This window comes from Castor canadensis, chromosome 6, assembly GCF_047511655.1.
Source record: "Castor canadensis chromosome 6, mCasCan1.hap1v2, whole genome shotgun sequence".
Lineage (NCBI taxonomy): Eukaryota > Metazoa > Chordata > Mammalia > Rodentia > Castoridae > Castor > Castor canadensis.
The window spans coordinates 19,794,341-20,947,773 of record NC_133391.1 but is presented as its reverse complement, the minus strand read 5'-3'; the positions used below and the strand labels follow the sequence as shown (position 1 = coordinate 20,947,773).

The 1,153,433-nt window shown below is 37.7% G+C and overlaps 1 protein-coding gene and 2 non-coding genes across 25 annotated transcripts; 1 reads left to right on the top strand and 2 right to left on the bottom strand.

Annotated features, from left to right (window-relative positions):
• Nucleotides 1-218,979: 218,979 nt before the first annotated feature.
• Sox5 (SRY-box transcription factor 5) lies at nt 218,980-1,141,206 on the bottom strand. Of its 23 annotated transcripts, XM_074075858.1 has the most exons (21): nt 1,099,532-1,100,333; nt 1,076,357-1,076,443; nt 1,075,453-1,075,498; nt 1,005,172-1,005,276; nt 973,037-973,113; nt 885,146-885,228; nt 827,761-827,827; nt 531,057-531,288; nt 492,029-492,239; nt 412,445-412,531; nt 400,161-400,333; nt 396,949-397,017; nt 333,768-333,891; nt 310,885-310,970; nt 279,491-279,637; nt 254,511-254,688; nt 245,318-245,463; nt 229,436-229,544; nt 226,663-226,836; nt 221,582-221,798; nt 218,980-219,592 (listed from the first exon to the last, which is right to left on the bottom strand). In XM_074075858.1, exons 8-21 carry the CDS (start codon nt 531,285-531,287, stop codon nt 219,289-219,291), a joined length of 2,256 nt encoding a protein of 751 aa, XP_073931959.1. In that variant the 5' UTR covers nt 531,288; nt 827,761-827,827; nt 885,146-885,228; nt 973,037-973,113; nt 1,005,172-1,005,276; nt 1,075,453-1,075,498; nt 1,076,357-1,076,443; nt 1,099,532-1,100,333; the 3' UTR covers nt 218,980-219,288. The 23 variants fall into 23 exon arrangements, with proteins under 23 accessions (XP_073931959.1, XP_073931956.1, XP_073931958.1 ...); XM_074075855.1 differs by lacking the exons at nt 1,075,453-1,075,498; nt 1,076,357-1,076,443; nt 1,099,532-1,100,333 and adding exons at nt 1,036,485-1,036,579; nt 1,139,929-1,140,355; XM_074075857.1 differs by lacking the exon at nt 1,099,532-1,100,333 and having other exon boundaries at nt 1,076,357-1,082,488.
• On the top strand, nt 803,308-803,414 carry LOC141424411 (U6 spliceosomal RNA). The gene has a single exon (XR_012449348.1). It is a non-coding gene; the product is annotated as a U6 spliceosomal RNA (small nuclear RNA).
• Nucleotides 879,373-879,535, bottom strand: LOC141424337 (U1 spliceosomal RNA). The gene has a single exon (XR_012449287.1). It is a non-coding gene; the product is annotated as a U1 spliceosomal RNA (small nuclear RNA).
• Nucleotides 1,141,207-1,153,433: the final 12,227 nt, after the last annotated feature.

Sequence of the window (1,153,433 nt, the reverse complement as noted above, 5' to 3'; positions counted from 1 at the left end):
AAGACAAAGGCAGGGTTAAAATAAAATTAAAAAAAAAAAAACATATTCTAAGCAAAGGGATCTCTAGAGAAAGCAAAAATATCTATACTAATATCTGACAAAACATAAATAAAACCAAAATCAGTCAGAAGAGGAAATAGGATACTGATAAAGGGAATAGTCAATCAGGAGGATAAAACAATTGTAAACATTTATGCATCAAATGTCAATGCATCCAATTTCATCACATACACACTCGTACCCACTCTCCTCTGGACATCAATGCACAGAGAGATTTAGGCACAATGATTGCATGTGAGTTAACACACAACTATCATCAGTAGCTGGACCATCCAGACAAAAAAAATCAACAAAGAAACTTAAGGATTAAGTGACACTACAGATCAAATGGGCTTTATAGACATCTACAGTATATTTCACCCAACTGTCACAGAATACACATTGTCTCAGCACCTCACAGAACTTCTCCCAAAATAGATCTTATTTAGGACACAAATTAAATCTTAACAAATACAGGAAAATGAAAATAATGCCCTATATTTCAGTCCACAATGGAATAAAACTATAAATTGGTAATATGAGAAACTGCAGAACATATTTAAGCAAATGGAGACTGAAAATGAACATTTGAATTATCAGTGGGTCATTGAAGAAATAATGAGAAGATACAAAAAATTCCTAGAATCAAATGAAAATGAAAACAGAACTTAGTAGAACCTTTGGGTCACAGTAAAGTCATGCTAAGAAGTTTATAGCTATAAGCACCTACATTAAAAAATCAGAGAGAACTCAAATAAATGGCCTAAATATGTACCTCAAGCTCTTTGAAAAATGAGAACAAAACAAATCCCAAATTAGTGGGTAGAAAGAAATAATAAAATGGACAGAAATAATGAAATTGAGACTAAAAGAATAATTCAAAGAATAAACAAAAAAGAGTTGTTTCTATGAAAAGATAAGGAAGATCAGCAAACTCTTAGCAAAAAAAAAAACTGAAAGAAAGAGGGAAAATATCTATGTTCACAAAAATAAAGGTAAGAAAGGGAATATCAAATTAAATACCAATGACCATTAGCATTCAGAATTATTGAAATATAAGCTGCCATTTTGTTGTTTTGTAATATTTTATTGTTTCCTAATTCCTCATTTGTTTATCTACTTGTCTAGTGAGATTTATTCTTTCCTATATTTTCCTGGTTGCATTTATTGGAATGTTCTCTGTGTGGAATTCCTTTAAGGTTCTTCTGCAGTGTTGGCTTATTGGTCATGAATTCCTCTAGTTTTTATTTATCATGGAAGGTTTTCTCTTTCTTCTTCAATTATGAAAGATAACTTTTCTTAATACATTAATCTAGGTTGGCACTTATTTTCTTTCAAGGCTTGAAATACACTATTCCATCCCTTTGTTGCTTTTGGAGTTTCTGTAGAGCAATTTGATCTGTTATTCTGATGGGTTTGCCTTCATAGGTGACTTGACACTTCTCTTTGCAGCTTTAATATTCTTTCCTTATTCTGTATGCCTAATGTTTTAACATTGGAGAGTTCTTTTCTATTCTTGTCTTTTGATCACCCTATATACTTTTTCTTGTATTACTGTCTATTTCTCAAGATTCAGAAAAATTTCCCTATTGAATATGTTTCCAATGCCTACATTTTGTACTTTTCTTTCTTGTATGCCCATGATTTGATGGTTTGGTCTTAATGGTGTCCCAGTGGTCTTACATGTTTCATTCTTACCTTTTTATTTATTTTCTTTATCTTATCTGATTGTTCTAATTCCTCTAGCTTTTCTTCAAGCACTGATATTCTGTTTTTGACTTAATCCAGTCTATTGGTGAGGTTTTCAAATGAGTTTTTTATTTGACTTACTGAACTTTTCATTGTCAGAATTTCAGTTTGGTTATTTTCAGTATTCCTATATTTTTACTGGATTACTTTTTCACATGCTGCATTCATTCAGCCTTGTACAAGAGTACAAATGAGACTACAAATGTACTCTCTTGGAATGTGTTCAGGCATTTATTTTAATATTTGTTGATGATTCTTGAAATCAGTCTTTTGAATTCTTTGAGATTACATCAACTTCCTATGGAGTTGGTGACTTTTGGAAGAGTCATGTTGCCTTGTTTTTCCATACTTCTTGTTCTTTCTGCATTGGGATTTGTGCATCTGAGGAGTAATCATTGGTTGGAAGTTTTAATTACCTGTAGTCTTCAGTTGAAGTGTTTTCAGGGTTCTGCATGGTCTGTGTAGTGCCAGGGCTGAGGTGTATTTGTCACCACTGAACCAGTGAAGTAGTTCAATAGTCTGAACTTTTGCCCACAAGATCAGCCCACCAGTTCTGATTCCCAGCACTACCTGGATAGAAGAAAACTAGCTGGAGTCTCTTGTAGTTCCTAGTGTACAGATTGGTGCTATCTGTGGCTTGATAATGGTGCAGATTAAAGGTCAGTTGTCTACTTGTACATGGCTTTGTGAATGGTATTTTTTATAATGGAAGATGTCTTTTCATTCCTTGACATTATCTTTGTCCTTCACTCAAATTTGTGTATTATTAATGTAGCCACACCAATTTAATTTTGATAAATATTTGCATAATATATCTTTGTCTGTTTTACTTCTTACATACCTGTTTTTATAATTACAGTTGGGTTTTTGTAGACAGCTAATAATTAGGTCTCATATTTTAAATTGATCTGACACTCTATTCTATAAAATTCTGTAAAATGTATGTTTTCCTAAACAATATTTCTAGGTATATATATATCATCTCTTATCTTCTATTGCCCCATCTGTTTGTCATTCCACTTTTCCTCTTTTTCTGACTTCTTTTCCTTTTCCTTTTTTTGCATTACTGGGGCTTGAACTTAGAACCTCCCACTTAACAGGCAGCAGTCTACCACTTGAGTCATACCCCCATATTTTTTTCAGATAGGGTTTTCCATTTTTGTCCAAGCTGGTCTTGGACTGTAATTATCCTACCTTCATTTCCATGTAGTTGGGATTATGGGCATCATCACCTTGCTTTGAGATAAGACTCTCACTGACTTTGCACAGACTTTCCTTGAACTGAGATTCTCCTGGCTCCACCTCTCCCAAGTACCTAGTAACACAGGCATGCACCACCATGCCTGGTCCCTGACTTCCTTTTAATCAAATACATATTCTGGATTCCATTTTATCTCTGTCCTTTATTTATTAGATAAACACTTGTGAGAATCTACTATCATTCTTATCTTTATTTATTTGGACAAAATAAGTCATTTTATTTAGTTGCTTAATATCTTGTTTGTTTGTTTTACTCAAACCCTTGTATTCAGCAACTTTTTTAGTGATATGCTTTAGTGTGGTCTTCTTTTGTTTAGATCTTATTGGTTTTCTTTCTCTGAGGTTTAACTTTTTAACAAATTTGGGAAAATCTGGGTAAGATTCCCCCACTGCTTTGACTTTCTACTTCTCATATGTTAGACTGCAAGCTAATGCCATTTTGAAAATTGATGTTTCTGGTTACCAATAATCTTTTTCACTTAGTCAGTCTTGTGTCTCTGTGCTTTATTTTGCCAACTTTCTTATGTTTTGAAGTTCATAGATATTTTGTCACCCAGTGACTAATCTATGTTGATTCTACCTCTCCATTTTTTTAAAACTTAAAATTTATCATTTTAATTCCATTTGCTTTTTAAATGTATTTACATTTCCCTTCTTGTCTTGTATTTTTTCAGTTACCTTGAGCATAGTTAGGATATTTATTAACATTGATTCAGTGTCCTTTATCCTAAGTCCCTTTATCTCTGTTATTTCTGAGTTTCTATTTTTCATTTCTATTTTTTTAATTGTACTGGGGTTTGAACTCAGGGCTTCATGCTTGCTAGGCAGGTGCTTTACTACTACTTGAGCCATGCCTCCAATCATTTTTGCTCTGGTCATTTTACAGATAGGGTTTCACTTTTTGCCCAGGCCTGCCTGAGCCACAATCCTCTTACTTTAGGCTTTCTAATGTTGCTAGGATATTGGGCATACACTGCCATGTCCAGCTTTTTTATCCATTGAGATGAGGTCTTGTGAATTATGACTGGGCAGACCTGGAACTGTGATCATCCTAATCTCAGCCTCCTACAAAATTTGGGATGACAGGCACACAATAACATGCTTAGCTATTGATTGAGATGAGGTCAAGTGAAATTTTGCCCATTTTGTTCTCAAATTACAATCTTCTCAAGTAGTTAAGACTATAGGTATGAATCATGGTGCCTGGCTTGAATTTCTATTTATTGATGTTCTACTCTAGAAGTTGTTTGGCCTACTGCTTTCTGGTGGTTCAGTTTCTCATCACTATGAAGGGATTAGTACACAATCAGAGATTTGAGGGAGTCTCTGTTCTATCCATCAGTGGTTTTCTCTTAGTGTAATTCTTTCCTTTTTCATATTTTGTGCCAACAATATTTCACCTACTTCTGTTTCACCAAATCTCAATTTTTGTCTTTTGGCTAAAAGGGTCTGTTTTAATTTTGGTTTCTTGCACTGAAGTTGGTATTAGGCAGCAAGGTGGGAAAAAGAGGGCTCACCTCTTTTTTCTGCTTTTTCAGTAAGCATAGTCCCATATTACCTATTATGCAATGTTGAAGAATATCATTTCATGTGTATTGCTTGGCTGTATATTTATGGTGAAAAAAGTTAATATGGTTCTTGTCTGGTGGAGTTGTTTAAAATCTCGTCTCTTGGCAATGGCCTAAAAGTCCATTAATCTGGTACTTGCTCAGATCTTCATAATCCCATACCCCTCTCTATCCATCTCCCTGTTCTGCTGATATAGTGACTTCTTTCCTGATTTTGAAGCAATCTTGTTAAGCCAATTCCTAGAATGTGCCATATCCAGCACATCCTATAGGCTCCTCCCTGACATCTTCAGGACTTGATTCAAATGTCACCTTCCCTGAAAGCATTTTCTAGCTATTTTCAACATATAAAAATAAATACTACCCAGCATCCTGGGTATTTCATTTTGTAACATCCAGCAGTTATCTTGTTTTGACTTCTTTGTTTATCAAATGCAGGGTTCCTTTCTATTCTCTTTAATGAAGTTTCTCCAGCATTACACAAAACAGTGCCTCTATATAGTAGACAATTAATGTTGCAATTAAAAAATAATGTATAAATTACACATAATGACTAGTCATATTCGAAAAATGTAATCTGGTTTTCATAAATGTGCATTGCTGTGGTTTATATAGCTAGATTGATGGCCCCTCAATTTTAGTCTTCCCAACCTCCAGAACCATACAAATAAATTTCTGTTTATTATAAACTACCCAGTCTGTTGTATTCTGTTACATCAGCATAACACAGACTAAGTAAGATGTATGCCAACACACAAGACATTTCCATTATCCCTGAACATTTGTGTCTCTTTACATCAATTTTCTATGATAAAGAGCTGTTACTATGATTTAAATTTGACCATCCTAGGATTTCATATAAGTGCAATCATAGTGGGTGCACATTCTCACTCACTGGATTACTTTCTATGACTGAACATAGTATTTTTGAGTTTTATCCATGCTGCTGCAAGTATCAAGAGATCATTCCTTTTCATTACTGAGTATCCCATTGTGTGAATTAGCAAATTCATTTATCTGTTCATCTATTGACAGAAGTCAAGATTGTTTCTGGCTTTGGAGCTCTAGAGAATAAAGCTGATGAAAATGTTTTTGTGCAAAACTTATTATGGACAAATGTTTTCATTTCCCTTGAGTTTATTCCTAGGAGTAAAATTACTGAATTTTAGATAATTTTAGGGTAAGGTGTATTTATTTTTTAAAGAAACTGACAGTTTTCCACAGTGATGATACAACTTTACATTTTCACCACCAATGGATGAAAGTTCTAGTTCTTCTACAATCTCAGTCAAATTTGGTGTCTTCCCTGTTTTTGATTTGAAACCTTGCCATTCTGGTAGTGCAGAGGCCATAGAAGCCTCTGTTAGAGGACTGAAACCTCCAAAGCACATTTCAGAATGAATATAATAGATGCATAACATAAATTACAAAGGGAATATAACAACAATTAGATTATGATTATCAGAGTATTTGTAATACAAACTTGTGATGTATAATGACATTTGACAAGTTCTGGTGGTGACCCTAATAATGACCATAATTTCAAAATAGTGATGAGTATAGTCAACTTGGTGAGGTAGATTTGTCATTCTTCCATTTTTATATATGAGGAAACTGAGTTAAGAGGGATCAAATAGCACATCCACATTACACACCTAGTAATCAGTCAACCTAGAGTCTGACTGCAAAGCCTATGTTCTAATAAGTAAGAGAACTAGGGAGTCACTAAATATCTAAGAGAATTAAGAAGGTAAAAATTAATCAACTACAAAATTATTGAAACAGAAAAAAACAGGTAAGTAAATACTATAATAGGTTATTTTAAAGGGAAATAAAAGAGATAAATAAGTAATTGATATAAATAAGGAAAGTATAGAGGAAAAATAAACCAGGAAAGAGAGATTATAGGAAAATAAAGATGTAAATGAAAATAAATAAATGACAGGTTTCCTGGGCTTCCCTTGGACCTCAGTGAAGTTACCCACCAAAACCAACCTGTGAGATGTCTAGTCCCTAACCAGCTAGTCAACTGGTAACACTCGTCACTTGCATCAATGTGCCCATCCTATTCTTTCAAAATTACACACTGGAAGTAAAACATCCTTGGAGAGATCTGACAGAGTCAGGCAGGAGTTTAAGGCAGAGCTAAGACAGACTGCTGGTTAAACATTCCAGCTCTGCCGAAGGTCAGAGCCTGGACAAATGGTGGTACTTTAAGGATTTCACAGTAAGAATTGAGTCAGAGCAAGTAAAGAGTCTAGAAGCCAAGTTGTCCAAAACAAGATTGAGTAAGTGGGTTCTTGAGGTCAAATGATCTGCTGTCAGGAGTCTATAAGGTCAGGCTGAGTCAGAGTCACCATGGATCAAGTACATCAAAGTCAGTGTAATGTCTGGGCAAGAAGTATTCATCTACCAGCAGCTACAGCTTGGGGTAGAGTGAGGAGCTGTCCAGAGATGTCAAGACCAAACAAGCAGCACTGAGGCAAAGGAGATCCCAGGGACAATCTTACACCAAGGATACACAACCATTTCTCTTCTGTGAGTGTGTTTTCAGGAATAAAATGAGTACTTGATCATTTTGACTAGACTGAGTGGTTTGTCTTTCCATTTAAAATTAATACAGAGGTGACTTACAAAATGGAGAAATTAAGTGGCAAGTTTATTTCATCAACACATTGTAAGGTCATATCTCAGTTGATCTTTACACTGAGGTAACATTGATCACTGTACATCTTTATGTAGAGATTTGCACTTATTTAAGTTAAGGCTTAGCCAGCACTGTATTTTATTAAATACGAGAGTCAACAACTAACTTCTTTGCTTATAAATCTGATTAGTAACCACTGAGTATGATTGCCTATAGCCCTCAGGTCAGAGGTTACAACATGGGCAATTCACAAGCAGTGAATGTATGAATTCAAAAGTGTATGGAATCATTTTGCATAGCCTTCCAGGATCAATCCAAATGAGTGTATGGTAGGAATCTCGGCCTTTCACTTCAGTCCCTGTTCCTCTCGCTATGACACAAAACATACATGGACACAGAAAAGACTTGCTATCACATTTATTAACTCTTTCCTTCACTTGCTACTGAGGATAATTCAATCCTTCAAGAAATTGAAAAAGAAAAAGAGAAGACAGTATATAGCCATATAATCAGCAGATAAAAGTTAGCCACCTTTTATGTATTTTCTTTTGGTCTTCTACTCATCCTTCTATATGCTGTAACCCTGGAGCTGAAACATGAAACTTGCATTTCCAGATTCTCTGTTAAGTCCCTGTCTGCTAAGTTTTGCTAATAGAAATTGCTGGTGGGAAATCAGAAGCTGTGAGAATATTCATCCTTCTTCTTATTTCTTACCTCTTGTATGTCTCCCTTCTGGTGATGCCTGCAAGGATCCAGATCCTGTCCACCATTCCAATTACTGAGGCTTCTCCTCCATCTCCCCAGCTTTGTTCCCAGCAGCCCCTCCTGTCAGGTTCTTCTTCACACTCCTGGATTCTGGTGACACCACCTCTACCTTCCATTTCCTGCCTAGAAGTAGTTACTAATTTCTGAGTTACCTCATCTTTCATGTTTTGCTCCTCCAATGTAACAACAGCTATATGTCCAATTTCATAGATCTCTGCTGTTTAAATACCAGCACACTTTCTGTCCTTTCTCCTAGACCCAAACTGATCCTTTGTGTCCTCTTGATTTGTCCCCAAGGACACAGTTCCTATTCTCCCTCAGAACTTTTCCTCTGGCCAATGACCAAAGAACAAACACAAAGGGCAAGTGAGTCATGGAATGTCTTTTGTGCACCAGCCCAGAAACCCTGCTCTGCTAAAACCAGTGCTTTTTGATCACACCTATATTTCTAGTTTGATATTTCTAGTGATACCTAGATGCTGCTATCACTCCAGAATGAATCTCTATCTAGTAACATGACCTTGAGAAGAAGCAGAGGTCAACCTTCAGGTTCAGCCCAGATATTGAAGTGCTCTCAGATTCCAGCATGGCACTTAGGAAAAATAGGAAATTCTCAGACTTTTCTGGAAACTGATGGCAGCCTAGAACTTTCCATCTCAAGAAAGGTATGGCATAAGATTGTGTTAAGACATAGAAAATAAAACCTTATTCCTCTACAAATATGGGTTTTTCACTTGGATAGCAAGAAGATATAAGAATTCAAAGGCAATCTAGATGTCTTAACTTCCTATCATCATCCAAATCTAAAGTTTACAGTAAGTAAAGAGAAATTCCATGGTACAACTGTTTGAACAAACTTCCGTAGCAACAACTTGAAACCAATAAACAAATTAGATACATGCACAGACAGTGGGATGAATCCAACAAATTTTCCTTCCTTAAAAAATACAGAAAGAATTCAGCACAATCATGAAGAGATGAACAGGTCTCCAATGATGGGGAGGTGCACCATTAGTCCCTGCCAGCCCAGCCTCACCCATGGACCACACTGACATGATGAGTCTGTGGGTCACGGGGCAGTAAGTCATATCAGACATTAGAGATCTGAAAATGTCCCCTCAAGCTCAGCTTCATATTTGTGAGTCTGTATTATTCCTAGACTTGGTGCCATCTGAAAATGTGGTAGAGATACTTCATCCTAGTCAGTGTACTTCACTAGCTTGGAATTATCCAGCCTTGGGTATACTACAGAGAACAGCACCACACAAAACTCTCAAGCATGGACACCAGCCCCTGTGATCACATGATTACTTGGTTATAACACTATAGCCAAGATTTCAGCGTTTCTGATGCCAAGTCAAATGCTTTTTTGTACTAAAGTACAAAAAAGTGACAAAATTTTAGAAGTATACTAGAACTTTATTTAACTGAACACAGTTTAAGATAAGCGAATTGGGAATCATAAATCTGTTGAATATATTGAGATAATACTTTTAACAATCTCACTGTTGTTCTTGAGTACCCAGGCATGAATAAACAGCCTTTTCCCAATTAATACAAAAGAATGTAAAATATTTTTAAAGTTCTAAAATAGGCCCTTTTAAAAAGACTATTGTAAAGTTGTACATACTCAATGGTTGCTTGTGGAACTGAGCAGAAATAAATCATGTAACATTTTTAGCATACAAACTGACACAGGTTTCCATGTGTTCAATTTGTGTATGTGTGTTTTAAATCAGCATTTGAGCAAAATTCAAATCTATCTTTAGATAAAAATTCTCTAGTAGGTTTTCAGATAATTCTTCTGAATATTTTATTTAGATAGTTCACAAAAAATTAAGATGAAATTGATCTTTAAATATTCTTGTTACTTCTGTGAATGCCTTTTGAAAAAAAATTAGCTATAGAGTTTAAGTGCTTTTTTCAGACAACAGTATTATTTCCTTTTTAAGAATATAGTACTTCCCTTTCAAAAGAATTATTCTTTTAATTACAATAAGGTGCTAAATTTTAAATCATAGGGTTATTTTATGAAAAGCATGTTTCATTCATTTTTCAAAAGTGGAAGGTTTCTGGTTCTAATTAATGGGGTTCTGATAAACATTTGGAATGTGAACTTTTAAAAGAATTTATGCTTATTGAAACAACATTAACTGAATTTCTGTTTTTCTACCTAAAAATTTTAAACTAAAAGCTTACCATCCAGTCGATTTGGTGCAGAGCATATTTCTTCATCAAAATATACTAGTATAAAACAATTAGATCTTCAAGTCCATTTGTGTCTAGCAGGTAAATTTATAATATCCAACAAGTCTCAGAAATTAAATATTCAAGGAAATATTGTTAAATAGACACATTGAAACAAAAAGGAGGGAGATGATAAACCTTAAGGAAAGGTCAGACTTGACTTAATTTTCACGTGTGAGGCTTTCAAAATTTTTGCTTTGCTTGTTAACTGTATTAACTTAGTATGCTTTTTACCTGGGAATACACTCACAATCTGCACACAAGTGCTTCTTACAAACTACCATAATATAAAAACACTATGATCCAAGTAAAAGAAAACACTGAATATGAATTATTTTTTTCAACTAAAATTCATATCATTTTTCTTGCGTTTAAAATCTCTTCCTATTCTAACCTCTGACACTAGGCACTCATGCTTTTCATTCTACTCTCTGATCTCACTAGAGAAAACTTCAGCTATGAAACTGGGACTCGTACCAGGTAAAACTGTGCGTTGGACAATTTTATGTCTGCAAACTATTGTTTTTCCTTCTTCTCACTCTAATCCCAAATGCCAATAATTAAATAAAAAATTTAACCTAAACAAATTAGCACTTAATGAGTGAAAAGATAACAAAGGTTTTGTGTACTTTTTTTCTGGGTACTTAGCCACTGACCAACATAAGAAACTTCACAAATTTTTATAATTCATGTGAATATTACTTACCATTTTTTTGACACAATATCCTTCTCTAACTTCTTTTAGCCTACTTAATTTAATATGATCAAATATAACTAACTGGAAATTCATTGAAGTACTAATTCTTGAATTATAAATTTTAGGATGTGGAGGGAATGAAGATGTGAGTTACAATTTTGTCATTCTAAAATCTTGAAGAGAAATGTCAAATTACTCCAAATACTTCATTAGTACAAGAGAAATGGGGTCTCATACATTTTCATGATCCATGTATTTTTTTCATATGTACTTTGTATGAATATATACTTATGATTGTCCCCACTTAGTAGAAAATTTTAGAACTAAAGATTTCTTTTCTGCTGTTGCAATTACTTTGCTGTCTAGAAAATGTTTTCATCTGTAAAACTGACTTAACCTTTGCCTCTTCCCAGGAGGTCATCAGTAGGATAATGAATTTACCTTTTAAAAACTCCTGTGAAATACTTATATTCATAGATCCTTTATAAATGATCGCTATTAATTTAATCTCAAAAACCTCATCATTGACACATGGCCTCACCACAACCTCCTTCTCTTGGCAGTGGCTCAACAATTCTAACAGACAAGGATCATTGCAGACATCTGATTTCTAAATTGTTGAACAAAAGAGAGGCATATATTAGGACCATGTTTCTCTGGGTCCTTGTTTATCTTGGGTTCAGTTGGTGTGTTACAGAAATATATTAGACCCTCAATCCCAAGAGGAAAAGGAAACTGTGAGAAAGACAAAATCTGGCTGACCTTCTGCAAAAACCAACAGGCAACCCTGCTGAGAGGCAGTGGCAGCAAAACACAGGACAGGACTGGTGTGTTTTTGTCTTGGAGGATGACACTTTTGTTAAAAAATGTTTAACTATGGAAGGAGTAACTTAACTATATCCTCCCGCTTCATCTGCAGATGATAAATGGCTACATGCAATCTATATGGGTAATAGTGTCAATGAGAGATCAAGATTATACACGATTCTTGCTAAATTTGTCATGCCTCATTAGTGTTGTGGCTTATTATAGAGAGCTCCATGCTCCTAGGCATTCCCTCATGGGCTGTCCTGATGGATAATGAGAATAAAGAGAGGAAAGGCACCTCTCGCACTGCATTTATCAGGGGCATAGTTAGCTAGATTAAGTGTGCTCTGCGTTTTCTATGACCACCACATATCGATCTGAATTTATAGTCATGCTCACGTAACGTTGCTGTATTTTCTGCAGTAGTGTTCTTGGAAAGTACTAATCATACCCAACCTGAATTTTCCATAACATCGTCAAGAATTTTTAATATGAATAGAACTGCTGTGTGTTCCGTGATCCTTTAGAAACTGAAAGAAAGTTAAAAACACAGCTTAGGTTTTGGTAGTTATTTTAGAAGGAACAAAAGAGCATTCTGTTGTAGGAGAAGTTTACAAGCTGGCGAAGCATTGAAAATTTACTCATTTTAGTTCTTTTTGCAGGTTACTTGAAAGTTGGAAATAGGTTGACTAGCCTAGTCCTAAAGACACAACCTCAGTTGTAGGAGTTTAGTACATTTTCTCCTCACTTGATTCTCAGCCAGTGATATTGGGATGATGGAAAGTCAAGTCATATCTGTTTTGAGTGTGTCACCTTGACCTAGAGGAGGTCCAGAACTGATGTTATCCTTCTCCAGAAGCCACCAAATGAATTATGGTGCATGTTTCCCATTAAGACAGAGGTGCTGACAGTCACTGTGGTCAAGGTCTGTCAGAGCATTTTAAGGGACAACTAACTAGAAAACCATTTTTACCTTTGATTGGTGGTTCTGCTTAATCTTTCTATTATTTTACCCAATACTGATTAAACACATTACTTGTACTTATCCCCAAATGCTCGATAATCCTTTCCCATGACATCCACCTATTTATCTTGGGTATTTTTCCATAGGCAATTATTATGGTTGAAATAATGTAAATGTGGTTTTTAAAAAACATCTTTTAAACCTACGGCTTCCATTCTGTTCTTATAGCTAAAGTTTTTAGTAAAGGAAGATATACTTAAGAGAAAAAAAAAAACAGTTTATAGACTAAGCAGGGTAAATCACACCTGTAATACAAGCTACTCTGGAGAGGAGGTCTGGGGGGAATCAAGGTTTAAGGCCAGCCCAGGCAAAAAGTTTGTAAGACCCTATTTCAACCAATAAGCCATGCACCTATAACCTCTTGAGGTCCAGGCCATTCAGGGATAAAACTTGAGACCCTATCAAAAAATTATTTAAAAGCAAAGAGGGCTGGGTATGGCTTATGTGATAGAGCACCTACCTAGCTTATGTAAGGCCCTGAGTTCAAATCCCAGTAACACCAAAAAATAAAAAAAAGAAAAAAGTCGATAAGGAATCTTGTTTGATTTGATGAAGACAAATGTACAGGTATCACCTGTATAGCTTAAGCTATACTCAGGCCCAGATCTGACCTCTATTGTCAAACAATTGGATTTGAATTAGGCCCAGTCATGAATATTTTATAAAATTCTCCAGTCACTTCTAAGGTGTGAGTAAAATTGACAGCATTGTTGCAAACCTAATACCTAATAGAAAAAAATGCATAAAGAAAATTTATTTTTTAAGAAAGGGAAATGTCATTGGGGAAAGGAAACCACATTATTAGGAAAGAACCATGAAGTTATTCAATGTTAGCAATCAGTTAATTTTTACACATTGAGAGGAATAAGAAAATTTAGGAATACACTAGGGAAAAAAACCAAACAATGTCTTAGCAGAAACTCTCCCAACAGAGGGAGAAATATTCCACTAATGACAAAAAGGCAAGACTTTTAACTGTTCAAGACGGAAACCACCTTGGAGACCCTCTCTCTGATTCACAGAACATTGGAGCTTGAGTTGTGAGCTAAGAGGGCTTCCAGATATGAAGAAACTAAGGTAAAAGGAGATTTGCCATATGTAATGTGGTTAATCAGCTAAGCAGAGAAAGAGCAGCCCCCAGAAACACACGTGTTCCAGCTGTGACCAGGGCTTTCCCATCCCATGACCCGCTCCACAAACCTGGGAATCTGAATTCTCCCCATGCTCCAGACAGGTCCACAGATGAAATTCAGTTGACTGGGTTGTGATGATAAGTTGAAATAGTAATTAAGTGTTGTGCTTCCTGTATGTGTATGGGAGGAGAAGGGCAAAAGCATTAATACTCAGCTCAACTGTAAATAAAGTACTTGTTATTAACTCAGAAAAGGATCATTAGGTGGAAAAGAAGTATATTAATATTTCAGGGTTCCATTACCATGATGGCTTGACTGTGAGGCTCAAAATCAACAGCAAAGGTCCTACATTCCTAAATCTAGGAAAGGTATACAGAAAAAATAAGAAGCATTGAGAGATTAGCTTACATATATTAATCTTAAAGCATGATTAATTATATCAAAAACACTCCCACTTGGCTGTAATGTAACAATAACCTTTTAAAATACTAGAACCAAAGAAACTTTTTAAAAGATAATTAACAACTATCTCATTGCTTACTACCTACTAGCAAAGATGCTGGGTATTAGGAAGACAAAATTGACACACTCCAAATATGGTGTGATGGCCTCCAAACTTTCTTGACAATGACTCCTAGAAAGAAGTACACTTTACACAACAAACTAATATTTGTGTTTAACCAAAACAAAAGTTTCTAAAACCATGCTTCCCCTAATGATACCTGAGTGACTGTGATAGTTTCCTTTCTTTCCTGCTTTTTCTCTTTGTATTCGTCCTCTTCCCTTCCTGTTCTTTTTTCTAGTTTATCAAGTTGATCTTGTGTCTAGATAATAGATCACAATCTATTAGACTCTGCCTTGCAGAATTCCACAAAGTACCTGTGGTCGTGAGTGGGTGGTTAGATTCTAGAAGAGGGGTGAGCAATTCAGATTAAGGGGTACATTTTAGGTAAGATGAAGTAGTACTGAGTACTGAAGTTGAAATAGATGTCAGCAAGTTGAGTAGGGATAGAGTATGCTTTCTAGGAGGAATTAGTAAACATAAATGCAAGGAAACAATATATAGGGTCATGCTTAACTTAGGGATGGAGACACTTTCTGACACATGCATCGTTAGGTGAATCTGTCATTGTTTAGGCAGATAGAAATATAATGTAGTTATAAAAAGTGAGAGAGGTGATAGAATCTAATGGAAGCAATGTTGACTGAAACACCATTACAAAGAGCATGACTGTATGGTATAAGTAGAGATCTTCAAAAAGAATTGGCATGTCTGGAGCTAATGACTATGTTGGTGACAGGACATAGACCAGGTTGCCTATTGTTAAACTCATGTGTCAAGTCACATGGGGAACAGTAGTGCAAGACCACTATATTATGGTCAATTTTACAAGTATAACATTAAGTGTAAAATTGTATGCATATATGTATTCATTTATTTTTGCAACTTGCTTTCTTAAAAATCATTTATAGCTTTTAGCCAAGTCTGTTTTTCAATTTATAGTCTAGTACTATTTGCAAAATTAATGAAGTATAATTTATATTAGTTATTTTTAGTCTTAATTTGGCAAACATGCCTTGCTGAAAATTTCTTGTAAAAAGACACACTTTTTATTGTATTAATAATGATAATTATGGAAGTGATTGCAAATACATGAAGACTAAAAGAATATGATCTTTTCACATGGAAGTACAAATGTTCTTACATTCAATTTTGTAGCCATAAGCAATATTGAAGTGCTAAAACTTAGTGTGTATTTAATGAAGTATGCTGACTACTGAAACAATGGGCCATCATAGCATCAACAACATTTACTTTTTAAAAAGACATAAATAAATAAGACTAAAACCAAAAGAATTCTTCAAAGGGAAGACTACTGATTTAAAAATATATAGGTAAATGTCAAGACATTAGTGAAAACCTACAAAAATGTTTTATTGGGGATTGCTGGGAAGACCTGCAGCATATCGGTATTTCAAATATCACTGTCCAATGATATCATGTCTCAGATATTCAGGAATTAGCTATAATTCCTTGAATAAAGATAGCAAGGTATTTGTTATTGTGAATTGAAAATGCACATGAATTTCCAATGTGACATTTCTTTCAGCATATGCAAACATGATGGTAATATAAAAGATGAATTTTTCAATTTTTCTTATGTATCAACAATAATCTTTGGATTGTCTAACATTACAGAGGAGTGCATATCAGTAAATGTGGTCAGGAGCTTAATTTTGTGCGAGAATTTGTTCTGTGGACACAGGTGTAATGACATGAAGACATTGTGAAGTTATTAAAGATTAAGGAGTTTGAATCAGAAATGAATCAACATACTGCTTCCTTCACTGGGAAAGTCTGTCTACCCAAAAACCTAGTCACCTGAACTAAACAATTTGTTCAGTGTCACAGTAAAAACCTGTAAAATTACATAAAAGATAGTGTGTTTATATTTGATATTATTTCTATCATGGTAATAGTGAAATTGGTCAAATATAACTGTTTTTGCACTTTGAGGTAAGATGTTCATACAGGGAAAAATGGAAGTGGTAAATATGATTGAAATACTTCGTATGTGTTGTGAAAATAGAGTAATGACACCTATACAGTTGTTTAAAAAGGGGTAATGAGGGTTAAGAAAGAGTGATAGAAGGGGTGAATTTGATCAAGTGCATTATATTATGTATGGAAATATCACAATGAAGCTCCATGGCACAATTAATTTATGCTAACAAAAAGAGGGAAATACTTGAACTGGGGAATTATTTATAACATTTTTGCTAGATAAATTCATTTTTCTCCAATCTTTAAAGGTTTTGTCACACTTTTAATGTTCCCATATTTTAACTGTTTAATGTTTGTGACATACTCCTATAATGAAGTTCAACAATGGAAGTGTGGAAACCTGGGGATAAATACAAGGAAGTTATACATGGCAGATGTACAAGTAGGATGAGTTTGGGGACTGGGAGTTCACATTTGAAGTTAAAAGTCTTATAGTACTGATATTATCAAAAAAAGCCTTTTTGTATGAGTTTTAACAAAATCCAGTATGATATTGTTAGAACTGGAATGTATTATAGGAAAGTTAACCCTTTTGGATTTCCACTTTCCTTGTGAAAATAGCTATACCTCACAATCATCTTGCTGAGTGAGAGCATGGATTCAAAATCACAGGTCATAATTAAAAGTTGGGCATTAGAGTACCATGATGAAGCATCATTCTCTTGTGCTTTGGACCCATAGGAAAAGATCCCAAGAGTAAAGAAGAATCCACCTATTCCTCTTCAAAAATGTGGGAATAGTATTTCTTTCCTTACAGAGACTGTCTTCCATACAGCCAGAAGCTACTTGACTTTCTTCATGCCATGAGAGATCACGCTTTCATTTTACTTTGTCTTCTGTGAAGCATATCCAAGTGTGAGTTCTTTTTGAAGTAAATTTTTCATGTCATTTCACTTAGATAATCTCCAAAGCTAAGAAACATAATAAATACAACACTAAAATACATCAGTTGCTTGCACTTGGTCAGTTTCTTAGCAAGACATTACCCTTAGGCAAACACCAGGGTAAAAAACTAGCATGGGCACTTTGTATAAGGTTAACTGAAAAATTCAGCTTTCACTTCACTTAAGATCACAAAATGTTTGAATATTTTCTGTAATAGAATACTTTCTATGTGCCAACGTTCTGGAATGGCAGAATTTAAAAGGTGAGAAAATGTAAACCATTATTTAAGTAGTCTATAATTTGGGGAGAAGGATAATTTACTCAAATGTTAGAATATTAAAAATATAGGAAATGCACACAGGAAAAATAATTAATTTCCTAAGTCTTTTTTGCTTTCTTTTTTTTTTTTTTCTTTTCCTTTTTTTTTCAATGCTGGGGATTGAACCTCAAGGCCTCATATTTGCCAGGCAAGCACCCTACCTTTTGAAGCATACCCCTGTCCTCTTGCTTTTTAGTGTTTCAGACAAGGTCTTGAGCTTTTACACACCCAGCCTCAAACTGCAATCTTCCTGTCTCCACTGCCAAAGCAGCTGAGATTACAGGCTACCACTCTTGACCCTTGATTTACAAAATATTTTTGAAAGCAAAAGCAGTTGAAACAAAGAACACAGACTAAATTGTCAAATCCAGGCTTGCACTTATATGAAAGTGAACAAGACAACAAAGTCATCTGATCCTTGGTGTCACCTTAAAAGGGGATAAGAATACATAATACAAGTGGGGTAACAATGTCAAGAGTAGCCATGAGGATGAAATTAAATAATATCACACAAGATGAAGAACAGACAATGAAAATAAAGATGCACATGGAGATAGATAATGTTAGGGAATCACGTGGTGGTGGGTTAGTCACTTTTCCATTAGTATAATGAGATACTTGAGGTAACCAACTTATAAGCAGAAAATGTTTATTATGCTCTTGCTGGGATCATAGACACATACCACCCGGCCTGGTAAGTTTGTGGTTTTGGAAGTTCTAAGTCCAAGACAAGATAGAGCAAGACCTCATTTGTTTCACCTCTGGTGAGAGTGGCAGATGACAATGGCAGGGAGCACAAGCAGTCCTATCTCTAACCAGAAAGCAAAGAGAGAGAAAGTGAGAGAGAGGCACTAGGAAGTGTTCTATAATCCCTTTCAAGAGTACACACAATAACCTAAGGACCTTCCACTAGGCCCCACCTCTTAAAATGGTATTGGTACTGTCTCCCAATACCAGCCTCCTGGGGACCAAACCATTGAGGCCTTTGGGTAACATTCAACATCCAAACCATAGGAGTTGGGAATTAATAAAGATGAATGAGGGGAGGTGAGGTCATCCGGAACTATCAACATGATGAGGATCCTAAGGAGTCAGCTCTGTGAAGTTTGGGAGAAGAGACACCTGTTGAGAAGGATTATCAAATATGGAAAGTTGTTTAGCAGCAAGATCTTTTCTAAATAAAGAACAAAGACTAATGTCTAAAGACTAACAACTGATAGAGACCATGACAGAAGATGGGGACGAAAGAATATGATAGGCTGCTTAGTTGACACACTCTAGACTATCGGAAGAGCATTTTATATAAGAAATTACATAACACCACTTTGAGTGCTGTGTTAAGAATGGATTTAGGAAGACGATAGTAGGAAGAAGGACTTTGGTTCAGAGCTGGATTATCAGAGTTTAAAAGGTGTGCAATAATTCTGCACCCGGGATGGCAAAACTGGTGATGGAATGAAATTGTATGGATTTGAGAGAGTTTTCATAGCAAAATCAACAATAGTTTGTGCAACATTGAATGTGGAGAATGAAGAAAATGAAGGAACTAAAGAAACTCTGATTTGATTTTGAGTAAGAAGTGCATTTAATTTAGTTGGTGGAATTGTGGGGGTAGGAGCTAACGAGTGAACCCTTGGGGATAGAGGGAACCAACTTGTGTAGACACACTTTCAAGATATTTCAGTGTGTAGAGCAGAAGAAAAGAATGGTAAAATAGCCACAGGGAGATTTATGAGACCAAGGAAAAAATTTAGAAGATGGGAGATAAACTAGGTTTATTTTCTTTTAATATATATAAATGGATAAAATGGAGAGATCAATAACATTTGAACGAGTGAGGATGTATTCTAAGTTCTTGTAAATCAAGAAGGCATGTGGGATAGTGAAAAGAATTCTAGCAGCTATTTTATTTGTAGAAGTTGAAACTTTTTGAAGTTTTTATGGAAATAGAAAGTACTAGCATAGCTAAAACAACCTTGAAAGGAAGAATAAAGTTGGAAGACGAGCATTTAATTTCTGGGCTTTAATAATATTTTCTAAATAAGAAATGTCCAATAAGTACATGACAGCATGTTCATCATTAGTCATAGGGACATGCAAATCAGAACAATGAATAAGTGATACTAGTAAGATATCACTGTATCCATGTTAGAATGACCTTAATATAAGTCAGATAAAGATAAGTGTAGGGAGAAAAAAGTTGTGAAGCTCATACATTACTAGAGAATGTAAAATAGTCCAAACACTTTGTAAAACAATTTGCCAACTCTTCAAAAAAAATTTAACGTAGAGTTACTGTTTGATTCCACAATTGTACTTCTTGGCATAGGCCCCAAAGAAGTGAAAATACATATCTACGCAAAAAATTATACATGTGTTAATAGCTGCCTTGATCATTATGTCTAAAAAGTGGAAGCAATCTATCTAAGTGCTCATAAACTGATGAGTCTATAAAAGTATTGTGGTATATCCATACAGAAGATATACAGCCATGACAAAGAGTCATATATTGACACATCCTAGATGAACTTAGAAGAATGATAACCCTTAAAAACATGCTAAGCCAAGGAAACCAGTGACAAAATGACAAATAATATATGATTCATCTAAATGAAATGTCCAGAATTAGAAAATCTATAGAAACAGAAGGCACATTAGAGATAGTCAGATGCTCGTGGAGCTGAAAATGATGAATGACTGCAAATGGGTGTGAGTTTCTTTTTGAGTAGTGAGAATGTTGTGGAATTAGATGGTGGTTATTTTGCACAACATTGTAAGTGAACTAAAATCTGCTTAAAAATTCTTAAACATCATAAAATATATCAATATGTCACAACATGTCAATCATATATTTATTTCAATAAATACAGAAAAAAAATTGAAGAAGTTACAGTACCTATTTATGATATGAAATTACCAAATGAGGAATAGAAGATAGCATCTCTACCTTAACAAAGTTTATACAAAGCTTTGAGTAAATGGTTGTTATGGAAAATGCACTGGAAGGGATGCAGATGGCTCCCCTACTGTTAATACAGCTCTAAAGAGCTGCCCACTAGTATAAGACATGAAAATCTGCTAAGAAAACCAGGAATTCCCCAAAGAGCATTTAAACATTCAATTTTTATTATGTGATCATCTACAAAACAAAGAAAAAAATTAAGGCTCCAACTATCTTATGAATATTTTTATAATGACAAGTATCACCCAAAAATTGACAAATTGAAAACAAGTCCACTGTAGTCACAGTATATACAATATCTGTGAATTTTACATAAGAAAGAATAAAGTGGATTTCTATGGTTGATATCTTAAATCCTATTAAAGAAGACTGAATAAAGTGAAAGCTATCCTATTTTCTTATGGAAAAATTTTAATATTATGAAAACCTTATTTTTTCCAAATTGATTTATAAATTGAATATATTGCCAATCAAATCTCACCTAGATATGATCAATATATTTTAAACTCATCTGAAAATATTAGGGGCTACAAAAGGCTTGCCAACTTTAATAAAGAAATGAAAGTGATAACATCTGTCCTTCCAAATGTTAGGTTTACTATAAGCTATAATAATGAATGTGTATAAAAATGGAATTAAAAATTTTTAAGAAAGAGATACTTATGTGCAGTTACATAATGCATGATAAAAGTTGAGCCAGAAGTCAGTGGAAAATCAGATGGTGTTGAGAAGCTAGCTCATCATAAACGTTATAGACAAATCAATATTAGGAGAGATAGTTTTAATTTGTTAAAGTAGAAAAGTTGGTGATATCTAGTCATAGAGGAAACTCTTACAAAACAAAGGGAAAAAAACAGAAAATCTATTGTCAAAATTGCCATTTTGATGAAGTCGATTTACAAAAAGGGAAACAAATAATTAGGACAAATAAAAAGCTGCTAAACACCATTAGAAGAATGTAAAGCAAATGAAGTTAACAGTTTACAATCATCAACATTCAAGCATTAATAAGATTTGTGTTGCCAAGCATAGGCAAAAATGTGGGGGAAGGGACAGAGCAACACCCATGATTTCTCAGGAAGAATGTAGGTGATGTGGCTGTTTCAAGGGCAATCTGGCAGTCCTTGTCAAGCTAACAGCATAGGCAAAAATGTGGGGGAAGGGACAGAGCAACACCCATGATTTCTCAGGAAGAATGTAGGTGATGTGGCTGTTTCAAGGGCAATCTGGCAGTCCTTGTCAAGCTAACAGCATGTGCAGCCATGACTCAGCTATGCTCCTTTGTAGATCTCTAGAGAAGCTTGCACAAGTTTAGTCACTAGACTTAGTTTTGTTAGCAGGGAACTGAAGGTGCCTTAGTAGTCAGTCCTTCATCAGTAGAACAGATCATTATTTTTTTTTCTTTTATTCATATGTGCATACAATGTTTGGGTCATTTCTCCCCCTTCCCACCGTCCCCTCCCTCCCCCCACACCCCTTCCCTCTACCCTTTTACCCCCCTCACTACCAGGCAGAAACTATTTTGCCCTTATCTCTGATTTTGTTGAAGGGAGAGTATAAGCAATAATAGGAAAGATCAAGGAATTTTGCTAGTTGAGATAAGGATAGTTATACAGGGAGTTGACTTGCATTGCTTTCTTGTACATGTGTATTACCTTCTAAATTAATTCTTCTCAAACTAACCTTTTCTCTAGTTTCTGGTACCATAGAACAGTTCATTAAAAGGGTAGATGCCTACAATCAAATATGAATCAGTTAGAAACAGTTAAGAGAGCACCAACACAGGCATGCATTCACAGAAACACACACACAAGCTGAATGCGTATGATAACAATAGAACAGTGTGCAAAGTACATTTCTAGTCACATAAACTAAAATATATGCACTTGGAAAAAATGGCAAACTCAGGACAGTGGTTGCCTTTGGAAAGGCAAGTAGAGGTGATAGAAATGAATTTTTTTTTTACAAGAAAGTGTATCTCATAGTGAACAATGAAGATAATAAACCCAGCAATTAATATGATTCATTGAGTACTCTGGTTCTTAAGTACAAAGGGAGCCAACAAGAAGGGGCTGAAGCACAGAGGAAAAGTGGTGAGCTCAGTGGATGGGGGACAGGACCAGCAGGATTCAGGCCTGGGCTCAGAGGAGGTGGGATGGAGAGAGCACAGTGAGGGTGCATATTGATACTTAAGTTAGTTTGGGCCACCGGACGACACAGACATGGAGAGCTGGAGTGGGGGTAGCTCGTGGTCATGTTTTAAGTAGCAAATAAAGATTTTATTTTAATAGTATTTTTTCTAATATAGTATTTATCACATTTGTCTGCATCAGAATCACCTACCAGGTTTGTTATTCTCACCTCCAGATTTCTGACTCATCAGAGTGTGGGGCATGAGAACTGTCACTTCTGACAAAGTCCCATGGGATGTTGCTGCTGCCATCCCAGATTCCACACTTTGAGAAATGTTGTTTAAGACCTGGAAGCCAGGAAGCTACAGTCAAGTTAATGCTGTCTCTTAGCATGAAGTATTGCGCAGATCTAGGGTGTTAAAAGAGTGCTTCATGTATAGAAGTATTCATAAATCTTGCTGAATGAATGGGGGAAGAATGAATGATTTTATAGGTAAGGAGACCAAGGTTTGTAGAAAGTTAAGAGATTTGTCCAAATTATGCTGATAGTTTAGTTTGCAAATCCATTGATCTTCCCAGTATATCATCCAGGTAGACTCAGAGCTGGTCAAGCATCCTCTTGCTTCTGTTAGAAAGACTTCAATAAGTGATGAGCATAGAGCTTAATTTGGAAGAAAGATGAAATTAAGCTAACATGACATTATTCATATTGACCATCAAGTAGTCTACCAAGTTTTGTTTTGAAATAGTCAGGTGATTCTCAAAACATGTACCACACCTATTGTGAGAGATGCTGAGGGTACACAGTCAAAAGAAGATGACCTGGCAAACAGCTTGACTACATTTTGTAGCTTCTTAAATGCTGAGGCAAAATTTCATACCGCATTTCATAGGCAGTAGAGAGCCATTCAAATCTTAGTGCAAAGAAATTACATGTTGGGAATTGTTCTTTAGGTGACCATTTAGACAGGAACCTATGTGAGATTCTTGCTAGATGGGGAGGGAATTAGTTTGTGGGTTTGCTGCCCATATGTCTAACACAAAGACAGCAACACTTCAACTCACTTTCTTAGGCCAAATCAGGAATACAGATTACATGTATGCAAAATAAAAAAGTGCTTAAAAGCACGTTGTGATGATAAATGTCATCTTCTTAGCAAGTGATTAGACTCTTCTGTTTCTTGGTGTTCACATGGAAGAAAATCTAGTGAGTGTTCAAAAGAGAGAGGCCACTTGTTTATACCCCTCCCTGGAAGATTGTTTCTAAATACTGCTCATAGCAACATTTGGACTTTCAATAGGACCTTTATATCTTTTACAGAAAGTTCATCTCATGGAGGAAAAAGTGATATTACAGAACAATGGTTCTCTGAAAAGTCATCATAAAAGACAAGGAGTCTAGACATAGAAAATGGCAAACCAGGACACCTAGAAAAATTGTATCATACAGATATGATGGAGCAGGTACAAGAGACAGCCTTTGGGTTCATGACAGGTGAGTAGCACAAAGATAGAAATCACTGTAGAGAAAAATACCTCCAGCTTTGCAATCTTGTGCCTTGCGAGGGACTGAGGGCTGCCTAAACCTAAGATAGACTTTATAGGAAGAGCCTTTTCTAATATGCTTCCAGAAGCTCAAATCTACCATCTGGCTGAAGCAGCTGTGAGGAAACCTTTGTTGTGTTGTTTTGCAATTTGTTTCTGCTAGTGTCAGACAGAACCTCATTGTAAGAGGAAAGGGATATGATGCAAACAAAATAAAATTATTTCAAGTATAATTGGAATTAGAAGATCAGGAGTGCCTAGGAAATACCTGGTGCACTGGCACACTCCACTGGGGCACATAAGGAGGCAATGTCTAAGAATAGCGGGCTACAGAAATGGCCATTTGAGGAATGCTAATTAGATAACCAGAATTAAAATAATGCTTCCAATTTTAATTTGGGATCATGAATGCAAGGTATGTTTCCAACATTATAAAAGCAAATAGCATCTCAACATTAAAAAGTTCTATTGAAGTACATCTTGAAAAAGAAATCTGAAGTCATTGAAAATGTGTTTCTTCTGTAAAAGTAATATGTGGTTATGGGACAATAATTAAACTATAAAAATAGTTGGTGGATGGCTTTTTGAAAACCATCCATCATCTTACCATGCAGAAATGACTAGATAATTGCTGTACTATCCATTCTAGTACCATGTCTTATATCCAGTTGAGCATTTGCTCCTTGAGGACAGGGAGTTTTGTCTTGCTGAGTTTTGTTTACTGTTGGATCTTCAGTGCCTACATCATTGTCTCCTTCACAGTAGGTGCTAAGCAAGTATGTGTTTACTTGATGAATGTACACATAATTATGTAATTAAAATAAAACATAAGCTGGATGCAGTGGCTCAAGCCTGTAACCCTACCTTCTTGGGAGGTGGAGATTGGAAGGACTGCAGTTCAAGGCCAACACAGGCAAAAAAGTTCACAAGAGCCACCAATGGTGGTCTTGTTAGCCATGGGGAAGCACACCGAGAAGGATTGTGGTGCAAGCCTGCCTGGGCATAACGCAAGACCTTATTTCAAAAATAACCAAAGCAAAAATGGCTAGGGCGTGGCTTAAGTGGTAGAGCACCTGTTTAGCATGAGATCCTATGTACAACCGTCAGTATCATAAAAACAGATAATTTAACATTCCACACTTTTTACACTTATTTTAAAATTAACTATTAAGTCATGTGCTAGTGAGTATTTTTAATGGCTGCATAAAAGTCATCTTTATGGGCTTGTGATAATGTATTTATCTAGGACACTATAATTACTGTAACTTTCTTATGTAGAGATATTCAGGGGAAATTCTCATTATTTCCTTAGGACAGCTTAGAAGTGGAATGTTAGTCAATGGACATGAATATTTTCATATATATTAATATATATTTTGAAATAGTTCCGCAAATGGTCATACCTATTTGTATCACTAATCTATTTCAATTTTTTCTCTAGCTCCAATCCTGGAAGCTCCTAGTTAAAAAATTAATTGAATAAACAAAAATAATGTGTTCCTGATAGTATAAAAATGTTTATTTGTTATTTGTGAGTTTGATCATTTTTATTATTTGCATAGAGCATTTATTTTTTCACATTTATTTTTACCCATTTACATTAATTTTCAATTATTTAGTGATAGTGAGCCATTAATATTCTTGTACAACAGACATTGCTTTCTCTCTTTTAGTTTACCTGTTGATTTTGATTTTAAAATAAATTTTCTTATTTAATGTAAAAAACATGGCAGTGTTTTAATTCCCCAGCAACATCTCTTTTAATTTAATTTTTTTACATTTAATGAATTCTTTGTCTTGCTAAAATTAGACCCATTTTTATCTAATGTTTTCCTATTTTATCACTGAACTGTAATTAATCTGAGATTATTTTTGTCTGTAGCATGGGATGAGTCATATATTTTTGTTCCAATACTTAAATAATTACCTTAGATTCATTTCTCAAATCATCCATTTATTTTCTTGTAACCAGAAATGCCACTTTTTTTTTAACCTATATTGTATATACATAGATACATGCATGGTGCACTTTTAATATAACTCTTATGAGGAGTCCATTAATCTCCACTGACCCTATACCCTACTTTATTTCTGTTCTATTTTCAATGTAATTATTTCTGGTATATTTTAATATTTGGTAGAGTCTCACTTCATTAGTCTTCTTTTCTGAAAAAAAAATTAGAAAGTTCTTTTCTGCCAATTTCAAAAATTGAGAATTCTTGGTATTTTTATTGATTTTATAAAATAATTTTGAGAGATTTGATACTTCATACATTACTGAGTCTTCCTATCAGGAACGTGGAGTCTGTTTTCATGAACTTTAGTTATTTTGTACTCATATTCATACTCATATATTTTTGCTCAGTTAAATCAAATGTTTTGCAGTTACTGTGCACTTGAATCAATATGAAATTGTATTTATTTCTGCAATTTCTTTTAATTTGTTTTTGGTGGTACTGGTTTGGAGAATCTTGCCTTTGCTTGGCAGGTGCTCTACCACATGGGCCAGGCCCTAGTCTTTTTCACTTTAGCTGTTTTTTCAAATAGAGTCTCACTGGGCCATGCTGGACTGAACTCCTTATATTTATGCTTGCCATGTAGTTGGGATGACAGGCTGCACTACCAAACCCAACTTTTGTTGGTTGAGTGAGATGGGGGTCTGACTAACTTTTTACCAGCCTGTCCTCACACTGCCATCCTCCCAAACAGCTAGGATTATAGATGAGTCACTGTACCTGGCTGAATTATTACAACTTGCCTTTACTTTATATTTATATTTGGGTAAGTCTTGCTGATTTTTTAATCTTTATTTCATTGCAATTCTCTTACAAACACCCTGCAATATCATCTATTTGCCAAACCAACAATCTAAGAATCTTTTTTCTTTCAAAAGAAATATAATGTATTTATATTTATTATTATTATTGACATGTCTATCTTATTTTGGTTAAATCACCTTATGCATGGTATTTATTTTTCTTAATTGATTAATGCATTTCTATCTATTACACACATTATTTTCTCTGTGTTTGTTTAAAAGTTTGTTATTTTAAGAAATATAAATCTTATGTCCATTTTTGTTTATCCTAGTTTTTTCAAAATAATATAAGCTGCATCTACTCAGCTGAATACAAACCAAATTTTAACTTTCAATTTTCAAATGTGATCTGAGCTTAGAGGCATATTTTTCTTCTTATCTATACCAATATTATAAAAGATGTCATTCATTAAAATTTACATGTTATATTTACTATTTTAGAATAATTTTAACATTGTAACATTTAATATTAAAGTTGAATATAAAATAATTATGTAACATGAATCTACACTTAACTTGTTCACTTGCTTACTGCAAGTCCTTATGTTTCTCACTATTTTGCTTATCTCTGACTTTTCAATTTTTAAAATTTTAACATTACATGGAATTATATGGGTAATTAATTATCTTTCTGATGTCCTCGCACATCTGAGGATGTGTTTTCTTCACACATGAAAGAAACGTTTCTGTCATCTCATGTCAAATGTTGTCCTCAGGTCTGCATGTCCAACTGCACACACAGCACCATAACAGTGAAGTAATGTGCGAATTTCACATGCACCATGCTGGAAGAGAGCTTCATAATCTTTGTAGTCACAATATTTCCTCTTGAGGTGTTCAATGGTGCTGTTATCAACATTTAATCTACCTGTTATTTAGCATGAGATGTGAGAAACTTAAACATTTGCTGACATGAATCCTCTTAATTCAGAATATCTTCTCAACTTGTCTCTTCATAAGCAAAAGTCCTTCTGTCTTTGCTTCTTCAGATGCATAGCTTGTACCTAAATTTTAACTTTTACTTGCTATGTCAAGTAAAAATTTCTCAGTGCATGTTTTTAATTTTTAATATCTCTAACCTTTCCTTTTTAGCTGTAAGCTAATTTGCAATGAGTATACAAAATGGCTAAATTTTCAGCTAATTTTCATTTGGCATTTATGTATTTTGCTACCTCTAATTGTTGCCTATTTGTTTCCTGGAAGTGATTTTTATCTATGTATCTTATAGTTCATTCTGTTTGCTTTTTGTTTTAAGTTTTCATCTCTTCATATTTTTTTTTAATTTTTATTTTATTCATATGTGCATACAGTGTTTGGGTCATTTCTCCCACATCCCCTCCTCACTCCCTCCCTTACCCCCCCTTACCCCTCACTACCAGGCAGAAACTATTCTGCCCTTATCTCCAATTTTGTTGAAGTCATCTCTTCATATTTTAATAGCATTATAGTTAATCTTCTTAAATGGTATCCATTGCGCCAACTTGTCTTCTGGTTTTCAAAATAGATTTATTATTAGAAATTTCTTTTTAGTTTCTCATACCCCTATCTGTAGACATGGTTTCCCAAAGTTAAATATATATATATATATATATATATATATATGCATTTGTTTAAATATATGTATCTATAAACATGTATATTTCTTTACATATTTATTTTCTTTGGAAATTTTTACTTTGATTTTACTCAATGTGGTAGGGTGCATTCAGACTTAATACTGACCAATGAAAATGAGTCAGGTTAACAGAGCAAGAAAGGAAAAGTGTTCCATCACTTTCCTTAGCTGAGATTCAAGTAGATGGGTATAATACCCACATAATTTCTACTTTTTTTTCTTGGTACTGGCTTTAAACCCAGGGCCTGCCTTGCCAGGCAGGCGCTTTAGCTCGTGAGCCACACCACGCCCCAGCCGTTTGGCTTCAGCCGTTTTCATATAGGGTCTCATGGTGTTTCCTGGCACCCTTGAACCCCGAATCTCTCCATCTCTGGATTTCTACTTTTGACAGGATGTATATATTGTTTAATAACCAGTGAAACACAAGAAAGCCTGCACTACTAAGCTGGCATTGTTCTGGCCCCATTTTTATCTGTATTTGACCTAATAGACTTGTAGAAACAATACTTCGTAAGCTGCAAAACAAGCTTATTTATTTTTCTCAAAGCATTTTTAGTAGCACACATTAGTTGTACAGGGGGATTCACTGTGACATTTCTGACTATTCTTACAATGTACATAGGTCAGGCTCATTCCCACCTTCTCTTTTCCTCATCAATTTACTGTTTTCTTGCTTTTTGGACTTTCTTAATCTGAGTGGATATAAATAGTGAAGATTGAAATGTGACAGTCTTCCATCTTCTCCCCAGAGCAGCACCTTAAGAGCAGAGTTTAGCTTCACAGGCTCTGGGTCTCTGGGTTAGGAAGGAAAACAGCAGAGAGGATCCATTAAGGGCAAAGCCTGGGCTAGATTTTTCCAAATCATGTTTTATCTGTCTGACACTTGGTGTGCTTCCTCCAATATTCTGACATGCACTGTAGGCTGTTGAGTACTGGGGGGAGCATGATGATAGGGAATGAGTAAGTAATGGGGGAGGAGGTTAATTTGATTCAAGCAGGCCTGAAGTACCAAGGCAAAACCCCCTTGGACACTCAATACACAGGATGGTAAAACAGATGTTTTCCACAGGTGAGTACCAGCGGGAGGTGGAAGGGCACAGGAAAGGGTGAATGAGTGTGATCATGGTGGATGTATTTTGTATCCATACATGAAAATAGAAGACTGAAAGCTACTGGAATTGTTCTAAAAAGGAAGGGAGAGGAAAAAAGGGAGAAAGAGGGAGAAAGTGAGTCTAAGATACATTGTAAGCACATATGTAAATATCACAATGTATCACACTGTACAACTATTATATGCTAATAAAATTTTAAGAAAAAGACTCTGACATGTTTGTCTTTTGTTCTTAGGCCTCAATATCTGTGAGTTTTCATCCTTTACTTCTCTCTGCAGGTCTTTAAGCTGGAATTTATGAGATTATGCATCGAGGTCTAAAGTGGAGGTCAATTTAAATCTCTCTATGTTTTGATGTTCTTAGACAAATGTAGAGCCCATGAACTGTGCATGAACCATGCAAATTACATGACTAACAAGGATTCCTCAACTGTATTGTTGACAATTTCCAAATTTGTGAGCAAATACCAACTAATAGTTAATTAATAAACAATAACACAAGTAAGAAGTAACACCTTACAATCTTTCCAATTTATTTTTATTTATTATTTATTTAATTTTTGGTGGCATATGTGCTTTGTAGGCAGGTGCTCTAACACTTCAGCCATGCACCCACCCTTTTTTGGCTGTAGTTATTTTTCACATAAGTTCTTGCATTTTTGATCCTCCTACCTATGTCTCCCATATAACTGGGATCATGTTTGTTAAGGTGGTGTCTTGCCAACTTTTTATTCACTGGCTGGCCTTAAACCTTGATCCTTTCAAGCTCCATCTCTGGAGTAGTTATATCTAGTCATGCACTACCACGCCTAATTTCTTAATACTAATTTGTTTTTCATAACTTAGTATCAAGGTAATATAAAGCACTATAAAACATCCAAAATGGCTTCAATAATTGTGATCCCAAACTCAGCCACTTAGAGACACCTGGACGACTCAAATCCCCTGAGTACTACTCTGTGCTGTGCCTCTTACTGAGCCTGACATGCCAGCTTTAGCAGAAGTTAGGTTTAAATTCTGCTAGGATTTGTTCATCCTAAAAGTCTGCTTTCTGCCAGAAAACTTGGGTTAAATCACTTAGAGCTGTCATCATACATTTATATCTTCCCCTGAAGGGAACATGGATTTTCTTAAACCTTCTAGGAAAGAGCAAGAAGCTTGAGGAATGAGGAAGTGTCTCCAAGATCAAGAGATGATGCCACTCAGGAAATGAGAGGACATAAAGGCAAAGGATAGACAGGATACACGAGCTGTGGCCACACTCTCGTTTTGATTCTACCTCACGCTTACCTGGCTGGACTAGCTGGCAAATACTCTTGCATCACTACAAATCGTGACCCATTCTGTTGGCTGAGACAGAGCGCATGGAGACCAGGTGCTTAAACAATATCCAGGAGGTGAAATGCATTGGCCATGCACACTGTTAAGTACAATTTTGAGGTTTTAAAATGTTCTCCTTGCCATAGTCTTGGATATGACTTCAGCTTTCTTAACCCTTTAAAAAAATATTTCTCTAAACCTGCATCTGCAAATGAAGAAAATGTTTTTAACCCTCAGTGGGACAAATGAAGTTCATTAAATGCAAAGCTCTTCAGACATGTTGAATTTGAATTTTCCCTTCCACATTGCTGGCAGTCGGGACAGCAATTGGCAAATAATTGTTGTTCAATCGATATTTGTTGATTGAATAAGTGGATAAATGAATGAAGTCAGCAATCATCCAAGGACAGGTCAAGACTATTTGGATTTAGGACACACTGTATGGATCAATGAAGAGAACACTCAAAGAAACGTCAGATCTGGATTCTTGTTCCTGGCCAGGGGCTAAATTGCTGTGTATTATTTAATCAACAACTTCATCCTCAATGTTGGAGCCTCTCCCAACTAAGGTTTCCCCTTCTGTAATATGAGTGTTAAGACAACTTTTAAGAATTTGTTCAGTACAAACTTTACTACAAACTCAAGCAGTAATATAGTGGTGGCTACTTTCTTTCCAATTAAGTACTCTGATGTCCTGTGTGTCATATTAACTAGAATACCCGTTACTCTCTGCCCAGTCTTCTGTTCCCCTCAGGACTTACAGAGCATAAAATAGAGAGAACACATGTCTCAATCACCTACTGTTCCTATGGTTTTGTACTGCCATGAGTGTCTGGCACATTGGAGAGATGACACTGGTTCATCCAGTGGTGGTACTATCTGGTTCACAGAGCTGTCACCCAGGTTTCACAGGAAGGGTGGTTATATTCCCACAAGTCAGCTTGGGTGGCTCTTCAGGTACAACCATAGTGCTCAACTCTAAATCCTAAACACAGCTGTCTCTCAGGTGCCAAGCCAACATCAGATTTTGCTTTGTTCCAGTATTTTCCACCTTTTGAGATCAGTACCACTATTCTCTTCCCTTTACAAGGTCCACGCCTGCAGTGATTAGGCTGATTTTATTTTAAAACCATACAGCATAAGTTGTGTGGTCATCATAAATAGCTACCCATGACGAGTACCACATAAATTCAAGTCCCATGTGCTTGAGTGGTCAGCACAAGGATTATAGCCATCTTAGGCTGAGAGGGAGAAAATGAGCACATGACATCCATCCAAACTATAAGCTAGTTGCACAGTGTTTCATCCTTATTTCTACTCAAACTTGTGAGTTTGGTTGGTTATGGGAGGCCATATTTAAAATCTGTGTCTTCAGCATATACCCCAAGCTCTGACTCATTTTTACTATTAATGTGGACCTGTTTTCTTTTCTAGGAGGTGTGAAATAATTGCATAGACTTTCTTCACTTATATTGCCCCATATCTTGTAAGATAAGCTATATAAGCAAATGTGTTTCATTATGAATATGAATACATCCAGAGAGACTACAAGACATTTGGACATTTTCACTGTGTGCTCTTTCTTCCCCAACCCCATCAAAAACCCTAAAGTCTCAGGAAATTTGGATGGTAATCACCTGTGAATCTTCTCACATAAAATTTCCAGTAGTTCCTGAAGTTAATACAACCAAAAAATGCCAATAGAACAGACTTTGCTATATTACAGAACATCTGGCTCTGATCCTGGCGAGAGAAAATGAAAAGTAATGGAAACCAATATTTTGCCAGGACATGTTTTCTTCAAGGTTCTTTTTTAGAAATGGGCAGAGATTCAGTGGGCACCAATTCCAGGAATCGCTCGTTCCCTCCCCATTTTTGGTTCTATAGCTCTTTCAATTATGCACACATGCAGATTTATATGCAGTCATATATTCTTTTATTTGTAGAGCAAATCCTCACTGCACTAGAAATTTCTGATCTATAAGATGGTACACTTGCGATAGAGTCAGCATGATAAATCTTTCAAGTAGCAGGATTATATCTACTAATTAGACTGTGTTCTGCATTTCCTATTTAAAAAAACAAGTGGGTATTCATCAGATGTCAGGGACACTGGCTTCTTTTATTTTATTCATATTTCTCAGAGCTTATAAATCCACAAGAGACCTCATGTTTCCCAGAAGCAACACAGATCTAAAGACAAAATATGCTATTATGTTTGCTGTCAAAAAAAGGAATTTTAAATTCAACATTTAAAATAGGAAAACATTAAGTGTGTGCATATGTATGTGAGTGTGCATTGCATGCATGTGTATTTATCTACATGTAACAAATATAATTTAATTTTATGCAGAATAAAAAATCACCTTCTTTCAGATACTTTAATGAAAAAGCATGAATTTGTTTATGGGTTTAATACTGTAGGACTATTTATCAATAAACCACATTCCTAGAAATGTTTGAAGATCTATAACCAGACATAAGGTGCTTGTCGAAGGATGCTTTACAGTTTATTTTATTTGAAATTAAAGCCAAAGAGCGGTCAGATGTTTGTGGCTGTGCCAGCCGACAGAGAATATTTCAACTTTCCAACTCCACATCTCCATCCTTTCTTGTAATCACAGCAGATTTCTTGCAAAAAGTGGAATTTTAGAGACTTTGGATGGACAAAGATGGCTTTGTGGAAACAAAGGATGACATGTAAGAAGTCATATAGATAGAACATATGGGGAAGATAGAGACAGGGAGATCCAAGAACCCAGAAAATTAAAACTAAATATTTTTGTGCAATCCACAGCATTACATATATTTTATTGTTAAAACAGTGTCATATTCCTGTCACGTTTATATCATTTTGTTGTTTCATAATTAAAGTTACTAAAGATTTCTGATCTAAAAATTTGGTCTGAGTAAACATTTCTGTTCAATATTTTTATTCAGCTTCTAGGTTTAAGTACAAATCTTGCAGAAGCACAGTAAAATATTGGCCAAATAAACAATTTGGAGTCTTTTCAAGTTTTCCCAGAGGTTGGTATAATTCCGTCAAATTCCTTCCTGTCCCTGGACTTTCCGTTAGTAAAATGCACCTCTAATCCACAGTGCCGCTTTCTGCCCAAAGCTGTTTGCTCAAGGACAAACAGAATTCTGCATCTCTCACATGGGCAAATTCCCTAGGAATGAAGAGAAATTTGCACTAAATCCTTCCAAACATTAAGTCCTGTGTAACCAAAATTAAACCTACACAAAATATTTTTCAAAGTTTTCAGCACTCCCTGTTATCCTTCCATATGCTCAGTGTTTGTTTTGAGTAGTGAACAAATAAAAAGGGGGAACTTGTGTTAAGAGAAGTATGTCAGAGTTACTTTGGTGAGGTACTTGCATATTGATCAAAGCCTGTCCCACTTTGGTGCAAAACTGGAAATAAATTTTAATTAATATGTATATTTAATGTTCTAGCACAGAAAGCATGGGCACCACAAAGACTTAGGCAGGCCACGATCTGTCAGGTAAATACATATTTTGATGTATGTCCAAACTCCAAATAAAACTTTGAAACCATTTGGGAAGGTCTCAAGTAAATGTTCTTGATATTTAAAATATTCTCTGCCTTACCATATGTTTGAAGAATTATGAATACTGGCCAGTTTCTCTCTGCGAACAGTTGCAGTGCGAGAACTGACTTTTAGAAATTCCTCACTACTGGGTAGCATCTCAAGGATCATTTGAATTCTGTGTATATGAACTACATGAATTTTTAAGTTTTGAAGGATTAGTAGCAGGGCATTGGGTCAATTTAAACATGAGGAGTTAGAGGTAAAATAGGCCACAGTGATGGTGTATACAATCAAAATGGTGATCTAATGAGCATTTATAGACACCCAGGGCCTTCTCCTTTGGGAATAACCAGGATGGTTCTGTGTATCTGGACCACTGGAAAATAGGTGAAGTCTCAGTTCTGTGAGATACAGTCAGGAAAGAAAAGAGCACTTGAAGGTCTGAAGCTGTCTGTGCTAAAGAGATGAGGGAGGGGTGCTATGCAGAGTAGAGCAGGACCTTTGGTACCAAAGTTGTATCCTGATTCTGTCTCTTTGAAATTGGTAACTCCAAGTAAGCTGCTGACCTCTTATAGCTCTGAGCTCATCATCTGTAAGATGGGTCTACTACAACCTACCTACCTTGTCATATTAAGCATGGATGGACTGAGAAGCACACATTCATCTTCCAATAAAACTCTTCTCCTCTACATACCCTTTCTGCATGATTTTACCCATCCTTGACTTTTAAATTAAGACACATGCTGATGACTCCAAAGTCTCAAATTTCAACCAAAACTGCTCTCCAGTGTTTCAGGCTCATGAAGCCCCATTAGCTCTCAACTGGCTACAAAACTTTCTGGTGCATTCCTTCTGTCATATCTCTCAAATGCACTCCCCACACAGTTGACCAGAGTCTATCTACATCCAAATCTAAATGGCCCTTTCCTTTGTAAAACCACTTGGTCACAATCTATCATATCTATCATGTAGCACAGGGATCTGGAATCTGTTGCCCATGGGCCACAAAGAGGACTGTGTACTAAGATAGACTGTGGGCTGTAAAGTTGAGAGTATTTATGACCTGAGCCTTCACAGAGGGAGTTTGCTCATATGGCAGGTTCCAAATCTTGATTTCCACATTGCTCCCCTGAGTTTTCTCCTGCCTCTCCCAACTTTTGGCCACACTGAACTACTGATACATTCTTAATCATATAGAAGCTATAATTTAATGCCTTTGTGTTATAGTACATCCTGTGGTGTCTGTCACAGTGAATTGTATCTTCATCTGACCAAAACCTGCTCACACTTTAATGTTCACGTTAGCTGTCACCTGGTGCTCACTTCTGTTCACCAAACAGAATTAACTGTCCTTTCCTCTGCATGCCCATAATTTCTTTTGAAGATCTTTGTCTTAAGTCTCTCGAGGCTACCATGAACTGAGTAGATTATAAATATATAAACATTTCTCACAGCTGTGTATACTGAGAAGTCCAAGATCAAGACACCAGCAAAATTGGTATCTGGAGAGGGCTCCCTTCCTCTTTGATGGTAGTTTCTGGCACTGTCCCCACTTGGCAGAAAGGACAAACAAGCTAGCCTCTTTTGGGTTTCTTTTATAAGGGAACTTATTCCATTCATGAAGGCCCCACCCTCATGACCTAATCACTTTCCAAAGGGCCCATCACTTACTACCATCACATTAGTGATCAGGTTTCAAGATGTGAATTTTGGGAGGACACAAAAATTCAGAATATCGTTCTACCCCTGCTATCCCTATTGATGTCCTCCTTACATGCAAGATGCACAAACTGTCTCTAATTGTCCCCTAAAGTCTTAGTTCATTACAGCAACAACTCAGAGTTCTAAATTCCAGTCTCACGTAAAAATTATCTAATCAGACATGAATGAGACTCAAGTTACAGTTCATCCTAGGACAAACTGTTCTCCAGATGTGAACAAACTTGCCAAATCAAACATGTTATGTGTTTTCAACGTACGGTGGTGGAACAGGAATCAGATAGGTGTTACTACTCCAAAAGGGAGAAGTAAGAAAGAAGAAAGGGATATAGGTTCCAAGGAAATCTAAAACCCAGTAGGGCAAACAACATTAAATCTGAAAATTGTCTCCTTTAACTAGATGTCTTGCTTTCCAGGCATACTGGGGAAGAGTTGGGCCCCTAAGACTCTGGGTGGCCCCACCCCAAAGCCTTTCTGGGCTCAGGTCTCATAGGTTGGCATTATTTGTCTGCAGCTCTCCCAGGCTGGACACATATGATGGTTCTATAATTCAGGGACTGCCAGGGAGATCTTTATCCACAGGAATTACCCTAGGAGGGCTCTTATAGTAGTCCCACCCTGCAGAAGTTCTCTGTCTGGGCCAAGTCTCTAGGGGTAAGCAGCACTCACGACTCCTTCATCCTGTGGGCATGTGAAGATGACACTGTCAGGTTGGGTGTCTGATGAAGGGCTGCTCCTCAGAGATGCTGCCAACTAGCTGTGTCCCCACATGATGGAAAGGACTAGGCAACTTTCTTTATCCTCTGTTAGAGGAGCACTAGCCCTCTCAAAGGCCCACATCTTAATACTGCCCCACTGGAAAACAGGTTTCCACATGTGAATTTTGGGGAAGCACAAACATTCAGTCCACACAAGTCCCCAATATTAGCAATAAGTTGGACTATGTTACTTTTCTACTGGGATTTTCCAGTTTCTCTGTGTCTCTGACAATATTTGATTGGATGCCAGGCATTGCGAATTTCACCCTTTGGGGTATGGACACGTCTGTATTCACATAAATTCCTCAAGCTTTGTTCTGAGACACATTTAAATTACTTGGAAAGAGTTTGATCTCTTCAAGTCTTGGTTTTAAGCTCTGTTAAACTAGATGAGAGCAGTCTTTAGGGCTGATTTTGACCCACTGTTGTGCAGTCTGCCTAATCCTCTGTGAGTTATCAAGTTTTCTACTCTATCTGGTAGGAAAAAATCATTCTCAGCCCTTTGTGAGCTGCACATACTATTTCTTCTAATCTTTTAGGTGGTTCTTCCCTTGACCTTGAATGCTTCCCTCATATACATGTGCTGATCAATGCTCAGTGGAAGATGGGAGGGGACTCTCTTGGCTATGCAGAGCCCTTACTCTTATCAGTGCTCTTCTCTCCTAGTCCACTATGAGAACTCTAGCAACTTGGTCTCCAGAACTCTTATACCAGTTACAAAACTCAGAGGATCCAGTGAGCACTGATAAGTGTTTTCCTCTCTGCACTGTAGTCTAGAAACTCTCTCCAGAAAGTAAGCTTGTGTAATCACATAACTCATCTTGTTCATTTATTATGTCTCAGAAATCACTGCACTTTGCTGCCAGGTGTATAATATTTTTTAAGGAATTATTATATTATATATTTCTAGTTGTTTCAGCAGAAGGGTAAATCCCTGTTAGCTCCATCTTGATCAGAAGCAGATGTGTCTTATAATTATTGATTGATGACTATGCTTTTGTCTGTATGCTTGTGTCTCTCCAATATGTTGAAATCTGAACTCCCAAGGTGATAGTCATAGGAGGTGGGACTTTTGGGAGGTGATGTTGGAGGAGCCCTCATGAATTGGATTGGTGCTCCCATAAAGGGGCCCAAGAGAGCTCTCCTAACCCTTCTTCCATGTGAGGACACAAGAAAAAATATGGCCATCTACAAAGCAGAGAGCAGGATCTCACCAGATATTGAAGTTTTCAGTATCTTGATCTTAAACTTCTTGATGTCTATAACCGTGAGAAATATATTTCTGTTGCTTATAAGCTATCTACTTTATAGTATTTTTATTATGGCAGACCAAGCTGACTAAGACACTCTGCTTATCCTTACTAAACTGTGAGCTCTTTAATAATAGCATTTTGTATTTCTAGCACTTAGTACAGTATTGTGTTTTACATGTACTCATTTCTCAACATTTTTTAAACAAATGACAGCATCAAAAGAAGAGTATAATATAGAAAGAGAGAGAGATGGAAGGAGAGAGAAAGAGAGAGAGAACTAAATGTATCCTAAATCTTTCACAGATATCTCCAGAACGTAGTTACTGCCAAACCTATTCAAATACAAGGTTGAAATCTCTCCAGCACTAACCTTAAGTCAAGGCTACCTACAGAGCCACTTAAAATACTGGAAATCAATATACAGGGCATGTGCTATTTATTACTATTAATCAGAGCCCACAAAATATGATATTACAATGTGAAAATCAAGCCATGTCGTTTGACTTAGGTAATAATAAGTATTGCAGCTGCTCTGTGAATTGTAGAGCTTTTCAATTGATAATGATTTGACCTTCTTTGCTTATGTTGCCACATTGTGGAAAGACAATTATACGATGTTTAACTAAAGAAATGTTCCAGTAATTGCTTTCATTAAACATCTCATGTAAGTTATTATACAAGACACTATTACCTGACAAGCTGACAAACCAATACTCTTTAGAGGAAGAAAATGATATCAAATTAACAAATATTAACATTAAATCCCTAGTTTTAGAAAAAGCTGTCACCAAGAAAACAGCTCAGAATATTGTTAAATTGTGTCCTCTCCAAAAGACACAAGGAGTCCTAATCTCCAGTAACTCTGAATATGAACTGATATAGGGAAATAGGGTTGTTGCTGTGATTGGTCATATAAGGCCATACTAAAGTAGTCTGGATCCCTAATGCAATATAACCAGCATCCTTATTTTTACAAAGGAAATTTTGGACATAGACAATATTATATGACAATAAGCAGCGATCAGAATCATGCTTTAATAAAGCATGAATCCCATACAGATTTCCAACAAACCACCAGAAGATAAGTGAAAAGCATGAAGCAAACTTCTCTTTCAGCATCCTCAAAAAAAAAATAATAATCCCGGTGACACCTGGATCTCAGATTTCCAGTCCCCAGGACTGTCAAACAATAAATTTCTATGGTTTAATCCACTCAGACTATGGCACTTTATTACATTTGTTTTAGCAAACAAAAGAAGTCCAAAGTTAGCTGAGTTAAAAATGAAAGAGTGTTGGGTCCAAAACTTAATTGTAGGAGGTTGCAAACAAACATCTCTTGACATCTACCCTGGAAATGTGTCTCACTTAAGCATCACATTTCTGATGTGGCTCCTTGTCATACACATGAGTAAATCAATACTCAGGATAAGGAAATTGTCCAAACTTGTCAAGCCCTTGTTTATTTCAACCAATGCCCATATTTTTCCTTTCATATCATGGTGCTAGACAGTGAGGAAGCAGGAAATGGGGTGTAGAGTTCATCTGATGAGCTACCTTACCCATGATCAACCTGAATTCTCCTTTGCCATGCAATGTTACATATTCACAGGTTCCAGCCGTTAGAACATGGGCATCTTTGGGAAGGTGGGTGACATTGTTTTCTCTAGCTCAGGGTCTAAAGCAGATTATATGAGAATTGTAAAAAAAAAAAAAAAAAAAAAAAACCATATAGAAGAATCACAGAAGAATGCATCAGGTCTTGGGAACTATCATTTCATCTTTGTCCAAGGTTTATTTTTCTTTTGGGAAACAGGGAATTGTCTGGCTTGCCTCTGAACTCTGATGGAGCCTGAATCCTTCACCATGGACCATCAGGAGAAAATGTGTTGGAGGACCACTCCCCCTTGGTGTCTCATGTTTCTGCACAGTCTTGTTTTCAGGTCCGTATTTTGCAGTGTTCAAGGATGTTTGCACAGCAAAGATTCTTGGAAGATACAGACTATGTGTCCAACTGATGCAAAAGGTTGCAGGTTCGCTAGCAACGCTTTAAGATTGAGGTTTACTGAAAGCAGAACTTCTCTGCTGTGACACACACCCACGGTGGCACTTTGGCGATGGAGGGAACCAAAACAAATAGGAAGTTTGTCTGCCTATTCCCACCATGAGTAATGAAATCCTTTGCCTCTAACTATTGTGTTTCTTCAGCCAACTTGTCTGAAGGGCACAATCTCAGGTTTTTTAAGTTCTTGACAGCTTTGGTGGTACTGACAATAATATGGCTTTCGGGAAGACAACAGGACAAGGAACCTTTGTGGTCTGGGTTACTGGATAGAGGATACCGCCTCAGGGTTTGGTAGTAAATGCTGTCACTCAAGTGGAGAGTGAGACATTGGAGTAAGAGTCATTTGCTTCCCTTCTTTTCATGGAGACCAAGGGCTGGATGGAAAAATGAGCTGCCTGAATGATGCACCTGTTGTTCACTCTCCTCAGACAGGAGGAGGAGGAGTCAAGACTCTCTAAAGCCTACATGGAGCTTTAGGCTAAACAAAAGCATTAGCATCACTCAAAAATAGGCATTCCTTTCTACTGGCATTCAGTGTCTCTCTCTATTCTCTGTCTCTCTTTCTCTTTCTCTCCTTCCTTTTCTCTCACTTTATCCCAATGGGGGCTCCTTCCTGCCTGTCTGAGTATGTTATAGAACATCCTACACAGACCCAGAAGTGGAGGGTACCTGGATCCCCCTGCTGTGATTCAGGCAGATATCACAGTGGGGGACAGAAACTAACAAGACCAGTTGACCCTTTGGACAATCCCAAGTACTGCATAGCTTTTGTGACTTCCACATCAAAAATTGATGTTTTGTGTGCTTATACTTCCTTGCCATATAAATGCTAAAGGAGATTGTCCCAGTTAGGGAAGAGGCATTGATAGAGAGGTGTAAGTGAAACAAATCCCATTGTCACTGCCACCTGAAGGGTTCAGGAATGAATATGAATGTTACCTGTTCCCTTTGATATATAAGTCATAGAGACAATGACTTCATTCAGCAGGTCTGAAGTCTCAATTTCCATGACTCTGACTGGGTCGATGGTACACCTCTACCAACACATGTAGCTGATGAACCCTGAGGATACATAGGTCTGCCAAGGAAAGTTCCTTGGGACTCTGAAGATGAATGGATGTGCTTAATTCAATCAGCAAGCAGAGAACAGTTGCTGTTTCTTTGATTCCTCACCACCAAAAACAAGTTGAGTAGGTCTTTGCACCCATTGTGCATGGAGATGATACACACTAATGATTTGATTATCTATCTACTGGAACCTTTAGCAATGGGAAGAAGACTGCACTTGGAATTGGCCCTCAGGATCTTAAACTAGTGGTCCTCCTCACATGTTGCAATGATTTGCATATGGCAGTCCCCACCAAACACATGCAGAAGGTAGGGCATGGTGGCTTATGCTTATAATTTCAGCTACTTGGGTGGTGGAGATGAGAAGGATTGTGGTTCAAGAGGCCAACCTGGGGGAGGTGGTGTAGCTAATAAGACCTCATTTCAACAAACATGCCAGGCATGATTGCTTCCACCTGTATTCCTAGCTACATAGGAGGCTTAGTTAGGAGGATTGTGTCACAGTCAGGCCTTAGGAAAAAAGTGAGACCCTATCTGAAAATGACTAAAGGAAAAAGGTACGGAGGTGTGGCTCAAGTGATACAGGTGATACAGTGCTTGTCTAGCAAGCTCAATGCCCTGTATTTAAACCCCAATGCCACAAAAAAAAAAAAAAACACACCTATGGAACTTTGATTTCCAATGTGACAGTGTTGAGTGGTGGTGGGACATTTAGGCAGTAGCTAGTCCATGGGATCTCACCCTCATGAATGGATTAATATAGTTCAAGTAGCTCCAATGGGTAGAAAACCAGTTATTAAAAAGTGATCCTGAACTCATCTCAGTCCCTCTCAACTCCCTTCATGTGTGCCCACTTCCCCTTTTCTGCTTCTCCAGCAAGATATGATGCAGCACGAGTTCCTCACCAGAAGTCAAGCAGATGTGGATGTCATGCTCTTACAGTTCAGAACAATGAGACAAAATAAACTTCTTCTATTTACAGATTACCCAGCCTCAAACATTTTGTTATTTCAAGAGAAAATGGGCTAAGGCACATGTCCATCAGGTATACACCTTTGGAAATGCAGCTACTGGCTTGCTACTGAGCTTTTGTCAATACTTAACTGCCTGGCCCATGGAAGCCTTTTGATTCTCTGGCTTGCCATCCCATTTGGATGGCTTTGGTAGACTTGGTGGTTATCAAGGCAGAAAGGGATCAAAAGTATTACTTGTCAATAAGGAATGGCTTTTTCAAGAATGTGGGGCTGGAGTTGTTACTTAGTAGAAGAGCTCTTTCTCATTAGACCCCAGGACCTCAATTTGATCTTCAGCACAAAATATTAAAAACAAAGGAAAAGGAAACAATGAATATGTCCTGCCTGGCCCTAGTGACATCTCCATTCAATACAAAAAAGTGACAGATATGATTCTGGGGAAAGCACTTCTCTACTCCTCATCTGACACTAAGCAGCTGGCTCAGTAGGGCCTTTGACTCTCAGAGAGTCTCCTATGCTCCTGGGTCTGGTTTGCAAATGCTGACATTTTTTTTCCAGGTTACTGACCAGCTGACTCTGGACACCACCATATACCATTGCACATCATTGACTTTCTAGACCATTTGCGCTCTGTAAATGACACAGCTTTTGTCACAAATGCTGTCTCCCTTAGCGCCTGCTCCATACACCTTATCAGGGCACTTCAGTCATTGAATGTACCTTTCTCCAGAAAGGGAAAATACTCTTTCATCTGCTGTCAAGGTGATTGTCAAGGTGACAGTGCTTAGGGATTATCCAGATTTATTGTGAAAATTCACAATTCCTTCTTGAATATTCCTGGGAATACTGCGTTTTTCTCTTCCTTTACAGTAACCTCAGTCTAGTCTGGTTGGCCCATTTTCCAGGCAGTAACCTGTCCAGGAGAGGTTTAGGGGAATCCAGTTTAATTCTGGCTTAGATTTTTTAAAATGTCCTTATGTCTAGCTCTGACCCTTCCAGATGAGAAGTCTGGATATAAGTGAAAACAGTTGGGGAAAATTTAAGTTATACCTGCTGAAATGGGGTATGCTGATTTTGTAGTGATTGAGGGAGTTCAACAGATGGAACCTGGATTCCTCTTCATCCTCTGGGAAAGGTGGAAGAGAGACATCAATGGTCTTCTCCTCTTCTTCCAGAAGGACAACAACCTAGTCCTGCTGTCCTGAATGGTTGTGAGTGTCCTAAAATTAACTGATGGCTAGGTATGACACCCCTCACCAGATGGCTGTGATCATGATTTGATGAACCATGAAGTTTACCAGAGGCATCACGATAGCTAGACTTCTTATGCCACCCATACAAAACACATATCAATACCTCCCCACTCCCCATTTAATGGAGTTGATGAATGACACTAGATGATAGCCATCTGGTGTCATGGATGAACAGGATGGATTAGAATGACACTCCTCACACAATTCTTCCAAATACTAGGCCAATTATTCAAACTGAGCTAGGAATCATAAGGCTCACCAGGTAGACAAGAGGCCACATAGGTAGAATGCAATGTGAGCCTGAGTCACCAACTAATATGTCCCACTGAGTGCCCTGACACCTGTAAACACGTTCTTACCTTGGTCCAGAGCATCATGTATACCCTCAGCACTGTACTCTTCTTTGTGGAAGCTAGGCAGTAACCTGATTACCTCTGCAAAACCTAAACCCATGTGTACCATCCACCTGGTTCTGCCTCCATATTACCACCATGAGACTTTGGGGCAAAGAAAATTGATATTGCTGAGAAGCTTAGGCTGCCTGCTAAATAAAAGCACAAAGTCCTTTGTCTCAGATTAAAGACTCTTGTGTCTTTTATAAGCATCTATGGCAAGCTAACTGATGATTGTGCAAACCAGTATCAAATCTTAGATCTTTTCTACTTATTAACAAGCATTTTAAGGGTCAGTAATTTCTATAGAAAATTTGAAAGAAAAATACCAAGTCAACAGGTAACAGTGGTCTATACTTTTTATAGAAGCTACCAAAAGCCTTACATTTGGAATAACTTTCAAAATCTGATCTCATGTTGCGTTTTATTTTAATTTTATCTAGGTACCTTACCAAACTTGTGCCTTTGGAATGGCATAATATGTTTGATAATAATTACTCCTAATACTTTCATCTCGGTATATTTAAATGATTGAATAGGTATTTTTAAAGCTCTAACAAATCATGTAATATTGCCTTAGGACTCAGAGAATGTGAAGGTGCATAAGGTATTCCTATTCTTGCACCGTTAGCAATTATAGAAAGTTTCATTGTTCATTCAACAAAGTATTCTCCCATACCTCTGAAATATTTGAGTCTGGAGGAAATGCTGAGACACCAGTGGTTGGAATAACATTCCTTAGGGTAGCAAAAAATAGCCCAAAGACACACTAATGCCTATAGACTGCCTCGCTCACCAAACCACCTACATGCTGTTAAACATAGACATTAAACCAGAAAGTCTCATTTAGTTTAATTTGGGGTTTTTTATGTTTCTTACTGACAACCTTATAAGCAGTTCAGTTTCTGCCTTGAGAAGTTTGAATGGTGGTGTCTCTAAGAGCAGGAAATTTTTAACTTTATACTTCTATTTTGTTTAATAAGCACTTTCCATAAACCATCATTTCAACTATTAGTTCAAGAAAAGTGAGTTTTGTTATAACATTTCACCTAATTTTAGAAGACATTTTTAAAAAACTAGTCTCCAACAGGCAAGGAAATTATTATCTATTGCAACATTAACTAGAATGAAGTTAAAAATAGCAAAACATTTTATAAATTGACATTTTCGTTGTAATTCTTCCCAAAGTTTTTCTTTCTTTTTTTTTAACAATTTATGGTATAATTTAAGAAATCTTCACAAAAGTTATATAACTGCTGCACAGCTAGTTATAATAACTGCACAGCAAGTTATCTTACCCTTTGTTCAATGCCTTTCCTTGCTCCTTGAGAGAGGTTATTGTATAATAATTACACACCTTGTTATACCTTATTACTTTAGTATTGTACACTCTTCTCTGTTACTTATTAGCCAAGAGGATAAGAAGTGACAAAGGACCACCAGCAAGTATTGACAAGCTCCAATCAGAAGCCTCCTTTACCAAGGAAATTAATTATGATTAATATAATTAGGCTAATGAGAAAAATATAGCTAATATATCCAAGTCTCTTGAGACTTCTTTTCTCTTTTTTTCCCAGAATATAGACACTTTTGGTAAGAAAGAGTTGAGAAGATTAATGTTAAATAATGATTAATAAAGGAGAAAGATTTTATTTCTCACTCCATGTTTAATATTCTCAGTATTCAAATTCTGATTCTTTTATTTTTTCTCCTTTTATTTTATCATTTTTACATTTACTTACACAAATTCTGATTCGTATCTAACCAGAAACTCACCAAAATAAGACATACCATCTATCATTTTCTGGTCCATCTCCCAGTTTTCAGTTCTTTTCTCTTCCTCACTTCAGTGACTTTAAGACCAACAGTTAACAGTTGTCATTTCAACCTTAATGGCTCTAGACAGATTTATTATTGTCATGTTAGTTTCAGGTAATCACTACTTCAGGTAATCAATAAACAGGTTAAATCCTGGGCAGACAGCAACTTATTTATTCAAATATTAATATTGAAATGGGACAGACCTTGTCCAGGAGTACAATTCAGTTGGTGAGAAAGACAAATGTATTCCATGCACACAAGATCTGTGGTCCAGAAGTAAGTAAAGGCTGACAAAAGAGTGAAGATGCACAAGTCATGGAGGGTAAGTATATGGCAGGGGCTAGAGGAGAAGAGCTTGTAATGGGAACCTAAACTACTCTGGAGTGAGATAATTGATTTATAGAAAGTCAGGACAGGCGTCTTGCCAGGAGAAAACTTAAAGCAAATCATTGATACTAGTAGAAGTTAGTGAGAATGGTGATGGTGGGAAAGGGAAGTTGGTGGAATCCAGGCAGAGAACACAGGTGCAAAGGTCTGGAGGTGGAGCAGTATACTGTATTCCAAGAACTGAAGAGGGTGTCTTGGTCCATTTTCTATTGTAACAGGATGTCAAAACCAGGTTAATTCATAAGAAAAGAGCTCAGATTTTGGTTTAACATTCTGGAGGCTGGGACGTCCAAGAACATGAGGCCAGGATTGGCTCAACATCTAGTCAGAGCCTTCTTGTTTCGTTGTTACCTGGTTAAGGGAATCACATGGCAAATGTAGGTCCAAACAAGCTTTGATAACAGAACTAATCTACAGATAATCCATGAACCCATGGATTAATCCATTAATGAATTAATCCATTTGTGAGGACACAGCCCTCATCACCTAATCACCTCTTAAATTTCTCCCCTGGTTCCTACTCTTATACTTCACAAAGTGGATTGAATGTCACCATGAGTTTTGGTGATGGAGCTTTGAGAACAAGTGGGGCAAACCTTAAAGGACTTCCTCGAGTTGCTGTCCTAAGCTCACTTTTCTTCTCACTTTATTCTGTTACTAAGACCTCAACAATGGCTTTTATTGTGGTCCACAGAAAATGCTTTAAAATTTTATTTCTGTAGGTCAGACATCACCTCAAACTCTACATCATTATATACTACAGTGTTCTAAGGGCTCCAACTGACTGTCTCAAAGTTACCTCAAATTCCATATGTATAAAATCATCCCTTCCCCAAAAACTTCTGTCTTTCAATTATCTTCTTTTATAGATTGTAAACTTAGGAGTATTTTGAACAATTATCTCTGTCTATCTTCCCCCTTGTTATGGACTACATATTTGTGTGTCCCCACCTTTGTCCCTAAATTCATGTAATAAAATCTTAATGTCTAATCTGATAGTGTTTGGAACTGGGACCTTTGGGAAGGGGTTATGAATAGATTAGTTCTGAGAGTGTGGTCCTCATGATGGAGAGCCATGTGAGGATATACCTAGAAAATAGCATCAAACTTTCTGTAAACCAGACTTAAATATACTGGCACCTTAACTTTGGCCTTTCCAGTCTTTGAAATGATGAGAAGTAAATGTTTGTTGTTTAAACCTGTTATTTGTTATAGTGGACTGAGCTAAGACCATCTCCTGCAATATTCAATCTATTATCAAATATGTTAATTTTCCTCTTATGTATCTCTTGAGAAAGTTCATTTATCTCTATCTCTACCCTTAGTCTAAGCAATCATCAACTTACCTGTAAACTACTAAAAACTTTGTCTCTGGCTTCTCCATAGCCATATTCCAATCACATTATGTTTTCCACAGAGCAACTTTGAAAATTATTCCATACACTACAGATTTCCTGTTTCTCTTTAGGTGGAAGTTCTGTTCAGAGAAAGTTGGAAAGATAATTGCTCTCACCCTTGAAGAACAATACCAATACTAGATAATCTACAAATTTGTATGTTTTCCTGACCCATGGATAGAGGTCCTTGAACAATTAACCTGAAATCCAAGGAGTATAGGTGTTTGCAAAGAGATTCAGGCTGCTATCATTACCTTACCTGAGACAGATGACATAAGACAGAGCAATGGTAAGACTAATTCAACTAAAATTAGTGAAACTTTGAGTGTGGTCTAGCAAGTAGATGGAACTACTAGGAAACAGGTATAATTGGAGTTCATTCCTATAGAAGACTCACCTGTTGGTCTTCAAAGAGTACTCACAAGAAGAGTCCTCAGAAAGCATCACTTGTAATACCATAAGATGGGGGAACCACAGGCACTGTGAGGTGAAGACAGGTGCACTGTTATCATCCCTACTGCACACATAGATACACTCCTGTTTGTCTTCCTTATCATCTTTATTGAACAAAAGTCTTAAAGTACCATGACACAGAATAATCCCTTTAAGGAACTATTAAAACTTTATCCCAGCACTGAGTTGGCTAGGTGGTTTCTTCTTGGTAGGAATGTTAGAGACTACATATGTGACTATAATGGATTTCTAGCTAAGATGGACTATTTATGGTTATAGAACAATGCTCTAAAAATACAAGTTGGCTGCTCATAAGCTAAAAAACAACTTGATTGCAGCCAAGGGAGGATAACAAAAAATAGCCCTTCTATCCCTGTGGTAACAGTAGGAATATGTGCTGTGCAAGAAGTAAGGCTGAGCAAAGGGTCCACTCACTGAGAAGCCCAAAAATCATAAGTCCAGGGACAGAATACTTCCAAATTGTCAAAAAACAGATAATAATGTCATTCTGCTCACACTTCAGATTAATCAATTTAGAGTAAGTAACAAGTAACAGCAGTATACTGGTTTAAGAGGGACAAGAGAATAAATAAAGACAGTTTTTGAGTGACAGAACAAAGGAGAAAACTGTAAGTAAGTTTGTAATAGGTGTTGAGAAAAGCTCTAGCTTTTTTCCCACCCTAAATGAAGATTAATGATAGAGGGATTTAAACTCTGTTGTGTACTTATATTAATGACAGGAACAATAAACCCAAATCTTGTTCAATTCAGAAAAAGAAATAGGTTCAAAAATCTCAAATTGAAGACCTAGAAGAAGAAAGGAAAACCTTCTTCTAATCATAAAACCTCAGCCTTTGCTATTCTAACCATTATGTTCAAATTTCAGCCAAAGATTCAGAACAATCAAGGAAAAGCAACACAATGTCAAGAAAACAATCTTTTTTATTTAAAACAGATTCAGATATGACAGCTGTAACTGAAGATATGAACTATAATTAACACTTTTAATGCTGCAATGAAAAAGATAGAAAACAAACAAGATGAAATAAATTATTTGGGCATTAAGATAGAAAATTAGGGAAAAAATCTAATAAAATGACATACACAAAAAACCTAATGATAGAGATGAGGAATCATTCAATATGTTTATAAGTTGACAATACAGACAAAAAACTCATAGACCTCGAAAATAAATCAATAGAATTTATCCAAAGCTAGATACAAAGAGAACAAAGAAAAGCTAATGCATTTGGAACATCACATTGAAATCACGGAAAACTGGTAACAGAATTATATGAGGTAATACCCGAGAATTTTTCAAATTAATACTAGACACCAAACTACATATACAGAAACCCAGAACACACAAAGAAAAAAATCTAGGCATGCCATAGTCAAACTGTTGATAATCAAAGAAAAGAGGAATTTTGAAATAGCCAATGTGGGCGTCGGGATGACATATTACGATATCGACACAAAGATAAGAAAATAGTACACTTACATCAGAAACTATGCAAAACAGTGGATGATAGAATGCCACGTCAAAACTACTGGATGAAATGTCTTCTCTATTGAGAATGTGATCCCAGTGAAAATAGTTCCAAAAATTAAAACTTTCAATGAAAAACAAAAGCTTTGAGAATTCTTTTCTCCGGACAAGAGAAAGGACAAACTTAACAGCATAAAGAAATAAACAGTGCTGGAAGTGAAATAAAGGTAAATATGAAAATCACTTTTTCATATTTTAATTGATTTAAAATATAATACACTACCTAGAGCAAACATAGCAGTAATTTATTACACAATTATTGAATACATGACAAAAATACCACAAAAATGGAAGAATGAAATCAGCAGTATGAAGTTGCAAAGTCCTTAATCTAATAATGAATCAGTATAGTGTTGTTTTATGAAAGACTTTGGCAAATTAAAGATGGATATTATATACCACAGAGAAACTACTAAAATAGTAACTTGAGAGGAATAAATAATAAGCTAATTGTGGAGAAAAATGGAGTAAATAAAAACTCCAAGTAACCTAAAATAAGGCAATGAATAAGGAGCAAGGCAAAGACTGACAAAGGGAAAGTAGCCATTTGAATGGGAGAGTTGAATCTGAGCACATTAATGATTATAACAAATATAAACAGTGTAAAGACATTAAGTAAATAAGAGACTGACAGATTTGATGAAAATAGTGCAAAGTAATTACATGTTATTTTGAAGAATCTGACTTTAACTATAGTCATAGTTCTTCAAATAACAAAAATATATACCATGCAAACTCTACATAACTAAAATAATATACAGTCAAAGCCAACTGAAAGTTGCAGTAGCCATACTAACACCAAGTGGACTCCAGAACAAGAAACACTGCCAGAATTAATAGGGCTACTTTATAATAAAGGTGTCAATTCTCCAAGAAAATATAACAATGCAAATGCATAATCACACATATACTTTGAAAACACATGAAGCAAAATTGAATAAAGCTGAAGAGAAAAAGAAGTCTACAATTATGTTTTGAACCTTCAACATTTCTCTCTCTCTGTAATTGAGGGAAGAAGTAGATAATGAATAAGGACACAGAAGGCCTGAAAACACTATCAACCAGTGCTACTTATTTCACATTTTTAGAATAGCAGCAAAAATATTCTAGTATATATTGAACATTTATAAAATTGCTCAGATTCTAGATCATAAATCCAATATAATACAGCTCCTCTAATAATAATAAAGTAGAAATCAATGAGAGAAAGATGTGCCCCAAATCCAAAGCATTAGGAAACTAAATAACACACTTATAAATAACCAAAGAGCAAGGAGGAGCTCTCAAGTAAAATGAAAAACATTATCAAGTAAACAGAGATAAAAGTAGAACTCATCAAAATTTGTAGGAGCCTGCTAATGAAATGCTTAGATGAAAATTTATACATGAAATCTTTATAGTATGAAAGATGTTTCCACCTTTGATTAGAAAATGAAGAGCAAATTAAACCCAAAACATCAGAAAAATGTATATTAAACCATTAAAAGCAGAAGTCAATAAAATGAAAAATAGAAAAACAATGGGACAAATCAATGAAATCAAAAGCTATTTCTTTCGAAACAGTCTAATAAAATTAAGAAACTACATTCCAGTTTGACCAACCAAAAAGTGGAGAAGACACAAATGCCAATATGAGGAATGAAAAAGGAATTCAGAGGCATCAGAAGAATAAAAGAAGAGCACTATAAACAATCATAAGTCCATAAATTTCAAAACAAATAACAAAAGGATATACTTCTTAAATACACAAACATAAAAATCTAGTGAATGAGAAATACAAAACCAAAATTGTCCTGTATGTACATAGGCAATTAGTTCTTAGTCCAAACCTTCTTAAAATAAAACTCCAGTCCCTGATGGGTTTTCTTGTAGATGTTAACAATATTTAAAGTACAGATCACATTAAATAAGCCTAACCTTTTCCTGAAGCTAAAAGGTAGACACTTTTCATACCTCAGTTTTAAAAGGCTAACATTACCTTGATGCCAAATGGGACAAAAGTATCACAAGAGAAGAAAACTATAGAATGATAAATTTCATGGACATAATTGAAAAATAAAATTTTGGCAAAATAAGACCAGAAATAAGTAAAAATGATAATATGCTATATATGTAGAAATAAGCAAATGGAGGTATGTGGAGCAATCATAGTCCAGAATTTAAAAAGTAAATCAATGTAAGATAGGCACTGGTGGCTAACACCTGTTAGCTAGTTGGGAGGCTGTGATCTAGAGGATCACAGTTAAAGACCAGCCTGGGCAAAAAAAGTTCTCAAGATCCCATCTCAATGAGAAAAAACGCTGTACATGGTGGTGAGCACTTGTCATTCCAGCAATGATGAGAAGCCTAAAATAGGAGGCTAAAGGTCTAGGTAGGCCTGGACAAAAAGCAAGACCCCATTTCCAAAATAACTAGGCCCAGAAGGCCTAGAGACATGGCTCAAGTAGTAGAGCACCTGCCTAACAAGCATGAAGCCCTGAATTCAAATTTTTTGACCATCAAAAAATACAATTTGCTGCATTAATGGTCAAAAGTAAACATAATGTTTCTGCCAGTTATCAAGGGGGTGGGGGGTAAGGAAGGGGGTGGGGGAAGGGGGAGAAATGACCCAAACATTGTATGCACATATGAATTTAAAAAAAAAGTAAACATGTCATTTCCCCAGATGCATAAATAGAAGCTGACAGAATTCAGCATCTGTCATAAAGTTTGTTTTAAAATCCTAAGAGAAAGGAGCATCCTTTACATAATTAAAGGACTATAAAATCCCTACAACCGTCATCATCCTTAATGTTGAGAGATGAAATATGCTCTTCAACTCCAGATCAGGAACAAAACAAAGATGTTTTCTGTTGGTACTTTTTTCACCGTTGTATTTGAAGTGCTAGCTAGTGCAACAAAGCAAGAAAAAGATATAAAAGGCATTTTGATTGTGAAAAGAAATAAAATGGTTTTTATTATCAAATGACATAATCATCTACATAAAAGAATCCCTCGTAAAATCTAAGAAGTGTTGTAGAGCTAACAAGTGAGTTTAGTAAGGCCACGGTCTACAAAGTCAATACAAAACACTAAATCCTTTTCCTTAGCAATAACACTAAACCCTTGGAGTTTAACTGGAACTCTTCCATTGCTCATGGTTTTGCACAATGGTGCAACACTTCAAAAAGTAATTTGTTTTAAATGTACACTTACCTTATGACTCAATTGACCTTAAAATCCAAAATAAGTATATATTTATCCAAGAGAAATAAGGCTGTCTTCACATAAAAACATGAATGTGAATTTTATAGCAGTTTTAATAATCATCCCAACCTGGAAACTATCTAAATTATCCACTGAGTAAACACTTACACATTCTATATATTTCTACAATGAAATACAATTCAGCAAGAAAAAGGAATAGGAAGACTATTAATACATACTTCAACTTGAGTGGATCTCAAGGGAATTATACTGAGTGAGGGAACCCAGATTTTAAAGCTACACTGCATGACACCATTCATATAACATTTGGGGGAAGACAAAATGATAGGGACAAAGAATAAGTCAGTGTTTGTCAGGTTTGTGGATGAATAGTGTGCTTAACTACAAAAGACCCATAAAAATATTTTAGGACGTCATAAAATTGTTAATGTTTTCCTTTTTTATTGTAATGTGGATGCATAGAGAATTAAGTGTATGCCACAGAGAGTGCATTCTACTGTATGTAACTTCAAAATAAAATTTAAAGTATTTATCTCAGTATGTCCTGTTCTTTTTCCCTATTCTACCTTCAGAATGCAGAGAATTTATTATTTTTAGGGATGATTATTTCTCTAATCTTCCTATACTTTTTCCTTTTTCCAATTTCTTACCCATAGTATTTGTCCCAAATAGCATTTATTCTTTTTCTTTGCACTAGACTTTAAGTTCAAGATGGAACTAACTCTAAGACATCCCCTAATTTAAAGAATATACATGGTACCTGGTAGATACTGAATTATTTTTAATTGCTTAAAAGGTGAATGAATATTTCCAATTTTTCTCCAGTTAACAAATAAAATCACATATATTTATGATGTATAACGTATTATTTTGATGTATCTATAAATGTATACATAAATGTATACATAGTAGATTGGTAGTATCAGGACAATTAACATACCCATTACACTGCTTCTTTATTTTTGTGGTGAGAATACTCAAAATGTACTCTGTTGGCAATTTTCAAGTATGTCATTGTTATTAATTATAGTCATCACATTGTATGATAGATATATTGCACTTATTCCTCATGTCTAACAGAAATTTTCTGCCTTTGACCAACATCTCCCCAATCTCATGCTTGATTCCAGTCCTTGCTAACCAGCATCCTACTCTGCTTTATATAGGTTTAACTCTAAATGTCCAAAGACAGATGAGATCATGACATATTTATCTTTCTGTCCCTGGCTTATTTTATAATATCTTAAAGTTTATCCATGTTGTTGCATAGTGTTCCTCATTTGTAAGGGTGAATAGTATTCCATTGTTTGTGTGTATCACATTTTCTTATCTATTTCATCTGTTGATGGACTCTTAGATTGATTCTGTATAATGACAATTGTGAATAATGCTTAAATGAACAAGATAATGCAGATATCTCTTCAATTTACTAATTTCAAATCCTTTGCATATTTACTGAGAAATAGGATTGCTGGATCATATGGTGGTTCTGCTTTTAATTTTTTAGGAACCTCCATAATGCTTTTCAGCAATGGCTGTAATGTTTTACATTTCCATTAGTAATGAAGCAACACTTGTTATCTTTAGCCTTTTGATAATTGCTGTTCTAACAAGTATGAGGTGACATATCATTGTGACTTTAATTTGCAATTCCCTGGTAATTATGATGCTGAGTATTTTTTTCATATTCCTGTTGAGCATTTGTATTTCTTCTTTTTTTTATTTCTTTTATACATATGTGCATACAATGTTTGGGTCATTTCTCTTCCCTTCCCCCTGCCCGCCCCCCTTTCCTCCATCCCCTCCCTTTCCCCCATAGCCCCTCACTACCAGGCAGAAACTATTTTGCCCTTGTCTCTAATTTTGTTGAAGAGAGAATATATGCAATAATAGGAAGGACAAAGGGTTTTTGCTAGCTGAGATAAGGATAGCTATACAGGGAGTTTACTCACATTGCTTTCCTGTACATATGTGTTACATTCTGAATTAATTCTTCTCGAACTAACCTTTTCTCTGGTTCCTGGTCCCCTTCTCCTATTGGCCTCTGTCGCTTTAAAGTTTCTGCATTAGCTCCTTTGCATTGAGGACATCAAATGCTATCTTGTATTTTTTTTGGGGGGAGGGTTCTTGCCAATCCTCATACCTCCCTTGTGTGCTCTCACCTCATCATGTGATCAAAGTCCAATCCCCTTGTTATGTTTGACCTTGAACTAAAGTCCGCATATGAGGGAGAACATACGATTTTTGGTCTTCTGGGCCTGGCTAATCTCACTCAGGATGATGTTCTCCAGTTCCATCCATTTACCTGCAAATGATAACATTTCATTCTTCTTCATGGCTGCATAAAATTCCATTGTGTATAAATACCACATTTTCTTAATCCATTCGTCAGTGGTGAGGCATCTTGGCTGTTTCCATAACTTGGCTATTGTGAATAGTGCTGCAATAAACGTGGGTGTGCAGGTGCCTCTGGAGTAACCTGTGTTACAGTCTTTTGGGTTTATCTCCAAGAGTGGTATTGCTGGATCATATGGCAGATCTATGTTTAGATTTTTAAAAAGTCTGCAAATTTTTTTCCAGAGTGGTTGTACCAGCTTGCATTCCCACCAGCAGTGTATAAGGGTTCCTTTTTCCCCACATCCTCGCCAACACCTGTTGTTGGCAGTGTTTTTGATGATGGCTATTCTAACAGGGGTGAGGTGGAATCTTAGTGTGGTTTTGATTTGCATTTCCTTTATGGCTAGAAATAGTGGACATTTTTTCATGTTTTTTTTGCCATTTGAATTTCTTCTTTTGAGAAAGTTCTGTTTAGTTCACTTGCCCATTTCTTTATTGGTTCATTAATTTTGGAAGAGTTTAGTTTTTTGTGTTCTCTATATATTCTGGTTATCAGTCCTTTATCTGATGTGCAGCTGGCAAATATTTTTTCACTCTGTGGGTAGTCTTTTCAGTTTAGAGATTATTTCTTTTGTTGGGCAGAGAAGTCCCATTTGTCTATGCTATGTGTTAGTTGCTGAGCTGCTGGGGTTCCATTGAGAAAGTCCTTGCCTATACCTATTAGTTCCAATGTTATTTCTTACTTTTTCCTGTACCAACATTAGAGTTTGGGGTCTGATATTAAGGTCCTTGATCCATTTTGAGTTAGTACTATTATAGGGTGATAAACATGGATCTAGTTTCAGTTTTTTGCAGACTGCTAACCAGTTTTCCCAGCAGTTTTTGTTGAAGAGGCTGCTTTTTCTCCATTGTGTATTTTTAGCTCCTTTGTCAAAGATAAGTTAGTTATAGTTTTGTGGCTTCATATCCAGATCCTCTATTCTGTTCCACTGACCTTCATGTCTGTTTTTGTGCCAGTACCATGCTGTTTTTATTGCTATTGTTTTATAATATAGTTTGAAGTCGGATATTGTGATACGTCCAGTGTTGTTCTTTTTACTGAGTATTGCCTTGGCTATTCATAGCCTGTTGTGTTTCCAAATAAATTTAATGGTAGATTTTTCAATCTCTTTGATGAATGTCATTGGGTTTGATAGGAATTGCATTAAACATGTAGATTGCATTTGGGAGTATAGCCATTTTTACTATGTTGATTCTACCAATCCATGAGCATGGGAGATCTCTCCACTTTCTATAGTCTTCCTTAATCTCCTTCTTCTGGAGTTTATAGTTTTCCTTGTAGAGGTCTTTCACATCTTTTGTTAGGTTTACACCTAGGTATTTGATTTTTTTTTTTGAGGCTATTGTAAATGGAATTGTTTTCATATATTCTTTCTCAGTTTGTTCATTATTAGTGTACAGCAAGGCTAATGATTTTTTTATGTTGATTTTATATCCTGCTATCTTGATATAGCTGTTGATGGTGTCTAGAAGCATTTGAGCAGTTTTTTGGGTCTGAAGGTGTAGGATCACATTGTGTGCAAATAGCGATATTTTGACAGTTTCTTTACCTATTTGTATTTCTTTTATTCCCTCTTTTTGTCTAATTGCTGTGGCTAGGGATTTCCAGTACCATGTTGAATAAGAGTGGAGATAGTGGGCATCCTTGTCTAGTTCCTGATTTTAAAGGGAATGGTTTCAGTCTTTCTCTGTTAAGTATAATACTGGCTGTAGGTTTATCATATATAGCTTTTATAATGTTGAGGTACTTTCCTTCTATTCCTAGTTTTCTTAGAGCTTTTATCATGAAATGGTGTTGGATCTTATCAAAGGCTTTTTCTGCATCTATTGAGATGATCAAGTGGTTTTTGTCTTTGCTTCTGTTAATGTGGTTTATTACATTTATTGATTTTTGTATGTTGAACCACCCCTGCATTCCTGGGATGAAGACTACTTGGTTGTGGTAAATAATCTTTTTGTTGTGTTGTTGAATGCGGTTTGCCATTATTTTGTTGAGGATTTTTGCGTCAATGTTCATTAAGGAGATTGGCCTATAGTTCTTCTTTTGTGGAGCTGTCTTTGCCTGGTTTTGGGATAAGTGTAGTACTGGCTTCATAAAATGTGTTAGGCAGTTTTCCTTCCCTTTCTATTTCGTGGAACAGTTTAAGGAGGGTTGGTATTAGTTCTTCTTTAAAGGTCTGATAGCATTCAGCAGAGAATCCATCAGGTCCTGGTCTTTTCTTTTTAGGGTGACTCTTGATTGCAGCTTCAATTTCATTTTGTGTTATAGATCTATTCAGGTGATTTATATCCTCTTGATTCAGTTTTGGATGATCATAAATATCTAGAAATCTGTCCATTTCTTTAAGATTTTCAAGTTTATTTGAATATAGGTTCTCAAAATAGTCTCTGATGAGTTCCTGGACTTCCATAGTATTTGTTGTTATCTCTCCTTTTACATTCCTGATTTTACTGATTTGGGTTTTTTCTCGCCTCATTTTAGTCAGGTTTGCCAGAGGTCTGTTGATCTTGTTTATTTTTTCAAAGAACCAAATTTTTGTTTCATTAATCCTTTGTATGGTTTTTTTGTTTCTATTGCATTGATTTCATCTCTTATTTTTATTATTTCTCTCCTTCTATTTGTTTTGGAATTTGTATCATTAGGTCATTGATTTGAGTTTTTTCAGTCTTTTTAATATATGCACTCATGGCTATAAACTTTCTTCTCAGGACTGCCTTTGCTATGTCTCCTAGATTCCAGTAGGTTGTGTTTTCATTTTCATTGACTTCCAGGAACATTTTAATTTCCTCTTTTATTTCATCAATGACCAATTGTTCATTAAGCCATGAGTTATTCAGTTTCCAGCTGTTTGCATGCTTTTTGTCTTTATTTTTGTTGTTGAGTTCTAGTTTTATTGCATTGTGATCAGATAGAATGCATGGTATAATTTCTATTTTCTTATATTTTCTGAGGCTTGCTTTCTGCCCTAGGGTATGATCTATTTTGGAGAAGATTCTGTGGGTTGCTGAGAAGAATGTATACTGTGTGGAATTTGGATGAAATGTTCTGTAGACATCAACTAGGTCCATTTGATCTATGGTATTTTTTAGATCTAGGATTTCTTTATTAATTTTTTGTTTGGATGACCTATCTATTGATGATAGTGGGGTGTTAAGGTCTCCCACTACCACTGTGTTGGACTTGATATATGCTTTTAGGTCCTTCATGGTATGTTTGATGAAAATGGATGCATTGACACTGGGTGTATATAGGTTGATAATTGTTATTTTCTTTTGATCTCTTTCCCCTTCATTAGTATGGAATGTCCTTCTTTATCTCATTTGATCAAGGCAGGTTTGAAGTCTACTTTGTCCGTGATAAAGTATTTCTACTCCTGCCTGTTTTGGGGGGCCACTGGCTTGGTAAATCATCTTCCAAGCTTTCATCCTAGGCCTATGCTTATTTCTATCGATGACATGGGTCTCCTGTAAGCAACAAATTGTTGGATCTTCTTTTTTAATCCAGTTTGTCAAAATGGTGCCTTTTGATAGGGGAGTTAAATCCATTAACATTAAGTGTTAGTACTGATAGGTATGTGGTGATTCCTGTCATTTAGTTGTCTTAGTTGTTTGAAGGTTTGATTGTGTGTAGCTAAATCAATGCTACTCTCTAGTTTCTTGCTTTTTCTTTTCCTGTATTTTGGTACTGCTTGCCCCTTCATGGTTATGTTGGGTCTCACTTTCTGTGTGCAGAATCCCTTGAAGAATCTTTTGTAGTGGTGGGTTTGTTTTAGTTTCTGCTTATCATGGAAGGCTTTTATTGCTCCATCTATTTTGAATGATAGTTTTGCTGGGTAGAGTACCCTAGGGTTGAAGTTATTTTCATTCAATTCCTGGAAGACCTCACCCCAAGCTCTTCTTGCTTTTAATGTTTCTGTTGAGAAGTCTTCTGTGTTTTTGATGGGTTTACCTTTGTACATTATTTGTTTTTTTCTCTATTACAGCCTTCAATATTCTTTCTCTTGTCTCTGTACTTGTTGTTTTAATGATAATATGTCATGGGGTAGTTCTATTTCAGTCATGTCTATTTGGTGTTCTGGGGGGTTCCTGTACCTGTATGGGCAAATTTTTTTCTAGATTTGGGAAATTTTCTGTTATTATTTTGCTGAATATATTACACCTTCCTTTTTCTTGCACCTGTTCTCCTTCTTCAATGCCCATGATTGTCAGGTTTGGTCTTTTGATGGAGTCAGTAAGTTCTTGCATTTTCTTTTCAGAGGTCTTGAGTTGTTTAACTAACAGTTCTTTGGTTTATCCTTTAATTACCATTTCATCTTCGAGTTCTGACATTCTGTCTTCTGCTTGTTCTAGTCTACTTGTTTGGCCTTCCATTTTGTTTTGCATCTGTTTCATTCTTTTTTCTGAGGTTTTTCTATATCCTGAGTCACTTCCTCTTTAATATTTTCTATTTTCATCCTGAGTTCATTTATCTCTTTATTTATCATGTTCCTTGTTTCACTTTGGTGTTTATACAGTGCTTCTATGGTTTCTTTTATTTGTTCTTGTGCTTTCTCAAATTCTCTATTTTTGTTGTTTTCTAATTTCTTGAGTGTCCCCTGCACATTTTCGTTGACAATATCCAGTATCATCTCTATAAAATTCTCATTGATTACTTGCAGGATTTCTTCTTTCTGGTTGTTCTTGTGGGTTTCATTGGGTTCTTTGGCATAGTTTATCTTCGTTTTGTTGGAGTTTGCATCTGGGCATCTGTTTTCTTCATTTTCCTCTGGTTCCTGTACTAACTTATTGTTGGGGGGAAATTGTTTTTCCTCTTTTTTCCATCTTCCCATCATTGCCCTTGCTACTATTAGTGTCCCTGTACTGTGTGTAATTCAGTATCGTCTAACTTATAATAATAATGATGATGATATCTAGAATGGAAGGGTGAGAGGAGAGGGAAAGCAAAGAAGGTAAAGAAAAAGGGAAAAAAAGCAAAAGAAAAAAACAGAGCTGAAGAAATAAACAGGGAGAGATAGTGTAGTAATCAATGGCGAGCTAAACAGACATTAGAAAGACAGAGAGAGGATAAAAAAATAAATAAATAAATAAATAAATAAATAAATAAAATTTCCCAAGTTCAAATGCAATAAGGTTTCAGTCTTAATAGATTTGGTACTAGTCCTTCAGCATCCATCTGGTGCTGGTGTCTGAGTACTAGTTCTGTCATTGTCTCATCTGGTGGTCTCCCAAACAGGGTAGAAGTTGGCATCTGGCAGCGTGGGAGCCCTCCTGGTTTCTCCATTTAACGTGGTGGGGAGATGCTGTGCATGGGCTGGGCGTCTGGAGGTGTGAGAGTTTTGCCTCTTCTTGGTGGTTTTTCCTGCCAGGTGTATCTCCATTGTCTGTCCAAGAGTTTCCTTTAGGAAGCATGCTTTCTGCTTCCTTCCTCTAATTGCTATCTTGGAATCCTCTCAGGCCTTTTGTTTCTTTATTTATACTTTTGAGAAATATCTACTCAGGTTCTTTCACATTAATGAGCCAATCAATGAAAAGGGATGGAGAAGTTGATAAGGTTCTTGTTTTCTTCTTGGTGGCATCTGGAGTTTGAACTGAGGACCTTGCAACTTTCTAGACAGATTCTGTATACATGAGCCACACTCCCAGCACTTTTTGATTTGTTTCTTTTTTTATTGTTTTATTATTCATATGTGCATACAAGGCTTGGGTCATTTCTCCCCCCTGCCCCCACCCCCTCCCTTACCACCCACTTCGCCCCCTCCCTCTCCGCCCACCCCCTCAATACCCGGCAGAAACTATTTTGCCCTTATCTCTAATTTTGTTGAAGAGAGAGTATAAGCCATAATAGGAAGGAACAAGTGTTTTTGCTGGTTGAAATAAGGGTAACTATACAGGGAGTTGACTCACATTAATTTCTTGTGCGTGCGTGTTACCTTCTAGGTTAATTCTTTTTGATCTATTGATTTGGTTATTTTTGAGATAGGTTCTTACCTTTATGCCTGGGCCAGCCTGGACTGTGATACTCCTATTTATATATAGTTGGGATGACAGGTATACATCACCATGCCCAGCTGTTATTGGTTGAGATGGGATCTCATGAACTTTTTGTCTGGGCTGGTAATCCTTCTGAACTCTGCTTCCCAAGTAGCTAGCATTACAGGCATAAACTCCTCCCAGCTAGGATATTTTAATGCTATATTTAGGATATTAGATTTATTTTAGAGTAACATACACAAGAATGTCTATGTATGCATTTTATGTACACAAATGGATAAAAGAATACTATTGTAATATCTCCATTTAAAAAATATTATGAGACCTTTGTGGAGAATGGACTTGAAATTGGGAAGGTATTTGTTATCCACCAAAGCCTTCCCCTTTAATGTTGGTAGAATTGTAGCTAAGACATAGCTGACTGTCCGTGAACTACTTGTGTGCCTTGTCCTTAGGTGTAGCCACATGACTAAATAATCATGAATGGAAGATGAACAGAAATGATGTTCAGCTCTTCCAGTCAGTAATAAGTCATTTCGGTGTCCAAAATAACAAATACAGCAATTCTGTGAGCCTCAGTTTGAAGAAGGAAAAGCTGTTTTCAACCTGAGTTTCTAAATGGCTGCATATGGTAGAGTCACTGTCAACTGACATCTCATTGATGGTATATTAGTAGGAGTGATGAAGCAATCTGTAAGCCTTGAAAACTTAACATCTGTAACTGCTCCTTAATTGTTCCTTTGTCTCCCATACTGTGATAATGATGACCAGAACAATCTAAGAAGCCACATGCTAAAGATGGAAGAGTGACCTCCAATTTTGACCTCTGATGAATTTCAGCATGCAGTGGAACTATTTACTTACCTGGATCATCTAAGTAGCATCCTTATTTACCTTGAGGATTTCTTTACTGCCAGCTCAAATATTCTTCTATTACTAATAAAAAGAGTGTTGCAATATTTAAGGAAGGAGCTAATAACTGGCACTAGGTGAAGGTGGGGAGTGCAGATTGAAGATCACCTTTAAATCATCTGAGGGCTTGGATGATGGCACCATTTAATGAGATCTGAAATAATGGAGGAGGAGGCAGGACTTCCATAATGCAGAATACAAAGCTCCTCAGATCCTCTTACCCCCAAACAACAATTAAAGTGCTGAAAATTACCAAAATAATTGTTAAGAGCCTTGAAGATTGTCATAAGTACATACGATGAATAGAGAAGCAATCATTCAAGAAAATCTAACCAGCTCCCAATGAAACATGTAAGTCTCTGGCATCTCAGTTGTAGCCACTCCTTTAACACATCCTACTCCAGTTGAGCTGGCAAAGCTCAGCCCCAGGCATTTTATTCCAGAAAAGTGCAGTTATGAATATGAGGATCCCTGCTCTCCTAGGAAAGAGATCACCAAGAAGAGCCATTTGGGGATCATAGTCAGCTCTGGGACTTTGGGAGATTGTGCAATGCACTAAGCTGAATCCAATCAGAATCATCACAGCAGGACTTGGGCATTTTCCCCAGGGCACACAGCCCCATCAACACAGACAGAAGCCACACTGGAATGAGTAGCTAAGTACAATTTTTGATGAAACATTGGGCAATGAGCTGCTTATTTGTGACTGGAAACCCAGAATTAAAAATAAAGTCACTCATTCATGGCAGCCTGAGAAACAAGTAGTAGTCCCTAACTAAACATTGATCAAAAATGAATTAAAAAGAAAACTCACTGAACTGTGCTAGCAACCTGAAAGACATACAGACACTCATTTAAAAAGATTAAATTCTGACTGGCAAAGGGGATTTAACAACCCTTAACATCAAAGTCACTTATACTGTCATCAGAGAAACCCAAGATTTAAAACAAAAAAATGTTACAAGAGATATAGTCATTTCATAATAATAAAAGAATTAATCTGTAGGAAAATATAGCAATATTAAATATAAATGCACTTAACAAAAAGGCCCCAAAATACATGAAACAAAAAAGTAACGGAATTGAACAGAAAAGTAGAGAATTTGTCAAGAACAGTTGAGAACTTCAGTACTCTACTTTCAATAATGGATAGACAACTAACAGAAGGTCAGCAAAAATATAAAATTTAAGAACAAGTATAAATCAGCCAGATCTACCAGACATCAACAGAACACCCCACTTAATAACAGCACAACTCAAATTCCTCTTAATTGTATGTGAAATAGTCTATAGAATTCATTTTATTTTAGGTCATAAAATAAGCCTCAGTAAAAGGATTGAAAGTTTGCATAACATGTTCCATCAAAATGGAATAAAATTAGGAAGAAATAATAGAAGGAAATTTGGAACATTCACATCTTTATAGAAATTAGACAACACAATCCTAAATGTGTCAAAGACAATTCAAAGAAGTTGAAAAATGCAGGAATATGAATAAAAAGGAAACATGATATGTCAAAACCCATGCAATGCAGCAAAATGATGCCTTGAATGAAATTTAGAGCTGCAAATATCTATAATAAAAAGAAGAAAGATCTTAAGTTAATACAATATTCCACCATATGAAACTAAAAAAGACAAAGCAAACTAAACATAAACCAAAGAGAAGGAAAGAAGTACAATGTTACAATGGTTAGAGTTTAAATAAGTGCCATCCAGAATAGAAGTGAGTAGTGAAAATAAAAATTATAAAAAACAGTATCTGGTTCTTTGTAAAGATTAAAAAAATGTTAAAAGTCCTTAGGTATATTGGCCACAGGAAAAAGAAGATTCATATCAAGAAGATGAAAAGGAGACAGATACACAGAGGTGTAAACCTGTAATCTTAGCTATAAGGAAGACATAAATAAGATGATCATGGTCCAGGCCAAACTCTGGCAAATAATTTGAGACCCTGTTTGAGAAATAACTAAAGCAAGAAGGGCTAGAGGTGTGATTCCAGTGGTAGAGCCTCTGCCTAACAAGCACAAGACCTGTGTTCAAACCCCAGTACCACCAAAACAATAAAGTAGAAAAAAAGCAACAAAAAATTTTAAAATATTTGCAAATTATATACACAATAAGAAATATATCCAGAGCATATGAGGAACACACAGCACATGAATAAGAAGACAAAGCAAACTATGTTTATTATGACATTCTGAAAATTAGAAGGTTCAACATTTGCAACATGTGCCTACTTTGGACGCACCTTGCTGTTGACAAAATGTCTGAATCACTTACCTCATAGCTTCCACTTCCCCCAAGGAAGACTCCTTCGCCCAGAGGTATGTGCTTTCCAAACACAAAACAATCAATCCAGAGTCCACCTTGCAGTTACTTCCTTCATCAGACACATTTATTTTCAGGGCCACCATACACCATCCATCTGTCCTACTCACTCCAGGACCATGTATCTGACAACGAGAGTCTACCTTTGTACCTCAATGCCCACTAAAAGTATTCAAAGTGGCCAAATCAACCTGCTTGTCTTCCCTTGCCTGTTCATTCCTACAAAAAAAGTAATGAAGATGTGCATCAACATTGTCTCCCCTCCCTGCCTCTGCTCCTGGTGCTTCCCCAGGCAGTTCCAGGTGATGTAGCATGCCTCTCCTCTTACACTATGCACAGTAAGCTATGTTTTTAATAGCAATATTTCACTTCAAATTCTCTATTATTACATCATATTTTAAAACAAAGAGTAGGCAAGGATTTGAGTAAACATATTCCTAAGACAAATACACAAATGGCCCATGAAATAATGCTTTTTGGCATTCATCAAGACGTAAATACAAATCAAAATGACAGTGAGATTCTACTTTTGTGTCATCAGAAGAGCAATAGTAAAGCATAAAGGCAATACCAAATATTAGAAAAGGTGTAGAGAAAATGTTCCTACATTATTCATGGGAGCAAAATGGCGCAGCCACTCTAGAAAGGGTTTGGAAGTTTATTGAAATATCAGGCATAGAGTTATCATAGGACCCATCTAATGAGATCATTTCTATATGTCTACCTATACATACATCCACACAAAACTTGTACATGACTGTTCATGGCAATGTTATTCATTATTGCCAAAAGCCAAAAACAGCACAAATGTCTATCAGTTACCTGAATAGATAAACAAAATGGGCCATGTCCATATAATGGAATATTACTCAGTCATAAAAATAACGGTGTGCCAATACATGCTATGGCATGAATGAATTTCATAAACTGTACCCTAAATGAAGGGAGCTAATTTTAAAGAATGATTCTACTTAATGGAAGTGAGTAGAACAGGCTAATCTATATGGAGACAGAGTAGATCAGTGTCTTCTAGGGCTCAGAGGGAGAGGGAATGCAGAGTGACTGCTAATGGAAGTCTTTCTGAGAAACAGCAGAAAATTATTCTGTGGTGATGATTGTACATCCCTGTGCTTACTAAAAAATAATCAATAGTAATCTTTAAGTGAATAATTTGTATAATATATAAGTTATACCTCAGTAAAGTTGTTAAACTATTGAAAAATAGAGATTCCTCTGACATACAAAGGAAGATACGGAATTTCTAGCCAGAAATACTAATTCAATAGGCATTTGCACACAAAGGAAGAGATACGAGCTAACAGCAGAAGAAGGTTACCTTCTTCTGCTCAGTTGACTTCCTCCTTTTTGCTAATTCATCAAAGTGAATTTTAAAAAACTTGAATGCCTTACTCCACACCTTCTAATAAGTACATTTTCATTGTATTTATCATAATCAGAGTTGCTATTACATGTTCATTGTTAATAGCTCACTTTCCTGTGGGCTTTGCTATTTCGGTTGGCTCTGAAAGTGTCTTAATGGTGTTATAAAGCTGGACGGGATGATTAGCCCATTTGCAGACAATGTGCCTATTTGAGGAGTAGAGGGGAAAAAAGCAGAAGAGAGAAGAGAGTGAGTAATAGGACTAGTAATAACTTAATAACTCTGCTAAAAGTCTTTATTAGAACTTTCTATGCTTTGGACGCCACCCAATGAGTGAGACATTTGCCAGCTGATGCTGGGGTATAGGAAAAGTGTAGTCAGCTAGATCACTAGTAACGTCACTAATCCAACATAATCCTTCGTCCTTTTCATTCTGACTGCTCACAAATGTGTCACTCTATCTACGAGGCAATCAGGTATTAAGCAATTTGGTTTTTATAGTAATGGAGGTGCTAATATCTCACTTTCATTTTCAGACTACTGTTTCTTCAAGGATGCATTTCAAGAGCAGGATAAATCTGAAGGGTCAGCTAGGTAACAGGACAGAGGGTTCTTGTAGATTGTTTCCCTCTAAGTGGAAATGGTAAGAACTTTCTAATAGGATTTCAGCTGCTTTAATTAGCTTGCCCAAGTTCAAATATGGTTCAAATGGAAACTAGCAAAGTTGTTTAGTACAGCTGATGATCAAAAAGGGGTACCACAATGAGGCATCTAAAAGTTGATCACCAACTGCCTTGTTGTAGGGCATATCATGATTTGGAAGAAATCTTCTGGCTCAGGAGTTGTTCCTCCAGTTCCAGCTTCATGCTTTTGTTTCCTGTCTTTACCAAGCCCCTTTGAAAATTATTTTTCAAAGAGATTATATGAAAGCATTCTAGTATATACTTGAATTTGAGATTTACAAATTGCACTGTGATAGCGTATCAGAATCTTTAGACAAGGTAGACAAAGTGTATAATGATAAAATGGTTATCATTTTATATTTATTATTGAAAGAGGGAAATAAAACTAATATTGTAAAAGAAACAAGATAGACTAGGATAAAGCTTGTCTTACTGGCAGGAGGCACACTTGGACTCATTCTTGAAGGAAACACTCTTAGATCATCAGGTCAGGTGGTGTGTTTATGGAATTCTCAGTTTTATATGAAAGGGAAAATGTCTTTAAGAGTTCAGCCACTGATTGCAATAAATGGCCTCTGAATTTATCAATATTGTAAGGCTGAATTTTCAGAGATCCTGCTGTTTTCTTTCAATGTATATATAAATGTATGTATGCATAGACTCATGTTTTTTCATATACATAATTTAAATGATAATTTTAAAAAACAATTCAAACTAGATTTCTCCATTTTATGTAAAATATTCCCTATGGCATATTCTATGATATTATGATTAATTTTATATTGGACAAATCATTTCTTTTCTTTTCTCTGAGGGGACATGTGTGGTTTCTAGGGAAAATTCCCAGATTAGGTCCTGAAATCAAAAGGAAATCTGAGTCTCTGAACTGTTCCAATACTTACAACTGGTTGAAACAACACTCAATTTAATTTGCACAGGTAAGACTGTACTTGATAAGTAAACTCTAGAGACAATATACCTTGCTAGTAACTTCTAGCTAGTAACCTCTACTTCTAAAAATCCTGCCTATTATGAAATGGAATCATTGTTGATATACCAAATTTGGAGCCCATTTCTTTTCATTCTCTTCTGATAGAAGGTAAACTACTATTTGGCCATCATCTTTCAAGTAGAAATGATAATCCATTTCACATTTTATTTAAATTAAGAAATGAATTTCCCCCAAAAAAGTCATATTAAATCGCATTGGCTTTGGGAAAACACCACACACAGGTATTCAAATCCAGATTCTTCACTTACTGAATTATTAATAATATTCAACCTCTTGGTTATAAATGCAAAAGTTAAATGAGGCAAGACAAATTAAGCATCTGGCACATTGTAACTACTCACTAAATAATGGGTCTCGTCTATAGTATGGGTTGAAATTGATAAGGACTCTTAATATAGGTGAGAAACTTACAAAGATGTACCCTCATCTCAAGTCACCCAGTTCACTGATGACGGCCAGTACTAGAATCTATGCCTTCCACTGCTCTCCTTCACCAACCTTCCAGGCCCCCAATTTCACTCAGAAAACAATCCCAGATTGCTTAGCAAGAACCAGGATACAGTTGTATCCTGCCTACCTTTCAGACTCATCTACTACTCTGCAGCCCACCATCCCCACCCCAATAGTCCAGTCTGCAGACTGACTCTTACTGTTTCATGGGATTTGGAAATCTTCTAGGACCACCAGACCTCCTACTCTGGAGATCCCTACACAAGTTTTCCTGCTCCTCCTCCAGGTGGATTTTTCCACCCTGTTCACTTCTCTTTTGCAGGGCTGTAACTGGACTGCCCTGGCTTCTGTGTCTGAATCTGTATGGAGAAAACCAGTTCCTATGGAAAAGGAACACAGTTGGGAGTATTTCTGTCTTTGCTTCTTTTTTTCCCTCTTTTTGTTGGTACTTGGATTTGAACTTAGGGCCTTGTAATTGCTAGGCAGACATTTTAATACCACTTGAGCCATACCTCCAGCCTATTTCGCTTTAGTTGTTTTTCAGATAGGGTCTTGTGTTTTTGATTGAGACTGGCTTTGGACCACAATCTTCCTACCTATGTCTCTCACATAGCAGGATTACTAGTGTGACCACCATGCTTGGCTTACTTTTGAGATAGGGTCTTACTAATTGTGTGTGTGTGTGTGTGTGTGTGTGTGTGTGTTTAACCTGGGCTGCCTTCAAAAGTTTCCCTCCTATCTCTACCTCTGAAGTACCTGGGATGTATGCATGAACCACCACACCCAGTACTCTGCTTCTGTTTCCATCTTTGAGTCATTGACCATGGAGAAATGCAGGAGAATTTGGAAGTGAGCATTTTGGGGATGAAGACTGGAAAACAGTGGGAGTGTTTCAGGAAGCCTTCTTCAGAAATATCTATCTCTATATATCATGGGAGGCAGGAGGCTGTCAGGTACTCAAACAAGCTCTTGAGTGGAGTAGATGATAAATATTTGCTCTCTCAGGAATAAAATGATTCTATGTATATATTATGCTTAACTGTGGATTTCACCTGCTATTCGTTTACTTCTTCTTATATTCATACTCATTCTAATTTTTTATTACTTTACTTTCATCTTCAATAAACACACTGAGTGTGTTTTTAAGCCCTTCTCATGTCTGTAATGAAAAAATATACTTATTGCTTGGCAATATATACAGAAGCATCCTGGAAAAATCTGATCTATTATAAATTGCAGAACTTGGTAGCTGATCTACCAGGCTTTCTTTATTTCTTTATCCTCAGGAAAGTCTCAGATCTTCAAATCTCTCTCTCTCTCTCTCTCTCTCTCTCTCTCTCTCTCTCTCTCTCTCCTTTTCTATCTCTTGTTCCCCTTCTGTTCCTCTCTCTTCCCTTCCCATCTCTCTTTTTCCCTCCCTCTCTTAGATAATCTCTCTCTTTCCCTCTCCTTCTGTCTCTCTCTCCCTTTCCCTCTTATTCTCAGATAACTTCTCTCTCTCTCCCTCTTTCTATCTCTTGCTTTCCTTTTCTATATCTTGCTCCCCTTCTCTCCCTCTCCCTTTCTCTTTCTCTCCCCTTCCCATCTCTCTCTCTCTCTTTTTCCTTCCCTCTCTTAGATAATCTCTCTCTCTCTCTGTCTCTCTCTCTCTCTCTCCTTCTCCTCATACACATACAGTCTTGGTTACCATCTCCCTCTTCACTCTGTGGAAATGATTCTGAGCTGCCAGAAAGTGACTGACAGGAAAAAGAAAAAAACTAACAGAGACAGGAAAGTATGACAGGGAGTTAGAAAATGAAAAACTTTAAGCATAAATGAAATGTGAGTGAGTGGCAATACTAAAGTATGAGATATTGTCATAGATCCAAAAGAAGCTGTTCAAAAACAAAGACCAAAATAATATAAATGTTTGGCTGTGAATTAAAGAAGGAAGGGAAATCAAGAAAATGTCAAAATAAATCAAAATGTCTTCTCTTCCCAAAAGGCAGATGGACAGATGTCGATAACCTCAGCTCCAAGTTTGTATCGTGTGCTTGAGTTCATGTGTGTGTGTATACACAACTATAGTGAGCCTTCTGAGAATTCTTGCTCTCTAAAAAATAGTGAATTTAGGTAACTAAAACATTTCAAAGAAGTGTCATGCTCAGAAGTTTTGTTTGCAGGGCAATTGTTAAACCTTCACTCAGGATTAAAATTAGGTTAAGCAAAAATTTGGTTCCTTTTCCAATTAATCTTTAAACAGTATTTGTTCAAGTGGATTCAGTGGAGATGGAAGGACAAGTTTCTATTGATACCTATTGTATTCACATGTAGGTATGCTTACTAATTTGGAAGTCAAAGAGGCAAGATGTTTTATTATAATTGAGCTTTATGTAGAGCTAATTGTCTTTCCCAAATCAGGTATATTTTGGGAAATTCCGTAATAATGTTATTAAGATTTGAAAATGAGGAAAATAATTTGTTCTCAGGAAGCAGTACTATAAATTCATTATTTGCTTTAAGAACTTGATCAAGTGTAGGACATCATCTACTAGCTTGTATCAGTGTTGGGTGGATGGAGTGACTTGTTTTTTTTAAAATTTCCTTTTAGGACATCTCCACTGTGGTGAAAGCTGGACCAATATTCATTTTGGCAATAATATAAGGAATTGCCTATGAGAACATGAGTATTTTAGCAGCATATATTTGACTTTTTCCTCTGAAATTTTACTGTCTCTTTCAGATTAGCACCCCTGCTGGGAACCGGTTTGTCCTAATCTGGCTTTTTCTTCACACAAAGAGCATTTGCTACTCAACATCATGATGGACATTTTAGCACACTGGACAAGGAGGTGTAAGGACTGAAAAGCAGTGTTGTGGGATTACTAGTATTCTCATACACCTTAACAAACAACACAAACATGAATGATAAAAGATACTTCCATTCAAAACCACATAAAAGCTTTAGCATGCCTATGGATAAGTGTAACAAAAGTATGCAAGCTCTTTGTTGAGAAATTCAGATTTACTGGAAGACATAACAGATGATTTATCTAAATAAAGCAACTCATGCATGAGGATATGAATAAGCAACGTTTTAACAGTATACATTATCTGGAAACTAATCTCTAAATGTATTGCAACTCGAAATAAAACAAATCCAACCTCTTGTGGGGGGCTGGACATTGCATGCAGTCAAGAAATCCACCTCTGAGCTATAGCTCTGTCCATTAAAATCCCAACTTCTTTGAGTGGAAACAAACTGAACCCAGAACTCTTATGGGCTAATCAAGGCTCAAGAAGAAACTGTGATTTTAAAAAAAGAATTGACACTCAACTCTAAGAGTCATAAATATTAATTATTAAATTATGCTATGTAGAACTGTATGGTATTACAGTAGGGATAGATAAAAAGATATTTGAACCAAATTAAGCAGCTCCAAGAATTGAATGGTACATGGGTAATGACACATTGGTAAGATAAAAGATAGAATACCAAGTGGTGAAATTGTCATTATAAAAATTAAAATAAAATTTCTCTCTTCTAGTTCTCAAAAGTATATTCCAGATGGATTATTATCTAAATGTGAAAAGGAAATCTTTAAACATTTCAAAGAAAATGTTGAGAGACAATAACTTTTTCAAAAGATATAAAAATACTAAGCAAAAAGGAAAATATTGATGAATTTGATAATATTTCAATAAATTACTTTATGACACACTAAAAAACTCTAAACTCAGTGACAGAAAGATCTGTGCTGCTTACAACAATCAAAGATTACTGCTCAGAATAAATGAATAAATAAATGTCTATATATCGTAAAGAAAAGGTAGCTGGCCAAACAGAAAAATCAACAAAGGTTGTGAACATTCAATTCATAGGAGAAGAAATTTCATGGACCCGGCCCTTATTTGGTAGGTAGGTTCTCATTCTCAGCATTCACTATGGTGGGTGGTGTGGATTGGCATTCTTCAAGTCCATCTTTCCTTTCCTATTTCAATAGGGGAGAAAGTAAAAAAATATATTTCTTGCTCTTCTGGCAGTGAGGGTTCTAGATGGTAGGTAGGTCCTTTTATCAAGTGAGCTCAAGGCAGAGTAAAGAAGAGTCCATTTTTCCCTGCACGTTTCACCTCTTTCTGCAAGCAAACAGGGGAGAACAAAATGTAACCTTGTCTGGAGGAAGCACCCCACGTCCATTCTTTAGCTACCTACATTTAGAGAGTTGTTTGCAGCTACTGCCCCATAGGAGGAACTTCCTGTGATGGCGTCCTCTTCACTGGCTGGCAATTATGAAGCATGTGGTGTTGGTTTATGACAGACAGAGGTACAGCAGGTAATTCCCCTTGAAGGCATTCTTGCCATGCCTTTTATTATTACCCCTGAAATACTAGCTTAAAGGATGCAACATCAGCCCTTTCAAAAGTTGTAAGCTCCAAATTTCTCTTAAATCTCATGTACCTACAGAGTCTTATTTCCTACACTGTACATTGATTGATATAGCAGATCAAGGCTCATAAAATTATGCTCATTCCACAGTTCTCCTTTACTCAAAAATTACAAAATTTAATAAAGCCGATGGTTGCTGAGGAGAGCTGAAAGCATGTTTGTTAGGACAGTAAGCACTTGTAAACATACTGCCACATAGCCAGGGACCAAGGGTGTAAGTTTCAGATCCAGATAGGCAATGATTCAAGGCATGGTTCTACTTACTTTAGCAAGTTCCTTTATCCAAAGGACTTCATTGTCCTCAGCGCTGGTAAGCAGACAATACTACCTCCTTTATTAACACTAGTAAGTGCAACAGTGAATGTCGTTTATTGACTCTGAAACTCAATAAATGGTTAATTATAATTCTATTTGGTGAAACTGACCAATATATGAGTAGATGGAAGAAGAAAGAAATTCAAGAAAATATAAAAACCTTAGGATATTTCAGAGTTCAGAGCAATTGAGAAGTTCATACCTTGTGGACTTTTCAGACCTTGCTAAAATATAAGATTATTCATTCTTGTCATACATAAATTAGTCTAATTTCCTACTATTTGTTATAATCTCTCTCAAACTCATCCCCAACCCCCATCTATGTCACTCAGTGTCACACTGAGGCCACTGCCTCTGCCTTTATGGGATGATGGTGTCTTCTGGGTCCCATTCATCTCTCCTGCATTCACCTCGCCTCATCATAGTCACACTCTGGCTATGGAGAAGCAATGATCTTAAAATATCCCATAATATAAGTCAGACCAAAGGAAGAATGTAAACAAGACTTTCTGGAGGCTCAAATAAAAGGATAATATACCAAATAGCTAACAGCTTTAAGCTATGTCTGTTAGGATGGCATGTTGAAAGCAGAGTTCAAAGCACTTGTGTTACACCGGCAGCTTCACACAGCTGGAGTCAGCATCCTTCCCACAGCAGGATCTCCAGTTACTGCCACTCCATGAAGTGAAGGCCCAATTCTCTTTTTGTCCCCCAAAATGGAGGTGCATCTCTGGTGTTGCTCCAGGACATTACTGGGAAAGTTTCATTTATTCAGGGTAAATTGGACCCTAACATGATATTTGACTTAAGATCTTCTAATAATTAGTGTTTTATAATAACATGTTTTCTGATATTGAACTCTCATTGTATTCCAAACATAAACCAGATTTGATTATGATACATGATTCTTGTAAGGAACTGCTGTATTAATTTAACAAGTACAATTCTATATCTAGTGTCCAGATGAAATTACTTACCAGTTGATTTTTTTCTGAGATGTTTTTGTCTGGTTTTGTATCAAAAATGCTGATCTTAAAAAGGTGGTGACATAACTTATCACTACTAGTAATATTCTGTAACAGTTACAAAAGACTCAGAGTAATCTGTTCCCTGATTTTATAGAAGAGTAGATCCTTTCTATAAAACCACCTTTGCCTGGTCTCTTGCAGAATGGTAATGTCTTACCACCATTTTGCATTACTATACTTTATCCCATCAAGATGTCTCTCATTAATTTATATTACCCTAATTAATTTTATCTAGGCTTCCAGATTTGATTGGAATAATCTCTTACACCTCTACTTTCTGCAGCTGTTTCTCCTTTCCCTTTTCTAATATTGCTGTGGCTTTCTGCACTTTTCTAATGATCCATCTACATTGATAGCTGTTTTAAAAGACCACCTTTTGAATTTGTTGATTATCATCAACTTTTATATTCCATTTCGTTACTTGTTTTATATCTTCTTCCTTCCACTTTATTTGAATTTATACATTTTCCTTCTCAAAGTTTCTTCAGCTGAACACTTATTTATTTTTAATCTTTTAATGTACTAAAAGATTGATATGTGATATTCCCATTATCATTATTTCTAAGTGTTGTATTTAGGTTTTACTTTTAATTCAAAAGTTTTTTAATTTGTGTTTTTTTAAGCTTCCAATTGCAGAGGGTGAGTAGTTAGTTAATGAGTTTTCTACAAAAGAAGGAACTTAGTTCTACATTTTTTTTTTGTCTTTACTGCTGTGCTGGGTGGGGATACATTGTGGCATTTAGAAAGGTTCTTACAATGTATCAAATACATCATAGTTGACTTCATCCCTCCATCATTCTCCTTTATCTCATTCCCCTCATTACAGAAACAGTTTCAACAGTATCATTTTTGCATTTACATGCATGTATACAAATTTTTGCTCCATATTCACCCTCCTACCCCCATTCCATGCCACCTCCCAGCTCCCACTGGTACCAATCCTCCACCCTGGACAGGACCTGTTCCATAATTTGATCATATATGATTCCATAGTGCTGCTGGTCCATAATATTTAAACTCACCCTCTTTGTGTTCAGATTTTGGCTTGCTTTTAGTTTTTTGTTGAAGTTATTCCTGTAATAACTTGAAGCACAATACATTTGCCCAGTTCTGGAGAAAATGGAGTGAGATATTGACGAGGAAGCCCAGGGTGTCCAGAACTTCCATAGGGAAAAGACTTAGGGTGGAACATAAGGCAGGATGACCTGTGCAGCAGGAGAGCTGTCTATGGCACTATGGGAATAATTTTCTCTCCCAAGTAAGAGGAATTCATGGAGTTAAGTATGGATGGAATCATTAAATATAGTGAGACATACAGATGACAAGCATGAAGACAAATCAGGATTTTTTTTATTTCCTTAACTAAGCTGATTTTATTTGCTTCATTTACTTTTAATACTGCAGATTAATTACACAATGTGGAAGGTTTCTTTGTGATATTTCCACATATGCAAGCAATATACTTCAGTCATAATCACCCTGTATTACTCTTCCTTATCCCCATCCTCCCTTCTTAATCTTTCTTGCAATTTTTACAATGGACCTCATTGTGACCTTTTCATAATTCTTACATGAGACTTCTATCATTTTCTTCCCCCTTGTATTCTTCTCCCTCCTCCCTCCATTCCTCAGTAGTCTCCAGTTGGTGTGCATGGCTTTTTTACACTTTAGCTCTACATTTGCATATGTGAGAAAATGTGCAGCATTTGTCCTTATCTTCCTTATTTGGTTTAACATGATTTCCAGTTCTATCCACTATCCTACAAGTGGCATAATTTCATTCTTCCTTATGGCTAAATAATACTCCACTGTGTATACACACACACACACACAATATATATATATATATATATATATATATATACATATACATATGTACTATATTTTATTTATCCATTCATTTTATTTATCATGGGTGCCCATAGCATGGCTATTGTGAATCGTAAGGTACACTCTTAGCGACAACACAGCATATTGTATTTTAGTACTCATGCTTGTGCAAACCACTTTCTGGTTTCTCTTGAATTTAGAACAGAGGCACGGTAGCCAGTTGCTGGTTTCTGAACCATGTTCCTTAAACACTTCTCATCTCATCCACACAGCTAAGAACATGTGAGAAATGGGTGTCCGGGGTGCAGAGCTTGAGAGGCATGGGTCGTGCCACCCTTGGTGTGGCATGGGAGTTTGCTGTTCTCAGGGGCTCTCATTCTTCTGCACAGGGCACTTCCCATTCTGCCAACTCCCCTAGCTGTGGGCTCTCTTTTTCAAAAAAAATTAAGTAAATTTTGTATATGTACCTATTTATTGTAACATTTAGATCTTTACAACAAAGCAACATCAGTCTCTCCTTTTGGTGAACAACAGTGGAAGCAGCCAACCAAACAAAATCCTTGTCAGTTATCATTAAAGCTTCACAGCTCCTAGTGGCCTGCCCTTCAAAAGACCTCTACAATGTCACCTTTCTGAGTGTCTTACTGAAAATATAAGGGCCACCTGGGTCCTTGGTACAGTGAAGCTGGATATATTTTGCTGATGGTCTTTGCCTGAAAGGAATCTCTGACTCACCTCCCTCTGTTTTGTGTAACTCTGCCCAGTTCTGACCTGGAGATTTGCCCGATGTCTCCAATTGTATATGGCAGAGACTGCGGATTTTAACTGATGTTTCCTTTCATAAGGGAACTGTGAAAATGATGCCCTTCTGGCAGCTCGAATGTGCTGTTAGTACAGGTAGCCTTAGCAGTATACTGGGAGGAAATTTGAAATGTGTTGGTCTCTTGGGTCTCTCAAGTTAAAGTTTTAGCAGATTCCACATCAAAAAGGATTTGGGGGTGATTAGGAGAGCATAAAAGAGTGTTATTCTCAGGCCTCCCCGTTTGGAGTACCTTTTGCCACCATGACCGTGTCCCTGTCCTGACTTCTGTGAAGTAGATGTGGAAATGATTTTAAAAGGTAAAATCAGTATCTAGACAAAAGGGGGATAATAAACTAAGTACAAATTATTAAAACAAAGATGACAGAAATTAAAACTTAAGAAGGTGAGATAACGAAATACAATAAAACAAGGCAGTGAATATTTAAAAAGTCAAGGTATATAATAAACCAAAAAAACTGTAATTACAAAACACACAATTTTATTCTAGAGAAAATTACCGAATGCTAGAGTAGTGTATAAGGCAGGATTAACTGACACTTATTGACTATCATTTGATAAAATAGTAAAAGAAAAATGAAATTATAACCTAAAAGATCAAAAACAAAAAACACGTTGGGTAGTAACATATTTAAAAAATCAGAGATTTGTTTTCAGTGCAAACTCAGTTTCTTTTTGGGTAATTCCTTTCTAATTCTCTGCTGCCTAACTCAGTGTTCTCTTTGGATGGCAGTGTCCTGGGAAAAGACCACTGCTCCCTCCAGGAGGGACCCTACATAACTCCACAGTTTGCACAGACATGTCTGAAGGGACAGTTTCTGACCTCATTGAGCTCTGAAGCCAGCCACCTCTTCACTGACATCTCTGTCCACTCCCCACCAGCCTCAACTTTTGTATGAAAACAAAGACTGTGAGGACAAAAAAGGTTTGCCCTTACTATGTTGACCTTGGGAGGGAGACAAAGTTTGTGTCATTGCCAAGAAGAATTTGACACTGAGAACGTCAGTGTCTTCCTGTGCTCCATCTCTTTTCCCCACCTCGAGGTTAGAGGAATGAAGTGTGTGTTGGTTAAAGAGCCCTGACAAGTGTGTTAGTGTCTACGACTAATATCAAAACCCAAATGCTTGGAAACAAGCATGTCCAAGTTGTTTCCAGCCATGAAGTAGCCCTGAATTGTTACCTTATCCTGATCACACTCAGATGAAAGCTGCAGAGTCCCAGGGTCCCTGACCTGCTCATATCCATTCACCACATCGCCTAACAGCCTTGCAAAGCCTCTGAACAAATGCCTGAGCTCCCTCACTTCACCAGCTGTTATGCCCAGGCACCTGCTGCATACACAGAAATTTCTAGGTCCACTTAGGCAGTGGGTGGAGTTTCTGGAAGGCACCAGCCAGGATAGAAACAGCAGGACCATGGTGGGTACCCAGTACCATGGTGTCATCTCAGAGGCTAGAGGTGGATATTCTAAAGCAATTTCGTTTCTCTTGACAGCAGGAACCTGCAAAATCAGAGCAGCCATGTGCACATTTACTTATTGTATTTATTGGAAACAATGTAAAACAGCCACATGAATTTGTTCACTTATATGCATGTGACATCTTTTAAGGATTCCATGTAATAAGTAGGGAGGTTATAAGGCAGGGCTTTGAAGACCTATAATAACTGGATGGCAGTACAAAAAAAAGAAAGCCTGTAAAATATACTTTTCATTTTTACCCAACGTTTGTTCTGGCTAGAAAAATGAACAAAGGCATTAAAGTAACTTAAAATGACAGTAGCCTGAAGTCTACAGTTGAGATGAAGTCTTATATAAATTGCACATCCTGTATTAATTCCTCAGACTTTGGTTCTAACTCCCCTTAAGATTTTGTTCCTCAAGGAATCACCCTCTGCTATAATATCATCTTCCCCTGCCAGTTTGCAAAGAAAAAGGAATGTCACACTTACAGATCACTTGGAGAGGGTCCAAGAGGCCATAACAAAATGGTCAGACTGTTAAAATGAGCAATTAGAAAATGTTAAAGAAATCAGAGTGAAATGTCCTTGAGGAAAGAAAAGCAGGAGTGCCTTCCTGATGTGTTCAGGTATTTTCTTTTAGTCCTGAATGAGATTTGATTAGATAAAAGGGGGTACCTAGAGTGAAGGGAGGGACATTAATGGAGTTTGGGGGGGTGCTCTGAAGGGCAGCTCTTTCTAGCAAACAATGAAAAAAAAATAAAAGCATCAACAGCAAAAATAGTAAGAGTATTGCTACAATTCAACCTTTTTTACAATTCATCTATTTAACTGTCATTTTAATGTTTAAGTTCCATTTCAAAATTTTGAAAGCAGATTAGGTAACATTTAAAAATCAAAAAGAGTTATACTATTACTAGAGATATTAAGTAATATGAATATTTATTTGTCTTTGGAACTGGAAGAGATCTTATAGAGAAGAATCCAGAATAAATACAAAAGACAATCTGTGGGACAAAGCAGGTAAGAAGAAATATATATTAAAGTTATTCTGGAGAAAATCATTTGATATATGTAGAAAATATATGAATACAATATCTGGAAAATAAAAAAGAATTCCTGAACTGACGTAAAGTTCAGAACCCTGGGGCTTAGCAAGCCTGTCTAACTTCTTTTTAATATAAAGAGAAAGAACTGGTCCTGGAACTCTCTTCCTTAGGCAATTATATATTTCACATGACTGTTAGGCAGCTGTCAGTGTCAGTAACGACACTATGAAAATGGAAATCTTTTTTAAAAAGGTCCTGTTTATATTGATAAAAAAAAAAACCTCTACTAACCAAGCAAAAGGAACACAATAATGAGAAAATATATGAGTAGCGAACCAAATACACAGCTCTTTATTATCCTGGACTTTTCCCAAGAGAATTCTGATAAAAAAGAAAGTGAATCTGAATATGTGTCAAAAGATAAGAGGTAAAATGGAGATTTAGTCAGAAGAGCAAGACCTCTTCACGCTCTTCCTTCTTAATAATAAACACAAGTTCATTAATAAAGATTTATACCAATGCCACTTCTTGGCATGTTGTTTCGTCTCACTGGTTGCATGAAGCAGGGAAGGAAGAAAGAATGGCAGGCTTGGGGTGGTCTGCATGAAGCCTTGCTCCCTGGAACAGGTAGATTTCTTCAGCCCCCATCCCCATTTTAAACACTTCCACTGTTGCAACTCCCAAAGATCTCCCCTGAGCATCCCTATTTTAAGTGCTCTCCCTTTATTCTAACTGAAATATCTGTATATGCAAACCAACATTTTTTATTAGATACAAGCTGCTCTGTACCTTTCTCTTTCCCAGATAAAATAGTGATGATTCCTTTAACTTTTCTTTGGTCTTTCTTGTCTAGACCACACCAAAGTTCATAGGATTGCATGATTTCTTAATTTAGACTTTACAAAACTATAGAAGGGCACTGCTAAAGGGCCCAGGCAATATTAATAGGTCAAATATCTTTCCACTATTATGAAATTGGATTTGGCTTATTTATGAGTGCTACATTGCTGACAAAATTGAACTATCCTAAAATAGGCTTGATGATATTCATGAGGATTGGTTAATACATCAAGTTACCGGGGAAGAGGTCACCTTTTTAAAGATAAAGTCCTACATTAGTTCATATCCTTAAAGCTGAAGATGAATAGAAAGTTGTTCATGAGATTTTTTTACATTCATACACAGAAACAAAACATTAATTAAAAACACAAATATGAGCTCTAATAAGAAAGGTGAAAGAAACAAAATTAACCATTGCCCTCCCTCTTTCCTCTTTGGGTGTCTAAAGTCTTTTCTTCTCACTCCCAAGTTCTCTCTCCTCAGACTCCATGGCTTGGCCCTGACACAGTGTCAAAGGAAGTGATCACAATTTGTGCAGAGCTCACCCCAATACCTCATTTTCTTCCTTACCTGTACCTCCTTAGCTGAGGCAGAATGGCAAATCAGCACTAGAAAGCCGCCTACCCTCAAGGTAAGAAATAGCCATATGCTCCAGATATATTCATTCATGTCCCGTATAACTGACATTCAGAGAAAACCCACATGGTCGGAGCTTTAATTTCACATCAAGTGGAAATTTGATGTTTCCCCAGAGCTTTGGTGCCTGCCTTCACTTGGCCTAAGTCAGTTTGCCCACTGTTCTTCATCCAATGCTTGACCTTAGCAGTCTAAGAACCCCACCTCTGGTGCCTTCTGCACCCTCATCTCCAGCATCACTCATCGTACGTCTTTATATAAGACCTCTTTCAGCTCTACCTCCAGAAGACATCTTTCTCATTTAATATAAATGAAGGTCCTTTTCAATTAAAGGCATGGAACAACTCTTTATATCTTCACCTATTGAACATTATAGCTTTTAATTTTTCCCTTTCTGTTTACTTTATGTTTTAATTTTAACATATAATCTTGCACCAGTTTTCTTAGCCCATTGTCACCTGTTTTTCAATTGTAAACTTTAAAGACAAGCAGGGAGCATGTCTGTGATCTACTCTGTGTGGTGCCACACACAGCACTACACAGAGGTCATTGTCAACTGGATGTTCATTAGTGACAGTGTCCAGGAGGTTTTGTCTTCCTAGCTCTCTCTCTCTCTCTTATTGAGCTACCCACTAGTGAAAAAGCATTTAGGAAAAAATTTTGCTAGAGTCTAATCAGAATGCCACAGTGCTGTTTCACTCTGTGTTGTGCCCTACAGTGACTATAGCAGTTGAGTGAGGGGCAAAGGACAGTGAAGGTCAGTGTTGCACATAGGGCAAGAATGTAGTCATGGTGTTTTATTGATTTTGAGTTAAGACTGAATTGTATCAAATTGTCCTCTTATAAAGAGCTTTCTCTCTCTCCTTTTTCTTTCTTTCTTTCTTTCTCCCATTCTTTTCTCCGGCCTTTCTCTAGATTCATTCACCTTTGAATAATTACAATGGAACAGAGTTTATATCTTTAGAGACATATTGCACAGTGAATGTAAGAAATAACTATTGGTGCAATTTTCTATAGAAAAGATATTTTGCATTGTTATTTCAAACACCTCTCTTTACCTTGCATGCAAAAAAAGCTCTTTTAAAAAAGCACTTGGCTTTTTATCATCTATCTGTTTAGCCATCACTCCTTGGTATATACATACATGAGTTAACAGAAACAACCCTTTTTGTTTCTCTTAAAGATATCTAAGTAAAGTTTCAAGTAGCCAATTAGCTTTTTGACCTAAGCTTTGTTGGCTGCAGAAAGCCTGAATCCCAGGAACATTTGGTTCTCAAGGCATTTGGATCTCAGAAGAAATATTCAGTGCCAGCACCAATCAGAATGGTTGCCAGTTGTTATTCTTCTTCACAACTGGCGATACGGAGCCGTGATCAATCTCTGCACCTGTCTATCAGTGGATGTTCACAGAGAGAACAGTGTGGGCTGCATCTGCAGATACCTCAAGTAACTAAAGGGGAGAGAGGGAAAGGGAGACTGCCAACCCCCAAATATGCAAAGTGAGAATGCAGGACGAGAAAATGTAGGAAAATAGGCAATAGCCAGGTATATGTTGAGATTAAAAAGTCAAAATAAAAGAAAGAAAGAATGAATGATTTATAATAGGATATTTATAACTGACATGGAAAATTTCCAACCCATACCTAAACTTCATCCTTAATTTAACTCTTGAACAGATTATCTCAATATGTCATGCATTGGTCTTATCTTTGCAGCATTATTTAAAGCTTCTTATTAATGCAAACTGTTTGATCATATTTATAAATCTTATAGCCTGTGTTGTTAGACTTCTGTACCTACAGTTATGTGTTAGTATGTAAGGACTTGGGGTGGTTATTGTTTTCTATGTTTTTTTAAAATCTGTTATCAATTTATTTCTTAAAAACAAGATAATTTAGTAATCATCTTGATAATTAATAAAAGAGATTGCAATGTGGCTTAAACCAGGAATACATAAAGTGCTGGTGGTATATACCTATATTTTATATTTGTGAATGTTCTAACTTTTCTTGAGACTTGGAACAGAAATTTCTAAATAAGACACCAGATTAAATTAGAAAATATTGCTTTTTATCTTTACAAGTGCATATATTTATGTATTTTATGCATTTAGTATGACATGCAATGTCTGATTCCTGAAGTCCCTTAAGTCTGTGTTGAAAGCTGACTTCATGTTTCATAACTCTGTTTAATTGCCCTGCAATGAACTTAGCCCTTTAGTGTTCTCTGTCTGTAAGCTTAGGATGCTTTACATAGTCAATCAACACAATTAACGGTTTAATGTACCCTGATTTCATAATGCTGTTTTATAAGCATTATGAACTTCACTGTTCAAAAAAATTCTCTTGAGTAAATGGATTCAGGTTTAAAATTGGAATGGAAAAAGTGTTTTCTAAAATCTTAGCTCTAACAAGATGTCTGATATAGTTGACAGATCAAACAGTCTGAAAGAGAGTTGAAACACAGAAATATTTCAAATTGAACCGAGCATTTTAAAAAATAGAATATTTAAAAAAAATTCCATGTCTCTCCAGGGATCTCAGCCCTCTTCCAAGACCAGTTGGATCAGATGGAGCAATAGGCATTTTTGTAAAAGTGTATATGTATGTGTGTGTGTGTACATATATATGTATATATGGGGAAATCTGTATATCTGTCTATCTTTCTATGTTTCTCAAGATCGTGACCATGTGGATTTGTTAAAGGAAGATAGAGAATGTGAAGAATTTTTTCTGGAATCCTGGTGAATAAAAAACTCACTTTGCATGGAGATAAGTTTTGATATAACTCACAATGTAGACATTGTAGATTCTCTTCTAAGAAAACAGGTTCAAAACATAAATATTCCTTTCATATATCAGTTCTTCATTGGATAAATTTGTATAAAACAATGGTCAGTTTTGTATCTTCCAATATTAAACAATGTATTTCTTCCTCAATAATAGCATTGGCAAATCTACAGAATCTAATATGAATTGAGGTACAATTCTTTTTAATAAAGTCTCATCATTTATAGAGTTTTCTGATACTTTCTAATGAAAACATAACCAAGAATACTGAAGACTAAGTTGAAGAGTAAGCATACCAGTTGGATATTGTTTTAAGAGGTCTATATTCAATATTTCTGTTTTGCAATATATTTGTGATTTGGATGGCATCAAAGACAGAAGAATTAAGAAACCCACAATTCCTTTGCTGACTGGTATGGCCTGAATGTTGGGATCTCACAAAAATTCATGCTGAAACTTAACTCCCAAGGTGATGGTATTAAGAAACTTGAGAGGTGATTACATCACAAAGACTCTGCCTCATCGGTAGGGTTAGTGTCCCTCTTAAAGGGTTTAAGGAAATGAGATTAACACCTTGACTTTTGAGTTTCCAGTCCCCAGAACTGTGAAAAATAAATTCTTATGATTTATGAATTACCCATTCTGAAGTATTTTATTGCAGTTTGAGCAGTACCACACTGTCCATTAAGCATTTCAATGTCCTGAGTTTTCATAATTGTTTTGGTCAATGAACCAGAGAGAAGCCTTGGGGCACTTTGGTGAAGACTAGCGACACTGGTCTTCAGTGTCCTCATCCCTCTTCCTGTGCTCCCTCTTGTTGTTCACTGTTACAGTGTCCTTCATGGGTGATCTAGTAATTGAGAGTTTGCTCTCATCTTCCTCAGTGAGAGCTCTCACCCTCAAAACTTGGCAGTTTCTGCTGGGGGTATTGCTCAAGTTGTAGAATACCTTTCTTGGCAAGCAGGAGACCCTGAGTTCAAACCCCAGAACTGCCAAAAATTTGACAGTTTCCCATCTAAATCCCTTACAATCACAATGGAAAACAAAAGTAAACTGATATATTCACTGGCTTTAAAATTTAACAGGTTCAAAATGTTTTTATCTGATTCTCTTCTTCCCAGATGACCAACCATCACAGGAATAGGAGAATAAGTACCATGGAGATTATAGGAATAATGGCAAGGGAGGAAGTGTTTGGGACAAAGTTTTCAGTGCTCCTAAAATCAGTACATTAAAGGGAACTATTTTTTAAGGAGTCACACTTTTTATGTGGATGCTAGGCTTGGAGGAAGATTAACACTTTCCAGTCCTTAGCACCACTTGCCTATTACTCTGCTGATATTCCCATTCAATTTACTATGGCAACCACCCCAGTTGACTGTGTCCTGCTATCTCACCATTCTTGGAGTTTGGAGGAAGAGGAGTTCCTTCAGGACCAACTTACAATAGAAAACTTAGAGTAAAATCTTACTACTATGTTCCTTAACTTTTCAGCTGTGATCTCAATCCTGTAAGCATCAGTTTCTGCCAGCCTGCTTTCTCCTGTGAGTACTTACCTCCACTGTCTTTACCTGGACAAAAGAAACTGGCTGGCTGGCAATTGTCCCCAGAGGTTTGCTAAAAAGTGAAGGATGAAAGAGCAGAGGATTTATTTTTAGAATTTGTATGCTTTTAATGAGGAAGAGGAAGTTTTGTGCAGCACCACAGGTCCATATACTAACAGCAAAGAAACCTGCCTTTTCATACTGCAAGCAGAATTCTAGCAAATAAGGAACAGAAGAGACATTCACCTACACTGTAATATGACTTGTTATTGTTTTCTTGCTGGACTTTAGAAGTGACATGTAGCAATGAAGCCACAAAATGTGATTGTAACAACTCCTTTCAAGCTATCTCAGTTTCTACAATGATTGCAACATGTCCATAAAATGTGAACTTATGATTTGCTTTTCATTAGAAAATAAATTTGATAAAGAAGGAGCTAGTTCTGAACATGAAAAGTGATAAAAAAGGCAAGACAGGTCACAGTGAACTCAATCTTTCACTCACTACCAATGGATCAACTTACTTTGTGCAAAAAATATAACACTTGAATGTTTATGATGAATTTTAGATATAGTAGCACATTTAATCATCCAAATAACTTCACAAAGTCAGCATGAGACCCAGAGAAGTTGTGTAACTTGCCAGTGTTTATAATTGTTTGGAATATGCAAATAAGTTTCTTCATTCAAGAACATAGCAAGGCAAAATCCCCACTGAACATCGAGTAGACACTTACACAATGAAGAACGTGAGTGTAAAACAGGTCATGTTAGGGAGAGGATATTATTGGAAGAGGTGGGGTAAAGGAGGGTGAATATGAATGATGTACTTTGCATGCATGTATGAATATGGAACACTGAAACCTGTTGAAGTTATGGGGTAGGAGGAAGAATAATGGCCAGGATGAACCAAATCCAGGTAAAATATATATGTATATGGAAATATCACAATGAACCCCACTTTATAACTATCATATACAAATAAAATATTTTTAACAAAGAATTTTTATTTCGGGAGCAATCCCATTTGAAAATTGTGATCATAGTTCACCAAGATAAGCCAAGCTCGAAAAGCCAAGTATCACATTTTCATTCATATATGGATACTAGACCTAAAATGGTAAAAAATAATGGTAAAAATAATGGGATATGAGTTTAAAAGGGTGACTGTGTAGATAGGATGTGATGGTCAGTGGAGAGGGGAGTAGGAGAGGCTACTTAGGGTGAAAAGGATTGAAGTACATTTATAGGTATATGTGTATGTTTGTATATATGTACATATATGAAGATACTGTTCAATAAAGAGAGGAAGGAGAGGTCAGGGAATAGAAAACTATTCTAAACTTGTCTAAAGTACACTGGAAGCATCTATGGAATTATCACATTGAGACCTCCTTGTACTACTAACGTATGCTGGTTTTAAGAATATACTACTTAAAATTAAGATCATTGAAGACTGAAATTACACATATTCTATATTCTCCTGGCATCATAACAGATATTAAGAAAATATTGTGTTTATGCAGCCATGAAGAAGAATGAAATGTTATCATTTGCTGGTAAATGGATGGAATTGGAGAACATCATTCTGAGTGAGGTTAGCCTGGCCCAAAAGACCAAAAATCGTATGTTCTCCCTCATATGTGGACATTAGATCAAGGGCAAACACAATAATGGGATTGGACTTTGAGCACATGATAAAAGCGAGAGCACACAAGGGAGAGGTGAGGATAGGTAAGACACCTAAAAAATTAGCTAGCATTTGTTGCCATTAACGCAGAGAAACTAAAGCAGATACCTTAAAAGCAACAGAGGCCAATAGGAAAAGGGGACCAGGAACTAGAGAAAAGGTTAGATCAAAAAGAATTAACCTAGAAGGTAACACCCACGCACAGGAAATCAATGTGAGTCAATGCCCTGTATAGCTGTCCTTATCTCAACCAGCAAAACCCCTTGTTCCTTCCTATTATTGCTTATACTCTCTCTTCAACAAAATTAGAGATAAGGGCAAAATAGTTTCTGCTGAGTATTGGGGGGGGGAGAGGGAGGGGGCAGAGTGGGTGGTAAGGGAGGGGGTGGGGGCAGTGGGGAGAAATGACCCAAGCCTTGTATGCACGTATGAATAATAAAATAATAAAAAGAAAGAAAATATTGTGAGTAAAACTTAAAATAGTTAATTTAGCAACTTCTTTGAGAAGTTGAGAAATGCATGTAAATTGGAAAAGGGTCTTGGTCTTGGTGTGGGACAGATGAAGATGACTAGGACTCTTTCTTTTTTGTTATTATTGGTTTTGGGACAGAGTCTCACTATGTAGCCTAGGTTGATCCTCAAGCTTCAGCTTCCTGAGTGCTAGGATTACAAATATGTTATCATGCTCAACTTTTTTTTGTTTATTTTCATTTTTTGTTGTTGTTGTTTTGAAACAGGGTCTTGCTATTTAGACCAAGGGGGCCTCAATTTCTCAATTCTCCTGCCTTTACCTCAGTGTTGGGACTACAGGTCTACACCAGGCCCAGCCAGGGCTCTATTGCAATAGACCTTCAAATTGTTTATCAAGGTTTATCGTCTATTTGAAGTAAAATGACTAATTTTGAATTTCTTTTGACTCCAATCTCAGTTTTTTTCTTTTCTGTTTGTTTGTGTTGCTTTATTTTTTCTGTGCAGAGTGTTGAACCTAAGGCCTTGTGCCTGCTAAACAAGGGTTCTACCCCTGAGCTGCAACTCCAGTTAATCTTGCTTTTGTAATGCATTAAGTGGTTTCTTTAAATTTTAAATTCCAAGTTTTACTAGAGAGATAGACCAAAGAATCAGAAATTTTCTACTACAGGATCATAAAAGCATAGTTTAAAAAACCGAATTGTTGAAGGAAGTTTTAGAATAGAAAAGAATCAGAGGATAAACTAAAATTTACAAATGAAGTTTTGGGATCCTGTTATTCTTTGAATTTGAAAATGTTTCATGACTCTTTCTCTTGTCAATAAAAGCAATGTCTTCTTTTCGTTCTCAAGTTCCACCACAACCTAATGTCACCATTGAGTTCCAAACTCAGAAATCACATCTCCTATGAAGCCTTCTATACTTCCCCAGAGATTAATTCTCTCTATCCTTGTCATGGCTACTTCCACTGAAGTCATATAACGTTTACAATATTTAGTATAATACTCGATTTAATATTAGAGCATTCTATGTTGTCTGCACAGTTTATTTCTATGTACAGAAACTATTGTGTGCAGACTGGACAAGATCTTTATGTTCATTTTTGTTGTCTATTTTGTTTTTATTTTTCTGTTTTGTTTTGGGGGCTGGGGATTAAACCCAGGGCACCACACATGCCAGGCAAACATTCTGTCACTGAGGTGCAATCTCTATGCAGTACAGGCTGGCTTTGAATTGGCCTCTGACTCCACCTCCTCACTGCTGGGATTAAGACATTCACCACCATGCCCAGCTAAAATACAGTTTTTAAATAATAGCAGTGTGGAAACGAATAGATACAATGCATTTTTAACAGAATTTTTTTTGGGCTATACATGGGATAAATCTAAGGTACACATATTAGACAAGTGATCTACCACTTGAGCCACACCGCAGCTATAAGCAATGCATTTGTAGAGGTATGAGCACATCAAAATTTAATTACCAACTGTTTTTGTTAATGGCATTATACAAAGTTTGTATAAACAATCCATCTTTCACCTTTTCTTTTAGGGAGACCTCTTTAGAGATTCACAGGTTGAACAGAATTCAATTTAACACCTTTTTGTTTTCATTTCCTTTTTTGTTTTTTTGGCAGTACTAGTGTTTGAGCTCAGGGCCTCATCCTTGCTAGGCAGGCACTGTACCACTTGAACCATTCCTCCAGCCTGTTGTTTTTGCTTTCTGACAAAGATACTAAAAATGAAGCTTCAAGTCATAATAACAATAGTGGAGCAGAACAACTTACAAACTGAGTCATGAGCTTCTGATTACCTAAAAGTGTGGACAGACCATAATACAAAGAAATACCTGAATGAGGTGAAAGGAGAAAATTGAGGGAAACACACTTGGGTAGGATCACTGCAGAAAGGAAATGACAGGAGTGAGCTCTGCCATGTCATTTTCTCCCTTAGATATTGAGAGTTCATGTGTCCAACAAGAGTGGTTTCTATAATAATCAAGAAAGCTGTGTGGCTCCTGCTAGATTTTAAAATCACTGAAATATTTGGCTACAAGGAAGATGCTATTTTGGGTTCATGAAAGACAACATGGAACTAAGATTTAATGACACCAGCTCTGTGATCAGAATCACTCCTTGTATTGAGGACTACTGGCTTAAGTATAGCTGCCTTTGGCAAGTCCCAGTGAGCAATAAAGTTTCATTGATACAAGGGAGAAGGTGTGAAAACCAAGCCTTGGATAATTTATAAAGGATACCTGATACCAAAACATTCTCTTAAGTTTTACTGAAATTCTCTTTTCCAATCAAAATACTACAAAGTTATTGAAATATTTAAATTGCCTGATTTTGGCACAGGCTTTTCCAGATTCTCTTGGACGCTTTTCTATTTTGTGCCTCCATTTTGACTTACATTAAGCGAGGCAATCTGCCCAACTCCATTACAGTGCAGAAAAGGAAAAGATTTCTTTTCCTCACCCACTGTTAAATTCATTGATATTAAACTCACTTATAACAAAAGACAGATTAACAAGAGACACATGCAAATTAATTTAACATGAGTTTTATTTGACATGAGTCATCAGAAATGAAGACTAAAGAAATGGAAACTTCTGAATTTTTTTCTGCTGTGTTTGATTAAAAAGTGGGTGATCAAGGAGAGGTATGATTGGACAAAGGTGCTGTGATCTAACCGTAATAAGCTGGTTTGTGTGGGGAGATTTGCAAAGCCTGTTCATTGAGACTCATCTCTGTATCCTTGTGCTTTTAGATATAAGAATATTCCCTTGCTCTGGGTAAAGAGGGTCTCAAATGAGGGTCTCATGACCTGCATTAGTGGAGAAGGGCAGAGAGTAATTTTTCTGGGCTTTGTGACCTGCCTCAAGGATGAGGAGTAAGGGGAACGTGAGAGTGACTCTCTTGTGCCAAGGTGCTATGTTTTGGGGTATCATGTCCTGAACTGCATCATTATCATTGTAGTGAGAGCCAAAAGAATAAATGTGGAAGAGAAATAAATTCTAAAAAACACATGAACAACTATTTTCAGCTACATGGTAATTTATTCTTCAAAGATATTAATGATCCCCCAAAGGTGTAAGAGAATGAAGCAATGAGGAAAGAAATTTGGATGTTATTTAACTATTTTTCAGTTTGTCTAGAAATAGCAATTTAAAGGAGGTGAAATATAACATTGTCTATAGCATTTATGGGATAAAAAATGATCTTCAAACCAATTCTAAATTATTAGTCTGACTATTTAAGTACGCATTCAACTTTTTGGGAAGAAAAAATTCTCTATTTAATGACTTCCCATGACACATGGAAGTTAATATTGTAGGACTTCCCATTACCATGAGAGTTGATATGAAGCACAGATTACTTTCAAAAAGCCATACCTCATGCATCCTTGAAGAAAATGATAGTGACATTAAAAACATGTTTTTTGCTTGTTCATTTTGCCTTGGGCAGAGGAAATCATTGGTTGTATTTACACCTCACCAGGACAGGCCACTGATTTTTTTTCTTTAAATCAGGTAAGAAAGTTAGCATTGTTTGAGGAAATCATTGGTTGTATTTACACCTCACCAGGACAGGCCACTGATTTTTTTTCTTTAAATCAGGTAAAAAAGTTAGCATTGTTTTAAGGAAAACAGAACAAAACTCAATGAGTTGGATTAAGAACTGCTTTCTTTCATTTTGCTTCATTTCTTATTCCAGCCTACTAGCTGGGTTACATAAATTAAGTGAACTTGCCCCAAAAGGAAAGAATCTGTGTGGTGGAGGGGTTTGGTTGGAGTTTTCCCCTTAGTACAGTCTCTGATTTAATCTCACAAGGAACAGAACTAGTTGGGTCTGTGAGATATTGGAAAAACAAGGCTATTGCACCTCAACAAAAGATGGAAAGAAAAGCAAAAATTTGTGAATTATCTTCAATAAATAATGAGGAAAAATACAAGAAAAGGAGGAAATGCCATAAAATGTGGGGAAGATCGTGGTCCTGCCCCTTGCCTGGCAATTATTATGTTAATTATTGCATTATATAAAGTAAAACATGGTTGAATTATCTCTTATGAACTAAGAAATCATTGATATTACCTTTTTCCATTGGGGAGGGATTTCGTTTATTGTTGGCTTTTAAGTTTTGTTCCTACTTTGCAAGTTGATAAGTGTGTGAGAATAAGATATATCTGTGTTTTGAGTGCCTCTAATATATGGACATAGTTACAAGATGTATTATAGGATCTGTGTACAATAAAGCAAAAATCCTTGTCCCTTAAGATGTTTTTGGTACATAACCTCATAGCCCTGACTTTAGAATAATAGTTACCTTTTCCTTAAATTATCCTTCTTTGCTACAGTTGAGGTAATTCAGAAAAATTGAATTGAATTTTTGGAAGTGACACCCACATAGCTCTTGATGACTTAGGGATGCTGTCTTATCCCTCCTTTCATGCAGGATTATCATTAATGTTTTCCAGGGAACCCAAGGGCATCCATGCAATAGCTCCTTAAATCTTTTCCTTTACAAAATAACCAGCCAGAATTCTTGGGATGGGCTAAGAGAGAGTCAGAGACATTAGGATTCTCCAATGCACTAATTGATTTAGCAGCAGTTTAAAACAGTGTTGAGCGTTGTCAGAAATACTCCTTGGAGGTATTAAATCAAGTTTCCTGAGATGGATTGCATGCTAACCACATACTATCTAAAAATCTCAAGGGCTGTTTATTGTTGTGCAATTTATGAGCGTCTCGTTAGAGGACTGCACATCAGCTTCCCTCGAGCCCAGGAAGAACACAGACAAATAACATGTAAACTCTATTGAACAATTCATTATATTATATTGTGGAAACCTAAGCGCTGTGTGGAGATAACCCTTTTATGCATGCTGCCTTATTGAACAGTAATCACTCTGTAATGCTTCAGATATTTAAATCATATTTATAATAACACATATTAATGTAACATCCCTCATAAAATTCTCAAGGCATTTTATGGGGTATATAAACCATGGGAAAATACAAAATTTTAAAATGCAGATATACCTACCCTGGGGTCTTTGAGACAACCTAATGAGGAATATATACAAAATCCCAGGCTGACAGTTTAACTATTTAAAGAGCATATAGAATAACTCAAACACATTTTAAGATATTGCTGGTTACAAACTCGTTCTTTACCTAAATATTTGGCCAGGTTCAGTTTTACTGTTATGGCTAGGAAGAAAGGGGGATTAAAAATGTTTAGAACATTTTCAATCAAAGCTTTCAAATTCATATGTCTGAAAATCAATCACCTATTTGAATTCATAGGTTCTATAAAATTGCATTATTAGAGCAAAGGGGTTAATTTTAAGGCAAGTGAAGGCAATTATCTTGCCTAGATTTCATACAATGCTTTGCATCTATGTGCCTGATAGATAATTCAATAGTTAGTTGTTGGCTGACTAATCTGTTTATCCAGAAGGAAATGAAGTGAAGATTCTAAGAATATCCATGAGGATATGAAAATATTCTGTCCCTTACACAATACCACAGGTAGGCCATAGGAGGTCTAGATTGATCTAGTTGCTTCTCTTGAATTTTCTTTTTGCCTTTAACATGCTTTCATCTATGCTGAACTGCAAGAAGAATCACCCTCTGGTCCTCAATGTTCACTCCCCAAGGATTTCAACATTTAGTGATCACTTTGCTATACACTTAATAATATCTATTACTTTAGGGTTTTGTTTTATTTTGCTTCCCCTCCCCCACCCCCACATTTTCTTATTTGTAGCCTTCAAAACAGAATTAAAGAGCTAAGTAAAAATGCAACAACGAAACCCTTGACTTTGTACAACCAATACACAAAGCAAAATACAGTGTATTTTTTGCTCATATTTATCCTGATTTCATATGAGTGATATACAAGTATTTCTTTTTCTGAAACTTAAGTGTTCAAAAGTCATATGGAAGAGAGAAAACAAGGAGAGAAGAACTTTCTGAAATATGCCAGCCTTACCATTAGTGACTAAGCCACCAACCATAGTCTTTCACTTTCTTTCATTGACTGGGTTTGTTCTATTGTATACCTACTTTGTTCAGGGACTAGGAAACACCAGAGAAAGGAATAGAATCCATGTACGACAGCCAACTCCCAAGTTCTTCAGTAGCTGTTCCAGGTCAGAAGCCTTTCTTCACAACACCATCTGCATCACACTAATAAAACTTTGAATGTTTCACACGAAGGGCACATTACAGTATGAATAAATGGTTTCCTTTTTGTTGGGAAAGAATGTAACCCAGCAGGTATCAGTTATTAGCATTGACATTCAATTGTTTAAATATAATAAAATTTTTCTCAGTGGTATCCCGCAGGCTGTCTAGTTCTGTATTCTTAACTTTCGAGAAAGCTGTTCAATCTAGAAGTCTGGTCACTAGCGTTGCTCTACTCTGAGTTGCAGTGCAAACCTTTGTCTGAAAAATGAGGCTTTCTGGAAATACAGCTTAGCTCAAGTCTAACTGCTCTTTCCCGAGAGCAGATAAGCAGCCGTGTTGTTTTAACTGGAGTTGTCTATGCCACTGATCTCAAATTTGCTTAAGTTCTGGACACCAGTCCTTGGAGTCAAAATTTGAAATCACAGGAAAGGTTAAAGATACCTCCAGCAGTCCTGTAACTTCAATATTCTCAATTCACTCTGGACCATCATTTTTATATGATTCCTGGGGATGACTACCTCAGTTACTGTGATTCATTCAACAGCTATTCATTGATGATCTGCTAGGGTGAGGTTCTGTGCCAGGTGTTGGGAATTCAACAAGAGCACACAATACCTAAGTGTGTGGGTAACTTCAAATCTAAGCACTTTGAATGATATGGGGGGGGGGGGGAAGATGATATAGAAATACATAAATTCAGATGTAAGTATTGAGATCTCCAAACCAACCTTATGCCTATTTGACTCAGTAAATTGGGTAGACATTGGCTGTGTGTGCTTTCTTGTTTTAATAAAATAATCAACCTTCCACTTAAAACACTTAAAATTGAGAGCAATTTGAATGATGTTTCTGAATTAAAGGGAGTGACATTTCATTAAGTGCTCTGTCTATGAACATGTACCAAAGGTCCCAAATGGCTCAAGATCCACAGGAGTCTCCCGCATAGATTTCAGGGGTCCAGTTTCTTCCCATTGATGGTGTCATTCTCACTCCTTTCAAAGTTTTCCCTGACAGCCATTTTGAATACATAATTATCCATCAAAAAATAAGTCAGAGAGACTTCTGATAGAGGTTTTCGCCTGGTGCTCTGTTTGTGGACAGCACTCCAGGGAAGCTATGCATGACAGGATGTTTGTTTGATCAACAAACTCATCCTTATTTGTGTTTTGGGATCAAACCAGAGTCAGCCTCCTTCTTTCATTATAGGACATCTTTTAAAATGTTTTAACTCAACTGGAATGTCCCTCTTAATCTTTCTATGAGACAATGCCTGGAGTTTTATGTATTTATTTATCTGTTTATTTGTTGTGGTTCAGACATTCCAGCATTATGATGACTGCTTCTGTGATTTAATTCAGGTAACTTCACATTTCTCTGTTTTTGAAGGATGTCATTGATGAACCTTCAAAGGTGGAGAATCTGTCATATTGCCTTCAATCTTGTCTGGAATGTTTCCATAAGTTTCCTTTAATTATTTGACCAATAATCCCTAAAATGATTATTCATGGATGTGGAACAAAATGTGGGCTCTGGGGTGAGAATTTCTGGATTCATACCTGAGCTCTGCTGACTGCTGGTTCTGTAACCTTAAACCAATGCTTAACTTTTTCCAGGTCTATTTTGGAACATGTAAAACGGGGAATGAGAAGTAAAACACCTGGCGCATATAGCTGTTGTGAGAGAGACTGCAGTAAGTGAGGTAAGGTAGTAAGCACCCAGATAAGGATGAGAATATGGTAAGCACTGTAATAATTATGAGCTACTTACATTAACACCAAGGATTCTTTCAGAAATAGTGAATAATCTGATTTCTAACTCAGATAAAAAAGAGTTTCCTTTTTGCTATGATGCTTTTTTAAGTTGTGAATTCCTTTGTCTAAAACTATGCAAGTTTGATGGTTTCCTTTGAAATCAACTTGTGATTTACTTCAACATTTGAAAAATTAGTTGAATTCTGAACATAATAACTTATTCCAAATGATCAAGCATAATTTTTTTAAATGCCATCTTCCCAATGTACACAGGTTTGATTCATATAGGATAAATACCCATAGCAGAATTCTTTTTTATAAGACTATATGCTATTTACAAATATTTTCATTTTTTCCAAAACAGTCCTTGAGTTTAAATGAAGAAGAATTATCCACAGCTGGTGGGTAAACTGAGGAATTGAGGATTTAAGTGAATTGTGACCATCTTGCTACTTAGAAGTATAATATTACGAAGACATTCCTATTTCCTGTGGAATTTCAGTATGATTGCTCCTAAGACTATTTAGAATAAGAAATCATATATATTCCATAAATCCTGAAAGACAGTCTGTGGAGGAAATGAGCAAAACATCAGGTAAAGAAATAAAGTAGTTGGCATTGGTTAAAGCTTAAAAGAAATAGGACACAGGCTGCCAAAAAAACAAAGAGTAAATGACATAGAAAGTAGTTAAACAAGGATATTAAAATATCACCAGTAAGAGCGAACACAATGTGAAAACTGAGTGTGAAATTTGTGTGACTTGAAGTGGCCAAGATATTAAATTCATTTAAAAGAATCTCTTTGGTATAAAAGAAGAAATTGGGCTGCCAAGTCATAAAAATCTTGCAAAAACATATTTCAACTGAAAAACCTATGTGCAGAGTACATTTTCACTTAAGCGTAAATCAGCATGGCCAGATGACAGGGATCATGAGTATGAATGGAAATGGTAAGTGTATTTTCAAAGCCTCTTAAAGTGTTTTCAGATACCTCATCCAGTCACAGAATGTCCTAGGAACTGTCTTCTGGGCTGATATTTCCCTTCTCAATCACTCATAATTAGTAGTTCAGTAGAAAGACCTATTTGTAGTCAACCACTCATTGTCTGAATGAAAAGGCCAGGTTCAAGTAATCCAGAGACCATACTGCTCCAGATTTTAACAAAGCTGCAGCACTGCAATTGTGTTTATCCATGAAATGGCTTGTGTTGGTAGATTTAGGCTTTGCATATCTCAACATCCAACCTAACTATACAGACTTTAATCTTTCAAATCAATCAAAATAATTATTTTTTATCTGAACATATATAATACACATGCACTAAATCAGCTGCTTAATTTTCAGGCTCTTGGAGAACATATTGTCCTGGATGGAACTTGCAAATCTAGGACAACAGAACCAGAAAACTGAGTGTGGAACTTTGTCATGCCAATTTGAATGGATCACCTCATCTAGTCTTTGTTTCCTCATCTTTAAAATGTTAATATCAGTCAGGACAGGATAAGCTGTGCTGTGATAACAACCTATCATCAAAACACAGTGATTCTTCATGGTAGCCACTCAAGGACCCTGGCGTATGGAAGATGTACCTTCATGTTTTTATGATTGCTGCAGAAGAAAATTTGTTTGGTATCTCTGCCTGAAAGTGGTATATGTTACTTTTTCTCAGGTTTCATGGGTTAAAGCCAGTCATGCAACTACCTCTAACTTCAAAGGAGTGTAATAGTGCAATTCTATCACATGTCTGAATGGAGAAAAATAGATTATTTATAAGCAGCCCTCTTGGCTACCTATCAATTCTCTGGAATAAATGGAATTGCTTATTTGAAACTGCATGTGATACAATATGCTTAATCAATTACTATATTTTGTCTATTTATATTTTTAAAGAAAAGAGAAATTCAGTATTCTACTTCATTGAAGCAGAATGCCTAAACATATTTAAGTTCAGATCTTATTGTAATTTCATCTCATTTGTATACACAAAGACCGAGGGATACTTGAAACTGTCTGAAAGCAGGAAACAGCTCCATTCTTAAAAATTAAGTTACAGTTTTTAATTTAAAAAGTTGAAAAAATTTAAATTACCAACATTAATATTAAATGAAGAAATAAGATGGAAAAAATTAGAACCTTTTCTTCTTAAATTTGCTTAAGTATGTGGACCTACTTTTTGACCTCCACTTGATTTATGTTTGTGACTATAAAGTAAATTTGAGAATAGAGGTTCACTTTTCTGCAGACAAAATTACCAGGATAAATTACAGCAAAAATTAGTCAGAGGTGCTATGTTTAAAAAGAAAATGAGTTGTTTGGCTTACTTTGAAAGTCTTCAAATCACTCCTATTTCTGTCCCTTCAATTTCCAGTGCAAAGAAAGTTCCAAGCATGCAGACAAAAACATCCCAGAGATCACATCCCTTGCAGGCAAAGGCTGCCAAAATAGGCAGACTCTACCCGGATCAACCTCCACAGCAGACAATGAAACCACAGAGAAGCTAGTCTCCACCCAAGTCATTCCTTGTCTGCTTCCATCCTTGGTTGATGAATGATTTTTGGTGGTACTGGAGTTTGAACTCAGAGCTTCATGCTTGTGAGGCAGTCACGCTACCATTTGAGCCACACCTCTAGCTCTTTTAGCTCTGGTTATTTTGGAGGTGGAGTCTCCCTCTTTGACCAGGTCAGCCTGGACCATGTCCCACCCTCATTAGGATGACAGGGGCATGCCACCATGCCCAGTCTTTTTCCATTGAGATGAGTTCTCACAAATATTTTTGCCCTGGCTGGCCTGGAATCATGATCCTCTCAATCTGAGCCTCCCTTTTAGCTAGGGGTAACAGGCACACACCACCATACACAGTTATTGGTTAAGATGCATTCTCCAAACTCTCTCCTGGCTGGTTTTGAACCATGAGCCTGTTGTTCTCAGCCTCCCAAATAGCTAGGATTACAGGCATGAGCAACCTGCGCCCATCAGTTAATGAAAATGAGTCTTTAGTTGAGTACCGTGAAAATATGTCTAGGCAAACTGTGTGTATATTCAGCTCTGTTCTTGTTGAGAGTAATGTTACCCTATTTAGTAGGAAACATACCTTTGTCACTTACATGAGAAAATCACTAAATCCCTCAAACTCTCCATTTTCTTGTCAGTCACATGGGTAAAATATTTCTTGCCTACACACTTTCAAAGATTTGGATGAGAGTCAAAGGAAAAAATGTTTTTAAAAGTAATTTGTACAATCAAATAAAACATGAAAACAGTAAAAAAATCAAATAAGGCCAGATTTTCTCTAACAATGTACCCTTAATCTTTGTTTTGCTTTCTACACATGTGAAATGACTTTCCCCCAGATGGCATGATATGAGGTACTATCCTCAGGGTATTAGACAGCTGACCTCTTGTCTTTTCTTCCTACTCCAGAAATTTCAGCATAATTCAAGTGAACAGAAATGATATTATGAGAATAAACTGGATTTCACCCATTTTTGAATGCATGTAACTTATAGACTATGGATTTTTGTTCAGTTAATTATTTGTGACTTATCTCACAGTAGATTACAGTCTATTGATGGATCTAGACTCTGTGGAAGGAAGTCACTTTGTAATCAGTTAAGACAGAAAGGCATCATTACTACAAATGAGTGTCACACACACTCTGATTTGACAAAAGGAGGTGGTGTTTTTAGCATCAATTGTTGACTCACAGGGATGAAGTAGCAGTAGAGACCATGGTGGCAGTATTGAAGGCAGCATCCCAACAATAGCTAACAGTGACTCCTAAGGGAGTCAGTGTTTGCCCAAGCATAAGACTCTGGCAGGTCTCATTACAGGTTGAATAAATGATAGTGTGTGAGAGAAAACAAGGATGGATGTCAGGTTGTAGGTACCAATGGAGCTCTCACAAAGGGCTTCAGTCATAAGAAGGGACAAAGTACACAGACATTCACCCTAACACGTCTTCACCTTCCATCACATCCAAAGAAAATGACTATTTTAGACCCTAAACTGAATTGAGCGTTCTCCCCTTGCATCTTGTTATTGTACCTTTTTCCTGTCTAGTCGTAATTTGCACCAAAAACAACATGTGAGGACTTTTACTTAGGATATACCCTGTGGCTCCAGCACATGCTCATTATAGAGCTGCTAGCACTCAGAGGTTGGCAGCCTTACTTAATGGAATAACAGATAGAGAGCAAGAATAATAGCTCCCTTGTCTCTCAGTCTATTAATAGTGGAACCATTAATATTGTAAAATGACTGGTAATAAGAATATTTTAAGGGAGGAAAAGCCTTTGCAATAAATGAACTTTTATAGCTAAAAGGCTTGTTAGAGCATAAGTCTAATGCTTAAGAAAACAGAGCACTAGTTTATGGAATACACATGTTTATTATTTGTTATTATTGTTTGTTTACTGTTATTCTTTTCCAAAAAAGATGTTTAGTCATTTCTCTTATGTCCAAAAAATACATGGTAATGCATGACCTAGGAATATATTTATATAACATCACAAACATTTTCCATGGCAACAAGCCTTGTCAAGCTATCAACTGTTATGAGACAGACTCCTGAACAGTTCCCAAACAAATATAATTCTAATATAGAAATGAATAAGATTCCTGCTGTTCTATAGTGATATCTAATATTGAATCCACAAACATACAGGATTTCACACCAAAAAAACAGAAGAAGATGATTTGCTTCCAAGATGAACACCAGATAAGTGTGTCTTTGACAGATGAAAGTTGTCGTTGTCTAGGCTCCACTTACCTGGACATTGTTTATTGTCAGAAGATTGTGCCTATTTTATTGAAGTCCTGGGGATTTTTCTCAAGCAAACATGTTTCTCAAACAGTTAAAACTCAACAAAAGTTTTAGGCACATAACAGTCAAATAGCACTATCACCTGGTGAGAATTATAGATTAGAAATGCCTTCTCATTCCAATTTTCCTGTACTTCCTCAGGGTCTAGAAAGCTAAAGCAAAACAGAACTTCAGTCTAGTCCTTTGGTAGATGAATAGATAATAGATGAGTGAGTGATGGAGAGATGAATGCATGGACTGATAGATCTATCTCATGGTAAGACAACACACTGCTATCATTAAGCCCACAATATATCATATATTTTAATAAGTTAATTAGTATGTAGGTTTTGTAGTGCAGTTATTAAGCTTTTGTGAAAGATAAGATTAAAATCCGACTGTGAATCTTTTACCCTAGAAGACATTTGCTCTAGAGCTGAGAAGACCTGGATTCTTGTCCTGGTTCTGCCATTGTTTTGACTAGCTATGCTAGGTAACAAATCTCTGTGAAATGTAATGGATTAAAAAAATATCTCTGGTGTTTCTGTAGATTAGGGGGATTCCACTAAACCCTGTCTTGGGGATGAACACCCTTATACTCCATTTCTTCCAGGGTTGGGACATGAATCAGCTGGACTTTCTCTATGACTCAAAGCATCATCCTCTCCACATGGCCTCTTTATGTGGTCTCTCTTTCAGCACAACCAGACTTTTTAATGGGATTTCAGGCACACAAAGCAGAAGTTGCTAAGTCATCTTAAGGCACTGGCCTGGAAGTAGCACAGTGTCACTTCTGCTGAATGCAAATTGTCACAGTGGATCACAGATTCAAGAGGAAAGGACCCTAGAAGAGCATGTCCACTACTAAGTGTGTTTCATTGGTAGCCACCAATGTAATGGGCTTTTTCTTTTCTTTATTCATTTATTCATATGTGCATACATTGTTTGGGCCATTGTAATGGTCTGTCTTAGCACAAATTCTGTGACCTCAACTGTCAGTCTAAGAGGTTGGACTAGTTAAAGTCTACCTTTAAAAGTCCAGTACTCTCATGGTCTTTCAATACAGTATAATATTTTAGGAAAATTGACTCAAAAACCCATCAAGTCCTAGAGTTATTTTCAAATCTACACTGAACATCCCTTGTGTCTAAGAGAACGGGCATGGAGCTCAAATGAGTACATCTTATATTTGTTCTTACCCTATAGTCTGTATTTCAACTGATGGTACCATATACTCCCAGTTATCCTTGCCAGAAACCTGGAAATCATTCTTGACTCTTCTTATAAACAACATCCACCAATCAGTAGTCACAATACTATCAGGAAAATACTATTGCAATGCCCATTTTTCAAATGAGGAAAATAAGGCATAAAGAAAATATGACATAAGAGTGTAAAACATACCTGTTGTCACAGAGCTAATACATAGGGAAGACTTCTTCTTAATCATGATGCTGTGCTAAGAATGCTCTCTGGTTCCCAAAAGGGTGAAAACAATTAAAGTTAGATTTCACAATTCCAAAAATGTGGAGGGTTTTTTTTGAAAGTACAGTATACCTAATAGAGAATTTACAAGTTTTTCATCAATGGTGTAGCTCTAAGAGCATGACTTTAGAAAAGATTAAGGAAGACATCTTAAGAATAATTTATAGCCCTATCATCACACACATACTTGTTTTTAGGTAACTCTTACAACATAAATTCTACAGTGGCCTGTAATACAAAATCTATTTTATGGATGAGGAAGACTGAAATGTTTGCGGCCAAGGGTTCAGCCCAGGAGACCTGGCATTAGAAGCTAGTGTAGAAACTGCCTGTGACGAGGGGCTAATAATTAATTGGTTGCAGAAACTGGACATATGGCATAGGTTAAAATTATTTCGAAGGCTATGATTCTGAGGTCAGACTCTCAGTAACGCTGATTAATTTGTTGTTTTATATCTATTTTAGTTAAAACCACTGCAGAGGAATGAGGGTCATGTGCTACAAACTTTAACTGAATAGTTTGGAACTATTTTTAATACAATGTTTGTGTTGGGGGTACAGATAAGGTTCTTGAGACACTTGGAGAATATATAAAAGCTTTTCTGGAAATAAGGGAAACTATTCTTGGAAATTTTTTTTCTCTTAAGAGTGAAATAAATCAGCAAATTACTATTTAAAGCATGTGAATAATCCCCTTTCCCCAACTTTTTTCAAATTATTTGTTATGGCTTTGCATATTTTTTCCATGAATTTTAAGCACAATATCACAAAGCAAGAACAAGGAAGTTTTCAGAAGCCACTCGGAAGTTACAGTTTGGCCCATCACACTCTTGGTCTGTTTGTTCTAGGGCTGCTGTTTGACAGAGGCTTGTAAAGGCTATCCCTTGGGACAAGGAAAGAATTTCTTCCATGTTTGGTGTCTCCTGATGACATGCATTAAATACAAGTAGGAAAAAATTCACAAGAACAAAATAAGCACTTACCTAATACTCTCCCAAATTGATGCTTGTTCATTTCACTCAAAAATTGCTTAATTTGCGTAAATATTTCTCAGATCTGTCTTTGAATGTTTCCTAATTTTATTCCATCTTAATGTAAACTACCGTTTGGCTTATATTAACTCCTACACCATCCTAGCCTTCTGGCAATTTAGAAGGCTGCTTCTAAATCTGTCCATTGATTGCTATTAAATTTATGACAAAACATACATTAATAACAATGAAAGGGAGGAGATATCAAAATGTCTTTCCATTCAGTGCCCCAATATGAGTGTGGACAAGTATCCTCTTGCCATACATTCGTCTCAAGACATATAAGTCTCTAGGACAGAAAGAACAGATTGGTTAGGATGATTTGTCTGAACACTGGCTACCCTATTCCACATAAGCCTGCCAGAGAACTTTTCTCCTGATATTTCTGGCTCCATCTCAGGGAAGCCATACAAATTCTGCCACTGTGTAGTGCATGGTTTATTTGTGTTTTAATCAAAGATAGGTAAGTTCCTGAATTTGCTTTTCAAAGAACAGAAATACTTTTGGAATATTTTTCACCCAAATTCTGAAGCCTAAATAAGAATGAATATCTGAGTTGTGGAACCTTGGGCTGGAAGTGACTTCAGAAAGTATGAAGTCCTAGTCCTAAAGATCTATGTTTTTATTTAAGAATCCATCAAAGTCCAACCCTATGTCTTCTTCACTACTTCCATGTGGGCCAGCACTTCTTCTCACACTTCCCAGTTCACACCCGCACATGTCCACATGTGTGTGCGTGCACACACACACACACACACACACATACCTCTGCTGCCTAAGCAAAACACCACAGGTTTTCCAGACTGTTCCAACATCCCTTACAGCCTTATTTCTGCACATTCCCTTCCAGCCCATGTTCAGAGAAGCCAGAAGATTCACTTTGCACAAAAAGCATCATTTTTTCACACACCCTCACATATCTGTAACCCCTGTCCTTATACTCTTCTTCTGCTCCTTCCAGTGAGCTCCTGCTTACCATTAAGATACAAATTACATGCTACCTTTCTATGGGGCTTTTCCCAATACTCCCAGGACAAGTTAGTGTACAGCTACTCTGTGAGCCACTACCACCATGGGCATGAATGTCCATAGAATATGCCATGCTGAGTGTTGGCCCCAAGTTTATCTCTCCCACTGGACAGCAAACATAAAGTTCATAGCTCACATACATTTCTGTATGTAAGAAGGCAGTTCAATTATTCATTCATTCATTTGTTGAATAAACATGGTGTTAGTGCTGGCTTAGTATTTCAGAACATAATAGACATGGCCCTGCTGACGCAGGGATTATAACTTGGTTGGAGAGACAGACAGAAGACAAACACAAACACGAATATATAGTTACTATCTGTGATCTGTGCTTTTACAGAAAACAAGAGAACATAGGAAGTGAAGAGGAATGATTGGAAGAGCTAACTTAGATGAGTGAGAGGGATGGCAAGGAAGAAAATTCTGAGATGGTGACATTGAAGTTGGGGTCTGTTGGATGGGCAGGGGTTAAAAAGTGAAAGAAAGGATCTGAGTGAAGATCTGAAAGCAAGAAGAAGCTTGAGAAAGGAAGGAAATCAGGTTAGTGCAGCTGTAACTGAGTGAGTACAGGGAATATATTGTGGGGGAATGCAAGGGATAGGCAAGGTAGAGTCACAAAGAGTTCCCATGTCATCAAAAGTGCATTGGGAAGCCACCCAAGGATTAATAATGTGGGGAGTAAGTTCCAGAAATAGAGGGCACAGTGCCTTTGGAGTAACAAAAGGCTTTGTTCCTCAGGGATCTTGAATGAGAGATTAATTGAATTAATGCTAGAATGGAGGGCCCAGAGCAGGGAAGAGTTTGCCACTCTTCCTTACAGAGAGGAATTATTGGCAACCCCTTCTGCCCCCTAAGGCAAGCTGACTTTATTTGTCACCAAAAACTTCAGTTTCAACTATTTTAAAAGTTTTGAGATTGGTCCCTTATGAGTATGAAAAACATGGTATATGTCTTCTAAGGAGTAATGTCCTGATTTGGGACCTCCACTTGGATTAAAAAATTCACTTCAAATTGACTTGTCAAAAATTGAAACTCCCTTCCCTAATTCCCACCCTCCTGTTCCCATCTCTGTCCATCTGACTCCCTCCCAGTGTTCCTTATCTCAATACACAGCACTCACAGAAATGACAAGAGTCAGCTGACACCTTCCTCTCCCTCCATGCCCAGGGACAGCCCATTACCAAGTCCTACTTAACCACTTCCTAAACATCCTCAGATCCATCAGTACTCCTTCACCTCTAAACTGCTATTACACAGTTCTGACTGCTATTGTCCTCTGCCAGGTCCTCTGCTACTGCCTCCGATTGTATATCCCCTGCCAACTCTTCAATCAGTAACTCTGGGAGGAACTAAGACTTCCTTCTCCCTAAATTTTCTTTTTAAATATTAAGTTTTATCTACTCTCCTTCACTAAATATCAGATATCTTTCTACAATGCAAAACTAACTGGCTCATAAATGTGCACCCAGGTTAAGTCCAAGTTAATATTAAGACTGGCATTATATAGTCAACACATCTCTCCCCAGTTCCCTTCCACCACAGATCCCCAGCCCACCTGCTCTTACTCATTACCTGGCTTTTAAACATTCTTTCCCCTCTGCCTCAGCTCCCACCTCTGACTCAATCATATCCATATCAGAGGTCTCAATTTAAAAGCCACCTCTACCCAGCCATTCCTGATCCTCTAGACTTTGGGTTAGGTGACTACTCACAAATAACATGAATTTCTTCAAACATCTAGCTCCTTCCATGTGACATTGCAGTTCCTTCTGAAGAGAGATGGTCTCAGCTTGAGCCCAAAGTCATTCCGCCTTGGCTGAGTGATTTGGATGCAGTAGTGATATCATTGGTAGTTCTGAAAGAATTTTTTATGTATGAACTAAGCAAGAGTGACTTCCTGAAGAATAAAGAAAGGGTACCTGCACGCTTGAATAAGAGTAGTTTATTAAGAGAAGGAGATGTTACAGCATTCACTTCTCGGCATGATTGAGAACTGACAGCAAAGTTGCATTATGACTTTCGTGGCTGTAGGCACTTTTGTTTTCATAGGTCCTTTCACACACACACACAAAGATGAAGAATTATACATTTGACTAAGTTGGCATAAAGACAAATATGCCACTGTTTCATAATATAGCATTTTATTAAACCTAAACATTTATTTTTTTCCTTCTGATTTAAAAGAAATTAAAGGATTTGCATGGAGTCCTAAAATGATTTTCATGGGGCCCGAGGCATTGCACCTGTGGATAAGCCAACCCTGACTCAGATACTGCAATGGTGGTTTGGCACAGGGGTTGGGGAGCTCTGGGATGGCTAAGTGGAGTGGAGGTTATGGAAGTCATAGGGCAGCAATGAGGAAACCAAGATGTTCCAAACACCCAGCAGACACTGGAGATGCTGGAGGGAGTCTGGCAGCCCAGTGGGTAAGAATATGTTCTGGAAGACACGTAAAACAGTTCCTTATGAGCCCCTAAATAGAAAAGGGTTACTTTGTGTAATCACTAAGGTCCTAACAGGATACAGAGAGCAGGGTGTGTAGAGATTCATTTGTAAAGGTAGCACTTACAGAGCTGTGGAGATAAGAGGAACAGAACCAGAGGGCAGGAAAACTTATTCCGTAACAGTCAGCCTCTAGGGTAGAAAGCAGGGTAGACAAGGAAGGAGAAGGGCCTTCAGGGGCAGTGGAAATCTGACCACATAAGGCTAATGTGATGAAATCTATCCTCACAGTCTGATGCCATCTGAGCTTAGTAAGGTTCAGCCCTTTCTTTGTTCATGTGCATCATTAAACTGAAAAATCAAGGATAAGTAAGTGACTTTGGCAGATGGTCCATAGTTGTATCCTTAGCGTTCACACTGACTAGCACCCACTAGATGCTTAACAAATATTTATTAAATAGTTGAATGAATAAGTGAATGGATGAAAAACCAAATTTCTGTGTTCTACTCTACTGAAGATGGTGGTACTGAAGGATAAGCAGAGTACAAGTTTTCCAAAACTAGGCACAAACCCAGATGATCAGAACAAACCATGAAAAAAGCGAAATGCCTCCAAGGCAAAGCTGCCATAGCAAAGACAAGATGGGAGTGGTCTGTGAATGGAACCTCAAGATTCTGGGGATTCTATACTGTGACAAAACCCTCAGGAATTGAAAGAGATTAATTCATATTCCTGAAGGGATATTAAGAAACCATAGTTCTTGTAGTTAATGAGATGTCTGTTGTAGATCACATGTTGGTTGCAAACTTCCCTTAATTACACTTCCTGCCCACTCATTCTGGCAAAGGAACCTTTGTTAAAGGCCCCATGATATTTGAGAGGTTGTATTTCATAGGTTCATGGTTGAGGTAAAGAGTGTATGTTAGCATCTTACCCTTTATCCTCCACTCCCTCCCCACAAACAAACTCTAAGCCAAGTCCTCCATGTTTCCTCCATTATTGACCTGCTTTGCCTAACACATTAGTATATCTTGATTTTATCACTAAAATCCCCACATCCTGGAAAATCTCTCCATCTCAGGAAGAACCAAAAAGTATGGCTAATCTTTGACATGTGAGTTACCCATGTATTTATTTTTTAAAATATCATTGACAAATAAAATTATTGCTATCCATTTCTTCTTTATTTTGCTCTGTACCATCTAAGTTTAGCTTACTTGTTACTTTTATTGTCTTAAAGAACATCTTTGATTTTTAATCATTGAAAATATATTCTATCTAAATAATACTGGTATAACTGGTAAATCCTTCAATATATTATCCTTGTTAATTATAGGGTGTTAGTCATCTTTCCATTACTACAACCAATACCCTAGATAAATAAATAAGAGAAAAAGTTATCTTGGCTTATAATTTATGGGACATTCCAGTTCACGTTTGGGAGAGCCCATGCTTAGGCCTCTGGGGACCTTACATCATGACAAAAGCATATGGTACAGCAAAGTCATTCATTTCATGGCTAGAAGAGAAGAGAGAGAAGAGGAAGGAGCTAACATCCCAGCATCTCCTTCAAGGTCACACCACCAGTGACTAAAAGACCTCCCACTAGGTCTCATCTGTTACAGGTTCCACTACCTCCCATTAGTGCTTCAGGATGGGGACCAATCCTTCAACACACAGGCCTCTGAGAGACACTGACTCGAATCATAGCCCAATGTCAGGAACTAGAGAAGAGAATCACCATCATATGGATTTCAATCTGTATTATTTTGTCAAATGTATTCTTGAGGCAGTTGATGAAGCACATCTCTGGAAGCAAGTACAATCATTTTTCTTCTCAAGAAGCAGGCTAGTCTTCAAATGGAATTGCTGAGAAACAGATTTTCTTACAGAACAAAGACAAGCAAAGCAGCTGTTCAGGTTTATGCTTTTACACACCTCCAAGAATATCAGTAACAAAAGATATATATATGTATATTTTTTGCTTTTTCCAAAGCATACTGGTGGGTGGAATGAATCCCAACACTCAATAAAAAGTAAAACCAAATGGGTCTAAGTTGGATTTTGTGATAAAAGGGAAGCTCTTTTCATATAATGAACTGCTCCACATAAGTAACAATTTTAAAAATTAGTCTGGGATATAAATAGTAGAGCCTTCCCATTGAGAGAGTAAAACAGAAAGAAGTCATTTTGTAGATTGATTTTTTTCCTAAGTGAAATGACATGTGCCTCAACTGATACTTGTACATGTGAGTTGATTTACTTGCATTAGTTACTGAACGAGCGAGCTCAGTGTATAAAGTGCAGCAACAACACAACTAGTGTGGGCTGGAAGAAGTTGACAGTATTCCTCTTCTGTATCTGTTTGGGTGAATCTAGCTGAAATCTTTGGGAATATTCCAATGATAGTATTGACAAGAGGACTTGAGAGCAGCATATCTCAAAAGCAGTAAACACATTTATCTCCCAGATGTTGACTTCTAAATAGCATTCTTCACTCCAAGAACCAAGGATATTTTAAAAAATGGTTTAGTTCAAGGCTATGGCAAAGAAAGTACAAGATAAGTGTCCAGCATCTTTTTGTGTTAGAAATCAAGGAAATGCTTAGAGAATGACAGAACCATGCCAAATGGTATGGAAGCTACCATTCATCAAAGTCAGGACACTTTTGCCATCAAAATAATGTAACAAATTATAACCCACTGAAGAAAATTGGAAACCATGATTTCAAACAATTGTATCAGAATGACTGAATTGAAATAACATAAGTGAATGAATTTATAGTTTAATAAAGAACAAGCTATTTGCATAGCTTCAAAGAAACTCCCCACAAAAATACTTGTTAAGTAAAAAGGAGAAGTGTGACTTCATAGTGTAAAATCTGATAGATGCCACCTTAAACCAGTCATCTAAATGAATATTGGTAGCAGGCCCACCTAAGCCTAGTGCCATTAGTGAAAATGGATGAAAAATATAGCATTACTTTAAGGTTATCTTGTCAAAAATACACACTCCATTTCTAATCATGAGGAAATATCAGAAAACCCCAGTTTGAGAGACATTCTACCAAACAGACATCCTGTCATCTTCAAAAAAATCAAAGCCATAAATTTAAAAGTGAGGAATTGTTCCAGAATGAAGGGGACTAAATAAATCCAGCTCAGGATTCTGAATTGAATCCTTTTGTTATAAAGGATGTTATAAGAATAATAGGAAAACTTTGAAGGAGACCTGAGGATGAATGGCAGTCCTATGATTCGTGAGTGTTAGTTTCCTCATTTTGATGGTTGTCTCATGGTTATGTAAGAGAATGTCCTTATCTGTAGGAAATGCACACTAATGTTTTGAGGGTAATGGGTTTTAGGTTAACAATTTTCTTTCCAATGTTCCTGGAACATGAACGATATTTGCACTGCATTTGTCATTTTTGTATGCTTGTGAGCCTTTCAAATTTTAATAACATATTTTAAAATACAGCTATTGCTACCATTACCTGACATGGGATTATTAGCAGTTTTGAAGGTGCGTATCATGAAGCACAAGCCCATTCAAATCTGAGGCAAAACAAAGAAAAAGGAAGAGGACCTAAACCAGAATCCATCAGACACTGCTCTAGATCCTCTCATCAGAACATTTTTCAGTTAATACCTTAGTAGATAGGGATTATAGTTACTGGCATTTGCCAGTAAAGTGGTCAGCAGTTATTTAATAATGGGTCTTCAGTTCATCCCAACACACTCCTTTTGTTGAATTTTTATAGTTCTGTATGTAGAAAGGAAAAATTGGAGGGATTTATTTAGTGGTTCTTTCTCCTCTGGTTAACAACAGTAGGATGCCTTCACAGAATGATCCCTGGGTAGGGAAGCTATTATCAGAGGCTCAAGCCATTGAAACTGATGGAAGCCTAATCCTCTTTATTCAAAATGCTTGGGGGCCAAATTCTTGGAAAGACTAGTATGATTCCATTCTGGGGGTAAAGGCAATTTACTTCCAATGGAATCTACTTTTAATCCATTTAAAACAGATACACACATTGGTCTGGTGGATTGGTTCAAGTGGTAGAGCATCTGCCTAGCAAGTGTAAGACCCTGAATTCAAATCCTAGAACCATCAAAAAACAAATAAAATGAATATACACTCATATATAGACCACTTCTCTCTCTCTCTCTCTCTCTCTCTGTAGTAAAGATGAGTTGAGAGTCTTCTGAGTTACTAAAATCTGCCAAATTTAAGTTAAAACTTTAGACAATTTGCAAATTTCTCAATTTCTAATTTTCAAACATTTACAAGTTTAAAATAAAGAGTTCATACAACTTTATTTATAATGCAAAAAAGTTCACATGAATTTATTATTCTACATTTCTAAGTCACGGTCTCCTAAAAGAAGAGGACAGAAGTACCCTGCGCTACAAATACAAAGGCAGCACAACGAACTCACCAAACAATGTGACAGAGGGGAGAAGGAAGGGAAAACCAAGTGTAATGGAGGGTGAGCTTATTCTGTGTACACTGTATGCATGTATGGAATTATCCCAATAAAATCCCCATGTATTATTAATGCATGATAAATTAAAACATTTTTAAAGTTGATGTTTTCATTTTTTTAATTTTCCAAGTTCCTTCTCTAATAAAAATAGGGTTTATTTGGTGCTTCTTTAAAGTAATAAATATAATGAGTATTTTCAGAAATATAACTAAAATGTAGATACATTAAATTACTGACATCAAATATGTACTCATGTGTGAAAATGGAAAAATGTGACCTGTGGAAACTATTCCAGGAATGGGGGAGGGGGATAAAGGAGAAGGGTAGAGGAGGTGAATTCAACTATGATATATTGTAAGAACTTTTGTAAATGTCACAATGTGCTCCCATTTACAGCAATAATATGATAATAAAATTTTTGATGTAAAGAAAACCATGTTTAATTTAAACTGTTTACACAAAGGGAAAATTGCGATATTTAGTGTAATTTAATTTGCAGTATAATGTATGATGAAATACTTATTGTATTCTTTTAATTTTATTATTGATTAACAAGTGCACATTTCCCTTTAAAATAAATTGCATGTTTTAAAGGAGAATAGTGCTTTTTCCACACAAATGGAACTCAAATGCAGAATACTAATTTCACCAAAGGTGCTAGCTAGTTGTAGTTTTCCCCCATTTTTAACCTATAAGTGGCTTTCTCTGGCATTAATCACATAGTTCCATGTATCTATATTTATAATTTTAACAGATACTTCATAAATATGGAATCAGGCTATTATCTTGATAATGTGCCACTTTTCTATAAATACAGAGATAGGGTAATTACCACTAGAACTATTTGATAAAATTCAAAAATAGATAAATAATGAGTAAGTCTTCCATTCAGTCATTAAAATTCAGAAAACAAAACAAAATATATTTAGCCATTATCCTTTAGATGAATTTGGCTCTCTGCCTTCAAACCACTACCAATTTCAGCTGGCATCCCAGGACCATTTTGTGAATAGTGCCCAGTGTGCGATGAACTGGAGACACTAGTCAATGACAGCCCATTAGCATTATCCAAATGAAGAAGCAAATTAAGCATGAAAAAATATTTTAAATCGTATAAAAGTTGACACGTGAAATATGAAAATCTAGGAAATTTTAAGATAAGTTGAGAATGTTCTATAATCTTAGTTATGCTTTGAAACTGGGAGGTAAGATAATCATAAATGGATGTCGGTTGCTATAAGTTATCACACAAATATTGGATGATGGTAACCTAACTTTTTACCTCTTTACAACTCTATCGTGGTCATCTGATTTGGCCACTAGAAAGAACTGATATATTCTCAGGTCACGTGGTTCATTAGAGGTTCAGTTTCTGTGACTTTTGTCACTGTATAATTTTCTGGCTTATGTATGGAGAATTGCATCCACTCTTTCACTCTAGAAGAACTGATTTTATTATTTTTAATATTTTTTATTTTTGAATTAGCATATATTAATAATATAAGGGGCTTTCATTGTGATAGTCCCATAAAAGTATATGGTGCATCTTGAACAAGTTCAACCCCTCCTGACTTCATTTTTTATTATGTTATGAGTTTTCATTTATTCAATACATTTTTCAACTAATGTTTTTTGGGTATCTACCTACTGTGGAGTGGAGACTTATGGTGATTCCTGCAACACAATAATGACAAAAAACATCATTTCTGTTGTTTAAGATGTCAAGTTTGTATGAATTTTAAAAGACATAACAGGAAATTGACACACATACCAAACACCTATCATCTTAATTTGCTTAAGTTTTGATTCTATAGCATTTGTTATCTGCCATGATATGCAATTTCCTGTTTGGGATTTTTAACCATGTTAATTCAAAATGTTTTTAAAAGTACATCCTAAAAGGAATTGTAATCTATATTAGGGCATTCAAATTGACGCATCACAACATGTTCCATGACTGGAAACAAGTGACTGGGCTGGATCAATAACTTTGAAATGTGATAAGAGATTTCCACATTATGGAGCAAGTTTAAAAGAGTCTCGCATTTCTTCTTTTTAAACTAGAGTGTCGTGAATGAGTCAAAGAATGCCACCCACTCTGATTTATTGAAAAGAGTTAGCTCACTAGTTATGAGGTAGCAATAGTGGTTTACAACTCATATGTTTTGCCTAATAAAACAGAAGAATAAACAGACTCTTATCAAAATGTGGCTTTACAGAGTGGTTTTCAGTCACTGTCAGACTGTCAGTCTCCCAAGATGGGAGCAGCATCATATAGTTTGTAGCTAGAAAAAATTTCACATGGTTCTGATACATTCACAAACCTGGAGACATCCATGTATTCATTCACTGACCAAAACAAAAGTGATTTTTATGTTAACAAATCAAAAGATTATCCTTTGCTAAAAATGAATCAGCAGCCTTGATATATGGAGTGGGAGGCCTCCAAGCTCCTCACCATTGCTTATTCTCCCATCTGGGCAAGATCATAAAGGAACTAATAAGGATAATAAACAGAGGGATAAAGGAAAGTATTATTCAAAAGAAAGATTGATGTGATTTGGAAGATTTAAAAATACTAACAATTGTTGGAGAGGAATCAAGAAATTTAATTTTTTTGTTCATCTGCCTATTTTTAAGCCTCAAATAGAGATGGTGAGGGGGAGAAAATAACTTATCCAAAGTATTTCATAAAATACTTGAATGGTTGTGTATATGTGAAATCAAACAACTAAATCTAAAACATTTTCCCTCAAAAATGCAGATCTGGCCCATATTTTTTTAATAATTAGTTCTCCTAAGGAGTAAGGGACACATATTGTAAAGTGTGCTATAAACTGTATGAAGGTGTGGGAAAAAAACGTAAACCACATCTCATTTAAGGAGTCCAGTGTAAGCTTGGAAGCAATTTATTGACATTGAGAAACAAAAATTATGGCCCCAACTGACATAGAATTAATTATAAGTGGAAAAAGGGCTAAAGAAAATACCGGCAAATCAAATACAGCAATGTATAAAAAAGACACCTCACAACCAAACCAGTAATATCCTCAGAATGCAATGCTGACTTAACATCACAGATCATCAGATTAGAACTCCAATGATTGTCACAGTGCATGCAGAAAAATCAGATAAAGTTCAGAAACTATTGAGTACCATTATTTACATCTGACCTGAGCAGAAACGAAAAACAATATCTTAATCTGGAAATTAGTATCTACAAACACCACAGCAATCCAAACATTTAATTGAAAAGGGTGTAATCATTTCTTTCAAATTTAGGGACAAGAGTTCTTTTTTCTGTTAAAGCTATTAACTTTGAATGGAAAGTGTAGGTAAAGCAATGACACAAATATGTTAAGTAAATAAATGAACTTAGCACAGAAAAAAGTGAAATAAATTGTCATTATGAAGAGATGATTTGATTCTGCACATAGAAATTCAAAACAATTAAAAAATACAGCATAAGAAGGAAGATATTAGCAATATTATTGGGTGTAAAATTTGATATCTACTTCCATACATCAGCAATAATTACAAAATGCAATTTTTAAAGAGACACCATTTATATGAGCATTAAAAAAATAAACACTGTTCAGAATTGATCCAAGTTGTGCTATTTTATAACATAGTCCCCAAATTCTGTGACAATTTCCCCATGACAAGAGAGAGTTTGTGCTCCTCATCCTGAATCTGAGCTCTATATCTGCTTGACCAACAGAGTTTAGAAGTGACACTGTGTCAGTCTCCAGACACAGGTCTCACAGATTTTCACTTTCACTTCCTTCAAGCTCTTAGGACATCAGATCTTAGAACTCCATCCACCCTGCAGTGAGGAAACCCCATGTGGAGACCATCAGAGCGGCCCTGAGATACATGAAGAAAATATCTGGCTATCTCCTGCTCTCAAATCTTTCCTTTTCTACCACCCTCACCCTATTCCAGCTCCAGCCATCCTGTTACTGCACCCGCAGGGAGGATTTTGATAAGAACTACCTAAATCCCTTCCCTCCCAAAACCCAAACCACAAAGCCATAGCAGGCAATGGGATGAGTGTCATTGCTTTTAGTGGTTTGTTCCACTAACCATAGATAATCAGCAATCTGTATGGCAAATGTTCTCAAAATTTGCTCAATAACATTTGAAAAGATAGATGAAGAAAGATTCAACACAATTCTACCAAAAGCCCTTCTAACACAATTCTACCAAAAGCCCAACCATCTCTTTTGGTGGCACTCCCTAAGAATAAGGTGAAGTCCTTTCTTTTCATAAATCAAGAATAATTTTGAGGTTATTGTGGTACAGTGTGATGTTAGAGCAGAAATGATCAAATCCACCACAAGAAGAAACAGTGCAGTACAAATGTAGGAATGCTTAATAATTGTCTCAATGACTCTGTAAGTCAGTTGAGAAAGAATGGCAGTTTTGTTTAATGTTGCCGAGCAATTGGTAATTCAAAATGGAAAATCAATAAATAGACACATTGACCCATACCTCACACTATATATAGTCATTAGCTCTAGGTAGATGAGGGACTTAAGTATGAAAGATAAAACTGTAAGACAGTACAAGAATTATTGGATAGTCTCTTTACAACAACCTACCAAGAATTCCCCAACTTATTAAGAACTTCTACAAAATTTTAAGAAAAACAGACAACTCAATAGAAAAATTAGCAAGCATATCCTTCATGAGGGGACCCAAGTCATCATTAAAACCATTAAAATCTTAGAGAAGGTAAATTTTATTTAGTGTATTTAACTCCTATCTCAATAAGAAAACTAAAATGGAAACACAATTTAAAATAACAATCACAAAACATTTATAACCTACCAAATTGGTCAAATAATAAAAATTCAAAAAAAGAATTTTATCAAAGACATGAAGCAACCGGGACATCTATGCGCTGCCTGAAGGAATACAAGTACCAGGTGAAGTGACTCATGCCTATCATCCCAGCTACTTGGGAGGTAGAGATTGGGAAGGTTATGGTTTGATTCTAGCTTGGGCAAAAAGTTAATAAGACCACCATCTCAACAAATAACCCAGGCATGGTGGCACATACCTGTGGTCCCAGCTACACAGGAGGCATAGGTAGGACGGTCATGGTCCAAGATCATCTCCAGGTAAAAATGCAACACCGTCTCCAAAAATTAACTAAAATAAAAAAAAAACTTGGGGCACAACTCAAGTGGTAGAACAGCTGACTAGGAAGCACCAATATCTTGTACTGCCAAAAAAAGAAAAAAGAAAAGAAATTAGCGCAATTTTGGATAATGATTAGATGTTAAGGAAGGCACTGCAGGTTTTCAGCTCCAAAGACTATCTTTAAAATGTGCATCAAGAATCATGAATAAGAATGCTGGAGCAGTGTATGAAACAGCAAAATTGTAGGTAATGGATATAGCTCAGTGGTACAGCATATGCCTAGCATGTGTAAGTCTCTGGGTTTGATCCCCAGTCCTGCAAAATTAAAAAAAGGCAAAAAAAAAAAAATCTAGAAACAATCAAATCCACCAAGAGTAAAATATCTAAATCAAATAAAATGAAATTTATGTGGCTGGAAATAAACAAGAACCTGGTCCACAATAAACTGTCAGCACTATGGGACCACTCATGCAACATTTTAAATCACCCAAAATAATTTTGCTCTTTATTTAGGAATGAATACATAATAAAGTCAAATCTATGGGGTTGGTAAAACAAAATTTGAACATGTATTCTTTTGGGGGAAATGGCATTGAAAGACACTGGGAGGGAACATGGAAGTGCTACAATTCTGTACCCCATGTCAAGTTGGGTGTCCACAATATATTGTTCAATATAGTATTATTTCTTTATCTTATCCAAAGTAGTGCACAAATATTTTTAAATGTTTAGGTCACATGTTGAGTGTCTGAAAAATTTATTCTCTATGTTTGTAGGACAATTACACAGTTAGACTATCAGATGTATATTTAAAAGTAAGAGTGTTGACTTCATGAGAAAGGTAGCTCAAAGTTTCAAGGAACGTGTTTTGTGTTTAGAGAGAGTTCAGAGTTGATATCTAATCTCAGCTGAAAGCAAGCCTGTTCCCTGTTCTTACTTCAAAATTCTCCTAATGAAGGAGCAGCAACGATGGAAACTTTCCACATCTTGAAGAAGAGCAATTTAATACTTATTAATCTCTTATAAACAGGTAAGACTGAGGGAACGCAGCAAGGTTAAGAGATAAAGATTTTACCATTGATTCTGAACTTTGCAACTATGATAGTCACTGAAAATTATCATAGAAAACAACCTAGGGATCAAAAAGACACACTGACTTGTTGGTTTTGAGACCCAATATTCATGTTTGCTGATTCACCTCAGTCTTTTTTCCTGGTTTATCTGCCTTGGATGAGACACAGGGATCTGTAGTCAAGAAGGATTTTCTTCAAAAATTGTCTCATCTGTTTTTTTTTTTAAAATAAACAACTGATTAAAGGTTTGAAAAATGGTAAACAGGGACACATTTATATTATTTCTGTTATTAAGTAGCATCAGAATGAGATGACAGGAGGGCCAATCAAAGGACAGTCACCAACCAACTGGGAAGAAGCTGAATTCCATTTGCTGTTGATCTAGATATATTGGAGTTGGTATTTGGATTCTTTAGGAACACCAAGGGTAGAAATGCTCAGGTTACTTTAATTGGCACAGTTTCAGTTGGATAAAAGAGACAAGTCACATTCACTGGAGAGAAGATTAAGTGCAGGTCTCTCAAGAAATCTCTACCATCTCACTCCTGCTCTGACCATAGCGTTAGGCAAATAATCAGCCTACAACTTGCTAAGGTTTACATTCACAATTTTGTTTTTCTTACAAATTCCCATGATAATGTCTTTCTGTGTCTTTGTAGCATTTCCCTGCTCTGGAATCATAACATCAGTTACAGAATTTTGTTGACATGTTAGGCCTTTGTTTTGCCTGCTTTTTGATCATAATATCTTCATGTGACATTGTTTGGCATTGGCTCATGTAATAGTTTTCCATATCATTTTTAATTATTTTATCCAGATCCCTAAATGTTTTGACAAGTTATGCTGCTCTGATTCATTTGCAACAACCTCAGCTCTGAGAAAGAATGCCTTCAATTAAAATAATAACAAGCGAACAGTTCAAGAAACACATTACAGAAAAATCAGAAAGAAGTGCACTAGTGCTGTTGCCATCCTCCATGCTTCATTGCTGAACACTTGATTTTTTCCACATACTTTGGCTTCTACTTTTCCTATTAAGGAATGAGGAGTTTTATCAAGTACCTTGTTCTAACTGACTTGAAAAAAAAATATGCATTTGTGAGCAAAATTCCAAGTAAAGACATTTACCTTATATGTTGTTATGATCCTATCAATCTAAGACCTCAGGACTGGGAACAACCATGTTTTAATAAATTGCATGGCTGGATTCTGGCTGTCCCATGTCACAGTCAGTGAAATCAAAAGTCTTCTACTCACACTAGTGTGTTCCCATGAAATGAAACACAGTTTGAAGTAGTGTGACAACTGCAGCAGAATGAAAACTTGTCACTTATGCCAAAGGAAAATGAGCCCACCAAGAGGAGACTATATTAGCTATCAAAATATAGTTCTATGGGGGGGAGGACAATGATTGCTGAGAAATAAAATCAGCATATTTCAAATGAGTTTTTTTAGGACCAAGTGAGTCTTCATGTCAATTATTATACATGTCCTCTTTCTTAAGATTATTTTTCCTTTCCAATAAAACAGTTTTTATAACTGTTTTCATAATTTGAAACAATGGTAAAATGGACAGGCATATGAAAATTGATATAAAATCTAAAATTTCTCTCAATTATTCATATACAAATAGGTATTCGGACAAAAAGAATGACAAGTTAATTTGAAAGGGAAATTGAAGTTTGCAAGAAAACAATACAAAAGAAAAGACAGCATTGGATCAAACGTGTTCTAGCAAGTCCAAGCATGTATGTATTGTTACACAAAAAGTTACCTAGTGACTGCAACAAATGAAGTCACCCTTATAAACCAGTGCTGTATTTTCTGATAGTAAAACCAATCATGTGTGTAGTTATGATAATTTACTTATACCTCATTTATTTGGGGCTCTGCAAAAAAAATCCTCATGCTTTTTGGGAAATATAATATCATTTGTTTTATATGGATATCAAGGAGCTTGTAGAATTAGAGGTTTTTTTGTTTTGTTTTGTTTTTAGTGGGATTGGGGTTTGAGCTCAAAGAGAGCAGTTGCTCTACTGCTTAAACCATGCCTCCAGTACGTTTTGTTCTGCATATATATATATATATATATATATATTTTTTTTTTTTTTTTTTTTTTTTTTGGAAATGAGGGCTCAGGAACTATTTACCCAGACTGGCCTTGAACCACAATCTGCTGGATCTCAGCCTCCCAAGTAGTTAAGATTACAGGTGTGAGCCACTGGCATTTGACTCAGTGAGTTGCTTAATAGTCTCCTACATTTCCTTCACTTTGTGTAGCTCAAACAATATGAATGGGAAATATTAAAAATGAAATGTATCATTACCCTAGTCAGAAAGAGAGTCAGTCACCTGATATGAGACATATTCAAGATTTAATGAGGATGGGTTTTCATAATTTCTTCAAACTGAACGTTGTTTTTCCAGTGAAAGGGTCAGAAGAAACTAAGTTTCAATATGGAAAAGAGGGAGATATCCAGAGAGAAAGAAGAGAATCAAGCTCACCATACCAGAAAAAGAGCTTCAAAGGGGAGAAAAACGTAGCCTTTTAATGTTTAATAGGAAGAGAGGCATGTCTCTAAATTTTGAGGAGGAAAACTTTTGGAAAAACAATAGAATTTTAAAAGGCCTCACGGTCCAAGAAGCCAAAGTTCACTGCTCAGCTACTCAGAATATTTATTCTGCAGATGACTTGTTGCCCAATTCTAGAATCACAAATGAAAGCCAATTAAGGTCTTTAAGCTTCACCAGAAATCAGCAATGTTGTCAGTTCTGCTCTCTTTCTGGGAAACTGTGGCTACTAAAAGCCAAATATAAAAACTTTTCTTTTTATCCAAGACTTTCTCTATGGGGGTTGCATCTCCAACAGATATTTGCTGTTTGCGCCTTCTTCATTTCTTTCACCAGGTTGTGTGTATATAACTAGCATTCCTTCCACCTACTTAGGAGTTCCTGAAAGAGGCTAGATGGGTGATAAACAGGCCATAACATGTACCAAGTCTAGCAATTATGAACCATTGACAAGGGAAGACACTGAATCTTCTTATTAAAATCCAATAGAACCCAGGACTGTTTACCTGTATTAGTGGTCATGCATGTGAGTAAAATTTAGATTTTAATGGACTGAGAAGAAATGGACTTGTGAGTAAACAAAAGCAATATTATTAGTTTTAAGAGAAATTTATTACTAAAGAGAGAGGGCACTGTTTCAAGGACTTATCAGCTAGCATAGTGAGACGACATACTAATGGGAAGAGGTTTATTTGGCAATTGAGGGGATGGCTTGTGTGTTATCAGTGGTTGGTCCCTTTTTAATTTATTGATTAATTAATGCTTTTGATAAAAGTAACTCTAAATGTGTATGCTCTCGCGGTAGCCTGCCATTTTTCAAAATGATTTTCTATGATCTATAGTCTGTGAGTTTCATATTCATGGTCATTTGAGCAAACAATCCTTTAAAACATTTCAGCCTGTATTTAAAGCCATTAAGAATCCATTATGGACCAAAGAAAAATTGTAATATTCCAGTTAGATTTTCCAAATTTGATTCTTTTAACAATACCTGATCTTGTCCCTGCTTCATAGAAGACAGGAGTGCTAACTAATAGACTTCAAAAATGGTCATTTGGTGTCACTCTGTTCTTATCCTCGAAATCATTAGTGCGTGAAAACATAGATAAGGTATTATTATTTTGAGTGGGATGTTTTTATCCCATATAGCCTTCACCTTGGTGTGATAATGGCTTTGTTAAATGAAAAAGCTGGCATACTTGTAGGGGGTGGTAAAAACTCAAAAGAAAAATACTTAAAGTGGAAATATTAAATTCATCCTTTGACAGGTTTTCCTATAGCAAGAATGAGAGGGAGGCTTTAGAGGCCTCGCCAGGACTCTCCAATGAGGGTCCGAATGGTCTTGTTTTGTCTGCATTGAGCTAATTACCTGGCTATCTGCCAAAAAGCCCCTTTACCTTGTGCTACATAGAGTCTAATGTTAGATAATATCTAATTTTTAATGCTAAGAAGTGGCATTTGATGTTGTTACTGGTATCTGGTAGAAAGCAAGGGACAGGAGGTCAGAAACAGTTTCCTGGGAAGTGCTCTTAAACTGTTTCCTATGCAGCAGGGAAGGTGAACAAAGAGAAACCCTGTAGCCACCATTTCCTTATCCTTCTTAAGAATAAAGAAAAAGGAAAAGATTTAACATAACCTGCTCAGCAGGAAACTCAACTTTACAATTTCAGAACAGCATAATTTGGATGTTTTATATGAGTCTATCATATCCAAGCATTTCAAAAATAAAACAGGAACAGCTTTTAATGCAATCTGTGTTTACTAATACGAGCTAATAAAATCTCATAATATTATTTTGTATTACACTAATGGGCATTGCATTATAGGATATTAGTTAAATCACCCATTATTTCAGTATTTGATGTGTTACTCATAGTGGAAGCAGGCACGGCATAGTATGAGACTCGTAGTGGGAAAAACAGAGAACAGAATCAAGATGGTGTTTTTAAAGTAGGTTGATATTTAGGGAAGGACAGAGAAAGAGGACATTAATGCAGGTAGGGAATTCATTACAGAAGACCTAATATACTTTGTGAGGAGGCAAAAGATAGCCTTCTGATTGGCCAGGATGACTTGCAGTTCACTCTAGTAAATAGATATATTTTGAGAGGGAATGGTGTTTAACAGATGAGATACCCTCTCCCAAAACTTGAACTTCCTTAAGTTTGCCATCTTCCCTTCATCTATGTAAACATAAGCACATGGACTTATGGGGACAAGCTCAAGTTCTTAGTGGGGGAATGGTGATTTTCATTCAGGCTGTCTCATCTGTAGCTGTTACGAAACACTGCCTCGTCCTTCTAGTGTTTGAAAATATGCCATAACATACACCTCTGTCCCCACACACATGTCATTACTCATTAGGGACACTTTGAAGGGATGATGGCAGAAATCAAACATTTAAGAAATGTACCATATGTTCTTGTATGCCAAAAATAAGTATTAAAGCCAGACACAAAACACGACCCAGAGTCGAGGGACCTTCATCAATTTCTTGCATCACTGTGATAAGAGTCTCTGGATTCATGAGAATAGGGCAAGTGTATAGAACATTCATTTAGAGCAGGGATCTTGGAATCAGTCTGTCTCTTCCAATCCCAATGTAACCTTTTCTAGTGGTGTAATCAGGGGAAGTCAGTGAACATTCCTGTCATTTGATTTCACTATCTAAATTATATGACTAGAATTAAGTGAAATTATAACAGTGATATTTTAATTCATGAATATAAAAAGTTCTCATCAAATAGACATAAACACCATTTTCAGGCACATAATAGTATCTAGGGGTGATCTACATTTTAGTTTCCTTTGAACAGTCGTATTGAGACCTGTTATGGCAACATAACTCTTCATGTTTTTTTCTTTTATTATAGAAAGTATCCTGATTTGAACAATTATTTGGTTCTTTAATAATAGCTATAACTTAGTATTTAGAGTGGGCCACTAGTACTGTTCTTAAATACTTTTAACTGGTTTAATCCTTAAAACCTTTGCTTGGAAGGTATTCTTATTATGTCTATGTATAAGAAAAATAAGACACCAAGAAATGAAGTAACTTATGGATTTGAATGTAAACTTTACCATCAGCTGTCTAGACTCTCATTATTTAACCATTTTTACTTGGGTGGCATTGGTAGTCATTACATAGCAAAATAAAGAAAAGCATAAAAGTAGGTGAAGAGAAAGAACAGCCAAGATGTCCTGTCTATAATACTTTGATTGCTGTGGTCATGAATTCATTTCCATAGACATGATCTCCAAAGACCTGAGCCACTTGAAGTAAAATTTTTATGAGGTCCCAAGGAGTCTTAATTTCTATATCCAATAGAAATGTAAAATACCACTTCCCTTCCTTTTATTTTATAACATAGAAGTGATACTTTATAAAGGGTCATGCAATTTGTATTCATCTGACTACTTTCTCATCATCAGACTAAGGTTGTGCATTTCGGGAATAAATCCTATGTAAGCCTTACCACATTGTACCTTCTGAAGATATCACTGTAGGGTCGCAAGAACTCCCTTGGTGCCATTCATATTTCTCCATTATAAAGATTTATTTCTTTCCATTGGTAATTAATAAATAACAGTTCATGAATACTTCCAACTGTGTGAAAGTATCCTGCTCCTCTAACAATTCTAGAGTGCAATGGTGTTTCTTCCTGAATCAATTATTACTTGGTTACAAAGGCTGTAAATAGTGATTTTCAAGTAGCTAGGATTACAGGCTTCAGTCACCATGCCCAGCTAGATATGTCATTTTACCAAGACCCTCTTTCATATATATATGTAGCATGATATTTGTGTACAAACATGTACACAAATGATACACAAATATCATGTATACAAATATCATGTAGCATGATACACAAATATCATGCTACATATAGTTCATAAATCATGAATATATGATACATATCTTAGATCTGCTGTGGGTTTATATTATTAACTAGAATTACATCTGACACTATGTGATTCTTCACATTCCTCTGATCCTTATTGTCATCTCCCTTTACCCAGAATGACAACTCCAGTTGCTGGCAATATCAAAATATTTACCAATTTCCCAATTCCTATAATATACAACAATAATTTCATAAGTACTATGTCAATACCACTAACGGCTAACCTACTAAGTAAACTTCAAGGGATTTTAGGCAATTCTTTGTGCATTTACACTGGGGGTATACAGACAAAGTACTGTGTTCAAAAGTTACTTGAATAAATTCTTTCTTCATTCTCGTGCTGTTTATTCATTTTATATGTAGTTAGACTCATATGTTTCTCTTAGCATTCACTAGTAGGAGGTTTGCTCTCTGTTGGTTTTAGTATTTTAGATCTATGTAATATTAATAGGCTTTCTAAATTCAAAACAGAAACAGTATACCCATAGAAGTCTTGCTCCCTCTCTTACCCCTCTCTGTCTCTTTGCTAGCTAACCCTTGCAGATAATTTTTCTTGTTTTTGATTCATAGTTATCTTCTTGTGTTTATTTTTTTAATGAGAAACATGCATTTGTACACACACATTATATTTTCCCCTCTTTACATAATATGTAGTATACCATAATACTCATTTTCATGTTGCTTTTCTAACTTAAAACTATACCTTTGGAATCACTTTATATCACTTTCTGGAGCTACTTTTCCTTCTATACTGTTGTTGATGTTTGTCATTGGGTAGATGTACCATAGTTTTTTCAAACAATCTGTGTATGGGCTTTGGGGTAATTTCTGAAAATTTTCAATTACCCATAATGCAAGGGTAGTACTGTTGTGCAATGGCCTTGTATACTTTTTCATATTGTCAGGTTTCTTGCTAGACAAAAAGATAAATGCATATGTAACTTAATTGGCCATTGTGAATTTCTCCCTATAGGTGTTGTATGGGAGAGAGAGGGTAAAACGAAGTTAAGAAGGTAAATATGGTTGATGCACTTTCTACAGAAGAATGAATATAGAAATTTTAAATCTGTTGAAATCATTGTAAGAAGATGAGTAAGGTAGAAAGGAGAAAGGTGGAAGGGATGAACCAATTTGAGTTATAATACAGATATACATGGAAATGTCACAGTGAAACTCCCTGCATAGCTATCTTAAACAAACAAAAATGCCTTTTTTAAAAAATAGAGAACAGAAAGGTAAAGCAGATCCTGTTTGGGGGTTATTACCAGTTTGGGGGGGATATATAAGGAAAGGGTATAGGAGAGTGAATTTGATAGAAATATTATGTACTCATATATGAAAATGGAAAAATGAGACATGTTGAAACTATTCCAGGAATGGGGGAGGAGAGAATAAAGAATGATGGAGGGGGTGAATTCAACTATGACAAATTGTAAGAACTTTTATAAATTTCACAATTAACCCCCAGTATAACAATAATATGTAATTAAAAATAAATTTCACCTAATATTGGATAAAATACATGTTTCTTCCCAAACTCAACAACAGAGTATGGATCAATTTTTTGTCAAATTGATTTATACAGTGCATCTTAATATGGTTTTGACTTTTATTTCTCTCATTGAGAGTAAGGTGGAAATCTTTATATATGCTTAAAGGCTGCTTTTGTATTATTTCTTGGGAACATTTGTGTTCTTTTTTCAACTTGTAGTTCTTTATACCTGAAAGCTAGCCTGTCATTTACGACATACATTGCAAATGTTTTCTCTGAGCAGAGCATGTTGTCATTAGAATTTGTTTATGGTGATATTTGCCATTCAAACAAACTTTAGATATTTAAATTTATAAGTAATTATAGTACCACTGGATTTTAGATCACAGCTCAAAAAACCTTCCCTCTCTCTCTTCAGGTTATAAAGGAATTCACCAACTTTTTCAATTTTGTATTTAGAGTTAGTTTATGTATATGGCGTGAGGCAAGCATGCAACCTTACCCTTATGCAAATATATGTCCAGCTGTCACACACCTTTTCATTAAAATGTTCATTGTTGTTGATGGTTTTTAATATGGTATCAGTTATATAAAATAAATCACCTTTATTATCAATATCTCCATGATGCCTGCTGTACTGTCATGTTAATATTCCAAAACACAGTTGTTATTATATAACATGTACCCTATCCCAAATAACAACACTAAAACCATCAATATGTGACAGTTTTTAAATTAACTATAAAGTTTAAGCCTTCTGTTGCTTCCTGCAATATGGTGACAGGTATTCTGAAAAAACACTGAATTTAAAACATGCAGAAATTCTGGATAAGATTCAATAAACAATACTGATAATGCAGTGCTGAGCTTAAAAGAAAATGAACTAAATCCACCAGGGCCAAAATGAAAACAGAACTAAGACTGCATCGGGAAACTGCTTGAGAAGCAGAAATGGAGACATGTGGACATCAAGACCCAAAATGTCAGAGCCCTTGGTCCATGCAAGCAGGAGAAACTGAACTATGATCCCTAAAAGCTTCTCTGGATGCTATACACCTTCAATGAAAGGGCAGAATTTTTAGAAATCTATCTCATAGCAAAATGAGCCCAGAAGAAACTATCTCTGTTTCTTGGGCTGGCCAATCCTAGTTGTTGCTGCAGAGAAATGTTTGTACTTGCCTATTTATGTCAGGGGACGTGTTCACACATGAAAATAAACCAAATGTCAAAGATTAAAATACCTTGATGAACTCATTTAGTAGAGGGCAACAGCATTAAAAATGAGTGAACAATTATTTTCAGTGTGGAAGAACATCTCAAAGATAATGATGAGCAAAAAGAGTAAATAAAGATACACATTTTCAACTTAAAATATACAAAAAACTAAAGAATATATGTTTATCCAGAAATACACACATATATATATACACACACACACAAGTATAACTATGAAGGTATTCAAAGGAATGATAAATAGGAAAGTGTGCTTAATTATGGAAGTGGAGTAAAAATGTGAATGCTAGAAGTGTGTTGAGGGCTTCAGTTTTAGCAACATTTTATTTCTCCAGATAAGTGTTGTCTAATCAATATTTGGTTATACCTTGTAGTCAATCCATTTGCTTACAAAGTTGTACTGATCACCTGCTCTGCCGTGTGCATTTTCAATGCAACTGGTATATCAGTAAACAAAACAGATGATCACAGCCTTTATAGATGTTATGTTCTGGAGGAAAAATATAAAAATAAAATTTTAAATATTACCAGTAACTAAGAAAATTACATAATATATTAGCCAACAGTAAGAGCTGTGAAGAAGTCCAGCAGTATAAGGACAAAACAGAAAAAATATTAATTTCAAACTATGTAGGCTCAGAGGACTCATTGAGATGGTATTTGAACAAAGATTTAAAGGAAATGAGAAATCCTTAAGGAAAAGGGTTTTAGCAGGTTCAATAGCAACACAAAGCCTGAAGGTTGGACATGCCTTGAGTGTTCATAGATGGGTTGGTGCAGAGTGGGTGAAAGAGAAAATAGAGGAAGTAAAGCCAGAGATGTCATGAGAGATGGCTAGGGACATTCTAGAGCCCTGAAGGCAAGTTGTAAGGATTTGGGCTTTTCACCCAGAGTGAAATGGGGAGCCACTGAGCAGAGAATTGACACTTTTAAAACTTTCTTCTTAAAATATCCATACCCATCCAGCTGAGGTATGGAGAAGAGAGAGCAGAGCCCAGACCCTAAGCACAATTCTCACAGCATCCCAGGAAAGAATGATGGTGCTCTACACTGATGTGGTGATGTGAGAGATGATGGGAAGAGGTCAGATTCTATTGTGAGTTTAGAAACAACAAGATTTCCGCAGGGACAGAGCACAGGCTATGAAAAAATAGAAGGATCCAGCATAACTCCAAAGATTTTGGCATGGGAAAAACAAGGATGGATTTGTTGTGAACTAACTGGAAGGCTGGGTATTTTAATATGTTGGGGCTGCCATAGCAAACAGAAATGTATTTTCCCACTATTCTGGAGGACACAAGTCCAAGGTGTTGGCAGTCTTGCTGTCTTCTAAGGCCTCCCTCTTCACCTTATTCATGCCTGTCTTTTTGCTGTGTCCTTGCATGGTCAATCCTCTGTGAAGACTGATAATTAGTTTCTTGTAATGACACCAGTCAGATTGGATCCTACCCATATTGCCTTGTTTACCTTATTTACCTCTTTAAAGGGTCTTATCTAAAAAACAGTCACATTCTAGGGTACTGGGGTTAGAACTTCCTCATATCAATTCAGGAAGGAGAAACACAATTCAGTTCCTAACAGTGGAAAAGTAAGTTTGGGGTGGAAGATTAAGGAGTTTAGTTCATGTGCATTCAACTGAGGCATCATGGATATCCACACAGAGATTTTGAGTAAGTGGTGTGACATATAGGTCTAGAATTTTAAAAAGAGATAAGAATCAAAGGTATGAGTTTTAGCAGGTTATCAGTGGAATTTTAAAGCCATGAGATCATCAAATGAATAAGTATAGGTAGAAAAGAAAAGAAAGGTCAAGGTTGAAGCAATGAGAATCCCCCCCAATGGAAAGACATCAACGATAAACAGTAACTCTCACAGAGGACTAAGAAAAGGCTATGAGATGAATACAATATAATAAGCCAGATGAAAATCAAAAAGCAAAGAGGGAATTATTGCACTCGTAAATGTTGCTGATACATACAATAAAAACAGGGTCTAAGAATTGGTTCCTCAATTTGTCAATATGAACTTCACTGATAAAATTGTTACTGCATTGGGACCAATGCTGAGTGGAGTGGGCTCCAGAGAACAAAATGAAATAAACTGCAGAATAACTGATCGTTTCAAGAAATTTTTTCTGAAAGATAAGCAAAGATGGAGAATCTGTGGTCAAGAGAAGTTTCATTTCTAAGATGGAATAACAATAGCATGTTTGGATGCTGACAGAAAAGATGCCATAGAGAAGAAATCAATGATAAAGGCAAGAGACAGACAGACAGACAGAAAACAGAGACATGCAGAGAGAATTTCTAGAGCAGCATACTCAAATGAATGAGTGAAAATGATCTAGTGAAGGATTTACCTTAGAAAAGGGCAAAGGTTTTAGCAGCTATACATACATTAAATATTATACATGTATTTTTATATTTATTAAGTACACTTGTATGCTTTTGTTTTGTAGGCATCATATATTTATTTACATATATCTTATTTTAGTCTCATGTCTGTCTTAAAGAGCAGTTATTTTACTTCCTCCTTCCTGTTCCTTTCTTCTGTAAAATGCTCCTTCATGTTGAGGGGTTGCTTCTGGAGAGGAAGATGGGCTGCCCATTGACCAGAGGACTGAATGCATAATTCATTGTGGTTCAATTGGTCCAGGTAGAGTCATGTGATTTAGTGGATCATTCAATGATCCAGCTTCAGTTTTCAAACAGCAGGTAAAGAAAGATACTTCTTTCTCTATTCATGGTATTGCAAGGCTGTAAGTTGGAAGCCGCCAGCCATGTGGACAAGCTGTTCTACACAAGGAAGCTCATCGTCATACATGGAGAGGAGGTCAACAATAGTGTAATCCTGGTGCTGCTCAAGTCCATGGTTCTCTTTGTCTTCAGGTCATGTCTGCAGAACCCTTTGCAGTCACCTTAATTGTGAATCTCCTTTTGCTTTTAAATCAAAAGAGAGTATCCAAGTCATTCCAGGACCTGCAAAACAAATACAAATTATATTCCTGGTCTTTTCTTCTACCCTAATATTTGCTTTCAGTGTTTAACTTATATTATTTATTTATCATTATAATCAACCTTTACTCATTTCATATACCTCACATTCTAATAATTCAGTAATCTTTCAAACTCTATCATCATTTTCTGAATCAAACCATGTCTCACCATCACCCCTACCACTACCAGACTCATTTCTCACTTTGCTGAATGGGTAGAGAAGCCTCACTTTCTAGGTATATTTTTCCCCACTTGGAGTTCTCTATCTACTCAGCCCATAATGACCCCTCTGCTAGGCAGGAGCTCCTGCTCTAACTATCAACACCCCCCTGAGATCGTTCATAGGATGTTTTTTTATGTTTGCTTCGCCTAGAGTTATTCAGGACCCCTGAAAAACTCTAACCAAATCCTGCCTGGAGTGATGTGATGCCAATCACATCAGAAGAAGCTGTTCTAGTTAATATTGCCTGATCTGTCACACTTTGTATACACTATGTCCTCTGTAAGTACAGTTTTAAGTTTTTATAAATTGACCTAGCTTTTGGTTTTTTTATTTTTCTCATTTAGAAAAGAGTGTTTGGCCAAGTACTGGTGGCTTGCACCTATACTCCCAGTTACTTAGGAGGAAGAGATCAGGAGGATCATGGTTCAAAGCCAGCCCAGGCAAATAGTTTAAAAGACCCTATCTTGAAAAAACACATCACAAAAAAAGGGCTGGTGGAGTGGCTCAAGATGAAGGCCCTGAGGTCAAGCCCCATTACCACCAAAAAAGAAAAGAGTATTTGGCTAGGAAAAATATTAGGAATAAGCTCTACTTCTACTTATAAAGTGACTTTTAGTAAATTTGGGAATTGCTCATGATGGTGAAAAAAAGTTGTGAATTTTTGCATTACTTTATATTCATTTTTCTACTACAAATCTTAAGGCTCAGAAAACTGAGCAATAATGAGGGGAAGGATGTGGGAATGTGGCATTTCAGAAAGGAACCCATTTCAGAAAGGAACATGCCATTGTTCTTGAGTTGTAAATTTTTGTTCTATGGAAAAATATCATCATGACCTGAGTTCAAGATAGCCTTCATGAACAAAAGCACATCCGTTGATGTGTAATTGTTGACCTAGAAACTGCTAATCTTGCTTTACAAATATTGTCTTGCTTTTGAAATTTATTTGTTTAAATAAAAGCTGCAGCTCTGAGGTTTATAGGTTAATTATGCCTATTCACAAAAAAATGTTTATTTTAAATTTGTTCCTAAAGATTTCTGGGTTTAGTAGAAAAATAATTTTAACATGAAAATGCTACTTACCATTTGTAGCTGAAGGGCTGATAGAGATAGTTGCCACTGGTTCACTGATACTATTCCCCTTTAGTCACTTAGATGTCTTTTTTTAATACTGCATGTGTCAAATATACCAACATGAGCTGATAGAGACTAAAACACCTTTAATTATCAGAGTAAAATATTCCTTTCAGTATTGACATTCCTACCAAATGTTAGAAGATGTTGCACTGAAATCATGCACTCTGAAAATTTAGTTTTACAGATGGTGAACTTAAGTAATAAATTATATTGTTCTTTCAATCTATACTAAGAAACCCTTATTGCATGCTACTGCTAATAGTTATCTCAGCTACACAAATGGAAAAGCAGCACTATTAAACTAGTAATGTCATATGACTTACCATGAAATGCAAATATGAAATGTTGTATCCCTAAACATAAAAAAATGGGAATTTTGTTCCACAGTTATGGAATGTTATACACCCTTTAGATTATAAAAATAGGTCCATTTTTATCCTGAGATAATGAAAGCTTTGTTGGAGTAACCTATGATAGATGATGGTCTTTTCAAACTAACTTTTCTTACTGCCAAATAAATCTCTTTTAAATATGTTCTCTGTGAGGCAATCATGACATCCATTGGCCAACTGGATCTGGGGTTATGCCTGGATACTTTCCATACTGCACGTGGTTGTCAACTTGAATTGTGTATCAAGCACCCATCATATTTGGCACATCTGTACTTAACATTGGCATTAATTTTACCCTATTGTTCTAATTGCAGTACTTTGATGTAATGACACCATTCAATTCACAGATGGTACTGGTGGGGGGTTTTCCCAAAAAAAATATAATGTAATTTTAATTTGGAATGTGAGTATGCCAAAAATAAGAGCTTCACTGATTAAGTTATCTGAGCCTGCTAAACAGTTGAACATTTGAACTAAATAGGAAAAACGGGAAAAGAGAACAGCAGGTTCCAATACCAACCTACTGCAAGTGTTTTGTTTTTTGATTATAGTCTACTGGGCTCATAAGACTTATCTGTTCATAAACAAACATTGACATACTTAAGATAAGCAAGATAAAAATCTATATTTTCAACTAAAATTGTGGTATACTTTTATAAATAAAGTCATTGGTGATTGGGGGCCTGTGATTTGAAAGGCAAGCATTTGATTTAAATGATTAAATTCCAAAATTATTCAAGTTATCATCACAAATTTGGTATCAATGTGTATCTCTATCTATATCTTTTAAAAGATTTTTTTCCTGGGGTATCGCGGTCATAATTCTCTATGATATCATGAAATAATGCTCAGTACAATTTGCATTTTATAAAATCAAGTCAGGTGATAATTGGGTAATTTTCCAGAGGTCACATGGCCTCTCACTGAAGAAGAAAGGACTAGAATACAAATCTTTATTTCTCAATTGAGACTATTTTATGCCTCCATGTTGTTTTTATAGGATACTGGCCACCTTTCCAATAAGAAGGTCGTGGCAAAGTATGACTATAGAACTGTAATTATAAGCTTGGAACAGGGTAGAGGAGCACTGAACCATAATTTTAGTAATTTACCTAGAATAAACTAGAAGCTGAATGATGTCATGGAAGTATTGATAGGCATCTGACTGCAGTATGAGTGAAAATCCAAAGGGCTATGCCACAAATCATCAATTTACTTAAAATGCAGGAAGCCAGGATGCCAGTGAGCTAAGAGAATTTGAAAGTGATTGTGAGCATTTGATGAAGTGATGGTGGATGCACTGATTTTCTTTTCAGGAGTCAACTTGCACATGAACAAAGAGTCCCCAGGTAGAGCACAAGCACAGCTGAATAAAACAGCAAGACTTCAAACCACTGGTCTTCCCTGAGGGTCATAGTTTAGCCCATGAGAAAGAGGCCATTAGCTGAAACCAAAAGCTCTACTCTAATAAAAACGTTTGCTAGCCTCAAGGCCACACACAGCACTTCCTTCGTCAAAGTGTAGAGAACCAAGTTCTCTCACTCCTGGGTGGAAGGCAGCGTGACTTTAGTTGCATGATGGTGTAGGAGACACTGGGTTAGTTGGTGTCATCAGTGTTGAGAGTATAGGAGTTGCAACCCCTTTCCTCTGGTAGAAGTAGGGAAGTAACTAGGTCTCATGTTCAAGTACCCTCGTTAGTAGTGGATGTCAGGAGAGAGAACAGATTCTGTGGAGATTACAGGATTACTCCCCAGTATTACTAAGACAAATTGAAGTTCTGTGAAATATAACTGAATAAAATTTCAAGGGTGAACAAAAAGCTTGTTCATTATCTTGTACTAAAGATAGAAGCTTGAGTTTAATTTTACTATCAAGCACAAAGGTTGGAACATCCTGGGGAACATCTTTTAAATATGCAATATATTAGAACAGTGGTCCGTGTTCTTGCCAAGGGTCACAGGAAGGCCAGCCCATTACAACTGCCAATATTTTATACACAAATGTAGGCATAATCATAGACACATACATACATGTATCTCTCTCTCTCTCTCTCTCTCTCTCTCTCTCTGTGTATAACATTTTTGCAATATTGTGACTGTTTTGCAAGGACCAGGAGGAGGGAGAGAGGAAAAGAGAATGACAGAAAGAGAATAATATAGAAAAACATCACATCTTTGTAAGAAGTAGTCACAACAAAAGCTGTCGGATAATACGGGACAGGGAGCAAAGCGGGGGAAAGGTAAGGAAGAATAATAGATAGGGTTAAACTGATTAAAGTAAAATATATCCAAAGCTGAAATATCATGGCAAACTCCTTTGAACAATGGATGTACACTTAAAAATGAAGGACAGGAATGCAAAACAGGTCCTGTTAGAGGGTGGGTACCAGTGGGAATGGAAAGGTGAATAGAGAGGGTAAATAGATGCTGTACTTTATATACTTGTATGAAGATGGAACACTTAAACCTGCTGAAATCATTTTAAGTAGTGGGGAGGGGAATGAGGGAGCATGATGGTGGGGTGAACCTAACCAAGGTACATTGTAAGCATATATGAAAACATCACAAACACCTGTACAACTAATACATGCTAATAAAATGTTTTTAAAAATTGCTAACCTTTGTTACCAGCCATAAAGGATGTATGAATGACGCAGAAAAGGCTGCCTGGGAAACTGTGGAGATACTGACAAGAGCTGATCAACAGCAAGCACACACCTAAGACTGCCATATTGATTCTACTCAGCCTTACTTCTGAGTTCCTCCTAACATGTGCATAAAAAGTTACGTCTTCAAATGGCATGTACTTACAAAAAGTTGTGCCAAGTTCTGGTTTAATTTCTCAAAGTTTCCTATGGAATTTCAACATCACCCTCAAACTCATATTGCCTTTATCAGCATGGATCAATATTAAATGTGAACCTACCCTTGACTTTTCTAGATCACATGGTAAGTTGTATATCATGAGGTCATTTAGAAGCAACACCTGAGAAAGCCCCAGTTGCACCTCATGATGGGTTTTTAATTCTTTGAGCATTCTTCAATACAATGGGCTCCTTTTCAAATTCATTGTAAAAAGTACATGTGTTCTAAGAAACTTGGAATTCATCAGGCCACAGGAGTAGTAGGTCTCCGATAATAACAAGCACTCACTCTTCCCCTAGTTACCACTAAGCATCTTAACTTTACACAGGTATTCTGTTTTGAATAAGTCAGCAAATTTAGGAGTCTACTTTGTGCTTCATTTTTCCCATTATTAATCATTATCTGCAATTTATTTCCTTTCCAAATATACCCTACCAAATCTCTACTTGATTTCTGTTTAGCTGATTCCATATCGCTATTACCATAATTTTTCAAAAAATATTTTCAGGTATACATTTTCTGTTTTACATACATGTGTGCATGTGTGTGTATATACAAACTTCCTCATCTACTGCCAAAAGTTATTGCATTTTAGTCAATTTTTGGAAGCTTGTGCAGCTGTTAATTAAAGTGGCCATTACAAGATGATTTTGCATATAATTTTAGAATAGCATACTGCAAGTTTGAAAAGACCTACACCTGTGTTTACCTGTGTACTATAACTGATTCTAGGGAGATCCAGATGAAACCCAGGTGCCCAACCCACTTTGTTGCAATATTTACATTTTGCACTAAATATGTTTATGCCTCACATTTCTGGTTACACCGTCCTAATTATGATGAACAGTGATTCTGTACTTCTCTCTGCAAAGTGGGATTCCTTCTCATTCGTGCCGTAGAAGTATAAAATTGACTTATCGTCAAGCCAAGTTTTCAAACTTGTTGGATTAAAAAATCCAGAATTTTACTCCTCCATGATTTCAAGCTAAAGTTAGTTTTGAGATAACCAAAGTAGCAAGGAATCTTTCACGTGGAATTTGCTTTAAAGAGAAAAATAAATTATTAAGACATCAAGCAGAACTTTGATCAGATGAACTGGGGAGCATTAATGTAGAGTGGGCATAGCTTTTAAGCTGACAATATTAAAACCTTTCATTAAGCAATATTTAATGTTTAGTTTTTAAATTTGCAGCACCAAGATTTTTTTAACGTGCCATTGCCTTGTTTCTGATTTGTTCACTTGCTATTCATTATGATCAGAACTGAGAAATTCCAAGATGTTATCATCTGGGTGGTTGTTAGGTTATCAGAGTCTCCAAATTCAGGCAACTTTCAATTAGATTTCTTAAATTAAGTCTAAATTTACAATGCTCCAAATATTAGATCTTTTGAAATTCTCTAACACTTTTCTTTTTTTTTTTGTCACTCAAAAGTCTTTATTTTTGTCTGTTTCTTTAAATATACATATATTAGTTGCTTTTGAGTTATAAAACTTTTCGTATGTATGCATATATATACCAATACATTACAGATATATGTAATACATGTACATTAGGAATATTTTCTTCCAAAATTCATCAAATATCTTATTTTTCAGGATTAAAAATTTTTTTTCGCTTATTCATATGTGCATACAATGTTTGGGTAAGTTATCCCCCATTTCCCCTGCCCCCGCCCTTCCCCACCTCTTCTCCCCTCCTACTCCCTCACTTTCAAGCAGAAACTGTTTTGCTCTTATCTCTAAGGAGGATTCCTTGCATTGCTTTCATGTACATATGTGTTACATTCTAAGTTGATTCTTCTTGAACTGACCTTTTCTCTAGTTCCTGGTCCCCTTCTCCTATTGGCCTCTGTTGCTTTAAAGTTTCTGCATTATTTCCTTTGCATTGAGGACATCAAATACTATCACGTTTTTTGGGTTTCTTACCTATTCACATACCTTCCTTGTGTGCTCTCGCCTTATCATGTAACCAAACTCCAATCCCCTTGCTGTATTTGCCCTTGATCTAAAGTCCACATATGAGGGAGAACATTCGATTATTGGTCTTCTGAGCCTGGCTAACCTCGCTCAGGATGATGTTTTCCAGTTCCATCCATTTACTTGCAAATGATATCATTCTTCTTCATGGCTGAGTAGAATTCCATTGTGTATAAATACCACATGTTCTTAATGCATTCGTCAGTAGTTGGGCATCTTGGCTGTTTCCATAACTTGGCCATTGTGAATAGTGCTGCAATTGCCTCTGGGTATGCAATTGCCTCTGGAGTAACCTGTGTCACATTCCTTTGGGTATATCTCCAGGAGTGGGATTGCTGGACATATGGTAGATCTGTGTATAGATTTTTAAGAAGACTCCAAGTTTTTTTCCAGAGTGGTTGTATTAGTTTGTATTCCTACCAGCAATGTATGAGGGTTTCTTTTTCCCCACATCCTTGCCAATACCCATTGTTAGGGGTTTTTAATGATGGCTATTCTAACGGTGGTGAGGTGGAATCTTAGTGTGGTTTTGATTTGCATTTCCTTTGTGGCTAGATATGGTAAAATGCTCTAACACTTTTCCAAGCATCCTAAAATGTGACTGACAAACCAATACAGGCTTGTCTTAGTGGTCACCCTGGCTCTTCACATCCTAAAATGAGGGCCATCTTTTCAGTTGTTCTTCACCTTTCATTTTGGTTCATTTTGACCTAACCTGAAGATCTTTTGATCAAAAGCAAAATGTGGATGTATTTTAAAAGGTCTGTGGGATTATTGATTTGCCTCAGCATTTTCTTGTAAATTTGAGTTTAAAATCCTTCATCCATGGATTTAGAGGTTTGTGATACTGATTTCTAAATTTGTCTGTATGGTAAGGACATTTTAATACATATTAGTACCTTTCAAAGCACATGAATCAATACTCAGCATTTTGAATGGTATGAAATCACCCACTTGGTAGATAATAAGACCATCTCATTTCTTTGTCAGTGTTTTTCAGTGGAATTCTTGTCTTCAGACTAAAATCACATTTCAACAGTTGTGTGTGTGTGTGTATACATGTGTGTTAATAACCATGAGCCACTAAGTCTCTTTATAGGAAAATGCTTAACTATATTAATTAAAATAGAAATGACTTAAGTCTACTCACATAATTTTCTTCTAAATTTCTATGTATAGTAGAATAAGGACTAACAATATGAACCTAAAATATTCACTGTTTATTTTACACTTTGTAAGAACAAGAGAAGATTTATGAATACAGTTTATGGATGGTCCGTCTTTTTACAATGTTACTATTTCTTCATTCAAATGATGTTGTAACATATAAACATGGTTAGTCTGCTGTTTGATCATAATGCCAGCCCACTGTCCAATGCTTAATGTTTGGATTTTTACCAACCCAATATTCTGAGAAATATGAGTGTGATTCCCTCTTATTTGGAACAGAATATATGGTATTAATCAGTTAGAATAAAATAAATGTGATTTAAATTTGTATCAACATATTGTAATTTGTGTCCTGAAGAAATACTGATGGAAACTACAATTTTTAGCATCATATATATGCTGCAGGTACTAAGCTAATCCTTGTCCATCTTCTCACTAATTTAACCTCCCCAAATCGTATGTAGTATCATATAATTCTCATTTTGTGATTGAGGAAAGTAAATGAGAGAATTGGGGCAATCTCTCATGTTTTTTCAAGTACATGCTTATGAATTTGCTCGGGGTTGAATTTATGCATTTCTCTTTCAATTATGCGAGATCACATTCACATTTTGGACAAAAGTCAGTGAAAGGTTGAACAAATTTTTTACATATCTGACTTAAAATTTTTCATACAAATATTACTTACATGTACATGTCAAGTGACATCAATTTAAATTAAAAATAAGTCAGTGTTCTGAATATAATCACTAAGCCACTTCTAATTAGCCTAAAATTCCCTCAGAATAGAGTTTCTTTTTTGCTTAATAACTGAGAGTAGATTAAGCACTTTTGCTTCTACTGACTTTATTGACCATGGTTGTTGAGAGTTTGTATAGCCTGTGAGTTGTGTGTCACATGCACAATAAGAACATGGGAAGTACTTCTTTAGGTAACTTCATCACTCCAATATGCGATCGATACATTTGTCCCAATAAATAGTTTCCGTTAGCTATTACAAGGACTACCCACTGCTCTGGTGTGGACTTTGAGTGTCCCCAAAGGCCCATGTGTCCCCAAGCCCCAGCTTGGTCCTACTGGGAGGTGGTGGAACTTGAGGCTTAGTGGAAGGTCTTTGGTCATTGGGGGCATGCCCTTGATGAGATAGTGGGACTGACCCCAGGATCTTCCTCTCTTTTACTTTCTGGCCGTGAGATGAGAGCTGCTTCACTCCAACACATGTTTTTCTGTAATGTGTTGCCTCACCACAGGCTTAACAGTAATGTGGCTGACCCTCCAAAATGCAATGATTCTTTTCTCTATGCACGATGATGTCATGCTGTGCTATTCTTCTGTTTACTGGATTTGATCTATTGTCAAAAACTCTAAGTAAGGAAATAGACCACAGGAATCAAATGTAAATGAAAGGTAGGAAATAGATCAACTCTAATGTTCCTACTAATTATAACAGATAGGGATTATTTAATGGCACCTCTACAATTAAATAATGCATGTATATGCCATCACAACTACCACTCTGTAGCAAGAATTATGAATATAAAATATAAGATGTTCCATAATTGGAACACCTACCATGAGACAAGAACTATGCTATATGCCAGAGGTTGGCAAACTTTTTCTGAAAAGCTAATTATTTCAGGCATTGTAAGCTATATGGTCTCTTTAGCAACTACTCAACCCTGCCATTATAGCATGAAAGCAAGATTTCAAAATAAGTAAACAAATGAGCATGGCTGGGTTCCAGTAGCATTTTTTTAATAAAATCCAGTAGTGGCCTGCATTTGTATGGCAAACCATAGCTTGATGATCTCTGCCTTAAACTGCACATATTATCTAGAGTCATGAGAGCAAACATCAAACAAAATGGTGGTTAAATTTACTCTATAGATGAGGAATCCTGGATTCATAGACATTTATTATACCTAAGATGTAATTGGGGAAATAGAACTGGCCACCAGTAATTCAGTCAAAGGAATTTGATACAAAGAACTAATTAGAAGTTGTAAGAAGCCAGATTAGAGTCAACCCAAGATAACAACAGAAGGAGTTGCTATTCTACAAAATGAGGTGACGGCAGTCTGGGTGCTATCCAGCAGGGATCTCCTTAGAAAGGAATGTGCAAGGAGACCTGGGATCCTGGGGGAGAAGAAACATCTTTGGCGAGCTGCTGAAGAGGAGGAGATCCCTGACACTCTCCAGTCTCCCATCACAGTGGTGGACCAGAGTGGCAGGTACAGAGAAGAGTAAGGAATTAATCTCTGAGAACAGGAAAAGCAACATGACCAGGAAGTGTGACATTTCCACAATTAGATCTCTGTCTGTCCCCTTTAAGTGCCATGCACGTTTATTGTGCAGTAGTATAAGAACAGCTTGTCTCATAATTTCTTCTCACGTTTTGTAAATGTTGTATTTCTTGGGCTCAAAAATATAACTCTTGAAATCTTTACCTTCACTGTATGTAACACTCAGTGCAAATGATACCCTATTTCTATAAATAGCTAAGACAGTGATGTCCCCATCCACAATAAAGTGAAGGTAATTTTGGCAAATCACCAAATGCCTTGTTTCATATTGTTGAAAAACTATGTGTTTGCTTTTTTTTCTTTTCTTTTTGCTCGTTTGTTTGTTTTGCTTTATTTTGATTTAGTGCCGGAGTGGAAAACAGGGTCTTGTGAATGTTAGGCAAGTGTTCTGCTACTGAGCTCCACCCCCAATCTTGATTTGTCTTTAAGTCATTTATTTAAAAATCATATAAGATGCATCTAAGATCATCCCACTATCATTGGAGTATTAAGTTGGTTGATTTCCTTCCTCATAAATCTAAGTTTTACAAGATTATTTTTGGGATAGAGAGTAAAACAGGTCCAGATAGTCTGGCAAACTTAGCCATAAATACATACATTGCTCAAAAGAGTTCTTATCTCATTATTTGCTAACATCACTTCCAACATACACAGGCTGTGTGAGAGCTGGCAAAAGGGAAAACTTTAAAATCCCACAGAGCCTTCTTGCTGTCTCAAAAAAGGCAAGATGGACGATAAATTGAATGAACCCGGAACTATCATTTACTCCAAGGTCCTGTCTCTAGGAGCTTTTTCACTTACATATCAACACAGAAGTGTTTTGTCACCCTAAGATCCAGAATGAGGATAAATAACATCATGGCTGTACCAGCAAATCAGCAAGAGATGGCAAGGGGAGCTGTGGCACCGCAGGAAGGAGGGCCAGTTCCCAGGAGAAAGAGGCACCACTTAACATATAAGTCTGTCACTTACACTTAGGTGTCATTAAAAATATAGAATCTGAATTCAAAGTTTGAATTTTGAGCAATTGCAGAGAGAGAAACAGAGTTCTCTGCAACTGGAATCCAAACTCGTATAACAAGAAAAGCAATCAAGGAGACACACACTGATGTGGGGAGCACAGAGGGAGCCAAAGGGATGACACTGGTGTGGTGACACTCAGCCACCCTCCCCACTTCCTAGGGAGGAGACGTCCATCAGAACCCCACTTCTAACTCACAGACAACTACTTATTTCCTTTTAATTTCCTGAATAATAACCTGATTCATTTCTCATTTCAGACACTGCCTACTCCGGTTCTGATTGGGGACCCTGACATTTTCCCTTACTCCCTCATTAAAAGTAGAAATGTAATCACTCTGGTAAAAATATATTTGCTTCCATTTGGCACTGTTCTTGAGTTTCTGTGCTTAGTGTGAGCTTACCCAGGGAAGGGAAAGGTGTGGTTGGTCAGAGCAGTAGTTCTGGAGTCACGAGACTGAATCCTGCCCTGCCACTGGCTGACTGCAGACAGGGAGTTAGTTCAAGTTGTTTCTGCTGTCTGTGCTTCCAGCCTCCCAACTATCAGTGAGGGTAATAATACAACTTCCCATGTGGATGTTGTGAGGATTAATCAGAATTCAGTACACTTTTTCTCAAACTTCAGTGAGCTTTTCCACTGGAAATCTTGTGAAGATACAAATTCTCTTTCAGTCAGTGTAGAGTGAGATCTGAAATTCTGCCTTTTTAACAAGTTCTAGATAACACTGAAGGTGTTGGTCTGTGGAACATACTTAGAACAGCAAGGATTTTGTAAAAGTGTCTGGCATGCAGTAAGGGTTGAGTAAGTTATTTATTGTTACAATGCAGCAAACACTGGAGAATGGTGGCTTACTGTATCTTATCATATATTGCATATGTTATGTGACTGATAACAACCTCAAGAGTAATTATGCTTTCTCCTACTGGCCTGCCTTTCTTGCCCAAGGGTGACTTGATTAGTTTTTCTGAACCTTCCTTTCCTTACCATTTCCTGAAGGAGTCTTTATTTTTCTCAATGACTATAGAACATATTTCTGTAACACTTTTGCAAAATGACCATGTATCACCTCTTCAGGGCTTTTCTACTGTGTTAATATCTTTCTCTTCAAATCAATTGCAAGTTGTGAAGTCTCATTAGCCTTTTCCATCAACCATTTTCCCTGCTTTTGTCCCCACATATAAGTGGTCAGTTAATGTGATTGATTTATTTGGATCAGAGAAGCTCCTGCTTGTTCATTCCTTTTCCTTTATAAAGTGAGTTGACACAAGGTTAGGATACAGGCTCCTTTCCCTTTGCAAGCCCCTCAACTATCTCCCTCACTAGATTTATTTCTCAAGACAGAGATCCACAGTGTGTCCATTTCCAGTAAGAAGTAAGAGCAATGCAAATAGATTCTTTCTGAGTATCTATTATCACTTTCAAAATCATTAAAGCAGAATGTAGAAGCTCTGAAGATAAAAAACATCATTTGTATTTTTTCAAATATTCTTGGTGTGACTTGTGAACCACAAATTGTTCAGATAAATATTTTGTTTTATTCTGCTCCCTGTACATATCTGTGCTGCTTTCCATGGGCTCCTGGCTGGAAGAGTTTCCTAGGGACTTTTTTATTTGAGTGGGATATTTCTGCTACTTCTAGTGTTATAGTTCTAAATGGTCTTAAAAGGGAACATGAGGGCTGGGATGTAGCTCAGTGGTACAGCACTTGCCTAGCATGTGCGAGGCCCTGGGTTCGATCCTAGCACTAAAAAAGAAAAGACAGGAGATTCGAAGATGGTAACTAGAGGGCGGAAGCAGAAAGCATGCTTCCTAAAGTAAAATCTTAGAGAGACGCTGGAGATACACCTTGCAGGAAAAACCACCAAGAAGAGGCAAAACTCTGACTCCTCCACATCCCCAGCCTGCGCATAGCATCTCCACTTCACATTAAATGGAGAAACCAGGAGGGCTCCCGTGCTGCCAGACGCCAGCTCCTAACCTGCTTGGGAGAAGCAGATCACCGGGTGAGCTAAGCGGTATGCAGTTCTCCCACAGACAACCCTGGGACAAATCAGCATAGCCCCCTGGACAGACTGACCCCCACCCAAGGAAAAAAGAGAAAAAAACAAACTGAATAATAAACAAGCAGCTGAAAAGAAAAAGACACATAGCAAAGAGGGCGGGGAACCCTGAGCTCTGGAGAGAGGGAGAGGGGTACTCCCCACACGAACTGTAAATAAACAAGATGGCTAGAGAAGGTGGGTGTGGTGCCACCTTCCCCAGTGTGCTAGGAGAGGGCACGGCTTCCAACAGTGGCTAAAGTGTGGCAGGCTCCACCAGAGAGTGGGTGAGGAGCACTTCCCCATGCGAGCTCTAAATAAAAAAAGACTGCAATTGCAACAGGCAGATAGGGCTATATACTGGAGAAAACAAAAGGGGCATGCATCCAGGAGAACTCTAAATAAACAAAGACTGCAGGGATGGATGAGTGTAAAGCTCATTCCTGAGAGCTGCAATAAATAAAGTCTGCAGCAGCAGACAGCTGACAGTAGGTGGCAGGTGAGCTGCAGCCTCAGATAGACATTCACAAAGCTATCTCCAAACTCCTTTTTTTTTCTCTTCCTTTGATGACACAATGACAGAACTAGGACTGGATGCTAAAGGACTAACTGAAACTATATTGCATTTGAATTTGGGATTTTTTGTTGTTGTTGTTGTTGTTTTCCCCTTTGAGAGGCAACAGAACTACATATCAGACACCAACACCAGGACTGGAGGATGAAGTACTAACACCAGTATTATTAAGACTGAAACCTTTTTGCATTTGAACTTGGGGATTTTTTTTTATTATCCTCTCTCTGTCTCTCTAATCCCTGTTTAGCTTACTGTTTATTAGTACACTATCTCTCCCTGTTTATTTCTTTGGCTCTGTTTTTTTTTCTTTGTTTCTTTGTTTTGTTTTGTTTTTCCTTTTTTTAACCTTCTTTGCTTTCCCTATCCTCTCACCCTTCCATTCTAGATACCATAATTGTTACTTTTACAAGCTAGACAATACTGAATTACACACAGTACAGGGACAGTAACAGTAACAAGGGCAATAATGGAAAGACAGAATAAAGAGGGAAACCAATTTCCCCCCAACAATAAATTAGTACAAAGCCAGAGGGAAATGAAGAAAACAGATACCCACATCCAGACTCCAACAAATTAAGATAAACTATGCCAAAGAACCCAATGAAGCCCACAAGAACACTATAAAGAAGAAATCCTGCAAGTAATCAATGAGAATTTTATGGAGATGGTACTGGATATGGTCAACAAAAATATACAGGAGACACTCAAGAAATTTCAAGACAACAAAAAGAAAGAATATGAGAAAGCACAAGAACAAATGAAAGAAACTATAGAAGCACTATTTAAACACTAAAGTGGAACAAAGAACACAATAAATAAAGAGATAAATGAACTCAGGATGAAAATAGACAATATTAAGGAGGAAGAGACTCAAGATATGGAAAACCCCAGAAAAAAGAATGAAACAGAAATGCAAAACAAAACGGAAGGCCAATCCAGTAGACTAGAACAAGCAGAAGACAGAATCTCAGAACTCAAACATGAAATGGTAACTAAAAGAAAAACCAAAGAACTATTAGTTAAACAACTCAAGACCTGTGAAAAGAAAATGCAAGAACTCACTGACTCCATCAAAATACCAAACCTGAGAATCATGGGCATTGAAGAAGGAGAAGAGGTGCAAGCAAAAGGAATGCATAATATATTCAACAAAATAATAACAGAAAATTTCCCAAATCTAGAGAAAACTATGCCCATACAGTTACAGGAAGCCTCCAGGACACCAAACAAACCTGACCAAAATAGAACTACCCCATGACATATTATCATTAAAACAAAAAGTACAGAGACTAGAGAAAGAATATTGAAGGATATAAGAGAGAAAAAACATAACACACAAAGGTAAACCCATCAAAATCACAGAAGACTTCTCAACAGAAACAATAAAAGCAAGAAGAGCTTGGGGTGAGGTCTTCAAGCACTGAATGAAAATAACTTCAACCCTAAGATACTCTACCCAGCAAAACTATAATTCAAAATAGATGGAGCAATAAAAGTCTTCCATGATAAGCAGAAACTAAAACAATATGTGACCACAAAGCCACCACTACAAAAGATTCTTCAAGGGATTCTGCACACAGAAAGTGAAACCCAACATAACCATGAAAGGGCAGGCAGTACCAAACTACAGGAAAAGAAAAAGCAAGAAAGTAGAGAGTAACCTCAACTTAGGTACACACAATCAAACCTTCAAACAACTAAGACAACTAAATGACAGGAATCACCACATACCTATCAGTACTAACACTTAATGTTAATGGACTTAACTCCCCCATCAAAGGCACTGTTTGATGAACTGGATTAAAAAGGAAGATCCAACAATTTGTTGCTTACAGGAGACCCATCTCACTGAAAGAAATAAGCATAACCTTAGGATGAAAGGTTGGAAGAAGATTTACCAAGCCAATGGCCCCTGAAAACAGGCAGGAGTAGCAATACTTATCACGGACAAAGCAGACTTCAAACCAACCTTGATCAAATGAGATAAAGAAGGACATTCCATACTAATAAAAGGGGAAATAGACTAAAAGGAAATAACAATTATCAACCTATATGCACCCAATGTCAATGCACCCAGTTTCATCAAACATACCCTGAAGGACCTAAAAGCATATATCAACTCCAACACAGTGATTGTGGGAGATGTTAACATCCCACTATCATCAATAGATAGGTCATCCAAACAAAAAATCAATAAAGAAATCCTAGATCTAAAACATATCAAAGATCAAGTGGACCTAGTTGATGTCTACAGAGCATTTCATATAAATTCTACATAAAATACATTCTTCTCACCAGCCCACCGAACCTTCTCCAAAATAGATCATATCTTCGGGCACAAAGCAAACCTCAGCAAATATAAGAAAATAGAAATTATACCATGCAGTCTATCTGATCGCAATGCAATAAAACTAGAACACAACAAGAAAAATAAAGACAAAAAACATGCAAACAGCTGGAAACTGAATAACTCATTGCTTAATGAACAATGAGTAATTGATGAAATAAAAGAGGAAATTAAAAGGTTCCTGGAAGTCAATGAAAATGAAAACACAACCTACCAGAACCTATGGGACACAGCAAAGGCAGTCTTGAGAGGAAAGTTTATAGCCATGAGTGCATATATTAAAAGACTGAAAGATCTCAAATCAATGACCTAATGATACATCTCAAAGCCTAGAAAAACAAGAACAAGCAAATTCCAAAGCAAATAGGAGAGAAATAATACAAATGAAACAGAAACTAAAAAAACCATACAAAGAATTAATGAAACAAAATGTTGGTTCTTTGAAAAAATAAATAAGATCGATAGACTTCTGGCAAACCTGACTAAAAAGAGGAGAGAAAAACCCAAATCAGTAAAATCAGAAATGCAAAAGGGAAGATAACAACAAACACCATGGAAGTCCAGGAAATCATCAGAGACTACTTTGAGAAGTAAATTTTCAAATAAGCCTGAAAATTTTGAAGAAATGGACAGATTTCTAGATACTTATGATCATTCAAAACTGAACCAAGAGGACATTAATCACCTGAATAGATCTATAACACAAAATGAAATTGAAGTAGCAATAAAGAGTCTCCCAAAAAAGAAAAGACCAGGACCTGATGGATTCTCTGCTGAATTCTATCAGATCTTTAAAGAAGAACTAATACCAACCCTCCTTAAACTGTTCCATGAAATAGAAAGGGAAGGAAAACTGCCTAACACACTTTATGAAGCCAGTACTACACTTATCCCAAAACCAGGCAGAGACACGTCCAAAAAAGAGAACTGTAGGCCAATCTCCTTAATGAACACTGACGCAAAAATCCTCAACAAAATAATGGCAAACCGAATTCAACAACACATCAAAAAGATTATTCACCACGATCAAGTAGGCTTCATCCCAAGAATGCAGGGGTGGTTCAACATATGAAAATCAATCAACATAATAAACCACATTAACAGAAGTAAAGACAAAAACCACTTGATCATCTCAATAGATGCAGAAAAACCCTTTGATAAGATCCAACACCATTTCACGATAAAAGCTCTAAGAAAACTAGGAATAGAAAGAAAGTACCTCAACATTATAAAAGCTATGTATGACAAACCTACAGCCAGCATTATACTTAATGGAGAAAAACTGAAACCATTCCCTCTAAAATCAGGAACTAGACAAGGATGCCCACTATCTCCACTCCTATTCAACATAGTACTGGAATTCCTAGCCAGAGCAATTAGGCAAGAAGAAGGAATAAAAGGAATACAAACTAGATCCATGTTTATCACTCTATAATAGTACTAACTCCAAATGGATCAAGGACCCTAATATCAGACCCCAAACTCTAAAGTTGGTAGGAAAGAGTAGGAAATACTTTGGAACTGATAGGTATAGGCAAGGACTTTCTCAACAGAGCCCCAGCATCTCAGCAACTAAGAGATAGCATAGACAAATGGGACTTCATAAAACTAAAAAGCTTCTGTGCAACAAAAGAAATGGTCTCTAAACTTTAGAGACCATCCACAGAGTGGGAGAAAATATTTGCCAACTACACATCAGACAAAGGACTGAGAACCAGAATATATAGGGAACTCAAAGAACTAAATTCTCCCAAAATTAATGAACCAATAAAGAAATGGGCAATTGAACTAAGCAGAACTTTCTCAAAAGAAGAAATTCAAATGGCCAAAAAACACATAAAAAAATGCTCACCATCTCTAGCCATAAAGGAAATGCAAATCAAAACCACACTAAGATCCACCTCACCTCTGTTGGAATAGCCATCATTAGCAACACCACTAACAACAGGTGTTGTTGAGGATACGGGGAAAAAGGAACCCTTTTATACTGCTGGTGGGAATGCAAACTGGTACAACCACTCTGGAAAAAAATTTGGAAGTTTCTTAAAATCTAAACACAAATCTACCATATGATCCAGCAATACCACTCTTGGGGATATACCCAAAAGAATGTGACACTGGTTACTCCAGAGGTACTTGCACACCCATGTTTATTGCAGCACTATTAACAATAGCTAAGATATGGAAATAGCCAAGAAGCCCCACTACTGATGAATGGATTAAGAAAATGTGGTATTTATACACAATGGAATTTTATGCAGCCATGAAGAAGAATGAAATCTTATCATTTGCAAGTAAATGGATGGAACTGGAGAACATCATTCTTAGTGAGGTTAGCCTGGCCCAAAAGACCAAAAATCGTATGTTCTCCGTCATATGCAGACATTAGATCAAGGGTAAACACAACAAGAGGATTGGACTTTGATCACATGGTAAAGCGAGAGCACACAAGGGAGGTTTGAGGATAGGTAAGACACCTAAAAAACTAGATAGCATTTGTTTCCCTCAATGCAGAGAAACTAAAGCAGATACCTTAAAAGCAACTGAGGCCAATAGGAGAAGGGGACCAGGAACTAGAGAAAAGGTTAGTTCAAGAAGAATTAATTTAGACGGTAACACACATGTACAGGAAAGCAATGAGAGTCAACTCCCTGTATAGCTATCTTTATCTCAACTAGCAAAAACTCTTGATCCTTCCTATTATTGCTTATACTCTCTTCAACAAAATTAGAGATAAGGGCAAGATAGTTTCTGCCTGATAGTGAGAGGGTGGGGGGGAGAGGGAGGAGTTAGGGGGTTAAGGGAGGGAGTGGGGGGAAGGAAGGAGAAATGACCCAAACATTGTATGCACATATGAATAAAAGAAAAAATAAAAAAAAGAAAAGACAGAAAAAGGGAACATAATACAGATTCAGAGTCATGAAGAGCTAGGTTCATATCCTATCTCTAACCATTTCCTAAGTCTGTGACTTAGAAAGATAACAAAACTTAGGTTCCACATTGATTGAATTAGCATAAGTAATTACTTTATATTCATGTACAGAATCTGGCACAATCAAAATGATCAATTAATCTGACCCATTCTTGTGGAAGACAATTATTTTTCACATTAATTAAAGCCAAATTGAAATTCATGATTACAGTGGTCTTCAATAAAATTCATCCCATATATTCATTCTCTTTACATTATAGAGCTGCTTTCCCACAAAACAAAGCTTCATTCTGAAACAGGTGACTTGTTGAACAATAAGGCTTCCTTGAGCACCAGCTATTTTGAGTGTTTAGCAAATACATATGTACCATGACTTCAATCAGATCGAGTGCTAATTTTATACCATGAGAGAACATTATCAGATTGCTATATGCTAAAGAGTTATCCCTTTCATTTTCTTTTTAAAAGGATCAAAGTTATTGATTATAAGTACTCTTTGTCTTGGGTTTTGGTCAGTGAAATGGTGAGGATAGAATAGAATAAACAAAGGAAGGAAAGCAGGAAGCAGGGAAGGAAGAAAGGGAGCAAGGGATAGAGATTAAGAAGAGAGACATTTCAGAAACAAATTATGTTCAAAAGAAGCTGATAAATAAGCAGCCAGGTGAAATCTCTCTAGAGGGAGGACAAATGAGTACAACTTGACTTTCACGTAACCCTTAATCTATTTAGAGAAGGAAAAAATCAGGAAATGAGCAGTTTTCAGCAGTAGTTCAAGTCAAGAACTGAAATTAATTTTCTTGACTTTCAAGCTATGAGACTTGTTTATAGTCTGTAGAAACCACAGTTTCACACTCCTAGATTCTAGTGCAGTGTTGACAAAACAGGTTCCTTGTAATATCAGACACACTACTACCACCAACTGTATGGCATCCAAGATAACTTTATTGGATGGGATAATCGCTCCCTTAGAACCAAGAAAAGGCTGCTTAAGGTATGATTGGCATGGTTACCAGTAGCCATTTTATTACTTCACATTGCTTTAAATATTAAAACTCCACAAACTCTCTCAACACAACGTAATGGTTATATTGACTTAATGTACTAAACAGTGTCAATGACCTAAAAATGTTTAAGCTAAATGAAGAGGAAAAACTTTGAAGGAAAGATACTCTTTTAATTAGAAATATTACAATACTAAACAGACATTGGACATACAATTTAATGCAAAGATGAAGATACTATATAGAAATTCAGGTGAGATTTTCATTTCAAAAAACTGACTTCAAGAAAAAATAGAATAAAAATGTTAGATACTACATAATGTTCTGTAGTACTTGTATTCATAAATTTATTTGAAATCAGTTAATGTGTAATCAAAATTAATGCAAAAGAGTTGGATCATGAGATGTCATAAAGTCTCTAAATATTTATCACTGTCTCAGCTAGCTGTTGCAACAATATATTAAATATTTATTTAGGTAATGAGTTTTTGAGAGAGTGGGGAGTTTGACGATCTAGGCTAAGTTCCTCTGCTTCAAGTTAGGTTTGGCCAGTTAGTGAAGATTTTCCTTACATTTACTTCATGTGTTTCCTTCTTGGGTTCAAGTTGACAGGGGAACATTTAAGGAGGAAAACTCCTCTCAAGGCACTGGCAGAAAGCATGAGAGGATGAGTAGAAATAGTCAGAGCATTCTTTGGAACTTATTGTTACTTTATTCCATTGGCCACAGCAAGAAAATAGCAGGAATAACTTCAGGGTCACATGGAAAGTTATGAACATAGGAAGGCTTTTAATTAGGGCCTTTCATGCAGCTCATCACCATTACCAATGGTAATATATACCATCACATATAACATTATCATAATTAAGGTGGTTATATTACCAAAAGCAATCTACAGATTTCATGCAATCCCCATCAAAATCTCAATGTCATTTCTCACAGAAATGACAATCCTAAAATTCATATGGAAGCACAAAAGACCCCAAATAGCCAAAGCTAGGCAAAAAGTGCAATTCTGTACATATCACAGTATCTGACTTCAAATTATATTGCAGAGTCATGGTAACACAATCAGTATTATACTAGCACATAAACAGAGACATAGACCAAAAGAATAGAATCGAGGACCCAGAAATAAGCTCGTGAACATTCATCAGATTCTCAACAAAGGAGCCTAAAACATTCATTAGAGAAAATACAGCCTCTTCTCAAATAGTGTTGGGAAAACTGGATAAAACACTGAAACTAAATCACTATCTGTACAAAAATTAATTCAGAATGGAGCAAAGACCTAATATAAGACCTTAATGAAGAAACTACAGGATGGCAAAAAACCTTTGCCAGCTATCCACCTGACAGGGGATTAATATACAGAATACATAAAGAACTCATAAACACCAAAAGAAAAAAATAGTCCTATTAATAAATGGGTAAATGAATTGAACAGACAATTCTCAGAAGAATTGTAAATGACCAACAGATACATGAAGAAATGTTCAACAACCTTAGCCATAAAAGAAATGTAAATCTAAAAGACACTGAGTTTCCATCTCACCCCATTCAGAATGACTATCATCAACAAGACAAACAACAAATATAGTGGATGATAGGAGGGGGGAAGGAACTAATTACATTCACCCTGATCATGGGAATGTTAATTAGTGCATCCACTTAGGGAATCAGTGTGGCTGTTTCTCAACAAACTAAAAATAGAACTGCCATATGATCCTGCTGAACCACTTTTTGGCATGTATCCAAAATAATGTAACTCAACATGCAGCCACACACACATGTTTATAGCAGCACCATACATACAGCCAAGCTAAGCTGTGGAATCAACCTCTGTGCCCATCAACTGATTAATGGATAAAGAAAATGAGGTAAATAGGCACAATGAAATACTATTTAGCTATAAAGAATGAAATTGTGTGTATGGAACTGAGGCTCATCATGTTAAGAGAAAGAAGCTTGACACAGGAAGAGAAACAGCTCGTTTTTCTCTAGTGTGTGGAATCTAGACTTTAAAAAATGAAAGAAAATTACAGGAATGTAAACGACTGTGGAAGCAGGGGAAGGAGGAGGTCCAAAGGAAAGGGTTGATAGGGATTGAATATAATCACAGTGCATAATATGACAATATGCATATATGAAAACAGAATAATGAAACAATCCAAATTATATAGAAAGAGGGAAGGGAGACAAGAAAGAGTAATAAATGGGGTGGATGAGATCAAAGTACGTTATCTACATATATATGGATGGATATATCACAGTGAAACCCCTCACTTTGTACAATTAATGTGTGTTAACAAAATATAATTAACAGCACAACAGACTATAAAGGACTATCCAAAATAAAAAGGGAAAATACTGAAATGTTGAAATTTCTCCTCATGCATTTTTGCTTGCACATACACACACACACACACACACACACACAGGCATGTACTGTCAAAGACTCAATTAAGGAAACGCAGTTAGATGATGAGCTACTGTTGACTGTTACAGTGATGTACTCAATGTAACCACTGAGTAAGTGTCAGCCATCGGAAAGTATCAGCATGAAATTTGGATGGCATATGACATATACCAGGGAACAAAATGCCCCTCTCTACTCTGGGATTTTGAACTGAGAAAGTCGAATTAAGTTAACATGGAGCTAGATGAAGAGGTCCTAAAAATTGGCTTGGTAACATTTTGATAGTTTTCAATGCAGTTGACATGACAAAGGTGGGCTCACAAGTTCTTCTGAGCATCTCCTTCTGAAGAAGTCCTTACTCCACTAGCTGAAATTAACTTCCTCTCTCCTGAAGAAATGAACTCTAATCCTCCCCTTGGTCCAAATCTGTTGCTTCCTATTGTCTCTAGATTCAAGTGTAGGCCAAGCACAAGAAAGGTAATGCACGCACCAAGAAGGTTTCAAAAATTTTCTAATTATTCCAGGGGACTATTTGTGTACTTGTGCACCAGAACAGAGTAATATTCTGAAAGCTTAGGCCTGCAGAGATCTTTGTCAGTGATTAAATGATTCTGGTGCCATGGACTGGAAGAAACATTCTTTCAAAGACTTCCTTGATGTATAAAAGAAATATAAGTGAGTCATAGTCCCTAACACTCTTCCCAGACAAATTCAACCCACAAACTAGATGAAAGGCAGTCCAGGTCTCCTTATTACACTACCAAAAAATTCATATGGAAACACTCCCCCTAGCCTAAGTGAAGGAACCTATACTCACTTACTAGGACAAGTAAGCACTAAAAGAAAAAAGACAGAAATATCTAAACTTTCAAGGATTACTGCCCCTGGATCTGAACAAATATTAACTTTGGGACTGCAATTTCCACTGTGGTTCACCAACTCATCAGAATGGGGAATTATGAAGGTCAAATGATATGTGGAATTTCAGCACAGATATAACTTGTGGTCAGATATAACTTGCTATACAAACTCATCATATAGTAAGGCCATGTTCCATCTGCAGCAGAGAACTAGTAACCATTCAAGGAAGATCTCCTGGATGTTGCTGGGCCCTGGTGGAGATACAGAATATGACCACTGGCTATGCAACTTGATATGCTCATCCTAAGCAAGGCATTTTCAAACACACAAACCATAAATTTGGATGGGGAACAGCAACAAGAGTGCATTAAGGCTGACATAGGTAAATTACATGAGCTTACTCCATGCCAGCAATATGTGTTATACTTATTCCTCTTGATCTGCTCAGTATGACCCACTGACAGAGGAGAAAATAAACTCAGTCATGGTTCATTAATAATTCAGCACAATATATTGTTGCAAGCCAAAACTAGACTGCTTACTCATCAAGACCCCACTGCTGATTGGTTCTCAAAAGCGGTGATGAAGTGATATTCTCCCACTGGTAGAGGTTCAAGCAATGCATTTAATCACCAACTTGGTATGAAGATGGACATGGCCTAAGGTAAAACTATAAATAGACCCTACATCATCAGATGACTTGCTTGGTTGTTCGTAGTCTAGAAAGGAAAAGATTGGAGAACCAGAAAAACAAGTCTGGTGAACAAGCAAGGGTAGTAGAATGGGTATAGATTTTTGTGTCTCATGTCAACACCTCCCAGAGACCATAATTGCATGGAAGATATTGAACAACTGGGTAGATGGGATGATTCAACCAGAGTTTCTCCTTGGTTTCCCCCTTGTTTCTCCAATGGTCCTGTGGACCAAATAGCCATGGTGACAATGATGGAGGATCTGCATAGGTTCAACAGCCTGGACTTTTCATTCATCAAGGCTAATCAGTCCACTGTCATTTATGAATGTCTGACCTATCATACTGACATCCCTTAAGTATACCAACTATGCACTTAGTGGCAAGTCAATTATATTAGGCCTTCTACCCTATAAAAGAGAAAGACACATCCCTCACTATTAATATCCACATAAGTTGTACTTCTATGTTTGTTTTTCCTGTCTACCACAAGTACCACCGGGAAGGACTCACAAATCATGGTTTATCATCATGAGTTTCTTCATAACCTGTCCTTTTGCATTGGAAGAAGTGTAATAATTGATGCACAACAATGCATCTCTGTCTACCATAAGCATCATCAGTACAACTGCTACATAATGAGGCTCAGTTGGAAAATTAGAAATGATACCACAAGCATTAGGATACTTTTTTTAAGAGGAAGTCAGGCAAACAACGAAGGACAGATGGGGTAGAGGATTCAGAGTCCTTGTGTGGCTCTTTCTGAGTGAACTGAGATATGATAGAGAGTTTTGACAAAAGAACAATATGATCTGACATACTATGCCTAAGCACTCTGAAGTGGGGCAAGGAAGAGCGAAGTGACCAGCTGGATGGACTATTACAAAAACCTAAATAAGAGATGAAAACAGTTCAGGCCAGCCTGAGAATGGTGCAAGTGTTGACAAGAGATTGAAATTTGACTATATTTTGATGGTAAAGCCACACAATTTCTCCTTCTTTTATTTGCATTCATTAATTAGTGAGTTAAACATTTTATCATTGTAGATGGACCATATGCATGCTTTCCTTGCAATTTTCTAATGAATTTGTTCCATCATAAGAAGTAGAAGCTGAATGGAGACAACTTTGGTGTTTACTTTTATTCAGTCAAAAGATTCAAATCTTTAAAACCAGAGTCTCTAGAGCAGGAGATTCACAGACTTTCAGATCATGTTGTGTGTTTTCTGTGAAAATTTCTTTAACAAATTGAGCCATCCCCAATCTTTCTTTAGAGTGTTTGATTTGTATGAAACCACCTAGGATCTCATTTTTTTTCTTATATTTTTGTTTAAACTATTTTACATCCTTATATGAAAACTGCTGGTGATTGCATGAATTGAATTATATTCTTCCAAAATTCATATGTTGAATTCTGAACCTCCAATGACTGTGTTTGGAGATAGATCCTTTAATGAGCTAATTAATATAAAATAAGGTTATGATGGTGGGAGCCTAATATAATGGTCTCTTGTAAGAAGAGTAGGCCACACAAGAGTTGGTACCCTATCAATATACACAGTGAGAAAACTACAGTCTGCAAGCTCAGCAGAGGGGCCTCACCACTAAACAGCACTGTCAACACCTTTACCCTTTATGTCAGGCCTCCAGAATTGTAAGAAAATACATTTCTGGTCAGGTGTAGTGCTTTGTACTTGAGTCCCAGCTACATGGGAGGTGGTGGTAGGAGCATCGCAGGGCAAGGCCAGCCCTGGGAAAAAACACGAGACCATATCTGAAAAATAAACCCAAGCACAAAAGCCTGTGGGCACAGCTCAAGGAGCAGAGCACCTGCCTAGCAAGCATGAGTTCAAACCTCAGAACCATTTAAATAAATAAATAAATTTCCGTTTATTAAGCTGTCTAGTTATGGCAGCATGAGCAAAATAATGCCCTGCATATATTTGGATACACAACAATTGTTAAATAAAGTTTGTTGAACTAAGTTGAACTGAAAAATGAAAACATCTAGGGTGGTTGTGAAAAAGAAGGTGTTGATGCAGTGATGAATATGGTATAAGGTAGGATATTCTGGCTTTGTTCAAACAGGAAGCTTTGACCTTGAAGTATTTTGTATTGTTGTTTGCAGCATTGAGGATGTTTCTCTTTAGGAATAGTGGGATTAAAGTTTCTGTGAAAATGTTTCTCAAGGAAGCTTTTTCATTTGTCACCAGTCACTCTGTTCCAGTACCACGTTTACTTTCATCATACCATTTATCTCAACCTAAAATTACCTTACATGGTTGTCTTTTTTATTTTGCTATATCCTACTAAAATATAAATTGTGCAGAACCTTGTTTTCTTGCTCACTGCAGTAACCCTACCATCTAAAACATCACAGGAACTCAAAAATATTATATGAGAGAAATATTTTTGGAACTGACTGCGAGAACCAAATTTATAACCCACAATAAGGTTTATGTTTTGTGAATTAACTTCGATTAACCAACAATTCTACCCATATTTTCTTTCAGTATTATTTCATCTCATCATGTTATATACATCTTTGTAAATTGTCACAACATTTTTTGGGGTGACATCTGAACAACAAAACAAAAAAATCAAGGTTTAAATCCCCAATTTCTCCCCAAACTGTGTTTCTAATGAACCTTGAATATACCACAAAATGAGCATTTGAACTGCATGATTACTATATGTAATATTTTCCTTATGATGGATGTTTACTAGTTTGATAATTTTTAAACTATAGTAGCAAGCTCTTTCTTTCTGTTACCTGTCTTTTTCTATGATCCATTATCTGTACTTTTTGTTCTGCTTGTTCCTATAAGCCTGGCCTCTACAGCAGCAAGGCCCAGGTCCTCTTGCATCTGGTTTCCAGGTGAATTCAGCCAATGGCAGGCACTGACAGAAGGGAGGATGTGAAGAGAATGGGTTTGGGTATTTACCATCCTGGAGTCATGCCCGTTTCTCCTTCCTGCCTTACTATTATCCTGATAACACCTAGGTTCTCATGACCTTGGTTGCCCTCAGACTATGTATTCTTCTGCCATTTCCAGAGGTGAAAAGTTTCACCTCTTGGCTTCCCAATGTTGCTGATCTCAACATGTTTGCCTAGATGGTTTCCTTAACTCTGTCCCACTACTACATCTACTTCTTTCAATTATATCTCTTTAGTTAAACCCTTAGAAGATGTCATTTCTTTCCTGCCAGCAAGGACAGAATCTGAGTCTAACAATGAAAAGTTTCCTGGCTGTGTTTTGGTGGCAGAAGAAAATGGTAAAACTACTCCTAACCACATAGTCATTCAGTTAATGTTTACTGAGCTTATAAGATATGCAGTGCACTGTACCCCTTGCTGTAATACTTAAATGTTGTATAAGACATGATCCCTTTCCTCAAAGGGAAATTAACATGAATTATATGTTGAAAGGTATGATACTTTTTGTATCCATTTTGTCCTAGATTCCCAGATCTAAGAACAAACATTAACAACTTTTCATAATAAAAATGCAGAGCTTTCAAAGTTATGATCCCAAAACTATCAGGCAACACTTAGGTGTCACTCATCATGAGACTACCTCAGGGTAGAAGAGGACGGTGTCAAGAGAATAGCATTGAGACCTACTCTGGTGTCTTTATAAATATAATATTCAAGAAAAGTATGTTCCTGGGACCAAATATGAACTCAAACTAAGGGATATGACCTTGAATTGTCTTGAAAGAAATTCTATGCAAAACTTAAAGCAGGGAATAGTGAACTTAGGGAATCCAAGGATTTGGTGGGAGGAACAGAGAGCTAGTGAACAGGGACCAGGGGCAAGAGTTCCCACTAGAATAGTCTGTGAGGAACCCATGCTTGAAAGGATCAACATTTACACAGATGCTTCAGTGCCAGATTTCACATTTACCTGTCAAAGCCATACCTTTGTACCGTGCATCTCTATTTCCCCACTCTCCATTTGCTAGAGACTGATTCATTAGTTTCCACAAAATTCACATGTTGAAAGTGTAACCTCCCAAGGTGATGGTGTTAGGAAGTGGGATCTTTGAGAGAACCCTGCCCTCACAATTTGAATTAGTGTCATAATAGAGACCTTTGAGAGATAGTCCCTTTTACTACAAAAGGACATACTAAGAATGTGCCATCTATACACTGGATCGTTGGTCCCAACCAATCTGTCTTGATCATGGACTTGATCTCCCAGTCTCTAGAAAGAGATTTTTCTTGTTTATAGTCTACTGAGATTATGATATTTTATTATAGTAACCCAAGCAGACTAAGACACCTTCCTGTCCCGACAAGAGCCCTACAACTAGTGAATGGAGATAAGAGTAGAAAGTCAAAGTAAGGAATATCTTATTTTTCAACTTAGTTTTGAGAGGAAAAACGTTTGATTTGGATGAGAGGTTGAAGATTAAAGGTTAATTTAGTAGAAAATGAGAATTGGTTCCTGTTTGACAGTGACAAGAAGAAACTGGGACAAATCCAAAACATCACAAGATTGAACAAATACTTGGCAGAGCATCCAGGAAAAGCAATATATGAAAGAATTAAGTTGCTTTTCAGTTGGTTTCTATCTAATTCAGTTTATTAGACAAATTAATCAATATTGAAACCAAAAGAAGAATGATTGTGATAGAAAAATGTCTCAAATTTACCCTTTAATTTAAGTAAAACTGTATCTGTCAGGGAGCAGAAAAAACCATGTTAATTAAATTAACTAGTTCCTATTTACCTATTGGTCAAACCCATACACAAGATGAAAATTTAATTTAGTTTGGTTAAGAAAGTTTTCATCGTATTCCCCAAGTTCTTCTGATACTATATCGCTTGGAGCAAAATTTGTAGCGCCTTTTAAAAAGTCAGTATTGCTAACTCTACTTCAAACCTCTGGTATGATTTTACTTTTTCTCAATCTAAAATCTAGAAAATTCAAGCGTCAGATAGATGACTTATACTTCATCGGTTATTCGTAGAATAGTAACAAAAGAAGTGGAACAGCAACGGTAACGATGATAACTTCTAAAGTGTTAGGAATTTATGGTACTGCTATTGCTGTGTATGTGATAAGCTTATAAAGTTTCAAGATTCCTAGGAGAGACTAAGGAGATTATCTCAATTCCCAGGGACATGTCAAAATCTAAGGAAAAGAAAAAAGAACAGTTCTACCATGTGGAAGATTACAATGAAAGCAGATTTCAATACAAGTACATTTCATGAATTTCCCCTTCTCTAGCACCTAACAGTTCACACAATACTGGATGTGGGGTCATCGTTCAATAAGTGTCTTTTATAAATGAGTTATTAATGAAGAACTATTGAATGAATCGCTAAAAGATTGAATTTCTATTCTTTGTAATAGAGATTAAGTAGCATATTTATCTCAAGTAAATATAAATTCATATCTAATATTTCATTCCATTCATTCTGGCACTATTTATTTACTCCTACAAGTGATAAATATTTGGCTCTACAAATAAGGATATTAAAATCTTGACAATGATGCTGGTCTAATTGAGGTTAATTTGAGATCTATTAAAATCTGATTGAATCTTTAACCCTGTGAGAGAGATAATAACATTCAACAAGATTTTCTGAACAAAAAACTGAAACAATCTAACAATATTTAAGTGAATGGAAACTGTGAAACTAAGATTGTGTTTCTAGCAACTGTTATTAGGCAAATATAAAGGAAGGTGTCTTTTAGCATAATTCCTAATCATGACATAAGGTATTTGGCTGTCTGTCCACTATTGTAGATGAAACAAACACATGCTCATTTAATTAAAAAATCAGTTCAATTAACCACTTCCTCCAAAAGGCCTTCACTGACCTTCACACACCAATGAAGTAACTTTGTCCTTTGTGCACCTACAGAACCTAGTTTATACCTTCAAACAAATAAAAAGCCGGGCTGAAAACAGTAATAGCTAATATCAGTGAAGACAAAACAACAATATTGAATAGATTCCAGTCATCTGTGAAATAGTGTCCTAATTTCACGCCCAGATTTCAATTTTTTATTGTTGTGCTGGGTGTGGATGTAGCATTTATAAAGGCTCTTTTTAAAAATAAATTTGTATTAGGAAATATTCTTTATTCAGAAGGGAGTCATAGTAATAATTCCTAATGGTCTTATATTGTACATTATTTACATTGCCCCCACCGTCTCTCTCCCTCAGCCCCCTCCCCACCCCACTTAAAGCAATTGCAAGAGGTTATTTGGTTCTATTTGATACAGGTATTTGAAGTCCATCAACCATATACCATCACCTTAATCTTCCTTCGCTCTCCCTCCTCCCAATAGTAATACCCCCAACAATGTGCCTATTTTACAGTACTGATGTTTTTGTTAATTAATATTTAAGATGACATTCAAAGGGGTGTCTCAATGTATACCCTCTTTGGGTATGCTTTACTTTGATCTGTTCAATTCCTTCGAATATTCTCCCTTACCCCTTTGTCTCCTTCCTCCCATTTTTCAACAGTTTTCAATACAGATCCTTATATCCTCTACCTTCACATCTTGTGTTATGTGATATTACTGATGCTCTATCATTCTCTTTCCTTTCCCTCTTTCCCTGAGTTCTATAGACTAGTTACACTATTATTATTAAACTCAGATGTCCTATATCTGAGTTTGTATATGATCATTCTTGTTTTGTGTACATGTTTATCTTTGCATCTATCTTCCACATATGAGGGAAAACGTGTCTTTTGTGTTTCTGATCCTGGTTTACTTCACTTAATGTGATTTCCTCCAATTGCATCCATTTACTATCACACCCCATGTCATTATTCCTTGTGGCTAAGTAATACTCCATTGTGTATATGTACCACAATTTCATGATCCATTCATCTGTTGTAGGGTATCTGGGTTGTTTCTAGAGCTTGGCTATTGTGAATAGTTCTGTGATGAACATCTGTATACAGGTGTCTCTACTGTGTCCTGTCTTATGTTCTTTTGGGTAGATGCCCAGAAGTGGTATCCCTGGATCATATGGCAGTTCTAGCTCTAGTTTTTTGAGGAATCTCTATACTGCTTTCCACAGTGGTTGTACTAATTTGCATTCACACCAGCAGCGTATAAGTGTTCCTGTTTTATCACATCCTCACCAGCATTTGTTATTGTTATTACCCTTGATTGTGGTCATTTCAAATGGGGTGAGAAGAAATATAAGTGTTGTTTTGATTTGCATCTCTTTTATAGCCAAGGAAGTTGAACACTTCTTCATGTATTTACTGGCCATTTGTACTTATTCCTTTGAGAATTCCTTGTTTAATTCATATGCGCATTTCTTCATTGGGGAGTTTATTCTTTGGGGGCTGAGTGTTTTGAGTTCCTTGTAGATTCCCTTATTGGATAGGTAGCTGGCAAAGATTTTCTCTCATTCTGTGGGCTGTCTCTTGAGTCTGGTGACTGTTTCCTTTGCTGCACAGAAGCTCTTTAGTTTGATGTTGTCCCATTTGTTCATTGTTTCTCTCTGAGCCTTTTGAGTTCTGTTTAGAAAGTCATTCCCTATAATTATCTGTTCCAGTGAATTTCCTACTGCTTCTTGGAGTTGTTTCAGGGTTTCAGGCCTTATATCAAGGTCTTTGGTCCACTTTGAGTTGATTTTGGTACAGGGTGAAAGATAGGGATTTAATTTCAGTCTTCTACATGTGGATATCCAGTTTTCCCAGCAGCATCTGTTGCACAGCCTCTCATTCATGTGACCTGTGTCCAATAATATTACCGCATTTGGTTTAGGTTTATAATCTGCATATGAGGGAAAATGTGGCTTTTGGTCTTCTGAGCCTGGCTAATTTCACTTAAGATGATGTTCTCCAGTTCTAAACATTTACCTGTGAATGAAAAAAATTCATTCTTCTTTGCGGCTGAGTAAAATTCCACTGTGTATAAATATCACATTTTCTTAATCCATTCATCAGTAAGGGGACATCTTGGATGTTTCCATAGCTTAGCTATTGTGAATAGTGCTGCAATAAACATGGTCATGCCCAGATTTCATCTTTAGAAATAAATAGAAAGAGAAGGAAATACATGGCCAACTATTGACTTAACATCTTTTCCAAGATGCAGTTTGCATCTTGTTCAAGATTGCTGTAGAAACAGGATGTAGAAGATGGGAGATTAGACATTCTTGGCACTTTGTGTCTCCACATCTCCACAGATATGAAAAAAAAAATCCATCAGGTGTGTGGCTGTAGGTAGAGGTAGGTGTTGTGGAAAGGCAAGAGAAGGTAACAATAAACAGTAGACATTGATCAGGCAAAATCCAGAAATGCTGATTTATAAAGATAACAATGATTTATAAAGGTAACAATGGACCTTAACATATCTTTAACCTCAGTGAGGGTTGCAGAAAAAGAGAAAAGGAAAATCCTAGAGGAGCACCACAGATGCACAAGCTGGTAATCTACAAAAGGAAAGTTTAAGATGGGAATTCTGCATTTCATGCAAGAAACACTGGAGAAAGAACCTGTACACTTCTGAACTTACTCAATGGTGCTGTAGAGGGGAGTACCTCAGAAGGGGTCTTACAGTGGCCCTGTTGAATCTCAATGTTTGCACTTCAGAGAGAAATGCAGCTGATCCCCCCCCCATTCCATATACACACCAACTAAACTGCCGAATACAGTTGGGGATGGATTCATATTCTTTGTAAGGAAGAAATAGGATCTAGTGTTTGTTTTCTTTTCTTGTCTTTCTTTTTCTGATTTATTTTTCTCTATACTTATTTTATTGTGTTCTCCTTCACTATTACTTCTTACACTTTAATCTCATAAACTTTTCCTCTCCTATTTGCTTCTTCTCTCTTTTTTCTCTCCCTATCTCCTTTTATTTTTATTACTTAATTATGAATACATTTAGCTATACAAATTTAAAATTTCTATTTTATCCTATAAGAATTGTTTATTTTCTAGCCTTCTTGGGAATGTAATTAATGTTTGTATTTTTTACTGCATTTAAGTATCTGATTTGTTTTTAATCAGTTCTGTTACTGTGGTCCACTGTCTCTCTTTTGCTCAGTTGTGGGTATTGTGACCCCAAGAGAATGTTACCCTCTAAGAAGACCCTCAAAACATTTTTTAAAAATTAAAAGATATATCCAACCCAATAGCCTTCAAGTTGCAATGTAGAAACACAAGAAATATGAAAAAGCAAGACCATATAACTCTTCTAAAAGCTCAATGACTAAATGATTGTAACTCCTCAATGATTGACACCAAACATACTGGAATATTGAGAATGGTGGACAAAGTGTTCAAAAGTTTAACTTTAACATTGATCAATGATCTCAAAGAAGATTCAAACAAATAGAAAAATAAAGTAAGAAAGCCAATCCAAAAGCTGGATGAGAATGTCAACAAGAAGGAAGACAAATTCAGCAAGAAAACTGAGATTCTGGAAAAAATGTAAAACAAAAACAAATGGAAATAATGGTCATGAAAAATTCAGCATATGAAGTTTTAAGAAAACACAGTGGAAAAGATCACCAATAGACTAAATCAAGTCAAAGAAAGAATACTGAAAATTGAAGACAGGATAAAGAAATACTACATTCAGACAGTAGTAAAAATAAAATAATAAATAAATAAAAATAATCATAGCCACATCTTTCAAGTCCTCTAGGACTTGATTGAGAGAATAAGCCTAAGATTCCATGGGATACAAACTAAAGGCATATAAAACCAATTTGATGAAATTGTAGCAGAAAATGAAAATCCAAGTACAGGAGACATTTAGAAATACAATGTCTCCAAATACACATGAGAAAAGAACTTCTCCATGTCACATCATAGTTAAGATGCCAAGATTACCTAACAGAGAAGAAGGTCAGAAGCAGCATGCGCAAAACATCAACTTTTAGTTTTACTTACAAAGGCAAACTCAGCAGAATTACATCAGATCTCTCAGAAGAAACCCTAAAAGCCAGGAAAATATGGAATGACATATTTAAATTCTTGAGAGTAAATCACTGCCAACCAAAATTACTATATCCAGCAAAATTATCTCTTAAAACTGCTGAAGAAATAAATAGCTTCTGAAATTTAAGCAAAACTAAAGCAATTCTTGACTATTACACCAGCATCGTTTAGGAATTTTTAAAGGAATCCTACACACAAAGGAGGAGGAAAGAGAGTCACAAACATTAGAACTCAGGAAAGAATAAATTTCACAGAGGAATAGATGAACAAAAGAGAATTAGAGAAAAATCAGTCATATTCAACTTAGGAAACCAGCAAACTCCTAAGACACATGAGGAAGAAATAAAAGAACAAACAGTACTCAAATTAACAGGGAGAAAAAAAAACTAATGAGATTACAGGAATCAGCAAATACCTCTGAATAATAACCCTAAATATAAATGGTTTTAATTCTCCAATTAAAAATGCAGACTGTTGAATTAGATTGGAAAGCAAGATTCCACTGTTTGTTGTCTGAAAGAAACACATCTTACTGGCAAAGATACACATAGAATGAATGTGAAAGGACAGCAGATTATATACCATGTAAATGATATACAATGTAAACCGGGATAGAGTAGCTATAAATGTATCTGGCAACATAGACTTCAATCCAAAATCAGAAGAGATAAAAAAGATCACTGCATATTAACAAAGGGAACAATGCACCAAGAATACATAATAATTGTAAATGTGCATCCATTGAATATCTGTGCACTCAAATTCATAAAACAAACACTACTGGACCTAAAAGGACAGAAAGAGCCAAATATAATAATGGTTCATGGGTTTAAAACCAACATTCTTCAATGCATATACCATCGAACAAAAATTAGCAAAGTAATTTCAGAGTTAAACTATACCATTGATCAAATGGCCTTACCAGACATGTGCAGACTATTCTACTCCAAAACTGCAGAATGCACATTATTCTCAGCAACCATGGGATTTTCTCCAAAATAGATCACATTTTAGGCCATAAAGCAAGTGTTAACAAATATAAAGTTGAAATAATTTTATTCATCCAATCTTATCATAATGGAATAAATCTAGCAATCAATTGCAAGAGAAACTGTACAGAAAGATCAAACAGTACACTTTTGAATGATAAAGAAACCAAGAACGAAATTTAAAAGTTCCTGGAATCAAACAAAAATGAATACAAAATATACCAGAAGGTGTGGGATACAGTAAAGGAAGATCTAAGAAGGAAATTAATAAGTGCCCAAATTAAAAAATCAGAAAGATATTAAATAAATAACCTAATTATGCATTTCAAGGTCTTTGGAAAACAAGAGCAAGCCAAACCAAAAATGACTACATTGAAAGAAATAGTAACTATCAAGGCAGAAATTAATGAAATAGAAACTAAAAGAGTAATACAAATAATAAATGAAAAAAGAATAAATAAAAAGAGTGAGGATATGAACCATCTAAAAGTATCTATAACAAGCAATGAAACTGAATCAATAATAAAGAGTCTCCCAACAAAAAAATCTCAGGACCAGATGAATTCACTGTTGACTTCTTCCAAACCTTTAAAGAGTACCAATGTTCCTCTAACTGTTCTGTAAAATAGAAAGGCCAGTGGGAAAGGGACCAGGAAGTAGTGAAGAGGTCTGGCAGAAATGAACCAATGTGGGGTTGCAATACACAAGAGCATGGAAGCAATGCTAGGAATCTCTCTGGATAGCTATATTTATCTCAAACTAGCAAAAATGTATGTCTTACTTATTATCTCTTACATTTTTACTTCAACAAAATTGGAGAACAAGAGGACAGAGCAGGTTCTGCCCAGAAGCCAAGGGGTGGGGAGGTGGCCCAAATAATGTATACAACATGCAACTCAATGTAAAAATGATAAAATAAAATTAAAAAATAGAAAGACCAGGAGTGCTACTAAGCTCATGCTATGAAGTAATATTATCCTGATACCAAAACCCAGTAAGGACACAACCAAAGTAGAATGCCATAGACCAATTTCCTTGATGAATATAGACTCAAAAATTCTCAATCAAAGACAGCTTCTTTAACAAATAGCATTAGGAAAACTGGATAGACATATGTAGAAGACTGAACCTTTGTCCCTATGTTTTGCCCTGTACAAAGTCAATTTAAGATGCATTAAAGGCCTTAATGTAAAATGTGAAATGTGGAAACTACTACAGGAAAACTCATGAAGATATAAGCTTTAGTAACCATTTTCTGAACAGAACTCAGGAAGCAATAGCAAGAATTGACAAATGGGATTGCATCAAATTAAAAAGCTTCTGCGCTGCACAAGAAACAATTACCAGCATAAAGAGACAACCTACATAATGGATGAAAATCTTTGCCAGCCATCCAACAGATAAAGGATCAATAGGCAGAATATATAAATAGCTCAAAAAGTTAGATACCAAAAGAACAAATAATATAATTAATATAGGCAAATGAATTGAACAGACATCTCAAAAGAAGTACAAATGGCCTAAAGATACATGAAGAAATGTGCCTGTTATCAAAAAAAAAAAGACAATAAATGCTGGTGAGAACATGAACTCAAGGAAACCCTGTGCACTGTTGACGGGAATGTAAATTAATATAGTCACTATGGAAATTAGTATGGAATTTCAAATAGTTAATATAGAACTATCAGACAGTCCTTCTACTCCTGGGCATGTACCCAAAGGAATCAGTCAGCATGTTAGATATTCCTGCACACCATGCTTATTGAGACACTATTTACAAAAGCTAGGTATCCATCAATGGATAAGCAGAGAAAGAAAATGTGGTACATATACACAACAGGCTAATATTTAGCCATACTGAATAATGAAATTATGTCATTTTTAGGAAAATGGATGGAACTAGAGATCATCATGTAAAGTGAAATAAGCCAGACTCAGAAAGACAATATTGCATGTTTTTAAACCTGTGGAACCTAGGAAATAAAGACATGAAAATAGGAGGCTTATATGGGAAGAGAAAGGGGCCCAGATGGGGAGCGGGAGGCACAACAGAGAGTAACGTGCTCAGAAATATGATCAAAGTTCATAATAGATGTGAATAAAAATGTCATAATGAAACCCATTGTTGGTGTTGGTAATATGCTCTAATAGAAAAAGATAGCTATATAAATGAATCCAAATTGTAAATGACTTTGGTGGTATTTGGGGTGTGTGTGACTGATAATGAGTCTTAGCTAGACTTTATTTTTGAGAAGATAGCACATTTGTGAAGAAGGAGTCAGAGTTTCAGCTGAGTGTCTATTGCAGGTGTTTAGCAGAACATGAAAGGCCGGTAAATCTGTGGACTGTAGGGCTATTTCTCCCCATCTATGAAAATGCTCTTCCCCTGACCTCCCGCACTACTGAATTCTGTACAACTTTTACCTTCCCTCAGCATTTGACAGCAGTGCATATAAAAGGGAGGTTATATGTGCACACATACCCATGTTTGTTTCATTGGCTAAAATACCTAAAAGTGGGCAAAAATTATTGGTAAAGGTAATATTGGGAAATAGAAGATAATCTGGATAAAGAATGTTCCTCATATCTCAAAGCATAACCTAGACATTAGATTGGGTATAAGAAGGGATAAAAGTGGGGAAATAATCTTCTGTATTTTACTAGATTCTTTCTAATAGGGATAATAAAGCCAAATGCTGAATTGTATTTTATCAACAGCAGTGGTTTTGAGGGAAACCTTTTAAAATAATTTTGCACTTATGGTGCACCACTATTTTTATAATAAAGTTCCATCTCTATTTGCAAAGAGAAACTGAGAAAATGCACACATCATCAGATGACAGTAGACTCAAATATGTCCAATTATTCCACATTTCAATGGCTGCTCACATAATGAAAATCTGTGATTGGTAACAAAGACAACAGAAACTGGACACATATTTGCACTAAAGTGATGACACTCCAAATGTTCACTTTTTACTCTCTCTGAACCATAGTTCTTCCTTTATTTGGGGGATAGGTTTGACAAAATTTGGGAAATAATGTGCAATAATATGTACAAAGCAATTGGCTACTGTGCCAAATAGCTTATAGGTGTCAACAAATGTTAGTAATAGCTATTGTTGTTTTCTTAACTTGCACTGGAAAACAATCACATCTTTTAGTCACATCTGATTCAACAAAATGGACCAGAGAAGTAGTGCCTAAGGGATTCCCCATTAAATAAGATCTGAATTCAGTGGTCCTCTGGGCTCCAGTTTGGATGGAGACATGCCTTTGGGTTGTCTCACTGGAATAGTTATAGCGATTACACTGATCCTAATAAATAATAAAGTATGGCTGATACAAAAGTAATTTATATTCATGGATTAGCTGGGTACATAGGTTTAATAATATTGACATTACAGTAACATGCTTAATAGCACATTGTCACAGTATCATCTGTTAAGTATTTCTTACCAATGCATTTCATACTCTGCCTAATAAAAATTTGTTAAAGGCAATGTAGCTGCACATATTAATTCTCTCATGAATGTGAACATCACATCTTGAATGGCACATGACTTAATTCATGATAACTTGGCTTATGGCTACATGAATAAAAACTCAGCCTCCCTGAGTGGGAAGACTGCACATTTGTATCCTTATTACAGTTGGGAAGTTGAAATGTGAGAGGAGTGGTGCCTGCTCAGATCCGCAGTAGAGCCTTTGACTAAATGCAGTGTAAATGGCCTGCCACCCTTGCCTCTCATGCCTTGTCACTCCATCCTCTGACTCTGAAATGATAACAAGATGGCTGAAAATGACATAAAGTTATGACCCCTTTCCTCAGCTACCTAGATTACATTTACCTGTTCAAACTAAAATTGGTGGGGGCCCAAGCAGACACACATCTGCCTTCAATTTCATTGGATAAGCATTTATTCATCACCTCACCTGGTTACTCACCTGACACTGGATTAGGCACTGTTGATCCAAGATAAAAGACAGATTTCCTGTCTACAGAGAACTTATTCTAGGACAGAAATTATATATACAGTAAAGATTGAAGAGAAAGATCATAAACTTGCTATAGCAAGAACTGTCAAAACTTCTAGCATCCACTTAGGATTTTAAAAATACTTGTCAAGCAAGTTGTTTGCCTTCAAAGTAATCTCATTGTAACCAAATGCAACAGAATACAAGATTGCATAAGGGTCCTTTAAATGATTGATGGTGGCCAGGTGCAGAGGCTTAGGCTTATAATTCCAGCCAATCAGGATAAGAAGATCATGGTTTGAGGCTAACTCAGGCAAAATGTCAGCAAGACCCTGTCTCAAAAGCAAGCTGAACATGTTGGCACAAGAATGTAGTTCCAGCTGCAAAAGAGGTGTAGGTAGCAAAATTTTGGTCCAGGCAAGCCAAGAGAAAAAGCATGAGACCATATCTGAAAAACAACAAAAGCAAAAATGGATTAGAATCATGGCTGGGGTGATGGAGGGCTTGCCTTGCAAGGCAGTACTGCCCCAATTTGTTTTTTTACAAGTTGATGGTAAAGGTTATAGGCATGTCTGATTTCCAAGTCTATCTATTACACATTCTCCAAGTGTGGATAAAACCCAAAGATTATCTCATTTACTTCTATGACTCTTCTTATTTTAAATTTCATTTCTTGTGCTACTGTGATTTTGCATACATTATACAAATTATCTATGATACAATTAATAATCTTGAGTCTTGAACAAATTGATCAATTTACACTTCAACAGAGACGTTCCCATTTTTTGAAAAGCATCAGTGGAAATGTAATATTTTGTTCCTTTTTGTATACTAATGGTATTGTCTTCATTGCTCTCCAGGAAGTGTGGATAACATGAATTAGCAAAGAAGATCCTATGTCACATTTTTTTTTGTTTCCTTTCATCCATCCATTGTTCTCCTAGCTTTTAATCTTAATTATTTGTCAAAAACATCAAACTGGTCTTAAAATTTTTGTTGATATTCAAGGGACCTAAAATAGCCACAGCAATCTTAAAATCAAAAGAAAATAATTGGAAGGCTCCAAATTTCCAACATTAAAATTTACTACAAAGCTACAAAAATCAAGACAATATAACACTGGGAATAAACCTATAAATCTGTGGAATAAACTTGATCATCCATTTGTAAGCCCTCGCACTATCAATTGAGTTTACAAGAATACCAAAATGATTAACCAGAAAAGACAGTCTTCACAATAAAAGTATAAGTATAATTAGACATTTATATGCAAAATAACATTGCAGGAACCCTACTTCACTCTGGATATAAAAATTAGCTCAAAATGAATGAAAGACCTAAATATAAGAGATAAACTATAAAATTCAGAAGAAAACAATGATTAAAATTTCAAGACCTTGGATGAAGCAAGTATTTCTTAGATATGACATGAAAAGCACAACCAACAAAAGAAACATGGCACATCTGAACACCTATGAAATTTAAAGTATTCATGTGTCAAAAAGGACATTATAAAGTGACAACCCATAGAATATGAGAACATACTTGTAAATTCTGTATCTTAATTATTATAGCTCAATAATAAAATTATAGATGCCTTGATATTTTAGATGGAAAAAGAATCTGAGTGGATAGTTCTCCAAAGAAGACAAAAAATGGCCAATGAGCAACTGAGAAAATGTAAAACAGCATTATCCATCAGAGAAATGCAACTCAAAATAAGACCCTGCTTCATACGCACTAGCAAGGCCATACTCAAAAAGAAAACTCAAACTCTCATACACTGCTGGTGGGATTGTAAAAAGTTGCAGCCACTTTGGAAAACAAATCAGCAATTCATCAAAAAGTTGAAGTAGAGTTGTCATATGATCTAGAAATTGCACTTCTAAGTATCGAATCAAAAGAAATGAAAACATTTATGCATACAAAAGCTTGTATCTCAGGAAATAAACCGATGTGCACTACCTGGTGGTTTCCTTCACTCAGTGTAATTTTTTTTTCATTTTTCTTTTATTATTCATACGTGCATACAAGGCTTGGTTCATTTCTCCCCACTGCCCCACCCCCTCCCTTACCACCCACTCCGCCCCCTCCCTCTCCCCCCCCCTCAATACCCAGCAGAAACTATTTTGCCCTTATTTCTAATTTTGTTGTAGAGAGAGTATAAGCAATAATAGGAAGGAACAAGGGTTTTTGCTGGTTGAGATAAGGATAGCTATACAGGGCATTGACTCACATTGATTTCCTGTGCGTGGGTGTTACCTTCTAGGTTAATTGTTTTTGATCTAACCTTTTCTCTAGTACCTGTTCCCCTTTTCCTATTGGCCTCAGTTGCTTTAAGGTATCTGCTTTAGTTTCTCTGCGTTAAGGGCAACAAATACTAGCTAGTTTTTTAGGTGTCTTACCTATCCTCACCCCTTCCTTGTGTGCTCTCGCTTTTATCATGTGCTCATAGTCCAATCTCCTTGTTGTGTTTGCCCTTGATCTAATGTCCACATATGAGGGAGAACGTATGATTTTTGGTCTTTTGGGCCAGGCTAACCTCACTCAGAATGATGTTCTCCAATTCCATCCATTTACCAGCGAATGATAACATTTCGTTCTTCATGGCTGCATAAAATTCCATTGTGTATAGATACCATATTTTCTTAATCCATTCGTCAGTGCTGGGGCATCTTGGCTGTTTCCATAACTTGGCTATTGTGAATAGTGCCGCAATAAACATGGATGTGCAGGTGCCTCTGGAGTAACAGTCTTTTGGGTATATCCCCAAGAGTGGTATTGCTGGATCAAATGGTAGATCGATGTCCAGCTTTTTAAGTAGCCTCCAATTTTTTTCCAGAGTGGTTGTACTAGTCTACATTCCCACCAACAGTGTAAGAGGGTTCCTTTTTCCCTGCATCCTCGCCAACACCTGTTGGTGGTGGTGTTGCTGATGATGGCTATTCTAACAGGGGTGAGGTGGAATCTTAGTGTGGTTTTAATTTGCATTTCCTTTATTGCTAGAGATGGTGAGCATTTTTTCATGTGTTTTCTGGTCATTTGAAGGTAATGTTTTTGATATTCAATCATGTCACTGCACATATCTTTACTGTATTTCTTTATTGATGAACAATATTCTAGAGTATGGAGATTTGGAGGAAACAGCTAGTCAAGTAAAAAGCTAAGGACAAGGAAAACAGCTCCGTGTGGTGGCACAGGCCTGTAACCTCACTTCTTCAGAGATCCAGAGGATCATGGTTCAAGGCTGGCCCTGACAAATGTTAGCAAGAGCCCATCTCAGGAAACAACGTAACAGGTGTGGTAGTGTCTGCCTGCTATCCCAGCTATAAAGCAGACATAGGAAAAAGGATTGTGACCCGAGGCCTGTCCCAGGCAAAAACCAAACCAAAGCAAAATACTGGTAGCCAAGTGAAGAACGCATTTTGATGACGAAAGTAGGAATTCCTTACTCTATTAAATGATGCTGAGAGGTTAAATAAAATGAGGATTGAAAATTGACTGATGTCAATTTAACTTTAAGAGAAATATCAGCACAGGTGTGAGCCACTGCACCCAGCTCTAAGTGTAGAAATTATTCTTTTTTTTTTATTGTTTTATTATTCATATGTGCATACAAGGCTTGGGTCATTTCTCCCCCCTGCCCCCACCCCCTCTCTTACCACCCACTCTGTCCCCTCCCTCTCCCCCCCCCTCAATACCCAGCAGAAACTATTTTGCCCTTCTCTCTAATTTTGTTGAAGAGAGAGTATAAGCAATAATAGGAAGGAACAAGTGTTCCTGGTTGAGATAAGGATAGCTATACAGGGAGTTGACTCACATTAATTTCCTGTACGTGTGTGTTGCCTTCTAGTTAATTCTTTTTGATCTAACCTTTTCTCTAGTTCCTGGTCCCCTTTTCCTATTCTTGATAAGGGCTTGGGATGGTCCAGCCCTAAGAAAAGATCCTTGATCTAAGGTGTAGATTTCAAAAAGGGAAGTATAGACATCTCAGGAAGTATACCAGATGATCCACTGGTACAATGGAATCTGTATTGTAATCTCTTAAAATATTTTAAAATGTATATTTTATATGGATTTTATTGAATATTAAATATGATAGTATAACATGTCTCTGAAATTTTTGAATGACTAGTTAAATAAATGTATATATGTTCAAAAAATTTTTATAAAAGAGAAATATCAGGACAGAGTTCAACAGAGAAAAGGGAAGTTAGAGAAAATTGAGACAGCAAGCATTGCCCAGTCTTCTGAGGAAATGTAATGGTCTGGTACACAGAATGCTAATGAAATAAACTTGTGAGGATGACGAAGTTGCTGATGCAGGAGAGAGACACATTAAGTGGACACATCAGGTTGTGGGAAGAGGTAGAAGTTCTCATTTGGTTCTTTCTGTTCTTGTATACGGAATATGAAGAGCATTTCTGAGCTGAGACTGAGGAAAGGAAGAGACACTAAAATTTTTAGATGGGAAGTATTGTCAGATTCTGTCGTAGACTCATCTGAAACTTATGGTCATAAATACAATTTAAGTCCCAGCATTATAGTTATTTGATGGTGGTTCCTGCCTTCAACCACTGAACATAAGCATATAGTAAGATGAGAGTTGAACTTTAACAAAGTTGAGTTTTAATTAGATTGCCATATAGAGGGAAGAAGAAAGGAGAGGCCATTCAGGGGTATAATAGTGGACGGTGAGGGTGAGATAGGTACTCTGAGCTTAATTGGAAAGGATATTGAAAAAGCAGTAGCATCAATGAATTGGAGGAGCTGGTTCGGTAAAATATTATGAGAACTTAAGAGAATGTAAATGGAATTATAGTCGGTAATAGTCCGAAAGTGCAATGATTTAAACTGAGCACTTGGATGATGGTGATGATGGGAGGAGAGTCAGACCTTGGCAGGAGTAACTAATGGGAAAATGATCAATAATGGTGAGTTAGCTGGTAAAAGAGAGAGCACTTTAAGGAGATCATTTGTGTAAATATTGAAGTCACAAGAATAATAATGATCTCAAAATGGCCAGTGGAAGGAAAATCAGCCACACTTTGAGAGAAACACAGGGGTTACCATTGTTAGAACCTGAAGACTTCAGTGAGAACAAAAAAACCCAAAGGATTTATTTAGAGAAAAGGCTGAGGAGAGAGGGGGATTAAAAAATCTATGGCAGAACATATGTCTGTCATGGACAAATGTTTAGGTGCCATGGAGAAGTAGGAGAAGAGGTCAGAATAGCTTATAAAGAGCCATTAAAGTTCACATGCCAGCTCAAATTTACAAGCTGTGTTTACAATCACAGATGTGGCTGGCCCCCCAGAACCTAAACAATAGTTTGAAAACCTTAAGACAATAGGAGTACCTGAAATCTTATTTGCCATCAAAAAGGAAAGATTTTATCCATTGCACCCAATTTTGTGCTCATGTAAGGAGATAAATCAGGAGCCCTGATTATGTTGTGCTGTGAGATGCTGTATTTTTTAAGCATTATTCCCCTTTCCTTTGAGGATAGCCAAGAGCATTTCTCCCCCACGCAGAATACATAAGGACTGAGGGTCTGTTTGCCAATGGACCACTGGATGGGATGAAGACAGCTCATTCTTTATTCCACTTCGATCTCTGGCCTGTCGGATGGTACTGTCAACAAGGGGTGACACCGTGCCAAATATCGTTATGATTTTTATGACCTGGACATCTGTCTAGTATGTACTAGACTAGGACCACAAGTTCTGTCACAGAGGCCATGGAAAAAGTGCCAGATGGTAATGAATTTTAGCCACTGCTGACTTCAGCTGGATACAAACAAATGACCTAAGGGGACCAGATTCCATATCTCACTTCTAATCCTTTCAAGCTAACCTTCTTCCAGGATATGATTGCAAATGCAGCATTCATGTAGAAACAAACCTGAAGCCATAGAGTAACATTAAGGTAAATAATTTTGATAACACAGAAAAAAATTTAGGATGATATTAAACCAAAAATACATGCTTTTGTTTTACAAGCCTTTATATTTCTTTGCTGTATTTGAAAGAGCCAGGAACAAGAATAATAAAAAATTGCCACATTTGTTTTCCCATTTTGTTAACCCCAAGTAGAAAAGGTTATTACAATTACTGCTTCACTCACAATATTCACAGAGTATGTGCAAAAAATGACACACTTTTAAACCAGAATTGTAGCCAAGGGATAGGGCATTTTGTCCTGACAAATTTAATTTTCCAAATAAACAGAATGTTGTTGTTTGTTTTCTTTTTGTTTCAGTTTCAAGTCTTACTAACTTTTCCAAATGTATTAAAGACTTACTTTAAAAATTTAGCAAATAGGAATGACTATCAATTTTTACAAGACCTTATGTTTACAAGATCTTAGCAATTAACATGAGTTTGCCTAATGAAGAGAACAGACCAGGTTTAGTCTTATTATGACTTTGTTTTGTTCACAAATATGAGACTGAATTCCTATATTTTTACCTTTCTATAAAAAATGAGGAGAAAAAAATAGTGTCTGGTTGGTTTATTGTCATGATTAGTTGTGTCTCAATTAACTAGTTCCAACTAATTAGTTAGTAAATTGAGTGTTATTGTAAGTTTCTGATCTCTGAATTTACCTTGTGGACATAAATCTGTATGGTAAATTGTGTGGGATCTTGGACAGAACTGTGCAGAAAGGATATGATAATCAAGATATAAAAGGATTGATTTTCAGTTATTTTCCTCTTAACTCACTCTCCAAAGATAAGGACCTGGGGTCCTGTCTTCCACAAACAAAATAGAGCTATAAAGGGAAAAATTCCCTGCCCAGTATGGAAAGTCTCTGTGTTCAGCTCTTAGAAATTTTTATGAAAGCTCTGTATGGTTGGTGTAAGGCCCCATATTTTCGGGGTAATGTAGAGAAGTAAAGTAAACCAAATGATATAAAGTGTAAAGTAAACAGAGTCTGTGAAGAGCTGGAGGCAGGCAGAGCACAGTTACCTGGTGCATGGACCTTCCTTATGTAACTTTTATAGGTACTTTTGCTTTGTTTTGATATTTGTCACATTAAGTTTTTTTATATTTGATTGTGTGACTATCATGTTTTGTCAAATGTAAGACTCAATTGATTATAAATTCCACCTTATTTTGTATATTTCTGAGGAAGAAAATCATTTCACCAGTTTTAAGAATCATGTGAATTAGAGAGAAGTTAAAATATGTGGGGTAGAGAGAAGAATATTTTTGGAATCAAAGTCATATCAAGTCATTATGATGGAACACCCCATCTTATCTTTCCTACAGAGCTATAGGCACCTGGAAGGTGGGAACTGCTGTCTTCTCCATCTTGGTGTTTTCCATCCGGTCTTCTATATAATATTTACCCAATAAATATTTGTTAAATAAAGGAGTCCTAATGGGAAGAAGCAATCTCCAAAAACTGACATTGAACAGAAAGACTTTTTTTAACTATTCAATGGAAGGGATTTGGGATATCAACCAATTTATGAAAAATCATTAAGGTATTAATGGAATATTATTTACTTGCCCACTAGTAGGAATATTCCTAAGGGAAGCAAAAAGTCAAAATAAAAAAGCATAGCCCCCACAACCTAAGAGCTAATAACCTAGAGGGTAACTAGAGATCACATAAAAGGAACCTAAATTAAGTACCAACTGCTGTAGGATAGAGTGAAAACTGGAATGTCCTAAACTCAAGTGATGTAGACGGTGGTTGTCAAAACTATTGAGGATCTTATAGAACTTTGTCAGATAGGTATACATTAATATTTGCCATATTAAAAGTTAAAGCAAACATTTTAAAGAATTCATTAATTCATTTAAAAGTGATTATAAACTATTACATGTGAATAGTAATATATTACATAAAGGAAAAATAATTCTATGCATCAAAATAAAAATGCACAAAAAGTCACACTATTTGGACTACTTTTAGACACCTTTAATGACCACCTTACAAGAAGAAAGGTGAATAATATGCTCCTGCTTTAATTCTTTTGCAATACCATACATTATGTAGCTTCTGGGAATCTCACTATTCATGACAGAATGACAGAGCTGCAGGCAAACAATGTCTCAGCCTGGTTATGAAAATAGTTGGTCTTGCTAATCTCCTGAGAGAATTTGGAACACCCATGGTCACACATCAGGAATCACTGTATAGGAAGGTTCACACTTTGGGAAACACTTATATAGGATGGGAAAACTGATGAGTTAGGAAGAGTAGGAGAACCTTCAATGGGATGTCTTCTAAAGTGTCTACAGTGGAAAATATCCAAGTTCAAAGACTTAGACTTCATCATTTAAGACTTTCTGCATTGTGATTTCATGGTCTGCATTCTCCAAGGCTGCATGGGCATATAAAGGCTTTTTGTTGTTTGTTTTGTTGTCATGGTACTGGGGTTTGAACTAAGGGCCTTACACTTGCTAGGCAAGCACCCTACCACTTGAGCCACACCTCTATCCGATAAAATATAACAATTTTATACCTACTGTTATTTTTGTTAAGTAAGACTGTGGTTTGAGATTCAAAAGATGATAGCATATAGGCATCTAAATCAGACAATGAGAGTGTTTCATTTAAGTGCTAAGTCTAACAATCGCTCTACTGAAATACTGGATGCTGATATCAGTCTGTTCCTTTAAGTGCTTTGTTGAACAATCAAGCAGAACACTGCTCTCCCATTCTCTGTTCATTTATCTTTGCTGCTGCCTCCATTTGCTCTGGCCAGTTACCATGGGACTCCCCAGTGCACAGCCCCTCCTGTCTTCTCCAGCCCTTCTATACTCACTCACTAAACAACCTTGTCCCACCCAGGGTCTTGAACAGCTTCTCTATGCTGATGAATTCCAGATTTTCTTCCCTAACCGTGACTAATCAGCTGCCTGTTTTGCATATTGATGTGGATGGCCCGTAGGAATCTTAATATGTCTAAAAGCAAACTCTCCCCTCTTCTCTGAGCCCAGCTCCTATTCTTTGCTTCTTTTTTATGCCAATGCACAGATTCCTTGGACTTCAACATTAAGCACCCTCTTCCCTTAAGTCCTTTTACAGCTCTTTCTCTACCTATGATGCTCTTCCTCCAGATATGTTTATGGCTCCCTCCCCATGTAATCTCTCCTCTAACTTCATTTTCTCAGTCAGATCTATTTAAAAATCCATAAAGAATAAAATTTGCAACTCTGTGTTCCCTGTCCTTTCCTGGCATTCTCTGCCCTGCTTGTAGTATCTATGTTATCCTATTATAGCAAGCATTATGCTAGGTTTGGGTGTGGTTTGAGTGTCCTATGAGGGTTCATTATGGTGGAGTTTCAGTCCTCAAGGACTATTGGGAGATGGGGCCGAGTGGGAGGTCTTTAGGTCACTGGGGGTATGAGGTAGTTTCCCCCAACCCCTTTAGTTCTCTGAGAGGTTTCTTATAAAAGAGCAAGGCTGGTCACTCCCATCCTGTCTGCTTCTGGTTCAAAATGTACTCACTTGCTCTGACTTGTACTTCCATCGCAAGGAGATATAGCGAGGGCATAGCCATCATCACATATCCTGTGCTGTTCTAGTTTGAATTTCCAAAACTATGAGCTAAGTACACTTGTTTTATTCATAAGTAGACTGTTCATTATAGTGACAAAAATGGCTAATACATATTATATACTACAGTGTTATATAAATATTTAGCTGCTTTTTCTCTTAAGCTGTAATTTTCTTTCTACATAAACTCTATAAGAAGACAAATTTTCACTTTATTTGCTGATATATGTATTCTCAGTTCCTAGAATGACACCTGGTTGGTACTCAACTGTTTGTTTAATGTAAAAGTGTTTACATCAAAATCTGAAAGGGGGAGAAAGTGGGCATGATGAGGGTGAAAAGGGAAGTGGTGTAAAAGGAGAAGTGGGATTGAAGAGGCGCTTTCGTGGTGCAGTGCAGGAGAGGGAAAGGCACTCTTGACAACAATGAAGAGTAAACCTGAAACTGGCTTTCTGGGGATGTTGTGGAGTCTCGTTCCATGGAGTCTGCTAAAAATAGAAAGAGCCATTTCTCAGTCATTGTTGAGTGTGATGCATCTGGAGGCAGAGGCTGCACAAAATGATTCCTTGGTACTCTCCAGGTCCATGTCATGTGATTTGTGAATACGAACTTCAGCTTGAAAAACAACTCCCTCATGAGTCCAGTGCACCCAGTCTGCTTCTTAATACATGCAATGCAGTTTAGATAGGCTTGGCTGTGATAAAGTGAAACAAAATACATCGGAGTACAGACTAAAGAAGATTTGAATTATCTTCTATGGAAGTGAGTTATTTTTAAGTCATATTTTGGTTTTGTTTATTTACCAAAAATAATTCTAACAAATGGGTTTTCATTTTTTACTATCTTCATGTTTTACTGTGCCCTTACAGAGCACTTCCCAGCCCTAAGCAAAGATAAAATCGTCCACAAGGAAGAACCTGTAAAGCCAAGTTTGGAGGTTAAAAACTCAGTCATGAATGTTCTTGCTCTTGTGGGTTATCTCAGATTCTTAGCATTATTTTAATGTCATTTTTAATGTGAATTTCCATGCTATTTTAATTCATTAGTCATGGGCTATCATTTTTTGAAGTAATTACTGTAATTTCATCAAATGACATAATTATAGTAAATACTTTGATGTAATTACCATAAATATGGAAAGAGACACCCGAAGGTGTAATAATGTCACAAACTAAGATATTTATGATGTGTAAAGACAAATTATGATGACATTTATGACATGTAATAACATCACAGAGTTCTGTGTTTATGTTGTATAAAGAATAATGATATAAATAGAATGTGAAATTACATCATTTAGATTAACTTCTTTTATAAATAGTATAGAAACTTCAGAGTTCTACAAGGCCTGAAGTTGAGATTAATAAATACATCACTGACTTTTTTTCCTTTGAACCTTAATAAAAGACTATGCTATCGTATTGGGGTAAAAGCATTTACCCTTTAAAAGCATAGACATAAACACAAATCAGAGAGAGAAAACGGGAAAGCACATGTTTAATCTTTGAAAAAAATGTTCATTTGAAGAGTTGAAGAATAATGTTAGATATGTTTGTAGAAAAGTCAATGTTTGATCCATATTGCTGATTGAGACTAATAGCTTACTTTAATATTGTCTTTAAAACACTCAGGCTATTGGGTACTCACCAAAGTAGACATTTATTTAATTGAAATTTTTTTCCATGTCAGATTGTTAAGTTTAGGAAGAAATAACTTTGCATGTCTATATTCTGACTATTGAAGTAATATGAAATAAATTTTCAAGAAAAGGGGAAAATGGAAGGCCTCAAGTCTAAAGCACAGCTTAATTTTGTGAATTTTAATTCTTGTTTGACTAAGGCAGACAAGTACCTTACAAATAATTCCTACTGCAAAGTTGCAAGTTTAGGGTGAAAGGTATTATGGCTATCATGATTAACTAATTTATGATCCTATTGGTGACCAGCATCTTCTTGTATATGAGAGAAATCCAACATCAGGAAAATATAGCCTTTTCCTAATGTATTAATAGAAGACTTCTTGGTACATTCATTTGACCTGGTTATATCTTGAAACCTGCATTTCGTTCTCTGAGTCAATCTTTCTCTTTCCTTCTACGCTCTAGTGCTGTGTGAAGGACCCTTCCCATTCTGCAGCCTCAGCCATCCTGAAACCCTTGATAATGTCTTAGTATATGATACTTTTCTCTCCACGGGCACACTGAATTCCAGGCTACCACAGGGATAATTTTAAGTATTTTACCTCTTTTTCCCATGAATGCCAAATACCCATTCACTAATAACAAACAGTTATGCTTGTGTTTTGGTTATGAAACTAGTGATTCACCTGCAGACTTCTGGTTCCTTGAAGGTTGTGGCCTGCGAGCACTTCTGAGCTCAATTTCTACATTTATGAAGACTCTTAATTGCAAACAACAGAATCCACTCCAGCTAGTAAAAGCAGCAAGTGAGTTTATTAAATCATATTTGGAGTGCACATAATTAACCACAAGAACCAGCAAATTAGGCTCAGAATATACCCTACCAAGAAAAAAATTACAAATAATGCCAGTGGGAACGCTTACAGGCATAATTCCACATTCTCAGATTGAGGAGTGTATCCCTTCCATGGGAAGATAAGTATAGAGCCATAGAAGTCACTGCCGGGACTGCTTCCCCTGCTACATCTGAGAGCTCAGTGTCCCCGTGCCACATTCCTCTAACACATCAGCAAAGTGGTCCTCAATCCTCACCTGGCTCCCTGCTCCAGGGAAGTCTGTCTTTGCTTCATCTGATTATTGGAACCTAGGTTATGTGACTGTACCTCACCTGTTTAGGAGACAGAAAGGCCAGGTCTTGACCTCAAATGAGAGGAAGGGAAAATCCTAATGCAGAAAGTTACCTTAAAATATGAGAATGGTTTCCAAAAATTCTGACCTATCATTTGCTTTATGTTTATGTACTATATTTGGAGACTATTCTCTGGGACCTCAGGTTTAAAACCATGTGGAAATATTTTAACTGGTACCTAGATCATCGTACTCAAAGCTACTATCCTATAAAGTTGTAAAGTCACTTGCATGTTTTTTGAGTTTACTCCTTTCTCTCAGCCAGTAACTCTGCCTCTTAGAACCAGGCTGTGATGATGGAGAAGAGAAGGCAGATGGTCTTGATCTTAATAGCTTCAAGATGCTCAAGTAAACCATTGCCTTAAAATCTAAATGTCATTGCATTTTACTGAGTTTCACTGGTGAGCAGCACCCTGATATTGTTAGAACTGATTCTGATTCTTACTAAATTTTCAGCAGTCACCACAACATATCTGCCACAGGATTGACTGACTTTATTGACATGAATTCAACTCAGAATTTCTTAAAATGAGTTGAACAGTAAGAGAGTCACTGTCAGTTACTCACTGGAGTAGCCCCAAATGGTAAACCAACTCTTTCAAGGCCAGTGGTTTTCATTTTGGAGAGGAAGGTCACAAAGATTCAGGATCACACCAAAAATAAGTAAATGTCCACATAGGTAAGGACCTTATTTCTGGGCAAACCTGCCCTCAAGGTTTAGGTTGAATTTCATTTTCCACAGTGTCCTTCATAGGAAGGATGACGATAGTTTGAAACACAAATAAAACAAAGAGGAAAAACTAGTGTGTGTCAGCTTCCTGTCACTGTCACAAAATACCTGAGATGATATCTTTATAAAGAAGAAAGTTTTAACCTGGCTCATGATTTCAGAGTTTCCAGCATGGTTGTTTGCATCCATTTCCTTTTAGATGTGTTGTGAGACCTTGCATCATGATGAGAAGTTCTGCAGGAACAAACTGCTCACCTCATCCTAGAGAATGAGGGAGGGTCTGGGATCCCAATATCTCCTTCTAGGGCACACCCCCAATGGCCTGACCTCTTCTCAGTAGGTTCCATCTCTTAAAGGTCCCTCCACCTCTCTGCACCCTAGCCTGACGTCCAAGCCTTTAGCACATGGGCCTTTTGGGGACACTTACTTTAAACCATTGCAGAGTCCACACAAAGCTTCCCAAATGTGTGATTTTAGGGCAAACCAGTAAAAACTGTGAGAACTCTAGTCTAGTGTAGTGCAATGAGAAAATCTCCCAGAGAAACTGCAAAATCATGTCAGAATTATTCCTTATCTGTGTATTAAAAAGTAATAACAGAATGTATATGTTTAGCAAAGAAATAATATTAAGAAAGTTAGAATTTTGTAAGTGAAATTGAAGAGCAGAAAAAAATCATTATTTGAGTGATTATTAGTTTTCTATAGCAAGGTATTCTCTTAAGTCTATTATCACTTGTACCCAAGACAGGAAAGGAAAATAATCTCCCTACTCTCAAGTTAAAATTCATTTTGTACTATGTGGAGTGTTTTTTTAATCACATTATATCAAGAGCTTCTTAGCCACTAGAAATATGTCATTTAAAGTCTGAATGGTGTGATTTTTTTTTTCATTTTTCTTTTATTATTCATATGTGCATACAAGGCTTGGTTCATTTCTCCCCCCTGAACCCACCCCCTCCCTTACCACCCATCCGCCCCCTCCCTCTCCCCCCCCCAATACCCAGCAGAAACTATTTTGCCCTTATTTCTAATTTTGTTGTAGAGAGAGTATAAGCAATAATAGGAAGGAACAAGGGTTTTTGCTGGTTGAGATAAGGATAGCTATACAGGGCATTGACTCACATTGATTTCCTGTGCGTGGGTGTTACCTTCTAGGTTAATTCTTTTTGATCTAACCTTTTCTCTAGTACCTGTTCCCCTTTTCCTATTGGCCTCAGTTGCTTTAAGGTATCTGCTTTAGTTTCTCTGTGTTAAGGGCAACAAATGCTAGCTAGTTTTTTAGGTGTCTTACCTATCCTCACCCCTCCCTTGTGTGCTCTCGCTTTTATCATGTGCTCATAGTCCAATCCCATTGTTGTGTTTGCCCTTGATCTAATGTCCACATATGAGGGAGAACATACGATTTTTGGTTTTTTGGGCCAGGCTAACCTCACTCAGAATGATGTTCCCCAATTCCATCCATTTACCAGCGAATGATAACATTTCATTCTTCTTCATGGCTGCATAAAATTCCATTGTGTATAAATACCACATTTTCTTAATCCATTCGTCAGTGTTGGGGCATCTTGGCTGTTTCCATAACTTGGCTATTGTGAATAGTGCCGCAATAAACATGGATGTGCAGGTGCCTCTGGAGTAACAGTCTTTTGGGTATATCCCCAAGAGTGGTATTGCTGGATCAAATGGTAGATCTATGTCCAGCTTTTTAAGTAGCCTCCAAATTTTTTTCCAGAGTGGTTGTACTAGTCTACATTCCCACCAACAGTGTAAGAGGGTTCCTTTTTCCCCGCATCCTTGCCAACACCTGTTGTTGGTGGTGTTGCTGATGATGGCTATTCTAAGGGGTGAGGTGGAATCTTAGTGTGGTTTTAATTTGCATTTCCTTTATTGCTAGAGATGGTGAGCATTTTTTCATGTGTTTTCTGGCCATTTGAATTTCTTCTTTTGAGAAAGTTCTGTTTAGTTCACGTGCCCATTTCTTTATTGGTTCATTAGTTTTGGGAGACTTTAGTTTTTTAAGTTCCCTGTATATTCTGGTTATCAGTCCTTTGTCTGATGTATAGTTGGCAAATATTTTCTCCCACTCTGTGGGTGTTCTCTTCAGTTTAGAGACCATTTCTTCTGAATGGTGTGATTGTAACCAACTCTTTTATTTTCTACTTTATACAATTTTAAATTCATTTTATGACTCTCAACTGTTTTGGAGTTTTAATTGAAGCCCCCAATTTCTCCAGAACATCTTTAATTAAAAGCTACCTGAGGGCTGATAGAGTGACTCAAGTGGTAGAGCCTCTGCCTAGCAAGTGGGAGGCCCCGAGTTCAAACCCCAGTACAGCCAAAAAAAAAAAAAAAACTTCCTGAATGGGAAGGTTTTTTGATGGGTCAGTTAGGACATTGGTACTGCCAAATCTGGACATTGAATAAATATCAGGGGTGTGTCACAGCTCAGTGTTCAGTGGATTTAGGACCTGTGAGTTCTCAACCTGACTCGGTTCCTACTGCCCTGTGTGCTGCTTCAAGAGATAATCTCCTCTCTCTGGCTTCTGTTTTTATCATTTATTGAATTGAGGCTGGGGAACAGCGTGCCTGTCAGATTGCTATACTATGACAGGGATATAACTGAAAATAGTAGAGTGTTTTGTCCATCTCCTCAGCAAAATGGAATAAGCCCCTTTTGTGTTTTAAGAGTGAACTCTATTGCCTGATGTATGCTGTCACATGTTTGCAAAGAGTGTAAATTGATTTTCACTCAACACAAGACTGAAAAGCCACAGTGCTGCCAAACTCAAAATTGCTAAACTGTCTGGAGAGGCTCACCTGAGCCCAGGGAATCTGAGGGGCTACAAATGTGTAAATCAGATGCTTTAAGAAAAAACTGTAGCCAAATTATTCCACAGGGACAAGCTAATTGTAAGTTATACAGTCAGACATACTTTCAGCCAGTTGATCTCCAAATTTAACTTTCATTATGTCTGTACTGAAGAGGCTCCTCACATGCTTGTTCTAAGAAAACTAACTTCTCAGAGCAGATCTGCATTGTTTGCATGGGGGGATGGTACTTAAAAAGTATAGTTGACTTGGAGTGGAATTGGGAGTTTCAGAGAGTTGGGAAATTCCCCATTTCACTGGATTTCGACATGATGAAAAAGAGCTTAATCCCAGCTGTGAACTGCCCTGGGTTTGAATCCAGGTCTATGGGTTAAAGCTCTATGTCTACTTTCATTCTCTGTCAAGTGACAGTAATAATAGTTCTTTCTTCTTGGGGTTGGTGTCAGGCTGAGGCAAGGTGAGCCCTACAAAGCAATGAATGTGGTTGGCTAGTGTGTGCTTTCATCAACATCCGCTAAATCACTTTCTCCTTTGAATGAGAACGAGGCAAGTATGGTCCAGAAGACAAAATGTTTGTGAGACCCCATCTCAACCAATAAAAGCTGGGTATTGTGGGACACACCTATCATCCCAGCTATGTGGGAAGCATAAATAGGAGGATTTGACCAGGCTAGCCAAGGCATAAAAGTGAGACCCTATTTAAAAAACACATAAAGGAAAAAGGGTGTTGGAGTGGCTTAAGCAGTCAGGCTCCTGTTGGCAAGTGCAAAGCCCTAAATTCAACCCCCAGGACCACCAAAAAAAGGGCATGCGGTTACACCATATGACCACACCATCAGTTAAACACTTTTTACTAAGAGATATGTTGAGTTTTATATGGCTGAAAGACGCACAAGGCAAGATATTTGTCAGAAAATATACACATGCATGCTTGCTAACTATATGCATGTGTGCCTGTGTAAAGAACCTGAGCTAAAAATAAAACTTCAGAGTTATTAGTAAAAAATGAGATTAGTGAACATATTTTCAGATATTCTCAATGGATATGTACAGATGAGATGATAGGGTGATCGAAATAACTTTAAAAAAATTTTACAGAAAAATCATAAAGTATTACAGAGAACTGTCATATACACTGCACCCCTTCCCTCTACTATGAATATTTCACAATAAGAAGGTACAAGGATGAAAATTAATAAACCAGCATTGGGATACTTCTATTAAGCAAAGTCCATACTTTATTTTGCTCGTTTGGCTTTTCTTCCTAAAATTCTTTTTCCTGTTCCAGGCCCCCTTCCTTAGGCTTCTCCAGGCCACGACAGTTTCTCAGACTTCCCTTGTTAGATAGTTTTGAGAATTACTGGTTCAGGTATTTTGTAGAACAATCCTTTCCTGGGACGATCTTCTCTGATGGTTTCTTATGATTAAACTGGAGCCATGGGTTTGGTGAGGAAGCCACCAAGGTAAAGGATTATTTTCTTTGCATCTTATGAAGCAACAGGATTTGTCACTGTTGAAATTGACCTTGGTCACATATCTGAGAAAGAGTTGATCAGGTTTCTCCAACTATAAATAAGATGTTTTAAAACACTGAGATCATACTACACAAATAATTTTTCCTGAAAATCACTTAAAATTTTCAAGGAAATTAGTTGGCACAAAACTGAAAGATTTGCCGAATATGGGAGGATTTTTTAATATATATGAGGTTATTGCTTCTAAAAGAGTTTTTTGTTATGGTGGTCGATGTCTAATCTTTGAGCCCCTTCTGGTGGCATTTTGAATTGGAGGACAGCCTGGCTCATAGTGACCTCTGGTTATCAGTGGAGATGTCCTGACAAATTTTGACAAATTTTGGCTAAGAGAGACGTGCTCTTGTGGCAGAGATAAAGCAGTGCACATTTTCAGATATTTATGTGTTGAATGGAGTAACATTAAGACAGGAAATTCTCAAAGGTATTCAACATAAGAACACTGAGCCAAAGAACTGCCCATTAATTCTGGGTCTTTGGTGCCCTGCAGCTAGTTCAATTTCTGTTTCTCTGATTCCTCATTTTGTTCTCTTCTTTTTTACCAAAATTTTGTTACTTTGTTATTTTCCCATTAACCCACTCAATTTAACTTTAAACTTTAATAAACTTTGATATAGCTTGTGTCTATTGGCTCACAGTGAAAAAAATCATAAACTAAGAATGTTTTCTTTAAATGAAAAACTTTCAAAAATTAGGGACACTTTTTACAAACATTATAAATATTTTATTTTAAAACATTTCATTTCTTCCTTTCTTGTCTGATAAATGCTACCTCCCATTTGTTTCCCCTCTTTATTTTGGTTAGATGAGCTATTCCTCTTGATTTGCATGGTGTTTAACTAATGGTGAAGAGGATGAAGTGAATCTGAGAAACAAAGAAACATAAGTCTCAAAAACTCAGCAGAGAGCTCTTCCTCACCCACGCTGCTGTCCACCTCAGTTGCTGGAGGCTCTGTTCCAAGTATCCACTCAGGATGGATTTCCTAGTTCCCAAAAGACATTAATCTTGAGGATTTGGGAAAGAGAACTCATAGTTCCTGAGAATTCCTGAGAGCTCCCCAAATCATAACTTCTTCTACATGTTTTATTTCACTCTATGTAAATATATATATATATCACTTAAAATAATAGAGTGACAATGGCAATAAAAACTAAATAATTTTAATGACAGGGGTTATACCAAAAGTTTCAGAGGTGTTCCTTAAAAAAACATTATTTTGCTGTGCAGGGCTCCTATGGGTATGATTATACTAAAAATCACATATTTAAACAGAGAAGTGACTACATTAAAACCTATCAAATTGTACACTTTGAAGGAGTGAATTTTCTAGTATGTGAACTACATCTCAATGAAGCTCTTATATAGAAGAAAAAGGATAAGATTAAAAATACAGTTTCATGATTTAAAATTATTATGAGCCAATATAAAATTTACATAAAATTTATCATATTTACTCTATTATAAATATATACATATTGCACTAAAACAGTGTGTAAACTAACATTCTTTATGCATATCTAGCTACATACGCTAGTATATATTATGCCTATGATTATATACTCTTGTCATATTTTAATAATAAGTTATACTTTTTATATTTAATAATATATATGTTTAAGTGTATTTATTATAAAACTTACATACTATGTACTGTAATGGTATGTAAAGAAATTCATGTGAATATATGCACATACATGTCAGTACCATGTGAAAATCATATTTACTGGTGTTGGCAGTTGGTAGAAAACATTGAAGGAGTGATCATTAACCTAAAATCAATGGGAAATAAAAACCATTTGAGTAACTGATAGATGTTAAATTGAGGACTGATATTTTTGGATGAGAATAAGCCTATTGATCACCGAGCCTGCTCTTCTGTGAGCACCACCACACACTTACAAAGCAATCATTCATTAACATTGACACAGCCTATGAAGTCTTCCAGCTCCCTGGAGCACCCCCGAATCCTTTTTGACCCTGATGTTCTGGAGGAGGTGATACCATTCTGTTGGTACTTCTTATTTTTCTTGGCACAAATATTGTATTTGCCTTATTTAGTTTTCTATATCTTTTTTACATTGTTTCTTCTCAATACATTATTTCTTTTTTGGGTTAGTCAACAAAAACTACATATTCGTTCTTTTGGTCCAGGAACTTGCTAATTGTGCATTTTAATCACTTATTTACACTATATATTATTATTTACACATCTATTTTCCTAGTTATGCTAGAGAATACAGCCTACACCCATAGCTTACAGCTTACATGGAAGTAATTCAGATTGTTGGTTTTACCACTTGACTACACTAATTGAATCTTCTGATATTTTTGGTTCCTTTTCTCCTGCCCCGCCCCCCATGCTGTGAATCCTAACCAGGACCTTGGCCATGCTGGGCAAGAGCGCTCCACTGAGCTATGTCATCAGCCTTTGTCCTTTCTTTTGCCCTATCACTCTCTGACATGTTAGCAGTATATGCATTTTAGACACCATATGACATCATTATCCCTTTGTTGAACAGCTAAAGCTAACTTTTGATTGCATATTTGTCACTTATGGTGGTCATCTTTCTCTCCATTGGAATCAATTTTATTCTTGCTGTAGGATTCGTTTTTGTTTGTTCTTTTTGTTTTGTTCTAGTGTATGTCTGCTATTAGAAATTCTCTGAGGATGTCTTTATGAATCACTTTCATTTGTGAAATAGATATTAAAAAGCTTTTCTCTCAGCACTTAAAATATGCTATTGTCTTCTGATTTTTGTTATTTATTTTGAAAAGTCAACTGTCAATCTTATTTTTGCCACTTGGAAGCAATGTGCCTTTTCTCTACGTCTGTTCAGATTTTCTCTAGATCTCTGGTTTTCAGAAGTTTTAGTCCAATGTCTGCACAAAGGGTTTTCTTCATGGTTGTGCTCCATGGAAGTTGAAGTACTTTTTACCCTCATGGACTGTGTTTCTGCTCCATCCTCCTTTTCTCCTTCAGAATCTTCAATTATCTCTCAACTTTCAAGAACATATATACTATGTCTCTCTGTTATTTATAATAATTTTATTGAGAAATAATCAGCATACTGTAAAAATCAGCATTTAAAACATTATGCTAAGTGAAATAAGCTAATCCCCAAAGAACAAATATTGCATAGCTCTGCTGATATGATCTCTGAGGTTGAATTATCAGAGATAGAGAATAACAGTAGTTGACAGAGTTGGGTGGGGAAGAGAGTGAGGAGTAACTCCTTAACAGGCAAAGAGTTTCAGTTTTGCAAGATGAAAACATTCTGGAGATGAATAGCGGTGATGGTTGTACAGCAATGCTTATGGCTTTACTGCCATTGAACTGTGAGTTTAAAAATGGCAGAAATAGTAAATATTGTGTTATGTATTTCTGTTCAATTTGTAATCACCTCCAAAAAGTGCTCCATACATTTGTTTGTCACTGTTTTCAGAGCTGTGCAACCATCACAACTGTATTCAGTTCAGAACATTTTCAACACCCCAGAATGAAACCTTGAATCCACTAGGAGTCTCTCACCATTTTCATTTCCCAGTAAGCCTTAGCAAATACTACTGTTTTATTTCTATGAATTTGACTTTTCTGGATATTTCTGGACATTTCAAATAAAAAGCATCATACTGACTTTTTCTACTTAGCATAATGTTTACAAAATTCATGCATCTTGAGGGTATAAATATTTCCTTGTCTTTATGTTTGAGTAATGTGTCAATATATGAATTTGCTGTTGTTCCTACTTTTTAGCTAATCTGAATATAGCTGCTATTGACACTCATGTAAATGAGTTGTTGGGCATATGTTTTCAATTGGTTTGTATCATTACCTAGGAGAGGAATTGTTGGGATGTATAGCAGTATAACGTGATAGTTGAGAAACTACTGAATTATTTTCCAAAGTGGTTCTACCATTTTATATCTCCACCAATAAAGTATAAATCTTCCAGTTTTCACCTCTCCATAGTCCTTCCTATTGCTGGTCTTTTTTTTTTTTAAGAGAAAATTTTATCTATCATAGTGAATACAAATGATTATCTCATTTATTGTGAGTTTTATTTGCACTTTCATGAAAATTAACAATAGTGAGCATCCTGTCATGTGATTATTGACTATTTTAATATCTTCTTTGGAGAAATGTCCATCCAGATTCCTTGGCCACTTTTGTATTGGGTTATTTATTTTTATTCTTGAACTATAGTTTGTATTTTCTGAGTACAAATTTCTTATCAAATGTATGATACACCATACATTTTCCCATTCTGTGGGTCACTTTTACTTTTATGATGAAGTTCTTTGAAGCACAACATTTTTTAATTTTAATGAAACCAACTTACCTGTTTTGTTTTTGGTCACTTGTGCTTTTGTTTTCAAGAATAGGAAACCATTGTCTAACCCAGGATCACAGAACTTGATTCTCATGTTTTCTTCTAAGAATTTTGTAGTTTTAGATCTCACAGTTAGACCTTTGATCTCTTTTCTGCTAATGTCTATACATACTCTTCAGCAGAAGCTCCACCTTCATTCTTTTGTGTCTAACTATCCAGTTGTACCAGCACCCTGTGAATCAATGATGTTGATCCATTCCATGAAATGTCTCGGCAACCTCAAGTAATCAATTCACCGTAAATGTAAACACCAAACCTAAAGATTTCATCTTTCTTTTTTATTTGATTTGTATATTACCTGCTTTCTTGCCTCCCTTTACCTTTTCCTGCATTCTGATCATTCTTGTTTCTTCTGATTCTCATTCTTTTAGTTTACTTATGCAGAAGTGAATTGTCCATGCACTAACGTTTATCTTAATGTTTATAATGTTATCTGGAAGATCTGATTATTAACTACACTTAATAACATTGTATCTTTGAGTTCTTGTTATTAAATATATTTACCTACTTTATAATTCTAGATATTAAAACTGGCAGTTCTATAGTGTCCATTTGATGATGTTTACAGAGGCCAAAATATGATCAAATTCTCCACACTTTTGCCTACTTAGTCTACTTCTTATTTATCATACATAATAATCAGTTATTTTTAAATAGATGTGTGCTAATATCAGTAATGTAATCACTGTTGGCTTTTTTCCTCTTGCACATCATTTAGCTGTGTTTATTGTCTTCTTTCATATTTGGTCATTTTTTATTCATTTTTAGATTTGTGTGTGAAACACCCTTAGGGAGAATCATTTTATCCCAGAGACATTTCCTTTTTCTTTTCTTTTCTTTTTTTAAAAAATGAGCTTCAATCAGGGATTCAGTTAGACCTCACATGTTTGTCATTTTAGTTAGACTAATCTACCTCTGTTTTTTTCCCCATTCCTAGGATGTGACTTTCCTGGGCTTTTGATGTAGAGGCCAATGTATCTTTGACTCGTTAATTGTAAAATACTTTGGGAAATGTTCTCTTGCATTCTACTCTTTGCAACTTCAAAATCTAGCAAGTGTATTGAGGAGAAAATGCCCTGGCTTGATGCAGGCTCTTCCCCTGCAGGAATGGTCTGCTACACAGTGAAGTTGTGCACTTCATTCTGTCAGACCCTCAATGGCCCAGCTGCTTGTCCTCTGAGACTCTTCAAAAAGGACTGATAAGAAACATGAGCTCAATTATTCTCAGACAAACCCCAGGGTTTTTTCTCAATAAGACTCTTAGTTGACAATACTAAGTTTGAGATAAACTGCACTCTGTGTCCTTGTCTACATGATAATTCATGGTAGCACGTAAGGCTCTGGAAAGAACTATAGCAGAAAAACTGATTTTATTTCATTGGATGTCTTCACAACTTTTATCTTGATGAGCTTTTTTAGGTGGCATGTGTTCATATCCTGCTGAATTCATGTTAGAAAAATTGTTAGAGGACTGATAATATCTGGACTGTGCACATCTACCTCTGACCTGTGTGGGAATAAAAAGTGTATATATGCTTTTTTGCTCAATCTTCATGCAAGTTAAAATGACAAAATATTATGGTATTAATTAAAAATGAAATGACTGAATAAAAAAGTGTGTTAAGAATGTTAAGTCAGGAATGAGGCTTTTTCATGAGTGGGAAATAAATTTCGCTCAAGACTCCAATTTCTGGGGTGACAAATGGAGGGCTATGCTTTCAGAATGTTGTTTTAACTATTCTTCATTGATGGGGTGACATTTGCTTTTCTTTTCGTTTATCTCAAAAGACCTTTCACAATGTCCTAACAAGGGGCATTATTATATTCCTCTTACATATGGGGGCATGAGGCTTAGAAGAACCTGACCAAAATTTCACAGCTACCAAGTACCATTTGACTAAAACTTATGGGCTTTATATAAAGTGCCAAGCACATTACAGAAAAAATTCATAAATGTATCCAGGTGTAGTACACACCTATAATCCCAGCACTCAGGAGGCAGAGGCAGGACCAGCAAGAAATCAAGGCTAGCCTGGGTTACATAGAGAGGCCCTGTTTCAAAAAAAAAATCCATAAAACCAAAACCCAACAAATTTATAGCACATCTAAAGTAGGTATCATATAATCTATACTGTTGAACAATAAAGAAGCCTCCAGCTTTCAACTGGTTTCATCATAGAAGAGAAGTTAATAAACTTCACCTTCAACATCACCTTCTTACTTTCACCATCAAAGTTACTTATGAAAATAAAGAAGGAGCAAGAGTTTTTCTCCAAACTGAAGATTCCAACTAACTCTGCAACAAACAATATTTCTCGAGCCAATTAAATATAACTCCTTAACTTTGGAAGGGTGAACTAAGATGGAAAGTAGAAAGCAACTCAGGTATGCAGTTTTTTTCCCAAAACTTTAATAGAAAAGAAAACATCAGGTAGACCATTGGTAACAAACTGGTCCCCATCCTTAGCTGCTCTGGATACATTTTGTGTTACCTTAGTGTAAAACTGCTTTTGGACTTTGGCTTTGCCAATGAACTCCAAGGTCATTTTCGCTCTTTTTTAAAGGAATCTTGTTCGACTGTGGAGCAGAGTGGGCAAAACTTCTAATGCAGGACTCTTTAGTGTCCTAAAAGCTGTTCGAGGCAACTTGTATGTGAAGTCACTAAACCTCTGACACTGTCTGGGCAGGTGTCCACATTAAAAAAAAAAAAAAAAAAACCTCAACTAAAAGAAGAACCTCAATCCTATTACTACTTTTTGCCCTGAGCGCTTTGTCTTGTGCGTAATTTGAATATGGTAGAGTTAGATCTGCTCTTGGCAAATGTTGCTAACTTTTATTTGGGTTTCTTTTAAGGAGAATATTCTTCACAAACTGATGATTGGTACTCTTAATTCCTTCAGGTGAGAATGTAGGAGGTGCATAGAATTTTTGAAGCTGTATTTCTTGTGTACTTACATCTCTTTTGCTGTTGCTTTTTTCATGCATGCATAAGGGGAATTTCTAGAAATCAGCAAATAGAATTTGAATGCTAAGGGGTGGCTCCCTATACAGACCTTGTTTTAATAGAATTAAAAAGAGGGAGAGAGAGGAAGAGAATAAGGAGTTCTTGGGCAGCACAGAGGGGACTATTTTAAAAGTTTACACACATAAAACCTAACATCCTATTCACTTAATTTGCATATAAACATCCATCAGTCATAAATTTACAGGATATAAGTATACTGCGTGAACTTTTTTGGGTATGTTCTCATTTAATTTTTCTTTTCCATTTAAGGAAAGTTAAGATAAGTTAAAACCTCCTCTTCTTTTACTGTAATGTTACTACATCCCTCCATTCCCACATCCATTAGTAATCAGGGAACCATCTTGCAACTGAGTATGTAGATAGCTATGGTTTCCCACACATTTATAATTTTATCAAATAAATAAATGTGTATAGAGGCCTATATAAACATATGAGTATATATGAGGTTCCAGTCTTTGATTAGTTTATAAAATAGGATGTGATAGACTGAATTGTATCTCCCCCAAATTCATATGTTAAGGCTTTTACCACCCCCTCCTCACCACTACATCGGGAGATAGTCTTAGGGACTAGGTAAGGTTATACTAAGTCATAGGACGGAGCTCTAATCCTAGAAGACTGGCCTTTGTGAAGGAGAAAAGTATGAGTGAGAGCTTTCTTTGTCTCTCTGCCATGCAAGTGAGGACACAGAGGGTAGCCATCTACAAGCCTTCGCCAGAACCCAACTATTCCAGCATCCTGACCTCAGATTTACAGCTTCCAGAACCATAAGAAAATGAGCTTCTTTTGTTTAGCCTGCTTAGTCTGTGGTATTTTGTTGTATCAGCCAAAGCAGACTAATACCTACTTTTCATTTGTCTTCCACAAAAGTTCTTAGAAATCCTTTCAAGCCAAATGGACTGATTCTAATTTATCCTTCTCAATGACTGCAAACTATTTTAAAGTGTGGATTTACCATAAATTATTCAATCTATTCTATTCACTGTCATTTCATTTGCTTCCAGCTTTTTGCTTAACTCTAGTAACGCTGAACAATCTTGCAATAATTGATCTTCTTCATACTTCAGTGCACACCATTGCTCTGTATTCCTTGGAATAGATGTTCAAGAGATGAAGTACCAGGAAGCATTTGTCAGTTGGACCAGATTGAGCAGAAAAACTCAGGTTCTGCCTAGCTCACTGTCCTCATTGAGTGAATGTAGAAAGGAGCACAGAGGGCCCATTTCTAGGAAGGGAGGTTAACGTGGGCTTGGCCTGGAGGGACACATACAATCCTATCAGTCCTTGGTTGAGATACATTCAAGTAAGACCAGAAAATGTAATGTGGTTACACGGCCAGGAAGAAGTGAAAGATAGATTTTGGAAAGCATTCTCTATCGATAAATGTGTGTGTGTGTGTGTGTGTGTGTGTGTGTGTGTTGGTGGGTAATGCTAGGCTGCTTCCCCTAAAGTCTGTAAATTTGTATCTCTTCACTAGTGGAACATGAGTGTTGTGTTCTTGACTGTAGTCAACATGGTGGTTGTAAAGTGACATGAGTATTGTAAGTCTTTTTGACTATAGGCGCTGTGACACTTGTGATATGATGTCTCATATTTTTCATTCCCAATTTACATTTGTTTCTCTGACAAGCAAGGTAGGACATCTTTCTCTATTTACTGGCCACTTGGATTTGCTTCTCTGTAAATTTCTGCTTCAGAATATTTTCCTACTTTCTAATTGGAGTTTTTGTTTTCTTCTTATCAACTGATAAGTACTGCATTATAGTTACTGACCTCTGAATTGCAAATATCTTTTCTAAATCTATAATTTTCTCTCTACTTGTTTGTGATATCTTTGCCTGTAAAAATATTATATTTCACAATGATAGAATATCTATTGCTCTCTTACTATATCTGATACTTCATCTTGGTTAAAAGAAATTTCCACACAGATTGTAAATTTAGTATTCCACATTTTTATTTTTAAATGTATTGTACTGCCCCAGATTAAATCTTTAATGTCAGGATATTATTCATGTTGAAGTAATAATAAAATTGTGGGTATAAGGAGAAAAGAAAATCCACAATAGAAAAATTGAGTTAATCCAAATAAACTTTTTGGTAGATCATTGACATATATGATAAGTTCCACTTTTATTTTCTTCCAAATGCATAAAGGTCAACCTCTAAGTTTTTGGTTTCTCAAAAAAATATTTCAACCAATAATAAATTTTTTGTTGTCATTTTTTTACCCATTGTTCCCTTGGAGTGTGAGAAGTCAGGTCAATGAGATCATCATAAAAAGCCTCTGTGACTTTGTAAGGAAAGGAATGTCAACCATCACGTTGTAAAGAAGGGATTCTTTATCCAGGCTGGTCCAGGAACTGACCGAATTCTGTGAAACTCATCACTGACCTCATAGGAAAAAATGTAACTATAAAAGTGCAACTGTAGGCTTAGAACCATGATGAAAGTAGTGCTAAAACTCGGCACTGCTAAGGAGAGGAGGAGGGTGAAAGTCTCACACACAGACAAATTTTTCTCACTCTTCCCTTCAAGTTCAGAAAGTAACTGTGACCCCTGATTGTTCTCCATTGTCAAAGACAAAGGCCGTGCTTGGAATCCACAGCCAGTCACTCTGAGCTGTGCTTTATTTTCCCAAAAAAAAAAAAAAAAAACCTTCACTTGGTCTTAGTAGGGCAAGCTGAATGTCTAAGATCTAAAATGTCATAAAGAAATACTCTTCTTTTAAAAAAATCACATTTCCATGAACAGAAATATTCAGAACACAAGGAGCGAATAGCACATTTTAAAATACCAGAGTAAACCATGGTATTCTTTCCCCAATCAGCTGCACACAGCTTCTGTTAGATTGTATGCTAACGTAGCCCTACACACAGAATGTCACTGACATGAAGAAATTCGAAGAAAAATTTTTAAATGAAGTTTGATTTTCCTGGCAGACATTGCTAAAGCTATTCCAGTTAGATGCTCTGAGCACAGTGCTGACTTTCAGCACTTCTCCAGTTTCAATCACTTCCACAGGCGTATCTTTATTTAATCATTTCAGTTTGAAAGGCATATTTGTTGTTCATTTTAAGCACATTTCTTTCATTATCACTTTGTCACCCGAAAATAGTATTTTCTTGAGGGCTCATTTTTATTTAGCAAAAATGACCATAATGCCCTTTAAAAGTTGTGAAACGTTCTTTTGAATATTTCCAAATACCTAGAGCTGCATACTCAAAGATCTTCAGAATAATTTAACTTAGATTCATTTTTCAGGCTAGACTATGTTGTAGGAGAAAAAATAAGATAGTGCGTACTGAATTGTAAAACTTATGATCACTCTAGTAAACTAATTTACAGGAATGTTTCATGGTAGTACTCTGTCCATCTTTTTCTACTCTGCTTTTTTTTTTTTCTTTTGGTAGCATTGGAGTTTGAACTCAGGGCTTCACAATTGCTAGGCAGGCACTCTACCACTTGAGCCACTCCACCAACCCACACTTTCTAGTTTAGCGCGTACTTACTTCTTAATGGAGAAAGTTGCCTCTATCTACCTTGCCCCTCACTCCTTTGCGTTGTATTTTATATTTGGAGAGGGACTTGACTCAGTCACTTCTCAGATAGCCATTAAGTATCACTGCATGCAGTTGTAATGAAAAATACACTCATACTTTGTTGTATGAAACAATGGTATTTATCTATTTGGATTCTGGAAGTTCTGAGAATTGGAGGAAAACTATAAGGTACTTCCCCCTGTGAAGAATGAATGTAACAAAGTGTTGGCAGTTTGTTGAACCCAAGTGGTCCTCCTGCCCAGCCTTTCCAGTAGCTGAAACCACAAGGCACATGCCTGGCATTAAACCTCATGTTAAGACCACGTAAGTTTATTTTCTGAGATACTTGGTTTTATTTCTCAATCTTGTTGTCTCTTGAATTGCTGAGAATAATTTATGTTGTTGATGTTATTTTTGTTGTCTTGTTCTTTTAGGTCTCAGCTCTTAAAAGGTTTTTAAATATGTCACTTTTTCATGAAAACCTTCCACACTCCAGAAAGTAGAAATGAGCATTTCCTTTTGGGCCCACATCTGTGATCTGACCTCAGTTGTGGTCATGAAAGCTGCATCAAAGTTTTTGTGTATGTCCTCCCATCTCATTCTACATTCTTTCAGGTCACACATGGAAGTTTCTTTTTAATTGACAAGGTCTGGAATTTAGAAAGGTTTGTAAATATGTATACATGATTCTATGAGTGGAATAGTTAATTATTCTGTTAGTCATTCATTCACAATCTCTTTTGTATTAGTCTGTTCCATTTCACACATCTTTCTTTTTTAATTTTCAATTGCACTTTTGCTTGCTTAGATGCTAGAACTATTCCAAGCCCTATGTATGTGTTTCACTTAATACACACAGCACTCTATGAGATAGGTAATATCATTGTCCTTATTTCCAGATGAGGAATCCACGGCACAGAAATTAAGTGATTTTCCCAAATGATATACCAAGGCAGTGGCACAGATAATCAATATAGCCTAATTCCCAAGCATATTCTTAACTTTATGATATATTACTTCCAGAACTAATCTTTTATTCTTATGTTTAATTCTTTTCTCTTTTCTCTTTAAAAATACAATGAAATATCTCACTAGTGTTGTTAGTTCTATCACTTTATTTCACCTTTCATTTTCCCTAGCATTTTATGGTGAAAAAATTTAACTTACATAAAAGTTGAAAGCACTTTTTTTTGAATACCTGAGATTTTACCCTTACCATTGTACTATACTGGATTCTTTGCATATTTGTTCATCTCTGTGTCCCTTAATCAATCTTATTTATTTTTGTTTTTCAAAGTAAGCTATTGTCTCATCCCTTTTAATGTACTTTTCCTTTTAAAATTTTGTCTTTCTTCAGCTATACTTCTGTTATCACAGAACATGAAACACAGTAGATATCAATAAATTATTGGTATTATTGTTAATGTAAAATATGTGACTTTTAAAATAATGCTAATGGACTGGTAGAGTGGCTCAAGTGATAGAGCGCCTGCTTGGCAAGCGTGAGGTCCTGAGTTCAAACCCCAATAGTGCCAAAAGAAATAAATAATTAAAAGTGTTATTCCATTCCAGAGTGTACCATTAACTCCTAAAAGAAGTGATATTTTATATCTTCATCTTCATTAGACATGAAAGTGTATGCTATATAAAGAGCTCACAATAAAGGCAATTACTGGGGGAGGAGGGGACCCATGTAGAAAAGTATTCTCACCTCCACTGAACTTTCACAGATGCCATTTCTAACAGATGGCCATAGTCATGAGCAGTCCAACAAAAGTCAATTGAGAAACAGTAGAAGCTCTACTTTCAGCCCCATGACCTTCACCAGCCTCCTCTGACTTGTTAACTGCCAATAGGACTCCCTTCCTTCCAGACAGAACTTTAAGGCTCTTACTAGGGTGCAAATTCCATTACCTTATGATGTAAATCAAGCCAGGTTGACAATAGCTGGAGTTGGTCACAGCAGAGTCTTTACAGTGAAGGAAACTGACAAGAATTATTTTGCTGCTACAAAGATTTTTCAAATGACATTTTACACTGAATAAATCAATAAGCCCCAGCTCCTACCATGCTTTCCGCTAAAAAATGCAAGCATTAACACATTAGCTCTTTTGCCTGTTCAAAACCCATTGTTCATAAAGAATTGGATAAACTACAAGTGTAGCCAGCTGCCTTGAGATCAAGTCCTAAGCATCACTCAGAATTTTAATTAGAATAGTGATAATTTTCTTAAATTCTCAATAGAATATGGAATAAAAACTTAATTGTTCTAACAATGTTTAAACTTGTAAGACATTACCTAAAGCTGTGTTCTGTAGTCAAAACTGCTGATTGGTTTCGTAATCATATTATTATTGTACTGGGGGTACATTGTGACATTTACAAAAGTTCTTACAACATATCATAGTTGAAGTCACCCTTTCTGTCATTCTCCTTTATCCTCCCCCCTGCCCCTAATTCCTGGAATATTTTCAACAGTTCTCATTTTTCCATTTTCATACATGACTACATAGTATTTCTACCATATTCACCTTCCTACACCCTTTCCTTATATCCTCCCCTCCCACTGGTGCCAACCCCCACACAGGACCTGTTTTACCTTCCTGTTCTCTGGTTTTGTAAAAAAGACATTTTTATGTAAGATAACTAAAAAGGGAATTTCCTTGTAGAAATTTCCATGTTTTAATGTATTATAACACAAATTGGTTCATCCCCCTTTTTTCTCCTTTCTATCTTAGTCTCCTTCTTATAGTGAATTGAACAGGTTTAAAACTTCTATATTCATTCTTGTATAAAAAGTATGCATCAACCACATTCACCTTTTTAGCTTCCTTCTTTTACCCTTCTTCTCTCATATGTGACCTCCCCTTAATGTGACCTGTTTTTCATAATATTGCTGCATTTGTATTGGGCCTATACTCCACACATGAGAGAAAACATGTGGCCTTTGGCTTTCTGAACCTGGCTAAATTAGCTTAAGATGATGTTCTCCAGTTCCATCCATTTACCTGAAAATGACAACATTTCATTCTTCTTTATGGCTGAGTGAAATTCCATTGTATAGAAACACATTTTCTTAATCCATTCATTAGTTGTGGGCCATCTTGGCTGTTTCCATAGCCTAGATATTGTGAATAATACTGCAATAAATATGTTGTGTGCAGGTGTCTTTATTGCAACCTGACTTACATTCTTTCAGGTACATCCTTATGAATGGAATTGCTGGATTGTATGGCCAATCTATTTTCAGTTTTTTGAGGAGCCTCCATACTGTTTTCCTTTGTGGTTGTACTGATTTACATTCCTACTAGCAGTGTATGAGGGTTTTTTTCCCCACATCCTCACCAACATTTGATGTTGTTTGTATTCTTGGTGGTAGCCCTTCTAACAGGAGTAAGGTGGAATCTTAACATGGTTTTGGTTAGCTTTTCCATTATGACCAGGGATGTTGAGCATTTCTTCATGTGTTGATGGCCTTTTAGATTTCATCCTTTGGAAAAGCTCTGCTCAGTTCATTTGTTCATTTCCTCCTTGGGTCATTGATTTGGGGATGCTTGTTTTTTGAGCTCCCTTTATATTCTTGTTATTAATCCCTTGTCAGCTGCTGGCAAAGATTTTCTCCCATTCTGTGAGCTGTCTCTTCAATCTGGTGACCATTTCTTTTGTTGTGAAGGAGATTTTTAGTTTCATGTAGTCCCATTTGTCAATCTTTTCTCTTAGTTGCTGAGCCATTTGAGTTCTGTTAAGAAGTTATCATCTATGCCTATAAGTTCCAGTCTATTTCCTGTTCAAAACAGATAAATTGCTATTACTCTACTTTTTTTCTTTTATGAAAAAGATTTTGGTTTATATATGTTTTTTCAAAATAAATAGACTTATTATTTCCAAGTCAAGTGCTAGAGGTTGGAAGAGTATCTCTCCAAATCCATGTGTCCCCAGAGTGGTGCTGTTAGGAGCTAGTGGGACTTTGGACTGTGAGGCCTTACAGAGGCCCGTTGGTTGTTGGGGGTGTGCCCTTGAAGGGGATTGTGGGTCCCCAGTCTCTCAGCCTGTCTGTTTCCTGCCTCTCATGTTAGTGGTTTTCTCTGCCACACACCCTTGCAATGATGTGCCCTCCTCATCAGCAGGTCAAGGAAATGGAGCTGCCCAATCTTGGACCAGAACCTCCAGAACCATGAGCCAAAATAAATGTTTTCTCATTAAAGTTTATTGCCTAATTATTTCATTATAGTAGTGTGATGCTGACTAATACTGCAAGTGATTTGGTATTCCGTAAGTAAGATGATTTTACAACCCAATTAATTTAATATAGGAATGGCTTTCCTCAGTATCTATGTGGATCAAGACACTTGGAAAATGATGTGTCACTAGAAAAGAGAGAATTTAATTGTGACTGAGGTGATCCCACAAGGCTTGGAGAAGATGATCCATAAATTTTTTTTGAAACTGAGAGAGAACTAGAAGGTCATGCAGCCCAATTACATCATTTCACAGATGTAAAAAGTGGCATAAAATGCCCCTAAGTCATATGTGCAGCTGGTAGTGAACTGGGCATTCAACTGTAGGGTGTAGGTGCTCTACTCTTTCCACTCCTTGATGTTATTTCTTGTTTCCCATATATGTAATTTTCACTTATTTCCCTTTGCTTTTTCTATTGCTTGGGATTTTCCAGGGAGAAGTGAAGGGCTTTGTGTGTGCCGTGACATAAGACCTGGGTTACAGGGAAGAGACTTTTTATCTTAAATAGACTCTACTTATTCTGTGAATGGAGATCTTATTCTTCTTACTTTCAAAATGAAAGAAATCTTTTCTGAGGCAAAACAACAGAGGCTTGGATTACAGATCCAATTGCCTTAAAGAGGAGATGGCACAAAATGGACCAGAAGCAATGGAGAGGGAGATATGTACAATTTCTGGAAAGAAATTTAGCCCATACATTTTTAAACATCTTACCTATTAATATTTTTAAGGAAAAAAGTGCCATCAGAGAATTATATACAGAAATGTTCAAAACAAAATTATTTATAAAGCAAAATTTCAAAATTATTTTCTCATTTAATCAGAAAATTACAATTTTCCACAAAATGGATATCACAGTCACTACATTCTCATCTTAAAACATGTATAGAGTCAAGTTTCCAGATGACTAATCTTATTTTTCCCCTATCTTATACTTCCTATATTCTCAGCTCATTACTTTTTTTCTGTGTGGTACTGGGGTTTGAACTCAGGGCCAACACCTTGAGCCACTCTACCAGCCCCTTTTTGTGAGCTTTTATTTGTTTGGGTTTTTTTCTTTATTTGTTTGTTTGTTTTCTTTATTTGTTTGTTTTCCTTTTTTTGAGATAGAGTCTCATAAACTATTTGCCTGGGCTGGCTTTGAATTTCGATCCTCCTGATCTCTGCCTCCTGAGTAGCTAGGATTACAGGCATGAGTCACTGGGCACCTGGCTCAGCTCATTACTTTAAAAACAAGAATGAAACATATATTTTTTTAAAAAAATGATGCTCACTTGCAGTTCTTTTGGATTTTTAAATTGTAAGATGTTGACATCTTATGTTGATACTCCTTTATGTCTATTTTGGAGTAAGTCCATTCTTATAGAATAGAAAAATAATAGTGACTTTTCAGCTGGAAGCCTGCAGGTCTAAGTAAAGACACACCCAGTTGTGCAGCTATTTTGGCAATTTGCAAAACCATCACAAATTATAAAAGTGAATTCCTAAACTGCCCAAAGATGATTGGCTCAATTGATGGTAGTCTCTATTTCACTAGACTAGTCAAGATAATAGTTATGAACATTTGGAAAACCTACATCATTTCTTATTCCTGCAGTTGAAGTCTTCAAACTGGAAAATGTTTTTTAAAATACACCATATTAAAATAAAGAAAGAACTGGTGTTTTGTTCTCAGTTGTTTTTGTGGCATGAGATCCCTGGAGACAAAGCTAACATTGTAAGGAATTTTAAAAACATGGCTTCAAAGAACAGCTTCCCTGTCTTATTGATAAACTGATATATTATTATTAAAACCATTTGAATTCAGTCTTCAAATGTAATAGTCTTTCAGAAAAACTGGAAGACACTTTAAGAATAATGCATTTTGTCCATCATCTACCTTCAACTGTCATTTAAATACTGATTTTTTTTCCAGGGGAAAAAAGAGAAAGTTTTACCACCGTTTTCAACATGCTGTCAAGGATGTCTTTATTGTCATAGGAGGAGTTGTCTATGCAATTTCCTCCTCCCTGATAAGATAATATATTGACCTTCCTTATTCAGGCAGAATAAAGTAGGTTATGATGGCACTACCCACCTCCTACATGTAACTTCACTTCCTATCAGGAAAGAGACAAAAGAACCTTTGAGAATCAAAATCACTTTCACTTCATTTCCTCAGTGTTCCTCTTAGGTGGAATTTGGAAGCTAACTGAGGCTGAATATTAAAAAGGTATAAAAATTTGCAAACTTCCTCTCAAAAGCAAGCCATTCAGAAGTTTTCCTGCTCACTGGTGAAAGAAAAGAGAAATCCAAAAACATATCTGTAACCTCAGAGACAGAATGTATTCAAAAGGGAAAAGTAGCCATTCCAATATGCCTCTTCTTTGGATCTTTTATAAGTAATATGTATAAAGGAATATATAATGGAATTCCATAAAATCATTCTTTCTGGGAGCAGGGTTTTGTTTTCTTATGTATGTGTTTTTGCTAAGATAGTTAAAATTATGTCTTAGCTGTCAAATTTTTCAGAAGATTAAGATTTAGAGATTTCTCCTAAGTTTAGGAAGAAAGAGGAATATATAAAAAATATTCACTTAGATCAGCTTAATGAATTTAATAAGAACAATCTCTAAAGGCAGTATTGGAATCGATGTTTGACATTATGTATAGTTTGTCCTGGTATGGGAACAAGTTTACCAAATTTGGATCGATGACTGTCACTCTTTAAAATTTACTAACAATCCTACTGAGGCCATTGAAATTGCTTAAATTAACTTTCAAGCAACTGTTCTTGCAAATAGGAATGCAAAAATCACTGTGCAAAATGTTGCACACAAAGTATTAGTGAAGCCTCCATATCTAATACCCATCCATCCTTCCATTTCATCATTTTGTTTATTCTACAAAATCGTTTACCCAGTGTCAGGCACTATCTTTGACACTTGGGAGATACCACCAAAAAACATGAACTCCCTTCCCTCAGAGGAGTTCAGTGTCTAATTGGCAAAGCATTTATAAGACAGTAAACTTAGCATTATATTTTAATATTTTAAAAATATCCACAGCATGAAAGAGATGTAAAAATAAAAATGATAAATACTACTACAAAGAAAGAAGGTCAGAAATGATTTCATGGAAGACTTTTTAAAACAATATCAACACACTAACCTTGACTCCTCACCCAAAAACTTCAGTGTTGGGTATCACATTACCTGTTAGATTTGGAGCACAGAAAGATGAATTCACTAGTTTCAAGTTGCTTTGTGACTGGAAGCAGTACCAGATTTTGAATCCCAGATGTTTTTCTCCAAACCCAGTGTTCTTTCTCCTGCACAGAATGGTTCATCCCCATCCTCCTGTCTGTCTGCTCTAATGATTTCACTCAACTCCTTAGTTGAATATTTTTCAAGATCATTGTAATTCATGGCAATTGCTTCCTTTTTAGGACATTCATTCAGTGTCCTTTAAATGAGCTATAGAATCTTAGAACTGGAAGGGTATCTAAATCCATCTAATCCAACATCCAACAGGAAACAGATGGAAGGGTGAAGACTTGAGCAAGGTCTTTAAACTGTAGTGTCCCTTAGTCCAGGCACCTTCTTTTGTGTTGGAGGTGTCCCTTCTCTGAGTGGTCATAATGTCTAGTGCCTACCTCTAGTGAATAGTTTGTTTTAGGGAAAGAATGGGCATTCTTTTTATTTTCCTAAAAAAAGTTGTGCTGATTATGTGGGAGTAAGGAAAAAAGAGGGCAGAAAAACTACAAGACAATGACAAAAGAAACAACTACTCAACTTAAGAAATTCAAATGGATATGAAATAATAAGGAGAACAAAAGAAAGTGAAGCATCTAAGCTGGAGTCCCACAATGTCAAGGTCAGATGGTGTTTTTAGAATACCTGGTATTTGAAATTAGTTGTGTGGCTACAAGTTGAATATTCTTTGTTTTCTTAAACTTTCAAGACCACGTACCATACACGCAGCATTGCTTTGTAGTATGGAAATGAAAGGAAAGGAATTACATTTCTTTTATGGATTTACTTTATAGGATATAAAATAAAACCAAACTTAGTAAGGCGAAACTATGTTTGGAAGGCCATGGGGCGTGGGGTAGGAACTTGTTATTGTTTGGATCTTAAATGTCTCCTAAGCTTCTTGTGTTGAAGGCTGGTCCCCCATGCAGCAGTGTTCAGAAGTGGGGCCTTTGGAAGATAAATGGACCATGAGAGCTCAGACCTCATCAGTGGATGAGTCCTCTGATAGGTTTGTTTTGATAGGTTTGCATTGATAGGCTGCTGGGAGGTGACAGAACCACCTAGTTGAAGGGGGCTTATCCTTGGGGACAAGTTCTTGTAGGCTGTATCCTATCCCTGGCCTTGTCACCTCTCTTTCTTTCTCTCTCTGCTTCCTATCTGCTATGAGCTGAGTAACTTTTATCTGCCTATACCCACCCTGTCATGATGCTCTGCCCCATCACCTGCCCAAGTGCTAAGTGACAGAAACAGTGGTAACCATGAGCCAAAATAATTCTTTGCTCCATCAAATTGTCTTTCTCAGGTATTTTGTCATGGTGACAAAACACTGACAGGACTGTTGCAACTGAGAAAGGACAACTACACAAGTGAGAGAACTCTCTGACCATCAAATCTGTGTGTCTTGAGGTTATGTAAAAGGGCTTTTCTTGTATAGGGAGGCATAAAGTATGCTTGAAAGAGCCAGGCCTGGGGAAACAACATGAAAGGGTCGTGTGTTAGTCAGCTGTCCAAAGCTTGGCAAAATACTCAAGACAATCAATGTTTAAGCAGAAAAGAGTTTTTTTGGCTCATGGTTTTACAGATGTCAATCTCTGGTTAGTGGACCCCATAGCTTCGGGCCTGTGTCAAGACAGAGAATCACAATGGGGAGAGCATGGTGGAACAAACTGGCTCACCTCATGGTGGCCAGGAAGCAGAGAGACAAGAAGGAGCCAGAGTCCCCATATTCCCTTCAAGGACATGTTCATGGTGACCTAATCTCCTTCCACTAGGGCCTATCTTTTTATGGTTTCACCTCCCACCTCACTACTCACCTGTGACCAGGCCATTATCATATGCAACTTTGTGGAACATTCAAGATCCAAACTATGGCAAGTAGCCCTTCATCCCCAAAGCTAGGTAATCCTTATTTATTCATTCATTTATTCATTTGTGGTAACAGTGGGGTTTGAACTTTGGACACTGAGCTTGCTAGGTGGGCACTCTACTCCTTGAGCCATGCCCCCAGTCCTTTTGGCTTTAGCTGGTTTTCAGATGGGGTCTCATGTTTTTTTCCCAGAGTCTGTGGGATAAGTTCTGGCTGCTTGCTCTTACACACACACTTACACACGTGCTAGATGAAAGCAGAGTCTCAGAAGCAAGAGGGAATATGAATGACAGTCTGAATTGAAGGGTGATCTGTGCATTCAATCAGGTTTCATCAGGTTTTCTGCAGATTCCCTTAATGTGAATTCAGACCATCTGCTTCCTTGATGTAAGCTGGAGTCCCCAAGAGTCCTGTATTGCTTTTCATAATCCCTAATTTGTGAAGGCTCCCAAAGATCTATCTTCTCTCTTCTACTCTCTACTCTTTAGGGGAAGTCAGAGAAGCTCAAAGAGCTATTATAAGTTAAGAAGGAAAGCCACACAGGAAATTTGATGAGTCAGCAAAAAGTAGACACAAGGTTTAAGAAAACAAATAAAATCAAGGGAATAATTGATAAATTCAAGGAAACCAAGGTCAAAAGGGAAAAACAAAGGAAAGACAGAATTGTAAGAAGGGGAGGACAAAAATCTGGGGGCCACCAGGCAATTTCTTTTTCCTGAAACTTAGTATGGGGACAGAAGAATTCTCCACAGCTGGGTTGGTGATCTGAAGACTTTGGAAAGGAACAAGGAAAGAGGAACTGGAACTAGCCTGGAGGAGACAGGATGCCATATTTGAGGAAGGAGTAGGTGGTGCCCACACAGGAATGCCCTTGGGTCTTCTGCAGTAGAGGGATGCATGGCAGGTACATCTCACTGAGGTAAAGTCTTTGAGGAGGAAGAGAAAGTGCAGATATGCCAGCCCCGTGTTCAGCAATGGTAGTCATGGCAGAACCCACTGATACATGGTCCTAGTAAATTCTGTTGCATGGTGCATTCAGATGCAGACATGAACAAAAATGGAAATTGTTCTTTTGTTTGTCTTTGCAGTGCTGGGGAACGAACCCAGGATCTTCTGCATGCTAGATAAGTGCTCTACCACTGGGGTCCATCCCCAGCAGAAGTTGCTCTTAATTCTCAATTCCTATTTTTTGCCTGGTGCTTTTCTTCTGGTTGGTGTTGGAGTCTCAAATTCCTTTTGGCAATAGCAATAATATAAATATTTCAACCTCAATGGTCAGTGACAAATTACTCAAAAGCAGATCTTTGAGGATTGTTTTCCCATCATTTTTTTCATTTTAAAATAAATACACTTTTATATTAAGTAAGTGGAATAAGTGATTTCTATCTGGGTCTTATTTGAAAATATTTCATGAAATAAACCTTGCAGAATAAGTGGCTTAAGAGGAATTAAGTCAGAACACAAATTATGATGTTACTAATTAAAAACAATACGTGAATCTCCTGTCTCTATATAGCCATTATACAGTGCACCAACAGTGTTATGTACTGATATTTTCTCCTAAAATACAGGTCAATGTTCTAACTCCCAATGTGAATTTATTTGTAGTTAAGGCTTTTGGAGATAATTAGGTTTAAGTGAAATTACTATTTCTTTCCTAATATTACCTAGTCTTAGAAACTAAACCACCATTTTATCAATGAAGTCTTCCTATCATCTCCTTTGTTAAATAATTGCTTGATAATATCAAAACCATCACTCTTAGCTGGTCACTGGTAGTTCCTGCCTGCAATCCTACCTACTTGGAAGGATGAGATGAGGAGGATTATGGTTAGAGGCCAGCCTGGGTAAAAGGTATCTCTGAAATCACCAGAGCAAAGTAAACAGGAAGCGTGACTCCTGCTTTGCAAATTTGAAGCCCTAGTTTCCAACCACCATAGAAAAATCTATCAATCTTTACAGAAAACTATTTTTTAGATTTGTTCCTTTTTCCCATCATTCCTCACTGATTTATGACCTTCTTTCTTCCTTTGAATTTTCTTCAGTTGCATTTGCTATTCTTGCTAGCTTCTTAGGTTCATTTATGATCACTTGAGACCACATGAGTCATTTTCCCCATTCTTTCTGTAAAGATTTTGTATTTAAGACTATAGACTTTCCACAAGTCTTGATAAGTTTTTGTTCATTTTAGTTTAATAAAAACTTGCTAATTTCCCTTTTGATTTCTTATTGATTATGATTTCTGAATTGATAGGATTTCAATTCTGTGTAGCTGAAGATTTCCAAATGATACATTCATAGTTTATTAGTAGTTCAATTCCACTATTAACAAAAATGCTAGAAATGATTCTTCATGGTGCAAGACCTTGTCAATATTGGGAAATGTTCCACATGTATTTGAAAAGAATTTCAAGTCCATCGTGTTGGGGAAAGGTCTACACAGGTCGTGTTTGCTGATTGCGTTGCTCTACCATCCTCCTAACTTTCTTCCAGTTGCTCTAGTGCCTATGGAATCAGCTATGTTAAACCTCCCACTATGTTGATGGATTTGTGTTTTCTCTGTCAATTTTTGTTTGTTTTATGTCATTCAAAGTTATGACTTTTAGTATACAGTCATGGGTGACATGATAACATTTTAGTTAACAGTGGACCTCGTCTACAATGGTGGTCCCATAAGATATTACCACATTGTGTCCTTGTAGCTGTCTCAGTTTGCATAAGTATATGGGCATAATGATGAAATCAAGTAATATCATTTCTCTCAGAGTGTGTTCTCATAATTAAGTCATTATGTATAACTGTACCTAGAGTTTTAAAATTCTTTTATATTCCTAATGGATTGATTCATTAATCATTACAAAATATATTCATTTATATTTTGTAATGTATTTTGTCGGAAAGTATTTTGCTATTACTATAACAACTGTAGCTTTCTTTTTATTAGTGTTTGCATGGTACATCTTTTTCCACACATGTAATTTTAACCATTTTGGATTATCTTTTCTGAGATAACACACAGTTTTGTTTTATTTTATTTAGTTGGAAAATCTAGACTTCTTTTAGCACAATGTTTTAATGTTCTATTTTACTTCCATGGAAAAGTTAGTTATCCATTCTTTTTTCCCATTTTGCTTTGACTACTCTAAAGAACACCTCTATCATTGATTTCTCAATAGTGATCATTTGAAAGTTTTAAAAATTCATTTATCTTCTTCTCTCTCCCCATTATTCCAATATAGTTTACATTTATTTAAAACTTGAGAAGACAAACACAACTCAGCTGGGCTAATACACATGAATTACCACTTCCAGTGTTCTTCCTTATATCTGTAGTTCCATTTTTCCACTTAGATTCAATCCCTTCATCTGAAGAAAGCTCTTAAATAATTTTTGTAGTCAGTTTTGCTGGTGATGAATGCTCAGAGCTTTAGTTTGTCTGAGGATGACTTTACTTCACCTCATGGTGGAGAAGAGTAGAATAGCTGTGTTGTTGTTTGTAGTTTTGAGTCAGAATCTTGCTCTGTTGCTCATGCTGGCTTTCATGTTCTGGACTCAGTGACCCTCTGCCTTGGCCTCCCAAATTGCCGAGATTACAGATGCATGCCACTGGCCCTGGGTACAGGACAGTTTTTCTCCTGTTTAGAATACTTGTTAGGTAAGTTTTCTTGTAGCATTCTAAAAATGTGACCTCATTGTTTTTTGGATTCAATTATTTCTGCTGAGAAGTCAGTGATCAATCTTATTTTCCTTTTTATTTTTTAAGATAATGTGTTCTTTTCTTAGGATGCATTTAAGAATTTACCTTTGCCTTTGATTTTCAATTGCTCCAATGTGATGTTGATTTGTGGTTTTCTATTTATTCATTCTGCTTAGGTTACTTGAGGTTCTTGAAGTTACAGTATTTTTTTTAATCAGTTGTGAAAATTCTCAGCAATTACCTGTTTAAATACTTCTTTGGATAAATATGTACATTTTAAAGTTGAACTGCTTTACTTTTCACTAATCCTATGTTTCTATATGTCAATTTGAAGATTATCACCTTTTAAAATCTATGTTGGTTCCATTTCATCTTTTGTCTTGATCATTTTGGAATACTTATGTTAAAAGTCTTTGCTAACTTCCATATTAATATCACTTTTTGGTCTCTTTCCACTCTGTGTTTTCAGTCCTTTTTCCCTTTCATTTATTTGATTTTTTATTTTCCCTACACATTTTATATAAAATAACTAAAGAACCCATGATTTAATCTTCCAGTAAAGCAAAATTTTCAACTACACATTCTTGCATGGATGTGTTCAACATTTGGGGTGAAGACCTGGTCTTTATAATTTTATTAGGGATTCAGCTGGTTCAAGCCTGACCGGCTGTGTAGGAGGACATTGGTTACCTCTATTTTGTGTCAGGGTATCATTTTCTCAAAGTTTGCTTGTAATCATGACGTCTTCACTGCCTTAGTCATGAAAGAGAATTCAGGTCTGCCTTTCCAAGTCTCCTAGCCCAGTTTTCCAATTTCCAAGCCCTGGAAGATAAAGTCTACAAATAAGAAAAGGGAGCCTAGCTGCATGTTTGAGACATGCTCCATGTCTCTGGCTCCACTTTGTTTTCTAAGCACTGATTGACAGCAGATTTCAATCTTTCTTAGAGAAGCAATGCCATAAACCTCTAGCATCCCACCCAGCCCTGAAACTCATCCAATATGCCAATGAATAAAGCCTGTCTTCCATTTGATGTTCTTGCAGCATGTCACTTTGCATCTCCACAATTTTTTTGCTGGTTTCCTATCTCTAGTGGTTACCAAGTCTTATGGTAATAGCCAGAATTTGCTGTATGTCTTTGCTAAACACAAAGTTGTCAGTTTTGCCATGGGTAGATTCTTGCATTTCTGGAATTGTGGCTCATCTATCTCTCATTTCTTTCTAAGTATTTTAATGCCTTTTAAATATAATTTTGTAATTTTCTAGCTCCAGTGGGACTTTCACTATTCACAACCTATTATACACTATTTGGAAGCAGATGTCTTATAAATGCTAAAACAATTCTCATTTCATTTGAAATTCTGTATCACAGTTTCTGGTTCATTAATTATATTCCTACATTTTGTTGTTTAATGTGTGATGATCTTATTTCCTTTCAAATTATAAGCTGTGAGGGAAGGAACATTGTTTTGTGTCTTGGACAGATATCATAATGCTGACCATAGTATAACTAAAAGCCAATTTGAAGCATCTTGATAGTTGAAAAAGCTAGTCTATAGAACACAATATATTCATCATAATCACAATTATTCTAGCTTTATCCTGATAAACCCCTGCCTAATTCATATACCCATTTATCTGTTTGTCCACCACTTCTCTCTGACCCCCTGCACATTGTCTATAAAATTCTGCTGAAGCACTGAAAGTTGTAAGCACACATGAAACACATCTACAGCTTTCATAAATCTGCTTACAAAAAAAGTGGCTCTGTACATTGTTTCCTATCCTTTAAGTGTGAAATCCACCTGAGAACTCAGGTTTATTTATAAATAAAGGTTTATTTCTCATGACAGACTTACATGTTTCTTTCAATTAAGCAGTAAGAAATCTATAATCTATGAATCCTTCTTTGTCTTAAATGGGATGAAAATGAGAGCTGGTTTTGTTTAATGATTGGAGGTGCCCTCCTCTGTTCAAACACACACACAAGTGTACATGTGTGCATGTTAGTACACATGTATGTTATGTATCTATGTGTGTGCATGTGTGAGTATATTCATGTATACATACACGCAGACATATAGACAGACCTACAAACAAACATACAGGTGTTTGTGTAATATATGACTGTATGCATGATTCCTTTTTCACTTTTTTCTTTACCCTTTGTCTCTTTATTTGCTATGTGTAAATTATGCTGGTATTATTGTACTTGTGGTTTCATTGTAAGTTATACCAATTTTGAAAATGGATGAAAAAGTACAAGGTTAATAAGGTGACCTAAGGTTCCAGTGACTCATGAATTCTGCAAAGATCTGTGGTTCCTATTGCCAAACTTACCAGGTTGGTATCACTAATTTAATGTTTGCCAAATTTTGAATCATTAAGTCATAGGCAATACACAACCTCCTTAGGTTCTTTCTTCTTACCATTGATTGTCACTAACTTGCATTCTTTATTCATAAAAATGTCGAGATATCTTTCTGTGGTATAAATTCAGTTTTGTGTATTTTAAATTTACCTCAAAAAATGTGTGGTTTACATGGCTTTCTCAGCGTTCACAACCTAAGCTAAAGAATCTGGAAGTACCTGAAAAATTAACAGAAGTTTTAAAGTTTTTACTATGACAATAAAGAAATAAAATCTCCAGAGAGGATTTTATAAACAAGAGTTTAAGATGTAGGTGAAATTAATAGGTCACAATGTCAAAGCTTTCAGATTTGTGGAATGGTGAGTTGGGAGAAAACTGGTAACTCTTTAATGAGGACGGCTGAGATTTTCTCTTCAAAATCTGTAGCTAGCACTTGTGCCAAATGCTATACCACCAGCAATTTCAATCCACTTTCCAGATGTTAAAAAAGCTCTATCCATAAAATCTATGTTATTAATTCTACTTCTGTATTCAACCCAGTTGAAGATAATGTTGCTTGAAGGGCCATTTCCAAATAATAGAGACATTTTCTGTTAATTATTTGGGGTCTACAAGCAAAGATTGGAGTTCTGCAAGAATTTGAGTTTACTCAACCACAGTTTGCAAACTTACACTCTGGTCGCCTCTAGGTTTGAAACACAAACCTAGAGTTTGGACCCAGCTGAATAAAGTCAGTCATCATGAAAATAAGTTCTATGGGTCCCCTACTTTTTAGTGGGACCACATGAATTTATATATTTAAAAAAAATCACAAGTGACTTTTTATAAACAAAGACTTTATTTCAAAGATATTTTACAGTTTGTGTATAATTAGGATTGCTTTCCAGATTCTGAAATTTAATAAGAAATTGAACAGGCAAGGTACAAAATAGTGGTGTTTACTATGTCTCCTGAATTCCTACACTTGTTTCTGGTAGTTTGCTTTTAGTTTTTATTTTTCCTTTTTAAATTGAGTAAGTAGAGACATCAATGATTATGTAACTTTTATCTTCTTGGTAATATTTTGAAGGGAAACAAAGTACCAGTCCATTCCAGTCCATATTTGTTTGCATCTTTAGACACTGGCAAGACAGGAAGTAAAATTTCTTGTATCTGGACCTAATTGAAAAATGATGATGCATCGTGATCAGTGCTAAAGTAATTCATTCTTTTTTCTTTCTGGTAAAAATACTTTGCTAAGCAAATTCATAAGATAAATAAAATTGTAGGACAGATTTTTAGCTTGTTTAAGAAAACATAACTATTGTAAAGAACTTTCAGCAATACTATTGCATACACTTTACATACTGATTACAATGTTTATTTATAAAAACAGGTCTTCTCTGCTAGCTATTAGATTGCTTTAGAAACTCAAGAAAATAAATTGATTTTTTTCATAAACCATCTTCCATTTAGACATTGAACTGCTTCATGTTCATCTTTACTTCCATAGTCATAGCTGAGGTTTCAGTAATATGGGAAGTTACAGAGATAATTTTCAGTTTGGTAAAAATGACTATGTCTTCCTGTTAAAAAAAAAACACATATGTGAACTTCCTTAAACACCAACGACTAAGACTCACATAATTGAGATTTTTGGGAAAAAAAGAGATGGGTATCTTTTCTTTCACTATTGCCAGTAAATTTTTTTGGTTGTTCAAGGCATTAGCAGTATGAACACAATCTATTATTACATATTTGTCCTAAATAATTCAAAAGAAACTAAAAATCATAAAGGCCACAAAATGAATGTTTCTGTGTTGAAACATCACAGGACAAAAGCGAACTTGATTTGATAGGAGAGGATGGTGATTGGGGTTTTTCACCTTGGTAAGTGAATTTTCCTAAATGGACTAGATTTTCCCCATCCATACTTAGTGTATCCTGATAATGCTTTTCCTGAAGAAACATAGGGTAAGTGTGACCAAAGCAGCCCTGGTGGGCTTTGATAACCATTGTACTGAATGCCTACTTCCCAGCTCCTACAATAGATATATTCCTTTTGAAAAAACTGAATTTGTTTTGCAAATACAGAGTTGTGGTTTTGTATGCATCCATTATATTTTCAGTGTTCCACTTGCCTGAAGTCTCTGAAGCCAATGCTTTGCCAGGATAGCAGGAGTGTGGTACTGATGGACAAATACCCTCAAAAAACACACATGAAGAGAGATTAGGAGTGCTGTATGGTCCCATAGCACTAACCACTCACTGACCCACAACTTCAAGGCTTTTGCAGAGGTTTAAGGTTAAAGTGTATGGTGGAGAACAAGAACTAAACAATTTGTCATGCGAGAAAACAAATAAAGGTAGGCAGAAGGGAGAATAAAATAGCCTCCTAGTTGTTTTGAAACATTGAGGGTGCACAAGAATTCTATAGAGCCCTTAAAGAGCAAACTTTGCTTCCATTGCCAGAGATTCTGATTCAGATCTGGGCTGGGGCCCAGGGATCCACACTTTTAACAGTTAATTCTGAATTCCATGGACAAGACTTAAAATACTTCTGTTAAGGAATACAATAGGTAAAGTGTTGGTAGACTACATCTTCCTTTATCAGGTGTTATCTGAACGCAACCAACCAACCAGGCAACCAATCAAACAACCAAACAAAACCCCTCACAGGGAACTATTACACACAGAACTATCAAGATAGAAAAGCACAGTATGGAAGAAGGGACAAGCAAAAATGGCCATTGGAAGGAAAGGAAGTTTTTCATTTTAACATTTACTTTTAAAAAAATGGAGTTAGACTCTGGAGGCTAACTTCAGAGCTTTGAACAAATTGGAAATACCTCTTATTCAAAGTTGGATAGGGGCAAGGTGAAAATTATGGTCCTTAGTATTTCGTGATCTAAAATTGTGAAATGTTGCCACATGGACCTTAGGATGAAGCATAAGTCTGCAGGGAAGATGTCCCACTGAATAATTGCATCCAACCATGGAAACATGGAAGGTGCGTCAGGCTGTAGGCTGTTGAAGTAAATAAGACTCAAGTGCTAGGAGAGAGGCATGTTTCCACATTAGCGTGAAGCTAGACCTCTGCATTATATCAAACTCTGGCCTGGGGATGCACATATGTAAGAATTAAATCCTTATTTCTCTGCTTGGAGTCAACCTCAATAAGGGGGGTTACTTATATTGAAAATTATTTTCCATACTTTTGTTCTTTTTATAATAAAACTAATTATTATACCTTAATGTCAAGAATTGGGAAAAGAAACACAATATAATAGATAAAGAACACATTTGCTGTTTTTATTGGTGCCTTGCATGGCAGTAATACTGAAAAAAGAGAATGCAAAAACAAAACCAAAAAAAAAAAAACCAAAAAACAAAACAAAACAAAAATATATAGGTTGATGGCAACCCACATCTTTTTTTTTTTTAAGAGTACATAAACTCCTGTTTTATTTTTATTGTGGCATGAATGATAACATAAAACCAAAAACATGAAAATATACAACTTATATTACACTATGTGTTATGAACAAAATATAAATCTATAACTCTATGTTATATTTACATAATTATTTATTTTATTAAATTTCAAGTGAGATGGTAGGTTGCACATACTTTGTTTTAAGCTCCAGGCATTTGATTGTCTCTTTTCTATTTTTTTAAAATTTTTACTTGCAAAATCCAAAATGTTAGAAAGGCTAAGAGGTTTAGAGCCAGTGGAGCTGTATAAATACTGTTTTAGTGAGCAGTGACACATACTGGGGAGGACAGGGATGGATCAGTAGGAAACTCAACATGTCTTCAACCAGAGAAATTGATAGTTATAGGTATCTTTAAAATTAAATACTGTATAAGCCTGGCTAAACAAATGCCTATGCCCTACAAGACAGAGATCTCTGAACCACTCTAAGTGGGTTTCATAGTTTTCTGGCAGACCCCATATGTTTTATTTTACTATTAACTTGATAGACAAATATTTCATAAACTTGTTTGTAAATATACAGTTGTTTATTACAATTCCATAATTTACTCTTTAGAATGAATGAAATTATTTTTGATGTGTTAAGTGTGATATAAGAGTTGTCTTCTGATAATAGTAACAGCTTCTGGATTAAGAAAATATCTGAAACAGGATCATAAAATGTCTACGGATATTTTTCTTTAAATGAATTGTGGTAAAATTCTACTCCAGAAATCAAATCTATGAAATAAGTTTCATAGTTCCTTATGGGAGAACCTGGTTTCAACCATAACAACTATGTTCTTTGGGAGAGACTTTTCACATGGGTAACTCTTAACTGGATGGCAAATGAAATTTAAGAATTCACTTGATTAAGTATAAATGTACAAAAACGTAGGTAGTTTTAACTTTATCTAATTGGTAGTAAGCAGCCAAATTATCATTAACTTACAAATGAGTAACTTTAGCTTTCTGTCCAGTGATGTTCTCTTAGTTCATATCAAAACATGACTATTTTCAGAGGAACTAGTGACAATTATAAAAACCAGCAAGATTATTCCTTGATGTTGGTGTGTGTGTTGAAGTGTGTTGGGGTGTGTGTATATGTGTTTGTGTGTGTTTGTGTGTGCAAGAGAAGGGGGCAGCATAAACTGGTAGGCAGGCAAAAAGAGAGCAGGGACCCTGTTTATGTTTTAGTTTGATCTTTTGATCTTATTCTACCTTACCTAGTTTTGGTCATCATGGGGCACAGAAAAAGAACACAAGGTTTTAGGATCCTTTACAAAAATCATAAACCAATCTAATGCCAAAAAGCCAATGTGTTAACACAGAAAATTGCTATTCACAGCACCTTTTATCAAGTGACTTGAAAGCACTTTTCAACATTATTTTTGTTTTTGTTCTTTTGGGGAAGGCTGGGGCAAAGAAAATTTGAAATCCAGTGAATTAAATGTCAGAACAACAGAATGCAAGGCCATGGACTTGCTTTGTGTGTCAGTCCATCTGTGACATAAACCTAAGTAAATAAGCTTCTGAGTGTTAGCAGTTAAAGGTCACCATTAACTATTTCATTTTCCCTTTCAAATAAAACAAAGTAGAACAAACAATGACCAAACAGGGTATTTTTTCAATTCACTGGTGTGTTAGAATTGGTTTCGGCCATGAGTGCCTCAGTGGCATCTACCTGGAGCTAAAACAAAGTATTCTTGTAGCCCAAAGTCATGAAAGAAACCAAACATCCTTGTAACGTGGTGTGAAGTAAGTGCCCAGCAAACGTGAGAGGTGAACACACACGAGTCACAAGAAATTTGTTAACAGAGACAAAGAACAAATCTTTTCAAAATCTGTTTTCACATTGTACATAATAACGATATAAAAACAAGTGTCTATTTTTTTCTTATTCAGAGTGCTTGAAAACAAAACAAACAAAAACAAAAAAATTGGCTCTAGATGACTGTGGCAATTAAATAACTAAAATGAGTGATGAGAGCATAAGTTAATTAAGATTTAACACGACCCTCCTGTTAATTCACTCCTTCGTATTAAACACCAGAACTGATGCTGTTGGGGCCAAAATTGTTAAAAAGGAGAAAAGTTATGGAAGGAGAAGTAAAATTGAGTGGGTAGATGTTCATGTCTATATGAATATATATATATATATATATATATATATACATACATATATATATATATATGAGTTGGAGATAGAAATTAGTTTTAAATATCTAACAGCTTATTGGCTGCACTTCCAAATCAGAGCAGAATAAAATAGAAAGGGAGAAATAAAATAAATTATACATAACTTACTAATCTGGGAACAGCTGACCACTATTATTATTACTATTATTATTATTATTATTTTATCATCATCATCATTATTACAACACTAACAAAAAAGAGGCAGTTCAAATGAAAATACAGTCATCAAAAACAAACAGAAAAACAGACAAAACAAAATCTCTGACATGGGAGATATGATCAGCGGCTCCAAGCAAAACCCCAGAGCAAGTCTTTTGAGAGAGAGAAAAATAAAAAAGGAATTTTTCCCTTAATTTGCATGAGAAAATCAAAGTTGATGGTGGTGTTTGGGGGGTGAGGATGGAAAATGATGACTGGAGTGGGCACTATCGCACATCCAAGCTTGCAGTTGGAATATTTACTGTCTTATGCCTCAACACAAATAACAGCGTTGGACTGGAAATGATTTTGCATTTATTTGCACAGGCCCTACCACTGCCTTGGCAGTTGGGTGGCAAGATCTAAATCAGTAGTCCCATCGCCATCAGCTGGCACCAAAAAACTGCTTTTGCGTGAATCACCTTCCAGCAAAGGGAAAGGAGTGCCCATGGTCAGGGGGGTTCAGCCAGGCTCTACTTTGCTGGGCTGCAATAACTTCTAATCCAATCCTGGTTCTTATGGCACAAAATGCACATGGTCCACCCTTGTGAAATACAAAAGGCCTCTACCTCACTTTATGGAGAGATGCAAAATTCATTATATAATCATCAGTTTCATTTCTTAGGAAAGGATGAAAAGTTGGGGAAATAAGTTAATTCTACCTTTCTGCAAAATGGCCAAATAGTGAAAACAATCATTGTTTTGCTTGAAGTATCAACAAAAAAACAAACAAACAAACAAAAATTATTAAGTGGCAAACGTTAGTAGAACCAATTGTCCAAGGAGAAAGGGCATCTGGGAGCAGCTGCTAGGAGCTTTCGTGTTAAGCACACCTCTACTATACAGGGCCCCTGATCCAGCCAATAATCATTGTATTTGAAACCTAAAAATAGAATTTCTGAGCCCTATACTCAGTTAAGTTGTCATTTGAAGTGCAAAGTCAAGGTCAAGATTACTTCTAGACCAGTTACTTAAGAGGATAAGGGATTTCATCCCCAGATGTGGGTTTAACTCACAATGGTCCGTTATTCCTATTAGTACCATAATCACACACATACATACACACAAAACTCCAAGATCAGAAAATATTTTTTCTCTAAATTTCTTATGTCTCTCTCTCTCTCTCTCTTTTCACCTGAGAACAGCACCTACAGTTTCCATAAAAAAAAAAAAAAGTCAAATCTCACCAGCTGCTGGTATTTCAGGTTTTTCAAGGGATTGTCTAAGATATAACACTGTCCTAACTCAAAAAGGAACAGGAAAAAGGAAGGGAAAAATGAACTTGGTCAACACTTCAGTACAAATTTGGCACTTGCTCAAAGATGTAGTGTGGTGTGCAACAAATAAAGAAAGCTCTTTCGAGAAAACAATTGCTTATTTTGTGGTGGATATCCAGGAAGTTAAAGACAGACTCTTTTTTCCTCTTCCCTACACACAGCCTTCCATCTTTAAAATCTAGAGATGGGGAAGGTAGAGAAGGGAATGAGAAACCCATCTTTCTATTTTCTGTCAGGTGCATTACAATGACAACCAAAAAGAAAAAAAGAAATCAAGGGAAGGGAAGGAAAAGGAAAAGAAATAAAACCCAGAAACCCCACAAAACAAAACAAAACGTATTTCTTTTTAAAAATTGTAGCACAAAACAACAAAACACATTCACAAGCCACTTGTTGGCACTGTGTACCTGAGTGAGAATTTCTAGAACATTGTAGAACAAACAGCCATAAAGTTTATTTAAAAAAAAAAAAAAAGTTGACGGGTAAGACTTCAGTGCTGGATGTAGCAGCTGAATTACTGGCATTATTTTACCCATAGCTTATTTCAGTCTCTTGTTGTTGATATTGTTTGCTTGTTGTATTTTGTTTTCCTTTCCGAGCCTTTTGAGGCCGAGGTCTATTAGTCAGCTGATGTCCCAACTATTGAAGACTAACAGTTAAAGTAACAGTCAGTGTGTGAGAAAGTTAATGTGCTTGACCACTGGTAAGGATGAACCAGTTCGGGCTTCTTTAAGTCCTATGGTCACTGCAATCTTCTGACCCTTATCAGTTGGCTTGTCCTGCAATATGGTTTTCACTGTCACTCCCATAATCCATGTCTGGATCGTCCTCTTCCTCATCGTACTCATCGTAAACCTCTCCGTTGATGTCCTCAGCCTGTATCTCCTCTTTGATATGGGGCTCCTCTCCCTTCACACCATAAGTGCTCTGAATAACAGGCATCCCAGGTTCGGGGCTGCTGGACACACTTGAGTGCTCCGAGGGCAGGTGAGGAGATGGCATTCCCGCCATGGCGATGGCTCCGGGGTACACAACACCAGCAGTGGCGATGGGAATCTGTGCTTGTTGCCTGTCACAGAGGAAGTCCCAAAAAGAGAGCGTGAGTACAAGTCAGCCCAATGCTGCTCTTGCTAGGTGATGTACTTGCTCAGCAATGTGCAATGCTGTGGTACTGATTTTCACCCAGCTGCCCATTCTTTTCCTTTTACTGAGACAGGGACTTGCTCCGTCTGGCCTCTACCTCGCCATCCTCCAGCCTTAACACCCTGAACCCTGGGTTGACAGCGTGTAGCCTACTTGAATGTAATGTCTTACTCTCTGGAGTGCTCTACAGATTAGAAAAGGCTTTTATGCGAGTTGATCATTTGATTGTTAAAATAACTGGTTATTACTCTACTTTTGAAAACTCTCAGGCACAGAAAGATTAAGCAGAGGACCCCAACTCCTTAACTCTTGAGTTTGCTTTTGTTCACTGTAACGTGTGATAAGAACAGAACTTTTTCTAAAAACCTCAAGATAATTCGATTTTCATAGAACAGTCCTAATGGGTTAAGAGCTATGCACTTTTCTGCCCGGAGCGCTAGCACATTGGACATACAGTATCACACTGTCCACTGATCCGGGAAAGGCTGTTAGCCTGAGGGGGTCAGAGGCAGGGCCAGCCTCAGGGACGTACAACCTGTGCAACTACACGATGACCCCTAACTTGGCTGTACACGCTGCTGCCATGGTCTTGAAATTCTTAGTAACTTTTCAACGAGGGACCCTGGCTTCTCCTTTCTGCACTGGGTCTTACAGGAGTGACACAGGTGGTGCAGCAGTAAGGAGTCAGTAGACGGTGTTCACTCATGCTTTCTTTCATTCATTCTAGGTTCCCCATTTACTTAAGAATTGCTGGCTTGTGTTTAGCTTTGTGAGCATTTGGATCTAAATCACAGGTGCTGGAACCTACCACACAGCCTCTGGCTGAGGAAATTGAGGGTACAGGGTAAATTTGGAAAGTTTTTTTTTTTTTTTTTTTTGGTGGAACTGGGGTTTGAACTCAGGGCTTTGTGCTTGTTAGGCAAGTATTCCACCAGCCCTTTTTGTTCCGGTTATTTTGGAGATGGAGTCTCACTTTTGCTTAGGCTGGCCTGGACCTTGACTCTCCTACTTAAAACTTCCTGCCTCTGGGATGACAGACAGACACCACCATGCCCAGTGTTTCTTCCTCCCTCCCTCCTTTCCTCCCTCCTCTCCTTCTTTTCTTTCTTTCTTTTAGATGGGGGTCTCACAAACTTTTTTCCTGAGCTGGCTTGTGACCATGATCCTCTGATGTTAGCCTCCTAGCTAGCCTGGGATGACAGGTGTGAGACATAGGTGCACAGTTTGGAAAGTTAGCCTCTGGCCATATTTCTCAATGCTTGAAACAGTATGTATCATCCCTAGTTCTCAGGAAACAGGCGCAACTTGTTTGTGCATGTTGAGAGTTCTAGGGAGACAGTGCAGCTGCAGGCAGCATATGTCACAGTGGTCAAGGGCATAGCACAGGAAGCAGAGGGAGCCCATGAGAGTGGGTTCTTAATTCGGAGTGAACCTTCCCTGTTCATAGCCTCCCTGTGTCCTAAACACAGCCCTACTTGTGGGACCCACAAAGGCCACATGTGTGCCTCCATGGCTGAGCAATCCCTCAATATTCAGAAGCAAGCTTGATTTTTAGAAATCATCCATGCTTTTTTGTCTCTGCTAAGTTGTTAGTTGTAGAATTGATCAGGGTGAAGCCTTGGATTCCATGAAAACGGGGGTGGGGGCTAGTAATACTTTTTCACAGCGAGCTTCAAATTATGTATGTGAAGATATTTTATTTTTAAGTGAGTTTTTAACAAAGCTCACGTGACAGCAAGATTCATGTAGGCAGATTTTTGGGACCAGGTGGAAATAGACACTGAGTCCAGGCTCTTTCCTACAGTGCTGCTCTTACACTTAAGCAGCCCTATTTCCCATCCCATTAAGTGTACCATGGCTGACAGCCCCCGGTGTCCCCCGATGGCCCCCCGACACGCCTCCGACGGCAGCGTACCCGACATTGAAGTACTGCCGCATCTCCTGGCGTCGGTTCCGCATGATGGCCTTATACTCGCCGATGCGCAGCTTCTTGCCGTCCACCAGGCAGGTGCGCTTGGGCCTCGGCTTGTACTTGTAGTCCGGGTACTTCTCCAGGTGCTGCTTGCTCAGGCGGGCCTGCTCCTCGTAGTATGGCTGTTTCTCTAGGTTGGTCATAGCTTTCCAGCGAGATCCTGTGAACAAACGGAGGTTAGGATGCCTCTTTGCCCTGCCTGCTTCTTAGCATCCTACCAGGGAGTCATGACTGAGAACAGGAAAAAAATCTAAAATGTGTTGGTCCACACCTGGAAATTTGCAAGCATGTTTTGGATTAGTGACCTCTGCCTGGAAAGATGTTCTTTCAAGAGCACAGGGGTTGGTGTCTGTACTCAAACGAACCGTGACCCCTAGGATACCAACGCTGGGAAATATATGATGTTTGGCTTGAAAGTTAAACAAGAAAGTTTAACTAAACTTGCATATTATTTGCTTAAAAACTCACAGGTAATTTCATGGGTGTGTCTTTCATTTTACATCAGACCACGATATAATTCAACCATGAACTGAAAAGTTATATAAAGTCTGTCATGCATTTTGAATCCGAGACTCTAGTTGTTGAGTATTTTTATGTGGGGATACATTAATTACTACATAAGTTCCTAGCTCACATCTTCTCAATCTCCCCAGAATGTTTAAGTATGCCTACAGGAATGATTAAAATAAAAACTCCTTTCACTAAAAATTTTAATTATAATAAACATGGTAACATTAATAAACACGGACTGGATAACTACTATGAGCTAGACACCGTGCTAAGAACTTTACATATGTGTCTTATTTCTACTTTTCCTCACAATCCTGTAAGCTAGAGAGTACTAATAGCTATTTTCGTAGTTGAGAAAATGGGAATTCAAATCGATGAAGCATCTTCCCTAAGATCTCACAACTATTAAAATGCAGCTTTTGAGTCAAGCTAAGATTTGTTTTGAAGCATGGTAAAATACATGCTCTTACACATATATATACCCATGACTCAAGAAGGCCATCACCAGAGGTAGGCCTTGGCCCCAGATCAGAATGAGTCAAAATAAGCCATTTTTCTTGAGGATTTCATGATAGTAATGACAATAGACTAGGACACCTACCAACAGGTGCTGGAGCTGCTGCCTTCACCTGCCTTCAAGTCATGTAAGCGAGATCTTAGAAGCTTTAGAATTGGTTCGTTACTCAATCCTAACTCCACACCTCAAGTGCAAGCAGCTCACTGTTAAACTGTTCTTCTCTACAAATGCAGATAATTTTCCAACATGGTCTATTACATTCATTCAAGCCTGCAGCCACAGGGGCAGGATGTCTCTGTTCAGAGCTGTTTCCTGTTGGAACAGATGTGGTGTTGGTGGGTAAATCCACATACATGCTTCCAAGATTTGCAAACATATATTTTCCCAATCTAGACAACTAATGTGAATTTTAAAAATTTACAAAATAAACTCAGGTTATGGTGAAAACAGTAGAGTTTCTTTTTTCTCTTTCTTTCTCAGACTTCTGTTTAAGCATCGTTGGCCAGCATTTGGTCAGCTGATTTGGTCATATCGTTTGTGGGTGCAATCTCAGACTCCTTAGTTGCTGGACGTGTTCTCTAGAGGTATGTGCATGTGATTGTGTGATTCTCAGGACATACAGACAGACAGATAAAGCTTTCACACTATTGAACTAGATCCAGTCTTTTCATGGACTTTCCTGCCAGTGTGTATACCAGCTTTTTGGACTTGAAAGCAAGAAGAAGCAAGCTTATCAGAAATAATGTGTTGGCAGATAGGAATACATTAAAAGATGGATTAAGGATGGCTGACTTAAAATCAAATAACTTTCTTTATTTCACAATTGAAGAAAGAAATCAGTTAGAAGAATTGTAATTGCCAAAGAATCTTCCCTAAATCAAAATGTCCTGAAAGTTCTAAACGTGTTTCTCTAAAGACACGAAATGTTTATCCTGGGATGTGAGAACTGACTTCGTATTTCCTACTGTGTGCATGACACTGTATTCATTACTAAATGTGCAGCAGTGAACAAGAGACTGATAGCTGCTATCTCCTTGGGGCTTGTGTTCAGTGGGAAAAATATATTAAACATTTTAGTCCAAAATTTATCATTTTAATTATGATTGTGGGCAAGGAGGTAAAGGAGAGGAGCTCAATGTGTACAGATTGGGGAGGCTTCGTGGCAGAAGCAACCCCTTTAGGGATTCTCGGGAAGAGAACACAACATTGGGTGAAGGTTTCTCCATAGGAAGAGGGGTTAGAAGAACTTAATGCTGGTCACATAAAAATGCAAAGGAAAAGGGACATGTGACAAGGAACTGCATAATAAAAGACTGCAAATTCTTAGGTAAGGTGGTTTCCAAATCTAGCATGATTTAAAATCTGTTAACTCTGGGTAATGTAATTTCTCTGAGAGTATCACTGAATCTTAAATGACAGGGGCATGCTATGACCATGCATAAGAGTGTTTCATTGTGGTGGTAAATCCATGTTCATTTTTTAACGATTACTTTGAATTAGGATAACCAATTGACAAGTTTGACTTTGGTTTCAATGGCTTTGCAGCCACAACACTACTGGCTGGCTGCAGCTGCAGTGTACACAAGAGTGGCGAGGAAGCACTTTCAGTGTCTCCACAAAAGATGAAAACAGCTACTTGAGGTGGGTGCTGCTGCTCCATATGTACCGATGCACCATGTACCCTGGACCCATATACAAGGAGCAGGTGCACTGCCCTTTTCAAAAGGCTATCTTTCTGCAATGAGAAGCAGAGGACAAATTGGGTCTTCTGGCGATGAAAGAAAGAACAAAATTCAATCGAAAATATTTGATGCTCAAAATAAGAAAAAATAGGTACTAAAATTTCCTTTTCCCTCCTAAATCTGGCAATCCAGTAAGAGTGGAGAGGTTGAGCTGGGTGATGCTGTCATCTTCATGGGGTATGCAATGAATTTGTAGATTTTACTCCAACTACTGTACATCTAATCAGAAAAAGATGTCCCCATTCCCTGATCGAGCGCCAAACAGTAAAAGGTGATTCCTTATGTTAACAATTTCAGCAGAATGGCTTATTAAAACCAGATTTTAGGGTATTATAAAATGCTTAGAAGCCCTTTAAAATGTCAACTAGGATCCCCAGAGACTACGTAAAATGTCAACCCAGCTCAAGCGCCTGTTTTAAGCAGAATGAATTAGCAGCATGCTGGCGGAGGCTGTTATCCAAAACAATCAGTAAAGAGGAAAACACCAAGCTTTCTTCGTACTTTTATATGAAATAGGCCATTTAGAATGATCTTGTGGATATTTGAAGATCACTTATTTATTTAAAGCTATGACTAAATATTGAACCATGTCAGTGTTTAATTTCTGACCAAATATAAATGCTCTATCTTTAATTAATACAATTTCAGCAGAAAGACTGGAATTAGGCAGTATTCTCTTTCTTGTAGCCTGTGATGACAAACCATCTTGTCATTCTCACGTTCTTTGCTTCAGCTCAGAGAAGAATTCTTTCACCCGGCCATCTCTTTCCCATAAGGGATTTTACTGTGTTTCCTAAAGTAATATTTCACACCATTGATGCTGATATTTCGCCTCTATTTAGGATAAAGTTTTAACCAGTGATTTTCACTTTTTTAGTATTCAGGAACATGAGTTGACTAATATAAAGGCAGTTTCAGCAATATTCATATTTAGCTTGCTTTTTTATTTTGACATTTTTGGATTTCAAATTCAGGAATGACTGATAAGATATGAAATAGGCTTACATAAAATATTTTATTATTTTTGGTTTTTCCAAATGAAACAGGTATGGTGTTTTTAAAGATAGGACATTTTATGAGAAAAAGAGAATATAGTAATAAAAAGGAAAAATAGACCAGAGATGGCAGAGGTGCAAAACACATGCATTACCAGTTCATTAATGCAGAGAATGAAAAGGGAGGCTACCTTCATAAACTATATGCAATTCCAAGTAGATTAGGGATTTTGATAAAGCTTTAATAATTTAGACATACTTTGTTACTTAACTTGTTAAAGCTCAAATTTTGTAACAGAGTTTGCTTCTTCCATTCTGTTTTCATTGTTTAGCTCTTAGAAGGCAGAAGGTGAGTGATGAAAATTTGCCTCAGTTGTCCCATGTCTGCCCACCAGGCTGCTTGAAGATGAAGATGAAGATGAAGGTGGTAGTAGTGATGCCAACCAAGAAGAGGTCGAAAAAAATGGAAACTTCCTTCCTTTCTTTTTCCCCTAGAATTTCAACTGACTCATAGGAGGTCTCTTTAGGCTCTGTTTCCTCTCTCCCCAGCCATTTTTTCTGTGTTGTTTGGTATCTATGGTTGTAGGGTAAAATGTGTGCTTTGTTTTCTGGTTATATGAAAACTGGAGTGGCAGATAAAGTCTCTTATCATAATACTTGAAATTACTAAAATTTCTAAGCATTACTACAAGTACTTTTAGGACCCCATAGGTTACTAAAAGTAAAAATTAAAGAGCACTCCAGCTCTGATTCTCTGTTTATCTTAACTGATTTTCAATGACAGTACTAGAACAAACATCAATCTCCCCATATGACATCATGAACGCTTAACAAAATTCAAAGTCCAAACTCTTTTTCCCTGTGTTTCAAAGGATGATGGGAAAGACAGAAGATGTTAAGACTAACAACCTGAGCATACTTCACAAAGGAAGAGTGTATAAGTGATCACCTAGGGGCTCACGTAAAAGCAAGTTCTTTTGCTTTTCTCAGTTGTAGTTAAGATATTTCTATACTTTAAAAGAGAGAAAATATTATAATAACTAGTGTAGAGACCCACAGCTAACTCAGCCTTGGAAATTGGCTCATTTTTGGTGAACATAGGATGCTTTGTTGTCGTAAACCTCCATGATGGCACTCATGATGTGGATAAGCAGATGACATGACCTGCCTGGCTTCCAGAGCCAGGAACTTTCTACAGCTGCAGAAAACAGAATGGTACTTTTATCCCCTGCATCACCTAACTCTCCATGCTTTTCTTACCCAATATCTTGCTGATGTTGGAATTGTGCATGTCAGGAAAGGCCTGAAGGATTTTCCTCCTTTCATCTTTAGCCCACACCATGAAGGCATTCATCGGACGCTTTATGTGGGGTTCATTGCTACCACGCCCCCTGGACTCCCGATAAATTCTTGACTCTGAAACTCCAGCACTTCCTAGAAACAAGGAACATCAGTTCATGTCAGTGTTAAAACTTGGCAACTGCCTTCCTTGCATTAATCTTTTTAGTCTATTAAAATATTTGAAAACAAAAAGCACTTCTAATAATGGTTCCTCACGTTCCTAAGACAGATGTTTGTTTGTAGGATTTTGATAGGCCTTGGGGTGGCAAATGTTGTATTTGTACTTTAAATCAATTTCTAACATTTTTCTTTCCTTGCAATGGACTATGCACTGTTTCACCACTTACTTGTAAGTCCTCACAGAAGCTGGGATATATGATTTTTTTAATGCAATTTGGAAAGAGACTGGTTCGATCAATTGACACACTAGTACTATGGAAATAGAAAAAAATGTAAAGAAGCTAACAAAACTGTGAAACACTAATCCATGTGGCAGGACAGCTCATTAAAAGTAAGACTATGTGCTTGCTACTTAAGGCCTGTCCTAACATAAAGTACTTACACCCTTTCCTCTCTCTGAGGCTACATAAATAAACAGTGCTAGGTAGAATTTGGAGATTAAAATACAATGTAAATACTCCCCTTTAATGTGGTTACTTTTTCTTTGAAATTATATGCTAGTATATTCATAAAGTACGCTGGTACAGCAATGATAGTCTATCCCCAAAAGATATTTGAAAATTGTAGGGCAAAGAGCCAGTTCATAGCTATGTTCTCATGGTGTATTAAGAAGTTTTATTGTCACATGGAAAACATAACATGTTCCTCTGAAATTTCCCCCTAACATCTAGAGTTGTCCAAAGAGACCCACTGATAGTTACATTTCAATCAGTGAGATTTACTGATAATAAAACACATTCCACGAATCTCATCGAAACCTGTAAAGGTTGCATTCGCCCCTCTTCCTTCATGTGATGGGTATGAATGGCTTCATCGGAGTAAATGGCTTCCAAAATACTTGAGTTTAAGCAATGAAAACAAGAAGAACCAGAAGAAAACATGGAACTCTGACACTCGGTTTTCACTGCCTATCATTACAAAAGAGAAAAGTAATTCACTTAAAATGTGAACTACTCTGGGGGCTTCTAGAACTTGTCTTATCAATTTCTTTTCTTCCTTTACGTTCTTCTTCATTTTCCTAGTTAATAAGAATCAACCCAAACTACCAGTATCACTGCAAACAAAAAACAGCATAACAGTGGTAGAATTTCTCATTCATAATATGCTGTCTTGTCTGATAAAGACTGGGAAATGTTTGCACATAAGAATGAATGAATTTAACAAACAACAAGAACACAAGCTTTGATATTTTAATGCTGATTGCCATGGATATATTTTATCATGCTACTACAACTTAAAATTTATGAAATGTGTTATTACCCGTAATTGTCTTTTTATTGACAAAAATCAGTGCTCATCTATGGCAATATCTTTCTAAAATGGGTTCGTAACCAGCAAATGATCATTTGCACATCTGCCTTGTCTTGTTCTTACACCTTACAGCGACATAAGCAATAAAAGGAACAGTATGTGACTTCGCCAAATCTAAACAAGCTCATTCTATGTATGTAAACCACGTTATCCTAGCCTGGTGAAGCAGAAAATGCAAGGAAAGGTTTGGATATATTACAACAGAAAAAAATGTGAATTTTTTTTAGATATCCAATTGAATAAAGTTCAGTTTTGACAGAATCATAAAGATAAATGTTCAAGTTCGGCTACATATTGGCTAGTGCAAGCCTTGACAAGTAGAATTGTCCCAACACACAGAGTAGATGGTTAGGTTGGGGGATTCACAGGGACCCTTTCTTTCCTACAGTGTGCCTGCCAGTGGTTGCATTGATACAATCTTTTCTATCTGCTGTGAACTTTCTTACTAAGAGTAGCAAAATTGAGTGTTGTGTCACCAAAGGACACAACATATATGTCACCTGTCATTGGAAAGACGTTCTGAGTTTGGGGCAGTGTGTAAGAGAAAGAGCACTTTCTTCTTATTCCTTCTTTGCTAGGACATTAAAGTTGGATATCAGTTCAAGTAGTTTTGTCACTGTGCATGTCTGGAATGTTCAGATATTTGAGGATATAAGGCAAGCATGGGGTGGCTCAGCTGGCATTCTAGTCAGGTTGCAGAGTCAGCAAGGCATTTGTCTGTGTGTTAGAGAGCATAGGAGGGAAAGGTTCTAAAATGAGGAAGCTATCCTGAAAATATCCAAGTCAGGGTTGGCAATGGAAAATAAAAAATGAACTGACAGATACAATTTCTGAAGTTTCCTGGGGTAGAGAAATAGGAAAATAAGAGAAAGGGTAGAGAGCAATTAGATCATTTGCTGTAGCACCATGCCATCTTGAACCTAAGTCCTACCTCTGGCTCTTAGTGCCCTGTGACCTCACAACACAGGATGTTAAATTCCAAAGCCCAGTCTGTCTATCTGCAATGGAACTAATGCTTGTTTGTGTTGGGGGCTGAGACGATTTCTGCGCAGCACCCAGCTCCCAGGCACACAGGGACTTCTCCTACCATCATGCTGAGGTAGGAGTTGACTGTCTTCTCTGTTTTATGGCAGTTTAAATTGGCACCAAATGAGTATGACTACACATTATCAGAATATGTCTATGAATAGTTATCACAAACCATCAGAATCCCCGCTCATATTGAAATCCATCATTGCGTGGCTAAACTTCCCTTCTTCATTCTGCTTCACTGCCAGCTGCTGAGTCAGGCTTTCCAGTGTTGTCTTTTCCTTTTGTTAAAAAAAAGAGAAATTTAAGATAAGAATGTGTAAATAACAATTATTCGCAGACATTTTTCTCCTTGGGTTGTACATGATATGCTAGCTTCTGGAGAGGGCGTGAACCCTGGAGGGGAGGATTTCTGAAGGAACTCTGGTTCTTGTGAGCCCTATAAAGTCTTGGCATTTGGGTTTTGGATGCCTAAAGGAGATGAGGGATCCTTGGAGACAACCTTCCCAAGTCACAAATTCTCATGGAAATTTCTCAGAAGCAACCTGCTCTGCTTTATTTTTAGCCAGGCAGTAGAAGCATAGGAGTGGCATGGGGCCCAGTCAAAGTCTTCCAAGAGTCAGGTGACCAAATGATAGAAACATAATTCACAGCAGTGCCCTCTGGTTGCATCTCCCTAAATACCATCTGCATTTCTTATGCAAGGGTAATGAAGACATTTAAATATTCATTGCTAATTGCTTGTCATGTCTCTGTACATCCAATGCGAGTGCCTGCTACTTGGACCACGATTTGATTTGGATTGCTAAGCCAAAATATTGAGTTGGCGAATTATTTGAGATACAAATATACCAAAATTATATCTGCAAAGACATTAAGTCATTTAAAAGCATGCTGTGTATGATTCGCATTCATGGAGACATGGCATTGCAAACTACTTTATGGAAAATATAAGGCTTAAACTAAACCACATAACATATTAAATTGCTTCCAAATTAAGAAATTGGGTGATTTTAAGAACAGAAAAGGCATACAATGAAAGTTTGACAATTTCCCCCACATACTTTGCAGCATTTCTCTGATCATGTGGTTCCAAAGCAGTTTTAATAAAAGCATCTCTTGGATCTCATAACATTTGCTCAAGTTTCTTGATAATTATTCACCAAATTTTCCAGGGGACACAGTCATGAATTGTAGTCACAAATCATATACACAGCAGAACTGTTCTTCACACAATAACATATTCATAGAAAATAATCAACTATTTAAGATGATTATATTGCAGGTGAAGAACCCAACTAATGCTTTCATAAAGAACTAATAGGACAGTACATCCTCAACACAGTACATGCTTTATGACTACAAAATCTCTGACAATACTACAATTGTATCAACTAGATTAACAATTCTATGATGTCAGTGGCCTTGGAAATCTTGTACTCTATTCATCAAACTCTGTACATGACTTAATAGAAAAATATTTTTAATTGTCATCAGTCTATAATACAGTAAGTAGGGAGAAAAAACAGAAAATAGTTTATATTAACTTTGGTTCTACAGAATTATGTAGCATTAAACCTGCAATATGTTCTACATTTAAAAAAATATAGAACCTGATCCAATTTGTTTTGGGTATGAAATTGTCATTTTTATTTGCACTACCCGCTCTGGATTTCTTTTGCTTAGAGTGTGCTGTACATATTCATCTGAGCTCAGAAGCTCCAAGGACACTAGCTTAACAGACTCTCTTTACAGTAAATGTCACTGTTAAAATAAAAGACAGTTGCATTAAAATACACACACACACACACACACACACACACATACACACAAACACACACACGTGCACGCAAGCATGTGCACTCCATCAACATAATCTGATGGCTCCCAGGCCAAAGAAGACCTTACCATACTTTTTGAGGGAATGAATCAATCACTGTCAGGTTTTAACTGTACAAAGAAATTATGGTGCATATTTTCTAGAGTATGTTCCATTCTAAAGTAGTTTCTCAAGACAAAGTAGCAAAATGAAGGCAATCACAGTAGAAAGGGAATGAGATACTAAGTATATTCTAAGGCCCAGCCCTATGGATCTTAGTGCTAGTTTACCAAGAGGCTAAAAATAGCAAAAAGATGAGCAGAGAAGTTGCATTCCATGTTTACACAATTTTTAAGACACATAGTATAATACAATGACACAATTAGCTACCCAAAGTGGAGCTTACCATACTTCTCAAGTGGATGTCAGTGGGAGACAGTAGCAATGAACATGGAAAGCTACACAATTTTGGTGACTCTACAATGATTCTAAGACATGTCAAGAGAAAAAAGGAGAATAGGTAGCATGATTTAAAGTACAATAAATATGATGGCATGCAAATTCAAATGGTAACAATGCTACATTTGAGAAAAGTTAAGAGAAAAATAAACTCAGAAAAACAAATTGATATGAGAAAGAGCTAACAGAAACCCCAGTGGAAAACAATGGTCCTTTAATTCTATATAAAAATGGATGATACAGTTAAATTTTACATGCAGCTTTTATGTGTATAGGGACATATAAATTTATATGAAAATAAGAAGAAGCCTAGATAATATACTGAACCACCAAAAAGACGGAGTTAGATTTCAGAATAGTTCTCAATTATTTACTTAGTTAAATTCAAGCTATTCACAAGTATCAGGACAAAAAAGAATCAATCAATTGTTATAAAGGACAAATGTTGGTATACTTGACCGATTCCTTCTACCTATTTCTGATAATCTCACTCATCTCCAGTCAGCCTTTCCATGTAAGAGTTTACAATATACTATCATCTCTAAAACCCAACCTTTTAAGATTCTGTTCTTTGGTTTAAATATTTCCTTTTCTAAAAGTGACTTTTCATATGTGCAGACACCACTGACAATGAGACTACTTCGATGCTTAAAACTCTCATACAACAACAGAAAATACCAGGTAGGAAGGGAGTTAAGTGGGAAGATGTTGAAAATAGGTCACACCAAAGAAACTGAGTTGTGGAAACAGAAGTAAATGTTAATGGGCACAGGTGACAATTCTTACCAACCTTATAATTTTGGTTCCAACTGGCTCTAATAAAAATCACATTAGTTAAGAACTTTTACAGAAACATAGCACCACATGCCTTGACTTTCAGTGTACTAAAACATGAATCCAATGTAACACTAATACTATACTGCATTAGTTACTATTCAAATATTGATCTGAAACTGACAGGATTCATTGGTCTTATCTTCCTATCTTTTTTTCTATTTGAAACAAAGCAAAAAATCAAAGAAAAATATACATATTTAAAGAAAGACTTGCTACAATTCTCATCTACTCTAAGTAATCCCAGAGTAGAGGGCACAAACAGACTAGTTACTACAAAGTAGTTAAAATGAAAGTCTTGGAAATTCATAAACAAGGGAAAACAACAATGACCTGTATGCTTTCTGTCATGAATAAAAACTAGAAATTGAATAGCAACCAGACTTCATTTGGAAAGATGAGTCCTATCTGGCTAATCAAATCTTATACAACTCTGTAGGTTTACTAAGATCAAGAGGAAATATTAGGTATGTCCATTGTTCCTTGAAAATTGTCTGATCCTATGTTGACTAGAACAAATGTCAAAGTGAATTATATCTCATCTGTAGAAGAAAAGAAAGTTGTACATCGTACAGTTGCTTGGGCTCAAATGAATAATTCTAAAACTCAACATCCAAAGAGATATTATTAAAATATTAATATTCACTTGGGGAAATTAGCAGGTGGTCTTTGGCTTTGTGACTTATCCAATGACTTTCATAAGGGAAAACAGCATGTGTGTCATGCACATATGACACCAGGCTACAGTGGGAATGAACATGGAAAGCCAAGTAAGATCTAAAATGATGTGGGCAATTCATTGATTAGAAGTAGTCAATGCAGATTGATACTTTCTTCTATGCTAAAAAGTATTTTGAATGGCAAAGGCCACAAGGACTAATGGGAAGAGGGCATATTTGAGGTTAGAAAATAATGGTTTTGATATCAGAATCAGGACATTTTAACCAAACCTTGTTAACCTCCCCAACACCCAAAATCCCAATATGTAAAATAGTTTTGCATTAGTTTTCAAACATTGAAGAAAGATATGTTTTTAATATTAGAGAAAGGACCTCAATGAGGAAATTGAATTTGGAAGTGATAAAGATTTTTCCTAACATACAGGAATTACAGGAATAGTTCAATTTGAATACTAAGTTCCTTATTATGGTTATGATTCTCTGTTCTCAATGGCAAGGTGAAGAAACAAATAAAAATTAAAAACAATAATTTTTGTTACCAACGTTAAAAAAATCATTGAGTTTTTTTTCTCCCCTGCTTATCATCTGCTGAAATGTTATTTAATTTTTTCTGTTTTTTTTTTTCCATTTCCTACTCAGGCATGGTAAGTTCCAGTTTTATACTATAAACCAAGCCCATATTTCAAATGAAAAATTTCTCTACTCTAGTACTTCAATATATGCAAAAACATAACTGAAAATTCACTGTGTTTTCTAATGCTTAAATGGACATCCTATAGATATTTCATAGAACAGTCAAAACAAAAGAACACACAATCTATACCTAAGAAGAGGTAGTGATTTCCTTAGTTACCTAGTCCTAAGTTAAACGATGCATGCGTAGATGGTTCTTCTATTACTCCCTGGAATTGGGAGTCACTCACACAAGCGATGAGCTTTGCTCCCCACCAGGCACACATACACAGAGAGAAAGATGGGCTGAGGATCAGCTATCATAATGGACATCCCTGAAATAAAGCTCACAAAGCTGTAAAACTCATAAAAGGCACATGCATGAAATGACAGAATAGAGTGTGACTGTCAAATGTTGACTCGGTAACAGTTAAACCCCTTCTGGCGGCGCTGCTTTATGGTCTTCTACCATTCTAATGACATGGAGAAGAAAAAAGAAACAAAAAAGGCTTCTAACCCTCCAATTATGTCAACGTCACAGACCACCAAAGAAGATGAAAGATTATTTGTGTCATAACGATTTATCAGCTGGAGATTGTTTTTATAAGCTTAAGTAAAATAGAAACAATGCAAGTGCCTACCCCTTCAACCTCTCAATTTCACTCTTGCTTATAGATATCTCTATTTTCTAGAAAATAACCATCCACCCACATAATCTAACAGCACGAATGGGAGAAAATGATTTCTTGTAAATTATGCATAGATTGTATATAAATATACACACAAACAAACATACACACACAAAGAAACGAACACTTTCCTCAAGCATCAACAAAAATACAAGTTAAAGAGATCTTTCATGAATTTTACTGTGGTCAAATGTGAAATTTTTTTTGTTGTTTGGTTCTTGGGTTTGAACTCAGGGCCTCATGGTTGCTAGGCAGGTGCTTTACCACTTGAGCCATCCTGTCAGCCAGCAGGTATGAGTTTGTCCATTAGAATATCCACAGACTCTTCAGTGTACTGGAATCTGGTATACTTCAGGAGTATTTTCCCACTCAATTTCACCATCAGAGAATCCTAGAGCTATGTGGAACCTTGCAATCAAGAGAATGAATGGGTCCTTTCATATCCTTTGGTTCTGGCATCCACACAATTAGCCTTTTCAAATCCTGATTCTTTCCCCTTCTAAATTAAAATTTAGATTCTTAGTTCCTTTTTTTGAAATTTGGTATCCAGCTTTATGAGAGGTTCCTCAAAGTGTAATTGTAGGCAAACTTCTTAACAGCATTGTTTCACTAAGTCAATTTGAAATGTATTGGCAGATCAACTTTACTTGTGAAGTGCTATGGAGGTGAAGACAGATGGGAAGGTGAGGAGAAACACAGTTTCTATGAATTCAAGAGGCTTAGTTTAGGTGAAAGACTTTAAAAGATAGTAAAATGACCTGTGGATACAATTGATGAATCCCTAGTAATGATTTTTAAGGAATTGATTGTAAAGGCAAATACTTAAAAGTTCATGCCAAATAACTAATTCTGACCTTCATGAAGAGAGAAATTCAAGGAACAAAGATCTGAGAACCCAATGTGTACTGCAGTTACAGCAGAAACGGCTGGTACAATGATCAGTCAAGAGCACTTGGTAGAGGATTAGTAGCAACAAGAAGCAAAACAAATGTTATAATGACCTCACTTTCTTTTTCCATAAGAATGGAATGCAGACTCATCAAGCTGGATAGCTGTAATTGCTTGGGACCTAACTCGGATTTGCATTACTCTATTAACATCCTTCTTGCTATGATGGAGAAATTATGCATGGGCCTGAGAAAGTGTTTTGGAGTGGGAAGAGGAAATCGACAACAGCTGTCTCAAATTTCTGAAGAACCCCTATGTTTAAGAAAAACCCAGACCTGTTATCTGCAAGAGATAGAATTTGACCAAAAGTAAGCAAGAGAAAGAACACTTATACTTATCAAAGCTTATAAATTATCCGGCACAAGATAACAAACCACTGAAGGAAGAGAGCTTGCAATAGTCAGAGCTGTCCAGCCATTGGATGTGCTGCCTGAGGACTCAAGAAACTACATCTTCTGGAAGTTTGGGCCATATGGCTACTGGCCTGGCATATCAGAGATACTGAAAAGGAAATACATCATCAGATGACAGGTTGGATTGAAGGCCTTTTGCATTTTCTTTCAAATCTGTAATTCTATGACTGGGTCTCCTACTTGACTGAACTCTGTTTAACAGACATAAAATATTTTGACAGATGTATACAACTTCCTATGTCCTTTATCTCCAAATGATAACTTCATCAAAAGTTGTTAATTAGTGAGTTTAGGAATTTCAAGTCACTCCATTTTATAATTAATAATTCCATGATCACGTTCATAAATTCAAGGAAGAGATTTTAAATAATGAAGCAAAACAAAACAAATGATGGTTATTCAAATATATTTGGTGAGCAGACTGTCTAATAATAATCAGATTTATGGATTCAGGGTAGGTGTTTTTCAAAAGACAGTTATATGTCCAAAGTTAATATTACTATTTTAATCCTCTAAACAAGAATTCACTGCCATGGAGAGGAAGAATTCATTATGTATAATATACAGAAAAGCCACTCAAAGAAATGTATAGAAAACAATTCACAAAGAAGGTATCTGTGAAACCAGTCACAATAAAATCCTGGCCATTGCTTATTTGTCACAGTGATGCTTGTGGTTGTATACATGTGGAAGAGGCAAGGCAGAAGAGGAAAAACTAAGGTGGGATTCTGAATGTCTGCATATGTGGTCAGGCATCAACCAAACTCTAAAAAAGCCTTTGTTCTTCTTTCACACCAGGATAGTCACACATACTTTGCATACTGAGTCATATCAGAAGAGTAAATGTGAGAAAAAGAGGTTGCCAATGAAGAAAAATAATAGCATTCTTAACCACAACAGGATGTCTGGTAGGTGGAGGGGACCACGCAAACATAAGTACAAAACTGAATGTTGTCTGATGTTGATTGTTCTATAGACAATGGGTGGCTTGGTTACTGAGATACTGGAACATCGGGGATTTTTCCTTTGCATGGAATAAAAGCTATAATATAAAATTATCAACATTCTTACAAATGCAGTCTCAGTAGCTGGTACTTGCTCCAGTTAAAGAAATCAAATTGTACTATTCTAAAGAGTGATGGCATGGTTCAGAAATGCTGGGTGTGACAAATTGACATAGGCATACCATGGTTATAGTTCACTTTTCAATTATCCATGGTAGTGTTAGTAGTGATGACAGATAAAAAGAAAGAGTAGAATAATACTTAAAATCTCACTGTAATGAAAAGCTAAAATTTCATCCCATGTCTTGTGAAAACTTCTAGAAGAAAAATAAGGTGGAGAACATTTTTTTTCTCCTTTTGTAGTCATTCTCTGATGAAGGGGCTGCATGGGGAAGGGAAGAGCTGGAAAAGAGTTTACAAATTGTGGAGACTGTGACTGCTTAAGTAAGATTTTCATGAAAAAGCCCCAAATGTGCGGTCAAAAATACCCATGGCCACCATGGGGACACAAGCTAGTGGAACAGGCCTGGGCTACATCCTTGAAGTCCTCCTCTCAGGGCCATTAGGAAAGAAATTAAAGTTGGAGCCAGAGGACATTTGTCCTAAACTGACCTATCACTTCAACTCCTCTAATCTCAAATCTCAAGTTTTTTTTTTTTAAAGAAATAACAGAGAATATAGTTCTACTTATTTTACAGCATAAGATGGAAAGACAATGTGAAATCCCAGCAGACATCATAGCACAAAATAAATATTGGTAGCCATTATTGTGCATATAGCTTATAGGCATAAGGGGAGAAAAGTGTTACAGGGAAGATTCAGCGACACCCTTTACAATGTGTGCTAGTCTCAGACTATCTTCCTGATAACTTTTAATTCATGTTGGCAAAGTAGCTTGCAAAAAACGAGGGGTAGGAGGTAAAGGAGTGAGGGTTAGTAATGGAAGGGGTTGAACAGGCCAAAGTAAAGCATAACCACAGTGAGCATACATTGAGATACCCCTTTGACCATCAACTTAAATATTAATAAGGAAAGACAAGTCTGTAAAATAGGTACAGTATAGTGTGGGGGATACTAGTGAGAGGGGGAGGGTGAATGAAAGAGATTAAGGTGAGGGTATATGGTTGATGGACTTCATACCTACATGAAATAAAACAAAGAAATCTCTTGCAGTTGCTCTAAAGTGGGACGGAGAGGAGGTTGAGGGGGGAAATGAAGGGGGTGGATGTAACTAATGTACAATATAAGTATAATTGGACTTGCCACTATGACCCCTCCCCCCATATAACAAACACATCTTACTAAAAAAGTGACAAAAGAGAATACAATACACCTACGAAATCTATGGGGATAACTGAAGAACAATTCTTTAAGTGAAATACTTAAAGAAACAATTTGACATGGAGGAGGAGGAAAAGGTTATGTTAAGTAGAAGGAACGACCATTCTTGACAGGCCAGGCCTTCAAAAATAACACTTTGGTCCAACAACAAAAGTGAGTCTTACTTTACTTATAGAAAATTTAGAAAATCCAGAAATGTGGAGATATAGATGTAAGCTTATGACCCTATCACCTTGGCATAACTATCATTCCACTTTGCTGTATATTCTTCTAGTCTTTTATCTCTGCATTGTGACAATATACTTCAAATTATCTAGATCATTCTCTACATAGCATTTTCAAATTTGGGGGAACACTATCAGTAGCATATACTTCAAGCCTTAAATGAATGAACAGTTTCAATCATCAGAGAGACCTAGTGTGTCCCTCCAAAAGCCCAATTTGGCATGCCCGGTGAGGCTCATTTTATTGGACCATCCTGCACTCACCCCTCTTACCAGAATGATGTAAAGAACACAAGACTCTCTGTTTGAAAACACGCACAGCTTTTCTAGGCTTGAAAATTAAACCATAAAAAGTTTACTGAAAAAAAAAAAAAAAAACCTTTAAAAAGCTCCTTAAAAACTCACACCATAATTGCTCCTCACCAGGCGTGGGCACTTGCTAGCTGCAAGTAGTGGCACTGTGACAAGTGTAGCAAAACTGAAAGCAGGCTACACTAAGAGAAAGAAAACGTCTTCCACTGGCCATCTGTGAAAATAAGGCATGTGGCCATTAAATGCAGAGGCTGTAAATATACACAAACTCCATGAAGCAAATGGCAAAAGAGGACTAAACTTCGAGCTCAAACAAATCAAAATGTTTAATGCATAGTTACCACTGCTGGACGAAAACAGCTCTGATCTTTGCAGTCTGCAAACTCGGCATGTATTTCAATTAAATACCCCCAAAAAGGAAAGAAAGAAAAAGAAAGAAATGAAAAGACATAGAAGAAAACCGTCTGGAACAAAAGGCTATAGATGGCCTATACTCAATTTCCAGAAACAAACAGCCTCTTTAACTTGCACCAGCCTGTCGAGAATGTTGATTGGGATTATTGAAAGGCCGACATATAGAGTGATGGATGGGTGATGACATAATACCTATTTGCCTTTTTTGTCATGGTTTTTGAAAACTGGCTGCTCTGTGCTGATAATATTCACCAAGGGGTTTCCTCTCCCATCCTGTCCCATAAGAGAAGTGTTCCCTAGCTAAGACACTCAGAATTAAGAAGGTTTTGTAAATGAGAAACAAAAGGAAAGAAAACCTAAGGATCAAATGCCAACTTGCATGTAGAAAGTGGGTCTAGATGTTCTAATAATCCGTGGCCTAGAAAGCTGTGCCCCATCCATTTTATATGAATTTTCAGAGTAGAGAAGCCCCACTAATAAAAAGGCAAATATTTGACCTCAGACTTTATGTATCTTTTAATTAGTCACCAAATAAATAATTACATGCAATTATAGATATTAAAATAATACATATTCACTTTGACGAAGAGACAAATATTAATCATTTGTGTCCTTTTAATTTGTTCCAAGGCAAATTCTAATCAGAGTATTTCAAAGATTGGGAACACTTTTTTTTAAAGCACACACGCACATGCATGCACACCACCTAGTAAAGTCTCCTGCTTGAAGACAGACATGGTTGAGATGATGTATATAGTTTATTTTCCCCAAAGGGATTAGCTACCATGCCTACGTCCTTTGCAAAGTTTTTCTCTAACCAGTGAAATATCTAGTTCTAATTTCACGTCTGTAACTCATTTTAGCTAAAGACAATATTTACAGAAGTCATCTAGAAAGCGTTAATTGAAGCATCTTGCACTTAATAGATTCTTCATGCTCACTTTTTCAAATAAAGCCCTCCCCAAGTTATCCAACGTGGGAAGGAGCACACATTGGATAACGCTGAGCTAGATGTACTGTGTCAGTTTCTGAAGAGTTAACACCGCTGGCCTCATCCATCAGATGGCCAGCGAAGCATCAGCAACGAATGATGGATGTAAAATTATTACAGGGCTGCCATCCGATACACTTACTGCCATTTGTAACTAATGCTGGGAATGACACACTTTTTTTCATTATTAAACATCCACATTAAGTCAACATTGGTCACTGTCATTTCATGTTTGGTGCTCTGTTAAAGGGAAAGAAAGGGTTGACAACAGCAGAAAAGAGGAGCTTGTAAATGGAAAAGATTCAAAGTGTCAGGGAAATCAAATTAACCTTTCTTACAAATCTGCCTATGTATTCTGAGGTAGGACTTATGACTATAACTGACAAATAGCTAGAGTCACTGTCAAGTAAATTAGGATTTAAAATATACGTGTTATTGACCACATTTTTATCATATTCAATAGAAATTTGCAAAGAAGTTTTCCTGAATCCTGGAAGGAAAAGGAAGATATTTTCCCAGGGATCATTTGCAACTCTAGGTGAACACATAACATGCATGCATGTTTATATTCCAGGAACGCTGACGACAATGTTTAGTGAATAAATTCTCTAACTTACATTTCCATGCTTATTTTTTTGTGATTGACATCTGTTTTACATAAGAAAAGTAGTATAGAAGTCACTCTTAACATGTATGGAGCGTGTGTGTGAGCACATATTCATAGATTTAACCTGTCATCAAGCAGTGTTCATCAGTGCACATGCTCATATATATCATTTAATATATATCCTGGACATGTAATGGTGGAAGACAAAAAGGTAGACGGGTGACAATAATTATGAAACCCCCAAATATACATTAGTTTCATGAAGGCAATATGTGAAGGTTTGTTATCATTAATATAATGTAGCTATTGCCAAAAATGCCTTTTCCTACCCAGTAGCCATCCTGGTCCTCCTTTTCTTCCCTACTGACATCACCCTTAATGTAAAGGAAGACAAGTTCTCTAATCCAGTTGTAGAAAATAATTCATGATCATTTTAAAGCAGTCCATTTGCCTTTGACCAGTAATTCCCAATGAACTGTTTGTGGGACCAGTTAGTGAGAAGGAATGAAATATTCCCATTTGAATGATAACTGAACTAAGCAAAGAGAAAACTGCTCTCCCCGGAGTCTGCCAGCCTTAGGGGAGATGAGATTGTTTTAAATGCAGCAACCATTTTTGGCACTAAAGAAAAAGGCAACAGAGACACAGAGATTTCAACCCTGACATCACTGAGTTTACGAACTAATGCCACCACTCTCCTTCTTCTAAATTGTCATGGGACAACGATTGAACACTACTTGTTTAAGCCACTGCACTTAACATTTCCTAATGCCTGGAGAGAAACACATGCCTGGCAGACCATACTACAGCATGGGCATAGTCTTCCCAGGGCAGCCACGTCTGGAATGGGGAAAATGCACTGGGAAATTCAATGTCAATCCCTCATTTCAGTTGAGTGTGCTGAGTCTCTGTTATATTAACACTGCCTGGTAGGATCAAGACAATGAAAATGAGGTTTCTTTGAGCTCACATTAGGTCTAGATACCTTCAAACACAAGGTTAAGATCTTGCAATGTAACTGAGTATAGGGACAATGTTGTACCATTTGGGTATTAATAAAGGAAAATGGGTGTTGTTTTGTTTTGTTTTTTAATGTATGGCAGTCTTCCTTCTGTTTCTTCCTACTTAAGAGGCTTACTTTTTCATCTATAACACTGAGATTAGTGATATACAGTTATCTGTAGCAGAGCTGTGTGGTAAAAGATAACATTATTTGAATATACAATCAGTCTATAATTAACCAGAGATGACAATTATAAATAACACTGTGTCCCAGAGTTTCCAAGAAACCTGACACACACAGTTCTTGGGTATGTTGAAACACTTCCAAGAAAAGTAAAGAAGTGAAAAATCTTTTAGAAGTCTTCAATTAAAATGTGTTTCAGTAAAAATGACTTTCATGATGTGTTTTGGTACATGTCACTGGAAAACATTTGTCCCTATCTTCACACCTCTAATTGTTTTCACTGGCCAATTACAGCTTTTCAGAATTAAGACCTTCTACTTGGGGCAATCATGTTGGCTTTTTGAGATGCAAAAGAAAAGTTAATGTGTACAAGGGTGGTGTACCAAGAAAACATGTCCGCGCTGCATGATTCTAATTACCTGCATCTCAGGTCGTGCTATTGATCATCTTTTATCTTGTACAGCACCAGGCTGGCTTCCTGTTCCTCCCTCCTTTCCTTTATCCCAGCTCCTTTCCATCTTTTTTTCTGCTTTATATCCCTCTTTTTTTGCATTTCACATACTTTTGTGGGCTTAGGGAGTTATGACTATTATTTTAGATAGAAAAATGTCCTTTTTTTGGGATTCAAACAATAGTGCAAAATATAAAAGGAATTTATCATATATTCTGTTTATGACTTTTATGGAGAACTAAAAAGCAAAATGTCAAACCAGTCACTGATCTTCCTATGTACTAGCCATGGATAAAGCCAAGTGATAAGAAAAATCCAATGAAAGGGAAAGTGACAGCACAAAATCCATAAAGATATTGCTTCATTTGGAAGAACAAGTATCAATCAGTCTTTGTCATCACAGACATACAACTGATCTGACAAGCTAAGCTATATCAATGGCAATAGATGGTCACATGTATATAAATATGATTAACAGAGTAACAATCTAAACTGTAAAGTAAGCTCTATAAAAGCAGAGACCATGTTTTCTGCTTCAAAATAATACCTTAAGTACACAGGACAGCCCCTACTAATAGTCAATGCTAATGTTGAGAAATTATTCACTAAAAGATGTAAATTTGACATTATTACCTCATCGTCCTAAGTTATACAGTCACAGGTTGATTGTTGTTGAAGAGACACTCAGGCTAGTTCCAAAGGAAGAGGTAACCACAACTGCAGTAATATCCACGTCAAAGAGCTTCAGTTAACCCCAACTTTCTTCTCAGGTGTCAGAGTCACTTAAGGGGTGGGCTAACTCTGATCTTTTGGCCAAAGAGGCTTATTTATGTAAGAGTTTGTTACAGTCTTGCACTAGTAGAACTACATCATTTTCATAATTGAAAATTTTCACTTAAACACCAATAAAGTCATAAGTTCAAGATTTATCTACATTGAAAGCACATGGTGAATAGATTTGGAAATGACCTTCTTGAGAACAGAGGCATCTTAACTGACCAACAGGTATGGTCAGGTATTAATTCAAAACAGTTTTAAAAGTTGTTATAACTCAAGAATATTGAAGCCATAGCTATCAACAGTAACCTTACTCCTGCAACCCAAGTAGGAGGTGCTAATGAAGGAAATAAAGTAAAGTATGATTTGGGAGGTGAGACAAGAAGTGGAACTAAGGTCCCCTCCCTAACAATGGACAATTGTGAAATAAAGTAAATGCAGATGGCCCACTTCTGTTACTTAATCAAAAGGCTGTGCAGAGTCACTTTTAGCCAGCATCAAGTCATGTGTTAGAACAACAGCTGATCTGTATTAGAGAAGATTAACTCGCAGTGCCATGGTGGAGGGCCCAGGATTATTTTATGTACTTCCATTGCCTTACAAGCCGTCAGTGCAATTATTGCCCTCCGATGTGAATGACTGATCTGTAACCACAGCTAAACAGCATGCTACTTAGGGGACTAGGAGCTTCATGAAGATGAATTTCCATACCATCAAAGTGCTTCTAATGGGTTCTCAATCCAACCACAGGCCTGTTTTACAAGTATATAGAGCTAAGGATGAAGGCTTCCTGTCCAAAAGGATTTGGTCGGTTGTCACTTGACAATTCCCAGCCAGCACAGGGGAGGAGAGGGGGGAGATAGGTAAAGTTGTCTCTGCTTTGGAGGATTAAAAAAAAAAAAGGGTACAGATGTTTGCTGAATGCAACCAACTGCTGTATCCACAGCTGAATTCAATGCGCTTAACAAATGACGGCAATTTAGCTCTGCTTGCGAGGAATAGCCCCAGTCAGTCTGCATTAGCATCTGGCTGAGTGTTAAACTCATTTCTACATGGGGAGCACAGAGAAGGGATTTCTGTTCAAGCATCCTTTCAAGAATGTTTAAATATCTGAATATAAATTCCTTTATGCTTGCTATCATTCCTTCTTGGAGTTGTCACTTTGCTTTCCCCTTCCCTTCCCTTGCTTAGCTATCAAAATTTTGCGTCCTCCCTGCACTCATGTTGCAGGCATGTAGAAGGCTTAAAGCAATGAATCCCGACTCCATGCTTTCCCTCCCCTCTGGAGACAGTGCAGAACTGAAATTGTTTCTCCATCCTAAATTTTTACCATGTTAGTTAGGAACCAGAGAAAAAGCAGCTGGGACAGGATCAGCCCTGCATTTCAGCCACATTGTGCAGATTGCTAGGTTCTTAGCGATTATACGTCAAATTCCACAAAACACCTGAGAAAGCAAAAAATCTACCCAAATGAGCAATCTGCTCATCCTTGACAACTGGGCTTCTTGTCATGGTGAACTTTCAAGTCACGGGTAGGACTGGTCATTCTTCTCATCGATCATGGGACAGGAGATTCAGTAACACTTCAAAATTCTCACTCAAAATATACCAGATGTCAGCAAAAAAAGCCCCTCACTCTGAGCATTCTATAATAACACAATATTTTTCTGAATAAAACAATGTATGCTTAAGGAAAACAACTTGAAATCACATCACAGACAAATTCAGAAGTTTCACTGGTTTCAGGTATAACACATATCAAAGTTTTAAAAAGCACGTTTCATTTTTTGATAAAGTAAGACTTTCCAGTTTTGCAGTCACCTACCAGTGCTCTGCACTGGACACACAATGGCAAGCTCGGGATCCTACACACTTAAATCTGAGCAAGGTTGTCATCCAAGCTTATGCTGATTAGAGAATATTCTACATTTCCCAATCCTTCCCATCCCCAAATACAAGTTAAGCTTCTCTGTAAAGCAAAACTCTGGTTTGCCCAGACTCAGATCTTCCAAAGGCCACTTCATTTTAATACAAACTGGCAGCAGAAAGAGGGGTATTCATCATCACTAAGGTTTGGAGTTGGGCAGAGAGAATTCTAATGCTGCCCATTTCATATGGTTTGGATTAGGATGAGCATGGGGACTTCTGCATGGGTGGAGGGAAAGCCGAGAGGGAGAAACAGCACTCTGAGGATGATGACATGTAAAAGCATCCCGGCACTGTGTGAACGAACCTTTTCTGTCCGACAATTGTTGAGGCCGAGATTATTGACAACAGCCACCTTCCCGTCAAGCACCTGTTGTTCCCGCCGAAGCTGCTCCTTCATCTGCCGAGCTTCTTGGATTGCCTTGGTGACAACGTCATGGTCATTTAGATAACCTGAAATGAGACAGGGTGAATGTGGGCAAATGCCTGGAGAGGTAGCCTCTCATCAAAAACTGACTTCTTTTTGTGGTAAAGCCTCATGTACGGCATGAAACAATTTCTTCTAAAATCGGTGAATGAATAATTGATGATGGCTGATTTACACAAACATGAATATGTTGCCAAATATCTGTAATGGAAACATGACGTTTATGAGATATAGAATTGTTCCCGGATTTTTAGAATTTCAAAATACCATTAAACCATATGAATATATTGTGATGCAAAGATAAAATCCATCTTTGATTTTTTTTCTCATGGAGGGAATATTTGAATGTTCTCACCAATCTAAGCACTGATAATGACTGCTATGATTATTGAGCCTCTCACAGTACTATAAAGGTTGGTTTCCAGTTTGTGTATAGCACTATGTTTGTTACGTACAGAAGGAATAAATCACTGTTCACTGAGGCAAAGAAGAACATTTGCCCCCCCCAAATCCATTTATGGTGGAAATAAACTACAGGTGGGAGTGGTATGATACGGAGGCAAAACTTGTAAAAACGAAGAGACTAAATTTCAAGCACGGGATGTAACCGAGCACGTGTAATTGATGAGAAGTTGTGGCTACTGTTAGCTGCAGTCACACACAATTCCCAGTCTTAATAAGATGGTCAAATGGTCAGCTTTTGTCTGCAGTGCCACAACCTAGCATTAGCGGAAAACACTGGCAACACGCTTCTTTTAAAGAGTACCAGGGGTGAGGAGTAAAGAAATTTTGGACTTATTTTTATTTTTTCATACTGGTCATTTTGCTTATTTGGTGCACATTATTAAGATGAGCTGCAGATCTTAGGGAGGAAAGCTAATATCTCATCTTTCTCTCTACCCATCTTTTAACTGGGGCATGAAATGGTATAAAATGAATCTGTAATACGAAACTGCCCAGAAAAGGGACTTGTTTGTGACATGAGGCTAAATCTAACCAGATCCATTGGTGAATTGTGACAGATGGAGGGACTGTGAGACAGAAGGCAGGCACTAATCACACATAAAATGACCGGCTTGCCTCAACATGTTCCGTGGATTCCAGCAAACTTTACACCCTAATCCATTTTTAGAACAAAAAACATCTGGACCATAAATCCTCTAATCTGCCAAAACACGCTATTAAATCCCATGATTTGTTGAAAAACACTAAGATTAAAGAAAGGAAATATAAAATGGCTAACTGCCGTGTTAGGAAAGTGTTATTAATACTCTTTGTCCCAATTATGAGTGTTCTGGTGCTAAAGAACCTTGTCTAACTGTGTCAGATTACACATCTTTGCTGTGTTTGTTTGCTGTGATTGTTCTGTCTGATCTGCTGATTGCCAGAAAACATAAAATATTTTCTTACTGCTTAAACATTTCCATTGAAGAGTCAGATGTGAGATTATTGCAGTGCTTTGGTGTGGGCATTTTCTAAGTGACCCATGCCTCCCTCACCAGCTGACTATACACAGACTGCCCTTGGTCCTCTCACCCTCTAGGGGCCAAAGGTAAGTTCTAGGAAAAGTGATGGGAAGGGGAACACGAGGAGCCTATCAGGTGCTGTGACTTTCTGAACTAATTCTTGGAATTTATCCCGAGAACAAAATAGCACTGCTTCTTATGAATACAATATAAATTGCAAACGCCTATTTAGACCTAGGACTGACCTTTAGGGCTGATATTTTCTGTAAAGGACGATTGTGTGTCGCCTAATGTCATCCTCAACATCCTGACTTGGTTTTCTTGACCATCCTTTTTAATGTAGTATTCTGGAGCTCATTCTGTCCTTTCATAGTTACAGGAAAAAACACAGCACTCAGAAGAGAGTGATGCCTAGGTGAGGGCTATAAGAGTAGGAACCCCGTTACCTACTCTCTCACCCCTGTTTACGTTCCACCTGGCAATTGTGCTTTCTGTAGTACCTCTAGCCTCTATGCCATTTGTTTAGCTTTTCCAGAACACAAATATATTTGAAGTGGTTTAGCACATGGTGTTGAATAAAAGCATGAATTCTTTATGCTTTTTAGGGACTGCCAAGATAACATTGTGAAGGAAAGTGATGGATTTAGATGCAGGAGGAATGCAAATTATTATAGAGGGACATAACTGACAAACCTATGTTCTGTAAAGGCTATTTCCACTTCGAGGTGTTTGCATGCAGATGTTCACTTTAAACACGCTTGCTTTTAGGGATTCTCGAGTTTCAGGCAGAACACTGTATCACGATGTAACATTTGTATCTGCTATGTTAAATCATGAGGCCATTTATATGTCACAGAGCTCAATTTTGATAGGTTTTCTGAGTCTTCACATTTTGTTCTCATCATAGTTTCAACCTCCACCCCTTATCCCTGACTCCTCTTCTGAGCTAATAGGTTCTCACCTCAGGTTCTGCATAGACCAATAAGGGTGAGCATTGGTTTTCCTGCCCCCACCCCAACTCCTGCCTTCTGTAAGCTTCAAATTACCATTTATTCCAAATTCCTTGTCTTGTTTCAATGAAAATGGTATTCTTACTCTCAGATAAGAACGATCCCCTAGATCTAGATTTCCCTTTCTCTTCACCGGTGATGTATCCATCAGACTTCCTCTCCCATCTCCACCATTTCCATCGGTAAGGACTTAAAGTTTTCTCTTTGACTAAAGCATCAAATACACTTTCTCCTTCAGTTTTGCCCTCTCTCTGCAACTCTGTCTTTTTGCCTTCTAAGTCAAGTTTCCCAGGAAGCTTTATTTCATATACTTCCATTCTCTCCCCATACTCTGATTCACATGACAATCTTATTTCTGCTTCCCTTCATGTCAAATCCAAGGGCACTCTCCATTCCTTGCAGGATGACAGCATCAACCATCCTGTCATTGTGGTAATTCCCTCCTTCCCAGCTTGCAATTATAACACTATTCCTCTTGGTCTTACCCTATCTTCACATTATTGCCTGGATCCTTTCTTCACCTGCTCTTTAGATTTTTGGTCCCAGTTTTCAATTGCCAGAAAAAGTGTGAGAAGTTGTTTTATTCATATAAGTCTCAGGTGTCTCATTGTTTAAATGGGGATAACACTCATGACATAACCCAAATGATGTCGAGATTAAATGAGCTAATATAGTTTCTTGACATAATAAGTCATCCATGAAAGTTATTTACTTGCTGTCACTTTATTTGTAAAGTAGCCTAGCTAAATAAGAATTTGGGAATGGAATTCAGATAGATCTGGGTTTCCACTTCTTGGAAAGTATGACATTTGACCAATTGTAACAGGTAATCTAAGTTTCTATTTCCCTGAGTTGTAAAATGAATGTTACATTGATGGGAGAATTAAATGAAATAACACATGTAAAGAAGGAGTAGATAGGACTTAGCATCTGAGGAGGAGTAAATAATGTTAATTTCTTTACTTTCTTTTCTCTTTTATTTTCTTATGTGCACACCCTCAGCACTCTTTTGTTCTGTTTTGTTTTTGTTTTTTGGAGGTATTGGGGTTTGAACCAGGGCTTCACACTTGCTAGACAGGCCCTCTCTACCCCTTCAGCAAGACTTTAGCCCCCAGCACTCTTGTTACATGGCTCTTACCATAAGAATGGAACGTGTGAAGAGCTGATATTTCTTGGTTGGTAGAGAAAGTCAATGAATGGGCTGATGGTGTTGTTCAGTAGTAGAGAGCTTGCCTACCATGCACAAAAGGCCCTGGGTTTGATCCCCAGCACAAGGAAAGGAAACAGAGAAGTCCAGTGAAATGCAAGTCAGAGTTCTAAGTCACCCCAAATGACTTAGAACTTTATATATTTTATTTTACTTTCATCATAAATTTATGGGAAAAATTATGCCTAAAAGCAGGGCCAGTAGGGAAGGTCATGGGCAGAAGGTGATGGGCCTGTTAGGGAGGGAAATGAAATATCCTTTGCCAATATGACCTCTGGTTAATATTGCAAGTGATATTTGGAAAATTGTTTAAGAATCATTAGTGTGAGAAATATGTGAGTTTATGTAATTTGCAGCTCTGCAACTTTGGTAAATTCCTCTTCTTAACAACAACAACAAAAAATTCTCAAAATTTTATTTTCCTGTCTTTTCTTTTCTTCTACTCCTCTCATTCTCTCACTTCTCCTCTTTCTTTAAAAGATCCCTTGTATGGATCTTCAGGGACAGAAAAGAAACAAATTGAAACATCCAATTTTAAGGTGAATGAACACTAAAGGGAAAGAAGTAGTAATGGTTGTTATACAAAAGAACAAAAAACAGGAGGGGACTATACCAGCTACCATGACCTGAATTGTTTCCCTTTGAAAGATATATACAAGTCTTAATCCACAGCACCTGTGAATGTGATTTTGTTTGGAAACAGGGTCTCTGAAAGTGTAATTAAGTTAAGGATCTAGATATGAGATCACCCTGAATTTAGGGAAAGTCCTAAATCTAATGATTGGTGAGCTTATAAGAAAAATGAGACAGAGACATCTGACAAACAGAGAAAGGTAGAAAGCCATGAGTGCATATATGGAGGCAGAGATTGTCAGCAGCTACTAGGAGATAGGGAAAAAACAAACATGGGTGGATTTTTCTTCAGAGCCTCCAGCAGGAGCCAGACATGTGAACACCTTGACTTCAGGTCTGGCCTCCAGAAGAATGAGAGAATACATTTCTGTTTGAAGCCACCCAGTTAATGGCAATTTGTTGTGGCAGGCCCAGGACATCAATTTAATATTTTTAACCCTAAGAATTGAGGGGAGATTCCATGAACTGCAGAATAACTTTTGGCTCCTTCATATTCTGATTTGTAGATATACACATCTGTCTACTGAGCTTCTCTGCTCAAATGTCCAATGAATACCTGTGCTGCCGCATGTCTAGTACAGAATTCCCTATCTTTTGCCTGCATCAATCTGCTCTTTCTACTCCATAGACCTTTCCATTGCCTGTCCAGTCAATTAGAAATCATCTAAGATATTTCTGTTGTCCCATCCAGACAAAAGGCAATCAAACTCTGACAGCTTCGCCTCTCTCTTAATCTCCCAAATTTGCATCTCCTTCCTCTTGGTCCCTGCTTTCATTAAAATCACCTCATGTCTCACTTAACCTGATCTGGTTTTCCTATCTTCACGACTACATTCCTTTAATCTGTCTCCTACTCTGCTTCCAGATAAAGCATTCCAAAATATTCCAATGCAATTTGGATGTCAAAATTTTGCTTTAAAATCCATCTCTTGTTACCCTAGTCCTTAAAGTAGCATTTCATAAAAAGATGGTCTATCACAGTCAATAATTGTTAATGTATATTGTGACTCTTTAAGAGATAACAACAGTATGCAGCCTTTCCCAAATACATCAGAGCTTTCAAAACTCCTTAATGTTCCCCAAAAGCATCATCCTGGGATAAGCTCCAAACACTCCAACATGGTCTAAAAGCCTCTTTGTGCTATCAGCTCTATTTATCCTCCCCATTCCCTTCTGCCTGTCTTTCCCGAGTCTGTAGTTGAAGTTGCACAGGGACGTTTTCCCTTCCAAGGACAGGACTTCTTTCTATTTGCTCCCACTCCTATCTCCAAGATTCTTCTTTTGCTGAAATACTGTTTAAAAAGTCACCCCTTCTGCAAGGACTTCCCCAACACAGCTCAGACATGCTTCTTGGCAAGTTTAGAACACCAATCTATCTACTCCTACACCTGGTAAATGCTTTCCCTGTCTTATGCATTGTCTTACATTTCTCTAAGTTTGACACATCAGTCTATAAACTACTTGCAGGCATTTTTTTCTTTCAATCTTTTATTACTTTGCCTAGTAACAGAGTCTTTTGAAGGAATATAAATACATATTTCTAAGTTGAAAATATCTGCCTTTATAATTTCAGGTTCATTGGTCATCTCTGTCTTCTTATCAATGGAAACTCATGCCACATGCCACACATTAATTAAAGTCGATGCTTCTAACTGATGAACTCAAAGCAAGACAAATTCTCAGTATATATTTATTTGACATAAAAATTTTTAGCTATAAGTAAAAGGAAGGGTATAAGGTGTTTCAAGGGATTTTCCAAGAAGATTACTTTTCTTTCAACTTTGAGGTCACTTGTCATCATTAAATTTTTGGCCCTGATAGGCAGCCATTTCTTCATATGCAAAAGCTCACCAGAATTAGACAATAAATGTGAAAGCATTTTATAAACTGTGAAGTGTCAGATGTGATCGAATAACACCTCGAACTTTCTGATAATCCACTGGCTTCCTATGAATTACAGTATTGTCACTTAATCACCTGTCCTGATGTAAGGTTTTCTCATTAAAACCTCCACATGGTTTTCCCATTAAAATATAAACTAGTGAGGCTTGAAGGTAATATTCTCCTCCATGTCATCATATTTTTAAAGTAGGAAGTTGTAGAAACAGCCATTAATGAACTTGGCCATTGGGTGTCTACTATATTTGTACAGGTAAACTTGTACTTGTCCTGTCCCCCTGAGGAATGAAAGGTGACAATGACACACTCCAATATATTGCCAACTTATACTAGGACAGAGGCTGGAGACACCCAAAGCTGCAGTCCAAGACTTCTACTTGCTTGTCCTCTAGCGTTTGTAAAATGTATGGCACAGAAAAGGTATTTAATTTTTACTTACATGGATGAAAGAAAAGATAAATAGCTGAGAAGAGCATCTAATGCTACCAGCAGGCGACAACTACAAAGAAAGAATGCTACCCTAGGGAAGGTGGTTCATTGTAAGAACCCAACCTCTCATGGCAGTGAGTGCAAATGACTTTCTAGGTTGTCATGCCTATTTGTTTGCTTAATATTCAAACAAAGAGGGCTGCAGATGCAGCTCAGTGGCAAAGCATGTTTGGCATGTGTGAGGCCTCTAATTCCTTCCTCAAGCACCAAAACAAACAAACAAACAAAATGTAAAATAGGGGAAATAAGTATAGAATCATAGGACTGTCCATACTAAAAGGAATTTACTTCGAATGACTGGGGAGCCACCTAACCTCTTTAGTTCTCTTCCTTACCTGTAAAATTAATGACTTTTGTCTAGATAATATGGACATCTGCTTTAGCTAGTTAAGGGTCTATAATTTGAGAATAGCTGCAGTGAGAAAATAGATAAAAAGTGTTTGAACAAAGTTTAAAATGTTATATATATGTACAACATAGGAAGCAAGGGCCTATGAGGGAACAGGAAAGGTAAAGTCAGGTCAAAAGATTTTAAAATTATCCATCATTCTTCTGAACTGTTCATGCCTTTTAGGGATTCCCTTTCTTTGGAACTGCCTATCACTTGTGTACCAATCAAAAGCATTCTTATAGAAGACTCTGTAATATTGGTTGCCAAATTCAAAAAGCCACTTTCTATATTTGTAGCTAATAGACATATAGCAAAGAGCCCGGTGTCATTAATGATGTTATCTTTCATCCACAGTTTTCCATGCTTTCAATAGCATAACACATTAATTCTTCCAGGGTGACCTTTCCAACACCATTAATCCTCACAGCTTTTATCCAAATACATTATTACTCATTACAGTTTCAGCTTTCAACATCTGTATTTGTTGAAAAGAGAAAAGTAAATTGCAGTGGCCTCAAACCCCTGGAAAGTATGAGGGATATGTACATGGTGAAAGGACTTTTCAGAGAAAATGAAAAGATGTTTTAGTGGTAAAGGAAGTCATATGATAAGTATCCTTAAATGCATTCTTGCCTTTATAAAATACTATGTCATACTTGATCCTTCAACTAAATAATCCAAACACACAATAAAAAGCATATGTATTAGTCATTCTATTAGTTAAAGTTTAGTTCAAGTAACATTACAAAAGTAGGTCATATATCAACCCTGGGATATTTATGAGCCTTCATGTATAGTGAATTGTTCTTGCCAAATAAAATATTTTTCCTTTACATACTTAGTACATAAAAGCAAATCTTAACTTATGGATGCTGAGCAGTTAACAGTGTTTGGCCATAATGATGAAAAAGCACATGCGTATCCTGAAGTTTTTTTCAGACTTCTCAAAACTTCAATGTCTTCTGTTTTTCCTCTAACTGCTGTACCACTGCACAATTCTGAATTCCTCTTAATGAATAATCTTGAATTCTGCTTTGTGGGGATGAAAGCATCTGAAATATGCTCCTTCCTTATTCTCTCTGGCCACAGTTTCTCAGAACCTTGACCAATCTTTCTCTTTTTTGTGTCTTTCCCTCTTTCTAAAGCTAACCTTCTATTATCATCATCTCTTCTGTGTATTGTCACCCTTGTACTCTCACAAATCTGTACAGCTCTTCAACTCCTCTCCTCTTCCTCCTTGCTCAGACTGTAAAATCACTTCTCGACACCAAATATACAAAAAGATAAGTCCATATCATCAACCCAACTAAATGATGAACTTGCTACTTGAGAGATACTATGGACTAGCTTATTCATAATTTTATGTAAGTAATAAACTTATCAATTAATGTATGTTGAATTAAGTGTTTCGGCTCTAATTTATGTATAACAAGATAAACTAATTGAATTTTGTCCATTTGTGGAAGCTTTCCCTAATGTTTGCTTACTGTGATTGCAGTCATAGAGAACTGAAGCACCACTCTATAATACTTTGGTATGTTCAGACAGAATTTTCAAGTAGAATACATTGGAATGAACTCCACATGCTGATGCAGGCAGAATGGATTTCATCGTTATGTGTACTTTGAACACATGCCAAGAAATGGGAAAAAAATTCAGTGAAGGAAAAGGCAAGTCACCTAACAACATCATTTTGGAACCATTGGTCAAGACTACTAGTCATTTAGGTCTCTTTTTTTATAAACTTACAGACATAAGTTACATATATAAACAACTAGTATAATTAGATTTTCAGGGGGACATTGTAACTTGGGACTTCAGTTATAAGTTTCACTTGCATGAATTACATAATAATTCAAACTGAAATTATTATCGAGCTCAATCCATGGACTGCCTGTGTATAATATGCCACTAAAGATGATGTCATTTAATCGTTGTAAACAGAAAAGTCAACAAGAACAAAGGAAACAGAACTTACCTATTGTGCTAACTCTGGCTGAAGGACTAGCTAATGCTGCTGGGACGGAGGCTTTGAGGGGACCTGCCCCGCTGTTTATTCTCAGAGCTGGCATGTGGGGAGAGGTGGGTGATGTGGGTGACTTGCCATCAGAGGTCTTGGGTTTGGCTGAGAGGTTCAGTGGCTGTGCCACTTCATCCTGCAATGATCATCAGAACATGAGCTGTGATAAGGAAAGGCTGGTCACAAATGTCTAGAAAAACACAGGTATACAGCCTGTCTTTTCCCATCAAATGATTCTACCCACCAGTGATCCTAATATTCAATCTGAGCATTACAGTGTTTGCGTAGCTGTCAACATAGTGTCACTTTCAACTACATATGACAAAACCCTGGCTGCATATTAGAAATCACACATACCCTCAACTAGTCATAGAAAGCACATAACTGATGTAACCTGTAAGAAATATTCCTAAAAAGCTGTTCTTCAGACTCTTCTTGTTTATCGAGAGACTACTCAGCTCATATAAAATTATGATGCTGGTTGCTGTTCATTTTTGTTCTTAAAGTCCAGGGAGCGGAAGTTGAATCCCATGCATCTTTGAATGCTGGTGCTTGGGCAGAGTGCCTGGGACACCCACGATGGGTGACTTAAATGGATCCATTGCATGTGACATGAGGATCTGTGTGCGATGAGTTGAGCAGGGGTGCTGATTTCCAATTATTCTACATTTGGATAGTGTAACTCAATTTGACTCCTTTCTAGACGAGGTCTTAGTTAAGTTCACACATAAAGTGGTGGGTATGATATCAGCACATCTGCACTGCACCACACAAGGATGTCTTCTGTCATTGCAGAAAAAGCTGCTTCATTCCGTGTCTGCATTCTTAAAACTGGAATATTGTGCCACTTATTTGTATGTCCTTGCTTACTGTGACTTAATTGTAAAATAAAAATGTAGTTTCCACTGAGTTAGTACTTCATGAGTTAGGAACATAAAATATTTACTAGTAGCAGGGTAATTTGTTGAAAGTACAATAGTCTTTAATTTAATGGACTAATTAGGTGACAGGAAAACATGTTGGTAAACATATACAAAAATTTCATGTACTTATTTACCAAAAAAGGGAACACTGAAATAACTCACTTAAAAATATGGTCAAATGTTACAATATAGCATCTATTTCAAGTTTGTATTTTAAATGGCTTCTTCTTGGGTTATAATTCGTTTCTGTAGTTAGGTGCATTTACAAAACCCTTGAACAGACTAGGAAAAACTAAGCTTATAACTTCTTTTTTCAATTATTTTTGTTTCAGAGAAAAGAACAGTTATCTGAAAATCCATGAGGTAATTCGAATTAACCATCTGTCATCAGATGAGATACATAATAAATTAATGACCATTGTGCCAAATCTATCCTGATTCTTAGAATCTTCCTAGGAGGAATAATAAGATAATACAATGTTGGACTAAATAAATTTGAGAAATTTACACTTTAAAAACTATAGGGGAAAATTATTCCCAGATTATTCAATTGAGCTTTCTAATCAATTAGTGTACCTGTGTATCAATGTATTTATCTTTGTATTGATCATCTACATCTATCTATCATCTATCTATTTTCTATCTATGTATCTATCTACCTACACCTATCCATTTATCTATCATTCCTGTCTACATGCTTACCTATGATGCCATGGTTGGCAGAATACCGTATTTATGCACCTGGCTATGGATGAGCACTCCTTACATTGTGGCCCATGTGCTAGAACCATCAGTAGCCCTTGGGAACTTGTTGCCAGAAAAATTCTCTATCACAAATACTTTGGGATTGGGTGCCAGCAACTTTGTTTTAATAAGTATTCCCAAGTGATTCTGAAGAACAATAAATTTTGAGAGCCACTGCCTTATAAAAAGGAGACTTTCATAAGAGTTTGTTTAGGCTTAAAAACCCTTTAATAAAATGATTTTTCAATATATGGAGATAACATTTAAAATATGTAATATTGCCTCACTATTTAAAATTTGAGTGGGGCATATCATAAGCTAGGAATAAAAATGGAAACATCCATATGCAGTATAAACTAAAGGCTACCGAGATTCAGTGGGGAACAAGGGCTAGACTCTGGAGTCCCCCTGTTCATTAAATGTAAATATCCTGACTGCCAGAGAGGGACTTCACTGGCTGTATATGACACAGCTGTGAAAACTGTGGGCGTTTCTCTCCCTACCATACCTTGTTCCTGTTAACTGTCCTCCGTATGAAACTAGTGGCTTCTGAGGCAGCCCTAGAACTTATGGACAACACTGACAACTCTAGCAAAAGTTTCGGGGAATGAGCTGAGAAACTGAAGGTAGTTGTTTCACTTGACAGTGCAGAAAAGAAAAGAAACATAAAAAGATGATGAAATATTCTCCCAAGTTAGCACAGAGGAGATTTATGAGCGCAGAGGAAATAGAGAAGTGAGTGTGTACATAGGGGGAGTGATCGTGTTGATGAAGCAATGGGACCGGGGTGCTGATGGGGTGAAGTGTTGGGTGCCTGAGTTCTAAGCACTGAGAGCTATTACATGGGCATGCTGATAGAGGACTTCGAAGCATCTATTCAAGCAATAGACCCACTGGAACTTTTAATATTCTTCATTCAAGGCAGCACAGGTGTCTGAAAAGCAAGAAGGGCAAGACCCCTAGGATATAATAGAAGTGGACAGCTCCAAAGTTGATATAAATGTCACTCAAATTTGCCCTTTTATTCTCTTTCATTGTGTGACTATCATTGTGTGACTAGGCTAATGGTTTAATAAGGACACCCATGCAGGACCCTTATACTGGTAAGTGTATAAAAAACTTTTGACCTATTATACAATATTATTTCACAATTTGGTTCCTCTAATAATTTACTACTGAGATTCCACACCAAATGTCTAATATTTATGAAGAATAAAAAGTTATAGTACTTTCTTATTTTCTACTAATTATTTTTCATTTGATTAGATGATGAAAATTTCAAAACCTTAACTCTAAGATGGATATATACTATTTGTGGCATGCATCCTCCTAATTATGAAGATGAGCACCAAACACTGAAGGTTAAACTTTTTCTACTTTATTTTTTACCTGCAATATGTTTTTAGAAAAAAATGGAAAGGTTAGCATGACTTAGCCTTATTCTTACAAATTAAGCATTCATTAAAATCTAAATGATTACATTCAAAAGAGTATATGGAATGTTCACAGTCAGGAAAGCATTTCTGACCAATATATCATTAAGCAGAGAGGAAAACAATTTCCTTTGAATGACTTGCCCAATTATGAAATGAGGCTGTCAATTAAAACTTCTGAAAATAGCATATGTCATAATTATTTTATTTGCACAGAAAGTGATAGCCGAGAGGAATTTATGTATTTGTTGAGTAGCTCCCAACTTGTGTGTGATAAATTAAGGTAAGAATTTAAATCTAAATAAACAGGGAAGCTAAGGTAAGTATGCTTTAGTTGGTTTCATTCTAAGTAGTCTAAATTATTTATTGAGTCTTCAACACCAGGAAGTAATTAATGATCTCATGGAAGATTCAACAGGCAATGCTCTTTTAATTTATATGATAACTTTAATCCTACATTTTAAAAGAGGTTGATGGAATTCAATTTCTTTGAAATCGAGACCTAGCCACACAATTCTATTGCATAACAAACCACATGAAGGTTAATGTAACATGGTAAAAAGAAGTAATATACACAGTTGTCTTATAGATTAGTTTAAAAGTTGTACAACTTGTTAACATATTTTTGGTGACTGTACTTCTCTGTTCTTTACATTACATTGAATCAAAAATAGCCTTTGGTGATTAAAAAAAACTTTAATTTTTTCAGAAAAATCCCAAGGGTTCATATATAATCCATACATAGAACAAGGAAATAGTCTCCAAATATAAATTTTAGGAATCTATTCACAAATATAACTCCTAATAATAAGCTACCAGATAATCTTAATTCTTTGGAATAAAATGTAAAGCAAGCAAAGTCCCAATACACTTGCAGTTCAGGCACATGACACTCATAACTACTTTGATTAGTCTGAACGTTAACATCTCACTTAATATAAGCAGTAGTTGTAGCAAAGTGCTTTGGGGGCCCTAATTAGTTTTTGTCAGAGCCAACGACAAGCCTTCACACAGACAGGTAAATAGATTATATAAAGGAAAGAACACAACAGAAATGTGCGCCCTGAGGTCAACTGAAGACACACTAGTTGCCAGCATAGTCATCAGTTAATCCAAATAAACACTGTGAAATAACTACACAAAATTAAGATGTTTCATTTACGTTGTATCCAAATAAATTTATTCTAGGGAAATAAAGCATGTCAAGTATGTCAAGCACACTTTATTTTTTAAGAAGGCATTTTTTTGGAATCCTAGAGGGTTATTTTTTTTCTCTTTGTCCCCTAGCCTTTCATTTCCTTACTAAGGAATTTTAATAGAGAACTAGGAAATAGGGATACCAGGATCCTAAACAAGTCTACTAATTTCTTCCTATTTTTACTCGTATCCTTCACATTACAGAAATACAACCAACACCTCAGTTATTAGACCACAAATGCCCTATTGATGATGTCCAAATAACTACATCCTTTACAGTAAACACCTCAATTTTATTTATGTCATTTATGTCATTACCCAAGTGTTGATCTGATCCATGGTAAGCCACAGTTGTCTCACAATTCTACTTCCTTAAATACCACCTATAGTAATTATTAAAAATCAAGCATTTATTTGGTAATTTTATACCATTCTAATGGCGACGGATATGAATATATAAAATGGATACAATCAGCCATCCAACCATCTAGCCATTATTCATTTACTGAATAGTATTTCCACTATTCATCAGTGGATATTTTATGCCGAACACTGGCAAGACACAAATCACCTGATTCTAAGCCTGTGGCTTTTAAACTTTGGTTTTCTGTGGCAAATGATAAAGAAGAAATGAAGACACTTTTTATTTCAACACTAGGCCATGAGGAACTGTGCTTTCAGTAAGCTGAATTTCTTGAGAACAGTTTCATGTAATATATTGTTGCATTTATAAAAGCACTTTAATTCTTTATTGGCCATGGAACAATATTAAGATACGTATATGATAATGAAAACCATCACAATCTTATGATTCTTTTCTTGGCTCTGGATGAATTAGGAATCCCACTCCCCCCCCTTTTTTAAGGATTCTTTTATTAATTAAAAGAAAAAAATGCCTTGAAACACCTCAACCAAAGAATGCCATTCTTTCTATATGCACAGTCTTTCTATGATCCCTAGCCTCCAGGACAGACAGCCCCATCTCTTTGCAGTTCCCACCTCCTGCTATTTGGGTCCCTGGGTTGGGAATCCTCTCCTACCATGGATAGAGTTGACCTGTTCAAACAATAGGGGGTTACAGATACTTCAGAGTTTGACCTCTCATGCTAGGCCATAAAAGACATTGCTATTTGTTGGATCTCTGATCGATTGTGATCACTTGATCAACCGTGGCACTATTGATATTTTGGGCAGAGTAACGCCTGGTTTGGGTAGGATGTAGGATGTTATCCATGTCCCTGGCCTTATACTCCATAGAATAAGATAGTTGTAGAACCCTGACTGAGCTCAACAGCTAAAACTTGCTGTTGCAAATGGTTTCTAGGTCACCCTAGCTGAGAAACAAAGGTCTATGGAGGAAGCCAGCTGCCCTGCAGTGAGGATGCGCAAACAGATTTGTTGTTCCTTGGTTTTTGGTTTTTGTTGTTGTTGCTTTTGTTTTTGTTTTGGAGGTACTGGAGTTTGAACTCAGGGCCTTGCACTTGCTAAGAGGGTTTCATGCTTTTGATCCTAGCCAGCCTCCGACTCTGATCCTCCTACCTATGTCTGCTGAGTAGCTGGGATTAGAGGTGTGTAATACCACACCCAACTTGTTTGTAGAGACTAGGATGCTGTTAGCTTTTTGCTCAGGCTTGCCACAGACTGTGATCCTCCCATCTCCACCTCGTGAGTAGCTAGGACTACAAGTGTGCACACCAAGTCTGGCCCTCAAAATGTTTTATTTGAAATAAAATGACCCCAGCTCCATTTATAATATTTTGCAGACCTGAGTGCCATTCCTTTTTCTACATTTTCCTTCCTTTTGTTTTACTATTTCTTCTCCTTTCCTTGTACCTCTTCTAATTTAGCTTTTGATATTTATATTATTTGGATCTAACCTCTGCTCTTTAATTCTAAAATGTTATAAATATATACCCTATAAATACAATTTCCATATATTTACTTGAAGGAATATTACATGAGAAGTGCTTTAGCCCACAGTACCAGATGAAAAGTCACTCACAGAAATTCTGCAAAGTAAAATTTTCTAACTATATTTTAAAGAAGAAGAATGAGAGGAATATAAGTGTCACCAATAATATTTAATGAGAACAGTTATGACATGAGCCAGCATAAAATGTATGGCATTTCAGACTCAACTTTGTTTAACCTCTGGTCCCTAGGCAACTTCAAAATCCTAATAATAATGATTATTTTGTCCTATGGCATTCATTACATCTGGATGATTGCTATTATCTTTTAAATTGATTAACGGTTCTTCAAACCAAGAGGCTAAAAGGAAGCATTGAGCATAAGAACTGATCTTAATAATCATACCTGCTCCTCTTATTAATTAACCTCTAGATGTAAATCTCCAACAGCTTTTCAAAAAGTGCTTCAGAGCAATTAAAGAGTTTGTTGCGATGTGTAAGAAAAGGTAATGTATTCTGGGCACTACGTGATTAGTCCTTAAATTTATAGTTAAGAAGTATTTGTCACTGTTGCTTTACCCTTAGTTCCACTTGAAGATATGTGTAAAAAATTAGACAAGGACTCCCCAAATAATGACTGTCAGAACAATACAGGTTTTCAAAATAAAGCCCAAGTAACAGAAGTCATGCTGATCAAATTCTGCCACCATCTCTGTTAGGGATGGCATCTCTCCCTGTACCTGCATGTACAAAAGAAGCCCACCCACATCTCTACTGAATCTACAAAAGGCATTAAGTCGAGTAGACAGCAGAACAATACAAATGACATCAAAACAAACCAGTGGCAGCTGATCCACTGGAATCATATGGGAGAGTGGTAGAAATGTCACGCGGAGGCATGGTTAGACATCACTCAGGAAAAGAAAAGCCACTGATGACACTGTCAGTGAAACCCTGATGGTCTTGAAACAAAACAAAATCACACATTTGGAAGACTGGAACATTATCTACAGCTCACTTAGGGTTTATGTGTGTCTAGATCCTGGAGAAAGTTTGTTCTGGTTACGAGCAGACAGATCATCTTTAGATACAACCTGAAGTCGTAAACCTAAACGCATAAGTCGTTTAATATCAACTCCAATTAGTTAACTCAAAGGCCATATTTCTAGTGTTACATACGTGCATATGCAGGTCCTCAGGGGCGTCCATCCCCTCTAATCTGATGAGCCCACTGCGACGACTGCTTAACGTGCAATGACAGTTATGACAGTTAACTGAGAGCCAAATTGTCTAAGGCCTAGAACCTTGGGGAAGGATGGATATATGTGTGTGAATAATGGATCTGAAGGTGAACAGGACACAAAACAAAAAAGCATGAGGGAAGGACAAGGAAGCCTGTCATATGACCAACTGTAATGATCACATGTCTGTCTTCATGTTACTGATAGCAGAATAACAGATCTTACAGTTCAAGAAAACTTTTCTGTCTAAAGGAACTCAAAGTATTTCTGCCCTTTACATACTACTTTCTTTAGGGTATGTATCAGCATATTAATTTCTGTATCAACACATATGCCTTGCATAGAAAAAAACAGCGAAATGATAAAAATCACTACAGGGTAACTCACGCATTGAGATTACTCAGTGTGCAACTGCTCATGAATTATAAGTTTTTCTATTACATTTATTAAGCTGTTGGAGAATTATTTATATCTCTTTAGAATGCACACCGAGCAAATGCCACTGCCACCTGTGCATAACAGAATAGGAGCACATGCACCCCTCAGCTTGTCAATGTCCTCCACTGGGCTCTTCTCACTGCTTGAGCTTCCTAGCTCTTCCCAGTCTTCAGGACCCTGCTCTTCCTTCTTCTGCTTCAAGTTGAAGGTTCCAGGTCTCCGGGACTCACTGTTTTCTCCCTAAAACTCAGTTAATAATGACGTGGTCAAAACTCCTTAGCTTTGGGCCTCCTACCAACTTACCTTGAAATTTTCCCACACCAGGACATTAAACTAGAACCCTTTTCACTTAATTCATTGCAGACAGACAAGAAGAGGTTAGTGCAGACAAGAGGTAAAATGGCCAAAGGTAAGTAAAAATGAAATTTAAATGCAGAACTCACTTCCCTCACCTCACTAGCTTTAATCTAACATTGATCATACTTGTCTGGATAAGAAAAGCATTAACCATTTTCCTTTCTGAATACATAACTAGCATAGCTGTTCTATTGGCCCTAGAGTAACTTTTTAATGTGTTATATTAATTCTTTACTTTGTTTCACAAGCTTCTTTTAGCATCACTCACAACAGAATGATACATCATGAGAGAAGAAATTTGTACACTGGAGGTAAAATAGACAAACATTAAATTACAGAATAATATATGTCACTAGGAAAATTTACCAGTTAAAGAAATATTGTTTTCTGAGTAACCTAAAAGACAGTTATGAAGTTCTTTTAAAAACAAAATCCTGTATTTTATTCTTTTAATTATTTAGACTGACTTCTTTATCACTAATGTGATTGATTCAATGGATGTGTAGAACCTGAGTTTGGACTTTGGCTCTTAGGTGTTTAAATTCAATTTTCTGAAATTTTCATACTGCATAATTTCCTTCTTCTGTGGATCTTTAGACAACTTTTGATGAAGAGTCTGAAAACAAAGTAAGATATCAAAGGTTGGAACAGTAAGTCTTACAAAATATGCTCTTTGGGATTTGCTTTTAGATCATTTTATTCGAAATGATTTAATTTAAAGGCACAGCGTCTGCTTATCATGGGTGAGGTCTGGGTTCAATGCCTTGTGTCAAAACAAACAACAACAAAAAAAAAAAGAAGAAGAAGAAGAAAAAGAGAAAAAGAAATGACTCAGAAGGTTACTTTCTCTTCCCAATATATTTATCAAAAATAATTCCTTCCCAATTATGATTGACTTGAGCTTTTTCACCTTGCCTGTTTCTCATAATTAACCGATTAGAAAGTGCATAAAAGAAAATACAGGTCTAGCAGAATACAGGAATTATGCAATTTTTACCTGTGAACTTCTCCCTTCTCCAAAAGAAATTACAAAGAATTTTGTAATGCAGTTTTGTGGTGAAGAGAGCAAGTTTCCAAAGAAGAAGTGAATGAGTCTAGTCCAACACCACACACATAAATATTTGGAAGAATACATATACATACATAAGAGTATGTTTAATGAGTTTGTCAATTAAAAACTTTAAAATTTTAAAATAGTGTGAATAATAGTATAGCTGTTCACATTCAGTGCTCAGTTCTAGTACTATTGGCTTTATCCCGACATCTAAAGTTTACAAGTTACAAAGCACCTTCAAATATTTGCTTTTGCTTTCTCCTCACAGCAAGAGCGTATGATATCACCAACCCCATTTTCCAGATTGAAAAAAAAAAACAACTAAGTTCAGGGATATTTAGAGATTTTTAGTACCTTTACTAAGTACAGATGCTAAAAGGGGAAAGGATTGTTAAGCAAAAATTTATTTGCAAAACCAGACTGACAACTGAAATCATGCAGTTTTTTTCTTAATTCTGAAGAAAGTTTTTACCCCATATGATAGGGACCGCATGATCAATTTGAGTAAAATCAGTCTGGATTCTTGCAAAATTCTTATGATACCAAATCACAAAATATTTTTGAAAAGAGGTATAATTAAATTCCCAATGTATTAATAAACTTAAAAGGTTTATATAAAATTGCTTCAAATGAACACTAACATTTTAATGGACTAATTTTTGTTTCTATATAAAATACATGTCAATTTGTAAACATCCAAATCCTTTTCTGTTATGTACACTGGACACAAAATGAAGGAGGGGGACGGGAGAGATTTTTAGCCCACCTACTGGATTGACCAAAGGTTATGAATCCATCCCAGGTTGACTTCAAATGAGTTGTGACAAAGGTCACCCACAGACCATTTTATAGTGATGTATAGCTGATGCTACAGCCCTCCTTCATTTTAATGGTAGCCTCACTAGAGTCATTAAGGCATTCTTTGTCTTCATGGCAGTAACCAGGAAGGAACTGGTATCTTTAAAGAATTCCAAGACATGATGACTATTTACACAGAAAGTCAATTCATGCCTGTTTTCATCGCATACCCTGGAGACAAAATATTTTTCTCAATATACTGAAGGTGTTTAGTTTGATTATATATTCTGCATGTTCACTATAAATTCAAGGTATAGGTCAAAGAAAATTCAAATAAAGATTAGAAAGTTTAGAATGGAGCATCAAGTAAGAGTTCAAATTTAATTATAACCTTGAATTTGTACTAAGCACTCAAGACAACGTAATGATTCTTAAGTGTCTGTATTGAGTTAAGCATGTCATGAAGCATGAGGAATTGCAAGATCAATTTATCAGATATTCATTTAAGACAGTCGAATAAAATAATTAATATGTAGCGAAACTCAGCTGTACTACCTCATGTTTAATTTTTCCCAGCTCATAACATTACAAGAATAATACAGTTCACAGTCTGGATAATATGGGAGATTTTATACAGCAAGTGTAATGACATCGTTACAGAAGCATTTTTGATCATATTGTTCAGACTGAACTAAGGAGAAAGAATTAGAATATTTGTTTTAGATATTGTCTTATGCTGAATATTGCTTTCCTAGATTACCAAATAAAGTGAATCTGTGTTCCTGATTATTGTAGCATGGGATGGAATATATATACACATATACATAAATGTACATTCATGAATATATATGTATATAATATGCATATATACCATAAATAAATATGTCTCTATATGGATGGGATGTTTCTCTACTGTCTGTGAGCTAAATTGTTTGGCATAAAAGAGAAGTAGAAAAAGACTACAAAGATTATGTAACGAGGGAAACAAAATTTTATCTTCTAATACTTTATTTGGACTGTCAATTAAACAATATAACAAAACTAGCAAATTCTAGTGTGAGCCTATGCCCTTCATTTCTGCACCCACTTGGTTCTTTAGCATATGTAAGGGAGGCCATTTCAATAAGGTTTCATAGCAAACATATTTATAAGGCTAAATGTAAAACAGAAGGTCATTTATCTAATTAATTTATACTTGACCAACATATTGCTGGGGTGTTTTTTGGTGATAATGGGGTTTGAACTTAGGGCCTCATGCTTGTGAGGCAGGTGCTCTTCCACTTGAGCCCCCTCCCAACCCTTTTTACTTTAGTTATTTTTCCGAGAGTGTCTCAGAGTTTTCTCTTGGTGCTGGCCTGGGCTGTGATCATTCTACCTATACTTACACATAGCAGAGATTACAGGCATGAACCAGGCTCATTTGTGAAGATGAGGGTCTCAGTAACTTTTCAGCTGGGCTGGCCTCAGCATTGCCCCCGATCTCCACCTCCCAAATAGATGCGATTACAGGTTATTGCTGATTTTTTAAGGTACGCTTTTTCTAATATCAACACCCCCAAAAGACAATTTCCAATCAGAATCAGAGACAAATAGAGATAAACAGTGAATACCTCATTCTGACGATAATCAAGTCTAGTTAATAATACATGCTTCACCACACATCTCTCTCCAATGACTGGCATGGTCAAATTCCCTAAGGCCAGTGTGTCTCACCTAGACTAACAGGATAGGCAATGACAAATCCTGTGTTTAGATTCCATAATCATTCTGGGGATACTCGATGTACTACAACAGTATTTATTGTTCATCTTTTCCAGGTTAGTCATTCTGTTCAGGCTGCATTGACATTATCCTCCAGTGATCCAAGCCACTGACCTTTGATCACATATTCATTCTTCTAAAAGAGGCAGAGCAATGACGACAGGCCAGTTCTTTGCTTAATGCTAAGGTGTAATTCCTACCCTCAGGATACTTAGTATCATACAAAGAAGATAAGTTCAATAAGGTTAAGTAAGGAGTGTGTGTCTGAGCAGTGTCATCTCCAATGATTTCATAAGCTATTCTTCACAGAAGTGGTGTTGAGATAGATATTATTATTCAGCAGATGCTAAACAAGAGGCAAAGTAGAATTAAAAGGACAAATGCACTCTAAAGAGAAGAGTGGTAGCAAACCAAGGCAAAAATAAGTAAGAAAACATGGTGAACTGGAAAGTGATCTATCGGGAGCAAAAACTTCCAGGACTGGGAGAAAGGCACAGTAATAAATCAAGCTAGTGAGGAAGATAGGGCTAGGACCCAGAAAACGGTTAGACTGTGTATTTTAGATATTTTTATCTATACACTTTTATTCTTCTTAAGTTCACAGACAAAGCTCTGGAGGCTGATTGCAGTCAACCATACTTCTGTCTTCAAAAATCTGGCACCATACTCTTTCACACTTCTGTGCCTTTGGACAGGCTGCTCCATTGTCCTTCAAAGTATCCTAAAGTTCACATCTTTGGAAGCTACGTCTTTATTCTCTCATTACTACCCACATTGCATCAGAAATGTTCATCCCTACTTCCATATCATCATGGAATAGCACTTAGCCCGCAGGGTTTCAATGGTTGGTTTACTTTCTGTCTTCCCATTATCAGGAACAGGGTGCTGCTTATTATTCTTTTAAAAACTTCAACAGTACCCAGCATATCAGAACTGCTCAAAAGGTTTTTGAAGGAACTTCAACAAACGTCATTTTGATATCTTTTGAAACTATCTCTAGAAATCTCCTCTATATAACAGTTCAATACATGATTTAAATGTATTTATATACCTATGCACATACAAACACAAAATGCAAAGTTTATTGCTTGGAATAGATTGACAACTTTTTTTCCTTCCAAATTGTCATCACCCCTTTCTCACTCGACAGTATCTCATTTAGAATAAGTTACACATTCTTAACTGTGCATCTTAGATTGGTCTTGTTTTTTTAAATGGGACTCAGGAACACTTTTGGAAGAATATTTTTAAAAGCTTAGTTTAATATTTCTTTTTGTCTAATTAAATTCTCAATGTTTTATTTTGTATGTCCCAAATTTAGAAAACAATATGGTCACACAAAAGGCCCAAGAGTTACACAACAATAGCTAAAACCCTATATTGCTGATTTAAAAGCAAACCCTATATAGACACATCTCTTAGATGGCACTGTATTAATATATGTAACTTTGTAAAATATTACATAAGAGTGAAATCACATGCAGTTCAATTCATACTATTGAATTGTGATAACACTAATGTTTAATCTAGTAAACATTTATTGAGAGCATATTAAGAGCCAACCACCTAAAATTCAATTGATAAAGGAAGTGGTTCTCGCATGATCCATCTTAAGAAATTCATCTCTCCTTCACTTATTTTTTTCCAAGTACATAAATTATAGTCCCAGATATAACAGAGCAGACGTCTAGTTCAGTACATCTCTGAATGCTGAATGCTAATGGAAAAAGACAAGTAAAATCAAACCAAAACAAAATTGCCTGGAGAGTCTCTTAAAACTGGATCAGAACCATGGGCTTTTTAGATAAATGACAGCACTATTTGCATGAAAACTGGCACCAGAAATTCCATCATTTGACCCCAAATTCTTGTCTTGCCCTGTATTCATGTAAGGTTGGCCTGAATATTGAGCTCCCACTGACTTAAAATGAAATTGTGATCCTCAAAAGACTTGCATAGAGAAGTATAGAAAACACAAATCTGTACCTATTTAAGGACATTCCTGTTGCTGTCACAATGATTTTTCAAACATACTTCACAACAGTATTTTTTTTTCTCATGTTATTTTAAGTGCTACTGGAAATACCACAAGAGAAGGGTTTTTGCAGCATTTCATCCTCTCTATTTCTGGCCTCAATTTCTTTTTTCTCCTATTTATGAAATATCTACACTGCCAAAAGTCATCAAAATTGCACAACAAACATAACAGCCCAAATTATATAATAGACTAAAAAAAAAGAGATTCCTTAATTCTTGAAAGGTCTGGTTCAAATCATAGTCTCCTACATGACCCCCAAACTGACAAATGGCTTTGCAAAGCATTAAAACAGAGCTGTAACAAAATGCAATTTGTGGATCTGTGAAAATGTGATGTTACAGCCTTTTCTGGTATAACAAATAATTTGGGGGGAAAGAAGTTTACAGTCTACTTGAGTATATATGTTATTTGGACAATGTAAAACCTGGAAAATGAAATTTTGGCTTACATTTTCTCTACAATAAGAAATGTCATCTTTATTCCTTTGAAAAAATCCTAAAGAGTGTTTCTTAAACAGTTGGGTGCTGCATCACCCACGGAACCAGCCAGTCCACATTTGGAAGTACAACTGCTACAAGCTGTGGAATATTGATTTGTAAGTCCTGTGGCTCCCAGAGGGTCCCTATAATTCTCAGAAGGTCCAATTCTATTACTTACAAGAAGGTGCAGGACTAGCTTCCCATGGCAAACTTAGGTACACGATTCAGGGGTAGGGAAATTCCTAGCTACTTTTGACATTTAGAAACTTATGCTGCTTTCCAAGTGGAATTTTAATAGCCAGGCTCTCAGAACTAGTCATATTATGACTAGTCTTCTCAAACAATATTTATATGGCCAAACTTACAATGAGAAAAATTATTTCAGCAGAGTTAAAACTTCGAATACATATTCAATTAAAAGAATAGCTTAAGAAACATCCCTTATTTCCAAAAAATAAAGGTGCTATTCTGTATTTCAAATGGTTATTGTATTCCTATGTTCTCAAACATTAGGATTGTGAGGTAAGGACTATGTGCTTGCAAATTCCTCTGATCATGCTAAGCAGACTCTAAATTCACAGTTAAATGTGATTTATGTTACTCACTGTGTATCTATTTAAGACATTTTTTCACATTTTAGATTAGCCAAGCCATACAATTTCTGGTCTTTGTTTTAAAAATGTAATTAAGAATCAGTTTCTTCTTCAATTGATTGTTAGCATTAATGAGAAACTCTACAAACGATGGGGAACTTTACTGTCTTTCAACATTTTAGGCAGGCTCTTGATTAAAATAATCTCTACCTCTCCTTAAATCAACTTTGGGAAATTAACGCTCCTTTCATATTATGTTGTATGAGTGAATATAAAAACAGGTATAACTGAAAAAGAATCTTACTTTATAGAATATAACACAATACAGTAAAATTGATATATTGGCCAATCTTGCTATATACATTCAATATCAATAACAGTAATTAAATTCAGTGAATTATAAAAGCACACATTTAAATAAATCATACAATGAAATTTTTGACCAAGAAAATAACCCCCTATTTATAGACATTTTACAGAACTTTTTTTTGTGTTTTTCAAGTGGGTGGTACTGCAGGTTTGTATGGCAGAATGAGTGACTTTTAAAAAGTTTATAAATAGGGGAAAGAAAAAGAGGAGAAGTGGGGAAGAGTGAGTGAGAGAGAAAGGGGGAGAGTAGGGAAGAGAGATAGGGAAGATGAGAGTTTCTGAAAGAAAACTGTTCTCTTGCAAATACCCAATTTAGAAGGTTGCAAGCTATCCCAATGATGAAGGCTATCTTGTGCACAAGTAAACATCTACCCTGTTCCAGTTGTTTGAAGATTGTAGTGCATTTTTCACTGATTTTTAAAAAAGATATCTAAAAGTCTTTTGAAAGTGGAAAATATGCTGAAGTCATACTGCATTATAGTTTTGGGTAGTAATTTTTTAAAAAAATTTTAAAACAAATACCAAAAGAAAAAATCAAATTAATCAGAAAGGTGGTTCTTATATGACTTGTTAACCATCTCAAAAGGCATTGAGTAAAATAAAATGCACCCAAATTCCGATAACTACTAGTATACAGCAATTATAGTATTTAAAAGTGAATGTTCATATGGTAGTGTTAGTACCAAGAACCACTCCAAAACCTGAAACTTGATAATGTGCTTCGTACAGGTGGTGACAGGTACTACCAATTGTATTTTTATGAAGAAAACCCTGATAAAGTACATGAATCTTAAAAAGAAATCAGGAAATATTCTAGGCCAAATCCACACACTTCACTTGGCTCCTGCTTGCTGCCCTTCTTCAGCTGTGTGTGATCGACTGTAACCATGGCTACATCCCTCCCTCTACACACTCTGCCTCATGACTGCACACACCTGGCTGCACCATCCACCCTACCTTCAGGTCCCGAGTTAAGTTAGATTGCTATGTCTCTCCAACGATAATATCCAGAATGTCATTAGTTCTCAAATTCAAGAATATTCCTAAGGAAGTATTGTAAATGCTCAACATACTGGCCTAGAAGCTAAACGAAAGAAAATTTTTTCTTTGCCACAAATTTTTCCTTGCCTTTTCTAAGGAAGGAAGACAATGTTTACATAACTACAATAGTTGATAAGTGGTGTGACAAATGCAAGATGCAACCTCTCTGAATGTGTTTATAATGTACTTCAAAATTCTTCCCATGAAAAACTCCTGTGCCACCTGATCTTTCTTGTTTACCAACCTTATTCCATGTCACTCTCCCTCAAAATCACAGAAGTCCACGTGTCTTCCTTTTCATGATTCTGGTCTCAAGGAGGGCATCCCTCCCTGCTGTTTCTCAAGAGGTTCTCCTCCTTTCTCGTAAGCACTCTTTTCTACCATGTTTTATTTTCTTCGTTATCACATAGGAAGTTAACAATGAATTGTTTATAGTTTGTCTCTTTCCAATAAATTGCAAAATCTTAAGAATACAAGCTGCTTTGTCTGTGGCTGTAGGATACCTGAGAGGCATAAGTTGACATACATCAACTCAATGAATGGTAGATGTAAGATAGGGTTGTAGGATGCTGGAAAAGGATGGGCTATTGAAGATGAAGAAAAGAACAAGAGGCAAGAGACACAAACCGACTTCATATGATGTTTTCAGGGTTCCTGGTTAAGCCACACCTAAAGTCAGAATTGCTTTTTTATTGTATTGTTTAGTGTTAGTGAATACATTTCCTTTCTGCTTAATCCAGTTTGGTTTTTAAAAAAAACTTATTCACTTATTTATTTAACCATTTGCAACTGACCAAGTACTAAATATAATTGGCACTCCTCATTCAGTGAAGCGGTATAAAATTCTGGAGAGCTGGATGGGTTCTATTTGAATAAGAACTCGGCAATAATCAGTTACTCTGAATACCTTAGGTAGTAGTGACCTCCCTGTCAGTGTAGGAATATACGCAGAGGTAAAGTGACCTCTAGATTGGGCTTCTGTGTCCTACAGAACAGTCTGACCTTTCTTCTGACAATCTTCTGAAATTTTTAAAGAAAAATGTCACACATCTGTTAAACTTCGAAGATTTTGGATTTTAGATTTGTTTTGCTTCAGTTTAGATTGTTACAGTTCTACTCTTTTGACTCCCACATCTATCTCTGTTTAATTACTGTGCTGATTCCATTTTGTTCTCTGCAATACTTTAAAATATTAATAGAATCTGTATTCCCTCTAGAGAAAAATTCAGATAAAAATTCAACAAATAAGTATGCACATGTATTATTTTCCATCAGGCTAAACAAGACATTGGTGTTGCTATCACTTTAGAAAAAATTTATACCTCTTTGAGAAAGAACACTATTTTTTCCTATTTTATGAAAAAGACCACTATTTTCTATTTTATGTAAGTTGTATATGTTTGACTGATAAAGAGAGAGAGAACCAACACTGAGGTTTCACATCTCAATTCTCTACTCAAACTGTCTCAGCACCAGTGATGGCCGTAGTCACGAGGTAGGGTCAGTCAGCAAAGATCAAATGAGGCATTGATCAATAAATTAGGATAGAAAATAAAGGATTTCAACTGTTTTGAGTATATTTTAAGAAGTTAAAATTATAAGTGAGTTCCAAAGACGGATTATCGTACTTTTAATTCTGAGATTTCAGATGCGATGTTCTTTGGGGGTCACGCTAGATATTCCTATGCTGTGACCTTTTCTTGTTATACTGTTCTCTCTTTAATCCCCTTGGCTATTTAGGTTTTAACTGCTGGTTTCTAAATTAAAATGCTTTAAACATACAGTTTGGTAGACAGTGGATCTCTTGTGGGTTGAGCCTGATTTAGAGGGCAACTTTCATTTATAAAATACAGTTCTCTGGAGCTTTCTAAGTCAGCACATGTTCAACATTCTCTTCTTGCCCCCTATTTGGATTATTAAAAAGCTTTGACATGGTTCATCGTGCTGTGTTGGAAACAGAACCCTGTCAAAACAAAATCTGTACACAGGTAAACACGGGCCAGGGCAGTAAGATTCAAAGGACCCTCCCTAAATCCCTCTGTATATTGTCTCTTTATTTAATGCTGCGATTATAAGTAGTCTGTTTCTTTGCTTTAAAACTTTTATAGTTCTTGTGGTACAAATGTGACTAATGCCCCTTTCTGAGTCTTGAGAGTACATTGGTGAATGATCTGTTTGGAGCTTTAACACTCTGAGTTCGGAAAGCCTCTGGTTAAGCCCCTAGCTGTCTGATTCCTTTCCACTGAACACAGAGGAGAGAGAAGGAGGAGACTCACCACAGGGGATCTGGTGATAACACCTCATTTAATATATTCCAGTTTAGTAACAGGTGATTACAAAAAAGAAAACTACTTTATTTAAAATCACAGGGTGACTGTGTCATATGCACTGAAAATTTGTCCCACCCAGGAAGTGATGATAAGGATAATGGGCACATTTACAGTTGAACTCCAGGAATGAACCTCTCGAGTATGACACAACCATAGCACATTCCAGAGGCTCACTAATAGTTATCTCACAGATGTTGAAATACAGGGTAGGAGGGGATGTCCAACTGTTATTCAATAAAGCACAAAGCAGCTACACAGAACAAGGTATTAGGGAGATTCAAGCACTTAATGGATTTGCCAGAGAGTGTTTAAGGCATAAAATAGAAAATGGCCAATTTCAATGGAGTCATAATTAGCTGGGGCTAATATACCCTTTTGTTCTGAAGTTGTAGGATAAATTGAATCTGCAGAAGTACTAGGCCCAACGGTTTCAGGACGGATCAGTGGTTTTATGTGATGCTGACAAATAGGGATTAATGGTGGCTCCTTTTTTATTGGTAGTATTTCAGCATAATAGATTATTTAGAGATCTATTCAGAGACCAATTCTGGTCCTGTGTGTAAGGAACAATTATTTGAGATCTTGACCTGAAAAACTCAAAGAGTAAGTTGAGAATAGTAGTCTACAGACTTTTATATACTGGTACTAACACCTCCAAAAACTACAGTTAGTTAAAATTTTTAATGGCCAGATGAAATATGAACTGTATTAAGTGAGGTTATAGTTACACTGATCAATATGTTTTGCACCATGAACTATACTCCCCGGGCAGCCTGAGCACTTCCTAGTCCACTTTGAACTTTGGGATTCCTTGATGTCTTGTGCCATATCTTTGAAGGATGTTTCTGCCTTACTATTAAAAAATACTGTTTTTAGAGTTTGCATTGGCCATAGCAAGAATTGTGATTATGCAGTATTTCACTTTTATATTTTGCCTTTCCTCCCACCTGGTATGATAACACACCGTCTCAAATTACTAAATATGCCTTCATTTTCCAAATGTGCTAGAACTAGTGCCCAGTCAAGATGAATCTTGACTACTCTTTGATTTTCATCCTCTCAGTGCATTGCTAAGTAATCTTGTGAGTGTGCTGTAGCACAATTTGTGACTTGGTGTTAAAGTACTAAAGTCTACCCAGCAGATCAGGGTGTATGGATATGCTAACACGATGGCTTGAATCTATGTGATCGGTGCCATGACAGCAAAAACTCAATGCCTAATATGAGTCATTGGCACATGGTCACCGAGTCAGAACAGACCTTTATTTCTGTGCCTGTACAAATGGATTTGATAACAATGAAGTTTCAGTTCTTGCTCTTGTATCCAAAGAGATCTTTATCAGGGTATTGTAGCAGAAAGAATCTGATTGTGTCTAGTCAGCTGGTTAGAGGGCCATTTCTGGCTTGTCAGAGAAACATTTTTTTCCTTATCATAACTCTCTCAGGTGCTACTGCTGAGCAAATGGGAAACTCACTGCCAGAAGTATTTGAAAAGATCAAAAAATTGATTTGGACAATCTGTGTTTTCTTGCCATTGATATACAACTGCAAGTAGGGGTATGGTGAGGGTCAGGACAAGGTTAAAAGAAAAGCACTGAGGAATTCTCTCTTGTCATCAGCTTTTCAAACTAACTGTTCTTGGTTGCTACAGGCAATATATAAGTTTCTGTCAAATATCAAGAGACATTTAGTAGTAGTATTTATAAGTTGCCCTTTCGAATTTTCCTAAGGGGTGGCTGTATTTACAATGGCAAATCACTTAAAATGTAAAGTTCAGATGTTTAGCAAGCCTGTGACATTGAGGATTTCTTGACAATATGGAATTGTATGGCTATTCATAACAAACAATTGTGCAGGTTGTACATGAAATAGTATAAATATTCTTCCTCCTAAGTTACCTGTTTTAAGCATAATATTGGTTCAATTATGTTTTTACGGTAATTTATACCAAAAAACCAAATTTATCAAAAGATCACTATCAATAAGCAAAGGGTAACTAGGTCCTTATGAGACTGCATCAGAATATGGAGACAATCACTAAATAAACAAAAATAAATAAATAAGAAGTGTGTCATTCAAACATGAACGTCGCGGAACACATTGTAGATCAGTGCATTCTGTGGCAGAATATAAACTACAAACAAATTTAAGCATTTCTAAAACATGTAAATGGATTCAAAGCAACATTATTGTCTATGAGATTCAAGCACCAACATTATAATACCATAATTAAATAATTTTCCTTCATTTGAGAAGGTAGGCTTGCTTTTTAAATTGTCCATTAAATGCTATCTCTCATTTACGGAGGTTCAAGATTTCATACTTCTATTCACTGTTATTTACCAACACTTAGCTGTAGACTCCGCTCTGAAGACTCTTGTGCTATAAGAGTATCTGTGACTAGCTAAATATATTTGCTTTATTTGGTCAATAGAAAAAAATACAGTTCTGGAATAGGATGGGGGGGAAATTTTAATGACAGCTGAAGTGATAATTTAGAAAGATTATATTGTAATTGCTGAGAAATTTGTAACAAAAAACCTGCTGATGGTTTAGTCCTCTGGTATACTGTCTTTGGCAAATATATGATGAAAAATACTGACATATTTGGCTTGTGACGAATAAGCCAAGGCGTTAAAAGTTAACCAGTGATACTGTGTCAGGCATTAATGCAAACGGTTCACAAAACAGCTCAAGGAGATGTGAGTCAATGAGCAACACTATCCATGTTCTCATATGCAGACTTAGGACAGGCCACATTTCCTTTAGTGTTCTTACATTTACAGAATACAATCCCTGTGTGCAGTTTTCAGAGGTTCACTGTGAGTCCTCTAAAGGTTTCTTTATCGTTTAATATTATAAATAATTATGTTCCTAGGTGGCAGTTCAAAGCTCAGAATAGCACTCGTACCACACCACAGGCAGGTCAGGTGACCTTTCTCCAATTCTGCTTTCTCTGGTGTGAGGACAGACAAAGTGATATGTCTGTCATACGCCATTACCATTAGAACAGAATCTTGTTCTTTTATTACAACTGAACTCCGCCAGATTTCTCAGCAGGAATGCTAAGTGAAATCAATGTCTTGGATTTCCAGGCTGAGCTTGGAGGTCACAGCCACTCTATCATTTCTCAGCATTATCCTTTCTCTCGTGCGCACACACTCCCAAGCCTCCAACCGGCACACAGCAGATTGAAAACAGCATGCATCAGAGGACTCATGCTGCACAATTTTACAGTCTTTTGGAGCCCCCTCCTTTTATCCCCCCTTCCATTTTTTTGCAAATTGCAAATAAGTTTTTGTTTGTGTCCTTCTCTGGAGTTGGGAGTCAAAGGCAAAGGCACACCCAGGAAGAAGGGCAGGCAGTAAAGAGAACACACTTGATTTTTGACAGCTGTCAGAAAGATCATTTATTTTCATAGCATCACCTGGATATGACTTATGATTCCATTGTTCTGCACAGCAAATGGTTTAACTTAAACCAACCAGTTAGTATATCCCAGGTAGGTATGCAGACAACATAAGACTCTTAAATTGCCTAATTCCATTTTGTAGTAAGATTGGCATAAAAACTGACTAATAAAACACACAAGAAATACAAAACACTAATAAGTGATTGTTTAAAAATATAAATACAACAATAAATCATAGCTATTACACATGAATAAAATAGCTCTGGGAAGTCAAAATGTTCATTATGCTGTGTATAAATATCACTGTCAGGCTACAAGAAAGTAAATTTACATCTTGTAATGTGGCTGCTTTATTTACTGTGGGATGTGTTGGGTGGTGGGATATATGTTTTTCATTAAATGATCAAGATGATACTTATTGATATGGCCATTTTTTTACTCACTATGTTTTACTGCTGAGCTTAAATGAATGCCAGAACATTTTAGACATCTTTTCTGACAATGAAACTGTTTATTGAAAGCAAACTAGAAGACATGAACAAGGGAAGGACGTGTTTTTTATTAAATTGTTGTTATTTAAAAAAAGCTTCATTCTTGGTTAAACCTGTCTGTATTTTACAATGATTGCAACATCCACTGTTTTCATAAACTGTGTATGATAGAAAATTCATGAAGGCTAATTTTAAAAAAGTAATTGAACTTCAAAGATAAACTATGAAATATATTTTTAAAGTATGTATAATCAATACTATTTTTCACTAGTATTAAATAAATGGAAGGACATAAAACTGTAAGTTTTGGCAGAATTTTAACATTGCCAAAGTAATTGATCTCTTTTGTGCTGAGTCTCTAGGGTTCTATAAGTGTACACAACTGGACAGCTCAAAAAGTTTTCTAAGCATGGCAGAGCAAACCTTCAGTGTGCTTGGATCTGCCATGGTTACCTGAGAAAATATCATTGTAGCAAATGCTCAGTAAGTATTTGAACAGGAGGATGAACGAATGAATGGGCAAGGAATGGGGCATAAGGGGATGGGGCTGCCTGGCATCAACTGAATCATGGTGTTCTTTTTTTTGTATAAGTGATTTGGCAAGAAGATGTGAATGATAAAAAGTTATTTCAGGAGTAAGAAAAAAAATCCATCAGTCATGGAAAAGTGAACTACATACTACCTTGGAATCCTAAAATGAAATATCCTAATGTAAAGTATCATTATAAAACATGATTGAAATTGCACTAATAAATCAAGGAGAAAAAAACAGAACATAATGCCTCATAGCGGTACCTGCCATGTGACCAGGACTGTGCTGTTGCAGCCATTCATTTTGCTCAGAGTTAGCCTGTCTATGTAATACATTAAACCTGCTGGTCCATGGAGACACCAAAATATCACTGCTTTAAAGCTAAATTTTATTCCATAAATGTTACAGTTACTACTCAGTCTTTAAACCTCACATGCTGCTGTGATTACAAAGCAAAGCAGACCAGGCCATAGTCCTATATTAACCATGCGAGGTCCATTAGCTGCTGAAATAGGTCTTAAAGTGCCATATGCGTGTTCTCCAATGTCGGTGGAGGAGTGGACAGGATTCTCCCCTGTCTGTACACTTCTGCTGGTGTCCTGATGCAAGGTCCTTGTCCAAAGTTGTATGCATTTCTCTCTTACTAACATGGAAAAGGTTTTGGGAGTTCGGGGAAGATGGAGGTTGGAATGCTTGTCCCCAGGGGACCAAATGACCCCTTCTCCTCCCCAATTCACTTTCTGAATACCACAAGAGTGGACCTGCCAGGGGGCTGGAAAGAGTTGTTTTTAATTGTTGGCTTTTTCCCTTTCAATATTTTCTCATCCTCCCCGCTATGTGTTTGTTTCAACTGTTATGAGTATTCTCATTCCAACATGGGTAGACATTTCAACATGGAATGGATGCAAGGGAGAAGAAAAAAGCAATTTCCTAGATGATTCAGAAAATAATTATTATTTGTGAGAAATCATAATGTTTTCTATTAGAGTCAAAATATTTGGGAATAATCTCAGGAAATAACATTTATGGTCATTCTTCTTACTTGTTTCACAGAAGGCTTACTAACTTCATACAAAATAATACAAATAAGATCTTCACAAATACCAAGACATTTACATATATATCTTCTGCTTCACTCTAAGATACACAGACATTATTTGAATGTCTGCAATCCTTTGGAGAAATGTGTTCTCAGGAAATGTTTCCTTAACTCTAAAAACAAACTATTCTAAACAGCCTTACTTCTAATACTATTATTATTTCTTTACATGATAATCTCAGTGGACGGGTGATATATCTAAAATTATATCTATACCATACCACATTATAACAGCTATTGACATTTTTAAAAAACACCCCATATGTCCTAATCCCACTCACACTTTAATTTCTATTTCAGTGGCTCCTTCTTTGGCAAACACTTTCGGTCCTGCCTGAAGCTAATCTCTTTCTTCCCATAACTTCCAATCTGCTTTATTTCTGTATTTCTTCATCAAACTCATTATTGTGGATCACACAGTATGACTACTTGGCTATTTTTATAAGTACCTACATTTAACATCATAAGCTCTTTGGGTTCAGGATACCCATCTGATAAATCACTGTATTACTTGCATTGTTTATAATAAAATAGCTATCAGTCTGCTGAATAAATGAACACATTACTAAAAGTATGTATGTAAATTTGCATGCACACCTATTACTCCTACTAGACACATTGCCATGTACTCCATTTAGCCTAGATCTTTAATACATAACACTGAGCAAATAGCAAAACTCTAAATGGCAGAAGGGTACCTTGCTTTTGGGTGGTGGGCTGTTTGTGCTCTTGTCTGTGTGAAGGCTGGTAGGAGAAACAGCAGCACCGACATTGCCTTGGGGGATGCCTGGGAGCTTCCCACCTGGAGACACCTGCATTGCAGCTAGCTGGGCAGCATACAACTGCTACAGAACAAAGGAGAGAGACGATCAATAATAAAATAAATTCCCTTTGCAGAAAGAACCAATGGTCAGATGTGGTGTATTTCCTCTGGGTATTTTTGTTTATGTCCTGAAATACCTAAGGGAAGAAGCTGTCACCTCAATGACCTACTACTCAGGGGAGAAATGACAGACACTACATATAAAGGACCTCAGTATTGATATTGATAGGACATGAAGTAAGTAACCGTCATCTATAGTTACTTCTCTCTGATGTCTGTGGAGGGCAAGTATATCACGTTTCTTGGTTAAAAGTTCCTCCTAGTCTACTTTAAATCTATACAGTGTGCTGCCAAAGAATGTAGCATATTTTGTTTCTTTCCATACTGGTTCAATCCTTGTGTACCTCTTCTCTCTGATTTATTGAAATAGACAACTGTAAATATTTTTCTGAGTATCAGTTGTATGGAGATAGAGAGAAGACACTGAGAAAGAAGGGAAAGAGTATTTGAAGAATGTGATCTGGTCATTCTACCTGCCTTGATAAAAATTAACTGGATGCTTGCCAGGGGTTCACTTTACTTCATGACATAAACACAGACAACTCTCAAACTATTTTGAGGATTAGAGTTTTAAGGAAGACTGTCTAAAACATACACTCTTCCACTAACCCACCCCTTAATAAGACTTATTAAATAATCAAGAAAAGCTTCCTTAACAAGTTGTTAATTAAAAAGGAAAATTTTTCTTTTATAAGGATAGTTAAGAAAAATGAAAAAAAAAAAAAAAAAAAAAAAGGATAGTTAATATGATGTAGAACACTAAAACAAAGAGGTTGCTTTGCATTCAAATAATCAATGAACATGAAGCACTTTACAAAAAGTTTATCAATCTGAATGAGAAAGCAATTACTAAATGTCACAAATTCCTATTTGCTGTTTTCCTGGAGATTCTATGGATTGCCCCTGCTGAGCAATCTAGAACTTCTATAAAGCAACTTATGCTTAAAGAAGGAAGGCTGTCAAGGAGAAGCACTGTGGAACTTCTGGATTATTTTGATTTTTTCTGAAGGAGAAATTTCAGTGGATAAAATTACACAGGACAAGCTGTAGATCCTAAGAAGTGGGGTCTTACTATAGAGAAATAACAAAAACTGAAAACAGCAAATATCTACATGAAAATATGCACATATTACTCTTGGTTTGCAAATACTATGACCTAAATGAAAACAGGACGTTGAAATAGTTGACAGAAATTCTGGCTTATTTTATGCAAAGTAATGTAAGATATATTCTAGAGAAAGAATGAACATAGTGAGATATGTTTAGAATATCAATAATGATTTTTGTGTTGGGATAATTCTACCATTTCTATTCCTGTCAAACAAAGGAAGGATAAGATTAAAGATAATTCACTTCAAGTATGAAGAGTTGGGAGTTTCCTGTTTTCTAAAAAAAATCTATCAGAATTGATGCATTTCCCACAACTATAATAAACATTTATGCATTATATTTTGCAATTAGAAAATAACTTTCTTACAGTCATTATTCTGAACTGTTTATGAAGTCACTTATAATATAAGTATGTTCTAGGGATGTTACTTTGAAAATTAAAAATGTACCCCCATAGAATGCATGTACTGATGCTGAATTTTAAAAATAAGTATACTTTAACAAACTAGATGAAAGTTTTATAAATTTCTTATTTATTGTATATTGTGTCCTTGCCCTTGGAAATGTTCCTGGTGGTTAGCACTACTGGAGGATAATAAAACCCATTTCTGGTTTAGCATACAGTAAAAATGAGATTGCCCCAAGTTACTAAATAGGACATGGTACATTTAAATATCTGTAGGCAAAATAAAATGTGAACAAAACAGTTATTCAAAATCTAACTTCAGTATTTCTAAAGAATTATTTCACGATATTGAAAAATTACTTATGTTATTTAGATAATTAAATAACTTCATCAACTATTTGTAAAATGTGATTCAATGATTAACTGTCTGTTATTATGAATAGATTCACAACTTCCAAACAAGTCTAGGAAATGCTGTTAAAAATAAAATTGTAAATAGTCACAAGTATTTTTTTTGAATTTAAAAATTGGAAGTAGCATATACTTCAAATAGAAAATGACCTACATTCTTCCCTGACTCAGATACGTGCACTATTTTTATTTTTTTACATGTTCAATTAAGGCTTATATAAGTTGAATTGTCCTAAGAAATGGTTTTTGAGTTGAATTGGAAAATGCTACTGAGGGTCATATGGCCTAATAACTGGGATTAGAATTCATATCTGCCTTTGTCTGAAGTCCTGGCTTTTTGAACTATTCCACTAGGAGGAGAAACAATGTTGCTTGAAGGAGCTAAAAATTCCAAAGAGAAAAATTGAAGGTGGTAGAACAATGTAAGACAAAAATAAGAACTGCTCATAGATAGAGAAACAAATATACAGATATACTTATGAACACATATGCACCAGGAAGACACGAAGTAATCAATTAATAGACTCCAACCAGATCTTATGCAACTGTTTCCTTAAAGAAGTCAGTGGCTGAAGGAGGTGTAGGAAGGAGATAATGGAAAGGAAGTAGGGATGTAATATTTTTAATATAAAGACCAGAAAACTTAGTGCTCTATGGAGTTGGAGAATTTTAGAGATCACGACAAGGTAAGACTTCAGATATTCTGCAAGGCTGATACACCCTGAGTTTGGTGAAATCAAACAGGTGAGCAATATCTCTCAGCTTCAGCCTTGTACCTTGGTGTCTCTCAATTTGTTTCTGGTATTTAGAACAAGATAAATAGTTTCCTAGAAGTACATCCATCACAATACACCTTATATTTATCTCTAGGTTTTACTCCTATCTTAAAAAAAAAGATGTTAATTAGCTTTTGTTCTAAAAATATGTATGTATATAATTAAAGATTAGTACAGGAGCAGGAAGGAGCTAACTGCTGCAAAGGGCATACAGAAGATGGTGTGAAGTAGTGAGTGGTAGGAAACACTGGCCTAACTGTATGGAGCAAAACAGCACAGGTTCATACGCTCAGTTCACTATAGAAGTTCCAGAAATTCAGGCAAGAGAGTGTAATTGGAAACATAGGTCAGAGAAGGCCACTTAATGACAGCAATGTACATGATGTCTTTTACTAGAATAAAGGTAAGGCAGGAACACCAGCTATGAGGTTACCAAAAGGTGGTGATAATTTTCATCATAAGAACTTGAGTTGACATAACTATTGTGAAAATGAAGAGAAAAATAATATCAAGTTCACAGCATAATCACAAAAACATCACCAATTAACTGTGAGGAAAAAAAAAACAGAGGGACAGGATGAATGATATAATTTACTTAATGTCTTTATTTTGTAAATGTTAAATGTATTTGTCTATCATATATTCTCATTTGTGTATTGAGTCATCATAATATATTTTTAAGACAGCCAAACATTTTTCTTCTCCTTCTCTTCCCTTCCCTTTCCTTCCTCTTCTTTCTTTTTTTTCTTTCTCTCTTTCTCTCCTTTCTTTCCCCCTCCCCTCCCCCGCCCCTTCTCTCTCTCTCTCTCTCTCTGTAGGTTGGTGATTAAACCCAGGGCCTTACCATATTGCCATACTAAGCAAGTGTTCTCTCACTGAGCTACATCCCCAGCTCAAATCTGTTTTTAAAGTATGGAGAACAAGATGACCTCTATATACAACAATATAAGTTTTAATTGTGTCTATTGTACTCAAGCGTAATGTGCATTTTTCTTATGATTTTTTTTTACCATGTGCCACAAAGCAGGATGAGACAGTGGCAGTGGACTGGCATTCTATCTGATGGGATATTGTGGTCCAGTTTTGGGAGAAAAAATCTGATGGTGGTGATAATGAACAGATATTTTATCCTGAACAAATTAACTGTTGCTCTTTGGGGAAAAATAGTACAATTGCATTTGGACAACATGGCCTTTTTAGTGAGACACAATCTTTTTACAAAGATAGTTACTTGGACATCAAAGACTTCTCAGGGTTGTGAGTGGAGAAACTCTACAAAGAATATTGAAATTCTAAACTGAATCACTGCATTAATCCTTGAGACAGTAAATTCCTGCCACTTCTCCCTAATAGCATATTTTCTCCAAATTGCTAAAAACACAGCTTCTCCACTGGCTACTAGCCTAGTGTCTCATTGCCATCTGGAGTGTTTGGATTCAAAACATTAGGCACTGACAAAAATATCTATCACGATTTGTTGCCCCAAGCTATTCACTGACTAGTAAACTCCTTGAAGGCAGGGATTCTGTCTCTAACTTCAATATTTTACTAGAAAATACTAAATGTAAGGAAAAGTAGAATTGAACAAAGGTGAAATGGATCATGTAAAATGATATCATTCGTTATTAACAAATGTGGATCTCTAGTGCATATTTAATACACACAGGGTAATCGTAGTGACTATGAAACACACACACGTGTACAACTGGTAATGAGCTCAGGTTGATTCCATACATTGGCGATTGGTGAGAAGTACTGCAATGACCTTGGAAGTGCAGGCATATTTTTGGTGTACTGCTTTCATTTCCTTTGGATATGTTCTTAGCAGTGGGACGACTGTATCTTTAATTTCCTCTAGGATCTACTAATAGGTCCCCCTTTCATGCACCCAAGCAATCTAGATAAAGTCAAAGGAATGAGAAAAAATCCTATAGACAGTCTTTTACCCTGGAACCAGCAGCATATGATCATGTATGGGGTTTAGTCTGACTGTCTACCTCTGGTTCAGGTGTGGCTTAGGAGAAGAAAACAGGCCAACCTTACTATGGAGGCATGTCAGCCATCCTCTTTCTACCTTCACCCTTCTTTTTCCTTCTTCCTCACATCTCTCTTCAACTTCATCATCACACACATCCCCTGTGCCCAGGGGACCTAGGCACAAAACACATTTGAAGAGGAAAAATTGTTCAGAGTATGACTGAAAAATATGTCTTCCTTAAATTCTAGATGATAAAACATCTAAGGATGATGTGTGAACTCATATACTGTCATTATCTGAATAGTGTGGATGCTACCAAAAAGACAAAAAAAGCAAACTTGTTCGTTATTCCCCCAAATATTAAGTTAAACACAAAACATAAAATTTTAGTTTATAGATACAGTACGTCAATGTTGGATTAGCATGATATTGGCTTTGTGGTTTCATTTCATTTTCATTGAAAATAAAGAATGCTTCTAGTCAGGGTGAATAATATCCTGTGTTTTGTGGTCAAATTTATTGACATTCACATTAACTGATTAGCTCCTGCCAAGTTATTCTACATTCAATAATTATGTTTTAAAAAAAACTCTCATATTTGTCATGTAGTTATCACCTGTAATGACAAGCATATTCCAACTATTTTTGTTATAGTTAAAATTAATAAGAAACTGCTAAGTTTTGTAAGGCTATGAAGAGAAGTATCCTTAAGTCCTGTTGAGCAGAACTTACTTAAACAGTGGCTTTCCAAAGTAAAAATTTGACTTTGTTTCTAACCTGATGATCTAAATTCAGTCTTATAATTAATTCTTACTGAATAATGAAAAAAGAGAATGTGGGCACTGCTAAGCCGCTTAATATTAGTTGTGACAAATGGATGTTTATAAGCATTTTGTAAGCATAATTCTGTTCTCCAAATGAAATCTCCTACCAAGTCCCAACATATAAGAAAGTACATTATAACTGAGTACAAATGTATTTTATATATTTTAGTATTTATGCAAATGAGAGTAGTAATGTTGTTTTAGTCCTCTTCAGGAGTTTAAGTAGGCACAGGATAAAGGTATAGACCTTTACGGTCCTTGGCAATCAAGATAGTCCTCATCCCAAAATAAGTAGTAATCACTTCTAAAATTTCACATGGCAAATAAATTTTCAAAAGGAACATTATAGAGCTAAATATTCCTGTTTAAGTACCTTCTAGGTCAAGGACACATATAGAAATGGGAGGACAGGACAAATAGAAATGAAGGGTTGTGAGTATACATACACAAATATATATATACACATATACACAGAGAATACGTATGTCTACACATAATATTTTAAATATTTGGAATACAGATTAAAAATGAGGGTGTTTTATCATTACTTTTTAACATAGTTGAATATATACTTTTGAAGACTGCATAAAAGCTGAAGAGATATATGGAAATGTGATATGTAGGGAAAATGTCTATTTTTATTTCTTTGCCTTTCTTTAAGGGAAGGGAAAGGGAATAGCGTTTGTGAGGGAAAAATGCAGAAAGCAATTTCAAGGCTCTGTAAGTGTTATCTTTATAGCTTAATTTCAGCTTCTTAATGTAACTTAAATGTGGAGTTTAAAGAGAAACTAATGTACTGGAGAAAATCTTTCAAAAACACATCAGCATGTTTCAATGTGAATAAATTTGCTTTGCACATTATTTTTCCTAATCTTTCTTCCCAGAAAATTATCGCAGCAACTTTAGACATGGACTTTTCCTTAACATTGTCAGCATTTCTTTTTTGTGTTCCTCAAGTGGATTGCATATAAGAAAAAGGATAGGCCTTAAATATGCTGAATATCAGGGCAAAAGTGGAAAAAGAAAATCACATGCTCAATGTATGAGAATTTACAATTTATATATGAAGCTAATGAACTGGCTAATAAAATATGTTCCATTCACCCATCTTGACAAAGCTACCATCAGCATGAACTGAATGCATGGCAAAGGCACATGAGCTATCAGTTCACAGCCATTAGGATGGCTGCTATTGAAAACCCGAAAACAGCAAATGTCGGCAAGGATGTGAGGAAATCAGAACCCCATGCATTGCTGGTAGGAATATAAAAGGCCGCTTCCATTGTGGAAAACAGCATGATAGGTCCTTCAGAAGTTAAACACAGAACGCATAGACAGCCCAGCAATTCACTTCCTGAAAGCAGGACTGTGAAATATTTGTACACCCATGTGCGTAGCAGCAAAGGCACAAACACTATAGGGTTCCAATTTGCATACAGTACTTAGAGTATTCAAATTCACTGAGGCAGGAAAGTAGAATGGTAGTTCTAGGGGTAGAAGAAAGGGAAGAATGGGAAGCTATTGCTATTGTTTAATGGGAAGATGAAAAGCTCTGGAGATGGGTAGTGGTGATGGTTATACAAGGTGACAATACCTAGTGCCACTGAATCATACACTTAAGGATGAAAATGGCAAATTGCACAATGCACATATTTTACCACATGAATGCACAACAATGTGTAGGACAGGTTTGAATTTATAGTCTTGGTCTTCTTCCAGTTCCATGTCACAGTATGGTGTTTAAGAAGAGCAGGTTTGCGGCTGTCTGTGCCCTTCTCTTCCTACTCCCAATCCACTCAGGAGCAGATGGGTGGCTTCAGCCCAGAAAGGGTGCTCTTCCTTGACTGTGACTGAATTGCAAAGAGATTCTGAGGTGAAGCCAGGATCTGACAAGTTTATAGCCCTCCTACCTCCCACCAAGGGCAGGATGAAATCAGAACAGAAGGATATTCTGGGCAGAATGAACATAGAATTACCCTTCCTAGCAAGCAATACGCCCATAAGCATTTAACATTCTTCTCTACGTAACAGAAGAAACTTTTTTACAAAAATGAGATTATTATTACTTTCAGTAAGAGAACACATCCTACTAAGGCATTATTGGGACAAAGCTTGAAGACACTATTGACGGAGATCTGGCTTCTTTCACTTAGCTCAGTGTTTCTGAGGTCTCTTCATGTAGTAGCAAGCATCAGTCATCCATTCTATCTATAGCTGAGTCATGTATCCCTCCCCATGGAGGTACCACATTTGTTTATCCATCTATCCAGTTGATGGACTCTTGGATCATTTCCTATTTTAGGCTATTACAAATAATCCTGCAATGAACATTCCAGTACAAGCCTTTGTGTGTTTGCATTTCTTTTGGCTATCCAACTCCTAATATTGGATTTGCTTAGTCACACATACATGAGTCATACTTACAAGTAAGTTCATGTTTACTTTTTAAACAAATTGCCAGATTTTTACATTCCCATTGCAGTGCACCAGGGTTTGTGTTACTCTGCCTTCTCATCAATACTCGGTATCATCTGTGTTTTTAATTATAACTGCTCCAGTAGGTGTGAAATGGAATTTAATTGTAGTTTTAAATTGTATCTCTGTAATGAAATTGACCATCTTTTCATGTGTTTAGTAGCCATTGTTATGTCTTCCTCAGTAAAATATGTATTTAGATCTTTTGGTTTTTTTTTTTTTTTTTTACAGAATCAGGTTGACTTATTATTGAGTTATGAGTGTCCTTTACACATTTGAACTTGATTTTAATGAGTAAAACCTATCAGAGAGATGATGGAAGGGTCCAATTAACTAGCAGGGTAGAGTTGTTACCAAAAGGTTTGTGGTAAGAAATAATTAATGACAAAAGATTTCCTCTCAAATCAATTTTATACACTTATATAATAAGTAATTTTTTTGTTATTTAATTTCCAAGAGCCCTTGGAAAAAAGCCCAGTTAGGGACGTCAAGGGTAATGTGCTCCTTGTGCCTATCAAGAGGTATTGGTCCACCAAGACAGGTCTCTGAAAGTTGATGACTATCATAACCACTAGGATGACCCCAGGAAAACATGCAGGCGAGGTGGTTAGGGCTGGCAACTGACTGAGCCCCTCAGTCGAGCTTGTGAGGGAAGAAAGGGACGGGATGGGAGGAGATGGGAATGCTCCCTCCCATCTTCTTCAGGTTAAGCCAGGGAGTGCTGGGGTCTAGGAAGGGTGAATCACAGCTGTTGCTTCACCAGCTGTGCCCCACACACCAGGGGAAAGTGGTGCAGGAAGGTAAATAGGGGAAGGGGTGAATTCATCCTGGAGGGAGGGATATGTGGGGTCTACTGGGGACAGGAATCACTGGGAGAAACAACTTTGAATATACACATGGGAGCTCCAGAATCTTTTGTATTGGGGTATAATTCCTAAAGAAGTTGAGGACAAGAAATGTATTGATCTGAAATAGCAAATAAATTTAACCTACTGAAGACTTAATGATATGAAGGTGACCTTTGTACCAGTAGAGCATAATGTAAAATATAGTAAGTTGAAGCTGTTGGAGTACAGTCATGCACAAAGTTACCCATAGCCCTGGCAGGTAGTGGTGTCACCAGAATTGAATCTAGGGTTGGGGGAGGACAAGCCATGAGGGAGAAGAAATGTTATCAAGTAAAGGAAAGAAATGTCCCTCCTTCAGAAAAAACAGTTGAGCCAAGGGAGGAGCATGCCGGAGGAGGTAACAGGCTTGCTGGGAGAGGGTCCCAGGCAGAAAATCCTATTATTAATGACATACATGTTCTTAAAAAATATCACTCTTGGCTGATATGTCTTGGAAAGGTTGGGATTCAAAAGTAAGTTATTACTTAACTGGCTATGGTGTAGCTTTACTATTAAAGAGCTTTTGTGAAGCCAGGAGTGGTGACGTATACCTGATTGCTGGTGCTGTATACCAGCAAGCAGGAGGCTGAGGCAGGAGGATCATGAGTTCAAGGACAGCCTGTCTACATAGCAAAGCCTGTCTCAAAAAAAAGGCTATTGTGAATACCTGTATGAAGCTCTGATGTTATTTATCTAAAGGTGCTATTCCTAAATATTAATAACACACAAGTCATCTTTATTATTTACTCCATGCTCACTTTCACTAGAGGTGATACTTGGGTAGAATACAGAGATAGCAATGAGCGGTGGACTGTGCGAGGTTGTGAAGGTGACATCGTGGTGAAAAATCAGAGATGCATTTGGTCTTACTTTAATCCTAAGACCTTTATCACAGGTAAATGCTCTCATGTTGTTTTTGTCCAACTGCAGAAACTGAAGCACATAAATAAGAAGCAAGTCAAGTGTTCTGGCTTTTTAAAGGCATTCTTCATTTTATTATCCTCTAATAAATCCTGAACAGCTAGAAAAAAAAAATTGACTTTTATAATTGAAGCAGTTCCTTACAGAACCAGATATATTTTGCAAGAGTCACGCAAGAAAACATCAACTGATAGTTTCTCTTTCTCCCTCCTTCCCTCCCTCCCCATTTTCCTACTCCACAAGCCATCTTCCTGTACTGCACAGTAATCCATTACAATATGTTCCAACATCTGCCTCCCCATATGATGTATGACCTATTCAATTGACCCTTTTTATGCCGCTCCAGACTTGCTGTTCATTACTGAGGGAGGACGAGCAGTGTGCATCTATTCCTGAGGTCGCCAACCAGTAAATACATCTCCATTTGGCAAGGTAAGGGGACACTGGCTGCAAGGCTCTTTGAATCGCCTTTTATACCAGGGACTGTACTTATACCTTTAATTAATTTAATTTAGGGGGAAAATAGCACTGAAATTCCTTTCAAAGCAACAATAAAAGAAGGAATACTTGTTCACTAGAAGAAAAAATCTGTTGTTATCAAATATTCATTATTGAATATAGGAAAGCTGGGTATTATCAAAAGATTTTTTATTTATTTATTTTTTTTCTTTTCTTTTTTTTAAATTTTTTTTCTTTTATTACTCATATGTGCATACAAGGCTTGGTTCTCTTTGACTAAGTCATGATTATGAAATAATTTTTCATTTATCCCAAAAGACTGTGTGTGGGGGAGTGGGAGGTGATAGCAATCAAATCATTAAAAGTATTACTTTAACTCAACATGAAGGTAACTTGAGTGTTACCAGTCAGGCTGTGTATTGTTTTGTACATTGTAAAAGCACACTAAACTTTCAGAATGCACACTCGCTGGATACATGGAAATCCTTGGCACAGACAGGGAGAGGATTTCAAGATCCATGGCTGATGCTACTAAGATGTGCTACCTTGGGATTCACCATAGCAATTCTGTCTGCTCAACGGTGGAGGCAGTGGTGGGGTGAAGGCTCACAGTGGTTTGATAACTTGTCAAACATTAAACCATTTGTAGTAGCAGGAGTCAGAGTAACCCTACAGTTTTGGTTTTTACCACGGGCCATATTAACTTGTTACATGGGTAACAATGTCCTTTTGGGAAAACACTTTCCAACCTTCAACTCCATGTGGTGAATTCATCTCCTGTGGCAGAGGGATGGAGGTGGAATTCCCTTACTTGCAGGCCAGAGGAAAGTGGGATTTCCCATAAATTTTGAGTGAATAATGATGGTTTCAAGACAAGGAGTAGAGAACTTCAAGAGCAGAAGAATTCTTGAACCACTTCTATTTTCCTTAAGATGCACATATACACCTAGGAGGTCTTTTTAGTTGTTTGGTTTCTATGCTCACACAATAGACATCATGCATGAGAGGTTAAAAGAAAAAATTATTTCTCCTGTGATTGTCTTTCACTTTTTCCATCCTCTTTCCCTCTGTAAACCTTTAAGATAAAGTATTGAGTATTTCTATTAGTGTTGGTTCGTGAAGTATACAATTTAAGTAAATGAATACAAATTTCAGATGAAATATGGACATAAATGATGATGACTTGAATGATGAACAGCATGGATAATAACAGAAATAGCTTCAGTTTATAGATCATGGACTATGTGCCACACCCATGCACTATCCCTCTCAACTCTGCAAATAGGGATCATTCTTACTGCATGGAGAACACTGAGGCCCAAAGAAAGGAAGGTCAGTTGTCCAAAGTCCCATAGGTAAGAGACATAGCTGAGGTTGGAATCTAAGAGGTTTTGAGTTTTTACAGAGCTCATGGATCCTACCACTTTGCTTCAGGTCCCCTTCCCTGGTAACTTTAACACAGTAGCAGTCTGTGTCATCTCAGATAGTGTTAGGCATTCTTGGGAAGGTAGTCCAACAGGACTTCTGAACGATGCTGGGCACTTCTGAGATGAACTGTAGGACTAGGGTTGCAGGGCAAGGAAGCAGTAAGATGTGTCCAAGAGGAAACATCTCTTAGAATATTTCATCTGTCTTTTTCCTCTGGCCACTGCCAGTATAAGTGTTTTAGTTTGATTTTCTTCTCAATTTGTTAATTTTTAAAAATAATTCAATAATCACTAGGTGATTGCCTAGTGAGCTATAGAGAATGCTACTACATGTATTACTGCCTTCTTTCATTCATGCTTTTATTCATTCAAATGATTTATAAAGCACCACTTTTATTCTAGGTCTTGACTCCATAGATGTTACATAGAACAATAAAGTCCTTAGTGAAAAAGCCACAAAAATGAAGTGATAAATTGCAAATATGATAAATACCACACAATAAAAATATATGGCGCTATGAGAGCATGGGAAAGAGAACGATGCTGTGTGGGCAGATGGGGAAAGACCTCCCCGGAGTGATGGATACTTGCAGGTCAGCTCCCCGAGCTGATGACACTGCATTTGTGAAGTAGGGGAAAGTCCTACAGGACCAGCGAAGGCGGGGAGAGCACATGAAGCCAGTGAGGCTCCAAGGGAGGGAGGGCTGTCTGCACAGGTGGACATGGAGCTCTAGCAGCTTAACAGAACAAATAACACAAATAGATTTATAGTTCTACAAATTACATGAACTCTAAGCTATAGTCTGGAAGCTCTAAGATTAGTCTAGATGTAACAGGGAGAATGGATGGCAAGGGTTTGGTTCACCTCCAGCCTACTTTTAACAAGAATAACCTTTTCTTATCACTCTTTACATGATTTAAAATTGATTTAAAATCAATTATAAAATAAATCTGGATACGAAAGCAGTGGTGTTCACAACTAATTTTCAACATTCTGAGTCTTGTCCTTATTTAAATATTTGCTCCCTTATATATAATTTAGACTAAAAATTTAATCATTTAAAACTCTATTTCTTGCTTTAATTCATGGTCACCAACCTTTGGACCCCTCTAGAACATTTGCAAGAGTAAGTGTAGCAAAAACAATTCATTTTACTAACCAAGACTCCTAATAATTAACACAACAGAACCATATACCAACAGAACCTTGCATTTACAAGTATTTTATATTTTCATTAACTTCTTTAATCACAACAGACTTCCCTCATCTGTGTATGTTTCATGTATCACAGAAACAGTATGGAGAAGTAAGCAACTTTACTTCTGCCCTCCTACTTTCATTCGTTCGTTCATTCATTCATGCATTTATTTAAAAAGCACTTACTGAATGCCCACCTTATGCTAGGAACTGTTTAAAATGCTTAGAACCTAACTGTGAGCAACACTCTCTACTTTAATAAAGACATTTGACATTTTCTTCTCCAGGAAGATTTGTAAGAGTTTAATCTTTCATTATTGTTCAATATTATCTGATAGTTCCCTATTTAATAATATATTACTTATGATTATTATAATTGGGAATTTATATACCTGTGTCTCTTAACATTTATAAAAGAACGTTGTTTTAAAAGAACTGAAGTCACTGTTCAGTGTGCATATTGAGGCCAGGCATAGTGACTCACTTCTGTAATCCTGGCTCCTCAGGAGGCACAGAAAGGAGGACTGTGGTCTGAGGCTGGCCTGGGCAAAAAAAATGCAATACTCTATCTGAAAAAGAAAATAACTAAGTAAGAAAAAATAGCTAAAAGCAAAATGAGCTGGAGGCATGGCTCAAGTAGTACAGTGCTGGCTTAGCAAACACAAGGCCCTGAGTTCAAAACCCAAGTACTGTCAAAAAAATAAAAAATAAGAAAAGACTGTATGGTTGAGAGATACATTTCGGAACATGGAAGAAACAACTTGAAAACGTTGTGCTGGACAACATAAGCCAGGGACAAAAGGACAAATGTCATGTGATTTCACTTACAGTATGAGGAACTTAAAATTGGCAAATTGTCAGAAACAGAAAGCAGAGCAGAAATGACAGCAGGGCTGGGGCAAAGAGAGAATTGGGAGTGAAAAGGATGTTTGAAGCTGGAGAGTTTTTGTTTGGATGATGAAAATGTTCTGGAAAGAGACAGCATTAATGGATACACAACACTGTGTGTGTACTTAATGCTACTAAATTGCACACTTAAAAGTCATTAAAATGGTAGATTTTATGTTTTACATATTTACCACAATAAAAACAAACTTGATTAAGAGGACATTAGAAAAAAAAAATCCTGTCCCCCAGGGCCACATTAAGCTTTATTTTTAAAACCACGATTTCCCTCCAATTCTGCTCCCATGTGTTAAGAGAAGAAGAGACAGAGAGAGGAGGAGTATTATTATCCTAAAGTAAATGGTGTTTGGGATTATTAGATAATTTTACAAATACTTACTAAATGTTACCTCAAGCTTTGGAAAGAAATAAAAATAAGTGCAAAAGAAAAGAGTACCTGATTCTAAATCAAGCAAACCTAGTAATATCTCTCTCAAGTTAATGGCATCTCTAAAACACAAGTGACAAGATCATGTCATCGACCCTTCATTGACTTTGCAAAAGGCACAGCATTTGCCCATCCCAAGGCAAAGGGGAACTCTGTCTTCACTTTGCCCTCCTCCTCCAAAGTCAGCTTCTTGTTCGTATTCAGATGACTGTTTATGAGCTCAATCCTGTTTCAACTGTCACGCTTTACATTAAGGAAAGATAGATGGGACACACCAACTCCAACCTAAGTGACCTTTGGATGTGACAAGAGTTTTAGGTCAGCCTTGCTAAATGGAGGCCTTGGTGTATGGAGACATGCCTTGGGGTAAAATTTACAGGGAATTTATTATCTCCCAATGCCCTTTGGACTGCTTCCCACCATCAAACACCATGGCAGCACTTGGAACAGGAAGAAATACATTAACTGGAATCTGATCGTTTTAAAAGGTTACAGCTGCCCAAATATAATTTAATTTCATACTTGCCCTTTGAGGGTTTGGTGTATATTTTCATTTTATGACTGCAAATGATAAAGCTCTTAAGATTCCAGGCAATAAAAAGAGGGGAAAAAAGTATTTTAAGGGTTAGAAGTCTATTCAGTTCATATTCGATGAGTGAAGTGACAAATTAGCTTTTTTTTAGAAAAATCTAACATTTCTCTTTTTTATTTGTATCATCTCTTCTTCCTCTTCTGGTCCTGGGCTTGAACATTCCGTTAAATCAGTAGGTGCACACCAACCTCAGATCTCAGCCAGTTTGAAAATAAAAAGAATGATTAAAAGAAGATGAAGAGGTCAATCTGATTCAAAGTGAAAGTGTATTGGTACAGGGAACACCTATTTATCCAGTAGCGTTTCTTCTCGTGTAACTGGGGAAATTCACCCATTAAAGTGTCAACAGAGGATCAGCTCACCTTGGTTCCCCGCTTCCCCTGTGTATCACACTGCTACAAACCTGTCACAAAATCCCCTATAAATTCCATGCTACCCTCATCAATTTAACCGGTTAATATTACTGCTGTTATTTTAATGACATATGATATAGTTAATGCTATAGAATAAATCAGAAAAAATAAGAAAAAAATTCCTATAAAATCACCCATCCCGGCCCAAAAAAGAAGGAAACAAACAAACAAACAAACAAACAAAAAACCCAACTTTTGCTCTTTTCCTTAAACTTAATACTTTGCCAGAGACTTCATCCAATAGTAGTAATGAGAAAAGCTACATAGTGAAACTTTTAGCCCACAGAGGTCAAGGCAAGCAGGCACACGGGCACAGGTTTTCATTCATTCTTTCTTTTAGTCAACAACAAATGTTTCTTTAAAGCCACAAGGCTAGTTCCTAGTTCCTGTGAAATTTGTCTTTACAAAAGTATTTCTGACTATTATTAAAGAATCCTCCTAACATAAGAACAAAAACAGTTTTTTGTGTATTTTCTAAGTTCCATAATAATTCTATCAGACCTGTAATCTCACTGTTCCCATTTGTATGTTGTGAAACGTACATAAATGAGCAAGGTTACAAAAATAGCCGCAAGGGGCAAATGTACTGGTTACTAAAACTCAAATTCTCTGGATGATAATTTGAGACAGAACCTATTCATGTATGTATTCATTTATGAGGAATACTAAAAGTGTGCCTACCATGGGAAGAATCTGAAAGTAACATTACTCAAGAATTTCCAAGCATTGTATTAAAAAGAATCTTCAAATTTCTCAAAGAACTTACATAAATAGCAAATAAGCACATGGAAAGACAGATGCTCAACATCACAAATAGGGAAATGTGAACCAAAACCACAGCGAGGAGCTCTCTCACACCAATGAGGATAAAAGTGATCAAAAACAAAACAAAAATGAAAATAAATCTACCCCTCCAAAAGAAGCACTCCCTACAGAAGTGTAATAAAATTTAGAGAATTGTAATAAAATCCAGTAATTCTACTTGTGGGTAAATACCAAAAAGAATTGAAAATAAGGTTACAAAGGGATACCTGAACACTCACAAACACTGAAGAATTAGTCACAATAGGGAAAAGGTATAAATAACCCAAACATCCATTGGTGGATGAATGGATTGACAAACTGCAGTGCACACACATAATGGAATACTGTACCATGTGACTTCATATATATGAAGCATCTAGAACGGTTAAATTCATAATGACAGAAAGTAGAATAGTGACTACAAAGAAGTGGTGGGAAGAGAGAGTGAGAAGTTAGTCTTCAGCGGCTATGCAGTTTCACTTTGAGAGGAAAATTTCTGGAGGTGGGTCTTGGTGAAGATTGCATAGCAATGTCATAGAACTGTATATTTCAAAATGATTAAGATGGCAAATTTTATGGCATATATACATATTAATAGATAAAACCTATGAAAGATTGATGAAGGTCAGTAAATTAGTCACAACCAAATTTTGAAAAATAAAATTTATCAGAAATTAAAAGCTTTGGCCTTTATTCTGACAGAGTAAGGTGAGAAATTAATATAAAAAGAAAATCAAATATTTACTCTCTGGGCTATGAGCAAAGAAATGCAGGATTTAAAGACATTAGACAGAACCGAGAGTCACATTGAAATGGAAAGTCTTAAAGAATACCTGTGGAAATATAAAATTTCTCCTTCTTCTCCCATCTCAAGTTCAACAGGTCTAGACTTCCTAGGCAGGTGATGGGAGAATTCATTTCCCAGATGGCCAGAGAGACTAAGAGCATTTGAGGGGGGCTACTGGTCCCTTACTAGATCAGGGCTCTGGAAGTGTTAAAATGTGTAGAATTGTGCCTTCAAAACATTTGTCGATCTTAATGCACACAAACTTCAGAACTTAAAAAAAAAAAAAAGGACACAAATGCAAAAGAAAGCTTAACAACTTTGACTTTCAATTGTTAAATATTTTAACTTTTCTTACCAAGAATAAATTAGGAAAAAAAGGGGAGTGGATTTGCTAATATTGAATATAATGAAGATTTTTTAAATCACTACACAACCAAATTTCCAACACAACCATATGGGTTACAAAATGAGTAACAAATGTTTTGAGAGTGTAGGAAAGTAGCTGGCCAGGGTCTCCACCACCAACTTGAGATAGATAATAAGGGGATGAAGACAAAAGAAGCAGAAAGTTCTGATAGCATAGGTGAAAAGACATCCTTTGCAGGTGCTTTCTTAGGAGGCCTACACTTGTAATCCCAGCTACTCAGGAGATGGGGATCAGGAGGATCATGGTGTGAGGCCAGCCTGGGCCAAAAACTTAGTGAGATGCCATCTTAATCAGTAAGTTGGATGTGGTGACTCCAGCCTGTCATCAAAGCTATGTAGGAGACCTAAATAGGAGGATTGTGTTCTAAGACTGGGTCCAGGCAAGTGCAAGATCATACATGAAAAATACCTAAAAAAACAACTGAAAAAAAGGGCTGGGGTGTGGCTCAAGTGGTAGGAGTGCTTGGCTACTGGAGGCAGGGCCCTGAATTCAAACCCCAGCTTTGCGATAACAGCAGTACTGACAATCTCGTCCCCCATGATGACGTTCTCTCTGCAAAGAGAACTCAAACATCCCAATCTCTGAAGAACGGTGTGAAAACATTCAATGCTGGTGAGAGTAGGGTTTTAGACAAAATGGAAGGCTCCTTCTTGATGTCTACAGGTATTTGGTTTTATTTATAGAGGGAATTAAATTTGGATGAAAAAAATCTTCAGGCTAGCTAGCATCTTCTAAGATCTAGAATGTCATGGACTCGCCTGAGACCACACCACAAACCAGCCCTCCCTAGACAGTTGTTCCTTACACATCCTTCATCTTCTGAGGCACCAGTTCCCACCTGGAACTCATGTGCTCACATCTGGATTAAAGAAGACAGTACTGTTTTCACCACTGTGGGAGAATAAAAATTAGCTCTTAAGCCAGAACTGGATGAACAAGAGAGAAGAGGGAAGACCTGAAGAACAGAGCTGAGGAAGACAGAGGTGAAGAGGGATGGAGAAAAAACTACTGAAACACAGAAGAAAAGTTAAAGAGGAAAAAGGACGGCATGAGTAAGAGAAAGGCAGATAGAGAGGTATTTGAGAAATAGGACCACACACATAGATGTTTGGAAGCAAGTTCCTGTTTTAAAATGTTTTGGAGCCCCAAGGATCAAAATTTTTATAGTGCCCTTCATGTGGCTGTGACATTTAGAAGAAAACAGCACTCTCATTGCTCCTATGAAGTCATTCCTGTCAACTGCCTCTTCTCTATTTCTGAATGGACTTCTTAGGCACAGCTCTCAATCTTCTCAGCTTGTCCCCTGTGTCAGTTAGCCCTGCTCTGACTTGCTCATCTTTCCCCTCACTTCGTGGACATGGAAACTTTTCTGCTTAATTGGATCTTCACAGCTAGTTTGATGATTTTCAATATTACAAAGCATTTTTTTGGTATGGGGGTTTGAACTTGGGCCCTCTTGTTAAGCAGGTGCGCTATCTTTTGAGTCACATCACCAGCCATTTTAACTTCAGTTTACTTTTCAGATAGAGTCTTGTGTTTTTTCCCTTGGTTGGCTTCAGACAGTGATCTTCCTACCCACAGCCTCCCACATAGCTGGGCTTACAGCTGTGTACCACCATGCCTACTTTATTTGTTGAGATGGTGTTTCACAAAGTTCTTTCCCGATCTCTGCCTCCCGAATAAGGGAGATTACAGACATGTGTCCCTGTGCCTGGCATTTCTTTCAATGCCTTATATCAATAATTGCCTCATTGCCTTGTCCCATTTTTTCCTTGACAGCCCACGAATAATCATATCCATGAATCTGGGAAATCCACCTGCAAAGGGCAAAGGCTACTCTTGAGCCTTCCTGTGCTCCTGGCTTCTCTCATTAATGCTTCTTTTATCACTGTACTGTTTCTCCAGGATAAACAGGTAGGGCAGGGCTCATATGTGCATTTTACGAATGAGAAACTTGCAAACTGGGCAGGTTACAGGCCTCAAGACCAAGTTCACAGGTCGCTCTAGAGACAGATGGGGACTAGAACACAACTCATTGCTGTACTTTTTTTGTGCAGTACAGTGATTAGAAGGATGAGCACAGTAGGTAACGACTTTGGCTGCCTTTATAATTTCCTAACTATCTGTTCTCGCTGTAAATCTGTCTTCATTATAACAAAACTCTATGGCTTTACAATAATACAATGCTTCCCTTCAAAGGGAAAAGTTTGTTTGTTCCTTACACAAATAACTGTCAATACCATAAAAGCAAAGCTCTAGTAACTTTTGTGGAAGGAAAGAAATACAGAAATAGATTATTTTTAGTAAGAATTGAAACTTAGGTTTTTGTCATCTGACATCTAGGAGAAAAAGTTTTTCTATTGACAAGATATTTTTTCTCAAAAAGACTTTCTGCTTGGATTAAATATGAGGGCTTTTGGCTCCCAAAGAAGGTGTCCAACAAAAACTTGGACTGCAGTGGATTTCTCTATTTGTTATCCACCTTTGTACTACAGAACAGAACTTCAGCAATCCAAGAAAATTACTTGCTAACTTGCAAGAGTTTGTGAGAGTCGTTTCTGAGAGTTTCCGAGTTTTAAATCCAGGAGATGATAGTGAGAATCACAGCGGCTCACGGGAGAAGAAACTGAGACTAGGTGTTGAACATCTTAACAGATCTTAACAGAAGACACACACACACACACACACACACGGCCTGTCTCACTTAAGGGCTCAAGCACAGATCCCATTACACTGCACGTCCTTTTGCAATATTACTACTTCTAAGCTTTATTTATTTTAGCACTTGTGAATGTTTAAATGCAATTTGGGGGGAAAGGGGCAACATTGCTTTGTATTTTTATTTATTTATATATTTATTTATTTTTAGATTTTTGACAAAAGGTTTCACTGTGTGGCCTAGGTTGACCTCAAATTTGTGATCCTCCTGTCTCAGCCTCCAGGGTGCTGGAATTACAGGCATACACTACTATACCTACACCATACCTAGTTGGGGAAACATGTTTTAAAATAAAAAAATATACAAAAAGCTTCAGTCCTGTAAGATACCCAACCGCTTACTCTCCCAATTATCAGTGCCACACTTACAAAGCACAGTGCAAATACTGTGTACCTGTGCAAACTAGGTACACAGTTTCATAGCCTATCTAAGGCTCGCTTGTGCATAGGGATCACTATAATGCCACACTTAAAGTTGCTCTGGAAGAAAAGCAAAAGTGGGTGGAACTCTACCTGTGGAATAAAAATGACTATGTCAGGGTCTTTGCTTTAATTGTCTGGTTAGATGTCTGTTTATCTTCTGCATATTAGCCAAATGTCTTACTTATACTGCTTCTAATAATTGAAAATTCCTTTACAGCCAAAGAACGAAAATCAGGAAAAAACGAGTCACGTGAAAAACAGAGCCTGTGTTTAAAATAGTGGAAGTTACATAGCAGACAGCAGGCCGAGTACTCCTGACTGAAAACCTGAAATATTAAGAGCTCTGAAAGCCAGAGCTCTTTGAGCATGGACAGAACACCAGGAGCAGAAAATTCCATATGTGAAACTTTGTTTCGTGCAGAAAAAAAATTAAAATAGCGCCTAACATTATCTTCTGGCTGTGCGTATAAGATGAACATGAAACACAAATGATTTCATCTTTAGTGTGGAGTCCTAACCCCTGAACATCTCATTATGCATGCTCAAAATTCAAAAAAGTTTGAATCTTCTGGTCTCAGGCATTTCAGAGAAGGGGCACTCAATCTATGTGGTCAAATTCAGATGGAAACTTCTCTTAAGTGCAGATTGGGGGTGCAATACTTTCTATAGTTCTGCCTCACTTAAAAGAGAAGCGTATTTATTACTTTTTAAGAAATGTATGTTGAGTGACTTCTGATGATGAGGCATTGACTGTGTTGCTCAATGCTTAGACCATTTGTGTCTGTTCCTCCAGTTCTTCCTGTCTACGTCCTTCATCTGAGGAGCAGCTGGATAAGGAAAAGGAGTGTGGCACTATGGAAAAGGTCAAGGTTAAGGGAGATGGAGTAACTAGAATCCATTGCACACCCTCCTTCTTTCCATGCCCTTGGTGTAGCAGGACCATGCCAAGAAATTTCTACAGGAAACAGCAAATGTGAAATGTGCTGGGCTTGACCTTTTTTTCTTGAAGAATCGATTGGGCTCTATTTTTCAAGTCTTGAGAAGACAGTTGCCAACCAAAGACAGCTCAAAACTGTAAAGTGTTTTTGGTCCTTCTGTTAGAACAGTTAGTTCACGATTGCAAAGTTGTATTTGCATGGTTATGTGATCATCCGTGAATACTATCTTTCTTCTGAGAATCGAATAAAATATTAACAACACTTGTGATGTAAACGGCCGCACTTTGAACCTTCAGTGTCCAAATAGTTGGAAACAGCACGCTCCTCTGTTGTTTTATTTTCTAAATTCCTGATCTTTCCACAGATTCCCACAAAAGAATTAATTCCCAGAGTAAATCACTGAACACAGTGAAATGAAAGCAATTCAGAAGGTTGGTATTGTTACCAAAATGCAAATCCTAACCACTGTATTGTTCAACCTTCCCTAATTTAACTGTCTAAGTTCAAACTTGGCAGTCTCTCTCTCCCTCCTTTACCCCAAACAACTTTAATGCTACACATATGAATATATGCATTAATTTTTAAGGACAGCATGGAAAACTGGGGCAAAGACAGACAACTTTCAGTTGCTAGGATTGATTTCAGGCACAGGTGTGTTAGTATCGGTGTTAGCCAGGTCACTGCTTAAGAGCCTTAATTGCCTCATCTGTAAAATCAAGGAGTTGGAACAGAAGAATAGTTTGTTAAACATCAGAATACTTAATTCAAGATTAAAGATATAATATGTCTGTTTTATATATAAAGCTTAAAGACCTTGGCAAAAAACAGTAGATGTTACTGTCTGTCTGTGTGTGTGTATGTGTGTGTGTGCAAGAGGATGCAAGACTCCAGGGAATAGACTGAAACAACTGTTTGCAGATGTCACTGAGAGCTTTTGAATCTCAAATGCATGTTAGGATGACAGGCTGTCACGTCTTCCCCAAACTCTATTTTGCCTTTGCTTTTCTCACCACGCTTAGTCTTAGTGGCTCACGCTGAATACTGTGCAGAACAACATCTCCAGGACACTCTGGCTCCATAAGTGTAATTCACTTTCACATTAAAGGCAGAAATAAAACTGTTTCCTTAAAGAAAATAATGAGAAGTGAAACATAAATTTTCACAGTCTGAGAAGTAATTTTGTTGTAAATATTACAGGAGCAAGAACAGTGGTGGGTGTCAGGGCACATTTCTACTAATGCATCTGGAAAACAAGTAAGTTTAGAATTGTAATTCCAGAAAACATGTCTATGTTATTTTTTCAAAAAGCTCATATTACATTAAAAGTACCTACGTGAAAATTTTATTTGAGATTTTCTGAGATATTTATTTAGAATGGCAATGCATCTTCTTTATGTCCATGGAGACAGAGTCCATGACAGGAAGCATTACTATCATTTCATAGAGATGAACATTAAATCAAAGCATGAGCAGCAAAGTACAGCAAACTGCAGCCCAGGTAATGACCCGGATTGGTTTTTGGGTAAGTAAGCTTTGACCTCTGTGGAGTCTTATGATGGGACTTTATAGTATACCACACAAGGGAATAAAATTATTTCCTCCTAAGTAAGGCATTTTGCCTCAGTTTTATTAACTTAAATGCTGCCCTGCAAAGTAGCCCACATTAGAAAAATATGCCCTGCCCTAATTTTCAAGGCTGCTTTTCAAGAATAAAAAATACTTTTGATACCAGCTAATTTAATACCAAGCATTGACTCTTGCCCAGAGCTAGTATTCATCAATAATTAATAGTTTTATGGCTCGGAACACTTTACGAGTACTGTCTTACTTAATTATCACAAAAAATAGCATTTATTTCCACATTTTACAGACAAGACAACTGAGGCCTAGAGAGGTTAAGGTAGACTGTGCAAATTCACAGGAGTGACTTAGGCGCAGATGGTTGCAGTTGCCACATCGAGAAGTACTGTGCCAACATGCCGCTCACTAAGCAATCGTGCCTCTTGCAATATTAATCTAAAGACAACTCCTTAATATGACAAAATGGTTTTGCTCTAGTCTTTAAGTACTGTTCCGCCTGCCTTCTAAGAGACTAAAGTTTCTGTCATAATTAAGAAGGTTTCCATCCTATGCTTACCAGTCATATAATGCAGTTTACTTGTCCCCATTGTGCTCTTTAACCTAACCATGAAAATAATGATAGTCACTAGTTTTGTTCTAATAACAACAACAAAGCTTGTTCCCCTTAAGGAACATCTGTCTTCATTTGGGTACTGATTCTATAAAGGTGATAATTTTTACTATTGTAAAATTTTACTCTCAAGGTCAACTCTGTCTTCCTAAAACACTCCTTGGCTAACCTCAAGAATACTAGTAACATAAACTAAACCAATTAGGCTGAAGAACAAATTTCTAAGATAAATGTAAGTTGTGAATGTAAAAAAATATTTGTTCCTCTCTCTTCTTATATAGAGTCAAGAGTAGAAAATTGAAGAGCTCTGGGTTTTTTGATGAAAAACTATATACTTTTAGAATCATAATAAATTGGTGTTGTTCCTACAATCACATTCACTGTTGGCCTTGAGCCTAGGGATTCTTTCAAGCACATTAATTAGCCTAGAGACATTTTAGAGTTACCTGGGCATGGTTTGATTAGGAGAATAGAGGATGCCACCAAGAAGCACACTCAGAGCCATGACCAGAAAACCTGACACCGATTAATTGTCATTTCGTTTCCATGTAGGCAATGATAGAACTTCAAATATAATTGTGAAGTTCACCGTGTGCTTGATTGGTCACTGCAATGAAATGAGCACTGGAAAGCACTTGTCCTGGTGTTTTGTTAGCATGTAACGAGACGCCATGAAGCTGCTGAAAGCAAGAAAATAACAGCAATAGCATGAAAAGACACTGCTTGTACTGTCTCCATTGTCCTAATGTCAACCATCCCCTGGGCCCCCTAGAAGTGGTAATAAGTAAGGAAGCAGCTCCTAACAGGTTCTTCCTCAAAGGGGATTTTGAAAACTGCTGGGCTCTTACTCTAGCCCATATGGGCTTGCAAAAGTCAGAGAGAATGTTGGCTGCACTTTTTCAGACCAATTTGCATATGTTCTTTAGTATGCAGAGTGTCTCTGTATATAATTTAATTGTTGTTGGGGTTTTAGCCTCTATTAATACATATGCAAATGGCTCACTCTTGCAGCTGTGTTGTATTAATCATATGTGTGCTTCTGTCTGTCTGCCCTACAGGCTTAGGGTGGAAGGGAGAGGAAAAAAGGGAGTTCAGTCTTTTAACCTGCAAGAAAATTCACTCATGCAGACAGAAGTCCAACAGCAAACAGTCCACCAGGGTTGCAACAGAAATGAGCAGTTGATCACTTTTCAGCCTGTATGGCAGTAACTGGGATCTAAAAGTTAAACTAAGTAGGAGGGGGTTTGCGTAAATATTTAAAGGCACTCATTCTTATAAGTAATTCCTCAATAAGAAGGTCTAACAAGATGGTATCTAGATCTTTCTGTATGATTATTTTTCTTATTGGTTTTTCTGGGTCTTTCTGTTGGCCAGACACATAAAGTCATGCTTGCTCACTCAGAGTGCTGGGATATATGAAGCATTTATCTGTGTACTGTCATAATTATTGACCTTCTTCAGAGACTGGCAGGGGTTTGATAAAAAGATGAACTTCTGTTTCTTTATCCATGTCTACCTTGATGTTGCTCTGTCAGCAGCTTCAGCCATTTCCCCATGACTTCTACACACCTTTGATAACTACAAAAAAGATCAATTTCAGTGGATATCATGATGATTCATTTTCTTATGTGATCACCTGCCAGCTATCATCTTCTCTACCACAGAGAAGGCAGGGTTCTCATGTTCCTGGAGCACGTATTTCACTTACAACAAATTGGGATTTTTGAGCCTTTATTCCAAAAATATTCTTACAATTTTTTAATAGTCCTTCTAAAATTTTTAAAGTTTAATTAATTCAATAAAAATTCCTGATTGAATACTATTTGCTTATTGTGGGTAAAATACGACTGTCCAAGAAAAATTTCAATCTTTTTTTCCTTCTGCTTATCACTATTAATCATTGGTTGGTGTCAACATTTTTGGCTTCCTATAGGTAGAACAGGTGCAGCCATCTTTTGGCCAAGACAAAAACAGTATTTATAAAGTGAGAAATAAGTGGGTAAATATTTCCTTCTAATTTCAAATCTTAGAAGCCTAGCTTAAAAAAAATAGAAATAAGATACTACCGTATAAAGATTACTATTAAAAGATTCATGATGTTCATTAAGTAAAATGCAAATTAGCCAAAATGACTATGAGAAATAAATGTTAGATGGAAAACTGTTGCCATCAACTGATTTATTAATAGGAAGCAGACTGATTTCATCTAGTCACAAATGTCCAAAAATCCAACGTGTAACTTTATTTTGTGTAAATTGTTGTACACACTTTTTAATATGGAAATGAAGCTACATTAGTTTTGTATAAAAATGAACCTCCATTCTTTAAACAGAAGCAACATGGGTGAGCAAGTATCAAAATCCTCATTTGTTCTTGGAAGAAGAAAATACTAGAAGAAGAGGAATTAAACAAAGGAAAGGAAAGAAAGAGACTGAAGTAGGTAAGCTCAGTATATGAGAATGTAAATTGGCTAGTTGCCACGTTGATGAATACATCTTCTCTTATTTAGAAACAATTTACTTCAGCATTGCATGGATAAGACGAGTCATGCTGAGTCAAAGGAAAGTACTTCTAGTAGTGCATATTCTTATATATGTCTGCACAAACAGCAAAATACAAGAATAATTGGCTATTGTAATGTTCGGTCTTTTATTCAAAAACTATAATGACTTCAAAAGAAGTTATAAGTGCTGTCACACATTCTTTATGCAGCATCTCATGGTTATAAAACAAGGGAAGGAAAGAGAAGGAGAGGAAGAACTAGGTATCATTTCTCAAATACTAAGATCTTCCAATAGAGGCTGAAACCAAAGTTCCTGGCTATTAAATTAACATAATTTGCTCCAGAAACAAATTGTATACTACCTTATTTTAAAAAAATATTATGACCATTAGCTTCTGACAGTTTCATTCATTTTATAAATATGTACTGAGTTCCTGCTACTTGCTAGGCACTCTTCTGTGTACCTGAGATCCATTACTGAGCAACACCATTAAAACTCATAATCCCTGTTCTGGTGGGGCAGTGTCCATGGATCCTCAGGAGCACAGTAAAGACATATATAGCATGTTTGAAGATGGCTGTGCTATAGCAGAAGAACAGAATAGGGAGCTAGGAAGTGTGGTACCTCTGAGAGAGATAGTTGATGGTTTAAGTAGGTTGGCTAGGGAGACCAAATACTGAAAGGAAGCAAATACTTGAGAGAAAAGTCTTCCAGACAGAGGGAGAAGCTATTCTAGCAGAAGGAAGAGTTGGTCTAAAATGCTAAGGCAAGAGTTATCTTGGAATTTCAAGGGGCAGAAAGGAGCCAGTGTAGTTGGAACAGAATAAGGAGTATGAAACAAAAGATTACAAAATAGTTTTCCTAAACACTCCAGTGCAAAAAACAAAACAAAACAAAAATGGTGGTAAACCCATAGATTGTTCTCTGGAGGGTTATTAAATAAGAACAGTTTGTTATAAAATTTTAACATTAATCAATGAATTGAATTCAGATTACTATTTTTTTTTTGCTTGTTTTTCTTCTTCCATGAAACAATGAGGCCTTTGGTTTTTGAATTTCTGCTGTGGCCTCTTTTAAAAAGACAGAGATTAATTTATATAGAAAACTAGTCATTTATATCAAGCATAATTCCATCAGTGTGGAGCAGGGTGGCTATTTGAGAAAAATAGACACATAATTCATTAAAAGTGTGATGCTCTAATTCATTCTTCATCCTTTCATTTAACACATATTTATGGAGTCCACACAATATTGCCAGCACTTGGTTAAGAGCAAAGAATGGTGAGCCACTGACTTCATGGATTTTGCTACCAAGTAGAAGCCAGAAAGTAGGATTTAAAACATACTCTACAAGCACTGTGAGCAGGGAGATGCAGTGTGCTTTTGGACACATAGGGTCTACATTAATGCAGATCTGGGATCATGGGAAGTCTTCCAGGAAAAGAGGGACACCGTTAGATGAAGCCTTAGGTGTAAGTAGAAGTTGGCTTGGTAAAGTTGGTGAGTAATGGTGTTCAGGAAGAAGAAACACTACTGGCAAAGATCCAAGAGTGGGGAAAGAATCTGAAAAACACCAGAAAGTCATTTCAGATCTGTAAGCAAGAAGAAGACCTGGCCAGATTTTTTAAAAATCAGGAAGATTATTTTGACTTTCAGGATTGCTGAAAGGGCAAGATCAAGAGAGAAAGGCCCATCTGGGCTGCTGTTGTAAATATGGAAATTAATGAATATCAAGAACAGCTGTAGGGCGGGACTGCCAGAGTGGCTCAAGTGGTAAAGCGCCTGCCTAGCAAGCACAAGACCCTGAGTTCAAACCCCAGAACCACCAAAAAAAAAAACAGCTGTAGGGCAAAAGGGAGGCAGAGTAACTTAGGAAAGTGCTCCTGTCTCTGAGCTGAGAAATAGATAGAATGCAGCCACTCACCAAGACCAGCAAATGAGCATTGCTGGGGCAGGGAAGTGAAAAACTGGTGAGCTCCAGTTGGACAGAATTTATAGTCTCTGTGAACATCTATATATTTCCTCTCAAGAGCCAACAAGCAGTTGGCCATGTGGATCAGAAGCTCAGAAAAGACTTAAAAGTTACAAGAGACCAAGTCATTTGTTCTAAAGGAAGTAAATAAAATAGAGCTTGGATCATCATAATATATATTATTTCTGTACATAATCTAGATTAAGTCTTTTCTCTAAAACCAAAAAAAAAAGATAATGTTTAAAATATTTTAACTGCTCCTAAAAGTATACATAATAAAGTGAATTTTTATATGAAGCTTTTTTTATTACATGAAAAGAATCTCCAGAGACATTAGTTATTTAAAGCATGTCACTTTGCTTGTCTTTTAAAATAATTAATATAGTTATACTTATCTCTATTGTTTCTTAAATAATGGTTGTGATTTTACTTATCATAATACTCTCCAAGTATGAAGAATCATCAGCAAAAGTTTATTTCAAAAGAAAGCACGAATGTTAAGTAAATAAATCAACCATGAGTAGAAATACATTTCTGTTTTTTATGAGATCTAGGTGTTCATAAAGAATTTACACATGTATCTGTGTAAAGATGCATAAAATGAGAAATTCTGTGTCTACAGTCATTCTAATTCCTGCTGGTCCTTTCAGTACTGCAAAGCACAAGAGAGTATTTGTATCAGTGCCAATTAATAAACATTATTGTTATAATTTGATTAGCAAATGTCCTAAGAGGGGCCAGGTCTCCAAAATTTAAAATAAAATCTGCACTTGAAGAAGCAAATTTCGTCAAAACTGTGAAGTTTGTTTGGACTCTGGGCTCTGGCTTCCGCTTTTGTCAAAGGGAGATATTGATGCACAACACAAAGTGCTGGAACAAGAATTACGTGGCAAGGTTTTAGAATTTGCATGTAAATACCAGTTTTTTTCTTACTGCAAAAAAAAGTATGTGTATATTTATGTGAATATGTTTTAATAGCAGTTGATGGCTTTCTATAAAAAGTTTTGATTATAAACTTTCTTATTATACCGCAGTGTTGATTATTTGAGACCCTAACTAAAAATCATGAATTTTAATGGGTATAGAACCACTTACATAAAATAGTAAAAGCCAGGGTATGTTAGTGCATTCCTGTAATTGCAGCTCCTTGGGAGGCTGAGGTGGGAAGATTGCAAATTCAAGACCTGCTTGGGCAACTTAGTAAGATTCTGTTCTCAAGAAAAAAGAAAAGAACTTTATTCTACTTATGGATCAAACTATATTAAGAGCAAGAGAAATATGTTTGGTGTCTAAGATTTTTCTTGTTTTCTGATAAATCTTTAAAAATTTTTTTTGAGTCTTAAGGGAATCTGGTAACATAAGAATGGAAATAAGAGTCAATTTGTGTCAAACCCTTTCTCTCCAGGAAAAGAAGTCTGCATTGCTGGTCAACAAAGCCTCTCTCCACTGGAGTCCTGCCATGAAACATGGGGGTGCTTCCAGCTTGCCCTCGAGTCCTGTCACCACTAATCTCAGGGCAAAAGGAAATGAGAATGTCCAACTTGCTTTGGAAACTGACATCTTAAATCTCTCAAACTCCTCATCCCACGTTGAAATCCGACCTTGGATACTTTTCCTTCTTCCTTTAATCCCATTCCTCTTCCCAGTCTTACTTCTTAAAACCACTTTTCTCCACTGTTCCTGTTCCCCAGATGCTATTTCAAAGGATAACAAATGCTTTTTTGTTAAAAAAAATGACTTTTACTGTTCCCAGGGCTCCAACACTTCCCAAGGTATTCACAGCTCAAAGAAGCAGACACTCACAGGGTAGTTTTTCATAGACGAGGTAGGATAGAAATGAATGTTATTAACCTCTGTAGAACACAGTGTGTCTCAGCTTTCACACAGGTACTTCCTCCTGTGAAACTCAGCTGGTCTCTCAGAAGCCCACCAGGCCCTCTGCAAATCCATGGGCAGACCAGATGTATCTGTCCCTTGATGCGACAATAGAAAACTCTATTTTCTTCAAAGCCTAAGATCATCCATCACAACAATGCACTTTCATGAATACAATTTAGTTTTACTAAGTACAACTGCTATATTGGCTTCACAGGCATACCATGTCTTTCAGACTAAGGAATATATAACACTTTTTACAAGGGGAGATTAATCCTAGTGTCAGATTGGCTTCTAGTTCCATTAATTGCGTAATGAAAAGGTCCATATGGAAACTCTAGAATATTTTTTGGTGCACTGATTCAAAGATTTAGGTAATGAAAGCCACCTTCACCATAATTTTATTGTTTGTCTTTTTGACCTTTGAGACATAATTTCTAAAAATCACTTGGACATCTGGCGCAGTCATCATTGACATTCCTAGATGGGCTCCATGTCTAAAATGATCTGTTTGTTTTTGTTTTTTCTAGTGTCACTGGGGTTTGAATTCAGGACTTAACACTTGCTAGCCAGATGCTCTACCACTAAAACTATGCCCTGAGACATTTTCACTTTAGTGATTTTTAAAACATGGTCTTATGCTATTCCTTGGGCCAGCCTGGGACAGCAATCCTCCTATCTCTGCTTCTGAATAGTTGGGTTTACAGGCACGATCCACCATGCCCAGCTTGTGTGTTAAGAAGGAGTCCTGCTAATTTTTTGCCCTAAGCTGACCTTGAACTGTGATCCTCCCACCTCTGCCTCCAAGTAGCTGGGCTACACAAGCATAAGCCACCATCCCTGCCTATAAAGGTCTATTATTGGGATATCTAGGATAAAGTGGTACTTATTTACTTACTATCCCTTGTTTGCCCAGCTGAGCTGGCCTTAGAGAAGAACAAAGGGACCCACAGGGGAAGCCAATGACACTGGGCATATTGAAAAAGTTTAAATAAAATTTTTGTAAAGTTGCTTTGGTCCACATGTGTGTTTCAATATCTTTTTTGTTCTTTTTCTCTTGATAGTGATCATTCTGTGATGAAATCATGGCATATAATAAAGCAAAATTATAGCTCACTTTCTTAAATGAGACCGGGCAATAAAAAAAATCATAATAGCTATCTTTAGCAGAACGTAGAACTAAAATTGAAAAGAATCACCATCTCAACTTTGGGGTGGGGTTCAGTACAAATAAATTTAAAAGCAAAAAAAAGTGTGACCCAAATATCCCTAGTCAGTTTTATTTTGCCTTGCCAAGATAATGGCGTGTTCCATATTTACTTAACCTCTGTCCCCTCTGCCCTGTTCGTTTCTGACTTACCTGCAGTTGGAGTGGGCCTAGGCCTGGTGTGGCTGCAGCAGCAGCTGCCATGGTCGTGGGGATCAGCTGAACAGGGTAAGGGTCACCTAAGTGAGAGAATAGCAGAGCCGTCAGCACCTTTTATCTACTCTCCACCTGCAAATTAAACTCCTGCATTCACTCTTTCCAGAAGCCTTCTTTGTGTGCCTTGCTAGGCCTAATGAAAAGCTCTATTGTGTAGCCTTTTACCAACACTCTTCACAATTCTGGCTGAGAGAGGAATGTGAATAAAAGGCGCAAGCAATTAAGGCAAAAACCTCATCCTTTTCTCTTGATGTATTTAGGAAAATGGGAGGGGGTTGCACATTGGACAGAGGGCTGTGCTTTGTAACACACACACACACACACACACACACACACACACACACACACACACACACACACTCCTGACAATCTTGATACAGCACTTCAGCCAATCCTTGGCCAATTTACAGTGTTATTAGAAAAGGAACTTACCAAAACTTACTTTTATTTCAACAAAGTAAACATCACCGATTTAAGCCAAGTAGCTTATCTTTCAAATTGATGCTATTATTCAAATAAACTCTATCATATCTTGTGGACAGATTCATAGTAAAGAAAACATTGTATGTGTTTTTAGGTTATCTAAAATATTGGCATTTTTTATTCTGGACATACATGTTTATGAAAGACAACAAAAATAGATGGCTTCCTCCCAAAAGATTTTAGCTTTTAAGAAATCATAGTAATTTGAAATTAATCTTGAAGTTTTAGTATTTTTATGATCAATAAAAATACAGACAGAGAGACAAACACAGAGAAGATTATTCTGCAATTTGTTTTGCAAATCAAGAGTTTTTTTTTTTTTTACTTAGCAAAGGGGTACAATAGACACTTTGCATAGAGCCCAATGACAGGCTAATAATAAACTAATGTAAATTATTAGCCATTTGAGATATAACCATAACAAATAACTGAAAGCATAGCTAGAAGAACACTTTGGTTACAATAAACTTTTTAGAAATTTATTTTATGACAAAGATTTGCTGAATGTTGCATGCATAAAAAAATAATGTAAGATAACTGACTTAATGTAGCTATTAAAAAACACTTACTGAGTACCTGCTCCATGTTGAGCACTGCTCGTGGCACTGGAATAAGTTCCAAGAAGCCAAACGTGCATATGTGGACTTAGCGGAAATGTAATGAAGAAGGCTTCCTAAGAAGTGTGTTCACGGGGTTGTGTGTTTTTATATTTTTCAGTTTCCTCACTTTTATACTTTGTCATAATTTCTTGTTATAAGTATTTATTTTTATGTGTGTGTGTAAGTTTTGTATTTTTATTCTGAAGAGTGTCTCCCAAGTTATATGTTTCGGGTTTCAAAATACCTAGATTTATCTCTGCTGGTAACTTAAAAGGATAACTAAAGGATTAATATAAACTATCATGGCCTTTAGCCAAGGAAGTAGTGTGAAAACCATTATGAGTGTCCCAAACCTGGTCTAAGACAAATACATCTCAGGATGTAGTCATGTTTAAGTCAACCCTCAATTAAGGAAAAACTAGTCAAAGAAGGACAAAAGAGAGTTTTGGGCAGAAAAAAACATGTCATGAAGTTTTCAGAGTCATATGGAAGGTTTATATCATGATTCAGTCCCCATATTGCAGAAATATAGGGAGCAGGGATGAAGTGGAGGTGGGTGGGACTGAGGAGCTAAGTACTGTACTCCTGACTGCTGACTGACTACGTATGGTCCTGAAAGCAATATTAAAGAGACTAAACTTCATCCTACTGGATAAAAGTGACCTCAAATGTGGAAAACAGACCAGGTGAATAAGACCACATAGGCTTGGGGTTGGAAACTATTATCAGCTAGTAAACAAGGGCAGAAATCTGTATAATGGGTAATAATGGGCTGGAGTGGAGTGGTGACACTGGGATGGAGAGTCATGGGGAGACTCAAGTGATATTTGAGGGTAAAATTGACAAAACTTGGTGGTTGTTTCTAAGGAGGATAAGAGAGAAATCCAGGTGGACTTCTAGGTTTTTCACTTGAACACTGATTGGAATGAGGTGCTGTCTGTTGGGTTTGTAAACATGAAAGAGAAGCAAGATTTTCAAGTTGGGCTTGAGGGAAGGGGGACATCTGGAGGAAGGAACAAAGTAATGTGTTTGGAGCATTTTAAGTGTAAAATTATTTTCTCTGTGTGGTACTGGGGCTTGAACTCAGGGCCTACATCTTGAGCCACTCCATCAGCCCTTTTTTGTGAACAATTTTTTCAAGGTAGATTCTTTCAAACTATTTTCCTGGGCTGGCTTCGAACTGAGATCCTCCTGATTTCTGCCTCCTGAGTAGCTAGGATTATAGGCACCCAGAATGAAATTACTTTAGATATCCAAATTCAGGTGTTCATCAAACACTTGATGTACATGTTAGGATTTTACTGAAGGTCCACATAGGAGACATAAATTTGAGAGTGGTCAGCATACTTCTGAAAATTTGAATTTATAAACTTTGTTGATGATATTTAGGAGTTAATTGTAGCTTAAAAAAGAGGTTGTAGGGTTGGATTGTGAACTAACATTTACATCTCAGAGAGATGGGAGGAAGTATAAATTTGCTATTCCAGAAGCTAAGTAAAGAAAGAATTTTAAACAGTGATCCATTTTTCCAGATGCTAGGCTTAGCAATGTGGATGTCACTGGTAAATTCAACAAGGTTCAGTGGAGGGGAGGGTGAAAACGCTAACTTGGACTGAGTATGGTCATGGAGGAGGACAGAAAAGAAGGAACTGGAGGCAGATGTGGAGACCCTGACTTTTCCAAGTGAGATTCTTGGTGAGCAGCACTGGCATCACCTAGGACTATCTCAGGAATGTAGAATTTCAGAGTCCCTTCTAAATCAACTGCAGCAGGACAAAATCCTAGACAAAAATCCATGGTTTTCATTTCCCAGTGCTTCTGTCCCATTTCCCCCCCTACACACACACCCCCACCCAACCCCACTGGGCGAGGGCCATTTCTAATAATTGCCTTCAAATGTACAGAATATGGCAAATTCAATGAGATTTTAACTTTTGAGATTTGGTTACAATAGATTCTGTCTTTCCTTTCCCTCCCTTCATCACTGGAACAAGTAGCTGGGTATGAGCTGTCCTCTGGAGAGGCCCACAGAGCAAAAGGCAGATGTTTTTGACCAATCCCAAGCAAAGACATCAAGCCTGCCAACAGCCAAGGGAGTGAGTCTGGAAGTGCATCCTTCCCAAGACAAGCCAGGAGATGACTCCAGTCAGGCCAGCACCTTCATTACAGTTATGTGAAAGACCTCAGCCAGAGGCACCCAGCATGGCAATGTCCCAATGAATGTTATGTCCCTAAGCTTTGGGATCATTTGTTAAATCAGGGAGCAAATAACTTCTCAATCAGAATTTCAACTTGAGGATTCCTAGATGACTTGCATGCTTGTTAGCACTTGAGAATTGTCAGCACAGACAGCTCCAAAGTGGTAGCTAGTGGAAGAGGAGGGATCAGGAATACTTCATTAAAAAGGCAAACATGTGGAATAATTACAGCATGCTTGATACTGAGAAATATCCTGTAAATAGGAGAAAAAAACTTACAATAGAGGGGAGAGAGAGAGAGAGAGAGAGAGAGAGAGAGAGAGAGAGAGAGAGAGAGAGGGGGGCAACTAACCATACTTGACAGGGATTTGCTTACCATTTGGTATTTTAAGTTATTTAATCTAAAAAAAACTGTCTACTTGTACAAAGGGAAGTTTAAATGTTTAAAAGCTGAGCTCTTATTTACAGAAACAAGCTGAAATAGCAAATATTATTACAGCACAATGATTAGAGTAGATAATTTAGATGCTTAAAATGGTGTAATTCATTTGTATTCTTCATTTAATGATCATAATCTCAAAATTAACTCAAGCACAGTGTAGAGGCTGTGATGCTCTGCATAGTGATAATTCATGTTATATGATTTGTTTTTCTTGTTGTAAATTAATCAATTAATAAGCCCTATAACATCTACCATGTGACTAGAACTCTGCTAGATGCTGTGGCAAACAAAAACAATAAAATGAAGCAAATCTTGGTCTTTATTTACTGTACATCTAACTTTTCCCAGTAAGTGTTTACTTCAATCACAGTGACCACCAGTGAGTGCTAGAGGACCTAAAGGAGAACCATTTGCCAACTCTGGTCTTTAGGGAATGGTTAAGGTGAAAGTCAAATGAGCATGGCCTTGCAGATTTGCAGGTGGATGGGAGGAGGTTAGTTTCAGGTGGTGTGAAATGCGTCAAGTTGAGAGAATCCAGCTTCATTGAATGTAGTGGGATAAGGCAGAGGGAAGAGATGGAAAGCAAACAGTTGAGAAACCATATAGTCCAGTCTCAAGGAGATCTGTGTACAAAGAGGCAGCAGATTCAAAAGAAAGTTTTAACAAGCATCACTACAGAGGCCAAGGAATAGGCATCTTAGAGATGGCTATTAGGATGTGACCCTGGGTATCTATCCCAGGGACACAGGCTTTCTCCTAAATTTGGGTTAATGGTAAAATTTCATAAAGGTGTTTTCTGCATTACCAGCATCTAATTATTAATAAATTATATGCACATTTAAACTCATCAGTTGAAATCTAGACATTTCTTATAATGCTATATTAGAATCTTATGTTTTCTCATTTCCTAAATTCATGAAGTTATGCTAGTGGAATTAACATAGTTATCTTTTTTGGATATGCATATATATGTAAATAACTATTATTTTATACTCATGCCATATTACACATGTCTGTATGAATATATATATATATATATATATAATCATGTACATGAAAGTACATGTGAAACATTTATAAAAAGTAAATAATTTTACATGTGTTGTGGTTGAACTGTGCCCCCTGCATTGATATGTTGAAGGTCTAACATGCAGTAACTCAGATTGTGACAATATTTGGAGACAGGCATGTAAAGAGCCAAATAAGATAAAATGATATCATATGGGCCTTAACCAAATGTGACTGGTTTCTCTTATAAGAAAAAAATCAAGACATAAACTCACAACCAGGGAAGACTAGGGAAGGATAGGGAGAGAAAGTAGCCATCTACAGGCCAAGGACAGAGGCCCCAAAGAAACTTCTTGATTTCATACTTGTTGCTGCTAGAACTGCAAGAGAAAATTTCTGTTTTTGAAGCCAACCATTCTGAGATGTTTTGTTATGGAATGCTTAACTAACTTATGAAGTAGGTTTGTCATGTACAGTTACTTATCGATGTCTTTGGTATGTAAGTGAGTTGAGAAAACCAAGGTCTGGAAGCACAAACTAGAAAGACTATGATACCTCCTGCATATCATTAATCACATACAGTTCCCAATATTAGTATGCAATCATACTAATTGCATATATGAGGAGAGACTACTACACCTCCTATTATCACCAATCACATACACTTAACAAAATCTTAACATGTAGTCATAGAAAGGATGTCAACACATTCCACAAGGAACCAAATACATTATTGCAATAATCTCCATCCAAAGCACAAGAACATATAACTTCAAGCATGCCTACCTCATATTATCTTTTTCAGGCCCAGAATATTTATAACTAGTATGGTTGAAATCTGCTCCAAGTTCTACAGTAAATGTAGATAAAATAATTAAAAATTTCTGATATAGGAATTTAATTCTTAATTAAGGAAATTCAAAAATATATTCTAAGACAATGTTGTCCTTCTACAGTAGATAGAATCCACAAGACCTCATAAAGAAGGTCATGGGGAGTTCTCAAAGGAAAAGTAGAAACTCATAAGCTGCTAAAAAAAATTCTTTTCTTGAAAGAAACACTGTCACTTATTTGGGCCCTCCCTCAATTAACTGTTTTGAGAAAATATTACAACAGGTTTATTTTGTAAATAATTCATGAGGTACTTAGAAAACTCAGATAATGGAAAATTCTGACTTGCAAAGTTTAATCATATGTAAGTTATTCAAGTTGACTTTCAACTAGTTAAACATCATTTCTTTTACTCTTTCCTAGGTTTTAACCATTTGAACAGTTTTTCCCTAAGTCTTTCCAAAATTAATTTGCTTCTTATTTCAAGGCCAAGCATGGAAATTTCTACTTCAAAGCTAAAATTTTTCACAAAGTTAAAAAATATACCAAGGTTTGTGTGCCAATTTTTTCCAGAATACAACTGAGCTTTTAGTATATCTGTGGATATAAATGATAAGAGTTGACATTAACCCCTTGAAAAGCCTTTTAATTGCATTAATATCATGACAGTGAATATCTAACTATCAATCATCTTTAGTTGTGTTATGAAGGATTCATTTCTATGTCATATAAAGCAAGCAAGAAAAACAAATTTTCCAACAGGGCTATTTAGGCTGAGAAGACTGAAAAACAGGTACGGTCTTACTCATCATCCAGGACACACACCCTGGCATCCACTGAACTACTACAAAGCTCTAAAAGTTTTATAATGTTCTCTTCTATGAAATTCATACCCTCATTCCTTTATTGGCCTCCCATGTTTTGTTTTTGTTTTGCTTCCTTGACAAACACCAGATTAATTTTTCTAGGTGCTGGGAAATATGAAAATTAAAAGTTGCTTCACACTCACACATAGTGCTCTAGTGGAGTTCCTAAAGAAATGAGGAAAATATCATTCAATGATATTATGACCAAAGAAGCAGAGGGTATCCTAGAAACCTAAAGAAAAGAACTCAACCTGGAAACAGAGTAGATCATCACGGAAGATTACTGACTAAAAGGTCTCTAAAAGATGGCCATTCTCACTACCAAATTACATTTTGGGAACATTGCTTCCCATGTCTTCTGCTTGTTAGTTCCATGGTAAGTTTTCAATACTTACTGGAAGATCAGATGGGTTCTTAAAGCACCCTGCTCTTACCACTCTAATTTCCTGGAGTCCAAGACAAAATGAAGTTAAGAAGGACACTGGGGATGGAAGTCTTTTGAGGGAAACTGTTGCTTTATTTCACCTCATGGACTAAAAGAGGAATTGGTGTGTGTCTTGTGCTTGGGACCAGCCCCCTGCCATTCCTAGGGCAGTACTAACAATAACCAGCATTCTACCCTACATCCAGTAGCACTTGTATCACTCCCAGTGTATCTGGAAATAGTGAGCTATGTAGCTAAAGAGAAGGCAGAACTCAAATCTCAGAGTCTGGTATTCTACTTTAAAGGCTATGTTAAGTCACTGGAAGACATTAAGCAGGGAAGTGACACGGCCTGATTTGTGTTTCAGATAGATCAATTTTGTGGCAAGAGATAGATTGATTGGGAGAGGGAAAGACTGGAGACAAAGAAACATGTTAAAACTATTGCAGTAAATCAAGTAGGAAATGATAATGGCCTGAACTAATCAGGATGGAACAGGAGAGGCAGGAACAGCTTTGGAGACAGCTTGGTTACCAATTACACGGGAAGAAGGGACACAGAAAATGAGCAGAAAAAAAATCATAGTTTGGCCTTCTAGTTTCTTTTGGTATGTGGCTTAGGAATAAATATCATTTTTTCTCCAAATACTTATTTAATTGTTCCAACATCATTTTTTAATAAATCATTATTCTCCCACTGATTTGAAATATGGGCAACTAATATTTGCTGACATTAAAACTCTGTTAAAATGTTTCACACACATATATAGCCATATATACATCTATATATATGAATATATGTAAGTGTATGTACAAAATCTTACTTGATCCTCACAAGGACTCAATAGGATAGATATAATCCCCTTCTATAACATTTAAATAAAAAGGTTTAGGAAGATCCTACAGTTTGTAGGTATTATAGTTTTTGATTTTTTAGTAAGGAAAGAATTAAGTTTCAGAAAACATCATATGCTTTTTTGTGTTTTTGGTGGCACTGGGGTTTGAATTCAGAATCTCATGCTTGCTAGGCAGGTACTCTTACCTCTTGAGCCACTCTGACAGCCCCTAAAGAGACTGTGTATTTAAATATTCATAACTGATACATTCACATAATTGTCATTGAAGTAACAAGTATTAACCGTCTGGTATGTGGAGGCATAAACCTTGCTTTTATGGTGCTTTCAGTTATGAAAGTAAGACATATAAATATAAAAGTAAAATGAATCTAAACTATATGACTAGCTGAGCATGGCAGTGCACACTTGCTATCCCAGCACTTGGGAAACCAAGGCAGGAGGATCAGGAGTTCAAGACCAGCCTTAACTAAATAGTGAGACTCTTTCTTAAGACAAAACAAAACAAACAAAACAACAACAATGACAAAAAAACTGTGTGAGTACAGTCAAATAATAATAAAAGTAAGTGTTATGGTCCAGATATGACTTAAGTCTCTCCAAAGGTTCACATGTTGGATTTAATTCCCACTGTAAGGTATTAAGAGGATGGAAATTTAATCCAGCTATAGTATTTACAGGTGGGACCTCTAAGACATGATTAGGATTGGATCAAAGTCATTATGGTGGAGTCCTTCTGATTGAATACTGGTGAACTTATAAGAAGAGGGAAAGAAATCATATGCATACTAGCACCCCTGCCCTCTTTTGCTGTGATGCCTTATGCCTTGGATCTCTGCAAGCAAGAAAGACATCATGCTGGGCTCCTGTGACTCACACCTGCAATCCTAGCCACTCAGGAGGCAGAGACCAGGAGAATCACAGCTGTCTGCAGCTCCAGGCAAGTAGCTTGCAAGACCTTATCTTGAAAAAAAACAAACACAAAACAGGGCTGGCGGAGTGGCTCAAGAGGTAGGGTGCCTGCCTAGCAAACATGGGGCCCTGAATCCAAAACCCAGTACTGCAAAAAAAAAAAAAAAAAAAAAAAAGGAGAGAAAAGGACATCATGAGATGTGGCCCCTTGACCTTGGACCTCCAGAATTGGGTCAAGTCTTTTTTCTTTGTAACTTATCTACTCTGTGATTTCGCGTGCCTAGCAGCAGAAAAGAGAATAGTGCAGATAGCAATCACTAGAGAAAGAAGGATTTTGTACAAGTTGGGATCACTGGGAAAAGGATCCAAGGAATGGCTTGGCTTGAGTTAGGCCATGAATAAAAATAACAAGGAACAGAGAAGGCTGAGAGCTGTGTATTAGTTACATTTCTCATCGCTATGTCAAAATATCGCAGAGGACTCTAAGGGAGGAAGGATTCACTTTAGCTCACAGTTTGAGAGGTGCCAATCCATCATGGCATGGAGGGAGTGGCAGGGGAGAGCAACTCTCATAATGGCAGCCAAGAAGCAGAGAAAAGGAGAAATCCGGAAAGTCCCAGGGCAAGACCTAGTACTCAAGGTTATGCCCTCATGATACATCCCATTTCCCTACATTTCACCACCTCCCAATAACACTATCATGTTATCAAGAGACTGGCCATTCATTAACTCAGAGACCAAATGATCTAATCATCATCTCTGAAAACACCATCACAGACACTCCCAGAGGTTTCCTTTACTAATCTCCTAGGCATTTCACAATCCATTTAAGCTACAGCTAAGGCTGACTGTCACACAGTAGACGCTCAGCAAGATTTGTTGAATGAATTAATGAATGAACTTAAAAGTCAGAAGCGCTCCAGGGCCAGAGAAGTGAGTGAGCAAGACATCTTTTTTGACTACCCTGCAATTGAACCCATTCAGAGAGTAGCAAGAAATATGCTGAAGGCTAATTAAAGTTGATTGAGGACTCCTCAAATATGCCAAGCAGAGAAATTTGCACATAATCATATCCTACCATATGTACACAATTATTTCTTATCCTAAAAATTAAACATTGAGACTATAAAAGCCCCTCTAAGACCACCATTTTCTCTTTCTTCATCTAAATTGTTAAAAACTAATCTATAATTATCTCGGTTCCTTTTCATATGCTTTAGCAATCACTGCATATAATTTTTAGAAGTACTTTATAAATTTATGAATGACCTCTGAATTGCCAAATTTTGATGGGTATCTTTCTGCACTAGTTGACTATTTAATGGTCCCCTCCTTTAACTATGTCTATATTCTCTTTTTTCCTTTTCTCCTTTTATTTTATTGTTTTTATATTTATTTACATTGTGTATACATTGTTCTTGACTCTTCTGAAAACATGCTGTCCTGGTTCTACTCATTCCTTGTCTCCATGACTATTGATTTTTGCAGTGGAGGGGGGCGTCTAACTTTCTTTATGCCTCCCTTAAATACTCATATTCTTTGGTATCTAATCCCTGTCATTTGACTTTTCTCATTTTATTCACTTTATTTGAATGAGTTCATCCAATCTTGTGAATCAACAAAAATTTACAAACTATTAGATTCCAAATCAATGATTATCCTACACCTTTTCCATGGTTTTCTAAACAATTCTCCCTAGTGGTCCCATAAGAAGCTTGCATTTCACAAGTGCAAAATTTATTTGACCATCTTATTTTTCCAAAACAACTTCTAACTTATGGTATTTCTATCTCAGTTGCTGATGCCCAGTCCATCACCCAAGCTATAAATATGAATGTACCCTTGATTTCTCCCTCTTTCACCTTTCATAAACAACCATTCACTAAGATCTGCTCCTTTTTACTTTCAGGCCTTCCAATCTGCCTCCCAGGCTCCAGTCCTCTATTAAAGAAAGTAATTCTCTATTGAGTTTCCAGGGGCACTTATTACAGGCACTCAATAAATACTCATTTGAGGTATTTAAAGTGTGATAAAAATTCATTGATTATAGAGTATGTGTTAAGAACTGAAAAATATGAGTGAAAAAGAAAAGCATGCCATGATAATTGAGATGGATGGATGGATGGATGGATAGGTGATTGGATGAACAGATAGATGAATGGAGGGATGGATGGCTAGATGAGCAGATAAATGGATGAGTGGATGAATGGATGAATGGATGGAAAGATGGATGGATAGGTGGTAGATGGGTAGATGAATGGATAGATAGATGGATGGTACATGGCTGGCTGGATGTCTCCATAATCTCAAACCTAGCTCTTAAGTGGGTTTCTTTTATTCCTGTAGCATATAATGTCTATAAAATATTTCCTTGAATTAATATAATGTCCTTAGGTCATTCATCATTCATCTTCTTATAATTTACTCTTAACACCAAACAGTTTATGGGCTCATGTATACTCTATTCTATCTCTTACTTTTTGTTCTTTATAGAGGCTGTACTTGGTTTGATTTTGTTTCTTCTTGGAATGCTGTCTTCACCCTAACCACTTCTTCATTTGCTTAGTTGCCTTCTCCCACTAGGATTTGACTCTGGGGTCCTCACACTAAGCATCCTCCCTGACACTTCTAGTGCCTTTGCCTTTAAATGAATTCCTTCCTTTCCAAGGACTTCTTTTTAAATTCTATGCATAGTTCTGTCATATTACAATTGATTATATGCTTTAAGTAACCCATTTGGGCTGCTAAAACAAAATACCATGAACTGTGTACCTTATAGACAACAAACATTTGTTTCTCAGTTTTGGAGGCTGGGAACACTAAAATTGAGGCACTGACAGATTCAGTGTCTGGTGAAAACCTGTTTCTTGACTCATATGCTGACTTCCTGCTGCATGTTCACAAAGTGGAAAGGCCAAGGAAGCTCTCCTGGGCCTGTTTTATAAAGGTAATACCCTCACAGCCTAATGGCCCTCCCAAAGTCTCCAATCCCAACAGTATCACCTTCAGGGTCAGGATTTCAATATATGAGTTTGGGGGAGGGAGGACACAGAGATTCAGACCATTCTTCCCAGCTAGAGAATGAGCACCCTAAAGGCAGAGATTATGCTTCCTTCATCTTGGAACCCATAGTTCCTAGAATAATGCCTGCCATATTTAAGGCTGTAAAGATGTTCATTGATTGTATAAATAAAAAAGTATTTCATTTAATTAAGGCATTAACAAATATCTAACACTGGAGACAGCTCTTGGAATATCAGAAGTCTAAGATTCAGTAAAAGAAATGATTATAAGTAAATCACTCTAGAAATACTAACAAATTAGTTCTCTGTGTAGAGTTTAATTCAAACAGACAGAATGTTTGGCTACAGATCATTAAAGAAAAACCAAACACTGAGGGAGACAAAGAGGCCTAAAAATTGAGGTATGAGGAAATGAGGACCCAGAGAAGGTAGTTGACATATAAATGAATCTCCTCTGTTGTTTGCATACAACAACTATCTTTTCTATTCTATAAATTATCTCTTTTGAAACTTTTGATTTTAAAACCAATTCATACATCATTGGATTTTAAAATTAAATGACATACATTTCCAAAGACTTGATTTTATTTCTATTCGCTACCAAGACTCTGCTATTATGAACTCATTACAGCACCTAAGCATAGCCAAGACACCTACTAGAAAAAATGGTTCACATGAAGCAATAATAAAACACCCCACTGTTTAGAGTCAGTGTAGACTCTCTGAAATCAATGTGAGCTCAATTTTTTTTCCTTATGGCAGGAAGCACAGCTGTATTTTCTCCTTCATTGTAAGCAGTTAGATTTATAACAATTCTTCTAAAGTATTCTGTAGAACCCAGACTAATGGACATGGTATATATAAGTAAAGAGGGTTTTCTAAATGCAGAAAATCTGTAAGAACTTTATATTTGTTAGAAAGAGCATAATGTGGCATTAAAATTTGGAACTTTTTATGAGAAATGCTTATATTTTGTATTAACTTGCATGAAATGATAAGTGATGAATATAAATATTTCAAATAAATTTTATTTGAGAAGATAAAATTAATGAAGTAGCTCTTGTTTGACTATACAGCTGTTTGAGAAAAAGATATTCAGAGGTAACTGTTAGTAAGAGATTTTTAAATAAAATATATTTTTATGACTTTTTAATGTAGCATAGCAAATGAAAACTTTATCCTATTTAATTTAATAGTTACCTAGATGGCTAGTTTAGAAAGAGATTAATTTATGAACTCTTTAAGAAACATCACTCAGAACAGGAAGACACTTATGCATATAAAAATTGGGAGCATTTTTCCTTCATGTCTTTGGCTATAAATTGCAGAATTTTAGTACCAGTGGGAATTCCTGGATTAATTGTCTAAGAAATCTGAGGATTCCTGAAGGAGTGACAATGAATCAAACAGTGTCCTTTTCCTTCAGTGCTCTAGTGTTACGACTGAGAATTACTTAAACTATTTCACAATGACTTGTTTTAAGCTGCTCAAAGAGAATCATTAATTAAAAAACTGCTTTTCCATCCAGATCTGTATTAGAACAGTATATCTAAATTTTGCCTCTGTGTCTTGTGAGGAACTGAATGGTCTAGAGAAAATGTACCCCAAATGATTAAAGTATTAAAAAGTATGAATTTGGAAGAGGGGCCACTCATGACCAAACTAAGTGCCTTTTCTCTTTTATTTCTGACTTTTAACATTAAGATTTAAATGCATTTAATGTTGCCTGTCTGGACAGTCATCCAGGACAGACATCCTACTCCTGGAAGGCCCCCGGAGTCTGTGGTGTGCAAGTGACAACAGGAAGCTTCCTAAATTGGTGTGGCAGAGCCTGTGGGACACAGATTTGGGATGAGTCCTGACCTAGAAGCTTCTACTGGGATGATAAACTTTAGACCTCTGGAAATTAAGAAATGTTACGGAATCCTTCACTTCCAAATGAAAAGAATAACACAAATATCTAGAATGGTTAGAAGTATAATGGTCTGGTATCAACTCCTAAAATCCTTTTCAATGTGATATAGTCTACATTCTCAAAATGGGATTATGCACTTAATAAACAATAATAATGTTACAGTTACGTAATAATTTACTTCTTTAGAAATGCCTGTCTCCTAATGAACTAGGTAGGACAGACATTACTATGGCTGCCTTGAAGGTGAAAAAACTAAGGCACACAAAGAGAAATCTCTTAACCAAGGACAAAAATAGCATGAAATGGGACCATGATTCCATGGCCTTCTAACCCCATGTTTAATTTTTACTTTGTCCTGTGAAATTTGTCAAAGTCAGACAATTAATAGTTTCCCATTATAAGTCGGCATGACAATCATTCACAGCAAAACTGGGACCAGTCAATTTTGAAAGTTTCCAACCTTCCATTAACCAGCACAGAACACATCAGAAATTAAGATGCAGTCTTTCAGATGCAAAGTGCTCAAAAATGAACAAATAAACTAAAGTGTAATGTTATATATGGAATTAAAATGGTCACATGGTAATTGATTTGGGGCAAATACAGGTACTGCTCCATGGTTTGAAACTGTAAATGTGGTAGGTAAGTTTAAATGCCTGGCAGAGACACAAACAAAGTCCATTGCATCCAAGTTAAGGAAATAATAATGAAAATTTAGGCATGAAGTGCAGAGGAAGAAGCCATGATACATGTTTTAAATTTGTAAGTAGGCTATAATCTATGACTCTATGAAGTAATAGGTATTTGTTCTTGTATTTATGTACATGTACATATTACATACTTATATCAAGATATACAATAGGTGTATATAACCCATATATAATTACGTTTATATCTGTCTCTAGAAATACGCGTACCAAATAGTTAACAGTTACCTCTGGAAAGTGGGATCATAGGAATGTATAGGTGTAAGTACACATAACTTCTGGTTTTTTTCTACACTTCTGTATCATTTGAGGCTGTGCAATCAGCAATTGCTCCCTTTCGTATATTAGAAACAATGTGAAGAGTTTTATGTTCTGACTATAGCAACAGGTTTAATAAAAGTTTAAGTGCTTCATTTGAAGATATAGCCACAGTGAATTATTAGGGAACCAATACTGTTTAAAGATTGCTATATTCTCTCTTGCCTTTTCCCTGCACAATGGCTGCAATGAAGATACCGTACCTAGAAAAGCTATCATAGTTCATGCAATGCCAGCCAGTTTCTGGAAAGCAGTGTGACAAATAAGAGAACAAGCCGGTACCTGGTATATCATGAAAATAACACCTGAGCAATGCTTGGATTATTATGTGAGTGAAAAGTACTCCTTTATTGCATGTAAGCTCGTATTATTTTGACATTTTCCAGCAGCTAACCCTGTATCCAAATTAACGTGGCAACCCATTCCACGTGATATTCCAGGAGCATGACTTTTCCAGTCCTCATGGAAAATAGGTAGTTACTGAAGAGTCTGAAGCAAAATCCTATCTCAGGCTGTGCCACTAAATATTCTGCTTCTATAGTGTCCAGTGGACTTCTGACAAAAGTTTGCTGTCCAGTGGAGCTCCCTGGAGTGGTAGCATGTGCTTACTGGAGCTTTCACTGTCCAGTGTCATTAATAGTCATGAGTAAAATGATATGCTCCTCTTCTGGACTTGCTCGTGTGAGTCACTACTGAGATGAAATTCCATTTTTCTGTGGCAAGAAAAACAGGAACCTAGAACTCTCGTGGTAAGGCTTGCCTGGTCAGCTTCTATGGTAATACCACATTTTAAGGCCTCTTGGCTGAAAGCACTGAGTGCTAGTAGCCACTCTTTCCATGTGACCCATCTACACTGGCAAGGAGAAAGGAAACATGGAGGTGAATGCCCTCATGTCTGAGATGAATGACATTCTTACATTCTAAGTTGCTAAAAACAAATAGATGAGGTAAACTATTCCATATAGCTACATCTAGTAAAATCTGTGGAATGGATCTGGAAAGGGTTTTTGTTATTTTTGCTTGTGTGAGTGTGTGTGTGTGTGTGTGTGTGTGTGTGCATGTGTGTAGAAGGCACTGGATTAAACAATGGTTCCTAATACAGATCAGTTACAACCTCACACAGTTATGGATTTAAAAGCGATTGTGTGACTATGTTTCTTAAACACTAAAGCAGTGTAATCTATTATTTTATAGCAAGTTATAGTACTGTGACTATGTACCTCTGTGGTGAATCTTGTGAAAATAGTATCAACTCCATTTTTATAAAAAAATGTACTTTACTAACATAGAAAAATTTCTACCATGAGAACTGGATGGTGCTTGCCACCATATCCAGTTCTCTTTACTTTTCAATCACTTCTTTTAAGCCACTAGTCTTAACATCCTTCAAAGAGAATTTTAAATGATTTTCTGTTCAGGAACCAAAGCTATTCTTCACAAGAATAAACATCTGCAAAGCTCTACAACTAAGTGAGATTTTCCTAAAGTCCTTGGTTTGTAAACTTTGGGGAAGAGAAAGAAATGGGATGTGTATTTTTTGGGGGGAGCAGGAATTGGTCACAGTCATTCTAACACACAGCACAGAGGCCTGCGGATGTGACTGGATCCTCTTCCCTCTTTTACAAAAAACCTACAGTGTGTGATCTTGACAACACATGTTTCCTATTTTGTCAGTTTGGTAAAAGTGTACTGTGTCAACAGCTTTAACCTGTGATCTAGTGACTGAGCACTGATTGTCAATGACCTGTATGTGAGCTAACACAGTGAAATCAGAAATTAGCATGTAGTCTCTGCAAATGCCAGCCGCATGGGTCCTTTGCAGCAAGATATATAATGGAACCCACATGATACCCCCATTAAACAATGAAACATGTGACATTAACTAAAAACAGGAACACATCAGCAAATACGCCTGGGGAAGTTTATGGTATTTAACTTCTAAACATTAATTTTATTGTGGTGTATGAGGAACTAATTAACTGAGAGTTTCCTTTTTTTTATTGGAAGCGGAAATACTGTTCAGAAAACTGATGAAGAGCGAATACAGCATATTTTAAGTTTATTAAGCTTGGCTCATCAACTTCTATTTATTTAAGCTAATCTCATAAGGCAATTAAATATTTCAATCAGTAACTTTATATGGCTATTTTATTTAGCACATTTTTGAAAAATTAATCAATGTGTTAAAATGCAGAACGAGTATGTGAATGTATTTCTAGTTTCACAGAGCCAAAGAGTGACTAATACATTTTCTAAAACTCATGTGATCAACATGAGCTCTGATAAATAGACAAATGGACATACACAGACAACAGAAAAAGGTTCCAAACATGGTGATTGTAATGAGAACAGCTAAGGTTAAGGGTAGATCAAATCAAACAGATGTTCCCATCGGCACTGTACTACTTTTTCTGCAAAGGCTTTTACTTTTCTGAGTCAAAGGCAGACTCATGTAGGTGTGGCAGAGTGAGTCTGATCCTAGATAATGGCTGGGTGTGGTTTTATGATCCAGTTATTTCCCTGGGGAGGGGGCCCAGGGTCTATGTCTTTTCTGACATTATCTCATCCAAGTACTTTTCACTTATAACCTAAAGAGACAGACACAGTGCTAGGCAGCGTTTCACACACAATCTCATTTACTCTGCCACAGTTCAGTAAAATGCATCTCACTTCACTTTGTAGATGAGGAAACTGAAGTGCCATTACTTGCCTAAAGACAAAGGAGCAGAATGAGGCAAAACCTGTTTCCAAGTCCAGACTCCCTCCATGGAAGTACCTCTTAGAGTGGAGTTGCCTATTTGAGATTGGGCTAACGACATCAACAAACACACAAAATTGAGTGCTTGAAATTATATAGACAGAGGAATCAACTGGTGTACACAAATGAGTCAATTACTTTCATAATATTTCATATAGTTCTACAAGTGCAAAGTAAATTCGTTCTGTTCTCTTCTGTGGTTCCCAATGTGATTGGTTAGTAACAATAACTTCTCTGTTAAGAAAAAGATCCTAATGATTTTTAAAATAATGTCACTAAAAGTTCCCAAATTTTCATGGGTTAAGGCACCATCAGGGGCTGAAAATATTTTTTATGACCCACTTAGGACAAAAGAAAAAGCCAACCACTCAATTTTATTAAGTAGGAAAGTCCAAACAACATAAGCATGGTACTTTACACAGTGTCCAATAGGTTCCTTTGTATTTCTTTAAAAATTTAAAATATCATTACTAATAGTGGAAATACTCCATGGAACTTGGAGAAAGAGGGAGAGGAAAAGAGAATGACAGAGCATCAGTAATACTGTAAAACACAACATCTGTGGAGGTAGAGGATCTAAGGATATGTATTGAAAGCTGTTGAGAAAGGTGGGGTAGGTGGGTGGGAGGTAAAATGGTAAGAGAGAGTAAAGGAAGGGGTTGAACAGACCAAAATAAAGTACACCCACGGTGGGGATACATTGAGAAACCCCTTTGAACATCAACTTAACTATTAATAATGAAAGACAGCACTGTAACATAAGTACAGTGTGTCGGGGGGAGGATATTAGTGGGAGAGGAAGGGTGAATGAAGGAGATTAAGGTTGAGGGTATATGGTTGGTGGACTTCATATACATACAAGAAATAGAACAAAGAAATCTCTTGCAATTGCTTTAATTGGGGAAGGGAAGGGATTGAGGGGGAGAAAGGATGGGGTGATCTAACCAGTGTACAATATAAGTCTAATTAGAATTTTCACTATGACTGTCCCCCTGTATAATGACTATATCCTAATAAAAATTTTTTAATAAAAAGAAAGTATCTCATGAGCCCTAATGAATTTGCCACAGCATCTTGGTAACCATGTCACACAGTTTGGTACCCATGGCATTAGACAGGTGCCTATCTATTGAGGAGACTCTGTATCAATAGCTATTTAACACACTGGGCTTGATAATTTGCCCTAAACTATCAAGCCAGCTCCTTCACAACTTTATTTTATACTATATTTAGAAAACAGGCTATTTGGTTGGATTTTCACTTTCCTGAAGATTTTTTATTTCCATATAAAATGTCTCCCAGTCAAAATTTCTAAAGCATTTAACTATCACACTTATGTGACAGAAAATTTTCTACCCCAAGAGAAAGGAGAGGCACAGAGGGACACAGTCACCAATCCTAAAATAAGCACCTACCCCTCTCATTTCCACTCTAATGTGTGCCCAGGGGAGCAGAGCTGACCTGAGCTTGGGCTGCCAGCAAGCTGTGTGTGGAGGTGAGAGGACCAGAGTGAGGGTGAGAGAAGGGTGCACTGATCAAACAATCCTTCAACCAGCTTATCTCAAAAGCTCTTTTAGGTCTTGGGCATATGCCCATGAGCACATTCAATATACTACTTTAAAGTAGAATTTTTTCCTAAGATGGCAAGTACAAAAGTGGTATCTTCCTTACAACATAAAAGTATTCTGCAATTGAATTTATTAAAAAAGAAAAACATGCCTCACACAAGCCTCACAGCTCACAAGTTGAAGTCTTGGTTAACCAACAAGGATTGTACTCAGACTTTCCAGCAGAGGCAAACGGACTGTGTCCTTGCACTCTTCAACCATCCCAATGTACAACGCATTCGTGTGTACACCCAATTATTTTACAATTCACAATGGAAGCCTTGCTTACTGTGTTTTTCAAATTTATTTAAAGGGCTGTCATTGTTTTCTGATTCAAATGAGCTATTACCCAGAAATATAAATTAGAATTGGAATTTTTGATTATGTGTCATGAAAATATGTGTGTTTCCACATAGAAACTTAGTTAACAGTTTTAATATAACTGACAAGTTAAAAAGAAAGACTATTTGACCAATTTTTTCCCTTGAATGTGATGTTGACTGATTAAGCTAGTGTTTTCACATAACTTTTTCAAGTTCTCTCTCTCTCTGCCTCTGTCTCTGTCTATATATGTACATATATAAACACACATATACAAATAGATATATACACATATAGATATAGATGGAATGTCCTCTTTATGTAGATAGATAGAATGCTCTCTCTACACACACACACACACACACACACACACACACACATAGAGATTCATTAATATCCCATCATTTTCACGTCCTCAGAAGTCTGCAGTATTTTTAGATTTAATAAATTAGTAGGAACAGCAATAACCAGACACACACCCATGAAGATGTGAGATTTTGTGCTTGATTTCATTAATAATGAATGCCCAAACAGAGTGTGAGATTCTGGCATTGCTATCTCAGTATTTATAAACTGATGAACACACTTCCTAGGTGAAGCATGGACCATAACATTTCTTAAAGCTTCTCTTGGATGTACCGAGTTGGTTTTCTCTAAAGTCCCTGGCTTTGTGGCTATTCAACTATTCTAGTATTATTCAGTGCTGTGCATCTAGCAGTTCAGGAAGGCAAATATTTTGCATTTTGTGCACCTCCATTACATGACATATTTTCTGCCAAGGTACTTCGTAAAGGAGAAATATCCATGTCTGAGCAGAAACTTTTTTTCTGACAATAAGATATGTTAATGCAGTCTACAATGGTTAAGTTCTTCAACCTATGTTTGTAGTTTATGTTTTTCATTGCTGAGAACATTTAATCTTTCATGTTTGGTCCTAAGGATTTTATTTAATGTATTCTATCAAGACACACAGTCTAAACAGCAAAGTTTTCAATCAATGTACTTTATGAATGGACTGCTGAAAAGCCTCTAGGTTTTTGATACTAACAGTGTATTTTTAATTTTCACTTGAAACTAGAATAAAGATTGGTTGATCAGTCTTTTTCGTTGAGAACTGAAACCAACTGACATAAGATAAATCAAGTAGACACTTATGGGGGGGGAGCAACAGGAAGTTGACGGCTGGGTTTCTTTCCCTATTTCTCCTCCTTTCCTGCTGTGTGTTGAGTGGGAAATAGCCCAGCAAGTTTATCACATCTGCCCAGCTCCCCACTGAAACTGACTCAAGTGCCAGAGTGTCAGCAAGGTGGCACTTGCTTTGGCTCCTGGCTTCTGCTTAGTTCTAGAGTCTGGCAAGATGCCAGATTCAAGCTGGTCAGCAACAGTAAAAGCTTTGTTCTATTTCCAAGATCAAGAAAGAAGTGTTATCACTTGTAGCATTAAGCACTGAAGGTATGCCTATCTACTGGTTAATGTACTAAAAGTTTTAGAGAGGGGAGTTTCTCCGTGCCATCTCACATCAGCGCTGGGCAGATTTAGCATGCCAACTCTGCTGCATGGGGGCAAGGAAGCAGTGCTCTTGACCTTTTCCAGGCCTACAGTTGTGCCATTGTTCAGACTCAGTGTGGTTTTCTCTTCAGCACAGGATTTGCTAATGGGACTTATTTCTGTAGTTTCTTGGAAAAACAAAACAAAGCTTAAAAAAAAGCAAAGAGAACTAAGCTATATGTTTATATTATAGATGAAATTAAAGGCAACTAATGATATTTTAAATGGCTTTGTCTTTTTCATTTTAGTAACCTAGGTTACCAAAAACACATCAGCTATATGTGTTTAATGTTAGAAGTAAGCCTTAGGAAAATGGAAACAAAATACAAAAAAACAAAAAAAAAACTTTTATGATTAAAAACATAGAATTTAGTGTAGTGACAGAATTTAAAATTCCATTCTTAGAGTTTAAATTAGACTTAGAATTTAAAATACTTAGAATCAATACAGTTGTGTATTATTTTAAAAAGTTGGCATGTCTGGATGAACTGGTGTGCTATAAAATTAGAGTGATGTGGCCAAGAATATTAAATGAACAAATTAAGGCTTCAGAGTAAGAATATTATTTCTGAAACATAAGAAACCAAAGTCAAGAGAGAGGTGTGCAAAATCAGTATGAAAACTGTAAAGGATAAATAACTTGAAAAGTACAGATTTTTATACTAGTGAACCACCATCACTTGTACTTGAACTCCAGAATCGTAATCTACTCATCTCAAATGACTTTGATTATTTTAAAAATCATATCCTATTTCCTCAGGATGATGTAGAGAAAAGCTTAAAGACTAGGAATAAGTATGAAAATCCTACAGGTGAAAATCCAAAACATCACCTAGGAGGCGCCAGACCAGACTAGAGTCATAGTTTCTCACTTGCAGTTGCTTAGCATGATACTAAGGGGACAATTTTTGTCATACACAAGAGCTGGAATTCAATAGAATTTCAAAGTAATAGGCTACATAAATATCCCAAATGACCATAGCTTGCTAACTTTTTTCAGTAGTGCTCTACTTTTATCAATGAAAATACTTCAGTAAACTTGCTTTATCTACATTCCTTCTGGCCATAGTAATGATACTCCAAAAGACATTTAGCTTAGAAGTCTGGTCTGTCTTTGGAATATTTTTATCTAATAGAATACAGATGGCATTCTGGCTACTTCAATTTTTAAAGTTTGTTTCCAAAACTGACAATGCACACTTTAGATTTGGGTAAAGGAGGAAAAGGCATAAAAGTCACAGACATGGAAAGACAGTAAGCCACACAGTTATCTTAGTGTAACTTATTAGCGAAACATGTCCTTTATATTGTTTATAGTGAACATTCATTCAAAATCGGTTGAAAGTTGCACTACAAGTTGAAATATAGAAGTGAATAAGACAGAATCAGCCACTATATTTACAAAGATTACAATTAAAATCAGAGAGACGTCACACAGGATCCCAAGCAACCAAGGGAAAGGGACCTAAACTAGGTAGGGCATTCCCCATCTTGAGTTGGAAGAGGCTTAGGACACCACGGGCAGGGAACACTGTTGATAAAAGTCCAAAGTCCAGAGCTGAGTTTGGTGTAAGAAGTAAAGTAAGACCAGTGAGAAATTATGCAGAGGCAACAAACAATGGAGAGGGCCAACTAATTCATATTACACAACTGAACTTATCTCATTTGGTAATGGAAAACTGTGAAAAGCGTATATCATCCTATCTCTGTAAAAGTAAAAAGAACCCTAAATTCTTTTTAAGAATTTTAAGAAGACACTGGAAACAGAAGATATGAAACTGAATTATAAAGTGCAAATATTGGCTTCAGAAGCACAGAAATATAATCCAGGCTGTTACTGTTATAAATATCAACACAAGTCCTTTTCCACACCGTCTTTGTGTTTCCTCTTTAAAACAAAAATGCTATATGGTTGCTCTCATATCTTGGAGTGGCAGTAATATTAAATGGACCACCTTAAAGCCATGCCCTCCACCCACTCCCAAATTAAAAATCAGTGATACTTACTACATCCAGCCTTGTAGCTGAACCCTGGAGGAAGGAGGAATCCTTGCTGGGCAGCTGCAGCCAGTGTCCGTTGATCAGGAGGGAATACAGGGATCATTAATGGCGGCAGCTGACCTTGAACCTGCTGAACGTGATAGAGCGAATCAAAGAGAAGTAGTTTTGGTGCCCCATGCTTCCCACCCTCCTTATTTCATGATATTAAAAAATCATTTATTCAACTCAAAATATTGGCATATGAGCTTGCCAGAACACTGGGTTCGGGGCTGCACCTTGGGTCTATGTTATACAGGAGATGCAGAAGACCCTATACCTGAAAGGTGTTAGCAAGTTCACCCTCCAACCTATGAGCTTTCCCTGTGTGATATCCTACCCAATGATGAAAATGCCACTACTGTGCAAAGACCTTCATTCCTATTTCACTAATGTAATAGCTAAAAAACGATTACCTTTACACTGTATTAACCTTCGGTAAATAACACCTGATAGGATGAATTCTACCTTATAAAAGTAAACTGTATCATTTTATCTATGAATAACTCTTCATTACTTGAGGATAAATTGTCATGTTCACACATAATAGTGAAGTTGTAAAATTCTAGAATAGCAGGCCTGGAAGAAAACTTCGAAAACAACGAAACCTTTTCCCTTAGTTTATAGATGGACCAACCTGGGGCAAAAATAAACTGGCTTTCCCATAGCCACCGAATTTGTCAGCACCGGTTCTGGAATTCCGTCCCTCTCCACCGTGCTTTGCTTTTTTTTCAGGCATTTGAACCACTCCTCAAATTTCATGACCTCTACTTTGGTTGTCATTTTTGGAATATGTTCTAATTTGCTGGTGCTACTCTCAGAGTATGGGGTTCTCATCAGTTAATATATAAACTATTACAACGGAATAACTGTGTTTTTTCACCACTGTAAGATTTTGTATAAATATAACCTAATGGTGTCATTTCTGCAGTCATGTCACGTCATTGGCTAATGGAAAAGTGATCACTAACTAAAATATTTAAGATTATCCGTTTCAAGTAAATATTTGAACAAGGTCTGCGTTACAAACTTGATTACTGTTAGTGTCTGTCATTGGGTGTGTGGATGAGAATCAGGAATGGATTGAAAATCACATATGTGACTTTATTATCTTCACTAATCCTTCCACACATTAACTCAGTTCATTTATAAAATATTTAATAAAATATCCACTGTCTGAGCAGGAGAACCCCAATCTCAAGTTCACACAGCTTTGATTATAGCAGGGATGTTGGTTTTTAAAAAGTAAACTATATCAACATACAAAAACAATTACAAATCAATTCAGACACCAATCCTAACACTTCTGCAATGTCTGTCAGGCCTGTTTCCCCACTGGCATTACTCACTCCTAGGGCTCTTAAGATTCTCATAGTTCTCATTTCTCACTTGAAAAGTTTACCTTCCATTTCTCCTTCCTTTCATCTTTCACAGTAAACCTCGAGTTTTTCCAAGATTTTGGTTGGTGCTTGTAATAGCTAGGGGCAAACAGGCTGAGGACTGAGAGAGGAAAAGGGAGAAAGGAAGGGAGGAAGGCAGGGAGAAAGAGAGACAGACTGAGACTACAAAAGAACAGCCATGACTCCAAATTGGGAAGGGTTGTAAACCCCTTCCCTCTCCTACAGAAGTAAAGCTACCAAGGAAATGAGAACAACCAGAGAGATAAAAAGACAGTGTCTTAAGATTTGGGCTGAAGGTATCTACCACTACAGACAATTTATGGAACATAGTCAGAAAAAAACCTTATGGAGAAACCAGTTGACTAAAGACTCCAAGACTGGAGAATGCATGTTGAACAAACACATAAGACTTAGTGATCTAAAACAAGAGGCAGATATTATGGGGCAAAACAGCATGAAGCTAGTTCAGTGTGAGAAGAGGGAGCGAACCACAGCAAAGGACGAAGAAACCAACCACAAACCAGCCATGCTGGGTAAGGTTACTGTCAACTACATGTTCCTCATTTTCACATAACTCAGAAGTTACCATGTTTTACACAGCTCATTTCCTCCTTTCTGAGATACTGCTGGTTAGAAGATGTACCATAAATTTAATAAGAACATTGTGGAGTGAGGAATTAAACAATCCCCAAATTAAACATGTGCAAGGGTTATAAACGGCCACCATATTTCAGGCACGTTCACATTTAAGGAAAATGATGTCCTGGATGGCAGGACACCAAAGTTCACGCTTTAGTGCAATACATTAGACTCACATGGCAAGTTATGAAAGACCCCAGTGCTCAGGCTCCTTCATCAGCCCAATTTAATCTAAGTCTCCAGGGCTGAGCGCCAAGCATCAGCCTCCTCTATGACTCTAGTGTGCACTCAGGCATCCTGACTCAGGAAGAACTGCTTCGAGGAATGCTTTCTATCACTGTCAATGACGTGTTTTGTCCTTTACAAAGCACCTCTACGTACATACATAGTAGGAAGGGAAACTACCTATCATGGCTCAGGTATCCACAGGGTAATGACATACTCTGTTCCTCATGAAATTCTTTCCACATGAGGCTGGTGTCTATATCTTACCTGCCTCTCCTGTTTAACAACTCAAGAAGATTGGCTTTCCTCTAGAGAAAAATGACCAAATCCTTTAGCCTGGTGTATGGGATCCTTCCCAATTTCTCCCCAGGCCACCTTTCCACAAATGACTGCTGTCTCCTTCATGTATCTCACACTCTTGCCTCAGTGGATCAGGAAGAGCTCCTCACATTCTCTGCATTCTTCCATGCCCAAATGCATGCAATTATATTTTCTCCTGCGTCAAGTGATTTTTCCTTTTCTTCCTGGAAAATTATATTCATTCAATGACTTATTTTTTTTGGTGGTACTTGGGTTTGAACTCAGAGTTTCATTCTCATGAAGCTGGTGCTCCACCTCTTGAGTCAAGCCTCTGGTCCTTCATACTCTGGTTATTTCAAGCTGGCCTTGAACTGCAATCCTCCTGATGTCAGCCTGCCAAGTAGTTACTATTACAAGCATGCGCTTCTTTCTTTAAAGACTTTTGATACCCATTTTCCTATGAAGAACTTATGTTTCCAACTGTCAGGCAGAAAACTATTATTTCTTTGCATTTAAAAAAGCTAATAGACTTACTGTATTGAATAATATCAGTTGCCACTGGGTCTATTCTATGACCTATGGGGATTATTTAGGGAAATGGCTATAACTGATTTCTCACTATATTTTTAGAACTCAGAAGCTAAGGTTATTGTATGTAGAAATAAATCATAAATTAAGGATTTTACAGTTGAATGTATTACACAGCTTACCATCTTAATGACATCTTTATGTGTTAGCTCCAAGTCCACAAAAGGTCTGTGGACAGCTAAGTTATCTAATGACCAAAAAGGAATCTACTGTCATCAGATAAAGTAACAGTTGCTTTGTGTTCTGACTCTTAAATCTTTGCTAAATGGTCTCACATAGTGCATGTATAAAGAGACAGAAAAGTAATCCAAAAATATGAGAAATTTATTACATACTTCTGTAATGGACAGAAAATGATGTTTTAATTAGTACATCTTTGTGCTATGTTTCAATAATGTCACTTGCAATTTTCTTTTTAAAATATTGACTGGGATTTTTTCCACATCAATTTTAGAATAAAGAATGAATATTTGAATTATTAACATGATATTTTGATGGGCAGTCAGGTTATATTTTTTTAATTTATTCTAGTCTTTCTTTGTTTCATATTAACTTGAATTTTTTTGGGTAATTTTATTTCTAAGGGTTTCTTTTTCTCCTCACACAAAACACTTGCTGCCATTGTTATAGGAACTTTTTTCTTGATTATATTGTTTAACTTGCTGTTTGTACATAGCATACTTGTGAATGGAAGATTTGTCTAATAGCTTACCAAATTTCATCTGATTAAAATGTCTAATAGTATAAGGAATAAAATCCAATTTCTTCTTTGTCTTTTGATTACAGATGCATAGTCTAAACTTACTATGGCTTAAACTACTGAATGAGTTTTGCATTAGTAGTATAAATTGTGGCAGTGCCTACAGTTTTCAAGAAGGATGCATGAACAGAAGCGTAGTTTAAAGCAGAGAACGGCCCTAGAGATCATGTGGACAACACAGTCGTTGTGCAGATAAGGAACAGACCTATACTGGCCAAACCAGCTGTTCTCCATCCCAGATTGAGGTAAAGGCAGAGTGAACATTTTTACTACATCTCCTGATCTGCAGTCTAGCACTCTCCCCTACTCAGCTGGAAATTTGGAGAGAAAGGAGGAGTAGAAAGGAACTAAAAGAACTACAAGAGGAAAAAGAGGAACAGCATGGAAATTAAACTGAAGTTCAAAGTTCCAAAGATGAGTCTTCTTTAGGCTATCACAGGACAGACTGTAGAATGCTGTACAATAAAGTAAGTAGTGAAATAAATACAATCCAAAATGAGTGCTGATCCATGTCAGAGTTCAGTATATCCTTCTTATTTGGGGATTCTGCACTTGCACATTTGCTCAATTAACAAAATTTTGTAATACCCTAAATCAATACTAGTGGTGCTTTCATGGCCTGCACAGGGCAGTGAAAATTGTTTTGTTTGAAATGCTTCTAACTCTGGTGCTAAATTGCTGTGTAGGGTTCCTAAGTGTGAGAAGCCTGTGATGTGCAAAAACAGATGTGTTAGGTAAGCTACCTCCAGACAGTGTTGCTGGATGTGAGTTCAATATTAATAAATTGGTAAGAAATATTAAACGAGGTGATTTAAACAGAAACACACATAAAACAAGATTATGTATTGATGGGCTGGAGATGTTATGACCAGAGGCTCATAGGAACCTACCTGTATTTTCTAAGACCCTCTGTTAAGTGTTCACTAATTCAGTGTTCATGGCAACTTTATGAATGTAACTAGTGTGAATAATGAGGAACAACTATCATTTATTGCTGTATCTTAGCTAATATTCAGCTCACTCCTACTAGAATTTAGCCACCATTTGGGAGAAAAGGACACATTAGATCAAAATAATATAATGTTTTCTGGACAAATTCTAAAACGAATGAGCTATAAGGTAATTCATTCCATATATTTGCTACTTTTGAATGTTTTTTAAACATAATCACTACTAAATTCATTTATGTTCATTCACTTAATGCATGAAATTTCTTTTAAACTCCTAATTAAGTTTTAAAATGTGTGACATTTTTAATTAAGTTTCAATAAATTACTTTTGTCACAAAATTTCAGTTTTTTTATTGGGGGCATGGTATTCAATAAATTGTAACTAATTTACAAGGCTACTTCTTACATTTTTAAACTTTAAAATGAAATAGGTCTTAACACTTTTTATACATCTACCACATGGTACTGCATATAGTCTTGCCCTCTAAAAAATTGTGACCCACAAATTGACCACACCATCACACTTACAAAGTAAGAGTAAATACCTATCAATTATTCCAGTTAAATATCTCAGATTCAATAGGAATTCTCTATTATGAAACTGTTGTATTGACTCTTAAAATTAGTGCATCAAGTGGATGCTTAAAATGGTTAACCTGGCTGCCAGTCACATGGGTCTGTTTATCTGGTTATTCATTCAGTCAACATTCACTAGGCAGTATGTGCACAAAGGATTAAAAGATGTATTTATAGTCAAGCCTACAGCCTGGTAGGGCAAATGGTTAGTTATGATCACTGCCATTAACTCAACAATAGAGACCTGCATGGGATAGTATAAAAGTGTAGGAAAGAAAGTTCTAACATAGCCAGGGTCTCATGGAGGTAGATACAGCAGATAAAGGAACTGAATGGATCAATTCAGAGCAGAGTGAGCCAGGGAGAGGAATGGGGGTGCTTGAAAACAATTCTAAGTAGAGGTAGAGACATAAGCAAAGAAACAGGGACAGGAAAAACATCATGGAATGGGGGACGCTCCTTATAGGGTGGAAGCAGTAGAGAACTCTGCCTGAATCAGTCACTGTATAGTGAATAAACTTGAAGCTTCCCCTGTACACTCCTGGGAATCCTGGGGGCTTAGGGTATTCACAGTACATAGGAAAGAGATCTGAGAGGCCCAGCTATGTAGCAGGCTCATTCAGTGGACCCAAGTAATAGACAAACTTCTTTGTCTATTACTTCCTCCATGATGGTAAGGAACAAAGGACAAGAAATATTTAGGAAAAAAAATTTATCAAGGCTCACAGGTACAGAAAATGACAGAAGCAGACAATGTCTAGTTTATGTTGCTCTATCTACAGTAGCATCAAACAACTAAAAATTGTAGAAGGGTAGAGACAGTTCTCATGGAAAGGACAGATGTGGTCTTGGAGTGATGAGTTTGAGTACCTAGATGATATTCCATCGAGGTCCCTTTGTCAATGTACTCTGTGGTCTGAAGGTGATGGGGAAGTATCTCCACTGGGTCTGATCTTGGATGTAATTTGCTGATGAGAATGAGCTAGGTCATCTCAAGAGGGTCTGATAATTAACAGAAGAGCTGAACATGATCTGAGTTGAACTCCATACAACAAAGTGTGGAAGAAGAGAAGCCTGTATAAACACAGAGGTCAGAACAGAATCAGAACAAAGAAAATCATTACAGTGGCACAAAAGCTAGGAGAAGATGGAGGGAGCGAGCAAATAGTGAAAGAAAGAGTATTTTTAGAGTTCAAAGATAATGTCTTTTGGTATTGTCAATCAAAAGTTGAATTAACAACATCAGTTCTATCAGCATAGAGGGTAGAAACCATACTGCAAAAGGGTGAGGACTGAATGACAGGCAAGGAAAAGAAGATGATAGAAGAGAGTATTGTGCACCAGGAGTAGATTACTCCTAGGAACAAGTGAGTGGAGACCTGACAGAAGCTGCCCAAAGAGGTGAGAAAGAAAAGTGTTCATTGGACAGCAAAGTTTGAGCACATTCCTTGTTTTCAAACAGAAATTGAGAGTTTAAATATAGGAAAAAGAGAAGTTAATTGGTGGACCAAAATTCCATAGAAGGCCAGAAGGTGAAGGAGAGGGAGAGGGCGTAAATTCTGAATGAGAGCCATATGACTTTCAGGTCACAAAGCAACAAGGATAGAAGCAGACATGTTTTATAGGTAAGACAAATGGGAAGGTTAGGGAAACCAGGCCTTACAGAAGAAATTTCCTCAATGATGAAAGTCAGAGCATATTCTGAAAAGGAGAGACATTGGGATTGAGGCAGGCAGTGGGGGAAAGTTAAGGAAGTATTGGACGGCCATTGTGAGAAATGAAAATGAAAGAGCAAGAAATCACAGACAACTGAAAAAGAGTGATAGAAAATGCTAAGGCCTTAGGTGAGACCCCATAAACTGTGATGCTGTCAGACTTCCTGTTTCTATGAGTTTCTTCTTTTTTTTTTTTTTTTGGTGGGACTGGGGGTTTGAACTCAGGGCTTCCTGCTTGCAAAGCACGTGTTCCATTGCTTGAGCCACATCTCCAGTTCTCTATGAGTTTTCTCAAAAAGTGCCTAGCGAGTGGGCCTAAGGGTCTGAAAAGGTGAATTCCAGCATTCTAGTCAGAGAAGAGGTGGGTGTACTGGAAGACTTCACTAACAATGGGTTGTGATGAAATCTGGTCACCAACGCGCTTCGGGTTAAAGACAAAAAATCGTATGTTCTCCCTCATATGTGGACATTAGATCAAGGGCAAACACAACAAGGGGATTGGACTATGAGCACATGATAAAAGTGAGAGCACACAAGGGAGGGGTGAGGATAGGTAAGACACCTAAAAAACTAGCTAGTATTTGTTGCCCTTAATGCAGAGAAACTAAAGCAGATACCTTAAAGCAACTGAGGCCAATAGGAAAAGGAGACCAGGAACTAGAGAAAAGGTTAGATTAAAAAGAATTAACCTAGAAGGTAACACCCACGCACAGGAAATCAATGTGAGTCAATGCCCTGTATAGCTATCCTTATCTCAACCAGCAAAACCCCTTGTTCCTTCCTATTATTGCTTATACTCTCTCCTCAACAAAATTAGAGATAAGGGCAAAATAGTTTCTGCTGGGTATTGAGGGGGGGAGCGGGAGGGGGTGGAGTGGGTGGTAAGGGAGGGGGTGGGGACAGGGGGGAGAAATAAACCAAGCCTTGTATGCACATATGAATAATAAAAGAAAAATGAAAAAATAAATAAATAAATAAATAAATAAATAAATAAATAAAAAAAAAAAAAAAAAAAAGAACAGGAAGAGAGTCAGGAAGGCACTGGCCGAATGGAGAAACTACTGGACTTAAAGAGCTGGAGAGGCTGGTGATCTCAAGGAGTAGGTCTTATGAGGGTGGACTGGTGTGAGAGCTCAAATGGCGCAGTTATGACAAGACATCTGTTTAGAGCGCATACACAGACATTAAAACGAGAGGCGGTGTGATGGTTTAAGTCAGTGCAATTACAAATAGACTAGAAGATCTGAAACTTTTAAAAACATTCCTCCAGAGTCGAGTCCTGTGAGTGCCATAGCATAGGAGCACAAGTCATCCTTGGGGATCAGTTCACCTACTGCAGAAATTCAGTCACCTTCAGTGGGAGCACAGCAGCTGTTTAGAAGCACACAGCAATACCGCGCAGCAGTTTCTGAGCAAATGAGGAATATAATATCCAAACAAGATTACAAGAGGGGTTTAGGTAGGCAGGATATAATTACCCAAACTGGAGTCACCGGGAAGAACAAAGCTGATTTTCTACCCTTAGCAAAACAAACACGGGAGCCTCAACAGCTACTAATAGTTTGTGATTTTTCATTTTGTGTAAAATAAAGTTGATTTGTCACTTTATCTTACTCAGTGCAATGGTATTCAGAAAAAGAATTGAAAAATAAAGCAGTGAATTTATCTTCCAATTAATCTACTAGGAAGATTAAAGAAAAGTCTCGTTGAGGGATACCGGGGCATAAAAACACTGCTAAAATTGCAATCCCCGCCTCTCACTCCTAACAGTCATACTGCAGCTGGATCACCTCTAATTTCATTTGATTGAAGACAAAGACAAAGTAGCCATATTCTTTCAGAACAAAAATGAACAGCCATGTGGGTTTTTTACATAGTACTCTGCTTCGGCAAAAAGCCACAGAACTTTTTTTAAAAAATTGCTTCCAAGGATGAAAGTGACTTTGCCAAGCAAAGTGGCTTCAAAACAGGCCTCAAAAATACTAATAGAAAGACAGATGGTTCTACTAAGAGCTTGGCTGCCAAAATGAAAAAAAAGAGTTAAAAAAAAAAGAGAGAGAGAGAGAAATGCTATTGAAGCTGACTGCAAAGTTATCTGATGACTACAAATACTTTTGTCCCATAGCAAGTGCTAACTCTGCCTCCAGGCTGAAGCAGTCACAGTAGTAACTTCCCCACAGCAGTGTACCCTGTGTTCCCACCCTCCGAAGTAAAACCTGTGAGTGCAAAGCCCTGAGAATCAGCACAACGAGCCCTTGCTCTGCAGAAGCAAAATATTGCATCGCAGAACTCCTGTTTAGAAACAGACCCACAAGGAAAATTGCTTTTCTTTTCAAAACTGCCTGTCACGTTTTCTTTTTCTAATTCCCCTTTCTCTCCTCCTCCCTGTCACCAAAGGGCCCACGGGCCCTATGAGTTTAGATGATACAAACTCAATTTGTATAAAAAAGGCAGGAAGCAACACCACAGAGAGGTGAAGATAGTCTGTAAGGATGGAGAAATAATCCAGCAAAGACACAGTGCAATTTTCTTCTCAAGCTACTACTGTAATATTACCTCTACTTTATTTCCTTCAGGGCAACTGCCATTCCTCTTTAACCAGATTGCTACTAGATATAATAGAAACGGAAATATTATATGGTCACTGACCTCCCTTTCAATGCCTCATTTCACTACTGCATTTTTACTTTTGCATGATGTGTTTATTGTTACCGTTGTTACTAGGATACAACCATTTTCAACACAGAATTGAGGCCTCCATCTCTCTAAGGCCCTGAGATTTCATTCTTAATGCTATGCAGTTTGGCCTAAATATTCTTCTTATCTTATACTAGACTTCATTTTCAAAACTCAAGTATTACATCCTTATAAAGCAACATCGTAATATATGTCAAATTTCAACCAAAATGATTATACTTCTCACACATGTAATACAACAAGGAATATCTGTTGACTTTAGCAAAAATCTCTGCATTAAAATATGATAATCATAGAAACTTAAGGGTGGCCAAAAAAGCAAACAAACAAAACAGCTATGTTTGGAAATCAGAAAGCAACTATGAATGAGTATAGGAGAAACACAGCCATTTTATTTGTCCCAGGGAATTCAAGCTGATTAAAAGATTTCAAAAAGGTAATGACGAAAAGTATCTCAAACAACGCTGTATTTAAGAGTTCAGTTATCATCCTAACATTGCTGTTTCATGAAGCAGTATCTTACACAGCTGTTGCTAGATAGAACCTAAATCTTTTTTGCAATACAACTCTGTTTCCTTAAATGTGTGTGATATTTGTGTTTGTTGTCAAGGTTCCTGACAGAACAACAGCATGGTTTACAGGTGTATGCAGAGCTGTCTGTTCACGTGAACAGAATCTGGCTTTGAGAATACTAGCAAGATCTTATAGCCTGCATTCCTATGTCAATTTTCAAGAAAATAAAAGAAAACATAAAATTTTATGGTCAACATGAGATACAATATAGTTTTCAATTATATTTCTCAAGAGTTCATTATCAGGAAATTTAATGAAATTCACTAATATTGACTATTGATTTAAAATATTTTGTACAATGGCTTAAAGTAGAAATTATCAGTGATTTTGCATGGTAAAAAACTCAGTTAAACCTAAGTTCTTTTGAAAAATTATACCTAGAAATTATCAATTGAGGGGATGGTGAGCCATGGTGATGGCTAATGAGGATGGGACTTTCTTTGGCTGTGATGAGGATACTCTGAGGCTGGACTGTAGCTCAGTAGTGCAGCACTCACCTGGCATGTGCAAGGTCCTGGGTTTGATTATAAGCACCACAAAATAAAATAATAAAATAAATAAATAAAAACGCAAAGGGAAAATATTCTGAATTTCTGTGGTGATGGCTACAAAACATTGAGAATAGAAAAAAATATTGAATTGTATAAGTTAAAAGGGTGAGTTTTTGTATGTGAGTTCAATCTTAATTAAAAAATAAGCAAACCAACAAAAGTCACAAAAATACATGCCTAGTGCAAGACTGAGTATGCTTTGAAATGGTCATGTCCCGTGTCAGAATGCAGTACTGTTTTGTATTGTGGTAAAGCACTTGTACATAGATTAGTTCATTTGTACTTCTTCCAGCCTCTTGGAGACTAGAGGTAGGTTAGGGGTTCCTACTGCCAATTTTATTAATAAGGAAAATAAACAGTTTTTAGAATCTATACATGATCATGGAGCTATTAATTTCTTGATTGTTCCTAAGAACTTATAAAACAAATACAAGAATTGTCTAAAATAGAAATTTACATAAAGAGTACAAAACACTGGAACAAAACTAATTCCCACATGTTTTCTCAGTGTGAAAAAAGGACCACATTTAAACAATCTTTGAAAGATACAATTCTATGTTTTAAGAGGCTTTTGTACTAAGTGTGGCATTTGGATTGGTTTTAACTTTCATCTTTATATATTATTTTGCTTTATGCTCATTACACCAAATATTTTTATTTTTCTACATGCATACATACATCTTACTTTAAGGGTCTGAAAACTTATCAGGAAAACAGATGCAACAGCAACAGAACATGCAATAGAAGGATATTTGATACAGGATTTATCATAGACCGTATCGTAAAGATCTTGGATTGTTAGTAGTTGTTGTCTACTTTGCTCAAAAGTAGGAAAAAATTCTTTGAAACATAGCTAAAAAAAGATCAAAAATGTACATTTTTTTACTCCCATAGCCGTAATTTTCATAAAAAGTATATATTATTAGCATTTACTTCAAAATTTCCTGAAATCACTCCCAAATTTGACATTTTTAGATTGCTTTTAAAGATTTTCCTATGCCTCTACTATTTATCTTAATAATAGCACTGGATTATAAAAACCTTTTAACATTGTGTTTTTCTTGCCTATGTTGGTTCCAAGAGACCTTTTGTTCTTCAACCTGTAGTCAAATTTGATTCTACATGGTGTAGCTGAAAACTTCACCTGACTGATCCCAGAAATAAAACCAAGCATATATGGTCAAATAATTTTTGATAAGAGCACCAAGAACACAAAATGAGGAAAAGGCAGACATTTCAATAAATGTGCTGGGAAAACTGGACAGAGACATGCAAAAATTGAAACTGGACTTTTATCTGACAATATACACAAAAATCAACTCAAAATGGGTTAAACACCTATATGTAAGAAAATCCAAGAAGAAAACAGCAAAAATATCTCTTTGACTTTAGTGTTGGCAATGATTTAATGTCACACTAAAACTCAGACAAAAGTAAAAGTAGCAAGTAATACCATATCAAATTAAGAAGATTCTGCATAGCAACAGATACAAGCAACAAAATGAAAAGACAGTCTGTAAACATGAGAATATCCCATATGTGTAAGGAATTCACATAATTCAACAGCAAAACCAAAACAAAGTAACAAAAAATAGGAAAAATGGACATAAAACTGGAATATTCTTCTGAAGTAGACATGAAAATGGCCAACAGGTATATGAAGAAATGCTTAGCATCACTAATCACCTGTGGCAAGTCAAAACCACCATGAGATATCGGTTCACACCTGCTAGCATGGGTGTTATCAAAAAAGATAAGAGATAACAGATGTTAGCAAGGTATGGAGAAAAGAAAACCCTTGTATGTTGCTGAGGTGAATGTAAATTAGTACAACCATTCGAGAAAATAGTATGGAGGACATTCCTAAGAAATTAAAAACATAACTATTACATCCCTGACAACCTCTCTTCTAGGCATGCCCAAAGCAAATGAAATCAGTTCTGGGTAGAGATATCTGCACTCCCATGTATTACAACATGATTCCATCATGTATTACAACATGATTCACAATAGCCAAGATATGGAAACAATCTAGTTGTCTGTTGATGAATAAATGCATAAAGAAATTGTGCAGTACATACATACAATAGAATATTATTCAGTCTTAATGAAAAAAGATGACAGCTTATTCTTCCAGTTTCATTAAGAGAAACAAATCAGATGTAGAAAGAAAAATACTGCATGATCTCACAGTAGATGTTCCAACAAAAGTAGCATATGTAGAAGCAGAATGTGGAACCGTGGTGACTATGGATAGAGGTCAAAGAATATGAAGTTACAGTACTGTAGAATGACTACTTCTAGGGATCTACCGTACATCATGAAAACTATAGTTAATAATATTTAATGTATGCTAATGTTTGTTAAGATAGTAGTTTTCCATGTTCTTATCACACACACATATACACACACACATACAAGAAGGTGCATTGATGGATATGTTCATTTCCTTGACTGCATATACACATAAATAGTGAAATGTATATGCATACATCTAAATATATACATAGTGAAATGTGTATCACAACATCATTTTGTATGCTTTCACCATAATAAAATATGAATGAATAAATAGACTTTTACCCATACTCCCCCCCCCAAAAATCTTCACCTGTTTTAGGACCAAGAACAAGTTTTTCCTCCAAACCCAGTTTAAGAATCACTGTCGTTAAAAAGACAGTTTACACTCTACAAGCAAAACATATGTTCACTAATTCATTGAGTTCCCACTTTATGCCAGGCATTGTTACAGTTTCTAGGGATATTGCTCTAGAAAGGCAGAAATTGCTCTAGAAAAATCAAAAGGGAGCAGAGGAAAAGGATAGCTGGAATGGAAGTTGCAATCGGTGAATTGATGTCAAGTGTGACATGTGAAGACCTCGAGCAACCGACAGCCAACCTCTCAGGCTTCTAGGGAAGAGCACTCCACACAAATGAAGAGGAGATGCTAAAAGCCTAAGGTAAGAAAATAATTAGTGTTTACGAAACAATGTTGTCTCCTCTTGTAGGTGTGCCATATAACTGTCTCATTTGGTTGAGATTATTTGTGTCTATCTCCATGGCTCAGCTGTCCTCAGAGCCAGGGCATGCCTAGCTCACATGTACCACGGTGTCATGCATAATGACTCCTACACAGCAGATTCTTACTATTTGTCAATGAACCTGCATATGTATTCACTCTTAAAAAAGTCTATCTTCATTTCCTCTTTCAATAGTGAGAATCTTATCAAAGCATTAGTTTCTATACAAATGGATCTTACACTTAATTTCCTCTTCAGGTTTCATGATTTTTCTTCAATTACGGCAATTAACTGAAACCATCCATACTGCCCCCACTCTGTTTTACTATCCTCAGATCCTACTTTTAGTGTGAATAATGCTAACAGATTTTGTGCATTTCATTAGGTAGGGAAATAAGAACTCTGAGGTGTCCTTAATGAAAGAACCCAACACCTGCTATTACATGTTACTTATGAAAAAAAGGACAATGTTGCTTACTTGTTTGGAATGAATGTAAATGTAACAATAATTAGGAAATAAGTTCAAACGTGAAACACTGTGAGCCATTAAATGTATTTAAAGTTTGGAATGTCTCCACTACCAGCAAGATACAAAGCAACTTGTCCTAAAGGTACAGAAATAGAGGAAATACAGAGCTTTCTTTGCAGACATGATCTTGTATGAGTTCAGACCCCTCAAAAAACTCACAGAAACTAAGCCTGAAACAAAATCTTTTCATTCAAAATAATCAAATGAATCGCTTCTTCCTTAAACTATACATCATTTCAATGCAGAAAATAAACGTGATTATATGCTCATATTTCGCCTATTCAATTCTTCTCAGTGTTATTCCAACTTCTTAGTTAGAAGGTGAGAGACTGGTGTGAGTGGCTTGTGTTTAGGAATTTCTTTGTTGGTCTATAGCATTAAAAGAATGCACAGGGTCAATAATGAAAAATGCCACATGAGTGGTAAGACGACCTTTAGGCAGCATTCATGCAAACAAAAGCAAAAGCGACATCTCAGCAACTCCCCAAATGCAACCAGAGGCAGGTGAGCATCTAGCTCTATCCTTAGGATGAGAAAAATCATCTCTGAGTGACAAGGCATGCTGCCTCACAGTCTCAGATGGAACGCAGCTCTACAAGAACTGAGGATGCTGCAGCAGTAGGCCGTTCACTACAACATTTGCTGCTGAAAATAAAACATGTGACATTACCAGAAAGGCCATGGTAGACATTTCTTCAGCTGAAAATGTGAAATATTTTTGTAACTGGACAACCCAGTGAATACGATGTCATTTATGTAATCAAAATTTTTGAGACTTGTAGTCACGAGGAAATACGATTCAATCGCCATCACAAATGCATTCAATAACAAGAAGTTTTATACATTACTTGCCATGATCTAAGCAAGGGGTAGCTAATTTCTCTGCTTTGTTAACTGACTTCAAAAACAAAGCACCATAATTTCACACAATGATGATATTCAAATAAAGATGGATTATGTGATACCACGGGTGCGTTACTAAATCTATAGACTGCTTTCTTGATTAGAAATAATTTCACTTTAAGTCCATGCAATTGTGACAATTGTAATTTCATATATAAGTTTTGCTGTAAGAAAAGAAAACAGAGACTGACTGTGAATTTTTTCCATTCATCTGCCCTATATCAAAGATATTTTCATAGCTGTTACTGTTAAGAGCTTTCTTACTTCCCTCAGTTTATTGCATGATGCTTTATTTAATGTTAACATTTTCAGTTTTATTCTTACTAAATCGCTAAATCCTATGAGGGACTGAGGGTGTGATTCAGTGACAGAGCACTTGCTACATATGCAAGGCCCTGGGTTTGACCCCAGGATTTCTAAACAAAAAAACAAAGAACTCCAATCATCTGAATTAGATACTCTGTTACCCTAGTTTATAGGTAATGAAACCATGGCATGCTTTCATTTGAACAGAGAGCAAGTGAAAGGTCTGGAGTTCAGACCCAAGCAGTCCGCCTACAAACAAGGCTTCAACCATGATGCTTTCTGTCACTCCAGCAAAGGATGTGACATGGGTAAACAATTTTGCATATTCAAGTGAATTGTAACAGCAATTAAAACAAACTAGAAATCACACATAAAAACTTAAAAGGAAAAAGATACATATAGAATATGGTACAAATAAAAAGCCTGAATAAAGCTATAAAGTTTAATTGCAGTAAGTATAAGTGGACTAAGATCATAAATTTGAAAGACTGAGATCAATAGATTGGATACTTAAAGTCCAGCTATGTTTTGTTTATAAAAGATAAAATTAATTCATTATTATAAAAAAACTGAAAACTTGAAAATGGTAAGCAAAAAGATCCAAAAGTGTCTGTACTGGTACCACAAAAACAGACTTGAAACATACAATGCAATTATGGTTAGTGAGTTTTTAGAAAGAATACTAAAAGTTTCAATTCAACAGGAAGATATAATAATTCTTAAGCTATATGCATCAATAAAATAGCCTCACAATTTAGGAAGCAAAAATTGAGGGAATTACAAGGAGACAGTAGCAAGACTCCAGCATTGCTGGACAGTTTAACACAACTTTCTTAATTGTCAATAGTTCAAGTATACAAAAATATTTGAAAATCTGGATAAAATTATTAGCAAGCTTAATCTAATAATATACATAGAATTCTGTATCTGATAATTACAAAATAAAAGCACATTTCAAGACACATCAAACATTTATAAAAATTATCTACACACTAAGCCACACATGAGTAAATTCACAGTCTGAGACCATGCAAAAGTATCTCATAAAAATTTGGTTTTTAGATGGAGAGGGAAAAGTTCATTTTTAAAAATGGACTCCAAGAACATCAATTTCACTTTTTGAATGAGTGGTTTTGGCTTTAACCTCAGGTCTATGAAGTACATTTTAGAAGAAGATAAAACATTTACCAAGGAGGGATTGAGTCTGTATTTCCATTAAAATACAATTTGATTACTGAAATATGATCCTTATTTTTTCAATGTGCTTTGCTATTGACAAGTGGGATCATTAAAATCTCTGTGTTTGTTCTAATTAATGTGTGGGTGGTTGGCAGGAATTAGAGGTTATTTAATATTATGTAGTGGTTAGCAATTCAAAACCTGTATAGTTTGAAGATTGCACTGTTGGGGAAAGTAAGCAAGAAGAATAAATTTAAAGCCACTATGTTCTTTAAAAATCAGCATCACAAACAAAGCATAAACACTCTGAACACATATTTTAAACTCCTGGTACAAAATCTTCCACCCTGAAACAAGAAAGACTATAAATGACTGCAGAAATTTGAAATACATATATGTATGCATGAAAATGTTTTGCAGAAATTCAAAGAAAACCTGACAGATGAACATGAGAATATGTTGATAGTAAATAAAGTAAAACTTGATCTAGTCTTATAAAATAAAGATCATTTCACTAATTCTATACAGATTGTGATAAAATTGAAATCTTTAAAATTTACACTAAATCTTATTTGGTATCTGAATGCTTGTACTCCAGACACTTTAAATGACCCTAAGTATAAATATACTCAATATTTTGATATGTATTTGAATATACATCAATATTTTGATATGTATTAAAACCATATTTTTATTTATACTCAATAATCAATAATGAATAATTATAAATAATTATTGTTGCAGCCTTTACATAAATCTATTAAGGAAGTAAATTCTCCAATGTGATACGCAAGTAATTAAGAAAACTAAGCCTGAATATTGGTATAAATTTCTTGTTGAGCACATTTCTAGTTGTAGCAGAGGGACAGGCAGGCTTAAGATTTTTCAGTCTCTTGGTTAATCTGCCTGGTGTATGACTGCCTGTACTGCCAGTGACATTATTCTTCTATATGTTTCACTGAATAATTTAAAAGTGAAATGAGATGCACAGAATCACCCAAAAGAAAACTTTTGTAAAAACTTTCATTCAAATCTTTGAATTATGGGTGTTACCATGGTTCAAACTTGATCTGTAAAAATGTCACTGTATCACTCATTCTTATGGGATCATTCATCTTTCAAAACCACTGTTTTTCATTTATTATACTAACACATAATGATTACTGTTTACATAGATACTATTAAAGGTCACATGTGGTTCTCAATACCATGGGTGTGCTTAGCAAAATCTGATCCTCACCATAGTTTTAAACTTCAGTCTATAAATGACTCACCTCCACAAAGGCTCTAACAAGAGAAAAAACTCAATATTTCAGCATGTGCATTTATCAGGAATGGAAAGCACAGCATTTCAAAATCCAAGAAAAATGGTATTTCAATTTTATTAGCAACTGGTTTTTACTTGACGTTTTCGATGTATTTGCTGACAGTTTTCTTATTAAATCTTTCCCTGCACTGGTCCAAACACTTCATTGGTTGCTCAGTTCTTTTCACCACTAATTTTGAGTAGGGGGAAAAAAGAACTTTTCAGCCAGCATATAGAGTCAAAAATATTGAGGTTAACAAAAGAGGTTAAGAAAGATGGGACTGGAAGGGTGAGAAAGAGGCAAAGGGAGACTTGAGAGAGGTAAGCACATGGTGGCTGAGATGTAAGTACTGTAGAGAGGAAAAAAAATAAAGAATATGTATTTCAGCACCCTCCTAATTCCAGGATTGTACCAGAAGTATAATGGAAATTTCCAGGTTCATCTCTTTTAACTAGAAATGTGCTCTACTCTTAGTTCTATTTCTAAGCAACTATAGGTATTAAACAGCAATTTACATGTGATTTGCATGTTTTTTTGTACTTGTGGTTTTGGTAAGTCTTCCAAACCTAATGACTGTTCCTTTGGCCAGCAGCATAAATGCTATAATCACACAATTATTGCACTGGGAACAGTTTAATTCAGCATTTTGTTCTCAACCACAGAACAATTACTCAACAATTTCGGTTAACCAGACTAGCTAGCTGCCTGGAGAGAAAGAGGAATATCCACAAGAGCTATTGTCTTCCATAAAGGCACCCACCAGATGAGCTGGAACTCCTGGTGTTGCTCGGTTCCCCTCATCTCTTCAGGGTCTTTCCCATATCTGTCCCAATGAAAAATGACAAACTGCAGGTCTTCCTTTAAGGACTAGTTATTTGTTCAGTTCTTTTAATTATACATTTGCATATTTTTAAAAGAACATAAGATTTTGATGTGCCTGGAAAAGTAGGCCTATACAGAAACATACTTTAAAAACATTTAATATAATGATAGCTGATACAAAGAGCTGCGAATTCAAAAGAATGAGTTTAAAACTCTCCCTTCCAGGCGCCCTATGGAGCTGAAAGTGATGGAGAAAGCTTCAGAACTGTGGGGATCTCATCCATCACTTAAATTACATGACTTCCTGACAGCACCACTGGCTGAATGTCAACCTGCATTCTCCATTCTTAATTTTAAAATAGAAGTGGAGGTGATGAACACAATCAAGGCTGTGAAAGTTCTTTTTATATTGTTATTTGTTTAATATTAATTTTAACTTATCAGAACAGAACAGCATACAACTAAGCATATTACAATAAAGCATTTGTTTTAATGCTTTCTGAATTTTCCTGTGTGAAAATAAATGTACACTGAAACCTTCATCATCATCCCTGACTTTCTCATCAGCATAATGTTTAGGTCAGCATTGCATCCTATTCATAAGTCTTGAAAGTATTGAACAAGAAAGTACCAAGTGACAACCTGAGCCCAGCAGTATTCAAGGGTAGTACTAGATTGAAACAGGAGGCCCTCCAAGATAGAGGCATCACCTATGCTCTCCAACTGTTCTGACCCTAGTCTCTTTTGTTGGTTCCTTCCTCTTTCTACTCTCTTACTTTTACTCTAAAGAGTAGACAGGGCGAGCAGTAAAACTATAATTTCACATTAGAGAAATCCTAACTCGTTGTAAACAGCAAAACGATGGTTTTACCATGTAAAGCTCCCTTAAAACCAGAAAACAGCCTAAACATAGAGGCAATCCCCTGATCAAGAAGCAAGAACAGATGATCTGAGAATTCTGGAAACTTAAAATTCTAATTGTGTTGGTCTCTGTATTTAAGTAAACCAATGAGTAGTGTGTGGTGAGATACATTAAGAAGAGCTGTGTTAGGCTGAAGTCACTTACTGCCTGAAGTACACTAGTCTACAAGGGAAACTTAACTTCATTCGTTTATAATATATATTTTTAAAAGCCCCAAAAGCCTAATTTTCCAAACAAAAATCTAATGTGGAGTAACACTAATTGTATAAGCTGGGCAGGGAGGCTCAAGTACACTCACCGTGATTGGGCCTTCTCTCATTAGCATGATCTCACCCCATAGGAGACTCTTGGAAAACTGTGGACCCTGTGAAAGCTTTTCAATACAACTTGAAGCTATTGACTTACCATTTGATTCCATTACTATTATTCAATACCAAAACTTGGTGATTCAGTTAACGCAATGGAATATGCTATGTCTAGTTAACAGAATCCTGTGCGCAGTTAGTATATACACTACAAATTCCTACTCCAAGTTAGAGTATTTTTATCTTTTAAATAAAAATAAAGGGCAACAATCTTCCACACAGTAGTCACAGAATTACTTTCCCCTTAAGCATGAAATTCATTTCCCATATATTGTACAAGTCCCTGATATAATTCTTAATTCTTTAACCCAGGTATTTAAGTCAGCTATAATTAGAGAGTGAACATTTGTAGAACAGAGTAAAATCTATAAAAAGAGAATGCCAAAATAGTATCAAGACTTTTTTGAATGAAAATAACTCAACTTAGTGCAAAATATATGCTAACAAATGAGCCAGATATTAAATTCAGAAAGAGAAAAAAAATTGGCTATATCCTTGTCACTTCCTGGTTAATTTGGCTGAGAGCCAATTTTCCGATATTATGACCATCCTGTAGCCCCAGTACGTGTTTTATTTATTTATTTTTGTATTGCATAAAAATATGAGCTTAACAAGGGAAAATGTGAAATGGATGACATATTTTAGAACAGCTTCTCCCGGAATACAAAAATATTCCCCAACTCAAACTGAAACAAGTAGGGGAAGTACCAAGCAATGCCAATTGGCGACTCTGTAATGCCATTCAAACTTCACAAATACTGGGCTCCCAAATGGATTTTAATTATTCAAAAGAAAACTAGGAAATGGTTCAAATATCAATTGCTTTCACATAAAGACAAATTCTCTTTTAAGAGAAACATATGACATATCTTTTCACTATCCTATAACATGGCAGTGATTACCTGTTTGGTTGTTTCTTTTAGTGGGGCAGTAGTAGGAAGGGGAATTCTTTGCTCTGGTCAACAAGATTACATTATGTCTCTCAAAAATTATGTTTTATATAGAATAGAAAATGCAAGAAAGTGGATGTATTTACTATTGAAAGCATAGAGTAAAGCTTAATTCACAATGTCCAGGTACTACTCCATTAGAACAAATTCCAGGGACAAGTAATAAGCAGTTGCTGTGGACAGGCAGTCTTTGTAGAGAAGGGGGCCTCTGATATGATGTTAGTGTCAAATCACACACGGGCCACTGTCAACTCAGTTTGCTACTGAAGACTTGCTTTGCTGTTTGTCATTGGTTCTGTACAACGTGATTCTGTATCTCTTGCACTGAGACTCAGTGGGACAGCCTTAAGGCATCTAAATATTTTCATTTATAGTGTAAATACCCACTAGTTACAATAATATTACTTAACCTTGAAAAATGTCTGGAATGTATGGAATTAGGGAATAAAACTAGTACTTTCAAGGCAGAATTTTGAGAACATGAGGCAAAATAACTTCAGATCAAAATTATTAGAGCTCCTGATCTGCATACTGGTTATCTAATGATGCTTGCAAGTGTGTGTGTGTGTGTGTGTGTGTGTGCATGTGTGTACATATATATATGCATACATATATATGTACATGTATATACATGGCATGAAGTTTCTATCTACAGTATTACATATGACATGGAGAAGAAATGATAGAATCACTTTTTGAAAGAAAAAAATCACTTTTTAAGACAGTTTCTAAAGGTAAACAACATTTTTAATGACTTAAGAATCACAACTACACTTTCAATATGCAAGGAATTCATAAAATTTTAAATCACAAATCAGGGCCTGCATATTCTGAGGCTGTGTTTTGACAGAGTCCTTCCTCACATGCAGAAGCTCTGAGTCCCGTGCTGGCTCACAGTAACACTGAATTAGCAGGCACAAAACAGAGCTTTATATGATTGCAATAGCCCATATCCAGTAACACTGCCTGAGCACACAGAATAATGGGCCACTTACAGCTGCACACCACATACAGCCATCTCGACAATGGCAAAAATGAAGCACTGGGGACCATTTCCTCTGAATCAGGGTTATTGGGCATTGCCAGTCCCACTTTTTATTCCCCCATTTTAACAAAAAAGTTTTGTTTTGTGCTTCAGTCAGCCTGCCTTGATCGGCATTCACATATTAGCCTCTGCCCTAGAATAGTCTCGACAATAGTATTGGTTACATTTGTGTTTTCTATTAAAGCCTGATAATCCTTTAAGAACAGTTGAACCTTCAGGTCCCACACACAAACTCTTTCGGTAGACCTGTTGGGCAACAGTCATGCAGATGCTATACTTACGTCTTGTTTGCAAATGGCTTTTACGTGGTCCTTTGGGGCTGTCAAGTGGTGTGGCCTGACATCCCCAATTCAGCACGACAATGATAGAGTTCTCATCTCACTTATAATGTGATGCTTAGTCACCTCTAATACTGAGCTGCACTTAGAAAATTATTTTTAGACATATGACAACATTAATGACAAGTTTCCAGCCACACTGTGTCATTAAATAATCAGGAAGTAACATCTCCAGTTAATCAAATGGTTTTGATACTTTCTAAATGGAAACACTGCAAATCTTGCATTTTGCTTAAAGCAATTTCAGTGGGGAACACAGTAACTTCTCCAGAGCAAAAAATTTCATGAGATTCATTTGACTTTGCACTAACCATAAAAACATTTAAATTGCAAAATGGGAGTGGCTATAAAGTTACCTGAGTGGTCTAGCCAGTATATGTAACTGTCATTTCTCAAGCCTTACTTACATTCTATCACTCTCTACTTCTTGTTTTCCAGTAGTTTAGGAAGTTGTCAGAGAGAGACCTTCTGTTAAATACTGTACAAGTGACTGCCATCATGAGTCTGTTGGTATTTTTTATGACATGAGTCTATCATTAACTACAAAAACCCACCTCAATATACCCACAATGTAAATACACGTTTGAGTTTCTTATCTGAATTGCTTGGGACCAGGGTGTTTTAGATTCAGATTTTTTTTTTTTTGGTGTATTGACATACACTCAAGATATGTTGGGATGGTACCCAAGTCTAAACACAATTTTCATTTTGTCTCATATATACCATGTCGAGCTACCCTGAAGGCAATTTTATAGAATATTTTAAATAATTGTATGCATGAAAACACAGTGTGATAGTTTCTGTCTGTAGCTTCATATCCATGATTGAAATGCTTTGTATTCTGGAGCATTTCTGATTTCGAATTTTCACATTTGGGACAATCAACCTGTATCCTGCGTATGCCTTTAATTATGACCTCTGAGGACAGGGATTGTGTCCGTTCCATCTCAAGGAGTAGGTGTTCAATAAACACTTGTTGAATTAATGGTTAGGTAGATGAGAGTATATCCTTTTAGACAAAAGATCAAGAAATTTTATGTAATGTTTCCCACTTATTCCAGTATTTCATAAGCATCTCTTTCAGAAAATTTCCTGACAGAAACCTCTAAGCTACTATAAACTCATTTTCTTTTGTCTTCCCTTCCTAGAATGGTCCTTTCGTATATCTGATGGCTGCTGCTAAGTGAGTATCACTCAAGGCTCCTTCTGAAGTTCAGAGCATATATTCCAACACTGCTTGCTCAATTTTCCCCCTATACGTGCAATGTCTCATTGCTTTCAATTTTATTGATTGTACTCTTTAGTTTGCCTAAATTATTTTAAATTCTGATTCAATGACTGGACCCCTGTCCATTTATTATTATCTCTTTCTATGCTTTCAGTGTCAGAAAAAATGAGTACATTCTCCATCAGAAGATATACTAAGGGCACAACTTTGGCACTGAAATTACTTGAAGGAGACACCTTTGAGATTCATGCATGTACATCCAATTTCTTGTTGACATTGTTAATTTCATGAGGTCCTCAAACTCAAAAAGGAAAACCTGAACTATTCTCCATAAGGAATCTGCTTCTAAATCATGTCATTATATCTCAGGAAGGGTCACTGCATCAACCAAGGTCTTGTGCCGATTCCCATTCATCATTTAACACTCAGCTCAGGCTCACTTCCTCCAGGAAGACATGCCTGGCCTCTAGGTCCTTATTCATGCCCTTGTCTCTTCCTAGTTTGGGGGAGGAAACATATACATTCTTTCATTCACCACATTGAATTGCAATTACAAGATCTGGTTAAAAGTCAGGTCATAATTCAGGATAGGAAACCTTCCACCAGCCAATGTCAGAGTTGGAGTTAAATGACAGTCAAAGCCTACTCTTTGAACTATCCAAGCAACATAAATGAAAACACACTTGTTCATTCACTCAATTGTCCATTTCCGGGCTTATTTTGTCTCTTACGCCAAGCACTGTTAACCACTGACAATACAAAGGCATGAACTAATTAATTACCAAACTGATAAATAATGAATAAGTCTCCTACTGATCATTCCTACTTATTTCCTGTAGAAACTCCTTATTTCTTCTTCCCACTATTCATAGATTGACAACTGTTTTTTCCTCTGCCATCAGGTGTACCTAAAGTTTTGGTTTGGGTCAGAATTGGAAAGACAGACCCAAAAGTCTTCATTTGGAATGCTGAAATCCTTGAACATCAAAATCCCTAAAATCTCAAATTCTGAAATATCAGTATCCTGAAAATATAATTCTGGAAAGGTAATTTTAAAGATTCTATAGAAGACATTTACTTACATTTTAAATGGGGATTTATTTCAGAAATATATGAAAACATGACAAAGTACTTCATTAGCCATTTTTTCCCAATAAAAGAGGAAATAAAAATATATATACATATATTTGTAAGAATAAGCACTTTGGTATACTAACAAGAGTCCCATGGAAGTACAGTTATTAGCATATGGAACAGACTCACAAAGAAATGGGGTCAAAAAGTAAAAATGTACAATGTGTATCATGATGGCAAGCAATGGTGTATACCCAGCTTTGTGAACCCAGCTTTGTAACTGTGGTCTGAAATACTGTGATGAACAATCTCAGTCTTTTGATGAAATGGATCAAAATTGGCAATGGGTCATGAACACATTTGCAGTCCTTTAAACAGCCAAGATCATGAGACGTTTTACCTTTCACAAATGCAGGAAGTTTCCACATTTTTATGTTCATACTCAATGCCACACATAGAGTCAATAATGCACTTTTGCAGAGTCAAATTTGCAAAAGATGCACAAAATGAATTATAACTCCTTTAAAGTATTTACACAACTTGAACCTCAAGTATTAGACATGATGGTTTTTATTCATAGTTGAACTGTTTCTATAAATTCTACTTTTTTGAGGAATTTATTCCTTTTGTTTTCAAAAAATTATTAGTGAATGGTATTTTTTTTTAAACAGGGTCTCCCTATATATAGCCAATGCTGGCCCCACTATTCAGTCCAGTTTGGTCTTGAACTTGTGATCCTCCTACCTCAGCCTCCTGGAATTACATATGTGTGCTACCATGCCCAGCACAAAAGACTTTCTTAAAGTTATGTCATTATCTTTTCTACCTTTGCTGTATTTATGATTTACTTATCCATAGCTTCCTTTTCTATTAATCTTGGGTCTCACCAAAGATTTGTCTATTTCAAAACTCTATTCAAATGATTAAAAAAACCATTTGGCTCTAATAAGCTTCTGTATTATATATTTGTTTCTTAGTCATTAATTTTTCTAGTGTTTAACATACTTCCCTTCCAGTGTTTTACTTTGTTGATTATTATTTCTCTACATTCTTGGGTAGACAGTAACTGATTTTCTGTATTGATGTAAGAACTTGGTACTACTTCAGCTGTGTACCAAATATTAGACATCAAAGTTATTAGTAATAAGTTCTAACTTCACTCTTGATTTCCTTTCACAAAATCCCTGATCCTTAAAATTCTTTTTGTGGCTGATTATTTATATGATTATTATACTTTTCAAATATTTGGGGGTTTATTTATATGTTTGTTGGTTTCTAAATCACATCATTATCAGTAAATACTATATGACATCCTTTATAGTAGTTGATAATGAGACTTATGACTAGTCTACAACCAGTCTTTTAGAAAGTGTATTGTATATACGTGCTTTGTAGTTGTTCTTACTGCTGTTTGTTTGTTTTGTGGTAATGGGGATTGACTTCAGGACCTCATGCAAACTAGGTAAGTGCTCCACCACTGGAGCTACACCCTGTTTTTGTATTTGTTTTAGAGATGAAGTTTCTGTAAATTTGCCTGGGCTGCCTCAATCTTGTGATCCTCTTGCTTCTGCCTCTTGAGTGTCTAGGACTTACAGGTGTATCACCACATCCAGCTTCTATATGTGTTTTTCAGAAGAATATTTCCCCTTAGATATTGGATATTGGGTTTTAAAAATTCCAATTAGATCAAATTTTTCACTAGGTTTTTCAAGTATTTTGTATCTTTAAAAATATCATATCTAATTACCTTTTGACTGTTGAGAGGGGCTTGGTAAAGCCATCCCATCCACAATGATGGTTTGTTTCTCTTTCCCTCCTGGGGTTCCACCAGCTTTGCATCATAAAATGGGGTGTATCATATAATAGATGCATTGACATTTAGGGTGACAAAACCTTCCCAGTAAATTAAACATGTCGTTATCATGCAGTACCCCTCTTTATCGCTAGTTGTGCTTTTTGGATTAAAGTTTAGCTTAGGTTTTTTTTTTTTAATTGATACAATTCTTCTGCTTTCTTTATATATTGGTGCTTGTCTAGTAAGATTTTTTAAAATCATTCTTTGACTTTCATGTTTTAATCCCCCATGCATCCTTATATGTGTTTCTCTTAATAATACCATAGAAGTAATTTTAGTTATACACAATTTAGTAAACGGTTGCAAGCTACAAATATCTACTTCAACTTCATCCATATTTTGAACTTGCTTCTACCTACTTTGTGTTTTCTACTCCACCAACTTTTAAAGATGTTTTTCCCCATTTTTTCTTGCTGTTTAATATTATTATTATGAGTTTTGGTCTTTGTTCTCTTCTGTTATGTATTTTCTTTTCTTTTTTTTTTCTTTGTAGTTGCCTTTGAAAATTTGCCATAAACTTGGCTTAAAAATCTAAAGCTAAAAATATTTTATATTTCCCCTCAAATAAGAGAATATAAGGATATTTTAGTTCTGACCATTGCCTTCTGATTTAATGTTTTATTATTTTCCAATGTACCAACTTGCCTTTTTCAATTAAATAAATATAAATAATGATCATTATAGAGACTAAGATTTATTAATGTTTTTAATTTCTTTGCTTTTCATCATTGCATCTGTACATTTATTCACCTTCTCTTCCAAAGTGCATCTTTTAGATCATTTAAGATGGCGGCACATTTATTATTTTGGCAGTGAATTCACTTCAGTGTTTACAAAAATGTATTGACTTTGTTCTTATTCTTGAAAGATAAATTGACTGCAGAACTGAATTTCAGGCTAACGTTAGCTTTTCTTACCATGTCCTGTGGGAGACTTCTGGCTTCCATGGTGATGTTTGAGATGTCTACTCAAGTCAAATAGTTAGATTTTTATAAATGATACCTTTTCCCTGACAGCTTTTAAAATCTTTTTCTTTGATATTCTACATCTCTGAACAAAATGTCTGAGTGATTTTTTAAATTTATACTGCTTGAACATATTATACTTTGTGTATGTAGACCTTATGTCTTTTATCCATTCTAAAACATGTTCAGCTGTTACCTCCTTTAAATTAACTCACCTCCATTGTCTCCTCTAGCATTTTGGGGATCTAGTTAGATGTATGTTAAAACTTCTGTTTTCCATCTTCTTTATCCTGTTGTATGTTGCTATTTTGTTCCTTTTTAATGCCAACTGGTTTTTGGTTGGTGTTACTGTTGTTTCATGGATGTATACTATAATTTACTTGTCCATTCACCCACTTGATGAAATTTGGGTTGTTTCAAGTTTCAGAGTATCATGGCTAAACTGTTATGAATGCTCATGTACACGTTTCCTTCAGAACATCAACTTGCATTTTTCTTGGGAAAACAACTAGAAGAAGTGGGATTGTTGGTTTCATATGGTATATGAAACATTAAAAAAAACTTGCAAAGCTCGACATGGTAGTACACATCTGTAATCTAAGCCATTAGGGAGTCTGGAACCTGGTTTTAATTTATGTCTTTAATTATTAAAGATGAGCATATTTTTCATACATGTTAAGATTTTGATTCAGATGATATTGAATTTACTGATATATTTGTGAAAAAGTAGCATTTTAAACTCCAAGTTTTCCAATTTATGAACGTGGCAATTATAGTTTAGACCTAAAATATCCCCTGAAGACATGCGCATTGAAGGCTTGGTTACCAGTTTGTAGTGCTATTGGGAGGTGGTGGTACTCTGGGGTCTGGTTGGAGGAAGTTAGGTCATTGTTGCCCTTGAAGCAGATACTGGCCCTTGGCACCTTCCCGTCTCTCTTTTCCTCCTGGCTGCCATGAGTGGGCAGCCTCTCCATGTGTCCCTGACACCATGGCCCAAAGTGAAGTGGCCAAGAGACAAAGCATTGAAACCTCTGAAACTGTGAGCCCAAACAAACTTTTCCCCTTTGTTTTCTTAGAGTATTTGTCACGGTGACAGACAGCTGTTTCAATAGTGGTACTCCCCATTTCTTCAGCTCTCCTTTCATTTCCTTAAGCAGGCACTTTCCAATTGAATCATAGGGGTCTAGCATATCTTTTGACAAGTTTTAAATGCATTTTGAACAACTTTGTTTTTGATTACTTCTAGCATAGAGAAATTTTTACTTTGTATTTTGGCCTTATATCCTGTGCCCCTGCTACACTTTCTAGTAGTTCTTTAATAGATTTCTTAAGATGCTCCACATAGATGGTATTATTTGTAAATAAATGTATTTTAATCTTTTTCTTTCCAATTTGAGTGCCTTTAGTTTTTATTGAATTATTGCACTGGAAGAAAGGCCCTCTTGTACAATGACTAATAGTTTGATGAGCTGGCAATTTTAGAGGAAAACAGCCAATACTCCAACATTAACTATGAAGGTAGTTAAGTTCTTTATAGAATTCCTTTATTGGATCGAGGAAAATCTCCTTCTGTTCCTAGTTTGCTCTCATGATTTTATCATGAGTAGGTGTTGAATTTTGTTAAGCCCTCTTTCTGCATTTATGAAGATAATTATTCTATTGAAATTCCTTTTGCAATAGATATTGTATTAATCTCATGAATCCCCCTTGATTTTCTCAATCATTTGTATTTTCATTTGCATTTACCTCAAACTACTCTAATTTTCTTGTGACTTTTTTGATTCCCAGTTTACTTAGAAGTCTTTCTTCAGTTTGCAAATAAATTGGGATTTTCCAGATTTTATTTGTTTAGTGATTTTAGATTAATTCCATTATAATCAGAAAATACACTAAGTTATTTTATACCTTAAATTTACAGAGACTATACTGGCCTTGAATATGATCTTCTGATAAATTTTCTATGTGTACATTAGAAGAATAATTACTCTACACCTTTGAGTATAGTACTCTGTAAAGGTCAATGAGGTTAGGATGGTTCACAGTGTTATTCTGTTATAACTAACTTTCCAACTTTGTGTTCAGTCAGTTATAGACAGAATTACTGACATATCCGTCTCTACTTGTAGATTTGTTTATAATCCTTTTAATTAATTTTTATTTCATCTTATTTACACTCAGTTACTAGGTACACAAATATTTAGGACGTCTATGTCTGTTTGATGATTTTAACCACATAATCATTGTAAAATATCTCTTGATATTTCTTACAGTATTCCTTGCTCTGAAATCTACTTTGATACAAGGAAAGCCTTCCATTTGCCTTTGGATTAGAACTAACTTAGTAGAACTTATCTTGATATTTTACTTTAGTGACCTGTGTGTATATATTAAATGGCTTTCTGTAGGCAATATATAGGTGTGAGGTAAGTCTTGCTTTTTTTTAATAACCTAATACAACAATTTCTGTGTCATTCTGATTCTTAATTTTGAATGTCTATTTCTTTATTCTTATTTTGTGGTTATCTTGGGAATTAAATTATTCATGTCTTCTTTTAGAGAAGTTTGGTTGACTCTACCAGGTTTTCAGAGGCACCTCTGAACTTCAACACCAATACTGTGGTTGAGTTTATTTTGAAAACAGTTGCCCTACTCTACAGGGTCTCTGGAGGCATATTTTTCTTCACATATCATTGAGGTCAGAGTTGCCCATGTGATTTGCTATGGCCTATAAAACATGAGAGGAATGGACGGGTGTAATTTCTGAAAAAATAGTTTAAGAGCCATGTGTATTTCTGCTCTAATCAATTTCCCTTCTGACATTAGACTGTCATGTCTCAGACCCTAGCAGCAATTTACGCCATGACCTTGGCTTATATGAATGTGGAGTCAAGCTGCTGCTTATAGACTTAACGTGAATGCAAACTGTACCTCTATGATTTGGCCTTGTGTTGATTCTGTTTCTGCAGCATAACTTAGGTTAAGCAGAGAGGACTCGGGGTCACCACTTAGAGGTGCCCCAAAACCTGCTCTCTATAATGCTGTTATTTGGCCACACAGTAAGCCCAGACTTCATGTTAGTTTATAGGGCCTTCTCTTTCTTATTTTTAATTCTTTAGATATTTTGTGCAATTCTTATAAGAGCAGGAATGCATTAAGAAGCATTTTTTTATCCAGAAACTAGTTATTTAACACATTGAAGAGACTTTGAGCATTTGTTTGTTCCTTGAAACTGCCACGGGTAAAAGTCCCACAATTTGGAGAGTGAGGTAGAGGGGAGCAAAAGGTGAACATAGGCTCCTGGTAAGAAAGGAGTTAAAACTCTCTGTTTCCCTTTGGGAGGGCCACTGCCATTGTTAAGTGTTACACATGGCAGAAAAACCAATCCTTTTCTTTTAGATAAGTAGAGACTGGGTTAATAGTTCCTATAAACATGTCAAATATTCAAGCTGAATAAAAAACTACGAAACTTGATTACCCACAAAATAGAGATCAGCCTAAATGAGTTCTTAGTCTATTGTGGCTGCTGATGAATCACTAGGTGTTCTTATTATGTTGATAGCTAATAAAAGTTTCAAAAGCTTCAAATGGAAACATATACACATATATCCAAGTCTTATAACCTTTTATGAAGAATTTAGAAGCTTAAAAATTACATGTCTATATGAAATTAGCATAATGAAACAGATCAAAATTGTACAAAAAAGGGGGGTAAGAAAGAGTAACAGTGAGGGTATAGATGGCAAAGTACATGATATGCACACATGGTAATACCGCAATGAAACCTCTTTCTACAAGTAACGTCCTCTAATAAAAAATTAAACTTATTCTTTTCCTTGAACTATTCTTACTTATTTTATCTGCGATTTCATGTAGATTTTGAAATTACATCAAGGAATTGGAGGCAGCCTATTTAGTCCTCAACCACTGCAATTCTGGTTCCATTTGCTTTTCTCTAACTGTCCAATCACTCTGAAGAGAGGTGGTGGTGATGTCCAGCATGTGTGTGCCAAGCCACGTGGCACAGCAGTCACCTTTTCTTATCTCTACCAGACCTAATATACCTGAAAGTCACACAAGAAATCCTTTATTAAATGAAGGTAGAAAAGTACAATTGGAAGTTTGGAGTCTCTTCAGAAAATTTTAAATGTAGAGCATATTTATTTAAGTTGCAGCTTAATTTTGTATTTTTAAAAATGAACATTGTTTCTTCTCTCTCCAAAGGCTTTTTCTGTTTTCATCACATACAAAGCAACAGATACATCAAATATTAAAGAATTAAATGAACACATGAATGGTTAATCTCTACAAAATGTTAAATTTCAATAGTCTTTATTTCCCAATTTGGGTCCATACTGACAACCAGAAATTCATTATTAATTCCCTCAACATTGACTGCCTTCTTTCAACTACATTTTTGTATAATCATTAAAAATGTAAAAAATGACCTTTAATAGAGATTATATTCCACTGAGAACATTTGAGGCCCTCTGGCAAGGGTGGGTTTGTGCTGATACGAAAAAGGAATGTGAATGTGAAACTCACATCTCAACGTCTTGACAACTTGTTCAACAATTACCAGTACTCATGGGGAGCTCCTGGTAGCAAAAAACAAAAACGACAAGATTTTACCATTCTCTTCCATTCCCTTCTAAGTTCATGCGTTGTCAAATATCCCATCTCCATCACAAAAGACACTAAATTATACCAGTTCTTAAAACCACTGGAAAACTTGCCACTTGGCATTCCATAGGCTAAAATAAACATTACCCATGACTATTCTAGTAGCAAGTTGCTGATTTCACAAAATATAGGTGATGGGGGAAAAAGTAAAGATTACCTCATAGAATATATGTTTAGCTTAGCATGTAACTCAAACATGTCACTTTTGCCCATGTTTGAAAGAAATCAGTGTCTTAATTTTCCCTTATGGGTACAATAATATACTTTTCTACTGGTTTTTACTAAATACCTATCCATGTGAGGATTCTTGTGTTTAGCACCTACATTGCAATACTAAATGATATAAGGATAATTGTATCAAGGTGAAGATCAGAAGGTTGAATCTTTGAAAAATTATCTTTTGAGATGAAAAATGATTGTAGACAGAGTTTATGCTTGAGTAGGAATTCATTTTGAGGTCCCCAAAAGATCCCCCCCCAAATTTTTACCACCTAAAAAGGTCAAATCCATTTTGAATCATCCTCATCAAAGTTGGGTATTTAGTTGAGTGGTAGTAGTTACTAATTATACTTGGACGTGAACCAAATGAAGCTATTTGTTCATTAAAACTAGAGAAACCATATTTTACTTTGACTGAAAACAGCACTTAAATATTAACTCCTGCGGATATCAATAGGAATCCTGAATAGAGTTCAAGCACAGCCTTTGGCCCTGGCATTCATCCTAAATCTCTTGAAATGAGAAATGGTAAGAGAAAAAATACTGAGGAAAGGATTTCAGAAAGGATGTCACATAAACAGTAACATATCAGATTCTGTATCATTTCAACATGCATAAATTAAATGCCACTAGCGAAGGTGACTTAGCTCTGAAGCAAAATGAATAGGAAAGAGAGTGTGTGTGCACATTTGTGTGCCTTTGGGTATGCAGCCACACATGTATGTTTTGCATACATCACAATGAAAGAGAAAAAATGACCAGATAGTTTAATGTAAAAGAATTCACTCATCTTTTCTAATCTAACAGGAAAAGGCCACAGTGAGTACAGGATTTCAGAAGTTCCCACAGAAACCAAAGACCTTCTTATTATAATTTGCAATTGTCCATGGGCAACTGCACATTCATTTGAATTCCTGAAAGACTGATCTTGTAAAGAGAACAAGATGGGCCCACATTAAAACTTTTAATGACTTTAGTAAAAAAAGGTGGAACTCTGCAGCCAGCTGGCTCCATACCGAAAGCCAGGCTGCACAGCTTGAACTTAAAGCTATCTTAACATAATGAATAAGTGCCAATAATTAGCATATGTAGTGTGAACAGGTTTGCTGGCACAAGCAAGTGAAAAACTCCAAGGTAAAGTTATTATTAGGGAGTAATTAGCTCTGTGAAGTAAATGAGTGAAACAATAGCTGCCAGCACTGACAATATGGCTAACATCTGACTATGTGGAAGATAACATTGTAAAGTATTGCTCCCTGAGCTAGAATCTGTTAATAACCATATGTTAGTGTAATTAATGCAGAGTCTTTCTGACCCGTTGTCACATAAGAACAATACTTTCTTGGAAACATTCAAACAGGCAGTCCCACACTCTGGGTAAGAAATAATTGTGAAAGTTGCTTACAAATAACTCTTACTTTTTTCTTTTTTTTGAGGAAAAAATGTCACTGAGTAGAAAGAGCTGAAGGACAGAGAAAAAGACATGGTAAAAGAATTTCCTGACTGATGTCCCAGATACTAAGAAGTCAATTGCAGTAGGGTAGATCTTCCAAGGTGACTGAAATTTAGGATCTATAAGGAAGACTGAATTAGGGACAGAATAATACTTAACAGGAAATTCTTGAGCTGCATACCAGAGGCTTCCCTTCACTTTGCATAGGACACACACACACACATACACACACTCATATATCATGATATAATTTGAAAAATACATCAGAACACTTAAGTTCCAATACCATTGAGCTCCTTGGCTCCACAATCTAAACTGCTCAGGAACATGGTTCTGAATTCTATTTATCTTTTATTATCTGTAATAGTTACAGTAGCTGGCACATACTGTTTTCAGTAAATATTGGTTTAATGTTTAAGGGTTGTCAGTAATTTTGGAAACACATAGGTGCATAGGGGAAGGAGACAGATAAAATGGGATTTCTAAAAGACATCTTAGATATTCTGTAATGGATCACAGTAGACAGAACTAAATTTTTTTGCATCACACGCTAAATTCTCATTTATCTTCCTTCCCTTTCCTTCCTACGTCTCTCTTTTACTTCTTCTAGCACCTCCTCCTCTTCTAATATTTTTGCGTGTAGGTATAGGCTCTATTATTTTAAAAGCGTATTCAGATACAGTATTTTGCAATATTTGTCTATGCATAGAAGTTCGTTAATGGTCATCTTACTATGGGTGGTGACCCAACTGACAGCCATGTTTTGGGTAACCTGACTTTAATATTGAAAGAGTTGAAATTATTATTGAAAAGTTAACAAAAATCAACTGGTCTCTCTTATTTTGTCAATTATGTGTAAATGTTTTCCTAAGAATTTATAAGAACATTTTCATAATCTTGGTTTAAGCCCTACTGAGTATTCCTTTCTACTAGTTTGTATGATTCTATAAATAAGAAGGTGAAGACATTTTATAACAACAACTAGTGAAGCAACTAGCAGCACTGAGACATATTAATCAAACTGAGAGGAGTCTCATGTCCACACTTCACCATGTTAGCAATGAAATAATAAAATAATTGATGACTATATTGATTTAGTTCTGGAGTATGTACATGTACATACACACAGATGTGAGCACAGGTAAATTTTATATATATATATATGTTATTATATATATATTTTACTTGTCCAATAAGGAAATCAAAGGCATCCATACCATTTGTTAGTTGTACACACTTGTCAAGAATTATTAGTGATACATAATTCACCATGGAAATTCCGATAAATATGTATGTTTGGTAGATTTTCATGACTCTGAGTTATTTCTTTCAATGTTATCCTGAGGTTATATATTTAGAAAATATAAATGACATGTTACTTGAATATTTCTGGGTTTTGGCTAAATTTAATTTTTCTTGAATATTCTGATTATGCCAACTGAATTTCTCATGAGTTAATCAGTGAGCATTTCCTACCCCGTAAGAATAAAGTGTGGCCACTGTCATCGATCCCTGTGGAAAGTTTGATAACTTTGAAATCTCAACTGTACTAAGTCTTGATAATAAAAGAAAGGCTGTGATTTAATGGAAGCTTGTTAGTAACTTTTCTGCCCTTTGTGGAGGAGTAGGCTTCTTTAGCAACGCTGAATACTTCACAGACTACAGTGGTCAAGTAAAAGCGCTACATGTTTGAGACCTCACATTCATCCTCTCGCTCAACATCTGTTTAAGGCCTGTGTGATCTACCTGTCAGCACCAGTGATCCGTAAAGTGTTTGAACCTCCTGTCACAAACCTCTGAGCTGGTTTGATCACAGGCTTTGTGCACACTAATCACACCCTTTATCTTTCTAATGTTGAGGGGGAAAACACACACATGTGCTGGTGCGCACACACATACACAGCGAGGCTGTCTTCTCAACCTGACTGTAATTAATCTTTCTGAGGGGGACCTGCCTGGTTGAAAGGAAGGCTCTGATGGGCTGCTGCTCTTTTTGTATAAAGGCCTTATTTTCCTACCAGGCATCTTTATACTTGGGTGGTACCCTTTACAAACCACCTTAACTGAGGCTCAATGGCAGTGAAACAACCTTCAAGATCACCTTATGAATGAACCTGTTGGTAACTTTACCTAAGAAAAGAAACCAATAAAAGGGAGTTCTACAGGAGCTCGTTTAAATGATTCTCTCTTTTTAACTGTGTGCTGGAAGAAAAGAGCCAGCAAGCAAAGCGGTCCCCTTTTCATGTTCCTTGTAAGCTTCCCTCTACCAATAACCCCACTGCTGCGTTCTCTTGCTCAGTTGCACACAAATGTTATCCAGAGCTGCAGGAGCTCCCGGAGAGGGAACATCTAACATCTTTCTTTTTTTTTTTTAACTGTTTAAAGTGATGCTTTATGCATCTTGCCTCTTACCACTATTTGCTTTTCATTGCTTTAAGTGAGATTAATGCCATGGTTGAAATAACTTGGAATGGCACTGATATTCAAAATGTAATGGACCATTCCCAAGGGACATAATCCCCTGTGTAACCGTTTAAAAACAATTTGGAATATAATAAACAAAAGGCAAAGAGGGAGAAAAATCTATATGATAAAAGAGTACAAATTATGGTTTTTCTGAAGATCTTCCCCAATTACAGGAAGTAATTGTAAGTACTACATTCAGTACTTATACATACTATTGAAACTAAAGACTAAGAGCTCTTAGAATACACATAAATCCCAAGATGTTTAGTCAACTGTAGATAAATTCTATTTAGTAATTCAGATAAATTCTTATACAAAGGGTATCATGAGTCAGTCTAAGTGAAAACGTGTTAAATGTATATAAAAGTCAAAAAAAATTTCTAGGAGTAATTAAAAGTCAAAATGTTTCTGACTACAGAAGTTCAAAATCTATTTCTCCCTAAGTGAAGAAAATGGAAATGTGGAAAGACAAATTCTTCTGAAGATTTTTAGTACTAAAGAAAAATATATTTATCACAATAGGGCAAAGTTTTAACTTAAACCACAAAGCCAAAAGTAACAGTTCAAATAAATAGCATCCTAAACTACTCTATTTGCTAAAAACTCTCTATTTTAAAACCTTAAACTATCAACAATTGAAAATTTTCCTAGTAAGTGAACTATTACATCAGTATTTTATGTTAATATCTATCACTTAACTTCTGTGGGTGCCCTATTTGAGTCCTCATCCAACATTTTATAAATGTGTTTGAAATTATTGCAGAGTTGGATAGAAGATACACCTATAACTATGGTATCCACAAATGATATGGTTACAGATCACACTTCAGACTGTATGTCCAGTCTTAAAACATACATATTTTAACACATTTTCATTTAGCTAATGACTAAAAAAATTCTCTAAGATGTCCAAATGGCGGGTAATATAAAGAAGATTTTGCATTTCTGTAGTTATGAAATAAAATATAAAACGACTATCTGCCACAGGGTTACAAAACCAATTTCAAGTGTTCTTCTGTTGCCAGTGTGGCCTTTGCCACTTGTTTGTGCTGTCTCCTCAGTCCAATGAAAAGCCTGTCATTGCACTGGCATCCATGTATTTTGCTTCTAGGTATGAGCTTCAAGTCATCCAAACTTTAACAGGTAGTAGACATCAAGAGAGGCCTAGCATAGGACTAGACTTGTAAGACTGATTCTACGTCAAAGTATGAGAATTCCTATCTGTTGAGCCCTGCAGTCCTGTTCGCAGACAGAGCTGGTCTGGGTCACAAGAGTGCAATTTAGGCTACACGTGCAGGGCCTTGGCTTGGCTTCAGAAAGGATGAGGCCAGTGAAACTGCCTTCTGACACAGGTGGGGCCTGCTGTAGTACAGCTTAGTATAGAATAAACCAAGAATTGATTGTGTGCTGAAAGATAACTATTTCTTAAAATCTCATGATTTGTAGGATTGTGTCATTTTTATAGCCTGGATTTTAGCATTGGACTTCTTTTTTAAAACTTAAAATTAAGAAAATAGAGTATTTATCCATTCATTTAAGATAGCTTCCTTTCAGGTATCCTTTTTTTTTTTCATTAGTTTTTCTTTTTTTTGCTTTGTTTTGTTTTGCATCATACTAGTGTTTCAAAATAGACACCTCTTTCAGAATTCTTAAGGAATTGTCTAAGAAATTAATTTGTAATTTAATGCATTTAAAAATTTTGATCGCTGTAAAGATTCCCAATTTGGTAAAAACATCACTTATTTCAAACAGCAGAGTCATGGTATCACTGTAGGGCCTTTTATCATGAAGAAGGTGAGGGCTTTTAGTTGCCTTCAACAGAGGTCTTCACAGAGAAACTAATAAGCTTTTCACAAGAGAATCAAGTGTACTCACTGTGATAGACTCAAGATAAACTCTAGCTAGAGTCTCTTTATAGTGAGAGGACATCAATGCTTAAGTAAGTATATCACAAGGTAGAACAGAGGAACACAACATAAGGAGTATAGAATGGTAAGTGCTACATGAAATCTGAAGAAATTTTTGATTCCCAGAAAATCTGAGAACTATGGGTAAAGAAACATGCCAATTTGGCTTTGGTGATTGAGACTATATGTGGTGTGCAGAGAAGTATAAGGGCATACTATTCCAGAAGGAATCTTCATGAAGAAAAACAGAAGCTAAGAAGAATAGAAAATATGGAGAACAGAAGAATGGTTAAGATTGGTGAATCATCAACTCATAAAAGCAAATACTAGAAAACAAAGCTAGAAAAGTAGTTAGCACCAAGTGGTAGAGTCTTCAATGACAGGGTAATACAAAGCATTTAATTTTGTCAGTAGAAGTTATTCATGTTTGAGAGATGAACAGTATCAGAATTTTTCATTAAAATTCTAATATACCTGGGCACAGTGGATCACACCTGTAATTTGAGCACACTGGAGGCAGAGGCAGAAGGATCATGAGTTCTAGGCCATCCTGGACTACAAAGTGAGGCTCACCTGACAGCAGTGCACTAAGCTGACTGGATAGAAAAGCTGGCAGGGTCAGACAGAAGAGCCAGGCAGCCATTGCAAAGAGAACCTGAATATGGGGTAAAAATGGGTATGACAAAAATAATACACACATACAATGTTGCAGAAAAAAGATATGAGGTGAAAGGCATTGAGAGAGAGGTGAGTACTACGTAGAAGTACTCACTTCTACGCTGCAGATTTTCAAGATAAGGACTCCTTCCTGGGACCCACAGTTGCTATTTCAGTGGCACAATGTTAATACATGGTATATCTAACCGGCTACACGTCACCCCCACTTAAGCATATACCATCTCCATGGAAATCGTTACGTAGCTGCAAGACTATTGTACTGACTGAAACTGAGAACCAGAGCAAGTTCCCAGAGCATAAGAATGGGACACTCAAGCCAGGTTTGGGTTCTCTTTTACAAGGCTTAATTATATAAATATCCTCCAGGGTACTCAGACCCTTGGAATTTTTCAAAAAAAAAAGAAAAATGAACAATGTACTCCCATGGTAGCATCCCCACTGTACATCCCTTAGTACTTCTGTACTTAGTACCCCCCCAAAAGCTCCATATTCCAATAGAGCTACTTTCTAGAATTACAGTCAGTGTAGGAATTAAAGAATGAGAGAATTAGTTCTTATGCCATCAATTCAAGCAGGATTCCCAGTGAAGTGGCATTTCTCCTGATGGGTTATAGGGACTGTCGTCAGCATGATATGTCTGTGGGTTCTGTGCATATTCGTGTGACCTTTATAAAGAAAACTGTTAAATCACAGTGGGAACTGTCACACCACACCAGTTATCAGTGGAGCTGTGCACTAATATTTTGATGAAATGCTAATAGGAAATTGGATGAATTTTGAAAATTTTATTCCAGCATAATACTAATTGTATTGTTTTTAGTACTAATGAATTTTAAGTGGAAACTTTGCTCATTGCACTATTTCAACAATTTGAAGCTGTGAGGGAACGTTTTAGCATATTCTTCTCATAATAAGAGGACTTTTTTTTTTCTGAAAAGCATTATTATTCTGGTAGCCTAATGGATAAAGTTACTTACTCAAAAAATCCTGGTTTTACTGCGGGGTAAATAGTTACACTCCCCCTTGCCACACACACTCATGAAGCAAGGAGAAATTCACTATTGGATTAAGCAGATTGCTTCTATAAGTGGCATGCAATTTTGTCTGGTATATTTTCAGTGTATTATATAAACCTAAAATACCACTTTTAATACAGAGCCAACAGTTCAAAACTAGAAATAAAGAAAATGTGTAGTTCTGCCCTCCTTTAATTACAAATGCACTCTCCTCTTAGTAAAGGCTAGTAGTTTATTTTCAAGAAGTCTGTTTCTATTTTGCTTTATTTTTTGCGTGTTTCTCTAACAATGGGAAATAGCACTAGGTTTCAGTTTACGAAAGATCTGCTCCCTGACAAAACCTCATCACTTCTCCAATAGAAATCAGGCCATGAAGAGAATCTACATCACCCAGGAGGGCTGAGTAATATGCAAATCTTATTTTTTTTAACTTAGCACCAGTATTTAATATTTATCAAACACACCCCATGCTTCATTTTGGGTCTGATTTTTATCAAAACTTTCAAAGACAGTCAAAGAGTAGTGTGACTTTATATGCAAAGAAAATTATTATGCACTCAAGTATATACAGAGAGAGATGCTGAAACAAGAATACTGCTACCAAACAACAATTGATCTTCAGGCAAAACATATTGCTTTATTAATAAATATTGAGACAAATAACACACTTCTGCATCTTCTCATGTATTATCAGAATGTATAGAGATGTTTGATGTATCTTATCAAAGGTATGCAGAGGAGCTGTATGTAACTTACATACGATGGAATACAATTGTTATATGTCAACAAAACTCAACAGAAAAGTGTCACAGACAGACCCTGCATTACTGAACTGGGAAAGCTCTGAAATATTCCACTGATGAAGTAACTATCCCGACCCAATATAATCAATCCTGGCCCAAACCTCAAGATGGAATAGAATGAATCATTTCATCGTAAATTCAATTTTTGAATTATTGCCACCACTGTACCTCCCCTGGCATTTTCTTTTTACCTATCATTTGTCAAGAACCTTCTGTTAGCTCAACACTGACTTGATGCTTTATGTCTAATGGTCACAAGAAACCTGAAACAATATGTATTATCTGTACTGATGAAATGAGGACAGAATACAGCTCATGTCACGATGCTGGTGACCAGCAGGGCAGCCACTTAGATTTCGTCCTACTGCCTGAATGTCTGCTATTTTGACCCCAACTCTCATGTGGCACAACCATGTTAGAACAATGCCAATACAACAACTGCCATATTAACTCAGTAAACACATAGTCAGTCGAGATTACTTGTTCAAAAATTTGACCGAATTCATCAAATATTTTGGCATCCTATTGGACACAAAAGTGATCCTAATTCTCTATCCAGATGGCCAGGGGTCTAGTGTATGTTGATAAGAATAATGGAAAATATGTAAAACTTGTATTACAAAATTTCTTAATGAGGAAGGCAATTTTTACAGCTTTCATCAGCTAAACTAATCTGGACTTGATAGAAATGTCCCTTAGGCTACACCCACATGCTCAGCAACAGAGCTGTAGGAAACTTCTACTGATCATAACTTCATCACAAACCAAGCAGCTGGGTCTACCTTGACAAAACATATGACTACAGGAATCACCACTATGAAATTTTCACATACCAGTGTCACTTCCAAGAATTTACCAGTGAAGATATGGGAACACAGATTAAACAACATCCTAAGTAGATGCAAGTACTAAGTGATGGGCTGAGATTTAAACAGCTAAGTTCAGAGTGCTATATAGACTATATCACTCAATAGTGATACTGTCTCCTTGCAAATCCCAGCTGCACTGACATACAGACCCTATGAAGTTGGATTAAAAGTTGAAATGGAAATGTAGCTGTAATGGTAAAAAGGTGTTCTCTTGACAAAGTTCCTGCGAGTCACTTTCTTCTCTCCACTCATTTTTTTAGTTGCAGTGCTTACTCAAAAAAGCAGATACCCAACAGTCAAAATAACCACAGTGCAATGAACAAGTAATTTTAGTAGCTCTGTAGGGTGAATTTGTCCCCCAAAATGATATGTACACCTTATAACCCTTGGTACCTGTAAATATGGCCATATTGGGTAACAGGGTCTTTTCAGATATAGGGAAGAATGAAATCATCCTGATTAGGTTAGGAGTTAAATCCCAAGACTGGTGTCCTTATAAGAGTACAGAGAAGGATATGTGAAACAAGGGATACAGAGAAGAAAACAACATGGAGACAGAAACAGAGGCCAGAGTGACCCATCTGCAAAGCAAGAGTTTTAAGGACTGGCAACAGCTACTAGAGGCTAGGAGAGAGGCCTGGTACAAAGGTTTGGTCGGAGCCCTGAGAAGGAACCCCCACCACCTACACCTGGATTCAGAACCATGAAGGATAAATGGCGATTGCTAGCAGTCGCTCAGTTTGTGGCCATGTGTTATGGCAGGCCTGTGGCACTAACACCACAGTGGTTCTAAGAGCAGTCAGTGAAAACTGTCTACCTTAATATACCGGACGAAGCATGGACATTTCAAAGACCTATGCCCTTAGTTTGGCTCTACAGGATTTTATGTTACTGGCTTGTCGGAGCTGCTTCAGCCAGAAGTGCTGACACATGATTCAGTTCTCCTTCACACTTCCTGTTCTGCTAATAATTCTTCAGACTGTGAGTGCACAACATGTGCATGTGTAAGTGGACATTTTGGAACGCTTTACCATTACAGATAAATAATGCTATGATTAGCAGCCTTCACTTTCACTTTATTATTTATATATAGTCGTTGGTCACATTTTATTTTTTGTTGGGCAGAACCAGGTCTTTTTTGTTTGTTTGTTTATTTATATGTGCATACAATGTTTGGGTCATTTCTCCTCTCTTCCCCTGTCCTCCTCCCTCTCTCCACACCCCATTGCTTCCAGGCAGAAATTGTTCTGCCCTCATCTCTAATTTTGTTGAAGAGAGAGTATAAACAATAACAAGAAGGACAAAGGGTTTTTGCTAGTTGAGATAAGGATAGATATACAGGGAGATTCCTAGCATTGCTTCCATGTACAAATGTGTTACATTCTAAGTTGATTCTTCTCGAGCTGACCTTTTCTCTAGTTCCTGGTCCCCTTCTCCTATTGGCCTCTGTCACTTTAAAGTTTCTGCAGTAGTTCCTTTGCATTGAAGACATCAAATACCATCATGTTTTTTGGGTTTCTTACCTATTCTCACACCTCCCTTGTGTGCTCTCACCTTATCATGTGCTCAAAGTCCAATCCCCTTGTTGTGTTTACCCTTGATCTAATATCTGCATATGAGGGAAAACATATGATTTTTGGTTCTCTGAGCCTGGCTAACCTCACTCAGGATGATGTTCTCCAATTCCATCCATTTACTTGTGAATGATAACATTTCATTCTTCTTCATGGCTGCATAAAATTCCATTGTGTATAAATACCACATTTTCTTAATCCATTTGTCAGTGGTGGGGCATCTTGGCTGTTTCCATAACTTGGCTATTGTGAATAGTGCCACAATAAACATGGGTGTGCAGGGGCCTCTGGAGAAACCTGAGTCACATTCCTTTGGGTATATCCCCAGGGTGGGATTGCCGGATCAAATGGCAGATCTATGTTTAGATTTTTCAGAAGTGTCCAAATTTTTTTCCAGGGTGGTTGCACTAGTTTGCATTCCCACCAGCAGTGGACTAGGAGAACTGGGTCTTCGGACTCAGGGCCTTTCACTTGCTAGGCAGATGCTTTATTACTTGAGCCACTCCCCCATTCCTTTTTGATTTTGTTATTGTTCAGATAGGGTCTCCTGTTGTTTGTACCAAGATGGACTAGGACTGAGATCCTACACCCATACCTCCTGTACAGGAGGTATGGGATTATAGGCTTACTGGTTGAAATTACTTTTTTTTATTTGTGGTACCAGGGTTTGAACTCAGGGTCTTGCATTTGCTAGGCCATGCCCCCAGCCCTTATGCTAACTGACTAAGATGGGGTCTTGCTAACCTTTTGCCTGGGCTAGCCTGCAACTGTGATTCTCCCACTCTCTGCCTCCTCAGCAGTTGGGATTACAGCAGTGTACTACCACACTCAGCCTCTTGGTTGTGTTTCTGTTGGCACATTTTCTTTGTCTGGTCATTTTTGGTACCTAACAATATCCCAAAGAATAAATGTACAACAGGGATCCACTAAATAGTTCTATAAAATTTATCTTGAAGTGCTTTATATGGTCAGTGGCAATAGGCTAATTTTTTATAATTGCAGTTAGAAATATTTAAAGTTATTTTTGACAGCACATCCATATTTGTATTCTATTTTCTACATCTGAACACCTTCCTTTGAATTAATCTAATGTGTATATAATTCAAAATAAAGAAAACCTTAGTGAGAAATTATCTGTATTTAAAAAAATTATTTTTCAAAAAACAAATGCAAGATTTTTTCTATGTGCCATTTAAATCTTAAATAGCATCATTGTTTATCCTGAGGTGCAGGATATGTTAGATAAGGGGTTCACCACTTGAGCTATACCCACAGCCCTTGTGTTTCTATTTAGATTTTTAGACAGGGTCTCCCTATCTTTGTCCAGGTTGAGCTTGAACTCATGATTGGTCCTTCTGTCTCATATCTTGAGTAGCTGGGGTTATGTGCATGAACCACCATGCCTGCCCTAATAGTGTCATTCTTAATAAAAATTATTTATAAAGTTTGATCATATATGTATATATTTAAAGATAAATATGTGGTAGAATTTCATGGAATTGTTTACAACTGATAATTGTCTCTGTCAAGCATACAATAATATCCTATCTTTTGAAAAATTAATTCCACAATGGCCTTGGTACATGTACTTTTCCTCTTAATTATAACTAAGGATGCATCTCTTCATTTGACACCAACTTGATTAGTGACACAGCATATAATAAACTGTAACACAACACACACACACACACAAAATGAGTGATTAAAATGAACTGAAATGGTTACAGGTTTCTCCTACATTGATTTTACATAATATTATGTTTCATTAACATGTAAAAGGTCAGGTAGAAATGATTCACTTCTACTAGGCAGGTGTGGCTCAAGCTGTACAGCACCTGTTTGCAAGCGTGAAGCCCTAGGTTCGAACCCCAGTCCCAGACACAAAAAATTTTTTTCTTTAAGCTTACTAAAATCTGAGTCAAAGTGAAAGAGTTACTTTAAGTTACAAAACATAAAATGTGTGATGAAAATAAAATAAAAATAATATAAAATTTTGGTAATCATGCAATGTAGTGTGTTTAAATACAACTTTATATAAAGACTTATACCAAAATTCAAGCTAATAAAAGTTAAAGTTAATTCAGTGATATAAATTTAAAAAACCCGAAAGATAGCATTCATCATTAAAAAGGAGAAGAGAGAAGATAGTTAATGGTTTTTCAGACAACACTTGTACATTACTTCGTAGGTATGATATGCCATATCAACTGTGAAGGGAATTCCGAATTCTTCAGTTGTCTTAGTGTAAAAACGAACACCAAGAAACAAATGAAAACATTTGTAGATGTAGATTAGCAGACTTCTAGTTCAAAGCAATGAGATGAAGAGATGAAGAGCAGAGGGAACACAGCTGATCTCCAGCAACCCGCTTGTCCCAGGGCTCTACAACTTACAACGTCCCCTCAACAGCACTGGATTCAATTTGTTATGCCAGTGACTGTGAAAGATGCTAAACCTGGCAGTCTACAGATGAAGAGGCTGAGAATCAAATTAAAAAGTAGCAGTATGTGTTAAACAGCCTCTTCAGGCACCTTAAAGACCAGGTTACTGTCCACACCCAGAGAGATGCCTTTACCTTCCGAGACTGAGTTCTTCCAAGCCGTATGGATTCTAACTTCCGTTTATTATGGCCCTTTATGATTTGAAATATCTACCATTGTTATCTCAGTTTACTCTTGTATTCAGTGAAACTCTACTACTGACTATTTTCCACAGGATTCTGACAATCAGTAATGGGTGAACATTGTTTCAAAGGTGAGAAAAGGTCTAGAATATTTGTTATCGAGTTTTTGCTGATTTCTTTGTTTTTTGATGCACTTGGATTTGAACTCAGGGTTTTGCACTTGAAATGCAGGTGCTCTACCACTTGAGCCACACCTCTAGTCCTATTTGGGTTATTTGATCTCTACTTGATTGGCAAAAAATTGGGGTCCTTTGTGCTTTGTAAAAAAATTACTGAACTTTAAAAGGCCAAAATTATTCCAGGTAATTATGTACATTGTAATGAATTATAACTTTATTCATTAAATAGCAAACACAGTTTGCATGCCATATTTTAGTCTGTCTTTAACCCTTATTATTAGTATTTTGCTTTTACCCACCAATGACACACATTTGTGTTCTTAATGACTGCTCTCTCACTTTCAGCAAGCAATTAAGCAGTGAACAGAAAAGAGGCCTGGAACATTCCTCACCATCGTATTCATTAAGACCAGCTCGGGATCACATAAGGGAAGATTTATATGTCCTAGGTAAGCAGGTGGGGATGGGAGATTGGAAAAGGAGAGCCTCTGTGAGCGAGTGCATGTGAGAGGGACAGCATGATAACCAATGATGGGTACAAACACCCCATGCATATTTAGTGCGGCCTCATGCAACCAGGAGGAAGGAAACTTAACAGCCAGCAAGATGGACAGAAGGGAGAAAACACGTTCTGATGGTGTTGTCTGCTTCTCCTTTAGGTTAAAGCTGCACTGCAAAAAGAAAATTTTCGTGACTCTGTCGCATTATCCAAATAGCCAGTGACTCTGGGGGAGATGTCTAGTCCTTCATGTGTTTAATAGGTAAATTACAACACCTGCCTCAGTGCCTGCATAGTTGTTGGTAAGGAAAAAAAGATTAAAATTTCTTAAACAGGTTATTAGCCTCCTAAACATTTAAATACCCTAAACTCCAAGTTTAAGATACAGGACAATTAAAAAAATCCTTCTGACAATGAATCCATTCAAAGAGAATCAAGTCACGAATGTCATACACACGGATGAGGAAGAGACTTCAAAAAGAAAATAGCTTCAAAGTTTGAGTCTACTACCACTTCTTAAGGCTTCAAAAAGACACTATTTTGAGGAAGTCAAAAACTGAACTGGTGTAGTTATTTTGGGAAATACACTGCTGAAACTTTCTAAAATATTCTCAGTGAAAATGAATTTTAAAATTCAGGAATTACTTCTTCACGATGGCATTTCGGGTTCTTTCTGAGAATATAAAACCCTTAGCAAGTAGGGCCAAATTTCCTCTCCTAACCTTTCCACGTCAAGAATGAGATTGGCCAAGCAGATTCAACCCACCAGGGCCATAACAGCAGGGACTCAGCAGAATTTGATCACAGCCGCTTAATCTAAATTGAACTAGGATGGCTGCAAAATACGTCTTCCTTCCTTGTGAAAACTGAGAGAATTCTCATTTCTCTATGTCCCCATCTCCATCTTGCAGATTTGATTGCACTATAACTGGCCTGTACAAAAACCTTGTAAAACATGAAAATGAGGATTATTGTGAAACGTTTAATTAGTTGGATTTTCATAGTTCTTTTCTACTTTCTCTGATCAAGTCTCAAAAAGAAGGCAATTGATCAAATTAAAGAAAGAGAGCGAGAAAGAAGCAAAAGGAAAACAAAGCCCAGAGAAATGGCTGCTGTTGAAGCTCCACAGAGGAGAGGAGCTCAAAAAAACATTCGTTCCATCTGGGTCTGAATGCAGCACTAAAACTCAACTGCGCCAAGAGGCACTTTCTCCAAAATGTTGATAAAGTATGGAATTCTAAGGATTTAATAAGACAAGGATTGATTGGGGATGATACAATATCTTAACATCAGAAGCCAGTAATAACCCCAACGCGGGCAATGTGATTACATACATTGTTTTAGGACTTCAAACCAGCTGTACAAGTGTTGTGATTTGATATTCTTTCATGTAAAAATGACCCCAGAAGGCCCATTGATTGGCTCTGGTATTGACAATACTTCCAACTATCGTTCCTTCTGTTGTTACTGCTGCGATTATGACTCCACTCAAAAAGAAAACCATCAGACACCGAATTGTGTCGTGACAGGCATGCGCATAGGTTTATCAGAAGACTTAGAACCTATTTCCTCATTATTCAAAGTGAGATTTGACTCCATGTATCATATCGTGGTCATGGAAGAGAAATATAAATAAAATATAGTAAGAACAGAATTGCGGGAACGGAGACGCACAGGGAGCTGAACTCTGCCCCAGTTATGAGCATATAAGCATTTTCATGACGCCAGGGTATTCGTCTTTTTTATGAAAGCAGCTATTTACAAAAACTAACATCTGATGGATGGTTATTTCTACATCGTGTCTGCCTCCCTAAGTTCTTACTGAGATGATGTGTTGTCCAGAAATGATTTTGTGTCACACACACAGGAATAACTGGGGAGGGAGGGACAGCCCAGAAGAGAGGTGGTAGAAGACAGGTAAAGAAGACAGGCTAAGATAGTCATGCATGCTGGGAGCACGTGTACATGTCCAGACTTCACCGGACATGCATTTAGCAGCAGTGTTCCTTTTAATCACAAGAGACTGCATCCACTGTCCCACAGCTAGAGATTCAGAGAGAGTCTTATTTTCCTATTCTCTTCTAGGAATGGGGCACCTGTTACAAAACAAAACAGAAAGGATGGCTCACAGCGATAGGAAACAGAAATAAAGCTTTCAAATAAATGACAGAATAGACGTGAATCAAATATCCCAAATAGGAAGGCTAGGAAACGGGTATCATTTTCCAGTAGGAGAAAAAGTACCATCGGTAGCCAAATGGGAAAATATGGTCCATAGCCAGAATGTTTGTTTTTAAATTTGGGTTTATAAAAGATGCCAGGAAATCAAAGAGGTCTTTTAAAATATTTGAGTTTTCCTTTGAAAGAGCCTCAACTACTCTTTATGAAAAGAACATTTTTCTTGGAGAAACAGTCAGACATTATTTTCATACTAGAGTACCATGTTTTCCTTTCTTTCTTTGGTTAGTTTACAGATTCCAATAATATGAAGTTAAACATTTTGATCCCAAAAGGGTCACATAGAGATATTAGCTCACTGTGAAAATAATCATTTCTAAAAGGAAAATAGGAACCGTAATGAATCGATAAAACGTATGCCGTTAAGAAAGTCTTAATACGTATTCTTCCAAAGTGAACTATTGATAATTATAATGATCAGAGATTAAGATGTCTGATTATTCTATAAATGATGTCACTTCCATCATTTGTCTAATTTTTAGGCAAACATTCAACTACTGTTCCAATTTAGCAGTAGATTTAACCTTTGCTTCAAATTCCAGAGAAAGTGAACTCAATTTAACAGGCTCTGCAGAATTGCTCTCTTTTGTGTTCATAAGTTCCTGTGCCCTGAGTTTATTTGATTTGATGATGGTGGGCCAAGGGGAGACCCAGAAGAACAGAGTCTACACCCTATTAGTTCTGGACCACATAGTCTTCATCTAGAAAAGAAGATAAAATTGGAGCAGATTATTTCTAAAATCTGTTTTTCTTTTTATTTAGTTTATTGACCCAAAAGATCTAATTTAGTACTTCTTATCGTGGTCTGTGATGGGGCCAGCTGTATATAATCAAATGTAAACCACCAAGCTTCTGCCTTCATTAAGAAAGTCTTGCAGTGAAAAGGAATGCCAGCTGTGTTAAAGATGAGTTTAGCAGGCTTCTTATCTCGCTGTGGACTGGGAGAAGTTCACGGCGGGTCTCAGCTGCTCACTGTTCTAACGTGGTCTTCTTCCTACTCACTCAAATGCTTATCTTTAAGGATATCACAAAGCTTTTTTTGTTAAAAAAATATAAATATTAGTAGTATTCCATCCTATGGCAATTGAGAAGAGTGAAATAATTTGCAGGTTCTAGAATTACAACGCTCAAGCACACAGGTAGGTATTCATTAAATAATTAAGAGATTAAATATTAATTTTTACCTACCCAGACACAGCTCAAGGCAAGAAAACCTGAAGAATTAACCATGGATATGTTTGTTGTGATGCACACGAACAAACCTGAAGTTGGTATACGTGGTCTGACAGATACAAGTGTACTTATGGGCCAATAAACCAAAATAAGTCATTTAAATGGACAGAAGGATGTTTACAAGTTGGTTAAAATAATTGAGTATATTGCATCTAACTTATTAAGAATCCTAAGAATATAAAGGAAGGATCATTTGTGTGCATACACAGATATTTGAAGTACGAATGTCTTAGGAAGTTTGTAGGGTGACATAACTGTACTGTATACATAAGTCTAGTCATTTAATACAAAAAAAATCTATCATTTTCAGGAATTTCCTATTTGTGGAACTTACAGCTCAGTAAATCTCCATATTTTCTCTTTAGAACAGTCTCAATATTACATTTAAAATTAAAGAATCCCCCTACCCTATTTTATTGTATAACCATGCTATTTCAGTTAGGTGTGGATGTACATTTTAAGTACACATTTTTAAATATTAAACATTTACTCCAGAAGGGAAGAAGAGGAACACGACTGGAGACTTTTTCTACTGTCTGCATAAGTGCCCGACACTTTTATTATTCAGGTGCTTCGAGGCATCCTTGTGGTCAAAGCTAACTGTGACATAAATAATGTTATAGATCTACAAAAATGCACTTTAAATCCGGGTATTTCAAACTAAGGGTAAATGTCATCAGAAATGTATGCAAATGATTTAACCATTGATTCATTTCTTAACAATAGTATGTGTCTTTCACCCCTTTGCAGTAATTCGCTCCTGGGATAATTTTTGCCTCTCTCCATATACACGCACACAAACACCGCATTTTTATATGCGTTACTTCATTGTAAAGTGTCTCTTAGTGCTTCTGAGCCTGACTGATGTAAGATGTTATTTTGAACATGCCAAAGCATCTAAACGGCTCCAGTCTTTTCAGCCCGCATTCCTTGATAAGTGGCAATGCTGCCCACTTATCAGTCACTCAAAGTGACTGTAGCTGTCAGTTGTGTACAAAGCGCAATCAGTGTGGAAGCGGGGACACCAGCATTTTTCTTCTCAGCTTGAAGCAAACACGTTTTGACTGCTAGTCATTCAATTTTAAAGCATCCTCAATTAGGGGCGGATGAAGATATAAAGAAAACACATCCTAAACACCTCCACCAGGCACCAGAAAAATTTTATTGTTATCTCTTGATTTACCTTACGGCAGCCCCATCCCTCCTCTTTTTCTGGCTGCATGACATGGGTGCTCATGACAGCACACCCTCTATGATGAAAAGAAAGCAATAATATATTGCACTAACACTCTGGGACACCTCTGTCAGAACCTGATTACCTCTCCCTCTCTCTCTCTCTCTTTCTCTCACATCACCCAATAGAAAATCAAATAATTTACATTTTAAAATTTAAGCAAAACTCAATCTTTAGACTCATTCTGTTATTGGTGATCAACTTTTCATTCCATGGAAACATATAATCCAATGGAATAACAAGAAGACAGAGGAGAAAACCTAGCCAAAGAAAGGAAGGAATGGAAGGAGAAAATTAAAAAGGAAAGGAAACGACCAGTGGCTACATCAGATGTCCAGCACCAGGCATGGAAAAGCGATTCCAAATTGAAAGGGAATATAAAGTGTATTCAGAACCAAATGGAAGTTATGGGAAAAGAAAAAATAATACAGTATGTGTTTTTGCAATAGAGAAGATAAAGAAAAAGTAACTGATCAAAAAAAGACATGGAAGCTGAGTGCTGGTGGGTCCTGCCTATAATCCTAGCTACTTGGGAGGCAGAGATCAGAAGGATCAAAGCCAGTCCTGGCAAATAGTTCAAGAGACCCTATTTCGAAAATACCTAACACCAAACAGGGCTGGCAGTGTGACTCAGGCTGTAAGAGTGCCTATCTAGCAAGTGTGAAGCCCTGAGTTCAAACCTCTGAGTTCAGCAAAAACAAAAAAAGAGAAATCTGAATATGTGAGGGCACAAAAAGCTCACACAGTGTCTACCCAACATAAATTTATATAAACCTATAATTCAATATATGTGTATAAAATTGAAAGTAGCTCATTAATTTCTTTTAATTGCACATATATGTATATTATATATATGTAAGAGTTTACTTCTTAAAACTTCCTGTTTAGGTGTAACTAGAGGATTGACAAAAAATAATTCTTTTAAAACAAGCAATATTCATCTTTTCTAAATAAGACATCATACTTTTTAGATTTATAAGTGAAGGTTTAGTTACATGTAATATTTACTTATGTAGGATGTATCTTTTCTCTCACTCATAAACATCTATTTTCTCCATTTATAAAAGAACAATCTTTCATCTCGTTTACTGCAGAAAGGAAAATTAAATTATTTTTTAAAAATTCTGTCACATTTGTCAATTTGATAGGCTTAACTCAGTTCCATAAGACTAATTAGTCAAATTTTCTAGAGATTTTTCTGAATGAATTTGCTTAATACTATATTTGTAAAGAGAGAGGAAGAAGGTACCTTTTCAGTTTCTAAAATACTCAATTGTCAAGGGTCTCAGAATCTCTCTCTCTCTCTCTCTCTCTCTCTCTCTCTCTCTCTCAGAGGTCCTGCCATTCCCTGCCTGAATTCTTGTAATGATTAAGTGAGATGACCTCTGAGAAGGGTCTCACAAGGCTCCTCCTCCTCAGCACTGTAATGCAGAGTAATCCAACTCAAGTTTTCAAAATCTATAATGCCGACTCAAAAAGTTATTGAAATAGAATAACAATTCAAACTGGTTATGAATTATATACTTAAATAGCTCATGGTCTGGAAATCTTGGCTAAGATTATTACTTTAAAAGTTTATAAAAACAGAATACAGAGAAAATGGCTACTAGAACTACTAATTAAGAGGAGAGGCTTGCGGACCTTCGACAGGTTGATGAAGTTATACATTGTGTATGGCAGTACAGAGTTGATTATCCATTTTTTATATCTATCAAACATCTACATTATTTCATTCTGCTGAGAAATTCAGAATTACTGTCCAGTTTATCATTGTATACTATAATGAGTAATGTGTCCTACTTCATTCTTTCATCAACTTAAAATACTTATAAGTATTTTTAAGTTCTTGGATGCCAAGACACTATTATGGGTTCTTACTTATAGCAGTGAGCAAGACACATAATCCTGTTGGCTCCACAGAAATTACTGCCAAGTGTGTGTTTTAGTGGTGATCAGAGTACAGCAAGACATCGAGTAAATGTGTTTATTTACTTAGTATGAAGTGCTAAGAAAAAACGGCAGGGTAAGCACATTAGGGATGACTCGGGGATGGGAAGACCATTTTGGATCAAGTTGTCAGTGGTGGCCTCACAGAAAGGATGGCATCTGAAGAGATCTGAGTAAAGAAGGGTCTGTGTTATATGGTTAATTGGAAACAACATTCCAGGCCATGAGAACGGCAATTGTAAATGTCCTGATGCTAGAACATTCTTGGATGCTCCTGGAAACCAAGAAAGACAGATTTCTGGGGACAGTTAGAGAGACTGGCAGTGACCAAATATACTAGAACTTCATAGTCTAGGTTAAGGAGCGTGAATTTATTTTAAATACAATGATTCTGAGCATGCTTATAGTGCATTCAGATTTAAAAGATCACTTTAGCAAGTGTGTAAAATATCTGCTTAGAGGGTCAAAGGAAGAGACAGGGTGACAAATGGCAAGGCGCCTACTGCAGTAAGTCTGAGTGAGAAATGGTAGTAACATAGACTAGACAGTGAATGGGAAAACTTGGTCCACTGACAGTGTTTGAAGATCAAACCTGCCTTAATGGGTTAGTTGTGAGATGTGAAAGAAGGAAAGGATTCCAGAACATTTCCTGGGTTTCTGGCCTCAACAAATGAGAAATAGTACCTTATTAAGCAATGAGCTAATCAAGACAGAATGAATTTCAGGAAGCCAGTTGACAAATATGTTTCAGAAATGTGAAGTTCCACCTGTGTACTAGAGAGCCAGTTAAATAGGACATTGCCTCTGAAGTTCAGGAGAGAAATCTATGCTAGGGAGACAAATTTTGGGGAATTAACTTCAGAATGGAATCTGAAGCCACTGGACTAAATGATCCTGTTTAGCAAGTAACCATAGCTGATGAAGTCAGAAGATGAGCACCATAACAACTCATCCCTTCATGGAGGGGAAGAGAACTCATAAAATGAGACTGAAAATGGGGAATAGAAAGAATTGGGTGCTGGTGGCTCATACCTACAATCCTAGCTACTCAGGAGGCAGAGATCAGGAGGATCGCAGTTCGAAGCCAGTCAGGGCAAATAGTTCATGAGACTCTCTCGAAAAACCCTTCACAAAAAAAAAAAAAAGGACTGGTGAAGTGGCTCAAGGTGAAGGCCCTGAGTTCAAGCCCTAGTACTGCAAAAAAAAGAAAAAAGAAAATCAAATTCTGGGGGAGGGCATTGTAGCCAGTTGAAGAGCATTACATGAACGTGGGAGTGGCCATCTTTCTTCAATGCTGCTGTACCTCAGGCATGAAGAACAAGGAGACATTACCATTTCTGCAAATAGTCACTGTGGAAGAAGTAAACTCAGACTTCACTTTGGATTCTCCTTCAAGGAAAAACTGTGGGCAATCGCGGTATCATGAGAGTATCCTTACTACCTTATTTATTTTTTCTTACCCATTTTATTCACTGTTTGCCTTTGTTTTCTGAAGAAAAAATAGAACCGAACACATAGACATACATGCGTGCACACACGCACGCACAGAGTAGAAGTCTAGTTACTTCCTCATTGTCCATAAGTTACATGAAAGTTTACTAGCAAAAGCTCAGAAAAGAAGCTTTCTAGGAAACTGGAACAAATTTTCTACATGCTTGGGATGCCTAAAATGTGTGTCTCCAATGATGGCGGAACTGGGCTCTTTAAAGACTCACTCACATTATGTTACCATCCTGTTAATTTGATTGGCTTTCATTTTCTCCCTATTTGCTAGCTCTTTCTAGAGAAAAGAAATAGCAATTCCTTATGACATTGGGAGCACTTTTAGCTGTAGCATTTATATTCCTACGCTAGCATGTACATGAAGGTGAAACAAACAGAGGTTCACTTTAGGCCAGCATTGACTTCTGGCCTAAATTCTCCAAACCGTTCCATTGTGGTGACTCGCTTTGTTTTGTTTTGTGTCCCTCTGTTTGGTAACTATGTTCCCAGGATCTTATCTATGCATGGATGGACCTTCCTTTGTTACTGATAGGATGTGGACTGCAGAGCCTCACTGAGAAACAGGGTGTTCAACTTTGTGCACAGGTAACGTTGTTTGGCAAATGGGTGGAAACTCATGGGAAAACTGCTGCTGGCCTGTTTCTGGACTAGTCTGGGTGATTCCAGAAGAGCCTTATTTGCAACTCATGAAAGAATAGCTGCTCCAGACGCAGATCAGATTTAGATAAAGAGTTCTCAGTGGTAAAGCCTACTAGGTCACTTGTAACTTAGTTCACAAGCAGACTTCTCTGTATTATATCCCAGCAACACTGACTAGACAATAATTAACCCAGTGTTCACTTCAGAAATCATCCTAGAAAGATTAAAAAAGCACAGAAACAGTATAGAAATGGGGTAACAGGAAAATAAATAAGAAAGTTTATTTAAGACTCTGTATTTTAAAAATGAAAGAAAAAGAATTTCCTTCCATGAAATACATCTTTCATGTTTTGAGGATGAATTTCAAAACTGTGATTACAAATTCCAAACACTCTTGTCAGCACCACGCAACCAATCAATACAGAACAATCAAACCAGGCTTTGGTTTTCAACTAGGGTCCCAACAATAACATTAATCTCAAGATCGTATAGTTAAAATTCTGACTAAATATTAAGTATTTTTGTTTTTGTAAGTTCATCAAAAAGAGGTTATAGGGCTAGGAATCAGGTGTGAAGGAAAGGGGGTTTCCAGAGACTTGATTTACTCTTAGGCGTTTGGAGAACTTTAGGGTGAAATTAAGGCCAGTAGTGGGGGTGGGAGAGATGAGAAAAATAAAGAAATGGGAATTAGAAACCCTAGGATATCACAAAGTGGTGTGGGAAGGGGATGTAGAATGTCCTATAGACTATCTAGAACAGCAACACAAACCATTTATATTTAAATGGAAACAACTGGTATTGATTTTCAACTTCAGGATTGACTACCAGGTAAAGATCACATCTTATATGTACTCACAAAAAAACATACAGATTGGCAATTCAGAGTGAGAGAAGAGAGATGCCACCCTCATCTGATAAAGCACATGTCAAGAGACACTTGTCTACATGATTGAAGGAGAAAAGCGTGTAAGTTAAGTAAAGTTAAAATGCACCAACTAGAAGAATTTCATCTACATATAATTGTTTTGTGAGGTAAGGGAAGGGAGCCAAAGAGGATGGCAGAGCCAAAGAGGATGGTGACCTAAAGAAATCTTCATGCTTCCAGGTTAATGATATTTAAAGGTGGTAAGTTAGAAAGTGTGCTATAATTATCCTTTTAGTATAGAAGTAAAAATAAGGAGGGCTTTTAAAAAATAGAAACTTAAGGATTTTAAAGTGGCTTTTTTCTGAGAAATAGGCGTAGATTTAGTGTAAAGGGTGGAGCTCTGGATGGCTGCTTTCCTTACTTTCTGGTACTCTTTTAGCCATATGCTCTACCAATAAAAATGAAAACTCAGAGGCATGTCAAGCTACCCACATCTCTGTCTATAGACATGGGTTTGCCTACACAAAGAAAGAATAGGAATGACTAGTATTCTATCACTGGTGAGTCATCAAGAGACCTATGAAAATAGAGGCCTTAAAGGAGGCATTCACAGTGTTCCTTCTGAGCAACAGAACAGAGTTACAATCATTTGGCTTTCTTCTCTGCTTCTTCAGGACAGCCACTTGTCTCCTCAAGTGGCATTTCTGCTTCCAGAAAGAAAAAGGAAGAGGTCAGTGTTGCTGAAAAATCACTTCTCGTCTCCAAGTTTCCTCTTCCAATGATCTATCCGAATTCAGGAAACTACATCCTTTCCAATTGTGTATCTTTATTTCCAACAGCACAGCATTACCTGGAGCTAAAAGAGTTAACACATTTTCTTCTGAGACTGAAATGCTACCTTAATTGCCTGGTGTTTATTCTTGGCATTTCCAGTCACCCAAAGAGACCAGGCTACCTTGTAAGCTCTTTGTGCTGGTGGTTTTGTGAAGGGTCTTGTTGAGGGGGGTAAAATGTTTCCAACTTACCACACTCAGAGAAAGAAATCATAAATCAGCAGGTTGGTCAGGTGCTATTATCTTACCTTTAACGTTATTATGCTTTCAATACAATATCTCAATAGATTTCTTTCTGCATAATAATTTATCAAGAATTACCAAATCTCTAATGAGCTCAGAGAATTTTGGCTCCAATAAAATGAAACCTTTATCACAAATTGGTTGAGTTCATGACTACAACTTAATCATTCAATTGTACGTAGGTCAAGTTGTATTTTTACTTTTTAACAATAGGTTCCCAGGGAAAGAAAACTCATTTTAAAACTTTAGGCCATGGAGCCTTCAATGGTAGAATATTGGTGAAATAAAAATGAACTGAGTCAGAAGTCAGGACACTTGGAATCCAGCCATGTCTCACAAGTCACAACTCATATGATGCGGAAAAAATCTAACCTAACTTGGTTCCAGTTTATAAATGTAAAAGTGAGAGATGGGTCTAAATGAAGACTTTCTAAAAACCCCTCGTAGTTCTGAAATGCTATGAATTTGGAATAATAAAATCACAGTTTTCAGTGACTAGTGCCATGTGTGTATGTGTGAACATGTGTGTGCACATACATGCCCCTAGAAATCCTGGGACACGTTTCCTGGCTGGAAACATTAATTAAATTACCCATTATTAGAAATACAGAAAGAACAAATTTTTTCTCTTTAATGACATAGGGAAAAATCTTTAGCGCTGTGTACTCTCTACATACCTGATATTCTTTACGTAGTCATTAAAGTAACTAGGCATGAATTAGAGATTATAATTCCTACTTGATGGATGAGAATAATAAAACTCAGAGGCAGTAAGCAATTTTCCCAAGATCATACAGTAGATAACATATGAAGATGTGAAGACTGGATTTAAGTATATCTAATTCCAGAACACTGCTCTTGATCTTTTCGTTTCATTAAAAAAATTATTTAATGTTATTGAAATCATATTTTATTAAATATAATACTATACCTCCTAAAGAATCAAGTTGTTTCCTAGAGTACATTATGGATTGCACACTGCCCAACTCAGAATACAGGAACAGAAATATTTCCTTCTCTTTACACACGGCTCCAGACAGGATCAATGGCCCAGAGCTACTATAAACCCCGCACATGCTTACCTTATCAATCAGAAACAATAACAAGGGGCGATTCAGTACCAATTATTTGCCCCCAGGAGAACACAATGAACAAGAGTTAGAAAAGGTGACAAGAGGGAGAAAGTGCAGTAAGATTTCAGAACTCTCTGAAAGAAGTTTCAAACATGAAATCTCCCAGTATGGGAATCATGATAAATAAGCAGTTGAAAAGGAGTACAAGTTGGCAACAAAACTTTAAGTTCTATTGAGTATGACTGAAAAAGGGGAAGAAACTTAGAACTAGGACATGGTTCTTGCATACATGCCCAAAGCTATAGAAACCCCTTCTCATCAGAAGCTTCAAGAATAAAAGGGACTTGTGTCCCCAAGAACACTCAACTTGTTGTCATAATGGAAGTTGAGAAGAGGTCACTTATTTGCTTGCCTTGAAAGGTTTTCCTAATAAAGAATCAGGTCAAGATGAACCACTAGTCTTAGTTCACTATTTGAAATAAACCATTTAACTATCAATGTGAGAAATAGGTTATTTAGTGTAAAGATGAAATTAGGAAGTAAAATTGTAGAATATGGGTATGTTGGAATAATGAATAGAGTAAGAGATTTAAAAATAAAAGTAGGGTTCCTTCCCAAAAGAAGAATTGATCTGGGAAGATAGCTTTTTCTGAAATATTTACAAATTTCATCTCGGATAGTAATGTGCATTAAAATTTAGCTCGATACAGCCAATGGAAATACAAAAATGTTCTGTCTTTTAAAGCTAATAAGCAAAAATATCAGAGAGAGATATTGCTGAATAGTGAAAAAGAAGACTGATAGTTCTTAATGTCCTAAAATAAAGTATCATAAAGAATTGGATGTGTTCTTGAGGTTTCTCAAATTATGACATGATTTTCTTTGTAGAGAGAACTAATTTATGATGTTACAAATAGTAACAGAAAACCCTAATTCTTTTTTTTAATACTAATGAGTTGCGTGAATAAGCCTGGCAGAAAATAATAACCCTATAAAGTCTTTAAATGGAAGAAATGTTGACTGAACTTTCAATCCAATTAGAAATATGCACTCTTAGAGCTAAGGTTGTTTTATAAAGAAATTAAAAAAATCTCACAAAGCACTGATCCTAAGCATTTTAATGAAACTAGTTCACATGCAAAAATCTTCTGGTATCTTCTCTTTAAGTAAATAACTCTGGAGAAAAACTGGTATCAGCTCCTTTCATCAAGGGTTGAAAAACAGAGTTAGCAGGTCAAGAGAAAATTTAAATAACCTGGCTAATAAAATATGTGGTAGTGAATGTGTATGCTTACAGACAAATGTGTAAACTTGCTTATACTTTCTAAATAAAGATATATTTCAAATGGAAATAAAGATGTCTAAATCAACCACTCCTTTAGAGAGATCTCACTAAATGAATGAGGGAAGAGTTGGGGACCATTACCCTTCCTGTTGTTTTAACATAAACCAAGTGTGAAATCTGCCCTGCTCTGAGTTAACAAACAAGCTAATCCACTGAGCATTTCTGTGTAAACCAAATCATATGCCTTTCCTAATGTGTACACCAGGGTAATGTAATTTGTATTTATAATTGAAACAAACATTTTGGGGACAGCCTAACTGTCGTGTATATAACACTACAGCTCTCTCCACGTTCTCCCCATGTAGAATTGGAATACATTGTTTGCTAAGGTCCAGAACAACAAGAGCAGTGGAAAGCACATGAAAAACTGTAACCAAGATGAATAACAAAAGTTGGTGTGTTCATTTCTGCAAGGTGTTAAGGCTGTGTATGTAAGAGACGTAAAGGAAAGAATAGATTAATGCACTCCAGATATCAAGGAAAATTTAATCTATGTGAAATTCTTATAGGAGCATTTGACTGATCCTGATTTTTCTTTAAAAATTGTGATACTTGTCGTAAATTTGACTTCTCAGAAATAGCAGTCTCTATTTTTACTCTTCTTCCTCCCTGTCCCAGGCTTCCAAGGAAAAGGAGGAAGTGAGGACAAGGTGAAAAGGTCAGAAAAAATAGTCTTAAAAAAAATACCATGAGGATTTAGGGGGAAAAGTGGATCTGTTCTACATTGGAAATTTTTTGTTTCTACATATGCTGGTATGTGTGCTTCACACAACGATAGCGACCTCTTAGTAAACTAAGTAATTCAAATATGCTGTGATTTTCATAACTACTGTTTTTAAGACTGCCCAGCATTAACAACTTGCAAAATATACTTTAGAACTATGTTTTTAAATTAATGAAGCTGTGAAAATTAATTCCTTTTAAATTAGCAGTCTTGCTCTGTGCTCATTATGTATTGCCTAAAACATTCCCTCCTACCTTGGACTTAAAAAAAAAAAAAGAAAAAGAAAAACTTGTTTGATGGCTTTTGACTGTCAGATTCACTAATCTGCACCATCCCAAGAAGAGGGCAAACGCACATACATGATCTCTACCCACACAAGAAATATTAAGGCATCATATGTGATACCTTAAATCTCAAAACTTTCAGTGTGATGTTATTTTCTTCAAGAATTCTTTTTTTCATTCTGTGAACTGGTGGTAGCCAGCTGTCTAACATTTTGATCAAACAGAACTTCTAAGCTTTTAAAATTCTCACACTCTGCAAAGTAGTATGTACAATTTATCATACTGACAAAAAAAAAGTTTATCATACAAAGTAAAAATAAATTAGAATGTGAGAAGAATTCCTCTTAATAGTCAGGAGACTTTGCTTCTGATCCTTGTCCTGCCAGTAATGAGTTGTGTGATGGTAGACAAGTCATTTAACTTGCTCAGTTTCTATAGTCATAGTATTTCCAGGATTGATCATTTTTCAAGTACTTTTCTATTCAAAATTGTTTTCACTTAAGAGTTATAATGCTCCATTTTCTGGAACAAGAAAACCATCCACTTCAACACTTTGTCATTATGAAAGGGCTTACGAGCCACACCGTGTATGTCGTGGTCACATAACTGTGGGATGGTCTCCAAAAGGCACTGAAAGTCCATGTTAATGTAATTGGTGGAACAAATTGTTTATTGAGCCCTAAACATACTTATAGCCTATGTTTAGATATATCTTTTAATTCTTTTTAACAAAGGACTTGTTAAAAAGTCCTCATGGAAACGATAAAAATTTTAAAGTCTTGGTACCCTCATCAAATGGTACTTAAACTAAATGATTTGCCGTATTTCTGATTATGGAAATGTATCTTATTCACAGTGAGAAATTGCTGTAACTTCAATACCTTACTATTTCAATTATTAACAAACATTTTAAGCAAATAACCTGTTCCCATGAGGTAGGACTATATTAAAGTCAGTGAGCTTTGATTAAACAACATAAAGTCCAACGATCAGTTTAAACCAGAGAACTGAGTAACTCTACCCCAGACATGAATAGATAACATCATATTTAAAATATGCTGTTCACAATAACAGTCAAGGAAGGTGAAAACCCCTGGCTAGATCTGTTCTACATTTGGAATATCTCACTGGCTGGAGTATCTCATTGTCTCACAGAAGCTCTCATCAGATCACTAAAAATCCCAGGTAGATGGAAAAAAAGAAAAAAAACACAAGTGGTCTATCTTATCCAGGGTAAAGAAATGAAGTGAACAGGCCCAATAAGATAAAATGGAAGCAACTTTGTAGACAAATAAGTGAAAACATGATTGGTGCATGAATGAGATAACTTCCAGAAGTTCACTTCTGCTTCATGATTTTTATATACACTTAAAAATGTTCTATTCTCAATGTGGAGCTCCAAGAGAATGTTAAGTTTCTATCTCAGTGGAAAACATTCAACTATGAATCCAAGAGTTGCTTCCAGATGGAGTCACAACTTCATGAGTTAGAAACCTGGACAGTGAGAACAAGAGCTTGCTGCGCCCTTGCTGTGTGCCTTGGCACAATGCTGGACTTCTTGTTTTTATCTGTAATGTCTTTAAATCCTCCTAAAATCTCTATGAAGTAAGTGCAGTGACAGAAGAGGAAATTTTCAGAAAGAGAAAGAATTTTGTCAAAGTTCATCTGGGTAACAAATGGTGGGAACAGGACATCCCTGGCAACCTGCTTTATCATTTTGTGACCCACATGGCTACTCCTTTACTTCTTTGTTGTTGCACTTCATCACTGTGAATTTTTTCCTAAGAAGAAAATTGAGTCTACAGAGCCTTCCACCTGTTGTCCCCACGCAGCACCCAGGGTGGAGGTCACCATGCGTACTGCGTCCTTACCTACCTTCCTTATGTTCCACTTTGGCCACCCTTGGCCATTGAACACACTAGAAAAGTTCTGATTCTCTGGTCTGCTGCCTTTTTCTTTGGATTGCCACACCTGTGCCCCATTAGGAACACTTATAGGCACATTTCAAACATTAAAGCCCAGTAGAAATGAAACATTTCTCAGGATGAGCTGACAATAACTGGCAGTTCGCTAGGACTGAAGCCTTAACACAGAAGGGCCAGTGACAGAGAGCCAGGGCAATACCCCATGAATGTGGCCAAAAGGAATTTTCAGTTTGAAGGTCATTTCAAATAGGTCACATAAGAATGAGAAACAAAGAGCATGTTTTGATTGGAAGCAGATTGAAAGTAGGATTTCTGACCTGGATCTGTTGCTGGAGCAAGTTGATTTTGTGTTGCTGCTGCAGAAGCTGTTGCTGTTGTCTTGCAATCTGTGGAGAAATTATACATAAAGTGGTTAAAAATGCACTGAGGTCCAGGGGTAGGAGGAAGATGGAGACACCTATGTTCTGTTTTTCAAAGGTTTGGTTTGACACTGACCAGTGTGATGAGAGCAGTTGTGCCCATTCCCTAAACGATCAACAAGTCATCCTTAAATAGACTGGGACAAGATATTTCATCTCCGGGACCAGCTATGCTTTCCTTGCCTAACATGAATGAAGCCTGAGATACCAAAAGACTCATCTATCTTAGCAGGAGAGCAAAGGGTTTCATATACTCCTCTTCCTGGTGATATATTAACTACCCACTCTTTAGACACCTCAGCCCTTCTCTACAAAAGTGTTTCATAAGGAGGAGATGGCCCAGGGGTTCAGAGTAACACAAAGTATTGAGCACACTGTATTCCTCAGTGAAGGTCTGGTACTTTTATTTTTAATACTGTTCTAATTTTGGCCTTCCACAAACCCTTAAATGCCAACTCTTCAATACCCTATATAGTGTCTGTACCCATTTTTCTACCAAGGTGATTCTTGAGAAGGTCACCAACCTCTTGCTTCTCAAAAATTCTGAGATGTGTTTTAGTCTTTAGTTTTTCACATCTCAGCAAAGTCCAAAATCAAATGCTTTTCGTTCATCCTGAACTTTCTCCCTTGGCTTCTGGTGTGTTCCTCCTGCTCTGTCTGTTTAATGCTGCAATTCTCAAAGGCGCAACTGTACGCCCATTCTTTTCCCTGTACACCAACCCCCACAGCTATGCCTGCTGCTTCTGAACTTGTTTCTCTGGCTCTTGACCCTGGTTTTAAGCTTCAGACTCATTATGTGCACAAAAGCACTTTCTCAAAATCAACAGGTCCCAAACTGCAGGGGAGACTGAGTTCCACGTGGTCACCTTAACTGCTTCCTTTCCCAGTCAGTAACACAATCCCCCCACCATTATCTACCCTCCCAGCACCTTCTCTACTTACCAACTACAACAGTCCATGTTATGACTTCATATTTTTGATTGATTTATTAAATATCTTTCTGTCTCCTAGTGAGAAGTTGATGAATTTTGTGACTATAAGGAGTGTGCACATTTTACTCGCATTTCACAGAGCCTGGTATGAAAAGGATACTGAATATTTGATAGAATGCAAGGATTAATAGATAAGGAGAAAAATTAAAATATTTTATTACAAGAATACTCCCATCTCAGCCATGTCTGACCCTGAATACTTGCTCTACCCTAAAGGCAGCCTCTTGCCCAAGTGGCTGCCATGGTCTCCCACCAGTTCTTCCCTTGCTGCCTACAGGGCATCAGAACCAGCACCCAGAGAGCTCTTGTTGAGATGTAGGCTGTGTCATACTTTTCATCTTCCCTAAACCCTCTATCTCCTCTAACAGCAGGCCAGTGATGCCTGGACTCCTATGTGCTTAGGCCTCCTGCTGCCTCTGGCTCCGTGTCTTCCCCTGCCCCCTTGTCTCTCCACTCTTGCCATCCTTCTCTCTTAACGTCCTCTTGAATACACCAAGGGTGCACCTGCCTCTCCAGGCACATCTGCCTATGGGTGTCGGCACTTGCCTTCCCTGGCATCTGGAACGCTCTGGCTAGATGGCCATGAGGCTTGCTTCCTCACCTTCTGCAAGACTTTGCCAAAAAACTCCTTGGTCATTAAGATCTTCCATGAGCATGTGTTCAAAGAGCACATCTCTCCAGTGACACCAGCAGCTCCAATTCCCTGCTTTAGATTTCACAGTAATGCTTATCAACATACACCACAGTTACTGCTTTACTTATAACCTAGCTCTCCCAACTAGAATCAAATATTAAAGGGATTTTCATTCCCTGATACAGCACCAACTAGAACACAACCTGCCACTGAATTGGTGATCAGTATATATTTGTTGACTATATACAAAGTCTGGAAGGAGCCCAGAACCTGGTAGAGCAAGGCACAGTGGCTCACACCTGTCACTGCAGCCACTTGGAGGCAAATATCAGGAGGATTGCAGTTTGAGGCCAGTGTGGGAAAAAAGTTAGTGAGACCCTATCTCAACAAACAAATTTTTAAGGAACATGAAGAGTATTTCACTAAATATAAAAATGTACCTGGCATGGTGACACATGCCTGTAATCCCAGCACTAAGGAGGCTGAGGCAGGAGGATCAGGAATTTGAGGTCAGCTAGGCTACACAATAAGACCCTTCCTCAAAAAAAAAATCATCTTTTAAAGCAGAGATGACCAAGTGTCAAATGATGAAACAGCCAGCTCTTCTAAAGAAGATACCTGAGCTTTCTTCACCTCTTCCAACCTCAGTTCTCATCCTTCTTACAGCCCAGGCTCAAGCCTTCTCATCTCCCTTCTGCCCACTCACTCTACTGACCACAACTCTCTGCCTGTTTGTCCCTTCCCTCCCTTGTCCATGGTCCTTTTGCTCCTGGTTCAGATTCTCACTTGCTTTTTATTTACATTATTGTGACAGCATCCTTAATGAACTTCCTGTCCTCAGTTGGAAATTTTCTCCTTTGTTGAATCCTTCCTCTTAAATGCAAATCTCAAACCTGTGTGATGACTTCTCTTCAAAGTGCTCCTGACAAAGTTCTCCATAGTTCTTTATGGGCACCACTGTCACCACCCATCACAATTAACCTAGATTAAATTAAGGGTTGAGTATCCTTTAACTGGAGTTCAGATCTTTTTGGATTCTGGGCATACATAATGAGATATTTTGGGGAAGGGACCCAGATCAAGCATGAAATGCACTTAGGTTTCTTATACATATTGTACACATAGCCTGAAGGTGACACCACACAATATTTTATGTGCCTTGTTTTGATTTTGGAAGCCATCACGAGGCAGGGGATGGAGCTACCACTTGTATCAGGTCAGCATTACAAAAGCTTTGGACTTTGGGGCATTTCACATTTCAGGTTTTTTGATTAGGGATGCTCAGCCTCTATGTGTGTTTCCACCAAGTAGTTAACAAGCTTAAGATCTGGTGTGTGTGCGTTTGTGTGTCGTGTTCTGCCTTCTTACTGACTTAATTGGGCTGGTGAGGAGGGACCCCTCCTCACCTGTGTGTGGGGAGCCATGATCTACATACAGCGGGCACAGCTGGCTGAGCGTTTGATGCACCTCTGGCTCTCACTCACCTGCTCCTGTTGCTGCTTGGCCAGCTCCATTTGCTGGCGCTGTTTCTCGATCTGAGATGCAGCCAGCTTCTTCTGCTCATCGTGGGCGGCCAGGAGCTGCTCCCGCAGGCTGGTCAGCTGGTTAATCATGCCCATGAGTTGCCGCTCCTTCTCAGCCAGGCTTTCTGGAGTCCCTGACATGGGAGAAACAAGAAGACAAGGCTGCTGTGATGACACTGGTTCTGGTGCACAGTTCAACCTTTACACACAAAAACACAGACCAGCCTCCCGGTAAATTTTCTCATGGCAGTGAAAAGGCTATTTGCCCATTAAGAAATGTCAGAATGAGCAAACATTTTAAATCATTTTTCATGACAAGAGATAATCTATATCTTTTCCCCTTTCACTTTACAAGTAAATAAAAAATTACTGGCTGAGCCTCTATTATTTTTAATGTTCTATGTTGGCTCCATATGAAATAAAAAAGGTGTGTAAAGCACAGTGTCTTTAGTTTTCCATTTAATTAAACAGTCAAGACAAAGACACAAAAAATTAATAGCCATAATTATTAAGAGATCAAGGCATTATCAGTGATAAGATTCTCCTTTCCTTAAAGAACAATCGAGAAGATTCAAAACTAAAACATCTTGTGTTAAGAAAGGTGAAAAATCCTGGGGCGTAGGGTGTAGCCTATTTGGAGAGCAAATGCTTGGCATCATGAGGCCTGGGTTCAGCTGCACCCCCCAACACACACCACCACACACAACCACATACAACCACAACCACCACACACCACACACACCACCACACACCACACACATCACCACACACCCACACTCCCACACCACCACACACACCACACACACACCACACACACATCACACACCACATACACCGCCACAAACACAACCACACACAACCACAACCACCACACACACCTACACACTACCACACACACACACCACACACACTACTGCACACCATCACACAACCACACACATACCACATACATCACCACCTACCACCACACACAATCACATCCACCACACACACCACACACACCACCACACACAACCACAACCACCACACAAACCCACACACCACCACATGCCATCACACACACCACTGTACACCATCATACAACCACACATACACCACATACAGCACCACCACACCACACAAACCACCACACACCCACACACCACACACACCACACACATAACCACACACACACTACACCACACACCACACATACCACCACACACACCCACACACACACTACACGACATACCACACCCTCTACCACACAGCACACACATACACACCATCACACACCACCACACAGACCACCACAGCCATACACACACACACCACACCACACACAACCACACACCACCACACACAGCCTCACACCATCACACACAGCTATATACCACAACACACAACCACAGCCGTACATACACACACCACCACACAAAGTGCAACCATATACACACATAACTGCAACCATACACACACACAACCACAATCATACCTTCACACACAACCACACATACATAACCACACACACAACCACAGATCAAACACACCCTCGTACAACCAAAACCCCACACACAAACTACCACACAGAACTAACTACACATACAAAACTGCAACCATACACTCACATATCACATACACACAATCATACACACTCAACACCATACACACACACACACACAACCACACAACCCAGGAGATCTATTTAGCTCATTAAGTTTTAAATCATTTTCCCGATCCCACCAAGTGCTATCTTCAGAAACAGGATAGAGTTAACCAAATAAATATTCAAGTTTGAGAGGACAAAAGGTTATTCTGAAATAGTAAAATGTCCTTGGAAAACTAACATCAGTTATGCTCACCTAAAATTGTACATAAATATAAGATTTGGAAAAGAAGAGACGGCAGTCACTTAAAAGAAACTGTACACTCAAGACAGTTAAAGCCTGCCAACTGAATCTTCTTAAATCGAGTTAAAATACTTATTTGATAGACCGGACATGAGTTCTTCTCACTGAAACAGAAGCAATACCACTTTTAATTGTTCTTTTAAAACTCACAAGATAGACAAGACCCCTACGGTACAGTGCCAGCAGCAGGAGAGAACACACACTTTAATTACAATTTTCACTTCAAACATAAGACACTCAGCACTATTTTAATAATGCATTTGCCACCTGTATACGTAATTAGAGAGAAAGATTTGTTATAACTCAGTCAACCTTCCCCAGTCCACTACACTTCTTCCTTCCAATTTGGGGTGAAAAACCATGTATTCTTTTAGGGAGCCATAGCTATAGTTAGGGGCTTATAATTTTCATGTGCCCATTTGGAATGGAAATAAGGTTTCTAAAACAAATTTTAATGTATTTCTAACGAACATAAATCCAGAGGGAAGTGCTGTGCGACATGAACGTAACTGTGTGGCACTAAGGTGCCATTATTTATACTATTTCTTATTATCAGTATGTAACCTTGTTTAGGGCAGGTGGTCATCCAGTTGTTGCTAATGACTTAAATAAACCTCAGATACTTGGATTCCATCAGAATAGAACATTTACTGAAAATAATCATCTATCCATCTATTGTGTCCTAATACTAAGTAATCTAAATACACCCTGGGCAGATTGTCTTAACAAAAATATCCAAATGATAACAAGATGAGTGTCCACATCCATTGCTGATAGAGAAGTAAACTGTTAACACATTTTAAAGAACACATGCTAGGAAGGGTAGCACACATCATCTCTTGGATTGCTCATAACCGTTAAGGGGCAATCCCACTTTTAGAAATCTAGCCCAAGAAAACTTGTGAATGTAAATTGATACTAGTAAGTGTTTTCAATGAAAGACTAAAAACAATCTACATGTCAAGTAGGGATAATCCAGTAATTATGGGACATCCATATAGTGGAGTATTTTATAAAAAAATTTATATTTTATAAAAAAAACTGAAAACAAATTTACGTACCTATTACTAGTAATTATTCCAAGGCAATGAGATAAGTCGTTTTCATTTTTCTACGTATTTTAGTAACTAGTCGCTTTTCTAGAATGAATATTATTGCCAGTATTAATTGCATATCGGAAAAATATACCTGAACTAAATATGTAGTAACACAATTTAGAAGCTTAAGGAACCATTACCATTTTAATGGTTAAGATAACACCAATGCGTAAAGAAATATATTATTTGGTGATGAGTATTAACCAACATCATTTTGACATTCAGTATATGAAAGATTAATTAACTTCTGTCTTCATTTTGACAAAGAGACGTAAGTAAGAATTATTTCAAATTTAAAACAAAATGTATGATTGTACAATCTGTATTTAATTCAAACATTTTGGATCTTTAGCTCATTTCAATGTACCATTTTTTGTGGTTTTGTTTTGCTTTTGTACTTCATGTTGGAGAATGAATCCAAGGTTTGTGTGTGCAGTGTACCATATGATTTTCTCTGGCTTTGAACTAACTAAAATGATTCAACTACTAAACTCTATATTTCAACAATTCTCAGGTGCACACTTTGTATGTTTTAACCTTTCTGATTCTTAAAATGTACACTGCCTCAGAGTCAATGAGATAATCAGGTATGTATCAACCTTAAGCTGGTCCTTCAGCCTGGTAACCTGTTTTCATTTACAGAATGGATGTCTCTGGAGTGTATAACACAGGTTTTGAATTCGACATGACTTAAATGGATCAATATTTCCCCTAAGGTTTTAAAACATTGTCATTCAGTCAACATCCTAAGCTAGGACTTTTAACATCATTCTCAATTCTCTTGTGAACTACCCCCCATATATATTATAGCAACAAATCATAACAATTTTCCTCAAAATAGCTTTGTTTTCCTTTATTAAATTAAAATTATTTTCAACATTATTATGCTCAGATGAGCATAAGTAATTATAAAGGCATACAGCATAAAATATCCTCCAAACACCACCCTTTCAAAGGCAACCACTATTATCATTTCCTTGTGTAATAGTTCTATAATAGCTTCCCAAGTCTACTGTAACAAAGTACTAAAGACCAGGCGGTTTAAACAACAGAAATTTATCGTCTCACAGTTCTGGAGGCTACAAAGTCCAAGATTAAGTTGTCAGCAGGGTTAATTCCTTTTGAGGATCCACAAGGGAGGGATGTGCTCTAGGCTTTTCTCTTTTGCTGGTAAGTCTTCACATCATCTCCATTCCAAGTTTCCTCCTCTTATAAAGATCCTAACCATATTGGATTCCAGCCACCACAGTGAACTCATTTTAATTTAATTATTGCTGTACAGACCCTATCTCCAAATCTGCTCACATTCTGGGGCTCTAGGTATTAATTAGCATTTCTACAATTCCACCCATAACATTTTCTCTCATGCAGATGGCAATGCAAATATTGCTCTGCAGCACCTGGGAAGAACTGCTGATGCAGGCTTCCTTCTCCATCTCTACCCATTTCTCATTGCCTTTTTCATGAAGTGATGTAGCAAATGCTTAATAAAACTTGCAGTCAGTGATTTCTTCCTCTGAAAGTCTCTCCTGACAACCACCCCCTAAATTATCTTCCCAGAAACAAATCTAGCTACGTCACTTTCCCTGTTTAAAGACCTCCAGTTGCCCCCAATGGTGTCAGAATAAGATGTAAACTTATTCTTAACAATAAATGAGGTCCTTTGAAATACCACCCAAACTTTCTACTTGCTTTGTACACCAAAACTCTTAAGCCACACTGAAATTCCAACATTCCTCCTCTATCATTGATATCCCCCTCATCCATATGACCCCTGTCCTGTGCCATGCCCAGCCCATTCTCCGTCTCTCCCCCGAATGTTAACTGTCCTGTTCCAGTTCATGCAGCTGGCTGTTTGTGGCTCTTTCTCTGATCCCACTGATAGCAGCCACCTCTTCTTTTGTAGTTCACACAGTTAATGTGTTTATTGCAGTATTTATTTTACTTATTACTTAATCAACAAATTGTATTAGTTTCACTTTTTTTTCCCTCCCAAAGTCAGGGAGAAGAGCAGAAATGATAAATTATCAACTTTTATATCATCATGACCTGCTCTATCTGTGTGGCATGTAACAAGTCAGCTAACTCTGCTTAGTGAATGTTCTGAAGAACACAGCACCTCCCCTTTCAACCACATTCATGTTAAGGCACAGGGTATAAGTGAAAAAGGACAGATTTTATCTTACATGAATTGCATAGGGACTCGAATTTTGGCTAAGAGAGTTGAACCAAGGGACTTAATCTTTTGCAAGAGAAATCTCTGTTTTTATGAAAGTACTAAAGGTGAAGCGATATGCCTGGTGGCTTCTTTTCTAAGTTATCATGCTCTTCATAATGATCTCAGTGGGGAGAGGATTCAATAAGTGATCTGTGAACAATGGAGACACTATGTAAGAAAGAGTCACAAAATACACTAGAATTTACAAAAAATAAAAGGAATATTAGCTAGATCCTGAGAAATCATCACAAGCCTCACATCACAAAGAGATGCTAATGTTTATTCACCTAAATTCAGAGTTTTTAGAGTCAAACACTATGGAGCCACAATTGTGTATGTGTGGATTAGTTCCATAGGATTCCAATAGCACTGGCTTGAGCTAACAACACTGCAGGGATGGATTAGTTTCTTCTTACTCAGATACCATCAGTATGATTTCATGGACAGTAATCTGTTTTCATGTTTCAGTAATTTGCACCCTTATTGTGTTTTAATCTGCGCTAGTACTATTTCAGTCCCTTAGAACGAATAATTACTGTTTCATTTCTTCCTCTTGCCTAAAAACTAAGGCACGGCAATCACTTATAGTTCCATAGGTTCCACAGAGGCAGAGCAGGCCCAAAAGCTCCTTAATGGAATAAGACAGAGATCACTGGGGAAGAGAATGAGGTCTACACCATGCTTGGCAGAGACAAGAAGCATTGGCTATGCATTGCTCAGCCCAAATCCAAGTGTTCCCCTTCATTCTTTTCTCTGCATTGTCTTCCACATAAGATTTACTGCGAACCCCATCAGCACAGGAACACCCATGTAGCTTCATTTCTGAGACTATCCATTAATCCAGGCCGCCTTCGTCTCTTGCCTTGACTACTGAAATCTTTTCTAGCTCTCTTCCTCATTTCCCGCACTTCACCTCCTGAGGCACTAAGCAGGGTGATCTGCTTAGAAACTGTGAACAAACATGCAACTTGCAAACATGCATGAAGTAGTCCTTTTTTGTTCAGGAAAAATTTAAAAGAATTTAATTTAAAAGAATATGAAGAATTTAGTTTCACATTCTTTACTGTAATATTGCTATCCATCAGAAGTTGGGATCAATTAAAATTGTATAAGAATTATTACATGCTAGAGCATATATGTAAATTGACATCCTCTTGTGCACTGCTAATGCTGTAAGCATCCTTACCTTTTTCTACATATTTATGATTTCACTATAGTGTTGTGGTCTTTGCTTCAGAATCTTAAATGGTGGATTTTGACTTGGATTTAAATATACATAGTAGAGAAAACTTTCAAATATAAGGGTGACTGCCGTTAGAGTGAAATGACACAGTTGACAAGAAGCTGTGTTCATTACCATTGTTGACTCATAGTATATGTTTTGTTTCTAGGATATTATGAAAGAGATATATGCATTATAATTTCAGGTTATTCTTGCTACTTTTTTTAAAAGGTATGGTTCCATAAAATATTTTACAGCATTACAAATGTTTACCTATTAATGAAAATTGCAATTTTAGAAACTTTTTCTCAGACTATTCCATCAACCTACTTGTTATAAAAATAATTTAAAAATATCACATGACATTTCCTGTATTTGGAGTACAGTCAATAATTGTCATCTCCAAATGTGGTGTTTTTCATTTGTCATTTATTTCTCAAGTACGTAGAGGTTCTAATCTTTGGGCTAATGGCACCTAGAAGACCTACAGAGGGAAAGCCAATCTGTAAACAGGCTAAGGATGTAAAATACAGTTTGTGCTAGGGACAGATCCAAGACTGTACTACCATGGCTATAAATTAGAGAGCTTTTCATACAGGTGTGGTATCTAGAAGTGTTTGCAAGATTTAAAGGATTTTGGAGAGCTCCTAGTCCAATTTTCTTAAAGACAGACTGACAGAACACAGGGTGTTTCTTTGCCACAACAAAAGTATGTATTGGGAGAAACTAATCTCTGAGTCTCAATTTTTTAATAAGTAAATTGGAATAAAATGAACTTGTCACAATAATTTTGAAAGATGTTTAAGACATGTCTGTAGGAAGGTGTCTGTAAAGTGATAAGCGATGTAGAGTAATCTGCAACTTTTCTTAAATAGGCAAATGAGAAAATAAATCAAAAGAAGTAACCTAACTCCCATGAGCACTTGGAAGAATTTGGATCACATGAAATAAGTTCTTTTGGCTACACTAAGCTTCCCTACTAAATGTTAGTATAAAACTGTTAAGACTTTAGGTTAATTGCATTATCCAGTGATCTGGATCATGTTTTAACAAGCTCTGGAGTCTCTATCTACAAGAAAATAAATAATATTTTTGCAATTATTTTAATTTTAAAATCTACACATTTCTCAAGCAAATGATTTTTTTAAAATTTTTAATGAGTGAATACACTTTTAAGCAAGAAAATTTTGAAGCAGCATTTTTTTCAAATATAAAACTCATAAAATATATGAGTTTAATATTTCACACCATGTTTGAAATAAGAATAATTAAGAACCTGCTAAGTACTTAGTACAAGATGCATAAAACATTCTAATTGCTGGACTAGACTCTCAATCTACAGCTCAATAGACTTTCAGTGGCCAATCCTCTTCCATCCCTAGCTCTGTTTCTGTGCTGATGTGAAGACACAAGAAAGAAAACGAAGTCACTCCTTGCTTTCACAGATAGTGCCAAACTTATTTTGTAAACTTATACTTTGTGCACCAGCAGTCTTTCTTTAGTTTTTACAAGTGAAAAGCAAAAACGTAACTCATGAGCAACTTGAGAGGTGCTACAAAACTAGTTCAGAAGATTAAAAACATAAACATTTACTTTAGAAATGCTACATGTGATGCACCTTCCTTTGGTTGACTCTTGTGTTGAAAAATATTCCAGCTCCCACAGAACTCTGAGAAAATCATCAACAGTTGCAACCCCTTTGTAGAAGTGTGCAGACAGACATGGTTTCGGTTGAAATGCAAAAGCAATGCCCATGGGTCACTATTGGCAATCCATGGCTAAAGTGATGCTTAAAGAATTGAAAGCGATGCTTAAAGAATTGGGTTAAACCAATGTCCAAAGTAATACAAATCTGTACATATCTAAGTGCTGAAATTCTAGTTTCTGTGTTTGAAATTTATAAAACTCTTAATGCGTTTCATAAACCCCCCTTCCCCAACTCAAGGTTGTTGTTGTATTTTTTTTCTTTTATACCTGGGACCTGGTTCCCATTCCAAATGCACTTACTTTCAAATCATCTCCTGTTACTTAAACAGAATCATCACCACGTTCAAGGCGCATCCTGAATCTACATCTCTCTTTAAGTTCCGCATGTCATCCGAAAGATTAAAGTGTTTTAACTCTCACATTGCGTCTACACTGCATATGTGATTCCTGAGCTCTGAGGGCTGTAGCATCACTGTATGGATCCTTTCCTTGAGTCCATTTTCAGCAGTTCTAGAGTTCCTTGGTGTTTGCCTTTGTGTCCTGTCATTTAGAAAGGGCTAAATTATGGCCTTCAAAAGAAGCCAGTTTTTATTCTGTCATCTGCAGCTGGCACTTCCCTCAACATTAGGTCCAACACTTTGGGAACCTCTGACTCTGGCCTGAGTCAGAGGGTCCACCATGGAAACTAAGGGGACACAAACCAGAACCTAAGAAAAAGTTCTTCAATTGATGTGATCTTTTTCTGAGTGACCTGCTACAATCTTACCAACACAGAAACAATAGGGAGAGGTCTGCATGCAGATATTTGTGTTAGAATTATACTAACAAGTCAGCCAAATACAAATGTTGCATCTGCTTGGGTTGAAAAACAAATGATCTGATTGTCAGAGCCTCTGTGCGCCTCCTGATACTGTCCTCAGGTGAAAGCCATTAGGTGGTCTTAGGTGTGAGGGAATCTCATGGGCGCTGAGGCACCTTGCCAAATACTGTGGCCACCTGGAGTGCAATCACTGCTTAGTCAGTAAGCAGACCACTGATAATCAAAGGGACTTCCTCACCTTTCATGCTGCCCTCACTCAGGAATTCTGCCGCAGATAAGGAGAAAGGACTCTGCAAACTGGCCAGTTACACAATATGACTGATTAGAAAAGAAGAAACAGTAATTCCTCCAGCAGCTAATCAGTTCACAGCATATACTGACTGCTTATTGGCAGAGTTTCGAGTCAAACTGTTTTGTTCTGCAAACCTGGATCTGGTGTCCTTTTTATGTGTGTGTTAGAGGATTTGTTTCTAATGTAGCTTTAAAACCTAATTACTTCACATTTCCAAAATGCTGGAGCACAAACTGGTATAAAATGATCTAACATGAAAGCCGATTTTATGCTCTTAGAAGTCAATGAATGACCTTTACAAACTTATGTTGTTTCTTACAAAATGACATTGACATTGAGTGGCTACGTAACTAGTTATTGATAGCTAAATTCTCTGAGCCAAGTACTACTTACTCCTTCTATTTTAAAATGTTTCTAATTTTTTCTTGTTTTAAATTTTTGTGGTACTGGGAATTGAACTCAGGACTTTGTGATTGCTAAGTAAATGCTCTGTATCTTGAACAATGCAACTTGTCCAAGATTTTTAAGTTTTTGAATATTAATAACTAAGGGAGACTTTTCTAAGCTATAATTCTAACATTCTTGCAAATGCCCTGAAAGTAATTCACTGACACGAACTTAAAACCAGTACTTAAGAATTGAGCTCACCTCTCATTTGGTTATGCTCTTAAATATTCAAGAAAGGGCTTTCTTCCTTCTCCCTTCTCTCCTCTCTTCTTTTTCTCCTCTTTCTCTCTCTCCTCTCTCTCTCTCTCCCCCACTCTCTTTCTTTCTCTTGCCTTCCCTCCCCTTTCTCCCCCTTTCCTTTCTCTCTGTCTCTTTCAGTCACTCATGCATTTTCTGAAACTCACTAAATTAAATGAAAACTGCCCTGTATAAATGGAGAAGTCTCAATCCACAAGAAGACTCAGTAAATACTGTGAAGGCTATAAACATCCCACCTTCTGCAAAGCTGCTGTTCACATACATTATTTTAGATCACCGTTGATAAAGTGTCCAGCAATCCAGTAAGTTCGTACTTTAAAAAGGCATCACACACTTATCCTTCCCTTCCCCCACCTTCAACAGCGTGTGGGTATGCAACACTTAACACCCTTCTGTGCCTCATAAAAACAGCTGCTAAACAACCAGGCCATTGTTCTCCTCTAACTTCTTCTGAGGTGGCAAGAAAACGACATTTCCTGGGCACGGCATAATCTGACCCCCCAAGAACCAGTAAGTCAAATTCATTTACCCCGAGAGGGCAACCAACCATTGTATCCTGTCCACTTTCCAGCCACCTATGAACAATGGATAGTAATTGCAAGTGTCACAGGCAGTCAACAGGAAAAGTAACTCAGGCTTTCATCCAGTTTACTGCCAAACCTGAGCAGAGCACCTCAGAACCAGGCCCCCAGCAGAAGAAAGACCTACAGTTGCTTTTAAAATGCTTCTGAAAACAGCTTTTTCAACAGAACCAGAGGACAATAACCAAACTTGTGCTCTGAAAGTGAAGCCTAAAAACCTCAAAATTAAAGACAGACACCTCTTTTGTGGTTGTACTGTAGCTTCCTGGACTCACCCCCAGCAAGCCTGAAAGGACAGCTGAGCCTCTTTCCTCTAGGCCTATCATCCTTGCTGTTGCTGCTTTTAAGTCTGACTTGTGAAGGAAAACGAGGGCGGGAGGGGAAAAAAATGTTTGTCCTGCAATAGAATGGAATGAGATTACAAGGCTGGAACAGGCTGTCCTTTCTGCTTCACTCCGGATTATTACCTAGGCTAGTGGAGAATAAAGACACAGAGAACACTTGCTATGGCTTGGATGCAAGTGGCTTAAAACCCATCCAAATAACGTGAAGGACCTGCAGCCTCCCAACACGAAAATTCTAAGTGCTCCTTAAACTTGTCTTCAAGCTCCTGAAGGCAGGTTAATTTTTCACTCATTTAAATTTTATTCCATGATAGACTTCAATTGGTGAATTTGTTGATTAGAACTCATTCATCCACAATCAATCATGGCCTGGCTGTATTGAATTCCAGGTGGTTTGGATGAACAAATGAAATGATCAGTCAAACCTTTTCTGGAACTTTCCAAATATCCAGATATGAAAGTTGTGAAGGCCAAACATTTGAGAAGACGAATGTTTTGCCATTCCCCAAGACACTCAGATGGGAAGGAGCCTTTAGGATGACAACTGCCTCCCTCACAAAAGCAAAAAAGTTCTTTCCACCCATATTTCTACAAGTGTACGAATATGACTCTGGTGCTGTTTTAAATAGATACTCAGCATCGACCAAAAATGCCTAACTAAATGTGTTAATGTTGATGACCAAGTACCCTGACCTTCTCAAAATTAATCCTCCTTTAGGGCTTAGAATTCCAAATAGAAAACTGTGGCCAGCTCATCAAACTCTGAGAAAACATACTTTTAAATTAACTGAAAGGATCACATCATTCTCACATAGATAAGGAAATCAGTAGAAGTTTATTAAGATGAGCTTTCAGTACCTCTTGTAGTCCGCATAGAATTTCTCTCAGCCTGTGTAACTGAAGACCAAAATAAAACCAATGCGAAAACTTACTGATAGACTACAACCTTGAATTTGCCCTCCTCATCTGTCATTTGTGGTTTCAACTACAAAATATGCACACGTACTTCTGATACAGAGAATGTGTAAAATAACTTTATAAGATGTGCGATTTTTAACCTTGCTGTAGGTATAGCCCTACTTTTGAAGTAAACAATTTAAATTAAAAATTGAGGAAAACCAAAGGATGTAAAAGAAATAATAGAGTTATTCTGTTAAAGAAAAGAAAGAAATAAACCCTGCTGTTTATCCTACAAGGTTTAAGCAAAGGTAAAATAAGAACAGTGATATATTTCATTTAAAGCTAGAAAGAGCTAACACAGAGAAGCATGAAATACAAAGAATGTAGACAGAACTTCGTTATCACCACTAATTCTCCTGATCATCAGCTTCATGTTATGCTCCGGATCACAATAATTACACACATATTACCTTTTATTTCTCCAAAGTTCCCTGATCCCATGGCAAGAAGCTTGTCTTTCCAGTCCTTTGAGAGTAGCTTTTCAATACTGGGGGTTTCTAAGTAAAGAAAGAAATAATGTAAGCAAATCAACATGACTATCTTTACAATGGGGCTCTTTAAAAGTCTATCTGCTAAAAACAAGGCCGCCCCTCTCCTGGCCCCAGTTCATAATGACTTCATCCACAAACTGATAACAGGGGAAGAAAAAAAGAATGTGTTTTGTCACCTGCTGTTTCAAAATCATTAGCTTTTTCCTCTTGCAGAACAAAGCCATACTAATTCTTTATGACAATGGGTGCATATAAACCTGCAGTTCATTGTTTTTCAATTTGGTGAACAAATTCTTGCTATAATGAATGCTTGTCAATTTCAGGGTGTTAGTCTGCAGTCAAAAAATAATTATGTTGATAAAATGCAGAGGAAAAAAAGGCAAAGAATTAGCTCTTAAATCTGCTCCGTGTAATTATATCCCTCTGTGTTTACAATTACGTCCACTTTATAATATGTGTTTAACATCGTGTGGTGGTAAGCACACTGTGGCAAGATTTGCCAGTACTGCAATTGTTAAAAAAAAAAAAAAGTTGATATATTGATATAAAAGAAGCTTTAAAAAGATTGCAAAATCTAGAGAAGTGAGCAATGCCTATAATGGAAATCTATTATTTGCTTACTTCAGATTTGTATCATATTCTTTTAAAATGCCTTGTATTGGGAAGGGACAACACACATTTTAGAGAGGAAGGTTATAGTGTTGTTTGGTATTTGTTTCTGTATATCACATGGTTTTCGACCTCTCCTTTGTGCTGAATTTTAGTATATAAGTAAATATAAATGCTAATAAAACTCCCAAGCATTAAACTTGGTTCCAAACAACGTAATTGTATATTCTTGTCAGCATTGAGAGGGTACACAATTACAATGGCTTTCAATCCCACGATTAGCACTGCATTCAGTCAGAAAATGGAGTGTACAAAAGATAAGTGTCCCTGTATGTGCCATCTAAATGACAATGCCCCCCTTATTATCTGTATCTTAGACTACACGCTATTCTCCACATTGGGTTTGTGTGTATGTGTGTGTGTTCATGCATTTGTTTACCCCTAGGAGGAGGCATAAAGGGACTGCATGTTAACTTATCAAAGAGACCGTCTGTCTTGGAGACCATCACACTATCAGAAACTGGTTAATTTTCCTCACAGTAAAATTCATCTTTGGGAGTCTTTACCACCATCTATCTTTTACCAACACCATATACTCTTCTAAGACCCCATCTTGCAGCCATCAACCCGCAGAGTAACAAAGCCTGTGTGGACTTTACAGCAGAGATGTGATATATGGAAGATTTTTTTTTCTCAGATGTTAAAAACTTGCAGAAATTAAAATGGCGAATGTCTCTGATTATTGCTTCACCCAGTGTATACATAGAGGTATATATATATATATACCCTAGGTACGGTAAGTGCAGCTATACCTAGGGAAAGTGTGAAAAGCATTTTCCTTTTGTAATAATATACATATCTGTAGTTTTCACATTTAAAGGGAAAAGCTAAACTAATGTGAACTAAACTACTTTTACATTTTGGGGGGAAAATACTAAAGAGTTTGCTTTCACATTTTCTTAAAATATCTTGTTTTTCTCCCATAGCTTCGAAACTTATCATTTCAATTCTGTGAGCAACAGAACAAACATCTTCCCACTGTAGCCAGTATGTCTGTTCACCGATGCTTTCAGAGTAAGTTTAAAATCCGACTGCAAGGATCTCCAACCTTTCTACATTCCCAGTAAGCACTGAGAGTAAAATCATTTCTTAAACCTTATCAGAGTAGGTCAAACAAACAGCACTGTTTCTTTTTCCAGCACTCTACAAAAATTCTTGCGTAGCATGTAAACAGGGCACAGCCAATATGGTATTTGCAATAGAGTCCTGTCAGTCATTAAAAGCTAACAAACCTTTGCAAAGCAGGAATGCAGCAAGAGAAAAGCATTGTGCACTCACAATGGGCCCCAAACCTCCCTGCACCCTAAGCAGACCATTTCACTTTTAAGGCTATTGTCTGCAAAGCCCAGGACAAAGCTTTTCCCCTGCCGCTAGACAAAATATCTACTGTAGTGTGCTCAGAAAGAAACATAAGTCTTCTGTCTAAGTTGCAGAGTTAAAGAAACAGCCGCTAGATTTCTGAAACCTGCAAAACATTCCTGGCCTCTTTATTAACTAGCATAAAGATATAAGGCTCCTGTACAGAGCCATGTGACTACAGAAGAACGAGAAAGTTCTTTAAGACCAAGGTATTTATAAAATGTAAAATCAGGCACACATCTGACACAGGGTTGCTGTGTTTATGGATGAATAAAGACACTAACACAATCTGGATGAGGTATGTATGTTCAAGTGCATTCAAATACATTTATTGAGCAACTGCTGTGCCAGGAACTATGCTGCATTTTCTTAGGAAATCACAGCAACCAGCTGAAGACAGTGAAAGAAAAGACACAGAAGATAAAAAATGGACTGGCCTGAAGACTCTGAGCTGAGTACTTTTCCCCACATATTCCTACCTCTCTTATCCACAATGACATGGTGATGAAAGCTATCATTTGAAGGCTGAGTGCTCAGGAGTCTAGCAGGCCCTTCACACGTAGTGTCTCATATTTCTGCCGATAATCTTCTGAAGTAAGCATTGATTACATCTGTTTCACCATTTCAGATAGCAAAGTTATGGTGACATCACAATTTACCTGAGATGGAGCTAAATTCAGCTTTCTGGATCTCAAAGCCTTTGCTACTTCCAGCACACACATACAACACAGACATGTACACACATGCACACATACTCAGTAATTCCACCAGATGAAGTGAAACTTGAAGGGATAAATTGAGTTTTCCAGGGTGACATGTATGTATGAGCAGCAACTATGGAAACACAAGGCAAGATTTCTTTTAGTTCTCATTACCCTCAGAAAGTAGTCCAACTATATGACTACCCTTTAGAGTAGTCTGGACAATTTAATGAAAACCTACCACCATGCAGCAGAGATATACAATGAAATAGCTCATTTTACTTATACAGTTGTTGGACTTGTTGGCTGCAAGTCCAACAACTTGCCTTCTCACCAATCCTGTGACACTAGCTAGCTGGGGAAATGGGGGAAGGGTTTGAAGGTTATTTGCCCATGACGTCACACAACCCTCTATTCAAATTTCTGTCAAATAAAAGTTTCCACAAATCCACACCCAGTGTTCTTTGACCAACTGCTATAGTTTCAATGGGTAGTTCCTAAAGAAATGTTAAGAAATAATCTCCCCATAAAGAACACAACAGACAGACATGTAGCATTTATTGGACTTCTCTGAGAACAGTAAAGATCTCATAGAACATCTGTGACTAGAAATGTAAAAGACTAAATGGCAAGAGCCCAATATTTACCAGGCACCTGTTCACTAACGTGTGAACCAAGTAGAGTGAAGTTTGTCACAATCATGTAGTGCTGCTTTTCCATTCACGGACTAGAAGATAAGGGTAGTCTCCTGGATATTGCATTTTCTAAAATGAGACTTTAGAAACACGCAGAATTGTGTTATAGCCTACGAAGAAGGTACTACGTTGCTTGGATCATCACTTACAAGTGTTCAAGTTCTAGATCTTTTATTTCATGTTAAGCTGTGCTGTGTGTTTAGTTTAAACATTTAATGACTCTCCTGAGATGATGCCTTTCTCTTGAGATTTCATCCTCCCAAGGATTGGGTTATCATTATTACCTTCAGCGTAAATAAAATAACTGTTTTTCTCGCAGCATTTCAGTTTACCCAATGCTGCCAGGCGCAACAATTTTCTTAGTAATATATACAGTTATTAAACCCACTTTGCAGGTGAGGAAATCAAAGGCTTAGAAACATATTTTGCCCAATGTCATCTAGTTCGAAAGTACAACAGATAAAACACAAACCAGTTCCTCTTAATTTAAACATCTATCACTTCAGCGAAAAGTTAAAATGTATATATTTAAAAGAGAAAATAAAATAAATGTTAAGAAATAAGCTAAGATAAATTAGATAAGTGAAAGGTACCCTTCATCTGTCAACACATTAACATTAAGACGAATCCAGTTAGCTTACTTATGTCTTCCCCCCACCAGGACCCTTTTGAAACATTTGCCTGCTTCTCCCCTCATACCCTTGCTTCCTTTGCTCACATTTGCCTCTTCCCATCCCTGCCTATGGCAACCCCCACAAGTGAATGGCCTCCCCGGCTGTGCCAGCCATTGTTACAGCAGCACCCTGCCTCTTTAGGGCCTGTTCATTCCCTATAACTCTCACTCCGCTTTCCCTTTAGTGCCAAACGCTCTTAAGATTGACTCCCTCATCTGGAACAATGAAACCTGGAGACTCATGCCAACATATTGTAATTCTCCAACATGCTGCCGGTGCCAAAAACTAAACCACAGATGCTCTAGTGCAGTAGCTTTACACACAAGCTCAGGTTTTTTGCTTTGTGCTTATGTACTTTTTTTTTTTTTTCTTAATCTCCCTTGAGCCGCTGTGGCAGAGCTTATTGAAAAACTGAACAAGCAAAAACCACGTATGGATAATATTTGACTTTTTAAACAAAGTGCCAGGAGTGAGGTCATACCAAACCTACTACTGTTTATGTTTTGATTCTGTAGCTTCAGCTGACCCGTGTTGTTCTAGACATGTGATAGTGTACATCGAGGAAGGAGAGTTGTCTTTTGGGAGGAACAATAAGATAGATAAATTTGAAAATATGTCAATGACTTTCTTGGATGTGAAGAAGTAAAAGGATGTGTAGATTATTCATGTTGTATAGTCAGGATTTTAGTGCTGGAAAGATCCTTCAATATCATCTTATAAAGGTAATTTACTAAAACATTTACCAGACATATACGGAACATAAATGGGTTGGCTGCTTAAAACTAAAACAAAATAAGCAATCCATTGTCATGTAAATCTAACTTACACTAAACAAATCTGAATACCGTTCCAACAAAAATTACATTTTTTTAAGGTGCTAACAGACTGCCAGTCTTCAAGTGAGTTATGGATTATGCAGTATTTAAATATTTTGCAAGGAAATTAGCATTGTAAGATGACCGTTTTGCTCAATTTGAGTTAAAAGCTGGTCTAGACCAAACTCTTTGTTTTATAGTCTGGAAAGATGAGTTAGAAAGTTTAAATAATTACCCAAAATTAAAAATCTAATTAAAGATCAAGGCAAGACTTGAAGCTGAGTTCCCCAGTTCAGTATTCACTTCAATGCATCAGCCTACAACTTCCCCCTTTGGAGCTAGAAATTGAATCCAGGGCCTTGCTCATTTTCAGCACTTGGTCCGCCCGTGGCCTAAACCCACAGCCACCACAAATTACTTCAATAAGGGGCCAAACTTTTGAAAAAAATGAAATTTTACCCTCACTTTATTTACCTCAGCTGGTGTTAATTGATAGTTATAATGAGGTACTAATAAGTAAACGACCTGTTAGAATTCAGCACTGTTAATTCAGTATTCTACTTGTGAAAGTCTTCATCTGATAGCCCTATGAAACTTCAGAACAAATGCAAGTTAGTGCATTTGGCCAAATTTAGTTTCCTTCAAAATATAGTTTTCCTCCAAAAGCTAATTACAATTCAATATTGTTGCTATTTAGTTATTCAATCAGGAACAAAAGGATTATTTTTGAGGGAAAGATTGGGCTAAATCTGTGAATTGCATTGAGTAAGAGTTGAATTCAGGAGGGTAAGAGCTACATGTCTAGGTAACATTTGTTGATGAGTATTAAGCAATACATGTGAGTTACAGAAATTTTTACATATCTGTCAGATTATCTTTACCTGAGAAGACCCTTACAGTCTCCAGGCACTGCAGCTAATCTGTCACTGGCAATGTCAAGTTCCTCTGGGAAGTGCTAAAAAAGAACACATACCAAACCACACAAGAGAAACAACTGAAATTGCAAAGCATTAGGATTTCAGTAAGCATTTATATTTCAGCTCTGGAAACACTGCTAGTGTTAGGACTGCCAAAATACTTGTTTGAGTCCACTTGGAAGTTAAGAAGAGTTTGCTAGCAACGACAATGAAAATGTCTTTTGAGTTAGGTTCTGAAAGTTTTAATGTGCCATCATTTTGCTCTAAGTCATTGGTAACAAACTTAAACTTTCTTGTTGCACCAGCTGACACAATTAACACAGCCCTGCTGTTCAGTTACACCCAAGGTTGTATCATACTACACAACAGTCTTTTTCATCACATGGTTAAATGTGCCTTCATCAATATGGTACCTGTCTATATGTCAGTAACCTTGGGTTTCTCCTTACAAGACGGCTCTATGTTTTCTACACAAAAAAAATATCTAAAAGATAGATGTAATTTGTGAGTGACAGAATAAACGATCATTTCACTCACTCCACCATGTAGGAAGTAACTATTTTCTTATATCAATTACAAATCTTTGTTTTTGTTTAAATATTATTTCCCCACAAAAATGCTGTAAGTTATTAAGTTATTTTTATCAACAACTGAAAATACTTACTCCTCATGTACTACTTCCACTTTATGTCTTACTGCTAAATATAATAAGTACTAATTTGATTTCACAAAATCTGACACCATCACTGACTGATCTTCAGCACACGATTTAACCTCTGTGTGCTTCACTCACTGGAAAGAGGAGAATGGCTGCACTTATTTCGTGTTTGGTGTGAGAACTAACTTATGCAAAGCACTTAAAATTGGCTGGGCACATAGTAACACCTAAAGCTGTTAACTAACATTACAACTATGCTTCAGTATATAACAAACCAAGGGAACCACTTCAGAAGTCCAATGTACATACATGTGTGCGTGTGTGTGTGTGTACACATACACACCTATCTCATCTGTTATTAAAGCTACCAGAGATCAAGTTTGAGCAAAGGTAAATGGCTCCACCTGTATCTGTTTTCATGACAATGACCTGTGTCTCAGTTGGTCATCTCTGATTAGGGGGTGCAGAAGTATGAGGGACAGGGAAGTTCTTCTTTCCAGTACATTAATGTAGGGGATGTCCCAAAGAGCACACACACATACAGATAAATGCAAATAATCTTTGCCTGCTTTTTTTATCCTTTTTGTACAGTTGTCTCTAACTTTCCAAAGATTCTATTAGGTCTTCGATGTCATCTAAAGCTTTTAAACATCCAGGCTGCTGACAAGTGAAGGGGAACAGCAAACAGCTTTGTAGTGCTCTTCTCCCAGGGTACTCAGCAACTGTAATAGTTATTATTTTTATTTATTAGCACTGTGGCCCTGTCCTCCATCATGGCTGATGCCCCAACCCCCATGACAGCTGCAGCATTTTAACTTTTAATAAACATGGGAGAATGCAGCACTCTTGTGGAAGTCTCTTTCAGTAAAGTGCCCAGCTAATGAATATTGTCCATTTGGATCCGAATAATTTATGATGTCAGCAAACAGTGGATGTAGAGACATGATTCAAGTTCCAGCCATTACTTACAATGAGAAGATGAGGTGGGCAGGAGGAGGAAGGAAAAGGGTTACTAAAGAAAGAGGATGAATAGAAAGCAAAAGCAACTTGATAGGAAGAGAATCAGGAGGAAAGATATTTATGATACAACACACTGTAGTCAATTTTTCTTACAAAAGATTTTCATGGCTATTTCTCTTGTCCCCTTCAGATAATCAACTTTCTTAGAAACCAATGATAAAAAATAATTACTTTTTCTATAATTATTCGATACAGTATTTTCTCCATTATGTATACTTAGGATAGAACCATAAAGAAAAATAGAAACGATACCATAAGAACTAAATTATAGCCTAAGTTATATGAGCATAAGGCATATTTAAAAGGAAGTTTTAATTTCACAAGACAAATTCATAAAGAAAATGACAAGAAGCTTAAGATAACTTAAACTTATCACAATTGCGTAAAGATAAGAATGCAGAGTGGTAAGCAGTTTATATGTACCTACTGACATATTTAAGAAAAGGATTACCTCTGCAGGTATTTGAATTACAATACTACTATAAAGAGTGTATTCACATAAACATCCATTTTATTGGATATCTAGAACATGCAGAAATTGAAAGTTAATGACACTGGTGTAAGATTTTACTGTTGCTCAAAGTTGTAATGGTAGTTGGTAGAGAAGAGAAAGCAGATACAAAAGCATAGAAATAGAAAGCCACTTAACATATACATTAGAATAAGAAGTCCAACACTTTAAAAATATGACAGAATGTTTTAGGACTGGAAGCAAGAATTAAAGTGTATACAGCCTGATACTAAAACACTAAACATCCTGAATCTTCTCTATCACCACACATGTGAACACAAGTCGGGTTCTCAGCCTGCCAGGTGCTTGAAAACAGAAACAATAACAAGTGACATGATTCAGGGGATAAGTCAGAGAATGTGATGCACAGGTAGCTGAACAGTTGAGCTGAAAAGCTACTTGTAATTCAATTATGACTTTTCTGTTCTGATACATAGAATCAGATTTAAGAATCAAGACAAATATTCTCTGATTTGCTTAAAATCATATATCAAAATTTGTACATAGGCTTCTTAACCAATGTAGTCCATCTGCCTTAACAACTTGCTGTATTTGGTCTGTTACAACCTTTTTTACGAATTTTGGTTGGTTTCATTTTTAAGCTAATCTTAGATGAGAAAATACAATAGCTTTATTTCTAAGATGGCATTTAACGTTCACAAGCTCAGACACAATCTCACCAACAATGAAGCTTGCAGTCATATGTTAACTATGATATGCTGTGACTCTCAAGAGTTCAGAACAGGAAAAACAAAAAGCTGTAAATCTTTTCTGTAAGGAGTATTTTCAGCTAAGAGGAAACAAGATAAACAATATAGAAAAGAAATTTTAAAAATTTAGAAGAGAAAACATGGATAAATAGAAAAAAAGCAAAAGAAGGTGTGGTGTTGTTTTACCTGTATCAGCAGAGCCTGCTCTTAGTGATAAAGGCAGTGGGTCTAAAATTATACATGTACAGTTAAGGATTCTGGGGTTTTGAACTCACAGCCTTGCACTTGCTAGGCAGGTGCTCTACCACTCGCGCCACATCTCTAGCCCTTTCTACTTTTATTTATTTTTCAAATAGTGTTGGTCTCACGATTTTTGCCAGGGCTGGTCTCAGATGGCAATCCTCCTACCCGTGCTTCTCCCATAACTGAGATAACAGATATGATCACTATGTCTACCTGTCAGGTGAGATATGGTCTTGGTAATTTATTTTGCCCAAGCTGGCCTCATGTGGCAACCCTCCTATCTCTGCCTCCCAAGTAGCTGAGATTACAGGCATGAGCCAGCACACCTGGCCACCATAAGGTTTTTATTTTTTTCAGTCCTGAGGATTTAATTCAGGGCTTTGTGCTTTCTATTGCAAGTGCTCTACCACTTGTCCTACACCATCCACCACCTCGAGAGCAATTATTTTACAATCATTTCATTTATTTTGCACAATTCACTCATGTAAAGTCCAGAGGCATCATACTCTATCCATTCATTCACATATTTATGTAACAATCACTGTGGCACTGTGTTAGGCACTAAAACCTGGCCTCTGTACCTCAAGAAACTCACAGTCTCACGGGGGACGATGTATAAAATTATAGCCAGACTCTCAAACCTGCTACTCCATTGGCCACAGTATCATAGAGCCCCTCTCCTAGTGTCTCATTCATTGCATCAAAATTAGAGATCACAGCTTCCTTGAATTAATGTAATGGATAGTAAGTAAATCTACGGATAGATTTTTTTTCTAAATGCTACTTTGGTAGTACTGCCATAAAGAAAGACTTCTATAGTAACCTGTTTATCAATTGAAGTCACTATGAAAACTTCTACTAGGTAATTATTTCCAAAAATGGGGCCAATCTCTCATCTTGTCATAATTAGGGTAATAACTGAATCACACTAGCAATATAAAGTTACATTAAAATAAGCATAGAATGTAAGCTAGTATAGCCACTATAGAAAACAGGAGGCTCCTTAAAAAACTAAAAGTAGATCTGCCATATGACTCAGCAGTTCCACTCCTAGGGATATATCCAAAGAAATGTGAGTGAGCTTACAACAAAGACACCTGAACATCCATGTTTATTGTAGCCCTGTTCACGATAGCTAAGCTAAGGAAACAGCCAAGATGCCCCACTACTAACAAATGGATTAAGAAAATGTGGTATTTATATACAATGGAATTTTATTCGGACACAAGGAAGAATGAAATTTTCTCCTTTGCAGGTAAGTGGATGGGACTGGAGAACATCATCTTAAGTGAAATTAGACAGACTCAGAAGGCCAAAAGAAGCATTTTCTCTCTCATATGTGGAATACAGACCAAATACAAATTCAGTAATATTATGAAACACTGGTCACACTAAGAGGAGGTCGTGCATGGAAGGGGTAGGGTAAAAGAAGGAAACTAAAAATTTGAATATGGTTGATATACTCTCTATACAAGAATGAATATAGAAATCTTAAACAGGCTGAAACCACTATAAGAAAGGGACTAAAGTAAGATGTAGATAAGTAGAGGAGATGAATCAATTGGGAGTAGAACACATATATACATGGAAATATCATAAGGAAACTCCCTGTGTAGCTAGCTATCTTTATCTCAAATTAGCAAAAATGTCATGTTTATCTTCTTATTTTTTCTCTTTTGCAAAATCAGAGAACAGGAGGGCAGAACAAGTTCTGCACAGAAGTTCTGCACAAGTTGGCACCAGTGGGAGGGGGGAGGTGGCAGGGAAAGGAGGTAGGAGAGTGAGTATGGTACAAAACATGTGTACACATGCATATAAATGCAAAATGATACCTGTTGGAACTGTTCCATGAACTGAGGGGGGTGGGTGGATAAAGGGAAGTGGTGGAAAGGGTGAGTTCAAGAATAATATAATAAGAACCTTTGTATATGCCACAGCACAACAATAAAGGGAAAAAAAATAAGCACAGTGAATTAACTCAACAAAAAGTGTGTACTGAATGTTTTTCTAGGCATGGAGATTATCACCAAAAGCATGGTAAGAGTGGACCCTATCCATGAAGACTTCATAAGCTCGGGGCAGTTTCCTTAAAATGCGAACTCCCAAGGCCACCAGAGAGCTCTGTTCATGTGTCTTGTTTGAGTCACAGGAATCTAAACATTTCATCATTCACTTTGATAAACAGTGACTTGGAGAATAAGAACAAGGGTAAAGGCATCCTAGTCAATTACTGCAAACTTGAGAAAGTTTACTAACGAAAAAGACTTGAAAGAAGAGAATGTATTGAATTCTTCCTAGGAAAATAAAAAAAATTAACACCACACTGTCATTGAGCAATAATTAATCATTACTAATTTAAATAATCCAAATACCTTCTACTATTTTCCTATTTTACAACTTCATGAAATACAGTGTTTCAAATGCAAGAAAAAAAAGTCAGAGCAAAATGCACTAAAGAGCTACCCAGGCGCCAATATATACTATAACTATTTAGTAAGATGAAAAGGAAGACAATGGTTTACTGGTATATCCTGATCAAAACTCACATTAAAAAATTTAAATATGTGATCATAAATCATGTGATCACACAATAGACACATACATACTTTTTACTACTTTTTACAGTGGTGCTGGAGAACATACATGCTTTTCAACACATGGCACCTCACACTTAAGATATATATGTAGTTATGTAAATGGAAAAGAGAAAAAAAGAAATTCCTAAGAAGAACAGTAGAATGTTACACATAATTTGGTAAATCTATGAAAATGAAGATGAAGACCTCTTCATTCAGAAAAATCTCCAGGTAGAGTCTTTAATGGAATGGCAGCACCACAAATTATTAACCCTGGAAATTGTGTTATGGCACAAAGTAAGTTACTCAGTCCATATTATCTTTAATATAATTAAGATAGACTTCTATAGGTCAACAGCATTTTGACTGGATATCCTTCATACCCTCCTTTAGTAGGTGACATTCACAGAATCGTGTCTCAGATCTAATAACCAAGAGGAAAATGAGAATAATTAAATACTGGGAAAGAAGATGCAGGAAAGAGAAAGGGTACTGCTGAATATTCCTCTTTCTCCTGTGCTTAGATTACCAACAGTAACCTCCACCAACTTGACTTTCACATATGTCATAAGTGATGAAGATATTATCTATCAGTCTCCTAAATATCTTTTATGTACACATGTATTTAGTGTAATTAGCATCTAGCATCTACATATAATTTGAACTCAACTCCTCTAAATAAGAGTATCCAACGAAAAATAATAGATGGTGTGGGGAGGGCTCGAAGGATGTTATCACTCTGTGATATGCATTCCTTGCTTGTTTAAAAGAACGGAATTTTTAAAAGGCAGAAAAACAAGCACATTTAAACATATGTGGATTTTGGTGAAGTGCAGTGATGTATCAGCAGTGAAAAATTAAGATACAGATCAGTATTTCATTTCAAAAGGATGGGCAAATCCTGTAAAATGAGAGACCACCCAATTTTCTGACCTTGGGGTCAGAGGGCAAGCTTTTACAAACTTGGGAAAGGTGTAGTTTAAAGGCACGAAAGCCTGCGTTCCACATGTTAGAAACTCAAAGGTGTCTACACCTCTGGGAATCCTCCCTGAGGGGTATGAAAACCCCAAGAAACCTACTATCTAAGTTCTCAGAGAGAGATACAGAGAGCTTTAGCCCTATGGCTTCTCTGCTGCTGGACATTAGTTCTCCCACCCACCAGGAACACTTCAATGAATGAGAATGTTTCAAAAGACTTGACCGCCCTCAGCTAATTAGAAAAATTCTTGTAATTCTTCAAGGAAGATGATTCAGATAAAACATTGCTAATAATGAGAATAAAACAGAAAAATACATTGAGAACATTCTTACGAAATGTTCCAATAATAGGGCTTTAGATCACCAGTTAATAAGTAGCCCAAATAAATAATTCCAAGTGTGCTAGCTGCTCATAATCTAAATTGCACTAGAAAATATTTTAAGGTAAGAAATTTGGTAAATTAAAACATTGCAAATCATTGCACTAAATTCATAATCATTGAAACAGATCTTTATTACTTGACGGGGAATATGAATATATATATGTATGAAATTAAAAATAAAAGATAGTGTCCTATTTCTACTGAGATAAAATATCATTATTCCATGGCAGCTACCAAAGAACACAAGAGAAATTATTTTGTATAATAAGATTAAATTTTTTACAAGAATATTGATAAAATGTGTAAACAAGTACATGCATAATCTAACAGGTCTTCCTATTGTACAGTACATGTCAGTTTAGCATTTTAGTCCATAATTCTAGATGAAAAACTTGAATTATTCATTTCTCTCTTTTTTCTCAGCAAATTGTTCAGCTTATAGCACAGCATCCACAGAAATTATAAACCAGCAAGGCCAAATCCCCAAAATGTGAAGAGTTTGGTGCCAAACAAAGCTGTGCAAAAACGAAAACCAGCATCGTTAGAAAAACTGATGTGAGTTTAACTGAAACTCTTGTGTTTATACATATTTCCACCTTTCTGTTGTTGTTGTCACATAAAATGCCCACAAAACAATGGTCATTGAGACTTCACAGCATGGAAGGAAAAAATACGAGGGAAAAAACAGTTTATTCCACCCTATTTGAATTACAAGGCGGTAGTTCTCTATGGGGCGATGGCCAAATCCTTTAAGCCCACCAGCCTCTTACCTGCCTTAAGTTAATGAGGCAGCTCGAGCATTCATCCTTTACCCCAGCACTGGGCTCTCCAGTCGGACTCCTACAATTTACTAAATTACAAACAGTGACCTGGGGGAGACATCTGTTTGTTACAGACAATACCATATTAGAAAATATACTTGGAAAGTCGTTGAGAGATTAAGACGATAAGCTATACATTGAATTGTATTTTCTGGGGTTAATAGGGGCCAGTGCCCGACTCTGTGATCAGCTCTTCCTCACACAAATTCCTATTTTCCCACCAGGAAGGAGAGGCCTCTGAAGATCAACATTATGAAAGAAAACACTTAGGAACGGGCCGTTGCTAAGAGGTCTCTCGTATGCCATGATCCTCGCTACCTCCGTACAACCGTACAATATGTTTATTAAGCCTAAATACATTAAGCTTGATTATAATCAATTTCTTATAATACCACCTTTTCACTAACACTCATAACCCTTGGCTCCTAGGGATGCACTTATAATGAGATGACCGGGGATTTCCCATTAAAGGCCTCTGTTGGAGTTGTTGTCGTACTTTTCCTCATGTATTTCAAGCTCAATGCTCCCTCTGCTTTTATGTTGGCCTCACAATACTTAGTCCTTTTTCAGTGATTAATTTTCTGTTTGAAAATGATCTATTTTTCTTTTGTCATCCTTGGCTTCAGAACCATCTCTTTCCTTTTCCCTTGTCCACTGTAGAAAATCATCTCCTCTCTCCCATAGACCACCACCTTCCATTCCCCAAATTGTGTTTACTGACATATAGTCAAAAATATTTAGGAGCCCCCCCTTGACTCCCAGCAGGAGACGACTCAATTAACAAAAACAAAACCCTGAATTATCGGGGCTATAACTGAGCCAAAAAGTACTGTAACCATTTATATTATATGACCTCAGCAGTCTCTGATTGAATTGCAACCCAGCATTAAATCAAGCACTATGTGTTGTGTGTGTGACTTTATAAATGCGGGGTGTGTATGATTCAGTCAGAAAGAGGCTAGGGGTGGCAAAGAGATTATACAAAGCTCTAAAAAACTATTCTTGTGTTACAATGTATTTTATTTTTCTTCTTGAACATGCTCTTTGCTTTGTTTTGGAACTTAGACCTTCTGTGAAATTCTCTGAGCTGGTAGTCCTAGGCATGTTTAAACAACAGAAATACTGGGAGTGTAATTGACTGCAGCTGGGAACTGTCAGCCTATCAGTGAGCAGCACCTACCTGGCAACTACTACAGGGCTGTTAAAGATTCCTCTATGCTCTAGGCACTGGAAGAGGCCTGGGCATTGCATTCTTTAACCCACAAATTCAAATCAAAATCTTCATTGATTTATTTCTCAAATTTTACTAGATGAGAAACAGTACGTGGTTAGTCTGTTGGCCTCTGTCCAGTGTGCTTGGGCAGAGAAGGTGGGGTGTCCTTTCATAAAGTTAAATACATAGCAGGTTTATAAACACGCTATAGCTTTCAGTCATAATGGAGATATTCAGAAAAAGTCTTCTCAGTACATGAATTTTCATAGGAGAAAGGAAAAAAAGTGAAAGTACCTTACTCAGAAATCCATTTTTTGTGAATCAAATTACTATAAATTTTTCCATATATTTCACATGCTCATCAGAGACTGCCAAGGTTCAATTCTTATCTAGAAGCAGTCTTTATATCATTCTTTAAGTTTACTTAACTCAGACTTCCCCCCCAAAAAAAGGAGAGCAAGGGAGAGAAAAGAAACTAATAAGTGCACATTAACTTACTAAGAGAAGAGCTACAGTAAGTCCCTTTTCCTATTTTCTTATATTTGTGTAGCTGTTAGACATTTTGCAAAGGAGGGGAGCACCAGCCAGCCTTTCACAACAAAAGATCCACTGTCACAGAGCCAGTCCCAGACATGGTGGAAGGCAGCCCACAGGAAGAGGCCTGGCTCCAGTGTTAGGCCCCGGCCGAGTACAGTCACTATATTCACTCAAATTGGCAACAGGTCTCAGTGTTCCTGGCTTTGAGCTGTGAACAAGGGTCGGGATTGAATAACCAATTATACAACCGCTGACTGAGTTTATCCAAGGTTTGCAAACTGCTATAATAGCCCAGTATTCAACCAACTGTTTTATCCTTCTCCAGATAGAGCGTCATATCTCCCCCTGTGCTCCATTTACATGTCACCTTATTACACACGTCCACTAAAAAGGTGAACACAGTGTCACATTCAGTGCCTAAATGCTGCCTTGCACGAGTTCCACTTTTCTTTGGGGCATTTCATATGGACACCTTTCTCTGCCTTTCACTCTCTTTCAATAAATTAAACCAAGTTTCTGTCAAAACTACAAAATAGAACATGAAAGAACAGTAGCCAAATGTCAACAGTTTTCAAAATACCCCTTTATACTAATAGGCTCTTTTAACCCACTGTGGTATATAAAAAATAGTGAAAATTCTGAAGTTTGGCAGGTCACAGTAGCACCAAAGGTTGAGGAGCTCATATACATTCATTCAAATGTGTGCCTTTCTCTTTTTCCAACATGGATCTCTCTGTCAAAGTTCAAGAAAACCTAAACATTTCCCCAGGATTTTTTGCATGCCTATCTTTCTACAAAGTAGCTGAAATAGAAATGAAACACAGAAATGGAATTTCAAGTTCTTTCCCTAAATATTTACAAGCCAAAAGTTCCTGCACAAGCACCTTTCAACTTAATAAGCAGAATGCAAGAAATGGCAGAAATATCAATACCTCTGAAGGAGCTGGCACGTATCAATGCCTCAATCCCAGCCCTTTGTTTTTATTCATGCTTGGTGTGAGCATGTGTTTTACACATACTCTTATCTTCTCTGCTGAGGTCATATTTCTTAAAAATCAACAATACAGATTCCTGGCCTGTACACTGAAAACTATAAAACATCAATGAAAGAAAATCAGGAGGACACACATGAATGTCCTCCTGACATTCATGTCCTCACATTCAGTATGCTCCATGCTCATGAGTGGGAAGAATAAATACTGTGAAAGTGTCCATATTATTGTAATCCATACATTCATATACATTGTAATCCTTGTCAATATAACTACTTGTCGTTCTTCATAGAGATACAAAAACAATCCTAAAATTCCAGTGGAGCCACACAAAAGCCCTCAACTAGCCAAAATAATCCTGAGAAAAAATTAAAGTTAAAAGCTTAAAAACTATTAAAAATGAAATTATGCAGCTATGACAAAACAGTACATGAAATGAATAAATAGAGGGACAAAATATAAAACCCCAATGTAAATTCAAATATATATGGTGGCCAACTGCTAAATATTTCACAAACAAAACAACACAATGGGGAAAGAACAGCCTCTTCAATAAATGGAGCTGGGAAAATGAGATTTCTACATGAAAAAGAAATGCTATTTTTATATTACGCCAAACACCAAAATCAACTCAAAATGGACAAATGACCTAAACGCAAGTCCTAAAACCACAAAACTGCTTGAAAAAAACATAGGGAAAAAGTTCTTTGACATTGGCTTTGGAAATGATCTCTTGGATATCACACCAAAAGCTCAGGCTACAAAAACAAAAATAAATAAATGGAATTACATAAAACTAAGAAGCTTTTTCATAGCAAAAGAAGAAATCAACAAAATGAATGGGCACCCTACAGAACGGGAGACATATTTGTGAACTATATGTCAGATAAGGGATTAATGTCCAAGACATATAAAGAACTCACACAACTAAACAGGAAAAAAAAATCTACCAAAAAAAGAAAAAAAAAACAGATTAAGAAATGAGCAAGCTGGGCACTAGTCACTCATGCCTGCAATTCTAGCTACTTGGGAGGCTAAGATCAGGAGGTTCAAGCTTTGAGGCCAGCCCATGCAAAAAGTTTGCAAGATCCCATCTCTACCAATAGCTGGGTGCAATGGCACATGCCTTTCATCCCAACTACTTAGAAGGCTGAGATAGGGAAGACTGTGGCTCCAGGCCAGCTGGGTCAAAAACGTTTTCAAGACTCCATCTCAATGGGAAAAAAAGCTGGGCATGGTGGCATATGCCCGTCCGTCCTAGTTGCTGTGAGAAATGCAAAATAGGAGGATCTTGATCCAGGCTGGGCTAGGCGAAAAACTAGACCCAATTGCCAAAATAACCAGAGCAAAAAGGACTGGAAGCACAGCTGAAGCAGTACAGCACTTGCCTAGCAAGTGTGAAGTTCTGAGTTCAAAACCCAGGAAATGGGCAAATGACTTGCACAGATATTTCTGCAAAATGAAATAGCAATGAACAATTAGTACAAGAAAGGGTACTCAACATAACTTATCATCAGGGATACACAAATCAAGATCACTGTGTGATTCCACCTTATCCCTATTCAAATGCCATTATCAAAAAGACAGGAGGAAGGGGTATTAGGTGGTAGAAAGGGTATGGATAAGACAGCCCTGTACATTGTTGATGGGAATAGAGATTGGTCCAGCCATTATAGAAAACAATATGGAGATTCTTCTAGAAATTAAAAATAGAACTACCAGATGACCCAGAAATTCTTTTTCTAGGGTAATACTCAAGGAAAGTAAAATCATGACCATTAAAAACACTTGCACTCCTATGTTCTTTGCAGCACTACTCACAATAGCCAAGACATGGAAGCAACCTAGTTTTGCATCAATGAATGTATGGTTAAAGAAATGGTGGTGTGTCTGTGTGTCTCTTTGTGTAATACAACATAATGTTGGACCTTAAGAAAGGGGATTGCCATTTGCCACAACATGAATGGATCTGGAGGGTATTATATTAAGTGAAATAAGCCTGACCCAGAAAGACAAGTACTTCATGCTTTCTTTCACATGTGGAAGTTGAAAGAAAGTTAACTCAGAAGTAGAACAGTGCCTACTAGAGTTGGAATGGAGTTAGTGGCGGTGAAAAAAAAATGTTGGGTTTGATCAGTGCATGCTATATGCATGCAAGGAAAGGTCCCATTAAACCACATTAATATGTGCAATCAATACATATTATTAAAAATAAGTAAGTGAATCACCTCATACCCAAATCTCAAGCAGCTCAGTGGTAGAGCTCATTAAAAACCTTTTGCTTTTTCAGTGAAATCAGTATTTGCAAAACTTTTATACCTGTGTGGCCTTACTGACAGTAACATTACTCCTCATTTGTTGAGCAGCAGTTATGCTTAGCTATTTGCAGTGCCATGAGGCAGAAACACTATTTTAGTACTGAAATCTAGCACTATCTCTGCAACTCAAAGTTTGGTACAAGAACTTCAGATTCTGAATTCTACCACGGCTTCCTTTACCCCAATTTTAATTCTAGCTAAAAGTAAGCATGGCTATTTTTCCATTATTTTATACCTAAAAAAATCAATACTTCTAATTTCTTGGCCCTCAACTGTATCTAGGAATAATTTGTTCACCAAACCCAATGGTGATATGAACAGAAACCCATTCTGAATGATAGAAGAGTGGGCAGCCAAAACAAAGACCCTGTGCAGCCAGTTACCAGAACATTACCAGGTTAGTACTTGCTCTTGGTCCCTTAAAAAGGAGAAAATATAAGTTAAGGGTTTTTTTAAATAACTCTAAGGGTTTTAGAGATACGTAGATATGAGTCATAAAAGCCAATAGGAAACGCTGTAAGGCATCAAAAGGTAATGAGAGGGGGGGAGGGAGGGAGGGAGAAAACAGAGAGAGAGAGAAGAGTAAAATGGCACCTGGCACACAGTAAATTGCCAGCACCATCTTTGTCACTGTATCAACAACCTCAAGTTACTTTTCATGGCCATCAAGAATATGACTGAGAGCAGAGCAATTTTCCTGGTAAGCAGTGTTCTAGAACTAGTGACTCAAATAGCTACTTGTGGGTTTAAAACGAAATGCAAATCTCTTGCCAAGGCCTAGAGTGTTCTTTAAGACTTGGCCCCACTTACTGCCCCAGGCTCATCTGTTACTAGTCTTCCCATGATGCAGTAGCCACTCCAGCCATCTTTATACACCACAGATTGCTCAGTCTGTTGCTTCTGTGTGTTTCCTTTTTCTGTTTATGATTGGGGCACTCTGGTATATAAATGTCATGACTGGCACTTCCAGTTAGTTACATCTTAGCTTACATTTCACTTTTTCAGAGATTCCTTCTTTGACACATTATCGAAAGCAATGCACCCCTCTTTTGATGTCACTCAATCTCTACCCAATTTCCTTCCTTCCTTTTTCATGTTATTACTTATCATTTTAGCACTGATCATGAAAGAAAATTACCTTCTGTATTAATTAGCTTATTTCCTTTTCCCCTCTACTAAAATATGAGGTCCATGAGAACTGGCAACAACTCATCTATCTTGTTTTCTCTGTGTTTCTGTTTCCTAAAGCTAACTAACCCTGGCATGTATCAAACACATAACAAATATTTGCTGACTGAATGAGCATATTAATCTGTTAAACTCTTCGAGATGCTCTTTGCTCTAAGGGAACTCAAGGCTATATATGATTTGAAGGTCATTTTTGATGGCTGGAAAGAACATTCTTTGAATTATCCATAATTAGAGTATAAAATGATAAATATGCTTGTTCAAGTTCCTTAATTATATCCCATGGAAGCTATACATCAAAGGAGTTAGGCTGAGAATATAGGCAGAACTATTCTTGTTATATCTAATTAAATTTATTAGAAGAGAAAGCAATCAGAATATCACAAGTCACAAGGAAGCAACAAGTACATAATTTCTCCAACTTCTTAAACAATTTTGGGCTCACATTTTTCTATGAATGAATCCAGGTTCTTTCTGGGACATCAATCATGTCAGATTAACATAATCAAAGACCATATATCTGTGTCTGTCCTAAAATTTCTGTTTATTTATGTACACACACACACACACATGATCTTATAACATATGCATTAAACTTATATTTACTTGTGCATATTTTTGGAAGCATATAGAAAACTGTGAAAATTATTTGGGTAAGTTAAGCAAAAGATCCTTTTCATTCTTTACTGTGGAGTCACATAATGTAAACATTTAATTCATCTAAATTCAACTATGCTCACTTGAAGAAGAAATGAAAAGCCAAAAACTAGCAATTTAAGCAGGGCCAATAGTACTATTTGACCTTGCCCTCAGTCAGCTTGTAACAATGGACAAGTTGACACATGGCACAAGAGATGTGACTACAATTCCTTCAGCTGGTTCCAGTTCCTATAAGCCTCACTGAGCCTCACTGGGCCAAGAAATGGGTTTCATGTTTAAAGATAGATGTTTTCCACACAATACAAAACACAAATCGTCCACTTCAGTTAAAGTTCAACCAAAGAAAGAGCAACATGCAGCAATGCTCTGTGGACTGACCAAATGACAATGACTTGTTGGTCATTTTGTGTCAAGTTTCTGAGATATTACCCAGTGTAATTATCTCCTTTCCCACTGACTACAATCAAAACCCAGTTTATATATGATCCCATTTTATTACAAATAAAAACTGATTAAATATTGAATCTCTTAATATGCACACATTAAACTATATCAACATGCATATCTAGAGAAGAATGAATTATTTTCTTGCAGTAGCTTTCATTTTATAAGAAATTTGGACATAAAAGAAGGACATTATTAATACAGGAGGGTCAGGAGAAGAAAGCTAAGTTAAATGAACCAAAGGTTAAATGCTAAGAGGAGTATCCATGTGAATGAAAAAGACATTATCATTCTAAGCAGGGGATGATATGGGAAATAAGGAAATAGCAAGTTAAAAAAACTAAAACTGTTTCATGTGTGTCAGGCATAAAGCAGACAGCAGAAGTGCAGGGAGCTAAAACAAGAGTGTAGTGAAGCCATAGCTTGACGGGCCTTGACTACCAAGGAGGAAAAATGGTGGGCTTTCAACCAGTGTGAGCAAGGATGGGGCTAATCAGATGCACAAATTCCACTCTGTTAGCATCAACAACACCCCAAAATGAGGGACCTTGGAAGCAGGCAACTAAGAAGCAAATTTTTCTCTCCCCTTCTCTTACCTTCCTGTCTCTCACTTCTCTTCACCCCTAGACAAACTATCAAAACTACAATTCCTCTTTCCCAAGGCAAGTCACAGATACAAGAAAACCTAAAACTGTTGCTTTAACTTTCCCACACCTTTCTCTGTAAGTGTAAAAATAGATATTTTACCCTAAGACTTTGGGTCTTGAGTCTCATGGCTACTGTGTGACATAATATTGTGATTAAATAAATTCATTATACTTTTCTCTTGTTAACCTGTCTTATGTTGGCCATGATCCTTCATAGTGGACAAAAAACAAATTAACTCTCTTCCCCCTACTGCAGGAGGGGTGGGAGAGCTTGAGTTGGGAACAGCTAAAGAGGGACAGCAAGGAGAAAAGTTTATCCTCTCCATAAGAGAGGCAAGGCTCAAGATCAAATCAAGTGTGTCTAGACGGTGTACACAGACAAGAAGGGCTTGACACAGGTGTCTGGAGCTGGGGAATTTATTGAAGGTAGAGATTGAAAACATAGAAAAATGTCAACAAGGAACCTCAAATCAAAACAGTCAAATGAGACTACCATCTCGGCAAATTCAAGCAACATAAGATTGGGTTATGTAACAGAGAAATCACTCTGGGCTTGTGGTCAATGTGTATGGCTTTACTCTTCCTAGCATAAGATGCTTTCAAAATAGAAAAGTTACTTTTTATTTCTAATATTGATACTGTCATGTTTGATTATCTATGAAATTTGAATGCTGCATATTTTATGCCTTAAATAGAGATAAAATACCTAATAAATCACAATTTTTAACCAAATGCTAGTTAACCCATGACTGTCAGTAGAAATAGCAGTCATGGTTTCTTAATTCTGATTGTTTAGTACTAAACGACTATAGATTACATAACATTAAAGAGAAAATACAACCATAAAACAAAAAACCTTGTGAATGGTCAATACACTGTTAGGCATTTAGTAGGCTTTTTAAAGAGTGGATCCTGCTCTCGAGTGTCTTAGAATGCAGCACTCACACACACATGTGTATACATACCCACATATAATATGCATATATATGTCTATACTTACGTGTGTATATACACACACATATCTATTCATAGAAATACATGCATAAAAATATATATACACATACACACATATATATTTAAAAATGATATGCCTGAAGCAAAAGGAATTGCTAACCATGTGTTACTGATTTTGAGTATGATAAAAATATAGAGAAGTAATGTATTAAGACTAAACCTAGTCCAAACCTCTCCAACAAGACAGACTTTGAGCCAGCAGAAGAGATGAGACAGGGCTATAATGAACAGACACATAAAACAGTAGAAAGCAGTGCTGGCAGATGTTTGATACACACTGAGCACTTAATATGACCCTCAGATTCTGGGGGACTTGGGAGGTGAAGGATATGCATTTGGTGAAATGGACAATATAGAGGCATAGAAATAGCTCCATCAGGACTGTAAGGCAATAAGAGTAATGTTTTAAAACCTGTGCCCAGCATCATAAGAAAGGGTGTTGGTGGGAAGTAGCCACAGCAACAGCCAGCAGGTGAGAGGCTCTGTTCTAGACCTAAGATGAGCCCACAGACCTTCTCCTGTATGTGCACAAACTGAGGGAAATTTCCCGTTTCTTCTTCTTACAAAGGAGAGCAGCACTCCTTCCTATTCCATGAGTTTGGAGCTCCCTTTGAAGATTGATCCCCACTTTTATTAAGCTTACTGATTCTGGCAGTCATGTTGACCCCCAATTCCCTTGCCGTACCCTAGGGTGCATGGTATTCTGTAAGGGCTGAGACAACAGCCCCTATTTTGGAAAGAGGATCAGGTAACAAAGGACAGATTTCTTACTTAAGGAAGAGTAAGCCATTCAACTTTCCTGTACTTCCTTTCATTCCTGATTATAATGGAAGCCATGGAAGGTTTTTATTTAATCTCATATTCCTGCTGTGGCCGACTAACCACCAGGCTAATATCTGCCTCCATTCTAATCTACGTGTTACACCATCACAACAGTTGACTGTTACTAATAGATGACTGCAAAAAACACTGAAATAAAAACCATGCATTTGCACAAGGTATGATTATTAAAAATAGTGATGACTCCCTCTTTCTAAAATAAACAAAACAAGCCATACTTTAATTTTACCACACCTTTTCCTCCTATAATTAAAATTTACCTCAAAATGATGAAAGAGAAGAAGGAACATGGTTTCAAGTAGGAAGTCTATCTTAGTCAAAGAAAAGTTAAAACTTAAAATACATTTGAATATGTTGAACTCTCTCTCTTTCCCTCTCTATATCTTTCTCTCTCTTTTTCTCCATTTCCTTCTTGCTCTCACTCTCACTCTCTCCTCTTTCTTCTCTCCACCCTTCCTATCTCCCTCCCTCTCTTTATTTTTTCCTTGTTTATTCATTAGAACACAATCAGTCTTTCTTCAGAGAGAAAGCATTTTCTTTATTCCCACATCAACACAGGATCAAGTAGAATTTGGAAAATCAAAGCAAAATTAAAGGCTGAATCCAGAAACTACTTGTATTTAGGCAAAGCTGAACTGAAACAATGAGTCATAGTCATTGTTAAACTAACAGAACATTGTAACTTTTTAAGGTTAAAGAAACTAATGGAAAATCAAGTTATAAACACAGGGATATGTGACTTTTTATGCACTAGAAAGTTCCATTCCATGTAGCATTTTTGAGGCATGCAAGACGTGTGAAATGTCAACTCCATTCTAATTTCTGTTAGCATATGATGAGGCAGCTTGGTATAACTTCAGTTTCAAACCCTACAGAAAAGGCCAGGATGGGCAATTAAAGTATAGAGCTAAAGGCAGAAACAATGGCTTAGCCAAAATGACCAGGAGACTGGCCACAACAGTGAAACACACAATTTATATTGCTCTAGATGCATTAACTTGAAAATACAAATTTCTACACTTCCTTGTTCAGCACAAACCTACAGGATGAGAAAATAATGGTCTTGCCATAAGGACTTTCAGTGTGATGAACTTCGTAATGATTCTTCTTCATCTTAAAACTGTACTTTTGCATCTGAGTCACATAGCTTAGCATCCTAAACAGATGAAGTAAATGTACCACAGTTAGATGGATTTCCCATTCCTGTGTTTGTAAACTCAAGATTTACAAGGTTATATGCTTGCTAATCACCAAGTTGATAAGACCTCTCCTGTAGAGCGTTTTGGGAATGTTTCTTCTGAAGCAGACACATTGCCATCTTTGTGCATTTTCAGCTCAAATGCAACTTCCTAGGGCAGACTTTTTCTGACCATTATATCTACACTAGACTGCCACAGAAACTATGCAACACTACACTGACTTAAATACTTTATAGTACATACTGTCTGAAATCATTTACCTGGTTCATTTACTTATCTGTCTCTATCCACTAGAAGGTAAGTTCTACTAGAGTAGGGATTCATCTACCTTCCTCATCAATATATCTACAATGCCCAGAACAAGGTGTGGATCACAGGAAACAACTTACAGATGTAGTTTAACATCAGATAAATTAAGATAGAGAGAGTATGTGAACTTATACATTGGAGGTGTAATAACTAGCAACATGATAAGAAAAACACGGCTTTAATTATTGTGTGATCTTGGAAGATGTATCAATATAGGAGGAAGAGCAGATCATCAACTGATTATTTTATTTGGCCAGAGAGAACTTGGAAAAAATAAATAGTAGCTTTACTTGATCACAATTTAGTAATATAGCAAATTTGACCAAATGCTGAGTGACAGTTAAAACAGCTGTTCACCTTATCTACCCAAACAGAAATTCAATCTGAAAACTACCCTTCTGTCTAGAAAACTATGCTTGTTCTTGTTCCATCAAACAGAAAATAATAATAATAATGAATAATGATGATGATGCTACAAATAAAGAGGCACAAAGGGAGGTGTCAATCCATATGAAGACCATTTAGTACAAGCTCTACTTAAGAATCTTCATTTTATTTTTTGTCTTAACCTCAAAGTAAATGTACCCAAATTTTATGAAAGACAGATGAGTTATTTTGATAATGTTCACTTGTCATGGGACTAATAGGTAAGCTCCAAATAGGTCAACTTCATTCCTTCATTATTCAACAAAAACTTACAGAGAATCTACTGTGTACCAGAAATGGATTCAGTGATGAAGAAGTTGGGCATCCCTGCCTACTTTCTTGAAGTTTACTGCTTAGAGGAATATTATAAGGAAAAAAAATCCTTAAAACTAAGTATCTATGTTTCAGTTACTGCACTCTTCTTAACAATACTCAATCAGAATTTAGGCACTGAAAAATTAGTATCTAAAATTTCCAAACAGTTTAAAATAAGAAGGTAAATATATTTGATAAAACATGATGGTATCAAGAGGGGAAAAAAGCAACAGCAAAAACTCAGGTCTGAGTGCAGGAGGACCTGTTCCATGACCTTTCTCTTCAATCAATAATTCAGCAACTAGGCTTGGAACAAATCATGACATCTCATAGTGCTCTTCCTATGATAAGGGACTAACTGACAAAACCTTTAAAATTACATCTATACCTAAGGATGGCCTATGACTTATTTGGTTAACATATTACATTGATGTATAAAAAGAAAAAAATGTGACACAGAACAAAAAATGGTACAGTGTGAGGACTCGGAATTTGTTAAAGCTCTACTGATGATTCAGTTCTGGAAAAGTTATCAAAATGCTATTTTCACAGCATTAAAATAATGTCATCTATTTGATCTGTACTTTATGCTGCTTCTTTGGAAAAGATTACTAGTGCCAAGTGTTTTTCATATGTATTCATCATTAATAACAGGCAACATAAAGAAAATTTTATGAGATGATTGTCTCTCATTTCGAAAGCTGCGATTGAGAATTTAGACATTGGACAGGCATACAATTCATGCTTTAGTGTTTAAAATTGGTCTTTAGAAGTTGTAAATCAAAATCTACCACCTTAATACCTAATTTTTCCATTTCCATCAGTTAAATTTCCATTTCCATCAGTTTGTTGTTGTAGGATTAGTGTAAATGCTGAATTGGTGTCATTTGTGTTTAAACCAAACATTGATTTATTTTGGAAAAAATAACAAGTGGTTGGATGTTAGAAAATTAAAAACATTTTAATGAAAAGACTAAATCATTACAAATATTTAGTAAATTTTGATGTTTATTCCAAAAGGTTACTTTTTATCTAATAAATTGACTTCCTAAGAAAAAATTACATGAACAAAATAGAGAGAGCCATTTTTCATGTTTTTTTGGTCAACTACAAATTCACTCATTAGGACTTCATGAACAAATCATTTATATGGATAGTCATGTTAAAGATCACAATAATTTTTTTTAAATGTTCAAAAACCTTGAAGTGATGAATACTTGGCTTACATATATTCAGAGACAGTGAGAATGCTTTTAAGAATAAAGCAAACATAGGACTCCTCAACTTTACTAAGTCTGTCCCAATCTACTCAGTTCCAAATTAGTCAAGAATAGAAGAATTATAATTTTTTCAAGATGTTGTTAAATGAAAATTTTCCAATTTCTGTTGGTACTTTCTTTCTTTTTGGGGGGAGGGGAGAATTACAAATTGGAAAGCAGAATGGTAAAGAACTTTTAACTAGTGGGAAAAGCAAGTTATCTAAGTTTCTTTGAATTTAAAAATAAGAACATTTTTTCTACTTATCAATTGAGTGCTTTCTATTTTAAAATGAACCACTAAACCATTCTTTCTCCATTGACTCTTCAATTCTTCTCCCAAGGTCAATGACATCTCAGTATAATAAGATACAGATATAAAGAAATCATTGTTTAACCTACAGCAATTGGTATAAGATAGACAACATTCTACTGTGAAATACCAAAAAATAGATTCTACAACCTTGGTAACAGATTTTAGAAAGAAGTTCAAACTATTGTATGAAGCACTTTAAATTATTAAAGGGCCATGTTTAAACACACGTTTCCTTTTCAGAATGATAATTACTAATTAAATACTGATTGGCAACCAAGGAATTTTAAAAAAGTTCTAGGGAAATAATTCCATAATTGGAACAAGATCTGTTTGGACAAAGACTAGTTTAATTTATTTAGTTCAATAAATATTTAATGAACACCTGCTTTTCAGGTGGCAGAAATATAGAAACCATAGTGCTCTTGTGAGATCACCAACAGTATATACGAAATCTGTAAATAACGTGCATTTTAAGCTAAGTAAAACATACTGTCTGACTTTTTGTTATTATTTATCTGTACCATTCTTCATTTGACTTGCCATTAGATAAGAATGATTAGAGCCAAGGACTTATATACGAGGAAAATATGAAAGAAAAACTTAAAATTGTGCAAATCATTTGCATTAATGTTTTTACCTTTCTTTTCTAGCTTGCTCTTTGATATCAGTGGTGAAATGAAGGATTCACTGGGAGAGCAGTTTGAGAATGACTGATATTAGCCACATACCTGTTACTATAAGGCAGGACAGGAAAAGGTCACAGAAGACTATTTTCTCCCATGATTACTTTACCATAGTTGTGTATATTTAGGCAAACCATAGAACTGCTTTTGGTGTTGGGTACTATGGTGGGAGGCCTAGAGGGTATACTGGAGCCACATAATTTCTAGACACTTTCAAATTGTAATTTTAAAAACCTAAATATTCATTAAAATTAGCTATAGGTTTATCTCAGTAGAAGGAATTGATATAAAAAAGTTTTAAAAAATAAATGGCACACTGGTAATCAAGAACAGATCTGAAATTCTGCAGTACCAAATTCATCTTCAGTATGAAAAAGTTGTTTCAAGAAATATCAAAGACATTTTAACTCACTTTTTCCATTACCAATTCTTTTGTGACTGTTTAAAAATAAAACAAAACATTTCAAACTTACTAATTACAAAATGAACCCAAAATTTCCAATTATGTTAAATATCAAACAACATCAAAATAAAGGGATGAAAGTGTTCCTTTCATTCTAGCTCACATAAAAAAGTTTTTTGTTTCTTTTTGTAAGAACTGAAGGTGTTCCTTGATAGATTCAGTGCACCAAGAATTACTTGCATGTTGATTCAAGGCTTGTTTGCGCAAAGACTGATGATGCCCTAATTATGGGGTCACCATGAAGAGTCATTCTTTTTGTTTTCCTCTCCTTTATGCTCATGCATTTTTTAGGAACCAGCCTTCTCTAGAAAGCTGCCGAGGTCCCAGTTTGATTTGAATATCCCGTATCTATCTCAACCTAGATGTGTACACCCTGAGATGATGTTCATAACAGAGCACATTGAGCAATGTGCTGTAAACCCAATAACTACAGCATGGCTGTGGGAAATCTGCATTGTGCCAGATGTCAGATTCTGGGATCTTGGAGAGGCCAAAGTGGTTCTGGGAGAGAACTGAAACACTCAAGAGCTGGGTATACAGGCTAACCACTAAAATTGAAGAGCATTTTAAATGGTACTAACATGTACCAACCTTGCCATACCAAAGCATTTGTCAAAGTGGCCTATAACTTGTAGGCTTTATTTCTGTCTTATAATTTATCAGAAGTGACTTTATCTTTTCTTATTTTCTTTATATTCCTAAGAGCTAGAGCAACGGGTGACCAAATGAGGCACTCGGGAAGTACTCATTTAGTACATGAAAGTTCACATGTCAATTTAGAGGTTGAACTACAATGGCTTTGACTGTTTTTGATCATATAATTCTAATTTACAGTACATTTAGCCTCTTAAAAATACCAATGGTGCAAAGGAACAGCCAAGTAATTTTCTCAGGTATTGGGGTTAAAATGCTTTTGAGTCCTTAAGAAAGTAAAGCATCTTATCATCAATAAGGCTTGAATACAGAGCAATGAGACTGCAAAGTCTTATTCATCCTAAAAATGTCATCATAAAATATCGTTCATAATCATTTTAAAATGATACAAACAGTAAATAGAAATTGCAAAATTATATGGCATTGAGATTTTATGTTAAGTCAGCTGCATGTGTATTAGAACCTATGTCTCTTAAATGCCAGCCCCAATACTTCTGTACTACTCTACTGCAGAGCAGTTAGAATTGTTTTTTGCCCCATCAATGGTTAAGAGAATTATGCAGTTGCCTTGATCCAAATTTTGCACATAGATGAACACAGTCATCTTAAATATATCTGTGGCAACTTAATTATAATCACAATCATACTCCTTACAAGGAACATCCATTGCTAACATGGGAATTTAAAGCCATCATTAAGAGAACATAGTATTGTGTAATACGTCTCTCTGAGAAATGAGCCACAGTGCCTGCTGTTTTCTAATCAATCAATGATATGTCAACTTAGAGCTAATGTATTACAAAATTTGGAGACATTATTGATGTTACTTGTAAAGGGAAATAAGAGTTTTGCACTCATGACACTGTAGTTAAAGGCCCATGATCATGACATTACAGATCAGCAGTAGCTTAGCAGAGGGAATATTATCCTATTTGGACCTACGAAACAGCAGAAGTAATGGAATTGTGACCACAGTGAGGATATCCACTTGTCTGTCTATTCAATGTTGGAATTCCTATAGTAAGTATATGAGACATGGCAAAAACAGTGAGATCAATTGATAGCTAAAATAGGTAGGCAGGTAAGTGTTTTGAAAAAGCCTCTCTTATATTTTGAAAATTAAAAGGAAATAAAAGGAAATGGAGTTACAGAATGACATTGAATGCAACAATAAAAATCAAATGCAGAAAAAAGACAGACAATAAAATAAAATAAATTGAGGGATCCAGGTCATAGAGCAGCCATGTCAACTTAAAGTCTGCCACATGGCTGGAACACCAGAACCACAAGAAATTCAGCAACTGCCAGCAGGACCATGTCTATCAGATAAAAACAAATCAGTGCCTAGGTATAAAAAGCTTTTGTGATGCACAAACCTGTGAAAATTTTCCCACAGGCTCTCATTAATGGAACACTGGATGTTTTTATGGATATTTCTTTTTAAATTCTTCAATACAGACTAATGATATAATGAGAAAGCATTGTTTAATAAAAGCAATTGTGTAACGGCCTAAGAATGGAGCATGATGAAGTTCTGCTTCATCCAAGGACAAAATTTAGAAACCGTTAGGTACACTTGGAGGAAAGAGATATGAATTTCTATTGTTCAATTGAACTTTTGATAGGAATAGAATGGCAGAGCATTCAGATTTTATACAATTTCATAAACACACGGAAAGAAGAGATTAAATATTGCTGACAAATTAGTGAAAATTTCATATTGTTAATCAATAATTCAATAAATATTAATTGAGCACATGCTGTACCAGGTACCTATCACTGGAAATGAAGAATAATACTGGGCTTAATGAAAACACAGATCAAACATCAACAAATTATACTGTTTCTGTAGTTATTACAGATAACAAAACCCCATACAAGTTAAAATAAATAAATTAAGGGTCATAAAAATGTTTGAAGCCTCTCCGTGAAGTCTGTTAATAGGTCTGTTCTTTAGATGGTACGCTTGCTACATTGAAGTAAAAATGTTTCCAAAACCTTAAAAGGAAATCGTAATTCTTCATGAGCGATATAAGAAATTGTCCAAGAAATCTACTTTGGAGATACAGCATTGAGTACACGGAAAAGGGAGAAAAAGAAAAAAAAGAAAGAAATACTAATGCAATCAGAGATTATTACCCATTCTCCCTCTTTAACTCTGATCCTTTCTTTGAAACCAAAAACTTACATTATGTTAACATTTTCAAAAGCTGTCTTGCTGTGTGCTTCACATATATTTTAATTCCAGTGGTAATAATACTTATTTCCAATAATATTCAAGGAACATGTGTTTTTATTCCATTCTTGCTAGCATTAACCTTTTAAGTGATAGAATGGAAGGCATTCTTTCTGCACATGTGATGCAAGGGAGAAGGTGAACTATTACTTGTTTTTATTCTGTCTGCCTTCAGCCTATTTGTAAAGAATGCAGTATTTCTGCAATTAAAGCCCCATGAGCGTAGGATGGGGCAAAGAATCTTGGGCTAAATGCTGATGTGAAATGGAGAGATTCAGACTATACGGTAGCAACAGGCTATTGATTTCAAGGAGCCCAGAATATGTGACTGAATCATTGGAACTACATCTCTACTATGGGAGAGCTTTCAAAGCAAGCACACAAGCAGTGTTCTAGCTCTCCTATCGCTTACCTACAAGGGGGTGAGGGACTGTCTGTCAATTCAAACAACCTTCTTAAGTGTGAACTTCAAAAATAGATGTTGTTATCTGTTTCATAATTAGAACTACTGCAGGCACATTTCATACTTTTGGGACATATAGTAATCACCCCTTATTCACAGTTGTACTTGGCATAGTTTCAGCTACCTGCAGTCTACTGTAGTCCAAAAATACTAATATTTGTCTTGACTCTTTCAAGAGAAGAGAGAGATTACATTCTCTTGACATTCATTATAGGATACTGCTTAGAGCTATTATATTTTATTAGTAGTAGTTGCTGTCAATCTCTTAATATGCCTAAACTTTATCATAATGAATTCAACTTTATTTATGTAGGAATAGAAAAACACATAGTGGATACAGGGCTGGCTACTATCTGTGATTTCTGGCATCCACTAGGAACCTTATAACATAGATAAGGGGGACTGATGTAGTTTAGTTCCTAACTTACCTGTTTCAAGAACTAAGTTATGCACTAAGAGAGTCTCAATTGTTAAATTATCCTATTAGAATCAGTTACATTTACATAGTACATAGAAAAATATTAAATCATTAAAGATTAACTTCATATTATGTTAATAAAGTCAGCTTTATCATTAAATTTTCAGGATAATTTATCTGTCAAGTAAAGAAACTTTCAAAAGATCTGGGAAAGAAAAGCACATTTACAGATATGCCAACTTCAATTTCAAGGTCTACAGGGAGATCACAGAAAAAGGTAATAGAAGAGAAAATTACTATCACTGGTGTTTGAATGCAACCACAGAAACAAATCTTGAACTGGATGCTACTGGATATGGAAGTGGAGCAAAACAAGAAAAATAAACAGATACATAGAAATACTGAGACATTCCACACTTCTGAAAGAGAACAAATCTATGCCTCAGTAAAATATAACACTTCAGTTTGATCAAACCCACTGTGTGGTACCTATCACAGCATGTTTCCTGAAAGAATTTTTATGAGAACTAACTGTAAAGAAAACCAATAGCATCTCTTAATCTGTACCTAAAGAGCACCAAGACAGAAGATATGTTCATATAGAATGCACCTTGCAATCTGGACTCAATGTGATAATCACTAGGATGATAATTATAAAACTGAAAAGCAAATATATGAAACAGAACAACATTTGTTTAATTTTCTCAGTTTGTGTGTTCTATGTAATTACAGAGGATATTATTTCTCTTCATTTCAATAATTTTCTCTGTTTATGTGAATTTCATTATTTCATAATCACATCTTAAGTGTTATAATTTTGCAAAATATACATTAGCATGTATTAAATATGAGGAGATTTAAGAAAGGCCCTCTTTTAGAAATAGGAAATTTCTATCAAGAGCTGAGTATCATAACTTGGTAAGTCAATAGTAATCTCATTATCTTACACTTTTAGTTCTCATATTTCTCACAATAACTGTAGAGTTCGCCCTGGCATCCCTACTAAATCCTCCCCACACACACATACGCATATACACACACAAATACATATATGAACACAAAAGACATACATACACAACTGTGAACAACTCTCCTCTTCACAATTCACATGTTTGAGATGGCTGACCTCAACTATTCTATCACTTCCATGTAAATTAATCCTGAATTTTTCTACTCATGACAACCAGACATGTTCCCTACTGTTTCCTAAATAAATATCTCTGACTGTGTTTCAGTTATAAACCAACAGATCCAAACTTATATTTCTCAACCCATCCACAAGTAATACAGATGTGCTAATTTCGGCTCTTCTTAAGAGGAAATGGCAAATACCAAGGATGTAGAAGGCTGGAAGATTCAGCTACACAATCAAAGCACTTTCCAGGCCCAACTTATGAATGTGGATTAATAAATCTTCACGTGTCCCAGCTGTGTGCTCTAATATATGGTTGGCCTAATCTATGCAAGTGTGCTTGGATCTCCAGTTGGTTTTATTGGAGACAGAGATGGCACTCCATACCATTTCTACAGTGTTTGATGAGCAGGACACTGACAGCTATTTTGAACACTTTGTGATCACTACACACTATGGAAGCATCACTGAAAGCTCCTTATCACTACCTGGTTCTTGTAAATGTGTATCAATGACTAAAAAGTGGAGTAATTAGATTACAAATTCAGCCCACAGGAATCTCCAAGTAGACCACATCTTATGAATTTTGACCACCACTTAGAGTGGTTTCTTTCTTTGAGTAACTGAGACTCAGGAACTAATTCCTAAATGGTGTTCATCTGGCTCTTTGCACATAGCATATATAATACCAAAGCTCCTAAAATTTGACAAATAGAAAACTACAAAGGTTTCATGCACCTAAAATATGTCCCTTTTGCTAAGGAGGGATTTTAGCAAAACTTAGTTGAGGATATAGAGCAAGTTATCTTTCTCTTGAGTTTGCCACCTGCTCAGATAAGATTTTACAATATTGTTTATGGATTTCAAGGTATAAAAATTTTAATACAAAATTATTTGCTTTAGGAAAAGGTATAACCACATAGAAAAAGTTCAAGGTAAAAAGGTGAAGAAAGATAAGCAGGAGAGTTTAAAAATGTTAACTACATGGAAGAGATTAAGATGGTGCCCAGAGAAAAGTACTCTGAAGTCCTGAAGATGAGGCCACAGAAAAGACAGAAGGATGGATAGGGAAGCTCACAGTCAACTAGGGAAACTTGGAACAACTCTTAGTACCTTTATGCGCTGAGCTACACCTAAATGAAGAGGTAAAAATCTTGGGGGAGCTGCTGAGCCATGTGGAATTCCTCCAGGGACTCCTGGTCACAGCTGAAGCTGCCCTGAATTGGGGTCCAGGCTGTTCAGACTCTCCTGCAGAGAGCTCTGTTTCAAACTGACTAATCCTGCTCTCTGTTTCTGAGTTTCAAAATGTTTTACTGTTCGAGATAGGCAGATGGAACTCAGTAGCCAACTGGAGACAAGTCATCTATTCTGTTCTCTCTCAGTCTGTGGTCTGAAGATAAAAACTGGTAGTTGCAAATAAAACCACAGAGACCTTACTTAAAGTTTTTGTATGTGTAAATCTGATAATAAAGAGAAAAAAAAATCAGAGACAAAACTTCGTCAATAAAGTGGAAATACCTGAAATTTCTCTCATGTAAGTCTTTCACCTAGGGATTTTAGAACTTCTGCTGAAATTACAGTAATCTGCAGCTGTAAATTCCCTCATGTGAAAATAAGTAGATATCAATTTGTATACTTTTCTCATAGCTGCATGAATTTTTGATAAAATATATGTGACTCATGAGTGACTCCAAGTATCAGAGTAAAAATTGGTAGTTATGGTGTGGGCATTTATTAAGTGACTACTCTGTGCCATGTACTCTGCCAGGCCCCTGGAGCCAGGGGCAGATTTGAAAATCAGCACATTAGCTAAAAGCAGTTTATAAAAGAGTAAGAGTTCTTACTCTTGAAAAATCTCTTCATTTATCCAGAAGGGAGTCTGTGGTACCCAATCTTAAAAAGTAACTTTTAAGCATGTGCATGTTTAATTAGCACTAAAGGGGAAAGTACACAAAATTCCTATGTAAACATTAAAACCCTTCTCCATTTAGAAAGGCCACTAAAATCTGTAATCTAAGAAACGGGTGAGTGGGAACATTTAACAAGTTCCCAGCTTTCTACAGAATTCATTCAGTTGTTTGATGCATGCTATGTAAGGATTAAGCAAACTAATAATGAAACTGTAGTAAGTTTCTGACCTTTGTGTATGTGTTAAAACATAAGACCCTGTCTGTCTTCATAACTATATGTGACAGAGGTGAAGCCAGAGAGGCACTTAAGGGACAACATTTAAGGTGGCACACACTCTTGGGGCTGCACACTTGCCAACCTTGTGCATGCAAGACATGAAGAGTGAGCTCCTCATTAAATTTTGTGTACCAGCACTGCATAGAACTTTCCCAAGAAATAGACCTCTGCCTTTGACCAGAAATAGTGACAAAAATGTAGCTGTTCTGTTAAAGGTAAATCCACAGGACATGTACTCTTCATAATAATTCGTTGAAATACTGAATGCAATGTTAGTTAACAAGCATTTCTTTGAAAACATAGGGGAGGGATCTTTGAAAATTTTTACTTCAAAAGAAATAACCCTCTATTTAATATACTACTCCTTTGATACAAGTAAGGCTTTACTGGTATTTTCTGTTTCATTGGTATGCTGTTATTACAGGTTTATTTTAGTAAATATTTATAAACATATCTACTTAATATTATTTACCTAAGCATGTATTCATATTGGTATATTTATACATCTAATTATCCATATGGTCTTCAGTTTTTTTGAGAAAATTCTCCTAATATGGGTTTTAAAGAATTTAATCATAGATTGGACATGGTGGCTCAGGCCTGTGATCCTAGCTACTCAGGAGGAGGAGATCGAGAGGATCACAGTTCACCAATATATGGGGGTGGGTAAACATGCCTGCCATCCCACTATATGGAAGTCTAAGTAGAAGGGTCATAGTCGAAGTTGCCTCAGCAAAAAGTGAGGCCCTGTCCCAAAGACAACTAAAAGAAAAAGGGCTAGAGATCTGGTTCAAGTGGTAGAGCACCTGCCTAGCAAGTTTAAGGCCCTGAGTTCAAACTCCAGTACTGTCAAAAAAAGAAAAAAAAAGGGTATAATCATATAGTTCATGACAAAATACTTTTCAAACCCTGCTGTTTAGCAGTTGCAGATATGGGTATTACTGTGTTCCAGTTGATTGTTAACTATTGGGTTAAATGAAATCCCATAAGAACACTGCCATAATATACTTGTCCCATTCTTCACTGCTTTCCTGGGAGGCTCACAGGTTGAGTCTTACTAATTTAATTTTAGGATGTCTTTTACATAGTAGTCATTCAGTAAATGTCAGAGAACAGCAACAATTCTTACTTAATACAGTTTTTGTTCCTTATGATAACATTTAAAATCATTTCCGTGAAACTACAAAAATAATTGTTTATTCAGCCTTTGTAATAAAAATATTGCTGTGAGATATATGTGTTTTTATTTCTAGTTGATAATAAAACTGATAACCTAAGGACTAATTTGTTTAGATCTAAAAAAGAATAATTTATTTTTTTCTGGGGCAGTTGGTGATTATTGGTTGAGACAGGGTCTTATTATGTAGCCCAGGCTGGCCACAATCTTAATAACCTCTTGCCTCAGCCTCCCAAGTGCTGGGATGACCGGCATGTGCCACCATGCTAGGTAGAAAAGCTCATGTTTTATAGAACAGATGTTCTTCAACTTTTGATGGTGTCAAATCATGACAACCCCATCATAAACTGAAAATAGCTTAAGTTGAAAACATTTAGTACACCTAGCTTAGTGAACATCATAGCTTAGCAACACAATCCACTATGGAGTTCTGGTGGTTTACCCTCTCAATGATGTAACTAACTGGGATCTTTGGGCTGCCTGCCACTGCACAACATCTCCAGAGTATATCAACAGGCCAGAAAAAGATGAAAATTCAAATCTGAAGTACAGTTTCTCCTGAATATATATCACTTTCACACCATCATAAAGTGGAAAAGTCATAAAATGAACCATTGTATGCTGTCTGCATTGGCATTTAAAATAGTGTCTTCTTATTCAAGTTATTTGCATGTAGAACCTCCTATAAGTGCCCCTCATCTCTTCACAAGCATAATAAAAATAAAACACTGGGTCGGAAGTATATGATTTAACCTAGATTAGAAAGGCTGTTTCCAACGATCCAGCTGACATATTTAAAAATTAAGTAACAATTCTAGCAAATATGCAATAAGAAGATCTCAGCGCTGACTTATACCATCAGATGGCAAGGGCTGCAGTCCTGACCCTGTGGCTCTTAGCTCTGAAGTGCTATGGCAAATTTAGCCATGAGTGCTCAGAATGCAGTGCTCTCAAGTGATGTTAGAGACACCTAAACATCTACATTTGGCCCCTTTTCAAAACAGGGTAGAACTTCGAATTTTCTGGAAAATAAGAGAAATCAGTCCACCTGAAACAAAAAAATATATAATAAAAAAACAGATTCAAGAAGGTCTCCTTTTTTAGTGGGCTGACTTATAGAAGATTTTTTTAAAGAACAGGGGCTTCATGAAAATTTTGACAAGAGATGCTCTAGAGACTTACTCTGTTTAGCAAAGTTATATTATGACTTCAAGTACAATTTCCCCCTTTACCTCAACTATGTTCCTCAAATTTTACCTGTTTGTGCTTCCTTGGATCCCTTTTTAATAGAGTTGACACAAGTCTTGCCTTGTGGCTAAATTCAGAAGCAGGCGGAGCCAAGTGGGAGGGTGGTTTTTGTGATGTGGGTTCAGCACGTATGTGAGTGCATGCTTATGTGTATGTGCCTATTAACTGTTCAAATAATCCAGGAACACAGAAAAAAAATGCTCAATGGGAGTTTTGTGGGTAGGACTAGCTGGCAACAGAGCCTTTGCTGTGCATTGGTGAGTGGATTTCCAAAGCTTGCTGGTATACAATGAAGCTACAGTTTATAGAAGGCCACCCTCAGAAAAATGTATTTGCATGCATACGCATGTGTGTGTATGTGAAAGAGAAAATTATTTGTAGCATCTGTATTGAATACCATTTTCCTTTCTTGGAAAAAAAGTCTTAAAATAATGGAATTTTCTAGTATGTAAATAACTAATAAACTAAAAAATACTCTGGATGACAAGGTCAAGAAAGAAGGTGTAATTTAAAAGTCTGAACCCGCCTGATGCACAACTTTCATTTGGCCACATAAAGGGCACCTGGAAACCCCTAACTGTTAACTATCGATACCCAATCATCTCACAAATCCTTGTAACTACAGTTTAGTTATGATGAATACACTTAAACTACGATGAACCCATGGTGTTTACACCTCAAATTATACACTACCATTTCACTCAAAGTTATTTTGACTAAAGTCATGCCTGACAACTGAATTCTTTCCTTCTTAGTGGTATAAGTTGCAATGCGACATTGAACAAAACCCTACAGGATCCCATAAGATGACCATGGTCAATGGAGAAACGACAGCAAAGTAAGAGTATCATTATCCTAAAGACTTCTAAGTATCCTTGGAGGATGCATTTCAAGAATAGGGTAAAAGAAAAGTACATTTGAACGAGTAGTCTGAATTTCATAAGTTACTAGCAGTTAAAGGTCATCTATTCACAGCAATGTTGCATAGCTAACAGTTAAAAAAATCATATCAAGGAGTCTAATGGCAGTGAAAGTTGTAGATCTGGCAGGCAAAAAAAAGAAAACAACATGAGTAGCACCAGTCGTGGAATTTTCATATTCCAGTGGGTCTTTCTAGGAACTAAATCAGAGAGATTAAGTCTGGATTAAACTCTCAAACTGTGTTTTAACTCCTAAACTGTGTCTCCTAAATGAAGACCAATTGTTCCTAATTGCAAAATTAGGGGTTTTGCAGTTCTAACACCTGAAAGAACCAGCTGAAAACCACCTAAAGACATCATCAATATGGCAATTTCTACTCCAATGTAGTGTACTTAGTCATACTTGCATAGTATTTTGTGTCTATGTGGTGTGTATTTAAACATTTCCATACTGCAAACCTGTCAGATAAATAAGCTTATAAATATGTGAAAAGGCAGGCCATGCTTTGATGTTTTGACCCATACTATTCCACACTTAGCCACTTAAGAGAAAAATCAGTAACTGTATTTTATATATGTTAAAAATCAAGACAAGAGCTTAACTGAATGTGAAATCTGAAAAATAATCCAGCTTCAATAAAGTCATAATTAATACCAGATGCTTAATGAGTTCAAATTGTATTGGCTAGAATGGGTTCCTCACACCTCCTGTTCTTTTCCTACTTATTTTCAGCTCCATATTGGCACACTCAGATTAAAAGTAATATTTACATCTATAAGGTTTATGTTTTGTATCTTTTGGGCAGTGGTTCTGGAATCTGCCCTAAAGTGTTGATATAGACAGGTGTGTCTTTAGCACAGAGCATGGTCTTATTGAATATCAGACTGTGTAAGCCCATCAGCACAGTTCAAAATTATGAAGCAGTGATGAGACCACTGAGTGACCCTCCACTTGAGTTTTGGGCTGAAAGTATTCTTAAAAAAGAGCTCATGAAGTAAGAGAGGTTCCATGTACCTATATGACTTTGCATTAGAACTTCTGGGATAACACCTGCATCCTCTAAAACTTTGGAACTGTTCCATAGAAATCTCAAACTATAAGAAACATTTGATGCTGGGTGTTAAAAGCATTTCATGGCACTGCTTTGTGTGAAACTTTCCAATAGCTTTCATTGCTTTCAGTAAGAGGCAGGGTCCTGCACTGACCTTCAACACTCTACAATCCAGTCCTTTGTAACCTCTGAGCTCACCCCTCCTGATTTCCCCTTAGCTGATTTCTTTCCAGTCACACTGGCCTCCTGGAAATCAAATTTGTCAGGTCTTTGCACTCTTCATTCTCTACCTGGAGTGATCTTTCATCAGATATCCACAACAATCACTTCCTCAGTTCCTTCTTGTCTTTGCTCAAATATTTTCTTAGGGGGCTTTACACATTTATCCATCCCTATCACTTCTAATCTCCATTCGGTTTCATTATTTCCCAGATCACTTCTCATATGGCAAGTGTGTAAACTTACTTATTATATTTTTTAATCTAACTGTCAATAAATTCAGGGATATCTACGTAGTCCTCTGCTATATCTCTTGTACCCCAAACACTGACTTGGGTACTATAACCTTTGGACATATATTTGAGGAACTGAAATATATTTAGGGATCTAGTGATTTGTCCTGCTTGCAAAACATATGGAATCCATACTTTTTAATAGTTGTAGAGGCATAAACTTACATGGAAGCCTGAGGTTGGGGTATCATTAATGATATGGTTTACTGAAATCACAGAGTGCATATAAATTTTGAACATGCATGTTTTGGCACACATATGTACTCACACAGACAATGGACCTTCATTTTATACACATGTATCTTCAGCAACATTTCATTTTTCATTGCTAAATTGTCAAAAGAGAAGAACCAAGAATGAAAAAGAATAGACTCTTTAAAAAAAACACACTGAAGTTTTAAGTGAAAGCTCTGACCAGTTGTTCTTGGTTCTCTATGGAAATAACTGTTTCTACCCTAGAGATACATCCCTACATATGATGGGATGTATAAATTGGGGGGCGGGTACTAAAGCAATATGAAACCTTTGTAACAAACAAGTGAACAATTAGGGTCCTTTTAGTAGGAATATACTAAAATTATTTGTACAAACAATTTGGTCTATGAAAAGCAAGTGAATAGGAGTGGCCCCAGGTTCAACCCCCTAGTACCACAAAATAAATAAATAAATAAATAAAAGCAAATGCAGCTGTGAAACTTCTTAACAAATCCGTTGTGGAAGTAAGATGAGGTACCAGGACTGCTCAGTCAAAATAGAAACTTCAATATTGCTGGGTCACCCCAGTTGGACTGATTTGACTTTTATTTTTTGGAGGGATTAAATCAAAAATGTCTCATGTGGTAAGAAAGTGTTTTACCGGCCAGCCACACTAAAAGTCTCACCACAGGTAGACTGACTAACATCAAAAAGACAAAAATAACAAATTATGGCAAGGTTGTGGAGTGTATTCTCATACACCAAGTGAGAATGTAAATTAGCACAGCCACTATGGAAAATAGTATGGAAGTTATATAAAGCTAGAAACAGAATGATGACCCAAAAATCCCACTTCTGGTATATCTGAGTAATGCTGTATGTCACAGACATCTGGGCTAGCATTTTTATTGCGGCACTACTCACAATACTGAAAATATGGAACCAACCAAGGCATCATCCATCAACAGTCAATGAATGGATGTGTGGTGTGTACGCACAGTAGAATATTATTCAGCCATTAAAAGTAAAACTGTGTCACTTGCAGCAATATAGATATCAATCGGGGACATTATGTTAAGGGAAGTAAGCCAGACACAGTAAAACAAATACCTCATGCTCTCACTTCTGTGCAGGAGTGAAAACGCTGATATCAAAGAAGTAGAGAGTCAATAATGATTGTCAGAGCTTGGGAAAGGGGAGGGGGAGGGAGAGATGGACAGAGGATGTGCAAGGATGCGTTTGGAGGGCAGCAATACCACATAATGTTCCACAGCACAGTAGGATAACTATGGCTGATATCAATTAATATTTCAAAGTAGCGTGTAGACAGAATTTTGTACATTCTAATGTCAAAAAATGATGACTATCTGAGGTAATAAATATGCAATTGCCCTGCCCTGATCATTTCATGTTGGGCATTTGTACTGAAATATCACATTGTACCCCATAAATATGTACGATTTTACTGGGCCAATTAAACTGAAACTGTTTTTTAAATGTCCTGAAGACAAACAACAAAGCAAAACCAAAACTATTTTATGAAAACAGTCACTCTCCTAACTTCAGAAGACATCTTTTCTGCTCCTCAGCCTCCACCCAACCCACAACAGAAAGGAACCATCTCAAAAGTTTCACTGCCCCTCTACAGGCAGTCAGGGTGTGCTTTGTAAATATTACCCATTCCACATTATTGTCTGCCAGGAGCTAAGGATCAAGGATAAGAAAAGGTAAGCATGCTAACTTATTCTTGTTTATCAGTTTCGAAGTATCAATGTTAGATGGCGCTGTAATAACAACAGTGTAATAACAGAATCTGTTGATCTTTGGAGTCAGAACAACTCCATTAGAGTTGTCCAGGAATGGACATTACCTCTAATGCCCATTAATTAATAACAATAAGAAACAAAAGTCCACAAATGATACTGAACTTATAGAATAAACACTACATTCTTTCTTTTCAAAAATGTAGTTTACTCCTGCTAAGAATCTTGGTATATTTCAGAACAAAGACATTGTGGGCAATTCTATCAGTAGTGGCTAAGAGTGAATAAGTGGGTTGGGAAGGTATAGGGGAAGATAAAGCAACCAAGAGAATGACATGGGGTAGGGTCTTTTACATAGGAAATATTTTTGCAAGGGCTCTCTACTAGAATATCCACAAGTGGACATTGAATAGCTATTAAATTACTTATTCCACAAGGTAAGTTCAATTTTCAACTAATACTTTTTAAACTTTATAACAATAAAGAAAAGCATTTCAGTATTATTACTCTGAAAAAAATTTATCCAATAGAAAATTACAGTGTTCTTTGAGATAAGTTTAAAAAGACCATACATCAGAACTAAACTAGCTTCTGTATGAAATTATATAAATAGAAAGTTTAAAAGTTGTTTACCTAGGGAAACAAAGTTGGCCATAGTACACGCACAATAAATAATAACCTACATAAATTTTTGGTTATATGATTTAAATTCCAAAGGTATTGAATTTATATGTAAATTTTGAAGTACGATCAGCCATGCACTCAAGTCACAGTACATTTGAAAGACAGCTGAAATATTCGTAGAGTCACATCTAAAGCAGGGTAATGGGGGGACACTGGGAGACTTTCTTACTTCTGCTATCAAATACTGACCAGGTGTCCATGAAACTGAAAACTCATGCCCATATACCCTAAAAATTTTAGAATATTTGCTAAAGTCTGAATGAACACTGTCAGGCAGATGAGCCAGAGGAATGGACACAGTGAGGATGTGCACCATGAAAACATACATACTGAGGACAAGTAAGAGAGGGAAATACCTCAAAACTGGGACATAAGTGAATCAAAGACTAGCCTTCACTATTCTCTATAAAACAAGACAAAACTTCAGTCTACAAACATGCAAGGGGTTAAGTAGCTACACTATTAACCAACTAATACTGTTGAAGAGCAGAAAATTTTATTCTTCTGTTTCCTTTTACACCTGTCATAGTAAATATTCCTCCAAAGTCCGCATTTGGAGAAGAGAGCCTGCAGCTGCTCACAGGGAAAGCCACAGTTGCAACACTAGGAGGCCTGAGATAGGAAGGTGTGTCATAAAATAAGCAAACATTCTCACTAGAAATTACTTCAGCTTTTATGACTGTTTACTTATCTGCAAAACTCAGATAACCCTACCTCATGGGATAGTAAAACAAAATTAGATAATAGTGTAAAGCATTTAGTCACCTGGATAACTTGTTTAAATTCAGACCTGAAAACACTTCTTGTTGCTATAGTCATAGGCCACACTTTGCAAGGCACACCTCTAGGAAATCATTACAGACGCGACACACTCGTCTTTGCACATGTTTCCCAAGCCTCCCATGAACTGGAAGCCTTTGCCCCTTGACCCCAGGGACAGCTTTACAGAACCCAAGCCTCAGTGACAGAACATCAACAAAACCTAGTGGATACAACTTGCCAGCCATAACAGACCCAAGACCTGCTGTAATAATGAAACAATGGTTTGCAAGAAAAATGAGGGACCAAATAGGGGAAAAAAAGAAAAGGAGGAGAAAGAGAAGAGAACACAGATAAGGTGAACGAGGAACAAGAAGGTAATGTGGCAATTATAACACCTCCCTTCTGTCTTCCCAATGATTTAATCTGCAGATTTTTAGATGGTGGGAATTCAACCACAATAAATCCCTGGATTACCTAGTGGTCCACCTACCCTGCTAGAAACCTCGACAGCAATACCACACTTCTACCTGAGTGATTCATTTGAAAACCACACCTGTTGTGGGTGAAATTTTAAAAAGTAACTTGAAGAGTGAAATATTAGGCCGTATGCCTTCTCACATTTTATATAAAAATTCTACTTTTTAGCAAAATAGGAAGTTTGTATCTAGGATTTTCTCCATACTTTCTGGCACTTTTTAATTGTACCAAAATTCATCACATATAATTGTTCAGTTAATCCATATTAAACAAATTCAATTAAAATGTACTTGGATATGAAAATGAACTCTTATGGCTTATTTCATATGTAAACATTGTGATTTCTGTTGCTCCTGCACTGATACATTTTATAGTTAAAGGAAATCAACCAAGTATTTCAGTTCATTTCACTATCTTTGCTATTACCATGTCCTAACAACCCTGGGTTAAACAGACAACACCTCCAGAACTTACGTATTAACTATCAAAAAAAGAAAGGTCCTCTTCTAGAAAATGCATGCCACAGCAATAGAGCAATATTCAAAATGGTAGTCACAGAACACATTTCAGACCAATTTGATTCTCTTCATAGTCTTCTAAACACATGAAACTCAACTTTAGATTTTATAATGGAGCAAGTGTATGGAGATACCCTATGTGACTTAGATGACAAATACCAGCCATCTGACTCCTCATTATTCACCAACTTTTGAGTCTCATATCCCAAAAGACAACACATTGAGGAAACATGACTTGCTCCTGGAAATCAGTATGATTTGTCTATGTGGTTATCTTTAATTCTGAATTCTAAACCCCTCCCCTCAAATCTATCTTAAACTTTATGGTCTCTCAGACATACAGGAAGGAAAATATCAATTGCAATTATTTTTAGAATATCTGTTTCCATGGTGTACTTCAGCGCACTCCACGTAAATGTCTCCCATGGGTTTATCTTCCATGTTCATTGGGAGAGGAACTGCTTCATAAACAGACTCCTAACTGTCACATAACCTAGAACCTACTGCTCCCCTTTCCTGGCCTTTTAATATGGCTTCTCACCAGGGAAGCCCTACCTACTCCTAAACTCCAAACTACACTTGAGAAGATTACCCTACTTGCTGTTTTCCAATATTCTTAAAACTACATTCAATCTTTTTTTTCCCTCTATGTCAGCATTTCATTTCTTTACTATTGTGCTGGGTGGGGGAACACTGTGGCATTTACAAGGAGTTCTTACAATGTATCAAATACATCACACTCATCTTGGCTGAAATTGTTCTTTCCTTCTTTTCCTCTCTCACAATTTGTTCTTTGGTCACCCTTCCTCAGAATGTACTATAGTACACTGTCCCACAAGATTCTGTCATCCCCTTCTTGTCTCTTTAACCTCTTTATCACAATCCCTCCCACTCATGCACTTTACCTACCATTACTACGAGAGTGCTTTGCAAATTCCCATGGCCTTTCCTGACCTCCTTAAAGTTCTAATTTCTTATTAAACATCTAAGTTCAGCTCCATGGTACCTCAAAATTACCATGTCACAGAGAGGACTCATAGTCTGTCACAGAGAGGACTCATAGTCTGTCACAGAGAGGACTCATAGTCTGTCCCAAAGAAATTGGTTCCTACTCTTTGACTTTCCACATCATTTAATAGCTTTCATATTTGCAAGTCACTTTGCCTCTTTAACTTCTCTCTTTTGTTAACTTCACACGCCATCTGTCACCAGGTCCCACTAAATTTTACTTTCTATATGTGTGTGAAATTCTTACTCTTTTCTCTATTTATAAAGCCAAAAGCCTTGTCTAGATCTTGACTCCCTTTGTAACACAACACTGGTAGCCTACTAAGAAACCTCTCTACCTTCAATTTATAAGTCCTCCATAAAATATATAATATGAATCTGCTATTGACCTAATATTGTGTTTACTTAGAAACACAAAAGTGAAATGACAAAGTCCCTGCCCTCAAAGAATGTGTAATCTAATAGAAGATATTGTGAAATAGAGTAATTACTGCTAGTAATTTTTTTCAAGCATGAAGAGTCAGTAACAGGTAGCATTTCTAACCAGACCAACATAAGTAAGAAAATCCTCCTGAGAAGTTGTGCTGAGCTGGTGTGAAAGGTCATATGAATATCATCCCTGATGGTGAGAGGTCAAGAGAGTTCATAAAGATGGCATGGTATGAATAGTATTTTACCAGTGTGACCAACTGTGATGTGTCCACAAAACTCACACTTAGATGTCTGTTCCAGTACAGGAAGCCAAAGAGTTATATAGCATTTTGTTTACTGAAATTTTATCCATTTAGCAAATAATTATTTAGTAACTTAAGCATCCAACATATCCTCATGAATCAATTATAGTTAGACAACTTTCACATTTTGAGATCATTCTATTTTGTAAATAAACAAGTTTCCCCATTTTAATACACTGGTAGAGGTAATCTTCACAAAGATTATAGAAAAATACAAGTTCCATGAGGAAGTGACTTAAAATGCAGCAAACAAATCACACCAACCACAGACTCTCCCACCTGAAAGCCATTTGCATGGAAAAATCTACAGATGCATGTGTATATCTTCATATCCATGGCACCACCCTTTGTTTGGTTATCACTGTTGGTTGCCAAAAGATGTTTAAGTAGGAATGTACGAAGGAGGTAGAAACAATGATGAAAACAATTTCTGAAAGTAGAACTCTGATCAGACTACTCCCCTGCTGGAAAGTCATCAATAATTTTTCAGTTGTAACCCCAAAGTTTCTCCTCCTTACCTTGGCATTTAGGGCTTTCACACCTGACCTTCCTATATTTGTTTTCCTCTTTTTAATGTATTTGCCCTATATTCCCAGAAAATGAAATTATGTATTATCCCTGATAATACTTAATGCATTTTCACCTCTATGCTCTTAAATCATTCATCCCAACTCAATCCCACAGCCAGCATCCTCTCCTCATCTCTACCTGTTGAATGTCATTTCCTTCTTAAACTTTTCCCTCATTAATCCAACTTGAAATTATCCATTCTGTTTTCCCCCAAAGAATCTATCCTTTTCTCATGGAAATTATCATGTACCAATACCTGACTTTTTCTCTATCTACTTATCATTGCATATGGCTGTTGATAGACTTGAAAAAAAAGGTTCATCATAAGGTGTAACCTTCTGTGTGACAAGGTTAGCCTCTGACTTGTTTTGCTGTCTGGGAGGATACTTTGCAAGCCTCAGCATTTTTGTTTTTTGTTTTTTTTAAATCTGTGGGATAAATGAGAGAATGATTTACATTACCTGTTATTTTACAAATTCACCCCTATTAATTATGCTCATGCATTATTTGCAGCTGGAGAAATGATAAAGAGTAATGATTAAACAGTTTTGCACTCACTATCTCTAAGATCAAATTTTGTCTTTACTATCTTTTTGAACAAGATGCTGGTTTTGGTTCTCAGTGTGCAGACATGCACACACACAAAAGATTAAAAGAAAACATATAGAGCATGATTCCTAACCAAAAACCTTATAACTATATGCTCAATAAATCTTATCAAAAAGTATCAGGTAGCAGCATAATGGTTAACTACAGACTTTCAAACTACTCCAAATTAGTTTGTTATGATGCTTCAATCTTATTCCCTACTAAGGAGACAATTGCTCATGCATTTTGTACCACCAGACACAACATGTCAGAAGTGTGACAGGCACAAATCAGATCGGTCTGCATAAATGTGACACATCCCAGCATCAGAACTCAGAACAAAGTCGAGGTTATCACCTAAGTGAAAGTTCTAGCAGTCTCTAACTCTTCTAGACACTGTTACTATTTCCTTCCATTTTATATCTTTTAAATACAATATTTGGCTGAATACTTTGTGGTGTATGCAGTTAAATTTTGGAACTCACCTGGTAGAAAGAGCATGCCGTATAAAGCATTTGCTCATAAGTTTCCAGGGGTCCTGCAAGTACAGACAGAATGCACACATATGTCATGTCATTGTGACATATTCATTGAATTTATGTAATTGGGAATGTTCTAAGATTTAGGTGATCAATTTTATAAGTGATTACTTTTTCCCTGGCAAAAACAGTAAGAAAAACTGTCAGGTGGTGATTGCTGACAATTCTCCTGCTTTGACGTAAAAGAAAGCTACAGAAAAGTGAAAATCCTCTATTTCCCCTCTCGTTATCTTGTTGGCTTCAATTAACCTCCCATAGTTCAGTATAGATTTGGTCTTCTATACTCAGACCTCACGTGTCTCCACACCAGTCCTTAAGAATGCCACGAGGAAGCAAGAAAACATTGGGAGAGAGAAGGAAAGGTCAGCAGCCTGCACCCGTGCTTTCTCCTCCCTGTCTCCAACACTACGAAGGGAGGACTCACTTTGCCTGTAACACTCTGCTCATAATAGGTGGTGGAGACATGTTTAACTCTGGCATAAATACAGAGAGGTTAGCCTTAGTACAACCTTACCCAACATTCCTTTTGATCTTAGGTCTAGCATCAGAATCAATGTGAAATGTAAACCAAAAACGGAGAGTTATTACAATGTAAAATTTATACTCTTTCCAGTAAAAAAAAAAAAGAAAGAAAGAAAGCTTTTCCTGTAGCATGAAAGCATAATAACATAGAGGGCAAAGAGGGATAGTGGACTGGAGAAAGAAAAGACAATGTTTTATTTAGTAAGTACACTAATTTCTGACTTTGCTTTTTAAACAATAACATTGTTTGGCAAAATAGCCACAGTCCCAGCAACAATGGGTTAAGCTAGGATAGAAGACCTGGAAACTCTGTGTAGAACTTTTCCAATAAAGAGGTATCACAGTGTGCTTCATCTCCTGTGACAAGCCAGGATTAGTGTTTTGTGGAAAGAAGGCGATTTTTTAGGCCACACAAGCACTTCTGTTACAAGGAAAGGAGTGAGTTTCCTTTTACTTTGTATCTCTCTCTCCCCTTGTACAGTTCTTCCCTTTCTCTTTCTCTGCCTCCAGGTGTCCACTCAAAGTATTTAAGCTAACGCATAGATGGCCAGACTTTTCATTTAGGCAAACACCAGGCTTCAGAGTTCTCTAATATTGTTTATTTCACTTTTAATTGTAGTTACTCTTATGTGGTATTAACTTAAACTCATAATATAATTAAATGGATTTATAGACATCTATAAAAGGTAAATTCAATTATTTATCCATTGTGTTTATATTTTATGTTATGAACCCCTAAAATTGCCCCCCTAAAAGAGATCTTGAAATCCTAACTCACAATGACTATAAGTATATCCAGATTCAGAACACCTTGTTAAGCTCTTCACAGATTTAACCAAGTTGAGATGAAGACATCAAGGTGAGTCTAATATAATGCAACTGGACTCCTTATAAGAAGGTGGCTACATGGTGCACAAAAAAGAAGACCTTGTGACAATGGAGGCAGCGACTAGAGTGATACAGTTTCAAGCCAAGGAACACCTAGACTTGATAGCCATAACCAAAGCCAGGAAGAGCCAAGGTCTCTGAGGGAGTGTGGCTGTGCCAGGATTTTGACTTTAGACTTCTAGCTTCCAGGAAGGTGAAAGGATAAATTTCCATTGTTTCAAGCTGCTCTGTAGCATGCTATTCTTCAACCCTAGGAAAGTAATACAACGAGTACCTCATCAGTTCAGAAATACTAATCTTTCCTGGAGCGTGTGCAGAGTGCTTCTGTGGGCAAGCATCCTGTTTCCATTTGGAACTGATGTGTACTTGCTTGTGTGACCAGAAACGCTCCCAGAAACTGCTGCTCTTCAACCAGTTCTTTAAGGGAGAGGAGATTTCAAATATGGCTTTGGAAATCCAAGGATGAAAGTTGTCTCTTGTTTCTCTTTATCACATTTTACGCCATCCTTAGGTTCTCGCAGTGCTCCCTTCCACCGCATTCTCCCTCCCTTAGTGCTGTCACTTGCAATGGCTTATATTCCATTGGCTTTCAATGGCATTCTTTTCCTATGTAAATGGATTTTGCAGAAACTAAAGGTGAAATCCATCTGTAACTAAATCCTATTAGAATCACTAAAGACTGCTCATGCTATTTAAGATATAACTCTTAGTTATAAGTCAAATATTTGTAGAAAATAGCCAAAGTAATTATTCCAAACAAAACATTTACTTGTAATTTATTATATGTACTTGTAGATAAATACTTCATATTTAAATTTGTATATAAGTACACACATATACTTTAAAAATTAGATTACATTATCTCTATCATTACTCAACTTTTAACATAAAGTATAAAAAAATGGACATCTTTCCCTGTTTCTATGAATAAAAAGTTCCTGTGTTAGTCTCTGTCATTCTAATACTTGAGGTAACTAGCCGTAAAGAAAAAAGGTTTATTTTGGCTCACAGTTTTGGAGGCTTCAGTCCACAGTCAATGAACTCATTACATTTAGGCCTCTGAGGTGTATGTGGGGGGCCCATTATGGAGGGAGCTTGAGGCAGAACAAAACTGCTCTCCTCAGGTTCAGGACTGAAATAAATGCAAGAGGAGGCTTGGGTCCCACTATTTCCTACAGAGGTGTGGTCCAAACCACAAGAAGACTTCCCACTGGGCCCCACCTCTTAAAGTTTTCTACCACCTCTCAACAGTGCCAAGTTGGACACTAAGTCTTTAGGACACAGGCCTTGAGGAACATTCCAGACCCAAACTACAGAAGGTTCAGTTTTAGCAATTTTATAGTCACCCATATATGAATACACAGTAATGTACTAAGCCAGTCCCTAACATTCAGAATGTTTCTAGTTTGTGTATAACACTAATGTCACATATTCTTACATATTCTTTCTTATATGTGTGGGATTATTCATACTGTCAGCTTCTAACAGTGGACTTACTATATTTAAATTTTGGTTAGCTATTGGAAGGTTAACATCCAATACTCTTAATTTAAGTTATAATCCTGAGCTATAAGAAATCACAAGATTTTCTTAACTATCACATACATTATAATATGATCATGCTCACATATTTCTTAGAGAATAAACATCATTTAGTTAATATGTAAATCCAGGGATAATGACATCAAAATTTGGGATGTGCATGTTCACAGTGTATATCAGATTGATAGCACACTCATGTATTTCTCCCTGATTATATGACTGTGTATGCACAGAAGATCTCTAGAGAGATGTGGAAGGAAGTATGTCACCTGAGACCTGGAGGAGGAACAGGGTGTGTGGTGGGGAGAAGGGTGATGGAGAAGAACATGAGTCAAAGAGAGAAATACTTTCCACTGTGCCTCTTTTATTACAGTTTCCCTGGGCTCTTTGTATGTGTAGTATCCTCTCAAAACATAAGGTTCATTTTTATAAAGAAAATGCAAAATCCAGAATTACCTTAGAAATAAATGTGGAAGACAGTTTACCCGAATTAGCATGAATTTCTTCAATGTCAGTTTTATATATAAACTGGTCTGAAATTTTGTGACTGGCCCATTTTATTGAAAATGGTTTTCATTAATTCTCCAGTTATGTTACTTTATCCATCCCCCACCACAGTATAGTTCTAGGGATTGAACTCAGGGCCTCAGTCTTGATAAGCAAATACTCTACCTCTTGAGCCATGCCCCCAGCCATTTTGCTTTTAGTTTCTTTTTCAGATAGGTTATCACTAACTTTTTGCCCAGGATGGCCTCAAACAAAGATCCTCTTATCTCTGCCTCTAGAGTAGATGGGCATACAGATGACATTACCACCCCTGGCTACTTTTAATGGTGATGTTGTTCTCAAACATAAGAAATTTACAATCAATCTAAAAGTCATCTCCATGTATCTCTCTTGAAACAAACTGTTTATTGCAAAAATCTAATACCCAAATTCAGACTGTGTAAAACAAACAGAAAACCTAAATTTTTCTGTTTTGTAATGTGTAAGATTAGAATACAGAGAAAATTCACTGGTTCCAGGTAGCTACATCTGTAATTAATGACCAATTTTTAATAGAGTTTAGATTTCTGAACATTTATAGTGGGTTCAAATTGTTGATAATATACTGAATTTCCTACCAGCCTTTCCTCTTCTCTACAGTATTAGTTTAGAACGCCACCATGAGAGAGATCCCAGGCACTGATATTTTAGGATAAATGCCTCTTCTGATTGAAAATGATTGAAACAGGGGACCCACCCAAAACCCAAATATTTGGTTTTAAGTACAGTTATTTAAAATGTTAACATGCAGCAAAACATCTTACTGAGTACTTTAGTGAAAGAGAAAACCTGAAAATGTATAAGAAGCAACTACAGTTTCTGGAAACACAGAGACTATTGTAAGCAGGTGCAATATCATATCTTCTGTCTCCTAACTTTTTTATTCTACCTCCCTCTTTTCTTGTTTTCAAACATAACTTATTGTTCACTGAATTAAATGCACCAAAAAGTTACGTAACCCACCACCAAATATAGTTAGGAGTGGCATTCAGCTTGTGTTTTTGTTTCTATATCACAAAACATGACATCAGACTGTGTTTTGAAATTGTTATTTTTATGATCATTGTGTGTGTGTAGCAACCCAACATACACAATATCAGTGCCCTTTAAAAAAAAAAACCCACAAATTGTTACTCTAGTGCATTCAGAGACACAGTGCTGGAGCAGATCTTGGCAACCTGTGAAAGTGCCCAGTCGAAAATTACTAACAGCTGGAGATGACAGTTGTTTTAACAGCTGAGCTGACAGGATTAATTTAAATGCACTGAAATCAAAAGTAGATAACACCTGTTTAGTCTGCTAGGGCCATTCGATAAGGTAGGCCAAAGGAAGAATGCAGAGCCAGAATTGTAGTTCTCTCTTCTAGAAGGACAAGAGGGGCTTCTGAGGAGAATGTCACCTTTTTGATGGGAGGTGGGCTTAGATTTTAGCAGCAGGGGGCTCGCCAGCCTTTATCAGTTTTTAACATCTGGTTCCTATAATGTACTCCTTCCCTTTTTTACTTCCCTGTCCAAGGTCTTTGACCAGACCCATAGATGGATAAAGATCACTAGATTTCAAAGTTACAGTTTCTCACTACAGCTTCCTAGAAATTCTCTTGTGTTAATTAATGTATTCTCTTTGAGCTCTGCAGCCATGGAAGAGCTAGCTGATTCATTCTTTCTCACTCTCTCTCTTTCTCTCATTTTGGTTCTAAAACACATCATGTTATATTTGAGAGCTTAAATTTCAAATGGTTAATAAAAATTGTATTCAGAGTTTTTGTACTTATCAATATTTGATTGTTTTAATTGAAATATATTTTTTCAAAGAAGTATTAAAATCATTTTTAAAAATTTACAAGAATAGAAAAGTAGTATAAGGCAGGAATGGGTGCAGTATTGTGATCTCCTCCACAGGGGCGTGAGAAGCAAGATTTATGTATTCTTATAAATACAGTACATAAGCAAAAATCAAACATTTTGGAAGCAGAAGTGTCTATTTTGCTTTACTTCCAAGAATCAGGCTCTAAATTAACTTGAGGAATATAAAGATTATTTTCCCCAGGGGAAACAATTGGCCTAATATTAAGACTCCTAATACCCACAAATCAAAATCCACTCCATTAAAATATGACCACAAAACTGTATTCATGTTGTTTTCAGGTAACGCATAGCATATATGAGTTTTTCAGTAGGCGTAAGGTTTGCCCTTGAAATTTTTACCAAATTCTACAATTGCTCCGCTTAAAATGTATTTCTATCTCGTGAAGCAGGCAAAGGAAATATCTTCAGACTTAAGGATGCTGCTTCTTAGCCAACTCTAGCTGTTGAAAGGCACAGAGCATAAGGCTTTTATGTTGATTTGATTTGCAGCCAAAATAAAGATATAAGACAATAATGCTTTTCTTTGTTCCACTTAGTATGTACAGAAGCAACTTTATGAAGCCCAAAATTTTGAATATTCAAAAAATCTGAGGCTTTCAAAAGGGCCATAAGTGTTACACATTTAAAAGCATGATTTATGAATTGGTTAATTTGGGGAAATGTAGGACATTGTACTTTATGGAGAGTCAACTTCTAGTAGATAGTGCCCCCAGGTTTTGTAGTAAGTTTTATATTATAAGTACTTTGAAAACATATCATCTGTAATGGATCAGAAATTCTACTTGAAATACCCTCATGAAAATGGTGTATCTCTTTTGTTCACCTCAGGATACTATAAATATATGAAAGGCTTATATGACAACTTAAAAAAGTCAGCTTTTAAGGTGCCTTAATTTGCCTCATTCACTAATGAAAAGATGAATTGTAAGTGCAGTCTTTCTAAAAAAGGGCAGAAAATTTTTGTATTTCTAAGAAATATGCAGTAATATGGAGATATTTTTACATCTTGGAGTTGTAGTAAAACACTGCATTCCATAAAATGAGCTGCAGTGGTCTCAAAAAAAAGAAAACAAAGCTAAGAAACTGAATCACTTCTGATAGCTATAGTTTCCACAGCTATCAGACTGATGAAGAACTGAAGTTGATAGAAAATGGTCACTAATGGCATCCATCTGTATTATTATTAATCACCTAGTAATAACGCCAAACAAATACCAATGCTGGTGGCACAGGCTTTATTAGCCAATCGGCTGCAATAAACAACTCTTGCTAGAATAACGACCATCATATCTTCTTGCCAACAATGAAGTCAGGTCTGTGTTATGGACAGTAAAAGGGCCACAGCACATTTTAAATACTTTGGGTCAATATTTCTAGCAAGAATCACTTCTTCACGGTAGTTTCTTAAAGCAATTTGCACATAGAGAACACAGATGGGGACTTTTTTCAGAAAGAAACATTTATACTTTAAAAGACAATCTGTTGTATTGTATTAGTTATTAGATCTGCTTAGAGAAAGATTCAAGAAGAAAATTTTGAACCCAGAAATAATATAAGCAAGGTCAAAAGCAAATCAAGGAGGAATTTTAAGAAGTTATTTAATTTTGCTTCCTTGATGTCCGGTATCTGCATTGGCAGAGGTGGTGGAGTAAGCACAGAGTGTGAGACTCAAATGCCTTTACAAATTAAATTATCGAAATTCCACTGGGCCAAAAAAAGAGTATTGATGGACCATATCTCAGACAACAAGGATTCTCATAAAACTTATGCCAAAATGCTTGTATTTGTAAACATCTAAATAAAGCCTGTAACAGGTAAAGAAGATAAGACAGACACCGATCTTCGAGTTGCAGTTACTGTGAGAACTCAAATAACTATTGCAAAATGATAGGAAAAAAATAATTCCTTAAACTGTATTTTTCATTTTTCCTTTACATTCAGTTTGCTATTAACTTCCACAAAAAGCAGCACACAATTTCAGAAAAGCTAACTGTATTTCTAAACCATTTAGTTCCAGAAAAATCTTTTGGCTTTTCTGTTTTATGGCTATTTCAAAGTTTCCCGTCTATGGGGCATACAGCAATAATTGTTATTCCATTCTGCCTAATGATAGATTCTTTAACTTTTATCAAATAAGAACTTCCTTCCCTTTTTTTATTTCTTAACACAACTCAGAGACTCAAAGAAGATAATTACAAACAATGCCTGAAGAATGGTTCAGTTAATGTTAATTTATACAACAAGCTAATTACTACCAAATGGTAAAAATCACATGTGGAAGTCCCTCTCTCCCACGCACACAACTAAACCAGCAACCATCTGTCCCAGCTTGGGGACTGCTCAGGGACACCCAGAGAAGATGAGGAAAAGAAAGGGAACAGGCACATTCCTCCTTCACCTCCAGGCAAACCTCAGGACCGATAACCATGTTTCTGAACGCTAAATGTTTTCAGGAATGCAAAAAGTAAATATAAAGAAAGAAGGCATTTCAAAGGTGTTTTAATAAAAGCACGTTTTCCTGTGTTCATCACTGTAGGCAGAAGCCTATCTTCGGCACATAAACAGTATGTATTTTTAGATGCAAACTACTTGTTTTTAAGTTAGAGTTCTTCCTCCATGTATCCTTTTGCTACAGAAAAGGCATTCTTGAACCTTCTTAAGGAAGTTAATTGTTTCTGAGCTCTGAGAAATGTAGGCCTATATTTTAAGCAATTAATAAAATAATCTTCTTGTATGTTATGAATGTAACTGGAGAGACACTTGCTAAATTTTTAGTACTGAAATAACAGCACGCATTGAAGCACATAATGCAATCAATATATTTAATCAGGCTGTAATTATATCAAATATAACAAAATAAAAGCAATATTTTTCTTTAAAATCACAAGGTGAATCTTGACATTTAAGCAATGACTTTCAGATGGAAAATAGTCTAAATGTGAGTGTAAGAGCCTTAAAATTAAAAAGGAATACTTATTCACAGATGTGTTTCAGCATTCATAATTCCTAGAAGAGACATTGGTGCTTGGTAAATTTTTTTTTGAGTGCAAACTAACACAAGAAACCTAGAAGTTTAACAGCGATGCTAATTTCCCCTCCGGGATTAATAATGGTTTGCATATAACACATTCTCACCTTCTTGAAACTGGGTCTCTTGAATTGCCCATATTTGCTGGCTGCTAGTTTTCTTCAATGGTAGCTTATTTACCAGACTGAATCAGAGGACCTATGACAGATTTATCCTCTTGCCTCGATGCCCAACACTGGAAGGTGCTGGGTCTTTACTGGGAAAGATTCCCTCAGAAATCAGTGGGACAGACTGTGCAACAAAATCCTAGGACCCCAGTCCTGAAAGTGATGCGATGGAGTGCTGTTGTTGAGGTTATTTCATAAAAGTTGGCACACCTTCTAGAAAATAGAAGACACTCTAAAAAAGTTTTCCCTGGATGTACACATTTTTCTTACTTTCTTTAATCATTCCTTTCTAAATTATTAAAAAGATGTTTCTCACTATTTACCAATGTCTTTTAATTTGTAAGTCCTACAAGTGGTAAATCTGGAAATGATAATTTCAGATGCCATTCATGTTAAATGAACACTTCACAAGCCTGCTAGTCCTTAGAACATATTCCAAATTTCAGTTCTGTGTTTTAATGCTTGCTGTAACAAAAGGTAGCCAAATGCATAATTTTCCATTGAAAAACACCTAACAAAATATCTTTATATTTCCACTTTTACCTCTGTATTATAGGTTTCAGTGGTGTTGAATTTAGTCAGCTGTGGCAGCTGAAATATTTGTAAACAAAAGAATGGTATGTTAAAATTTTTGATTATCTTTTAAAATAGGTTAGAAATAGCTACAAGTGGCAAAAAGTGTTTTCATCCAGAGTCCTTAAATTACTTCATTCAAGAAAATTCTATGGGAACCCAAGATTACAACAGGAATTTTACTACCAATAAGAATTAAAGAAGTCACTTCAGAGTTGTAAAGACTCAAAAGCCGAAATTATCATAATCTTGTCAGTTACCAACACTGCTCTTCACCTAGGTGGTAGTATCTATTAGGTGGGTGGGCTTCATATAAAACAGAATAGTTTTCTAGCAAAAACTAACATTAAAAGTGCCCGTCTCTCACTACTTAGACAAAATTATCACTTTAAGCAATGCAAATATATTACAGACTGTAGTTCTTATAGCACAAAATTTTATCTTCTATCCCAATGCATCAATAGAGAGATTTATAAACCAAAATAAACAACAAACTTTTAAAATTTGGATTTCTGCAGAACATCTAGTCAAAACTAGTAATAAGCCTGACCTGTAGTAGATCTGCTTAAGAGTTCATTACTCATTTCTTCTTTTCTCCATATTTCTTAATAAAAAGCTTTCAAGTCTTTCTTTTTTCCTGTTTTGCATATTGGCTTAATAAAACATTGATGTACCATCTCCAGAATTTTACATCTGGAAAGAAATATAAGACCCATTAAATGCAATTATTTTATTTTCAAATAAAGGGAAATGCACTGTTTTAAGATTATATAATGATAGAGCAAATGCTAGCACCCAGGTCTTCATAAATGAGTATTTCCTCTATTAAATTTCCACTAGCACTAGAGCCAGGAGCCCGTGGGTGGATAGCTTGGTTCAGGTCAGAAATAGCTCACTCGGTTATTTAATTAATTTGTTCAATTACAAGTCCTGTGCTAGGAACTCTGGGTAATAGGGTAGCTATACCTCCATTCCCACTCTTGAGGACAGGGGTCACTAGATTTGATCTATAAAAGGCCAGATAGAAGTATTTTAGGTTTGGCAATTTACACTACTCAACCCTAACATTGCAGCATTACATTTCATTAATATGTAAAGAAGTAAACATGACTCCATTCAAAAAAAGTTTTGTAGATACAGATTGAACTAATATAATATGTGTCACAAAATACTCCTGATGTTTTATTTAAAAATGTAAAAAAAAAAAAAATTCTTAGCTCAAAGGCCATATAAATCCAGGCAGCAGGCTAGATGTGGCCTCTGCACCCTGTTTGCTGACCACTGCTCTAAGAGATCAAAATCTAATGGAGGTTGGAGGTGTAGCTCAAATAATAGAGTGCCTGCCTAGCAAGTGTGAGGCCCTGAGTTCAAGCCACAGTCCCACCAAAAAAAAAAAAAAAATGGGACGGTTATTAAAAAAAATTAAGGTGTGTCATAGAAAGATCAATCCAGAAAGTATTGTAATGTTTTTGTACTAGCAGTTGAAGACAATTGGTAAAGCAGTCCTAGCCACTATATGACCTCATCAGTGAAATACACAGCAAAAACGCTTACTGATTCATAGATATCAATTCATTTGAAAAATAAGTAATTACATGGAATGGTATGCTTACATTGGGCTGGAGTCCTCTCCTCTATACCAAACTAAGCCCACCAAAAGCCAGAAGAGTCTTGAGGACAGGAGCTATATCTTTGATTTCTGCCTCCTTATTAACCTACAGGTAGAATATATTTTGATAGAAAATATATGTTTTCTATCAAAATGAAAGAATGGGTGAACACGTAGCCAACCAAGAACGTGAAGAAAAGAGGGTCTGACTGTATCCTGGGAATTAAGAGACTGTACATTGGATGTTGAGAGAATCAAAAGGCCATGAAAAAAAAAATATAGAACATACGTGGAAGTTGCTGTTCGGTACTGAGACCCTGATCTGGAGACTTTCTTTGGTCAAAAATTGTTATAGGTAAAAAATTTCAGTTTAGAGATTAAGAGTGAGATAAGTGTTCCTGAACTAACTATAATTTATTATTTTTATTTTACATATATGTGTGTTCATGTGTGGATGTGCTTCTGTGTATATATTTATTCATTTAGGGAAATTTTGGAGTTCTAAGGTGGCAAGATTCTTTCCTTTCTATGTGAGCATATACACAGCTACAAAAACTTATAAAGAATAAACAATATTTCTTTAAGTTGTCAAAAATCAAATAGATAATATTTCAGAAGGTTTTACACTGCTTGGGACTTACAGACCATTTCAAAAGGCATCATGTATAACTCTGCATAATGTAACACTTTTTTTTTTCAGTGGGACTGGGGTTTGAACTCAGGGCTTTGTGCTTGCAAAGCATTTTAAAACTGGAAAATATTTTTCATTTAAATATTTTTAGTTTAGAGATCAAAGGGAAAAATTCTGGCAATGCAAGATATGGACTCTAAGATATTACCTCATTAATATTCTCTATTAATCCTTAACTACAATTCTTCAAGTGTACAACATTGCTAAAGTATACAATTTCAATTTTTCTTCACTGATGTCAATTCCTTCCTAATGATCTCCAGAGATACATGGAGGAAAAAGGGCTTTAGGAAACAGTGCAGTTGTCCGATGGCTGGGCAGAACAGGAGCAGAGATGGCCCCTGTTCTACACCATAAGCATGGTGGAGTGAAACACGGGCACACGCAACTACTTCCGATCCTACTTACCTCAACAATGGGCATATTTTTCTCCCTGAAGTATGGATAATTCCTGTATTGAAGCTGAGAACTGACCTCTCTTATTTACACTGTACCATTCCCAGCATGGCCGCCCTCTACGTGTGTGCTTTTCCACAGTGAGACGTCATGTCTTGACACCAATGGAAAAATATTAAAGTGCTGAAGCAAGTACTGGAGCAAGAAAGTTAAGGTTAAAAAAGGAAGCAGAACTCCAAAGGGAAGAGGGTGCATTTTGTTCATTCATGTGGTTTTCTGCTCTTAAGTCATCCACATGAGCAATGTCACACTGTGCTGTGAAAACTGCTAGGTAAATTTCCACAAATGAAGCCTAACTTCCCAGAAAAAGAAGGCTTAAGCAACAGGGATGTAATTCATTTGACATAGTGAGTCAATTCTTATCTATTAAAACACTGCATACCAGCACATTAGCACTGTCTGGCTGCAGAAGCAGACCAGCTCAAAGACGACACGCTTCTCCAGTATGTCTCTCCAAAATCACACCAGGCAATGAGCTCCACCCTGACACCATTGGTGTGGGACCAGGGGAGAATGGAAACACAAATTGAGTCACAGTATCTCAGCCAAACTTACACAAGCTTGAGAACAAATGTATGTTTGTTTGAATGATTTCGAGAATATCGAACTATCTACTTATAATTAAAAGCTTACATATGAGAGTTATGCCAGACTAATTGTCCATTGCAGACAAACTAGATGACAGTGCCTATCATGTTTCATAACCACTTGCCTTTGTCATATTAATAGCAATAAAAATCTTTTAAAAGATATTTACATAGAGAGGCTGCATTGACAAGAAAATGGCTAAGAAACTTTTTTCTACAAAGTGAAAACAGGATAAAGTTCAAGGAAAGGTTCCTCACCCTTTTGCAGAACTGTCAAACAATTTCTATTGACCGAGAATAGCACACAGCAAACACACCCAACAAAAGAAATGATGAAAGATGTATTTACTTGTTCAGGGCCTCTATTTTTCTTCCTATTTCACATCCACCCACACTGAACAGTCCTCATTGTGTTAATAAATAGCCAGCAGCAACCTGAGTGAGCAGAGAGGGGCTTCCAGGTGCTCGGCACTGCCACAGCTCTCCACCGGGGAGTCACAGGCACACGTGAAAGAGACGGCACAGGCTAAGGGATGGATGGATCCTTTACCATGTTAGAATCTGAAGGGAAGGATGGAAAAGGAATGTAGGTCAACAGTCGGTACTTTTTTTGAACCTGTCATGCCCTTTGAATTTGGGAGGGAACAAATCAATTTTAGGGACCCTGTTGTGCCAGAATAATCCTTCACCAGATAACTTACAGTGGATATTTGAAAGTTAATAAACTATTAGCTTTAACAGCTTAATATGTAAGTTTTCTAGAAATTTGCTTATCAAATTGTTTCCAAATATTGGTTCCATGGTTTATTTCATATATATATATTTTTTTTTCATATCAAATTGAAATGTTGTGAATATTCTCTACAAAAATAAGTTCCAGTAATACATATGAATAGTGACTAAAATGCTCACATTCAGAGGTCAGAATGTTAGCATTTACTTAGTCTATGATATTAAATACATAAAGAAGAAAACTAGTGTGTTACATCAGTCTGTGGCATTTTTCATGTTTTCGGCTCACACTTCTTAAAAGTCCCATGATGGTCTTCCCTAGAGCTACAGGAACAGTCTGACATAAAGTAGAGTGGGTCCAAAATCCATGAGAGTACATGTAAACTCATATATTTGTACCTCTCTTGATCTGTACAGCTCTAGCATCATAAATGGTTTCTATGTGATAGGTATATGACTTAGGAAACAACTAGGTGAGAAGACAAGATGAATAAGAGGTGCCTTTCAAATTCAAGACAGAGCAGAAACAGCACTCCTTCTGAATTTCAAACAAGACTTTCCCCTAAGCCTCCAAAGTTTGTCATCCAAAAAACAAGAGCACAGAGCACAATCTGGTCCCCAAAGATGGTCGGCATGCACAATGGGCTATCTTAATCAATCCAAAGCATCCAGGTCATATGCTCCTTCTGTTCTGCCCTAGCCTCACTACTCCCTCATGGAGCTGGCCATATTCTCCACGATGTTAAGGACAGTTCAGACAGGAGCACTGGGAGCCCTTGAGGTCTCAGAACTCTGGGCGCAGGTGGCAAAGGCAACTCCAAGTGAGCTCTCCACTGACTCTAGTGCTGCCGGGGCCTTCTCCATAAGAAACTCCTATTAAAAAAAAAAAAGACCAAGCATCCACTAGAGCAAAACCAAGCAGGCCTATTTAATTAGGCCAAATGCTTCATATCCACTTCTCCATGTTAAACACACAGCCACCCAGGCTTAGGAGGTCTGATTAATTTTAATATGTTTGGGCTTGACAAGTACCTCAAGGGTAACTGAGTGAAAAACATACAAGTGCTCACAAACACGGACTCCTCCAGCCAGCCCAATACATCGGCTTTAGAATGATCCTATGCGTGTTCCCAGATTAGAGGGTTACTATTCAGTAAGGGCCTGGACCTGCCATGTCAAGGAGAAGAGGCCTCAGAAACAGGTGGCTGGCTCTTCACTCTTGAATATCCGATATCCCCCAAAGCTGTGCACTAAGCAACAAGAATGGCTGGCACATTCCCCTTATGTTTGCTTGGAATTGTACAATCAGGCCAGGGGTCTTCGTTCACATGATCCACACACTGAAAGTGAAGGACAAGAAAAAGAGCCATCCCATTTACCTGAAAGGATCAGAAAACATTAGGGTAAAGAGATGTTGGAATGATTTATACAGTCCTAAGAGTAGACAAACTCATGCATGAACAGGAGTCAAAGACTTTGCAATCATATATTTATTGTTTCATATTAAGACACAAATAGCCAATTAAAAAACAGAAAGATAGTCTGATTATTCACAGAAGGATGCAGACGATTGAAGACATAATCTTAAATGTTGCTGTATTTTATTGGCCAAAGTGCACGTTCTCATTTAAATGATGCATACAAGCTATCTTGGCCAAATGGCTTTCTTATACAGGCAACCCTGGATTTCAAGCCAGGGCTCCACTGGATAAAGAATATTCCAAATGGCAATCCCTGAACCTGGATGATCCAAGCCAGGAGGTCTTTCAAGAAAATTTCCCTAACACTTAATGGAACTTACAATATGATGATAAATTGTTATGATAGATACCACTTGAAAAGGAGAGGACAGAGAATGAGTTTCACTTTGGAGTTAAAAAACTGACCTAGCTTCAAACTCAGTTAACTCTGCTAAAGTTAAAACACTTCTTCCTGAAGAAACAGGCTCTACAGCATTTGAGGGTGTCTTCTTGTCCTGACCTTTGAAAAATCAACTCTTCTCTATCATCATTTTATGAGTGTTGATTTCCATATAGTGGTGCCTTTGAAAAGGTTGCCTGGAGGTTAGACTCTGGCTGGCTCAAGGAGAAGAGAGCCATTTTCCAGTGACAGCCCGCACAGATGAACACGTAGCCACAATGCGTCAGGAGTAGCCTCCAACAGCAGCAGGAGTGTGAGGAACAAAACTTAAAAGAGCTCAGTTGAAAAGTCCCCTTGTTTGTCCTTCACGGGAACAGCACTTACAAAGCCTCTCCAGCTTGTACTTTGTCAAAAGGACAGTAAGAAACTAAACAAAAGCACCTCAAACCCATGCCAATTAAATTATCTGTAGGCTTTCCCCTGATCTGTTCACTTTTTATTTTTCCCTCCTCATCAAATGTGATTTTAAAACAACAGTGAATTTCAAAGGGCCCCCTGTCTTTACCCAATTAATGGGATGCTTTGGGATTTTTGAATCTAGGAAAGCCAATCTCTGTAATTTCTCCATAAAAAATTCACAATGAGAAGGTAATGAATTAGGAGTCATTCTGAGTTTCTATTTCAGCCTCTCTGCTAACATAACAGGTTTGGGTTTTCAATAACAGATTTTTTAATGATAAGAACAGGCATTGTGGTTTATGATAGAAACTGAAACACCATACATATGACCCTTATAAGAGATGTTCACAAGGCCAAATATCATATACCAGGATCCTGTTTTTTTCACAAAATAATTACTCTTAATGCTGTAGCATAGCACAGAATGAAAGTATGCACTTCATAACATCTACTTTAGCAACTCCAAAATAAGTCTTATATGGGGGATACTTTATATCTCCCTTGCAGATCTAATAGTTGTATATGTAAATACATTGCAATAAAAATTAAAAGAACACTGATGTAATTTTCTGGAAAAACCACAAGTGAAATACCATAGAAGTTGCAACCAAGTAGAATGGATTGTGCTCCTGACAGAGGCAAATACAAAAACGAGATTCTACAGAAGAACACCCATCAATATTTTCAAGTTTTAAAAGAAGATAATTTATGGACAATTATACATCATTTTTGGATCACAAAAAATGGAAATAAACATAAAAATTGTCCAATTCAATCTGACAAGTAGTACAGGTGGAATTAACTGAGTGTATTTTGGCATTTGCCACTAAGAACTTGTATTGCACTGCATGGTGTTGGGGAGAGAGAAAAACAGAATGAATGAAAATGCTGGCTTCTCTTTCACCCACTGATGGTCTATGGAAAACTCTGAGGGCAAAGTTTTTGGTCTTGTCACAAAATATACCTTTTTGAGCCCATTCCATTATTTTTATGAGTTCTCAGAAGAGGGGAACTCTTTTAGTGAAGTCTGTAAAAAGTGATGAACTGCGTTATGTAAAGTAGCACTGGGTGACTGTGGTAATTGGTTCTGACTCTAGGGTCTTGGGTTATAAAACTGTGAGCAAAGATTTTCTGAAGACTTTCAAGGAAAAAACAGTGCCCATTGTGTAAAGAATGCTGAAGCCGAGAGCTGAGTTCTAGTAGAAACAAAACTGTCACAAGTGAATATGGTTTCTCACACACGAGCAACACACTCATCATGGCAAAACAGTTCTGGAGATGTAGGCATCACAATCTGAAAAGGAAAAACACAGACACACACAGATGCTACGTAAAGCCAGCCATGTGTGGGATAAACACACGCATACACACACGTATGCACACACTCCCACACACAAGAGGAATGAAAAGTAAAATAAGGGAGAAACGAATTGCATCAGAAAAACTCCCATCTTAGCAAACTAGCAAAATTTGGGGCCTGACACTACTTGTCTTCAGCACCCATATGTATACTTACTGCAGGACAGTCAATCCTCAAATCCTCCTCTCATGTAGGTCACCAATTCATGATTGCATCCATTATCAATTTAGAGAAATTGTCCTTCTTGAAAAGTACTTCTTCAGGTAGGGAAGTGCCTGGCCACAGTTGTACTTGTGGGGAGTTTACATAATCACATTTCGAAGCACCAGTTCTGGGGTTTTTATGAGTGTAGGGTTTCCTGGTGTTCATATCTGTGTTGTTGTTGACTGTGTGTGTATCCTATAATTCCAGATTTCTGAAGATAGAAATCAGAATTTTCAGCACATAAAAGTACCATGGGGAAGGACTGCAGTGACTCTGTGTATCTAGTGTACCCGAGAAACAAGGCTTCTGATGAGCAAATATGTGATAATGACGGGGACTGGTGCAATTCCAAGTTGACTGTAATTTACAAAGTACTTTGATACGCATTACCTCATTTGTTCCCTTCCACACCCTCTGATGAAAGTAGGACAGTTATTGCCAACAGGGGCCAGACATTCATTAAATTAACACAATTATTATGGAAAATTAAGGCAAGTAAATACAATGTGTTTTTACAATGTAATTATAAGGAAGATGCTCAGTTTTAGGTAAAGATATCCTTATTTAATATTAAAACCTGAATTTCTCCAAACAGTTGCAAAACTCATGAACCCAAACAGGTAAAATGACATTGAAAATATCACTAAAGGTTTGTAAATTATCACCTGAAACTGGATCAGAGACTAACCTATTTAGATGTTAAGTCACAATATGGTAGTTACAATTTTAAATTTTAAATCACCATATTGAGGATCACTGGCAGAATCAGAACTAAAACCCCAGCACTGACTCTCCAGTCCAAATTATCCTTTTAAATCACAGATTCATTTGAAATCTGGATAAAACCTATGTAGTCTCTCTCCAAATGGGCAAATGCACACATTTTCTATCATTTCACAAATAATTTCTGTGATTCACAAAGCCTCTGAAGAAACTCACCAACTCTGAATTTGGAAAGTTTGCTACTTTTGCTAGAGTTCTTGAAAGACTGGAAGGAAGAGGCAGGGAGGGTGTTCAAAGGAACCCACTGCACTTCTGCCACCAACACCCCTATGATGAACTAGGGAAGTGTAAAGGAGTTTTGTGGAGGAGATAAAGATACAAGAACAGGCTGCCTCTATCCTGAACCCACCAGGAGAAATATGAACTCTGTTTCTCATGTCAGCTTTACTTACCTTTGTTCTCCATTATGTTGTAACACTATTAAAGGACAAGTTACAGTTTTATGCTCTAGAAAATTATTCATAAATCAACTCAATTCACTTCTCACTTTAGCAGTGGGGTAAAGTTATTATCTATAACCAGTAATCCACAGATGATGTCAACATATTTCCTTACAGAACTATGTAATGTTTGGGTCATTTAAGAGATTAATGTGAATAGAGTTTTCATTAGTATAAAGAAACGTGAAGTGTGCACTTGAGTGCTGCATCCTAGGTCTTAAAATATCTAGCTTTGTGACTAGGTGACATACTAACCTCTAAGTGATAGAAAGAATCAAAGTTAATGATCTTAAAAATTCCAATAATGATAGGGGTATGCATATGAGAAATAGGTGAAGACAGTGAATAGGAGGAGTAAGTGGCAAGAAGGTAAAGGAAAGGTCTGAGGACATTTGAAGAAGGAAAAGAAAACAGATGGAAAAGACCAATGAAACCTAACCAAGTTTTAGGAGAGTGTCAGCAAAGTCTTTGGAACATTAATTAGTAGGGCGACAGCCATTCACCATGAAAAAAACCAAGCACCTACTATGTCTACTCATCTCCTTATTAGGAAATGATGGGGAGAGGCTCCCACCAACACTTTGTTTAGACCATCACACACTGTGGTGGAAGATAGAAGGTAAATAAACAATAACAATGCAGGAAGAACTATGGTGATGGAGATGAGAGAGTGTTAGGAGAATAAGCCACCTAAATTCTTATAAAGGTGTTCAGAGAAAGTGTGGAGTCGTAAAGCTGAGGTCAAAGTCATGAGGTAGGTGACAGGAGGAATGCCGTCTGGGGCAGATGAAAGGCAAGGCAGTCTTCAAAAGACAGAGGGGTGAGAGAGCCACATGTCTGCTGGTAAGACAGCAAGAGAAATGTCTAGTGGGGAGAGTAGTGGAAGGTAGCATCAGGGGAAAGGTTGGAGTCAGGTTACACATGGCCTTCATTCAACACCAAGGAGTGGTTTGGAGAATAGCACCTTTGTTCTAACACGAGCTCCCCCATAGGATAAGAAGAGGAGCATTACTAAGACTCCTTTTTTACTTTTAAAACAAGAAATAAAACCTCAGATAGATGGAGGATTGACTGCAAAGTAGCTTCCTCAATTCTGCAGGAGAGTCAGATATGTTTGAAGATCTCTCTTCTTCTTTACCCAGGATAGCAGTGGAGCAACACTGAAGAAGTTTAAGCATTTTTTCAACAAATATTTTAAGTACTCAGTATGTGTAATTAGCCTAATGAGCATATTACTGCAGAAACAGACAAATAAATAGCCAATTGCCATGTTCTATTACAGAAAGGGCAAAAAGTGAAGGCTAGCGAGGATCCTGGGAAAAAGGAACCCTTTTACACTGCTGGTGGGAATGCAAACTAGTACAACCACTCTAGAAAAAAATCTGGAGGCTTCTTAAAAATCTAAACACAGACCTGCCATATGATCCAGCAATACCACTCCTGGGGATATACCCAAAAGACTGTGACACAGGTTACTCCAGAGGCACCTGTACACCCATGTTTATTGCGGCACTATTCACAATAGCCAAGTTATGGAAACAGCCAAGATGCCCTACTACTGACAAATGGATTAAGAAAATGTGGTATTTATACACAATGGAATTTTATGCAGCCATGAAGAAGAATGAAATTTTATCATTTGCAAGGAAATGGATGAATCTGGAGAACATCATTCTGAGTAAGGTTAGCCTGGCCCAAAAGACCAAAAATCATATGTTCTCCCTTATATGCAGACCTTAAATCAAGGGTAAACACAACAAGGGTACTGGATTCTGATCACACAATAAAGCAAGAGCTCACAAGGGAGGTATGAGGATAGGTAAGACACCCAAAAAACTAGATACATTTGTTGCCCTCAATGCAGAGAAAGTAATGCAGAAACTTTAAAGCAACAGAGGCCAATAGGAGAAGGGTATTAAGAACTAGAGAAAAGATTAGTTCGAGAAGAATTAATTTAGAAGGTAACACACACGCACAGGAAATCAATGTGAGTCAACTCCCTGTATAGCTATCCTTATCTCAACTAGCAAAAACCCTTGGTCCTTCCTATTATTGCTTATACTCTCTCTTCAACAAAATCAGAGATAAGGGCAAAATAGTTTCTGCCTGGTAGTGAGGGGGGGTGGGAGGGAAAAGGGAGATGGTGGGGGGGGGCGGGGAAGGGAAAGGGAGGAGAAGTGGGAAAAATGACCCAAACATTGTATGCACATATGAATAAAAAAAAAAAAAGGTGAAGGCTAATAGTTCCTAAGAGGTGAGGAAGTAAGGCAGGGAATGAAAACCCTGTCTGGCAATTTTGGGTGAAAGACAGGAGGAGTCCAGTTGACGACAGAAAGGATGGGAGCAAAGGAAGGGCAAGTTTCAACCTTTGTGGTTCTATGAGGAAGAAACAAATGGCTGAAGTGGCCGTTTCAGAGCAATGCTGAAAGGAACACAGACATTGGTACAGGAGGTTAAAAGAAGAAGCCTGCTTTGCTCTTTGTATCTTTAAAAGGATTCTATTTTAAGTGAGAGATCTAAGGTACTCATCAAATAAAAATTATTTTCATCTGTGCTATAATCGGCCTGAAGGTGAATGAGAATGAAGGTAAGGGCTCTATATTTACAGACCACTGCTGGACGCTTGGAAATGGAGAACACAGGCCATTTGTGGATCCCCATCTGCCCTGGCATAGTGGGTATGTGAAGATACCTGATATGCCTTACATTAGTACAAACTTAGGGAACAGTGAAATACTCTTTACAACTAGGTGGAAGCACTGTTTCTGAAAGATGAAGGGAGTAAAGAGTATGTGACCTTGTGATGTAACTGAGTTAATTGGAACTTGGACTATAAGACAGGGACTGGATTCTCCAACTTTCTGAAACACCAGCTTGCTGTGAGGCCTCAGGCACTTCTCTATCCTGGTCTCCCCTCTCTCTAAACAGGGATCGAGGCTTTAAAAGTGTCTTCTTTTCACTTTACTTGTGAATTTTTGTTATTCCACAATTATTTTGCTCTCAGACATTTTTCTAGAACTTGTTTTGGTTCAGATGCTCTTCAAGGCATCGCATGTTTATCAGTTTAAACATTCTAGACTGAGATAATTCTTTCATTCAAAACTTTCTACATATTTGATAACTATTGAGGCATAAAAACCATGCATTAGTAGAAAATTATTAAGTGCCCCTTTGTTATTCAAAATGTCAAAGGAATTTAGACACACAAGTGGTAACGGGTCACACTAAGTAAATATTTGGCAAATTTCCTAACTGAAGCGAGTAGTGTAAGAAGTGGCTAAGGGCCAGGATTATAGACTAAGGATGGATCAGTTTACTCTATGATCATCAGTTTCCTCATCTGAAATGGAGATAATATGAGTTCAGATATTTAGGTCATGGTATGGTGCTCCTTGAGAATGGGATGGCTTTCCATGGCAGCCTGGTAATAAGATGCTCATAAAGATTAAACAAAGTGGTTCATGTAAATTGCTTAACACTAGAGTTAACACAATATATACCTAATACTTGTTAACAATTTATATATTTCACATATACAATATTTCATATATTTTATGCATCTTTCTACAACATACCATTATTCATTCACTGTCTGGGTACAGACACGGTGTGTTACATGCTATCGTATTAAATCTTATCATTGTTCTTGACCTGCTGAGTCTAATAAAAAGTAACTGATAGAACACAGTTATGACCAAGTATAATGTAACTGTAACATGCAGGCCAGGTATTTAAATCCACGTGTTTACTATGACCTTTAGCATAGCACTGAAGTGACATTGATAGTGAGCTGATTTGTGTAATGACAGGCAGAAACTCTGATAAAGTAAAATGATATAAACAAAATATACTATTACGTTTTTCTTCCCACATAACTTTTAAAATATTTTAGTTAATCGCTTGGATAAAACAGGCTGGCTAGAATAAAGAAGAGCTGTCTTTTCTTCCACCCCTACACAAATCTAATTTCCTTTCTAACCATTTCACCTCAGTGGCCTCCTTTTGTATGGCAAACTATTCTCTTCTAACTTCTGCATTTCTCTTGGCTTGCTGTTGGCAGGGGTAGGATTGGAAATAATGCGGTTTTTCTATTGAAATCTGCTTTCCCTCTCAATGAGAGGCATGAATATGGCACCCTCATAATGATTTAGCAGGGCTTAATGAAATTTCCATCACAACCTGCTGTTCATTTTAATGGCCTTTGAAAAACAATGGAAAAATAGCTTGAGGGAAGAAAAGATATTTCTGTGCCAGATATTTGTGAGCTGAACATTGAGTTCCATCCACTCTTTGCTCCCTCTTCTCCATGTTGGTGTCCTCTACAGAGCTGTGACAAAGCTCAGTATTTTCATAGCCACAGCTTTGCTGGTCTTTTGTTGAACTTATTCCTATGTATTTTATTCTTTTTGATGCAGGGTACATTTCAGAACCAGAGACCTTTCTTTGTGCTGTAGACAGACAGTATCATTATCTACATGCTTGGATGATGTAAGGTTTCAATGACCATTCTTATACAGGTTCAAGCATACTCTGTGATTAATGAAGTCTTTAAAGCCACCATCACTTCCAGTTGCTGTGAGGCATACACATCTCCTGAGATATAATTCCCCATGATTTTCTCTTTGCAATTGAAAAAAAAAAAAGAAAGTTCCTTCTACACTATATTATTTTGTATGATGCAACTTTCTGTTTTGTTACTGTCTTATTTTTTCTTCTTGATTAGGATAATCACATTACTCAAGTACTTAAGTTACTCCTCGATATGGCTTTCAAGTTTTGGTAATCAGATAAATGTTCTTGGCAGGACAAATTATTGATAAGTGAGTCTCTTCACAATTTTGTCTACTCAGAGCACATGTCCAGGCATCTTGTATATGCAAACATAAATGTATCTTTATGATTCTACATTCGTATAGAAATTACCTTTCTGAAACTCAGACTTTTAGATGTTTGCTCTGTTCCATTTACATTCCATCCCCTCATAAATACTACTTCTGTATTTCCTCTATGTCTTCATATTGTTTAATAACAAGTCACTTCTTGACCAAGCATTTATATGTAGTTTTAGAAGGTAAAGTATATTAAAGTGCATTATTGTGCAAAATACAATAATAAAAACCATCTGCCATCTCCATGCAATAGTGATGCTTCTTTGCATCAACCCTTCCTGCTGTGGATGCTCTATCTCTGCCTTTCCACACAGTAGCTATTACTGTATATTGTACTTTTTTCTTAAATCCCCATACTTAATGTCTCCTGCTAAATAAATAAATGGAGAGGTACTGTCCTTCACTCTCTTTCCTGTTGGAATTTATTCTTTTGACCTAGGCCTTCTCATTCTTCCAAGTTAAGAGTTTGTGTCTCCACTTGCAAGTCAACAGGATATTCTGGGGGAATACGAAAGTCATAAACTAAATTTCCATGGAGGACATCACCTAAAGATAAACCTCAAGTCTCTTTTTTAATGCAACATATACCAGCTTGTTTATTCCTAGTCCTTAGCCTTGTATCTTGAATGCATCTCAAACAGTAATTAAAAATTAACATAAGCAGGGAATGCTTCTTAACTCTTTCTATGAAGTCAATAGTGTCCCACTTACCAAAATTGGATAAAGACATTACCAAAAAAGAAAAATATAGACCAATTTATCTCACTATCATAGATATAAATGCCTTTAACAAAATATGAGCAAGTAAAATCCAATGGTAGATAGATAGATAGGTAGATAGATGTAAAAAGAACAAAAACCATGACCTAATGGCATTTATTCCAAATTTGCACGCTGGTTCAATAGTTGAAAAAAAATTATATCCTTCAATAGTTTAAAGAACAGTAGTCACAATAATCATGTATCATATCAATAGACATGGAAAAATTGACAAATTATAAAATCATTCATCGGAAACCTCTCAGCAAACTACCAATAGAGGGGAGGAAACCTGACCCAGATAATGAGCATCTACAAATATCCACCAGCTAGCATCATAATTAATGGTGAGAAATAGATCTTTTTCTCTCACAACCAAGAGAATAGCTAGAATGCCTCCTCTTACCACTCTTATTCAACAGTTAAATTCTAGCTCATTTAAGGAGAAAGAAAAGGGAGTCTTTACTCCCCCCATTTTCTGTGTTGGTTGCAGGAAATGTTTCCCCATTTTTTTTATTATTTCTTCCAACTTTACCTTGCTATGTTAAAATACACCCTTGCTTAAAAAAAGAAAAGAAAGAAAAGGAAACAAAAGCTATACTTTTGGGGAAGAAAGAAATAAAATGTCTTTTCTCAGATGAAATGAAAATTTCAAAGAATTTGCCTATGTACAAAATCTCAAAGAATTAACAAAAACTGCTAGAGCCTACAGTGATTATTGAAAAGACATAGGATATAAATTTAATACATGAAAGTCAATTGTTTCCTATGCACCAGAATTAAGCAATTGGAGTTTGAAATTAAAATACAATATGATTTCTATTTAGACCTACATTTTTATGAAACAAAAGGAACACTAGCTATAAATGTCATAAAGTATATATGAAGATGTAAAGATGTGTGTGGAAGCTCTATCTCTGCCTTTCCACAGAGTAGCTATTACTGTATATTGTTCTTTTTTCTTAAATCCCCATACTGTAGGATATTTGTATGGATTTAAGGAAAACAGTGAAACTGAAAAGAAATGAGAGAACTGAGTAAATGGAGAGAGTCTGCATTTCTGGGTGTAAAGATTCAGAATTGTTGAGATGTCAATTCTTCCACTTTGATCTACAGAAGCAGCATAATCGCAATCAAGTCCAAGTTATTTTGTGGGTATATATCAATGGTTAGTTTCACAGGGAAAGGCAACAGACCCAGAATAACCCACAGAATATAGCAGAAGAGAAAGTTGGAGGACTGACACAGCTCAACTTCGAGACTTTGTGTCAAGTATAGTACTGAAGATGTCACAGTACTGACAAAAGAACAGCCCAATTAATCAATGTATCAGAATACAGAGGGCAGAAATAGATCTACATAAATGCAGCCAACTATCTTAGGCAAGGGGACAAATGCAAGCCAATAAAGAAAGGATAAAGGATGGTGCTGTAACAACCAGACATCTTTAAGCAAAAAAACCCATCTAGTCACAGAATATGTACCTTTTACAAAAATTAATACAAAAAGAATAACAGATCTAAATTGCAAAGTACAAACTTATAAAACTTCAGAAAATAAAATAGGAGGACATCTACGTGACCTTGGGTTAGGTGAGGAGTACTCACATAGAACAAAAGTATAACCTATGAAACAGCAGGGTGACTGAGGCTCATGCCTGTAATCCTGGCTACTCAGGAGGCAGAGATCAGGAGGATCCTGGTTTGAAGCCAGCCCTAGCAAACAGTTCCCAAGACCTGATCTCCGGAAAAAAAAAACAAAACCCTAAACCTTTACAAAAAAAGGGCTGGTGGAGTAGCTCAAGGAGTACAGGTCCCAGTACTGCAAAAAAAAAAAAAAAAAAAGTATGATTTATGAAATAAATAGTAAAGTTGGACTTTATTAAAACTAAAATTTGTTCCACAAAATAAAATGTTAAGAGGATGAAAACATAAACCACAAAGTTGGAGACAGTATTTGAAAATTACATTCCGACACAGATGTACAGATAGCACGTAAGTATTAAAGGATACTGTAAAACTTCTTGTCATTAAGGAATCTCAATTAAAACAGCAATAAGATAGCATTATGTGCCTTTTTCAATTAATAAAATCTGGGGAAAAAACTGACAATATCAAATGCCAAGGAGGGCATGGAGCAACAGGAACTGAGAGTCATTGATGGCGGGAATACAAAATCATACAACCACATTGAAGAAGGTTTGGCAAATTCTTACGGAACTAGACATTATCTCTCTGTACAGTGCAGCAATCACATTCCCAGATATCTACTTAAATGAGTTAAAAACTTTTATCTGCACAAAACTCTGCATGTGAATATTAATAGAAGCTTTATTCATAATAACACAGAACTGGAAGCAAACAAGATGTTCTTTGATATGCAAATGTACGCACAAACTGTGGTACGTTAACACAATGGACTATTCACTGATACAAAGCAATGACTACCAGGCTCCCAGACCATGAAAGAACATGGAACTAATATACATTACTAACCGATATGCTATTTTAGAAAAGGTGAAACTACAGAAGACAGGAAAGAGATCAGCAGTTGTCTGGAATTTTAGAGAAGGGGGAGGGATGAACAGGTGAAGTACATGGAATACTTTACAGAGATGAAAACCATTCTGCATGACACTATAATGGTGGATAAATGATAACACACATTTGCCAAAGCACTTAGAAATGTAAAACACAAACTTAATCTAAACACCTAGAAAATACCCTTCAAGAGTTTAAGGAATACCAGGAAAGGATACAGAAATAGTTTAACTATGTTATAAAAGTATGAAACAACCTCACTGAATGAAATGGGCAGAAGTAATTTACCTAAGTAACCTGGCAAAAGAATGAAAGGAATATTTAAGACCAAAAGCTACTGAAACTGTACATAATGCTACACTCTAGCAGGTAAAGATATTTCCTGTGGTGGTGCCACTTCATGTTCTGATAGTTTTTTTTTTTTTGGAGGTACTGGGGTTTGCATTCAAGGCTTCATGCTTGCAAGGAGGGCACTCTATCACTTGAGCCATACCTCCAGCCCCTAACATTCTGATACTGTTATGCATTACACTGGAATTGAACAGTTTAGTAAGTGGACTGTAGACAATGAAGCCAAGTTACTCAAAGCTAGGGTGAGAATATACAGGTCAATCAGGGGTGAAGACTGAATAGTCCATGTGGAAATGAACTAGGAGACATTAGCAAGAAATCCTATTTAGCTTAATGTAGACACTGCTGAACAGAAATATTTATACATGTAAATATACAGGCTAGCATACACACATTTATTCCTTTGCTCTTTTAGCAGAGGGGCCCTAAAATAAACGAGACATCAGAATCAATTAACTCAGCTTGAGAGAAGATCTTTTCTCCAATGAAAGGGACAGAATTTCTTGGAGAATTGGCTTGTCATAGAACTACAGCAGTAAATACACAAGATGAACCTGCAGAATCTTACAGTACCAGATAGCAAAGAAGTACCAATGTAATGACAAAAAACACAACTACAATGATAGTGATCTGCCCAAATGACATAAATAAACACTCCTGAATCCATACTCATATAAATAAATGATTGACTAACTACTGGATGGTGAGGAAGAGATAAATCTCCTATTCAAAGTAATTACAAGCAAGTTGTATAGACACTGCGAATGAGCAGAGCATGGTTTCTTAGGTGCAAGATGAGCACAGTGCTATTCTTTCAAAGAGTATGGCATGGAAAGGGATTGGGAAGTGACCCTATGGTGTGGGGGGATCCTAACAAACACTACTTCAGTTAGGTGATCAAGGTCAACATCAAGATCTTTTTTAATTATTAAGAAAGTATGTAATTGGTATGATATAACAAAAAATGCACATTACACCTCAGTGTTGAAGTGTTGGGAGGACACCACTTTAACTGAGAGAAAAGCATCAGATGGATTCCAATAGAGGGGCATCCTTCACTATATCCGAACAACACTCCTCACAACTCCTTGTTTGTTGAAAAACAAAAACAGGATGACTCTAACTAGGGGCCATGTCCTGTATAACTGTCTCAAAAAGCTAGAAGAAGCTGGGTGCCAATGGCTTACACCTGTAATCCCAGATACTTGGGAGACTGAGATGGGGAAGATTGGGTTTTGAGGCCAGCATGGGCAAAAAGTTCATGAGATCCCATCTCAACCAATCACTGGACACAGTGGCATACCTGTTATCCCAAGCTGCATGGTAAACTGAGACCCAGGAGGATCTCAGTTTCAGGCCAGCCTAGGGGAACAATTTTGTGAGACCCCATCTCAATGAAGAAAACCTGACAGATATGGTTGCATGCATCTATCATCCAAGTAACTATGGGAAGTGTAAAATAGGATTATCAGGTCCAGGCCGGCCTGGGCAAAGAGTGAGACACTGTCTCCAAAATAACCAGAGCAAAGAGGACTGGAGGTATGGCTCAAGTGGTAGAGCCCCTGCCTAGGAAGTTCAAAGACTGAGTTCAAGCCCCAGTATCTCCAAAAACTAATACAAAAAAGAGAAGAAATAGAAGTTGAGGAGATAGATATGCTTAACCTGATTACAATAATGCATACAATACTGAAATATCACATGGGAACCCACTAATAAGTATAATTTATGTTTTAATGTGTCAATATATTTAAAAATATATTTAAAAAATAAATGTAGAAAAAGTCAAAAATAGGCAAAATGTCACAGTCAAAAGGGGAATAAGGAAACACAATAACCAAATATAATATGCTATTTTTGGTGGCATCCTGAGAGAGAAAAAAAAATGCCTGATGAAAACTAAAGAAATTTATTACAAAGGCACCTGCACACCCATATTTATTGCAGCGCTATTCACAATAGCCAAGCTATGGAAACAGCCAAGATGCCCCACCACTGACGAATGGATTAAGAAAATGTGGTATTTATACATAATGGAATTTTACTCAGCCACAAAGAAGAATGAAATCTTGTCATCCACTGGTAAATGGATGGAACTGGAGAACATCATCTTAAGTGAAGTTAACCAGGCTCAGAAGGCCAAAACCGCATGTTCTCCCTTGTATGTGGATTACAGACCCAAAAGAAATGCAGTAATATTATTGGACATGGGTCACACGCTAAGGGGAGAACATGCACAGGAGAAATAGGGAAAGATGAGAAAACCTAAAACTTGAATGTGGTTGATATGCCCACTGTAGAGGAGCAAATAAAGTGATGTTAAACTGGCAGAGACCACTATGGGAAGGGAACAAGGAAATAGTGAAGAGATCTGGGAGAGATGAACCAATGTGGGTTGTAATACACATGTGCATGGAAGCAACACTAAGAACCTCTCTGTATAGCTATCTTTACCTCAAACTAGCAAAATGCTATGTCTTTCTTATTATCTCTTATGTTTTCTCTTCAACAAAATTGGAGAACAAGAGGGTGGAACAGGTTCTGTCTGGAAGCAGTGAGGGCAAACAATGCATACACATGCAAGTAAATGTAAAAATGATAAAATAAAAGAAAGAAAAAAGAAATCTTACTGAAGTACGTACTGCAGCTAATAATAACCTATCAATATTGATTAATTATTTACGAAAAGATGTCATACTAAAGTGAGATGTTAGTAAGAGAGGAAATTGTATGGAGGGACATAAATGAGAACTAAGTACAGTCCAATTAATTTTTCTGAAACTCTAATACTGTTCTAAGAAATAAAGATCTATTAATTTATTTATTTAATTTCAGGAATGTGTGCATAATAGTGAAACATGGTCATACTTTACAATATTAGGTAGTCATTTTTCAAAATATATTTAGTGACAGGAGACAATGCTAATACTAAGTGAAACATAGAGGGCGCAAAATAATTTAAAAGGAGAAAGCTAATCACATAAAATGCACAGATATGTAAAAATTAAAAGAGAAATGCCCCATAAGAAGTCATTTAAAAAGGCAAGAAATTTAGGTAATTTTTATTTCTTATATCATTTATGACTTTAAACTAATTCCTATAAGACCATATTATTCTGAAGAACAGGGGAAAATTCCACCATATATATAAAAAGAAGTTGTCTGAGTCCTCCTTAAAACTCCACTTTTATCTCCATGAGAATAGAGGGGGATATAAGATAACAAAATACCAAAATTCCTTGGCTAACATAATCTCAAAAATTTCCTCCAATTCTAAGATCTTGAGAATTGCACACACTTTAGTCAAAATCTATGCTCCAGCTCTACCTCTGGTTGGGACTGAGAAATACTTAATTATCACATGACTCTCAAATATATTGGCTAACAGATATTTTACATCAAATATACATAGAATTTACCAGTGTCCTAACAGACTAGAAGTGAACGCAGCCTGTGTTCATGCAGCATCGTTTTGGTGTACAGTATGCCTTTGTACCTCACTGTTGGTTTATTTGTTTGGACTTTCCATCTGATTGGGATAGGAGACACGTTCTTGAGTGCAATGTGGGAGCCAGAGGTTCAAAGAAGAGTTACCAAGCATCCGTGATATAAAGGGTGGTTATCAGTCATGTATAAGCTTGTAAAAGTTGCTTTGCTTGTTTTATTGATTTGTTGCTTTACTTTTAGATAATTCCATGTACGAGTTACTGTCAGTAATTGCTAAAGAGATTTAACCCTGAAATCTTAAAGACAAATTCGATGTTAAGTACATCTAACAAGTTAAAGGATCGCTAATTTTAAACAGGTTTAATCGCATTCACTTTGGACTACATAAGAAGTAGCTCTAACTACCAAAGTGGGCTAAGATATATGAGTGTGCAAACGTTACAAATTTTAATGAAATTCTGAAAGGGTCCTTGAGGAAAAGCATTTCTTGGCAATGACAGACAGCAGGCATGTGACAAATAGGTGGTTTTCCTGGGCTCTGCTGCCACAGTCTGTTCTTGAACCCTCAAGATTCAGTCAACCATAACTTACTCATGTGTGAAAATGATAAGACAACACAACATACATCCATGATTTGAACAATGGAGAGAAGTGTTTAAGTGTTTCTGAGAAAATATAATGTCCACCTTCCTAGGATTAGGTTTCTGTTCTGTCCAACTGAACTTTAAGAGTATAAATCAAGAAAACAGAACTGGCAGTTAAAATGAAGCCATGACAAGAAAAGGAGGAGGAAAGGCCTGTGCTTCCTTCCAAGCATTTACCTTCTGGCTCGTTCTTAATGAGCTCCTCCATTTTCCTCTGCTTCAAGGTATCCACCACATCTGCCAAGCTGCCCTTGCGCCGCTCAGGGGTCCCCAGGGCTGTGCTGGACAAGGACTCGCCACTTTGTCGCCCACCTTCTTCTGTCTTCTGAGGTGAGGTAGATGAGTTGTGTGGGGCAAATGAAGACATAACTTTATTGCCATCAACTTCCTGGAAGAGAAAACAAAGGAAGGAATGATATTTCGGTTTAAAATTCAGTAACTTTAAAAGACAGTGGTTATGTGGCTTATTCAGCTGACACATCCAACAAAAAAGTGACATGTCACCCTGCAAGAAGAAAGGCATAAAGAAATTTCAAAAGCAAGTAGGCTGGCAGTAGAGTGAGTCAATCATCAGTTCATAGAAGAAATCAAAATACAGGGCTTCTCTTCCTTAAACAGAGACAATAACTTCCTAAATTAAATGACAACAGTCTTACCTAAAGCACCTGGCTTGAAAGTTCTCCTTCCCATACTTTTCAGCGTCCCACAAGCAGAGTTCTTCCTAAAATTAAGCAGGATCCTAAAATCTTTGAGTGTCATCCTAAGTCTCACCTTATTTCTACAACATTAGAAGTTTCCATTACAATATATTTGAGGCCTGGAATGGGGCCCCAGGTAGACTGCCTGCCTAGCAAGCACAAGCACCTGAGTTCAGACCCCAGTACCACCAAAATAAATAAATAAATAAATAATAATAATCACATATACATGTGAGCTTGTGCATATTTAATATTCGGGATAACAGATTATACCTGTTTACACAATCATTCCCTACCTATTTAAGATGTGCAAATAGGATCTCTTGACTCTATTAAAGTGACAAATCATATTGATTGATATTTAATGTTTTTAAAGCTAATATTTTTGATTCACTTAAAAATACACAAAATTACTTCATTAAAAACCATCATTCTACTTTAAAAAATAGATTAAAAAGAGTTGCCAACACAAATAAAACACACTGTGATTCTGCAGTTATTAATTGAGTAATTAGTTAATTAGTGATTAGTACAGGGACATTAGCTATGGTACAAGCACCAGTTTGCTGGGTGGGGATGAGGCATGAGAAGAAAGCAAAGTAACAGCGTGTGTAAATGGAATCTTCCAAATTATAATTCTAAATAGCAAATAGTTTTCTCCCTTATAGATATTATGGAGTATGTCTTTGTTAGCACCACACCCTGACTGAATTTTCTACTACGTGTAATTTAGTACTAATGTGCTTGAATTTAGAGAACAAGGTGCATGATAGAATCATTACAAGACTTCAAGTGAAGTCAGTGGGACTCCTGAAGTTATTTATTTTAAACCTACACATAAGTATAAGTGAACACACACACACACACACACACACACACACACACACTAAAGCAGAGCAGTCACAACTTCACTCAGCAAACTGACAGGCTTGTTTCTATGACTGGCGCATAGCACACATCATCTTAGCTCCAACTGCAATATAGCATGCAACCAAACCTCTGAAATAATTTTCCACAAACGAGTTTTCTTCTCATTTCTTCTTTGGGGCTTGGTGTAGAAACATCTCAATGCTAGCTTCACTTTGAATATTTCCATCTGTATTCTATTTTCACATGAAAGAATGACAAACTTTAGAAACAAGAATGTGACAGCCGATCTTCATACCTGAAGACCCCATACATCTCTCTTCAACATGTCTCTGTTGGAAGGAATGGCCCCCCAAATCATATGCAATCAAGTATGTTAAGATATCAGAAACATTTCCAAATAAATTATTCCATTTTGCACATCTCTCACTTTTGACACCTTGCAAAGAGGAAGGAAATACTGTGAACACTTTACCCACTTTCACAAGTATCCTAAACTCAGTTGCCACAGCAGGATTAGAATAAATAAATTAATTAAACATTATTGCTCTTCTAGGCAGGAATATTTACCTTATCGCTATTTCACCTGTCTGATTACATTTTAGCCTCCCGCACTGTTAATCCCTTTACTGTGCAGTTAACAGCTGTTCCAGTGTGGGACTCCATTCTTCATTTGCATGGTGAGTAACTTGTTAAGAGCTCCTTTTCTGGAGGCTCTAGTTTTCCTGTTTCTGCTCTAGGATGCCTTTGCTCTCCATGAAGCAATGGCTGATGCTCCTTTCCACTTTGCTGGCAGAATGACATCCTGAGAGCCAGATAGCAATGGTATAAGTGGTCCACAGTGGTCCATACATATTGAATCAAGTCTTAGGGACTCTACAGAGCAGCTTCAATGTTTTATATGTGAGCTCATAAAACGGTGCTGTACGACTTCTAAACTCCAATGATGAAAGAGGGCTCTAAACTTTCAGAATGAGGTTCATCATTTTCCTGTTAGTCTTGAACAGGTTTTACTTAATCTTGTCCCCTCTGTTACTTTTATAACCAAGAGAAAAGCAAAGAGTGTGCCTAGCATATCTCTATCTATCGAAATATCTTTTCTAAAAAGTATCCTCATTAATTCATTTTAAAAGTATCATTTTGCTATGAACACTTTGAGAGAAATACTATGTCAACCTTAATATTTAATATTTTAGATAATATAATGGTGAAGAAGAGTTGGCTCAACTGAAAAAAAAAGAACAGATTCTCTTCAACTCAATCAGACATGTTTCCTTTATTATTCAAGTAACATTTTATCCTTAGCTACTGGCCTTAAGAAACATCACTGTGCCGACTTCTTGGTCCTACAAGGCTGAAATTAAATTCATGCACCGCAGTATAAGCATTACATTTAATACATAATCTATCAGACTCTAGAAAGAATAATAGATAATATCTATTGATATCTTGTGTGAGGCATTGCTCAAATGTTTGCCATGCATAAATTTAAATAAACTTCATGGCAAGACTAATTATGATTTCCACTTCATAGGTACATAAACTGAGGCACAGACTGAAGTGAATATCTGAGGTTACATGAATAAAAGGTAGAAAATCATTCCTAACCTATTGGGCTCCAGAGCCCTTATTCCTAACCTTAGTGCTCTTCTGCCTCCTCTTTCTTAAAAAATAATAAAACTATGCCTGTATCTATCAATGAGTGAACAAGATACGTGTTAATATCAACACACGAGCACTCCACTCAACATGCTCACCTCCTAGAGCAATGCGGAAATGTGCTTAGTGAAACTGACTAAATTCCAGACTTCTAAAGCTTGGTCCATCCAGCTATCTGCCAGCCTATATAATATTTAAAAAATGAACTTTGACATTTAAACAATTACAAAACTAAACATCTAGGGTTTTTCTCTAAGTGGCTAAAGAGAGTAATGGTGCTGGATACATTATTTTTCTAAGCTATCTTTACAAAATTGGTGGACAGCTCCTTTCCTATAAAATCGGCTTCTGCTATCATTACTTGATTTTTTTAATTGCTGTCATTTCACTGACTTTGGTATTGCTCAGAGGTAGCATGAGAAGAACTACAGGTACAGAGAAAGTGAACAATTTTACTGCTCAACAAAATTTGACCTCACTCTGGTATTGACTTAGCAGGAGAAGCAAACAGCACCAAGTCAAGGTGGATGGAAACTTTGAAAAAGATCTTAAAGGCCACATTATTTGTTGATTCCTTAAGTTTTGTTAAGAAAGGATAAAAAAATGTATCTTATCACAAATGTTTATCCTGAAATTGAGTTTCGCTGCTTACAATCTATTCGGTCAAATTGGGAGATAAGCAAATTTAATTTAGTATTAGCAAAATAAAAGATCATTGTCTACCAAGTTCTTTCAAATATTTTTGAAGTTTTCTGATTAATTTTTCATAAAATCTCTGCATGGAACCCTAAATCGTGCTTCCTTTTCCTTTTAACTTATAGGTCCCTTGATGATAACTATAAAGTCTGTTCCATACATATGCACTTGCATACAGACACACTTGTGAATTTGCTTAGGTAATTTCACCTCCATATTTAGATAGCTAATTGTCCATTCTCGTGATTCCAGTGATGAACTTGCTCCATGAACTCTCCCAGGAACTCCTGTTAACCATGGATTCCAGCCTAGGAGGTTCTGGACTAAGTGGATATCTTTCCAAAAAGTACTATGAACTCATCATATTTAAAATTAGATGATTTTAAACATTAAGTTGTTTGCAAAAAAAAGGCATCAAACAATACTGTTCATTGATATTTTATCAAGATAAAGTTATTAAAGGTACATACTCAGTAACAAATTTACACTGTTCCTAAGACAAGCATTTAGAAAACGATAAATAATTCAGTTGTTCTTTAATGAGTAATAAAAGCCTTGACAAAAAGACTACATTGTTATGGCAACACTGTCTTTTCAGCCTGTGATAACCCACAGAGAAATTTTAAGTTAAGACCTCACTTAACTGCTAACTCTACTAAGTGAATGTCATGATCTGTACAGCAAGTCATATTGGCTCAGTTCTCAAACATTAATTTTCTTCAAAGCAAAGGGTAAACTGAGGCAAGCCAGCACTTGACAAAGTTCTATGCAGAGCACAGAGAGTTATTGTACTAACATGATCAGGTCATTCCTGCTGAAATGACAGGTCAATTCCCAACACCTACAAATGTGCAGTAGTGTGTACTTACACGTTTTATCCAAAAGTGTTGCTACACTTGTGATTAGGGCTAATGCTAAAACGATCCAATTTAAACTCTCTCCTTAACTTCTCCCTGGAAAAAGTGCTGTCTAGTGTGTACTTTACCTCTGGTAGTTAAAAAAGTGAGTGAGAGGACTGGAGCAGTTTCATATGAGCTATTTCCACATAAATCTACACAGACAGAGCTTATCATGACTGGTCACCTTCTATATTAGAAAACTTACGATACATTTGTAAAACTTATGGAGTATCTGTCACATTAATAATCCTTAGTGCCTAAACAATTAGAAGGTATGCTAACTAAGATTCCAAGTTTGATGGATGGCTATCAAACTATGTAAATGCTTTTTGTTTTTAAATCCCTTAGGGGATGGTGACAGTCAGATGCTGTGCTTGGAGGCACTGGTCTTATTCTGGATTGTTTGTCAGCAGCAGTCAGCAGCCTGCAGTGAGATTTAGGAAAGCTCATATATAAGCCATATTTTTATGAGGTTAGTGAAATATCCTGAAAATCTGTACTCCAAATTCTTAAAATCATTCAATCATAGTATATACATAATGGGTTTCAGAAAAACCACAATAATTAGATACCTACATCTATTTTTACTCTGTGATCAATAACAAACAAACATGATATTTCATGTCTTGTGCAGTTCAAATTTTTAGAGAATACTGAAAACACCTTACAAGTCTCCTCCGTGCACACATAACCCACTCTTGGCGCAGACTTAATATTCTAAATAGTGACGAGGATCATCAAGTTTAAGCAAAAGACCATCATTTTATAAAAATGGTCCATTATATTTCAAATCAACGATCCAGCTCATTCCTCAAACATTTTTATGTATTTTGGGACAGTGTAAATAGAAGAGAGAGGTGTGTGATATTTTATCAAAGTCCAAAAATACAGACTCTTCGAAAGATTGCTGTTCAATGGGCTGGAAATTCCACAAAGGTCTACCTTGGTTTACCATGCTTTGCCAAGCATTCAGATAAAATGTTAGCTTAGGCTTACATTTAAATTACTGACTAGAAAACTAAAAAATGACTAATGTATCCTTTAAAAAATGTACTCACATAGTTCTAAGCAACAATGAAGGACAACAGACATGCCTGGTGATTTACATAAATCTGATTCCAAATGTGGGTCCCTGAGCTAGTAGCATTGACAGACATCCTAAATCAGAAACTCAAGGAGTAGAACCCAACCAAACATGACTTAGGAAGCTTCCCTGTCAGACTGATGTACACTGGTATGAGAACTGCTGTATGGAATAAGAAACTCTGAGATGAATGAGAAAGGACAGTGATCAGCAGATACAGTGGAGAATAAAGACAAATTAAAGAACCTGAGAACAGGGAGAAGAGATGATGTATTCCAGGAGGAGAACTGGTACAGAAAGGGGAGAGGCACAGGTAAAGGGGGCCGGTACATGTTGGAGATGAGTGATTATTTTAAACAGTCATTTTGGCATTATTGATATAGGCATGTGTCTGCTGATTTCTTACTACCTGTATAAACTAGAGAATCTGAGATTTTCATCAAAATTGCACTATAGAAATAGATTGCTTTTAGAAATGTACCAAAAATTTAGTTAGAATTTATTTAGTTTGGTCTCACTGATAATATGAAAATAAATCAATGATATTAGGATTCCTTTATTTTTTAAATCACTGTCATATTTATGGCCTAATTTAATTACAGCCAATGAAGCTGAAATTTAAGAACAACTTTTCTGATTATCAATAAGAGATGCTATGAACAGGAAAGACAGTTTAGACAGCATGTTCATTTTCCACGTGGATGCTATACAAAAAGAAGTGTCTAATGATTGGGGTTTTTTTTTTCCAAACACTCCTTTGGAACATTTGCTAAGAATCTCAGAAATGGTGCATTCAAGAATAAAATGTATGTTTTCATGTGCTCTCAAAACCACTTAATAAGCAAAAGTAGCATTTAGAGAATTGCTAATACATTAACTAATAGAACCTGTAAAAACAAAGAACATTCTGTGCTGTGAAGGCCTCATTATCTTCCTGCTGCTGATTTGTGCGCTGTGTCTTACTTGTGATTAAATATCTAGCAAATACACTTGAAGACATCTCATAATCTCTTCCCTAAGGGCTCAAAGGTCAATCAGAAGATGTTTCTGAACAAAACCTAGATAGACTATGCATCAAAACATTGCCATCGAACAGGTATCATTTGCAATAAATTTACCATTTATTGTAACTAGTCACTGGTTATATGTAACTCTCATTTCTCTAGGAAGTCTCTGGAACATTCTTACATGTAGTTGCTAGTAAACTTGACTAAATACTAATTCACTCTGTGAGTGTGAAGGAAGAAACCTGGCTAGAATTCCTCATATTTCGATCTGTTGAAGGAAGCAAGGCAGCATCAAGTAGTGGCTGGGAAAACTGGACTTAGGGGTGGGTGTCTGGGTTTAAATCAGCCTTGGTGATTTACTAATTATATGATTTTGGGCAAGTTATCCAAATTCTCTCAACTTCAGCTTCTTCATCCAGAAAAAAAAACAGTGGTATAAGAGTTAGACCAAGTGCAGGTGGCTCATGGCTGTAATCCCAGCTACTGGGAAGGTGAGATCAGGAGGATCACAGTTCAAGGCCAGCTGGGGCAAACAATTCATGAGACCCCCATCTCCAAAATAACCGAAGCAAAATGGACTGCATGTGCAGCTCTAGTGGTAGAGTGTCTGCTTTGCAATTGCAAAGTCCTTAGTTCCAACCCCAGTCCAACCAAAAAAAGTTAACTAATTCATATACACATATATACGTATATATATATATATATACGTATATATATATATATATATATATATGTATATATATATATACATAATATATATGTATATATATATGTATATATGTATATATATATATGTATATATGTATATATATATATGTATATACATATATACATAATTGAGATATATATTCGTATATATATATATACGAATTGAGATTCGTATATATATATATATATGTATATATATATATACATAATTGAGATTCAGAATTCAACAGTAATCAAAACTTGTAAACATTAAAGATGGAGCTGTTATTTCATTCAATGTTCTCTTTTACTTATATAATAAAAATGTGTTGCGCTGGTTTATAGCTCAGTAGCAGAGTGCCTAAGAAGTGTGTGACAAGTCCTGGGTTTGATTTCCCACACCCCCAAAGAAGGCTTGGATGCTAACTTGTAAGGCAGTAAAATGATGAAGAAAGTGCAGAGAATCTGACACCAAGCAGCTGTGGCTCAAATTCTGGTTCCACCATTCACTGATTGTGTGACATGAGGCAAGTTATTGAATCTTTGATTGATTGATTGATTGACTGATGGGTCTGTGGGTTAAACTCAGGACCTTGTGCTTGCTAGACATGTGCTCTACCACTTGAGTCAGACCCCCAGTTGCTTTTGTGCTGGTTAATTTTGAAATATGGTCTCACTTTATCCCCTGTCCTGAATGGACTATGACCCTTCTATTTGTATTTCCCTGCTTAGCTGAGGGTGACAAGTGTGTGCCACTGCACTAAACCACTGGTTGAGATGGGGTCTTGTGAACGTTTTTGAGGACTGGCCTCAAATCAAAATTGCCTCCATCTCCACCTTCCAAATAGTACTGGGATTAGGGGTGTGAGCCACTGTGTTCAGCCATGGTTATTTTAATCTTTTATGCCTCAGTCTCCTCACCTGTAAAATGGTGATAATACCAGCATCTATGTCATTGTGAGTTAAGATATAATGAGCTACACAAGTTAAGGGATTACCTAAGTTATGTATGTGTTACAAGTTCTGAAACTCATGACATGGTGACGGGGACATGAACGTTTTTAAAGTCAGTGTGCCACAGGCATCATGCTAGGATGTAAAGATGAGTATACCACGGAATATACACAATGAATTAAAAAAAAAAGCCAGGCCCTTTACAAAGAGAGTGGAGAAGAAAATACTAGCAAGAGACAAACCCTTTCTCCACCCAACCACCCACCTAGAACTTGACAGGGCATGTACAAGTTGTTTCAGAGTTCTTTCTACTAAAATCCAATTGTATCCCATGGAAACAATTTCTTAAAGAATTAAATTTTTTTAATGTGGCCCATTTTTCAAGATAAACTAATACAAACTTTGCTTAGGAAGAAAAATAGCCTGCAAAATGTCATGCAATATTAGTGTGCTTTTATCTCTGGTGCACACCCAATTTTCAAATTTCACAGTTTCATAGTTCTCAGGAAAAGGATCAAAGGATGAAGGTTCAATTACTACTCATTATACAATAAGACTTTTAAAAGTCAAAGTCAGGGAAAATAATCAAGAGAAATGAGTTATTTTCCTAAATACATGGCACCAACTATTATCCCACACTTCTTTTCTCTCACATTTCTTTCTTTCTGTGAGACAGGCACATCAGTGCTCTTTCTTCATGAGAATATTGGATTCTCTCTCTTGCAAATAAATCCCAAGGCTCCATTAATCTCTAAACAGAAGGTGACAATGGTGATATGAAGAAGACTGAAGTGAACTCGCTCTCCATCCTTACTAGTTTCTCTCTGTTTCAGCCACACTTGAAAATAGTTCTTCACTATGTAGGGCTAACTTCACATCCTAAAGCAGTGTACTTTGCAAAGCAGTCAGACTAATCCTATCTTCCTATTAAAAAATACAAAGGGCCTGTTTTTCTATACTAATTAAGGCTTTCAATTAGCCCACTCTGATTACAGCAAAAGGATCTTTGAAAAGAACCTTCAGCATGAACTGATATCATGCAGCGATTTGAGAAATAAGCAGCACAAGTTTCAGTTCACACTTAAAGTAATGATGAGGCGATACGCAGTCTACATCCTCTTATGAAATTCCCAACTAGTTAGATTATTTCTTGGTACATTAAGGTGGAATTCCCTGAGCCCATGTCAACAAGCAGAGAAGGACATTCTCTTGCAGAGATAATCACTGAGACACAGATATTTTTTATGTAAAACATTAAGTTGTCTGCAAAAATAATCTTCACAGTTTATATAAGCAATGCTCATACAGATTTTGTTATTTTAATCTTATAGTTTTAAAGAATTTTTAAAATATCTCCAAACTGTTAGGACATTTTTGTAACCAAGCCTACAAAATCTGTTTAAATATGCTAATATTTCAATACAAATACAACTACCACTTCTGGAGTTCTTCATGGTACCATTCTAAATGTTTTATGGAGTTATATTTTATTATTCTCAGAGAAATTCTACAAGAAATGCTACTCCTATTTCACATGTGAGGAAATTAAGGTTTCTAAAAGTAATTTACCCAAAGTAATGACAGAAAATGGAAAACTGAAGAATTAAACCCAAGATTCAGTTCTAAAGCCCATGCTGGTCATTGTTGGGCTTCCCTCAGAGGATCCAGGGCGTGCAAAAGGGGCCAAAGGAATAAGAAAATAAATCTGGTTCTCTCTCACCTCAAAGAGTTTAAAATTCCAGAGGCAGTGAAATACATGGAATGGTTAGTAATCCTAACAACTACCATAAGTACTGGTGCATACGGCAGCAAGTAAGAAGTGAAACATGCAGTTGACAGAAGAGAAAACATCGAGAATCAAGGGAAGATGGAAAACTCCACCATCACCCAAAGAATACTGTTTTGAGGTGGTTTATTTAATATCCATTCACTAAGATAAAGGGAGGGCACAGCTGTGATTACTCACCCTGTACCCTCTTGTTAGTGTTCAACAAATACCAGTTGAGTTAGTTATCAATGCATTAAATCTTTATGTACAGAGTCTTTTGGTCTGAGCCTAGAAGTAAGCAGAGAAGAAAACGTAGAGAACATTCCAGAGTCATCACCCAGGAAGTGTTACAGTATGCACACACCATGGGGAAGGAAGTGGTTCAATCCAAGGCAATGGATAATAAGAAGTAAGAAGACTGGTTAGCATATGAAGGTTATTTCACAAAGGGTCACGAAGTCAAGTAGGGGAGTTTACATTCAAGCTGGCAGGCAATGGACAAGTATGTTGGTTCTACAGTCAGTGATTCTATCAAAGCAGCCTGTTAGGAAGGCTGGTCTAGCAGCAGTATGAAGATCTCTGCTAAGAATGTGCTGCCATGACACATGTGACAATAGAGTCTGACACTAGATTGGAGCTGTAAGAAATAAAAAGAACCACCCAATCTATCTGCCATCCATATGTCCAACTATTTGGGAGAAGAGGATACACTTACATAGGAGTTTTTGCAAATAGTACAAATTCAAATTATTTTTGTTGTCACTCCAGAGTGAGTTCCCATTCCCTCTTCATTACACTCCATCCACAGCCTGGTGATACTTATTTCCATAGGGACAGTAATGGGAATAAGTAATTACATGGAAAAGGCTGGTGGCCATATTTGGGCAGAAGGAATTTCTATACCCAGTCAGTGTATGGTATTGGATGATATCAGACATCACGTGGATTTTTTTTGCTTGTATTTCACTGTGACTGTGTGTATGTGAGTGTGTACAGGGGGGCGCACAGACTTGTTCTCATTTATTTTTACAATTAATGTCACTTTCCTATTAAATGGGAAAAGTAAATTATTAAAAAAGTTCAACCCTGGAGAAAACTTGAATAATGGCAGGCATAGATAACTCCAAGTAAAGAAAAAGGACTGAAAAACATCATGGCTCCTGCTTGGGAGGTTGAAATAGTGACTAAGGTACTGATGAAAAAAAGGGGAATGGTTAGCAAGCATATTTTTTAAAGCACTCAATGTAACTAAAATTTGTAACAAATTCATTTTACTAAATTAGCTCATAACTTGAGGACTAGCCCTTAATTCTAATACCAGTACTATGTATAATAAGCACCATATAATCTCCCTCAGGAGATCCAAGAGACGAATTTGTACTGTTTGAGATCTTTACATGTATGTAGGTAGACCTCGAAATACAAGATGTAGGTGAGGAATGAGGGTTGTAAGATGATGACTTATGAATCCTGTCATTCCAGTGAAGGACTAATTCCACTTTTCTTCCTAAGTCCTCACCCCTGAGTGTGATCACTGGGAGAAAATCAAAGGGCCATTTCCTTGTCACATAAGGTTTAGAAATGACACATATAAGTGGGTAATACCTTCTACTTCCTAAACTTGGGTTTATCATATAAATTTTTGAAAGTATATAGTTATTTACAATTAGATTTTGAAATGTGAATGATGGTTTGTAAAGACAAGATGCGTACATAAAAATAAAATGAGCACGTAGAGAGTAAACAACACCAAGTAAGAAATGGGAAAATGAGAAAGCTTGAGGACGAAAGTGTCAAAATAGAAGATTATTGTTATCCCAAGAAACAAGACTAAAGTATCACAAAGGCATAGTACTACAGCCATGTTTGTAATTCCACTTACCGAGGTAGAGGTAGGGGAATACAGTCCACGGCCAGCCTGGACAAAAAGCTCAAGACCCCATCTGAGAAAAGACTAAAGCAAAATTGGTCGATGGCATGGCTCAGGTGGTAGAGAGCTTGCCTAACAAGCATGAATGAGGTCCTTAGTTCAAACTCCAGTACCACCAAATGTATACATCACTATAGAAATAAGGGAGAAAGTCAGAAACTGAAATCTCTTACTGGCTTAGCTCGCCCAAGAGCTGGCTCTTGGTGCTACACCTTCAGACATTCAGCCACTATTTTGCCATATGGATCTTAAAATGAGGGGAGGGAATGAATTTCATCAACACCAAAAAAAAAATTTGGAAATCCAGGTATGGTGGTACATGCCTATAATCACAACACATCAGAGGCTATGAGTTTGAGGTCAGCCTAGGCTACATAGCAAAACCCTGTCTCAAAAAACAAAAATTAGAGGTTACTGTTATGGGTGCTTTGGGTTATGATCATAGATGCGAATAAGAGCTGATGGTGTTTTTTTCCCCTGTAATAAATTAGTTTGGTGAGGATATACATATAAAAATACATTGGATTTATGTTATACTAAATCCTATGGGATGCAGAGAGAAGATAAATAATTGTGAAAGAGACATGTTTTATAATTCTACTTGAATTTCTTTTTTAATTTTTATATTAGTTTTTTAAAATTTTCTTTACTATTGTTGTACCGGGGATACATTGTAATATTTACTAAAGTTTTTAAAATATATCAGAATTAAATTCAGCCCCTTCATTCTCCTTTATCCACCCTATCTCCATTCCTGGAATGGTTTCAACATGTCTCACTTTTCCATTCACACATGCATGTATACAATATTTCTACCATATTCACACTCCTACCACCTTTCCTTATATCCTCCCCCTTCCACTGGTGCCAACCCCCAGTCAGGACCTGTTTTGCCTTCCTGTTCTCTGTTTTGTTTTTTTTTAAAAAAAGGACATTTTTGTTTGTTTAAGCTAGCTATACAAGGTGTTTCATTGTGAGATTTCCATGTATATATGTATTATAACCTGAATTGGTTCATCCTCTCTATTTTTCTCTTTTCTACGTTAGTCACACACAGGTTAAAAAATTCTCTATTCATTCTTGTATAGGAAGTACATCAACCATATTCACCTTCTTAACTTCCTTCTTTTATCCTCCCTCTCTCATATATGACTTTGAATTTCTCTCTAATAAATATCCCTGGATACTTCTGATATCCCAAAGTAAGTCTGACTTGATGCTCAATAACCCACAAAAATGCCAATCCAGAAATGAAGGCATGTACTCTTTATATTCCTCACACCAAGAGGTATAGATGGGCTTTATTTGTGTCATAAAGTCACATTGTTTGACTAATGGAGCTCAATTTAAATGGTCCATTTCTTTAAACCTGAAATTTATTAAGACTGACTCTCAGGATGGGAAGCCACCGGTATTGCTGTGCTCACCAGCTCTGAGATGATTCACGCACACAGGCTTCTTGCAAAAGTCCTTTGCTACCCATTCATTATACTTAGCAACATCAAACAGGGAAAAATAATTAAGAAGCTCCCATAGAGCACCTAGAGACCTTGAACACAGACAGGGGAACACGAAGACAGAATATTTGGTTACAAGAGTCACACTTCATCTCTTTAATTAATAGTTTTTACAGTTCAGTTTCGGCTTTTCCCTTATTTGCTTCTACTCCCTTGGTTCTAACACAAGCATACATACACATGTATGTATTTCATTAAGAGGAAATAAAAGGATTGTCTTTAGTTAAGATGTTTCCATTCACAGAGACTACAACATTTAAAAAATAAATTGCTTGAATAAATTCAATTATCTAGAGAAGCAAAGGAAATCACATGCAAATGACTTTATATGCAGAGGCCATTTGACAGCTTCATACTTATTTTTATTGTTTCAGTCACTGGAAAGGAAAGGCTGTCAAAAATGTAACATCTCTTCCTTTTAAAGGCCCAATGTCTCTGGTCCTGAAAATTGCAGGAGCAATAATACTGAGAGAAAAAATGTGTCTGCTCTGGAAACAGGAGAAGGCTCAGACTCTCCCTAACTTGACACCAGCACACCAATGCTACTCCACTCACCCTGCATGCATTTTGTCTACCAAAAGCAATGACTACCATTTAATTTGCCATTAGCCCAGCATCAATCCAGCATCAACAGAAACTGGCTTAAAAACAAGGGTGTCTAAAAACCTTGACACATCCATGTACGAATGGTATTTCTGCCTTCTGATTTCAGCACTGTATGTAGGATGGGCCATATATGACTTTGTCAGAGGAGCCTGTTATAGCCTGTTCCATTCCAAAGAGCAGTTAATAGATGTATCTAATGTATCTATAGTTTTTGCCTTGCTGATTCGAGATGACAAAAATAAATGAAGAAGATTTAGGCTGACTTTATAGTAGGTTCTTGCTGAAAATTGCTGGCTTTTTGCGCTGAATGTACGTGCTACCTGAGTTCTCTTGAAGCATGAATGTACCAAGAAAATGTGGCATATGTTTGTATTTTCTTGCCAATTCCAAATTCATTCATTCAAATCACTCACTGTGGGCCAAATTCTTCTCCAATTCCATACAGCCACTGATTTTCCTGGAAGTGAATAGAAGCTTTGTCCCTGGGAACAGGGAAGTCAATAGCAAGTCTGTGCATGGAAGAACTTTGCAACTAGTGGAAAGGCTCAGCGTTTGACCACAGGAGTTCTGGAGTGTGGCAGACCCGAGCTGGAAATGACCTCAATGATGAGGCTTTCAACACTTTCACTTGGGTGTCAGGTCCGAGCCCTGACAATTTGAATAACTGTGAATTCTTCTCTCTTTACTAAGTACATGTCTTTGTTTTTGCTCTTTCTATGGCCATAGTATGAGTCACTGTGCTGCAAATGGTGAGGTTCTTTCCTATAATATAGTTATACTGCAATGTTCTCTGTCATAATTAACCTTGACATCATTTGGAACCTGAGGGTATATTCTAAGCAAGACAATAAAAACAACGTTGATGAACCTTATAATATGCCAGTTACCACACAGTTTCTAGTAGGCAACTGCTTTGATCTCACCTATGATGCAGGAAATCCTATCATTGCTTTTACACATATTGAAACTGAGTTTAAGCTGTGGGCTTAAGTTAAATAACAAATAATTTAAATCCACATCTCTCTGATTCCTTCTAATGTGCTTTTAACCACTGTGCCATATAAATTCTCACGAGACTGAAACATCTCCTTGTCTAATTTTACTAATCTCAATCTAATTTTCTGGGCGAAGTTTGCGTTAACTCCACATACATTACCTCTCAGTTCCAGGGTATTTCTAATACTTCAGTTTGGTTTTATAATGTACTTTATTAACAGGTTCAATTTCCTATACTATTTTTAATTAGCTAAATTTTGCAATTCAATTTTCATGACTTGCATTTCCAAATGAAAATGAAGCAAATTTGTCAGTTAACCACCTCCATTCCCCAAAACACTCACATCAATAAAACATGCTCACAAAATTTGTTAACCAACTTTGTGCAAAACATCCCAGGTCTTGGAAGTAATATAAATAATCTAGTGGTCAAAGCCAGTGTTCTTCAAGTCATCTTCGAAGTATTTGGGACTCACAAGCAGAAGTTCCCTGGCTTTCTGATGGCTGACCTTTCCTTTGCTGGCTGTCCATCTTCTCCTAGACATCGCCTGTTTTAACCTTCAATGATCTAAAGCTAACTCAAGAGCTGTAATGAGCTTCTACTCTGATGATGGAAAAACCTCTTTTCTTTCTAATTTCTGTCTCTGAGGGAAAGAATCTTGATGCTATGCTGTTGAAGGTCTTTCTGTGGCTCCCACAGAACTCCTGTGGATACCACGCAAGCTTGTCTATCACCACTCTCAACTTCACTCAATGTGAAAAGCATGGCTGAACTCCTTGCTTTCCTCAGACCACACATGACATATTTTCTCACCTCCTTGCCCCTTCCAGAAAAATAATCAAGTTTTGGAACTTCATTTAGGTTTACTTCATTGGGAAATTATATGGCCTCAAAAAATATTTGTTGAATAAATGAATGACTTCTGAAATTCAGAGTTTCAAATTTCATCTTTAAGCAGATGATTTCCACATCTCTCTCTTGTCAGGGAAATTTCAATTGCATACTTCCAATTGTCTGTTTACCACCTAAGTATCTCAGTACCTCAAACCCAGCACATGTAGATGTGAACTAAGAATGCTATCTCTCCAACCTCATGCTGTTTGGGGTACATTTTTTCCCACTTACAATGGTACACTCACCCAGGATTAAAACCAAAATCACTATTTTTAATCTCAGACAAGCTTTTTAACCTCTCCGAACTTTAATTTTCCCATCTTAAAACTAAGGGTTGTTGATGTAATGCTAGGTTTAAAATTTTCATAAGATCATTGCGTAGTAAATATAGGGAAACAAATTCAGGCAGTTGTCTCACCTTTGGTCTTGAACCATTACAAAACTATCATTCCATCATTCTTTAAGAACACACATAAAAACATCTGGATTGACAATAAGACAACTTAGGAAATTATACTATTTGTCACCTTGAAATGGATTAAGTAGGCTACATTTTCCTCTACGGAAAGGAATTGTTTTTCCTAGGCACTATGCCACTGCCAAGTAGACAGTGATGTCTCTTACTAACAAAGCAAATCTGTTAAGCTGTAGCTCTGAGTAAATGACAATTGAGAAGGTAAAAAAAAATATTACTTGGAATATACATTGAACATAAAAAGTATGACTGTCATTGCAAATAATATGTCTAAATGCATAGATAGATGTAACTAAATACCAAACTGGTATTTTTTGTCTTTTATTAGCATGTATTAATTTCACAAAAGGTTTCATTATGGCATTTCCATACATGGAATAATACAATGTACTTTAATCACATTTACTTCCCCTATTACCCTTCCTGGTGGCCCCTCTTCACTCCTCCCTTCCCACATGGTCCCCCTTCTACTTTCATGCCTTTTTCTTTAATCTAGATTCTGCAATAAGAGAAAACATTCAATATTTATCTTCCTCAGTCTTGTTGATTTCACTTAACATGATCATTTCCAGATCCATCCATTTTCTGGAAAGTAGCCTAACTTTGTTTTTGTTATGGTGAACAAAATTCCATTGTGTAGATCTACCATATTTCCTTATAGTTCTTCTGTTGCTGGACACCTAGACAGATTCCATACTTGGAATACATACATTCATTATTGTGAATTTTGCTGTTATAAACATGAGTATGCAGGTATCTCCATAGTAAGCTGACTTTGATTCTATTGGGTGTATACTCAGAAATGGTATGGTTGGATCATGTGGTTGTCCTATTTTTTAAAATTTTTTGAAGAATCTCCATACTGCTTTCTAATGTGGTTGGACTAATTTATTTTCCCATCAACAGTTTATTAGGGTTGTTGTTTTTCCACCACAAGCTTACCAACATTTGTTCCCAAACAGGTAGTTTTAACCTCAATTGGAAAAAAAATGACATTTTGAAGATGTGAAGAAATGAAAAATCAACTTTCTTTAATTTTCTGCCTTTTTTTTGCTTTCTTTCAGCCAGTATACAGAAATTTCAAGTCACTTTAATATATGCTGGTTTAATCAGAGTTCCTATTTTGCCTTTTCTTTGCTGTGACCTGTTCTGTTTCATGGCTCCACTCAAAATTTCTAGGAAAGACAAAATGGTTCAAGGTTTCTTTTGTTGACTTCTCTGAAATGCTTAATTATTTCCGTGACTTTGCCACATTCTGACTGGCCTGGGCAGAATAAATAACTGTAAGTCTGGAAAGAAAATACATTACAAATATTTCAAAGCAAGCATAAATTATATTTTTCACATTTGAGCAGGATGAGTAAATATAGGTACTCCTTGTTGTTTCTCAAACTCTTCACTATATCCACTGTTGCCACTCACTTTTGCCTGTGGCAGTCTTGTATAATCTAATCCTGAGTTGCATATGCAAACATTTTTATGATCTATAACAGAGAAAAAAATGTCTAATTTTATTCCATAGAGTTGATTTGACAATTTATATGTTTCACTAAACTTCAAAAAAGCCAAAATATTTGAAGGCTCTTCTTAAGCAGAACACTCATGTCACAACTCTGGACTGCATCTTGGTTCAACTTGGCTTCTGTGGATCTGGTGTAAGACTAAGCCCCAATTAGATTTTTATCACAGCAAACTTATATACAGTCTAAAATAAATAATAAAATATTATTCCGCTCATGAGATAGGATTTTAATGAAAAGATTACATACCCAAAAGTTTTTATGATTCTCCAACAATTACAGATTATAAACTCTGAACTTGTGATAACATTTACACATTCCCTCCCCTATAAAATCTGGCCTCAAAGGTATCTTTTTAACTTTTCCCCATTAGAACATGGTCTTTCACATCAAGCCCATTGTTATTGGTTGGATGACTTTATTTTCTCCTATCCACTTACACGTTCACGTCAGTAAAATGGGAATGGTAGTTGCTTTGTGTAAGATTGTGAAGGTTATGTGACATGATCAATCTAAATGCATAATATAAAAAAATTCTAGCCCATATTTACATTGTGATAAGTCATTGCTTTGTAATTTTCTCCTTGAAAGCACACTCTACATCAAATAAATTAAGTTGCCTAATGTCCCCACATATACCTCCCGGTTCCTTGAAAAAACAAGCCAAGTGCAGGTTGTATGCTATAAGTTTTCACAGCATCTCTGCATGATCTCCTTATGGGAGCCTTTCCCTTTACTCTACTTGGAATATCTCCTTCCTCTCCTTTTGCCTTCGCTTCATCTTGCACTTTCAATTCATAACTAATCTTCAAGACTTAGTTTGACTACCTTAATTTTTAGGAAGCCTTTATTAACTTCCACTGGTTTACTGAAATCCCTCCAAGAACCACCCCATCATCCCAGGTTTGAAATCAATCGACCTCATTCACTTCTGACTCATTGTGATTTGTGTGCACATTAAGTAAGTGCTAATTTAACTGAAACTACTTACCTTCCCTGCCATTACTTGAAGGATAGGGGACTTTAGACTTAGGTAAAATAATACACATTGGTTCTCAGGATGCTAAGGAGATAAACATAGAATTTGTGCAGGACGTAAAAAAGACTGGGGAGAGAAGTGAGAATAAAATGAAGACGAAATGAGTGTACAGAAGTCTGCCATGAGTAGAAGGAAAGTTGATTGATGAAGCACAGTATTGAGAAACCACCTAAATTTAGTTGAAGTGTGATGAAGACGGAGGAATGGGTGAAGACTACGCTCAATTGCTAAACTTTTCCCTATGCCAAAGGAAAACAATGTTTTTATTCCCCATTATAAACCTTCAGGCCTTCCAAATGCATTGGTGTTTCCCCAAAAAAGAGAGCTAGAACTCTACCCATTCCTCTTCCTGATAGAAAGGAAGTAAAGAGTATTGAAAATTAGAAGACAATCCTGAATTGTATCTCATCTATCCAAACATTTTAAAATAAAAGTGTACCTTTACATATGCATATGAATGCATACCTGTGTTAAAATAAAATAAATGAAATATTTCAAACTACTGAGGCTCTACCAGATAACTCATGATGGTCCATTTGCAGGGCCCAACACTGCAATTGAGTCTACTGAACCATGAAGGGCAAGATTTTCATCACATTCTCACAATAACTATTCAACTGACTTTCTCCTTTCAAAAACTATGTAGATCAGGTGTTTGGATATGAAAACAAGGCTTGATGCTAAATTTTCTTCTAAATTGGATTTCTGCCATTTTGTGTGGTTTTGCAGTGTTCGTATTTCTTAGCTACGTCTTCTGGTTATACTGATCTTTGATTTTTTTTTTCCACTAGTGCTACTTATGTAAGATTTACTATGATGTCGAGTTTTTTTTTTTTTTTCCTTCAGTTGAGGTGCATAAATGAGGCACTTCACTCACAAAGGAAATCTCTTTATAATTACAGGGATCATATAAAAATCCCCTTATCCACTATGGAAATCTGGTAGCTATTTCAATGTAACAGAAATACCTAACTATTCAAAATTAGATGAAGGAACTGTCTTTTAAATGAAGTAAAAATTTGAAGGCATATATTTCTCCTCATAGAATAATAAACAATACCATTGAGAGAAATACTTAAACTAAATGCTTATGTGTAGCTCATATATTAAAATAAAAGCATTTCAGTTACAAATAATCAAGTTTTCTTTTTGATGTCAAGTTTTGATTTTTTTCATTAGGTATGAATGAACTTAACAGCATGTATAGGAGAAGTACATTGATATGGAAAGAAAAATACTGCTAAATTAACATTTTTGTCTCATTTTTAAATTTCATTTTCTCTTATTTATTCCGTTATGTGGAGTTACTGAAAAATCTCTACTTTTATGTATAACTGCTATATTTTATATTATACAAAAATGGGTTAATATAGTACTTTAAAATGAAAATATCTTGATCTTTTTCTGGACTAGGCAATGAATGATTATAGGGATTAGTTGGACAATATTATATTAGGATTCAAACTAATAAAGAATATGCTAACAAACAGACTTGTAAATAATAATGAAATACTGAACCCAGAATCAGAATGATTAAAAATGCAGCATCAGAGGTCATGAGAAAAGAAAGAAAAACAAAGTGACAGAAGCTGTATATAAAAGGTATCTTTATAACATAGGCTTTCAAAATTGTCCTGTGTTTTCTACTACAAGGCCACATCATGACTGTCCAGGGCCCTAAAATTTTTTTACCTTTGTAAGACACTTATTCCATAAAATGAATGGATGAATAAATAAATACATTGGGATATTTTAAATTACATTTTATGACTGCATTGATATAAAAAAATACATTAGTGTTACATATTAAAATATTTTCTTCATCCCAAAGGCTCACTTTTCTTCTGATTTTAGAAGAAATCAAAACATTGTCATGGGCTCCTGAATATATTGTGGGCCACAGGCACTGCCTACAGTTGCTAATGGACGAGTTGGCCCTGTCTACGACCGTGACTTTCCTCCCCAACTATCACTTCTTTCTTGTGATTATGCTACAGCATTTGGCAGTCTAATATCTTTGCTGGATTTAACAGCAGAATTACATTACTTTTATTCTCCCTGAATCCTTTGTATATGTTGCATTTATCTACTTCTAAACCTTCAACTTTGACTTGCTGATGGATGATTTTATGACCTTTCACCATCAATTCTCAAAAATACAGGCCCAAGCAAGCACATAACCAAACTGCTTCTATTCTCCCAAAGTTGTATTATTTGTGTTTAAAAGACCTGAAAACATAGACTCTAGTTTGGTTTGATATTAGACAAGACATTCAAAAAAATTTAAAACTATGTCTGCTCTGCATACAGACTGGCAGTAGAATTATTTTGTAAAATGGATAATTCATTTATGTTTTCAAGCGTTTTTGTCACTCGTGTCCTTCTTAGAAGACTGTGGCATCACAGATAATATAACACATACTTAAATAAGCACATTGCTATTTGGTTGGATTACTCAGTAACCTGTTTGCAATACAGCTTTCTCTGATTTTGTTTAGGATCATAGCATATCATAGAGTTAGTCATGTACTCTTGATTTTTGACAGTTGGGAAAAGGGCTGTCTTCATAAGAGATCTGAAGGACTCATATGGAACTGTGGGAGAAAAGGAAGTGCCAGCTTCAGAAGCCAGTTTAGCCAGGTGCATCCTGGGAATCAGGGGTAACAAACATCTCTGGTAAATAAATGAAAAGCTAGGCCAGTGGAATAAAATGTTTTTATCAATTACATAAATAGTCAAAATGATCTTTGCTCTCAAACAGTCTAAACCCATGAAAGATAGCACTGTGGTTGACTTTCTTTGGGATTATAGGCTCTATTACAACTACTAAAGGCTGAAACTGTAGCACAAAAGTAGACACAGGCAGTGCATAAGAGAATAAGTATAGCTCTATTCAATAAAACTTTATTTACAAAACACAGGCAGTGGGCCAGATGTAGCTGGTGAGCCAGCAAGCAGTAGTCTGTTGACTCCTACATTAAAATGTGCTGATATACAATTCTTTTTTGTAAAACACTCTTTGCATTCCACAAGTCAACTTTTCTTTGACATGGTCTTTTGAAAGTCTAGTAAAAGATACTGACATAACTTTCTCTGATTTTGTTTAGGATTTTTTGCATTTAAGTTCAAAGTGCAATATGACTTATTTTCTTTTCTATTTTGTTTTGCATGGAGGTGGGAGGCTGGTGTTATAACTATGAGAATTGTGGAAAAGTTAAAATTTATTATTTTGCTCTGGAAAAAAGTTTGTTACAGTTCGGGATTTCTCTGTTCCTTAAAAGTTGAAAATACCTGGCTGGTTATAGCCAGCATTTGGGGGAGATTATTCTTGGATTAAACAAAAGACATTTGACAGATAGTCTGCTCAGGCTTATTACTCTCCTTGTAGTCCTATGAAATCCTACATTCCAACAAGATTGTCAAATTTATTAGTAATTTTATAAAGATATGTTTCCCAATATGTGTTCAATGATATATTAGTTGCCAATGATTTATTTACTAAGCTTTGTTAACCAAGGGTCATATGACTGACTATGGAAACATCACACAAGATAAAGTGAACCAGCTTGTGGAACAACAGAAATGACTGTACCACCTTTAATATTCCATGTTCAATGTGATCAGCAAAAGACAGACTGCACAATGAACTGCTTTCTGAAGTGGTCTGACTAGGTAGCATCCACTTGGACACTGTGTGGAATTTGTACTCTTTAGCATAGTTTTGAAAATGCCAGAAAACATCATAATTGATACTACTTCAATAATTAACAACACTACCCGTCATCCTAAGTTTATATATTTGTGTTTGCTTTGTTTTTAATTAATCTAGGAGAAAGTAAGTGTCCCTACTTCTCTCCATTTATTTATCTTCTTGTTCTGCTCTAAATCTACATTGGGGTTATTTTATTAATTTTTTTTTCTGTTTCCAAAGTTGAAGACTTAGTTGTTTTCCCACATTCGTTCTATTTAAGAATGAAGACATTTAAAGTGACAAATTTCCTTAATACTAAGGCATTGATCACTTCAGACAAGTTTTAGTTTGTAATATTCATGCTGTCATTTTTCAAGCAGTTTGTAATTAGCTCTGATTCTTATTTTAGTACAAGGTTTATTTTGCAGCATAGCTTCCTAAGTGTTTTCATGGGATCTGTGTTCAGATGTTAACCTTGTCTTTGTGTTCTTTCTAATCCATCAAAAAGTATACTTGAAATTTTTGTAGTATAATATTGTTATTATCAACATCTCATACTTACAATAGTTTTTATTCTTTCCATAGCTCACCTAATGTACAAACTTTTATTTCTACATGATGATATAAAAAGACTCTATCCTAGGAATATCATTAGACTTGATCTGATGACACTACATCCATTGTCTGCTTTTGAGTATATACTCCATTTTTACCCTTCCTTCTACATTAAAAGTATCTCTTTTTAAAAGAATATGAAACTAGATTTTAACAAACACAGAAAACAATCTTTTAAAAGGAAGTTTACTCATTTACACTTAGTATGAAAATGAACAATTGCTTTTATTTCTTGTTTCATAGACTTTTTTTCTTTTGATCTGTTTAAATTTTTTCCTCCCTCTTTTTTCTTCGGTGTTCTACATTTTGTAGGAAATATTTCACATTAACTTTATGAATATTCAGGATTTTCTGAAAAGAATCCCTAATATTGATACACTCTAAACTTATTGCAGGCACCCACACTCAGAAAAGGGTCCTTGATCATCCTCCTTTCAGGTGATTGTGGTTACCTGCAGGTCAGGCTGTTTTGCATAGCTCTGAGTTGCAATGTTTCAGTAGGTTTGTCAGGGTCTTCTATTACTTTATGATGGGTTGCTGCTTCATAAGACTCAAAATTATGTCTGGTCTCAATGACTTCCTATACCAAATTCGATTTATATAAAAGAAATCATTCAGTTTTTATATATTAGTTTCACAGTGCTTATTAAATACAGTAACTAAGTAATTAGGAATTTGAAATGAGGATAGAAAAAAACCTAATGTTTCTAACAATACCTTACTTCTAAGTCCTGAACTCAACTAAAAGAATTACTTCTCAGTGATAGACATAGTTAAATGTAGGACAGAGTGGCTACTTGGTGAATATCTAGTTTAACTCAAAGAGTTATTAATGCAACTAATCTGAAGGGGGAAAAAATGAGAAAAAGAAATTCCAAAGGAGGAGAAGAAACAAGACTCTCTTCAATCATCACTCCTTAATATTTGCTCCCAAATAATGTGCAGTATGCAAAGGGAACTTGGTGGTGATTCTGACCTGTTTTTCTTTTCTTTTCTTTGAAAACACACAATGTTTATGACAATATTGACTGTAAGCAACTGTCTTGACATTAAAAACCGTGCATTAGGCAAGTCATATGGCATCAGGGCATTTAAGAAGGGCTCTAGTAGTTACTTGCTCCTAACTGAATGTGTGTTTTCTTTGACACAGTTTTGGCAAAGTCCTGACTTGGGGAAGGTGGAAGTGGACAGTGGGTTGCATGAAGCACGTTTTTAACAAAGATGGGAAAAATACATTAAACTTGTTCTATAACCCTTGCAAGCTCCATGGTCTTTTTGATTTTCTGGAGTTTAGACCCTGAATCTAGACACTACAGAACTGACCCCTATAATTTTAACTGGAATTATGGTGAGGTTGGGGAACAAAACATGAAAAAAGGCTGTTAGATAAACTGTTTTAAGTGGCCAAGAGTCATAGGTAGAGTAGAGCGCTAACTCTAGGAGGGGTGCCCTGTGAGGTTTCTCTAAGATGAGTTAAGTGAGTACTTGGACTGCAGCAGTCTCTATGACTCAGAATCTCACTTTATATATATAGTGAGATATATAAATATCTCCCAGGGTGAGGCTGTACCCCAATAATCCCCTAACACAGAATTAAGCTTTAGAGAAGCATTACTCAATTGTGGTTCTTCAGGCCCCTGAGGGAATGTAATGAAAGCTGTGGACACTGTGTCTAGAACATTTGTGAGTGCATATATTACACAGTTTCAAGGACTACAGACTGCACAAAGCTGCTCATCTTACATCCCTTAAAGAGATTTAACATCTAGGTTAAAGAACACTCACTGGAGAGCTTAGTGAGGCAGCAGCTCGAGGCCACACTCGGGAGGTGCAAAGTCTTGATCTGGGGACATGAGGAACCCAACACCCATATTATGGCATTTTGAAGCCTTTTTTTGCCTCTCCCTTTCATTCAAATTCCAACAGCACTTACTGGGCACAGAAAAATCACATACTGGATTCTGACTGATTAGTCAACATCTTAACGTAGGTATAAAAAACTGTTCATATACTGCCTATATACAGATGTTAGAAAACTCTCGAAAGGAACAGCTGTGGCTGAGGGAGGGGAGAGACAAATTAATCCCTCCACTGGCCTCATCTCCTTTTATGTCTGTCTGTCTCTCTTCTTCTAATAAAGAAATAAAAAGAACCAGTGGAATGAAATAGTGCCTGATAAATTCTGGTAGGAAGGGATAACCCATTCACCTCCATTTAAGGCATAGTCCCCTTGCTGGGTGTCTTGGGCTTTCTTTCTTCCTGGCCAGAGGGACAGGACAAGTGTCTGAGCCTTACTCACCCTATCCCTTCACCACCAACCAAAACTTACAAAATTTTGTACAGAAACGAAGTCTGACAAACATTAGTGGGCTGTTTGCAAAATAACAATGGGGATTAAAATGAAAAGACAACAAATACATTCCAATGTATAAAGATGATGTATCACTGTTAGGATACTGAATGAATAAAATCTTATTATTCTACCCAAAGTGGCTATTTAATCTAGCTGACACCTATCGATTGTCACCTTATTATAAAAATACTTTCTTCAGTAATAATTTTAAAATTGCTATAGTCTAATTCCAAACTACTTTGAATGGGGGAGGGTAGAAAAAGAGAGGGAAAGAGAGAAAGAGGCCAAGGAGAGGGGAGTGGGGAGAGGGAGATGGAAAAGGAGCAGGAGGGAGGGAGAGAGAGAGAGAGAGAGAGAAAGAGAGAGAGAAAAGACTTCCATACTAGCTCTCTTCTAGGCAGCAATTTCCCCAGATGAAGAGGTCACCACTGTTTAACAGTGTGCTGCCATGTTAATTTAGAATGACAAGAGAAAGCATAATCTCCGCTCCTGGAGGCTGTAAAGAGCCTGCTATCCAGGGACCTGCTGCAGTCGATTTGCACTGCCTATCACTTTATACAATTGCCGTGACAAAGCCCCCTGAGTTCTCAGATGGAAAGCTCTCCATCCCTCCCTTCCTTTACCCTTTTGCTCACTCATTCCTTTCCAATTCCTTCCTCCTTGCTTCAGACCCAGGTAGACCACATCAACTCAGCGCTAATCTCTGAAAACTTAATGCTCTGCACATGACAAGGGACGCACAATACATACCCCTCTCATAGCCACTCCATCAAGTCCCCCAATGTAAGAGGAGACGTTTGGGGACTTAGATAATCCATTGATCCCACTTGCATTGGCTTTTACATTTCAATCTGTCGTGTTAAGTTGTCAAGAGCAGTGATTACACTAATGTTTCATGATTTGAGATTTACTTTGGTAGGAATGATAGTTTTCAAAGCTTGTCTTAGTGAATTCTGCTTGTGGATTAGCCCTAGGAAACCTGGTGCATCTTTACTGGCATAAATCTGGTAATAAAACAATAAAGTGTTTTAGGTAAGGACATTTTAGAGCTATTCACGGTTATAAACATAAGAATGTAAAACTGAATAAAATTTGGATTTTTAAAGAATGTCATCTGTGTAGTTCTCTTTGCATGAAGCAAAAACACCATATGTAAAACAAAAAGGGGGAAACATGTTTCTATCTATGTAAAACAAAAATAATTATAGCACCACCGAAGAGGACATAGACGAGCAGGGAAGAGTTTCTGTGATAGGAAATAAAAGGACCACATGAAGCCCATCAGGAAAGTGAGAAGTCAAAGTTTGATCCAATAAAACAAAGACAGAGCTATATGTTTAATCACTAGGAATTAGCAGTTGGAGATATAGACGTTTTGGTTGGGTATGTCAGTTTTAGTTGCAATATGTCAGATTTCTGACAGGCGAGCTGTTAGATTATAAAAACCCACTTGTATTGTGCCTTTTCCTCATATCATATCCTTTCTACATCATCTCAAGCTGTTCTTGTGGGTAAATTAGAAAAGCAAGATCAAGGGACGATAAAGCAATAAATACAATGCTAATAAACAAAGGACTGAACCCCTCACAGAACCTCTAAAATTCTGCGAATAGACGGAAATGTAAAAAGAGAGAGAGAGAGAGGATACAATAATTAATAAAACCACAGGAATAAACACAGACCTCCACAGTCATGTTCTACAAGAAAATGAGTATATAGTCATTAAGAAGTTTATTCAGAAAAATTAAGTTCTTTTAATGTGTATTCAGTTGCAAACCACTGTTGCTTTGTCGCACTGCACTGACACTGTATAAGTATCGGATGACATACAGTTTGGAGAGACACAGTGCATGAATCTACAGAAGAAACACTGTGACATTCCCTCACAGTGGTCAGGGAACTGGGGCCTGAGGAGAGAGGAAGAGTGAGGGAAAGGTGTTCACATCCTCACTATATGAAAACCACTGGGCTTAGACTCTGAAACTCATCCAAAGTGTTCTGATTTGGCTGAGGTATGGTTTTGTGCTTGTGGTGGTGGCAGTGGAGGTCTGTGCTGACCAGCTCTAACAATAAGCAAAACTCCAGCTGCCAGTGAACAATATTTGTCAAAAATATCTGACCTACAGTTCTCTGACTGAATGAATAGATTACTTTCTTAACTATAGCAATACAAAATAACCCTTTTAATGTCAAGAGTCTGAGATTTCTATCTCATTTCTCATTTCAGAAGTGGGTTTTTTAACCAGAAGGATTGCTCAGAGGCTATGCATCTGACATTTAACACAATGCATCAGTTTTCTCCTAAATCCCAGACCTTAAACATTTCTGTGTGCACTTGTTTAACTATTAACTAAATTAACTGAGTCTCTCCTGTATGCCAGGTATTGGAACGCTTTCTGTTAATGATTTTACACGTGATGAGCGTCCTCTAAGAGAGATGCTGCTGTTATTGCCCCTGCTTTTAAGATGGCAAAACTAAGGTAAAGAACACACCCATAATATTCCAAATGCCATGCAGACATCGAGCAGTAGAACGTGGAATTTACCTGGTAATGTTGCCACTAAGTTTCATGTGCTTAGCTATTATGCTAGCCTATCTCTCTTACAGCCCAACACCAACTGATGGTGACTACATGAAAGTTTTAGCAAATAATCTTTTGGAATCACATATATCGCCAAACATCTTATATAGAACTTCTGAAATAATCAAACCTCTTGGCTCCTTTCAGAACAGCTAAAAGGATTTTTTAAAAACCCAGGTACTCTGAGTTAGCATAGAGAAAAATAATTAATAAAGACTGTTCTATGTGCCCATCCTAAACATATGTCTAAAGGTTTTTTAAATTGTTTATTCTGATAAAAAATCATTTAAGTGCTCATATGAGTAGAGGGGCAGTGAGGACAACTACAAGTGCTTGGGCTCTGAAGTCATGAGCCCCAATTATACTGTGTATTTATCAGGCAGGTCACTTTATCTAGTACTTTCCCATCTGCAAACCGGGGGTGTTCACAGGTGCTGAAGGCACTGAGTCCTACAACACTGGCTGTCATAGTGAATGATTACAAAGCAATTGTTAAAACACTCATGCTCCTGTCATTATTAGTTAGCAGACTCCTTATTCTAAAGAGCTCTGCTTCTTTGAAATGTCCCATATTCAAGTAACATCTATCCACCGAAGATAGGCTGTAAGATATGTTCACACAAGATTTTCACAGTTGCTTCATGTCCTTAACAGGTGACTCTGGGGAAATCAGAACCTCAGATCCACAAGAAGCACATTCTCTGACTCCCATGTCTCCAGTGACACAGAGCATGCCAGCCACTGCCACAGTGCCTGAAGATGGATGCTGGTAGGAGCCAGCAACTCCCTCCTCCAGAACATGATTACACAGGTGGAAGGGTCCCATGTGGCTGGACAGGTAGTTACCACAAAGTAAACAATTGTAACTTATTTTTTGTTACTCTTTAATAACAGAGTTTTAATTTTTATGTGGTACATTTTTTATATTTGTACATAAATACAAAGCTACCTGGATTTATTTATACACCTCTTTTTTCATATCTTACCTCCACTTGAAATCTCTTATTAACCCTTACAATCTTTATTTCTAGTTAAGGAATACTGCAAACAAGGTTAACTGTTTTATCCCAAGACAGGCCGGATTTCTGAGAGCTAAGCAGAGACTCTGAAGTAAACACAGGTTCTCTGTGATGATAACATTGTTTGCCCGCTGACACCAAGGCACCCTTGACTAAGTAAGACACGGAATCCAGCCCCTTGTGTTCTTTCCCTTCATCACGTGATGCCAGCAACATGGAGCTGGCCAAGGCTGCTGTCCTCACATTCACACCTCATCTGCTTACATACATCATCCCTGAATATGGGAAAAACGTGAAAAGCATGCTGCCTGTGCACAAAGCAGACACGTAACCAATTGGACCAATTACAATTGTCAGCTTAAGTTACCCTTATATTTATTCCCCATTTCAAATACCAAAGAACATTCCCTTTGCCCCAAGAGAATAGAGAAAACAGCAGAATTTACTTTTGAAAGCAAGCAAGAAGGCATGGACAGAGGGTGGGGGCGGGGGCATGACACAAGATGATCAAAACTGTAACATATTGAAATACCATCAAGAATTCAGTAGAAATGCCAGCTTTATGCCAGTGTAATTCTGAGCATCTCAGACCTTGTAAGAAGATGGATTTAAATCAACTTTAATGCTTTTAGATTCACCTAATGTGGAACCAATAGTGTTCTAAGTTTTTTGTATTCAGATTGTCATTTCTCAGGTATCATTTTTTGTTGAAATATTCCCCTATCTTCACATTAGATTTTCTATACTACAGAAACCTTTCTATTTTTAAATGTGTTGCCTCGCAATCCAGTTGTTTTTTAATATACCTTTAGAAAGCTAAAGCTGTAATTTGTGACTAGTTGACAAAACATGTGAAAAAAGAAGTGGCAATCTCACAATTCCTTAGGTTATTATGATCTCATTTTTTAAGATTTAAATGAAATGCCAATGGCCTTGCCTTATCAAGATCCCCCTTCCTTGTTTTAGGTACAAGGGGCTACCTCATCTGAGGTATATGCCCAAAAGGAATAAGGCATAAACATTACTTAAGATATCTTGAAGTCCCCAGAAAACTGACTTACAGCTCTTAAGTCCTCCACCCCTATATCTAGAAATCAGGCATCAATACTGTAGGATTCTTATTTCTTTTGGACTACTTTTAGGTGACTGTCCTTGCTAACTGTGAAATTAGAAATAACAAATACACATTGCTATTAGCACTGATACTAACGCAGTGACACTAACAACAAAATACTTTCTTGTTATGTAAATGATCTCCTTCCAAGTTCTTTATGACTTTTATGCTTTTAAAGTAGCTGTATAAAGTCTCAACCTTAAGGGGAAATCTGAAAACAAATCAATTAAGTTAAATTGAGAACTGATTTAAATAGTGGTAAATAATTTAAAAGTCTGTAAATAATTTAAAATGAAGCTAAAAGTAGCCATTTGAAAAATGCAGATACTCCTAAACCATTAGTTCTTAGACATTTATGTTACACTCACCAGGTACAATTTCAAAAGGTAATCTGGGAATCCGCATTGGGAGGGGGGGTTCTGAGTCTTATGTTATCAAGTAAGGATATTATAAACAAATTTCCATTCACTTTCAACAGTGGATCTAAAAGCAAAGTAAAGCAAACTCAGAACAAATTGTGAAGATCACTGTATTGCCTCTGTTTTCTAAAAACTAGTGAAAATTTATCATAAAGCCAACTGGTCTTTATTAATCTCAAGCAGTAAGAGAAACCTAGGATGGCTGATGGAAGGTCTGGCAAACTCCCAAGCATCATCTATGCAAATAGGAAGGAAGTATGTATCAGAGGACAGTGGTGCTGATTCTCCTACCCTGTCCCTTCCTGATAATGGCTCTATTGAGACCCACTAGAGGACCTGTTAAGAATGACTCTGACAGAGGTAAACTGAAAGAGAAAGGAAGGAGAGGAGCAAAGAGAACCAGAAATGAAGAACTGAGAACAAAGCATCCAAGATAGAGAATCGAGTCTGACTGCAACCAAACTCCTCATTATTTTCAAGCACCAAATACAGATGATCTTTTCCTTCTTTTCCAAGTGCAGTTCTGAGACTAGCCAGTGAGAGATGGACGGCCATCTAACCATCCCACAGAATTAGAGTGAGACACTTAAGTTCACAGTTTTCCTTCCTAGTGCTCTCTCTCTGTCTCCAGAGTCCAGCCACGTGTTTCTTTCCACCTCTGTCAAGGTGGTCACCAGAGAAAGGCTATGCTAACCCCAGTAGCTATAGTAGTGACTTGTAATCTTGATGAATGTGAGGTACACAATTTACTAACTTTTCTATATCTGATGCTAAAAGCATTACTGTATAATTTGTGTTTGGTACTTTTTTTTTAACTTGCTCTGTTGTTCTGAGTTATATCTACTGAGAAAAATATCTAAGGAAAACGTACAATTATACTGTAATATAAAGACCTTGTGCTAGTGGTAATTGGTTATGTATACATTTTTTCTTGGAACCTAGTAACTATTTCCTATGGAAAGCATTTTAATGTACTCTGTTCTGACCCCCACAAGTGAGATACCTTTTAACTGTGAATCTCTTATATCAGAATTCCAAATCTTACCTCACATGCTGGTGATTCTCGTGCCTACCTTACCTCCATACTACACACAAAAAGCTACACAAGGAAAAAGAAACTGATCCTTACTCATCTCTATATTTCTGCTCCTGACTGTTCATTTATAGGCTTGAGTCTTCCTATAACACTACCTACTAAATGAAAGACATTAGGTTCCATTAGGCCACATTTGAAGCTAGCACCCCTGCCCCGCAAGCACACTGCATAACTCTGTGTGGGAAAGCTAAGAGTAGATCTTTGTTAGGTGTCCCTACAATGTCATAGCCCCATGGAGCACTTTGCATGTGACATGACACTCAATAATTTCTTAAGACACAGTTAACTTTACACTCAACAGTCAGGAGCACTTCAAAAACTGCAGATGTCACATGAATCGAAGTTTTTTTCAACCTGACCTTAGATACCCCTCCCACCACTGGGCTGAGCAGAACAGGATGGCAATACGACAAAATGATTTATTGCACAACTTATCCAGTGGCTTTGATGGACCCCAACTGATTGTGTTTCACTGTCCTCACTCCTGCTAGCCCTGGGGGTAATTTCCCAAAACAACACAAGTAGAAAGATTGAACTACTTACATTTAAACACAATCTTGGGATTATATCTAGATAAACAGCTTCCTGTGGTATTTTGTGACAACATGTACAGAATAATGTTTGTAACAATGTAATTTCATTGTATGATAAACATCAATTTACCATAAAAAACAAATACAAACTTGTCACTGTTTTCACCTTGTTTCAATTGAATTGGCCTTGTTCAGATAAGCGAGCCTATCTCTTACAGAAACAACAGTTTAGAGATAAACTGTGTGAAATCGAGTCTGTGTGTTTAGAATTATACTGCCTACCATCATAATTTTATACTGCCACACTGCACATATGGCTTCCAAGCGTACTTTATCTGAATCTCTCTGAATCTATTCTCCATGCTATTAAACCGAGCACATTCCACATCGTTCAAAAGTAATTACACTTTTGTCTAGAGTGTAAGAGACAGCCCTCCCTAAACAATGAAGTTCTCATTATTACAACAGGCACAATAACCACACTAGCTTAACAACGGCATGCACTATGGCAGCACAACAACTCATGCTAAGTTCGATGTACAAAGGTAGCCAGGACTTGAAAAGCTTAGAAAAAGCATCCTATAAAAATAGGAATCTTTACCACATTGTAATTGAGGTTCTATTCTGTGATTTTTAAGCAACACATGCATTTTTCTGTTTCCTTCTTAAATTTCTTATGTTTCATGTACAACACTACCCTAAACATCGAAAACACACAACTATTAGATCGTAAGCAAAATTTATATGACTAGTATCCGAAGATACAGATAAAACACAGCAATTAAAAGTATTTTGTGTAAACAAAGAATCCCAGGAGTTGACTGAGCAAATGTAAGTCTCTCTCTGTTATGTTCACTGACTGAGATTTTTCAGTGATTAAGGTTGGATTTCATACCCAGGAGCTTTGCTATAATGTACTTGGGGCGGGGGGTGGGTCTCAGCTATACATCTAACCTTCACCAATGATTTACATTAAAATACATCTCTTTCTTCTTTTGAGGGACTTATGGGAGAATTAGACTCAAAATGAATGTTGCTTTATGAAAACTACAAATCTTGCATGTTGAATCTAGTAAGTGTAGAACACACCATATTGATAAACTAAGAAAAGGTATGAATAAGACACTAAAAACATACTTCCCAAATCAAGTTGTTTAAATTAAAACACACAGAGGCACAGGAGCGTGTGCTTTGGTATCAGTTTTTGGGTGGCTGAGTCAAGAGGATCTCTTGAGCCAAAAAGTTTAAAAAGAGCCTAAGAAGCACAGTGAGATTCTGAGACTCTACCTCAAGAGCAGGGTGTGGACTGGGGTTGCAGCTCAGTGGTTCAGTACCTATCTAGCATGCATGAGTCCCTGGATTGGTTCTGAAACAATGAAAAGTAAATAAATGAGTAAAAATACACATACATGTACTTATTTCTTAACAAAATTCAATTATTTTGAGAGAAAGCTACTTAAATTATTTTTAAATAAAAATATATTGTTCACTCAAAACCAGACAGCCTTAAAGAGTCAAAAGAGAATTTGGCTGAGATGGAAAATGCTTAAAAACAGATAACTGATTATTCAGTAACCACAGGTGGTCAAGACTTCATTTCATATCACATTTGACGCTCAAGCAACATTCTAGCCAGCAGAAGTAGCATGCAAGCAGATAGAAAATGAACACCCAAGTAGCTACCATAGGGCTCCCTTGCCGGCCCACACACTGACACCCCATTTGTCTTCAGACCCCTCTAGTTCCTTCCAAGGCCCACATGTCCTCATGTTAACTGACATGAGGACATATGCCAGATAGTTTCTTAAATCATCTAATAAATCCATCTATACCAGAACTATTATTAAAAATGAGCCAGGCAACAGTGGCTCATGCCTGTAATCCTAGCTAATTGGCAGGATCACAGTTTGAGGTCTGCTGGGCAAATAGTTCACAAGACCCCCATCTCCAAAATATCCAGAGCAAAATGGACTAGATGTGTGGCTCAAGAGGTAGAGAGGCTGCTTTGCAAGGACAAAGCCCTGAGTTTAAACCCCAGTCCCACCAACAAAATAAGTAAATAAAAACAAGCCAGAAATTATAGCGATTCTTGCTTCTCTCTGAATCTTTGAAGCAACAACCTCCAAACCCACTGAAAATAACAACAAAGAGGACAAGGGGAGATAGGTCATCAACAGGAAAAAGGTATAGGATAGTTTCCCTCAGACTTTCACATTGCTTTGTAACTTTTTGAAGACTAGGTGAGAATAAAATTTTTCTATTAATTACTTAGCAAGATTATGAAAACTTTATTGAAGGAAGCAGTACAGTCAGTCTTTCTCATAGACTTGTAATAATCTGTACCTGAATCTCCTACAGATTATAAATTGGTCAGTATTTTAGGAGCATACACATGTAATGTGTTTAAGACAGTCATCTATGCACATTCCACGTATAAATGAACTTGGTATTCGTGCCTGTTACAGCTGTTCAGGAGTTCCATAGCGTTAGGCATTTAGTTTATTTCTCTAAAATACTAAGGCAATAAACACAATTTCAGAAAGGAAAAATTACATCCCTATCTGGTTCAATTTCAAGCGTTAACACTTGCATACCCTGTACCTGAACAAGTCATCTTAATTCCTCAAAACCTTTGTATGGTACAGATCATTAAGCATACAGAACTTTAATATCAAGAAGTATTGTGCAACTTAAGTTTTATACTAAAAGCTTCTCTCTCTATCCTCAAGCCAGCATTACAGGACTCCCTCAACAAGTCTATTTGGTCTCTTACCTATTCAGTCAGTACAAAACAAACACCTCCCAAAGCTCTCATTTTATTTAAGAATGGAATATGAATGTCACACACACAGGTAATGAAATATGCCTTGTTTTCTTAAGTAGAGCTTTGCAAAATAAAGACTATGAAACATTCTGTTTTCAGACATATTGAATAGGGAAAAAAAGAGAATGTGTCTCCTTACTGCAATAAAAGAACCTATTGTATGAATAAGACAATGGCCTAGTATCCCAAAAAAGAAAAAGTACTCATGCTGAATTATAATACTATAAATAAATTCGATCATTTTGATAAGTGAGTAAAATACATCTTTACCAGTTTAATAGCTGAATACATCATGACTCTATTCTTTCTAAACAGTTTGCATTATTTCTTCATATTATATATTATACTGTTTTCGTTCAAAAATATCTACAAAAGAGTCACTAAGAATTAGTCTTCAATAATATTACCCAAAACATATTTATGATTTATTCATCCATATCACCTGCCATTTAGCCAATAATTGCAAATTAAGTATCTATTATATGCTAGATTCCAGAAGTATGCTTGTATGAGAAGCTGTGCCTTCAAAAAGAGACACAGTGTATACTACATGAAGGCAGCGATGAAAATGCACACATTATAATGCAGACCATGAGAACAGACATAAAGTATCACGGGTAAAAGAACAGTGCCATAGCCAATTCCACCTAGGAAATTAGTAAAAGCATTCAATAAGAGGCAAATTTTGAACCCAGTCTTGTGGGAGAAAAATGATTCAGTGAAGGTGAGATTTGAAAAGAGAGTTGTTCAGGAAGAAAGAGTAATGTTGCATCATTAAAGCCCTCTGCTATGATCATGAACATGTGTGAAAAGCTTTGCAGGCTTGGAGCTCTGAATCCATGGCAGGATGTGGCCAGGGGAAACTAAAGATGCAGACTGGTGCTAGGCTGAATAGAATTTTTTGCTAAGATGAAGACCATGGAACTGGATCCTGTGAGCATCAGGGCTCAGGTTTCAAAAGTATGATAAACAATTCACATTTTTCAAGGAAGCACATCTGGTGGAAGTTAGAAGAATGACTTGAAAGAGATTCTGATATTTTGAGATCTTATAGACAACTACTCAAATCAAGAGACATTTGAGGTAGAAATGAGCTTAGAAACCAATTACAGACATAGTAAGAGAAACTGCTTAAGTAGGTGGAACTGCTGATGTCACTAAAACTAAGGTAACTCATGTGTAACACCTACAATCACTTCTACAATAGCAGATCTCAACTTTTGGGGGTTACCAATGTGCTTGAAAACCAGATGGATACCACAACACCTCTCAGATACACACAAAAATCTCCATTCACTGCAGGAGATCCATAGATCCCAGGTAACAATTTCTGCTGCAGGTGGAGTCCCTGAGAGAGGGGCCTGTATTTTATTCAAAAGTATTCATAAAGTATTCAGCATAAAACTTAGTACACAGTTGGCAGTTCATAGATTCATTTAGTTGCATTGAATTCTACATCAAACCTGAATGGTTTTATCTGCACTAACTACCTGCATTACAACATTCCTTCGTGCCCCTACTCTGTAATGTAGTGTTTTCTCATACTTATTTTTGAGCAAAATCATTTCTTCTTCAGCTTTTCAGTATTCTTGAGTAGTAACTATTTATATTCAACCCTGCAAATGTATATTATGTCTGTACTGGCATAGGCAAACTCACCCAAGAAGCATTCTGAATTGGGTGTTCTCTGAGAGAACATTAAGAGGCAAAGGTACTATAGTAATGCCTTGCAAATGGGGAGTCTGACTTCCTTACCCAGCTGACCTTTGCATTACTTGTTTTCCCCCTTTCTTCTCCTGCTCTCACTTTTTGAGAGGAAGACGAAGAGTTATTCCATTGCATTAACATCAATTCATAGCGAAGCGGAGAAGGAAGAATGATGGAGCTTATGAATTCATTTGTCAAGTAACAATGAGAATGTCAACTGCGCCTATGTTCCTGTGAAATGGTGGCAATGCCACAGGTTTATGATCATGGACTCCAAAGCCAGACTTCTGGATAAACCATGGTCCTCCCACTTATCAGCTGAAATCCCGAGCTAGTCATTTTACCTGTCTGTGCCTCAGTTTCCTCAAATGTAAAACAGGAATATAATAAAACCTCACCGAATTATTGTCAAAGTTAAGATTATATAAGAAGTGCTTAAAGGCCACTGCTGGGTAAATGCTTCATATGTGTTAGACAAAAAATCCTTGGTGTGAAGATTTTTGCACTTGGTTAAATACTCAAAGAAATTTTGATATATGAAGCTTAAAATGTTTGTTTGCTTGTTTGTTTCTAGTGATACTTGGCTTGGAACTCGGGGGCCTTGTGCTTCTAGGTAGGCATGCTACCATTTGAGCCACACCACCGGCCCTTTTTGCTTCAGCTTTTTTTCAAATAGAGTCTCGCGTTTTATGTCTGGGCCAGTCTGTACCGTGGTCTTCCTACCTCTGCCTCCCAAGTAGCAGGGATTAGAGCTGTGAACCAACCTGCCCTGCAGTTTAAAATACTGAAATCTAATGTGCAAATCCAAGTGTCATGTTATCCTCAGCTATTGGAAGCTATTCTTCTTCTTGACCTAATTCTACATACAGTGGTTCAATAACATGAACAACTGGATGTATTTTAGCACTAAGTATTTATAATATGCAATAATTTCCTGAAGGCAAAAAATAAGATTTAACAGAATTAGTGCCATCTTTAAAGGTAAAACAATGAAAATGGAACATACTTTTGTTGGTGTAATCAAGCTCACATTCACAGCACTGGCGTCCCTGAATAGAAAAGGTGAGGGAGGAGCGGTCACAGAAATCATCACTGAAAAGTGACTTGTACTCAAGCAGCCATGTTGCAAAGATTATGGTGGCTTTATTAGTAGCTCAGGGCTCTGCTGCCCTGCTGACACGATGATTCTCTGTACTCAAGCTGCCAAGAAGGATCCAAAACCCTTATTTGTGAGTGTGTTCTTTGGGCTTCAACAAAGGATACTATGCTGCCTTCCTTCCTCTCGCCCAGGAAGCTCTACTTTCCTGGCCTCGGTAGTGACCCAGACTTCAAGATAAAGGGCCAGAGGAATTACCTTGAGCTACATATTCTAGAATAGAATGTAACAGGAAATTAGTGAATTATCAAAACCACAGCAGGTCTGGGATTGAGTTAGAAACTAAAATTAGTGTAGCCATATTAGAAAATCATAGTCACTATGAAATATATTCTTCTACAAAATTCTGAAGACAGTAAGGAATACTGAAAACCAATCTGAGCAGAGCAAAAATGGAAAATCATTGGTTTATCATGGTGCAAATCATCAAGCTATGTGCACTGTGACTCAGGGTAGATAAACCTTTTATTAGAAAGAGTATGACAGCTAACTTTTATACTGACTAATTTCAAATATGTCACTTTATATTATTAGGTTTTCATGTTTTTCACCCTAATTAAATTTTAACTGCTTCAAAAGCAGGTTTCTTGAAAAATAGAAATGAAACCAACAAAATGGTATTTCTTATACTCCCTACTAGAAGCAATTTTCTTTCAAGAATTGTAAGATGCTGGGAGTGAATCCTGTGTGTGGCTATTAAATAGATGATAATTATAAAGCAAAGAACTGGAGCCAAACCGTTAGAGGACGAGACTGGTGGAAAAGTGAGTGTAGGCACAATAGATCATGAGAAACCTACCATTGTGTTGTGCTGAGAAGTGGGAGTCCTAGGGCCACAAGTCTCTTGCGTCAGCAGAGAAACTGGCTGAAATTCCTCAGAGTGAGGCTTGTTGGGAAAACTCACATGCAAGGGAAGGTGAAAGGCTGGGAGCCCGTCACTCTCCTCTTCTTCCACTTTCTGTCTGCTTGTCACCATGGCTACCTCTCCATCTGCTTCCCCATACGGAGAGGCTGGTCGCTTGGAAGACATCCTGGAAGGAACAAAAGAGGAGAAAATAATGAAGCCTCCACATAAATCCTTAATGCCGTCATTGTGTGGTTAGGGCCCATTGTAACAGAAATGCCTTTCTGTGCTAGCAGAGAGCAGGAAACCATCCAAATACCACTGCAAAGCACACACAATCAGAAACAATGGCCAAGCAGGTAGCAACAGAACAGTGCTTGTTTGTTGTGAGAATAATACACTAATATAGCACTCTCTTGTATTCTGGCTTCTTAAACAAGAGAATTCACCTAAGAACACTGCATAATGAAAGACCATTCCTTTTTAAAGGAAAGAAAAATACCCATCTAGTTTTACACTTTGATAGACCTTATTGAAGACAAAACATCTATGAAAAGAAAATACTGTTGGCAGTTTAAAAGAAAAGAAATAACTAAAATTTCCTTCATCAAAAGTAAACTAAATGATTGCCATTATAATAAATTTGCATTTTCTTAAAAGTAACATTATTGTGAAATGCAGAAATATTGTTTATCAGCAAACCTCAGAGCCACTGACAAAAAATTTGGTATTTGATTAAAGCTAAAGAATTGATATGTTTTACAATCACTGTTGCTCTTGAAATATTTGAGAATTTTCCATCCCTTAACTCCCCAAATCAACAAGTTTTGGTATTTGGCTCTAATATCAAAGGTTGTAAAAAAAAAAAGGTAGAAATATAAAAATATTTCAATCAATTCTGTTTTCATAACTGTATGAATGATTTAGATGTGAATTTGCAGTTATTTACTCCTTAGAATTCTCAAACAAAAGAAAAATAATCCAAAAAGGATGCTTGTGTTGATAAGCTAAGGCCTATATAGAAATGGGCTTAGACAACTGAACAAGAATTAAACATTTTTCTTTGTATTTCATTCTGACTCAGATATTATCAGAGATTAAAAATACATGACAAATACTTTTAGTTTAATAGAAAGTTCATTTTCCTTTCATGAAAAGTTTTATATAGAAATGGAATTGAGTTAAAACGTTTAATGAAAGAAAAATAAACTCTCTTGTAGTATTCACAACTTGATCTGACCTTCAAAAAGCTGTAGTTTTGTTCAACAAACAAAGAGTGTTTGTAGACTCATCCATTCTTATTCTAGACCAGTTGGATGCGAGGTGGAAAAATTTTACTAACTGCCACACCACTTCCTTCATATATAGCACAATCTTAAAGTCAAAATGTTATTTCCAAAATAAATACCTCTGATCACTGCTTAGTAGTATTATTATTACTGCTAGAAGTTACAAAGGGAAAATGTATTCAAGTATTGAAGCTGTCCTATTGAGAAATAATAGGACAGTAAAAAAAAAAAGCCCTTGCTTATTTTTCAAATTTTAGAACTACAGTGCAACCCCCCCACCCTCAAAAATAAGAAGACTCTAAAATAAAGAAAGCATATTTTCTTGTAAGAGTTTAACTCTAACATCATGACCTAAAATCTAAAACATGATATACATTGGAGAAATGCTCCCTAGCCAGCAATGCTTAGTTATAAATGGATCAAAAGTAGTAGCAATTGTTTAAAAAGATATGCTAAATAGTAGATTTGTTGATCAGCTAGGAGCAGAGAAAGCCAAGGAAACCCTGGCAGCTTCCACATAAGAGCTATATAAAGGAGAAGAAGACTTGGCCATCACAGGTGAAGTATTTTCAACTGCGTCTGGTCCCATTATCAATGTGTACTCCAAATGACGTCTAAAATATGGACAAGGATGTAAGGTTTTGGGATTAATGTAATTAGAACAGTTTTAGACTCACTGGCAGCACCATTCCTTAAACCAACTTGATAAATGATTACATATAGTAATCCCTAAACACTAGAGATATTTATCTGCAACTGCTCTATGTTCACAAGCAAACTTCTGATTCCTATATAAAGAATGCATGCAAAGAACACTCTTGAAATATTTAAGCTCTTTGTGAAGAGATTTATCAAAATAAATTAATAAAGGAACTTTTTATTATTTGTTGGTTTCACCTGTAGCTTAACTATAAGAAGATTAGGTCTTTGTTAAAAAAAAATAACCCTAGTATTTGCGGTTTGTGTAGGCATTATCATTCTTACTGGAATTAATAAATTGGTAATCTGTGGTTTCTACCACAAGTTCATGTACACTCAGTCTTTCACTGATTGAAAACTCGAGGCAACTGACAACTGCCAGTCTCTGGGTCATCAAAGCAGAAAGCTAGGTCATGTGGCCTCTGCTAAGTTAATACAATTCTATGTCTTTCAGAATTGCGACACTTGCATTGATTTCTACTTTATTAATATTTTTATTCATAATGATTATGAAAATGGAAAGTCCAAAGGTAGATGTAAGGTAGGTACCAGATAAGATGCTGGTGCTCTTCTCAAAATGTATGGACATTTCAGTACATAAATTAATTTTATATACAACTGGGTAAGCATTCTCTTTATATAACATTCCATGGAGCAAAAAGTTTAACATCTAAAATACTGAACATGGAGAAGTCATGGTACCATCCTAAAATATCACATATTTTATGTTTATTTCAGCTTCATTCCCACAGTCATAGAGAATGTTCTTAATTTATTCTTTGGTAAGTCTACTTTGAAAATATTGTTATGGAAGTTCAGGTAAAAGATTTCTTAAAGATTTATGAAGTTACAATAAAAATGATCATGGTTAAAGTTCAGTAATGAGTTACTATTTTAGTAAAAGTAAAATATGTAACAAATCATGTAGAGAGCTCTTAATCTGTGGGTCTTCATATTATTCACATTTACTATGACTCTTAGTACTTTACAAATCTTAAAGACAAAATCACCAATGACATTACATTGTTGAAGTTTTGTTCATATACCAATGGGCTCTGTCTTGGACAGAGGAAAGTTTCAACTTTATAGGCAGATTCCCAGGTTCCCACATGCTGTCCCTCTGGAATGTACAGGGCTTTAATTCCTGAAACTTGCATGGTTCTGTTATATTGTGAGGGTACTTTGGAACAGTTTGGGGATCTAGATTGCTTTGTGCTCTGATGTGTTCATTCAGAGGTTATTTTTGTCATCCCTGTGGTAAATACTAGATTTATCAAAGAACAAAACTCAAACTTCAAAGAAATTGATATGAGACAGACAAATATATTCTAATGTGGCATTGCCTTGTGGAATGGATGATACACAGCAGTGGGCTTTAATTCACTTTTATGTGTGGTCAAGAAAAACTTCTTGACAGGACCGAGTCTAATTCCAGAATAAGACAGAAGTTTCCAAATCATCAAAAACTATTTACTGCCTCCTAATCTGTATGAGATACTTTTAACAATTTTTTAGATGTCAGAATCTCTGCATTCAGAAGCTTATGATCTGACTCAGACTTAAAAGGGAGAAGCAGTATAGGAAGACAGTTCAGGATAAGAGCCAAATGACATTATCACAAAACACCCCAGGGCTTCACGAGAGACAAAGCTTCTTGGGAATGTGTCAGAGAATGGTTGACCAGTTGGAGTTTAAGGGGAAAGAAGGACAAAGAGATATCTGAATAGAGAGGGAATTTCATGTAGGAAGTAACAATAAAAGCAAAGGCATAGAGATACATTTAGAAAACAATATAAATTTAGGGTCTGAGCTTACTTAGGAAAAGGAGCAGACTGAGAAGTATGGATGAAATCCAATCTCTACAACACTCTTAGAGTTGCTGAGTTACACAAATGGAGGAAAAGAGCAATACCCTGCCTGTAAGGAGTAATTTTCTTTTGCAAGAAGTAGCTTTCCTTTACTTCTCCCTATACCATTCTGCACAGACATATTACTCTGGTCAATATGAGACAGTAATTTTAAACTACTGGGGACTTGTATCAGGTGTGATGGCCTTCATGCCTATAATCCCAGCACTTAGAAAGCAGGATAGGTAGATTGCTAAATAATAAGACCTTTCTGAAACAAAACAGAGGCTACTAGAGTGAGTCTTTTGCTATTGAGTGAAGGGTCTCTGGCTACATTATAAATTCTCTGTATGTGCAATATCTCCATTTGTGTTCAGACATGAATAGCAGACTCTGATAGCATACAGGGAGTGAGGTGCAACATAAAACTAAACTGGTGATTCTCGACACTGGTTGCACACTGTAATTATATGAAGGGGTTGAAAAGTACTGATCCCTGGATCCCACCCCCAGAAATTCTGATGTTATTGGTTCCAGACCATCAGAATTATTTAGAGCTCCCCAGGGATTCCAAGGAGCCAGCAATGGTGCCAATCATTTGTGGTAGTCAGAATACAGGCCCCCTACCCAGGATACCCCAGCCATAACTCCAAGAGCCTGTGACTATGTCACCTTGGTGAAAAAATTGGCTTTGTGGGTGTGATTATGTCAAGGATCTTGAAATAAGGCAATTATTCTGCATCTCTCTACTGGGTCCAATGTAATCACAAAGATCCTTTTTAAGGGAAAAAGACAGAAAGGTCTGATATGCAGGGAGAGATTGGAAGATACTGTGTGTTCTGAAGATGGAGGATGAGGCTATGAGCCAAGGAATGTAGATAGCTTCTGCATGCTGGGGACACAATGCTTCTTTCCTGGAGCCTCGGACAGAGACACAGCTATGCCAGTACCTTGATTTGGGGAATATTGTGGTTTTAGGACTTTTGACCTCCAGAAGTGAAAAAGAATAAATTTGTATTATTTAAGCCATGAAATGTGAGATAATTTGTTCCAGCAGCATGTGGAAACTATTTATTTAGGAATATTTACTTCGAAGTTGGAATATTTCAAATCTGAAATGCTTCTATCCCAGACATGCCCTTCCTTTGCTCCCTCATTTCATTTAGATTTCTATTGAAGCACTGTTTGCTCAGGCCAGGCATCTGTGGGCAGTCCTCCCGAACATGCCCCTCCTTCCCTCTCTCTTCACCTGACATATTTCATATTCATTTGTTTGTTTCTTACCTGTCTCTCCCACCAAAAGATCCATCAGAGCAGACTTATTTTTGTTCACAGCTACTTTCCCAGTAATTAGAAATCTGAAAGTAATAGCTTTTAAAAATTACCTGATAAATGAATCGTTACTAACCAAAACTAGCAACTTGGTCACTACATACTTAGCTATGGATAGCTGTTAAGACAGAGTCCAACAGGACAAGTGTGCTTGCAGTATGTCTTGCTAATGTCAGGGGAAAAGGAAATTCAGTGGTGACAGTGTCTTTCTGTTTTATAATTTCAATGTAAAGGGATTTGTAAGCCCTATTTTATTGTGCTTTTAGGTAGTTGTGAAAAAACCTTACAGTTCTGCTTTAAATGTGTAACAAAGAGTGGAGTCAAGAAACTTAATGTAAAAATTCTACATAGGAATTAATAGACTTATTACTGAAGAATCAACCACTTACACTTTTAACTTAAAAATTTCTGCTTAAGATATGTTCTTTGCTGTGATTATTCTGGCAGATGATGACATATGAACAAATACAAAACAGGAATCTCAGAATAAAGACTGCTTCCCTTCTACTAAAAAGTTCCCTTTCTGTAAATATTTTGACCTTTAGCTGGGCGCCAGTGGTGCAGAGATCAGAAGGATCACAGTTTGAAGCCAGCCCTGGAGCAAATAGTTCATGAGACCCTATCTCAAAAGGGGCTAGTGGAGTGACTTAAGCAGTAAGAGCACCAGCCTAGCAAGTGTGAGGCTCTGAGTTCAAACCCCATTGCAAAAAAAAGTTTAACCTTTGACTTTTAATCTTACAATTCAAGAATAAACCAAAGACTTAGAAAGGAGTGCCTTCTGCTGCTTAGACTTTTAGAAAGATATTGTTATTTTTTTAGGACATGATTATTACCAAAGTTATGAAAAGCAAATATCTAAAAAAGAGAAAATTTAATTTCTAGTTTTTCCACAAGGCCTTTCCTTCTTAACCACCATAGAGAAAGCCACTTTGCCCAACCTCAAACTACATCAGCAACTCCTATCTGCAGCTTTTGTCAAACAACTGAACATCATTACGACCTTTGACCTTTACAATTTTCCTTTCTATTCCTACACTCAATGTCTAAAACTATAAGACAAACACCTGAAAGACAAAAACATCATGTTTAGCTTCTTGAATTCCCATGACCCATAGCATATATGTCTTGTGCTTAAGATTTTAAGTATAGGTCATTTTTGACTACCTCTGTGTCACCAGGATTAATGCTAAGAATATGACTATAATGAAGCACTTTCCAGATTTTCTGTATTTCTTTTCCCAAATGTTTTCATCTTCTATGCTGAATCAGACACAATTAATTACATGGCACATAATTCCTAGCACATAGCTGGCACTCTATATTTTTTTCTACAAATGAATGAGTTGAATGTGTGTCTAATTTGTGCCTGGCAAATTGCCTTTATATTATGAAGAAACTGGCAATTAGATATATTGACATTTCTAATTTGTCTTTAAGGAAGTTAGAGAAGACATATACCTGCTCATCTTTTCATCTATCCAGTCCATTAATTCATTATTTGAAAAATATTTAATGAAAGATGTCGTGTTCCATGTAGAGAGCAACACAATTAATAAATCAAGAAAGAACACTAAAAGGTACATGATTTTATAGGTATGAGTTCTATGGCAGATAGATCATAGAGAGCTGATATCTCACTAAAATAACAAGAGAAACATTTTTGGAAAATATAAGAATAATAAGGTCAGATTTCAGCAAGCACAAAGAAACTACATTAGCACATTAAAGAAATTCATAGACTCATCCAAGATAGTGAGTAGAAGGGGTCAGTTAAAACAGATTTTTTGACAAGGGAATGTTGCAGGTAAAGATGAAAGGTAGGGACCATTGATTCTGGTTAACTATCAACTTTGAATGGTTAAACTAGAAAACTGATATTTATATTGAGGACACAGAGGAATTAGTGAAAGTTCATGAATCACATACTAACATAATCAAAATAGTATTTGTTGTAGGGGTAGAGGGACTGGGGTTTGAACTCAGGGCTTCATGCTTGCAAAGCAGGCATCCTACCTCTTGAGTCACACCTTCAGTACATTTTGCTCTGTTTATTTGGGAGATAGGGTCTTGCCAAATATTTGCTAGGGCCAGCCTTGAGCAGCAGTCTTCCTGAACTCAGTCCCACCAAGTACTAAGGATCACAGGTGCCAAAATCAGATTTGAGAAAGAAAAAACCACCAGTTTTCAGTCCATCCACCTTTAGAAGATGAATGGACAAAGGTGACTGAGTAAAGAAGACAAGTTAAAATATGTTAAAGTGATAAGAATAGCAGAATAATTATCCTCGTAAAATTTTATAAAACTAGACATTCTGCAAATGAACTTTTATAATTCTGGACGAGGTCATTTACTTAATTGTGCCTTTCATTATGTATTTGTCTAAATACTTATTTTTAAAGTTTACCCTCTCATGTTAAATTTTAAATGTAGCAGAACACATTTTACAAGCAATTAGAAATATTTTCAAAGATGAATTTTATTAGGGGAGCACTGAATACAGGATATGCAAAGCCAAATAAAAATTGGCATTGCTTCATATCTGCTATAGTTTGGATCTTAAATGTCTCTGAAAGGTCCATGAGGGTTAAGTTTGATCCCCAGAAAGGCAGCATGAGAAGGTGGTAGAAACTTTCAGAGGAGGGCCCTAAAGGGAAGTGTCTAGGTCACTGGGAGTGTGTCCTCCAAGGTGAGAGTAAGATCCCAACCCTCCCTCTCTGTTCTTTCCCTCCCTGGTCATGAGGTGATGTCTGCCTCACCACAGGGTTGAAAGCGAACCAGTTAAGGTCTGAAACTTCCTGAACTGTGAGTAAAACAAAACAAAAACCTTTTTTATTTATAATGTGATGATCTCAGGGATTTGGTAGAAGGACAAAAGGCTTAATAACAAAATATCCAAGAAGGACACCACTTTTCTGAAAGCTAAGTGCCTTAGGCTTTCTCTTAGCAAGAAGAATTGTTCAGGACATGTACATTTACTTGGCTGGTTCCATTTGTAATGGAAGGTTGTTGTAAGAAGGCTTATCAACTTAGGAACTGAACTCTACTATATATTAAATATCTATTTGCCGTACAGTATTATTTACCCAATATGAGGAATTAAAACAGAAATTGGGCTTGAACAAAAATGTTTTAATTCAAAAGAATGAAAAAACCAACATTCTAATGGATGTATGATCAAAATTACCCAAACATTATATCACGTTATTTAAGAAAAAATGTTTCATTATCTCCATCTATGAATTTTAATTATTATTATTTGTATCTTTTGATTCATACTGGTTCTTATTTTCCTTTAATCTCTTACATGTTTTGAACACTGTTTCCTTACTCAGGTAAAAGCAACCTCTGTGTGTAATCTGTGAGCATTACCTGTGTTTTCATAACTAAGCCTGTCCCACATAGTATTCACAGGTCTTCTAAGTAGAGTATTTATTTATGGTATACAGGTAGTCTTTCAACTTATACAACATACTACTCTGTTTTTCTCTTTGCCATCAGATTCTGACCTAAAACACACCCATCTCCATACTTTTCTAGCCTTTGCTTCCCACGTACAAAGACCTCATTAATTATTTCATTATGTAGAGACATGAACAGGTTCATTAGGTCCTGGTATAAAATATAAATGGAAATAGAAAGACAGATTTCATAGAAATATAAAAAGAGACAATATAGTGAAGTAAACAAGACGAGACTTTCTTCTAACCCTTGCTATGCATTACACCAGAGAAGAGGTCAACAGAGCTTACTATAACATGTCAATCTAAAAGTTAAAGTAATACTTGAGCTGTAGCTACTTATGAATAAATTTGTTATTCTGTTTTCGAATGAAAGGCCTACACAAGATATTTTCACTACATATCACAGAAGTTAAGACTGCATTTAGAACTCTAAATGCAGTTAAAGAGGTGGCAGTCACCCACAACTTTTTAATGGGACCTTTACCAAGGTACTTTTTGTCATTCACCGTGTCCTGGGCTCAGCTTCTGAGGTGCTCTCTGCACTGGGCTCAAGCACTTCACTATGCCATTCCTTCTTTCTGGTAAGAATAATACTGTTTTTACTTTCTTCACCACTTTTTGGCTCCTTTCTTGCTAGGATCACTGTTCTTAAAGAATTGCTCTACTTGACCTCTTCCATCCTACTAAGGAGCAGGTAAGAGGGAATACATACAGGATTCTCTCAGGAAATGAAATGAAATGAAAAGAAGAAGAAGTCATGAGTTAAGAGATAGATAAGGACTCCTGAGGGAGACTGTTTTGGGGGAACCACTGGGAAGGAAGAGGAGGAAAGGAGAGGGTGATGGGGGTGAATATACTCAGAGTACACTACAAGTGTGTATAAAAATAGCACAATGAAGCCTACTAAACACCATAAAGCAAAGAAAGGGGATAGGGGAGGAAGAGAGATCAAAGTACATTATACACATGTGTGGAAATGTCATGGTGAAACTCTTTGCATGATTAATACAAGCTAATTTTTAAAAGATTAGGAAACACTCATAAGTATAACTTAGTTCCTGTCTGTAATGGAGTGAAGTGAATGGTTCTTCATCAGTTTACACAGCATATTTCAGAAGTATTGACTTAATATGCCTAATGTAAGAAATAAAATTAACTTTCAACATCATTTTTCCCTTTTTTGTTTGTTTCTTTAAACAAGGTAGAGAGTACTTAAAAACTATTTATACCAGCAAAATTCAATTCTGCAATGACTGAGAATTCAAAATTTGATTCTTCCTTTTTTGCTTTCTTCATTGGTTCATTAATCATTGTAAGGCAGTAAAATTTGACTCTAAAATTAGACTATGTCTTATTGGCTGAAGACTCCCAGAAGATTTTCTAAATAATAACATTGCTTTATTTTGAGTAACACAATAGCTGGGCTATGGAGCTAAAATTTATTTAAACAGCGACATCTGCCAGTTACAACTCCTTATCTTTAGGTTTTATTGTATTGCTTTTAAATGCATCCACAACAATACCTAAAACAATAAATAAAATAGTGAGAGAACATTCAATTTAACCAACCACTACTGTGGCATTCTACAATATTCTCATACTTAAAACAGATATTATAGTCTATTATGCTAAATCTGACAACACACAGGAAAACTAGCTTGAGGAAACTGTTGTTTCTAAATACAAAAGAAAGATCCAGTAAGTGTTTTAATTCTAGATTCTTTGAAAAAAAATCAAAACTTTTCCAACGATTTACAAGAAAAATATCTGGCAGCAAGCCCTTCCTACCAAAAAGGAAGCCTAAATTTGCCTTTATTTGATTCACTAATAATTTTTATAATTTTATTGACTTATTTCACAATAGAAACACCTATTTTAAGTTACTAAACATTTGATTAAAGAATCTTTCTGTGAACTAACTAAATTTCAACTCTAAGAAAACATAAGGGAAATGGTTAAAAGTGTTTAAGATAAATTTAAGTTGGGAAGGCGACCAAATGTATGAGCTGAGAGGAAAACAATGCAAATTCATAAATAGTAATTTGTTGTGAATTATTTAATTCATGTATTGTTATAGATTTGTCATTAGTCACGAAAAAGATGTTTAACCTTCAGCCATTTACAGGTTAAAAATGTCCATACTTTTGTTCCGATTATTTATAAATTACTTAGAATAAGCTGGCATTAAAATCTTTGACTCTGGAACTTGTTATTTACATACAGAGGGTATACTTTTTAAGGAACTATAAAGCCTTTCCATTTAAGTATGGTTTTGACTTTCTGACAGCTCTAAATCCACAGGATGTGGAAGGATGATTTAAATTTTACATCAAAATTGTGACTACATTAGGCTTCTTTCCCCTTCTCAAGGGACGCATTGTTCTTCCTTTCCATAACCAGGCGTGACAGCGCCAGACTGGAGTCATACGGCTGGTCTCTGAGTCAGCGTGAAAGTGCTCACCTCCTGAGTTTCCCCAGATGCTCGGCTGCTCCTGTGTCTGAACACTGAGCACCAAGGAGCCACATGCCCCACAGTGGGGCAGATAGAGGGTTGAAGGAAGAACCTAGAGATTAGCAAAACCATCCCTTCCGGAATATGCTCTATAAATGTTTTACTAATAACTGCCAAAGTAGCCAAAACGAAACCTCTGTATCTAATATTTTATATGAGTATCATTTTTCTAACCCCACACTTCAGAGAATTGATTAATACCTTGATAAACAAGTAATTGTGTGCTTTGGAGCTAAAGAAATAAAGACAATCTTAAAAATCAGAGGTCTTTTGGATTTTTCTGAGACATATGGTTGCCACATGTACTATTTCAGGGTACAGGCAGTTGGACAGGCTATAAAAGAATATCACAGGGGATGATTACCTAGTCTCAAGATCTCTACTAAGGTGTCTTTAAAAACTGTCCCTGCCACCTATGCCACGAGGACAGTCTTTCCCCACTCCCATTCTGTCCTTGACCGATTCTTCCAGGGAAGTCTGAGAAGTATTGTGGTCTTGTGTACATACATATGCCACCATGCATGTGTGGGGGACAGGGCAGACAGAGAGAGCAAGAAGAGGAGGAAGGAGAAAAGGAAGTGGAAGAGAGAGAAGACTTTACCGTAATGATAAGTTAAGAGGCATTTATATTCTTTTTTTTTTTTTCATGGAACCTCTCTATCAAGGCTTGGACTGCATCATGTTATTATAATTTTAATCAGATGCCAATTACTTTCATTTACAATTTAATTCTAAACTATTTGATTGAAAATTTTATACATTTTTGAAGAAAAAATAATAAATGAGTAAAAACAAACTCCTTCTTTGCTAACCCACGAAAAGAACAATCAAAAGGCATGTGATTCCAAAATATTACCAAAAAGTATGCAATTCCTAAATTATTACACCATGATGAGCATTATAAATCTGTTCATACTGTCCCTTAGTCTTCATGAGGACGTGTTAGTGCTTACGGATGTTTACATATGCAGTGTGTACAGGAGCATGCTTATAATAAGTTATAAAACAGCCATATTCATCAAAATTAGAGTGAAAGAAGACAGATTTTCATTCATGACATCACTGGTCAGGTGGGGTACAGATGCAAAAAAAATAGATTTTGAGTTGGACAGAAACCCTATTGAGACTTAATGGTAGTGAATCCTCTATTAAAAAAAATACGATTTCACTTGTTTTAAATTATTTTAACCTGTTTAGGACTTCATAATACTCCAGTCAGAAAACTACAAATAGGGAATAAAATTTAACTTTCTAAATGAACATCTTTAAGTACTTATTCTGAGCCTCCTTCCCTGTTTCCTTATTTGAGCTTCCTCCTAATTTACCCACCCCCACTCCTTCTCTCTCCCTCCCTTCTCACATTACTGGCTAAGTCTAAATAAATAGCAAATTGTTCCATAATCAAAAGTGACTTATTCTTAGCATGGTGTATGCCTTGAAATAAAATCTGTGGCATGTTTAATTTATTTAGGATCTAATAATGATGACAAAAATAATTAAGTAACCAGTCTAGTTTTAATTTCTTTTGTTTTCAAAGGTCATTGTGAAATCAAGCAAGTTAAGCCTTCTAAAGCAACCCTCTAGAGAATGTTTTCCTCCAGCAGAAAGGAGAAAGGAGGCTCAGAGCTGAAACAAGTATTGAACATCCTCACCAGACCTGTTGAGAATTGCTGTCCAACCATAAAAAGAAATGTTAGGATCCAAATAACCCTGACAAGGAATATTGCATACATTACTAAATTCTGACCAATTTAGGGGCTCACTCTTTCTTTCCATGCCCCATACGGACTTGGTTGCAGCTTGTTTCTACAGCAGCTGTTGAAAAGTGTACAAAGTAGAAAATATTTATGTTACAGTCAAAATAGACAGCAAAGAACATATATACAGTGCACAAATCTTTCCTAGAACAGTAGCTTCTGATGTGAGAAAGAGGCATACAAAGATAAATGTTCTGAAGTTTTCCATGCATTAAAAAAAAAAAATGAAGAATTTGCCATCACGGTCACTAAAGTCCAAAAAGTGAGGGTGCGATGCCAAAGACCATGGGCATCTATCAAACCAAATGCCAACACAGCGGGACACAGCTCCGGTTGGTGTTAGGAGAAGGCCGAGCTCAGCCTTGGTCCCCTCATGCCCCAGCCCCTCTGCTTGGATGAATATGAATTAAATCCATAAGTTTTCCTATTTTTCTAGCTTGACCTCTAAACTCATTTTATGTCTTAACTGTCTCTCTTCTCCCCCCCCATTAATCTTTCTAGTTTTAGCACATTCCCTGATGTTTTTAGGGGAAAAAAGTTTAAAAGCATGGTTCATATTGCCACTGTGGACAAGTTAGGAATGCTTGCTCTTTTTTTTTTTTTATTTATAAATGGGTAAGACTGGTTGAGTATTAACTGAAAGGCTACCAGTTTCCAGGACCGAAATACAAACTCAAGAGTATGGCATACACTGCAGAAAAGAAAGCCATGAAATTCTTGTAATGCTACGGCAAATGTAAACACACAAAAAGAACGCAGTATATGGTTTGCGCTAGATTTCAAATAAGGACTATGATAAGCTATCAAATCCCCACCTGTTTATATTTTAAAAGTGTCATACAGATAGACTTTTTGAAATAAATAGCTTTTGCTACATGCTTTCTCTTTTCAATCAGTTCTATGGTTAAGCACAATGTAGATATTCTCAAAAATATGGTCACTATAATAGACATACTTAACTTCAGGCTATAACTTTAGATGGCATTTATTAGCTGTTAAAATATAGCTGATACGATTTTTTTCTGACTAGTATTACCCATAATACTACAAAATCTTTTGGTACTAAAATTAAGACAAAAAACTGCAAAGATGTTTACTCAATAATACACCTATAACAGAAAAAGTAACCAAAAGAAACCAAAACCTTCGAGCTAAACTGTGGTGTTTACCATTTGCCATTTGAAAGGTGCTCTGCCTGCCATCTTTTCTGCTCTTCTCTCCTCTTTTCCCCAAAGCTGCACAAAGGCCCAGCTGTATAAACCAGTCCTGTCAAAGAACATAGTTAAGGGATGGGTAAAACAGGGAGGGGTGTCTACCATGCTGACCACTGTCTGAGCTTGTGAGGATAAAGGAGCCTTGATGGAGAAAAGGAATCATCCATTGCTGTTTTTTTTTTAACCTCATTACCACATGCTAGAACATTTTTTTCCATACTCAAACACCCCCATTCCAATCTCCCACAACTGAAAGACCTTTGTGCTCCAAAAGGGACCGAGTCTTCTGTAACCTCTTTCCTTCTTTTCTGTTGTTGCTGTTTGTTCTTTTTATTTTTTGTTTTGTTGCTGCCAACTTTATGGAGGAATAACCATTTAAAAACTTCATAAACTCCTGGCTTCCTCTGCATCACAGCATGACACATTGTTCCCTGAAAACATTTTTAATGGATGCATAAACGTACTTGCTTTGGATAGCATCAAAATACTATCAGCAACTTTTGATTCGTGATAATTATTTATGCTAAGGAATCTAAAAAACAATACATTTTTATAAACAATTGTAAACATATAAAATTGGGATAGAATGAGTGCTGAAATCAAGGGTATATGTCTTAAATCTTAAAGAATGTGTGTTCCTTATAGCATATGTATTTCGAAGGGAGTGAACACTCAAGAGGGCCTATGAACTGTGAGATCTGATTCTGAAATTTGAAGGGAAGTTTAGGCTGAACTAATTAATCCTTTCAAAGTACTAAGTCTCATGTGCCCAAGAGCATCAAACCTTGGGGAAGAATTTTTAGATATTTAAATGCACATTTTCTATTTTCAGGTTTGTTGTTCTCATCATATACTATGCTCACATTATTTATAAAGGAACAGAGTCAAGTACCTACAAAGATTGCCACATCTGCATTGGTTAAGAAGTCAACCAAGCACATTCGGACTCAAGGAAATCCCTGAACTAGAGCCACAGCATCTACATGGTGAGCTGCATCATCTGCATGGTCCACTCTATTTCAGGATGTCTTTTAAGGGTGGGACAAATATTTGAACATTAGTAAATCCTCTATTTATCCAGAGACGGCTGCAGATGCAATGCAAGGTCCTTCATGTTGTCCTGCTAATGACCTAAAGGGATTATCTTCTTTGAGTTGGGGTCTCCATCAATCTGTATACTTTTCTGTTCAACACAAAATGTGTATTTGTCATATAAAACAGACTCTCCTTAAACTATGAACTACAGTTGCTTTCAGAGTTTACCTGGTACCATGTCCATTTTTCATGAGGACAACAATTGCCACTTACATGCTAACTTGCCGTGTGTAGTTTACTTTTAGAAATGATTGAGAAATGACATTCAATTATTTGGCTTTTATGAAACAAACTGAAAATATCAGCGTGCATTAAAAAATAAAAGACTGCCAGTGCCACATTCAAATCATCACATAGTAGAATACAGAATATATACTTTTCCTTGACTCTCCAGAAATATTTGTGGATAGTCTTTCTACCATTTACAAAACTCACCAACATATTAATTTTAAAAATAAAACTACGCCACTCTGTGACATCTTAAGAAAATATTAATTTAAATGGTTATTAAACATCAACCAAATCTGTTTTGATATATTTCCCAGGAAATATTTTACTTATACTCCAGCATGTATTCAGGTTAACAAAGTCTTCTACATAAATAAGCAGCAGATTCCAAAATCTGTGCAAATTTGTTCTGTCTTACCTGCTTTCTGCCCATCTCTTTGTTTTCTTCTTATTTTTAAGTAACTTATAATAAAACTTTATATTTCAAATCACTCTGGAAATATGTCAAAATCACATGGGCCTTGTGATCTTTATACCTATTTCCTTGCAAAAATCTTTAAGAACACTATATTGTGAGAGACACCTAAAGAAAATGGCTTGGTTTCAAGGAGGTGTGAATGACTCCCACTAGACATGAATTGACAAGTGACAGTTATGTTAGTTGATTTTAATTGCTGGTATCATTAGTCTTACTTCTGGTGAAGAGAACAACTCTTCCTTAAACCACAAAAACAAAAAGAAGAGATAAACCTGTAAACAACTCAGAAGGAAACACGGGGCATCCTCATGACATCACATCAGACAATGGTTTGTTAGATTCAACATTGAAAGCACAAGTGACAAGAAAATGAAGCAGATAAATTGACTTCATTAACATTACAGACTTTTGTGCTAAGTACAACACTATGAAGAAAGTGAAAATACAGCACAAAGAATGGACAGAAATACTAGTACATTAGATATCTGATAAGGAACATGTGTCCAGAATACATAAAGAATTCTGACAGTTCATATATTATTTTATCCATATATGAATAAAATAAATAAAGAATTATTATATGAATCTTAAGTATAAGACAGATAATCCATCATTAAAATGGGCAAAGGATCTGAATAGACCTCACTCCAAAAAAGAAACAGAAATGATCACTGAGCACATGAAAAGAGGTGCTGAATTAGCCATTAGAGAAATGCAAACCTCAACCATGGCAAGATATCCCTTCACATCCACTAGGGTGGCTAAAATTTAAAAAGGTCAATGATAACAACTGTTGCAGAGGATGTGGAGAACTCGGAACCACAAATGATTGTTTGTAATACATACTAGAGTAGCCACTTCGGAAAGCAGCTTGTGACTTTTGAAGAGTTTCACAGAGTTGCCATATGAGCAAGCAATTCCCTTCCTAGTTAAATACTCAAAAGCAATAAAAATGCATATCTATGTAAAACTTACAGCTAAAGGTCCACAGTAGCGTTATTCACAGTGGCTGACAAAGGAGAAACAGCCTAATTTCTACCAAACGATGCCTGGGAGAACAAAATGTGACACGCATTCAATGAAATAGTACTTGGTAATAAATGAGAATGAAGCAATGATACCTGCTACAATAATACAGGTTTATAACATTACGGAATGTGAAAGAACTTGTTAACAAAGAACCACATACTGCATAATTCCACTTAAATGAAATGTCCAAAATAGAGAAATTCATATATAGAAAAAGTAGAGTGGTGGTTGTCCAAGAGAAGGGGACATGGTTGGAAAAGGGAGAATGGTGAGGGAAGGGAGTAGGGAATGACCACTAATCCATCCAAGATGTCTTTAAGAATAATGAAAGTAAAGCTGGGCTCATGTTTATAATTTTAGCTACTTGGGAGGCTGAGACAGGAAGGACAAAAAAGTTCATGACACCCCATCTCAACCAACAGTTGATCATCATGGCACAAGGCTGGCATCCCAAGTTATGTTGGAGGTTGTGATCAGAAGGATCGTGGCTCTAGGCTAGCCCTGACAAAAAAAGTTCATGAGACCCAATCTCAACCGAAAAAAGCTGGACATGGTTGCATACATCTGTGATCCCAGCTACAGTGGGAAGCCTAAAATAGGAGGATTGTGTTCCAGCTTTGCCTGGGAAAAAACAAAAACCCTATCTCCAAAATAACCAGAGCAAAATGGGCTGGTAGAGTGACTCAAGTGGTAGAGCACCTGCCTAGCAAGCATGAGGACCTGAGTCTTCAAAAAAAAGAGAGAAAGAGTGATGAAAATATTCTAACTTTAGATTGTGGTAATGCTTGCACAATTCTAGATATACTAAAAACTACTGAATTGTACACTAAATGGATAAACTTTATGGTATATAAATTAAATTTCAATAGAACAATATTTTTAAAGAAACTATAAAATAGACACTATTATCTCCATTTGACCTACAGAAACTAGATCAGAGATGGAACATAGGTTGATAAAATCTGCTGGTTAGACAGTGGCTGAACTAGGCTCTGGGGCTAAACCTGTTCCAAATACAGCGGCTCCCTCATTTACTGTTTTGTTTCTCATGGTTCCTGCTACACATTCAGCCACAGTCTAAAAACATTACATGAAGAATTCCAGAAATCGACAATGCATAAGTTTTAAAATCACGTCCTGTTCTTAATAGTTTCATCAGTCTGAAGCATGACTCGTGCCTTCATCCAGCATCTCCATGCTATATACACTCCCTGCACATTACTCACTTAGTAGCCATCTGTGTTATCAGAGTGACTCTCAAAGTTTCTCGGTGCTTGTGGTCATATAACCTTTATGGGGTAGCCCGTGCTATGTCACATGCCCGCACCATTCGCCTCTCTGCAACTCACCGCTGGGTCATTTCATTTCGTCAAAAGAATTAGGGTGATTAAAGTACAACATACTCTGAGAAAGACAGACCACAGCTTTATTATTCATTATTGTTCCTCTCTTACAGTACATAATGTATCAAATAAACTTCATTATAGATGTGTATGTATAGGAAAAATCTTAGTATATATGGGTTTCCTGGGATACATCCCCCATGGATAAGGGGATCTACCATATTAGCACATTTTCATGATTAACTGCATTTGAAATACAGAACATCTTTTTATGAAAGGACTTAAATATATACCTTAAAATTGATTTTCCTTGTGGTGGCACAAGCCTGTAATTCCCAGCACTTGGGAAGCTAAGACTGAGCTACCATGTATAAAAATACCAAGAACTCATTTAGCAACTAAAAATTTTAAAAACGATTTCCCCAGAGAGTTAGGAATATACTTCTCATTTGTGTTACTTTTATTCAAAGGTAAGCTTTTATTGAACCTTGTTGTTAGGCCTACAATTTGTTAAATACTCATTTTTTTCTTCTTTCGCCATTAGATTCTTACTTTCAGCAACTCTTTGCAATGTCATTTTATGTACCTAAGAAACACACATATCTAAGGATTGTTCTAAAAGAAAACAATGTGTAGATTTGTAACTCACTGCTAATGGCCACATATCCAGATGCTACTCCATTTGCTCTTAATATGGTCCCAATGGTAGATTATCAATTTTTATTATAATTCTTGCTTATTTTTTTCATTTAAATGGGGTTATCTTACTGCCCAGTGCTGTCTGGAGAGTATTTCATTCTTGTTACACAGGTAAAGTTTTGGGAAGGTAATTTAGCCTTTAATTTATCAAAGGAAACTTCTAAAAGAATCCCAACTTTTGTAAGTAATTTCTGTATAATCTCTAAAATAATTGTTAGCTGTTATATGCCTTTCCTTTATCTCCAGAGCTCAAGACTAACCCATCCTCTATGAAACGCTGTACTGTTGGTACTAGCTATATAATTAAGTCATTTTTCAAGTTACAAAGAGAAAGCAGAAAGGATATGACAACAGTATTTTAATATTTTTTCATAGTAGATTGCTTACATTTCCACCATTACAAAGTAGGACATGAGCCTCAATTATTAATAGTTACGATATATTCCATGATGTTTTCTACTTATGATAGCAGTTTGAATTAATTTAGGGCAATTCAGTGTAGGCTTAATTAAATGGACATTGATTTGCCTGGGCAGGATTTCCTTGAGGTCTCTCTAGAAGCAAGTATTTCAATTTTTATTTCTTCAAAAATAATTTTAGCTCTCTCATGGCGGAAGAGAAAGAAATGGACTAGAGGCTGAAATATTTGGGTAGTAACAATACCTTCAAAATGTGTAAGTGACAACAGGAAGCAGTACTTCCTCAGTAAAGAGCTAATTAGTGTCCTCATTGCAATTAAATGAATTATTTTAAAACTCTATACCAGCCGCTCACATTTTCTTATTTCTATACCACTTTAACAGAACTTCTATAATACAGTAAGTAATCTAATTGAAAATTCCAGATTTAAATTTAAAACTTTATATCTCCATTGCTTAAATCCATCTGACAGACTGTTCATCCAGCAGACACTTCTTAAACAAAATTAAAGTTTGCTTCTGGATAATACACCTTTTGAACCACAATGTTACTCATTTTTCTACCTAATATAGGACACAGTAAACTGAAGCAGAGGCCCAGGATAATTTAAGAGCAAGTACTTCCATATGACAAACCTGGACTGGGCCCTGGCTGTGCTGTGTACAAGCTCCATGATGGCCATGTCACTTAACCTCTCTAAGTCTCTGTTTTCCCATGATAGGATATATAAATAGTACCGTATTTATGAGTTTAAGGAAAGTAAATGAGTACACAGAAAAGCATGTCGCACTGTGCCAAACATTTCATGTGCTCAATAAATGCTATCTGCCATTATTGTTGTTGTTATTTGGAATGGAGCTGAGTCTCATTTAAAGCATTCAGTTGTAAAGTATAGTAAAGGGTAGAACATGAGACAATTGAATTAGCTATGAGAAGCCATCTGTGTTTAAGAGAGTTGGCCCTTTGAACAACAATCATTCCAATATTTCTAGACAACTGAAGTTTTACTTTTGACCAAAACAGACATAAACTCACTGTGTAAGGGTAAGATTTCTAAATCCTGCTGAAAAAGCAAGTAACCAATTTATACTATGTGACTTGCAACATTTGGGGCCTTCAAGAAATATGCTTCAAACTAAGTTAAAAGAAATTACTCCTGAGTGGCAGGCACCAAGAGCAATCAAAGCCCCAAAACTTCATCCCATTGCTAGAAATTCAGAATGTGGATTGTGCCGCATGACATTTACTACCAAACAACTTACACAAGATACAATTCCACCACCTTCTTCTTTAGGAAAAGTTGCACACCCCGAGGACAAGGGAGACTTGGGTGTTTTATTTTAAAATTTAGTTCTTGTGATAGTTTCATTAGAAACTGCTACTCACATAGTTTCCCTGTTCAATTTGTGGGACTTAAGACTTCCAGAAAAAGAAATGGGTTCCTAGTTAAAAAACAAATGTGGAGCACAGGTGCACTGTGTCATTGCCCTGGGTACACAAGCAGTATAAGGAAATCAGAAACTCTAAGTGTGGCTTACATTGATACCAGGTGTTTTGAAGGGCCATCTGAAGGCGTTCAGGAAAAAAACAAAGCGAGTATGACATTTGACCAGAAAAACCTATCACAAACATGAGAGAGTTCTTTTTAAAGAGGGCTGGGTTTGATTGTTTGATCATCTCAGCTGCTCAGGAGGTGGAGACAGGGTGATCGTGGTGGAAGCCAGCCTGGGGAACAATGTGAGACCCTATCTGAAAAACACTAAATACAAAAGGAACTGGTAGAGTATCTGACTAACAAATGTGAGGCCTTAAGTTCAACCCTAGTACAAAATCAAATAAAAGAAAACATCACCAACAGCAATAACAACAATTTTTTAAAAAGCTACTTAAAATTTTCTTTTTAACCTGTGCCACGACTGAGCTATGGAAACAGTTGATTCATTCTATTTTACTATAAATTTTAATCAATAATTTGGGCCACTCCCCAAATACATTGTTCACCTTTTGAAAACACTTTATACTTCTAAGAAAATGTTTTAAAACAAAGGAATAGAAGCACAAACACTCTAAGAGAAAACAATTGAGATAGAATGCTCCATCAATCATTTGGCACAAGGAAATCGATAGAAAATGTGCACTTCCAGGTAGATTTCTGCTGGCTATCACCAAACAAACAGACTAAAATAATAGCTGCTTCACAGCGGAGTGATGTCGAGATAGTTTAAACACCACCAATTACTTGCCATATGGACTGTATAGCCTCAGCTCATGGAGTATTTAAAAACTATTCAGAATTAATAAGCACTGTTGTCAGTGTGCTGTCAAGAAATGGAAGCCCTCATTCATATTTTGGAGGAGATGTGGGTAAATATAAGAAACAGTAAATAACTATAATCTAAAGGAAATTAATACTTCAATGTCAGGAATATTGTTTTAATTGCAAACACTGAGTAATATATATTTTATAATAAATAATCAAGGCAGCCTTTCACCCTTGGAAACCTGCAGAGCATTGTCAACTTCTGTATTATTGGAATTCCCAGTTTGGTGTTGTGGGCATCAATCCAAGAACCACCACTAAAATTCACATCTTAAACCAACATGTCTAGTGGATTTCTGCTTACATGATTTCTACCAGAGATTTTTTACATATCCAGAAAAAGGAATAACCTTTCCATTTTTACACATGCATCTCTCTTGCTGTACACAGCACACAGAGCTCACTGTGCAGATCAGAGAAAAGTTGCTGAAAGGCCATCGTGCTGTAGCCAAAATATTTGTGGATTTCTTTTGCTCAGGACAGAACCTAAGCTGTTCATTGGCTGTCCACTATATTCCAGGTGCCATATATTGTGAAGGTTAGTGCATAAAAGAATAAGTAGAATGCTATGTAATATGCCACAGACTTACAAATAAAGGTGAGAGATTAAAATGAGAGTTAAGAGCATAGGAGAGCTTGCTTGCTTCAGGAGGTGCTGGGCTCCACCCCATTAAGTATCTAAACAGAAAACAGATGGTTTATCTGAAATGCTGTGTAGAGCATTCCTACAAAAGGTTAGATAGTTGGCTATTATAGTTTCTTTTAATGTTGAGATTTTAGCCCTCTTTTAAAAAGGGGTATGACTTTCTAATATTCTTATTATCGTGTATGTTGACATGATGAACACAATTGGAATGTTATAACATTTAATGGGTCTAAGATGAAAGAACAAAATGTTACCAAATGGGAATTGCAATAGATAAGTTTCATGAGGACCAATCAACTGGACACTAACTATATAAGTGTGGAGAAGTCTTCACAACATGGAAACTGATTATGTGAATATTCCACATCCTACAGTCCGTACCCATTCATTTTTAATGAGACTACAAGAGCTGGTAGTAAGCTTATAAGCATGAGAGTCTCACACTGGTGGAATATTCCAGATGCTTAATCTTCCCTCATTCTTCCTCCAAGACTTAGTGTACACTTATACTGAATACCTGAGTGTATTATATGCATGGTTTATGCCTAGTAATAATACAATTCTAATATTTGCCTTGACTCTTTTTTAACCATTCCCTAATGAATTTTTAGGGTCTTTTATCTGGAATTTTTTTCCTTACTCCAAGTATTTTAAAGGATATGGCTTCTAGACATTTCTAATTTGGGTAACAAATTAGAAACTCAAATTAGAAACTGCTCAAGCAGTTTGAGCAGCCTCTTTTTTCCCCACTAAGTGTCATGTACTCTTTATAAAGAAGGCTGGACGGTACGTCATAAATTACTAGTTAAAACACCTGAAGTTTTCATCACCAAAATCATGGATCACCTAAAAGCAACACTAAAAAAATTTTCCCCAACAACACATTGCAGGTAATATACCTGATTCTTGATTTGCTAATTGCATTTCTAAGTGCAGGGGTTGGCTTATTTTAAAGTTCTGTTATATTTGTCCATACTTTTCAAATACTTTACCTGCCTGTATTTCAGGGACTCTTGTACAATAACAATGTGAGAATTTACACTGACACTCAGGATGCAGTGCAGGTAACCACCAAATTCCTGAGACTGAAAGATACTAGACTATAATGTCTGCGAGCACAGAGATGAGTGAGTAAATGCCTTGCAGTGTGGGTGCCAGTGACAGGCACAATGCAGACAACTGAGCATGTGCTCAGTCACCAACCAGAGTGGCTCCTGTGACCCGACTTGCCTCACACTCTTCTCGTTGCTACTTCAAGCTAGACAACTCATCCAAATATATAGAAAAAACAAAAATCTGTATTTTTGTAATGAGAAATTTCCAGATTTTTCTCTTTTAACACAGGGTCTTGCTTGATAGCCCAGTCTGGCCTCAAATTTGTGAGGGCTGGAAATATATGTGTACATTACTACACAAGGCTTTTTCCAGTTGTTTAATGTTACTATAATCAAAAAATAGTTAGATTTGACTCAGGTAGAACATCTGATATTAGGACTATCCTATAACACCTCAATATTTGTGGCCATTTCGTCCATAGTTCCATCACTTAAATATGGCAATGAAATGTAGTAAGACTTATTTAGCACCTAACAAAACCCACTAAGTGAGATGTATCTCTTAATCTATTGATCTCATTTCCTTCCTACTCATCTCAGCTATATGACAATCCTGCCAGTAGGCACTGTACCTATCTCTATTTATGTCTGAGGAATCTTAGGTGCAGTATGAAAGTTTCGAGTGACCTCCATCAGCTCCTACAGCCAGTAGGTGACAGGGAAGGATTTGATCTTGACCCTTTGCCACTGCCCATGCTCGTACCTACCATACTGCTTCTAGTGCACATTTCTGATTCTATGCCTTAAGTATAAAAGCTATCTTCTGCAAAAATCAAAATGTAGCAAAAGATGACATATCTTCTGGCAAATATACTTGTACTACTTAAGATATAAGTAAGACAATCTGGAAAATACAATCTAGACTCTAAAATGGTGAGATGGAGAGATTTTTAAATGATTTAGACAGTTTATTGGAGTATTTAACACTAAAATTGTTACAGAAAGTCCAGCAGACAAGATTAGTGGACCCTGTTATATATCTAATCTATATTCTGTAGCCAAATATCAACATTAATTCAATCTGCATTTTTGTCTAAAACCTATTCACTTGTGACACATTTTCTTATGGGAGATGAATCTCATTTCCGCTGGACAGAAAAAAAAGTATTGAGTTCATTTAGCTCACTGGTAGAGCATTTTTGCCAAGCATGCACAAGGCTCTGAGTTCAACAGAAAATTTATAACACAAGTAAAATTATTTTGAAAAGCAAGAGAAAAGAATCTGGTTTTGAAGGTTTGCCTTTTGCTTAATTTTAATTTACCTGAAATATCATTTCCTAATTCTCAGATGTTGATTGCATCTCACTTGGAGCTAATTTTCCACACATTTCAGGTAGAACACAAGCTTTAAGACGGCCTATTTTAGTATTTAATGTCACCTGGTATCTAGCCAGAGAACTACCTATAACAGAAGTCACAGCACAGTCTAAGACATTTCTGCTTCAGCCATGTCGTTCCCATTCTCACCTAGGCCTAGCTGAAGACAAATCACAATTTTCCCTCAGGTTAAAAATGCACTGGAAGTAAATCATCTTGACTTTGCTTCCACAAATGAAGAGCAAGAAGAAACAGTGGGAACTGCCCTGGCTTGACCCAAGGACCCTCCCTCAAGAGGTGTCTCTGCCTGGAAATACCAGTGAGGGAGAGACCTACGGATCCACCCTTCATGAAGTGTAAGTGGAGAGAGGACTATGTTAGGAAGAAATTTTGAAAAATCTTGCCTATTATCAAATTTTCCATAGTAAATTTATTTAAGGGCCCAAAATAAGCAGTTTGTATAAGTCACAACAGCACTCAAAACTAAAGTTTCCTGATCAACAGAAACTAAGCAATGTTGATAATGGCTAATGACAATTATTGTGTGAATGATATTTTAAATTTGATCATGGATAACTAGGTAGAGATAACTACTTTGACTGGTAACTCTATGAGGTCAGAGGCCCTGTATGTTTTCTTCACTTTTGTATACCTTGTAAGAGTGTCTGGTACATTTAAAATACTTGAGCTACTCTCCAAATACCTAAAACAATTACTTATATAACTTGAAAAAATTTCTGGTATATACTCCATCTACCTAACACATTCTTTCAAAGTGAACCTAAGTTAAAATGGGCTCTGTGTAGTCAAGAAAGCCTAATAAAGGAGCACAAAACAATCAAGAGGAACAGGGCATCAATCAGAGGAGGTCTGACCATGATTAAATAAGAGCATTTCAAAAAACCTCAAATTTCCGTTCATAAGTAGAATTCAAAGCAGCTGTTCAGCACTAGCACAATGTCTGCCCTAAGAATTAGAAAGAAAATTATGGCAGCAGAGAAACTATTGCTCTAAGACCTCAAAGTTGATATGACCTTTAAAAAAAAAAGGAAAAATCCAAAGGGACAATTTTACATTTTTCATATTGTACCACAGACCAAAAAAAAATTTTTAAAAATAGAATTCCAATGTCAGGGCCACTGTTTTTTAACAAGAAGCTGAGGTGTTTCCCTTAGAAGCAAAGGTCTTAGGGGACATGTCTGTCACAGCAGTTATTTTCTGTTTCACTTGTTGGCAAACTTACATTTCAAAACAACAACAAAAACGAGCCTCCCCAGCTCCCTGTAAACCAAGGGGGTAGAAACAAAAAATATTTCAAAGCAAGAAAGCAAACAGACTGTGAGGACTGAAACTCAGACCAAAGGCATCTGCTCTCCAACTCACACTCCCCACAGCCGCCCAGCCTCCTTGCAATCTCGCAGATTTTCCTAAGAGATGTTGCCATTTTAGCTTTGTTTTTCCCTAAGTTCTGGCAATGCCCATCACTGCAGACAAGGCAGCAGAACCACGAGCAGGATCCAAACCGGAAAAGAGAAAAGCTGTTCTGTCTTTTCTTCCCCACCACTCCATTACTAATTCATTTTTTCCAATGTAAAACTCTCATGCTATCCAACACGGCAGTCACTAACTTCCAGCATACAACAATTATTTCAATGAATAGAGAAATGATTGTTGTCTGCAGGGCTAAAAGATAAGCTTCTTGAATCACTGCACAAGTTCCTCCTGGGCTCTCACTTTTTTTGACGGAGGAGTAATAATATAAATCAGCTAGTGTGTTCCTCCTTCAAAAAAAAAAACCAAAGCCATCTTTGTTTTCACTTCTAGTATACCTCCTCCTGAATCCCACTCAGTGTGGTGGTTGCCAACATAACTTCCTGTTCAGCCTTGACTAAAAAAGAAAACGAAAATAAGAGGGGAAGAAGAGAACAAAATATCTAATGTCTGCCACCATTGATTATTGGTATGTCATATACAATGCAAGGCCATTACTAGAGGTCTTAAGAAATACTAACCTTGAAATTCAACCCACAAACAGAGCTTATATTTGTCCCCTTGAAATTCAGAATTAACAGACTACAAAATAAACCCAGGGTTTGTGTCAAGAAAAATATCTCTATTTGTATGAGTACAAGGAGAAGAGCAGGAAATCCGCCTGCATTCATGGGTCACTTGTGCCTTACAAATATTTCTATGATTTACTATATTTTGCTTCACATGCATAGTTGAAGTTGAAACCAGTCTTGAGATGATAATATTACAAAGAAAATGAGATCCTATAGATAAATGGTTTCCATAACATTCATATATAACATTTGTCACAGATATTCTACATTAAAAATAAGTTCAAGAACCATCATATTTCACCAAGTTTGAGCATTCAATTCATTTCCATAAATATTTCTGTCTGTTGGTATTGTTTGGCATGGGGAAGTGAAGATTAATGATCTTTGTTAGGCACTCACAATCTGGTCACACCTCAATTTGGCCAGCAGGAAATACTGTTAAGGACACTATGAGAAGTGAAGGGAAGATCCTACAGAAGTCACAGGGGGACACGACTCTCAGCCACAGGAGTCTTTCTAAAGGATGATGTTATATCAGCTGAGGTTTTGATGCTAAATCAAAAGCAAATCAGTGCTCAGTGTAAACAAAGAATTGAAAGAAACCTAAAGTGATATAGAATGACCAGTGGACAGGGGCACTGGTAGGAATGGGAGAACAAAATAGCCAGAATAATGGCCAGGTAAAGAGCCAGGGGTGAGATTAAGGTCTGATTGTTCACTGTGCAGCATTTCAACTCCAAGAACAGGCCTAGCACTGGCGCATGACAATACTGGTAGCAATTTAGACTTATCTGATGTTGTTACATTAAGCAGTGTTGCCCCAAAAGATACATTATCATAAGCCTCATGATGAAATCCCTGATCCAAGATCAAAAACAGTACTTTCTCGAGGTCCACAGAGTAACAGCCCATCATAGAGTTGGGGTCCTCCATAGCTTGAACCCAGCCACGGAAGACGCTTGCCATATGCAAAGTTGCTCGTGATCACATGGCATGATTGATGTGGCTGATCCTTCAACCCTAGGCCAGGCACTCCAAAATTCTACGGAACCACCAAAAGACCTTCAGTCTTGAAAATTTGAATTTATTTTTCCTTTCTTTGGGTACCTACCATAGGTGATAATGTGACGCAGTCTTGTGATATTTACATAAACCATCCTATCATTCAAATGAAAGATGCTGAAGGAAGATTTGGGTCACTCTTTTCCATAAATGCTGCCTAAAATGGTTTTGAATTTAGGAAATAATTTAACAAATACTTATGGAATTCTACCAAGGTAAAATACTAGACATATTTTCATTTTGCTAAAGTGATCTTAAAAATGTATGAACATTAGAGAAATACCAAAATGTCCTATGAATTTAACATCAGAGATTAAATGACATGAAAAGTGTCATATCATTACTTCATTCATATTTGACATGTTAAGTAGTCACTGCTTCCTTGGCTGGTACATACAATATAGTAATTCTTCCTGAATGTTTTTACAGTCCCAGGACCAGACTCTAACATCAGAAAATAATACAACATGTCAAGGCATAATAAAATATTTGAAGCTAAATTTACAAAAGCCTTATATATGCTTACAAATTAAGGTGAAATATTAGTGAAAAGCAGCAAACATGCAGTCTTATAATGATTTTTCTCTCTAACATTTTTTATAATTGTTTTTAAAGGATAAAAACAAATGGTTGTTTGCTAAAATGTTAAATATAAAGAGAAAAAACTTTGAATATAAATGGATTACAGGAATTCACAGAATGAATACAGCAGGGAGATTAGCTGGTTTTTGCATTTTCTTTTCCATGTATCATGCCAATAAATTATCACAAATACTTATCAAATATGTTATCATATTGGATATAATAATCATTATCAATATAATTATATCATAGCACTGTAATGTCTTCATAATGTAGCCACAAACCACAATTATGACCTCACACATCAGTACAATGCCTTGGTTCTCTGTTATAGGCCGAATTCAATGGAATTTCTCTCAAACATCAAGAAAAAAATACATATAATCCCTTGATATTCTTATGTGTGCCATACTAGAATTAATTTAATGAGCAGAGTTTTCAGTAATGAGTGAGTGGCATATCAGTGTGATTTTTAACATCTTACTAGTACTCAAATTGTAATAAGTGGCTTATACTTGGCCTCTGACATCATCTCCTTGTTACACTGCTCTCTTATATAACAAACAAACAAACAAAAAAACCCTTACATGCAATTTTGGAAGCTAACTGATAATTCAGTGGATACATGCTGGAAAAAGTATTTTCCTTTGAGAATTCAAAATCAAGTTAGCTATGAAGATGAACAGTAGGTATAAAAGGTGAGTACTTATCTATGTAGGATGGCTGTTGTTACAGGGCCATCTTTACATTGTTATAACCCTGCTATCGTATTTCAAAATGAATGTTCTATGTGACAAAAGGTCTTCCCAAAAGAAATGTGCTTCAAACTCCATAACATTCTTGAGGAAGTGAGGTGAAGCTTGTTTGATTATCTTGGGTTTTTTTCTCCTATAAATAAGATTATCTTGGAAACAAACTGCATAAATTTTTCTTGTATATGTTGCTTTGATAATGTTTTATGTACATTTTACTTCATTTAATCCTGACAACTTGGAGTATAATTAAAGATGAAAATTAAAAAAGCTCAGAAGGGAATGTAGGTGGCACCAATCAATTAGAATCAATATTGGCCATCAACAACCAACACAGCCTCCTGATTACAGCAGCTGAACATCAGCCCTTCATGCCACCGTAAGACAAACTCAGCATAGAAAGTCACCTGCTGGATCTCCACAATGGATGCAGGACCTCCATGATGACACTAGCATGGCTTGACATTACAATTAATAATCACCTCACATTGATCTGCTGTGATCTACTATAAATCCAGAGTGGCAGTCCTCACCTCACACGCATAGAATATCTTCATACAGGTATTTCAGTTTTGTATTTTATGGTGCATCTTCCAAAAGGTGAATGCCTTTTGTAAGAAGAAAGTATCTCTTCAAATAGATTAGGGAAAGCTACCTTAAGCAAATGATCATTCTTTTTCTTACTCACACAGCCTAAAACATTCACTGCTAAGAAAGAAAAAAGTGAGCTGTGTTTTTCAAGCAAGAGATCATCTACACATGGAAAGAGTAGAAATTACAAAGATAAAATAACTGACCAACTCTACTTCAGTCTACTTCTAATCTCTGTGCCAGTGGAGACAAATGAACTTACAGATTATATATAACCAAATATATCAGCACCCTGTTCTTTTTTCCCTACAGCACTTTGTTCATTTTTTAAAAGCATTATTACATACATTTCTGTCCTAAAAAAGACACATCATTTTGATGATCAATTTGGTTAAGGTGGGTGGTGAGTTCTACTTGTCAGGTGATAATGACCTACATGGGAAAAGTCTCCAGAAGAACAATTCTCAAAAATTTGAACTGGAAAGTTCATCTACTTTGGGGGAGTGAAATACCAAAAGCCCATTCCCAAGAGGAAGTAAAATCCAGCTGCACTGGTTAATAGGATAAAACACTTTTGGTTTATGACAGAAAAGACTTCACAGTTCTTATCTATTACCTTCATTATTTAAAAAAATGAAAAAGAGGAGGAGCTAGATCATACAAATCAAAACAAAATTAGAATAATTAATGTGAGATCCTCATTTTTAAAAGCAGATAGTCCTTGCTTTGCTTTTCCAAAAAAGACTGTAGTCTGAAGTATAGGTGTGAACTCGATCCAAAATCCTTATAAATTAGCAAACTTCTATTTCACTGTCTCTAACAATGACAAAAATTACTGAAATTTGCCTCAGATAAGGTACATGACCTTTCTTGGGGAGTTCTTCAGCTCCATTTCTGAGAGAAAGAAGGGTTTTCCTTTCCACTGTCAGTGTATCACTTCTGCGAAGAACTCATGGCATCCTACTAACGGCATTTCTTTTTGTTTTCCTTCACTCTGTCTCCAAGTTGGCATTCATGCTTTTTCTCCCCTGTCCCCTTTATTTCTCTCTCTCCCTCCCTCTCTGACTTTATATACTATGCATACATGAGTACATACATACAAATAAGTAAGGCCAAAGGACCCAAGACCTGAGACACTGTACTTTCCATAATTAATGGAAAAAACTTGGCCCCATTAAAATGATGATCATGGAAAATGGTTAATTTTCTTGTTTACTTCACAGGCTTTGTAATACCAACAAATCACTCTCCACCATAATTTAAGGATAAGTTACTCCATATATATCTGTTCCAAAGTGAAAAACTATAATATTAAAAACCTATCTTTATGAAGTATGTAAGACAGTACTTCTGCTTCATCTCATTTTGTCTTTAAGAACCACCGATGGTCTGGTCTGAGTTATACTTTAAAGGGCGTGAGTCTATCCAAACTCTATTTATACCTTTTAGTGTGTTGACATGTGTTTCACAGCTCACATACGAGCTAACAAACTCACAAAGATGCTCACCTTGAAAATCATTTGTGTCCAAGGGTCATTACATTTCCTAGAACCCCAAAGATTTAGCATCCATTAGATGGTTATGGAGTAGACTTCCAAGCCATGAGAGCAATAGGAGAGGACAGAACCAGGGCATCCAACAGTCATGGAGTTTCCCTGTGAAAATCTGTTGGGCAAATGAGGGAGAACACTGGCTTGCAGCATAACTCCCAGGAGAGTCAGGGTCACAAAACCCAATGCAAGCAGAACAGCCCAGAGAAAATAAAAAGCAAAAGCCAAGAAGTCCGAACAAGGCCAGGAACCAGGAAAAATATAACACTGGCAGTGCATCCACGAAGCCAAAAAAATCAAGATCGCAGGGATCCAATATCTATTAGCAGAGGCCCTTTTCAGGCAGAAAAGCGAGTTTTTTCTTTCTGGCCTTAATGGAGCTTGGTACTCGTGTGTGGCCAAGGAATTTTATGGGAACTGACAAGTCACACTTTAACTGAAATAGAACTCTTGAATATGAAAGCCCAACAGTCTGACATTGAGTAGAGGCATGAAGCTTTTTGCCTGTACTATTTCTATGTGAAAGCCTATGAAAGTAATTGTACGTGTGTATATTCATCCTCACATTGATAGGTAAAGCATAGAAAGGCATACTTTTATTTAATATAAAATAGAATAAAAACCTTTTCCTGAATTTTTTATTATTCAATCCATATACAAAATGGTCTTTTTTTTTTAATTGGGAATTGATCCAGGACCTTATGCTCGCTACACAGCACTCGACCACTTCAGACATGCCCCCAATCCTTTCGTAGTTATTTTGCTTTTAAGAATAGAGACCTGCTGGTAAATGGATGGAATTGGAGAACATCATTCTGAGTGAGGTTAGCCTGGCCCAAAAGACCAAAAATCGTATGTTCTCCCTCATATGCGGACATTAGATCAAGGGCAAACACAACAAGGGGATTGGACTATGAGCACATGATAAAAGCGAGAGCACACAAGGGAGGGGTGAGGATAGGTAAGACACCTAAAAAACTAGCTAGCATTTGTTGCCCTTAACGCAGAGAAACTAAAGGAGATACCTTAAAGCAACTGAGGCCAATAGGAAAAGGGGAACAGGTACTAGAGAAAAGGTTAGATCAAAAAGAATTAACCTAGAAGGTAACACCCACGCACAGGAAATTAATGTGAGTCAATGCCCTGTACAGCTATCCTCATCTCAACCAGCAAAACCCCTTGTTCCTTCCTATTATTGCTTATACTCTCTCTACAACAAAATTAGAGATAAAGGCAAAATAGTTTCTGCTGGGTATTGAGGGGGGGGAGCGGGAGGGGGTGGAGTGGGTGGTAAGGGAGGGGGTGGGGGCAGGGGGGAGAAATGAACCAAGCCTTGTATGCACATATGAATAATAAAAGAAAAATGAAAAAAATAAAAATAAATAAATAAATAAAAATTAAAAAAAAAAAACATTCTAAAAAAAAAAAAAAAAGAATAGAGACCTGGCTACCTTTGCCCCGGCTAGCCTTGAATGTGTAATCCTCCTGCCTCTGTCTCCTGAGTAGCTGGGATTACAGACATGTGCCACCAGGTTGGCCAAAATGATCATGTATAAATAAGGCAATTAATGTTGGTTGCTCTCAGGTAGAATAATGGTACCACTTTCATCTTCCTGGCTTCTAATTTTTTTAAAGAAAATTCAATTATATTTTTGGCAATGATCTTTAAGCAGGCTCAGTCTTAGAGTTACTCAAAGGAGAAGGCAATAGCTAATAGTAAAAATATGCACCCTTAAATCAGAAGCCTGCCATAGATGTCTTCATTCCCATTACCCACTACTACCTTAAAACTATCTATATGTAATCAGTTGTGTGTGATTAACTTATGGCATATATATATAATTACTAACAAATTATAATATTCAAAAACAAATTATAATAAATTGTCACTCTTTGAGTAATTTTTTTTTAAATGTGACTTCCAACCAGCAAAATAACAGCATAAAAAGATCAATAGTAAAAATTTAGTAGTACAGTATTTCAAATGCATTTCCAAATTCAAAATGGAGCAATTGGCAAAGAAGTTGTATTATTCCATGTAGCACAACTCCTTAAATAACAGCAGCCCATTACCTCCCAAACATAACTTAGTCCAACATTAAAACTGGTAAAAGCAACAGGATGACGTAAAGTCTGAAATTATATAACTATGTAGAAACAAAGTTACTTATTGGACAATGATGTATATGAAAAACAAAACAAGGAAATTGTCAGAGGAGAGACTATTAACAAGAATAATGTCTCATTTATCCCCTATTACTACATTTTTTGCCTAATAAAAAATTCTATATTGTGAGCTGAATAATATTGGATAGTCAATTAAATTCAGGAGTCCTCAAAGCATGAATCAAAGTTCACATTTCATGGGACTGGTCTTTATCTGAACATTTGACAGTAAATATCTAAATATCTATAGAAAGAAATGAATCATTTGCTAATAAGATTATTCAATCTCACAGAGAAAGAAAAGAAGTCATTTCTCTAAAATACCTACAAAATCCAACTGATGATAAGTAAGGTCACAAAAGAGAATATAATCAATAGCATATATCAGAATAATTACAATCTATACAATTCTCAAATGTTATGAACACTCAGGTTTTTACCTGAGACTATATACTACATTAGAAAACAATCTTTAAGATTACTATTTTTGAGACCTAACATAACATGACAGCTTGTATTGAGCCAACAAAAAACGTTATATTTAGTAATTTTTCAGTTAAAAAAAAGCTTTGACGTTTATCATACTCCATCAACCAACAGGATAATATCAACATAACAGTTTAATTGAAGCAAATCATTCCCTAGCATTCCCATTTAAGAACAGCCAGAACCAGCAGGCTGCTGGAAACCCAGGCTTCGCTATACTTTCTGTACTCATCCTCACCCTGACCACACACCTCTCCTTTCAACTAAAACCCCTCATCTCGAGTTCCCTCCCTCACTCCTCACAGACCTTAGTGGAATGAAGGACTTAAAAATAAGTAAACAACCAGTAAACGCAACTATGTCAGTCAGTCATGTGGGGAGAAGGGCCACATGCAGAGAGAATGGCTGAGTTGTTCCCACTGGTAAAACAGACTATGTTCCAGAAACTTTCCAAGAACATTAGTGGAATCCTTCAATGCAGCAATTTGGCTGGGATATTTTTTCTGCTTTCACAAAACGCCATTTTTTTAACACACCAAGAAAAAAATAAATATGTCCGGCTTGATATCTTGACTTCTGAAGATCATACCCATGTAAAACTGCTAAAGAAAGCTCTGTGACCATTTATAAGGGCAGGAGAATGAAAGCTGAAGAAAATTTGCATCAGAGGATCAGAGCAAAGTGACAGCGAAGAAATAAATGAAAGTGTTAAGAATCCTCTCATGTGGTTATATTGCTATCCCAACTTACTACAAGCTGAATCCTCTGTCAATAGAGCTAGCATTCACTGAGTACTGATGCTCTGAGTTGTCATAATCATTCCTTTTAAACTGCAAATGAACACTATGAAGGAGGGATTGGTATCATTGACACATCACAAATGAGTAAACTGAGGCAGACATGGAGAGGTTAAGCAGGTTACTCAAGGGAATCCATCTTCCAAATGGTGGAGGCAGATTGTACATGAGACAATCTTACACTAGAGCCTGTGCTCCTGGACCATACACCGGCTAAGGAGTGGAAAATTTCCACCAGCACCCTCAATTCCTGCATCCTGACACGGGCCTGGGATTAGCTCTCCTTGTGCTCTCCTGTTACACTCTACTTATGTCCCTCCTCACGCACTTACCTTTATTGCAATTGCATGCTTAATTCTCTCCCCCCTTATCAGACTATAAGCTTGATGAAGACAAAAGCCATTATATGTCTTTTTCATCACTAAATCTGTAGAAGCTAGCACAGCCTGGCACTCTCAAAGCATTCAATAAATATTTCATGATGAAATACATAAACATCTTGCTCCAACTTTAGAGTCCATTCTAGTTCCCACGTGGCATTCAGGAATCCCTACCAGTTATTGCAAATATTGACAAATCACCATCAATAATAACAGCTAATATTTCTTCAGTGCTTATGACACCCTTGGGCCAATTTTAAACTCTTTACATTCATTCAATTACTTAATAGCCACAAAAATCATTACACACACGAGGAAAAGGGATTTCAGAGAAGTTAGGTAAGCAGCACAATAGCACACAGCAAGTAAAACGTGCAGACAGGATCTCAACTCAGGCATCTGACTCCAGACCCTATGGTGTTAACTGCCTCTAAATAGAGCTCAGGCAGCTTTCTGATTTCAAATTCTGTCTCTTAAATGACAAGCAAAAAAATAAAATAAAACAAAACAAAAAACCAAAGTCTCCTTGAGTCCTGTACACCAAAGACTGAATTGGTAGGTACCCACTTCTGACAGATCTAATATGATCTTAAGTGATAGAAAAAAGTACAATGGTCCAGTACTGGTTTTAAAGTCCCTGTATGCAACCCAAATCTAATCACAAGAACACACTGACACAAATTCAAATTGAGAGACAGTGTATGGGAAAAGAGGCCTGGACTCTTAAAAAAATTAATGTCAATATCAAGACAAAAAGATTGCAGGGTGTTATTTTCAATTTCTGGCTGCTGAGAGAGACATGTTAGCTAAACACAAACCTGAAACTTGAGTTAATTCTTGATTTTTAAAAAAAGTTATTAAAGTCAATATATTAAAAAATTTGGACATGGACTGTATGTCAAATACAACGACAGTATGGATGTTAACTTCTTTTGATCCTAATAGTATGGTATCTATGTGGAAGAATGTCCCATTTTTATGGGTATTAGCATGTAACTTACTTTCAAATGATTCAGGAAAAATAGAAAGCAAATGGGTAAAGATTAACAGTGAAAGAGTATTGCTCCTTATACCAATCTTTCAATGTTTCTGTACATTTGGAGTTTTTTGAAATATAAAAGGGACAAAAAAGAAGAAGAGTTCTGTATCTGAATGGTGAGGTGATTTTAGTTGAACAGGATTTTTTTAAAGTATAGCAAATGTAAAATAAAATATATTCTGAGCTGATAAATTAAGATTTGTCACCATGATCTGTAAGTGCTTAAATGTTGTCGTAAACAGCAGTTCTGAAGTAATTATGCCTAAATCAAAGGCATCAGTTTTGAAGAAAAATTTTAGCTTGTGAATGTAAAACTAAAACTTTCTTTTTTTTTTTTTTGAACTGGGATTTGAACTGCTAGCTAGGCATGTGCTCTACCACTTGAGCCACTCTGCCAGCCGTAAAAAGCTGCAGTGTTTTAAAGGACACTCTCATACTGATAAAGTGATAAATGGTGAAATGTGTTTTCATTACTCATTTTTCCTGCATTAGCCACCCCTGCCCACTGCTTTAATTCAGTCATGTGGACCTTCGCCTGACTATTCACATAATAGATATTCATTAGATATTTAAAATGAATAAATTAAGATGAGGTGCTTCTTAGTCCACATCACTCTTTAATGTTAGATGTGCAGCTAAATCATGAGAAAGCATACAAAATTTCTTTATCTGCTAAGTAATTCATTTAGCGAAGTTAGGATAACTTTTAAAGTCAAGTCAATGCGGAGGGTCCAAAAAGAAATACAGTCAAAATCTGCAGAAATAACTTGTTTATCAGACTGCGTAGTGAATAGCAGAAAGTTTCAATATGCTTCAAAGGAGGGTAACTCCTGCTCTGCTGCATATGCCTAGCTCTAGGGTCCCACGGGGGTGATCATCAGGTACTTCTTGCTTTGTCTCTATGGGCTCCTAAACCTGGAGTCAATTTAAGGACAGAGGTGGGAGGGCCCTCAAATCTAGGCAAGATCACAACTCAGTCAAGAACTGATTGTTCCTCATCTCCTAGCAACAGCCTGGATGGAACAACTGTTATTTAAAGGAGGTAGTTTAAGGGACATGTTAGCCTTTTCTTAGATCTCTGCCTGTATCTTTTCACCAAGAAATCTACATACCTGGCAAACATTAGTCCGGCTACTTATAGAAATGCCTTCTTTTATTAAGTTAGGTATCATTCAGTATTCTTTCTCTTGTCTGGTCTTTACTAAAAATGGTAATGTGAAGAATGCCTCTGAATCTTTAATACTTTGTTTAAAGATGAATTAAGGATGTATAAAATAAATCATGCCTTTAGACATCAGGGCCCCCAAGAAACAATTGTTGATTGCTGATAAAACTGTGAGGTTTTTTTCAAAGAAATCAATAGCACAGTATGACTCAGAAAACTCAGGACTATTCTTACCCAAGTTTTTAGTTTTATGAATAATTCTTCTATTTTATTATACACACATACATATAAAATATTCATGCCACAGATTAATTTATATCTTATACATATATAATATTATGCAGGTAAATATACAACCATATATATGATCTATATATGTGCATATATATGTATTTCTCTATACATAAAAATATGAGCTATATATATGTAGAATGTGTATACTGTAATAATATATTTGTAATATAAGAACATGCACATATGCATAAATATATGTCTATTATAAAGTTTGTCATATCTATTTATGTCATAAATATCTATTTATGATATATGTGTAAAGTAGGTCATTATATGGCAAGAATATTTCATTTTAAAGATGCTTTTCATCTTTCAGGAAGCAGTTGAAGTTCTAATGAGAGTCGTACAAACCACTGTTTTCAAAATAAATACTCCCTATTTACGTATCAGTATGTAGTCAGTCCAATGCTACCTGCTATAATATGTGGAATACTCTTGGAACTCTTCCTGAATTATAAGTATCTATTTAAAAAATAATGTACATTCCTTCAGCATGTTAAGTCACATATACTTATTCAAGTGATCAAAGTAACCTATAAAATTGGGATTATGATCATCTCAAATTCACAAACAAGAAAATTAAGCCATGGAGAGAGCTTGTGTAAACTGCAAAGATCCCATAATTGACAAATGGACCTTGTGAACAAATTTTAGCAGTCTAGCTCCAGAGTCACCTATAATGTCAAAGTGAGATGTCCTCTCCTGAGTTAGGTATCAAAAATCAAGGAAAACACTGGTAGCTCAGGCCTTTATACCTTAAGAACAATACTGAACTATCAAGACCTTAAGCAGAGAGCATGGATGCATTAAGCATACAGTGAAGTACATCAATCTAATAGGAAAATCTTGTGATCTAATACCATGAAATTCATCTCTATCCCCAAGTGCCTCACTGCCCATGACCCTGCAATCATATCGCCAGTCATATTATTTCATTACCTTGTGATTGAATTTTCTACTCAAAATTACCACATCCCTCCCACTACCCAATAAAATCAGTATGTAATGCCCACAACTTAGAGCAAATGATAAATAGATTAATTATACTATTATCTGTCAATTTACCAAAAACTTTTCCATATTCATATCACCATGCAAGATGTGAACACTGACACACTGAACCAGCAAAAAGAGGTAAGTTTCTAAGCAAAGATAATTCCTTTCTATAAAGATATTTTCTCAGTAGATATTTCACTGTAAGGAACTTGAGAAAGAGATTCTGGAGAAATTTTACATAGTTAGACTTCCCCTAGTAGATGTTTCCATATATAATGTGAATTTGAAGTCAATGTCTCTTAAAAAACAGGCCTCAGTAGCCATTACTGAGAAGCCTTTCATATATGTATCCATATGTCTGTACCCACCACCTCGCATATCACCCCAAGCCATGAAGGAATTTATTCAGAAAAGGGAAATTAGAATTTTATATCACAATCATTGCATACCATTTATAATGTCTGCATTTCAAATATTTATTCAGCATCCAAAATAATGCCTGGCATAGTAGGCACTTAAATATATTCATTGAAAAAGAAATTTCTGCCTCTACAATAATTGATAAATTGTAAAGTTATGGAAGTACTTTGCTATCATGATCAATGCTGTGATATGAAAGTCAAGTAAGGGCTTTATGGCTGGGAGGGTAGCTCAGTGGTAGAGCACTTGCCTCCCATGTGTGAGGCAGTGGGTTGAGTAAAGGCTGTACAATTGGACTGTCTGGGTTTGTAATCCCCACCCTGCCACTTATTACTTATGAGAAATTAGGCAACTCTCTCTCTCTGTGTTTCATTTTCTTCATTTGTGAACTGGGGATAAAAAGTAAGATTGTTGTGAAGCTAGAGTGAGATAATGCCTGTAAAGCAATTTGTAGCCGTCTGGCACATAATAAGTTAAGTACATGCTGAATGTTAGCTCTGTCTTTACATCTATATTTATAAGTGCATCTCCATATGTATAGAGAAAGAGCTTGGATCACATCTTGTGGGTCAATTTAAGAAACTGTGTGCTGCTTCGGCTAAGATACAAAAACTGAAGGTATTCCTATCCAACCACAAGCTTCTTGCAGCCACAATGGAGAAATTAAAGCTAGACATGGCGGCATTTCAAAAAATAAATAGAGTTGCCCCTTCCAAACATGTAATCCCTAAAATAATCAATATGATTCTTAAGCAAGCATCTTCCTTTCCATTGTGACTTCATGGAAGTTTGGAGAAACTGACAGTATCCATTGGGTGAATGACATACCCATATGTGCAAGTCAGTGTTACTACTGCAGCTTTTTAAAAAGTGATAAAATTTCACCTTCTTGTAGAAGACAACTAAGACAGAAGACAGTTAATAAAAACCTAAGTCTTTCTGACTCATTGCTTACCCTACTGGGCTGCAAACTACTAGAATCTAGATACAGAGAGATTTTCATTTTCCTTCATCCACAGAAAGATTTAAAGCAGCATCTTCCAATAAAAACACAATATGAACCACAGAGATGAGCTACACATGTAATTTTAAATTTTCTAGTAGACACGTTAAAATAGTAAAATGAAAGGCATGAATATATTTTAATGGTATAATTTAAGCCAATATATACAAGTATCATTACGATATACAATCAATATTAAAGGAAAAAATTAGTGCAATACTTTCCGTTGTTTTTTTCAACCTAAGTCTTTGATATCCAGTGTGTTTTACACTTATCACACATCTCAGGTCAGAATAACTACACTTCTACTGCTCAATAGTGTCATGATGGAAAGTACTTTACATGTTGGAAAGTACAGTAAAGAGGTATCCTGGCTGCATTTGTATGCACTTCACTGAATCATTTACTTCTTCCTCAGGTCTAAGAAGGTATCAAAAGCCAATGTGCAATTCCTGTAACCTAAATAAATCAATAAACTAATATATTCTAATAGCTTAATTTTCCTAATATCCAAAAATGAGAAACTATGTTTCACCTAAATAAAACACTATAGGTCAACTTAATACTTACTGAAATGCATTTGTGTGTATGGCCTATCCTATCTCTTCACAATCATTCTATAGATTTAAAAGCTTCTAATACGTAACATTCACCAATATTCTTCTATCGAGCATTGTGGCAGTTTCTCCCTCACCTTTAGGAAGATGAAATGGGTCCCGTAAAGATCTTCCTGTAATTTATGGTCTGCAGCATGATTTCTTTACTGTGATGAAGCATCCTGCTCAGATTTGATACCATACCTTCAAAATGAATGGGGAAGCACTAAACTCACTAGTGCTTCTGCATCGACTGCTGATTACGCGTGCCATGTGAAGATTCGGGCAACAGATCAGAATGCAACCTATCCATGAAGCAGTGTGTCATCTCACAACCATCTGGGGTTCTCATCCTAGGGGCCACTTGCTTAGTGTGTGTGCTCTGCTATCTTTTAATATCCTGAAGTGTAGCACGAAGACCTACTTTATAAGCAAAACCCATTTAGCCAGGATAAGAAGACTGACATAGAAGAGATTATGGAGGGAACAAAATTTTGGCTGAGACTCTTGTTTTCATTATTGAGCTGAAGAAAATCATTGGTTATACATGCTTTCAAAAACCCTATGGTTTTTCTAAGGTACCAATAAAAGTGATACCATTCATACCGTGGACAGTGGTCTCTTTCATATATTGCCTATAGTCACAAACTTAAGTGCCAAGCAGATGGTTGAAATCTGTTTTGTATAAAATGTGTGCTTTTTTTTCCAACTGTGTTCTTTGTATTCACATTCAGCCTAGGTTTTAGCCATCAAAACACTGGCACTATGTCGGTCATTAGCAGCATTTTAGACAACTGGCAACTAAGGTATTCACTGTTCTCCACAAAATGTTCAGCTAATATTTCCCAGATGTATAATTAAGGCAAAAGATCATCTTCTTAAATTGGTATCAGCACTGTGGATGGCTTCTGGTTTTCACAGATTATATCAGTGGAAAACAATTTTATATCAAAAATAAGGCTCTGCTTCTTGGGTGATTTTGTTGCTTGCTATCATTCTGCCTATAAAAGAAATCTACTTCTCCCACCATCACCTACGGTCTGAAGAATATGGAGCTAATGCAAAGCCTCTCGTGTTGCTTTTACTAGAAAATTTATACATACTGAATTCATATACATGATAAAGAGCTTACTTAATATTTTCTAGTTTTCAAACTTTTGTACAAATACTAGTTTAAAAAGCTCGAGTGTGTGTGACCTTCTGACATGAAATTCTCTGTATCTTGTTCAATAATTTGTTCCATAAAATCATTTATTTTCATGATTATATACAAATAAATGAAATTTAATTTATACAGCTTAAAGCACAGGACTTTGAAATCAGCAAATATACTTGGTATATATTTAATAATTGTAAAAAACAACTATTAGTGTACCAGATTTCCAACATATAAAATAGTAAAATAGGAGTTTATAAGAAGCAGAGGTAGGTATACTTGTATTGCTGATCTTAAAATACAAGTTATCTGGGATAATTATAAGTGCATTTAAAATAAATATAGCTGTAAATATCACAAAATTAAAATGTAAGTCAATCAACTTCTCATAGGTATTATATACTAAAATAATTTTCATGTATCTAACTTGTATGATATCAAACAATAAACAATTTTACCATAGTGTTGATCATTTTACACTGCCCAAAATGAAGCCTACTTTAAAAAATCTGAATCCAATGGCTTACATTCAGAGATATCCAAATTCTTTATACATTTTCATAAATTTAAGCTGCATTCATTAGCATTGGGGGTAAATAATGTTATAGTTATTTTTAAGCCCAATCCATAGATGCATGGCTAAAACCCAAAGAATTTAAGTGACTTATGCATCCCAAAGTTTGAATTCTTGATTTGGAAACTGTAGGAACATATGCCAACCTTGAATAGAACTAAATGCTAGACTATAAAATATATTAGCAGTAAGTTGTCCAACTGGATGATTTCCAAATTTTCTTCAGGTTTGACAGTAGGATATTTGCACATTTTTCTTTGGTCAGAGTTCTAAATGTATTTTTGGTTCAATAAGGTTCTTTTATTTTTTTTTTACAACCTTTATCTCTATACAAGGAGCACAAGAGAGTAACACTCATTTTTTATTCCTAAATTAAAAGTGGCAAACATAGAATAAAAATCCTATGTAATTAATAAAGCAAAGAATTTTAACATACCAAATTCTTGTACCAAATATATGAATCTATATGTAAAACTTGAACTAATTTATACAAGGATTTCATGATGCCCTAGACATATTTTCAAAGTAGAGGTAATACGGAGGGTCCTTTGACAATGTATCAGGGATTATGCTGATACCTTAGACACGGTCCTCAGATTGAAAACGCTTAAAACTACACTTTTTTTCCTTCATGCTGTGTCAAGAAAAAAAGCGGCATGCAATCTGCCAAATGTAAAATATTAACAATATGTGAAACTTGTGTTCTCAGATAATACAGCTTTTTAATGCATCTTTCAGGGGTTGTTCTAATTCCTTGCCATAAAGGAATTAGAAATTCTTTTCTTAAAATTACCAACTAACAATTAATGCACATTAAGTTGGCAAGCCTGACAGTAGTAGTTACGGTCATTTAATTTACTTGAGGAAATAATTAAAAATATTTCTCTGGACTACCTGTTTGGTTAATCTTGCTACTTTCCACCCAATGTTTTATTTCTTCATAGGAAGACATACAGACATAGATGGTCCATAGCCCTGTGTAACCATCATTCCCTTTTTGTTCTTTTATCTTGTCCTTATAAATACACATTCAGCCATCTGACCTAAATTGCCACTCTCATGCTTTTCCTATCTCCCCACAGTGCCTTGTTCAGCCATCCCCATATAATTCATCTTTACAATATTCGTAATTGTTGAGGGTGAGCTATCTTATATACCTGAGCATTTTAAGCACATGGAATGTGAATCTTACCTTTTCAAATACCTCAAATAGTTCATAGCACACTTGGGCACTTAATGCTGAATAAAAATTAGATGTGGTCCTCAGATTGCAAATGCTTAAAACATACTATGGTTACTTGTTCATGAACAATGACACCTAATTGACAGGTAAAATGAAGTGATTCCACATGTAAAGGCTGGTTACACGACAGAATCTGTCTCCAAATAGCTGCCAAAATGCAAGAACTTTGACATTGGAGACAAGAGCTGGACACCTTTCCAATGTAGTGTGAAGTGACGAAATTTAGAGTTGAGAGGTTTTAGAAGTCTGAGCCTATCTTCTCATTACACTTTTAAGACTCAAAGAGTTCTGTTTGAAAGAACTAAAACTTTAGATTATACATTCAGCTAATAACACATTTTACTGTATTACACTTCTCAAAAAACTCAGTGAAGATGCTGGCCAATGTAAACCTTAACCAAGCTAGAGAAAATTGTTTTATTCTTTAGGAGGAATATTCCAAACACAGACAGACAGACAGACAGACAGACAGACACACACACACACACACACACACACACACACACACACACACACAGACACACACACATTGTTACTCTGCTCTGGGTGCCCTGGGCCTCTTAACATTGAAATTTCCCTTTAGTGCAACCCCAAATCTCAAATCTTACTCAAGCATACCTTGCTTCACCCAACTTCTTCTATTCAAATTTTCCATGAAATATGCACCATAATAGCACCTTCAGGTTTTTTAAAGCTCTGTGGCACATGCCATAGGATTCTGTGTTGTAAAGAAGAAAACAGGAATGAACCTTGTCTGCATTTCCATGAAACAGTCTCCTTGCAATATACTCTTCTCCCAACTAAAGCTTCATCAGGAGTTGGTAGAATTTCTTCAAGGGGTCAATGGCCTAGAAGTGAACTGCAAACTTTTCTATCTCTCAGTCTGTCTATCTATCTATCTATCTATCTATCTATCTATCTATCTATCTGTATATATATGTGTCTGTGTGTGTGTGTACAATTGTTCTATCTCCCAAAGTAAATCCCTCATATAACTGCTAGTGACTCCCAATTATCTTTTAATTTACTTATAAAAGTCTACATCTTCTACTCATTTCAAGTCTTTTAATTGCCATCAGGGTCTTTTGGATAGGCTTCTGTTTCTCCTGAAGTATGCTTTTAAAACATTAAGCATTCTTAAACTGTTTATAAGTCAAATTAGATCCATTTTACTTTTCCAGTAATGCTAAGATTTTTAGAAACAATTACACTACCAAGATTTATACCCCATAATCCAGGAGGCTCAAAACCAATATCTTTTCCTCTGTTTCCCAAATTCTAGCTATGTTTAAGACAGGAGGAAACAGAAGTTTCACTCTCAGAAGCAGCACTAATTTTCTTTGCTTTTCCCTTCCTGGGTGTTGTGATTATGGGTACATTGAAAATCAAAGTTTTCTTCAGATCCTGGTGAGGCTGTTGGGGAGATGACAACCTGAATCTGATATTGTATATTCAGTTGCCATTCATTCAAGGTCAAAGTTGAATTAGTGAATGAATCAGAAATTAAAGAGTTTGACCACCAGTTAATTCCTTTTTCTATTAAATAATGGGAATGCCATACATTATCTTAATGAATCTTCAACTTGAGTCTCTTATACTATAGGTAAGAAAGAAGAAAGGAAATATTAACCTTGAGTTTATATGACATCTTCCTGTAATCTCTTTTCAAACATATTATGAAATTCAATAGCAAATATCAAAAAAGGGACAAAAGAAAGGGACACCAGGGCAGGAGGGAAAAAAAGAGAAAGTCTTTGGACTTTGTAAACTATTGCCCAACAAACTCTGGCCAAGGTAAATAACCAAAAGGAAGAATTGTAGGCAAATAAATAATAATGTAACTCCACAATTGGAACAAAAATATTTTAGAACTTTGTCAGGCAAACTACATTAACTATGAAGGAAAAATTAATAGCATAAAGTAGTCCATCTTTACTCTGCATCCTTTTATGTGAAGACACAGCTCTCACTCCAATGCCTATGCTGCTTTTCTCATTAGGGTGCTCTTTTATTGCATAAATATAAACATACTTAAAATGACACATCAACAGATCGCATGGAAAACTTTCATGATCAGTTCTCAAACAGCCTACCTTCCCCTTGGAATCTCTACCCTAATTAATGCAAAAACAGAAAACAAAAATCAGTACTAAAGTAAACCTTGACTACATGTTGAATAAATTTTCATTAAAAATGTTGCAAGAAGGCATGATTTAAATCTTGGTCTTCTCTACCAATAATTATGACATTATCAGCAGGCAAAGGAAGCTAACCCTTCCCCTTCTCTCAATAATATTCCTGAGCCTTAAATGAGAGGACAAATTCTGTAAGAAAGTGCTGCTCAGTGTCCCCATAACCTAACCTCTTAAATCACCAGTGACAAAATCTTACAGGTTTTTGGACTTTTTAGAAGGGGCTCTATACAGTCAACTTCATTCCTTTATAATACATTCTTTCTCAGTGCATTTGGTTCTTAGGTTTCAATGTCACACACACACACACAAAAACTTGGGACAGGGAGGGATCAGAAGTGTGCAAACAACATAATGAGACCCTGATGTAGCTCCACAATGAGAAATATTAAAGTATAGCCTCACAGACATTTTTAAGAAGGATCATGTCTTCTCTTTTTCTACATTTTCTTTTCTAAAACACACATTCTTTCAAAGATGTGAAGAGCAGAAATAGAAACGCTGTTACATATGAAAGTTTCAACCGATTCCATTCGCTGCCAGCAGCTTTTCTTTAGTGTTCCTCTTACCTACAGTATGTGTTGGCACTGGCAGGTAGCCCTAATTCGTTAGTAGCCAAATTATTTTTGTCCCTAAAGTACGAGAAATCTCCATAGCACATGAATGGGACATGGTTTACTAGTTTACACACATTTTTGTAACTCCAAGAAACCAAAACTCATTCACAAACGCTTTCATTTCAGCAAAGAGAAGGGCCACAGAACACCACTGATATCCCTTGGAATTCCTGGTCCTCCTTCTCCAGGAAAAAAAATGAAGGGAAAATTTCTTTTCAACTCCAATAAAGAACTTTGATCCTTAATGCAAGAAAAATAAACAGCTTTCTGTTCACCACACTCCACATTTCATTTAAGTCAAAACATTTCAGAACAAAGCATTAAGAAAAAAGGTCATTTAGTAATAAACTAAATGTCTACAGACCCACACTCATCATGACATCCTAGCAGGTTTAGATAGTATGGTTCACAATAACTAGTATCTCATGTTACACAATAACCAGACACATTTTTATACTGCTGCACCACCTTCATCAAGTTATAGAGAAAAACGTAAGGACAAGTAAGAAACACTTAAAATACATCACCCCAGTGATGATTCAACATCAGCAAGAAAAAAAAATCTGAATTTTAAAGCAGAACAATAGTAAGAGCTAAGTGACCGAAATGATACTTGGAAAAAGAGCAAGATGAAATACAATGAGCCAATATCCAGTTTGAATTAAGCTTCGACATTGATTTCAAATGTCTGTGAACGTCTACAAGCTTTTGTTTTTAATTTTCCTTCTGTCATGTTTTATGAGCAAAAAGTCCTTAAACTATCTTGTAATAGATTAATTACTTTCAAGCTGGGTGACAAAAGGGCATAATGACCAGAAAATGATACAAAAGAAACAGAAAATGCATGTTAACAACTTGATCAACAAACCTGGGTAATTCCAATGAAGTACAGATTAAGGTTCAGTGGTTCCAAACTGGCAGCATTCAAATTGGGTTCATATTTGGGTTTTTTGTTTTGTTTGTTTTTTTAAACCACCTGTCCTAAAACGACATTGTTTATGCTAATTATCTTTGTTTATGCCACAATTCTGTTTGTTTACTACATTCTTTTAAAATACCATATCCCTATAAACAGTTCTCACCAGAATTCTTCTAAATCTTGTTTCGGTCTGGTCCTCCTCGGCAGCCCAATGAGCAGAATGCAGCTCTATAACGAAGGCGCAAGAGCTGAGAGCAACCTGGAGGCTCTGAGTCCTCAGCCTGGCAGAGGCAGGGAGCACTGCTGAGGTTTCACTCTCAGCCTCCAAGGGAAAGGATACTGAGTGTGAAGACATGCACACCCCCCTATTGGACTGGCAGAACCATGCGCCACAGTAGCTCAGAGGAGATGTGTGAACTTTCAAGTAGTAAGAGAAGAGAATAGATGGCACTAAGGGAAGAGAGAGCAACCTCCAAATTGCAGGGAAGCCCACAGAAGTCAGAAAGAAGGAAGAGGTCTTCTCTGAGCCATTGTCAGCTCCTGATTCACATGGAGGAATGAGAGCCATCCCCCTAATGGATGTCCAGATACACCCTGTTCTAAGCAAAAGAACATCAGTCCTTACATTCTTTTTTCCTATTCTAAATACCCCTTGATCGTGTTCACTGGTGTAGTATTAGAATTTTACATTATTTATAATGATGATGCTGTCACTCAATGAAAAAGAAAGGACAAAAGGAAGGAGGGAGGGATGGAGAGAGGGAAGGAAGGAAGGAAGGAAGGACGGAAGGAAGGAAGACATTGCAATGTTTCAGTCCATTTCTTGCTCAACAAATTTTTTCCTTTAAGAAGAAGACATCTCATACTTTGGTAAATCTTTGAACGTCTTTACATCTGATTGCCATCACCTGACTCAGAGACTTGACATATTGAAATTGTATGTGAGTTTGCACCAGAGAGAAACTTAAATTGGTTTATTTCCCATGGTATTGATTAACCTCATTGAAATTATAAGTAAATAACAAATTATAGAAGGAAATAGAATCCATCAGTTACACTTACTTAACTAATCTATTAAAAGGATGGTATTCAGATTACACAATGCACATCTGCACTTACAATATATTCATGAGATGGCTGAAGAACTGACAGTGGAAAGAACAGACAGTAAAAGTCAGACTTAATCATGAATGTAATTTTGCTTTCTAAAGGCATTATGAAAAAATAATTAATTGCATTATGATGAAATTCACGTGAGTTAGCTTCCAACTCTATGGATGAGGAATGTGCCTAAAATCAGAACAAGTATTAGTATTTGCCTCCCATGCATGGTGCATGCACAGATTTTAGTTAAAAGCTCACCAAGAACAGGTAAATACTTGAACATATGCTTATGATATTGAGAAATGTAAGAATGCACCAGCATACAAAGTAATCATAATACTCACACTTATCTTTATCTATCAAACCTGCTCAACACTGAGCCATGCACAATGCCACCTGGCATTGAACCCTTTGTTGTTCTTGGTGATCGGTCAGGTCTCCTACCAAATCTTCAGGACAGAACTCCAGGATGTGTGGCAGAAGTATGGCTTAGGAACTACTTTATGCAAGCTGCACTCCAAACTAAGGTCTCAGCTCAGTCATCTTTCAAATTACTGAGATGGCAACTGAAGTCTATAATGAGCAAAAAGCAATTTTTCTTCTAAAAAGTGGTAGTAAGTGAAAAGTAAGTAAAATGACCAAAGGCAGGTATCAGAACATCCTGAAAGCATATTACCAAACTTGAAGGTTTATGGTTGCCATCAGGTGACAGAATGTGGACAGATAACTTGCCTTTGGTTCACACCTAGAGGTGACCTGCTAACCTGAACATACTTATCACCCATCAGCACAATGGTTTTTAAAAGTTTCTAATTAAGCTGAATAAATGTCTGAGTAATAAACATTTTATTAGTATAGTTAGACTTGTGTAATTAAAGTAGCAAGAATGTCAGAGATACTCTTGGAGCCATCAGGTAGTAGTTTTGGGTGGCAATTTTGCAAAGTATTTTTTATACTACCTTGGGTGTATTTCTTTCTTTATAAAAACACCTACAAGTTTTATGATGGGACAAAAACATTATTTCTTTAGTTCATCTGATCACAAATAAATTTGATGTGAATATGAAGTATGTAAGCTAAGTTAAATTTCACTGTAGAGGCTTTCTACTTCAATGTGCACTTCAGCCTTAGAAAAGGGGCTGTGTGCTGTCTGCACCCGTTTTGAGAGAAAACAAACAGATGACCTATAAGCTTAATTTGCTTCATCCACTACCTTCAATCCCAACTTTTTTCTCTTCCTAGAAATTATCAGACCTGTCTTCTCATCAGTTATTTTATGGTGGCTTTTTAATTAAATCCCCGGGATAAAGCAATTAGAAAGTGTAACAAGTAGCCTACTCAGAAAACTATTATATTACAAATAGGAAAAACGCAAATGAACAGGAAAGAAATAGAATGCAACATTAGTGATAAACTATCAATTATTTTTCATTCATCAGAAGCTAATATTGAAATTTAAGGCAAATATTTAAAATATTTTTATTCTAGGACTATCAAGAAATAAATGATATTCTCAACCCCCCAAAAATCCCTTAAGTCACACTATTTCATAATTTACTTTCAGATAAATGTATAAAGTCATTGATTTCTATAAGCAAATTTGTAGGAGAGTTGAGGCATCCATTCTCCTGACGCTGTTAGTAACATTTAGACCATGGTGCCACTTGTCTCTGCTCTAAAGAGCAAGACGTAAAAGATTTTTCTTACAAACAATTCTTCATAACACACTCTGCCTTTTCATCTGTCACCTGAGAATTATGTCTTTTCGTAATCATAATCAGTTATGGCAGGAAGGCTTGAAAAAAATGAAATAGTTCAAGGTTTTGACTTTTTAAAATTACTTTCATTGGCTCTACCGACTAAACAATTTTTAACAGACAATGAAACTGTTTCTACTGCTTAACTATTTAACATTTTTCATTTGTCTGAGAATATTGACCACGCAGCTACAAATGCAGGCATATACATATCTATATCCGAATTTGGGTCCAGGTATTGGAGTTTTGAATATTTCTTAAAGTTTCAAAGAGAGTACAGGTTGGGAAGAAGAACAGAAGATGAACGATACCAAGGAAATTAGAAAAATGCATCGCGTATATTTCTATACTGCATAAGCCCCAAGCAACTTATTTATGTCCTGTACATCAAAGTTCTCTGTTCCGTAAAGAAATTTAGGAGTCCTGTCAGATTCCCGAATAAGACTGAGTGAAAACACATCTATGGCAGGTGAGCAAACAGAATAAAAATGAACAGTCAATAGAAATGAGCGACTTATTCAATGGAAGTTGCAAATAGTTGAAAAGGCAAAAATTCTGATTACAGATGATGGGGTAGTTGCATATAAATATGTCTCCTTTGGAGAACAGTAACGTTCAATATCGTGACTGCATGGTACACTCTATGTGAGTGATTAAGATACACTCACTGGACAAAATCAGTGTAAACAAACTAATGATTTACTGAAATTTTTGTATGTATTGCTGATTATAACAAAAGGGAAATTATTAGGAAATTTTAGAGTGTGTCACATTTTTCAAAATTATTGTAACTACTAATATTTACAAATATGATGTCCATACTACAACCTATTGATTATCACTTGCTTATTTAATTAAGCCAGTTAGCAAAGCATGCCTCTGGGCGATAATAACAATTTTTTTTAAAAAAATGAAATTCTCACAGGAGGAGAAAACAATGTTAAGAGGTTTGAGCATCAGAATAGAAAAGTTTGAAAAGAGGTAATTGAAAAAATACAAATAAAGTTCCCAGCAGGAAGCTTGCCTGTATAGAGAAATAGGCTAGAGTCTGTTAATATGTAACTACCTTTTTATAAGAACGATCTGTTCACAGGCTCACAAATCAGACTTGGAGTTTTATTTCCAAAAAGTATAATTAGAATTCAAGAAAATGATCACTTAAGTACTACTCTGCGCATGCCACAAAACTTACTGTGCTACATTAACAAATTGCTACATTAGGCAATAGTATGTTCCAGTATAAAGAACTTCAATTTATATGTGGGAAATGAGGCTATATTTACAAATAACAGGTTACTAATTTAAAGAGTTAATACAGAAAACTTGAAAAAAATTAATTCACAGCTGTGAAGAAAGCTCAACCTTTCCCTGGAACTATCTAGTGAAGATGTACCTTCTTAATTAAAAAAAAAACAAGGAAATGAAAGGAAGGCAGTATTAAAGTCTGCACTTTAGATGCTGCTCTCTCTTCCTTGATCTGACACTGGCTTTTCTACTACGTGACCACGTCCAAGGCTTATTTTATTCTCAATAGCCTTTTTCTCTTCCATTGCTTCACTTCTCAAATGTTTTAATCTTTGTCCTTTCTTTTTTCGTCTTTTCATATCAAATTCAGTCGTTTGAGCGATGAACAGCTTGACTTAGCATATTTTTAACCAGCTGGTCTAGCACCTAGCTTGCATTGCATAGTCAGATACAACAAATGTTTATACAGAAGGTAGCTTTCATGAAAATGAAAAAAAAAGCCTGGGTATCATGCATCCTGGCTTTTTTTAGCTTTTTTTTTTTTTTAAATTCGCCATACAGAATACAAAGTTTGAATTCTTTTTAATGGCAAACAAAAATCTATTTATAGTTCAAAAAATGAACTTGTGCTGGGATAAGAACTCAAATTTAAAAATTGCAATGTGTACTTATAAGAACATGGAGAGGGCTAAAATTTTTTCAAAGCCTGCTTTTCTTGCAACATCAAGTGGAAGGTATTGCACATACTTCTCTAGATAGGAGCAACTCAATTACAGACACACTATCCTCATCATAGCAAAAGGGAAAAATACAGTAAATCAAAATGTAGGTAAGACAGCTCGCACAAAAAGTGGCCACTGAAACTTAGAGAGGGTACAGCCCTGCCCCCCCACCTTTTGACACTTCAAGAGTAATCAACTAATATATGACTGTGATGCTAAATTATCTTGGAAAAAAAAAACCTGCTCTCTTTTATCAACAAAAGGTCATGTGCTCTCCTGAGCAGTTTCCAAAGTTTTACGGAAGAATCAAATAGGAACTTATAGCCTCCGTTTTAACCACAAGGAAAGCCTTCTGTCACTTCAGAATTTACATGAGACAGAGATGCTGAATACTGTAACAGGCTGCACAAAAACATCTTTAAAAGGTGAAGAAGGGGAAGGAGAAAAATCAGCGGGGGAAGGAGAAAAATCAGCGAGGGAAGAAAGTAAGAGAATGAATGAGGAAGAGAGAAGCAGCACATGGAGAGAAAGATGCTGATCGCTCATTTCATTTCCTGTTACAGGACGCAACCCAAAAACCTCAGCACAAATCCCAGAGACTTTGTAAATCAGTTCAGTTTGGTCCGGGCTAGCACCAGGACAGCCAGCTAAGGAGACTGCAGACGCCCTGGCTACAAGCTTGTCTGACTACCGCATTTGGGGGAGCATCTTCCAAGGGGTTCACATACTGCTTAAAAGGGCAGAGTTGTACTTCTGCATATTAGGAAAAAAAAAAAAAACAAAACTGTACTCACCTTTCAAACTCCTGAGGTAAATCAGGGTCAGTAAGCATGCTGGAAAAGCTCAATTTCCCTTTGTCACAGCAGCCACCTATGATCGCTTCCAACTGAACCTGTCAAGTGAGTCCAACCCTCCTAAACCAATTGATTCTCCTCTCTCTCTCTCTCTCTCTCTCTCTCTCTCTCTCTCTCTCTCAATCTCTCACTCACTCTCTCCCTCCCTCTCTCCTTCTCTCTCTCCCTCTCCCCCCTTTCCCCTCCTCTCCCTCTCCTAGGACTCCTTGACCAGTCTCTTAAAGGGGTAGTGCACTTCCAGCAGCAGGGTCTGGCTGCTCCCCCTCGAGCGAGCTGTGGCTTCCAGGCACTTCACAACCTCAGGGTGCCCGTCCTTTCCTTCTGGTTCTCTCTCTAGCCATCGCCCAATGTGAGAAGTCAACTCATTTAACACGTCTCCGTACTCTCTCTCCTCCAAATAATAAAAGTCACACGCGCACACGCACATACGCACGCAGTATGATTTTGTAAAATACATTTGCCGCTGATTAAAAAAGAAGTGTTTATCATAATGAAACCCAGATCAAACTACATTTATTAACTAATTAAGCTAAAAAAATTAGGTGTTAGGAACGGCATTTTTACACAAAGAATTGTTATTCCTTCTCACCCCTTTCTAGGCTTTCTCCAAAGCCACACGGAAACACACACACTCACACGCACACACACACTCACACGCACACACACACTCACACACAACAATCAGGCATTGTTCTGGGGGAAGAAAAGCAACTTTGACAGATTGAAATATAGCAGAGGCCCCTTCAAGGAAACCTGTAAACAACTTGTCACTCACTCTGTCCGTCTCACTGCTAGCTCTTGCTTTCCACAAAGTGGTGCGAATGTCCTGGCAACCCAGCAAACTTTCCTTAGCTCCGAACTCCATATAACACGACGTGCAGTGTGGAGGGGAACCGGTGTCCACATGCCAAAATAACACACGCAGCCGGACAAAAATCTACAACCAAAACCCAAACCCAAAGCAAAAGATGGGGCTGACCAAGTGTCCTGTTGAGGACAGCTGCGAAGGTCAGGGGTACCAAGCATCCCCTGGTTCTGGGTTTCTTTAATTTCCTCTGCCCAGGCAGCCACAGATAACAAGTGGACAAGCTATGGCTTCACAGATCCTGAGCTGACTGGCAAGGCACAGCCTCCAGAGCAGGTCCAATTATCTAGATAAAAATCTGGCAGGCGAGGAAGGTAATCAGGTAATGTACCTTTGACATGAAGTGACAGAGGCACATACATACACACGGAGCGACACTTACACAGACATGCATGCGGAGACGGTGGCTGCCCTGTGCACCGCAGCATCTGGCCAGAGAGCCAGCACACACTCACCACCACGAGATAGTGTGCATTCTTCACACACACACACACACTCACTCACTCAGTCGCTCACACGCTCTCCACTCCTACTGGGAGGGCTCATTCTGCACAAAAGGCTAGGGAAAGAGAGGAAAAAAAGGCCTCCATTGTTGAGAAGGCAGGTCAGTTGATTAGATTTTCTGTGGAGAATTCCACGAGGAAATTCCCTTCAAAGCCGGAGTGATTAACTGGGGGCTATTCTGGAAATGGAGCAGACAATGGCTCAACAGTCTGCACAGCCAATGTCCAGGCTGGCACTGAACTCACTTCAAAAAAAAAAAAAGAAAAGCCAGACTCCCTGTTCTTTTCCACACGTCCCCCAGCCCCCTCCCCTCCTTCCAACTTCCCCTCCAATCCCTTTTATTTTGCAGCTGGACAACATTAAGGGCCTTTAAAACCACAAGGGTTGACCCCACAGCAGTTTGATTAAGTCCCACTTTTTTTTTTTCCTGGCGACAGGCAGACAGTAAGTTTACTTTTTTAGACAGACACAATGACAGACTGTACACAGATTCCGAACAGAAAAATCAATTGTTCACATTCTCATATTAGCAAATTTGTTTTTCTTTCAAAGCTTGTAATTTTTTGGACAAAGTTGATAAGAATGAAGTGCATCATTTGTGAGCTATCCTAAAAATGTATGCATCTGTGCTACCAAATCAACGTGGAATAAGATTTAAACCTGTCACTATGGAGTTAAGACATTAACAAAACACAGAATTATGACCCACCCTGAAAAAGCTGTTAACAGGGACATGGCAAAGATGACTTGGTGCTGACGTGATCTTCATTTTCAGCAGTTGGGGAAGGGGAAAAGATGTTACTCATTATTTTTATTACAGCAACAACCAATTTCTACATAGAAAAATGAGAAAATTGTTGCATTTATTTTAAACATCCATTTGGGGCCCTGGAGGGACCTATAATCTAATGCACTCTAATTGATAATGTATATAAAATTGTATTTTTCTTCTGTTAATGGTGGCCACAGGAATTGGTGTACAGTAACTATAGAGCTACATGCACTTTAAACATATTGAAATTTTTTCTAATGAGGAAAACTTGGTTTATCTTGTATCAACAGAGAAAAATGAAGAAAGAGGAAGGGTGAGTGACAGGGAGCCAGGGGAGTTGGAGTCAGGAAAAGGAGGAGGCAGGGAGGAGAGGAGCAGGGAGTGCAGGAGAAGGAGACACAGTGGCAGCACAAAGATAAAAACAAAGATAATGGCCATAGGCAAGGGTGCTGAGATCTGTATGGTCCCAGCTGCTGTCGTGCTACAGCTACTACCTCTACTTGTTTCTCAGGGGCTCTAATCCAGAAGGTCACCAGTGCAGGTAAGGAAGAGTGCTAGTCTCTGAGGCCAAGGACAGAATCCAGGAAACATGCTCAGCTCAGCATCTGTCTTGTGTTTAGTTTTCTTCTAACAGCCACTTAATATGTGCATGTACAAATGTCAAATAAACACAACAACATATAGGAAAATGCAAAATGGCTTGAAAGCTTGGATCACACCATGATGTATAAACATCCTGTACCGTCCATACCAAATTATTTCCTACCAAGAACCAGATAGAAAAATGTGTTCAGTGTAATAATGACATCCCAATAACGATGATTTGAACTAATGCAAGTCTAAGATCATAAGAAATTTGCTCACGTCAAGTAGCTCATGGATTTTACACAGGGTAGAAAGGAGTGGGTATATGCACAACCTTAACTTTCCCAGTGGTTAGACGTGGACAGGAAGAGTTTAAAGTCATACAGCTGCTTAGTAGATCATTTGTCCTCTGAAACCAGATCACTCATCACCACTGTAATATGGAATAAACTTATCCCCCAGAAATTATTGCTTAATAAAAGTTCCAAGATAGGGCTAATGTTTTATGTGACCTAAAAGGTAATTGTTATTAAAATTACATTTTTATCATTTTGTTATCATTAAGATTTTACTGTATTTGATAGTTGAACAGAATGAATAATTTTTAATATTCTGCAAAAGTTTCCTTTCATTTGAATTCTAAAATACAAATTAGCATTTCTGCCACAGTTTAGGATGTCAGCAATATGAACGATAGATCCAAAATGTTTTGCTATGCAATCATTCGATCAATCTAAGGTTTAATATTAAGTGACTGTTACTTACAAATCATTTTTATTTTATAGTAAATGTTAAAATGTTTAAATGCTTCATAATTAGCACATAATATGTGTTAAATAAATATGCAATTATCAGCTATCTGAAAAAGTGATGATGTATGCATCACCAGATTAGGACAGTAGGTTTCCTAAGAAGTGTGGATTGAGATACACCTTTACATTCATGAAACAGCTAATAACTGCTTACTAAAATGTTAATGACTTATGACAGAATTAAAGAAATATTTATAAAAAGTCAAATTATTATTAACCGCTATTATTAAGAAATTCAAATTAATTGTTTAGTATCCAAGCCTCCCAGGTTTAATATGGTAAGTAAAATTAAAATATGCAAATGAATACAAGTAGTAAAGGGAAGTTAGCTGAGCAATACTTAAAGTGATGGGTGATGTGAGTATGACCTACAAACATAGATATACCGGCCTAAATACATCTTCTGAAGTGACCAATGTGCACAGGAAATAGGAACTCTGCCAAACAACTTTGCTATCCTGAGACTGACACTTCTTTAGCAGAATTATAGAAAATGAGATGAACTTGGAAAAGTGTGCTTTTGAGCTCACCTTGTCCCCTCTGCAAACACCAGAGGGAGAGTACCACAGGCTCAAGAAACAGAAGATATGCTAGAGAGCACCGTTGAACAACTCTCCAAAAGAACACCAGGGACTTTTAAGATCATACACAAGTTATTTCCAAGTATCATCCTTTTCAGTACCGCTTTAAGCAAGCATTTCTAGTATTTGTTCCTTACTTTAGGAGGACATATTTCATTCCCTTGTTTTAGGACAGAATTGCTAAATAGCTTCTGTTTTAATAACTGACATTGAAACCTGCACTCATAGGTACAGATTACACTTCAGTATTTGAGATGCATTCTTACCATTCAGCTGCAGTTTTCACACTTCGTGAAATTTGGAAGGCTACTTTTGAGAAATAAAACTGTGAGGATTATAATTATAATGAAATCAGGACATATCAGTGTCAGGCAATACTAAAATTACCTTGACTTAAGCCGACATGAGAGGCATTAAGAGGATCCCCTCTCCATGCTACTTTGTTTTTAAAGTCCCTCCTCCCCTCCAAAAAAAAGCAAACACATAGCACTCCCTCTCCAAAAACAATAAAATAAAAAAGGGAATTCCAACCAATATACGTCTATGAGCCATTCATCAGATGCCCAGGGAGCATGTAGCTTAAAACTCTGGCTTGGTGTATACTAGTCTTGCAATGTTGGATTGCTTCAGAAAAATACCTAAGGAATTCAATAGCCTATCTTCTTCTTTAATGATCTAAAATTCAATTATTCATGTAAACATATGTGAGGGAATTATCTACAAACTCAAGGTTCTTCTACCTTCATGCTCTTCCGTTACCTGTTGGTTTGTTAGAATATATAGGCAAACTACCTTCACATTACTTATCTTTAGAACCCATTCTGCAAGAACACCTTCACCTTGGAAACTCCAGTAATGTCATTTCCAGTGATTGCTTCACTGTTTGATCTTATTATTTATCTCCTTCAGAATAACTTTAATTTTTAAATGATAACTTTTTTCTTTGAGGATTTTTTATCTATAGGAAATATTTAATACTCACCATGTCATTTAGTAGTTAAGATGGCTGTATGAGATTTGAAGCACTTTTATTCCAATTTCAAATGAGGACTGGAAAGTAGTAAGTGCAGAGATGGAGAACATGTCATCTTTCCTCTGAAGGTCTCAAAAGGCAACATGTCTCTCAGATACAGCATAAGAGCAATTCTGTGTTGACTAATAAGTACATTTTAATGCCATCTGACTGCCCAAACTGTGGACAGAGTTGTTTCAGCAACAACTGTCCAATTTTCACAAATGGCTTGATTTAAAAGTGACTCTTTATATAACAGTTATGACAGTTAAAGAATAGGATTTTATTCTCATTTATGGTGATAACAAACACCACAATTGGTACTATCCTAGTAATTTGATCCTATTTTAGGGATAATTTTGAAAGGTTCCCCTTTCTAATGTGTTTATAATTTTGTGAATCCAGGGAAAATCCATGGGCTAGTTTTCTGCTTCCCATGCAACAAGTCTGCAAATGGAATTTCTGTTTTACAAACCACTTATTTCAAGCCCAGGCATCAAAATATGGCCAACTGAATTCATGCTTTCTTTAGTTTTTTCAGTAATTATATAACCTTTTCTCATTGTAACAAGGGTGATGTCTATGGTTGTTACTTGATAAGAATGAAAAAGGACAGGAACCACCGGTTCTGGTGATTAAGATCAGGTTTTTGTTGAGTGAAGGATTCATATAACCAAGTGATGAGAAGCCATTCAAATGAGACCACACCTTTACTAAGTACTCTTGGACACCAAACTTCCTACATTGTAATTTTTCAACTTGGAAAAAAACCTGTAATTTTACCTAGAACTAAGGGCAAGTGAGAAGTAGCAAGATTTTATTGCTACAAAGTCGCTTGGCTTCATCCTTGTTAAGTAACATCTGCAAAATATTCCAGTACCCATAATTCAGAAAAGATCTCCCAACATAAGTATATATGTGATTTCTTTATGTCAACTACTCAGAACAGATATGAGACTTAAAACTTAACTAAAGTAGGAAAAGGACTTGAACCTACATACTTTTTTAACTTTATTGTCTATGTCCTATCCTTTTCTTTGTGCACTAAATGAGAGGAAAACACATCTTATTCATAGTGGATGTGGATAAGATCTATTAACAATGGTTGGTATACTTACAGCTAGACTAGCACAGGGGAAAGTATAGGTAAGGTGCAAGCCTGGAGTTCTGTGCTCTGAGAGTCCTTTTACCGCCTTGCTAACAATGCCACCTTTCCTCAGTCTTTAACAACTTAAGGAATGTCATTTCTAAGGTCACTTCCAACTCTAAACTTCTTCTATAATCTCTTCTTTGATAAATCAATTTATAATTTTCAAAATAAAATAACGAAAATGTTCACCCTCTCAGTCATATCCCACGTTTATCTTGTTTTAAAAGTTTTAAGACTAGTTCCTGCAACTGATAAATTATATTGCCTCTTTAATTTTTTTCAGTTAAATTTTATTTCATTTACTTATTTCATTTTTGGTGGTTCTGGGTTTTGAATTCAAGATCTGCTTGCTAGGTAGGCACTTGACCACTTGAGACATGCCCCCAGCCCCTTTCGCCTTAGTTTTTTTTTTTCAGATAGGGACTCATATTCTTGCCTGAACCTTGAGATCCCCCTACTTATACTAGGATTACAGGTGTGAACCACGATGCCCAGTTCATGTATTGTTTTATTCCTGGAATGGCTTTAAATCTTGATCTTCAATATCTCTGCCTCCTGAGTAGCCAGGATTACAAGTGTAAGTCACCATGCTAGCTACTGACCCTTTAAAATATAGCATAACTGTACATTCACATATCAATATGAGAAAGACAAGTTTTTCTAATTAAAGCTAACTAAGTTAAATTAAGTTAAAATGACCAGAAAAACTTAATTTGCCACTAAAAAGGGTGATGTTTTTAAAAGGACTAACTTATGACAAATTACTGTACTTCTGATTGTAAATTTTTTTGTGTTTCAATTTCAAGTCACAATTTTCATATTCTCTGAGAAGTTCAATTATATTTGCATCTAATTTAATGAAGGGATTAAAAGCAGTTTCTCACTATATATTGAACACTTCACATGTGGGATGGGACAGTGACAGGTATGCAGGGAAAAATAAAAATAGGGATTGTGCCTTTATCCAAAATTTGAAAACATCAAATGAAAAACTGAAAGGTGAACTACAAGTTTGTAATGCTAGAAATCTTGGAAGGGAAACTGCTTTCCAGAATGCCTCGTTTTTCCAATGCATTTTGTGGCACTGCGAAGAACTGCAGCCAAATATACAGCTTCTTTTTTGTTTCATGTTACTGTTAACAAAATGAGTTAATCTTCGTTTAGAAAATAATTCAATCAGATTATGCACAGGATGAAAAAGAAAAACAAAAAGTAGACATTAGTAAATGAAAGTATTCATTGATCATTTACAGAACCTTTAACTTACACTTATATTTTAAACCATCCCTACATATTCAAATTTCAATTTTAAACCATTTACTTTCACAAAAAAAAAAGACAAATTACATTGATCCAGGTATTGTGGCACAAGCCTGTAATTCCAGATACATGGGAGGCAGAGACAGGAAGATGGCAAGTTTGAGGGCAATCCAGGCAAAGCCAGAGGCAATACCCCGTCTCAAAAACAAAAGGATTGGGAGTGTAGTTCAAGTGATAGAGCACTTGCCTAGCATGCACAAGGACTGAGGTTCACTCCCAAACATCTCCCCAAAAACGTAAATTGTCCTGAAGTTGAATAACTCTAGGTGACAAATGGCATATTACAATTTTTTAAAACACCTACATATTAATTGATTTAAAGAAATCATAGATCTGTAATAACTAATGTTTAATTTTAAACCTTGCATAAAGTCTAAGCATAGGTTAAAAGACTAACCATTTGTGAAATATTTGCCAACATTCTGAGCACATCTCCAGAAAGTAAAGCTAAAAATCTGAGGTCATCAATGCTCTTCATAATACAGGAGCCAACTTCCAATTTCCTCAGTCTCTCCATAGGTGGGTCATTATGCGTGATCTTATGAACAAGTAACTTAATAAACATTGTTCGGCTCATAGAGCCTGAATTTTGCGAAGCATATTGTGAGAAAAAAAAGAGAGCACACATAAAGATTTTTCTAAGCATCTTTCTTGGGCTGAGCCCTGTGATAAAAGATGGAGGCTCCAAGTCAATTTTTATTAAAAATAGAATTATGACTCTGGCCAGGACATGGGCAATATTGCTTGTTTCATGATTATCAAGTTTTTACTAACTAGATAGCAATGATTTCCCTAAAGTTATGCTTCTTTAATTTTTCCCAACAAATTTAGGGAAAGTATTGGACAAGAATTAGCTGGCTTCTGATTTCACAACAACCAAGAGGGAGAAAGACAATTTGAACCTAAGTTGATTACAAATGGACTTCCTATTAAACTCTACAAGAGAGCTACTTTACTTCCAAAGCTTATCTGCAGTACAAGTGAAAATGATAAAAGGCTCATTTTGGGAAACAAAATCCTGTGTGAAGTTTAGGGAAACAAACTTCTGTCCCAAATAACATGACCAATGTCTGAACTTTAAGATTTTAAAATTTGCTTCTTATGTACTTAATAAATACGTATTAGAGAATCAATTGAAAACACCCAGAAGCACTATGAGAATACAGAACTACACAGGGAAACAAAAGTAATATGTTGAAATCAATAGTTTTCATATATATGATAATACCCAGTTATTAGGGATAATGGGGAAAAGACCCCATTAGCATTGGGAACACAAAAGATAGAATATCTAAGGGCAAATTCATTCATACACAAAACCTGTTTGAAGAAAACTTTGAGAAAATATGGAAAGTCATACAAAGCTCCTGGAGAGATAGCGTAATACTGATACCTTAAAATATGAATTCTTCCTAAATTAATCTATAAATAATAGTGAGCTCAAAAATAAATACCAACATATGTTCAAAGAACCAGATGAGCTCATTCAAAAGTTTTATGAAAAAATAAACAAGGGTAATCAGAAAATCACTGAAAAAAATAAGAATGAAGGGTTAGCTTACAATAAAAGATAAATAAAGAATATGTAGTATTATGACGAAAAGCTTGTCATATGAATGAATTGAAAAAGCAATGGAATAGAGGGAAGGTAGAGAGAAGAACCCAAAGTCACTCTTTTCCAGTCATAAACAATATAGATGGCATTCAGGTAATGCTGTTTGAGTACCTCATGATTAGTATGAACAGGAATTTAAGTCCAAATTGACCTAATATTTACATGTAAAGAATAAAACCATAAATTATCAGAAAGGAACATAAGCAAACTCAATTGTATTTTTGGAGAAGAGAAAAGGATTATTAACACTGGATAAAAATCCAGAAGCAATAAAACAAAAGATTAATAAATCCATCAACATAAACACCAAAAACTTTGAAATGAAAAAGTTGCCATAAAAATAAACAGATACTCAACAATTACCATATCCAAGGAAAGGGCTACCATCTAAGATAAATAACGAGCTCTTTAAACCAATAAGAGAAAGGTCAGCAACCCAATAGTAAAACAGCAAATAATATAAACTGTCAAAAAAAAAAAAAAGAAAATAGAAAGTCTTCTTAAACAGAAAAAGATGTCCAATGTCTTTCACTGTAATGAAAACGTAATTTTCAACGACAATGTGATAACCATCAGCTTGGCAAAAAAAACAAAACTCTGATGAACAGTGTAGTGTATTAGACTATATTATTCAATCATAAGTAATTGGTTCTCTCCTTGCACTACATTCCTGCAGATGGAGTTTACTTCCTATCCCACTGACTTTGTCTTAGACATGCTGTTTGCTTTGGGCAATGCAACACGGAACTTTTTACATGAATGTTTGATTTGACACAACCACCTTTGTGGATTTGCCTTTGACCATGAAAACAGCATTTGCGAGGCAGGGACTAGTTCATCAGCCTAGGTTTTAGAATTAGAAAAGCCTTGGAGTTAAAAGAAACTAACCCAGTCCAATCAAGTCAATATGCAAGTGACCCACAGACAACCCAAAACCTGCATTCAACATATGCAAGAAAAATGTTGCCATCCCCAAAGAGAGTGGGGCTGTTTGTTAACACAGCAAAAGCTTACCAAACACACAGACTGTTTTTAACTTCTGGAAGAGGCACCCTTGTATATTACTAGTTGAAATGTACATTGATACAAAACTATGGGCAGCAATTTAGAAATAGCCAACAAAATTATAAATGCTACTTCATTTCTGGTAATTTATGTTGGAAATATGCCTTTCCATGTCCATAATGTTATAAATTCAAAGTGAGTCACTGTATGGTGGCCTGCAATAGCAAAAGGTTAGTGAAAACCTCAAGGCCCACCAATAAGGATGCAACAACAACATGGAATACCATATAGCTATACATCTATTACTTTTTTAAAAGTTAGGTATTCATATATTGAATTATTAAATATACATCTACTTAAGCTAAAGACTCCCCAGTGATTGTCTACCAACTATACACAATGTTTCTTAAATTCAGTTACCAGAACCCAGACAGGAGTGTTCTCTGAGACTTGTGAAAAGTTTTTAATATTAGAAATTACTTTATCTGTTAGAAAGCCCAAATCCACAATTTAAAAGATAATTTGCATAGAATATAGTTTCAGTTTTTGAGACAAATGTTTAACCAGGGTTCAAATAACCAGTGAATATTTTCTTGCGAATATATAGATTTGGGGGTAGACTTAGTTTGAGAGACAAGAATTGCTGTTTGTAAATCCAAACTCCTCAGTGTACCATATATAACTCTTAATGACTGGGCCTGACTTCCTTACCCACCATCTTCTCTCCCTATGTGCAAAGAACTTCATGCTCAAACTGCACCAGACTGGTATAGCTGGTGGCCCACAGCCTGTTCTGTAGTTTTTTCTCTCTATGACTTTGTCTGAACTATACCTTACTCCTGGAATATCTTCAACACACCTTCCTCCCACCTTATCAGGCTAATTTCTACTCATCTTTAAGGAATTATTGCAGGATCAGTCCTTACTAGAATCCTCTCCTCATCTGTCACTGTCATTGTTTCAGAATATTCAACAGAACATGAGTTCCCACCACTCAACTGTAGGCCCTATAAAGCTTGTCTTTCCCATTACTGTGGCCTCAACATCATCTCATAACATTGAACCACCATGCATTCTCTACCTAAAGAAAACACCAGAGGAGGCTGTGACTCTAAGCTTGTGCATACTGGTATTGCTAGACCACTGCATCTCAAACTTAGGACACGATTGCCCACCTTCAGCTTTACATCCAACTTAAGCTTCACTTCCTCAAAGAAACTTGGCACAGACATGGATTAAAATACAAGAAATAGCATGGTGGAGTGTGAAATTGAAGAACATTCATGTTATCAATAGAAATTTGAAGTTAGGGCCTTTGGGTAGGAAAACTGATTTTATGCTAATGGTAGAATACCTTGTATAGGTCTGTATCACATTGACATTAATGAAAATATGACAGAAAAAGTAGATTTTTTTATAAGTATAAAAACTATGTGATAAAGTCAAACAAAACACTAAATTAAAAAGAATAAAATTTCAAGAAAGAACAAACACCAAGAAATAAAAACTAAAGAGGCCTATTTAAGAAGAAATTAATTAGGGCAGTTAGGTAGTCACTGGCGAGAGAAACTTTCAAAAGACCAGGAGAAGAGTTCTTCTCAGGCAAAATGGAGCCATAAATTCTAATTCTAAAGCCCTCTATCACCCCTCCACTCCCTGTACACACACACACACACACACACACACACACACACACACACACATATACACACACATGCACATGCATTTCATTGCTTTTCTATAAGACTTGAAAAATAACATAGTAATTGCATTAAAAAAAAAGAAATGCACCAACTAAAGGCATACTCCAAGAAAACATATACCAGTAACAGAAAAAAAATGCTTAAATTAAAAAAATGTGTAAAAAATTTGAGGAAAAATAATGGTCAAGTTTTCCTTGCATAACATAATAGATCTCTCTATTACTTTCATAAGAGCAACAAGCTCTCAAATCCAACTGCCATTCCACTTTTCCATGTGGCCAGATGCTATTTTGGCAATTAGGTAGTCACTGCCATTTTGATTGCATTTACAGTGATCAATTGCCCACTGCTGTCTTTTTCTTCTACTAGAGTGATTTGAATCTTAGATTTGATCTAAAAATATTCCATTTATATCTCTTTGTTGACAGGTTTTCCTGTTGCTTTATTTCAAGGTCCTGCAGAAATCATTAGTGACATTATGCCAAGGGCTGAACCTCCCAGCAACCTGAGCATTTTGATTCACTCACAAAGAAACCCACAATTCACTAAAAGAAAATGCAATAATGATCCTCTCCAATTAAAACTTAAATCAAATGGAGAGAAATCTAATGATTTCCCTTTTTCATTTTGGTATTCTGGAAGCATAGCAAAGAAACAATAAACACCACATGTGTTAAAGATGTCCAACTTTGGAGGTTCAAGGAAAGCAAGCAAATGATTTAGAAGGAAACTGCAATGTTACATAAAAGACATTTTAATAAATGCATCTAAGTATTAAAAATGGGAAAGCAACCTCTAAACCATATTTAAATCAATTCTTAGCCCAAACAATTAGGAATCTGTTTTACAAACATCCTGATGAAATATAGGAAAGGTTGCTTGAGCATAAAACTCTTCATGAAGACTTCAGATGAAGTATCATTTGTGTTGTATCACTTCAAAAATAATAAATTTATCTTATTTCTAGATCTCTGTATTTCCTGTCAATTACATATTGGCATGCTTCTCTGTTACATGTATGCAGTTCTGGCTCTATACTTACAGTTTAAAAAATTATAAAAGTAGATATGTATTCGAGGAATTGCCTTTGATCCTTGAACCTGACACATCCAAATAAGAGCAAATTTCAATATCAGGGAGGGATATTGAATCTGACTTTAGAGAACTTTCAAGGATATGTTCAACAGGATTACAACTGCATTATCCTGGATGTATTATGCATGCATGCCTGAATGAATGGAATATAAAAAGTTAGAAGCTGCTGACTTTTTATTCAGTGGAGAATTTTTGCACTAGAGATGTACACTGTTTTAAAATAAACACTCTGAGAATGGAACCAGGCTTGGAATAAGCTAGATATAGCTAGTTAACAAAAATTTAAGCAGTAGTTTTCAAACTTTTTAGCCTTGGAATACTGTCATGAAGACAAAATAACAATACATTTAGAAAGAAAAGAAGTATTAAAGAATAAAGGTGAGTTGGGGGAGGAGGGCTTGCAGCAGAGTTGGAGTGGAAGAGTATTCTACCAAATCTCTCTCTCTCTCTCTCTCTCTCTCTCTCTCTCTGAAGCACAGTTTGAAAAGTTCTAAATTGATACAGAAACAAATACGTGAGTAATTAATAAGATTTAAAAGAATTACAAATAGCTGTTCCATATTTTATAACACCTGCCATAAAATGTCTTAATTATTGCCCCTTTCCCTATATTATTATAGTTTTCACTATCCCAACATACTACAGGACTGTAATAGTGACTATATTTCATATTTCCCACAATTCACACTTATTCCTCAGAACTGACATTTAACAAACCCCCTTTATTTACTTTGCATCTACTTCCTGGGGCAAAAAAAACACATGCCAAAGACACCATGTTATGTCTTTTTGACAACTATACAGTTGTTCTGTTAGCACTGGAGTATCATACCAGTGCAGGATGTCCACAGCTACATGTTCCCTAGCATAATAAACTCCTAAAAAATGTCAGGTGTTCAAATGTGTAAACTGCAGGACAAAAATGAGTGCTTCCTCAAGTGTTTACTATACTCTTTATTATTGGTATTTTTAAAAGTAATAGCCCAGGTAATTTAGTAAAACCACCTCAGTGTTTTCTTACCACTTGAAGCACATCAAATAGAGCAAAATTGGATTAGACTATTTTAAAATTTAAAAATGTATTTTCGACCAGAGGAATTTATAAAATTTAAAATATATTCCCATATTTCCATGAACTATGGAACGAGTCTCTTTGACACTGAGCCATAGTGCCAGTTACCCAGCAGGTTGATTTTGCTTTAGCAAAGATCTAAATTGAAGAAGCAGCCACTAGAGGGTCACTCAGGACCAGTACCACAGCCAGAATGCTCCAGGCAGCCCCTGCATGACTCCGACACCCCTCGCAGAACTCCCAGCAGCCCCCGCGTGACTCCCGGCAGCCCCCGCGTGACTCCCAGCAGCCCCCGCGTGACTCCCAGCAGCCCCCGCGTGACTCCCGGCAGCCCCCGCGTGACTCCCGGCTGCCCCCGCGGCACTGCAAAAGGCAGCGATGCTCTGAAGGACATCTATGTCAACATTTCAAGACCATGTGTCCTGTGCTCAATGTCATCTACTGCGAAGAACATGGGGTCTCCTGAGGGCAGTACTGCTGTCAACTGCTCTCCCTGCCAAGAGTCCACAGAACCTGCCCCATTCGGAGTCCGGAAAGGAAGTTGGGGCATCGGTAGTAGCTGGAACACTGAGAACGGCCATCTCCAGCTGCACGCACCGCAAGGCTGCACTGCCATGTTGGAGGTAAAGGGTGATGGTTCTGCGCACAACACAAGGCTGAGCCATGGAGGACCCAGAGCGTTAGACCAGGGTCCGGTCTTCCCTCATCAACACCAACCACTGCAGACATTGCGGGGGACCTTGGAGATGGACTGTCATATCCATTACTCCATGCGATTTGTGTGTTATTCAGCATTTCTACGAAGCAGCATAAGCTGCCCTTCCTAGGGAAACAGCTCTGAGGTGAAGGGTCTGAGTGCAGGAAGATGGGATGAAACTTCAACTTCATGCCCCCTGCCACCACTACATTTCCTCCAGGGGTAAAAAAAAAAACAAGTGAATACATCAAGAGGTTTGTTCAAGTAAATAAATGGTCAGAACTGGGAAAGAACACGTTTGTTTCTATTTAGGCAGAAAGTAAAAGGCAGGACATCGTTTGAGAGGAAATTATGTCACCATAAACATCTAACTAATAAGTTTTATAATGAGATGAAAATAAATACCTAAAAATTAAGTTGATTTAAATTGAATACTTATTTGGCCAGAAGTGAGATTAAAGAAATGCAATGAGGAAAAATTTACTCAACTACCCAGCACAGTTAAATTTTCTTAATTTAATTAGTAAATGGGTTGATTTCTGAACATTATCACTTTATGTACAATACCAGTCAGGCAGGTCAAACTTTATAATATGCCTAGTAAGTACTGATGCCTCTCAGTTTACAAAGCTCATGTCATGATAAGCCCATCTAAACTTGAAAATATGCTAAGTCAAAAATGCATTTACTTTTCCTAACTAAATGAGCATAACTTAGCAACACAGTTCACTGCAGGGTACCAGTTGTTTACCTTCCTGGTCACGTGGCTCACTAGTTGCTGTGGTTTGCTGCTGCCCAGCATTCTGCAAGAGAGTATTGTACAGCATAATGCTAGCCTGGGAAAAGATCAAAATTCAAAGTACAATGTCTACTGAATGTGTATTGCTTTTGGCACCATCATAAAGTTGAAAAATCCACAGTGGAACCATCATGAGTTAGAGACCATGTGTACATAGTTAGCTGTAATAGATATGTATGGAGTTACATACTAAAATTGCAGAAACAATACATCGAATAAAAACAAACATTTGTTATGTCAATTCAAAGAACTCAGGTTTAAGTTCTAGTTCTGGCCTATAACCTTTCACCCTCAGTTGCCTTTGTAAATTTGGGGATGGATAACAATATTTAAGATTGCAATAAAAATGAAAAATACTTTATAAATTCTGCAAGGCAATATAAGTGTTAGGAATTATTACTGCCAATAAAGTATTTTTACAAACTTAAGAAAGTAACTTCAGTGTATAAAATAAGTCACACAAATTTCTATGTAAAATGACCTCTTTCAATAATACTGCTCTTCGTCCCAGTGATTATTTTTTCCTCTCTAGTGAATGATGTTGAAAAGAGCAGTAAGATGTTTTCTAAGCTGTATGTTTCACCCTTAGTCAATTATTTTCAGATTGATTGTTGCATACAATGCACGCTGTAAGAAAAGAAACAAAAACACCTGAAATGAGCTTTTAAATGTTATGGTTTTTTAACATTTCATTTGTTATACAATTTATATGATGTATACCATAAGCATGTACACTGTATAAAGAAATGAATTTGAAAAGTCAACACTAGGTGGGTCCATAGTAATGAGCTGAACATTTTAAGTTGTAATGTGAGAAATATCTCTGTCTAAAATAGATGCACTCCAGTGTGAAGAGCCAGTTGAAACAGAAAAATGAAAAGCTGAATTGGTATTTCAAAAGGCATTTTAAATTACATAAATAGGCAATAAAATAAGGAAACATGTAAAATATTTAAATCTAGTGATTTAGTTTGGGCAAAAATGTTTTTTTTCATAAAATTATGTGGACTATATAATATTTTGTAAAAATAAGAAGTAGATATAAAATCCACACATTATCTAGAATCACAGTTCCTCAGATCACTGATTTTTCTGAATAAAAGTAATAATTTAAAAATATTCTTATGGTTTCATAATAATTTTAAATCACTAAATATCATAAACTATATCTTAAATAGCTACATTTTGCCAGACACTGGTGGCTCACAACTATAATCCTAGTTTCAGATGGCAGAGATCAGGAGGATCGTGGTTCAAAGCCAGCATTTGAGACCTTATCTTGAAAATATCCAACACAAAAAAAGTGTTGGTGAAGTTTCTCAAGTGGTAGAGCACCTACCTAGCAAGTGTGAGGCCCTGAGTTCAAACCCCAGTACCACAAGGAAAAAACCCTACATTTTATCTTTAAATACAAACTTGTAGGATGGTTGGAAATATAAATAATAAAATACTTTTTGAGTACAAGAGGATGGAGGCTTAGAAAGACTTATTTTGGCAGTACTGGAATTGACCCAGAAATGGAAAAGAGATTGCTTCTTATCGCTGCACAAACAACCTCAAACTCTCAGCTGATTCATCTGTTTTTCTAAAACATGTTCACCGAGATATAGTTCAAATTCCATCCAGTTCACCCATGTAAGATGTATAAATAAATGGTTTTTGGTAAATGGAATGACTAAAATTTTGCTTACATGTATCATATAATTTATTGTCCTATGTGTTCAGTTCAGTGACAATAATTCCATTCATGATGTTGTACAGCCAGCACTACTTCTTATTACCAGTGCATTTTCATCATCCCTAACAGAAACTCTGTCACCATTAAGCAACCCTGTCTTCTCTTCCCCCTACCTCTTGCTAACATCTAATCTGAGTTTATCTACCTATTTAATCATTACCTATTTCATATAAGTGAAATAAATAAATCAAACAGCATTTGTCTTTTGGTTTCTGGTGTAAAGTTTTCAAGGGTCCTCTATAGTGTGGCACGTATTGTTACATATTTAGACGATAATGAGTACTCATTATTTTTTCCATTTCGTCCAAAAATAATACAGGCTGTAGAAGAAACACATTTATAAAAGGAGTATACTCAAAATAAGTTGTCAAAATTTTACTGCCACACTCATCTCTCCCCTCAATAAGTAGTGAAGCCTTAAAAGAGCATCCCCAAATAAAAGAGCGATAAAATCGTACTGTTTTGGTTAAAGGATAGGGAAAGATCACAAGACCTGCCAGGAGGACCTTACTCCGAAAGTCTCTCCATGGCACGGCAGAAAAGATTAGTGGTATCAGTTGAGCATTTGGAGCCAGAAACTGAGCACAGACTCTTTAGGGTAATTCACATTAAAAACTAAAAAGCTAAGCCCTTGAAAATATCCTAAAGAGATTCCTAAATTTTATCTTTTTTCTATCCATTTTATATTTTCAAAATGATGTGTTTCTAATTGACAAATAGTAAGCATGCATGGGATAAAATGTAATGTTTTTATTCTATGTATACGTTGTGGAACGATTAAGTCAAGTCATCACCTCACCAATTTACAATTAATTACAGTGAGAATGTTAAAAATCTATTAGTAACTGAAATATACAATAAATTATTAATGTATTTGTCATGAAGTGTAATAAATCACTAATACCTGTTTCTTCAATCTAACTGAATCTTTGTACCATTTAATCAAAGCTCTCCTTTCTATCTCTTTCTCCTTCAGTCCCAGAATCTGGAAACCACCTTTTTATTCTTTGTTTCTACATGATTAACTTTCCTTTAGATTTTTTCATATAAATGAGATCAGATAATATTTGTCTTTCTGTGTCTGGCTTATTTGACTTAGCATAATGTCCCTCACGTCCATTCGTGTTGTCGCAAATGACAGAATTTCCTTCTTTTTCAAGGGTTTATGCTGTCTACTCTGTATATACTCTACATTATCTTTTATCCATTCATTCGTTGAAGGACACTTATTTTTTAATACCTTGGCTATTCTGAATAACATTGCACTTAACATGGGAGTGCAGGTATCTCTTTGACATGCTGATTTCAATCCTTTTTTTCTTTTTATATTTTTATTGCAATTACTGACAGTATTATTGTTTACTTTAGGTGACCCAGACAAGTTTGCCATTCTATTCTAAATAAAAGATTAAAAAGTCACATAGATATAATCTAATTATATTACCTGGTGAAGGGATTATGACAAAAAGAAAGAATAGGCATAGGTAAATTCATAACCATGTACTTTCCTTTTATGACCTGGATTAAGATCTTCATACAGTTAGATCAGTCTGTGGTTCTCTATAACCACAGGTGACTAAGCAGCAATCACTGGAAGATACAGTAAACGACAGAATCAATCATTGTGGAAGATGATAGACAATTCATGGGATCATACTTTTAAAATGAATGGATTGATACAGAAGAGGGAAAATGATTAGGGATGAAATTTTTGTTATATGAAAATTAAGTTTTAATCGCCAAAAAGAAAAAATAAAAATGAGAAGAAAATTTAAAAAGAAAAATGTAAGCTGGGTATATTGGTGCATGCCTGGAATCCCAACACTTAGGAGGCTGAGACATGAAGTTTTCCAGGTTGAGAGCAGCCTGGGTTGAATAATGAGTTTCAGGCCACCCTGAGCTATATATGAGACCTTATCTCAAAAAAGCAACAAAAAGGAAGAAAAAAATGTTAAATGTATAATGGAAAAGAAAAAACATTAAGAAATATTATAGATATGTTGGAGAAAAAGCTCCAGTAAACCTTTGGTAAGTTAAAAATATCCTGTAAATTGAAAACGCACTTAATACACCTTACCTGCTGAACACACATCATGTAAGAACATCGTGCACAGAAGAGTATTAGTCATTTCCCCTCACCATGGTGTGGCTACCCCAGAGTAGGAACTGCATACTGCTATCCCAGGAAAAGATCACAACTCAGAGTTTGAAGTGTGGTTTCTACTGATTGTATATGGCTTTTCCACCATTGTAAAGTTGAAAAATTACAAAATTCTAAGTTGAATAGCAAACATTGAGGACTTGCATAAAATGTATTTTCCTTTATAAGAATAAGTTATAGGCATTTTATATTCCTAGTCATTAGAGATAGTCATGTAGCCTAATAAAGAAAATGTTAAGATATTCTATTTCAAATGAAAAGTCGACCAAAAAAATCTCAAAATGTTGCACAGCTAATGAATGAACATCAACCTATAAATCTTTTATTGCTTTCAGATTTAGAACTCGAGACAACAAAATAGTGAAACCAGACATATTTCTTAAAATGAATCAACATGTAATTTTATACATATTGCATTACTTTATATGTACTATTATTTATATTATTATGTAAGACTAGAAATCCCCTGACTATGAGTAGATTTGGATAATAAAGTGAATATTACTTGGGATGTGACATGGAAGTCCACCAATCACTTGAAGGTTGATTTAACTGTCACAAGAGTCGGTAAACTATCTCTGTCATAATAATATTGTATGGAGTCTCTTTAATATGCCTGGGGTATATGAAGAAAAGTAACCCACCATTAGACCTTTTCATGGACATTGTACATGCTGTCAACATAGTATGTGTTTAAAAAATAAAACACAATGCCAACTTTTATAAAAGAACAAGAAAACAAAAATCCATTGATGTACAGGAAGTGATGTACGAAATGGGAAAAGCAGACCATTAGAAGTAAACATGGAAATGCAGGAAAGGAATAAGAAGGAAATGGGTAGAAAAAGGGAAGTCCGATTTTTTTAAGATGGGTCTTCTCTCTAAACATATTAAAATGCCCTATTTTATTTGACTAAACTTTTTTATGTATTTAAGTTCATTCATTATACACTGTGAAATATCACTGAGTTCATCTGTGGATACAATCTATTTAGGGATGGGAAGTAGGACCCTGGGAAAGTAAGATTTGTACTGGAAGACTCATCTGTAATTGGTCATGAGTTCATTTGGTCTAAGTCCATTTCTTCCAAAATTTCATGAGGTCATCAACCCAATGCTTGGAGACAGTTCACAGGTGGGTAGTGAGGGGAAATAATTTTGGAATTTGAAGCACTGTAATAATGATGTCATGCTACTTCATTCTCTTCCCAGCTCGCAGCCTACAATGAAGTAGAGGAAAAGGAAAGCAGTGCAGGTTACATGCCTCTAATCTGAAAATCCCAAATTTGAAATGCACCAAAATCTGAAACTTCTGAGCACCAACAGGATGCCATGTGGAAAATTCCGCACCTGAACTCATGCACCAGATCACAGTTGAAATGAAGGCGCACTAAAAATATTGTATAAAATTATCTTCAGGCTATATGTATAAATTGTGTATGAAACATAAATGACTTTCCCATATAGCCTTAAAGCCCATTTGTTTATGCAAATATTTCCAAATCTGAAACAAAAATGAGAAATCTGAAACACTTCTGACTGCAAGCATTTCAGATAAGGCCCTCACCTTGGCTACTAGAAAACAGTAAACATGCATAAAAGAACTTTGAAACTATAGAAAACAAGATTGACCTGATTATTTCATACAGGTCCCCTCTGCGCCTTACAGAGGAAAAAAGAAATGCTTTCACGTCCCTCTTGAGCCAGTGCCACTTTAACCTGTTACAACTGTAGTCCACATATTAACTTGTGGGTGAAATATTCTTTTTCTTTGGCTGGCACCGTTTGTCAAATACAATTCATAACTATTTCTGTAGGAAATGTGTTGTGAATTCTAAATTCCAAACAAACTACTTGAAACAACCTGTTCACAAGTTTGGGACAGCTTGCACACTATATGCTTTGGGTTTAAGAAGTTAAATGACACCTTATTGGATAAAAATTCATTATGACATGTGATTCATATAACTATTATTAATCTTCAATAAATTCTGCTGAAGTACCAGAGGTGTGCTAAAATTTAACTTAAATCTCAGCTAATTTTTCCTGGTAAATTGCCAAGAGCAGATTGACTCACGATATTTTCAGTGTCCAAAAATTTGTCTTTCAGTCACAAAAAATGCCGTGTTGCATACTTCAGCACTTATGTCTTCATCTTAAATAAAAATGAAGTCTAAACATAGGCAATACCAAAAGCAAACCAATCAAAAATATTAATGCTTGAAACTGCTTCTGATTTATTTTTAATACAGGAATTAAAATCTTGGAGTTAATAACAGGAAGCCTAGGCAATATTACCTATGCATAAAAACTAAAACCTGGGACAACAGAAGTGATATGAAGCTTCCCAACATAATCCAAGACTACAAAAGTGATACCAAGCTTCCCAAAATACCATCACCTGTTACTGATATTACCATGTTCTAATATATTCAGTGTCCTTTGAAATCATTAGCCAGTTCTTCACAATACATGTTGGAAACAATGCGAAATATTTTCTATCTAATTGACAAGGAATTCATTGCCTTTATCATAAATCCATCTAGAGGCAAGCCGATGAAAACACAGATGTTTCTCCACTCAGTTATGTACCTAGCTCTAAATTATCTTGCTTATTTGAAATTTAAGACTGGTCAACACTAATCAGAAGTTCTTGTCTGATTTTTGCACCTCCATATATGAATTAAATATATGTTGTCACATACTCTACTTAATGATTCATAACCTTTAGAAACTATTAAAGTTAAATATTTACTTTATCATCTCTGCCATTCTCTCTTATTATGATTTTAAATATATTTTCCTTAGTTCTACTAGTTACTGCCTTTCTGAATTTAAATAGTATACTTAAAGTTTTTAACATACCAGTTAAAGCAGTATCTACTTATTCCCTCCTATGAAACACAAGGTAATTAGTAATCATCCCCCCTCCCTTCAATAAAATTTTAGCCATAATTTTATATTATGAAGTTTGTTATTCATATTTTGTCACCTTATCCATATTTTCTGTTTTGTCAACCTATAGGAGCACTGCATGTTGATTTTAAATATGTAAATTAGCCTAGTAATAAGCAAAGGTAATCTTAGATCCTCGCTTTTGCTGCCTTTTTTGAAGGTGAACGTAGCAAGTGTCATAATTCCCTCATTCTCTTTCTTCCTTCCTCCTCTTGGTGTGGGCATGCTTAGCTTCTGTTAGTACCTGTATTTCACATATTTCTTTTCTAAGATTCCTTTGTTTTGCTGGTGGACCACTTGAGTAACTTTTTTCATATTGGGAGAGTAAATAGTAAGCAAATTAAATTATGGCATGACTAAAAGTATATTTTGTAGAATATCAATTACGATTAAATATCTTTTACCTTCTAATTTTGAACACATTGCTTCGTTTTCTTTGAGTAGTTACTGCATTTAATGAATCGATATCCACAATATTTGAATTTCTTTAAATATAATATTCCCTCATTTCTAGTTTTTGGAGCACAAAGTTGTAAAATCTCAGCACATTGTGTTAAGATGTAGAAATAGTCTTATGCCTTGTTTATGAAATGACTACCATGGGTATAAAGAATTCTGGTGCATACTTAGTGAAACATTTCAAAACACTTTAATTCTAATAATTTCTATTTTGTGGTTGTCTTATTCCATGCCAAAATGATAATACTTCTGGTCTCTTCCCATTTGACACTTCAGACAGAAAGATAAGGGACACATTGCTTTATCTCCTTGTTTCTCCTTTAGCATTTCTTGAGGAATCTTATCTTTTTTCCTCCCTCTGCCTCAGGGAACCACATGGCCCCTCAGCCACCCCTTGGCCCAAGAATCAGTACCCACAGCAATAGACCTTCCTATGAGAGGCCAAGCTGGGGAACACCTGGGCAAGACTTGGCAACAGCTCGGGCTATTTAAGCAGCAGCTTCCAGTTCTATGTCCAGAAGCATGGTATAGAAAATCTGGTGATGGGGTCTTGGGTCTGAGTGGGAGTAGAACTTCGGTTCCACACATGTTCTCTTTGTGGAGTAGGAAAGTACCATGGTGAGAATGGGTAACACAGAATCCTCTAAATGCCCTGGCAACTAAGCCTGCCAGTCTGAAGCATTTCACCTCCAAATTGTATCTGTGTACTAATGCCATGGCATCTGTATTTAAAATTAGAAAGACAGTGTTCTGCCCTCTGGTTTCCATCAGTGATGGGGCATTTGAACAGACTGTGGGGAGCCTCAGGGTGGCGTCAGCACCTCTGCTTCCCTCTAAGCATAGGTCTTCCTGTGTCAACCTCCAACCTTGACTGGACAGCTCCAAAGCTCAAAAGCATGCTTTTGAATGAATTATGTAAAAGGTGAATAATCACAAGGTCAAAAGATTGGTCTTTGAAGGTCATGTCTCCTATCTGAGGTTGCAAAGGGGGGAGGAGGTTTTCTTATCTGCAAAATTAGCAGTAGGGTTAGATGAGTTGGGATGTTCCTTCCTGAATTGAAATTTCATGATTATTGACTAAGTAATTGAATATCAGAAAGGCATAAGTGTGAAATCATTCACTAAATGCACTCAAACCTTATTAATTCACGATTATAATAAATTGTAAGTCCATGAAAACTGAATATACAAAACGTTACGGCAGAATGGAATGTTCATTAAAAAAATAAATTATATATATATATATATATACACACACACATATACACATATACACACACATATATGGATTCCTATGGAATGGATGGTAACCAATAAAAATTTACAAATCAGATCTCTCTTGTGTCCTAATTTATCAGTCAAATTATTTTATAGAGAATAGGAAAGTTATTTTTGAGATAAAAGCTAATAATACTGTCTTTTAAGTGTATTTGAAGACAAAGCACATTAAAACATAAAGTGAACAAAAAGGAAAATTTAAATATAGTTCAATATGCAGCTTGGGAAATTCCAGAAACAGCAAAATTATAAACTGTTTTTAGTTCTAAAAGCAGAGTTCTAGAGGAACAACAACCCCTCCTTTGACTTCTTTCAGTAGTTCATTCCTCTCTGTATGTTTTAGGTATTTTATGACTGGTTCATTTGGTGAGTAAGTTTTTACTAAAAACCTCTTCTATGCCAGTAATGTGCTAAGCATCAAAAATAAACTGATGTGCAAGACACAATCTTTGCCTTAAAGCAGCTTATAGAACTTGAGGAACAGGTGAAAAGATTATTTCAGTGTGCTGTAGTTAAGTGCTACAGTAGGAGGAAGTATAGACCAAAAGGCCTACAGGAGCACAAAGCATCATTGGAGAAAGGGTTCACTCACTCTCAGATAACTTAAGAAGAACTTTCTAGGAAAGGAACTTCTAAACTGAAGCGAAGGTCTGGGTGAGTCAGACACCCATGAAGGGGTACAAGCACTGGTTGGTGGAAGAGGGTCAGCAAGCTTACTGCACAAGTACCATGTGCTCACAATTTTAAAAGAAAGACTTGTAGTCATTCTGGGAAGCAACAGAGTGTAAAAGAAAGACCAGATTACCAAACACAGACAAGCAGCAAAGAGTGATAAGAGGGAGATGTATGATCTGGTTCCTAATGTCAATATCTGACATGGGAAATAGGAATTATTGGAATGAGTGGACAGTTGACAATGATAACATAAGAGTAACTTTGAAACTACAGATTTACAGGATGTGGCACTAGGTGCTTAGATTGGACTATACTATAAATCTAGCAGATCAAAGTTTGGAATGTTGAGAAACAAGTAGTCATTTAACAGCTGTTCTTTGTAAATATGTATTTAAAAGCTCTTCAGAATCGTTTGTTCATTCAAGTATTTGAAGCATCCTCTCTGCAAGCTCAAACAAACAAAAAAAGATTTACATCATTTTTATTTTGCTAGAAAGTGTAAAACATTTTAAAAATATTTTAAAAATAGTTATATATCTAAATTGGGGAGCCTGAGTGATTAGGTTTTTACTGTATGCTTTATTGTATACATTTCTTTCTCTAACTGATAAGAAGTTGAAATGCATAGTATAAGAAGACAGCTTAAAGTTGGTAATTCGGATACGTTGGTCAAGTTCATCCAGGTTCTCTCATGGTACACAACCTAAAGAATCTGCACAATAATGAGAAGAAGAACATGAAACAAAATTGAAACCCCACTGTTAAGTACAAAGACCTCATGGATCCACAGAGAAGAAAAAGTTTCTGAGAAGAAAAAGTTTCTGAGATGAAAAGTATATTAATTTCATATTAACTGCCGTACCAAGTCGCCACAAATTTATAAGCTAAAACCACATAAATTTATTATTCTCAAAGTCAGAAGTCCAAAATGGGTTTCACAGAACTCAAACCAAAGTAGTGGTATGTCTGCATTTCTTTCTGGAGACTTAAAGAGAATTCATATTTTGCCTTTTCATGCTTCTTGACGTTGCCCAAATTACTTGGCTTATGACTAAATTTAAAGGCAGCATTGGTTAGGTTGACTTGTTCTAAGAACACCATCTTTCTGCCTCCATTTTCTACATTCAGGGAGCCTTCTGATTACATTTGGGCCCAGTATGGATAATACGAGATGCCTCTTTATTTAAGATCAACTGATGAGAGCTTAGTTTAATGTGCAACTTTAATTTCCTTTCGCTATGTAATATAACTATTAACATAGTCACAGATGTTGGGATTAAGATGTAGATATCTTAGTCTGCCTGTTAGAGACAGTGTCAGAGTGAGCAAAATTCAATTCATCTTTAACCAACATTGTACATTAACTATATTTTTCTCTTAGAGCTCTTTAGAAATTAGAACTCTTTATTTTTCAAAGTAAAGGGATTTAAATTTCTTTAAAAAGAAATTATCCTTAACATTTACAATATGAATGTCAGGGACTTATAATGGAAGTATTCAGGTTTGCTACATAAGATGCTAATTACCCTTATTTGACCATAACATATCATATGCATATAACTGTACTTTATTTCTGACTAGAGGTATTTGGTTAGAATTCCATATTAGATGTTTGTGGAATCTCAAAGAAGACAAGACAAATATCTTTGTCCTCATGAAGTTTGCAGAGGGAAGATCTAAATACACATATATAAAACGGGAAACTTTGAACAAGGACTTCTCGTCACTTTACGTACTCATCAAATACAAATCACTGTAAATATTACTAAGATCAATCAATTTAGTGTGATAATTAGCAATAATAAAAATTGGACTTTACTATTTGAATCATAATACAGTATTAAAAGAAAAATGCCAGGAGCCGGTGGCTGAAGCCTGTAATCCTAGCTATTTAGGAGGCAGAGATCAGGAGGATCGCAGTTGAGAGACTGCCTAGACAAACAGTTCAATGGGGTGATTCATTAGTCTATATAGATAGTGAAATAAAATGCAGCCCATCAACCAACATATCTACATGGTACTAAACAACTCATTTGAATGACTTTTTATTTCATAAACACGAATGATTTTTTTCATGGAAGTGAAAGAGCATGGTAGTGTCTAGTAGGGATGGTACCAGATTTTCAGGGTACATAAGGATGCTTCCTTTCAAGGTTAGAGGGTCGCAATCTTCATTAATGCTCCTTAGTAGATCTGTATTCCAGACTTTATCAAGTTAGGCAATCTTATTCCTTAGACTTCATTCTCTTCCAGAAAAAAAAATAGCTTAAAATTCTACTTTAAATTTCACTTCTTTTTGTGCTAATCAAAGACTCATTTTAAAATCACTTTTCCCTATTTTTTTTAGAAAATACTTATTCTTTTCCCTCAACTAAAATATGTCCTAGAGGTCAGTTCATTAATAGATTTTACTTCTTATGACAGTTAATAATATCAGCTATTGATTTAACATGTTTAATTGAAGGTTCACTAAGTGTCAATACTCTTCTAGAGCATGTGGATATAGTGGGAAAAGAGATAGGCACTAAGAAACCAAAAAAAGCAAAATCAATAAGGCAGAGAAAACACCAAATGGTGATAACTACTAAGCGTAGAATTACAGTGAATGATGTGGTCAACAGCAACTGTCTTGTGCGATCAGAGAATGGCTTCTCTCACAGGAAGAGACTTAAGCTGAGCTTTGGATGACAAGGAGGAACAGCCATGCAAAGACTAGTAGAGGTATACATACTCCACTTGATCAGTAAATGCAATGAACGTCAACACAAATTTGGTGTGTCTGGGAAACAGAATATCAGCAGTGCTGGAGCACAGCAGACACACAGGGTAGAAGGACAATAGTACAAACTGGTCTTAGAGAGGCAGCCACAACCCCATGGTGAATGATTTCTGAAAACCATGGTAAAAAAGAAGGTGGAAGTTCACTGAAGGTGGAAGTTCATTGAAGGTGTTAAAATCAGAAGACAATATTATTGAAAATACAGTATGAAAAGATCATCCTGGCTGCTGTTAAGAGGGACTACAGACCACAAGGTGAAAACATGGAAGTAGAGAAGTAAACTTAAGATTTTATTACATTCCCAGTAATGCAAAAGGAAATAATTTGGGGCTGGGCACGATGATTTTGGCTGTCATTTCATCTGCTCAGGAGAGACAGAGGAAAGTGAATATAAATTTGAGGTCAGACCAGGCAAAGTTAGCATGAAACCCTACCTGAAAATAAAACTAAAAAGCAAAAGGACTGGGGCCATGGTCAGGTGGTAGAGCACTTGTCTAACATGCACAAGGCCCCAATTTTAATCCCTACTACTGCAATAAATAAATTAATTTAATTACAGTAATCCCAGTGAGACAGTCTGACTATAATAATGTAACTGAAATGAAGAAAACTGACTGGCTTTGCATTAACTTTTTGGTAGTACAAAGACTTCAGTGACTGGTAATGGATGCAAAAAGGATATGAATCAATAACTCAGTTTTTTGAACTGAGAAAGAAGTTGGGAGATCATGCCATCTGCAGTAATGAGCAAGACAAACAGGGGACAGATGTGTGGGGAAAATGAAGAATTCTACTTGGCTATCTGAAAAGTGAGATGCTTACCAGAAAGGTTGATGGCAAAATCAAGTGCTCAGTTAAATATACAAATCTGGATATTCCAGGGAGAGAGTTGAATTGGCAATAAAAACTGAAGAGTCATCAGCCGATGGTCAGTTTTTGGTGCAAGAGACAGAAAAAGTTCATACAGGAAGAGTAAATTGGTATGAGGAGAGCCTGGGACTTAAGCAAGACTCAGAGAAGCCTGAGCAGAAAGGAGTAGTCAGCAAAGCCTGGAACAACCTGTTGGCACTAGCAATAGTGGGGTAAGGAAATTAATGTCTACTACATTCAATATTTTAGACTCTGTGTCTATGATCAATCGTAAGTATTTGATAGTGGTGTGGGAGAGAGAACCAAGAAGGATCCAATGAAGGAAGACCACAAATTAGCAAGCTCTATTTAATGTGACTCTGATTTCCTTAGAAGTCAGGTATTCAACTAAAATTATTATTTAAAATCAAAGTAGGACTTCCAAGGCAGTCATCAGAGTAAGAGAAGTAATATTCAAAAGAATCTGGATTCAGTAGAGACTGATGGGTGAGAGACTAGGGAAGAATTTGGGAATGAAGTTTTCTAAGACCCTAAGTACAAGTCTAGTTTGAGCAAGAAAGTTAGAGCCTCCTCTATACTACATCATGGAAAATTGTTCACATTAAATTCCTGGAGTCGTGCTCACATAGCACACAACATGAATAGTGCTTCCTACATACACACTGCTCAGTTTAAAGTCTTGAATAGGAAGTTTTGATTTTAGATCTGGGATATTTCTGAGCGACAACCGGAACAGAATTTGGTCATGGCTGAATTGTTTAGTAATAGAGTTTAGAATATTAAATGGACAATTTATTATCATTAAATTTATCCAAGAAGGAGGCAAGCAAACTCATAACCAATTACATATGTTATAGGCTGATTACGTGAATGTTTGTGTCTCTCCAAAATTCATGTTGAATGAAACTCAACCTCCCAATGTGATGGCAATAGGAGGTGACTTTTGGGAGGTGGGTTCACCTAGATGAGGCTATGAGAGTGGAACCGTCATAAAATATCTATACTTTTCTTTACAGGAGTCACTGCTTTCTGCTCTCCAGCATGTGAGGATACAACCAGCAGTGAGTCATCAAGAATACTTAAGAGGCTCTAGCCAGGACCCAGCCATGATGGCTTACTAACCTCAGACTTCCAGACTCAGAACTGAGAAAATAAATCCTGTGGTTAACAAGCAACCCTGTATATAGCAGTTTCTTATAGCAGACAAAAACAGCATATCTATTAATGTATTGAGAGACAGAGAAAGGCAGACAGACACAGAAGAGAGAGAAAGAAGAACAAAAGAAAGAAGAAAGAGGAAGGAAGAAGGAAGGAAAGAAGTAAGGAAGGAAGGAAAAAAGAAGGAAGGAAGGAAGGAAAAAGAGAAGGAAAGAAAAAATTGGTTAGCAGTATGACTCAGTGCTTAAGTACTTGCTTAGAATTCATGAGGACCTGGGTTTGATCCTCTCCCCATGGGAAAATGTCAGAATTGGCTCAACTTTAGAAGACAAAACAAAGAAATAAAAGGAATCAGAAGGGCTGGGCAGAGTGGCTCAAGGGATATCATACCTGACTATCAAGTATGAGGCCCTGAGTTCAAACCTTAGTACTGCCAAAATAAAAGAAAAAAAAAACTTGTTTAAACGTAAATTAACTAGATTTGCAAGTATTCAAAAAGACAGCATCATTAAATAACAGCACTATAACTGTAAGGATAAAAAAGAAGAGGAAGAAAAAGAAGAGAGAGATGGTGAGAAGGAAGACAAAAAGAAAAAAAGAAAGGAAGAAAAATGTGGACAGGTCCACAAAAGTTACTCCATTTCATACTGGAGAGCACGACGCACAAGACAGAGCATCCTGTTCTCTTGTCCACAGGCTAGAGAGCTCAGCCAACTTGAAAGGAAAACAATAAGCAATTCACACTTCTTATACATTGAAAACAATAAACATATGAGCTAGCTGATCAATAAAAGAATTTCAATCTTAAGCAGATTTCACAGTGACACAAACACTTAGTCCAAGTCACTTCCTTTTAAATATAGAAAGTAAATATAAGAAAGAATAGAACTTTAGTACATCAAAATATTAACACTGAAAACAAAACGAACTCCACATAGACATTTTGGTAGCTACCTTCATGTTAGTATGAAAATATACAAGTAGAATGAGTGACCAAACCCATTGCTTACATTTTCAATGAGAGCAGCAAAGCAAGAAAGTATGGTCAGATCAGACAAGGTTCATAACTGTCACCGTCACAACTTCATCTCATCATGAAATAAGCGTGGTAGGAAAGGGAAGAAATGAAGAATGAATAGTAATGGTGAAATCGAAGGAATTACTATTTGAATTTTCCTTATCTAATAATTTTCAAATTTTAAAGAATATTAATAAATTAGACCATTTGTTATATAAATGCCTAGATAATCTACATTTCCCCCTAATGTGTGTATGAACATGTAGAGTCAGATAGTATATCCATATATGTGCTTTACCTAAATGTAAACATACAGATATTTTTGCCCTAAATAATTCCCATCTGAAGGGAATCATATGGCCAATATTGTTTTCTCTGCAATTTTTCCTAACTCACACATGAGCATGGTGGGGCAGGGCTATGGGTGTGAAGGAGGAAGAGAGACAGAAATCTCTAAATGTTTGAGTCTTTCTTTCCTGAACGTTGGGTAACACATTCACATTAGGGTCACAGGCAAGGTCTACTCACTCATCACCCAAACTTTTCTAGACAGAGATGGAGAGGTTGAAGTGGGGGTTTATTAGATGACATTCATCTCCTGTGTCCCCTCTTCAGTGGCTGACAATCCGATGGGCAAAATGTCTACAAGTAGATTACAAAGCAGCACAAATCTCAACAGTATAAAAATATATCTATTACCCCAGTGTGTCCTTAATCAGTCCTGATGAGGACTGACTATGATTTAACCTGAGATCTGCCAAGAATATTTTCTTCCAAGAAGTCCCTGGTGTTTCCAAGCACAGCCCGTGCTGAAATACATTATAAGCTCCAAAATGAACAGAACGTTAGAAACTAACAAGATTTGTGAGAGTCTTTTGGCAAATGTGAAAACAATTAGTGTCTATTAAGGTTTTTATTAGTTACATGGTAAATGAAACACAGGATATGATATATAAATATATCAATTTGATATTCAGCAAAAAAAATTATGAATGTGAGAGCTGGGCATGGTAAATCACACTTGTAATCCCAGAACTTGGGAGACTGAGGCACAAGATTGTGATTTCAAAGCCAGCCTAGATTACATAACAACAATCTGTCTTTAAAAACTAAAAAGAAGCCAGGTGCTGGTGGCTCACACCTGTAATTCTAGCTACTCAGTAGGCAGAGATTAGAAGAATTGAGGTTCAAAACTAACCTGGGCAAAAAGTTCTTGAGACCCTGTCTAGAAAAAACCCATCACTACACTGGTGAAGTGGCTCAAGGTGTAAGCTCTGAGCTCAAACCCCAGTACTGCAAAAAAAAATAAAGATTATGAAAGAATATAAATATTGATGAAACATCAATGTTTATGAGAAAGAAAGAAGAGAGAGGAAAGAATGGGGGTGGGGTGGGAGAAACCAAAATGAACTCGTCATTACTTTTTATTTGCTCACCTGGGCCAACTGGGACAGAATCCTGGATATAGGTACATGTTCAAGTAAACACAAAACTGGACATTTTACTCCCTAAAAATCTATTCTAAGTGTGAGTCTCCATCATTGTCACATAGCTACTGGCACCATGACAACTTGTTCAGAACAATATAAAGTCTGTTATTTTAGCCATTCTTATCCTCAGATGTTATAACTTCCTTGAGTATTCATAGAGCAGTCAGCCTGACTTCTTTAAACAAGCAAGCATGACTGTATCCCTCCAGCATCATGTATCTTGGATAAAAACTGAAAGGAGACGTACTGTCAACCACCCTACATCCCTCTCCAGTCTGATCTGGTCTCATGCTCCCTTTCACTCTGCCACAGTCATGTGAGTCTTCACATAGGGCTGTGAATTTGCCTCATTCCTCCTGCCATGCGATTGTGCAAGTGCTGTCTTCTCTATTGAGATGTTCTTTCTGCCTTTTCATCACTGAATTAACTCCTGAACATCCTTCAGATCTGAACTCAAACATCCCCTTCAGAAACACTTGCCTTGACCCCTGGGCTCAGTCATAGGCCTTTATTACAGGTGATCACAACTCTGCTCCAAGATCAAGGCAACAGGAGCATTTGTATTCATTTGTATTTATATATATATATAATATATATATTTTATATATATAATATATATTATATATACACATTAGAATGAAAATCTATGACTAAAAAGATCATTATTACTTCTTACAATCATGTTTTTAGGGCCAATAGAACACTTAGTACTTATTAGATACATAAAAAATATTATTTGAATAAATGAATGAATAAGGTATAACACTCACTATCTTCTTTATCTCTATGGTTTATGCCAGAAAGTGAAAGTATATTACCAAAGAATAATTATGTCACAACCTGTTATCAGCTCTTCAGGAAATTATCTTCTTTTGTGGTTTTCAAAGAACTGAAAGTATTGGGAGATAGTCCACACCCTGCTGTTAAAACAGATAAACAAACAAAAAGCATGCTTAAACAAGAAATACATTCACATTAATAATTTACAGTTATTAATATCTTGATAATGTCAAATTACTACAGCTATAATGTCAAGAAGAAAAGGGATAAGTGTGTCTTCAAAAATGAAAGAAGAATAATAATGTTGGCTGCTTGAGTTCCAGAAAGGTCAGAACTTGTTTTACAATTCTCACTCTGAGGATAGTGACAGCATTAAAAGTTAACTCTTCTCATGGTTGTGACACACTACCTACAACAATTTTCTACTTATGGGTGCCAACATGGACACTTTCAGTGGTGGGTTACAGCCTCTCAGTGGAACAAAGTCCAATGTGAAACTTTAGCAATGGAAGTTCTTTTAATATGACTTTTCTTAGGAAGTATGTCAGTTCACATTATGAAATACAAACATATAAATGTAGAGAGAATTTTATTTATTAAATAGTTTTGGTTATGTGAATGAGTCATTTAATTCTATCCTTATTTGTTAGACTTGGATTATTAGCTGTTTGGGTATATTGAATGAAGGCAAGGAAAATCAGGACATGAATGAGACCATGTAACATGTAGTAGAAGACATGACACACAGAGTAAAAGCCACTAAACTTAAATTCCAGAACCCTGAGATCTGGTTCTTAAATTGTTCTGTGATTCTAGTTCAAAATTTGAAGAAGAAACAAATACTCAACATTATTGGTCATTATAGAAATGCAGATCAAAACCACAATAAGATACTGTCTTACAACTCATAGGATAAGCATAATAATAAAAAGTGAGAAATTCATGTTGGTGAGTATGTGGGGAAATTTGAAGAGTTTTTAGGTTGTTGTTGGGAATGCAAAATGGGAGAGCCACTGCAGAAAACAGTATGATGGTTCCTCACAAAGTTAGACTTAGAAGCATATAGCTATCTCATTATAGGCATATAGACAAAGGAATTGAAGATAGGTACTCAAACTTTTTTACAAAAACATTCAGACCAACATTATTCACAATAGACAAAGCATGGAAAGAACCCAAATTTCCACCAACAGATGTGTAGATAAACACAATATAACGTTAGGTAGCTATAGAAAGGAATGAAGTGCCATTGTAAGCCACCATGTAGATGAATTTTGAAGCCAATATGCTAAGTGAAAGAATCCAGGCACAAACGTTCACATATTGTTTCATTTTATTTATATAAATCACAAAGAAGAGGTAAATTCAAAGGACAAAAGCAGATATGATTGCCAGGGTTCAGGGATCTTGGAAATAGGGAAGTTTGGGGGTGATTAAAATGTTTTGGAAATATACAGATGGGATGGCTGCACAACACTGTAAATCATTATGTATCTGAATTGTACACTACTAAATTTTATGTCATGTGACATAGAAAAACCTGAAGAGCCTTTCTCAATAGCCAGGTGAATAACTCAGCAAATCTTTTCTACACAAAGCAATGATAAAACTATCAAAACCATTTCAGAATACTACAGTTCTATTCAATAAAAATAAGTAAGCCTTAGAAAATAAGTGGGAGTCTATGGCATTTTATTCTGGGTGGTTTCTTCCTCCCCTCCCAGCCCCAGGTTTTCACTACTGCTTTTGTACTAGGACACTGCAAGCAACAAGGACAACAGCTTTCCTACAAGACAGAAGAAAAGATCTGAGCAGAGCTTGAAGGGGGCCATGCCAGGAAGCATTGTCAGAGACAACAGAAATCTCGGGTGGCAAACAATCAGGGAAAGCCAGTATAGAAGCTAGCCTGAGGCTACAGAACCTCTTGGGATAAGCAAGGGAGTGGCCAAGAGTGAGAATAGTGGGCTGTGGGTTGGCAATAATGAAGGAAAACAGGATAAAAATGGCTGAAGTAGATCAAGCAAAAATAAAAACTACCTAAAAAACAAAAACTCTGAAGTTGAAAAAAAATATGAAATGAAAGGGAAATTTTAAAAATTAGGGAAAGAGATAAATACTAGATTTGAGTGATCAAAAGAAAAATATTTAAATTTGATATAAGTTAATAGAGATGATGCCATTGTAAGAGAAGGGAGGGCAGGGGGAAGAATGAAAAAAACCTTAAAAACCTTAGACTTACAGGAAAACTCTCAGTACACCAGCATACACAGAAAAGGAATTTCAGAGAGAAGAGAAAAGGTGAGGGGGGGGGTGGATGAAAATGTTCTTAAAGTAATAATAACCAGAAACTTGCTGGAAAAGATTACTACAGAACCAAGAGGTTCAACAACTTTCAGTATGACACACAGACGACAACCATGTATAGAAATACAAAAACATAAAAACATTAAGCTGTTGAAAGCTAAAGACCACGAGTAAAATTTAAAATTAGTGAGAGAAAAACGACATTGCTTAGAAGGAAACTGCATTGAGGTTAACAGCAGATTTATTAACAGACACAATAAAGGCCAGAGGCAGTGGGATAGGATGTGCACAAAGGTAAATGGAAAACATTGCACCAGGCATGCCTTTGCTTTCCTTAAGTGACTCAGAAGACAACTGTATACTACATAATCTCACTTGTATGTATAATCCAAAGGATTTGAGCACAAAGAAGAAAACAACAGTATTTACTGGGGATCAAGTAGATAGGTGAAACGTAGGTTGATATTGGCCAAAGGGTATAAAAACCTTTGCAGCTATAAGACCTGGACTACAGTATCCTGACAAGACTCCATAATAATATTTTCCATACTGGAAATTTGCTAAGAGAATGGATATTAAGTATTCTTAAACACATACAAAACTACATGATATAACTTGCTATAATCTCATATTGTTCAGTTTCATGGTGTAATCATTTCACAATATACTTTTTATTTTCAGAGAGACTGGGGTGTGAACTCAGGGGCTGGCACTTGCTAAGCAGGAGCTCTACCCCTTGATGCATGCCCCCAGACTTACACTGTACACTTTGAATGTATACAGCTTTTAAAAGCTGAAAAGTAATAAAATCGAAGTAAGTGATAAATAAATAACTGAATAGATAAACAAGCAAGACTTTTAGCTTTTAGTCTTAAAAGACAGAAAATCACATAAGCTATAATTGTGATACTATCCTATAATCAAATGCTAGGAGAAAAAATCAACTGTTATTCAAGAATTTTGTAGCCAGCAAAACTATCCTTCAAAAATAAAGGACTAAAATTATTTCCAGATGAATAAAGAATGGCAATATTAATGGCTGGTATACCTTTCTTATAAGAAATACTATAGAAAATCCCCTCAGCTAAAAGCAAATGACAACAGATAAGGCTGTATAAAGGAACAAAGAGTACCACAAAGACAGTACATAGTATAAACAAGTGTATCTTTTCATATCATGTCTTATCAGGTTTATGAAATCAATTTCATAATGATTACAAAACGGTATTGCTGAACTCACAACCTATGAAGATGTCTCTTATTTATGAATATGTTTGGGTATATCATATAAACATATGTTACATAAGGTATTATATTTGTGTATTATATATTATATATAAATATTGTATAAATGTTGAATAAAAGCTTAAAAGGAGATAGGGAATAGAGGTATAATGGGGCAGGAAAATTGAAGCAATGGTAGCTTTAATACACAGGAAGAAATGAAGAGCAACAGAAAAGGAAATTGTGTGGGTTGGTATGAAAAGTCTATGTTCTTCTTCTTCTTCTGCTACACTTCTTTATTAAGTATAAAATTATATGAATCAATAATTATAACACTGCATAACATACATGAATGTGATGTTTTTCATAACAACAGCACAAGAAACAGAGAGGATTAGATTATACTGGAGCAAAGTCTCTATATAGTATAAAAATTGAAAAAAAAATTCACACCTGAACTAGATTATGGTAATTAAGAGCCCATACTGCAAAGTCATGATGCATGGTGGTGTACTCCTGTAATCTCAGCACTAGGAAGCTGGGGCAGAGGGAACACGAGTTCCAGTCCAGCCTGAGCTGCTTGGAAAGACGCTGACTCACAAAACAAATAAACAAACAAGAAAATGCACTGGCATTTTGCAGGAAAGTAACTTAGAATTGGCCAGTAAGCAAGAAAAATGCTCAATCCTATAAGAAATAGAAACATGATTTAAGAACAATAATAAAACTTTTAAACAATAATCAAAAAGACTACCAATATCTAGGTTTGGTGAGGATGAGAAGCAGTGGGAACAGCACCTCAGTACCAGTGAAAGTGCACACAGTCCTGACCCTTTTGGGAGCAGCTGGGTTATGTCTGGCAAGGCTTACAGCCCATACCTGGGTTCCAGTTTCAGGTCTGCATCACACTGAAGGGCACCAGCATGCTGCACTCACCACATTGATTCCCTTAGCTGGCCCATGGCCATGTCTATCCCTAGTCACCTCCAGTGTGCCATGTAAATGTCATAATTTTCCAGAAATGTCATTGTATTAGAAAAGTCTGGAACCTTTCCAGAGACTGTCCTATGGCTAACCAGGTGACAAGTACAAGTATCAATAGCAGTACATTGTAATAGCTTAAGGCTCAAAATTACCCATATCTCCATCAGTGGAGAAATGGCTAAGAATTGCTAGCCACAGTGCTAACTGTGACATTAAATGAACCATAGCTTCATGCATCAAAAAATGTATAATGTATTCTTTCAACACCACTAACAAAATAAATATATCATCTGAGTATATGTATAGTGAGCAAAACTACTTAAAATAGAAACTATCACAAAGAATGTAATAAAGGGGGAACAAATGACCAAATGTAAGCTATGTAAAAAACAAATGGCAAAATAATAGTTGTAAGTCTGACACATAATAATTACATTAAATATAAATGCATGAAACACTATGATCAAAAGGCAGAGATTATAAGGAAAGAATTTAAGGGGTTTAATCATATGCTTGGTTAAAAGTAAATGGAATAAAAAGATGTACCAAGGAAACAGAAGTCATAAGGGAGATATACAAAAATTAACAAGAATGTAGAAGACTTGAAAACTACTATCAACGCCTGACCCAACTGATCCTCTATGATCTACAATATTTGTAATGATTTTGAAAAATGTGAAATCAGACAAATAATGTGTTTTGATCAAAGTGGGTATCAATTAGATAACAACAGAGAGGAGATATAGGAAATTAATCAACATTAGAAATTACAAGACATATGCTTAATTAACCTATAGGTCAAAAATCACAAAGAATATTAGAAAACTGTATGAGCAAAACAAAACATTTATAAGATACAGCTAATGCAGTGATTAAGGCAAATATAAATTTAAATACAATAGACAGTGTAAAGGTGTCAAGTTAATGACTGAAGTTTAATCTTAGAAAGTAGGAAAAGAAGAGTAAACTAACTCAGCATTTAGGTAGCAGAAAAATAGGAAAGATTACAGTGGAAATCAGCAAAACAGAAAAGAAAAAAAACATGAGAAAAAATCAATGAAAGCTCAGTTGGTTCTGTAAAAAGATCAATAAAATTGACAAACTTTCAGCTAGACTAACCAGGAAGAAGAGTGAAAAGACACATATTACCAACATCAAGGAAGAAAGCAGAAACATCACTACTGACCTTACAGAAATTCAGATTATAAAGGCATTCAAGGAAAAACATGACAACAAAATTAGACAACCTATATGAAATGGAAAGTTTTCTAAAAATATCCAAGTTATCAAAAAATATCTGAATCACTATAATTATCTAAAATTTGTCATTGAGAATCTTCCCGCAAAATAAAGCCCAGCTTCAGATGGCTGCACTGGTGGATTCTGTCATTCAGAGAAGAGCCAAAACTCTTCCTGAGCATCAATCAAGATGGAGGACAACAGGTGACTTCTTTCGTGAAGCCAATGTTAATGAGGTACAAAGTCAGACGAAATCATCACCAGGAAACAAAGCTACAGACCATTATTTATCATGTATATAGGTACAAAAATATTCAACATATATTAGCAAACTCACCCAGCAAATGTGGAAAGAATCATACATCCTAAGTGTAATTTATCCCAAGATACAGGAGTGGTTTAATGTCTTAACTTAAATTATTACAATATGCTATTTTAGAACTAATAACAAAAAACATGCCCATCACAATGGATGCAGAAAAGTACTTGACTAAATTCAACACGATATGTTCCAAAGAAATTCTCAATCAACAGGAACAGAAGAAAATTTGGTAAGCACTTAAGAAACATCTACAAAAAACTGTAGGTAATACTGAACCTGATAATGAAAGATGGATGCTTTCATCCTACAATCATGAGCAAGAACAGAATGAGCGCTCTCATGATTTCCACTTCAGATTCTGCCGTAGGTTCTAGCCAGTGCAGAGTTAAGAAAAACCTAAAAATTTTTACTCACAATGTCTCTAAATACAGAAGATTGACAAAACCTGCAAAACTAATGAATGAGTTCAGCAAGATTGCCAAATACAAGATCAATACACAAAAGTCAATTACATTTCTTACAGAAGCAATTAATAACCAAAAATGAACACAAGAAAATTATCTCACTCACAATAGCATCCAAAAGAATAGAAAATGAAGAAATAATGCTAAGAAAAATGTAACGCTTGCACACTGAAAACTGAAACATTGCAGGGAGAAATTAAAGAACTAAGTAATGGAAAGATATTCCACGTTCGTTGTGGGAAGATTAGATGTTAAAATGGAATTTCTCTCCAAATTTATTTACACTTTAACAAAATCTCTATAAAAATGTCAGAAGGGGTTTTGGCAGGAATTTGCAAGCTGATTTTACAATTTATAAGGAAATTCAAAGAACAGAGAAGAGCAAAAAGAAAGAAAGAAAAGAACTGAAGGACACAGACCTCTTTATTCCAAAACATAGCGTAAAGAGACAGTACTGCAGACAGTGTAGTTAGCCACCCTGGAAAAACTGTGGCAGATTAATAGCGTTACACATAAATTTACCATAAAACCTAGCAATTCTACTAGATACTCAGCCCAAGAGATGAAAATATATGCACACACAGAGTTGAATGTGAATGTCAGAGCAACACTATTCATGAGAGTAAAAAAGAAAAACATGAAACAAATAAAAAAGAAAAATCCAGGTTCTCATCAATGGGTTAGAATACAAATTAACCGTTTCTGCATACAATGGTATATTAGTCATCAATATAAAGTAATGAATGTCTGATGCATGCTAAAACTTGAAGCTATCAAGGAAATATCCTACACAAAAGGAGCTAACCTCAAAAGATCAAATATGGTACGATTGCAGTTATAGGAGATGCCTAAAAGAAAAATCTGTAGAGAAACAAAGTAGACAACTGGCTGCCTAGACCTGGAGATAGGAAAGAGACTGAGTAAGAAAGGGCATGGAGGAGTAAGTGATGAAAATGTCCTTCATTTGAGTAGTGATGTTGGTTACACAGCTCTACAAATTTACTTAAAAGAAGAGAACTTTGAAGTATGCAATGAAGCTCTTAGAAATGACTGGAGAAGAGAACTTTGACTGACGCTTGATGTTACTGCAAAAGACACATGTAATATAGACAATGTTTCAGTAACGTGTCCTGATTTTCTTTCCCAATACTTAACGTCAAATTCATGTTGATAATGCAGTGCTGTGTGGTACATCTGGCTCCATTCGAACTTTTTGCCTCGAGCCTGTGCATCTGCAATTGCCTCTCTCTGCCATGTGTTTCCAGAATTAGTGTGGCATATCTATGGTCCATTCTTTCACTCCATTAAGTTCTCAGATCAATTGCCACCCTGTGGAAGAAGACTTTATCTAAGAGAGGTCTTCACTTACTACTCATCCTCTTCAGTTTATTTTTCCTTCCTATATTTCTTTAGAATCTATTTTTAAATAACACAAGCCCTTGAACAATAATATCTGGCCCATACTAGCAGCACAGTAACTATTTGTTAAATGAATGAATGAAGGCAAAGATGCCACTATCACCAAAAATAAAAAAAAAAACCCACAGAACTTGAAAGTATCATTTAGAAAGCCTTTTTTAAAAATATAATTAAAATATGCATTTGTTGTCTTGGTTCTGCCATAAGTTATCAACCCTTGAAACTGTTTACACTTATTTCAAAAAATTTCATATGGAACAGAATATAAAGGAAAAAAATCTTGGAAATTGAATTGCTTGGGCACTTTATTTGCACCTGGAATAGTTTTTGCATTGATACCCATTCTGGATTCATTCCTTTAGCTAGGTTTATGACTGGCTGATTTGAATAGGCCACTAATGTCAAAGGCTTTTGTAGTAATCATCAATGGGAAAAAATTATTATCCTTACCCAGACAGTGAATAGGAGAGCTTTTGTCAGAGCATCCGGTGGTCACTCTTAGGAACATAAAGAGAATCCTCATCTTTTCATCAGGATAGTACAACAGAAAGAATATTAAAATAGGAGATTGCCTTGAAAAAGATGGTAAGAGAATTCTTTTCATAGACTATCTCATTAATGACTTCATGATCAAGGCTGAGATGTTAGAACAAAAAGCTGGGAAATATGAGTAACAAAATACATTTCCCGTTTTTGTCCTTACTTGTGTAGTCAGTCCCATTATCACACATTCAGGGATTCTCACTGCCTCCTCACTGCCTTCTAAGAGAATAGCGAACTTTCCTCTCACTTTTGGTAGGTTTGGAAGGAGGAATTGAACATAACTTGCTCAGTTTCTTTCTCTTCTTCTTGACAGCTAGATGCTAGCAAGAATCACCAATTCTGCTTGTGATCTGTTCCTGGAAGAGGAGACCCACCCCTGTCCACCTCTCCCACGACTGGGGAAGAAAATATGTCTAGTCCTGGCTCTGAGTATTAGCAAGAGTCCCTGGCTACAATCTTTGGTATCACCTCTATCAGTGAAAGAGATAATCTTTTTGCCCTCCCCTGTCTTATTCTTTTGTATCACGGCTAATTTAAAAAATAAAAGTCAGGCACAGATTGTTTACTAGTCTTCCTCAGCAGTAGCTAAAGGAATAGAAGCAGTAAGAATTAGGAAGTATGTAAAGCCTTACTTTTCTAAATTATTTTGTAATGTGTCAGATTCCTTACTTCCTAAATGATCTTGGAAAGCCTTCCTAATTAAATGGAAGGAATAAGCAGAAAAAAAGCATCTCTTCTTTGGTGTAAACCCTTTTGATATCTAAGTATAGGTGCCACCCAATAAACTTGAAATGATTACAGAGAGAAATAACTATGGAGAACAGAAAATATCTGAAATAAAAGACTAAGATGGGTCAGAAAATATCTGAAATAAAAGACTAAGATGGGTCTTTTCCAGTCTACTAATTTAGGGACAGTTTGATGCACACCATTTGCAATGACAGGAGTAAAGAATGGATGAAAAATGGAGGAAGCTACTCCTACCAAAACACTTTTACAGATTTTTGGTGCACATTCTGCAAATAAACAGCTACTCTAAAATAAAGGACCCATAGTATCAGTTATTATCATTGTCAATCAGAGAATGAAAGCATTCTACAATGGGCCTGACAGAACCAACTATTATGATTGTTTCTGCAATGTTAGAAATATGTAAATGAAGATACTTCATGAAGGTTTTTGACACAACAGGTTTAACAGATAGGGCCTAATTAAGTCAGTCAATGGAATTAAATTACCAGGAGGAATGGAAGGACATCCTAAATGCAGAGCTCAGATGAAATCTGTCCATAACATTTTTGAGATCAAGTTCAAACTAAAAAAAAAAAAAAATCCAAGCTCTTAATTCCCTGCGATTATTTCTTTAAAATATTGACTCTTCATTTTTAATATTAAGTAGAAAAATATAAACAATAAAATACATCATTTTCAAGGGTGTACTTTAAATACTCACAATTTAATAACTTGTAGGTAAATTTCTATGTTTTAAAGTTCTTTTCTCAAATTAGCATATGGCTAAGGCTTGATAGGGTGGCTGGTGACTCCTCTCCAAAGATGGTTCACTAATGACCCAAGCCTCTCCTTTACTTGGGGGTCTGGACCTGGGGCTTTTCTTTTTGACCAAAGAACATAGTAGAAGTGCTGCTGCATAAGTTCTGAAGAAGGTACTTCAGTCCCCACTCCCTGGTATTTTCTTAGCTTCCTTCAACCTTCCACATGGGATTCCATTCCTGCAGGAATGGCGTTGTGTTCATGTATTTCTTTACAATGAAAGAACAAAATTCATGGAATAACAACCGTGTGCTAGAAACTGTTCTATTTATCATCCTTCAAAATATGTATCAAAATTTTCAAAGCCAAGATAAGATTGCAGTATTTTGCCACTCTTTCCACTAGGATATAAGTCCATGGGAACAGAGGTCTTCATTAGTTTTGTTTGTTAATTTATCTCAAGATGTAACCCTAAAACTATGTTTGGCTCATACAGGTGCACAATAAAGATGTGTTGAATGAAGGACTGAAAGGTGCTTTGGACCAAATCTGAAAAGGAAGCAACTAACAGTAGCACAATGCATACTGAGAAGCATAGCTTGCATCAGAAAAATACTATGTGAATAAGGACTGAAATAAGATGTAGCAGTCCCTTTGCCTGACTGAATAGGACAGGCTAAAGGGACACAATCAACCTCCAGGGCAAAAGAACTTGCACCTTATTAAAAAAAAATGTATTGCTTCCAATTGCCATGCATTGCTTAGAGAATCTTTCTTTAGAAATTAGAAAAAGAACTAAAAGATACAATAGACTAAATTCCAAGGACAACATAATAGCTAAAAACTTTTTCTTCTTTTTCTTGTTTGAAGAAGGAAATATCAGAAATATTTACTTTCTGATAAAGAAGATATCATAAAAAAGATACAAAGGAGAATGAGGGAGGGGGTGAATTTGACTAAGATATAGCAATAAACTGAAGTAGTCTAGTTAGAAAATTGCTTACAATATGATATGGTTACTTATCCATAGGATTGCTTATTTGTAGACTACCTACAGCAATTAATCAAGTTTTAAAATAGAAAACTATGTTTCTGTCTCATATATACTTAAAGCATGCATATGTACATGCAGAAACGCACACTCACCTCCACAGTGATTTCAAATGATTGGCATGATAATGGTTTCCTATTTGCTAAGTATTAGAAAATATGCTTTATTTTACCCGTGCTGTAAAGTAAACCTTTGTGATTAACATTCTCACTTCTTTTGTGTCCTTATTCTCGTCTCTCTTCTGTGTGTCTCCCCTTCTATTCTGTAGAGTAGATAGTAGTATTAAAAGCTCTGGCCTGTTTCTAGAGTTATCCATTGTGGTAACATCTCCTTTGTTGCTCATTTTTCTTGCTGTGCCTGCAACCTGATTCATGCCTGAGTTGACTGGTGATAACATCACCTTAACACTGGAGGCACAGGTTAACGGCGACTGCTCCACAGCAACAATTAGGGATAAATAAACCAGTAAATGATGAGCTTCCCTTCAGGTAATCATGCCTCAGCCCACCCATTACCTTGGTCAACTTTTAAAATTACCCTTAACTTAGGAGTCTCTTAAAAGAATGGGTATCAACATGAGCTAGTCCCTACAACATCTGACTAGGAAAAATGTTACTTTCTCCTGTTCATGGGTGATAAAATTATGGCAAAAATAAGTTAAACTGACATGTCAGATGTCAGACTCATAAAGAATTGAAAATTGTTCCTAAGGTATACTTCAGTCTTTGTCCAATCACTAGAGGTTCACGAGGTTATTTTTTTAGAGACAAACACTTTTCTTGACTTCTCACATTTTGTAAGCCATTGCATACTAAAAATTCTTTAGAAACCAAAAGGATTTCCTCAAATTTCAAATGTCTGCAGGAAAAATAGGAATGGCAAGTTTCTAGAATCTTAATTTGCAAATGGGTCATTCAATGACAAGTTGATAGTCATTTTTATTTAACTTAAACAATTTCCTTCCATAGTGACACAGGCAACTAGAATGAAGATGCCCCTTCACAAGAGGGAATAAAGAAGTCATGACAATGAGATGGACTTCCAAACCAATACCACATAGGCAGCTTTTATTGACAAGTTTCTCCACAAAATCAGGAAGAAATTCAGAATGAAGAAATTCATACGATCAAGAAGTCCCTTCCTATTGTCCACACACAATTTCTCCTGTAACTTACAAGAAAGATGTAAATAAGTTAGCAAATGATGGATTTGATTTTAATTCATAATTCAATGCAGGTGATGTTTAAATGAATAAAAGTATTTTACAACCATCCCTTGAATCCTACCAAATTAACCATACAACTACACAATTGCAAAATTATTGTCCCATATATCTAGACTTCAGGCTTGTCACTTCTGACTTAATAATACCAATATTGCTAGATCTTGTCTGCAAAACCTCCAAGGAAATGAGGCTTGCTTTGGGATGAAAAATCAGCAGGTGGCACTCTCTCCTCTACATCTATTCTGCACTACTTTTTCAGGGCACAATAAGAGAAGAAAATTCCTACAAAGGGGAATAAAAAGTCAGTGTTGAAGACAAGGGACACCACACATGCATAAGAAAATGACCAAAAGTAGATGCAACTGTCTTCACTTTCTATTGCTACAATCATATGGATCAGTTGCTTTTAGCAGCTCATCTGGTGATTGCTGTATTACCAGGTGAGGTTCTAAAACATTCTGTGGTAGAAGACCTCTGTTATATCCAACGTGAACAAAACCATGTTTCTGCATATCATAAAACAGTCTTCATATTTTCATCCCCCTATCTTTTCTGAATATAATCAACCATAACCATAGAAAGGGATTAGATTTCCTATGTGACTCTATTCCAGATGAACTCATAAGTTAGATGGACTAACAACAGATGGATGGACAGACAGCTGAGGAAAGAGACATCAGTGTCCTCTTAGTAAGTGACAGTTAAAACTCAACCCTTGAGAACTATGACAACTACTTCTCTGTATTTCTATGTAACTCACTATAACATTCTTCATTATTCAAGGCTATGTCTCCTTGAAGCCTAAAATAGCCTAATAATTTTAAATTAAGTTCATTTTTAGGGAAGAAGAGAACATTTCATCAGTTCACCTAAAAGGAATCCAAAATACACCAGCAGGAATAGTATTGCCAAGAGTAACCCTGGCTTCATACACATTAGAAAGATGCTGCATCTTTTAATAATAATGTGCTATTTAGTAATTTGTCCTTAATATAGTGAATGGTTACCTGGAGAAGACTCTTGCTAAAGTTCTGGTATAGTGCATTAATTTTATCCTTTCTTGTGTCGGGGACCCAAAGACAGAGTGGAAAGCTCATCCAATATCCTGGAAGAACTCAACAAATAGAGGACCATGTTGGTTCAGGATATGAACCAAGATTATATAGTTGGTTTTAACCCATAAGATATATTATATATTAGAATGAATTACAATTCTATAGTTTAATTTTGCCCTAGATTTCTAAGACCACTTATGAATCCCACTTCACACTGTGTGCCCCATCTGGAGCTGCCCAGAGAGTATGGTGGAAATAAGGAGGAGTGTGGATGCTCTGGCGGGAATCTTCTCCACTTTCAAGTAAGACCGGGGATGTGAAGCACCTGTCAGTGTATTTAGCATATAGACACATGAGAACCCTTCAGAACTTGCAGTTGCTATGACGAGGTATATTTTCCTTTTACTAGGAACATGCTTTGGAAAGGGCTGATAAGTAGGCATTCATGGATATGAAGCGTGGGTTCTGCAGGGCATGGTAAAACAAACCAATTGCTCTGACTTGATCAATGCCTTCTATGATAGAAAGCTTGGGGAAGCCAACATTCCCCTAGAGCCTCATTTATCTGTGTGTCATCACACCAAATCTTCCCAGATAACTACTCATGATGCATGACATCATATACCCAGGGAGATCATTGTCCAAAACCTAGCTCATCAGAGGCTGTACATTTAGCCAACTCACCTGAAGAAGCCCTGACACTTCTGAGTTTCTTTGCCAGATTCTTCCAACTCCTGTGTCATCCACAGTCCTCTTTCTGGTTGACTACAGAAAAGACAGCAGACAGCTGAGTAGCACCACACCGAACCTGAGCAAAGGAAATTTCCATTCTGTCTAAAAGACTTCAAAGTTTGGCATCCCACAAAAGAAAGTGGGATGGAGTACTGAGTAAGCCTCCACATTGGGCAGGTTCAGAAGGTTGGCTTTATTCATTGGTAAGTCAAACCATACCTTCAACCTATGGTGTCATCACAACACAATGGAATGTTTGGGGACAATCCCTTGGGGAAAACAGGAGGGAAGTCTAAGTTAACTTGCCCAGGTCAAAATGGACCCTCAAGTAGCTTCTTAGATTTCCTGGTTACTTAGTATGAAATTCAAGATGGAGTCACAATTTGGGTGCCATGTTCCTATACAGACTACAGGGTGTTGGGAAGCACAGTATATTATTTCCTTAAGTGCTTTTTGGGAGAAGGGATTAGACATAAAAATGCTGGCTTTGTGTGGCAAGGTCATGACCTTTGACAACTTTGGAGTTTATCTCTTTCATCCTTTTACTCTCCTGAGACCTCTCACTTGCAGAGGAATCAAGCCCCTAAGCCTGGGCTTGACAGAATGCAGCATTGTTGTGAAGTTCAGTTCTCTCTTTCCCTCTCCCTCTCTTTCTCTCTCTCTCTTTCTGTCTCTTTCTCTCTCTCTCCCTTTTTTCCCCCTCTAAACAAAACAGATCTGAACTGAGCCAAGGAAACAAAAATGTATTGTTCCTCGCAGATGGAAGCGAGTGTCGCCTAGGTAACCAGATTAATCTCCTTTTTCTCTCCCTTCCTCTCTTGTAGTGCGGTAATCGGTGGGCTCTTTTCACAAAAAAGCCAGCCTCAAAGCTGGGGCTCTAACTAGGTTCCTAATTAGCTGCAATTTACAATGAAGACGACATGATGAGATAATAGAAATTTGCAAAATAATGACATACCTCAGCAAAATATTCCTCCTCCTAAGAACCATTTTTATACAAAAACAATAAAGAGGGCCCTTCTAAAGCAAAGCTGGAAAATGGTGGTGTATTATGTGACACAGAACATTATTGTTCGCCTCTTGTTCCCCCAATCAACAGCTTATTGTTTGGCATCTTAAATAAAAATGACTCAAATACAGGCCACATAATGATCTCCATTGCGCTAATACACTGTATATACTGAGTAGTCAAAAATGTACGGGAGCCAATGCCAGCGGGGCTGATAAAGTAGCAGGGCCCAGGGAAGGTAATTTACAATACAATGCAATAAGCATTATTACTGCTCTTAATCACACATATCTTTCTGATTCCTGTCAGGATGCAACTCTGACATCAAAAAAGGGCATCCAAAAGGAGGACTGCTAGTTAACAAAATATGATGGACCACATTTGTTTTCATGTGGTGGTTAGCTCAACTGAAGCAGCCTCCAGACTGTTAGCCAACAGTATTCTCTTGTGTGACATCAAAGACTACCATTCAATGGGGGTAGAAAAAAAATCACAGTAAGACAGCTCAGAGGGAGGAGCTCCTAGGAACAGAAAGGGCCATTAATAGTAATCTCTACCTTATGTCTAAAAGAACAGAGCAGGAGGAAAAGAGGCCAAGGCCAACCAGCCACTGATCTCACCACGAGGATCATCAGTACCTAAGCTGTTTTAGGATGAATGCCACAGCTAACATGCAGTGGGCAAGATTTGACATTTTGTTATGCAGGCGCAATTTGTCACCAGTGACAGGAGGTGCAGACCCTCGTGCTTTCTCTGAATCAGGATTTCAGCATCCTCTAAACATGGAGTCCAAATAATAAAACAGAATCCAATGCCATGTTTTGCCTCAACAAGAATCATTCATAAATGGCAACAGATTGTCTAACCAATCAGGGGGAAAAAAAAAACAACAACCGTACACAAAAAGTAAGTCCACATTTGCTTATGGACTAGTAATTGTGAAGAGTACAGCTGCACATACTTGAGAACTAATGGCCCCTGGACCTCCCCATAAATAACTGCTGACTAAAAACCAATTGGCCAGGGACAGAAAAAGCATTAACCCCTTGGTTATTTGGCCCTCAGCACCAACAAGACAACTCGATCCCCTCACAGAGTAATTAAAAGGTAACAAGTAGGACAGATTAGAGAAGGTGCCAAATGGGCTCTAATGACTTTGGAGGAAAAATTGTTGTATTTGGTAATAACATTTGCAGAAATGCAAAAAAGGAAGACCATCTGGGTGTATCAACCCAAAGAGTTTGGCATTCATCTTTTGGAAATGTGGCTATAATATCTTGACTTGCATAGGGCTATCAACCTTTTTCCAAAGATTTAAAAAAAAAAAAAACCCAAAAAGAATCTCAGCCAAGAGAGAAAGAGAGCAAAAGCCTGTGACACAGTACCGAAAGCAAAGGACTGGTCATCATAAGTACCTAGGTTTCTGCTTCTAGATTTTCCATGGGTTTGACATTTACTGTAAAATAGGATCTACTCACAAAACAAGGTTTACTTTTGAGTTTTATGTTATCCTTACAAGAAATGTTCTCATCCATATAATTCATTGAATGACTCAATGAAATAATTTTGATGGAACTGATGAAAAGCAATGTGTTAAACTATTAAATGCATACAGTGTTGGAAGAAGAATGTTTGACTTTGATGCACTATCTCATCTGATAGAACCTCTGTTTCTATCTTTGATTGTTCCATATTAAGATTATTTGAGGAATTAATAAATGCATTTCCCCAATACATATCGACTCCTCTTTATACCTGTGCACCTCTCCCCAGAAGCCCCATCCTGAATGGACCCCAGAGTTTGCTGGAGAAAATCGAAACAGCAAAGCTCAGGCCACTACCCCATGCATACCTGTGCTCCTAATGCCATTCAAGAGTCTTAGTTTCCCTTCCTCACCTTCTTTCACCAGCTTTTGTAGCTGTTGCAAATCTTCATTGCTTTCTATGTTTCACCATCTCCCTCACTTCCCATAGGGATGCACTACCTGCCCCATTCTCACACATCACTTTGCACAACCCTCCGTAGAATATCTCTGCAAGATCAGAGGATGATGTGTCTCCCTGGGTTTGAGGCTAACTTCCCACTAATGGTTGCCTATATTAACCAACAACCTTGCTCCATCATTTCCCCCACACCTCGCAGTATCTTCTGGTCTACCAGCTCATTCTCTTTCACCTAGACACAAGTGCAAATCCTCTCATTCTACTGAGTTCTTCCACCATACCTCCATCTCCAGGTATTTGTCCATCACCTGCTTTCTCAGAGATTCTACATTTCAGCCCATTCCCACTGGTCACGTCCATTTCACAAAAAATTAGATTTTATAATACAGACTCAACTACATTTTCCCTTGCATTTCGTTACTGTTTTAATCATTTGCTCAGAAATATTAACATGCATTTTAAGGCATTTATCAATAAAGAGCTGAAAATATTATAAGAATGAAAAACACGATATTCAACACATCTGATGCTTGTTCTCAACGTCCTGATCATGACCAAAGTATTAGAACATAAAAAGCCAGAATTTGAAGGAACCTTTGACTTCTTCCCCTTAATTTTTCCTACATTGTAAATAAGACCTAAAGATTGAAGGTCATATGACAGGCTAAGACTAAAACCTGACTTAAGGTCCCACTCTGTCTTCTGAAGGATGACTTTTGTTCTCTAAAATACTCCACCTTGACACATAATTCTGTTAAAATATAACTAACACAGTATATCATTCTGCACAACTATAAGAGGAGACTAATTTGAAGTATAGTAATTCATTTAAATTAAAATGCTTTCCAGACTTTAATTGTATGAACAACACATAAACTCCTTTACCCATGAGAGACCAAACCAAGCCAAACACAGTTTAGAAAAACAAATTTCCACATCTGGGACTTGGAATGGTTAAGTAAATATAGAATTAAACACACTTGGAGACATAAGGAATCATAGGTCATCCATCCCAACAAATAATATTATTTGTTTGCTATTTATTGTTTGTTTATTCTAAGACCTGGGTCTCAAAAGGGAAATGATTACACCACATTTGAACAGCTGACCTTATTACACTCTGCATCTCTGTCCCACCCTGAACTATAGAGCAAGGAAGAGTCAGTTTTTCCTAGGTTAGTTGGACATTTGAATGGGTGAGTAAGTTACCTGTGAATTTGCAGAGACCCCCCAGGGTTCACTGCAAAATCAGTGATTAAATGTACGCAGGGTCCCAGAGCTGACTTACCACACTAAGGAACCATTTTCTTCCAGGGAGAAGCTGAGGAACTGAGTCAGCTGGAGCTAAGTTTTACTTAACATAGTGTGACTTAGGTTTGTACAATATATTTCCTTTCTAAAACATGAGAAGCAGTTGAGAGAATTAATTGAGATAATTAAAAATTTTACCAAAATGTTTTTACTGAAAATTCACATGGATACATGCATTTTGGGGTCCCACCATATGTAGAAAAATTTGGTGAAGCTGAAGTGCAGTTAGATCCTTCTAGTAACTAAACCACTTCAAACAAAGAAGACAGAACAAAGTAACTCTGAATTCTGGAAAAATATATGTCACATTAGAGTAATTTCTCAATGACTTAGTCATACAAAAAACTGACTAATCAATGTTGAGAAATCTTTGTTCTATCAAAGGCACCAAACTCTGCAGAATATCGAAGATAGCTAAGGGTCAAAGCTTTTTGAATTGAGCCCTGCCATTAACCAACCGCTGAGGCTCCATAACGACAGGAGGTATAGTTTAACTCAATAACTGAAAGTGTGACTTGCAAGGGTAATCCCTTCAGCCATTACTAAACTTGAAGGTACTGACACAAACCTGGATGTCTTCACATCCTACTCCAAAGTCATAACAAGTAATATCCACAAGGAACCTCCCAGCCCAGAATTACAAACTTTCAGCCAGAGCTCTATGCGGAAAGGAAGAAAACAATTAAGTAAAACTTTAAAGTAATCTCATTCTGCCTGTTTAGCCTCTTCATTCCTCAATGTGTGGTTAGCAAGTGTGGCAATCAAGGGTAAGGCCTGCTATCATTCGGCCTTAATTAAAAAAGACACAAGCAGCATAGCTGTGAATTGAAAATGTAGTACGCACTACTCCTGATTAATTCAAGGCTCATGTTGGATTAATAACTCCAAACAAAGAACAAAAGGAAATTGTTATGCGAATTGCAGCCCTCCCAGGCCAGACAAAGGTCAAATCACAGGATTTCAGTTTCATCCGGAGCTGCTTAATCAACTCCCTCGGAAGGAAGACCATATGTAGTTCTGAAAGCCACCCATTGTAGTCTTCTTGTTCCTGGACCTGAGAGACGCACAGTCATCCTCTCAAACTATTCTCAATCGCTTCTCTTCTTTCCTCTTTAATATGACAAAAACTTCATTATTACCACTGATTAAAGAAGGAGAGATCTGCCCTGCAGAAATCATCCCAACAACTGCTGGTTTATGGCATACGCTGGTCACCATTGGCACAGAGCCTGCAGAACTTGCTCCCTTTCCTGAGAAAGGTCTTGAACAGCAGTGAGAGTCAGAACCAACATAAGGGTGACATCATTGATAGGGCATGGGGAGGACCATGTGATGCCAGGGCATTTATGGAGAGTTGATGATGGGAGAAGATAGCTTCTACCTTTCAGTGAAAGTGCATTGAAGGTATGGCCCATGAGATTTCAGGCCTCAGAAGACAAGACTCTCCCTGCTGTGGTTATACTAGAAACTGCATGAGAAAGCACAGAGGTTTTAGTGCCTCAGGGAGACATGAGGATCACAGCCTCTCCACCCCTAGTTTCTCTTAGAGACTGCACTAAACACTGAGATTGGCTGAGAATGGCGGACACAGGATTTAAGTGGTTTGAAGATGTGACAATGTACAAGGCAACATTAACACTTTTCACCTTGTCAACACCAAAGTGCTACTAGTGGTAAACTCTCAGGCCCATTACAACACTGTCCTCTGTAACCAAGATCCAGCACTCCCTAAATGAAACTCCAGCAAATTAGGCAGCACTTCCAAATGGCCAAAAGTATAACTTTGGGGGATTTTAACGTGAGAGTTCCATTCTTTGGCCTAATAGAATCAACAGCAGTACTCATGGCAATGGTGGTGACTAAAATTCTTATCTGTACTGATTCATTGGAGCACTTAATGAAGGGTGCTACCTATGTCATACATTCCTAACCGTGGACTGTCAGATTTATTTGTATCATCCAATCTGATAGGGTAAGACGTTCAGCCTCAGCCTTCTTTAGAGTACAGTGGTAGTTGTCACCTTCATGAGTTCTAGACTTGGCTATGAGAAGGGTTCACTTATTCCTCTAAAATCTCATAGTGCTTTGTTAGCAGGTCTTTTATTGAACATAGCATTTTCTCATGTGTATCACATTTTCATTCATACTTTCATTCATTTATCCTTTTATTCATTGAATCAATATTTACTGAATGCCTACTATATACCAGGCCCAGGGATTAAGCACTGGAGATAAAAGGATGACAAATGGATGATAAAAGCCAACAACATCCTAGCTCTCATGGGCTTTATAGTTCGGTGTTGAGACAGATAGCAATCAATCAAATGCATGAAAATGTAAAATTATATAATGTGATAGGTGTCACAAACAAGAGTACATGATGATGAGATTTTAACCTATTAAGGAAGGCAGTGAGTGATTTCTGTGACAACATCACACTTTTCTCTCAAACGTAAAGCAAGAATTTAAGTAGAACTTGGTGAAAAGAGAGAAGACATGGAAATTCTCACTGGAGGTGCAGGTAGATCCCAGAACATAAAACAACTTTGTAGACCACGTCGAGGATCCTGGTATCATTCTAAAAACAGTAGGAAACTCCTGAAATCCTACATGAGATAGAGCCAGAATTGCATAGCATTTTAATTTGCCTACTATTGTACAAGATCTCTAAAAACCATTCACTGGTGACCCTTGCCAGTGTTCAGCACAATGCTTTGCACAGTAGAGTCATTTCACTCCCAAGGACTGGCAGAACAAATTGAGTTGACACCATTGCCCCACAGGTTCCCCTGAGTAGGTCACAAGTGTAGTTGAAGAAAGTGGTCTTACTAGATGAAAGATATTTTCTACTAAATTAAATTCAGTAGCATTTCAGTATACTGTTTGTTCAATACCAGTGAATGAATGAATGACTTTTACCACTACACTGGAAGATGACAGTCACAGTCACTAAGGACACAGGGTGCTCAACAAAACTCCTGTCCATGAAGACATGTTTTCCTTAACATGGTGTGACCATTATTTGGACTGGATGACTTCTCAAGGGAAAACAGTAACATCTGCCTTCTGAGCTAGCCAAAGGTGTGATGGCATAGCTTTTCCCAACCTAACTTCCATATCTGAAAATAAACTGTGATTTCAATTTAGGAGATATAAAAAAAAAAGTTACAAATGTGTCTGTGAGTCACAATTCCCAGGGAGCCTTTTTGCAAGCTATGCTCTGTGTGATATGCAGCTATCACAGAAGCACATTCAGGAAACACGTTCAGATGCTTGTGGCACATGGTAGCACAGCTGAATCAACAAAGCTTTCTGAGGATGATTCTTCAATTCTTCTTAAAGTCACTCATTTCTTTTCTGCAAAGTAGATTGACTTGATCTACACATTTTAAGACAAACCAAAGAAATTGACTGAATGTTCAAGTGGTCAGATTAATCTGAGACCCAGAAAGACTACCCAAATCCTGGATTTAAAAACATGTATGACTACTTTTAAAGGCCTTTTAAGTTCTGTGGTGTCTGTTCTGTTTGAGGAGAATGATGTATCTCTCATAGGACTTGGGGACTCTGTCAGTTTGTAACATTAGCACAAACTGTATTCAACAAAATGACTTGCTAAACTCATTGCTCAAGCTCATTGTTCTTTGTACTAATGTTTGCCCATTGGTTTATACGGTACTAATTCGGGGGGTCATTTTAAATATTTATGCTTAAGGATAACAGGGAAAAATGATAAAAGTGATACCCATTAGTTAAACAATTAAAAACTAAATGTGTCATATAAATATTACATATACATTTATTTGTCTATTTAATTTTTCCATTTTTAATCAATTCTTCATGTTTTGAGAAACTGAGCCAGAAGGTCCAGGTATTCATTGTCAATCCATTCAATATTTAGTGATGTATTTATCTTCATTCATCTTTTACTATGTGCTTGCCTTGTGTTAGTCACTGTGAATAATCCCTGTCCTTAGTATACTTTCATAATCATTGAACATAAGAGAAAAATGTGACATGGGGCAATAAGAAAACAAGCATTTGTGCCCAGTGTCACATAGCAAGGATGTAGCAGGTCCTTGCTTCTGAAATGCAGAACCTCTCATTTCAACCTTTTCTCTATGCTTTTCTTAAAATGCTCTCACTCCAATAAGCATTTAGCTCATAAATTAATCTAGACTAAGATAGTTATTTTGAGAGAATGCTTAAACTTCACTAAGTCATTATAATACAAATAAGTAAATGATTGCTTTAGTAGTTTGGAATTTAGTGAAAAACAGAACACAGTGGTAAAGGGAGTTAATTGCTTCAACTTTCTACAATGTGAAAGTCTACTCTGTGTTAACCACAAGACAATTTCCTCTGACATCTAGTAATGTTTATTTCACGATCCCTTCAATATCTCAAGTGAGTTTTGTAGGAGGATAATAGAAACATAGAGCCCATTTCCGTCTGCATTCTACTGCATCACGTTACCTGAAACAAAACTTCACAGCAATACAAATCAACTTAGATTTAGCCTCAGTTATAACTACTACATGACAACAATGAGAAGGAAATCTTATGGCTTCAAAATCCTCACCTGAATTCAGAATGTACAGGAATTCATAGGCATTTACTCCAGGGTCATATTTAGCTACAAAATAATTTGAGCTGATTAAATCTGACTACATTTCAGATATTTCTAAATACAGGTAATAATTTTCATTCACCAATTTCAAATTCTTATACTCACAAGTACTGTAAAAATTAAAAATAAAAAGTTAACCATGTTGTCACCTAACAGAATACATAAGAAAGGACTGTAACCCTAAATCTCTGTAACAAACCCAATCTGTACTTCTGAGTACTGAGAATTTTATTTCATCTACTATAAAAAAATCATAAAGGCGGAGTTTTAGCACAATTTTTTTTCACTGAACAAAGTAGAGTAAGATTGGCAATCCACACCAAATTTCTATTCCCTAGAGAAAACTCCAGAAATGTAAAACATATATGAAAATTTAAAATGGGACTACTAAAGAAATAAGATTAAAAAAAAAACAGAGCTCTAGAATTAAATGTTTATTAAAATTCTTCCTTACACCAAACTTTAAATTTATAAAAATCTTTAGGAAAAAAAATCAATAATGATGCAAAAAAACCTGTGGAAAATCTTCTAAAAATGTAACCTATCTATTTTTAGCATGTAAAATATAAAAAATAAAGAAAAGAAAAATCTAAGAACAGCAAAACAGCTCCCAAAGATCGAATCAGAACAAAGTCAGGGAGCGTGGTCCTTGGTACTTGAAGGTGACAGCATGAGAAATGGAAAGATGAGAATGTGCACATCGCCCCTCAAAGAGGGTGGCAGCAAGAAATCCAAGACCCAGATAAACCCAATGTCTAAATGTAAAGGAGCACATTTCTAAACTCATAAGAAAAATGTTTGAAGGCTGCATAAACAACTAAGAAAAGAACTGAGCAGAGAGAGAAAGAATTAGAAATTACTAACTCACTTTATTAAATATCTCCACTTGTACTTTTTCTCATAATAAATTCTCCAGCAGTTTTGCCAAAGAGGATGTTATTTTAGATGTAGAGAAGTAGAAATGTAGAGAACTTGCCTTTAGCTAGTCACAGAAAAGAGGTGTCTTCCTAGATGGTGGACACTCTTTACCCCTATCTCGTGGAACCTAAGGCTTATTACAGAGAAAAGTAAAATATTCCTCTCAAAATCCCCAAAGTAGTTGACAGCTGATAAACAAGTGGGTAATGTTAAAATATCATTGAAACTTTCAGGTAATTCAGAAAATGAAATACTGTACTAAAAAATACCATGAGCTGAGCATGGTGGCTTATGCTACTTGCTAATCAAAAGGTAGAAATTGGGAAGATTATGGTTCAAAGTCAGCCTGAAATAAAAGCTCCAGAGACCCCCATGTCAACCAATAAAGCAGGGTATGGTGACACACACCTGTCATCCCATTATAAATAGGAAAATGGAGGCTCAAGCCAGCTTTAGCAAAAATGTGAGACTCTATAAAGTAAAGAGGCTGGGGGCATGGCTGAAATGAAAAGGCATCTGACTAGAAAGCACAAGGCACCCACCACCAAATGAAAAACTGAAAAAGAACAAAAACAAAATGAAACCAGTAACTGTAACTACTGAAAATCAAAATTCCACAGAATAAATAAAATATACTCATTTATGACTCACTTATTCATTTTCTCTTCTCAATGATCAGAAAAGCGAGTAGGCACTTAACCAAGCTGGATGCATTTAGCAAGATCAGGCACCTTGTCAACCTAACAGCTCCTGAAGACCAGATTTCCCTTCTAATTCACACGCCTAAAAGGCATTGGATTAGCAGATTCAAATACCATCTTAGAATATGAACCACCCAACACAGCTTCTTTCAAAATGACCAGATTGAACATAGCATGTAGGCTCAAAAGTTGTAAGGAAAGCCAAAACATCTCATGGTATTTACAGTAAACACAGGGAAAAAGGAAGCAAAGGAAAACTAAACCTGACCTTTGCCACCTGGTCTTCTGTTTCCTAAAGAAAATGGCCTTGAGGGAAGAACTCTGGGCATAATGGTTCCAGTCGTCCTTCTTTTTGGGATTACAAAAGATGACCAGATCTTAACATGCAATGAGTTTCTCCAACTTGGTGTTATTTGTTATGAGTGTCAAAGATTTCTTTTCTCAAGGGAAAACCCTGAGAAAATCCTTTTAAAACAATCATTGATTATAATTTCATGGTGGCCAGGAAAATCCCACTGGAACTGGGAGTGGAGCAGGAGGAGTCTTGACTATTGAGAAGTTGTTAACTCTAACTATGAACATCACATTGAGTACATGGAGTTCTTTTGAGTTCTCAAGGGCACACCTGCAACAGAGTTAGTGTCATCTCAGCCACTTAGGAGAAGTGACCATGGAAGGAATAGTCAGGCCACAGAGCATACTGAAACCTGAGGCCGCCATAACAAGGAAGCATAGAACAAAGATTTATACATGGTTAAACCTTTAAAAGTTAATTTTGAAGTACAGTAGACTATACTAGTATAGTTAAAAAGCCCATTGCTTAATGTGGATTTTTCATAGGAAAACATCTCAGAATTGTCTCTGATTTACTACTTGGTTAATTCCAGTTCATTAAATCTCTTCTTATTGATAAACTAATAGATACTGATTTATGCATCCCTTCTTTTACACCAATTGTATGGCATGCTTGTGACTATAAACACCTCTACTTCCTCAAAATACCTTTCTTGGTTTCTGTGTTCTAGCCTCTTGACCAGATCCTTATGAAAGTCCTCCTGACCCACACTAGGCTTCTCCTTTATTGATGTGCTCATGACATCAGTGGCCTCAAGAAGCATCAAATCTGCTCTCTTTGACTCTCTAGACTACTTTATTCTACTGCCTTCCAAGTCTTCATTTGGATATTTTTCCAGGCATCTAAGAGTCAGCATATCTGAAATTAAAATCGTTCATTCTCCCTAGTCTTTCTCAAGTTTTCTTAAACGATGCTATTCACTTTAAGTCCTGTCTAGAAACTTACAAACTCTCAACATTCAGTAAATGACTAGGTCCTACAGACCCATCCTCCTAAATCTCTCCTAAGTCTGATACCACAGCATGGCAGTGTACAGCAAGATGGAGGGTTGTGGATGGCAAGTCCCCCAGCACACGCTCCCAAAGCTATGTGACAGCTTGCTCAAGATGTTATTTGAATTAATGTAACATGATAATTTTTAAGAGCAGATGAAAAGTCATAAGAGGGGTAACATGAAAGTCAAAGTCGGCCATATACAGTTGCCTTCATGTGGATGACCCTTGGTCTTCTGTCCATTTCCCTGGTACTAGAACTCTGCCTTTAACTCGAGGTTTCCACGGGCTCTCCCCTGACCTAACACAAGCTACACAAATGCCTCCTGTTGCCAACCTCGTTTTCCTCTAATACATCCAGGATGTTCTTTAAAGATGCAAATCCGGTTCCAGCAAACATTCCTCCTCACACTACATGTCTAAGGTGACATGTCTAAGTAGTTTGCAGGGCTTTCTCCAAGCTGCTTCCTCATAAAAGCTTTGCTCACCCACCCTCTGCTGCTCCCACTCTCTCTTCCTGCAGCGTGAGTTCACCATGCTCTCTCTCACTTCTAAACCTTAGGACGCACCATTCTGATTTCTGGGGCTTAGGTGGTGAGAGAGACTTCCTTGGATGCTTGATTTTGACTCTTCCTTCTCACATCTCTGTGCAGTCAACATTTCCTCAATTGTAGGACTTTTTAATTGCTTGCATTTTCTTCTAGATCCTTGAGAGCAGGAAACCATACCTTCCTTACTCACTGCAAAACTCCTAGTCCTTTGACACAGTGCTTCTCACACAGCACACACTTCTGAACCTGGGTAGATGAATATAGTTGTTTGTCACTCTATAATGTAGATTAGCAGGAGGCAGGGATCAGGGTTGTAAGTAGTAATGTTTCAATAGGGTAGAAGGGAGACTAAAGTAAAATTTGGACAATAGAAAATCTATGTTGATGGTCCCAGGAGGAGAAAGACGTGATGTCTCTGCCATCTACCTGTTTGCATTTGTAGGAGTCTTTGTTGGTGCCATAAACAGACTAATTTAAAAATCAAATGGCAGACTCTAAGAATATGTAACAATCCCTAGATTTGTAAAGGATGATAACTGGAGATCTGCTGTACAAAATCATGACAATAAAAGGAAAATCCCTCCATCTTTTCTTGGATTACATTCAGCGCTCAAGTCAGAGAGCCTTAAATGAATAACAATGAATTGGTGCCTCTGTGAATGACGGAAGCCTGAGTCACATTTTAAGTAGTCTATATTTCCAAGTCCCTTTGGATGACATAATTACAATTCAATCCATACACTAATTAGCAGCAATCAGCTATTTAGTATTATTTAGTGGGTTTAAAGGACATCTTTTATTTGTTTGAGAAAACAAATAAGAAAAAGGACACTATACAGATACAAGAACGTTTAGGACCTATCAACAAATAAGTTCATGCTACTTAGAGGCAAAACCAATTATATTTCAAAAATAAAGAAACATATTTCATTTTTCTGAGTAATGATAAATACTAACTGTGCTCATATATAGGAGATACAGCAAAAACAAAATATTTCCAAAGAATGCTTTTTCCCACACAATGATGACATTCCTAGTAGCCAATCTGTGTTGTTTTCTATTGATAATACTGCCTAGCAACTGTTTATAATTCCTTAAAATTGATATATCACCTCATCAGTTTTACGTCACACTTAAGTGTACCTTAATGGATTATTTACCAAGAGCCAAAAATTCTCTAACACTTTTATTTTTAGATGAAACTCCATTTTGTTCCAGTTTTGCCTGACCAGCAAGTATTTCTTTAATTTACTTGAACTCCTAATTGTGTTTATATTTTTAAAATAATATTTGCCATTGTTTTCTTATGTTAATTTTCTTTTAAGATCATATACTTTTTAAAAGACATGAATAAAAATTAGGGGAAAAGTTCTTAGAATTCAAAATATACAAGTTTGAATATGATTTTTTAGCAAAATACAGCGGTCAACATTGACTTTTTTTGTTTGATAGGGTACTTTTAGTTTGTTTGATTTTGTTTGACAAGGTACTTTGGGTTAGTTTTGTTTCATTAAAGAATTGAGAAATTCAAATGCACCACACACTAGGTTGCAGACTCGGTTCTGATTTATTTAAATGTAATTTTCATAGACACCACATGAGGTATTTATGTTTTCACCTTTATTTGATCATGGAGCACCAAGATACACAGGCAAGCAGCCGATGCACAGTTATGCCAACTCCGGGACACAGAGCTGATGATAACTTTTGGATGGCTTCCTAACAAAAACATTCTCTCATCCTGAATAGTCATAGCAATAATGAGCAATAGGAAAAAAGTCGCAACATTACACTATACGACTTCGAAATACAGCACAAAGCTACAGTAATTAAATCATCATGGCACTAGCATAAAAACAGACTCATAGACCAGAGGAGTAGAAAAGGAAGAAATAAATGCATCCATTTGTTTGCAACAAGGTACCAAGAATACATCATGGGGACTTACGGTCTCTTTAACAAAGGTTGAAAGAAATGACTATCCACATGCAAAAGAATGAGATTAGACCCTTTCCTCACACTATACACAAACATCAACTCCACATGGAAGAAATAATGAAATGTAAAGCCAAAATCACTGGCAGAATACTACAGGAAAAGCTATGACATTGGTTTGGACAGTGATTTGGGGGGAGGAGGAGTATTTCCCCAAATACACAGGGAACAATAGCCAAAAAAATGGGATTGCATCAAACTGAAGAGCTTCTGCACAGCACAGTTAACAATTAACTGAGCAGAGAGACAATCTACAGAATAGGAAATATATTTGTAAGTCCAACATCTGATAAGGAACCTGAATAACTCAACAACGAGTAAACCAATAATACGATTAAAAATGGGCAAATGATCTGAGATGTTTCTCAAAACCACACTACAAAATGAAAATGAAGATATTCTTAGTATCAGACCATCAGGGAAATGACAATTAAAACCACAATGAGAATTCCCACCCATCTTCAAATAGCTATTACCAAATAGATGAAAGATAGCCAGTGATGTTGGGAAAAGTGAACCACTGTGCACTATTGCTGGGAATGTAAATTAATACAGCCATACAGAAAACAATATGGAGCCTTCTCAAAAATTAAAAACAGAACTACATTATGATCCAGCTTTCTCACTCCTGGATACATAAATGAAATTAAATCAATATGTTGAATATCCATCTGCACTGTTATGTTACCTACAGCATTGTCCACAACAACCAACATTTGAAAGCAAACTAAGTGTCCATCAAAGAAGAATGAAGAAAATGCATGATTTATACTCAGTGGAATACTACATAGCAATAAAAAGTTAGTTCTATAATTTGCAAAAACAGATGTATCTGGAGGACATTGTTAAGTAAAAAGGTAGACATAGAAAGACATTGCATGTTATTGCTTATATGTGGAATCTAAAAATATTACATCACAGAAGTAGAAAGTAAAATGGTGGTTACCATGAGCTAGGGAAGTAGGGGCAGACTTTTAGGTAAAGAACACAAAACAATTCTCTAAGTCTACCTTCCATATGCCTATAAATCAATAGTCTTCTTAAACATCCGTGATATTTCAACCCATAAAAACATTTTAGAGTAGCCAAGTTTTACACTTTTACTCAAAATATGGAAGTCTTAGTGGGTAAGCACAGTGGCTTACCCCAGCAATCCCAGCTTCTTGGTGGGCAAAGATCAGAAGGACTGAGATTCAAGGCCAGCCTGGACTTTTGTCCAGTTCATGAGAAAAACAAATAAGCTGAGCATGGTGGCATGCACCTGCTACCTCAGTTACTTGGAAGGTCTTTAAATAGGAGAATGACTGTGCCAACTGGCCCAGGCAAAAATGCAAGACTATGCAAAAAATAACGGAAGCAAAAAGGGCTGGAGGTGTAGCTTAAGTGCTAGAGCACCTGCTTTGCAAGTACTAAGCTCTGAGTTCAAACCCCAGTCCCACCAAAAAACAAACAAAAAATCAACTAACTAACTAAATGATGGAGACAATAATTGTAATAGCTAGTGTTACATAAGCATCAATGTTTTCACATCATTTTGATTTTCCTATGTGGGCAACATAAGATGGAAATAAAGATATCACTATAAATATTAGTTTTTTCATACATTATTCTTACCCTGAAAATCCATCAAAATTGGGCTGGGGGCATGTCTCATTGGTAAAGCACCTGTCTAGCAAGCACAAGACCCTGAGTTCAAACCTCAGAACTGCACCCCAAAATTCCATTAAAATATGCATTTTAAAATGTCATCCAAATGAATTCATTTCCTCAAAACACTAGCATCTTTTGTACTTTCACCTAAAAAAAACCTATAGTAAAATTAGTTAGCTTAACCAGTTATTGTTATACTAAAGCTTTGATATCACATACCAAAAATTCATGATTAAATATATTCTAATTGTTCAATTATAAAGACTATAATTATAACATTTTCATAGCAAATACTGTATTAAGAATTAATTTCATGTGCTAGCATTTCCTACTGTTAACTTTAGCATCCAGTGGTATTGTAAAATTAACTCATTCATTTGTTTAACCAGACCAAGACAGGGAACTATCAGTTGGATAAACTGAAATAAGGTGTTTGGGGAATCTTAGTGAAAGGGAAGGCGCGGTGAGTGTCTGAATGAAACTTAGGACTTACTGAGGGAACAATGGGCACATGTCTTCTACCAGTTATTACCACCCATGCTAACAAACAAACTTTATCTTCAGTGAAATTTCTGTCCCTCTCCTTTCTCCTACTCATCAGTGCAGCTAAAAACAGTAGGTTATACATTTTAGACTATCTTACACTTAAAATGTTTTCTTGGTTGTTTTTTAATATTACAAAGATCTAAACTCAGATTCTCAAACTGGAAGCAAAAGGTCCTGAAGTGCCTTAAAATTTTGTGGATAAACAATGTACAAGAAGAGTGACGGGTTTTGTCAAGATTTGGAATGGTTCCATAATCCTTAAAAGTTAAAAATAATGGTTGATGTACTTCCTATACAAGAATGAATATAGTCGGACACCAGTGGCTCACTCCTGTAATCCTAGCTACTCAGGAGGCAGAGATCGGGAGGATCATGGTTTGAAGCCAGCCTGGACAAATAGTTTGTAAGACCCTATCTCAAAATAAACCATCACAAAAATAGGGCTGGTGGAGTGGCTCAAAGTGTAGGCCCTGAGTTCATTCCCCAGTACCACAAAAAAAAAAAAATTAACATAGAATTTTTAAACCTGCCAAAATTACCGTAAGAAAGGGACTAAGGCAGAAAGGAGAAAAATAGAGGGGATGAAACTGTTTGGGTAATAATACATACATACATGGAAATGTCACAAGGAAATTCCCTGTGTAGCTATCTTAAACAAACAAAAATGTCATTTTTTTTTCTTTTACAAAATCAGAGAACAGGAGGGCAGAACAGGTCTTGTCTGGGGGGAGTAGCATCAATGAGGAGGGAGGACGTGAGGAAAGGGTGAGGGAAGATGAATATGGTGCAAATACTGTGTACACATGTATGTAAATGGAAAAATGAGACCTGTTGAAACTATTCCAGGAATGGAGGGGGATAAAGGAGAATGGTGGAGGGTGGGGGATTCAAGTATGATATATTTGATACACTGTAAGAACTTCTGTAAACACCACAATGTACCCCCACCCAGCACAAGAAAAAAAAGTGCTTTAAAAAAGTTGAAAATAACAACAAATCAATAATTTGCATCTTTGGATAAAAAAGAAATGAGTCTACATGATGTGTGTCCCAACTCAGTGTGAGTAACTTTTCTAATTTGTTATGTTTTTTTCCAAGTGCTTTTATAATTTTCCTACAGGTTGTAAGGAATGGAAATGACACACTACCTACAAAGACAGGGCCCTAAAACCGCAAGCAAGATTCCTAGTCAGTCTTCAACAGTTTCAGTTACAGAATTCAACGTCTTTACAGGTCACTTATGTGTTAAAATGTGTTCAAGATTTTTGATGTCTAACTTAAAGGACTTTGAACCTCAGAGGACCACTGCAGAATGAATATTTTTAAAGTTACCAATCCAGGTACTAAATAAATAAATAACAGAGTTTCAGTGCTTTTGATAAGAATCCAATTCCTGATGCCATTTTTTTAACATCACAACTTTCTCTAGCATCAAAATAAGTTCCATTTTGAGAAGCAACGGTTCCATTCCAGACTTCAAGAAAAATCTACACATGCAGTAAAGAGGCGTAGGAGTAAGTAAGAAGATGGCGAATGACTCAGGACAGTACATAGTCTTGATTTCATCTAATCTTTCTGGATCAGAGTAAGTAGAACTAAATCCTAATTTTGAGAGTATTTGCCTAGAAAGAGTATTCTTTACTGCTAAGAAAAGCACAGTTCTATAGAGAATTTGCAAGGTCACCCTTCCTAGCTTACAGATCAGTAATAAGAACACACAAATGCCACAAATAACTCCCACTTCCTCTTGTTTTTAGTGATGTTTGCCTGGGATCTGCAACATGGAGACCATGTTTTTTTCTCTTACAGGCCATTTGTAGATTTTATAAGCCCCATCTACATTCTAAGACCCTAAATTTAGGACTATGAAACCTCAAACGTAACTCTTTGGATACGTCAAGTCATTTCTTTTTCCAAAGGAGAAAGTTAAGCCTTTCCAACACACTGGTCACCAGCACGTGGGACTTTCGAAGTACACAACACATCCCTTTTAGCTTCCAGAGCCTGAGTGAAAGAGAAGGCATTTCCCCTCTCCAGACTCCCTCCTCTCACTTCTCCAGCACAAAGCAAGTGGAAACAAAGCAGATGATTAGCTGTGGAAATGAAGCCACTTGTTCCCCTGCTGCTGGACGCCTGGCCTTCGCCCCCCTGCCACACATCTGGCGGCCATGTGTGGCCCTAATGAAGACTTCCTTGAGTGAGCTGCAGAGACTTCCCATGGTGGCCAAGCTTTCCCGGGCTGAACCAAAGTCAAGAGGAGACCCTAAAACTTCCACTTGGCAAAACCGGATCCTCCCCAGGCCCTGGCTCCTGGGACTCTCATCACACCACAGGAAGAACACTTCTTAAAAAGGTGTAAGCAAATACTTCATAAGTTACCTCCTTCCTTTCTCCACATCAGCATGGCACCCTCTTGACTGAATGTACTTCCACAATCCTTGGAACAATAGAGCATTGTTACATAGCTGTCATTCCCTCCTGCTGCACCTCCACCCATCCTACATTTACCTAACAACTCATCTACTTTAATGCAATCACTTTGTGTGTTTGTGTGTTTTACAGCTCCACAGATTGCCAGGAACTGCAGGGCAAACACAGAGTGTACAATCAGGCTGTCTTGACAACGCACACTTGTGTTTACTCTACGTCTCTTCCCCCTTCTCAATCAAGCTACTAACAGAGCTGTTTTAAGTTTCAGCAAGGACCATATTAACTGCGGGTACCCACATGAAACAGAATGCCAACCCCAGCGTCTCCAGAGGATGTGAGCTCAAAGCCTCCCAAATCCTGGTTTGCATGTCTGTCTGTCTGAAATCGCCCTTCTTTCTTTCCAAGGCTTTTCTACCCCTGAACCTACCAAACTATAAGTGCTCAGTAAATATTCTATGAAGGCAGGAAAAACATTCGAGAGAAGATTTTGGGTAGTACTGAGTACAGAAAATTTCAGACAATTTTTTGTTAACTTATACCCCTGTGCCATGTCCCTTTTAATTTCACCAATTCTGGTCTTGGTATTTGCATTTATTCAGTAAAAGTTAGTCAGAGATAATTCTTCATCCCACTGTCCTCTCTTTTATGAACACGGTTGACACTCAAACCCCTATAATTATTAATAGGTACAATTAAACATTTATAAATAAATCAGAAAAGCCCCCCCCCCATACTTCCTAATGGATCACTTAAAGCCACTCCAATGAATAAACCAAACACAGTACCATCCCTAAAACAAAGAAAGAAAATCATAAAGAAACAGCACAGGAGAAAGCAGTGTCAATATTTTTTTCTTCTTTTAACAAAAAACCAGTCTAAGTGGAATCATATCCAGGAATAGGAATCAGAAATAAAATGCAATAAGCATATTAGGTTAAAAAAAATAAATCACAGCCTTTCAACTCATCTGGCCCTTAAATACAAATATCTTACAATAGAAGAAAGAAAAGCATTTCCCTCATCATTTCTATAATTCTAATTTCTATAATTGAAAAATATTTCAACAGAGGAAACTAAAATTTCTGTAAGTGTTTTCCCTAATGCCTTCACCTGACTTATTACAAAATGTGAGTGGTTTAGCTACATAATCCCAAACTTTTAGCCAACAGAAAATTTTGCTCTATCTACTTCTGCTTCTGGGTGGTATTCTTCCAAACTGACCTCTGTCCCTTTCAGAAATGAACAATAAAAACAACAACCAACCAAACAAAAACTGAAGCCCTCTGTAGATATTTTGTAAATTTTAAATTTTTTTCTTAAAAATTAAAATATCAGGATTCATCTACACTTCACAATATCAATCTAATTCTAAAATACAGAACAAGTTGTCTGCAAAACAGGTATTTTATTATAGAATGATGTCTTTCACTTTAAATTTTTCCTTTATTCTGTGGCTAGGAGATTGGCTTTACTACCAATAATGATGGTTAATGGCAACTCAGTGAGTCACTGCCCCTTGCTCCTGGGCCTTAGGCAGGACTGGTCCCTTGTATAAATGATAATTAATGTCATTAGCCATTCCGACACTATGCTTACTTAACAACTTTTAGCACACAGACTCCTAATGCCTCTACCAAATGGCACCAAGTCACTAAATACTGCAAAGATACTAAGATCGGTCTTCAGTGTAACCAGCTGCAATTTTGGTGGCAGATCTTTTGAGAACAGAATTGGTCTGCAATTTTTATGTTTACAAATCAGTTTTGTAAGTGGGCATGACATTGTTATCCTGCTGAGCAATCAGCTGTATCCCAAACTCAATGCACAGGAAACCATGCCCCTGCCTCACTGGACATTGATTCTCAGTTCCTGTGTGGCTAACATCTTCTCTGCAACCTGACTTCCACTGTGGCAAATTTCTGGATGGGATTCAAATTCATTTTTACAAACTGTAGATTTGGTGATTTATACTATCATGGTAATCCTACTCTCAATATTTCAGAAAGGAGGGGGAGAAAATAATTAATGTGATAAAATATTCACCTGATGGCTTACAACTCTGGAGGCTTTTTAATATTGATAAACATAAAAAGATTTGATTTCCTAATGAGAAAGAATTTTCTTAAAGTATGTACAGACGTTTGAATTAATTCACACATTCCATTCTTATCTCCCGTAAATTCAGCAGGATAACTTTAAGTCTTCCTGAGACATGTTATCAATGTAAAAGCAATAAAAAAGTCACCCTCTCGTGAATTACTATTTACAGTATTTCACAAGAATGGCACTCACACCCTCCAAATGAACAAGAGTGTCTCCTTAAATTGAAGGACACCACGGGCACTCTTCATCAGTCAGCATTAGCAACAGGGAGAGGGGAAGGAAGAAAATACTGTAAACCATTTTTCTATCATCTGAACTCTCTCTGACCCTGGCAAGCTATTCAAGTATGCACTTAAGACAATTCAAATAAATAAGATATATGCACAAATACAGAACAGATCTATAGATACCAAAAGAGTGAATCCTGATAAAGCGATAGGTTGATATGTAGAAATTAACCATCTTGAAGCCCATTTCTTGGCGTTTTCACTGATGTAGCACAGGAATTCCCATCAGTAGAGTAAAAGCATTTCATGACTTTTATCAGTAATTCTGGGAATCAGGGTAGAGACTTGCTGTGAACCATCTACAACTAAAAGAGCTACATGAGTAAAGAAAGAGAGAGCGCCTCCTTGTCCCCATATTAACTTAAAATTTCTCAACATCTGATCATTGCTACAGGGGTGGGAGGACGTGTTGAAGGAGGCTGCGTGCTAGAAAAGTCAACAACGAAATAAATGCATCATTCAAGTGACCTTTGGCTTAAAGAATTCAAAATGTCTCCATTTCATAAGTTCAGTATAAGGTTTTAGGAAGCCATGTTGCATCTCGTAAGAGTATACTTACATATTATATATGGATACAAGATTATTCATTCATTTATGCTAAAATATTCCCTCACAATACAAACTAATTGCTGTCTGTCTAGCAGTTTCCAAGACCTCTTCTCCACTTTGGTGGCACTGTGGCCATAGTTTTAATACAGAACCCTAGTAGAGGTAGAAGCCCAAACTTAAAAGTTGAGCACACAAAAATCCCATACGAAGCACGCATGGAAATATATTTAAGTTGCTTTCTGAAGTCATCTATCATCTTTTCCAGAAAAAGAGATACAAAAGGAGAAAAAAAAAGTAGCAATTGAAATTTAAAATGTGACAAAATTATCCAGTCTATTTTAGCGTTTAGAGAGCTTTAATCACAGTTTGTGGAAGCAAAAACACAGCCCTACCAACACTGACAGAGCAAGATAGAGATAAGTGAGTCACCAAATAAACCTTTCTTTCCACCAAAAACCATGTGGATTGAGGGTTCCTTCAGGCAAAACCTGTATATTGAGTCCCAGTAGCACTGTCAGTGGCTGGGCTGTGGTATCAGTGCCTCTGCCTCCCTATGCCACCTAAACTCTCTTGCTACCTCCTGGAGCAGTTCGCAGGACCAACTTAGAGCCAGGAATCCAGAGGGAATGGCTCTATTGAGATTCCCAGAGACCCACAGAGCAGGATCTCACCACAGTCCTGTGACATGTGACTGGACTTGGGGAATTCAGTGTCCTTCCAAAAATCCTAAGGACGGCTCTTTTCTATGTGAAATAAATTGATTCTCTAGTCAGAGTGCCACATTGTCGAGGCCTAGTGACACAACGGCAACTGCTACTCTTACTTTTCATTTTGTTTCAAGAGTTAAAAAGAGAAACAAGTTAAAAGACACAGCACAATATAATTTAGGAGAAAGAAGATGAAAAAGACAATGTTTTTGGTCATTTCTTGCAAGAAGTTAAAGGTTTTAGATTTGAAGCCCTGTGAAAAACAGCTTACTGTTTTGTACTGCTTACTCTTGAGTGCTGAGTGATCAAATGAGTGGAAGTCAGTTGACCCACTCTTCCAGAGACCCCTACATCTGCAATATAGTACTTTCATCAATATTTATACCTCAGTTCTGCTTACTGATGTTAATCTCATCAGGCTGTACTTGGTTACAGAGCTGCCTATGACTTTTACCTAAGTTATTAGTCCCACAACCATCACTGCCTTTTAAAAACAGCTTGTGCACTATATTTTCTTCCTATTCTAAGTTTCAAAATGAGGGAAAATCATATTTGTTGCATAGGCTCTCCAATAAGTTGATTTTTTTCTTTACTTTCTTTCTTTCTTTTTTTTTAAAGAAAAAGATTTAAGGAGCTCTCACCCTTTCCCAAATTCCTGGCAGGATAAAATGCCATTTCTAATGGTAAATATTAAAGTCAAGAAATGTGAGCAAGCATGGAAACTGTGAATTTTCTCAACACATGAGTCACTTAATATCCCCAGAAGAAATGCAGCCTCCCGAAAAAACATAGAGATTCTGAAGGATATGATGATTTGATGGTTTTTCCTGTGTCTAAGTAAGATTGTCTATGACTAAATAATTTCTCAATTGCTGGACTAACTCAAGCCAAAACAAACAGCTTTAAAACTTTAAAGTATACTGTATAGTGGTGACTGTCCAAGATCTCACTAAAGTCAACATCAGATAGAAAACACTAAGATAAATTACATAGGAAGGGTTGCCCTTGAATTCATTAATCACAGAAATAAAAAATTGCAACATGATCAGAAGTAGAAAAAATTTAAAACGAAATATTCTTACCTATATATATTAAAAATATCTGACATGGGTTACACGCAGCAAAGGGCATCACATGTATATACCCAATGCAAACCTCAAACAGTTGCTAACAACAGTAACAGTTTTAGTATAGTAATGGTAGAATGATCTCAACTTTTGCAAATCAGGAAACATTTTGTCCAAATCTTACAGTGTCTACATTTTATTTCCTCTACCTCTTTTTGCAATCTTTCACACATTCAACAGCAAAATACAAAAAGGATAATGTGTTAGAGAAATGAAATTCAAACACTAAAACTTAACCAAGGAAAAGCCATTCATTTAATAGAAAGTTTTGTCCAATGCCTATCATGTCCCACAGAAGGACTTCACTTTTGTGAGTTCACTATGCAAATGAACTCAGTTTCTTAACCTTGCTGTTCTTAATCTTACGGAAATTGAGTACACGGATCAGTTTTTAACTTAAAACTTTAAGTCATGACAATGTGGTTAGATAGGTCAGCCTTCATACTGTCCTGGTTCAATTGGAATTATGTTCCCAGGAAGAGAGGACATGCTTTGCATGTCATGTGATTGAAACCTAGCACTGTAATGTGCAGGTGATGGTTATTTAATACATAACACGAATATACTTTGAAACAAATTCAAAGGATCAGGAGGTAGAAAAAAACACCAAGGTTATATATATTTCTTATTTAACAATTATACTTATACATATGAACAGAAACTAGGCTTGAAAATACCCAGTCCTGACTTCCTTGTTGCATGATCTTAGGTAAACTATTTAACATCTTTGAGTCTCCACTTTCTAAACTGCAAAATGATTTTTAATGAAACTGCATCAAATCCAAAAGACCTCAAATTTACAACTTACAAATTCTGTAAGTACTTGACACATAGTAAAAACAAAATAATTAGAATAATAAATTGTTATAAAACATTATATTCTTGGCTATTCATAATCTATATGGATCTTCTCTGATAATTAAAAAACATAAATATTTCATTGTTTTAAATATTAAATATTTACTTGAGCAATATGGCTAAAACACATATAAAACATTCTGTTAAGTAAGACTGGTGGCATACACCTATAATCCCAGCCCTCAAAATACTGAAGAAGGATATTAAATTCAAGTTCAGCCTGGGCTACATGGGGCAACTCTCTCACAAAAAATAATTTAAGTGCTTGGAATATTTTATGACTGGAAGTGTAGGCTGAATAAAATGCAACTCTAAATTAAAGACTATTTCCCCTTTACAAGTCATCAGAATATACTAATATTTCTTAAAGAATGCAGATATGGGAAAACTGATATAGCTACAAAAAGCAAGAAGTGCCCAAATGGGAGAATCCTGAAGATCAGTTTGATGGTGTTAGGTGAGACAAGACAGTAAGGGAGGCTTCCTCCATCTTCTGTATCCATCAGATTTGCACATCACAAATCTGACTTGCTGAATATTGTTACCTGAGCCATGCCAGTCTTAGGGTACACAGATACTTTCATACCCTCAGACTTCAAAAACTTTTGTCAAGGTGAGGATCCTGAAATTATAAACTTCTAAGAACTGCATACTACTCATATCATATGCAAGAAAAGTGACAAATTCTTGGGTTCAAGAGGAGAGATAGGAATCAAGTTGGGGTTTATGAAATATTGAATTTTATGAGCACAGTGATGTACTTAGAGCTCTTATGACTGAGGACTGTGTGTGTGTGATATAGTACCATGACCACAAGATAAAGTCCACTGACCCTTCACTTTTACCCAAGTAAAAATTAGATAATACCATTTGAAAGCAATATCTGAACTAGGCTATAAAGAAATAAGCAGCAATTCTTAAAAATTACCCACCTAAAATTTGGAATGTTCCTGTGATAAGTCACAAACAAATAAATTTGGGTAAGACTTGTTTTATGTATTAGCTATAATTTTTAACCATTGTTTTAAACCAAATTTTAAAAATAAACACTACGTGCACATTAATAGTCCTCTTGCAAATCCCCAAAGCAGTCATCAGGGTGTTTAACATGTTTCATGCAAAGGTATAGCATTAACCATATTCACCACCTTTTAAAGTGATTAATTGGTACCTAATTTAACCATTTTGAGCATAAATCTTAAAATATCATTAAAAAGCTAGCATCAAGGTGGATCTACATAACATTTTATTACAAAAATAAAGGACAAAAGATATACACCAGGCACATGAACCAACAACACAGGTTTTAGGGTGTATTATTGTTAGTTGCAATAAGCATTTGTTCATATCAGCATGATCATATCAGTGTGTACTTCCATGCATCATATCTACAAAGTAATAATAAGGCAGTTAAAACTGATACAATCAATAACACAATATTTATCCTAATCTGGACTCCATCTTGAATAATGTCTGATACCCATGGTGGAACTCAGAGCTCAATGATACAACAAGTATGTGTGCTAACAAAACTGGAAAGTATTCCAAGTGATTGATCTAGCTGGAATACTTTAGTTTCTATGGATAATTTAATTACAATGTTCTCCACAGTCATAAAAATGATTTAGCTATTTAAAAAGTTATTATTACTATGCCATTTGATTCGATGGTAACCAGCAGCAGTGAACACGACTATTTATTTGTAAGCTCCACAAAAAGTACTTCCTTTTAACTATTTTCATGATATTTTGATTTCATGGGTGTTTCTTCACATGTAGATAGGAACTGGAAGAGAATCTACCAGCATGTAAGAATTTTTCATCATCATCCTTGGGTTTATCACAAAATGTTTCCTCTGAGTCTCATCTTTTCCTTGTGGTTCCAACACAGACCTGCTGTTTGTGATTCTTTACTTCTCAATGATTTCCTTTTCCACTTTTATAATGTACACAGAACCTCCCACAAACATGCTTCATAAAGAATGTTGATCTAAGCTGGGTGTGGCGGCACATACCTGTAATTCTAGCTACTGGGGCGGAAGAGGCAGGAGGATCACAAGTTCAAGACAAGCCTTGGCAAAATTAGGGAGACCCGATCTCAAAAACAAAATTTAAAAAACGGAGTTGGCGTGTGGCTCAAGTAGAAGAGTGCTTGCCTAGCACGCTCAAGGCCCTGGGTTCAATACCCAGTACCATAAAAAAAGAAAGTTGTGTCTAATATTTACCAGTTTAGTTATTATAATCATGTATTACTATTAATAGAGGAGAGTAGAATGATAAGCTAGTACTGGGACATATCAAAAGAGATAAATTGTTCCCTGTCAGAGCCTGAGCTGATCTCAGGTTCGCATTGTATCACAAAGTACCTAAAGAAGAGATGAATTGTCTCCACAAACTTTCTGGTTCATAAATTTCCTGTAGAAAGGAAGTAATTGTTTTGTTTAAAGGAAACATCTTGAGTTAAATTAAGCAAGAATCCACTTTCTGTTAACAGAAGACAAAGCAGAGAGGTAGAAAGGTCAATAAATATCTGAAGGCAGGAGACTAACTGGTATTTATCCAGTACCGTGTATGTGTAAGTGTTGACGACACCAGGGAAACAAAATATCTGGATATCTGAATTGCTTTTCTTTTTTGTTCAAATATTTAGTGTTTTCTGTGTGCCTGATATACAAACACATTGCTAAACATGTAATAAATATTAATGCCTACCTCTCAAAGTTCAAAGTCTAGGAAAGATTCCTTTCTAATTCAAAGTAAAGAATGACCGAGTTGGGAAATCATTGCTTCTACACATATAAGTTCAAGTGTTCCAGCAGAATTTTCCTACTGAATTTTTCCATAAGTTATGGCAAGGGTCTCACAGTCCAGCACAAGATGGGCATTTCTGTGCTTTTAGTGCCCTGATGTTATATTTGGACCTTAAATGTTTCCAAAGGCTGGTGAGTTAAAGATTTAATTCCAACCTGTGGTGCTACTGAGAGGTGGTGGAGCCTTTAAGAGGTGGGACCTAGTGGGAGGAAGTTAGGTCACTGGACCCTCACAGGGGATATGGAGACCCCAGTCCCTCATTGTCCTTGCTCTTTGCTTCCCAGCTGCCAAAAAGGAGCAGCTTTGTAAATCATGTACCCCAGTCATGATGAAGTGCCTGGCCTTGGCTCAAAAGCAATGGGGCCAACCAAGTATGGCCTGGAGCCTCTGACAGACAGACACCAGGATTGCAACAAAATCTGAGCAGAGCTTGCAAACAGCTGTGATTAGTGAAATAGCAAAGTACCAGATGATGGCTGTGTAAACAGATAACCCAGGGATAGAGGCAGTGGAATATGGACCTGTACTGCCTAGGTTCAGATCCAGGGTCTCCTCCTTCCAAGCCAGGTGATTTGGGAGACAGTACTTAACTTTCATGACCTTAGGACTTTCACTGATAGAATATGATAAAGCTTCCCTCGGACAGTTGTTCAGAACAAAAGGGAGTTAGTATTTCAAACAACAGGCCCTCTATTGCTACGTGTTTCATAAATCAGCAGTCCCCTTCGTAAGTGGTGGAGACAAGGATGACCACTCCGAAGTTCGTGAACTTGAATGTGAAAGTTCTAACTCCACGCCATTGACAAATGTCACAGGTAAAACCTCCATGTAGCAGAAGTCACTATGAAGACTTGCTCAGAAGTGGCAGTGACACAGGTGTGGTTCAAAGGTTATGCAATTCCCACCCTTACAGGGAAATTCGTCTCAACTTCACCCTTGGCCTTGGGACTCCCTCCTCAAGCAATTTAAATGTCTGTGTCTTTGGCTGGGGAGCTGTGTGGACATGGATGCCCTCTGTTTCATATGTTCTGGGTTATTCCATAGCTATCACGTATCTCCTGTCACTCTGGCTGTTTGGGGTTTTGTTGTCTGTATTCAAGGAAGGCTTGTGGTTGTGTCTGTCCCAAGCGTCTGTGTTTCAAATTGTGCGGTTTGCCCCCCTCTGTCTCTCATCATTGCTTTTGGCTCAGTCCCTTGACAGGAAATGAGAGATTTATTTTATCTGGCTTGAACTACATTGTTCCTTGCTGACTACTGGTGTTACTTCGCTCTAAATAATATGACTCTGTGCTCATAGTCTGCCCAAGGTCAAAGCCTGAGTGTAATAGAAACATTGAAAAGAGGGAAGAAGAGAACTAGAGGGGAGGGAGTAGGCAAGGAGAAAAAGAGAGAGAGAGAGAACACAGTAGTGATGTAAAAGTTAAACTTGCAGTAGGTCTGAATTTTCTGGCAGGCTTGAAATGAAATCTGTTCTGAAGAGCTGAAAGAACTTTTTTTCCCCTTCCAGATGTTATCAATTTAAAATGACAATGTGCAGTAATCTAGGCTTAAAATCCAAATTTAGTTTAAAAAGAAAGCCTGAGTTATCTGGGAGAAGGGTTTACAAAGCTTATTAATATCTGTGATATCATAATTGTAGTGTGCTTTTAATAATTTAAATTGAGATGGTTATTAGAATTCAAATATTCCTCTTTGGTTTGACATAGAAATCTGAATGAATTATGAGAGTGCTCACAATTAGCAAAGTCAAATTAATTACACAAATGTAAAAAGGAATGCTACCTAACTTTGAAATTTGATATCATAAAGGTTTAAAATGTATTCTGAATTTAAGTACAAATAAAATACATCTGACTGTGTCTCCTAACCTATTCATATTTTTCCTTTCCTTCTTCTTTCCCCCTTTGGAGGTATGAATAAAACTTTTTTGGTCTCTGCAAGTCCCTCCTGAGTTTCAAGGTGTCAGTAGGATGACCATTCCAAAGAATGGCTCTCTGGCCACACCATCTATGCCTGGCTGAAACTCTCTGGAATACTTTTAAAAGACTGGATGGTAGCAGGAAACTGGTCTATCTACCTGACCATCCATTTACCTACCTATTTTCTTTCCTGTTCTTTTTACAAATAGTCATGCTATTTAATAGTACTTCTTCCTCAGGAACATGGAGTTAATGGGAACAGAGTTTAAATGAAGCAAAAAGAATTTAGGTCCTTTTTTAGACAGTGAAATATGGTCCATAAGCTAAGTTGTACACACAGGAAATGTTTTGTATGTGTATTTCAGCCTTGGACAAGATGAAATTCACTGTGCTAATAATTTCTCAACACTCCTATCACTCTGTGTCTTTAAAAGCATTAAAGCTTTATGGTGAAGCCAGAGGAAATTCCTCTTAATACCTTAAAGACTTCAAGCAACTCCTTTATGAAGCCCTCCTAATCAGTAGCTCTACATGGACGTTGACATCCGGGATAGGCTGTGGTCCAGTGTATTGATTCCTCAGACTCACACTTTCTTTTCCAGTCAGTGTATTATGAAATGGTCTGCAAATAGAACGAACTTCCAAATGCTACCAACTGCCCACTACCAATGAAGTCTCACATTTGAACATTAAGTTGTGAAAGCCATAGCAAACAGCATTTGAGGCATTGTTCTGAATGTCTTCTGATGATTAACTCCTAAAGATGACCCCAGAGAGTCAACACAAGAAAGTAAACCTTGTGTCCTGTGTTCATTTACATTCATGGAGTTTAGTGATTACGTAAATTCAGGATCCTAAAGTCTGACTGCCTCTCTTTAAAAGTAAAGAGGTATACACATAAGTAGCTCTCATGTCCTGCAACAGGTTACAATGGAGTTACCAAACACCGTAGTAATTCTGTTCCTAGGTTTGTGCCCAAAAGAAGTGCCAACACAAACACTAAATGTTCCTAGCCACATTATTCACGATAGCCCCAAACTAGAAACAACACAGACACACATCAACTGATAAATGAGTAACTAAAATGTGGCATATCCATTCAATTTTGCAATAAAACACTTTATCAAATACAAAGCAAGAAAGGTTGGGGATGTAGCTCAGTAGAAGAGCACTTGCCTAGTGGGTACAAAGCTCTGACTTTGATCCCCAGCACTGCAAAAACAAATAGAAAAGGTCAGTATGGCACACCTTTGCATCCATCCTATGAGGCAGGGCAGCACAACCCTAAGAACAGGAGAAACTCCTGAGCAAATCCAGCTACTACAATGGCAAAGAACTGATTTTCTTCTCTCATTCTTCCTCAGTATTAGCAAAATTTTGGTCTGCTAGGGCCAAGTGGACTTTGGAATCATTGAGAGAGTCGAGAAGGCATCCTTCCTTGGACAAGTTTGCTTTGAGAGCAAAATTTTTTGAAAAGTTAGAACCACACACAGGCACTTTATTTACTCAATACTAAACCACTTGTTCGCCATTTCCTGTCTAAGCTGACCAGCGATTTGTGTATTGCATAGATAATGACAAAGAACAACTGAAAGCATTATTTGAAAAGTACTTAAGAGTTGTATTAACACTTAGTACAAGTCTCCACGTCTACTGAGATTTAGCACTTCATGTTCAGATGTGAAGTTGCCCAAGTGAGAAATTTGTCAGTGTAACTTTTAGTCCTGTCTTCATTAAATTACAGGGAAACCTCATGATGTGGCGAGGAGTCCGTCAGTAGTGATCAGATATCCCAAGGTTGGCATATCCGAACGCTGCAGCCATTGTTTTAGAAGGATCCTAGAAACCGCACAGCAGAGAATAGCAGGTTTATGAAGACCCACGTCTCTACAGATAATGACACATCTTATCCGGAATAAACTTTAGGGATGTATAACTTAAAAGATCCTCAGATGAAGTAGCTGTCAAGTTAAACGCCATCACTGCAGTGATTCTGTTGGGATTGTGACGAGAGTGAACTGTGCGTTTGGTCCGTGTTTTACAAATCACCATTTGGCAGGGAAATGACAACATGTGAAATCTTCGCAGGACTCTTGTTTTTCTACTATCTGCTGGATAACTGCTGGGACGCCTGCCAGATGGTAGGCAGGTATGTTTATGAGTTTAAGATACTTATTTTCTTTTCAATGCTTTCACATGCTGTGGGCGCAGGGGCAGGAAAGCAAAAGGGAAGACAGAAAGGGAGTGGGGAAGAGAATGACTGGGTAAGATCACCACACCTCTTTGAGGTTTGTTGAAATGAGCATTTTTCTAAGTTCTGCAATGAAGTATTTTCTATCAATAGAAAAATCACAAGTCATATGATCATATGAAAAATGCTGTGTTTTTCATTTTGCAGAAATAAACAGGTTGATGGTTTCTTTGGTCCCGTTGAGTAGATGACATGTATCACCTCAGAGGATCATAGTCTCATCAACAAGCATTGGGGAGTGTACATAATGTATACAGCCATTTCAGTGAAATAAAGTAAGGGTCTACTTATATTTTCTTTTGATTATTTATGTAAACGATGTAGGCAAAGAATACCTAGTACAGACATAACAAAACCCCTCCAACAATCAAAATAAGTCTAAGAAGTAAGTAGTCAGCATTTGAATGGCCTCCCTGTGAAAAACGGGGGCATTTTAAACCATTTTGACAGATAATAAGTGAGCATCACAAAAGAGATTGTGTGTCTGGGACCAGAAAAGTACCATGATTTAAAGTTAGCTTTGAATTCCTAATCAGCACCATGACCTGAAATTCTCTGAATCTCAGTAAGCTCAGCTATGAAGTGATGAGGGTAGTTCTACCTTTTGGGATTGCTGTGATCTTAGAAATATAGGAAATGCCTGTCACCCAGCAAGGACACAGTTACTCAGTTAACGAAGCTACTCTCATTATTATCAGTGACAAGTGAAAAGGCCTCCTTCTAAGTTAAGTCTGCTCAAATATTTGCCCAGTGGTATATATTTGTGTGCTTATGTCACATAAAGACTATGTGCAGTTGTGTGCTTCAGTGAGAATATTCACATATGTAAGCATATATACATATATATATATATATATATATATATATATATATATATATATATATATAAATGCATAGATCAGTATATATGCATAATAGTAGGTATCTCAAAATAAACATTTGGACCTAAGGTTCTGCAGTCATGGTGACTAAATAGTAATAAAACTTGTTTCCAGAGGTGATACTTTATACAATTATTGAATTTATGTGTGTCCTTATCTATAGGAGACAGAAGATAAACCTGCTTCACGTGTGGTTATGAGAATTAAGTGTGATTGCTTCTATATAACACATTGCAGGATGCCTAGCAGAAGGAAATGAGTAAATATTTGCTTCCTTCCCCTTTAATTGCCAATTTTCCTCCACCTTTAAATTAAGAGCTTTTTTTTGCCCATCCTTACCTCCTCCTGGCAAGTGGATTGATGGATGTCAGCTTCCTTCTGGCTTTTTCTATTTCATTCTTAATTCTATAACTTTTCCACAGTAGTAATTTTTCTTCTTAGTTACATGATTTCTCTCTGTATTTTCATCCTAAACTATCCCCAGTCTCCTCATCATAACGGATTCTCTTAAAGATAAGCGAGCCTTGCTGAAGAGATGGAAAGTTTGACTAGGCCAATTACCACAGAAGACGGAGAAAAGACCAGTAGTGATTCTCACCTAAGAAATGCCAGACATGGGTAGTTTTTTTTTTTTTCTCACCCAGAAAATTTTATATTTGGTTTCAATAAAACCAACTAAAACACAGTATTTCTTTTTCTATATTAAGTAGTCCCCAAACCTTACAATGATTGAAAGACTCAATTCTTTTATAAGACTAGTCCAACCCAGATATCAGGTCATAACCAAGGCACTCTAGTACAAACAAATTATATACCAAAGCTATTGAAGAGGAAAGAAGCAAAAATCCTAGCAAGTAAACTATTATTTGTACGTAGACCTCAAGAACAAATTAAAGAATAATGTGCCATAACCATATGGTGTTCATTCCAAGAATGGGAGCGTCGTTCAATACAACTACTTAACTTATCTACTTAAGTTATTTTTACACTGAAGATAGCAGACTAAAGAGAAAATCCACAAGCAAATTGTTTTTCTAAGTCTTTAAAAAAAGTGCCAACTCTTCCAGATTTGTTTTCGTGTAAGTTAGGAACAGAACATAACTGCCTCCTGGGAAGATTATCTGTCATAATAATGACCATAAAGCACACAGTTAGTGAAAACGTAGTCACATTCCCTTTCATTGACCCAGCTCCCCTTCTTCCTAGCACCATGTTTCACTTCACCAACAACCATACTGCTTGCAAGTTCAGCTGCCTACCGCCTGCCTCCTCATATCTCCTAGGCACTTCCAACCCATTCCAAATGGCTTCAGCTCCTACCTTGTTATAAAAGCTCTTTTCTCAAAGATTATGAAGATCCACTTAATTCCAAAATCCCATGGCCTACTCTCTGGCTCCATTCTGTTTAGCCTCTTCTTAACAGTCAATGCTCTTGCTCTAAGAAAAATGCTCAGCTCTCTTCGCTAAGCTTTGGGATGGCTCCTTGCTGGGCTTTGCATGGCCTCCATGCCTAGCCTTTCTTAGCCTCTTCGCTGCCTCTGCATAGTTTATCTGCTCTTTAAATCTGAGGGATGTCAGAAGTCCACCATTGCTTCTTTCCTTCATACCCTCTCGAGAGAATATAAATCAAAGGTAAATAGGAATGACAGAACCTGAAAACTAAAGCAAGCAAGTAAAATACTGCATGGAACAAAATAATTCCATGTGACATTCCACTTCTCAGGTTGCAGTGTAAATGAAATCAATTTTATGTAAAATAAATGCTGCAGCATGGGTGACTTTTGCCTCTGTTGCCATCAATATGCTTAATTCTACATTGCTAATTTTGGTAACAGTTTTTCATATTGAACTTGAATGACTTTTATGCTATTGTTACTCAGTTCTCTTAAATGCATTATTGACATCAATAATTAACTTACTAATTGAAACTCAAAACATGACTTTCCTAATTTTGCATTACCTTGACTTTTAACTCTCTCCCAGACCAATTAATTGGAGGCCAGCTAGTATTATTTTAATTATTGGGATCCATCTGTATGTAGCTTAGTGGAGTTCAGTAGTTATTAACTGCCAGTAAGATGTGAAACGTCAGTTTTTATGGTCATATTTCAATACATAAACTTCAACCAGATGCCACATAAATGAAATTAGTTGACTGACTTCCATACACAGCATAAGGTAACAATTTTAAGATAGAGCTGATTTTAATAATAAAATCCAAGAAAAAATACGAAAGAGAATTACATGGCTGTTTTCAGGTTACTTGTTACAGTTTCTACCACCAGTCTCTCAATATCAAATAAATAAAATACCTGATAAACTTAGACTATCTTCACCAATCCTCCCATCATGCAGTTACTGTCCAGCATTTGATATGACTACATTCTCTTCTTCTGTCTCTGCAAACCTGGAGATTGCTTTTCCACTTGGTTTGAAAATAAAACTCCCTGCAATCCTCGCTTCTTCTTTTTAATCTGATATTTGTGTCCCTGGAAGAACATCTTTCAGATTATTTATGAAGTAAGTGCTACTGTGCTATCTCTTATCTGATACTTATAGCCCCCATAAGGAAAATTCAAAAACTCAAATACAGACAACATAAAATAGGGCATTATTCACTCTATAAAGGCATCCTAGTCAGGTGCACATGGCTCATGCCTGTAATTCTAGCTACTTGGGAGCCACAGATCAAGAAGACCTAGGTTCCTGGACAGCCAGGAGAAGGGGAAAATTCATAAGACCCCATCTCAACCAAGAGCTGGGCACAGTGGTGTGCCTCTGTCATCCCAGCTCTGCAGAATGCTGAGATTGGGAAGACTGTGATCTAGGCCAGTCTGAGTAAAATGTTCCCAAGATTCTGTCTAAACAGAAGAAGCTGGGTGTGCCAGTGCACCTGTCATCCCAGCAATGGCAGGAAGCATAAACTAGGAAGATCACAGTCCAGAACAGTCAGGCAAATACAGAGACCCTATCTCCAAATTAACCAGAAGAAAAAAGGCTGGAAGTGTGGCTAAAGTGGTGGAAAGCCTGCCCAGCAAGCATGAGTCTCCAAGTTCAATCTCCAGTACAGCCAGATAAAAATAGAGAGAGGAAGATCCTAGGTCCTTAATTTTAGAAAAACAATTATCTACAGAATCCCTTTAAGTAGTGATTTTCTCTACTACATAAAAAGTCTAAGTCAGTTAAATAAGAAATTTATATTCAACTTTTTAATGGTGAGACTGGGGTTTGAATTTAGGGTTTCGCATTTTACAAAGCACATGCTCTACTGCTTGAGCCAAGCCTCCCATCCATTCTGCTTTGGCTATTTTGGAGTAGGGGGAGTCTCATGAACTATATGCAAGGGTTGGCTTCAAACCTCAATCCTTCCTATCTCAGCCTCCCAAGTAGCTAGGATTACAGGCATGAGCCACCTGTGCCTGGCTATATTCAACTTTTTTCAAAATTGCAATGGTTTAGCAAAGTGGGCTGCAACTTGATCTCATCAGATTGTTGTATGTGATAGCTTTCCTTTTATCAATTTGAAATTGAGCTGCTCTCATTAGACCACAGATTCTCCATATCTCATGCTTAACAGCTTTCGTGAGTTGAGTGTTATGATGTGGCAAGCCTTGTACTGGGTTCTTTGTGTGTCTTTTCTCTAATTCACAAGACCCTAACAGGATAGGTATTATTGGTGCCCTTGTGAAAACAAGGAAACTGATCCACAAGGATGCTGAGTACCTCAGGTCAGGGAAGTCATCCAGCCCAGATTACAGCCTAAACCTGCCTTGGAAGCTGGTGGTCTTTCCATTATACCTCAAACTCATTGATCATCAAGAAAACTGGGGGGGATACAACTCCTTATTGGAACTGAAAACAAGACACTAAAGAACACAGATTTTATTTTTGTTTTTTACCCGAGCTAGCACATTTATTCTTCTAGGGCAGTGGGTTTCAAACTTCTTTAAAGTTGTCAAAATATTTCTTCAACAGAAATCTTACAGGGACACAATATCTAAAAAGATAAAAGCAACAAAGGTATGTCCCTTCTGTCCCCTTCCTTAATTAGCCATGACAAATAACCAGGGCCTCCTTCAGGGCATACTTTGAAAACAATTGTACTAAATGATTTCCTATTTATTGCTAAAGATTTTGCCAATGAAATCAAAATCTAACCACAGATAAAGTCACAGTATGCCAAGTTGGGAGTTCCTTGGGCTCCACAGGGGGACATGCTGCCTTCTCGGTGTAGAATGGTACCCAGAATATGAGTCACACACACAACAAATGGTCAATGATGGTTACAATAATAATTTTTAAAATAATGAGTATATAAATCTCCTTGACACAGGAATGGGTTTCTTTTCCTGTGCCATTTCTTCTGTCTGTGCCAACTCTTAATACACACCCCTTCCAGGAATGGCACTCAGCCATCCTGGCAACCAGAATTAGAGCAAAGAAAATATGAAATTTCTCTTCAAAACATAAGTGGAAAGATGAATGCAAAGCCAAGCAAAAAGTACTCAGATTCAACACACACATTGTTAAATGTCACTTCATAGTAGGATACTTTATGAAAGTCAAGTGAACAGGGACGTGTGCAAATTGGGGGAGTGAGACTAAGTATGGTATGGTTTAAAAGTATCAGTAAATAAAGTTGGTTGGAGGACCATACAAGGTAGCAGTCTCACTTGTGGGAGGAGGAGTGGATATTGTGCAAATAAAGATTGGAAATGGAAGAGCTATTCTTTGTTGTACACACTTTTATTCTGCTTGAATTCTCAATTGTGACTTTATTCAAGAAAGCAATTCAATTAATTGGAATATTAAAAGATATGGATAAAGAGTTCTAATAGGCTAGTCTGAATATTTTGTTAACATAACAATTTGGGGGGAAGTCATTACTAGGAACATCTTTCATCCAAGAATCAAGACTTAGGCAGCCCATCATTCAGAAACACTGCTTCATCTATGTCAAATAACTCATTTAAGGAGACATCTATTGATTACAGCCAATGACTCATGCTTTGAATATCAAAGAGAGGTCCAATGTAGTGAGGGTCCCCAACAGTCCAGCTGCCTGATGGAGGTCTTAAGACTACAGGTCAACAGTCCACAGGATGTGGCAAAAAATAAGTCAATGTCCTGCCCCAAATTAAGACTCCAAAGAGAATTTCACAGCTTTCTTTGTGACAACAAAGTTGAAAAGATCAAAGATAATCCTTTACCACCCTAATCGGGATTTTCCCTCTTTTTAATGTGCAGTGTTTTCACCCTGTGCACCAGGAAGGAGATGCCTGTTGACTAACAGGTCTTGGTCTGAGCACTTTATTTTCAAAAGCCTAATAACAATCGGGAAAAGTGAGATTTCTTTCAAAACAAGTAGATGTTAATATTCTTCCAAACATCTTTTCCAACAATTACATGCTGATGTTATTATAAATAATAAAAAGAGAACAAAACACTAACATCTAGGAGAAACTATGGCTTATCTAACAGGGTAAAAAGGATAAAACCTCATTGTGAAAGGCCACCTTCCTGAGAGGTATTTGAAGGTAGCTGGCATTCCATGAAATCTGTATCACCTCCCAATTAACTAAACAGGTCAGAGTGGCCTCTGGGACCCCAGGTTTATGCTGTGGGTAGAGGAGTTCTGAATCTTTAATCAAGACTAGGGTCACATGTGCTACTATGCTTTGGGCAATCTTATGCTATTCCCTTCTTTACATGAGACAATAAAATACTGAACTCAAGTGTTAGTGTATAAGCCATCTCTAAAACCATTTGTCCTCACACATACATACACACAGTGATTACATGCCTAGTTGTGCATGATGTTTAAATAAGTGTTTTTAAGTGGTCAGTGTAAATGAATTTGTTTCCCTTTGAGGATCTCACATACCAAGACTGTAAGTGTGGGTCAATTACACTTACACAACACCAGAAAAAAACAGAGATGAATCGTATTTTAAAGGAACGTGCTAATACCTGATCCAAATCCATGTCATTTAGGTCTATAATTGGGATGTGAACTTACTTGGACTTCTTTAAAGAGTAATGTAGTTCTCAAACACTTTGATGCCTAAAAGTGACGAAATGAATTTTGCATTCTTAACAGTCAGATCAACACCCACAGGGATCCTAATTCTCCTCCATGTGACACCGCCTTCACTTTTTCAAAGTAATAGGATAACTCCACATCATGGTTTTGGAGGTGAGGTGCTTGTTATATGGCCCATCATTCCACTGCTTGCGAAAACCTTTGTGACCTCTCCTACTCAAAAAAGGGAGGTCAGACACTGTATCAAAAGTCCATAAAAAGAGAAAGTAAATGGAGCCTCCATACATTTTATTTTCTTTAGTTAGGTAAGTGTAATGCCTTATTTAGAGGGAGATGTAGTCAAAGAATGAGATGCATTTTAATCTGTGTACTCTACTTTTGAAAAGATGGAAGGAAAATGCAAGCTGCCTTGACATCCGGAGGGTGGTGTGAAGGCAAAGAAAATTAAGAAAGAGAAGACCCAAAGTTTCCCAGAAAGAAGGAATTAATAAAAGAGTATAAACAAAGGCAAATGGAAGAATAAAAACATTACAAAAAGGAGGTAAATTTAAGGGTGATTATACTGTGAATAAATATAAGTGTGAGAAACATGTTTTGGATTTATTTTATTTGGAGATTATCAGTGATTTGTTTCCTCCCTCTTTGCTTACTGGAAAATCAGTGTTATCAATTCTCTTGTGTTAACATATATACATTTAAAAGAACCTACTTGAATGTAGTTTACTGCATGACTTGTAATCTTTGCAAGCTATGCTTTAAATTTTATTACAAAGGCACATAGACTCACTTCTATTTTTATTAGTAGCAACCAAATAAAGTAACACAAATAAATGGCATCCACTTTCCTAATTCTCTTGAATAAATGCTGTGTTGACAGATAAACAATTTTGTTATCACTGTACAACACAGGCAAAAATGTATCACCATGCATAGCTAAAAATACAACACTTTTTTCTACTTGTGTGTTTCCAACCTCTTTAGAAAATAATACGCAAACAGTCCAGTTGTCATTTGAGGAGATGTAAGGATGACATCCTCTGGGCAGCAGAATACAGCCAACAGTAAGGCTAAGTACACTGGTCTAAAATTTAGGAGTTAGCAGCATAAATTATTCTAGCATCTTTAAATTATTTTGTAAAACATAAGGTACAGAAAATAAGGCTTGTGTTTTCTTCCATACTCAAAACCTGTGCCATTTTTAAAAGTAGGTCCTCTGAGCAGAATTTGTGTATTATGATTGCTTTCCCCTTTGCTGCTTGGAGAGCAAGGTAAGATAGCTCAGCACAGCTTTTATCTGCAAGGATTCCCGGAGGCAGTTCCTGTAAAAGGGTTAATGACAGATGTTTCCATTAAATCTGACCTACCTCTTAATTTTGCCATTGCCTGATAATATCCTAGCTTTGTGCTTATTTGCATGGGCAAATGGAGTCAGTGCATAACAAGAATCTCACCGCCCTCACTGAAACAAAAGGTCAATTCATTTTAAACTCATGTGTACAGTATTTTTGTAGTTTTTTTAAAATCCCCTTTCATACAACGTTACTGTTTACAAAGAATTAAAAGGTCTGTTTTCAGAAGCTCTGGACACCATTTACATCTGTAGGCAGAGACAAGTACTTGCAATAGGAATCAATACATCTCCTTGTGGGTAACCAACTAGAAAAATCACTTCTGTATCTTGGATGCTTTACTTATTTTTATACTAAATAAAACCAAGACCCAGTAAATTTTCTTTGCTGGGAAATTAGTTGAGGATTCCAAAATGCTAGCAGCACTTTCTTGTTTATTGAGGATTTTTAGTTCTGTAAAGAAAACAATTCTGTAAATATAAAGAGGAGAGTTGTCTTGTGTTAGTTGAAAACTATAGGCTCTTAACTCATAAGGATGGCAATCTAAAAGCTACAAATTGAAAGTCCAAACTCTGTTCCACCTCATGAAAACAGTAAGTGATCCTGAATTTGACCAGTTCGCTGTTATAAGTCTCTTAAAAAGTAAACAAATAAATAATGGCATATTAAATAGTTTTGGGCCAGGTTCTATTCTAGCCACTTCTGTGAGAGGGTCAAATAGGGTAAAAACAAATGTCCAGGGGCCTTCCCTGATTCCTCTCAGAAAATACCTCAAATTTGTACTTCCTGAAATTTCAGGTAGTCCATAGCCAGATTCAAGAAACACTGCATTAATTTAGTTTCATTGCAAATTTAAGGAGCTTAAATTATCACTTGCTAAGGAGGTACTCTTTCATAATTATACTCAGTGTTTTATACACACTTACACGTATGTTATATGCATATCAGATTTCATTGTTATCATTAGAGTCTAATCTCTAAGAAATTTAAATATTGAGATTCTGGCATTAAGTTTCACCTTACTCTGGAAACTTCTCTCCTGTTTGTGATGGTAAACCCATATCCAAAATGCTCCTGTGGCCCAAAAACCTTTGTGTGAAAAAGAAGGAGGCTGGACTCATGCTTAGAGGAATGTTATTTGATAAGTAGCTCATTTCTTCATCTTACACAGATAAAACCCACACTTGGTACTTGGGCATTTCAAGCCATTGAAACAACTTAGAAAATGCAACTTGTCTCATCTGAAGCTGCTTTGTTTTTATTTATGAACTTGCTAAGGAAAATTCTCTTCTTAACATGTTGCCTCAGCTTTATCTGGAAATGAAGCAAAAGAAGGAACAGTGAGTGTTCAGCAGAGCCTTCTCGGCAGGTGTGTGTGCACGTGCTGGAGGCATGTGGCAGGTTTGTGTGCACATAGGGCATGAGGCAGGTGTGTGGGCACATGTTGGGAGAGTGCAGCAAGTGTGTGCGCACATGCTGAGGGCGTGCACAGGTGTGTGTACACTTGATGGGGGTGCACATGTGATTCCAACCTCAGCTTCAGGACTGGTTCACTCCAGGTCTGGGGTAGACGACACAGCTCTGGGGATGGGAATTGTACCAAAAAAAGGCCCTCTGAAGAAAACATGGTGGGATCAAACCCAAGACCTTGGCATGGTTAAGAATGTACCAAACTTTTATTAGTACACTGCTAAGGGAAGTAGTGGGCAGCCTAGCAACAAAGGAATTTCACTGCTGCTGAGCCATTATGGGGTTGAGGACAGTCTTTTGTGGAGTTACTTGGGATTTCTCTGATTGTGTTTTTCTTTCCAGTAGGCTTTGTTGATCGGTTGTTTCTTGGGAGCATGGTTTGAATCTAAGTGAACATTTTGTGTGCATGAGAAACATATTTCACGTGCTTGACCCCCACTTCTTCATTCCACTTGCCTCTAGGGAACTTATTTCTGCCTCGCCTCCTATGGGGCACTGCCCTCAAAGGAATCCTATCTCTTCTGCTCTACATGGATAGTTGCTTAAAACAAGTACAATCACCCACGATCAAAAGTGTAAAAAACAAATGAAATAAAAAATATTTAGAATATACAGTTAGACACTTTTCTAATTCTGTAGGAATTAGTGAGATAAAAATGAACCTACTTTTCTTTACAAATTTACCGTTTCATGAAGTAATTAAGCACAGCAAAACAGTAAAATCAAACAGCAAAAATACAAAAAAATACAAACAAAAACAAATTGCATGAATGGAGTTGGACATACTGAACAGGGGAAGAAATGAGAGATTTCAAGCAGGTGATGGCCAAGTTTGCAAATCCAGACTTGTGTCCAAGGTCAATCAGTAAAGGTAAAATTTGAATACTAGCAATCTGAGTCATATCTTTAGAGTAAATTTAAAAAGAAACCTTTAATAAGAGCCAGCATCTATTGAACACTTATTATGCACCAGGAACTAGACAGAGCAGTCTATATATTCATGACATTTAATATTCACAATTATCCTATGACATAGATGTAATTATTAACTCATTTTGTAGATAAGAAAACCAAGGCCTGAGATGATTATAGACTTCTCCAAGGCCAAGGGTGAGTAAGTGGTAGAGTCAGGAATCCACCTGGATGTTGTTGCTCATGGGTGCATGGGTGGCAGCCCATGTTCTCCCATGTATTTTTGATATGAGTTTGGGTAAGATTCCTATGTTTGTAAAATGAAAAAAATGCAACTGTTCTATTGGCATGGAGATCAATAGTTTTGGCTACCTAGCATCTCTTCTTTCAGTTAAAAAAAAAGAGAGAGATGGAAAATAGGCACTCTCCCAGTGCCCCCTTCTCTGACAAGAGATGGGCAGAGGACCACAATCTAGGCAAAAAAGCACTTGACCTTTATGGCTTCAATATGGGCTTGGGTATTCACACAAGTCAAACTAAGAGATGATAGATTGATGAAGAAAGGATCTCTAACTTTATGTTTTAAGATAAAGGATTGGAGCTATTCAGGGCAGAAACCACATGGACAGAGATTGTCTAAAAGTGAAGTCAACACAGAAAAGGGCAGAAGAAGATGAAAGATTGGCACAAGAGTGAAGGAGACAGCAGAGCAATAGAGCCTGGATCAAATCATGCCTGAGGCTAGGAAGTTCCTGTTCTTTTTATAATCAAGTATTTTTGGAATGAGTCTCTCACTTGTGACCTAAAGAGCCCTAGCAAACAGATCACCTCATAGAGAGAACGTGTGTGAAGAGCTTAGAACAGTATCAGAGACTAGGGAACTCAGTGGATGTTGGATGTTTTACTATTACTACCACTGTTAATGTTTTCCCAGGTTCCACACTGGAACTGGGAGTCTTGTATGAAGGCCAGGGTTAGGACAAATCACAGAAGTTTTTAGGAGTTGTGGCATTAAGTATTCAGAAACACCAAAACTTGGCTTCTCCTTTTTCCAGCTAAAGTGAGCACTCCATTGGGGCCCACTGTATCTCCAAAGGAATTAAAATATCAAACTATTGATTATTGTCTCACGTGCATTTAATAGTCGTAAGTTTCAGTCATATATCCAAATGATTATCCAGATCGAAATAATGTTTTATGAAAACTTCATTTTGCTGTTGCTGTGTTATCAATGATAACTTTTGTATGAGGCCCAGGGCACTGAGAAACAGTTAAGCCATCTGGTTTTGAGAACTTTCTTCCATGTCACCCAAAAGTGTAAGGTCAGTAGTTAGACCCCACTCAGAACTGAGTCACCCAAGGTTCCTGTGATTGCCACATACCCGTTGCATCAATATGACAAAAAGAAACTTTCCTCTCCTCCCTCCTTTGAGCAAGCCTTATAATGTGAGAGGCAAGGATGGTTCCAGAGGAACTGCGTCAAGCACATGAACATTAAAACACTGCTTGCTAGTCATTGCTGTATAAAGTACTCTCTTGCTCTGTGGTAAATGGCTTCAAATAACTGCTGCGTTCAAACAGGAGTTTTGTTCTAGTTTAATGTAGCCATTTGAGAGAGAGAAAATAGAAAAGAAAATACATTTTAAAAACAGACCAATATTAAAATTGTTGAATCAACTAATTGTCGCCAAATGGTACCATCATTTTCACATGAGTCACATATTGTAGCCTCCAAGGCACGGGAGGCAGACTCACATTCTAACAGTATAATTGGCAGATTGATGTACAATAACAAGAAAAAAGGGGCAGATTACGATCTGACCCACCTAAGCGAAAGAAAATTCTCTTCTTTCTATCACAACTTTCTCCTGCAGTAGGACTGGTGTTGTCTGAAACTATTTCCACCTTTTTTTTTTCCTGACTCCTCTTTCTGGCTTTAGCAAAGTTGATCTTTAGCAATTGTGAGTTTGTGGTCTGTGTTAGAGAATGCAGTATGATGTAAGGATCATGTCAATTTTTGCCAAAATGAAATTAACTGGACTACTAGTCCAATATCAGAAGCTCTAAATGTTCCTGTGTGACAGAGATGAATGAAGGAATGCATTACAGTGTCATAAATTCCAGCCAACAAAGACTCATACCGTTATTATAGACCAGTGTTCTCCAACTATACTTTCTCTGTGGGAAAAAGAGGTAGGCAGGAGAGGGTGGGGACTTCTGACAGCTTTCTAAAGACATGGTCCTGAAGAGTTAGCTTGCCAGTAGGCCACCCACAGAAAATTTCTACCACTTATATGAAGCATTACACTAAGTTATAAGAAAACAAGTGAACAAAATATCCAGGCTAGCAATTCCTTCAAGAAGTTCTGAGGCATAGAAACTGAACAGAGAATTATAAGCTGCTCATCTTTGTGGAGCGGCCTTGGGCAAGTTATTTTGTGTCTTACTTCCTTCAACTCTATATCTCTAGACTATGGGTGTCACTACTGGGATGGAATATCAAAATATCCTAACAACAACTACTAGAAACAAGATTGTGAGGATTTATGCGTGTACCATGACTTAAGGAGGAGGAAAGGAAAGCACAATGCATAATTACAAAATGCTTTATCAACCAGCCTATTACATAATGTGTTATAATATACCATGTGCCTGTGGAAACATGAAATCACTCATAATTCCTAAGTACTGCCAGATGCGTAGCTATAACAAATTTCAACCCTTTCTGAAGAATTCACCCACACACTCACTCTCTAACCAAATTTTCCACTGGTAACTGTCAGAGTTTACAAATCACAGAATAGACCCTTATTCACATCACAGTGGTAATGACATATAATTTGCTTCATATTTGGGTAGGGAACATGGCTTATTCATAGTCTCAGAACTAGTGACTTCTCTGTTTTGGTACATGACTACTCAGAAAGAGTTTGCTGAATTAATGAATGAATGAACTTAAAGACATGCTCAATCATATTAATCAAAAAATAAATTTTAGTACCTGGAATTTTTTTGTTGTTGTTGCACTAAGTATCAAACCCACAGCCTCATTCATATGAGGCAAGAAGACCACCACTGAGCTACATCCCCAGCCCAAGAAAAATCTTTAGTAATGGCGTAACATAGACTAAAGAGACCCTCTCCTGCAAAACCACTTAGGGTGGAGGTGGTTAAAGATTACCTCCTTCCCACTAGGTCAAGATGTTATTTCCTGGTGTGCATTCATTTGTCACCTGTCATAACTTTCTAGAATATACAAGCAATCCCATTACAAGAGAACATTGTCAATGGAAGCCTCTGACTATAGTTAAGGGTGCTGAATGTCTTTATATTTCAGTGATCGGGAACCTGGTACATTGCCACCTGTACACAGAATGAGGAATCTCTAAATATTATACCACTGTAGGTTAAGAGAAATTCTAAATTAGTAACTAATATACATACAGCACAGGAATGCAGTGAAATGCAAAAATAAAACCCTCAAAACTTGGAACCCAAAGGCCTGGCTCTGCCACACACTTGCTTTGTGAGTTGTACCTTCTTATTAATGTGTCTTTAGAGACTAATTAAGACTATTACCTATAATGATAATAAGCATCTGTAATAAAAACATGTAATTCAGGGTCACTATAGTAATTTAATTAATAATGTCCATAAAAGTAGTCCATAAATGGAAAATGCCACACAATATAGGATGGCATCTGGGTATAAAATGGCAGAGAAAGGTCTACAATGTAAGTAGCCTATATGGTTCCTAAGCTCAGGGGCCATGGCTTATTTATCTTGTGCCTAAAAATATGCCAAATTAACTTCTAATATTAGATATTGAACTGAAGGCACCAAGATACCTGTTTTTAATTCTCAGATTTAAATAGTTGCTTGGTAAAAATGTAGACTCCCAAAACTCATCCAGCCAAGAGGACTCTTCAGTGCACTGCTAGAGTTGGTTCTAAATTGACTTTTACACAGCTGGTAGCAATGGAACAGCATCAGTTCTATCGGGGCAGGTATGTGCTATTATCGTATATATATCAAGCTATTTACAGTCAACAAACTACTTTCAAATGCAAGAAGCATTAAAAACAATGAGAAATGGTTTAAACACTTTAAAATAGTGCAGAAATGTAAGACAATAGAATTTTAGAATAACACTGAATCCATATCAAATTTAGATATGTTTGGTGATTGGTTCTCCCTAGGAGACCAGGATCAATATGGTCCTAGAACTTTGCTTTCTCCCAGCTGTATCCTCACCTAGAAAAGCCATGCCACTTTAGAAGATGCTCAAGAAAGAAGTAAATGTGTATGTCTCAGAAGAGTTGTTGGCTTAGAACATGCCTGTGAACACACAATGATGGGTCCATGTGACAGAGTTTATAGCTGAGATTATGTTTGTCAGAAGCAGGGCCCCAAGGCAGATGACAGGATATCAGTCAAACAGAGTTTATATAATATGTTCTTTTGAGATACTGGTTTTTAAACTCAGGTTGAAGATGGAAACTGGAAGACAATTGTCCTCCATCTCCAGATGTTTTTATTCCACAATCAACGAAGCCACATAGAACAGGCTTCCTAATGAGGAAAGACACTCTCCTCTGCAAGGAGCATAGTTTGGGGACTTGGGGGAGTGAAAGGGTCAGGTTGGCTACTGGCTCTGGGAAGCATGACTGTTGGCTGGCCGAGACATTAAGTTCAGTGCGTGATCTTGGCCGGCTTCCATCCCCAGGCCTCCAGCTCTTGTCATTCTGAGTCTTCCTACTCTTCAAGGATGAGGGCAGGATGGCGGGCTGGTTACAGGCATCGGGAATGCTGACAAGAAGAAGGCAGAGAATCTTGTAGATGATGCTGGGCACAGCAGAGATTATCTTGCTGATCTAGAGCTAAAGTCCCCTCTCTCAGGGATGTCATTTACTTTAATCACTCCCAGAGGCACATGGAGACAGATTCCAGAATATGCAAGCTAATGAGGAAAATATTGTGGCTATGGGCTGCAAACAGAATACTCACTAACTGGGTTCAGTGATAAGGCATTTAAAACTTTTAATTACCAATTACCTTCAATGACTACTGTCAACCAGGAGACTTCCTATCTCCTCTGGGTGCCCAGGCCCTTGACCTCCAGGAAGCATTAACCCTTATCTTATCTCCTTCCACTGAGCAAATAACAGAAAGGCTCAGCACCCATAATTACAAATCCACCTGAATTTTAAGCTAATTCTGTGTAGAGTAAGAGTTAACTCCACCATAAAGGAGCTTTGTTGTTGAAAATGGACTGTACTTATCCATCCATGTATTCATTTATTCTTTCATTCAAACATATTTTAATACCTCAGGAAACTTATAGTCTAATTAAAGAAATAAATACAGAATGAACAATTGCACTTGGTATTAAAATGGTTACAATTCTGCAATGAGCCCTTCTCCTGATTATCAATTGCTATGCTAGATTGATAAATGCATCAAGGTCATAAAACTGGCTTATGAAGCTGAAGTTACAAAGTGCCAACACAGTCCTATCATGATTTGTAAGTTTGATAAATCCTAGAATTTCAGATAGAATGAAATAGAAATCAATCAAGTATGGAAATCAAAATATTCTATAATAGCTTAATTAAAAGTATAAAACTCACTTAATGAAAAAGATGAAATAGCCACACATTAAGAGGTGCTCTGTGAGTGTCTATTGAAAGCATGAAACCTTGGAAAACATCTTTTTGAAAGTCTATAGACAGAAATACCAAGAAAGTACTGAACAGAAAAAAAAATGTAAAAGTTACAATTGACACCGTTTGTTACAAATAGAATATGTTGCAAATTCCAGAGGGTAAATATCTAGAAAGATAACTTTCCAAGTTTATTGGAAAAAAAATGTTGTACATTTCTGCAGAAATCATTTCATAGCTTATTGAAACAAAGATGCCTCTGGTATAAAATGTACAAGTGGTTAAAAGTTCACAGTCACTCTTAAAAATATTTTAAGAGACACAAGAAGGAAAATATTACACTTATTTGCAACTAAGCAATGGGGGAAAGGTGAAAAGTAATTATCCAAACTGGAACACAGTTGAACCAACAAGAAGAACACAGGTGGTCAGAGATTCCATTTAACCTTTCACCTAAAAGTTACCATCTTTTTAAGAGAACAAATTCTACCAGTGGCTCAATTCTGATTCAGAAGGAAAAGAGTCACTTTCTGAGTCATAACAACACCCTAGTTTTCCTTTCACTCCTCAGTTCCAAGCCCTACCAAATCCCAACCCATTTTAATTTGTCTAAAGGTGGCCTGGCCGGCACCAGAATGTACTGCTTCCATAAATGAACTCTGATTGACATGAAAGACGACTCACTCCCAGAAAAACTTGTACTGCTGCCATTTGGTCAGTTTGGGGTTTGTTTTTAAAATGAATGCCAGTTGAAGCTGAGCAGAAGCCAGGGTGTGTTTTTATTTTATGTGTCAAATAAAAATAAAGAGCTGGGTATGAATAATCAAAGTGGCAGGCGCCTCCCTGGATACTTCTAAACCTTCCAAAAGCAGTCCTAAGGCTCAGCAGAATGTAATACAGTCAAAACAACCATGAATGGCACAAGCACCAAGAGCTTGCCCCAGAAAAATAAGACAAATGCCATAGAGATTCCTTTGCAGTCACAAACTCCAATACCTTTCAATGTTATGTTAAGTTAAAGATAATCCTTAGAGGATAGTGAACCTGGAAAGAGTGTCCCTACAAGATGGAAGGATATCAGGTAGAAGAAAGATGAAATCATCTTGTAGAACTCTAATTCTGAGGGTCTTCCCGTTCACCATCTATGCATCATCACTCTGCATTACATAGAAAGTCATAGGAAGTCAATCCATTATTATTCTAATTTTGATCATCAATTTATGGATTATACATAACCTTTGTTTCTTGCTATACAGCTTGTCTTTTCATTGGATAGTTCACAATTCTTACACAACCAGGAAAGCAAGAACAGCAAGAGAGTGAGTAGGAGAGTTGGGGGGTTGGGGTGAAGAGTAGGAGAGAAAGAGAGAGAGAGAGAGAGAAAATGGGCAAAAAAGTAAAACTAAGAGTGACCATAAATATGTAAATGGATAATTTCTTGAGAAAATGTCAAAGGTGATAAGAAAAATTAGCAGATAAAATGAGATTTCTATAAAATTTATGGATTGTAACCATCACTGTGTCTTATAAAAGAATTAGGGCTGAGAGGCAAGTATACACAGAATTGAGGGAAATGCTGACAACATTGCTCATGAAAATTTGGAACACTGAGTCAAAAAAAAACCTGAGCTTTTGGTTTTAATATGGAATAAAGAATTCAATACAGTATAATGAACTTTAAGAAAGGCTCTATATCAAGATGTGTTTGGAAGGAGTTAGCTCTATACTGTACATTCTGGTGCTAATTTAAGAGAAATATTTCAGAAAATATGTGATGCCCCTGCCCCCTTCGCTTGCACGTGGTTGGACTGAAGTAAGTAGCCACCATCCAACTTGTGTGTGGAGGGTTTCCATTTTTACAGTCGATTATTGCTGATTCACTCATCTTCTCAGAAAAACAACTCTTACAATAATATATATATTAGCACAGTTGCCCCCATTTTAATTCTGAGCTATATAGTTGCCCCCATTTTAATTCTGAGCTATATATAATGTCACCATTATAGAAGCCATCTTAACACAGCTCCAGTAGTTGACATGGTGCAGGGAAGGTAATATGAATTTGGGGGGAAAAAAGTTGAAAATTAAGCTCCACAATTCAGAAAGATCTGTGGGACTAGGTTGCTTCCATAATCAGAAAATTGTTTTCAACACTGTCAAATGGTATTCCAGACTTAGAGCCTTAAAAAACGAAAACAGGCAATTCTTCCTGGAGACATGAACCAGTTCTAGAAATTGCTGTTGACGCCATAAGTGACAAGGCATGTGAAGTGCTTTTCATTGCATTGTTTGAAATCAAAACCTGGAAACAGTGCTGCTTTCTATCTTGAAGTTCTACCTCAGAAACAAGTTCACAGCCTTGGACACTCAACCAGACTTTCCCCATCACCCAGCTCTGCCCACTATCATAAAAGAAATACCTTTTCTTTACTTAAAGTTAAAAACCTTAATAATTGTACAGCAGCACTATGATTATAACAGAAGTTTATGTGATTTTAAAGCTACAGTATTATAAAAACTATTGTGAGCAGAACAGAATTTAGCGCTGTATGCAGAGATCCAATACCAGAAGGAATCTCCCAAATTGAGATAGCGTTGATGTGGACGTTCTTTACGTAGTGAGCGCAGAAGGCCCCCATCCATCACATGGCATGTTACTTCAGACAACAGAGACTCTTGAAGCATTTCTGGCAGCAGGGAGAACTTTCAGCATCCTAATGCTTTTACAAGATTGGATATTTCTTTTCTCCCCAATGTGCTTCAAGATTTCATAACACAAGAAACATAGGAGCAAAAGTTAAAATGCTTTAATGGTCCCCACAGGCTATTTAAATAAACACTGCAATCGCAATTTAGACAATCTGGAGTCCATTCAATATTATATCCTTGCCCCAAGTTTGAGCTACCACACAAATAGGGAATTCACAGTATACTCCACAAGGCCAATGACTACTGCAATGGCCTCCTGACAATTGTGGGGAGGAGCTCCCAAACCCAACATTGCACCAGCTAAATCTGTCAACAACTGGAGAGAAAGCACCACTGAGCAAACATCCTGATCCCTCTCACACAGCCCGTCTTTGTCCTGGCCTTGCTAGAACACTAATCTTCTCAGACTATCTTCAGCAGTGCAAGCAGAAACTTCTGCCACCAGCTGTAACAAAAGATCCCTTTCTTCTCTTCCACACACTGTATGTATATATTTATGCTGTTCCTTCCGCTCTGTCCCCCACCACTTCCACCCCTTCCTACAGACCCAATCCTGGGGTAAATCATCAGTTATTTCTCATCTCAGAAAATATGCAAAGAAAGACTGATTAGTCCTTTGATCAGGACCCAGTAATGCAGATTTATCTGCACCAGAAGAAGGAGTAAGCTCAAGAAGTAAGCAGGTAATAAATACCCTGAAATACGGTGTGCCAAACTGAGACAATGGGGCAGCAAAATTCATAGAACCACTGAATATTCCTCTGAGTGCTTATGGACATCAGGAGGTTTGTAGTGTCCTATGTCATTTATAGGTCCTGTTGAAAATATTTATAGGAGTCTTATTTTGCCTATGGCATCAAAAATATGATTCTAATTTGAGAATTTTCAAGGTACAAAAATGTAATAGAGAGAAAAATGTAATTAGAGAAGAAAACAAACATTTCTAGAGATCATTTGTATTTAAATTAAAAACCCTAGGTTTACAGCTCAAAAAAAATTAGCTATATATTTATCAATGTAATCACACTGAGATTAAGGTCCAGCTACCTCTAATACCCCACATTTTATCCAGTCTTCTTTCAGTGGATTTTCCACTGGAGGTAACCTCCAGGGATTCATTCTGTTTAGAACAAAACTACTTTTGCGTCATCACCAGAGTTGGTTTGGCCCAGAAAAAACATGTTTGAGCTGTACATGTCTAACATGATGCTGTAAATTTTCTTTAGGTTATTTTATTTTAAAATCATCTAATCCTAAATACAATAGGAGACAAGGATTTCTGTCTAAGCCGACCAAGACAGAATAAGCAATTTGCTCAACATAAAACTTCACCTGAATTTTTGAGCCTATGACAGTTAAATACTCAATTATGGGCTGGCAGAGTGGCTCAAGTGGTAGAATGTCTAACAAATGACAGGCCCTGAGTTCAAACCCCAGTACCATCAGGAAAAAAAAAAAAACCCTCGGTTATGCAATATTTATGTTGCATAGACCATTAAAATACTCTAATAGTTTAAAAATAAAACACTTAACAGAGTAACAGTGTTAGTAGGATTTACCCCAGGTACTAAACCAAAGCCTCCACTGCATTGCCCAGTTCAATTCTCAACCACATCAGACAGCTATCGTTTGCTTCACTGTGCTGACAGCTCACAAAGGTAAAATGATCTGCACATGTTTATATAGCAATTGAGTTCAAACCTTGTATTTTTTGACTCATAGCACTTAGTTCATACTAGGTACTCCACAAATACGGGTTAAAAAAACTGACTTAAAGACTAACTGAGAAGACTTGAGAAAGGACCAAGTCCACTTTCAGAATGCTAAGCAAAGTTGTTTACCACTTCCATGACAGCATTTACAGCAACAAATTTAGAGAACTTGAAAGTCAGATGGAGTCTTTGACATCGATCCTTACCCTCATTTAAGAATGGGGAACTACAGCACAAGGTGACCTGTTTGAGTTCAGATCACTAGAGAATGTCAAAATGTGGGTGGGGATTAGGTTTCTGATTCTCATTCAAGAGTTCACGATGTTTATTTCCATGGTTCTGAGTCAAACATTCTGCGTGGATGCTAAATAAGTTTGCGACTGAACTTGATCAGTTTATCAACACTTCAAATAGCTGTGACAATTATTCTGTAATGTGTTAAGAAGAGAAGGAGGAAGAGAAGAAATAGAACAAGGTTTCTTTCTTGGAGAAGCTTGGATATTTCATTGGCAGGAGAAGAATCAACCCAATGAAACAGTGAATATTGTTAAGATGTATACTCCTGAAAGAAAAAAAGAGACTGCTATATTAGAGATTACATGCTAAAGTTTGTATCATTAAATAAAATCAGCCACCTCAATTCATGGGACAGATAATACTTATAATGAAAGTCAGAAAGGGATGACATCCAGCACTGGCAAGAAATGTCAAGAAACTTAAGGCAGGTTCAGAAGTCATCATAGGCTCACAGATTTGAGAAATAACCCACTGCAAACTGCTTGTTTTATGCAGGAGGAGGTACATTCAGGGACCTGTGGCAATCCTTGCACAGAGACCCACAGCTGTTTGATAGCAGTGGTGTGGGTGCAGCCACTCACATCCAGTCCAGGGTTCTGTCTGTCCACTAGCCATTTTACCAACTTCTCTATGAGACATGAATGGGCAAACCTACTCCTAATGTTAAAAAGTAAAACAAAGCATTGCTAACGTGTCTGGCATGTCTTCAAAGATGTCTGTAAGAATATTACTTAGAGGTATAGTGATTAAATTGCTTCCATTTTTAATTCATTGTTAAACTTTCGCACTTACGATAAATTGACTTCTTAAACTTTACTTACTATAAAGAACAAGTGGAAAATTAAGATGCAAAAAGGAAAGATAAGTAAGTCACAGGGAATGTTGGAACACAACATACATCCTGCAGCTCATTCAGTGTCCTAAAATGTATGATTCAAAGTCGGGTAAAATCAAAACTATTTGTTTAAAAAAATAAGGCGAGGTACTACTATTCTGGCATGCTGTGATGAAGCACACTTCTCTTCTCCATTTAAAACTGTCAATGGCATACAAGTGATTTCATCCAGTGAACCAAAGAGGCTTGCAGCCACATGCGAGCCTTCCAGCTGTTGTTCATTAAGAACTGTAATATTTATTCTAGAAGAAGCAAACAACAGATGCATTTGGAGACTAGGGGTTCACCTGGCTCCTGTAGCATCTGAGCTCAAATGTAATTTGCTAGTCAATAGACATCTTGTAAAAGAACAATCACTAAAACACAAACAAACTACAAAAAACCCACAAGAATATGCAAATTTAAATTTTAGACCCCTGCACAGTCTTGATTTACCGTCCTCGTCCTTACCCTCCATCTCCACTCTTATTAAATGAGAAACTCCTCAGGACAACTCTGAGAACAACTTTTTCCTTTCCATTTTAACACCTTATCATGGTACCTTTTGTAAAACTGGCCTCTTCCCTAAGGGACAGTGACTTACTGTTGCTCTAAAGATGACAAGAAATGTGTTTGCAGCCTTGTCTCCATGATTCACAGCCATTTTCCGTAAAACTGCCAACCACACATGAGAATCCATGAAAACACTTGAGGGTCCCTGAAGGACCATCTATCATTTTTTTTAAAGCATCTGTATTAGAAAGCAGAAGTTTTCAACAGTGATTCAAATTTAGACCTTTTACCTAGCACAAGTGTGCTAATTACACACTGCTGCTATCTTTGAAAAGTACAAAAAAAAAAGGAGTAATGCACAATGAATCTACAAAATTGTGTAAAACCATGCAGAATTATTTATTTATTTATTCACTTATTTATCATTACTGCTTTACTCTTGCTTGAGCTTTTGGCTATTTTACAGTTAATGTTCAAGAGAATAAACCTGAGCACAGAGAGTAGGTACAACATCAGAGGATTTCTTGATAATTTTTGGATAAAATCTTAAAATGGCCTAACAAGTTATTGGTTTGGATAATTCATAAATTTCATTTTTTTAATGCTTGGGCCCTTTTAGCATGACTTCTATACAGTGAGCCAGTGAAATTGAAGCTAGCATGAAAAATGAAATATTCGCTTTAAAAGCACCATCAAGTCTTGAGTCCATGAAATTTAAAGTATAGTTGGCCAGCTAGGAATTTAACACTACTATTTATTATAAAGATACTGAGTGCCTGCTAACTCACGGTTAAAATATGTCAATGTTTGCTTCTGTCAAAGTTCAGTGTAGGCAAGGTATAGAGTGAATTCAATGGAAACACACTGCTAATTTTTTTTCAAATTCACTCTGTACTTCTACACTCATAGATACTTCCATATGGGAAAACAGACATATCTGGTCTTTCATCAGGCCACATGGCAGAATCACAGACATTTCCTCTTCTCCCAGCACTTCAGCAATGACCCTGAGTTTTGAATCTTGCATTGCCACCATTATCACAAATGGTACTAACTTCAACAGAGCAAATCGAACCTGTATCCTCAGACTCTAATTCTATAATTCTATACAGACAGTGAATGATGATTTCATAATCTTAAATCAGGGAAAAAATAGCTAACACCTGCACCTGGATAGTTACCAGGAATGACTATAAATCTAACTACATTAAATATGGCTAAACATTAGTGTACATTTTAGTACCTATTTGATTAATGACAAGAACAGTGACAGACAGTTGCAATATGGAGTCTAGTGTTTATACCCAAACAGCACATCAGTCATTTAGCCCAAATTTACCTTACTCCCACACAAACCTGGTTTGGGCTCAATGTCTATTTCTATAAATTACAAAAAAAAAAAAAAAACACTCAATATTCAAACTAAGGAGTGTTTTTCACATGAACAAAACTTGTTCATGTTTGCTATGGTATGAATCTCAAATGTCTCCCAAAGGCCTGTGTGTCGAAGGCTTGGCCACCAAAGAGGTCCAATTAGGAGTCCAATTGGGAAGTGGTAGAACCTTTTAGAGGTGGGGCCTAGTGGGAGGTCCATAGGTCACTGGGGGGTGTGACCTCAGAGGGGATTATGAGACCATAGCCTCTTTCTCTTCCTCTCTTGCTTCCTGGTCATAAAGAGAGATGTTTTGATTCACCACATGCTACAACCATGATGTACTCCCCTGCCACAGGTCCAAAAGTAATGGGGCCCATGGTGCATGGATTGGGGTCTCCAAAACTATGAGCCAAAATATCCTTTTCTCATTACAAACTTGTTATCACAGGTATTTCATTATACTGAGTGAAAGATGACTAACACTGCACTAAGGAAAACTCCAAAGCTTTTCAAACCACTCTTGAATTGCTTTCAGCATTTACCTGCTACATGTGTCACATCTCTCTCTCAAGTGTCACGCCCTACTTGGCAAACTTAGCTGGGACTCTATGGTATGACCTGGGAAAGCTGTTTCTCCTCTTTGGATTGCCTTGCTTTTTTTTTCCTCACTTTCCAAACAGACTTGGCAGGTTCCAGCTGATCATACTTTTCCTTCATTGACAGTCAATCCTAGTGCAAAACAGGGCTTAAAGATTTTCCTCATTCTCTATTAAATGTGTCTTAAATGGAAAATCAGGAATATAGTCATCAATATTTTCACTTGAGAAATAAGGGTGTAAGTTTTTTAAAAGAGTTTATCTTTTCACTTCAAAAGGCAATGCTTTAAGTCCTCTGAACTTTAGGAGGAATGAAAAAAAATATTTAATTCTGACAGTGATCACTTAAAAAAAAAAACAAAAAACACTGGCAAACATACCGGGTACCCCCTATAATTCCAAATTGTTCACCTGTGTCAGAGAAACATTTTATTTTAGTTAACTAAATTATACTATAAAGACTTTGTTCAGCCACACTTATTTATAAAAATAAGACATGGCTGAAATAAGCAAATCCAGAGTTCAAATGTTCCTGTCCTGGACTCAAACTGAAAACAACCATTGAATCTCATGACTTGAGTTCTGTTTGTTCAATCTTTGCTGAAGATTGTTTAACTCCTCACTATTTTTCAAAGGAGGCAGGATAGCTAAAGTGTGATATGATATAAAATACGCTTCTTTCTGCATATTTCTCTTATGAGCAATTCAGAAGAAGTGAAGTTAGCTATTGGGGAAGAGGAAACGAAGACAGTTAGCAATCATTTGTGGAGTGAGGAAAGTGGGGTGTAAGACTGCTGGAGATGGAAAATAAAATGGCCAAGATGTTCCCTCATTGGTTTAACTTAAATCCCACTTGTAGAATGAGGGGTTTTTTTTTCCCCCTCTTCTTAGAGCCCTTGTCCAACATGTGTGGTATCTAGCATCTGGGTTTGGGTGGCTTATTATTATCTTTCTCACCATCTCCTCTAATTAGAATGGTGACCATCACCTAAAAGAACTTTTTTTGGAGAGGGACATTGTAAAGCCACAGACCCCAGCTTGGGTCTGTTGAACCTGCAGGCAGTTTTATTTAAGTGAGCATTAAAGACTTGGCAAGGCCTCTCTGGTCTCATTTTCTCATTCTGTATTATCTAGCCACTTAATAATTTCAGAAACTTCAATCAGGCTCTGACCAAAGCACTCCACACAGTGCTCAGGATAGAGTGATAACACCATCTGTTTTCATTCTGACGTGGGTTCTTTCCAACAGCCTAACCCAGCATTCTGGTTGCTTACTTTATGATAATCCTGACATTGGAGGTGATTTAAAGAAAACTCTGTCATTTTCCCAAGTGACATGCAGAATCTTTTGAATTCAAAAATCTCACATATTGTCATAGTTCAGTGATTGCATTTCAATTCTATTGGGTGAAAACAAAGATCCAAAGCTATGTCCTACATTTTCGTAATGACTGTTAAAGCTGCAAGCTCTTCCAAAGGACTCTATTTGGCATGAGACTTCAAAGTCTCTTTCTTAAAGTCTAGATAACATTTACTTTTAAATGTCTAAAAAATAGAAACAACTGACTTACTGAGGCCCCTCTATACAATGACTACAATGGCTTTTCAAATGTGAAGCTATCCTTTATTCCTTAAGAAGAAGACACCAATATTCCTATTCAAGTATGAATAAACAGTGATATTGTTTCCCTTGAGTTGTGGTAACAACTGAGAATTGACAACGAAGGTCAAATGTTTTAAAACTCTTTGACACAGGAAAAATTAGCCAATGGGATAGGAAGATGCATGCCAAATAATTCATTTTTGCAGATTTTAACAATCAATATGGAGCACCATATGATAGCAATGGCTCCAACAATCTGTATCAATCATGAAGATTGGCAGTGGCAAACTACACAGACCAATTTTTGTCATGCTACCACAGTCAACTTTACAGTCTATGTGTAACCAAGACTTCTCTGGTGCTTTCCCGACACCACACAGCCCCTTCCAAAATCTGCTTCCAACACATTCAAGGGCTTTTCTGAACCAAACCTGACTGCAAACCTTTGGAGACTGGCACAAGTTTCTTATGAGGCTCCATGTTTTCTTTCCAAAGGCTGCATCTTTAATACATTATATTGGGTTTTTCCCATCACACATTTAATGTGTGAAATTTCTAAACTCTTCCCCTTCACTTATCTAAATTGAACTTTGGCAGCCAACAGTTAACTGTTGGAGAGTTGCTTAAAAACGATCAAACCCTCTCTAGATCTGATTGCAAGGAGTATCAGTGCCAAGATAGAAATTTCAGTCTTCATAATACACAAAATCAATATGTACGCTCTGCTCTGGAGAGAAATCACCTTGAAAATAATTCATAAAACATCAAAGCTGCACACAACTTCAAAAATCCACATGACACCAAAACACTTAAGGCAATTAAAAGAAATGATTAATTTATATAAAGTGGGACTTCTCTTTGCAAGGTATTTTTCAAATGTAAATATAGACACGTATATCTATATACACATATATGTAGATAAGTGTAGACTGAAGTCTCAATTTGGCTTCCAAATGGCACTTTGAAATCTTAACAACTTACCCATAGCAGTTCTGAATGCTATGTTAAATATACAAGCTTTGCAAAACCTTAAGAATAATTTGGAAATATTTAAATAATATCAAAAACCTAGAGAAGTGCAACCTATATTTTCTTTTTTTCATTCTCTTTTTTTTAAAGTTTTTATTTTATTCATATGTGCATACATTGTTTGGGTCATTTCTTCCCCACCCCCCCCATGCTCCCTCCCTTACCCTCCCTTACCCCTTGCTACTAGGCAGAAACTATTCTGCCCTTATCTCTAATTTTGTTGAAGAGAGAATATAAGCAATAATAGGAAGGACCAAGGGTTTTTGCTAGTTGAGATAGGATAGCTATACAGGGAGTTGACTCGCATTGATTTCCTGTACATGTGTGTTACCTTCTAAGTTAATTCTTCTCGAACTAACCTTTTCTCTGGTTCCTGGTCCCCTTCTCCTATTGGCCTCAGTTGCTTTAAAGTATCTGCTTTAGTTTCTCTGTGTTGAAGGCAACAAATGCTATCTAGGTTTTTGGGTGTCTTACCTATCCTCATAGCCTCCTTGTGTGTTCTTGCTTTATCATGTACTCAAAGTCCAGTCCCCTTGTTGTGTTTGCCCTTGATCTAATGTCCGCATATGAGGGAGAACATACGATTTTTGGTCTTTTGGGCCAGGCTAACCTCACTCAGAATGTTGTTCTCCAATTCCATCCATTTACCGGCGAATGATAACATTTCGTTCTTCTTCATGGCTGCATAAAATTCCATTGTGTATAGATGCCACATTTTCTTAATCCATTCGTCAGTGGTGGGGCATCTTGGCTGTTTCCATAACTTGGCTATTGTGAATAGTACCGCAATAAACATGGGTGTGCAGGTGCCTCTGGAGTAACCTGTGTCACAGTCTTTTGGGTATATCCCCAAGAGTGGTATTGCTGGATCATATGGTAGGTCAATGTTTAGCTTTTTAAGTAGCTTCCAAATTTTTTTCCAGAGTGGTTGCACTAGTTTGCATTCCCACCAGCAGTGTAAGAGGGTTCCTTTTTCCCCACATCGCAACCTATATTTTCACTGAGTAGTGATGCATAGACTTATTATTATTATAACTTAGACAAGGGCATAATTAAATACTTTTGTATGTACATAGATAAAATCACTTCCATAAAACATATGCCAACAAAATAAGTCTGAGCTCTCGGTTGCAGTTCACTGTCTTACAAAGTTAACTTGCTATTCTTATAAGCAATGCTTGTTGTTGGAGTTTTAAAAAAAAACAGATTTTATTTTTTTTTTATTTTTTTTTTTTCATTTTTCTTTTATTATTCATATGTGCATACAAGGCTTGGTTTATTTCTCCCCCCTGCCCCCACCCCCTCCCTTACCACCCACTCCGCCCCCTCCCGCTCCCCCCCTCAATACCCAGCAGAAACTATTTTGCCCTTATCTCTAATTTTGTTGTAGAGAGAGTATAAGCAATAATAGGAAGGAACAAGGGGTTTTGCTGGTTGAGATAAAGATAGCTATACAGGGCATTGACTCACATTGATTTCCTGTGCGTGGGTGTTACCTTCTAGGTTAATTCTTTTTGGTCTAACCTTTTCTCTAGTACCTGGTCCCCTTTTCCTATTGGCCTCAGTTGCTTTAAGGTATCTGACTTTAAAAAGTGACTAAGAAATACGCTAGCTGCAGAAGGGCGTGCGGAGAGGGGGACAACTGTAGTAGGTTTGTGGTGTGGTTTGTACAGAGGAGGAGGTGCCCAAGAAAGGACACCTTGACCCAGGAGGTGATGTTTGTTTTGGCTGTGGTATCTGAGCCATAGTTACTGGATTTTGAATGGATCAGCACACATCCTGGACATGAGAAGAGGCCACAAAGAAGGGAGGCTGGAAGGCTTGTGGGGTACAATAGGTAAGGGTCTTGCTTGCCTGTCATAGGTGTTTGGACATTGCAGTATAGGCAGTTGCAAGTCATTAAAGGTTTCCCATCAGGAGGAAGACACAAACAGATTGTCGCTTTTAAAAGACAAGTGCATCACCAATGAAACAAATGGATCTGAAACAAGAGACAAGGTGGGAGTCTACTCAGAAGGATGCCGTGACTCGCAGTAACAGATGGTGAGACCCTCAAGAAGCAGGGTCACTGATACTGGAGAGTGGGTTTTCTCTACACTCTACAAGGCCCTAACCTGATACATCCAATGTATTAATTTCAAGGAACTATAAAGGGAGTAAAATTTATACACTTTTTGCACTATACTTTATCTGCACTTTATTATGCATTTTTTATTTGTTTTTTGAGGCAGGATCTTGCTATGTAGCTTAGGATGGCCTTGAACTCACGATCCTCCTATCTCAGCCTCCTAAGTGCTAGGATTACGAATATGTACTGCCACTTCCAGCTATTATTAGACATTTCTTAACTCAATCCCTCAACCTCCCAAGCAATGAAAAAGATGGCAAATTTTATTCACAGTATAAAAAATTTAAAATGGAAATATAGAGTCTATATATATAGAGTCCCTACTTTTTAATTTCTTTCTTTTTTTTTTTTTTGGCTGTACTGGGGTTTGAACTCAGGGCCTTACTCTTGCTAGGCAGGCACTCTACCTCTTGAGTCACTCCACCAGTCCCCTACTTCTCTTTTGTTTATTTATTTAATGGTTGTGTGTATTGAACCCAGGACCTCACACATTTTAGGTAAACACTCTCCCACTTGACTTGAACTCCAGCTCTTTGGTTTTACATTTTGGTTTTGATACAGGGTCTCCTCTCAATAAATTTGCCCTAGGATGACCTCTACCTCCTGAGTAACTGGGATGACAAGTGTGAACCACCACACCCAGCTCCTTCTTCTCTTCTCATCATTCATCTTTTAGATCTGATGTCTAGCACAAACCACGACTCCATGCCTTGCTTTCCTGTTCCATGTCACCTTAGGAGACCAGCAAAAACCATGGAAAGACATGCCATTTAAATGGGGGAAACAGTAGAATGGAAATGAAGACCAAGAAGCTGCTTTAGGATGGATTCAGCCAATCAATATTTGCATTTTAAAGATGAAGTAAACTTGACCTAGCCAGATTGATTTGCCCAAGATAAGATCAGCTGCCCAAAGGGATTTTTCTACCAAGCTCACAGGAACCAACTGCTAACTCAAATTCTGAGGCTCATTTTCAAAATTATATCATCTATTAAATAAAAATGTTAAAGGGATTCTTCAAAGATCTACAAGGTGCTTGACATGAGAACTATTAGTCTCATATAAAAATAATGTATTTTATGTGTTCTCCAACATGTAGAAAGCATGTTTTATTGTTTATTTATTTTATTAAATAAGAAAAATAGTCAGTTGATGTTTAGCCACAAAGTTGATTAATAATATCCTAATCCTACAATGCCATTGAGCACAAATTTTCCCCTTCTAATTTGAAACCATTAAACCACTAAAATCATTCTCTTCTCAGGTCCTGTCTATCTATCTATCTATCTATCTATTTATCCATCTGTCTATCTCTATCTACCTATATATTCATTTAAGGAGATCAATCAGCCATTCCACTTGGGACAAGTTTTTGGAAATGTATAGGTTATAGCATAATTGAACAATTCCTTTTTTGAGCTACCTGATGTTTAATAACTATTTTCTTAGTGACTGCCTATAACTGATCTGCATCTTAATAAATTATTGAACAACCATAACATGCTGGCATTGAAGCCCACCTATAAGTTTTAAAACAGCATGATTATTTCATGATAGAACTAAAAGACCCCATTAGGAAAAATTTTTGTGTTATAAACATTTACTCCTGTTTTGTTTTTTTTCACCAAAATACAATCTATGTGAGATTCATAGAGCAAATCTCAAATAATGAAATATCGTTTGATCTTCAGAACTAAGTGTGTACTACTTTTCTTTGCTATTATTCTAAAATTCTTTAGCAAACTTTTGATAAAATTATTGGGAAGGCAAATTAATGTGTGTAAAAAAAACTTTTCTGAAAGTCTAAATGATACTTGAAGAACTGAAAAATTGCCAGGCACTGTGGCTCAAGCCTGTAATCCTAGCCACTGAGAAAGTAGAAATTAAGAACATCTCAGTTTGAGACCAGCCAGGGCAAAAAGTTAGCAAAACTTCATCTCAACTAATAAAAGCTCAGTGCAATAGCATGTATCTGTCATCCCAGCTACACAGGAAGTATGAAGCTGGCCTGACCATAAGGAGGCCCTATTTGAAAAATACCTACAGCAAAAAGATCATGGCTTAAGTGGTAGAAGAGCAAACATAAGGCAAGGTACTGCAGTTCAAACCCCAGGATGGAAAAAAAAAATCCCTGCAAAAGATGCCTTTGAGTATTTTAGTTAGAAGTGGTATTAATAAGTACAAGGCACTAAACCATGTGGATTCTTCAGAAAGCTATCTAGTCTAGATTAATCACCTCTATGATAGCAATGCTAAGACTATAGCACAGCTCAATAAATAAATATTTAATGCAAACCCAAACTCGTTAACTAAGAACCATGATGTTATCTCCACAATGATAAAATACAGCATTTCTTCACTTTTCCCACATTTCTAGAGTGCAACATCTCACTTCTTACACAAAACAAAATAAAACTTGGCTAGGTGAAATTTTACATGTGTTTATGTAGGCATATGTATGTTTCATTCGTACTGGGCACTTTTATGACCAATGCTGGTTTGTACTGTCTGTATACAAACTCCACCCAGGACTATAGACTGTATGTTGAAACTTCCAATGTTTGAAGGTCTGCTTCTTTACCCTTTGAACTAAAAATCACTTTTGTTCCAAAATATCGTTTGCTGCATTCTTATTGATCTATGTATTTTTGTGTTCCCCACAATGCTACAGCTTAAACAGGCACAGTGAGCACAAATATTTAATAAGAAAAGCCGATTGCAAGTTTTTGCACAAGAAAGAATGGCATTGTAGTTAGGGTATGACTTTAATACATCTCGCCACAATAGTTAATTTTTTTAAAAATCAAGATTTAAAAAAAAGTCATACACATACATAGGTTAGAATTATCTTAGCCTGCTCTATAATAACTCTGAGTAATATGATTATTACTTGTGAGTTTAATATATATGGCATCAAAGTAAAACTCAATGATGAAATCTAGGGAAATCACAAAGTGGTCATTTTTCTCTTTACCCTAAACTGAGCAAGGAACTTTTTGAAACAACGTGAACTCTATGTAGCTCACACTGCCTTCTAACTGGGAATCTGAGAGGAGGTGAGGTCGTTTCATCACTCCTCACAAAAAAATGCCAAATGTCTGCTCACATCTGACTTCATCTGATTTACTCTCCAGGACTGTCTCTTATTAAATATGTTTCATTGCTATCTCTAATTAAATGTAGAATTAATTTTGGCAAAGTAACCACAGATGCAGTTCAAGCTCAATTTTATCAGACAGATTTATTTATAAGCTGTCAACTTCTTGAAAGACTTCATTTTGGAGCAGTTTTAAATTGCTAACAGTAGCTGTAAATGGAGCTACTGTTCTCTGGAACACTAAAGGAAAAGTATGCTATAAATGTCCGTTCCATCTGGGAGAAATCATAAAACAATCACATTCCTTTATTTTTTTTCCTCCTTAAGACCTTTATTAAATTAGTTCAACTCAATTAAAAATAACTTCAAAAACATTTCAGAGCCTTTTGTTTCATGGAATACTTGGAACTCTCTGCACTGAACGTCACCCTTTTAACTAATCCCTTTTACTAAAAGGAGAATAGTGGTATTGTGACTTCACGCAGGGCTTTCAAGGGCCTCTACTGTACCAATTGAGGTCATAGCGAGACAATGCCCAACACCCAATAGCCATTCAAACATTCTTCTCAACTCCATCAAACGTGTCTTTCTTCCTTTCTCTCATGGCAAACCCAGAGGACAATGGAAAAAGCCTCCAGCAGCATTTATGGCCACCATATTTGCACATGACAAAGTCTATTCTTCCTGGTTTGCCAACTCTCTATAATAAAGAATGAGCCCCGAGATAGGTTTTTTCCCACCATTACTGTTATTCAAACTGATTTTGTGTTTAATTTTGATGTTTGTGGAGAGCTGGTCCGTGGCATTTGAGAAACTGATTTGCTATTTGTGTGTTTATGTAACCAAGCAAGGACTAAATGCAGAATTAGATATGTTACATTATAGCCAGCATATGCAAGTGGCATGTACAATTTAATACAAAGCAGACACAAATGATGAAACTGGAACTGTTACAGCTTGTATTATTGTCTAGTGTTATCAGTATAGGAAGCTGTTTGCCCACGAACCACTATGCCTGTGCCCCATAAGCACTGTTTACTTTTTGGGGGGGGTTATAGCTGGAGCCCCAAAGAAGCAAAATCAATTGCTGTAAATTTTTCTCACCAGGGCCACTCCTTTTCGAAGGAAAAATAAATAAATAAAATTTGTATCCAGAGCATAGTCTTCCAAATAAGCAAGAAAGAACACGTATTTACAAGTTATTATGATAAAGATTTTGGTTTTAATTAAGAATGGGATCTGTAGGACAATTAGTGAGATGTAATATTCCTTGCAAGAAACAGTGCCCTTATTGAAAATCCTGTCTAAAATGGAATGGGGGCACTTGCAGCTGTAGAGAGACTTGTTTCCATGGATTTCCACAGCTAATGAGAAAAAAAAATGTATAAGGAAAATGTAAATATCTCACCTGAAATACAGGAATAGAAATTCCAGTTGTCTTTTTTTTTTCTTCATTTTCCCTTCATTTATTTTTTTAATTATAAATATCTGTGCTACTGAGATTTCAAACAGGTAATCCTCTTACTATTAACATACTATACAAGTTCTGTCTCTGGTTATTATAAACACTAATTACTAGGACCATGCCTCATCTTGTTTGACTTTTATCAAGAGTTCATGATACATTTATTGATAGTGATAACAAAATTACTAAGTTGGGTTTTTTGGATATGCTTAGCTACTAATATTAAAAACAACACTCTCTCTCTTATTAATTCATATTAAAGAACAGAATATATGTAATTGCTTAAAAGTTTGAATGGTCATTTCCTTTACAATATATGAACTTTCAAGTGTTAGGAGTACTACAACTTCATCCCCTAATCAAATGGCAGATAGCCATTTTTTCAGTCTAGTCAACAAGCTATATTACAAAATTTTCATTTTGTTAAACATAACATTAAACATTACAAAGCAAAGTAAGGGATCCTCCTATAACACAAAAGAAAATTATACGAGTCATTGCTTCATCAGACAGTATTCTATGAATTATAAATCAAATATATATAACCACAAGTACGTGACTTAAAACATGTACCAATCAGCAATGTTCTGCAAACTATTTACTAAGTATTTGCTATAGCTTCACAGGGCTGTACCAAGCAATGGTACAACACAATATACATGGTGGATGGCTGCATATAGCTTCTAGTCTTCTGGAAAGACATACAATTAAAGAACTACAATCACTCACACTGTAGGAAGGCCTGTAGTATAAAAAAATCTTCAGTTTAATTCAAAATAATGAATCCCCTGGGACTATGGAGGGCATTGTGAATGTAAATTCTCATGGCTATTGACACCCTGTCTGAAAAGCATCATGCTATGTGTACTGGGACTGAAAGATGAAGAAGAAGTACAAGAGAAGCAACAAGGAACAAACCAACAAGTGGTGAAAACACAAGGAAATAGAAATAGACATGAACCATGACAAGGGAGAATTGATGGTCCACTTTGATTCTAATGGGGATACAGATATGGAACTGGGAGGAGGTCATTCTGGAAATCCAGGCAGAAGGCACGTGTAGTTATAGATTCTTAAATTCTACCTTAAGTACAGTTGACTAGTGTGGAAAGAGATGAGTTCCCTCCAAACCAAATTCCAAGGTTACTAGAGGATTTCACCCCAGAAGGATGGGCGTATAGTGTTCCTTCAGGGCAAAAGGAAAGAAGGAAAGCGTTAAAGAGTAAGAAGATCTGTGTGATTTGGAAACCAGATACAATGGCCAAGAAGGGAAGGGATTTGACATGATCTCAGTGGTTTTGTATCAAGATGGCCTAACTATGGGGAAATATCCAACCTGATACATCCAACTGATTACTTGAACAGAAGCAGTGGACAGAAGAGAAGTTCAGAGAAAAATGTGGTTTATGTATAGATTCAGAAAGCAGAAGGGTGAAGCAGAGTTGGTAAAATGGTTTAGTAAAAGTCTCCTGAAGACACAGGATTCACAATTTCCTTCGTATCATCAAAAATGTAATGTTATATATTCTGAATATGTCTCCCCAAATTCCTATGTTGAAATTTAATTACCTGTGTAATAGTGTCAAGACGTTGGAACTTTAAGTTCTGATGGCTGGGATTAGAGCCCTTAGAAAATGCTTAAAGGAATGGATTTGCTCTCTTCCTCTCTTGGCCATATGAGGACATGGCATTGTCTCCCTCCCTGGAGTAAGTGGTAAACAAAGAGGTGCCATCTTGAAAGCAAAGAAGAACGATCACGGAAGTAAAGAGGCGCCATCTTAGAAGCACAGACAGTCCTTGCCTAAAACCAACCCTGGCTACACCTGATCTTGGGACTCCTAGGGCTCCAAATCTGTAAGAAATACATTTCTATTATTTGTAAGTCTGTGTACTATGTTCTAACAGTACAAATGGACTGAGGCACTGCTCCTGGTTTTGTTTTTTATTTTTCCTCCAGGCTTAACTTCAAAATAAATTGTATTTTGTGTATCTTCCCAAGACTTAAGATTTCTGATGCCTGATTCCGTTCTTCTATTGTGCTTTAATTATTCAGGTCCTTCTGTGTGCCATTCTTTAAGATGAAATTTTGCTTTAAGAATATTGCTCAGAATCTATCATGTCTGAAAAATTACAATATGAATATGGCACACAATGTGAATATGCACACATCCCACCAGTACAAAAACTCCATAGTTATTATCTTCACTAATTTCAAAACCAGACCTTTTTGTTCAGTTTCAGTCCATAACTCCAGTGGAAACCCAAAAGGCATAAATGGTCTATTTATGGTAGTTGCGTATCTTAGATAGCCCTATCATATCACTACACATTTTAACTTATTACTGTAAATGCTAAACCTTAACTCTACCTATCTTTATTCTGATTTATAAGCATATATAATAAAGATGCTAAAAAGGAACTTTTTTTGGATATTTGCCTAATTCATTCTAACTCCCTTGTGAAGAAAGTTGTAGCAGTATGCCTTCCAAATGATTCTGTAGAACACAGGCTGACTTCAAATCCACAAGGAGCATCTGACAAAAGAGGGTTAGGATTCTTACTCAGGATAATAAAAAAACAGCTGACATAGAGAGCCATAACTGTCCAACCTGGTTCCTTTGTCCACATTAAAATGATGCCGCCTTTTGGTCACCCTCATGAGCAGCCCAAGGCTCCTGTTTACTCACAATTCATGTATTCACCTGGGCTCCTTTGGACCATGTGAAAAGCACATAACCGTTCTGTGGGAGACATTATCTCAATTCCCATGAAAACCTATATGTTCCAGACAATGATTGTAGCTATTTTATAGAGGCAAACTAAACTTCCCAAGCTTTCAGATAGTGGCCTCAGAAACCTCACTCTTTGCCACAATGAATCATTGCATGCATCACATGTTAAACTAGGATTTGATTTCATACTTTTACATAATTACATTTTGTTAATTATTTGACTATATTATAACATGTGTGTTCACTGTTAAGGGTGATTAAGTCTCCTCCCCACACACACCACAACCAACTTCTTAATAAATTAAAGGGGTGTATCTAGAAAGATATTTTACCAATGGCTTCAAATAGACATATTATAAAGAGGAAAAGATTCTTCATATTGAAAGAAAAAAAAACTCGTCTTTGACAGAAAAAATAAACTTTCTATTAACTTTAAAACAGGCAAAGAAATCAACTCTGAAGCTATCTCTCCCTCTGACACCCTTCCTCAAATAAAAGCTTACTCAGCACACTTAAATTAGTAAAATAATTCCCTCAGGTAAGATAAACATTGTAAGTTGTCCACAAAGACAAGCAAGCTATGCTATAAAAAAGTACTTGAATTACACTAACAATATTTTACTTGGTAGTAAAATACTTCTTAAAGTATTAACTCAAACTAGTTTTGCCAAATCAAAAGTTTTCTTTTGGGTGGTTAAGAAAGCCAAGAGTATTCAAAATGTTTTTTTAATTGTTCTACCTATCTCTATGCTTCCAATGGAAGCATTGGCAAATGCATTTAGCTATTAAGGGAGGGAAAGTGCTGTGCGTTTTTTTTCATTGTCAAAGTAAACTCTTAGTTAAGAAACTCCTGTTTGGAAATAATTGCAAACCTCTGATGTATTGGGTATAATCAGTTCATAATGCAGGCTACATGGGCTCTTGAAATATGCTTCCTCTAAGAATTGGTTATAAGAACAACTCAGAGTACAGTGCTAAATTCCTATAGTGCTTTAAAACAAGCCACAAGAATGGAAAATTGATTTGCTTGTTTTGGGATGATCTTAAATTGGTAGACTCTGGATTCTAGAATTTTTGTGAACAATGAAGAAAGGGGAGGAAGATGTGGAGTGGGATGAGCAGCAGACTGTCACTTTTAGGACAGATTCATTTAAAAATAAATTAATGGAGCTAATCAGAAGATAAGGGTCTACAAATTGTTCTCTGGTACTGCTGGTCCACCTGCAAAACCAAAGCATTTTGTAATGTGTGTTCAGTTTCTAGTAGCCATGGAGCTCCGTAAGGAAGGTCAGTAGCATGAAAGACCCAGATTGTCGCAACTTTCAGCATGACAACTGTGTGCTCTGCCCCCCCACCCCCCGCACCCCATAAATTAGTCACTCCATACAGACCCACCACAGATGAGAAAAAGCTCCAAACTCAGTGAGCGTATAACTGTAGAATACAAAAATATAATCAAATATTCAAAGTTTAGAATGTTATATTCATTCACGTCATCCTTATTTTTGTCACCAGTAATATTTCAAGACTGCTTCTGAAAGTACCAATCAAAGATAGTATTCCAAGATCATTAAACAAAAATGGCATACAATTATATGTTTTCACAAAATTTTGTATGACCTTTTTTCTTAATTATTTAAATATACATTTAATTAACTGAGTACCCAGGGCTGCTGCATATGTTCCTACATGTTGGACACTGCCAGGCAGCTACACTACAGCCACGTGTTCAAAGAATTACCAAGAGTGATTGTTTTTCTCTGTCTCTTTGTCTTTCTGTCTCTCTGTGTTTCTATCTCTCTCTGTCCTGTCTCTGTCTCTCTTCCCCCCATGTCTCCATTTGCATATATGTGTATAATTTTAGAATTACTTTTTATTTTATAACCACCAGTAATAATTAATCATAATTATTGTTTCAGAAATTTCTAGAACTTTAATCAGAATTTATGAGTGAAATATGTGAGAAGACAAAAGGCCATGTTAATACATTTTGGAGGAAAGATGCTATGCTTTAGTAACAACCCCGATCCTTAACATACAGTCAAAAAGAATAATATGAAGCAATAAGTGTCTAGTGTCCTTGTCACTGTCCTCTTCCCTTTTCTCTGTTTTTACCTTGCCTGTTTATTCCGATCTATGAATAAACCCAACAGGAGGCTTTGCCTACAAGTTCCAGGTAGATTTATTTGGTTACCAAGGTGTAAAAGTTTAGGGGGGGTGGATGAATTTCTATGTCTCTGATAAAAGTATTTAAATTACAGAAGATATTCTTTTTCTTTTTGCTTCAGCTGAGAGCAAATACATGAAGAGGGACTCTGGATATGAAAGACTGAAATACAAGGAGCCTCAAAGTATGGAAAAGCCTCAGATTGTATGTTCTGGATTCGTTTAATTTCCTGCTGTAGTTTGCATAGCATGTGTGAATATTCCTTTTTTATAAGTTAATTTTTTCCCTTTGGAAATCTTTAAAAACATTGAAAGGGGTTAGTATTTAAACTTAGATGGCTCTAAATATTCATACCCTCCGTTTATATTAACTGTGTGTGCAAATGAAAGCATTGCTGATTTTCTTCCCCTTCTAGTGGAACTAACAGGTTCTCTAACATGATGAAGCGCTGTAGTACTCCACGTCCTTCCAACTGGTGAGTGTCTATCAGTATCTCAGAAATGGGCCAAAAAAAGCAGGAGGAGGTGTTTGTATCCCCAGAAAACTTGCAAGAATTGAGTTAGGATCTCTCTCTTTATATTGTGGAAATACTAAATGTATAGAAATGTCTTCTCATAATTTTCACCTTTTTTAAGATATCAAGAATATTGTCCACCCTGGCTATTGGATCAAAAACATTTTGATCTTCCATATTTTTTAGCATTAATCAAAAAATGAAAATGGATTTAGGGCAAACAGATCCATTTGAAGATGGACTTTACCCTATTCCCTATAATTAAGAGCTCTGAACAAGCTGTCTTAGCAACTGTCTGTTGTTGTCATTTATAAAATGTGGTAGAAATTTTCATTCATAGAAGGACAGTCTACTACCAACAATACCCTGACTAACGGCTGCCTTACTGCACAGAATTTGATCTACCAGACTTTTCTACCACAAACACGGTGAATCAAGGGAAGATAATAAAATACAAGTTGATAGACAAAAGGCACAGTGAAAAAGTTTTGTAAGTATGAATTTGATAACTTGACATCTGAGTGAATAATCTGGAAATCTGATATTAAAGAAAATGTGGCATCTATACCAGGTTAAAATAGGTATGAGTTATATACGTGATTCATTTGAGTCTTTTCGGCACTACCTTCTGAGCACCACCATTTCAAATAATACGGTATTTTCTCTTGAATTTGGCTACAGAATCTTACTCTAAGACATCATCTTTTCCTGAAAATCAGTTGTTCTCAAGCTTTCTACCCACAAAACAAACACTTTAGGAATTTTAATACAGACCTGTTGGTAACAGTGGCCCATTATGGCAATAAATTATAATTAGGGATTTTTTTTTAAAGGAAGAGTAGAATTTTTTAAAGTACCATCTTTCTTCACTGGTCCTTTGAATCACACCATATTAGACAGTTTTCACCCATCACTGAGAATCATTGACAGTTTATTTAATAATGGAACAAGCTATTTCTCTTTTGGTTTTTGTGCCTGGAATGCCTATAATGAAACTGCTGATGACTCATTAACGAGTATTTAGATAACACCAGTAATATAACTCCTGATTGCAAATGAAAAATACTGGTATCCATCCAAAACTTTGGTAATATTGCTGTCCAAAAATATCCATTCATTTTTTCATAGGATAAAAATATTAGTGATGTAGGAAGACAAGAGAAATATAATCTAACTGATCAGTAATTTCTTATTTTAATCCTGGCTTCTAACAAGTTCCCCTTACATAGGAGAGAGCAGATTTTTCTGTTTCATCTTAAAAACAAAGAACGATTGCTACTCCCTCCCCCCCAGTTTCTATATACAGTCAGTAAAACCCATCTGCATCACAGTCGTCATTACAAATGATAGCTTTGCCAAATCTAGTCCCACAAATTGATATACTGGAACACCTGGCATGAATATTTTCATGCCCTGACATTCTAAAGGAGAAGCATTAGATTTTACATTTTTATACATGAATATTAGGAAGTTATATATGACTGCACATATGTATGTCTTCATATATTCATGTCTAGGAAAAATTTAACCAAATAGAAAATCTAATTTTTTCATCAAATTATTTTTATAATTAACTATAGGGCTACCTTGTCATTTTTGATAAATGTGGGAAATTGAGGCACAGAAGTGCCCTCTAGGTGATAACCAAACAGCATATGACAAAGAAAGAGAGACTGGTACAACGCCCAGGCCTTATGTGCTTCCCTCTCTGGTCCAAACACCAGATTGCACAGAGCTTCCTATAAGGAGCTCTGTAAGAGAAGACCTGAAGAGCTAAATAAATTAAAGATTTATTCATAATATAGCAGTCTTGACTGCTATGTTTCCTTCTTCATTTCTGGAAGGTGACTTGGCCCTCCACAAGTACTTGGTACAATAAAAGCATTGCAAGATGGCTTCATGGCTTTTTTTGTAGTTGTTACACAATATTACATCAGAAAGGGAAAGTAGCATGTAGGTATTTTTTCTTCAGTGAAAGGAAATAAAACCTAAGACCAGGTAGAACAACCTTAGAATAATGAACCACTATCCCCAAAATATTCATTTAAATGATTGCATATTTAGGTGACTAAGGGAACCATAATGTTTGAGATCTTGAGAACTCCGAAAAATGGAGATTACACCAATTTTTTTTAAAGTATTTTCTTAGGACTGGCCATGTAGTTCAGTAGTAAAGTATTTGTTTAGTGTAACAAGGCACTAGTTTGATTCTCGGCTCAGGGAGAAAAATACTGTATTAAAAGTCTTACTAAAGATAGTTTCCATCTCTTTTCATTACTTAGATCTTGATTTTAGAAACAGTAATTTATAGATTCAAAGTGTCCTTTCCAAGTCCTTAACTTCAGAATCAGTGAAAGTTGTAAATTGCCTGCCTTTGGAATGGTACTTGGCTAGCAAAAGGGTAAACTCCCCTCCTCCCATCTACCCTTGTTTGTGACATCAAGAGCACCTTTTGATTATAAAGGGTTCCTCCTCACTGCTTAATCCACCATCACTGACTGACTCACCCTAGAGCTCAGAGAGACATAAATATCAGCAAGTAAGGCAAAAAAATTATACTTCAGCACAATTTCCTATAATGAACATTCAAAATATAAGAAAATAACTGTATGATCAAGGGCTTCCCTCTGCCATGAAAAAAAATCAAAGTGTTGGACAAATCCAAATATTTAGATGAAAGTCTATTCAAATACTTGAGTTAAAATGTAGTAAAAATCTAGGCATATTTCATTCTAATAACAGTTTCATTATTTTCGCCAATTTTACCAATATGCTATCAATGTAAGAGAAATATTTGTGTCATAAGCACTATCAGGATAATTGACGACATGCTGTAGATACCTAATGTGAAGCAAACCAAGAGAGCGTGGGGAGATGACATTTGGAGATGAATACATTAGGTAATACTGAAGACCTGAACTTGAGGTTGGGGTGCTGAGCAGGGGCACAGAAGGGGATGCCACAGAACATCTGAAGAAAAAGACTGACCTGTTCTCTTCAATCAAACTTCTATCTCCTCCCAACTGTTTCTTTTTCTGGCCTCTGACTGGATGCTCTCAAAGATGGTGCTTACTGCTTGACAATGTTTTGCATTCTGTATCAAGTCCAAGAAAACTCTTTCTCACAGTGAGCCAAATTGAACTCTCAATAATTCTAAGATGTCCCCAATAAACTTTTATCTATACAGAGTTGTAAAAGGTATCAGTTATAAATGTCAGTAACTTATAGTCTCTGGCCTGGATTTGAATCCTGACTCTAGAAAAGCTTTTGTGTTTATTTTCTCCTGATTTTTAACAAAATATCCATTCATTGTAACTACTGAAAACATAAAGAGGAAAATGTTGATGCTTAATACCTCAGCTATCAAATGGACGATAACTTAATGTTTTCCAACTGTTCTTTCTAGTTCACCCTCATTCTGCCTTCTCTCATCCTAACTCCCAATATCTTCTATCATAGAAGCTATTCCAGCTGGTCATTGCTAAGTATTGCTAAACATATTCAACAAAAGCCTACTTAGAGGCCAGGCACAGTAGCCCATGTCTATAATCCCACTTCCCCCCAGGGAGGTAGAGTTTGGGAGGATCATGATTCAAGGCCAGCCCAGGATCCCCCGAAAAAGTAAGCAAGACCACATCTCAATCAATAAGTCGGGTATTATGGTGAATGCTTAGCAAACAAGAGGTCCTTAGTTCAAACTCCATTACCACCAAAGTCCACCTAGAATGTTGGAGCCAAAGAAGAATGGAAGCCCACTTGGCCTCAAGAATGCAGGTTTTTATCCCAGTCATAATCCTGACAAAAGATCTCAGATTACACAAAAGTGGGTGTGGAGAGCTGCTCTGACTGTGGAAAAAAATTAATTCCTCAAAAGGGTTTACTGCGTTTCTAGATCCAGCAAATGCCAATTGTTTCCTCTTGGTTCTTACTGGACTCACTCTCAACCCCCCACAAACACAGCCTCAGCATTATGGGAAGCAGAATATTATACTTCAGGGTCTGCACCATAAGCAGACTCAGAAGCACCACTGAAGTGGGTTGTGTCATCAATTAACCCCACAGTGTAGACAGTCACACAGGAAGTATGCAGATTATTCTGCTCTAAGAAGTGAGCTAGACCTGCCTAATAGTCCTGAGTTCTACCAAAACCTGCCTCCTCAGCTAGGCCTAATGAAGGAACTTCCTTGAGGAACTGGTAGGAAAGTTTCCCAGATCAAATATAGACAACTGTGTAAAGACACCTTCAGTACATTGCAAAAATGTCCGTAAATTCTTCCCTTACTGGTATAAAGACATCTTTGGAATGTGATTTGACAATGTCGTTAAGAGGTAGCAGTCATTTTTCCACCCCAAATCTTTATCTGGACATATTTCTTGCTTTAAACCACTGAATATCAGTAGTGGCCAAAACAGTCCTTGTGCTCAGGGACTTGTACTTTACTTGCTGGTCTTTAGACACCATAAACTATGATATGCAGAAGCCTAGGCTAATTACTAAAGGATGTGAGACCCCACAGTGAGAGGCCCCAGCATTCCTACAATGTTCCTACAGCCATTTGGTCAACACCAAGTCCTGAGCAAAATAAAATGATGGCGATTTTAAGCCCCAAAGTGTTGGGGTGGTTTGTCAATCATCAAAATTGCTCACTGTGATACAAAACCTTATCCAATCCTTAATCGGTTCCTTTTGTTTAGGGCATGTTTGTGACTGAAATCAGTGCTCTATGATCAAAACCCTTCAAAGTGACCTTTGTACATTATGAGTGAAGGTATAGTATCAAATGAACATATTTGAATACGTATTTCTATTGCTACTTCTTACCCTGGTTTATTCATTTTGACTGTTTAATGAATAAATTTCTTTGGTTTGTTGAAACAATGGTTGTTGTTCATTTTTTCCCCAAATGAGTAATGCTACTGAACAGTCTTACACACATCAAGGAGTTGATGTACTGGTCCTACAGGATGTGCGTCTTTAACCACTACATATTGCCAAAGTGCCCTTCAAAGTAGCCATGCCAGTTTCTACTGCCACTCAAAATATACAAGTCACCTTGTTCTTTGTCCTCGTGTGAATGTGATCTTGGGAGACATGCACTTATGGCATTCTGATGGGTGTTGAAATAACTCACTTGAACTTGAACTTGAGTCATAAGAACCGGAGCTGCACATCATGGTATGGGCTCTTCTTCTGTAATACGCCCATTTTAGGTGGTTTGTCCTTTACTGACTGCGAAATTGTTTAGCTTTAAATGCTTATACTTTGCTGGCTTTCCCGCTCTCTCCCCGCTACCAGGAGCTTGCTTCTTTCTCTTTCTTTAGTGGTACCTTCACATGTATAGAAAATAAAGTTTTAGTTATGCTAAATTAAAATGAGTTTTCCTTATCAGTCTTTTTATATGACCTTAGGTCATATAAAAACTACTACTTTTAACAGTAGAATTTTTGAAGTTTGGCTTTCACTTTGAGTTTTTTGAGCCACCTGGAATTTCTTGCCATCAGGATCTAATTTTACTTTTATCCATATGGATAACCAATTGTCCTAACACCATCTAAAACTTTCCCTTCTGACTTTTCATGCATGTCTTGCATCATCTGCAAATTTTACTAACGTTGGACTCTCAGTTCTGCCTCACCCAGGTTCTAGATGAGAGCTAGATGGCCAATTCCATACTACCTAAATTTTTGGCTTTATAATAAGGTAGGAGAGTCTAGAAAAAGTCACCACCAAATTTATCCTTCTCTTCAAAATAATCTCCTGTGTTTCCTCTTTTCTTTTGCTGCCCCAAGAAAATAATGTTCAAGTACATCCTCCCTTAAGGGAATGACTGGTTGTCTTCTAGGCAAAGGCTGTGCATTACAAATCCTCTATTAGCTTCCTTGTCATTCCCAGCCCCAACAGTGTGTGTGTGTGTGTGTGTGTGTGTGTGTGTGTGTGTGTGTGTGTGTGTAAAAGAGACAGAGGTCTTTCATTAGTTATTCCAGAAAAAATAGGGTCTCAAGAAGGGGAAAAAGAAAAAATTACGAACTGTTGAAGAATCTGAGTGGCTTGCTTTCTTCCTACTTGTTAACATTTCACTCCTCAGGAGTCGCTGACCTCTCCCTGTCTTGTACCATACAAAATCTGGGGACTTTCTTGCCCTCTCCTTGAGTTTTATTTTTTTAATTCTCAAAGTTGCTCACAGTCTGGATTTTAGCTTTCTGTAACAGGGACATTCCTGATGCTACCTTCTGTTATCTATACTGGGATCACTTCCTACTGACAAAAGTCTTCTTTTCTTTTTTTATTTTCATTTCCCTTCCTTCCCTTCCCCCTGTCTTTTCTTCTGTTCTTCCTCCCTCCTCCCTCCCTTTCCTTCCTCCCTCCTTCTCTCACTTCTTTCCTTCCTTCCTTGGCAGTGCTGAGGATTGAACTAATGGCCTCATGGTTCCTCCAAGGTGCTCTACCATTTGAGGCACTCAAACAGCCCTTTTTTGTGTTTGCTGTTTTTGAGATAGGGTCTCACCTTATGTCCACGTCAGCCTGGACCCACAATTCTACCCTTCCCCTCAGCCTCTGGACACCATCATTCTACTTTCTGTTTCTATGGATTTTATTACTCTAGATTCCTAATACAAATGGAATCATACCATAGTTATTCATTTATGACTGGCTTATTTCACTTAACACCTTAACTTCAAGATTTATTTCATGCTGTAGGATGTGTCAAAATTCCCTTCCTTTTTTTAAGACCGAATAGTATCCTTATATGTCCATTACACATCTTAGGTTACTACTCCTCTGTGGATATACATTTGGAGTTGTGTCCACTTTTTGTCTATTTTGATTTTGCTTTTAAGTGTGGACAAATTTCTTTGCTCCTGTTAATTTCTCTTTTGAATAAATGTAGGAGTAGAAGTGCTATCTCATATGGTGATATTATGTTTAACTTTTTAAGGAACTGTCCAACTGTTTCAACAGATATACATGTCATTTTACAACCCAACTAGCAGTGGTAGAGGATTTCAATTTCTCCACATCCTTACCAACACTTATTTTCTGCTGGTTCCTTTGTTTCTTTTTTAACAGAAACCATCTTGGGAGTATGAAGTTGTTTCTTTTCATGGTTTGGATTTGCATTTCCCTAATGACTAATAGGATTGATTATCTTTTCATGTGTCTCTTGGCAATCTGCACATCTTCTTTGGAGAGGTGTTTACCTAAATTCTTTGTCCATTTTTAATAAGGTTACTTACCTATTTGCTGTTAAGTTGCAAGACTTTTATACATATATTCTCAATATTAAATTCTTATATATATGACTTGCAAATATTCTTTCTCATTTTGTGGATTGTTTTCACTCTCTTGATAGTGTCTTTTCAGGCATAAAAGTTTTTATTTGGATGAAGTATATTCAACCTATTATTTAGCTGCTTGTAATTTTCTTGTCATATCTAACAAGTCAAAATCTAACTCAATGTCATGAAGACTTACCCCTATGTTTTCTGCTAATAGTCTTATAATTTTTAAACTATCTACCCTTACATTTATTTCTTTGCTGCATTTGGAAATGATTTTTGTACATGGTCCAAAAATCATGTGAATATCCAGTTTTTTTATGTGAATATCCAGTTGTCCAAAACTACTATCTTTTGAAAAATTAAATCAGCAGTAAAACAAGCCGAGAATGAGTTGATTAGCTTTTTCTTCATTTATTTGATTAGCCCACAAGAATTTTACCTTCATGGTGGTGTATCTTACTTTCTACTACACTCTCATTTGGGTGTAGACTTTGGAACAGAGTCAACTTCCCTCAGAAGTATCACCCTATGACATCTCCTGCATTTATAAAATTTAAAATCCACATTCTAATCCAGCTCCCACACCATGCTCTTTAAACTTCAATGGTTCTCACTGTTACTTGTTTTCAGAGAAGTTATGAGAATTTAGATAGATCTGAGATGCTCTGAGGATCTGTAATATTCTATTCCACACCTGTGATCCTTTCATAGTTTCCAGTCTTAACAATATCTTTCATTATTTTCCTGTCTCTCCATCGACTTTAGTCACCAGAGTGTTGTAATTATCATGGAAAGGTAAGTAGAGTCCTTATGAGCACTTTATCATTAACAGTGCCAATTAAAGGCAGGATTTACCTAAGAAGATGACACTGTCCACTCTTTGTTAAAGATTTCAGTGTATAAGCAGCTACTTTAATAATTTTCAGTATGAGTCCTCCATCACAAATTTCCTGCCCTTGGGATTTCCAATGGCAGTCTTCTATTTTTGTCTTATCATAATTTTGCAGGGGGAAAGAGTGCTTTGGAAATATTTAATTTAGGACATATTTTAGCAAAATCACACATATTACCTTTTAATTGCTTGGCATATTGGTATCAACCTGATACTTTGAAGTCAGTTGTCCCCTTCTAGCCTTTCACTAAAAATTAGGTGACTGACAGGAAAAGGATGTCAGATATAGTCACAATATTAGTAACGATAATTGGAATGCTATCACTACTTTGATAAATAAAACATTATTCTTGGATATTAGAACAAATCTAGAAATATGAGAACTAATGCAAATATTTCTTTAGTAACATAACTTTACTTCCCAGAATTGTACAGGATTTGTCTTGCAATCTCAGTTTCCATGTCTCTAGAAGCTGTACATTCCTCTCCCAAAGAGCCAGGCCAGTCCAGCTCCTGAGCTCTTGCTCACAATGGGTAGGAGCTTTATCCCACCAGAGGGGTTAGGAATGGGCTATGTGTCCATATGCTCAGACTCCAGCAAGCCCTGGTACCTTATGTGCTCTCCACCCAAACACAGCTCTCTTGTTCTTAGTGAAAAGGCTACTTGTCAGCCCTGAGATCACTCCTAAGTCTGGACATCTTAGCTGAGACTGATAACATCTAAAACTTTCATCTGCTACTCTTCTATTTAGCCAACACCTGATAGCTGTAAACTTCCAATGTCTAGCTAGAGTTTTACCCTCAATGGAGTCAGTTCTCTGAAATCCTAACCCTGACATAGACTCCAACCCCAATTGTTTCCTTTGCTGTAATAATGCACCTTCCACTTGTGAGTATTCAAAATATCCAAGTTCTGTATGGTCAATCCCAAGACTGCTGTACTGAAATTTCAAGTTTTGGTCAAGATTGCTGAGGATACAGATCCTCGAGACAGAAATTGCATTGCTAGAAGATTTTTAAGTACTGTCTTGGGAACAGCAACCTAGAGGAAAAAAAAACAGTATTGGTCAGGAGAGGACCAATGATGAAATCTGATGATATGTATCTAAGAAATCAAGCAGCCTTTGCTAGTCACCTTCTTAGAATACTTCCATGATGCCTGTTGCTCCCAGAATAAAAAGTAACCTTTGAATCACTGCCTCAGAGTCCTTCATTGATCTGTTATTGCATCTATCTCCAAATTTACCTCCTAATACCGCACAGCAGCAGTGACAACACGCCGCCTTACTTCCAAGGGCTCACACTTGACAGCACATGTTCACCTCACTCACACTTCTGTGCCCAGGAAAGTTCTGCTCTGCAATGCCCAGGACTGACCCGTTCTCAGTCTTAGTTCTCTCTAAGTGTGTTGGGATCCACTATATTTCATCCATAACTAACACTCCTTCAATCAATAATCACTTATTTTAGCCTAATGACTGACTACTCCACAACCCCCCCAGTAGAACCCAGTCACCACACGAACACAACCTCATTCGTCTTGTACTTACTCTGTCTTCAGCTCTGACTTAGAGTAGCTGCTTGATTTGCAATTTCTGAATAAATGAGGGATTGAAAAGGTATGTGTCAGCTTGGTGGTAAGAGAGCTACACAGCCATCTCATCCAGATCCATGGTGATGGCTGCAAAGTGTCATTTTTGCCTTTGTGTGTCACATAAAAAGGTGCACTTCTCACCTTTCTTTAGAATAAGTTGCTATGATTTGCTTAGGGACAGCAAGTTACCTATTTATTTTATTAGCGTTTATTAATAGTGGGGCTTAATTGTGATATTTCCGTAAATGTGTATAGTGTACTTTGAACATGTTCACCCTCTCTATTGTATCCCCTTAACCCTCCTTTCTCTTCTCCCCCTTTTTCAAAGTGTTTGATGGGTATAATTATGTTATCTGCATATATATAGAGAGAGAATCAACATTCTTTGATTCTCTTCACCCCTCACTACCCTTTCCTTCCCCTCCACACTCCTGCTTATCCCCCTCAAAGTCTCCCTTTTATACTTATATCCCATCATTACCATTATCATCATCATTATCATTTTAAGTCTAGATTTCTACTTTTAATATTAATCTGTAAGAAACAGGATATGGGAAATAGACTCAAGGCAAGATACGTAGTCTTTTAACAAATCCTATGGATTTAGGGTACAGTTATATAGAACCGCAGTAAACCCTATCCATTTGTTAAAAGACTTGTGGGTACCTGATATTTTAAACCGTCTGCTCATGGTTATTTTGAGTAGGATCCTCATGACTTGAATGGAATTCTCTGCAGTAGGGGATCCCTCTACCCATGTCTTTCACTCAGTTCTGTTTTCCAAGTGTAACCCTGACATTGCAAACAACTAGGATCCAAATCTCCATGAAATGATCTGTTCTTTCCTTTACTGAATACAGAATTGTTGTTTTGGCTAGAATTAGTCAGGCACAGTTAGTACAATAACACTCAGTGCCTTCCTGCGTCGCACCTGCTGCATGTTATTTATTTCTTGTTAGCTCCATAGTACAACAAATTGTGTCTTTTAACAGCTCGTTGAGTAGAGGAGGAAGACGTGATGGCAGTAGGATTGTTGAGAATGTTCAGTGGTGTCAATGTATTTCTTTTCAAACAACCCAGCTAATAAATTTGCACTAATATCATTTGTTTCTTTGGGAAATTTCTCTGTCACAAAATTTCCAATGACCTTGAGCAGACAGACAACAGAAAGAGTAGAAAATATGCAGGCAATGACCCATGTCATTGGCATATTAGCAGAGGTGATTTTAATTGAATAAATGCAGTAGATGGAAATGAACCAATACATCTTTTCAAAAAGCTTAAAAATGTTAAGATAGTACTCAGTTGTTAAATTTCCATAATCATATAAGGTCACTTGAATTTTACAATGTAGTTAAATAACACACCATCAACAGAAATCTACACCAGCAACTTCCCAGGACACTCCAATGCTACTGAAACATCTTCCAGAGCAATACACAATTTTGTTAAGGTCCCCCAAATCTTTATTGGCACATGTTTGACAATTTCCTTCCTTATCTACTAATTTAGTTTCACTAATGGGCAAGATTCAACAAATGGTGCTTGAATTAAGTACAGGACAGTGGCTACTAATTTTTTCATCTGTGCATTTTGTTTTATTACGTTAGAGACTCTAATTGAACCTTGTTCTAAGCCATTAACCTATGACAGAAGACTGTGGAGATAAGATTTCACTGACATACAGAACAAAGAAAAAGAAAGGGCGTGAAAATTACAATACCAAGGTTGCCTTTGCAGTTTCGAGGTGGTAAATGAAATCCTTGACTAATAGGCCTAGCTAACACAGGAGGGCAAGGATGTGAAAGGGAGGATGATCTTGGATTGAACCCACTGAGAGGCTCTCTGAGAAGCCATAAAGGATACACACTGTCATAGCCAAGTTCAAATTGCAAAGCAAATTAAAGTATCCCTGTAATTGTTATAAATTGTACACGAGGTTCATATACAAGGCATAAATTAAGAAGCATTACGAGTAAATTGCTGATGTTATCAGAACAGCCATTTTTGTTGAAGAATAGGCTAAAATCTTTGCTTTACATTTTATAAATTATTCCTCTTCTCAGCTTTCAAGAACTCAGTGATCTTCTGTGACAATTTTATTCCAATGACTTTATCTTAATTCTGCAAATAATAAAGTATAAAAGCATTGTACAGGTGTCTAAGCTGTGAACAAAATTGTACATAGAACTTTCTACACCCACATCACAAGAACAAGCCAATCTTCTGCATCAAGGTTAGACTGACTAGTGATGTAAGCAGTATTTCTCAAATACAGAGTAAAGAGTACATGCAAAAGTATACTGCAGGTAAGAGCTTAAGAGCTAAGTGTAGGTCACCAACCCTCTTCTTGAAGAGTAGCGCCAGTATTTTCCCTCCTTCTAGCATAGATGGGTTTTGATGAAACCAAAATCATTAAGGAAAGTCTTAGGGGTTTATAGTTAAAAGGAATGAAACCGTTCAAGTATTGTTTTTCAAGAACAAGTCAGAAGGGCACAAAGAAGTGTGGAGTCCCTATTTTGAATCAAATTTTTAATGTCTTTACTTTTAACACTTTGATAGCTTCACATGTATCCTGACATAAACAGTAGGTAAAACCTAACCTATGTTACTGATTGGCACATTGTAAATACACACACAGGAATATAAGGACATCTATTACCACTGGAAATAAAAAATTATGTGTTGAGAAATACTGAAATTAGAAAAGATTGTTGTAGTCAAATGAGCTCAAAAATTCTAAGCTAAAATGACTACTGTGAGGTTCAACTTATTTACATGGTAAGACAGATCACTTAAACAGGTTTCATTGATTCTATGGCCTGCCCATTGGCGAGGATACTTGTATAATCTGGAAACAACTTTTGAAAGGTCAAGTGCACATCTATGGCAGATCATTTAAAACCGACACTATATAGATTTCAATTAAGGAACCTCTAAAAATTTTCCATTGAAGAAAAATTTCAATAATGTACAACATCTAGCAAACAGGGAGAGTGCTTGTTGACATCCCTGTCCTTACTTTTGATACAGTTTCATTGTGAACAACTATGAATGCACTCCTCCCGAGGGCCTGACATCCACCATTCTGATATCCCATCAACACAAGCCAGCTTAGACCTTGTGAGCCATTTCTGACACCAGCACCAGGAGTTGAACTCTTTCAGAAATGTCCCCATCAACAGGCTCTTTGCAGATGTCCTCAGATTAAGTTAGAGCAATGTTCTATCCTGAAGACAGTAATATGTCCCCACACAACAGCTGGCTCAAAGTTCGATCTCACTATTTCAGGACAGCCACATAATCAGGGCCTTCGTCATCAACAAATCAAGTCTCAGACTGCCTTTGTTTCTTTCAAGCTAATATATTCCTGCTGGGTTTGAAATTTTATTTTGAATAATTCAGATCATCACTTTGGCATGGTCTATATGTCTCGAGGTAGAGAGAATCCTATTAAGACAGAGAGAGACACAGTATATTATTCACTAAAGAAAGAAGGCAGCCATTACTATCACCCTTCTAATAACGTCAGTTACGTTGTCATTGACTGATAAATTCATTTTGATGTCTCTATCTTGCCTTATCTGCCATGTCAGAGGTGAACTTGACCCTGAATCACATTTGTTTAGGGCTTGTGTTATCAGTTTTTCATCCAAATCCTCTTTTTGAATACAAAGTAAGGAAATGCTTTAAATCCATTTTGCTTTACAGTTCCCTTCAAGGGAACTATGACAAACCATAAACCAATAACTAAAGATTTTGTTAAATACAATACAACTGCACAAAATGTAGGCATTTATTGTTCCTTAATTTGCACATGAAGAATACAAAATATGTGCTCAGCTTTAAGACAATTAATGTCTCATACAGTGACCAATCATTTACTGTTACTGTATTCAGAGTTTGTGAATTAAAGGAATCCTGAAGGAAAAGCATTCAGACGTTCGCAGACAAAATGTCCTGAAAGAAATCTTATTATCATCATAAACAATTCAAGAACAGTCTCCTCCTCCTGTTTTTACAGATTAGGAGATTTTGTTTCATTTTTTTTCCTAATACTCAAGAATATATTCACTTAATAAGAAAAGAGATGAGGTCACCATATGATTCCTTACTTCTTAATCTTAAAAACTGTTAAATAGAACACATAGAAAACCTTTGCCCTTGGGGTAGTCAAATATTTTTCAAACAAGACACAAAAAGCACAAACTATAAGAAAAAATGGTAAATTGGATAATTTTTTCTTTTCTTTTTTTTTTTTTGCGGTACTCGGTTTTGAACTCATGGACTCATGCTTACTGGGTGGGTGCTCTATCACTTGAAGCCATGGCTCCTGCCCTTTTTCTCTTTAGTTGTTTTTTTAAACAAGGTTTTAATTTTGCCTGGGCTGGCCTGGTCTACAATCTTCCTGACCTCCACCTCTTGAGTAGCTGGGATTATAGGTATGAGCCAGGGTGCCCAGCTGATAAATTAAATTTTATAAAAACTACAATTATTTGCATTTTGGAAGGCAATAACAAAAAGTGGACAGGCAAATCAAAGAATGTGAGAACATATCTGCAATGCATACCCCTGACAAAGAATTTACATGCAGCAAAGTGAACCAAACAGACAAACTTCTCACAGCTTAACAATGTTTTATTAAACAGACAGCTGAATAAAAACGGGCAAATCGTTTGGACAGAGTTTTCACCAGAAAAGATACATGAACGTCTAATTAGCAAACAAAAGACAATCATGATCACTAGTTATTGAGGAAAACAAATTTCAAACAACGAGATAGTGCTAGGTACACATCAAAACTGAATGACAAAAGACTGACAATGTTGATTGTTGGTAAGGACACAGAGCAACCAAAACTAGTCCAGAGCAGACAGTAGTGTAAAATGTCACAGGTGCTTGGGAACACAAGCAATTTTAATTTAATAAAATTAAACCAAACACATCACTCAGCATTCTGCCCCTCTGAAATCAACCAAGAAAAATAAAACATACATCCAACATTTTCCACTTGACTCATCACAGCATCTTTATTCAGAATAGCCCAACATGAAATGTTGGCTACACCCTTCTGCAAGCAAATGTGTAAGCAAAATGTGGTATACACACCCAGGAGATTCACCTTACAAGGAAAAGGAATGACCTGATGATATGCACAATAGTGAGCAATGTCTCAAAATAATTTTGTTGGGTGAAAAAAGCCAAAAGTGAAGGGTACATGCTGTATGAGTCCAGTGACAAGAAGTTCTGGAAAATGCAAAATAGTCATGAAGAAACAGAGCACTGGGTTCAGGGTTGGGGATGGGACTGACCAGAAAGGGGCATGAGCAAATGATGGGAGGATAGGAATATAATTTTGATGGTGGTGACACAGCTGTGACATCTATCAAAACTCGATGCTGGCTGGGGATGATCACTCACTCCTGTAATCCTAGCTACTTAGGAGGTTGAGATAGGGAGCCCAAATAGTTCTCAGAACCCCATCTCCAAAATAACCAGAGCAAAATGGACTGGAGGTGTGGCTCAAGTTGTAGAGCACTTGCTTTGCAAATGCAAAGCCCTGAGTCCAAACCCCAGTCCCACAACAATAACAAAATGCTGAGGCCAAGCATGGTGGCTCATGTATGTCACCCCAGCTACTTGGGAGGCAGAGATCAAGAGTATAACAGTTCAACACCGCCCAGGCAAAAAGTTAGTTGAGATCACATGTCCACCATTGGTAGCATGGTGAGTCACACCTGTCATACCAGTTACATGGAAAATATAATTAGGACTGCAGTGCAGGCCTTACTAGTAATCATGAGACCCTATGTTCAAACCCAGTGCCACAAAAAAAAAAAAAAACCCTCATTGAATTATATACTTTACATAGGCAGAAATAATTAATGGAAATTATACTTAAAATTGACTCAAAAACAAGAAATATCTTCCTCAAGTCTCCTTTCAAAAACTGCATTAAATAAAAGGGATTATAAATAACTGAGACTATCTATTATCCTATTGGGAAAACATTTTAGTGCGTCTCGAGGAGTAAGGTAATGTGGAATGTGAAGTAATTCATGCAAAATGCATTGGCTAAAGATAATAAAAGGGAAATTGAAAAGAGTTTAAAATTGTGAGAAAAATACATCAGAATCCATGTTATTTAACAAGCATAAAACAAACTTAAACTACTCTAAAAGAGATGATAAATGTGACTAGCTTCTCTCCAGCACCAATGAAATCTAGCATGAAAATCGAATGAGCCAAAATTGCCACAAAATTGAAGTGAGATAAGAATACCCAAAGTACTGAGTTAAAGTTAACAATCCTAAGTGGGATGAATGAAAATTGGCTAGGACAAGCATTTTATTCTACATGCTGTCCCTCCAGCACCATGCCTATATCTCTTAGGATCCCATAAACCCTCTTTGACAAGACCTCCATCCTCTCAGAGCAAGGTATACCTCAATTAAAATACTCACCACATTCTGCCCCACATCCACCCAGAACACAAGCATCACTGGATACCAACTTTCATTGTTTGTTCCGTACAAGCATTAACTAACTCATACTTCTTATGCTGCACCAAGGAAGAACTATTTAATTGACAATACTACTTATCTCTTGCCAATCTTCTTTATTGATACATACACTAAATGTGAAAGTTTGTTGCACATTTAAAAATGTAAGAAGAAAATTTTTTGGATTTTACAAGCTGTACAGAATTTGAGCAAACTCAAACTTTCATACTTCTGAATTATTTTAATTTTAAATGGAGAAAGCATGGACTTCTTGATAAAAAAAATCATTTGTGTTTCACTAATGTTTAGTTGAAGTGTGTTTTCTTTCTTCTATAAGAAATCTTCCAAAACAAGGGTTCAGAAGTCCTGCACCCTTCACGGAGGGGAGTGAAGACCTTGATAGGAGAAAAGACAAAGCCAAGGTTGCAGCAGAGAGAAAAGAACTAAAAACAATCAGTCTGTTGATGCCAGCTTACAGAGGTCATTGAGAGATCAGGTTTACCTGCATCTGCTCCTTAATTAAAAAAAGATGACAGTGTCCACCATCATCACTATGGAAACATTGAAATGCCAGCATTTGTGACCAAGAGACCACTCCAAAGCAAGCCAAGCGAACGGGTAGAGAAACCTGTAATAGAACGTAGGCTAATTGAAATAGATGTGGTGAACTACACAGAAAGTTTTTAAATCAAGTGTCCATTTTCCTTGATCTTTCTTCAAGTTGAAAATATTAAAGTACATATGCAAATGAATGGCAGAACAGAGGGAGATGCATGTGAGAGGGGAGACTTTTAAAGGAAGCTTAACAGTTCCATTGTTTCACATTAATTTCCTGTGCATGTGTGTTACCTTCTAGGTTAATTCTTTTTGATCTAACCTTTTCTCTAGTTCCTGGTCCCCTTCTCCTATTGGCCTGTATAGCTATCCTTATCTCAACTAGCAAAAACCCTTGTTCCTTCCTATTATTGCTTATACTCTCTCTTCAACAAAATTAGAGATAAGGGCAAAATAGTTTCTGCTGGGTATTGAGGGGGTTGGGGGGACAGGTAGGGGGCAGTGTGGGTGGTAAGGGAGGGGGTGGGGGCAGGGGGGAGAAATGACCGAAGCAGTGTATGCACATATGAATAATAAAAAAATTAAAATTTTTTAAAAAGTGCCATTGTTTCTCATACACATCGCACTACCTTATCTTTGCCTTCCATCGTTCCTAAGATCCAAGCTACAGCCACCCTAATTGTCTCTAAATTCCATTGTTCACAGTGTTCCATTTTTATTTTGCAGAAATATCCTTTGCTTAGGCTGATTATTGTTTGTGTACATTTTGTTAATTATAGATCTTCTATCCTTATTTTCTTCTCATTTCCTATTGTCTCATCCAATTCATGCATCATCATCATTGTCATCAAGGAATATGATTTGCTAGAAAAAAAGGTGGTTTTCTTTTTGAGACATCAAGAAAAATGTATAGACTTTCTCATTACCTGAAAGATGCTATTTATCATTGATTGTATGATATCACACATATTGCATTAGAGTCTTCTGTCAAGTTAGCTCCTCAGTTACTTGTTCTATAGGGTATCTTTCCAAAGTAAACATACTAGTGAGACGTCTAAAATCCCATAATCATTTGTATTATCAAGTTACGCAACCATATTATCATAAACATGTAGTCATTTTATATTTAACTCAGTCTTGATAATATCAGAAAATAATTGTCAAACATGACTCTGACACCTTACCTGAGCCTAATGCATCTTGTTTAACGCAGAATCAATCCCACCAGTGTTTAAATCATTTGTGAAGGATTCCTTTCCTACTTAAATGGTACCTTTCACAGAAGAGTAGCACTTCCACGAACCAGCAAGACATTGGACAATGAAGTGAAAGCCGTAACACTGTCTGTGTAAGGAATCTAATGTCTTGCTGATGTTGGGTTTAGTATACGCTCATCATTGACATTATTCCTACTTGAAAATGCTTTCCAGCTCTTTATATCTGGCACTATATTTACTTTTTTCTACCTCACAAGGCCTGTCTCTAATACTCCGCAATCACTTCCAATGTTTTGAATCATAGTGTATTTGAAATCTGTGTCCTAATATTATAACATTGTAGCTAACCTTCATTTAGAAGTTTATGATATAGCTATTATAATTCATGTCTTAAACATCTTATTTTGAGAATATGTCCTTAAACAGCACTGTCATAAGTAATCTATATTCATATCATCAGTTTCCTTCACTTGTTATTCTTGCTTTAAAAAAAATCAGAATTTCTAAGTCAAGATCAGACAGACAGCAGCATTAGATTACACTCTGGCTATATTTAACCAGCCAATTTAAATGAAAGAACACCAATAATTGATAAAGTTATTTTATTTAAATAGTGTTTCTGAAAACTTCAAAAGCCTCAAACTAACTTTTGTTTAAGATTTTTGCCATCTTCTATCTTTAAAGAATGCTGCGTTTCTGTCACTTTCTGTCTCACTATAGATTTCTAAGACAGAAATCCAATCACTAGGCGTTCCTTTATTGAAAACAGTGAGAACAGTCTTGATCTTATAAAACTCTCTGGAAAGTGAGATGACACACGCAGCAAAATCTCCCCACAATCACCTGCTTCTTTATGCAAAGCTCAACACAGGCTGCACCTCAAATCCACTAGGGGGATCATGACACAGAAAAAATAGACCCGTCTTTTTCCAGGTGTTTTCTTACATTCTTACTTAATAGCACAAAGAAAAGAAGTATTTTCAAACAACAACTACAAAATCATTTCAACAGAATTGCTGGTAATGTAGTTTTAAAATATTGGACTTTGAAAATATTTTCATTTATTTTTAAAGGCTAGTAGTTTAAAATTCCTATTTTGAAACCTAGCCTACAATCCTTGTCCTAGTTTCTAAAAACTAAAAGCAGAATCAGAGTCCTTGCAAAATATACACCAAAAAATTTCAAATGATCTATAGCCATGAGCTTATTTTAATGCAAATTTCATTAATACTTTATGCACTGGTAGAATAATGATTAAGGTTCAACATGAACTTTGAAGGACACATTCAGTGTATATTGATGAGGTGCATTTTTTTATTGTTCATTTATTCACATGTACATACATTGTTTGGGTCATTTCTCGAGGTTCTTTTTTTTTAATTTACAAAGCTCATTTACTGCATTCTTTGCCTAACAGGTATTACCACTTAACAGTGTTCCTTCAACAGCCTTGTCCTATGACTTATTAAGCAAGAAAACAGAACTAAAAAGTCTCTAAATCAACTGTCTTGTCCTATCCTCTTACCAACACCAACAAAGCTTTTGAAAATTCTTGAGAAGCTTATCATCACTTTTAACAAAGCCCAAGGAGTGGCTATGATATAACAAAACCTTACCAAAGTCACAGAGAACAGCAATGGTGGCCCCTTCATGGGCTTCCATAACCTAATTAAAATCATCTTATTTGCAATAGAGTCAAGCTAGGTCCCCTATCAAGTGCTCCTTGAATGTTTGAACAAATGAATGTCTATCTGGGAAGAGACCCTGACAGCTGTTGATTTCACTATGACCAGATATATGAGAGAAATGCTGCATTTTCAAATATCTTCATAAAAAAGCATACTAGATGCTATTCATTGACGAGCATTACTGTCCTAATCAAGATGATCCAAATTCAAAGAATCCTGAAGCCCTATTCCTGAAACTTGACACTAAGCCAGGGTTGGCCAACCATAGCAGTGACAGGTTGAATCAGTTAAGTCTTTGTTGTAGGAGACTACGGTGTGCTTGTGAGAGGTACAGGATATCCCTGGCCTGTATTCACTAGAAGCCAATAGCATTCTTCAGCTGGAATAGGCAAGACTGTCTCCAGACATTGCAGGAAGCTGCCTGGGGGAGGTTGTAAAAGTTAACCCCAGTTGAGAATAGTGCATTCAGAAAGTCACATTTCTACACTTTAATGACAGAAATGTGGAAAAGCCTTCATGAGATATTTTAAACATGAGATAATGTCCATCAAAGGGCAAAGTTAACAGTCATCTGTGTTCTTGCTACAGAGAATGGAGTATAGGCAACGCAGCCTCTGAGTGGCATATCAGGGTGCTCAGCCCCATTGCATCTTCTTGCCAAGTGTGACAAACAATTACCAAATACACCATTGACAAACAAATCTGTAATCTATCTAGTTCACCTCAAAAACAATGCTTGGCAATCCATGTCTTCCAAAATTAGAAATTCTACCTATTCAGACTGTGGATTTGTGATCCTACTGAGTCTTAAAACTTTGGTGTTCCTTATGTGCAAACCATTAATCAGGTTTTTGCTGCTGCTGTTGTTGTTTTCAAAGATTTTTTTGTTCAATTTTCAAATCTAAACAAACCAAAAACAATAAACCTTATAATTCTTCCTAGTGGCAATTCTCCGATTATGTGAGTACTCATGATGCTCTTAAAAACTTTCTCTTGTTTTTACCAATCCCAGCTTCAGTCATTACTAATAAATCATTGCTCCTTGACTTCCATTTGTTTTAGGGTAATCTATGCAGGTATTTCCCACTGTCCTCATCCTATCTTAATGGAAGACTCCCTATTTGCTTCTGGGTTGGTAACCCACCAAGAGTGGTGAAAAAGTCACAGCCACATTTTCCTTTCTATGAATAGTGCAGCTCAATGATCACAGTGACAGGCACAAAGGGAAAAATGACCCATTAGCAAAACATTAACTACTAAGTCTATGTTCACCATAGCTCAAATACCAAGTGCATGCAAAGACTTCAAGTTGTTTAATTTTTTTCAGGGGGGTGGGTGCTGGGGACTGAGTCCATAGCCCATGACATGCTAGGCAAGTGTTCTACCACTGAGCTACGTGCTCCAGCCCTGACCCCATCTGTTTCTCTTGAAATGGTTTTGCCAATGGAATGGGTGAAAAGTTCATCCATGACAGAAGTCCACTAAGATTTGATCATGTCAAGGTGGGGGGCTGGCGGACTGAAGCCTGCTATCTATTTTTGTAAAAAAAAAGTTTTATTACAATGGAGCTGCCCATACTCATTTATGTATTGTCCATGGAGGATACTTTCATGCTATAATGCCAGGGATAACGTATTTGCAATGGAGATCGTCTAGCCCTTAAAAACTAAAATGTTTCTTCTCTGGCCCTTTACAGAAAAGGTTTTCTGATTCTTGTTAAACATCCAGGCAAGCTTCAAGCAGCGAAGCCGGAGATGGAGACACTGATTTACACTGTAGACAGGGATGCAGAGTGACTTGAGGCACTGATTTCTGAAGCACTGCATCAATGGCAAGAACTTTGCTCAGGGTTGCTTTTTCCCAATATTTGGAACTTTATTCTTAGGTTTCTTATTTTAAAAATCATAAAATATATAATCATATGATTTAGATCACTGAATCCTAACCAAAAAACCAATTTTTAAATAAAAGCTTTTATTGTCTGTCACCTCACGATTCTGAAACGAAAGTCATAATAATGTAAATTACTTAGGTCTTGATTTCAAGAAAATCAATATAATGTCCTAGCAGCAAGGCAAAGGAGAAAATAAAGAAAGTAATTAACAGTAAAATAGTATGTGTTTGAATATTTAAAAGCTCAATATGTCCATGATGGAAGAAAAGTGATCAAGTCAGTCACTTGCAAATATATGTAAAATCACCAAAAATCCAGAGCTAAAAGTGCACAATGATACATTTTAGGTTGTTCCTTGAGAACTCAAGAGGTGACATTTAAAAACTGCGAACAATTCTAGGTAAAGTATAGGACACAATGAAATATAAGCTTTCTTTGCTTTACCATTTTATTGAATCTATGAACTAATGTACATTAAAGAATACAAAAATATTTGTTTTGATATGTACTATCAAATTAGACCTTTGTCACAAAAAAAACAAAATTAGAAAATTTTTATTATTATGTAATGCAACCTGGGGCTTCTGGTTTGAGTTTGTGTGTATTCTTCACCCTCTGAAAGATACACCAAGAAAAAGGGGGAGGAGAAGGAAGAAAAAAGCTAGCCATGAGAAATACTGAACACAATGGTCACTGGATCTGATTCTTTTCAGGAGCTTCCTGGACAATGAAACAATTCGGGGAGAAGAACAATTACAAACTAAAGACAAACAGCATAGTGTTTACCTGGAAAATGTGAGGACTTGGTTACAATCCTCAATACCAGCAAAATAAACAGCCAAACAAACAACAACAACCAAAAGAACAGAGCATAAAAAAACATAGTGTGGAAAAGCTATGGAGGAATACAGCTGAATAAGTAACTAGGTGCCTTGATCTGGTAAACTCCCAGATGGCTCAGGACTTGCAAATGCTAGCTCACCTGGGGGCCAGAAGGCACTTCAATCAAATTTTCACCCTCCCACTTCAAACCTGCATGCATATTGCCTGAAATTCAGCAATACAGAAAACACCAACCCAAAAATATGAGGGGTTTTGCTAAGATGTTGGCAATCTTTCAAGCAAAGAATGTTTCTGGTTTGAAGGGCTGGGAAGACTGTAAGATTATGGCTGCCTACATATCCTGTCCCCTGGAGCTGGTTGCCCATTGACAAGCCCCGTACACAAGTACAGATGTCAGTGTCTGCGATTTCTCTTAGACCCCAAAGAATCAAACTTTAAACCAGGCATGATAGCTCACTCCCAGTTACTCAGGAGACTTAAGATTTGGAGGATATGGTTTCACCCCAGCCTAGGCAAAAAGTTCATGAGACCCCATATCAAGCAATGAAAGCTGGGTGTGGTGGCACACCTGTCACCCCAGCTAAGCAGAAAGAATAAATAGGAGCACAGAAGTCCAGGCTGGCAAGAGCATAAATGTGCTCCTCTAGCTCAAAAAGTAACCAAGTCAAAAAGGGTTGAGGGTATGGCTCAAGTGGTCAAGAGCCTACCTAGCAAGTGGGAGGTCTTGAGCTGGAAGGAATGAAGAAAGGAAGGAAGGGAGGGAGGAGAGGGGGGAGGAGGAAGGAAATTTATGCAAAATTTTCAGCACGAAAAGGAGTGGTTAAATTTAAAAAAATAAGAAAATTCTGGAAGAAACATAATTCAGGGAAGATTTTTTTATAAATTTCAAATTAAAATCTTCAGACTTGAAAAGATACTGAATTTATAAAATAAGATTTTATGCAAAACTAAGTATCAAAGAAGAAGAAAATAGACTGACAAATTAAAAATGCATGGGACAAAATTTTTTTTAATTTCAAGAATAAGCTTGGAGATTGTATTAAACAAAAAAATGGATGGAAGTATAAAATAAAAGGTATAAGGAGCCATAGAAAAAGTTTAATATCTAAAAAGACATTTGAATTTGCTAGAAAAAGTACTATGCCAAAGAATTTGAGAAAATTAAAGATGTAACAAAAGCAAGAGCTGCAAAATAAATAAAATAAGAAGACGATGGTAAATTCCATCAGGAAAAAAAAGAGTTGTTCCAAAAGGATATGCATCGGAGATTGCCATTAGATATACACCAAAAACTTTCATCATCAAAACAACACAAATTCAGTTTACTGACCTTAAACTACCAGGATTAACATACAGATAAATTTCTGGGAACTTGACTATGATTTCAAAACACTGTTGTTTGTAGAAAAGAATGAAATTTTATTAAATTTGAAATTATTAACATAAAAGTTTGCATTGCAAAGATTAGTAAAAGATAAAGATGTATCTTCTTATAAGAAAACAGAACATCAAGAGATAGTACGTAACAGGAAGGAGGCAGTGGGCTAATTTCATAAAAGCACAATATATACAGACTGGAAGCTTCCTTGAACTATATCAATATGCACCTAATGAAAAAAAGTGAAGGGCAGGAGGGAAAAATAAATCTTTCCCAGGGTTATGTACCAGTGGGAGGTGGGTGGACCCAATGAAAGGGGGAATGAGGGTGAATATGGTGGTTGTATTTTGTATCCATATATGAAAATAGAAGAATGAAACTTATTGAAATTGCTCTAAGAAAGGGGCAGAGGGAAAGATGGAGAATGATGGAGGGGGTAAATCCAACTAAAATACATTTTAAATGCATATGTAAATAACACAATGTATCCCCCTGTACAACTGTTATATGTTAATAAAATCTAAATTTTTAAAGAGATACAGTTGATAGCAGCATTAACTATAAGTAGATCTCTAAATATAAACCATAACACTAGAAGCAATGTCCTGTAATCTTTCAAAAGGTGGGAGGAAGAGGGGGAGAGAATGTCACAAGGGAGCTCAGCCCTCTTCTATTACAGCAGAGCATGTTAATAAAACCTAAATCTGACAAATCAAAGACCTGGGGTATTCACACGCTACTCACACAGAGACTTTTCACACACATTTGACATGAACTTGATTGGAAGCCTGGTGGGTTCTTTGAAACTGTCCTTATAATACTATTTCAAATACATGAAACAAATGACATAGAATTACTAACAAGATCACAAAAATATTAAACAAATGCTTGATATAGTAATGACCTGGCTTTTTTACGAATGCATTAAATTAGATTTGATTTGGAAATAAAGATGTAAATGAATAATATTTTCTATATTTCTGCAACAACTTAATTTTATATGTAAATATTTCTGAATTCTAACACTGATAAAGTCAGTCCTTGTGATACACCTAGTGAACTGTTGCCTCTGCTATATTGCAATCTATAAATTCATAAAAATAAAGTTGTAACTTCTACCCCCATGTAAGCACACAGACTTCCAAAATCCTATAAATGTATTCCACATTAAGAATTCCTGGTTTAAAAATATAACAAAGAAGCCATCATAAGAAATAAAGTGTTTGCCTTAGAGAAGTGCTGCGTGGCTTATGAATGTGGTAAACTACTTCTGCTGTACATTTACTTTGTATTGTTGATGGTACTGAGGTTTGAATTCAAGGCTTCATGGTTGCTAGGCAGGTGCTCTATCACTTGAAGCCATGCCCTCAGCCTATTTTGCTCTGGGTATTCTAGACATGGGGGTCTTGCTTTTGCCCCGGACCATGGCTAGCCTAGACCATGAGTCTCCTATTCTGTGCTTCCCACTATTGCTACAATGACAAACACATGCACCAAGCCCAGCTTGGTTCCATTGACAAGGGGTCTTGCTAACTTTTTTCCCCCTGTTTAGCCTGGAACCATGATCCTCCTGGTCTCAGCCTCCTAGTAGTTTGGGATGACAGGCATGTGCTTCCACACCTAGCTACTAGTTGAGATGGTCTCTTGCAGTCTTGCCTAGACTGGCCTCAAACCAGGATTCTCCTGATCTCAACCTCCTATGTAGCAGAGATTACAGGTATGAGCCACTGGTGCACAACACCTTGTTTAATTGTTTCATCATATGTATCTATTATTTTGACAGAAATATTTAAAATGCTTTACTTAAAATGTAAAAATGTACCTGTTTATGCACCATATATGGGTGTGTATTACTTTCTATATATGTATAAATCCATGTGTGTACCTATGTATGTATAAACAATATAACAATAAAAGTCTGGGCCCTATATTTCTCCAATAAGAGTCAACCACTTAAAAATGCAAAACAAAATTTCACAGCAAAGGAAACAACAGAGTGAAGAAATATTACTCACTAACTGAGGACAATATTCATGACCCACACATCTGATAAAGGACTAATATCTAAATATTTAAGGACTAAAGCAACTCAAGAGCAAATACCCAACTTAAAAATGAACCAATGATGTGAACTGGCATTTTCAAAAGAAGAGATATGAACAGTCAAAAGTTGCATGCAAAAATAGCAAAATCTTAATTATGAAGGAATGCAAATCAAAATCACAGTGAGACAGTGCCTCACACTTGAAAATGTATACCGTCAAAAGACAAATGACTATTGACTGGGATACACAAGCCTCTAGTATACTGCTGTCAGGAATGTGAACTCATTCAGCCATTTTGAAAAACAGTATACAGATTCCTCAAAAAACACCCTGCAGGGGTGTGGGCAGGGTGGTACCAGTGGGAGAGGGGAAGAAGTGGGGAAAGGGTGTAGGAGAGTGAATATGGTGTGAATGCTGTGTACACATGAATGTAAATGGAAGAATGAGACCTGTTGAAACTGTTTCAGGAACGGGGGAGGGGAGGATAAATGAGAATGATGGAGAGGGTGAATTCAAGTATGATATATTTGATATATTGTAAAAACTTTTGTAAATGCCACAATGTACCCAAAGCTCAACAACAACAAATAAATAAACAATATGCAACCATCTGATCAAAAATATCTCACTTCTGTATGTGTATCCAGAGGGATATATATCATTATGACAAAGAGATATCTGTATCTTGTGTTCATTTCAGTATTATTCACAAAGGCCAATATGTAAAAGGTGGCTGATAGACACAATGGAGTAGAATGCAGTCTCTATAAAGAAGGAAAGTCTGCCACTTGTGACAATACGGAAGATCTGGAGGACATTAAGCTAAGTGAAAGAACCCAGGCACAAATGCTATATGATCTCACTTATGTGTGAAATCTAAAAAAGTCTATCTCATAAAAACCGAGTAGAAAGGCAGTTGCCAGAAGCTGGGGTTATGGGAAGGATGGACCAGTGGATGGTATTATTCAAAAGTACAAAGTTCCCAGCAAACAGTAGAAGGAAGTCTTAGACCACATTTAATCATCATTGAAGGAAGAGATTTGTGACATCAACACCACAGAAGTAAAAGGAAGCTGGCAAAATGATGGGTATGGTAATTAGCTTTATAGAATCTTTCTGCCATGTATAAAGATCAAAACATCACATTGGACTCCTTAAGTACACAATTATTATTTGTCAATTAAAGCTAAATTATTTTTTAAATAAAATAAAATGCAAAATTTCTAGGCCTGGATTTACTTAAAATCATTAACAAAGAGTTCTCAATGACAGACAAGGACATATCAGACACTACTAAGCTTCTTAATAATATCAAAACAATAACATGAGATTATTTTACATGGTCACAGGCCAATTTTTGGAAAACTAGGAAATCCTTATCAGAAGTCATTAAATTTCTCAATAATAAGAAGGAGAATTCATCTGCAGATGAAGGCAGACATCACAGTATTAGTCAAACCTGAAAAAGTCAAGTAGAACACAACTAACATACATTGTTCCTTATCAAGATATCCACAGTATCAAGGAGACTCCCTGACAGAAAAGCATACTATCAATGGGCTACTGTAAACAGGCAGTGGTGGATAATGTGAGGATGACCGTAAATCACACAAATGTGTTCCCATTAGCACCAGTGATAACAGATTACGCATGAGACATTTCCCCGTGGCGTAAAAGTCAGGCAATGGGAAATACTGGACAGTTCCGTTTTCAGTTGGAAGACATCTTAGTGCTGTATCTTTAGATCTAATTCTTCAGCTCTCTGGGTCTGTTTTCTTATGTCAAAAACTTGGAATTGTTTAGTAATATTTGGCCACATGCACTTGTAAGAATTCTGAGTTTTTAAATTGATGTTTTATTAACCTTCAGATGCTGAGAGCACATTGGATTCTCAAAAGGGACAATCCTTCAAGAGTACTGAGTGCAGTAAAGACAACTTTGGGAAACTTCCTCTGGTTTATTAATGCTCTGTAAAAAGGACCTAAAAGTCCTTTATCTTTAGACGTGAACAAAATATCAGAGGTTTCAGTTTCATAAAAGCATTTGCATCATTGAGCTATTTACCATCAAGTATTGGGAGACATCACTGAAACTCAGAGACAGTATAACGGAGGCTCATGTCTGAGGTAACATTTGCAAAGTTTATAGAATGAATGCAGAGTCTTAAAAATATCTACAAATTTGGCAAGAATTAGACCTTAAATGTAATTACGTAAAAGCATAATTTATAGATTACCTCTATTTAACAGGCTACTCTACTCATCTACTCATTACTTATCTTAATTTTGCACTAAAAAGTAATAAAATATTTGAAAATGTTAAAAATAAAATATATTTCCTGCAACATTAACAATGATTTCATTGAATTTTAAAAACCCACTGCTTTTTTTTCATTTTTATGTATTATTAAAGAATAGGATATAGAGAAAAAAGCCTAGTGATTATACATATAGCTTGAAATTTACAATAATTAAAACATATCGTTTTAGAACATACCTGCATCAAGATCAAGAATAAAGTATTGCTAATAGCCCAGAAGGCCTTCCCTTCTTATGTGCCTCCAGGATAACAACTGTCATTATATTATAAATAACATAGATCAGCCTTGTCAATTATTACACCTTACAGAGTGAAATCATATAACATACAGTTGTCTGGAATCTTCCCAAGATTCCGTTGGATGTCCCTTTGGATAGCACCGAATCCTATATAGGCTGTGCATTTCCCACACACGCTTAACTATGATGAACTTTAACTTATAAATTAGGCACAGCAAGAGATTAATGATAACTACTAATAAAATTAAAACTTTAAACCAGCTGGGCACTTGAGTGGCTCACGTCTGTAATCCTAGCTACTTGGGAGGCTGAGATCAGGAGAATCAATGTTTGAGGCTAGCCCATACAAATAGTTCTTGAGATTCTATCTCCAAAACAACCAGAGCAAAATGGACTTGGAGTGTGGCTCAAGTGACAGAACACCTGCTCTGCAAGAGTGAAGCCCTGAGTTCAAACTCTGGTTCCCACAAAAATAGATACATAAATAATTTAATATATTATAAAAAGGGATATATGGATGAGTCTGTCACTATCTCTCTCAAAATATCTTCTTGTACTACACTCACTACAATTCTCATTGACGTGGACAACTGACGTCTTGGACAATGAATCCAGGATGGGGGCAGGGAGGAACTGCTGTTTACTATTCTGTGCTTGGCTCATGCATTCAGACTGATGCTTCTGAAATTCATAAAGAGCTGTGTTCGGTTGTAGAGCATGCAATTTTCTTGCTATATAGCTTTCCATTCTAAGAATAAATTACAATGTGTTTAAGCATTCTATATTTTCTGGGTGTTTGAATCATTTCTTGTCTGGGGCTACTAAACACAGTGATACTCTGAACATTCTAGAACCTACCTTTCAGTGAACACACACATGTATTTCTGTTGAATATACACTCAAAAGTGGAGATGGAGTCAAACATGTGCATTCATGTAGTCAACTTCAGTATATATTGCCAATTTCCTAAGGAGTTATGCCACTTTACACTTTCACCAGCTGCATGTGAACAGTCACAGTTTCTCCCTCTCTTCACCACACTATCTGTCTATCTGTCTATCCATCTATCTATCTAATTGTTTAGAAGCCCTACCCCTTTAATTCAGTGAATATCCACTGAGAATTTCTTACTAAATGTTAGCTACTTTACAATGGCCATCTTTTTAACAGTACAAGTGACAAAAATCTGGAAAGAAATAATGCTTTTCCTCTTAAAATCATTTCTAAACTATTCTTTCAGAACTACCAAGCTTTCCCTCTCCTAAACAAAATGATCTTATTAGGAAGAAAAAGGTGGATATCATTACAAACTGTAACAAAGCCTTCAAAGATCAAGGATTGAATTGTCCCTCCAAGATCCTCTGCAACCTCTTAGTGACACAGCAACTAAACAAACAGGTAATATATTCAACTGACAGAAGTGAAATACAATGTGCTTCTAACTTTTCCATATAGTACAGGACCTGATAAGAGCCAGATTTACATTTTTATAATTTTGAGTGGGTTTTCCCCCTTTATTGGATAAACATTTAAACATCAGGACATTACACAGTGAAACTTTTAACTTTTCTTGAAAAAATAAGAATGGGTAACAATGAACTCAACTCATGAGAAAAATTAACAGGGTTTGAAGCAGGTGCAGCCCATATGCCCATGGTCTCTAGGATCCCCTATTGTCCTCCAAAATGAGGTGTGGGAGTAGAGCAGAACCAAGCACCAAAAAGGCACTTTTACACAAAGACCAATTTGCTCAGTTATTTTCTTCCTCCCTCTGGAGCTGCTATGCTTGCCAGACAAAGACTTTGTTTTGTGACATCTACATTTCATAACGAGTTGTCAAAGATTTCGAGGCTTGTAGACAATGGCTCCAGATTATAGACTGTCATGGTGACTGACAATCAGCACAGATTGCGAATGTACCACCACTTAGGGACATGCCTGCAGGTCAGGTAGGTCACCAGAGCTTGGGTTCTGAGTGGCTCTTGCAGATGAAAGTTCCTCCTTCACTTTTAAGCATTATAAAATAGCTCAATGGTGGAATGAGAATGTCTGTACAAGAGATCAACTGCAGTGAACCACACCTGTAATCCCAGCTACTCAGGAGGTAGCTATCAGGAGAATCATTGTTGGAGGCCAGCCCAAGATAAAAGTCAACAAACTAGCTGGGCTTAATGGTTCATCTTAGGGGGGCTTTACATTTCCCTTTGACACTCTGTCCAGAAGACAAAATGGAACTATAAGATCAGAATATTTAAAGGTAATCTATATCCTATAAATATGCCAGAGTAGCACAAATAATGTATCAAGCTATTTAATAAACTAAAGTAGCTCCATGGAGTATTTAATTTGTAATGTAAGTTATAATATTCTCTGTAATAGTTCATTGAGATAAAGTATTATATTTTCATTTTGTTTCCATTTCTTTCTGAACAATATAAAACAGAAAATTTCTTAAAAGCAATTCCTACAAGTGAATTAGAGGTCAACTGAACATAGCCACAGAAAGAGTGTTTGAAGGACACTATGTGATGTCTACTTGAAGTAATGTGATGTTTACTTAAAGAGCTGAGAAACTGCTCTTGGGCTGCTGGGAAGCCATTAATGGCAAGTTCAATGTCAACCAAGATCAAGGTAACACATAAAGCTCACCAACAACATCCAAGACAGATGTGACCAACAAGTTTTAGCTAAAATCACTTTGGAAAGAGGGCAGAGCAATTGTGACCAGGTGCCCTTCTGGTTGCCTCATTTGGCCTCATTCAGGTGGAGGGACAACTACTCTGTGACATGTATCATCCTGTGACATGTGTCATGCTCATAGCTTCACCTTGAGAGCCCATTTCCCTGTTTGCACTACCTCCCAAGACTGAAAAAAGAAATAGCTGTATAGAAAGAACTCCATTCACCAATGCTCATTTTACAAAAGAGAAAAGGACATAACTAATTCAAAATAGCAAATAATATGACAAAATGTGTCTTCAACTCAGAGATAGTTAGACAATCTTTTCTTTCCTTGTTACATTCCGTGAATCACACTGAATGTACGCCCTACCTCCTTTAAGTTATCAACAGGAAGTTTCAAGCAAAAGCAACTTCAACTTGGGTCTTCCCCAAACCCTTCCCCTCATTGAAGTTTACTAGGGCCATCATTCATCAGACATGTACCATGTGGCTGGATTTGAATAATCAGATCACTTGCCTAAGAACATTATAAGGAAGTTGCATTTGTGGCAGTAAGTTATAGAACACAGCTCAAAAGCTATACAACTCCAGTAAGATACACACCTTTATTCTTATTCCAGTCCCAACTTTCAGATTCAATCAAGAGTTGAGCATAAATAATTCTGGGATAAGTAACATCAGGCATGTTGTAAAACAGAGAAAGTGACACTGGTGTGTTCTAAAACAAACCACGGACTGCCTTGATTGAGGACAGGACAGGGCTGAGCAGGTACTCCAGCTGAATCATGCTAGCCTCTCTCCTCTCCTCTCCCTCTCTTCTCTCCCTTTCCACTTTCCCTCCCTCCCCCTCCTCTCCTCTTCTTTTTCTTCTCCTCTCCCTCTTCTCCCTCCATCCTTCCACTCTCTCCCTTTCTCCTTCTCTCTCTCCCTCCCCCACTCAACTTCCAGAAATTGCATGCTAACTTCAAGACTCTCACCTTTCCCTAAAAAGAATAGAACTCAGTACTATCCTTTTTATGATAAAATGTTCGCAGGTTCTATTTAGGTGCAACCAAATGACTGATAAAATACTTAGGTAAAAGTTCATTTTGGAAAGAAACGTAGAATAGTAATAGACTCGTGTTAAATACAGTACACCATATTTCTTTTTTAATCAAAAAAGAAGAACCTCTATTATCCCTTGACCTCCTCGTGCTGTCTTGATTCACTTTGTCCTGGTCCTTCTCCCCACATAATAATCTTTCACTATGCGTCCACTTAGCAGAACATTGTTCTTACTGGCTAATGCAGATTTTAAAAAGAGAAGTATTTTGTTTTGTGCCCTGCATATAAGTTACTTGGACACCACAGCTGCAGAACATATCTGATCAGTCTCTTCTAATAACAGCCATACAACACAAGGACTGTGCTTTCTTGACAAAACCATGCACTGATGAGTTCACAGAAGAGAGTGAAAAGTCAAACTCCTGAGACATCTTAATAAATCCTACAGCAAAAAGTCCAATCTCACCATGCAGGCTTCATTGAAAATGGCATACATGAACGTTATCATTCATTGCAAAAATGTTCTTGCGTAAATCACTTGTGAAATGGGAAAAGAAAGGGAAGGAAGGAAGGAAGGAAGGAAGGAAGGAAGGAAGGATTTTGGATGGATCCCCAGGACTGCAGTATGATACGAATTTGGTCAAAATTATTTTACTTAGAAAAAAGACTTAGGATCCAGTAAGCTCCATTCACCACTGGCCTCCATTGGAGACTGATGGAATAATTAGAATAAAGTATTTCTCAAAAATAGCTACTATCTTTTCTAATATAAAGGGGGCTTTTCAGACTTTATTATAACTTGGTCGTTCAGCATACAGGGATGGATAACAAGCATGAAATTCATGATGGCAGTACTTAGGACACATATTCAGATACGCTCATGTGTAAAGCAGGATTTGTTTTCCTCCAGACTCCATTGTGAATAATGTAGTGATGTCATAGACCTCCTCAAACTCTAAGCACAAAGAGAATCTCTGTGAAAGTAAGATAAGAGACATTTTCTGATGATTATAAATATAGCTAATTTTTCTAAAAGACAATCATGAATTATATTAAAATTAGACTATTAATCCTGGGCCAAAAATATATTTTAAAACCCTTATTTTTAATGCAAATACAATTTTCCATTGTAAAATTTCTCTCTCTTTCTTTCTCTCTGTTTGGTGGTACCAGGGTTTGAAGTCAGGGCCTCACACTTGCTAGGCAGGTGCCCTGCCACTTGAGCCACTCCACCAGCCTTCTTTTTGTGCTGTTTTTTTTTTTTTCCAGATAGGGTTTCATGAACTAATTGCCTGGGCTGGCTTCGAACTACAGTCCTCCTGATCTTTGCCTCCTGAATAGCTAGGATTACAGATGTGAGCCACCAGTGCCCAGCCGTAAAATTTCTTTTTATAGGTTTATTACATACAGCCCAAAGTTTCTCCAAAGGAGGACTCTAAGAGCAATCTCACAAAGGATATAAAGACCTCAGAGACATAAAACACAGACCCAAACAGGAGACACCAGCTGTTGCTTAGTCCCTACTTCCTTCTCCTCACCGCCATGTCTCCTTCCCTGTCAACCACTCCTACTTCCAATTCATTTTTCCTTTCTCTGTTTTTTCCTTTTCCTCAAGAATAGCATGAAGTACAAAACAGTCATTCAGCAAGAGGTCACCCAGGACCCATGGTATCTTAAGCAATCTAAGCCTGCCAGGCGTGCTCTAACGTCCTTTCCCCCTCATTGCAGGTGCCGTGTCCCCCTTCTGTTTTCCCAACACTCTAGGACCTCAAGAGTCAATAAAAATAAAATTCAGGGAGCATGTTAAAATGGTCTCTCTGATAAACCTCCTGAGATTAAAATAACATACATGTTCAATGCATATACCCTGACCTCTCCCTTTCCTTCCTTCAGTGTTCTGATTTAGCGAAGTCTCCATCTTATAAAACAAGAAAAAGTAACAAAACTTACCCCAGCAAGCATTACCCCCCAAAGAGATATGGATCTGTGGACCTTTCTTTTTGCAGCATTTCCTTTGCTTCTTACTCTACTCGTGACATTCTGGTTTCCATGCCATATTTTGTCCAACACTGAACACATCATGGAATCCAAGGGATATGTTCAATAAACATCTGACACCTCAGTTTTACTTAACCACAGGGTCACTTTTTTCCTTATATAGTGCTATAGCGTGAATGTGGCCTCCAAGTTTCACATGTTTACAACTTAATCACCAATGCAGTGGTGTTTAGAGGTAGGACCTCAAAGAGAGGCTTAGGCAATAGATGGATTAATGCCACTATCATGGTAGATGGTCCTTGACCAAAGATGGGACCCCCTTCCTTCTCTCCTCTCCCTCTCCCTGTTGAGGCCAGTCCAGGTAAAAAGTTCACAGGACCCCATCTGAACCAATAGGTGGGTATAGTGTCACATGCCTGTCATCCCAGCTACAGTGGGATGAACTTGTCTCCACAAATAACCACAGCAAAAAGGGCTGGAGGCATGGCTAAAGTAGTACAGCACCTGCCTGGTAAGTACAAAGCCCTGAGCCTAGTACCACTGGAAAAAAAAAAAGGGAAATATTGCTTTAATGGAAATCTTACAGTTTTATTCTTAGCTAAAGTAACCTATATGACTTTCTTCTTGTAAAACCCCACATCTGAGTACAGGCTATATGTGGCTCTCAAGGCTAACATTCATCACCTTCTGGCACTCCAGGGTCATGCTCTTCTGGCATCACCACACATGACGGGTTGATTCACTGCACATGAGTGTCACCTGCACACTCACTGGTCCCCCAATGAAAATCTTGCCTTTCCTTGAACCTCACAAAACATGTCTGCCCTGCAGCAGGGCTGGTCTTAAGAAGTTGCTCATGAATGCCTTCCTTGAAGGGAGCTCAAAGAGCCAGGTTTGTGGTTACACGCTTAAATATTACAGATTGGCCTATATTGCAATAAGGCTGTGAATCACAAATAAGTACCAAAATATTTTCAAATGAAGACTATTAATAGAAGATTCTAGTTACCTAGTTTAGCTCATAAGCATGTTAATACCGGCAGGTCACTGTCACAGGACTTCTCAACTTCTGTGTCCCTAGATTTGTATCTAAGTAACCCGAGGGCAAAGGCAGAGAAAGTTCCATAGCTTCTCCTCCACACTTCCCCCATCACTCTGGATGCAGCCACAGTGTGCAAATAAAAGAAGACCCCATCTTTGTGATATAGCCTTGGGAAGACATTGAAGTTTTGAGTCTTCCCACTCCCCCTCCCCAAGAAGGTAATAAGTAACTACTCTGGTTTTTGTGTGTGCATGGTATTAGGGTTGAACTTAGGACTTTGTGATTAATAGACTGGTGGTCTCCCACTTGAGACAAGCCCCCAGCCCTTTTTGTTTTAGTTATTTTTCCAGTAGGGTCTCCCATTTTTGCCTGGGCATGACTGAACCACAGTCCTTCAACTTCTGCCTCCCACATAGCTGGGAGGGATAGTAGGGATGTCTCACTAATCACTATTCTCTTCATGGTGAGTTTACTACATTAATTTGCCCATCCCACTCCACTCCACCATGCCTTAACTGGAGAATCTTGAGGCACAAATCAAACCAAGACAAAGGAAAACATTACAGGTAATAGTGTCTAACCTGGCCTATTTTTTTTTTTACATCAGCTGCACCCTGTACATCTCCAGTGAGCTCACAGTTCCTTAGGAAAGTAAGGCCCACTCTGGTTTATACACTGCACAGTCAGTCAGGACTGGTGAGAGCTGCTTCTTCCTGGGTAAGCCTTGTGTGCTCTGAACTAAGTTAGGTTTTGTTTCCCTTTCTCTCTCTGCAAGGGTTGGTATTCTCCCCTCTTAATCAGTTTTCTCTTCAGCAGTGTTTGTGCCACCATCATTGTCCTGGCAGTTCCCTTTCTTACTACCATATAGGAGAATATTGCTAATAACTTATGCGATGGATACATTTATTGAATGAGAGTCCTAAATTCATCTAGTTAGTCATTTGATTAAAAAATCTACTATTAAAACATCATTGTTAGTCACTGTGCTAAATATTAACAGGGTATTGAGTGAAATAGACATTGATCATTGCTCTTCTTTCAAGAAGCTGACAGTATAAGTGGGGGGGGTAGAGCAAAAGATGAATAAACCTGATGACATCAAATTCTGCAATTTTTATAAGCACATAAAGGAAACATGGAAGAATACTAGAGATAAAAAGCAGGGAGGTCTGCTTAGACAGGATAGCAAGGAGGACCCCTACCACTCCCCCAAATCAGACATTCTTTTTTTTTTCTTTTATTATTCATATGTGCATACAAGGCTTGGTTCATTTCTCCCCCCTACCCCCACCCCCTCCCTCTTCCCCCCACCCCCTCAATACCCAGCAGAAACTATTTTGCCCTTATTTCTAATTTTGTTGAAGAGAGAGTATAAGCAATAATAGGAAGGAACAAGGGTTTTTGCTGGTTGAGATAAGGATAGCTATACAGGGAGTTGACTCACATTGATTTCCTGTGCGTGGGTGTTACCTTCTAGGTTAATTCTTTTTGATCTAACCTTTTCTCTAGTTCCTGGTCCCCTTTTCCTATTGGCCTCAGTTGCATTTAAGGTATCTGCTTTAGTTTCTCTGCGTTAAGGGCAACAAATGCTAGCTAACAGAGGAGAGGCACTAGGCAGGGCAGAGAGGTGTAGGACAAGTTCCAGATGTTGGGAGCAGTGCATCCAAAGGTCCTGATTTTCAGACAGCTTTTGACTTGGTCCCCGAACTGAATAGAAGAGTCATTTCAACTTTACAAGTAATGGCTCAAGTAGAAGTTGCAAAGATATGTAGCAGCCATATCTTGCAGGGTCTTACTGGTCATAGCAAAGAATTTAGGTTTAGTTCCAAGTATAATGAAAGCTATTTGTAAACTTCAATCAGGGGAATAACACTGTATGATTATCATACAAAGCATATAAAGCAATGTGCTTTATAATTTAAAGGGGTCATGCAGGCTGCGCTGTGAGGAACAGATTTGTAAGGGTGAGGTAGCTGAATAAAGCAACATGAGCAGTTAGGAAACTATTGCTATAGTTCAGAAGAAAAATGATGGTACACTAGGGAGATAGCAGTGGACGAAGTATAGATACAGAAAGCTTCAAGATACACTATGCAGCTGAGTGTGGTAGCTCACCTCTGTAATTCCAGCACTTGGGAATCAGAGATTAGAAGGATCACAGCTCAAGGCTGAGTGAGTTAGTGAGACGCATCTCAACAAACAAGCCATTGTGGTGGCATATGCCTGAAATACTAGCTAGGGAGGAAGTGTCTTAGGGGGATTAGAGTCTGAGCCAGCCTCAGGCAAAAACCCCCAGACCTTATCTAAAAAAATAACTAAAGCAAAAAAGGTCTAGGGTCATGGCTCAAGTGGTAGAGCACCTGCCTGGCAAGTGCAAGGCCCTGAGTTCAAATTCCAGTACTGCAAAAAAAAAAAAAAACCAAAGACATAATATGTAGGTGGAAATATTAGGATTTGCTATTAGATTTAAACACAATTACTCATATTTACAAGAACATCTGACTACTATTAATCTATGCAAAAATTCAGTCACAAATTAAGTTCCCATTGCAATTATAATGGGAATAATCAGTTGAATGGATGAGACTAATTTAAAGCCAAAAATAATCTAGAGGAAATAATGAAATCACATCCATAATGAAGGTTATTTAGAAGAAATGTTAACGCCTTGTCAGTTGAATAAACACTTTATAGCCACTAGTGACATATCGAGAGCTTTTGTCCACATCATAACATGTTGAATACAAGAGGAACCTTGATTTCGTCATGACTAATGTGCTCTTTGCTAATTTTGAGGGAGCAATGCTGTGGACTGTGTTAGCAGTCCAGCATGCTGTTTTGCTTGTCTCCTGATGAGAGCACCCCTTGGTCTTTGGAGGTACTCCTCCCCACACTTTTGGGTGTGCCCATGGCCCATGCCTAGCTCATCCACAGTGGGAAGGCTGTGTCCAAATCAGACTTTCTTGGGAATTTTTTAGGGGTACAGGAGTTTGAACTCAGTGACTCACACTTGCTAGGCAGGTGCTGCTTAAGCCATTCCTCAGTCCTTTTCACTTTGGTTATTTTTAGATGGGATCTCACATTTTTGCTTGGGCCAACTTGGACCACGATCCTCGAATTTATGTTTTTTGTGTAGCTGGGATGACAGGTCCATACCGCCATGCCCAGCTTTATTGATTGAGACAAGATCTCACTAATTTTTTTGCCAGGCCTGGTCTTGACCTGTGATTCTCCCTAACTTTGTCTCCTGAATAGCAAGAATTATAGATGTGAGCCACTCCATCCGGTCCTCCTCAGGATTTTTTTAACTGCACATGGTAGGTGGCAGAACTGGAGAAATCCACATGGAAAAAGCCTGACTTCAGCCAGAGTCCTACTTAGATGATCAGAACAGAAGCAATGAGAAGATAACAGAAAAGAGTTACAGACAAGTCCTGAAATCAAACTACTTTAACTAATGAGTTGAGTTTATCTCACCAGAACTGACTCACATAAAAGCAGATCAATTTAATAGAGAGAATCAAAAAAAAATCTCGGGCAAGAAGTATTCATGGTTATAGTTAATAATTTAAACAAGTTGAAACTAGCCATGTGCACTGGCTCCCACCTGTAACTCCAGCTACTCAAGAGACAGAGATTGGGAGGACCAAGGTTCAAGGCCAGCCTAGGCAAAATGTAAGCAAGATCCCAGTGCAATCAATCTAGCTGACATGGTGGTATGTGCCTGTCACCCCACTACTTGAGAGGCATAAATAGGAGGATCGTGGTCCAGTCTTAACTGGGCATAAGTGGGAGACCCTATCCCCAAAATAACTGAAGCAAAAAGGGATAGGGTTGTAGCTCAAGTGATAGATAACTTACTTAGGAAGTTTAAGGCCCTGGATTCTCTCAGGGCCAAAAAAGCCCCCCAAAAGTTGAGAAGTCAACATTAGAGTTTTGGGTTTCTGTTCATTTGTTTCAGAATATAATTCTATGGATTTATTTTTTAATAGTTCTAGTATGCCCATAGTTAAAACTTCAAACCAAAAATAGATATGGGTCTGTGAATGTGTACACACATGTGTACACATCTGAGTGTGTGTTTTAAGACCTGGATATCTATAACCACATATCCTATACCTGGTAGGATACTCAAGAGACTGATGACAGCTCTTTCTTCTGGAAGAGACAAGAAAACAAAGGAAGGGGAAAGAAAAGTCTTGGGTCTGCTAGAAATATAACCAAGTTGCTAAGAAGACAGCACTGAAATGGCACATTTGCAGAGTGGTGGAAAAATTATCTACATTTCTAGTACATTCAAATCAGGAAATAAAATGATCACATCAGGCAGTTCCCGAAAACGTTAAGCAACTAGTGTGAAATCACAGATGACTACCAAGTCATCTACAAGTCTACTTAGTTCCAATGAGTTAGAAACTCTGGGTGAAAACGTGAATAGCTCAGAACAATCTGCTGTTGACCTAACACACAGCCTGTTCTATAAGGAGCTCCTGTGAGTCTGACCCTGCTCTAATCTCTGGTAGACCTAGAAATGTTGAAGTTTCAAGATATTCATACATGAATGTTTCATTTCCATTAATGAAATTTATCCAGGAATGGAACTGCAGCATAAGACAGGTCAAATGGCTGTAGAAATGGGGATAAGGCTACGTGAGAATGTGAACCCCACCTCTTAGGGGAACAGAGAGGACTCAGAGGACTCACTTGGGCGAGAAGCCCAGGAGCTGGCCAGTGCAGTCCTCTCCTCACCTCGTGCTGGTCCTTTCCCTATGGACATTTCTCTGTTTCCTCCACTCTTCCTACATGGGCAGGCTGGGCCCCAGCTTTCTTCAACTAGCACCTGTACCTCAAAGACCCAAATGTATATCTTCAACCCTCATTTCTATCCCAAATACCAGATCCAAACTTATTTGCTTGCTTTTGGTTTTTTGGTGGCATATTCTTGTGGTGTAACCTGGGCTGGCCTGGAACTCAAGATCCTTCTGTTTCAGCTTCAGCCTCAGGAGTGCTGGGATTACTGGTGTGAGCCGTGATGCCCAACCTGCAAACTTTTACCTAGAAGTCTCTCTCAAACTGATCCAACCCACTAACTCCTAAATATCCTCAGTGACTCACTCTTTATTTCTTAAACCTGCACCATTTTCTGACTCCCAGTTAAACCATCACTCTTCACCTAATTATTTCAACAAGGAATGTTTGAATTACCTTCAAAAACTCATCATTCAAGATTCAACTCCAATGGTAGCAACTTTACCAACTTTTTCAGAGTTACTAACCTTTCAGGGCACTTCTACAATATTGTATATGTAAATGTCTTTATTAGAGCATTTATACATGGTTGCGGAGTTTCATTTTTGTGACATTATTTAGGAGTCCCTAGAGGGTAAAAGATAGGGACTACATTTTTCAAAACACTATAAAGCAGCAGTATATCCATGGTATAAGTACAAGTTCAATTATTTATTGAATTTGTTTATGTATAACGCCTGATTCCATTTCACAATGAATAATCCATTTCATCATGAAATTCATTACTAAGCTAACATTTTAAATACACATCGTTAAGTTTACATGTATTTATAACCTCACTGCAAGAATTTGCAGATGAAAATGTACAACAGAAGTGACTATCAGGTAGGTGATTTTAACTCTGCAGCTGCTCTTATACTTAAGAATTGTGAACCGTGTGAGTAATGGTTTATAGAACAAAGCCATGTGATTGCCATGTGTAGGACATGTGGGGAGAAGGAGATGAGAGCAGTAAACATCTGTGTTATGGAAACAGTGTCTAGTTTTAAGATAAGTATTTTCAAACTTCAAAGGATCACTGAGTACAAATCTTTTACCTCCATATCTTGTCTACACTGACTAGATTTTCTGCATTTTTTCTTCCCTTCTTTTTTTGTTCTTATGACAGAGGCTAATTCATATTTACTCAAGTTGGAACAGGACTACCTCTTTGTTATCATTCCATTGAACTTAGAGATTGTGTTTGCTCACATATCCCAGCAAGGTCCCATTCAAGGCTCTCCTCAACACCCGAGGTTAAGTAAAGATAAAAAAGAAGAGAAGAATAGGAGAAGAGAGGAGAGGGGAGGGGAAGGGGAGAAGACAGGAGAAAAGTTCTCTTCAATAGACAGGTACAGACCATACCTGTGTTATGCAGTCTGGTATAAGACAGGACACAGAAAAAAACGATAGAGATTCAAACTACCCACCTTCAAGTAGCTCTCAAGTATGCAAATCACAAAGTTCAAGGTACAGTTTTTTAAACTTAGCATGGGTACCAAGTGTGTAGTCAAATGGGAAGACAGTCTTTCAGTCACACAGCAAAATTGTCTAACAGGATAACTAACATTTTTTGAGGTTTAATGCTTTTTACAAAAACAAAGACATTTTTTGGCTGATGGAGTAACTCAAGTGGTAGAAGGCCTGCCTAGAAAGTTTGCGACCTTGAGTTCAAATCCCAATACAGCCAAAAACAATAGACTTTTTACGAACATTTTAGAATAAAATACAAAATTTTATATATACATAAATCCAGCAGGGCTCATGGACAATGGGAAACAAGGAACAGACCACCAAGGCTTTTAAAGTTGAGATTCTCCGAGAGAGGAGGATATGGTAGAAATATCCACAAACTTGGGCTGGAATTTTAATAAACAGCTATAAGCTACTAGCACAAAAACAGACATGAAGACCAATGGAACAGAAGACCCAGATATGAATCCATTCAGTTACACCCACCTGATTTTTGACAAAGGTGCCCAAAACATATGATGGAGAAAGGACAGCCTCTTCAACAAATGTTGCTGGGAAAACAGGTTACCTGCATGCAGAAAACTGAAGCTAGATCCATGTCTTTCACCCTGTACAGGTATCAACTCAAAGTGGATTAAGGACCTTAACATAAGACCTAAAACTTTGAAGCTAGTACAGCAAAGAGCAGGGAATACACTGGAATTTACAGACATATGCAATAAATTCCTAAATAGACTCCAATGGCCCCTAATAGAAAGGATTGACAAATGAGACTACATGCAACAAAAGTTTCTGCACAACAAAAGAAATGGCCACCAGCAATAGGAAAAGGGGTCCAGGAACTAGAGAAAAGGTTAAATCAAAAAGAATTAACCTAGAAGGTAACACCCACGCACAGGAAATCAATGTGAGTCAACTCCCTGTATAGCTATCCTTATCTCAACCAGCAAAAACCCTTGTTCCTTCCTATTATTGCTTATACTCTCTCTACAACAAAATTAGAAATAAGGGCAAAATAGTTTCTGCTGGGTATTGAGTGGGGGGAGGGAAGGGGCGGAGTGGGTGGTAAGGGAGGGGGTGGGGCCAGGGGGGAGAAATGAACCAAGCCTTGTATGCACATATAAATAATAAAAGAAAAATGAAAAAAAAAAAAAAAAGAAATGGCCACCAGATAGAAGAGACAACACAGAATGGGAGAAAATCTTTTCCGGCTATAGATTTGATAAGAGATTAATAACCAGAATATACAGGGAGCTCAAAAAACTAAACTCCCCCAAAATTAATGACCCAATGAGAAATGGGCAAATTAATTGAACAGAGCTTTTTCAAAGGAAGAAGTCCAAATGGCCAAAAAACACATGAAGAAATCTCACCATTCCTGGCCAAAATGAAAATGCAAATCTAAACCACACTAAGATTCCACCTCATTCCTGTAAGAATGACTATCATCAAGAACACAAACAACAAATGTTGGTGAGGATGTGGGGAAAAAGGAACCCTCATACACTGTAGGTAGAAATGTAAGCTAGTACAACCACTATGAAAAACAGTGTGAAGGTTCCTTAAAAAACTAAAAATAGAACTGCCATATGATCCAGCAATACCACTCCTAGCAATATACCTGAAGAAATGTAAGTCAGGTTACAACAAAGGCACCTGCACACCCATGTTTAATGCAGCATTACTTACAATATTTAAGCTAACAGCCAAAATGCCCCACAACTGATAAATGGATTAAGAAAATGTGACATTTATATACAATGGAATTTTATTCAGTCATAAAGAAGAATGAACTTGTGTCATTTGCAGGCAAATGGACAAAATTAGAGAACATCACCTTCAGTCAAGTTAGCCAGGCTCAGAAGGCCAAAGGCTGCATATTTTCTCTCATATGTGGAATATAGACAGAGTACAAATACAAGTAAAATTATATAGAGAGAGAAATACATACACAACATGTATCCAAAAAGGTAGAGGAGACCAAGGAAGAAAAGAAGGAAAGAAAACCGGGAGTAATAATGAAATATATCACATCTGTATAGGAAGAAGACACAAAGAAACACACTGAAAACTGTCAAAACAATGCAGGACAGGGGAAAAGTGGAGGGGGGTTACATTGACGTAAGTACAGTGCATGTACAGGTAAAATACCAAGGCAAAAATCCCACTGAACAATGAATAGACACCTAAACAGCAAAGAACAAGACTGAAAATCAGGTCACACTAATGGAAGGGCACTAATAGGAGGAGGAGGGTAAAGAAGGACGTTAAGAAGGTGAGTATGTTTGATGTATTATCTATACAAGAATGAATATGGAATTTTTAAACCTGTTGAAATCACCATAAGAAGGAGCCTAAGGTAGAAAGGAGAAAAATGAAGGGGATGAACCAATTCAGGATATAATTCATATAAACCACGGAAGTGTCATAATGAAACTTCCTGTGTAACTATCTTAAACAAACAAAAATGTCTTTTGTCAAAAATGAAAGAAAGGAAGGTAAAATAAGTCCTGCCTGGGGATTGATACCAGAGGGGGTGGGAGGATATTAGGAAAGGGTATAGAGGGTGAATACGGTGCAAATACTGTGTACACATGTGTGCATAAATGGAAAAATGAGACCTGTTGAAACTATTCCAAGAATGGGGGAGGAGGATAAAGGAGAATGACGGAGGGGGTGAATTCCACTGTGATGTATTGTAAGCACTTTTGTAAATATCAAAACGTACCCCGGGTACAATGATAATATGATAATAAAAAAAGAAACTGTAGGAAACAAAGTTTATATAGAAATGAATCTTAAAGAGCATTTAAAACTGCCCTCAAATGTAAAAACTGATTCTGAATGTTTGAATTCTAGTTTAAAATCAATGGAGCAAAACCAACACCACCAACATAATCATGACCAGATGACGGTGCATAAAGTTACAGAATTCATAAATGCACTTTGAGTCCTACCATTCTTAAAATTAAGACAAGCACATTAAAGGATGAGACAGAGAAAGGAGGTTCTGGGTTGCTGTAATGTTGACACAGAACCAGTGACTTTATTTTCTACACATAGAAGATGTCCAGAAAGTACCACCCATAGTAATGAGGTCCCCTCTATCATGGGACCAGGATTTCCATAAGGGAAAAATACAATCAACCTGGCTTTGGCTCCTTGAAGACAAGATGGCATACCACCCAATTCTACAGATTATTTTTAACACTGCAATGAAAAATAAAAACACAAGCCAGTTGGCATAGTGGCTTCCCACTCTGCTTTTAATAAGAAGGAAAATCAGGGTGGGCTCCAGGGCTCACACCTGTAATCTTAGCTACTCATATGGTAGAGATCAGGAGGATATAGGTTCAAGGTCAACCGAGGCAAAATGTTCACAAGGCCCCCTTCTCAACCATATGAAGCTGGGCATGGTGGTGTCTGCCTGTCATCCCAGCTACACGAGAAGTGATAATAGGCGGATGGGACTCCAGGCTGACCTGGGCAAAAAGCAAGACCCCACCTGCCTAGTAAGTGCTAGACCCTGAGTTCTAATTTCAGTACTGCCCTGCAAAAAAAAGAAGGAAAAACAACTGCAGAAATGCAAAAAAAAAAAAAAAAGAAAGAAAAAAAATTACTGATGAGATTGTGGGTTTGCTACAGTGAGCAAGTAGACCCTTGGGTGTCACTCCTTGGTGAGAGCCACATGTCCCCAGCATTAGGTCATACAAGAAGGTCTAGGGTGGTTTCCTTTCATCCACGGTAATCATTTTATGAACTCTGTTGCTAGTCCAGTGCCTTCTGTGGAAGTCACAGTAATTTGGAACATCCTCTACATTTAAGGCAGATAAAGCAGACAAGACTGTGGTGTGACATGGAGGGGTGAGGCTCCCCCACCCCTTTTAAAGAGCATATCAATTAAGCCCAGGGGAGGAGGGTACAGTTTACTAGCTAATTAGTCCTGGGCCGTGGTTCTTTCATGTGTAATTCAGAACAGGAACACCTGGTGTGGGGCTCTTCAAAGCACAGGGGGGGCAGGGAAACCAAACAATGCAAGAGAGGTCACAGCAGAAAGCAACAGCACAAGAACAAAAACTGTTTCTCTGTGACCTTCACCCTGCTGTAAATAAAACAGGTTCCCCAGGGTCTACTCCCTCACTGGTCCAGGGAGAACAAACAGCTTCAGGCCCTCTTGGGGAGTTCTAAAAAGACTTGGTGTTAACTAATTGTTTTATAACCCAATTAAAAAGAAAACAGAGAGCCAAAGAAATGCAAATAGGGATATAATGATTATAATCACATTCTGATAGATAGCTCACACCAAAAATACTGACATGCCCTCTTTGTTGTATAACTGGGGCAGCCCAGGTGACATTCCACAAAATTCGGAAGGGAGGTGGCAGCATTAGGACAAATTACCTTGTACTACTGAATCAGAAATTGAGCAGTTTGTTCATGGAACTCCTCTCCCTGTGAATTCTAAAACGGTGAGGTAATTTTTTAGAACTGTTGCTTCTAAATGTTTATCCGGGTTGTAGACAGGCTGATTAATGCAGGTGAGGACACATGAATGTTTAAATTGAGCCAACCAAGGTATGATTTCAGCTGTGGTAGCCATTGAAAGAAAGAATAATAAATGTTTAGGGGGCTCATTCAGAAGGAATCAGGGGAGAAGCTGCTGAGATGGATGGAATCTGGTACTTTTTAAAACTGTGGTCTCTCTACAAGAGACCCCTGTCTGAAGACATGAAAATGCCTGCCACAGAGGTTTGACTTAAACCTTGCAGACTCAGATAGAATGGCTGAACAATCTCTAGCATTGATTATACTTGGTTTTGCTCTAGAAAAAACTTTAATAAAAGCAGTCTTAACCTCCTTTTGTGTGTGTGTGTGTTCCAAGAGTTTATTTCTAACACACACACAAACTAAAAAAAACAGGCTCTGATCCATTAAACCAAAGGCACTCAAGAGAGTGAGGGAAAGAGAAAGTGAAGAGATTGTGAAATGACCTGGACAGCTCTGTCTATATTACGAATGAGCAATAAGCCAGAGCTGGGAAAGATGAATGAGAACAAAGAATTATCTGGAAAGAAAGCCACCCTTAGGAAACTTGCAAGTGATGTCAACTTGCATGGAATTTACATGTAAACATGTGTGTGTGATAATTTGCTCTTTCGAATGGAGCTCAACACAGAGATAGTCTCTGAAAATCCAAAATAATTATTTTGACAGCCTAGTTACTGACGTAATAATCCTAAAAAGCAGTACCTTTTCTCTATATATTTTTAGGCTTTTTTGTGTGTGTGAAAATGGGTGGATGGGGAGGGGGATCTCACTTCACCCTTGACCTCTGGGCTCAAGAGATCATCCTGCCTCTGCCTCTCAGGTACTTCAGACTATCGCTGTGTGTCACCATTCCTGGCTCTGTATTTTTAAAACTTTACTCTTTATTTTTAAAATTTAAAATCTGCCCTTGACCAAAGGAATGAAAATTAGTTCAAACTGAAAAGATAAACAGTTTTGCCATGAATCGGGCTGGGAGGACAGATACAGAAAGGTCAAATGACAAAGATCATGTTAGAAGACATGGTTCCCCCAAGGTCATACAGAGCTGCAAAATGCCATAAGGACTCCTGCCTGTCTCCCAAGTCCCCCAGACCCACACTGTGCTAGCTTACATCCTATAGCGAAATACCCAAGATTATCATCTTGTAAGAGGAAAGGTTTATTTGCCACACAGTTTTGGAAGTTTTGGTCCACTATCAATTAACTGTTCCCAGGCCTGAACACCAAGCAGAAATACATGGCAGAGCAAAATCACTTATATCAGGAACCAGGGAGCAAAGAGAGGTGACAGGGAGGGGCCAGGATCCACCATCCTTTCAAGTGCATGCCAAAAATGGCCAAAGGACCACTCACAAGACCCCACCTCCTGAAGATTCCACCACTGACAATAGTGCCACCCTGGGGACCTTTGGGGGACATTGAAGATCTGAACCCCATTTCACCCTTGTAGCCTAAGCTAGGAAGCATCCAATCCCTACTTAGTTCCTACTTCTAGTCCTTCAGCAAAAACAGCAACCAACCCACAGTGAATCCCTTCTTCCCATCTCAGAACTCTTCTCAGAACCCTTCAGCAGGAACTCAACTTCACAACACATTTTGTGAAGGAGGCACCTACATCTCCTCAAGGGAATCCATGACTACTGGGAAGGAATACCTCCTCATTATAAATCAGCAAATCTGATTCTTCCAGAAGACAGACTTGTTCCTGGGGGTCTTTGGCTGACTCAACTTTTGCATACTCAGTAAGTTTGCTATGGGTGATGCACCCTGCACACCTGCTGTGTGCAAAGCCCTGGTGCTGTGTGAAGCAAGGTGAGATGTTGTGTTCTTCGTTTGTCTGAGGTCCCACTATCTTAAAAAGAGCAAAATGTAAGTGATGTAAGTACACAGTGCATATAAGTGCAGAGCAGGTATAAAGAAGCACTCTGAATGTCCAGAGGACAGATGACATCCAGAAAGCTTTGAAGTCAAAGAGCCTATGGGTCAGAGTTCAGAGTGTGATTTCAGGCCTCAAGGCAGGCAGTGACTGCAGAGGAAGGAGAAGGAGCCATGATGTAGACACAGGAAGACCAGCTGGTGTTCAGGGAATTGCAGCACAACTATCTGTGAGGTTACTGGGAAGTCAACTTGAACTCTGAGTCAAAAACAAAGGCATTTTATTTGGTAGATGATATGGAGCCAGCCACCAAAGGTTTTAGCACAAGGCAGCTCAGTCAGAGCTATCCATTGGGACAATTTCTCCTATAATGGCAGGAAGACAAAGGGGCCTTTTGAACAGCTCCATTGGGTGTTTACTAAGGTTTGAAGTAGGGTGGTAGGAAGAAGAATGGAAGGGACAGAAGCTAAGGGAATGTAAAGGCAAAGCAGCAGAAAATGATAGTAAAGAAGACAATGAAGACATAGGATCCAGAGGAGAGAGTATGGAGTCCACAGAGACAGGAGACCATCAGTCCTCAAAGAAAGAGAGGTGACCAGGAGGGGAGGGGAGACCAGGATGGGCATCCCATCCAGACCAGTCTACCCAAGGCTGTCCAAAGCCCCATTTTGGCTCTGTTTAAACTTTAGTAGCTGCCCCCGAGAAAGAGTGAGGATGGTTTTCAAGTAAAGGAAGTGAGTATCTTCTGGGAAATGCTGGGCTTAAGCCACCTTCAGTCCTCAGTACTTGGAGCTGGCAATTGTTTAACCTCAGAGGCCAGTCTCATGAGCAAAGGGGCATAAGCAGCATCTGCCCCAAACAGATGATATGATGCCAAAATTAAATTAAGGAGGCTGCACAGGCCTGTCTAGTGCTGCTGGTGTTCAGGTGGCATCAGAATCTTGTGACAGTAGGCATGGGTGGTAGAAGGGCAGTCTTTCCACTGATGGGGTATCTCTCTGGACTGCCTAACCCTGATGACTTTTATGCACTTAAAAAAAATTGTTTTAACATCAAGAATCATTTTGAAAGGGCCCTTGCTGCTACTTCAAAAGTTGCTTCTTTGGGGGGTTTGTTTTTGCTTTTTGTCTATTATTTGTTTATTTGTTCATTTGCTTTGCAGTGCTGGGGGAAGAATGCAGGGCCTAGCACATGGCAGGCGAGTGCTCTACCACCCGAGTCATGCCTCCAGCCCTTTTGTTTGTATTTTGTTATTGAGATAGGGTCTCAATAACTTTACCAAAGCTAGCCTAGAATTTGTAATCCTCCTGCTTTGGCTCCTAAATAACTGGGATTACAGGCATGCACCACCACAGCTGGCTGACTTTTGTTTTTAAATGTGCACACTATCAGATGTACACAGACTGGATTGAGAGTCTTTGGTACTACAGCTCAAATAAATAGTGTTTTAATAAGTCTGTTACACTATTGAAATCCTTTCAGATCTGTTCTCACACAGAGTCTTAGACTATACTCCAAAAATAGCATTTGCTCTTGAGCAGGGCTAATAAAGTCTGGAATTTCAAATATCTGTGTCTTAAGAGAACAGAGCTTAAAAATGAAGTATACTATTTACATTTCAAAATGATTTTCTAGTTTTCAAAGCCCGATTTCTTTTTAGTGGTTTGTAGTACATAGAAAAAGTCAATCTATTAAATAAACACTAATATAAAGGCAGTCATTATTGATAATTATAGGTTCAATAAAGTAAGCTAACAGTTCAACCTTGGGCACCTTCTTTCCTGAGTCTGCTATGCCTCGTGGTGAGGAGAAACAGTAAGAGTGGAGGGGGTTTAGAAAGGTTTGATGTCAACCTTCCTTCCCTGAGTTATGAAATTCTGTCATAAGCTTCTAACTTTGTTACAGGACTTCATAACACTAGCTTTGACAATATCATACTTAGGTTTCCAGTTCTCAAAAATCTTACTTCTTGATTTTACATCACAATGAGAAAAAAATGAAAGCTTGTCCACAAGAACCAAGAAAACACAACCAGGTGCCAGTGGCTCACACCTGTAATTCCAGCTACTCAGGAGGCAGAGCTCAGGAGAATAGTGGCTTAAAGCCAGCTCCAGGCAAATAGTTTGTGAGACACTACCTCAAAAAGAACCCAACATAGAAAAAGGGCTGGTGGAGTGGTGTGGATCAAGTGGTAGAGTGCCTGTCTAGCAAACACAAGCCCTGAGTTCAAATCCCAGTACCATCAAAAAAGAAAGAAAACCAGGAAAGGATGTACATGTATAGTTCAAAGTCATTGCCCTTAGTCAGACTGAAAGTCAATGCCTTTCAACCCTCCAAATGCACCATCAAATTCACCAGCGTACACTGAGGTACAGCACCTCTTGGATTAGAATGCCTCGCTGTTTGGCAAAGAACCTGGCAGCCAACAGGATGAGCAAGGAGTGTGTGCGTGATGGCACGCAGTCACCTGGTTAGAGGTTCTGCAAGTCTGTGTAGTATTAACAAGTAAAAAGTACCATGCTACTTTGGAGGTCACAAACAGGTAGAACTCTGTGGTCCATTTCACTGACAAATACAAGCTTTTAGCTAATTCTTGCTGCTTAAAACAAGGTCAGAATGAGTGTCGGTGCCCAACTTGGAGTACAGAGACACCCCCACTTGATCATCAGCTGTTCATCCTGGGTTCTGTGGCAGAAGGATAGGAGCAAAACACCCAGCAAAGTGTGCTGGCTTTTGACGACTGAATTTTCGTGTTCATCTGCTGACATTTTTTTACACTGTGGTTTGCATTTATTTTGCAGAGTCTACATTGACCCTACACAGAGCTGACACCACTCCCCTCCAGGCTGGCCTGTCAATCACAGCTCCTCCCTTTGCATACTACATGTTCCATATTTGCTTTGCTGACATAGCCAGTGGTGTTTTGGTTTGGCTCCTCATTGAGTTAATGCTACTTCCTCAGGAGCACTTAAACATAATAGGACAGTGGGCATTTATTAAAGAAGTGTGTGAGTGATGGTGGGGTGAGCGCTGGATGCAAGGGAATATGTTTGCAGGACAGGTAAGAAAATACACATTTGGACTTTAAACACACAGGTCTTAAAAATACAGATCTGTAATTGTACTTTTACAAAATAAGCAGTTCTGAGTATATTAGGTGAAAGAGAAGGAAATAATAGGTTCACTTCAGGGTCATAAAAATTTGTCACACCAATTGCAACTATGATGTACACCTAACAGGATGATCTGGAGATATTTCGCCCCCCCCCAATTAAAAAATTGCTGTTGATGCTGCAGCTACTGTGAGCGTGTGTGCCGCGGGCAACATAATAGATTGCGCCTCATCTCCTTAAAGAGTACCCTGATAATATGCAAGGCTAAAATGTCAGAAGCCGTTAGGAACTCTCACATGCACAATGCATCTCCATCCCGAGCTCTCCCCTTGCGCTGCGTGCAACACCAGACAACAGGCATACGAACGGCTCAGCTGCAACTGTTCCAAGTCGAATAATTACAACTTGTCAGAAAGAATTAATTTTCCCATTTCTCATAAAGATGTGTAAAAATTACCATGTTATTATACACTGACACTCTCTGGAGGCAGACACAAAATTTAATTTTGAATTCTTTCCGCATATTAAATTAAATCCATAAATAAGAGTTTAGACATTCGCTCGGAAGCATATGTTCATTGGGAGTGAAAGCCAACACGAGCCCGGCTGTAATGGCTGTTGTAATGTTTTAATAGCTCGCTTCTTCTAAGCACCAATAAATTTACATGACGATAACAGTCGTGGGCATACAAGAAGCCTATTACTGTCTGGGCACAGGCAGCAGCGTTAACAGGATGGAAAAATGGGAAAAGGAAAAAAAGTCTTAAATAAAATTAGGCAACTGCACTTGTCAGCTGCTCCATGACTGAATTCTTAATATTGTGGTCAATTGGTCAAAACAAATAATGGGATAAAATATTTTAATGTATTTAGAATCTGTTTCTGTGGTGAGCCCACAAAATGGATTTTTGTTTGTTGGTTTTGCAAAAGAAAAAAAAAAGGCCCATTTCAGTCTTGCTGTTTTGAGCAAAGATATTTCTAAAGGCACATGTGGCCATTTTTAATCTTCTAGAGGACATTTGGGCTTTCTGTGTCCACGCTGGTGTTGGAGTATTTCAGATTCTTCTCCACAGTGGTTCTCATTAGCCAGAGGAGACTTGACTGAGGGAAACTGCTGGGGTGTTAGGCAGAGAGCTCCAAGGCTGGCTCCTGGCAAGACTTAGGGTGCAGTAGCACCTCTCCTGCCTGCAGACAGACTGCTGGACACACAAGACAGACTGCTATCCTTACAGACACTAATGAATCATGCACATGTAACCAAAATCCCTAAATTGTTCAACACCAGCTGAAATGGGTTTCAGATTTTCAATTAAGTTGATAGAAAAATTGAACTAAATAAATATCTTGTCATCCCAAGAAGGTCATAGCTATATTTCTACCAAGTCCCACATATTTAAAAAAAATTTCTTTTTAAACTCACTAATCCTCAAAAGCTTCAGAGAACAGGATGGAGCCTATTCGTTAAGTATTTATGGGTATTTCAGAACTACAGTATGGGAACACACTGGGAAAAAGACACACCTTCCCACAACTTCACTAACTGACTCAGAAACCTCTCTGCAACCTTCTCTCTTTACTGCTGGAAAACAAGGTCTGTGTGCAATGTTTTTAGAACCTCCCTTTAAATCTTTCTTCTCCCACATGACTTGATCCAGGTTGCTATTAAAATGGTTTACCAGGTGAAACATATTTATATCCAGAGAGCTGCAAAGTGTTATTTGATGAAGGAAAAATCTGTCAGCAAGAAGTTTTAAGGGATAAAATGGCTGAGGGGTACACTTAGGTAATGGAAGATGGTGGACTTGTTGGAAGGTAGTTGGAAGGTTTTCTAACATTTACATAGGTTGGTGAAAAGAACACAAGCTATAAATAATATTACGTATGGTATGAAACAATGTGACAAGGACAGAATACTGGATTAGACCACCTTTTTTCCCCCCAAATGGTCTCTTTTTTCATAAATGGTTAGTAGAATCCTTTGAACACCAAAGATCCTCTGCCCACTTAAAAAGACACTATTCCAAAGGAAAATTACCTTGTCTTGACAGTACTGAATCCTAGCATACACAAATGAAAATGTTTCATGCAACTCACTTGAAAAACAGAATATTTCTCTTTCAAATCCTGCAAATGGTCTGTTTATTTGTTATTTATATGATTACATCAATATGCCATATTCCCCAAATTCTAGTAACAATGTAAATGGGTAGTAACAAAAATTTGGGTTATTAGGGTCTGGACTATGATAAAAGGCAAGTTGGTATAGATTGTGGAGCAGGGGAGTTTAATGATGGAATTAATCACTGGATGGATTGTGTGAACAGTAAATATGAGGGACTTTGTGGTTGGAATGAATCGCTATTAGCTATAAAATAGGGTAAGAATTATAAAGCCTACTTGACATTTCACTATCATAAAATATGCGAGATCAAATTGTTCACTCTTCTCTTTCATATTTTCCCTTTCATGTTCCCTTTGAATAGAATTTAGAAAAACAGAAAAATTCCCCCTTTCCTACATTTTTGCACTCTAGAAAAGAAGCTATTGCCACCAACAAAGGCAGATTCTTCCCAGAAACAGAAAGACCTCAACTCCACAATGAGGGATGTCCTCTCAGCTTGGACAAGGGGTGTCTGGCTCTCATCTCCATTTGCTCTTCCTGTCCACTTTACTAGCTTCCTCCAACTTTAAAGCACGTACTATTGATACAAGTGGAGTAACAGGGGCTGTATTTACCTGAAACAACTTTAAAAAAAAAGGACAAAATAAGTGAAAAACTGCATTTTATAGTACTGGACACAAGGCAACAGAGCCTTGAAAACCCTGAGATCCCCGAGAACCAGGAGGCACAGCTGATAAGCCGTGATTCCTGTTGCTTTCTGTCTCAAGAGGTTCCAGGCTGAGGCTCCAAGAAGGGGAGCTCCATGGAGCTGGCAGAGTTGAGAAGACAGAGTTGAATCCAGGAGCACGAAGGCGGCTGGAATTCCTAGGGGAAGCCATTAAGAGACACTGGGACAGAGAAATTGGGAGATGTGTTCCACTCAAGTGTTCAGCAGGATTCTGATCTTCACATGTGCGAGGACATTTCCCAAAGCTGGGAAAAGAACCTCCAAGAGAATTATACAAAACAGTAACTAGGGTCTTCACAGGCTGGGATTGAAGCTTGTTTCCAACAATCACACTGAAAAGATGATCCATTCACAGAGCTGTGTTAGAATACTGAAAAGTATCTCGGCTTTGTAGTAGGAGATAATTAGACCTAGAAAAAAGTTCTGGGTTGATCCTATCTAGTAAATAATAAAAGCAAGACTCAGAGATTGATCTGTTTCTACTAATGTCACTGCAGCCTAAGAAAAGCTCAAAAATATCAGTCAGAATTCATGACTATCTAGTATCCAATGAGGGAAGCTTCACAAAGTCTGGTATCCAGTGAAAAGTTACCAAGAATGAAATAAGCAGGAAAATATGATTTAAAATTGGATGAAAAATCAATCCCTCAAAACTCAGAACTGACACAGATTTAGAATTAGTAGGTGTAGACCTACACAGTCCACATGTTCACAAACCGTGTATAAAAGTGTGGACAATCTAAGCGAAGACATAGAATCTAACTTCTAGACAGGAAACTATATTCTAGGGATGAAAGTTGTAATGCTTAAAGTTAAAAATACACTGTGTGGGATTAATGACAGTTAAGAGATGGAAAAGAAAAAGATTTGTGAACTTGAAGACAGGAAAAAACAGAATCTTGAAATATATGGAGAAAAAAGACTCAAAAGGGGAAAATAAATGACCAGCAAATTAGTGAGTTGTGGATTGTACTGTACGTATGGATAAAGTACAGAGGCTGAGTGGATAGATGGACAGGAGGAGGAGGCAGAGGAGAAATAATGGTTGGACAAAGTTCGATTTCACATTTAAAGGAAGCTCCCTAAAATATCACAATCACAAAAAGAAAGAAAAATATAACAAGTCACATCATAATTGAATTGCACAAACTAGAGATAAAGAGAAAAATCTTAAAAACCGGCCAAGAAAAGTGATGTGATTACAAAGGAATAGGGTAACAGCAGACTTCTCATCACAAACTATATATCCATGAAGTGAGTGGAGCAGCATAGTTAAAGCAATAAAGGAAAACAACTGGAACCATTGAATTCCATACATTTCAAAAACATCTTTTGGAAACAAAGGTGAAATATAGAAGGAATAAAACAAAGATGTTGAAAAAATTATGACAAGGAGATCCACCAATACAAGAAATTGCAAAGGAAGTTCTCAAGCAGAATATCATACCAGATGGTACGATATCTCCATCCCCAGATGGAGATACTGACTTATAACATACTATGGAAAACACCAGACATGGTAACTACATGGACACATTAAAGGTTTTCTAAGTCAATAACCTACTTATACCTGTTTAACCCAAATAATAATTATAAAATGTTGAGTTTGCAACATATAAGAAACAAAGTCTGGGGTAATGATGTCACAAAGGCCAGAGGGAGGAGAAATGGAAATACACTATTTAATCTTTTCCTGACTTAGAGGCAGTGGTATAATCTCCCTTAAACAGGGAATATGAGAAATTGATGGTATATGACTGGAAATCCTAAAGAAATGCCATGACAACTTCAATAGCTATAGCTTATATATCAAAGAAGAAATAAAAAGAATCATGAAATATCTTAATTTTAAAACATTAACTTTTAAGAGACAAGATGAAATGGGACAAATCAAAAACAAATTGTTAGGTAAGAGATTGAAACTTAACCACATCAGTAATAAAATTAAAGACCAGTCACCTAAATTATGCAAAAGACATTAATTTTCAGAATGAGCTTAAAAACACAACCATTTAGCATGCTGCTGACAAGAAACCCATTTCCAATATAAAGAAATCTGGAAAGTTAAAAAAATGATCTATTCTGATAGCATTAATTTTTGAAAAGCTGGAGTGGCCACTTCAACATCAAGAAAAGTAGCTTCCAATCCTTATCTCAACCAGCAAAAACACTTGTTCCTTCCTATTATTGTTTATACTCTCTCTTCAACAAAATTAGAGATAATGGCAAAATAGTTTCTGCCGGGTATTTAGGGGGTGGGGGGGAGAGGGAGGGGGCAGAGTGGGTGGTAAGGGAGGGGGTGGGGGTAGGGGGGAAAAATGACCCAAGCCTTGTATGCACATATGAATAATAAAAAAAGAAAAAAAAAAGAAAAAGAAAAGTAGCTTCCAATATGAAAAACACTGTTACATGAGGAGAAAGAAGTCAAAGCATCAAGAGCACCTCATAATCCTAAACATCTATGAACTGCAAGATAAAATAGACAAATCTATAGCCACAGTCGGAGATTTTGGTGTCCTTCCCACAGTAATTATTAGGAAATCACTAAGGATATAAGAGGTAGGCAGATCATTATTGACAATTTGACCTGACACTTAGAAGACTCTCTTCCAACAATAGTAAAGTATAGATTCTTTCCAAGTTCACATAGAAAATTTACAAAGAGAGGCCATATTCAGTCTATAAACAAGTTTCAATAAATTTAAAATGATTCAAGTCCTTCATAATGTGCTACCTGATCTCAATAGAATTAAATTAGAGATCAAAAACAGCACAATATCTGAAACATCCCCAAGTATTTAGAAACCAAATATTACACTTCTCAATAACCCAAAAGTCAAAAACAAATTCAAAAGAGAAATCAAGAAGCATTGTGAGCTAAACGAAAATCAAAATGTTATATATCAAAATCTTGAGGTCCTACTAAACACTCCTTAAGGGAAATTTATAGTGTTAAGTGTCTATATTAGAAAAAAGAAAAAATTTCAAATCTGTGGCCATGCAGCCATAAAAAAAACTAGACAAACAGAACAAACAAAATCCAATGTAAGCAAAACATAAGAAACGGAGTGAATTCAACAAAATGCAGCAGAAAAAGCTGATGTAGAAAATTAATGAAGCTAAAATCTGGTTTTCTGAGAAAAATCAATAAAATCGGTAAATCCCTAGTCAGACTGGGAGAGAGACAGAGAGAGAGAGAGAGAGAGAGAGAGAGAGAGAGAGAGAGAGAGAGAGAGAAGACACAAATCACTGTACTCATTAACAGATACAACTAGCAATGCTCACTGAAGAATAAATAAATAACATAAATAGCTTAATCTATCTTAAAAAACAAGAACGCAAGGGGGAGAAACCTTCCAATGAAGAAAAATGAAGCCCAGATGGCTTCACTGGTAAATTGTGCCAGTCACTTAAAGAAATAATAAGAATTCCTAAACATATTCTTCAACAAAGTTAAAAAGGAGAGAATGCTTCCTGAGTCCTTTTACAAAACCAACATACCCTGGTACTAAACCATACAAAGACGTTATAAGAAAAATACAGTCCAATATCACTTATGATCAGATTCAAATATTCTTTAAATTTTTTAACAAACTGGATCTAATTTAGTTCATCCCAATAATACTATGTAATTTGTAATTTGAAAATTGGTTAATGTAGTTCAGTATATTATCAAAGTAAAAGGAAGGACCGTAAGATCATATCAATAGATGCAGAAAAAGTATGTGCAGAGTCCAGTATCCTTACTTCACAAAAATCTCAGGGTGTAGGTATGGGAAGTAACATTCTCAACAGGGCCAAGAGTGATTCCAAAAAAGCGTGCAGGTAACATCGCACCTATACAGGAAAGAATGAGTGCTACGTCCAAAGACAAGGTGTAAGTTGGGGGTATCTTCTCTCACATTTCTATTTCACCTTACAGTAGAGGTTATTATTTGGGGGGGTAGTAAGGCAGGAAAAGAATTAAATGTAACTAAATAGGAAAGCAATAGGCAAAGCTATCTTTATTCACAGTTGATTCAACTGTCAATGTTGAAAATTGGGTTGCGTTTACAATAAAGGTGGTAGAGTAGCAAGTTTAAAGGGTTGCAAAATGTAAGAGTAATACACAAAAATTAACTATAGTCTGTGTACCAACAAGGAAAGTTCAACAACCGACATTTGAAACTCATTGCTATTTTTCAACAGCATCAAAATAATGAACTACTCAGGGATTAATCTGACAAGAATGTACAAGATCTATACATTGAGTATTATCAATTATTGTTGGGAGAGATTACATATACATAAATGAAAATTATGCTTTGTTTATTGTCAGAAGACTCAATATTTCTCAACGTTGAGTCTGTTCAAATTATTCTATAGATTACAAACAAAAATTCCTACATTATTCTAAAGAAAATCCAAGAATGCTTTTTTGTAGAAAGTGACTAATTTTTAAATCCATACAAAGTACAACACAGCCACAAACAATGTTGAGAAGAAAGTTACGAAAGTTCTGTTTGATTTGATTTCAAGTCTTATTATGGAACTATAATTTTAAAGGAAATTCATTGTTGGCACAAATAAAGACAAATAGATCAATGGAACAGAATAGAGATGTTATACTTTGTTTTCAACAAAGGTACCAGAACAATTAGCTATTCACATGGAAAAATAAAACTTCAATCCACACCTTGCACCATATGCTAATATTGATTCAAAATCGAATAGAAATCCAAATTATATACCCCAAAAATATAAAAATTCTACAATATGTAGAAGAAAATCTTTGTGAATTTGGGCTAGGCAAATATTTTTAAACACCACAAAACAAGAATAATCCACAGAAAAACATCAAGTTGACCTCATCAAAAATATAAAAAATTTCTATTTGTAAAAGGATATTTTTTATGAATGTTCAAACACAAGTTAGAGGAGGCATTTGCCCACATGACATTAAAAGAATGTGACCCCATGAATGTGCTCATAAATGTTCATAGCTGCTTTTATTTTCAATAACCAAACCAGAAGCAAATCAGATGTCCATCAGGAAATGAATAGATAAAAATTATATATTTACATACAACAGAATATTTCTTAACAATAAAAATAAATATATTATTGATATTCACAAATGACATGGATAAATCTAGATAATGATGCTGAGTGAAAGAAACCAGACCCCCAGCAATTTTTAAAAGAAATGTATGTAATCACACAAAATCTAGAAAATACACAAATCTATAGTCATGGAAAACAGACAAGAACAGGAGAAAACTTTTGCAGGTGATGGATATGTTCACTGTTTTGGTTGTGGTGACTGTTTTGGATCCATATATATGTCAATACTCACCAAATCTTATGCTTCACATATGTGAAGCTTATAATGTATCAATTATGTACTACAAAGTTTATTATATATGAATTATAAGTCAATATGGTTGTTACACACTTATTATGCAGCGTGTATATTATTTGGTTGTTTTCTTTCACTAAAACATAAGCCCTATGCAATCAGAGATCTTTGTCCTCTTGCTCCAACTACTGTGTTCTTGCTGTCTAGAAAAATGCCTGGAAATATGAAATTAGTGCTTCTGGTGTCTTCAAGGACAATACAGAATTAGTGCTTCTGGTGTCTTCAAGGACAATACTGACTCAACAGTTGCAATGGATGAGTTTATGGGCTGAAGGTAAAAGTTTGGTGACCTATGAACATTCAGATGTCATTGATTTGAATGAAATTACTCAAATAAAATTGGTTAAGTGAGAGAAAAAGGTCAAACAGAGTGAACAAAATAATCAAGAAAAAAATATGTATTTATTTAATCATAATATTCTTTATTCTATCACAAAATTGTTTGATATACAAACAATATTGTTTGCTCTACAAAGCAACTTAAGGTAGCTAGAAAGATGGAGAAATTGGCTTAAGATTGTCTCAAAAGCCTGTAGAGGTGGAAATCTTAGGATGGAGAAATAGAAAAAATTCATGGGCAGTAAAACAAGGGCTGAGTCACAGTCCTGGACATGGTGGATGAGGGGATCCATGGTCCTGGTTAGAACAGAGTCCTTGCAAGGAAGGTGGTAGTGGCTAGACCTCCCATGGGAAGAAAGGACTTTCTTTGCAAAGGCTCAACAGGTCATGGCTTTATTTGAGGAGATGATTCAAAGGAAAAATTATGAAAGGCCATCACCTGTAAACAAGTGTATTTTTCTTAGTTGAAGAGGGTCTATACAAGAACAGGGTAAGTAGAAGAGCAAAGAAAAACACCAAACAACATCCCAGAGAGAAAAACTGTATGGATTATTAATTATGAGGTGTAAAAGTCAAAGAAGATGGAGGACTAAGATGGGATTCCAAGTTTAAATTCATGGCAGACACGCCAATAGAGACAGTAAATAGCAAAGAGAAAATTGACAGTAAGATCTGGTCTAATGAGGAAAAAGGAGCACCTTCATTTGCCAAGGACTTTTATCATCCTTCTGTACTTTTCCTTTCCAAAGTTTTAGAACTATCTGCACAAGGAATAGGTATTTCATGAAAAGAGAGTCCTAAACAATCACTGGAATTGTCACAAAACTAGATGTGCCAGTTTAATGAGACCATGTACACCTATCCTTCATCACGGTAGCATCAGAGCCATTCCTATAGGCGTAAACAGCTCTCAGGTTTGTTGAAATTTTAACTACTTGATAGTAATGATGGTGGTCGTGATGATGGTGGTTTGGTGATGATGATGGTGTGAATGCTGTTTTTGGGGACATTGTATCAGTTGCTTGGCATTTTAAAGGTAACTCCTTCTTCCTGAACAACTCAAATAGCAAATGAACACAATATTCTCGCCAGCTACTGCACTGCCCTTAAGCTGGGGACAGAAGAGAAAACTTCTCATTGAAGTTCTTTTTAATTAGAACTGCTGAGAGCCAAGGTACGGATGATTGCTCTGAAACTATGATTTTATAGAATCTGTGGCAAGAAGTAAAATAAGCTCACTGTTTCTCAATAGCACATGTAATAAAATATATTACTTCTATCATAATATTGCTTGATACATATTCTCCTACACTTTATTTCAATCATAATAGCTTCAAAGAAGCTAGGAAAATGTCTCCTGGAATTCACTAAAGAATATTCAAACATTTAACATTCTTCATGTCCTCTATCACTCCAAAAGCTCTCAAATGATTTCTATCCTGTGGAAATCTTATTAAATCTTTGTGAGTTTCTTGGTGCTTTCATGAACATACTGTGTATATAAATAAAATGTAACCTGTCATATGTCTTGGGTGAAACCGCTATTTTTGAGAGTTCAAAGACTTTTTGTTCACTAGTTAAAAATATTTCACAGTATTTCAGATGTCAGTGATTTAAAAAGTCTTTATTTGTTATCAATCTGCCATGGGATTCATGAGCAGTCTGTAAGTTTTTATCTGGTAGATTATAACTATCCTGAGCAAAAGCACTTTAACAGGTGTTCGCAAAGGTGATCCGAAAGTAAGGTCTGAGTGGGACATGGGTGCTGGCCAGCTTGCCTCTCCTTCACCTGTGGACCACATTTGTGCCCTATACCCTCTATCTGTGAAATGGAGATACTTTTCACTTTTAGATGTAACAGAATGTCACTTTGAAAGTGTCCCCACCAATGCTATACATGCGTACAACTCAAAATACTTGTCTACCTGCAGGAATGCCCCTGGTTTATGGTTGGTGATGTTGTTTTTCTTTTGTTTAAGTTATCTTAAATTTGAAAAGGACATTTTAAAATATTTCCACATGATGGACTGAATGCATAAGATGGGAGAGCATTGCATCATTTGATAAAACTTTGGTAAAAAAAATTGTGCAAAGAAAGCAGGATGAAGGTGTTTTGGTAGAGCTCAGCACTGGCACAGGAAGGCACCACTGTAATCATGCCTAATTAGGGTTAAGATGACATTTCCTCTAAATGTTTTATTAGCTCCATATCCTTTCATAAACATTCCTGATATGGAGCACACTGCAGAGATGGAAGATTTTAGTGAGCGCAGTGTTCCTGTGCCCTGTGTGGGGCAGAACCTGACGAGGAGGACTGTTGTTAGAAGACATCTGGACCCTTCTGGACCCAACCATGATTCTTGCTCCAAACAGCAGGCTGCCATCTTGACCTTTGTTGCTGTTACCAACACCCCATTGTGCTTCCACTGTAACAGTATTACAAGCAGACAAAGAAATTTCCTGTGATTTGCCCTTCAGTTCAGAGACAAATCCTAGTTAAACTTGTCTAACCTCACAGCACATATTATTGTGACCAGCCTGCATGTGGTCTCTAGCAATGAACTACTCGTTCTGGAGGGGGGGTACCCCTTCAGTTTGACAAAGCAAGACCAAATTTACTGGCACACTTACAGGATGCTTGTCTGAAGACTGCAGCAAATGTAATTAACCTATTACAAATACAGTTTTCTTGATGATTACAATTTGTATTCCTTTGCCTACAGCTGTTTCAAAAGAATATGTGCTTTGTAAAGGAGTTTTCTAGAAAAGCCCAGAACACTGGTGTGAGTGAGCTTGTCCTCCTCAAGACCTAGCTCTGCTCCTCACTCACCAGCTTGTTCCCTGTATCTCAGTTCCTTCCTTCTTGCATGCTGCAAAGAACCAATGGCAGGAAAGAACTTTACATTAAACCTATAGTGATCTTGAGACTTCAGTCCTAAAAGATCTGCTATGGAAACTGATGCTAGACTAATTGCTATCCTGAATTTGTACTGGAGAGGTGAATCTGCTCTGAATAGTGTAAGGGCTTTTGTTATTTTCAAAGTACTAACCAGTCTTTAACAGGCAAAATGTTGTCTATTCTGTCTCTCTCTTTCCTCATACACACACACAGCTCCAGACACATGTTCATCTTCAAAGTACCTCTATCTCCCTTGTCCCTAGACACTCACTCACTATCTAGAAGTAAATTACAATTTTGGGAAGGGACCTTCCATCCTTTAGCCTGCAGACTGATCCCCTGGCATTTCTGAAGCTTTCTTCCAGCTCAGCTCTGCAGAATCCTCTTCCTCTAGATTTCTCTGTAATCTAGGAAGGTAGTAGTAACCCATGGTTCCTTCCAAAATACAAAGGTGTCCTTTTGCACCCATAAGCTATGTGCCATGGAAACATCTGGTATTCTGAAACCCTTTAGGGCTACTGACTTAAGACAGTGGTCAGAGGTACAAGGTGTAATCAGCCCCATCCCGAGCCTGTATTGTTACATGGTTTTAATCCAAATAAATGAACAGAAAGTGGAGGATTTGTGAGTACCACAAAGGGTCACTACACAGCCAAAGACTGCAAAGTGTTAAGAAGCCTTCCTCAGAGTTACATGGAAAAGTTTGACCACTAAAACCTGGGCTCATTCCCCCTTTAAAAGGGTAAAAGAGAAAGATCGGTAAACAAGGGAGGTATGTAGCAATCAGGGAATAATGGACCTAATAGTTCATTCAATGGAATGCCTTGGAGGCACAAAGAAAAATTCCCGAAGAGTTTCTAACATGAGAAAAATGCTGATGATTTCATTTTGAAGTGAAAAGAGGTAGGATATAAAAGTGGACACACAACATGTAAAGAATAAAATATTTATTTAAAAAATAAAAAACAATAAAACATTTGGACAGAAAAACACATTTAAAGTGGTAATGTTGTATTACTGGGCTCTCAGTACTGTTCAGAAGTTTCTCCTATAGTGAAGGTCTTTAAAAATATTTGAAAAGCAAATATGAATATGCCTAAAACATGTCACTTCCAGAAGTTTCTTACAAATAACATACATGTATGTCAGCCTATATATGAAATAAGAAGTTAGTCAGTTGTAGGGGAAAAAGTATGCTTGTGACTCCTAAGACAGATGAAAAATATTTTCATTCAATTTTTTTCTTGACTAGTACTCATCTGTTACGGTATTTTGGGTATTCTGAAAAGGTTCCAAACTTTTTCCCAATCAGACTCCCTATTTTGTCTTTGCTTCTCTGGTGTTGCTGTTATGATGTGAGTTATTTGGTAAACAGCATGTCTCCTTACTCCTCCCCAAAATGCTTCAGCTAGGAAACAACTTTTAGGTTCAAAAGTACAGAAAGAAGACTAGCAATGGAAGGCCAATTTCTGCCCAGGTGTGGCCTTCATACTGAAAAGCTAAGTCATGTCAGTGATGTCTTCATTTAAACTGTAAAACACTGGCAATGTAGTATTTGCTTAGGTTAACAAAAAGTCTTCGAAACAAAAGAGGCAGTACTGTGAATGAATTCCAACCTGTCCTTTCTCCCCTGGTTAGCTGAGCCCTGCTTACAAAGGACTTCCAATGGGTGTGGAGAGAAAAGAGGCATCTGAAGAGGTGTCTGAGAAGCGCAGTTGGACAGAAGGCCTGGATGTGGGCACCTGGACAGCAGGCCTGAGACACCAGGAAAGATTGGAAGGAAAGCAGCTGGAGGTGAGAGCATGTGCACAAAGAGAGGTGACAAAGACAGGTGTTTCCATTTTGCAGTTCTGTCTATGGACACTTGGTGCACAGACCAGGTGCCCTCTTTGGTGCTCTGAGCACCCAACTCCCAGTCTCTATGGACTTTGCTTCTTGTGCTCAGCACTGCAACCTTTCTTCTGAGCACTCCTCAGGCTGCTGGGCCCCTGGCATTGCAGAAGCAGGGAGCCAGAAGTGCCTGGAATGTGTGTCTCTCTCCTTTACATCAGTCAACAGCTGCTGGTGGGAGGGACTGTGTGGAAGCCCAACTCTCTTGTCTTGAGGTGATGCAAACTCTGAGCTGACCTCAAATTTCACAGCTCCTAGGCATAGGCCAGGACTTCTCTTGAAGTCACCCCTGCTTGGCTTTCCTGTCCTGTTTCCTCCAGTCCATTACTAGTTTCCCCTTAATAAATAACTTTTATGTGAACCCCTGTCTTACCATGTACTTCTGAGGAACATACAATGATGCACTTAACAAAGCAGGACTCCCTACCATTTCACTTTCCTCTGCCTGTTCATCTCCTGCATCTCCTCTCCTGTTCTCAGCTCTCACCCCACATCAATAATGATGTGTTTATTTGTACCAGAGATACCCAATGTCTGTCTAACAGAATCTAACAAAAAAACATTATGAAATTAATGTATGTATGCATATATTGCATTGCAAGAATAATTATAAATCTTATTTTTCTCGGCTACAACATTCAGTTCAATGACTGACTTCCTCGAAGCACAGCATAATTTGTCCATAACAAAAGACTTACAAGATTCTGAAGGTATTTCTGAATAATCAATTAGGTCAAAACTTGTCTTTTGTAAATAAAAGTGTTTTATCACAAGAAACAAGGGGTTTGCATGGTTGAAACAATATCCAGCCTCTCTTCAGGGTTTCAAGTTATAACATCTATTTTATGCTTAGCCACGATGGTTATGACTTCTTTCTGTTGAGCGCTCAGTTCTTCTCTGTTAATGATGTCTTACTGTTCTCATTTGTAAGTCTTCATCTTCAGTAGTCTCTTTCCCCATTTTCACTGGAGTGGACTTTCATCTCAGTTTCAAACTCTGTTTATATCCCTGTTTGCTTCATTAGCATCTCCCATGCCCTGGCATTCTTACACAGGTAAGCATTTTTAAAAATAAAATGTATAAATATTTGATTAAGTAAATATAAATCCAAAACACTAAGATTCTTCATTGAACTAAATTATCGTTCAACGTTGCATACAATTATAACACATTTAAAGACAGCACTAAGTTCAAAAATAGGTAAATGCACTCAACATTGCACACAGAAGAAATGACAAGCCGAATTAAAACAATAACTAAATCAATGCACAGAAACAAATACAACTTTTAGAGTCACAACTTGCCTCTTCACTCTCAAGAGCAACAGGTAAAACTTAGTAGGGTCATTTTTTAAATCTCTAAATGCTTACATGTTCACTGCAGCAACATAACTGAGTACCTCAAATACAGCTCAAGATGGGATCCTGTTGGATGGAGTGTAGGTGCGGTTAGTCAGAGCTATCCTATGTGCAATGCACCTTGTGTTTCAACAACTGGTGTGCAAGTGAATTCCTTTTAGATAACCTGTCCTCACAGAAGGCCTCCATGAACACTGCTGTTGTTTTCATAGATGAGTAAGTTAATCAGCTAAGTCATTCCCCTTGAGCCCATCTGTCATAGAATGTGACTCACCAATATTTATTGCAGTAAAGTACATATGTAAGCCAGGAGCAAAAGCATAGAGAAGGCGATAATGCCCCAGTGCACAGAGGCTTCTATATTCTTCAAGGCAAGTTTCTCTCTTATTCTTCTTCTATACTTCACTTGTGTTTACCCTATATAATAATCCTAAATGTTCCAAAATAAGATAGCATAAATGGGTGCCTCAGTGCTTACTAATCAAAAGAGGTGACTTACTTCGCTTTTGTTTCTTTAAAAGGAGTTTTTTTAAGACTGGGGTTAGAGTGAACTGGTTATTAAAGTAAAGGCAGTTCTTACCAAGGTCAACTGTTTTTCAAAAGAAAAACACACATTGAGAAAACCAAACTTTCCAAATGATTTTACTAAATTCATTAGCACGGAGGTCATGCTAACACTCCCATGAAAGGGGCTGAGCTGGAGAACGCAGTATAGTATCTCCTGGCTTTAGACCACAACAGCTAATGCAATAAAAACATTTAATGAAACAAAAGTCCTTGATCCTCCTGGCACTGACAAACCATTAGTACTGTGTTTTTAAATTTTCAGTATTTCGTTCCATTCACGGAAATAGTTAAAAGAATAAATCAGACTGATTATTGCTGCAGAGGAGGTCACAAGAATTCACATTTACCCAAAATATGTTCGGAAAAAGTATTGATTTTATAGAAATTCATCCATACCTTATTGTAACTTTCTTAGTGGGTCAAATTAGACTAATCTTTAAGCCATTAACTGCAGCTTTGAGGTGTGAGTAGCAACTTTCTAGATTACTGTTCAACATACTCCAAATGGGTTTTACCCCTCAGAGTAGTTTTCTTGGAAACAACTTATGCCAGTCAATCCACTGCTCCAACTACTTTTGAAATTGTCATTTAGAAAGTACAACATATTGTTTGAAATATTTCAATAAGCAAACCGTCTTTGAAGGAATATGTGCACTAGAGAAGCAAAAGTCATTTTGATCCCATCTTTTGTCTACTAAATTGTATGGGAACACTTGTGGTAGCTTTGGTTAAAGTTTTGAGATGGCCTTATTAAATAAATAGGCATTGAAGTTGTTTTCTTGTATAGTTTTTAATTGTTTTAAAATTAAATACAAAATAATATTTAGAAATGACTTTAAACAGTATCCTTCAAGGACCAAAGTAATAATTTGGGCAAATGGCATTTATTTATAGAAATATGATGTATGTTGGTATAAAATTAGTCACAGGTATATCATCTACATAAAAAAATCAGGGATTTAAAAAAACCCACTTCTCTTCACTATATATGATTCCCTGCTTCTTGACAAATCTTTGTTTCCTTCACTCACACATCCATCCATTCATCTATAAATGCATACACTGAACTACTCATTCATTTATTCATCCAAGCTGAGTGAATTATTACAATGTGTTTGGCTAAATCCAACTGCACATGGTGAAGTAACACAAGGTCTCTCTGCTTCTCTTTTGTCTTTAGATTTTTCCTATAAATAGTATATGCTAAACTCTCTGTTCCTAAATAGAAAACAGATTAAAATAATTTAAATCTTAAGGTAACACTTATTTTTAAATAAGCTTTATGAGAAAACATTGATTGAATTTGCTGACTTTGGATTTGCTGTACCTGTTTACTTACAACAAGTACAGTCACTTATCACTTAGTTGGGAGACTCAATAAATTCTCCCCAAAGAAGTCAGTGTCCATCAATTAAGCATAGAAATAACTTAATTGCCCTGCATCTCATTAACTGAACTCTTAGCTATATATTATTTTTAAATGTAATTTTAGAAGACAGCATATGTTGAAATAAATTCAAATTAGCAGTTTATTTTAAGGAACTGGTTCCTGAGAATATGCTGATATCAATATTACTTGATCTAACACTCTGTTCATTCAATATTCACATTCAAGTAATCGACAAGGTGAATAATTATGACAGACACAAATATCTAAGCCCAGGGACATAATGACATCCAGAAACCTATACTGGGAAAGAAAAATATATTCTCCCCAATGTTTTCAACAGATAACAAGAAACATAGTTTATAACCAGTAAATTCCTTTAGGCAAAGCTTCTTATACTTGGTGTCCAATAATCAAAGTTTTAACATGAATGACCATTTTCTCTAGAAAAGCACAACAAAATCTAGTGATTATTACCATACATCTTGCTGTCTCCATCAAAGACAAAACACCACAAACACTTTAGCTTTCAGCTTTGCATACCACTGTTTTTTATAACATGAAGACTATGACATGATAAAAAGGTTAAATTTGTCCAGAAAGAAGTTGATAAATTGTGGTGATGAAAAATAATTATAAAATTATTCAAGTAGAGTTAGCCATGTTAAATTTTATTATGTTCTTGAAGCTTTAATGGTCAGAACACCTGTAAGAGGAAAAATGGAAAATAGGGAGGTTGTCATGTCATTATGGTTCTTGGACTCTGAGCATGATGTCTGAAGTAAAAGAAGAAGAATGGCAAGTGACCAGGAGGATGGGGAAGTGACACAAGCTGTTGAAGGTAAGTGTGACATTGCACTGCATCCTATAAGCAGTGCTGGGCTGTTACAATCAATAAGGTAATAAGATCAACCTTGTGCTATTAGAAGGATTGCTCCTGAGGCAGTGTGGAATATTGATGCAAGACAGGAGACTGGATGGAGCAGGATTAGCTAAAGATGACAAGATGAAAACTAAAACAGCCTGAATTAAAATCATGATTACGTGGGAAAAGGGAAGGAAGGATGCACATGAGGGCCACGTTGGGTAATGTGCTTACATTCAACACCTAAAAGCGACTGGTTTTTTCGATGTACTTCTATGACACAAACATAACAGCAGTGAGAAGAGTAGCTCAATGGGGAAAATACTAGTCACAGTCATGATGGGATATGTTTCAAAGGGAAGTTGTAAAAACAGGGGATAACCTCACACATATGTCTCCCCATGCACAAACCATAACAACACACACACTCCTCAGAGATTAAAATTCATAAAATGCTATGATATGCATTACTCAATGGTCACACAACCTTCTTGAACTCAGTATCATTAACCCTGTGCACTGGAGTAAGCTGAACAAGACATGATTGCATTTGTTGGGACAGTCCATTGTAAAGTGTGGGGGTAGGAGGAGGCTTAATTCTAGATGCTTGTACTCTGATATATTGGTATCAAATACCTGCTTAATTCTGCCTGGAAGAAAGTGGTGGACTTCTAGACAATCCTCATAGGGTTGTCTCTAGAGAATCTTGAACCTTATGCTTACTAACCAAATGAATTATGCTCTGCTGAGCCTCAACTCTTGTGGAAGCAAAATACAATACTACAAAGTGCATTCTGCATTAGCTAGCCTTCCTGTAAGTACCACGCTGTATCAAATATTTGCAGATTGCTACCAGATCAGGCAGAAACAACATATGCACCAGGTTTCACATACAGAGGTAAACCTTGAAGACACCCCTGGATTTGTTTACTAGAGCATAGAGTATAAATATCAAGAGGATAGAACCAAGGCCAATGTGTTTATTATTAATGAACATTACCTTATGAGGCTAAATGAGAATAGTAGGGCAAAAATCAATCCAGAATTATACCATAAAAGTCAGGAGTTGAGAATGTCAAGTGGTTATAGACACCCAATAGAATGAGTAGTGGCAAAGAGTGATTGCTACTGACACTTTATTGAGTCTAGTCATTTAGAAAGTCACTGCTTGTAATAATTAAATGGTCATCCATAAAAGTGTCAAGGATTTAAAAGTTTAACACAGTTGTCATCTAGGGTCCACGGAAAAGGGACACTCACACCTTCATACTCTTGAGAGCATCAATGAAAGCATATACCATTTTATTACACATCTCTCTCTCCCTCTCTTTCTCTTTTTCTCCCTCTCTCCCTCTCTCACACATATACACTATTCCCTAAAATTCCAAATCTAAGAAGTTTTTCTATTTAAGAAAAAAATCGGAACTCTACAAAGGACACTAAAACATGGTTTTGAAGAAAATTTTATGGTTTACTAAGAAATCAGTGGAAATCATTGATGAAATTTTGGGTAATGCTGTTCCCTCAAGCATACTGGCAGGAAACAGAAGGAAAAGGATAAGTAAAGGAAACAGAAAAATCCCCATCCCAGGTTTTACCACTGTAATTTTTTTCAGTAATTAAGTTAATAAAAATTCAATTACTTTTGACACTTTTTTTCCAAGTGTTTTTATAGAAAGAGGTATAATCTACTAGAACCACTTCAGCAAAACAGCCCAAGTGCTCCAAAGCCTCTAGATAACCCAACGCTGACAAAGGTTACTGATGCTTCCAGATCAACAAGCTGGTTGCTATGATTCATGCACACTACTAGGCTCAGGCAGAAAGCGTCATACTGAATAAACATAATGGCTCCTAAATAAGTCTGACTGATTAAGAAGACAGCATTTAGTGGTTGAATACCTAATTATTCACATTGAACTTCCCCATATGGATCTATTAATCTAGATTCCGCACTTCCAGCAATACCACAAAATAGACAAGGAGTTTCCAAATACGGAGCAATAGTATTAAAGACCAAGTATCAACCAGTTTTCTCAAACTAAAAACCACTGTGATCTCCATCTCAAAATAGGGTAAAACTGGAGCACAGAAGGTCATCAAGTTACAGACACAACTCTGTGAATATTATCTTTTGTGCTCTTGGAAACAAAGTCTGTGCTAACTAGGTTTATGTGCAGAACACCTCTAGCTCTGGGAAGGAATTCTTCCTTTACTCCCCTTTTCTCTCAAGGTAATGGGTTACCTATTTTGTCTTGTGGTATCTAACACAAAGTTGCCTGAAGACCCATTTTCAACAGGTCTCTTCCAGCTTTAAAGACACAAGGAGTCACCACCTGGTGGGTCATCCACTTCTGACAGAGAGGGTGACCCAGTTGATGGGCACCGATGCCCTCAGCCTTCTTCACTCCAGTAAGGTTTGCCTGACCTTTTTTTTTTCTTTTGGTTTGTTTCTAATGTAGGTAAATGAGCTTGCAAATATTAACTTGTGTCAGGCATGCTGAGAGCCTCTTCCTAAATGAGGCCCTACGGATGTGAGCTGGAGGAGCTATTTCAGTTGGTCCAAAGGCAACACCGAACAGTCAGACTTTTAATTTCACTGAAGTGCAAGCCAGAGAAGCAGAGCTCTGCAAACCTTTTTAAGTATGAAGAAATAAACTCAAACCATTGCACAATCAAGTTAATGACACAATAGGGCTTTCAGAAGTGACCTAAGGCAAATGATAAAGTAAATGATTGAAAAAAAAAAAAAACTCAGCTAGTCACCCAATACTGAGAAGGTCTGCTATTTGGAAATCCTCCTTTGCCCACAAATCTGCATTCATCTTAATAAACAGTGGCCTTTCCCATGCAGGTTCTGGGAGGTGGCCATATGACAGTGATCTTGGCGCCAGCCCTCTTTGCAGACACTGCCTTAGAGAAAAATAACCAACTTCAGCAATGTCCTTTCTGTCCATGCAGCACACTCCTGCACTGGGCCTTCTAAATTTTAATTCTCTCTTTCCTGGCTTTATACCAGGCTTTCTTCTATAGTGTTTGTCTTGGAGCGTGAATTCAGTATTGCATGGTTTGGGTTATAGGCACCTGGAATACCAGGTTTCTATCAGTATGAACAGCTCCAAACAGTGTGGTTGCCAGAGGCTGGTCATGTGGGTGGAGAGGGGTTTTGAACAGGTAGAAAGTTATAGGTAGATAGGAGACCTGAGCTTTGCTGTCCTATTGCACAACAAATAGGGTGACCATGGCTAGTGCTAATGTATCACAGAGTGCAAAAAGTCAGAAAAGAGGATTTGTAATGTTCTCACCACAAGAAAGGATACATGTTTGAAGTGATGGAGACTCTGAATACCCACATTTGATCATCTCCCATTGTATACATGCATGGAACTGTCACTTAAACATACACAGTGATTGTGTCATTAAGAATACAATTTTTAACAAAGAAACAGGACAAAATTAGAGCATAATGCACCCTCAAAATGTTTTTCTGATAACAAAATTGAATTCCTTCCAACAAGTTTGTGACGATTAATGAAAAGATAGAAATAATTATCTTTAAATTCTTATTTGGTAATGTGTGCTCCTATGACTTTCCTGCTTTCAAGTCTATATGGAACTCCCTCTCTCTCTCTCTCTCTCTCTCTCTCTCTCTCTCTCTCTCTTTCTCTCTCAGAGAAGAAACAGAACACAACGATTCTGCAATTTGTGAAGTGACAAAAATGGCAGAAATAATCCAAATCATTCATTGAAATAAAATTACTTTAACAGAAAGACAAATAATATAGAAATTAAATTGTATAATACAAGTTATAGGTTATTTGAGTGTTTTATTACAAAAATAAGCACATGTATTTGCCCGTGGACTCAGAGAGTGATCTCTAGCAAGGAAATACTCCATCATTTGGACCATTCACTCCATTTTCTTCAGAAAGTCCCCTGACATACAACAAGGCTGTGTGTTCTGACACAGAACTTACTAGCTGTTAGGAGGCACAGGGTAACAACTAGAGTTGATGTTTTATTGTTCATAAATCCATATTTCAGAGTATATAAGTTTAAAGCTTTCTTGCTTAAATTACTGCTAACTCTAAACATTACAATAATATACACTTTCTTTTTTAATTAAAAAAGCTCCTATGTGTGTGTGTATATATATATATATATATATATATATATATATATATAAGTTCTCACTTCTACACATATGATATCCTCTTTTGAAATCAAGATGATCAGCTAACTTATTTACCAAGGAGAAAAAGAGTAATGCTGTATATTTAACTATATGCCTTATGAAACTGTTAAAGGGTAAAATTGGAAATTGGATCCACCTGTCCCAATTGTTAATTATTATGGGTGTCCCCAAATGGAAACAAGTACTTAATTCATACCAAATCATTATGAATGTGCTAATTAAGAGGCCACTGCTTCTTTTGAGTCTATAAGTATTTAGGACACAAAAGTGAAACCCAGGGAAATAGATGAGTGAATATTTAATGTTTTCACCTACATTTGCCTGAATGCTCTATCCTTTAAAATACTGCTGGTCTATTCCCCTAATTTTCTGTTTTAAATTAGTGGAAATTGTTAATATGCCTTCTTACTCAATTCCATTCAGAAAAAGAGTTATTTTTTTTTAAGATTTAGTATGAATATTGAAAGGTATTGATGGCAATTTGTTCTAATTATTCTAGAAGTAACTAGATATTTTCAAAGTAACATTAAAAAATCTAGACTGTAGCTATGCCGTACAAAGGTTTGGGAGAAGTTTTTGTTTATTTGTTTTAAACAGACCATCTTTTAGTATAAAAGAAACTAAATATATTTCTAGGTACCTGCAAATATCCTTGACTTTCACCATTTATTTACTGAGTACATAAATATAGTAACAATCACACTTTCAAATCCTAATTTCAAAGACCTTCTGGGTACATTTAGCATTTGTATTATTTCTGTGAGACAAAATAATATCTGTTATTAAATGTAATGATATGTGCTCCCATGACATCACATAATCTTTTTTTACAATCTAGCAAATATATGTTGAGTGTTGGTATGTGTAGAAAGCATGGAATTCTGGGCTACAGAGCTCATGTAATGAAGAGAAGCTTAAAACAGAAAGACAATTTCTTTGCATTTAAAAATCCCACAATTATCTCAAAATCATAAAACTTTATTTCTGCATTCCTTATCATAGACTATTCTAGATTATTTAGATGTACCAACTCATTGGACTTCAATATTGATTTCAGAGAATCAGGACTCTCATTTTTCACTGCTTTTATCCTAACAGATCCCTGTAACTATGGGTACAAATGTATGTGACCCATCTATTACACAGTTCTTGATTTACAAAGAAATATAAAATAATTCTTTCTTAAAGTCATAAAACTTAGATGCACACCAAGGGACCAGGTTTGAAGCCCATTGGCTTGACTGAACAAGCCAAGCCATGGATGGAGAAGAGGGGAAGAGGAAAGGGAGATAGAAGGGGCTCTTGGAGACAATGGTAAAAGGATAAACAATGTTTTCCCCAATGAAGACTTTGAAGTGATGATGAAGAATTTAGGTCTAATAAAAAATTAAGGAAAGCCATCAAAGGATTTCATGAGTGCAGAGACATAATCATATGTAGGATCCAAGAAGACCTGACAAACAAGCAGAGGAGTTCTGGAGAACAAGACTAAAAGCAGGAGATGCTTACAGAGATATTACAATAACCCAGAAAAAATCTTTAGGGCAAGTGAAGAGGAGCTGCAGAGGCCAGGCTAGGCTGAACATGTGGGAGGAAGATTGGACAAGCTTCAGTGACACCAGATTGGTCAGAGAGGAGGGTGCTTAGTTGGGAAGGACAGCAAGGTTTTGGCTTGAATATCATTTGTAAAGAATGGAAAACACAAGAGAAGGAGTGACTTTTGTGTTTCTTAGTGGAAAAGGGGAAGGGCAGTGTGGAGTAATGAGGTATATGATGTTTGAGCTGCCTGTGTAATACCCACGTGGAGATGGATATACAGCTGCTCTCCCAGACAATTGTGTGGGGAGCAAAGCTAAATGCACATACCATCAGCATGGAAGGAGTTAAGTGGGTGAAGTCATGGAAGTGGAGGAGATAAAGAATCAGCCAGGGAAAAGTGCCCAGGCAACAGTGGCTTCCTAACTTACCAGGCCTTACACTAAGAAGACTTTATAAATTTTAATGACCTATTAGCTGTCGTTCCTCGAGTCACCGTTCCTACAGTGACTCTTCTTTCTCCTTATTACTTGCCAATGATTTTCAAAACTCAGTCGTGTTTCTGTGTTGTTAAAGTTTTGTTCCATAGCTGGGATGTAGCTCAGGGGTAGACTGCTTGCCTGCTATGTACAAGGACCAGGGCTCGATCCTTAGCACCACAAAAATCAGTTTTTGTTCCATTTATTTTCATTCCAAATTCTGTTTTCAAGACTCATCCATGCTGCTATGTTGTGACAGCCAGGGCAGTCCATTACTTGTGACTGACATGCGTTCTCTGATGGCAGGAACCCTGTTTATCCACTTCTCCTTGGTGAATATGACTTCTACTAATTTTTACTACTAAAAATGGCACTGCCATCAATGTCCTTCAACTTACCCTTGCAAGCAAAGTGCTTTAGGAGGAAACATTTTCTTAAAACTTAGGTATGCCCATCCTTATGATTTCAGTAGATAGGAAGGGAGGTGCAGGTTAGTGAGTGAGTCCAAGAGAAGAAAACATACTGTTACAGAAAATCATATTTATGTAAACATACTTAAGCTGTAAAGTGTTATTCAGTTGATAGCTATTATTATCGTTTTTCCTTTCTTCTTTCTGAGTTAACTTTGTCTTTTATTCAGTTCTTCTCTATGTACAATAAAAAGGACAAAATTAATTTATTATTTCTGAAATGTATTCTATCTTTGGGAAGATGATAGTTGTATGTTTTTTTATAAAAAGGAAATCATGATAAAATAAATTTGGAATATGCTTCAGAATATTTGTGTTTCTTGCAGTATTGAAAAGTATATTAAATCTATTGAAAGCTCTAAGGATTGTTAGTAAATTTGTTTAGTCAAGAGTGAAAAATAACTTATTTGACTTAGGAACCTCTTCCAAACACACCTACTAACAATTTCTAGAGCTCGTGGCCTGTGGAACAGGTCAGAAGAGCTAAGCTTAACTCAGAACTCACAGTTGAGCTCATGAGACCTTCAGATGCAGCTCTGTAATGTCCAGAGGGCCTTCTGCCTCGTCCCTGCAATACAGTGTTGACATTCTTCTTACACTTCCCAGGTTTTCCACAGGCCACACTCTGAGAAAGGAAAAACAATTTTTGTCCCCAATGCTAAATTTTAGGTGGGTCTATACAAAGTCCTGTTTTCTTTGTTTTTGCCAAAAAGAGTAACTTGTTATTCTAAACAATATTTATTTTGTTTCTGATTGTTTCCAGCTATTGAGATCTTTATTTTATTCAACAAATATAATCTAGCACTTCTTATATGTCAAGGACTAGTTCCTAAGTGCTTTTCCCATGCACAATCCTTTGGTCCTTTTAAAAGACTATCTCCAGTTTGCAGAAGGGCAGCTGAGACAGTAAGGCAGAAAGCTGAGTCAGGCTTCACCATGTCCCCAACACCACCTGTCTCCCACAGACAAAGTGCACAGCTGCCATCTCTTGGGACAGGAGGGTGTTCACTGTCTATATACAGTTATCTACACATAGCTGTATATGTATACATATAGAGTTTACACAGTCTTTAAGAAGTAACGAATAAAGACAACGAAAAACAAATGTAGTGATGTCAGCAGACAAGACACTCTCAAGAGAAGCAGTCATGATATATATATATAAACACACACACACATATATATATACACACATATACATATATAATGCATAAAGATATAAACACAAAAAATTATACATACTTTTGAAAAGTAGTTGACTCAACAAGACTAATCTAGCCTACACTTGAAGAATTAAATTGTCCCTTCATTGTTAAGATTTTTAGATTGACTCAGAATTGTGTTAACCTAATCTCTGGTGCACTCCTATTGTAGTAAATAACAACAAAGCTCCTTTTATTATGCTCTTCTCCCACTAACTGTGTGCTATCAGCATTTGCAAACCCATTTAATGCTATTCTTATTCTTGACTTTTGTTTATTTGCTTTTTAAAATACATTGCATTGTCTTCCTCAAAAAAATCTTCAATAAAAATAATTGCAAGGAACTGGGGAAAAGATGGATGACCTGTAATTTATCTTTCAATAGAGATACTAAAATAAGCAGTTTTATTTTATATTTATTTTAGAGGATGGTTTTAAAGCCTTCTTTTGACAGCTACCACAACCCTCTACTAAAGCAGAAACTGCTTGGGAAAAGAATTTCTCCCAAAATATCAATAAAATGAGCAAGAAAAATTAGCTTCACAGCAGGCCATTTTAATGAGACACAGAAGCACACTGGACAAGGCAGATGACATGATGCCCTTTTTGGAATAGAATAGAGAATAGAATTAGTAAGTATAAAAGAAGCCCCCTCCTGTATAAATCAAGCTCCCAGGGTGGGAAAGAAAATATCTGTAAAGAGACAGCAGTCAGACATGTCCCTCTAGGTCCTGAAGAGTCACCCTTGTGTGTGTTTGTGGAGATGGATGTAAATGTGTCCATATAAAGCCTAGAAGGATATCACTTTCATGAGTAACAGCAAATAAATGTTATTACTACAACCTGGCTTTCCATGAAGAAAACAGGGATAGCATGGTGTTCTTGAGTGTGACGTCACAGTTCCCAAGTGCACAAATCAGCTTCTTTGAAAACATAAAACTACATTTCAGAGGGTAGTGAAGTGATTCTTATAGCAAGAAGCAACAATGCAAGTAAATAAAAGTCATTTTTAATATGACAGACGTGACGGTCATCAAACTTTTACTATATTCTCACCTAAGGAAAATAGTGTACTGACTTACAAATTTACAAATTTAAAATGTTATGCACCTAAAAGAGACACCCTTTAGAAAACTTCCTGAGACATTTTAAAAGGCTTTTTTGGGATGGGTTCTCACTATGTATCCCAGGCTGACTTCAAACTTATGATCTTCCTGCCTTAGCCTTCTGAGTGCTGGGATTACAGGTGTATACCATCATGCCTGTCAACATTTTTAAGTCTTCAGGAATAACAATTCACTTTCAATAAGTATTGTCAAAATGTGTTATCAACTTTAAGGTAAGATGTGAAAACTCTGTGCTATCTCCTTAAATTTTCAAACTGTTATTGTAAATTCTCACTCTAAGCCGGTTTCTCAGAGCTAGTTTTTAATAAGTGATACTTCTGAAGAAACCATCACTCACAATAGTTTTGTTAATAGATTGTCTTCACATATCACCACCTTGACATGCAATGCATTTGTGTCAAGATATAAACATAGCTTTGGTACCCGCCCTCATTCACGTTTTCATTCAACATTTATTTATCTTGCAACTTTTATATGTCTATCACTAAACTGAAGATAGAAAGTTAGACAAGGAATAGAAATATTAAGTGTAGTGGCTTTGGAGTTACACGGCGCTGTATTAGGGTGTTGAGTGTAATTCCATATAACTGTCGCCTTGGACAAGTTATTACCAGGAAGGATTTTGGGGTTTCCCAGCCATTTGCTTAAAGAAATCTCATTACAGATATAGATGATACTGTAGGTCTGACTGACCTAAGCTTGGCCCTGCCACCCAAATTCCAAAGCCACCCAGTCTCACACAGACCCACAGCCTTTGGGAGAGATGGTCAAGTGAGCTGGCAAGGCTGACTTTTGCCTATGTCCCAAAAGGCATCTTAGAGAAAATAATACACAAGCTCGTAGCCTAAGTCTGAGGATGATAATTTGTTTTCACAGGAGAGTGGCACCTGTAAGCCCTGCAGGTTATATGGCTTCAGATGGTTTACTGACCTCACAGTTTCTCTCAGAGACTTGTGTCGAGATCCAGGGAGCAAAGGAAAGACAAAAATGAAGTAGAAGGTTGACACACAAAATTCATGGGCGTCAGTAAAACACAAAGCAGCTTGGCTCTGTGTACAATAAACAGCAGCCAGGACCAGGACAGGTACAAGGAACCCTGGCCACATTAGCAAGGAGATCTTAGGGTGGCAGGTGACATTTCTGCTGTAGTCAGAGTGAAAGAAAGAAACACCACCAATGTCACAAAGGCCAGGCCTGAGGACGTGTGAGGCACACTTAAGGGTGGACAAGCCAGGAGATGGGACAGGAGGTGATGCTTTTCCAGATAAGGAAAACCCAACCACATTTTGTATTCACACACACAGCTACAGGAAATGCAGACTCAGACTTAAAGATGCTCTCAGGAACTGAGTCACATGAGATTCTCTGGTGTCATTCCCAGACCAGTGCCAACCTCATCTCCCCCAGCCATGTACACATTTGAATATGAGGGCTAAAACTTGAAAACCAATGAAGATCTCTATCACTTAGTCTGCATTTAAACAAAATATCTTCATGGCTTTTTAATACATTATCAAATGCATCTGCAATATATATGGCACAAAATACTCTCCCAATTACCAAAAAAAAAAAAAAAAAGTGGAATTTGGCTTTCAATTGTGAAGTTAATCTATTAAGCAAAGTGTTGCTCTGGCTTTAGAGTATGTATCACACGGCAGTGGTACTTGCTGAGAAGTGTTGGCAAGTCCAGAACCAGCACCTCCTCACTGTACCACTGTCCTCCAAAGGTCCATGTGCTAAGGGTTTGGTCCTCACAGTAGCACTGTTAAGCCGTGGGGTCATTGGAGGTGTGTCCCCAAATGGGACTGAGGGACCCGGATACCTTCTGCTTTCTGTTTTTACTTCCTGTTCATGAGGAGAGTGATTTTGCTCCACTGTGCACTCCTGCCACAAGTTGCTACCTTACCAATTTGCCCATAGCACAGGCTCAGCCATTCATGGACTGGAAACAAACTCTAAATCTGTGAGCCAGAATAAACCTTTGCTCTTTATAAGTTATTATTTCAGGCATTTCATCATAGTGACAGACACCTGACTAACACAACACAATGCATTCATGTGGAATTTGGGAAATAATAGCCTTTTCGCCGAAAACCACTATAATCAAAGAATATGGTGTGGCAAATAGCTGTTCTGCTGAAGCACTACTTCTAGCTCTTTTTGCTTAGTGGGTTTTAGGTTACAGTGGTCCTAGGTAAACCACAGTATTAAATTAGGAGGTCATAAACTAGACAAGCTTATAATCTAGCTACTTGGGAAGTAGAGATCAGGAGGACTGATGATCAATGGCAGCCCAGGCAAAAAGTTTGTGAGACCCTATCTCAACCAAAAAAAGCTGGTTGTGGTAGCATGCATCTGTCATCTCAGCTACTCAGGAAGCATTAATAGAAGGGTTGAGTTGAGGCTGGCCTGGATCAAAAAAAAGACTCTATCCCCAAAACGGCTAAAGCAAAAAGAGCAAGGGGTATGGCTCAAGTGGTAGGGTGCCTGTCTAGCAAGCCTGAAGGCCTAGAATTCAAACCCAGTACTGCCAAAAAAAATTAGGGTGTCCTACAAACAGGACAAAATTAAGACTTGATATATTCTTCCTCCTGCATTTTACTTTAAGCTTTTCCCTCAACCACTAAACATATTTTTGGGCAAACCACAAAGTACTAATTGGTTGTTTCTTTTTTGTTTCATTTAATCATCTAATAGACAGTTTCAAAAGCTTTGATTAGGATTTGTTCAGCAATTTAAGAGGCAGTGGAGGAAAACAAAACATGGACCCTGCTTTCAAATGTCATCTCCCCAGGAGAGGCGACATGTCACATGGGTCACACAAGGCTGGCTGATTGCAGTATCACTTCTACGGAAGCATTTAACAGAGGTGTCCCTGACACAATGATGAGGGGAAAGTTTCCATTTAAACAGAGAAAGTAACTTGAAGTTCAAGTTTGTGAGGTCTTCCAGACAAAAAGAAAAATCCAAGCAAAAGGAAGAGAATGTTCAGAGATGTGAGACTCTGAGAAGGCAGTATGGGAGGAATGATGGGTGACATATCCTGTGTGCACACATGTGTGCCTATACTGTGCACACACACTTGCTGGTGCAGACTTGGAACAAATAGCTTGTCTGCTCTATTGAGTGGACTTAAGATGCCCTGGAGGGCCTAGAAGGGTTTCAAGCAAGGAAGGAGCATAGCAACATATCCTTTGAAAAAGTTTCTGTTTAAATGACAAGTAGTGAAGGAAGGAAGCCAGTTTGAAGTTCCTCCACTCAAGAAAGAGGAAAGTATCTGAGGGAAAAGCAGGAAGATGCAGGAAGTCACTGTCCCTACTGTGAAGATCACAGAAGATTTTAAGTATCAGAAATTTCAATTCAAATAAGTTAGAAACATGTAAATAGGCCCAATAACATACAGTTAATTATTCAGTGAAGATACAGTTTTCCTCAAGAGAATGAGAGCTATCACCAACCCTGAAAACAAGAGGTCTAACCTTTTATTAGCAAGAGAGAGAGAGAGAGGAAGGGAGGACGAAAGAGAGAGATGAATGCAAAGGGAAGAAGGGAGAGAAGGGGAAGGTAAGGAAGGGGGAGGGCTGTGAATTTGAATTACAGTTGAATTACAAAAGGCTGGTTCACAGAATTCACAGTGTGCTGCTGCCTCATCGAACCCTCACACCATCCCACCCGCTCACATATGTGTACACTTGAGTTTTGAGCCATAAATCTTGCAGTCTGTCAGCTGACAGCCTAATAACATGAAAGGAGGATCTGCAAACAAGATGGTCTGGAGCCATTGCTCATGACCCTGAACAAATCAGGGACGAGCTCCCTTTGCAGTTAGAGTCGCCCCTTTAATCACTTAACCAGGTAGATTGATATGACACTTACGACATAAACTAAGAGCTCCCTATTTCCCAGCTATCTACTGCTCTTTCATTTACTCTTTCCCTAACAATTAAGTGGAGCTTGTCATATTTTGAAACCTAAGCAATGTATAAATGAGAGGCAGCTGATAATCTGCCTTACTGCTTGTATTATTATTCACAAGGAATGCACGCTTTTCTGGCTGTCTACCTGGCAATCATTGAGGAGAATTCAAATAACAACACGGAGAGGTTAGGGGCTAAGGCAGTGGTTATCAATCTTGGCTGCGCAGAAAAAAAAAATCACTGTTAGAATTCCATTGTTGGGAGAGAGGGTTGTTTTAATATTTTAACACAGATTCTTTAGCCCCAAACCATACATAATAAATCTGAATTTCTGGGCATGTGACCCAGGCATTTTTATAAATTTCCACTGCAAATTCTGATGTTTAGTCATAGTTGAGAATACAAAAGTATTTCCTGCATTCATCCAATTTCTACCAGCTGTGGAGACCGGTGATCCATAAAGCAACGTTTCCCAGGGAATGCAGATTGTAGTGAACTCACAGGGTCTACTGAATCTTGGGAGGGACTAGATTTCCAGGATTGGCAGTTAGATTAACCACCTTCTAAGAACCACGCCAAAGGCTTCCAGATAGCTGATTTGTTTCCCACTATGTCAACTCTAGGTGACAGTATCATTACTTGGGAAGTTGGAAGGAGTCTGGAACGGGTGTTGTCACTGAGATCATAACAATGTCCCTCCTTCCAGATATTCAGGAAGGAGGGGGATGAAAAAAGAACACAAAACAAAAACAAGAAGAAAATAAGTTTTCTGCCGTGAGATGAGAGACACTGTGCAGTGGAGAAAATAATCATTGAACACACGCATTAGTCAGTATTCTGTTACTATACCAAAATTCCTGGGATAATCCACTTATGCAGAGGGAAGGTTTCTTTTGGATCACAGTTTTGGAGGTTTCAGTTCATGACTGATTGGCCACGTGGCTTTGGGACTAGGGCAGGACAGGGCATGTGGCAGGAGCACTAGGTAGGAGAATAGCATTTACTTCCTGGTTGGATCCAAAAGAGATGAAGGGGAAGGAGCTAGGATCCCAATATCATCTTCCAAGCCATGCCCCCAATGACCTGAAGACCTCTCAGTAGGTCCCACCTCTCAAAGGTTCCACTTCCTCCCACAACATCATGGGCTAGGGCTCAGGTGTTTAACACAGGGACCTCTGGAGGATGCCAATCCAAGCCATGATGGCACCTTGTAAATGATAACACAGTAACATAGAAAAGCATGCAGAAACACTAAGAGGACAACTGATAGCCAGTCTTTCTTGGCAAGTTATACTCATAGAAGGACTCGTGTAGAAACTAACAGCCTTTCCGGTTATGAAACATCCCTTGAGACTGCCCCCAAAAAGCCCAAAAGTATATTCCCCAGTTGTTCAGAAACTCACTGAAGGGTGCAAATATCTTTGGCATTTGTTAACTCTATTTAGAATCACACTTTAAGTGTTTTGCGTCTTCTTCCTCTTCACCACACCTCTCATCTTCTGAAAGCCCTGTGCTCAGTTCTCCATCCTTCACAGAAAAGGAGCAATATTCCATCAGTTTTGTGTGTGGTCTTTCCAGCTGACCCAGATGACTGTGTGATACCTAAACCATGAAGAGCTCCCCAATAGATCTAAAAAAGGATGTACCAAAAGTGTCCAATGGAGATTCAGGGTGATGGTGTGCTTTGGAAGTGGCACTTGGCTCTCCAAAGCTGTTTTCACACAGGTGGAGAAATGGCTCACTTTTAGCTCTGCAAGCAGAGTGCATGCATCCTGGGGGCAAAGGTGTGAGATGACTGTGGGCCAGCAGACTATGAACATGACTGTGGAATAGGCTACATCTATCATGTCTATTTTCTATGCATGTACAGGTACATATCTGTATGTGTATATACATAATATGTACATATATATCTATACATATCTATCTCTATATAACATTATATATATATGATATATAACATTATATATCTATGTAGAGAGAGAGACAGATATGATGTATTTCTCACATTCACTTTCTGTTCACATCTAATGGGTACTACAAGATGGCACAAGGTTTACGCATCCAACATGAGAAGACTCAACTTCCTTGATCCATACTATGGAAAATAAGAAATGGATGTGAGCATTCGTGTCGTCTGCTCACTCCCTGCTCACCCGGGAGAGGGCATCCCTGGCTCATGTCATTGATTTTGTTTCCTGGGATCCTGGTTTCTCACCTTGAAAAGGCTGACCAGGGCAATGACCCTTCTTCAGTGAAGTTAGCAAGGCTCCATTAAGAATATCCTAAACGAGACTCCTCATACAAGCAAAAAGCGACCTCAAGTAAGCAATAAAAAAAAAATGGGGGGTACTAAATTTACTGTGGAAATGACACTTGATTATATCTTTAAAGATGGGATGGAAAAGTCTTCTAAACGCATGTGTTAAATACTACTTGAACATATTGTGCTGTATCTTAAGCTACATCACCAGCCAGGTATCATGCCATCTAGAGCCTGGCATGGCTTAAAGGGCTCACTAGAATGAGCAGATCTCTTATTAAGTGATTAGATGGAAAGTGCACATGAGTGCTGACAAACTCAAGAGAGTTTGAGTTTAAATAAAGAAGCCCATCCCTTTCAATATACGCAAATCTATACATGTAATACAGCACATCAACAGAAGCAAGGACAAAAACCATATGATCATCTCAATAGATGCAGAAAAAGCCTTTGATAAGATTCAACACCACTTCATTATAAAAGCTCTAAGAAAACCAGGAATAGAAGGGATGTACCTCAACATTTTAAAGGTTATGTATGATAAACCTACAGCCAGCATTATACTTAATGGGGAAAACTGAAACAATTCCCGCTAAACTCAGGAACAAGACAAGGATGCCCACTCTCCCCACTCCTATTCAACATAGTCCTATTGAATTCCTAGCCAGAGCAATAAGGCAAGAAGAAGAAATAAAAGGAATACAAATAGGTAAAGAAATAGTCAAAAATCCCTATTTGCCAAAGACATGATCCTATACCTCAAAGACCCAAAAAACTCTACCCAAAAACTTTTAGACACCATAAACAGCTTCAGCAATGTTAGCAGGATATAAAATCAACTTAAAAAAAATCAGTAGCTTTTCCATACACCAACAATGAACAAACTAAGAAAGAATACAGGAAAACAATTCCATTTACAATAGCCTCAAAAAAAAAATCAATTACCCAGGAATAAACTTAACAAATGATCTAAATGACCTCTATAAGGAGAACTACAAACCACTGAAGAAAAAGATCGAGGAAGACCACAGAAGGTAGAAAGATCTCCCAGGCTGCTCATGGACTGGTAGAATCAACATCGTAAAAATGGCTATATTACCAAAAGCAATCTACATGTTCAACGCAATACCCATCAAAAACCCAATGACATTCATCACAGAGACTGAAAAACCTACCCTAAAGTTCATTTCGAAACACAAGAGACTGCAAATAGCCAAGGCAATACTCAGCAAAAAGAGCAACGCTGGAGACATTATAATAACCGACTTCAAACTATACTACAGTGTCATAGGAATAAAAACAAGATGGTACTGGAACAAAAACAGATACAAGACAAGTGAAACAGAATAGAGGACCCAAATATGAATCCACACACCTATGCCTACCTTATTTTTGACAAAGACATCAAAAAGACAGCCTCTTCAACAAATATTGCCGGGAAAAGTGGCTATCTGCCTGCAGAAAACTGAAACTTGATCCATGCCTGTCACCCTGTACTAGCATCAACTCAAAGTGGATTAAGGACCTTTATATCAGCCCTAAATCTTGCAGTTAGTACAGGAAAGATCAGGGAATACCCTGGAAGCAATAAGTATAGACAAAGACTCCTTCAGTAGAACTGCAGCCCAGCAACTAAGACAGGATGGACAAATGGGACTAAAAAGCTTCTGCACAACAAAAGAAATGTTCTCTAAACTGAAGAGACCACCCACAGAGTGGGAGAAAATCTTTTCTAGCTATACATCAGACAAAGGACTGATAACCAGAATATACAGCGAGCTCAAAAAACTAAACTCCCCCAAAATCAATGAACCAATAAAGAAATGGGCAACTGAACTAAAAAGAACTTTTTCAAAAGAAATCCAAATGGCCAAAAATCACATGAAAAAGTGCTCACCACCCCTGGCCATAAAGGAAATGCAAATCAAAACCACACTAAGATTCCACCTCACTCCTGTTAGTGGTGGTCTCATCAAGACCACTAACAACAACAAATGTTGAAGAGGATGTGGGGAAAAAGGAACTCTCATACACTGCTGGTGGGAATGCAAGCTAGTACAACCACTTTAGAAAGCATTATGGAGGCTTCTTAAAAAACTAAACATAGATCTGCCATATCATCCAGCAATCCCACTCCTAGGGATATACTCGAAGGAATAAGACTCAGGTTATTCCATAGGCACCTGCACACCCATGTTTATTGCGGCACTATTCACAATAGCCAAGTTATGGAAACAGCCAAGATGCCCCACTACTAATGAATGGATTAAGCAAATGTGGTATTTATACACAACGGAATTTTACTCAGCCACAAAGAAAAATGAAATCTTGTCACTCTCAAGTAAATGGATGGAACTGGAGAACATCATCTTAAGTGAAGTTAGCCAGGCTCAGAAGGCCAAATATCGCATGTTCTCATATGTGGATTATGCATCTAAAACAAATGCAGTAATATTATTGGACATGGGTCACACACTAAGGGGAGAATGCACACAGGAGGAATACAGAAAGGGAAGGAAACCTAAAACTTGAAAGTGTTTGATGTGCCCACTGTAGAGGAGCGAATATAGTAATCTTAAACTGGCAGAGTCCACTATGGGAAGCTGACTGGGAAGTAGTGAAAAGGTCAGGTAGAGATGAGCCAATGTGGGTTGTAATACACTTGTGCATGGAAGCAATGCTAGGAATCTCTCTGTATAGCTATCTTTACCTTAAACTAGCAAAAACGCTATGTCTTTCTTTTTATCTCTTACGTTTCTCGTCAACAAAATCAGAAAACAAGAGGGCAGAACAGGCTCTGGCTGGAAGCGGGTGGTTGGCGTGTCATGCACACAGCACCAGGATGGTAGGTGGTTGGCATGTCATGTACACCACACCAGGATGGGGATGGGTGGAGAAGGGGGTGGCCAAGGCAGCCTTGAGCCTAGATGCCCTACCCTAGGCTTCCTGTTTGATTCCTCCTCCCTCCCAACACACGGTTGCCTTTTCCCAGGTACCTGGATTTGTAGCTTTAGGTTATATATAGACAAACTGCCAACTAATTTCTGATGATCCTTTGTCAACTAACAGACCCAACCTGCTCTTCTTGGATGTGACAACTGACACCACTTCTCAGTGATTTGATTTAGACTTGGTGACTGGATGGAACAATCACAGAACACTTCTTTATTCACACCTGGGCGGTGTTTGGCATACAAATGAGACCAAGCAAAGTAGTGATATCAGCCAGCATTTGTGGGCCTCTCTGTGAGGTAAGAGCTTATTACAGTATCTCATTCTGCTCAGAAAGGTGCTGTTATTACCCCAGGTTTCAGCTGAGAAAAGCAAGGTTAGCTACAGGCGGAATAACTTCCTTAAGATCCCAAAGCCAACTCAGGAAATTACAGCCTGACTTCAGATATGGGCAATTTATTCCACAGACTCCTTTTAAAACCACAGCATCATTGTGTGTCACTTACACAGGACACCCAGAAAAATCATTATAAAGACCCCAGGAAATGCAAATGTGACCTTTGTCACATTTACTGTGATACTCTGCGATGATTGCCTGAACAGAAGATCACAGGGCCATGAATGCCAGAATAGTCTAGAAACAGATCCTGAAGTTCTATCTCTCCACATTTCTCTCTCTCGCATAGCCTTTTAGAGTTGTAGCTATACTTGTGTTTTTATATCCGAGGGTTGTTTCTATATTAAGGGAATGGTTTTGTTCAACTCTTTCTGCCTGCAGTACATTCTGTGGGGGGCTCTTCAGATATAGTTCATCTTGATAATGGTATATAATTTTAGTCTGAAAGCTACACAATAGGTGCTATTTTCATTATTCTTGTGGGACAATAAAATTAATAACACTCAGCAGGGTCACTAGACTCTTGTCAAACCAGTCATTGAGTCCTTCCCATTCAAGAGACACACTGCTATAATTGACCCAGGACTGTGTTTTAATTTGTGTGTCCCAATCAGATCTTTGCCAGAACACCAGATTAAAACCAATCCTAACTAGTTTTGCCATTTGTTTCAAAGATGAACGAAGCACTTTAATTTTACAAATGGTATATAGTTGCTCTACACTCTGGGCAGTCCAGCATCCAGGCAAGAAGACTGAAAACACTACCCCGATTACCAAGTTCATGGTCATCAGGCAACAGCACTAATTGAGTGTCCATCCACATGGCTCACAGTCACACTAACAGCTTCTTCGTAAGAAGACTTGGTTTCTAATATGCAGCCACCTTCAGGTCACAAGTTGGGAACCATCACCTCAGGGAATCCAGAGAGGACCTGGGTCATGTATTCATTGCAAATAGAAATAAGTAGGGCAAGTATTTACTTCTGTGTAGATTTGTTTGTCCTTTGGTTGAAATGGTACCAGATGAGAAGTTACTGGGGAAAAGATGAGATGTGGAAGAATCCCAGGTGCAAAAATCTAGAAGGGTGATGTGAATGATGGCGATGGGCCCTTCAGCAAACACTCTGGCTCCATATGAGTACCCTACCCAGTGTCTCTTCCCATCAGTACAGAAACTGTGTGCCACAAGACAGACTTCCTCAAGAAAGGGACAAATAGAGATTTTTATGTGACAGTCACTGGCCTCAAAGATTATTTTCAAAACATGTACAGGCCAACTTTGGCCCTTTGGTAAAAATCGTTGTGAAAAATATCTAAGATTAAAAAAACAAATCCAAGATTTAAAAAAAACTTGTTTTCCTGGTAAGAACTTTATATAGAGAAAACCTACTTCACACCTGCTCTGTACCCATCACTATCCTATGTACTAGTCCATAAAACAGTTTTCATTATTCTTATGACACAGGTGGGGAGACTAAGACAGAATAAATCAAAACTCCTAAGGGAATACCACAGGTGTTTTTTCTAAGTGTGCTGGTCTTTGAAGTCCAAGCCTTCCTGACAAAACCCATTTTTTTTCTGGTGGTACTGGGATTTGAACTCAGGGCCTTGCACTTGCTAGGCCAAGTGCTTTTTCACTTGAGCCCTGTCTCCAGTCTTTTTGCATTAGTTGTATTTTAGACAGAGTCTCAGTTTTGCCAGGGCCTCCTACCTATGCCTACTGCATATCTACAATTATAAGTATGTACCACCATACCTGGCTTATTTGTTAGATGGAGTCATGATAACTTGTTCCCCAGACTGGCTTCCTGATCTTTACCTTCTTAGTAGCTGGGATTACAGGTGTGTATCACCATAATCTGCTAATACCCATGTTTGAAAGAATCAGACAGAAATAGAGTATGAGGATGATCTCAAAACATGTAGCCATTTGAAATAGAATTTAATAAAAACCAATGTAAATTCACAGAGAAATGACTTGGAAAAAGAGTTTGCTGATATCAGGTTGCTCTGAAATCTAATGGGATATCCCAAATGTTACCAGAAGAATGTAAAAACTGATGAAGCTGCTTAAACTCTGAGCTAAATAAATACTTAACAACTTAGAACTCTCTTTACATAACTGAATATAATCTAGGAAACCTAAAAGTCAAGGAGCTGAAGGGGAAGAGTCAAGTTTTTATCAATACTTTCATAGAAAAGGGGCCCCGATAAGTTTCTAACAGCTGGCTGAGTGTCCTGTCCTATTTGTAAGTTAAAGAGTTAACTTCCAGCAGAGAAGAGAGCTTATAAAAATATGAAAAATAAATAAATAAAATAAGAGCTTTGGATGACCCAGGACACACACATGGAGTGATGCAACAGAAGCCAAGGACTGTTGGAGGTGATGAAGCCAGGAAGGGCAGAGGAGAACCCAAGAGCCTTCAGAGGAAGCAGGGATATGTGGATTCCTTGACTTTGGACTCGTGGCTTCTGGAACTCTAAGAGAATGAAGTTTTCTTGCTTACCCTAAGAATAAGTGTCCCAAGGAAATCTGTCTATGGAGGAGAAATTTCTGAGGAGGTTTCTGGTTGTCTGGCCAATCAAATGTCTGTCAGTCTGTCTGTCTCTTTCTCTATTGCTATGGTTTGGATCTTGTATGTCCCCAGATGCCCATGTGTTAAAGGCCTGGTTCCCAGGATGGTGGTAAGAAGTTTCCAAAGGTGGGGCCTAGTGGGATGTCTTTAGGTCATTGGAGACATGCCCACAAAGGAGATTATAGAACTCTGGATGCTTTCTTTATCTTCTTTTTGTTGTGTGCTGGTTGTAAGGTGAGCAGTTTCATTCTGCCACATGTTCCAACCATGATGGACTGGAATCTCCAAACCTGTGAGCCAAAATTAACCTTTGCTCTTTATAAGTAGACTATCTCAGTGTCTGTTACAGTAATGGAAAGCTCACTCTCTCTCTCTCTCTCTCTCTCTCTCTCTCTCACACACACACACACACATTTACAAGAAACATATATTATAAATTTGTTTAACATGAATTGTTCCCCAGGATCTGATCACTTAGAAGAGCTCCTGACGGTGGTCTAAGTTACAAGCCTAAGAACCTGTGTGGACTTAAAGACCTATTTCTGCATCCTGGTTAGCCTAGTCAAGAAGTTTCCTGTCCCTTAACAGCTGTGGGGTGTCCTCAGAGGCCTTTTTTCCATCTGGCATTATCATGACTTTTCAATTCATTCTCTTAGTCAATTTTTCTTGGAGTTTCTTCTTCACTTTTTCCTCCGTCCAAAATACAAATTTAAGAGGAAAAACATTCCTCAGCACACAATACAAGATGTCTTTCATTAAAAATATGTATGTAAAATGGCCCAATTATACACCAATGTCATGTCATACGTAAGTTCTCTTATGAGACTTTCAACTACTTTCACAGAGCAAGAACAGAGAAAACCTGAAGTGGTTAATGTCATCAGTGCAACTTCACCATCCTCTACTCAGCTCACTGGTGGCTGAGTGAGCATGACACTGGGACATAAATCTGTGGTTTTCTCAGTCTCAGAGCATCTGTGCCTCGAATGGTGTGAGCATCTCACCATTGGGATGACAAGTGGTTAAGGAGAAGTACATTTCACTCTGCATGGCCCTCAACCCTAGCCATCCTCATTCCTGTTTCTCTACTGAAGACAGAAACAGCTGCGTTTGCTTCTGAGTGAGAGATAACATATTATTCTCCATCAAAAAACTCATTAGGGATGGGGTATGGCAGTGCATACCTGTAATTCCTGGCTACTCAGGAGGCATAGGGAGGAGGACCATGTTCTGAACAAGAAGTGTGAGACCTAATCTGAAAAAATAACTAAAGCAAAAAGGACTGGGGGTGTGGCTCAAGGGGTAGAGCGCCTGCCTAGCAAGCCCAACACCAAGAAGAATAATTTCTGAAACTTACCTGATACATTCACTTTATGACCTGATTTCCGTCTGTGTTTGTCCTTGAAATGCAAATTAGACAGTAGCCAGTAAGTTAAGGTTCCACCATCTCCTCTACTCCTGGGTTTGATTTCTTGCCCTGTTGACCAATATTCTGCCAACCGATCCTGGTTCAGCTTGCATTCACTAAGGATAACTAAGGCTAACAAAATGAAGACATCTAAACCAATGACTGAATAGTAAAATACAGCTTACTAATAACACACAAAACCAGTCACCAAGGATTCTCCTGTTTTCATCTATTTGCGTTCTTTTAACGTATTCACATCCACCTGTGTATCACAGCAAACTGTTGATGCTCCCTGTTCTTACTTTCCTCGACACCACACATGTCCTGCCTCACAGAGTTGTTGTGGTGACAACTGAAGGTGAAAGTACATGGCAAGAGCACTGGCATGTAATAAGCAATTAAAACAGCTATAGAACTGTTCTTTTAAATTCATAAAAATGTACTGAGTGCTGGGTTAAGTCCTGGGAGGCAAATCTGACAAAGATAAGATCCTTATCTTTGGAGAGCTGACAGCTCACTGAGAAAGAAAATTAAATGAATAATAATAATTCAGAAAGGGCCTCCTCTATATCAATGTGATCCAAATGAGCCAGGTGTCATGGCTCATGTCTACAATCCTAGCTGGTCAAAAGTTGAGATCAGGAAGATCTCAAGATTCGAGGTCATTCCAGGCAAAAACATTAGCAAGACTTCATCCCAACCAATGTCTGGGTGTGGGTGTGCACCTGTCATCGCAGCTATGTGGGAAGTATATACAGGAGAACAATGGTCCAAATCAGCCTGCACATAATATGAGACCCTACTCAAAAAATACCTAAACTGGCTGGGTGCTGGTGCTCACATCTGTAATCCTAGCTACTCCAGAGGCAGAGATAAGGAGGACTGCTGTTCAAAGCTGTCAAAGGCAAGTAGTCTGTGAGACCCTATTTTAAAAAGTATCCAACCTAAAAAGAGCTGGCAGACTGGCTTAAGTGGTAGAGCACCTGCCTAGGAAGTATGAGACACTGAGTTCAAAACCCAGAACTAAAAAAAAAAAAACCTAAACCAAAAAAGCTGGGGGCATGGCTCAAGCACCCCTAGTAAGCCCAAGGCCCAGAGTTCAAATCCAAGTAGCACCAAAGAAAAAGAAAGAATGGTCTACATGTTGCAAAGCAGTGTGTTTACAACCTCCTTAGTTTTCTCCATCTACATACAAAGTAAAACATACAACCTTCCTTTCTTTTATTTTGTGGTACCAGACTTGTTTTCCATGAAGCACCTTCTAGTTAGAATTAAGTTAGAAGTCAGCTGTTAGATTACAAATCAATTGATTTGCAGTCAAATACCTGGATATTGTCCCCAGATTTGTAAGATACTAGTTGTTAAATCAAGGTGAAGAGGATTCAGCAGATGACAAGTGAAGTGTCCTGAACAGATACATCCTAAAAGATAAAAGGCACCAGGAGACTGCAGTGAATGTAGCTAAAAAGATAAAAGTCTTTATCAAATGCCCCAAGTCAAAGAGGCCCATGTGTAACTTTGGGGTTATTTAATAACATTAAGCAAGAATACTTAACTATCCACAAGAAAGATCAGAGACGTAAATCAGACTTCAGTTCACATATTTCAAGATCAGAGCTATAAAGCAAAATGATTTGCAGAAACAACCTGACAGCTCTAATATATTACAGCTCTTTTCTGAAGATACTCAAGCATATTAGTTATCCAAATTAGGATTTTCTTGTTGATGGAGCCAAAAAGAAAAATATGTGCTATGAAGACTTTTCTTCCTCACCTCCAGGATACTTTCTGTGAAAACAAAAATTCCTCCAACACACCTATAAGATAGATTACTTCCATAAAGCTAGTTCACTAGAAAATTTTAAGCATACAGATTATTAAGGGAAAATGCAAATTTCTAAGTGGTTAATTCTTAATGGCATCGTGCCATATTTCCAGGATTATAATTTTCATCAAATTATGACACTTCTTCCAGGAAGAAGCTAAAAACCACATTCTAGTACAAACTATACACAGCATCTGGTTCAGTATGCAATTTGTAGATTATGTATTCCTTTAGGGCCATAGCTAGGCTAATGTTTTTTTGAGTTCTTATAAAACTATATAGCACTCTTCTATCAGAAATATCTTTTGAGCTGGGTGCCCATGGATCACGCCTGTAATCCTAGCTGCTCAGCAGGCAGAGATCAATCAAGAGGATCGTGGTTTGAAGCCAGCCTGGGAAAATAGTTCTACAAGACCTAACTTGAAAAACCCTTCACAAAAACAGGGCTGGTGGAGTGGCTTAAGGTAAAGACCCTGAGTTCAAACCCTAGTACTGCAAAAAAAAAAAAAAAAGAAAGAAAGAAATATATTTTGAAATCTCATTTTCTTTCCATATTACAAATATCTGAGGTTGTTATGAATTTTTCAATCATATTGAAGACAGTAGGCATTCATGAAGATAGCATAAGCAGTGGGCCTGTGTTTTTTTACCTTTCATGAATGCATGTGAAAGGTTCCCTATCTTTCCCCAGAGTTAAGTCCATTGTTCATTTGCTAATGTGTCACCACAATGGGGAAAGAAGCAAAGTCGTCCTACTCTGAAATCTGACTGAATCTGAGGCTCCTCAGCTCTGTAGATCTATATTCTCACCAGACAGCAAGTCACCTGAAATAAACGGTGTATGAATTAATGTACATTTGAAGGAAAATAGTGGAAAATCCTAAATATACAGAATATTAGGGGGAAAAATCCATGTTTCAAAATATTTCCAAATAATTCTTATGACAAATGCTACCAATTTCACTGTTTTGATTTTTGTCTTCCTACAGTATATAAGAGGTGGGGCTCCCAAATTCACGTTTTGACCGTAGAATCTGCAGCCATATTACAAGAGTTTGGTTCCTAATGCCATCACCACTGTGACTTAAACTTCAATGTCCTCCACAGGCCATGTGTTGAAGCCTTGTTCCCATGGTGGCGCCACTGAGAGGAGGGAGAGTCTTTGAGAGGCAGGGGTTAGTGGGAGGTCAGGGGTCATAGAATGCCCTTGGGGGACATTCATTGGGGGACCCAGCCCTTTCCTCTTTTTCTAATTTTCATCCTGGTCATGAGGTGAGTGGCTTTGCTCCACCACATTCTCCTGCTATGATGAGGCAAACAATATGGACTGGAACCTCCAAAAGTATGAGCCAAAATGAACCTTTTCTTTTTATAAGTTGGCATATGTCAGGTGTTTGTCATTGCAACAGAAAACTGACCAATACAACCAATTTCTAGCTATATCTAAGTGGCAGGTGAATTAACTTTTGTGCATCAAGCTTGTCATGTATCAAATGTGGATATGGGCAGTACTTGACTCACTGAGGTTTTGTGACAATTAATTGAATTAATGTCTACCCTCACAAAAGTCCTGGCACAGAGTAATGAGCTTCTAGTGTCTTTTGGTGTCATTCCTTATTTTACTAATAATACACAATTCCAACCTTCTGCCTCTGTTCAAAAGGTTAAACTAAAGCAGAGAATCAGTAAGTGCCTTAGATTTTATTCTGATTTTCATCAGGCCTTTGGAAGTAAGATGAAAACTTACAGGGTAGATAAATGAACAATTAAATCCAGTTATAGCTAATTAAGAGATATCTGGAAAAACCAGTATCAATTGGAAAGAAATCTTGAGTTAAAATAATGTCTGTATGTATTTAACAGTACCGTCAACAACAAGACTACAGTGTTAAAAAAAAAAGAAGTGTGTACAAAACTGAAATCTCAGAGAAGTCACTATTTACTAGATGGTAGAATGACTATTCTAAAAGATCCCAATCAAAATGATTAGATTTAAATAATACTGACATGTATCAATCTGTCACAATAACATCAGGCAATTCCTGGGATAAGCCTCTGATAAAGAAGAGAAAAGGGTTTGAGCAGTTCATATGAGCTACAAATCCAACAAAGGTAAACATATAGACTTGGTTTCAGAACACCCAACCTAATTTTGAGGTGTATCAATTAAGAAAGTCACCCCAAATAAAGACACAAATAGTCCCATTATTCCTGAGCTAGTGGGAGGCATGCTATGTTTGGGTTCTGAGTGCCACAGCTAGAGGAAGAACAGGTCCCTCCCTTATGATGGTGACCCTAACAGGACAGCAGCGGGTTTGTCACTGAACAATCATGATCAGAAATGATTCAGAAACATTTCAATTAGCTACCTTCAGTTATTTGAAGGATTAGCACTGGAGAGGATTTATACTTATTTTTTACAGGTCCAGGAGGCAAAATTAAATGGAATAAAATGAGAAAAAATATTCTTTCACGTAAAGCTGTTTAATGGACTGTGTTGTGAAGAAAAGAGTGGCTACTTTTGGGAGAGTCTTCAAAAACATCTCAATAATGATTTATTAATTCACACAATCAATAAGCAAGCATTCATTGTTTTGCTACTTTTTGCAGAGCTGTACATTAGACCTGGTGAATAAAACAGGGAATGAAGGACGTCAGCAATTATTAAGTGCTCAATGTGCGAGACACTTTCAAAGAGAGTACACTGCACCACATACAGTGCTCTGCAGACAGAGGGACCTTTACAAAGAAATATGCTCATGGAATCCCCTTCTTAAAAGACATTTCATCTGAGATGTGGTGTGGCTCAAATGAGCGAACCTGCCTAGCAAGCATGAGACTCTGAGTTCCAACCACAGTACAGTCAAAAAACTATAAGCAGCTGAGCATGGTGACACATGCCTGTGATCTCAGCTACTCAGGAGGTAGAGTAAGAAGATTAAGGTTTGAGGCCAGCTGAGCAAAAGGTTTGCAACACCCCCATCTCAACAATCAAACTGGGACTGGAGGAGCATACCTGTTATCCCAGAAATGCAGGAGGCATGAGTGGGAAGATCGCAGTCTGAGGTCAGCCCAAAGCTAACTAAAACAAAAAGAATTGAGGGTGACTCAAGTGATAGAGTGCCTGTGGAACAAGCACAAGGCCCTGAGTTCAAACCCTAGGATCACCAATAATAATCCCTTCCCATTTCCCCTAGAATCTACTTAACCAGCCTATGGGATTCTGACCACACCTCTCTGCAAACTCAGCTCCCTTCTGGCAATACCGGCAGTTCTGCCATGGTCCACACTCCCTCCCATCACCATGTAGTTTTGGTACACACTGTCCTGCACCCAGCCATTCCTTCCTCCATCCTTGCTCAGTTTCCTCCTACTGCTCCTCCAGATCTTAGTTCAAGTGGCACTGTCAGGAGTGGAGCTTAGGAACCAGAAAGGACCCCAAATGATGGACAGTCTAGCAGCATTTCTCAAAGCACTGTACAACCTCTCCAAAGCACTGATGCTGTAATTTTCTTACTGCTATCTATTTGATGTATGGCTCCCCACTAGCCTGATAATTCCAGAAAAGGCAGATTGTGTTTGATTTTGTTTTAGGATACAATTGAACTAGACTCCCTGGGTCTAAATGCCTGTTTTGGTACCTTCTACCTGTGTGACCCTCATAAGTGGCTAACTTCTGGATGTCACAATTCCCTCAGTCATAAAGGAGGGTTAATAGCGAAACCTATTTTGAGAATTAAATGAGATCCCATGCGTGAAGCACAAGGAATGCTACCTGTCACTTTGTCACTTAGGCATGCGCCATTCAATATTACCCACAGGCAACAGCCTTTGTTTTCCATTGGCTCCCAGAGCCCCACGCATGGCCTGGCTCATAGGTGGTACTTGACAGTATTAAAGAATGAATGAATGATTGAGATGGAGAATTGGAAGCAATGGATTTGGGCTTTACACCCTGGTCTCTCAGTGCTTCCCATTATACCATGGTCTGGGGTTGATTCCATGAAAAAGGCAAGGACAGAAGGACAGATCAAGGAACCTGACCAGGAGAATCAGTTCACTTTATTGGGGAGGTGAGGTTGAGCTTAGCTTTGACAATTAGTGAGAGATTAGCAGACAGAAACAAAAGCAGATGCTGTTACTAACAAAAGAAACACCACTGGCAAGAGAGTAAGGTAGGAAAGTACTCGGGAAATCGCCTAGTCAAACCACTCACCCATGACAAAAGAGAGAAGAGCCTGAGACACACTAAGAAGTATGAACTTATTCTGAAGAGAATTAAAAGTAAGGAAGGCTGTTGTTTAAGCCACAATCTTATCAGTTTTTTTCCTGGTATTTGTTTCAAACTTTTTTTGGAAGGATAAGATGACTCACTAGACACATCTTTTGAACCAACATGGAAATAAACAGTTCAAGAAAGTTATGGTGGTGGCTTCAACTCCAGGAACAGCAGTGAGAATAGAAAGCAGAAAAGAGAAAGTGAAACTCATGGCTCCCAAAAGTCATTGAATGCACACTCTGGTTCCTAGTGATCACAGAACACTATGCAGTCATTGAAATGAGGCATAAAGGATAAAGATTTAACTACATGAAAAGTTGTTAAATATTGTCCTTAAACAAAAAAAAATAGGTTCTGAAAAGCTTATGCTATGAGTCAGTGTTTATTAAAAATATATTCTTTATTAACAAATATTATATCTTGCTTGACTGTTATAAAATGTATTCTTTTAAGTAAAAGACTACATGCCAAAATTTTACTTGTCTCTTTCTTTGATAGTCAGGATTAGAATTGTATGCTAAATATTATTTTCTTCCTTTTGCTCTTTTTTTCTCCTATCATTTCTCCAGGGAAATTGAGATGATATTGTAGAATCCATGATAACACATACTGAGCAAAAAAATAAAAGTAGGCAGGTATGTCAAAAGAAGGAAGTTCTGAGAAGTAGAGCCATTGAAACTCAGGAACAGTTGGGCAAGTCTGTAAAGAGAACAAGGGAGAGTCCAAGCTGCCCTCAGCATGAAGAACAGAAGGCCATGGCATCCAGAAAGGAAACACCTGGAACACCATGCATCCCGTGTCTGGGATGTCATGTCCAGGGTTCTCACTGTGGGTAGTGCAGAGAAGTTTGAATGGAAGTGATCGGATAATATAAGATTCCATGATGACACAACACCTTGAAAACATCAAGAACAGCTGCATTCTAATCCACAGATGTTCTACTGCCATCTTTGTCCTTACTGTCATCTTTTGTTCTTGACTTAAAGTTAAATCCTTCACTAGCCACAAAAGTAAGAAGATGCTGGGCACAAGTTAATTTATAGCAGAGTATCAAGTAGCACATCAAAGAAAAGCATCACTCTGAAGAAACAGACATCTTCTTCATATCTGCACTTGAGTGTTTTTACAAAATTGGGCATTGTGATTTTTTGCTACCATTTATCTATGTATTAGGTTAAATTTACATCTCTCTCCCTGACCCCTCAACCTTTCTCCAGTTTCATTTTTCTTGCTATCTCCCTGACAATTACTTGACCACTCTTTCTCTGAGTCTATTATCGCCCCTTCCTCGCACGGTCTTTGCCAACTCTCCTTCTCATTACCACTTATCCTTGAGGCTGTCTGCTGTTTGTTAATTGAGTCTAGCATTGTCTTTCTGACATTAGAAAAAACCAACGGTGTCCCAGTCATTTGTTCAAAGTTCAGTCTCATAGAATATGGGAAGCTACTGCTTGCGCAGTATACCATGGTGTAAGGACAAGCCACATTTGACTTTAAAATGGCCTATTAATATCACTACTTAGCCACAGAGTTTTAATGTAAAATCTTTTAGAAAAATCTTTACTACAGAAAAAGAAATATGTAACTTTTGCTGTTCTTATAGATTTTAATGGATTTTTAATCTACCGATGGTAGGCTGTAAACTCAAGCTCAAAGGAAATACGAGCCCAACTCAATGGGAAGTTTTATTGGATTGCTTACAGAGAATTATAGTTATGATCAAAAGCTGGGGGTGAACAAAGGCTGAACACCTCTCTATTCTTTTCAAGTGATTTGAATGGTACATTTCTTTCTGTTCACTTCCTTACCTAGAATTTAAATGAGTGGGACTAAAAGGCAGAGTTAGGTAGCATGAGAATGAAGAAGAAATAGCAAGGTTTTGGAAAATCCACAAGTGACAAAGAGCTCCTGAATAATCAAATCCCTGCCATATTTATACTCTGGCATTAACAGCTTATCCAATGTATTTTTAATTGTTTGCAATTGTAAATGATATATTTGTTACAGGGCTAATCAACTCACAAGTATTTATTCAATACTTGAAAGTGAAAAACAAAGATAGTATTTCTGAATACTGTCTTTTGAGCACATAGGACTACAAAAATTGGAAAGCTGACAGGAAAACCATCATCAAGAAATCAAGGTGAAAACTGTAGAAAAGGCAGTACATGTGGTTCATGCCTATAATCTCTGATACTGGGGAGGTGAAGATAGGAAAATATGGGTTTGAGGCCATCCCAGGAAAAAAACTAAAACAAACTAAAAAAAACAAAAATGCTCAAGTATTACAGCCCTGGCCTAGCACATGTAAGGCCCTGAGTTCAAACTCTAAAACTACCAGAAAAAATTGACAAAGTCAAGCCAGTGTAATGGGTATCAAGCAACATGGCTGACTTCAGCACGAAGAACAAGGCAAAAGCAGGTGGGGTCTACGTGGAAATGTCACCCAGTCAACTAATCACTTCTCAACAGACTAGTAAAGGGACCAGAACTATGACTTAAGAAGACTAAGCCAGTTGTACTATTTGTAACAGATTAGAGTGAGAAGGTCCTAAAGGCAGGGAACCAGGCAAAAAAAGTCACAAAATGCTGTTAGTGCAAGGTGATAATGACCCACATGTTATCTCCTAGTGAAGCAGATGTGTAGCTATAGAAAGTATTTCCAAAAATGATTTATTGCAAAATGAAATCCCATTAACACATATTCCACAGGAAATGTCTATAAGGAAGGAGATCCTAAATTGAGCACCCACCCAAATCAGTACCTATCCCGTCTTAGTTTTGCCCATGAGTCAAATGCACATACATATCAAAGCTTCCTCTTACTCACTGGCAATCATCAGAAGCTTCTTCAGTAGTCAGGGCTTGGGGATAGTGTTAGAACTTCAACTTCTTTCCTAGTACAGATATTCAACATACAAAATCTCTCTGGGTTTCTTACCACTGAAGTAGTTGATAACCTCCTAACAAGAACCTGCTTGTTCCCCAGTACTTCGAAGGCCTAGGAGCCAGGAAACCACCCAGATTTCATGAACCCGTCTCAGTCTTTTAAATTCTTAAGTATGAAATTCCGTAGAATACTTTTCTTTCCCCCATGATGAGCTCTTCCTCATACTCAAGCAATTAAGTGATGTTCCAGATACACACTCTTAGGATGTTGCTAATAAGTGATTTCAAATACCATCTCAGATACTGAACCAATGTGAACACAGTGCTAAGTGGGCAGGTGGTCTCCAATCAAGCCATGCAGCAAGAACAAGGTCTCCAGTCTTATCTAGGAGATCTCCTTGAGCATCCTGTTCCTCCTCAGTAGAAGTTTGAATTTGCCTTCAAAATGAAACCATGTTGAATTATCTTTCTCATTGCTCTGTAGGCCATTTTCTCCATATGAAAACTGTGTATAAAAAATCTTTGGTATATATGCTTTAATAAAATCATGGAGTCAAGACATTGCCCCAACATTAAGATGTATGGACACAAGTTCAAGTATGGAAACACATTCCAAACACTAAGCTTACCAATAGTGCTTATAATGGAGGAAGAAGGCTTCCACTTGACAGAAGAAAATGTATGTTAACTCAAAAGAAGTTTAGGCAATGACATAACTACCCATACCTATCTGTTTCTTTTCAGGCAAGCAATGAGAAAAAATAAATTTAAGCTGCAAGACAATAGAGAAAGAATAAATAATAGAGGAATTTAATCTGATTAAAGTTCAATACATGCATTGTGAAATACCAAGGCAAAACCCTTGTGAACAATCAGTATATTCTTTAAAACATGAAGAACAAGAAGGTAGAATAGGTCCTGTTTGGGAGAGGGTAAAGGAGAGCAAAAATGGCCAATGTACTTTGTATGCTTTTATGAAAATAGAACAATGAAACCTGTTGAAATTGTAAGAATGAGGGAGAGTATGGATGAGGGAGAATGATGGAGGGGGTAAATCTCATTAAAATACATATGTAAATGTTACAATGAAATCCCCCCCACACAACTAATATATACTAATAAAAAAATCTTATCAATTGTTTCAGTCACAAATTTGTGCTTCTTTTGGACACATGAAAATTTTTGGAGGACATTGTGATCAAACTGATCATCACTGAAAAAGCAGTTAGTTCTCACTATTGAAGCACATATGCTAAAATGTGAATGATACAGAAAAGGTTAGCATGGCCTCTGCTCAAGGATAACACACAAATTAGTGAAGCATTCAATATTTTTTGAAAGAATGCTAAGAAAATACAAATGGAACATGCAAGATATCTGGGATACCATGAAAAGACCAAACCTATGAATCATGGGTGTAGAAGAAAGAGAGGAGATACAAATTAAAGGCACCGACAACTTATTCAATAGAATAACAACAGAGAACTTCCCTAATCTTAAGAAAGAGAAAGTCACCCAGGTATAGGAAGCTTACAGAACACCAAAAGTCAGGACCAAAAAATAAAAACCCCCCTAACACATCATAATCAAAACACTCAGCACACAGAAAAAAGAAAAAAATTCTGAAAGCTGAAAAAAGACAAGTCACATATAAAAGCAAACCCATCAGAATAACAGCAGATTTCTCAACTCAAACACTAAACGCAAGAAGGTCATGGAAAGACATAATTCGGGCCCTAAAGAAAGCTACTGTCAACCTAGACTAGTCTACCCAGCAAAACTATCCTTTCTAATTGAAGGAGAAACTAAAATCTTCCACAACAAGGAAAAACTAAAGGAATTTGCAACCACCAAGCCAGCACTACAAAAGATACTTAAAGGACTTTTACATTTAGAAGAAGAAACTAGAGTGAGACAGGTAAACTCAAGAAAGAATAAACCTTTATGAGCAAGCAAACCAGTAAACAAAGAATAGGTAAAACTAAACAACAGGGGACTAAAAATAACTGGAAACAATAGGCACCTCTCAGTATTAACAATGAATGTAAATGGCCTCAATGCTCCAACCAAAAAATGTAGAATAGCAAACTGGGTTAAGAAACATGACCCAGCTATATGTTGCTTATAAGAGACTGATCTCACTGAAAAAAAAATGAACACTGGCTTAGAGTCAAAGAGTAGAAAAAGTTTTCCAAGCAAATGGACCCCATAAACAGGCAAGAGTATCTATCCTCATACTTGACAAAGTAGACTTCAGACTTAAAATGAATCAGAAGAGACAATGAAGGTCACTTCATATTAATTGAAGGAACAATTCATCAAGAGGCAATATCAATACTTAACATATATGCACCAAACACAAGGGTACCCATCTACATTAAAAAATTAAAAAAAAAAACTCTAATGGCTCTAACAGCACAAATAGACACTAACACAGTGATGGTGGGAGACCTGAATACCCCACTGTCACCAATAGATAGGTCACCCAGACAAAAGATTAATAAAGGAACTTCAGAGATACTCCACACATTAGACCAAACAGACATGATTGATATTTACAGAGTATTTCACACAACAAGTAGGCAATACACATTCTTTTTCTGTAGCTCAAGGAACTTTCTCCAAAATAGATCATATTTTAGGACACAAAACAAGACACAACAAATTCAAGAAAATTGAAATAATCCCTGCATCATATCAGATCACAATGGAATAAGACTACACCTCAACAACAAAAGAAACCACAGAAAAATATTCAAACACATGGAGACTGAACAACACACTGGTGAAAACCAATGGGTGACTGAAGTAAAAAGGGAAAAGTCCAAAAAATTCTTAGAATCCAATGAAAATGAAATACAACCTACCAGAATCTGTAGGACACAGCAAAGGCCATGCTAAGGGGAAAGTTTATAGTAATAAGTGCCTACACTAAAAAAACAGGGACCTCTCAAATAGACAACCTAATGATGCACATGAAGCTACTAGAAAAACAAGAATAAGCCAAACCCAAAACCATCAGATGGAGAGAAATAAAGATCAGGGCTGAGATCAATGAGATTGAAACCAAACAAACTATACAAAGAATCAATGAAACAAAAAGTTGGTTCTTTGAAAGGATTAACAAGATCGACAAACCCTTATCCAACATGACAAAACAGAGGAGGAAAAAAGACCAAATTAATAAAATCAGAGATGAAAAAGGGTACATAACCACAAATACTAACAAAATACAGGGAATCATTACAGAGTATTTTGAAAACTTACATTCAAGTAAACTGGAAAATCTAGATGAAATGGCTAAATTCCTAGATGCATATAACCAACCAAAATTGAACCAAGAAGATGTGCAATGAAATTGAAACAGTAATAGTCTCCCTACAAAGAAGAGATCAGGACCTGATGGATTCACGGCCAAATTTTACCAGACCTTTAAAGAAGAACTAACGCTAATACTCCTCAAAATCTTCCAGGAAATAGAATGGAAAGGAACACTATCAAACTCATTCTATGAAGCCAGCATTACACTCATTCCAAAATCCAATGAAGACATAACCAGAAAAGAGAATTATAAGACCAATATCTTTAACGAATCTAGATGCAAAAATTCCCAACAAAATAACTAGCAAGCAGAATTCAACAACACATCAAAAAGATCATACACCATGACCAGGTCAGTTTCATTTCAGGGATGCAAGTATGGTTCAACACATGTAAATCCATAAATGTAATATAGCATATAAACAGAAGCAAGGACAAAAACCACAAGATCCTCTCAATAGATGCAGAAAAAGCCTTTGACAAAATCCAACACCCTTTCATGATAAAAGTGAAGAAACTAGGAATAGAAGGAATGCTCCTCAACACAATAAAGCCTATGTATGACAAACCTAGAGCCAACCTCATACTAAATGGAGAGCAACTGAAACCACTACCATTAAAGTCAGGAACAAGACAGGGCTGTCTGCTTTCTCCACTCCTATTCTATATAGTTTTGGACTTCCTAGCGAGAGCAACGAGACAAGAGCAAGAAATAAAAGAGATGCAAATAAGGAAGGAAGAAATCAAACTATCCCTATTTGCAGATGACATGATCCTATACCTAAGAAACCCCAGAAACTCTACCAAAAAACCATTAGAAATCACAAACTCTTTTGGCAAAGTAGCAGGACACAAAATTAGCATACAGAAATTTCAGTAGCTTTTCTATGTACCAATAAACAGACTGAGAAAGAAATCAGGGAAACAATCCCATTTACAACAGCCTCAAAATGAATAAAGTACCTCAGAATAAATCGAACAAAAGAAACCAAAGACCTTTTCAATGAAAACTATAAACCACTGAAAGAAATCAAAGAAGACAGTAGAAGACGGAAAGACCTTCCACGCTCGTGGATTGGTAGAATCAACATTGTGAAAATGGCCATACTAGCAAAAGGAATCTACATGTTCAACACAATCCCAATCAAAATTTCAATTACATTCTGCACAGAAATAGAAAAAGCAATCATGAAATACATATGGAAGCACAAAAGACCTCAAATAGCCAAAGAAATTCTGAGCAAAAAAGTCCAATGGTGGAGGCATCACAGTACCCATCCTCAAAGTATACTACAAAGCCCTAACAATAAAAACAGCATGGTATTAGCACAAAACCAGACAGGAAGACCAACGTATCAGAATAGAAGATGCAGACATAAACCCATGCACCTATAACCAACTGATCTTCAACAAATTAGCCCAAAACAAATGATGGAGAAAAGACAGTCTCTTCAACAAATGCTGCTCAGAATGCGAGTCAACTCCCTGCATAGCTATCCTTATCTTAACTAGCATAAACTCTTGGTCCTTCCTATTATTGTTTATACTCTCTCTTCAACAAAATTAGAGATAAGGGAAAAATAGTTTCTGCCTGGTAGCAAGGGGGTAGGGAGTGAGAGGGAGGGGGCGGGGTAGGTAAGGGAGGGGGAGAGGGGAAGGGGGGAGAAATGACCCAACCATTGTATGCACATATGAATAAAAGAAAAATTTTTAAAAAGAAAAATAAAAAAACAAATGCTGCTCAGAAAACTGGATATCCACATGTAGATATGTAGATATAGAAACATGTAGAAACTAGATCCATGTCTTTCACCCTGTACCAAAATCAACTCAAAGTGGATCAAAGACTTTGATATAAGGCCTGAAATCCTGAAACAACTCCAAGAAGCAGTAGGAAATACACTGGAACAGATAGGTATAGAGAAAAACTTCCTACCCAGAACTCAAAAGGTTCAGCATCTAAGAAAACAATGAATAAATGGGACTGCATCAAATTAAAGAGCTTCTGCACAGCAAAGAAAACAGTCACCAGACTCAAGAGACAGCTCACAGAATGGGAGAAAATCTTTGCCATCTACTCATCTGATAAGGGACTGATATCCAGAATCTACAGGAACTCAAAAAACTCAGCCCCCAAAGAATCAACACCCCAATGAAGAAATGGGCACATGAATTAAACAGGGAATTCTCAAAGGAAGAGGTACAAATGGCCAGTATATAAAAAAGTGTTCAATTTTCCTGGTTATGAAAGAGATGCAAATCAAAACAACACTAGAATTTCATCTCATCCCGGTTAGAATGGCCAGAATCAAGGGTAATAACAACAAATGCAGGCAAAGATGTGACAAAACAGGAACCCTTATACACTGCAGGTGGAAATGCAAATTAGTACAATGACTATGGAAAGCAGTATAGAGATCCCTCAAAAAACTAGAGCTAGAACTTCCATATGATCCAGTGATTGTACTCCTGGACATCCACCCAAAGGAATAAGACAGAATACAATATAGACACCTGTACACTGACGTTCATCACAGCACTATTCATAATTGCCAAGCTCTGGAAACCACCCAGGTGCCCTACAACTGACAAATGGATCAAGAAATTGTGATGTATATACACAATGGAGTATTACTCAGTCACAAGGAATAATGACATGTGGTTTGAAGGTAAATGGATGAAACTAGAAGGCATCATGTTAAGTGAAGTAAGCTAGGCTCAGAAAGACAAAGGCCACATGTTTTCTTTCATATGTGGAAGACAGATCCAACAGATAAACAGATACACAAACAAGCATGATCATATATAAACTCAGATATAGAACATGCTTGTAACAGTGGAACTACTCTATGGAACTTGGGGAAAGAGGGAAAGGAAAGAGAATGATAGAGCGTCAGTAATATTGCATACCATAAGATGTGAAGGTAGAGGATATAAGGATGTGTATTGCAAGCTGTTGAAAAATGAGGCTGGGAGTTAAAGCAGTAAGGGAGAGTAATGGAAGGGGTTAAACAGACCGAAGCAAAGCACACCCACAATGGCCATACGTTGAGACACCCCTTTGAACATCAACTTAAATATTAATAATGAAAACCAGGACTGTAAAATAGGCACAGTGTGTGTGGAGGGGTACTAGTGGGAAGGAGGAGGGTGAAGGAAGGAGATTAAGATGAGGGTACATGGGAGATGGACTTCATACACTTACATGAAACAAACTAAGAAACCTCTTGCAATTGCTTTAAGTGAGGTGGGAAGGAGACTGAGGGGGAGAGACGATGAGGGCAATGTGAATAATGTACAATATAAGTCTAATCAGAACTGTAGCTATAAATTCTCCCCTGTATACTGAATATAGCCTAATAAAAATCTATTATAAAAAAAGAAAAGGCAAAATTAAAGTTTCAGGAAACCAGTAAACTCATAACTGTTATTATTACTGAGAAGTTTGTGAGCTGGGATAGGATTTGTCAAAGAAAGGAGACCTGTGCCTTCACTTCCAAACTCCAGACATGATTTTGGATACATAGATGTGTGTAATAAGGGGGAGAAGACAGGAATTATTTAAACTCTAATCCAAAAATTCTATTAGGAAAAAGAGCTAACAACGCAATGAATGCACCTCTAATATGAAAATGTAAAATAATTCTTTAAAGCCTGTTTAGGATCCTCCTCTTTTGGAAAGCTCTCTCTGATTCCTTTTCTTCTTTATAATGTGGCAAGATGTTGAAAAGGTAGCTTAGACACTCCGGGGAGTTTACAAAGTACTGGATCTCTGTCAAGCCTCAGTGACAGTATGTGTGACATTCTCTGGTCTCTGTGATTCAGAGTGTATTCAGAGCAATAGACTCTTGGATAAGCTTTTCATTTCATTGATTTAGGACAACCCAATCTTTTATGCATCACCAAGAAAATACACACTGGCAACTAAATTACGACAATCCATCAATTTAAGATGCGTCCAAATATCATTCTATTAAAATGTGCAAAAATGTATCCCAAATCAATGAATTATGGTGTAACTTTTTTTTAGGATGATTACAGAAACTCCAAGTGGAGAAAGCTGATAGGCAAAAGCAGAAACAAGCAAGGCAAGGAATCACCTTCCCTTGAGGTAAAAGTGAAGGAAAAAGAGAATGAGGGTCATATTCTTAAAAATTCATGTAAATTCTCTTTCCCTGCCATGTGGGAGGATCTCAGAAGCAGAAATCAAAGAGCATGAGCTGAGGAGTCAATTATCAGGACCCAAGTTCAGCAGACATCTGTAGTTCTACGTAACTAGGATCCTGCTCCTCCACACATTTTCACTGATGTAACTTTCAGGGTTTGCTCCTTTACCGAGCTTGTACTTAGCTTCTGTGACCCTTTCTCAGCTCTTCTGACATCAGGATGCTAGGTATATATATGTATGTATGTATGTAGCAGTACTGGGATTTGAACTCAGGGCCTTAGGCTTGCTCTACCACTTGAGCCATGCCCTACATCCATTTTTGCTTTAGTTATCATTCAGATTTTTGCCCAGGGTTGGCCTAAGACAGTGATTGCCTGCCTCCAACTCCCCAGTAGCTGGGATTGCAGGCATGCACCACCACTGCTAGGCTATCATGAGGTTTTAATCATGGTTGGGAATTTAGTCTGCTCGGACAGTTTGCCTCCACCAAGTCTCCTTGATGTCCGAGGGCAGCTTATCAGTTTGCTGCTGAATCAGTTGACAAATTTTCCAGCCTGGACCACCTCGAGTGTCTGCAAGTATTTATTCAGTCCCTCTTTGACAAGGTATTTCCCTGCTGTGAGATCACCTGACACTCTTATGCACAAACTTCCTCATATGGTCAAGATATGCTCCAATGTCCTATTCTTGCAGATGACTGACTCCAATTTTCAATGACCATCCCTCTGTATTTCCAATGACAACAGGGACTACTTCTGTCAGAACAGTTATTTTCAGATCACCAGAGATAGCACAGAAACACTAAGGTCTTTCATATATCTATCTATGTGCCATAGATATGGTATTAAAAATGAGTGAGAGAAAAGCAAAACTATCTAGTATGGGAATAACAAATTTCCAAGGCTATGATGCTGTGGAGACACAGCTCAACCAGATAGAAGCCAGAACAGGTGTAACTTGAAGACCAGATTCCTGGGAAGGTGGGAGGAGTCATTCCTAATTGAGGGTTCTAAGGAAACCAGTGTGATGAAAGGTAGACTGTAAGTGATGAAAGTTCTGTACTGTAACAACACAGTTCAGAGTTTAGCTTATGAGGTAAAGCTTTTTCTATCATGTAGATCAAACTGTTTAGATGGGTAAGTCAAACATCCAAAGAATCATCAATGAAAAGACTGAGACAGAAAATCTCAGCAACTCAGCCATTTGGAAAGGACAGGATTTGTAAGAGCCAGAATTAAACAACAGCTCCTCTGACACACTGGCTTATGCTTTTCCTACTATACAAGACTGTTGCCAGGGTAGCTTTTAAGAGTAATGAATAAAATTTATTCTTGGATTAGGACTAAATTACTTTAAGTTTTATTTTAGTGTTTTTCTTGCTGAATAAATAAAACAACAACAACAAAACCCCCCAAAATCACTTTCAGCCCAGTAGAAATATAACAGGATAAATACTTAGTACTGTGGCTTTTTTTTTTGTTTTTTTTTTTTTTGGACCAGATAATTTCCAGAGCATTGAATCAAATGCAGTTATTTTAATATGGTTGCTATCCAATAAATGTTGATTTGATAGAATTTTATCTTTCTATAGATTACAAAAAATGATCCTAAGTGAAATATCTAACTTAAAACATGGCCATCAAAATTATGACATATCAAAATATTTCTCTTAAAATCATAGATATCTCCTTCTGCCTTACAAATCAAAATTGAAAGTGCTTATTGATGAGAAAAAGAGATTGACATTTAACATGGAAATGAACTATGCCATTCTTAGGCTCCAATGGAACTTTACCAGCTTTTAATTATAAATGAACTCACACTCCACATAGACTCCTGTGATCCTTCCCAGGCCCAGGAGCTGTCTATCATTCATCTTCTCTACCCTCCAGAATCTTCCCATAAAGCAAAGGAGTGCATTTGCACTTGAACTTGAACCATATTCCATAGAGTAGCCCAAGTCTACCACCGTATCTGCTATTTCTCCTGCCACTATTTCTTTATTTATTTCTTTGTATGTGTTATCACTAAAAGAATATAAAAAAAGAAACTAAAACAGAGAATAAAAGTATGGAACAGAAACTATTAGTGTAGGCTAAAAGCATTTAACGAAACTTTCAGTTCTGTTCTAAAAAAGATAAAAAGCACAAGACAGCTTAAACCCATGAGCATGTTCACACACACAACTATAGCTCTATACATTCAAGTAATGACAACAGTAAAACCCCAAACAAACAAATAAACAAAAACAGAACCTGCAGGAAGACGCTGGGAAGCAGAATGCAATTATCCGATTTGGAAACTGACCAGGACACTGTGGTTAAAATCCTTCTTGCTACAAAGGTTCTGAGGAATCTATAATGACTACAAATGATCAGGACCCCATGTCCACACCTCATCTGAAAGATGGTGACAGCCAGCAGGAAGTCCCCTCTGCCACTACTCAGGGATTTGGTTCAATCCTGAGTGCAGAATAAATTGCCCCACAACATTTGCTATCCTTGGTTGCCTTTGCAACTGGTCTACATGAAGCAGCTTACTTAAATATCTCTAGTACTCCACCACGTTTTAGTAGAAATGCATAGTGATATCATTTGTGATTTCTATAAAGGATTAAAATCTTTATAATTCTACAAAGAATGCTGTGCATTCTTCTTGTAAAAATATTAAATCCTAGTCTTTGGCTAGTCTTGAGCAATGAATGTGCAGGTGTCATGAGGCAACAGACGGCTATTGTTTAATCTGTACATGCCCTCTACCACACTAACTTATTTTTGCCTTTTATATTTTTTAAGAAACTGACTCAAGTGCAGTAATTAAAATACATTACAGTAGTGCAAGTGAAATTTGGAAAACTGCCAACGTTTTCAAGAACTTATAATTTTCTTTTTCAGAGGAAAAAGTAGTTTTGACATCTTTGTGCAAAACAATCACTAACAGTTACTTACAATTTCAGGAAAATCACTGTTTTAATCATGACCTTTCAGCTGTCCTTGATTGAAAAAAATTGGCCACCTACAGAAATAATTCTGTTGGGCCCTCATCTCTCTGCTGATTGATGGCCTCATGTGGTTCTGCATGTTCACAATTATAAATAAAACTATATAAAAAGTAGCAGGGCTTAGCTTCCATCTAACTGGATAAGAATAATATAGTTCTGATTGACAATGAAGGGGACTTTCTTTAAGTGACATCTATGCCATGTACCTGTATCAAAATCAAATGGTACATTTTCCTCTGATTAAATGTGTATTCTTTTGGTCACCATTCACTACAACCATTAATTTAGCACCCATTGTGTAAAGGGCACTGTATTATACTCTGTTGGGGATGATGGAATGTGGATAAAACAGCTTCTGTATTTAGAGACCCTATTATCTGATGAAAATACTCGACCAGCTCACATATAAGAAAATATGGGGCCCACATAGCCAACGTGGGGATGTCTGCATGCATGTCCCCATGCATAAAGACTGGGTTTGGTTAATATGTTGATATAAAAATGTATGCTTACACTTTGGAACAACATATCAGTATATATTTGAATTTGTATAAATATGTACATTATGTCACACCAGAAATCATTTTTACAAAAACATTTAGAAGTCCTAAAATTTCAGTCCATGAGTTGTTCAAGGGAAATGAAACAAAGCCTTATTCTACTAGTGAAAGGCTTCCCACCTACTGTACAAGCAACAATAATAGAACTGGCTCCATTAGAAGTTTATTGAAGCTCTGTGAGGTGGGAAAGCTTTTAGGAGTTCAGCATAAATCATTCAATACACCAAAAAAAAAAAGGGACTTAAAAGATTCTCCCTTTGTATTCAATTCCTATGAGTGATCTCCAATTTACAACCTTATGCCAACCCAGAAATTGAATTTAATCAATACAATTATGCTTTAGAAATCCCTTTGTCGTCTTTAGTAGCTCATGGATCACAAAGAAAGAGTGACATTCTTCAGACAGTAAGCAAGATTCGGCCCTCCTGAAAGGCTGGCTTCAGCAAAGGGTGCAGTATAGAGCCTGATGCTGTATTTTGAAGGAGTACCAAAATTAAGTGATCCTTTTCCCTAAAATACAAAGCAATTACCCATTTATTGTAGTCTAAAATAAGTTATTTCACAGAAAATAACACTAGAAAAATATTCACAGGATCAGACCAAGAGCACTAATGAAAAATATCCCATGAAATATTCTTCTAAGTCATATATTTAAAGTAAGTGAACTCACATTTCTGGAAATCCCAAATTGTTCATAACCACCAATTTAAGATTATTCAATTCCCTTTCTGTTACTGAAAACTCCTTAGTAATGGTCTAAGACTGTGATTTTAACATAAAAACTACGAGCTAAATCAGGCTCAAACCATGCTTTCACACGACATGGTCAAATAATTAAAGCAAAAGATTTTTGCATTATCTTTATCATTAATATTTCCCTTGTGCCTATAATAGTTTTTGGCAAATTTAACATTAAAAATGGAAAGAGAAGAACTCAATTATCTGCCTAACTACAATTTAAATAGTAACAATATTAAAGGAAGTTTTGGATCTAATTTACTCAAAATGCATCTCTCTAGCCTATTACTCACTGGTTGCCCAAATTTCTAATGAAGTTAAGTCAAATTTGACAAGAATATTTTTGAATATTGAGAAATTTATGTATTTGAAAAGTTTGTAAATTCTAGCCAAAACCAGCCAAGATCCTCAATCAGTTAGGAAAATCACTGATGTTTGGGGTTTACAACACTCCCTGGAAATACCTGGAGTGAGTATGGTCTTCCAAATTACTTGCAAGTTCTCCCTACACAAAACCTTTAATGGGTATTTATTTGGTATAGACCCAGTTTTGTGCTGCCTTCTGTGAACCACACTATACTTACACATAAAGCAATTGAATCAATTTTTGATCCAAACAGGGTTATATCAAAATCACATTCATAATAACATGATAAAATAATAATTGTGTGAAAAGAGGACAACCCTGTTCCCTCTCACTTAGAGTCCCTGTAAATTATCATTCTGCTATAATGCATTTTACTGAAATACACTCCATGGAACTCCTGCATATGTAACAGCATTTTCTGAAAGTGGGATATCAGAAAGCATCAATCAGGTAAAGAATCCACACACCTCATATTTTACTACAGTCTTCAAACAATGCCATGGCTGAAATGTAAGCCATGTTTTATACAGAAACATTAGGATACAAAGGAAAAACTAAGTTCACAGGATTTTAATCTCTTCAAGTAGAAAACGTCCTGCTTTCTTGACATAAAATTTCTGACTAGGGATTTTCGTTTATGATTTTCTTCTCCACTTAGATAATAAGGTCTTATTTTTAGCCAGATCTTTGGGATGTGATATATATCGTTTGAATCTTCAGTGTTCCATGAAGGTCCATGTGGGTAAAGTGTCGGTACCAGCATGGAGCTATTGGAAGGTTGAGGAACCTTTAAGAGATGAGCCTAGTAAGAGTTTGCCCTTGAGGGAATAGAGGGGTGCTGGCCCTTCTTCCTTTTTCTACTTCCCAGTCAAGAGCTGAGCAGCTTACTCCACCATATGCTTCCCTGAGAGGCCAAAAGCAATGGGTTCTTCTGTTCATGGACTGGAACCTCTAAAACTGTTAGCTAGAAACAACCTTTTCTCTTTTTAACTTATTGTTTCAGGTATTTATTATAGTAAGGAAAAGCTGACAAATAATGATACATGCTCTGGAGTCCTTTTTTTAATAAAATTTCTGTACTTATTGATCTGCATCTATTTGAGAACATTTTGTGGGTGTGCTTAAGCCTCTTATTTTGGAAAATAAGGAAAAAACTAACAAACTATGTGAATTCCTTGGGTGTCCCACTCGTGTGGGATCTGTGGTTTTTCTATTTACATTAAGAAACAATAATCTGATTTGTCAATTTCTTCGTTCCGTGTACAGTCTTTCTCACTGAGGTCACCAGAAGCCAGAAGGGCGTAAAATCCTGTGTTTCTACATATGGAAAACCACTGTTTACGTGTAATCATGAAAAAATATGGAATGGTTTTGGCACTTTTGATTTTGGGAGGACAATTCCCAGGAAGAAGAAGCCTTAAATGATAATCTTGAGGGCTGGAGCTCTAACTCTGGCAGGGCAAATCCACAGTAGAGAGGTTGAGATGGGATAAGAAATAGCAGAACCCTTCATGTTTAGGCTCTGAGCAATAGGAGTCTTCCATCCTGCCTCTGTCTGGCTCTCAGTGAGACAGAAGCCTTGCAGACATCTCATGTCCAACTGGAGTAGGGAGGAAAGAGGACAGGGGCAGCTGTACACAGGGCAAGACAGAGAAGCCGTGCTGCCTCCACTTCACCCAGTGTCAGACAAGGTATCTGAGAGAACTGATGGTCTGATGAGGTCTCACTGAGGGATGTGGTAAGGGGACACAGATGTCAGCCACAGCATGGCTGCTGTCACTGGGGTCATGAAAGATACCAGTAGGGAAGGATGGCTTGATTAGAAACCATGCCAGGACCGTGCAATAATGGTCCAGAGAAAGATTGGGAGTGCTGAAGAGTACACAGCACTGCTCACCTTTTCTCTCATTCTTGAACAATTAAACATATCAATATCTACATCCCAGCACCAAAATGTCGGAGTAATTATTTCCTGACCCACAATTAAAGCATGCTGTAATTTTCAGCCATACGGGCCAGTTCTCTCTGAGTCATACATTGAACCAATTAAACTTAGAATCTCAGTGTCTGAACGGATGCTTCTAAGGAAACGGGTGAAAGCTCCTGCCCTCCCTATCTAATCCTGTCTGTGTTTGGTAAATCAGGGGGAGAAGTTCAAGTGAATGGCTTGGAAAAGAGCCCACCCCAGCAGATTGTGCTGGGTAGAAATAACACTAGTCTGTCTAGGTAAGATGAGTGCCAATGGTTCCAACTAAAATTAGAAAAAAGGAGACAGTACCTTGGCTCATGCTTATGTTGGAGACAAGACTCTAACTCCTGCTAAAGCCAAATGGCAACTCAATTCCTGCCTGCCAGTTGCAAATCCCGACACTACCACTGCACTGCCATCCTAAGACATTTGCCATCCAGTGCACCTAACAAGAGAGGTGGCTTTTTACATTAGTCACTTAGTGGGGAAGAACTCAAGTGGTAGTTGCTCAAAGGCATGTGTGCATTTATTCTGCAAAAAGAAGATGATTTCCAAAACTACAAGCAGAATGAAGAGAAAAATACCAGTAGAACCCTATTAATTTGAGATAGATAAGGGATATTACTCAGTCATTAACTTTAAAGTACAAAACAAAGGCCACAACAAAAAGATCCGGGGATAGAACGACCTCAGTCCTTCCACGAAACATCATCAAAAGACCTACAACACTTCTCAGGCATTTCAACAAATATAATTTTGCTCTAATCTCATATGTGTCATGAGGCACCATGCCATAGCAGGAAAAAAACTGGGCCAGGAATCAGGAAATCTGGGTACGTTTTCTGGCTCTGTCACTTATTAACTCTATAAAATGATACAAAATTTAACCTCTCTGTGCTTTAATTCCTTATCTACAAACTCAGTGACTTAGATAAGTATTCTGTAGCTATTCAATTCTGTATTTCTATCTCAATCATTAGGGATTAAATTTTAAATTTTGTATGATTTTTATAATACATGTTGAGAGAAAATCTTTCACAAATCCTGGGTTTGGAAGTCAAATATTTGGTAAGGGGAAACAGATACCAGCCACAGCATGACTACCGAATATATTGAGGTACCTTTCTAAATGTTACATCTTAAGGATAAATCCATGTAGAGATGTCACTCAATGTATCCTTTGAAGGAAAGGACACACTGCTTCTGGACAGAAGGGTCTTTGACGTTGCTTCACAATGCCCCAGAGTAACTCAGGAAGCTAAGCCTCTGTGAGCAGCTTCAGGTGATGGATGGGACAACACACTCAAAATGGTCACCCCACAGTCTCTGCCATATTTACAAAGCATTTTCATTCTAATACATAAGATAATTTTACTGTTGCCCTAACTCCACCCACAGAATTCTCAAGCAATCCCACAGAAGTTTATTCAAATCACCCTTATCTCAGAAAGCTAATCAGGGTCTCTGTACAGCACGGGGACTGGGTTGCTGCTGAAGGTTACTTTGGATCAGACTCTGGGAACTGGACCTCCAGGCTCCATCCAGTGCTAGATGATCAGAGAACAAGTGCAAGGAAGACAGTACACAACACAATCAACGGTCCTGACTGTGGCAGCTGGAGCTCTGCTTTTATTTCTGGCACTGACTGTGATTGAGGGCAAGGTCTACAATCTTTCTGTTAACTGCTACCCGTACTGAGATACTGATGCTTCTTGTGTACATGAACTGTAAAAGTTATATATCCCCAAGTCCTGCAAAAAAATTTTCCACTCCACTAGTGTGGAAAGAAAATTTGTATTTTATTCTGTTTTAAGTCACAGATCCCCTTTGAGAATTTCTTAGAATCAGTTAATTTGTATCATTTCCTCAGAGAAAGAAAGTATACCTGAATAACTTTATACGCAGAAATCCCATGTAATTTTAGGAGCCCCTGATGCTACAAGAATGTTCTAGACCACGGTGTTCACCTGACAACTGAACTGAAGTGAACACCGTGGTCTAGAATACAAGTCTTTTCTCTATTAACTGTATGATTTGGGGAACTCTGAATTTGAGTTACCTTTTCAAGAAAACATGTAAAATATAAGTGACTGGAGTCCCTTATCAGTGAAATGTGAGTCAATCTCTCTGCCTACGCCTTGTTGAATGTGAAATTTTTACCACTCATGTACGTGCAAACAAGCTTTGAGTGCAAGAATTGTGCACCTCAAAACTGCTATAGCTCCTTTACCCTAGTCATAATGTCATGAAATATGTATGAATGCTATCCCCACCTCACTGGTACCATCAAGCTTTTGGAGATATGAGTCCAGACCTGGTTTCTAATTAATCTGGTTCTAAGACTGGCTGGCTCCTCTGTGTTTTGCCCTGGTCTCTTTACACATGTCTCAGGAGTTAATATACTAGCTCTGTTTTCCCTCTATGCACATATTTTTTTAATCTGGAGTTTTATATCCACTAGAATACACTAGGTCTTATGGTGGCATTAAATCTTGATCTTCACATGGATGTTCTTGAAAGCTATTGTTTTGGAGCCCCATATTCAACACTTTTGCTCTGTTCCATTGGTGTGAATAATTGGAAACTACATTGCTATTATCATTATCCCTATTTTATTGGCAAATAGACTAGCAAAATATGAAGCAGAGGATGTGCTCTGGAGGTTTACACAGTGTGTGACAGAGCCAGGTAGTAGAGTGACACCAGTTCTCAATGTTACATAACTATGATCCGTTGCAATTTTTCCTTTCTTCTGGAGTCTAACAATTTTACCCTCATGCCTATAGCAAAATTTTTCCTTTATGATAATAAGGAAGGATAGATAATGCATACATGTCTTATTTAAGGCATACGTTTAAATTTTTTTATGTTTCAATTTAACATTTCATTTTGAAATAATTTCAGGCTTAACAAAAATGTGCAAAAACAGTACAAAGAGCTCCCATGTATTTTCACCCAACTTCTCCATACTGTCTTACAGAGTCACAATACAATTATCAAACCCAAGATATTCTCATCAATATGGTACTGTTAGTTGATCTACACAATTTATTTAAGTTCCAACAACTGTCTCACTGATGCCTTCAGACTGGACCATACTTAGCTGTCATGTTTTCTTAGTCTTCTTCCATCTGGGACAGTTCCTCAGTGTATTTTTCATGACCTTCACAATTTTAAGAGGACCCCCCCAGTTCCTTATAGCATGTTCCTCCATTTGATTTGTCTGATATTTACTCATGATTAAATTTATGGTATATATTTTTAACAAGAATATGACAGAATTACTTTTTCATGCCTTTCTCAGTGGGCATGAGAGGTATATTGTGCAGATATGATTCACCACTGGTGTTGTCAATTTTGGTCATGTGTTATTAGGTCTGCTAGGCTTCCCTCTATAAAGTTACTACTTGTCCTTTCATACAAATAAAGAAGATATATTTTACCTCCACGTAAATATATTTATCATATTTTCACCCATCAATTTGGATTACACTTGATGAACCTGCCTGAAAAACTTTTCAGTGTGGTGTTTACCAATGGCTCGTCTCTCGTTCCATCATTCCATTCCTCCCATTTGCTATTTGGTATTCTATTGTTTAAAAGAAATTATCTTCTCCCCACTTACATACTCCATAATTTTATACCATCCTGGCCTACATTAGGTATAATCTGTTACCAGTATTATGTTCTTGCTCAAAAGTCCCAGAGTTGTTCATTTAGAGCCACTTCAGGCTGGTTTCTGTGTTCTCTCAATAGGTCTCCAATCTTTTTCAGTTCTTATGGAACCACAAGATATTCCTTCCTCATGCTCAGCCTGTACTCCTGTAGTTTAATGCTAGAATCATTCATTTCTACAAGATTCCATGGTTTCTCTTAGAGGAGAGTGGTACTCAAATTAAAAAATACACAAACCCACCCCTACTGGGTGCAGCTGCCTCTAGATCCTCTCAGCAGATAATCTAGGAATATATAAATGGACCCAAGTATAGTCATATTTATTTATTGGTATCTCTGTGACATAATAGTTTATTGGCACCTCAGTTTACAATCCAGTACTAAAAAAAAATGGCTGTCATTACGCACAATCCCAGCATACATCTGGAGCACTTTCAGAAATGTTAACTCTTGCTGCTGTGTAAAACAGAATTGTTGACCCATATTTTGTGAACAAGTATTCTAATTAGAGTAGAACAGTTCCTTTTGTTAGTTAGTTTTGTTTTCTATGTTAGACTAAAAAGTCCAAACACCATTTGGCAATGTTACTTTATTTCTTTTTCTTCACCTCTTTCTTTTGTGATTCCTATAAATAATACGGTTATGTTACTTACTATTTTTTGAGTTTCATGTGGGGCTCTGTGAGCACTCTGGTTCATTGTAGTTAACTGTTTTTCAATTGTGTGAAGCATAAACACAGTTCTAGAAAGCAGAACTATGTAAAAAACTTAAAAAGCACAGTCAGATAAATATCACTCCCTGTCACCTTTGCCACCCTATTCTCATTCTCTCCTTCCTCATTCCTGGGGCTGAACTTGTGTAAGCAACAAACTCCATAAGTGTCCGGCTTATCCTTCCTATTTTTGTCCTAACAGGAGTGTGCATATTTTCTCTTTTTTTATTCTAGATAATTTTCTTTTTCTTTTTTTTTCACTTAGTGATATAGCTTAGCAATCTCCAGACCTGCTCATTCTTTTTCTGACTGTGTGGACTCCACTGTGTAGAGATATCATGGTGTGTCTTCAGCTACACTTCTATATTCGAACACTGAAGGAGTTTTCAATATTTTACATTTTAAACAATGCCAAAATAAATAACCTGGAACATACAATTTTCATATTGTTGAAAGTGTCTTCAGGATGAAATCCTACAAGTAGCATTGTTGTGTCAGAAAGTTGAGTGGCTATACAGAGTTGTTAGATAGCTCTAACTCTTCCCCAACAGGCTGCACAGTTTGCATACCCGTCGCAGTGTATGAGAATAAAGCTGTGTTTTTAAGTCTCCACCAGTTCATTTTAGGAGAGAATCTGAGGAGCCTGAGTGGCTACTTCATCTTTATTTCCTCTCACTGTCTCTAGATATTGTCTAACCATCATGATAACAGGAAAGGAAAAGGAACAGAAAGAACTGGAGTTGGGAAAATCACTGTTAGAGAAGAACAGTAGGCTCCGCTTACAACAGCTCTGGATGAAAATACACAGCTTAGTATCCTTTCTTTTCAATTTAACAAATGAAGAAGATTTTACAGGATCCTTTCCCATGGCTGTCTCCTCTGTGTTCCAAGACCCTTAACCATAGGACAAGTGGCGTGTATGACTTGAGTTACCTGCTTCAATGTCTGCTTGCATTAGACTTTTTCATTTTGCAATGGAGACCATTTATTAACCAACATAGTTATGTCAGCTCCTAAAACAATGCTCAACACAGACCTTTCCCTGATAAGATTTTGTTAATAGCTTTTTAAAATGAAAGCTAACATTTTCTGACCCATGCACGTATTTACTGTTATACCCTTGTGACTGTGGTTTACATACAAACATCCTATTAAAAGGGTGTTTAAGTGACTGAAATGTGATTTTCCTTTCTGACAGCAAAGGAAAACTAAAGAGATGTTCTTTGCCCTCCCATTCTAATCTGTGTTTGGAAGTCAAGCCTGCGGTCCTCAGGACTCTATCACCAGCTTGTTACATTTCCATAAATCTGTCTAAGAGTGTAACACTGTTCGCCCAAAAATGTAATATCAACTGTAAAACACATGCACAAGCTACTTGATCCAATTTGTACTCGTTTTGTATATAAGAGAAAATAAAGCGCTGCTTTAACTCTTAAAAATGACAATATCACATTATTTAGATAAGTGCCACAAAATCATTATTGAAATTCTGATAGCATTTGCCTTACTGGTAAAAGAAAATTACCTGTAATGCATAGTTTAAATAATTACTTTTAAACAAAAGCTTCTTTTCTGCATTGCTTATTTATCTTTTGAGACCAACTCAGCAGGGTTATGTATTTTATTAAAATTGCCTTCAGACTGCTAATGGCAGGGTGTCTGTTAGCACAGGAAAAGTAATGGCAGTGTGACTTTTACCCTAACATTGGGAGTTAGTCCAGACACTTAAAAGCCAGAACTCTGCTGTGCATTTGACTATGTTATCAACACTTTACTTGCTAATGATACTGGTGACAGCATTTCAATATGATGGGTCAGACTTCAGTAGGAAAGCTTATAATTGTGCTTACAGAACCAAAGAAATCCCTCCTCTCACCTCCCCAAAAATCCCCTGTTATCAACATATCGGTTGGTGTTAAGCTTCACGACTGGGAATTATTTGGTAAGCTCCGACTCAATATTGTTTTCCTTCTCCACCTTGCACCTTGAATGGGAGCCTCTGTGAGCACCTGATATCTACCCGTTCAGCAAATGACAAGTGAAAAGATTTCCTGTGGTGCAACTGTGTGCCAACTACCCAGCAGAAGGTCACGTTGATGACTTCCCTGTGGCTTTTATTTTCCCCTGGGAAATCCACAGGCAAGGTTGACTGCTTGCCAGATCTGCTGAGTGCCACAAACCAGAAGCGCTAAGAACCCCCCCCCATCCTTCTTGATGGGAAGCAGTGAGCAACTGTGCCGAACACCTGTGTCAGCCCCTGTTCCTGGGAACCCCTCAGGCAAGCTCTCCTGCAGCATCCAGGGATAGGGCTACCCCCTTCTAACTTGTACTTCTGTCCAAAAACTTCTCATAGAAATATGACAGTAGTTACTTTTGGCAGATTGCTAGAACCTCAGTGTGTTTAACTACTGTTAGAGAGGATGATTTAAATCACTCGTGAGCTAAATATTTTCCTATAAGCATCTTAAAGGAAACCAGGGTAGTGAGTCTCCGTTTATGGCAAGAGAAAAGGCAACACCTCCATCACTACCATGTACAGCCACTCTAACTAATGTGAGGGAGGGGGAGCTTTGTGTGAGATGTGGAATGACTTTATTCCAGAGACGGACAAGAGTCTGCAGCAGTCTTTTCCCAATAACTAGCTGAGAATACAGGCCACACTGAATCAATGAAATAACTGGTCAAGAAATGAGATGGAGGAAAAGTCAGACAAAATAATAGAGTGACTTAGGTTAGTACTCAGTAATATATATGAATGAATAAATTGAGTGAGTGAATATGCAAATGATTTTCCATACTGCCAAAAAATTGTATAACCTCAAAATGAACGTATATTCTGGTGATTCAATAAATCCTGCGCTTATTTAGTGCTTATTTTATGCAGGCCACTCAGGAAGACCCTGTGCAGAAATCAATAACGAAGAAATGACTAGTGCAGAGCCTATCGTGGAATCATACGTTTAGTACAACAGCAGAACTACAATTCACAAAACCCATTTCATCTTCAGAATTCCACATGGGGTTTAGAGACCTGCTCTTTTCTAGTACTCTCTTAGCCTTGGCCACTCTTCCCCCACTATGGAGGTAACTTTCACTACGGAGCTTAAATTCACATAGCTTCATCTTCAATACCTGTGCTGGATTCCAGGAAATATTTCATCCACATATTGATATTGGTATCTCAAACATAAAGACTTTCAGAATAATTCATCCTTCCCCCCCAAAAAAATGAACAAATCAATTTAACAAAACCCAACTACTTCTTCTGACTTCCTTAACTATGAATTATGTGGTCTTTATTTAATTACTCAGGTTGAAAACTTTCCCTTATCACTCTTCCAAGTCACCAAGCCCTATTGAGTCCACCTTCAAAATGTCTACTGGAACCTCTCCCTAGGTGTTTTCACCATAGTCCTGACTTCTTTGCCTTCTTGCTTGATGAATGCAGGAGTCTCCCATCTTACTTCTCAATCAACCTTAGATGAACATTATATCTTAATTAATCCAAGACACAGCCCTAAACACCACCCTAGTTTTCCAAAACAAATATTACCAATGACTTCCCAAGTCTTACAGAATGAAGGCTAACTAACTGTTTTGCACAAAGATTCAAAGTTCTTGATGACCTGAGCCCAACTTGCCTCCACATTGTCCTTTTGTGTACCTCGAGCTGCAGTCAAACTTGCCTGCACCCAAAAAGCCACTTCAATGCCAGATCCTTAAACACAGAAGTGGAAATCTTCCTAGGATCCAACGTCTCTGTTGAGCAAACCCATGCATCCTTTAAGTTCCAGCCCCTTATTTATAAAACTTCTCTCTTTTCTAAGGACCCTCAAAGAATGAGTGGCAGCTTGCAGCTCTTTTGGAGCCCTTATTGCTTGGTATCTTACATGGGGATCATTTGGTTACAACTCTTCAAACCAAATGTATTCAAGCCCATGCCATGAGCAAAAGCAATTTGAGAAGTTTGTTGGGAAGTCAAATTCATTCTCCTTGAGAATGAAAGAAAAGAGACTTTCAAAATGAAATATGGTGGAGTGGGGAGTTATTCATGCATTTGAATGAAACTTGGAACCAAACAAAATAATGACTAAAAAAATACCTTTTAGATTTAGTGTGATAAGATTACTGATAACCTTGGTAAGACCAGGCATGATAGAGGTGGACAATGACTGAGGAGTGATAGGGAGAAAAAAGAATGAGAGTAAGTTAAGACTTCCCAGAAATTGTTTAAAGGGAGCCAGAGCTGGAGGAAGAACAAGAATTACATGTAAGTGGATTATTTAAAGCAGGGAACTTAGGCATATTTCAACATCAGTGCTCCAAGGGGAGAAGGTGAACACACTAAACAGGAAAGTCAACATTTCCACAGTGTCCAGAGATAGTGGGGATTAAGCACAGGTGGAAGGGGACTGGTCCTCAAAGAAGACACCATCCTCCACTGTCTGCCCAGAGAGGGACTCCAACCACTCTAGACTCAAGCCCAACTTCTGGGCTTGAGGTCAGCATGCTCTCTCCAAAGAGCAATGTCAAAGAATAACTTATTTATTCTTAGTCTAATCATTAAAAGGGGTTTTATTCCTGTAGAATAAACATGAATAAATAAGAATTTTGAGGAAAATGATACTGAACATTCACAAACATAGAGGTGTATAGAAACTTTTTTCTTGCATAGTAAAATAATAGAAACACAGAGTTTTATATAACCTAGCTCTAATTTTGTAATAGTTTCTAATATATTGATTTTTCAAATGTGGAAAGTTTTTTGATAAATTTATTTGACAGCTGAAAACTATTGCTATAAGACAGCTGGGAGGAAGCAATTCCCATCTCCCCAGTTCCTTTTCTACCAGTCACTTTTATTCATCACGTGACTAGAATGATAACAGTAGAAATTTCCCTTCCTTCTAAGTATCAGCAACAACCTAAAGCCATACCACCCTAACTATGCCTGGTCTTCTCTAAGTATCAATGTTTTCTCTAACCTAATGATTTTTCTGAAAATAAACATTGACATTTTCCAGTTAAAACTGGAAAACTCTTAAAACTCTTATTTTTCTCATCTGTATAACAAACTATAGATGGCTCCTATTTAAGCTATTTCTATTTGTCACTGATGGGCACAATGGCATATCAAATGCAAAGAAACACAGAGATAAAAACAACACAGCCCATTTTGTCCAGGTGGTCATTTGAAGGCAAACATAGTTAAGAACCCCTAATCACTCCGCTGTTAAGTTTCAGAGCTACTTCTAACATTTATACACTCTAATTTCCTGTAAATTATTTACTTTATTTAAAAAGGAAAAAAATTACCCTATGTTCCTTCCTCACAAAATAGTCTTACAGATATGTGATAATTACAATAAAATTATAACAATTTTCAAACCTCTTCTATTACAAATAGAAGATAGAATTCAAGACTAATTGATGAATTTACACGAAGCTATATGGTTTTGGTTGGAATTATAAATGGCAAACATATGGAAAATTCAGCTGTGGAAAGCAAGTAACCAGAAGCACACCAATTTTTAAATATTATATATTGTTATCATTAAGGCCTCTATTACGAAATGAGTTATTATACAAAGCCAAGTGGCATGGTTCCAATTCTAAAGAATTCACCAAACTAAGGACATGAGAAAGGAAAAAGATAGCTATACCATGATCATTAACTTCCTGAAGATAACCACCAGCCAATATTCTGACCAGGCAATGTTGCCTTTCTCATTATTTAAGTCTGTTTCTGTTCAGAATTTACATTCTATCAATAAAGAGAGATTTTTTAAATTACGGGCACAACCTATGGGTTAGAATGGTGCTTAAACATGTGTGTGGGTTTTATCATGCCTTGCATGAGTTAAAACCCCTTTAGTTCTGTGAAATCCCATCTCAGTTAGAGTAATAGGCAAGGTCCTACCACTGTCTTACCAGGTTGGCTGTCCCCATTCTCTGACTTGTCAGTGCCTCACTCTCTTTCTGCACTACTGCTCCTGCCATTTCTCCAGCACACCCCTCACCCCTGCTCTTCCCCACATATCCACATGCTTCCCTCTCATGCCATCTGGGTCCCTGCCCCATGCCCTCCCTGTCAGAGAGGCTTTCCCTAGACCTGTGTTTGACATGGTCTCCATTGTTCGTTATTTGCCTTCTGTCTTCCTTCTTAGTACTTAACCAATCAACAAATGTATCAACATCTTCACTTCAGATTTTCTTCCACTACAATTAAATCTCTAGAATGTAAAACTTTCCTTATATGAATGAGTGAGTTAATAAACTAATTAATGGACAATCATTACTTTGGCTGAGAAACTTCTCCAGAGAAACAAAACTAGGAAAAGAACTCTTGATTTCTAGAAAAAAATTCTTGATTTTCTCAAATATCAGTACAACCCAAAGTGAAATATTAATGTCAATTGCATTCCTTATAAAGTTATAAGTGGATAAAAGCACCATATATAATAGGGCTTTCGAGGTTGTGAAATTTTGTATACAGAATGCCTTCTATAAGGAGAATAATGTCATTGGCTTGGATTATACCAAGACACAGAGATGTAGCTCTGTTACTAGTGCCTCATGCAATCTGGAATGACATTTTGGTTTGTGAGGTAAGTGGGTGGGACTGACGCTCTTTGTTCCTCTGAAGATCATGGTGATCTAGAAGGTTATTTGTCTCTTCTTCTTGTTTCTTTTTCCAAACATAAAAGTCGCAAACCCTTGCATTTAATGTAAGGTCACTATTTCTACAGCAGTGGATTTCCAAGAATGCTTACCACTTTTATCTTCAATTTGTTTGGCTTTAGTATTTTATTCAGTAGCATTTGTCAAATGAACATTAAGAAATGTTTGATCATCAGAAAACTTCTTATGAATGAGGTTTCCAACTCTTCAAGAATCAGTGCAAACTTACAAACCCAGTACGGAAAATGTCCTATTAGATTAAACAATCTTCCTACTTTCAGAAGTTTCTTTAAACTACTTTTCATCATCAAACCTTACAAAGAGGATACCAAGCACTGGGCTTCTGATATTCCAGTGTTGGTCATGGTTTTCAAAGTTGAGAGTGTACCGAGAAAGCACATACAAGACTTGATCACTGGCACAAGACTTGAGAACCACAGAACTCATGGGAAAGTAAAACTCTGCAAATAAGAGTCCAAATGTCCTGACCTGGTCCGTCTCCCCGTCTGCTCTCTCCTGCTCCAGGTATCCTTGATATGATCAACTTCTTGCTATGCTAAAAAAGAAAAGTATCAAGTGAGAAATCGAAATAATTCTAGAATACTCCAGAGGGAAAACTAAGCATCACAAAGAAAGTCAAGTGAGACTCACCCAAAGCTTTTGTAAGAATCATTAGGCAACTTTACTGTATTTTTCTCTAGGCCAGACTCATGTCAGAATCATAGAACTGTGAAACTTAATGCTAATGAGTAATCAACGAACAATTAAAACACAAACTTTTATTTAAGACATCTCAAGATATAGAGACAGTTGAACTGGGAAGTGGGAAGCAGGTATTTTGGAGTCATATCAATAAATCACTTGAAAATCTTTATTAATGGAGTCACGTCTATATGTAGCTGTGCACTCACACCTGTGTCACCTATGTGTACATAGCTGACAGTGACCCTGGTTTCGTTTTACTGAGACAGACAATTATAACCATATTAAAGGTCATGATAATTAACTTAAAATATACTTATAATGCAATATTACCATTGCTATGGTATTTTAGGGGAGAATATTGTAATGAGCCTTAAAATTTATTAAATACACACTGACTAGCACTTAGCAGAGCACGTGTTGTTCTAGGATATGAAGTGTAAGGATGAACAGCTCAAACTCACTGGATAACGTCTAGGTTGAAAAACAATAAAAAAGAACAAAATAAAAGCGCAAACACCTTATTTACACTCAAGCATTTTATTAGAGCCAGATTCTAATGTCTCAGAGATAGAATTTAATCATTGATCCCATGAAAATAAAGCTATGTCTTTGGAAGTTTAAGTTCCTGAAGGTTTAGTTTTTCCACTGTGTATAAGAGTTTTCTAAGTCTATCATGAATCCAAACATCCAAAATATTTTTAATATGTATAAATTTTATCATGATTTTATCATTTATTTCTGAATATGTAATTATTACAAGGGGAAGTTCATCAGTTATTCTCTACTTTTCTAGCTTGTGTCCCCAAATTACTAAATTCTATGAGTTCAAGATGTTAAGCATTTGCTAATGTTTGGAACCATGCAACACACTTGCTAAAACTGAACAGATGAAAATTATAGACATTGTTCCTGAAAATGACCCTATGTTATCAACCAGATTACATATTGAATATTTTAAAAAATAATATTTCAAAATGATACCTTAGGTTAATAGAATACCACTTTTAATATACTGGTGTCACATAACAGAGTCAGAGTTTGAGGTTATCTAGGGCAAGGTCACTTGTATGACTGTTGATTATTAATTTTATATGTCTTTATATTTCAAAGAGTCCCAGCAATTTTAAGTGATTTCTGGAGTTCCTAAATTCTTTTAAAGGACATAAATTCATAAAGAGTATTATAGATTATAACTAAATGGGATTTAGGCCAAGGATGCAAAGTTGGCTTAATGTCTGGACATCAAATAATGTAACACCACTTTCATAAGAAAACAGATTTCAAGAAGCCTTGGGCAAATCCCAACACTTCCTTCCTTCCTTCCTTCTTTCCTTCCTTCCTCCCTCCCTCCCTCCCTTCTTTCTTTCTTTCTTTCCCCTTTCTTTCTACAGTACTGGGATTTGAACTCAGGCCTTTGCACTTACTAAGCAAGTACTTTGCCATTTAAGACATGTTTCCAATCCCAACACCCATTCTTGACAAAAATACTCAACAGTCACCAGAGAAGGGAACATCTGTGAAAAATCCAACTGCAGTGTTTAATGGTGGAAGACCAAATACTTCTCCCCCAAGATTGGAAACAAGGCAAAATACCTGCTCATACCACCTTATTTTCAACACTGTACTAGAGGTTGTAGTCATGCAACCTCTTGAAAAGAACTGGGCACCAGTGGCTCAGGCCTGTAATCCTAGATACTTGGGAGGCTATGATCAGGAGGACTGCAATTTGAGGCCAGCCTGGGCAAATAGTTTTCAAGACCCCATCCCCAAAATAACCAGAGAAAAATGGACTGAAGGTGTGGTTCAAGCAGTAGAGCCCTGAGTTCAAACCCCAGTCCCCATCTACACACACACACAGAAAATACCAAAAACAATTTCATCTTTATCCTTGGTGTCTGACAGAAAATTTTAAAATCTTTTAATATTCCCTGAGCAATGGGAGGATCTTATGCTGGGGTGACTCAGGGCAGAGCCCCTAGAGAACTTCAGCCAAAGGGACAATAACTAACTATCAGATTCCAGGTCTGGAACTTTCAACCTAAAAGTGTTAGGATTCAGCTAATAAAATAATTATCAAATGAAAGAAAAAAGACAACCAATAATCTCAGTTTGTTCCCAAGGAATTCTGAGGCATGCAAGTAAAGCTTTACCCTTACGAAAATGATTTTTAATTGTCGGTATTGTTTCTTAAGATAGTGAATAATAATGCTCAAGAAAGAAAAAGACATCTAGGGAGAAGAGAAACAATCTCTGTTTGTAGATGACATGATTTTTATTAGAAATTTTGAAGAACTAGTGATCAAGTTCTGTAAGGTTGAGGATGCTTCATCAATATACAACTAATCATATTCCTAAATACTAGCAATGAATATTAAGAAAATAAAATCAAGAAAACAATCCCATCCATAATAGCATGGAAAAGAACACAATATTAGGCATAAATTTAGTAATTAAAAAAAAAAACCTTGTACATAGTTCACGAGACCCAGTTTCAAAAAAGGGCTGGTGGAGTAGTTTAAGGTGTTGGTCCTGAGTTAACCCCAGTACTACCAAAAAATAAAAACAAACTTGTACATTACATACAACAAAACAGTCTTTAAAAAATTAAAGAATGTCTTAAAAGATAAAAAAGACATTCCATTTTCACCTATCAGGAAAAGGTAATATCTTTAAAGTGAAAATTCCCTCAATTTATCTGCCACTTCAACTCAATCCTTTATCAAAATCCCAGGTGACATTTTCACAGAAACTAACAAACTAATTCTAAACTTTTCATGGAAATGAAAGGGATCCAAGAACAGCTAAAATCATCCTGAAAGAGAAGACAAAGGTTGAGGAATTCGCCTTTCTCAACTTCTCAATTTACAACAAAGCTATAGTAATGGAATCAGTGTGGCTCTAGCTTAAGGATCTACATATAGATCTAATGGCACAGAATGGAGAGCATATAAATTGACCTACCATTATGGACACCTGACATTTGATAAGACCACCAGGACAAATCAGTGGAGAACAAAGTACTCACAGTATGATTTTTAAAAATGAAAACAACTGGACACCAGTGGCTCAGGCCTGTAATCCTAGATACTTGGGAGGTTGAGATCAGGAGGACTGCAGTTTGAGGCCAGCCCGGGCAAATAGTTCTTAAGACCCTTTCTCCAAAATAACCAGAGAAAATGGACTGGAGGTATGGTTCAAGCAGTAGAACCCTGAGTTCAAACCCCAGTCCCACCAAAAAAAAAAAAAAAAATACCAAAAACAATTTCATCTTTATGCTTGGTTTCTGACAGAAAATTTTAAAATCTTTTAATATTCCCTGAATAATGGGAGGACCTTGTGCTGAGGTGGCTCAGGGTAGAGCTCCTAGAGAGCTCAGCCAAAGGGACAATAACTAACCATCGGATTCCAGGTCTGGAACTTTCAACCTAAAAGCATTAGGATTCAGCTAATAAAATAATTATCAACTGAAAAAGAAAAAAGACGACCAATAATCTCACTTTGTTCCCAAGGAATTCTGAAGCGTGCAAGTAAAGCTTTACCGTTACAGAAAACATTTTTAATTCTCGGTATTATTCCTTAAGATAGTGAATAATAATGCTATATTTCCTCTATCTAGAATTTGTTAACTCTAGGTATTCCAGCTTCTGCATTGATGTGTGACTGCATAAATGGAAAGAGAACTGAAAAGTTACTTCATGTTTTTGTTTCTCTTCTTCCTCATCTGTTAAATGGGGATAATTCTTGCCTTATAGGATCCTTAACAGAACTACATTTTCTAAGCAGCTGCAGTGCCTACTCTTAAGTGTGCAACTGATAAGAGATCCTCTTACTGCCCTGATTATAATTTTTAACACTAAAGTAAGAACACATAGAGATATTTTAATTAAAGTTTAATTACCATTTGAGGGGGAAGGTGAGATGTCATAAAGTGAAGACATTTTCACATGTGTATTGGAGAGTGCAGGGGCTCTTCCTTTTTTTCCTCACTAAGTGGCCAGCAGAATGAGGCTTCTGATTGGTCAGGACTTTATCAGGTGCTTTGGGGGTGGGTGGAGAATGAAAAAGCAGTTCTCCCAAATGAAAAGTAGTATGTAGGGGGGGCGCAGAGTATAGCATTTTCAGGAAGAGTGGAAGGAATGCTAACAGATAAAGCCACAGTTGACTCCTTAAACATACTGTGAGACAGCACTAACTTGCTGTCATTTAGGTTTTCGAGTTTCACTGAACTCAGAAGATGTTAAATGAAAGGTGATTTATATAAATGTATAACTTCAATTAAAAGTCCTCAGGCTAAGGCTGGAGGGAGGGAAAGTCTCTAATTGGCCATAGAATCATGTCTAATCCTATCTTTTGACTATTTTCAAAGTCTTTTCCCTCCTCTCCACTTCCATAGCCCTTGCTCTGCACAGTGCTACATGTTTCTCCAATAAATTACATTACTTTCATAATAATAAAAGGCTAGTCAATAAAATAGCAAAACTTCCATGCAAAATTGTCACTTATTTAAGTGGAACAACAAAATAAATCTTTTTTGCAAAGTTTCTGAGTTGATACTCATCTACTTGTGATAGCCCAGTCTTCTGCCATGTCCCTCAGACCCGCACTGGGTACTCCATCCATCTCCACATCTTGTGTAGTGGCTAAAGTCTTCAAAACCTAATTCATTGGCTTATTATGTGTTGAACAATTTCTCTACACTTGGATTTTACTTTTCACAACCACTTTGTGAAGCATGCATTGTTACCAACACTTAGCAACTGAGGACACTGCAATAAATGTAGGTATCCAGTTATCAGGTGGTAGAGATGGGGTACTGGACCTCAGTACCCATTTTCTTTCCAATGGAAGCCATATATCTCAAAATGGGGAACCTATCATTCCCCCATTCTGCTTCTAGGGTTTGATAATGTATTAAAACGATTGCTACTAATATGAAAATGAGCTGATCAGGTTATGGTAGAAAAAAGACAAAACCAGAGGTCTTCCTTATCCTACCTAACGTTGCCTGTCCCTCCTTTCGTTCATTTCCCGCACTGCACTTATCACCTCTAACAATAGTTTACAAGTCTGCTTACTTCATCTATTGCATTGCCTACCGCACCTTAAAGAAAACCTGGTTTAAAAAAGGGTTTAACAAACACACAGTGGGTGAATGAATAAATGCATTTGTGAGAACATAGGAAAATTCTCCTCTTTACTGGTGTGAGTCTGTTAACAAACCTACTAGCTTCTCAGCTTTAATCTCAATTTCTTTAATGTAATACTAGCCAAAGTGGTTGTAAACTTACAGGCATTCATTCAAAACTCACTTGGGCATTAATAGGTTCACTATTTGTCAGTGGGACTGTTATGGCATTTGGGGTTGGTAACTCCCTTCTGTCCCAACCTTCAAGCAGGTCATTTAGTGTCTCCAATCTGAACCCACCATATTCCAGTGGAAATCACCAGGTCTTCTGACAACTAAAAATGCCTCCACTTATTTACAGAGCTACTTTAAGAATAGAATTAAGGTAGGTCAAGATAAAGTCTATGATTAGTCCAGGCAATCATTTATGTTATCTTGAGTCAGAGTAGCAATGATAAATTTCGAGTATGCTTTTTGTGGATAGGATTTGCCAGTGGGTTGGGTAAGGAGGAGGGAGGTGAAAGACCTAGCACATGACTCCTGGGTGTTTAGAATGAGCAAAGGCCAGAGCTGCTATTCACTGAAACTGTGAAGACAAATGTAGGTGGAGCAGATCTAATGAAGAAAGCTGGTATTGAGCAAGATGTACTAAAAAGTACTACATCAAACACATATCTTTATTTTATTCAAGAAGCTTGTAAAGTGTGGTAAAGGATACTAGTTCTGGGAGAGTTTTGACAGAGAGGGGATAGTGTTAACTAAAACCAACAAGTTTCAAATAAGTGAATAAAAGATTATAGATAAGTAATCCTAACCTATTACCCCTTCTCAGTAAGTAGATTAAGAAAACTGTTTGGTTTTTTTTCTTTAAATATAACCCAAAGGAATGAATCTGTGGAATTTCAAACAACAAATGGTGTGGAGTAGGCAGGCTTTCAACACTGCTAAAGTCACACCGTGTTCATATGGCTTGGAGTGGACATCCCACAGGGAGACCAGGCTTGGCCCTGGGAAAGCAGTGGGTGATATCCCAGGCTGTACCTCATACCCACAAAGCATTGCCACTTTCAACACTGTGGAGTCAACCCGTCAATACACGCAACATTTCTATATCCACGGGTAATGTAAGGATTTGGAGGAAAAGCCACTTCCAGGTATTATCGAGACGCCCTTCACACTCTTTTCTGGACTGAAGAAATTATTTGAATTCAACACAGTAAACTGATTGATAGAAACATGCAACTTAGATTTGCAAGGAGGACACCCAGTTGTGTCCTTGGTAGAGCTTTCCCCCAATGTTCTAATCTTCTGAACAGAACAGCAATATTTTGAACAGCATTGCTCAAATAACATGAAATTTCCTCCAAAATGTATTGAATCAGCAAACTCAGAGAGCTAGAAAACCTTTAGAAAATCTTCAGTGTCTTTGGATTTAGATCACATTAGTGAACATTTTATCTTAAAAATTTCCTGTGAATTTTCCCCTATGAGTAGATACAGGTACCGTAATTTCATTGCAAAAGAAATCCTAATGGATACACACACACACACTTTGCTTTCTACAGAAAATAGCACCATTCTCCTGTCTGACTTGTCCTATGGTCGGACACCCTCTTTGTGTCACATTAGAGGAAAAGAAAGGGATTGTCATTCTTTAGTCCAGTTGCATCTCCAATCATGAGTAAGCTGAAAAACTTAAGTTCAGCAAAGGTGGGCTCTTGAGCTCCAGTGGGAAGAGTGAAATAAAGAACGAGCAGTGGTAGTCGGTGCCCCACTGGATACCCATTGTTGTTGTGCTGGAAGGACATAGTGTGTCATAATGAATTACCATTAATTTGAACCAGCAGTACTGTTAGATTGAGCCTGGCAACCCAGGATGACAAACAGTGCCTGAAAGATCATCTAATGAGAGAACGAGGCTGCCTCAGTCCTGTCGCTTCACTCAATTAGAGGACTGGGCTTTTAATGCAGCTCTGCTCAAGAAGAGCAATTTTGATTACTTAGAGCTAAGTCTCCATTTAGAATGTTTCAGAAGCTCAGGATTTTTTTCTTTTAAAATATAATTTATCGAGAGTATCTGAATGGTAATAAGCTATTTTAAAACCAATCACATTAGTCCTTATTTTTTGCCTAAGTAATATTGAAATATATTTTTTAAAGTTCAAATGATAGAATTTACTCTAGCAAATGAAATGTAAATATGATAGCAAATGATTAAGGATATTCGGAGGGTCTGTGTGTGTGCGCGGTGTGCGTTCATGAGTGTTGCAGGCACTAAGGAAGTCTCTCTGTGCCAGAATTACAGTTGGTGAATTTCATTCCATCAGCCAACATTATCAGGAGGGTTGCATATTTATTCTACATGTCCACATTTTTAAAAAATTCCAGATCTTGCCCGCTTTGGCTGGGAGCACCGATGTTTCTTATCCATTGATAGAAAGCACTGATATTTCCACTTCTTCATCATTATCATCATTATTTATTTTACTGTATTTCTGCATGAGGAAAACTGCTGCTAGTAAAGCTTTAATGTGGTGATCACAGGCTTATCTCATAACCAACACATTACCTGAACATAGACTTTTCTTGCCTAATAAATTCCCTTCATTCCCTTGAGAAAAACACAGTGTACACTGACTATACACAGCATTTCTCATTCTAGCCATCTTCAAGTTTTCTATTTAGTGTGTTGAATTCTCAGACTAGATACCCTGTGTGAAATTCTTTGAAATTTGGCCTATTTAATTAGAAGGTCATTGGATAAAAGGAATTATTCAAGTTTTAGACACACAGTAGGTGTCAGTAAGTTTTGGTGAAATCAAACACAAATTTGGCACAGACAGGGAAGATGAACCTCATAATGACACACGCCTGCCCCTTCTTCCTGTCCTCTCTCAGGATCAAACATTGAGGACACCAATTTACACCCACATCCTATCTCCTCACTGGGATCTGCTTTCCTGCTGGTAATTTTTTAAGGCCATTGCTTAAAGGAGATGCAATACAATCCACTTTTTAGCACTTACCCTCACATCTTTATTTTATATAAACATTATAAGAATCAAACAACCCAAGCCATATACCGGACAAGATGGGAAAAGGCTTTAAATCCTTCTTTAACTAGAAAACTCATTACTTGAATAAATTAACAATTTTTAGAGGGTTTTTTTCTTTCTAAAGTCACATTTCATTTTCTTAAAATAATTTTAATAACTACCACTTTCTTGCCTTCAAACAGGTTAACTCCAAAAGCTTGTTTCACTGTCAGGGAGCTGGGTTACATATTGCTCAACAATGGAACATTGTTACTATAGTTGGTGTAGTAAATAAAAATTAATGGGAAAAACAGTATGGCTCATTAGGAAGTAAGTAACATTTCCTATAATGTGTTATATTTTTAATAATCATAATGACTTAGAAATAGGCAAATAATTTGAACAGATTCTGTATTTCCCTCCCCCAAGAATGTATGGTAAGAAATCATATCACTGACTTAAGATGGCAGAAGTAGAGAGAATGAGTCATGGTTCCGTTAATTCTCCTCTTGTCAAAAGAAGTGGTAAGAGAGAGGGAGAAGAGATTCCTCGTAGTTGTATGAATTGGAGAAATATAAAATTTAAGCATTAAATTTAGTGAGCTATTACCAAAATTTCCATTATTGTCAATAATTCATAGTATCAATCTCTTAAATGCTTCTCCCACTTCACTTTCTTTTGTTCTTTGGTAGAGTATTAGCCTGATTGCCAGGTGCTTTCCATCATGTTACTATCTAACATCACAGATATTGTACCATTTTCTTTGATCAAATTTCACTTTTGAATATATATGTGTGTATATATATAATATTGCATGGTTCAGAAGTCCAAATTGTATATTCAGGTAACTCTAGACTTACTTCCATTCTATCCCTTCTACTTATTCCCATACATGTGAGACATAATTAATTTCATTCATTCTGACTTATCCTTCCTATATTTGCTTTGTAAAAATAATCAAAAATGTATTTATTTTTATTTGACTTTCTTTCTTATGCAAAAGATAGCATTCTGTATCCACCCTTTGAAGTTTCTTTTTTTCAAATTTTCACCTAACAATGTATCTTGGAAATGTCTCCATGTACTACACAGATATCGTTATCATTATTTTTATAAGTACATGATACTTCGTTATATGGACATGCTTTATTCAACAGGCTTTCTGTAAATGAGGATTAAGGTTCATTCCAGTATTTTGTAACTGCAAATACTGTGACAGCATTTCCTTCCTTCCTTCCTTCTCTCCTTCCCTCCTTTCTTCTTTCCTTCCTTCCTTCTCTCCTCCTTTCATCCTTTCTTCCTTCCCTCCTTCCTTCCTCCCTCCCTCCTTTCCTCTCTTCCTCCCTCCCTCTCTCCCTCCCTCCTCCCTTCCTTCTTTCTTTCTTTCCTTTCATGTGTGTTTGTATGTGTGCAGAGGATCAAACCAAGGGCCTCATGCATGCTAGACAAGCACCTCTAAGCTACATCCTCAGTCCAGCATGGGTATTTCTGATGCTCCTCATATAGTGCTTAGAACGTGGCTGGTGGATAAGAGGTTGGGTTGCCTTAGCCTACTTGAGCTCCTATCAGCTGACTCAGCATCTCTGGTACAGGAAAAGAATAGGATTGGGAAACCTGAGTTCCTTTTGATGTTATCACTAGAATTCACATTTATTCCTATCTCAAAGACAGATCTATGTGTGGACATGATAGTAAGGAAGAGAAATATATTTTAGGACCTTTCTAGATTTTTGTTCATTTCACAAGACACTTTTGAAATGCCAAATTAACCTAAACCCACTGGAAGTTCTGGAAACACAGTAGGCCTTCAGAAAAATATTCTGCTATGTACAAATATCTTTGGAGCAAGGAACAACCTTTAAGCTTCCTCAGACTTAGAACTCAATATGGACCCAAAAATGGTGATTGAGACACTGAATCTACTGGATCCAACAAAAATAAGGTACAAAGTCTTGGGGAAAGTTTCCAATCAATAGAGGCCTGAGTTAGAGTTCTAAAGGCAGGCAGGTGTGTTTAGTGAAATATTCCGTCTCTTCTGAAAATGAGGCAGCCAGCGGGTAGTGACAAGACCATCTTCCCATCATTCCTATGCAATGGATAGCCAGGAATCCTGGTTTGGGACTTGAGGTCACTGTGCACAGATACACATTCCCTTTGCAATAACCTGCTCATAAACAGAAAAGTGGTTGTTTTGGCTCACACTTTGGGAGATTTTGGCCAAGAATGGTTGGCCCCATTGCTTTTGAGCCTGGGGTGAGGAAGCACCTCATGCCGGCATCATGTAATAAGTGAAGGAAGAAAAGCAAGAGACCAGGGTCCCACAGTCCTCTTTGAGGACATGGCCTCAAATACCTCAAACCTGCCACCAGGTCCTACCTCTTAAAATTTCCACCACCTCCTGATAGCAATATACCGGGGACCAAGCCTTTTACACATTGGCCTTTGGAGGGCTTTGTAGGTCCACACTAGAGAATAACCCTCACAGGAATGATGACTAACACCTTAGAGGAGAAAGTGGGGGTAGACAGCAAGTCCTCAAAACACTGGCTACCTCAGCCAGTGCCCATGAGACAGAACCCACCCACTGCACAGTCCATAGCTTCCTCAGGCAAAGAAGGGATGAGGAGAGAATACAGGATGCTGTACTATTGTTTGCCACTAAATAAATCTCAGAATTCTCTGAGGGACCCCACAAGGCAGGAGAAACTGACCTTTTCTTAGACTATTGCTGATTTCCCTTTACCTTTGGAGTGGAGTAAACTGAAATAGAGGGAATGCTCAGAGGAAAGTTAGGATATTCTAAGAATGAGAAATAGGTCCACATAACACTCTTGTACCAGGATTTGACTGGTTTTTATAGGTTTTTTTGTTGGGGGGGATGGCAATATTGATGTTTGAACTCAGTATGCTAGGTGGGCACTCTACCACTTAAGATATGCCCTCAGCCCTTTTGCTTTTTGTTATTTTTCAGTTATGCTCTTGAGTTTCTTGTGCCCATGACTGTCTTCCCAATACAGTCTTCCTACATAGGCCTCCTGCATAGCCGGGATGACACGTGTGCACCACCTGCACAGATGATTGGTTGAGATGGGGATCTCACTAACTTTTTGACCAGGCTGGCCTCAAACTGCAATCTTCCTGATCTCTACCTCCAGAGTTGCTGGGATTATAACTACAGGTATGAGCCACAGTACCCAGTAACTGTACCATTTCTAATATAAATACCTGATTCTCCTATACTCCTTTGGTAGGAAGAAAATATTAGCACTTTTTGTACCATAATCCAATTACAACACACAGAGCATCAATGGAAGCACCTCACAGAAAGTGGGAAGGAGATTTGCAAAGGGCAGATGGCTCAGCACCAAGTCTTTCGGTGAGTCCTGTCACCTCAAATCTTTTTAAGATGTGGGTACAATGTAACTGATTACTAAAATGCAAGCTGTACTACATTTACTCATTAGCAAGTCACATGTTCCATTTTTAAAAGTTTCTATAGCCACCATCACCAATTTCCCCCCAACACTGCCCTGTCACACAATAGCATGCATACATACAAAACACATCTCATGTTGTGAAGGCTTCCCAGAGAGATGAGATGTGCCTGGTGTGAAGGGTGGATGTGGAGACCAAGTGGTTCAGATGCCACCACCGACAACAGGAGTGGCATATGGCTCCCTTCATCCCTCTTGTGCCCAGGGCTCTCTCAGAGAGAGCTCTAGATTTCCCTTATGATAACTTCTGCTTGCGAGCTTCCCCAGGAAGAAATTTTGTGTGCCATGGAAAACCAAGAATGTTTGCATTGCCACCAACCCAAGGAGAAGGCATTTTCCTGATGCAGACACAAAACAGACAGTGTATGAATGTTTCACGGAGGCTAAAACTGGGAGAGGAAGAGAAAACAAGAACAGAGCAGGTTAAAAAAATATCTGCTTTCCCTCTATCAAAATACTAATTAAAATTCATGCTCATAGAGATGATGATACATATGGTTTTGAACTAAAAGTCTAACCTGGCACTATTTTTTGGCCTTATTTTTGTGACAACATTTTTGTCCATATGGCACGAAGTAAATCATTTTACATCTTTTTTTAAGCTCTCTGTGTTTCTCTTGTTGCCTACTCCCTCTTTTCCCACCACACACACACTGGCAGCCGCTACCATGTTACCAAATGCCAACTCAACCCTGCAAGCTGGCTGCGTGCAGCTAAATAGTACTGGCATTTTCCTTTCTTTGCAGAAATACTCTGTGTGCGTCTCTCTGTCTCTGTCTGTCTGTCTCTCTCTCTTGCACACACACACACACCCCCACACTGAAACACACTGAATATTTCTCCTCCCTCTCCATAGATGATTTCCATCCTCAGTCTCTTGCCTAGCTTTGGTCTGTGGCATCTCTGGCTCCCGGCCTGCTGCAGAGGACCACACCAGCTTCCTCGATGTCTCCCACGCTGGCCGTCCTTCTCTATGGCACTCTGACAATTACTGGTTCACTAAAGAACTGCTCTAAATTAATGGTTAATCGAGCCCATGTAATTAGTTTAGTCACAGCAAAGTACAAAACCCATGACTGTCCAGCGGTTCTCCCTTTTTGAAATAATCCCTGTTCCTGCTTTTGCAGACAGGAAGATTCTTCTTATCCACAGAGCAGCCACACTGGCCTGACTGGTTGGTTCTTGGCTGGCACACATTTTGCACACGTTTTGTACACGTGCTGCCTCCTCCAGCATCGGGCTCTGCTCAGTGTGTGTGGAAGGGCAGCAACTCCACCTAACAAATGTAACTTTAACAACAGTAAAACAACCTAATAGCTTTGCATGCCAGGGGGCTAATGCGGCAGGCCATTTACTGCTGCACTAAATAGCCCCGGTTTGATTCTCATTGCCAAGTGTCGAACTGAGAATTGCAAGGCAGGAGTAGCTCCTAATTCATTACATAAAGGGGGTCATTGCTCATCGGGCCAGGGAAACTGGAGAAGGATGGGAAATTGGGCAAGAATGCCATCGAAACTTGGGCAACCTGTGTTTTGGGAAGGCATAGTCACGGACACATGAGGGCTCTGTCCTGGCACTCCTGTACCAACTTGTGACTCTGGGTAAGTTTACTTAGTCTGCATTGTCCAGCTGGAGAGTGGCTCAGCGTAGAGAGCAAACCTAATCCCAAGACCTGTTATTTGTAAGTCACTTGGACACCCTTGGAACAAAAGCGACACCACAAGAACTAAGGATGATGTAGCCCTGGCTGTAAAATGAGCCACTCCTGAGATGTCCCTGCTGGCTATTCTGCCTCAGGAGCCCTGAAAAAGTGGCTGTGGACAGTTGTGACCTGGCTAATAGGCTGGGCAGGAAAGAGACGGCTGGCAATCAAAGGGAGGACAAAATTCTTGTTAACATTGCTGCATCTCGTAATACTGCCTTTCTTCTTCCTTTTTATTTCAATCCCTGGCCGTAATAAGCTGCCTAGAATGGTCCGTAGAAGGGTCTAAGAACAAAATCATCCATCTATCTGTATTTTTTAATAGAAAAAAGAAAATAATCAAAATTTTCAAATGAGATCTTTAAAATGGGACATCTTTATTTCCCGAACATTAGCCCTAAAACAACCGATTTCTCTAATTCCTGCCATCACTCAGATTGGCCTTGAATTACCTCCCAATAGGCCTCCCATGTGCTTCTAGATGAGAGTGTGTAATGGGGGATCTGTTAATTAACTAGAAGCAAAGTTGCGCGGTGGGGATCAAACACTGGATACGTCCTAAAACTCCCACAGAGAAGATGAAATGCAGTGCAAACTTTAAAGACTTCCCGTCATTAGCTGAGACCTTACTGCTCCTGGCTCAGACCCCTCCTGTTTCAGAGAACAATGAGGACAGCAATGGCAGAAGTGAAATAGTGCAGCCAGGAACAAAGGAGCCGGTATTTACTACAGAAGAAGAAAGACAGGGGGAGGGGGAGGGAAAGGGAGAACTTTCTTTTTCTGCTGTTCCCGTCTACTTTTAATTAATTTATGACTGCCAGGGTATTGGGGAGTGCATTGTATCCCGAGCACAGATATGAAACGTTCCTGTTTACTCCCAGAAAAGTGTGACCCGCTAGAGAAAGGGACACTGAGGAAGGACAGAAAATGCTATGGAAGGAGTGAGAAAGGACAAATGAGAAGACTGAGCACCAGGGTTCAAGTGGAAGAGGACCTAAACAAAAGGAAACAAAGCCAGCCTGTTCCAAGAATAACACAGCCTCTTAGATCGGTTCTCTGTCCGCATAAAAGACAGGAACCGTGGGTGCTCAGACACAAAGCTCAAACCTTGCCATTACAGAGCTCCCCTGCTCACTTCCACATGAACACAAATAAGTAGAACATCAACAGCAAAAGCACAGAGTCCTGATGTTGACTTGTGGTTCTTATTTCTCGACAAGACGGATGAGGAAAATTCTACAGAAGTTGAGCTGGCTGTTAAAGAACCTCGTTCACACTTTGTACTCTGTTTTTGTGCAGTTCAAATCTGCAGTTTTTCCGTAGATAAAAGGTGCAAAGCCTCAAGGGATAAGGGAGTAAATTAGTGAAGGCGCAGTGGGCACTGGGCAGCTTTGTCTCTGGCGGGGCATGCTGGAGCTTTCACTCTGAGGTGTAGGATCATCCCAGTAGAATGAAGGGAGTCCTGCTTTTAGAGGGGCAGATGGTTTGCTCTTGTTCCTCAAACTTCACCTGAACATGGTCCCACTGGAACTGGTATATTTTATTTTGTTTTTTATTGGAGCATAAAAATTGTACATCTTTGGGGGCTACAATTTGATGTTTTATACACATATGCATTGTGCAATCAGCATTCTTTTATCTTAAACATTTATCGTTTCCTTGTGTGAAGACACTCAACTTCCTCTCTTCCAGCTATTTTGAAATATGCAGTGCGGCTGTCAACTAGAGAGCAAACTCTTTCTTCCTACCTAACTATACTGCACCCCTACCTGCCCCAGCCTCTGGTAGCCATTGAATTGTTTTATTTTTAAGTCTTGGTGACAAGACTCTATTTTCTATTTCAAATCATATGTTTGGAACAATCAGTGGAAACTCTGCAAATGATGAAATAAGCAAATCTCTCAGGTTGATGTTTTGTGACTGTTTTCTTACTTCTCACCATCTAAGATGATTAGTTTAGACTTTAATAAGCTCAACCACAAACTCAACTCTAGGGAAAAAATTCTTAAGCATACAGTTCAACCAGCAGAAAATACTAAAAAATCAAAAGGGAGGGTAGGCAAGACATTTGCCATTAGCAACTTGAACATACTAAACAGTGTTAAAAACAAGCTCTAACACGAACAGAAAGGTAGCTTGTCAATTACTGAGAAGTTTATGTAATGTCTACAAATACTCACAAAGAGTAAGGGATTCCCTGGTATATTTTATGATTGATATGACTATGACATTGGCCAAAGACAATATGGCCAAGTAGCAGAATGGCCTGACAGACCAGGAATGACAGGACCGGAAGTTATACTTCTAACACTTAAAAAGTAAGTGTGTGTCAACAAGACATGATTGACTCTCCTTGGTTTCTGTTTCCATGGGGACAATATCTCTCCCGATTACTTCATAGGGCAGTCTGTCTTGAGTGTTGAGTGATAGAACATATGTCAAAGTATTCAGAAATCCAATTTACTTTTAATGTGACTGTCCTCTACCATTCCTTCAACAGTTCTGGATCCAAAGTAAAAGGTGTTGAGGCCCTAGGAACCTACAACAGGGTTAGCAGTTCCTTTAGGATCCTATAATGTTCTCCCAACTTTCTGAACAAGTATGTAAAGCAGTCTGGGCCCAAGCACTTTCTGTAATCCATCTCAGGTTGATTCATTCTGCCTTTCATACACTTCGCCTTTTATTTCTATTTACCATAATATCTTACAAGCAAGATTTTTCTGCTATAATAATTGTTAACCTATTTTCCACTTTACTGAACAATTTTCATCTATCTTCATGCAACATTCTCTTTATGACATATTTCCTATAACCCTTTGAACTTTTGCTAATCCTTCGGTCTATGGAATTTGGGGAGAACTCCAGCAATGCCCTCTGCATTGAACAGGAGTTCTATAGGTAGCAGCAAAATCAAAATATCAGGGAAAAATAAGGCCTCAAAGAGAAATCTACTAGTAATTGATATTATCCCTTCTGGATTCCAGTAACCAACATTTACAAAATAATGCATTCCTCAATGAAGGAAGAGACTTTAAAGGAAAGAACACTGATTGTTCAGAGCATGGTTGATAGAGAATTGCACTAGGACTGAAAAGACCAAATGTTGTTCATTTCTGACTCTAAGAATGACTTGATAAGAGCAAAACCTCCTGATTTCATCAATAATTTTACTGTTCAAATATTTTTTATTAGGCTAAAACATAGAAATGGCTCTCTGATAGCGCTGAGAAACCCCTGTATACTAGTTTTGGCATTCTGTGTGGGCTATCTCGTATTAACATTTCAAAACTGCATTTTTAAATATTCAGAAATTGGGAAAATCCATAAAATATCTCTACTTCTCACACTTTTTTCTTAAATTGTGGAAGATCTGTCCACGTGGCAGCTACCCGTGTAATAGAGACACACACTCGTGGGTTCATCCTCGTCCTCACCAGTTCTGCCTGGCTTCTCCAGTTGACTTTTTGACACCTGAAATTTTATAGTAGGCTTGGAACAGGAAAATATTCAGAAAAGTTTTCTCAGAGCATAGATTTCACAGCTGTTCCTCTTATGCCTAGCCTCATTATGAAAGACAAAAATGTGAAAACCAATTTAAAAAAACGAGACAATAGTCACACAAAAGAAACAAATAATGTTTAAAGTAGATGCAAAGAGAATGGGAAAAGGATAAAACTTTGCTTAGACAATGTCCCAACCCATATACTAACATGAGTAACCAAGAAAACACATAACACACTCTAAGAAATTTAACCGACAGTAAAATTTAGAATGAAGACAAAACAAATTTGAAGAAAAATTAAGGTGTAAAAAAGTAGACCAGGAAAACAGGTTCATATGATAAGCTAACCTTACGTTAAAGAAATGTAGATACGCATTGCGGGTCTGGGGAAATCAAGGACTAACTGTTAAAATGTGCTGAGTGGGCAAAGTTAAATTTAAGTTGGCAAGTCAAAGTCCAAAACTGAATATTCCTTTGCATAAACAAACTTCAAATCTTAACTGAGTTAGTTTTAGACAAGCAACCAATTTCGCACAAAGTTGTTCTTCCAAAGCTGGGATCTCTTGGAGAGACACCTAGTCCATAAGAGTTGAGAGTTCTCTGAATCTGGGATGTTCAAAATAAGATGGAAATAGACGGAACCGTCAACTTTGCTATTTCTTCCCATTTGGACATGGTGGAGCCAGCACCAGGCGGTCCTATCTGTAAATTTGGCATTAAATAACCAGATAGGTTTTTAAATAGATCCCTGAAAGGAACACACTGCAGAATGTAAGCACTCTTCCCCAATATGCTCAAGTGTGAGCAGATCAAAGATCGGAATTTATGCTCAGACTTTGATTTAGGAAAACTTACTCAGAAGAATAAAGAAAAGGAATGTCTTGATTTCTAAACTCTCCAGAACAATCTTCAAGGAAATTTTCTCTGTTTCACATCTGATTTTGGCTGTGCAGATCTACACGTGGAACTTGAGGCCAGGTTCCTCAAACTTCCTTTTATGCTGGGTTCTTTCTGCTTACTGCTCAGTAATGTGTGCTCAGGCAATGGAAGATAATTTTAGGATTAGCATAAGGGGCCATGCCAGAGGACCTGTAATGTTTGACTGAATAATTAATAAGCCAAATCTCTCACAAAATAATATTTGATAACTTATTTTTTCAGCTTCACAAGAAGATAAATGATTCCTTATACCTAAATTTCTGAAATGAATACTTATCACATACGTAACATTTTTTTAAATTGCAATCACTAGAATATAGAACTCTCTAAAATACATCACAAAATTACCTGTCACCTTAAAAAGGGAGGGTGAAGTTCACAATCTTTTTGATGGTTTCTAGTTACAATAAGTAATGTCACAATTATACTTTCAGAAATTACCAATCCTTATACAGATGTTAAATGATACCATGATGGTTCTCAATACAGGTTGACCCCACCCTAGCAACATCCCCCAATCCTGCCTCCAGGAAACCTCAAACAAAGTGGAAGAAAGTGGGTGGTTTGTTTTTTTTTTTTTTTGGGTCACAACTGTGGTGGGGCAGGGGTGAGAGGACAGTGAGACTGACATCTAACAGAGCCTGGATTATTGTTAGTCATCTTAAAACACACAGGTCAACTCACACTGTCCCCCAATATCCAATAATGATGCAGCCAAAATTCCAACAGTGCTGAGGATGCCCCGTCTTCTGCGATACTCGACAGTATCACTCAATTATGTCCAGGGTACTTACATCTGATTTTTATGACTGTTTTGCTTATTGTTGTTGCTGTTTTGGGTCTGCCCCTGTGCTCTCTCTCTGAGGGCCTCAGGATGACCCTCCCTCTTTCTGACTCACTTCATGATTCTGCTATGGGCTTAAAAAACATTTTTTTTCAAGCTTCATACAACCACGTAGCCTATGAAAGATGCTGTAAAGCTATCTTATAAGTAAAGCTTGGCAGCGCAGAGGCATAGATAAAATAATTTTATATTTTTAAGCTTATTTTGGGTTCATATTTATTCCAATTACTTGAGGACGCCAGACTTCAAATATGTGAAGAAAAATCTCTGGTTTATTCAAAGCCAAAGAACCAACAAACAGATGAGAAACACATAAAACAAAATAACAACAGCAAGTCTACATTAATCTCTATTCTAAGATTAATAATATCTTGGAAAAGGCTGAGTTTAAATGTGCCTTCAGTCCTAAGTAACAGAATTATGTAGGAAAACTGATCCCATAAATAAGACCTGGAAAACAATGACAGAACTATAGTCATTTTACAAAAGTACCCTCAATTATGTGTGCTTAAATTTATGTATGATATCATAACTTAACATTTAGGCTAGTGTTTTTATATGTTAATTATACAGGTTTTCATCTGTATCTTAAGTATCCATACTTGGTCAAATTTGGTTTTTTATGTATTCAAGAGTAATAAAATTTTTTAAATAAGGTTATTTATAAACAAGACTTTAATTTAGTTAAAAATTATGAAATTGTAACTAATGATGACTTTGTAGGACATCCTGTGGGTAGTAAAGTGACTAAAATCAAGTGATAGAACACATCTTATTCTCCTATCTGTTGGTCAGTGTACCTAGCACTAAGAGTCATTGCTTGGTGCTCTCATCCAACAAATTATTTGACTGGAATTAGTATTCATTTCACTAACTTCATGGTACAAAGAGTTACCACCTGTAAATCTAAGAATTATGAACATCAAATTTCTAAATTCTACAGAGGATAAAATTGAATTCTAGACTGCTGCTGGCTAGCAGAGAAGAAATTGGGCCAAGAAACACAAAAAGCTCAGTTGTGACTCAGTGCAGCTGCCACCCTGTTGGGGACACTTGGCCTGACTTTGGTTCACAGCACTGTTTGGTTATAGTTTTCTTATCTTCTGATTTGAAGGATTTGAAGGGCGGAGGTGGAAAGCAGGGGAGAGAGAGCTGAATGTGTTTGTAAAGCAGTTGTTTGAAGAGAAGAGACATTTACCAGACACCGATTCTTGTTTGGAACTGTTCAGCCTTTTACCATTGGGACTCGAGCCTGTATTTTTGTAATTACTCAGGTAAGTGCCATGAGGTTATTAATATGGGTGAAAGTCATAAACACACTGGAGGTTCAGTGAAAGGTCAACCCCAGTCCCCCAAATAGGTCACTATCTCCAACGAACAAAAATAATGCAGATCTGGAATGTTCTGGAAGCCTAAAACAGGGCATCCCTTGGGAAACGGCTTGAAGAAATTTGCTAAAGTCTTTTGATCATTAAAAAGAGTAGGTATCTACTGGAAAAAGGGGAAGCTGCCACAAAATCCTTCATTTTCTTCAGAAATTGACGTCCTAACTCCAGAGTCCAACTCTTGGTACTGGTGTGTGTTCTGACTTTAGCAAGTTATGAGTGTGAGTAAATGCTATCACTTCAGGCCTCCACTGGAAGCCCTGTGTTATAGAACCCCAGAGAAAAGTCTCTTAACCCTTCCAGAGCCCAGATTCTCAAAGCTGCCCCAGGCTTTGCTCATTCCAAAGTCTAAGGCACTAATAAACCATGCTACCTCCGTTTTTCTCAGTGCTGGGGATTGAACTCAATGTCTACCAATGGGCTACACCCATTGGTATCTAAAGCCAGTTAGTTTGCTGTGATATGGAATGAAGTGAACTTTAATTGATTAATTGAACTTCAGTTCCAAGCTGTCAACAAGGCAAGTCTAATTCATACAGATAGATTCATGCTAATAGTAAGCATTCTAAAAATCCTGAGTTAAAGAGTCCTTTGTAATTTCTTTCAAATTTACTGAAAATATGAAAAATTTAAACCCCAAGCCTGGAACTCTTGGATTTTTTTTTCATAAGCAACCTGACCCAAAAAAGTCATAATCATAAAAAATTTGAAATTGTCAAGTTGTATTTTTAAAAGCATGAGTAACATACTTGAACCCTTTTTGACACTGATGACATACTACCTTAAATAACTGCCTATTTCAAATGTAAGATGTGAACATCTCATTTAAACAACTAGCTTACTAGGTGAACTTTACCTGGCATTCCAATGCGTTCTCTGTAACATCAAACACAAATGGTGATCTTGTAATAACTTATACACGAACAATTAAATTTAAGTTGTGATAGGTGAAAAGTAAATTTAAAAGTTTGTATATTTCATTAAAAGAACAATTTCAGATTTTAAGAATTCTTAAGATGTGTCAAAAATACGTCTATGTAATTCTCATTTAAGATAACAAAGACAATACAGCTATACATCTTCAATGAATATGGAAGATCCCCACCTGCTGGAAATTTGCCTCTTCCTCTGTATTTCTTCACTCTTTCCCTTTTCTCTCCCACTTTTACTATCATCTCTATTGGGATACTACTGGCCCTACACATCTATACTTCTAAGGACAGTGGCAATACCAAGAGCACAAAGGAAAGTGACCAGGATTGGGGCAGAATGGGATGGCAACATGTATTCTAGGCATCTCTGGTCCTCCTCCCAGCACAGGTAGGTCATTGAGCCACAGCAACTAAGAAACAGCTCATGGTCCTTGTACTGACAGCCTCTGCTAAAGAGAAGCATTCTCCCTATAACCCAGGCTACCAAGAACAAGGCACAAGTAAAAACTCCTCATTTGCTTACTTTCAGACTCATTTTAGGATAAGAAAGAGAGAATTATGCTTAAAAAATAACTAAGACACCAACACATAAATTCCTGGGAGAATGTAAATTTGCTGGAAGAAGGGATTCCAGATTAGGGCCCTAGAAGAGTGAATAGTACAATTTTCCCTCCCACGATGGACAATTGAGAGGAAGAGGAAAGCCAAGAGATGAGAGGGAAGGAAACAAAATGGTGGCAAAAGGCAGAAACAAAGAACCCATATGCAGGGAGCCAAGCGCTGAGCCTGGCACTCTAGTGAGCTTTCTCGTGGTCGTTAGTTGACATCGTTCTGTGTGAGCTCTCCACTTCTACCTTTCTTTCTGTTCTCTTACACCCTGCAATTTTTTTTGTATTCATATGTGCATACAATGCTTGGGTCATTTCTCCCCCCTGCCCCCACCCCCTCCCTCTCTCCCCAACCCCTTCACTATCCGGCAGAAACTATTTTGTCCTTATCTCTAATTTTGTTGAAGAGAGAGTATAAGCAATAATAGGAAGGACCAAGGGTTTTTGCTAGTTGAGATAAGGATAGCTATACTGGGAGTTGACTCGCCCTGCAATTTTTTAATACCACTCCAATCCCAATTCTATCATTAGACACAATAAAATCCTAATTCCCATTTCACTCCTGGGATATGAAGTGTGCTCCAAATCAGGTCTTCTGACCATCTTTCACACTCCATGATAGGATAAAAATGCTTGATCACATATATACTGCCTCTCACCAATGTGGCTCCATTTCCCAATTGTCTGTTAGCATCTGGGGCTCAACCATGAACAGAAGTTCAACGAATATATGGATTTTTTTTTTATTTATAGCATCTGTTGATAGACTAACTACAATCAAAATACCTAAGTGTGGTCAGGGTGCGAGAAAAAGGTAACGACCTCCAGAATCCCATCGTGATCATTATTCGAGATTGCCAATATTGCATTACAACAGCTGTTCCAAAGTGGTTCTGAGTGCAGTAAGTATGGAACATGAATTGCCACACTCTACCCAAAGGGATAGTCCTACCAACTAATGACTGCAGTTCATAAAAGAAGGAATTTGTCAAATGCATCAATAAATTTCCTTAGAGATGCTAAGGTGGAAAGTAAAACCTAACACCACAAAATTACCAAATTTGATCATTGGCGAAAGACTTGAGGTGTTGTATTATTGCCCCCAATGTGTGTAGTCTGATTTTTTTTTTCCAGACTTAGTCTTGGCCTGGTGTCCCTCACTTTTATAGGACTTCTGAAACTAGAAATCACTGGCCTGGGGAGAGCTCATTAAAGCAGAGGTGTCTCCTGTAAGTGCCACATGTGACCAGGTAATATTGTCTGGATTAGCGACTTTAAAGCCTAACTAAGCCCTGGAGCTACAATTATCTGCTTACATTAAGCTGAAATCACCTAAAAACTTCCCACTGAACAAGCCCTTGGAAAGGTGTATTCTGCCAGAAGAGAAAGTGGAAGTCAGTTGTTAAAGACAAGAAAATAAAGTTTTTCATGAAGAAGAGTCTTAGAACCAGTATATGGTCTGAAGACACTTCTGCAATTTACTTTTATTCCATTTCTTCACTTTTATTTAAAAAGGAGATATAATCTGACCATTCCCTTCCAAACCAATGTCTCAAATATATATGTTTGGTGAGAGTGCAGGAGACATAAGGAATAAAATGACCCTGCCACACGGGAATGCACAACTCCAGATACGAGGCCTTATGCAGATTACAGCCAAATGTACGCATCTTTTATGTACATAAAGTTATAGCACTATATAAAGACATCCTTAAATGTGACATACACTGAAGTCATATTTACTGCCAGACTATTCCTTATGAAGAATAAAAACTACAAGTAGTGGCTGTATTAATATTAATCTCACTCTGAAATTCATTTTTAGTTTCAAGGGTTTTCTGTCCTTTTATTGTAAGACATAGCAAAATCATACACCAAAAATTAAAATCCTGATTTTAAAAGGAGACCATGGTTATTTAATGGCATATGTTAGGCCTCAAGTTGCACTCTCAGCATTCTGTCTTCTAGAACTCTTCCCACGTCACTATTTGTTTTCTGTTCCTCGCCTGTCAACTTTGATGCTGAAAATTCATTGTGCCAGTTTGCTACCTGTACTACAAAACCACATTTCCCAAAACAACAATGACTTCTCTGCTCAAAATTCAATGTATGGAGATGTAGATGTAGCTATCCTATATCTTTAAGTGTTGAGATTTTTAGACAACAAAATTAATCCTTAAATGTGTACAAGCATTCAAATTATTTATTTTACACTTTATTGTTCCTTTGCCCCAAATTCCTATATGGGAAATAAGTTACTTACTCATTTCCCCCTCAAATGAAATCAGTAGAAAATAATTTCCCTTACTAACACACATAATAGACTATACTGGCAGATCATACATGTATGAATAAACTAGTCACTTGTCAACTTTGATTTTTAGGGTTTTCAAAGACAGTAGGCAAAAGAAAAGTTTAATAAGGTACTTTTCACTCAGAAACCCTTCATCCTCTTTTCAATCCTTCCTTCTGTCTTTTGCCCAAATATTGTGAAATGTCTCAAGACCTTCACTAATTTCTACGAATGCAAACAAGGCTGTGAACGACTTCCAAACAATTATTTTCAACTCAAAGAGAGAAGAAGAATTTCACTCTCTATGCCTCACCACTGTCTACCTACATATGACAAGACAGGCAAGACTGGCAGCTGGATTCCACTGAGGACACTCACCCTCTATTGCAAGTAGAAATTCACTGCAAAATGACATGCTTCCATCAAGGGGCCATTCCTACGGGACAATATCTACAGCAAATTCATTGCTTTTCACACACTCTATTTCTCCATTAAAATTATGACACAATGTAAATGTCCACTTTGAGATACTTATTTACAAGTTTTTCTTAATGACAGTATAATAATGTACAACTCGAGTGTTCCCTGGGTTTAGATTACTAAGCCTCCTTTCCTATGATGCCAGTCTCACTTAAATGCATGGTTCATGTGTGTTACCTCAAAATAAATACATAGATTGATTCGATGTACTCTGAAATCCCTCCCTCATTTGTTACAAATCTATAAAAGTAGAGAATACCCCAACATCACTGGGACGAATTCATGGTTCCTAACCAAGATTTTCATCACTTATAACTAAGTCCTATTCTTTTGCAGTCAGAAATAAAGTACCGTATCCCTAAATCGTACACTTTCATAAGTAAAGATAAAATGCGATGCCATGATACAGCCAAACATCCAAATTTTGAAGATAATTTTCTACTAGTTAAAATGAACCTAGGTTTGGGCGCAACTTAAAACAGTTCGGGTATATAGATAATTTTACCTTAAATACATGAGTGGCTTTGCCTGATCCAACTACAAAAGACTCTTTTGTCCCTATCTCATGATTTAAATTGTCTTCTGATGAAAATTTAAAATAGAATACTTTTTCAAAATAAGAACAAAATGTGGGAGAACTAAAAACAATCTCTCACTATTCTTGACCAGGACCGTGGTAGGAGGGCCCCTTAAATCACAACCAAGATTTTTATATTTAGAGAGTATCTAAAAGGAAATTCATTGAGAACAAAGGCCACCCTCTGTTTTTACTAGTACAGGTCCATTGCTTCATTTATATATTACAGCATTCAGATGACCAAAGGTGTCTCTGGAGAAGACACGGGAACATCTGTGTCCCTTTCAGTCTCCACAGAACACTGAAGCTCATTAGGTGACCGTTGGAGAACTGGACAGTAAGGAGCCCCAGCACATAGCTTGGGCAGACAGCAAGGTTGCCATTTGTACATCTCAATATCACAGATTCCCCTTCAGCTTGTGTTTCTAAAATACAGTAAGTATTGGATGATTCACAAAAATTAATCAGCCACTGAAAATTGTGATTGTACCTAAAGACACTGGGGAACAAAATAAGTTTTCTCAGTGTATACAGTTTTACTTTTTAATGAATTGGGACACCTGGAAACAAATCATAAACGAAGACCAACAAAATGATTTTTTTATAACCATTTATCACTATGCTGCCCCATGAACCCAAATAATTCATCAACGTTATATCACAGCCTATTGTAAATTATGTGAGAAACCTCAAAGATTTATATGCAGAGAAATAAATGTCACAAAGATGGGAGGAGTATTAATAAAATTTGAAAAGCTTAAACTGAACTAATTGATTTGGAGCTATACATGGGTTTGAAGTTATTTTCTAACATAGAAGTGGCGAAAAATGTTGGACCTGGTTATGCCTATAAATATTGCATCTCTGCTAAATTAAATCAATTTTCTTGATGAAACTAATTTCTTGCCTGAAAGGTATTAAAATAATTTCACTATAAAGAAGGTTTTGCTACAGTTCTGCTCATTCCTCACCAAAGCAAGCCGTTCAATGTATGTCATAACATGCATCCCACTGTTACACCAACAAGGGCACTGGAAGACTGAAAAAGAATGAGATGGAAGATCCATTTTCAACTTTCTACCTTCTTCCAATTTGATCTTTATTTCCACTGAGTCTGTTTCTTCCTCTTAAGCCATCTTATCCTGTGAAACAGGTATACTCACTAAGAATCAAAGTCATGCAAATTAAAATTGCAATGAGATATCACTTTTCAACCATCCAACTTATGTAGTTTTAAAAGAAGATCAAACCTGGTGCTAATAACTAGGAGAAAAACAGATCCTCACATATAATTAGTGAAAGTATAAGTGTGTACAGCTTCTGAGGGCAATTTGCCAATATGTGTGAAAATTTTAAATGTGCATGGTTTTTAGTCCAGCAATTCCATGTCTAATCGTTGATCCTATAAAAACAACCCCCTAAATATATCTGCATACAAATATTCACTCAAAACATCATTTTCCAAATCAGTTAATGAGACATAAAAGGAATTAAGGGCGTAACAACACTTTAAGGGAGGGGGGTCATTATCTATAGCAAGATGATATAAGACAAATGGTTAACCTGGTTATTTCTGTGACGTGTGGTTATGGAGGTTTCTGCTTTCCCTTTGTAATTTCATTACTCTGAATATTTTTCAAAATAATTTTTCCTTTATAATCAGAAAAAAGCAACAAAATTTTAAAACTGTCTTTCTGTGGTCCTGTGAGGTTGGCTAGTGTATGTCTTCTTATAAAACACATATAATTTAAATATTTTACCAGAGACAGTAAATAAGTAAATAAATGTTTATTTCTTTAGTTATATTTAACAAATAGCTCTAACATTTCCTTTGTGTCATACAGTTTGTATTGTTTTCTGTGAAAAGTATACATTTTCAAAATATATGAATATACCAATAACTAATATTCCAAGTGAGGGTGAGAATTCTATTTTCTATTTTTTTTTCTTTTTTTGCTTTTTTTCCCTTCTCCTTACTATTACAACCCAATGCGTGGGATCAACAACATGTAACCAAGTCATTAAAAGCAGGAAACACTCAATGAGCTTTCCAATAGTTCAAAGAGAAGAACAAACAGTAAATCTGTTATTCTAGATTTGCACTATATTTTCAGCATATCCTAATTTTGCTGAATTTAATTTTTCATTTTTCTATGAATAGTCCGTCTTTTCACACAACCAATCCATCTAAATATCACTCTTTATGTATTATTTGGATATAATTAAACAAAATATTATAAAAAGCAATAATTGCTTAGAAGAATAGCAGTATGAGGAAATGATTTAATGTAATAACTACTCTTCAGAAGAACAGCAAGATTTTTATTCATTTGCTGAACATATGGTTATTATATACTTTAAAGTATATTCATAATTATTGTTGCTCATATCTATGTATATATTTATGTTCTGAAAGTCCCTTAGCATAATCACAAAGACTACAATCCAGTACTAATTTAACAATGTTCCTTTACCCACCTAACTACATTTGGAGCTTCTACCTGACTAAAAACATTCTTAATTTTGAAATTGCAAAGGTAACAATAATTCTTCCCAGACATGATCTATGTATCTCATGTAGTGATGCTGCAGTTCTAATGAGCTAAAGCCATTTGACTTACCAATTTGCAAGCAAACTGAGGTATAAAGGTTAATGGTTTTATACCAAATCATGAGTTTCCATATTCAGAGGCAGAAGGGAAAGGGTAGGCAGTAAGAAAGTTTGACCACTTTGCTTATTATGCTGATCCTCTTGAACCTTGAGCCTATGTGGTTTATCATATAATTTAGAATGGATCTGGTTGGAAGACCTTAAACAAAGCTTAGGAATCATTTGGTATACTTTCAATAAAGACGACTTCCCTTTGTGCTGGGGGTGTATATTGAGTGGTAGAGCACCTGCCTAGCATGCATGATGCCCTGGGTTCAATTCCTAGTACCTTAACAAAAGCCAAAAAGTTGGCTTCCCAGGGTTGGATGAAGACATCTGGGAAGGTCTGGGGAATGAAGATACACATAAAGCAAAGGGAGAAAGTTATGTACTCTGGTGGCTCCTTGTAACTTCATCCTTCCCACTGTCTTCCTTCAGCTCCTCCCAATTCCTTTGTTCCTTCTGCACACCACAGGGCCTAGACAGTAGCTATAGTGCTGATCCTTCTTCCCCCACTCTTTAGGACGGCAGGACTGACAAGAATGGTTAAACATCCCATGTGAGAGCAGATGCCGAGATAGGACTTTCCTTAGTGCTTAGTCTCCTTCTGCAAACTACCGTGCCGCCCTGCCAGGATACTTGGGAGAGTTAGAAAAGATACCCGTCGTGGTGTGGCTGGGTCAGAGAAAACCATCAATGAAGGATAGATATCATGAATATAATCACTTATGCATTCTTTAATTACATCTGGCCCACTTCCCTAAACATCCTGAGCTCCAAAGTTTAAGACCTTGAGCTCCATGATGTTTAAGAAGAAAATTTGTGTGTTGGGAGATTATTCTGTTTGCCTACTCCTTACTAGTGTAAACCCAATACCTAGGTTGGATTAACAAATGATAGAACTTTAATAATATTTGCAAATGAGTTACTGAATTAATTAATGAATGCAGAACTGAGAAATAGGGAATAAAAATTAAAAACAAAGACAGAAACCAAAGTCACATACTTAAGGAACTTACCAAGTGGACAAACTGACTTGCCTGAAGAGAGCTGGGGAAACACATTTGACCTTAAGCTTGACCTTAAATTTTCTCTGCATCTTGGCTCCCTTAGTACAATAGGCAGATGGGGTAACACATTTGGTCAATTAAAATCCAAATCAGGGTTTTTACCAGCATGGAGGTGTGGCAAAAGGGCTGTGAATATGTACACACACGTGTGTATTACATGTCACATGTCTACAATTGCGATATGAAAACTAGCTGACTTTTAACAAGATTTAAACCTCAACGAGTAACAACGACAACAAATTTTAACAAGTAACAGGGGTATAGCCCATGTAGAATATAGGCCAGCTAAGGAAAAGTTCTGTTTAAATGTACAAGCCATATTTAATAAATAAGGAAGTAAAGGGTAAAGAAAAAACTCTTTAGTGACAGAAAGTAGTAGATGTCTATTTAGATATTTGTGTCTTGTGAAAATTCTACTTATTCAAACAAGTTCAGGTTCAAGGTAGAACTGTATATCAAATATGTCATCAAGAGTCCATTTCAGACTTAGGCAAAGTCTAGTCTTTGGTCATAAAACCCATTGCTTTTGTCTTCTTGATGCGTATATTTTAATAGTTTTCTTATAAAATATCTTCTTAGTTGTCACATCACATTAACTATTTAAAAAATTATTTGTCTTTTTGCCTACTATTTTTCCTGTTGATTTTCTCAAATCATTTATAGATACTGATTTTTAAACAGTGTTTGAAGTGAAATATCTTGTGGTGGTCACATCAGTCATTGTCAGTCACATTAAATTTAATGTTTCAAACTAAAAAAAAATAAATGCTCAAGGAAATTAATATTATAATCCAAACCAATGATTACCAACCTAGCATCAAACCACCTAAGAGAAACTGTCAGAGACCAAGAGCCAGGAATACATTCTCATGTTATCAACTTTTTTTTTAATTCTGAAATTTTGGCTCTTTTTGCCTTAGTTCCTCCATATTATAAACACTGGCGTGTTGGCAGCTAATCAAGGAATGATTGGGAAATGCTTAAAGCTTCAATATTCTTGGAAGAGAAGTAGTGTACAGGTGCAAAGTAAAAGAAATTTTAAAAGTGTTTCTCACAAATTAAGAGAAAGAAATCATCAAATTCGTGTTGGGCCTTGTGTACACAAGGATAAAGTAGTTCAAGACGACTGTCATTGTAGGGAAATGGGCTTGGGGTTGAGGATTTCATTTAGGTTTTATTGTACACCCTAAACACTTCTAAAAGGTTTAGGAAGGCTTATAATGACATAAAAAATTAAAAGACCACAGGTAAATGACAAAGGAGAGGAGATTTGTGAAATAGTCATACAAAAAATAAAAAAAACACCTAGAAGAACAAACTACAAGATTCCTACCCACACACTTTCAAAGAAGAAATATGATGATGTGTCAAGATCACAATTTTGAAAAACAAACAAAAGCAAGTCAGCATCTCAAAAGAACAGTGAACAAGATACCAGCCCTCAATAAGAAAAAAGATTTGTTTTTGGAGAAATAATAGAAGGGGCAGTTACACGTACAAAAAACTACTTACTGAGTTCCTCCTAGCTCCTAACACTATGCTGGGAGGCAAGGGACACAAAATCTGAGAGAAAAGGTTGCCTTCTGCCCTCTTGGGACTTACAGTTTAGCAAAGGAGATGAACATGAGTCAACAACCAATCATAAAAAATAAGTCTATGCAGTGCAGAAAGTGCAAGTTCTGGTAGAAAGGAACGTGGTGGAAGGTGGGTAATATTTAAACTGTGACTGCCTTCCTGAAAGTGGCTAAGTGTTCTTGCAGCAAAGGGAGGAACTGGCTAAGAAGAGCCAAGAGCGTGTGCCATGATGAAGGATCAGAAGTGATTCTGGGGCCTTTGAGGACCAGAAGGAATGCCAGCCAGTAAGGCACAAAGCCCTGAAAGATAAGCATGGCCAGTTCTGCAGGACCTGGATAAGCAGAGCCTTGCGGACCTAGCAGAATCTTCACCCCAAAGCAGTAAGAAGCTCTTGATGACTATTTTCTTAAAAAGCCAGGAAATTTTTCTATAAAACCATTTCTCAGACTGTCTCTTAAGTTTAGGTTCAGAGAGAAGTGTTTCTGGGGCTTATCTTTCAAGATGAAGTTTCACAGGACTTGCTAGAAAATAAATGGTTTAGAAGGAAATGTGTTGAGCCTCCCTCTTCAGGGACAGAGAAAAGTCAAGGATAGAACTTTCTGGAAGCATCTTGTGGGTGAAGTTGAATGGGAGGTTCTCGAAGGAGGGCCTAATTTTGGCTTTTGGTAATTTTTGCCTTTGAAGAGAAATTCTTAGCATGGCTCCCTTAGACTGCCAGGCTCTGAGAGCCAGTATTTCTGAAATAAACAGATGACAGGCTTCACGGAGCTGGGCGCAAAAATTTGAACCCTACTTCATTGTATTTGAAGGAAGGAACAGGAAATTCTTCTTTTAAAACCTTTTTAGACCCAGTTTTCACTCTCCCTCCTTCATGATTATATTTTCACTGTTGCTGCTTTTCTCTTTATATGGCCTTTCTTCTAGCTTTGCTAAAATCACTTCTTTATGCTTTTAGGAATATTTTGGTGTTGGGCATGATGCTTTCTACCGGTAATTCCAGCCATGTGGAGGCAAAGGAGGTAAGCTCGTGATCCAGGTCAACCTAGGCGACAGACATAAACCCTCTCTGAAAAAATGACTTGAGCAAAAAAAGAAGGAAAAAAAGGGTTGGAGGTGAGGCTCAAGTGGTACAGTGCTTGCCCAGAAAGTGCAAGGCCCTGAGTTCAACTCAACCTGCAATCCTGTCTTCCCCACTGCCAACAAAAGGCAATTTTTATTCTTGGTGAAAGTGTGATATTGAGAACCGAAGTGAAGAACAGCATATGAACTTTTCATTAAAATGACTGTAAGAAGACAGACCCCAGAAAAGAGCTAAGAAATCACACAATGGTGTCCATTTTTTGGAGCTAATGGCTAAAAATATATCCCTTCAGTAGCAAAGATGAAAAATGGCACATACAGATATATCAGTCCCTCACATCCTCGGCATTGGCCAGCTCTGTGGACTGACAATAATATTTGTCCCAAACAGTCATTCCATTTCTTTCCCATAATGCTACCTGGAAAGAGCCTCGTGAATTCTTAGTCTTGAATGAAACATTTTACTCGTTCTGAAGGAGGGTGAAAGGAAAGTGGTCCTTCACAGGCTTGTAATTGCCTTCTAGACAAATCCCTTCCCTTTCGTTATTCCCCTGCAACCACTGGTTCTTGCCTTTTATATGTAAGGCTTGTAAGACTTCTCCCATCCAATTGAAATCAAGTGTTGACAAGCAGAATTTATCAATTCATGGAAGAACAAGGTGGAAGGAGAATCATGAGTGCACAATTGTGCATAACACAGGCCCTGTTCAAAAAAAATCATACCTGTTTTAGAATGCTCAGTTCAGGCGTTAGTGCTGTTTCCTTCTCCTGTCTTCCATCTAATCAGACAGCAGCCTCATCATTACATATGGCCTATTGACAGTTGATAACAACTTTACTCATCGTTACATATGGCCATTTACAGTTGACAGCTGTCGCCCAGGCAAGTTCACATACGTTGCTTCACAATCACACGCATCACAAAGAGTGGGGTGAGATCCCAGGCCAACTTCAGAAAGATCAGCTCACAGTGAGCCTTTACAGCTGGAAGCCACCTCACCCAGAAGGACAGGTCTCACTTGCTGTACGTTTAACCCAAGCATGTGGCCATTTAAGAAAGGTCCAACACGTTAAAATGAAATGGTCTTTCATTTCACTCAATACTTGTACCATTGTTCTGCTTCTAACTTCCAGTCTTAGTGCTTCCTTTCCCTTTCTGTTCAAGTTGATTTCCCACAGAAAGAAGGGAAATGAAGTCACAGAATTTAGACCAGAACAGCCTTAAGAAAATAAAGCAAGCCTAACTCCACTTTGAACTTGACCAAGCACTGATTTTCAATGCAGTGAATGCAAGCTCATAAGAATTAAGAAACTAGTTACGTGCTAAACATGTCACACTCCAGAAACTGATCTGACCTGCCTATTCCCAAAGTCACCTCAGTTCAGAGAATGGAAGAAAGTCATTGCTACTACCATGATGAATTTAAAGTTTGTGTGGTAAAGTGTTGTTCTGTTTCAAATTTTTTTGACAAAAAAAAGAGCATAAATCATGAGATGTAAGTGTTATATAATCCATTCACCTACACATAAGCGCATTTCCGTGTCTATGCCTACCTGTAACAAGCAGGTCTGACAGAAGGGAGTTTAGCCAGGACACAAGTCACTGGCAACTAGTGAGTCTTACCTGTATTGCCCTGTGAGAGGTAGACTTTCCAGGCACAGCCTAAACATGTCAAAAGGTTGGTTTTCCATTAAGAGCAGCGGGAGTGGAAAATGACAATGCAGTTGTCTTTGGACCAGAGAAGCCGACAGGCTTGTTGAAACATTCAGCCTTTGTAGGATTTTGTTAAAAATCTCAAGGCAGCAACGTTTTGTCTTTGAAGTTCTGAAATATCTTGTTAATCAAAAAAGTTAAAAAAGGATAACATGGACAATGCATTTTCAAAACTATTTTTATTTTTCATTTTTTGCCTACTAATTTAGAGTGTCAACTCATTCAACAGTACAGAGTAAGTTCATTAAGAATTAACTCTGAAGATAACCAAAAAGACTTCTGATTCAAAGGATATATGCCAAGGTCTAGTAAGCCTAATTTAAATGCCCTACTTTTCCTATGGGCTTTCCCAATAAGTCTAATTGCAAGGCACTTAACAGAGACAGAGCCATGACTCTGGGCCTTGTACACTGACCCTCAACTAGAAAGTTCTTGCCGTACAGAGTGAGGAAAAAATCATACTCCAGGCCAGTAGCACTTTAGTTCCTATAGTCTCTTCTAGTTAACCTTAACATCTGAATATTGTTGTAAAAACCAAACTCCAGGACTAAATCTCCTGAAATTGGTGGCTTTATAATTCTGTATTGGAATACTCCAGAGAGAACTGTACAAGGTTTACTTAGCAGCAACAGGCCTCTCTTAGAACTTACAAACCTGGTATTTAGGATTTAACTTGGTTCATTCTCATCCAAAATGGCCTAAGACTGAGAATCTGTGGTTGAAGTACAGGTCAGAGGTAACACACAAAATGGCAGGAAAGTTCCTCCATTCTGTTGAGGCTCAGAAAACAATACCCAAGGTATGGGACTGAGTGAGAATGGCAGGCCTGGGAAGCAGGGGCTCTCTGGCCTTCTCTTGCTTCCTGTCTCTCTGCCAGCTTTCTGCCCTAAAGCAAATCACAAAACCAGACTTCTTTTCCCCAAGTTGGGCTGTAGAAAGTAGAATTTCTTTTACCCCAAGCAAGCCATGAAACCCAGAAGGGTCACTCTTTCCCTTCTTCCTTCTCCTTTGAAGACCCTCATTCCAGAGGGACCCTTCCTATACTGGGCAGAAGGAATGCTATGCAGCTGAGCCAAGAAGAATCTGAATGGACAGATTCAGTCCCCTCTTGTCTATTACTATTTCATGACACCCTTCTGCTCATTCGCCTTTCTGCACGATAGTTCATTCTTCCTGGGAACTAAACATAAAACAGACAGTTTCCCCTTGGTGTTTGGTAGTCATCCTGAAAGCAACCAGGTCATATAAAACTTGAATTCAGTACCTTTGGTTTTTTCTCTTGTTAACCTGTCTTTTGTTACAGAACTGTCAGCCATGACTCTTAAAGGTGGGTATTTTATTTTTCCACCCCTGCAATCCTCTCACTCAGTGCTTACATGATTTTCTTGAAGTCCAAAAATTAAATACTTCCTACATTTAATAAAATAGCTGCCATTTACTGCCTTGTCTCTTATGGTCTGACAATCTCTTTTGTTCTCTAAACATTAGTGAAAGTTCCAGCTCTGCCTAAGGAGCTATCCCTGGAAGGATCAGCAATTCGAAACTTGAATTAACAATGCACCACATTTCATCACAGCCCCATTCCCTTCAGAATCACAAACGCAGTTAGGAAAAGAATTGCTGCTTACAAAACAAGGAGGGGTATGCTCAGTGGTAGCACAGTTGCCTAGCATGTGCAAGGCCCTGGGTTGGATCCTCAGCACTGCAAAAAAAAAAAAAAAAAGGTGCAGATTTTTGTAAATTTGCCAACTCAAATTTAGTACTTGTTTTTAATTCTGCAAATCTCAAGACATCTTAGCCATTGCTAACATTACCAAGTGAACAAATCTCAACAGTGAAGAAAGAAAAGAAAGTCTATATTCACAGCAAAATATGAACACTGAGAAAGGAAAAGAAAGGCTTTCTCTCTACATATTAGCAAATATCAACACATTCTCTAGAAAACAGATTCACTGCTCTCATTCTACCAAGCGCGATCTGGCTTTAACAAACCCTCCAGTTGTATCAGCCCTACGGAAAAACGAGAGTAGTAAGGGGACAAGTTAATTCCCTAAATGCTAGTCTTATATGAAGACTAGCGAGGACTGCTGAAATTTTAGCTCTGGTATCTAAGCCAAAGCCAGTTGCTGTTACAATTTGCCACACCTGCCTTCATTTCTAAAGAGAATGTGCTTGGTTTCACAGGTAATTGATAGCCTCAAGCACGTATGCCTTACAATCGGTGAATGAAAAGATTCATTTTCGTGAATTAAAATGGAACAATTTCTCCAAAATAAAGGGTAAAAGCCCTAAAGAAAGTTAAGGGGACTAATAAGCAAGTGTTTCCTCTAGTTTTGCATTTAATTTGATGCCATGAAAGCTTGGGGCATCTAAAACCATATCTCTTTTATTCTTGTATGTCTGCAAGATTTTGGCTTTTGGAATAGAAACAGGTAGGTAGGGAGGGAGTTATTGAATCCTGTATCTATGCTTAAAAAGAGAGAGAGAGAGAGAGAGAAGGGTTGACCATAACCTGAGGCCCTAGCTCCTGCAGAGTGCCTGTTGTTATGAAAGCAAGGTGCTCCACACGATCTAATCATAGCACTAAACCTTGTTACAGGCCCTTTTACAGCTCCAATATCTGGGTTACATGGAAACACGCTGGAGAGCCTCCTTGTACTATGAAATAAATGTCATTCTGACTGGCATCCTCTCTTCCAGCAAGTAATTTCCCTCTGCTGATAAATCGATACAGCGAAAACAAATGAGAGCACACAATGGGCACAGGGAGGATTACATTTTTATTCATTTCAGACCCCTGCAGACAAGTTTTTTAAGCACAATAGCAGAAAACGATGCAGTTGAGCAAGGAAACAAGAGAACTGCAGAAAGACACTGAGGTAAGAAAAGAAAGACAAAGAAGAGAAAAGGAAAGGAACAAAAAGCCAAAAGAGCGGAGGAAGCTGTATCCCTACCAAAGCAGTTCAGACAGAAATCATTGTTTGAGAGAAAGATTAATATTTGAATTCTTGTTCAGCTCCTTATAGAAATGGCAGAAGAAACATATGTGAATTTTTTAACTACTTTATTCTATAATATTGTAGATCATTGGAACAGGATCTAAGGTCTAACTTTTCTTTGATTGATGAATTATTGATATCAACATGGGATGTACACATGAAATCTGATCTAGACAATCCAGGAGTTGGTAGAAAGACACCATTGATCCTTATTCGTTCTGGAAGTGTCTTCATATCATTGGTGTCTCTCCTTGTCTTTAAAGCAAAGACAGAAACAGTAAATTAAAAGGAAGCAAGAATAAAGGAGAGTGGGGGAGGGGAAATTCAAGGATGCTATATTTGATACATTGTAAAAACTTTTGTAAATCCCACAATGCACTCCCACTCAGCACAGCAATAAAAAAACAAAGGAAACAAGAACACAGTTTCTTTCATAGAGAAATAGGAAATGCCCATATAAATATCCCTTAAGATAGTAAGTGGTCATGTAAGTTCCCAAATAATTGAAAATGTAATCATTTTACACTGAAAATTATAAGACTTTCTGACTTCTGAAGGCAAAATAGAAAAGATTAAGTCCTAAACCATGAAACCCCCAAAAATTCCCACAAAAGGGTGGCATTCTGATTTCTGTTATTTACTATGGCATTTAACTCTTAAGACAACGTAAGTAAAAAATGAGGGAATTTAAAGTCTTAATAAGGCTATGTAAATGACCCACTCTTGTAGTCATTAAACTCAAATTAACCCTGGGACAAATTAACTACCAGGGCCTCAGTTTCCTCATCTCTAAAAACAGGGCGATAGCCGCAATAACTTCCTCACTTGTTTTGACAGCGCTAATGAGGTAGTGTAGATAAAGAAGTGTCGCTGACTCAGGATTGAGAACACATGGGGAAAGTTCACCCCCAGGATCACCACCACTGCTTCCCGAGTTACAGTTGTGTGGATGTCCTCCACGTTTTCGGTTTGGCCCACAAGGAGTGTCCAGAATACATCCTTAATGCCACTACTCGATACTGGCCAATAGGGGCTGAGTCTCATCTGGGCACAATTTTAAAATATTCTTAACTGTTCTGTGATATTCCAGAGTCAACGTAGTCTCTTAGTAGTCAGAGACAACGGCAAGTTAGAAAATATATCACTGTCTCCAGCACACAGTTTTCAAGTCTTTTCTTAGATTATTAAAGTTTAGAAGAGAGTTTCTAGCTATCCTCTATAAAATCACAATAAACTAACATTTCTCTGATCTTTTCTGTGATAACTCTACGCCAGTGCGTAGACAGTCCCAAGTTATTGAGGCTCAACTTAATGGTTTTTCTGACTTCATGATATGTGAAGGAAGCATTCAGTAGAGGGCACACTTCAGATTTTGACTGGTGTGCAGTAGTAGTCTTCCTTGTGACATTGGGCAGTGGCAGCAGCCCTCAGCTCCTGTCAGCCACTTGGTCACAGTTTGCTAAGCTCTCACGTTTAGTGGGTTAGGTATGCCCAGTGCCATTTTGACTATGGTCATACTTTCAATTTGTGATGGGTATACTGAACTGTAATCCCATCTAATGTCACTTATGGTCTTTTCATTTGGGCTTTGACACTGTTCATTTTGTCTTCTGGGTGCTTAGATTCACGTCTGCCTTTAGCTCCAACTCCATTCCTATTTGTCCTCCATTGGTACACTCACTTTACTCCATAAGACTTAGGATGGATTATTCCAGCTCCTATTAGCATGACAGACTTTATTAATAAATAAAGAGAAATGAAATAAAGACAGAAGGAGGGAGGGAAGCAGAGAGAGAGGGAGGGAGAAAAAGAGAGAGAGAGGGAGGGAGAGAGAAATGAAGGGAGGGAGGGAGGCAAAGGGGACAGAAATGAGTGCTCACCTTAGCTACTTTCTTTCTCTTGTACCATCAGTAACTAAGGCGGATAGAAGCCAAAGTCAATGCTTCTCCATCTTGTTTTTCACTATCATCTTCCCAAATGAACATTTTCGTGTATTTTTCCCTAATTGCTGCCAGTGAAATTTAATATACCAGATATACTTCATCTATATGTGCATTTTTGTGGCGTGCATAAAATGAGCCAGCTTTGGAGGCCTCCCACAAATCAAGTTTTGCCCTCTAAGTAGCAATGTAGCATCTGAGAACACACAGACTAACTCATGTTAGAAAAACTAACATTTTCCACTTGTTGGAAATAGTTGGTCCAACATAACTTGAGAAGGGGGCTGAAATGCAGTGAAATGTATGGTTTTGTTGTGTTGTGCTTTTAGCAGAACTTTAAGTACTAATCTATGTCTCTGTCATTTATCTCACTCCAGATCCAAAACTGTACGTTAAGGGAGTAAGATAAATGGCAGTCTGCTGAAAAGCTACAAGGCAGTGTGAGAACACATATTAGGGGCCAGGGAGTGGTGCTGCTTCCAGTGAAAGCAGCTAGAAAATTCTGTAGCAGGAATGTGACTACCTACAATGGCCTTTGGCCAGCTTTCTCTGCTTTTTAGGAAAAAAAGAACTCTGGTAGGTCCAAACTTAACATCTCATCCAAAAACACTGGAATGAGATCGCTAAGTCCCTTCTCTCCCAAACTTGAATCATTCTTATTTAATGCATTTTCAACTATGTAAAAAGTCTCATGCTTCAATTTAAAATAATTACTTCATAAAGCAATGACTTTGGAAATGGAGTCGTGGAGAAGACATAGATCGCAATGAAAGAGTCAACATTTCTGGCAAGTCACTCAAATCTGTAGCATTTAACATGGAAGTTTCTATTAACTCACACCAACACTTATCTAAAATCAAACAGGTTGGTTCTGTTTTGGTTACCCGAAGAAGCAGGTCTTAAAAGAAATTAGTTTTGCTCAAAGTGTACAAACTCTTCCCCACTGACCTTGTCATCAAGGCAGCATAAGGAAAACTGATAACCTTGGGCTAAATGGAGGAGCCCAATAGGTGTGCCCAATGAAATGCAAGTGGATGTTATATCCTTCAGAATGAAGATGTGGACTGAATAATGCTTGAGAAATATCACAGGTTCTATTAGATGCAAAGATTGACGTGTTAGGCACTTTTAGCTCAACTTTCATTTAATTTATGGCTTTCCTTTCTCTAGTCTGAAGGGACTGAAAAATTCCTCTCTCTAATTTTTCTCCCCTTTCATGACTTGACCATGAGGATGGAGTCAGGGTGCTTTAATTACCATTCAGAGCCAAAGGCTTGCCCTTTGATATGGAAATCCCACTTCTGAGACTGCCTTTTCCCGGCCCCTTTTTCCAGTGGCCCAACAGGAATTTTAAGTAGCTTTGTCACCAGCTGATAGTGAAAGCTAGCTGCAGCTCCTTCCTGTTAAGTTTTGTTTTAAGTTACATTCTGCTTCTTTCACCAAATCAGCAGAGCTGAGAGCAAGGAGATAAGGAAGGAAAGAGGAGGAGGGACTAAGTGAGGGAGAGAAAAACAGACCAAGAACCAAGAGAAGGGTGGGGGATGACTGACTTGGAGTACCCATTTGAGCTGCTGAATTATAGTCTCTCCTGTCAGCATGAAGTGTGGCCACCCTACACAAAACCTCTTGCTTTAAACACACACACAGCACCAACCCAGGAAAGCTGCTACGTGTATTTGTGCCCTTATTGTCATCTGCCTGCTGCATGACTCCCGGCTTCGCTATAATTATTAATTGCACTTGTCAACTGTCATTAATTCCTCTTTAGCATTCCTGTCTTTGAGTAATTAGACAGAACAGCCTCACTGAGCTCATTGTTTAGAGTCCCCTGAAAGAGCCCACTGGGCTTTCTAGAGAAAACCATCAGAAATCCAACAGAGCACTGTGGGCTGGCCCTGTGCAAGTGTGAGTGGAAGGCAAAGGGCTTGCACAGGTGTGGGTGGCCTGCTTTGGTCTGGGGTACATAAAGTCATGGCAGATACCGTCTAAGTGGAATCACATTTTAAATGCCTCTTTCTTACAGACAACGGGTATTTAAGTTGATTGAAAAGTCGAAGAAAGGCCTTAGGAACAACAAAATTTCCTAATTAGTATCACTGAACTTCTAATCATTTTCTCATTTATCTTATGCTTTGTATTTTGGAGACATCAAATTTTTCAAAAAATATTTTCCTATGTTAATTGTATACATTGCACAAACAATGTATATACAATGTATGCATGTATATATACACACAACGTATATGTGCATATATAGGTACACACACAACACATATATGTATGTATATGCACACACAGTGTATGTGTGTATATATACACACAACATATATGTGCATGTATATGTACACAGTATATATATGTATGTATGTGTACATACGATGTATATATGTACATGTACACACAAAACGTGTGTGTATGCGTAAGTACACACAGCATATATATGTATACACACCCTGTATACATGTATGCATATGTACACACAATGTATATATGTGTGCATAAGTACATACAACATGTATATGCATACACACATATATACAACATATACACGTATGCATATGTGCACACACAATATACATGTGTATATGTACACACAACATACATGTATATTATGTGCACACTGTATATATGTATATATACACACAACATATATGCATGCATATGTACACATGCTCGCACATGTGTATGTGCATGTATATATACACACACAATGTAGACATGTATGTATATGTACACACACAACATATATATGCATGCATATGCATACACAATGTATATTGCATATGCACACACACATAATATCTAAAAGTTTTGCAGGTGACTTGACTTTTCTGAAACATAAAATCTTTAAAGCTGCAGCTTTTACTGAGTCCTTTGTCCAGTCTTCTACATAAGCAGACAGCTGACAGTGCTTTTAATTGGGCCACTATTAGCTCTGAGCACTTTATTTGACTTTAAAACTCCTGTATACTGAGAACCAAACCACATTTGGCATTTGGCCCACGGCCTCTGTGTCATGAGTGTAGCTAGGCTCACCTGATAAAAGGAAAATGGGCGCTATGGTTTACTTGAGTAGCAACTCTACATAAGAATTAATATGCTATTTAGATGGCATAAAGAAGAAGAAAGCACTTTACAGCACCATAAGATGCCATATCACCATTCTCCCATCACTGGCTTAGAAAACAAATTCCTCTAATGCTGTTACATATATCTGCAACTTTAATTCTTTAGCAATTAGAAGTAGGGCAAGGTCATATTGAGAACGAGGACTGTTCAGCCATATTTTAATAATAATGCTGAATAATAATATTTTTAAAAGGGATCTGTCATTTGGTTAAACAGCTCATATAGTAAAGATCTTACAGCTGTTCTACTAAAAAGAAAAAATCATAAGAATGTCTCTTAAAGGAAAGCAAGGTCTGTGGGATTGTAGAGAATAAACTAAAGTAAATTTGATCATTGCAGACCGTTAGAGCTATTTCTGAGACTAGCTCAGCTCTAAGATTTTTTCAGATACTAGGTTAGTGCTTTTTTGCAATCATAACATTTACTGAAGCCTAGATACGTGTTTTATGTACTTCATATACATTAATTCATTAAGTGCTGAAATCTCCAAAATAGCACTATTATCTCAATTTTAGAAATGGGAGAACTGAGTACAAAGTAGTTACAGAAGTTCTCCAAGATCGCTAAGCTAGAGGATAGAGCTACTGAGCCTGCAGGTCCCACTCCCAGCTGCTCTCCTGAACTGTCTCTCCTGGCTAAGATGCTCTCCTGTGTAGGCTTCCATTCACTGAATAATGGAATTATATTTCTGGTGGTGTTTCTTGCAGAAAATAGATTAATGTTTCTGAAGTGCTTATTGTAAAAGTATGGTATAAAAAGTGTCCAAAGCCAGGTGTAGTGGTGAACTCCTGTAATCCCAGCACTTGGGAGGCAGAGAGAAGAAGATAGCAAGTTGGAGGACAGCCCTAGTGAGATCCTGTCTCCAAAAAAAGTACCAACCAGACATCTTAGGAACTTGGCATTCAATATCATGTGTGTTGGAGGGGGTGTAGAGAGAGGAGAACATGTATTTCGCAAGTGCTATGTAGTACTCCAGCTATCCCTGGGAACTGTTAATATTGAGTCTAGATTGCTGATTAAAATGAAATATGTATATGTGAACTCACACACATATTTACACAAGCTGAACTATCATTATAGTTCAATGCATTGTTTATTGAGTATTTACTTCATACCTATCTGTTCAAAGTATGTAAGGCACTGAGGGAAACAGAAAAGTATAAATTATGGCTCTTAACTAAAAGGAGTTTTCAGACTTACTGAAGACAGAATTCTGAGAACCACACAATTAACAGACTACAAAGTGCTAAATGGAACACAATCAATGAAACAGATGAAACGAAACAGCTAAGATCAATGACAAGCAGTTACAGGGAGGAAAATGTGACTTATTAATAGGAAAAACTTCCTAAGTATTCAAGGTACCCAACATTGAATCAGGTTGGCTTGTTAATTAGTGAATATCCACCATGAAAAAATTCAAGATGGGGTGATTATCAATGAAGAGAAATGTACAAACATTTCTGAAGTGGACAGGAGGTTAATAAATATGGTCTGGGGTTATCTTGCATATCTTAGATTCCATAATTTATTAAAACAAAATCTTAGCAAGGGAGAGGAAATTTTTTTGTTTGTTCTTTACAGAGAAAGCATCTTGAAGAAATGTGGCATTTGATTTGACTTTGAAAGATGAATTGGAAATGAGAAAGTGGTGACGAGAAGAAAAACACAAATTTCAAATGGAATTCTACGCTCAAAGAACTAGGAAAGATTTATGGGAAAGATGAGTATTTAAAAGATCCATCTTGCAGATTTAAGGGTGACTTGGAGACCAGAAACAGGTGGGAATGGTGAAAGGAGCAGTGCAGAAGGAAGTATGAGAATGAAAACTGAATCAGAGAAATAAAGAACCAGGCCAACTCAAGAAGGGCATGGTGAAAAACTCTTGTCATTGATTGGACGCTGAGAGATTGGATTGATTGAGGAACATGGCAGATCAAGACAACTAGTTTCATACTGAGTTGTATGGGAACAAAAGACAGGTTTTCAGTACTAACTGTGACCTTAGGTAAATTACTTGACCTTGCTCTAACTCAGCCTCCATGTCACATGATCATTATGGTGGTAGACAGCTAGTCCATGAGAAGTGCCCATTGCATAGCAAGTGCACAGTAAATGTTAGTTATGACTATAACTACAATATCACTGTGGCTAGCTGGGACATTTGATTGGATGTCTAATGGCTATAAAAATTATGGTAGAAAAGAAGAAAGATATTAAACTTTTCTAAAGGAGCTGCTTCAAAATAGAGGGTTTTTTTTGCACATTATTTTAAAAGCGTTTATAACGAGAAGGCAAAATGTCACAAATGCTGTGAATTTTTCTACAAGGAATGAGAAGTTGGATCACATGACTCTTCTTTTTCTGAAGTTCTGGAATTATCAGTAAATCTAGTAAGTTAATAAGAAATCTGTATTTTCAGTCATTGGAGAGAAGTGAAATTTTGATAATTTCCATCAAATTTGGATTGATAAAGCAATGTATACCATTAAGACTGGAAAAGCTAGGGGGAGAAAAAAGATAGTCTAGACTCAAATTTTAGCTCTATCATTCAGTCATACTTGTATAAGCTTAAGCAAGGCACTATACTGGTCCCATGCCTCAGCTTCCCCAACTACAAAATCAAGACGACGATGACACTTATACCATAGGTTTGTTTTGAGGGCTGCAATAGTTGATATAGACAAAGTGCTTATAAAATACTTATCTGTGGTCAATATTATCTTATCTGTACTCTTGTCCTTGAGATAAAACGTAGATTGTCAAAGAATATGGAACACTAAATTGTAGAGACAAAATAGCATTTGAATATCTAAAGCAAGAGTACATTTTAAAACTCACTTTTCTTACTCTCACTTATTCACACTTTGCAGTGCTTCAATCGATGTGATTACAATTTTTAGCAGAAAAGTTATCTGGGGGACTCTGCCTGAACAATTTTTAAGTACAATAGCCATTAAGAACTCTGTAGTGAAGAACCACTCAACTGAATTCTAGATATTACTTACATTTGCCACTGCTGCAAGCTGAGCACATACATTGAAAGTGTTTACGTAATTTCTATTTGGAAACTTATATTACATTGTATTTTTGGTTTTTTTGAATCCCCAAATCTACTTCCATCCCCCACTTCCAACCCAGTGCACTCCACACACCAGAGGCTTCATTGTGTTGTACATAGACATAGCCTCTGCTCAATACTGGCACTTTCCCTGTGGGGAAAAAATAAAATCAATGACACCTCACTATTTACCAAATTAAACAAGACCATGCACAGTCTCCTCAGGTTGAATTTAATGACCTGAAATTTTCAGATTTGTGTGTGTCACTACTGCACTAACATTTTTGAGCCAAAACGAACTACACTGTTCTTTTTGCAGTCTTGTAACTTTTACTCATGCTGTCTCAAATGCTGTTTTCATTTCCATATTCAAGGCCAAGCTTGGGTACCATTGTCTCAGCTACCCCATTTTGGACTCCCACCTCTCCATAGTCTCTTTCCTCCATCCCCTGGCCATGAAACATCTTCCATTTTTCTTCAAGAAATATCACAGAGAACATCTATGGAAGCATCGAAGATAGCTTGTGTTTACAAACACAGGGACTTGGGGGTGTTAGGAAAAACATATTCTACAAATGCTTTACCTTTGGCTATGGAGACATCAAATTTGGCAGTAAGCTTTTTAGTAATGAATGATACAAGGGATCTTGATTAGTTATGCAGTTCATAGGCATGGTTAGATAAAAAACAGACCAACTGCTCAAGAGCAGTGTCACTAGTGAGAGGGGTCAGGAATCTCTCCTAAGCTGTTACAGACTTCAGACTGTGTGCTGCAGGATGACATCCAGCCATACAGATCTCCACAGCCACCATGGGCTTTGTGGACTCCTCTTACAACAGCCTTTAATCAAGGGCAAATGATACCATGCTACAATGTAGGTCCTAAATGTCACTCAGGGTCATAGAAGACAGACAGACAGACAGACAGACAGACACACACACACACACACACACACACACACGCAGACACCTCTTGGCATCTCCATTTTAGTTCAGGGTTAGCTCTCAGAAGATCTCCAGAAAACTGTAGATCCCTCCAACCATGTCCGTAAGTATTGTTTGTCACTACTAGGCTTTTCCAAGATGTCATAGGGTAATGAGTTTAAGGTTAAACATGACCAAACATTAAACCAAAAGTCCAAGATTCAGCTAATGGAGAACTCTGATGCCATCTTGAGATACTGGATGAACCCAGCAAGGAAGTTTCTGGATGCAGAGTACTCAGGAGTGAGCTCCTTACCTTTGACTTCTGCCTTTCCCTAGAGGGTCAGAGGCACTTTCACCACTCTACCTACACCTTAGAGCATTTGTTGGGCTATGGATCACATTTTCCTTATGGCTGCATCTCCCACAACAGCCAGAACGTTTGGCACATCCATGTATAACTGACACACAAATGTCTCTGCTCCTTCATTTGCATCCCATTCTTGACACAATTTCGCATAAAACACTGGAGCAAGTGGCCAGGTGATTGGCATTCTGGATATGGGGTTGCCATCCACAGACTGAAGTGCACATGAACTATCTCCAAAATGACTTACAAAGATGAACCAACACAGAGTGTGTTCACCTTTGTTTCTGGACATTTTGAGTACTTCGTTCAAGGAGAATTGAACACATGCATAATCTCAAGAAAACAGATTAAAGCCCGATTAATGTACATCTTGGAGATTTTTGTGTGTATGCTCAGTATACATTTAACTAAGACAAATTTGTGGGGAAATATTTATATATGCAACATTTCTACTTTCACAGGCCTATCATTTCAAACTAGAACTTCTTCAAAGAAGTGGTAAACCAGATTTCACTTTTGGTCACATTCCTGCACACTTATATTTTATAGTAGTTACATAGCCCTAATCCTCTTAAAATTTTAGATCCTAATTCCAGGAGTTATTAGGTTGGAAAATAGCTTCTGGGCAAAGTAGTTGGATTATTTCTGCCTCACAAATAGTCTTAAGGCCTGATTTTTTAATGTAATTTAGGTATTCAGCCGTGTTTCTTGCTTTTAAATTAACAGTACTTAAAAAACAAAAGGAAGACCCAAGGGAATAAATAAAGATGATAAAATGGTTTTTAAAAGATTAAAATTTACTTTCAGTTTACCTAACTCAAAAGTCCAGTTAGTCTACCCTACTTCTCCATATTCCATGGCAGTAAATAGTTATTTTCACATTTGCTTTTTAAGGGTCAATCAACTGCTGAGTCCTGTTAGGTTTCTATGACTGTTATGCCTTCCCCAAATCATTGAACAACATACACTTTAAAATATATTTAAAATTAGTCCTATTCCTAAATTAAAATATTTGTCTGTAAATCTTAGTATCTGCACAGATAAAGTTTAATAATAAAGTCCATGTGCCAAAATTCACTTATTTACAGTTTCCTATTTGAAGTATTTTCAACACTGGCAGAGCACAGAACCCATGGCCTGTCAGATATTCCCTTATTTCTAAAATAAATGGCTTCACCCTCTGGATGATTGCACTGCAATAATCACTTTTGGGTGTTTGGTTATGAAAATGAGAAGACATGGAGGTGAAGAGCTTTTTTAAAAATCCAACTGTACATAAGACAGTGAAGTCAACGACCCAAGTCAATGACTACAAGAATGAGATAAATGCTTCCTTTAGAAAGTTAGCCACACAACATGCAACAAAAAAGAAAAAAGGTTAAAACAGCCAGAATCTTACAGTCTAGGTAAAGCCTTTTTAGCATTTCCTCTGTATTTTGCCAGTATTTTTGTTCTATGCATGATACGCACCTGTGTGTGCACGCATACATGCATACCCACTCAACACATGCTTCCTGAATGGTTAATACAATTGGCTTCTGTTTTCCTGTACCATTGTAACATCACTTCTAAATGAAATTTATGAACATTGCATCTTATAGTCACATAAATAAATGTACTCTCCATGCAAGAATGAATATAGAACTTTTAAATCTGTTGAAACTACCACAAGGGGACTATGGTAGAAAGAAGAAAAATACAGGAGATGAACCAATTCGGGTTATAATACATACATACATGGAAATTTCTACAAGGAAATTCCCTGTGTAGCTATCTTAAACAAACAAAAATGTCATTTTTTTTTTCCTTTTACAAAATGGGAGAACAGGAAGAAGGAACAGGTCCTGTCTGGGCTATTGGTGACAGTGGGAGGGGACAAGGTGGGGAAATGGTGTGGGAGGGTGAATATGGTACAAATACCATGTATACATGTATGTAAATGGAAGAATGAGACCTGTTGAAACTATTCCGAGAATGGGGGGAAAGGGCAATAAAGGAGAATGAGGGAGGGGGTGAATTCAGGTATGATGTTTTAATACATTGTAAGAACTTTTGTAAATGTCACAATGTACCCCCACCAGCATAACAATAAAAAAAAACAAAAAAATGTTCTGCAGTGTAAATATATATGAATATATCTGAAATATTTAACAATAAATGAAACATTTATTTCATATTAGATTTGTTTAAAGTATTATATTTATATTAAATATTCATTCAAATTTAATATTTGTTCCTAAGCATTAATGAAGATTATATACCATGTAAATACAATATATAAACATCTCTTTATTTTACATCCACTGGACACAAGTGTCACATGAGCAGACTGTGTGTGCCATGTCACTGTCGCTGGTCCCACTGGCCCTTCCAGCTACAGAAGGCTGGACCTTATTTCCTCACGATCTTTCAGCATCATTCATTGTGGCATTTTCAATCTTTGCCAATATGCTAAATGAGCTAGGATCTCATGCTTAATCTGCATTACGTGACGATTTATAAAAATCAAACATTTTATGTTTATGCTCTGTTCAATTTCCTCCTCTTATTAATGAAGTATTTATATTATTTCTCTACTTCTCTATTAATTTGTAAGCAGCGTAAATCATACTTAATTGCACGTGAACACTAGAAATGGCCCATAGCTGAACAGCTTTCACAAAAATGGTGAATTACATCCTTCAACCTAATAAATTGCTAACACACGTCTCAGTTCTTCATATTTGTCTGCATGTTATGTATGTCATCAAACCTATGGAAATTTTTCTTTTGTGGTTACTGCCTTTGATGAAATTCTTCAAAGACCTTCCAATCGTCTCTCCTTGTGGGTTCTCCAACCCTGTCTCTTACTTACATTGATGGCATCTTTTGTTAAGAATTAAAATAATTACTCCCCTAGAATTTGTACTGGCAAGAATATAGAAATTTATTTTTCTGAATAATTAGAAAATTGTCTTAAAACTATTCGTTTCACATAGATTTGAAATGTCTAAAATAACACCTGTATCAAAAAAACTGTATCATGTAAGAGGGAGTTCAATTCTCTAATTACAGATCAACCACCATGCTTATATTATGTCATATTATAAAACACCAATGACTTATAGAAAATATTAAGGTTTTTTTATACAAATTGTCTAAAAGAGGCATAGATTTTCATATTGCTTTAGAAAATGAAAAACGCATTAGGGCTCATTATTGCTAAAAAGTAGGAAATACTTATTGTATTTGACAATGAATCTTAGTAGTTTGGCTTTACTTAATTATCCAAAAATATATTTTCATTTATAGAATGTCACTGTGGGCAAAAGTTCTTCCACAAGCGATGTACAATGTAGATTTTCTACATTTTAACCTTGCAGAAAGTACTCTGAAGACAGTTTGGGGTTAAGGTTATTTTCTTAAATTACCTTGAGACTTGCTTCCTTGTTGCTAACTATTCTAAAAAAAAGTCACCAAAATAAGCCATTGCTGGCTCACATTCAGTATCTTAAATACTTCCAGTCAATAGTTCACGCATTGTTTTATTCAAAGGAAAATTCATTATTGGCTGAACAGAAGAATTATGTTTAAGCAGTTGTTATTCAATTACTGACTCAATTAGTCATCTGATTTTTGGACCGTATTAAGCTTATTGTTCTATGATTTAAAGTGATTCTAAGTCAATATTTTTATCAAAGACAAAACTGGAAGCCATAGTCAAAGAATTACATCCAAAGACCATTAGGTTCTGCCAGACTGGTCTTTGGGCTGCTTCACCCGGATTAGTGTTGGCTCCTCTAGTAGCAAAATCTGGTTCCAAGATCAGCACAATGCACCATGTCGGCCATTATTGCATTAACTTACTTTTGATGCTCATTTTGAAATGAACTCTGCAACTGACATTGTGCTAATACAACTCCATCAGTGCAATATATGTGCAAACACTTGAAGCACCCAGAAAATTCATTATGTGAATGTACACATATGGAAATTAAATATTTGTGTGTAAAGTACAAAGACAATCAAGCATTTAAGCAAATAATTTTGTGTTGAGAAAAAAAATCATAATGGTAGGTATCACCAGATGTAAATATTCATTCAGTATTCGTTCAGTATTCTTTGCGTGGTGTTCTTATTGATCATGTATCATTAACTTGGGAGAGTAAGGACAGACCAAAATAGGGTTCTTCTTCAAGAGAATTGGGTATGCAATACAGAATGATCTGCAGTGATTTATAAAGGTTCTGAAAGAGAATGTGTGGTAGAAGTAAAATAGAAAAAAGAAGTTTTATTGCATCCAGAAAATGTATGATCACGTAATGAGACACACAAGATTAAGGTGAAAGTCACAGGACACAAGTCTCTCACATGTTACCAGAGAACTGCATGAACTGCTAGGGTAGCTGGTGAGTTGCACAGGTACATAGCATCAGAAGCCTGTATTTGTACAACTGAAAATTGGGACCTCTTTTTATCTTTTCTTTTAAAAAAAATAATAACCAAGGTTTTGATTTCAAAGGGTCATTGGATTTGGCCATGGTCTTTCAATCTTGTTAATTATTATGTGTTCAGAGTAATGCGCATTTTTATCTACAGGTGGCAGACCTTTTGAAAATCAACTTCAATCATATTCAGTATTTTGTTTTGGTGAGCTTTTTTTCAAACTACCACCCGCATTAAAATGTAAGAGTGCGCTGTTCAGAGCTCTCATTAATGTTGCACAATTTAGATGATAGATTTGTCAACAAAATGGTTCATTCTCAAAGGTCACTGAACCCTGTCGGGATAAATGCCTCAAAAATTGTATATTGCAGGATAATCTTTAATTACACAGAACTCACTTGACAATTTACAGTATATTGGGATTATTTTCCTTTTTCAAGCAATAAAGCATTTTGCTTTCTAGATTAGGGTGACTGGGGGGGAAAAAGTGACTGAATTTGATAAATAGTTAAACCAAAGAGCATGCTTATTTGCAAGGAAAAGAGAAAGGTGATCAAAAGGTATCATTATTAACTGGCTAAATGGTTAAAGTAAAAAACTATCAATTCAGTGACTTTTGTAAAGAACGTTAACTACAAAAGAGGTAAGCAAAACAAAAGTGACAGCCACCAGTGGTAAAACTAGCCAGTCTTGTCCACTTACCTGTCTAAAATCTTGGGTTTACAAAACCTGTGTGAAGTTTCTTTTTGCTGTGCTGTTTTTGTTCAATGCAGTATATAATCTGCTTTTTAATTAATGTGAGTGTTATTAATTTGGTAGAAAGGATATTTTAACTTAAAATATTTTTAAAGTAAAATACCCAGAATTTCAGAGTTCTCAAATTATTTTATTCTGTTCAGGCGAATGGCAATCCTTCATCACATTTCTTTGAAAACGAGTACTGGAAAGAATAAATCTTTATTGTACTACTTATTATTCCTCATTTCCAATGTGCAAATTCTTTACAAGTAGCTTACATTATTTAACTTAATTCTGAATGAAGTATCAGCTTAATTTTCAATATTTGCAACATATTTTGCCACCTAAAATACAGCATACCACTAAAGAAACAAATCATTATCTATTTGCAGTGTTATTTTCATATTTATTTATTATGAAAAATACATACAGTGTAGCAAATAGTCACAAAGCACGCCCCACATGACCACCTACTAGTGCTCTTGGGTCAGAAATAAACCTTGGCTCAGGTCCTTCCATCCCTCCCAACGCACCCTCTGACCTCATTCCTAGACCTCATTCCTAGATTTCATCCCTAGTGTTTGCTTCCTGATGTTGACAGTAACATTTCTCTGTTTGTCTTTCTAATTTTACCATCTACAATGCATCCTTGAGCAACATAACTTGATCTGCCTGCAATCCGCCATGTTATTCTGAAGTATCAATTTTTCAGCTAATATTAATTACAACACTAAGATTGATCCATTTGCACCATTCAAATTTAATTGGGTGGCTGTGCTCTCATTTTCTATCTTTTTTTTTTCCCCAGGGGAGAGCGCGAACGCAGTCCCCCACTACCACAAATTATGCAGTCGAGTTTCTCACATTTGGGGATGTGCAGGGGTCAGCACATCCGGAGTGCAATGGATAAGGCTCGCCCTGGCAAAACCACCTTGGTGATCATGGTATCTCCCCTGCCAGGTAAGTATTCATTTTCTATCTTGTTGGTGACAACTGTTTCCAGTTACTCGGCAAATACAAATACTCCTCTGCACATTTCTACCTATATCCTATGCAGCTAGACACACTTTTCTCTATGAAATTTATCAATGTTGCTCTTACTTGACCAGAGGCTACACATTTCACCTTCAGTAGGTAATTCATCCAAGGATTCTTGTTACAATGTCCATGGGACAGGACTACAAGGGTGGCTGTCGTTCTGAACCTTGCTGATGATTTGGACCACTGAACATTTTTGTTTTTCCTATGTGAAGCAAGTGTTGTGGATCTCACTAGGAGCTTTATCTGATTTTATTGACCATTACTGAGATGAAGCTCTTTTTTTCAGATGTTGAAAACTTAGATTTATTGGCCATTTGGATTTCCTTTTTGCCTATTTCTCTTTTGGGTTATGAGAATGTTTCTATTGATTGGTAGTTTTTAAAAAATGTATTCTGGATACCCCTTTGATGGATATGCAATGATATGCTTTACAAATTTATTTGCCATTCTACATCCCACCTTTTTTCTCTTTTTATGATACTTCTGAAAAAAGAAAGGAGGACTTCTGAAAAAAGAAAGAGATACCTGAAGCTTTTGCTGCTTCAGGTATCTCTCCTCTCCGGCTGGAGGTTTCTCCCTTAGAGCATTTTAAGGGAGATTTATGGTCTTGCCTCTAGTTTTGAATAATCAAAATTGACTTTTGAAGAGATAGGATCTCACTTTGTTGTCCAGCTGGCCCTGAACCCTGTCTCCCAAGTAATGGAACTACAGCTGGATGCCACCACGTGCAGGGGTATAATTAATTTCTGCATGTGTTCCGAAATTTTTAAATTTCATTAAAAAAATATAAGCAATCATTGCGGTAGCCCTGTATAAGAAAGGTTATTTCTCTACCACTTTGAGCCACTACTCTTATTATGAGGGTCCGCATTTGCAAGGGCTGCTGCTGGGCTTTCTATATTTGTGTTGTTTATTTATTTGTCTATCCTGCTATCACTGCCACACTTTCTGGATTAATAGAGTTTTATAATACTGTAGGGCAAGTTCTCTTATTCATCTTCAAAGAGTGTCTTGACTATTTTTGGCTTTTGGAATCATCTTGTCACATTACAAACACACACAGATTCACACGGCCCAAACTATCCCAAAGTATAACGAGAAACACAAAATGACTAGCTGACATTTTATCATGTCTCACTATACATAAAAGCAGTTTGAAAGTTAGGAACATTTTTATATCATTGGCTCTCTGAGTCTCTGAACATGGTATATGTCATCATTTATTTCGGTTTCTAAAATTGTTACTTAATTAAGTTTTATTATTTTCCCCATAGAGATATCTCTATTACCGGAAACTAGACAAAAATTGTCACTGATATGCCCCACCTTTTCTATGGGTTGCATTAGCCTCACTAAACTCTTAGTAATTAATCATTTGTCAATAATAATAGTTGGTTATTTTCTTTTTCAATTCTCACGACTTTATTTCTTCATCTTGATTTCATTGGCTAAGATTTCTAGAAAAATAGTAAATAGCAGAGGTGAGAGCAAAATAGCCTTATCTTGTTTTTCTCACAGAAGGAATTCCTTAAACACTTGACTTACAATTTATGTTTTATAGAAGTATTTTAAAATGCAGTGAGGAACTTCCTTCCTGTATTGACTTTTCTGAGATTTTTAGAATTCTAAGAATTTTATTAAATGCTTCTCTGCATTTTCTGTATGTGTCTAAAATAAACAATTTGTTCGTAATTAGTGATTCTTTTTATGAATTTGGTCTGCTAATATTTTGTTGAGGATTTTTCTATCTACAATCATGAGGAAAATTGGCCTGTAAATGTCATCATTCATACTATTCTTGTCAGGTTTAATGTCAAGACTCTATGATCCTTATAAAACGAGTGGGGATTGTTATTACTTCTATTTTGAGAAAAACTTTATTAGGCGTCTTTCTTTCTTTCTTGAACTTATCAATGAAGTTATCTGGATCTAAAATTTTCTTTGTGGGGCATAATTAATTAACTAATTTTTTTGTGTTATTGGGGTTTGAACCCAGGACCTTGAGCTTACTAGGCAAGGGCACTGCCACCTGAACCACACTCTCAGCCCTTTTATTTTATATTTTGTTTTTGAGACAGGGTATTGCTACCTTTGCCAGACTGACCTTGACTTCCCAATCCTCCACCTGCCTCCACCTGCCAAGTAGCTGGAATTGCAGGCAAACACTACCACACCCAACTTTCTGTAGGTCAAATTGTCATTATTGAAGAAAATTTTACCTATATTTGTAGAATTAATACAATTGCTTATTTTTTTTTCAGCAAAATTTTTCTAACTATTTTGTTCTAGGAACCTTTTCATTAATTTAATTTTTCACATCTACCAGCATACGGCTATTCACATTATTCCTTATGAGCTGCCTAACTTCTCACATCTGCTGACGTCCACTTGTTCAGTCCTGATGTTGGTTTTTGGTCCTTGTCACTTGCTGTCTAGCACATTCTCATTAGAGGTTTGGAACATATTTTCATTGTTTCCAACAATCAATTGTAGCCTTCTTAATCTCTGTTATCTTACTATTTCCTACTTTAATAATTTTGTTCTTTATTACACAACTTTGAGTTTTTGTTCCTTTCATGATTTTTGTTTAATTCTACATAATGTTTGTACATATTTAAGGGTTATAGTAAGGTAACTGAATGCCATACAGCCAAGATTTGCAAGTGGCTGCATGGCTCTATGACAAAGGAAAGGTTACTCCAACCAGCCTTCAAAGAAAAACTGCTAGAAACATAAGTGTTGGATGGTTCCATCTCTCCTTAAATAAAAACACACATATTATATCTTAACAAAGAGAGGTGCTAAGCAACTTATGTAAAGGTTGGGAAACCTATGCCTTTTATACTTCTCAAATGTCAGTATCAAATCATACTTCTTGTAATATATTGTATGAACTGTGAAAAATTAAAGGTTCACAGATTCATGATTCAGAGAAAATCATAAATGATATATTTCCACTATTTTTAATATTTACATGCTTATAATAAATGTGTACAGGTGAATGTGTATACGTGTGTATGCATGTGTGTATACAGGTACACACAAGCTTGAACATGCACTGGGTCCTCAGTATAGATTCTGACTTATTTAATTTAATACAACATCACACATAATTTCCTGTGTTTTTAAAGATTCTTTAAAAATATTTTATTGTCTGCATAGTATACTATCATCTGAATATTCTCAAACTTATTTAACAACAACTCTACTGCTGAAAAGTTCAGTCAATTTCATATTCTTCCCGTTATGAATATCAGAAAATGAGTACATTTATATAAATTCTGACTCCTTTGTAAACAATTTCATTTACTTAGACTCTTGGAAGTAGAACTGGAAGATACTGCCAGTTAGGCTCTAAATATTCATTCTCTAATTCTTCTACTGGAAACCCCCCCAAATTTATCTTCCAGAATAGGAACTCATCTGTCAGCTTCTATTACCACTGGTCAGAGTCACGTGATAATGTTCTAGTCATAATGTTTTGGCCAGGAGAACTAAGGGTAAGGTGTGGCAACTTTCAGGTGATGCCCATAAAGACCCTTGTAATACTCCTTTCCTTTAGGCAGAGTGTGGACATGATTTCTGGGACACCAATTTTGGATATTCTAAAGCTCCAGGTGAAAGTCATATGCTCAGTGAACACAAGAGAAAAAAGAAAGGTCTCAGATCCCTCAAGATGGAGTAAGCATTGGTCCAGCCCTATCTATGTGGACATCACATAAGAGAATCCCAAAACTCTTATCATTTTTGAGCTGCCATTTTGGATTACTCAAAACCAAATATTTTCCAGAGTCAGAGTGGAAATGTTGCACACATTGCTTTGAAAATACTTGAGGGTCTTCACAGAGATGGCCAGGTCACTTCTTGCATCCCCCGGCCATACTAACAGAAGCCAGCTCCCCACCTTCCTGTGACTTTACACTCTGCCACTCTTTAGCTGGTTCTCTAGAACTCGGGCATATCTTCACATTTCTGGTAGGAGCTCTTGCACTAAAGTCGTATTGCTCACAATGACTTGCCCTTCTATCTTGCTGTCTTTTAAATTAAAATGTTAGCTATCTTTCTTGTAATATATCACAGTTCTTTATGTTTGATGTCTGTCTTATTTATTGGAAGTCTCAGTTCCAGTTTGTCATGTGCCTTTTAATTTAATTTATACTAGTATTTTTATTGGTAAAACCATAGAAGTTTTATATGTCATTGCCATAATTCATTTGTGACTTATTCCACTTTTGTTGGGATAAAAGTTCATTATTCATTACGCCTTTCTTATATTATTTCATTTGTCTATAGATATATGGAGCATCATTTGTAAATATTTTAGTAATACTATTTAGGATTTTTTGGGGGTATAGGTGGTGCTGGGGCTTGAATTCAGGGCCCCACACTTATCACACACATGCTCTACCACTTGAGTCATGCTCCAAGCCATTTTTTCCTTAGATATTTTTGGCTGGGGTCTTGTATTTTTGCTCCAGCGAGCATCAAACCACCATCTGCCTTCCTCTGCCTCTCGGTTGTTGGGATCATAAACACTCCCTAACACACCTGGCTTACTTTTTGAAATATGGTCTCAGGAACTTTTTCTCTGGGCTGGCTGCAAACTATTATACTCCCCATAGTCAACTCCTGAGTAACTGGGATTATAGGCATGACCACCACACTCCCACCTAAAATAATAATAACTATTATTATTGCCATTGCTGTTGATAGTACTGGGTTGAACTCAGGGCCCTAAGCTTGGTACTTTACTACGTGAATCATGCACCCAGCTATTTAGGATCTTGACAACTTATTCCCACAAACACTGTATCTTTAAGTGCTAAAGATATATGTTATATACAACAGAACTCCTACCTCCAACCCATCACCCACTTGATGGCCAAAGGATTTTAATAGGACTTTCACCTCCAGGTCTGTGGCCAAATTTTCAGTGCCTGCTCCCAAGTGCATAACTTTTTTGAAAAGACAAGCCAGCATTTTATAAATGCATACACAGATAGATGCCCAAGAAATTTTTTTGCCAGCAAATTGGGAAATATTTGTTTGGCTTCAGTAATTTGCATTTTTGTATGTGTTTACAGAAACAGACCCTGAAATACTTAGTCTATGGGAATTTTTCTAAAATGTGTGACTGACCCATTGTGACCCAAAATATTTCTTCTGCAGAACAACAACAAAAAGTAGCAACAAATGTTTTATAAAACATTTTTCAGTAGAGGAAGAAGAAAAAGCTTTTGCAACTTCAAGAAAAGTATATCTCATTAAGAAATTGAAAAGAAATGTCACTATCATCTGCCAGTTTAGAGACATTACCTTCATAATGAGTCTCAAAATTATAATTACAAAGCCAGTTGTCATCTGAATATAAAAGACTGCATACTAGTACTACACTTGTATATGCACAAGATTCACATATTTTCACAAATAATATCAAATTAGAGAGACATGTAAACCTCCATTCTTGAGAAGTAGCAAATGTAGCAGTGGATTTCCAAAGGTGCGTATGTGTGTTTATAAATGTACCCTTTTCTTACCCAGTGCAGCACAATTCCCTGTTCAGCTTTCAGAATCTTGTAAACAGATTCAAACGGGAATCATGTCATCAGCAAGAGGAATCCTGAAAAGTAAAAGTAGACGATGAACGGGATTGTTTCATTCACAGCATCTCTCGTCACGTTGCTCCTGGAAGTAGGAGTCCTCGATGGCTTTCAAAAATAAATTCATGTTTACATATGTAAATCTGTACTTTCATACTTCTTTACATATATGAGTATAATGAAATATGGTTGATGAAGGAATAGGCATTATCTTGCCTTTATGAAGTCACCAGAATTAATCTAGAAACGTCTATGTACATGGTGTGTACACACATGGTCATCTCCTCAGAAGGTGTCCTTTTACTATAATTTCCATGAATGTGTACTGCAGAGGTTTGGGACAGGCTGTACTAAGGTGGATTCTTGTTTCTTGTCATTATTTATGGAAGTCTTCTGGTGTTTTCTTTGTTCCCCTTTAGGATTCCACTCAAGTATAGGACAGGAACAGGTGACACAGTGATTGTCCTGCTATGAACTAGGGGACTGATTTACTGCCTGATGCTGTTCTTACACCATCTTGATGGAATAAAACTCTGGACAGTCAACTGATATTCTCAACAACCAGACTTAGGAAAACAGGCCCCATACATGGGGGTCCTGGCCTCTCCAAGGTCAGTTCAATTTAGAGAGAACTGAGTGATGGCCCAGTGTTCATTTCTGTAACCACAGATTGATATGTTTTAATCACAAGATTTATGGTATTTGAGTAGTTTCATCACCATACTTTATCTTCCTGGAACTTGACTGGGACAGAGGGATTTTATTTCATTCCAATATCCCAATACTTTTGTCTAAAAAGCACAGAGAGCCAAAAGTCACCAAGATGACAAAGAGAATAATTCACATAATTTCATTAGTTTCCTAATTACTCCATTAGAAAGTAATCTAAAATGAAAAAGGTTATCATTAAAAACATTGAACATCAGGAATTACACTACAAGAATAAAACAGAGGCTGTAGACATGTAGTCAGCAAAGGTAAAAAAAAAAAATCTCAAAAACTCAACTTTTGTTTAATTCAGTGAAATATCACAAATGTAAGTAAACTACCATAGTTGAATTTACTTAAAAATAAAACAAGTTGTGTCACATCATGTATCTGAATGACACAGAAAGAAATTCAAAGGTGGTCACTTTACCCACAAGAGGGAGCCTGTATTTTTACATTTTTGTTACAGAACTTGAACAACAAATTAAAACCTGAAATTCTAAATATGTTTATTAATACCAGCCTCTTTAGGTCAGGTCAAGTTTTGAGATAATCAGGTTTCATTTGCATATTTTTCTTCAACTGTGACATATTAGTACGTCAAAAGATTAGAAAGTTAATTGAAAATTTAAAAAATCCTACCTATATTAATTAACTTTTTTTTCAGATATAAGAATAAAAAATGAATCACCAAGGCAGCCTAAGAGAGAATTCCTTTTAGGTGGTAGTGACATTACTTGTGTAAAATTAACTAGCATTATTATGAGTGCTATGAACCCAAATTTAATTACATAGCAGGAAATATTTCATTCACTCTCTTCAAACAGAGGCTCAGAAAAACCAATAATTTTCTATGTATTTGTTGGGACAGGAAACACTGCACTTTTAAAACTAGCAAGATCACCAGTCTTACTGATACCACTTAAAACTTGCCTAAGAAAAGTTGTAACTGGCATGACACCATGGTGAACTTTTCCTTTCTTAGGGTTGAGAAAGAACTATCTTTTTCTTTAAAAAAAAGAAAATGTGAAGGTCAATTCTTTCCTATCTTATAATCTCCTCGACATTATCTTAAGTTACTCAGGCTCTCTAAATAAATAGATATGCTCTGCTCTGGGTCTTTAAAAAACAAAGTGAATTCATCAACTTAAAACTATCCTCTTTAGGCAAGAGGAAAGGTACTACAGTCCTTTGCCACCTGCCATCATTTTCTCCCCTTTTTATGGTATCCTAATAAATCTTTGCTTCCTCTAAAACAAACAAACAAACAAACAAAAAGAAACAAAACTATCTTCTTTAAAAATATAACCTTCTAAAAATTAATGTGGGTAATTCTTATCAACCCAGAGTGAACTGTTCTGTTACACTCAGAGATACAGTACGTAATAACTGAGCTCAGATTTGTTTTGCGACCCCTTGTACACCGCAGGGAAGATGGCAGAAGGTGCTATCTACCATGGCTGGAGTTGAGGCATAAGGGGTTAATCACTGTTGGTCTTCCTCCTGGAATTCCAAGCTATCATTAAATCATTGTTTCTTCCTCCCTCTAGGGATGGTGAATATAATGGACCTGAAATCAATACCTTATAAATGACATAAAATATATTCATTTCATGGACTAATGTACCCTAGTGTCCGAATCCTATTTGTACCCTCTGCTTTAAAAGGGAACAATGGATCCATTTCTGCCAGTAAATGGTTACTCAGTCACACCGGTGACATGCTGCAGTACGCACTGCTATTCGCCATTGCAGCAGAAACTCTAGACACAATGGATGCAGTGAACTTGTGTGAGGAAACGCCACCATGGAGGAACTTGTGGATGGCCTCAAAGATGGCCCCCAGGTCTCTGGTCCATCATGTGAAATTACAACTTAACACGTATCACACACAGATTTGAACATATCAATATCACATTGTAGTATTTAAACAGACACAACCTCCATTTCACAGTGAATTCTATAATGATTTTAAGAACTGGGCTAAACAAATCCCATGAAGCACAAAGACATGTTAGCTAAATGGACATAAGGCTAGATCAACTCGAATTAATCCAGAGGCAGAGGCGAGCTCTGGGGAGAAGAAGAGCATTTCATTGATCAGGTACAGCAGGGAAATGACCAAAACCAAAGGTGAATATTTGCTGTTCCGTTTTGTTTTTTACATGTTGAGAAAACACATTGGTGAAAAAGTTTTATATTTACAGAATATTCTTCAATCCAAAGGATCCACGTACTTCAAAATTTTTATCACGTGGAACCAAGTATTACACTTAGTTAAAAGAAAAAACTCAACTTATGCTAGTAACTAACCTTATTTTGAAAATATTTTCTTCTACCTTTAATATTTTTGAGACATTAAATACACAGCAACCCTGAAAAATGCAATGATCTCTTCAATGCAAAGATAAAATTATAGCAGAGGTAGAAAGAAAAAGAGAGAGAGAGGGAGAGAGAGAGAAATATAGAAAGGGAATATCACCCAGTTTTTTCTTTATTCAGTGGGTACAAATCTAACTAGTCAGAGAATAATGAATGAGAAAAGCAGACACTTTTTGAGAGATTTCTAGCAACAGGTCAGCCTGAGATTTTCTGTTCACTTTTACTGGCCTAAAATCCATACAGTTATAAAATTACAAAACAACAACAAAAACTGTTTTTCTTGATTCCATTTGCAGCCAGCATCATTTGTCCCCTATTAGATAAAGTACAATAGACTCGGCCGACAGGGTTGGTGGCCCTCTATTTAATGGTGTTGCCAGTCCCAATCTGCATTTCCCCAGCACTGTCTCTCAGCACAGAATAAATGGCTGATCTCCTCACAATAACAGCTGATTTCTATTTATTAAGCTAAAAAGGTCACCATTTTCTACGGCTGGGCCGCCCTGCACTATTGATAATTTTATGCATAAACAAATGGCAAATTTGTGCCACATAAATATGCATTAGCAATTACTTTTTCCTCGGGCAACGCTCACCGCATGCAAATGCGTACCTCACAGGGCCTGGTAGCTTTTGTTTTAGCTCTTGAACAGTGAAACAAAAGAGCACAATAAACAATTTTAAAATTGCCAATCAATAAGCAATGCAAATGCAAGGTAAATGGCAAGAAACTTGCTCAGAAGAGTGGGGAGGGGACGGTGGAAGGACCTTTTTCAGATCATTTCACTTCTTTCTTGGTCATAATGAAAAGACAAAAGTACTCTTGACACAGAGCTAGCAAAGCTGGTACTGAGCAGATACCAGATGGGAAAAGTGGAAAACACACACATGTTGAGTAAACATGTGCCCACCCCCAAAGATGGGGGCAAGGGAACAACTCCTTCCCTACCTGGGGTTGCAGAGTATCTATCACCTCCTCAGATTTCTGATTTCCTGCTTCAAGGAATCTTAAAACTAGGAGGAGCTACCGAACCCACTCCCAGTTCACTGCACTAGGCTGATTTCTTCTAAAGACATCTTTCTGGACAAAGAGGACTGTACTGTGTCAATAAATAGAATAGTTTTAGAAACATGAGGAAAAGGGCAAGTGAGGGATATTTAAGTAAGAAAAATTCCCCAAAACATTCAGGAATAAAATGCTCTGAAAGCAATTCAAGAATAATATCAGGGCACAAGAATGGAGCTGAAGGATAAGGAAGGAAGAGGCAACAGGTGTCAAGAGAGCCTTAGAAACAAGGGCTGGTGGTGGCTCAAGTGCTAGAGTACCTGCCTAGCAAGCAAGCACGAGAACATGAGTTCAAAGCCCAATACCACATACTCACACACACACAGAGTATTAAGATAAGCCTAGAAACAAAATGTCACCTAATTTGAACAGGAAACAAACAACTCAAAAAAAAGCTTATTGCTTCATCAGTAGGAAACATTAGCAGATATCTTATAATACTATTTTCCCAAAACAGTTCTCAGTCCTTCACTCTTAGATCCATCATGGCACCTTCACAAACTTCCCTAGGAGGACCTTTACTGCTGATCACAGAATGAAGACACCAGTCAGCAAAGGCAATGCTAGGTCCTGGCCTTTTACCCCGTGGGAGGCCAGCACTGCAAAGTGTGGCCACTTCTAATACTGCCATCCCCTAAAACCCTACAAGCCCACCCATGTTGCCCCAGATGAAAATTCTCTTCTTAAAAATGTGTGTTGATGGCTTTACCTTTGCATAAAGAAGCCAAACTGTATTTGAAAAATCTAAACTTGGGGCTTTTGCAAGTTTCTTTAATCAAGTTATTTTTTTATAAAATATACAAATACCAATTTGGATAGTAGGTGGATGTTCGTTAGTGAATGAATACATGCCCATTGATAATGGTCTTGATAATTACTCAAGAACAGAAAAACACTTGTGGTCCCATCTTGATTAATATGGTTAAAGGTTTTACTGTTACACCAAGTATTAACCAAGCCTTCAGTGCCAACTGGTAAAAATAAACATATAAAGTATTTTGAGCCTAAATGCACACAGCCAAACCTGGATATCTAAAATCGGTATACAATGCTGTCTTGATCACAGCCAGCAGGCTCTCTGAGGAACCTGATAAGGATAATAAAAGTGTCTCCTTGAGGGAAGGCCATGAAAGTTCTCTCACAGTATTTTCCCCTGAGGCCATCAGTATAAGTCAAGGGCAATGGGTAATATAGTGACTTTGTAGGCCTGAAGACAAGATAACCCCTCGGACAGATCATTCACTCAATGTATCACCTGAAGAAGCATCCACAAATCCCCTGGAAAAGGAAAAGATTTGCCACTTCACTTGGAAAAGTGTCATTTCTAATGCTAAACCCCAACTTCTTTAAAGAATTTTAAGAACTAGGTACCCACTTCTTAGTTTCAAATCAGTATAGATGGATCCCAATCTGATACAAATCGTCTTACGTATTAATTCGAATGATTGCATAGTTAGTGTCTTCCTCTTTAGTTATATTTCTTTTTATTTTACGTTTTCATGGCTGAATGGATAGAAACTTGGGTAGGATTGATCTTACTCTCCACAAACACGTGCTCAGCACCACAGCTATCCAAGTCAAAGCTTCATTATAACCAGTCCCCATCTAATTTCTCTCTTTGCAAAGTAAGGATTTCAAACTAAATCCATGAATATTCCAAACGAAGTGAGGTTTGTCCAAATCTTATAAATACTTGCAGACTTACTGCACAGAATACATGTACACAAAAGTGCTAGGAAGTGTACACAAAGCACAATGCATTGAGCAGACCACACAGCATTCAAAGGCTGTGCATGGGCTTCATTGCCGAAGTCTAGGTCAAATAATCACACTGACTGTCCCTAATCCATTTTTTATGTGCTCAACATTAAACCCAGAGCCCTGCAAGTGCTAAATACGTGCTCTACCACTGAGCTGCAACCTTACCTACCAACCCCATTTTTATTGCAAAACAATTAGGTTTAAATAAAGGGTACTGTTGCAGGGTTCAGGAAGTCACATAGAGTAACAGAAGGTTCTAGCCAGGATGGGCAGCAGGTAGAGGACCACTGCCTCTTGCTCTGGGTGAGGGTCTGCCAGCCTGTTGGCTGTAGGTCCTTTCTCTGCCCACCCTTTGCTCTGCTGACTCCTGACACTGGATGACTCCTGTTGGCCAAATTTCTCAGCTACCCTGGCAGTCAGCCTTCCAGCTCAGCTCTGGGAGGAGACTGGATCATGGTGTAAGGAAAGGGCAAGTATGAGTGTGCAGGTATACCTCTGTCTCCTTGATATTTTTATAGTCAATTATAAACATATTCAAAAATTGAGGTAATAGCTGGAGGAGTGACTCAAGTAATAAGAGCACCTAGCAAGTGTGAGCCCCTGAGTTCAAACACCAGTACCACCAAAAACAAAACAAAACAAAACAAAAAAAAAAATCAAGGCACTAGTAAATGAAAGCTTCACATTCAACATCTAGCACTCTTCAACTGCTTGAGTTTCTCCCTTTATTGGCTTTGTAGGGTATCTTAGAGATGGGCCTTCCACTAGGCTCCACCTCCTCCCAAACAGGCTCACGTGGTTCCAGCCTCTGCCTTTGGGAGCCCTGCTTCCTCCTGCCATTCCTTACTCCTAGGTTGCTTGCTCACAATTTATTATGGTCAGTGTCCAGAAATAATCTGTGTCTCTTCTGTCTTCTTGCTTGGATCTTGGCTATAAATAGTTATTATTTTATTTGCTTTTTTTTTTTTTTTGCAGTACTGGGGTTTGAACTCAGAGTTTTGCACTTACTAGGCAGGTGCTTTACCACTTGAGCCATATCCATAGCCCTTTTTATTCTGGTCATTTTGGAAAGAAGGTCTCGCTTTTTGCCCAGGTCAACATGGACTTTGATCCTCCTATTTGTTCTTCTTGCCATCACTGGGATGACAGGTGTGACCATCACACCCTGCTTTTTTGCCTGAACTGGCCTGGGAACCGTGATCCTCCAGATCTCAGCCTCCTGCAATAGTTGGGATGACAAGTGACAGCCACCGTGGCCAGTTGTTGATTGAAATGGGGTCTTATGAACATTTTGCACAGGCTGGCCTTGAATACTCCTGATCTCATTGTGCCAAGTAGCTTTATTTGACTTTTTATCATCTACGGACAGACCATCATTTATCCCTTGTCCATAGTTCCTTCGAAGTAGGTCAAGCCTTTATAAAGTAAGTGACCCTTTTTTTCAACAGCACAGTGACCAGCATGTTGGCCCAATATCACCCTGTCTTAGATCTGATTTGCCATATATATTATCCATAACATTCTCATGTACCAAGCTACTGCATATCAAGATAGGTGATGTCATTCTATTCCTTTGTCAGTGGCTTGAGATGGCCTTTCATTTACTGACTTGTTTTAATCTATGGTCCAGGGATGGTCTTGCTCCTGCAAGAGAGCCACAGCTCCTGGACGTTCTGCCTCAACGCCTGTCATCATGAAAATCCACCCGGGCTATTTTAAGGAAGTAGTTCAACCTGGCATGAAAATACATTTTTCCCATGGTAGGTGACAGAGACTAGTTAACCAAGTTTATGTCTTAAATGAGATGTCTTTAACATGTAGGCATTTGTTTATTCATAACAAAATATGACCTTGTGACGTTAGGAATAAACACACACATCATAAAAATGACTGATGTTCAATGGCTCTCGCAAAATTACATTTTGAAATATTATGGGAGGATGAATCAAACATACAGATTAAATTCCCCTGAAACAGACATGTGCTTAATAATTAATGGGAGAGGGTAAAATAATATTTATGATTTCATATTATTCAAAACACTTGAAAAATTATGCAGTAATAACATCACTAGATGAAGACATACTTATCACATTTGAACTATAATCTTTTAAAAACTTTAATATACAAAAAAGCTTTAAAATGGAAATGCTAGACTTAAATTCACAAGTTGAGACTTTAACTTGCTTTAATATAAAGTCTTATTATAAAAGTATTAAATACAGAAGGAAAGATTTGTTTTTTAGCATAGTTTATAGGGCTAGTAATTTTTGCAGAAATCCCAATGCAAGCAAAGAATGAGATGTGGTGGTAGAGAAAAAGAAGGGGGGGAGAAGCAGAGAACAGACTTAATAATTGTGAAGTTTTAATAAAGGTTAGGTACAACCAACGCCTAACACTAAGTGAGCATTTCAAATACTGGTTTCAGAGTCCGGGTGGGGCGGAAGGGTACAGTGCTTGCCCAGCATATGCAAAGCCCTGGGCTCAATCGCTAGCACCCACGCTCCTGGAAAAACAAAAACAATGTGAGGGTAATCTGGCTGCAACTTTTGTCATCCCATAGATCACTGGGATTGATCCAGTTGACCTGATTGGCTATACAGGTGTTCCCTTCCTCCCTCACAGCTCCATGTGTGTTCTGAAGCTTTGTGCTCCATTCAAGAGGACGACCTTCCCAATAGAGGAGGACGTTCTTCCATCGAGAGTACACAGGTAACTGTGACCCCAGCCAGAACCTCCACCAGGCTCTCAAATATTGCTTCTAGAACTGGTTCCTGGGGAACTGGACAGATATTTAACAGCCAGAAAAGGTTATCCAGGGGCACAGTAAGCATGACTGCTGTGTTAAGTCACCTACTATCAAGAGGAGAAACATTCAGTCTGAAAAAAGACAAATAAATGTAAACCATTGAGGACAATCAGATGTTAAAGGGTCTCTCATTTGGAAAAGAAATGTTGGATATATATTATCTCTTTTGCCAGATTTTAAATAAAAGCAATGTTTTTGTTCTGTTTTGCCTTTGATGGCAGGGTTGTGAAGATGTGAATTTGGGAATATTAGAGCATATGTGGTAGTTCAAACCTGTAATCATAGCTACTTGGGAGACATAGATTGGGAAGATCAAGGCTCAAGGCCAGATAGGGCCAAGATAAATAAATAAAGTAATAATAATGTTATTGAGAACCCAGCTCAGCCAATGACTGGATGTAGGGGCACATGACTGTCATTCCAGCTACGCAGGAGAAGCATGAGCAGGAGGATCTCAGTCCAGGAAGGCCGAGAAAGTAAACTAATACTCTATCTCAAAAATAATCAATATATAAAGGACTGGCAAAATGGCTCAGCTAGTATTATACCTGCCTAGCAAGCACAAGGCCCTGAGTTTAACTCCCAGTACCACCAAAAACAAGCAAAAAATCAGTACATTATGAAAAATAACCTTTACACTAATGCACTGTCCGGTGATGGAATGGGTCAAATGAAGCCAGATAATTCAGGGTTTAAGCATGGGCTCTGCATTCAGACAGAAGTGGTCACTGTGGCTTTTCTACTGACTGTCCCATCAACCTTCAACATAGTCACTTAACCTATCCGTCTCAGTTCTCTCAACCACCAAACCATCCAAGTATAGACCCAAAGAGGAAAGTTAGAAGACCAAAGAAAGACTGAGTCTGGGACCGTCTGTCAGAAGACCAGAAAAGGATTTCTGTACTGGGATGTAAGGTCATCTAGCTAATCCAAGATCTGAGCCCAAAATTATTCTAGTCCTGGAAGTTCAGGTATTTGCCTCTTTAGACAAGGAAGGGTACTGCAAAATATTTAAATTGGAGAAAGTTTGTGGAAACTCTGCATTATTAAAAAAGTTATCACCTCAGATAGAGAAAGGATATTCATTTTTGACCAAAGATAATGCTAAATGAAACTCGAAAAATACTTTTAATCAATGAACAACCTATAGCATCATCAAATAATCCAGACCTGGTTATTTCAAGCAGAAGCACTGATTTTTAATAAGCTTTGCTAACTTTTCCTCCTTCTTAAAATCTCTCGTCACTCAATGTACAGCTACTACTGGGATACTGCATGAACATGAACACAGTACTCCTGCTGCTCAGCCACTGAGCGCCACTTCCTTGTTGCTGTCGGCCAAGTCTTGCCACCATTCCCTCATTGGTGCCTTATGTCATGGCTGGTCAGCACACGGTCACCAAGAAGATCGCAGCTGCACAGGGCCTCAGGGCATCTTAAGAAACAGCGGGTCTCAAATCCTTTGGTGCAATGCCTGGGAGTTCATCCAGTTATTTTACAGAACACACTAAAATTTTCCAGAAATTCTTAAAATCATTTTGCTTTGTCCCATCCTAACAACCAAGAATGTCTTTGGCCTCTTCTGGACATTTCCACCACTGAGTTGATTCTCAGCTATTCTCTGAGGTGGGCATGACAGGGTTGACCGCTTTCTTAAAAATTAAATCTTTGGATTCCCCCAAATTATGACCTGAACCCAAATCACAAAACAACAAAGAAATAGCAAAAAGGCAAATCCAAGTCCTGTCCTCCTTCCTGCCCACCTGGCTCAGCAACAGATTACATACTGGACTTTAGGAACTGACAAAAGGTATTTTTGAAATCCCTGAACTCAGAAAGCATTAACTACTTTCTGGGACGGAGAGCATCCATCGGGATTATGGAACCTCTACTTGCCTTCCTAGTCACTGATAAAATATTGTTTCCACTTTTAAAATGAGATTAGTACAGTGGTTTTCACCCAAAGGTGATCCTAGCCTCTGCAGACAGCTGACAATGACTGTCAACATGTCTTGTTGTGAGGATTGGGTAGGTGTTGGGGGGTTACTAGTGTCTATAGTTAGGAATACTTTTAAAAACTCTACAGTGCACAGGACAGCTCCCCGCCACAAAGAATTACATCACTGCAAACGTGGACTGTTTGAGAAACCCTATATAGCACTATTTTCATTTAAGCCATCTGTTTTTGCCTGTTAGTTTGTTACACAAACATCACAATGGTTTCCAAGGGCAACATTTCCTGGGTGCTGATGACTGGTTGGGCACAAGGCCATTGGCTCTTGTCTAGTCCCTCGTTCCGCAAATGCCCCATGCCTTTCTCTTTGCTGCTCGATGATACTCTGAACAGTGGTTCAAGTGACAGAGGTCACCATTAAATGGATCATCAAATCATTTGTCATGGTATCGATAACACTTTGCTCAGAAGATGTTAAAAATAAAGCCATGCAAATGAGGAAAATCACAACTGTCCGTCTGGACAATAGGAAATGGAAATTTACTTGTGAATAAAGGAGTCCCTTTCAACTCTTCCATTATGTAGAGCCGACATCAAAAACTTCTTGACGCCTCAAACCCAGTGTTTAATGGCATATTTGGTTATCTTTTATGTGTTATTACTCATCCTCTTCTCAGAGACAGCTGTAGATTTCTGCCCTTAGCTGGTTCACATTCTTCACAGAAGCCAAGGTTCAAAACTCCAGTTCCCATGGACCTGGCCCAGGCTACATCTGTGAACTTAGTTCAATCTTAACAGAAAATCAGAGAAAATCCCTGATGTCACGCAGCAAAAAGATGTCCCAGGATGTCTTCCATGTCTGCTTGCCTATTTCTTAGATCTATAAGCACCTGCCTAATGACTTCATAATTAAAAGACCTAGATGTTTTAATTCATATATCCCTTTAAGAGTCTAATGAAAGCTATAAATCTACTCTAAAGAAATCATGATTTATTTCCTGCCAGATACTGATGGCTCACTCTTGTAATCCTCGCCACTTGGGAGGCTGAGATCGGGAAAATCACAGTTCTAAGCCAGTGTGGGCAAAAAAGTTCAGAAGACCCCATTTCAACGGGAAAAAACTGGGCATGGTGGCATATGCCTGTCACCCCAGGTATACCAGGAAGCACAATGAGGAGGATCACTGTCTAGCCTAGCCTGGGCAAAAAAGTGAGACCCTATCTCCAAAATAACCAGAGCAAAAAGGACTAGAAGTATAGCTCAAGTGATAGACTGCCTGTCTTATGAGTATAAATTCCTGAACTCAAACCCTGGTGCCACCAAACAAGAGAGAAAGAAATGGAGATTTCCATGGAGACAGACCATTCTTTATTATGTTTCTTCTGTTTCTGTACTTCTTTGGAGTGACTGCCTTTCTTGAAGAGGGATGTTTGTTTAGTGAAAGGCTTGGAATGCTGAGATAGCATGTCCTTCTAGAACATTGTCAGGGGAGAACGCCCATTTAGGGCAAAGACCAGGCATGTGTGCCCTCCATTATAGAACATTCAGGTCCCCTGAACTAAGGGTTCATCCCCTTGAAGGTATGTACCAACAAGACTCTCTTCGACTCACCCCATGGGAATCAGGGCTCAGCACAGGAACACAAATGCTAATACTCTCAGTGCTGTGACTGTGATGAGCGAACCTCTCTTTGTCTCTGATCCAGGAGTTTGTGGTCTTCAACCAGACTCTAGGAACTCTGCAGGCTCTATCAGCTGACATACAAATAGGGTAAAAGTCTCAGACCCTTGGGTTCTTAACAATGCAAACAGAAAACAAGATGAGCATTTTTTTATTACATTAATTAATTACATTTTATCTCATAGCAAATCCAGAAGTTCACACTCCTCTGTCTTTATTTCTTAGTCAGTAAGCAGAGTACAATGACCATAGACTCTAATGTCTGAAAAGTACATTTAAAACAACATCAGGGTTATTTCAACAAAGAAATGTATTTGGCTAATAATGATCCAGGTTGAGGATCCAACAGGCTTTGGACCAAGTGTTTTAGATTTTCGATGTTTTCAAATTTTGGAATATTTTTATATGCAAAATGAGATATCTTGCCGAGGAGACCCAAGTCTCCACATAAAATTCATTGATATTTCATGTACACCTTACACGCAGCCTGATGGTAATTTTATACGGTATTTTTAGTGCATTTGCATCTGGGCTGTGGCTCACCACATCTTCAAAGTGACGTGTGGAATTTTCCATTTGTGGTGTCATGTCAGCACTCAAAAGTTTGGGATTTAGGAGCATTTTGCATTTCAGATTTTCTGCTTACAGCTGCACAGCCTATACTGGTCACAGTCAGCATTGATTGAGCACTTTCTGTATACCAGTCAATTTGTGAGGTGCTTCACAAACAGTACTGAAATTTATTCTGATGATAGCACTAATGAGGAACTATGATTTTCCTTATTCAAGAGGAGGAAACAAAAACCAACATAAATTAAATAACTTGTCAAGAGCGACCCCACTGGTCAATGTCAGGATCAGCACACAGGTTAAGAGGTGGGACTTGAACTCAGATCATGTCTTCAGCCACTTTTCTTTTCTGCCTTCCCCTCTGGGCAACACACAGGTGCACAAAGGCACAGTCCCTGCCTAAGGGACAATGCTCTCAAGAGGGACAGTAGTTTGGAAACAGACCATACAGTAAGTTAGCGGAGCAAGAAGAGGACCCTTCTCCCGATATACAACAAGAGCTTCCCAGACAAAAGACAACCAAGGTCAGTCGTAAAGGATGATGGGGACCAGACCAGGAGAAGAAGCACGGTTTTCCATGTGTGGTTTTACACACATGGAAAGGGAAGCCCAGACACGAGGAGAAGGTCACACAGAACTCTGAAAACCAGATGGCTGTTAGACTTTTGCTATCTTTGTTCTCTTGAAGATATCCCCACTTTGCATGAGGTAGTGGGCAGTACTTAGAAATATCTATCTCTTAGACTGTTACTATTCACCTTTTGTGATTTTTTTTACAAATATGATGTTTTTAGGCATCGGGCATCTGAGACACAGTCTCAGAAGAGTTTCTCTTTGCTAAGATAGGCACCGTACACCACAGGTAGTTAAAGGGTTAATAAAATGACTTAGACATTTACATGTTATCTTCTGTTAGATTTTATTGAAGGACTTATCGTGATTATAGACAAAGTTCCAAGAAGGTCAACATCAATGTTTCTAAGACATGAGCAGGTAAGCTAAAGAGAGATCAAATAAATTGTTTAAATGTTACCGCACAGGTAGTTCTCACGAATGTCTCTGCAACCGGCCTCACTTCCATTAATATAGTTAGAAAGTCTCTGCTATGAAGAAAATTACGATGACTTCAGATATTACTCTAAGGAGCTATTGCTGTAGAATAGAAATGAAGAGATGTAGCTAAATCCACTAATGACCATCTGATTCCCATAAAGTGTGCATATAGAAACAAAAAACAGAAGGGTGAATGCAAAGAACTCATAGCCAATAAAAAGCTTTCAGCCTGGTTGCCACACTTTCTAAGTTACTGCTGAGGCAGAACTTGAGAGAGGGGGTAGGAGAGGGTCAGTGTGGTTTGGTAAGCAAGGCTCAGAATTAGGAAGCAAGGTAACATGGTATACCTTTACTAAAAAACTACAAATGTCCCACAACACCCCTGATTTTTCTTTTTTTTTTTGGTGATAATGAGAATTGGAGCTGGAACTCTGGGCACTTAATATGCAGGTACTCTACCACTTGAGTCTTGCCCCCAGCCCTTTTCAGCTTTAGTTATTTTTTGGATAGGGTCTCACATCTTGGCCAGGGGCCAAACTCAGATTGTAACCCTCCTACCTATGCTTCCCATGTAGTTGGGATTACAAGTGTGTGCCATCACACTCAGCTCTTCACCTTGACGTGTTTCTGGAAGGCCAGGCAAACTCTTCAGGTTCTATCAAATTTGGGAAGAACTTTATCAAGTTTCTTATGAGCTGCATGGCTGGAAGAAATGTCATGGATAGCTTCTGCTCCCCTCCCCCCAACACACATTTCAAACGCAGTTGATGCAGGTCTGATGACACTGGTGAGTTTCATAACATGGGCATGGCCTGTGGCCCTGAAACTCAGCATTCGCTGTCAGGAAGGTCAGCAGTATGTATCCATTCTGGAAACATAGCTACAGAAGCAAGTGACTGTGGGTAATGTAAATATATCCTACTCTACCTAATGAGATTGATTTTCCCTTACACAAAGCTCACATGACTTCAGCATCATGGATACAAGGCGACAGGGATAAGCTGTAATTCCAACGGTGGTGATAATGAATGTGACAGTAAAAATGTGCACCCATCTGATTACAATGGTAAGTCCCAATCAGGGCATGGAACAGCTCTATCTTCACTCACTTCAAGACATCTGCTTCTGCTCTTCACCAGAGCCTTCTCATTTTTATGATCTTGAACCTCAGGTGGTTGCACTGGCTACCAGTGAAGTCACTTCAACTATTATGCTCTGTAAATTTATTGTAACAATTTTACAACTTAGATATAGCTATTATCTCCAAAACAAATTTGCAGCATAATATACAAATAATGCTGAATGCAAGGAGAGATCGAAGATCAATACATCAAGGATTGAGAACTGGCAAAAAAAAAAAAACGAAGCTGAAATAGAAAATAGGAGAGAAGACCTTAAACTGTTCCATGAAATAGAAAGGGAAGGAAAACTGCCAAACACATTTTATGAAGCCAGTATTACACTTATCCCAAAACCAGGCAAAGACACCTCCAAAAAGGAGAACTACAGGCCAATCTCCTTAATGAACATTGATGCAAAAATCCTCAACAAAATAATGGCAAATCGAATTCAGCAACACATCAAAAAGATTATTCACCACGACCAGGTAGGCTTCATCCCAGGGATGCAGGGGTGGTTCAACATACGAAAATCAATAAACGTAATAAACCACATTAACAGAAGCAAAGACAAAAACCACTTAATCATCTCAATAGATGCAGAAAAAGCCTTTGATAAGATCCAACATCATTTCATGATAAAAGCTCTAAGAAAACTAGGAATAGAAGGAAAGTTCCTCAACATTATAAAAGCTATATATGACAAACCTACAGCCAGCATTATACTTAACGGAGAAAAATTAAAACCATTCCCTCTAAAATCAGGAACCAGACAAGGATGCCCACTATCTCCACTCCTATTCAACATAGTACTGGAATTCCTAGCCAGAGCAATTAGGCAAGAAGAAGGAATAAAAGGAATACAAATAGGTAAAGAAACTGTCAAAATATCCCTATTTGCAGACGACATGATCCTATACCTTAAAGACCCAAAAAACTCTACTCAGAAGCTTCTAGACATCATCAATAGCTATATCAAGGTAGCAGGATATAAAATCAACATAGAAAAATCATTAGCATTTCTATACACTAACAATGAGCAAACGGAAAAAAGAATGTATGAAAACAATTCCATTTACAATAGCCTCAAACAAAATCAAATACCTAGGTGTAAACCTAACAAAAGATGTGAAAGACCTCTACAAGGAAAACTATACACTTCTGAAGAAAGAGATTGAGGAAGACTATAGAAAGTGGAGAGATCTCCCATGCTCATGGATTGGTAGAATCAACATAGTAAAAATGTCGATACTCCCAAAAGTAATCTACATGTTTAATGCAATTCCCATCAAAATTCCAATGACATTCATTAAAGAGATTGAAAAATCTACTGTGAAATTTATATGGAAACACAAGAGGCCACGAATAGCCAAGGCAATACTCAGTCAAAAGAACAATGCAGGAGGTATCACAATACCTGACTTCAAACTATATTACAAAGCAATAACAATAAAAACAGCATGGTACTGGCACAAAAACAGACATGAAGACCAGTGGAACAGAATAGAGGACCCAGATATGAAGCCACACAACTATGAGCAACTTATCTTTGACAAAGGAGCTAAAAATATACGATGGAGAAATAGCAGCCTCTTCAACAAAAACTGCTGGGAAAACTGGTTAGCAGTCTGCAAAAAACTGAAACTAGATCCATGTATATCACCCTATACCAAGATTAACTCAAAATGGATCAAGGATCTTAATATCAGACCCCAAACACTTAAGTTGATACAAGAAAGAGTAGGAAATACTCTGGAGTTAGTAGGTATAGGTAAGAACTTTCTCAATGAAACCCCAGCAGCACAGCAACTAAGAGATAGCATAGATAAATGGGACCTCATAAAACTAAAAAGCTTCTGTTCATCAAAAGAAATGGTCTCTAAACTGAAGAGAACACCCACAGAGTGGGAGAAAATATTTGCCAATTATACATCAGACAAAGGACTGATAACCAGAATATACAGGGAACTTAAAAAACTAAATTCTCCCAAAACTAATGAACCAATAAAGAAATGGGCATGTGAACTAAACAGAACTTTCTCAAAAGAAGAAATTCAAATGGCCAGAAAACACATGAAAAAATGTTCACCATCTCTAGCAATAAAGGAAATGCAAATTAAAACCACACTAAGATTCCACCTCACCCCTGTTAGAATAGCCATCATCAGCAACACCACCAACAACAGGTGTTGGCGAGGATGCGGGGAAAAAGGAACCCTCTTACACTGTTGGTGGGAATGTAGACTAGTACAACCACTCTGGAAAAAAATTTGGAGGCTACTTAAAAAGCTGGACATCGATCTACCATTTGATCCAGCAATACCACTCTTGGGGATATACCCAAAAGACTGTTACTCCAGAGGCACCTGCACATCCATGTTTATTGCGGCACTATTCACAATAGCCAAGTTATGGAAACAGCCAAGATGCCCCAGCACTGACGAATGGATTAAGAAAATGTGGTATCTATACACAATGGAATTTTATGCAGCCATGAAGAAGAACGAAATGTTATCATTCGCTGGTAAATGGATGGAATTGGAGAACATCATTCTGAGTGAGGTTAGCCTGGCTCAAAAGACCAAAAATCGTATGTTCTCCCTCATATGTGGACATTAGATCAAGGGCAAACACAACAAGGGGATTGGACTATGAGCACATGATAAAAGCGAGAGCACACAAGGGAGGGGTGAGGATAGGTAAGACACCTAAAAAACTAGCTAGCATTCGTTGCCCTTAATGCAGAGAAACTAAAGCAGGTACCTTAAAGCAACTGAGGCCAATAGGAGAAGGGGACCAGGAACTAGAGAAAAGGTTAGATCAAAAAGAACTAACCTAGAAGGTAACACCCACGCACAGGAAATCAATGTGAGTCAATGCCCTGTATAGCTATCCTTATCTCAACCAGCAAAACCCCTTGTTCCTTCCTATTATTGCTTATACTCTCTCTACAACAAAATTAGAGATAAGGGCAAAATAGTTTCTGCTGGGTATTGAGGGGGGGAGCGGGAGGGGGTGGAGTGGGTGGTAAGGGAGGGGGTGGGGGCAGGGGGGAGAAATGAACCAAGCCTTGTATGCACATATGACTAATAAAAGAAAAATGAAAAAAAAAAAAAAGAGTCTGAGGCCAGGCTGGGCTACATGAGACCTGACTCAAATATAAATAAATTAAAATTTCCTCTTATTTTTCTATATGTTGAATACCTAGAAGAGCCCTTATTTTTCTTATGTTTTGAAACTTTTCTGCCCAGTCTTATAAATTTGAATCAATAAAAAAAAAAAAAGAAAATAGGAGAGAAGAAACTTCACATGTTTCATCATTTAGAGACCTCTGTAATGTTTCAGAAAGAGGGCATGTGTGTACTAACAGCTAAGTTCAAAGATGCTGTGCTGGTATCCATCTTCCATTCAGACTTTTAAGTCAAGGTGAGTTGGTCCCATGACCTTGCTGATCCTGTGTACTTATACTCATTTCTAAAAAGTGAATTACATTTTTCTCTCTTATTATCAGAATTGGGTTGTATAAGTTCTTTAATGTTTCTCCTTTTCGGAGAAAGAAATTACTGTGACACAACAAATAGCAGTAGAATAGAAAGAATTCTGGTAAATAGCAAAGGGCCATTTGTAACATTCTTCTGTCACCCATAAGTCCCCTAAAGAAATAAGATCCAGAAGTTCCTGCTACAGAAGCAACAGAAACATGGGCGTCTGTAACTGTAGAGTCAAAATGCTAAGCAGAATTTGAGCAAATGCATCCATCTGTTCACCGTCGTGTAAATAATGCTCACAAGCCTTCTTCTGGGACCTCTCCTAGGACAGGCCTGGAAACTCTCAGGACATCTGTCACTTGCCCTGTCACAGCTGCCACACGAGGAGCTCATGGAGTTTTCTTCCTTCCTCCTCTGAACAGCAAACAGCATCTTGAAGACATAGCACCAAGACAAAGCTACTTTCTACTTCCCCTCTCTCTACCTGGGTTTTGCCTCAGTGACTAATTTAGAAACAGTGAATGTAATGCACTCTTTGTGGAAGTGCAGAGAACTTCAGGATACCGCTTTTCTTCTCAATGCCACTTCTGGAACTCGGAGGAGTCTATTTCATGAGCAAATGCGATCACCTCTGGCAGGTGTTCATATACCCGGGAGCACAGTCCTTCCACCTCCTGCATGTGGCCCATGAAACAGAAGTCAATCAAGCAATGGTTTTTACCATCCTACACCAAGACAGGAACAAAATACCTAGTAGGGAAACCAGAGTGCAAAAATCCCTCATCTTTGGATGGACAAAATTATTTCTCTTGCTCATGACAAATACTTCCTGAAAAGAAAGTGACTCATATTGTATTCAACCCAGCTCTGACTGGGATAGAGGAAGAGGTCCAGTGAGGAACATGAGTGAAAACTGAAGGATGCATTAATGCTCCTCCTGCGTCTTCTGTGATATTTTCCCTTGGAGAAAAACATCAGGTCTTAACATCCGCCGAGGGTCAAACATGGGGTTCTAGTGATTCAGCACAGTATGGGCAAGTCATGCCTTCCCAAGTTTGCAGTAGGGATAAATCTCCTCTAAAGGTCTCTGTCTGTCTGCCTGTCTGTCTCCCTCTCTCTCTCTTACACACATACACATCAAACATCTCTAATTTATAAATCCAAAATGCTCCAAAATTCAAAAGGTTTTGGGTGCCATCGTGAACAAGTGGAAAATTCACATGACTTCAGGGATAGATCACAGTGAAAGTCAGGCACACAAAATGCTGGAAAAAAATTACCTTCATGCTATGTGTATAATGCATAAATGAAATGTAAATGAATTTCATGGGTAGACGGGTTCAAGATCTGTCACTCTGGTATGTATATACAAATATTCTAAAATTCAAAAAAATCTAAAATCTAAAATGCTACTTCTGGTTTTAACCACTTAGGGTATGGAATCTTCAACCTGTAACACATTTATCTTGTGTAATATACATACATATATATACACACACAGTTATATATATTTATATATGAGTTATAAATAAATTATATGTATACACAAGAGAGAGTGCTCTCTCTTGTGCACACACACACACACACACACTCTCTCTCTCTCTCTCTCTCTCTCTCTCTCTGTCTCTCTCTCTCTGGGTTTCTTTTATTGACCACAAATTTTTTCCACAGTAATTATGTTCTCTTTGCTACTTAAGAACCTTAATATTCTCCTGTACAAACAACTAACGTCTCTCCCCCAACGCCTTCTTATGTAAGCACACTTATCTATACAATACCTTTGTGGCAACATAGAAAATTAAGCAGAGGAATTATGGATGTAGTGACTACTTTAGAAAGCCCCAAACACTTTAATTCCAAAATCTGAAATTACACACATTGTATATATAGCCTGAAGAAATTTAAAGGGCAACTGTAGAAACACTAAGCAACTCGCTATGTACCACGTGTGCTTGCTGCAGGATATTTATCTTGGCAAAACTGGACTTCTTCCATGTATATTTTTATTTGGTGTATCTCACATGCTAACTTAGACTATATGAACAGGGGCCTGTGTGCACCATCAACAGACTGGTTTTGTTAATGAACAGTAAATACGTACCTTTTCCACAGTGTGTCACTCTGGAATGTCTCATCCTTGAACTCTGAGCCACTCATAAAAAGAATAAATGAAAATTAGATCTGAGAAATAACATATCCTAAAGTGGTGCTGAAAAGCCTTATAACATCTTTCACTGGTATACCAGAAAAGTTTATCTGCGATATCATCAAAAGGCATGTGGCTTCTCAATAAGCAGGAATATCTCTTTATAAGTTGGTTTTATTTCTTTAAGAGATGATCAACATTCTTCTGCCTCATCATTTCTCATCAATTTTTCAGTAGGAACACTATAAGATAACAAGAAAGATTAATGGTTTCCACATGATGGTGACTCTTCCTCACTGATAAGTCAGGGAAGTCACAACATTTATGTTTCCTTTACACTAAATCCCTGATGCCCCCTCTCTCAGCATCCTCACTGAAGCTCTGTGTCCATGGCAGTGAGCTGATTTTTTAATTTAAAATTTAAATTAATTTTTAAAATATATATATATATATACATATATATATATACATATATATATATAATAAATTAAGTTTAAAATGCTGACCAGTCCTGGCTGTGGGCTCCAGACATGGTTCTAAGACTCCTGGTCCCTATGCTTTTTCTTCTTCTATCTTGGACAGAGTTTTCAGTTTGATCTGGGTATTTTAAGTAAAACTCAGAAATAAGTAAGGAAAACATCTTTTGTAGCAATACTTGTGGCTTTCATTGTGACTTTGATAATTCAATGTTCTGACAGTAGCAACCACACGACACGGCAGGATGGAGAAGGTCACGTGGGATTGCTCACCTGTGCAACCACGAGCTTGCTAGGTTTCTTTTCCTAAGTAAGGTTCATCTAGAAGGCAAATGTGTGATTACCCAATACTGTGATCTTAAAAAGAGTAGCTTGACAAGCCAGGGTACAAAGTATGTATATATAGAAATGTCACAAGAAAACCCTCTGTATAACTATCATACATACTAATACAAATGTTTTTAAAAAAAGAAAAGCAAAAAATCATATTGGGGGGGAAAAGCAGTTTGAAAACTGACAAACCTTTTTATTTTTTTTCTTTTTGTTTTTATTTGTTTGTTTGTGGGAGACAAGGTCTCCTTATGTAGCCCAGTCTGGCCTGGAACTCACTATACTGACCTCAACTTCAATCCTCCTACTTCAGCTTCTCAGGTGGTGAGATTACAGGGGTGCACCAACAAGACCAGCCTTTTAGTTTCTGCCACCTGGACATCCACGAACCCTACAGACAGACAGACACACACACACACCCACAAACCTACATGGCCCTGCTTTGAATCCCAGGTCTATTCATCTCTCCAACAGGCAGACAGTTAATTGGACTAATGATTTTCTTTTATATTTACCAATGCAGACATGAAAGCACTTATGTAAAGTGGTTTATACTTTTTACTAAGAGGAGACTGACATGTAGTTTAGATTTGCTCTTATTCATCTGCTTCAGTTTCTTCCTTGTAATTAAAGTTGTGGATCTAACCTATAATTCTGTTAAATTTAGAAGTGACTGACACTTGTCCCAAGGAGGCTATATGCCATGACACATGGCACACAAGGCAGGGTTATGGTTTCTAAATCACGATTAAAATGATCAGTGCTGGACTCCACCTTCCTCATTCTCAGAAGGCTTCTTTTTTCTTTTTAATAAAGTTAGCAAACTCTTCTTTCCCGAGGATGATCAGCTAAAAACACCCCAATCCTACAGCATGGGTATCTGGAAAAGGGATTTCATGAATGACTACCAGTGAGCAAATTAGCCAAAATCCTACACTGTCCCTTATATAGTGCTGAAGCATCAGCATAACTCTAAGTAATGAGTAGCTCCCCACAGCCGGCCCATGGCTGAACAAGGAGGAGGCTGGCAGGCAGCCTCCTAAGTCTGTCTTGCCTCCTTCATGCGTTCTGGGGCTGTAGGTCATGTGGAGACCTCAGGACCTGCCACGCTGTGGGGCTGGAACTGCATATGACTGCTCCCTTCCTCACCGTGATAAGGAAGAGGTGTACAAGGTCACTGCACACACACTGGCTGCCAGCTCTCAAGGCCACTATTGGCTTGGCTGTCCCTGCCAGCATCACAACACTGGTGTAACCCCCCTTCCCCACGTTTCCATCCCACTACCACCTCCATATGAATAGACACTTAATATATAAGCATGCTAATTACCACAGGAAAGCCATTAGTCATTCCCCCACCACCCACAGAAATAGTCATCCTTTTCTGGAAAGCATAACTTCTCATTCATCAAACATCACAACAGGTTCTCAGGCCCAAATAGTGGCAAGTTTCTGTAAAAGAGACTGTATTTTAAAAAATCTTACAAAGTATTATTAAACTTGTATTCCAAGTCTATTAGGACATTCTGATTTATTTTAAAGTTTCAAGATGCTTTACTCCATGAAGGTGAGTGACAGAGTCAGTATTTCATGGGTAGAAATGGTATATTACAGTATTCTGTAGTAGCAAGAGTATTGAGAGCACTAACAGAGCCGTTTCTGTGTGTTTCACACTATTTCTGATATTTTACATAGAATTTTTCAATTAAATTTCCCTCAGAAAAAATAGGATGAGGGGCATTCTTGGATTTATATACTTCTCTGGAGGTTACACAAAAGGTACAAAACTATAATTCCCATTCTAACTCCAGGGTCCTTACTCTTAAAAAAAAAATAAGGACAATGATGAAAAAGAAGAAAGAACTAACTAGAAGCAAATACATTTTACCTGATTACAAATGCATTTTTTAAAACTTAATTTTTCAAGTACTTAGATGTCTGGAGGTGGGTAGATTATGTAAATTTCTACTTTTTAATATGGAGGATATGATAAGGAATGTTAATATTACTATAGAAAGGTGGCAAGGAAGGGGCCTGGCACTCTTACCTCATGGTGAGCGTTCACGTGCATTGGGTCTGTGGTAAGCGGGCAGTATTTAACCAATATTCAAGGAGTGCTCACAGCTATGGGCAATGGGGTTGCTTTTCTCTGTTTTTCAGGAGGAAAGAGTCGAACTCAGTAATTTTATCACCCTACACAAGGAGGAACGATGTTAACTTTCTGTCTTGCTGGTGAGCCTCTCTTCAAGATCCTCCTACCACTGGTTCTGAGTAAGTCACAGTTCCATGACTGACCCGAGTAACTTTGGCTCTCACCTCCGTGTACCATGAAAGAGTACTTAGTAATTTACAACATGTCTTATTTGATGTGGAAGCCCTAACTTCTCATGTCAGAATAAGTAGGAAAATATTGACCTAAGTCTAAAAGGATGAAGGTGTTTACAAAGTACCTCTCATTCTTGGTACCCAGCCAGGCAAGAACCTCATATTTTAGACATGTTTTTTTCTCCTTTTTAACAGCAAGTGTTTCTATCTGAGTATCTTAAAAAAAAAAAAAGCCAGATTGTAACCTATCCAGGCAGGGGCTCACACTTCACAACTTATCGTCTATTGTTTTAAAGATTTAAAATTTTCTACACAGCGTCTTTAAATCTCCAGAGAAAAGAGGTTATATAAATTCAAAATAAACAAACACTAGACAGTTCGTGTGGTCGTGCTTTTGATTCCCTGACATCCCTTCTCAACTCATAGATGTGAATTCAATTAATAAATTAATCCCAGAAAAAGAAACTGCTCTATCACAGTGAATGTCATTACTTCCTACTATGCCAAAGTTCTACATCTAACAAAGGCTGATTTTTTAGTGACAAAATTTATGACCTCTTTTTTGATGCTTAGCACCTTTGCCCACCTGATTTTCTGTCCCTCTTCCTGCTCTGTGTGCTATTTAATTTGCTAACACCCAAGAGGGCATAACAACTCTTCATTCTCCCAAGACTTCTCAAAGTAAATAAAGTTCTTAGAAACACTGTCCAGAAGGAACAAACAGAAGTGCACACCCTTCCTTATGAAATTCGAGAATGGGACAATACTGGAATTTGGGGAATAGTCAAGAACAAAATAAAACCTGGCTACCTTCAACAATTTAAACCGATTTTAAAATAATTTTCTCAAAAGCCACAAGGCTCTATGTTTAAAGGTGACAGAATTCTGACAGTGAAATTATATCAGCGGTAACTTCTGGGTCCAGAAAAGTAGAAAGCCAAGCCAGAAAGGGAAAAACCTGAGGAACGATTTTGGGGACACCATACACATAAGAATGAAAGTACACTGGGATTCACATATATCTGCATTAACTCTGTGTTAGCGACTTACAGGAAGCCTTAAAAATGGTGCTAAATGCACCATCTGGAATCTTGCAGAATGAACTTTTACCTGATGGTTAGTGGCAATTTATTACTGAACACAAGAGAGTTGTGGGAGCTCTTTCGGCCTCAAATAGGACATTATCCTTGCAACCAGACCAATATCCACTAAGCGACATATCCGCCGAGCAGTGAAACAGACCACTGGGATTGACAGAAAGCTTCCATACCATTATGGATTGCAGTCTGTGACATGGAAGACTTTTTGTTCCTTCTGTTAGTCTCTCCCTGTAACTTCTCCCTTCCAGGAAGTCATCCAGTAATCATTTTTCCAAACACAATCCTTCAACTTTCATACTTAAAAACACGATATTGCCTATTCATCTAGCCCTGAATCCCAAGCATAACTGGTAAGCTAACATCACCACAAGTGGTGAGAAGATGGTGTTAGGATGAATTTCTCTGCACTCCTTATCGATTGCTTTCTGCTGTAGCATTATGTCCTTGTGCACATTTTGGACATGTGTGCCTTAATTGAAATTGAGTCCACAGCTAACAAGAACGTTGACCTGTGTGTCTCAAATGATCCTTCCATGGTTTTGTAGAGAGTGTGTTTCTCCTCTGCCACGGCCACTGTACACAGCAATAAGAATTCTAGGTCTCTGGATGCTGAGCACAACTATAAGGATGTCTCTGTGCTCTCTGCCATGAGCTAGCAGCTTCCACCGCCTTCTGCCATGCGAAGACCCAGGGACAGGTTGTCTGCAAGCTCTGCTCCCTACTTTGCCTCCAAGTGCATACATAAAGTCACAGTTGATCCTGACACTCTAATGCCAATATTAGTTACTGAAAGAAGTATGCGACTTCAAGAGGCAATTTCCTTCTCTCAGATCTATTCCACTTTGTACCAAAATACCATGACAGCTGTCTTAAAAAGTTGCCCCAAATGCCTTCAGCGTCTGGCTTATCCATGGAAAGCATCCATGTTGGTGATGTATCTAGGGGTAACTATGAATTTATCTATTAAGATGATGAATGTACTTCATGATACGTATAACCATGAATGCTTCTCATAACCTCTAACATAGCATGATAACCCTAAATTATGCACACTCTACATTCAAGTTAAAGAGCAGAGGCCAAAACATAACCTTATAGAAAGCTTCCAGCAAGGCAAAAAAAATTAACTAGTTAGTAAAATACTGTAAAAAGAAAAGCAAGATAAGTATTCCGAAGGTCTCAGCCCCTTGTTACAGCTTCTAACATCACAGAACTCTGATCAGAATGTAATGAGTTCTGAAGTCATTCTTTTCCTGATATTTTAAAAAGCTGGGGTGAGTGAGCACAGGTACACCTAAGCAGCTGTGGATGGACAGAGATGTGTTCTCTTGTCTCTGGCTGTAGGAAGCCGATAGGCCATGCAGATGTCAGGGATGAAAGGACTGTCATCAAAGTCAATTTCAACACCTGAAAATGTTTTTCCCCAATGCTTTTCTTTGGGCAAAATATATCAAGTGGACCACTTTGGATAAGACCAGAATCAAGAGTAACTTTTGATGCAAATAGTATATACACAATTATTCATATTTACTTACATAAACACACATTCATAGGTCTTTCTAAAGTCCCAATAACCCTCAAATTTCTCTTGTTATTTCATCCAAAAGAAGGTTTTTAAATACAAGTAGGTAGAAAGTTTCCGTGTTTTTGGCATGGTTCTGTCCAGATGCCAAAAGACTGAAAGATCACTTAAATTATCTTCTAAATATATTTCGACATGGCATGCATTCATTCCTCTTCTCTGTCTCTCTCATTCCCATGTATGCACTCTCTACTCTATGTGTATGTCTATAAGATATCGTTCAAATGAAAGAAAATTATCCAAACAATTACACTGTATGCTTGTATGAATTCAGCATCATTTTACATTTATTTGTGAGTATTCTGATTTCTTGGGCTGCCAAATCTACGTGTAATAGTCATGAAGGATAGTTTTATACAAGCCCTTTTCACTCTGATTCGTGCTGGAGACAGTTTGAAAACAGCTTTAAGTTGCTTCTTCTCATCATACAACACATGGGGAAAGTAGGCTCTGAAACAGTATGGAGAGAGAGGTCACAAAAGGGTTGACAGTTTTTCTAAACAAGCATTATGATTCTGAGGCCATTGGTGTAGTGAAGAGAATTCTCTCAGGGTGATCTAACATTCTAACATTCTAACTCTGCTGTGAGTTTCAATGTGGCTGGATAAGTTGAAGCATGCACATACACACACACACACACACACACACACACACACACACACACACACAACCGGTAGAGAAAATGAACTGCCAAGGATTGTACCATTGAAAAAGAAGAGAGAAGACCGCCATTGTTGCCCAGAATTCGTCTCATAAAGTGAATGATTAACTAGGGACAGGGTCCAAAGCATCACAATGAGACATATCTGACGCCATTGTCCAGGGACAGCTGATGGCAGCACTGCTTGGAGTGGAGAAATAAAATTGCTGACTTCACATTAATGAGAGAAGGAAAAACAACAAGGAAAAAAAAAAAAACTTTCTAAAACTAAAACCAACACACACGTGCAAAAAATCTTACCAAACCTTAAAGTATACTAAGATTCATCCTGAACCAGATGGGCCCAAGGAAAGACAATATAAAATACAAGAGAAGGCCTGCAATAGAGGTCATTTTTGTACCTAGTGTTATTAGAGAAAAGCCATCAAAAACCATTAACCACAATGAAAATGTGCACCAAAGAAAAGGAAGGGCATAAAACTACTCCCAAACGAATTTTGCAGCCACTTATATTTTCAGTATCGCCCTAAACAATGGAAACCTATGCACATAGGTTACAATCTGGATATGTTTTGAGTGTGTCTCCCAAAGATTCATGTGCTGGGAACTTGGTGTCACTGTGGTGCTATAGAGATGGAGACTTTAAGAGGTGGGGTCTAAATTGAAGGCAATTAAGTAATGGAGGTCATTGCCCTTGGAAGAGATTAAAGTAGTACTCATAGGACCCTGGTCGTTCCCTTGGGGGCAAGCTGTTATATAAAGAGCAAGTTTGACCCTCCAAATCTCTCTGGCTTCCTGTCTTGCATGTCTTTTGTCACTGTGATGCCATGAGTAATGTACCTTCCCCAGAGGCCATAAGACGGGGTGCCTGATCTTGGACTTTCCCCTCCTCTCCTGACAAACTTCCCAGACTCAGAATTCTGTTAGGGCTTTAGGAAACTGACTAATATAATATCAAATATAATTCAAGTATTTCTTAAAATGTCTGATTTGTTCTATCCGAAAGGTAATAATAATAATACAGTAAAAGTATACCTATAATGCACAGAAAGGAGAAAGACAAATAAGAAATATGTAAACTGAATTGTACTATATATAAACTGTACCATATATACAAAGTACCTTTTCCCAGTGATTACAAATTCTCTTGTTCTTGTATTAGAGGAAGAATACATTTTGCTTGACACTTTTCAGTGAAAAATAAATGAGCATTTTTTTAACTATGAGCTTCACGCTTAACACATATATATGAGAGAAAAAGAGAGAGAGAGAGAGACCTATTAAGTCTAGCTGTTTAAAATATAGAACAGTTGCACAAAACTCGGTTTATAAGTGCCATGATACAAGGTCTTCTATCCCAGATATCATTTTAACAGTCTAAGAAAGTTTGAAACATGTCTCATAATATTTGTATTAAATGATTCTGCTTCTTGCACTGCTCAGTAATACCCCACAGAAGTAAATGAAGAATATCTCTTTCCTTCTACTGTATTCTATTTGTCATCGCAATTCAATAAATCCAGGCCACACTCACAGGGAGGGGATTACACAAACAGGAGTGACTGCCAGGAGTTACAATTCAGGACAAGAAACACTTTAAAACCTACCTACCATAATCACTAAATTTAACATTTAGGAAATTCTAACAATTAGCTTTCTTTTAAAAATTGGGAAAAAACAATTGTTCATTTTTAGTTCCATTCAGATATAATTTTGACACTATTGCACTGAGGCCTCTAAAGTTCATTCAAGTCCACATATATTGAGCATCTGTAAGTCTCTGGACCATTCCAGATGAAAATATGCCAGAATTTAATAAATGCCTTAAGAAAAACATGAGTAACTGCAGGAGTTCTCTTAAAAAGGAAAATCACACACGCCACAGTAAAAACTCAAGGAAAAAGTTTTAAACAGGTGGATTTTGTAATGAGGAAAATTCCAAGCAAAAGGAATATCTTGGACAAAAGGCAGCAGGCAGGTAGGAAAGTACCAGGTCCTGGGAAGAAACTGGAGAGTGCCGTAGTTATAGAGACAGGATGTGTCTGGTGGAGGAAGGGTGGCAGAAGCTGCTGAGGTGGAAGACAGAGTTATTTAAAAGGACAATAATCACAATTCAAAAACTCCAAACTCAATGAACTAAAGAGGGCTGCAGATGATTTCTGAGTCCAGGAGGAATAATTTAGAAATGATACTTTGGCACCATGAGAACAACTGAGAACTGGACTACAAGATAAAGGATGAGCAGTGTGGCAGTCACATGGTCTGAAAGAGGGTGGGGGCTTTAGGATGAAAAGGGAAGGACTTTCATTGGTGATTTGGAGCACTGGTGATTTGGAGGCCTCTCCTCTTTGGTCATGTTCTCTGTGCACCCTGTGTTTGAGCTGACCCATGGCATGTCATCATTCAAAGGCTTAACAGGCACAGTGAATATAGCAAATCCCCAATATACTCAACTCTCTCTCCTCTCATTCTTTTCTTTGTATCAGCACCACCAGCCTCCACGACAGACGCTGTGCAGTCTAGACCTTGCCCCTCCCTCCGTCACACGGGTTCACTCAGCCCTTCGTCATCACCATCCATTCTGCACCCAAACTTTCATTCCCAATAATCCAGGCTTCAGCACCCCAGGATGTCTTGCTACCACAATATAAAAGATGACTGTACCTCAACACCAGTGCACACTGTCAACACCTTGGTCTGGACAAATATTCAAGAAGAATTTTCATGATCAAAAACAAAAGGATGAAATCAGGAGACCAAAGAATGACTGTCATTAGATTTGCCACCAGTCTAGTAGAATTGTGACCTGAGAATCAATAATTATGTTGTTATGACTAATTGTGTTATTATAAGACAATTATGCTAATAACTATGTTAATTAGTAGACAATAAAGAAAGTGATCTTTCTCAAACACATGAGATTGTGCACTGATGTTTACCCACAGTATGCTTGGGGCCTCTTCAGGATTGCTGAAAGTCCTCTGCTGTGCATGGTGGTGACACACAGAGCTGTCAGCCCCCAGAACTAAACCCAACACGTGAGACAATGATGGGCCTTTGGCTGTACAGTTAGAATAGAGAGAAGGGTTGTGTGTCTTGTGTGTCACTTCTGAAACATCAACATCTTGTGATGAAAAGAACTACTGCTTCAGATTCCATCAGCAGACAAAGGGTGACAGGTAGAAGGGAGGGAGAGAGCCCACTTTGTTCAATCTGGCTAAAGAAGTGAATCTTTCTATGACTGCCAAGAGAATAGCTAGAAAAAGGAGAGGTAAAGAATTCTACTTCTTTTTATGATCTCTACTTCAGACTCCAAAAGGCTTTTAAAAACTAAACAAGACAAACAGCCAAAAGAAAACCAAAAATACACAAAACTCTTCCTGGAAAAAGATGGGTTCTGCCCAAAGAACTCCAGCAGCAGACAATGTGGATACAACCTGGGTAGAACAGGTTTGACAGGTGTAAATTGAGCAGTACACTCTGCTCATGGCACTGTCACACTGAGCCCAACACCCATCAAGACTTCTCCTGAAGCTGGAACTCAGGGCTGGCAGGAGATGGGGAGGGCAGATAAGCACCTCAGAGGTGCTGCTCCTCACCTCTGAGGAGCCAGAGGAGCCGAGCCCAGGTCCATGGGTGCTGCACCTCCAGCCTGGATCCTGGAGCAAGGGGGATGGGAGTTGGCCCAGCAGTTCACAGCTTGTTGTAATGCTTTCAAGGTGCCAGTAACAAACTGCCCCAAGGGACAAATGGACAATGATGCCTCTATGTTCCTGCCACTGAGTGTGTCCAGGGATCATGCAAAAATTGTCATTTGCAGAATAAGGTCATTCCCTAAAAGGAGAACAAAGAGCCCTGACTAGTCTCAACAGAAGGAAAATTTCTTAAGACTTCTCCATCCATCTTCTCCAGGCTTTGCTTGGAGAGAAGACAAGTGTTTGTTATAGTTAGAAGGTACCCACGAAGAGAACCCAAACAGCAAGAAGAAGGCCAAAGAATGCTTGCAGGGTCAATACTAAAACTTCAGGGCACTCAGAAATTGATGCGCCTCCAAAATCCAAGGATTACTCGCAAAGGCGAGTAAGGATGGCAGCAACCTTTGTACTCCTACTCCTAAATGTAAACAAATGTCAGAAAGGTGCCCAATTCTTAGACTGTGGGGCGAGGCTCAGGGTAAGACAATGACTCTGAGAAAAGGGAAAACAGCTAGAGACAATGGGTAGCCTGTGTCACCTCCACAAATTATAGGTCCTCAATCTTAGCTACAGACAAATGCTTATCTCCCAAAGATTTCAGACTTACTGAAGATGACAGCAATGGGCAAACTTGTGCTCATTTTCCTTAAGGATTCAGCTGTAAAGGCTCTGTCACAGGAATTCTCAGGCTCAGAAGCCCTTGGTTGACAAGAACTCCTCTTATACCTGTAAGCACCACCCGAGCCATTTAGCAGCCCACTGCAGTTGCATGCAAGAGGGGTGGATGTCAATCAATCCGTGTGGAAACTCATGTTCCCAGCTCACCAAGTAACTGCTAAATATATTTACAATGGAAACAAGAGTTGTTACGCTTGCCCTGAAAGCCAAGCGTAGTCATATGTTTGTCTACGGGAAGATAATCTTCAAAATAATTTAACTGACGTGGTTCTGGAGTAGGGTGCTGTATTTACATATTCATCTAAGCATGTGTGATGTCCTAGAAATCCACAGTATCTAGAATTAATAAGTAAGTAACAAAGAGCTAAGCAGTGACTTTCTTCCTGACCTCTACACACAGTACACCCTCTGCTCAACCACCAGTCTCAATTTCATTCAATCTCACTCCAGCTTCATTTTGCAAAAGAGTAGTGAACCATTTGATAAGTCTGTAGGATGATTTCCTGAGTTCTAGGACTCCCAAATTTGCAAACATGTATATGACAGTTTGATCATGAATCACAATCCTATTGAGTTTGGGATCACTTGAATTTTATTTCATACCACAAGTAACAACTTTTCCTTTTTCACTAAGCTTTGATTTCTCATTCTTGGTGATCACACCTAAAAGAAAGGGCAGGATAACATGCCTAATGCCATGAATGCTGGGTAATCAGTTTTGAGTTCTTTGTGGCTACTCCTTGGTAGATTTCACTTACTGAGGGCTGACCATGAACCAGATGCTGTGCAGAGAACTTTATAAATTATCTTGAGAAGAAACTGGGGGAGTAGCTCAATTGGCAGGCCCTGAATTTAATTTCCAGGAGTGCCAAATAAATAATTAAAAAATAAATTATATTATTTCAGTCTCTGCTATAACAATCCTCATGAGCAAGTCTAGATAGGTTTCATCATCCCTGTTTCAGATGGAGAAGCTGTAGTTTAAAGAGATCGTCCAAATCTGTGACAAACAATTCAATTTCTAATGATGAGAGTCAGAAAATGACATCCCAAAGTTTGGTGTTGTGGCATGCTGAGCACTTGCTAAGAGACATTGCAAGCCCCAAGGAGCCTCCTCACACGTAAAGTCCCTGTGACCTCCCCTGTCCCTCACACCGCCCACAATCCCATGTGCAGGGACAGGACTCTCTCTGAAGTTGCCTTATCTACTAAGGGCAGGATCTGCCAAAAGACACACAGCTGCCTTTCATCTTCTCACAGAAATTTCATCCACCAAGGAAGATGGAATTCATGACCCAGAGAAAGAGACTGAAGATGGAACACCACACCGAGACCCCAGAGAATGTTCCAGGGCACTGTCTGTCCTTCCAGCCCACTCAGCTCCCAACAATCACTGCCCACACCTCCCCTTCCCTCTCCACTACAAGGACAGGTGTCTAAGTTTCTGGCCTCTTTGGGTTATTGGTGCTCACCTCCCTGCAGTGCCCCACGCATGTAAGAAAATTGTGCACGTGGTCCTCTGTCAACCTGTCTACTCAGTTTTTTTCAGCAGACTAGAACCTTCATCAGAGGGAAGGATAAAATCTCTTCTCCCTTAAGTATATATAGATGGTGCCTAACAGAAACTTACAGACTCATATACAGCACAACAGGGATCTCCAGAGACATAGACGAGTATCATTAGATTTTTTTTCAGGCATCCAGGTCTCATATCATCTAATACCTTAAAAGTAAAGGTCAGAGCAGTGGATTGAATCAGCAATAAAGGAAAATAGGTGCTGTTAAATACATAAAGAAACCGAACTCACATATTTGCTTCTCTCTTTTGGCCGTGATTTTTCAAAGGTAAACTGCAGAGAGCAGTAGAATCATGACATCTGTAAAGACTGGATGTTCTACTTAACAAAAACGGTCATAGTCTTATTTTCTTCTTCCTTGGGGAGCCTCTATCTCAAGATAACTTTTAAATAGAAACAACCAGCTCTACAGCAGAACCTGATTATCAATTTGCACCTCTGGGAAGCAAGGCCTAGAATTCTATTGTTTTGTTAATTGTCAATTTGCATCTTTGAAAGGTGTTGTATTTTCTCTTCTTTCTAGCAGGTTAGGACTAATTCTGTATGTTAATAAATATTATAAACACTTTTCACTGAAGAGCAGTTTGCTAAGAAGCATCTGATTATTGTAATTCGATTTTCCTCTACTTAATTACACATTAGATATTAAAGTGGACTTTATCAGACTAGTTAAACCCTAATTTAAAATGTGGTTTTTTCCAAAAAAAAAAAAAAAAAGAAGCTTTTGCTTTTCAAATAAACATTTAGACAAAATGCTTTCTAAAGCATCTATTATTAATAAAGATGAAAAATTACAAATTAATGAAGGCAAAATCTCACCAGGACACTATGATTTCTTTTTTTAACTTAGGTAGACCTGACAACACCCCTGCCTTTCTTTTCTTTCCTGCCTAAAAAACCCACAAGAAGTAAACACAAAAGTCTAGCTTTAACAGTTTCAAAAAGTAGAAATACAAAAATAAGTAAAAAATAAGTGGAAAAGGACAAGGATTAGATAAAGACAAATCTTCCCACTCGTGTGAATAAGTAGTAACATGGAGAAATGAAAGTTCCTCACATGCCATCAACTCTGGCTCCAGTATTTGGTTCTGAATCACAGGATCTTTTGATTTGCTTATCAAAGCAGATATTTTGAATCTACCTCAAGAGTCTCCCTACCTGATTGCTAGATAGGAAATCCTAAGTCAAATGCTACATGGTAACTTGAACTCTGGTGGCAGTGTTTAGAAGGATCAAGGGATCGGTTCCCACCAGATCCAAGTGGGAATCTTTAAAGGCCACTTATTCTGCTAAGAAAAACATGGCTCCCCTGGCCCAGTTTTCATTTACAAAATGTATTTATAGTCTACCTTTTTCCTAAAAGGGTTTGAGAGAGGTGACCTCTATTTCCATCACATTGGCTTCTCAAGTACAAGAGCACGGGCAAATAACAAAGACCACACATTTAAAATGTCTGTGACGCGCTTGTAAAATATGAATGCTACATGTGCTACTTATGGCTGTTCCTGGACTAGCACCTAAACCATGTCCTCCTTCCAAGAATAAGCACACACGAATGATACAACCTTACATTATAAACATTCAAAAGTCTTCTCAAATGTATGAACACTTAGAAAAGGACATTTTAAAAACATCTAAATCAACTTTCTCATGTCAGTCTATGCCTATTCCCAGTATATTTGTCCAGATAAACAGATAGATAAATACATACATAGATAGATATACACACATTTTATACAGGAACATATTGTATAAGGCGTCTTAATACTGTTCCATATTCCCCTTAATGAGATCTAGATTGTTCAGGAGTGTTTGGGAGTAAGGCAGAGAAATGATAAGATAATTACCAGGAGAAATTACTGGGTGCAGAAAATTGGTAAGGCGATGAAGAGTTGAGTTTTAACAGTGAAAGGCATGAATTGATAGGCAGTTCTGTCAAGTTCTATGCCAGGGAAATATACAATACTCATTACATGTATAAATGGTTAAATAGCTGAACTATAAAGGATTTTCAGTGTTTCAGGGTTTTTCCTTCGTTCCCTATTTTTTTTGCTTTAAAAAATACACTTCTGTATTGCAAAGCGCTTCAGACTGAGAATTCATTATCATTTTCCACGAACTACTTATTGAACATGCGTAAATTCAGAACACAATACCCGAAATCTGGCACTTTGGCAACAGAGAAAACCACAGAGCAAGGTCACTCTGACCTTCTCTTCCTTTATCCTCTGAAGCAGGGGGTCATAAAGGAAATGCTCTGACACAGCTCACCTGAAAGTGGTCACAAAACTCCCACCTCAGAGGGTCCTGCCCCATACCTGGTAGGTAGGGAATGTCAGAGAGGCTTGCTCCTCTCCCCAACCCCAGGTCATCACACTAAACCACACCTGCTTTAGTCCAACTGTGTTTCTCCATGACCACCCACTTCTTTCGTCAGACTTAGTTTATGAGATTTCAAAGTTTTTCCTGGGTCTTGGGTCCTCAATCCAGAACACACCTGTCCCACACAAAACTTTCATTAAAATAAATTTGTTAGGCTTTCCTTTGTGAATATGTCTTTTGTCACAGTGGTTATGACTCTTGTAATAAGTGAGCAAAATTACACTCTTTGTCAATTACACTCTTTGTTCCTTAAAAACACCTACTAGATGTCAAGTTTGTTGAACTAATTGTGGAAAAGAACAATAAAATTTGCATGTGAGATATTTTCGGAGAAGGACTGGACATAGTATTATATAATTGTATTTCCAATTATAGCTAAAACCTGGATATCTCTGCACAAAATAAATGCAATTTACACATCTGACAACAGAAAGAAGAATCCAAAGCATTTTATGAACATTGATCGAAATTATTTGGGGGTCAGGCTGTTGGGAGAAAGGTCGGGAACAGACGTGCACATTTCTTTAATGCATGACATGCTTGTTCTGTCTAAAGTCTGAGGAGATTCCCATCAGATGACCAGCCAGCCCCTCACAGAGTCCCTGAATCAGTACCTTCCTCATTAGTGACTTTTTGCCTCCTTTGGAAATATAATGAATTAATTAAGCCATAAGAATATATCTGAGAGGTCCTTTTAATGTGTGTGTGTGTGTCCATACACATGCATGTATCTTTGTCCTGGAAAAATACTTATGTAGTAAGGTATGGAGCTCATAAACTATACCAAAATGATCTGATGTAGGCTTTACAAATTCCTTTTATAACAAGTAATGAAAAACTCTCTGTCAGTTACACTCAAAGAAAATGGTACTTGAGCAAAGAAATTAAGGACTTCGGCTTATTTGATAAAGAGAGTGAAGAATGACTTCTTTTCAACTTGCACTGAGACCACAACTAATTCTTTTTCCATCCCCACTGATGGTTGATATTTGGGAATTAAACTGAATTTGCAATGTAAACTGAATTCAGTAATCTGTGCCGAAACTTTTAGAGGTTTCTTATAAAGCAATTAATCAAAATACTTCCATCTATGAGCCTACGATCACACAGCAACTCTCTTCAACACACTCCAAGAGTTTCCCATGAAAATCACTCTCCTGGGTCTAGCAAGTCCTAGAGGATCAGGTCCAGTTCCTACTGTTCCCCCAGCATGCCAAGTGAGGTCCCCTTCAACCTTCTGCACCTGCCTGGTTCCACTCAGCCTCAGAATCCACCTGATCAGAGAAATCTCCCCAAACACTAATTGATTTGGCATCCTGCTATTTCTTCACCCTTTATCTGCTCTGCTATAGATTAATCATTCATTCATTCATTTATTCACTCCTGTATTTCTTAGTAGAGCGTAACCCACATGGTCACATCAATGTCCTCCATTCCATAATCACTGTTTAACAAATGTCTCCAATAAGTTAAGTGAACGTCTACTATTTATCATTAGCAGGTCAGAAACATGCACATATTTGCTGGAACTTAGAAAAATATTTAATTTATGTCTTCCCCCCCAAGATAAATATTTTAATTATTATCAAATAAATTTTGAAAATGATGACCCAGCTTCGAGAAACATCCAAACTCATTCAGCATCTTGAATGACATATTGGTTTTTCAGTCTTCTTAAAGGTCACTCCGCTTGTGAGTTCATTGTATTCCAGGACTTCACTGAGCTACTTTTCCTTCAACACATCCAGTGGCTGAGCCTGGCATGTCATTTCCACTCTTCTAAAATTGACTTTGGCATTTTCCTCTATTTTTGTCAGTCCCAGTTGTAGGCCTTTTCTTTTAAATAACCTTCTTTTCCATACTTACAATGTGCTGCAGGCCCTATCAGAAGCTCCCAAGCCAATGGTATGAGAAGGGAGAAGAAGTCACATGCCATGGGGTTTCTTACGCTTTGAACTCCACATGGGGTGCCCCTTCTGCCTCAACGGTCCCAGTTTCTCTGTCTGACAAACCCCTGCTCATCTGCCCTAGCTCCTCTGAATGCCCCTGGTTTTTCCAAGGCAAGGTTGCTGCCCTGGAGTTCCCATGGGACTTTGTTCAAGAAACTCAGGTCTTGATGACAAACTATCACACATGGGCTGTTCTTCTTCTACTCTGTGTACAGTTCCACTGCAAAGGATGGATTGCATTTGTTTGTGCTTTAAGGTTCAGTCTTTGTATTCCCACTCAAACTCATTCTCTCTCTCTCCCTCTCTCTCTCTTTCTCCACATTTATATTTCCAGTGCATCCTTCCATTCAGAATCTTTACTTGGACATTTCATTCAAATTGTAAACTTATTTTGTTGACAGCTGATCAGCCCTTATTCTCAAACCGGCTCCTCTCTTCCCCATGGGGAAGTAAGTGAAACGGCTCACTTTTTGTTACTCGAGCCTCCATCCCCAAGTCATCCGTGATTCCTCCGTTTCTCTCATACCCTGTATTCACCTGGGTCAACAAATCTTGGTGATTGACCCTTTTGAAAATGCCAAGTCACAGTTTTGACCATTTCTGACACCTCCTCGCACTTATAACAGCCCAGCCCTTCACACTTTCTGACCTGGGGTATTGCAACTGCCTCTCAGCCAGCCTCCCAGTTTCCATTCCTTGACCATCATACCTGTCTTCTTCCCAACACAGCCATCATGATCCTTTTAAAGCAGTCAGTTCTTTGCTGGAAAGCCCATCACAGCTTCCCATCTCATTTAGTCAAGTCATCCCAATACCCCACAAGGCCTAATCAACCTGGTGTGTCTCCCTACACCCCCCCCCACCCCCGCCACTGCCACAAGTGTTCTCTGACCCTCATGTCTTCCTATTTACTCTTCACACACTCTGGTCCACATGGGCCTGCTTGCTCTTCCTTGCACTCCTGTTTGCTGATCCTTGTTTTATTATGTTCTTTACCTGTCATCCATCATGAAGGCAGGGATGTCTACCTGCTTTGTTCATACTGAATCCTGCAGCCTGGAACTATATGCAGAACACAGCCAGCACCCAATGGTCAGTGTTGTTGGTCAGTGTTATTGTATGCAGCCATGCTAGGACTGGGAACTCCTGTCTTGGTTATGAATGTATCTTTGCTGTTAAACACAGCTCCTCATTCCAAATGAGTCAATAAATGTTTGTAATTATTGAAATAAATAATGATTAATGGATTAATTGACGAGCTAATGAAACACATGAACAAGGAATAAAACATTTAGCACAAAGAAACTTCCCTGATATCAAGTAGTGTGAATTGCATGTTAAGCTCAGATCTGGCATTTCTAATCCTTTTTTTTTTTTTTTTTTACTTCTACATGGAGTTCCTCAATTTTCCTTTTATTTTAAACTCACCTTTTGCACTGTAACTAACTAGGCTTACCCAAATCATGTTTCATTCCTAGTTGTGTACAGAAAAATAGTGATAACTGAATTGGTATACAAATGTTTTTTAAAACTTTAATTTTTCTTACACATATTTACTAAACTTTGAAACTTTTACAATTGTTAAATAAAAAGAAAAATGTAAGTTAAAAACATCAAGAGACTAAACAGGAAAAATATAGACACTTCATTCAATATTAATATTCTTTTTGAGGGTTTTGGAGTTTCAACTCAGTACCTCTTGTTTGCTAGGCAGGTTCTCTACCAGGCCTTTTTGGTTTGATTATTTCTGAGATAGGGGCTCTCATTTTTACCTCAACTGCCCTAGACCAAGGTCCTACTTTTTATGTTTTCTGGCTAGCTGGGATGGCAGGCATGCACCACTCTGCCCAGCTTTTATTGATTGAGATGGCATCTCATAAACTTTTTTCCCAAGCTGGCCTCAAACTGTGATTCCCCCAACATCTGCCTCCCAAGTAGCTGGGATTATAGGTGGGAATTACCCTGACCAGCCAATATTATTATTCCTTCAATATTACTACTTTCAGAAAACATGATATTTATCAAGGCTATTTGTACATCACATTAATCTACATTACTATGTAAAATATGAAGTTGCCTCCTCTTCAAAGGTTTGATTGATACATGTATAGTGATGGCCACCTTAATTCCTCCCTTTACCTTACTGGCTTTTTTTTTTTAATGTCTCTTATTACCAAAATCAAGAGATACAGAATCAAAATAGAATCTGAAACTTAAAAAAAAAAATTATCACCCAGCAAATCATTTGGAAAGCATTGTTAATTTCTTTTAGTTTCAGATACAGAGGGGAAAAGCAGTTTGGATAAAACTCCTCCTTGTTGTACCTTTCCAGTTTATGATCCTCTTTATTCTGAAGACCTTGGCCTCAAAGGAAAGTTTCAACTCAAGTCTTGAAAGCTCCAAAAATCTGTTCAACTAACTCAGTCTTCAGAACCAGAGGCAGGCATGTGGCACCTTTTTGAACCTGCCTTCAAAGCCAAGGCCTTTAGCCATAGGTTTCTCTTCATTCCATCTGGGGTCCCTGCTGATCACAGAACTGTGAGGCTACCTCTACAGGCACAAGCACGCCAATGACCGTCACCTGTACCACTTGGAGTGTTCCCTTGGTTGGCAATTACAGAACGAAAATTGCTAGAGTCCTAAGAGATGAAGAAAGTGCCACGAACAAGAATTATCTCAAGACAATTTTTAACTGATTAGTTATCTTTTGCTATATATTTGGAGCATGCAGGAGTCCAGGGTTAGTCTTGGCACCCAGTCATACTTCTCAACCGAGAGTTCAGAGGAGTTCGACCTTATGCCACCCATCTGACACCTCACCTATGAGCAGCATATATACCTCTGTGTCTTTCTGACATTCGACAACAGACTTGACATGGGTTCAGCATCATTTGCCATGAATACTCTTTTTTAAAGATTGCCAATTTCCACAGATTAGATAAAATATTCAGCATTCTTTCAACTCCTTCATCACACTAGGCTGGCCTTCTCACTTTAAGGAAGGAAGAAGGAGGCAGAGAATCCACAACAGTATACTTTAGTGTGCAGGAATTCACAAGCTTTACTAGCTCTTAACAGAACTGTACATAGGAATAATGAAACAGGACTGTGCCAACTGTATTTAAATTCCACACGTTGTTTCAAAATGTATTTAGAGAGAAATTGAAAAATTTAAAGTTAAAAATAGAAGCTTGCTTTAAAAAGCATTCCTTATTAGGTAAGAGAGTTTTGATTTTATTTTTTTCTTCAGGCAAAATAGGGTTTCCATTTCTACAAAGCCCTTTGAGTTTGTAAGCAACAAGCTGGTGGTTGCCTGAAAACATGTGATCCTAAGACAGGATGAAAAAATTGTAAAGCTTTTTATAGGTTTAGGTTTCTTAAGTGACTAACCTTTTACCCAGAGGGCAGAATCTCACAGTCTCTAATTCTAAAGAACCTGAAAGCAAGCAAACTGTCAAAATATCCAAGAGAAAATGAGTTCTCAGTGTGTCAGGGAGGAACTGTGATAAGGAAAGAGGTGGAGAAAGAGCTCAGATCTTTAATTTTACTTTAGGACCACTATCCACAGTTGTATTTAACAATGAGTGTCGATCACAAAATATTCTCTGTGTGTCATAATACACAGAAAGCAATTTGTAATACATTTTCGCAACTATTCCATTGGAATAGCTTGCACTGAACGAAAAGACTCAGTTATCTGAAACACAATTTAAAGGCCAGGCATGGTGGTTCATGCCTGTAATCCTAGCCACTCTTCGAGGTGGAGGTAGGAAGATTGCAGTTGGAGGCTGGCTGGACAAAAGAGCAAGACCCAACCTGAAAAACAAACTAAAAGCAAAAGAACTAAGGGTATATACCCTAACTAAGTATTCGAGTCCTTGCCTAAGAGCCAGGTCCTGATTTCAATCCCCAGTAGCACCCCTCCCCAAAATAATTTATTTTGAAGACACACAGTTTGGAGTATAAGAAATGTCATGGAGGTATGGCGAACCTGAGCTTTAACTAAGTCTTATTTGTTAAAATGAAACTGTCTATTATCCCAGTAATAAGAGACAGTCTTTTAAACCCTTGTCAATACTACGATGATCTATACACTCGAATAATAATCATTATTTTCCTCTTGATCTAGTCATTTAAGATTTCTGCTCCCATCCCATAGCTGCCTGGCCCCTGAGTACTTTGCCCAACCAACATCAGCAAAGCAAGAACACTTCCCACCATGCTGGGACTTCTTACCATTGAAACTTCCGACATCCCTATTTTTCTTCTCATAAAATCTCCATCTCAATGAACTCTCTGTGAAGTTTGCTCCTCCTTTTTGACTTCCCCAAAGTATTCCAGCCCTTCCATCCTCCTCTTCTTTCCATTTGCCAGTTATTTCTTGGCTTCATTTCTTTTCTCTGTCATATCACCACTAACTAAACTGTTAGTATCCTCAATTCTTTACCCTTTCTCTTTTCACTTAACATAATCTGGGGAAAAAAAAATCAGTCAAATAAAGTAATTGAGTTCCCCATTATTTGATCTTCCTATACACCAAATTTTAGGAATATGAATATCTGACAGCCCCCTTTGGTCCTGGAGGTAGTCATGTGACCATGGTTTAAGAATGTAAGCAAAAGTGGTGCGGATAATTTCTGGGCCTAAGACATCAACTAAAATGAAAAAGTCATGCCTTTCTTATCCTTTTAATTTTTGTTGATGTTTTAAGTGTTGAAAAAGGACTGGAATACCATTATCTACTGGTTCCATTAGGCTCAGAAATGATGCAGCAATGACATAGAAGAAACCCTGTCCCTGAAGGTTCAATGCAGGGTCATATAAGTTTTAGAGTGACTACTGAACAAAGAGAAAAGCTTTTTAAAATAAAAGCTTAAAAAAATTAAGCCTATATTATTTTGGCTTGTCCCGCTACTGGATATAAGCCTAACTAATTCACACTTTCCATCTACCCACTCCACTTATTATACATAGTTCAATGCCTCAGTTTCCTCTTCTGTGAAATGACCACAGGGTTATTTAACTCATGAATTTGTTGGGCAGACCGAGTACCTGGCAGTCACTGGCACATAATCCACAGGTTAAATGTTGACTGTGGTTAGCACTACTGAGACGCAACTCAGCGATGGTGGAGCACATAAAAAAACTGCAGGACCAGTGCTATCATTGTGCCTCCATTAGCAGCAATAGCTTTTCTTTTGCTTTTAGCAATCTTCTAACCCATCTCTGCTGTGCTTTCAATAGGAGATGTGGCCCCCAGGTGCATGTGCTAAAGCTTGGTCCCCAGATGGTGGCTATTTTGAGAGGAACTGGGAACTTTAGTGGGGAGGGGCCTAGCTAGAGGAAGTAGGTCATAGGTCATGGGTCCAGATCCTCATGGGCTACATCTGGACTCTTGTTGTCTCTCTCTGCTTCCTGTCTGCCCTGAGGTGAGCAGCCTCTACTATGTGCTCCTGCCACCATGATGTTCTGCCTCCTCCCAAGATCAAACCAATGGGTCCAGTCAACACTGGACTGAAACCTCATAAACTATGAGCCAAAATAAATATTTCCTCTTTTAAGTTGTTTATATGAGTTTATTTTCATACTAGCAGAAATCTAACACAATCCCCCAACCAAGATCACTTCAGCAGACACACTACACAACGAGGCCACCAGGCACAGGTTTGGTGGTCTACCTCTTCCTGCCTGTGTCTGCACTCTTCCCACCTGTCTCCTGCCCTTCTGAAGGAGGTGGCTGTCATTTGTCAAGGATCATCTCTCTGCCTTACTCTTACCTCACCCCCAAAAATTCAATTTTTGCTTTATTTGCTTTTCTGCTGGTTCCTTGTGCCCTTGTCAATACATAAGCCGCAAGTCCTACCAACATCAAGCTTAATCATTGGCCTCCTTCTCAAGCTGGCAACTCTCTCCCTTTCTCTGTCCATCCACATGTCTGACACTCCACCACCCCATTATAAACCCATCAACAAATGCATTAAATCTAGTCCTTATATTGGTCATCAACAATCACCCATCTTTCCAATCTACAAAGCTGGGTATCACCCTGAACTCTACTTCTCTTTCATACCCCATAACCAATTAATCCTTCAAATTGACTTTATTCACTACCCTTAAAAGTCTTCCTCTTTCTCCATCCCACTTCAGTTTCCCTTGTTCCAGCCCTCTTCATATCCCATCTGAATTCATGGATTATCTTCCTAAGTAGTTTTCTAGCCTTGAAATCCAGCCCACACATGATTCTTGAAAGATCCTTCTGTGGTATGGAGCACAGGCTCTTTGTTATGAAAATCTAACTGGATTCCCCATTTCATCCTGCAGGCAAGCAAATGAGTGCTGTGACATGCACATTCATGCATCCTGGAAAGGAGCTCATCCTTCAAACTCCACTCCAGTGCCATGACTTCCATGATTCGACCCATTCCTGACAGAATTTACCAAGTCCTTCTCCTGTGTGGTGACCTGCTTATGCTATCACACATGTGCTGGTTTCCTGAGGCCATTTGCTTTGCATTTCCACTAGATGCTAAATTTCTTACGTGCAGATCCCAGATTCTGTTCACTCTGCTGTCTCTGGATGAGCACATAAATACACAGGAAATATCTGGGAATTTACAGAAGCCACACAAAAGTGCAAAGGGGGAAAATACTCTCATCAATAGCCGAGAAATATGGCCCCTTATTTGGCTCTTTTGGTTTTCCCATGATCAAGTTAGAAATTGTTTTATAAAACATCTCTTATTTGTCTCAAAAGCTAGCTTTAATATGATTTTTTTCTCTTTACTATGTTTTTCTTTAAAGATCTAATTTTCAGCTTCTTAATCTCAAATTCTCGAAAACACCATCTCTCTCTTCATACTTTCAATGATTTCACATGAAATTGTTTGCTCGCCCTCACCAAATTTATGAGACTTCTATTTCTGTTCTTTAGAGCAGAGTCTTATCTAGTGTTCTTGGTATTATTTTTAACGTTTTTCTCCCTGAATTGTATCAGAAAATTTAATTATAGCCTTATACAAATCTGGACATGTTTTGAGGGCAGTTAAATAAAATTCACTGTACAACTAACCAGTTTCATTATGAAGCCATGAAACATTTTGCTCTAACCAACCTGCTACGTTTTCAGAGTCTAAATTTCTACTATGACACCACCTATAGGATGTAAGCTTAGCCTTCGCTTCTTATGTTGTACTAAGCCATCCTGTTCCACTTCCCTGCCCTCTTATCAGCAGGTCTGTTCATGTGAGAATGTTTGCCAGGGTTGATGCTAGAGTAGGGACTATGAGACACCTACAAAGCTGTGCATCTGTGGATGAAAACTACTTAACACCCTGGGCATGGTGGTACAGGCCTGTAAACCTAACACCTGGGAGGCTGAGGCAGGAGGTTCAAGAGTAAGATCTCAAAGCCAGCCTGAGTCACATGGTAAATTTCAAGACACCCTTAGCTCCAAAAAAACACTGTCTAAAACAAAAAAAACACCTTAAAATCTCAGCTACACACACAAGGGAGGTAAGAGGATAGGTAAGACACCTAAAAAATTAGATAACATTTGTTGCCCTCAGCACAGAGAAACTAAAGCAGATACTTTAAAGCAACTGAGGCCAATAGGAGAAGGGGACCAGGAACTAGAGAAAAGGTTACATCAAAAAGAATTAACCTAGAAGGTAACACACACGCACAGGAAATTAATGTGAGTCAATGCCCTGTATAGCTATCCTTATCTCAACCAGCAAAAACCCTTGGTCCTTCCTATTATTGCTTATACTCTCTCTTCAGCAAAATTAGAGATAAGGGCAAAATAGTTTCTGCCAGGTAGCGAGGGGGTCAGGGGGAGAGGGAGGAGGTGAGGGGGGTAAGGGTGAGGGTGGGGGAACAGGGAAGAAATGACCCAAACATTGTATGCCCATATGAATTATGAATAAAAAAAAAGGAAAAAAAAATCTCAGCTACAATATTCATATGAGAGGTCAGTAGCAATGTTTGTGAATTAATAATTTTTTCATTAATTAATAAATTTCCATGTATTTAAGATATTATCACTCCAATAGATATTTGAGCAGAAAAATCTTAAGTGGGTAATCACACTGACAGAATTCTTTCTAATGACACTTCCATGAAAGGTGAAGATTAAACATTCAATAATTGCAATTAAAGAGACACATTGAGTATTGTTATCATCTCAATTTTTGCATATAAGTGTTTAAAGGATTACCACTTAAAAGTCAAAGAATATAAACAGTTAATCTCAAAAATAAACTTTTACATTTTAAAAGAAATTTCAAATGCATGAACATCACACACTCCTATTCACACCAAAACTATTTTAGTTTTCCAATGTTGATTTAATGCATTTGAACAAGTATTTGGGCCAGCTACCTAGAATGTAAGAAGAATCAAAATATACAGTTGTATAGAAAATTTCAGAATATCACAGCAACATTTTTAGAATTGCTATGAGTAGAATATTCACTGAAACCTGTGGTACACAGGGTAAGAACTCTTTCAAACTTTGTATTAAAAGAAAAATTAGGGAGAAAACTTATATTATGTGAATGAACATCAAAAGGGTCAGAAGCTGTCCTGACACACTCGCAGCCTCATCCAAACTGGAAGTGTGATGCAGTATGTTGAAAATGACTTAAAACTGCCTTTTTTGAAACACCAGAGGACTTTTATTCTCTCCTTCCCACCAGGCTATAAATGTTGCAAGAACAATGTGTCTTGTGGCATTTGGGTGCACAAAATTTCCCTTCAGCAATAAACTGCAAGTACAGAGTTTATGTCTGTTTGATACCCATCTGTCAACCAAACAGCAATGAGATCAAATCCGTCACTCAGTTGCTAACGCTGTTTGTTAGTTAGATGCTGGGTTAGGGCATTAGGAACCCCATTCATAGGAAGAAGACCAGGATAGGAACTCACATGGGAAGTTTAAGATCAGATGTGCAAGCTTCGTTTCTCACAATCTGCAATGCACTGTGGTTGTTAGCAACGTGAGCTCAAGTGCTAGCTTAGGATGCTAGGAATATCAGGGGTGTACCACTTAGCAAGATCACTTCCCCTAAGATGGGGAGGGCAACTAGAACACATAGGAATAAAGAGAATCTAAATCTGTGCTAACCACTCTTGCTGATGAGTCATACATCACATAACGAGAGGTATTATGACAGGAGGTGGTGGAAATAAAAGTGTGTGCATGTGAGTCTGCACATATGAGTACGCCCTCATCACCTATTCTAGTACAGATTCCTCTTTAAGGCTGACCTAAATTTTCCTTCTTCTTGTCAAGTCTCTGAAACTGTTATGTTGGTGTCTCAGTGAGCTGACGTTTCTCACCAAGATTGTTCTGAATTGTCTCACATTTTCTCTGTGTTATACCTTTGATAACAACTTACAAGTGGGAAAAAAAAAAGCCACCTGCAAGCAAGAAGCCCCTGTTAATGAAATTCTGCATCACAGAGTCAATTTTTTGCTCAGGGAAGAAACCAAACACCTACTCACAAAAGGATGGAGTGGGAGTGTGTTATGGAGTCAGTGCAGAATGGTTCATGAACCATTGTTAGGCTAATGGTTCATTAGCATGAACCATTGCTAAATATTTTCTAGTTGTTACCTCAAAAGTCAAGTGAATTCAAATCAAGCCCTTCCCCCATTCAAACACAAACCATGTGTTACTACTGCATTACTAACTGTTTTGGTTGTGTTTTGTTAACTTCATTCAATTTTATTAGGCAGGACTTCCCAAAGTGTGGCCTTTGTCCAGAAGAAACATGGGGATTTGCTAGAAATGCTGCTATCCATTTAAGAACTCCAAATTGTGGTACACCTTTGTAGTAAGGAATGTGTTACTCTATATGATATAAATATGCTTGTGCAAGTGGAGCATTTTTCAAAATATACTCAAATATATCATTTCATTCATTCTCAAAACAGCTTTAGAGAGGTTAGCAGAGTAAAATGAACAGGAAGAAAATATAATGGCAAAATGGATACATGTAGTCCAAAATTCCAGGTACAGAAGTGTATTAATTTTCTAGTATATAAACTCTAAAAGCACTTTTTATAGCTTCAAGTGCTATTTCTTTAAGGTCAAACACAAAGTAATGCAGTAACTTCTTTATTTACTTACATTAAAATGTTTAGATGTTAAGATATTGAGCAGAATGTTTCAAATCATTAAAAATCACTACTATCTTTTAAACATTCCTAAGGAAAAGAAAATGCCACTTGTAAATACAATCACTTTTGGGGTAAACCTTATTACAGTTTTAAATATTAGAAAAATGCAAGGGGCTCCTTGAAATATTAAATAGTAGGTACAAACGTCAGGTACCCACATATGGTTCATGGTACTTGAAAGTAATACTGCAGGAACTACACTACCATGATCTTTTTGATAGTTTTGATATTTTTATCAAAAGAGATAAATAAAGCTTATTTATATTTCAGGTGGGGAGGAAGGCCAAAAAATTACAAAGGATAGCTAATATTTCCCTTAGTAAAGTACCTTGAGAATAACTTAACAATTTTTTGATACAGATTACAAAATGACTAGGAAGAAATGTTTAACTAGCAGAGAAAAAATGTTTCAGTTATTTAATAAATTATCATGTTTGAACAATTGCCAAGAATTCCGAATACTAAGGGTTTACTTTTAGGGAAAGATAATGACCACTGCTATACATGCTAAATTTATGGACAGTGAGGGTAAAAGCTTCACTCAAGCTGGTACCATGAAAACTGGATATGGATTTACCCATCCATACAAACTACAGGTGCAGGGGACCAGGTGTGTAGCTCAGTGGTAGAGCGTGTGCTTAGTGTGAGAAAGGTCTTGGGTTTCATCCCCAACATGAAAAGAAAAAGAAGGAGGAAAAAGAAGGAGGGAAGGAAAAAAGGGAGGGGCAGAGGGAGGGAAGATGGAGGGAGAGAGAGAAGAGAAGGAAGGAAGGGAGGGAAGGGAGGGAAGGAAGGAAAGAAGGAAGGAAGGAAGGAAGGAAGGAGAAAAAAAAGGAAGGAAGGAGTGCTCACAGAAGGGGTCATTTGCTCCCCTTTCCTCCTTTCTCCCACAGAAACTAAACAAGTCTTCCGTTGTGTTCCTGCTGTTCTTTGCCTATTTAAAGCCATGCTGTTGGTCCCTTTAACCTGGGAATCAGCAAGATGAAAAGTAGGGGACACAATCTATGATGCAAGGTGGAACAGGGACAGACAGACCTGCCGTGAATTCCTCCCTCACCTGCTGAGCACACCTGCTCTTTATGGTCTCACTGTGCCCTTTACAAACTCTGGCCAATCTCACAGTTTTATTTTATTCCGCTGTTTATATGCTCGTCCACCCCATCAGACTGTCAATTTTTGGAGAGCAGAATGACATGTAGTTGGTGAGTGATAAATGCTTTTGAACTTGTGTGCGTGAAGCAGCACTGTGCTAGTCCTCTCCAAATCCACCATGTCCACGTGTTTCTGCAGTCCTGTACCTGCAGTTCTCCTGCCTCACACATTGTGTGACTCCCCCCACACCTCATTCAGGTGTTCTCTCAAATGTTTCATCTCAGGAAGCCTTCCCTTATTACCCCACTTAAAATATGTGTGTGTACAGGTATACACACACACACACACACACACGCACACACATAATACACAGTCTGTCTTCCTTTCTCCCATCTACCACTACCCAGCAGAGTAAAAATTACTTATACTGATTTTTCTCTCATCTGTCTTTCCCTATTAGAGTGTAAGCTCAGGAAGGCAGGATCTAGGTTGTTTTTCCTCACTCCTTAGCATTTAGCACAATGTCTGAGACATAACAGGTGCTCAGTGAATGAATGTTTGTTGAATGAATAAATTTCACAATGATACAGCACATGGAAAAGGAAAGAAGTTGTGATGAATACCAAGAGACTCATTTATAGAATCTTTAAAAAGTTATTTGATGAATTAGCTAATCCTTTGATAATGCATAATTGCTCAGAGCTACTTTTCTGCTACTATGGTATAGTTTGAATTTCTTCTTTAAGCAAAGAAACTTTCTTATCCTAAGAAACTAACTAGATTCATCTAGTATTTAGTGATCACAATTTGATCCTTATTTGCACAAATCAAAGATACACTTCAATACTTTTTGCATAGAGTATGCAAAAAGACTATACAGACATCTAGATGAGGAAACGACAGAATGATGGAGATGTCTGAATGTCTGTTGGAAGTAGAGCTCAGGTCCTCTCACCAGACTGCAGCACACCTCTGACCCAATCTACCTCTCTACAAGTGATTTATGATTAATAAAATAACAAGTGAGCTCCACTGGCTGCATGGTATTTCTGCCATTCACACTATGTTTAGTTGTTAGCCAAACCAAACTATCCAAGCAGAAAGGCAAAGATCTACGGGTGACAGCAAATCCTGTTTCCGCAGTCAGCCCTCTTCTCAGCCTCTATGTTTGAAGCATTAGCCATGTCTACCTGGACTCTTGGAGGCCCTGGCTTGCCTGGACAACATGCACTTTGGTTCATCGACAGAACAATCAGCTTAAGGAGTTGTATTCAGATATTATTAATGTTTTCAAACCAACTCCTCTTTTCCTGCTGAAATCCCTGCCAAACGCACACTTCAGCAGACACTAAAATAATTTGGGTAGTTGACATTCAATCCAAATTTTCTATGGAAGTCTGCCAGATTTGACATCTGTGGAAAGTGGGTAATTTTTATTATCCACAGAGAGCAAAAGTGTAGTTTGATATGTCTCTACCTCCACACATCTCCCCGTGGTGGAGCTGCTACTCAGATATGCACAAAAGTGAGTAGCAGGAAATTATTTAACCCTTGTCAGGGTATAGCCAAAGCTCAATTCCAATTAATTTTAAAGTGACAGTGACATTTTTGAGGTGTAGGGGAAGCAAACTACATTTATTGCTATCATTAAATTTTGCCTAAATATTATTTAACCGTGTTTTATCTGTGGCTTTAGCACAACTATTTTTCTTTAAAGTTCTCTTCACTTGGTCTAGAAAGTTAAACCAGAATCTCAAGTTGATTTTCTTTTAAGATAGTTCTAAACACCTTAATAATATTTGATACTGGTATACTGCAGAAAGATGCTTAAAAATTATCCAAAAATATTTCAATTGACATCAATTTTTTTTCAGAGTTAAGAACTAAAATGTATTTAATTCTTGAGGGTTCCCTCATTATTTCAGAGGTGAACCTAGATATTGTCATATTCTTCTGTTGTGTACTGACATGCTGCCATGGCTTTTATTGCAAATGTAGCCATCTTAGTGTACAACAGAGATTTCCAAACTTATTCTTCTAATCAAGCAGTTTAGTATGTCTCTAATTAAGAAATTGAAAATGATCATGGCACCTGGTTCTATATTGACAAAGGTTTAGAAGCAGATCAGAGGAGTCCAAATAATGGTCAATCATTGATTTTTAAGCAAAATGAAACGTTTGGTGATGTCTTCTTAATTTTTGTTATGAAAGAATGCATTTAAAAACCTGAAAGTAGCCACTAACAGAATTACAAAGAGGATGTATAACTCCTAAATCACAGCTGAAACATAAAATACAGAAAATATGACCTGGAGAAAGAGAAGGGAGTATGAAAATAGAAAAAGTAGGCATAAAAAGAAGTTGTGTTCAGTAAGATCAATATATAGTTATGGCAAGAAATAGACAAGTCAAGTTCCCTGCTGCTGGGGACACAATCCAAGTTTGCTTCAGAAATTCAACAGTGTATTCAAAGACTATCGAACAGGGGCACCCATGCTGCACACAAGTTGACCTTGGTCAGGATGGAGGCTGGCAGTACAGGAGAGAGGACATCTGGGTGGGCTGCAGCCATGCCCTGAGCACAACTCTTTGGGACAAAGTTCTCCTGAATCTGCTTTAAAACTCTTACTAGCATACGCCCATGACACCTTGCTTTGGCTTCACTAGGGAGCAGATTCCTAGCGCTCTATAAACCCTCACTCAAACAAACGCTTCACAAGAGTGGTCACCGTTGAAGTTCATTCGGTCCAAGTCTACGCTTGGGAACAAGGCGGTGCGTAGCAGTCATGGCAAGCATGTAGTTTCAGTGAGCACACGAGAAAATAAATGAATACAGTTGTCTGTCAATATCTGCGGAGGGTGCGTTCCAGCTCCTACCCCAGGGGTGGCAAGTCTGTGAATGCACAAGTTCTTTACATAAAATGAAGGGGCAGCCACACAGAACCTGCACACACCCGCCTGTACACCATAAACCACCTCTCAAGCACTTATCACGCCTACTGCAACATAAATGCTGTGAAAATAGTTGTTACGCCGACTTGCTCAGGGGATGACAGGAGGAAAAGTCTGGACAAGTCCAGTCCAGATGCAGTTTTATTCCCAAATGTTTCTGGTCTACAGTTAGTTGGATCCGTGGATGAATGAACCAGAGACACGAAGGGCTGACCATATGCTAGCACTGCATGTTACAGAACTACATGTCATTGTTGGATTTCATTCATCTTCTCTCTCAAACTCCCCCTGAAATGAACAAAGGCGTTTTTTAAAAAGTTACCAACCCAGACACTGAAGAATAAGGGAGAGAGACCCACCCTTGCTGGACAAGAGATTTCACCAAGTTTCCACGAAATGGAAGGCAGATGGCAGTGCCGTGACTAATGAAGTGACCATAAGCTAGATCATAAATACACAAGACTGACACTGAAAAGAACCCACTTCACTCTCGAGTTTGGCGTGGGAGATCCTGGGGACCACAGAGGGGAGCAGGAGGAGCGAGACAGAGACAGGGACATGCACAGAAGTCTGGGCATGGAACAGCAGGGTCCCCAACTCCCATATGTATCTCCATGTTAAAAAAAAAAAAAGGCTCTTTACTAAAGAAACTGTCCAAACTTCAAAAAATAGTAGGCTAGCTGGTATGGGAATTAGCACCTCAGAGTGAGGTCTTCCTTCTTGGACTGCAGCAGTCTTCCAAGGTCACGCAGCCGACCCACGTGCTAGCTTTATTTAGTTAGTTTTTAATTGTTAAGACTTATGGGGTCCAATGCAATGCTTTATACATGGATCTATTGCAAAATGATCAAATCAAGCTAGTTAGCAAATCCATCACCTCAAATACTTATCATTTTGCTATGGTAAGAACATCTAAAGTCCTCCCACTTTTAGCTGCTTTGAAATAGACATTGTTATTAAGAACAGGCATCACACTGTGCAACAGAACACCAGAAGTTATTCCTCCTGTCTGAAACTCTGGACCCTTCCACCCAGGTCTCCCCTCCCCTGTCAAGCCCCAACCCTCTTCCCCAGCCTCTGGTAGCCAGCATTTTACTCTCTACACTTACGAGCTCAAATCTTTTCAATCCTAAGTATAAGTGTGTTCGTATGGTATTTGACTCTCCATCCTTCTTATTCCACTTAATATGATGTCTTCTAGGCTCACCACGTGCTGTTTTAGTGCTAAGGCAGACTTCACCCACATTTGGAAGCTAACCTTTGAGATGGCTTTTCTATTGTCTCATTTTTAAATCTCATGGGAAGCCATGGGTCACATAATTTCTGAGAAATTTCACAAAAAGGTGAACCATCAAAGAACCAAAGCCCCCTGGAATTTATTCACAGAAAGGAAAAGATCTTTGAAACATTTGATAGAGCTCACTCATTGTTGTTGTTATTTTGGAGAATATATGGTAACCATAAAACAAATTTATGAAAATGGAGTAATCAGAGAGCCAAAAGATTTCTAGGAATTTAAAACACAACTGCTGAGGGGAAAAGATAAAATTAATACAAGTGTGTGAAGTGAAGAAAAATGTGAATGTTTTCCAGAACTTAGAATAAATAGAAAGGACCAGGTGATCGAAAGATGACCAAAACAGAAACTCCAAGAACCGGTCAATATCACCATCAAAAAAGAGAACAAAAACCTGACAGATTCTTACTAAAGGAATTACATACGCTTCCCAGAACACAACAGAAAAATAAATCTGATGAATGAGAAAAAACTCCTATCCACGACATCAAGCTTAAATTTCAGAACACTGAGGAAAAGGAAAAGATTTCTCCTCTTTGCAAAGAAGGGGAACAAATACGTCCCCACAAGTGAGCAAGGGTTATTCTGGATCTGACTGTTAGCCACCCTACATGCTAGAAGACAGTAGAACATGGCTTCAAGACTCTGAAAGAAAATAATTTTACGTTTTGAATTTTAAGCCCACTTGGTATTAGCCTGGTGTGAAAGGGAATAACAGTACTGTCAGACATAGGAGTTTAAGAAGATTCAAATTGCACATCACTGAGAAAGTTACTTAAAGTGATCACCAATAAAATTTAGGGAACAAATGGGAAAACCAAGAAGATAAGAGAATTCAGGAAAATAGGAGACCTGGTCCAGTATGAAGACAAAGAAGAGGAAACACTTAGAATGATGTGTGACAGATAGACTGCAAACCTGAGAGGTTGTCACAGAGCAAGTAGCAAAGTGTAAAAATGTAGTAACATCTGAAGTCTGCACTTGACATAAACTCCGTTCCTATGGGTACTTCGAGAACAGGGTATTCGAGAACAGGGTATCTGAGAACAGGGTATCACAAACGCTCTTACTGTGTACTGATTTTATCTTTTAGAGTCAACCATAGGCAAATCACAGAAGATTTATGTATGGTAACAATACAGAAAATAAGCGTTGTCAACTGATAACATAAAATTTTATTGATAAAGCCAAGGTGTGCCCAGAGTATGTTAATCAAGAAAAAAATTGTCTGTGATTGATTTACGAAAAAGTGGAAGTTTCCACTTGTTTGAAGTTATTTGGAAATTAAAATTCACCACACTCAACCAATGTAAAGGAAAACTCAAGTAAATGAAAAAACTCTGGGAGATACTGAAACAGCTGCCATATTATGCTTTGGACTAATGTTTCTTTCTGCCAATAAATTTTCTAAGAATGAAGATATAATACATAGACAAATACGACTGTATTCATGTTGATATGCTATTTTATTACTGAAAAAGTTACCAACAAAGAAGCATAGAATAAGGTGATGATGGTCATATTTTAAATAGATTTTTAGTTGGAGCAGGTGGAGGGCATGACTTAAGTAGTAGAGTACCTGCCTAGCAAGTGCAAGACCTTGAGTCCAAACTCTAGGACAGTCAAAGAAAAAGTTTTGTAACTAGAATACTTTCTTTTTGGGTGGTTGTAAGTTTCTAGAAATCTGTCCATTCCTTCAAGATTTTCAAATTTATTAGAGTATAGGTTGTCAAAGTAATCTCTGATGATTCCCTGGATTTCCATGGTGTTTGTTGTTATCTCCCTTTTTGTGTTTCTGATTTTACTGATTTGGGTTCTTTCTCTCCTCATTTTAGTCAGGTTTGCCAGGGGTCTGTCAATCTTATTTATTTTTTCAAAGAACCAGCTTTTTGTTTCATTGATTCTTTGTATGTTTTGTTTGTTTGTTTGTTTCTATTTCATTGATTTCAGCCCTTACTTTAATTATTTCTTTCCTTCTGCTTGTTTTGGGATTTGCTTGTTCTTGTTTTTCTAGGAGTTTGAGATGTAGTATTAGGTCATTGATTTGAGATCTTTCTGTCCTTTTAATATATGCATTCATGGCTATAAACTTTCCTCTTAGGACTGCCTTTGCTGAGTCCCATAGGTTCTGGTAGGTTGTGTTTTCATTTTCATTAACTTCCAGGAAACTTTTAATTTCCTGTTTTATTTCATCAATGACCCATTTGTCATTGAGCAATGTGTTGTTCAGCTTCCAATTGTTTGCATGTTTTTTACTGCTGTTTTTGTTGTTGATTTCTAGTTTTAATGCTTTGTGGTCAGATAGAATGCATGGGATTATTTCTATTTTCTTACATTTGCTGAGGCTTGCTTTGTGCCCTAAGATGTGATCAGTTTTGGAGAAGGTTCCATGGGCTGCTGAGAAGAATGTATATTGTGCAGAAGTTGGATGAAATATTCTGTAGACATCAGCTAGTTAGAATACTTTCTTATAATAAAAATTTTAATGTAGTTGAACGTGAAACAAAGAAAATTTTGGTAGAAAAGACAGCAAAGTTACCATGGAAACCAAACTCACTATCAATATGTATGAATATGTATGGGAAAGTCTAAATAAAATGCAAGCAAACTAAGTTCACCGGTACCTCAAAAGACACATCTGCTAACCCAAGAAGGGTTTATTGCTAATGAATGAATTAATGAACAATCCATGCCAGTATGATCCTCTTACTAGAGAATAAAAGGCATTTTAAAATACTCAATATTTTAACAAGAAAAATTAAACCCTTACTTTCCAATGGCAAAACAATTAAAAATAGAAGTTCACTTCAATTAACCATATTCACCTTGACCTTGCTTTTGGGGCACCATTTGCTTTTTTGGAGGACAAGGGAACACTCAGCAGATCACACAACAATTTCAACATGACTGACTGGGAGCTTCTCCACACTGCTGAGCTACAAAATGCAAGTAGGAATTTAAAATTTTTGTTTTTGACATTTCTTTTGATTTTTAAAATTTATTATTTTTTATACTGCCCTGGGTCAAAAACCACATACCATAAATCTGTGAATAAGATGTGGTCTGCCTGTATATCAAATGAACAAGTGACAATACTGATACAAAAATGAACAACCAGGTCAACTGAATAAAATACAGTGACATAAATTTAATACAACAGTCAATCCTAGAACAAATTCTAGTATATATAATTTAATAACTTGGTGACTTAATGGATGGATTGTAGAATATAGCCAATGGAGGGAAAACTATATTATGTGTCAAATTAAATAACAAGAAAATAAAATGACTAAATGTGAACCACAGAAGAAATGTATAGGCGATTGGATTATGAGAAGCCTATGGGAACTTGATATAAGCACAGCTGTGCCCAATAATCAGCAGGCTGAGTTTGGCACCACTCCAGCAGCAGAGGCAAAATTCAGCACAGCTGCTTTTCTTAAGTTGTTTATGTTCAGAGAAATAGGAATATGGGTTTCTCTTGTTAAAATGTCACGCCCCTCCCTGAGAACTGTTGCTCCACCTCCTTGTTTACCACTGGATATAAAAGACTCACTGAAGGAGGACACAGTGTTTTTTGATGGGCGATTAATGGGAGGTTTTTTTGGATAGGGATTTTTGATTGGCTGCCGTTGCCGCAGCTGCTGACTATATGTCTCCACCAGAGCAGCTCTCTGCACCAAGAAATTTATACATAGGCTTTCGAAAAGCTAAGCTAAAGAAAAGCTAAAGAGAACACAGGACAGTGCAATTCTAAGGGCCAAGGCTTTAAGAAAGCTAAAGAGAGAACATGGGACAGTGCAAGTCTGAGTGCCAAGGCTTTAAGAGAGATTAAAGAAAATACAGGACAGTTCGAGTCTAAGGAAAGAGACTTTAAAGAATAGAAAAGAAGAAAGGTTTTAAAGAAAGACTTTAGGAGTAAGGCCTTAAAGAATAAGAGAAAAGAAGCAAAGTAAAAGAATTTTTAGAGGAAAAGAAGCAATGAGGCTGCTGTGCATCTCTATCCAAGCACCCAGTACAACTGACCCCAACTTTCTGCATATCTGTCTTCTATCATTTGTCCTTTCTGCATCTCCAGTCACCCCCAGTTAGGTCAGGAGAAACAGAAGCTCGTGGGAAAGCCTGCAAGGGGCAATTATTTGTATTTTCTGAATAGAACAAAGCAATCAAAGAAACCAATGACTAAAATTCTAGATTTCAATAGAGAAACAAAAGTTTACATTGACTACATTAAAAATTAAAAGCAGCATTCAAGATTGAGGCTATATTTTTAACCAAGAAGGAAAATGTGATCTACTAAGAGGTCTTACATAGAAAATATTTTCCACGAAGAAAATAGACAAAGGGTATAAATAGAAAATTCAGACTAAGGAAATCAAATGGAAATAAGCACAGAATAACACTAGCTTCCCCAACAATAAGTGTCATATTAAAACAATGGGATGACTTCTATTGCCCATCATTTTGTAAAATATTAATATTAAAATGCTCAGTCATGGCAAGGAGACTGTGACCAACGATTGCCTGGTGTTGATGGAAGAAACACAAAGTCAAAAGCAACACTTGTTCTCTTCCCTTAGCAGTCCAAGGCTGCAGGTGTCATGAGGAAATAGATCTGGATGAAGCTTCCAGCACACAGATTTCATTCCCACCCAAATGTTGCATGCCACCTAGGGGCTCATGCACAGGAGCATAGCCAAGTACATACACAATCACACATCATTTATCCTAGAATACGTCCACACAACAGCACAACGTTGAAAGTCTCATTAACCAAAAATGTTCATCTCATGAAAGACTGACCCACATCATTTAAGTGATATCAGTTAACACCGTATTTATAGTTCTACTCTCAGTTGTGTCAATTAAAAAGAGAATATACAAAATATTGAGTGTAATTTTTCTCTGGCTTTTGAGATATTAGGTATTTTATTTTTGTCTTATTCTTTACCTTCTAAGTTGTCTAAAATATGAACGTAGTTCTTTTTCAAGTATAACTACAACTACTTTGAAAAAGTAGAGCTATTAGATGTTAAGTCTTTTAGTCTCTACCACACATTCTAATGCTATATGTCTCAAGGAATCCTTAGCACCATGAAAGAAAAGTCCTCTTCCCATCACCTCTGTGTTCCCTGATGCCACGTGACAAAAGTGAACCACAGGGATTTGCAGCCCTCACCTTGTCGTAACTTCAGACATGCCAAAAAATAAGGCCAGGCTTCCTTCCCAGAACATTCTCCATCCATCACAAAGTACCTCTGCATGAAGTAAGTCATTGCCTTTATTTTCCACTTTATTATAAAATCATGACAATAATGGTAGCCTTGACTGAGCTAAAATGCATGTGCCAGGCGGTGTGAGAAATGCATTATGTGTATCAATATTCATAATGCACCTGACAACTGTTACCATACTCATTGCATGGCAGAGGAGCCGAGGGTGACGGAGGTTAAGTTCCTGCCTGAGGTCACTCAGCAAGTAAGTAACACCATGCAGTTTAAACTCAGGAAATTTGGTTCTGGGACCTTAACTCTGTGCTCCAATATTCTTGGACAAATTAACATATTCACCCAAATTTACATTAAGTTCTGAGAGGTTTATTCTTTTTTAAGGGCAGGTGCTGACTGGGAAGAGTGTGCTGGTATACTGAAAATCAGGCAAGTGACACCAGAAATACACAGGAAAGTAACATGCCATCCTGAATATAAATCTTGTAATTTTATCTCCGTCCTTAACTTCATCTTCTAAAATGGCTTTAGACTAGGCACATTCTCTGCAGATTCTATTCACAACTGTCTGCTTTCATTCGTCAAACTCTTAATAGAATTTCAACAGTTAGAATCTGGAATATTTTACCAAGTATATTTGGAACAGCTTTTGGATCCAGGCTAGGAATACCATTTTTTATATATATACATAATATTTCCTTTAGTGACATGCAACTGATTGCAGTTTTCTAAACTTAGACTTGGAAATAAAAAATGGAGATACAGTTTTTCATGTCCGAGTTCAGGGTAACATCAGACAGTCATTCAAAGCTGTCCCAAAGATAGGACACAGGCAAGATGAATAATACATGACCCTTGCCTTGAAGAACTCCCATTTATGATATCCACAGAGTGGCAAGAACATCAAACAGGGAAGTTTTGCATGAAGACTCTCCATACCATTCAGGTGCTGTCAAATACAGTACTCACACATTTAAGGAATTCTCACATGGTGACATCCCCTACTTTCATAAAGTCCTTATTACATAATCCATCTTGCTTTACTACCTAAATATAGTTGGCTTAAAAAAATAATTAAAAAGTCTGAGAAAGGATGTCCCCTTCTCTGTTAGAGCTGCATGAAGTACAAGACTGAACTATCTGAGCAGTGTTGGTACAAGAGAGAAGGAGTCACCTGCGGGTCTCACTGTAACACCAAGCAGTGGGCAGCCCTCTTCATTAAAGGTGCCCTAGCAGAGAGGAGGGTCAGTCATGTGCCAGCCTCTGGTCATTTTTCAGGCAAATGCTCTTGGGAGAAGGACCTCTATTGTCTAGATTTTGTGGAGTTACCCTCCAAATTCATGTGCCATAAGCCAAAGTGAAGATGCACACAACAGGAATCTAAGAGTCAGAGGTATCTGAATTCTCTCATGGCTAATGATGCAGGTGACAAGGGGACCATCACATCCCCAAGCTTAGTAAGCAGGTAAGAACCCTCTTAACATTTCTGGAAAAATCAAGGAGAAGAATATCTCCTGGGAGTATCAGTAGTATTTCTTTTACATGCATGGCTTTCCACGCCTGAGCATTGTAAAATGTTTACCTGACTTCCTGTTATTCTTTAATCAGACACTGTGTCTAGGTCACAGTTTCCAGATGTGTTATTAACACCATCACCCAACTGGTGATTGCCTTTATATCTCTCACTGTGAATTTTCAAAGATGGGGTGCTCATTGCCTTTTCTCAGCTGTGTTACATAAGTTTTTAATAATGGCCCGCCCATCAAATAGTCAGTCTTAAAAGTAGAACTGTGTCTGGAGCTAAAAAGGAAAGTTTTGCTACTAGCTAGAATCTGATGACACCAAAAGCTCATGTGATATGGTTTTTAACAGACAAACTGTAAATAAGTCATACAATATCAACTGTATGCAGAATTCCTTGTATTAAGAAATGATGCAAGAACTTTCTAGATGATACACAGATGATGACACCCAAAGTAGTTTTTCATGAAAAGAAGAGTAATCATGTAAGTTCTTTCACATGCATTACTGAAAAAAGTGCTTTGAAAGGTAACATATTTATCGAATGGATATTTGAGTATCATCTTGGACCGAGAAATGTATTGAAACACATAAACACAACTCGACACAACAATGTGATAAAAAAGCTTTGGCACCTAACTCACTTCCCATGGACTTAAAACCCAAGAAAGACACTAGCTTGACATGGAGAACCTACCTACAGATTTTCTGTGTGTTGGTTTCCCTCTAAAAGTGGTAATCACTGCTATTTAAATATCTTAGAGCCAAAGTTATTTGGTGAGGAGTTTCTACATTTGGCACAAACCAGTAGCCATTCAACAAGCTTATCTGATCCACACAACAGAGCACTCAGCCCTATGATTTGAGCACATCCTTCTGCTCCATTGGTCACCAATGGATTTTCTGTTAAGTCCAATGGAGTCTAGCACTCTTTTTACCCCTCTCCTTTGGAGAGAACAGTGGATGCTGTTTAAAAGTCTCACTGAAAACCAGAGCCCTTTAATTGAGAACCTCAAAAGAAGACTGTATCAAGAGCACACCTTCTAATTCAAAGCTGCACAGTCACTTTTTTAAGCCCAGCAAGGGAAGTCTGATTGTCTGGAGGACTTTTTCTCAGGTTATTTTTATGAAGTGTACAACCCAACCAAGGCAGCTGGAATCTGGGGAGAAAACTCAGCAAGTTCACTGATCTGCTGTGTAAATTCAGGGCCCTCGGTGTTTCTAGCTGCGTTTGGGCAACCCTTGAGGTTTTTGTGTGTTTGGGGCGCTTAGGCCCAAGTCACTGTTTCATGAAAATGTCACAATATCAAAGTCCTTAAGTTGAAAGGCAATTGTTAAAGATGATTGGTAATACTGATAAGGTAAATTGGAGCAAAAGCATTTGAATAACTTAAAAAAATCTAAAACCATGTTTTATTGATTCTCTACTTTTGTAATCGTAACTTTAAAATCAATCTACTTAGGGATGTGTCTGCACATTGTGTTTGATCTCAGAGCAGCTGTCATTAGCCTACATGGCATGTGTCACAGGGCATGAGTCTGACCAATATTATTTCTTCAGGCTCCACCGCTAACTAGGTCAAGTCAGACTCTTCTAATGAAAGGAAGTGACAGAGTAGAGTAGTCACTATTAACCATGGGGATGTGTTCTGAGACCTCCATAGATGCCTGAAACCATGCATCCTACTCAACATTATACACTGTTCTCCTATAGGAACAGTCCTGTGATAACCTATTCACAGTAACATAGGAACAAAGATAACCACTAATAAAATAGAACAATTACAACCACACATAAGCTGTTTAACATTTATGTGTTGTTCATTTCTGGAATTTTCCATTTAATATTTTTGGACCACAGTTGACTATAGGCAACTGCTAGTTGCAGGAATGGAGATGAGTGGTGTTCCTGTGAGTGGGAGGAGGGAGAAGCTTCTCTTCACTTTAGAAGCATCATCACCAAGAGCTACTTCTCCTACAGTCCAGTCCCTCAAAATGGCCCTTCCTCTAAGGGTAGCTGCCACCTGGGGTCCAGTGCCCTCTAGGCAGCCTTAGCTTTTGCATGCTGGTGATATCAGGTTATCCTCTGGTTATTATAAGGGCTAATGTTATCTCCATCCTAATTATTCCCTTGTGTTAAATTCCTTCTGCTAATGTTAACATCCATCTTAACTAATCCCCTGCATTAAACTCTGTCAATAGAACTGCCTGGAATGGGCTTTGCTTTCCTGGCTGAACTGCAATGGATGCATAAAGTATCCAAATTACTTTAAAAATTAGACCTAGAAAACTGCCACATATTGTTCTAAGGTTCATGCTTCTTCCTGCCCAGAACTTGTAGGAAGTCTCAAATTCTAAAACACATCAAACATGGTGGTTAGGGCCTCAGATGAGCTCATAAAGTTCATCTGATTCATAGTATTCCTAAAATGAAATATTGCCTGTGGTCCATTCCTGGTTCTCTTCTTTTCTCCCTTGTTCCTTGATTCGTTCTTAGTGACCTCATTCAACTCTACCATTACCAATTTCCAACCAAATCTCTACCTCAAACCTAGAACTCTGATGAGATTCAAACCTGTATGCCTCTACTTTCTTACTGGATATCTTCAAGTGGACATCCCACATGAAGCACAAATTTATTCTGTCCCTCCAGACGATATCAGCCTGTCACATTTGCCCTGTAATCATTTGCTATTAAAATCCTCCTAGTTACCGGGGTCAGAAGCATTGTGTAAGTGTTGTGACATTCCCCTTTCCTTCACATCCAATTTGTTACTATGTCTCATAGATCACAAATCCTTAAAATCTCCTACACACCTTCCCCATTATCTACTCCTCCTGCACTGCTGTAGCTTAACAAGCATCTCCTCCTATTTGGGCTGCTTAACAGCATCCTAACCAACCTCCCTGAGCTTGGTCTTCCTACCCTTCCACTCAACTCGTTAAAGCAACAAGAATGATCTATCTAACCTGCAAATCTGACCATGTCATTCATGTGACTTGTATTAATTTCAAGAATTCCCTGTAGTGTTGATAACAAATGGTAAATAAAAAGCCTTCTTTATCTAGCACCTATCTAATTTTCTAGCCTCATCACTGCCTAGTGTTTTCAATTCCCTTTTGTCATATCAAGCTCATTTCATTCCATATGCCACCTAAATCCTACTTAACCTCACTCATGCCAATGTTCAAAGCACAAGTGCCTGAGAAGTCCAGCTCAGCTTCCTCCTTGCCATCTTTGTCTTCATCCTCTCCCTACCATGGTCAGATATAACTCTTTGTACTTGATCCTCTCTACTTTATAGACTTTGAGTCAAGATTATGGTAACATAAAGAAAGAGATGTAGAGGAACCAGCTTGCTCCCTGGTGCCCCACACCTCTGTGCCCCCAGCTCCTGCTTTTCTCTATTTAAACTGTAATTACAGTGAAGGTGAATTGAGGGAAAAACAGAAAAATATAGAAACAATGATGATAAATTTGGATAAAATATCCAGACAGAAGTATATAGATAAATAACACAAAGATGAACAGATGACAGATACAGTGCACATATTACCTATATAAGACATCTGTGGATCAGAACTAGTGTCATGACATCCAATCTATGTCATTATTCTGCTCTCAGTTTTGCATTTGGTAAAGCCAGTGCTATGTACCATTATATACCCAATCTCGAGGATAGTATAGCTTCCTGGCAGATATTTAAATATATACTAAATAAGTAATTGAACATTCGTTCCTACCAAAATATAAGCTGCTCAGGTTGAACCACAGATAGGAGGTTAGAGGGGCTGAGTTGGTGATAAGGATCCAAGGCTGAAATAGGCAGTGAAGAAAGAAAGTGTTAGATGATGGCAGGAGGAGTAATGTCATAGCCAGAAGAATCAGCTCTCAGTTGTGTAAGTTTACTTTAGGATTCAGGGTGAGAAGGGAGATTTGCATGATTTAACAATTTAAGCTAAGCCAGGTGGGTTTGTGTGTAATCCCAGCTAGGTGGCAGGCATAGGTAGGAGGGTCACTGACTAAGGCTGGCCCTGGGCAAAATCACAAGACACTATCTGAAAAATAACTAAAGCAAAAAGGGCTTGGGGGCATGGCTCAAGCAGTAGCAAGCACAATGCCCTTAATTCAAATCCCAAAATCACCAAAAAAAAAAATCTAGCAAGCACAATGCCCTTAATTCAAATCCCAAAATCACCAAAAAAAAAAAATCTTAAATTCCTATTCTTTCCCTGTGTGCTCTCAGGGCTACTTGGCCAGCTTGTACTCTGGTATTTGCCCCATATGGGAACAATGTGAGGACACAACTCCAACACCACTGAGGATGGCTGCCCCTCAAAGAGCACTGGCCCAAGTTCCCACCTGGGGATGAGCACAGATGAGTAATGTCCCCATTCAGCCACTTAACTGATGATACAGAGACCAGCCCTTGAGCTGCCAGAGTCTTGACTTGCTGCAAGCCTCCAAATGACTCCATGGCTCTCATGTGTCCTCAATCCTACTGGAGTTTGCCAACTAAAAACAATGTGCTTAGGTGGTCTTTCCGACAGAGCCTACCGATGTGTTCTGAAGAGCTGAAAGACAAAGGGGAAAAAGACTTCAGACAGAAATACAACACAAAGGCTTGTGTTGTATTTTGTACCAATCATATAGCACGTGATTGAAAATGTACTCTTATCAGCAAAGTCATCTGGGTCCTAGTTATCCTCACAAAAAGGAAACCTGGGCTTATGAAGGCCATCAAATATGTACAAAAGACCACGTACACATACAATGTGACATGAGAGCTGTTTAAGGACTGAAGAATCTTTTAGTAACCCAGCAGATTACAAACTGATGGCTGAGAAAAGTCCCTTCCATTTAAATGCACTGTGGTCCTGTCCAGCCAGCCATCTCACATGGGAGAGGTCATTCATACGCCCAGGGACCTGTGGTGGTCGGGTTGGGTAATGACTGCCACAGATGACACAGGCCTGGTAATATCCTGGTATAGAAGGAACACAGCTGTGCTGTAGTACAGAATGCAAAACTCACAAGCACTTCACCTCATGTTAAAACTTCACAGACATCCACCTGCAGGTGATCAGATCTTTGGGGCCCATGTCTGTCTGCACAAACCTCAGGTTCCAGGTGTACCACCCACTCCTGGGACCCCGGCCACCTCAGCTGACTGGCAGCTGGGCAGCCCCCATACAGCACTTGCTTGCTCTGTTGTTTCGTATTTGGGTTGGCTTTTCCAAACTATTTAAAAGCTCATCCAGAACAGGATCATGGTCCTCACTCTCCTCTCACTGCTATCTGCTATCGAGTCTATGATTTACCAGAAGTTGTCTTAGTAAGACCATGATTAGTGACACTCAAAATGAAAAAACAGAAAATTAACATTGATGAAGCTAAAAGAATCATGCTGATTACTGTTCTTTACCAGTCTCCCTTGGACCCCAAAGTACTTTGCATATTATTTTTAATAATTTCCAAAGAATAACAGGAAAATTCTTAAATCACATATGGATAAATCCTGGAGTTGACCCCTACCTCACTGAAAGCCTTGATAGAATTTTCATGAAGGGGAAGAAGCAGCACTTGGGTACACTGGCTTTACTCAGGGCTGGTTCATAACAGCTTCACACCTGTCCTGTGGCTCCCTCAACACACCTGTCCTGCGGCTCCCTGAGCACACCTGCCCTATTTCTCCCTGAGCACACCTGTCCTGTGGCTTCCTGAGCACACCAATTTCTTCTCCACTCTTACACCTCAGTATAAACAAGGCAGTCCAGGAAGGGGACCTCTCATAGTTCCATAAACACTCAGACTACCAGGTTTCAGTGTATTTCTGGTCCAAATACACTTATAAAAACTTGATGGACTTTTGGTTTCAGCTGGCACATCATTGTTTGTGAATGCACTTCTGCTTTTCTTCAAACACTTAATCTTCTAGATTCAGGTCTCTCTACTAAATGTGGGGGTGAGCACCATTGGTACATAAAGGAAGAATTTCTCAGAATCTTACATTACTGATAATCTTGAGAAAGGTCAGTGAGAAGTGGCCAAGAAAGTTCCAAGGAGAAGACTCTAAGGACGGCTGTGCCATGCTAAACTTTGAATAATAGCAAACAATATTCAAGGTGGATATAATTTCCAGACACATATGAAATAGAAAGAACATATAATGCAGAACACAGCATGAATGTATTCATCAAAATCAAAAGTATATAAATCTTTTTCAGGGTTATTAAGTGCTTTATTTTTGGAGTATTTTTTATTTTTAAATTGAGAAATAAGTATAAATATTCACACTGTACATGATACTTAGTTATATGCACACATTGTAGAATGGCAAAATGAAGCTAATTAAAATATGTATTGCTTTAGATATGATTTCTTATTAGGATATCTCTTAAAATCTACCATCTAAGCAATTTTCAAGTGCACTCAAGAATCACTTGTCAACGGGGTACATTCTGAGAAACGTGTCATTAGGTAATGTCATTGTGTGGCCATCACAGAGTGTACTTACACAAACTGAGCTAGTATGGCTGTATGATGTATGCAGATGGGATAGCCTAGAACTCCTAGAAGCACAATGAACAGAACAACATGAGATTAAGTCCAGCAGAGGTGAAAACAATGCCATCCAGAGATGCAGCAGACACGAGATGCACGAAGCCACCAGTGTGACACAGAATGCCTTACAGGAAGCATTTTGTTCTGAACAATAGTACAGTCTAAAATAATGACTAAAAAAGTGTAGCATGGCAAATACGTAAACCAGTAGCACAGTCACCATCATTCTCAAGCAGTGTATGCTGTACCTAATTGTACTGCTCTTCTCCTCTACCACTGGCAATGCATGTGTCTACACTGGTGTCACCCCAAACAGAAGTGAAGAGCTGCACTGTGAATTTATGACAGCAAGGACATCACATCACTAGGTGATAGGAAATTTTCAGCTCCATGAGTATTCTTGGACCAACACAGGAGTTGTGATCCATCCATCACTGTGTAACAGTGTTACACATCACGTGACTGTGTAGAATACAGTGTTAGCTATCGTCATTATGATATACAATAGAGCTTGACTGATGGTTAAAACCACCTTAAAAAGTGACTTTTCTATCAAAGAAAATTAACAAACAAAGGGGACTTCAGCAATAAAATACACATTTGAGTTTTAGCAACTGGTGCCTTGGGGAAAAGTCTTAGGAAAATAAATTCAACTGATGGCAGCTACCACTTTGATAAACTTTTAAATTCTATAAGTACAGTACTAAACTATTTGTCCTGAACTGACACAGGTAAGTAAGTGCAGGGCTAGACAGCTTTCAGCAAAGCTATCAATAGTAATCATTCACACTAAACTCTCCAGAGTTGCCAGTCATACTGAACTTAACCGGGCTTTAGGAAGCTTCCAGGGATGCTTCACGGAACCCTCAAGTATAAAATGAAGACAATGTTCTAAGCAAGGAGTCACTGCTATTTTGCCAAGGCAAAAAAATTTGAAGGGAAAAATTTTCAGGTTATGGTTTGAACATGAAATGTCCCCAACAGGCTCATGTATTGGGGGTTGGTTACCAGTTGGTGGGCTTATGGAAAGGACTGGATACTGAGGGCTCAAACCTAATCAATGGATTAATCCCTCAATGGGTTCCTTACATGATGGATTTTTGGGAGGTAGTGGAAGGTAGGAGGTAGGGCCACATGGGAGGAAACAGATTGGAGGTGGGGGGTTGTCCTTTGGTTCTAGATCTTGCATAGGCCGCTCCTCTGTCCTCTTTTCTTTGCTTTCTCCCTGCCATCAGGTGAGCAGCCTCCTCCTCCATGATTGTCTTCCTCACCTCGTGCCCAAAGTCATGGAGCCAGGCCAACCACAGGATGGAACCTCTGAAACTGTAAGCCAAAGTAGATCTATCCTCCATTCAATTTGTTCTGTCAGGCATTTTATCAAAGGGAGGAAAAGTGTGACTAACACTCAGTCACTCCAGAGATGAGAGTTAATTATTAACTAATAAAAATGAAAATTCACCAAATTAAATGAAATTTCACAATAAGATATTTGAATCATGACATTAATGAGGGGTCTAAGGACTGAAAGTATGGCTCAAGTGGTAGAGTTCTGGCCTAGCTAGTGCAAAGCCCTGCGTGCAAAACCCAGCTTGATTAGCTTTTCTCTTCTCTTCTTCTTCTCCTCTTCCTTCTTCTCTTCCTCCTTCCCCTCCTCCTCCTCCTTCCTCTCTTTCTCTCTCTCTCTCTCTCCTCTCGCTCTCTCTCTCTCATCTGTTACAATGTTGCTGCTACATTGACTCCATTTTCATTTCAACACACCCAGCTCTTTCTCACCTGAATGATTTATATCTGTGGGTCACTCTACCTGAGCTCTCCCTCTCCCCTCCTTCCATTCTTCCCTCTTTCTCAGCTCCTCCTCCCTCCCTTCCTCTCTCTTCCCTTGGTTTTTCACTAGAGCTGGATCCATGAGTCAGAGGCATCTCAACAACTTATCTGATGCAGTTTTCCCCTTCCCACAGCTCCTCTTTGCCATATAACCTCCCCTTAACATTCTTAAAGACTCATAAGAAAATGTACTACCGTAGCCACTTCTAAACATACAGTTAAATAGTGTTAAGTACATCCATATTGTCATGCAACCAATCTACAGAACTTTTTCATCTTATAAAACTGAAAGTCTATACCCATAATATAAGAAGTCCCTTTTCTCCTCTCTCCCCACACTTTAACAGCCATCATTCACTTTCTGACTCTATGGTTTTGACTACTTTTGATACCTCACTTAAGTATAATCACACAGTGTTTGCATTTTTGTAACTAGCTTATTTCACTTAGCATAATGTCTTCAAGTTTACTCATGGTATAGCCAATATGAAAATTTCTTTTTTAAGGCCGAGTAACATTCTGTTGTATGTGTGTGCTCAGTCATCCATCAGTGGACACCTGGGTTGCTTCCACCTTTTGGCTATTATAAACAATGCTGTTATGAACATGGGTGTGAAAATACCCCTTTGTAGCCATTCTTTCAGCTGTTTGGATCACGTGGTGGATCACACAACTAACACTGTGAGGACATGTCATAGTTTTTCTGATAGTCCATTTTACCTGTCCACAAACTGCACAAGAGTTCCAGTTAGTTAGTTCCTTCCTAACTCTTACTAATTTTTGTTTGCTTTGTTTTTTGGATAGTAGCCATCCTGATGGATGTGAGATGGTTCTTTGTTTCCTTCTTAGAGTACATCTGCTTTTTTAAAAAAATTCATTTGCAGATCTGTTACAGACACAGTTTTTGAGGCAAAGTTGCCCAAGGAGATTGAAGAGCTGGTCTAAAAGTTGTAATAGATTCTTCCTGAAATGGTTTTTGATATAGTTCATAATTAAAACAGGGAACAAAATCAATGGAAATTCAATATCCTACTCAGTAAGCACTGACTATTGACAGTGTCAAAGCTGAGCTGAATGGTTCATTCCCTATGTAGGACCCACAGAACTCAGGAGCGTCCAGTGTGGACCGAGGGCTGCTTCCTCTTGTTCACTTGTTTTAAAGGACCATTGATTAGTCACTTAACCTTTACTTCCTTAAATGAAAAATAGGGATAAGAAAATCAAGCTATGGTGTGGTGTAAGAATGTGTGTGGGCATTAAATGATTAGGTCTGGGACACTGAAAACATTCAGCAAATGGTAGATATTATTTTTTAATTAGACAACTGAGTATCCCTTACTTTGTGATACTATAAGACTCTGTCACACAGTCTTGAAATTTAAACACCACCTATGGAAAGGATGGACTCAAGTATGATATATTGCAAGAACATTTGTAAATGTCACGATGTACCCTCAGCACAATGATTAAATAAATAAATAATAAAAAATAAATTAAAAATAAAAATAATGAACTTATTTCATGTTAAAAGAAACAGGATTTCAAAATAAAAAAGTAAACACCACCTATTTAATATCTTGTATACTATCTAGACTCAATTAAGATACTTTAGAATCCTTCTGTGTGAGAAGCAATAGTGATGATTAGCCCTTTATAATGGAGTGGCCTTTAGGTACCTAGCTTGAAAGAACAGCTTAATTCCATCCACCATACTTAAAGTATCATTTTTATTCTTATTAAAACTTGTTAAAACTGAATGAACATACTACGCAGCTCACGGCAGCCTAAACCACTGAGGTAAGAAATTATAATGATTAGTTATTAGAGTGAAAACTGTTATAAGAATCTAAGAAAGAGCCACCGAGCAACAACTAAGATAATTTCTGTCTAACTATTGGGTAATTAATGCAGTAAGAAAATAACTTGTACATATTGCAGGAGAAGAATTACAGATTATTTGCACTTATTTTCTTTCTGTGGCAATTAAATTAAGTATCTTTGATTTCTCACCTGTTACCATGGTTATTTGCAGTGATCCAGGTCATTAATGTCTTGGATGTAATAGTTACATGAAAATTACAGCTCCTTCAACTTTGCAAAAGGTTCTGAAGCATGGTGAAAGAGAAAGCTGTCGGCTCATGGAAGAGAGATGTCTGCTGAATGGAACTTGAAAGCACAGAAATCCCATACTGCTCCTTCCTGATTTGCTCCAGCACTATCAAATTTTGAGATTCTGAGTAGTAGGAAGATTTTGTGATGGACAGGTGTTCTCACCATTGTAAATTCAACTATGCTACTAACCAGCTACTCGTGTGTTGTTAATGCTTCCTCTCAATAACGAAAACAAGTTCTCTCTGGTCAATATTGAAAATTCTATTTTTTTTTAATTGTTTTATTATTCATATGTGCATACAAGGCTTGGGTCATTTCTCCCCCCTGCCCCCACCCCCTCCCTTACCACCCACTCCGCCCCCTCCCTCTATTAATCACTTGATAAGAAACCAAATATAAAAATCTTTTTTCTCAAAAATAAAGAGGGGAATAACATACTGAGCCCCTGTGGGACTGTGCCACTGAACCCACATGACTCCAGCCATAGGTCACCGCCGCAAACACTGTCTCTAGAAATCACACTGGCAGTGGCTAGAGGTAAGACTTTGGCTGTAAAACTTGTCTCTACTTTGCCAGTTCTGGTTTTTTTGTAGTTTTCTTTTTAAAAGCTATTGGATTCAGAGCCATGTTTGTTTATTTAGTCATCTAGTCAAGTGTGACCTCGATGCAAGGTCCCTCAGGACTTCCTTTCCTGCCCTCCTCTCCTATTATAAACTTGAAGCTCCCATTGGCTCTCAATAGCTCCTGAATGTTTACAGACTTGGACAACAGCACAAGTGGGGCACCCCCTCTTTCTGACTAGCCCCTCTCAAACAGTTGCTCCTTGGCCATCCTTGGGCCAGGGTTTGCACATCCCAGTAGTAGAGTGGGAACCCTGAAGGACTGGGCGTGGAAGGGCTTCACTGGCAGGTTTTTGGACAGGAAGTTATGCAGAATGTCTAGAATGGGGGTCTCCTGGATTTCTCACCTACCAAGAGGAGGGCAAAAGACAAGGCCCTCTGATGCATGAGGTAAATGGCAAGGCCTCCACTTTCCCAAAGTATGGTATATTAAGGAGAATGTGATATCCTTAATAAGCACACAATGATAAATAGTATATCTTAACTTATCTCAAATCTTGTCCAGCACCATCAGCTACTATCACCAATGCCCTGTGTCGATGTGCTCAGTCAAGACAGGAATCTGACACTCCAATTCCCCAGCACAGAATCAAGGTCTGTGTACCCTCTTTACTTGAACAAACAGGGAAGTCCAAAAAATGAAGTCATCATTTCCTGTAAAGACATTCTGCATGGGCCTCCCCTCGAACTATGTTTTCCATAGAGGTACAATGTTTGGACTCTCCTCCAGAGTACAGCAACAGACCTGGAACAATGGCTTCCATGCTCCTCTTGGAGGGGCCTGAAAAGGCTAGAGCCAGGAGTTCAGATGTTTCTGAAATAGAGTATGGAACATGGTGGCAGATTGAGGGACTACCTCTCCCTGCTGTTGAAAAATGATAATGTTTTCAAAATCCAAAGGGTTGTAAAGGGGATGTACTGAGGGTTCCTCCTGCATGAGTCAACATGTCCCTTCCATTAATTCATTTACTCTTTCACTCAAAACATTTAAGAACCTACTATATACTATGCACCATTTGAGGAATCAAGAAATTGGTGGTGAACAAACTAGTCAAGAGCTTATAGTTTTACAGATTAAAGTTAACTGTGTATTCAGATAAGGTTATGAACCAGAAGACTCTGTGGAGGGGATGGTAAGGTGTTCTATAAGGGCAGATAGCTTTAGGATCCACTCATATTTGGAATATCAAAAAAGGCTCCTAAGGAAATGTCATTTCAGGTGATGTGAAAAGGGTGCATTTTTGGTGATGAGCTTTACAGGCAGAAAGAAAAGAAAACTCAAGTGCCCTAGGATGGGGAAAAGAGTATACCAGGTGTGAGAAACAAGCAGAGCCAGTATGTCTGGAAGCAGAAAATGAGGGGCAGAGGAATACAGGGGATTACATGGGGGCTTAGCAGGTGATGCCTTAGACTTTTGTTGGGCACCCTAAGCGTGATGAAAAGACACTGAAAACTTTGCATCAAGGTAGACCTGGAATCTGGTTTGCATTTTTAGCATCTCTGTGAAGTACTGGGTGCAGAGGGAAGCAAGAATGTTGCAAAGGCCAGGAAAAATGGCGCCTTGGCCCAGGTTGAATGGTAATGGAGATCAAAAGAAGCAGACAGATAGGCAATATTTTATGGAACAAAATGAACCAAGATATGTATCAATGATGAACGAGAGGGAGGGTGCTGTTGGTCTTTGGTTGATACAACAGGATTCAAATAGTGCCATTTCTTAATGTCTGAGCCTTGATGAAGAAGCAGGCTTAGGTGAGTAGAGACAGTTCAGTTTGTCATTGAAGCTCTAAAGTGCAGAGCAGAAAATTTTCATCTTGGTGATTTAATCTGTATCACTGATGTCATGAAATAAGAGGTCCAATCAAGAATGTAGGAGAGTGAATATGGTGGAATATTATGTACACATGTATGAAAATGGAAAAATGAGACCTGTTAAAACTATTCCAGAGTGGGGCAGGGAGATAAAGAAGAATGAAGGGATTGAATTCAACTATGATAAATTCTAAGAACTTTTATAAATGTCACAATGTACCCCCTGTACAATAATAATTGAAAAAAAGGAAAAAAAAACTTGAAGAAAAAAAAGAATGCTTAAATCAGACTAGGGGGCAAAATGGGAGCTTCTTCAACTTTTTGTTTTTTATTTTCTTCCATTAACTCAAGCTGAGAACAAAAGAACAATACAGCATTCCTGTGTATCCATGAGATTCATCCCAGAACCCTGTGCTGATATTAAAACTGCCTGTGCTCAATTTTCTTATATAAAATGGCACAGCGTTTGCATACAACCTATACACAACTTCCCCCATACTTTCAGTCATATCTAGGTGATGTCACTACCTAGTACAATGTAATGCTATGTAAATAGTTATTATGCTGTACAATTTAGGAATAATGACAAGAAATAAAGGTCTGAACTTATTCAGTATAGATGGAATTTACTTCAAATAATTTCTGTTTGTAGATGTTACACAGAATACCAGCTGCGAGAAACAATGCACTTATGTGTGCATGCATTTTAATGTCAAAACTTCCTGCAGGATCCTGGTTCAAAGCCAGCCCAGGCAAATAGTTCACGAGACCCTATCTCAAAAATACCCATCACAAAAAAGGGCTGGTAGAGTGGCTCAAGGCAAAGGCCCTGAGTCCAAGCCCACCATGCACACACACACACACACACACACACACACACACACACACAAACTTCTTAAACCTCATGAATATAATGAAGTCAAGATTTTCAGGGTAGAAAAAGCTCATACAAATTGTATCATATTGAAAACCCTGCTACCCAAAAGCTTAAGGCTGGCCCTAAATTCACTCTGCCAGTCTACAATAATGCTGGAAATCGGCCAGAATTCTTCTGATAATCGTGACAGTGTTCTTTCCAAGACAGGGACAGCACAGTTCTCAGCCTGGCTGATTACTGGTATCACCCCAACCCCAAGAGTAAGGTGAAAATCTTACAGATCCTCCCAGGTGATCTGGAGTGGGGCCCTAGCCTGTATTCCTAATGTTTTCCAGGTGACTTCTGATTGGCCAGATTCAAGATGGACTAATACCCCATGCTACCTTTCCTTAGACCATTGTATGAGATTTGAAAATTTACGGTATTTACAAAATTATAATATTTACAAAATGCATTTTTCCTAATTAATTACTCTTAGTCTGTAATGCAACCAAAAGTGTCTATTAGGGTAAGTATTCATCACTGGTGTGAGTTAGAGATTTTAAATTCAGAATTTGGCAACAAAGTGAATGATAAGAGGGTTTTCTATTTCTTTGGTGAATTAACTTATTTCCAGTACAAAAAGAGCCAATATAAACACTTCCTTTCTGTAAAATGAAAGTCCTGTCACTGTGCTAAGATTTTTTTCTAGAAATATAAAATAGTTCAGTACTCCTAGAAATAAAATGGCAGATTTAGTCATGTTGAGTGAGAGAGAGAGAAAGGGATTAAAGAAAGATGGTTAGTCAAAATCAGGCTGGATTTTGCTAATTTTAAGACATTTGAAAACATCAAAATGTGTATTTTATATTCAAGATTTAACATTTTAATATAAACAGACTTTTCTAAAAAATACATAGGATAACAAACTTGGGAAAGTGAACAAAATGGAACACTACCCATATGACATAAGAGTCCCTTCAGTATTGATAATTGATCAGATTCCAGTGACAGATGACAAATCAAGGCTAAGCAAGAAGGCCCTAAGTACAGTACTGGAACCGGGTCAGAATGACATTCAGGATTCCCACATCTGGCTTATCTGGCAGACAGATGAGCACGGCAAGTCATTTTGGTCTGGCTGACCGCTGTGCACAGATACATGCAAACACTTCCTCTGTCTTTCTTTTCAGATGCCACCGTACCTTTGTTTCCCACTGTTCCTCCTCCTCCTGCTCTCCCTTTCTCTCTTGGTGGCCATTAACTACACTGACAGCTTGACAGGCTGAAATAAGGAAATAAAACACGCAAGCATTGTTTCCTGATGTATGCATTCATCTCTTCTGCCAAACACAGATATTGAGGAGATCCTTCACCCTCCTGTCAACTCGCTAAATTACACTGCAGCTTGTAGGCAGCACCAGGCAGGTCCCCCATCTCACGTGCCTCTATCCCTACCACAAGAATATGCAAGGGCTTCATTCTTTTTGCCAAAATCCTTCTTGCATCATTTCTAATACTGTATCTTCTTAAGCTATGAATTGGATTTCTTTGGGAAAGTTGATTTATTTTGCAACTCAGAAAAAAACCTGTCAGGCTTCAGTTTGATTTTGTAAAGTGTCTGAAGGTGTTGACTTCAGCAATGGCAAATGAACACTATGTGACTAGTTAACGTCATTCCTCTCAGGCCCAATCAAGAGTTGTGCCTTTTGAAAATGAGCCACTCAGGTAAACAGGACTCTCTTGACAGATATAGTGACGGAGAAAAGAGATGGGTTAGGACACTCCAAAGTGGGTCAGACCACAGGTTTAGATGCTTCTTCTATGGTTATTTGCACATAGCAACTGCATCAAACTTCCACAGCAGCACAACTTTGAAAGTCTAACACACAACAATCAGCTTTGTTCAGAGAACACAACATGGCTATGCATGAAATTTTAAGAGACTCGAAGGCAAGGGATAAAAATAGAGGAATGATGAGTGGCTTTCTATTGTTTTTTTTAACCTCCCTCATCCACATTAACACAAAGGAGGAGAAATTTCAAGTGGAATATTGAAAGATATAAAACAAAACAGACAACAGAAAAAAGCCCCTAGAATTTTTCCCCTGCATTAGCTAAGTGCCTACGTTATAAGGTGTCAATGTGTATTTTCCGTGAAAGCTGCAAAGAAGAATCCCATGTGAGTCCTGCCTGCCTGCTAAGAACCTTGTGGTCTAGAGGAGACATGACAACCAGAAGGACTTTCCACATGGAAGGACAGACAAAATGCTATGGAAATTCAGCAGAAGTAGGAGTGTTCTCACCATCTTTACCCACAAATGGGATGCACACCACAGCTTGACTAAAGGACCACACAAATGTCTTCTGTTTTAAGACTTAACACTTCACTGCAATTCCATGTGCTGTGTAATGTACCGTTTTTGTCTGCCTATAAACTCTGTACTTAGTCTACTTTATTATTTTTACTATTATTATTAATATTTTGCAGTACAAGGCTTTGAACTTGGGGCCTCACACTTGAGCCATGCTGTGCCACTTGACCATGCTCCCTCCCTTGCATTAGCTGTTTTATTTTTCTTTTTTTGGTGGAAATGGGGTTTGAACCCAGGGCTTTGCACTTACAAAGCAGGTGCTCTACCGCTTGAGCCACACCTCCAGTCCATTTTGCTCTGATTTTTCGAAGATGGGGGTCTCACAAACTATTTGCTCTGGCTGGCCACGAGCCATGCTCGTCACAATCTCAACCTCCCAATTAGCTAGGATTACAGGCGTGAGTCACCAGTGCCTGCCTTGTATATTGTCTACTTTATTCATTGCTGTGTGTTCAAGATTGATACTCTGTGTGCCATGTAGTGTGTCTAGTAAGTCTTGGCTGAATGGATGAATGAATTGTCTTGTGATAAGAAGTAGTGACTGACTCTGATGAATCTCCAGACAACGGTTTTTGAGTCCCTTGTTCCTAGAATTCCTATCTTCTTGAAGGGCACCATAAAAGAGATGAGAGATTCATATAAAAATGCTGAACACCTCAATGATGCCCAGACATTATCATGACCAAGTGACAATTTGTTGAGTCAATTTGTTGAGTTTCTTTTTACTCATAAGGAGCCTCTTTTGCAGTCTAATGGTCATTAGTTATTATAGGATTAATTACATAGTTGCTGAACAGGAAAACACTCTGTAAGGTTTCACTTGCCCTTTTGTCTTCTGTCTTTTCCAAAGAATAATACTGTTTTGACTCTCAAAAATCACCATCTTCAGTTGGGTGTGGTGGTTCAAGTCTGTAATCCAAGCTACTTGGGAGGTAGAGGTTGGGAAGATTGAGGTTCTAGGCCAGCCCAGGCAAAAAAAAGTTTGCAAAACCCCATCTTAATGGGAAAAAGTCTAGCATGATGTCTTGTGCCTAATAATCCACGTACTGTAGGAAGCAGACATAGGAGGATCACAGTCCAGTCAGGCCTGGGGTAAAAGCAAGTCCCTACCTCAAAAATAAGCAGAGCAAAAAAGGCTGGAAGAGTAGCTCAAGTGCTACAGTACCTCTGTCTCAAATGCGAAGCCTTGAGTTCAAACCCTAATACAGTGGAAAAAAAAAATCCCCATCTTCTAAGAACAGCAACATATTTATCACAAATAATCAATAGAAGTGAAAGGTTACTACAGTAAAGATTACAAAGCAGTAAATGCAAGAATCATATTAAATAAGTCTATTTGAGGACTAGTTCATCCAGATGAGGTTAAATACTTCACTAGTGTACAGATTTTTTTTTTATCAAATACTACCTCCAGTTATGTTAGCTACTATTTGTTAAACATTTCTTTACTGTCACTATGCATGGTATTATACAAATACTTCATCACAAAAGTTTTAGGATTACCTTCTTTGGAGGAATTTTTATTTCCACTGCACAGACAAAAAAAAAATTGAGGCATCTTTTCCTGGAAGCAGAAGAATCCAAGTTCACTACTATCTGAGCCACGAAATGCTTCCATTCCAACTACTATACACTTGGCTATCGTTGGATAATACAGCGACGAAGTTTATTTCAGCTCAAATTCTCAAACATTTATGAGGAAGTTCTTCTTAATAGTGAACACTGCTTTAAACTGTATTCTCTCCTGTCAGTTTAACAGGCCAACACAAACTTAGTCAAGCTGCAAACGTATCAATTACAACATTTTAGCTCACGAGAAAAGTCCAAAACAAGCCATCTGGTTCAGAGTACCATTTTTATTGCAGATCTGGGGATTGCGTGGGAGTGGAGGGCTGGAGGAGACAATTTGCCTTATTGCACTACTCTCTTTGATGTCCTGGCATCCTGTCTTCTTTCGCCATGTTCAAGGGGCATAATGCAAAGGATACCTCTTCTTCCCCCAATAATTACACATTTCGAGAGAGAAAAGGATGATTCTGACACCCAAACTGGACTCCTTCCAACGGTTTCTGCTTGTGGTAAGAGGTCAAGAGAAACACCACATTTTCATGTTGTCACACTCTGCTCTAAATCTAGTTAATATATATTGTATCAAAAGATAAGGAAAAAGCAAAGACTGCTTGTACCCAAGACTCTAGAATGACTCTATGCCTGTGCCATCATGGACAAAAAAAACGCATCTGAGTAATGCTGACACATTTATACCTTTCCCTGAATTCTAGGCTTAAAGACAGAGCCTTCACACATAACGACACTAGACTGTTAGATTCTCATAGGGAAAGTTAATGTAGCAGAGTGAAAATGGGAATTAGTAGAACTGGATAGAGACAAGGAAGAAAGAAAAGGAAGAATGGCAAGATGAAAGGGAAGAGGAGAGGAGCAGAAAAAAATAAGAAAAGGAGACAAAATCTTTTTTGCTTCTTCCATGCCCTTTGGTAAAGCTGGAGTTTTGCTTTAAGACAAAATTGAGTCTTTCAGTACTCAATGATATTTTATTTCCATGTAACTTCCTCTTCAAATAGGTTAATTACAGAGGCAATTAGTCTAGTTACACACAGGATGTCACTATTCCCTTATATAAATAGAATGAACACACATGTTTCAGGCAGAGAAAAATATCTAGTCAGACCAAATTTCAAAATGTTATGGAATTGTGTCCTGTGAGCTGCTCTGTGGCCCAACTTGTGATCACCGTCCTCACTGACCGAACAGCCCGAATGCACTACTGTTAAGATGGAGGCTCTTCTGTGATCTCAGGACGGTCTGCTCACACTCTAGCAAAAAGTCCGAAAGGAAGAGGGATGGTGCCATTGGTAAATGAAGAGAAGAGAGTAAGGGCTTATTAGCAAGGCAAATGCATAGGAAAAAAAGGAGCCGAACTGAAAAAGCAAATTCTATTATTAGTTTAAACAAATGCTCTGGCCCAGCAGCCTCCTAGGTTTTTTGTGTCAGTCCTTTATTTTACATATTCAGAGTCTGGAAATTAGTGGCCACTGTAGTTCTGAGAGCCAAGTGGTTCAGAGCACAAGAGTTCTTCTAAACACTGAGTATCTGTAGCTCTGCGAAGCAGGGTCCAGTCTTGGTGACACACACAGAAGTTGTTAAATCACTAATAGAGGCATCCATTTTAGCCTGAAACCTCTAACCACTGATTACTGCTTGTGTAGTTCTCAAAACTAAAATGATAAATTGCTCTTCAAAATAATAAATTGCTGTATCTGGTACTAAGTGCATATTCATAGAGGGTACTGTGTCCTTCTGGGTAGTGGCTACCAGGATGACAAGAGTGAAGCATCTATGTTCATTTGCTCGCTTGCTTACCACAGTTATAGTGAAAGCAAGGTCCCAGGTCAGACCCTTAGGTTAACCAATATATTCCTTTCTCTTCTGTGGTCATAGACTCTTCTGCTCAGTGTTGTCTGGCTGTCTGGTGACAACAGAACCAGAGAAGCACCATAACTACCCTGTGTGATTATAAGAAAAAGAACCCAAATTCTTCCTCACCCTACTAAACAATGGCCCCATTGCCTTCCTTTCATATGTGACGTGCTGAACACTACTTACAAATCACTCTTTTGCCTGGGTTTGAATCCTGGCTCTGCTCTTACCAGAGGTTGAGCCAGTTACAAGCTGCTCAAATTTTCTTTGTCTCAATTCCTTCAGCTGAGAAAGGGGCACACAGCCAGCACCTGCTTCATGGGTACTTAGCAGGCTTAAATTGTACATTAGATGCAAAGCCCAGAAATAACACTACATACAAAGAAAATCCTCAGTAAATGATAGATGCTGTACTAACAGTGATAAATAGCCATGAGGTGTTTCTCTGATTTTGTACATGAGTGTGTGCACACATACATACACATGAATATATATATATATATTTAACATTTTATTAGAAAAAAGTGCAACTTTAAAACTCCACAGGACAAGTGAACCAAGATTCTCAAAGCCTGCTGTAGAATTTTCCCATAGTCTAGTCTGGTATGCAGCATCTCTGTGGTTTCAACCCAGACTTACCTGAGTGTCCTGTAGGAGCCAGGCAGAACTAGGCTGTTCTACTCCAGGATGTCCAAAGCATGTGCTGAAGACACAGGGATGGGCAGATCTCCCTTCCAGAAGATGAAAGATGCTTCTGAGAACGTCTTAAATAACTTTCTGTATTGATTCTACTTGAACTTTCTGCCCTATTTCCTCTAGGGAGCCTGATAGTGGGTGGGTCAATCAGCTAAGTCAGCTAGGCAAATAAGTCGTTTTAACTACACTGCCTGCAAATTAGAGGTGTATGCATATGTATGTGTTTTCCTGTGTGTGCACCAGGACAGTTCCAAATTGCAAGATAATTAAAAGTATAGTACAGGCTTTATAAGGAAGCACAGTAGGAGAGTTCTTTCAGTGGACAGCCAAATAAATAACGTTTGTTATTAAAAGTCACATACAAAGTGGTTTCACTCTCACGATCTTTTCACTTGGGGATTTCCTGCTGAGGTATAGTCCTCTTGTACAGGATAGGACCCTCTAGGTTTTAAACTTTCCTAGTTTTGTATTTTCAGCCACTATATAGCAGTCAATTTGGACAGACCACATGGGTAACCAGATCAATTATTTAGGCATCAATACCTGAGAGGGTGTGGGGGAAGGCTAGAATATTTAAGCCTATCAAATGGCTCTGAAACCACTCTCAGAAGACACACAACAGAATCCTCCAAGGCCCACTTTTCTACACACATCGGGACCTAGAACAATTCAAATCAACTCTGAACCTAGGACTATGTGATCAGACAAGGAGCCAATCCTAGGGTTAGCAAGAAAGTGCTCTGAAGCTGACTGATGAATCTGTCCCCTCAAACTCAACATTTTAAATGAGTTTTCTTCTGGACACTAACATGGATAAAAATGATCGCTTATTCAGTAATGTTTTTCTCTTAGTCTTTTTAGGATCTCAGAAAGGAAATCATAATAAGCTTATTACCACGGTAAGAAATAAGGGTTATTAGCATAACAGCATTAAACATATAATATCTTTTTTTTTTTGGTGGTACTGGGGTTTGAACTCAGGGCCTCACATTCACTAGGCAGTTGCTCTACCACTTGAGTCACTCCACCAGCCCAATAAAATGTCTTGATCTACCAGTAGGATCAAATGACTTTCCTAAGTCATACTCCTCAAATATTTCATTCACAGAAATATAAAAAAAAGTAACCAAGTATTGTTATTTCCAGTACACACTAAATAAAAATATACAAAATGACTGATTAAAGTAAATGATATTTACAATTACAGAGCCATTATTTTTTCCTTATTTAATGTTATTTAAAGGATGAAAATCTGGCTGTGAAGTGGTATTTCACTAAATTTCTGATGAATCAGTTGTACTAATGCTTTTCTTCTATTTGTTCTTATTTTTCTCCTTTTCTTTCTCACTTGACTTTTGACTTTAGTGGGCAAAACATAATGGCCATTGTTCGATTCATGTCTGTGCAAGAGATGGTTTTGGTTTTCCTTCCCACCTTCTCTGTTCTGCCATCACCTCTGGTACATAGCTGGGAGCCATGCTGGAGATAACAGTGTGTCCTGCTCTCTTGCACTTGGAGTGCCTTTGCATACAACTCAGGCTTACCTAAGTCACCGTTTACAATATTGCACCAAAGAGCAAGTTACACAGTCGTCATTTATAAGTCAACTGGTTACATGACACAAAATATAGAGCCAATTGCAGGATTTATAGCAATAACATTTACGTATCGTGTTACTCCTAGAACAATCCAATTTATAAAGTGTCATTGTGTATACATAAGGAATAATCATAAATCACTTACATTAAACAGTGTCAACCGGCAAAATACCAGTTTCCCCCTAAATTCTGCATTCCAAGATTAATGAGGTTTTTTTTGAAGGGAGATACATTCAAAGAAAAAGAAACCAACTGTGATTCATACTAGGTGAACAACATAGCCGAGATGGCAGCAGGTGTCGGCAGCATGATTTAGAACCTAAGGAGCATCTCTGGAAACTATTAACCTTCCCTGAAGTAGAGGGACATATGCAGAGTGAGCTGGGATTGTGGCAAGATCCCAGCTCTGTCACCATTCTTAAGCTCTTTTCTCTTCCCTTCTCAGTAAAGAATGGATTTAAAACAAACAGAGAAGTCTTTTGACCATTTGTCTGGCATGTTTGCATCTACAGACACTTTCAGAGAACCTGGGAAAGATTATTTAGATTAGCTGCTTTTGTCTCTTTGACTCCTAATCAAGAGAAAAATCTCAATCAGTGATCAGAGCTATCAAGAGTCCTAAAGCGAAACTTGAATAAGCACATGGATTTTCTGCCTCTGTTCTCTTGAGCTCATGATCTCTGCAGAAGAGCAATTGTTTCTAGAAACCTCTGCTTTGGAGTCCTGGATGAAACTAATTCCTTCTCCCCAAAAGCCCTTAAATGCTCTGACATTCAAATTTGTAGCAGCATTTAACCTCATCAGAAACTCACACCTCCACCACTGAGTTGGCCATCCTACGTTAGATAAACAGAGTCTGAATTTCTCTCATAGTATTTTGGTCTTACATCTTTGCTCTTTGGAAAGGATTACAGGCATGATACTTTCTTCCTGCTTTAACCCACGGCCTTAAAATATCCACTGATTTGTTTCAGCCAAAACTTATAAAAACTTAAAATTTTTCTTATTGATTAGCATGAACTTGTCCTTTTAAAAAACTCACTTCTCCAAATCTGATGACTGATATTTCCACGGAAAGTAGAAACTCCTTCACTTGGTTAAAGTGAGAACTGAATCTAAAGAAATTAGGAAAGGAATGTCTACAAGAAAATCTGCACCCTGGCTTTCAATGAATGAACGGCCTGCTGTTTCCTACTTGCAGACAACTGACACTGTGTGCAGATATGTTATGATCTAGGAAGCCAAACGAAACAAAACCACACACCACAGGGACAAGAGAACCACACACTTCCCTCATGAAGCAAGAACTGGTAGTGAAACAGATTCTGGGGGAGTTTGGTTTTGCTTTTAAAATAACCTGTCAATCTGAAAAGTGAGATCCATAATAGTCTTTGTAGAAATGTGCTGAAAACTGGCCATGTCCCTACACAGCTGTCTTTTGGTGGCATTAATTGGTGATTTGAGGCACTTCTTCACAATTAAGGATTTTAGACTGAGAAGGAGCCATGATGGGCTCGGGGCATGGCTTAAGTGATAGAGCGCCTGCCTAGCATCTGCAAGGCCCTGAGTTCAAACCCCAGTACCAGAAAAAAAAAAAAAAAAAAAAGGACAAATAGAGACCACACTTTAACCATAAAAGGAAGTTTCTGGCTAAAAAGCAGATTACATATGCTTTATGAACATATCACAATGACATCCCTTTGCACAATTAAGATAAGCTAACAATAGAAGCACGTCCATTCATGAGGAATGGGGCTGCCTTGGGGGTGTCTGTCTGTGTAAGAGACGTACGCCAGCAACTCTTTCTCCATCTAACAAGATTATTCTTCAAAAGCATCTACTCAACACAAATCCTCTCCCATGTTTGAGTGGCATTTTTATTCACTAGAGAAAATTCCTCTTGCTCTCATGAAGTCATTTCAAATCCCATGGAAGGGTGGATTCAACTATGATATGTCACAAGGTCACAAGGTTAAGCATGATAATAATAATACAATAATAAGATGATAGTTAAAAAAAATTAAAAATAAAAATAAAATCCCAGGCTAACTTCTACTTGTTCAGAAGTAAGCAAAAAATTAACATAATATGATTTCCAGCTCAGGGACAGCTACTCCAATCTCCACCTTGTTGAAAGATTATTTTTTTCCCAATATTAATGAAAAACACCCAATCACGATGTGCACGTTCTCATATTTCCCACAACTAACATAGTTTCTACTAAACTTCTCAATTAAAAGTAATTAAGAAGATAACAGATTTACTCAGTACATTTCAAAATAAAGAACAGCTAAACAGGAAAAAAAATCAGTAAATGACTTTCCATAACAAATTACATTCACAGACCCAATTAGCACTTTTGTTTTAGGTTTATTTTATTGTGTTTTATTTTTTATCGTTGTGCTGGTGGGGGCACACGGCAGCATTTACGGAACTTGGATGTGTGCCACAGAGGTAACAGTTGCTGAGCCAGCATTTGAAATCTATTTTTTATGTCAATTTTCCATGTTGCCAACATAAAGTTTTTCCCTGAATACAAGATTTTACCTGTTGTTCTTACCCAGAATAACAGCTGGGAAATACCTCAGGCTAATCCACTCATTTCCACTTCAGGTTAAAAGAAATTACAACTTCTTTTAATTCTTAATTTGGATATTGTCACTCCTACTACTAGTTATATATTATACTAACTTGACTCTTTTTTGAGTTACTGGGGTTTGAACTCAGGGCTTCACGTTTCCTAGGCAGCACTCTACCACTTGGGCCATGCCTCAGCCTATTTTGCTCAGGTTATTTTCGACATGGGTCTCACCTTTTGCTTAGGCCCCCTGGACCTTAATTCTACTATTTTGTTTCCCCTGTGGCTGGGATGATAGGCGTGCACTATCATACCCGGCTTTTTTCCTTTGAAATGGGGATCTACCAAATGTTCTTGCCTGGGCTGGCCTCAAGCCATGATCCTCCCAATCGCAGCCTCCTGAGTAGCTAGGACTAGGGAGGTAGGAGCCATCAGAAGCCGGTTTAATTTTGACTCTTTATTCCAGAAACCATCCGAATAACAACTCATGATTCTGGTTATCCATCGAAACCAATATTGCTTTTGGTTTTTTCTAGAAGGAACTGATTCAATGTCATTTTTGGAGGGTTTTTCTTTTTTTTTAAATCCTAGGACTTAAGGAATCCTAACAAATCCATAGGCTTCTAGAATTCTACACAAAATTTCATGTAGGCAATCTTCCCTTGTATCCAGGGGATATTGGTCCCAAGATCCAGCAACAGATGGCAAAATTTACAGGTGCTCAAGCCCGTCACAAAAGATGGCATGAAATTGCATATGACATACACATATCCACTCGTGTTCTTTATATCATCTATCATGGTTTGAATATGTATGTCCTACGCAAGGATGTATGATAACCTCTCAGTCCCCAGCTGACAGCACTGTTCTGAGAGGCTCTGGAGACTTTAGGAAGTGGGATCTCCTGGAAGAAGTAAGTCACTAGGTGGTAGGTCCTTGAGAATATCTTGTCTCTGGCCCCTTCCTGTCTCTCTCTCTCTCTGGTTCCTGACCCTCTGAGGTGAGGAAGGTTCTCTGCCACAAGCTGTCATCACCATGATATATCCTGCCCCAAGGAGCCAAGCAAGCACGGACTGAGCCTCTGATACTGCAGCCAAAATGAATCCTTCCTCCTTTCGGTGCTTTTGTCAGACATAGTGACGAGAAAAATAACTAATACCTCACCTAAAATTACTTACACTACTTACAGCAGTGCCTACACTTCACTGAATCCATGGAGATTCAGGATTTGACTTAGGGTGCAACAGCTAAAGTTTTGCTTTTTGGAACTTTCTCTATTTTTTCTGAGTATTTTCAATCCACATGCAACCCTCAGATACAAAGCAGGATAACTGCAAGATTCTTCTGGCAGAAAACCTTCCTTTTTTTGCTTCCTGGCATTCATCTTGCCTCTTTCAGTTACTAGTACCCCCTTTTCCTCTCAGGTACCATCCCATTCATTGCCCACCTCATGGAAGATGCTGGACTGCTTCTGCTCCGAGTTCCCAGAGAGGTGCACAGGACTCATCAGTGAGCCACTCAGGATGAATTCAAACAAGGGGATTTCAGTAACAGCTTGATCTGACGCCTGAGAGGATGACGTGGTTAGGCAATGCTGTGACCACCATCTTGCTACCAAATAAGCTGAAGCCTGATGCTATGTTAGTGTAAGTAAGTGAATATTGTTACATTGTTTTGATCCAGAAGTTAGCTAGGTGCCTCGGTTCCTTCATATCCTAATACATGGCATGTGTGTGCACACACACTCACACTCACTCTGCCCACACTACAGTTGTAGAGTGGATTGATTCTTCTGCTTAATTCTTACTGACTTTCTCTGACCTTTCCTAAGTAATACTACCCTTTCTGTTCTCTACTTCTCCCGGCCCTATCTGTCTCTAATCCCACTACATATAGTCAAAATTGTACTCCATTTGCTGTATCTCTTAATCCGGTACACAGGAATTTTGTCAGTTTCTAGTTTTTTCCATTAAAGCATGCACAGTGCAGGATTATTTTCCAGTTGAGGAAAAAAGAGAGATGGGGAGGGAGGCAGGAAGAAAGAAAAACAGTATTTAAAAACGGGATTCAAATAGAGAGTGGTGTAGTTTCACTAATAGTGGAACAAATTGAGATTTTGTTTAGACACATATAAAATACATCTTGAAAAACAAATGTCTGTAGCATAGATTAGTAGGAATGGATTTCTTTATGTATCTGATCTCAATTCCAAGCACACATGGCTGGCACAATCATGGAACCCCTAAAAGTAACTGCCGGAGTTTACAGCACTTCTGCTTCCCATGCACTGACTCGATAAATGCCAAGAGTGAGTATTTTAGATTAAATGAATAGATTAATAAACATCTTTGGAGTATCCATCATGACGTCTGATTTATGTTCTATTGCTAGCGGTAATTCAAAGAAACGTCATGCCATTCAAAAAATATTGCATGTTGTTCACACCACTTTGCCAATGTTACGACATCATGTCAAAATGACAGTAACGATATTCTTCTGCAGAACTAACTGTTCACAACAGCCAAACACCACATCCATGGCCACCAGCACAGGAACCACTCACATTTATAACTTTGACGAATGGCCTTTCATTTGTAAATTTATAGTGCTCCCATTATTTCCTCTGGGATCCAAGAGGTTCATTCAAAAAATTGCCACAGCATTTATCTGTGCAGAGATGATAGATGTGGTTTGTGAAATTAAATGATTTTAAAAATTAAAATCATACTGCCAAGAAAAGAGTCACGTTCCTTCCTAGTTTGTCACATTTTTAAATCATCAGAACTGTACTCTCAGCAGATACAATGTTTAATCTAGGTGGCACACTCATTAACTATGTCTAATTACACATCCTTAGGGGCAGGTGGAATCAGTATGAACCACTGGACATTGAGTCAAACTTAAGTTTGCCATTTTATTTCCTAATTCTACTCCCTCACTTTAAGCTTTATATAAAATATCACTGAAGCGGAATATCTCTTACTTATATCTATGGCAAAGGACCACTACCAGGATCCCACACAGTTTACTGCGAGCACAAACTATTACACACTACCATAATTTTTATCGTGAGTCAAATAAAATATATGTTTTACCAAAAATCAATCTATCTCATCACAATATAGACTTTGCTCATTCAGAGAGACAGATGAAGAGGGAAGTGAAAGGTAACAACTTTCACTAAAATAACCAGTAAAGAGCAGGATTGTCAATGTGTGAGAAGGAATGCACACTGCAGCTCAGTATGGTTTTTTTGGTGACGTTCTACTTTTCCCTTAATTTGCCTTCAAATACACACAAGGCAGGTACCACACAGAAGTCTTAGCAGTACTTTTTTTTTTTTTAACAAATCTATCCTATTACTACAGAACATACTAAAACACAACCTGTAAGGGTTTAGTGATTTGTTTTGGTTACATGAACACCAACCTCCAATTTATTGAACAAATGAGCATTAGCTCATTCAGTCCAAAAAAACTGTATCAAATTCTGGTACCATTTGTGTGCAAAGCACTTCTTATATATGAAGATCTTTATGTTCTGCTTAATGCAAACATAATATGAAAAATAATAAAATAAATATTTTACGCACCTCAGGGGGCTGCTAACTCCTTGTGGGCAGGGACATATTTTTCATCATCCTTGGGTCACCGGTGACCAGCACAGCACCTGGAAGACACCCCATAAGTGTGCTTGAATTAAATAATACAGTGCCGATTGGAATCTATTTGGAAGGTAAGGATTCAATGAGATAAACCATCCCACCGTCAATCTTCTCCTCCTACATGTCACAATATTTTTCTTATAAATTTTAATGACAGCTCTATTCTAAACGCTCACCTCTCAAGAATAATTGCTTCTAAACCCCTGCTATATCTTACTGTGGTCTTGGTTTTGGTGAGAACAATATAGTTAACTATTGGAGAGTATGTCCTTTGGTGTCAACAGAGGTCCAAATCCTGGGTCTCCCACTTACTCATTTATTTACATGGTCTTGGACAAATTTCTTAGTCTTAGTCTTAAATTCAATGTCTGTAAAATAGAGATTATCGTGGTATTTTTTGTCATAGTGTTGTTGAAAGAATTGAAGAAGACAGTGCTTAATGCAATCTAGTATTTTAAGATATACAGAATACTGCCAATGAGTGAAGAAAAGTTTATTTTCATTCCTCTTGCTTCCTACCCCTTTAGTGTGGGAAGAATTAACCTCGACCACAGAGAGATGGACTTTGCCTTCAGATACTAGAATTTAATCTCCTGGAATTCAAAATGCCATGCTTGTATCTCTGTTTTCCTGGAGGCTTTGGCTAATCTAGAGGGTCACAATGTGATTTATCATGGGTACTTTGGGCTCTGTAGTATCTGTTTTGCCTCTAGTAGAGGCAAACTGGAAACTAATGGCTTCAGCTCAACACCAACATCGAGAACAGTATGTGATCAATAAAACCTCTGGATACCCAAGGCTGACGTGATCCTCCTATGTTGGAATGCTCCTTGTGTATTATCACACACTGGTACCAGCAATGCAGCATTTCCTGACAATGGAAGCTGTGTGTTTGGTTCTTTCCTGGAATCCACCTGTGTACTTCTTCTCCTCAGCTGATTTTAATCTACACCCTTTCCCTGTAATAAGCTGCAACTGTGAGTACAAGAAGTTTCAATGAACTCTGTGAGTCTTTCACGAAAATTATCAAATCTAAGAATAGTTTTTGAAACCTCCAAACTTACAATTGGTGTCAGAAGAGAAGATGGTCTTTTGTGGAAAACTGATTCCCTCTACTTTTGACACTGACTACCTCTATAGTTGGTTAGATGCACCACCCCCGCCCCCCGCAACAGCATCTTCCTTCTGTAAACCCAGAGAGTCCAAAAAGCTTTGAAAGATAGCTTAATTCGCCACTTAACAATGATCCCACAGTCTAAACTTCTTCAATCTGATGGTGTTTATACAAAATTATAAGTCAATATTTTGTCTGCCCTGGCACAAACAATAAAGCTGCAACCTCCCAGTTCCCATAATAGATATAGAAAAGATTTGTGTTGTGTTTTGTTACTGTTATTTGATAAATAAAATGACAGTAATATCTAGAAGTAAATGGATCACATATAAGTAAAATTATTACTTGTATATTATACAGATGTTAGATTTGCTAATTTTCAAACAAAATATTAATTAAATCCTGTTTCTTCCAAGTGCTTGGACTGTTCTGTGCAATAGATTTTTACATTTTGTCTTTTTTAAATAAACCTATTAGTAATACTGGTTCAGTAGGCAGAATTGTAAGATGATCCCTAAGCTATCCCCAACTGGTGACTATGCTCTGTGTAATGGGATTTCCAATATCAATGTGAATAAATGGATTTTGCTCCCATAAGTGGCTATATTATGTAACACAGTTGATTTTAATACAGATTATCTGGGTAGATCTCACCTAGTCATGTAACTCTTCTAAATCTTAGAGGTCAAAGACAGAGAATTGAAGCCTAAGGAGGATTTGACACACATCACCACATCCAGGGTAAAAGAGCCCACAGGGTAGGAATAGAGATATCCTCTAGAAGTGACACGAGACCAGTAACACAGCCACAAGGAACTGAATTCTGCAAACAACAAGGTAAGTTTGAAAACAGACTTTTCCAGAGCCTACAAATAAAAACTCAGCCTGGCAACCCTTGACTTCAACCTAGTGCTACCTGAAGCAAAGATCTCAACCAGAAAGGTCTGGACTCCTGACCTTCAGAACTGTGAGCTAATGAGTTTGTGATCTTTTGTTACACAAGAACACAGGATACTCCAAGTCTTTCCTTGACTTCTCTCTAGTTTTTCACTCTGAAAATAAGAATCACTATGGGAAGTGTTGAACTAACTCTAGATACTCCAGGTTACTATTCCCAACACTGGGAATTCCCATTGACCCACTCCAAATGACAAAGTAATAGTTTGTATTTATTGTTTATATAATACATCACTTGAAAAGCTCAATTCATCTCCTACAAGGAGTTAAGAAGGCAAGACTTCAATATTCGGTCTGTTACTTCCAAATTTTCTTAGGCCTTCAGAAAGTATGAAAGTAGATAGCAGCTGTTCTTTTTTGAGGCAAACTTGAGAAACTACCACAGGTTCAGTGGAGTACATAGAATCACTAAGTATATGGAGTGAGGTTGGGATCACTTAAAAATGTTCAAAAATGACCAATTTCAATGTTCCTTGCTCACTAATGTACTAAATATTTAAGTGTACACAATATGCAAAATTCTCTGATAAGTGACAGGGATACAATGGTAAGATACCCAAGGTCCGCCTTTTCACTGACTTTTGCTCTTTCAAAAATACACTTCTCATCTTGTTCAATTATAAGACTGTGATTAATCTTTAATCACTAACTCAAGGTTCATCTCAGGTCTCAAAAGGAGACTTTTTTGACCCTCTTGGGCAAAATAAGATAAGGTGTCCTTTCTCTGCTCCCATAAAATGCTGTACCTAAAAATAATTTTTAATTGTGTTAAAATCGTAAGGGGTTGCATGTCTGTATCTTCCATAAGCAGAATGCAGGGAAAAAAACTCATGAAGCATGTGCACCCCAAATTCCTAGAGTCCAGAAGTGGTTATGAACAGGAAGGTCTTCTTTTACAAGCTAAGACTGGACTTAATTCCTCCTGTAGGTTAATATATGTAGACTGTTCCAACCTACCAAGGCTTAACTGAAGATTTTTTTCTAATTTATGATGGGGAAGAAGTGTACCCATACAACCACTCTATTTTCATTTTCAGCATAATATTCAATGAATTCTATGAAATATCCAAAACTATTATAAATTAAGTCAACTGTAGATTGATCTAAGTGTTCTGAGAATGGTCAGGGTAGGAAAGGCTTAGCTGTAGTGCTGGGTGATCAGATGGTAAGGTGTACAGAATGCATTTTCGACACAAGATCCTTATTTGCAACTTACAACAGGTCCATCTGGATGTAAGTCCATCTTAAGTCAAGCAGTATCTATCCCTCAGGAATAGTAACTATCTCTTCAGATACAAGCATAGTGAAGTGAGGGTATTTTCAGTTGAGGATAGGAACCAGACTGGAGGAAAGGAATGAGAGGGCATGACATAATGTCCAGTGCATATCAGTCATTTTGTGGTGGTAACACCTCTCCCCATGACCCTCTGTCTTGATTCTGAGTTCCTGGGGGCTGCCCTACAGAGACACTGCAGCCTGCAAACTAGGAATCAGTGATATGGGAACTCGCCCAAAGACACTAGAGGTCAAGGCAGAGTTTCTTCTTGAAATCAAAAACAAATTTTCCTCCACAGCTCAGAATAATACTAAGAATATACTTGTATGCTTGGAGCAGGAAAGGTGATAAGGTGGACTAACAGATATTTCAAATAAATGATAGATATTACTGATTTTTAGACACAAGAATATTAACAAATTCAATGTCAAAGGCCTCACACTCAAGGTGAGGCAGGTAAGGTTCACACCTGAGAGTGGCACTACATGTATACCCTAGGTGTCCCACCCATCTTATCCTATTCCGTGGCTGATGGGGAAAGACAGAACTGACAAGCAAAAAGAGAAGCTTTGGCATGGAGTGATTCTGGGTTCACTTTTTAAAACCTTTCACCTTGCACAGTAGAGTGAGGGCTCTGGAAAAAGAAAAGATCATGAAAATAGCTCCATTTCCCCTTGGGGATCAGAACAGAGGTAGTTGGGTTTTCATCCCTTTAGATACATATTAAAAGGATTACAAACTGTTATCAGATATTTCCCTATTTGATAGCTCTATTTGCTATTTTTTTTAAATACCTCTATTTCTTCCTACCTTCTCTAAGCATGTTGGGTCCACTTATTCCTGTACTATTGAAAACTACACTCAAAAAGAACCAAGAACATCAGTTTCCTAAGAGTCAATAAGAAAGATATCCACTTGTAGTCCCTGCCAGTCTAAAGCATATTTGTAAGTGTTCTCTTATGAAGTCCACCACAAAGATACATGACCTAAATTCTAAAATGGCAAAACTCTGAGGTACTAGGGCAACTTGCCCAACTTAAACTCTTAAGATGTGCACTGTGGTTCCTTACACAATTTCCAAGAATCCTCACATTTTCCATCTAACAAGGGGGCAGCCATGTACACGTGGAGGTACATTTTCTGTCTAACAAGGAGGCAGCCATGTACACGTGGAGGTGGGTATAGATACACTGGAAACTGGTTGGGACCTGTGCAGTTTCTCTCTTTGCTTGCCAGGCTGGCTGAGGGCTCCTAGGTAAGTCACTCACTCTTTCCAGGCATTGCATTCCTTACATTAAAGACCTGAAGATCCATCCTGCTATAATATTTCTGTCTCAGTGAGACGGGAATTTCCGACCTCACCTCAACCTTTCCAATTCGTGAATGTAGGCAGAAAGACATAATTGAGTTCTCAATTCCAGCAGGAGAACTGGCAGCATGAAGAGTGTGAGACTGAGATGCTAGATGAGACTTGGGTGATCATCAACGATTCTAACCAAATGCTTTGGAGTTTAACAGGAATGGCAGAAGTAAGCACAGTGCTAAAAGCCTTATGTGTGTTATCTGACTTAATTCACACAGCGATTCTTTGGGAGAGATATTTTTATTATACCCATTTTAGAGATGAGGAAATTGACACCAAGAGATTAAGAAATAGGCATGAGGTCACACAGCCAGGAAATTCTTGGCCATCTGTGCTTCCCCCATTAACTGAATCCAAGAGCTCAAATGCAACACAATAGAAAGTCCATGGCAAGAGAAATTGTTGTCTAGAATCACCGTGTATTAGAAATATTTAGCATAACCATTTCTGAGACAAAAATTAAAATGCAAAAAGGTAACTGATCAAAAATGTACTTTCATCAAGTCAAAGTACATGGACATCAAGGATGTAGTGTTAAGGACAATATCACTTTTTCATTTCACTGTGAAGCAAAGAAAGTTAGTTTACCGACGGTAGTAGCAGGGCTGTATTAGAACTCAGTCTCCTCTTTTCCAGCCACTATTCTTTCTACTGTTTTCAAACACCTGTGGAAAGACACTTGTAGTTAAATGCCTCCTCTTGCTCACTAGCCATGATCTTATGCCTCAGTTTCCAGATCTGTAGAAGGTGAGAAATAATACCTACTCCCAACAGTTGCTTTGAGGGCTGTAGTAATTACTGCACATCAAACACTCAAAACCAGTCCTAGCACCCAGTAAGCACCCAGTAAGTGTTGGTCTTTATTACAGTTACAATAGCAATCACACATTTGGAATACAAGGAGGTCAGGGGATCAACAGCCACTCAGCAGCACAGTGAAGAGATCGTAAAAGGCTGGCTAATAGCATTTGAGATATTCCAGACTTTCCAACAAAAAGCTCTAGCTGTTACTCCTCTGTGCACACCATATAGACAACAGAGATCAATAAATATTTGTCAGAACTGTAAGAACAGGAAAGGCTCAATGTCATTTTACCAGCAAAGCGTGAGGTGGAAGCCACTGGACTTTGGACACTGGAAGGTCAGATCATGTGTTTGAGACTCAGTTTCCTTCTTAGAACTTCCCTACTTTGGGATCCTTCTTGAGTTTCCTTAAATTTCATTAAATGAGGTCAAAGGAGATTGTGTATATTAATTCTAAAAAATTCTTACCAAGCGAACAATATATAACCTTTAATTTCCAAGGTTTTCCGTCTTGTCTCAGATTTCCTGCCATTACAAGCTTGGGTGCGACCACAGGACAACATGTAGAATCTGTAATCCAGTCTTTAATATTAAAGACTTTCCATGAGTGGAAGAAACAGAGGACAAGTCCCCTTGCTCTCCTGGGCAGAGCCCACCCTTTGCTTGAGGGATCTTCACTCATAAAGGAGGAACACTGTGTAGCTTTCAAATGACTTCATTCCCATATTTACATATTTTTAATAGGGCTATGATGAATCTCCTTCCGCTTGACTCCTATTTTGAGCTGTGATATTTTAATCTCCATTCTTGCTGTAACTTAGCAGATGAATGTGCAGTGTGACAGAGCTCAGAGGAAATAGTATAAATAAAGCAAAGTGGAGCTATGACATCTCACATTTTATAGCTTTTTTATTGTAGCCGAAGCATAAACAGAGCACAGCTGTGTTAGACTTACCGCTGTGAGCACTCCCTCAATCCTCACCCCCTACTGCTTTTAAAAAGACAGTGCTCTTATTCAGAGAGCTTTGGCGGTGTGGGTAGCTGTCCCCACCGGGCCTTCCTCTGCCCCAGACCTCTAGAGTTGACACCTTTCTCCTCTGACAGATGACTGTCAGACTGAAGGTGGACATGTCAACTGCAGCCAAGGCTGTCCGCACAAAAGCCCGCCAAAGTCCAGTGGCCTCACCTATGGGAAGGGGCTGCATACACCAAACTTCAATGCTTTCTCCTCTCAACATACCCCAAGCTTAGTCATTTACAAACATTCCTAACAGGCACTAGGAAATTAGCAGAAAGTCTTCAAAATGGTATACCTTCTTAAGGAAAGCCCCTTCTAAATGAAGTTGCATTTCTCACTTTTTTTTGAAGCGTAAATCAAGAGAGTTTATTGAGATAGAAAAGTGTAAAGTGGGAGAGTAGAGTCCCCAGAGTTGGGGGGAGGGGGAGGTTTCCAAGGGAGGGTGCCCTATTTCTCACTTTCAAGTTAACTGGTTCAGGTCTTGGATGAAAGTGGATGAAAGCTGGAAATGCCAAGAAGGCCAAAGAGAGAGACAGAAGAGCAATGCTGATTTATGCAAAATAACTCAACATGCTCACATAATCGATGGATTTAGAATTGTTCAGTAAGTCTAAACAAGACTGATTGTGACAAATATCAAGCACCATCCACACCTGACACACCTGACACAGGTAGGGTTATGTACACAGAGTAGATGAGTCTGGAGCAGGCACCTGATCAAAACTGGGCCCATCACAGTCCTTCCCTGAGACATTTCACTTCCACAGAATGCAGAAAGCAGTGAGCTGTGACTCTAACACTATCAACAACAGCGGCACTTCCTCCCTCTGGAGAAATCGCTATTACAACACGAAAGAATAAAGCCAACATTCAGAGTGACCAGGAGTCAGACAGAGGGCTCAGGCCTTGACAGAATGTGACTTCTGATTTGCACTGTGCCTGAGGCCCACATACATCCCCACCCTTCACCCTCTTTGGTTTTCTGTTTTGCTGATAATCCCTTACCAGGCTTTTTCTCAAGCTGCCTCAAATTGAGCTTTGTCACTTACAAAAATAAAAACTTTTAAAAAGTCTTAATTATTACACCTTCCACAAGAAGATTCTGTTTCTCAATTGGGTTAGAATGTGTTCTTCCTTTTTCAAATGCCACTACACTATTTATGGGGCAGGAAGAAAACCCCTCTGGGCTTGTAGAGAAATGTGTAATGAAAATTCAAGAGACACATGCATCCAAGTGAAAAAAAATATAGGGGCAGAGCAGCCGACACACCAGCGGAGTGAAAGGAAAGACGAAGATTGACTTGCACCACCATTAACACGGAGGGAAGAAAACTCCAGAACACAATACCCCAAGAACCCCTCCATTGACACATGTCATTGTTTCTGAACAACAGGCCCAACTGGGCAGAGTAGGGCCATAGATGGTGTCCCCAGCTTCTCAGCTATCTATCCGCCCAAAGTTGCTCTTCTGCCAAAATCATTGTTTACCAAGCTGCCAGCCCAGCCCAGGGATCTGATTAGCAATTTGCACTTTTGTGAGAGGATTAACAGAATTCCTTTGTTTTGATGTCGGATTATCAAACTGCATCTTTAAAGAGGTGTGACCTCATCCAGATTCATAAGCCCTCTCCCTGGAGAATGACTTGAATTTTACTCCACTTGCGCAACATATAATTTCATAAAAGAGTCACTGTCAAAACATGGTACTCATTTCTTGATGTGTGAAGAAGCACGTTTGTAATGTAAATAACCTCGGAAGTTTTGTGATACTTTCAAATAACCCATCTGGTGGGAAAACAAGGATTTTCAACCCATTTGGTTCCAGCACTAGTAAATGAGTGTGCTTCCAGCTCATGGAAGCCAGAGATCAACCCCGTCGGCACGCTGAGAACTCATGCAGCTTTTATGTTTAAGGCAAGCACCTCTAATTGTTCCAGATCTAGTGATGCATTTTTAAAAAGGAAAGCAGAGTGCATAAAAGGGTAAATTGAGGAAAACCCAAGAATTTGATCGCAAAGGTCAAAATGATAAGGATATCAAATTGTTTTAAGCATTGTATCAAATCATCAGGAAATGTTCCTACAATCTCCACCCAAACTTGAAACAAACAAAGCTACGGAGGGCGTCACCTGTGGGATGGCAGATTCAGAAGACTGGTCTGCAGGCTTTGCACCATATACTTGTTACTTGAAGGGCGGTCCCAACAGAATGCACAGAGTGGGGAGACCTGGGAAGGCATGCATCATGGTGTGAGGACAGTGTCCTATAAGTACAGGAACACCCATTCAGCCCACAAACCAGTGACCATGACAAAGGCAGGGAAAGTCAGACACCCCTGCAGTTCAAGTTGTGGTTTCACTCATTGACAATCTAGAAACCAAACAAGCAGATAGGATTAAATATGTATTTCCATTTCAATATGGCCACACATTGTTCTTCCAAGGTTGATAGAGTTGGCCATGTTTCTGTAAGTAATGAACTTTCAATTACACAGCAAGAGCAGTGAAGGCAAGTCATGATGAGTGGTGCAGGTGTGTCTGTGTGAAAGCACCACACCAACAGGACCGTGTACTCCCCTTGTAACAGTAGTTGTTAATGGACGATTGTGTGGATTAACAAAATTACAAGGAAGAAAATTTAATATCCAAGTCACATGTTTCCATCTTATAGCTAGTGGATGAATGAGAGCATATTTTATAAAAATAGTCTTCAGTGGGATTCTATGAATTCCTCTTTGAACAGTCTTCCCTTGTATTTGAATACAGTCCTTCCATATGGATTATTCGCTAATAATTATTTGTTTAATAATTAAATAGCAAGTGTCTTTGGAAAGGCAGATCAAGTTTTTTTGTTTCATTTTTTTGGAAATGTGGCCCAGGCTGGCCTATGACTTGCCATCCTCCTGTATCAGAGTCCTGAGTTGCGGGTATTACAGGTGTGCACCACCATGCCTGGCATTGGATCAGGTTTCTCATGAGTGGCTTGCCCATAGTATGTTGTTCAATAAACTTGGATAAATAACTCAAAGGACTTTCAGTGGGCCAATGGGAGTGTGATAGATGCATCACAGCAGACAAACACTTCAGCGAGAGGAATGAACACTAAAAATAACTGAGCAAGAAGTTGACTTTAACCCCAAAGCTGCCTACGTGAAGCTCATGAAAATGGTGCACAATTATATCTTCTCTGGCCCACAAACAGAATGACAGACGAATCGACCCTGAACTAGTCATTCATTCAGCAAAGATTTACTGAAGTCTGTATTCACCGGGGACCACCTGAGCCCTAGAGATGCAGCAGTGGACAGACAGTTGCCTTCCTACAGCTGATATTCTACTCAGTGAGACAAAAACAACCAGGTAAATGAATGGGGGTGTCTACTATGCTACTTAGGGATGTGCCAAATGACGGAGGGCAGACCATGCTGGAGGAGGGCATTATGGTATTTTAAACAGGGCCTCAACAAGAAGATGCCAATTGAGTCACGACCAAAAGAAAGCACTGGAAAATGTGGTCACCAGTTATCAGAGCAATAGAGCAGCAAGGCCAGGGAGGCTTGTGGAGGGCACCACAAGCCCTGAGAGGAACAGGAATGTATCTGCCACGTTGGAGAAGCAGCAGTGGGCAGCACAGCTGGTGTAGGCTGAGCTGGGGGGAACAAGCAAGGAGAGTAGGTGAGACTGACACTGCCCACTGAGGGTCACAGTAAGGACGCCCTGTGGCAGGATGCCATTGGAAGGTCCTAGCAGAGAAGGACACAGTGGTCCACTCTGATTTGCACTTCAGTAAATCTGTAGTGGAAAAGACTGCAGGAGTCCAGGGGTCCAGGTGGCAGCCTACAGCCCTTAAGAAAAAGCCGCAGTTGTTGGCCAGGCTAGCAACAGTGGACATGAGAGGTCGTGAGAGCCTGGAATGATGGGAAGGTATTTCAGGTGAGAGTTGGATGTGGGGTGTCAGTGAAACACAGAAGTCAGGGGTGATGACGAGGACTTGGCTGTCAGCCATGGGAACCCCAGATTTGTCTGGAACTGAACTGGGGGCACAGGAAATAGTTGTGTGTGTCTCAGGAGAGTTGACAGGTAGAATTCACATGTAAGAGTCTGGAGTTCAGAAGAAAAGCTGAAGAAGAAACTTACAGTCACCTACAACCATCTTCCAAGTTCTGACCACAAACCTGTTTTCAAACAAGCCTTTGTTTCAAAATGTACAGCAGGATGGGCAGTGTCTTCAGGGGACCTTTAGACATAGGCAGAAACTTTTTTTGTTCCTTACAGCTGGTCCACACATGCAATTAATTCTGAAGTAAAGCCTAGTGTGGTGGTCAACTTGATAAATGACTAGAGGTTGGCTAACCCAGAGGAAAAACTCCACCCCTGGATATGTGTGTCTTACTCTCTTCTTGGAATAGCACAGAACCTTACACTCATGCCACTGAGGGCCTGTAGAGGCCCTGAGTTAAGCTTATTTTAAGTTCCATATTTTATCTTTAGCATTTATGTGGAATTTTTGAAGCATTAAAAGGTTAAATGTTTTGAAGTTTACACTAACTTAACAACTTCCCCCAAAATCATTATGTAAAATTGAATTGGATAATTATACACTAATTTACAGTCATTATCACATCACCACCACCGTCATCATTATCATCATCACCACCATCATTACCACCATATTCACCACCATCGTCACCACCATCATAGCTATCTTATATTAAGTTCTAATATGTAGTAGGTCTTCTGTTGCATTTTTACAATACTATGTAGTGGGCTCTGCATATTATTTTATTTGTATTAAGTAATTCCATCCTATGTATAGGAAATAATTATGACTAAAAGTCAGGTTCCTCAGGAAAAGAAACTTACAGGTATATAAATTCCTTTTCATTCATTTTAAAGCCAAAAACAATAGTGACAAAAAACAAGACATAAACAACATGGAACTATAAAAAAGTGAGAAAGACACACTGCTTGGTGGTGGTTACACACCAGGGAAGCTCTATCTGAACAATGGATTTTTACAGATTTTTTAAATATCTGTAATATCTATGACTCCCTTAAGATGACTTGGAGATCTGTGTATTTGCATTCCAAGGTAGTAAAAGTTAAAATGGCTCTTGTAGAAGTAAGGAACAAGTAATCCAAAATGACTTTAATAAATTTACTGTAAAAATTCTGAGGGGGGGAGTTAGATAACTTCTATAATCCAAAAAGCCTTTAATCAAGATATATCTGAATGTCCAGAAATAAAGATAAGTATAAAAAGAATATTTCACAGTCTTAAGTATTTCTTCCAAATCCTCCATCCATTTATGCTGGCAGGGTGTATGAGTGGTTTATTTGGATATTGTTCACAATGGTAAATAGGCATCCTCATTTCTGCATTTTGGCACAGGACCACGTAAATAATTATACAGTATATATTTAATATAGTGGATATAAAACATGGCACACAGTAGAAGAACCAATTTTAGAAAACCCTAAAAGTCACCAAATATTTTCTCTAAAGTTCTCGATGCCAGTAGCCTGCAAACCATGGTATTGCTGAAGGTAGCATTCCCATAAATGAGGTCACTCGAGTGACCTCCCAGCTTCTCAGGTCACTGTCATCCATCCCTGTAGACCCCGCCATTGCAAAAGAAGTGAGGAGCTGCATAAAAGCACAGCTTCTGGGGGCTTCAGTCAGATGTGGGCTCATGGAGGGGTCCCCATCTCCCCACCCCCATGACTCTAGAGGAAGGAGTCCTGGAAAACAGGCAGGAAAGAAGACTACACGCCAGCTTCCGACATCATCTGTGTGTCATGAAAGTCATTAGAGGGGACGTTACAGTGACATCTTTTCACTTTCATTTTCAGCTAAAAAGGAAAGTAGGGCTAATATGCATAACCAGTAAGGTTGATAAGGAGGCACATTTTAGTCCCCAAACCCCACATCGCCTTTGATGAAAAGTTTCTTAATTGTCCTTCTGCCACTTCTCTCCACAGTCTACCTGTGGGCCATCATTGAGTCTAGTTTAGTTGTTCACATGGCTGAAATCAAAGTGAATGGCTCACACTTAACAATCTTCTCTTGGCTCACCAACTCTCATCAGCATCATCAACTCGATGGTCTATGTTCAATTAGCCAAAGCCCAAACCTTGAACTCCAAGGTCACAGCAGACTGAATGATAACAAAAATGGTGCCAATATGCCCACGACTGGAAATGGAACCCTGAAGTTGCAAACTCATCACATCCACAGGAGCCCTTGAGTCAGTCTCACTACCACCATCTCAGATTCTGACCAATGCAATTTCCAGAGATGAAAGCTCACTGCATTTCAAGACACCTGGCTCTAGCTTTTCTTTATGGGCATCAGTTTCTGAGCAGCACAGAATCAGTGCCTTCATCCCAGAGGTGCACTCCAGCCTCTGCCCACTGTGTGTCCCAGGATGCTGGCTGCCTGGGTCACATCAAGAGATACCCTGGCTCTGAGTTTGCAGCTGGGTTTTTTAAATGGGAAGCATCTGCATCTGATCGGAATAGAAGAACAGGTCCAGGTTTGCACTGCTGTGGCTGTTTCTTGCAGGTGACTGTCAGAGACTGGTGATGTCTTTCCACTTGGGAGGACCTCTCCATGCTGCTCCCCATCCTAGTCCCTTCAAGCCCAGGGGTTGTAACAACTCCCGGCCATTGTTACTCTCACTCTCATTGTTACCATACCAATCTTTGCTGACTTGTTTACCCTATAACAACTTTATTTAGATAAAATTAACAAAGTATTCACTCCCTGTGCAATTCAGTTGCTTTAAATATGTTCACAGAATTGTCAGATCATCACCACGATATGCTTGGGAACCTTCTTGTGGCCCTGAAAGGAAAGCCCATTTCCATCATCAGTCACTCATCATACCTGCCAAACCCCCATCCCCAGGCAGGTACTCTCTGTCCCTATAGACATGGCTGTCTGGATGTCCATTTTATGCAAATAGAATCATACCAAATGGGTTCTCTGTGACTGGTTTCTTCCAGTCAGCATAATGTTTTAAAAGTTTCTCCATGTGTTAGCATGTATCAATATGACTTTTATTGCAGAATAATATTCCATTGTATGGGCAGAACATATTATATGCATCTGCTCACCAACTGATGGGTAGCTGGTTACAACCACTGTGGGCTAGTATGTCTATGCTATAAACAGTGCATACAAGGTTTTGTATGTTCATTCATCTTTACTCACTTTCTTTCTCTTTGGTAGATACCCAGGCATGGTAACTTGTGAGATCAAGCTTTCTGAGGAACTGTTTTCCAAACAGCTGGCCATTTCAAATTCCCATGAGCGTGTATGTGGGCTTCAGTTTCCCCACATCATTGCTGACCCTTGTTATTTTCGGTCTCCATTTCAATTGCTGGCATCCTATGAAATATTATATTACTTGGTTTTTAAACCCTCTCCGTATCATTAGAGCTGCTCTTCTTATTAAACACTCCTCAAATCATTTCATGTGTGTTCACCCTCTGTCTCTTCCAGACCCTGACAGATTCAAAACAATTCTCTTCATATATCTGAATTTGGCTTTAAAATTCTCCCGAGTTTCTTGTTTTCAGGCTAAATTTCTCTTTATATCAACTCTTAGTTTCTAGATCATTTGTTCCCTATTTCACTAGATTTAGACAACTGTCAATGTCCCTCAGAGTATGCTACACAGAACCGATGTGTGAACTGACCAGTATCCATTCTCTGGGTGATCACCACATTGGTTGGAGACACTATCTTCTATTGATAATGTGAAAGGTGACAAATGCTGCTGTGTCTAATATTGAACATAAAATCAACCAGAATATTTTAGCAACGGCACATTAACTCAGACATTCCTCAATTGTAGTTGACTAATTGATACTTAGAGTATATGTAGAATTATATCAACACTACTAAGTTTCAGCTCAAGTTTTAGCCAACAATGAACTTATCAACTTCCTGACCACCAAATGAGATAAAATAGGTCAAAGCAATACGTTTTCCACAAAAAAAAAAAAAGAAATTGAAGTGTTACTTCCTCAATTTCTTCCTCTCAGTAAAAATAACATGTAGGATAACCCAATGAAGGAAAAGGGTGTCGCTGTCTACACCACTCTGAGGTTGATAACCACATCCTAAATTAGCTCCTTTAGGTACAGCTCCTCATATATTAATCTGTGTTACCATACTGCCAACGAAATCGATGTACCTTCTAGTTCATCATAAACTCGCTTTATTAATCGTGATGATGTGAGATAACAGGGAGGCCTGTTGAAAAGAAGTGATTTTGCTTGACTATGTCCTTCTGGTGAGTGAGTACTGCTTCCCTTGTTAAGTGTTGAGAAATGACACACTTAACAATACCGCCCATGATTTTACTTACTTCCTTAAAACCTAACATTGTAAAATATTTAAATACAGGGCAATACCTACTCATCTTAAGTCTTCTGGTATTTCTTCTGCATGTTATTTCAAATTTACTAACACTGGTTCTTTGCAAACAAGTTCAAAGTTAGCGACCACTATAGCCCTTCCTATGTCTTTGTCCAATATACATCAGTGACTCACAGGTGCTCTCACCTTCAATCCCTGAGCTTAAACACCTGTGATGGTTCTTTTCCTCATGCCTTACATGGAATGGTCATCTCAAGTATTCAAAGTGTGTTAAATAAGTATCACTGGACCTATTCTCAGCACCTCCACTATTGTCACTCTCGGACAAACCCCTCACACCTCTCTCTTGATCACTGCCATGGTCTTGCCCAAGGTCCCAGCTTCCTCTCTTGTCCTGAATAAGCTTTTCAAAATATGAATGTAACATGTATATGTATCACACTGTGCCTCACAAATATGTACAGCTACATCAGCCAAAAGTCAAGCAAAACATTTAAAAAGTGCATCTGACAAAGCCACTCCACACACTGAGGATGAAAATCCAGTGACAGGACTTGCTCTTCCTCTCTGATTTCATCTCCTTCATGGTCCCCATGACCACCACCTCTTTTAGTGACAATGGTTTCATTGTGCTTCCTGGAACTCAACCAGCCCAGTGTCTGTACTGGGTCTTTATCTTTGCCACTTCCCCTCCCACAAGTCTCCCCAACCCCCACCATCTTCACAGCACCTGCCTCTCCCTATGCATGTCTCAGATCCTCTCCTCAAAGAACTTTCCTGAACTCATCATTTAAAATGGCTCCTGACCACCCTCTCCCTGCTTTGGTTCTTTCATATGATTTTTCACCATCCTGTGTGGTGTGCATTTATTTGCTTATTTCTGTCTTCACCCCCTAGAATCTAAGCTTTTTAGAACAGGAGTTTCTGCCTTGTACGTCAGTACATTTCTGACATCCATAACACCCAACACATCATGTGCACTTGAAAAATAATTTTTAAGTGAATTGAATGAGTGTCCCCAAAGAAGCCCTCAATTGATATAAATGCTGATCTTGCTGGAGACAAGGAGAAACCTGAAGGACTGAGCACAGTGTTGGCAAGGCCTGCAGTCACACTGTACTTCCGGACCCCTTGTTACAGCATAACCTTCCTTTCCTAACTCCATTAGTCAACACACCAACGGGTTTGGGCTGACCCCGGCGTCACCAAAGAGCAGCAGCACAGGAGAATCCTCAAGCCCCAGAGTGGAGCTTCAGTATTATTTTTTCCATTCTAGCTCAACTGCCACTCTTCCAATTACAATAAATGAATAAAGTAGATTGAAGCTAAGGAAAAATAAAACAAAATTGGAAGTTGGCTAAAGCAAACCTGCTGCTTGGGGCAGCCTGGGGCTGATGGATGGTGACAGCCAGCAGACAAACCCTGTTCCCCATTCTAAATTCTGTCTACTAAACAAATTAGCAAGCTTTTTCATGTCTGCACAGCATTTACCTTCTGCAGAAGCAGCTGCTGCTGTGAAGGCTTGGTGGGGAGTATTTTGGTGGTGGTCTGGTCACTGGGACACAATTCCAGGCCAACTGGGGTTGGAGATAACAGAATGATGAGCTGGTATTATAGGAAAAGCTTTGTCCAAGGTTTCAGGGAATAAACAGCACTGCGATCATCTGCACTGAATCTACCAGCTCCCCAGACCTCTCCAAACACGAGGCATTTGAATGATGAGATGTGTGAAGTTGACTCTTAGGCTACTAATTCACTACAGAAAACTTGTAAAAACAGGTGATTAAGCAGTAACTTGAGATGCATACTTTTATACATAGGTTACGCTTTAAAACATGATACTTTTCATGAAAACCTAGTTCTCATCTTGGGAATTAAATTTCTAAACAATGACAAAACTCTTCAATTCTTTAAAAATTATGAAATGACACTTTCTTTGATTTTAGCTGAAAGAAAGCTTGTTCCTTGCATGGTGGGTGACTGTGAACAGCAATAATAAACTGTGCATTTCAAAAAGCTAGAAGAAAAGATTATGAAAGTTTTTATCATAAAGAAGTATTTGAAGACATAAACGTGTTCAACCACACTTAAACATTTTAGGATGGATACATGAATCAAGACACGACATGGTACTGTGTTAATATGAGTAATTTTTCATGTTTTTATTTTATCCGTTAAAAATAAATTTTTAAAATGAAAAAATTGTCCCCCATCTTCAAAGAGATGACAACATATATAACAAATACACCTTTCTTCAAATGTTTAAAGTAAAAATAGCAATGGGGGAAAGAAAGGAGCGTTATGACTAACTTCACAGGCGTGATTCTCTCGCAGCTACGTGTGAAGAACAGTGAAAAATTCCTAAAACTGCTTGTATTGGGAAAACATAAAACTAGGAGTAACTTCATGATACACAATAGTATTTAGAACTGAGACCTGATCACACTCTTAATTAATCAGGGGAAAGATGACTGAAAGAACATGGAAGAGACTTCACAGGTAGCTGGAGTTCAAGGCATTTTCTCATGAGAGCCCTAAAATTCTTTTTTGGCAGTACTGGGGTTTGAACTCAGGGCCTCACACTTGTTAGGCAGGCACTTTACCACTTGAGTCACTCCTTCAGCGCTGTTTTTGTGTTGGATATTTTCAAGACAGGGTCTCGTGAACTATTTGTCCAGGCTGGTTTCGAACCGAGATCCTCCTAAGTCGCTAGGATTACAGGCGAGAGCAACCAGCACCCTGAAATTCTTCAGAGTGGATTTATCACTTACAACAAGAGAAACCCTGTCTGTCTCTGTGGCCAGTCCTGCTCTTATACTGAGAGGCCATGAGGCAGCAGGGGTATCCCCAGAGGTGACCATCAGCGATGGTCATTCCATTATCACAACAAGAGAAGACCTGGGGCAGAGAAATGCCCTCACTGGCCTTCAGTGAGTCCTACTGATTTCAGTCAACAGCGCTGAGGTTGCCCCACAGCCCTGCCTTGTGCAGAGGTACCACCTCCACTCATGTGGCCTTCTCTCTGACATTCAGACCAAGCTGAAGAAAGTGCTGGTTACTACAGGGATGGAAGGTCAAGTCCCTGCCATCTGAACAGGTCTCACAGGACAGGTGGGGTTATCCCCATCTCTCCTGCTCTAAGCATTTGTTACTTATTAAGACATTTATCAAATTGTACAATTATTTGTACAGGTGTTGGTGTCTCCATCTCACTAGGAGGAAACATGTTTGATTCTTTCGGGAGCTCACCTTACAGCACCTAAAGCAGCTGATTAATGCAAAATGGGGAGAGGAAGGTCTCTAGTCTTCTGTCCTCCTGTTCACATTCCCCTTAAGTGAAAGTAAAGATGAAAACACAGTAGAAGGTTATTTCAACTAAAAGGACTACTTTTATTTGCTTCACAACCGTGACATTCTTTTTTATTTTTGATTTAGCCTACGTTAATTTTAAAAGGGACTTCAATTGTGTACACTAATTCAGTGTACCTTGAACAAGTTCAACACTCCATTGCATTCACAAGCATAGCTTATTGACTTTCTACAGAAGTCTGATTTCACTCTTTTTTTTTCAAATTATGATAAACCTTTGCATCAGATGGTGGAGCTTCAAGAGGCCAAAGGCAATTTCTTTCCCCTCAGATAATCCTTGATGACCTCATAGATGCTCAATAAAGAGCTGTTGATTAATGAGCATTCTACTAAGACCAGCTAGATACTGATGACTCTCCCATTTTTCTACCCATCACTCATGATACTTTTCTTAGGGAAAAAATATTACGTGTTTGAAATGATTGGTCCCTTTCTTTTTCCATGAATAAGAACTTTATCTAACACACACCTTTAAGGGAATGAGGACTGCAGAAACACAAAACTTCTAGAATGAGGACAGTCTGGTGATACTTGACTTCTGTCTGCATGGCTCAGGACTTGAGAAAAAAAATGTGGAAGGAAGTCCTCATTTTAGAGGGAACCCAGTTCTACTCTGCTACTAATGACGAACCGGAAAATCTAAGCCATCTTTTCATTTGTCTCCATTTCAATGGAATTTGTTTATTGCCTAACCATCAACCACTTCATCCTGCTCCCATCCCAACAACACCCACAGCTATACCATTATGGACTGGCCATGCCTTCTGGGTGGAATTCTCCTTTCCCAGTCTCATGGTGGCCTGACTGGCTTAAACCAAACTGCCAGCCATTTGCTCAGGTACAGGGGCTGGGCGTTGTGGATGGACAACTCAAACCTCTATAAAGAAGAGCTACAATTTTGTCAGTAGCTCTAGGTCTTTGGATCCCAGAAAATTTTAAGAGAAGGGCCATTTTTAGCCAGGAGAGAATTCATGGTGAAGAAGTAACAATAATGAACAAAAAAAGAAAGATAGTCAAATATTTCATGAGATCCTATCTTGAAAACCCAACACAAAAACAGGGCTGGAAGAGCGACTCAAGTGGTAGAGCATCTTACTACCTATAGCTCTGTGAGTTACCATGTGACTATGCAAGCAAGTTCTCTGTGCCTCACTTTCCTTATCCAATGGGGAACCATAGATACCATTAACTGGCAATAATTCTGATAGGACTAAGTTAAATACTTCTAACTTTTGCGATCCTTAAAAGTCCCCAGAGGGTGCTAGCACAGTGTAAACAATTATTAAGGTGGGATTCTCACAAACCATCAATAACACATATTCAGAATTGAGATCTGCTTCAATATATATTCTAGGATATTGGAAATAAATTACTTGTATTATTTTGTGGTCTCTGATATAAGCTATTGCTTGGTCATACCCCTGCTTCTAATCTTCCAGAATGCTCCAGCTGAAAGTCACTTCCAACCCAAGATTTCCTGAGCACGGCTAGCAGCAATAGCAAGGCCTTCAGTTCAAGGGTCACATCTTCTCCCCAGTTCCCTGACACCTCTGGCTGGCTGCCCTCCCAGAAAGGAATGCCCTCTCTCTTTAAGAAGCACAGGCTGCTATGTGAAGACATCTAGGGAGAGGGTTATTGGTTGCAATGGCTTGAAAGATTCTAATAATTGCAGCTAGAGATACATCCTTCTGTGTCACAGAAGTTGGAAAATGGGTCAGGCATAATGCATTTGGTTAAGTGTCTAAACTGAAAAGGTGCTATTTTATTTTAAATGGCACAGTCTTTACAAAGGCTGAGGTTACTGGTGCAGTGCTCTCTCATTTTAAAACGGATCAGGGACATGGCCTCTGTGGGTCAGGCCTTCATTTGCTGACGTTAATTCTCAGCTGCCTGCTCCTCGTCCTTCATCGTACCCTGTGTCTTGGCTGGGCACGCTCCTGATTCCCTGCTATATCCAGCGGATCCATGTAAATAGTGTTTATGTTAAGGAAGTCATGTTCAGTGTGACTGGAGCACACAGACACTGATGTTGTTGTCACTTTAGATTAAGCTCTTATTTTAGCAAAGGAGGCAATTGGAGCGGGCAGCTGAGTGGCCGGATGAAATATTCAGCTCATTTCACGTAGAGCTGCCCAGTTCCCATTGTTCCTGCTGATGAGCATGGTTAACCCTGTTGGTGCTGGTTAACCCTGTTGGTGCTGGCCCAGCAGCAGCCTGTCCGCCTCCCTCGTGCCCCCTGCACAGTTCCTTCCAGCTATGCAGCCTGTGCCTTCCATCCACGCTCCCAGGAGTCTAGTGAGTCATGTTGGAGAGGTTTTCCCTGGAAACATCATCATGGCCTCCTGCCCACTGCGTGCCCAATGTTATGAGGGGTTGTCTGTATGCGTGGGGAATGTGCCTAAAATCTAATACCCCATCCTAGTACAAATGAAGATGGGTGAACACAAAGATGCTTCCCCTTCAGTGTTTTTGTGATGACTACTAAAATGTTTAAATGTAACGTGTCTGCCAAAGGAAGATGTTGGGCTTAGTTCCTTAAGATATTTTAAATATTGCTCAGTGACCAGGAATTGTTTAAAACAAGAGTAACATAACAAATCCCAGTTATATAAACTTTGGCTTGAAACGTACTCCCTGCAAAGATTCATGGACAGGAAGTCTTTTTGTTGTTGTTGTTGTTGTTTGGTTTTTGCTTTTTGTTTTTGAGGCAGGGCCTCACTATGCAGCCCAGGGTGGCCCCAGCCTTGCAGCTTCCTAAGGACTGGGATTGTAGGTGATCCTACCATGCTCAGCTCAAGAAGTACCATGGAATAACTGTGTCCTTTCCAGGAACTGAGGTTTCTGTTTAGAGACTCTCCTACCATTTTATCACAATCCAACATGATCAAAAAGTTTCTAAGGCTTTCTTGCTTTTTCATCCTCCCTCCCCTCCTTCCTGTTCCTTCTCCTTCCTCCTTCCCTTCCTCCTTCTTTACGTTTTTCTTCCTTCCTCCCTCCCTTCCTTACTTCCCTCCTTCTTTCCATCTTCCTTCTTCCTCTTCTTTTCTGTGATAAGTCAAATTAGAAAAGCGGGTAAGGGAGCTGATAAAGTTAGTATTACTCCATGTGTCAAAATCCCTGATGAAGTAAGAATTTTGATAATTTTCACCCATAAGAAAATGTATGACTGATTTTATCACCTCAAGATCATTCTTGCCTGTAATTTGCAGGTATTATTTAATGTCTACATAAAATACCAACCATAATGGAGCAATAGTAACTTTGTTATTATGAAGATGTGCTCAACTCCAAACATAATATAAATAACAGACATATCCTACACTCTTTGCTAGGCTAAAAGTGACCCTAAATATTTAATAAGTATTTATTATTCCAGGTTTTCTGGGGACCCAAAGCTTATGCAATTTTGAAAGAAAACGTATATTAAAAATACAAATTTAAAGTGAATATTTGCCAAAAATTCAAATAAACTTTAAAATGCTAAGAAATGTAAGAACCATCTCTAAAACCAGAATAAAAGCCACAATATTCACACTGACTGTCTCCCTGACCTCACCTCTACAGTTGTTAGCCATGTACTCTTTGACTCTTGATAAATATTATTCCTAGAGACCAGGAAAAAAATTCATTCTTTTATCTTACATGTTTAATCAAAATTCCTTTTTAGCTACTAAAAATTGGTACTTGAAAAACAGACAAATGTATACAGGGCACTTGTGTTTGTATTACTGTAGGGGTTTGTGCCTCCATAAGACAGACCTTTCTAAAAATTCTATGTGTGTAAAATCTGTTAAAAAAGGAAAAATTCCTGATGTGTTAATAATAGGATAAATGCATTAGTATTAAATTCCTGATATGAGAGAACTGCTGTGTTGAGTAGGAACCAATGACACCCAACTCTGCTGTGGATAGAACTGCACATCCAAGAGCAGGAAAGGTTGGCACCGAGCCTTTAGATTGTTGAGGGCATGACCTTCAAGGGGATGTGGGAGCCTGGTTCTTCCTGGGTTCTGTGTAGTTCAAACCTAGTTTTTCTCCTAGAACCCACGTGCATGAGGTACCATTGACGTGGAATGCATTCACAGAACGATATGACCTCTGGCTCCACACCTTTGTCACCATCCTCTGGTGACTTGGCAAGATAACAGTCACCAGCAGCATCACTCTAAATAGAAGTGTTTGCAAGCGATTTAAAATATGTTGTAGCCCCAGGTTGACCCCCACTCTGGAGGATCACCCCCACCAGATAACCATGGCTTTCCCACTGCTACCCCAAAACAGAAGAGAGACAGCAGGGAGGTTGTAGTGGAAGTGCTGCTCTGAAATGGTGGCACATAAGATAGCCTACCTTTCAAATTTCACGAAAAATATGCAATCATCTGAACACATTGCCTGGAGCTTTTCCAGACCTGGGAAGAAAGCAGAAGGGGAGAAGGGTCCAGAAGCCCAGACTCCTCTCATGTGAAATCATTTATTCTTCTCTGGTTCAGCACACTTTTCTAATAACAAATATCAACACTTGTCAAAAATTACAATTACTGATATCAACAAATAGGATTTTATTTCAAATCTTCTATACTTTGGATCTGGAATGTCCCCCAAAGGTCCATGTGTTAAAGGCCTGGCCCCAGCTTGGCGCTTCTGGGAGGTGGCAGAACCTTTAAGAGGTGGAGCCTAGTGACAGGTTTTGGTAATTTAGTGCGCCTTTGAAGGAGATTGTGGAACCTGCTCTCTTCCTCTTTCTGTTTTTTCTTTCCAGCCACGAGGCTAATCGTTGTCCTTGCTCTGCCACACACTTTCACTGTGAAGAGCCACCTCACAATGGCCCCATAGCACCAGGGCCAGAAACTTCCAAACCTGTGATCCAGGCTGGCAGAGTGGCCCAAGTGGTAAGAGCACCTGCCTAGCAAGTGTGACGCCCTGGATTCAAACCCCAGTGCTGCCAAACAAAACTAAAAAATAAATAAAAATAAACCTGTGTGCCAAACTAAACCTCTTCTCTTTGTAGAAAGAAGGTTGATTATCTCAGGTATTTATTACAGTAACAGAAAGCTCACTAACAGAAAGTCACAGGGAGCCCACTCACAGTATTTGGAAAATTCAGTAGAAAATTTTTTAAAAATGGTGTTGGAAGGGAATTTTGTTCTTGGAATTGTAAAACTTGCACACAAAGACCTTCCACATCGAAAGTATTTAAAAATGTGGAATTAAACAAAATCTTCCTGTATTGCTACAGCTAAACAATAGTAAAAAGATTTGAAGAGAACACATGTGGTTATGTTCGAAGGGTATAGAAGTATGAAGATGAAACATTATTTTACCTAAGAGAAGGAAATCACCCCAAAGTTAACTGCAATGGAATTCCCTCTTATGCTGAGTTTTAGCAACATAAAAACTCCAATCTAATAGCACACTGTCTCTAAAACAAACACACTGAACAAACGATATAGCATATTTTTCCATTAAACAAAATATTAAGTCACAATTTCTATGTAATAAGAGAAGTCTGCTATATTGTTTAAAATAAGGTTTCATATTGTATTTTAATTATATTTGATTGTGCAATAGAAAAACAGCCATTCTTTGTACTCATATTGACTAAAAAGATAAAACATAGGGCCAGGTGTGGTGAGTACACTCCTGTAATCTCAACCATCTGGGAGGCAGAGACAGGAGGGTCACAATTCAAGGCCAGCCCAGACAAAAATTAATGAAGCCCTGTCTCAAAAGCAAGCCTATGGTCCCAGCTTGGGAAGTAGAGTTAGCAAGGTCATGTTTCAAGGTCAGCCCAGGGCGGAAGTTAGCAGGAGACCCTATCTGAAAACAGATTACAAGAACAAGTACTGAGTGGTAGAATGCCACAAGCTTGAGGCTCCAAGTTCAATCCTCAGCACTGGAAAGAAATAAATAAGACAAAACATAAACTTTAATCCAATCCTTAGTCTTATGAAATCCAGTCTACACGTGAATCCTTGTGAGAGCAGCTAAATTTACTCAAGGTTTAATAAGACTTCCCAAGGCCTTCGTCGAGAGTCTGAAAGGAAACAGTGTCTTACATTTGGGAATCAGTGAACTTTCTGTTGAAATTTTCAGATGATGGGAGTCTCTCATGTGGTGGAATCACTTGTTCTTCAAAACTTTTCACACTTTCCATTTTGTTTCTTGACTTCCTTCATCCCTCCCCCTCCTTTCTTTGTTGAAACCATAAAGATTGAGCACCCTTCCATAATACCATTAGTAAGTGAAATATGAAGTATTAAAAAAAAGTTAAGCTATCAAAGTTTTTAAGAAAGGGTGGGGAAGAAGTCAGATTTTCAAGAAAGTTACTGAGTAGTAACAAAGATGGAACAAAAGCACAAGCCTTCCAAAATTAGCAGAAGTAGAGGTCAGTGAACAGAACCAAATCATAGTGAAGGTGAATCAACATAAGGAACCCTGAAAGTCACACCAACACACAGGACACACCAAAATGTGGACCTGCAAAGTGTGGCTTCCTATTGTACTTCTCAAGTCTCTAGTTAGATTGAAAAAATGCTTCAATTCAATAGTGTTGCCAGAGAGATCCCAAACTCCACTAGCAATTAACTCGAAATTCACCACATACATTACACACGCACACATACAAAGGTACAAATATGTGCAAAGGTGCACATACACAAATAGGTTCAAATGAAGTATGCAACAGAATTTAAACTTATTATCAAACAAAATAGTTTAACAAAGCTGCCATACTTTGGATCTTAAGTTTCACCAAAGGTCGCTGTGATAAAGGCATGGTCCCCTGTGTCTTTTCTTCTTTTTCTATTTTTCTCAGTACTGGGGCTTGAACTCAGGGCGTACACCTTGAGCCACTCCACCAGCCCTTTTTTGTTGTGATGGGTTTTTTCAAGATAGGATCTCATGAACTGTTTGCCAGGACTGATTTCAAACCACAATCCTCCTGATCTCTGCCTCCCGGGGAGCTCAGATTACAAGCATGAGTCACTGGTGGAGGTAGTCTTTAGGGATTACTGGGACACCACCTCTTCCTCTTCCTCCTTTTTACTTCCTGGCCATGAGGTGGTAGATTTGGATCCACTCTGTGGTCCTGCCATGTGCTGCCCCCAACCAGGAACCTAAAAGTAACAGGTCCCCTGATGGCAAGATCCTGAGTTATTTATGATAGTGGTAGAAAACTGCTTAACACAGAAGCCAGAACAGGCAGGTGACTTATAAATGTCACTGTCTAAACCATGGAGTGACAAAGAATGGCCCGAACCCAAGTCCAGATCACACTCTGTGAAACAAGAATGGCTTCTAAAGGTTACAATCACTGTGATGACAGAGATACTAACTTTGAACCCCCAGAAGAGTAAAAGGTACCCTCCCTCAAAATTCAATTTTTCTCACTAGTGGACTTTTAATATAGAAATGTACTCAATGTTTGTCATGACATTTGAAGTATTACAACAAAAATCTGTGTAAATTTTTCCTCTTTCTTAAAATACTTAAATAATATCTTCAATACTGCCCTTATCCTACAAAGGTTAAAATATTTCCTCTAGCCCTTTTCAGAAAAAACAATGCCAATGCCTGGTCTCAAACAATCTGATTTTTATTAACTACTATGCATAAAAAAGGTGAGAAAGAAATAGAGAGGTTAATAAAGTATAATGGGGGTGTGGATTTGAGCACAGTACAACATACACATGCAGGGACAAATCACAATGAAATCCCTTTGTGCAATTAATTTATGCTAATAAATAAAAACACCTGAAAACCTGTTTGGGCCCCAACTCTTCTTAGCTTTTGTACTCTATGTATGCATGTGTGTATTTACAGTAGACAGAATAACTTACATAAGAGATTTGTGGCCGATGTACTTTCAATACTTGTATGAATGTGGAACTCTGAAACCTATCAAAGTCATTTTATGAAAGGAGAAAGGGAAGGTGGAGAGAAATGGGACCAAACTGGGGTAACTGTACACATACATGGAAATGTTCACCAAAACCCTCTGTGTAATGAATATGCACTAATAAAAACATTTAAAAAAACATGTATAACCACCACCTAATGCTTCTTAAAACACTGTCAGGGAAAGACCACAACACTGCCCCTGAAAACAGACTCCTAGGGAATGCCAACAACAGGCAGTGTTTATCTCACATCAGAGCAGAATGAAAGGGTGGTACCACACTTGCCCGGTGCTCCTGGGAGTGTGGCCATGAAAACTCGGTCCTACATTAACCAGAGCAGTGTTAAATGGCACAATTAGCCTGGAAAGCCATTTGATAAGAGATAACGAAATGCATTGAAATATTTACACACTTTGAGGAAGCAAATCTTCTTCTGTAATTCCAAAAATATGAAAACATGCACACACGTAAAGATGCCCAATTAAATGTTATTTACTCTTGTAAATGACTTTTTTTCTTGTTAATGGCCCTACCGTTCACCAAGTCACAGGTGTGAGAAATCCTGGCACTGTCCTTTCTCCCGCAACAACACAGCCAGGAGTCATCCCCCATCCCAGCTTGGTGTAAAGAAAAAAGAATGCAAAGTTGTGAACACACAAGGTGTGTGGATACTCCAATGTGACCCACCATTACTGGAGGCATACTGGAAGGGCAGGAGAGAAGAAACAGAGACCACAACTGATTGAAGTTCAAAACTTGGAGCCAGACCCAGGTGACTTACGCCTGTCATCCCAGCTACTCCAAGAGGATTGGGGTGCCAGGCCAGCCCAAGTAAAAAAGTTTGCAAGACTCCATCTCAACAGAAGAAAGCTAGGCACAGTGGCATGCATTTTGTCATTCCAGTGATGGTGGGAAACTTAAAATACGAAGATTGTTGTCCAGTCCAGCCTGAGCAAAAAGTGAGAACCCCCCCATCTCCAAAACAACCAGAGCAAAAAGGCTAGAGGCATAGTCAAGTGACAGAGCACCTGCCTAGGAAGCCCTGGGCTCAAACCCTGGTAACACACACACACACACACACACACACACACACACACACACACACAAAACCCTGGGAGGGGCTGAAAATTTTATATAAACCATGATTGTGAGGACATATTTTGGGGTCCTTATCAAAATACCCTAGTGGTCCACATAAGCCTCATTTATTTAGGTTTGGTATCAGCTTCTTAGTATATCTGGCTCCTTTCTTAGTTCCTGGAGTTTTCAGCTTCTAGGCTCTCCACCCAATCATGTTGCTGCAGACAAATTTCTCTAAAATGAAATTCTAAACATATTCTTTCCCTGCTTGAAAACCTCTCTTGCTAATATGATAATTGGCACCAGTCCGCCCATGATATCAGCCCTACCTCCTTCTCCAATCTCAGTTTCTGTTGTTCCAGACACGCTGTGTTATTTACAGTTCTTTGTAATGTTATTTCCATCATCCCATACCTTAGCAGGTGTCTCGCTTTCTAAAGGAAATGTCTCTTATCCTGTGTTCAAACTAACAGATTTCAACTTAAGTTTATATCTCAACTTACCTTTTAAAGTATCCCCTGACCTGACAATTGAGCTAACAGCATACTCATCCACTCACCCCAGTACTGTACTTATCATCTAGTGCAAAGACTTATTCACTGCCCGCTTCCTCTGGTAAATTAAAAGCTTCTGAAGAGCAGGATGCTTGTCCTAGCTATCCCTATCGCCCACGTGCCTACATTCGGTAAGCCTAAGTAGTCCTCAGTGGAACTAACGAATGAAAAAGGAGGAAAAGCAAAGACAGCCATACCCTGCTTCATGACGGTACACCTCCCGAGAATGCACGATTAGAGGTGCTGGCCTTGTGTGCACATGGCAGCGTGTACTTTTCATCGAGAGAGTGGAAAACCTTGGGAGCTGTGTGAGAATGCTGCCAGGGAAACCAGCATGCCGCTTTACAGTTTTTTATACAGAGGAGTGCACTCTAGAATAATGATCAAAATATAGTAAACACAAAACCAGTAATGTACTCTTTTATTTTCATCATTATGTTTTATGTTCTGTCATAATTGCATGTCTATGCTTTCACCCAGCTGCAAGTGTGGTTGGTCTGTTTATACCAGCATCGCCACAAACACGCAAGAATCCTTTGTACTATGGCATTAAGGTGGCTGAAATGTCACTTGGAGATGGGACTTTTTCAGTAACTTTATCATCTTATAGGACCACTGTCATACAGCAGTCTGTCACTGACCAAATCATCCTTATACAGTACACGGGAGTGAATCCTTTTGATTTCAGTTATGGGTATTGTTAGCAATTTTCTAACCATTATTTAAAAGTATTTGAATATGGCTTTGTTTGTTTCCTTATAATGGGGAATTTAATTTATAACAAAATATTTCTTTGAAGCTGACTCTAATTTTCATGAGATTTTTTCTAGCCAGTTCTCTTAAAACCCACACATGTGTGCCAGGTTTATTTATGTGTACAGCACTCTACTTACTCGAAATCATGTTTAACTAAATATTCTTAGTGCCATTTCATTACAATGTATTTTACTTAGATATTTCTCCATAAGTAAGCATTTATTAGAACTCTTGCAAGAGAAATTCTAGAATGGACATTTCTATAGGCATATACTTTAGGCCCTAAGTGAAAGCTATAATAAAATTTTTTACCATCTGGAATAAAACAGTGGCAATATTACAAGACTCAAATTGTGCTCATGTGCACAAAGCCACATGCCCAAATCACTATTATAATCCCTACCTCCTACCTCGGATGCACTAAGAATTGTTTTCCACAATAATCTGATCATTCTCCTAAATGTGATCCCCACTGGAATTGAACATATTTCATCTTTTTCTAGTTAAGCTGTCATTATCCAGTAAATGCCTGCAAGAACTTTATAGTAAACAGTTTATCCTTTTTCTTTTGCATGATTTAGATATGTTTTATTATACACTGTTAAAATACACCCTATGTGAAAGAGACCAAACACAGCATATTTAGACATGAATATAGATCAAGAGCACCAAAACTCCAAACCACAGGCCATAAGAATGACATCACCAAACTCAAGTTGGTACCAATGTATAGCTGCCAATCCATCCCATCAGAATCCTGCAGAATCTACACCTCGAGATCAAGTGCAAGTTCATTCTCTAGCAATGGGAGGATATTATTAGTTTGGACCTCTCCCTAGACACAGAAGGCTTGTGATTCTTAGCTCAAGTCATACTATAACATTAGGTCTAAGGAAGAGCTACTTTCCTGGGTGGATTTATGCCTCAGCCAACCTGGTTCTGGTTGTTTGCTGGAAGAGAGAATTCTCCCTGTTGCACAAGTCTCAGTGCATCAATTGCCTGGGTTCAACGGAGAGAATAGTCAAGGCACCAAGTCTCTGTACCTGCACTTCTAGGTCTGTGTGACCTTGAAGACTCTTTGACCCCTAGGGTTATGTATGGATTGAACTGTGTCCCTCTCCAAATTCAGATGTTGAAGTTCCTACCCTAGTACCTCAGAGTATGACCTTACCTGGAAACCAGTCTTTGTAAATGTGATTAGTTAAGATGAGGTCATTTGTGTGGGCCCTAATCCAACATAATTATGTCCTTACAAAAAGGGGAAAATTGAACATAGTGACAGACATGCTACTGTAATCAGTTTTCTGTCACTATAGGCAAATACGTGAGACAACTAATAAGGAGAAAGGCTTATTTAGGGTCATAAGGATCTTGGGAATGGAGGTTCTAGTCCAAGATTACTTGACCCCACTATTTGGGGCCTTTGGCCAGGGTGGCACATTATGGCAGAAGGACACAGTAAAGCAAGTACCTCACATGGTGATCTAGGAAGTAAAAAGGGAAGAGGGCTAGCAGGGTCCCACAGTCCCCTATAGAGGCATGCCCCTGTGACCTAAGGACTTCCCACAAGGCCCCATAATCCAAAGGTTTCATCCACCTCCCAACAGCACATGGATCTTTTGGGGATACTCATCCAAACCATAGCCTATGGAAAGACAATGTAGAGAGATGCAGGGAGAAGATGGGCATCAAAAGCCAAGGAAAGGAGGTAGGTACAGCACTCAGAAGGAGCCAACCCTGTGGACATGTGTGGATATTTGTAAGAAGGAGCAACACGGGGGTGGGGATATTGTAATCTTATTGTCCTTCACCCTGCCCACCCCAAATCTCCCTAGTAGGAGCAATGTGACCAGATGTCAGATGGGAAGATTCACTAGAGGCACCTTCATGAAATGTACATGAAATGCCAAAATAAAGTTCATGTCAAAATCCAGATTTTAAAAGAAATTGAGAATAGCTCAATAGTTCACAACTTAACAAGATGTCAAGAATCAATAGAAAGGAGACAAGAAGTTTATGAAGTTCCTGGTAAGAGCTACTTGATTGCTCTACGCTAAGTTGTACCTCCTTCCGAGCAACAGGCTACTTTCCAGAAGGGCTTCATAGGCACAACTCAGTGCTCGAGGAGTTTGAGAGAGCCAATGGACTGAAGAATGGCTTCCACCCTGGACAGCTGGAGGACAAGAGGCTTGGCAGGAGCAGCTCTAGAATGTGAGAAGCACCTGTACCCCTCCTGCCCATGGAGGTTCATTAGATACACATGTGGGCCATATGTGAGATGAGCCAAACAAAAGCCCAAGAAAACCACTAGAAGCATCAAATAAAGTCCATGGAGAATGGACTATCAGAAAACCAAGAGTCAGTAGGGAATGAATAGCTGGAGGGTAAGCCCTGCCCAGGTCAGGAAAGCTGAAGTCAGATGTGTCCAGCGAGGGAGCTGCCAAAGTCCCCCAAAAGTGGTCAAGTGAAAGTCAGATTTAAACATCTACCAGGATCGGAAAGCACAAAGCCAACTTAACCTAGCACCAGCTCAAAACAGAAACATTCCTGGGCACCTTTCCCTCTCCTGTCCCACATTCCATCCCCTAAGATTCCACAACAGCACGTAGTAAGTGGGGAAGTAGTACAGGACAAAAGAAGAAAATACAATACCTTCTTCCACTGCAATGGTCCAGCCTAATCATGGGCTTCGGATGGGGGAGGGGAGATAATCTGATATTAAATTAACTGGATAGTCTTATTTTTTACTGGATATTGTTTTTGTGTTCAGAGGACTTTTTAAAAATCTAAGAGTGAACCTATAAGGTATGGAGCCTGTCTGAAACCTAAATTTCACCCAGAGGCAAAGGAATCTCCACCATCCTTCTCTGGTGTATTAAAACAAAAAGCAAGAGACAAAAAACAAATTCTGTTTGATTGATTTCTAAGTTGTGCTTGTTCAAAGCACTGCTACAGAGAGACTCTGTCAGGGAGGGATAAAGGAGAAAAAAATCCTTTCTTGTGTGAAGTGTGGACACTAGAAATGGCTGGGTGGTGTATCAATAGGCCTGACCAACCTTGCAGAGGACTTTGTGTCATAGTACACACCACAGAGGCCATAGCACAAGTGCAATGCACTTCAAAGTGACAACACAAGAGACAAAGAGCTTCAGAACATCCCAGGAATCACAGCATGGCCTTTTATACCCTAAGAGGTAGATAGTTGGAAGATGCTAAGGGGAACATAAGATCTTTGCAGACTGATCAATGTGGCCCACAATGCTCCACGAGAAATGGGAAGATGAACATGGTAATAGAAATGACAGCCAGCCAGGGAGCTGGGGATCCATCCCTCAAAAGCTGACCACCTCATAACCTCATCTAGAACTCAGATGCCACCTTGGATGGCTGCCCCATGATAAAATGGTGGATTCATATGGAAGTGCAGTTCAGCTGTAGAAAAATAAAGAAAGTCACATTTCTCATTCATATCCACAAGAGACATACCTGCCACATGCGGGGAGGCTTGTCCAAGACACCAAAGGATCCTCTCGAAGTGGGTCTTTGTACCACCAACAGGTTAGACTTTGCACCACCAACAGGTTAGAAAGCCTGGAAGAGAATTGCAGGCAAGTTATTTAGAGGCAGATTCATGGTATGCAAAGACAGGATTAAGCCTGTGAAGGCTTAGCTTTGGGGGGAAATACCAATGGATGACAATAAACTGAACATAACAGAATGACACACTGACCACTTCAAAATCCTCAAAGTCTTAAAATACTACCTAGACCAGTACAGCAAACAGAATGGAAACAGAATGAAGTAGACTGTTTTATTTTGAAATAAAATGCTTTGGAAGCCCAAAGAATGTATAGAAGAGAAGGACAGTAGGGAATTTTCACATTCCTATTCAAATCGCAGAACACTGAGATTCAGTAAATCATTTTCTGATGAGAGAAGAAAAATCCATTGAGGCAAGGGACTAGACTATGATAGGGATGCTACTACTGATGGAATATTCAAGGACAATCTTCTTAATTAGGTGATATTTGAGCAGAGATATGGATGAGGTAACTGAGCAAGGCAGAGGAAGGGACTTTCCAGCTGAAAGGAATGTCCAGGCACAAAGGTCCTGTGGTGAGAGTTTGCTAGGCATGTCTAGGAAAAGCAAAAAGTCTCTGCTTGCAGCAGAGTATGTCAGGGAACAGCATAGTGTACAAATGAGATCAGAAACAGTACCCGAGGACTGAGAGCTTCAACTATAATTGTGAATTTCTCTTTCTCAATTTTGCCAGTTTGGGCTTTATATACTTCGCAGTTCAGTTATTTAGTATATACGCATTTAGGATTACCATACCTTTGAGTGTTACAACTCTTGTAATTATGTAAATATCTTCAGTCACTGTTTCTTTTATTTGCTTTGAAAACTACTTCTGATATTAATATAGTAATTCTGTCTTTTTATTTGTTGCATTGATACATCTTTTCCATCCTTTTGTCTTTATTTTGCCTACATTATTATATTGAAGAATTTCTTATAGATAATATATAGTTTAGCCCTATTTTGTACTACATTCCAACAACCTGTCTTTTAATTGTTATATTTAGGTCATTTATATTTAATGTATTCACTGATATGTTACAACTTAAATCTGTAATTTTATTTTTTTGTTTTCTAACTTAATTTTCATTTCTCTATTCTCTTTTGCCTGTCTTCAACACTTTTTATAACTTAATTTTAACTTATCTATAGAGATTTTGAGTCTCTGAATAGTTTTTTTGGTGGTTGCTCTAGGCAGATGACATTATATGGGCACATCTTATCATAGTCTGCTGGTGTTATCATTTTACCAGTATGAGTGAATCACTGTGCCTTCCCTGCTGAATGTTTCTGCAAACTGATGAGACTGGTAAATGAGAATTTAAACAACAGAATTAATTGATCTATATGAGATACTCTCCTTTTTTCCCCACACCTAGAACTACACCACATCCACAACCCCTCCAAAAAGATAACTGAAAAATGAATTGAGATTAGCCAAGAAAAAAAAATCCTGACTCTGACTTGAAACGCCAAGACTTCAGTAATTCGATTTATACTATTCTGGAATATACAGCTTTTAAAGATAAAGCCTAAGATGGTGTGTTTTCCAATTCATTAAAGTGAATAAAAGCCCTCAAAAGTCTTTGAAGCCTTTGAAGATAAAACATTTGATTAATTTTTTTTACCATGATATGGGCCACCAACAATTTCTAGCCTGTTAAAATTAACTCATCTTAACAATTACTTAGGTTGATGTGCATCTTTCATAGAAAATGGATCACCATGGACAGATAAAGCTCACTTTCACAAGGTCACAGGTGACTCAATGACAGAGTTGAGCTAGAACCAAGGTCTAATGACACTGAGCTACACCACAAGAGCTAAAATTCTTAAGATTTTATCTGAAGTGTGTCAATAGTTTACTTGGAATTCAGTTTTGTTTCATTTCCTTAAGGAAGGCAGAATAAGAATATGGCAGATGGAGTGTCCTCACTCATCTACACTGGAATTTAACCAGGACACTGGGGTTTAAACTCACCAACTGCCAAAAGTAGCAGTAGGTAACAAATAAATATCCAAGCATGGATTTGCAGACCCCAGTCCACCAGAGGGTGCAGATGTAGAACTATAAGTCAGCATGTCCATTTCTCCTACATGTCAGTGAGCATCTTCCCATCTATCCAGGCTACCACAGAGCAGAAAATTTGATGGACACAGGGATTTATTTCATGCTATGCACGTCTATTCACTTTAGATGTAAAAACACTTGAGTGTGTGAAAAAGAGACTGTCCTCAATTCTCAAAGCATTTTCTATATTCCCTGACTCATTTCAGGAAGGATCAGCTGTCTAGTGTGTATCTCTAACTGACTGGCTTTTCCTTTTAGCCATGAAATCTTCTATGATCCCAACTGGAGAAAAAACAATTCTTGCCTATCTTCCATTTATATTCACAGTCAGATACTATAATTAAATAATAGAGCTTCATTTACTTGGGCTCAAATCCATTCATTGTTTTTCTTATTTTCACTCTTCTCTTTTTCTCTGAAGCATATCCCAGTATCATTATTATCCCTGAGCACACAAGCACACAGATCTGTGAATCTATAATGAGATCTTCCTATTTTTTAGAATAGATTTTGATTTGATTACATGTTCAAATTGCCTCCGTGTACACACAGTTTAAATATGAACAAATGTCTGATCACACTGGGAAAAGAAGAATCCCAGCATCTGACCATGACCTCCTAGTCAAGTGCATGCATTGTGTTTATTCCAGGGAAGAATCTGCCCCACAAGGTAACCTGGATTCCTTGACCCACTGCCAGCAGAGGGTGAAAGGTGCTAATGCTGTGCATTCAAGTGAGAATTCAAACGCCCTTGGGTTCCAGCCAAGTGTACTGGCCAGAGAATGTAGCACCACTGAGCATCCTGTGCGAAGAGAGCTCTGTGCCTTCCCCTCCCCCAGGGGGACACATGTGCTGAGGGGCAGGAAAACCAAACAGTAGCAAAGATGTTAAATGCTCCACTAGCAAAGTGCCTGAACTGGAAAAAGAAACCAAGCCACACAGCTGCCACTGTGTCTGGCTTTGAAACCAAACAGAACTACCACACTCCTTAAGCTCTTTTTTTTTTTCTTTTGAGAGGACACTTGAAGAACACACATTCCCACGTCCAATGTTGTGCTGTCATGTGTGCCTGTGGAGCCCCTCGTCAACAGACGTCTCACCCTTGTCTTTTTTCTCTGTAAGTCCTCAGCACACTGAGAGCAGAGGCTTTTCTATAGCCCAGGCAAATTCTATGTCTACATTTGCTTCCTGGAGGTGCGGTAAGGAACCATGTAAAAGCCTTAACATAGCAGCTAAAACCAAACACCCAAAGAAAACTCACATTTCTTGCTGGTGTGCTGCCATAAATTCCCAGGCAAAATTAGAAATCAGAAAAGCTTTCTGGTGTTAACGTGACAAACTGAAACTAGATGAAGCCTCTGCTGATCTTCATGAGTCAGAGGTAAAACTTCACTTTGCCAGTTAAAACCATCAGTGGATGAACAGACAAATTCCTTCAGTGTAGAGTGCAAATTGTCAACAAGAACTAGTCTATAGGTCCACTTTTCATTGTTAACAGGCCACATTGTGTACAGGAACATCCGTTTCCCTGTCTAGCAACAATATCTCCATGGATCAAAGGAGACTATAAGGTAACTGGTTCCTAGTTTGGATAAGATGACATATGCTTTTGTAGGTCAAAGCCAGTCCTCCTAGTTAGAAGCAAAAATCTTAAGAATACACCAAATTCTGTATTTTAAAAACAGAAAGTAACCCATGCTAACTTTCAGGTATACATAAAGACTGGATCGATAAATAGAACCAACATATCGATCTGTTAAGCTAGTTAACTTTGTTTCATTCTAAAGTTCTTAGCCCAAAGTTTACCTTGTACCAGGAGTATTCGGACCCGCTCTATGAAGAAGATGAAATTCCTGTCCTAACCGCAGTGCCACAGACAGTGACAACCCATCTCTGAATTCAAAGGCAAACTAAATAAATATATTGTTGAGCAATGTCTGCAACATGCTTCGTTAGATGATGTGGAGAAAACAAAGTCATTACCACTTAGTAATAAAGGAGCTATGATCTAACTACTTCAAAGAAGGAAATGTCATAAGCAGAGAAAGATACAAAACGAGGTGCCTTCCAGAATGTGAGGAATGTGGTCTTGTTACAAAACACAGGTTTGTGCGTCAGTATGTAAAAAATTAAAGAACACCTAAAATGTAAATGTCAACCAGTACCAAAAAGTCATCGAGGACATCTGAAATTCTTGGGTCAGATGGAGAGAAATGGGAAGATGAGAGTTGCCTGAGACAGTGGGTGGTCTTCTGTGGGGACCTAGAAGGCAGAAGAACCTGAAGAACAGACCCACTGGGCAGGCCCAAGCAGGAACAGGACAGGCCCTGTGTGTGTGGAAGGCAGATCGCAGGATCCACATGCTTTCATCTCAGAAGCTCTAAGAACCAGGTCTTCAGCATCTGAAGCTCAGTCAGCCCCCGTTTACTGTCTCAGGGTGGCCAAGTGTCTTTCCACTGAGAGTCTTGGACTAACCCAGTAACACAACCACAAATCCCCACTTTACACCATGCACCTGCTTAGGCAATGGAGGGTGATTTCACTGACCAGTCCACTTTTCCATTTTTGTCTCTGTACTAACAAAATAGCATCTGAAATATTTTTGTTTGGTATGGTATCTGAGTCCACAAAACTATGAAAGTACTCAAATGAAGAGACCTGGGTAAAGAAACAGGAGGAATGAACATCACTTTCCAAAGTAAATCCAGTCGCTTAACTAACTGTATCATTTCAGATTATATTTTGGTTGTGGATTTAGAAAAAAATAAAAGATTAAATCAAGAAGTGGAAACACTGAATATCAGAAAAGGGATGCTAAGTTGTTTTAATGTTAAGCATTGATACTCAGAGTTTTAGAAAAACACTACAAAATAGCAAGGTCATTATCTCCGTAAATGGCAGATTCTTTCCAAGTGATTTTGAGCAGTGACTTAATCTCCATGCCCAAGCCTGGTCTGTAAATTAGAAACAGTGTATACCATTCAGACTTTGTGAGTCTGATGAAAATCAGAGGAGTGGTTACAAACCCTTTCCCAACCAGATCACACATCTGTGGATGCTTAATATCTTATCAAATTCTTTTTCCTTTTGGCTGCTCCATTTGTAGTTGATCATTATTTTCTCAATGTTATAGCCAAACAAATGAACTTACTCATAGAGATGAGTCTTAAGACACAGTCTAATAGATAGGAAGCTACACAGTTTGAGGAACTGACTCCAAACTCTGTGATGGATCCTAAGTTGAAGGCACCCCTAGTGATCACACCCTTCTTGCTAGTGATTGGTTGCTGAACCCAAGCCTAAGCCAATCAGTAAATAGCACTGACCTGAACACATGGTTTGGACCAAGCATGGGATATGACACACAGTGGGCCAGTGAGATTTGCTGCTGGGAAAACGTTTCCTTACTGATAAGAGAGACCCACTGGAAAAGTGGCCTCGTTCTCACATAAACTACAGATACCATCTGCATCCAACTTAATCTTACTGCTGACATGCAGAGAGGATAGAGTTTAGGGAACTGGAGTGATAAGGAGCTGACCAGCACTGGACAGCCATCCCAAACACCTACCCCATATCTAATGTCTGCCTCTGTGAGATGTTATCTTTCTTTACTGTTGAATCTAGTTGGACTTTTTTTTTTTTTTTGGAAAAATTGGGAAATACCCGATTTTTTTTCTGAAAAACACTCTAACGAGCCAGGCACCAGTGGCTCATGCCTGTAATCTAGCTACTCAGGAGGCAGAAATCAGGAGGATCACAGTTCAAAGCCAGTCTGGATAAATAGTTCGTGAGACCCTATCTCAAAAACTCAATCACATAAAAGGGCTGGTGGGGTGGCTCAAGGTGTAGGTCCTGAGTTCAAGCCCTAGTAGTGTAAAAAAAAAAAAACTCTAATGAATTAGTACACTTGTCATTTGCATATCGATGCGATCTACTAGCATATCTAATCTCATGGTCCTTTGATTAGTCTCACAGCTTCCAGAAGACTCCAAAAAGTGGTTATCAGGACAGGTAGACACATAAGATGAAATATATATATGTATCTGAAAACACCATTTAGGTGATCAGTGACAGATAAGTAGAATGTTATTCTTTGTAAAAATGGAGCATTTGTCAGAGTCACTCAGATTGGTGCAGGTACTCTCATCAAACTACAGCCCTTCAAAATTATAGCACAAAAAGATTCTCATGCACAGAAGAACAGCAGATCCCACTGCTCCACTCTGTCTCTCCTTCTTCCCTCTTCCTATAAAGCTGCTCAGACAAGAAGCATTTTAGAGTTTCTTATAGGTTAGGACAAGCCTCAGAGGATTTTCTGAGCAAGCAAATGCTACATAGCCTCTAACTTTCTGTGTCACCAAACACTGCTTTGGGATTCAGGCTCTAATTGTGCAATTAACCATTTCAGCCATCTTTGTTTGATATGGGCTATCATCCATTAAAATGATACCTGTGCTAGTGTTTGGTGCTTTTATTCTTTAAAAAATAAGTTTAAATATTTAACTAGAGAATATATATTTCCAAAAAAGTAATACAATATTTATGACAACTTCTGAGGAAGAACTTGCAGCAGAAGATGCAAGATGGTGATCAAGATGACACAATGCATAGCAAACTGAAATATCACTCTACAAATACAAGTAGAGAAAGAGGCTGTAGAGATAGTAACTTGCAGCAAACTTGACCATGAGTAACCAAAAGTGAGCCAAGTATAAATATAAGCTGTGTAGAGAGGCTATGCCATAGTATGAAGCCAAAGAAACAAGAAGATCATAAAGATTTTTAAATGTATATACTGTGGCTGATATTATAAGATGATATTTCCCATATCCAAAGTATACTGCTCTAAAAATATTAGCAAAATTTCTCACAGGCCTCATGTCCACAAGGGCAACTTTAAATGCTTTTATTTTGACATAAGTTTGACTGCTCAAATTAATGCTTGAGCACTCGATTTGAACACAAAAAAAAAAAAAAAAAAAAAACCTCTGTCTATTTAGGCCTCTAAATAATGAACAACCCGGTACCAATGAGCAGAGAGTATACAGAGAGTCTTTGAGACATGGACGGGACAAGTTATGTGCAAGATGTGTTCAGAAAAGACATCTTGACATGCCTGATGCAAAGAATGCTATCAAAGATGACAACAGTTATAGCAAAGTGCTAAGCAACTGACGTAAGGATGTTTCCATTGGTCAATGACGAGACAAGTTGGGTTTCAAAGGGTAAGATTTGCAATGGATCAAGCCCATCCAATATGCTTAGGTTTGTGAATTCAGTGATATTTAATGGACATTACTGAAGCAATCTCTGGGGATGATAGGTGACAGGAAGCTAATCCATTATCTTGAGAGCAAGGCAAATACGAAGATAAAATTGAGTATTTAGTTTGTCTTTTTTACATGAGCTGTACCATAAGATTATTACAGGTAATAGATGAAATCCAAGATGATACAATTAAGTATTTTCACATCTCGACCCCCAATGAATTAGTGGATCTGAGCACTGAGCACCAATGAATGTTAACATCCAAGGAAAGAATGATAGCCAAACATTAAGCTCCTCTTGATGAAGAATCACACCACCTCTTAAAAGTCCTGCAAGGAATCAGACTTGTCTGATCAAGTCTCTGAAGGCAGCTGCCATTTTTCCAAAAATGCAAAGATCAGAAGAAGCTGCACCATGAGTATGCAATCAACAAGGTCCACACTAAGAAAAATTCTGTAGGTCAAACAACTCAGATTCTTGAACAGGTTTTTACCTGATAGCACCCTTTGCATTAGGCATGTCAAAATGTTTTATCCACAAGAAACTGAAATTGAGGAGAACCTATAGACTAAAAGACTTGAAGGACATATAAAGACTCTTTAAAGGGCAAAATTAATTACCCAGTTTACAGATGCATAATTACATGATAAACACAGTGAAATGCAAGCAATAGTTTACTACGAAGGAGTGGGGGCTGGAGTTTCTGGAATTCTGTGGGAACTATTTGTTGACCTGGATGGTAGTTACAAGATTATTCATCTTGTAATGCATCAGCAAGGTACACGTTTATTTTGTGTACTCTTTAGTATTTTCATTTTAATTTTTAGAAAACTAAAAATGAAACAAGAAAAAGAATGATATGTAATGTACCCCACTTATCCATTACTAGCAGTTAAAATAGTTTCTTGATTGTTAATCATAATAGAAAACAAACAAATGATGTCCTCAGTTAGTAAGTTTCCACACACACGGGAGAGAAGCTCTCATGCCAAGTAACTGTAATGTTAGTGACATCTTTCTTGGCATGTCTGCTACCCTCTTTAATAGCTTTTACTCCCTTTCACTTGAGGACACAATTAGTCTGCTGTCCCACCTATGGTAGAACACTCCCTTGCTCAAACACATTCCTGTTCTCTTTGTGTTTGTTACCCAAGAAAAGTCAGAGAAGACACAAACTTGTGCTATTGTTCCTAAACACCTAAGAACTCCGAATATTCTGTCTTGTTTAAAAGGATAATGGGACATCCATTGTATTAAAGGTGTAAGTCTTTTCTTTATAGATCCTGTTGGAATTAGTGGAAGATACAACGATCTTAACTTCTTTTGCAAGTCAGCAGTGTTCTGAATTGGGGAACTGTTAGCTGTGACCAATCCTCATCAAACCTGGACAAAGGGCATTCTTCTGCAATGTTTGTCATTATTGCAGGTTGGCTACAGCGGTGATTTAAAATCTCACCATAATCCCATCTGTAAAGGTTGACTGCACAGTGACCTTAGTCAAGGTAAACCTGTTCCATAAACCCAAGTGGAAGTGTAGACAAATGGTGCATCGGTGACAAGGGCAAAGATGCTTATTGTTCTCAGTGGAAGCTGTGCTCTGCAGTCCTTGCCACAGTCACCCCTCTATCATGAGTGCTGTCTCATAGTTCAAAGGTAGTCTTAAGACAGTGGGACAAATCAGTACTAGATATGATCAACATTACTAATACTGATCAATACTTCATTCTCCTCTACACATCCCAATCCAAAGGAAGGACAAATATGAGTAGTTTAGTGACAAAATGTGAGAAGAGAAATATCCACTTCTGGAAGACAGCATGTAATTAACAGTGCTCACACGTGCAGCCCTCTCCTCCCAGCCTGGGGGATCACGCAAGGAGGGATGGGTACGTACGTACGTGCCGTCATATCAAAGAAGTTGCACAAACAAGCTAGTATATGGTGGGTAGTGGACCTGCAGAGTCTCTTAAACCACAATCAACATTGTAGATGAAGTCTCAGGGCTTTTCATAACAGATCAAAACTTATTCTACCTTAAATCATGTGTTCAATCTCTGTCATGTTTCCAAAATTTCTTTCTACAGAAATCCAACAAAAATTACCCACTTTCTTGACAGGGGAGGATATAAGGAAAGGGTGTAGAAGGGTGAATAAATATGTACTCACGTATGAAAATGGAAAACTGAGACCTATTGAAACTCTTCCAGGAGTAGGGAGAAAGGAAATAAAGGAGAATGATGGAGGGGGTGAATTCAACTATTATATATAGTAAGAACTTCTTAAACTATCACAATGTACCCCCAGTATGACAATACTATGGTTTAAAAAAAAAGAAAAAAAATTACCTACTTTCTTGAGGGCAACCAAATTAGTTGGATTAGTGAGATGTAAAGAATTATAGTTAATATTTTCAGGGCTGTGAACTGTTGGAAAATGGTGTCTGTATTTGATAAATTAGGCTTAATAATAAAAAAATCCACAAGAATCTGTCCCCAAATGAGTGGAGAGTATTCTAAGATTTCTCTACTGAGCAGAGAACAGCAGAAATGACATGTGCAGTGGTCAGTGAGTCGAGTCCTACCCTAGGAATCCAGGAGGATGGAAGGTAGAGAGCAGTTGCCTGTGACATTTATAAAGTCACTCAAGTCTCCATTGATTCTGCAATAAACTGATAAGGCTCACATTTCCTCAACTTCTTAATTCTTAGAACTGAAAGAACTTGATAAATGAATTTTTCTTTTGTGTTTCCTCAAATCTACTTGGCTCTGATTAATCTAGTATACACTTTCAAAGAGTACTAAAAGTTTAAAAGCTCTATTAGGAGACTTCAGGAAGGCTCAGTCGACAACTGTTTTTGCTACTTTCTTTATGTAGGAATGCTAGAGAACTGTAAAGTAAAATTCCGTATCACTCTTTATAAACAGAGCATCTCCTATAGCAAGCACTGTGAGCAATCACACATCTCACCCAGGAAATAGAATTTCCTTTTACCAAACCCTCAACAGTCACAGTTTGTAATACCATTCCCTGCTGACTGCACAGGTATTGACCTGGGTCGGGAACTAAAATGGCAATGCTCTGTATATTCTATCCATCTGATGGGTACCACAGGAGCCTGAGTGGGCAAGGTGGTGACAGCAATGAAGGGACAACTGATGTGAGTGTGGCTGAGGACTAATGGAGTCACTCCCTCTGTCATTAAGGAGCCCTAGGAGGCCTGCTGGCCCAAAATGACCTGTTGGCTTCTGAGACACACAGACACCACAGACACTTCCTGCAATGACAGGGCTGCATGGCGGGTATAGATAAGGGTACCGGCATGCCTGCTTGGCAGGGAGAGTCACTCCATTTTGTTTCTCTAAAAAATGACAGTGGGCAATAATTATACAACTTAATTATTCTCTTGGGTTCCACGTAGAGCTAAAAAAATTATAAAATCACCAGCCTCCAATCTGCTACCTGTAGCAACTAAAAAGCATAGTGAGATTTCAGGGACAAATAATAAAAGGAGCATCTCCAAATTGTTTAGAGAGAGATTTTCAGTCTAGAGGGGATTGACAGCACAGCTTTTAAGACTAGATAAGGATTGCCCAAGGCCGTGCCTTGCTTCCTTACTTTTTTTTTTTAAAAAGTAATACCTTCATTTGCATAGTAATAACCCAATTATTGTAAGATTAGGTGACAGGAATCTCATTATTGCTATTTTCCCCAAAACAGTCAATATTCTATTTAATATCTTTTAATGTTACACACCTTAAAACATAATTATTTCAATATATTCTCACTCATTCTTAATGTAATTTTCTTTTTGAAAAACCTTGCTACCATGGTTAGTTTTTATAGAATATGCTACTGTTTAAACAAGCACTTTCCGTTCCCAGCCTGCTATGAGAACAGGCAAAAGCCCCCAATAGCTTGGGGGCACTTCTGCTTAGGCTCACCACCCCCAAAATAAATCCACCAGAATACCGAACTCCCAAGCCCGACTTCTGAGAATCTGTTGTAACAACCTCCAGGCTCTTGCCAACACTCCAGCCTCTCTCCTTTCCTTCGTGCTCCCATAATGAATTTTGGTCTTCAGGCAACTTTGAAAGTGTTAGCGAATACATTCTGTTAAATTTCACTGTATGAGCTGGGCTCTTGTCTTTGTGAGTTGTTGTTTTTTGTTGTGTTTTTTTTTTCCCTCAGACCACATTGTAGTACCAGAAAAAACCCTTCTGAGGCAGCTGACATAGTGGGGAAACCATCTGTCCGCCAAAGGTTTACCTGCCTCAGCTTTTACAGTTTCAATTACAAGATAACCAGAATGATAACTGGTTAGTTACCAGATGAGTGTGGAAACAAAGCAAAGAAACAGAAGAGTAGGAGAGAGAGAACTGTCACCAGTGAGAGGCTACCGAGCTGTACATGTTATCACTTCAGAATGACATCAAAATTAATGTACAGTGAAAAGAGCACTTAGATTTTGTCATGGAAGGCAACAGCACCAAGGCTGTGGTCTGGAATCCAGAGGTAGCACTCCTTGATGTCGATCCTGCTGACTACATCTTTTTCAGAGTGAGCCCCTCTCTCTCTCTCTGAATAGACACTCAACATTCATGAACACAGCAATTAATCTGCAGAAAGAAGCACTGATTTCCTTACTCCGTACCAACTAAGTTCTCCCAAAATGTAAGTTTCACTGGCATTTTCTACATGCTCTGTCCCTCAGAGTGTCACCAAGCATTCTGATCCTAACGGTCACTAACCACAAACTCACACTGCTCAGCCAACCCTCCTGCCTTGCTCCCCTCTCTTGCTCCTGACTGGACAAGCTCTCAAGCTTAACCAACGGTCACCTTCAATACCTTTCTGCATGCTTAACGTATTTCAGGGTTACTTGCTCTACACTTTGTCTTTTTTTTTTTTTTTACAAAAATGGGGAAACCACCATTCTTTAAACTGCATTTAGTTGCTGTAGACAACTTTTCCCCCAACAGAAAATGCAAAAGAAAATTTCTGACTTTGTCAGTCTTTTACTGGAATTGAGTTGTCTAGTTTCTCTTTCAAGTCCCTGGGCTGCTCCTGGGCAGCTATGCAGAGTGACAAAAACATGAGTCAGACAGGTCCTTAGCCCAAATCTTTCTTTTTAGAGAAGAATTTGCAGTGTACAGAAAGTATGCAAGACCAGGGTGACTCCAGACCACTTAGATCCCAGACAACCAATGCACAACAAGGCCTCATGCCCCATCTTTGGGCATCATACGACTTTTCTGGGATGTTCTTGGTTCTATCCATAGTCTTTATCTCTTATTATTTATATAGTAAACTCCTACTCATCCCTCTAAATCCAGGTCACTCAAAATTACCACTTGGGAGAAGCCTTGCCTACTGCCTACCACATTTCAGTAGACCCAACGTTGCTGTCCACTGTTTCTCTTGAACTTAAAGCTCCAAGTTCAATTAGCAATATTAGTTTATAAGCCATCTCTCCTGAGGAAAGCCTCTGTGAGCTAGATTTAATCATATCTGTGCCCATGCAAAGCCCTCTGATTTACATCAGCAACATCTCGATGGTTACCAAGCTGAAGGTGTGGGTCAGCCTGACGTCTGATAACCATCACTTTCTTGCCTCTGTGGGAAGTCTCTCCTTCTGCCTTTTCTATAAAAAAAAAACAGATCTTCCAAAGGACCATGGGTCAACATGACGAAGAAGGGCACCTTCTTCACAAGTGATGGGAAATATTTACAGATTTGAACTGCTTAGAGGATTAAAGGGGGGTACTTATCTGAAATATTGCAGGTTATGTTAAACCTAGTTGAGGATTAGAGCAAACTTTTCTCTTCTTGAGTCACCTTTAAAGCACAGGATTATATTCTAGAAGGGTGTAGAATAAACACATCATAGCTAGAAATGAGATGGACAGATCCACAGCTAGAATGCAAGCCTGTGAGCATTAATAGCGCGCCATCTTTCATCTGCTTCTATTCAGCATATGTACAGTATATCAGCTATGCATCTGAGGACAGCTGCCATTCTATTTCCAGCATTATCTAAAAATGGCAACATTTCATCCATCTCCCATCTCTTTGAGATCTTTTTCAACCACAGAGTCATCTCAGATGTGCTGCTTTTACAGCAAAATATATGAAGTGTGAATGTGTGTAGCAGTAAAAGGCTAACAGGCAGAAATCCACAATGGTGGAATTATCCACTGGGGCTTCATAAAGCCTTCCTCCTGTTCCTATCTCAGGAAAAGCTAGGGCAAGGAAGCCGAGAAACATCAGGGAGCAAATTAAAAAGGTAGGGGCTCTGCCCTCACACCCTGCTCAGAAGTCTCAGAGCCCAACAATTGATTTTTCAGGCCTTTTGTTGCCGACTGCAGAGATGGGGGCCCAGCCTCAGGCCAACAGCAGAGGTGTGACCACACTGCTCTCCACCCTTCCTTCAAGTGAGTTAAAATGAACCTTTCACCTTTAATGGGGGGAGGGAAGCTGGGGCGGTGCTAAGTATTTACTCTGATTCTCCATGTTACCCATCTTGACACAAATCCCTGTTATCTTACTGACAACTAGGGAGAGACAAGAAGAAAAACCCAGTTTTACAGGAATATCTAGGACTAACCTTCCTGACCCATCTAGATGGCTGGGGAAGGTGTCTCTTCTACTCACAATTTCTAAGATTCAAACTCTTTGGGCATTACTCTTCAAGCCCATTCTCAAAATCAGTGTGCCAGCTCGACATAACAGGAAAACACAGCATGTCTTTCGTGGCGAGGATCAACTAGCCATGGAAGAAAGTTAAAAAGTAATCAAACCTAATTTTAAAAAGCTGAGTTGCGCATCACGCTACAGGACTGATAAGGAAATATGGAAGCCACCATTTTGAAAGCATTCTGCTGCTTGGAGGTAGTGAAGCACACTGGTTAACAGTACAGAGGAACAGGGCAGTTGAAGTCAGACTAACAGGGTTAAATACCAACTCCACAACTGGGCTGTGTGACCTTGGGCCAGATAAATAACCTCTCTGTGCCATATTCATATGGTAAAGAACAATTGAGTCAGAGTACGTAAAGTTATTGCAACAGTACATGTCATGTAGTGAGCAATCAAATATTGCTTAGTAAGTGTTCAGAGCATAATGACAAAAATGAATTGGTTCTAATAACACTTTTCAAAAAGGAATGGAGTGGGGAAGATGTTTACAGGAAAAGTCGCTATAAATTCAATTGCAAAGAATGATTTGTTTGCTTGGTGGTATTTACATGTACAACACATACACACATGCACACACAGTACATGGACACAAAACCCTGTGACTCAAAGGTGAAATTTTAAATCTTATTTATTTATTTATTGCAGTACTAGGGATTGAACTCAGGGTCTCATGCTTGCTAGGCAGGTGCTCTGCCCCTTGAACCAACACCAGCCCCAAACTGGAGTTCTTACAAAAACATCCATTTTAGGTTGTTCAGTATATTCTGGTTAATGTGTAAGGCAGGAAATGTTATTATGTCAGCATATTTCTAAGTAATTTTTATGTGATTAAATAAATGAAAGAGAGGTAAAGAGTCAGAAGAATAGCACCGGATCCAACAGGTAATGTAAGCATAGACACTCACAGTTTGACAAAAGACAGGAATGGGAAAGGTAGGAAACCCAAAACTTGAAAGCATTTGATGTCCCCATTGCAGAGGAGCAAATACAGTAACCATAAAACAGCAGAGGTCAGTATGGGAAGGTGACCGGGAAGTAGTGAAGAGGTCAGGTAGAGATGAATTAATTCGGGTTGTAACACACTTATGCACAGAAGCAATGCTAGGAATCTCTCTGTATAGCTATCCTTATCTCAAACTAGCAAAAACGCTTTGTCTTTCTCATTATTGCTTATGTCTTCTCTTCAACAAAATTAGAGAAAAGGGCAGAACAGGTTCTGCCTGGAAGCGAGGGGGATGGAGGGAGAGGGAGGGGTGGGGGGCAGGCGGGGAGAAATGGCCCAAACAATGTATGTACATATGAATAAATGAATAAAAAATTAAATTAAATTTTAAAAAGGAAAAAAGAAATTGGAATAATGACAAATTGAAAAAAAAAAGAGACAAGGACGGTAATGACTCTCATACCAACACGACCACCTGTCCTTGGAATTTTTATCTGTTCAACAAGTAAGTTCTCTGAAAACTGAAATCACTAGTTATCAAGTATTCATATATGAAACTTTAACTTTTAAAAGAATCAGTGTTATCCCCCAAACCCAAGTCTATTAATGGAGTCTGAGCATCTTATACTGTTATCCAATAGCATCACTCATAGAGTTGCTTTCAGAAATCTTAGAGGTGAAACTCAAGCTTGCCCCATAGTCTACCATTTGAAACCTAAGCTGTCAGTTGAAGGATGGGAAGCAGAGAATATACCTGATGCTTCTGTAAAGCAAGTCTAAGATTTTTTTGTAAGATGCTAAAGTCATCAAATCATTCATGTTAGTAAGCTTGGCTGTTTGCTGACTGGCAAGGCTGCTGGAGTTTGTCTCCAAAGGACCATAAAACAGTCAGAGTTATGAAAAGTGGTAAATCCTTGCTTTTATTACTGCTAAGACAAGAAGGTATGTGCTCACAAACCAGTACAAAAATACAACCACCACAGAATCAGGCTTAACAGATTTAAATGTCTATTTTATTAATGTGTGCATTTAATACGCAAAGTTTGTTAACAGCATGAATAAAGCTAAAATATCTACCAACTCTATGAGGTAAAGCAGGATAAAAATACCACATAGACACTTGTACAACTACGATGTTGTGTTGAGTTGAGCTTTGTTACACAGATCCTCCTCTTCAGATATTTTAATTTTCATTGATGGCACCTCAGCAAGCACATTTCCAGAATTCCATTTTCATTTGGATTATACAGGTCAATCCCACATACAAGTTATTTTCCAGGACCATTCACAAAATAAAGCTTGGTGACTCTTACCTCTTTTGTCTTATTTATACCAAGACATTGAGCAAGATGGCAGACCCTTTGTTTTGCCCTCAGTGACCATATCTCACACTTCTGCACCTCAAATCTACCCATCTTTAAAATCCAAAAATTGAATTGAACTATACCTGAGATCTCTGTATTTTTGAAAATTGTGTAATTGTTAGAAGTTTTCATATTGAAATTTAAACAAAATGTGGTTTTTTTAAACTCTGAAGCTAGTACAGAAAAGAGCAAGGAATACTCTGGAAGCAATAGATATAGGCAAGGACTTCCTCAATAGAACCCCAGTAGCTCAACAACTAAGAGAGGATGGACAAATGGGATGAAATTAGAAAGCTTCTACACAACAAAAGAAATGGTCTCTAAACTGAAGAGACCACCCAGAGTAGGAGAAAATATTTGTTAGCCATACATCAGACAAAAGACTGATAACCAGAATATACAGGGAGTTCAAAAAACGAAACTCCCCCAAAATCAATGAACCAATAAAGAAATGGGCAACTGAACTACACAGAACTTTTTCTAAAGAAGAAATACAAATGGCAAAAAAACACATGAAAAAATGCTCACCATCTCTGGCCATAAAGGAGATGCAAATCAAAACCACACTAAGATTCCACCTCACCCTTGTTAGAATAACTATTATCAAAAACACCACCACCAACAAATGTTGGTGAGGATGTGGGGAAAAAGGAACCCTTATACACTGCTGGTGGGAATGTAAGCTAGTACAACCACTCTGGAAAACAATATGGAAGCTTCTTAAAAACTAAACATAGATCTGCCATATGATCCAGCAATCCCACTGCTAGGGATATACCCAAAGGAATGTGACTCAGGTTATTCCACAGGCACCTGCACACCCATGTTTATTGCAGCACTATTCACAATAGCCAAGTTATGGAAACAGCCAAGATGCCCCACTACTGATGAATGGATTAAGAAAATGTGGTGTTTATACATGATGGAAATTTACTCAGCCATGAAGAAGAATGAAATCTTGTCAATCGCAAGAAAATGGATGGAACTAGAGAACATCATTCTGAGAGAGGTTAGCCAGGCTCAGAAGGCCAAAAATTGTATGCTGTCCCTCATATGCGGACTTTAGATCTAAAACAAGTACAGTAATATTACTAGACTTGGGTCACACGCTAAGGGGAGGATGCATACAGGAGGGCTAGGGAAAGGCAGAAAACCCAAAACTTGAAAGCATTTGATGTCTCCATTGCAGAGGAGCGAATACAGTAACCTTAAAACAACAGAGGTCACTATGGTAAAGTGACCGGGAAGTAGTGAAAAGGTCAGGTAGAGATGAATCAATTCGGGTTGTAATACACTTGTGCATGGAAGCAATGCTAGGAATCTCTCTGTATAGCTATCCTTATCTCAACTAGCAAAAACGCTTTGTTTTTCTTAGTATTGCTCATGTCTTCTCTTCAACAAAATTAGAGAAGAGGGCAGAACAGGTTCTGTCTGGAAGCTAGGGGAGTGGGGGGAGAGAGAGAGAAGTTGGGGACAGGGGGGAGAAATGGCCCAAACAATGTATGCACATGTGAATAAATGAATAAAAAATACGGTTTTTTAGATGGTCAAGATGTGCCCTCCTCCCCACAGAAGGGTAAACAAAAAGCAGAAGGTTGACTTAATGCTGCTTAAGTAGACTTTATATCCTTCTGTTATCTGCTATTGACTAGGCTGTGTGCCTCTACTAGCTCCATCCACACGGTAATAAACTCAAGACTGCAGAACTCTGAAGCCGTCAACCTGTAATTCAAACTGAGCTCCTTCACTCCATAAGGGTTTCTGCTCTCCATCCCAACAATAAGTTTACTGAGAGTCACGATAACTGAGAGGAGGCAAGGTCTTGTAAATAACCCACTGATGGCTGAACACAGCCATCTCTCTACAGTGGGTTTGGAAACCTTAGTGAGCTATCAGCGATACATAAAAAAACTGTATATCTGTATATGTATAGATCACGACGAGTTTGGGCATATACATATTCCATGATGCGATCATTACCATCAAGACCACCAATGTATCCTTCACCTCTAAAAGTTTCCTTGTGTCTTTTTGTGGGGTTTTGCTTTTTTGGTGCAAAAACCTAACATAAGCTGTATCTTCTCAGCATAGCTTCCTGTGCACACTGCCATACTAGTAACCACCAGAACGTCTACATCTTGCAAAACAGAAACTTTACGCCTTGTGATCACTTTTCTTAGGCAAATTCTACTCATTTCTGGGTACCTAGGAAGGGAGTTTCCATCTTTCATGGGTTAGTAAAATTCAAGTATTCCATGCAAGCTGCTGCTGCCTGGCTTAAGGGGCAGGAATTCTGGTAACTTGGCAGTTGGTCATGCATTTTTGATGATGGCACCTCTATAAATTAGTCATGAAGATCTACAGTGTTTAGTGGCAGTGCCCACGTATAGAGAGGAGACACAGCCAGCTCTTCATAGAGCTTTTCTGAGAACTTCATGGTCTTCTCTCTGGTCACCAGGGGAAATCATTCCACTCTGTCCTCTTGGTTTCCTCACAGCCTCACACAAGGAGGAGGGAAAACCCTCCTCTGTGAATCCTACAGATTGAGGTCACTGAGCAAGCAAAGCAAGCACCCTTAGCCTGACACCCTACTATGGGTTTTTGCACAGAAGGGGTTAGAATTTTGGTTCTACCACAGTAGAGTTATAAGTCTGGTCAAAATAGGAAATCTCTGTGTCCCAAGTCCTTCATGGAGGGGCACTGCTTGTGAGCTTGTGGAGTATTGGGAATCAAATAACATTTTAAAAGCACTGAGCACAACGCCTGCCCCATGAGATGCCCCAGTGAAGGTTAGCTGTTATGATTGTTACCTACAACAATAGGGTATGAGAACTTCTGTATTTTATGACAGTCCTGTTGACAGGATACTATTCCTAGTAGTAATTTTTTGAAGTGATAGAACACTCAACGAAGCTGCATATGAAACCCAGGATGTGCGTGATGTTTTGTTCAAGGAGAAACACACACATTACCTAATTATTACCTTTTAGAAAAGGAAAACAATTTATGTCTCTAAATAAGGAATTTGTAGATCCAGAAGCATTAACAGTGGTGATTTGCATTTATTTACAAAATTATAAGTTAATTTATTTTTATTTATCGCTTAAATAATAATTTTATTTATTTACTAAATAACAGGTTATGTAACAGGATTTCATATGCTTTGTTTTGCTTACAAGTGTTTTCTAAATCTTCTGCAAGGATCATATACTTTTATGACCAAATAAATACTTGTAAACTTTGGTTAAAAAAATAAAAATGCACACTTTGAAAGCTAAGGTAAAATAAAAACCAGTCTACATGAGCACGGGATCTTAGCAGTAAAATATCAGAAGCTCCACGTCCTGTTATGAATTTTTGACTTTCTGAATACAGGAGGGAAGAAAACTGAAGTGATCGTTTGCAGGTGGTTAAAATGATGGTTAGCCCTTTGTCTTAGGTAAAATAAAGAAGTCAGCCACTGGTGGCAGAAGTTTCTAGAAAATTAACAGGAAAATCATTAAAATTGTTGTCAGTTGTCATGCTAACCAGACTTTTGAGACCTGCTTTTTTAAGCAGTCAATAAACTAGGTTCCATTTGACAAGAATTGGGGGGGCTAATTGGAGAAGACCACTCACTTTATGGAGGATGGACTACATCTGGAGTCAGGCACACTAGAGCAGGAGGCTCCAGATGTGACCAAAGGCAGTTAAGGTTGAACACTTTGATGTTTTCAATGTAAAACGTGGAGAAAACCGAAGGGAAAATCCTCACAGTGCCATGGCCTTGATACTGTAGCAGCCCTCCTCCTCATCGTTCCAAGCCTTCCCTGGGTACTGGCGAGATGTGACCTGAAGCTGAAACTGGTGAGGACAGCAGTGACAATGGGATGAAAGGAAAGACAGCGTCAGGAGGAAAACGTTCAAGTGTTGGCCATTCTGGCTCACACAGTTTGGGTGAACAGGAGGGACTGGAACCCTGATGGGGCATTGGTACCAAGGCACATGGACAGGTGGTCACAGATGCTCTGACAAGGAATGAGACCAAATGGAAAGAGAGCCAGGATCCACTTCCAGGGAGGGAGACATTAGAGAGAGGTGAAGAGGCCAATGGCAGTGACTCAGAAATAATGATGGGGACAGAAAAGAACCAGGAGAGAACCATGCCTCAACATCAAGCCAAGGGCAAGTTTCCAGAGGCTAAATGTGAACCACAGTGTCAGATACCCAGCAATGTCAAGTGACACAGGGCAGCAAGGGAGCCAGCTGGGCAGGTAGAGAGAGCAGGGACCGTGGCTGCAGGAATGTAAGCTCTATGATAGGAGAGGACCTCAGTTTCAGGGTGGGACCCTGTACCCTCCATACACCAGACCACACACAACCCCTCTCACCCTAGGTAGTTTCCTGACACCCCATTGTGTGTACTTTTGGAGGAGGACAAGAGACACCTTTGCACTCCTAATTCCCTCTACAGCAATTTCTGTTGCTACACTCGTCATCCCTCCTCCTCCCTGCACACACTCTCTCAAGTTGTGTGGGAGGAAAGGGGCCTAAAACAAGTGAGAGTTCTCAGTCTCCATGCAAAATCCCCCTTTATTCCTGGCCCTTTGGAGCCCTCCTGTGTCTTGATGCAGCCCAAGAAGTCATATTTAACAGCATGTGACACAGTGGTCTTCTTATCCACACAGCTGTAGTTACCCACAGTCCACCAAAGTTTGAAAGTATTAAAGGAAAAAACCCCAGAAATACAATTCTTAAGTTTTAAATTGCTTGCTATTCTGAGCAGCATGATGAAATCTCCCACTGTCTCCCTCTGTCCTGCCTAGGATGTGTATGGGCTCTTTGCTCAGAGTATCCATGTTGTATACACTACCCTTCACCGGTCACTTGATAGCCATTAAGTCATCACAGAGACTGCCACAGTCCTGCAGGTCTTGTGTTCGTATAACCATTATTTTACATTATTTTATCATTATTTTACATAACGGTGACCTCAAAGCAAGGGAGCAATGATGCTGCAATTTGGACAAAGAGAAGCACAGGTGCTTTCTTTAAGTGAAAAGGGGAAAGTTCTCAACCTAGGAAGGAAGTAAAAAACCATACACTGAGATCTACAGAAAGTTCTGTGGTTAATTCTTTGGGTGTCTAACTTACACACTAAACTTCGTCGTATGTATGTCCAATATAGGAAAAAAACCTAGTATCTACAGGGTTTAATACATCCACAGTTTCAGGCAGCAATGAGGTTTGGGGGTAGATTCCCTGAGGGTAAAACAAGAGTAGTGTAGAAGAGAAGTCCTGAATATCCAGTTTTATGAAGACATGACTTTGCTCTGTCTGCACTCTATCCCATAATCAGACTTCACGCACTTTCCTTTTACCATCTCCCAAGGGCGGAGGCTGAGCAGCTCTCTTTGTGGGACATTTTCATTCACGTTTTTCTCCTGGAAGGACTGGGATGAGACCCAAGATTTGTTTCCCGGCACAGAGTCCCTCTCATGACACTTCGCTCAGAAGGCACAATAATTTCCTAATAGAACACCATATGCAGAAAAATAATCAGAAACACAAAAACAAATCCCTTCCTTCCCCTGTCCTTCTTCATAAAACAAACAATCCTCTACCCCATCCCACACTGTAGACACGGCAATGGGCCCTGTCCCCTCCATATCACGGTTGGTATTTATGCAATCCTTCTCCTCCTCCAGTCTACCTAATCTTATAAGGCATAATTCTTTTTTCTTCCTCCTCCTCACACAAGCTGAATTCCTGACTCTCTTTAAGTATGTGTAAATTATTGCAGCAACCTTCTTTCAAAGCAAGCATTACACTGCCATCTCAAACATCAGCAGGGCAAGGGCTTTTGCTGCTTTATAGTCTCTGACCTTGCTTTTAGCACCTTTTACAACCAAAGTGTTGATTTTTTTTCCCCCTTTATAAAGTGGCTGTGGTGGCAGGCTATGGGCACAAGTTCATGGCAAGTTCAGAGGAAAGGAATGTTCAAAGAAAACCAAGCTCAAAGCATTGTGGGTAGTGATATGGAAAGTTGACAAAACAATGATAAACAATGACAAAGAAATAATTAAGTCCCAAAGCACTGCATCAGCATTTTCTGCATTGTTAACTTTTTTAGGAAGCTGTTTGATGGTGTGTGGTTTCAGGGAGAGATAGTGACCAGTCTGTTGGAACAGCACTCTGTATGCCTAGTGAGTATAAAACTTTTTTTTTTTGGTAATAAAAAAGAAAGTAGGCAAATATGTCTGTCAGAGATAAGACTTTCTGAACAAAATATAATACATGGAAATCCTTTCTCAGAGTGCTTTGTGCATTTAAGGAGGTAGGGAACTTAAACCAATGCGATTACAATAAACACGTACGTCTAAACCAGGTGGGGGGCTAGATTACTTGTCACAATAGGCCAAGCAAGAGGTAAAAGAAAAGCAGTTAATAGAGAAGGGGCAAGTGGTATTACAGACAGAGTTTTTAAAGGTGTCTGTGGAAAAACCTGAGCTCCTGAGATTTGTTAGAGACAAGTTTTTTTTTTAATATTGCTAGAATGCAATCCTCACTCAATTGCAGTGTACAGTGTGGACATGATGTCTTGTTTGGTGAGTTTCCATGTAGGTTGTATCTTTTTACTTATTTGCTCTCATTCACTCACTCAACAAATACTTATTTCACTTCAAGCATCATTTAGATCTAGGGACTTGTGAAGCACAGGACACACAAAACTCCCTGTACCCATAACCATCAGATGCTAGTGAATAGAAAAGATGATATGCACAATAACTAAACATATAGTATATTATTTGGGGTTCATACTGAGGAGCAGGATAAAGCAAAGAGCTGGATTATTATAGGGTTAGGAAATGGATCTGATGTTTTAAAGTCTAAAAGTTATAAACAGAGACTTTAATGAGAGGTCACATTTGATACAACTTAGAGGAGGTAAGGGAACAAGTCATTTATTTAGTCAAGTGTGCTTAAGGAACAAGTACAAAGGTCCTGAGGTAGGAACTGTCCTAACATGCTAGACAAAAATCCAGGAAGTCAGTGTGGCTGGTGGGGCACCAGACAGAGGAGTTGAGCAGTAACTGGGGAGCAGAACAGATAGAGCATTATAAGGACACCAGCTTTTATTTTGAAGGAGGTGGGCAGCCACAGGAGCACTACACATGGCGGAACACAAGGAAGCCATTTCTTTCTAAGAGTATCAACACCCATGTAGAGTGATCAGATAGCCCCAGATGGTAAAGACAGAAACGAGAGCACTCAAACATGGTACCAGGGCTTCACCCTCCTTCCACAAACACCTGAAGATGCTTCACAAACTCAGACACTCATATGGGTCCTCCATGAAAATCGCTGGCTGACTTCTTGGTACTAACCATTTGCCTACCAAGCCAATATGACTGTCATAACTTAAGAGACACAGTGAGTGTCTTCACATAATCTAGGCTCTATAAATAGAAAAGCTGTTGACACCAGCCAAGTGTCTGTGTTGTTCAGCACATGTAAGACACAAGAAGGAGAGGGAGTTGTCACTGTTTGAGTGATGTCTGACAAGGAAGAATGGAGTCCAGTCAGAATCAGGACAGTGTCTCCAGAAGGCCACGTGCACAGTCATCAGGAGTGACTCAAATCAGACAGTATTACACATCATCAATGTAACAGGCTGAGACTTGAGTTTCCTTTGGAGGAAAAGGTGTTATGAAAGGACACAGAGAATAGCCTTCCAACACCCATTCTACACTTCACATAATGACAGCAAAAAAAAAACAGTACGTTTTCACTGGATATGAATAAAAGACTTGGTGAGTAAGTCTTTAGGTTATTACTCCAATAAATGCCAATATCCAGAAGTCAGAGTGTTTAATCACGATTGTTTAGTGCTGGGGATGGAACCCAGGGCCTTGTGCATCTAAGCACATGTCTGCATGGAGGTTTCTCCAGCCCCAGAAACCTGTAGTTTTCAACTGATGTTTTCCAAGAGTATAGAGAAGTGGGAGGGGGCAGTTGTTTCCAGAATGGGAGTTGCTGGATTTTTAAGGTTCCATAACAAATTTTTTTTTATTTGATTGCTACAGCTTTCTTAAAGTGATTGAGGCTGCAAGACAAAACAATTGTTCTATGGGCTGGACTCCTCTGTGTGGGCATGTTGTCACGCCATGCTACACATAAAGAAAGCCAGAAGTAGATATTCAGGGGATACAGGACTTTGGGAAAGGATGAGAGCCTAGTGACTCAAGGGTGAGAGCAAATGCACCCATCATACATAGGAAGTTAAGAACAGGACCTGAATCCAAGTGAATACACTTGTGAGCAATGTTGCCATGTACTGTCCACATCGTTGAAGGTTGTCCCTTCAGTAGCAAAGTCCTCACTGCCCAGCTCCAAACAGCACCTGCTGGTGACAGCTTAGCTGAGCCTCTCTTTGGGCTATGCCTTGGCTGAAGGGAACTGCATGGCCCAAGGCTACACCCCACCCCTGGGGACTAATGTCCAAAGAATGCTAAGTGGGGAGGTACAAAGGACAGCCCTTACCTCCACTCAGGACAGCTCTGCAGGTCCATCCTAGCTCCAGGCACCCCAGGATTGGCTGAGGCCCTATTGTAAGTGCAACTCGGTTCAGCCTTTCCACCTGCCCATCCCACACCCTGCGCCCTGCAAGAATAAATACTGAATGAAATGTTTGCCACCTTCTGACAGGCAGTCACTGACTCTACTAGATTGCTCCCTGCTAATGTTAGGTTCTGAGGCAACTGGCATTCTAACTCAAAGTCACAAATGTACTGTAATGAAATACTTACTTTGTAAGTTAGTTAAAGTGATAACCAATTATCAGGTTAAGCGAGGAAATGTCAACTAGCAAATCTGTAGTGACGATAAGTGCTGTGTGGGTCAGGAGAGCTATACGGTGTTTGAATCCACACCATCCACAAATCTAAGTAATTGCAGCGTCTTTAGCATGTTAAAACACACTCGCGTGAGAAGCTCACTACGTTTTTCTAAATTACATAATTGTTTATGAGTGCACAGAGAGTAAAAGATGATGGAGAAGAAGAACATTCAAATTTCATACCAGGACTAGTGAATTTCATACAGATCCAAAGGACTCTGTGATGGATTACTGAGGAGAAGATTTCTGAACCAGGAAATTGAGATCAGAAGTCAGAATAGATTCAACTGGAATGCCAAGAGTATGTCAAATATATCACATTGGGACTTCAGTTAAGATATTGATACCATACTGATTTTGTTATGATCAAGATTTGAGCTAGAAAAAATGTACAACTAGGAGAGGCAATAAAATGTCAAACAGCCACATACAGAGAGAAGGGTTATTTTAATTGACATTAGTCAGAAGGGAAAATTTTGCTCACTTAAATTTGCCTTTAGGTCTCACAGCCTGGGATTCCAGATCATAACCTGTGATCTGTAATGTCACAGAGCACACAAGGAAGGAGTGAGCACTGGCCTCAGTCACAGGATAGAAGCAAGTGTTGATGGGAACAGGGTCAGTCTTATTTTTGAGGGAGGAAATTCACCATGGTTATGTGAAAAATTACTACACAGTCTATTTCTGTAAAAGATAAGAAGAAATTACAAGGTCTTGAGCAACCAGCATTTCACAAATATTTATTGAACATCTCCTATGTGCTACAGGCACCACAGACTATAAACAAGAGAGACAAGACAGTCTAATAGTGAGAGGAGCAGACCAACATAAATAACTGATAAATCATTAAGAAAAAATTCCATTATGATGGCAGCTATAAAGAGAATCAAACATGGTAATTTGATAGGGAGGTGGGTGCCATCCAAGCTAAATCTGAACAGCATAGAGGAATCAGCCATTTAAAAATATGAAGGAAAAAAGTCCTGGCAGAGAGGCCCAGTGAAAGATAGGCCGCATGTAGACAAGCTCGTATTTCCAAGATCAGAGATAAGAGCCATATGTCTAAAATATGGTGAGTGGGGATACAAAGTTTAAGAGATGAGGTAGGAGAGACCAGCAAGAGTCAGGTCATGACTCCTCACACAGGTGTAGGAAAGGATGACATTGCTGGCTTGCATAGAAAGGGTACTTTGGTTGCAATTCAAAAACTGACCTTAGTGCAAGTGGTTAGAATGGAAGTTCAGAAAACAGGTAAGAGGTTATCACTGTAGTCAGGCAGGAGATGATGGTAAGAGAAAACCCCAAGAAAAGAAAATTTACTAAGGGTAAACATAAGGCCTATATTTATTCCCATGATTCCCCCCAAAACAATAGCACAGTACAAGATAAGAAACCCATGAGTTGGTAACCTTACAGATGTAAAAACACAGAAGAAAATAAAATGATAGTGATGATCAGAAGGACACAGAAAGCAATGCAAAAGACTTCTCAGTGGACAAAGCTGAACCAATTTGAACAACAAAATAAATAAAACATTACTAGATTATAATCCAAAGTATCAAATAAATATCCAGGAGTCCATACTGATATTAACAAGAAAGAGAATAGGTAAATGGTGTGGAAGAGACAAGTCTGCTATACAGAACAGTTAATAATTTGTGTGCAATATTCTACCCACCCCAAGGAGCATGGTTCAACTCCTCCCACCCCCTTGTGTACGGACTTCACTCCTAAAGATTATGGTTTAGAAAGGGAGAAGACAGAAAATTCACGTGGAAACCTCAGCCAGGTGATGAAGGTTAGTGTTATCAGAACATTGATAGCATTAGCCTTTGGTATGATGTCATGAGAATGACCTTTCACCTTTGTGATCTTAACACCACCCCCCCAAATCCATAACCCCAATCCAACCATGAGCAAAACATCAGAAGGCACATCCACACAATACCTAACTGTCAAGGTCACGAAAAACAAACAAATTCGAGAAGCTGCCACAACTCAAATGAGCCTGAGACAGATCAGTGAAATGTGATGTGGTATCCCAGATGAGATCCTGGAAGAGAAACAGGAAAGGAAGAAAAAAACACCTGAAGGAAATGTGAATACATACAGAGTTTGGTTAATGGTACTGCACAAAGACTGGTGCATTTGTTGTGTCAAACATACCAAGTAATAAAGCCATTAACAATCAGAGAAATGATATGACAGACCCTCCTCTACTACCTTTGCACCTTTTCTGTAAATCTAAAACTATTACTAAAGGCTTATTTTATTCTTTTTAAAAGCATAGGGATCTTGAATTGGTTCTCATCAACAGAAATACAGTATCTGGAAGATGGGTACCACACCTTGATCTCTGTCTGAGTGGAGCTGGCCCCTGGTCCTGTGGGAAATAAAAAGTGCCATGCTTGGAGGAAGGTGGAAATGAATTATCCAAAAGCAAGAGTAATCAGAATGGACACAGGGCTTAAAGTCATGGGAAGCCAATAAATGTTTCCAACATGGTCAGCCCAGAAAACATCCAAAACAATGCTTACCTCAAATGGGAGGGTACTGTGGGAGCAAGGATTGACTTTTGCCTCCATTTCAGGTGGTAGCATTTGGTAAAAGTGAAGAGACTACTGTCTAGTCTAGAAAAAGAGGAGTTTATTCTAAACCTGAGGTCACCTACCCAGAGTGCCACAAGAAGCCCTTCCAAAAGGAGCATTCAGACCTGCGCTACACAGACCTGGGCTTGTGTACAGGAGACACACATGGATGGAAACCACTGCAAACTCCCACCAAATACTAAAAGTTAAAACTTCCTGCTTCTCTACCAGCACTCAAGCAATGACCAGAAAATGCTAGTTGGGTCCCAAGTCCATGTAGCACTGTCAAACTACTACATTGTCTTCACTCAGCTTTTATTAACAACAAAATACTTTCATTTACTTTTTAATGTTTTGTGGAAGCTTTTTCCTTTTCTTTAAACTCAATGGAGAATGGACATTCATATACACTGGTTTCCAAAGATGACTTTTTAAGGACTGAAACAATCATTGCTAAAATATGTATTCTTTTTTTTTTAGAACTATGAATTGCTTATTCTTGGAATCTTCCATCTAATATTTTCAGACTCCAGTAGACCATACATAACTGAAACCACAGAAAGCAAACCATAAGAGGGAGGAGTGTACTGTAAAACAATGAAGCTCTTGCTTCCATGTCACCAAACTTATGTGTCAGAGAAGATAGAGTGGTCACCTTTGGCAGGAAGTCAGATCCTGCTAACCCTGTGCTCCAGCTACTCCAGAGTTAGCGCACCAGACCAAAAGTTCTCACTCTGTCCCTCAGCCTGTATGTGCATTCTGACCCTCAGTATCTTTCTATGACATCTATTCCTTTCCCTTTCCTGTGCTCTGCTCCAGTCAATCAGCTTCTTTTTTTCTTTCCCAAAGCATCTTTATTAGCATACATTAGTTGTGGTGGGGGGGTGATGTGTTGTGACATTTCTGTGTTATGCTTACATTCTATGTTGGTGAGTTTCACTCCCTACTTAAAACAATTGCAAAAGGTCTCATTGCTCTATTTCATAGATCATCTTCATCCTCCTTTATTTCCCCACACACACAGGTACCCACCCCTCACAGAACCTATTTTACAGTCCTGCCCTTCATTTTTAATTCCAAAGTCAGTGTCCAAACATATCTCAGCTGTGACTGTACTGTAATTTACTTATTTATCCTTTAAAATATTTTTTTAACTGGAGGAAGATCTCAAATCTATTAATGAAATATCTTAGCATGGAGTAATATATCTCTAAGCCTCCATCCCAGACATCGTCTTCATTCAAGACTTCGGTACCCAGTACTTTTTGACTTCCCCACTTGAATATCTAGTAGCCATTTCCAACTTAAGTTGTCTAAAACAAAACTCCTGCTTTTCCATGCAAGCCTGTATCACCCTCACTCTTCCTTTGCCTAGGAGATAGCACCGAACCACCACTAATCCCTTCCCCGAGCCCCACCACCACCTCCATTTCATCAGCATATCCTATGGCTAACATATTGTCCATTTATCTCCATCTCATCCACCACCCTTTACCCAAAGTAGGACTTCCAAACTTCTGTCATCACTTCCTGACTGCCTGCTGCTTCTGTTCAACCCTTTACAACATGTTATTCCTGAAGCAGCTAGAGAGGGTTTACACGCAACACACACGCACACAACACACATCACAGAAACACATACATACTTGCACACACACAACAGAGACACACAACACACACAGAAGCACACTCTTACAACCCTTCAGTAGCTAATTGCCACACATAGTGACGAGCTCCATCCCCTGACTGTTCTGTTCTGGTTCTGGTCAACCTCATTGTACCCTTGCACCAGCCTCCACCTTGCCAGGACTCCAAACACATCAGCTTCTCTCTGTTCCTCTGTCCTCAAGGCTGCTTCTCCCCAGGGCTGGTGCATCAGCCATCCTTTCTGCCCTGTGTGTTTCCCACTACGACCTTCAAATGCCAGGCATCTTCTTGTCACTCTCAAGTGACCATTGGGGCCTTCCTCCCAGTGGCTATTTCTGCATTGCACAGAATCTCTTGCTAGCTGCCACTTACCTGTGGCTTTGTTTGTGTGTGTTGCTCTGCCTTTGAGTTGTGTGAGAACAGGAATCTCCTACAGCTTATTAAAAGCTTTAGCCTCAGCATCCAAAACAAGGCCCGAAATATAACAGGCAATCAGTAAATACTGGTTCACTAAGTTAATAATTTTAATAATACGAGTGACAATGTCATCCTGTTATCTGACTTCGATGCCTGTAAGAATCCAGGTCATCCACTGTAAGAATATTCCAGTGATCCTTTTGAATCTTTGAGGAAACATCAGCAATCTTCAAAAACAACAATCAGCCAAGTAACACCTCACAGGCACCAAATTCACACTCCTCTCCTAGTCTTCCACATTCACCAAACTGACACTTGCATGCCCATCTGTGTATGTGTACATGTGTGCATACATGCATGTGTGCATGTGTATGCATGTAAGTGTACATATGTGTTGTGTGTGCACATGTACTGCATGTGTGCATATACACATGTGTGACTGCATGTGTGCACACACTACTGCGTGTGTGCATGTGTGCACATGTGTGTGTGCGTGTATTGTGTGGGTGCATGTGTGCACGTGCATACATGTGTGTCCGTACATGTGTATGCATGCATGTGTGCACATGTACTGTGTGTGTGTGTGCATACATGAGCTGCTCCTCTGAACTAATCTGTCCTTATGTTTTCTCTGTCCCCCATTCTGTGTAAATATTCTCTATGAAAACACTAACCACTTTTTGAGACCCAGTCTCAAATGCCACCGTTCCTTTGACACAGTCCTCTGACTGTAAAATGTTTATGTATCTTGTGTACACTCACAACACCTTGCTTCTTAATAACAGTGCATCTCACAGGGAAGCTGGGTATTACAGAGAAGAGGTCCTCGGTTTTGTTCTTTGGATCATTAGAACTTGGAATAATCTGTAAAGTTCACATTAGCTGGGGAAACACTGCAAATCTCAGCCACTACTGGAGACCCAACATTAAAGTCTTTGATATGGTCACAGCAAGTAATGCATGGGGTTTAACTTCTGGTAACTCGGACATAATTTGTTTTTTAGTATTTGACCAGGAACTTGTCAACCTTTTTTTTTTTTTTTTTTTAAACACAGCTCCCTACATATTGACAGTTCATGGAAGAAACTGAGATACATCAGGTCAAGAGCCTGGTTTCAAAGCCAGCAAGTTAGCAGACTTGAATTTTAACCTGGGCTCCAACAGTTGTTAGAAAGATGACCATGAGGAAACAAGTCTACCTCCAGGCCTCCATGTTTAAAGTAGAGTTTTACATGACTACTACAGACAATTAGGGTAAGCACTGAATAAGAACGACAATGGTGCATGAGGCTTTAGAGTCACTCTATAGTGATGGGGACCATAAGAATAGTAATAATTCTGTACCTTACTAAGCTCAGGAATCCTAGGTGTTCACCTGGGAATCTCCCACAAGCTCCAGCAGTTATCATGCAGTCTCAAGGATTTGTAGATTGAATACTCTGGGAAGAAAACAACCCAAACACACGTTTGTACAGGGTACCACATGGTCTTGAGTGCTTCTGGTCCCACACCACCTCTGTAGCCTTACATAAGGCACAGTTTATAAACGTATGTTATCAGCCCTGTCCTCAGAGGCATCAGAATTTGCAACCACTTAGAATGAAATTCTCAACGAAGGCTCACTGAATTGCTTGATCTCAGTGAATTCTGGCTTCTTTCAATTTTTATCCACCAGATAGTTCCCCCATACCTACATATTTAATGTCATCTCTTCAGAAACAATGGCTCACCAAAGCAATGAGTTCTTTAAAATCCAAGTTATAAAGGTAAAATATATACCTTGAAAATTTCTCCAATCCAATGTGCACCTCCTTCCACCACTCATGGCTGAAGTGGTTCACAGAGGCTAGAGAAATTCAGAACAGAATGAGGTCCCCTGGGACTGGCCCTAATGGCACCTCCCAGAAGGTGGGGGACATTCATAGGTAGAGGGGATTGGACTGATGACATGGGTACGGCATTTCACCTTTGAGTTTCTGTAAAGTTACTGGAATTTAAAATGAAGCACTAAAAAGAATTTTAAGAGATCATCAAGGCCATCCCCCTGCCTATTAGAATATTTTTATATCCCCAGGTTCAATGTTGAAGTGTGTGTGAAGGCTCAAGCTGCAAGAGAAACTGGTGGGTTAGAGGGCAGAAAAGCTTAGGGGGAGAGAAGGGAAAGGAAAAGAAAATTCTGAGAATAAAGGAGTGTAGGCCTCCCAATTAACCTCGCCAAGGACCTTCAAATTCCCACGGCAACCTCGATTCTACCTTTCTTTCTTTTGTTTTCAAATATGGAATTTTTCCCCAGGACAAATGTTAGAATCGAGCATATTTTTCCTTTGATTTATGAGTACATTCAGGGACTATAAGGTCATGAAAGTTACCAAACCAACTGGCTTCAATGCAAAGTAATTAAATAGAAAGTCTTAAAAACTTAAAATCCTTACTAGACCTGTTTCAGAAGAATGTTAAATTTATTTTCCTTGTATTTAAAGTATCTTCTTCTTCTCTCATTAAAATATTCATCCTTGATTTCTGGTGTTAGTAGTGAGCCTAAATTCAGAAAGATCTATAGAGAGTAGAAATGAGAGCTCTGCACTTGTGGTTAAAACTCATGGTAGACACCACAGATCAGGAAACGTGTGGCTGAAGTAAGTAGACAGCCACCAGTGTCTGTTAGCTCAGAGAAGCAGAGCTAAGCAATGGGGTATTTTTTTCCCCATTAACAATAAAGAAGACTACCATGATTTGAAGTAAGTAATCAAAAAATCTTAAAAAGTGCCTGCTCAAGTAGCTATACTCTGCCTGTGACAGCAGCCTCCTCAGGGTGGCCTAACATGTGGGTTTATAAGTTAGTCATGTGTTAGGTGAAATACCTAAAGCAAGCATCGCACTACTGCATTCATTTTTCAGTTCCTTACTTTGGACTTAGTGATACCTTACAGACTAGAGCCACTCAGAAGAGCCTCTCATCTTCTGGATTTTATAATTCCTCTGTCATGTGCATAGTCAGACACTCGCAATGAGTAATTGTTCTAAGAAAACCAAGGGTTTAAAACTGTTCTCTAGCAGGTGTGATGGTGAGCACAGTCAGACTACGAGTCAATCACTCCTACCTCCAGCAGCAGGAAATAAAATCAATTTCTGGTAAATGGACATGATAGCCAATTAAAGGAAACCAAATGGTAGCAAGCTTGGGGGCAAAGCATGCGCCAATTTTCTGTGACTTTATAGAAAGGCTTCCGATTGTTTCTCCATCTCTGTGATTCATTTCTGAAGGCCGAGTGTCTCCATTTTCCTATATGCTATAGACATTCAAGAGCAAGGAGACTTGCACATTGCGTCTCTCCAAAGGAAAGCACATGTTAATCAAATTAATCTGATTACTTGTGACCCAGTTCAATAATACTGCTGAAAGCAATGCTAACTCCTCATTTGTCCTCTTGTTTTATTAATTGGGCGGAGAAAACCCTTTCATACCTAAAAACACACCTGCTCAGGTATTCTGTGCGTCAACTTGAGCTACTGAAAAAGTGTGCTGCTTCTACCGGCATTAGAAAATCTAATGGGGAAAGAAGCAAAATTATTATGACTTTACAACAAAGGTCTGAAAAAGTTCAAAAAATTGACCTGGCATCATTTTGCCATCTCACTCAAGCGAGCAACTGTCAGGTGAGGAATGAAAACAGGCTCGCTCACTGGTCCACGTGAGGAATGAAAACAGGCTCGCTCACTGGTCCATCAGAAATGAGAAGTGTGTCTTGCTCTTGTCTCTTCCCATGAAACTGGACACCTGTGAATCTGCCACTTGGTTCTTTCCTATTTCACTTTTATCCTCACTCCTAAACCCATTCATTCAGGCCCCTGCCCTGCCTCATAGACACAAACATGGGGCAAACTGCCATATTTGAACAAACAATCTCACATTCCATGGTGACTGGGATGCACAGACCTTTAAGGGAATTACTTTTCGTTTTTAATTTTTCACCTAAGAATTTACAATGAGCCTCAATCTCTGGCAGCAAAATGCTTAATTCAAAGATGTCTGGGTTTTAAAAAATGTTTTCTCCAACGTGCTGTCATTCTGAATTTTTAATATTTATAATGAGCAAAATTATATGCTTGGAATGCACTCTTCAACATAAAGGGTAACACAACTAAATTTTTATTTGAATTACCTTATGATAATAATGACAATGTTTTTTCATGACATAGGTTAAAAGTCTGCAACCTCTAATTTAATGAGAACTCTATTCTCACTTTCTACAAAATTAGATGGGACAGGATATTAAGACATCAAAAATCTGGTACAAATAGAAATAGTTTTCTCTTTGAAAAACAACAAAAGATGATTACATGTTGTTTGTTACTCCATTGTCAGGACAATGAAGGGGACACAGAGGTGCACACTTCACATATCCCACAGAGTGTGACCACTGCAAGAATTGCTTTGGGAGCCTGGTGGGGTGGCACACACCTACAATCCAAACTACACAGTAGGTGGAGGTAAGAGGACTGTGGTCTGAAATTAGCCCCAAGCAAAAGCATGAGAATGTTTCTGAAAGATAAACAGAAGCATGTTTGGGGGCATGGCTCAAGTAGTACAGCACCTACTTAACAGACACAAGGCCCTGAGCTCAAACCCCAGTACCACCACAAAGCAAAAAAAATACCAGAAGAGAAGCTTTGGTGTTTGAGGACACTGGACACCTTTAGATAGTAGAAAGAGTCAGCTTTATTTTGTTGAGGGTCTCATATATTTAGAGCCCTTTGATTCAACTAACACAAAATATCTTCACAGTAGGGTCCCTGTGCAGAGGATCCATAGCATACAGGAATATCCAATCGTAAAACTTGACAGATGAACGACCAGTTCATGAAAGATGAGTGAATACCACTGAAGCCCAAAGAGTTCCTCTCTTCAAAACTGGAAGATAACATGAACAAAATCTTTCCTTCCATCCCAAAGTGGACTGATTTTTTCTAGTGGCTCACATAACTGTTAAACTGTCTCGTAATGCACTTGGGCACTTTTTTGCTTTGGCCATAACTACAAAGGAGACTCCAAAAGCCAAGGTCATTTTTTGTGGCACCTGTGGAGAGACAACTGTGAGAAAACATAAAAAAAACTTACCATCAAAAAACTGGGCGTGGCAGTGAATACTTGTAATCCCAGTACTCAGGAGGCTGAGGCAAGAGGGTTATGAGTTCCAGGCTGTCCTGGACTATGTACGGAGAGCTTGTCTCCAATAAAAGGGAGAGAAAGAAGGAAAGGAAGGAGAAAGGAAGATCACAGAGGGCTAGGGATGTAGCTCAATGGAAGAGTGTTTGCCTGGGTTTTATCCCTGGCACCACAAGAAAAAATATCAAATAGCACAAAAAGCCTGTCTTTCTACAAAATTCAGTGAGGATTTCACATCAGACAATTTTGACTAATTTTGACCACTTTCCTCTTTCTGCACTTGGGTGGGTATTCTTTTTTTTTTTTTTTATGTTTAACCTTTTTCTTTTTTTTCCTTTTTCTTTTATTATTCATATGTGCATACAAGGCTTGGTTCATTTCTCCCCCCTGCCCCCACCCCCTCCCTTACCACCCACTCCACCCCCTTCTTCTCCCGCCCCCTCAACACCCAGCATAAACTATTTTGCCCTTATTTCTAATTTTGTTGAAGAGAGAGTATAAGCAATAATAGGAAGGAACAAGGGTTTTTGCTGGTTGAGATAAGGATAGCTACACAGGGAGTTGACTCACATTGATTTCCTGTGCATGTGTGTTACCTTCTAGGTTAATTCTTTTTGATCTAACCTTTTCTCTAGTACCTGTTCCCCTTTTCCTTTGTTGAAATTCTTTTCCTCACGGGCTTGAATTAGACCTCACCCAACTAAATCCCATTTGAGCTTGAACTTGACTAATTACCAGTTAACAATCTCTCTGCAGCACTCTGCACTCTGTACTGCATTTTTGGAACTCTGTTAAGGAAGGGAACGGCTGGAACAAGTTATAAGGTTTCAGGGACCAGGGAGGTTGAAGTTCTGTGTTAGACAGCTTTCACAGCTGTGACAAAATATCTGATATAAACTTAGAGGGAGGAAAGAGGTATTTTGGCTCAAGGTTTCCAAGATTTTGTCCAGGACCTGTTGCTTTTGGGCCCATGGAAGGCAGAGGAACAAAGCTGTTAGTCTCATGAGAGAAGGGGCTGAAGGTCCAACACCCCTTCAAGGGCAAGTCCTCCATGACCTAACTTCCTCCCATTAGGCCCACTTCTGAAAGGTTCTACTTCCTCCTGACAGCCACAGGCTGGAAGCCAGGCCTTCGGGGACATTCATGATGCAAACCTAAGAGTGGAGAGTAACTTTTTTCTGAATACTTGCTGGTCTGAGGCCAGGTGCTTTGCATGTGATCTTCTATCTCCACCACAACTCAACGAAGACAAGACTCCTGTGGACTTCAAGCAAACAAAGCAAGTGGGGTTCAGTTGGGTCGTGTGGCTCTTTGCCCCAGTGCCTCTTGGTATACAAATAAGCCCACTCCAGCCTCCCTGGCTCATTGTGTTTGTGAGCTTCATCATCATTTACCTCCTCACTCCCACTAATTAATATAGCTTCACTACGTAACATACCTGCTAACTTGCCTGGCTATAAATAAGAATCAACAATGCCACACTTCTCTGAACGTGATTAGCATTTATTTCCCAGTAGCAAGATAAGTCATTTACTTTGAAGGGCCAGTGAACCTAAGACACTCTCGTACACAGGCTAGCCAGGATAAAAACTTACAGTGACAGCCCTCAGCTAGGCACTCAAGAAATCATTTGGCCCTTTACTTTCTGCCAAATGCCATACATTGTTCTAATGTCAGATAGGAAGAAAGAGTTATTTATAGATTGAAAATATAACACTATTTAAACTCAATCTTATATACAGCAACACTTTCCAAACAGAGTTCTCAACACTACATTTTAAAGCGCAAATCACTATACTCAACACCAGCATATGAATATCGTCTTCTTAATAGAGTGCCAGAGGTGTGACAATGACTACAAAAGGAGAGACAGTTTTAAAAAAATCTAATAATGTCAATGGCATATTTTTTACCTTAACCTGAAAATTAATTTTTGTGACTAAATTTTTAAAAGCTGGAGTTCATAGCAAACCACTCAACAAGAGTCAGAGTTGAATGTGTGTTTGCAGCAATGGATGTTGCTTGTACCATGCTAGACTTTGACATGTTAGTTAAAGTAAGCAATTTTTTTAAAGATTAGCATTTCTTATTTGTGCATATAGACACAACACTTTTAGCATTGTGGGACTGTGTGTTCATGGTAAGGTAAGCCTCTGGATTATTGTGTTACGGGAAATTCCGCTATTTGTAGTTTTATGAGCACCAATTGTTGCACTTCAGTTATAACAAGGCTTCTAGAGCCTATAAAACAAATGAATTTTAAAATATGTGAGAACTTTTTAAATCAATAAACTTAAGCAAAAAAAGTTAAAAATATTAATGTAAGCTACCCTAAAGGTGATAGAGCTGTCTCTCACTCCTGCATAAATACACAATTACATCTTTTATATCCTATACAGAGAATGACACCCTAAGATCTACCAGCTGGTTTTATTTTGTCAGGCTTAAAAAACAGGGGACATTAGAGTCATAGGAAAATGGGGTAAAAAGGGAGGTAAGGTATTAACACTGATGAACTTTCTATACAAGAATGAATTCAGAGTATTTAAACCTGTTGAAATCACCATTAGAAGGGGACTAAGGTAGAAAGGAGAAAAATAATTTGGGTTATAATACATATATACATGGAACTGTCACAACAAAATTCCCTGCGTAACTATCTCAAACAAACAAAAACAGAGAACAGGAAGGCAAGACAGGTCCTGTCTTGGGGTTGACACCAGTGGGAGGGGGAGGATATAAGGAAAGGGGTCAGAGAGTAAATACAGTGGAATATTATGTACCTACATGTGAAAATGGAAAAATGAGACCTGTTGAAACTATTCTGGGGAAGGGGGAGGGGGATAAAGGAGAATGATAGAGGGGTGAATTCAACTATGATATACTGTAAGAAATTTTGTAAATGTCACAATGACCCCCAGTGCAATAATAATATGCTAATAAGAATAAGTGTTTTAAAAGATATTAAAACTGTTCTCTACATGCAGAACATTACTTTCTGTTTTTAATCTCTAAGAAAGTCAATTCCTTCCTTAATACAGTTGAAGAAAAAACAGAGACACTCAGGCAAGTCTAAATTCAGACACACAGCTTTGTTGGTGTGAGGCATCTGTACTGTGCACAGGAATCAATGAGTATGTTATTAAAATTCAGAGTCTGATTCAGCATGACTGGATGGCGCCTTGGAGTTTGTTATTTTGTATTTGGTTAATCTGGCTACCTATCCTAAATTATTTTTAAAGTAGAAATTGCTGAAGATAATATCATTAAATGTTCATTTGTGAGCTAGTATCTGTAATTAATGAATGAAATGATGGATTTGATTTCTATATTTGGTTCACTCTTGTCTCTACAAAAATTCCCAATGATGGCAAAAGAAAAAAAAACTGGGTAGTTTTCAAAATTTTTTTTTTTTTGCAAGACTCAGGGTTGAAGTCAGGGCCTCAGACTTGCTAAGCAGGTGCTCTGCCAGTTGAGCCACTCCGCCAGCCAATTTTGGATTATTTTAGAAACAGGGTCTCACTTAATGCCAGAGCCAGCCTGGTCCATGATGCTCCTATTTGTGCTTCCCCACACAGCTGGGATGACAGGCATGTGCCGCCGTGCCCAGAGGCTGACTGACATGGAATCTTGTGAGCTCTTCTCTCTGGCTGGTCCTAAACGATGATCCTCTCAATCTCTGCCTCCCAAGTAGCTAAGAACACAGGCCTGGGTCACCATGCCGGGCCTTTGAACGTATTTTTGGCATTACCATCTGTGGGTAATTTTTCCATGTGCACAGGTCCATTCTCTAATCTGGGCTGTTCATTCCGGGCTGAGCACCAAGGTCACCTGGAGAGCTTGGAAGAAATCTTTCACATTTCACTCCATTACAGGCAACCCTCATGGGTAGGATGGGTCAAGACATCAGTGTTTGTAATTCCTAGCTGTGCTAATTAGCCTTCTTGTTGTCGTAACAACTACCTGAGGTAGATCAACCGAGTCAACTGAAAAAGAGGAGAGGGTTGTTTCGACTCAGTTTCAGAGAACACTTGGTTCACAGTTAGTTGGCTCCTTTGGTTTTCAGCCTCTCTTGAGACACCACATCATGGAGGAGAGCAAAGCTGCTCACCTCCTGGCAGCTGGGGTACAGAGAGGGGAAAGGAACCCACGTCTCCTTCAAGAGCTCACCCCACTTCTGCTAGGCCCCATTTCCTAAAGGTTCCACCACCTCCTGATAGTGTCACCAGCTGGGGACCAAGCTTTCAACACATGGCCCTTGGAGGACATTTCAGATCCAAACTACAGCGTCAAGTGATTGCAAAGTGCAGCCAAGATTAAGAAGCTGCCCTCGGTGCTGGGGACAGGGAGGACACTCGAGGAGGGTGAAAGGGTGAGTGAGATACATGGAGGGATGGAAATGCTACAGTCAAACCCATTAGTATGTACAATTAATGTGCATTGATGATTACATTTTTACGAAACAGCCTGTCCTGGCTCCTTACTACACAAATGTGGCTGGGAGCAGCAATGTCAGCCTCTGTTGGCAGCTCCTTAGAAAGAGACTCTCAGGCCCACCCCAGGCCCTGTGAACCGAACCCTGCATTTTAACAACCCTTCCAGGTGATCCACAAGCACGTTACACATTGGCGAGCACTAACTCTAAATTATTACAGCTGACAACTGAATAGAGCCATGCTATGACTGTCACCGTATCATTAACTGGAATTCTAGAACACTCTAACCCAGCAAAGCTTAAGGGCAATGCGGCTCATCACACACCACTTCAAACTTCCCACAGAAATAACACGGACTATCCAGAGAGACCCTGCATTGGCTGCTGGTATCAATTTCCAAAAGACACCACATTCGCCCTGGCCAAAACCCCACAAACTAAGAAACCAACATTCACATAGCAATTACTGTTTTTTTCTTGTCAATAAAGTGCCTTTATAATGGAAAACAGAGTTGCTGGGCCCCACTTCCAGAGCTTCACCTCAAAGTGCTGGTGCATCTGTTGTGCCTTGTGTGACTTCTGGCCATGAATCCACAGGTTTCTCCTAGTGGTAAGAAGCTGTTCTTCTTACCACTGAGATCATCTCCATGGCCTCTAGGTTCCATCGGGTGGCTGATAACTCTTTCCAAATGAATGGGGCATTCCAGGCAGCCTGACAAGGAAATCCCAAACACAGAGCCAATGCTGAACTCTAGGCACCTGGTATGTAGAATTTGCAAGGCTTCCTGCCAAATCATCTCCTGAGTGACACATGGAGTTCTGTTTGCAGCAGGTATCTTGGATTAAGTAAGATACTCTGCTCCTGCAGCTGACAAATTATCATTCATCTTTTCAAATCTTAGTGTTGAACTAACTGATCAATTTCAGTATTATTATAATCTACCTAAAAGGAAAGATGCATCAGTTCTGGAGGCATTACTATCAGAGAAAGCTTGGGCATGGTGGTTCACATCTGTAATCCCAGCTACTTGGGAGGCAAAGATTGGGAGGATTTCAGTTTAAAAAAGTCAGTTAAGTCCCCGCTCAACAAAAATCCAGGTGTGGTGGTTCACATCTGTAATTCCAGTTCTGTGGAAGGCAGAGGTAGGATAGCAGACTGAAGTCAGCTCCTAGGCAAATACTGGAAACCCTATCCAAAAAATAACTAAAACAACAAAAGGGCTGGTGAAAAGGCTCAAGTGGTAGAGCACCTGCCTAGCAAGCATAAAGCCCCAAGCTACACCTCCAGGATCGCCAAAAAGAAAAAAGAAAGAAAAAGAAAAAAAAGAAGGCAGGACAGGAGGTCCACCAGGCACCAACGAAAACTGCACCTCCACATAATTTTCCTTCCAGTCTACCTGGATTAATACCTAATTGTGGCCGTTCCACTCCATACGAGCAAGAAGTACTGCTTCATATTCATCTATTAACTTTGTCTTGTACTTTCTAATTTATTTGAAAAAGAAAAGAATTGTTTATCCAACTGCTGAGTTTATCTAAGAAACACATTAAGATATACTGGTTTTAGTTTTCGTACCTTATACACCATATCTTCCAAGAACAAGGAGCTGAGGCAGAGAAGAATCGAGGTTATCTAGAGGAAACTGGTGAATAAAGATTTGTGAGCATAATTTCAATTTTATTACATCCCATGAAGTGAGCAAGAAGAAACTGCGTCTGCATCAGTGAAGTGAAGGGGTGGCTCATCTCAAAAGCCCATCTGTGTTGATATCTGCAAGGGGTAGGGGGACAAAATGACAGCAGCTGGCCTGCCCTTTCCCCTTCCTAACAGTGGTGGTGGCAGCGATGCAGCTTAATCCATGCCGGGGAAGTGACATTTTACAGTCAAAACAAATTAACTGGAATGAAAGGAAAATCCCAGGTCCAACCTAAAGGCTGTTCCTCTTACCACTGAGGTCATCTCCATGGCAACCAAATGCTACAAAAGTGTAGAGTGAATCCCTAACGAATCTGCAGAAAGCGTGTCCAATTGAGTATGATAGTGTCTGTCACCGTACTTTGCAGCTTTCTAGAAGCTTACACTAGAAATGACAAAAACAGGACTTCAGCCTGCAAGTAAGCAGAGACACATGGTTACTTTGACCACTGTTCAGTGACAGATGCCCATGTGGGACGGAATGACTGACTGAGTAACCTAAAGACAGACTCAGCTCAGGAGACTTGGTACAGTCTGCAGGGTTGCTCAAACTTGGTTTTCCTTGGACATCCTCCATTCAGAAATCTGCCTGGTGTCTGAAGGCATCTTCACATCATGGGGATCTGCCTGTCTGGGGTCATGACTGACCATCCTCTTTCCCCTTCTTGAGTCTCTCTTCAGACATGCATCGACATACCCTCTTTGGGAGGCATGATAAGAGCAGATGGATTTACAGCTGTGAGCTTGTAGTGCTATGCAGTGGTAGCTCTTCTGTGAAGTCTTCTCCCCAGACTCTTCCAGAAACCTTCAATCCATCCCCACATGTTCCTAGACATCCTAGTAACATGCAGCCAGCACCAACCAACCTGGGTAACTTGGACTCTGGTCAACCATATTACCTTGGAGAAATAAATTGGTTTGACTGAATGAAGGTTCCAACAGCACAGATTCTCAGGTCTTTTTGTGTGTTTGGTCAGAGATCTGAGTTCTCTACTAAGTGACCAGACACTGACAAGAGGAAAAACATTGACAATGTTCCTTAAAAAAAAATATGCCAACACAAAAACTTGAACACAAATGTTCACTACAGTGTCAGTCATAACAACTAAAAAGTAGCAATGTTCCAAACACCCACCAGTTGGTGACTGAGTAAATCAGCTGTGGTCCATCCCTACAGTGGATTACTTAGCAACGAGAATGAATGGACTGTGGCAATGTTACGCTAAGTGAAAAAGCCAGTCACCAAAGATCACACAGCATGCGACCCCACTTATGTGGAATGTCAGCACAGGCAAATCTGTACAGTAGATTCCTGGGCAGCTGGGGAAATGGGAGGTGACATTAATGGGTTGAGGGTTGTATTTGAGGATGAGCACAATGTCCTGAAATTGATGGTGGTGATTACTGCTCAACTCTGGGAATCTACTGAAACCACAGAATTTTTCACTTTGAGTGATAAAATAACATGAATTATATCCCAATAAAGCTGTTATGCGAAAAATAAAAAGATGAACATATACCCACACTTGGTTCAACCAGGGGTGCATACTTAATTTTCTTTATAAGGTGACAACAAGAAACATTATTTTGTAGGACAATTCTTGACATTGCTTGACATGCATCACACTGGTCATATAAGTCATAAAAGGAGGCTTGTGATTTTTATGATTGATACACTGAATTCAGATTTTGCTAGTGATACCATTGACAACTGATATCAATCTGAAATATTCAACTGAAATTTGCTTTTCCAAAATCATCACTTGATACTAGGTTATGTGCTCAGGATTTGTTTCTCTTCCTAACAGGTCAAAGGTTAAAAGAGAAAAGAATAGTTTTATTTATGCCTTTGAATACTGAATTCTGTTAAGTTTTATCCTGAATTCTGGTAAGTTTTATTGTATTAGACCTTTTCGACAATTTTAAGTAGGACTGAGCAATGGATTAAAAATTTCTCTTCCCCCACCGAACCCTTAAGCTTGTTTTCTCCTTCTGCTGTGTTTACCATTTGAAGCCATCTTGTTTTCACTTTAAAATTTGTGCCTCACTGCTATCCAAAGGTGCATTTGGGACAAATTGGAAGTATTTTTTATCAGGTTTAGATTCAAATTCTTGTTCTTTCTATCTCTCTTCTCTATGAAAACAAAGACAGGAAGACCTGACATCAAAGATCACAAATCACACACTATCAAGGAAACAGGATGACAAGATTTAAATGCTTCTGTGTCATATTTACTTTGGATATGGCCATTATAGTTTGACAGCACACTTTTAAACTTCTAAACACGTACAGATCTTATCTACCTAATAAACTTGTGGCTGCATAAACCCACATGCCCCTGTGATGCTATCTGATGTAAGAAGGGTGCAAGCTATCCAGGTGGAAGGAAGCAGGTGCCATCCATGGATTGGCGAACTGCAAAGTGTCTATTTCCAGAGATTATAGGGATGGCACCGGTACCATTGGTTAAGATAGCAAATTGATTTCTTCAATAAACTAGTGCTTTCATTCGCTCACCACAATTTTCTAAAATTGCCCTTTTGATCTGAAGTTTCCAATCCTGGTCAGACGTAATTCTTTATTTTGGAGCGCTGAAATCTATACTCCCAGCTATTTTTCCTTACATGACCAGAAACACAAACCTTCCTCTCCTCACTCACTCCACAGAAATGGAAGAGTCCTTTTTAAATTGGCTTCATTGTTTACTGACATGAGAGAAATAAAATCTTAGCAACCAATCTAAAATTTCAATAGTTAAAAAGTGCATTGTCAAATAGGGGTTATCTACTTAGCAGTCATGAGCTAATTAAGGAACATTTCAGATAAGATGTTCCAATTTTTGGCTTCCCTCTGATGAAATCTGGAGTCTGTACTTTGGGAAATGGTGGAAAAGTCAGTGTTGACAAAAATATACCTAAGTAGGACTGGGACTGTAGCTCAGTGGTAGAATGCTTGCCTAACATGTGTGAGGCCCTGGGTTCAATCCCCAACATGACAAGAAAGAAAAATACACCTAAGCAGATTATATGATTATTGCATGATTATATGATTGTGAATATAACTGTACACATATGTATGTAATGCGACACACACTGATATCAGGGTTTGTATTGTTTTGTCATTTAGATATCAACCACTCTGCCAATTGTGTATTAAAAATCTTATGAGATAAAAACTATTGTCATCTCACTTTACAATGAAATTAAAGTGCAGAATGCTTAAATCACTTGCCAATGTACCATAGCTGTTTCATACAAAAAAAGTCTAATAATTGAGGTGTTTTCAAAGGAGCCATAACAAAATGAGTGCTGGGAAATGTACCTTTTCTGACTTGTAGTTAGCTAAACACTTAGCTGATGGTGCATGGGAGATAGGTCAGGATTACTGCCTGAGTGGCGGTAATGGCACAAAGATGACAGAGATGGTGCAGCAGTGGCATCTGCCAGGAACTGTGTAAGAGCTTCATCTCTCATTTTCTGTCCAGTACAACTCTGTGAGGTATGCACCATCTTCACCTTTCTCCCCTGCAGGGGAGAGGACACGTGGGTGGCACACACAAGCCAGTGACTGAGTAAGCACAGAACATGAACCCTTCACATTTGGCACAATCACTGCTAACAGGTATGGCATTTGTTCTTCAAATTAATTTAAAAAAAAAAATCCCTGTACTCAATGAGGGCTTAACACCAATCACTGGTTCAAATGCCTTTGTATGTGTTCTCAGCCACAGCTCTGAAGTAAGTCACACTGCATTCCAGTTTGGAGATTCGTTTGTTCACTCCATCAACCACTCCACTGGGCACACAGAGTACCGGGTTCTGTTTTGGATGCTGAGTGCAGAACCAGACCTGGGTCTTGCCTGCGTGGTGCTCATGGTCAAATGAAAAGCTGAGTAGTGAGACAGGTTACTTCAAGTAGGAGGCCTGGACACAGGCACATTGTAAACCTTATTTCTTTCCATACACCTGTATCATAGCCATGGAAGGGAAGGAAAAGCAAGACAAACAATTCCACTGCAAAGTGAAGTTAAATCAATAAGAAGCCAAATGAATTTAAGATACAGATCATTTTGGCAAACACCCCCAAAATTCTGGTGAAAATGCAGAGGGCTTTCAGGAGGGTCTCCTGACCTCACATAAAACCATGGCAGACACAAGGAATGTGCCACAGAAGCACCTCTCCATGGCTGGGAAGCGTCCTCTCCTGTTACTTCCTACCAGTTCCAATATTACTAGATGTTAAACTAGCGCTTGTTCTAATAACACTATGCTCAGACCACACTCCAGACAAGCCCACGTGTGTCTTAAGCCGTGGCTCTTTTTTCCGTACCTTTCCGCATGTTGGGAGGGACATGAAAAAGGGAAGGAAGGAAGAAGGGAGAACGCACTCAGTAATTAAGAGAGCTGAGCCAGCACTGCTTACTCAACTCTGAGTAAACATCTCAGAGTACCTTCCCTATGAAGTTCTCATGACTTCACGTTATCATGGTCCTCTAAGGACCACAGTCTGGGCCCACGTGTGTAGAGTTCCACCAGCTTAGTTTCCACCTGAGGTCCAGATGCCATGACAGAGCCTGCTGTCTGCCCAGAGTAGAAGCAGGCTCCATGGTCCAGGGCAGTGAGAAGTTTGCAGAACCTAACATCATGGACTAGAGACCCCAGAAGAGCCAAACATTAGCAGTTAATCCACCCTTTTCCCAAGGACAGGACTTCACTCTAGCTGGACATCACAACCACACAGAATCTTTTCAAAAAATGCAGTGTGGGGCCCAAAACCTATTCAACCAACTGTTTAAGGAAGGAGTCCAAAAATCTATCCTTTTTAAAGTTACCCAAGTAAAGTGATGCACAGGCAGATGGAGACTCTGCCCCAAGATATCTGAAAATGTTTTTCCATAAGCTAAAAAAAAAAAAAAGTGTATCCATTTTTAAAGTGTACCAGAGTAATTCAGTCCATTCATGAATGAATTCTGGTTTCTAACACCACCAAGAAAGTCTTACTTCCTTCAAGAACAAATTTAATTCATTTGCTTTATTTCTCTCTTTTGTGATGAAGTGGAGCCAACCTTGATTCTCTACTAGTTAAGAAAAACACACAGGTCCTAACTGAAGTCTGATACCAAATCATATCCGAACTTGACTCTCCAAAGACAAAAGTGGTAATGTCATCAGATATATCCATTCATTCTTTGCCCATTCATCCAAAAGGCATTTATGGAGCCCCTACTTTGTGTCATCCTTACGAGAGCAGGAGGTATTTGGCAACAAACACATCAGTCCTCTATTTGGATAGATTGTAATTTAGTGAGGACAAGACACAGAAACCAGTGCACAATTCAGTAAGTGTGTTGTGATGGAGCCACGCACAGAGGGCAATGGTGAACAGAGGCAGGGGCTGGACTCCTGCAGGCCTGGGGAAGACTTCCTGGATGACACACTGCTTACGCTGAATCTTGAACAGTGCATCTGAGTTAGCCAGGCCAATCAAGGAGGAAGGAAGCTGTGGACAGAAAAAACAGCAGGTGCACATGCAAGGAAGCACAGAAGAAATTGGAGTGTGCACAGAGCCATAAGCAAAGGGCATGCTGAGGTGAGTGAGAGAATGGGTGGGCCTGGGATAGGTCACAGTGATCTCATACATCGTGGTGGGGAGTTCGGACTTCATCCTCACTGTGAACAGTTTTAGTGGAAAGAGGCATTTGGTCAGCTTTGCACTGGAGAGTATGCAGATTTGGAGGCAAGGCGTTGGACTGGTTGGCCCAGACACCTGGTTAATGAGGAAGCAGGCACCGTCAGCACTGGGTGACTGAATCAGATGGAGTGGGTAAACGGAACACTGTGCTCTGGACCTTCCAGAGCTGTAGAACTGGGAAAGGCAATGTGACAGATTCAAGCCTGGGCTCTTTTTAATTCAAAGCCTCTTTTTAGTTCTGCCCTTTCCCTGCTGTGTGACCTTGGGCAAGTTATTGATTGTCTGTGCGTGTGTCTGTCTGCCCATCTCCACCTCATGTGTCAACAAGGATGGGACAGGTAAACTCAGTTCCTACACAATAGGTAAAGCACAGAGAAGAGAGTTTGGCACCTAGTAGTCCTATGGTAGTGTGAGCTTTCATGTGTGACTGTGACTGTCTACAGGGGTGTGTTCATTTCCTAGCCTCGGCCCCAGATTTGGGAAATGTGTAAGAATTATCCTACACTTTGAGAACATGCTCTCAGGTCCAAAGGGTTTTTCATCAAACAGCCCCACAAAGCCGTTCTTGAGGTGTCCTATCCCAGTTCTATTATTCACGGTTTTTATTCTCACACACCTGACCTCTCAGTGCTTGAAGTCTTTATTGTGTAAGATGTCCTTGATCTACAGCTTAAATTTTATTATTCTAATATCTTAACATATTCATGTTTTCCCCTACTTTTCCACTTTCTAGAATGTCAGGGACTCTTAGGATGACTTCTAAAAAGATGACTGTTTCTACCCTGGACATCACAAGACTGACCTGTTTCCATTCCAGGGTTGGGTTTTCTACCTAGCCTCTCATTTCTTAAAGCTCTTTACCTAAGGATTGGCTTTCTACCCCTGTGCACTCATGATATTCACAACTTTGTCATGCTTTTTGTTTAACGCAAGCCTTCAGAGCTTCAAGTCTGTATAAAAAACAGAATGAGACATTTTCTGTGCTGCTACAGGTTAGCTCTTTGTGAGAATGTCAAACAAAAAACAAAACGAAAATGCCCAAACACTGCAACTTAGGAGGAGATGTCTCTTCTTTGTGGAATGAAGAAATCTGGTTCTACTTTGAAAGAACCACCAGTTGGTGGGCGCTCAGTAAATGACACTAAGCCTTAAATCACTATTCTGGGTATCTACGGGGAAGGGTAAGTGCTGCAGATCAAAGTCTTTTCCTCCATCAAGCTAACTGATTACAACTGGAGTTTCCTCAAATGAGCTTGTTTGATAATTTGTCTCATTACTACTGAAAGGGGATGGAAATGAAGGACTTCGGGGCAGGAAACACTAAGCAAATATGATCAAAGGTTGCATGGTATGAGATGTGGATTTAGTGGAAAATAGTAAAAAAAAAAAAAAGACTGGTGTCATAGCAAATAAAATATGTAGCATTAATAAAGTTTTAAACTTAATTAAGCTAGTGTGCGCTAAACTATAAGCCCTGTAAAGTAACTGTATGTGAATGATCTTAAAGTGTCAAAGATAGATGTATTTAACATGCAAACCAAAGTACAGATGATGTAGAAAGCCAACACTGAGTGCCATTTATTACTTTCCTCCTAATTCTAGGTTTGGAACATATGTTGAATTTGATTGCCCAATTATGCACATCTATATTATATCATCTTTAAGCATCATTACAACATCAGCCTCAATCTTGTGGGAAGGGCTGTAAACAAAGGCCAGTTGGCTAAAGATAGACCATCCCTGACACATCCACAGTAAGGGAGGTAACTCGGAGTAATGAGTATAATCAAGGGAAGTAAATTTAGGCTAAACCCCAAGAATGTTCAACAGTGAAGACAGCTTAAGGCAGGGACTTTGCGAGAGGAGCAACAGGGATCACGACAACACTGAAGCTCACTAAGATCAGGTTTCATTCACAAGCCTGTCTGATAACAAGTCCACCTGTGCAAGAAATAGGGGAAGAGGTGGTGGGGCACGAAAATCTCTTTGTAGTTTGGGAAAGCTAAACACAAAGAAATAGGGGGATTGATTTCCTTATAAAACAGGAAAATGCAATTTGTGTAATCAGTGTTCAATGCCTGGCACCAGTGGCTCAAGGCCTGCCTTCCTAGCTATTTGGGAGGCTGAGATCAGGAGGATCGTGATTTGAGGCAAGCCCAAGCAAATAGTACAAGAGACCTCCATCTCCAAAATCACCAGAGCAAAATGGACTGGAGGTATGGCTCAAGTGGAAGAGCACCTGCTTTGCTACATGAAGCCCTGAGTTCAAATTCCATCCCACCAAAAAAGAAAAAGAAATCAGGCTTTTATGATGAATATTAGGAACCCCTGTTGTTGAGAGCACTGAAATCAGAACAACCACTCTCAGTTCAAACCCTGCGTCTGTCTCTTAGCATGTATGAGAATATAGCAAGGGTTTTAACATTTCTGAGCCTGATTCTTCTGCTACAAATGAGCATAGGAAAGGGAGGTTTGCAGAGTTACTGTAAAGTGACTTATAATACACAAGTGAATCTGAGAATTAATTATCAAGCACAGAATGCTGGCTGGAGTGCTGGAAACATTCAATGAATGGTAGCTGTTACTATTATACTTTAACTCTAACTTGAACAGGCATTTTGAGCCATCACCATTCACAAATCAGAACTTTTTTTTTCCAAAGTAGTCAATTGGAAATCAATTTTCATTGCAGTTTTAGAGGTGATCGTGTTTCTTACATCCAAAGTTGTTCAGACATTCAGCAAGAGTAAGATATTATACCAACATTAGCATTAGGTCAGAGTTTCCAGGAAGCCAGGCCATGGGCCCTGAACAACTTTTGTCATCCTCTTCTCTTTCTGGAATTAAAAAAAAAAAATCTTCAGCCAGCACTGGTGGCTTACGCCTGTAATCCTAGCTACACAGGAGGCAGAGATCAGGAGGAACTTGGTTCAAAGCTAGACAGGCAATTACCCAACACAAAAAAGGGCTGAGGGAGTGGCTGAAGTGGTAAAGCACCTGCCTAGCAAGCATGAGACCCTCAGTACAAACCCCAGAACTGAAAAAAAAAAGAAAATCAATCAACCAGAATGTTAAATAGCTAGGATGCTCTGGTCAACTGTATATTGTTTTGATTCAATTATTCTGAATACCTAATTAGAAATTAATTTTTGTCTAACTGCTGCTCCATATAAAATTTTTTGTTAATAAATATCAGGACTTTTTACCTTAACATCTTGAACACAACCTAATCTCTCTTAAACATTCCAATGCTCCCATCCCATTTATTGTAAGCATTAATTGTCACTTAATATACTGTAGATGTTAAGATAACCACACTCTTTCAGTTGTTTTATGTTAAATAAATTCTTAGAATCTGCTTTTTTTTTTTTGTAATAAGTGCAGGTGGTGGGAGGGTGACAGAGGCTGATAAGTGAAGATGTCTCTACAGTTCTGATGAACTGAAAACTTAATGAAGATGTTAGGGTATGTTTCTGATGGAATAACTCAGCATACCTTGTACTCCAACTTAGAAAATCATAAATGAACCAATTAAATGAAAATCATGTTGTTTGCACACATCAGTTATATTATCAAAAAAAGTTCTTCAATAAGTTTATGCTCTTTTAATAAGCAATAGCATTAGTCAGTAGAAAAATAAAGCACTCTTCTGCATTCAGAGCCTATAGATCTAAACTAGACAAAACAAAGCCTCACAAACGTGTTCATTAATTCTTAAAACGCCTGACTTTGAGTTATCATGTCAACTGGCACCAAACCGTTCTCAATTTAGAAAAACTACAAAGTGCAGCCTATAGTCTACAATGGCAGGGTTTTGATCACGCTAATTAACAGCCATTTTGTTTAAAATAAACAGATATGAGTCTAATTGCCTTTTTTACATAAGAAAGAGACGATCTTAAAAGTAAAAACATGCAAAAGAAAAGATCAGACAAATGCCACTCACACAGATAAGCAAAGTGTGTGGAGAGGAAGCTGGGGGAAAGTCTGGACTGGTCTTGCCATTTAGCTACCCAGAGGAGGAAGGGAATCAGTTACTCCACAAGGGTACAGGGAACCCTGAGGTGCAGGGCCTGAAACTGCCCATCTTGTCATGGCTTCCCAACACAACTACACCTTAGTGTGGATTATGACAGGCAGTCACTGGCTTGACTGTCCCACTTAGGAGAGAACCACTCACTATAGACAAGTCATTCTGCCCCAGCACAAAAGAGGAAGCCTTACCACCACCGGAAGCTCAAAGATACACTGTGGACTGGCTCGATAAGTTCCAGATGTTGTCCTGAAATGTGTTCAAACAGATGAGTCCTTCAACTAGTGGCCTGTTTTCTAAGGCCCCCAAAATGGTTGTTAACATAGAGCTGATTGTACTTGGTTCCATGGAATCTATTTTGATTTAAACACCAACAGCTGAGTTTGTGTGCACACTGAATTTTCATCGTAGTCTGTCAAATCAGTTCCTGGAGACACTCAGAACAGCCTTCCATTGCCAGAACTATCATACAAGGATTATCAGACACAGTTTTATTTTAATTAACAAGTAATATGCTAATATGTGATCTAAGTGTGATGTGAGCTATGGTATAACCTAAGCCATGAATTAGTAAACATGATTTAAAAACAGTTCCTACCATGTCACCTATGGTGAACCATTTCAGTGTACAGCCAATATAAAAGAAATGTCACTCATTCTGCAATACATAACACCAACAATACAGGAAATAATAATTTAAAAACCATTACCTGATTCGAACCTCTACAGAGAATTTTCTCCCTGTGGTTACTCATAGCAGATGGGCTCGTCAGAGACAGTCATCTTATGTCCCTGTTTCTAGAAGAGAGGGGCTTTCCAAAGTGTCTGGGGAATCCATTTTAAAACTAAGCAAGTCTGACCAGCATACTTTATTATCTACACTCATAATAAGGCTGGAGCTGAAACCAGTGCTGAGCTGGTAAACACTTAACCGTCAAAAAAGCCCTGATTTGGAGCATTTGCAAGTTTCATAGTGAAATGCCCAGGACAACTTCAGGCCAGCACGCCACCATGAAGTCACTGAACAGAGCTGCGCAGAGATGAACAGAGCTGGGCAGAGATGCCCACAGCCCACAGGAGCCAGTTTTGTCACACCACTTGTATAGCTGAAAACCATTGAAAAGTAAGACAGAAACTCTCACACCAGAATTTAAATTGACTATGGTGTCTACATCTGTGAAGCCTCACCATTTACTTTAAATATTTAAATCTGTTGTCTGCCATCCCACAATACTTTGGGAGTATTCTGGTATTTTCTTCTCCAGATTAACTAACCCAAAAATATAATCAAATTGCTCTTGAATGAGTGTGAATGGCCCATCTTTAAGCGTCCTACTGCAGACATAATATGACCTCTTCCCCAACTGGGGTGGCCCTCAGTCAGAAAGGGTTCCCACAGGCTCCTCAAATACCTGGATGTGTTTTCCAAAACCTGATATTCAGAAAGAAACCCCTACCTTATAAAGGAGTTGTTAGGTCATTTTCAAGTTCATTTTTCACACTACACCGCAACTCTAATTGCCATTTGTGGATACATAAAAGATAAAAGCAAACAATGCTTAGGAAAAGTAGAAAATCATTTAATATGTGATAAAATCCTGACCAATCAAAAATTTGTGTAATATTGGTTGGCCATTTTAGAGCTTACTAAACTTTTAAAAAACATTTACAATAGATACAGTTTATTTGTGTAAAACTAAATGCCCAAAAGACTTCAAATAGATATAAAAGAGACAGTGCTCATTTTAAGTATGAAATAAAACAATGAGTTCTCATACATGTTTTATTATGTTTATAATGTATATATATGTGTTTTATATATATATATATAATTTTTGCTTAAATAGATCTTGGTTTAACAAGGTTTACCAGACAGAATCCCTGGTATAATGATATATTTGATAAAAATAACTCATCTAACAAAAATAACTTAACTCACAAACCCTAGGAATTTGTTGCCTATATTTCATGCCTTCAAATCATATTTGGAAAATGTCATCTAAGTTATCAGCCCAAAGAAATGCCATTTTATATCTTGATATCTAGCACAGGGAATATCTAGTGTATAAGAAAAATTGGAAGATTACTCTATTATAATTTCCAATATTTTATTGTTAAAGTTATTAATAAGAAGACTGTATGACTAATCGAATTACCATTTCTTTACCCTGTATCTACTTTTTAAACTCGACAAGTTATCAGAAATGGGAAGTAGTGAAATTCAAGAAATTATCAAGTTAACACTTATTTTTGCCACCTATGTGTGTGCATCAAAATTTAGTAAATTACACTAACTTGAACAACAGAACTTGGTCACAGCCTCCTTTACAGGAAAGCAAGCACCTGGAGGATGGGAATCATGGGCTACCCACCTTTGCACCTCAGCTCCTAGCACAGGGTCTTGCAAAAACTAAGTTCTCCAGAAATGTTGTGAAGTGAGCTGAGGGTAGAAGTGATGAGTGTGAGGTGAAAGGAATGAGAGACACTCTGAAGCGACTGAGGGGACCTGTGTTGTCACCTCTCCCTGTGTTCTTGGCTCGGACCACCCTGTGTCTTATCAGTTTTCTAGAACAATGAGTACAGGACGAAAAACAGATGGCATTTCATAAAGCACAGAAAGATGGCGGGAGCCATCACACCTAACAAGTGCTCTTTGAGGAGGGGCTGAGGCACGGTCCCTCTGTGAACTGATGGTCACCGGTGTACCAGGAAAGAAGCACGGCACTGAGCAAGAGTCAGACATGGAACAGTTTATGCTGACCCGACAGAGTCCCTGTGTCTGTGGCATCTAACAACAAAAAATCAGAACTTGGGTTCTGTAAGATTTTTGCTTCCCTATTTTTCATTATTTGAATCTGTTCTTATTGTGTTTTATAGCAGCATTGGTTCATGACAGATTAGAATTTTCAAAAAATAATTGCTCCTCATCACAGATAGTCTGTGAAGTCCTGGCACAAAAAAAACAGGGCTGTTCTGGAGATCTTAATAGGACACATAAATAAACATTCTTCAGTGGTCAATTTTTGCTCAACCATTAAAGAAAATTAAAAGCAAAAAAAATTTGAACAATAAAAACTGGCCAACGGTAGAAATAGAGCAAACCTACCACAGTTTTTTCTACTCAGTTGTTGCAGAAGGTGGACCTGGCCGGCCAAGGTCCTCCTCCCTCAGCCCAGGCCCCCCAGCTCCCCATTTCCTCTTCCGGGTCACCACCCTGCACTGCACTTCATCTCCACATTACCCCCTCCCCCACAGACTGGAGTGCCTGGGGGGGCAGGAGCAGTGTTAATTCCTCTCCGTTAGGTCCCTGGGCACAGTACAGGCTCACAAAAGCTGACTGGAAATAGAAATCTTTGCTGTAGAGATGGAATAAAATGATAGTGAAGAACTAGCCTGTGACTCAGGAGAATGAAAATGCAAATCTGTGGAAAATGTCATGATGTAGTTCCAAAACCAGGTAAACCATTCCACCATGAATAATGTTAAGGTCTCCAGATGATGCTTCCTGAAGACATAAGTTTTAGGCTTGAGATTTGAGTATTGCTATATTTTACACTTAGTGAAAGAATTTTATGGACCTCTATAATCACAATTTCCCCACTAGAAAGTTGGAAATGACCACTGTCCAGAAGTTTTTAGAAATATTAAATGCCCTAGATATGAAAAAGATAAATTTTTCACAAATGACATTCTTGGTTTAATTATAAGAAATAGACAAATCTCACTGGGCACAGTGGCTCATGCCTGTAATCCCAGCTACTCAGGAGGTAGAGATCAGGAGGATCACAATTCAAGGCCAGCCTGGGCAAAATGTCCAAGAGACCCCCATCTCAACCACTGGCTCACGCTATGGTGCAAGCCTGTCATCCTCAGCTACATGGGGAAATACAAACAGGAGGACCATAGTCCAGACTTTCCTGGACATAAAGTGAGACCCTACTTCGAAAATAACCAACCCAAAAACCAGGCTGACAGAGTGGCTCAAGTGGTAGAGTGCTTGCCTAGCAAGTGCGAGACCCTGAGTTCAAACCCCAGTGCTGCTAAGAAAAACAGAAAAGGAAGAAAGAACTTAGGGACAAATCCAGGATCTCTTTGGACTGATATGAATATTGTCACAAGCATCAAATCCCGCTAGAAACTGCAGATCTTGGTAAACACTGTGTAGCTATAATTATTTTTCACTTATTATTTTTACTTATATTAATCTGTATTTAGGTATAAGTATTAATCACGTGGATATAAGTGTACTAGATTCTAATCAATGAATAGTTTGTCTTTGTGGGAAGCCTATTAAAACAAAAACATAGCTAAGTAAAGGTACCTTTAATGGAAGCTGTAGATTAATAAAATAATTTGCTTAAGAATTGTATTTTTTATTAATTTTTTCAAATTGATTTGTTAGGAGGTAAAAAAAAATAGCAAAACTTTACAAAACGAAACTTAAACCTCTGAAATAAACATAATTAAACATTAAAAAGTGAATTTGTCCAGCACCTAAGGAATCTAGAAGCAAGAGCTGTCTATCTTGAGACACCCCAAATAATATTTTTGATTCTATATTCAAAGAGCTTTTTAAATTACTACTGAAGTGGCAGAATTAATCTCGAATTTTCTTCTTTCACTTGACCCATCATAATACCTTAGCAATATTTAAACACAGCTCATTATATTTGCGATTAAAATCCCAAGTTCATAACAGATTATATTTCCATTTACCCATTAAGATCACCAACAAACACATCTGCATCTGTTTGTCCTTCTCTCCTCTTATTTTCTTGAAAGAAAGAAGACAGCGCTCCTGTGGGACTGAAGCTTGGTCATTTTCCAGTACACTGAAGTATTTACCTGCCACCCACAGATTTCATGGTTTAGAAAAGAACTGTGTTCCTTCTCACCTACTTAAAGAAAACCCTCTCTACCCAAAGGGTGTCATGGGTGGAGCCAATACCTCCAGGTCAGTCAGTTCTGGACTGAGCTGATTCTGTTTCTGTGTGACCTGCCCATGTCCCGTGTTTCCTGTTTCTGTTCTTGGTCACACCATTTCCTTGGTTACCTAAAACAAGAACTCTTTAGTGCTTTAGTTAGCCATCTTGCTCTTCTTTCCATCTGTGGGCCAAGTCTTGGTGACTTTCTCACTGAAACCATTTTTTTTTCCATCTCCACTGCACTATTCCTTGTTCTAGCTCCGGATTTCATTAGCTCTACTTCAACCCATTGTCTGACCTCTTTTTCCCATCCTACCTAACATATCAACATGAAACCTTCCTGAGAGTCCAGGAAAGCTCCAGTCATGTAATTCTCATGCTCAGAAATCTTAAGCATCTTTCGAATGCCTGACAATTAGTGCCTGACGTATTGGAGGCTTATTACCTACTGCTTTCCATAACGATTGTAGGAGTGCAATGATTAAAGGATATTGCCTTTAATCTAATCACGAGGAACTTTTCACAAGTCCTACTCACCATCCTGATTTCCTAACAGTCTTCCTTAGGCTGCTCTATGTACCTAAATGCTATCTCTCTACATCTTTGCAGTCTAGACTCCATGACTTCTTCAACCATGAGTCAAAGGTCATCTCCCTCATAACTTTCCCTGACCTCTCCTCACCAACCCACACCCCCCCATCATCAGAAATAATTGATACACAACTAGCACATGAATCTCTTCTGCATCAGTTTCCACTCTGTATATATGTTGTATACATGTTTTACCTCCAAAACTAGAAAATAAGCTAGTATCCCTGGAGTGCTAACTATGGTAGGCCAGTAGCTACACATACGCTGCAGGCATATGTCTGTCTGCAAGAGTCTCATTTACTCTTTGCATTACCCTTCTCAGTAGAGGAAAATGAGCTAAACACAGGCCAAACCCAAACCACATGTCTTAAAATGTTGCATCTCCAAGTCGCAAGCTCTTGAGACAATATGTGCATAGGAGATAGTTTCAATAAAGATAGATTAGGTGAAAACATTTCATGAAATTTTACATTGGGAAATACTAAAGGGCTATCAAAGTTTTGCATACATTTACTTATCATGATTACCTAACATGAGTTAAGTCTGTACCGGGTGCTAGAGAATTATAGCACGTGCTCATTGGATGACTATTAAGTCTAGGCAGAAATCTAAGAGCTTGGCCAGTATTGACTCACTTCATCCAAAAAGCTAAACAATTCTATTTTTAGAAGAGGATAATTGAGATATCAAGAAACAATTAACTAATGTGCCTGAGTTCCCCAAATCCATAAGGATCCACAGGAGGAGTACAGCCTGGGGAACTCTGGCCAAGAGCCTGCTGCTGAACTCCAGAACCAGGCCACCTGGTTTCCTCAGCCCTGGGCTGCTCTGCCTGCACAGATCTCAGCATGGGTGCTCGTGGATTACCTGCTAGTAGAGGCCCCACAAGGTACAGAATTCTGAAATACTTCAAGATTGATTCTTAAAGCCTCCTTTCACTAGTCTGTCTAAGAGGATCTGGGAACACTCTGAAAATTCACAATGACAGAGCCATTTCCATAGTCACCGAAAGCCATGGCCGATGAAAGGTTTTAGAAAGAAAAACAAGGCATTAGAAGAATTATCTTTAGCTCCCAACACTGCAGGGCGTTGCCCTACCCTTCAGTACCCAACCCGTGCAACGCCTCCCAACAGTGACAACGGCTAAGACAACAAGAAGCAGCCAGCACTGCCATTTATGCATGGGTAAACTACACACACATACCCAGAAAGAGTCCCATATGGGAAAAGGAAGAATATAAACAAGAGAAATATGCCAGTGTAGGAACAGAAATTGCCCTTAAATGACAGTTTCTCCTGACACACAATGAAAGATAAGTATAATTCCCCAGAGGAAAGAATGGGGAGATCAGGATGGCTTTTATTCCAAAATGATAACATATTAAGAACAATTTCACTCATAGCTTTTAGTCTTTGAAATGCAGACACTTGGCATAGCCAGAAATGACATTGTCCCCACTACGGGTATGACTACATATGCCAACGTACACCAGGTGAAGACACAGGTGATCCCTGATCAGTGAGAAACGAAAAAGTTGGCATCTTTCCAGTGAAAGTCAATCTCAACACATCTACCCTTCTACAACAGTACATTTATGAACCAAGTGTAGCTGCAAAGTTGATTGTGCAAAGTTTTCCATTCAAAGAAACCTGTATTTCGGGATATGTTTTCTTTTATTTGACTTTTATGGCACAACTTTTAATTTGTGCAGAATGTGGAATGAAGCAGTTAAAAAAACACACAAATGCAGTTTACTGACACATTGTGTATGCTTACCTAGCATGTTAAAGAAAGAGTACTATGAACACTTAATGTTTTAAAATATGAGTTCTGTGAATAAATTTAAGGGTTTTGTTTGGGGTGGGGCGGTACTAGCGTTTGAACTCAGGGCCTCACAATCACTGTGCAGGTGCTCTACCACTTGAGCTACTCCACCAGCAAGAGACTTGTGAATAAAAGGCTTTTCTCACTGATTTATATATTTACGTGAAAGGCTTTTTGCCTGTATGCGTGTATACGTGTGTGTATTTGTTCCTTAATGGAAAACACAATATATAGGTCTGTTACTCAGGAGTGTGTATAAGGATGTAAACATACAGATACATACAAGCATAACATCTGGGCTGGGTTGTAGCTCAGTGGTTGAGTGATTACTGAGCTGGCTTGGATCCCCAGTACCACACAAAAACACAAAACAACCGCTAAAATACAGAGTTGAACAAATTAAGATGACTCAAAATCTCTTACAATGATACTTATTTCACTAGCTGATTGCATAACGAGAGAGCCATTTTAGAGGCCTCAATTTTTCTTTTAAAAGCATTAGGTGTTTTTAGTCTTCAGAAATACCGCTATGTGTTGAAGATAATCCTACTCTATCTTTTACCCAAAACAAAACAGAAGAGAATAACAATACCGTGCAGACTTTCTCTGGAAAGTGAAACACCCAGGGAAATAACTGAACTGTGTAGCAAATTTCTCTTTCAGTGAAAGTCCCTATGGGTTTTTCTGACTCACTGTAGAGTGAACCTCGGCTGGGGCACCCCCCTTCTTAGACTCTTGAAGCCAGCTCCTCACTGCATCTTGAGTCTTCCTCTCACATAAGATGCCAATCACAAGGGAGGCTTGCTAACCAGGACTAGAGCAAATGAGGACCAGGGTGGGTCTTCTTCCATCATGCCAGTTGGTAAGGACAGAGCAGCTGCTTGGTTTTGAGGAAACATGAGTGACCTCTCATAGAGTGACCCCTTACAGAGTCCTTGGCCTTGTTTAAGTCGTTCACCTACACGGATCATTTTACTCACAGTGGGAGGCTTATTCCATCCCCATCCAAATCACACAAAACATTTAGCTCCCAGGTGACAATAACTTGACTCCAGTGATCCCAAACTGGACATACACTAGATTTCCTAAGCAGTTTCATAAACTGCACACGTGAAACTCACTTAGCCATCAATCATCCACATTCCCTTCATGAGTTCTGTCTCCAAACATATGAAGTCTTCCCAAATGCTTCCCCTAAATTTTAAAAAGATAATGCAGTCTCTGTGATGAAAAACGGGCTGAGTCAGATGTATGTTATATTTGTATTGTCCCTTACACTTTGAGTTTGCATCTGCTGCTGACTTGCAAGGGCCACAAGAAGTCTGGAAAGTCTGTAGCACTGGCAAACAAACAGCAGTGGGCCTGTGTGGAGAGGCATAGGCCCAAAAGCCTCACTCTTCAGCGGGCATCTGACCACACGGCTCATTGAGCCAAGTTATAGATAGATGCATAGTTCTAACCTTTTCTCCTAAGTCAGTCCCCTCGTGTCATTAACCATTTTTGTGGCTGCTCTCTCATTGTTGCCATTTGCCTTACCAGGAAGGTAGCATTTTAATAGCATTCCCCCACCCCCTTCTCCTAATTTTGATTAAAAAGATTATAAACTTCTTGAGGACAAGGACAGTATTTTCTTGAATTAGAAATAAGTTAAAGGAATAAAATACGTCGAGATAATCTTGAATCACCCTGCCTTTTGCTAGCTGACAATGTTTTAAATCATATAATGGGGAAAACTACATGCTAATAAAGAATAAATCACAGCTGAGTGCCTTCAGACTGCTATACTAAGGTGTGTGTGTGTGCATATGTCTGTCTGTGTGTGTGTGTGTGTGTGTGTGCGTGTGTTGGTGTGGATGTGCATGTGTGTGCATGGGTGTGGGAGAGGGTATGCGTGGGCGCATGGATGTATGTGCATGGGTGTGAGTGGGGGGGAGTGTTGGGGGTGGGAGAGTGTGTTCTTAGGAGTGTGGGGGTGTGCATGGGTAAGGGGGGAGTATGGGTGTGTTTGGGTGGAAAGGAGTGATGGGGGTGGGGAAGTGTGTGGGTGTGGGAGAGAGTCTGTGGCATGCATGGGCATGCGTGGGGGGGTGTGTAGGCATGTACATGTGTTGGGATTTCTTAGTCCTGCTGGATTGCCTAATTCTCTTAAAGAAACTGAACTATATTTTCAGAATAAAGGTTATTCATGCTCCATAGCAAACAGTCCTTGTTTTCCTTCGGAAAATCATTGTGTCAGAAAGATTTCTGAAACCCTTTCCCAGTGAACGTTGAGGAACATCCCCATCAAGTTATTTCAGCCTCAGTTAACTTGCATGTTGTCAATCTATGGTTTTGGATAAGGCTGAATACAAAATATCTAAACCTGAAGGTGGAAATGAAACCTGCAAATGATCAAGTTAAATGACAGACGGCCCTTAACTGCACATAATTTTTTTTAATGCATGGAAAATAAATACATTTGTATTCAGAGGGATGGACAGCTGAAGGGATAGAAAGATTCTGAGTAGATTCAGAAGCTGAAGTTCAGGGGGTTCGCGAGACTCTGAGAGCTGGAGGAAGGAATTTGAACACCAGGTGCTGGGGAACAGCTGACCTGGCAGTTGACATGGGTTAAGGGAAAGAGTAGAAGGAAGTAAACACAAGTTATTCAACAGAACACCAATAATACATCACACACAACAAAGACAGGAAAATGTGAATATCGCATCCCAACAAATAATAATGGGAACAGAGGCCAACTAATTAAAATAACATTTGGGTGTTTCTTGGCTTCTCATTGTACAAACAACTCCAAGATTCATCTACTCTCATAATCAAATCTCCAATCTTAGAGGCTATTAAAAAATAACTTTACCAGTAGCTCAGATTAGAATGAGCAGCTCAGAGTTGGCCTTAAATGCACAGAATTGTCCAAAGAAATTGCTAGCAAGACTTCTTAGTGCTGTCGTGGAAAGAAACAGACTGGACCACAAAGATTTTGATTCTCTGTGTCTCTGTCTCGGCTTTCTATGGGGGAGCCATTCAGCATTTGGCTTTTTTGAAGGGTACCAAAACACGTACCCTTCCCATTTGCTCTGATGACTGGAAGTAATGTATCTAAAAAACACCTGGAAAAAAGTTTGGCGCATAATAGGTGTCAATAATGAGAAGCACAGAAGGCCTCTGTGTGTACAGCAGCATTAAAGGCTTCTTATCACCCCTCCTGAACTTGTCTTCTATCACCTGACAAGAACACGCAGCTATTATTCTAAGACTTAAAATAATCCCTACATTTCAAGTATATACACTACGTGTCTCCTGACAATGTTTTTTTTTTTTTTTTCCTTTCAGGTCTTATCAATTTTGTTTTCTTCAGGAGACTTTTAATTTATTTTGGTAATTTAATATTAAAATATCTATAAAAAATCATACATATACCACACAAAGACAGTTTGCTTTCTTTGTTGAGATAATATCAGAGCCATTGGTTATTCTATGTACAATGATTTTAAAAACCAGTGTCCAATCCTTACGTAAAGTAGACTCTATAATATCCACTCTAAAAATGTTAAAGTCAGACTTTTACCCAGAAAAGAAAATTTAATTTTATTAATTTTTCTTCTTTACATGTTAAAATAAACCTGATCTCTTTACAAATCATATCAACATCTGAGAAATTTGTTTAACAAGGTTTCTTCCTGGAAATTTAGGGTTTAGGAAATTCATAGATTATCATTTGTCCTTATCAAATGAGCTGATAAATAACTTTAAAGAGCTACACTTGATCTTCACCAAAAAGCCAAGAAACAAGATAAAAAAACTGAAGACAAAAATGATAGCTTTTGTTTAGATTATTCTCTGCTATATTTTTAAGACCCAAAGGAGGCTTAGAAGTAGCCTGGTCCAATCGTTACCAAATCTGTGTTTCTTCCCTAACATCCCAACAAGGAATTAATTCAGTGCAGTGGAGATGTCCACTGTTTCTGATGAAAGCTCATGCAAACTGAGCCAGTTAGAACAGAAGGCCAATCCTTTGGTGGTACCCACACCCGGCTTCCCATAATAACCACGTAAGAAGAAACCTAGGTACACTTATGTCCACGGTCTTTTGCATTTGAGAACTGTTTTGTCCCCTGGAGCCTCTCCTCTCCTGGATCTTCCCTTGGTCCCCTCAACATTCTGGTTGGTATCCTCTATAATTGCTTTAAGGTATGGCTAAAAACTAGTTAAAAGTAAGACACCTAGCAGGAAGTGGTACATACTTGTGATCCAAGCTACTTTGGGGCGGGTCAGAGAAGACTCATGAGTTCAAGTCCAACCCAAGCAATGTTTAAAACCCCACCCCAAAAACAAGTAACAAACAGAAGTGGCTTGGGGGCATGGCTCAAGTGCTACAGCACTTGCCTAGTATGCATAAGACCCAGGGTTCAAATCCCAGTACTACAAAAATAAGGCATCTAGCCTGCAGAGCAGTTTCAGTCCCACTTGGGTATTACTGCTCTTTTTCTAGATGATCCACATCGTTAATGTGACCCAACATCATGCTAAGTTTGGGGACAGCCCAAACAATGATAATAATATGACAATATCAGTCATGTAGACTTTTCTAAAAATGACTAGGCCCTTTCCCTTAAAATCAGAGGAAATCAGTTCTACACTACTTTCTTGATTCCAAGAGAAGGGGAATAGAAACTATGTTGATTCCACTGGCGGTGACCTCCCATTCCATCCTGCTAAGATAAAGCTGAGTCTTAATACTATAAACCAACATATTGCTACCTCATTCCAGTCTGGCAACAGCCTCAGATCTGAGCATCTACCAGCAAAACGCCCACCCACGATGGTGAGGTCTTACACTCTGGTAAGACACTGGAAGTTTCTGCTACCGTAACAACCCATGACCTCAGTGTCTCTTGGACCTACTGCCATGGTTTTCAATAGCATTTTCAAACACCTGGCTGATATCCAAATACATTACACCTCAGGTATTCCTGTCATTGACCATGTCTGACTAAAATGAATGAAAGAGAGGAAGGGCTGAAGGAAGGTGAGAAGGAAGGAGTAAGGAAAGATGTAAAAACATCCTCTAGGATATGTTAGGATCTACAATGAAAACTGGATGTAAGTGCCAGTATTGCACGTAAAAAAGAATGTTTGATTCTGTAAATCAGAGTTGAGTTGTTAAAAGTTGATCAAAATTCATCATTTACCATCCTAGCTACTTACACCAGTAAGCAAAGTCCATGAATTAGTCCTTAAAAACATTGTCGATTTCCAAATAGAATTAGAAGTAAAGAAGATTTATGCCTTTTTTCATTTATCTGAAAACAAAATTTAAATTTAGGAAATTTTTTTACAAAGTTTAAGTTTCAAACCTAACCAACATTCTCTAAATAGCATCAATATTTATTTTACCAAAACCCAGAAGTAAATGCTAGAAGGTGACCACACAAGAGATCTGCTCCCACAGAATATTCTACAAATATTCATTAAAGGGCCACAAAACAGGTACAGAAACAGACCAGATTAGCAAAAAAGAAGATAAAGGTTTCCTTAACATTTATTCTTTGAATATTTTACATAACTCATTTTAAAACTATGCAAAGGCCGGGCATGTTGACATGCCTATAATCCCAGTCACACAGTAGGTGTAGATAGGAGGATAACAGTCCCAGGACACCCCTAGGCAAAAGCATGAGACCCTATCTGAAAAATAATTAACCAAAGAAGAGCTGGGGGTGTAGCTTATGTGGTAGAGCACTTGCAAGAGGGGGGCCCTGAGTTCAAATCCCAGGACTGCCAAATAAGTAAAGAAAATTCAAAACATGTAACTTAAAACCCCCCTTAATACTTCATTTAAGAAAATGAGTTACTCCAGAGCCACAAAAATTACCTCTGACATTCGATTTCTGGAGACACTTCTCCTGGGGAAGGATATGGCGTGTCTAATCCTGGCTCCTATTCACGTAGTTCTAATGTCTGCTTCACCACAGAGGCAGATACCAGGAGATGAATAAACGCCTCTGCCCAACAGGGTGATAAAAGCCACTAGTGTCTCTTTTCGCTAAAGTTGAAATGTGAGTGGAGTTTTAGAGTCAGGAAAACATTAGGATTCAAGGCACTCCCTGCCCAGGTCACAGAAGATAAAAGTTCAACTTCAATCTTTCTATAGAAAGACTGGGGACACCTGTTTCTCCCCAGAAACACAGTAGAGTAAAACCAAATAAGTCTTATTTCCCTGGATCAAAACCAAAATGGTTAGTTTTTAGTTTTTCAAGCTGTCAAAAGATGTGGCATTGAAACAGATAAATGCAGACAACAGGCTGGAGGAGTGGCTCAAGTGGTAGGTAGGGCACCTGGCTCGTAAGCGTGAAGTCCCAAGTTCAAGCCCTAGCACCACCCTCCTTCCAAAATGGAAACAATGAGATAATTCATCATGGATTTATTCAAGTTGAACTTTTAAAAAGCGCTTGCTATTATTTAACACTAAAACAATTTTTGTGTTGCAACAAATTGCCAAGTTCCCAGATGCAATGCATGTCTGATAAATGTGCTGCAAAAATATCTATAATATCACTAAAGTTCCAGTCAGATCTAACTAGAACATTGTGCATTTTAATTAGAAGATACTCAGTGTCACACACACATTGAGTGGTGGTGGTACTGGTGTTTAAACTCAGATATTTGCACTTGCTGGGCTAGGCAAGAGCTCTCCCACTTGAGTCACATCTCCAGCCCTTTTGCTCTGGTTATTTTGGAGATAGGGTCTCACTTTTTGCCCAGGCAGCCTGGACTGTTTCCCACCATAACTGGGATAATAGGCATGTGCCACCTATTGCTTGAGATGGGATCTTGTGAACTTTTTTACCTGGGCTGGCCTGGAACCGTGATCCTCCTCATCTCAGTCTCCTACATAGCTAGGATTACATGAGTGAGCCACCATACATGGCTAGAATTGACAATGTTTTAAAATCCACATGCAACCCCAATCCCATTGTTACAACAGCCTCTTTTATCTACTCTAAATAACCAAGTGTAGATTATTCTAAATGCTTCTAAAGCATGTAGGTGCTACTAGGTGACTTACATTAAACAGCATTATCATAAAATATACATAAAATCCCAAAAGTAAAGTACCCCAAGTGAATTTCAATCCATAGGGAGTTCAAGGATTCTATGTGCTTAAAACATTTTAGCAGAAAGTTAAAGCCAGAAGGGATGTGATCCTAGCAAACTGTATTTATTGTGTTAATGTACCATTTGTCTTCTGGGCAAGTAACTAAAGGTCGTTCGTTCTTTAAGGCAAGTGTTGAAAACAGTTTGCGTTGAAGGTCTAACTTAAAGGAACAAAACGAAACCCTTTGGGCCGCAAGTGACCTTTCTATGCCAACACAGACGTCCAAATCTCTTAAAGAGGAGAGCGGTAATGTTTGCACTCTGATTTTCTGTAACTTCAACTCCCTTTCTTTAAATGAGTCTGCTAGAGAAACTGGAAGCATTTCTTCTTGTAGAGCCCAACCATCAGAACCTGGTATGAAGCTGAGTATCAGATGAATGAGTTTTCAGATCTACTTAGTGAGAAAGAGAAGGTGAGAGAGAGACACACTGCTACAATCTGTTTGGGGGTTGGGGGAGAGGGCTGCTTTGATTCCCTTGGATCCCAGTGGGTTTGGGAAAGCCATTCAGTCACCCACAACCATGCATGGCAGAAACCCAAGGCCATATTGGAGCATGCCTTCTTCAGGAGAAAGGGAAAAGAGGGAAGAAAAGGAAAGAGAAAAGGAGACACGAGGCCTACAATTAAGGTGGCTGGCTAGCTCATTTCACACAAACATATTTCCACACAGCTGGGAGCTTCTAGGAATCTTGCCTTCAGATGACTCAGTAAAATTCAGAACTGTCAACTGGTGCAAAAGTATTATTGCAAGTTCATCTATCCAATGAACATTACCCATTTTCAGGTGACAAGCTGGCCTTGTTCCCAAGCTGGCACCAGGACACCTCCTATCAGCAAATGGGGTTCTGAGGGTGAAGAGGAAGGGGGAGGTTTTCACTTCCTCTTCCACATCAGCTGGGGCTGATTCTCCTCTCAGAGTTTCTGCCTAAGAAAAATAACCCACAAATGTACCTCAAACCTTTTCTAACTTTCACTGTGATACATAAACACCTAGTTTCAACTTCCTTCAGTACTGCCCACTGGATGGAAGATAAAATCATATAGAGGCCCTCACAGAGAAGCTCTCTTGGGTTCACAATGGAGTCTCCCTGCAGTTCAGGGGACTCCATACACAGCATGCTACTAGACCATGTGTGGATAGCAAAACAATGACACAGAACAGATGCCACAAAGACTAGATGAAGGACCATTTTCTCACCTGTCGTTCACTTGTTTGGTGCTCTTTGGGTTACATACTCTATCAAGCAGTACATCTCAAAAAGTACCCATCGTACACAGATCCGGGTTTTAGTTTAAACTTCTATGGAGTTCTCAATTAAAGAAAAGAATTGTATCTTAGCCTTTTGCCCTGTAATTTCCCAAAAATGTTCCCAAGATGGACAACAAACATTCAAGATGGGGGGAAAATAAAATGATTTTGTGGTGTTCTCAACACCACTGTCCTTCTCCTAACTATAAAGTACATGTTGCTTTTTTCATAAAACATTTTCCTTAAACATGACCAGAGACTCTCTGCAAGTGTTTTTTGAAACAGGTAGGAAACCACTGTGCCCGTATGGCTGAAATCCAAACTCCATTTTTTTTTTTCCACTCAGACAGGAAAATTCAGGAAAAATTGATTCCATGGGTAGCTCATAGTTTCTTTTGGAATGCTTTCATGGAAATTCAGGCTGTATTTGATACACACACCATATTTTTTAATGGTGGTGTGTGGGTGTGCTGGAGGCACATAAAGAACTCCAAAATCCATATAAGTATCTAAAACCAGCTTGAAGTAACTCCCTCATTTCCTTCTCATTGTCTATTGCTCATTTGCTAACTGTTACTGGAAGTATGACACTCTTATATGCCTTTCTGTGTATTTTAACTTAAACAGTTTCTAAAACACATGCTAAAAATGATATCACCCTCTCAAAAAAGATTTTTAAACTAACAAAATACCCAAAGAGCTGCCACTTTCAAAATTAGAGGTAAGACAGGCTTAACCTCATTCCTTTCATCACAGTTCCAACCATGATAGACCGACTAACCAACCAACCAAACCCTAAATCTCTTTCTTTCTCTCTCTCTCCATTCCCGGGTTCTCCCTGGGTGGTAGCCATGCACGCTAGCCTGGGAGCACTGATGGTTGAAGGAACTAGTTAATGGGGAAATTATGGGTGACTTTGTTTGGTGGGTTGTGTGATTTACATTTGTGGTAAAACCCAAGGCAACTGATCTGTAACTCTGACTTGAATTGGGCCCTTACATGGAAATTTTTCCTGCGTGTGGCAGTACCTAAAACATGCTTTCTGGGAAGCCCTCAAGACCCTCCTCTTAGGATGGGCTTTGTCAGGACATAACTTCCTTTATTCTACTAATTTAACACTCTTGAACATCCCATTCACACCCACCACCAAAGCCTTGCTGGCTAGAGTCACATGTGAGTGTGTTTGGTTGAAAAAAAATTCTCAAGAGATGCAAAATGATAAATTACAGGTTTCAAATGTTAGAAAATATGCTGGAATCAAACATATACAAAGTTCTTTGAAGTTCAGCAGTTAGAAAAGCATACTTGATATTCTAATATAGGAAATCATCACAGGGAAGACGGAAGGGAAGGGGAAAAGGAATGGATATATGACGTTCTGATAAAACATAGAGCTCACCTTTCAAGTCCAAGGCCACCCAGTGGAATTAATGCTCCCTCTTAAAGTGTATATGCACACACCAAAACGCAGTCTACCTTCCTTCCCTAAGCTGTTTTTCATCGTGGCCGGGGTTTTCTGCTTTACACTCCCCGCAGAACATCTTTAAGGTAAAGGATGAACCAGCAAATCCACACGTGTTCTGAATGCATTTGCTGAATTAGGAACCCAACATCCTCACTCCATTTAATTGTTTCAAGGCAAGGAAATATAAATAGCTTTGGTCAAAGTGAGAGGTACAAGCAAACACACAGAACCCCTTCCCCCAGTTTTTGGTCCAAAGAAAACCCTTGAACTTGGTAACCTGACTCAAACTAATCATAAGTCAGGCCGCCCTGTGTCTTCCTTCACGTTTGCCTGATGGCTTCATCCATTTCAGACTGGATACAAAAGACTTCACAGCACCAAGTACAAGTGTACCATGACCCCTCAGCAGCTCTAAGGCTGTTGTTTTGGTAACAGGTTGTGAAGGAACCTGACTGATTCTGATTGACTGTTTTGGCCTCATTTCCCTGGATTTAAAAGTCTTGAAAAGTCTTACCCCTTTGCAAAACCCAGATAATAATTTTCCCCCCAAAGGAAATATTTTGCCTAAATCATCACAAACGTCACACTATGACCCATCTGTCCTGGGAAGTTCAGTGAAATTGGACCACTGTGAATGAGGGAGGGAAAGTTCTAGCAAATAAGATACAAGGCCAGTAATAATCCTAACATGATGAAAAGTAGTCATTTCATCAATCAGTAAAGTTACCTTGAAAAGTCAATGACTCCTTCTCATCAAATATTAATAGGAGTAAAGATAGGGGTGATAATACACACTTCCTGCCATCTTATCGCTGGCAAGAGATCCCAAACAAAGTTCCATACCTGAATCACTTCTTGGAGTCTGCAAGTGATACTCACTCATATTGTCCTTGATACTTCCAATGAAAACTGGTCTTTTATGAAAGAAATGGGCCAGCCAATAGCTGAAGGTGTGTTGCTATACACAAGGTCTCAGGTATTCAAGTTTAAGATGTGAAATTTTATGTGTCCATTAAAAGGTTTTAAGAAGGAGTACATCAAAGTAAGAAGATTCAAACAAATGTACTATTCCAGCCTTCTGGTGATTTCTTTACCCTTTCTTATTCATTAAATAGTTTAAATTATAACACAGTCTTTCCCAGGACTCACCCAGTTCCTTTATCTACTTTATGAGCTGGTTTGCTAAAAGGGCTTGGATTTTTGTGAGGAAAAGAAATGATATCATCTTAAAGTACCCAAGAAATGAGAAGCTTTTTTACCTACTTGGGTTTATTTGTGAGTGGAGGAACAAGTCTTTGATCACTTTCTTCTAATGAATAAATTTGAAATTATTGGTTAAAACCTGGAATCTGAAGTGCCCTGTGTTGTGAAGATCATCCAAAACATGGAGAAAGAGAGAGAGAGAAGAATTTTGTCCATATCTAAATGGGGTGTCTGATAGCACAGCCTACAGCATTCTATGTGTAACAGAAGTCTGTATTGAGATAGCTGTGCTGTGCCCAATTTTCTATAAAACATAGCTACTAAATAGAATGAAAAAGGATGACAATCATTCTTTTCCTATCAGTGTAATGAAAGCATACCAAAAAATAATATTGCCTAAAGAATCATTAATTTACAGAATTAACACATATATCTCCAAATTTATATGGCTGGAATACCATTAGCATTGGATTTGATTATTATTGTGTTATATCAGTTTTGCTTTATGTAGCTCAATGGTGGATCACCTGCCTAGTGTGTGCCAGGCCCTGGGTCTGATCCCCAGCTCTGAAAAAAAAAAAGTCAGTGTATTCTCTGACATCACAGCAGTAGTGTGGCAACTCACTGCTACTCTGTTCTCCACAGACACTTTGTCATAGTGTTGTTAACAGAAGGGTTAAAGTCCCTCTTGTTATCAATGAACCATTGTTGCCTTAAGGACATCTGATATTTACTCAAGATTTAGTCTTGTTCAATTTGGCTACAACTAAAGAAGTATTTGAGTGACTTAATCATTCAATGACTTTCTACTGAGTGTTTACTATGGGCAAGCAACAAGTGCAAGACATGACCCTAGCATACCAAAGAAAACTTACTGTAATCAAGCGAAGTCCACGTAAAGTAGGTACAGAGTCAGAGGACCTGAAGGAAAACCAGAAAGTCTCCAGCTGCATTTAAAACAATAAATGAGTCCAAAACATACATAAAATATTAGAAAACTTATTCACAAAAGGAAACTCATGTTTCCCAAGAACTCAATTCCAGAGAATTTAAAAAGATTCCATTAAAGGCTACCAACCAAGAATGATCCTCAATGCTGGTATCTGTCCAGCATGAGAATGAGTGAACATTCTAGAACAATGGTTACTTTTAGGTTGGTTTCCAAAACAATAACAACAAGGAAACATCGCCAATTCTGATTTAGGTTCAAGGGTTTTATTAAAGAGTTTCTAAGTTGGGAAATGTACCTCATGACACATTAACTCCAAAATTGCACAATTTTTGAATAATTACCTATTAATAAATGGAGCCAGGGAAAGTGTGTGTTTGAGGATGGAAATCAAAAGAACCATAGGGGTAGAGGGGGTAGAGCAAGGAACACAGATGTTTGTCTAGAGCTAAAAGCCATGTGAGTACTCCTAGAAAAGGCAAAGACAAAACTGGGAGTTTTGATTCTGGGTAATCCCGAAGTGTTACAAGTTATTCTAGATTTCTAAACTATATGAAAATCAATATGAACAGAGTTCCATAACTTTATTCCATGACAATAAATTGCAAGCTGTTGAATATTCTAAGCAGTTCAAAAGAAGATGAATTTGAAACAGTGCAACCTCATAACCAGAGTTAAAGAAGACTAGCCTTACATTCCTTTACTGGGGGCAGGGGGAGGGAAGGGTAGAATTCCAGAACCTAATAACAGCTTCTGCTCATTTTCAAGCAACTCCTACACAAGGAAAAATACCGACAAGGAGGACTAATGCTTACAAGTCCAGCACTTACTTAATGTCTTCTCCAAGTTTTTTGAAATGACAAACTGGGCTACAAATCCCTGGAGAAATGGTTGGCCTCTGTCCTTTTTGGCACTGACTACATGAAAAGAATAATAATTAGAGAAAAGTGTCACTCACTTAAAGTTGCATTTTTAAATTACAAACTTGAAGGTAAAAATACTTCTCCTAGATTCTTCCTTATCATCCCCCAACTACCCACTTCACTGCTAAGTTTGATGAAGTGAGAATTCCAGGTATTTTGACTGGCTGGCTCAGGGCATGTGAGTTGCAAGATTTCCAGGTAACTTATATAATGTTACTGGGAATAGCAAGAAAGAAACAAAACAACCATCAGAAAGCCTTAAGGGCTTTTTCTAGTTGGCTGGTGAAAGTGTTCAGAATTATTTAAGAGTTGGACGAGTAATGACGAGCCACACCCTCGAAGGACTGCAGTCTGAATTCCATCATTAGTTTATACCAGGTTTTCCAATCCAAAATTTAAGTATCTTCACCGTCATAAAAGAAAAGAGAGTTCAAAGAATGCATTTATATAATCTGAGCTTGCCCAAAATCAAACTTCCAAAACATGATTTTGTTAAAACCATAGGCTAGATTTATTACTTTACACCCTACTCTTTATGACTGGACAAAGTCTATTGGCTTCATCCCAAGGTACAACAGCTTACCTTCCCACAACTTGTGGTTTCTACAAGTGCCACCAAGTATGGGTAGAAGGCTGAGCTGTCCTGGTCTTTGTACTAGGGGAAGGTGTTGAGAAATGGTGTCACCTGTAACAAAGCCTTTCAGTAAAGATACTAAAGACAGAGCTGCCATGGTGCTGTAGGCTATATTTACAACCATACAAAACAATAGAAGTTATAGAAAATGGTGCAAAGCTGGTCTAAAACCAAGATATGGTTTCTCATTTGTATAATTTTATAGTTAAATTGATTGTGAAAGGAAATTAATAGGATGCATTTAGATCGTTAACTAATCACCAAATGGTTATACTTTTTGCCTACGTGATACTTATTAGAGACAGACTTCTCAGCTTCCAGAAGTACAAAAAGCAGAAGTTGAGTATGATTGTATTTCCTGCACTTCACCTTAGTATCAAGAGAACTATCCTAAAATCCCGGGTAGAGCGGGCAAGGAGGCCAAAGATAGGTTGCACAGCCTAAAAGAAATTTCCACAAAAGCCTTCCAAGGGGATATTGTGGATAGCCTTCCAATGGTGACATTGCCTTTGTGCTAGGTGTGGAGGACTTGTTGGGTGTTTGCCAAGCAACGAATCATCATTAGTGTTTTATGTGGATGATTTTACTTAAAACATACAACACGACTAATAAGGTAAATGATACTAGTACCACCACTTTGCTGGTGTGGAAAAAGACGTGAAGTCAGTTTTCAAAGATCATGCAGGGTGGTGATAAAGCTGGGAATCCAATTATAAATCCACATCCCAATTCAGGTCCTCAGCCCTCCACTCCACTGCCATATGTATTAGAGCTTGCACCTCTCTCTTCCTCAAAAATCATGCCTGCAGCCACCAGAAAGAGCAGTCTATGATCTTAACGGCTTCCACCTCTGTGAAACATGAAATCCAAATACCTATAATAATAACTTTTCAGAATACCACAGCTTTGTTCATTTGGAAAATTCCAACACTATTTACTGACTGCTGCCTGCCTATGAGTGAAGTTGCCTAATACATAATTCTGACCCGAAAAGAGTTTACAATAAAAGAACTATGCATATGACTGGCATAAATTAGATGAATTTCAAAGAATCAGATCATTACACTTTTTGCCTAAATCTTTACCACAGCCTTGAAATCAGCATGGTTTACAATCAATCCCTCCAGACTTGGCCTCTGCCCTCCTCTTAGGGTTCAATGACCTGCTGACTTGTGACCTTCCTATCATTCTTGAAACTTAAAAAGTCTCCTGACCCAGGGTTTTGGAGCTTGCTTTTCCTCTTCCCCCATGTCGTCCATAGCTGCACCTTTTCTTTGCATTCAAGTCAAAGTCTAATAGCACCTTCCAGGCAGATGGACCCAGTGCCCTCCATCTAACCTGCCTCATACTTCCCCTCTCTCACCCATCATTCTGTCTCACAGCATGCATTTCCACCAGCAGTTGGAATTTAGAAATTCTACTTACTGTCTTATTTCTCCTTCTCCATCATCACCCAGAGTGTGAGGCCCAAGAGAGTAGTGCTTTACTGCACCATCACTGTCCTCCTTACCACCCAGAATGCTGCCAGGCTCATAGGCACCAAATAAATATTTGGAGGGGTGAAGTAAGTGCTGAGGGGATTATTATAGAGGAATTTCTGTGTCTCCTGGGCAGAGCATAAGATGTGGGCCTTGAAAATGATATAGTCACTTGGCAAAAAATGGCTCCCATGGGCCCTGCAAGTCCATCCAGGAGAGGCACCTGGAGCAACATATGTTTGGGAAAGATGGGATCATCCAGCCTGGATGGACACCTCCAGTCTATGAAAAGAAGACTGCGTTACCATCATGGAGGGTTTTCAGTACCAGAAGGAAGAATTCTGTGGGCAGTGGGGAGTCACAGGATATTTTCCTAGCAAGGAAGTGACACAGGCAAAGCCAAATAGTAGAAAGATCCAAGGGCAATTTAATAATCCAAACAAGGAACACTAGTGATACTTTTAGGTCCCTCTGTCTGATAACACACACACTCACACACTCACACTCACACACACACACACACACACACACACTCACACTCACACACACACACACACAATCTGCCTTTTTGTTTTTTTAAATAGAAAATTCCCAAGAGAGAACAGGAAGAGAAGGACTGTGGACTGGGTGCATTAAGTATGGGAACAGAAAGTTCCATGCTACAAAGTGTAAAGTTGAACTTAATGATGAAACTTGTTTCTCTAATATCTGTGCAAAAGCCCTTTGCAAAATAAACACAGATTTTATTCTATCAAACCGCCCCTGTGACTCATCTCTTTGGAAATGCGTTCCTGGCATCGCTTCTCCTCAGGCCTTAAATTCTTGGAGAAAATCAGGCAGATTAGTGTCCTGATGACATGACAGAAGTCAGAACTCGAAATCCTAAATCCAGTTCTGCCACCGACTTGCTGCCTGTCATTTGGTATTTGTAAGATATCTTTCTGTGGTGAATGTTTTATACAGTAACAACCCAGTGGCTAAGAAGGAATATAAAATTTCAGAATAATCCCAGAGATACATGGAAATGAATACAGACTTTTAATGGAGCTCGTATTTAATCCTTTACAAAGCATTCTTAAATTATCCTGTAACTATTTATTTCTCAATCAGGCAGAGGAAAGAGAAACAGTCACAGGAATGCATACATGTGTGAGTGTGTCTCAGAAACGGTGGCTGTCCTGAAAAATTCCCAGATAACAAAAATGAAAAGGAAAGTTTCTTTTCAAAAGACACGATGATGTAAACACAAGGAAGTTTAAAATAACACTTGTATAAACTGTTTGAATTGAAGAGAAAAAAACATACCCCAAAAGAGTTTTGTCAGAATAAAAAGAAAACAAATCCTGAATCCTGACAGCAACATAAAAGCCAATCTCCCCCCCCTTCCTTTCATAATGGCTTTTCTATTGAGCTTTATTTTGACCTTTCATTACTTTCCCAACATTGAAGAATATTGCCTTTCAAAACTCTCCATTTCTCTGCCGTCCATACTATTATCCCTCACCCATTGTCGAGAGTTCTTAGCCACTGCTGTTCCAAAGTGAAATGCACCGTCTTCGGTCTCTCACCAACAAATATAAACCAGCATTTTCACCCACTTTACCTCTTTAAATTCATACTCTGGGTAAAAAAGAAAGATAATCAGGAAGTCATAAACATGCCCCCAAAAAAAAGAAAACAGAAGAGTTGGTTATCTGTTTGCTGGAGAAGAAACAACCGATCTAATAATCAATCTACAGCCAGCGGCCCCCACCCCCACCCTCAGCAGCCACAGGATCCGTTCATTAGTCAGGCCCACTGCACGATCTGATTGATAAAGTTTCAGTACAAATTATCCCATCTCTTTGATGAAAACAAGCAAGGCAGAGACTGAGCCTTAATTTTATCCTCATAAATTAGGCAACCAGACAAACTCTAACCAGAGCTCGCCACACGAGGGGCAAACTAATTTAATTAATTCATACACAGCACCTCATTAAGCAGTTTTAGCACTGAGGTTGTGATCTTGTGGAGTCTGCATTATTTTCCACAAAGATGCTCACTTAGTCGTCAGCCATGGGGAACCAGGAGAGGGTAAAATGCATGTGTCCATGTGCTGCTTCAGTGAGACCACCGAGTAATGTAGACCAGTGCTGTCTTCCCTCACCCCAGACACGAATGCACAAGACTTACAACAGGAGTGTTACTGCATGTTGCTTTGGCTTCTTGTGTTACATGTTTTGCACTTCTAAGCAGTAGCGAAAACAGATCATTTCCTCACTAGCACGGAATCATTCTTAGTTGACATGGTAAACGGACTGCTGATAGAAAGGAATGATAATTAAAAGTACTTCTAGTTATCTTGGGGAAAGACACAGTTGGAATGTTCCCCAAACTCTTTGCTGCTTCAAAAGAATACCCCAGCTCCCATGGGCTCCTGACCCTGTCCTTAGACACATCCTTCTCACTGTAGAAGCCCTCCTTAAGTGGTTGGATTGATTTATTTTATATTTCTTTCTTCTTACATAATCTCCAAAAACCATAGTTCCTTTTCATAAGCTCACAGGACAAGATCTTTGTTTGTAAACACCAGTTTCCCATGGGTCAGGCCTTAGTTTCTAAGTATCCCCAGCAGCTGATTCCAGAGCTGGGGTAGAGAGCTGAGTCTGGAACATTTTGAAGGGCCAGAAAATAAGAACATGATAGAAAAAGAATGGGGACAGGATACAAGACTCAAGCCTAAAGAGCCCCCAGTGGCCAAAAGAGAAACCGTTTTAGCAATAAAGTCGTATATTATGAAATCATATGCTATAAGATAAAATAGTCTTGAGTCCACACTTGATGGAATTTATTGATGATGAAGATCACTTGTTGGATATATCAATCAGCAAAGGAGAAAGAAGTACATTTTCCTTACAGAAAAATTCCAAGTAAACACAAAAAGGAGAACAGAACCTTACAATAATAATCACTGCAGACAAGATCCACTAATGAAGTGGGCAAAGGTTTAAGATGCTTGCACAGTCCCACAGCTCCTACACCAAGACACTTACTAATTCCATGAGGAAAACAGTAAACTTAACCTGAAAACCCACAACAGATAGTCCCTTACCTAGCTAATCAAGATTATTATCACCAGTAAAAGAAACAGCATGCCCCCTTGGTACCATGCCCTAAAAAAACTGCCATCACTTCTGTGGTACTCTTGTCAAAAATGAATGTCCCCAATGTCATCATGGGAAATCAAACCCAAACTGAGAGTCGTTCTGCAAAATAACTGACCGGTGCTGTCACGGTCACAAAGGACAGGAAAGGCTGAGGAGTTGTCACATAGTTGAGGAGACTAAGGGGACACGACAGCTGACCATGACGAAAGGTTCCGGGTTGGACCTTGGATCAAAACAATACCATTAGTAGGAAAACGAGTGAAATCAGAAGAAGGCTGACATTTATTAATAGCATGGCATCAGTGTTAATTTTCTCCTTTTTATGCTGTACTCTAGTTAGATAAGTGGTTAGCATCGGCAGCAGCTAGATAAAAGGAATAGATAAACTATTATTTCTGAAACTGTATTGTAAGTCTAAAATCAGGGCATTTTTTAAAGAATACATTGATTACAAGGAAGAGAACACGGTATGAGGGTCTCAAAATAAGACTGACAAAATCATTGTAGAAAAACCACCATGGAAATGAAGCTGTCTAGACTGCTGTTAACATTTTGAGCTTCTCAGATTAGAAATCCCATTTCTTCCAACCGAATCACAGAGAAATGTACAGCCACTGGTTTTGCTTTCCTTCTTTAATTCTAGGGCTGTTGTGGTCGACTTCAAACCAGTCTTTTAAGTATAATTAATAACTAGTCACACAAAGTGACCACTTCATAGTCTAATTTTTATATAGAAATATACCAATTATTATAATACAACTTAATAACATTGACATCTGTTTCTTTAAACTAAGAATTTATCAGACTCTAGGCCAATCAACAGCCCCACTTCTTACAGGATTAAATGACCTGCCTTTTAAATATAAGCTCCAGCAAAAACTTCAGGGTCTCCAAAATAAGATTCTTAAAATACAAATGTGGACATTTTTTTAAACGCTAGGATGCTCAAAGGCTTTTCTTAAGCTTATACCTAATTCACAGGTATTGTGACTTTTTTGAGAATAAAAGTAGTTACCAACAAAAAATGAAAAAGTTAACTGTTTTAAAGAACTTGTATCACATTCCACAAAACTAAAAGCATGCCACCATCTCTTTCATGACAATCCTAAAATTGAAAGCCTGGACACATTTTCAAAATATCTATCATGTTTGCAACATTGAAGTCAAATGCAAAAATAGTAGTTAACTTTGTAAATAAGCTGTCTACATAAACATGCAAACAGAACTTCCTCTTTCCTTCCTTTGCTCCTGATGGGCATGATGTGAACTTTGACTCCAGTTTTCTTTCCTTTTTAAACAAAATCTGATTTCATTTGAGTCACATCTACTTTGATGAGTGGTTGGAAAAGTCTAGCACCCTGAGCCTCAAGCTAATCAAGCAAGGTATAATTTCTGTATTTCTAATCTCATGCTTCATCTAAGGTAAGGTGAGATGCTAGGGAAGGGGAAACATCAGAACTACTGAAAGATCTACTTCTCAATTTGGGGTTTGCAAATTGTGGGTATACAGGAGGCACTATGAAGAAGGTATGGCCAAGAGCAGAGGATCTTTGTGGAAGACTGTGGGGTTTACTTGTGGCAGTCATCAAACAGTTGTAACAGATCACGGTGTAAGAGTTAAGTCTTGAAAGCACTAGCCACTCCATCATGCCCTGTGGGTTGTTGATTTTGTGATGTTGAAGATTCAGAAACAATGACTCACCCGGCTAAGTCAGATCAATGCCTGTACAATATCAGCACTCAGCTCCACAGAACTTGTACAGAAAGCTTACAATGTGGAAAACCATGAGTTTTACCTAGAACAAAGATGCCAAAGAAACACCAGAGAAATAGAAGCAGACACTTGTTGGGGGGAATGTGATTGATGTAAGAGAACAGATGGGATGGGAATTAAAAATACAAAAAAGTGGTGGTTTCTTGAACAATTGAAAAAACAATGAAACTTTTTTTAACAGGTCCATATTTAGTTCCAAGGTAGACAAACCTAACCAGAGCACACAGGTGCTCTGAAAACAAACAAAACTATTTACAGTGCCACACCACTATCACACAGCTAACTTCATCTATAATCAGCCAAGTGGATCGAAAAGCAAGTTTTTCTCTTTATTTTATTTTTTTCTATATTAAAAACATGTTTAACATCTTTAACCATCAGGAAAATGCAAATCAAAGCTACACTGAGATTCCATCTCATCTCAGTCAGAGTGAGTGTCACCAAGAAAACAAGCAACAACAAAGTTGTACACAACATCTCAAACCCGTGTGCACCATGAGTCCATCAATTTGTATGCAAGACACTGTCCTAAGAACACACGTCAGGCTTTCTCTAAGATTCTTTCACCCCCATCTCTCCTCCACACATGCTACGACATTCACAGGCAGTCACACCTTCCCCTTCCTCACCTCTTTGCCCAGCTGTGTCCAAGACACCTATGACACACATTGACTTACTTTGTTCTAAGCATTTCACACATCTGACTTTATTTAATCTGCACAGGAACACTATGAAGTGAGTTCAGTTGTAAGACTCCCCATCTTACACATAAAGACATTCAGATAGAGGGTTATAGAATCACGCAACAAATGGTCAAACTGGGACTGAACTCCACTTTGGTCTGTCTGAAGCCTCTACCGTCTCTTTGCTATTTTGGGAAATTTCTAGACATTCTCTTTTAGAGTAGATGAACAATACCTACACAAGCCCCATTTAACTCCACATGAAATTAGAGCACTCACAGCCCTGCTCACACCTCCTTTGTCATAAAGGCCCTAGTGAAGTCCCCAGAGCTGGACCATGAGCCTTTGATTAACAGTCACCTGTAGCTGGGCCTGTTCCTGCCTGCCCTGTTCCATTTCCAGAACATGAAGCTTCTCTCCTTCTATCTGCTGGATCCTGAATTAGGCTGGCACTTTTCCTATCTGTTCTGTTTAGTTTCTATGGGTGATTAAAGTAATTAACAGATAAGAAAATAAAAACTCAGTTACTATTCAATGGGAAGACAGAAGCTGGGGTGCTACTTGAAGTAGTTAATTCAAGCAGCAAACACATAAATTCTGTTTCTATGTGTGTGCCATACTGCATATACAAAGGAGAGGGTATGAAATTGGGGTTTCTTAGAATGGCACTCTTAGAGTAAATATCTCTGACTCACACAGAGATACTTAGGATTCATTTTACTATGTGTAAAAGTTTGACCTTATCATCAAATTTCAGATTAGGAAGATGTTTCCAAGTCCCAGATGAGCACAAATTCATTTTATTCCACTTCTGGATGCTGAAATTAAGGGCCTTCTCTTGAGGAGTGAACACCTTTAAGAATCTTCTATGTTTTCTTTTTACCAAAAAAAAAAAATGTGCCTATATCTGAAGCTTTACACACAATTTCATAGTCCACAAAGCTCTGAAATCTGTCTACAACTCCAGTTTACCAGTCGAGGCATAAGCAGAACCCAAGGAGCACAGGCCTCAGAAGTTCAGCATTCACAGAAGCCACGAGTCCATCGTGTTTTGAATTTAATATGGACCACAATTCCTCATACGTACACTTTTTAATCAGTAATGATTTCATCAGGGAAATGCCCCAAATTGAGCCTTGATGGGACACTGTAGACTGCTTTGTTTCTGGCAGCTGTAACAAATCACGACCCACCTGTGAACACTGGGTCTCAAGAGTCCTGGAGGCTTTAGTCCAAGGCCAGGGTGAACACACTCAGTTGTGGCTCTGGATATGACTGCCCACTTCTAGTACCCCAACCTGGCAAGGGCTCTGACACTGTGACCTAACACCCTCCCAAACACCCCACCTCCAAACTACATCACTTCAGGACCAGGACTCAACACATGAATGAGGCAGGGTCAAGGAGGGGTGGGGCGTTCAGTCCACTGCACCCATTACACCTTATCCCTGTAGAAAACATTCTGCCTTCCATCCCCAGACAGAAGTCCAGCCCACCCAGGAAAGGGCTGTCACCCCCTCGGGTGTGTTCTCCAGCTTCTGTGGATGTGAGAGGAGGGCCCAGTATGGTACTGACCTTCATCTCTCCTGCCTGCCCACCCTACCAAGGGCTTGTGCACCTACATTTCATGGCAGCATGGGTCAAGTGCCCCCCAACCAAGGTTCCTGAGAACTCCCCACCTGTAGTCGTCCAGCAAGATTAGGACCTAGGGAATTTTTGTGAGTGATTTGATCCCAAACTACTTTTTACATTGTGAGTGGATTTTAAAACTTTTCCTTTCATGGTATTACAATATATATAGTTTTCAACTTTTAACTATTACAAAACCATGAAGTAACCATATCTAGATGGTAACTAACAAGAAACTGAAAAGAAAGATTTTAAAGCCCTGAAAATGGACAAAAATGCTCCAAGAAACATTCAAGTTTACAAACCTGCCCCCAGAAAGACAGAGACGCAGCAAAGTCTTTGGGCTTGCTATTGTTTGAGGTAGTTTATGTTCTATAAAGTTGCTTTCAGTAGCAATGCTTTAGGCAAAATTATCTACTGTGAAATGAAATTCCAGTTAAAAAATACAATGCTTCCAATACACCATGAGGCCAATGGCAGATGTAAGTATGGAATTTCATGTCAGGGAAAGCATCACTCAGTTCAGCCGTGTCCTGTGGGGTTACCAACAGTAACCTGTTGCTGAAATCTCCTGATCAGAGCCTTAAAGAATGAAAGTTTAGTCAGCTAACCAAAGTACAAGAACCAGCCCTTTTCCCTCCCTCTCCTACTCAACGTGTATTTCAGCATATCCAACCGGTCTGAGTTGATAAAGCAAAATTCTTCTTTACAAAACGTTCCAGAAGAAATGACAGAATTGTAGAATTCACATTTTGCAACCCTCAATGAAATAGTTCATATGGGTGACAGTCATTGGATTAAGTCAGGCTTATGCAGTGATAGGTGGTGACTCTGAAAAGGAACCTGGCTGCCTGCTGCCAGGTGAACCCAGCAATCAATGTCAACATCTAGATAGATGATTGATAAACAGATAGGCAGATAATGAACAGATGGTACATAGATGGATAGATAGATGACAGGTAGATAGATAGATGATAGATAGATAGATAAGAGAGAGATAAGAATGGAAAGAGGGAGGGAGGAAGAACGAAGTGAGGGGAAGGAAGGAAGGAGGGAGAGGGAGGGAAGGAGGGATGCGGGGGGCAAAGGGAAGAAAGGAGGAAGGAAAACCTGAGTCTGATCAAACCTCTAAAGCCAATTTCTATTTCTGGAAAAAAGAGCACCTGTAGGCACAAGGCAACACCACAAGAAGACAAACAGTACAGGATACCTTATGTGACAACTGACCTAATTTCTGCAACAAGTAAATAACAACAATAAAAGAGGAGAGGGGAGCCATGTTTGACTAAAATAAAGTTAGATACTTAACCAAATTTAGTATGTGGCACTGACTTGGGTCATTATCCAAAACCATGTAACTGTAAGAGACTGCTTTGTGCAACACGGAAATTTTCATTATATAATTAAGAGTTAGATGATGTAACAGAAATACTGTTAGTGTCATTTGAAATGATATTATTTACCATGTAAGAAAATGTCCATACTAGAATAGAGGTGGTGACATTTTAGGGTACCATGAATTTACTTTAAAATGCTTCAGCAAAAGCAACAAAAGTGGAGGACAGACAGATAAAAGTGTGGCAAGATCTTAACACTGAATTTAGAAATTCTTTGTAGTTTCCCTCTCCAGTGAATATGTCAAATCTTTCATAATATTTTATTAAGTTTCACCAAGTGATACAGAGCAAGAAGTCACAGATCGGGGCATTATATTCCAGTCAGAGAAGATGGCACAAACAGGAACTTTGACTCAAGAAACAGGGCAACACTCAGAGCACAGCAAGCAGCTGGGTGTGAAGGGCAGGTGCACATGGTACTGCCACATTCAGAAACTTGGTTTTGCCCTCCTGGAGATGGGAAACTAAGCAAGGTTTTAATTAGAAATGGGTATAGCTAGATTTCCACTGTCCATAGACCATTGTTCTAGCAACTCTGTGAGAATGGGTTATAGGGAGACCAGAAAATGGGAAAATAAGCCTGAAAAATAAAGCCCGGTTAGGAGCCTACTGGCAAACCACAGTGATAAAGAAATAGAGGGGAAGAAGAAGGCAGAGGGGTCAGGAATTAGTCAGCAAAAGAGAAAGAAAGAACAAGCCAGAGCTGGCTTTCACTGAGTGACTTTGACATTAAGATATGGGATTCAGGAAGAAAAGAAGTTGAAGATGGAGGAGTAGAAGGCAAAAGTTAGTGAGTAAGTCCATGTTAACCATGCCAACTTTGATGTTTCCATGGGACATCCAAGCATCAGCTTGGGTGTCCATCATGCCTGGATGCTCAGACCTAGACAAAAGCCGAAGAGCCAAGTAATCAATGGAAGCTCTTGCTTGGTGGCCCAGGGAGGGGCTGTGTTGGTCATCATCCATATCTAGCATGGTATGGGGCTTGTAATAATGACTAAATGAATGCTGAGTTTGTCGAAAAAGAAACTGAAGAGGACAGAGGTCAACAGGCTGAGGGCAGACCTCTGGAGGTCAGTGTCAAGAGTAAAGACACAGGTCCCCTAAGAAAAGTATGACTAAAGCTCAGTCTAAAAGGAGAATTGGCAGCAAACAGTCACAGAAACTGAAGGATGAGAGAATTTCAAGAAAGGATGTGGAGACAGTGTCAAATACAGAAAATGAGAAAAAAACGCAAAGTCTGGAAATTGCCCATTCATTGTCCAAAACTGAGGTACATGATAACCTTAGCCTTTCCAAAAATCTCTGAGGCAAGTGACCTACTTTGTTCACCCCAAAAATAAAGATAAGCAGCTGCATGGTGGCCAGCCTGTAGACAATACCATTATTTGTGTGACTGTGTTCATGACATGTAACCTTTCTATTCTGTCCTTACTTAAAATGAAGCCAGCCTATGAAGTACATTACCTGTTATGCTGCATCTGATTCTAAAATTCCACAGAAGTTAATCCTTTGGTTTAAAGTGTTCTGAAGATAATAAGAGCCCAGCACCCACTTTGAGAGCCACTACATTTTCTGCTGGGCTTCTGGTATACTCGCTTTCATTGCTTCATCCACATTTTCGCTCCCACTTTCTTTCCCCCTTAATAGTGTTCTCTAAATTGTTTCAGAGGTGAAAGTGACTGACCTTACATGAACACAAAAATGACCATGACATTTGTGACAAGCAAAAAAAAGGGGCCAGATAAAGAGAGATGTCTGCCTCAAAATTTATATAAGCCAATATTTCCCCAATACGGAGAGTACTAACAGATGAATTCCTAAATTTTTTCTTTGGGGATAATGAGCAATTAACAGTGATAGTCAAAATCCCATCGTTGCTGTAAAGAAACATGAAAGCATATAGCCGGAGCCTCCTAACCTATGGGAAGTTAAAAGTCAGGTGGATGTGCTCACGTAGGACATGCTGGCCTCAAGTCACCCATCTATAAAGGACCCTCACTTTCACTATGCTGCACTTACAAGTGGCTGTCATGCTCCTGGCCAGGCAAATGATAAAGAGAACTGGTTCATGTTGCTCCAGCAAATTAGCGACCTTTGGTCTCATCCACCACAAATATTTAAATCATATTAGACAGATCAGAGTTTAACCCTGCAATTAGAAATCTATTTACAGTCATGAAGACAATGAATCTGACATTCCCAATGTCATTTCTATTGATAATACTGAGAAAATCAACCAAAATTTCAGTAAATAGATGATTTACTTTCTCTTTTACTTACTCTGTATTAACAGCTTCCCAAATCATCTTGAAAACAAGAAGAAACATATCATCTGAATAAGAAGATTGATATTTACTACATCAAAGAAAATGACTAAATAGACCGAGATTACTTTCCCCAAATTAATCTCACAATCAGGTAACTACAGAAACAAGTGTATACTTAGGCTCAAAATAGACATTTGCTCATCTTGCTATCTACAATCAACACACAGGTGAGCACAGTGTGTTTTGGGAGTAATTATAGAACAGGGAATGAAGGTATGAAAAATAAGTGAGTGGTCTAGTCAGGGCTGGCGAGTGGATGAATACATAACAGCTGGTCCAGGGAGACACTATGCATATGTCAGAGATTTTTAACTGAGGTCTGTTTCTCTATAACTCAATCAACTGGTTCCAATTTTCAAATTTTTAATGACCTTAAAAGAGTTATGCCCCCAAATGCTGATCAAGACAAATCAAATTAAACACCTAAAGAAGGGTCATTAGACAGGCAGGAAGAGAATAACCAGGCAGGAAGTAAAGGCCAGGTAGATAAGCAAATAAGACACAGAGTATTGGCACCAGAAGTTGGATGGTTAAAAGTTATCAGAAACACGTGTGCAAGTATTTTTGAAAATACATGCCTGGGCCTTAGCCTTGGAAATTCTGATAGTGCCTGTATTTATAAAAATCCACAGGTAATTCTGGAAAACAGCCATGACTGAAATTAAGGGTCTAATGCATGAAATAAGAGATGTGAAGAGAGAGAGTACATGTCAGTACTAGTATTATGAAGTGAGGACCAGGTCCCATCAAGAATGTCTCACACACATAAATTAAGCCTGAGCTGACCCCAGAACATGAGTCCCACAGCAAAGAGAAGTACTGTTCCTGTAAGGGTGGAAAAAGGAAGGCGAGGAGCCATGCATTCCACTTTACTCATACACTGACCAATCACTTCATTTGTGAGTATCTCCCGCCTCACCTCAAGCTGGGTGCACTAGGCTGGATGTATAGAAGGCATCCAATAGACTACCCTAACCACTTAAGAGGAAGCTCTCAACCACCTCCCTCCCTTTGCCTGCCATCCCCTTCCCTGAAATTACAGCAACCAGAAAAATAATTTCTCCTTGGATTTTTACTTTCAAATATCCTAATCCATTTTTACATTCAACTTTTACACTCATATGATCTTTAACTTTCTAAATCAGTCAGTACTTTTTGGTAATCTCTTTGCCTCCCACTTAGTCTACTTGTACCACTTCCTCCTCAGTACCAGAGGTTCTGTGCTGATGTTAAATTTCAACACCAACTTTTATGGCACTAACACAGAACTGGGGTCTGTCCAAACACACCTGATCAATTGGAATTGCCTCAATGTGATCATTTCTAAAGATTCATATATTGTGTAAACATTTACTAGCTTGATTTTCAAACTCCTAATGGGATGAACCCAGTAAATATTTACTGAGCACCTACCATGAGCACTTCTGATTTTTATTATAAACTTTCCTGGGTCTGATGGTCATTTCAGAGTTGGCTCAGTAACAATCACTCTCATGCATTTTATAGGGTAATCCTATGGATTCAACCCAACATCAACTGTTAATGTTGAAAACAATGAAATACCACTCCTTCAATGCATATTCTAGTCACAGGGGAGTAAAAGCAACAGAGTCAGAAGAGGAAACTTTTAAATTCTTAAAGATGTTGCAGCCAAGAACTGAAACTGGCCTTCTGCTCTGACAGAAATTCTGCAGCCTAAATTAACTCCAGGTAAAGCGATGCTCTCTAATCAGAGGTCTTAGCTCTGCCCAGTTTAAAAGCTGTCCTAAAACGCGGATACTTGATCTATCCAGTGATGGAGCAGCAAAATACATAATTCAGTGCAAGTTGCTAAGACTATTATCATAAGCTTTAAATCCTTCCTGAAATTAAGCACAGAATCCCATCTCCATCCCGTCCATTTTCTCTAGAACAGAAGTTTAACAACTCACTCTTATTTTATTTCCATAGATCAAAGTTTAATAAAACTGAAAAATACTTAGGATTTAAACAGAACACCTTGAACTTAATGAAGACAGCATGGATATATGTTCCTTTTCTCCCTCTGCATCTTAGCAAGCTCCAAGCATTCAGCTTAGAATAAAAGGAAAGGTAGAGACCATGGTACAATAAGAAGAGCTGAGGATTTACTGACAGGCATTAGAGCTAGATTCTAATCTTAACTGTGCTGCTAACTAATCAGAAACACCTTGGACATGTCAGGCAATCATTCTAGAACTCAGATTCTGCATCTGTAAAACAAAAGACTTCATATTAGGGTAGCATTCAGGTCTTGTTCAAATCTGTGATTCTAGTATACAAAATTATCTCTAAATTCAAGTAGAATCTAGTCAACCAAGGACTATAAACTACCCTGACCTGCATGAAACTAACAAGCTTCTGCACAGCAAAAGAAATGGTCACCAGATTGAAGAGGCAGCCCACAGAGTGGGAGAAAATCTCTGCCAGCTGTACTTCTGACAAGGGATTAATAACCAGAATACACAGGGAGCTCAAAAAACTAAACTCCCAAAGAATCAATGACCCAAGAAAGAAATGGGCAAATGAATTGAACAGAACTTTTTCAAAGGAAGAAGTCCAAATGGTCAAAAAACACATGAAGAAATGCTCACTATCCTTGGCCATAAAGTAAGTACAAATCAAAACCACATTAAGACCCCACCTCACTCCTGTTAAAATGGTTATCATCAAAACCACCACCAACAACAAATGTTGGTGAGGATTCTGGGGAAAAGGAACCCTCACACACTGCTGGTGGGAGTGCAAGCTAGTACACCACTATGGAAAACAGTATGGAGGGTTCTTAAAAAACTAAAAACAGAACTGCCATATGATCCAGCAGTCCCACTCCTAGGAATATACCTGAAGGAATGTAAGTCAGGTTACAATAAAAACACCTGCACACCCATGTAATTTCAGCACTCTTCATAATAGCCAAGCTATGGAACAGCCCAGATGCCCTACAACTGATGAATGGATTAAGAAAATATGGTATTTATATACAACAGAATTTTATTCAACCATAAAGAAGAATGAAATTTTGTTGCTCAAAGGCAAATGGATGGAACTGGAGAACATAATCTAAAGTGAAGTTTGCCAGGTTCAGAAAGACAAAGGCTGCATGTTTTTGCTCATATCTGGAAGACAGATCCAATACAAATACTAGCATTATCACAGATACATGTTTCCAAAAAGTGGGACTGTTAGAGAAGACTAAAGGAGGAGGGAAAGAAGAAAAGAAAGACAGTGAATAATAATGCAGCATATCACACTGGTGTAAGAACAAGACACAAGAAGAAGTAATACCACACAGGTTATGAGGAAGGGGGAGGAAGACTAGTGGAGGTGGTTAGATTCATTTAAGCACAATATATTTGCAAGTAAAATCCAAGGCAAACCCCCACAGAACAACAGACAGACACTTGTTTAGGGAGGACACTAGCAGGAAGGGGAATGAAGACAGTAAAGGAGAGTGGATATGGTTGATGTACTTTCTACACATGTATGAATTTGGAACATTAAAACCTGTTGAAGTTATTTTTGGGAGTGGGGTGGGAGGGAGAATAATGGAGGGGATGAACCAAGTCATGGTATAATATATGTATATATGGAAATGCCACAACAGAATCTCCTGTATAGCTATCAAACAGTAATAACAATGTTTTTTAAAAAAAGCTATCCTGAGTCATTTGTACAAACTTCATTTCAAAAACTGTATCAGGTAGGACTAATCAGGTTAATTTGAGCTGCCACTTAGAAATGTAGCATGGTTCCTTTCTACAAGTGAAACCTCCATTTTTAAGTCAATCCTTGCCTCTGTAGCAAGAACTGTTGGTTTTCCACACACATACACACACCACGAAAAAAAAAACCTTTTTTGTAACCTGATAAGCTTTTTTTCCTCTCAAAGGAGAGGTCTAACTCTAGGGAGTAAGTCAGGGGATCTATCATATATGTCTGCTCTACCTGCCCAACAACCTTGGAATCCGATTCAGACCACTGAGTTTCTTTACATACTTTTGTATTTGTCTGAGAACATCACAAGAATGTTTGAAGGAGAAAAGTGATGGTCACTCCCCATCCTGACTTTAATTATGGTCTTCAGAGTTGCCACTGAGTTTGATCCTTAAAAAGAAAGAACCTTCATATGCTCCTATGCATACTGTCTCCCCCGAAGCAAATTCCTCTTCTTCTCTCAATTTGTCATGACAAGTTTGTTAAATTATACAATATACAATTTTAAAGATAGGAAACCTGACAGATTTTCTAACGCAATTCTTGTCCTAATAAAAAATGACACCCCCCCCCCCGCCCCGCTTGATCTCTATCAGACACTCTTGGTGCTTCACAAGGTAACCCTTTCCTCCACTGCTGGACAGCTCTGATTTTTGGAAGCTTTCCATGTCATAATGGTAAAATAATCATGTTATCTGGCAGCATAAAGCCAGTCTCCTGTCTCTCCCACACCTTGATCTTCGAGTATATAGACCGTTTCTGTGTCCCCACTTAGGACGCTAGACGTCATTGAGTTTATAGGACCTTCAACAATTGGTCAGTTGCTTCTTTCAATATTACCCTTCAACTCACAGCTTGTCAACCTTTAAGTTTCAATTTCTTGACTCTCCAGACAGTCTCCAGCATTTTGGTCTTACACAGTGCTTTTACGTTTATCTGGACATTGAATCCTGATCAATTTATTGACTATGTAAGTTAGCCCTCAAGATATGTAAGCCTGCTTGTACTGAAGCTGTCAGTAGATACTCAAAGGCAATGCAAAGTCACAGTCCATATTCTGTTAATAGTGACTAATTAATCAATTACCTATGTCAGTTGTTCTACCTACCAAAAGCCAACCTAAGTATCTCATACTGTCATTTATCCAACATCTTTCTTATTGATGCAAAAAGGAAAGACTCAAATATTTGGGGACATAAATAACTCAAAGATGTGTCATGCTATTTCAGCAAAATAGCAACAGCCTCATTTTACACACATTAAAAATGTGAGTCCTGGTACCAGATTGTCTGGGTTCAAATCTTGGTTCTGGAATATTATTTCTTAGGGGACCTACGAAAACTACTTGCTCTTTGCACCTCAATTTTCTCGCTGTTAAAACTGAGTTTATTTGGTTACTGGGCAGATTCAATGAAACCATACATGCAAAGTTTTATAGTGCCTCGCATACAGTAACACTTATTGTTATTACTTTTAATCTAGCACAATGTTTTGATCGTTCCAGATAAAGTAGTAGAAAGTGAGCTATATAGGCGATCAAACAATTCTGACCTGACATTTCCCAATGGACAGTGAAGTCATTTACAGAACTAAATGAGATTTGTCCTAGTAGACTAGCCTAATAAATCTATCAAAAACAAACACAGCAAAGATGGTTCTTACACTCTCTTCTGTTGTTCACATGAAGACTCTACTGACTACAACCACAAAGTTAATCGGTTGACATTTTCAGAGCAAATATCCTCATCTACCTGAAAACCACAACACTGATGCATGTACATTTTCTAGAATCTTCCTCATAATTACAAGTGAGATTATGAGCAAGTTGCACAACTGCTAATTGCATCTAAGCTCCCATTTACACCTGTCTGGGACTGGAAGCCTGAGCTCTGACTCCCTTCTTTACCCCAGTCAAGTATGAGCATCTCCACTTTTCAGTCTAGAAACAAAATTACAGTTGAGTAGTGCTCCTTTGGCCATGTCAATGATTAATATTGCTGTCCAGTGTTACCACCATAGACTTGGGGGCAGTGAGTTCTCTGTATTTCTTGGCCACACTATAAACAAGAGTAGCAAGCAGATGAAGGTTCTCAATAGTATCTGTGATATGGATGGCCATATCTCCTCAGAAGTGTGGTGACCTCTCTTCTGTCTCTGGCACTTACCCCTTTAAACTCTGAGCTGCATCAAAGAGCTCCTGATATAGTTACACTTTTACTTACCTCCTCTTCTTTCTCAGCAGGATTTTTCTCAATTATACGGTCAGAATTACAATTTTAGAACATCTCATTTTTGTGAGCTATATTTCTTCTTTATAATCTCTGTACATGGAATTATAAATCAGGCAACATTCATACTTAATTGGTGTTTTCAGTGTAATTTTTTGTTTCTTCCTGCATTCTTTATGTTTCAGCTTCAAAACATTTAAGCTCCTAACACTAGAAAAGATAAAAATAATAATATAAATTTGTTCTTTTGTATCTTTACAGCTTTCATATTTCAGTTCCTATGTTTTAACTCCTTAATCTGTAGAATTATTTTAAAATCCTTACAAAACAATAAGCAAGAGAATAAAAATTATTCTAAGGAACTTAAATACTAAATCTAGAACATACATTAGCTTTCAAGAGCCGACATACTATAACTGATCCTTCAAAAACACTTCTAGTAATTTAAGTTACAAAATGTCTAATCCAAGTAGCAAGTATTCTGGAAACGTCAAACAGTTGAAATGGTATCATATCAAGTTCAATATGCCGTGCCTTGTTGCCTCTTTGGTCACGAGGCAACTGAACAGTAAATTAATAAGTTACAAACAGTATATAAAAAATGGAAACCCCAAGTCCTTCACAACAAAACCGTGCAGCCCAGTAGACAGGAGAGTAGCGCTTGCTGAGTGAGACTCAGGTCACCAGGCACAGACTGGAAGAGCTTGAGGAGCAGAGAAAGAAGGCAGTGACAAGGGACCAGAGTGGGACAGGGGAAAAGAGCAGCCAGAGAGAGAAGCAGAGGGAGATAAGAGGAATAACCATAAGTAGACAGCAGGAGACAGAGCCACACAGGATGCAGGAGTGGCTCAAATGGTAGAGCACCTGCCTAATAAGTGTGAGACCCTGACTTCAAACCCCACTGCTGCCAAAAAAATAATAAAAATAGAAAAAGAGCCACACAGACTCTGCAGACCTGGAGGATATAAAGAGGTCACAGCTTGGGATAGTTAAGTCAGGTCCTTACTGACTACCCAAGAGTACTAATGCAGGTTTAACCCTGACCAAGCATGTTTCTTGTGTCAAAGAACACGTCATTCTGTTTGACGTGCATTCACTAGAATTCAAAAACTATTAACATAATTCTACTGTAAATATATATCTGTAGAAGTTTAGAAACCTTCTTTGTACCAATTACCACCATTTTCAGATAGAAAACAATTCTTGTAAATAGTGAGAAGAAAATGTACATTTCTCCTACAGAACAAAGCACAATTTACTGCTCTGAATTCCTCACAAATTACTTTCCCCCATCCTCTAGCTCTGCTTTATCTCCCACTAAGAAAAGGACTCACTGATTTGATCACGAGTTTTATAACCACTATCTAGATAAATCAGATTTTAAAATCAGCCTGCAAAAGCTCTATTTTGTTAAAATTAAAATTCTCCCATAGTTATATAATCACGAAATGTTGAAAAAAAGACATGAGAATAAACTAAAGGGTAGTTTTACTTTCCAAAGATCCAGAAAGTACAAAGAATCACTTGTATCTCAGCCAAATCTATTTAGAATATTGGCAGCTCAAATTGGCATGATTGACACCAGCAGATAACACCTGAAACAGACCCAGGGCTACAGAAATTGTTATCATAAGCAGTTTTCTGATCCACATTCCCCCTCTGTAAAACAGGTAAGAGAATGCTCCAAGATATCACACATAGTCATTTACATACAGTATCATTTTATGGAATTTTCCAAGGTGTTAATTAAAAGTTTTAATGAATGTTAATCACATGTCAATTTCATTGGCAATCTCTATTCAACCATATGCTTCTCTTTTACACCTGTAAGGTTTTTTTTTTAAATTACTTTAAATTGTTTTATCTCCTTAACATGATGTTTATATTAATATTTAAGAACCCAAACTTCTGAAGCCTATACAGTAATTTTCTATGGTTCTTCTATGTATTTTCTATCTGCTTCAAGGATATGCATGATCATTGTTCTTCCACGGAGGATCTAAAATACTTATTCTTTTTTAAAAAAAAATCTTTATCCTGATTGCATGTTCAAGAAAAAATGATGAGCTGGAAAATGGAGGATGTATCATATCCCAAGATGCTGGAAATGAAATTCTATCTCATTAAGTCTGTACAACTTTTGCTGTCTTAATCTTTCTCTTGTTCATTATACTTAATCATCCATCCAATCAAATAAATGAATACTTAACCCACTTCCAAATTTTGGACTCACAAAAATGAATGGAAGAGTCAAATGTTTCTTCCGCAGTGAGCTTACATTCTATTTGAGAGAGGTAAGAAAAAAAAATTCTTATATAGTCGATTCAACCTAGTAATAAGAAGAAAATGCAGAAGAAAGTAGGGAAGTGGAGTGGTAGAAAAGTTGGTGTGATTTTAGATAGGGTAGCCAGGGAAGAACTCACCAGGAAAATATACAACTACAAGCCTAGGGAGAGCCTGTCCCAAGTCATGCAGACATCTGAAGGAAGACTGTGGTACACAGCAGGAACAGCAAGTCAAAGGTCAGAGTGGGAAAATACTAAGACTATTTGTGAATGGAGCAGAATAAGCAATTTTAAAAAAAAGTGTTAGGTTATGAAGTCTAACAGGCAGAGGTACATCAAATCCTTGACGGTTCCTCAGCATGGTAATAACTTTGCTACTGATCCATGAGAGAAATGAGACACTGGAGACCAAACAGAAGAGCAAGACAATCTGTCTCCATTTTACAATGGTCTTTCTGGAAATGCGCACCAGCCTAAGGAAGCTCACAGTCCCCTCGAGAGGATCAACCCAATGAAGACTACACTGAGACCATTATAATAAAGTTATCAAAACAAACCCAGAGATCTGAAAGCAGTAAGAGAAAAGTGACTTGTCATGAACAAGGGACTGATATAAAACAATGAGAGGATTTTTCAGCAGAAACTTGTGGTCTAAGAGAGAATTGTGACATATGCAAATCACTAGAAGAAACACAACCTCCAACTAAGAATAATATATCTGGAAAAATGATCCTTTAAAAATGAAGGAGAAAGTCTTCCACAAGCATGAAAACTAGGGGACTCTGTCACACCTACACTGCCTTGAATATGTTTAAGGACGTCCTTCAACTTGAATTGAGTGCATTTAAACACCAATATGAAAACATATGAAAGTATAAATTTAACAGACAAAAGTAAATATATCAACAACCACATATTAATGTGACATTGAATAGGTGGTGCTTAAATTACTTTTATCCCTAATATTAAATTAATGGATCAGAATGTATTGGGAGGATGAAAGTGTAGTACTTTATATGCAACTGTAGTTAATTGCTATCAACTTAAAATGGACAGTTATAAATACAGGATTTTTTATGTAAGCCTTGAGCTAACCACAAGGAAGAAAAACCTATAATAGAGATATAAAAAGTACAGAGGAAATAGTAAAGCAAATCGCTTCAGAAAATCATCAAGTGAAAAAGGAAAAGTGAGCGAGGATGACAGACAAAAAAATTGCACAACAAACAGAAAACAATCAACAAATGACAACAGTAAGGCTTCACTTTTCAATAATTACCTTAAATGTAAATGGATTAAACCTACCAAAGAAAAGGCACAGAGTGGCTGAGTGCATTACACAAAAAGTCAAACCTAGATTCAGTGTTAAGCTCTTTACAAGAAACTCAATTCATATTTAAAGACACACAGACTGAATGCGAAAGACAGAAAAAGATAGTGGATACCAATGGTAGCCAAAAGCAAGCAGGATGGCCACACTTATACCAAAGTAAGGCTTTAAAACTATCTCTAGAGATACAGAGGTAATTCCATAGTGATAAAAAGTCAATTCAACAGGAAGATACAACAATTACAAATATTTGTGTAACCAACATCAGAGCACCTAAATATATAAGACAAATATTGACAAATGGAGGGAAGAATTGATACTAGTAAAAAAAATAGTAAGAGACTCTATTAGCTGACATTGTAAATCATTTTGTGCTCCTATTACAGAATACCAGTGACCGGGTAAATTATAAAGAACAAAGATTTGTTCTTACAGTTCTGGAGGCAGGGAAAGTCAAGATCAATGGGCCCATATCTGGCAAGGACCTTCCTACTGCTTCATCCTATGTTGGAAAGCAGAAGGGCAAGAGAGGGTGAGAGCAAAAGAGAAAAGGAAAAGGGCTGAGCTCATCCTGTTATTAGATACCACTCCAGCAATAATTAACCCACTCCTGTGATAACAACAGTAATCCATTCATTAGGACAGAGTCCTAACTAATAGATAGAACAATCAATCAGAAAATCAATAAAAAAAAAGTAAAACTTGAAAACACTACAGACTAAATGGACCTCACAGACATATAACAGAACTTGCCACCCACAGCGTGAGAATAACATTCTTCTTGATCACAAAACAAGTCTTCAGAAATTTAAGAAAATCAAAATGATTCCACGTGTCTTTTTAGGTACGATGGAATAAAACTACAAATACAAACACCAAGAAAATGGGAAAGTGTACACACAAACAGGAACTCATCAAAATACTCTTGAACAACCAACCATTGGACCAAAGAGAAACAGAAGGGTAAGGACAGGATACCCTAAGCAAACAAAAATGAAATCACAACATCCAAAACCTATGGGACAAAGCACAGAGCGCTAACAGGGAAGTTTATAGTGACAGTATTTACATTAAAAAATATATATATCCTAAAAACCAACCTAATTTATACTTCAAAAGTGAGCCCAATGTTAGCACAAGAAAGGAAACAATAAAGATTAGGACAGAGACAAATCAACTGCAGACTATACAAACAGAAAAAAGTCAACAAAACTAAGAACTGTTTCTTTCAAAAGATAAACAAAATTAACAGACTCTTAGATGAATTAATAAAATTAAAGAGAAGACTCAAGTAAATAAAATCAGGAATGAAAGCAGAGATGATGTCTCTGAAATGAAAGGACTAGGAGACTGTTGAGAACATCAAATGCCAACAGACTGGAAAGCCTAGAGAAAATGGGGAAGTGCCTAGAAGCCTACGACCTAAAAGACAGAATCATGCACAAATGGAAAGTCTAACAGACCTATTTACTGCTGTGGAGATTGGATCAATAATGGCTTCATAGGTGAATCCTTCCAAATGTGTGAAGAATTAACGCCAACCCTTCTTAAATTCTTATAAAACATTGAAGAGTAAGGTTCATTTTATGAAGCCAGAATTATCCTGATACCAAAACCAGACAAAGACACTATAAGAAATCTTCATAGATGTATGAACACATATGCAAAGACCCTCAACATTGTCAGCAAATAGAATTCAATGGCAGACAAAGAGGGTTATACCCTATAACCAAGGGAGATCCATCCCTGGGAAGCAAGAATGATCCAGCATATGCAAATCAATTAATGTTGTACAAACACTGAAGGATAAAGGATGAAAATCACATAAGCAGCTTTTAAATGAAGAGAAAGAATTTGACAAAATTTAATTCCCTGGCATGATTAAAAAAAACTCTAAAACTGGGAAAAGTCTGTAGCTACTCACTCAACAGTGAAAAACTAGGTTTCTCTTTGCCATCTAGAATAAGATAAGTCTGCTCTTATCACTTCTTCATGGAGCCCTGGAAATCCTAGCCAGAGCAATTAGGCAACAGAAGAAATAAAGACATCATAATGAGAAAGAAAGAAGTTAAGTTATCCCTGTGTCATGGATAGCATATAGTAGTATATATTGAAAACCCTGAAGACTCCATTAAAAGTATTAAAACCAATAGATTAACATGCAAAAAAATAACAGCATTTCTGTATCACTAACAAATCAAAAGGGGAAATCAAAAAAACAAATAGCATTTACACCAGCACCAAAATAAGTAACACACCAAAAATAAGCCTAACTAAGGAGATTCGGACTGGTCCACTATAAATACAAAAGGCTGGTGAAAGAAATTACAGAAGACACAAATAAACAGAAAGACATTCTCTATTAGTGGATATGCAGAACGTTTAATATTGTTAAAATGGTAACTTTTAAGCTTACCTATGAATTCAATGCAATCCTTACTGAAATTTCATTGTCATTTTTCACATAGAGAAAATGATCCCCAAATTCATATGGAGCCACAAAAAAAAAATTCCAAACAGCCAGTCAGTTTTGAGAAAGAGTAAAGGCTGGAGGCATACATTTCCTGATTTCAAAATATATTAGAAAGCTACAGACATAACTCCACAAATATATGGTCAGTCAATGGCAATAATATATAACGGAGAAAGGATAGTCTTTTCAGTAAATGGTGTTGGGAAAACTGGATACCCATGAACAAAAGATGAAATTGCACATTTATTCTGCAATGCACTGAAGTCAACTCAAAATGCAGTAGACTTAAAACATAAGATCTGAAACTGTAAAACAAAAAGAAAACATAGAGGAGAGACTCTTGCATTGATCTTGGCAATGATGTTGTAAGTATGGCACCAAAAGCATAGACAATGCGAGGAGAAATGGATGAGTGAGCTTTCATCCAACAACAAAGCCAAGCATGTCCAGGAAGCAATGGACAGTGAAACATGACCTCCTGAATGGGAGAGAATATTGGCACCCCATATACCTGGTAAAGGGCGAATATCAAAGTATATAAGAAACTATCGGAACTCAACAGCAAAAAACCCAATACACCAATTTAAAAAATAGACATTTCTCCAGAGAGGACATGGGAATGGATGACAAGCAGGTATATGAAAACGTGCTCACTAATGGTCAGAAAAATATAAACCAAAACCTCAATGAGAACTGGGTATGCTAGCTCACATATGTAAGCCCAACTGCACAGGAGGAGGACAATGGGAGGATTACAGTTTGAGGCCAGCCCTAGCAAAAAGTTAGTGAGACTCCAACTGAACAAAACAAGCTGGGTGTATAATCCCAGCTATGCGGGAAGAATAGGTAGGAGGGTTGTAATCCAAGGTCAGCTCAGGCAGAAAGCGCAAAATCCTATAAGAAAAATGCCCTAAAGCAAAAAAGGACTGAAGTTGTGGTTCAAGTGGTAGAGTTCAAACCCCAGTACCACCAAAAAACAAAAAACAAACAACCAAAAAGTCACTGAGCTATCACTTCACAATTGTCCAGATGGCTATCCAAAAATAAGTAAATACATAAAAAAGACCACAAGTGATGGTGAGATACTGAAAACATAGAAATTGGGATTGTTGTATCAAACTATTGGTGGGAGTGCAAAATGGTGCAGCCTGTATAGGAAACAGGGCTGGGGCTCCTCAAAAGGTAAAAAATAGAACTACCATGGAAGGCAGCAGTCCCTTTTCTGGGTAGTAAGGCCAGAGAACTGAACCCAAGATCTCAGAGAGATGTTAGCACTCCTGTGTTCACTGCAGTACACAGGAGCCAGTGTGTGAAAACAACCAGACTGTCCACCAACAGATGAACGGGTAGAGAAAACTTGGTTTGAACATACAGTGGAATATGGTGAGCCTTATGGGCATTATGCCTAGTGAAATAAGCCAGTCAGAAGGAAAAGTACTGTGCAATTCCCCTTATATAAGATAGGTAAAATAGTCAAGTTCATAGAATCAAAAGTGGAATGAGGGCTGGTGGAGTGGCTCAAGTTATAGAGCACTTGCCTAGCAAGCACAAGGCCCTGAGTCCAAACTCTAATACTGCTAAAAGAAAAAGAAAAGAAAAACACACACACAGTAGCTCATGGCTGTAGTCCCAGCTACTCCAGAGCTGAGATATGGAGGATCATGGTTTAGGCCAGCCCAGGCAAAAAATCAGCAAGATCCAGCTCCACAAATAAGCTGGATGTAATGGTAAACACCTAGAGGCATAATAGAAGCATGGCAGGCCAGTCAGCTTGGGAAAAATGCAAGACCCTATTCCAAAAGTGACTAAAAGCAAAAAGGGATAGAGGTAGGGCACAAGTGGTAGAGCACTTGTCTAGCAAGTATGAGGTTCTACTGAAACCCTTCCATGGGATGGTGGTTTTCAGGGGCTGGGGAAATGGGCTGGGCAGGTTGCTAGCCAATAGGCGAAAAGGGTCTATCAAGCAAAATAAATGAGCTCTAGATCTGTACTGTATGAGATAATCCTATAGATGACAATCCTGTATTTTATCAGTTAGGTATTTGTTAAGAGAGTGTTTGGTTTGAACACAAAATATCCTCCATAGGCTCATGTGTGAAAGGCTTGGTCCTCAGCTGTAGTGCTATTTTGGAAGGTGACAGAAACTTTTAAGAGGTGGGGCCTAGTTGGAGCAAATAAGTCACAGAGGGTGTGCCCTTGGGAACACCCCTTTCATGTCTCCTTTCTGCTTCCTGGCTGCCGTTAGGTGAGCAACCCTCCACCATTTGTCCACCACCATGAGGCTTCTGCCTCACCACAGGCCCAAAAAGAATGGAGCCAGCCCACCATGAACTGAAATCTCTGAAACATGAGCCAAAATAAATCCTTCCTCCCTTCAATTGTTTTTCCTCAGGTATTCGTCACAGTGATGAATAAGTAACCAACACAGAGGGGCAGGTACTATGTTAAGTGTTCTTACCACAATAAATAATTTGTAAAGATCAAACAGAAAAGCAGCAGCCAGTGGATGAAGGAAAATCAAGACAACAGAAGCCAGGAAAAGAAGGCGTTACGAAGCAGCAAGAGTAAAGACCAGTTTCAAACGCTGCTGATGGACGGGACAAGGAAAATGAGTCCTGAGAACTGGTCACTGGCCCAGCAACAGGGATGTCACTGGTTGGCTTTACTAAAAAGCAATTTCACTGGGGTGGTGAAGGTGAAGGCCCATGTGGGATGGTTTCAAGAGAAAGTGAAGGGGAAGAAGGTGGAGAACGAAATAGAGATGGAGAGCAGCAAGTAGTACCCAGAGAAGGGTGGTATCAAGAGTGTTTCTCCTCGTAAGATGGAAGAAATAGCCAGCTGGTGGATTGCTATGAAGGACATGGTAGGAAGGAAACATTGATGGATCAGGAGAGGGACAGGAGAAGGAACAGACCCTAGGACCTAGTACAGGAGGGAGGATCACACAGTGCATACCTAGGAGCAAGGCAAAGACCAAGAAGACAATGCAGGGAGATGTGCAGGCTTGGTGACTTGAGAGGTCCTTTAATTTTCTAGAAGAGATAGGAAGGAAGACTATGCGCTAACTGTGGGAATGGGAGAAGTACAGCAGTTGCAACCAGTATAAGAGAAAGGAGAAATATGGGCTCTGCATCCAGAACAAGCCAGTCTCATCCCCACCACTGTCCCTTCTTTCTACTGAGTTCTCAACTCAAGGGCTACCTCCTTCCCTGGCCACTCCCACTGAAGCAGATCCTGGAGCCATGCTCCACCATATTAGGCCCCTGGCTCATACCATCTGAAAACATTAATTTACACTTTATTTTCTATCAAAGTCACTAGAGTTTAAACTCCTTGAGGGCAAGGGCTGTCTATTTGGCTCACTGCTGCATTCCTGGTGACTGGAGGAAGGTATACCTTGTAGGTGTTCAATTCAGCAACCCATGAGTTAAATGTTGGGAGGATCTAATGTACCCAGAAAAGCACTTTCTACATGGGATTTCTGCATAGGGCAGGTGTCTCTCTATACTAAGAGTCCAGCAGGAAAAGATATACATAAATAGATCTGAGGACAAAGGTGAAGGAGTAAATTTAATTTCGTTTTTGTTCTTATCCCTTGAATTGCAAAGTTACAACTCCCTGCTTCAAAATCCAAGTCTGTATATTAGAACATTAAAACTTAGTTACAGCCTGGTTTGGGGAACTGACCTCTTAAATATGACACCAAGACAAGAATTCAGTTTTCAAAGTTAACCAAACACCATGGGTAAAGGGGACTCCCCTTCTCATATTTCTTGTCATTTTGTCTCTTATTTATTTCTGTCTCCTTGGCTGTTGTTAGAGATCATCTAGAGAAAACCAAGTGGTGATTTCCTGATATTCTGCAAGAACCCCAAGTCTCATGGTGCCCATCTTATCTGTGCACCTCACCTCCATGGAACAGCTGAGGAAATACAGTCAGAAGTTCGAACTGCTTGGTCAGGGAGATGAATGCCCTTCTGATTTCTTCAGAAAGAAACTTTCTTCTTTCTTAAGAGATAGAGTGTGAGTAAGTCACAACAAGGTGTAATAAATCCAAATGTCAAATATTTTAGAACTGGTGAAGAAAGTTTACATTTCTAGACGGTTATGCTTCCTTAGCAGCCCAAGACTCACTTGACCGAAATGGGTGACACTTGCAAGACATTCGTTCACAAAAAGTTGTCATCCTCCCATACTTACAGAAACTTGAGCTTAATCATTCTTATTATTTTTGTTTTATTTCAGGGAAAAATAGAAATGCATGTTCTTGAGCCACATTTTTATGGGAAGGAAGCTAAGCGGTCCTGGGGACACTGTGCTAGCATAAGCTGTGACTAATGTGCCCTCTTTGTTGCTTCTCAAGCTCTCTTACACAAAGTGGCAGAGTCGGCTCTGCTGGTTTTGAACTGTACCTCCCCTTTTATGGAAAATATCAACAGGGATTTTTTTTTCATGGCTGGAGGTCTTTTCCTCATCTAAATATTAAAGTCTGACAAGTCTTTCCAACTTAGAGGAGTCTAATCATACTTGTTACTTGTTAATTAGGAGCCGAGTGATAACTATTAAAAGTTGAAAGAGTTTCCTGGTGTTTGCAACAAGTCTGAACTTGATCCCAAGCATTGTCAATACCACAGGGGAAAAAGAAAGCAAAAAGAAAAGGCCCTTCATTTCTGAAGGAAGAGAGAACACTCCCCATACTGGGTCATTGTCTTGACATCTCAGCATCACAGGAGACCAAAGGGGAGACCCGGCCATGGTGGGAGAGCAGCCAGCACAGTGCAGAGAGGAGCCCAGAAACCCAAGCTCCATCACCAGCTCTCCCACATGACTTTAAACTCCCATCGAGCACCTCTGCACCTCAATATTCCCAGAGGATCTGGAGGAAGGATACGGGCTATGGAGGAGCCTCCTGGTCCTGATTTCTGTTTCTACCAGACAATTTCAAGTCTTGAAGAATGTTTTGCAAAACATTCCCTAAAGTCTGGACATTGTGTTTGCCTCCTTTTGTGGGAAAATTGTGGGCATTATCATAGTTGGCACTGGTTGGTATGCCACTCGTGAGTTTCAGAGAATTTGAGCTGTTACACACATTATCTCATTTACTGCTCTTAGAAGTCTTGTGAGATGTGAATCACTGGGTCCCTGACAAGCTAGGAAAGAAAGGAAATGAAAGAGAAAAGGGATGAAGTGACTTGCCAACATCAGAATGAAGGGGCCATAACTAACACCACAAGTACCTGTACCTGTCACTTCACCTGGAACTAAAACTCACAGTTCAAGACCAGCTATTACATCTAAAGGCCACTTACTACCCAGAAAATAGAAAGACACCACACATATGAAAAGAATAAAAACCCTCATAGAAAAGAAAGATTACACATGTCTCCTATAAACTTAGGCAATAAACAGATTACCATGTTGGCTTCACACACACACACACACACACACACACACACACACACACACCAATTTATGATGTTTCAGAGAGGCCAGTCTAAAGTTGTCCACCACAGCATGATTCCTTAAAAAATATTAAACACAGCTACTGGGATCTTTGTAGCATGTTATCAAAATAATGAGACATAAATACTCAATTTATATACCATATACTTGCCTTTTAACAGAAAGAAAAACATACCCATCATTCCATAGGTCTGAACTAAAATTTGTATTCAGATTACTCAAGAAACATTAAAAGACAACAAGAAACAGATCTTAGCAAGCTCAGGGACAAAGCCCATGGGAGACACAGTCAACACTCAGAGGAACCATCAGAAATCCTACTCCTGACTGTACAGCAACCAAAACAGACAGAACCCAAAACAGATCTTGGATCTTTTTCCAGAGGTTAGGGCTTGCAAGGTTAGTGCCATTCCAGTTGAAAAGTCATGAAGTTTAAACTTTATTAAAAGGTACCTGACATATGAACAAGTCATAAAGGGATGAATAAAAATAAGTCCAATGTACTACAGAGCTGGCTACCCTCCGTTTGACCAAATTAAGGCACTAGGGCCAACATGTATTTGAGTGTCTCAGTGCGCAAGACGTCTCTCTAACTGCCTCATTTCCTTCTCCCCAGATCACAGAGTTGAACAGAACTCCACATTTGAGGAACGGGAGACTCAGAGCTCAGTGACACCAGCACAGAACACCAAGTCACCCGTGTGATGGCTTTGGATCCTTTCCCCACGATGCTACTTTGATGTAGCAATGCAAAATTAGGGAGGGATACATATGAGGCTCACAGGTACGGTTAGGCAAGGCATTTAGAACCACGGGAAGACTCATAAAAACACTGCATCAACCTTTCCTGGAAACCCAGTTCTCATTGCCCTTCTTCACTCATAGTCAATCTGCTGTACGAATAGGTTTAGAGAGTTAAACTACACGAAAAAAAACAGGAGGAAGGATGAAAGGAAAAATGTAACAGAAGAAGACAGGGACAGAAGGAGGATAAATTAACTATCTTAAATAAATACATTCCCACCTCCAAACCAGACATTGTGGCTGGGGGCATGGCTCAAGTTGAAGAGCACCTCCCTAGCAAGTGAGCGCTTTGCCCAAAAAAAAAAAAACTCAGCTATTTCAACATCAACAAGCATTTGTACAGAGTAATGAGTGAGTTACTAAAAATTTAACAAAAATTATAACTGGAATTTAGACAGAAATATTAAGATAAAGAGAACCACTGAAGTCTACTATATTTACCAGGATTTCGTGGCCTTTTAAGTTATCTGTGGCAGATTCTGCACTATTATGGATGCAGTAAAAATGATTCACAAACATAAATTCCAACTTAATTCAAATCTGAACAAAATAATTTTCACCTAGGCTAAACCTTACTTTGAGTAAGGTTTACCCTTAATCATCTGTTGGGAAAATTATTCTAATTCTTGAGCTCCCTCAAAATAAAAGCAATCTCCTAAGTAATTTAAGTTTTCAAATTATCTCGAATAAGATTAGATTAAACAACACTCAACTATATCCTCTTAATCTGACACTCTGCACTGATCCTGCCCTTGCTTATATCGAGCTTCTGACAGTGTTTCTTGTAGCTAAGCATTCTGAAGGAATGAAGGATTTGCACACAGAGATTGCTGAGAGCCCCTCCAAGATGAAATCCACTGCTGAACACTGACTCTCTTATTAAATAAGTCATAAATTATGTTTTTGAGCCCACTGCTGTGTAAGTTACTCAGAAGGCTGTGTGTGCATGGTTCTGTATACTTCTTACTGTTTATGCACAGAAATTATTTGTTTGCAAGCTACTGCACCAGTCTACAAAAGGCCAGACTGACAGAGAAGTTAAAAGACAAACTTAAATAAAAGAACTCCCCCAAATAAGTAATTACTATGAAAACTGAAGCAAGTTCTCACTATAACGAAGCAAGAAAAATATTAATCTACATTTAAAATATTTATACTCTGGAAATATTGAATTATTACCTGAAAAAAATACCAGTTTTGAAATGCTCTGTATTTCATAATTTGGAAAGAGGTATACTGATCTAAAAATGGATATATTTTTGCATGTCAGTTACAACGGATGCTCACAAAAACACTTGAGCATGTATTGTGATTATGTATACTACATTTGATCACAGTGTAACTATAAAGACCTATCACATATTTTGAACCAATTTTAAACCATATTTTGAAGCTTCACAAAGAAGAATGGTCTTTCAAAGAAGTGAATGTCAGAAACTATGTACTTATTCATCTTGTCGCCACTACGCCTTACAAGAGTTTCAGTAGAGTCCCTGCTTTGCAATCCTCTGGTTTAAGACTGACCCAAGGAAATGGACCTGTTCCCTAAATTCCGCAATCTGTGTTGTCCTCCCCTGCACCCCGCCTGGCCTCTTCTGCTTTATGCACCAAACCAGGTCAAACACATATTTTGACTTTTTTTTCCCCAAATATAAAGCCTTCCTTCTAAGTTAGAAAATTTGCTCACTGGGGTCACCAAAAGAGTGTGCCTTAGGCTGTATGGCATCTCTAAAGAGGAGTTACCAAATTTCTGAGCAATTTCAATAGTCAGATCTCAAAGTAGGGCAGAAAGGAACCTCAAAATTAACATGGACTTTTTTGAGCATGGGTGCTGTTTAAATTGACAATAGAAGTTAGACAAAGTACAGACTGTGTGAAGTAAGCCTGTGAGGGGGGCTTTCAAGTGAAAGTAGAATGAATGTAGCTTGTTAAAAATAGGAGCCAAAGACGCACTCTTCCTTTCCATCCATTCGAGAAGGTGCAACAAGTTCATATCGACTCGACAACCAAGCTAACCTGGATTTCAACAGACATCTGGCTCCATATCCTCCTCTGTCCTACCTTGGGGTCTGACTACTGAGAACTCACTGTCACCTCTGGAACTCTGTCTAGATCCAGCAGATTTGAATCTGTCACCTCTTGTCATGCAGATATGACCCAAGCAATGTTGTGAGAGTGAGTGGAGAAACAGAGCCAAGTGCACTGAGATAGGCAGAAGGGATGTTACTTGGACTTTGCATTAAGACAACATTCACTCCAGATTCCCACTTCATAGAGACACTGCTGCAAGAGCCATTTCACCAGGACACAACGTCAAGTTCACTGAAAGAGAAGGCAAGAGGGCTGTCAGCACTCCCAGTGGGCTACTCCAAAATTTCAGTGAGACAAAATCCCCAGTAATGCCCAGCAAAACATAGATTCCATAAGACTGATTTACAGTGAAACAGGTATCATTACCAATAAGAAGACTAATGACTCTTCAACACAGGAATACCATTCTGTACATGCTTCTGACTTCAACAGCATGTGCCTGAGTTATTTCATACTGAAAGATGCGGCAACATGTAACAGCGCTACATCTGGAGGAGACTAAATGAATCAGAGGGTTTTTCAAAGTCAACACTGTAAAACCAGTTTACTAGTAGCTAACCAGAAACCAAATGATTCTAAACTGCTAAAAAAAAAAAATCCACCAGTACCCTTTCAAAATGGAAGACACGATTTCAGCAAATCCTTTGACTCCACTGCATCTTCTATTTACACCACAGCAAAGTTAATTTAGAAGTCTATATTCCCAAAGAATCTCTAACTTTTCAACAAATTATCATTTACAGTTTAAAATAAACTCTTTGTTTTCTTCACACCTCTGACACATAGATGTGATTCTAAGTTTTTTCTTTCCATTCCAAGTTAGGTTAAAAAAAAAAAAAAGACATACAGAATCTGATGTACTGTGGGAATTGAGCTGTGGTCATTTCCATTTGGTGAGCAAGATGTTCCATATAAAAAGATAAAGCAGCAGTTTTCTAAGTGAGTTAGAATCATTGTTGACATTAGGACTTAGAACTGCTCTATCCTGGGTATAAATAATAATTTGATGTTAATAATTCCACGTTAATTTCTCACATACCCAATACAGTGCTTTGCTGCTATGTGGAACACAGGCTGTGTAACAAATACCCTACAGACCTTTAATTGGTAGTTAGGAAACATGCTTTTCCTAGCCATCCAGTCTCTTTTAAATATTATATTTTTAAATACTCATTGAGGAAAACTAATGGGATAAAAGATGAGAGGGATAAAGAAGTTAGTGTGTTGTTTTCAAAATTAAAATTTTTAGGACATCAGTCCAATAGGCATAAAACAGCCAAAAACAAATAACTAGATAATCAAACAGTAAAAGCAAAGTAGAAATAATATGAAGGCATTTTTAAAAAGCTGTTATTGCACGTATGCAATAATTACTTCCATCAAGACTTTTATTATACATTTGTTTTTATGGAATAAGGCACAAGAACAAGCCATTGTTCGAACACATTCACCACACACCCTATAACAGAATATGATGACAACGTATTAAGGATAATACAGAAAATGTGGTTAAATGCATGCTGCATTACGGCTCCATAATACAGCATGCAAATGGTCTGACTAAGCAGACACAGGAGACGGCCGTTAGTGTGCACGCTGTGAATGTGTATCATGAATAATTCATAAAACTTGGCGAAGTCCTAATGAGCCCATTGACATCCTACGGGGTCCAAAGGAGACTCCAATCCCAAAGCTAGCTCTGGCACGTTTCTACCCACCAATCATTATAAAAAACAATGCCATGAAAACAAAGGACGTTAAACTCTATGACTCTACTCTCATTCTAGGTAAAGGTTTTGAAATGACACAAAAATTGGGAGAAAGTTTGAAAAGAGAGTTAAAAGTCCATCTTACATTGTCATGCCACTTACAGCCTTTGAAAATTACCATTGCAATTTAAATGGGACAAAAGCTGCCTTGGAAGCTCTGGTGCGATTTCTTTTCTCTGGTTTTCTGCTATTACAGTTAAGATCTGAGCAATCTCTAAGAAAAGTGACCAAACTCTCAGGCTGTGGTGGTGGAAAGTCTTCCTGCTTTGAAAGAGTGACGTTTACAAAATGAATTTAGACAATTAAACAAGGAAACAGATATATGTCTAAAGGTACAGTTTAAAGTAGAAACTCCTTAAAACTCTGATTTTTATCAAGCTTTTTACAGAATCAAAAAGATTGCCATGAGTATGTTACTTATGGCACATTAACAGAAAGAAAACAATGTTTTATCCAAATGTCATTAAATAGAGACTCTTGAGAATTAAGTCCTCAAAAAGAGAAAACAAGCTGGGAGTGGTGATGCACACCTGTAATCCCAGGATTGGAGAGGCTGAGGCAGGAGGGTCACGAGTTCGAGACCAGCCTAGGCTACGTAGCAAGCCCCTATCTGATAGAGAGAGAGAGAGAGAAAGAGAGAGAGAGAGAGAGAGAGAGAGAGAGACTGGCCATATCTTTATCCTCACATGGGTGTCCCACAAGACTAGCACCTGGATAGACACATTTAATGTGTTCTCTGGGCAAATGCAGCCAGTTGCACCTGAGACACACATGGAGGGATGCACCCAGTCTTCCCTAGGAGAGGAATGGGGATGTGAAGCCAGCTGCTTCTCCCAGGTGCTGCCAGGGTCTCTGGGAAATGGCCATTCTGAGATCACCTCACCAGAGCACAGAGGATGGCCCTGCTCTCCAAAAACCTGCAGAAGCACCCTGAGGACGCGAGGGCTGAGCTACCATTCTGGACTAGGATTCCTATCCATCTGCCCAGCTTAGGGAGCTTTGCCTGTCCCTTTACCAGGTACCAGGTCCAGACACAGAGAAGGCAATGTCCCAAACAGAGCTGTCACAGGGCGGGAACCAGAAATAAGCATTAAGACCTCCAGGTCTGGATTCTGACCCCCGGCTCACTGACTCTCCTGTATTTAAGCTCAGGTCGGCAGCTGGCTTAGTGCTAATGGTGACTCAGAATAAATGCTGTGAATTGAGAGTGAATGAGGGAACCCCTGGGCCATATTTGTTCAAGCTTCACTGCCAGCATAGGCAAAACACTAGTGTTTAACGTTTATGACAAACAGCCCCTCCAAAGTTGCTACTTAAAGTGCCATATTCTTGGGTATCATTAAAAATTATGATAAATTTGTGTTTGTTTTTCAATTTGCTTTCTTTTGGGAAAAGAAAGAGCCTAGTGTGTTTGGGTTAGGTTCTAAGGATCTTCAAACAGAGAGAAAGGTTCCAGAAGATGGATGCTGACAGACACTGCTTTTCTGATGGCGCTGACTTGCATAGCCAGAGAGTCTGCAGTGAGGAATTAAGATTTTAGGGAGGCTCCCCAAGTTTGAAGCTTTCTGGGCACTGTATTTTATGTCTGTGTCTCCATCTGGGCAAACCCAGTCACTGCTGTAAGACAGGGAAATAAGGCATCAGTTGGGATCACCTTCGTTCTGAAATCTGCCTCCTGTCAAGTGTAATAGAACCAAGTTCAGCTCCTGATGTATCAATTCTATAAAGCCATTCCCCGCCACCGCTGGTCCCAGCCACAGGGTGAGTGGCTGGCAATTGCTTCCCCCACCCTCTGCAGTGTTCCTACACCTCCCAGAGTCACCAAAAGCATAAGAGAAAGTCTGCGGGTAGCACTTTGGCCCTCAGCAGGAGACTGGAGTGTTTGTGAGATCCATTTTGATACAAACCTAAATTAGGCTTCTGGAAATAGGTAATGCATAAAAAGAAGCATTTTTTGTCCCCAGATTATTATGATAGGTTACCGTTAACCCTTGAAGATAGAGGTGACTCTGAAGCTCCCCACTGAGGCCACTATTTCTCAGAAAATCACAGGCCGTACCTCAAAAGATGTTTCAGGTGAGCTTACTATGAGGCAAACTATCTCGTTGACCTGTAGGATTCTGATAGCTGGTTTAAGTGGGAGACCTATGAGAAACGCCAGTTACATGAAAGGACCCGTACAGCGTGGGAAGCAGCACTCTGCTGGCACGAGTTTAACAGCCACACAGCCTAGACAGAAGGAGATTCAAGGCATTTTCCTCCCCTTCAAAGCTCCTCCTGCAAAGACTTGGAGGGTGAGAGGAGTGAAAGCTCAGAGCAGCACCTACTTTTTAGAAAAAGAGTTTCCCTTGGAGTAACCAATTCTGCTGGGAAAACAAATTAGCATATCCAACCCTGTTGTGTATCAAATAGAAGCTGACATGATATCGAATGTGCAGATGTTTCTTGGGCTTCATAGTTCAGATGATAAATAATCTTTTAAATGCCTGCTCAAAAATGTCAATTTCTGCCTTCCCAGTCAGATTCAGAGAAATCGAAGGATATACCCTGAAATTACCCCTGCATTATAGCCCTAGCACCTTTCTTGAAAACACTGGTCATTTTTACTTTTTCTACTCTGGATTCTGTTTCCCCTACGTAGCATTCATGTTAATCATAAATATAACTGAATCAAAAATCCAAATCAAACACCACTTTCTTTTAAGCTATATCAGTAAAGAGAACATGCAGAACGGCCACATGGCTTGGCATCCTTCAGTGCAGCGCAGGTCACTTTCAGATTAAAGGTTGCACAAAAGCCAGTCATCGTGCCATGCTTTAGCAGTTTAACTTTTCAGTCTTCTGCCTGCGTTTTTATTCTGTGTTTTGGCAAAAATTGACACGTGCTGGGCTTATCTCATTAAAGTAAACAGACAGGACTGGGTTCCCATCTCTTGAGACACAGTAAACACAATGCAAAATGTAATTCCTCAAATTGGAGTAACTGATACTTACTGAATATGTAACTAAACAATTAAGGCTTCTTCAAACTGAGTGTCTCAGGTCAATGAGTGAGGAGGAGGAGGAACAGAATTATTTGCAGTTGGTAACACAGAAAAATGGAACAGCTAAGAAGAACCCCCAAAGTGTCCTCAGGAGGTTGCTTGGTGAACTATGAATGCTAGCCAAATTTCATCACCACTCAGAGTTACTAGCTGAGTCCTAAAACTTCTCAGACCCACAAAACTGTCATGTGACATTTTAACACCAGAAGTCCCAGAAGATCTCAATCTAAGCCAGCAAGGATCCCCACACACCCTCGCTCAAGGACTTCTGACCAGCTAACACCTTGGCTTACAAGCAACATCTAGCAGCATCTGAGTGCCAGCTGCCAGAATTCAATCTCTCGGGTTTCCATTTTGTATGCTAACTCAGTCTCGATGTCAATAGCATTTCATCTAGTGACAGCAGCTCACTGTGAGCAGGGCATCTTCTGGAAAGTTCGCAGGCTTCTTGTCCACACCGTATGTGCCTATGCAGTCCACTCCCTGGGGTCCTGACATTGCTTCCTCCCTAAAAACACATGCTGTCTTTGAAACTGCTCACTTCAAATTCAGATTTGCTGGGACTTTTCCATAGTTACATCTCTTGCTCAAGGCATGCTTCTTTTTATTTATTCTGAAGTGTTCAGCGTAAGACAAACAGGAATGCCACCTTCTAAAATTGCTGCCATCCTTGGATGGAACACTAGGAAACAATATTCTGCAAAGCTCTGAAACTTCTGCCGTCGATTGCACCACAGCCCTTGCCCTGAGCTCTGGCTTCTGAACAGAGTGGCTCCAGGAGCTCTGTCCTTCCTGCACTCACTGCTCCAAAGTATTTTTAACCCAGACGCTGAAGGACCAGCCTTGCAACTCCTCCTGCTAATCCCAGCTGGGAGGCTGTTCTGGAGAGAGCATTCAAAACGCTGTGACAGGGCGTCAACTTTGACCCTTTTCACTTAAACATGAGACTCTTGGAAAAAAAAGCCAGAATTCCACAGGGAATTGCTGAACTTTGACCTGCTTAAAATTAGTTTTGTTTTAGTGCCTTCATGGTGAGTCAACAAGCCAATTTTCCAGACACTTAAGACATTTTTGCCCCTAAAGATTCCAGTTCAAGTCCATAGCTATGTCACTGGTCCGAGCAGAACACTCTGTCCCAGGGTTTCGAGCAACAGTTCCCACATCCCCACGTCTCTGCCAGACTTTGGCATTAGTTGGTATTAAGCTGAATCTTATCTCTCTCTCTCTCTCTCTCTCTCTCTCTCTCTCTCTCTCTCTCTCTCTCTCTCCCTCTCTCTCTCTCTCTCATTCACACACACACACACACACACACACACAAGCACACATGCACACACACACGCACGCACAATTGGAGGGCAGACCTAATTTATTTTTTTACTTAGAGTCTTTTAGGAAGCAAAGTTTTCCACTCAAAATTCAGTCATGAGGAAATGTTTACCAAGACTACATAAACACGACTTACTAGACCCAACTTGTAAAGAAACAGAAGTCCTAACTTCGGATTAGCAGTGGTATGACACATTAAAAATACAGTCTTTCTAAGTCAAACTTTATCAGTTAAATAACAAACCTGATGAGATTTTATTTTCTAATTTATTGCAGAGTTTAGAAATTTATCAATGAACAAAAGCATTATTGTATCACAAATGAACAATATTACAATATTGTCCTCTGCTTCAATGGAATTTCAAATATGACATCCGCTATCAAAAGTAATAAATAATAGAAATTTACCAGAAAGGTATAGTTTGATTTATTCCCTCAAAACTCTTCTCCCCACCCAGAAAAACAAACTTAGCAAGAAATCAAACAGCACCCAACGTCAGAGATAGAAACCAGTGCAGTAAACTATTTGCCTGCAACAATCCTGTGTAAACCCTGTGCCTTGAAGCTTTTTAGAAAAATCAAAGATAAATGTAGTTAGAAAAAGAAAATCCATTTCATTGTATGAAGTCAGAAAAAAAGAAATGTTAACACAGTTGGTTAACCAGGATAAAAGAATCAATATGACACAAATTATTCTACACACATTACATACCATGTTAAAACGAAGTCTTTATTGTCTCCACCTGGCAGTTAGCCATACTGAAAGGTGCTGCAAAGGTGGTTTGCATCTCCACTTGCAAACACTGGTTTGCACTTATATCTGTCAGTTTTCAAATAGCTATACCAAGGATGTTCCTAAAATAGAGGCATTTGATCCCTCCTGCTCCTGCCCCAAAGTGGATGTCAGAAACTACACAGATAGTACAGAATGACAAAAGGGGATTGTGTAAAAATTAATTTTTAATGCTTTGCTCACCTTCCATTAGATGGAACTAAGTCTGCTTTGAATACTCACAGTATAAAATCTCCTCAACTAAGTCTGTCTGGCAATCATGTTTTATTTCCTACAGAGCTAAGACAGGACACAATAAAGTTGTTCAAAGTGAATGTGTACATTTATTTAAACCCACTTCATTTTCATTTGGCTCATAAATCATTCAACACTTAAATACCGAAGGAGTCCCGTTTTCTTAAAGTAAGAAAATATTTGGAATTCATTCAGTTATTTTATATTTTAAGTACATGTAACTATTTGGGTTTTTTCTGGTGTTTAAGAAAACAATCAGTAATACTTCTGAAAACTGGGTCAATTATTTATCTGAAGAGGTCACCTGAAATGAAAGCTTTAAGTGCTGTTGCCTAGTACCTTCAAATGACATGAAAATTAGTATAAATTATGTAAGATGCTAATGAAATACACATACACATACAGTAAGTGGTACTGCTTAAATAAAATTATACAGAGATGTTCCCAGGTAAGGACTTTATCTAAAAAATCTGCCAACTTAACATTAGTATTAAAGTTGCTTAATCCTTTAATTGTCTTAATAATAAAATGTGCTACTAATTATGTGAGGAATTTTGGTCTTGCATTCCGAAAGACATATTTGCATTTTTCTTTGTATATGTTGTAAAAACTAAAGCAAGGTGTCATTAAAAAGTAATTCGACTGGTTTTTAAACAAACACACCTTGTCATCTGAGTCCAGAGGTATTTTCCCTTCTTAGTGGTCATTTCAGAACCACTCAAAGATGACTCATGGGATTTTCACCTCCTTCTGAAAACACTTTCTAAACTTGTACACACTTCTGAACATCCTCAATGGAGACAAATTTTGTCATTTGAAAGTCAATTTTGGCCATTTTCACCATTTCAGAGAGACACTGATAGCCAATCTGGTGAATTTTAAAAAAGGGGGATAATGAACTCTGGTATAAAATATAATCAGAAACCAACGCGGTGAGGTGTCATCCTTGCAAATGACTCAAAAGATGATTGCAAGAGAGGGTGTTTTCCAACCTGTTTTGCACAGGGCATCATTGGAACAGGGCTTTGCTTCTCTGGGTGGTAATTTTGAAAAACAACATTAATATGATTGCATAAATTATACTGCATTGTTTTCAAGAATCAAACTGCATTTTCAAGCCATATTCTGCAAATATGAAACAGAACAGATATAAATTTTCCGTCAGATGGCTAACTACACACATTCTGAAGCTTCACTGGGTATAATTAACCATAGTTTAATTTGCAAAATATTATATATAATATAAACCTGATATAACTCTTGATCTTTAAGAAGAGTAAACATGCAATTTTTTTAAAATCCTTATTTTCATAGTCATGTTTACAGCCAACCCCAATCTGTAGAATTCTATAAACTTTTTTCTCTTACATACATTCAAAACCTGACAAGAGCTCACTGTGGGATTATGCAGAAAATCTGCAAATTTAAACAAGGTGTGATCGTAGACTTTTTCACACATTATTGTATCAGGCTGCACCAGAACACTAATGTATGCACAGTTCCAAAATAGCTCGGGCTATTACTGCACAGCCATGAAAACTACTAAAATCCTGGCGAGCACCTTTCAAAAGCTGTGCCTTTATTGTTGCACACGAGTAAAACATTGCTTTGTATTTAATAATAGAAAAAATAATGTATGTGTCACCTCATAATTCTGAGGTCTTACTTCTTATTAGACCCTCCATGCTTATAAATGTCACTTCATCAATCTGACGGTGACAGTGCGACTCAATACTATTTAATCGACTCAATTATGGAATGAGTGTGCTTTTGCCCTACTTTCCTTTAAGTTGCATTTGAATTATTGATGAAATTGCAATAAAGCATTTCTTTGTTGCACAGAGTTTAGAAGTGAGGAAGCACATTTCATGATTAATTTTTAGACTCACGGTGATAAAATAAACTCTTGTTTTCCTTTCAAGGCAAGTCAATAGCCTGGTACGATCTTAAAAGAATGACTTATTTTCCTATTGTTTGAAGAACAAAATGTGATGAAATGGGGCACATAACTACAAATGTAAAAGAAAATGATCAGCACAAGTTAGGATGGAAAACACTACGGGAGCCAGGGCTCTGGGATGATAAAGGATTTGAGTCACGACAAATCTAGTTTCTGCTTTTCTTCAAGTATTTCAAAGAGTCACTCATCATATAGCAGGATGAAGCTCTGATAAAAATGGCAGAATGAATAGTTTGAGCTAAGGACGTCTTGCTGAGGCCTCCCTAACTACTGCTCTTCCTTTGCACTTTCCAAACCGCAGCCAGGATGATCTTTTCAAATCATAACTCTGAATCCTTTACCTATGCACCACATCTCCATGACAGAACCCCCCCAAACTGCATAGGACCTACAAGGCCCTGAAGATTCTGTCTTGCCCAACCTCCTCCTACACCAACTCTGCCCATCTTTCTGTGCCCCGACCACACTGGTCTCTTAGTTCTATAACACCCCAGGCTTTAATCACTTCAGAGATGGGAAGAGCTCTCTTTATTCCCACTCATGCACACCTTCCTTGCCTAGGTGGTCCTTACTCCTCTTTGTACCCCAGTCCTGAAGTCTCTTTCTCAGGAAAACCTTTTGAAACTTCCAGAATAAACAAAGCCATTCTGCAGCCCCTTATTGCTTCCTGTGTTCTACCACAACTCACTCTGTAACAGTGAGCACTGTTCATACTCGTAAGACCCTGTTCGTTGACACCTTCATCCACAGGTGTACTGATGTGCTCCATCCTCTCCAGAAGACATGCTGTTGGATGTGACACCTAGAAATACCCACGGTCACTCTCACCACCTAATTGTCTGCTTGACCACACATCTGCTCACAACATCCCCATTGGTACTGTAGTTGTATAAATTAAATGTTACAGAACTAATGAAATGCAAAAGCAAAACAGGATGCAGTTATGACGCTAAACTGAATGCTTTGGAAAGAATAAAGGCAGATTTTTTTAAAAGCCACTAAGTAAAGTGTCAAATAACTTTATAAAATTTGAATAAAACTTGTAAAATACTTGCAGATTCTCTACTTCAATTGTTTGCCAAATGCCTTTAAGATCTCTTGCCACTTTTAATGAATCAAAAGCAAAAAACAACATATATATATCCATATATATCTATATATACATATACAGATATGTACCTACACAAATATATGGTGAGTGTGGCTTACACAAGAAGATGTTAGACGTCAGGGTCATCACTTGGGAGACCAATACTGCAACAACTTGACTAGACATTAATTAACTGGCAAACTGATAAATAGTGATACACTAATAAGTTAGTAAAGCATTCATTTATACCATAAAATATTTAACATAGACAGCATGTCTTTAAGATTCTATACTTTAGTGATTTTTCTAATTAAAAGGCCAGCTACCAGACATAATTACACTTGAAAGGAGCCTGTCTCTCCATTTGTTGGTATGAGTGGCTGATTAACCTCCATATTTCTCAGTGGATTGGGACCTCCATAAGGGAAGGGACCAATTCTCATCATGACTTATTACTCAAATCACAACACTATAAATATTACATATCAAAGAACAGACTCTGAGTAAAAGTTTTGTGAATGAGTAAGTAATAGTTAAGATGAGTGAAACACAACATTATTTCAAATTACTTTTAAGACCAATATGTAAATAGTCACAAACAGATCAGGAACAAATATAGATGTCATGACATGAAGACTTCAAGGCACAGATTTTGAGACACGATATATGCTCTTTACTCATTATGGAAAGTTCATTTGTACAACATAAAAAGAGTCTTCATTTGCATTATTTTTTAAAACAGCACTCTGTAGCCTAACAAGGTTCCAGCCTTTTAACTTACGAACTATATTTAGGATTATGTGATTAGGTTTCCTTAGGGACCAAACGTGATTACCATATCCTTATTAAGACTTCTATACGCTGGTTCCAAATCTAGCTGCCTTTTACTTTTTCCTAAATGGAAAGTAATAACAGTGCTACCTGAAATGTATTTATTTCCTTTCTTCCAAGAATTCAAAGCAACCAATGTCTTGTGAACAGGCACGGCTACACAGAAAAATGGGAACATACCAGAGGTGAATTTTTATTAAGAAAAACAATGTTAACAAGAAAGCCAAGCTATCTAAAGTTCAGGTTAGAGATGGCTCTGGGATAATTCTTCTAAACCAGGCTGAGTTTTAGCAGACAAAAATGCATATAAACATTTAAAGTTGCAAAAGAGATAGCAGGAGCTTATGACATTTATGGAAAACTGTCTTTTTTAGGTTCTCTGTCACTGAGATGACACAAATAAAGCTACCTTTTAATTACTGCCCTCAACTGATTTATAAATTGATGAATCGGGGAAGAAATAAACAGTGAAAGAACTTTCAAAAGCATGCTGGGACATGAGGCAGGATACAGATCATAAATTAGAGCCAGAGACACAGAGGAATAACGGTGTCAGTGTGGCCCCAACCTTTTAGGTAATTATGAGGAAATGCTAAGTCACAACGACCTTGCCAGCACACACACATGTAAACAGACACACAAGCACATACATACGCTCCCTGCATGCCTTTTAAAGACTTTAAAGCATCACGGCCATAGTTTAAAAGCATATTTTTCCTCTAATTACTTTTGAGTACTTGGAGGGCATATAAATTCATTTAAAGAGTTGCATACTTAAACCATCAACTCTCACACGCTTTGTGCTCATTTAGTATATATATGGTACATTCATGTCTCTACAAATACAGCTCGGTGGTCTTCAAGGAAAGCGGAAAAAAAAAGGAGAAACCATCTGGAGGGTTTTACGTTGAAATAGCACAATTTTTTACATTTCTTGTTTTATAGGTATTCTTTATTCCCTCTCATACTGCTTAATAATTTCTGTTTTGTCTGTTTACCATTAGCATTTTTTATTGATGGTGTATGGTCATGATCAAGAAAGTTAGGAAAGCACTGACTTAAATGGCTACTCAAGAGCTTGGGAAAGCCAGCTCCCTACTTCCTGACTGGTTATCTCCTGTCCCCTTACTGGACAGCAAAGCGTCACCCTTTCAATACACTAAGAGACACCATCAGCACCATCTCACTTCTAGTTCCAGTCAGCTATCCTACCTCCAAAACGTTCCTTTTGTTGCTCGGTATGGTAGTCCATGGCTATAATCCCAGTTACTCAGAAGGTGGAGATGGGAGGACTACCATTCCAGGACAGCCATGTGACCCCACCTAAAAGACTAGCTAGGCAGTGGTGACACAGGCTGTGGCCCCAACTACTCAGGAGGAGGAAATAGGAAGAACCACAGGTCAAAGCCAGCACAAGACCCATCTGGAAAATAACTGAAACAATGGGCTGGGGGGTTGTTCAAGTGGTAGAGTGCCTGCCTAACAAGGGAGACATCCCAAGTTCAATCCCCAGTACCAAACCTTCACTTCATTCCATAAAGAAATTTTCTCCAAAACCAGAATTTCAGGATGACCCACAAGACTTTTTGGTTTTGTCTTTTGCTTTTTAAAATCTAAGAGGAGCCAAAGCTCTCATTTTCACACAGGAAGAGACGGATGTCAATGCCCTTCAACTCTTCTGTTTTACCATTTTGTCATTCATGACAGTTTTCAGATGACTGAGGAAGTAGATTGTGGATTACACTGTCTTATTTTTGTCTAAATTAGCCCTATAAATTGGGCAAGTGATTTACAAAGATTTCCTACTTTAAAAAAAAAAACTACAGATTTGCAAGTAATACTAACAATGCAAACATAAGTGAACACAGGAATATGGCAGGACTGTATCCTTTGACTGATTTTCAGCCACAATTCAAGAAAAATGTGAGAACTGTGAAACAGAGAGAAATGATCAGAAAGGTTATTTGAATGGAGCACTGCCCAGCATCCAGGAGTCCTGTCGTCCCTAGAATTGCCAATGCTCAAAGTCCTGCCCCTCCCCAGGGATGGCCCACATCCAACAACGACGTGCAGTGCCAAGGCCTGGCCATCTGGCCTTTGCTCAGGACATCTCTGAAGAGCTGTCCAGCTCCAGAGCTTCCCAAAGGCCAGCTGCAGCCTCATCTACCTCACTCTCAGCCTTTCCTTCTGCCTCCCTCACTGCTGTCCCAAAACTCAACCCATGTAAGTCTACAGATCACAGCTAGTCCCAAAACTCTGATGTAATGCACCATACACCCTCTATCATCTACAGTGGACCTCCCTTGGGTGTCCATTGCACACTAAAGTAGCATCCTATGACCTAAGTGAGGGACATATGCACGTGTGTGCATTCTGGGAAAACATGTGCTCTAGTAATGCCACGAAGTGAGTTCCCCTAAATGTTAATATGTCACCAGACATGCAGAGACAGCATTTAAGTGCTAGCTTAGGATCCAGCTTTCCATTTTGTGGCTACTCTGTCGTTAGTTCATTCATAAGCAAAGAAGAACACGCTATATATACAACAGCACCAGGTTCCCCACGACAAACAAGACAGAAGCTTGTGCGTGTGACCTTTGATAAAAAGATGGCCTGAAGTAACCACTGCAGCAGCCCCAGCCTCACCTCGGCTGGCACCATCAACACCATCCATCATGCCAACACACCTTGCTATTTCTCACCTCCATGGCTTCCTACTGTGTTGCCCCACCTGCTTGGAATTCCACCCCCCTACCTTGCTTAACGAACTTGGAGCCTTATCAAGATCAGGTTAATGGCAGCACTATGCCCAAATGTCAGTAATAAGGGGGTACACTGTCAGCAGAAGATTCAAGAAAAATAAGTGACCACAAGTTGATGGACATTTTACTCTTGCTTGGAGCAACAATTCTAAATTATATCCGTCATAAAACAGCTCCTCCTCCAAAGGCCAATGGCTTACAAGTCCTAACCTGAATATGCCACTGACCCACTATGCTATGGCTTAGGAGTTCACTTCCAGGGGAATATGCAGGTTGAATCATAGGCCATTATTAACTCCAGGAAAACCCAAGAAGTTGTATTTGAAAAGCCAAAGTAGTCAATATATACACAACATTCTCTACAATTCACAACGCTTAAATGGTCAGAGTAAATGTGTTACCAAGGACATCCAACAAAACAAGGAGGGGGAAATTACATGGGGATGAAGCAGGGAAAGGGATGTGTGGGGTTTTTGGAAGGGGTGGTTGAAGATAAGAACTTGATCAACAGGTAACACTTCATGAAAATCCAGTACAATCAGGAGAAATGTCCGGGTTACTTAGAAATACAGACTTGAAAGAAGTAAGAATGGAGCGAGTGCGGCATCGGCGAGGCCAGATAATATATTATGATATAGCCTTGAGTTTGCTACTATGTCTACATATTAGTTTAATATGCATTTAATTGGTTAGTTCAATATGCAACTCATACATTAGTCCACTTAGAAAAGCTTCCCCAACCACTCTTCTATTATCTGAAAATATTCCATTTGGGATTTTATCTCTATCAGACTGAAAACAACTAATCTCGGTTTACTAGCTGGCCTGTCAAATTCAGGTGCTTGCAGACAAAAACCAAGATTTATTTATACTTGTATCCCACAGCAGAAATGATGCTTAAATTTAAATTCAAATTTGCATTCAACAAATATTCACTGAGCTCCAACTAGACAAAATAGTAACAAGATACGGGGTTCTGACTTCAAAGAATAACACTGACAACCATAAAACGTCACCATATGGCAGAACTCTATGAACCAGAAATTACTCAGAGTCCTCTGCACTCATTCAATCATTAATTCCTCACAACCGCTTTATGATGTAGAGGCAATTATCGCATTCCTCGGATAAGAAAGCACAGAGAGTTTTGCTGCTCAGCTGGAAAGAGGGAAATGATAATCCAAAACACGAGTATATCGTGGAACTCCAGCGTAGACGTCTCTACACACAAACCCACACTATCGCTCAGGAGCTAAGTCATGTTCACAACACGATTGCAACACGTACAAAGCCACAATGATGGTTATAGGTGTGGGGGACATAAGGCCGAGGGAGAAGCCTTCTGCCCTTATATTCTGTGAAGGTATTATGAAAGAGCAAAATTTAATATGGAAATTAAAAGATGGGCAGGATTTCAGGGTATCCGTATGAGGAGAGGCTACACATAGAAGGAAGGCATAAAAATGTGAAGGAAAACACGCACCTGCTGCCAGGAGACACTAGGCGTGTTTTGTGTCATTCTCTCCCTGCCAGCAGAGTCCCTGGGAACAGGGAGAAGTACGGACTTAACAAGCTTTTTTGAAGCTGTGAAACATGGAAACGCTGGACAATCCCATTAAGCTAGTAGAGTAGGGATGGTGGTGGAGGGGAACAGGGGACATTGGAAACTAGGCTTCGTACCCTACACGTTTGCTTCAAAATTCTTCCTCTCACCCCATCTCTAACACCACCCCTGGTATACCATGCTTCCATCATTCCCTGGTGTGAGTCACTGCAATAATCTTTCTAGCTTGCTCTGATCCATGCCTGCCTCTCCTGATTTGGTTTGTAGGCTACAGACACATATTTTATGAGTCATTCGGGAGACCACAGTAGGTTTCCATCATCCTGATGAAGACTCACCTCTCTAACATGGTCCATGAGGCTTAAGGGCCTGATCCCGACTCACCTCTTGGAGCTCATCTTCAACCATTTCTCTTCTCTGGTCAACCATACTGCCAAGAGCACACCCTTCTGTCTCCCTCCTAGGAGGAAGCTATGCCCTGTGCCTCAAAAGACTTTTCTCCTCTCCTGTTTACCTCATTAACTATTTTTCATGTGTGGGCTTCCTTATGATATCCTCTTCTGACTGTTCCTGCCCCAATATGTGTCAGACACCTCCCTTATATATTGCCCATACCTCTGTGAAGCACAGTCCAATCACAGGTGCAATCACAAATCCTGATAATTATTTGATTAAAGCTTATCTTTCGTGACAGACTTTAAATCCTTATGTACAAGACATGCGCCCATTCCCCACACAACTGAATCTCACATTTGGCATGCTGTCTGCTCAATGAAGATTTGTTGATTGAATGACTGAAAGGACCAACGAAAAGAGAGAGGTGAAATACAGAGCCAACTGCACTGGGAACCAAGGAGAGTCTGAAGAGGGATTAAAGCAGATGCACAAGCAACTCTGGAAGAGGTGCCTGAGTCTCTGGGGTTCAGGTGTCAGCAGTGGCTCAGGCACCGTGGCCATGGTCTCTGCCACGAGCATCCTGGGAAGACCTTACAGGCTGGGCATGCTGCAGACAGCCGGAGTCTGAGAAACTGTGTTCATCCTGGAGGAGATCACAGCAAATTGTTCTGGAAGGGAAGGTTTCAAACATGAGCCTGAAAAGACAGAAGAGATGGAGCTACAATGTAGACACCCTTGACAACCAGACTCAAGAGTCTAAGTCCATCCACATGGAGCACCCAGGCACTGTGAATTTTCAAGAAAGGGGCAACATGACCTAAATAGCTTGTCAGGAAGATTAGCCAGAGTGCAGTAAACACTGCCGATTGCAAGGAAATACCGGCTTGCAATGATTCAGGGTGATGGAAAGGGCTACAGCAGAAAGACAAGACTGCCTTAACACAATTTAAATATATACTTATTATACGTCAAGACATTTAAAATGTAAGATATGACATATATTTATTACATGTTAATGGATAAGAGCTTAGCCTGGATTCAAGTCTTGGCTAGATCACTTATTAGCTATGCTTTTTTGGGAAGCTCAGTTTCCTTGTCTGTGTAATAGACAACACCTGCAGGACATCACTGTTATTAGAGAGAGTCAGTACTGATCAGCACCTAGTCAGACAGGAGAAGGGCACCATGTCGGGGAAGAAATGACGGTAGATGGCAGGTGTTCCTTGCAAAGCTGACCTGCCTGGCTTCCACCTGGAGTTCTTTGTAACACATTTCCCTTTCTGCCTTCTGTTTTGGATGTGTGTCACACACAATCTCTGAGGACCCTTTGGGGACCTTATTCTTTAAACTGTGTGAGCCACTTCTAAACTTTTGCCTTCAACACTTATTTCAAACTTGCCCTGTACTCCAATATAGTCCTAACTATTCAGCTCCAAGTAAACCCTTCATAGTTAAGCACACCACTTCCCCCAAGAAATAACGGAAATTTATATTGAAAACACACACAATGTTAAACCGTTTTGGGCAAGACCGGGGTTTGAAGTCAGGACTTCAAGCTTGCAAAGCAGGCGCTCTACCACTTGAACCACACCTCCAGTCCATTTTACCCTGGTTATTTTGGAGATGGGGTCTTGCCAACTACTTTCTTTTCTGGCCTCAAACTTCAATCCTCCTGATCTCAGTCTCCAAATAACTAGGATTTTTATAGGTGTGAGCCACCAGTGCTAAACTTGGTTGGTAAGAGTTAACAGTGAGTGACTTTTTTCTCTCTCCAAGGATAGGTAATAGCATCAGATTCTGAAATTAAGCACAGCAGGAAAAGAAAGGCTGCATAGATTCACAGAGTATCACAGGCCTGTGCAATAAAGCACTTAACTATGCCTTGTGTTGCTCACTCTTCCCACAGTCTCCTTTTATTTCCAAAGCTGTATACGGGGCTCGAGCCAGGAGACTTGTAACATTACACTGCTTGAATTAGATCCATTTTTCTCCTGCAACTCCTGGTAGGTTTAAAATTACTTCCCCCCACCTACATTTTCCAGATTAGATGAATGGTTCCCTCTTCTAACTCAGTTCCCTCTTCTACTTCTGCAGTCACTGCCTCCACAAACACCCTTCCCTCCAGATCCCAAAACCCAGGCTCATGAGAAATCTACCTGGTTAAACATGGCTGGATCACATGTCACTCTGGGACTCCTAAGTGGATGAGGGCAACTCTTTTTTTATTGGTTTCAATTTTCACTCATTGATTGAATTATTCACCAAATGCTCATGAAATAGTAGTATTGGTAAGGCATTGTGCTGGATGCCAGGGTGGATTTTTATAACAGTAGAACAAAAGTGACATTAGCCACAAAGCATGCTTGGTGACAAGCAAACCATGCCACAGAGACCTTCCCGAATGTGAAACAACCACCAAAGAACTTATAGTTCTATAAAGATTTACCATCTCAAAGATCATCCATCTCCTAGCCAACATCTGTAAAGACTTTTTTCTCTTTTTACAAGATGGTTTTGTAGAATGCAAATGCTTCTTTTTCCAGTTCATGTGGAAGGCCTGGCATTTGTCAAAGGCTACGATCACAAGGAAAACAAAACACACAAGATCCTATCCTCTTGTGGGAATTGCTGTTCTCAAGATAATCAACACGGTTGACTCATGTTTTGATCCCATACAAAGGTTTGATCTTTTGCATGATCCTAAACAAAGGATTGTTCCCTTGTCAGTGAAAAGGCCTTGTCCTGTAAGAGCCATACTCATTAGTTAAAATAAGACTCCTCCACTTCTTTATTGCAGTACAGTAGCAAGTGTCAACTTATGGTACCCATGGTTGTCAAGCTCTGACACTATCACATGGAAAACTCCAGAAACAAATGAATCAGGAATCTTAAATTGGCATATTCTGAGTGGCATGATGAAATCTCACACCATCTCACTCCATCCTGCCGACACAGTACACCATCCTTCTCTCCATTGTATCCACTCTGTATATGCTACCTGCCCATCAGCCACTTAATAATCATCTTGGTTAACAGCCTGACTGCCATGGTATCACAGTGCTGTGTCCAAGTGACATTTACACAGCACTCCAAATACTCTGTCACAATACTTACTGCTCGCATCACTCCCCCCACCTCAAGGAGAGTGCATCCAATAAGATGTGCTGAGAGGGAGCACATCCACCTGTGGTGTGTATTTACAATTGTTCTATTTATTAGACTATTGTTGCTAATTTCTTACTATTTATGAGTTTATAAGTTCAACTTTACCATCCGTAAGGATGTATAGGATGAAACATAGCATTGCATGTATAGGGTTAAGCACTGTCCATGACTTCAGGTATCCCGAAGGACCTTGGAACATACCCCCACAGATAAGAGGGGAGCTATGTAATAAAGTCAAATGCCCTAGCTGCTTCCCCCTTGTCACTCTCTCTCCCTTTGTTTTCAATCCTTCATTAGACAAATATCTTCAAGCTCCTATTTCCCATCTATTGGGCCATGGCGGGATAAAATCAACCTCTGGCCTTCAGTATACTTAGCCACCTTGGGTTTGGATGGCTAAAAAGTTCTTTCAAGGATAAACTATATGCCAAAGTGCCTATCCAATGGTTTCCTTCAGTCAGGTCCTCTCACTCTCGGCCTTAACCATGCCGATGTTCTATAGACTCAAAATTACCACAGGTTCTACTAATTTTCAAAACTCTAATACCACACCATCAATAAAAACCTTCCTAGCACCCCAACAAGTGAGCATGCTTTACCTTACTACCTCAACTCTTCTCGGAGCATCTTATTTAACTTCCATATGCCATTACATATAACTGACTACAAACTACATCAGTGAAACTTCTACCACTGCTTCTCAAACTTTTATGTGCGAAAGGATTGCCACTCACACTTGCTAAAAATCCAGGCTACAATCACAGGGAATTCAGATGCCATATGTCTGGGGTGGGGCCCAGAAGGCTACACGCTTAACAAATATTTCAAGTGGGTTTCAACCAGATGACTGAGTGAATACCTTTCAGAAACACTGGGCCACCATTTCCTTCTGTTTCAGCTTGGATTTATTCAGAATCTCTGCTTAAAGTCATAACTAGCTAACATTAATGTGAAGTACAAGCAGCATGCATCCGTACGTTCAATAAATATTTTTGACTGATGTATGGTGTAGATACTTCTAACCAGTGTTTAGAAGCTACAGCTCTATCATGGCTCCCATACCCACCTCCCACCTGCTCCTCCTGTGTCTGGGAACCTGGCAGGTGTCATTAGCATTCCCATTTTACAGAGGGGAATACCATACCACCATCTTGACCCTAAGACTAAAGAGAAGGGATCTGACAGGTTGAGCTTCAGGCACTGATACTCCTGCTCAGCAGAGCTGAAGGAAGCAGGCAATGATTGACCTCTGGAGTCATTTGTCCCTCTGTGACGGGGCCAATACTCACCTAACAAGGAGCTGAGGCAAGACGAGATGACCCACGCAAAGCACACAGCACCCCCCTGCAACTCATGGACAGTCAATAGCTATGCTTTGTGACTTCATCCTGCAAGCCCACCCTGACCCAAAGTGCAACTCAGTGTGCAAGCAGACAGGTATTCATTCTGTAGCTCTTTTGTTCCCAGTGTTGTGACTGTGCTAGGGATATAACCCAGTGCTTACCTCATAATGAGATTGTGTGTGTGTGTGTGTGTGTGTGTGTGTGTGTGTGTGTCTGGCACTGGGGTTTGAACTCAGGTCCTGAAGCTTGCTAGGCAAGCCCTACCACTTCAACCATGTCCCCAGCCTCTCTTGCTTTTTAGTTTGTTTTTCAAATAGGGTCTCATACTTTTGCCAGGTCAGTCTCAACCCTAGATCCTCTACCTCTGCTTCCTCCCATATAGCTGAAATTACACTGTTATTATAAACCACTGTATCCAGCTTGTTTGTTGAGATAGAATCTCACTAACTTTTATCCTGGCCTGGACATGAACAGTATTCTAGCTCTGCTTCCCAAGTAGCTGGGATTACAGGTATGAGGCAGCATGCCCAGCCCCTAATGGGGGATTTTTTTATGTCACCCTATGGTCACCCCTTCTGGGTTTTTTTGTTTTTTTGGTTTTTTTAATTTAATTTTATTTTATTATTTTTTTTTCTTTTTTCATTTTTCTTTTATTATTCATATGTGCATACAAGGCTTGGTTCATTTCTCCCCCCTGCCCCCATCCCCTCCCTTACCACCCACTCCGCCCCCTCCCTCTCCCCCCCCGCAATACCCAGCAGAAACTATTTTGCCCTTATTTCTAATTTTGTTGTAGAGAGAGTATAAGCAATAATAGGAAGGAACAAGGGTTTTTGCTGGTTGAGATAAGGATAGCTATACAGGGCATTGACTCACATTGATTTCCTGTGCATGTGTGTTACCTTCTAGGTTAATTCTTTTTGATCTAACCTTTTCTCTAGTACCTGTTCCCCTTTTCCTATTGGCCTCAGTTGCTTTTAAGGTATCTGCTTTAGTTTCTCTGCGTTAAGGGCAACAAATGCTAGCTAGTTTTTTAGGTGTCTTACCTATCCTCACCCCTCCCTTGTGTGCTCTCGCTTTTATCATGTGCTCATAGTCCAATCCCCTTGTTGTGCTTGCCCTTGATCTAATGTCCACATATGAGGGAGAACATACGATTTTTGGTTTTTTGAGCCAGGCTAACCTCACTCAGAATGATGTTCTCCAATTCCATCCATTTACCAGCAAATGAAAACATTTCGTTCTTCTTCATGGCTGCATAAAATTCCATTGTGTATAGATACCACATTTTCTTAATCCATTCGTCAGTGCTGGGGCATCTTGGCTGTTTCCATAACTTGGCTATTGTGAATAGTGCCGCAATAAACATGGATGTGCAGGTGCCTCTGGATTAACAGTCTTTTGGGTATATCTCCAAGAGTGGTATTGCTGGATCAAATGGTAGATCGATGTCCAGCTTTTTAAGTAGCCTCCAAATTTTTTTCCAGAGTGGTTGTACTAGTCTACATTCCCACCAACAGTGTAAGAGGGTTCCTTTTTCCCTGCATCCTCGCCAACACCTGTTGTTGGTGGTGTTGCTGATGATGGCTATTCTAACAGGGGTGGTCACCCCTTCTGATCCAGGCAACAATACACTTAGCATTCACTTCATCAAGTGAGATGAACACAACGCAGAATAGGCAGCAATGCCGTAAGAAGCCCTCTGAAGCAGCAGGCACAAGAGAAGTCCAACAAGCAGTGACATTAAAGGCAGCAGGAAGAAAATGCACTGGGGTGGCCCGAGGAAGTTCCTACAAATAAACAGTGGGTTCACTACATGTCTTTATGTACTGATGGTGTTATCTGTGTGCATAGAATTATCACTTGATTTACTCATTGAATACAGAGAAGAAAGCTCTGTACTTTAGCAGTGAGGCTGAGGAGGTCCTTTAGAGAGAGAAGGAAGAATATTCAAGAGAGAATTAGAAGAAATAGTATGCACTTGTTCAAAAACAGTCCCACTGCAAGACTAAATTAATGAGATCGATTCTGCCAGACGTACAGGAAGGGTGCCAAGACTGCAGAGAGCACACAGCACAAGAACTCACAAGCGCCTCCTGTGCTCCTGGATGTACACAGACACAATTGGGCCTTGCATTGCCATGAATTATCCCAGTAAGTCTCAGCAGATATCAGATTGTGCAGCCACCAAACCCCAACAGGGAAGGACCAGCGACTACAGAAGGCATAAACCTGGTGCACTGGTGAATTAAATCAGAAACTCCGTGAGAAGAAGCATCTAGCAAACATGTCACCCGCATTCTTTTCTTCTCTTTTGCCAATTTTAAGTTCGCCTACCTCTGCAACCAGAGACCCTGGAGTATCTGGAACTCACTCCCTAGCCAGGAAAAATTATGCCAAAAGCTCCACCAGTAGCAGTCCTTATCCTGGGCACAGATTCCCTAGAGAGGCTTCTGTCTGAGGAATGTGTCAAAAATTAGCTCCCTTTTCCTGCCTCCCATCGTCCTCGGAGTTTGAAGTTGTCCCTGAGCTAGTTTCCCACGGTATGACACAGAACCACCTAAAAATCTGGGGCAAAAAAAATACTAGTGGACTCATGAAAGCTGTTTCACAGCCCAAGAACACTCCTTGGTGCATAGGAAGGTATCACTCTTGGTGACATTGATGACAATCGCTGAGTCTAAATGATGTATTCTTCCTCCTCCACTATCACCTCCCCCGGACCCTGGCCCCCACCACATCAACAACTCAATTCTCAGTCCAGTAACGTTCCCTCTCAGAAGCTGCTCTCCCAGTGGGAAGAAGAATGAGCTGCTGACTTGCCACCAGCTCCTCTACAGTCTCTTTTAATTTAAAGTTACAACAGGAGTCAAGAAAAGAGACTTTCTATTAAGAGACTACTCCCTGAAGGGGCTCTTAGCTGACAATCGAAGGACTGCTTGTGGCCGTGATCAAATCTAAGGTAACAAAGTGCTGGTGGCTCTGTGACTCATCACAGCAGGACTGGAGCCGAGGGCCACTTGAGTTCACTGCTTTGTGGGGCTGCAAGTTGGTTTAGGAACAGTCACGCAGGGCAGCAAAGAAGCACAAGGTGTTTGAGGCACAAGATAAAAATGCAGACTTACAGTGCCTTACTCCTCAACTGAATACGAAGCCAGTAGAGGTAAGAAAGTGAGAGTTCAGACTACCTCATACTTTAGAGCGAGTTACCTAAACATAGCCAAGATCAATAGGTCTATCTGGTCCCATAAAAATAAGGATTGCAGCATGAGGAAATAAACCATGCTACTTTTAAAAGGTAAGCATTAAGGATGTTTGTGTAAACATCACTTCCCAATTACATGAGATAACCATTGTTTAGATATACTTATGAGGAAATATACCCAGTACAAGTACTCTGTACCATTCAATTGCATTTTCTGATTACATTAGAAAGACAGAAGCATAGCCAGGCATGGTGGTACATGTCTGTAATCCCAGAACTTGGGAGGCTGAGGTAAGAGAACAGCAAGTTGTAGACCAGCCTGGGCTACATAGGGAGACCCTGTCTTAGTAGAGGCAGAGACAGAAAAAGAGGGAAAGAGAGAGAGATCAAGCACCATATACTGAGCACCCCCTCTGCACCACGCACAGTATGATGGAGTGACATTATGGACCTCAGATAATCCCAACTAGTGAGGGGATACCAGCATTATTCTCATTTTGAAATATATACTTTTGGAAGAGAGCAAAGCATTAAAGAGATCAGAGGAATTGATGTTGCTTGTTTTGTTGTGCCTGGACCACCTGACCAGAGCAAGTTGTCTAAACCCCAGATGGCTCTGGTACCACTTGTCTGCCCAGGCCATGCTTCTGGGCTCTACCCCAATGCCAGAACACAGCGGGAAATGCTGATTCAAGCCAGTCCTTCCAGAAAGAGGAGTCTTCCAATGACTGACAACTTTGCCTGGCCAACTGATTAACAGACTGCACTGGTGGAGCTTCTTCCTACTCAGACCTCCCTCCTTCCCTCTTTCCTTTCAGGCCTGAAACATGGTCAAAGGTCCACCTGGCCTTATGCTGCTCCCTCCTCAAAAAAAGTCTTACCCATCCAATCCCATCCCGACATCTTCACTGGGAAGAGGACACAAGCACTAATTTCTCCAGATCACTATACAGCACCTCCTCAAACCAGGCAACGGGATATTTATGGTGCCTTTCTCTTTGCACCAAATTTTAAAAAGGAGCAAACAAATCTATGAGATTCTCTTTGAAGGAACTCTTGGGTCCATTGAGGAAAACTTTGTAAAATCCGATAAATTTCTTTTTCCAAGTGGACTTTCTATTTAGCCCCAGGTACTACAACTTACTACAAACCCCAGAAGGATGACTGACATGGAATTAAATCTCAGTCCACTTTCACTCATTTACATCTATGAATAGGATATCAAAAAAAGAAAGAAGATGAGAGAAAGAAATGTACAATTAGGCCCTAAAGTTTTTATTCATCTTTACCTATAATGTAGGATAAAAATGTTAATTACTGAAGGAGCACTCATATGAATAAAAGATAGAATTCACACTTACACCAAATACAGAAACTTAATAAAACCACCCTGTCAGAGATCATATAGAGATGTTAACTGAATCACTATGCTAAAGTGTTGATCTCAGCCCCAAGAACGTGATATCTTTTTAAATCTTAGACTCAAAGAAGTTTCAAATACAAAAATGAAGCTTCAAACATATTTATTCTTAAGAACTGAGACTCGGTGGGAGGGAGACAAGAGTACAGCTCACATTTATTGAGCACCTAGTTCATGACAGACACCGTGTCAGGAATTGCACCTACAGTGCTACCATAATCTTCACAATATCTCTAGAAGAAAAGCATTATAATTTCTTGCTTTGGAGAGTTAAGGGGGGAACAGAGCCCTGGATGTTCAGCACTCCAGATAAAGTCTTGCATAAATCCTAAGTAGGCCTAAACTGGAAAGCCCCAAAGGCTCACGACAGCCTCTCCCACTTCCTGTTTCCTCCCCCCCAATATTCACAGTGCCTTGAGTTGTCAGAAAACACCAACTGGATGTCAAGCTAGAGTCCTCCTACCACTACGACAGCTCCTCCATCTGTCCCCTATGGACAGAGGACAGCACAGAGCCATGAAGTAGCTGAATGGCACCTAAGAGCACCAAGATTTAATCACATCTTTAGGTTTCTGGTTTTGTTTTTAAACTTGTAAGACAAAGAATGGATCTATACTTCAGAAGTCAATAGCAGCACCTCTACTCCCAAGAAACGTTGTTTCAATGGCTCAATTTTTAACGAGTTACTTAATGTATGCTTAAATGTATTCATTTTTCTCTAATTGTATCAGTATGTTCCCTCTACTGAATGTCATCTTTAACTGTAAGAAGAATAATTAGTTGCCTCTGAGGTCTGATTTAGTGATACTAGAAAAATCCCCATGCTTATAAATATTTCCCCCCATAGCTTTTCTTGATACATGTAACCTCCACTACTCTTTCTCTAAGGAATTTGATGATAATAATAAACTGCAAAAATAACATCATCTAGCTAGAGAATTAAATCATAATGAACTATACATACCTTTGAATTAATGAGTTTACAAGCCAGACTTTAGGCTGGGCAAATGAGAGAGGGAGCTAGAAGAATTCATCAAAGCAAAACAGGCTTTTGCAAGGGTCCATACTAAAATTTAGGTTTCCCATTAGGAGCCCAAAGCATCCACAGAGGCTGCTCAATGGGCTTTGGAGACACCGCTCAGAACACATTCCCTCGCTTATAGGCTACATTTGACCTTCCCTTATTTTTAAAGACAGGAAATGGAATTTGAGAAAGTTCATGTTCTTTTCTACAGAAATGTCTCAAAATGGCTCAGCTGCCAGTCACTGAGGTGCCTTAGTCTCTGATGCTTAGGTGTTGCATGTCTCTACCTTTGAAATCAACTTCATATCAAAATCCATTGTATTTAAGCAAAAGGTTGGGAGCTTGTTTCACAGTGTTAAAAAACTCCATTTTTTCTTCTTTTAAGAGAAATTTGTCATGCAAATTAACTCTTGGCTAATTGAAGCTCATTAAATAACTTCTCTACATCTAGAATTTTTCTCGTAAGTGTTAGATATAAGTAATTATTTAGTTTCATCACACACAGAAAAGAAGCAACAAAGACCCCACTCACATTTGAGAGTCATTTACTATTGCAATTCCCCCCAAGCTCCCTGAATGGGAGATGGAATTGCAAGACTGATCATAATTGGATTAAGAACCATAATTCTTTAATTCATGTATCAAATTGAGGCATTTGGAACAGTTTATTTACAGAGTTGTTTAGACAGTTTTGTGTGGTGTTTTTAAAGATAAACCAAAATGCCTTTCTGCAATAAGTTTCAGATCCCAAATCATTAACATATGAAATCCAAATGTAGACCGTTTACAAATGGGTGTTTTAAAACAACGTTTGGAACAAAATTGGACATTTAGTTTATTAACTATCTACAAATCTAAGTTCAGGATATACTTTATTTGAAACAGACAAGCACTTTCTTCGCCTTTAAAATGAATGTACACTTCTCAGACTTAAAAAACTGAGTGTTTGAGGGAGTGAATTTGACTCCAGGCCTGGATAAATTGAGTTTCCAGGTTATTCTCAAAACTCTAATTATAGCATCTCTACTACTAGGGTTGGTCTCATTGGATGAATCATCTAGGCTTCGCCAATCAATACCCCCAACAATTTTACCTCCTGAAAATCTTAACAGTATTCAACACTGGAATTTGGTTATTTGAAATCTTGTGAATTTTTGGACATTGCAAACCACAAGTTTTGTGGGGTTTCTGTACTGCGAACATACCTTCTAAGTAATGACTGCTTCTCACTCAGTAAAAGACAGCATATTCTTGTATGCATTGTATCATATTTTTAATTTGCTTTATGAGAAAAATATTCTACAAGAACTCAGGTTTATTCCTTTATCTAGAAAAGGAAATTTTGAAAATTTAAACTTATTATTCCTGCCTTTCCCCCAAAGGACCAAAAGAACAACAACAAAAAAAAGCAGTCTACACGAATACTAACTTCATTCTTATTATTTATACCATCTACTTCAAAGTTAGCATCTTTGTAAGCACCTTTGTAAGTATATATTATATTTTTCTCTTTTACATAACCACGTGTCAGTCTAAACAGGATGCATGTTTACACACATAGAGCTAAGTTAATCTGAGATAACCACTGGACCTCAAATGTCTGATTATTTACCAAATAAGCTTGGCAGTTTTCAATCCTGTACACAACAGGCCATTCAACCAAAACTGTTTAATCTCAACAACAAAACTAATACAGGGTTTCTGCATTAAGAATTGAAGCTTTTTTCCCCCTATATTAAAAGTTTATGCTTTCAAGTCCATGTCAGATTAGATCAATACTCCCAATTCAAAAAGGCTATAAAAAGAAAAACTTCAAAACCCACAAGCAAGCAAAAAATGGTTGATTCTTCATAAACAAGGTTGTTAGAAGACCACTGGAAAGAAAAGGGAAAAAGAAAGAAAGAATTTCAAGCTACTATATAATTAACACAAATAGCTAAATAATTATGCACACCCTTCCCACCCCCACAATTAAATGTTTTTTAAACAACTCATGTGATGAAAGATCTACCTTTTAGGCAAACAAAAGCAATCTCTCCCAGTTCAAGGGTTTGTAGCTGTGTTGCATCAGTTTAAGATGCTTATGATTTTATCTAGTATACTTCTGGGGAGTAAACAGTTGGTGGCACAATTTGCAGAGCTTTGCATAGTGCCTGTAAGAACTTTCAGTGGACATACCTATGATTTTAAATCACTGCTGCTCCATGTATCTAGGCTTTGATCTGGGACCTATATTTAAATCAGGAAGAGGGGCCCCTAGCAATCTCATTCATAGAGCTGCATTTGAAACCAGATTCCTTCCCTATCTGAACTAACAGCAATTCTCTCACAGCTGAATTCCTTTAAAATTAGACAGATCAAAATTTAGCAGTTCTGCAAAGACTCTATGAAATCGTCCCCCTTTTAAATGCTCTAAAAGTCAAACTTAAAAACCATTTCCGTTGACTTTAAAACCATCTGGCCCTTGACCTAATCACTCTTGGCTTGGCTATGGAGCTCCCTCCTGCAATCCTAATCCAAAGCTCTCCCCTAGTTTTCCTGACTGAGACATCCATCGCCTGCAAATCTCCCACAGGCCTGCATTTCCTTGGCTGTGTGTGTGTGTGTGTGTGTGTGTGTGTGTGTGTGTGTCTGTGTGTTTGTGTATCTTTGTATTTGTGTGCGTGTGTGTCTGTGTTTGTGTGTGTCTGCGTGTTTCTGTGTGTGTCTGTATCTGTGTGTCTGCGTGTTTCTGTGTGTTTGTCTGTATCTGTGTGTGCCCGTGTGTCTGTGTGTGTATCAAGAATACCAGGGGCCATTAGTTATGAACAGCAAGAAAACAAATCATTCTGCTAGTTCCTTGCACATTCCCACACTTATTACCCAGGATCCCACAGATCTCCCTCAGTCTTGCCCTTGAAGGAGGAGCTGTGAGCCCCAAGGCATTCCCTGGGGGAATCTCCTGAAGCCTTTCTTGACAAACTCCTTTGGTTATCTGAGTATTGTGAGGATCTCAACTGGATTAGAACAAATTTCTAAGCTTTACACAAGTAGCACAGTTACTGCCACCCAGAGTACCTGGGCTGGTGGCACTGAGAGCCAGACTCTACCTACCTAATTACAGAATTCCTCACTTTGAACTGCTTAGCTGAGAAGGGAAAACACTTAAGTGAATTCATAGTTCTCACACTCTGAATTTAGGCACAGAGGCCGGCGTCTTAGGATATTCACCAGGGTCAATCTATGTATTTAATACAATCGCTTTGCAAAGTGTAAAGAAAATGACTATTAAAATATGTCAGCGATGCTTCTTGTGCACGGCGATCAGCAGATGAATACTGCCCAAACTCCTGCTTTCCAACGCAGACATTTCCAAATTCAATTTGATTCTTTTCCTTACTGGAGCCCCAAATTGCAAGTGAGGTTCCCCAACACGCGCTTAAAGTGACAGAGCACGTGAGCGGTCTAGACTTTGTGCAGAGTGCGGAGGGGGAAAAAGTAGTTGCAATCAAAATTAAAGCTTCCGGTGTCTGAATCCCTAGACTCCAGAAGGATGAGACTTAGCCCCAAATTCCGGGAGGGAGGGCGGAGGAGCCAAGGGAAAAGGGCTGCAGAAACCGAAACAAAAAGAGAAGGGGGGGGCGGGGATCTGAAGGTGCTGGGTGGGCTGTGCGTGGCGATTGCATCCTAGAAAGGGCCAGGGGCTTTGCCAACTTTTGGGGTCTGCGCCTGGCGCCCCCGATGCCCAGCCCGGCCTCGGGCGCTGCCCGCACAGCTGCCCGGCTGTCGCATCTCTGCCTCACCCCCCCCACGTACAGCGCGACGCGGGCCCGGCGCGCAGGCTTCCCGGCCAGGCGAGCCACAAACTTCTCCGCTTCCCGGCCGGGCCGCAGCGCACGCCGTGGGCCGGGGACGGCGGGGACGGCGGGGATGGCGGGGCCCGCGCGGCCGCAGCCGCTCCCGCCCCGCTCGGCCCTGCGCCCCGCACGCCCCGCCGCGGGAGCCGGGAACGAGCGCGGAGCTCTGCGCCCTGGAGCGCTGCCCGCCGGCGCCACGGGACCAACGACAAAGTTCAAACGCTGCGGTTCACGCACCTTACCGCTCTCCGCACCGTCTCCTGTGGCGTGGGATGCCAAGTGGCACCGGGGCGGGCCGGGGGGCCCCCGCGAGGAGACCGGAGACGGCTTGGGGTGGCTCGCCTCGCCTTTCCCACTCTGGGTGTGGGTGCGTGTGTGCCGGTGCGTGTGTGTGTGTGTGTGTGTGTGTGTGTGTGTGTGTGTGTGTGTGTGCGCGCGCGCGCGTGGCCCTCTCTCTGCCCCCGGCTCGCTCGCTGGCTTGCTCGCTCGCTCGCTCGCTCGCGCTCCCAGTGTGGCTCTCAAGGACGAGGTGAAATCCCTCGGCTGGTCATGAGGCGGCTTCAGAGACAAACAACACAATGCGAGTGCAAATAACAAAAGGCAAAAGAGCGGAGGAACAATGGGGAGGCGAGGGCAGCGCGGCCGCCGCGGTCACCGCGCCCGGCGCCCGCCCGCGTGGGGAGGGAGGGGGCGGGGCGGCGCCCCGGGTCCCGCGGGTCCTCGCCGGCCTCCCGGCTGCCACTGGCCGCCCGCCGCGCAGGAACCCCGCGGTCCCCGCCGCGCAGGAAGCGCGTTGCCAAGCTGCCTTCCGCGCACGGCAGCGATCAGGGACCCGCGGGCTGCGGGGGGCCGGGCCAGGGGGACCTCGCTGTCCTCCGGGAGCTCGCCTGGGTCACACGCGTCCAGGCTTGCTCGGGTCCCTTCGGTCAACTTCCTCCCCTGGCAGCTGCCCCGCCGCCGCGACCCGGGCCCCGCCCGCCCCCTCCCCGATTGCAAACAGTGAACTGCGGGGAGTGCGTGGGGGTCCGCGGGACCTTGCGGGGGGAGCCGCGCCTGCCCAGCGCCCGGCAAGGGCCGCCGCGGCCGAGGCTCGGTTTTAAAGCGACCACTGCCTCCCCGAGCCCGGCTGCGCGTAGCCCGCCCCGCCGCCTGCGCCTTCGCGGCCGCGTCGCGCCCACCTCCTCCTCGCGGGGGGAGAAAAGTTTTGAGGCTGTCGCATGTCTGCCTTCGGGGTGGCTCAACTGGTTTGATTTCTTATGACTAAGGCCAATAAAAAGAAAACACAAAAACAAACCCGAAACGCACCCCAGTGCCCAGGAACCAGGGAGTGAGGGATGCTTTAGGGTGAAAGCAGGCTGCGCACTGGGCTCCAACGCCTTCCACGGCGACACGGGGGACACTGCGCTGCATCGGCACCTGGACGAACTCCGCAGTGAAGCCGGGGCTGGGGGCTGACTCAGGTGTGCGCGGTGACAGCTCCGCGCTGCTCCGAACCTGTCTCCTAATCTCACTTTCATTGATGGAAAGCAGCTTCGGGTTGCCAGGGGGAAAATCCCATTAAATCTCCAGCCAGGGCGGGGTGGGGCGGGCCCTGCCTGGGATCCTCGGGAGCCCGCGTCCAGGAAAGACCGGGAGGGGCTCAGGGGAGGCTGCAGTGGGGAAGGTGGGGGGAGTGAAGAGAAACAACTGGAACTGGAGCAACCCGTTTCCCTCTCTCGCTCTTCCTCCTCTCCTTTTACTGTATACCAGCTGTCTGTTCAATTTCCCCATCTCTGTCATCTTGGGAAGCGCATCCTTTGCTGGGCTGCGTCCCTGGGTACCCCTGCGTTTTCCACAGTGCCACCAGACCCCCGCGAGACTGATGGCTCCTCTGTGTTTATTCCTGACACTCCTAGAAGGGCAGAGATCTAGGAGCCAGACTTGGGGCACACCTGCCAAACGCAGGATCCTAAGGAGTTTCTCTGGCGGCATTTAGCAAGCAAATAGTTTCTTCATGCTACAGCACCCACCAATCACGACACATCCGCCTAGCAAAGTGATCCGCCTTTCTCTCCCTTCCCCGCTTCTTAGAACCGTTTGGGTTTTTTTTTTTGTTTTGTTTTTTTTGGAGATAGATTGCTAATACTTGAGATTTTGCACTTGTGTAGGGCGGAAACTTCACGGGCTGATTGGGGATTGATCATTGGGTACCTGTTTTCTAAAAACGGCTAAACACCTTTCCCTAGAACAAAAGTGAGAAATGCAAATCTTAATAACTGAAGGCAAAAATTTCAAAGTGTAAGAACAGTCATTATCCACTCACTTCCACAAATATTTGATACCTAGAGCCCCGTAATTAAAAGAACAATCAAAGCAAACTCGGGTTTTCATGAAGACTCTGAATTATAATCCGTCTAGAATTTTTAAGCAGTGGAATCCTATGCTGCTAGGATATCGCTCTGGATGTGGTGATCTCATGCGTGTCCTTAAACAATTTTACTATATTGTCCTAAGTCTTTCGTGAGAGACACTACAGATAACAGTAATATCCAGCCTGCTGCATCAGTTTGGCTTCGCCAACTGTGAAAAAAGCCCGTGTGTGCATGGAATGCCTTTCTTCTATGTTACCTTTCTCACACTTCTCTCTTTCAAGCTTCAAGTCCAAACCGCTTCCGTGTGGCCTAAGAACTCCTTGATCTTTGCATCCTACCTTGAATTAAAGCATTGCTTTTATTCAACAGAGTTCTTGGCACGTGTTGAATGGTTTATTCTCATAACACATACATAGTTGATCTTCAAAATTACCTGTGACTATGTCAGGCCCAGTTCCTTCAATAAATACTGCAAGAATCAAATTGGGCCCCTAACTAATCAAATATTGGGCCCCTTGAAAAGGCACTGTCCTGATAGTGCCTTCCATGGCAGTTTAACTTTTTCAGTCCATACTAAGGGAAGAAAAGGGGATGAGTGAGTCCTCATTCCCTGAGTCTCTAGTGGATGAGGCCTGGTTGGCCTGAGCCCACCACACAGAGCAGGGCCACCCCTCAGGCTTTGGTTTCTATTGTTTCTTCAGCAGGAAACCTATTTTGGGTGATGGACTTCACACAGGCAGGAGGAGCAGGGCCGGGCAGAGGGAAAACAGGAGCAATGTCTCCAGCTGCCCAATAAGATAGGGGTGCAATTTGAATCACGCCAGCCTCTTTTCCTCTTGCTCCTACAGGCAGCAAACTTCCAACCACGCAAGGTTATTGAAACCACATGCCCTGAAGGCAAAGTCACAATCACTATACAGCAACAGCACAGCTGATCAAAAACTTCCAGTGGGATGTTTGTTTGTATTGGACTTAAAACAAAACAACAACAAAAAAACACCCACATTTGAAGTTGGGCGGACATACTGAACATCAGTGCTTCCATTTGTTAACCATTTACTGTGTCTCAGGCTCTTGGATTTTTTGTATCTCCTTCCCACCCCAAACTGCAAGAAACATTATCTCCCTGTGTTGCAGAAGAGAAAGGACAGTTCAAAAAGGTTCTGCGACTTGCCTGAGTCCTTGCAGTTGGAAGGGCAGAGGGGCAGGATAGAAATGCAGAGGTGTCAGCTACCAGCCTGGGCCAATCTGTGTCACCTTGACACCACATACACATTACATCAAGGGCCTGTTGCCAGTGGGAAATATTAGGTCATCATGCAGGAAGATTAAAATACTGACTTCATAATATGTTCGTTCCAGACATGAGCTATGTTGGTATTCTCTATCACTTTGGTCATTAGATAACTGTGAAATTTCTAAGAAAATCTAAATGTGCCATATGCTACATAGTAAATATAAAAGGTATTTAGCAATACATGTGAAGTAGTCTTATTTCTGTAGGCTAGGCAGTTATATGTTCTATTTTCACATGCCTATATACCCGTACACCATACTGCTGTATTATAGCATACTGCTTACATTATATAATTGTGTGGGCATTATTCCTGACACGTACAAACTTGTTTATACCTCACAAACATCCAGTGAGTTGCATAACTGTATTATATCATTTTACAGATAAAGAAACAAGTGCTGTGATGCTATCTAACTCACCGAAAGTTATACCAACAGCAGGTGACAAAGCCTGAATTAAAGCACAGGGAATATGGCTTCCAGACACAAATGTTTAATCCTCTTTTACTGTACTGCCTTCAATACACATGTAAACAAATCCAGATTTATATGCGATATACATTCACTCGTGGGCAGAGATGTACCATATACGGCAATAGTGCGTGTGCGTGTGCGTGTGTGCGTGTAGTGTTCCTAACAGCAGCACAAGGATCCAACTTCTATTTCTTCCATTCTCCCTGCTTTTCTATGTATGACGTGGATGTGTCATTATTTACTGTTTTTGTTTTCACTTTCATGTTCTGAAATATTTTTAAAGGAATGTAGATGAGTGTAAGGTACAGACAGATGGCTTTTGAGCACACTATCCAATCTTCCTTCTCCCGTGTCTCCCTCGATGACATGCCTTGCAGATATTTCTACACAAGCACATGGAGGTGGTATTGACTTCTGAAGGCCACCAAGACAGCTCAGCAGGCCACCCACGGTTTTTGCAGTAGCCTGGGATGGGGGTCATCTGGACTGGAAGACCTGGGTCATGTCCAAGCCATAGGTGCTGTCTTGCTATCGCTGCTTATTTTGGACTTCAGCTGGGTTTTGGCCATGTGTACCCTGTACTTCCCAGGTTTTGAGGATTATTTTTTATAGAAAGATGGAAACAACATAAGAATGACACCATTGTCCACCACCCTGTCAGCCCATGGGGGTTATCTGGAGCAAGAGGTCTTGTTATTCCTTATTCTCTTCCTTCCTTCCTTCCTCCCTTCCCTCCTTCCCCCTCCCCCTTCCCCTTATTCCTTCCTTCTCTCCTTTTCTCCCTCCTCCTCCCTTCCCTCTTTCCCTCCCTTCCCCCTTTCTCCCTTCCCCCATTCCTCCTTTCCTCCCTTCCCCCCTCCCTTCCTTCCTTCTTTCCTTCCTTCCTTTCATTTATCAGCTCTCAGGCTTGAGCTCAGGGCCTTATGCTTGTTAAGCAGGTATTCTACCACTTGCTCCATACACATAGTCCTTTTTGCTTCAGTTATTTTTCAGATGAAGTCTTGCACTTTTACCCAGAGCTGTCCTTGAACCAGGCCTCTGCTTCCTGTATTGCTAGGATTATAAGCATGAGCTACCAGGCCAGCTTGTTCTTTGAGACAGGACCTCAATAGCTTTTTTTTTTTCCCCAGGCTGGTCTCAAAACACAGTCCTGCTATGTCTGCCTCCCATGTAGCTGAGATACAGGCACGTCCTTTTATAAATTTTCCTGCTAAGTACCTAAAAATAATACTTGGCTGGCTTCAAGAATTTTTTCCTTTTCCAGTAATCTCAGCTTATTCTGGCTTTTGAATGTTTTGGACACTACTTTAAAATATTCATGTTAACACTGGATGTGGTGCCTCCAGCCTGTAATCCCAGCTACTCTGGAGGTAGAGCTCAGGAGGATTGCTCTTCTAGGTTGGCTCAGGCAAAATGTCCACGAGACCCCATCTCAACCAATGACTGAACTCAGTGATGTGTACCTATCATGCCAACTATGCAGGGAAGCACAAATAGGAGAATCACAGACCAGGCCACCCGGCATAAAGCAAGACTCTATCTCAAAAATAAAAAGGGCTTGAGGGAGTGCCTCGAGTGGAAGAGGGCCTGCCTAGCAAGTGTGAGGCCCTGAGTTCAAATCTCATCAATAAATGAATTAAATGCCCATGTCATTCTTCTGTGTTCATCCTTCTCTCCCTCCCCAGTGACGTGCACTTCTCTTCTTGGAGTCTGAGCTCTTCAGAGCTCTGCTGGATTGCATTACACATCTCCTCCATCCTCATCGGATAAGTCTGTTAGGCTAATTAAGGTCATGCTCACAGACAATTCCCCTCCAACCTCCACCCCCACCTACTCAGGTATTTGTGAGAGTCTCTGATAATTGATCACAGCTTCGCTTGCTTTGATCTTTAAAAATACATGTTTCGATTCTAGACTCACATATCCCAAATAAGCAGACGTGATGAGGTTGTGAGAGCTCTGCATCTACTCAGACACAAAAGAGTCCATGTGTCCAACCCCAGGCAGGTCGAAGTGGCCCAGTATTAGATGTAGTATTAGCAGAAGGAATGAATGAGTGTATTCATGAATTTAGGGCCAGGACCCTATAATATTACCTCTTTACATAAACATGCAATTTGGCTAAATGGGTTAGTTGTTATTACAGAGTTGCTTTTCTCTAAGGCTCCTTTCTTGTATTTCAACCTTGATCAAGCTATGGAGTAAAATCTTAAATTAAATGTGAAATTCCTACTTTTTTTTTTTTGAAAGAATGACTTCTAAGAAACAGTCTCAACAGAATAGTAATGTCTTATGATTTTTGCCCTAAAGCAAAATGGGACAGAGTAATAACGTAGAGGACCACTTCTCTGAGGTCTTTTCAAAGAGTAAAAATTAAACCAGAGTTGCCTGAAATGTTCTGAGGACATTTTTAGCATGTTTGCATTTTCTGTGGAAGAGGCTCTTTATTGGGTTCTGAAAGAGGTCCTGAGCCTCCAAATTTTAAGGAACATCACACAAGACAAAATTTCATTATAATAAAAACAGAGGAAATAAAAGGTTCTCCATTCATTTAGTAAACATAAATTTTTAGATCATGCTAGTTTCAAAAATCAAATGTTCTTGATACTTACTGAAAGCAAATTTACTTCCCCCTTTTGACCTAAAACTAAACTTAGAATTTCAAAACTTCTGACGATATTTTCTGTGTTGTGGTCTCTTTTAACTATTGGATTCTATGGAATATATTTTGACATTGCTTGATTCGATCCTATGACTTTTCAACCTGTTACTCTGGTGGGTTACATTGGTTGAGTCCATAATGTTAAACTAATCTTGTCTGTTTTTTTCACAAGAAGTATAACCCATGACCCATGAACTCCAGTTCAAACCCATGTTTGAATGTGATTTCCTTATTTCTTTGAGGATTTTTACCTGTGTTCATGAGAGATACTGATCTGTCGGTTTCTTCTCTTGTACTATCTTTATCTGGTTTTAGTATTGGGCAATGCTGGTTTCATGGAATGAGTTGGGAAGTGTTTGCTTTGCTGCTGTTTTCTGGAGAAGACTGGGGAAAATTGGTGGTATTTCTTCTGACACTGGTTGGTAGAATTCACCAATGAAACAATGTGGATCTGGTGCTTTCTTTTAGTAGGTTGTTAATAATTGCTTCAATTCCTTTATAAATCTATTGAGGCTATTGACATTTCCTTGTGTGTGCTTTGGCAGTTTGTGTCTGTCATGGAATTGATCTGTTTCATCTAAATTACCTGATTTATGACTATACATTTATTTTATTCTTTTATTTTTGTCCATATGATCAGAATCACCTTTCATTTTTGCCATTGATAATTGTGTCTTTTTTATTTTTGGATGGCTATGACAAAAGTTTATCTATGCCTTTGAACTTCTCAGAGAATCATCTTTTAGCTTTGTTCGTTCTCCCTGTAGTGTCTCCATTTCAATCTCATTTATTTATGGTCTAATATTAAATTTTTCTTTTCATTTGCTGCTCTGATTTAGGCTCAGTTTTCTTCTCTCTACCATCCTAAAGTAACTTGAAGTACTGAATTTTAATCTTTTTTCTTTTATGCATTTATTTAATGCTACAAATTTTCCTCCAGGCATTTCTGCCACATAACACGAATTTTAGTAATTTCAGTGTTATTTCGTTGGAATTTTTTAAATTTTCTCTTAAAACTTCTTTGGCCTAGGGGTTATTTAAAAGTGTGCTTTTTAATATATATCTATTTTATATATTTGGGGGGGGGATTTCCCAACAATAATATTGACTTCTAGTCCTTCCCCTATAAATAGTGAGATCAGAATATAACAGATTTTGTATCATTTTTCTACTTTTAAATTTGTTGTGGAGTATTTTACTGTCAAAATGCAGTCTATTTTGGTGGATGTTTCGAGAACTTGAGAGGGATGTATGTCTGCTGTGTCGTCAACTAGATCAAGGTGACCACTCAGGTCATCTCTGTCCTTGGCAATTTTCTGTCCCTTGGATTTTCTAATTACTGACAGAGGGAGGGTTCTGTCTTCGATCACGATAGATTTGTGTGGTTACTTTTTTATTTGTACCAGTTATTGACTTTTAGATGCTTGCGTATTTAGGATTATTGCTTTCTTGGAGAATTATTCCTTTATATTAGATGATACTTCTCTCTGTTCCTGATAAGATTGCTATTTCTGGAATTGACTTCGTTAGAAATTAATGTAGCAACCTCAGCTTTGGATAAATTTTAGCATGATACATCTTTTTCCATCCTTTGCCTCATAACTTGAGTCTTTATATTCAAAATGGATTCTGACAGTTAACTGTCCCAATACAACCTGGTCCCAGTGTATAAGAACCAATTCCAAGGTGCAGTAAGACCAAAGGAAGGAGGTAAACAGATTCAGGAGTACAGAATGGAGTTTATTGGGGGATTTATTGAAACAACCATGGTCCTGGGTGGTGCAAGGCCTAGTGAACTCCCATGGTTGAGTCAGAAGTAGGAGCGTGTGTCCTGGTCAAGACAAGGTTACTTCTTACACACGTGAGTGCACCTGGTTTGTCTCAAGCTAACATATGAGAGTTGGGCACATCCCTGGTGGCAGGGGAGGCCATGAAGCTCCATACACTACACAAACGTCTATTTACAATGCACTGTGAGACTGTGCAGAGAAACCACCAGTGCCACACAACAAGAATCATGGCGGTTACCACTCAAGATGGCCACGCTCAGTGTTGCGCTGAATCTGTACAATGGTTTTATGATGTTGTCACAGTAGTGGCAGAGGCTTCAAGTGCTTCAGTGTCCTTGTTTTCATCTCTTTTCAAGTCTTTGGGCTCCCTATCTCTGTCTCAGAGATTCTGTCTTGCAGTTCTTTTCCTGAGATCCATAGTGTTACACTGCAGCTCTCTCATGGAAGTGGGAAGGCATGGAGTGGGGAAAGTTGTATAATCTGATTAAGATTTTTGTGTGTGTGATACTGGGGCTTGAACTCAGGGCCTTCACCTTGCACCACTCTGTCAGCCCTTTTTTGTGATGCGTATTTTTGAGACTGGGTCTCTCGAACTATTTGCCTGGGCTGGCTCTGAACCATGATTCTCCTGATCTCTGCCTCCTGAGTAGCTAGGATTACAGGCATGAGCCACCAGTGCCCAGCTCTAATTAAGATTTTTAATGCTCTGGCAACTTGGGTTTGAAACATTTACGAGCTCCCTACTCCCCTCCCTAACTGTAAGGTCCTATCTATTTCCTTGAAGTCATGACTATGTTTTCCCCCTCAGGTGACACAGGTGAGTCAGGAAGGCTATCGGGGTCTAGAGTGCAAGGAATGCCCTTATCCTAGTGGGAATAAAACTCTGGAGCTCAGACCATTGTGACAGGATGTCACCACGATTTACTTCTCTGCTCCCCTTGTCAAAGTCAGGAGCATGTCACTGTTCATGAATACCTGGTAGGCTTCCACCAAGGAAATTCACCAATGTTTGGAGTTTGCCCTTTAAGATAGGAATTTCTCTCTGTCCTAAGTAGTTCACTCACAGCCTCTAGCAACTCATCAAAAGTGACATTGAAGTGTCTCTACAGATTCTAGCTCCAACATCCTCTGAACCATGGACGCAGGTCTCTGCACATGTGCGTGACTCTCTGGATGTAACTGTCTCTGCAGACTTCAAAGTGACGATTCATCCTAGGAACCCCATTCTCTTTTTGCTTCCTGAAAAGTCATGGAATTTTCTGTTGCCTAGTCTCTTCCTATCCTGAGGGCTGGAGTGATGACTTCTCAGCTTTCTAAGTTCAGAGCTTAAACTACAAGTCCATTTGGAATTATATTTAGTAAATTATTTGTAGTATATATTTATTTTGGCTTACTTATAATAGCAAATTGTAAAATGTTTAAAAATGTAAAATAATAACCTAAATCTCTTTCACATTTGGTCCCATCTTCTTGGCTGTCAGTGCATTGCACTGAGATTTATTGTTGGTTTTGCATTTTCCCAGAAGTTTTGCGAGGCTCATAGTAGGTGTGTGATCTTCACAAGGTCACTTACTCTCTTTGCACCCCAGGTTCCTCATTGATAACACAGAGTATTAGGATAATTTAGGGTTATTATGGACATTAAATGAGAGAATCGGGTAAAAGCTTAGCACAGCAAATACCTGGCACATATACAAGAAAACGTTCTCAATAAATGTTAACTACTTATTAAAGTTTTATGGTCCAACTTACTCTCCAGGTAGAGAAAATAAAGTTAAAATTTCTTTTTAAAAGTTGACTTCTTAACTTTTAGATTCCAGATTTTAGAATTTTCTGCACTTTGCCTTGCAACTGATGGCTCAGCTACGGGAGCCATGTGTTTGACTTGGGACTGGAACTTGGCCACATCAAGTGCCATCAACCTACTTGTGTGCCAGAGCCACAGCTCACTGCATTCATTCATCTGAAGTCCCCCCAATCGTGCCAGCAGCACAATATGACATAGACAATTGCCTCAGGTCAATCCAACATGAAAGTGGGCCCTGGAGAAAGACGCTAAGTGCTCTTTGTTAGTCTTTTGCAAAGTTATGAAATTTACAAAGGAGCTTTGTAGTCTTCCATCATGATAGAAATTTACTTTAAAAGCTTCAACTGTTCTATTTTCACTTTCTTTTCCTAGGAAGTAGTCGTCACTCAGCTTTGCTAGTATTGCATTGAGGCAGTGGTGGTGGAAGGAAGATGGGGTGAGAAGTTTCAAAGTCTTGAGGCTCAGAAGCGTGCAGCCACCAGCTCCTTTCTAAAATTCCATTTGCAACAGCAGCCAAAGCTGGAAGGTCTGACGGTGCCTTGGGGAGCCGTCTTCTCTCAACACTGTGGCACGGAATGGTGATGAAGGCCAGTGCAAATTGGGCACAGTTAAAGAAATTCAATTTTAAAGTATGTGAATCCTAACAGATCTTTACCTGAAATTTCAATGGGCTGGCTTTCACAGCCATTTATGTGTAGAAGAGAGAAGTAATTTAAGGGTTCTATTTGTCTCAACATAATGAAAAGTCCAGAGGCAGAAAGATAATGAAGACTGAACACTTCCTAATCATGTCCAGAAGTGAGATCAATTCTTTATTTCTTTTGAGCCATCCCCAGTACACATTTGTCACTTGCGGTCACGAAATGGCTTCTCTAAAGTCTAATATCACACCCATTTTCCAGGCAAGAAGAAAGGTAGAAAGATAAAAACAAGTGCTAACTAAGTGTGCTTGTCTTCATAGAGCTCGACACTCTGTTGTTTTAGAGAAAATAGGAGACCCTTAATGAAAAAAGGATAATAGATACTGGGTAGGTGATCAGAAGTTTCACCCTCACTTTTGGGATGCAGAACAAGATTGGCTAATAGAGGTTAAAAAAAAATTACTTCCAAGAATCCTTAAACTGCCGTTCATGGGTGGCTTTCAAGGAAGTTGCTAACAAGGTCACTGCAACCCGGGCTGTATTGTGAAACCTGATGTGCACCACCCATCCCTCATTTTGTTTAAGCTACATGAGTCGTGTCACTAGGTAGGTGCGGCACTGATGTCTATCCAATGCTCCTAGAACATCAGGAAGGCTAGGTGTCCATCAGGCAGAACATAAAAGGCTGTGTCAAACCGTGTGCTTATGTGTACTCAGGGGAGTCCACATGCAAAGCCTCAGTTGCTCCCTCTCTCTCCCTCCCTCCCTCCCTCCCTCCCTCCCTCCCTCTCTCTTTCTCTATCTCTCCCCGCCACCCATCCTCTCTTCTCTCTGGACCCAGGGTCTTGCTCTGTAGCCAAGACTGGCCTTGAATTTTTGATCCTCCTGCTTCTACCTCCTGAGTACTGGGATTACAGGTGTGCACCACTACACCTGGTGTGAAGCTTCCCTTAATGATATCAAGCATAGCAGAGCAGTTGGGGGCCAGCAAGGCCCACAAGAGTCACTCTGTTTTTATAGCATGCAGATGGTGACTATGAACCAGCAGTGGGTCAGGTGCCAGCTGCTGTTTGCCCACCTGTGGTATGAGGTCTCAGAGACAAGGAGAAAGTGAATGGTTTCCCACCTCAGCCCTAGAATAGTTCCGCATGCTTAGGGACAGTCAGAGTGGACACTGCACACAGTGGGCTTGCATGGCACTCAGTACCGTGAGCTCGAAGAACCCAGTGCTTTCATAGCTAGTTCCAAGTGCACCTGTTTCTCATCCATATTTGACCATTGGCAACACAACCCTGAGAGATGCCCTGGATTCGAACCTGAGAACCAGGCACTCTCGTCACAACCTGTCTGAGCACAAGGGGACACAGGAGCATGAGACACAATCCTCTGAGGCTCTCTGCCGTTCTCACTGAGAGGGAGTTTATCTTAACCTTCGTGTCCTTAAGCAGGTCCCCCAGAAAATGTTCTACTTGGTTTTGGTGTCAGGAATAATTGGGGTTCTCTGTAACAATGAATGACAAATACTGAAATCAACATTTTTCCTCCATCTTGGCCACTGGAGAGACTCTGAAGTCGAATGCGTGGCTCAATTCCAGAACAGTCTTTGGCACAAGTTAGGTCTTCAGTAAATAATGCTAATAAGGATCAAAACTATTTATTTGATGGAGGGGGATACTGGATTTGAACTCAGGACCTTGCACTTGAGACACACCCCCAGCCCTTTTTGCTTTAATCTGTTTTTTAGATAGGGTTTCATGCTTTTTGCCATGAGAGATCCTTCTACCTATGTGTCTTGAGTAGCTGGGATTATTGACATGCACCACTGTGCTGGGATCCATTATATTCCCCTGCTCTACTATCCCTTTTTCTCATTTTCACACTCATTTTAATTAAAACTATAACAAAGATCTCCATCTTTTCTTTTTAATACACTAGAATTCAAATTCAGGTCTTCTAACTTCTAGTCAGTGTTCAGTATTATCTCTCATTCTGGTGTCTTGAAGAACAGCTGTTCAATATCTTCAACTCAAAAAATAAAATAAAGCTTTTGAAGAAAGTTATTCACCCATCACTCGGTTCCTCCCATCCTCTGCTTCTATTTCCAGTCATGTAGTCAGCTGTTTTTCCCTCTGTAATCCGAGTGCTCTTGTGTTTTGCCCGTGTAAACCCACACAGGTAAAATAGCCCTTTTGTGCTAATTTGAGGACTTCTTGACTTTTTGAAAGTCAATTCAACATTTCTAGTTCTTTTAGCTGTGCTTATTATTGGATACCACCTTACAGCCCTTTTCCCTCTTCCAGCAATACCACACTCATTTATGTCCTCTGTCATCTTGTTCTGGACAAGCCATCTTGCACTTGTACCATTTCTTCTTGGATTAAAAAATTTATAGGGCCTCTGGCCATAGGTACATCCAGGTAAACACTCGGCACTCTGAAGCTGCCTATAGGATTCAGACTTTTTTTTTAACCATACATAAGTTTGGTAATTTACTTGCTTATTAAGCAAAAATTATAAGTAGCTGAACAGTTGTTGGACTTATTTCAGGGTCAGAGATGGCAGAACATCTGTTCATTTTGAACATGTGAAATAGTTTTGCTTTGAGTTCATTCATATAACATTGTTTTGTAAAACAAAAAATCCATCTGTGAATTAAATTCTAAATTTAAGCCAAGTGTGGTGGTGCTCACTTGTCATCCTAGGTGTAGGGAGGCTGAGGCA

What these genes read in the sequence shown, in the direction of transcription:
- Sox5 (XM_074075846.1), bottom strand. Translation starts at nt 585,253, where the DNA reads ATGCTTGGTACCCCTGACCTTCGCAGCTGTCCTCAACAGGACACTTGG. An exon ending in CAGCTACAAGGCTGGATGTA is followed by an intron (nt 310,971 to 333,767) that starts GTAAGTATCACT and finishes TCTCTCACTTAG; the next exon opens with GTGACCCTTACCCTGTTCAG. An exon ending in AGCCAGAGTTAGCACAATAG is followed by an intron (nt 245,464 to 254,510) that starts GTAAGTTCTGTT and finishes GTCTCATTTCAG; the next exon opens with GTTATCTAAATGACCATGAC.